A 939,627-nucleotide genomic window follows, 5' to 3' on the forward strand; every position below is an offset into this window, starting at 1 on the left:
ACTCGGCACAAATGACAATTAGATGGCAGAACTGGAATTAGAGCCCATTAGATGGCTTTACTTCTAGGTATGTCCTCACGTCATTGAACGAGGTTTGTGCTCCATTTCAGCTCAGATTTCTTATTTACAGTTGATGTTTTGTCGTCGGAAATTTCACAGATTAGCTCTTTGGCCTCCTAGAAGCAGGTTTAAATGATTGTAGCACTCTTGCCTCAACTTTCATTTTTGCTTAATCAATTCATCAAGACCTTTTATTATTAGGAGAAAAAGGCAGAGACTTAAAATTTTCATTGCAACTGCAAAACACTGGATTATTCGTCAGAAGTGGTAGTGTTTAATGGAAACAAAATAGAAACAGAATTATCATGATTTGACAAGTGAGCTGCTCTATATCTGAGCACAAAAAGAATATGCCTGTGTTACAAAAGCAAAAATATAGAACATGATTTCATAATTCTGTCTTTTCCCATAAGAAATTTTAATTTCCATATGCAGTTAGTCTGTTTATATCTGTTTATAAATTAGAACTAAAATAACATGCATACAATGGAACATTCAAAAATAGTAGTGCTTAAACTCACAACAAAATTCATTCTTTCAAATAAAAGCATTTCAGAAGTAGACAGTCCAGGTATGATAATTGGCACCTTGGCATCATCAGTAAACTTCCTTTCTCTCTTTCTGTTCCATCATCCTCAGAGTGTGCCTTCCGTCCTCAGTGTTACCTCATGATCCAAGGTGGCTGCTGAAGCTCCAGTCCTCATGTCATTATTCCTGGCAGCAAGATGGAGTGAGACGGGAAGGGCAGAAGGGTATCCACAAGCTACCTATCTTCCTTGTAAGAGTTCTGAAAGTCCCACACAATAACTTCCACTCATGTCACTTTGACAGGATCTTATTCTTATGGCCACCCTTAGCTGTGAGGAGATAAAACTTTCTATTTTGTTTGGTTTTGTTTGGGTTAGTTTCATGCTGTTCTGTTTTATTTTTAAGCTGGCCATGTTGACTCTGCTACTGTTATAAGGTTTCATATTAAGGGAGAAGGGAAAATGGTTATTGCATTAACAGTGTCTGTCAGAGTTTAAACCAGGCATTCAAATACGAGAATTGTTTAGGGATCAACTATGAATGACTTTCCATAAAAGATTAGTCCATATAAAAGAGTAGTCCGTATAAATTAGTAATCCAACATAACAGCTCTAAGTCTTTAAATACTTTTCTGTTATTATTTTAACAACAAAAATAATGCATAATTGTTATAAGAAACAATGTAGCAATATGAAGAAAAGTAATCTCCCCCATTTCTCTTTGCCATTCTGTCTCCCTCCCCACTCCTCAGAAAACCAAAGCAAGCAATTCATGTCTATTTTCCCACATATTTCTAGAATTATAATAATAAGTGATATACATGTTGTTAGTAATCAAAATTTGGTCATATACAAATTATTCAGCTACTTAAGTTTTTAACCTAATCTAAGTTCAATACATAAAGATGTCCTCATTCTTTTTAATGGCTGCTTAAAATTCTCAAGTATGGATATGCCATAACTATTTCACAACTCATATATACATATACGAGTTGTCATGAATATGTAAAATTTAACATGGAAACAATCTGCGTTAGAGTCTGAATCTCCAGGTTTGCTGTTCCTCCTTCTGAAATTTGAGCCTCATGCCATAAACTGCTCTCCTTCCCAGCCTGGCCCTATTCAATTTGTAAGGCGTGAATTATGTCATGAAGCTAGTAAATAAGTAAAGAAGTAAGTAAACCGGCAAAGGCAACTCTATGAAAGAGGCTGAAGAAACATATAAAAGGCCTGACAATTAAGTTCCCGAACTTATTGCAACGATGTTGCTAATCTTTTTTTTGGATGTCAGAGGGATTATTCAGTATGAATTTGTACCAACTGGACAAACAGTTAACCAAATTTACTATTTGGAATTGCTGAAAAGGCTGCATGAAAAAGTTAGATGATGTAAATTTTCACCAACAATTCATGGCTCTTGCATCATGACAATGCACCAGCTCACAAGGCACTGTTTGTGAGGGAGTTTTTAGCCAGTAAACCAATAACTATATTGGAACACTCACTCTACTCACCTGATCTGGCCCCCAATGACTTCTTTCTTTACCCCAAGATAAAGGAAATATTGAAAGGAAGACATTTTGATGACATTCAGGACATCGAGGGTAATACCATGACATCTCTGATGGCCATTCCAGAAAAACAGTTCCAAAATTGCTTTGAAGGGTGAAGTAGGTGCTGGCATGGGTGGATAGCTTCCCAAGGGGAGTATTTTGGAGGTGACTGTAGTGATATTCAGCAATGAGGTATGTAGCACTTTTTCTAGGATGAGTTCCTGAACTTAGTTGTCCAACCTCGTATATATAATTTATCTGATAGTGTTTTATGTTAATGAACAGAGATTATGGTAGAAAACAGTGTGGAAGATGAGGAAAGATAGCTACTTCATCTCATTCAATTCTAACATCAAGTCTATGAGACAGGAACTAATATGCTTAATACGTAGATAAAGACATCAAGTCTCAGGGGGCGGCCGTTTAGCTCAGTTGGTTAGAGTGCAGTGCTCATAACACCAAGCTTGCTGGCTCGATCCCCGCATGGCCCACTGTGAGCTGTGCCCTCCACAACTAGATTGAAACAACTATTTGACTTGGAGCTGATGGGTCCTGGAAAAACACACTTAAAATAAATAAAAGTTAAAAAAATAAAAAGAACTCAAGTCTCAGAGGAATTTGGTAACTTTTGAGTTCATACATCTTGGGTCAGAAGGAGTCAGCACTAAGCCCAGGTCTGCCTCACTCCAGAGTTGTGCTCTAGTCTCTATGCCCAGTTGCCTTTAAATGAGAATGTCACAGAAAAAAATATTGGCTTGAATTTTCATTCAAAGCAGTGATGGTTAAAGGAGAAAACACAATGGATAAATGCTGATGATGAAGTATCTGAACAGTTGAGCTGAGTTGCTTAATGAGGTTAAGGCTCATGGCATAAGAACTTGAGTTATTTCATCTTGAGAACAGCGGAAAAGAGGCCAAATAAAAATGCATTATTGGATTCATCTGGTTCCTATTTTCAAGGATCAAAGAATCAGCTAATAGGTACACAGTTCTTGAAGCCATGCTGTTCAAAGCAAGGTCAGCAGCTAATAAAGACATCTACTATTTAATCATGGATCGGACCACTTGACTTTGCTTGTATCACTGATACCAGCCATTATTGGCTGAGAACCAGCAGAGTACTCAGTACAGCATGAAATAAGAGAGGTTTGGGGATCTGTTAATTGCATCTTGTCTCAGCTGTAGGAGGTATACTACTCCAAAATCAGTCCCTTCCAATTATTCCAGGTTGCAGCTGGCATGGTGAACCCTGGGTTGTTTTCGCCCAATGAAAGAGTCTAATTTTATCACAGAATCACAGGACAGACAAGGCCTTGAGAGGTCAGTGGGGGCTTTCAGGCAAGACTGCACTGAGTGAGTATATCTAATCTTATTTTAAACCATCTCCAGAGGAGAGATTCCATGATTTCTCTTGAAAGCTAATGCCAGTATTAAGCAACCTTTTCTGTAGCCAGTCTAGCATCCCTAGTGATTTATTTTAAATCCATCTTTCACTGGGTTCATAGTACTTGTTTTACTATCCTTATTTTCCCTATTCTTTATATATATATATTGGTGAAATAATTGGTGAAAGTTTTAATAATTCTTATGTTTGCATAGAGGGATGAATTATTTGTAATTATTGTTTGATGGAATATTGTGTTGATTATTTAGCTTAATATGCCTGAATTGAATGCCTATTCTATGGTAGCTTTGAGAATTCCAAAGAAATAAAAGTGACTTTGAAGGACTTTCCACCTAGTAGTTCCCACTTCTTCCCGGGTTCCCTAGCTCCAGGCACACTGTCCAGTTTTATATCCTCAAACGTGCCGACCTTATTTATTTCTTACTCAGGACTTTTGCACTTGCTATTTGATACTGTGCTTATAACAGTCCACCATAAATCTCCTAGTGGAGGGCTCCTCTTCCTCAGAAGAGCCATCCCTGATTGACCTATTTAAAGTTTCCCCAGAGCACGTATCAGTTTCTAAAATTATCTTATTTATTCCTTCCTTGGCACATTTGTTGTTTCTCTCCTTCCCCAGTAGAATGTCAGAACTATGTGACAGGGGACCTCATCTGACTTTTAAAAAATTATTATTATGTAAGCCCAGTGTCTAAAACAGGCACATGATAGGTATTCAATAAATATTTGCTTAAAAAAAGAATGAAAATATATTGGCACGGCAATAGAACAGTATAAAATGTTTAATGTTTTCTTGTAGAGCCCCTAGAGTGGTATGTTCTAAGAGGATTTACAGTGTGCTTACATACATTTTAGTGTCAGAGAGTATGGCTTCAAGTCCCAGATCCAACATGTATTAACTGTGAAGGCTTGGGCAAGTTACTTAAATTCTCTGAGTTTTAGTTTTGAAAACTGTGAGATGGTAACAATAAAACTTACCACAATTATTGGAGATTAGGAAAAATGGGTCAAATTAGGACACATTTTTATTTTATAAAAATGAGTCATTTTACAAAGTACATAACAAACTATTTACTTTTTAAACAGTATTTATTGAGCATCTACTATGTGCCAGGCACTGATCTAGGAATTAAGGATATAGCAGTAACCAATGATAACAATCTCTCCCCCTTAGAGCTTATACTTAGGTACACAGAAGTACATGTTATTTTAAGAGCAGCCTTCTGCATTTAGCCTGCAAATTAAATTTGAACTCTGGTCAGTATGCTAATGCATGTTCTTCCTTCAATAGGCAATGTATATTTACTAAGTGCGTATTATGCATCCAAGCATAACTGTTAATAATGGTATAAAAAGATGGTTCTTAGGAAGGTGTATGTATAAGAGAGTGTGGCCAGTCTCACCGAAAAAGGGATTGCTTATATAGTCATTCACCACATAAGGATGTTTCATTCAACCATGGACTGCATATACAAGGTCTGACAATTAAGTTCACGAACTCATCCTAGAAAAAGTGCTACATACCTCATTGCTGAATATCACTATTGTCACCTTCAAAATATTCCACTTAGGAAACTATGCATTGATGCCAGCGCCTAGTCCACCCTTCAAAGCAATTTTGAAACTTTTTCTGGAATCGCTGTCAGAGCTCTCGTTGTATTACCCTTGGTGTCCTGAATGTCATCCAAATGTCTTCCTTTCAATATTTCCTTTATCTTCAGGTAAACAAAGAAGTCACTGGGGGCCAGATCAGGTGAGTAGGGAGGGTGTTCCAATATAGTTATTTGTTTACTGGCTAAAAACTCCCTCATAGACAGTGCTGTGTGAGTTCGTACATTGTCTTGATGCAAGAGCTCCTTTGGGACCATTTTTGCACACACCTTTCTCATGCCAAGGTTTGCAGTTAAGATGTTCCTGCTTCTCTATTGATGTTTATTTGGTCTGCTGTGCTTCTCACAGTCAGCCAACGATTTTTACACAGACTTTGACAAATTTTTGCAATGTTTTCGTCAGTTCTGCTTGTTACTGGCCGCACTGACCTCTCTTTATCGGTGACGCGTTCTCTTCCCTCAGAAAAACGTTTAATCTGTTTGTACACTGCTGTTTTCTTCATGGCATTATCCCCATAAACTTAGACTAACATGTCCCTGATTTCACTTCCATTCTTGCCAAGTTTAACAAAAAATTTAATGTTTGTTCATTGCTCTAATTCAAGCTTAGACATTTTCTTGACGGCACACAAAAACACGCAGCAACAATAATGAAGGCCACTCAGCAAGACACTGCTACACGTCTACACAAACACATCTGTGAGACACCGATATACCAAGGTTATGAAACCTTACTGGGCTGTTTATACAGTGCTGCTAATGTAAGCGCACAGTGGCAAGTTCACAAGCTTAATTGTCAGACCTCATATGGTGGTCGTCCCATAAGATTATAACGGAGCTGAAATTTTTCTATCCCTAGTGACATCTTAACCTCATAATACCATTGTGCAACACATTACACAAATACCATTGTGTTATAATTGCCTATAATATTCAGTACAGTAATATGCTATATACGTTTGTAGTCTAGGAGCTACAGGAGAACAGAATTTGTCACCCCAAAATATGTCTATTTGACCTAAGGATTATTTTAGGCTCGTTAATTTTAAGAAACAGCAAAGGCGGGAGAAGTTCTGAAAACCAAGTAGAAGTTACCCTTTGTAAAAATTGTTTACATTTATAACGGAAATCTCCATTTGTAAGGGTGTCTCTCTGGATGTAGGAAAAGAAAGGATGACCTTATCTTTAGAAACTCTTATCAATGCAGAAGACAGGAACTTAAGTCTGCCATTTTAGCAAGTTACTCAGTTTTCCTGGGTCTCTCCTAGGCATACAGGAGGTATACATGTTATTAAACTTTTGTTTGTTTGTTTTCTCCTTTTAAGCTATCGTTTATTACAGGGATGTCTCAGTCAAGAACCCAGGAGGATAGAGGGAAATTTGTTTTTCCTCCCCTACAGAGCTCTACCAGTTAGCCTAGGTGTGTAGGAGGTTATACCGTCTAGGTTTGTGTGAGTGCCCTCTATGATATTCACACAACGAAATCGCCTAAAGACTCATTTCTCAGAATGTATCCACTTTGTTCAATGGAACATGACTGTATTTGACACCTACAGTGCATAAAGAGATTTCTATAAAAGTACAGAAAATGTATTTGTTTAATATCAATCATACATATTTCAGAAAGACTATCAACCAAAAAACAAGTGAATATTTCTTTGGACTCTTGCTAAAAAATCCTTTTTCCCCTCCTGGGAATAATGTTGTTTCTCCGTTTTAATCAGTGAACCATGTGTACTGGTGAAGGAGTTAGGGCCTTAATTTTTTGAAAAAGCTATTTTTTCCCACCAGTAATCCCTCTCATTTTAGAACATTTTTAAAGAGAGATAAGCAGTCTAGAGAAAACTTTATTAATTTATTAATAGTTTTAGGTAAAGATGTATGCACACATGTTTCTTAAACATAAGGAAATATAAACATAGGTGAGTTTATATTTCTGAAGTTTACCTTTTTATTTACCGATATGTGGTGACTACATTTTATGTCAACAAATATACAGACTCCTCATCATTTTTAATGACTATACAAGATCTGTGTATGAGTGTACCATAATATATTTGTTCAATCCTCAGTTGTTGGACATGGATGAAAAAGGGGTTCTACAGAAAGTAACCTCATAGGGTGGTCAGATAATAAATTCCTAACTGGGCAGGTCTTGCTGAGCAGTCACACCCCAAGCCTATAACTTCTTTAATAAAAGGTTTATCTTTGCTTAAAGCAAGCCCTGCACTATTTCTGTGCATCTAGGTTAACACATCTTTCAAACGCTCCCTTTCAGATCCCTGCTTCTAATACCTGATCATCCTCTCAGACCCTTCCTGCTAATACCTGACCACTCTTTCAGACCTCTCCTTCTAAAGCATGACCACCCTCAAGTGCTTAACTATTCCTGTAATCTGATCCCTGCCTTGCTTTGTCCCACCTTCGTGTAATTTTCCTTACTGTCACTCCTCAATCTCAAATGTATACAAGAAATCAACACTGTTATTCTCCAAAGTATTTATCACAGTCTCTGAGATTTTGTTTCCAGGTGTATCCTCGTTTGGCTCACATACATTTTTATAAAAATTCTCTTCAGGTTTGGATGTTCTTACATCGACAGACACTTAAGTTGCTTCCAGTTGTTTTGCTATTCTAAACAATACAGGTATAAACATATCTGACAAAACATCCGTGCAATTATTTTATTTTTTTTAGGGTATGTTTGGAAAGAATTACTACACCTAAAGAGAAGGTACAGGATCAATGGATTTAGTTATATGAAACCGAATTTGTAACATATGTAATAATAAACCAAAGAAAATGTGAAGTTTGGGAAATATTTGCAAGATACACATAGAATAAAAGTGTGATTGCTTGAGTTAACCTGCCCAAGTTTAACTTCCTTATTCGCTCTATTGGCTGGGGAAATTGACATTCTTGTGCTTGGATTTCCTCATCTGTAAAAATGGGGATAATAATAGCACCCATCTCTAAGGGTAAATGTGAAGAGTAAATATAATGTGCTCTGAACTGTGACTGACACCTAGGAATGGTTATGTAAAAGTCTGCTAATAAGCACATCAGCAATGGGTAACTTCCTAAATATCAAGAGTTTAGAAATCAGCAAGATTTATGCTAATACCTGAGCAATAAACAAACTAAGCAATATAACAGACAGAGTAATCACATAAGAAGCAATACAAATGGCCAATTAATATATTAAAAGATATTTGATATATTTAAAACTCAAAAACATGGAAGTGAAATCTATGAAATACATTTTGGCCTATCTAATTAACAAATATTAAGTGAAATCTATGAAATACATTTTGGCCTATCTAATTAACAAATATTAAATAAAACTAATAAATACAAAGATTCCCTGAATTCAGATAGCAATGTAAATTTGATTAACACATTTGTAAAGTAAATTGGACAAATATATTAGACCTTCAAAAAAGATTTCCCTTTTGATTCTATAATCCTATTTCTCAGAGTATACTTGAGAATATAATTCAAAATGGACACAAAGCCACAAAGATGTGTATCAAAATGGCACATTTAATATGGAGCCAAATCAGGAAAGCAGTTAACAGGTGAGCTTGGGAGTCAGATAACACCTATCTTCAAATTCTGCCACCACCATGAACTAGCAGTAAGTTTGCGACAAATGTTTATCTTTTAAACTTAACTCTTTCACCTGAAATTGAAAATAATGCTTGCATAATGGATTTATTATAAAGAGTACACGGTGCCTGGCATAGAGCAAATTCTTTAAAAAATTATGTCAATCGCTACTATTAAAATAGCCCAAAATTATAGATAATCTAAATAATTATAGAGATATAATCATATTTTTTCAAATACTTTAAAGACAGATATAAATAATGTCATGAACATTAAAATGGATATAATATTTTGTTTTAAAATGAGATTCAAAAGTTAATCTATTGTATGACATTAACTATGTAAAACTATGCTTTTAGAAGGTAAATAACATCAAATGGTAGTTATTTCTCTACAGCAGAATAATAATTTTATTATTTTAATTCCTCTCACTCTGTGTGTGTGTGTATATATATATATATAATGAATTCTCTCTCTATATTTTAGCAACCACCTCCTCATACACGCATTATATTTTTTCCAAATTTCTGTAATTTCTATGTTTTCTGTAGTACGTATGTGGTTCTCTTACATACAGAAAACAAGTATTTGTATTAATAAAACAAATAAATTCTTAAGTAAAATATTCTTGTAGTTACAATAAGATACAAATAAGAAGATAATAAGCATAATTTCTTTGGTTAGGAATCTGCCTTTTCCTCTTATTCTAACATCTTCCTATCATCAAATATTTATTATGTTTTCCCAGCCACTTAGCTCTTGCTAGAGGCAAGTTTGCCTAAGTCCCTATCCTCAACGTATTGACACACAAGATATCATTTCACCAATAACATCCACTAAGTTATAAGAAATGTACACATGTTCACAATGACTTTAAAATAAATTCAAAATGACAGTAACTATTTCAGAATAGATCTTTATGCCCATTGGTATACATAAATGAAATTCATTAAAAGTTTAACATTTAAAAGTAGTAACAGGCTAGAAGCGAACATATTCTCCAGGAAAACAAAAAAGCCAAACTTTCAAGTTAGTCATGGAATGCAGAAGTGTATACATTGAGAAGAGGAGGAGGTTTTACCACTTATCAATATATAAACAATTAGCAGTTAACATTTTCCACAAAATGACAAAAAGCACCATTCTCCACCGGTGTTACCAGAAAACCTCCCTTCTTTGCTTGGCTTTGCTTGTGAAGTCAGCTGGAGTGTGCTGAGCAAAGTTTAAACTAGTTGATTACTTCAATTCGTATTAGGTGTTGACCAAGATCCTCTCAGAAAATCAGTTACAGCATGAAATTTAACATAATATGAAATTTTACCACCCTTAAATAAGCAAACACATAAGCAATAATAAAAAGCCAAGTGAAATGAAAATCTGCATGATATTCTGAAACAAAATTGGGTCCTCCACCCCCGCCTGTATTTTGATGAGGATCGAATCATACTGTTCCTGTTCACGATTATATTCCCTGTGTGCCTGGCACATAGTGGGTTTTGCTTCAGAAAATGCTAACACAACAGATGAAAACATGGCATTTTAATGAGCCCTAATATATAAATTAATAATATTAGTAACATTAACTTCCCAATTAAAATGTTATCGACTATGAAAGTATATAGAAGCATAAGTGACCTCATACTTCCTGCCACATTCAGAATTTGATAAAGATGATCCTGGAGTCTTCACGTAGTCCTCACCACTGTGTGTGTAGCGTGCATGGAGCCCTAAAATCATATTTGGTGAAAGAAATGAGTTACTCGTTGGAAGTCAGGAGATGGTACATAGTAGTTTGTCATACCGTGTTTCACCGAAAATAAGACCTAGCTGGACTGTCAGCTCTAATGCATCTTTTGGAGCAAAAATTAATATAAGACCCGGTCTTATTTTATTATAATATGAGAGCGGATCTTTAATATAATATAATATAATATAATATAATATAATATAATATAATATAATATAATTAATATAATATAATACCAGGTCTTATATTAATTTTTGCTCCAAAAGATGCATTAGAGCTGATCGTCTGGCTAGGTCTTATTTTTGGGGAAATAGGGTAGTGACAGACAAATATTTATGAAAGTAAAATATTAGCATTTAAAAATCTTTCAAATTAATATTTCAAATATATAAGTAAGACATGGTCATTATAGAAAATTAGAAAATGTTAGAGAGCAGAGAAACTATCACATTTTCCAACATGCATAGACAGATACTTGGACAATTTGGTGAATTCCCTTTCCATATTTCAGCAATCCCCACCCCCCCACACATCACCCCCATACACAACTAGAGCTATTTTTCATGTTAAGTAGGTATAAAGAAAACACCTGTCTCTCTGCTTTGGTTTTTGTTTCTGTATTACTTACATCATATTCAGAAGAATTTTAAACATTTATATTAACTCTCTGTTGTTTTTTTCCCACTTTTCCTAATATTAGGTTGGTACAAAAGTAATTGCAGTTTTTGCAATTATTTTTAACCTTTTAAATCACAATTACTTTTGCACCAACCTAATACGTACACAAGCTATGCATCTCATTAGCAGGTAGAAATTATATTTAACCCCCAAATGGAAGTGATCATAACATACACTGTTCTTTCCTTCAGTGGTTCTTCCCCATTCTAGATAAGGGTCACTTGTTATTTTTAAAATAGGGAAAATCATAGCACCTACCTCCAAAAATATGTTATGAGCATTAATGAATTAATACATGTGAAGAAATTAGAACAGCGGCAAGCATATAATATGAGTTAACCAAATATTGGCTATTATTATTGTAAGTGTCATTGTTATTATTATCTTTTATATGGTTCCTGTGGTTTTATAGACAGGAGAAGGGCAAAGAAAGGAGGGAAAATGGGGCCTTGTCAAACCCAAAGCAAAGACAACAAAGCAAAGAGCTGTGTTTTTTCCACTATACTTTTATCACAGTATAAGGGAAAAACTACTACATACACACATCAAAAAACAAACCTTGTTTGTGAGTATGCATGAAAAGATTGGGCTCTAAGACTAAACGATATTTTAAAATATTATGTAAATGCAATATAACAAATTATCATAATAAATATTGTGAAACCTCTCAAGATAATTATTTCTCATGATCATTGTATGACCAAAACTAGTATTTGCTATTTAACAGAAGAGTAGCATAAATAACTTTGTGGAATCTGTAGTATCTTAATTAATCTAATTTCATCCATGAAATATATGAGTCAACTTGGCGAGGATCAAATGCAATTTTATTTACCAATTAAAAATTTTAAAATCCAGTTGACTATTTTTAAATTATATAAAAGTAAAAAGAAACAAAAAAGGAATTATTGCTTTCAGAGGCATCTTTTCTGCTTTTCTTCTCAAAAATGGCTCTGATTAAAATTTTTAGCTTTGGCAAGCAGTTATCCAAAAATATGATCAAATGATAAATGGATGAGAGATTCATGACTAAAACCCAGCTTCGTGCTGTGCTTTCTAAGTAATATTTTTCAACTAAATTTGAGTAATTATTTGTATAATGCAGACTGATATGACTAATAGTTGAGCAATCTATTAAAAACGTAAAGTGGGGAAATGCTTATATTGGGGGATCCAATAAACAAAGAGAAATTCACAATTAAATTCCTTAAAATTTTTTTTGTTTATCATAGTATCACAGGTTGAGTTTCTCAGGAAGTGAACTCTGAGACAGAGAAGCAGGATGTTAATTGAGAAAGGCTCTTGGCACCAACACCTGTGGTAGGGAAAGGAAGGAAGCAGAGGGAGACGTTGAACTGTATCACAGGCCCCGTGTCATCTTTAGTTGACCCGAGTAGGAGCTCTGATCTAAAAGGGCCTTCTATGTTTGGGCCCCCATGTTGAGCCCAAAATAGCCAAATCTTGATACTCACACCTCCATGGGACATGGGGTGTTGGCCTCCCTGACAAGGGCATGGCCGTGGATGAGGCAGCGTAGTGCAGCTGAAGCAATTTCTTGAAGGGGTTAACAGCTAAAAGTTATCTGCTAATAGCATGCCCAGTATCTGGACAAGCTTTTCCTTGAAGGTTGAACTGGGCAAAACTTCATTATCTGGACAAAATGTCCACCATTTCCTCTATTATGTTTAGTTAGACAAGTAGTGCAATTTCAGAGTAAATCTTTAAGGGAAGTTTTGTGATCCTTTTATTCTCACTCCTCTCTTCCACCTGATTTCATCAAGTTAATTAATAATTGTCCTTGAGACAAAACTTTTACATCACCTTATTCAGGAAGACCTCACCACCCAAAAAGACATGTATATATTACTACTACTAAATTTTGTTTTAGAAATATCTTTCAATATGTCACTTTCCCTCAGAGAATGACAGCTCCTTTAGATCAGGGATTATATCTTGATCATCTATATATCTTCTGTCTACCACAGAATCTGCATTATAATACTCAATTGAATATGTTTTGAATGAGTGAATGAATGAATGTTTTCTTGTGTTTGTTGGCTCCATCATCTTAATTTCTCCTAATCCCTCCCATATAGCAGAATTAATATAAGACATCCTCCTACCACAACTTGTAAACTCTGTTAAAAAAAAACAAAAAGCAGCTCCATTTTTATCACCAGGCTTGACTTAAAAGAGCTTAATAGTCATTGAGTGGGTGAATATTAATTTAATAACTCTGGAGGTGACATTGATGTTTTCTGTATATAAGGAACTACATGATTTGGAACTTTCTTATACTTAGTGTTAGAGGCTTTAGTAAAGCTCAGAAAAATTGCCATTAAGATTTTAGTATTATTAAGTATTAAAATAAAGCATTTTATTACCTTATAGAACATGCTCAGTCAGATGGTCAAGGCCCCAGACATAATCTAGATGGTTATTTCAAAATGTTTGGATTCCTATTTCTATAGTCACAGATAATGCCTACACCCATTTAGAGAATAAACATTTCTTGATACCCTAAAAGTTGTGTGGTTTAGTTGTAGTATATCACTCAACCCTAAGAATTGTCTGAAGCATATATTATGGTCATCCTCATTTTGGAGATGAAAAAAATATCGAGGCCCCAGGAATTTTAGAAAGCTACCCCATGCCCACATCTAATGAGTGGCAAAACTAGTATTCAAAATGATTTATCAGATTTAAAAAATGCTTTAATAATACAACCAACAAGCAGTGCTTTAAAAATGTACAGATATTTACAAATTTTAAACAATATTTTATTATATTTAAATGTACATATTTTTATCTTCAGAAATTATGAAGAGTACATGGCTTAAAAAGTATAAGAACTGGTTGTGATATATTGTAAGACAAACATGTTGCACATTGCATTTTGCAAAGATGGCCACAACGATTGTCTCCTATCTCACATGCTCTTCTGCAATGTGATCTTGCTACTCCCCACCAAGTTGTGGAGTCTTGTTCCCTTCCTCTTGACTATGGGCTGGCCTTGGCAAACCTTGAAACCAACAAAATGTGGCATGAAGGACACTGCATGACTTCTGAGGCTAAGAGGAGCCTTATAGCTTTTTGTTTGGTCTCTTAGACCACTCACTTCTGGCTATTCCCTCTCCGGATGCTCTCTTTTGGATTCCACACATTATTTTTTAAGAGGCCCAAACTACATGAAGAGCCTGCAAGGGACACTCTGTTAATAGTCACAGCTGAGCCCAGACATGGAGTTTATCCCACCCAGGAAACATACCTGAGTGAAGCAGCTTCCAGATTCTTCTACATCCCAGCAAAACTAGTCACCTTTAGTCATTTGGGTTTCTCAAGGCTCCAGACATAATCTAGAATAGATAAACTATCTCCACTCTGTCCTGTATTGACCCACAGATATTTTGAGCATAGGCTAAAATAACTGTTAGAGGATGGTGGTGATTGTTACACAGCAGTTATCAGGCATCTTAGCACTAGCGATTTCATCTTCTATTACTCAAGTTTTAGTGAGATACCTAATTCCACCTGCCAAATATCAAAATAACTGTTTTGAAATATTCCATAAAGTACTAAATATTCTCTAATGAATACTCACCAACACACAAATCTGATTCTTGAATACAAAAATTCCAAAGTTAAACTAATAATAGAAAAAAATGACTCAACGATTAAATCACTCAAATTAATGTATCTTTTATTGACAGTATTGAACAATTCCTCCATTTCCCACCTCAGCTCCTCAAAATGGGACATTTAACAACTTTAGCATGAAAAGTTTTATTTATCTTTCCTCATAACTACTGGTACTTAAGTGGCTAGTGAGTATTAATATTTTATAGATACTGCAATCCAGACACAAACTTTATAGAACTTGATTTAAATCAGATTTACAATTATGTAAATAGGAGTAACTGCTCCTGTTTAAAGATCTAAATAATTTACTCTAAACTGAGAAATTTTTAGTTAATTAACTGTTACTAGGGAGTGTGTGGTGGTTACTTTTATGTGTCAACTTGACTGGGCTAAGAGATGTCAGATAGCTGGAAAAAAAACTTATTTTTTAGTGTGTCTGTGAGGGTTTCTTTGGAAGAGATTAGTATTTGAATCCACAGACACAGAAGATTGTGTTCAGCAATGTAGGTAGACATCATCCAATCCACTGAGGGGGTGAATAAAACAAAAAAGTTGGAGAAGGGCAAATTTGCTTGCTCTCTCTGCTTGAGCTGAGGCGTCCATCTTCTGCTGACTTCAGGGTTTCTCAGGCTTTCAAACTCAGACCAGGATTTACACTACTGGCCCCTTAATTCTCAGACGTTTGGATATGGACATACAGTATCAACAACCCTGGTTCTCAGGACTTCTGACTCAGACTGAATCACATCACTGGCTTTCCTGGTTCTATATCTTTCAGAGAGCAGATCATGGGAATTCTTGGTCTCCAAAGTCAGTGAACCAATTCCTATAATAAATAAGTAAATAAATAGCCATTGGTTCTTTTTCTCTGAAGACCCCTAATACAGGGTTTTCATAATAAGTCTTCTCATAATTATTTTCTTATTTGCTGTATCATTTTTTCCTATCATATAGATGGTCCCTAAATAACTTTTGTCATAAAGAACGTAGCACAAGTAGACATAGGTCAGAGGTTATAATCTCTAGCTTCTAATTGTCATCCTTGACTAGCGTGAAATATACATAGATTCTATTCCCCTTTCTACACAAATTGGTTTAGTAGAATGCATGTACTGAGTGCATGGCAGGATGGGGAAACGAAGAGTCTAAAACTTCTAGAAACAATTTTTGACAATCCAACTATCCATATATAATATACCCTAAAATATGTTTGGTTATAATTGTCTTCATTAGTATTATCAACATTTGAGGATTGAGATTATTTTTGTTGTTGTTATATCTGATTAGTCCTTCCATATTTGTAACATATTATATGTGTATATGCATGCATGTATGTGTGTAGATGTGTATATATGTGTGTGTGTGTGTGTGTGTGCGTGCTAATATGTGTGAATAATTATGCAAACTGCATAAAATAGTATAGCAGGGAATTCATCTCTATTTCTAGAATTTCACAAAACGCATTGAAAGAAATATTTAAAATCAGAACTGGGAATAGTCAGTATAAATCTATTAAGATTAAGTTTCATTCTTGGTTAATTCTTATCCTTCTTTGTAAAGTAAATGGAACATTTGTTTATATCAACATTTTCTTTATTATTTCATTGCTTAGTGCAAAGTAAAAGAATAGCTTTAAATATATATTTCTTCAAATGGAAACCAATCATTAATTAGATACCATTCACCTTTGCTGTATATGGCTTCTTGGTTCTGAACGTACAATAAAATGAAATTTTTGATATATATATATTTCTATTTTTCTTTTACTACAAGGAAGTCAGATTAATAAGAGACTTTTTTCTTTTACTAGGAGGAAGTCAGATTAATAAGTCAAGCCCTGGACGTAGACTAATTAGAAGACTAAATTGGCAATTGATCTTCCATTAGGAAAAAAAACAAAAACAAAAACAAAAATGGACAGGCAAAAACCCAGGGCCTGGAAACAAATTTGTCTTTCTTAAATGCTCACTTTCAAGTGTGTCTGGTTTCTAGCCCAGTTTATATCAAAAGGGATCAATTTTTCCCCCCTTTTCCCTGTTCTACTTTTGCACTGGTATTGTCTGAATCCCAGAGTGAGCAGCAATACATCATCTTGCTTCAACATCTGCTAGAGCCCCCTCTCCTCCTAATCTGCCCAGATCCCCAAAGCCTTTTCCACCTGCTATAGCGCCAAATGCTCATTATAGCACACAGCTACGCCCTTCACTGTCCTTCCTCCCACATCCTCAAGGTTAACGTGGAACAATGACTATTATTAAGTGGGGGCTTTAGGTATATAAAAGCAGACTGGGCAAGGAGAAAGGGGGAGGGGCAGTATGAGCACTGGGTAGAATGCCAGGAGAGCTGGCAGGAAAGAGCTGCTAGAAAGCTGTGGCCAATTTTCCAGTTGAAACATGAGTCACTGAACAGAGATGCCCTAGAAATAAATAGCTTCCCTGTTCATTGCCCAGTACAAGCAGAGACCACACCCTCCAGTAGTTTTGTGTCAGGGCATTTTGGGGTATGTTTCTGAGAAGCTAGCGGTGAAAAGGAGATAAAAATGGCCAGTTTGAGGAGGCCGGCAAGTCTAGAAGTTGTGTTTACTGCTTGGCCAAGTGTAAATTGTAAGCAATTAGAAGCTGTTCTCCCTCTTCTTTTTTCCTTCAAACCATCAACCTGTTCCTTCTGCTTGTCTCCTCAGACCAACCACCAATGGAAAATTTGAGGCACATTGGATTAGACTTCTTAGAAAACAGAAATTCAGAAGTCTCTGTGAAACTCTGCATTCATTATCATATGTTATCATGGGACCTGAAAAAAATATAAAAAGGAATCTGATGTTGGGGGGAGAGGCAGCTTTAATTTAAATTTCCTGTCTTTAGCAGCTGTGCACCTCTCTCCCAGATGCCCTGCTTGGTGCAATTTCCTTTCGGTTTTGTAGGAGATATTTTAAGAAGTTAAATGCTGCTTCCTCAGTGACATTCATAGAGATGATCTTGATAAACCACATGAATGCCGGCTGGCCTCGGGCAGAGTTGGCCAAGTCTGTCCTGGACGGACTCTCCTGTTAACGGACCATTGGGCAACATCTCCAGCAGGAGCAAGTCACTCCCTGTTGCTCTTCAACTCCTAGAAAAAGTGTAAAACCACAGATTCCTCTAAAGTCCACCTAGTAAAATTTCATTTGCCTTCACCACTCTCATCCCCAAGGAAGTATGTCACTATCCTATAGCCACACAATGGCTGACCTAAAGAAGACAAGGCCACCAAGCTCAATTACTCCAAGAGACTGGAGGGGTTGAATGAGCTCTCAATAATAAAAACAAGCAAGTGTAACAGTGCTAGGGCTGGACAAAGCAGGAGCTTGGTACTTGCTCTGTGAAATGACAGTGCACTTAAACTGCAGACTTACATTTAGAAGATTGTTATATTTACCTTTCCTTTTTTAAAAATTCAAGTTTGAAAGTTACAACTAATTTCGGACAGAGAGCTCTTTAAAAACATGCAATTAAGAAAGAAGAGAGACAGTTTGAGGGTTAAAGTGTCCTCGTTTTCGCTTGAATTGATCAAGGTATTTACTGGAGGTTTGTGTAGGATAGAACAGTGATTAGAGTTTAAAGGATGGACATTTCAGAAATAATCTTTTAACAGCTTTATTACAATTCCATTGACATAAAAATTGTATGTAGGTGTGCAACACCTTTGGTACACATATACATTGTGAAATGGTTACCACACTCAAGCTAATTAAAGCATCCATCACCTCTTATATGGGTGTGGGAGTGGTGAGATTTCATTTAAGATCTCTCTTCTCAGCAAATTTCAAGTACACAATACAGTATTGTTAGCTATAGGCACTATGCTGTATGGTAAATCTCCAGAACTACCTTTTTATCTTGCATAACTGAAACCTTGTACCCTTTCACTCACATCACCCCACTTACCCTTTCTCACTGCCCTTCGCAATCACCATCCTTCCTACTCTGTTTCTATGAGTTGGACTATTTAGATTCCACATCTACATGAGATCATGCAGTATTTGTCTTTCTGTCTTGCTTATTTCACTTAGTATAACATCCTCCAGCTCCATTCGTGTTGTTGCAAATGACAAAAATTTCTTTATTTTAAGACTGAATAATATTCATGTAACATTTCCTTTATCCATTCATCCATTGAAGGACATTTAGTTTGTTTCCATATGTTGGCTACTGTGAATAATGCTGCAATAAATATAACTTTGAAAGATCTCAACCTTGTCTTAGACATTTTATATGTATATTAACCTCTACACCTGCTGCTTTACTACCTCTATTTTGAGACTGAGAGATAGTAAGTAAATGCTAACATGATTTTATGTGGGTGTGGCTTTACATAGAAGTAAGAAAATTAGGGAAAGATAGTTTTTTCTTTATAGATGTAAATCTTACAAAACATATAGATGCTGTAGAAGCAGGAGCCTAGCCCTTTCATTGGCTTGTATGCTGAGGTTGGGCAAGTTTTATTTTACCTCCCTGGGATTTTTTTTTCCTTATAAAAAGAGGGTAGCAATAGTATTGTACCTATTCCATAGGGTTATTGTGAGGATTAAATAAGACAGCTTGAAAAGGTGCCAGGAATATACATACATATTAAAAATCAATCAGCTTCAACTGGTATTATTCTTATTCTATTCTACTTGGAGATATTTGCAAGACATTTAAAAATTGTTCAAATGATCCTATTTCTTTGTTCCTTCCTTTCTTCCAGTCTCTCATTTTTTCTTATTTTTATTGCTATAGTTATATTCAAACCATATAAAGAGTAGGATTCTATTTTGTTTATGAAGTTTCATAATCTTAAATTAGACTATAATCGATTATACTATAAAAATCCCAAATTAGGGAGAAAAAAATCAATGATTGTGTCTTAATGAGCTTGGGCTGCAATAACAGAATACCATAGGCTGGGTGGCTCGAACAAGATAAATTTATTTTCCCAGATTTTTGGAGGCTAGAAATCTGAGATCAGGATTCCAGCATGGTCGGGTTCTGGTGAGAACTCTTTCTTACTTGCATATATTCTCCTTCTCACTGTATTTTCCCATGCTGGGGAGAGAGATTGGAAACTCTCTGGTACCTCTTCTTATGAGGGCACTGATACCATAATGAGGGCACTACCCTCATGACCTCATCTCAACCTAATTGCTTCCCAAAGATCCCATCTCCAAATACCATCAAATTAGGAGTTAAGGATCAAAACACAAATTTACTGGAAACACACAATTCAGTCTTTAGCAGACTGTTGTTTCAAAATCTGAGAACTGATTTTATCAGCTTGATTGCAAGGTTTTCATTAGAACCAATAAATTTTGATCACCAAGAGTTCACATTGTAAGCCATTTTGATATTACAACTGCAACTTTGAGTTTGATTAGCTGTATGCATTATTTTAACCATTTTTTTTCTTTTTCCCTGAGAAGTCTCCCCAGACTATTCCAATTGAGCGTTATGCATAATTGCCAATCTGACACATATTCTGACCTTTTCTCTCATTTTTAAAATAAATCTTTGTTTAGCTGGCTTTATCCTATTTACCCATCTCCTCACTCCCCACTTATTGCTCCCCTTATCCCACTCAGCCTTAGTCAATATAGTCTGAGTCTCCCTTTAGTAACTGAAAATCTTGCCTTTGATCTAAACCCCCCTTACATAACATCTCTTCTCTGGTTGCTTTTTCTCAAACTCTCTGCATTAATCTCTCGGAAGCATTTTGGATTTCTTGATCACTTCCTGTTAGGAACGGCCAGAGGAATGAGTCGCAGGAAACCAAGATTGGTCTATTAGAATTTATTTGGTGTGTTTGAGCTGCAGGAGGTCAGGCTAGAGCAGAGGGAAAAGATCAAAACCTCCCTGAGCAAAGAGGGGTATGGTGTTTTATAGGAGGGGGTAAACGAGGCTGTTCCCCCTTCAATGCTTCAGGAAGTTTTCGTTGACAAAGGGTTTCAGGGCATGACCAAGCCCTCCAGCTCCACGCCCTGGCCCCAGGTCCCTGTCAGGACCGCCAAGGTCCTCTGATCACAGGCCCCTAGGAGATAAAGCAAGAGAGCATCAAGACAAGATGGCTTTTAAGATAAGGTTTCTGCTCCTGGCCTAAATATAGCTTAATACTTCCCCTTTCCACTTTCCAGGAAACTCAGCTTTCCAGACACTTTCTTCCAAAATTCTCCTCCACTGCCTCTCATCATGCTTTCTCTAGTTTCTTCTGCTCCTACAAATCTAAATCTAGGCATTTCTTTAAGGCCTCTCCCCTTTCCTCCTTATTCCCTCTGCTTTTAGTGATACCATCCATTTCCAGAGTTTTATTTTCACCTTTATAAAGATGACAACTAACTCTTTTTCTTTGTTCTAAGTTAAAACCCTAACATCATCAGGACCCCAATGCTGGGAGAGGATAAAGCCTGGGAAAGGGGGATGTGTGAGGGACTGGACAGAGAAGAGGGAGGCACGAAGTTTTTGATTGGTGACAGACACTTAAATAATAAAGATAATTCTCTTTGACAAACTTCTTAGTTGATTCATGTTCTGACCACTTCATTTCATTGAACACTTTTAACTGTTTCTTATAGTACAAAAAAGCTCAGGCTCCTTCTACTTCTTTGTATGATAATCACACTGCTGCTGCTAACTCACTTTTCCAGGTGCCATTTGGATAGCCCCTAAAATAGTATGTATGTTGAGTTCATTTCACCATATTTGTGTTTTTTCCTAACCATCTCTATGTTTTATGTTAGTACTTTATCTCTCTCCCAGTAATCCAATCTCAAATCTCCTCACTTTCCCTACATTCTCCCATATTCACATATATTTAATGGTCATCACAACCTCTGATTCTCCTGGAATTTTTCTTGCACCCAACATATGCATTGCATTTCTATTGTCATTGTTTTGTTCCTACTTTTATTTTACTTTGCCCACATAGTCGTATACCATCCCTAAAAGATGTATCTACTTCTGATTATACCGTCTTGCCTGCTCATCCCTACCTCCAAGTTTATCTTTGTTAGCCACTCCTTTTCTCATATCTTTATCCTCTTCCATGGGTTTTCACTGCCTATCAAACAAACCCGAAGCCTTTACCTTGGATTTCAAGGCCTTCTACAAATCAGGTTGAACTTAATTTTTATGATGCACCACCAAAAAGTCTCCTTCAATCACCCTGCACTGTTACAGTTAAATCATATTTACCATTCTTGAATGAATTTAGTTAATCACACCTTGGTGATGCGACTGCCTTCATGTGGTCAAGAGGCTTCCCCACTTTTCTCACGTGTTGAAATATTCTTTCTCTCAAAGGGAAACCCAGATGTCAACCTCAGTTGACATCCTCCCCATTTCTACCTGTCAAATCTTTCAGAGTTACATGCACAACACATATTAAACTTCAATTCCTTACTGTATTCAACCTTGTGCTATAGTTATTCATACTCCCTCTTTATCTCCTCTAATGTATTAAGAATATCTTTGTGTCCAGAGTCAGATCTTATTTATATCTCCCTCTTTCCCCATCACCAAATAAAATTGCCTAACTCCATTAATATCTGTACAAATAATGTACATTAAATCTTGATGAATATCTTCTGAGTAAATATAAAATAACTAAATTACTATTAAGTAAACTTCTGAACTTTTATTACTAGGTGGTATTTTTCAGGTGATTGACTATTTAAAATAATTAAAATACTGTTAATGGTTAGAGGAAGCAGCCTTTAGATTTCTGAATATGTTTAGTTGGTTGAATGACATGATATGGGCAGCTGCATCCTTCTGTTTTCTAAAAACCTACATGTTTGCATATAAAATAAGTAACTGTAATTTTGTTTGCATGGCTGTACATATCCGCGTTAGAGAAATGAAAGTTTGAAAAGAAAACTAGGCTTTTTTAAAAAATAAGAGCCTATGTTGAAAAATTATTTGGGACAAGAGATAAGATTATTTTAAAAGAACAATTAAAATCTTTCCGTGACTTGTTAAAATAATTTAATCAGCTATATGTAAGGCAAAGTGTTGTTGTTGTTGTGTTTCTGTTTAGAGATAGGAAATAGCATTGTTACTATCGACACTAATTTCCTTAATAGAGATCACAGTCTTTATTTTCCCTCAATTCTACCGAAATCCAAGAAATTTCAAGTACTATGACAAAGAACTATGTAAAAATTTTTAGATTTAAAAAATTCATTAAAACCTTGTTAAGAAAAGCCTGTTATTTGAAGGTATTCAGGAGATACATCATCAGCAATATGTACATCATAAAAGTCTATATTTAGAAATTTTTTTTTAAAAGAGAAGAGAAGCTGGATGGTGTGATGGCAGCTGTGGGCAGCCATGCTTGGGAGATCCCATGAAAGGCCTCGGTCTGCAGCAGGTTTCAGTATGGGTGAGAGGATATTTCCATGTGTGCTTCCTTTCAGTTGATACCTTCCGGTAAGCTTCCTGTGTGCTGCTAGAGCGCACGCCTACACAGCAGTTTCATGATTTGAATTAAGGTTCATGGAGTGTGGGTTGTAAGAGTTTGAATCAATACCCAGACATCTGAGAATGTAATGAAGCCCTAATTATTGAGTTCAAAGGTTCTCCTCATTACCAAAAAAAGTTTTCACAAAGAGAAAAAAAAAAATCATGGAACTTAAATATATGACTAGATCCTTAAAGTGCAAGAGATATTTATTCTAACATTGTGGTTTTGCAGATGAGGCAACAAAGACTGAGAAAAGGTAAATAACTTGCCCAAGGTAGAATCGCAAGGTGAACATAGTTTTCCTGTCTTCTAGTCGGTCAACCTTATAGGTTGATTTCTCTAAAGAAAACTATCACTTAATATTAAGCTCTTGAATGTTGTATTTAATACAGTTAGTGAAAATTACTTTACCCTCAGATCCTTTTCAAAAGAGCAGATTGAAAGAGCAAGAAAATGTATGTCAAATTAAAATGGGGCATAATTTGGTTACATATGATTTAGTTCTTAGAACCCCCAAAAGAATATATATAATTTCCAAATGCTATAATTATAAATGATGTAATGAGATAAAATATATTTGAATCACCATAGAAATTTGTTGTGATAAGCTTCACACAAATATATAAAATGTCCTCTAAAATTTGGCAACTTGTTTTGGCTTATACGTTATTTTCCCTCCTGAGTTCACACAGGGTGAATAAAAGAGTTAGTGGAAATTATCTTTGTCATACACTTGGAAAGGCAAATCAGAAAAAGGATAGATTTAAATTATCTTTATATCTGTCTCCTATGTGTCTCTGTTTAAACATCCTCAGGCCATCTGAGATGAACCATTAAATAAATTCCAATCTTAGTACAAAAAAGGCAAAGAGATTTTAAACTTCAGTGTTACCTTAACTTGTGTATAAATATCATTGACTCAAAGAAAAGTTTAAAAGAATAGTAGAATCTATAATTGAAATTTATTTCACTAACTAAAGACAAAATTCAGATTATCTTGCTAATACTTTAGCTATCCCATCAGTGATAAAACAATTGTTAAGAAATTGGTGACTTTCTGGGTTATGACTATATCTAATCACCATAATGATTTCCTATTTGGGGTCTAAGTCTCCACTTAGAAAAATGTGTGTGTGTGTGTGTGTGTGTGTGTGTGTGTGTGTGTGTGTGTGCGTGGTATAGGCTAAGGAAAAGAAACCAGAGTTTCAACTATAAACACAAGAAATTTGTGAAAAGTTGTAATCAGATATCTTATTAGCCAAATTATCTGGTATAATTTGGGATAAGTGGTGGGTTCTGGGAACCATATGAGCAGGAATGGGCAAAAATTAGGAGGGGAAATGTCTTTATAAGACATAAAAGCATGAGGGTTGAGCCAGTCAAAAGGCGACAAAATATTACTGTGAAAGAATGGCTAATGGAAGGTGCAGAACAATATGAGAAAAGAATAATTAAAAACCTAATAAGTGTATGTCTAGAAAATAATAAAGATGAAAGTCTTTACGGTTAAGCAGTTAAGAATGCCTATTTTATAGCCTTGTTCTTGTAGAGTATTAGGGAATTAGATTTTCTTCTCAGTACCATGGTACAAATGATGGAGATTAAAAAAAACATACAAGGGCTGTTCAGAAATTTTCACAATAAAAATTTACAAGGTTTCATTCAACTAATTCATAAAACTCAGTAATCATCACATACTTTCAGCTATTATTCCCTCATCCCTGTCGCTCCACACCCACACACACCTGCTGTCATTAATTTCATTGCAGGCATCCTCAAGGGTAAATTAAATAACCAGAGCTTTTGGAAACCTTGAGATAAACTGCTCTCTAAGACATGTGAAAAGATACCTACACTGTGAAGTATTGTAAATCTTAAATATTTAACTCAAGTTGACCCCAACTTGAGCAAATTACATCTAACCAATTATATCTCAGTACTCTTGAAGAAGAAAGGAAGGAAGGAAGGAAGGAAGGAAGGAAGGAAGGAAGGAAGGAAGGAAGGAAGGAAGGAAGGAAGGAAGGAAGGAAGGGAAGGAAGAAAGAAAAAAACAAAACACATAGATATAAAAGAGACCCTTAAACCAAATGTTTTTTGCCTGGGCAGTACTTACCCCTTTGTGAGTATAGTCCTATATTGTGAGCAAGGCAAGATTTTCACCCCACCTTTGTCTCAAAGCAATATATGTGTTCATCAATAGATTTTTCTAAAGATACAGAATTCTCCACATACAGGATAATTGCAAAATTCATTGTGCTTCGGGATTACATTTGTTAAATTCAGAAGAAGAGGGGAGCTTGGCACTTGTACATTATTGGAAATTCCCCAAACACAGACAACAAAAGCTCAGTCAGTTTAATCAAATTATCAGCTTTTCCTCAGTCTGTGTTTAGTCTGTGTTTGTCTAATGTCCGGGTGCATATTTTCTACTTAAGAAAATCAATAAATCTGCTGCTTTAAAAAAAGGCACATTTGAAATGCAGTATACAGCGTATTGCACTATCTGATCCAGCAATCTGTCTGCCTCTGCCCCACAGAAGGGATGAACAAGAAATATGCCTGACGAGCTTCTGAGATGGTTTGGAAACATATATGAAGGGAGGAAAATGATGCTATTGATACGTGCACACCATTCACATCTGATATAGAAGTATGGCATGAAATGTACACCTGAAGCTTCTTTCTGCTGTTTGGAATGGTTTTAAGTATCAGGCAGAACTAAAGTGATCTTAGCAATGAAGCAGCTAAATCAGGTTTCTTAGGTAGAATTCTTGTGGTATTCTTTCATTGACATAATTATTACTTCTTTGCTTTTCTTGAGGTCTGACAGTATCTCTTCCTTTATTATTTAGTTTTGTTCTGTAAATATTTGAGTTGTCAGTCTAATGTCTGACACTTAATTTTTCCAACTGAGAGAAATGATCACTTTGCTCCACGAACAGTTCCTTATGTCCAAGTAGTTCTCAGGTTCTGTGTTGTCTATTTATGTGCAGCAGTACTTTATACCTAATCAAGCACAGACAAGTGGTTTGCATAAATTATCTTCAGTATTAATATTTTTGATAAATAAGTAGTTTATATTTATTCTGCAAAGATCACCTCAATAATTGTAAAGATCACCTCACTAATAAACCAATGACCAGGCTTTTCTTACACCCAGGCAGAAAATTTCAGAATTTTGATGATAAAAATTTGATTCATTCATTCCCATGGATTAATTCTTACTGTATTTAGAACAGTGCATGTTTTTCCCCAGAGGAGTGGATCTATAGTAAATAAAATTTGAAAGGATATATGAGAGCTTTTTGCCCTAAAGATTTGGTCACCATTAATCCTTAGAAATGAGCTTTTCATGATACAAGTCTTTAATCTCATAACTAGCATTGATGCCTCTAAATAAGTTAGTTTGAGCAATGACAGTACACTGAGTTTAATTGCTAACGAAATGTTATTTACTCCTCCTTCTGTGTATGTGTGGTTTTTTTTTGTTTGTTTTTGCAGTGAAAAGATATGAGGAAATTGTGAAATTGCCAATAAATTTGTAAAATATTAATATTGCCCAAGTGATTCACAACACTTTCATTGATGTGTGTGTTTATAACCGTAGGGGACAGGAGGGAGCAAGTACTGGGGAAGGAAGTGAAAGGCCACTTACTATAGCATCCTGAATTAGTTCTCAGTAAAGAGAAATTTTGATTAGCTAATTCCCTTCCCCCCCACAATATTTGATAGTAAATGTTTGCTTTATTATAAAAATGCAAAAGTCACCATCGTTAAATTACTTTCTTGTTTATTTCTAATGATTCTGGGGGAATATTTTCATTTTTGGTACACAGCTCTCTGTAGATCGGATTTGCTGTTTTCCCCACTGTTGTTTATATGAAGAATTTCTAGTGGGGTGAAAAAAGGTGTTGCTTGTGCGAGAATCCGTTTAGTGGAGCAGGCTAATGGCTGACCAGTCATTAACTAAAACACAGCTGGGAAGAGGCTATAATCCCCCAATTTCCTTCACAAATGCAGTAAATAAATATTCAAATGAAGCAGTGCACACATTTGCATATGTGTTAAACAAAAGCCCAGCTGAAGATTTGGTTTAAAAGCTCTGCTAATGTTTCCCCCTCTTCTACCTACAATTCCTCTACCTGAAGTGTTTGTATTTCACAAATGTCCCCATACTTCTCCCGAAATAGGAGTCTCTTTTACTTCAAGAATTATCTTAGAAATCTCTTTTGCTGACCCCCATCAGCCCCTTCATTGAACCCCATCTTTAACAGGAATAAAAGCCAGCTATCAAATTAAGTCTATTTCCTCCTTTTTAGATGTCTTAAAAATTTGAGTTTCTTTAATGTGTAATATGGCATTGGCATTCTTTGTGTTCTGCTGGTTTTTGAACAGAACTGGTTTTTGAACCTTAGAACAGGAAATACTTAGGAAATAAAACTCTGAGGCTTGACCATGGTACAACTAATGTGTTAACCCCATGGCTTAGGAAGCAGATTCAGATCAACTTCCTAAACTCTTTAGTGTGTCCTCTGAGATTTCAAGAAAGTGATGTAACATAGTATGCTGTTCAATTAATTATTCTTCAGAAGGGGCCTCAATATCGTTACAAATTCCCCGTTAAGCCTCTTCTTTCCCTCTCTGCTCTTATTCCATGATTGTAATTTCTAGATTCAGATTCTAGGGCACACTTGACCTTAGGCTCTTCTGGGTTGCTTATCCTGAAGCGATGTGAGTTCCTCCCAAGATGAAGAAATATAATTAGAAGAAAAAGAGATCATTCAGTGAGAGCCTAAGGTAGGACACAAGGGGTTACTTTCTAAGGGAAAAAATAGATTGCAAAAAAAAAGAAAAAAAATTAAGTGACTCTGGAAAAAAGGGAAAAAAAAAAAACAGAGTTCTGCAGTTAAAGAAAGAAACATATGAAAAATTAGCAAGGTAAATTGACTTTCATTTATTTTCAACACTGCTTGTAACTTCAGCTGTTTTGCCCCACCCCTCTCCCCCAGTGGAGAAGGAAAAATAATAAGACAGTAGCCAAAGATCCAGGAGGTTCGTAGGTTAAAGTGAATTTGTGCAGATTTTTTTAGTTGTAGGAAGTGGACTGTAATTATTATACATATATAAGCAGACATATACAATGATATATATATATATAATATATTATATATATAATATATCATCTAAATATACACATGTATATTTGTATACTGTATATAAATATGCATACATTAAGAAAATGTTATTGACTTTCCTCAAAGTGAGGTGTGTAGATTTGAAATCTATGAATCTTATAAGGAAATAGGTATAGAAATGCTAAATCAGAATTTGGGCCTTTAATATTATAATTTTTAAATAAGTAATAGAGGTATTATTTTTGCCAATGTGTGCTTAAATGCATGTGATGAATCCTTATTAGTGCCTTGTTACTTACTTGCTATACAATATCCTGATGTATTTTAATTCTGTTATATTTACCAGCAAGTGTAGCTTAAACAAGAAAGCTTACCAGAGCTGAGATAAGAAAAGACTTCCATTTCATTCAATCACGTTTACAAAGCATACTTGTAGGGAAAAAGTCACTATCATATAAATGATAATGCTTTGTATTTTTAACAAAACCATGTCAGTATATTTTGTATTATCCTTTTTTTATAAGTAATATTTTTTCTTTTCTTTTTTTTTTTCCTGAAGAAAATAAAAGCTTTAATACTAGGAGGCTAGTTCAAACATGCCCTAGCTGATTTTGTCAAAGTACAAAAGGTACTTTTAAGAATCAAGTTGTGTGAATTGTGCTGTAAGTCTACAAGCATTATTTTTTTTTTTTTGAAGAGGTTTTAAGGCTTTCAAAATGCATATAAAACATGGCAAAATAACAATAGGGATCACTCTCGTTTCTATCTAAATCTAATTTTTTTCCTTTTTTTTTTTTTCTTATTTCATTAACAGATTGTTAAAATATATTTCTTTCTGTTCAAGCCACATCGGATAAGACCCTGGGTTACTTTTATCACACAAAGGCTTTACAAGATGAAGCGCCCAGAGGAACACCTGTTGAATTTAAACACAGCCTCTTTCAGTTATTTGCCTAGTAGTCCATTTGACTTTTCATAAAGTGTGCCCCCCCCATTTTGTTTTATTATCCTCAAAGCTTCTGAAAGTTTATCTAAAAGATTGTAGTAAAATCCAATAGCACTGTTCATAGCTCCTCCGTAAATTAGTTAATATCAGGAATGCTCCCTTAGAAAAAATCATATTATCGTTTCCCATTTGTATAGGAGGTAAACTACATTTTTAAAATAACTTTCAAAAGAACTATTTCTTTTGATTTTCACACATTACTTTGTGTTGCTATTATTGTTGTATTTGTTGCTTTAAGCACAAAAAGTTATTTTATAATTACTTTTTTTCCTGTTTCTTCTTTTCATTATTGTAAAGGCTCCAAGTCATATGAAATTGTGGTGTCCTGTGTTGGGTTACAGCTTCCTAATCAGCTGTATGTCAAAGATTCTGGAATTCTTGCAAGTAATCATAAGCTATGAAGCGACAAAACCTAGCAGAGACAGAGTGAGCATTTTAGTCATCGTGGCAGGGAGATTTTTATCAGCCATTCTGTCTGAGCAAATGCCGTGTGTCCAGCAGTCCAGTCTGAGGTCACGGCTGCCCCAGAATTTGAGCGGTTGGGGATATTTTGGGATGCTTTCATTAGAAGGTACATAGTACAGTTAAGAAACAGGCTTGAGGCGCCAGCATATGATTATGGCAAGACGGGCTGACCACTGGGAAATTGCTGAGCTAACAGGCTGGGGAGTTAGGCTGACCTCCCCTGGGGCCAAGTCCACAGAGAGCCACCACCCAACACACCTTCTGAGGGGTAATCTGAAGTACTCAGTGTTCCAAATACTCATCTGAGCAACAGATGTTTTTGTAAGACAAAAGTATTGTACAATTTCAAAGGCTCTGTTTATGAATCTTCTTGCCTTTCTATTTTTAAAAGGTGCTTGTGTCCAAAAAAATGTTTCTTATATTTACCTTAGAATGATCCAGCATCCTTGCTGCCTGTTCCACGGCTGGTAGTGGTGGTGGTTGGTGGATGTGTGTGTTGGGGGTGGGGTGGGGTGTTGCAGAAGAACTCTAACCACAATGCAAGAATCACACACTTAACAGGCAGCAAGTTACCCAGAGCTTGTTCAGAGAACCATTATATAATGTAGATATTTTTTAGACTGCTTCTATTTAATGACAGTTAATGCTTCTGGATAAAATCTTTCCAATTTCACTTTGTAGTTAACGAAATATATATTTTTTTTCTTCCTTGTGTTGTTTGCTTCTTATAGCACCCAAACTTGATGGTTTATTTTTCTCTTGATTTTCAAGCAGCCTATTTATACAAAGCATGGAAAAGAGTTAAAATGAGAGAGAATTCAGGGAAGGTGTCACTTGATAACCATGACAACTCAGAAGGCAATAAAAAGAAATTTGGAATCTAATATTTGTTTTATGAGTAACAAAATCTGGCAATTGAAGCAACAGTCCTCTGTTACCTGGCATAGTCACAGCATGGTTGAAAGAGAATAAATCTGAAGAAAATGGAAAAAAATGTTAATTTGATAAGTTGGAAAGAAAAAATACATAATAAAAATCCACTAATGTCACTTTTTATCATCTCACATCTCACAAAGTCTTTCTACTTGAAAACACAATAATAACCACTGATGCCCCCATGCCCAGCCATTCTCCATCTTCACTTCCTCTCCCATTTCTAATACACATGAAATAATCCTTCATGAGTTTTTGTTTGGGCAATAGTGTGTATATTTTCTTAAAATAACAGGAAAAAAATGAAATAAAATGTTAAGCAAGATAAATTAATTATGGTAGACTCTAAAACAAATTGTGTTAAGAGCATTGACTCTTATGGTGTCAGGAGTTAATACTATTTAAGTAAATCGCTTGAGCTTTTATGAATCAAAGTTCATATTGCAAGTTTGGATGCTATAAGAAACAAAAGGTGTATTATATATCAACCAGGACAGACTAAGCTCAGATCAAAAGTGATTATGATTGTCAAGTTTCTACTAAAAAGATACAAATCAACAATAATGAAAATTAGTTTCTACAGAAAAAGTAAATCTGTAAATACATCAGATCCTGCTTACCACTTTATAGTTTATCTTTATTTGTAGGCATATGTGTGTGACTGTGTGCACGTGCGCGTGTGTGTGTGTGTGTGTGTGTCCGTGTGCATACTTTTCCTGGCCACACATTTGGCTCTTCTCTAATTTATTTCCTCCCTTATTGTTTCTTTCCCTTTCCTTTTAAAAATATATCTTAAGGTCTTCTTCAGCAATTCCAGGCCATCTGTCCTCACCGTACTAAATAAGCATTCATGGACACATGGCTGCCTCCTCCAGACTGACAAAGGCTCTTTAGTATAGCTAACAGAAATGACCTAGCAGCAGTGGTAAAGAGGCCTAAAAATATTTAAAGTACAAAAAAAAAAAAAAAATCAAGACCCACCAACTTTCTCTTTACTTGACTCCCCCTTTTCTCTTAAGTTTATTTTGTGTTTTACCATTGGAATCTGCCCTAACAGAATGCATTTGCATAATTGCCTGCCAATTTATACATAAGCTTATTTTTAAAGGTAAAGAATCCTTATAGCAGAAAAAAGAAATTAGTAAAAAACAACCTTTAACTTCATTTTAAGCCAGGGTTACATATATTATTGTGTAGTATTGCAAAGATTTAAAAGACAGAAAGGCATAAGAAGCATTCCAGTATAAGAAACGCTCCTAAAATTTCCACTTCTATAGAAGATATGAGAGGGTTGGTAGATATATATTTTTAGCAGTTTAATAAGGATTCACCCCATGAGTAAAGATGCTTTCAAATAACTTACATACATTGTAAGACTTTAAGGACACACTATTTTTTTTTAAGTAATCAATGTACTAACATTTTACATAAAAGATTGACTCTTACTCCTTTTCCAGTTGACCAATTTTGATTTTTGGCATGCGCTATAGAAAATTAACTTGCTTTATTCCCAGTGAATACTACTTTCTTATATAAGTTTGTTAGTTTATTAAAGCATTTTATCTAATGAAAAATATTTTAATTGGATGTAAATTATCACTTTATTTTTTCACAACAGATGCTGTGTGAATTACATGAACTTATATGAATTTCTGAGCTACTCATAAGTATTCAGAAAACTGCTAAAACCTGTGAACTGAATAGAAGATAAGATAGTCCTACCCTCTTTATGGGCTAAACGTTGCTTATTTAAAAATCATGGGACATTTTTTTTTCTGAAACTTTAAGAAATTATGTGTAAGTAAGTGTTTCTTCATACTTATACCTACACTAAGTATAATCTAAAGTGATGTCTTCTAGAACTTAAGCTACAAAATGACTGACTACTGCTTGTCATATACTTTGTGTTAAAAGAAAAAACTTCCCCCAACATTGCTGTTATCTATAGAGAATCATAAATCTTTACTTAGTGTGCTTTGGGCTCAACTTCGGTTATTACTAGCTCATTTACTGGGGAAAAAAATCTGTTTCTAAAAATTCTATGATAGAACATTTTGGCATGTTATATTTTTATAACATCTAGAAATAACTAATATTTTAAATGGTCCTTATAATGGCATAAACAGAGCCGTCGTTTGATTAATACAGCAAAATAGAAGTCAGACACCCAAGAAATTATCATCTCATCTATTTGAAATACAAAGATTTCCAGTTTTACAAACCCTCTTTTTAAAATGTATATTATGGTGCATATGCTATCAAAACTGGTCTTTTGAGGGCATGTGTGTGTTTGTGTGTGTGTGTGTGTGTGTGTGTGTGTATGCGTGTGTAGGGGGAAGAGGCGATGAAGTGGGGAAGAAGGAACTGAATTTAGCTGGTGATAAATTTCATTAAGCAGTAGGTGTTCATCAGTGTGTGTCTGCTAGTGTTCAGTGTTTTTTATAGAATGTTTTCCCCTTTCAAAAAAAACAAAAAAAACCTAGTGGGTGTTCAGTGGGTTCTTTTGTTGTTCAATCTGTTAATTAGAATTTTGCAACAAATCTTAAATGAGGAACAAAGTATGGTAGAAAGTTCTTAACATTAAAATTTAGAAAATGTGAATGTCAAAATCAAAGTCAGAATTCTAAACATGGGTGGAAAAATACCAAAAGATTTTATACATTTAAAAAGAAAAAGCACAGCACCCTCTGAGAACATAAAGCTAGAATTAGAGACAATTCTGGAATCTGATTTGGGAAGCAAGCAGGATCAAAGCAGCAGGACTCTGCATAGATAGTAGATAAAATGCCCATGTATTTACTGTTTCATTTCTGCTGACAGGAAGAAAGCAAATTATAGTTCTAACTCAGAGTTTTCCAGATCCTGGATAAATGGGCAGAGATCAAGGAACTGCTTCATCTCTAATATACCAAACCATTAAAAAGAGACGAAGAAAAAAAGTTGGGAAGAGAAACCAGGGAGTAGAAACATCTGGCTCTGAGGGTCAGTCCAGCCCTTCCTAAATATGACTTGAGATGCAAGTTACAAGTGTTTGTTGACTGTTTTGGGGCCCATTCATGAAGATTTCTTCAGTAATTTTTTCGGTTTACTTTGTCAAATTCTTGATGAATAACAAAGGATGAAGAATTTGAACCATACGTCTTCTGTACATTTTTAGTTAATTTTTCATAGGAGGAAAATAATTGGCCAACTACTGGTAGACAATCCATTTGAAAAGAATCCCTAAATTAATGAAGCAGAAATTGCACTCTCTGGGAAGCAATATGGCATAACAGATTAATACAGACATTAAAATCAAAAGACCTAAATTATAAATTTTTAATCCATTTCTTACTAGGTATATGGTGCCTGTCAAATTACCCACCTCCCAGAGTATCAGCCTCCTCCTCTGTAATCAGGAGATAATAATTGCTTCATCATGGACTGATTATGAATACCAAAATGGTAATATGTGTAAAGTACCTAAAAGAAGTTTGGGCCCATAGTGGTTGCTCAGAAAATGTGAATTCCCTCAACCTGGACTATCTAATGGCATATGATCCGTTTAATCACTAGAAAAATGATTGCTCAGGAATTCTCTGGAACAATCAGAACTTCTTTTGGATATTTTTAGTGTTGAAGTCAACAGTCTTCTTAATAAAGCCTATGATCAATGCAAAGTAGATTTTCATATTTAAAAGAAGAACGTGGGTAACTCTGGTAGGGGAGTTTTCTTTAAAAAATCCCCTATTGAGAGCCATAACTACCATTTCTACTAATGAAGGTATCGAAATTATTATTTCATTAACAAATTCCCCTTAATTTATGTATATATAATTCCAATCCATGGATTCATAGAGAGGACAACATGAGTATAGAATGTGATCCATGAAAATAATACTTAGAGTTGTAATATTGTCACAGATTAATAAATTTTATAAATATACAGATTTGGGTAGAAAATGGGGATTTTTATCATTTTACAAAATTATTGCTGGACTTCCTTCCCAATATTTGACAAATAAAAAATGAATTTAAATTATTTTAAATTGATATATTTGTTATTCATTTTAATAAATAAATCATCTAAATAAAGCAATTTTAAAATGAATACATATGTTTAATTTGGAGAGATATTAGCTAATTTATAGAAAATTATTTTAATCCTGTGGAATAATGCATGTCTGTTACCTTTCAAATTTCTCATAGAGACTCTCTATATTAATACATATAATGTAGGTGAAACTGACAACTGGTAAATCTTGTGCAAAACCACTACTTTAGAGAAGAAATGATATTCTGCAAATGAGAAAAATGACCTTTTTGAAAAAATTACACCATATCATAATGTTTCATAAAATTTAAAAATTTGCTTTCTGTATCTTGAGAAAAAGAATTTGCTTCTGGTCAATAATATATAGAATATACTTTGTGTCCATTTTGATTTTTCTGAAAGTCATCATGACCTTCTTCCACGTAAGTCTATAAGTATGGACTTTTATTGTAGTAATTTTGGAGAAAGAGTATGAACAAACATAATGATGTTATTTATCCTAATTAAAAATTTGATAAATGTCCATTTTAAGCTGACTACACTGTCTTTATTTTACTTTAAACACATGAACATGTACGTGCACGTGTGTGCACACACACACTCCATATTTTTTGTGCATTTAACTATGCTCACAGACACAACACTCAAGCTGTCGTTCTGGGCTGATCACAGAAATAAACAGAGAAACGTAGTAGGTCTGCCTCAAAGTTAAATGTGTTCTATTTTACCTATATCACAAAGGATCCAAACATTTTTTGGAGTCTAGAAATGCCTAGTGGAACAGATATCACTCAGCAAAGATTCCATAAGGCCAAGATCAAACTTTGCTTTCCACTTACAGCAGAAATCATTTAAATTACTGTGGAAACAGAAGCCCAAATACTTTGCCAGAATCTGTTATGTAAAGTAGTAATAATCACTTTCTCTTGTTGTCAGACAGGAGAATACAGCCTATGTAAAGGAGAAAGTGGCTGTAAGGGAAAAAGAGTGTGAAGGATATGAAAGGAAAAGACCAATAAAAAGGAAAATGAAAGAGGTCTGGCTGACAATGAATATTATTTCATAAAACTCTGGTTTGATTTACAAGAAAACAAGTTAAAGAAATTATTTCTGGCTAGTTCAGGCAGTAAAACAATTCATCTGGATTGGGCTAAGAGTGCATTTGAGTTTCTGCCTGAAGAACACAGTTTGACCATAAATTCACGGTCCTGCACTTTATCTCTAGACAAGACAGAAACAGTCGATCTTATTCTGATGCAGATTTGAAGTGTTATCTTCATTATAGCCTCTGATTCTGTGAAAGGATAAAGAATGGTGTTCTTTTTTTCCCCAGTGTATGTATGTATATATGTATGCATGTATGTATAGATGTATGTATGTATTTATTTTTATTGAACCTTAAAATACACAATGTTATATGTCAAATATATTTTAATATGGAATTGCATTCTTTAAATGTCTATAAGTCACACTGTGAGTATAATCAGGATAGGCTAGGTTATACTGAGATAACAGCTCCAAAATTGCAGTAGATCAGCACAATGACAGTGTATTTCTTGCTCATATTACGTGTTCATGACAGGACAACTAGGGACTCTGTTCCACATCTTCTCATGCCAGAATGACAATGTTGCTATCATCTGGAAAGTGTTGAGTGTCTTGGCAGTAGAAAGGAAAAACAGCAAATTGAACTTTTCTTTAGAAGGTTTCATCCTGAAGTGACACCTGTCACCTCTCCTCACATTTATTAACCAAAGCAAGTTATGAGGACATAAAATGTGTTTCATGTCATGAGGACAAGGAAAAGCAATTTGACTGTGTGCCCAAAAGAAGAGATATCAGTGGCTAATCACAAGAGATAAATCAACCAATAGGAAGTCCGAATGATCAATTTTGTCTGTTTCATTGTTTATAATCCCTTTTATTGTAATGATTATGTGGAAACCTACACTGATTAATGTGGTCAAAATCAGTGAACAGTTTTTGTTCACAGTTTCACTTCAGACAAAGATACAAAACAAAAAAAGTCCCCTACTTACAGATGCATTCCCCTAAAATGTTTTTCCCCACAAAACAACAACCACTAGAAAATTGTTGGACTTGTAAAAGCAGAACTATTACAATAATGGCCTAGAGACTCAGGATAGTTTAATGCTAAGGACCCCACCTTCTCGGTTTATTTTGTATGTTTTCTTTCTGTCTGTCTATCGTGAAAGTCAGGGCTCCTGCTTTATCCAAAAATGTCCTTAGATTGACATTACTATTATGGCCCCAGTTGTTACTGCTGTGCTGTTGCCAAGGTGGCCAAAATATAGACCCAGATTCAAAGTAGTAACTGGGTGTGTAAGAGGGTGGTCACTTCCACTCTCATGAATATAGCTGCTGTGAATGTGACAAATACCATTATCATCATGGGTCTTATTACCTCAAACCACAAGCTGCTATCTGAACAGTTTTAACTGTCAGATTCTTGAATGTGTCACATTTTTCTTTGGATCTTTAGGTTATTGTAACAGCTGTTTGTAAACATTGTAAAGCCCACATTAGGTTCAGAAAGGGAAGGAATATTTTGACCCAAATGTCTGCCCTCTGAACCATCATAAGGAATGCAGTATGTCTGCTGACACTCAAAGCAATAGATTTAAATAGCAACCAGGATCAACTTCCAGCTGAATAAGTCAATAGGCATTTTCAGTTTCTGACTCTATCTGGGTCAGTTTTCTTTCATCATCTAGCCTGAGAACATCCAAGGGTATTCAGAGCTTAAATTAAAAAAAGGTAGCAAATAGGTATTTCCAACAAGATGTTGTCTGGGTAATAGTTTCACTAAGAGTGGAGTATATCCTCAACAATAGTTAAAAGTTAGCAGTGCTTGTTAAATAGCAATTGTTTCCTTTAGAACCAGGAACACGAGCAGCTTTCAAATTTCATGCTCTGATCTCTTTCATTCTGAAACGACCCCATGTTATTTTATATAGTGGTAATGAGTTAGATATTTCTAGTGCTTGCCTGGGTAAGAAGTCATGAGAGATGTTGTGATAAATAAATAGTAAGAGCACATTACTCTGATAATAGCAACTTTCATTGAAGGATGTGAATGTGTCGTGCAAAAGAGTGATACAGAATCCTTAGAAAGGCTTTTATTAGTAGAAATGTGAAACAACAATTTTTAAATGCAATGGTGAGACAGAGTGTAGAAAGAGTCTCTGACATTGTGTTTCTAGTCTCGATTGTAATTTTGGACAACTAGGCTCTCAACCCTAGCAGTTGAGAAGCTAAGAAAAATTCCCATACAAAAATGCACTTATAACATATTCAACATTATGAGAAATCTTGTTCTTGAGATATCTAGATTTGTAGACACCACACATCTGCCAACAAATTGTATTAGACAGTCACCTTTGGAAATACCCAAATGGTATATATCCAGTTGAAATTTTACTTAGGATTAAAAATAAGAGTCTCACAATAATAGTCTTATCTTTTAGTTTACTTTTCACAGAATGATTAGATATATTGTACCCATGATCCTCAAAAGTTGAAGTTTTCCATAAGCTTACTTAAATTCAGTAAACTATTTACTGTCATCTATCATCTATCTATCTATCTATCTATCTATCTATCTATCTATCTATCTATCTACCTACCTACCTACCTACCTAAAGGGCTATAACCATAGAGATAGAACTCATATATTTGTTTCTAAAATAAGTATTTTCTTAAAGAAAATTAACCTTCTTATTAAAAAAAATATTTGGTCCATAAATTAAGATTAAATGCATAACTACCAAGACAAGGTGACTTTGGTACATGCTGGGTGACAGGACAAAATCAGACAGAGATTTAAGTTTACTGTAGATAACCGAGAATTGACTAAATGTGGAAAGTGTGATTTCTTCTTAAAGGTGCAGTCAAATCCTTTTTATATTTTCTTTACATGTAATGTTTGGAAAATTAAGGTTTGTTCTAGTCTTCACACACACACACATACACAAGGAGAATCTTAAAATGAAACTGGTCATGTAGTGTTCCTCTCTTATAGTGTGATGATGTTTGTGAGGTTTCTCGTTTCATTCACATGTTGCCTTGAAATAAAGATGAAACCTTCATTTGGGCATGCATCCTGAATTTCTTTGCGAAATCAAAATTGAAAATGGAAGCTGAAAATAGTGCCTAAGATTTCTTATGTCTGTTTTGTCATGAAAATTATTCTTTGTCAAGGCTGGCCTTATATATATAGGAGGAAACAGCATATTTTTTGCTCTATTACGCACCTTCTGCAGTATATTTTTCTAGATTTTATTCCCATTGGAAAGCCTCCAGGAGCCCACAGTTTTGTGTCCCTGAGGATTTAGGATTTTTAGAAAGTACCCAATGTAAAGATTTGCCTCATTCTCATCTATTGTTACAAGTTTTCTAGACTACAGTTCTGAGTACTGTGGACTGTAATGTAATAAGGATATCAGTATAGCAAGCATCCTATATAATATGCAAGCAAATATTCATCTTGTCAAGGGATTTTATTCAGAGAATTTTCTATAAATGGAAATAATGCTATAAATAGTTGTTATATTTCTAAGTTTACAGGAAACAAATAAAAACAAATCTTGAACTTGTGTTTTACATTTAGTACCCCTTCTCCTCTTCTGGCTACCCCTTCCCCTGGTGTGAAACGTCAACCTCCTAGAACAGTTGCTCTCAGCTTTGTTAATAGGAAACAATTTGAAAGTACTAATTCCTACTAGTTCATTGAAAGTGAGAATGATTGTTAATCCCTTAAACTCCCAAAGGCTGAGAGTTGTTAGAATAGTTGCTACCCAAATAAATCATGTATTTGTAGAACCTTAATTCAATATAATAAGCTGAATTTAAAAATGCTCAGATAATGTGTAAGGATTTATTTTTTTATCCAACACATGGGCAGATCATACCAGTCTAGAATTTTGCCTCTGCATCATTTTACTCATGATTTGGGCACCTTTTTCATTTTAAACTTTTTGCACCATAGAATCTCTAAAAAGTCCTGTTCATCTTCACTGTAGTTCCCATTTCAGCGGCGGCAAGGCACTGGTGTGTGGGGAAAGTGTGGCAGAAAATAAGATATTGTGTACGTTGATTTGGGGTAAATCAGAAACTCTGGGTATTTGCATTCAACTAGGGACTTTTTGGGGATAGTGTCTTAACTGGAACTTTGAGGCTTTAGGCACTGTGGGAGGCTGTGAGAAAATATTGCAGCCCCTCAAATTACACTGAATCTCACACACAGCCTTTATTTGTAACTCAAATGTTCCTTTTGCTAAAATAGATAAAGTTTAAAAATCATAAGCCGGGCTTTCTAGCCATGGTCCTAGCGCTCACTCACCATGTGTTCTTGGGAAAACACAGGGTGTTTTGGGTCTCAGTTCTCTCATGAATCTAATAAGATTGTGATTCTAACTGTGCCTTAAAAGGATGCTGATGGAGATACAACAGACTACTATTAGATGTTAACATGCTGAAACAAAGTTAGGAGCATTATGCCAACGTAACCTATATTAATTATGAAATACTATAAGATGAAACAAAACACAGCCTTAAAATATTTTCTCTAGCTTTATATTAAAACTAATTTCTTGCAAGAATCAAGTTCAAGATTTATGAAAGTCGAAATGTCACACTTTCTTGAAACTGAAATTAACATGCAGTTTTAATTTCATAAAGTAATTGTTGGGATACCTTTATACAACCAATTGCTCTTTGCCTTTAAGAATTCCAGGGAACTCAATATATTTTTCAGAACCACTTAACACCTCAGACAAAGTAGTCTTTTCCTTCCTTTTCAGGTCTGTTTTTTTTTTTTCCTTTTATATTTAGGGTACTAATCTTATTCTAGGTAAGGGTTCAAAGATAAACTAAAATTAAACTAAAATTAAAAATAGGGTTTTAATTTTATATAATAGAAAACACTTATTAAACTACATGGTTTTACTTTAGAAACCAAGAAACAGCCTTTGGTAACTTCAAGATGTAATTGAGGAAATATTACAAAGGCTTGGATCTTCTATAAATAGACTGAAATAGAGACAACAAAGAGTGAAGCTTTATATATTATTGTCATTGAGGCCCATTTATACCCACAGTCTGTGAAGTATTAGGAGATACAAGCCATGCAATATGTTCGCTGGAAATTTCTATTTCACCCAAAAAGATAGTGTAGTGCAAAATCAAACACTGTACAATTAATTTCCATAGATTGCAATTGCACAGGCTTGGGTTTATTGCATGTGTAATATTATATGCCTAATTGATCGCTCCATTTGATAAAAAGCTGAATGAATTACAACCATTAATAATAATATTCCAAAATATTTCAAAATGTGTCTTATTATTTCTAAAAATGTAAAACATCATTCCTTCTACCAATGAGAAACAGAATTTAAATATATTCTTATAACACATGTTCATTATACATTATATATATTAACATATACGTATATAAATCCATGTAAGCATACACATATATAATGAACAATAACAAATCTCAATATTATTATATCACAAAGTCAATTTTTTCCTGGATTTATGTTAATATTGTACTTTAAAAGTATTCTTATTCTCCTTATCTATGAAGGGTTCTGGTAAAACTCTTTAAAACATCCAGATACTTAAGACACCTGACTTACTAGACAGTAAAGTAACTTGGGTGTCAAAGTCAGATATTTGGGAATTTAAGAGACCTGAAGCCACTTTTGAATCAGTGCGCTGTTCACAGCTTCAGCAGAAAGCAAATTGGACAAGCTGAGCTCCATCGTGTCCAGTACTAAATAACTTGGCTCAGAAAGTCAGAAGGAAATCCACTAAATTCCAAAATGAGAATAATTATGGTGAAAGGGTAAGTCAGAAGTCTGGGTGTCACCTTGACTCCTGACTTTCCCTCACCCCACTTTTAATCAACACTAGTTCTACCTGTGAAACATCTCTTACTTTCATGAGTTTCCTTTAGCTCACCCTTACCAGTCACCATTATTTCTCTCCTCAGTCACTGAAAGTTTTCTAAATGGTTTTTTATAGTCTAGCTCCCCTGGAATTGGGTTTCCATATTGTAATGAATATAGTCTTCCAAAAACTCAAATAATATTACATCTTTCCCCTGCTGAAAGAGATCATCTGTACCACTTTCCTTAGCCCTAAGGACAAATGGATTGATTTGTTTTGTTTGTTCATATTTGACCTTGTCTTTCATGTGGTTGGTATTCCTCAATTTTCTCAAGATTCTTGGATACGTAGTCACACTTATAAACGATGGACTGAATTGAATGGTAAAGGTAGCTGGCATATATTCTGTTTACTCTTGTTCAGGACTGTTTTCCCACAAGGCCTCTCATCTGAGTGAGAAGGCTGACTGAAGGTTCTGTGTAAGTCGGGGAAGTCAGAGGAATGTTTTGCCAGTTAGTCTCTTTGAAATACCCCTGGGAAAAAAGCAGGTTACAGAAGGAAACTCCTACAGGCCTAGCATATTCCACTATTAAAAGGAACTGCTTTCCTGCCTGTCATCTTAAACCTATTTTTTTTCTATGTCTGTGTGGCAGACTAGAGTTTCTTGAGGTCTGCTTGACTTCTCTGTTAGGCCCTAGCATCTTCAGAAGATAACTTTCTTAGGAACATCATCTATGTATGTACCCATTTGATTTTGAGAATGGCCCTTGGGCTTTGGCCACAGAACAAAATCCTTTGCTGCCAAACCTTAGCTCTATTTACACCCATATATGGGGAAGGATTCAACTTTCTCAGCTGTTTGGAAAGTAGATACCTGAATAATGACCCAGAATTGCCTCTTAACCTATCTCTGCCCTCTCTATTTGTTGTTTCACCTTCAAGGTCTCTGGTGATTTTTGTTAAATTTCATCATTTCCCTACCAATCATATTTCTTTTGTGTGCTGTATCTTCCAAGAAATTCTATAAAACTGATTCACTGATGATGCACTTTTCTTGTTTTCCAGAGTGCTATGGTATCATTCATTTTAATTTATCATTTTTGTTAATTCAAGGAGATATTGAAAGAAAATATAGAAATATAGACAGATTTGAGTTTATTAGACCATTTTAATTAGATTATTTACCTTAATTTTTTAAAAAGAATTTAAGTAGATTAATAATTAGATAATTAAATTGTAGCGAACAGCTTTAAACACTGTTTCAATCACATTTAGGAATTTCAAAAATATTTTTCTTAATTTACAAGAATTTTATTCATTCTTATTTAAGAAGATCCTTTAGTATCAATTTATAAAATTTGATTATTTGACCATATCAAAATCAATAAAATTGTCCTTATAAAGATTCTATTTTCCAATTCAGATAAATATTATTTTAAGAAATTTCAATTAGTTAATTATATAATATCAATAATCAATGATATGGAAATGAGTCAAACTGATGAGTAGTGAATATACAATTTTGATGCAAAAATGTAATTAATGGATGATATTTAGACCATTTCAGTATTTAAACAAAACCTTATTTATTATGCCAATCCTCAACCAATCTTGGTGATCCTTTTCATCACAGTATAGATTTCAGTTATTAAATTTTCTTAAAATCAATTGAATTTATAGTAATTAATAGGGAGATTAACTAAATTATATACCTTTTTGAACTCTCCTAACAGCTGGAAGATTACTGATAAATGATTTAGTGGAAATTTGAAAAACCATCATAATATACCCATAGGAACTTGGTTATTTTAAGGGATTCATGATGGTAAAAAGAGAAAAACAAAATAATGAAATACATGGAGTCTTTCTTCTCAGGAAGGCTACAGATATTATTGATGGACACCAAATATTTAATCCTCTCTAAAACACAGACTCAGAAATTAGTCTACAGGTTGTACATACATTTCATACAGAAATTCCTTTAAATCTGTCTGAGGAGATAACCCATGGGGCCAGCAAAAAATGGTTCTGTGGTATGAAGTGACTTTTAAAGGTTAAATAAAATTGTACTGATGTTATTTTAAACTGATTGCTCAAGACAGTGACTTCTCTGGAATGGTCCTTAGTTCAATTTGCTCTCTACTTCTTTCTGTTTTTAATTTTTTTCCCCTTGTCTTCAGTACCCCTTTATTTTCCTGATGGCCATATTTTCATTTGTATCTACTTCTGTCTCTCCCACTCTCTTCAAGATTAGATCCCCTCTGTCTAGGAGCCATCATTGGTTGTCTTACCCTCCACAGAGATCGGTATGTATGTGAAACCACCTTATTCTTTTACCCCTCCCTCCATGATAATCTTTTCTTCCATCACCATTTATTATCAAAAGCAATTATAGACTTGGTTAAATGTTTCATTCATGAATCTTTAGCTTTGTAGACTAAATTCTGAATGATGGATGACAAAAGAGTGATGATAATTTAAATTACTCAAGACTAAAATTGTTTGAAGGTAATTATTATTTCTATTACTGATTTATCTGACCAAATTATCTTGCAAATTATATATATATCATCATACAAGGTATATGCCTATTTTGGTGAAAAATATTTTTTACAGCTTCTTCAGTAAACGGTGTTGGGAAAACTGGACAGCCACATGCAAAAGAAACTGGACCACTTACACCATATACAAAAATTAACCCAAAATCGATTATAGACTTGAACTTAAGGTCTGAAACCATAAAACTCACAAAAGAAAACGGGCAGCACCTTCTTGACATAGGTCTTGGTGATGATTTTCTTTGAATTTCACACCAAAAGCAAAAGTAACAAAAGCAAAAATAACTGAGACTACATCAAACTAAAAAGCTGCTGCACAGCAAAGAACATTATCGATAAAAAGAAAAGTCAACCTACTGAGTGGGAGAAAATATTTGTAAATCATGTATCTGATAAGGTGATAAGGGGCTAATATCCAAAGTATATAAAGAAGTCATACAACTGAATAGTAAAAAAAAAAAAAAAAAAAAAGCAATCCAATTAAAAATTAGCAGAAAGATCTGAATAGATATTTTTCCAAAGAAGACATACAGATGGCCAATAGGAACATGAAAAGATGCTCTACATCACTGGTCATCAGGAAAAGGCAAATCAAAACCATAATGTGATAATGTGATAGCACCTCACACCTGTTAGAATGGCTATTATAAAAAAAAAAAAAGATATAAATGTTGACAAGGATGAGGAGAAAAGGAAACCTTTCTGCACTGTTGGTGAGAATGTAAATTGGTGCACCCAGTATGGAAAACAGTATAAAAGTTACTCAACAAATTAAAATAGAACTACCTTATGATCTAGCAGTTCCACTTTTGGCTATTTACCCCGTACCCCCAAATGAAAACACTAACTTGAAAAGTTATATGCACCCTCATATTTATTGCAGCATTAATTACAATAGCTAAGATATAGAAACAACCCAAATGTCCATGAATGGATAAATTGAAACAGAAATTGTGATTATATATATGGAGAGAGAGAGAGAGGTCATTCAGCTATAAAAAAAGAATAAAATTTTGCCATCTGTGACAACGTGGGTGGACCTTGAGGGCATTATGCCAACTGCAGTAAGTCAGACAGAGAAAAACTAATACTGTATAATCACCCTTACATGTGGAATCTAAAAATAAATAAATAAATAAATACATAAAACTGAAGCTCATAGATGTTGGTTGCCAGAGGCAAGAGGTGGAGAGTCAGAGATATGTGAACTGTTTTTGTTTTTCGGGTTAAGTTTAAATAAATTGAATTTTTAAAAAATGAGAAAATGGGAGAAAATGTGATATAGAGGAAAGAACATGACATATTTCAAGTTCAAGCTGAAACAGTGACATAGATATCTACTTTCTCTCCCTCCTATAAACCTAGTTAAATGACCGAAAAACTAAAAACTAAATAAATAAATACAAAAATACTTAGTGCAAGAAAACAAAGAATGGACTAGAAATTTTGAGGAATTTCTGAAAAAGAATAGGCAATTGAAATCGGATCATTGGAGAGGCAGAGAAAATTTCCATGCAAGAAACCAGGGTCATGTGTGTCTCTCCAGAAGAACCCTGGAGAAATTCTAACCTCAGGACGAACAGTTGCAAAGGGCAAGAGTGGGCCATTTATTTAAGAACTGGGGAAAAAAAAAAAAAAGGTGCATAAATGCAAATATTTAAACCTTTTATATCCAATCTTATCTATGCAAATATCCATTTTAAATTAAGCATATACTTAATAATGCCTTTGCATTGGCATTGTAATTAAAGTACACTTTGAAATTTTAGCTGTGAATATATTGATATTCATCTTTTTTCTACTAGTTTAATAATAACAGTTTTCACATATTCTTTTCTTCTGTTCCTAAAGCTAAGCTTATTTCTCAATTTACTGTTTTATGTATTTTGGAAAAATTATTCAATCATGAGTAATACTTTAAGTAAAATGAGTAACTCTCGTATACATACAAGCATGTTTGCATAACGCAGGTCTAAAATTAGGCTATAGGTAAATTTAAACAAGGCTAGGCAAATAGATTGAAAAGGAAAGTTTTAGTTTTAATTTTCATTTATTCTGAAGCTTTTTCAAATGTAATTTCATTCAAGAACTAAGAGCACGTTTTATTTTTAAAAATCTAGCTCTACTTTAACGTACTTCATGAGAAGTTGGCTATTAATACTGATTGGGTTTCTTTAATTTGGTCTCAGAGTGTTCACTCAGCCCAACAATTCAGTATGTCTAAAATCCAGAAAAATTAAAGAATACTCAAAAGTATCAGGTGATTGAAAAATAGAAATTTTAATTAACTTTAAAATAAGGGCTACACTTTTTAAGAGTTTTGGGTCATAGACATAAGCCCAGCAGTCAATATTTGTATACCTCTATTAAGTAAAGCATCACTTTAGAAAGATACAGTGAAGGTAGGAAGAATCCTTCATTTACAGAAATTAGAATTGAACATGGAAGATAGAATTCCATAATACTGTTAATCAAAGAAAGGGCAAAGGTAAATTCTATAGTGTTAAGGATTGTTCATGTATTACAAGTTTGTTTGAAACTCTTTTATAAGAGAGCTTCCATTTTTTTTAACCCTAACTGCTACCCTTACTGGAAGTTGTTGGTTGTTTTCAAATTTTATATATAACATAAATAACAAAACCTTTGCTTTCCACCTAAGGTCAATCTCAGTATAGAATTACATCAAATATAACAGAAATCTGAGGAAAATAATAAAAAAACCCCCACAAAAAACATTAATATCCATCATCTCTTACGAAAGCAGTGAAAGCCCAGCACATGCACCAAAACTGGAAAACTTGTTTATATTAGTACTACTCTTTTCACGGTGCTCCCCAACGTCTCACATGTCAAATAATCATTCATTTTTTTCTTCTTTTATAAAAATACCAACTGCTTTTTAAAATAATCTTTTTTATTTTGAAACAATTTTTATTTTCAGAAATATTGCAAAAATAATATAGACAGTTCCCCCTATACTCTTCATACAGTTTTCCCTAATGTCAACATCTTATATTTGTTGCCGTGGTATATTTGTGAAAACTAAGAAGGTAACACTGGTATATTACTATTAACTAAACTCAAGACTTCATTTGAATTTCACTGGTTTTTATGCTAAGGTTCTTTATCTGCCCCATAGTTGATTTCAGGATACCACCTTGCATTTAGTCATTGAGTCTCCTCATTAGTTTTCCCTGATCTGTGGCATCTTTTCCATCTTTCTTTGTTTTAATGTTTTAACAGTTTTTTTTAAAGAATTTTATGAAAAATATAGCTAACATATAATATTATGTTAGTTTCAGGGGTACACCATAGTTATTCAACATTTCTCTATGTAAAGAAGTGATCACCATGACAAGTCCAGCACCCATCTGACACTGTACTATTATGCTATCACATTATTAACTGTATTCCCTATGCTGTATTCCCTATACCCTATATTACATCTCCAAGACTTATTTGTTTTATACCTGGAGATTTGGACCTCTTCTTCCCCTTCACTATTTCCCCCTTTTTAAAATTTTTCAATTATAATTGACAATCAATATTATTTTATATTAATTTCAGGTGTATAGCCTAGCAGTCAGACACTTAGATCATTTAAGAAATAATTCCCCTAACTAGTCTAATACTCACCTAGCACTATACATAGTTATTACCATAATATTGATTATATTCCCTGTTTTATTTTGCATCCCTGTGACTATTTTATAACTACCCATTTGTAATTCTTAATCCCTTCACCTTTTTCACCCCCAAAACCCCTCCCATCACCCCGATAAATCTAGTACTTATCTGACACTATAACTATAGTTATTGTAATAACTATTATTGACTATGTCCCTTACGCTATACCTACATCCCCATAACTACTTTTTAACGATGCATTTGTACTTTCTAATCCCTTCGCCTTTATTCACACCCTATCCCCCGCCCCCCCGCATCTGGCAACCATCAAAATGTTTTCTGTATCTATGAGTTTGTTTCTGTTTTGTTTGCTTGTTTATTTTGCTTTCCAGATTCCATAATAAGTGAAATCACATTGCATCTGTCTTTCCTTGTCTTACACTCCACTCAGCACAATACCCTCCAGGTCCATCCATGCCACTGCAGATGGCAAAACCCCATTCCCTTCAAAGGCTGAGCAATATTTCATTGTACCACCTGCTCTTTATCCATTATTACATTGGATATGTCTCCACATCTTGGCCACTGTAAACAACGCTGCAGTGAACACATGGATGCACAAGTCCCCTCAAAGTAGTGTTTTGGGTTTCTTCGGATAAACACCTAGAAGTGGGATTACTGAGTTCTTCTTTGTCTCTTGTTATAGCCTTTATTTTAAAGTCTATTTTGTCTGGTATAAATATTGTTATCCCAGCTTTTTTCAGTTTTTTGTTTACATTTTTATGAAGTATCTTTTTCCATCCCTTTACTTTCAATCTGTGTGGGTCTTTGATCTGAAGTAAGTCTTTTGTATACAGCATATTAAGGGTTTTGTTTTCTTATCCATTCAGCCACTCTGTGTTTTTGATTGCAGCGTTTAACCCATTTGTATTGAAAGCAATTGTTGATAGATATGTATTTATAGCCTCTTTATTATTCATATTTTTTAAATTTTTTTCCACCTCTCTTAAAGAAGTCCCTCTAACATTCCTTGTAATATTGGCTTGGTGGTGAGGAACTCCAGTAGCTTTTTTCTTGTCTAGGAAGCTCTTTATCTGTCCTTCAATTTTCAATGATAGCTTTCTTGGTTAGAGTAGTCTTGGTTGGGGGTCCTTGCTTTCCATCACATTGAATATCTTGTGCCAATCCCTTCTGACCTGCAAAGTTTCTGTTGAGAAATCAGCTGATAACCTTATGGGTACTCCCTTATAAGTTACCAGTGGCCTTCTTTTTCTGCTTTTAGGATTCTCTCTTTGTCTTTAACCTTTGGTATTTTAATTATAATGTGTCTTGGTGTGGGCCTGTTTGGCTTCATCTTGTTTGGGACTCTCTGTGCTTCCTGGACTTGTATGTCTATTCTACTACAGTATGATGTGAATGTTGTTATGCTTGATGTTGTCCCAGAAGTCTCGTAAACTATCCTCATTTTTGGAGGGGATTCTTTTTTTCTTTTTGCCATTCTGATTGGGTGTTTTCTGCTAACTTGTCTTCCAAATTTCTGATTTGATCCTCTGCTTCATCTAGTCTGCTGGTGATTCCTTATAGTGCATTCTCCATTTCCATTATTATATTCTTCACTCTGACTGATTCTTTTTTATGGTTTCTATATCCTTTTTTATGCTTGCTATCTCTTTGTTGAAGTTCTCACTAAGTTCCTTGAACATCCCTATAACCATTGTTTTGAACTCTGTATCTGGTAGGTTGCTTGCCTCCATTTTGTTTAGTTATGTTTCTGGAGTTTTCTCCAATTCTTTCATTTGAGATGTATTTCTTTGTTTCCTCATTTTGGCTGCCTCTCTGTGTTTGTTTCTATGTATTAGGTAGATCAGCTATGTCTCCCAGTCTTGGCCAGGTGGACTTATGTGGTAGGTGCCCTATGGAGCCCTGGCATAGTCTCCCTGGTCACCTGAGCCAGTGCTCCAAGACTGTCCCTTTGTGGGTTGTATATACCCTCCTGTTATAGTTGAGCCTTGATTGCTATTGGCCCATCAGTGGGTGGGATTGACCCCAAGGCTGATTGGGATTTGGCCATGTCTACAGCTTACACGCTGCTGTGTGGGGGTTTGGGATTCACCCCAGTGGGCTCCTGTGTCTGTTGAGACTGTCTTTTGGATGTGCCACTTGTGGCACTGATTGGGTAGTGCTCTGTTGTGGTCTGAAGCCAACCTCCAAGTATGTTGTTTCTGAGGCCTCTTGGGAGGGGTTCCAGTGCAAGCCCAGGTCACCCACTGCCTGTGACAGGCCGGGGACTACCTTGTAGGAGCTACGAAGTGATCTGTAGTTTGTTGCCTTTGCTGAACTGGAAAGCACATAGGAGAGGTCATGCTAGGAACTGAGGACGTCTGCCACCAGAACCGGGCCTGGGGTAGCGGCACAAAAATTAGGACACCCCAGAAGCCTGCTGCCACCCTCTGGCTCCCTTAACATTTAGCCACTGATAAAGCCTTGTGTGGTATGCAAGCTGGGTGATGCAGGGTCTCAGGAAGTCACTAATGCGGGAAGAGTTGTGTTCACCAGGTTAATGTAGATTCTGATTTGGTGCCAGTGCCTAGCCTGGATTTACTCAGTGAAAGGCTCAGAGCACACTGAGGCCACTGGCCACCCACCTGGAGCCCAGGGATTCCAATAGTTTTCCAGGAAAGGGTGTAGTGTGGGTGGGGCTGGGTGCTCACAGAGAAAGTGCCTCCGGTGTTAGAGGAGTTGGGTAGATTAGCTTCTCACTGAGTCAACAGGATGGAGCTGCAGAGCTTACCAGATGAATCTGATTAATATTTGACCATATAGGGGAGGGCTCAACACAAGAATGATGGCGCTTGCCTGCCAGCTGCCCTGTAGAAGGACTCCTCGCAGAGAAAATGTCGATTGTCCTCCAGCCTTTGCCCTGAAACAACACATCTCAGCAACACACCCGCCCTATATGCCTCTGATGTCTCCCAAGTTACCATCAATCCTCTGAAGCCCAGGGTGAGTGCCTGCGAGGGAATCAGTATGTGCACAGGCCCCTTAAGAGGACGTCTGGGTTTCCCAGCCTTCTCTCACACCCAAATGGTCAGAATCCCCACTCTTTTTCACAGCCAGAAGTTGTGGGGTCTCCTCTACCTGGCACCAGAACTCCAGGCTGAGGAGCTTGATGTAAGGCTAGGGTCCCTCACTCTTCCAGGGGAAACCACAGCAGTCAAGATAACCCTCTTGATTCTCAACCACCACACAGAGGTTTGTGGTGGCCAATTTGGCACCTTTGCCCCTCCTAACAATCTCAACGTGGCTTTTTCTTTATATCCTTAGTTATAGGACTTCTGTTAAGCTAGAAGTCAGAAGATTTTTCAGGTTGATTGTTCTATAATTTAGTAGTTATTTTAATGTGTTCATGGAAGGAAGCAGGCACACTGTTTATATACTCTGACATCTTGGATCTTTCTCTGTTTTAACAATTTTGATGAGTACTAGTCAGTTATTTTGTAGAATGTCCCCCCATGTTGGCATATTTCATATTTTTTTCATGTTTAGCTTGGGGTTATGGGTTTTAGAGAAGAATACACATAGGTGAATTTCCTTCCTCATCATATCATATCAGGGTGTACATTTTATTGTATGACATATCCTGGTGATGTTAACATTTATCATTTGATTAAAGCCATCCTGTTTTCTGCATTGTAAAGTTAGTAGTTTTTTCATTCCATACTCTATTCTTTGGCTATCAGTCACTAAATCCAGTACACACTCAAAGTGTGTATTGTTTGTGTGTGTGTGTGTGTGTGTGTGTGTGTGTGTGTGAGACGATACATGAGGAGATTGGGGAAATAAGTTCCATCTCCTCTAGAGGGGGGTATCTACATATATATTTGGAATTCATTTGTAAGAAGCATCTGTGTCTCCCTTCACACATATTTATTGTATTATTTGTTTTTATCAGTATGTAGTCATAGATGAGATCTGACAATTAAGTTCACAAACTCATCCTAGAAAAAGTGCTACATACCTCATTGCTGAATATCACTATGGTCACTTTCGAAGTACTCCCCTTGGGAAGCTATGCACTGATGCCAGTGCCTAGTCCACCCTTCAAAGCAATTTTGGAACTCTTTTTCTGGAACGGCTATCAGAGCTGTCATTGTATTACACTTAATGTCCTGAATATCATCAAAATGTCTTCCTTTTAAAATTTATTTTATCTTCAGGTAAAGAAAGAAGTCTTTGGGGGGTAGATCAGGTGAGGGTGTTCCAATACAGTTATTTGTTTACTGACTAAAAACTCACAGACAGTGCCATGTGAGCTGGTCCATTGTCATGATGCAAGAGTCATGAATTGTTGCTGAAAAGTTCAGGTCGTCTAAGTTTTTCACTCAGCTTTTTCAGCACTTGCAAATAATAAACTTGGTGAACTGTTTGTCCAGTTGGTACAAATTCATAATGAATAATCCCTCTGGTATCAAAAAATCATCGTTGCAACAAGTTTGCAAACCTAATTGTCAGACCTCATGTATATTTGTATATTCATATATATTTATATGTATATGTATATCTTTCATACTTGGGGTTATGCTCTAATATCATTGTACTGGGTTGACTAGAATCCCCAAAGATTCATGTCCATCTGATTTTGTGAATGCAGTTTTATTTGGAAACAGTCTCTGCAGATTTAATCAAGTTAAAATGAGGTCTTACTGGATTAAGGTGGGACCTAAATCCAATATCACTGGTGTCGTATAAGAAGAAAAATTGGAACCAAGGATTGGCACACTCATATGGGTGAATGCTATGGCAGAGGTAGAGATTGGAATGATGAATTTTACAAGTCAAAATGCCAAGGATTGTTGACAACCATCAGAAGCTAGGAAGAGGCAAGGAAGGGTCCTCACCTATAGTTTTCAGAGAGAGCATTGCCCTGCTGATACATTGATTTTGGATTTCTAGACTCCAGAACTTGTAGAGAATAAATTTCTGTTGTATTAAGCCAGAAAGTTTGTGGTAATCTTTTTTTTTTAAAGATTTTATTGGGGAAGGGGAACAGTATGTACTTCCAGGACTTTTCTTTTCCAAGTCAAGTTGTTGTCCTTTTGATTTTAGTTGTGTAGGGTGCTGTTCAGCTTCACATTGTTGTCTTTTCAGTCTTAGTTGTGGAAGGTGCAGCTCAGCTCCAGGTCCAGTTGCCATTGCTAGTTGCAGGGTCGCAGCCCACCATCCCTTGCGGGAGTTGAACCGGCAACCTTGTGGTTGAGAGGACGTGCTCCAACCAACTGAGCCATCCGGGAGCTCAGTGGCAGCTCAGCTCAAGGTGCCATGTTCAATCTTAGTTGCAGGGGGTGATGCCAACCATCCCTTGAGGGACTCGAGGAATTGAACTGGCAACCTTGTGGTTGAGAGCCCACTGGTCCATGTGGGAATCAAACGGGCAGCCTTCAGAGTTGGGAGCACGAAACTCTAACCACCTGAGCTACCGGGCCAGCCCCAGTTTGTGGTAATTTTTCATGGCAGCGCTAAGAAGCCAATGTAATTATGTTATTTATTTTATTGCTCAAATTGTTCTGGGTTTGACCCTTGGAAGGTCTTTCAAGTTGGTTCTTGTATGCCTTTGACATGCCCCATCAGATGTTGTTTTTTGAAGTTTTTTTGGTTTTAATTAAAATTTATTGAGGTGACAATGGTTAGTAAAATTACATAGGTTTCAGGTGTACGATTCTGTACTTCATCATCTATATATCACATTGTGTTTTCACCACCCAGAGTCAGTTTTCCTTCCATCACTATATATTTGACCCATTTACCCTCATCTACCACTCCCCACCCCCATTACCCGCTGGTAACCACTAAACTTTGTCTGTGTCTATGAGTTTTTGTTTCATTTGTTTGTCTTGTTATTTTGTTGCTTTCAATTTTATATCCCACATATCAGTGAAGTCATATGGTTCTCTATTTTTCTGTCTGACTTATTTCACTTAGCATAATAATCTCAAGATCCATCCATGTTGTCACAAATGACACAATTTCATCATTTCTTATGGCAGAATAGTATTCCATTGTGTAATATACCACATCTTCTTTATCCAATCATCTATCACAGTACCCTTTGGTTGTTTCCATGTCTTGACCACCATAAATAAGCTGTAAGGAACATTAGAGCACATATATCTTTACGGATAGATGTTTTCAGACTTTTTAGGTATATACCCAGGAGAGGGATTGCTGGGTCATATGGTAATTCTATTCTTAATTTTTTGAGGAACCTCCACACTGTCTTCCAACAATCTGCATTCCCAACAGTGTATTATGGTTCCTTTTTCTTCACAGCCTCTCCAACACTTGCTATTATTTGTTTTGTTGATGATAACCATTCTAATCAGTGTGAGGTGATATCTCATTGTGGTTTTTATTTGCATTTCTCTGATGATTAGTGATGTTGAGCATCTTTTGATAGGTTTATTGGCCATCTGCATGTCCTCTTTGAAGAGGTGTTTATTCAGGTCCTCTGCCCATTTTTTAATTTGAGTTTTCGTTTTTATGTTGCTGAGTTGTATGAGTTCTTTATAAATTTTGGATATTAGCCCCTCATCAGAGGTGTTTTTTGCAAATATTTTCTTCCATTTGGTTGGTTTGCCTCTTTCTTTTGTCAATGGTTTCTTTTGCTGTGCAGAAGCTTTTTAGTTTGATATAGTCCCATTCATTTGTTTTACCTTTTATTTCCCTTGCCTTTGAGGTCAAATTCATAAAATCCTCTTTGAACCCAAGGTCCATAATTTAGTACCTATGTTTTCTTTTATGTAGTTTATTGTTTCAGGTCTTATGTTTAGGTCTTTGATCCATTTTGAGTTAATTTTGGTACACAGTGACAGATAGCAGTCTAATTTCATTATTTTTCATCTGGCTTTCTGATTCTTCCAAGATGCTGGGATTTTGTATTCTTTTTTTCTCTCTCTTCTGCCAAGCTTTCCAACTTCTTTATACCTTGTATTGTATATCTTTTTTTTTTTTTTCTCCAAATATTACCTTCTCTTTTTTAGGTAGCTAAAGACAACTTTCTTCCTGGTCTTTCTATTATCCTCTCTACCTTTCACCCAGAGACCTCTTAACTAGCCAAGTAAGTAAACTTCCCACCCAGAAAGGAATGAGAGTGGGGTCAGTAAGAAGATGCTGTAAGTGGTATGTCTTCCAGTGACTTTTTTCTATATCTGACATGTAATCAGTAGGTTCTGTATTTAACTGGTAATCTTTCTGATAACTAAATATTCAATCAATATTTACTGACTTGGTTTTTCAATGCTTAACCACAAATCCAGCTTTCTCACTGTTTGAAAAATACCATAAAAAATATTAACACCTTGTGTAAAATCTGGAAACAACATATTTTAAAATTATTGCATATCCTGAAAACAAACAATAAAAAAAAGTAGTAAAATTTCGGTGGGACACTCATAGAGTTGGCAAAGAGAAACCAAGCAAAGTAAAATTTTCTCTTTCTACAGGGCTGTTATCCATGATTTATTATGGTATCTTATCAGCACTATTATCCTGTAGCAAAATGGATAAATGAAATATTTACTTCTTTTTGTATTGCTGTCCAATTAACAAACAATAGATAGATTTTCATTCAGTCTGTAGGAAATTTGCAAATTAAGCACCAGAAAAATAATCCACAAACTAGATAATTACATAAATTGACAAAAAACAAAACCCTCCATCCTGAGGTTCTTTTTGATAAACAGAAAAGTAAATAATTCTCCAAATTTTACCTTCCTGATATAGGAACTAAATGTTATAATAGCAGTTTTACTCATATTTTATGTATATGTCATCACTATTTTATGACTCCTAAGATGATCAGCATAGTAATGATAAGAGACTAAGAAGAGGGAATAAAAATATTATGGGAACCAAATTATAAATTAAAATAAAGGAAAGATTTCACTTTTCGTAATTCAATATAAGCCGTATATTCAGCCATCTATCCCTAATATTTGTTCTCAAATGGGCTCACTATAGAGCCTTATTCTACCTCTCCCTAAGGTGGCATGTCTCATACATAACTATGCTATCAGAAGTGCAGAGAGTCCAATTTCTGTTTAATTTCTTGTTATATGAATAGCTAAACTTGAAAGTGAAAGGTACATTCAGTAGATATCAATGAAGTTCTTATTAAGTTCTTCAGAATCTTTAGTGTCTTGCAAGTGTAAATTGGTGATCCACCCTGAATCTCAAAATAATGTACTTATTTTAACACTTTGTGTATGGTATAATAGCATTGTCTCAAATCTGTGTTCATAACATTATTAGTTATAAATTAATATCTATAAAGAATATTTTTGTAGATCATTGCAGAAAATATGTATAAAGCATTAAATTCATTTAACCTAGACACACAGGTAATTTCCCTATAATTTTATATAAATCCTACATATTGGTAGTGTGTGTTATGTCCACCCAGCCTACCCACTGGCAACCTTGCATGCAGAGAAAGGATTACAAATCGTATTTGATAATGATTTAATATCAGAAAATGAAGAAACATGCGCCAGAACGGTTATCAGAATGTAATATAAGAAAATGCCTTACATATGGTATAGAAATGTCTGAAAAGTTTAGATTGTATTCTCATAATCTAAGTAAAGATATGCACACAAATAATTATAAAAATAACTACATATTACCTAAAAATTGTAATTCCTTCTTTTATAGCTGATTACCTGATGTCATGTATAATCTGACCAATAAGATATCAAATATTCAAATTATCCCAGGACAAGGCTGAGCATATGTAGCATCTTCCTAAAATGATGAATTCCACAGGAGGAGTAGGGGAGAATCATAAGGCAGAATATATTTGAGATATAAGGTATATTTTATTATTGTTCCGAATTATCAACTCTCTCCCCTCTAGGAGTATAATTCACCCCCACACCTTCCTGTAGGTAGATACTTTCCTACCCCATTGTCAGTCTTAGCCATGTGACTTGCTTTTGCTAATTGATGTGACATATACCCTCTGGGCCGAAGCTTTAAACGTGCTTACATGGTTTTGTTGAGCTTGCTTCTGTCCTCTGCCAGGAAAATAGCATATCCTATATAGAGGCTGCTCCTTCAGCATAGATTCTAGAATAAAAAGACACGAGAAGTAGAGCAGAGCTAATTTACAAATGTATAAGCAAGAAATTAATGTTTACTGTCATAAGTTGCTACAGTTTTGGAGTTGCTTGTTTAAAGTAACAAATTGGTCTTTCAATCATCCAATACTCTCTATCAATTTACTATCTCTCTCAATAAATATAAGTTAATGAAGGTGGTTACTCACAGGCTTAAGATGTTAATGCCTCCTGATTTGCACCCATGGATTTACCTGTCGGACTCCTTTGCCAGGGGTTACCTTGGCTATTGAACCATTTAAGACTTGATGCTGCTATTGGACCATCCTCCTTCAAATGTGGTGACATGTGAGGTTTTTGGACTTTCTATTTAAATCTGTCTTTTTTTATAGACTGTTCTGGAATAGTAATACCACAGTGACACTTAAATATAATAAACCTCTGCTCCTTCCAGATGTACCCAAGAATTCTACTTGGTCCTGTATTTTCTCTAAATAAAAGTACAGGAGGGTCACTCAGACCGTAAATGATACCATCTACCTAATCAAAGTTTGAGGCAGATTCCAAAGTCATTATGCATCAAACTAAGGAGTTCTGATATGCAGAAAGCAATTAGTAAAGGATTCTAAGGGAGGGAATGAATAATCAGTTTTGTTTTTCAGATGGATAACTCTAGTAGCAAAATGGACAAAAAGTGGTGTAGAAAGATAATTATGGCAAGAAAATGGGAAGCTTTTGCAAATTCTGTAGTTCAGGCAAGCAGAAGATTTTGAAATAATGGAATAGTGTAGATAAAACTGTAGAGTAGATGGAATTTTTAAATCAACCATTGGATAGTATATATGAAGTAAACAGAGTGAGAGAAGAAAGAGAAAATAACTCATATCATTTAGGTAGAGAAAAATACAAAAAAAGGGAAGAAAAAGTGGCTGAAAAGTGACTAGAACTGCTCTACAACACACATGATGTGATTGGATGAAGTCCTCAATGAGATACTATTGTTTTTAAAAATTGGAAATGACATATTATGTTTTCTACACTCAAAGGAATTTACCTAATTTAACTTATTCACAATTGGCACTGTGAAAATAAGTTCATCCCTATAAATTTCAATGTGGCACTTTGACTAAATAAAATTATTATTACCAACATTTTATGACTGAGTGGTTAATCATTAATAAGTCAGCTCAGTAGTGCAGCCAGCAGAGGTTAGTGGCATTTGAAAAAGAAGGTTCTTATTTCTCTCTAGTGGCCCACAGGTTTGGAAGAAACTGGTGTTGAAGTTAGGTGAAGGTCAAATCCTTTGGATTCAACATTTGTGATATAAACACTGGTAAAGATCAAGATCTTCAGGATGAGAAAATAGTGAGTCAGAATGTGGAGGTTTTCGTACTAATAATCACAGTCAGCAAAGTTTAACATCCTGATTCTCTGCTTAAAGGAGATGATTCATTAATTATACAGAGCAACTCTGAATATAGTTTTCACACATTTCTTTATTCTAATCCATTTTCCCCTAAGTGAGTAATGAACACAAAATGTAGAGTTAAAACTCCTTTCTTATAAAAAGAAAAGAACAAAAAAATAAAATAAAATAAATGGAAGGAAGAGAGGGAAATTGAAGGAGGGAGAAAAAAAAAGAAATGAAAAGAAAACTACTTATATAATTATGTTGTAAATATTGTAGATCTAGTGTTAAATCTTATTTTTTGAAAGTGGTCTTTTTATCATTTTATTAGATGAAATTTTCTTTCCTTTTGTTTTCCAAAATCAAAATGCAAATCCCAAGTTTAAGTAGGTAGAAAATGTAAAATAAGGATGATAATCAGAATTGTATTCTAGGCACCGTTTCCAACTAACTCTTTGTTGATCATTTTGATGCATGCCCTGAAGAAAAGAGGTAAAATTTACCACAGAAAGAGCTGTCTTGACTTTATGAAACCCCTGTCTTTTGGGGTGGCTTCTCACAGCAGCAGCCTGCCTTAGTGTAGGAGAAGTCATTTTCTGGTTATGATTGACTAGAAAGGTGTCCCTTTTAGCAAAGTAGGGTGGGGAATACAAAAAGCAATATTGTATTACTAGATATTCTGCATTCTTATGTAAAAGTAAATGAATTATAATAAATGTGTATTAATAAATGAATAGATTTTTATAAGTACATACAATGGCCTTCTTAGAAGATAGAAATATAACTAAATTTCCCTTTTCTTATTTCTCCCTAATATATTCATGAAATCATCCTAAAGAGAAAACCAATTCTTAACTATTGTTTATAAGAATGACAGAGAGAAAAACAAATGCCCACGATATTCAATATTCTTTCACCTAATGGGTTAGGACCCAGCAATGGTATTTTCTGTCAGTCAGACTCATAGGCAGCCCTTCAAAGAAGCATGCTACCAGAAGTCAGGGTTGCAAACCAGGGAGGAATGAACTATAAGTACTGCAGCTATAGGTTAGATTCAAAGCATTTGGCTCAGTAGGATCAATCTACTGTGTGCAATATAGGAAATGTAACATTGAGGGTGGTCTCAACATCCCAGCCTGTAATATAGCCAATAATGTTGGGGCCACAAAAAGAAAAGAGTAGATGCAAAAAATACAATATTGTATACTTCAAAATATGTTAAGAGGGTAGACCTCCCATTAAATGGGATTACCATTAAAATAAAACAAAACAAAATAAATGGACACAAGGAAACTTTTGGAGGTGATGGATTTTTTTTTTTATTACCTTATTATGGTGATAGTATCATGGGTATATGGCATATGTCTAAACTCATCAAATTGTATACATTAAGTATGTGCAGTGTTTTTGTATAATAATTATTCCTCAATGAAGCTGGAAAAAAAAAAATTGGCCTAAATTCTAAATCCAATTCTGAAGGTCTAAGAAAGAGGGCAGGAGTGAAATGTTCATCTCCAGTTGACATGCTCCCCAGTTTCAAATACAGAAGATGTACTCTGCTGTTAAGTAGAGCTAGTCTTTACTATTCAGAGTATGGGAAGGGGAATGAAAACATCTTTCCAAGAGAGGGTGCTCCCCAATCCCAAACCCATATGATACATCATGCTGAGAATTCTGCTGTGGATATAAAAACCACATGTAAGAACAAAAGTTTCAGTATCAAAGAAATAAAATACAATCTTCCCTTTGGCTCTACACTAAGTCATTCCTTCAGTTTATAGATGGATCTTGGCATTTTTCTTCTAGCAATGGCACCAGTTGTACTTCCCCAATACCAAACAAAGCCATAAACTGAGCACTTGCCACAATATCTCAAATCTGCCTACACTTAGACTTGGTCTCTAAAAATTAGCCAAATAATCACAAGAAAAAATGAGGTGAAACAATAATAACTTTACTTAATAAAGTTTTAAAGAACTGAGTAAAAGTCGAGGGGAAAAAATAGCTGTGCCATCCCTTATATAGAACACCGACACAAAAGTAAATTTTGAAAATAGCTGCTACTATTCTTTTGGAAGGAATAAAAGAAAGCAGAATAGCTGGGAAACAAAAACTAAACTGATTAAATGTTGTTTAAAAAACAATTCAAGTCATTATTGAAAATGATTAAGTAGTTACAATCCGTAGTTCAGATAATCAGTTCATAAAATAGGAAATAGAACTGAGAAGCATGAAATGTGGAAGAGACCGTTAATTTTCTGCAATAAAAACAGATAAAATGACAGACATAGAAGATAGTGGAAGAATATAACTATTTTTAAAATGTCTAATGAAATTACATCTGGGCAATGATTATCAGTACCAATTAACATCATCAACTGATATACTCAGAAATTGTATACCTCATAAAACATGTATACAATACCAGCTAGGAGAATTCTTGCCTAAACCTCAAACTTTAATCTGATTGAGCCTCATGATCTAATTTGCAATATGCAGGGTACAGAGGAACTTATAGCATAAGGATGTAGTAAGAAAAATCCAGTATCTTCAATAGATAAATTAGGAAAAAAAAAACAAAAAACTAGAGAGTACATTAGAAAAGACTTGAGAGGCTTAGAGACCAAATCTAAATCTAAACTGAATCAAAAGTTACTATAAAATCAATGCCAGAATATAATGAAAGTCTAGTCTCAGAATGTTTGAAGAAAAACATAAAATGTCATGCAAAACTAAATTGCCATTCATTTATGGGTGGAGCTAAAGGTTTAGGAATTGCAGGGAGGGGTGAAGGGGGAGGGATGCTTCTTTCTCTTCTGTTGGTCTGAGTACTATTTGCCTCATACACCTGGCCTCTTTCCATTTCCCAGGTCACACAAAAGTTGTTGCAACTGAGGCAAAAGTTTAATGGGGCAGGGGGAGGGGCATGGAGGAGGAGCTGGATGAGTTTTATGACAGTGGGGTGAGAACAGTATCAGTGGTTTTAAATTGACAAACAAATGAGTTTCATGTACTAATGAGATTCTAAATTAAATTGTGAGCTCCATCCCTAGGCAGACAGTGCTAGATCAACTAACTCAAATCTGATTTACATTCACACTAGGAAAGAAAATGTGGGGGAAAATAATGTAAAATTAATGTAGCTTTTGCATAAGTTTCAAGAATTATCTTTCACTACATGATGACACATTTGTTCCAGATTGGTTAATTACTTATGAAGAAGAAAACTTCCTTCATAAGTGTATTTCTTATGCCTAGGCAATTCCGTAAGAGGCAATGGAAATAGTCACAGTGCCAGAGACCTGGAAATGCCTGCTCATGACGAGATATGGTCTTTGTGACTGGAAAGTACTCAATTCAATTCTGCAATGTAGAAATACGGGACTAAAGGAAAAATGGAGATTCAGATGCTCTGAATATACTGTGCTGAAAAGAAAGAACTTTGTAAAAGAACTCACAATGGGGATACCATGAAGTCAAATTCATAAACATATGGAAGAATCTAATGATAGCTCAAATGGAACTCTGTGAGAGAAGAGGAATTATGCATAGGTGGAATACAGGTCCTGCCATATGCTAAATCCATAATGCCAAACGTAGCCTTTTATTGGGAGAGTCCTCCCAACTGAGTTTCTTTATTTTCTTTGAACTTGAACGCGTAAGGCAATGTAATTTAGTTCACACTTTTCTTCTTGTTCCAGAACTGTTGGGTGGGTGAGTATGCCTACTGCCGAGGTTCAGCATTAGGAAACACACAAGAATACAGACATAACCTAATTCTTACATGACGACCTTCTATCAGGATTATATTTTGGTGGCCCTCCCTATCTTTTCCTGTGTATTATTTCTCAATTGGTTTACAACTGTGGCAGGGAATATTCAGGTATCTCCTCAAATATTAACTAACCTATGTAGAAACAAAAGAAAGATTTTTCTCATTGAAATACACTTTCAGATAATTGACCACACCAAAATAAACTGTTTGAATAGAACCAGTAGGAGCATTGTCCAGAAATCATTCAAAAAAGGTACCCTTACACTATTAAAAGGTAATGCTACTCTAGAAAATAGCTAGTGAAACCAATTTAGAAAATCAAAAATAGGAAATAATAAAATTAGGGGGTGCTTAGCTTATAATAAAGCCTCCTTCATTATTGATAACATGCCCTGCCAGACAGAGAAAATATAATATTCAGCAGACATATGGGTACTTTCTCCCATAGAGTTTAAATTCTAGCTAAACAGAAGTACTGAAACAAAACAAAAATGAAACAAAAACACCAAGAGGGGAGGATGCTATATTCTTGTATATCTTTGAATTGAAACAGAAATACTATCAAACTAGTTGGAACAAAAAGGGTGATGTGTTGAAAGAACAGTGGGCGGAATTGTTCTTTGTCTCACTGAGGCTACATGGTATTCCAGCTCTGAAACTTTCTGCAGAGCAATTTCAGTTTTTCATCTCTTTTCTCTCTCCAGGTTATCTCATTGCAATATGCATATGGTAGACAATGAGTGTCCCAGCCTTGGTTCTTAGCTCCAGCATCCATCACGGATTGAACTATTCTCTTTGAATCATAATCCCCAATTGACACATTAGAAAATCTTTTTGACCCAAATTTAGGGGTCTACCACACAACGAATCAGCAGTGGCTGGGGGAGAATAGAAACATATGATACTAACATGGGAGCTAGCTCCCTTGGCAGACTTTGCTACTTGCCTATGCAATATCCATTCTCTGCACTTTTATGATTGTAAAAGAGTCCTGATTTTTGTATGAGGCAACAATGTCCCCAGATAAATCACAACATTTCTTAGACTCTCATGGATAAAAACACCATTTGACAAGGTTCTGGCACAATGAAATATAAGTGGAATTTTCCAGCTGAGGATTTGGAGAAAGTTTTTTAAAAGGAAAGACTTAGAAAGTATGTGCCTCTTAATACTCTTTTTCCCTCAAAACGCAGATACAATGCTAGTGGTTCCTAGCTATCTTACAAGCATGGTATGACAAGCCTAATGGCAAAAGATCATGCTAAACTCAGCTGAGTGAATAATCCTGAAAGAGATGAAGTCTTTAATGTCATGGAGAAACTACCATAGAGCCCTGGAATGGTCACTTTCAGAATATGGCTATGTGACAAAAATGAACTTTTTTTCCTTATGCCACTGTGAATTGAGTTTTCAGACACATGCAGCCAAATGACTTAAGTAGTGCCCCTTCATGATATTTGTGATGCTTAGCTGTATCAAAGAAGTAGATTTTGGTGGATTAAGCAATCTAAAAAGACTCTCAACAACTAGTGGGGAGAGCAAGAGTGATCAAAATATAAAATAAAAATATTAATATCAAATAGACAGATAAAATTTTTGAAAATTTAAAAGAGAACAGGGAGAGAGGTTGTGCAAAAGCACAGTATTTTTTATACTCCATAAAAGTTTAGGCCAATATACATGGTTGTGGAATAAGGATATTTATTCAGTGCCTTAGATTAGTCAACCTAATGAAACATCAAAGCTATGGTAGAAAAGGAAGTATCAGTTAAGCCTAACTAATAAAAATATGTAGTGGATGACAAGCAGCAAACCTAATATAAAGATAAATGGAAATAAAGTACAAATAATAAAATATAAAATATCAGATTGAACTGGGAAAAAAGCGCTAGCTATGTATAAAAAAATGGACCCAGAACAAAAAGAATCCAGCAAGTTAAAAGTAATATAATGCCAAATACTTATTAATAAATGTTGTATAAAGCAGTCATATGAGTGTTAGTATTGTTAACAAGCAAATTAGAAGTTAATGCAAAAACTAGATGAACTAAAGAAGTCTATTACTTATGTTTTAGTTTTGAAAAAGTTTAAAGACAAATCATTAACAGCCATCCACTAAATAATATAGAACCAAAAAGAAAAAAAAAGAAAAAGAAAAAGTACAATGTTATACTATTTTTATAATCAGTCTGTGACAAATTCACTGTGTATGCAAAAATCAATAGAATCTCTAGAAGAAATTAATAAGCTCAGAAGAAGAATGACTTTGGTGTGATATAGGCCTCAGTTGGAATCCTGTATCCAAGTCAAATGCTATATACTTCCGAAGCTTCCAAAATCTCTAATTTTGAAATTAAAGAAGAAGGAAGAAAAGGAGAAAGGGAAATCCGTGGAAGAGGAAAAAGAAGTGGAAGGGAGGAAGAGGAGAAGGAGGAAGAATAAGAGAAGAAGAATGTAATTCAGGTCCTGTGTTAATGGCCATTATGTGCGTTACTTCGTTAAATCTTGGTATTTGCCCATCCCCATTTAACAGAAAAATGAGCACTCTCTGAGGCAGCTAATCTTCCCAAGGTCATACAAAGGATTTTTGTTCATTTTGTTTTTAATGTAATCATATATTCTTTTTCCAGCATTTGAGATTTTCTAGGGCTACTCTATTTGATTGGAAAAAAAATCAGAGAAATGATTTTATACTTTGTGGAAAACAACATTTTAAGATGTGAGTGTGATAAGCTTCTTGACTAAAGAGACCTAATGGTATACTATTATTTGCTTAAAACTTCATAGATATTAACAATTAGTATATATTTTTAACAGTCGTACACTTGAATACATTTTGAGAAACTATTTTCAGGATTATTTGCTTTTGTTTTCCAACCTCAGAAGCATGAAATAAGAAAGGAAAATAGCTTGAAATAAATAAAAAGTTGTTCAGTTTACACACAAAGTATATTATCCAGGCTGAAATATATTCCAGATAGGAATATGTTCACTTTTATAAAAGTAACTATTTGAAATATTTTAAAGAATTATTCTCTTCAAACATTTTGAAACAAAAATTTGCCTTTTGATAGGAACTATGTGTTTTATTATAAAGATGGAACATGATGTTCTGGCTTACATATTCTCTGCAGAAGGAGGTCCTTTTTTGTACTGAATTTTTAGCATATAGTAAAGATCCAGATTGTAAAAAAATAATTTCAGGCATGACAGACTGGAAGTATATATTGAACAGATCTGGGAACAGAAATGATGCAAATGGTTTTCTTCCAGCTTCTGAAAATTATGTAATGGACCAGAATTTCAGGATAGACTTCTGTTTGAGTGAAACATGGACTCTTAATCAAAGGAGGGCACCAAAAATGACTTTTGGAAAGCAAAAGGATAAGGCATTTTCCCACAAATGGTAGTTCCATTGACATTGACTCTGGAGATAACATTATAGCTAAGCATCAGGATACTCACATATATTCTAATTGTTAGTGATGATAACATAACTATGATAGAAAACATTTATCCTGAATGAGCAAGTGTAGTAAAGGAAATTGACTCTTGAAAGGAAGAAGACCAGTGATGCATTAAGAGCTAGAAATAAAAATCAATGAAATTGTTTTAACTCTTCACTGTGTTGCTATTATGTTTTAAAGTATTACACACTTTGTTGGGTCATGATGATGATGGTAACATTTACATTGCTTATACATTGATTTGTATATTATTTAGTGTTTCTACCTCAAAAAATAAAAACAATAATAAATAGGCTGATGAAAAATACTTGAAAGATTTGTCCCTTCCTATCATTAAACCATTTAAAATATGACAGTTCCATAGAATGCAACTGAACAGTGCTTGATGCTTGTTTGTATGAAAGGTTTATTATAATGTTTTTTGATGAATAACGTATCTATTCTCAGAAAAACTAATGAAAAATTAGTAATTCTAATACATGAAGGAATGAGTTTATTTATATCTATACACATATAACTAGAATTAGGAAGACAAATGTGTGTGTGTGTGTGTGTGTGTGTGTGTGCTTACAGAAGTCTGCTCTCAAAATACCAGCCCCAGATGTCATGCCCAAAGCATTTATAATCCATCAAAGCTCACTCTGTGAAATACTTTCATAGAAATTTTCCAGAGTGACCCTGTCTAAACTCATATCTTTACGATAATGTGTAGGTAAAATTCTATACCACAAAGACTCTCAATTTAAATATAAATTCTCGTCTCTCGTCATCTGAAAGAAGTCACCTCAAAAGATAAGATCTTTGTTATGAAAAAGCCAGTTCAGATGAAGAAAGATAAATGAGGGGAAATGTGAGATATTAGTAAAACAGAGAGAGAGTGCGTATGTATAATTAGTTAAATTGCCTCTATGATCTGCTTAAAACCAATATATTTTTAATCACACAAATACATTTTTTACCTTTGAAATTATGCATAATATCTTAAATTCCTATTGTTTCCTCATTTTCAGTAGACTTTCCTGAGTAATTAATATATTTTCCTCACTCATTATATTTTAGTGTATTTTAAGTACTATAGTTTCCTCATTTTCAGTAGACCTTCCTGAGTAAATAATATATCTTCCTCACTGATTATATTTTAGTGTATTTTAAGTACATCTAAGCTGACATGTTTATTTCCATGTAAGCACTAATTTCTTTTTTAAAAAATACCCACTTTTTGCTCTTATAATTTTCTTTTATTACAGATGGATTAGTAAATTGGCATATACTAGTTGATGGTGGTAGAAGTTCATACCTGTTTTTGAATGACTTTTACCTTCTCTACTTACAATATACAATCCTCATATGACTTCCTTTGTCTAAAATTACTCCTTTGTATTCTCATCTCTCAACGTTTGCTTATATGCTGCCTCCTCCAAGAGGTCTCCCAAAATAAAACAAACAAAAAGATTAAAATAATAACAACTGGGCTCTCTTATTGCTTTTATATGGCAGACACTGAGCTAAATGCTTTTCATCTCTTAATGTCTTTTAAAACTCTCAGAAACCCTCTGGAGGGAGTATTGTCAATCTCATTTATAGATGAGGAAATTGAGGTTCAGCATGGTTCAAGTAACATTCAGGTGTTTCAGATTCTGAAAAGCAGTGTGCTCTCTCTGTGTATTTTTGTCTCATTCTTTCACTTGTGTGTATGTACAAATATGTGTGTGTGCAAATAATACATATACTTTAATGTGTGCATATGTGTGCAAATATGTATGTATGTTTATATAGCAATGTATATATATATATATATGTATACACACATGCACACACACACACACACATTCCTACTGAATTTTATTGAAGATTACAACTAGTCTTTTTTTTTCTTTGTTATTAGTTTCAGGTGTACGTAACAGCATACTGCTTAGACATTTACACACCTCACAAAGTGATAACCCCAACAAGTCTACTACCCACCTGACACAGCACATAGCTATTACAATAACATTGACAATATTCCCTATGCTGTATTTTACATCCCGTGAATATATATATATATATATATATATATATATATATATATATATATATATATATTTGCTTATTTATTCTGTTCTGGTATTTGTCTTTCTTAGTCTGACTTATTTCACTTAGAATAATATCCTCTAGATCCACCCATGTTGTTGCAAATAGTAAGATATTTTTCCTTTTTATGGCAGAGTAATACTCCATTATATTATAACACTCCATTTCTGTATCCAATCGTCTATAGATGGGCATTTCAGTTGTTTCCATATCTTGGCTGTTGTGAATAGTGCTACAGTAAACATAAGGGTGAATATATTTTTTCTAATTAGTGTGTTGAATTTCTTTGGATAAATATGCAGGAGTGGAATTGCTGGGTTACAAGGCAGTTCTATTTTTCATTATTTGAGGAACCTCTATACTGGTTTCCATAGTGGCTGCTGATTTTCAATCCTACCAACATTGCACAAGGATTCCCTTTTCTCCACATCTTCACCAACACTTGTTATTTGCTGATTTATTGATGATAGCCATTCTGACAGGTGTGAGGTGGTATGTCATTGTGGTTTTTACTTGCATTTCTCTGATTAGTGATGTTGAGCATCTTTTCATATGTCTATTGGCCATTTGTTTGTTTTCTTTGGAGAAATGTCTGTTCAAGTCCTCTGCCCATTTTTCAATTGGATCGTTTGGTTTTCTCGTGTTGAGTTGTATGAGTTTTTTATAACTTTTGGATATCAACCCCTTATCAGATGTATAATTGGCAAATATCTTCTCCCAATAGGATGTTTTTGTATTGTTGATGGTTTCCTTTGTTGTAAAAAAACTTTTTAGTGTGATGTAGTCCCATTTGTTTATGTTTTTTCTTTTCTTCTTTTTTTTTTTTGCCCCCAAAGATATATCAGTAAAAATATTAGTAAAGGTAATGTCTGAGAGTTTACTTCCTATATTTTCTTCTAGTGTTTAATTTCATTTAAGTCTTTAATCCATTTTAGTTTATCCTTGTATATGGTGTAAGATGGTGGTCCAGTTTCATTTTTTTGGATGTATCTGTGTAATTTTCCCCTCAACATTTATTGAATAGACTGTCTTTACCCCAATATAAATTCTTTATTCTTTTGTCATAAATTAAATGACCAAATAGTCATGAATTTATTTCTGGGCTCTCTATTCTGTTGCATTGATCTGTGTCTGTTTTTATGCCAATGCTATGCTATTTTTCATAAAATATCTTTTTCTATCTCTTTACTTTCAGTGGATGTGTTTCTTTTGATCTGAGGTAGGTCTGTTGTAAACAGCGTATGCATGGGGTCTTATTTTCTTATCCATTCAGCTACTCAAAGTCTTTTGATTGGAGCACTTAATCCATTTACATTTAAAGTGATTATTGAGAGGTACATAGTTATTGCCATTTTATTATTCATATTTTTTATCTTCATTTGTTTGTTTGTTTTTGCCTTTCTTCTGCTTAAAGAATTCCTTTTAACATTTCTTGTAATACTGGCTTGGTGATGATGAATTCCTTTAGCTTTTTCTTGTCTGAGAAGATCTTCATCTCTCTTTCAATTTTAAATGATAGCCTTACTGGGTAGAGTAGTCTTGGTTGCAGGTTCTTAATTTTCATTACTTTGAATATTCCCTGCCACTCCCTTCTGGCCTGCACATTTCTGTTGAGAAATCAGCTCATAGTATTTTGGGAGCTCTCTTGTAAGTAACTAGTTGTCTTTCTCATGATACTTTTAGGATTCCTTCTTTGTCTTCAACTTTTGCCATTTGAATTATGATTTGTCTTGGTGTGGGCCTGTTTGGGTTCATCTTGCTTGGTACTCTGCACTTCCTGGGCTTGTATGTCTATTTCCTTTGCCAGGTTAGGGAACTTTTCAGTCATTATTTCTTTAAATAGGTTCTTAATCTTTTGCTTCCTCACTTTTCCTTCTGGTACTTCTATGATGTGAATGTTGCTACACTTGATGTTGTCCCAGAGGTCCCTTAAACTATCTTTTTTTAATTCAGTTTTCTTTTTGTTGTTCTGTTTGGGTGTTTTCAGCTACATTGTCTTCTAAATCACTGATTCACTCCTCTGCTTCATCTGCTGTTGATTCCTTCTAGTGTATTCTTCATTTCAGTTATTGTGTACTTTATTTCTGACTGGTTCTTTTTTATGGTTTCTATGTCCTTCTTTGTACTTGCTGTCTCTTTTTTGAAATTCTCACTAATTTCCTTAAGTATTCTTATAACTGCTGTTTCAAACTGTCTCTGGTATATCAGTTGCCTCCATCTCATTTCTATTTCTGAAGGTTACTCCTGTTCTTTTACTGGGGACATGTTTCTTGTTTCCTCATTCTGGCTGCCTCTCTGTGTTTGCTTCTATGTATCAGGTAGATCTCCAATGTCTCTCAGTTTTTGCTGGGTGGCCTTATATAGTGTGTGTAACTGTGTGGTCCAATGGTACAATCTCCCTGATCTCCTTTGTGTGCTCCAGGAGTGTCCTTTGAGTGTGATATGTGTATTCTTCTGTTGTATAATATTTGAGACTTGATTGCTTTTGATATATCAGCGGGTGGGGTTGACTTCCAGGCTGACTGACTGTGAAGATTGTCTACTTCACAGTGTATGAGCTGCTCTGTGGGGGCTGATCCCTCAGAGGAGGATTCACCCACATGAGTTCTAGCACCTACTGAGCCCCCCTCCCTTTTGGTATGCCATTTGTGGGGCTAACCAGGCGGTGCTCTAGTGTGGTCTGAAGCTCACCTCTTGATGTGTTGTGTCTGGTGTGTCATGGGAGGGGCTCCCATGCAGGCCAATATCAGCCTGGCCTGTGACCAGTCCTCTGGTACCCAGTAGAAACTACAAAGCTATATGTGGTTGACTGCTGCCTGTGCTGGAACTGGAGGCATGTGGGGGTGGCCTGTCTGTGAACTGAGGCTGGCTACCCCCAGTATTGGGCCTGATGGAACTTAGTAAAAAGCCAGGACCCCCTAGGCCTATTGCCACCTGCCAGATCCCCCATAAGGCTCAACCACTGAAAAAGCCTCCTTAGGTGTGCAAGCTGGGCTGGTTGACCTGGTGTTGAGAGTGCCTTCCACAATGCGGCACTAGCTGGGCCGGGCAGGGTTCTATGGCGTCATGAGGCATGGCTGGTGGTTTTTACAAGGTTAATGCAGATTCAGTTCTTGTGCTAGTGCCTAGCCTGTGAACACTTTGCAAAATGCCCTGAGAACACCACAGCCAGCCACCAATCACCTCTGGGGCAGTGCCTGGCCTGTGACCACTTTGCAAAGTGTCCTGAGAATACTATAGCCAGCCAGTGCTCTCCTTGGGTTCGCAGATCCCCAAGAGCTGCCCAAGAATTGCTGTGGCACAGTTTGTGGCTCACTGCCCACCACTAAAAGTTCCATGGGCAGCTGCAGGCCATTCGCTACTGTAAAAGCCTCTCATAACTTGAGCAGAGCTGGCTGCTCAGTAACCGAAAGTGCCCTGTGTGATACAGTACTAGCTGTGCATGGTGGGACCCAAGGAGTAACCAAGGTGGTGCACATGCATGAATTTTACCAGACCAGTCTCAGACTGGGCCTTTTGGTGGAGCGTCCTCCAGCTCTCACCTCAAAGCTACTCAACACAGTCTTTCCCCGTATGTCTCTGTCGCCAATTGAGTTGCTGCTCTTCCAAAGGAGACCAGATGAGTGTTTGCAAGCAAATGAGTCTGTGTACAGGCCCTTTAAGAGGGCATCTGGGTTTCTAGCCACTTTCATTTCACTGGGAATGGCAGACAGAGTCCTCGCTGATTTTCACTGCCAGATGCTGTGGGAACTCCTCTTCCCAGCACAGGACCCTTGGGCTGAGGAGCCTGGTATGGTGCTGGGACCCCTCCCTCTTCCGGGGGAACCTCCATCACCGAGGTGTCCCTCCTGGTGTTCAGCCACTATCTGTTGGTTTGGGGTCAGCCCGTTTCACATCTCTACCCCTCCTAAAAGTCTCAATATGGGCTCTTCTTTATATCCTTAGTTACAGGGTTCTGTTCAGCTAATTTTCAGATGATTCTTGAGGTTGATTGTTCTATAATTTATTTGTAATTTTGGTGTGATCCTGGGATGCAGTAGGCATAGTGTTTACCTAATTTGCCATGTTGGGCCCTCCTTACTTCATCACAACAAGTCTTTTTTATATCTGCCTGCAGATTAGATCATAAAGTGGGTAAGGACAATGATATCTTATGCATAGTCTTTGCAGAATGTTCATAGAGTTTTTGCATTTCCTTCATTAACACAGTACCTGGCACATAGTAGTTGCTCAATAAATTATTATTGATTGAATAAATAAAATATCACTCAATTTGAACAGTACTCAGTTACAAATACCTTACAGTTTTATAATATTTTCATTCACCAATTCCTTCACAGTTACTTTTCACTAGGAATAATATTTTTTATTCAGTTCATTTTTCCCCTCCATATTTTAAGTTTGTTTTTTAAAAATTTACCTATTATTAAGAAAAATATGTTCTGAAACTGTCAAATTTGATTTGGAGTAGCAAAAATGATTATAGATTAACAATTTTATCACAAATCACCTTTTATATTAGGGAAACTAAAAAAGAAATATCTTTAGGGATCTTCTTTTTCAGTTGATACTAATTAGATTTTTTAAAACCAAGTTTAAAGCTCACACTATTCTGGCTTGATAGTGCCAAATGATAATCCGATGTGACATACATTTCCTATAGCAATAACATTTTGGCAGATAAATTCCCCAATGAGAAACAACCATTTCTATGCTTAGATAAATTTTGTGATGAAAAAAATAGTAACATAATTTTTTTTTTAAATACTTCACATTGTAATGAATCCCCTATCCATGTTTACTGAAAGTGCCTAATTCCACAGAGAACAAAAACATTAAGCATGTAATAAACAATATATCATAGATTCTTCATTGTCCTTGGAAGGTTGATAGAATAACTGATTATTATTTACACTGAAATTCATTCCTAGAAATCTTGTATCCTTCTCCTTCATTATGCAATGCTGTCTTGGACCTGGGAGTCTAGAAATGTGAAAATTATAACACTTTGACATACCATGTAAATGAGGTATCGCTGTAACATGCTATTTAAATAAAGTTTGGAACAAACATTCAGTAAGAAAGTTTGGAAAACTTATAACGAGATTACCTCCTAACTTTTTTTATAAGTGTATTCTTATATTCCCCCCCAGCCATTTTTTAATTCCAACAAGAAGGTACAGTGTGCCAATTTAACTCTCTAGCAGCAAAGCCACACATTGTATTATTGTGGCAATTAGTGCAGGAGCTGAGCTGGTCGTTTGAGCCTCTCCTTTTCTTTATCTGGATAATATTTGACTTGGAGGATCTTTGTCTTTCCCATTGAAATACCTGGATTGGATATTATCAGTCTCAATCAACAAGCTATTTCCCGTCATCATGGCTGAAATTAAGGTTAGTATAGGATAGGTAGTAAAAGTTTCCACATCAGACTATGCACTTTATTCATTTTCTACATGTTATTATCTTGATTAATTGCAAGACCTGGACAACTGAGTGTCTGTAGAAAGCTTTAGGAGCTATCTAATGTATTTGATTTAAAAATGTGAGTTTATATTTAAAAGATTGTGGCTGTCGTTGCACAAATGACTGACCACAGCAGGGATGTAAGGATGCTACCTCTGGACCTGGAGAAAAAGAGACAGAAATGAAAAAAATCTTCATTCTTGAAGATCAAGTCAATATCCTCAGAAATATATTATTCCTAGGGAAGTTCATTTCCTAATGAGTTAGAGACAAAAACTATTTAGAAATAAATAAGATATAGGCTACAAATGTAATTAAAAATTCAGACTCCCTTTACTTTATAGTCTCTGCCAAACAGGCAAGATCTCACCCAAAATATGTATTGATTAAATATGTCTTTATCTTTCTACAATTCATGAGCTGTCAGCAAAAGTTGTCATTGAGACCTTCTCAGATAGCAGCACCCACCACTATACATTTCTTACCCTTTCTATCACATCCTTTTTCTTCATTTTTTCCCTTTAACTTCTTTTTCCACACTTCTGTAAATATATATATATATATATATATATACACACACACACACACACACACACACACACACACACACACACATATATATATGCATATATGTATAAATGTAATGGAATAAAGTTCTACCAGGCTAAAGACCAGAAAGAGCAAAGAGCTAAGAGCTATCCACAGAAGAATCTGGCAAGGGAGCTCCAGACAGTCCCTCCCTCAAGAAAAGTCAAAGCATCTCCCCTGAAACTATTTCCGTCATTATGTGTGCTCTAAATAGCCTTCTGAAGAATTTCCCAAGGAGATTTCTTCCCAGGGCACTTGGGAAAGGTTCCTTCCATTAGGGTGGGCTTTTGGGAAGAAGTGGATGAAAGAGACCATTAGGTCAGGTTACTAAAGATAGCCTGCCATATACTTTAATCCTGACAGAAAAATAAATAAATAAGTACTAATGAAACAGTGGAAAGCTTTTGAATAACAGTAGGAAGTTTTCAAATGCAAGTCTGGCTATCCCATTGCCAATACATATTTACATCGGATTATAGAAAGTTATCATTTATAAATAGCCTACCCTCTAATGTTTTCATTTCTGAAGCTATTTCGCAAAATAGTGCTCTAATTTTTTTTGAAATGTGTGACCTTTCTTACTTACAAGAATAGAAGAGTAAAGGCAAATTATTCTCATTTTCATAGCTCTTAGTTATCTTCAATGTAGAAATGACTTCTCAGTTTCATTTGCCCAGTATTTTAAATTGATGAGTCGTTTTTGAAGGAAAGCAATAGAATCTAAGTTTAGTCTCCACTTGTGCTCTTTGCCAGTTTCCAGCAGAGCTGGCAGAGGAAGCTGAAGAGTGCTGATTTAAACTCAGAGTGGATAGGTTAAGTGGGTTACACTTTCTTAACAGAGTTCACCAGAAACACATCTTAATTTCTTATATTTATCATTTACTTGACAAGTATAGACTTAATTTTGCCTGGTTAGTTGCTTTATTTAAATGTAATAAAAGTTCACATATATTTAAATGAAGTATTACTCTGTGGTAATATCAGCTAAACCTAATTTCTAGCTGTTAATCCTTTAATTTTTATTTTGCTCTTATTTATCTCTGGTCAAATAGATAACATTAGATGTAGCATTTTTTTATTGTTTTTATTTTGTGTGCATAGGTTCACAATTTTTGAATACTTTTATATCATGTAATTACTGTTTTAAAATGTGAAAATATACACCTTGCAACTCTACTGATTTCTGAACATATATAAACATAGCTACTTCATATTAAACACACTTTCCAATGAGAGATTTTAAAATTATAACTTATTCTGTTAGTCCCAAAATTGTCATATTTTTATATATTTCCTGGGGCGAGGAAAAATCATTTCTTTCTCTACAAATGTCCACAAAAAAGCACTGGTTCATTTTTGGCTCTTTTTTGTGGTAGTTTGCATCTAAAGAAAATTTAAAGGAAGGTGGTTCATAGATTTTTACCCATTGATTAGATGTTATGGGTTTAGTGGAAGTCGTGACAAATTATGTAATAATTTTGTCTGTTTTTTTTCATTTTTAAAAATTTTTAAGTCACAAGTCCTGAATACATTTCCTTTTTATAATCTCTTGCCTATGTATACTAAGAAGCCATTTCATCATAGTTCACATCTATTTGATTAAATTTATTTTGATTTTTCATAAAAATCTCACACCTTTAAACAATGGTGAATGAATTCTAACACCTTTCCATTAGGATCAGAGAAGCCTACCACTGAAAGCCACATCTTTTACTCCTTTACTTTTAATAGCTCAGAAAATGTATTCTCTAAGTATTATTTGAAGTTTGACGAATATTAGACTGCCTCTGGATTTTTTCTTTTGATAAATTTTAATTAATAAAACCACTATCATTTAAGCCTCCACTATAAACTAATATTGTAAAAAAAAAAAAGGAATTAATTCAGACATAAGACCTTTAGAGATCTTAATTTTTTCAAATTCCACCTTAAAATAAAATGATAACATAGATTTTAATAGTTGCTCTCAGTCTATGTTTATGGCAGTTCATTCTAAGTAAAGATTAGAAATTATAAATCAGAAAGTATTAATAATTACTACCATGATGGTTTGCCATTAAACCAAACATATAAATGAAACCATGTAAATGTAGTGCTAATTCTATACAGTACAAAAATCAATTGAAGCAGCTGATTTTCAAATAAATGTTACAAGTTGAAAATCAATTTAAAAACAAGTGTAATTAAAATGACTAAGTGGAAAAATTTGTACAACAAATATGACAAGCAAAAAGTTGAAATTTATGATACAAAGAGCTCATTAATTAATATGAAAAATACTAACAGTCTGGCAATGCGAAATAGATAATTTGAAGAAAAGAATTACAAATACTAATTGTGTGTGCATGTGTGTTGTGTGGCAACACATAACAGTACAAAAACATAAACAAGAATATGCAGAATAGAAGTACTGCTTGGGGAGAGAGAAATACTGCTTGGGAAAAATAGAAAATAGACGACATTTCAAACATAGCTATGACATTCTTTTTCAGGAATATATAAATCAATAAATGAAGCAAATACTGTAAAACTGCTAACATTTGTCAAGTTTTGCCAGTAGATTCAGAAGGGTTTATTATACTCTATACTTTTCTTATGTTTAAAATAATTTGTAATTTGAAAATAATCATCAGAGAATTTAGAAAAGAAATTACAAAAATGATCAATAATAAATAAAAGAACAATTAATGAGTTTTTTCAATATTACAAATAATAAAAAATGCAATTAAAGGACTGATAAAAATAGGCAAACGTTGTCAGAGATTTTAAAATGTAAGATACTACACGTTAGCATGGGTAGGATGACAAAATCACATTTATACAATGCTGTGGGAGTGTAAATTGGTGTAACCTTTCTGAAAATCCATTTGGCAGTAGGTATAAAGAGCATGAAAATGTTCAGCTCATTTTGATCCAGTAATTCCATTTCTGGGAATCTATCCCAAAGACAAAAGACAAATGTGAAAAAATATATAGGCACAAATATGTTGATCATTTATTCATTTATCTATTTAATGAATATTTATAGAGCTTCTACAATGTGACATTATATTAGCCACTGAGTCTGTAATAGACATCAAGACAGACAAGGTCTCCATAAAGTTTTTTCAGTGAAGCATTTTCTAATAACAGGAAATTGAATACAAATTAACTATCCAAAAACAGGGGAGGATATATATACATCTATATATATATATATATATATGTCTATATATATATATATATGTGTGTGTATATGTGTATATATATATATATATATTTCAATGGAATAATTATAATTTTTGATAGCAAATAATCACATGTATTGAACAGTTACCAGGTGCTGGAGCCTATTTTAATCATAATTACATGTATCATCTAATTTAACTCTCACAATTTCATGAGGTAGTGTGTTAATTTCCTATTCTTGCTGTAACAAATTACCATAACCTTAATGGTTCCAAACAACACAAGTTTCTTCTCTTATATTTCTGGATGTCAAAAATCCAAAATGGATCTCCTTGGGCTAAACTCAGGGTGTTGGCAGGACTGTGTTCTTTCTGGAGGCTTTAGAGGATAATCTGTTTTCTTCCCTTTTCTACGTCCTTTCTGCCTTTATTTCTCTTCTTGTGGCACCCTTTCTCCATCTTCAAAGCCAGGAAGGTCATTCTGAGTACTTCTTATACTGCCGTATCTCTGGCTCTTTGTCTACTGCCTCTTCTACTTAAAAGAACCTTTATGGTTATATTGAGCCTATCTGGATATTTCAGGATAAACTTCCTATTTCATAGTCAGATGATTAACAAACTTAATTCTACCTTTGATCTCAATTCCCCTTTACCATGAAACCTAACATATTCATAGGTTCTGAGGATGAGATGTGGGTATCATTGGAAGGTCATAGTCTATTTTTTAACCTCCTTTTAGATAAAATAAATGGAAGGGAGAGATGTTCATTATTTTACAACAGGTCATACAGTTATTAGTGACAAGCCTAGTATTCAATCCTAGCTAAGAAATCCAAACTGGGGCCCTTAATTGCTATGTTGTAGTTCATACACAAAATGAAATATTTCGGAGAAAAGATAAGAATGTGTCAAATGTTAATAGCACTTTCCTCTTAATCCTGAGCATATGAGCAATATTTATTCTGCTTCTTGATATATTTTTGTAATTTTCACATTTTCTTCGATGACTGTAGTTATGTACTGTTCAACTTGGTTAAACTGGGAACTATGTTTTCCAGAAGCCCCTTCCTTGTGTGGTTCTAGGTTTACCTGACCAAAAATAACGTGTGTGCTCTGGAAGGTAGAAGCAAAGCACAGTCATTACACCCTAATGGTCATCATCAGTATGAAGCAATGAGAGACAGATACAGACCTACAGGTGATTTCCAGCTTTTCCTTTCTCTTCCCCTGTCTGTGTTTAGCTCTCCTTCCAGACTGACAAATTTACTGGCTAACATCAGCCCCAGACTCACCACCAGATGCTTTGCTGTGAACTCACCAAGACAATGATCATGAAAAGCCAATAAGGATTTCTACACCTGCTTGCCTTTATGACTCCAATTCTGTATGATTCAAATTCCAATGTGCATAACTTCCAGATTTCCATGCAAGAATCAACTCATTCGCCTGTCAGGAGTGGTTAGTTTTCTCTGGTATTATGATTCCTTTATTTGGAATTTTGCATTCCAAATAAAATGCATTCTCTCACAACTGTGGAATTCTAATTCCCATAATGAATTTCTTGTTCCTAATACACATAGTGCTTCTGGATTTCTGATTGAATACTGACTAATAGTTATTGGAAACCAGAACTGGGTTGCTGTGTCATAAAACAACAACAACAACAACGACAAACTAAAGCATGTGGCATTCACTTTGAAACTGGTGGTGGAAAGAAGCTGTAAGGACACTGAAGAACCTGTTAGTGAATACTTGAAGAACAGTACAGAAGTTATTATTGGAAGATGGAGGAAAGGAGCCTGAAGTTATCCATTGGCAGAAATGTTAGCCTTACCTGTGATAATGTGTAAAATAGAAAAAGTATCTAAGGAACTCGTTGATCTGGCTAAAGGAGAAAGTTGAAAGTGGTAACTGGCTTCTTCTAAGTACTTATGGCAAAATATGAGGAATGAGAGATAAACTTATGGGGGAAATGTTTAGTTTTTTAGTAGAATTTAGAGAGACAATAGAGAGTTAAGGACAGTTGACCGTCTAGAATAAGGTTCATAAAGTAAGAAATTGCCCCAGTGTAATGATCAGTACAGATACCTACTATTTAAATATCATTTCAGTTTAAAGATAGAGTAAGAATCTTCACAGACCCTCTCCACTAGACCAAACTACTACTACTACTACTACTACTAATAATAATAATAATAATAGTAATAATAATAATAAGCTTGTAAGCTTGCCTCTTAGACTTCTTTACTAGAAGGTATTAATGAATTATAAGGGTGTTGTACTATAGCACCCTGACTCTCAGCCCGAGATTGCGAATGACCTATTTAAAAGAGATTTGTGGATATGCTTTTGTCTAATGGCGTACACATCAATAATATTCCAGAGAAAAATACAATGTTTTTAGGACAATTATATTGGTGGAAGCACTGACAAATTGTATTAAAAGGAAGAGGATCACTTCAAAATAAAAATATCATAGGGTCTCAAACTTTCTATGGGCAGAAAGCAGACTGAGACAGTTAAGCAGCTGCAAATATGGGCCATTTCCTATGGAAAAGGAAGGGTGACTCACACTGTGGAGCCAACCAGCTGGAGAGTGGAGTTTAAAACCACAGGAAACAGCTCCTGGGGAACACAACTAAGGAACTGGCATTATTGTTCTGGCTGTATTTCAGAACTGTTATAGACTGGTGACCACTACTTACCCCTCATTCTTCCCTTTTGAATGGAAATGTCCATTGAAGTTTTCCTGATACCACACATACCCTAAGACCATCTTGGTATAAGGACATCCAAGCTAGCTACATGGAGAAATTGAGTAGAAAGAGAGTTGACCAGCAACCCCCCAGCTATGCCAGGCATCCCAGCCCAGGCGCCAGTGCTTACAAGAACAATGTGGAGAAGAACCAAGGAATATTATTAACAGACAGGCCCCAAGCAAACCATCCCAACCATCTCCAGATGTTTGAGCCACGCCAGTTGAGGCCCAGACATATTGCAGAAAAAATAAGCCATCTTTGCTATGCCCTGCCTGAATTCATAAGCCACCAAATCAGGAACAAAATAAAATAGTTGTTTTATTCCACTAAATTTTGGGATAGAATAAACATATAAATGAAATAATATGCAATATATAATTTCAATATATACTAATTTTATAGTCTGTATAAATAAATACGACATACATTGTCAATGTTCCTTTTTCCCATTGGTTAATTTAGTAATAAATTTTAAAACTTAGAGAAGTATATATTTTAATGTTATTAGTGAAAGAGTGTCAATCCATCTATAATTCAAATATTACCCCTCTTTAAGCATTTCTACGTGGCTTCAAGCTGTAAGTTGCCTTCCCCTCCTCTTTTTCCCATAACTCTTCATTATCTGTGCCATTCATCTGGCATTTCCTGTAAACTGCCTTGTGATGCTGGTATAAGAGATTTCATATTACGTTACAAAGGTTAAGGAACTAAGCAATGTATTTCAGAAGACACAAAGTTGTATAAAGTATTATTCTGTCCCAAAGAACCCAAACTCTTATAAGCTACTCAGATGACTTATATAAGCAAATATATGACTATTATACAAGACTAACAAAAACTTTGTTCCATAAGGAAATTTAGAGTATTACAAGGGTTTAAAAGAGAGAGCTTGTTTGCTAGAGGATATAGGGAATTGTATAGGTAGGAGATATAGCTGAGGTAAAAATGGGATAATAGAACCTTTTGGCCCAAAGTAAACTCCAAAGTCCTCAGGAGCAGGAATCCCATGATCTCTATCTGTGAATTCCTCAAGCACCCATCAGAGAGTATTGAAAATTACAGAAGTTCAATAACTGTTGGCTGAGTAAATTATTGGATGGGTTTCCAATTTCTGTATACTGTATCGTTGGAGGGAAAAAAATCACTTGATTATCTTGTGTTGTAGTATAAAAATTTGACTGCATTTTTATTTAATACTAATTTCTGTGGAATGCAGAGAAGCTTGTGTATAAAGCCATTGTGACAGTTTTAGACAAAGTAACTCTAAAAGCGTTAATTACTAGTATATGAAAAAAAGGACAAAATTCACTAATATTTTTCATGTAGCAATAATTTTGCCATGTACCTAGAGTAACAAGGGCAAATGGCTTCAACATGAAAGTCCATGCACTTTCTTCAAGATATTTTGATAGGTTCTGTAATTTCTCATGATGTTATAAATTGTAATGTTTATAACCATCAGCATGTGACCTGATGAGGTAAATGAGAACCAGAGAGAGAAAGAAAATCTAATTCAGAACAGAACTGTAAAAACAAAAGATTAGAATAAGGTCCTTTATGTCACTGAGATAAATTGTTACACCCTTTTATGTGCTACATCATGGACTTCTAACAAATTCACAACTTGTATGTGTCATATGGGCATGAGCTATTCTCATCCTCCCACTCGTACTTCCTTCCTAATAGCAAGTTGTTCCAAAATATCTTGTCAGCAAGACTTTGCTGCTGCTTGAAGACAAACTTAATTCTGAAACCCTTTGCTCCTTGCAAAAGAAAGTAAAATAATCTTGTTTTATTTCCAGTGTTAGAATATAAATCAGTATCATAGAGAATTTCAACATTTTATGAATGTTTAAATTAAATACATGTAAAACACGATACCTATTCTTGAAAAGATTTGAACTGTAAAATGGATTATATATAGATATAAAACATTCCTCAAATTCTTGGTTTTCTTGATTTTTTTAGGTCCTTATGTTCTTAGTTAAGCAAACTATTAAGAACTACAATGTCTTCAACATAATTTAGAGAAAAATATCAGTTAATATAGTTAATAAAACCACATTTGTTTAGATCATAGATTGGTTAAAAAAAAAAAAAAAAAACAATTCACCAGCCCCAACTCCCTTGAAAACTGCAAAAAGCTTCTGATAAAACTTCAGCCTAGAAACTGAACATGGCTTATCCTGGCCACTGCTTAGGTCTCAGAGAAAACCATAATCCTACCCTCAAAGTTCTGGACTGGAGGCAAATTCTCTACCAAGTCGGATTTCACTTCCTACAGTCTAGTGTTTGACCCCAGTGTCTAGCTCCGCTAGGTGACCAAGTAATAAAGGGCAGAACCAATAAACCACCACCGCAGTGCTGACTGATGCCCACACTCTACAATTGCAGCACTGCAGCTGGAAGTTCCAATGCACAAACATCAGCTGGCTGGGAATAAGACATGCTTTTGTGTTGGTCATAAAATGTCTCTCTGGCCCACAAAGAAATGATAGTTAAGGGACAGAAGAGGTAATCATTCAATGATAAACATACACACATTCATGCTTTTCAATAAAATTACATATTTCCTTTATGTCAGTGAATTGAAAAGAAATTAATGGAAATGTGACAGAAGGTGAAGGTTAATTGAGCAAGGTTCCGAAATTGGGGGGAAGAGATGGTGGTAGGTGTACAAGTAAAGATGTAATATTGGAAAGGCTGAAAGTATCCATTGTCTGAGGCAAGAAGGAAGGAGATCTGGATGAGTTAAAAAGAAATTCAGACATGGAGAGAAGGGAAGTTGAGGGAGCTCACAGAAGCTAACTCTGATCTCAATAAAGAAGTGATCACCTGTAAAACAAAGGGAAGGTGGAGCGTGGCTTTGGGGCTTGAGCATGTTAGAAAATAGTGGAGAAAATATTTAATGGCAACGTAACAAGGAGGATTCAAGTCAAAGGGTTTTGTGAGCTACTCTGTTTCCCCGAAAATAAGACCTAGCCAGACCATCAGCTCTAATATATCTTTTGTAGCAAAAGTTAATATAAGACCTGGTATTATATTATATTATATCATATCATATATTATATTATACCTGGTCTTATAGTAAAATAAGACCTGGTCTTATATAAATTTTTGTTCCAAAAAACACATTAGAGGTGATAGTCTGGTTAGGTCTTATTTTTGGGGAAACATGGTACAGGCTCCACTGAAGTGTGTCAAGATATATAGATATATAGTAGACATAGTTAATTTTAGATTCACAATTTTCTCCAGCAATGCTCAGAGCTCAAAAGTCAAATTGGAAAAAATGGTCATTGGAAATTTGTTCAAGACCAGAGAGATAAAAATTCTGGTATGGTAGAAGACAGTGGGTAAGGATTTCAAGTAGAAAGTTTTGAGGAGACTGTTTTAAGATTTTGAGCATTTCATGATCAGAAAAAAACATAAACAATAAATTTCACAGTTTTTGCATTAGCAAATAATGAATTCAACATTTTTTTTCCCAGATGTTTATTCCAACAATGAGCTTCACCTCCTCCCTGATGTCACTCCATATGTGACCCCTAACAAATCCGTAATCCTCCAGCTAACCCTGACAGTCACCTGAGCCTTGATCCCCACCCTATCACTGAGATTCAATTCTTAGGCTTCTGTCCCTTTCCTGACATATGATTGATCCTACTTTTAAATGACCACTACCTAAATCTGGGTCTCACCTCAAGAAGAAGGTAAATATTAGGGACAGAGTGACCTGTAGGGTTAGAGGTTAGAGGTGACTATCAGCAATGACATGACAGAAATGAAATAAGGCTTTAGGCTGGATAACAAAAAGATGTGGGTTACCTCCTGCACAGGTTAATTTTTATAAAAAGCCATCCTGTTCATACTGTAAATTCAATTTATTTTAGAAAAACAGAACACATATAGGCATTAAATATTTACATATTAAAATATTTATATATTAAATATTAAAATATTTACATATTAAATATTTACATATTAAAATAAGCAAGTAAATTGTCATGTCTCTATGGGAATTTAATAAGTTATTCATAGCATTATATGTGATTGGCTACTGAGTTTTGGGTGTGTAGGGTGGCAAGTGAAACCATATGGCAAATGATAAACATGAGAAGTTCTTTGAAATTGTTTGGAACAATAGTATAGAATTGTCAATGAGGAAAAAAAGGCACGTGTTTGTTTTTCCTCTTTCCCTGTGAGTTTAGTGAGGGTTCATGAAGAAAATGATAAAATTAAAGGTAGAACCAAGTTCCTATAAAGGTAGAATAATGGAAAAGTATTTAATGGTGTAGAAAAATGAATTCACAAGATTAAGGGGAAAAATGAGAGTAAAGTGGCAATTGAGTTGAAGTGTATCTACAGAATTAGGTATGATTTTGATAGTGTGGAAGAAAAAGGGATTCTATGGAAAGTAATCTCACAGGGTCATAAATTCCTAACTGGGCAGGTCATGGTGGGTAGTCACACCCCAGGCCTATAACTTTAATAAAAGGCTTATTTGCCTTAAGCAAACCCTGTCCATTGTTTCTGTGCATCTAGGTTAAGACACCTTTTAAATTCCCCCTTTCAGACCCCTTTTCCTAATGCATGACCACCCTCAAAAGAGCACATAATCTTAACTATCCTATAACCTGATTTCCACCTTGCTTTCTCCTACCTTCATGTAATCTTCCTTACTTTCCCTCCTTAATTTCAAATGCATAAAAGAAATTGCAAAATTGTTATTCTGCGGAGCATTTGAGATCTTGCTTCCTGGCAATCATCATCGGTTTGGCTCAAATAAAGTCTTATAAAAAGTCTTCACAGATTTGGACATTCTGACATTGACAATAGGAATCCACATATCAGAAGTATAGGAGAGAATACTAGACTTTTACCTTTGGTGATTCCCTGGAGTAAGGGCTTGACCGATATTGGAGTTGGGGAATAAACTAGAAGGCTATAGTAGAACAGGAAACAAGATATGTAGTCTTTTGCTGTGGGCAGAATTTGTAGCTCTTTTTGAAACCACAAAGGCCTGACTAGGGGCTGCGATGTGGGTGTGATCTTGTAAACTTGCTTCCTCTGCTTGGTTCTGTTGCTGATAACAGCTTCATGTTGGAAAAGCGGTTGCTGGAGGACTGTTCCCTCAGCACATGGGCCTTCTACATGCTGAGCTCTGCTGTGAAAACAAAGGATGTTAGGTGCCAGTGATGTGAGACCTCCATGCTCCAGGAATTATGGGAAGAGACCAAGCAATGTGAAGTTAAAGAAATTGACAGTTCATTGCTGAAGTGAAGATTTGCAAACTAGAGCATTATGTGAAGCTGTAGAAATCAGGGCCTGAAATAGGACTACATTGCACAATTGCTGACTCAGGAGGGCCTCAAATATTTCCTTCCACTAAGTAGAAAAAACAGCATCTAGTCTTCATCTAAAACACGTATTGCAGGAATGCCTTCCTTTCATACTGATCATTCTACTCTTCTTTTGTTTTAGAATTTCACATTATCATATCATCTAAAGAGTACTAGGTAGGAAGGTGAGCATCAACATGCCCTTAAATTACTAAATTATCTAATCTTTCCATGTCACAGTGACATCAGTAATGAGATAATTGCTATAACTCTGAGGGTCAACATGATCAGATCTCCATGTTAGAAAGATAATTTCAACACTAGGATGGGGGGTAGATTAGGTGGGGCTATGGGAAAAACAGATTGGAAATAAATCAAGAGACAATTATTTAAATCTAGTGAAAACTGATAGTGTATAAGGTGGATTAAATTTGACAACTAATGGTATATGAGGAAAGAGATGAAGCAGAGAGAGGAAGGCAGCTGGGATGAAAGCAAGATCTCTGGTTTGGGTGGAGGTGCTCTTTCTGAGATAGGGAACATAAGAAGGTGAGGTTGTATGAAAGGAAGATGCCAAATTCACTTTTGGGTATGTTGATTTTACATATTCAACATTAGACAAATTGTAGACATCCAGCAGGCAGCAACATAAACAGTTCTAAAGAGATAGGTAGATGATTGATAGATAGACAGACAGACAGATAGATGATATACAGACAGATTTAGGTAGGTATATTCAGAGTATATATAGTTGGTAAAGTTGTGGATCATCCAGAGAAAAGAGGCCCAGACAAAATATGTTAACATGTTTGAAATTTAAGCTATACTTGAGCAAGGAGCAGTAGTCTTAAGACTATCTTTACATAAAATCTCATTTAAAAAAGGAAATTATTGTATGCAAACAATTGTCATTTAACGGATTTGTTTTCTCACAGATGTTTGTGCATTTAAATGTTTACTTATCAGAGAAAGGGGAGCAAGCTATTCCTGTTTCTATGTGTGCGAGCACATGCACATGTGAGATTGTGCAACAAAAAACACTGTGTGTGTGTATATATATATATATATATATATATATATATATGTGTGTGTGTGTGTGTATATATGTATGTGTATGTATATAAATTTTTTGTTAATAAATACATGTGAGGAAATACTAAAAAAATGTTCTTAAGGGCTAAGAGGAACACTAGTTTTTGAAGGATGAGGAAGGAAATGTTTGTTACGTGGGTATGATTACTTTGCTCATAGTTCTGCTTCTGGTGGGGTGTAAAGATAAAGCTACCCAAAGAATTACTATTCAATAATCTAAAGGTTAGAAATCATTCTTCTCCAGGGAAAAAACCTTCTCAACAGCAAATAACTTAAATAATTCAACTGTAAATTTTAGTTCATGTGTATATGTATGCACACAAACATACACACACACACACACACACACACACACACACAGTTTTTTAACTAGTGGGAGTAAAAATAATTTCCAAGAGTCTGATGATTATAGTGAAACAAGTAAAGAATTATAACCAAAAGCAAATAAAGGAATTGTTAAAAAATCAACTTAAAGCTTGATTGTGTTTCTCCTATAATGAGTTTCAAAAATTTGATTAATTTTGCATAAACTTAATGTGTCAATTCTTGATAAATTGGATAACTTAGTACTGAAAATTATACTGAAAAACTATAATTTCTTGGTCTCTATATTTGTATCTATGGTTCTTATATATTATTGATATTTACACCAAACTCACATTTTTAATAGTACAGTTCTTTCTATCATCCTTTTCCTAAGCCCAGAACTTTTATTGAATTTTATGCTTGAAGATGCCTAAAATTTATTACAATCATTATTATTCTCTAAAGAAATAAACTTTCTAATGCCAACAAATTGAGTATTTAAGTAATGTAAGTGTTTTAGAAATCCAATAAATGACACCATATTTGTCCCTTTCTTCTAAGTTTATAAATAATTGAGAAATGACAAGTGGAGTTCAAAATATTAACTTTATTACTGATAAAAGTTACCAGAGACAATAACTTTTGATCTATGACCAAATGAGTTAACTAAATTAATGAATCAGGTTTGAATGGATAAGAATAGATGCCCCCACAAGGATCCATAGGCTGCTCTCAACAGGTTAACCACAGTGCGGAGAGCAGAAAAGAATGCATACATGAGGAAGACGCTTTAGTTCTGCAAAACAGCCTGAGTCTAGTACATTCAACTTTTCTCCCAAACTTACCCTTTGGGTAGGTCACTCCACTTTCAGTGGAAAAGAGAGAAAGAGAAGAAGGAGAAAAACTGAAAGTATCCCTCTCATACTCTCCTTTTTGGGGAAAAGGAGCAGAAATTCGCTTTCCTCTATGACAACAAGAGCAGTGTCAAATGTGTCCCTGCTTCACAGGTAATAAGTAACAAAGATGCTTTCATGACTGTCAGTGTACACAAAGCCTCTTGTATTAAGCCAGATGATAAAAATCAGTGTAAAGTTATAGAGAATTAGGTTAATTCTATAGCTATAAAGATGTTCAATTTCAGTTTTTTTTTCTTTCATTGCTTTAGCTGGTTTAAGTCAGTGATTCTCATCTTGTCTAAGAGAATCAGAAGTATCTTTAGGTGCCTATGGTTCTTATTTAAACCTTAGAAATCCTAACATATATTTTAATAGACATATTTATTTGTCAAATTTCATTTTTCATGTATATCTGTAATATTAGGGCAGTTAGAGAATGTTCTGCTCTAAGCCTATTTGCCCCTGCTTTATTCTGTTTATTTGGTTTTAGAAAGTCACTACAAATATCCTTAAGTATATTTTTATTGAGCTATAATTGGCATATAACATTGTATTAGTTTTAGGTGTACAAAATGATTTGATATATGTATATAATATGAAATGATTATCCCAATAATTATAGTTAACATCCATCACCAATGTTACAAACATTTTTTTCTTGTGATAAGGACTTAAGATTTTCTCGATTAGCAACTTTCATACGGTATACTACATATAGTTAATATAGTCACTATGATGTATATTACACCCCTGGGATGTATTTATTTTATAACAGTAAGTTTGTACCTTTTGGCCACCTTCACCCATTTTGCTCACACCCTCACCCCTTGCCTCTGGCAACCACCAACCTGTTCTCTATATTTGAGCTCTTTATTTTTTTTTCTTTTTCCTCTGTCTGACTTATTTCACTTGGCTAATGCCATTGAGGTCCATCCATGTTGTCACAAATGACAAGATTTCTTTACTTTTTATGGCTAAATTATATGTATATTTTTTTCTCTATCCATTCATCCATTGACGAACATTAGTTTGTTACCATGTCTTGGCTATTGTGAATAATACTTCAATGAACATGTGGGTGCACATATCTTTTCGAATTAGTGATTTTGTTTTATTTGGATAAATACCCAGGAGTAGAATTGCTGGATCATATGGTAGTTCTAGTTGTAATTTTTTGAGGAGCCTTTATGCTGTTATCCATAGTGACTGCACCAATTTACATTCTCACCAACAGTGCACAAGAGTTTCCCTTTCTCCAAATCCTCACCAACATTTGTTGTTTCATGTCTTTTTTATATTAGCTATTTTAACAGGTGTGAGATGATACTCATATGGTTTTAATTTACATTTCCCTGATGATTAGTGATGTTGTGCACCTTTTCATTACCTGTTGGACATTTGTGTGTTCTCTTTATAAAATTGTCTAGTCAGAACCTCTGCCTATTTTTTAATTGGATTTTTTGTGTTTCTGCTATTTAGTTGTATGAGTTCCTTATATATTTTTAGCCTTTTATCGGATACATGACTTGCAAATGTTTTCTTTCCATTCAGTAGATTGCCTTTTCATTTTGCTGATGGTTTACTTTCCTGTACAGAAGTTTTTAGTTTGACGTAGTCCCACTTGTATATTTTTATTTTTGTTGCTTTTGGTGTCAAATCCAAAAAGTCATTGCCAATCAACTTACCTCGTATGTTCTTTTCTAGAAGTTTTATGGTTTTAGGTCTTATGCTCAAGTCTTTAATCCATTTTGAGTTGATTTTTGTATATGGTGTAAAATAGTGGTCCAGTTTAATTCTTTGGCATGTGGCTATCCAGTTTTCCCAATACCATTATTGAACAGATTATCCTTTCTTCATTGTATATTTTGGCTCCTTTGTCAAATGCATTTTTATAAAGTCTTTATCAAAGAGATCTGGCACTCTGATTAATGGTCAGCAGATAATTTTCTTTGCAGGAGGGAAAGATGGAGGTCTGTTGAGAAGGTACTATTAAAACAAAGAGACAAATTATGCAACAGAGTTTGGGTACAAAGATAGTTAACTTTGAAGTAGATGATTAAACAATCTTTTGTAAACAGTCTATTTACTTAAAAATACCTAAAAATAAGCAAGATAATATTTACCTCAATTTTAAAGACTTATTCTAATTTATAAGTTAAAGGTATAAATTTTACCTTTAAAATGTCTAACAGCTCATTCCTCCTATTAATGTTTTTGGATTTAATATTATTACTACTATGTGGACCTTGAAAGTCTACCCCAGAGAAAAGAAAAATGCCATGAAAATCTTTGTGATTGAATCACACAATTAACATATAAATTTATGATGCTAAAAGGCAATATTTTTATGGATCAGTGCATTGGCCTTATTAACATTTTTATTTAAATTAAAAACTTTTGTAACATGCTTTAGTTTTTATCACTATAATTAATGTAGAAACAGAAGAATCATATGATCACACGCCTTCAGATTTTACAAAAATGCAGATAACATATGATGGGTTTTGTTCACCAATGTATTCTTTATGTTGAACACAAGTAAAAGTACAACAAAGTTTTGTTGAATATATGAATAAATTAAGAAACTGGAGACAGCTGAGAACATAAAAATTGTCAGCCTCAATCTTCTTGGGAGGCCTTATTAATTTGTAATGGGGTTGAAAATTACTGATCTTTTAAGAAAAAGGGAAACATGCAGGTCTCTTTCATGATTGTATTATATCTAAAGACGCCAAAGTTTTATGAAGTATTTTGAAAGCATTTTTCCCTAAATAGAATAAATTTGGCTTTAACATATCAAATGGTGCCTTAGAAAATTCTCTCATTCTTTATTACTAGAGGATATTTTAAATAGATTAAGGAGTGTGGTGATAACCCTTATTAACCATGGAATAAATAAACCATTGAACCACACTTGCAGTGAACGGAGAAATTTTCATCTGTACTTTAATCTGTCTAGATTGGCTGTAAACAATAAGAGAAAAGGAACAAGAAAGTTAATACTGACTTCTCCAGGCTCTGAGTTTAGGAACAGATAAAATGATTATTTAATATAAATTGGGGGCAGTCAAAATATTGAAAGGGGATTAAGAGGTACAAACTTCCCATTATAAAATAAATAAGTCATGGGGACATAATGTACAGCATAGGCAATATTTTCAATATTTGTAATAACTTTGTATGGTGACAGATGGTAACTAGACTTATCGTGAGGATCATTTCATAATGTATATAAATATTGAATCACTACGATGTATACCTGAAACTAACAGGATTTTGTATGTCAGTTATAGTCAATAAAAAATAGTAATAACTAATACACAATAATAAATAGTGAAGACAAGATTGAAAGCCAGGCAGCGGGCTCAAGAACATGTGCTCCTAACCACTATACACAATGTACTCAGTACTTAATAAGTATTTACTTAAACAAGTTAATAAGAACAAAAGCTTGTTTTTAATTCAGCAATATATTTTTTTTCTTAATTCAGATATATATATGATAGTTATATTTCCAACATCTGTTTTATCTTAAAAGGTAGGACATTCCCCAATTTATTTATTTATGGCCCTGGGATAATTTTTAATTTAAAGCAATTCAGAAAATGGAACAAATTATGTAGCAAAATAATGAGAAATTGTATTCAAATCTATGTTTACTTGCTTTTGAGCAATGCCATTTTATGAAGCTACTCAATCTCTCTGTATCTTAGACACCTCATAAAATGATGATGAGACTAGCAGTATTTCATAAGGGCTATTGGGAGGATTAAGTAAAATCATTTAAATAAGGGACAAGTACTATACCTGGTATATGATAGTGTCATGCAGGGAGGCCTGTGGGGTCTCTAGTCCCACTCCCCACATAAGAATGCAGGATATGGTAAGGCCAAAAAGGAACATCCGCGGGGCCATAGATAGGGGAGTCATACCACTATATTCTCACTGGTGACTGAGTTAGAGACAAGGAAGCAGGAGCCACATGATCTGCAACTGCTGTCCTTTTCTCTGCCAACCAACCAACCCCACTTGCTAGCTGCAATCCGCCATGCTAACTGCAATCCACGCTTGCTAGTTCAGCCACCATCTTCTTGCTAGCCCCCATTTGCTGCTAGCATAGCCATGGCAGTTATATTAGTGGCCAATGGCTGACTGGTTATAGCTGACAGCCAACTAGCCACAGCTGGTGGCCATCTAATCACAGTTGATAGCCATTTACTACCTGAGCCAGCATGTTTCCACATGAGGCTGAGAGCCTGGAAACTGCACTCCTGGCTCTCTCCCCACAGATAGGTACCCACCCAATAAGTGGAAGCATTCCCTTTTCTTCCCTCAGAAATGTCGGGAAATTTTGAAGGAAATCAACTTAGATTCTCCTGTTAGGAAAACGCTTAAAGGAACATGATACTAAGCAAACTTATGGAAGTTTTACACACTTTAGCATCTTTTAGTAAGATGCTAAAGCAATCTTGTGAGAGTTTTTAATTTAAATAGAAATATGAGTAAGGCCAGTGCACTGACCTATAACAATATTGCCTTTTTCAGCATCTACTGAGTTGTATTTGCTAAAAGTGAGAGATACAGAATTACTTATAGACCTAGGTTTTTTCTGGCTGAGCTTAAGGGTTTGACCTGTGTGGGGTGGATAAAGAAACAACCATCACTGAAGTTCTCTGCCTGGAGACTCTCTGAGCATTTGGGTCAGGTCTTTTTTCTACCAAGCTCTTCAAGCAATTATTATGTACACTAAAGCTTAAGATGTGATGGTCTCCAGAATAATTTTCCTAAACCCCGAAGTAGCCCATTCGTATTGTTTTGAAGGACAGAGAAGCTCCTCAGTGAGCTGAGTTTCACCATTAGAAAGACAGCATACTCTTCTCATGTTGTTTTTTCCTTAGGGTGCAATATTCATATAGTATAATTATAAGTAACGGACAACTGAGGAGAAAGATTGTTTTCAGAGCTTGGACCACTGAGAAACTCACATACTACCTTTTTTGTCATCTTCCCAGAGTGGTCCCCTTGTGCAGCTGGGGAGGAAGGTTTGAGGAAAACTTAGCTGAATCCCAAAGTGGATCCAAACCATAAGCTAGAGACTCAGGTTAGGCTGGTTTTAAATCAAAATGAACTTGAGTTAAAGACAGAGTTGTTGAGATTGATATGGGCTGGGGATTCTTTCCTTCTTTTCATTTCCAGCAAGAAAGGACTTTTTCCGTATAATTGATGACTTGGAGACTTCCTTCTATTTTTTAAGTGTTGGTTTAGCTGTTACTATTTTACCCATTCACAGATTCATTCTCATGCCATTAATAATGCCAGAGAGCAGCTGTGTTAAAGCTGAGGCTCTCTCCTGACTTTACCAGCCTTTGAGGTCACTGACTATAAGTAGCTCAAAGGGATTCTACTCCCTTCCAGGTCTGATGTTTCCCCACCTGTTACACTCGTAGGGCAGTTCCCAACTTCACTAGCTAATATAACGGTATTTATTTCTCTGGTTGTTCTTTATTCTGTTTTTTTGTTCGTTTGTTTGTTTATTTGTTTTTGTTTTTCTAGTGAATATAGCCATTTATTTTTTCTATTCTTCTTCTAACCTATGCTGTGTGATTAAAATTTCTTTCCAGGATCATATCATGCATTCCTAATTTCTATATGATTCTCAGCTAATGGTTGAACCAATTACATGAGCCAATTACTTCCCTTGCCTTGTAAAGATCAGCCCCGGAATCTCTCCTCTTAACATCAGGTCCTTCTCTAGCTTTTCTGGTGGATTTCAGCCTATAGGTAAGTTCTACATTGTGAGTATTTTGAGATTTCCAAGTTTTGTTCCTTATGAGGGAAGATGTAAAATAGAAAAAGAGAGTGAGGAACACTAAGCGCAAGAACAAACAAGTAAGTACCTTTGATGTTTCATCAAATATGGCTCCAATGCCCTGATCTGGTGTCCATGAGTTTGATATCAATTATGACATTTTGATGTTCTAAATTAAAGATGTGGCTAAGATCACAGTTACTATGACTTCAAAAAGACTGGCTGACCTTCAATGAGTTCTTTGTAGCATCAATGAAAGACACATGAAAAAGAAAGGCATTTAACAGGCCCAATATTTCATTCAGAGAATTTCTGTTTTACTAAGTGTTTGTGAGGTCCAGGTTTACACTATTTTGTGCCTGATGTAGATATAGTTCCTTATTACTAAGTATAATTTAATATTTTAAACTTTCCAATTTTATTAAATACTTCTGTTTGCTTATATACTTCCTCAAGCCTTCTGGGTTTCATTATTTGGTTGTAAATTTGAACCAATTTGTAAAAGTGATCAATAAATAATATCACAGGCACAGAAAATTTGAGCTAATTCTGCTTATTTAACCATCCATATTTGGACTTTATATTACATTTTAAACTGAGGAGGAATATTACTCACTGTAAGTTGGGTTTCAACCGGGAATGCACTTTCACTGGCTATTGGCTTTTACAAACTATGAATGCATATCTTAGAAGAGAGAGGTATAAGTTAGGGGAGAAACCCAAACTGATCAAATGGAAAACTTAGAGAATAAGTGGTACAATCTGCAAGGAAAGATCTAACATTTTTCCTTTGGTCATCCAGAAACTGTTTCTGACTCAATCACTTTACCTGAATGGGGGATTCTCTCTTTACTATATACATTCTTTTGGGAGAGAGGGGTTCTTCCTACCCATTTAAAATCTCCCTAAAGAAATATACCTACCATATTTTTCTGTTTCCTCCCCACTATCCACATCGATCCTGATGAATATCTAACACACATGCGCGTGCACGCGCGTGTACACACACACACAACACTTCTATTCATTTTCTATTAATGCATAACAAATTACCACAAACTTAGCACCTTAGATAGCACATATTCATTTCACAATTTTTGAGGGACAGGAACTTGAGCTTAGCTTAGCTTCCTTTTCTGCTCAAGGTCTCATGGCTTCAACTGAGATGTCAGCAGTGTTGGGTTCTTATCTGGAAGATCAACTAGGGAGGAATCCACTTCCAAGCTCATGCAGGTTTGGGCAGAATTCATTTCCTTGTGGCTCTACTGCTAAGGCCCCGAGGTCCTACAGTATGTCTGCACTTATTGGCCACCTGGGACTCTCCACAGGTGGTTCACCTCATGACTGTTTGCTTCTTTAAGGCGAGCAGCAGTGTGAGAATGGAGCATTTTGGAATTCTCTAGGCTCTGGTTTTAAGAAACTTATTGAGAGATTATCTTTTGCCAGCAGGCCACATCAAGGATGGGGTGTTTTATTTAGGGTTTTCTTGCAGCCAGTATGAAACCAGGAATTGTAAATACTCCAGTACTGTGGAACATCTCTGTATTACTTGCCTACCCATTCTGGGACTTAAAGAAGTATTTGCATAATTTACTGCATGCAAATTTCAGTTCAAGGGCTTGTGTTTGTTAATCCTTTACTTTCTGAGATGAGAGCTCTCTGGAATTGCCAACATGTGACATCTCTAAAGGTGAATACCGGCCCTCTTCTCTTCCTCTGTACTGTTCAGTCTCCCCCCCAGGTAATTTCATCCATTTCAACGTCCCCAGAGACAATTTATATGCCAAGTATTCCCAGAACTCTCAATCTAAAGCCCCGAGTTCTCTTTCCATATTCAGTCCCACATTAGAATCGACTCTCCAACATTTTACTAAGATGTAGTGCAGGTATGTGAATCTGAACAGTTCCAAACTTCATTCAGCACCATTCTGCCTCCTCACTTGCTCATACCCGACCTCACCTGATCCTCTTCTTTCTCTCATTAAATAACAATACCATCAACTGAGGCTCAACTCATCAGTGTAGGACTTCTTTTCTCTTTCCTCTTCCTCACCATTTACAAATTAACAAATATTGGTAATTCAATTTCATCTTCATTTACAATTTTAATTGTCAATGTTGTGCATTTGTAGCAAAAATAACTTATAAAGCATAATCATAAAATTAATACCCATGAACCCATCACTCAAATTGAGAAATAGAAGTCACTAATACTTTCTGTTGAATTTCACTTTGTGCTGGTCTATGGAGCAGCCTAGTTCCTACTCACTCCCTCAGAGTTAATTACTCTTTTAAATTTTGTTACTTGTCTTGTTCTTCTTTATATTTATCCCCCAACAATATAATGTTTAACTTTGCCTGGTTGTGAGCTCTATAAAAATGGTATTCTAATGCTTCCTTCAACAATCTGCATTTTTCATTCAACACTATGCCTTGAGATTTAATCCATATTTCGCATGTAGGGGTAGTTAACTTGAAATTTGTATAGTATAACGTTTTATAAGTGTATAAAAATGTATTCATATATTTACCTAACAATGGCCATTTGCATTTTAATTTTTCTTTTACTATTACGGTGCTTCTATGAAATTAATATACATATCCTCAGTTAACATGATATGAACAAGAGTCTTATTAAGGTCTATATCTAGAAGTAGAATTTCTGGACTGTAGTACATGTACAATTTCCAACTTTACTGGTTATTACCAAGTTATTTTCCCGTGTATGGAGAACATTTTTAACTCCGTCGTGAAGTGTTTAAGAATTCCCATTGCTCCATATTCTGACCAACACTAGAGTTTTCAAGACATTTATTTTTGTCAATGTGTGGGTGTAAAATAGTATTTCATTGTGGATTATCCTTTTTTTTTCGAAAATTTAATGTAGATGGACATTTTTATTAACGTTTAGCCATTTGTTTTTTCTTCTGTGAAATATATCAGTATATATTTTGATCCATTTTTCTATTAGTTTTTTCCCATTTCTTAGTGAATTTTATATATGTGGATTGGCATTATTTTTCAGTTATAGGTGTACAAATTTTATTCTCCCAATTTGTGGCTTTTTTGTATTTATTTGTAATCCAGAGAAAAGTTTTTCCTTTTCCTGATCAACAGACGTTCTTAATTTTAATGTAAATTAAGTAATTCTTATTTTTATGTTGAGTGATTTTGTGTCTTATTTAAGAAACTCTATTACTTCCCCAAAGTCATAAAGACAGCCTATAATTTATTGTGAAAATATAAAATATTTCTTCAACATTTAATATTTTAACCTACCTGGGATTTTTTTTGTGTGTGTATGGTATACTGGAAGAAACAAATTCTTTTTAACAATTAGAAACTGATTTTCAATTACCATTGATTGCAAAATGCGTCAGTTTCCCCATTTTAGATCATGTTTTATACATTGGTGGGTTGACTTTTTGGCTCTCTTTTGTTGGTATATTTTCTATCCTTGTGCTGAAATCACACTTTCAAGTGTTATAGCTTTAGAATATGTCTGGATATCCAGTAGAGCTAGTCCTCCCAACTTGCTTTGCTTTAAGAATATACTGATTATATTTTTTCCTATCCTATGTATGTATTTTTTAAACTGTCATGATCTATGAAAAATCCTATTGAGGTTTTGATTAAATTTGTGTTAAAAGTATAAATATATTTGCAGAAAATTGACAAGTTTACAATATCAAATTTCCATATTCTTGAACATGGTCTATATACCAACTTGCTAACCTCTCTTATTAATTCTAATAATTGGTCTTTTGAGTTTTTCATATAGATAATCGTGTATTTTACTATTATGATGTTTGTTTCTTCCTTTTCAATCCTTTAGACTTTTACTTATTTTTCTTGTTTTACAAACAGATCCAGAACGTTTAGTATAAAGTGGATGGAAGCAATAACTTACCAGTATTTTGTCATTTTTTTCCTCCACAATTCAATTTTTGGCATTGTGAGTTTATATATATATATATATATATATATATATATATATATATATATATATGTTTTATTAATTTCTGATCTTTATTATATCCTCATTTCTACTTTCTGTATGTACTTTACATTTTTTATGCTTTTTTCTAATTTATTACATAGGATAAGTAAGTAATTTTCATCCTTTTCTTCTATTCTGAGATAGATAATAAGGCTATAGATTTCCTTTTCAGAAATTTTTGTTTTTGTTATATCCCACAAGATTTGGGATATTCCTTATTATTGGCCAGGTCTAAATATTTTCTAATTTCCATTATGAAATCTGCTTTGACCCATAAATTGTTTATGTAATGCATAATTTAAAAATTTTAATGTCTTTTTGGTTTTGCTGATTTCTCAATATATCTAAATTTTAGCAATTTAGATGATAATTATTTTTGTATTAAGCGATTTTGATGTGTGTATTGATTCTTTGGAATTTTTCAAGACTTTTTTTATGAAGCCACATGTACAATGTGTGCTTGAAAAGTATGCCACAAAATTTGTACACAGTTCACAGTTCAAAGTACACTATTCTTTCATGTGCTTTACAAACATATATTTTATTTGTTAAACGAAATCTAGTTTGATCATGCTGTTACAATCTTTTATACCCTTCCCAATCATTTCATCTTAATCTAATAATTGTTAAAAAGACTATATTGAATATCTCATTTTGATGTCAAATTTTCACTTCCTTTATTTTGAAGCTATAGTATGGTTTACAAGTTTTATATTATTGCATCTTCCTGATGAATTGAAACATTTATCATTATATTGTTACCATCTTTATTTCTAGCAATAGGACTTTTGCCTTTTTATTTGTCTAATATTAATGTTACACAGCACTGTTTTCTAAATCATCCTTTTCTTGAACTAGCTCCTTATGAGTCTAGAACCCATGCAGAGGTAGGTAGGGGTGGATGCAGAGCAAGGCTTTGTCTCCCCTACATGTGCCACTCATAAAAACTTAAGCTCTAGGCCACCCAAGATCAAAAGTGTCTACTCAGGGAAATAATTACCTTCAGTGCTTACTAACTTCCCTGGATACGTACCCATGCTTCATATCTGTCCCCAGAACATTTTTATTTCCCTTTCTTACTTGAAATCTAACATATTTGTTAAAGAAAATATCTAGATAGATAGAGATAGAGATAGAGATAGAGATAGAGATAGAGATAGAGATAGAGATAGAGATAGAGATATACACATACAGACACACAAACAAACAATTATTTAGGTATATAGAGGAAGAGTTATAGTTCTGTCTGCCATACTGCCTGAAATGGACATACTGCAGTTAAATATCTTTCAAATACATCAGTTTCCATCATCTCCACTGTCACTAACCTCATGCAGGTCCCTTGTTTTCCCACTTCTTTTCCCCTTCCAGCCATTTTTACTACAGCTTAGCATCTTTTCTGAAACACAATCTGTTGCTGGCACTCCCCATTGTTCTTAGTGTAAGGACTGGATTATTTAATATGTCCCAATGCTCTTGATGACTTAAAATTCTTATATCTATATATTCCTGTCTCACATGAACACCACGCAACTCCAAAATGTTTTATCCTGCTATAAAAGTTGCTACCTACCTTTATGGGGGAATTATTCTGTGTACTTAATAAATATTATCTTAGTTGATCCTTGCAAAAATCTTAAGTATGATTATTATTGCTATTTTACAGGGAGAAATAGAAAAAGTAAGTGACTTGCCCAAAGTCACAGCTATTAATCGGAGGATTGAGATTTCATCTTATGTCTGGTTGACATCTAAGATCCTTATATTAATTACTGATCTTCCTGTACTTCTTTCTTTTCTCATTTCTGGGCTTTTGTTCCTCTTCCTAGAGTGTATCTTGTCCTTCCCTCTCCATCACGCCTTTTTCATCCTTCAAGTCTTACTTGATCAAGTGTTCCTTTTAATGTGCCTTTTTACTCTGTCATAATATCTCAGTTTCTTATTCTTCTGCATTTCCCTTTAAATTCTAAGCTGCGTGACAGCAGAGACCAAATCTACCTTGTTCTCAGTGGCATCTTTAATACCATGACACATACATTCTAAAAAAATCTCTCAAATACTGGTTCCAAAAATTCTGATGTAATTTAAGAAAAGATATTTTGTTTCATGGTAAATCAAAGCATGGAGACTTTTTAATTTTTTTTTTTCCCTTTCAGGAGAACCCGTCAAAGAGAGCACTGATTTGATTTTCTGTTTTTAGTGTAAAGCTGCTTCCCATGCTCAAAATTTTATAAATATAAAAGTGGAAGTTATATATTAAGAGCAAGTTCTTCAATAAGCTATTACAATGGTTGTTAATTGCATGTTGGGCAAGATTTATAACCTTTGTAATATTACAAAAGAAATATGAATTCCATAAAATGAAAATCTAAGCATTATGTTCTACTTGTGAATCTCTACAGGCTCTATTCCTGGCCACACTACTGCTTGATTAAGGATTCCGATAAATATGATTAATGCATTCTTGCCACTTTTATGAGAAGAACTATATACTTTTGTCAGAAAAAAGTACAAATGTTTGTTAATCTCTTTTAGATATTAATACTTCATTTGCATTTTATTTTGAAAATTTTTCAGATTGTGTACTACTTTTCATGTGAAATACGCAATACTAGATGGAATTCACCTTTAAAATTTAAGAAACGCTTCTTAAATAAAACCAGTCAAACAGATACAACAAATTTGTAATTATTTTTTCATTTTCGTTGTTGTCTATTGTAGTAAAGTTGAGGATATATATATTCTCAAACCCAGCAATTCACTTCCAATTATATGCCCTACAAAAAGATATGCTTAGATATATTAGGATACATATGTGCAAATACCATAGCATCCTTATTCATAACAGCCCAAAACTGCAAGCAATTAAAATGTTCATCAAGAGTAGAATGGAAAGGTAAATTAAGGTGTATTCATAAAATGGATTATTAATAGCAATTAAAATGAATGAACTACACGTATTCCTAACAACATGGAGAAATCTTAAAAGCCTAACACTGAGTGATAGAAGTCACACCAAAGAAATGTATATGATTCCATTTATAGAAAGTTCACAACAGACAAAACTGAGTGATACATTATCAGGTGGTAAAACTATAAAGAAAAGCAAGGAAAGTATTATCGTAAATGTTTGGACAGAATGGGAGGTAAGGTGTTACAACTGGATGGCTGTTGGCAAAGTTCTATTTTGCAACCCAGTGGTGGTTACATAGATGATTGCTTTATTATATAATTCATTAAACTGTGCACTTATGTTTTCTATACTTTTCTTTATAGGTCACAATGAAGGATGATGGTACCACAGTAAAATTTCATTTCTGTTTGCTTTAAGTCCAGAGCATTACTGAAAGATGAACTAGACTTACCAATTTCCATCAGCATGTTAGTCTATACTCACTGCCAGGAAGGAAATGACTTTATTGAGGGGGAAAAAAGATAAAGTTTGTTTTGGCTAAACAAGTCACCTTTCTTCATTAGCAGGATGTATAAAATACTAGTTTTCCATTTATAGGAATAGGATGGGTTGAACCAGTCAAAAAAACTTTTTTTTTTCCTATGAAGAGTGGTCAATTTTGTAAACTAAGGCTGTAGAATAGAAGTTTGTTTTTATACAAAGCTAACATAACTAGTCATTTTAATGCCTGATATTCCTTTTATTATTACCACATTGTAAGGAAATCTCTAATTCCATCAGTCATGAGTAGGGGTAGTTTTGACATCCTTGTTTCATCAGCCATTCAATATACAGAATAAGTTAAAAAAGAGTCATAACATGTGTGAATGACTTGGTGAGAACCTTGTACTGCTTCTTGCTTTTGTGGAGGATTGAAGAACAAACCTATTAATTCATTAAATAAGTATTAATTGACCTGCAACTCTGTTGCAATTCACAGTACTTAGAGCTAGGAATATAAACATAAAGATGATATGCTTTCTGTCTTTAAGTTGCTAAAAATATTTGTTTCTTATCAGTTAGGCTTTAAAAAATTAGTATTTTAGCTGTGATTCATTCAACTGTTTCAATTTAATTTCAAAAAGTATTTTGATGGCTTCATTTAATTTTAACTGTTTCCTACATCCATCCAAATTATAACGTTCTTATTCAATGATAGATGTTTAAATGATTGGGTTCCTTGGTTTACCTTAATCTGAATGAGAAAAATATTTTTAAATAAGACAAACAAAAGTTCATGGATTTAAGAAATATTTAGGAAGTTTGGCTGCAAGAAGGAGGAAAGGAGATGATGCATTGATTTTGGACATGTAGCCATTTTGATAGCTGGGGACATCTGAGCAGTGTTGATGAGTCATTAGTTAAATATGTAGGAAGCTCATCAAAAACACAGTGCTGAGGATTTATTCCTTGGATTGGTTTCTTCCACATGGAGATGGTCAATGAAACTACAAGTATATGGATGATAATTAAAGCTATAAATGATATTCATCAGGCACAATGTATAGAATGATAAAAGCTAAGGGCCCAAGAGATAATGCTGAAGACTCTAATATTTAGGGAAATGGCAGTGTCAATGAAGAAAACAACAGAGTATTGTGTCATTAAACTAAGGAAATTCTGTTTAAAGAGGAGACATTAGTCAGCAATAATAAGTTCTACAAGTAAAATAAGGTAAGAGTGGATTTAGAAGCCAGGCATTCATTGATGACTTTAACAAGCACAGTTTTAGGAAATTCTTGGGGGTGGTTTTCAGACTGAAATGAGTTGAGGAATGCTACTTTCTTAAAGAAGTTTGTCTATGAAAGGAAGAGCTAGGACGGTAGCTAAAAAGTGATTTGAGGATGAGCATGTTGGTTTGTTTTTAAAATTTGAAAGATATGGGAATATTGAAACAATATTGTTTCAGAAAGAGCCAATTAAAAACATACCCTGTTTCCCTGAAAATAAGACTTAGTCAGACAATCAGCTCTAACACGTCATATGGAGCAAAAATTAATATAAGACCCAGCATTATATTATATTATATTATATTATATTATATTATATTATATTATATTATTATATATTAAAGACTGGGTCTTATAGTAAAATAAGACTAGGTCTTATGTTAATTTTTGCTCCAAAAGATGCATTAGACTTGATTGTCTGGCTAGGTGTTATTTTCGTAGTAAACTAAAAAACGGGAAGAAAGACAAGATTTTTCAAGGAACTATGGCCCTTGAAATCCAAGCTTGGGGGTATGGGGGAATCCAAAGCACAGGTGAAAGGATTGAACTCCTGCATAGGGAAAATCACCTCTACACCTGTGATGGAAAAATTAGAAGCAGTGGGTGCTGATGTCCATTTGCTTGTACTATTTGGGTTATGGCTTCTGTTTTGTGTGTGTGTGTGTGTGTGTGTGTGTGTGTGTGTGATGAGGTAATAAGCTGAGGGTAAAAGGTAGCTAGAATAAAGGAGACTAAAAATAATAACCATCTCTTTGAATAATAGGAAAGAGAACTAGGGAACTAAAGAAGAATTGATCTAATCTTGAGGTTTTTCCAGAAAGGTGTGATATGAAAGAAAAATTTGGCAAGGAATTTGAAGCAAAAAAGAGAGGTTGAAGTGGTGGACCAGGGAGTCTAAGACAGTTAGGAATTAGATAGATTGGGATGATAGAGACACACAATTCTGACTGTTAGGGATTCAAGTTCTTGATCAGTTTGGAGAACGAGGATGACTGAATGAGAACTGCAAGGCTAAGAAGTTGTTGTCATGGAGAGAAATTTGAAATTTTAGAAATGTACCAGTTCTAGGTGATAATAAGTTTCAAGTTTGTATACATTAACTGGTGGCCAAACTAGAAAGTGAGCAGACCTACCATATTGGCCTGAACATCCCTCCTTCTGCCATATTGGTTTAATACATCTTTATCTCCAAGTGTTTGTTTATCCATTTTATCTTCACCTCCAATATGCAGTTGTTTCTTTATCTGTCTATTCAAAATCTACCCAGCTTCTTGAGTCAAGGCCAACCTCTTTCAAGCCTTTGCGCATTACCTCAGCCCATTGGGATTACTTCCTCTTACAAATGCGTTTCCCTCACTGGCCCACATGACTCACCAGGATGTGTTACAAAAGCTGCATCTTCCACTATCCCTGTTGCTCAGACCAGCATCCTTTTGCTCATGCTTGTGCCTATCTGGGAAGCCTGTCACCTGTTCCTTTTCTGTCTACTCTGTCAGCTTTCTAAGCTAGGTACCTTCTCTCTGTTCTCATCATTCCCTGTGCATACATCTATTTCAGCCTTTATGTTCACATTAAACTTTTTATATTTTATTTCTTACAAGCATGTACACTTCTTTACACAGGTTTTTAATATTACTTACTCCAGTGCCAAGAAGTATGCTTGGTGCAGATTTCAATATACGTGTGTTTATGGACGTGAACTAAAGTAAAGCCTTGCTCAGTCACTTAGTGGTTATGTGACTTGGACAAGGTACGTCCACTTTCCCAGCCTCTGTCTTCTGGGGAAAGAGAGAGGACATCTGAGAGTGTTGAGGAGTTGAGTGAGGTACCTAATGGAGAAGAATTCTCCAGTTTAGTATATGGCAGGTAGAAGACAGTGAATGTTTCCAACTTAATTTTAGTTTACTTTGTGCCACCTAGTATTTTGTAATTGATATTTAATATATGTATTGCTATTTGACATTTTTTATAAGGATGTCTTAACTTTATGATCTCTTCTTTGAAACTTGAGGGTTCAGATCATATAGTATATTGACTGTGTATTTCACATTACCTAACAAATATTTTGAATAAATACTTATGAACAATGAACATTAAACATTACCAAGCAAATGAACAACTGTCGTAGATTCTGTTTGATGTCCTGGCTGTGAAACATGAGGCAGGATGACTAAAAATTTTCTTCTTTAAAGAAGGACAGAGTTACATATAAATATAACTGTATTCAATGACACAATTCAACCATAATCAACCACTAACTGAATGGGGACTGAAAGCATGAATTAAAATTTGTATACTATAAGCAGAATGCTTTTTTTTCCATTCAATGACTACAAGCCAAACTGTATCTAGTCTAGTGTGTATCATTTGTGGTGCAGGAAAATTCTAATCTGGGCTACTCACCACACAAGCAGACAAGGATAACCGCACGAATTGAATGACATCAGATATGCAGATGCTTATAAAACACCTGAATCATTAAATCCCTTTTCTCTGAATTCATGAGACTGTTCTGGCGTTATGCAGACATAGCATTCAGTTGCACATAATGTTGAAAATTAAAATACACAAAAGCTTTGATATAGATGACCTACATCAAATAGTGTTGTTTTTCTCATATAAGTGTGTATGATTTTCATTAAAAATTGTATTCTCAACTATTTAGTGATTTCTTGGTGAAGATAGCAATGCCCGTTTCATAACTGTGCAGAAAGATTTATAAATGTCTTAACATACAGAAGGAAATGAAGCAAGAAAAGAATGTCACAGAAGAACTTAACAGTGAATGTATAGAAACATACTTGTTCCTCAGTTCTAGCCATTCAGAGAGAAGAGAAGCACAACCCTCACCCATCAAGTCCATTCCTTTATTCTGGCAATTTAATATGGTACTCATCAGGAAGTTTTGAATAATATGCATGTCACAACCTCAGAGTGGAGAGCTGATTTGACTTGTCTATTTGTTTGTACATATTTTGAATTTTCTAAAATGACACAATACAACTTGAAAAAGAAACATTTGATTGCAGGAGTTCGTATGCACCCTTTAGATGTTTTCATAAACTTTCTTCATCTATATTTTCAGCAATTTTTCTTGGACGTCTAACAAATACTGAAAACGGTTTGCCTCTCCACTTACCCTTTCATAATGTTCGTGACACCATCCTGTGTAATTTGACACCTTGGAACTTTAAACAGACTCAGAATCTTTTGGACCTTCTAGCCATCATCAATTCACATAGTGTGCAGTAAATCCAGCTCAAAATAAACAACACAGATGGAATCGAAGCTTATAGTACAATGTCAGCAGTATCCACAGATTGACAGAGCTAGTTAGGCTGCCAGATGCACAGAATGTTGTTCTATCTACTTGTTCTTTATAACTGGACTTGATGGAGTACATCAGTGTCAAACTCCTTGCTGGTTTCCACACGCACACGCACAGTAACGCACCCGCATAAACACGCACATTCCTGCGCTCTATATCAACGGCGCCATCTGCTCTCAGCTTTACATGTGGTAGCTAACTAACTATCCTACTGTGCCTGGGTTTCACCGACTGCTTTCCCTGGAAACAAATGACAACAGTTTTTATCTTGTGCCCTCCTTGGCATTATAAAATAAGGCTCTTAACATTTCCATACGCATATATTTTACATGCATTTTTTTTTTAAGTTCTGTTCTGCGTTTTATTTACTGACTCCCTAGAGAATGGCAATATCTCTTTTTATATCTCCCCCAAATTGAGATTTGCCTATGAAACTTCACATACTGAGATTGTTTCTTCTAACTAAGATTTACATAAAAGCAATATATATATATATATAAAAGCCATTGACCCTGGGATCATTTTGTTCTCTCCAAACTACTTTGTAGGGTACTACATATTACTTGGAGATGAAAAAAAAATATGGGGGTTCAATAGAGCAAGACATTCATTCCCTTTTACTATACTTCTATAGAATTCCACTGGTAATAATGACCATGCTGGGAATGTTAAGATGAGGGAATAGTACAAATATGAAATATTCTCCGACTCAGTATCTTGCCTGCAGCAGAAAGTTCATGTGTTATTCTGTTCCCAGATGCAGAATTTTCACCTTGAACTCTTTGCCATCTTATGTGAGATATAGATCTGTGGTAAGATATAAAAAAGGGATAATCACGTTTTTTATCTAATAAAATTCAACTGTAATGTCTTTTCAAAGCAGTACATGCATGTCACCTGGGAGTATGAAATGTCCTAAAAAGGATGTATGAAATGAAATGACAGAAAGATGACCCAGGTTCTGGTCATACCAAATATCCTTTCATGACCCATTTCCATGTCTGGCACCTATCTTTATGACAATCTTTCCAGAAGCTCTACGGAAATTATACTTACCTTCTGGTAACTAGGTAACATAATCTCCTGGAGGCTAGCTAATTGCAACCCACAATAACCTCACATACAGTAACTGTTAAATTTTTCATTTCTTTCAAATTATTATGGATCAGTGGAGAGGGTATTGATTTGATTCATTAACGAATTCCCAGTCTGTTCCAAGGTTAATGATTACATGTATCTCAATTACATCCTTAACAGGTTATACTGTAGGATTTGATTTGTTTTAACTGCTTGGTACATTGTGTATCTTCCTCTGCTGAATGGCTTCTTAGCACTTCACAATTTAACAAATCCTCCTCTTTTTAAAACAACAAACCTGCTTTGACAGAACATATCAAGGCAGGACACAAATGAATTTAAAAAGCTTTTTGCAGAATTCTCCAAAAACCGTAGCACCAGAGTGTATTTTAGTCAGGTACATAGTTTGCAACTCATTCATATTTAAAATATTTGTAAGTATGGAGCAGGGGGTTGATCCTTTGTGTTGGTATTTTATACCACCTTTCTTAGGTAGGAAGCACTTTTTTAACTTTGATCTTTTGAATATACACATAATGCAATTTATCTTTGTAAAGTAGAAGTAAAATGTATATTTTTAAATCACCTATAATCCTTCCAACAGAAGCCAGACACATTTTAACTGTTCTGCAGAACCAAGAATATTAAATAATTCAAAATATAAGATTCATGTGACAGTCTTTTGGATGACAATAAGTCAAATGATTCACAGGTACACTTTCTATATTGGCCAGGATAGTCAGGTAGGAGGCTAGAGAGACCCACTGCAGGGATCCCAGGGCAGAGGACACATCTATTCATTAGAGGACAACACAGTGATTTTGACAAGACAATTATTTATTCTAGTCCTTCCAATTCATTTTTTCCCCTTGCTACTGCCTCCAACCCTACTTGCTTCTATATATTTAAGACAAGCCAACTTGTACTGTGTCCTGAACTAGAATTGCTGAGTCTAGGGACAGACTAATGTTGCTTTTTTCTTAGGAGAAAACTCTGCTTCTTGCACATTGTAAAGTCCATAGCAGGAATTACATTTCAAACAATGTTGTCACTTTTACTATCCACTTGTATTCTGAACAAGCAAAGCACCAGACTCCCCTCCTTTTTGGAACCCCCAAGATTCTGACAGAGTTTGGGGACTCAGAAGCCAAATGGGAATCATCAGGAGGAGAGACTTCAGTTATACAATCCATTAAATAAAACAATGGAGCCTGCAGCTGAGCTATTAAAAAGAGTAGAGCAATTTTTATTTCAATGGCTACATTTTATTTCCTCTTCTGAGTGACTGTTAACAAAGGGCCGCTGAAAGGACTGGATAAAAAGCAGGCGTCAGATGCAGGATCCATGAGTTAAACAACATTATTAGATACAATTTCATAAAATCTAGTTGCTTTTTTGCTACTAGAAATCATGTCCTTTTGTCAACTTGTGGTCACATCAGCACTTCTGCTGATATAATTTGCTCCAGCTGCAGAGCATAGCTGGCCTGCAAATCAAGAACCAGAATGAGGACAGGCAGGAATAACTCAATGGCTTGGATAATGTGCAAATCACTACACTTCTCGCTATTAGTCTACTTTTTTTTTTTTTTTTTTTTCAGAATATTTGGAAGAGGAAAGATTTATCTTTAGCAAAGCAGCCAATCAGCCACTTTCTGAAGAACTGGTTTGTCTGGTTATCTTTGAAGCCTAACCCTCTTTGCAGTGATGCTCTGTAATCATGACATTATGTATTTTAAAAACACAACAACATAAAACTCCCTTTGCCCACCATAAACTGGCAGTCTGAACACCTGATATCAAATAGCTCCCCTAAGAAAAGAAAAAAGTTCCTGGATTTAAAAATATTCCGAGCACTTCTGTTTATCATTTTTGGATTTCAAGGTCTTTTATCAGGCCTGAAATGTACAGGTTTACAAAATAACACACCTTATTCTAATGTCAACAAACTGCTATAAATTCCTCAATTCCAGACACAAAAAGATCCAGTCAAAAATGAAATAAAATACCATTTATTAATTTAAGCATTAGTAAACTGGTACAGGCTTAGCTAGTCAATTCAGTATTGAACTTTGGACAGCTGTTTTTGCTTGATTAAAAACTCTATTGGTTTACATTGAAATCAATTAGAATTGGATCCGAACCATTTCAAATCCAGCTTAATTAAATACTCAATGATCACTCATGTACAAAAGAAAAGTAATCTCTAGATAAAAGCAAAGCCCAAGTATTGTTGCATATCTGAGGAAATCATTATATAGGGTGAGCAAATAAGAAAGAACAAACAATAGCATATACAGCTGGAACGGCTAAATCAGTGTCCCCAATAACAAGAAGAACTTATCAGGAGTGAAAAGGCGGCACCAGCCTGTTCACCAGTACCCGTGAGCTGATATTCTCTTTCCATAGCATTGTAACCTTTCAGAGCCAGGTGCAATCATAACTGCAAACTCATTATGTAACCTATCACCTTCTAAATTTCATTGCTAGCAAGTACCCACGTTCAAAGCTATGGTTGTAATATTTTTCCTTTTTCTTTGTAAACTGACCTGGGAAAGTTTTTGACTACTGAGCTTGCTTTCAGACACCATTGTTTTAGAATGGACAAAGAGAAGTAATGTGCCATGTACCTGTGGCACCAAATCTGTTTTCGTTTTGCCAGAACTGCTAGTGAGATGGAGATCAGTCCTGTGCCTTTTCTTCTTCTTTTATAACACATTGCAGAAGTGAATTTGTCAAAACCCAGAGGTCTCTTTACTCCTCATATTCGAATTGAAGTAATAACATTTTCTGAAATGTACGTAATTTCTCCCCATCCTGAAAGTTTGCAGAAGTTTGCCCTTGCTAGATGCAGGCCAGTGAAACTCATAGGCTCAAGCCTACAGAAGCAAATTTTAATTTCTGGTTAGAGTCGATGAGAGCTGATCACTCGCATTTTTCAGATGTATAATATGACACATTTTGTTGCTGCTCACTTCTGGGAGGGTGGCAAAATTATCGTCTATTTTAAATAGAATCATATTTTATTATGATACTGACTAGCAAACATGCAGTGTTTAACTATTATATCAGGCAACTGTCTTTATTCAAATAAATGAAAAATAAAGTGAATAAATTGCAAGATTTTGTATCCCTCTGGGAAAATAAAAACACCTGTTAACAGAAGAAAAAGGCTTTGCAAAATGAATTTTGACATCTCTAATCACAGTCTTTCAATCTTTCCCTTAACTGGCACCCTTACAGGTGGGGCTGGGTACAAAAGGTACTGCAAAGAGGGGTGCCCAAAATCTGTGAGGTAGCTCTTTAATAAGAATCAATCCTTTTATGGGTTCTATGTTCATAACCCAGGGCAAGCCCTTCTTTTATCATCATTAAACCATAAATCGGTTGTAGTAGTGAGCAAAATGTGTGGGGCACTTTTAAAATAACATTACTTACAGACATGCTTTCAGGCCATCAAATTGCTACGTCTTTGTAAGATCTTAGATGCTCATCTGGTATCCTGAATTTGTGTCTAGACAGGGAATAGTAACAAAAAACAAACCAAAAGTGTTTCTGGCTGTATCTATCATTTTTCAACAGGGAAGGAATAATTTACTCTGTCTACGTTGAAGTTAGAAAGACGCTCTTTTTTCTAAAACCTCTGTTTCTGTGTCCTCTGGATTATTTGTGTTGTAGAAGTCACCAGTCAAGCAGAAGAATATATGTGGCATTGACAGTCTACTGTATCAATCTAATAATTTGCTGAACAATATGGTTTCAAATTATTGTACCTGGAAGTTGAATCACCCCACAAATATACAAAGAATCTTTCTGAACATTGAGTATATTGCAACTCAGGTCTGTTTCATGAGGTGTTAACCTAGCACGGGGAAGCTAAGTTAGTAAAGTATTTCCATCCCACCAGACTCAAAGAATCATAGTTCAAATATTAATATCCAACACCTTACCAGCTTGTGTGCTATTTTGCCAGTTGCTTTTGTTGGCGGTTGGCCTCTCTTGTAAAAGATCAAGATTTCTACTACAACAAAATCTCTGCATCGGTTTTAATTTTATTGCGTTTTCTTCCCGGTCTCTATATGCTATATTCTATCATTCATATCTATGGAATACCAGATGATGATGGGAGAAGGAAGATCATGTTGGAATATTTTTGAATATTTGAGGGTTAACAGAGACAGTAAACCTTAATGTATCACAAGACAGTTGAGGTAAATTTAATTGCAGAAATAATTCTAAATGAACAACAACAACAACAAAGGTGGAAGAAGAAAGAAAAGAAATAAACAAGCAGAGAGAGAGAGAAATAAAACCTTGAAATAATGAAACAATTTCTGTTATTTTATCTAATGTGTTGTCTGCTTTAAACAGATTAGTGAGTCACTGTCTTTTCATTTTGTTTTATAAGAAATTCTGTTGACTTAAAACACTACTGCCAACATAGACAGCAATACCACAAGTATAGTTCTATGACAAAAATATTTAAAGCAAAAAAAAAAAATTGTTTCAGAACCATTCATGTTATTGAAAATGCCTGAATTTTCACAGAACATTTCCAAGGACTCATGAGGGTCCAGAAGCCCATTGTTTTTCTGTGAGTTCCAGTCAGCCCTACTTTAAAAGGCAGGGGCATGCAGTCTTGGCTTAGACAGCTGATAAATGAAACCCGTGATTGTGATTATTTTCAAATCTTTCTTATATGGGTTTTCCTTTGCACAATATGTATTTGTAAAGTTATAAAACTTGCATGTGTAGTAGAAATTATATGAGTACTATGTGGTGGTGTTGTTTCCTGGACTGTGAATCTAACAATTCTATCTAATGCTTGTCCTTTTTTGTTCTTGTCGATGGGGCTTATTTTCAAGTTTGGATGCAAACCTCATAAAATGGGGATAACTGAATTAATACCCGATTTACTTGAGACAGAGTTTGTGCTCTATGAAGCAAGTATTTATGGGGAACCCTCATTCCCCTGCTGGATTGTGAGGCCGACTAAATCACAGATTGTGTCCTGCTTAGACATGCATGTCCTAGTGAACAGCAGAGTTCTTGCACATAGCAGAATGAGTGAACATTTGCAGAGTTAAAGCGGAATCTGAATTATAATGGTAGTAAGATGACAGTTGTTTGACAATTCTCTAAAACAGACAGAGCTGATAAATGGACAATTTCTAGAATCAAATGGATTAAAGAAAGTTGAGTTCATACCTTTATGTTAGCAGATCTTTAATTATTTTCACTTTGCATTTTCAAATACACGTGTAGTTGCAATATCATTGACCCCACTGATCATAGCTTTTCTGCCAACAATAATTATCATTCATTGGCTGTCAACCCTGTCCTGGGCACTATGGTAGATTGTTTGGCCCCATGTTTTCAATGAGGAGACTAAATCCAAGGAGATGTTGAATGACTGCTCACAGTGTGTGGTGGGGTAAAAAAATGCCCCCCTCCCCAATATACCATAACCTAAACTCTGGAATCTGTGAATGTTGCCTTATGTAGCAGAAAGAAAGGACAGAAAAAATTCTTTGAAGATATGATGTGATGAAGTTAAGGATCTTGAGATGGGGAAATTATTCTGGATTATCCAGACAGGCCCTAAATACACTGGCATGTATCCTTATAAAAGAGAGGCAGATGGAGATTTTTCACAAGAGGGAGAAGGAAGAGGAGGCAATGGGCAATTGAAGATGGAAGCAGAGACTGGAATGATGCAGCCACTAGCCAAGGAATTCCAACAACCACAAAAGATGTAAGAGGTAAAGGACAGATCCTCCTAGTGCCTCTGCAGAAGGCATGGTCTTACTGACATGTTGATTTTCGCGCAGTGATGCTGACTTCAGATTTCAGGCCTCCAAACCTGTGAGAAGTTAAATCTCTGTGGCTTTAAGTCACCAAGTTTGTGGTAATTTGTTACAGCAGACTTGGGAAACTAATACACAGTTACAGCACTTTGGCAGTAATAATATTAGAATTTGAACATAATAAATTAGTATTCGACTACTTGTTACAAATTACCACAAATATAGCAGCTTAAAACAACACTCATTTATTATCTCAGGGCTCTGCAAGTCAGATGTTCAGGTGGGTTCAACTGGGATATTTTGCTTAGGACCTCACCTGGCTTAAATAACATGTTAGCCATACTGGAATCTTACCTAGAGGCTCTGGGAAGAATCACCTGGATAGGTATGGCCTACCATTTTAATCTCCCCATTTTAAGGCCACCTCATTAGTAATCCTACTTACATCTGCAAAATCCCTTTTGCCATGTAATATAATCACCGGGGGCAGAGGTCATGGATGCTTACTCTCTTAGTTCTCTTTTTTTTTTTTTTTAAGATTTTTATTGGGGAAGGAGAACAGGACTTTATTGGGGAACAGTGTGTACTTCCAGGACTTTTTTTTTTTTTCCAAGTCAAGTTGTTGTCCTTTCAGTCTTAGTTGTGGAAGGCGCAGCTCAGCTCCAGGTCCAGTTGCCGTTGCTAGTTGCAGGGGGTGCAGCCCACCATCCCTTACGGGAGTCCAACTGGCAACCTTGTGGTTGAGAGCCCGCGCTCCAACCAATTGAGCCATCCAGGAGGCAGCTCAGCTCAAGGTGCCGTGTTCAATCTTAGTTGTGGGGGGCGGAGCCCACCATCCCTTGGGGGACTCGAGGAATTGAACTGGCAATCTTGTGGTTGAGAGCCCACTGGCCCATGTGGGAATCCAACCGGCAGCCTTCGGAGTTAGGAGCACGAAACTCTAACCGCCTGAGCCACCTGGCCAGCCCCGACTGTCTTAGTTCTTGTGACTCTAAAGCCCCTGCTCTTTTATCTACTATACCACACTCACTGCCTTCCACTCCAGAGGTCTTGAGAAAACACCCACAAAAGCTCAGTAATGAACAGGCTTGTGTGAGGAGCTTATTCTTGGAGCCAGAATTCCTTTGCACCTGTTTCCATGTACAATAGGGGCGGTAACTTGCAGCACTATTTCATGCCTTCCAGGAAACCTTTCCCATTTTCCTAACTAAAAGTCCACATAAGCAATAGGATGACTCCCAGAGGAACACCCAGGAGGAGAGTCGTAGGGGTGGGAGACAGAATTGCAAGAGGCAGCTGAACATTCGCCCAGAAACCTACAAAAGATAGATAAATGACCCCCAGATAATACCCTAGCCAGATTCCTCCATCTCCTTTACCCATTATGTGTGCTCCACCTTCTGTATACAGTGGTACCTCAGTTTTCGAATGTAATCCACGAGCTCTGAAACATTCGAAAACAGCCGACAGCTAGGCCTCAGGATTTTGCATTCAGGGGAAGCCGTGTGACATATTCGACTTCTGAGTCGTGTTCAAAAACCGAAGCCTTTACTTATAGTTTACGGCATTCATAAAACAAAATGTTCGTCAACAGAGATGTTCTAAAACCAAGGTACTACTGTTTTTTCATGCTAACATCTCTCAGAGGATTGCCCTGGGTTACTGGAGCCACTTTGCTCTGGTGGGGATATGGCTAGAAATGCCTAGGAGTTTATGTCTCTCTGGGGTGACTCATAGACTGTCTGCTGAAGTGATACAAAGCCCAGTTGCCTTTAGACATGACAAACTGACTTGCAACTTATGCTATACAGCTTTTTCTGGAATCTGGCTGAGCCTGGAATTTCATCTGATAATGCCTCTTTTCTTAGTTCTTCTCCTTCCCTATTCTGGAGTCCATTAACAGGTTCTCTCGGGAGCACAGCCTTAATAAATCACTTGCACTTGAATCCTTGGCTCGGGTTTTCCATTCGGAATGACCTGACCTAAGATGCAGAATACATTTGGGGCACTTTTCTGGAGCCAGAAGCATTATGGACTGGCCACTGTAAAAATCTCTACCTGGCAGGAATGGAAATTATCCAAGTTGTTTTGTGCAGCTAGTGAACACAGCCTGGTCATTACCTGGCAGCAGGGGTCTCTACTGTCAACCAGATGCCTCTCCTGAGAGTGAGAATCTATACTCAACACAGAGGCTATTTGGGCTTTCTTAGCAAGTCGTATTGAAGAGCTCACCTTGAATAGTGGAACAGAAAGACTTTCACAGCACCTCTGGAAGAAAACCTTTGTCCTTGATTGGCCACTTTTTGAAACTCATTGCCTAAAACTGCATATAGCTTTCTTCTGGCTCAGACTTGCTATTTCCCAGTGTGTATACATGTAGTGAATGATTAATTTTAAGTGCCCATGAAAGCTACAGTGGTAAGTACGTAAATTCAAGGCTGAATGAGTTTGCAAAAAGTGTTTTAAACATTATCCTAGTTATTTCAAATCTGCAATTGATTGGTGAATGTGAGTATAAAATACAAAATGATGATCTACAGATGGTCTACGGAGTACTCTTTTTTTTAATTAAAATTTATTGGGGTGACAATTGTTAGTAAAATTACACAGGTTTCAAATGCACAATTCTGTAATACAGCATCTATATATATCATGTTGTGTGTTCACCACCCAAAGTCAGTTCTCCTTCCACTACCATATATTTGATCCCTTTTGCCCTCAATACTGCGTATTCTGAACTGCACATTCAGGGTCCCATGAATGGTGCTACAAGCAGAATCAAGATTCAAGTTGAGGGCTAGTATAAAAGAAGAGAGCAGAACATAAAAAAATTGTGCCAGTGTTGCTCAGTAGAAATTATGGCGAACTTGTGGTTACCCAAAGATGGGGCTGGACTCCCCAGTTATATTTGGTGAGGGTTCTGAAATTTCCACTATGGCACCATAATGTTTCTTGAATTAAAAACAAAAAGAAAAAGCTCTTACATGCAAAAGAGATTTTGCAGATGTGATTAAGTTTACTAATCAGTTGACCTTAAATTAGGGAGTTTACCCTAGTAGAACTAATCTAATTATATGACCCCTTTCATAAAGTTCCAGATATCTAGAGCATGTTCTCCTAGGAATCATCATCATACAGCAATTCTTGAGCACAAGGAAGTCGGTCTACAGCTTCTAAGGCCATTCTTTGTGACCATCTCATTTCCAGAATGAGTTTATTACCTGAAGAGTACCATTTTATCTAATTAATCATTGTCTTGCCAAAAGTAGTGTTACCAGAGAGTGGGCCCTTCTCAGCGCGGTGTCCAGGTTCTTGGTGTCTCAAGCAAAGAATTGAATGAGATACCGAGGTAAAGTAGTGAAAAAGCAGTTTATTAGAAGAAAAAGTACACTTTCAAGAAATAGAAGCAGGCCCGAGTGTGGAGACAGAGTCCCAGAGAGCAGTTTCCAGGCTCTCGGTCTCACATGGAAAGGTGCTGGCTCGGGTACTAGATAGCCATCAGCTGTAACTGGTTGGCCATCAGCTGTTACTGGTTAGCCATTAGCCACTTATATAAGTGCTGTGGCTAGCTTGGTTGGTTGATTGGCAGAGAAGCTGACGGCAGGCTGTGGATCGTGTGGCTCCTGCTTCCTGGGTCTCCAGCCCAGCCACCAGCAAGAATATAGAGGTAGGACTCCTCTTATCTGTGGCTCCATTGGTGTTCTTTTTTGGCCTTACCATATCCTACATTCTTGTGTGAGGAACAGAAGCTGAGACCCTGCATGACACTGAGCAGAAAGTAGTGGCTCAAGGTGGCATTACTAGGAGAAAAAGTACACTCCAGGGGGTTTAGAGCGGGCCCCTGACCAGAAGCAAGGCTCAAAAGGCTTGGACTGGCAAGGACTTGGAGTTTTTATCTTTTTTTTTCTCTAGAATGGGCTGTTCCTTTCTGGGCATGGGGCCACTTGATTGACACCTGTGATTGATGAGAGGCGATTACCTCACTTTTTTAAACTGAGTATGTTTCTTCCCAGAATTCAGTCTGTTATAATAATATTAATGAACTTCCGGGCATATGCATGATATTATAATGATAGTATAATGTGGCCCAGCTGAAATGAATGTCATTGTGGCCTTTACTGCGCAGGTGTGAGTGACTGGTCTAATCCAGTTGGGTATTTTGTACGCATTTGTTTCCTCATAGAGGTAGATAATTACAGTGAGAAGGGGAAGTTTTGGGCACAGAGTGGAGGTCTTTTGGGCAGTCGCATTCTGTGGTTGTGCAGGAATGCAGAGACCCGATGTCTGTCTCTAACTGCCTGCCTTGTTCTCCCCCTTGAGAGACATGATCCTCATAAAAATCTCATGGGAAGTTGAGGGATAGGAGGTCTTTTCTTCTGTATCTGCTTCCTGCTGGGCTGAGGCATAGAGTTGTCCCTACCTATTGGGGGATTCACGGAGCTCTCACCCTGTCTGATCTCAGATGAGAGGAAGGGGTCTCGAGATTCGCCTGGAAGAACGCGTTGGCTTCTTTGGTTGCGACTGGCAATCTTCATGGGGTATTATCTGTATCCTCAAGGCTCCTAAATGAGGAAAAATAGATTTTGGTTAAACAGAGTTAAAAGTGTTGGCCTAAGAAGCAGGACCCAAAGCTGATCCAAGGTGGCTGTGTGATAGAGATTCTGCTTAGCTTCATGGAGCCTGTGGTCTTCTCCTCTGGTTATTCAGGTGGTGGTGTTCCCCCAGGAGCAGGGCCTTGAATGGCCTCAGGCAGGGGGCAGGGGCCTCCCAATGATTCAGGCTAGGAAGAAGCTGATTTGAAAGGTGATTAAGATCAGGAACTAGGAAGCTAAGAAACTGGGGGAAAGAAAACTTAAGGGAAACTTAAAATCCCTATAGGAAAGAAAACTTAAAAGTTTTTTGGTGGGGGAAGGGAGGCTACTCCCTTGGCCCATATCAGTAGGTTATCATTGTATAGTTGCAAAATGAATGAGTGAGCTACACAGTTAACCACTTTTCCAAGAATTTCTTTTTCACAAAACTCCACCCCCTGAAGTGTGCTGAGGAAAGCCAATTAAGCACAAACGATGGGCAAAAAGAAAAGCTAACTATTTAGGAAATATCTGAAAATATCAAGCTCTAGTTTATGAATGTCCCAGTTCACTGCCTGAGAACCTCTCCTGCGTGGGAGTGGGGGAATAAGAGTGTGAATTAGGAGCCGGATGTCTGGGCAGCGACCCCTGTCTGGCTTGCCAAAAGATGTTACAGGAGAGTGGGCCCTTCTAAGCGCGATATCCAGGTTCTTGGCCTCTCGAGCAAAGAATTGAACGAGATACCGGGTTAAAGGAGTGAAAAAGCAGTTTATTACAAAAAAAGTACACTTCAAAGGGCTAAAAGTGGGCCTGAGCAGAATGCAGTGGCTCAAGGCCAGGATTAGAAGAGAAAGTACACTCCAAAGGGTTTGGGGGGAGGGGGCGGCAAGGGCAAGGCTCAAGAGGAGGGTGCAGGGGCTTGCAGGAGCCTGGGGGTGTTATCTGGGATGGGCTGCTCAGCTCCAGGCCTGGGACTACTCCATTGACACCTGTGATTGACAAGAGGCTATTACCTTATCTCTTCAGACTGCGCATGTTCTCAGCAGTTTGAAATTGTTAACTACAAGCTGATTGGTCCGTCCGCCCACCTGAGCTGATAGTTTGGCAGGCTCTGTAGCTTGAATGGCTTTGTTACAAGCTGAATGGCCCTCCCCCCCCTACACCTGAGTTTTGGCAGGCTGGTCCTGCAGCTTGAATCCATTAGCTAGCTATTAATGTTATTTCCTCTGGCTTTGTTATGGTCTCCGCCTTAATGCCCTCTACCGCAGCCATTTTCCTGACTGCCTATAATTTTTCTATCTCAAGAGTACTGGCATCTTTTCATTTTCTAGAAACTTTGGAAGGCCCTGAAATGTGCCACGCTACTCTAATTGGTAAAAAATATTTACCAATTTTTGATGCCACAACTGCCAGTAAAACACATGGATCTGCAAAACAATAATAAAAAGAAAAGTCTTTTTGGGAATCAATGAAGTAAATCATAACAAAATTACCAGAACTATAGTGTGTGAATTACTAAATACTGTCGAGTAACTTCTGGCTAAATAAATCTTCCAAGCATTTATCATTATAAGATTCACATTTTCTGTACTAGGTCATCATTTGAACACTAACCATCCCTATGTAAAGAAAACTATGAGAGTTTGAAGTTTACAATTTGATTTTAATTAACAAACCTGACAATGAATGTGATTTAAAGGAATGATCTCTGAGTAGGAGTCAATAGTAAGATCTAGACCTGCCTGGCCATTTACTCACCGCTCAGCCTTAAGTGAGTTATTTTTAATATTTTTTTCAATTTCTTCATATTAAAATTAATCTAATATGTTGGCATAGCTTTAAGGAACCTTTGCTCTATATAATTTGGACTTTTATTTTTCCTCAAAGTGGAAAACTGGCAACTCAAATTAATTGAAAATGGCTTGTTTGTCATACCTTAAACCTATATCCACTCTCTTGTGGTAAACACACAGATGTGGCCAACTCTGCAATAAAAACAATGCTGTAATAAACATCTTCACAAATGCCCCTGTGGTTATTTGCTTGCAGTATAAGCCCAGGAGCATACTTACTGGATTATATTATATCTGTACATTTAATTTGACTAAATACTGCCAGATTATACTCCAGAGTGGCTGTGCCAGCCTACAGACTGAGAGTCCTGGATTCCTATATCCCCAGTAGTGCTTAACACTATCCAGCTTTCTAATTTTTGCCAGTAAAAGATACATATTTAATTTCCATTTTTTTTCTGATTACTAATGAGATGAGCATCTTTTATATCCTTTTACCCATTTAGGTTTCTTCTTTCTTAAGTTGTCTATTTATCATCCTGTGCCATCTTTCTTTTGGTGATTTTTAGATTCTCTGTATAATCTTCTAGATAGTATTTGCTGGACTGTTTTTAAAAGTGCAATTTGGGTCCTTTTTGTAATGTGTTTGTTAATTTTGTTCAAGGTGTTTTCTGCTGAATAACTCTTTATTTTAATGTATATAATAATTAATATAACCTTTTTTTTAAATATCTATTTTTGTCTTAAGGTATGTGGTTTTAAAGTTTTATTTAAGAAGTCCTCTCATATTCTTACAAAACAGATGTATTCCTCCATAATTCTTCTATTACCTTTATAGATTTGTCTTTCATATATCATCTTGAATCCCTTATCTATATAAGCTACATCTAATGTGTAATAAACTATATTTTATACAGGTTTATATAGACTGTGATATAGTAATTGTTGCAAATAGATGTCATATACATTTATTATTTGTATTAGTAAAAAATTTTTGTACAATACTGCAGCAGTTTTGTAGTATTTCGGCAGTATAACAGCCTATGATATTTAATAATATAACTTTTGTCTCATAATGCTCTTATTTTCTCTTTTTCCCTATCCCTGCTCCATTACTATGCCCAAAAAGTCAGTCAGCCCTTAGGAATATGAAAGAATCCCACAGGCGCTCTAGTGGTAGCCTTGTCTGTCTAGTGCCTAGAACACTGCAAAGATTCTTGACCTGCCATTTTGAGGACCCTACCCAGCAGCTCACTCTTCTACTCTATCCCGCTTTCTCTTCTGCTTTGTCTTTCCCCCAGCCCGTTTACAGTCTTCAAGTTGCCATCAATTTATGTAGAGGTTGTTGAGGGATATCTTTTCACACACCTACTTATTCTCTTAATGCTTTTACTTCGCATGCCTTGCATACTTGCATATCTTTTATTTTGCATACTTTTGCAAAGCATAAAATTTGTGTCGCATATCTGTAAAGGATGGACTTTTGAAATTTGATAAGCCCAAGATCTTACAAACTAAAATTTAAGTTTTCTGAAACTGGAAAGCCAAATAAAGATGATTTCTCTCAGGTAGCAACCATTTCTCACAAAAGTCAGTATCTCTGAGTGAATGGTGAAGAGATAGGGTCAGAAAGAATACCTTTGTCGATGTAAGAAATGACATATGCAGGGGAGCAAGATCTCAAATGCTCCCTGACATATCGGTTTGGCTCACACAAACTCTTACAAAATTCTCTAAGTTTGGATATTTCTTACGTCAACATTTACTTAACATAGTTAGCAGTATAAATTTTTGGGGTAGTCTTAGAAGATTACAGGGGCTCTCTTGAGGGTGTCTTTAGAAGGAGTATGAAAGAGCAGGCAGGCTTTAGAAGCAGGGTTCTGAAAGGGGATTTCAAAGGTGTGTTAATCTAGATGCACAGTGGACAGGGTTTGGTTAAGGCAAAGGTAAGCCTTTTAATAGGGCCATGACTACCCCCCCATGACTTGCCCAGTTGGGAATTTATGATCATACTGAAGTAGGGATATTTTTCTGTGAGTCCCCAAACGATGTAAACGATATTGGATCTGTCGACAGTTGCTGAGTGTGGGCCCGGATTGTGTCTCGGATTGTGTCTCGTGAAGCCAAAGAATAGAAACATGGACCAGGGAAAGGCAAAGAGTTGTAAAGTAAGATAGTTTATTACAGGCAGGAGAAGAGGTTGCAGCTCCCGAGAGGGAAGGGGTCACAATTGGGGGTACACAGTGACTGAAGCAAAAGCTCTTACTTTTATATCTTCCCTTGCCAGTTTGGAGAAGGGGGCTGGATGCTTCTAATTGAATTCCTCATCAGGTTTGTCCTGTTTGCTCATCCTGAAGGGATTGACAAAATAACCCATTCCTATCTATCAGATCTGCTCCTTTGGCCAGAAGGGATTTCAGATTATCTGTTAATCTCAAGGCCCATTCTCATCTCTCTGTCCTGGAGTGAAGGAGACATTCCAGGACCTGGAGTTTCAGGATATGGCTGGGGCTTTTTTTTGTTTATTTCAGCAGAGACCCCTCCCCCCCTTGCTCCCACCCCGTCTACCTAGCAATCGTACTAACCTATCTCACTATCACCCTGTGAGGTACTTTCTGTAGAAACCATTGTTTTGTTCACTCCAGGAACAAAACTCAGCTTGATTGATAGATTAAAATATATGCTACTGAATGCGGCTCCCAGGAAGACAGCTAAAATAGGTTAATCAGGATTAGAGGGCAATGGGCTTCACACCCAGGTTAAGGCAAATGAGGGCAGTGAGGAACACAGGACTCCAAATGGAACTAGGAATCCATGGGATGGAATCAGGTTAACAGGCTCCAATAAGGAAACAGATAACAGAAGGTAAGTTAAATGAGATATAACACAAAGATTCAAAAATAGAGTAGGAAAACTAGCAGCACACCAAAATGAATTCAGAGCCTTGTAGCATATAGAATCATAAACATTAAAGAGGCAAGGGATCTTTAATATTTGATTTAGTGTCCTGCCTTTAGATGACATAGTTTTCTTTATTCATACTATAAACAAAGCTATTGTAAATGGTAATTTTAAAAATAATTCAGGTTTTGAATTAGTATTGAGATAGAAAAAACATAGGCAGTCAGGGACATGGCCACGGTGGAGGGGATTAAGGCCAAGACCATAACCAAAGCCGAAGAAAATAACTTTTAAAATAACTTTAAAATAGTTTCAAACAAATTGAAACTTCAGAGCCCACCAAGATTAACTGCCCAGGTACAGGAGACCAATCAGCTCTGACTCAGAGACATTAATAGTTCCCAGAGTAGCCCAACTCAGGGGCATTCCACTTTCGGATCTCCTCTCTCTTCGGAGAGCTGTTCTCTTGCGCTTTACAATAAAACTGTACTGCTTAAACGTTGCCTCTCCAAACAGCATTTCCATTCTTTGGCGACTACGAGATCACCATCCCAGTAACACACCAGGGTCTTATATCAGTATTATATAGGAATACAGTTGATTTTTGTGTGTTGTCCTCATATTCTACAACCATGAAACTCGCTTGCTATTTCTAGAAGGTCTTTTGTACATTTCCTTTTCTGTCAACTGTCATGTTATCTGTGTACAGGGACAGTTTTATTTTTTCCTCTCCATTCTGTATATATATATTTTCTCTGTTTCTGGTCATACTGTCTTGGGTAGAATTTCTAATATAATATTGAATAGGAATAGTAAACATAGACATCTTTACCTTGTTTGCAAACTTCGCAAGAAAACATTCAGTCTTTCATCATTAAGTATGATGTTAGCTACAGGATTGTGTCAACATCCCATATCAGGTTGTGGAGGTTTCCTTCTATTCCCAGCTTCCTCAGTTCTTTATGAATGGAGGTTGAATTTTGTCAAATGTGTTTTCCTTATCAGTTGATATAATCTTATGGTTTTCTTCTTACGACTGTTATATGATGGATTACATTGATTGATTTTTGAATATTGGATCAATCTTGCGTTGTCACAATAAATCTCCATTTGATTATGGTGAGTTCAATTTGCTAACATTTGTTGAGGATGTTTGCTTCTTTGTTCATGAAAAATATATATATTTTTTTCCTTGTACTTTCTACACCTGGTTTTATTACGAGGGCAATGCGCCCCACAGAAAATACATTGGGAAGTATTTCCTCTTATTTAAAAAAAAAAAAAAAAAAAAAAATATATATATATATATATATATATATATCACTGTAAAACTGGTGTTATTTCTCCTTTAAATGTTTGCTACAATTTCCCAATAAAATCATATGGGTCTGGAGAGAACTTTCTCAGAGGAGATTAACTGTGAATTCAATTTAAGTAGTTATATGATTATTTCAGTTACCTATTTCATCACAGGTAAGTTCTGAGCATACAGATCCTATTCAATCAAAGGAGAAATGCTCTTCAGGTAATTGTTCCATTGAATCAAGATTAATTTATGTACATAGAGTTATATGCAATGTTTTCCTATTCTTTTAATAGAATATTATTATTATTATTATTATTATTAATAGAGTAATATAGGTCCTGTAGTGATAATCTATTTTCATTTTTAATAATCACATGTGGAAATCATGCTTTTCTGTGATCAGTCTTATTCAAGATTTGTCAATTTTACTGATCCTTTTAAAGAATAAGCTGAGTGTCATTAATTTTTTTATACTTAATACTTTCAATTTCATTGATTTCTGCTCTTATACTTATTATTTTTATTATTAACTCTTCCTTCTTCTTGCTTTGGGTTAACTTTGTTTTTTTAATAATTTCTTTAGGTGGAAATTGTATTGTTGATTTGAGACATTTCTTCTGTTCTATTAATTCTATTCTCACTTAATATTATAAATAGGCCTCAAAGCACTGCTTTAGCTACATAGCACAAATTTTCATATGTAGTATTTTCATTTTTATTTGGATCAAAATAGTTTATTATTTGCCTTAAGACTTCTTTGACCCATGGATTACCTAGAAGTGTTATTTAACATTCAGGTGTTTGAAGCTATTCTTTTCTCTTTCATTCATTCCTAATTTAATTTCATTATGGTCAGAGAACATACTTTATATGATTTCATTCCTTTTAAATATGTTAAGGTTTATTTTATAACATATGGTTTATTCTGGTGAATGGACCAGGTGCACTTGATAAGAATGTATTCTTCTGTTGTTGAATGGATTGTTATATAAATGTCTATTAGACCAAATTAATTGATGTGCTGTTTAGTTCTTCTAAATTCTTGCTAATATTGTGTCTAATAGCTCTGTTGATTACAAAGAGGGATGTTGAAGTCTCCAATTATAATTGTGAATTTATTTCTCTTTTCAGTTTTATCATTTTTGCTTCATGTATTTTGAGGTTCTGTTGTTTGCACTTACACATTTAGGATATTACATCTTTTGGAAAATTGATTCTTTTCTCATTATATAATGTGCCCTGGTAATTTTGTGTGGTCTGAATTTTAATATGTCTGATATTAATAAAGCCATTCTAACTTTCCTTTGATTGGCATTTGCATGGTATACCTTCACCATTCTTTTACTTTCAACCTAACTGTATTATTATATTTGAAATAAAATACTTTTTGCATTAGTCAGGGTTCTCTGGAGAAACAGAATGACTAGGCTGTATATATCTATAGAAAGATTTATTATAAGAAGTTGGCTCATGTGACTATGACGGCTACACATTCAAAGATCTGTAGTCAGCAAGTTTTGAAGACTCAAGAGAGCTGGTAGTGTATTTCCAGTTTGAATCCAAAGGCCTGAGAGCCAATTGCTATGGACTGAATTTTGTCAGCAATCCCCACTAAATTCATATGTTGAAGCTTTAATCCCCAATATGATGATATTTGAAAATGGGCATTTGGGAGGTAATCAGGTTTAGATGAGGTCGTCATAATGGAATTAGTGCTCTTATAAAAGAGACACCAGAGCTTCCTCTTTCTCTGTCCCCACCATGAGAGGACACAATGAAAAGGCAACCATCTACAAGCCAGGAAGAGGGTCTTCACCAGGGAATCAAATTGGGCAGCACTTTGATCTTGGACTTCCTTGCCTCCAGAAGTGTGAGAAATATATTCTTGTTTGAGCCACCCAGTCTATGGCATTTTGCTATGGCAGCCCAAACTGACTAATACATTGATGGTGTGGTTCCAGACTGAGTCTGAAGGTCTGAGAACCAGGATTGCCAATGCTCTAGTTCTAGTCCAATGGCTGGCAGGCTCAAGACTCAGAAAAAGCCCATGTTTATTTTGAATCTGAAGGCAAGAAAAACACCACTGTCCCAGCTCAAAGGCATTCAGGCAAAAGTTCTTTCCTTCTCCAGTGAAGATCAGCTTTATATATATATATTCAGGTCTTCAACTGAATGGGAGAGGCCCACCCACATTAGGAAGAGCAATCTGCATTATTCAGTCTACTGATTCAAATGTTAATCTCATTCAAAACCATCCTCATATACACATCCCGAATAATGTTAGATCAAATATCTAGTACCTCATGGTCCAGTCAAGTTGACACATAAACTTAACCATTACAGTTAAGTCTTTTTTAAAATCCATTTTTATAATTTCTGATTATATGTGTGGATTTAGGTCTAGAATAATTTTTTTCTGTTTGTCCCTTCTGTTTTTTTGTTTGTTTTTTTTAACTTCTCTCCTTCCCCTTCCCTGTTTCTCTGAGCTATTTAATATTCTCTCTCATCTAGCTAACTAGCTAGCTAGCTATCATCTGTCTATCTCTACCTCTCTCTCCTCTGTGTTAACTCATTGAAGTAGGAATATTTTTCTGTGAGTCCCCAAATGATGTAAATGATGTGGGATCTGTCAACAGTTTCTGGGTGTGGGCCGGGATCGTGTCTCATGAGACCGAAAAATGGAAACACAGACCCAAGAAAGGCAAAAAGTTTTAAAAAGAGGATAATTTATTGAAGCAGGAGAAGAGGTTGCAGCTCCCAACCTGGAGGGGGTCACGAATGGGGTGCCCTGTGACTGAGGCAAAAGCTGTTTGGGGAAGGTGGCTGGAGCTTTCTAATTGAATTCATCTATCAGGTTTGTCCTGTTTGCTCATCCTGAAGGGATTAACGAAGTAGTCCATTCCTATCTATCAGGTCTGCTCCTTTGGCCAGAAGGCATTTGAGATTATCTATTAACCTCAGGGGTATTCTCATGTCTCTGTCCTGGAGTGAAGGAGAACTTCCAGGACTTGGAGTTTCAGGATATGGCTGCCTTTTTGTTTATTCTACCAGGGACCCCCCTGTTTACCTAGAAACATGCTAACTAACCTGTCTCAATATTCCATTTTAATGTAACTACTGTTTTTGAACTATTAGGTTGGTGCAAAAGTAACTGTGGTTTTTGCACTTATTTTTAACCTTTTAGACTGCAGTTACTTTTGCACCAACCTAATATATACTTTTATGGGTGTTCCAGCGATTGCTCTAAGGGTTATACTACACATACTTAATATTTTGTTTTGTTTTGTTTTGTTTTTCTTAAGTGTATTTTTCCAGGACCCAAGTTGAATAGTTGTTCAGCTCCAAGTCAAGTAGTTGTTTCAACCCAGTTGTGGAGGGTGCATCTCACAGTGGCCCATGCAGGGATTGAACTGGCAGTCTTGTTGTTAAGAGCACCACACACAAACAAACTGAGCTAACTGGCTGCCCCCCATACTTAACTTTTAACAGTTGACTTAGACTTAAATTTTTACCACTACAAGTAGAATGTCAAAAATGTACTGATTTAAATGTTCCTTTACCCTCGCTATGTTTTATGCTATGTTGGCTTGTTTATTACATCTACATACATTGAAACCTCTTTGAAAATGTTATCTTTTTTTTCTTTCAACTGTGAAAAAATATTTGAAGAACTGAAGAGAAATGCAGTCTATTATATTTATGCAGATACTTAAAATTTCTATTTTTTTCCTTTTATTACAAATATTTTAAGTCTACTTTTGATTAAAAAAATTTTCCTTCTTTGTAAAGAATGTCCTCCACCTAAAAATGTATTTATTTCACCTTTATTCTTGAAGATTATTTTTACCCTAGTTCAACAGTTCTTTTTAGCACTTTAAAAATATTCCACCATGTTTCTGGCCACCATGATTTCAGATGAGCTATCCATAGTCATTTAAATCACTGTTCTGTTATAAATAGTATGTCATTTATTTTTCCTGGCTGATTTCAAGAAATTTTTCTTTGTCTTTAGTTTTCAGCAACTTGAGTATGAGTTTGGACGTGAATTTCTTTACATTTGTCCTATTTGGGGTTTACTGAGTTGATTAAGGCCATAGGTTTCTATCTTTCACCAAGTGTGAGGAGTTTTAGCCATTATTTTTTTCAAATATTTTTTTCTCACCACACCCTTTTTCTTCTCTTTCTGGGACTCCAATGACATGAATTTTAAAACTTGTCATATATCTCCACAGGACCCTGGGGTTATGTTAATTTTTTTCTCCCACAAACAAGTCTTTCTTTATACATGAAATGGATAATTTGTAATGTTATCATCAAGTCTATTCATGTTTTTTTTTTTTCTTTTTGTCATCCCTGTTCTGCTACTGAACCTATCCAGTGAGTTTTGTTATAATTTAATATTTAGCATTTTAATATTTAGTTCTAAAATTTCTGTTTGGTTCTTGTTTTGATTTTTCTATTGCTTGGATGATAATTTCTATCTTTACATTCACTTCAAGAGTGTTTGCTCTTCCTTCTTATATCATTTTCATAATAGTTACTTTAACATCCTTATCAGATAATTCTGACTTCTAGGTCCTATGGATGTTGGTGTCTGCTGATTTTCTTCTCCCATGACATATGAGATTTTCCCAGTTCTTCTTAAGCTGAGAAATTTTGGATTGTGTTCTGAATATTTTAAATATTATGATAGTTTGTATCTTGGTTAAATCTTTCAGAGAATGGTGATATTTTGTTTAGTAGGCAGTCAACTCAGTTGGATTCAGGCCACAAGTTCTGACTAGCCTTTTAAGGGTTGTGGTTTTACTGTCAGTTCCATTTTCAAAGCCTTTGAAATGCTATTTATATCTGTCTTCTGTTTGCTACACCCAGTGGCCAGTCTGAGATTGGTGGTAGTCTATGTCTTATTTCAGTTCTCTAAGATCTTAGTATAATGTTTAGGGTCAGGTTCATGTACATAAAGCTCAGGAGTGAGCTTAAGAGTTTATAACAATTTCTTGGGTTTTTCCAACAATTTTATCCCTCTCCATTGATATCCATAGTACTTTCTAGCCAGGAAGCTAGAAATTTAGTTATCCTTTTCTGTTGCACACATCACATTTCTTTACCCTCATCCAGGTCTAAAGAACAGGAGAACAAAGAGGAAAGAGATACCAGTTTATACAACCCACACAGGACCACAGATCCTGTGACAGGAGAGGAAGGTTATCCTCCCTCAGAGCTATAGAGTTGTGGGCACCCTGCTGTGACACTACTGCTGATAGGACATTCCTACCCACTCAAACCTAAACTGGAGGGTTTCTTTTAGAGCTTTCTGTATCCATGCTGATGCTCACTTCCAAGTTTTAAGAGGATTGAGTCCAGGCCTGGGGTTACTGGAAGGAAAAAAAAAAAAAGGTAGTCTCAGTGCCAGTTAGGTTGTACTTCAAAATAATGGTCTTCTCCAGTGAATCTATTTACTCTTCATAGTCTTCAGATAGCTGCTTAATGCATTCTCTGCAGGACTTATAATTGCATTCGAAGACAGAGAAACGGCAAATTATACTTACTGTATTTTCCAGCCTCAAAAACCATGGTTAAGTTCCGAAACAAACATTATGACCATGTTATATAATGAAATAATAAAAAAATATAATATTAGGTTGGTGCACAAGTAATTGCGGTTTAAAAGGTTGAAAATAACTGCAAAAAATGCAGTTACTTGTGCACCAACCTAATACTAAAGTATGCCATATTAATTTCCACTTAAGCTGTGGTAGTTTGCTTATATGTGGTAGTTTATAAATATAAGATATGTATAAAAATATAAATTACACCCAGTTCCAACTCAGTCATTCAGTTCAAGAAATATTTATAACAAAGCTACTTCAAGCAAGGCAATTTACTAGACACTACAAGGTATAATACTGTTTCATATGGTGTCAGAGGCAAACAGTTGTGTGACAGTAGAAGCCAAGATACAATAGATTCCTCATTGTTAGCACGAAAATTGTTTTACTTGGGAAGATCCAACCATATTTATCATTTTATCTAATTTTAGCCTTGTATTCTTAACTCAGCAGGCAGTCATATTTATAATATTTAGGAAAAAATTATTATTTTGACAGATTGATAAGCTATTTCTTTAAAACTCTCTGTTAGACATTTTTTTTTCATCAAATTGTTGAAATATATTTATATTTTACCTCTGTGATCCATGGCTCTATTTTGGTATTCAATTATATAATTCAGCAGCTTTCTCTCAAAGAGTGGGTAGCTAAGTCACTCTTTTGCCATATCACTAAAGATTATTTTCCTGAAGTATTGTGAATATTGTTAACTCATTTGTTTACTATTTTTGTGAGAAACATTAGCAAATTCAACGTGTGAGCAGGCTTTATTAACCAGGCCTACAAAAACCAGACTACAGATAAACGCAAGCCTTAAGATGACTTCTCGTTGGAAACAACAAATATTTTCCTTCTTAATTTGTTTAACGATTAGGAATTTTGTTTTCATTTTGTTTTTTTGTTTTCTGGGTTATTTTTGAATGAAAAGTAATCGTATTATCAGGAAGTCAATAAATGGAAAGCACTGATGAATTGGAGAACCACAGTAATATTAAATAACCTGGTGTTATTGCTAAGTTTGGCAGCATTAAAGTTCTGCCCAGAATAAGTATATCAGAGTATGTTGAAACAAAAGTTTCAGCAGGCTTTAGAAACCAAATGTACATGCCTATAACTGAATAGTTCATTAAATCTACAAATGTCATTCACTATAGAATGAGAAGGTAAAACTTTCCCCAAACTCTCCTCCTCAGGAGCACAAAGATTCTAGAGTCAGATGGTTCAGAATAAAATTCTGGCTCATACTCATTCTGTTTTTGGAATCTTGGCAAGTTACTTAGCTTCTCTAAATCTTAGTGTGTTTATCTATAAATGGGGATAATAATGTAATTTATTTCATGAGTTGCTATGAGGATAAAATAACATAAAAAGGAGACATAATGTGTGGCACATAGTACTCAGTAAATGACTTCTATAATTACCACTAACAGAGTTATCCAGTCAGTAGAGCTCAGTATTTTATCAAAAAGTGAAAATAAATCTTTATTTTGCAAAGACATCTCTGGGAGATCTCTCTAAATCACCTATCTGGCAAAGTGATTTTTTTCCTATTTTTAAAAGAGTTCTCATTTGTATGGAATAAGGTATTTGTGGAGTTAAGGTTTCCATAATTCTCTCAATTAGAAGAGAAGCCGATCCAGTGACGTTAGTTGTTATTCATTCTTACTATTCTGTAGAATTCCTATTTATTCAATTTTTTCACTCATTTATTCAATAACATTAATTAAGCCTACCAAATGTCAGGCACTGTGCTGGGCACTGTAAATAAAAAAATAAAAACAGCACCTGTCTTTGAAGGGCACACAATCTTTAGCAGAAAGATAAACATTGACGTCAAAATGTCAGTGGTGTACTGCAGCCATCTTGTATCTGCTCATGAGAACCAAACACTAACATTCCAGAAATTTTGTAAGATGATTGTTAAACAATGACATTACTAAATTTTAAATTATATAAATTAACAATTAAACAAATTATATTAAAATACAGATAAGAGATACTCAGATCTCACCACTTTACCATTCTTTTACTGCATTTTACTATTAGCTATGCATTTGATTTGATTTACATCTATTATTTATATATGCTGGAAATCTTATATAATGTTGTGCTAGTGCACATCTCTTCCCAATTATGCTTCATGATTGGTCCGTGTTGGTCACTTGAAATCAGCCATGGTAGAGTATTTACACCATGGAAATTGGCAAACTTTACAAATTAGGATTTTTTCCCTCCCTAGAGCCACATTTGTTGAACACTTCCAGCATAACAATTTTTCTAATTATAACACATTGTTATATGTAATACACACACACACACACACACACACACACACACACACACGCACACACACAGAATGTTTCCCCAAAAATAAGACCTACCACCAAAATAAGCCCCAGTTAAGATCGTCAGCCAGACAGATGCATTTAGTACGTGATGACGATGTTCCACAAGATGACATGACTGTATTTGAAGAAATGTAGATTGTACATGATAAAAATAAGACATTATTGAGAATACATCCTAATGCATCTTTTGGAGCAAAAATTAATATAAGACCCAGTCTTATGTTTGGGGAAACACCATATATATATATATTTATGGCATAGGAATACAAATAGATTGATCAATGAACCCTTAAGGAAGGGTTTGTGGAGAAGGAATATTTGAATTGGTTAAATTTAGAAGAATTTGGATCTTTGAAGTCCAAAGAGTAGAGAGGGTCTTTTGAAAACTGTGATAGACTATGTTATCACTCCCCACTATTCACTCCTCCTTCCTGACTACCCAATGCCTTTGGAATTGGCCTTGTGAATTGGTGTATGGCATGCCAGTAGACACAGGTAAACCACCCTGATCAGAAGCTTTAAGAGCCATTGCACGTGTTTGCCAGCTCCCTTGCTCTTATCTTTGCCTACTAATGATTCATATAAGGGCAGTTTCTTCATCCTGGGTGCTAGCATGAGAAGACATGTAAAGCAGAGATGCAGCCAACTCTAATTTCAGCTGAACATAGAGAGCAGCAGCAGGCATGTTAATATGAATAAGAACTAAACCGTTATTGTTGTAGGCTTTTGTATGAGAGAGTCATTTATTACCACAGCATGATATATAGAAAGCTGACTATAATATATAAAGTCTGATTTAACATTGGCCCTTTCCCACTTACTTGTCATTGCTGAGGAACCTTTCTTCTAAGCAAAATGAATCTGTGATAAACCCAAAATGCTTTCAAAAATCTTCAGATACTATTTTCACAAAATTTTTCCTAATGGCACAAAGTACCAGGGGGACAATAGTATACGCACTTTTGAGAGCAGGAAACTGCAAAAAATAAATAGAAGATGGAGAGTTAGAATCACACTACATACATTACAATTTTTGCTCAAGCCAATACTGCATGAAACTCAAGCTTGGATATATTATCAAAGAGTTAGAACTACAAGGAATCTTCATAGTCATATCAGCCAGCCTCTTGGTTTCACAACTGGTGAATCCAAGGCTAAAGCAAGTTGAATGGTTTGCATAAGAAGCAAGCTGTGAAACTAGGATATAGCTCAGGTATCCTAATTCCCAGTAGTTTTCTGTCTTCTTCTTCTTCTTCTTAATAATAATAATAATAATAATAGACAATAGCTAACACTTACTACATATTTATCACTACCATTTATATGAACACCACCATTTTAAATGCTTTATATGTAGAAATTAATTTAATCGTCACCAATAAAAAACTGAGATAAGTATTATTAATATTTCATTTTAAAAACAGAAATCTTAAGTTAAATAAGGTACCCATGATCACACTGCTTTAAAGGATCATAAAGATTTCACAGCCTCACACCTTATCACTGGGCCAATTTTCCTCATTCATACTACTGCATAAAGTGCTAAGACATTTGAACTATAAAAGGACACTTTTCTTTCTGAGGGCTAACATGACATTTTCTTATAAAGATCACAATGTTGTTTTAATCTGAATAAAGTTATCTCTTTTTGAGAGATGCATCACTTTTCAAATTACTACTTGCTGTAATCGAAACCACCTACTCAGAAGACAACTCTTTTCGGGGGAAAGGACTTCTTGTTTGTTTGATTTGATAGTTTGGTTTAATTTGTTCCTGTGGCTTAAAATGTTCTCAAGTATACAGAAAATTAAAGACTGGAAACTTGCTAAAGATCTATGATATAATTATAATACCTGTTAGGGAAGAGACCAATTTTTTGAATAAGAGCTATCACCTTCAAGCCCATGTCAGCAAAGAGATATATGTAAATGTGTCCAGTAAATAAAAATATTGCTTTTCCTATTTTTTGGTTAAGGCAACCAAAATCCTCTCCCTTAATGTTCAGAACTTTTTAAAAATGTGAAGAACAATTTATAATAACTTTTGACATTAGCTAGATATGAGTTGAGAATATTTTAACATTGAAGAACACTCATGAAATGAGCTCAGGACTTAAGTTTCTTTTTCACTTTCAGAAGCTTCCTGAGAACAGAAGGAAAATTGTCTTCTATTCCTTTGGTTTCTTGATTGTTTCCATCGTCCAATGAACTTTGCATGTGAAGACATGATTTTATCACAGAATTCCACAACAACTTAGATTAATCCTTATGATTACTGAGTTGCCTGATGGACCCATTCTCTGTGTTACCTCTATTTACCCAATCCTTCCTTGGCTTTCCACCTTTGGGGCCAAACTGACAAGAATATGCAATGGAACTGGCCATATTGAGTGAGCTGCAGTGCAGTAACCTGCCAGAAAGGCATCTGGTGCATCCCATCTATTTCAAAGTGCTTTCAAATATATTAACCCATGATATCATCAAAACACAGGTATTTCTCCAGGCAAGAATTGAATCTATTATTGTCTTTTGTTTTCAGGAACACTGAGGTACAGAGAGTTTGGGGAAATTACTCCAGGACATCCAGAAAAGTATAACTCACAGAAAAATTAGATCCTAATGTACTTTCTTATCAAGAGATTAAACCCTCTTGTTAACTATTCTTTTCACTTCAGTTTGGCTTTTCTTAGCATCTTCATTGCTTCCTTATCCACCGAACATTCTGATCCTCCATATTACCTACATATATTTTTTTAGGGTAAAATCTCATGATCACTTGGTGTTCAGTGAAGGGAAGAATGAACAAGAATAAAGTTTTATTGAGTTTTCCAGAACAGCTTTTTCTTTTAGATGAAAATTCATTCTAAATAAGAGTTATCCCTGTCTTTGAGATTTTCCACCTAATAATGAACAAAAGTTAGTTGAGAGTTTATTTATATTACTACTAGAATTCATTCATTGAGCATTTTTAATACAAATAAACAACAACACAGAATTAGGAGCTATGCTAAAAAAAAAGAATACCATAAATAGTGAAGCAACTTGTCCTAATGATGAAATTTAATTCTGGGTCTTTCTTTTAGAAAACTGCTTTTATTATCTCTGCTTTAGAAATCGATCTAGTAGAATATGCTAGTTTCTTTTACTTCTTTATAAGCCTACATTTTTTTCAATAACATATATATATATGTATATACATTTTTGAACGTGCACTTTATTTTTTATTCAATTGTTACTTTAGCAGTGGCTGCAATTAAGAACCAGCTCACTAAATGAACTGTAATTATTGCAAATTATGGTAAGCACCAGTAATTAAAATGTTGCAGTAATGCTAGCCAGCTTTGTTAGATGCCCTTTGAGAATAGCATAAAATGATATTATATCTTTAACTGGTGTTTGTATTACAGATGAGAAAACCTGGAAATTCAGGCCTTTAGAATCCTTTCGCTGAGTCTTTAGAGCATAATGTAAAGTGGGGATTAGCAGTTATCCAGTGAATTCAAACTGGGAAGATAGTCAATTTGGTTAATTCCACAGTGAAAGTGGTTTTTTTCTTTTAAATGTACAATCTTTAGGGCATAAACATACAAGGCTTCCCCATGAGGGGAAAATGAACAATAAACTCTAATCTCTTCTTTGTGTTTGCACGATGCTAATAGTGAGCCTTCTGGGTACAAAAGCAAGACGGAACTCCTTTAATACCCACCCATCTTTTGAGGATCCTCACCCAGCTGCTACCCCCACTGAACTCTTCAGCTGTGCAGTCATTTGGCAGAGTGCACTGTTATGCATAACTTAAGCTATGTGTGTGTGACTCCAATACAACTGGTGAATACAGATTGTCCACATGAAAACTCCCTAACTATTTGCAAGTGAAAAACAACGGAATCAATGATTTGATGGTCATGAAAATGACCTAAGTTTCAGTTTTAGCATTGACTGAATCCATCCATCAACATATTTATTTGTTTTTTTCACCTTTCTCAAGGTGATCCAAAAATGCCATCTGATTTACCAAAAGGCATGACTTAAAGAAAGACGTGGTAATACAGGTGAAAATCTAAAAAACTGTATTTTATAACTTTGTAAAAACAGTGCTAATGAACAGTTCCTATGATCCGTAAGGTTTAAGTACAGCAAACCTCTATAAAGGCCTCAGAAACTTAGAGGCTTGGAATAAAGGAAAACGTCATGCAATAAGGTGAAGGACAGACATTTGGCACTCTGTGATGCTGAAAATAACCTGATCTCAATTTCCATTGCAGAATCCAATGGACAGGACTTCCGGTCCTGGCTATGATAGATTATTGGTTATTGAAACACTTCTCCCACTATAAACAAGTGTGGATCTAGCACAAAACAAAAATCAGACTTTGTACACAGACAGTACAAGGGGTTTGATTCTTAAAAAAAAGAAAGCACACATAGCTGTGCATTAACCCCAGCATTCTGTCTGGGGGCATTTTTCAAATTGCAGCACAAGAGCTAGAGTCCAAATAGAGGGCATTGGTGTCTCCCAGCAGAAGAAAGATAGATGGGATTCAGGACTGCTGAGGTGTCCAGAATTGGGAAAGTAGGGTACCAGAAAGTGGGGAACAGAGTAAAGAAGGAACCCTAGACATCTGCATTGGAGTCTGTTTTTGTCTTTGGCCAAATGATAAGCTGTGCGTACACAGGATAAAATGAGGCCTGGAAAACCATAGTTAGTGAGGGACTGCAAGATGAATGGGGATTGTAGAGGGTACTCAGTGCTGGAAGACTTTTGAATTCCAATCAGCCAGAGTAGAGACTTGTCTATGAAAAACCCAGTCATTTAGTTGAAACTATAGGCCATAGAGTAGGACAAGTTTAGCCCTAATGTAAGGGCTACTCTAGAGCCATTTTAACAAAGCCTAAAACTAGGCCTCAACAGAATGAGGTTGAGCTACCAGCAAATTAATGCCTGTTAGAATAAATATCAACTTTTTTTTTTAAAGAAGACAATGTAATTTAGAGTTGAAATAATGTATTCACAATGCCCAAAATTCCATCAAAATTTATTAGATATACAAAGAATTTAAAAATGTGATTTATAACCAGGAGAATTAACATGAACAGAAACAAACCCAGATGTGACAGAGATGTTGGAATTAGAACACACTGACTTTAAAATAGTTATAAGTATATTTATGGATTTAAAGATAAAGGTAATTTATGAAAAGGTGGAAAATCTCAACAGAGAAATATAAACTACGAAAAGAAAAAACAAATGGAAATTTTTGAACTGTAAGTAATATAATTAAAATAAACATCCTAAATGCATAGGTTTAAAAGTAGATTGGACACTGTATAAGATTAGCTAATAAAAACTATCCAAATTGAAATACAGAGAGAAAAAGCACCACAACTTTGACTTAAGGCACAGTATCAAATGATCTTATATGCATATGATAGGACAGGAGACAGGAAATGGCAAAAGAAATCTATGGAGAAACTGAGCCATGGTCACCTCTGTATGGGAGGAATTGACTGGGAAGGGACATGAAACTTTTAGTGAAGATAGAAATGTCCCATAGTTTGATAAATGTGTAGGTCACAGAGTTGTATTTGTTTTACTGAACTACATTATGGTAGTTTGTGTTTTTGAGTGTTTGTCAATTATACTTCACTGAAAAGGGGAAAAATCCAATGGACAATGACCAGTTAGTATCATTACCTGATCTAAGCATCAAAATACTGGCAATCACCTTATCATCCATGAAATCTTATTTAAATCTTATTTACCCTTAGCTCTCAGTGTGACTTATTGTTAGTTTCATATTCTATTTCTGCCTCGCTTGTTTTTTACAGTCTCTTTCCTTGATCCTTTTCTTCACCCCACTGTTAAATATTCATGTTTCTAAGTTTTTGTAATCGGCCTTCTTTTATTCACACTTTATACATTCTTGCAGGATCTAGGACATGATTAGCACAATTCAGGTGCTCAGTGTTGGATGGATGGATGGATGGATGGATGGATGGATGGATGGATGGATGGATGGATAGATGGATGGATGGCTAAATAATGAGTACTCTCCTCTTTACATTCATTCAATTTATGTGCCAGGCACTCTTCCAGGTGCTGAAGATATAGCTGTGAACAAAGCAAAAAATAAAAATGTTTCCTAGTGTTCACATTTTATTTATAATGAAGTCTTGGTTCAACTACCAGGCGCAGGCTCACATCATTTCTCAAATAGGAGCATACATACCACCAATGTGTATCTTTAAGTCACTGCCAGAGTAAAATTACTAAGACGTACATCTGATTTATTACTCCAGTATCAAATATTTTTGATATTTAATGTGCATACGTTTATGTACACTTTTTGGCATGTACAACCACATCTCTACCTTAATATACTATGCTCTAGTCATAAAAAGTACTTTTCTGTTCATCTCTCTCATTGTGTGTCTTTGCATAAATGATTTGTTTAGCATTTCCTCTCTCTTCCCACTCTCCACTCTCATTGACTTCTTGCAGAATTCTCCTTATTCATTCTTCAGAGTGGCTTAAGAGATTTCTTGACCACCTTGACAGAGTTAAAATTTTCTTCTCAAGGTTTCTTTTCAATACTCCTGGAGTTATTCATGTATAGGTTTATATCTTAAGCTTGGTGTTGGTATAGATTATGCATCTATAAACAGCATATCATGGACATATCAGAAAGGATGCAGTAAAAGAATTAGAGGTGTAGTTCCAAATATGGCACTGGTAGTCCAAAAGATTCTACACAGGAGGGAGCACAGGGAAAAGTAGGATGTATGAAAATAGAAGTGGAACCCAGTGTTCAGGAGTAAGGCCTGCCAGGGACATTAGCCAGCTATTAAATCCATAACCAGCTACCAAGTACAACAGACTGGACTCTATCCAGCCTACAGCTGGATGACCAAAATTTATGCAAAGATAGTTAATGACCAAAAATACTGGAAGTAGAGAACATTTTTGCCCTGAAAGACACATACACACACACACACACACACACACACACACACACACACAAACTTAATGACAAATTTAAATTCTCTTCAATCCTCAGTAGACTGAAATAATACTGTTGCTATTTAATTATCTGTGCAACACAGGCAGCTAATATGGGCTAGTTTTGGAATATAGTGTGATACCATGGTGAAAAAGGAGCTCATTACTAAAAAACTTTGTTAGTAAGATTGTTTCTCCTTTTAGGAAGTGAGGCCCTTGAAGGCCATGCTAAATCCTCTGTATCTACTATTATGAGTGGCCCATTGCAGGCACTGAAAATTCTCTTTTAATAATAAGTTAACAGTTTTCAGTGAGTAGAGCCGTATTCACCCAAAGCATTCTTTAGTGCTTAAGCATGCATTCTTTGTTTGGGATTGTGATGGGTTTTGTTGCTATGAGAACATTTTGCCAATTATAATTTTGCGAAGGAAATACTCTAAAGATGTCACATACAAAGATCAAACAAATAGATCAGCTCAAAATCGATAAGCTTTACATAGCTTTATATATAAAAATAAGCTTTATACTGCATGGATAAATAATCCTCTTTATTGCATATTTTTCATTTCATAACTCATTTTAATATCATTTATAATCATTATCTAAGTGTATGATGCTCTTCTCTGCCCTTGATAAATAGAATGGACTTCCTAGATATTTCAAGGCATTTTACCCATGCTGTTCTGTGGAACAGTGATTCAAGAAGATATTAACAGATGCATCATGTGAGGATATAGATTTTAGAAGTACAGCCATTCTGATCTCTCTCTAGAAGATTCACAATGCATGTTAATATATTAAAGGATCCAAGACGTCCTAAGGGGACAGAGGGTGATTTTTAACAGTTTATCACAAAACACTTTCTTTATGACAAATTAATAACCTTTGGAGCAGTGCTCCCTATGGGCAACAGTTTAAGAGATTTCTTCTAAAGAATAATAACTGATTTCTTTATGACGACATGGAATCAAATATAGAGAACTCACGATAGGCTTTGGAGTCAGAAGTCAGGTTTAAATCACCTAAACGAATTATGACTGTCATTCTGAAACAGTTCTTTAACCTCTCTGAAGATTATAAAGACTATCTCACAGGTATAAGGTGCTCAACAAATACTGGTTTTATTTTATTTTTTTTACTTTGTAAGCTCCTCCCATATTCTGCTGATGGACCAAGTAGTGGACTGTGGGTCCAGCTGGGGTTGACCACCCTTTAAACAAGTGGTAAGCCTTCCTGGCAGCACCTGTGCTTCTGGAGAGCCAGCTGGGCTATAGTGATATTGAGACTGGGCAGAAGACAAGTGGGGAAGTGGTTATTCCACCCACACATTCTCACGTGTCACAACATGCAGCTGGTGAGTGCTCTCTCAAGAGAAGGCTACTGGCATGCATATCAATGAAAACAAGTCCTTGGGTCTTGTTTAGCACGTGTGCCTTAATTATTGACCCTGAGTCTAGGCAGGTCAACAGAGAAGAAGTTCTCTGCTTTGCTGTGACGATCATAAAATCTGACAGAAGAGTTAAGGTCAACAATTTTCAAATGTAATACCTGGAGGTTTCCTTAGGCTACAAGCACCATATCATCTGTAAGGTTTTTTTTCTGTATTAAATTGTCCAATGCTAGTTACAGATCAAAATGTTGAGCAAGTACTAAGACTTTGGAATTTCATAAATTTATGAACAGAGAAGTGTTCCCACAAATTGTAAACAGCTGAAGCTTTAAAGCAAGAGCCTTTTAAAAATCAGTTGTTTCCTCAATTTTCTTTGTCTTAAGAAATGACTAGCATGGAAAAACATTTTGATGAAAGGGGTGTCCTGATTAGAATGAAGCTTATTTTCTCTAAGACAAGTACCAGCATAGTGTACACCCTCTCCCCATCTCATCCCACTCCCACACCCCATCCCAACGCATGGCAAAGTGTAAGCCAGAGCACATACCATGTAAGCTATTTTCATCTTTAGAAAAAAAAAATCCTCTTAGACAATTTTGCTCACAAATCAAATATACCTTCATAAAGATCACAGCAAATTGAGGAATATAGGGTAAAACCTGCAAAAGACTGAAAATTAAATGTTTAAAAATACAACTACATTTTTCTCTTGGAAATCTAAAGTCATGATATGGGATCCAGAACTTACATATTTCTAGGGAGAAGTTCTGTGGTCAAACCCAATGTCAGGTAAATTGTGGCTGGTAGGGTACTTCCAGGTTGAATGAACACATGGGTTGGAGAGGCACTAGCAAGCTCTTCAAAAGTAGAGGCAAACCTTCAGCTTTGCTCACCCTTTATTTCTCCTTCCTTCCCTTCCTTTTTTCCTTCCCTTCCTTCCCTTCCTTCTTCTCTTCCTTCCTCCCTTTCTTCCTTCCTTCCTCCGTCCCTCCATCCCTTCCTTCCTTCTTTTCTTCCTTTCATTCTCCCTCCCTCCCTTCCTTCCTTTCTTCCCTCCCACCCTTCGTTCCTTCTTTCCTTCCTTCCTTCTTCCCTTCCTTCCTCCCTTTCTTCTTTCCTTTCTTCCTCCCTCCCTTCCTTCCTTCTTTTCTTCCATTCTCCCTTCCTCCCTCCCTCCCTCTTTTCCTTCCTTCCATCTTTCCTTCCTTCCTTCCTTCCTTCCTTTCTTTTTTCTTTTGGTAATGAGACTATGAAGTAGTTCCAGATGGTGAGCAAGTGGCCAGACTCAAACCAGTTGCTAAACCAGCTGGCATGGGTGAACTTGCTTAGTGGTGATGTGCAAGCATAGAGTCACCACAATCCTGCTTCCTGATGAAACTGGCGAGAACAAACCAACAATAGAGAAATGAGTATTGTAATTTATCTTGGAGGCCATTTAGGTTGTTTATCCCAAACTACATTTTGATTCCAGTTACAGTTTAATTATGAGTATTTGTTCTCTAACAGAGACTAAACAAAGGGTAACTATTTTCTTTTATCTCTTTCTTTGTTATGAAAATTTCAGTTTCATGTTTGCCTCTCCTCTCTCTTGAAATAGTGTCTCACGCAATGTAAGCGGCGTTCAGCTCAATTTCTTCCCATTCGAGTGAAATCTCTAAAACAAACTAACAGTAAGAAAGAGCAGACGTTTTTACATATAAGGAATGTGTGACTTAATAATGCTGATATATTTCTTTAAGCTTTTATCACGTATATTTGACAAGTCCCTTCTGTTATAAAGGAGACACCACCAAGTTTCTCTGGGCATCAAACTCCTGGCATACTTTTCAGAGTGGAGGACACCCACTGAGTCTAGATCCCCGTCTCCCGCAGTAATTGGCAAGGTGTTTTGGTTTTGATCACGAAATGGGAAGTTACAAAGATATAGAAGGATTTGGGTGCTGCTCGTTGTCTCTCTGAGCTGTGCATGGCTCCTGGGCCCGGCCAGCAGTGACTGGAATTTGTCGCAGAGCCCACTCTCTATTTACAGAACTTGTTCAGCATTTGCTTCTGCAACTGCTCAAAGGTTACTTTCATCACATATTTTTTATCAAACATATTGCTGAGGAGATTTGTCTTTCATCTAAAACACTCTGCACTGTGTTGGCTGTTACTTTCTGTGGTGGGAGACTAGATTTTCCTCTGTATGTGCTGTAGATGGATGCCCTGAGAATTGCTCAGATATCTCTGCATTCACCTAAACTGTAGTAAGGAAGAGTATTTGATAACCACTCTTTTTGGCAGAAAAAGACACTTCCAAATTGGATTGGAGCTGAAACCAAATTCTACACTACTAAAAATTATAGTTTTTTAAATATATAAACCATTATGTGTAACAATTTAAAAAAAAAAAACTACTATAGATGTCCCATAATTTTAATATTTAACTAATTCATTCTTACTACCACAAGAGTAATACATTTTTATTGTTTTCATCTATCACTTGCATTATTGATCAGGTTTTGTTTTTTCTTTAATGAACCTTCTTTTATCTATTTTTGGGTCAATTATCTGTTTTTTGATCGTTCTCCTAAAATATCTTATTTCCACTGCAGTCTGTGTTTTAAACTGCATTTGCTTTTTATTTTGTCATGAAAGGTATTCATATTTCAGTACAGATCAACTAGTTTTAACACATGGTTTCAAGAAAACTATCATTCATAGTTGATAAAAATTTATTGAACACAAAAGAAATGAGCACAGTTTTAGTTTCCCAACAATAATCTGCATTGCATTCTACATGTAACAGTAAATGCAGATTGTACTAAGTTGGCTTTAATTTTCAAAAATTCATCTTTGGCCTTTGTACAATGAAAGGTATTTTGAAATACATACATATTCAATGTTCAAGTCTTATTGATGCAAATTCAAACTGTTTTGTCCAAAGTCCACATATTTCACATGATGCCACAGGTTATTAGGTAAGGTTGTGATGGGCGTTGGCTTTGGTTTTGCAAAATTCCAGATTCAAATCTCAATTCAGTCATTTTCTACCTGTGAGATTTATAAGTCACTTAAATTTATGAGTCTCACTTTTCCAACTCTAAAATAAAAATAATATTTACCTTTACCATGATAGGTTTATTATGAGTATTATAAAATATAAATTTATAAACATATATAAGTTATAAATTAGATATACTCAGAAAATATGTGAAGCATAATTGTGGTTATTATTAATATTATTTCCAAGCAATGCTTTGACACAGGAATTAAAACAAAATATTCAATGAATTTGAATATTTAAAACAGCCTTTCTACTTAAATGGATTTATAATTTAGCAAAAGGTGTTATTCTATCAGGAAAGTGAACATCATACTTAGACACCAACTTCTTGAAAACCAGATTTAAAGGAAGCTTTTCTGTTCCATGATGACAGCTCTAAAGTTTTAATATAATCATTAAAAAAAAAGGAGCTTTCTCATGATTTCTCACACAGTGGAGAGTACACATCCCAGACTCTCCCAAACTAGTCTATGGGAAAATTCTGGGAGGAGGTAACACAGTCAGGAAAGACATATGGACAATGGAGGGATAAGGCCATAATTTGATAATGGAAGGATCAAAGTTGCTTCAGTCATGATCTCTTGAGTTCTATGAGAAACAGGAACCAATATCTAAGCGACATTGAGCTGAAATGGCAGGTAACTGACAGAGCCTATTTGGACTTTGATAAAATGGAAAGGAGTATCTCAAGTGGACACTAGCTTACCTTAAGTTTTCCAGACAGTACTTTTGTTGCTGCTCTACCACTTGTTTGAAAACAGATTTTTGAAGCATGGTCTCTGTTCAGTATCTCTTCGTTTATCCATCACTTTAAGCTAAGAGTTTTTGTGAAGTGTTCATGTTTCTGCTGCTTCTAATTCCTGTTTCAGTTTATTTATTGTATATACAAACTCTCTTCTTTCTTTATATTTATGAGGAATGAAATATATTTCTCACTTATAAATAAAACTATTCCTGATGAACTTCATCTATTTTAAAATCTATCTTAGTGGGGAGACATTTGAAGTTTATACTTACCCTCCCAAAGAAATTTAATTTGGCTACATGCAGAACTCATTTTATGCTGCCAAACCCTTGCTGCCTCCTCAAATTGTCAACAGGAAGTGGGAGTTCCTTGACCACAAAACCTTTAGAATTGTTAGTATTTTGAGAATACAGTGAAAGGGATTTCCTAATGTCTCTTCTCAGAGTTTGGCAACTGGGGTGGTGACCAGAGAATTCTTGATGCTGAACCCTCAGGTCTGGATCATGTTTCCTGTTCATTATCGTATAGCCTGATGTTAGTAGTTTTTAAGTTCTAATACAAGGAACATCTGTTTAAAATTGTTTTTAGCAACTGAAAAAAATTTCTTACTGACTGTTGGAATGAGCTTTATCGATGATACAACTTTAATTTTTGTCATTCTTTGGATCTTGTTTAACATTTGCTTAATGTAGTCAGTTGTTTGCACTTGTTATTTTGCATTCAATCAAATCTAGTAAATAGTATTGACCATACACCTCAACAAATAGATTGTTGTAATCATGAACAACTCAGTAGGTACATCAAAACTGTATCGGTCCTCTAGAAGCAGATGTGAAGACAGAATGAGAACTGCAAGCGATTTGCTGGGGGAAATGATAATGGAGAGAGTGAACAGGAAGGGAAGGCAAGGAAGGCTTTTATAGTGTGATGCAGGTATAACACCCATGAAAGAAGGGGGGAAAGAAAGAGTCTTGAGTAAAAAAAGCCTTAGACTGATGTCCAACTCTTGGAAAGTGCTAGCCATGCCAGTGGTTAGCCCCAGAGCAAAAGTTGACCATTAATGAGGGGCGGCATTGGGCAAGCAAGGCTGGAGTGTAGATTCCCTTCAGTGCTCTGCCATTGATTGATAGAAGTTTAGCTAGAACACAACCTCAGCATGAATGCTAACTATGTGGCAGCTAGACCCTGTCAGGTAACTCTCCACAGAAGGTTTTCTATTAAGGGAGATCCTGAGAGCAGTGCACATCCGTGGCGGCCACACTGATCTTTCATAATATTTTGCTTCCTATCATGGAAGTCTCACTTACCAGAAAATATATGAAAGATTTCAAAACCATTACACTATAATTAATTACAGCAGTATTTTTAGTAATATTGAGAAAATAATTACTTAAAATTTATTGAAAGAAATGAATTTCAAAGTCCCACTAAAAATAAAACAAAACAAAAAAACCCTGCTAAAAAATTATTTGATTAATTTTTACTTAAAATGTCTGAGTCATTTAAATTTCTCAACACTAATATGAGGTTTGCAAAAATAATTAAAGACACATTTTATATAAACAAAATTTAAGATTTTATTTCATCACTGTATTACAAAGGAGAATAATTTTGCCATTTGTGACAATATGGATGGACCTTGTGGGCATTATGCTACACAAAATAAATCAGACAGAGACAAATACCATATGATCTCACTTATATGTGGAATGTAAAATAAATAGACAAACAAACAAATAAACTCATGGATACAGATAAGATTGGTGGTTGCCAGAGGCAGGGGATGGGGAAAGGACGAGATATGAGATGGGTAAAAATGGTCAGAAGGTATGAACTTCCAGCTATTAAATAAATAAGGCATGGGGATGGAATGTACAAAATGATGACTACAGTTAATAATACTGTAAGGTATATTTGAGAGTAATTAGGAGAGTAGATCTTAAAAATTCTCATCATAAGTGAAAAAATTTGTAAATATGTATGGTGATGGACGTTAACTAGACGTATAGTGGTGATCGTTTCACAATATATACAAATATCAAATCATTTTGTTGTATAGCTGAAACTGATGTAACGTTATATGTCAATTATATCTTTAAAAAGAAAGAATAACAGAGTATCATAATCATGGAAAAAATGTTTGAAGAATATTGAATAATTTGTTAGGTAGTATGGAAATTATATAAACAGAAGCTAAACATGGAGTTTGTATAACCTTAACCTTTCAAAAAATGGGTTTTGTGTGGGGTCATTTGGTCTCTTATATCACCTTTTCTTAAATCTACATTGTACTTGCTTCACTTGTACCTATTTTTTAATTGAAATTTACTCCATATATCTCATATGTGTAAAAAGATTATTAGGGCCAATAAAAGGAGATTTAGGATATATGATTACAAGAGAAAAAATAGCAGAAATCTTTTTAACTGCTAGTGGGTAGATGATAACAAATTTATATAGGATACATTGTTCAAGAGAAGATAGGATTATAAAGGACAAAAGATAAAGAGTTATGCCTTTATGAATGAACATAACTCTCAACAGAGAAAGAAGAGTGATCTATGAAACAAAATATTTGAGAATTTGGGTAGATGTTCAACATCTCTTCTGGATACTCTCAGTTTAACATTAACTCAGGGAATTACTAGGAGTTAGTTCAAGATTATATAAAGGTCAGGCCTGGTGAATGTACCACTGATAACACTTTGGATGCAACTAGAATTTGTAGGTGCTTTGCAATCTGAGATCAGATAGGTAGATGAGCGTGGAGTAAGGGAGCTATGTCATGTTTGTATTGAGATCATCAAAGAGTGGGAGTGCATGCTTCACCAGATGTTCAAAGTAAGCAAAAGAAACTTATTCTGGAAATGACGCTCAACAGAATTTATGTCACCAATAATAAAAGGAATATACTTCGTAGAAAATGTGTTCCCAGGCCACCAGCTTGTATCCCTACTGGTCACCATTGATTTAGAAACAAATGGAGTCAAAGGTAGTCTTCTCTTCGATAAAGTTCTCTCTATGAGGTAATATTTTCCCCAAATTTGAGTAGACACAAATTCCTTTATAGCCAAAAGTAAAAGAAAGTTTAGTAGTGCAGTAGTATTTATAAGTTGCATTCGCCTTGTCTCTTTCTATGACACAGATCCCCATTATTAATACAGATGCTCAGAAAGCAATATATAAAACCCTAATTAAATTAAAGTATTCTACATGGATAACTGTCTCAAAGTTGATCATTAAAGTGATATTTCCTGAAGGTGAGCTAATATAAAACAAACAGTGACAAAAATATGCACTGCGTGAAAATACAAAAAGTGCAAATTTATGAAAAGTGAAATACTTCAAATTCTTTATTCAAATACAACCCTTGTAACTAAAAATAACTGCTGTAATTATATCAGTTTTAAAGCTCAATTAAGAACATAGAAAATATCAGGAATAGTTAGTAGGTGCTCCAGTTTGTCCCAATTGAAGCTTTTATTATGTAGAATCACAAAATACTAAATTTAAGATTAGAAAATTTTGATAAGTGTCTCATCTAAGGAATCTTTTCCATACACTTCCTAGATCAGTAAATAGGCCATTACTGCTTCATCCATAGAAAACTTGAAGTTTAGAGGCTCATGTCAGAGTGTTATGTCACCTTTTTCTCCCTCTGCCTTTTGTCTATGATTTTACCAACTTCTCAAACTTCTTATGCATTGAATATATTAACCTCTCTATTTCTGCATTTGTCCTTATCAAAACTCTTGTTACTATGTGGGTAGTTTCTGGTTCAGCTGGACATGGGAGCCCATACACCAGTTTTTCTTTCTTATTAACTTCCTCAAGTTCAAATACCTTCAGCACCTCGCTGTTCAATCATCCATTACCACAGGCACACCTTTGACATAATCATCTTCAGAAGTGCTGCACTTTTGAAACACTCAATTTTTTTCTGTCACTTTCTCAGGATGGTCTCCAGGATTCAGAAATTAAAAAGGCTTATGGAGAAATAAGATTCATATATGTCTTAACACTCTTAAAAGCTATGAGAAGGAATAGATAAATTACTTACAAAGAAATGACAATTAAACTGACAGCATCAATAGTCACTAGAAACAAATGGAATAGTGTTTTCAAAGTGCTGGGGGAAAATGATTGTCAAATTAAACTTCCATGTTCAGAATTAATGAGTGAAGCTGAAATAATGATACTTTTAGGCATACAAAGTATGAGAGTTATTCTGTTATAGACCCTTAGTAAATGAACTACCATATATCACTAATTTAAGAGGTCATCAATTGTCAGCTGGACCAAGAAAAGAAAAATACTGTTAATTAAGCTATGATATGCCCTCAGTTGTAAAGTGCATCGTAATTACAGAGATGTTAAAAATATGAAAACCTGTATCTTAGAATGAATTAAATAAAAAGGAATAGAGGAAATATTTTATCAAGAAATGAAGCTAGAAGGTAGGAATAAGACGTAAGAAGCAATACTGAGTAAAGAAACTGGTAAATATATTTGTAAATACAAGTAAAACTAGACAAGTTAATAATACTAACTGTGGGACTTGAAAACAAGATTGAGCTAAAATGTCAATCAACAGTAACATGGAAGACAGGAGAAAGAGCATGTTAATGATTCTCTATAGTCCTTTACATTATATGAGGGAAAGGGTAGTAATACTCTTGGGCATTGTTAAGTATATTAAACGTTTTAATGGTTACCGGTAAAAAAAAAAAAAAAATAGGAAAAAATGTGCAATATTCAGACTGGTTAAGTAATAATATAGAAATATTTATTCATGTAAAACAATACAATGGCGTATTTAAATGGATGACTTACACCTATTTCTATAAATACACATAAATCTCAGAAAAGAATGATGAATGAAAAAAGCAAGCTATAGTATAACACTGATAATGTAAATCTAAAACTTTTAAAAGTTATATCCTAGTAACATTATAGATTATAAGGTGTGTGTGTGTGTGTGTGTGTGTGTGTGTGTGTGTGTGTGTGTGTTAAACATATAAAACATTGAATGGAAGATATTCACCAAATCTATGAATGTGATGGCCTTTGAAGAGGGAGAGAGAGGGAAAACATGGATGGGAATAGAGGGGGCACTGATCTTTATCTGTAATGTTCTTTTTCTTTTATTTTAGAAATATCTGATGAGAAAATCATAGAATAGTGATAAGTTTTAGGTGCAGAGACCACAGATATTTGCTACATTTTTCTCTATATTCTATATTTTTGAACTTTTAAACACAAGTACAACAGTTTTTAAAAATTGGTAATCTTGTTCCCAGATTTTATACTCTTCCTGTGTATTTATCCAAGCCAGGAAAATGGATAACCGCTGTTCTTCCATCCAATCAATCACCAATCCCTCCATTCTTGCCCTTCAGTAGCTCTTGATTTCATTTGATTCTTTTTTTGCTTTCAGTCTTGCTCTTCTCCCCACACACAAACTATTTTCCAAATTGCAGTAAAAGTGACCATTTTAAAGGTAAAACCATCTGACTTGTAACTCTCCTACCTAAACATCTGCAACACTCATTAAGTACTGCTTAGCCAAACATGTAAAGCCTTATGTAATCTGTCTTTGAACTCATATGTAGGATCTTGTCTCTTCACTTTGTACTCCATACTCTAGCCAACTTAGATGACAGGTGGCTCTTAGGAAGGTGCTGCAGCTTCACATCAGCCTGGATCGCTCTGTCCAGACTTACTTCTATCCTCTCACCTCTGCTCTCTGGACCAGCACATCCTGACTAGTCTTGAACGACTGGATTCCACTCAGAGTTCATCTCCCAGGGAAGCATTCTTTCTCCTTGTCCCCCTCAAAGCTATCTTCATGGCACTTTTTATGTCCCCCACTTTCTCCTCCTGTGGGGTTTAGCTGGTAGTAATGAAATTGCATTATTTTTTAATTTCTCTGACTTTGAACTTTTTGAGGGAAGGGATAGCATAATAATGATAACTAGCAAAACAGCAACCACTTGTTGATTGCCGAATATTACTCAGACGCTGGCTCTGTGCTAGATGATTTTTCTGAATGTCTTTATTTCATCTACCCAACACCCATCAGAAAAATATTCACTTTCCTTGTCAGTATACAAATGCTCAGAGGTTAGGTATACAGTAAGAATGTTACTCCATTCTATTTGACTAACACAGCTACTAAGTGCTAGAGCTTGGCTTCAACTCCAAGTGTTCTAACTTAAGAAGAACACTTACCCTTAACCACCATCTTCTACCATTAGTTCCCAAATTCTTGTACTACAGCCCCTCATACATAGTAGCACTCAGTGAACATTTTAAAGGAAGGAAATAGGGATAGAGATAGGAAAAAAAAAAGGCTGAGGGTAAGAGGAACAGAAGAAATTTGAGTTATGGTGCAAATTTAGGACACCAGTACAAAACCATCTTTCCAACTATTATTGCAATTACAAGAGGTTTTGATGGATGCATTTCCTTAACCAAGTAAATGGAGCAAAATTATAGTAAACGTTGATCTATAAATGTGCAAAGAGCTTGGGATTATATCATCCTTGCATTCTTTTCTTTTTCCTTTCACATGCCTGAAATGTTTACTTTTCTTCGGAGGGGTGAGGCAGGATACAGCAATAAAACATTGTGAACACTGTTCTTAAATAAGTCCCATGGAAATCAGGGTGCCCTTTTCTTTTTTTTAATCATTTTTTTAAAAATTAATTTCAGGTGCACAAAACAATGTAATAGTTAGGCATGTATCATTTATATCCCTCACACAGTGACAATCCCCCTCTACTACCCCTCTGACATCGCATACAGCCATTACATTTCCACTGTCTCTATTCCTAATGCTGTACTTCACTTCTTGTAACTATATATATATTTTATATATATTATATATTAATATACATATATATATAAAATTGTAGTTGACATTCATTATTGTTCAGCTTCAGCTTCAAGTGTACAGTGCAGTGATCAAGCATCTACATCATCCCATCTTTGCATTCTTTGAAAGAATATACCAAGAACCAGCTAAGATATTTGCCCTCTGTAATTAATAAGTTTGATGAATGTAATTTGTATAATTCTGGTATGAAAATATCTGGGTGGATATTCTGAAATTTCACCCACCAGCATCGAGGTTCCTAAGCTGTTTCAAGTCTTATAAAAATGAACAAAGTGCATGAGTAAGAAGGGAATAGAGGGAATAGAGTAGGCTGATCACTTATGTAACATTATGAAGATCCAAATATAAATGTCTAGTGATTTCCCATTATGGAAATAATTCAATTGAAATATGAGTCAATAAATTTGTGTTGAACACTATATATAATTCATTTCACTGATGTGATTTTTCTTATATGTGGGTTCTGATTATTTGCTGAGTCAGGTAAGAAAAAGATTATTTTTAGTAATTTTATTTTGTTAATCTTTTTAAGGAGCGTGAAACTCACGGTGGCCCATGTAGGGATTGAACAACCTTGGTGTGATTAGCACGACGCTCTAAACAACTAAGCTAACTGGCCACCGCCAAGAAAAAAATTTTTACTCAAGTATTTTTAAGATTGGATAATCAGTGACAAACTCAAAATACAGTGTCTTTTTTTGCTCAGTGGAATATTTTATATTGATATCTGACTTTTAAAGAACACTACCTGTCTCCCTTTTTGAGAACAATCAAACAATGGGGTCACTTTTGAATGAAAAGAAAATAGCTTTCATCCTCTCTCTCCACTTTCAAATCTTCAGCATAGCAAGGATTTCTCTTTCCTTAATCTGGGCTTTTAATTGTGGATGGTATGACATCTGGACAAAAGAGAAAGTTGGGAAACTTCTAGGTATACAGTAAGAATGTTACTCCATTCTATTTGAATAATACAGCTACTAAGTGCTAGAGTTCAGCTTCAACTCCAGGTGTTTTAACTCAAGAAGAATACTTACCTTTAACCACCGTCTTCTACATTAGTTTCCAAATTCTTGTACTACAGCCCCTCATACATAGTAGCACTCAATGAACATTTTAAAGGAAGGAAATATAATAAAATTATTATAATAAATAATAATTATAAATTATCAATAATAAATGCTGAGATTTTTGTTACATCTATTACCTATGTGGAAGCCATGGTATTTCTGAGTGGTGATAAAAACTCAGATTTAGAGGTTTCCATTTATATCCACTGACCATTTATGGACTTCCTTAGGAAAGAAGGAGCTGATAAAATGAAAATGTGATAAACATACATCAGTACAGTGATTGCAAATGCCAACACACAAGCAAATGTCCTATACATATGTAATTATTTGAGAAATGCTTAAATTCATTATTTTCCTATGCAAAAAGTTACACTAGTTAGGAAATAGAGTAAAATATTTGTTGTAATGAGTCTCATGGAATTAGTCTACCATTCTGCTTCATAGAGATAATCTAAATTGTAATTCTTTTATATAGCAGTGAATGAAACCACATGTGTTTTACTTTGGATCCACAGGGTAGATTCATGCCAAGATCCTGGAGTGCTTCCCAAAATGTGGGTGTTTACTATTGGTGATCCGAGGTGTGATTTATAGTCGCATAGGGACATGAGAAAAAATTGGATCACATTGTTAAAATTTTAATCTTTTTAAATTATCTTTCAACCCATTTTTTTTTTCTTTTTGAACAAAAAGAGAGAAGACAAGCCCAGAACCTTTGGCAGACAATAGTACCTTGCTAGAACTAAATAATATTTTGTTTTGATAGTATTTACTTTCATTTTTCTCCTATTTATTTCAGTGGTTCTCGTTTTTTATTTAGAGTAATTACATATATATTCTTACAAATAAATGCACTTAAGTAAAAAAGGCAAGTGAGTTTAAAGAAAAATATTGAATAATTACACAAGTCCTACTTACGATAAGCAAAAGTCACAAATTAGGTAGAAGACTATCTGAAATTTGGTACAACATTTTAGTGAGTGTTAAGTAAAATAGCAATGATTGACAAAGGAAAATTCCTTCCATATCAGCAAATGGCAGTGAAGAGTTGAGTATTATCCTCCAAACAATACCCTGAACACTTGAGTCTTAATATCCTATGTAATTTTGTGCAGGGGTGTGTGTGTGTATTAGCTGTTGGCACTAGGCAAGTTCCTCTGTCCTCCAGTTGCTTTGTGACCTGCAGTAATTTCTGCCTACAGTCACAAAGAAGCAGAAAGTGTATGCTAATACATTTTACTGGGAAGATGAGTGTTAACACCTTCAAAGAACATGTGCAAAATCCACGAGCAGAGTACAAAATGTATAAAGGGAAAATTTGCAATGGTAGTAAGAATCCTCTCTTTTTCCTATTTGGAAAAAGGACTCTGGTACAGATTTTGTTCTTTCATTGCTTGCTGGTTCCATTTAAAGAGCCCATATGTTTTTGGAATCTGAAACTCAGAGTAAGGTCAAACACACTGTAATTAGGGTGCTCATCTCATCTCTAGGAATGGAAAAGGATTTGTGTAAGTTTTGAAACGCATTATGAATGATGAAGGAACCACAAGCCCATTAAGTTGGTTGTTACTGTAACCTTTCAACTGAACAATTCATAACAGCCCCCAGGTCAGAACCATAGCAAAATTCAGAATAATTCAATCTCTCTACATAACAGGAACTTAGCTTGTGTCAATGATAAACAGACACACACGAAGGAAAATTCCACTGACCTTCTCTTCACCTCTGTCTCAGAGGCCTAATTGCCTTAAGGAGTAGTGTCAAAACAGAACACATACCTTCAGTCTCTGCAATTTGAAAGAGCAGAGAAGTGAATGTTTTGTTTTTAAGTAAACCAGAATACAGTTAAAGTTAAACTAGTGCATAATGATGAGCCAAACATTGTAATGGTTTAAAAAGATGAGTTAACATCTTTCTATATGCAGAAAAATTAAAGTCCTGGTGGGGCAACAAATACAATTGTCTTTTGTTCCTTTTGAAAGGTGGTTAAGACAATCACTTCAATAGTAGTGAGACAGATTGATGTGAATGTGTGTGAGTGGAGAGAGAGAAAGAGAAAGAGTTTTAGTGGTAGTGTAGAAAATAAACTTGTATTCACCATGTTTAGGAAATTTAGCAATATCTAACAAAATTTAAATTGCAGATACTGTCTAGCCCAGTTATCTCACTTCTAATAATTTACTTCATACTTCATTAAATGTAAAACAATATATGCACAAGAATGTTCCTTAGAGCATTGTTTGTAACAATAAGAACAACAACAACAACAACAACAAAAACTAGGAACAACTAGATATCCATCAATAACAAGACTGGATAAACAAGCTCTGATTAGCCATTCTTGCAACTGTAAAAACTAGCAAACAAAACAAAAAGAATAAGGTAAATACATATGTAAGCACATAGAAAAATTCCATGATATAAACTATATCAATAAATATGTTACAAATAAGTTTTAAAATAAACAAGAAAAAATATGTGTATATACGCAGTTGACCCTTGAACAGCATGGGGTTTAGGGGTGCTGAGGTGCTGATTCTTCGTGCAGTTAAAAATTGCATACAACTTTTGACTCCCCCAAAACTTTGCTATTGACTGGAAACATTACCAATAACTTAAACCATTGATTAACATGTATTTTGTATGTTACATGTATTATATAATTTTATAATAGAGAAATGTAGAGGAAAGAAAACGTTAAGAAAATCATAAGGAAAACAGAACACATTTACTGTATTTACTGACAAAAATCCACATATGAGTATAAATGGACCCACGCAGTTCAAACCTGTATTGTTCAAGGGTCAGCTGTACAAATTCATACTTATATGTTTATGTCTTTATCTATTTCTATGTGTTTCTTATATTTTATAAATGTTAAATCATCTGGAATGTTATTCATCAAACAATTAGCACCACTGAGAGGCTACTATCATGACTTTATGGGAAATGCCATCCATGGGAGAGTGATAGCAGAGCAGAACATGACAGAATAGTTTGTAGCTCTTGGAAGATCCTTGTGTAAACTCTGAGACATAATTGGGTAAGACTTTGTCAGAGGCTGGAAATCCTGCATCAGCAAAGGAGGGAGCAAATACAGTGGTACCTTGGTTTTCGAACGTTTCCGTTGACGAACATTTTGGTTTATGAACGCCATAAACCCAGAAGTAAATGCTTTGATTTTTGAACACAACTCAGAAGGCGAACATCTCACGGCTTCCGCTGAGTGCAAGATCCTGAGGCCTAGCTGTCGGATTTTTTCAAACGTTTCAGAACTCGCGGATTACATTCAAAAACCGAGGTACCACTGTACTCATGATTTAGGTGTTGCTTAAATGTGACTTACATGCATTATGTAAATCCTAGGAAATGTGAGTTACAATACTGTTCTTTAAAATTCCATTTAGTTGTTTGATATTAAATAACAGACAAAATAATTATATGAAAAGGCCTGTACACGAGTGAGATTTGAGGAGGTATGGTCACCCACAGGACACTCAAATGTTAAGACTAATGTTAACAACAGGCATTTTTATAGAGCTTGATGATTGACAAAATTCGTTCACACAACAGTGTCTTACTCACAGTCAAATGTCTTAAAATTAAATAATGCATCTACCTCATTAGTATTACACCATGTTAGATGAATAAGTTATGCATATATGGAAAGGAAAGAAGAAATATATATTAAATAATTTTGACTCTGTAGTAAATTGAAATCAGTTAATCAAAATACTCTACTGAATTATGTGTTAAGATCAGGAAGGAATACTTTATTCATACGTTAATATTTAAAACAGAAAAACTGAATGAATATGAGTTTTTTGACACACATGTGATCTGAAAAGTACAAAGCATGGTGACACAAAAGTCATCTGATGAAAATTATAACAGGTTTTTTGTTTTTCTTTTCAAATATTCATAAGCCTGAATTTATACTATGTTTTTAAGAATAAAATAAAAGGACATTCCAAATGCAAACCTAGATTTTTCTGGATTAGTAATTTACTTTGTAGAGATGTGGCCTTCATTTTGAGAAAATAGTAAATGGAGACCCAGTAAAGTGTTTGAATTAATTTTCATGTTTGAATCAGAAATCTGAAAACAGAAGACCTAATAGAGAAGGAAGTAGAAGGAAAGAGGAAGAGGAAAATAGGTGGGAGGTTGTTTTCAAGAATATCAAAGAACTATTTCAATATCTGTTCTAAATGTTTATTTCAAATTGAAAGTGGTATAAAGAGGAAGTTTATAAAAAATTCAGGGGAAAGAGTTGATTCAACCCATGAGTTTCCTTAGTCTACCAAATAGAATTTTCTTCTTCTTTTTTTGCATACAATGTTATTTTAGGAATTCTATTTCCTTTTTTAAAAACAAGAATTAAAAGCAATACAATTAAAAGCAATACTGACTTTAAGTTTCCATAGAAATTCTCTTTAGGGGAAAGGGCTCTCTATAACTAGTATCCGTTCAATATTTGTTTCTTAAGGAAAAGAGCAGTAATAACAACAGAAGTAAAACTGATTGTCAATTTTGTTAGAATGCTTCCAGCAAAATGAGCTTTGCCCCTATCTAGGTAACATCAAATCAGCTGACAATTTAAGTAAATTCTAGTAACAAAACAAAATAGTTGTTTTATCAAATAACCAGAAGTGAAGAAAATAATTAAATCAGTAGAAATTTCATCCAAACCAATTGATTCAATGGTTTTATTTAGATGACCTGATAATCTTCGTTCACCCTAATATGAACACATTTTACTCTGGGCAGAATTAGAAAATAAAAAGTAGAAAAAAGTCCTCAAAAGCAAAAATAGTTCAATTTGGCCAAATCTTATTGTAGTGAATTTGTGGAAGGTGTATATATTATTCTGTAAAATGGTAGTGAAATAATACATTGAATATTATTTCAAATATGCCTTCAGTGTTTAGAAATAGTTTTCCTAAATTGAAAATATGTGATAATGTCCTTGTAAAACAACTTCGATAAAGATCTCTAATTTTTATGATTAGATAATGTGTTGCTAATGTGGTATTTTTTCAAACGTAAACACAGAGTGAAGAAAGCCCTTCTAGTCACTTGCATTGATATCTAATTGATTCACTGATGGCTTGCTACATGATCCAAAAATTCAGTTACAATGCCTTTTAGGAATCTGTATCAAGGGATTTATTTTTGTTTCAGTCTCTTTCAACATCTTTAACACCTTTCATTTAAATACAGAGTAATAATAGTCTTCATGTTCTTTTTGTTTGTTTTCATATGAAATAAGGAATTACTCAAATAGGTAAATATGGTGGCTGGTTTGTAAAGTGAATATACAACTTATCTGGGGTTTTGGGGACTTGAAACTCTCTAGTGTATCTCTTTGACACCAATAGTTGATGAAGAAAGTGTTTAATAAATTTGTTTAAATCTAGGAAGAATGCTTGCAAGTCTTAAAAATATCACCATCATTTTCTTTCCTGACTATGTCAACTAATTATTTTAAGCACGCCCACAAAGAGTGACTATTACCTTTTGCAAATATTCTAGGTGCAAGGAAGATGGAGATAAAGCATAGTCTATGCTCTCAAGGCATCCACAGACTAGAGCAGACTGATGTGTAGCATATAACATAATATGAAGTGAAGCCATATGATATAGTGCAATAAATGATATGATAGAGACATGAACAGGACATAATTGGTGCCCGGAAGAGGAGCAATTAAGCCTGCCTGGTGTTGGATATAGAAAATTATTGAGGGAAAGTGGTTTTGGGGGGCAAGGTGGTTATTTTTAATGAAATCTGAACTGAGTCTTGAAGATAGAGTTGACAAAACCCAGGTGGACAAGGTGGAGAAGATGTTATTCAAGGCCTAGTCGGAAACATCCAGGGAATGACAAATCATTTTATTTCATTAGGGGGGACATATTTAGAACATGCTGCAGTTAAGGCTAAACAGATAGCAAAAGCCAGATTATGAAGGGCCATCTCTGCTGAGCTAAGGACATTTTTATTGTAACCTAAAAATTATGGAGAGTCTTCTAAGGCTTTAGGGGATGATGTGAAGGGATGCGCATTTCGGAGACAGTGCTTTACCAGGAGTGTAGGGTATTGTACAGACATGCGTGATGAGCAACAGACAAATTAGTTAGGGGTCTCCTTGCAATAGTTTAGATTTGAAAAAACTAGTGATATTGGGAGATGAGGAAATAGACCTGAGATATTTAAGTAGGCTGTGCACCAAGGCTTAATAATGAATTGGAGATGGAGGTAAAGTTGGAGAAAGAGAGAAGGATGACACCCAGGTTTCTCGCTTGGGAAACCAGATGCAAACACTATTGCTTTGCATTGCTTAAAATCATTACTTTTTTCTTTAAAGCTACCCTTCTATTTATTTATTCCTTTAATATTACACTCCCCTTGCCCTCATCAATGAATAGCTGGAGAGATAAAGTGCCATGGACTATTCTACTCCATTCCAGCTAACTATATACTTTTCACTGACTTCACTGCTTGCCACATTGAAGGGCTTTTCATTTATCTGTCATTCTTAAATACAGTAGATTTTCTACTGATAGAAAAACCAACCAGTTCAAATTTTGTTATATACACCCTTCACAGTGGAAAGATTTATAAAGACATAATAATTGATATAACAGAACATTGAGATACTAAAATATATTGGGCAAATTTTCTGGAAATTCCAAATAAGCAGATGTCCAGACAATGAACTGAACTTTTTCTTCTTAGTCCAGAAAAGTAGAAATTTAGGACAAATGTTCAGTACAAATTAGACATGTATTTCTGATATACTTGATAAATATTGACTGTTTTACTATATTTTTGTTCTCTAAGGCTGTGTACCAAGAAAAATTATTATGCCTGGTTCAAATACAAAAAGGCAATATTTTCTCAATAGAACTTCACCTGATTTTTTATTATATTATTTTGCCTAACTATAGTTTACTTCCTATAGCATAAACTACATTATGCAATTATAGTATTGTATTCAGTATATTAGCTTAGCTCACTTGGTTAGTATATGGTTATTGTAATAGAGGTTGTTAATTTCTCATATTATCTATTCTACTGCTTTTTTCCTTTTGTAATAGACCCTTCCTGCATGGTTACCCAGCTTTATTCTCCATTACTTAGTGTTCCTTCCAACTATTTGCATCTTATAACTTAGTTGTTTCCAGTGGGATATGAGTAGAAATCTGTGCAAATTTCAGGTCCTATCCTTAAGAATAATTTGTCTTGGTCACATTACCTCTTTTTCTTCTCCCAATTGGTTGACAAGGCAAGAACAGAAATTTTCTTAGACCCAGAGATAGAAGCTACATGATAAAGAAAGCAATGTCAACCCATCAGCTTTCGTCCTGACTTACCATGTCAAGTCTTCCCACATTGACCATTTTCTTTGCATCATTATATGAGAACGAGAAATACATATCCATTTTCTTTAAGACGCTATATATTTTGTCTCTCTGTAATAGATTATACTCTATTAAGACTCATACCAGTGATAATGACGACAAGGTTTTCAGCCCAGTGTAACACAGTGAGTAGTCTTCACACACTAGCAACTGTCTCAAATGCATCATTAAAGGAACAAGTTTTACAAAGGAACTGGGCAGGGTTGGGGGCAGAAGGATGGGGAATGTACAGATAGATTTCAGCAAAGTGATCACCCGGACTGGAAAAATAATAATGAATCACATGAATTGTTCTTGTTCACACTTCCCTCCCCCCACACACTCACACCCACTCCCATACTTTCTCGAATTTCAAGTTCAACATTTGGGAATTGAGTATGTCAAAGATGGACCATGAAAACAGTATTCTAACTGGAATTGGAGACTGGCTCAGAACTCTTATACACTGATAGCGACCCATAGGGTATCCACCCTATAATTGATGAACCACTAAGTGTGTATCTATCAGAAAACTCTAAATTGACATGCCTTTCTTGCACTGTGAGTAAAATCTACAAACAAGGACACAACTGGTTAGCACCTTGGTCGTTTGGAGTTTCCATTCTAAAAAAAAAAAATTGTTACGCATTTTCACTTCTTGCGTCCTACCAACTACATTTGGATTTTCCACCTTAGACTATGACATCTTACTTCTAAAAACTGAAATAGAAAGGTTTTGGCAATGTTATTCGTCAGTTTGTTTTAAAAATGCATTTGAATTCATATTTATAGCTTTATGCAAATACAAATATTATGAAGTAAGAATAAATACTGTGACTTAAAGTATTTCATTCCAAGAGTCTGTGGAAACCTTTAGAAGTGGGCAATAGAAAAATGGCACTGCCTGATTTTATTTATGATGTATCCCTTGAGGAGTGGGCAAACCAGAAAATTTGTGCATTTCTTCAGAAGTCAGCTTCATCTGGAAATAGAACAAGGTGTGAAACTGAGAGTAAAGTCTCTATGTGATGTGGTTGACAGTGAGTTAGTGTAATTTAGATTATTTTTCCTTTAGTTCACAGAGCCTTCAGAGCTACCAAAAAACTCATAATAGAATTTCCTCCAAAATGCCAGAATTAGACATTTTTTCAAAAGTTGAATGGAAGTGTGTGTCTTGAGAGGTTAATGTTGACTTTAACTATAACAAAGAAACTATAGTTGAATATAATTGAACAAAGCATGAAAAGTAAATTAGACTACTTTAAAAAGCAGAATGAGTTAATACACCTGGGCAATTTATCACTGGTTTTACTGAGATTTTTTAAAAGTCTGAGAAAATCTGTGACTTTTCATAGCAGAAGAAAGAAATACTCGGTAACTCTTTAAAGAGAGTAACTAATTTGTGATTTTCAAATAAATATACTCAGCACAAAAAAAATATTCAATTAATAAGATTTATTTGAAATGAGTTCTTTTAATTTCTCCATCAGTGTTTTCATTATTCCATACTGGAATGGCTTTTTAAAAAATTGTAGGGTGATTTACTTAAAATTCAGAATTTTACAAAAGTTAGAATTTTAAAATTTAATGTTCTACCTTTTTTCTGCACTATTTATGAGGTGGTAGGATAAAGAGAAAGATATAGAGTATATATTTAGAAAATATCTTTTGAAAAATGTTACTTTTTTTCTCAGAACAAACATCCTTATTAAAGGGTCACAATATGAAATCTTTCTTTGAATCTCTAGGTTACAGGAACTCAGCCCGAATTAAATATATAACATTTTAGTCAAGTTTTTAATATTTTAATATAGAATCATCCTTTGTTGGAATGCAATGAAAGACAGGAAAGAAAGGAGTAAAATATAATGTATATTACTATTATTTGGATTTTTTGAAAACATTCTGATGTATCAATATCAAATTCAAGAATAAATTGTTCTTGAAACTTATTGAAAGATATACAAGTGATTCAGTCCAGTGAGCTAAGATGAAAACGATTAGGAAAGGCCCATATTTTTCCCCTAATAAATGTTTTAACTTGGCTCTAGGATCTCCCCTGACAAATGACCACAACACAATATTGATAAGAACTGTGCTCCAGGTATTTCAATAACTACAAATATCTTACCACTGGAGACACATTTACTATATACTATATATTTGAACCATATGCTCCAGTTCCCATGTCACCAACTGACAACGGACTGTTTAACTCATATATTCGGTTAACTTGGCCCACCTAAAACTGAAGTTTTCTAAGAAACAGCTTCTACTCCTGTCCTTATTTTATTACTTTTACCAACTCTCTCCAATTTTTCTGGACTAGGATTATCCAAGTCACATTTGACTCCACGTTCTTTTCATCTGCCTTTTTTATCTGCACAGTAATTTATGAAAGTCTACAAACCTTTCTTTGCATGCCCTGGAGAATCCTTCTCCTTTCCATTCCAACTTCCATTGTTTTAGTTGAGAATCCTATAAGCTCGATCTTAAACTCTTACCAATACTTTCCAAACTCCTGTCTGTATCTCTAATATTTTCTTTAAACACATTCTGTCCACTGCTGCCAAATTAATTTTCCTTAAATATTATTTTCATCATATCATTTGTATGTTTAATAACTTGGACACCTTCTAGCCCTGAATTTTAGGTTTCCTAAATGTGTGACACTTGGATAGCACTCAGTGGTCTACTATATATGTTAATCTCAGATTGTGTAATCCTGTTTGCTTCCCAATCTTCCCACTCTCTAAATAGCCATTCTCAAACTTGGCTCTACAGAATAATTACCTGCTGCATCATTAGTTTTCCATCTGCCCCCTCCACTACATTCTTCCTCCTTCTCTACCTTACCCTGTGCCCCAGGAGGACGACTCCCACACAGTGCACTATCTGGGTTCTCTTGCCCACTAGTTTTTCCCAGGATTCGGCCAATGGGAGTCACTGAGAGGAGACAAGTGGACAGGAAGAAAGAGGCAGAGTAATTCTCCTTAGTCTTTTTCTGTTTGGGAATCACATCTCTAGCAGTAGTTTTGACCTTCTGTGACTACAGCTCCTGCCAGGAGGCCAAATGGATTCCAGATGTTACTAATTTCTGGCCACCTTCTCCTTAACACGGGTTTGTTTCATTAACCTTGTTCAAACTTTTGCAAGTTGTCCCTTCACCCAAGTGTCTTTATTTTAATCATTTTTCTGGGACCCTGATCAATATATGTCAAGAGATTTTTTAAAAAAAATACTAATGCTCAGACCTCTCTCCAGATCAATCATATCAGAAACCTTGCTTATAGGTCCTGGGTAGAAGTACTTTATAAAAGCCCCCCGCCCCTGGTAGATTATAAAGTCCAAACATTTTATATCTCACTCAAATCTGTGTGTAATCTGATATCAATCAATCTTTTTTAGCCAAGCAAATGTTAGGAAAATTTCTCTCACTACACAGTTTGACTAATTAATAATTTTGCTAATAAACTAATTTAAAGAAACAAGGGCAAGAAACATAAACAAGTATAAATAAATAAAACACAAACTGGACCTGATTCTTACATGCTGAAAAAAATGTTTCCCAAATGAAGCAATAACCAGAGTTAGGAAGAATTATTGGGACAAAAACATCTGGAAAGAAGTGACTTTAGAGTTAATGAAATATATTTGAAAGGGGAGATCTTTCAAGGTATCATATGCTTCTTTGGTATCTCATACCTTTGAAATGTTAAGTCTCAAAGCATCATTTACATAATTTTCTAGTCCAGTATATTTCTCTTTTCACTTATTCAATTATTAAGAAGTCTCACATTGGACTTTCATATTCTTTCACTTGCCTTGATTACCATTGGTTTACATGCTAACAAGCAGAGAAATGGATCAATAAGTTGGTAGTCAGGGTGAATAGAAGAGATAGTACCATTCTTCAATTACACAGGAACTGGAGATGTTTGGGGTGAATACATGGTGGTTAGTATCTTTAGGTATTTACAGATCTAGGATTTTAGGATACTTTCAAATCTTCATTATGTGACAGATAACTTCTTCCCTTTTGCCTGTCATAAAGGCATGTTTTAAGTCCTCTTATCTCAGCGAGGTAGACACCATTAACTGCTGTTGGGAAGCAGTTTCAAATCAGCAGGTCAACCCAATCTTTTGAAGACAGAGCCATTTATTCAATAGTCAGAATACCAACCACAAGCAACCAGAACAGCATAAATTTGATGTCGGGAGTTGGTCATTAAAACAGGACTTTACTGGATATGATCTTTAGTTGAGTCAGTAAAATCACTGGTAAAATGAAATGATAAATGTGCATTTGCGGCAGTTGTATAATTTATTTACTCCAGATCTATGTACAGAATAGCTGCTTGGGGATTGAATGTTTCATTGCAATTTGTTCTGGCACCATTGTCTCTATCTGTGTTTGGTTTAGGGTGGGGCAGAGCATACGATGGTGATGACAGTTGTGAGTAATTTACCTGGAGCCCAGCATCTAATATCACTGTTGGTTTTTATTCTTAACAGATAAAACTGATCTTGGCTTAAGAATTCTGTACTTTAATTTCAAAGCCTAAAAGAAGGAGCAAATGGATGTTGGTTTTAGTTATAGTATTTTGCCAAATAACTAAATTATTCCAGTTAATGAGATATTTTCTAGAGGCCAGATCTTGCGTAAAGGATAACAAGATGGCAATGTTTGATTAATTAGACCTGAAATTTTTAACTTTAGCCAGTTTGGTCAGTGTGAAAATATAAAACACTTCTCAGGAAAAGAATTATTTTGATTCATAAGGAATCTTTCCTCCAACGTGAAACTTACAGTGTTTTATTTATCAGGATGCATTAACTTGTCATCATTAGTACTCAATGGTGAGTTGGCCGGTGACTTTGAGGTGACTAAATCATACTTTGATAACTTTGGTTCATCGGGCTACAGCCAGATGTGGGAAGAAAAACTAAACAAAACAAAACGAAAAAACCAAACCTGTGTTCTCTCTCTAATCAGTTCCAAGGTCCAAACTATTCAGTGTTTAAGTAAGGTTGTGTCCTGTGGAAAGATACTTCTTCATGCTAGACTTACTGTTTAATACACAGGAAGATTACAAAACTGTGTAAATGAGCAGTGGAAAAAAAAAGCCTTTCTCAGTTTCTCAGTCAGTCAAAATGTATGTTTATACTACAATCAAGACACTTGAGCTGCCTTAGAATGAAACAAAATCTCGGCAGGTATTGTGGGTCTTGGAAAGGGGTTGCGTGACTATGTCATTAGAAAACCATATATTTTTTTCACTCTTTGAATTCTTTAACATAAGGAAAAAAATGACTTTTGGCAGAGAGAAGAATAGTATGTCTTCTAAACACTAAAAAATGCTCTCAGAGGCCTTTCCAAGATGTTTTGGATGGCTCTCTGCCTCTTGCTCTCTGGCAGCCTGCTCTTCCATCAGTGTTTGTAGAAGGTCAATAAACCCTGAGCAGGCGGGTGCTGTGGAGTGCATGTGTGAGAAAACCTGCCGTTGTTGCGGTAAATGCAGTGTCCACAGATTCATTAGGAATGCATTTGTTCCTGGAAGTGCTAGCTATTCCGGTAACTGGCTGCCGCCAATGTTTTTAACCATATTCTCCACTTTTATGCAGACGTTACAGGGCAGAAAACCAGTCTTCTGTTCTCACTGCCTGCATCAATTTGTAGTTTGTTACTTGATCGGCTCGTTTTACCTTTCGTCTAGTGTAAAGGGCAGTCTGGGACACTGTAGTTATGTCTGGGCCTTCTTATTAGACTTTATGATGAAAAGGGGCTCTCTAGGGTAAGGAAAACCCAGAATCTACTTATTCGGCTCTAAAGAAAATAACGGGAATAATAAGGAAGAGCTGAAAAATTGTAGGCAGTGTGAAATTTGGAAGAAAATAGTAACTTCTACCTTCCAGATTTTCTTAAACAACAATAGAAAAGATTATATTTTGTGATTCCTCTAATACACTAACTCTCATTTTATTAAGATTCATTCTTTTCTCTCTGAAAAGAAGAGGAAATATCTCTATGCTTTCTAAGCAACACTTTTGTAAGCTAGCCCAGCTGAGTGTCAATAAAACTAAGACTTCTTGGAATCTGTAAGGAGAAATTGGAAAAGGCAAAATGAAGTTGTGTGTGAAAATGGCCAGGACTGTAAGCATACACACCAAATCAAATATCATTATTTTTAATCTAATCTGATTGCCAGATGAGAGGAGAAAACACTAAATAAACATAGGATCACTGCCTTTTTCTTAGAAGACAACTCGGGCTTTCTTGAAATAATGTCACTTTAAGGGGTGATAACATTGAACTTCCTATGATAACGGTACCTGACATAACATGACTTCAGCTTACATGTAACTGGCATGTTAGAACTCATGAGACGCGAGAGGCCCTTCCATCACGAATGAAACACATCTGTCCAGGAAATACACTTCCCTGTGCCAAGATGCTTTTAGTGTATCTGCCCCCTGAGTGCCCTCTCAAGTTACAATTCCCTGTCAGCAAATACCTTGTAATTCTTTTCCTTTTATGTTGATGAAAGTCTTGATCTATTAAGCCAATATTGCATACTTTCCATAATCTCCCAGAAACTATTACTCAGTAACGTGCATAGGAGATCAAGCTCTGTTACTTAGACAACCAACCTCAGCTAAGAGCATCAGCTCTTACAGAAAAGCAGTAGCTAGGTGGTCAGACTTTCTAATATGGCTCGAGTTCTACTTTGGATAAGATGGGGAGAGGAGGGGAGGAGAGGGGGAGGAGAGGGAGAGGAGAGGGAGAGGAGAGGGAGAGGAGAGGGAGAGGAGAGGAGGGCCAAGGGCGAGATTAGACACTAGAGAAGATAACGTACTGCTTTTAGAGAGACCCAAGAGGAGTGAGTCAAGGAGGGATTTGCCTTGCTTCATTCTCCAATCTAGTGGGTTCTGACTATATTAAGTTACTCTGGTTAGGATGAATCAGTACTGGAAGTCCCCCTGGGGTTCCATTTACATTAGCAGTAGCAACAGAGCCTCAAAATAAAGCCTGGGTAATCCCTACCCCCATTCTTAAGAAAGTCGTAGGAGCTCAGGTTGTCTCTGTGTTTTAACTTACTCAGGCATTTGGAAGTGCATCATATTCCCAGTCTCTCTGAAGAGTAAGGTGAATTATCAAATTCAGGAGCTTTTGGTTTGACACAGAGAAGATTCACAGGAAGGGATTCAGGTTAGAGGAATTCTAAGCTGCACTGATGTTCACCCAGACTAGAGTCAAACAAAATAAACTGGATTCAGGAGTATTAAGTTGAAAATCATTTAACCCACCATAGTTGATCCCTTTTAAGAGTTTCTAGATGAATCGAGGTATCATTAACTACTGAGAATTTATTGAGTGCTTACCATGTATCAGCCACCATGTTTTGTCCTGAGGTTAAAGAGCAAGTAATTATGAATACATCTGATACTGCTGACATTGTGCCAATATATGTTCTACATGTTTTAAAAATATTAACTCATTCAATCTTCACAATAACCTTCAGAGAGAGGAATGACTGTTATACCGATTTTACAGGTGAGGGAACTTAGTCAGAGAGGTTGAACAACTTGCTACAGATTTTAGAACTATTAGGTGGCAGAGCAGTAACTTAAACCAGGCAGCCTGGCTCTGAGTCCATGCTCCTAACCACTGAGCTCTCACATTCCATGATCATTAAACTCAAACAGAAACACTACTGGCTGAATGACCACTGAGGTCACAGTGCATTGATGATAAAAGTAAGAAGGCAGTCCATCCACTTCTGAAACCCTGACCACTTGTGGTTAGGCCTCTGAAACACAGCCAAATGAGAACTGAGAAATGTCCATCAGCTCTTCTACAGTCCAAGCTATCCTGGACAAAATCCATCCCTTTGAACGTAGCTTTTTATTTTTTTTACGTTAATTATTTAATCTTTTGTTCTTACACTATTCAATGAAAACAAAACAAAGTCTCAGGTTCCAAATTCCCTAAACTGATTTCTCAGATCCTATGTTTTATATCCAAAACCCACTCAGAGACGATATTTTCAAAGGCAGCACTAAAGTTTCATCATTTTTTTTTATTTTCTAATAAGATGGCACACTGAAGAAATCTGCCTTATTATAGAACTCTTCAACTGTTGCAAAAGTTTCAAATCATGGTCCTCAGTGGATGTTTCTCAATGAATAATACAGGATTTGCAATAGACCTTTTAGCCTCCATATCCCAGGCATCATGAGAGGAGGATAATAAATCCCATGGCATAGGTATAATTCAGATTTTTAACTCCATATTCATATGATTGTTTAATATTTATTGACAAGCACTATTTGTTGGAGGCCCAAGTCGGCCCAACATTTAAAGTAATTTCCCTCAGTAGAAACCTTGGTTTATAAAAATAACTTGGCAAATAATTTGTAAGTGATGTTCTTAAGTGATCAGCATGCCATCTAAGGAAATGTTGAAGTTGGCATGCTGTTGTAAAGAAGGAGCATACAAACGTTTCCAATACAGTTTACAATGAGATAAAGTTGTAGGTGGAAATAATCCTTTATGTTACTCTTCAGGTAGATATAACAGACAGAAAAGCACTCCATTTAAAACATGCCACTGCAGGAGTGACTTAATTCTTCATTTTGGCTTCTAAATCATGTGCTCAAGCTTTGTAATCTTTTGGTTGAAAACAAAACTGCCATTTACATCGTAGTTTGGGGGCTGTTTTTAATAGAAAAAAAGAAGCCAAATGAGGAATTAAGTCACTGCCTTTATCATAAAGCAAGAGGTGGCCCATTTCCTTTTGATATGACTCTAATTCTTTTATCTATTTAACTCAAATAAGCATTTATATAATTTATATAAATATTACATAACTGTAAACTGTAGCTATACTGATCAATTACTACCGCATTCCAAGCTCTACAAGTTGAATGAGGCATAGTCCATGACCTTAAGAAATTTATAGCTTAGGGAGAAAAGTAAGAGATGTATGAGAATAACTCTTATAAAAGAAGTGAGTGCTAATTAACAGTGGATAATGTCAACTATATGTTTAAAGAATTTAAACAAAGGAATGGTCACATCTATTTTGAGACACTGAAAGGCTTCAGGGTGAGAATGTACCTGCAAAGATCTTTGAGTGATCATGGGTCACAGCGGGCTTGGGTAGAGATCCCAGGAAGGAGGAAAATAGGCCAAGGCATGCAAACAAGGAAAACAACAACTCCAAAGCCAAAAATTAAGCAGGGCATCAATAGGAAAAACAGTGGAACAATGGAAAGACAAATTAAACTGGAGCATAGCATGCCTGAAAGGTTAAGGTGAGAAAAGTGGGTTAAACATCAAAGTAAAGAGTTAGGTTGGATTTCATCTTATATGATAAAAGACCATTTGAAGAGGGTCATTGTGTAATTGGAGTTACCTTTTATTCAAGCATGTCAGGCAGTGATTTGCAAGATGGATAAACTAGAAGACTAGAGATAGTAAAGTCCAATGAGGAGTGTGTGTGTGTGTGTGTGTGTGTGAGTGTGATAAACTGGGGTAATATGATGAACCTACAGAGCCTAGAGCAGCAACATACCGAATGAGGCAAGAGAGAGGATTTGTGATTCATTGTTGAAGAATTTCTAGAATCTGCCATCTGATTAGATTTTCAAGCTGGGTTAGAAATTTTGAATTCCTAAAACTTTTTCTTAAAGCCTTGATGAGTAGGAAGAACATCCCCAAGGAGAAGTATTGGTGCAAAAAAAGATGAGCCTAATATTAAGCATCTATTTATCAGAGGCTGCAGGCAGTTTAACATGTGTGAGGCTGTTAAGAGAACCTGTCAAACTCCCACAGCATATTCACCAACGTAGACCTGCAGCTTCAAATCACCAGAGCAGATGCATTTTCTATGACCAGGACTATTACTAAAAATATCCTCCAGGTTTTTCTTTTTTTTTGTTTCAGATGAAAGTGTGACTTGGGGAAATGTAAGCTTTCAAGTTGAAGGTGCTAATATTATTACTTAGATGTGTTCTTTTTATTTGAGAGTGTTACTTCCTGTGGCATAAGTGTTCCCCTGATAACACTAGCACATTCTCTGCCCCTTGTAGAGATTGGGGGAAGAGTCTTATAGCCAAGACTGACAAGGTTCGTGGCTTTCCAAATTAAGGTCAGAGAGAGTGCATCATTTTGTTGTGCCGCATTCTCCAATAGTCTCAACAGAACAGACCACTGTGGTCACTTACTGCTGTCACTTTTGAGTGATTGACAGCTGTATCACTCAGTTCTGTGCTGTGATTCCAGTGTTGTGTAGCACAAATGCAGGTAATTTTGTATCCCACAGACTGGGACTCTAATTCCATTTTAGTTGTGTTGGTCACATGCTCATTTAATTTCTACTTTAGAAATCTCGGGTTCATCAGTTCTACCAGAGGTAGTCATTTGATGAATAAACTTACACTGAAGTTTTGTCAACTATCAAAATGAACATTCAAACGCAGAGCTATGTACCTCCTAATTTCCCTTCGCTCTTGCTATCCATTCTCATCATTAATGACAGTTACTTTCCCCAACATATGACATTGGTATGAGATTTGATGTTTCCACTGATTTAATAAAAAATGTATTTGGGTACCTGTTGAGTTCCAAGCAATGCAGCCAGCTCGGAGGACTCACAAGAAACATAAAGAACAGTTTTATCCTCAAGTGCTTTATCATATAGACACAGAAACAGAAAAACGTAATTTTTATGAGAATCTTTTTGTCCACAACTTTGAGAAGCTATCTATTAAGTGTTTGATGAAGACTTAAGACAATCTAGGTTACCTTGTAACGTGAATTCATGAATGAGCTTTCTAAATACTATTTATCTGAGCATTTTTTATAACTTTTAGCCAGACTTCTAATGTTTATTCTCAGAAATACCCACAAAATTGAAATATCAGTTCCTGGACAGTTGTTTCTGGAGCTGTCATGTTCCCATTGAAATACACGGGGATAAATGGTAATATAAACAAGAGGCAGAGCTGATCAATGTGTCTGAAAAAGATATTCTTCATTGGGCATGGAGTGAATTAATAAGGTGGTCACAGTCTCTTATTATTGTTACAATGCAGATATAGAGCTGCTTCTATTTCAGGAATAAAAATTCCTATTCACGACTGAAAGTGTGACAAAGAGTCAACATATCTCAGCCAAAAAAAAAAAAAAGTCATTATGCCCTCTATGAGGTCAGAACTAAAATGGAGCTAGACCTCTGTCTTAACAAATAATCTACTTTCTGGCTGTTGCTCCTCTGGTACTCTTGTCCATACCTAGGGACTCTGAAATTATTGCACTCAAAAGTCCTATTTTTATCATTAATTATTTATCTGTAATTGATTATCTTCTAGCTAATGGGTTTGGTTTAAGTAATTATAAAATATTTCCCCTTATTATTTTATAAAGAATGAGAGCTGAGGATATTAAATGGTTTAGGGGTACAATCAGGGAGCGATTTTATTGTTCTTTAGCCATTGCCTTTTAATCTACCACGACAGACCTACTTTCTGTGCTCCTTGACAACAACTTGAGCATAACAGTAGATTTCCAATCACTTTCAGTTAGAAGAATACATTATTATGATGATGTTGGTGATAATGATGAAAAGATAGATAGATAGATAGATAGATAGATAGATAGATAGATAGATAGATAGATAGATATAGACGGATTAATAGATATTGGACTTTTAAAAACCCAACCTCTACTAAACAAAAGCATCAATTTTATGTACAATTCATGGCTCTTTTCCTCACTCCCGTGAGTACTAGATTTCCTGCAAAGATAATGAAGGTTAAGCTTCAGAGCCCTGAACATTCAGGTGTCCCTTACAAACTCTGTGCCTAATATCGTATTTGTAATTCTGTATACCTCTTTTTAAAGAGGGTATCCCAAATTGTATAAGGCCTCACAAAACCTAGATTCCCCTATCCAGGCAGTGTAGGCCGGAAGGATGTGTAGGAAGGAGTGGGGAAGCTAATCTACTCTTTGATTGCCCTCTTCGCCCTCACTCATTTCTACTCATCATTGCTCCGGAGACAGAGTAGAAGAGGGGCAGCTTAGAAGAAAGAAGCACTTAATGCAACTGTTGTCAGTTCACTCTTGGCTATAGATGCCCTCTCTGAGATAAACATGTAGACACTGGCTGTCTCTTGGGGTAGATTTACCTTACAGGAACAATGCTCTCTCTAGATGACCTCAGATGACTTCCTACAAATCACCTCTCCCCTGGTTCCTGGCCCCTACAGTCCACACCACAGCCTCTTTTGCACAACTGTCAGGCCAGCCTCCTGGGTAGGGGACCTTTAGATAGCTCAAGTCTCATCACTTGTTACAGCATCCAACTGGCTCACAAAAGTTCTCCAGCCTTGCCTACTGGTGGTGGTACAGGACATGTGGCTGTTGCCCTCCCCCTCCTTGTCACCTCTCCAATTGTCCTCTCCATGTATTCAGATAACATCAAGGGGCTGATCAGTCTGTCTGCTGCACAGGCAAATATCCAACCAATAAATGAAACGCCAGCCTCTACCTCTTTAAAACATCCCCTCAATTTCTAATAGTGATTTCTTTGGAGCCCCTCTCAGAGAGATGAGGAGAGGGTATGCAGGCTAAAGATTTCTACTCTCATAAATTCTACTACTTCAACCAGTCTTCTTGGATTTTCAGTCCTACCTTTATAAAGCCTGGTTGGAGTGATAGGGGTGAATGTGAAGGGCAAATTTGGCCACTTCTTAGAGAGTTTTGGAGATGGTATTTTGTAGCTACTTATTTCATTCTTTAATCTATCGTGTTACCACTTATCAGCCTTGAGGTTTTAACTAAAATACTGAGATAACAGGAAGAGTCTCACTCAAATGCTCATTACAAAAGCTTTTTAAATAGACATTTTATTAAAATGTTTATAAACCTTTAAAAAATATATGGTAGAGTGGGGCTCGCTCCCTTGGCAGCAGGCCTGAGGACTTATTCAGCCACTTACTGACTAACTCTTTCATGGATACCAGTGAGCGCCTTCACTGTATCAGAGACTCTTAACACACATTTTCCTGTCCACATGGATCATCCCAATTTCTGCAGTGTCTTTCCAGTCTCATCTCCTGCCACCAGACTACAAAAGTCTAGAAAGTGGGACTCTCCTAAGTGAAATATTGTGCTTTCATTCCTGAATTGGTATAAATGATGCCAGTAAAATTAGAAATACAGAAGAAGGAGTAAGTTATGGGTGAAGATGGAGAAGTATTACTTGTACTGTTGACAATGACAATGACACATTCTCATGTAGAAAGATACACAAATAGAATGGTTTGTTCAGTCACTGAAAAAAAATAATTTATTAAACATTTTCTCTATACCAGGTTCTATTCTAGATAGTGCTCTCATATTACCTCTTAATAGCAATTTAAAACACTATTTATGGGTAGCACACACTACTTTCAATATATAATGAACATCACACTTCATGTATCAATTGTCAGCATAAAGAGCAGAACTGGACAAGTTTGTATGCATACCATTTGGGGACTTCTCAAAGTATAATATTAGGAAATTTGAACAATACAATGAATATCAAATGTTTCAGACAACTCATTCTCTGTGACAATTGTGATGAAAAAGTTATCTGAAGTTCATCTGTTGCTAAAAAATATTTGAAGAAAGTTTGTTAAGAACCTACTCAGTAAATTAGACATCGGCTTATGAAATATTGTGACTTGGTTCAACTAACTACATCCACTGCTATCTATGTTGCTCACCATTCTCCAGGTTTATACTGTTTGTGTAAAATAGTAGGTGCTCATTAAATGTTTGCTAATTGACTGAGTGAGTGAATGAATGAATGAATGAATAAATGAACAAACGAATGAACGAACAATATCTTTGCCCAAGCTATTCATCATCCAGGGCAAACTTGAAGTTTTATCAGTAAAGTAGGCAGAGCGGAACCTTATCATAACTTGCCAAGTACACTTTTCATTTCTTGGCATGCTTGCTACTATGCACAGGGATTACATATACATTTCATCTAATTCTCAGTTTCCTCTGAGGCTTGTAACTCTATGTGGCAACCAAGTTTATCTTCTCTCCAAATAGATCAGTAACATTCCTGGAAAAGATGCCAGAGCAAGGAAAACTCTTTCTTTCTATTAACTCCTAAGGAATGAGTCCCTTTCAAACATGAAGGAAACTACCTATCAATATCTGTGTTTTCTAGTCTTCTGTTATATGGTTTGCTCCAGCACAGGTAAATCAATAATAACTTAATTAAAAATCCAAAATTGGAATAACTGTAACTTGCTCTGGAAATTAGCTCTAGGCTTAAACTTAGCTTCTAGCTTTCCTTTAGGAAATAACGATCCATTTGCTTAAAAGACATAATAAAATCAAGCAATATTTTTACTGATTTTCTTGGAGAACATAATGATGCAAGACAAAGAAAAAAATTCATCATATTGAAATCTTTAATACTGCAATATGTCCTAGATATTTTGGTAGTCGTTCCTTATCTTTTTAACATATTATGAGAACCATAGTTCTTTTAAATGGAACTACTCATAAATAAATCTATAGTACCACATACATTATACTTTTGCAATTATTCCTACATTTTAAAACAATTTTTATGATGATATTATCACCAATATGTAAATAGAGTAAGGAAAAAATAAGTACATTTGCTTGAGGACCATGGAACTTGTTCTTTGGTAAGTATTTAGAGGTGAAAATCTTTAACCTGTTAGAGATGTTTTGTTTTTTTTCTCCTCAGAAATGGATGGATTTGCCTAAAGTGAGTCACGTTATTACCATGGTGCTTCCACGGCAGTGACTTTCCAGTTATCATTCAAGCTCTACTGTCTGAATTGATGATGTAAAGCTCCAGGCTGTTTTCCTCCTCCCATGATGACTAGTTCCTTCACCAGCCCATGAACTGCACAATAGGATCGTGTATGTGGCAATGTCTTTCATTTCAGTAGCAGCTTGGCTACCATTGTAAATTTCCTTTAAAATTCTACTACTAGCCATAAATAAAAGAACAATCAGATTTCGGTGTTTTGTTTTTGTTTTGTTTTTTTGTCCTTTCACTTCATTGGGGTTACACTCAAGCTATTACTCATTTAATTCAAATATAAAAACAAAACCCACTGAATATTCAAGGTGAAAGTCTGGAGTGTGCTTTAGGATTTTTTTAAAATCTCAATCAAATTGCTGAATGTATTAATTCTCAGTTTCACTTAGAATTTGCTAACCTAGGGAGCAGAGGGGGTTTAAAGAGAGTTCTATAGTGAAAAAGGCAAGAAAAATATATTGATAAAGAGAGGTCTTCCATGTGATGAAACTTGCTAACCTCCGTGAATACAGTGATAACATCATAGACTTAAGATACTAAAAAAAATAACTACAGAGTATCTACTTTTTTTGTAAATATGCAAGAGTGAAGCAAATTGTGTTATCAATAAAACATTTTAGATTGCGTTTTTAAGGCTTTCTATATTCGAACTACTTAAGTAGCTGGCCAGGGAAGGATGTCCTTTATCATTCTCTGTAGCTAGCCAAACATATTAAGCTGACTTTCTAATGGCATGAGCAGGATTTCCCTCCTCGTGACAAGTACGATTTTGAAACTGAGAAACTTTAGTTTGCCCTTCAAGAAAAGTGATTTATAGAAGTTGGTATGAGGGGAAAAAAGGAACCCTACTTTACCCAAAAAGGAGACGAAAACCTTGCCCGAGGCAGCATTGTGACATTGCCAATGTAAGAGGGTTGTGAAATCCTGAGTGTATGTTTTTGTGGTGATGTCTGAAAGTACTGGTTACTGTACTGATGTCTCGCTATCATGCATGTCTATTTCCAGATCTACTTCCTTATAATTGCTAATAAAAACAGGGCAATGAACAGAGCAGTGCATAGGTCCTTACTTCAATTCTTCTTCGGTTATTTTCATTAATAAATGTCTTTTTCTGAGAGTTTCAAAATAAGTCCCTTCCACTTTTAAGAAAGAAAATAAATTCTATATTTTCCTAATGAAATAAATACACTATAGTTATGAAGGTTATATAATCTATTGTCCTATAAACTCTCAATTTATTCCTCTAACCCTAGACATTCATTAAAACAAGTCTCTGACTATTAATGTGCATTTTGCAAATAATCGACTGGCTAAAGCACAATAACTAAGTAAAATCAGGACAAGGCTAATAGTAGCCAAGCTCTAAGTAGGACTTTAAAATAAAAATAGAACATGTGACTCAGAATACAGTCCTAGTTCTTCATCTTATAGATGTTACCAGCCGTTAGAGTCAGGATGGGCTATGACACTAGTACATGTGGGATAGACGGGTAAAACTTCGGAAAGAATTACAGACCTTTTTTTTCAGACTCTCTTCCTATTACCTCTCATTACTTTATGTTTTACAGAATGCACAGAACACTTTGTCTACTCATTTCTTATTTGCCTTCATAGCAAGCTTTCAGTGAGCCTTAAATTGGTAACAGAGTGACCTCCCTCTTACAATGGCAATTTAGGTTTACAAAACACGTCTTAGGAAACAAGTGTCAGGCTTTAGTTACTTGCTAGCTATATAAGTGTCGTCACCTCATGAAACAAAATTCACCAATGATTTCTGTCATGACACACTATGCATAGGACCAACCAGACAGAAAAGACAGCATCTCTGACCATGAAGGGACACAACAGAAATGCTGTCATGATATTTATATCCCACCTACTCAAGAGACCGATTGAGAAACTCCATATGGACTCCAGTTTTCCACTAGCCCACAAAATTGAAATTTCTTAACTGGCTTTAAGAATTTTGGGATAAATATGAAGCATTGCAGATATTTATTTTCATAATTCTAAGCAGTTTATTTTCATGTGGTTCTTCTCATCCTACCTAACTTTTGTTGTTGTTGCTGTTGTTGACACATTAAGCAAAGGAAATACCTTCTGAGAGAGCTTACAGAAGAATAGAGGACCTGGCATACAGAGAAAAAAATAAAGGAACACTGTCAAATAGACATAAGGTGTATTACTGAGAGAAAGGGTGTCTATATCTACTTTAATACAAAAAGAAAAAGAAGCTGGCCCACATGGAGGTAGATTGGCTGATTTGAATTATATTAGAACACCTTCCTCTTCTTAACACTGGCCAAATGACAGGTGGTACAAGTCCAGTTCCCCAGTAAGTTCCTGTAAACAAAACTACTTATTTATAGACAGCTTCTCAGTACTGTTTTCAGGAGCTCAGTCAGACTGCAACTCAGAGTCACCTATCAACAGCAAAGCAAATACATAAAATCTTGTCTTCAAAAATTTGCTTTACAACTCGAACCAAGTAATCTGACACTCTATATATTTAGAGGACCCTCAGAATCAGGATTGAGAACTGGTGAAAAAAACAAAACAAAACAAAAAAACAGAAACAAGACCATGAGCCTCTGCTTTGGAAGAAAAAGAAAACCGGGTTGACATCATGGAAATCTGCCAGCAGACCTAAGCAAAACTTGATGTATCTACTTCTCCTTTCTATTCTTTTTTTCTTTCTGTTGAGCATTCATGGGAATCAACCTTGATGGAGGAATCACTGAGCCTCAGTATAGAGATATATCATAAAGTGGAGAACTGAGATTATTGAAATATTGACAGTTTCCAACGAAACACTTTGCCTCATTTACTTATATGTCAGTCAAATTAAAATAATAATTCTGATGACAATGCTTTTCTTTTACATATGTTGTGTTTTTATTGTACTTACATTGTTCTCACAATTCTCTTTATATGTGCAGATTTGTACAGATTAACTCAGCATGTATTTCAGAAAGTAAATTCTTCAGTTTTTGTAATCCTGACTAGACTCTGTGGAGATGGGGTAGAATGCTGCGTGCCAATAAGTGGCATCCAGGAGATCAATTCAGTATGAGTAGGTGGAGATGTAATGGAAGAAAATAGACTGGAGCCTGATTACCAAGGCCTTGGTTGCTATACTGAGGACTTCAGACCTTATTCTGGACCAGTAGAACCTATGTCTGCCAGAGTGCTGAATTTTTTGAGCTCTCACCATAATATATGTATATTTATGCATTAGGATTTTATCAATTAAACACATTTGATTTTTTACTTATCTATATCCATCTATATACATATTACCAGTAGAAATTTTAATTGTCCTGTAACTACTATAATTTTAACAACCCATTAGCAATGTAATTAAATAATTATTTTGTACATATTTGCTTAATACATGTAATCTATGTTCCCTGCTAATTTGTAATATTCAGAACAGCAGAAAACTTGTCATTCTTGTTCTCTCTATATTGCAAATGGCTAGTGCCGTGTTTGGCACAAAGTAGTCCCTCATTAATTATTTGTTTGATGAAGGAATAAATTGAGCAGTTGATTGACTTATCAAATCTATTCTGAAGTGTGAATACACTAATCTGGAATCATCAAACATCCCTCACATTTCCCACTAGAGGCTGACCATCTATTCACTATTTCTTTATTTTTAATTATTATTTCAGTTACAGTTGACATTCAATATTATTTTATATTAGTTTCAAGCATACAGAACAGTGGTTAGCCAATTATATAATTAATGCACTATTTACTATTTTCTTCTAAACATAAATCTTCAGTCTTGAAATTATTAATGACAGACTCCATATTTAAAGAAAGGATGGAAGAAATATGACTGTCCCATTTGGAAGTATAACTGAAACTTTCTTAATATATTTCACATTTCTACAAACTGAACAAATAGCTGGTTTACCTCAGGCATTTTTTTTTTCCCCAATAGAAGATGGGCTAACAAAGAAATACAAAATTAGATTTATAATTTCTTCATAAAAGCAAAGATTCCCAAATTGGGTTCCTTGGAGCCCAGGTATTCCCAGTATGATCTTTAGTGACTTTTATAGTATAAAGGTTGAAAAGGAAAGTTAGAATGGGGGTACTCCACACTGTTACTTCAATAAACCATTCCCAATCTTCTTTACTAATAATGATACCTTTTATAAGATGCTGTTTGAAAAAACACATTTAGGAAATTAAAATAATACTTTAAAAATCACTGATTTAAAGTTACTTAAATCCTATAGAAATTCAATAGATCCAACTAATAACTGTGTAAAACCCTGGTTCTTAATAGTTTTGTTATATTGATTTGATTGTATTATAGAGCACTTATAACTTTTACCTATGCTATTTCTGCTGAATCCAGAGTAAAATAAATAAATAAAACTAATACTCTAACCAAAGGGTAGTTTTACCCTTAGAAGTTTTGGGTGGTTTTTCTGTTTGCTTCCAGGTCTACTTCTCCCTTCTATTTTCTACGTATCACTTGGGACTCCTTTGTTGTTGGCTTCTGGTTGGGGGTAAAACAATAGAAGGCACTAGAGGGAGATCAGAGGATGTGAGAGAAGAAAGAGGCCATGGTTTACTTTCAACTCCCTGCCTGTTTTAGCACTGCATCTCTGGCAGTAGCTGCTTCTCTCACTGCTCCCAGGGATAGACCCTTCTCCACAGTTCCAATTCTCACTGGGCTCTAGAAACACTGTTCCTTCCCTTAAGCTCCAGAGGGTAACAACTTCCCACTGTTGCTAGTCTTTGGGTCCTTGCCAGCCTTTGTTCCCTTACCCGCCTCACATCTCTGTAACTAATAATCCTTTGTCTCTTTATCTGAGCTATCTGGTGAATTATGTTTTCTACCATGGCCTTGACTGATACAAAGCTTAAGCCTATTAAAAAAGCAAGACTTAAAATACAGAAAATAAAAATGTTTGTTATTAAAATGTTTTAATAGACTCTTCCTTGTTTACCATGTTTCCAATATATCATAATATACAAATTCTTTTTGCCAAAACAATGACTACCCTATTCTTATAGACTGAGCAAATCAAAACTACAAACAAGTGAATTTAATGTCATGTCAATAAATGTTCAGAAAAAAATTCTTTATTGAAAAATGAAAGTTCAGAACCTCACACTTTCTGCCTGCATGTAAGCCAATAGGTGACGAGGCCACATAACTAATTTCACAAATCCAGGGAAGACTCAATAAATGTCCCTGAAAAAATTCAAAATAACATTTATACATGTGCACATTTTGTGTACATTTTATACACAAAATCAGAATAAGTTATTGTCAGAGTCCTAAGAGATGAGTCAATGACTACTAGCAAAATATTTTCATCCAGGTATAAGTGTCAGTTACCGCTTGTATTTCAGTAAAAATATAGCTGGTGAACACTTTGATAACTGTAACTAGCATTTAACTCTAAAAACTATTGTCTCTAAAAACCCTGAGGGAAAAAAATGACATGAACATGAAGAAACTTTAACAAAGCTAAATAAATAAAGAACATTACTGTATGTTTTGAACATATTCTTGAAAAGAGATCATAGAGAGAAAGATTCCATAGAGGTTTTTTGAAAACGTTGACTAGTTATTTTTATATAGCTATTTAAAAAAAAAAAAATAGCATGCCTCTTTACAAAGGATTAAAGAGAAATTCTTGTGATGAGTTTTAAAGAAAATCCTGTTTTGAGAGAAACATTCAACAATCTACTCTATTACTTTAGGCATTTTAAAAGGACTATCTACACACACACACACACACACACACACACACACAAATAGGTATTGAAAACAAATGTGACACTTGAATATATACTGGGAGTTAAATAATTATGGCATAATTATCCCTGAAAATAAGGAGGAGGTCTCATCTAGATATACCATAAGTGAATGTACAGGACATCGTCTCAGGTCAAAGAATTACAGCAAACTAGACCATTGACTGCTGTCTGCCTTGGATTTACAGAATCTACAGCAAACAATTGAAAACAAAACAAAAGAAACCCCACCAGACATTTTAGGGCAATGTTTGTCTCTGTCAAGTAGAATCACAGCACTGAAATAACAGAATGTTCTTGTGGTTTCGTCAGTGATACACATGAAAGATGGCTGTGATTACAAGAAATTTATGAAAAATAGCAGTATCCCACCCACAGTCTACCCTCACCAATGAGACAGAACTGGGGTCAGAAGTGAACTTGCCTCCCCCAAGTTTGTATGGCAGAATGACCAGACCACTGTGACTCTAGGGTACACAAGATGGCAGACTGCTTATCCCACAGATGTCACCAAATTCAGAGAAGCAGCAGATGATCAAATTATAAATCACGTTTGCAATCTAGGGCACTAAAAAGACTGATCAACAGAAAAAGGAGAGCTCCTACATGAAAACCAAAAATTCTTCTTAACACAGAATTACATACAAAAAAAATTTAATTAGATACTAAAACCATGGTGTCATTTTGCAATTTGATACAGTTATGTTCTTCTAATCCTGCAGTAATATTTTTTCACATATGTGATAAGTTCATTAAGGTCATCCATCTCCTTATGCTATTTTCTAATTATGACATGATCCCTTGGTACTTTCAATCTAGCTTCAGCAATCAACTGAAAAATCAATTGATTCAACAATCAGCAATCAATTGAAAATTTTCAGAAAAGGCTCTAAATTTTCTTGGCAATATACAACATGATTTACCATCACTTCCATCTTGTAATTTTTCCTCCGTTGTAATTCATGACAGGATAGCCTTGGTTTTCCTCCTATCTCTCTAACTATGTTTTCTCTGACAACTTTCCTCTGCTCATCCCCCAGATGTCAATACACCTATAGAACATACTTTATAATTGAAGAGTCAACTGCATGTTTTGGTCTTAAGACACGAGAAGAAACACTGAGCTTTACGTCATCAGAATTCCATCCTTAGCCAATTCTTCAACTTATCATTGAGATGGTTCTTAGGTTTTCTAAGATCAAGCAAAATAAAATATAATATTCTTAACAGCAGTTTGTGTGTGTGTGTGTGTGCGTGCGCGCGCGTGCACGCACACGCATGCACACGCACATGCACATGGACAAAAAAAGTCACAGCAGACTCAGGCACACCAATCAGAGCTTGTCAATTCGGAACATGTCTATGATGCATACATTCATTGTAAAACCATACTTTAGGAGGTAAAATGGGAATTTGTTAAATATGATAGGAAGACTATTTACTCTCTTAAGAGTTTTCAATTTCTGACCTAAGAAATAGTTAAGTAACAGTGCCATGTTAGTGAAAGATTGTGATTATCAGAAGAAAGTTAGTACAGCAAACAAATTACCATTAATAAGAAACATTCATTCTCAGCACACAGGCTTGTCTTGCAAGATTAGGTGGCACAGTTTTTATGAATGACTTATATATTGATTCATGTAATTTCCTTTTTTCACACTTACAGGAAACTGACATTATTGCCCTAAATTACTTTTCTACCCAGTTATAGGTGTCATTAGCTCCAAGTTGAAAGTTACTATGAACATGGTCCCGCTCACCGTGCTCTTCACCTTGGGGTTCTCCTATTTACTTGGCCTTCTCTGAGTTCTAATTCCTGAGTGAACCCTCTGAGTATGTGCTACTAAATGTTGTGTTATTATTAGAAACAACCAATTGATCATAAAGACATGAGTCCTTGAGAGGTTTGGATATTTACTCAGTTCAGACAGGAAGTGAGAGAGCCGACTGGAGCATAGCCTCCTGACTGACAACAGGTGTAGAGTACCTCTTAGCCATCATCAAATATTAAACTAAAAATGTCTCAAACTGAAGGTTCATGCTAAATCAGGTAATAGTTGTATATTATTATTATACAGATAAGTAGTAGTAACAACCAATATTTTAAGACAAATTATCAAAGAAAACAATGAGTTAAGAAAAAATTTATATCTATTTTTTTCCAGTGGATTAGGAAAATACAAACTTTAACAACATTAATACAGCTTGAGGAAAGCATGAGGAAAACTTTCTGGAAAGGAGCTTGCAAACTTCTATGCTGGATCACAGAGTAATAAAGCCATAGAATATAAAGGATGGCATATGGCTTATACATTATTTATTCTAACCCTTTAATTTTTCAGATGTGAAAAATGAGGCTCACATAATTTGGGTGAATTTCCAGATTATATAACGAGATATAATAGAACAAGGACTCAAGAACATGGGTGTTCAGATTCCTCATTCAGCATAGTTTTCCTTACTCAGCAGTCTCTTCTACTTTCTACTTACACGGGAATTTTTTTTTTTTTTTTTCTGAAAACATCCTAAAAAGTATGAAAGGAATTTCAGGTTTCATGATAAAAATGTCGAAGTTCTCAATTGTCACTAATAGATACTCGATTTACCATCTTTTTTTCCTGGCCCTTAGGCAGTTATCCTAATAAATTTCATTGAAAGAAAATAAAAACTGTTGCTGAGTAATGATCTTTAAAATTCAGTGGCTTGAAATACTTTAGGATTTCACTAAAAATTTCTTAAGCAAAACTCTTTTAATAGCTTTCCAAATCAACATTTGAACAAATAATTCATTGAGCTATTATATGACCTCCATGCTAACTGGTAAATATTTGGTATTCAAGAGGCAATAATTTAAGTTGAAATTATAAATGTATTTTAGAAAAATCTGATTTCTTGCGATTAGGTATCCATTAAGTTTTGCCATTTTTGTGTATTTCAAATACCCCAGAGTTTAATGGTAGTATTCACAAACCTATTTACTTGCAGTTCTGCCTTTCCTTGAGGCATTTCTAAGTGCCCGAAACTATTAATAAGGATGAATAAATAGACATAAATGAGCTTTTTTTCAGTCATTTACAATTTAGTCTACTATGTGCTAATCCTGTGTCCTCCACTAATCAACCCCAAAACACAAGTCTTCCATTGTGCTCAGTAGAGATGAGGTATATGTGGTGGAATTCAGTCAAAATATTAATTTAGACATTTGGGAACCATCACCTTCTTGAGAAAACTATCAGGTAAAATACCGTCATTTTCAGCCAAGCTAAATTCCTATGTCTATGAATTGCACAACGCTGTTAAAGTCAGTAAGTGTCAAAGTCTTGAGCTATGGACTAGACAACATTGCCCAATAACCACAATTAGGGCTTCCAGCATCTGCTGTTCCTCTTTTACAAATCTGAATTCTTCCTATTCTATCTCTAATATACATTATTCATGTTGATGTTGAAATACTGACAATTTATGGGGAGAGTTCAGGAGTTTTGTGTAGCACTGGAAATCACTGCCCAAATAACAGAAGGAAAACTTACCCCAGGAAATTATCTCATAAACATTCTTGAATCCCCATTTTATTATGATGTGCTTTAAAAGAATTATAGAATAATATTTTGTCAAATTTTAAGTTTGTGCTTAACACTAAAACTAGATTTTAACCCCCAGTTTCAAGTTCCTTCAATGACTTGCCCTGATTTTACTTCTCTTTTTCCTTTGCTCCATGTTTGTCCTTTAATCAGTTAAGTCTCCCTACATTGCAATCATCTATCTCTCTTACTCTTGGCCTTCATTCCCACTTACACTTGAAATATTTTACCAGTATTCAGAATCATCTTTTCCCCCTAATTCATAGAACTATCAAGACACAAAAATTTAGTGTAATTGATATTTAAATGCAATGATTATTTATACAAATCCACTGTATATTCTTCGGGAAATTTAATTCATTGTCCCTGTTGCATATTATAATACCAAGAGAGAGAAAGAGAGATAGAGAGAGAGAGAAGAGAGAGATGCCCACACATGTAAATCAGCAATAAAAATAAGTAATAGCCTTCAGGTCTTTAGCCTGAAAAAAAATAAAAGAAAATCTAGTGAGAATCAAAAAGTGGAACTGAAACAAAAATTTTCATGTATTTCTCTTTATTAAAAAATATTTGGTTTTATGGAAATTTGAGTTTTTATGAGACTCTAAATATTGTTTTGTGCAAAACTATGTCTTCTCTGATTTGAGAATCAATCAAATGCTTGGATTACCAAGAAGAAAATTAGATGTGGGAAGGACCAACTTTGCAGGGTAACTTTAAGTTTGGAGTAAAGTACATTTTTGAAAACTAAGAAACATGATTTAATTATTTGTTTATATTATGCATTCAGTTAATATTTACAAATATGCAAAACTTTTTTAGAGGAGATAGGAAGTCCAGGCACATATTATCATTTTTGTGTTAAGTACTGCATGTACATCTTCCATTGCTCTTAATAAATGACAAAATGTTCTATGGGTAACCCAAGATCTATGGCTGAACCAAAGGAATCTCCATAATGCATTTTCTTGATGCTTGTAGCAAATGAACTTTTGGCTTGAGGGAGAATTGTTGATTCGCTGATTTAGTACTAAAGCTAACTCCCAGGGAATCTCTAAAACTATTTTAAACATAAAGTTAGCAAAGTTTAGAAGGCATTCTAACGTTTTCATCCATTCCTTCTATGCAGACCACATTTGTTTCAGGCGTAATCCTTTTCCCCCCTTAACAACAGCTGTAGCACTGTTTAGCGCCCATTAGTCTAATGCTATTCTTAACCAAAACTACTAAATTGCCTCTAAGAGAAGCACTAGAGGGGGCCAAAGAGTAATTCAGAGTGGGGTGTTCCATTGGTCTGCCCAACATCTTACCTATTTAGTGCTTACTAAAATACACATACTTAATCAATCAGATAATCAACCAACCTCAAAGCTCATTGATAACCTACTACATATAAGGCATTGTAGTAGGCAATATTTTGAGAATACAAAGAAATATGTTACTGACAGAGGTTTTATTTAACATTACTACTTTGACTACCCTCAAGCAATAGTCAAAGATTCATGACATGTAGCAATTTGTAATTTTGCTGAGGCATGAAATTGAATTACATGTGGCAAGAGGCGTGTCTCTAGTAGGAATCCTTTAACTAGAGTGTGCTTGGATGACTGGCCCACATATCTTCTCGTAGTTGTTTAGATATTCTCTACTTGTGGTCAAGTTACTACGTAGTAATTCTCATGACATGATAAAAAACAATTTTATTTGTGAATACTTTTTTTTTTTTTTTTTTAAGTAAAGTCAGCTGCTAGTTCTGGTGATAAAAGTAAAGTGGAAGCAAAACTATCCAAGAAAGTGATGGTTCTAATCCAGAAAAATAGAAGTTTTATGGAGACAATTACATGCTAAACTGATATTCATAAATTTGGGACTGTGGTATCCCTCATGAATATTGAGGCTCTGCCATATAAAATAAAGACCTTATCATCAAGAAACACTTAGAAAAACATAAAATTAATTTTCATGGTCACCTCCTTACAAGCCACATCTTTAGATCATTACAGATATGAATGCCATTTAATTACATTTTAAGAACAGGGCATCCATGTTATTTATATCTTTCTAATATTGTGCACAAAATCACCAGTGTCTACTGTTCCACCACACAAGATTTGAAGTATTAACCAAAACTACAGTTGTTATTTTTTTGAGGGGTTTTGGGGCGTTTTGTTTTTTGGGGAGTGTTGTGTTTTTTTGCTGTTGTTTATTTTTTTAGTTTTAAGTACTAGCTAATATAGCTTGGATTAAAATAAAGCTAAGAATCATAAATACCTATTCCAATTAATTGCAATACAGGTCTGGGCTAAAACAATTCCACAGGGAAAGGGGATTTGACATATTTTCTCTAGTTGGCTTAAACATTTTTTCTAGGCAGAATAAGCCTGGAAACAGCTTTTGAAGCCCACCCTATATGGTGACAATATACATGATGCTGCACAATGGGAAGTATATGGCATATCTTGGCCACCTGTCCCTTATGAAGATCAAGGCTCATCGTTTCAGCACATGGCAGCTGTTGTTTTCCATCCTCCTTTCTTCCTGCTGCTGGTTGTATATCCAGCCACCCAGGGTCTCCTAACCTTAGGCTGCTACTCTTTGTGGTTCTTGCCCTTGCTATTTTCACTTTATGTAGGCTGTTTCTGTCCTTTCTCAAACTGATAAAAATAGTGCTTCTAACAAGGATTGAAAATCCAATGTGTGACATCTCGACTATAATGCTTCCTCTTTCCCTGGACAAGCACACATCAGAATGGGGGGAAATGGGGATAAAGGAAGTAGGAAAGAAACAAGTCATTTATCTCTTAAAGTTTGCAAAGTACTTTTTGAAAATGGGAATTATTTGTCATTTTAAAATCCTCTCCACCCATTAGCCTCAACTCTACATTGCTGCTATACTTATACCTCGCTCGTTATGTATTTACTTTTTATATAACTAAGCAGCACCCTGTCATAAATGAAATATTCATGCAAAAAAACCTGCTCAGAATGCATTTATAAAAAGAACATATAAAAACTGCCATCTGCTCCCACTCCTCACAAGCCCTTAGATACCCAAGTGGAAGCCCTCTAATTCTACAGAGAGCTAAGGCAACATGTCCGTGATGTATTCTTGAAAGCCAAACCTTCAGACTTTGTATTAAGATGGATCTATGAGCTGCAGCCATGGAAATGCTTAGATCAACATTGATGGGCTTAGATATTGCACATAATGAATTCACGGGCTAGCATATTGTAATGGGTAGTCATACCCAGTCATGTGGTATTGAAATGAGCTGAAATTCTTCTGGGAAGTTGTGAAAGCATTTTGTAGTCAATTGATACCATAGTACTTTGTAATATGCCTTCCTTTAAAGAAAGTTCTCCAAGCATTCCAGGACTCGAAGTGAAGGGTGGGTACTTGGATACTTTATTGTTTTTAATTCAGCTAAGAAAGCTAGGGATACTTCTGATAGACTTAGGGCATTTTTACTACTCACACTTGGAGTGTCAGCATTGCTGCACATAATAAGATATATGATTTTCTCAGTAGGTGAATTTGTCAAAATGGTAAGTTGCACCTTTATAAGTTCTACAAACACTATAAAAAAATTCTTCCTTTCTATACCTTTCCCTTCCCATCCAACACATTCTCACTTTCCTCAATGTTTTGTGCTATCCACGCTGAACTCTGTATAAGAAATTTTAATTTTTTTTTTCTGAGTCAATTGCAATTAAGTTTTCCTGCAAGTGACCATAAAGAAAAATAACAGTAGCCTAAATGAAAAAAAGTTTATTTTTCTCTCTTAGGAAAGATGTCTCAAGGCAGGTAGTCTAGAACTAACGTAGTGGGGTCGGGATGATCAGGAAACAAGGGTCCTTTTGGTTGCTGCTCCACCACCCTCAGGGTGTTGACTTCTGAGTTAAGATGACTTCAGTTCCAGTCACTTCATTCATTCCACAGAACAAGAAGAAGAAAGTTCTGCTCCCTCCTTTCTTAATACGACTTCTGGGAACCACTACACACTTTGAATATACTTATTTGCCAGTAACTTAGTCACACAGCAAATCTTGCTGCAAATTACTCTGGGAAATACAATTGTTAGCTTGACACATTGCTACCCCCCAAAATTCAGAGTTCTTGCATTAACGAGGAGGGGGAGAATGGATGTTGAGATGGGCGACCCGTAGTCTCTGCTTCACTTCTCTAGACCAAGCATAACTTGCTGTGACATATCATTTCTTCAAGCTTAGATTTCTAATTGTCTTCATTAGTTAAATAATCCAGGTGTTCATCATTCAATAATCAAATTTTAGATAAAAATAAAGATAAAAATAGAGAAAAATTTTGGGATACTTCAATAAAGCAGTTGGCTGATTGTTACACTTTGTTTTTGTGTAAAGGAAGTTCAAGACTGTCTTGAAATAACTGATCGTACTTAAATGAATATATAATCAGGCCTATAAATCTATGACCAAGACTCTTGATGCTTTCCTTATCAGTAGAATAACCATATATTTTATGAACCAAACCAGAACACTTTTGAAATGTGAAAGGGAAACGTATTTATAATTATATTGGACTATCAGGGGTACATCGAGATTGCTCAGAGCAAACTGGGGTATACAGTCACCCAACTCATCATCCATACTGATCCCTTCATATGCCAGAACTTGTATACATACCAGGTGACTATTATTATTAGTCATTTCTCAATGGAAATGTATTAGAATATGAAGAAAATGGCAGAATTGGACTTTTAGCATATAGATCATATCTTTGGCCTATAGAGAAGGGAAGAAACTCTAATTAAAGGGGCCAGATTAACTGAGAAGTAATGCTAATCAACTATGTCCAGCTATTCATGCTACTGTGAAGCAAAATTTTTTTCAGGAAATGGGTATGAGAGATGGATATCTACTCCTAGTGCTCAGAATATAGATATAAAGTATTCTTCTTAGAATCTCTGAGTTTGTAGTATTTTTTATCCATCGTTCTGAATTTTTGTCACTTTAATCTGTAACCTGTGACAGTTGACAGCTGTCTGCTGGAAGGATTTGCTCTGGCTAAAGTCCAACCATAAAGAATAAGGCTGAGTGTGAGAGCTCAGGCTGACTAACTCTTCCAGCTTTTCTTCATGGGACACAAACATGTTATTATTTTTGAAAATTGCCTCTGCCTAACAAAACCTAACACCAGATCCTACCTTTTTCTTCATCCCCATAATTTTTGTATATTATTTTCTAAATCATATTCCTATCTGAAAAAGATCACTACCTATTAAATTGTACCTTATTGGTCTGGAAGTTTCCAAAGATTAATGCTCAACAAAGGAGAAACAAAGGCACTTGAAGAATTTCGATTAGTAATAATTATTAGAAATATTCCTAAACATCACAATCTGCATTATACTTTATTTGTTGGTTTCTGAAGTTTTCTTTCCCTAAAAGAGCTTATAGAAAGCAGTGTATCATACTAATTCAAAACATGGATTTTGGAGTCAGACTTCCAAAGTTAAAATCCCTACTCTATCATTTCCTAACTGTGTAACTCTGAGCATGTCAACTATCTGTAGAATCAGAACAATATTAGTTAGTAATTACCTCATGGTTGCTTGAATATTTATTGAGTTAATCTGTTTAAAGTGCTTAGAGTAGTGCCTGGCATACAGTAAGAGCTTTTTAAGTGTTTGCTATTTACAACCTAAAGATTGACATAAAATATAAAACTTGTCTCTGTATATAGATCCAATCAGACTCAAAGAGTTCAAAACTGAACTAACCTTCTATAACAATGTGTGCCTTTTCATGGCATCCCAATCTTTGTTAAGTATATCACTTTCTCCTAGGCACCAAACCGTTAAATCTTAGTTTTACTTCTTTCTTCCCTTTCTCTTCTCACTCACATCTAAAAGTATTCAGTCTTCCTCCAACATTCATTCCCTTTATTTCTTCCCACTGCTATTGGCCTAACTCAGACTCTCTTTACTCTTTGCCCAAGTAATTCCAATAACTTTCCTAACTTGTCTTTGTACCTCCAGGCTACTCCCTTCAAAACCATTTTCATATCATTTATAGAATATCTGTGTTAAAATCCCACTGTGGATCCTCTTGCCCCAAATACTCTCTAACCTACCATCACAGCACTACACAATTTTATGATCAGTTTCCAACCTATATTTCCATTCTCATTTTCTCCACCCTCAAGTTCCAGATCATCCAGCTAATTAGCGGTGCATTTTGGCACCTTAATATTTCCCCCCCACACTCTTACAACAAAATGAAATGTTCTTGTGCTCTCCATTTTCTGAATATCAAAGCCTTACCTATTTTATAGGTCCAGCAGAAATGCAAATTTCTACATAAAACCTTTTCTGGGTTATAAATACTCTTTCCCTCCTTGGAGGTTCTGTGACTTGTACATTTGTAATAGTTCTTTACCTTGCCCTACAGGTTATAATTTTTTTTAATAATACCACCTCAAAGTCTTAATCCATGTGTCCCTCATTTTTGGACTTCTTAGTAAAATCCCTCGTCTTACACACTGAGCACTCCTGGAGTACTGAGTATGATAGTACAATGTTTACACTACTTTTAGGAGTGAGCCTCTGAAAGCTAAAATCTAGCCCATTTGCTGCCTGTCAAACCCGGTGACACTGTCTGTGTCAGCACAGAGGGGGAACTTTTCCTAACCAATCTACCCAGAGTCTGCCAAAAGGGGCTGCCTCATTCTTTCACTCCCTCCAATAGGGAAGCCATACGCCCTATAAGAGCAGCACCATTTTCTAACTCATTAACAGGAGCAGTTTCAACTAGCAGCGACGGTTGACACTCATAACAGGTTAAAAAATACAAATCAAGATTGTCAGAGACTTGTGACAGAAGATGTTAATAAAGCTATAGCAGAAAACTTAAACCTCACAGACCCTAGCTCCTCTACTGCAGACACCCTTCTTCACCAAGCAGACCACATGAAGAGTGATGATTAACAAAAAGGGACATGATCATGTGTGCAACTGCATCTCATGGTTATAAAGTGCCTGAGTTAGTTAGACAAGACAGGCTACAGTAGCAAAACGATTCGAGCCTATATAATGGCTCAAATATGAATGAAGTTTATCTCTTGCTCACATAATATTCCAAAGAGGGTGTTCTTGGTTGGCAGGCAGCTCTCCTCCAAATGGAGATTCTGAGATAAATTTGCAAGGTAGCTAAGGAGGACATTTTGTATAAAGGCATAGAGGCATGGGAAATTGTAACAGGTTTAGAGAACAGCAAGTAGTTTTATCTGGCTAGTGCACTGGAAGCATGAGAGTGTGGCAGAAGGGGAGGCTAACAAGACAGAGAGGGCCCAGAATGTAAATCTATTGGAAAGTCCTGTAAAGAATTGGACTTTGTCCTTCAAGTGATAGGATGCCACCAGAGTTTCTTTCTTAGTTTGTTGTTATCACTATTGGTTTGTTGTTGTTGCCGCTGTTGTTTTAATCAGGATGGTTAATGTCATTCGATAGGAATGCTAGAGAGTTAGCACTGCCAGTACTATGTAAGCTGATTTGGATCTCTGTGAACAGAAAGGCAGAATCCCCAACAAGGCCAATATGACAATCCAGGAAAGATAATGAGAGCTCAAAATAAGGCAGTGGCAATGATGATGGAGTGGAAGGGAGAAGCAAAAGAACAATTTAGGAAGCAGGTCAGAGGAGGCTTATTGAATATTTAAATTTCAAGGGATTAGAAAGAAAAAGTTTAGTATGCTCCAGCTTTCTGGCTGAATTAAAGTCTATGTTCTGTGCCTACAAAAATCAAAAGTTACTCGTTTCCGCTTTAACACTGAATTTAGTTGTGCTACCTCATAAGATTTTTTATTCTGGTCATAAGTAAACAAATTGAATGAAAATAAATGCCTTTTCTGTGACTAATCCTCTGGAGGCCCTGTGGGTAAGACCCTTCAAGGTGGAATATAAGAATCCATCATATTGTCATAATAAAGTCTCTAGGACCTCTGTTGGTTAAATAGGAAAGTAACTGGCCAGAACCGACTATAACCTTTCAACAATAGTTGCCTGACCTAAATATCACCAGAAAAAACACATGCTGAAGCCTCAAAATAGAATTAGCTTTGCCTATTCTGAAGTTGCTATTCATTATTCATTGTCTTACAAAGATTTGGAATCTGAAAATTTGCAGTCCTCAATAAAAATCAGCATGTATTAGAAGATAACTTGCTCTGTATGGCTGCTGAGCTTTACAAAGTGTACAAGTAATCACGGAGACTTGTGCTTGCTGCTCTCTTTACCCAGCAATGTGGAAAGGCAGACTGGCCTCCTGAATCCATCTCCCAGGGATTAAAGAAAATTGGAAATGGTTTGACTCTTCACTGAATCTTCACTGCCATATGAGGCTGGCTGAAGATGGCACTCTGAGTTGAATTGGCACAGCTCTGCAGCATTGGAATGGTATTCCTTGACAGGGTTGGATGGCATATGTAGTTTTGTGTATTGTTCTGGTGCTTCTTAAATCAAGTTACCCAATTTAAGTCAAACAAATGTTCTCTATTCTCCATTATCCCTTCAGATCACACCAATCCTTTGCTTTGTCAAATTATAACTCCCTGAGTATTCTCTGTAAATTTCCCATAGTGCTAAAAAAAAAAAAAAAAACCTTTCATGATATAAACATTAATAAAATACACTCAAGTATACTTTAAATGATTCAATATATTTATTTCTTTTAATTATATTACTTCTATGGTAGTTAAATGTTTATATTTTTAGTGAGTAAATGAGTAAAATTTTGTAAACTTGTATAAAATAAGTGACTATAATTGAAAACAAAAATGGTTCTCAGATCTTAAATCATCTTGTTTTATATCTTGAAGACAGTCTACCTGCATTGTTATATCCAACATTTAATCAAAGAATGTCTGAGTCACAACTGTGACTTTTGTGCAAGAGAAGAGACCAACTTGAAAGGAACATCGAGTGTCAGCCTTTCCCGCAATATGATGAGTAGGCAAGACCTCAAACTATTGTTAGGCTGTTCTTTATTGGAGTCAGATTTACAAATTTGAGGGTGATTATTGATACTTTGTCTTATAATTTTAATCTTTCATCTGAAATCACAAAGGTACTCTACCATTGTCACTACCAATCCAGATCATTTTGAAGATTTTCCACCAATCACTCAAATATAAGTCCATGGTCATGTCTCGTTTCTCCTGGATCACCAGGACAATTTTTGGAAAAATTGGGCTCATGGCTGATAATTCTCAGTGTGGCACCATAAGAAAAATAACTGCATTTTGGTAGTGACACGGAGTGACTTATGTAAATTATTGGCATCTTGGAAATCATACGAGTTGGGTGGCATCTAAGGGTACCTGAAGTCATTCAGGAAGGCAAGACATGCAGCATAAAGAATACCTGGGCACATAACAAACTCTAACTGATAATCTAGCTGTCTGTAGAGTTTCAAAGTGGGGACTAGTAAAGTTCTGATCAAGGAATCATAACTTAATTTAATGGCTAAATTTGGCATATATAGTGAATGTTTGTGCCCCCCCACCAATTCATATATTGAAATCCTAACCCCCAATGTGATGGTATTAGGAGGTGGGGACTTTAGGAGGTGATTATGTCACAGGGTGGAGCTCCCATGAATGGGATCAGTGCCCTTATAAAAGAGATCCCAGAGAGCTCTCTCACCCCTTCTGCCATGTGAGGAAACAGTGAGAAGACTGCTGTCTATGAAGCAGGAAGATAGTCCTCATCAGAGACCAAATCTGCTGGAGCCTTAATCTTGGACTTCCCAACCCCAGAACTATGAGAGATAAATGTCTGTTGTTAAAGCCACCCAGCCTGTTACTGTTGTTACAGCAGTCTGAATGGACTAAGACCATTGTGTTAAAACTATTGGGGAATGTCCTAGCTGGAGTCCCATAGCCAGTTTCCCTTCCCTTGACATTTTGTGGAATTTCTATTATAAAACCCACACCCCAGACTTCAAGGCCTTTCCCCACTTTCTATTTCCTGGTGGGGACTCATCCCAGCTATACTATCACATCAATGCAAGTTTAGAATCGCTGGCAATTGCTCAACAGATCTTTACCCTGTATGAGGATAAACTGCTTTTGGGCTACTTACACACACAAAGCTCTGTCTTCTCTTACCCTAATGCTTGCTGCTGCTTTCTGGCCTCCAGCAGTTTGCTTCAGGCAATTCTTGATGGCACTTTCCTTTTCTAGGTCTCCCTTCGAGCCCTGACCCCTGGACTGTTTGGCGAACATTAGCTTTCTTCCATCCTGTTTTAATATGTGCACTCTTTCTAACTTCTTAGGTCATCAAGAGAAGTAGGTGGGGGAAGGAAGCAGCTTGTTTGTTTTTCATTGCAGGCCCCAGGTCTGGTCCCTTTGGAAACAGATGAAAATTCTTCACAGTCACTGGATCAGCCTTTGGGCCTCAGATAAACCTTCTTGGATTCCTGTTCTTCCTGTTCTTCATTTTTTTTAGAAAGTTTAGCTTTCTTTTCTATGGTCAGTGTTTCTCAGCTTCATTTTCTCCTCTTTATTCCTCTCTTTGCTTTTATTCCTTCTCTGTAGCTCGGCTGCCAGCCCCTGCCAAGTTTTTTTATCATCTGTCTCTGCAGCCAGCTTAACTTCTGAGCCAATGATATTAAAGCAGAATGTGTATGGGTTCTGTCAATCTCACATGGTACAATAGAGAACTAATTTTTGATGCCTTGCAGATATTTTACCTACAAACAGAGTAAAACTTGGGTGGCTCTATTGTCTCAAAATTAAAGTGCTCTCTCCTTAACCTTCTATTTTCTCTCCTGCTATTTTAGCTCATAGGGACTTCGATGTCTCCCTTGAGGCAAGATGTGCCTTCTGCCCTTTTCCCAACCTCTTACCTAGCTTTCTTCTAGGTCTTGGGCCCATCTCCACATCCCAGCCTCACTCATTCATGGTCTAAGACCAACTCTTGCTAATCCTACACTTCCTATCTCGTCAGTCACAGTCTGCTCTGGCCCTGCCCCAAACCAGAGGCTATCTTCAAACCCCAAAGCAGCTATGTCAGAAAAGTCTCTAGCATTCCCTGTGTACACCATGATTGGCCCCCATATCTTCTGGGACCCAACATCCTCTGAGCATTTTGCCTTCACCTAAGCCAGACGCTCGGGCCAACCAGGCCAGTGCCCTTTGCCTTAGTGACTGAGACTGTGTGGTTCTCTCCCCACAGATGACACTGTACTAATTAATGCCTCAAGCCAAAGCCTATGTAATATCATTGCATCCAGTCTAGATCCTGTGTGTTCTCTCTGCTGAATTCACTTTTCTCTAAATACTAGCTAGCCACCTGTTTGTTTCTTCTTTACTCTTAATCTCTCTTTTAAATGCACTCTCCCAGCTCCCCTTACCACACAACACAATCCAGCTCAGTAGAGAATATATTGAGGAAACCTCGATTCCACTGTTATTGAATAACTAGTTAGCTAGCTCTTTCATGGAATACATCTGCATCCCTATAACTCTGGAAGAAGTTTTGTCCTCAGAGTTCAAAACTGACTTAAGTAGAGTTAATATTTAATGACTACTCACTATTTGCTAGGTATTGGGCTCATAATTCAGTACTTGTTTAACCTTTGCAATGTCCATATGAAGGAGACACCATTTTAATCCCACATTCTCTGGAAAAGGATTAGACTTGGAAAGATTAAGTAATTTGCCTTGGGTCAGCCAGATAATAAGTGACAGAGCTGAGATTTGGAAACAGAGTTCTTGCCTTTATCCAGGGTTACACTCAGTACTGTATGCCCTGGAACGCCTGGCCCTTATCCTTTACAGCCTTTTAAGTTCCATTTAGGTATCAGTTTCCCAGGAGATAATTATTTTACTCATTCACCAAAGATTTTCTGAGCACTTAGTGAGTGGCACTGACTATTCCTAGCCCTGGGGACATATAAATTGACTAAAGTGGGGGAGCCACTCAGAACCAGCTGTGTTCAGGTATACACGTGGCTATCCCAGTTTAAGGAGAAGCATCTTTCCTGTAAGGTGGTACTCAGTGCCCAGAGAAAGCTTAGGCTCCTCAATAGCAGGCTCCGAGCACAGGCAGCCATACTGTCATCATCTGTGACTAGAATATTCAACACAATTTCTACCCTTGGTCATGAATGGAATGTTTCAATTTAACATACTGAGAATCCAGAATGTCATAACCAGAAAGAACTGAAGTCACCTGGTTTAACTGTCTTGCTTTAGAAATGAAAAAATAAATAGCGTGACGAAAAGTTAACTTCTCAAGATGACGTGGATGCGTAGTGAAAGAAGCATTTCTCAAATACAGTTGTCCCAACTCCCCATCCAGGGCTTTCACTCAGCTATCACACAGTCTCCTGGAGAAAAGATGGGGGTACATGTTGGCACCAAAATTTACCATGGATACAGGCACAAATCTCACAACCATGGATCAATTCCTCAGAACCAAGTTCCTTCATTTAAGCCATTGCCCATAAAACAGTTCTGGAGTTTTTTCACCATAAAACAGTTCTGGAGTTTTTTCAAAGTTGTATGTAACAATTAGGCAATGGCAACTCTGTAGATTTGGAGGACTAGCGCTTGCTACTACTGATTATATAATGGTGTATGGTCTTCTTACTGTCTCACGTTAGGCGTGGAAAAACCCAGAAAACTTAGAGAACCCCACCTTTCCTATGGAGCCCGCTTCTTAGCATCACCACTGGTTTCTGTCTCTTTCCGAACCCGTTCATCCACACCTATCTAGGCAATATTCATGGGTTTTCTTTGCCACTGAGGATATTAGGTTCGCATGACTCAGTTTCATACACTCACCATATTCTCCTCTTACCATGGCAATTTATCCTAATGTTTCAGGGTATAATCATCTCCTCATCACCATCCCACCCTTTGCAGTGTGAAGTTAGTTGCTTTGTGTTTTTCCTTCTGACACACTTGCTTTGTACTATATTTAACTCGTGTACATTAGCATTAATATCCAATGGCACAAGTGAAGCTTCCGCTGTGCATTACTTCCACCAGGTACAGTAGGGGTTTATTCTGCTAATTCCTTTTGGGGATAGGGAAACAGATGCAAATACAAGAAGAAAAGACTTACACCTCTCTCCACAGTATGTTTAATACAAATCTTTATAAGGATTTTATTCTTTTGCTTTTTACCTACTTTTTGCCTTTGGTTTTGGCTGGCACACAAAGCAACTTACAAAAAGAGAGGCTGACAAAATAAAAGAATGTTTCCCTGAAAAGAACTTGCTCTTAACATAAAAAGAAACATAGAAGATCAGCACCATAAAGTATTCTTATAAGATTCCCAACTGCCTAGAACAATACCTAGTGCATAGTGGATTCTCAAAAACTGGTTTCATGAATAAAACCAGATGTGATTTCTTACACTCTGGCTGGTCTTCCTTTGGCTGCATAGAAATTCCACCCATGTTGAGAAGGAAAGGACCGTGAACCAGAAAGATCATATAGTCATTACAGGCTACTTATTTATTTGTCCAATTTCTTTTTTTCTTTTTCACTTTTCTTTTTAACTTTTCATCTGTGAAGTCTCCTCCTTTTTCTCCTCCTCTCTCTTAATATTAGTCTCTCCTTTCTATTGCCTTTTTTATTTAAGTACTTAGACCACAATAGGGTTTTCTTCTTTTTGCTTTTATATATTCAATAAATGAATGCCCCATTAGAACAAAAATGATGTATTCAAGGCTTTTCATCCAAATTAAAAAACAACAACAAAAAAAACTGTTTTGTTATGGCTTAACTGTTTTTGTCAGAAAGGGATTCCTAAAAAGCAATATTTATTTGATTCTTAGGTGCTAAAATTTATTTAATGAATATGCTAAACATGTACAACAGGTTATAATTTTATTCAATTGAGGAAATAGGAACCATTTGTGGGAGAGGCAGAAATACAAGTAACAGAAAAAGGTGAGAAAAGGAGACAAGAAGAATGGAGCTTGAGATTGAAAAATTCATAGAAAGCTAATGGCTCAAAAAGAGGGGAATTCTACGTGTACCCTCAAAGGTCTTTCTGCCGAACTTTTATGGGGCGAGAAGGGAAAATTTGGAGAGTGATGTTCCTCTCTGAGTCACATCCTCCAGGAACATAGGGGCTGTTCTGTCCTTAATGCCCCAGATTCCACCTGTGAATTTTACTTCATTCTTGTCCTTCAGCTGCTTGAGAGAGGAAGCCAACTGGAGCTAGAGGAGGCTTCTAGGATGATGTCCAAAGTCAGAGAACTCTGTGCAGAAGCACTTCTACCTTGTATAAAGGAGAGGGCACTCAACTTAGGGGGTTTTAAGCTAATAAAAAAAACGATCTCCTAAAGAAAAGTCCAGCTGGGCTCTATAGTATACTGTACAGCGACACAGAGCCCACGCCGTTTCTAACTAGTCAATGCTGATGCTTTGTTTATAAACATTTGGAGTATTAGTAGCTGCCTTGGGATAGCAACTAAGAAAAAATGAAGATATTATTTAAGATTACTTGTACCTCTAATTCTTTTAAAGACATCAGTTTAAGCAAGTTAGTTTCATTCATTCATTTATTCATCCAACAAATGATTATTGAGTGCTAAATTATGGGTGAATAAAGTGACACAAAACTGGTAGCTCAATCTCAGTGTACTTGTAGATCATTCTTAAAATATAATATATTTTGTTCTGCTTTTAATAGGGAGCCAATGAAGAGTTTTAAACGGGGGAGATGTGGGGTCAGATTTCTTTTCAGAAACATAACTTTGATGGCCAAATGTAGTTCAAGACTAGTCAAAATGCTGTTGCAATAATATAGGTAAGACTGATGATCACTAACCAAACATGCAACAAAGACAGACACAAAAATGGAAACAGGACATGGGAACACTTCAGTGTTGAGAGTTAGAAAAGTACAGAGGGTAGGTGGCTGACGTCTCAGATTTCTGAATGGGATACATGAATATATGGGATCACTTCAGAACGAGGGATCTTGTCAAGGGGGAGAGATGGGCATGAGAGGAAGGAGGAGGAGAAGAGGAGCATGTGGAAGGGAGAACTATAAGAAAAAGAAAGAAAGGAAGGCTGAAGAAGATATGCAGCAGCGAAGAGGCTAAGAAGGTATGGTCAAGAGGTTAGGGAGAGAATCTGGGAAGTGTAATAACGTTTTCAGCGATTCAAAGTGGAGATTGAAAGTGCAGACTTTTTTTTTTTTTTTTTAAGTAATTGAAATAGGAGACAGCATGACATAGTGGGAAGTGGGGAGGGTTTGGAGTCCAACTGATACAAAATTAAACAGCTCTCACTTGCTATAAGACCTTATGCAAGTTACTCAACAATTCCCAGATTTTTTTTAAATCTATAAAATGGAGAAAATATCTTGCACATAGAATTGTTCTGAGTATTAAAGGTGATAATATGTTTAGCGTCTTGCACTGTACCAGAAGATTCCTTCACTGCCCCTTTTCCCTTTGTTTTACCCTCCTCCAGGCCATCAACTTCTGAGCTCCTTTTCATAAAAGAAGTTAGATTAGACTAGTGCCCAGTATATCATCCCCTGTGGTATGCCCATACCTGCAGCATAGGAGCCACAGGTGACATGAGCTTACTGGTCTGATCCCTGCTTACCCTTTTGGCCCCATCTCTCACCACTTTGGCACCTCACACCAGCTATACCATATTTACAGCATCATGCTCTTTCATGCTTTCAAGTCTTTGAACAAACTGCTCCATCTTCTTAGATTGTCCTCACGTAGTTACCTGACTGCATAACTCTTTATCAACTTTTCAAGACATAAATATAAGAACTTAGTTCTCCATGTAGATATCCTTAGCCTGACCCCTACTACTCTGCACTAATTCCCACCATCCACACAAAAAATCTTACCTCGCTGCCATTATATTTTGTAGATTCCTCCAACCATACTTAAGGAACACTTTAACTATTTATGCATGTGTTTAGGTTTCCCCCATCCAATGTACTGATATATCCATAAAAGCAAAATGATTTCATTGTATCCTCAGTAATTTTGCATAGTATATGCTCAGTAAATGTCTACTTAATAAATACACTGCTTTAGCATACAGCCATGGATTCATTCCACAGTTTCTGTATGCACTGCATTCAACACTTTAAAGCCACATAAACAAAGAATAATTTAGAACAATACTTTCTTGGGAATCTTATGCTCAGTTGCCTGCTCTGAGGCCAGATTAGATTTGAGGTTCAGCAGATCATTACCGTAACTGGCAAGATCCAGACCTAAAATCATATTACCCTAAAGGTTTGTTCTCAGCTCTAAGTTCTAACCCAGTTTGAAATTAAGTAGTTCCAGACAGAGCAGGCAGAGTATGATGGTTAAGAACATGGACCCTGCAATGGGACTGCCCAGGTTCAAATCCCTTTTAGTGGTCAGTACTAATTGAATGGCCTGGGCTATTTACTTAATCTTTCCATCATTCAGCTTCTTCATTTATAAAACAATGGTGATAATAATGGGACATACCTTCTAGAAATGTTACAAGAATTAAGTGAGTTAATACAAATGAGGGGATTAGAACAGTGTCTGGCACAAAATAATAAATCGTAGTGTCTATTACTTGTGACTTCTTTTAAGGATGTTAGTAGCTGAAGTTGTGCATGTCCATATACCACTTCGGGCACATACACAGTTAGCTGGATAAAATACCATATGCCAGTAGAATTTTATGAAAACCCCAAGGGAGATCCAGATCCTTTATTAGCCCTGAAATCAATATGTGCTCCCCCATCATCTTTCTGTCTGAGTTCCTTCACCTAGCGGCCCTTTCACAACAAGCCCTGAAGGGAAGAAGGAAGGCAGGGCAGAGCAATCTGGGATGCATCTTTGTTTTTAAACAAGGAAGTTGAGAAGAATAGGTACCAGTGATGCCAATAAACAGATATTCTTTAAACGTCTATTATAGTTGAGGCACTCTTCTAGGTACAATGAGACCAACCCCTTTCATTCAGGGCTATTTAAAAGATCTCTAAAATCATTGAGATGTCCCAGGAGTTTAGGTCTTAAAGGATCCTTATACTAGAACAAGGAAGAATCTGTTTTTTTTCCCCCTGCCTTGTGCTTTTTTCTTTTTCTTTTTCTTTTTCTTTTTTCTAAAATAGCACACTTATCAACGTTTGTAGGGACTATGGTGATAGCTGCTATATAAGTACAGGAAGAGAGAACAAGAGAGGAGGGGGAGGTAATTAACTCAATTGTATAAGGCTTTCTTTAAGAAGCAGAAGAAAGGTTCTCCATAATTTTGTTCCTATCTACAAAGAGGCAGAAAAGGGTGTTATGAGAAAGACATCCTTACACTCGGCCCTAGATCACAATGCTGACTACAAGACAGAGTCCACTTGATTCTTCTACCTGACTGTGCAAAGCAATCCAATTTCCTTACTGCTTTTCCTCTTCTATGTAAATAACTTCTTTATAAATGGGAAGATGAAGAGCAAGCCTTTCAAACAGTTGTCATAAATTAGAATAAATTGCATTAATTCAAAATGTAAAACTAGGAGAGCCAGGAGAACATGCAACATATTTTCCCCAAATAACACTTTGAACAAGCACAGTGTATACTTTGGGCATATGTATATCTTTCCTCTGACTGACAGCCTGAAGGGTACTCCATGTGATTTTTGTGTTGCTGAGGTGGAAACAATCTTTATTTGGATTGAATAGCAGAGTAAACAGGAATGAATAAGAGACACAAAAGTTTACAGTACAGATGGTTTTCTGATTCTTTCTTAAAATTGTGAGCCTTATCAATTAAAGGTACATTTGCCTTTTGTTCTAGTCAACTATCCCAGAATCTTTTCATGGCTGTACACCAGAAAAATGAGAAGTGACAAGTAAATTAGGTCCTGGGATTATAATGCCATAGAGGCTAACTGTAGCTATAAAAGTATATCTTCTCTACCTTTTATCTGTAAAAACTAAGACTTATCTTGTAGTGTAGCTATGTAAGTCATTAAGAAAATGAAAAACCTCGGTGATAAGATAAAAAAATTAAATAAGGAGGATACATATATATGTTGTGTGTGTGTGTGTGTGTGTGTGTGTGCATTTGTGTGTGTACGTTTATGGGGGGAATGGGTAAAAGGTTTTGATGATTCAAGGAAAAAATTAAAATATTAAATGATGTGTCAAAACTGGTCTCCAGAGATAAAGAATTTGATTAAACTATAATTATGCCTACCTGTGTGCAGCATACACCTGTGTACCTAAGCACCTTCTTCCTAGAACGAGAACATTTTCCTTCCCACACAGTCATCTGGCTCTGTCATCGAAATGAATTGCCTCAAGTAGCATGAGAAAGGGATAACATAAACATCCATCCTTGGTCAACAAGTTCCCCTTACCATTCAGGGAAGCAAAGGCTATTCTGATAGAATTATGCACAACTTAATGACAATAATATCCAAATGCAAAATAAAAGAGCACTGCCTAAATATTTACTCAACATTTCTATTTAACATGATTATGACATTGAATCATGGTTTATCTTTTAATCTGTGTCACATAGTGCCTTTATCCCCAACATTTTTTGGCCACAGAATATAGGGCAGCAAAACGGTCTAATTGAGGGGCTCTTGAGAGATGAGTAGACAAACACACAGAAGTTTGACTTGCAGGCTTGTCCTTGATTCTGCAGGCTCTTCTGCCTGCCTTGAAAAGGCCAGTTATAGCTCTCGAGGGTGCACTAATCTGGACCAATTCCCACAAAACAATCAATGGTGTATCATCATTTCTTTCCTTTTGCCAGAGAACAGGATGCACAGAAAATAATGCACATGTAGTAAAGAGTTTGAAAGCCTAATGCACATAGGAAACTTGCCGCCTCTCCAAATCAGCACATCAGGCCACCAGATACCAGTGTCAGGCAGGAGTTAGTCATCATTTTCTTACACGAGCCATACTCTTCTCCCAGGATTGATGTATCTTCTTCCCCTCTACATAAAGAATTAGCTGAATAAAGTAAAAATAAGTGGACTCTGGGGCTGCAGATGGCTGACCAGCTGTTTCTGGGTGACTCCCCATGAATCAGGGCCTCATCTGAGCTTTAATGATTCCATGTTTTGGGGCAAAATAGGCTGCATTTTGGAAAACTAGTTCATGGAAAATAATACAGCAAACTAACATTTATAGAAAACCACAGTAATCTTATAACAAATGTCCTAAATTATGTTCTCAAAAGCAGATCCAATTTTATCCAAGGTTTTCTGTCTGCAGAGCCTGTAGGACCCTTTTCGTTGTTGTTTATGACTCTGACTTCTCCCAACCCCCAACCCAGGCACCTCTTTTTAAATGATACACCATTTTGTATATGTCTCAGAAGACAAATTTTTAGTTTGAAAAAGAAGCAAGGGGGTGGGAGTGCAACATTTAAATGACTTCACTTTTCTTTCCCCTTTGGAGATTCATCTTATACATTTCCCTTTAGTTTGATGGTAAGATGAATGCTGCTTTTGAAAGCCTCCTGGTTCACTTTGGAACAATATTCGTTTCTCAGTGCTTAAGTGCTATGTTAGGGGTATTGACAAAATAAAAGTAGAATGGAACTTTATATTCCAACTTCTCCCACACTCTTTCAAGGCTGAGGTTTCTAGCAAGGCAAGAGTTTCACTGGTTGTCATCCTCAATTTTAGATGATTGCTTGATGTGAATATCTCTAAGAAAATATATTTTAATACACAGAGGAGTAGAGATAGATCCAAATGCCTATTACCAGAGAAAAAGGCATTTTATGTGATGGGAGAGTAAGAACGTTTCTGTGATCATTTTTATTCAATGAGAGCCATTTTTTTGGGTGGGAGAATCAAGTGCTAGTACCCACACATGCTGCATACATACCAGCACGAGCCGGAGGAATGCAGATTTCTGTATCTAAGCGCAGCTGCTAAGTGAAATGGAACGTCCAACAGATGGCTGCATTGTCATTGTTGGGGGAGGATGAGAGGGGAGCTATTTTGGTTTTTCTGGTGAGTGTATGTGAGTGTGTGTGTGTGTGTGTGTGTGTGTAATAGAATGTGTTCTCCACTACCTGGATCTCTCTGTTGTGACCAGGGGCTTTTATTCATTTCAAATCTTTGAACTAGAATAGGCCTTAGAGATCGTCTGGTCACTTCACATGCAATGGAGAAGGAGAGAGAAGATCAGGATGCATAGCTTATTAGAGCTGAAGCCAGAACTCTTTCATTAAACCATACAACATAGAAGTCCTGCATTCTATTTACTTGAGTATTGGTATTTAGCACCAACACCAAAGCTCAGGAAAAGGAAACACTATAGCAGTTGCAGTTTCGTAGTGAAAAGTACATGTGTATTGTTTTCTTTTAAAGCCTTCCTTATGGTGAAGTTGCCTTGTTATTCTCATGTTGGAAGAACTAAGACACCTAATAAGCAAAGTTATATTGGGTCTTTAATATATAAACTTTTAGATATTTGGGACAATAGGCCCAAATTTAAATAACATGCTATAGCACATTAAGATTCTATAGCCTTTTCATATTCAAGGAGTTAAACTTGTAAGTCAAAGCTTTCAAAGGCCATGTTTAAGAGGCAAACAGAAAAGTGTTGGGGTCCCATTATGACCTCTCTGCTAAAGGTCTCCATCCCCCTTCTGATGGGAGCTTTGGGTCAGTTTTACAGTCACATGTCTTACCCATTGGTTCGTGTTTTTTTCTTTTTTTTCTTCCAGAAATAGAATCAATAGAGAACAGACAAACCCACAGTTGCCAGTTTGTACAGTCTTGTGGTTTCTGTCAGGGGCTACAGACTCGAGCAGGTCTACCAGATAATGAAGGCAAACTATTTCAGTTCCTGTGGGTCCAGAGCGCCTCAGCAGAGTTCGGTTTCAAACAAATGAATAACAAATTAAAAGGTACAGTAAAATAAGGGGGTGGTTAAAATATATTAACTAAAATCAATGGAGGAGAAACGTAGTTAAAACCCTGCATTCTCAGCAATAGCCTGTGACGTATTTTGTTAATCTCTTAAAATTTATGTTAAAAGCCTTTTAACAGAAAGTCAATATATTTGGGTGGTTGAGCAAGTGTATCATCCTGTCGTGGCGGGTGCATTAAACATGACGCAGAGGCTCCATTCCTTGTAGGAAATGAACAGAGGTCCCTCCAACGGAAGTCCCACCTCAAGGAGACCAGACGTTTTTCCCCAAACAGCCTGCGCAGCCAAGCTGAGCATCACGCTCTCCTCCTCTGCCTAGTTCCCCACTGACGTCAATGAGAGTCCTGGAAATGAAGCGGGATCTGACTGAATACCAGAAGCATAGCCTAATAATAGAGCAAAAATGGAGAGCAGATGGAAAATAAAGCGTCTTGATAAAGTGTGACCTAATGTTACAAATTTGTTCAGGGAAAGAAAACAACAACAGCAAAGCAAAAAGGCCTGTAAGCAGACTTACGGGTGCTAAAATTCTGGAGTATGGCTGATGAGAAAAACACCTAGATACTTAGAAACTCTCCAGAAAAAGACTGAAAAATACACAGGAAAACAAGCAAGTTTTGGATGTTTGAAGTGCCACTAGTAAATGTGCCTAAAGGTAAAAATGATACAAAACCAGAAGTAGAAAACTAGAAACAGATTATTAGCAGCTTTCTCTACCCATGATTTGTACAAAATTTTATCTATTGTATCTTCCTTCCTCCTGGAACAATGTGCTGTCCACATGGATAAGCTAAGATGTGCTGGGAAAACACAGGTATGAACATTGAACGTGATGAGGAAAATGAGTTGAAATACTGAGCCCAAAGTAAAAGTTTTTGCAAAGGGGCCCTATCATACCCATAACTCTAAGAAATGTTCTCACAGTTTACCCTTCATCCGCATTGTGTGTTTGTGTCTGTGTGTATGTAAGTAGTCACAGCCACCAAGGGCTACTTTTATCTCTTAATATCACTATGACATATTCAAACAAACATTCCACTTACTTTTCTGGGATGAGCAGCAAAATGTTGAAACAAAAGTCTTCTGACTTTTCACTAACTGTGTATACATTTTGAAAGAAAAGAGATTTTTAGATCTACTTAATAATTGGACTTATAAACATATTATTATTGATGATATGGACAAAGAAAGCCCAAAGATACTGAGATTGAGATATAAAGAAAAATCTCCATTTCAATCTCTAAATACTTGTTCTATGGAGAAATCATCAAGATGTTCCATTTGATAAACACTGCATTTCCTTATAAGAATGGGCTATTGGTTGGGAAAGCTGATGAGATAAAGTTTTAGAACAGAGCTACATTTTCTTTACATTTTTATTGTTCAACCACTGATGAGATTAAGAAAGAAAGGTTTTTTATTTGTTTTGTTTTGTTTTTCCCCTTTTTTGCCTTATCACTCTAATGGTTCTTGGGCTCTGTCTTCAGCACTCATGAAAAATAAAATCTTGTTTCGTTAGGTAGCCTTCTGCCTCCTCAACCTCTTTAATTTGTCTAGCCAATATTTTTCTTTGAGTCTGATTCTGGCTCTGCCTGACCTTTTGATATTGGTATTTCAGACCCTCCCTCACTCCCAGGGGAGCTCCATCAACTAGGATTTCAACTTCAGTCTCCCTCTGCTTCTCACCTTGTGGCTGAGGGTGAGCCTGGCCCATCTTTTATCAGGCTTCTAGATGCCCAGCCTGGCAGAGCCCCTGGCCTCCTGCCACTACCTGCCACCCCCAGGAGAACATATTGGACACTCATCTCTGTTTGGAAGATCCTCAGCCGGATAGATCACAGGGCACTATTCTACAATACTAAACCCATGATACAGTATGAATACATGGGATAAGGGACATAAGAATCACAGAATTTTAGACATAGAAAACACCCAGATATCATTCATTTTATAGTAGAGGAATTCAGTACTCAAACCTGGTGAACAATACTGAGTGCCTGTAAGTAGAGAGTGGTATAATGTATATAAAATGTTTTATAAAGTATATACTGTGTGCACTCACTAAAAAGTCAGTGTTTGTCTTTTAGGTAGTATGTGTAAGAGGTATTCTAGAAATGCTGCCATTACTCAAAATGTTTTAAATCTCTTCTTTAAAATTGTCATTTCAGGCAGTTAAGATTGTCACTGTATAGTCACATCTCGCTTTTATCAGTAAAGGTATTATCCAGGGCTCAGACATTCATCTCAGATTTGATCTTAAATGTCTTCAAAGGCAGAACCCACGTCTGTCTTGCACCTTGCTCCTAGTATACTGCCTGCCACTTAGTAAGCACCTAATAATTATTTGTTCAAGGAATTTTTTAAGAAAGATCAAACCCACCCTCAGAAAAAGATGATTTGCTGTGATTGATAGGCTCTAAAGACATTTTCAAAAGAGAATTTCCCAAACAAAATTATTTTTGCGCTGTAACATTGTTTTTGGAATAAGTTCAAGGTTATTAATTGGAAGGGGACAACATTCATTGTATTTACACATCTGTGTTCTGGCTGACCTGTTTACATAGTTGAATTTATTTTTATCTCACCTTTCCAAAAAATGAGGCCGATTGAAACAACAAAAGTCATAAAAATAATGTTAATAAAAAGCACATTACTGTAATCATGTCTCAGATATGCGCAGCAAAAAACAGCACACAGGGTGGGTTCCTTATGTGTGGTTAGCTAAGGAGTGACAGTAAGTAACAAGAAATAGAGAACAAATGAGACTCACCCAGTCTCAAGCACATGTCTGCCTGCCATCTGGCCCTTGTTCCCTGTTGAGTAAAAGAGTTACTTACAGCTAGTAAGAATGCAGTCATAAAGAAACATTCTGGGGTGACAAGATTCCCAGTTGATAATAAGTGCCCACGAAGAAAGGCATCTGCAGGTGCCATGATAACCAATCATCACTGTTGTTAGCACTAACGGGCAAAATCAGTTTTGAGGATTCCGTGTAACACATAAAAGTGAGAACAGTCCCTCTCCAGTGGACTGATATTTAAATTTGTTCAAGGAGGAAAGAATGAGCAGAATAATCAGAGGGAAGGCATATTAATAACAAGACAAAACTGTCCACCTTTCTCACATGTGAGTTACTCTCAGAAGAGTCTCAGAGTAGTGATTTTACAATTGTTTTAAAATGCATTAGGCACACACAAAAAATCCAATTCATACCACAAAAACATGAACTTTCTCCTATATATCAACTAATTCCAGTTGAAAGCATCCTGACCAGGCTAGGGCTCAGGGCATGCATTAGCAATTGCTTGGTGAGTGTAATTATTTGTTCTTTTTACTGCTACCAGAAACATCAGATTAAGAAAATTCAACTAGGTCCAACTAAAAGCATAGCAAAATATGGTACTTCATAAAAATGAAACCAACGAGTTTTCAGAAGAAGAAGTAGAGAATGCTGAATGTCTCACCAGGCCACCAGCTTATTCATTTCGGGGACACTCTGGTTTTGGGTTTTGATGAAAACCAGAGCATAGCTGTCATTGGTGATGTGTGGCATCCACAAGATCAAAAGTCACTCTTTTTTTTTTTTCTTAACAGAAATAAGAGTCAATTCAGTGTCATAATTAAAATAAGGAAGAATTACTTGAATTCTGAAGTGGTTGAAAATTTGAGCTGCATCCTTTAGCTAAGGAGGTAACCTCAAAGCCAGCTCATGACTGCTTTTCTGTCATCTTCCATAGAGAACGTATGGTCTAAGCATCACTCTTTGAAATCCCATTCCCAGCCCTAACCCAAGACTGGGTTCCAGTACATTGTCCACAGAGCATCGAGAGTAAATTTCTAAACTGCAATTCTGATTCTATAGATACACAGGTTAAAATTCTTTTAAATCACCTATATTACTTACAGAGTAAAATCAAATTTCTAAGCTTAACGTATGACGATTTTTAAGGAACTGGCTCTTTCTTATCTTTCCCACCTCATCTTCTACATCTCCTCCACATGTATCCTAAGCTCTATCCGTAATGCATTAAGGTCCAGAATCCAGGATTCTACTATGTTCATTTATACCTCTATTTTCTCAGAGGAACATGCACTGTCTTCCATCTTATTCCCTAGTCAACTACTGTTAATTCTTCAAGACACAGACTCTTATCTTCTCTTTGAAGTCTTCTTGCCATAATTCTCACTTTCACCCCCTAACCATGCAGACTCAAGTACTACTATAGGCAACTCCAAAAAGTACAGAATGTTTTCAACAACTGTGTCTTTGCCATTTTGACTTTGAGGGCATTTTGCCCCCACTGGTATGATAACCCTGAGTTTCACTCCCAAAGGGACAAAGCACATGGGCATGTATCCAGCTCATCTATATTCTATGACTGTTCTCGAGCCACCTCACAGGATAATAAGCTGCTCGAATCGGACTGGGTTTTAATCACTGTACTAGTCTACCCAGGCTGCCATAACACAATACCACAGACTGGGTGGCTTAAACAACAGAAATTTATTTTCGAATAGTTCTGAACGCTAAGAAGTCCATGTTCAGTGTGCCAGATAATTTAGGTTCGGGTGAGGCTGTCCTCCTAGCTTATAGATGGCTATCTTCTTGCTATGTCCCTACTTGGCCTTCCCTCAGGATATGAACACAGGAGAGAAATGGAGGTGGGGGTGGGGAGATCACTCACTCTCTGGTATCTGTTCTTTTAAGGACACTAATCCGAAGGCCCTATCTCCAAATCCTAAAGGGTAGGGCTTTGGCACAGAAATTTTGGCACATTCAGTTTATAACAATCACCTTGTGTTCCCAATATCCAGAGTAAGTCCTTGTAATGTCTGTAAACATTTGGGATGCGATTAAAGGCTACACCACATAAAGGGAGAATGAGTAAAACTGGGTAACTCATTCATCAATCAAAAGTGCTCATTCCATGTGCACCATGTACAAATCTCTGTTATAAAACATGTCAGTGTTCTTAAGGAATTCATAATCAAACTATCTAATGGAGAATTTAAACACAAATAAGGGCCAAAGAAGTAGTTTGAATAATAAGCAACCACAAACTAGAACAAAGGGCCCTGGATATGGAGTCAGAAAACATGGGTTCAAAAGCCAGTTCTGCTACTTACCACCTATGTGACCTTAAAGCAAACAGCTTAACTTCTCTCAGTTTCAGTGCCCTTGCATGCAGACATAATACCTAAATGAAGAATCAAGTGAGAGGGAGCACACAAAAGCATTTTGGAAATGTTAGCTCCACACACAAGGAAACAGAAGTGTGGACAAGTCCGCACAGAAGTCTCCTTTGACAGGATCCTTGATATATTCCTTCTTCCCACATGGGAAGGGCAGCTTTTCTGCAGGGCATTGCCTTCCTATAAGGCAGGCACTGCTGCATTAGCCACACTTGTGCATGCCTACTTATCATCACTCTCAAAAGTCAGTGTTTTGTGCTGGTGCCCCACCAGGCAAAGAAGAGCTCGGGCTTATTTTCTACATTTGCTTTCTCGCATGAAAGAGAACAAGCATACTTCAATTCTGAATCATAGAGAAGTTGTGGTAAAAGCAGAATGAGAAAATTCTTCACAAGTAAATGCCACATGGGTTACTTCAAGGTTCCATGCACTCTCGCTGAAACACTCAAGCACCAAAAATGTTAAAGCTAAGGCTGAAATAGCCAAGAGAGATTTAAACATGGAAGCCACCAGAGAGTAAAAGTTCTTATTAAAGATCCATGAAATATGTCATCATGTGCTCTCAACAGACAGAGAATTGTCTGTCAAAGATGAAATGTTCACTTTGTGGTCAATGCCAGGAGGGGAAATTGACCTTGACCAATTGCTAATTATTGCTTCACCTTCAATCAGCAACTATCAGATCACATTCCTAAATCTTAAATAAGTGCGTGATATTTGCAGAGTTTGTGAAAGCAAATGGAGTCCAGGTGGAGCTGCATAGGAAAAACAAGAAAAATGGCTCCTCACCAAAAACAAGAGATGAGCAGGGGAGGACAGATTCAGACACCCCAGGCTGCCAAACCCCCGTTGAGATGTAGGTGTGTGGATGTGTGTGTGCACACACATACACACACCCCACAATCACACGTTATTTATTTATTTTTAAACAGCCTCACTTCCTACTGACACTGGCAGTTCTTCATTTTCATCACATGTTGAAGAAAAGAAGGGGTGAAAATAAAAGTATTGTGAGAAAGATTGCTCTGATTCATTCAAAGCGAGGCTCCAGTATTTATTCTTTAAAAATATATCAAAAGCAACAAAACCCCACAGCTAAAGAAATAGACACTGAAAACTTAAATTGAAAATGTAACTGAAGCATCATGGAATGACAAATATAGCTTTAATGTGCAATTTATTTTCTTTATCAAGTGTAAAGGTGTCAGTGCATATAAAGGTTCCTTATCAAGTGTAAAAGTGTCAATGCATATAAAAACTATCCGCCTGAGTTGCTAGCAAAATACTTAAGCAAAAGCATGAAGGGACCCTCCCAGCTGCAAGAATCACTCGTAAGTCACTTGTCCAGTCACTGAGCAGTCAGGACATGCTTTACACATTTCTTAAATATCTGCCTCTATGCTTTCCACACAGTAGTTCACACAGGCAGAGCTTTATTTTTTTTCTTCTTAATCACGTACCTTTTAAGATTCATAATTTGGGATGAGCAAAAGGCTCGGCAGGAGGTGGGGATGAATTAAAAACCATAAAATTGATGCTATCACTATGATTGACATACCAGTAGTGCAGCATACATTTCCTGTTTGTCAGGAATGAAAGGTGTTCACATTCTGTAATAATACCTAATAATGTTTTGGAAAGACAAACTGCTGTCTGACTACATTTTAGCAAGATGGAATATTTTTTTTTTCCTTTTTGTCAGCACTGAAATCCGAAGCTCAAGTATATATTACAACCCTCTATAAAGGATGACCTAGATATTTAATAGCTGCAGCTATTCCAGTCCACTACCTGGACCTCCCCAGGTCTCTGATGCTATATTCTAGCTTGCTCAAAATCACCATTACACCTTAAGACTAATTCAAGAGTGTGTCCAGGGAACTAGCTGTCCAGGACTACCATAATAAACTTAAGGGAAGAAAGTATCCTTTGCTACCTACAGCTGTCTCATCACAAAATTGGTCAACCCTCTACTTAGAGGTTTGTCTAACCTGACAATTAACATTTTGCACAGGGTAGTAAAAAGAATCTTATGTATAGGGATCAGGAGACCTGAATCCCTCTAGCTGCCATGTCACTATGTAACCATGAACAAGCCATTTAAACAGTCCACATTTCATTGTCATCACAATTAAAATAGAGATGCTTCCATTTGTCTTGATTGCCTGATGGGGTTGTTGAAAATATAAAATCAAAATTATAGTGTTGTAACTGGCATGTATCTTCTGTCATGTAGATCCTAAATATGATTTTATGTTAGTTAAAGGATTTGGGGAATGTTGAAAGTCACTTATTTCTGGAATGACAATTTAGCAAAAAGATTAGGAAGAATCAATGTAGTACTAGATCTTATATGACAGGACAACATCGGAAAAAAATCAGATGTATTATAGCCATTCAAGAATTAGTCTTATGGCGAACTTTGAGCCAGAGATGTAGTCCTCTCCTTACTGTCCTATTATTGCCATTTATATTCCTACTGACTATTGATTGTAGGCACTAACTACTTCAGGTTTCAAAATGTTACAGGTATTATCTGGGGGAAAGGAAAATAAAGGAAAAAGATGAAATAAATCTGAAGTTTCAGGAGGAAGACAAAACCAGAATGTTTGTGTTAAATATTTTAATGAAACATATTTGCATTTTACTCTCTGGAATTCTGTCATTTCCACAGAAGTTTTCAAGAAAACACAAATGTAAAATAAGTGCTACAATCATTGTCTAATAATACCAAGTTGCAAGTGTCAGGCACTAGAATCTGAACAATCCTTTGTCTCCAGAATTGTAAACACAGATTTGGATGCCTTGGGAAGCCTATGAAAAATTAAACCAAATGAAAACGGGGGGTATTATGTAGACCCTGCTCTTGGTAATAATACTGTTGCCCGGGCTTCAAAAGTGCTTTTGAATACAATTTATTGCTGTTGTTTTTGCTAAGTCAAATACAGGCTTTAAACAAAAAACATGTTTCAAGCCTTCAGCTTATAATTGCACTTCATGTGACTTGACAATGAGGATTTCTATGTAATTTTTTAAAATGCATTTGGTAAAACGAAAAGGCTCTTCTACTAGTTCTTAAAAGTTACTGCCAGTAAAATCAGCTCGTTGGTGCACATGGTTACAGACACCATGCAAATGAAGTTGTAGAAAAGCTCAGCAAAGTCAGCCCACTACATCCAGTTGGTCCCTTCTAACCTGCAGGAGTTCCACTACAACTCTTCTAGGACGTGAGTGCATTGAAATCCTGGCCTGACTTGGTTTTATATTCTCTAAAAATGAGGCATGTATGGATCATGTCCTCATAAACTTCAAGTGGCAGCTCCCAGATTGCTGTCTGTTTCTTGAGTTGGATTGACAAGAACTGAAAGGAGAGCAGTAGCAAAAGGGATCTTGAGGGCTACCAGCTGAAATCTATCTAAATCTACCTAAAATGTAATCTGGAAGAAATGGGAGGTTCACCTTTCGGTTCTAGTCAATAACTTCAAGGTGAGGATAAGCAATATACATCACTCTACTTGCTAAGTTCACTAAATGTGGCTACAAAAAAAAAATAATAATAATTGTAATAATAATAATAATAATAATGTTAAGTATTCAGGACAGAGGTATTTATCAGAAGGGTATGATTTATGAGTCCATGGCTATGTATCTTGTGGCAAGCCTCACAGGAAAATATAGGTACAAATATGCCTAAGTCATATTTATATACTTTATAAAATTAGACTGGCATTAATTAAATGGCAGAAAAGGCAATGAGAGCATTGTTTGGAGGGTAGCTTGTTCCAAGTTCTGATTATAACTTGCTTCCCAAAGAAGGAGCCACCCACAAGCTTAGAAGACAGATGAGAAGATCATCATCGCAGATTTGCTGTGAACAGCTCGGTTCAGCTCTATCCTTGCCAGACTCAGGGCCACACACACCCTTCCAAGATGGCTAGAGAAGATTGACAAACAGAGCACCCACTTCTTGCTCCAATTTTGGCAAAGACAGAGGGTGATTTTGTCTCTGGGTAAAATGAAACCTGCCTGTAGAGCTGAGAGCTGCCCTCAACAGCAAAATTATCATCATCATTGTTACACCTAACATTTACTGAGCACTTACTATGTGCCAGGCATGAAATGCTTTGCTTAATCTCATCTTGTCTTCACAATACTGCCGTGAAGTTAATACTATAATTATCCAAATTTCACAGAAGAAGAACCTGAGGCCAAAATGTGCCCAAGGTTATAGAGATGGTGAGTGACAGTTAGGACTTGAATTCACACAGCCTCACGCTTCTAGAATCTTCACTTCTTATTGCCATTACAGTAGATTAATCAACTGTAAACAACCTAGTAATTAGGCTTTTTGAAATCCCACTTCACTTACAAAGCCAGGATGGGAAATAAGACCAAGGTGGCCTTCTTCCTCCTAAATTCTGTCTCTCTTCCCAATTTCTTGGTCCTTACTTCCTGCATACTTCAGGTAAGCTCTTCTTATTTATTCATTAATTTTATACATTTGTTTAGCCCCTGTAGAGCATCAGGAACTGTATGAAGCACTAAGAATTTAGCAAGATAGATTCTCTACCTCTATAGAGCTTATATTCTATATTCCACACACATTGCCTCATTTATTCCTTAAAATAACCATGTAAGTCTGGGGCCATTAGTGTTACCCAATTTTTAGATAACGGAGCTAGAACTCAGAGAAGTGAAGTAACTTACTCAAGGCCACAGAGCTGGTAAGTAGGAGAGCTGGGGTTTGCCCCTGGCCTTCAGACTATAATTCTATATTCTTTTAAAAATAACTCACAGGAATGTAATATACAGGAGCATAAGGAATATAGTCAATAAAATCATAATAACTATGTATGATGGCAGATGATTACTAAACTTATTATGGTGATCATTTCATAAGGTATATAAATGTTGAATTGCTATGTTGTACACCTGAAAGTAACCTACTCCTGTTACCCATTCCAAGATAGCTTTCAGGAGCTGGGCAGAATGTTAGTATTGCCAGGACGGGAAATAAGACCAAGTTGGCCCTCTTCCTCCTATATTCTGCCTCTCTTCCCAATTTCTTGGTCCTTACTTCTTTCATGCTCCAGGCACCCACTGTCTCCTGGCTGTTCATAGTTTCACACTTCTGTAACCCCCTCCTCCACTGCCTCCTACAAACCCTTCTGGCCTTCATTCCTTCATATCCAAAACTCAAGGTTAAAGGGTTAATCTTAGCTCCCACTCTTCCCTTTAGAGATTAGGCCTGACACGTGAAAAATAATCAAAATGGGAGTGTCTTCTATCATTATTACCAGGAAACCCTGTTCCTAGTAAGGTACACATTTTATTTTCTCAGAATTTCTTGAGTGAGTTTTCCCATAGAAACATTCTCCCATGTGGTAGTTATATTCTTTAATAGTTACTGCAGGTACATATGGACTAAATATGTTCCTACGGGCTAGCTAGCAAAGTTTAACACTGCCTAATATGCTTTGAATTCCAATCAACCAAACTACAAGTGACCTCTGGCAAAGACTCCCTCAGTAACACATTCCTGTCTTCACTATCACTCACAATCAAGAGTGGAAAGGAGTAAAAAATAAATTTTACAAATAAATGATGCCTTAGCACTGGAGAGATAGGGCAAATAGCAATATACACAATGTAGAAAAAGAAATGATTTAAACATACGGGTGGCAATAGTGGAGGCTGCAGGAGACAAAAGATAAATGTTTCTGACTTTAGAGAATTACAGGTCTACAGAGAAACCCTGAATGCAAATGACATTCAAGAACCTCCTCAATCTGACTCTAATTTTTCCATTAGCTCTGAGCCTCATGAGAGTAAAGAATTCATATGATTTTGCTCAACATTATATCAGCAGCACTTAGCACAGGGTCTGAGACATAGTAGGCACTTAATAAATGATTACTGAACGAAAAAATGTCATCTCAGACATCTCCAGCAACCAGCTACCATCTGCTTCCCAATCAGCAGAGCCCTCCGTTGACCAGCAATTCAGACACATGGCTGAGTTTTCACACTGAGCTTTTCCCTCAGAAATAGCCTATATTGCCTTTTCCCCTTTCTAGACCTATTGAAATGAGATTCTTTAAGGGCAAGATCAAAAACTATACCTGTTATGGTTTTCCTAGGCGGAGTCCCAGGTATGAGTGCAGCAGTGTGGTGGCCACACCTGCAATGTGTCAGGGCAGGGAAGGTGAGTGGTCTTCCCTTCCCCTGGCTGGCAGGGCCCCAGTCGCTTGACAGAGGTTGGGATGGGACTTCTTGCCCACCTCAGACCAAGGTACTGAGCATGTTCCAGCACAGAGGTTGTGATATGTTAGGAAGGGAGACTGACTTCCCTACCCTGCCAGCCCCCACATTATCATCTCACGCTAGACTTGAAAATTAGTAGGTGGTCCTGGATCTGAGAAGGAAACCATTGTGTTTTTCTTTAAGTACACATTGCAACTTTCCCCATAGTTGTTGAAGAATTCCCTTAGAGGAAGGAGGCCTACACTAGTCATCTTAGCCTCTGACTTTGCACAACGGTTTGTTGAACTGACTTGAGAAAGGGAAAATATCATTTTATTTCACATGAAAAGGTAGATAATCCCAAATCCAAATTTATCTGGACAGATCAGAAAATGGACTGCATACACCAATTCCTTTCCTTTTCCCAAGATTATCATTCATCTTATTCAAGACGAGAATTTTATAAATTTACAATGCTACTCATAAATGTTTCACTGTCAGATTAGTAGAAAACCTTTAATGTCTGGACTTGTAAACTCATTCTGGGATAGGGTGTTCCACAAAGGACTGGGTACTGTTTAAATATAACTGTAATTAAACTATTCACTCATAACCATACTTACTACATGCAAAGTATAATAGCAGGTACCATTAATTGCTGATTTCTCAATTTAGGCCTCAACTTGACCCCACCAAAGACCATGGTAGACAGTTGCTCACTTACAAGGGCAAGTGGGAGCTGAAATCCACCCTTCATTCTGTTTTCCAAACCACATACCCCGGCATGGGGTTGTCCGTGTCCACCCAGGGGAAGTAGCACCTTTTTCCTAATTCTCACAATATACCTCCTTAGTGCTGCTCTTCTTTCCACACATACCTTCTAAGCTGCATTCGTCCATCTGTAACTTTTCCCTTTCTTGGTCATCACTGTCCGGCTGAACTTCCCTTCAGTGGCAGAGATGCTGGAATAGAGGAAAAGGGGTACACCATGTGATTTCTCAAAAACCAACATTTCCCAAGGGATGGTTCTGGCTGAAGGGACACAGAAACAGTCTAACTCCAACAGATATCCTGTCCAAATTCTCTTGTTATAGCACAATGTAGCTGTATTCAATACAAAATGAGTAGAGTAAGACTTCAACGTGAATTATGGAGCAGAGTTTTAGTCATGATACACGAGATAAACAAGAAAAATTGAAACTTCTTTCTATATCTAATTGGCAAAAGTTTTACCAAATAGGTAGTTTATTTGGAGTTAACTCTCAACTTCTTGTAAAAGTTTAGATTGTGCCTGCCCTCCTTAGTCAACTAATAGAGATTACTTTTATGCTACAAGCCATTCATGTTGGTTTTTGAAAACATGCCATTAATCATGATTAAATTATGTGCACTGAAAAATCTCTACTACCTGCAAGAAAAAACAAAATCCAATACAGCTGTTAAAAATGTTTACCAACCAGTAAAATCTTTTGTGGGTTTTCTATAAAACCAGTGATTGAAAAATGATAAAATTTATATTTTTATTCTTATAAGAATCTTCATAAGATTACCTTAAAAAGAGGAATAGAGTCAATTACTTTACTATTTCAAATAGCTACTGTCTTTGACAAGTATACAAATCATACTGGAATTTTACACTGGAGGTTTTCAATTGTGACCACTCTGAGACATTACTTGGTAAAGTAGATCATGCTGTTCCCATTATCTCTCCAATCTGTTCTCAAATGCGATCATGCTCATGTTTCGAAGGCAGAGAGAGCACCAAGATGTGAGCTTTTGTCGGCTCCTGCCTGCTATGGATTGAATTGTGCCCCACCCCCCCAAATTCATATGTTGAAGCACCAATCCCCAATGTGACTATATCTGGAGACAGGGCCTCTAAAAAGGTGATTAAGGTTAAAAGAGGTCATAAGAGTGGAGCCCTGATCCAACAGAACTAGTGCCCTTATAAGAAGAGGAAGAGACATCGGAGTTCTTTGTTATCTGCAAGCCAGGAGGAGAGCTCTCACCAGAACTTGACCATGCTGGCACCCTGATCTGGGAATGCCAGCCTCCAGAACAGTGGAAAAATGCATGCTTATTTTTTAAGCCCCTAGTCTACGATATGGCAGCCTGAGCTGACTAATATGGCCCCTGAAGCAATCAAATGAAAAATAATAATTGTTAACTTTTTAGCAAATAAGTAAAAAGAAATGCTTTAGAAATTTTTTCATAATTTTTACATGGAAAAATATGAATAAAAGCATCTTTAAAAATTGAGTTATTTTTATTGATATATAATAAGCTGTCTGAGCAAACTTGGTGTTTTTTGCTATGCAAACATAGCTTCAAAAGAAATACCTTTGCTTCTGCCTATCAGATTGTTGCTCTAAAATTCCCCTTTTGTAGATATCCCAGAGCCACCACCTTAAGTCCCAGCACAAATGCTGCTGATTCTCTTACACTTTCCACATCCCCTGCTCTGTCCTCCTTCTTCTACACTACCACAGTACTGAATTTAAAATTGCATATATGTCATTTATCTTATTACCTTGTAATTTCCATGACTTGTGCACATGCCTTTCTCCTCACTAGAAAACACGCATCCTAAGAGCTGGGTTCGTGCTACCCTTCCTCAATGTCCACTACAATGTTTTGCCAGTATATATTGAATAAATGTATGAAAGAATGAATACACTACTGATGGATGGACCAATGAATGAAGAAATGGATTAATAATTTATTAATTAATAAATTAATGTATTTACCATTTTCTTCACCTATTTTCTATAGCATACAGGAGAATTATCCTCCCACCATGATGCCTCCCCTTGATGCCACATTTATGAAAAACAGAGAATAAAAAGGGAAAATGGAGTAGCCCTTAGTTGCAGTGTCTCTTATTGGTTAGGCATAGCACCTTGTTAATTGTTACTATCTTGAGAGTTAAGTTTCACTACACCCATTTTTCTGACAAGAAAACTGAGGCTCTGTGAGGTTAAGTAATGCATCATACCCATACAGCTACCAAAAAGCAAAACTACAATGTAAGAGCAATGCTTAACATCCAGGCTCAAACCCACATGTTATAGTCTTCCCTTCTCTATGGTCTTCTTGACTTTTTGCTTCAGTTTTTTGGTCAAAAGAGAGGCAGTTAAAGATGATTTCTGAAGCCATTTGACATAGCCGTCTTACTGCCCCAATTGGGAGAATGAGGTGGATGTTCACTGTCTCCCAGTTTTTCATTTTCCTGCCAGTGAGAAAATATCAACCTAAGGATTTCCTCTATAAGGATTGCCCTCAACAACCTTAGCTATAGTACCATTGTTTCAAATCTTTAGATGGCAGTTAGGTTCTCATATCTCTGGGGGCTCCAGGATGCAAAACAAAGAAGACTCCTTCCAATCTGATCCCACCTATTGCTACTCCCCAAAGTATAAAACTTAGAGGGAGAACAAAACTTGAGATGTTATGTTCAGGAAAATTTGAGTTACATTCCACTTCTGTCATTTATTAGGCATGTATATCTAAATAATCTGTCTCAGTTTCCACATTAAATAATGTTCATGAACTCAGACACATCAGAACATATGGCAAAGGCTGGGAAGGCAGACTTATTAAAGAGTATGTTGCATTAGGGATGGAAAAAAAACCCTTTGGTCAATGTGGCAGAGAGTGGCTAAGAGCTCACCAATCACACTTCTTCCTCCGGGGCACTCAGGAAACTACATTTCCCAGCATTCTTTGCAATTAAACTGGTACCATGTCATGGAAGTAAGGTTCAACACTTCCAGTCATGGACATATATTATATCATGTTCCTCTGTCTTTGCTGTTCAACCAACTAAATAAGGATATAACAGCGGACTCTGAAGAGGCCATAGAATGTGATACCACCATAAGACAGAAGAACTGTAATTCCAGAAGCATGGAAAGGGAAGGTGTCTGCCACACAGATTGTGATATTAGTTGGAAGAAAAACCTTTATTGGTAAAGTCACTAAAATTCCAGGGTTGTTTGTTATAGTACCTGACACTAATTACCTGACTAATACAGTTGCTCAAAAGTCAGTGAATTCAAGTGTAGGGCACAAACAATGGCTCATAAAAAAAAAAAAAAAAAGATGATTTGTGTTATTCTGTGACTGATGAGCATTGCTCAGAGTATGCTCTGGACTGCTCTCCTCACTTCCCTATCCCCACTCTCCTGCACTCAGCTGGTACAAAGGCCATAACTATCAGAGGGGGGCTATCCTGAAGACCCTTCTCATTAGCATCTCTATAGGACACTGACAGCAAAGCAGTATTGCTTTGTGGTCTGTATAAACGAAGGGAAGGTGGGGAATATTTCCCCACTTCTACAAGAAAATGATTGTAGAGCAGAACAAAGGAGGATAACATGTCAGAGGCAGAGAATGTCACACTAGTTACCTAGGATGCAAGCAGCCCAGTCAGAGGTGAGAGGAGACCACAGCAAATTGAAACCTCAAGAGACACCCCCATAGTTAAGTAGTGCAGAGTGAAGCTAAAAGAGATCAGGATTTAGCATTCATTTTCTTTCCTTCCTTATTTCCCTGTTATGTTGAACTTCCCTCATTAAAAGCATCCCAACTTTCTGACTAATGCCTTTGAGTTGCACAATGATTTTAAACTTCCTTGTAAAGGAGAATATTGGAATTACACATTGAGTGAGGTACACCCTGAGAGTTGCTGTCCATCCTCCAGTGAACTGCATGATAATTCTGTTAACCTTCATAACAGGAGGTCATTAAACGATTTTGAAAACTGTTTCCTTTCACATCAAAACTGCATGTGAAATCTGATCTAGTGTTTTTAGTATAAGCTGTTCAGATGCACAGACAGCCCTTCACATGTTTTGGATGGTCTTTTCTTATTCTTCCTTTGGCTACTACTGAGTGCCTTTTAGCCGTTCTCTCTGTTTAGGTGTTGTCCTAACAGAGGTTTATTCTTGTTTTTGCTTGATTTCAGCATCTAACACTTTCTAATACTTTCTTCCAATTGTATTGACCCCTTCTCTTGTTTCTTTCGATCTTTTGTGTATCATTTGTGCCAACCCATGTTTCATTCATTTCCACGTATTGCCTTCCAGTGCATCAGTATTTTAAAATGTGTTGTATGTGGTGTTTCGTTCTTACTTCTGCTTAGCTATTTTCATGAAACTACCTATTTTCATTAAGCCTAATTATTTCTGTATTTCACTCAGTCTCACTTTTTATCTCCAAAGACATTTTACCATTCAGTTTTCTTCCTTCCTTTTTCCTTTCTTCCTTTCTTCTTTCCTCCCTCCCTTCCTTCTTGTACTTTTTTTTTCCAAGTAAAGTATGCTAACAGCCACGTGATATCACAACTTGTGCCTGAATACATTTTCGAGAACAAACAAGTTTTCCATTTTTATCTTCTTGATCATGTAGTCCTTTCATTCAGCTTGAAAACTTGATTTTCTTTTGGGTCCCTGAAAGCACTAATTTTTTTTTACCTCTAAAACAGAGAGAGCTTATATTTTTCACTACATTTGAGAAATTGGGTAAATTGAAACGTGCTTCTGGTGGTTTAAATAACACAAAATGGATTCCTCATCTCTGGGGAAGACTCCATAATAAAACCCTATCATTGAATCAGCAATTCAAACATCAAGAAAGTCAGTTTTCAGGAGTGTCAGATTAGGGACTTGATGTTTTTTAAAAATGTCTTTGCAAAATAGGGGCCTAGTTAAAATTGGATGAAGGACACTGATTTAATCTCCAGGGGTGACTGAACCCAGTGTCTGGGGTTCTTCCAAACATTTAAAGTCATTTCCAAATGTTTTTGATGCAGCACAACCCAAAAAGGATTTTGGCAAGTGTGTTTTCCCTTCATTTTAAAACCCATGCGTATTTCAAGGGAAATGCAATCCATATGTCTTTGATTCATTTACACTTAAATCATCTAAATGCCATTGTGCAAGAGCTATTTGATGTACAAGAAGCCTGTGCGCCTGTTTTATAAGCCTTTTTAAGCCTTATTTCTTTGAATCAGAAAGTTATGTTTTGCCGGCCCTAAACAGAACTTGAACTGAGAAAGGCTCAAGTTCACTTCTAAACTGAAAACCCGCAAAGTTTTGCGTGGCTTCTGTACTTAGCAATATGTTTCCCTTTGCCTAAAGCTCACAAACACCCAGCATTTCTCTTCTCTGTCTCACATGTAGTGAGAACAGGGTAAATCAATTTTTGAATCACATTTTACTTGTAAAATTCACATTTTGAACCTCAGTTATCTCCCAGACACTGCCAGAAGTTAAAATAGCAACACTTGAAAATTAGGCTTTTGCTCTAAAAGGGCAAAACAGTCTATAAAGTACATAAATTACTGCTTCTGTACATTTATTTGTTTGACAGGTTTAAGATATAAGTGTGGCTTACATATGGATTTTCAGGATGCCAGATTGGATACTCCACGAGCTACAGTCACAAATGTAACCTCTTTTTTTAAGACTTATGTTTGGGAGAATAGAATTGGAACAATCTTGCTGTTCTGCACAAATCTAATTGCTGTGTCAAAACAGCAATGGAATATGATGAACATTTGCATTTTTCTCATTTACTGGCCTTTTCTATGGCTTTAATCATACTTGCTTTCGTGGTCAAGAAGAAAGTACATTGAACTATTTGCTCTCTTGCTCCCCGACACTTTAAAAATTTCTGCTGAGTTACAAACTAATACTTTTGGGGGTAAAAATGTGACCTTTGATCAGGTGTTTGGAGATACTCAAATGATTAACACTGATTGCTATGGACATAGAAACCTGTCTTGAGAATGGATAAATCTTTCCCAAGCAAGAGTACTAATTATCTTCAAATGTGTAATTCCTTTGTTTTTAGACACAACTTGCAGGTTGCATTTTAGTGAAAAGGAAGAAATAAGGATGGTGTGGTTGTCTGAAGAGAAGCAATATTTTAAATTTGCATTCGAAGCTTAGGGAGTGGAGATAGAGTTAATAAGAAAGAAATCCAGGTGATCCTAATTATTCCTTATGAATTCTCTCTAGTTCACATATATGATAGACTATCACGTTTGTATAATCAAAAGGATTATGAAATTAAAATTTGGAAAAAAAGAATTTGGGCACTAAACCTAGAAAACAGTTAATTATGCTGAGATAATTAGATAACAGAAAGTGTTGGATTTAGTTCTTTTTCATAGTTAGTTTTTATTAACCACCAAGTCTTCATGATTCTCTGAAGCCAGAAATTGTTACTATTCTATTCTTAGAAGAATGGTGCACAACTGAAAAAGAATCAAACTTTCAAAAAGTGTGACAGAAGCCTTTATACTGACCTAGCCACATATTTTCTTCAAAATATAATTTTCCTATTAAAAACTTTTGTATAACAAAGTTTTAAAATCTAAATTAAATTCAAGAAATATATTAGTCTAAAAGTTCAGCAGACAATCATAGCACACCATATTTTCAAGTATCAATTTAAAACACACAGCAAAGGACTTTAGTTTTTATGATTTTGCTGCCAAAATCACCAAATTGAACCAGAGAGTATTGAGTAGGATTGTACAGTAGTGTAATAACTCTGATTTTATTCAAAACAACTAGTATTGTATTGTAGAATCCCATGCCAAGACTTAGGAGATTTAACTTGAGTTCAGGTGGACATTTAAAAACTTAAAGAAATGAAGCTCATCCCCTCATCTGTTCTAGCTAAATTCACCTCTATCTATAAACACAAAAGCTTTGTCAGCCTTCATCTGTGACCTCAGAACGACTTGCTGACTATCTTAAGAACCCACATGATGCCCGGCATTATTTATCTCACCTATTGGGTCAGATTGGCCAGCTCTCTGTTAATGCAATACATGTTTCAAACCCAAAGAAAACATTGTGTCATGCAGGGTCTCAGCTCCCGCTCCCCACCCAAGGATGCAGGACATGGTGAGTCCAAAAAGGAATACCAACGGAGCCATAGATAGGGGAGTCATACCAGTAGAGTCTTGTTGGCGGCTGGGTTGGAGACACAGGAAGCAGGAGCCACACAATTCACAGCCTGCCGTCCACTTCTCTGCCAACCAACCTCACTTGCTAACTACAATCCACGCTTGCTAGCTCAGCCATGGTAGTTATATCAGTGGCTAATGGCTAACCGGTAGCAGCTGATGGCCAACTAGTCACAGCTGTTGGCTATCTACTACCCGAGCCAGCACCTTTCAATGTGAGGCTGAGAGCCTGGAAACTGATCTCTGGGACTCTGTCCCCACACATAGCCAGTAGAAATTGGAATATAATTGGAACCCTTCTCGTTATAAGAGGACTCTCACAAGGTTGCAAATCTCATGAGAGTCAATTTCAGCTCTGAGAAATCTTGTTCTTCCTATTTTAAATGGATTGGGAGATATCTTTATAATGCCCCCTTGATACACATATTTACTCACCACAAACAGACACTCACACATGTACATAAATGCAATACACACATGCATACATATATACACACATGCAAACACCTACATTTCAACTCATATTCCATATTCCTCCATAAGCATGATTTTATATCCACATGAAATTTGGAGTCCCAAATATACCCAACAGTACATGATGAAAGTTTGGGGGAAAATTCTTTCAAAGAGAATCACAAGAATTTATGAAACATTTTGTACAAAGCTTAAATTGATCCTTATTTTACCTAAATTCATTTGCAAACTCAGCACTGAAGCAGCCATACAATCAGTTATAGAATGAGTAAGATGCAATGGTATAAAATGGGGCAAATAATCCTGGGCAGTGTTTTGAGATTCAAACATTAATCATTAAAATATTTTAAAATTAAACTTTAATGATCATCTTTCTTTTAGTTGTTTGGTTGTGAAAAAAATTAATTTAACTTACTAATGTTTACCTTTATCACAAATAATTTCGATCTTCATAATTGGCATTCAGTAGTATGGTAGACAAAATAAAGGTCCCCAAAGAGGTTCATATCCTAATCCCTGGAACCTATGAATCCTCATATGTGAACTTAAGTGGCAAAAAAGAATTTTGCAGATATTATTAAGGGTCTGGAATGGGGAGATTATTCTGAATTATGCAGGTGAATCCAGTGTAAATAGAAGGGTTCTTATAGGAGGGAGTCAAGAGAGTCAAAGTCATAGAGAGGAGATGTGAGAATGGAAGCAGGGATTGAAGTGATGCACTTTGAAGGGGCCATGAACCAAAGATGCAGAAGGTAGAGAAGGCAAAAAGGTAAATTTGCCCCTAGAGCTTCCAGACAGAACAAAGCTCTGCTAACACCATGATGTTACCCTGTAAGATCCATTTTAGATTTCTGACCTCTAGAATTATAAGGGAATAAATCAGTTCTTTAAGTCACTAAGATTGTAATAATTTGTTACAGCAGCAATGGAAAACTAGTATAAATACTAAGTTCTTTCTATTTTGAATGCACTTTTACAATCAATGTATTAGCACTTGATACCTATGCATTAATTTAAAACTTCCCTATGTACCTTACTTTAAACAAATAAAGTACACAAGCTTCATTTTGCAAGAGTATTTCATAGGATTCCCAAAACTCTACAGTTTCTCCCAATGCATATAAAAATCTATATAAGTTAGTTGTTCATAAAATATGATATATTGCAATGTATACATTTTTCATGACAGTTTTAGGAACATATCAATTTGGTTGAAGGATATATTGTGAATTACAATCCTTTCCCCCATAATTATCTTTCATTTCTCTAAAGAGTTCAGACATCCCTATTTATCAGGTAGCATTATATTTTCCTTGGTTAAATTGATTTAGTGTTCATATTTATAACACCTAGTACCAAAAAGAAGCCCATGTAGATTTCTACTCATCTTTTGCCCTTAAAGATCTAGTATCAGAATACCTGGGTCCTGAAGTTTGGAAGCTTAGGGTGAGTCAATTACATCTGTGCCACCCATCCCTGTAATTGACTACCATCATTCAGGTTCTTTGCTATGTCCACTCTGTTGTGGAAAGTTCAAGTATTTATAGCTTGATCAAGAAAGAGGCAGGATCATGAGAGGCAGTAATACACAAGCTTTAATGGGTGGTGTTTGGACATAGTTGTATGAGAGGAAAATCTTCCATCAAGAGACCTTCCAGAATCAGTGACTGAAATCCACCATGGAAATAGGGCAAGAGACCTCCCAGGAGAGAAGAGGAAACCAGAGGGGGAGGGGGGTTTGCATGTCAAGATGATGTCAGACAGCGTGAAGTAAGGAATCTGTGCATCACAGAGCTCCAAAGGGCAGAAACAGTTTGGGGTCCTTTATAGCATCAGGGTTTGTATTATCTATGGTTGGCAGACACTGGGTGTAGCTTCACAGGATATGTAAAGTAGGCAGGTTCTAAATGGCTAAAAATATGATTATATGAGCTATATTTAAAGAAATGTGTAAGAATTTGAATTTGGTGCTAGCAGGCTTTGGGCTAATGCACCAGATACAGAACAAGTGTTCAATAGATTTTGGTAAATTTTATAAAGCAATAAACAACATGGGAACAACAGGGGCCATCTTTGGCCATTTATATGACATCTGCTTTGTTCTTTCTTCTACCTGCCCCGTTCCTCTTCTTTTGTGAACTAATTTCAGAACATAAATACAACATCTTCAACTTCCTTATAGAACACAAAATATTTCTTCTACTTCCTTGCTCCAATTCAAATTGGCTTTTCCCCAAAGGCAGCACTTTTCTTGCAGTACTCTTGTATAGTGGTCTTTCATTCTCTTATCTCTTACCTCAGTATCATGCAACCTAACTTTGACTCTTCTGTTCAAGAAAGTTCATGTTTCTCCTAAGAGAACTGTTTATGCTTAAACTCTAGTTCAAGAAAACAAGAAAAAGAGTCCTCTTACACCAAAGATCAGTTTATTTGTTGTCAAGACATACCCTCCTGGTATATGTCATCTGTTGGCCTCCAGATTATAGCCCCCATACCCACTGAGGTTGTCACCTGGATCCCAGCTTCTTTCTGCCTGAAAGGTTGTTACTATCCTGAATAATTTCAACGTCCACATGGAAGAATTCTCCAATACCTTTCACATGTATCAATAATACTTTCAATCCCAGAAGACTGACCTCCACTCTTCTCCCCTAGCTCTTTTTCATATCTCCTGCTGGACCTTCTCAAGAACTAAAACTTCTCCCCACTTTAGAAATCAGAAATTCTGCTCTTCTGCACTTTGATCACACCTTGCCTTTCTGCTTTCCTTCTGGCACCACTTTCTCTACACCTGTTCTTTTACACTGTAGAATCCTTACATCACCTCATGATTCCATGTTATTCCTTAATTGTCTCATTTCCTTCCCTACATAGATTCACAAACACCCTCATCTTCTTTGCAACTATATGCTTTCACCATATCTCTTAACCCTGGATCAGTCATACAAATTATCCACCCTCATACTCTGAGGCTGAGTTGGGTTGAAAAAAAGTAATACAATTCTGTAGACCAGGGCTACTAAATGTTCATAGCCTTCAACTTCAGCTTGCCGCTCTCCATTGCTCATAAAGGTTTTATGGGTCTTCTCTTAGCCCCTACTCTCATTTCTCTCAGTAGTAATTCAAAACATGTGCCACTCCACTCAAAACCTCTAAGGAACTCCACTTTTATTCTCCACAGTAAATGTCAATTCTTTCTTCAGAGAAAAAACGGGTTTCTCAATTTAAATAACTGTACTTCAAAACTTGCTTTCCCCCTGTCTGTTTATCTCCATTTGTGGTCTTCAGTCATTCAGTCATCTCAGTCAGAAAAATAACCACATTTTCAATTTCTTCTTCTCTCTTGCCCACTACAAGCAGGTTATCACCATATACTTTCTTTTTTCTCCTAAATGTCTTGTATTTTCACCTAAACGTCTATTTTCGTCTTTCGTGTTCCTTCTATATTACTTCCAAAGTAACCTTGTGTTACTTTAAAATTAATTATGTCTTTCTCAAGCTTTGGAAATGCCCTCTAATAGTGCTATATTAAACTTAAGGGATCAAGGAAGGCTTTTCAGAGGATAAAAACATCTGAAGTGGAGAGTTTCAATGTGGGTGGACATTGGCCAGGTGTATAGCTGGGGAAATAGTGATTTCCAGGTTGACTATTGGAAGGAGGTTGTCTATGTCTTTCCTGCTTCTGAACTGTAAGATCCCCCTCAAGGCAGGGTCTGTGCCTAATCCAACATTGTATCTTACCATAGCACCAGATACAGAACAAGTGTCCAATAAATTTTGGTAAAGGAAGAAGGAACGAAGGAAGGACAGTTTTCTCTTATGGATATTCTTTAAAATATTTCACTTACAATAGATCTCTAAGCTATCTATGTCATTGTTACCAAAGGACAATGGTCAAACATACCACTTATCAAAAAAGAAGAGTGAAAAGTGTTATAATAGCAGTACCAACAATTTCAGAGTGAGAATGGGGCAGATTCATGATTAATTTACTCTATATTTATACCATAGTAGCTAGAACCTGCTAACTATATGTATATATACACAATATATATAAATATACATATATCATATGTGAAAAAATGTATATCCAACTTTACACAAAATATGAGGAATAAACTATTTTCCCCATAAATAATTAATAAAAGAAGCCACTCCCCGCACCAAATTTAAAAAAAAAAATGCACCACCAAGTGATTAGAATACACTCTGGTTGGATTTATGTATTAACTGAAAAAACACCATGTGTTCAGAGGTTAATAAAAATGTATCCTGACCTCTAGGATCTAAATGCACAACAGAGAACAATAATTATCTCAAAATAAAGAGATATGGGAAATTAGAGCAGAGGAAAAAATATATGTTCCTGGAAATATTAGAAAACAATTCATTGAAGAGTGGTAGCTGTGCTGGGAATTAAGGGTAAACAGGATCTGAACAAGGGAAGTAGAGAACGAAAAGTATTTTCAGTTTCATGAGCAATGGTCCACAGGGGGAAAACGATAGAAATGGCTATTAAGAACAGTGGTAGTCATTATTGCTGTTAGCCAGTATCTGGTTTTCTTCACCTTGTATCACATGGTAGGTTTGCATTTCCTAGCTTCGCCTATAGTTAGAGTCAAATGACTAATTCTGGCCAGTGGGTTGTGAGCTAAAGTGACATTTGTCACCTCTGTGTCATAACATTTAATTGCCAGTATAAGATCCTCTAGAACTCTTTCCACTCTTTTCAATGGCATAGAGAATAGCAACATTTAAGATGGTGGCTACTCCCTTAGGCTGGGTCTTTGAGTGACATAGGCAGAGAACATCCTGGCTGACCTGAAATGACTACATAACATGTGCGAAAAATAAATCTTTGGAATTTTAAGACACTGAGATTTTGGAGAATTTTATTACCACACTTTAACCTAGACTATGAAGACAAGTACAGAACGATCATCAGAAATGGTCAGCATATGTGGAATATTAAATGGAAAAGTGATAAATATGTTTACAGGGTTAAACAAGTCAATTTGTGGAGAGGCATGAATTCCAGTTTAGAGAGCTTTGACTTTATTTTATAGGCAATGTAGAACTGTTAAAAGCTTCCAAACATGGAAATATTCTGAACAGAATTGTGCTTTAGAAAAATTAATCAAGCAGGACAGAGGATGCCTAGGAAGCGGAAAGACACTCAGAAGCAGGGAAACAAGTTATGCTATTGTGAAAAGCCTAGAAGTCCTGGGGTTTAAACTAGGGTAGTGGCAGTGGGAACCAATTTGGCAGAATGAATAGAACAGTAATTTGCAGGTCCTGGCAACTGATGAGGCCCAAGAGACTTATAAATCATTCCAAGATTTTGAGCCTTAATGATTGCTAAGATGGTGCCACTGCCACTGAAATAGTAAACAGAAAAAAGGAACAAATTTGAGAGGAAAAAGTACAAATTTAGGTCAAGCATGACATCCAGCTGGCAATGTCCAGCAGACAATTCGAAACAAACCAAATGTATATTTGAAAGTCATTTGGGAAGTGAAGCCATGATATGAATGAGATTGTCAAGGGAGAGAGAAACAACAAGCAAACAAAAAAAAACCCCCAGGGATAGACCTTTGTGGAACACCTATATTTAGACAATAAAAAGGGGGAGAAACAAAGATATCTAGAAAGGTATATTTTCACAAAGTCAGGATGAGGGAATTTCAAGGAAAATGGGGTGATTAACAGCCCTACATGTAAGAAAGGATTAAAAATGATGATTTTTTTAAAAACCTACTAGATTTGACTAGGTTTAAGGGAGCAGTTTCAGGTGATAACTACAGGATGAAGTCAATATTCAAAAAACTGAGAAGTGAGTAGTGTAAAACAAATTGAGGTTGTGGTTTCTTCACACAGCAGAGAAATACTTAGCAGTTAAAATGAATAAATTAAAGTATTACAAAAGAAAGCATGACATATTTCAAAAATATTTAATTAAAAAGCAAATTGAAAAATTACATATTATTCATGATTATGTCTATTAAACATGAAGATAATGAAGTAATACATTGTTCATAAATACATATATGTTATTTATAAAACAAATATAAACACATGAAGTTAAGGATAGTAGTTACATCTCGGGAAGGATGGAGAAGGGATAGGGGAGATTGAGCAGTATTTATATACTGTCTCAAAAAACAATAAAAGAAGCAAAATAAAAAAGAGATGGGAAAGGAAAATGTAGCTTGTTCTCTGAATATGTTAAGTGGTGAAAGAAAAGAAATACATAGTAGCTTGAGAGAAAAGAAAACATAATGGAAATGTATATACATTTGTCTTTTCAAGATGCCAGGAAACTAGAGAATATTTGTGAGATAAAGTAATGTATCTCTGTCAGTAAAAGACAGACATTGAAAATATGAAGAAGAAAGCAAGATATCAAAATCCAGAAAGGGACTGAAAAAAAGATCATATGTGTAAAGATTCAGCTTAGAGAGGAGGAGAGCAATGCTTTCCATTATAACCTCATTTGCCCTCATTTTTCTATACATATGTATTTTATGCTCCAGCCAATATGGGCTTCTCACTACTCCCTTAAGCCTATTTTTCTCATCTCTTGGCATTTTCATGTCCATCTTTCAATATTCTATTCTAAGTTCAACTAAGTCAACTATGCCATTAATCCTAATTATCTTGTAATATTCTGCACTTTTATAACACTTTATAGTTTTCTTCTGGCTCTTGCCATATTGGTTATTATTGTTCATTTTTTTTTCTAACACTGTACATGTCTTCCTGCCTTGAATTTGTCAGAGCTTTTATGTATAGGCATCAAAAAGCACTTTACCTAACTTGAGTGGAAAATAAGCTTATTGAAGGATATCAGATGGCTTACAAGATCAACATGAAATGTGAGAACCCATCTCAAAAAGGGGCCCAGAACCTGGGGAGGGTAGCCAACTGCAATCATGGCCAAGGTTGAAAGATGGACACAATCGGGTATAAGTCCTCAAGAGGCACTACTGCCCCTGGATTCTCAACCACTTCTTGATTTTCACATCACTTTCTCAATATGTCAGGTCTGGGACCAGAACCTTGACCACACACTTGAGCTCCAACAGCCTAGGCATGGGAGGGAACAGGACTTCTTCAGCTTTAGTAAATCAGAGGCAAAACATAGATTCTTGCCAGGATTCATGCAGTGAGGGATTTTCCCCAACTAAAAGGAATGTTCAGAATTTAGGCAGCAAGAAACACAACAAATAAATCTTAATTCTGACATTAGAATTTTTTTCTTTTTCAATTTGAGATTTCCTAACGTATTGTGTTTGATATAAATTTACAGAATGAATAAAATCACTAATGAAGTAGGCATATATTTAATTTACATCAAATTCCAAAGGAAAAAATTTCCTACTAATGAACATTTTATGATATTGTGTCAATGATTTCTGATTTGGGAGCTATATAAATCTATTCTTTGACTTTAAGGAAATTATGACCTCCTTAGCTTTAGTTTCTTATCTGTAGAAGGGGAGATAATGATTCCTACCTCTGAGAGTTTTTGCAAAGACCAGAAATAATGTAAGTTACTCACTGAATATGGTGTCTGGCACATAGAAAGCACTCAGTAAAGAATAGCTATTATTTTCACTTTCCCCATTAGGGATGAAGAAGAAAATAATAATAACATTGTCCTTCTTACATGCTTGACCACATACCAGATAGGAAGTCCAATACTGTGGCCAAGTGCAAGGTAAAGGGAGTCAGACTTCCTGAATTCAAATCATAGTTATGACACATATAAAAATTTAACTGGCTGAACTTGGCACTTCAGTTAACCTCATCATACCTCCATTTATTCATCTATAAAGTGGAAATGCTGAAACTGATAGTGATGGTAACTATGATGATAATGGTGAGGATGATGATGGTGAATATGATTATCATAAGAGAATCTCCCTCAGCATTGTTGTGAAAATTTAGTTAATAAACATAAAGTGCTTTTAGGAGTGTTGACACATATTAAGGAATTCATGTGTATTTTAGACTGTATAAGTATGTTAGCTATTGTCTTTAGTATCAATTGTGGTTTTATTTAATTGTATTTTCCCCTCCTTGGTAGGCTCAGTCCTTCTCAAGACACACCATAGATTTGACACTTGACTGCCTGCAGGACAGTTAAAGATAGATTCTGTGATCATGCAATAGTTTAAATTGTACTTGCCCAAATAAGGAATTACTCCAAAGCCTGTCCACATTAGCACAGCAATCAAACCGCAAAGAATATTTATATTCCCTCACGCATTAAACAATGAGTTAAACTATTAAGTACTTACTATATGTACCAGATACTGTCTCCTTTGGGATACAGCAATGAATATAACTGGAAATTTCTTTGCACCCATGGAACTTTCATTTCTTGGATACTTGTTAAATCAACAAATCATATGCTAAATTTTGGTTTAAATAAACATTGACGTTGAGCATCTTTTCATATGTCTATTGGCCATCTGTATGTTCTCTTTTAATAAGGTCACAAACAGCCTCTATATTGCCAAACCAGTAATCAATGAATAATCTTTATCTTTCACTACTTCTTTGTACAATTCAGCACAGGTGATCACATCTCCTTTCATGAAATACTTTTTTCACTTGATTTTCTTGATATGACTACACTACTGATGTTTTACTCTTTCTGGCTTGTACTCGGTCTCTAAATGTCAGCATATCCCAAGGCTTCAAACTGCTCCTTTTCTCTATTTATAATCACACCTTAATGTTTCTCAAACAAACCCATGACTCTCAAATTTATATCTTCAATCTCAACATCCTTCCTGAAATTGACGTTTTTCATCAACTGCTTACTCAATATTGCCACTGGATATCTGTTAGTTTCTTCAATGTAACATAACTAAATCTGAATTCCTATTCCATCTTCTCAATTTGTTCTTACCATTATTTCTTAGCTCTGTAAATTGCACCGTGATTTGTCCAGTTGCATAAAACTAAAACCTACATGTAATCCTTGAAAATTTGCTTTTTTGCTTTTCCTTGTCCTGTGCTCCCTTCAAAATATAACCTGAACTTAATCTCCTCTTACCACCTCCACTGCTACCACTCTGTTCCCAGTCACCTTTATCTCCCTTCTAAATTACAATGGACTCATAATTTACCTCCTAGCTTCCAGTCTTTCACCCACAGAGTAGTCAAGGGGGACTTCTAAAATCTCAATCATAATGTTTTTTTACTAACCTATCCAAACTCTACGCACGGTTTTCCAACATACTCAGGATTAAATTTCCAATCCTTGCCTCTATCATCCGGCTATTGTCTGTTTTTTCCAATCTCATTTCCTACTATGTTCCTTTCTTTCGTACACACTGCAATTTACCCACAGCATACTTCTCACGTTTCCTTGCATACATCAAGTCTTATGGCTACCCCAGTACCTTCATGCTTGCTGTTCTCTTTGTGTAGAACAAACCCTTGGTATTCCAGTAACTTTCTCCTTTGTTTTATTCATGTCTATGTTCAAAGATCATGAACTTAGAAAGGCTTCCCTGACCAACGTGTCCTTGATATCTCCCCATTCATTTCTAATTCCTTTACAGTAATCTACTTTTCTTAATTTACAACTACTAGAAATTACATAAATATTTTGTTAATTTGGTCTTTATTCCTGTCCTTGTCACTGCTTTATAAGCTCTACTGAGGCAAGAACTCGGTGCCTGAAATGTTTCCAGCACTTGATAAGCTTTCAATAGATAATGTTAAATTAGTGAGTAAATTAATGGCTTCAATTATATAATAAAAAAGGGTGTTTTTTTATCTAGACATTTCAGACTCAAGATTTTTATTCCTTTGAAGTTAATTTATCTTAATAATATCTTCATTTTTTTCATTGTATATGGCAGATGTGGACATAGTTAAAAAGTATTTGCATATAACTCCAATGATTTCTGCTTTAGAAACTTAAAGGTATAAATAAACACTAAAGATCAAAGGTAGTTAGCACATAAATTGAAGCATCTAAGATGTTTTCACTTTAACACAGTCCTTGCGAAGCATAAAGTTGGTCTGGCTATTCGAGCTTGTGGAATACTATTTAGAATTGCTGCTAAGGGTTAAATATAATTTCATTGAATTTAGTAAGAGAGAGAAATTTGAATAGTCTGATGTCACAATGTCAACAGACTCTCAAGAATACTTATTGTATACTAAGAACTTGTGTTGGGCATTCTGTGTTATATGTGGAATACAGAAGGGATGAAATAAAGTTCCTTGCAAGCAGAGTTTATAATTCAGTTGCTGCTATAAAAATACATGAACATGGACAATCCTTAGAAACATGTCCAAACCACATACAAATGAGAACACACTTACATAAAGAACTAGCAAAGTATGTTAGGAGAGGGGAGGGATATCACTAACAAATTAGTTTAAAAGAGAAGCCAATTTAATAATAAAGATGAATTCCTTTATTTTTTCATTTGTTAAATGAATGCAGCAGTGAAGTAAGTGATGGCAGCAGAGATAGGTGTGAGAGAATGATAAAATCAGGTGGAAACAAACAGTCTGATCATTTTACTTAAGGAGAATTTAGAAATTGTGCTGGTTAGATGGCAAATAGGAATCTTGGCAAGACCTTGATACAGGAAATAGAGTTCAAATTTAAGCCAATTTTCACTCAATTTTCAAAATCAGCAAGAAGATTCCAAAGTCAGATGTAGTAAATAAGATTTAAATATCTATGGAGGCCCTCTATGGTTACAAGGATTCCCAGTGGATAGAGGTCTAATTTCCATAATGACAAACTAAATAACTCAGCCCCTCCCATTGATGGCAACTAGAAACTCTGGACAAAATTATTAATATTATTCTTTTATTTGAAAAGAAAAATATTCTTAAATGCCTAGAAATCTAACTCAGTAGTGGAAAATTTAAGGCCAGAATCCCAGAGAGGACAGAGGCCTGGAGATGAGCCCAGCATTCAGGGTTGATTTATCCCTGAAGGTAGCTGCCATTCCTGGATAGTGCCACTGAAAGACTGGGGGACACTTTTATTCCCTCACATAAACTAATGTACTAATGTATAAAGTGTATTAGTCTTAAACACAGTGATTTAAACATATGCAAACACATATGTAACCACCACTGAGATTAAGACACAATATTTCCTGACCACGTAAATTTTCTCTCATACTTCTTCTTTCTCTCATACTTCATGTAACCACCATTGGTGTCTTCTATCATAATCAATTAGCTTTACTTGATCTTGAACTTCATACAAATGGAATCTTTACAGAGGTAATCAAATTAAAATGAGATCATTCAGGTGGCATCTAATCTAATATGAACAGTGTCCTCATAAAAATAGGAAATTGGGACATAGAGACAGAAACACACAGGGGGAAGATGATATGAAGACACATAGGAACAAGATGGCCACACTGTTGGAGTGATGCATTTCAAACAAAGAAAATCAAAAATTTGCTGGCAAATACCAGAAGTGAAATGAGGCACAGAAGGACTCTCCACAACAGTCATCATAGAGAGCATACCCTAGATGAAACCTTGATTTTAGACTTGTAACCTCTGAAAATATGAGATCATAATTTCTGTTGTTTTAAACCACCCAGTTTGTGGTACTTTGTTATGACAGCCCTAGGAAACAAATATAATATGTAACAATGATTTGAAGGTTTGGGAACACATCCAAAGCAGGGAAACACTTAGAGGTCCCAATTCTTAAAAGAAGAGAGGTGTATTAGGTGAGTTCCACATTTATCTGGCACTTCTGCTGAAAGCATTTTTTCAGGATGATGACATAGTACACCTGGTACTAAAACTGAAGCAGGAAACAGGATTCTAGAAAACTGATGAAACACAGAAAAGCTGGAATTTTGGACTGGAAGAATAAATAAAATTAAGAGAAAATACAGAGAAAAGGGAACTGTACAGGGGAGAGCTCTAAAATATGCACACAAATACCCATCAAGCATTAGCTGACTCCAAAATGGCACATGAACTCCAGAAGTAAATGACATTTAGAAAGCTAAAGAACTGAGCGACAAAATTGCAAAAGCTGCCTAATGCTGGGGAGATAAAGTTTAGAATTTAAGTCTCATCAAATTAGAGGAATTTGGCAAAAAAGTAAGATTTTCATTAAAATGCTAAAAAATCCAACCTCTAATACTAGGGACTATACTAAATTAGATCTGTCTTTACAAAGTCTAAAACCAAAACTGATCAAGGTAATCCATTGCTACGCTATCTGCCTCTCCACTCCCCCACAAAATCATATTTCTTGGTAGGAAACAGTTTCTGAATCTTCTAAAATTTGTCATTCAAAGTACTTAGCATCCTATCAAAATTTACGCAACATGCTAAAAATATGATTAATTTATTGGAAATGGTTGAAACAGGAGAGAGAAAATAGACCTACAGATACTTCACAAACTTAAATCAGTATAAAAAAAACTTTAGTATACCTCTCATAAATTTCTTAAAGAAAATATAGGGACAATAGCCCTATTGGAAGTAAGTATGGAGAATTTCAATAGAGAATTAAGATAAAAAAATCCAATGAATTTCTAGAAATGAAAAATACAAGGTCAGACAATTAAGCTCACAAACTCATCCTAGAAAAAGTGCTACATACCTCATTGTTTAATATCACTATAGTCACCTTTGAAGTACTCCCCTTGGGAAGCTATGCACTGATGCCAGAGACTAGTCCACCCTTCAGAGCAATTTTGGAACTGTTTTTCTGGAATAGCCATCAGAGCTGTAATTGTATTACCCTTGATGTCCTGAGTGTCATCTAAATTTCTTCTTTTCAATATTTTCTTTATCTTCAGGTAAAGAAAGAAGTCATTGGGGGCCAGATCAGGTGAGTAGGGAGGGTGTTCCAAGGCAGTGATTTGTTTACTGACTAAAAACTCCCTCACAGACAGTGCCGTGTGTGCTGGTGCATTGTCGTGATACAAGAGCCATGAATTGTTGGCAAAAAGTTCAGGTCGTCTAACTTTTTCACGCAGCCTTTTCAGCACTTCCAAATAATAAACTTGGTTTGTCCAGTTGGTACAAATTCACAATGAATAACCCCTCTGATATCAAAAAGTGTTAGCAATATCGTTGCAACAAGTTCGTGAACTTAATTGGCAGACCTCATACATTATCTGATATTAATAACTCATATTTGATGGATATAACGGTAGATTGCACAGAGCAAAGACATAAAATCAGAACTTAAAGGTCAATAAAAAATCCAAACTGAAACACATACAGAAAAAAAAAAAGAACAAAAATAATAAAACAATGGGACATGATCAAATATACTAACATATGAAAAGGTCTGACAATTAAGTTCGCAAACTTGTTTCAACGATTCTACCACTAAAATATCTGACTTTATAACAGACATTTTTCTTGAAAATTTTGGGCAACTGACCCTCAAATCTGTACTCCTCTTGCCTAAATATGGAATTTCAATCTTGCAGGAATGCACAATGTTTTATACCCTGGAAGATTGAACACATCCTTGAATGATGAATTTTAACAGAATGAAAATAAATATTTTTATTATATTTTATAAGTACATTATAAAATATTACTAAAACAACATTTTTTGTTGGATAATAGCTATGAATATTTTATCTATCATATTACTGGCAAGCCAACTAATTGTCTACTGAGCTACTGAGCTATATATTTAGACTCAAGTTGTTTGGCCTCAGAAAGAAAAGGAGGAAAAGGACGGAAGAATGAGTTACCTTTCATGTCAAGAATCCCTCTCCCCCTAACTTTCAAAGGCACGAAGTTTTACATATTTTCTTCAGTACCATATCCAAGAAAGATTTCAATCACCTTTTAAAATAAACTTTATTTTTACATCTCTCCAGAAATAGGAAATCAGCATTGAAATTTCAGAAAATAAAGAATAGTTTAATAAAAAATAAAAAAAATCATCCATAATTCCATATCCAAAGATGACTGCTGTTAGCCTTTTCCTCTATTTTTTCCTACCCTTTAACTAATGGATTAATCATTCTAATTCATTAGACAGTGCTTGGCCTACTTTTTAATACATAAATTATTTTTAAAGCATTTTCCAATGCTGTCTCATTTTAATGAATTATATTGCATTATGTAGACATACCATAATTTATTTACCATTTTTCTAGTTTTGTTTCCAGTTTTTCACTATTGCATTATTTGCAATAATTCAATAAAATGATCAACTTGGGATCCGTAAATTTAAGAGACTGTGTTTTCCTTTGTACTACCCTTGAGGATAAATTAAATAATAGAGTCATTTCTGCCTTGAGCTTTGTGTTTAAACAATCTATTTTTGAAAGTTTATTTTTATTTCAAAAGCTTTTCTTATTTCTTCTTAACACACACACACACACACACACACACATACACACACACACAAATGTTAGTACCTAGGCACTCTGTTTTGCAATTATTTTATTTAACAATGTATATCTGTTGGAATATTTCCATTTCAGCATTTCAGTACATAGAAGTTTCTCCTTCCCTTTTTTTCAATAATGTACTGTATGGATGTACCATAATGTATTTAGCTTGTGTCTTATTGATGGAAGTTGGTTTTCCCTTGTCTTTTGATATAGTAATATAGGACAGATTTCCAGAAATGTGATTGCTCAGTAAAAATATAATTATATCTGTAACATGTATTTACATCTTGAATTTATATTAAAACACACACACACACACACACACACACCCCTGGTGAAATACACACACACAAAAAATAACGATGCAAGTAATTCACTTTTGCGGAGAAAAGGCATGGGCTAGGTGGGTAGGAAGTAGCATGGAATTAAAATTTTGCATATTTTATATTTTTATAATACATATTTTATTGTGATCCTTGTATGTCACCTTTTTGGAAAGTAAGTTTTAAATGCCTACCTGTCAAGATCACCCAATAACCCCAACTCTTAATTCTAGTAAGATAGATGTCTAAAGACTATTATAGAACCCAAACTGGTGCACATGTGCATTCCCTGTGCTCTAATTCAGTGTGTTTTTGACATTTAAACATGTAAAAAGGCATCACCAAATCAGGAAGGATGTGTAAAGGGCTAGACTGAACTAGAGAATGGTATGGAACACTAATTCCAAGACTTAGCCACAAACAGCCAATTAGATATTCACAATTCCCCAGTTGCCACAAGATAATTTTAAAAAGAAATCACCACTGCGAACATTTTTTCCAATAGTGCCTATCCCTGTGAGAGTATTCAACAATATAATGTGAGAAGTGGTTCCCCAAACCTCCATGTATGGGATATAACCGTTTTAAAACAACTCTTCATTTTATAGTTTAGGACACTCTAGGCAGTGTCAAGTATTTTCTCAGTGAAAAGAGTGGTCTTTCTAGAAAGAATGCCTTCCACACAGTCATCACTCTCCATCAATAACAGATTTGTGGGGGATGGGGATAAATTAAAAAAAAAAAAAAAAGGACAGGGATGTCATTTTGTATGCCCTCAGATGAAGCTTCTCTCTCCATCTCCATATTACTCTTTGCCCAATTTAGACATGAAAAGAATTAGAGGAAACACATGAGAAATCCATCATTTAACTGTGTAGTGCCACAACCTAATAACTTCTAAATTTGCTTCTTTTTTCTTTTGTTTTTTCCCCCATTTTGAGCCATATGGCCATATATTAGATCCAGCAGGAGTGGAAGAAAGCTTCACATTGACTTAAGAAAAGTATTTAAAGAAATAAAAAAGTAACTCTTTTTTTATAGCAATATAAAATGTGTAAAAAATTGCTATTGGAATTGAAAATTATATTTTGACCAAATATGTATATTTAAACAGCTAAGTGACATCTGTCAAAGACAAGTGTCCCTGAATAAATGGCTCAGAAGGCTTGCATAATTCTGAGAAACAAAACAAAACAAAAAAGGTTTAATAAATTGTTCCAAAACACTGTCCCCAAAACAGCACTTGTGGAGGGAACGTAAAAGGTGAAGTCAATGTCATGTTGCTATGTCCCCTTTCAGAAACATTGAGATGCTACATTAACAAAAAGAGGTTCATGCTGCTTTAGGAAAAGTAGGCAGCTATTTGGCAATTCAATAAAGTTGTTGATTTCATGTTGCCAATTAGGTCTGTATCATGAACATTTTTCTTTTCCCTACTAAATATCAAGGTAATTGTCACCAGTACTGCTATAGAATTGGTCAAATGTAGCCCCCCCTCACAGTTTTTCATACACCCTTAAAGGTATGCTGACAAAATGAGAGGTTATGCAGCACACAATTTATAAATAATAATGAGTAAGGTAAAAATGATAAAATGAAAACATATCAGAATGTCACTCACTTATCAATGACATTTGTGGCAATTCTTTGTGTAATTGGATCACAGTTTTTGGTATTGAAAGAATAGTTCTTCAGTTTTTGTGCTACTCACAATGTAATGAATATACACAAGGCACTTAAATGTAATCTGCATTGTTAACATTTTCCCCATCACTTTTTAAGCTTGTACAATCCACAGAACAATAATTCAATCCCTGATTATTAGCATTTAGTGATTTTCATGGTGCAAACATTCTCACCATGGTCAATTTCAAGCTACCAATGTGATGTCCATGAACAAATAACTTGCAAAATTAATGAAAATTTAACAATTGGTTCTCACAAGCTGGTAAAAGTTGGCTCTCGCATATCTTTGAATATTTCTATAGGCTTCTCAACAACAAAGGTTTATTGTCCAAAATATTTGTTCTGATTTGATTGCTTGGACTTCCTAACCTCTTTTACTTATGAAAATAATATTGTTGAATATGGTTAGGTAGAAACAGGCCTAAATAAAACTCTGTTTTTATAATAATACTAAACAACAACAAAAAACAGTGATGACACTTTAGTAAGAAAAACATTTAAACTTGAAGTCTATTTAACTGTAAAAGAACAAAAGTGAAGGCAGAAGTTTGTGGTGATTCCAAAGGTGACTTCTGAGCACATTCCAAACTTTCAAGTTGATGTCACTGTTCTTTTATTAAATCTAATTACACTGGAGGAGCAGATATGGGATACGAGTGGATATGTGTTAAAAGATATATATATATATATATATATATATATATATATATATATATATATATATATAAATCACCTCTATTTGAAGAACTGCATTTAATATTTGTTCAGTTGTCAATATGCACTTTAAGACTATCCACATCAATGTGGTCTTCCTTTACTGGCATGCTCCCTTAAAACAGAATGTTCTTATATTAATCTGTTATATGTATATTGACAGGTGATTTTTCATATCCATGCTTATTGACCACCTAGAATAAATAGGACCATTTTCTGTAGGGGTTAAGAATTTTATCATTCTTTACTAAATACATTTTTTAATACCAATGCCCAGCCAAATCAGAAGACAAATAATGTGTAATAGTCTTTAATGCTTATCTAAGTTGAGTCCTTAATCATAAAGCTTTAGCTCAGCATGAGCTTTTTAATTTACATTGAAGGAGGAAGGAGGGTTCCATTTTTTGCAGCATATATATTTCTAATACTCCTCTCTGATTTTATGGCCAATTCTGTCTTCATGCTTCCTTAATCTTGAAGCTTTTTCAAAAGCAACATACTGTGCCAAATGTACAGTGATTATGTAATGTGGACAAAAATCCAGTGGGAAATGTGTAGAGCAGATCAAAATCATTCCACTTAAGCCCTTTTATAGTCATTTGATCTAATGATGTTCACTAGGGTTTGATGTACTAAAAGGCAGCCACTGTGAGAACATAAGGTTTGCATCAGCATTTGACTTTTCAGTGAAACTGTGATCATTGTGGTCTTTCCAAGACTGTTTTACATACATAATAATAATATCTTTCCAAAAACAAATCCCATGACAAACTTTCCGAATCACTGAATTTTATGCTACTTCCTATGAAAAAAATCTCTTTCTCTTGTCAAATGGACATCACAGCAGTATTTTCCATGAATGGAACATGAAATACAGAAATCCATTGATTACCCCCATCGAAAGGATGGCTTATCTGAATTTTTGGAGAAAGAGTAAATTGACATCCAGTTTGCTACTTTCATGTACACTTGCAGCCACAAATCAAATTGTTACATGCACTTTTACATTTAAGCTATATTTTCTCATTTCTTTTCATGTTCTATTCTTCAGTAACTTTTTTCAAGTTTCATCAATATTAGTATTTCAGAATTCAAAAATATATGCATGACTTGTAGTTTCAACTCAGACATGTAAAGAGCTTGTAGTACTCATGTACTACAACAATGAAAAGCTGAACGAACTGAAAAACAATGCCTTGTTGGATCACAGACGACTGAGGTGACAGGGCAAACTGCCACCCAAAAATCCACCTAGAGAGACAGGCAAATCCAGAGTCACAGCCAGACCGGCCTGCCTGGAGCAAAAGCTACTGGAGCATAAATATGGTAGAAACACTTAAATGGTAATTTTGACAAACTGCTAAAGGCTCAGTGGGCTAGTGTGAAAATGAGAAACTCCAGGGAATCACAGTCTTTGGGAGTCCCCCACACTTTTGTGGGCTTTACCTTCAGGAACCCTACCAGATTCTCACAGTGAGGATCCCAAAAAGATCCCTGAGAGCTCTGACAAGATCAGGGGAGGAATCATCATTGTGAAACCCTCCCAGAACTTTATAACAAAGTTCTACAATCCAGGGGAAAAGAAGTTGCCTGAGGCTCATCCTAACTAAGGGAAGGGAATTCCTCCAACTTCAGCAGTCTCCATCTAGCCTTCCTGTTCTAACTAAGGAGAGGAAAACAAAACAAAAATGAAAAACAGGAAACGGGAGTCAGATTTTCAAGAAAATAAATTAGGAATGCTGCAGCCAGTGAAGAGGGTAGGAGACAATGGGTAGAAAGCTATACCACCGTAGAAACACTTGTAAAGATAAGAGCCCTAAAACACAGAGCAGCTAAAAGAGTCAGATTTAATCATAAGATTATAGAATGTTTCCCTTCCTCCATACCTTACCACATCAACATGGTTCCAATGTAACAACATGGGATTGCATACCACTGAAAGAGCTAGAAGAAGCTGACTCTCTCTGAGGATAGTAGAGCAGCCCAAAGTCAACGCGGTAAATGAAAAAGGAACACTAAAGGAATGAAGTCCCTGGCACCTACAGCTACAACAAACATAAGCACAGACCAACTCTCAGCAGATTAATGTAAATCTTCATATTATAGGCCTATTTACTTCAGTTCCTGTTATCCAATAATATATCGTGTCTGGTTTTCAACAAAAGGTTACAACCCATGCTCAAAGGCAAGAAAACACATAGTCTGAAGAGACAAAGCAAGCATCAGTACCAGTCTCAGACATGATACACATGTTGTAATTATTAAACAAGGAATTTAAAATAACTATGATTAATACGTTAGGGCTTTAATGGAAAAAGTAGACAACATACAAGAACAGATATGTAATATAAGGAGAAAGACGGAAATTTCAACAAAAAATTAAAAAAGAAATACCAGAAAACAAAAAGAGTAACAGAAATAAAGAATGTCTTTAATTGGTGAAAGGGACCGAAGTTTTGCAACACCCAAACTGTGCCTTTTGGGATGTTGATTTTAAGCTGGTTATTAAAAGACTCAGAAAGAAATTTTGACCCTCCCTGTTTTTGCCAAAGAGATTCAGATGAAAAGGCCTGCTCCAGGGGGAAAACCAAAATATTCACCTCAGCATTTAGCTAGGAAGGCTCAAAGCAGTGGCCTGGGAAGCTACATGCCTCCCCCACGTTGTTTAATTGTTTCTGGGTTGCCCAGCAAGAATCTGCCTGCCATTTGTGTTCTGCTCTTTCTCAGCTACCTGCAAATTGCCTGTTTCCTTTGAAATTTCAGACCTCTGTTCACTTTCTCCTTTGTCCATGATGGCATATAAACCTCAATTGACCAGTGTGGTTCAGGTCTCATGTCTTATGACACCCTTGGCATGTACATCCATAATAAACTTTGTGCATTTTCTCCTATTAACCTGTCTCTCTTAATTTGATTATTAGCCCAGCTAAAAGAACTTAGATGGTGAGAGGAAAAGTATTTTTTTTAGCCCCCACATAGGCTCATTTGTAGACTGAGCATGGCAGAGAAAAGGATAATAAGCGTGAAGGTAGGTCAATAAAAACTTCCTAAACTGAAATGCAAAGGGGAAAAAAAGCATTTAGAAAAACAGAACAGAATATCCAGGGATTGTGGAACATTTCAAAAGGTACAATATATGTATAATTTGGATACCAGAAAGGAAAAAAAAAAAAAGGAGAGACTAAAACAGAATAAATATTGGATGTTTAATGACCAAGAATTTCCAAAATTCATAACAGACACCAAAGAACAGATCCAGGAAACGTCAATGAACACCACACAGGATAGATACCAAAAAAATTCCACCTAGGCATGTGTTATTCAGACTACAGAAACCAAAGACAAAGAGAAAATCTTAAAAGAGAAAAACATACCTTACCAAGAGGGAAAAGGACTGGAATGATAGTGGATTTGCCATCAGAAACCATGAAAGCAAGAAGAGAATATATGGGAATTCTCTGTACTATCTTTGTATTTTTTCTGTTAATCCACAACTGTTCTAAAATGAAGTTGTTTTGTTTTTGTTTCTTAATATGAAAAACTAAGTTTATAAGACTGCTCTTGCTCAGAGTATATTTCCTTCTCCTCAGGATGAGTTTGATAATCCTCAGATATTTTGGGGTATTTTTGTAATTGGGGAAGGACAATGACAATATTGAAAAATTCTAACTGTACTTTATCCACCCACTGTGAGGAGTTTTTCTGCAGACCGATTTTCACAGTATTTCAAGAGGCAACATAACATAGATTTTAAAAATATGGACATTGAAACCAGATTGTCAGACTTCAAATGTTGACTCTACCGCTTTCTAGCCATGTCAGGTAACTTCTTTACGACCCCAATTTCCTCATCTATAAAACGGGGTTAATCATGACACCTACTTTAAAGAGTGCGGTAAGGATAAAATGTGTGTATATATAGAGTGCATAGAATAGTTCTCAATAAAAGCTTTATTTATCTATGTTGAGGATTAAAGGCATTATTTTTATAACTTTTTCCCTAGTTTAACATATTGAAAATATTAAGAGTATATTTTCTGGAAAAAATATCATAGCTAAATCTAGCTGGATGAAATTTCATATCTAAATCTAGCTAATTATTCAGAATAATTCCAATTTTACATTAAGACTTTTGTATATTTCCATTTTAAATAGCATTGGACATAAACAAGTTCAGCAAGTTTACAGGATGTGAAATAAATTGCATTTCTATACAATAATAATGAATAATCTGAAAATGAAATTAAGAAAATAATTCTATTTATAGTAGCACAAAAACGATAAAATACTTCAGAATAAATTTAATCATAGAAGTGCAAGTCTTATATACTGAAAACTACAAAATATTGTTTAAAGAAATTAAAGATCTAATTAAATGGGAAGATGTCTTGTGTTCATAGATTGGAAGACTTAATATTGTCAAATATTGGGGACAGTACTACCTAAATTCATCTATAGATTCAACACAATGCTTATCAAAATTCTAACTGTTTTATCTGCAGAAATAGACAAGTTGACATTAAAATTCATGTAGATTTGCAAGGGACCCAGAAGGGCCAAAACAATCTTTTTTTAAAAAACAAAGTTGGTGGATTCATAGTTTTTCATTTCAAAACCTATCATACATCTACAGTAATCAAGACAATGTGGTAGTGGCATAAGGATAGACATATGGATCTATAGAATAAAATTCAGAGACCAAAAATAAACCCATACATCTATGGTCATTTGATTTTTAGCAACATTTTCCAAGATCATTCAATGGGGAAAGAACAGTCTTTTTAACAAACTCTGCTGGGACAATGAGATATCTACATGCAAAATAATGGATTTTCACCATCACTTCACACCACAGACAAAAATGAGCTCAAAATGGATCAAAGATCTAAATGTAAGAGCTAAACCTATAAAGCTCTTAGAGAAAATCTAGTTGTAAATCTTCATGACCTTACGTTCGGTAATGATTTCTTAAATATGATAACAAAAGTACAAGAACCAAAGAAAAAACAGATAAATGAACTTCATCAAAATTGAAACTTGTGTGTCAAAAGATACTACCAAGGCAGTGGAAAAACAACCTGCAAAATAGAAGAAAATATTGGCAATTCAACAATAAAAAGGTAATTCTTACAGTTAAATAATAAAAAGACAAATAACCCAATTTAAAAAATGGTCAAAAGATTTGAATGAACATTTCTCCCTAGAGAAATGGCTTATTAGCACAAATGGCTAATAAATACATGAAAAGATCCTCAACATTATTAGTTATTAGGGGAATGCAAGTCAAAACCACAGTGAAATGCCACTTCACACTCTCTAAGATGTCTATAATCAGAAAAATAAAAATAACAAGTGGTGGCAAGGATATGGAGAAATTATAATCCTCACACATTGCTGATGGCATGTAAAATGCTTCCACCAGTGTAGAAAACAGTTTGGCAGTTTCTCAAAAAGTTAAACACTGAGTTATTGCATGATCCAGCAATTCCACTCCTAGGAATATACTTAAGATAATTAAAAAACATATGTTCATACAAAAACTTGTACAGGAATACTCATAGCAGCATTATACATAATAACTAAAAAGTGGAAACAACCTAAATGTCCATCAGCCAATGAATGGATAAATAAAATATGGTATATCTATATAATGGAGTATCATTAGGCCTTAAAAAGGAATGAGGTACTGATACATGGTACAACATGGATGAACCTTGAAACATGGTGCTTCAAGAAAAAAAAATCAGACAAAAATATCACATATTATATGATTACATTACATGAAATAGAAATAGAAAGTAGATTAGTGGTTTCCAGGAAGTGGGGGTTAGAAGAAATGAAGAGTATCTGTTAATGGATACATTTCTTTTTAGGGTGATGAAAATGTTCTAAAATTAGAGAATGATAGATGCACAGTCTTGTGAATATGCTGAAAACCACTAACTTGTATACTTTAAAATTGTGAATTTTATGGTATGAGAATTAGCTCTCTTTCCTAGACCAAAGACATGGCAGAAAGTAGATGATACATGGTTTAATTAAAGAGAATTTAATAAGGGGGTTATTTATAAATACAAAAATAGGGTTAAAGGGAAAAATGAAGCGGTGAGGTGTATTGGAATTAGCAACAGTAGGAAAGCATCATTATCCTTGGGACTGACGGGACAAGGAAAAGGAGGAATTCATAGAACTTGAAAGAGCTATAGCTATAGCGGTAGCTGAAGGAAAGGGCCACAAAATAGGAGCTGGGCCCTTAGTAGAGATTCACTGACCCTGCCAAACAGTGCTCTGGAAGGGAGGAGGCATGGGTGATAAATACGGCAACCACTTTCTCCTGTCCTCCCCACCATTGTGTCCTACAAGTGCCTCCCCAATTGACCAATCTCAACAGAAGCCAGAAGGTAAGGAAGCTCATTTAATACAGTCAACGTAAGGTGACACGCTGGGGAACAGAGCTGGAGGGAGAAGGGTTTCTATTATACCCCGAGGGGAAAGAGAAGATGCAGTCGGATCCTTCTAATTACTGCCTGGAGAAAGAGTTCTAGGGACTCCAGGAGCAAGAGCAGCACACCAAGAACAATAGGAGCCTATAACAGCATCCCAGGGATATCATGATGGTGACTGGGAACGGAATGACTGATAGTAATGGAGACGAAAGACAAAGAGAAAACTTAGATGTCTTCCCTGATCTTTAAAACAATATCTAGGAACAAAGCATGTGCATATGGTAAATCACGGAGCACAAATGTCAAGTGACCTAGTTTCCCAATGTTTAGACAGGCATCTAAGTTGACCCAAGTTCATCTGAAGTCCTAATTCAGTGTCCTGAATTAGCAAAGATACCTCATGGGAAAATGAGGACCCAGAGAACTGCGATATTCATTGACGACCTAACCCTGGCTCCCTTTTTTCACTGGGATTACAGCCTTGAGGCTGAGCCTACACTGACTGAGAAGAGCAAAGTGATTCTCTAAAGGAATTTTTCTCATAGATTTTGGAACAGAAAGGAGCCTTCCAATTACCCAGTCTAGCCTCAATTTGTGAATGAGGAAACAGGCCCAGTGTGCTGGCTTGCCTTGCCCAGCCAGGGTTACTCAGTGAGCAAACAGCATGACTGGACTCTAACATCTGGTTGGGCCTGTTGCTAGGCTGAAGTGCTTTCAGTCATATTTTCTTAACTGTGAGGCTTCTAAGATGCTTTGTCTTTCAACAACCTCCTTGTTATAAAGGTGATCCCAACCATGAGAATGTTCTTTTGGTCTTTAATCCTGCTATGCTGAAAAAGGAAAGGAAAGCACACAGTTTAAAGTTAGATTAATAGCGAAAGGATTTCCAAAATAATATCACTAGCATAGCTTAGTGGTTAAGAATGATGTTTCTAGGTGTCATTTTCAGAAGCAATGTGTTTGTTTTGCACCCAGTTATGATTCAGCATGTCAGACGGTATTACTTATGTCGTTTTACCTTCTGATATCACAGTCATAGCTCAATATAGTAAATGCAGACTTCAGGAGGGAAAAGGCAGCTTTTGATATAACTTTGCTTTCACATATGGAGCACATATTGTGGTAGCAGTGCAACAGAAAAAGAATACAGAAAATTCTTAAGGCTTCAGAGAAATATAAGACTGGGTTCTTTTGTGGTCAAAACTGAAAGTGCCACCTGAAAAATGCACCTTAAGAGACTGCTATATTTGTGGCTTGTATCATGACTTCACTTGTCTCAACTGGTGTCAGGAGTACCTTGAGAACCCAAGATCATGTCCAAAACTACCAAGATGAGAATGACCTCTTGTCCCTACACCAATTTTTGTAGCATTTAGATTCTATTTGATTGTAAAATTTCTAGGTTTTTCATTCATTTTGCGGTACCTAAAAATGTGTATCAATGATCAAGATAAATGGAGCCATTCTTACGGTGTTCAGGATCCCAGTAAAATATATTGCAGGCCCCTATCTACATAAACAACTTGAATCACCCCAAACCAGCTATGTCAGCATTATTCTAGCGGTCCCAAGTCACCAGACACTGAAAAAGAAATTCTGCTCTGGCCAGTGCAAGGGATCCATTTGCCAGGCCTCCCTCCTGGATCCAGCTTGACCTGGAGCCCCAGGATGACCTGCTACATGTAAGTTCCAGAGCTACTCCAGCATCTGGCTGACTGAAGCATGAGAAAGTGGATAGGTTTGGAGAGTGCCTCAAAAGATAAAACAGGGATCGGGCCCACGCACATTCCATTTCAGGCTTGAGTCTAAGCAGGTGCCAGAGAGCAAAGGGGGCTTACCAAATACCGAGGAAGGCATGCCAAAGGCAATGACTTCTGAGGTTATGGTCAGGCCGAGGCCTTGCTTCCTAGAGCCTAAAGGAAGTCCTGAGGAGGATATAAGCTCTTGTATCAAGGACCTTATCATATCACAGAACTTACCATCTAATGGGAAAGGCAGACATTGCCCAAGTCTATATAAGTGAAATGATTATTATTACAGTTGATGTTGAGAGGCTCTGGGAATCCCTAGCTCAGGCTTGAAGGAAATGAATATTTTTCCTGAGAAAAATATGTTTAGATGAGATGACAGCGTGGGTATGAGCTAGGTGAGAAGTGGAGACGTAAGGTGTTTTTTTCAGAGAGCATGTGTGAGGGCCCTGGATGTTCACCAGGAACTTGAAAGTGCAGAATCAATGGAAAGTGTAGAGTGAGGGAAGATGGCCAGGTCTGTGCAAGAGTAAATTAAGGCAATTCTTCCTGCTTGCTTATCATTTTCTATGGCCTTTCTACTCGAAGTGCGAAAAATGGACCGATGGAATTAGCATCACCTGGAAGCTTGCTAGAAATGCAGAATCTTAGATCCCACTCCAGATTTACTGAATCAGAATTTGCATTTGAACAAGTTCCCCCAGTGATCCATACAGATATTAAAGTTTGAGAAGCACGAGTCCATAGTATCCAATTCCGAGAGGCACTGTAACATAATTATGAACTTACTACCCAAAACATCTTTGCTACACTTGACCCCCCCCCCCCAAAGACAGAGCTCACCAGTTTAAACATAATGTAAAATCTATTTGGAATCCACATTTATATATACCAAGTTAGAATGAAAAGTTACAATTTCCCGAAAGAAAAGCTCTTCTTTAGGTTGGACTGGTATTGTGTTAGCGGAGATGAGAATTGACCTTCCTTGCCCTCTCACACAGAGCCTAGAAACTTGGAATTCCAGACTGCATTCATGCATACCTCGCATCCAGAATCATACATGTATTTAAAACAAAGTGTTACTCTCTTAAGGTTAATATGCCATTTCAACATTATTTTAAAGGTAAACTCTTCCAGGAACAAATATATTTTTTAAAAAAATGTCTTAGTTAACTAAACAAATTTATATAGTTGTGCTTTGTAAAACAGAAAAGAAAAAGGTCCTATGCATATAAAAATGCCATGAAAGTATAATTTCTATTAATTCCAAGAGAAAAATCTATATAAAATGCAGCACTAGAAAACAAGAGGAGTTGCAGTTCTTAAAAATGAAACTATTAGAAAAGACAAACATTAGATGATATATTGAAAATCTAGACTTTTTGCTTTTCTTCATATAAGACAAAAATCCAACTCCAAAAAGTAGTTTAACAAAGCCTGTATACCTATTCTTTTTACAAAGCTATCTAAGAAGTATCAAAATCAACATATTTTTAATATTTATTTTTAAAATAATAAAAATATATATGAATCAAGAAACGCCTCTAAAACTCATATAATATTTCTCTTGATGATGAACGTAGTAACATATTCTTTAAGATAATTTTTCCTTTAGACAACTGTGTTTCCTTAATGACCCCTCGCTCCTTCCCCCCACACACACACAAAGAGAAAATGAGACTAGTTGACAGAGAATAATGACAGAGTTAAGAGTCATAAAAGCCCAATGATTTCAATGAACTGGAGCAAGGAATTTAGGATAATTTAGGGTTATGTTTAAGTGAGAACCAATAATCTTTAATTTCTATGCATATTATTAAGCATATATATTCTTTTAAAAATATTTTCTTTTAAGAAAGTTTAACAATTTCTCTAAGATAAACTAGTTCTTGCTTGAAAGAGTCTATGAGATAATACATAACATAGAATACAACAAACAGTGCCTGACATAATAAGCGCTCAATAAATGTTAGCTATTATAATTATCTCACTTTCTCAATATAATTTAACCAAAAAATGGCCAGCTATCAACAAAAAAGATATTATCATATTTTGCCATGTATAATGCACTCCCATATATAATGCACACCCATGGTTTTGACCAAACTCTCAAGGAAAATAATCTTTCATTTTAATTTTTAATTAAATTTTTTATTTGTTTACATTTAGGTACTTGTTTTTGGTATTATGAAGGAATTTTAGCATTTGTTTTTTAACATATTATGGTACAAGAAATTTTATGTAACAAATAATCACAAAACACAAGAACAGATACAAGGTACAAGAAACTTTATATACAGGTAACAAATTTACAATATTTACACATCATTGAAGGCCAAGAATGCTTCCTTCTTTGTAAATTTGTTGTAAATTCAACAAAACCAATTATCATATTCCATGGTATTATTTTGCATATGGATAGCATTATTGATTTCTAGAGTTACACTTTTAACTCATAAGCGTAAATAAAAGAATTAAAAACATTTATATAGATATGGAATTAGTACTACCCACGTATAATGCACATCCTAATTTTTTCCTTGCAAATTTGGGCAGAAAGGTATGCATTATACATGGCAAAATACGGTATGTTTTGTGTCATATCCAGTCTTTATGTTCATATCATCCCACCCCAGTCAAGAATTTTCTGATTTCTTGGCCCAATTAAAATTCAGGCAATAAGTATACATATATATTTGAGCCCTAATAATGCACTTGTCATAGTGCTTCTTGCTTGGTAACCTTTCAGGTTTCCTGTCTTATCCTTTAACCTTTTTTCCCACCAGTGACTAATTGTTAATTTGTGAACAATAATTTATTGTAGCTTTTACTAGATGGCAATAGTGGCAGCCTATGTCCTTGTCACATGGTATATAAGCTTTTACATAGGGATCAAGGTAGCCACTTTGTCAAAATTTCACACACATCTATGACTCTGAAAAAAATATCATTTAATTGTGCTTCCCATCTTGCTATGGCTGGTGCTGGGGCTACCAATGTTATACAGAACTTATGTTACAAAACGCAGATCACATCTGAGTGCTTCTTCTTAAATGCCAAATGGGAAACAGAAAACCACTGTAATGCTACACTAACTTATAAGGGCTGTGGCTCCACTCAGAAATCAGCCCAGCTTCCAGCTGGCACAGAGCCCATAGCTCAAACTGCATCCCAGATAGGCAAACCGTTGAGAGGCAAAAAAAAATCTGAGAGGAGTTCGAATAGTTTTCCTTTAATCTACTGAGTTATATGAAGTACAGCATGCTTAAGGATTCTTCGAGGAAAAGATTCTATGTAAATATTATCATTAAATAATAGTAATGACGATCATAAAGTACTGAGTGACCCTAAAGCATAATATTGAAAGACAATGGAATAATAATGATACCAATTGAGGAGAAAATTGATGTAAGAAAATGGCCTGATAGACAAGAAATGAGTGCAGAATTATAACAAATTTTTATTGCTGTGGGTCTGAGAACCTTTTCACACAAGCCGGTCATGTAGAGCAAGGAGTATTACTCCTCAGTCTCCCTTCTACAACCTTCATAAAAGCAAAACTTCTAAGACTGTGTGAAATAAACAGATAGCAATAAAAAGCATTAGTTCAATTGCCAACTCTAATGAAATGAGAATTGCTACTTGAAGCATGTTGTTGAGAATGCCAAGGTCTTCTCAGTGGGAAAATGAGGCCCATGACCCATTAGTGTTTGCTATCATGGATAAGGGAGAATGTGTCTAAAGGGGAATGTGCTACAATGTCCAACACAATCCTGGATGGAGGCTTGCTGAAACCATAGGGCGTCTGTATGGGCATGAATCAATTTGAGATTTTACAAAACAGAATTTTTATTTCAAAATTAAGTTTATGTCAAGACTGACAATTTAATTTTTTTCTGACAGAAACTATATATTTCCTCCTTAACCCAATGCAATCTATTTTCTGCCTTTATTATTTCCTTTTCACTAGCATTTCAAAGACCACCTCCAGTTTCTACACCATCAAATTCATTGGCCTCATCATAAGATTTGACCCTTGGCATTGCTGAGATTATGGATAATTTAGAAATCCATTACATGGGACTCTCTCTTCCTTTGTCCTTGAGTGGCTTGATCCCCTTGGTTCTCTTTTATCTGGGCTGTGGAATTCCCTTCTCTCTAGTAACTCAGGGTACATACAGTCTCTCTCTCTGTTTCTAACTATCTTCTTCCTTCTGTTACATTAGTCTTATTAAAACATTATTTCATCCTGCTGGCTTGTTACTCAAAATGCTTATTACTTTTTTGAGATAAGGGTCAAACACCTTAGCCTGGACCACTAAGTTCTTGCATTAGTGAGCTCCTATAACCATCCTTTCAGTGGCTTATCCCAACAGGAATTTATTTCTCGCTCATGTAAATTCCAATTGAAAGTGGGGAAGTGCCTCTGCTCCATGTAGTCATTTAGGAACTCAGACAGATAGAGGGACTGTGCTTTTCAACTTGGACACAGTCAAATCAGCACATGGAAAAGAGAGAAAGTAAAGGATCACACAGAAGGTTTTTATGAGTCAGGCCTCCCATCCACATTCCATTGGCCAAAATCAGTCACATGGCCCAGACAGCTGCAAAGGAGTTTGAAAAATGTGCCCAGGAGCAAAACAAAATGGATTTTATTGACTTGCTTTGCAGTCTTTGTTACAGTTCTATGCCATCTGTCACAAACTAACTTCCAAACAATTTTCAAGTCTCCAGCTGACCTGACCTATTCATGTTTTCTTTTTCCTGGCTATGTCCTGCCCACTAACTTCACAGTGACCTCTGCATCCTTAAAAGAGACAGCACTATTTTCCATATTATTTATTAGCAGATGCTGCTCCAAATGTTAGGAGGCATGGTACAGAGACTGTGTGTGCATGCCAAATCATGGAATGAACTGTAGGGGCTACCTGGACCAAAGAGGTCATCACACATTTTATAGAACCCAAAGGTAGACTGGATTGTTCCAAAGTTAGAACCAACCGCATACATTCCTGTGCATTTTGTGAAAGGCCATGCTACATGGAATGTGTGACTCCATAAGTGTTTGAGTGCCTGCCCATTTCATGATCTAACAGTTCATCATTCTGTGGTAACCCTTCCAATTGACAGTAGTATACCCCAACTCTCACATTAGTGTAGAGTGACTCCTCTCTTTCTTTTCTATAGCTACTGGATGCTACGCTACTTTAAATAGGTTGGATGATGGGTAAAGAGCAAGTTTCTGCAAAGTGACAAAACAAAGAAATCCAGCCTTTGGTGTTACTGTAATTATTGAGCCTCCAGAACGTGTCCTAGGATCCTTAAAAAGCATTTTCCATAGGTTGCTTCAACTAAAATCCAGTGCTTACCGGGCCAGGTAGACCCAGAGCTCTTGTGATTTTTCTCTTCTCTTACAAGAAACATAATATAGAAATTATAAGTATTATTAACTTTCAGGTGAGTTTCGTATCAGAAGAATTTCAAATGCTAAGTGTAAATTGAGTTTACATTTTTGGAAAAGTAATACTTCTTCACTTAGCTCAATGCTTCTCAGGTTAGGATAACAAGCAGTAATTATTTGAGAATGAAAACTTTTTTAATTCTGTTTTTCAGTTTACTGTGATAATTAATATGTGAAAGAGGAAAAAAAAGGACATCTCCATTTTCATCTATTAGTTAGAAATAGCAATATTGACAAGATCAAGTAACTGTTTTGATCATTAAATAATTACAGATGCTATAGAATTTTGCAATGGAATAAAATACATGCAAATGCCAAAATTCTGCGTTAGAAAGTCATTGCCTTAAACATATGGAAATTTAATTTAAGACAAATGCCTGAGAAGCATCTAATCATAGAAACAATACTAGTATCTAGTGCATAAACACTAGTAAGCGGAAAAAGAACAAAAATACACATAATGCTTAACTGTGTAATACATGAATAAAAAGAAGTATTTTTGACTTTTAAAGAATTTTTTGTATTGTCAAAGAAGTTTTCAGGAGTGCCAATAGCTAATTCAAAGAGGCACATAGTGATTTATAATTCTGTGGAAAAATTAAAGTCATAAGTACTTATACATTCTCTAGGGATGTAACAAAATATGTCCCTTGCAATTTGCCTCTACCTCTCCAGTTGGATGAACGAAACAGTGCAGTAAACATGTTGAAGATGTCTTTAAAAAAAAAAAAAGTGGAATTTATGTCTAACGTCCTGGTATTATCTTAGTTACTTGTACAAGGCAAGGGTGAATTTCAGAAGCCTTGCTCAATACACCCGTGTTAATTATCTCAACAAACATTTGTTGACCATCAATTCTGGGACACATGTGGGATTTTATGGGTTCTAGGATAAACTACAGGATCTCAGAAAGATTTGGAAACTCAAACCTTATTTCATTATGGATATAAGGACCTCTGCCAAAGAGAAAGAACAAAATAATAAGGGTCCCAGGTATCCCAATTTAAAACTTACTTTTAGCTCCAAATATCTTGCAGGACACAACGCCTTGGTCTTTTGGAAGCAACTGTGTAGATGACGAGGAAGGAAATCCAACTCATGTATGAAAAGCGTGCTTCATCACAATGGCACCATCTGCTTCTCTCGCCTCACTATGTTAACTCTAACTTCCAAAAAGGTTGTCAGATATGAAGATTATTCTCTCAAGCCCCACCTAAGGCTCAAATCTATACTAAGATAATGTGGACTAGCTCTTATCAGAAAATGCTTGTCATGGGGAAAAGGGACCACCACAGAGACAAAACAAGACATACAACTGTGGGCCAAATGGAAAAATAAACAGAAGCTGGAGTCTTCTTTATAGGGGAAAAAAAAGGTAGCTTGGAATTTAAAAAAAAAAAAAAATAATACAGTACTAAACAAATAATAGATGACCAATATATTACAATAAATACATTAAAATATGGAGACAGTGTCTTCCTGTGTAACAGAACTTAGCAATCTATGACCTAAAAGCCAAGTCTCTCTGTCTCCCATGAGTTTTATTGGAAGAGTCATGCTCATTTGTTAACATAGTCTATGGTTGCATTTGAGCTAAAGTGGTAAAGTTGAATTGTTGCTACAAAGACCAAATGACCAACAAAACTAGTTACTACCTAGCTTTTTATTGAAAAAGTTTGTTTTCCCCTTATATAGAATTCAAACCTCTCTCATTCTCATTGCCAAACCTACCAGAGTATTCCCTTCCACTCCAATCTATTTTTCTTCATTATTCCAAGCTTGGGATTGCTTTCAGGTACTCTCTGCTTTCTTCTTGTAGGCCCTGGCTTGCTGAAATATATCCCCTGTTAGGCCCAGGGAGGAGTCTGGAAAAAGCCTGTTTTATTTTTATGCTGTCTTAGATGAATAGATGGAATTGCTACCTTCTCCTGAAGGAGAAGTTTGTACTGGAGCAATTCTTGAAAGAATTATGTGGAAGCAATGGATGCAATGGTGTACCACATGCACAGTAAAATAAGGAATGTGAGATTCCCCAGTATTCAGTACACATATATACTGAAGATTTATAACAAAGGTAAGACACCCATGAATCATTAAGATGGAGCTGATTTTATGCTCGAGATCTAATGAAAACTTCAGTAAATTTATAAGTAAATCTACTTGGCATTCAATTCCCCCTGTAGATTATAGTTTCACAGACATCAAACTAATGAAAGAAAATTTAAAAGTCTGTTAAAGGGAGCACATATATAACAGGATTAGGAAAGCATGACTAAGTAGAAATAATGCATATTTATTGGGGGTCCACACATTTAAGCCAGTAATTATTTTTCAACTACTAATTGTAAAACACTTAGCACTTGTTTTCCAATATAAAAACAGATCAATTAAACAAGAGACGGGGTATATGCTTTACAAACATTTACTGAATATAAGCCACATTCATGATAGTCTAATAGTTGTTAAAAATAAAAGACTCAATTTCTACTTTTGAGAAGCTTAGAATCTACTGAAGAAGCTAGAGCAAATAAGTCCCCACTCCCCATTCTCAATTGAGTTTTTTAATAACAGACACCAATGTCTATCTGTTTCTCCAAAGGAGACACACAACATTCCCCTTTCGCAGACTCAATCTTAAGCAACATTTCCATCAGGCACATTACATGAGTATTGAAACATATTGCCAGGCACTGTGCTAGTGCTTTATTTGCATTAACTCATTTACTCTTTAGCAGAACTCTATAAGGGTGCTACAATTATTGTACTTCATCACAGTATTGATTCTTAGGCCATTATGCTATGCATCACCAAGGAAAAAAAGCATTACCAATTAAATTATGACATTCCATCAACTGTAAGATGCAACCTGATTTCTGAGAAGTGAATTGTGAAAGTTTGTACTACTTAGACTCAATTAATAATGGCGTTAGCCCCATTTTTCAGATGAGAAAACCAGAGCACAAAGAGGTAAATTTTCTTGCCTAAAGTCACTTAGCCAGAAAGTGGCAAAATAGTCTGAGATCTATGACCTTAAACATGGAGCTCCACTGTATATGACAGAACACTGGATATAACATTGGATTTTTCAAGAAACATAAAGGTGTTGGTCGCAGGCACAAATAGCAGGAAGCAAAGTCACAGGAAATAGAGTAGCTGCCACAAAGAAGCCTTTTTCTTCTTGTGCCCTGTGAATTATTTCTGTACAAGCTCCTGTTATTTCCATGGTATTTAGGTTATTCATACCTCCTTTTTATTGCATTATAATCATGACTTGAGAAAGATCAGTTGAGAGCAAGAGGGCAGGACCAGTCCATAAGTATGTGTTAATTTAGAACACATTGAGGAAATATTAATAAGTACCATGCCTACAGGACTGCCACATGGCAAAAGCCTGCATGGATATATGCAACACTAAAATTTATAATATTTTAACTGTTGAGGTATGTATATATTTATATATTTATGTATTTTATATTTATATAAAGAATAGATTTATAAATTACACATTGTAATGCAGATAAGATTCTGTTTGCAAAAGGCCTTTGAGAACAGACTGTTAAGTCAGATAGGGAGCACCTGTGTATGTCCCAATGACTTAGGTTACTATCTGCAGGGAAAAATAAGAACCACAAAGCTATGAACTGCCTAAGGGCCAGGACTGTATATGATCTAGCACTTAGCACAGTACCTTCCACAATAGTCAATAAGGGCTCTTTTTTTTAAGCAAATTCATGAGTTTTTATACGTTCATAAAAGCAAACTCTTTGTTCATTTGGCAAGTCCTGTGTTTTGGTAAACGATGTCATATACATACTATATCACAAAAACGGTGTTGGCTGAGTGTGACTTCTTGATATGAAGTGCAAGATTTCAGGATTTCAGTGTAACTGTGAAATTGATGTAAAATTTCAATGTTTATGACTCCAATGGGCTTTATGTATTCCAGACAATCTTAGTGATCAAAGTATAGGCTGTATGGTTTGTCAACTCATTCTTGAGACAGCGGAACATGACATAGGACTTTGCAATTCATCATTATTTGCTACTGACCCTCACTTGGTCATTAGTAACTCTGTTTCTTGCAGTGAGGTTTGAAGTTATTTTTTTTGAGATCTACTTTGTATGAAACTAAGGCCACCCTAGATCATATGTTTTGGCTTAGCCAGACCCAAAGAATTTGAACTTAAAATGAAAGCTCATTGCCTTGCATCATGTTCAAACTGAATTTTCCTTTCTAAAGCCAGAATCTATTTCATTCTAATTGCAGTTATTTTGTCCTATCTCATCCCCTATAATCAAAGTATCATTTTAAAATGTTAAGAAACTATAGATGTCAAGAGTAATTGGAAATGATACAAAACGTAACAATTTGATTTTTTCCTGAGTAAGTCTTCATATCAAAATATAAACTAAAAAGGGATTTTATATCTGGCATACTCGGGATGTAATGCTAGCAAAGAACTGGAACAAGAGAAGAAAAGTGGCAAAGGGCAGAGGGGAAAAATTAAAAGTCTGTGTAGAACAATGATTGTTTACTTTAAATGCAAGGGATATTCTTTTGAAGTGAATATTGTGCTAAGTGTTAAGCCAAAACCAAAATTATATGAATGGAAAGAAAGTAAAGGCTTTGAGTCCCCAATGGATTTTTTAAATTCCTGTGGAAAGTTTGATGGGCTGTCTTTCTTCTTATAAATAAACTATTGTGGTTTTAAGACATGTGTTGCGTCTTGGTTTATTTAATTCTGAATAGCAGAAAGAAAGAGTCACTTGGTGAGTAATACACAATGTGTTGGCATTCAAAGTAAATACAACAGATCATGTTTAAATTAAAAAGGGTCTGCCTCAGAATAAAAGCCAAAAGGCAATAAAAAAATAAAAAAAAGGTATTGTGGTTGTGAAGAAAATCCCAACTCTGTAAAAATAATTTAAATTATGGCAAAAGAAATCCCTCATTGAGACTGAACTCAACCTAGTCAGTTTGATTTCAATATTATCAAAGATTTTTGTCTGTTATTCTAGAGGGAAGAATGTACAGTCCAATTTTAAAAATCGTTAGAAGAGAGTCCGTTGTCAGATGTGTATTACCTAGAATCTCATCTAATTCATAAATTCCAAAATTTTCTTCATAGTTTCACGCACTTATACCCAGGCAACCTGTGATAGAATTGGCTAAGAAATAAGCATAATATATGATATTTTTTATATATTTAGAAAAACACATTTTTATTTTTACAGTTACAGAGCCTTCAGCAGAATTTTAATTCTAAATGGATCTTTATGCCAATGTACCTTTGAAATACACATATTTGAGAAATTTTTCCAGTGATCTTTGTTTAACCTAACCTGGGAATTCTGATATATATATATATATATATATATATATATATATATATACAGTTACACTGAAATCCTGAAATCTTGCACTTCATATCAAGAAGTCACACTCATATATATATATATATATATATATATATATATATATATATATATATGTGATCTTTTTTATCAGATTAAAGATGTTTAAAAACTACAAAAATAGATCTGTCTGTGGAAACAAACAAGAGGGGATCACAAATCTTAGACAAATAAAAAATATATACTTAACTTATCCCAAGAAAATTATATTTCTAAATTTACACCAATTCTGAAAGCCTAATAGAATCAATGTAGAATCGAGACATCTCTGTTGAATTATACCTAGGTGTTCCTCATCTACACATATATTTTTTCCTTTATGGGTTCATAGCCCATTATTCACTATTTATAATATTCGGGGGCAGGGAATAACAACAATAAACAAGAGAGAAAAGCTATGCCCACATACAGAAACAGAACTAGGCCACTATCTAATAGTTTTGATTTAATTTCCTTTGTATAAAAAGGTACAATATTTACACTTATAACTAATTTACAGCAACTATCTTGAACAATCATATTCAGCTTTTTTCTGCCCCCTCATCCTTTTATAAGGAGTATAAATTAGAAGCAATTTGCCCCCATATAAGAAAAGATTCTCTTTTATTTTTGTAAGAGTTTGAAGTCACAGTCTTTCAATATTTTCTAGTGTTGGGAATTCAATGTATTCATGCCTGCAATCTATCAATCTACATTTTCATGACATTTTCACACATTCACTATAGCAGGAATTGCCCAAAAGTGTGCTCAGGAAGACCCCTGCATCAGAATCAATGGGATACATCTTTTTCTTTCTTTCTTTTTTTTTTTTCTTTTTTTTTATTAGTTTCAGGTGCACAAGACAAAGCAAAACTTAGACGTTTATCATTTATATCCCTCACACTGTGTGAACCCCCCTCCCCCCATCCACTATCCCTCTGTACGTTCCCCAAATTAATTTTCAAACCCCCATGACCATCTTGTGGTTACCGACTATTTTTCAAAACCTCTCACCTTCCCCTTATCCCCACCCCCCCACCCCTCTAGCAACCCTCTGTTTTTCCTCCATGTTTTCAAAACTGTCTCTGATTAGTTCATTCACTTATTCTTTTCTTTAGATTCCACATATAAGTGAGATCATATGGATACATCTTGAACATACATATTCTGGGGCTCCAGACCAACCCTTCAGAGTCAGAACCTCTGCAAATGGGATCTGGAAATCTACATGTTTTAAAGTTCCCCACCTGATCTTATGGGCATTCCATTTTGAAAATCACTTGTAACAGGCATTCAAGGGTCATTGAGAATGAGGAAATGAAGGGAAACAAAAGCTAACTTTGTAGATGTGAATGACAGAACAAGAAAGAGAGTATATAAAAGAAATTCAAAGTAGTGGAGAGGGCATAAATCAGGGCTAACAGATGCAGAATTCAAGTTCAGATAAGACATAAAATATATAGAGGTAGGTAGATAGATAGATAGATAGATAGATAGATAGATAGATAGATAAATGATATATATTCTTGATACATCAAGGCCAGTAGATCTAAGGAAAAAACACATCTTCATAAACTAGGATGCATTCTCTCTCCCAGTGATTTACTTATAAACTATGTACATTATCTTCATTTTCATTACACAATCACCGGTATCTTGCAGACGTTTTGGGATCTTGTCATAAAAACGGTTAGTTTTATTAAGACTCACTTCTCTGTGTTATGGGTAATGATTTGGGCACTGAAATCTAAACTCCAGTTTTCTATACGGAGGTTTACTAGGTGCCCCGTGGTCAGGAGATGCTGTAAAACTATTACGTGAAATAAGAAATCAATCCTTAAATTTTCCTGACCTAAAAACCCAATAGTTAAAAAAAAATCTCTAAAATGAGCTTTTAATGAGCTCAAGTAATGAACAGTTACCATATTACTATGCTTAAGATTCATATAGAATGTTCGTAACAAAATTATGGCTTTACCTTTGGACATATTTAGCAAACAATTTAAATATTTCATTCAAAATGTCATTATATTTCAAACTATATTTGAAAATAATTTTTCATCAAGCAATAAAGATTTAAGTTGACTTGTCACCTAACCTGTGTTCAAAAACATTTTTAGATGAACTAATGAGCTAAAGAATGGCTAGGAAACCCATACACCAATTCATGCAAGTTTAACATTTACCATGTAAGGGAGATGAAAAGTCATTGGGAATTTCAGTGGTTTAACTTTGAAAATGAAATACCCTAGTAATCTCCTTAAAATTTTATGCATTAATATAGTTAAATAGTCTTCAGAGATTTCATGGACACTATTTAAATTTTTTGACAATTTTCCACTACTTATCCCTGTGTCAAGATTATCAATACTCAATATAAAATAGTTTGGCTGCAGAGGTAATGGGATTCTGAAGACACAGATTCTAGTGGGACACTGCCTGGGTCGGAATCCTGACTCCCTACTGCACTATGGGATGCAGAGAAATTGATTTGCTTGTCTAAGTCCCATTGCCCTTTCTGTAAAATGGAAATGATGGTGGTAACAATAACTGCCTTTTAAGATAGTGTGGAAATCTAAAGAGATAATTCACCCCTGGTGCATAACACACCCCCAATAACTGCTTGTTATGAATGCTATTTCTATACAATTTTTATTTTCAGCATATCAAGCTTTCTTTTCTCATTGTTTGCCTTCAAATAATTTAATTTGAAATTATGAATTATAGTTATTATAGAAATATACTTACTACTTTCAACTGGTATATATAAAGGTGTGTGTATATGTTATGCATTTGTGTGTGGTTGGATGGATGGATGAGAGATGGTAGATAGATTGATAGATAGACAGATTGATGCCACAATGTAAGATTGGCTTTGAATAAAAAGGTCTAGCTGTTAAATAAAGTTTGAAAGCCAACATGACATTAGTTTCAATAATTAAGAGCTTGAAAACAGAGAATTCAAAGTGTGCCTAGCCATTTACATATAGTATCTGCCTTATATGACTGTAAATTATGCATCAGTATTTATATTCCCATTTTACAGATGAAGAGTGTGAGCCTCAAAGAAGTTGCCCACAGCCACAGAGCTAGAAACGGGCAGAGCCATGATGAAACACATTTTGATTCCAACACCTATGATTTTGATATCCTACTACACTGCTTTACATCAGCACAGGATTTTTGTCAGCTCAGACATTTAAACAACCTAGATTTAGGAGACTACGGTTAGATGCAGGTAAGAGGTGAACCAGAACAATAAAGGGTGTTAAGGAAAACCATGGAGAGGAGAGGGACTAAGCTGATGAATGCCTTGAATCTGCATTTTTTGGCCAAACTGACCCTCTACTCTCGATTGCATTCTAAGATGATTTGGCCGTGGTGTCCATTTCCTTAAATGACTACTGTCTGCAGCTTCTTAAATCCACGCAGTAGCCATCCTGGAGAAGAATGCCTGAAATGAAACAGCTGCAAGGGTTCAGATGCCCCTGTCAATCTCATTTGTCATTTTCCTTCAAAGCCATGTTGGTCCAACAGGCAGTTCTGTGGTATTCTTAGTTTGGGCCTACTTAGTTGGTTGAAATACTGTGACCTTTCTTTTTATGGCAATCTATTCAAACTGCTTCTCTTGCCCTGTACCTCCCATTCACACTGTTCTACAACCCTTATTTCAGATAGCTCCTTAGGAGAGATGTTTTATGAATCTTCTCTTATTTTTAAAAATGAACTACAAAAATACATCTCACCAATAGTAGCTCTGGATGGTAAGCCACTTTCAAGGCTCATCCAGAGATAAGTTTGAATTACTATGGTTGATGCCTGGTGCAAGGATTAGAATTATGCTATGTTGCTTATGAATATGTAGTTGATTCTAGCATAGGAAGCTGAGAAACTCCCTTGACTGAGCAAAGTGTATTTCTACCATTTCTGATTTAGTTTTTTTACTGCCTACCACAGGAAGCTAAAATTGTAGCAATTTCCAGGGTCAGATGGGGAGAGAAGTCCTGGATGAAATTTAGACAGAACCACATACTTCCCTTCCCCAAACCCCCCAAGATGTGGCCCCTGGAAAAGGCCTTTCATAAAGAGGACCTATCAGTTAAACGTCTCCTTTGTGGGCAGATCTGGCTCCAGCTAAGTCTAAAGGTGTATAAAGAGAGTGGAAGTTTTTACAGCAATTGCCCAAAATTGTGTTTTAATTTCCATACACACATTTGGAATCTTGTGTTATTTTTAGCTTTTGCCATCACTGTTCAAACAAAGCAGCAGGTTAAAACTTTTTTTTTTTCAAATCACATGAAAACCTCATATAACAAAAGTCCAGTGCTATTTTAGACCAAGTAAATACAGACAAGCAGACCTTAGACCTCCTCTTGTCTTTTGGCTCTGCTTCAGTTTGAACTAAGGGAAGTCTTTCTGGGGGAAAAAAATGAAAATTATAATTCTTAAAATGAGACTAAATTTAGGAGACCTAACAAGCAATATTCTGGCCTACAATTGCTTTCAAGTCCAGAAAGAACAACCAGTAAAATATAAGACATTAGGTACCATGTCCTTTTGAATTGTTTTTATTTTTAGTACAGTGTATGTGGGTGTGTATTCTGACAGCATGTTTTGAAATAATAACCATGGAGACTAATTCAGTCCTTTATTCATGTAATCAGCAAACATTTATTAAACGGGCACTATGTGTAGAGCCTTAGGCTGAGTTGGGAGGAAAACAATGTCTTTGTCCAGACCTGGCCCTCAGTGAGTCACAGTCTACAAAGGAGATCAAACTATAAACAAATCATTACAACACAATGTGGAAAGTGTTGACCAGTGTATGTATAAAGTGCCATGAGAACACTGAAGAATGAGCAACTATCTACCTATGCAGGAAGTAAAAGAAAAGCAATTAAGAAACACTTTCCCAGAGGTGGTATTTTAGCTGGGTTTGATCAAAATGGGTCACAATATTCCAGAAGATAAACCGGCAAAGGCCCAAAGAGTTCAAGCATATATTGCATTCAGACAACTAGAGGTATTTAGGTTAGATTTCAGGATGGATTTTAAAAGTAGAAGAGGGTCAAAGTTTCCTCATAACTTCTGAAGAACTTGAGCATTATCCTGGAAGTAGTGGGGGAGATTTTGAAAAACTTTATATTAATAAGTAAATTAGAATTATTGAGACCTATTAACAATCTTGTGCAGCAGCATAGAAGGAAAAGAGAAGGACCCAAATTAAGCCAGTAGGAAGAGAGAAGGGGACAAAAACAGACACGATATAAGAGTGAGAATCAGTAGTGTTGGGCACCTGATGAGTGGTAGGCTTAGGAAGAAAATGAATTAGTTAATTTCATTAATCTCATAGGAGGCTTTTAATTGCGGGATGGAATACTCAGCTCAAAACAGCCAAAATAAGGAGTCTCATCCAAGTAAACTGTGCAGAGGTTGGAAGGGCCACAGAGAGAGTTTCATCAGGGCGGATTTGCTTCTTTGCAATTTCCTTGAACTGCTCCGTTCCACCTGTTGGGCTTTTTACTAGACTGGCTTTTCTGATGTCAAAGAGATGTGGCTGCCAACACTACCTAGGCCACATGCCATCTGGTTAACACACGGAAGAGAGAGATGGCGTCTCCTACAACCTCAGCTTTGTTATCATTGGACTAGTTTAGGTCTTTTGCTCACCCTGAATCAATATTTGTGGCAGTGAGAATGTCATCTGCTAATTGGCTTAGGCCAAGGTTTCCAGAAGCAATTACTATGTCAAGGAAGACAGAATGATCCTCATTTAGACTTTTCTAGTCCCACCTATGGGGCTAGGAATCAGATCAATTTCATGGAAAATACATGTGTGCTACACAATTGACTCAAGAGTAGAAAATATGTGGGGGAGACATTGCAATGCCCACTAACATGCTGAACAAAATTATTCTTTACACATGTTACTATGTAAGCAAGTGGTCAAGACTGCTTTCTACAAGCAATTTCCAGGCTGAAGAATGAACTGCTTTATTCCCTCCCTGTTCCTGCAGAATAACCTTATTCAGTAATGGCAGGCACCTACATGAGATAGGCAAAGACAGGTATTTAGATTTATAATATCTTTCTTGAAAATACAATATCTTGGACTATCATCTATAGAATTCTATAATTTGGACAAAGTCTGTATTTCCTCCTCTTATATCTAACTATTTAGGAATCAATCAATTAATAATCTCCATTTTTAAGAATGTCCTAATATATCTTCCTAATACAATGACCAAAAAGATGTTTTCTACTATTTTATATTTATATTTTTGTAGATTTATAATTAATTTGCAGACTTCTATTGGAATACTACTTACGCAGGTTATACACTAAGAAATTTGCCCTCACAAAATATACAATATGTTTAAAATTGATCACAAGAATAAAAATGTTTTTATGACTGTGCACGGAGTTGAATATTAACTAGACTTGTGGTGATCATTTTGCAGTGTATACAAGTGTTGAGTCCTTATGTTGTATACCTGAAACTAATGTTAGATGTCAATTATACCTCAATTTAAAAAATAGAAAAAAATGATATGTGTGGATTTGCTATTATTTAGTATAAGCAAAAATACAGAGATTAGCTACTATGTTGATTTTTAAAGATAGTTCGATGCCAATTTATCAATAAGGTATTGTTAATGAAATTCACTGGTAAAAAAGGCTCAAACCTCTTTTTTCATTTGGTACTTTATACACTAGTGTTTAGATGATTCAAAATGGAAAATATATGTGGGATCAGCCATATTGGTCAAATCCCAGTTATGTCATTTACTAACCATATGACTTTAAGTATATCAAGTATGTTACTGATATCTTTGGATATCAGTATCACCATCTATAAAATGGAGTCAATAATATGCAGCTCATGAGACAAAAATAAAGATTAGAGATTATAATAAACATAATGGGCCTGGCCTATAAAGTGCTTGAGATCTTCATTTACTGGTTGACAACTATACAACAAACCCACGTATACTTGAAGCACAATATACAAAGTAAAAGTTTAATAAACACCTTTAAATGTTTTATAGCAAAAAGTAATGAGGTCTCTAAAAACATCTTCTCTGGCTTATTAAAGGAACTGGAACTATTTTAAAGCTGGGTAAATTATTACTGTACTTAAGATGCCTAATTGTGGAGAAAGAACACATTCACTAACTTGTTTATTCAGAAAGATTCATTGAGCACCTAATATGTGTCAGATACTGAAGCTGGGAAAAGAACTAGGCCCTGGGACACAGTAATAAACAAGACAAAGTCCCTGCCCTTACGGAGCTTATTTGATATAACTAATAATCTTGGTATAACTAATACATAACTAAGCAAATAAACAATTACGCATCTTCAGAGAGTATTAAGTATAATAAAGAATAAGGAGATACGGTGAGGGCATAGATAGTTACCTGGCAAGGAGTGGAGTTCAACAGACAGTGTTTTCGATGGAATAGTCACCAAAAGCTCCTTGAGGACTCCATATTAATGTCTACCACCGTTTCATAGGTCAGACTTTCTCTCCTTTTCACATCTAATAAACAGAAATAACAGCTATACTACCTTCTTCAGTATTCTTATGAATAAAGTCATAAGAAAGTTCTAGTTTCATTTACAGAATCAGGTTAATCTTCTTGTTGCTTATTATAAAGAAACTATGAATTGGTTTGAAATTAAATACATTGCCTTGGAAATTGGAAACATATGTAAACTTTTCAGAATATTAAGTTTTCAACCAAAGGAAGTAGTAAAAGTCTTGCTTAAGTAAATTTTAATATTTCCTTTGCTATCTGAGGGAGACTACACGTTTTGGATTGTGTAAAGGATGGAATGTAGTTTTAAAATGTGATTTATTTTACTTTGGAATTTAACAGCACCTGCTTTGTTTTCATTGGAATCCTTTCAAGTACCTTCTCAAGTAAGCATTACATTTTCCTAAAGCTGAATGTAACTGAAAATGAAAAGCCTATTTTTGCCATATTTGTAATGATTATAAAAAATTAGCAAAAATGTTATGAATGTTTAATGAGTGCATTAAGGGATAATCAGTCCGATTATAACAGTATCAAAAGATAGGTGTAGATTGATGCTTAATTGTAATCTTGACACAATAAAACCCACTAACTGGTCTCTATTTAAAGGTCCTTCAAAATATTTTAAAAATAATTTTATTTTTAAATGTTGGTTCCCATAAAATTAAAGGAATATATACATATTTATACACATAAATACATCCATATATGTGTGTGTGTGTGTGTGTGTGTGATTGAGTCATGGTTTCAGTCCCCCTTTTCTCCAGAATCTTGTCTACACTGCACCAAAAACTATACAGATTTAGATAAAGACATCATTAGAGATTAGTTACAGACTACAGAAGTGTTCGTTTTTTAGTCTTCTTGATCATACTATTCTACATTTACCTTGTTAAACTTATCTGTAGAGCATTTGAATTACACAAAAACTACAGAAGTTTTAATCCCTGGTGCATTTTCAGAATATTTTCAGTTGATACTATTATCTAAACATCAACCTATAAAGATGAAACAACAGCTGGTACAGGTCTAAAAAGAGTATTTGATCCAAGGGTTTCTGTAGTATTCTTGACCACACCTTTCTTCTTGTTGCACCCCTTTTCTTGGTTTCTGTGATACCTTTTTGTGTGCTTTTATGATTTTCTTACCAATTCCCTGAATGCTTTTGTTCTGACTCTTTAATTACCTTACCTCCCTTTCCTCATTGCGGAACTTAAATATCACTCTTCCACAGGGTCCTGTACAACACACTTTGCTCTTCATTAATAAATATCTACCACTGATTACATTTTCAGATCTGTTTCAAGCAAGAGAGTATAGATACAACAGAAACAATGGGAAGTCAGATTCAGCATGTACTCTAGGTGAGCTTGAAATATGGTTCCAGCAAATAGGTAAGCAAGTTCACCCAAGATTCTTATTGTATCAGAATCTTTAAATTTACTTGCCCATCTGAGTGCTATACAGAGACCGTACTTGAAGACTGTACTTCACTACATTGTTATGACATGTTAGGAACATATACAATAAAATTTAATCATGCATTTTTCCATTATTCCACATCTTGGATAACATAGGACCCCTGTGATATATCTACAGCATTTTTACTCCATCATACAACCCCTAGGTAGGTGAAAAGCAACATTTTAGGATAAAGAGCTTGGAATTTTAGATGTAGACACAGTTGGGTTTCATACATACACCACTTTTTTACTAAACAAGTAAGTTTGACTGTATTTTTTTTTCTACACTTTGAACATTTTTTTCTCTACACTATTTGGCGGAACCGTATTACAAGCTACACCTTGAGGAATAACAGGTATTAAAGTTGCCTATTTCAATATCACAAAAAGAGTTGATTTTTTTTTCAGGTTACATCTTTACTGGGGATTTACAGTACTTGTATATAAGGATACTGCATGGCACAAACACAGTTTTAATAACACCATAAAGAATTATAATAATGTTTCTTTTTTTAATTAAAATATAATTTTAATTCCTGAAATTGTAATTTTCTAATTCGATTTATGTAGAGTCCAAATCCCTGTGTACCAAATAAAACAAAATATTTAAGATCTTTAAATAAAAATTTAAAAAATTCTGTGATTTCTGATTATGAACTATCTTATGGTTTAAACTTAGATATTATTTAACTTTAGTAACACTTTCATTTTATAATTCTCAAACAGACACAAACCATGAATGGTTGTTAAATAATTCTTTTTAGTTGATAATATCTGAGGAAAGATAATATATTCTCATTGATACACAAAAATATGCAGTTCTTTCATTAATATTCAGGAATTCTTATAGTTATACGACCATACGAGTATACTAGAAAGAAACCAGAAAGTTTCTGAATATTATAATGCATAAAAATTTCAAACATACAATAATGTTAGGTAAGTATATGTACTCTACTTTCATTCTCTATTAATTTTCAGATAAAATAAGAGACGTGTGTATACATATATATCATAACTTAAAACATAAATAGTTAATAAATTATAGGTTCTATTTTATCCAACTAGACTTTATCATACTTTATTCCTATTTCCAAATAATACACAGACAAATGAGCATTTGGAACATTATTAATTTTTAGAATGGTTATTTCTGCATATTTTAGGTCAGAGATTGAAGGTGAAAATATCTTCTTAGAAATTATAGTTTTAGCGAAATTTTTTCCTCCATTCTAGATTTGAGAGGAGACTCTAAATTATTATTAGATTGCTAGTTGCCTTTGTTGTTATATTTTTTTTCCAGGATTTGACATGACATCCTTTGCAAGCAATACATGCATATCATTTTATACTAATGTCATTGTGAAGCTGTGAAATAAATTGTGAAATTTATAACTTTAGATGCACCTTTGGAAGTGTTTTACTAAACACAGGATCAATAGCAAGATTCTATCATATGATTATAGTAGATTAGGGTTTCTCAACCTTGGTACTAATGACACTTTGGACAATACAAATTTTTGTTCTGGTAGGATATCTTGCGTATTATTTAGCAGCATACTTGGCCTTTCCCAGTAAATTCCAGTAGCACACACACCCTCCCACCCAGTCATGTCAATTAATAATGTCTCCATACATTGCCAAATGTCTCCTGGGAGCAAAAATTAGCTCAGGTTGAGAATCACTATACTATATACCTTAAGTAATATTGTAAAGTCTAAATGCCTAAACCAGTTTTACTGTGGCAAAATTTGTACTAGGGGGGAAAATCTTAAACCCATACAAACAACTTGGAATTGCAGCATTTGAGAAAAAATCCTCTCTTCCTCCTCCATCCAGACAAAAAGCCACACCAGGAGTTAAAGCAAAAACATCCTGATTAGATTAGCACCAACTTCACTGGTGGCCAGCAATTGCCTCCCTAACTGGGTGTGGCAAGAAAAGAAAGTTCCTTGTTCTCTTGAGGAGCTAACTGCCTGCAACAGCCTTTATTTGGGCAGTAGCCTGAAGCAACCCATCCTTTATTGGAACCATGATTGATGCAAGTTTATTGTTTTCCTCTGTGGAAGCCCGAAGGACACAATGTTTATTGTTTATTTCCTCTGCACAGTGTCTGTCTATCCAGCCTAAGTAATACAGGGTCCAAACCTCGGTTTGGCAATCTCTATCCTCCAAGCTAAATCCCATAGGGATAGTATTGGTGAATGACAGGCTTGGCTTAAAGTTTAAGAATTCCCTTGGCCAAATAACGTAACATACATGGTTTACCCAGATGTTGGGAGTTAGTCCCAGAGACCCGATCCTTCTCTAGACTGGAAGAAAAACACAACCACAAATCTTCTACTCTTCCCAATGTCCTGGAAGGTCCTGCCCTCAACATGATGGCACTCAATCAAGAATTCTGTACTAGGGATCCTTACAAGCTGTCTGCTGCACAAGGGCAATGATTTTGTCTTACTTAAACCAGGTGCTCTAGAAGCATATGGTGACTTGACTTTTGTCGTAAGTGGATACTACACAATCAGGGTCCCACTAGAATATATCATCTCCACTTTTTGAGTCTTCTCATACAACATTTTGAGCAAAATACAATGGCCACCCACATCACAGTTATACTTGCTATTGTTATGTGCTGAATAAATTGGTAAAAATCCCATTAATTGTACACACCACTCACACAGGTCATATACAGCCTCCAAATTACTCTGTGAGCCACACGTGTCATTGGTGAGGGAATGCAGATGAGATTATCTAAGCATCACTATTTTTAAAATTCCTGAGCCTTTCTGTTAATCTAGCCACCCCATTCTAGCCTCTTCTAACTTTTGCCCCACTCTGAAGTTGGCCTATTCAGGCAATGGGAAATGAGAAAGTCGGGTCATGAACATGCTCTACATTTGTGCCAAGGCTGTTGAACCACCCCTCTGGCAATGCTAAGGAATGTGAGTTCCTAGTACCATCCCATGTGTCTGGCTCCAGGCCCCAAAATACCATCAGCAACAAGCATCCAGTTGGCAACTATATCTTTCAGACTTGCTCATAAACACACACCTATATATATACCCACATATCACATTTCCCTGCCCAATGAGGTAAGGATGCCTTTTTTGCCTTGAGTTTCTAGTAATAACCTAAACTATGGTGGGCTAAAATGTCATAAGGCTTATGGTCATATCCACAAGTGCTTTCTTAAGAGGTTTCCTGACAACATGGCCTCCAATTTCAGTATTTTTAAATCTGCTTGCACATTAAAACCCCCATACCTCTGGTATTAACAAGCAAATGTGCAGATAACAGAAACACACTCTGCTCGTGAACAAGGAGATTGTGGAGCTGGTTTCAGTGTCAAAATGTCATATGTGCTGGTAATTTTTTTTTTTTTTTTAATTCTCTGAAAAATGTTTCTCTTCATCTGTTAAAAATTTAAAGAGAATTGAAAACTCTTCGGGAATGCAACCCCTGTGTGATTGACAGTGACAAGTACACATACCTTGAAAGCTCCACTGTAATGTTTATACTTAATAAAAACAAATACTGTGGCATCTGAGAGTAGCCTAGTCAGCCATGCAGCTTTCTACCTGGCATCTTGTAAATTAATCTGGGTGTTTATGCTGTAGATCATTCATGATGAACATATTGCTATAGCAACATGCATTTCTTCCATTTCTTTCCTGCTAATTACACTAACATCACCATCAGCTACTAAATCTTTGAATTACTAATGAATGTATGTGGAAGCAATGTCTTGATAACACTCTTTCAGTATGTTCTCATCTACAAATTAAGAATAGATGTATGTAATTTAATTATTTTTAATTTATTGTTAAATCTTTTCAATATAAGGTTAATCCACACCCATACTTAGACATATTGAAGGATTTGGGAGGTGCCTCTATAGAATCACATACAACTCAAAGAAAAAGAATGTGGTGATATCAGGTAGAATTCTTTGCCACACCCACCATTTTTATCATTTGTGTCTACATTAATTTAACATTTGACCACAAAGAAGTATTATTTAAACCTATGAACTGCTCAGGCTCTTAAGTTTCTGTAACTCAAACACCAATATTATAAATATTCATATTTATTTAAAGTAAGCCTTTTGGCAGAGTATTTAATGAAAGATTGCAGAGATTTTAGTTGATATGTAGCACATAGGTAGGAAACTTCTGGAAAATTCATGTTCATTAACACTATAAGGATAAAGACAGACCCATCCTAGATAATTCCCCAAACCATTACATCTTTGAAAGACTCTGTTTAGCATTCATCTCAGGTGCACATTGAATGTGTAGGGAAAATCTTGTATTCTTTCAGGCCTTTGAATTTCTATATAGGTCACAAAAATAGGTATTTCCTAGTCATCTACTGACGTAAATTATTAGTGCTTACTCTAAACATGTCTAAACATAGTCAAGCTGTTTAGGCCCAAAGGGTTGGCTCAGGTCATTAGTAAAAATGAAAATTTCTAAATGATCTAAGTAGGGTGAAAATAAAGGTTTTGACCTACTCAATACATTTTGAATGTCAGGGACAGGCAAATGAGGAACAAAGGTGGTAAGAATGATAGCTGGATTCCCCTAGCTAAATATACTACTTCCCTAAAAATTAAGGATCATTGGGTTGCTATTTCAGCCAAAATGCCCCCACAACATCTCCTCTTTTAGGTTTTTCTATGTACCGTGTTTCTCTGAAAATAAGACAGGGTCTCAAATTAATTTTTACTCCAAAAGACACATTAGGGCTTATGTTCAGAGAATGTCATCCTGAAAAATCATGCTAGGACTTATTTTCCGGTTAGGTCTTATTTTCAGGGGAACACGTTATTCTAAGTTAACTAGAAGTGAAATAATGACTATCGAAAAGGTATGAAAGGAATTGATCTATTGGGGTTTAATATGTTACCCAATATCCTAATTTCAAATTTGTTTTTCTTAAGCTTGAGAATTTTGATGTATTATTGCACATCTTTCATTGTGAGAATTATGAGTATGTGAAACTATTTCCATGTATTTCAATGTTCATGTGTAGTAATAAACAGAATATTTGTCATGCAGCAATAAAAAACGAATACAATAAATTAACCATCAAAGAAATTATCATAAAGATCATCAAAGCTATTACTATTCATTTATTGAGGTATTACTGTTCCTTTTGCCACTTATTCTAGCATCATTAAATTAAATACTGAAAAATTTGTGATGATGGGTTCATCAAAAATGTATGTTCTCCAATAAGACTTTTCTCTACCTGTGCTCAATTGGGTACTGTGACATTTCCTTCTTCCCACAAAGAATAGAGAAGAGAATCCAGGAAAAAAATTCCCTCTTGTGATAAAAATATTCAATGATTGTTACTTTGGGGACATGGAGTCCAGTAGGAACCATTGATGTTAGAACAGAGAGGGTAGTAAGTCTCAGCTGTCTTTCTCTGAGGGGATTGGAGCATTCTGAATCAGTCCATTGCTGGTAAGTAGCGTTACTGTGCATCTATCACAGCCCCACACAACCCTCAGCATCTCCCATGCCAGGACATGGAAAACGTGGTGTGAGTGTGAATAGATTTGATGGAAGTTACTTGAGGGTAAATAATTCAAGATATCAGGTCATTATTTTTATTACTTAACAACTCTAAATTCATGATGTATATGTAAGTAATTTATCAAAGGAAAGATTAGAAGAATGAGTATTGTTTGGCCCATCTATTGTTCTTGGCAGAAAAAAAATCTGGCTCCACTACTGGATGGGGTTTAGAAGAAATACGTATATATTTGACTTTTTAAAGTGTCATGAAAAGAAAAAAAAAAGATGTATGTGTTTGTATAAATACATGGAAATATATAGGTGAATATACAACAAAAGTAGATTATCAGGTAGGTGGGATTAAGAAAGAAAGGAGCAGGCTTTTACTATTTTCTTTGCACATCTTTGTTATAAAACAAGCATGAGCTCCTCTTTTAATTTAAAATAATGAAAATATACTTTTAAAAATGAGTCTTCTACCTTATGAGAAGGGATATTCTCATAAGATATACTTCTTATATGTTAGGATTTTTCCATTCAGAAGGGAGACTCATGCCTGAATTTCTTTTTTTTTTTTTTTTATTAAAGGGAAATCATTTACAAAGCTTTACAGAGTAAGACTTTATTTATCAAATACATGGTGATGGTAAGAGAACTGACTCTGGGTTGTGAACACACAGTGGGATTTATAGATGATGTAATACAGAATTGTACACCTGAAATCTATGTAATTTTACTAACAATTGTTACCCCAATAAACATAAATAAGTAAATAAATAAATAAATACATAATCTTTGGTAATAAAGGTTTATTATACAAGCATTTAAAAATCTTTAATTATATCCATGTTTGTATCAAATCCAACTGCATTATCCCAGTGGTTCAGCACCTTATGTATATGTTATGTCTATCTGATTCAATGAGGCCTCCCATGTAATCAGTACAGAAAAAACTAAAACAATTACCTTCCTTTCCACACTTTCAAGTTATTCAGAGAATAGCTTAGAAATAAATCTTTATTCTCCACAATTTGGATTGCATGGGCTACTAGTACCCAGAAGGTTTCCAACATGGTCCATACAATAGTTATTATATTGTAATTTAAGTTCTTTCATATTCATTCTGATATTTCGGGGGGTGATAACCTAACCCAAAGTGGTCTTTTAAGAATACTAAGTGAAAAAATATGTTTCCAACTTTTTGAAGTAACAAGAACTATTACAAACATTACACAATGCTTAAAATATCTTTGTTCTCTCTAGAAAAACAGAAACTAGACTTGCCAGTTATCTTATTCCTTTACTGAGTCCAACTATAGTTTGACTGAACTAGGACTTTTTATTGTTCTGTTTTTTGGCTAAAATGCTGCATGCCTCATATTTGCTTTTTACCATAAAAGCAAATATAATCATTCAAATATTTAAATATGAATAAAACCTCATTAAATTTCTGTGCAGAAAATCATAGTCCCATGAAAATTCAAAACCCCAAGGATGACTTATTTTGAGACCACCTGAAATATCTCCTCCAAAATGTGATTTGAATTCACATCAGAGAAAGCTCATAACAGGACAACTTTTGTCAAGTAACAGCTTCTTTGCACCAACTACGTATCACTTAGACAAGCAGAGTGATTCTCTCCCAGAATATTAGGCTGTGATTTGAGTTCCTGCTGCAGAATGCAAGGAGCACCATCTGAGGAATCAGAGAACCACAACTATGCCAACAAGTAGCTGTGTGACCTCAGACAAAGCCCTTCACCCAAGAGAGAGGCTGTTTCTTCTTGGAGCAGATGCAGATAGCAATGCTTTTCTTACTTATCTCAAAGAACTACAAAAGGGCTCACACAAGGTAACAAATTTAGCATCCCTATCATTCCTCTTCATCTTTCTTATTCAGAATTATTTACTAGAATGTACAATGTGTTATTGTATTAACATATTTATATGTCTGTCTTCCCCACTACATTATATATTCTTCTAATGCAGGAAAACTGTGCCTTTTTTCCCTTATATCCCAATTACTATAGGATATAATACATGTTCATGAAGTGAAATATTGATTATAAAGAGTAAAGCACCACATAAATGCAAGGTGTTGGGTATGATCAGTATTAACAACAGGAGTCAGTTTAGAGATGAAAGTCCCTCTATGAAATGGTCATTTCACCTGAAGGGCATTGTGTTCTGAACTAAAGGGATCCACGTTTCTCTCTGAATTCCGTGTTATGACCAAAGCCATCATCTACGAAGCACTGGCTTCCTCATGAACAAGTTCTTTATAAAACAATTAGTCTTTTTAGTTTTTATTTCCCATCTCACAATGAATGAAGGATACTCCATGGTGAAAGTGTGTGTTCAAAGGAATGGAAATAAACCAAATAAAAATGATTATTGAGCTATAGACTTTCTAAATAATGTCCCAAGTACATCTACAAGATCTCTGCATTTTAAGGACAGTTTGCACAAACACAGGCTCTTTATTCTCAAACAGAAAGAAAGAAAGAAAGAAAGAAAGAAAGAAAGAAAGAAAGAAAGAAAGAAAGAAAGAAAGAAAGGAGGGAGGGAGGGAGGGAGGGAGGGAGGGAGGGAGGGAGGGAGGGAGGGAGGGAGGGAGGGAGGGAGGGAGGAAAGGAATCCCACATTTCCAGCAAGAACTGTGAAAAACATTAGAAAAATCGTTTTTTTTCTTTCATGTACAAAAAGAAATCTACTTCAAAGACAACATGGCCTGTATTCTAGCATTGCATATACATTAATAATTTCTTTGCCTTGTTTTTTAGAATGATAAAAGTATCTTTTTTTAGCTAAGTAGAATTTCCAAAAGCTATTGACCAGGACCTATCAATTTCTGGAATCACTCAAATAGTATATAAGAGAATATCATATTAACAGAAGACAAAAAAAGGTTAAAGGTCAATAGATGTGAATAAAATTATTCCATTTTTTAAGTCAGTAATTTAAAAAAAAATTCCCTCAGCAAAACTGAGCATTCTTTAGATAAAAAAGAGAATTTAGTAAAATAATTTTCATACCATCAGTGCCCGGCCAAAAACTGAAAACAAACAATTAAAAATCAATATAGTAATGAGAAATATGTTAGAAAATAAAAGGCTTTGTCCCAATTCCACTTCTTAATCTTCAATATAAAGTCTTAATTTAGCATTTCACATTTTTAATTTTCCTTTTTATCTTTTTTGTGTAATCTAATATTTGTCCTATTTTATTAGGATTTCTTTGCTGGACCATTTTGCAAATGTGAAGTTAAAGAAAGAGAATTCAAGTGACTTGAGTAGGTTCAAATGGTAAGTTCATTCTGAGTTGCCAATGCACTAGAATTCAGTGTCAGAATCTTCATTACCATCTCAGACCACTGTGTTGCTCTATTCACTGTCCTATTAATTCTCATCCCGTTGGAGGGAAGAATACACATCTATGGACAACTTAAAGTTGGTACATTAACTGTGATGGGAGAAAATATATTTCAATTATACTTCATGGAATCATATTGCTTCTCCATTTTTAAAGAAACTTTTAGATTTAATGTTGAAAATATGGGAAATTGGAATATAGATGATAAAATATTAGTTTATAAAAACTGTTTCAAACTTCCCCAAACCTAAATATGATTAATTTATAGTCACTAAGCATTCCTGATACTTTAGACAAAGGTCAACAGAGTGGAGAAGAATAATTGATAAGCAAATCAGATAAGTGGGGGAAAAAAGAAGTGGTTCAGCTAACTCACGAAAATATCCGAAATCTAAGTAGGATTTCTCTAAACTTTTGTCACCAAGGATTTCCACCTTTAAATATTCTCCACCAAGGAATTTATGTTTTGAAAGATCCGTATGACACAAATTACACTTAGTAATTTTTTAATAAATATGAGTTAAGTCTTATATACTGAGTTGATGTAATTCCAGCCAAAAGTAAAAATCCTAATTACCCTCCATAGCCTTATCAGAGCTTAATATATACTTCCTTGTAAGTGTATTAGAGTAATGAAAAGGCTCATATTAGGATCTTTAAGCATTCCTATTATGAACTACTATGTTGACAAATGTAGTTTTTCCTCCACACCCCAATGTCCATAACTCCATTCTGTTTTGAATACTTGTGACATGAAGACTCATTGATGAATTATTCTATTATCCTCTTTTTGGCACTCAACTATCAGGAAGTCCTGCTGAATCTGTCTCCACAGAATAACTCCAATTTTTCCATTTATCTCTGTTTCCTCTCTCACCTTTCCTATTCAAGACACCATCACCTTTTTTATAGACCACCAAAACAGCTGCCAACCAGGGTTCCCTGCCTTCATCTTTCTCTCCCTAAAATTCATTCTCCACACAGGATTTGGAGGTTTTTCTTATGTTTCAGTCAGATCTTGTTGCCCACCTGTTTAAAATTCTTTAGTGATTTTTTTGTTGTATTTAAAATAAAACCCAGACTCCTTTCTATGACCTACAAGATGTTATAATGATCTGACCCATTCCTTCTTCCCCAACTTCACTTAAAAACCATTCCTTCCGTTTCCATGCGTTCCTTGCACTTACTGTCACCTCCACCTGGAATTCCCTTTTCTTTGATTGTCCCATGGCTAGATCCTCCTTACCACTCAGCTCTCAATTCAAATGACATCTATTCATAGAGGTTTTCTCTGATGTCTTAACCTGTCACAATCCTTTCACATATTTAATACATTACATTATTTTCCATTTTTATTAGCAATTTTATCGCTATCTGAGTTCATCATATTCATTATTCTGTTTAATTGTCAATATCCTCCAATTAGATTGTAAGATCTATGACAATGAGGACTGGTGCATAGTAGGCATTCAATAAATAGTTGTTGAAAACAAGAATGAATGACTATTTGCAGTCAAGATGGTAGAGTAGGTAAACTCTTTGCTCACATCCTCTCAGCACCCATAAATTACAACTAAACTACAGACAATCATCATTGAGAATCACCTGAAGTCTAGTTAAACCAAAGCCCCACAACTACGGACACACAGAAGAAGTTACCTCAAGACTGGTATGAGGGGCAGAGACACAGAATGGGCTGGTTCGACACCTGTGTGTGACCGTTAAAAAATGGGAGGGTTATCTCAGCTGGGGAGGTAACCACCAGAGGAGTGAGGGGTCCGAGCCTCATACCAGGCTTTCCAACCCAGGGTTCCAGTGCTAGGAGAAAAGTCTCCATAAATTCTGGTTGTGAAAACCACTGGAGATTGTGGCAAAGTGAAATGGAGGGTGGCTGGAGTCACAGGTGCTCCTCATAAAGGGACCACACACAAACTTACTTGCTGATGGACTCACTCACTCTGAGCTCCGACGCTGGGGCAGCAGCTCAGAAGGTGCCAGGGACATATATGGAGAAAGTGAATTGTCTGGCTTCAGGGTGAGTATAGGAAGGACAGTATTCTCTCGGATGGAGGATTTGGTAGAAGCCATTGTTTCTACGTTGACCTCTCCCTTCTCCCTGCATGCAGATGAAGGCAGACTCCTTATCTGAGTCTCCATCAAACTGGCTATCACCTTTTGTCTGCCCGGCCCTAGTGATTCCCTGAGACCCTGCCCCACCCAATACTGAGGCACACCTAAGCCATACAACAACCTGTCTTAGTTCATGCTGCAGATTTTCATAAAACCTCACAAAGGTTCACAAAACCCAAACAAGCAGCACCTGGCTTCAGCATGTCCCGTACCTCTGGCTCAGCAGGCCTAAGCCCAGCACTAGCAACAACAGCTTTGGTTCACAGATTGGCCTCTCAAGGCACCTCCAAGTTCAGCAAGAACAGCGCCATCCGCAGATTGCTTTGTGGTTCATATCGGGTAGCCCCGAGCAGAGCACAATCTGTGGCTAAACTTGGACTGAAGCAGGTTCTCACCCAGCAGGCCCCAGGGCTGGCATAGCTGGTGGCCAGCTTTATACCAAGCCAGAGCATCACCTACCCACCTCCAAGGATGATACACCCAAAGGGCACATTGGGCAGCACCAGAGCCCTGTTAAAGTGAACCCTGCTCTATAGGATCAGTCCCTCCACAATAGCTCCTCCACTGTAGTCATGGCTAGTCATACAACCAATGAGCCAAGGGTCAATCCCTCCCATTAATGTCCAAACAACAACCAGTCTCAACTACAACAGGAGCACACACACATCCCATACACGGGACACACCTGGAACACCCAGCTCTGGTGACCAAGAAGACTGCACCACTGGATCCCACAGGACACCTACTACATAAGGACACTCTACTAAGACTGGGAGGCATAGCAGCCCTACCTAACGCATAGAAACAAACACAGGGAGGCAGCCAAAATGGGGAGAAAAAGAAACATGTCCCAAATAAAAGAACAGTACAAAGCTCCAGAAAAAGAACTAAACAAAAGGACACAGGCAATCTACAGATGCAGAGTTCCAAGCACCAGTTATAAGGATGCTCAATAATCTCAGGGAGAACTTCAACAAAGAGATAGGAAACATAAAAATACAGATAGAAAACATAAAAAAGAACCAGTCAGAAATAAAGAATATGATAAAGAAAATGAAAACTACAATGAAGAATACGTTAAAGGGAATCAACAGTAGATTAGATGAAGCAGAAGACTAAATTAGTGATTAAGAAAATAAGGTAGCAGAAAACACCCAATTAGAACAGCAAAAAGAAAAAGAATCCAAATAAATAAATAAATAAATGCAGACAGTTTAAGGGACCTCTGGGACATCAAGCATACCAACATTTGCATCATAGGGGTACCAGAAAGAGAAGAGAAAGAACAAGGAATTGAAAACCTATTTGAAGATTTAATAATGAAAAACATCCCTAACCTGACAAAGGAAATAGATGTAAAGCCCAGGAAGCATTGAGAGTCCCAAACAAGATGAACCCAAAGAGGCCCACACCAAGACACATTACAATTAAAATGCCAAAGGTTAAAGACAAAGAAAGCATTGCAAAAGCAGCAAGAGAAAAGCAGTTAGTTACCTACAAGGGAACTCTCATAAGACTATCAGCTGATTTTTCAACAGAACTTTGTAGGCCAGAAGGGATTAGCTCAAAATACTCAAAGTGATGAGAAGCAAGGACCTACAATCAAGATTATCCCACCCAGCAAAGCTATCATTTAGAATCAAAGGACAGATAAACAGCTTTCCAGGCAAGAAAAAGCTAAAGGAGTTCATTACCACCAAACCAATATTACAAGAAATGTTAAGGTATTTCTTTCAGTGGCAGCAGAAAAAAACAAAACAGATAAAAAATATGAATAATAAAATGATAACTACATATCTATCAACAATTAGTGTAAATGGAATAAATGCTCCAATCAAATGATAGAGTGGAAGAATGGATAAGAAAACAAAACCTTTACATGTGCTGCCTACAAGAGACTCACTTCAGATCAAAGGCACACATAGACTAAAAGTAAAGGGATGGGAAAAAGATATTTCTTGAAAATGAAAACAAAACAAAAAGCTGAGGTAGCAATACTTATACCAGACAAAATAGACTTTAAAACAAAGGCTATAACAAGAGACAAAAAAGGACCCAGTAATCCCACTTTGGTATTTATCCAAAAAAACCCAAAACACTACTTCAAAAGGACTTGTGCATCCATGTGTTCATTGCAGCATTGTTTACAATCGTCAAGATATGGAGGCAGCCTGGGTGTTCATAGATGGATGAATGGATGAAGAGTAGATGGCACATATATACAACGGATTATTGCTCAATCATGGAAGGGAATGGCTTCTTGGCCTCTGTGGCGGCATGATGGACCTGGAGGTTATTTTGCTGAGTGGAGTATGTCAGAAAGAAAATGACAGATGCAATCTGATTTTACTTATATGTGGAATATAAAGAACAAAATAAACAAACAAAACAGAAACAAACTCATAGGTACAGAGAACATGTTTTGATGGTTTCCAGATGGGAGGGGGCTGGGAGAAAGGGAAAGGAATTAAGAAGTACAAATTGGTTGTTACACAGTGGTCATGGGGATGTAAGGTACCATAAGGAATGTAGTCAATAATATTGTAATAACTATGTATTGTGTTAGATAAATATTAGATTTATTGGGGGGATAGATGGGAGACGGATTGGGGGGCAGGGTGAAAAAGGTGAATGGATTAAGTACAAATTGGTAGTTACAAAATAGTCATGGGGATGTAAAGTAAAACATAGAGAACATAGTCAATAATATGGTAATATCTATGTATAGTGCCAGGTGGGTGCTAGACTAGTCAGGGGGATCACTTTTAAAATTATTTAAACGTCTACCAGTATGCTGTACACCTGAAATTAATATAAAATAATACATAATATCAAAATAAATAAACAGTTTAAAAAAAAAAGAAAATGTTATTAGCTAATTCTTTTAACTGAACCAATTTGGGAATATGTATGATTTCCTCCGTTAAATTTGTTACTCATACTCATTATGGATATTCAACTTTGTTCTCTTTTTCCTGCACATGATAGATAATTAATCAAGTCTTTGAGTGAATGAATGAAAAAGATCCATAAATCATTTTCGTTTCATCAGAGACTTCTGTGGAAGATACAATGATACACTCTGGATTACTATGAGAAGCAAAGTTTGTAAGTGAAGGACTAAGAAGGAAATTAAGAATCAATCTTTGCCTTCTACCTACAGAAACACATGGAAACAATAAACTATAATACAAAATTGAGTGAAGTAAATACAATTAGAGGATGGGAATTAAGATCAGAAAAGGAGACTGATTGTGAAGATGGGCTAGAGTCCAAAGCATGTGTAGGGATACAATGAAAAATAAAACTGAAGGTTGGGACAATTTGAGTGGCATCTTAACTTTGCAGAAATACAAAAAAATAATAAAATAAAATAAAAAATAAAAACAACTCTGTAAAAAGAGGAATAAATGATGAATTTGCTCTCTGTTTCGATGTAATTTGTTTCAGAGAGGACTTCTCCTTCCCTCAAAGAATTGGTTAGGGGATCTCATAGTACCAATTCCCAATTAGTACTTACTTCCCAATTTGAGAAGCTATTCTATTAAATTGTAATTGCCAGTTTACCAGCTTGATTTCGCCATTGTCTGTAAGCTCCAGAAAGGCAGTGCTGTGGATATCTTACTCATCATTTTACCCCCAGGTTTGGTAAACTACGTAAATCACTTGAAGGCTCAATAAATGGTTTTAGAAAGAAAGAAGAAAGTAAAGAGGGAGAGAAGACACGAGGAAGGAGGAAGGTAGGAGAAAGGGAGGAAGGAAGGGGATGCAAGCCAGTCTCCTTCCTACTCAGCAGTACCGCTCCCCACCCAGCAGTGGGGTGACCAGCATCTTCTATGTTTCCCAGCATTTGAAAATCTGGATATGGTTCTTCAAGTGAATGTAGTTGGCAGAATAAACTATTAGCAGCACATCATAAACATCATATTCATAGTAACAAAAAATAAAGCCGGTTCCAAAAGTTGTATTTATAGGTTATATCTTTTGTAGGCTTAAATTGAAGAAACATTTTAAACATTTATCCAGATTTCAAAACCATGTATTAGTCATTGATTTAGTATATTCTTATACATGTGTTAAATATTTAGACAATTTACTATTTTTATCTTAATTAGGACTTGTCTTTTTTAATTGTCGCAAGCTAAATCATATGTATTGTCATAGTCAGAACGCCAGACTCTAAACTTCATTTGTTTGACCAGGTGGGCCCTTACCATAAAAGCCATTCTGTAGTGAGGGCATTTGAAAATATAAATGGTGCCTTATTTGAAATTATTCATATGTACTGGGGGTGCCAAAAAAATGTATACAAGTGGACAATTTGGTCAATATTGCTCAAGCAGTAGTTCGCCATAATCAGAAGTGTCTGGATGCTGATGGTAACCACTTTGAGCAACTTTTGTAACTGCAGAAGTCAAAATGTGACTTGTACTCATCTTTTGTTATCAATATATATTATTACAATTTTAATAGTTTTTTCCTTTCTTAAAATGTGTATATGTTTTTTTGGCACCCTCTGTATAATGCTTGAAACATAAGCAGGAAATAGTACGAGAGAAGTTTCAATTCTATCTTGTGTGTATTTCAGTCTATTATTTTGCTTTGGGACAAGGTCACACAGAAAACCTAAATTGAGTACAAGGACTAGCCCGCCTTGTTCATCTTTAATAGGCAGACTGTCCTGACCTTCAGTTTCACCATTTGTTTTGGAAGAACTGTACTACACAGCAAAAATGGCTCCTTATGCAACACAAGACCGTGCAATTGCAGTTTTAAACCCAGATCTACAAAAGGCTTCCTACTCAACAAATCAATGACTTCATTGATATCAGTTTCTTCAAGTATAAAATAGATCTTTTAAGTGAAAACAATGAGTAATTGATATTAATATATAAAAAATCTACTTATTTTTGACAGTAGCATATTTATTTTTAAATGAAACTTTTAATTTGGGGTAATGTAAACATTAATCATTTGTCTGCCGATTTAATGTGTTTCTGGCACAACATTTATCACAAGTCACTTAAGAATTTTTGAAACAAAAAGTAAGGCGTTACCTGCCTTCACAATCAAAATATCATTTCCAAAGGGGTCTCAGAATATATCCATATACACTGAAGTGTGTCCAAGCCATTCAGTTTTTAGATCTAATATTTAGATTCAATTTATATTTACAAAAATATAGCCAGTTTTCTAAAACCTATACTTTCTGCTTCTTGATAAAAATAAGTTATTCTTGAGAACAATTGTTTATGCACTCAGTTTCTTTGCCTTATTGCATTGGGGAGGAAAGGCAGTAGTATGGAAAAGCACACAGAATTTTGAATCAAAACTCCCAGCTTTGAGTCCTGGGTCCATCCTTTACTATTATACATTTAAAATCTTCGGAGACTCATTTACTCTCTCTGAGGGCTGACACCCTTGAATTCTTTGTCAGCACACAGGGATAACAACACACATAACTTAGCTGATTTCAGTGAAAATATTATCTAAGGAGCAATGTGTAGAGTGCTATATAAATGCTCATTATTATATTTCCATAATCTTTTAAATGTATTCTTTATTATGGGAAATATTTTAAACTTTCCAGACTCAAACAAGGTATGTATTTTTGACAAGCTTTCTGATTGGGTGTTAGGTTATCTGCATGAAGTTGAATGCTACCAGATCTAAACAATGTCATATTGCACTGACTCCTCATACTGTTCCTCCTGACACTGACAAATCTCTGCTTGCCAAAGTGTACAGAAGATGAATGCACTTGGGCAAAATAATAACATAATAGAAGCACCTCACTTTTGATGGTGCCTGGCAGGCCCTCACTACAATGGTCAAATGAAACTTCTCTGTGGAAAGATGAAAGTCTTTTTGGTCAAGGCTTTTATGGGAAGACAATCTATCAGTAATTTCCCCCCCAAAAGTTAGTTTTTTATCCAATTTCCCTGACTACTTCCTAATAAATAAGAATAGTTTTATACTAATATTGCTGAAGCCTCATACCAATTCAGACTTTGCAATACAATCAGCTATTATGGGCTATATTTTCCTCTTAAAAGTCAACATGTCTATATCTATTGGTAGTACTAGACATCTGTTTAATAACTAGTTCAAACATATAGAAGTCTTTTATGTATCTTTATTGTCCTTCTTTATAACAACACGAAAAAAAGTTGTGTTTGTGAAATAAATCATTGAGCATATTTTCTCCAAGCAGATTTTGAAATTCTCCTAAAATAAAAACTGGAGAAGCCATGGAAGATGATTGGGATAGTTCGCAGACCAGAGTTGGCACTAGTGAATGCCAACTAATACAGTTTTTATGGAGCAAATATATTCTTTTATTGTTTTTGAAAATGAATTGCAGAAACTGAAATATAATTCCTTTTTAGGCAATTTTTCTAACGCTAATGGATGTAGAAAAGACAAAAAAAGACCAAAAGATAAAGCTCTCACCTGGGGTTTTCCTACCTTACTATTCATTTCAGGGTCTCCTGTTCTGCCCTTACTGAGAATGGGCTTCTTATTTGGTCTGGTGTCTGAGAGCTGCCTTTTTCCTATTTAAAAATTAAGTCAACTACTCTGCTTTCATACTGTCTCTCCCACCATTAGTCTCTGCCTTACAGAGCTCTGTCTTAATATGGTCCTAGCAGTTTTGTGTGTTTCTTACTCAGAAATTGTTAAAAAGGAACAGAGGTTTAGCAGACTGTGGCAATGGGAAAAGAGCCTGAAAATTATAGGGGCAGAAGTTGAACAACACTGTATGTTGTTTTTATGAAAATACAAAGTGCTGAGAACAATTTGTAAAATGCAGATATGTCTTAAATACAGAAGTCTTAACATTGCAATCTTAAATTTTGGCAGTTATGCATGGTTCATTATTACTTTAACATTCAATTATATTAATGGTAACTGATTTCCATATTCATTAGATCCATATGTAGTCTGAGAGACCTGTACATATGGAAAAATGGAAATAAATCTTCCTAGCTGCTGGCAAGAAATAGACTTTTTGTATCTGTGTGTGTGTGTGTGTGTGTGTGTGTGTGTGTGTGTGGTGTTGTTGTTGTCGCTGTCCATGTTGGTGATGATGGGGAGGTAATTTTTGTTTTCATTTTTTTCATTAGATGTGAATGTGCTGCAGAATGAAATGTAAAACTAAATTCTATACTCTCAGGTTGAAATAACTTCTTAGTTATCTGTCTGGATGGTTACTTATCTAAACATATCATTGATACTTTAAATAATCTGGAAATCAAGTTAAATGTAGTAAAGGCAAACTATACTTTCAAGAAATATTTAAAATCTTTATGTGTTTCTTTGCAGAATAAGCCATTGAAACAATGCAAATATCATTTATATGACACATACTTTACATTTTGTGTGGTTCCCAAATCAACATGAACAACCCTACAAAAATAAAGTTTTAGACATATCATCTGTACTCAAATTTTTTTTGTTTGTTTGTTTAGTGAATGGATGCAAAGCTAGATGACTGAATGACTCCCAGTAAAGAAACAGAACCTCAGAGAAACTGACTTATCAGAGATGGCACACTAGTACATTTTAAGATCCTCGCCTTGAAAACAGGTATTTTGGTGCTTAATTTCATCATGATTTTGACTTTCCTATTATTCTCTTTCCAACAATTGACACAGACTTTCATTTACTCTTCTCTTCTGCTGTGGATCTAAGATATCCTGGGCAAGTAAAGTCCAATGCAATTTTCAAGTTTATCAACCATATATGGCATTTAATTCATCGCATTTGCATTCTGTACAAATCTGGACAATGGGAGACATACTGAGGAAGAGATGCATAGAGAGTTGTGCAGTCAAATCAGCATCAGAAGAAAAAAAAATAAGGACTATTTTCTGATTTAAGAGCAGAAACAAAGAAAAATACCGTATTTGCCTTCAATTTATACTGGGGATTTAGCAATCCTGATTTTCCTCCTTAAAGAACAGAAAATCTTCGGACGTTTACTGGACCCAGAGTTCTCAAACCTGATTAGTTGGCAGTGGTGGGAGGGATAGAAAGTAATGCTTCAAATTGCATTAATTTATTATTAAACATTATAAATTTAAGTTTGCAAATAATTTAACTTAACTAAAAGTTAGAGTCAATTCAATTTTATCCTTATAATAAAGCCACCCTTCATGTGTATCTCAATATTGCTTCTCAAGACTTAAAAGTTGAGTGGATTAACGATTGAGACAGTGTGAATTGTTTAGAATCCAGGGCTTATCTGGTGTGTCTATGGGGAAGGTTAAATGTTTAAAAATGCTCTCCTAGAGATAGATCTAACCTGCTGAAACTGTGTACATATTTCCCAAAACCAGTAAAAAGAGTAAGTAGGCATTCGCTAGAGACACTGATTTCCCAAAGGATGAGGAAATGAAAAAGAAACAACATTTCAATGAACTTAGTTGCTTCAGACAATTAACCCAATGGACCAAGAGGGATTATTCTTGTATAATCATCTTGCCAGCTATTGGCCAGAATTTAAGAGTAAAGTAAACATGAGTAACTAGGAAATATTACACTGTATATTAGTTCCAAGTTATATTAATTCCATCTTTGTCAATATTCCTTAGGTATGTTCAGAAAGTGTTGGCATATATATATATATATATATATATATATATATATATATATATATGGTGAAATAAAGAAAGGTTTTTCTTAGACAAGGAATTCCATCATTTCTGAACTTTTAAAACTGTGTGTTCTACCTATCATTTTCATATGCTTCCTTAACCAGCAAATGATGTGGTAAAATTGTGGGTAGCGGCAGCATGAAGAACAGAACCATTTTAATTTCTCCCATCTGGCATATTAGCATTAATAAAAGATGTTTAAAAAGAGAAGCCTTGAAAGGCTTTCACCTCTTGATTTAACAAGATAATAAGGAAAGCTTGCAATCTGCCACTAAATATAACCGATTAGAATAAGAGTGAGTATAATGTGATGATCACCAAGATTAACCTTTGAGACAATTTTCAAAACCCTGCTGATTACAATACAATCATGTTAAGACTAGCACTAAAACTGTTGTTGTTTCCTGTTAGTACAAATATAATAGGAAAAGTTCCATTTCATAGTAATATAGACTACATAGAATAATATGTGTACAACCAAAATTAAGATACCTACAGCTGCTTTATCTGTCAAACTGACCATTATGGATCAATCTCCCACTCTATGGAATTAGTTGCCGTGGCATTACTACTGAATCATTACATTACTGGCTTAAAGTTAGTACAACATAATACTGAGTCTATATTTATCTGTTTTATCCAGTTTTGTTGTTTTTACATCGCCACTCCTCTTGCTAACACCTCATTAATATTTTCCTATTTACCATGGGTTTTTGATGGGACAAGGGAAGATTTTACTTGCCCTGGCAATTTCTCAATTAAAATGGGATTTGGGGATCATATTCTTCTTAATTGGAAAAGTACCTGAGTGGTTTGTTCAAGTTTTCATAGCTTTGTTGGCTGAACTTTTTGAACACACCTACAGTTCAGAACATCAGAGCTGACAACTACATAGAGTAATGAAATGAACAGCTCACAAAAGAGTTTAGTACAAATGTAATCTCAATTCATTTCTTCAAGTTACACTTGACTGCATCAGATGAGATAGTTGAGATAATTATCTTACAGAATAAGAAACCAGGCTAGGAGTAAAATTATGTTTACAAATATGCTTGTTTCTACTAAAACAGATTTATAATAGTGTCAATGAGGTCATCTGCTCATTCCGATATCAAGAACCTAGAAATACAAGGACAGGCTTATGGTAACATAAGCCATACCCATGTTAATCACTCCCTTAAGTGATGGCAAAATTGTTTCATTTCATTTATTCAAGGCAAAATTTTGTAGTGTGCTGCATAGCGCTTAGAAGTGAGTGATAGAGGATATTCCTTAGTGCAAATTTTCAGTATCTGTAGGGCAGGAAACTCATTTACGCAATGAATAGATAAACACGTAGGGAGTGTATGAAGACTTGTTAGTTTAACTTTGGCACATATGGCATCCAATCCTCAAGGCTACCTTTGTGCTACAAAGACACAAATAAACCCGCAGCAATCACAATGGACATATATATGTTGTATAATCATCTCTACTATATACCTTGTTTAATTTCTCAATTGAAACCAACTGTGTATATTAAAAAGTCCAATGCAAAATAATGAGAATGCTGTGCACAGAATGAGGGCTGGAAGTGGTCCATAGGAGGAATGATAAACCCATGGTAACCATGACAGATTTTTATTTTTAGACAGTCTCAATGAATCAAGATCATTTGACTAGAATTTTTCTTTTTAGATTAAAGAATCCAACCATAAAAAATCCTACTTATATTCAAGGTTACAAGAATATATAATACAGTATACTTAAATCACTGAAAATTAGGGAAAAATAAACAGTATAAGTCTTCATTCTTCCTACAGAGAAAGCAGGGGATCTGGACCATGCATAGCATCTAGGAAGAAGCATAATTTCTTATCTATTATGTTCAGTATTATTTTTATTGATCCCCAAAATAAGTACATTTCTTTTTTGTTTCTTTTAAAAATCTAAAAATCAATGAAAGCTGAATTTCACGGATCCACAGGCTGGATCACATGTATTAACAGCCATGGGTAATATATTTTAGATGAACAGATTCATATGTATCATAAAATCCTTTTATTTTCTTTCTCTCAATTTTGTATTAATAAATACTGCTAAATCTGCTAAGTAGTTCACTATTTCTACTTTCATAAAAAAGAAAAATAAGAAATGTCATCAAAATGGTGGCATGAGGTGAGCCTCTGTAAATCTCCCCTGGAATTTACAACTAATCGAACAACTATAATTCCACAAAGGACTCCCTGCACAGCAGACAGGCAAGACAAAGAGGCCCACTACTGAATTCACCTAAAGGTGGGCGAATTGTGCAAGCAGGGGAGGAGGAAAGGGAGAAGTGTGGAGATGGAGCCGCACGGATGCATGACACAGACCTAGCTCAGTGCACCAAGCTCGCTACATCCCGGAACTACCGCAGTTGCAGGACAGGGAAGAACTTGGACTGCTAGGGCTCTGTTTATGGCCCACAGGGTGGAGTGGACAGCATATAACATGGCTGAACCCAACGCCCACGGCAGAGACCTCGGAGAAAAGACTGAGGGAAGAAGTCTGAAAATGGTGGTGTAAGCCCTCACTGCCGAGCAGAGAATGGAAGCCTTAGGCACTGAGACTAGCCTCCCCGTTCCTACCCTCCCATAGCTCACCCCCACCCCCACCTGCCCGATGCTAGAAGCAGAACAGTAGCCATGTCAGATCAAAAGAACAGAATATTTGCTGTTCTGAGAACTGTGGACCACAGACACAGATTCGCAGCACAACTGGTTCCGGCAAAGGGGAGGGAGCTGTGGAAGCAGGACATGTTGTGGTTGTGGTCGCAGCCATTGCTCTGGGCCACCTCTCACAACTCACCCCGCCCCTTGCCCCACCTATCTGGGCAGATCCCTGCAGGAGTAAACAAAACTGCTGAAACATACGGGCTCTGAATCTGGTACAGGAAGAGCTTTGGATCTTCAAAAGCTCTCCACATACCCACACGGGACACTGTGCTCTGTGACCCAGGCGAACTATTAACAGAGGAGAAGCCCATCTCCCAGGGAATCCCTCAATTGTGTGAGAAGCTGGAATAGTGCAGAGAAAACAGCATTACCATGTGAGAGAGAAAAAAAGGCTGCAGTCGGAGAGAAAATAATACATTTTACCAACAAGTACTGGAAAACAAACAAAAACCTCTTCCTATCAACCTGTTGCAGAAGCCACTCCTGTAGATGTCTAGGAAGAGAAATAATAAATCAGTAATTGTCATGAATAACCAAGGCAACAAGACAGCTCAGAAAGAAAGTGAAAAGTCTCCCAAAAACGAACTTAAAGATATGGAAATATGTGACTTAAATGACAAAGAATTCAAGATTGCAGTTCTGAAAAAACTCTACGAATTGCAAGAAAACACAGAAAGGCAGTTTAATGAACTCAGAAACACAATCAAAGAACAACGTGAGCATTTTACGAAAGAGATTGAAATTTTAAAAAAGAACCAAATAGAATTTCTGGAGATTAAGAACTCAATAGAAGAAATTAAGAATGAAATAACCAGCTTAGGTAGTAGAGTTGACCAGATGGAGGAAAGAATCAATGACATCGAAGACAGAAACCTGGAAATGACACAGATGGAAGAAGAAAGAGACTTGAGACTTAAAAGAAATGAAAGAACTCTACAAGAACTTTCTGACTCCATCAGAAAGAGCAATATAAGAATAATGGGCATACCAGAAGGAGAAGAAAGAGAGAAGGGAACAGAGAATCTATTCAAATAGATTGTCGATGAGAACTTCCCAAACTTGTGGACAGAACTGGATCCTCGAATCCAAGAAGCAAATAGAACACCTAATTACCTCAACCCAACAGGCATTCTCCAAGGCACACTGTATTGAAGCTGTCTGAAATCAACGACAAAGAAAGAATCCTCAAAGCAGCCAGGGAAAAGAAGACGGTAACTTACAAAGGAAAGCCTATTAGATTATCATCAGATTATTCAGCAGAAACTCTACAAGCCAGGAGTGAGTGGAACGAAGTATTCAAACTATTGAAAGAGAGAAATTATGAGTCAAGAATAATATATCCAGCAAAGATATCCTTTAGATATGAAGCAGGAATAAAGACCTTTCCAGATATACAGAAGCTGAGGGAATTTTCTAATACACGACCTGCAATACAAGAAATACTAAAGGAGGCTATTCAACCACCATCAACAGGGACAATTTGTGGCAACCAAAACCTAAAAAGGGGGAGAGTAAAGGCCTGAACCAGAATATGGGAATGGAGAAAGTAAGCGTGCTGAAGAAAATGGAATACTCTAAATATCAAACTCTCTTTTACATAAATGTAAGGGTAACCACTAAAAAAAAAAAATCCAAAACTGAAATATATACTGTAATAAAAGAAAAAACAGAGGAAACATCATAGAATACCACCACACAGAAATAATAGACAACAGCAAAAAGGCAAAGAAACAATGGAGACACAGCCTTACCAGAAAACTAAAGATAGAATGACAGGAAATCCTCACATATCAATAATCACCCTAAATGTAAATGGACTGAACTCACCAATAAAAAGGCACAGAATAGCAGACTGGATCAAAAAACTAAACCCAACCATATGCTGTCTCCAAGAGACACATCTCAGCTACAAGGACAAGCATAGACTCAAAGTGAAAGGGTGGAAATTGACACTCCAAGCAATTGGTACCCAGAGAAAATCAGGTGTGCCCTAATGACATCAGATGAAACAGAGTTCAGGGTTAAAAAGGTAACAAGAGACAAAGATGGAGATTTCATAATGGTAAGGGGGACTATACAACAAGAAGGCATAACAGTCATCAATATTTATGCCCCCAATCAGGGAGCACCGAAATATACCAAGCAACTACTAACAGAACTAAAGGGAGAAATTGACCAAAACACAATTATACTAGGGGACTTAAATACATCATTGACAGCTATGGATAGATCATCCAAACAGAAAATAAATAACGAAATAGCAGCCCTAAATGACACATTAGATGAAATGGACATAATTGACATATATAGAGCACTTCATCCTAAAACATCAGACTATACATTCTTTTCTAGTGTACATGGAACATTCTCAAGGATAGACCATATATTGGGACATAAAATCAGCCTAAGAAAATTTAAGAAGATTGAAATCATACCAAGCATATTCTCTGATCATAAGGCTTTGAAATTGGATATCAACTGCAAAAACAAAGCAGGAAAAAACACAAACACATGGAGATTAAAAAACATACTTTTAAAGAACCACTGGGTCAAAGAAGAAATTAGAGGAGAGATCAAAAGATACATAGAAACAAATGACAATGAAAATACATGCTACCAAAATATTTGGGGTGCAGCGAATGCAGTTTTAAGAGGGAAATTTATATCATTACAGGCTTATCTCAAGAAACAAGAAAAATCCCAAATAAATAACCTCATGTTATACCTTAAAGAACTAGAAAAAGAAGAACAAATGAAACCAAGGTCAGCAGAAGAAAGGAAATAACAAAAATCAGAGCAGAACTAAATGAAATAGCAAACAAAAAGACAATAGAAAAAATTAATGTGCAAAGAGCTGGTTCTTTGAAAAGATTAACAAAATTGACAAACACTTGGTTAGACTCACTAAGATAAAAAGAGAGAAGACACTAATTAACAAAATCAGAAATGAAAAAGGGGAAGTTATCACGGACACCACAGAAATACAAAGGATCATCCAAGAATACTATGAAGGACTATATGCCACCAAATTCAATAACCTAGAAGAAATGGAGAAGTTCTTAGAAACATATAGCCTTCCTAGGCTGACCATGAAGAACTGGAAAATCTAAACAGACCGATCACCAGTAACAAAATTGAATCAGTCATCCAACACCTTCCCAAAAGCAAAAGTCCTGGACTCGATGGCTTCACTAGTGAATTCTACCAAACCTTCGAAGAGGATCTAATACCAATCCTGCTCAAACTGTTCCAAAAAATTGAAGAAACAGTACTCCCTAACTCATTTTATGAGGCCAACATTACCCTGATACCAAAACCTGGTAAGGACAACACAAAAAAAGAAAACTACAGATCAATATCTGTGATGAATACAGATGCAAAAATCCTAAACAAAATTCTAGCAAATCGAATACAACAATGCATTAAAAAGATTATTTATCACGACCATGTGGGGTTCATCCCCGGGGCACAAGGATGGTTCAACATCCGCAAATCCATCAATGTGACACATCACATAAACAAAATAAAGGACAAAAATCATATGATTATATCAATTGATGCAGAAAAAGCATTTGACAAGATACAACATCCATTTATGATTAAAACACTTAATAAAATAGGTATAGAAGGAAAATACCTTCACATAATAAAGGCCATATATGACAAACCCTCAGCTAATCTCATAATTAATGGTGAAAAACTGAAGCCCTTTGCTCTACGTTCAGGAACACGACAGGGCTGTCCCCTATCACCTCTGCTTTTCAACATAGTGTTGGAAGTCCTTGCCAGAGCAATCAGGCAAGAGAAAGAAATAAAAGGCATCCAAATTGGGAATGAAGAAGTTAAATTATCACTCTTTGCAGATGACATGATGCTATATATAGAAAACCCTAAAGACTCCACCAAAAAGCTATTAGAAACAATCAACGAATACAGTAAAGTTGCTGGCTACAAAATCAACGTACAAAAGTCCATTGCATTCCTATATACTAGAAATGAAATCTCAGAAAAAGGAATACAAAAAGCAATTCCTTTTGCAATTGCAGCAAAAAGAATAAAACACCTAGGAATAAACTTAAACAAAGATGTGAAAGACATATATGCTGATAACTACAAGACATTTTTAAAGAAATTGAAGAAGACACAAAGAAATGGAAAGACATTCCGTGCTCATGGATTGGAAGAATCAACATATTTAAAATGACCAGAGTACCCAAAGCAATATATAGATTGAATGCAATTCCCATCAAAATCCCAATGGCATTTTAAAGAAATTGAAGAAGACACAAAGAAATGGAAAGACATTCCGTGCTCATGGATTGGAAGAATCAACATAGTTAAAATGGCCATATTACCCAAAGCAATATACAGATTTAATGCAATCCCCATCAAAATCCCAATGGCATTTTTAAAGAAATAGAACAAAAATCATCAGATTTGTTTGGAACCACAAAAGACCCCGAATAGCCAAAGCAATCTTAAGAAAAAGAACAATACTGGAGGTATCACACTTCCTGACTTTAGCTTGTACTACAGGGCTACAATAATCAAAACAGCATGGTATTGGCAGAAACACAGACACATAGACCAATGGAATAGAATTGGGAACCCAGAAATAAAACCACATAAATATGGACAGATAATTTTTGATAAAGAAGCTACAAACATACAATGGAGAAAAGACAGCCTCTTCAATAAACTGTGCTGGGAGAATTGGATAGCCATGTGCAAAAGAATGAAACTGGACTGCTATCTGTCACCATGTACCAAAATTAATTCAAAATGGATCAAAGACTTAAGCATAAGACCTGGCACAATAAACTGCATAGAAGAAAACATAGGTACTAAACTTATGGACCTTGGGTTCAAAGAGCATTTTATGAATTTGACTCCAAAGGCAATGGAAGTAAAAGCTAAAATAAACGAATGGGACTATATGAAACTTAAAAGCTTCTGCACAGCAAAAGAAACCATCGACAAAATAAAGAGGCAACCAACTGAATGGGAGAAGATTTTTGCAAACAGTGCCTTGATAAGGGGCTAATATCCAAAATATACAAGGAACTCATGAAACTCAACAACAAAAAAACAAACAACCCAATTGAAAAATGGGCAGAGGACCTGAAGAGACATTTCTCCAAAGAGGACATACAAATGGCAAATAGACATATGAAAAAATGCTCAACATCACTAATCATCAGAGAAATGCAAATCAAAACCACAATGAGATATCACCTCACCCCAGTCAGAATGGCTATCATCAACAAGACAAATAGTAACAAGTGTTGGAGAGGCTGTGGAGAAAAAGGAACCCTCATACACTGTTGGTGGGAATGCAGACTGGTGCAGCCGTTATGGAAGGCAGTGTGGAGGTTCCTCAAAAATTACGAATAGAATTACCATATGACCCAGCAATCCCTCTCCTGGGTATCTACCCAAAAAAATTGAAAACATTTAGAGATAAAGACACGTGTGCTCCAATGTTCATTGCAGCTTTGTTTACGTGGCCAAGACATGGAAACAACCAAAATGTCCTTCAATAGATGAATGGATAAAGAAGTTGTGGTATATATACACAATGGAATACTATTCGGCAGTAAGAAAAGATGATATAGGAACATTTGTGACAACATGGATGGATCTTGAGAGTGTAATGCTGAGCGAAATAAGTCAGACAGAAAAAGCAGAGAACCATGTGATTTCACTGATATGTGGTATATAAACCAAAAACAACAAAAGAACAAGACAAACAAATGAGAAACAAAAACTCATAGACACAGACAATAGTTTAGTGGTTACCAGAGGGTAAGGGGGGTGGGGGGTGGGGGATGAGGGTAAGGGGGACCAAATATATGGTGATGGAAGGAGAACTGACTCTGGGTGGTGAACACACAATGGGATTTATAGATGATGTAATACAGAATTGTACACCTGAAATCTATGTAATTTTACTAACAATTGTTACCCCAATAAATTAAAAAAAAAAAAGAGAGCAATGAAACATTGATTAAAAAAAAAAGAAAAGAAAAATAATTGTATTTCTTTTGAAGGCATAGAATTAAAATGGATAAAAAGCATTGGTTAATTTTCCTAAAACTGAAGGATCTAAACAAACACTGCTTTTGATAATTAAAAGACTTTAAAAATACCAATGGAAAAGATTATTTTTTAATTACCTGTAAGCTTCCATCTTTTGCAAGGTAAAGAATACTTGATTCAATGTTTTCTAACCAAAATTATTAAAAATTCTCTAATGGTCATTTATTCTCTGTGAATCTGTCCTCATGACAAGTTTTTCTGGAAAATTTGTAATTCCTTCGATGCTAAATTTTCCAAGAATTATACGTGACTTTAAGACAGTGTCTACAATGTGGATAAATCAAACTCTTTGTTTAACAAAACTACCAGACATGTACGTTTATCATTCCACTTGAGTAACTTTGTTTTTGTTGAGAAGAAGCTGTCCTGATGAGTTCAAGGTTTCCACTTCTATTTCTCCAACCAAAGGGTATGGATGAATCACTAATAATTCATCACCACTACTAAAAAAGTAATACAGTGCATGTTCCATATTAATTCCATGTTGGTAATATCAACTTTGTATATGAAAAATGATATAAATACCTCCCTTTATATCAAATATACTTTTAAATTTAATTGAAATATCAACCATACCAAAATAGAAAGTCAACGTAAATCATCTTGAAATAATACTCAATATATAGAATTGAAAAATTAATTTGTGTCAGATCTTGGTTTTTAAATAATATTTTAAGAAAGAAAGAGAGAGACAGGAAGGAAGGAAGGAAGGGAGGGAGGGAGGGAGGGAGGAAGGAAGGAAGGAAGGAAGAGAGGGAAGAGAGGGAAGAAGAAACCCAGTGTTCTTGTGAAAATGGCTGATTCTAGAGCTGGGGTAATGAAAACACAAGATAAGCCTGGAGTCTCTTATTGTACCAGATCAAAAAATAAAGGATTGGGGGATATGCCCAAAGAACACAGAAGCCAATCTGAAAGAGCCCCCTAAGGCCAAAGCTGGGACCATTTGATCAATAAAATAATTGAGTATTGAATTATAGCCCAAAGTATAAAATAAATATCCATGAATCATGTTGACATAAATATACATAAATGATTGGATGAAGTTATTTATGGGAAGAAGAGACAATGCTTAAGGAAGAAATCTAAATAATATATGTAGATTCTCCCCTCCAGAACGTAGAGTTTAATACCCTTCCTCTTGAGTACGGACTAAAATTAGTGATCACTTCTAATAAAAAGAGTATGGGATAGGGAAAAAAAAAAGTAACCTTACAGTGGAGATGCCCAGCAAACACTACTTTAATAAGCAGTGAAGATTAACATCATCAATGATGTCACGTAAGTATATGTCCTTTGATATGATGTGATGAGAAGGATACCTCACTTCTGTAATATTATTGAGAAAAATTCATAATTACAGACTAATCATGATAAAACCATCAGACAAACTCAGATTTGAAGACATTCAATAAAATACCTGGCCAGTATACTTCAAGACTCTCAAGGTCTTTGAAAAACAAGGAAAGATTTGAGAAACTATTACAGATTAGAGGAGACGGAGGAAACAAGGTAAATTGGATCCTGGAGCATTAATGGAAAAATTGGTGAAATCTGAGTAGCATGGATAGTCTCATGAACAGTTTAGCTAATAGGTTTGTTTTTATTTTGAGAAACGTACCATGGTAATATAAGATGTTAACAATAGGGAAAAGTAGGCAAAGGGTATATAGGAACTCTCCGTACTATCTTTCCAACTTTTCTGTAAATCTAAAATTATTCCCAAATAAAAAGTTCATTAGAAAGTAATTGTCTGAGTAGGGGCAGGGTACATATGGGAAATCTCTGTATCTTGCCCTCAATTTTGCTGTGGACCTTAACCTGTTCTAAAAAATAAAATCTTAATTTTATTTAAAAAAACGTATTATTCACTTGCAGCAAAAAAGAAAGAAAGAAAGAAAGAAAGAAAGAAAGAAAGAAAGAAAGAAAGAAAGAAAGAAAGAAAGAGATTGTCATAAATAGAGAGTCCAGAAATAAACCCTTTCATATATAGTCAGTGATTTTCTAAAAGGACCCCAAGACCATTCAGTGGGGAGAAAACATAATTTTAACAAGTGATGTTGGGAAAACTGGATATATACATGTAAAAGAATGAATTTGAACCCTGATCTTACATTACATACAAAAATTCATTCAAAATGGATCAAATAAATAAACATAAGAGCTAAAACCATAAAACTCTTAGAAGAAAATATAGGGAAAAATCTTCATGACATTGAATTTGGCAATGGTTTCTTGGATATAACACCAAAATAACAGGTAACCCAAAGAAAACAAAATAGATAAGTTGGATTTCATTAATATTAAACCTTTTTATATTAAAAGACACTATCAACAGAGTGAAAAGGCAAACCACAGAATAAGAGAAAATATTTGTGAATCATATGTCTAATAAGGGATTGATATCCAGAATTTGTGAAGAATTCCTATAACTCAAAACAATAAAAATAACTCAATTTATTTTTTCCCCAGCAGTAATAATCATCATTTATTGAGCATTTACTACATCCAGCCCTTATTTTTCATGCATTACATATATTAACTGATTAAATCCTTTAACCCAATGTGATTGATACTATCACTAGACCCATTTTACAGATTGGAAAACCAAACTCATACAGTTAATAAGTGGCAGAGTCAGAACTACATGCTGGCAGTTGAGTTACAGAGCCCATGAAAAAAACAACTCAATTTAAACAAGGGCAAGAGACTTGAATAGACATTTCTCCAAAGATATACAAATGCCAATAAGCATCTGAAAAGATGCTCGACATCAGTAATCATTAAGGAAATGTCAATCAAAACTGCAATAAGATACCACTGCACACTCATTACAATGGTAACCAAAAACTGTATGATTCCACTTATATGAGGTACCTAGAGTAGTCAAACATAGAGAGACAAAAAATAGGGTTGCCAGGGGTTAGAAGGAGAAAGGAATGGGAATTACTATTTAATGGGTATAGAATTCCAGTGGAGATGAAGTTCTGGAGATGGATGCTGGTGATGGTTGCACAACAATACGAATGTACTTAACGCCACAGAAATTTACACCTCTAAAAATGGAAAATAGTGAATTTTGTCATGTGTATTTTGCCACAAAAATTTTTAAAGATAATTGTCATGTAACATGTCCAGTTTTTCTTTAAATATTTTAAGTGTTTGATGTGCACACATTGTGAATGTTTCCAAAGACAAGAATCAGGTTGCAAAATATAACAAATGGAGATTGAAAACTGGAATATAAACTAGCTTTTTTGATTGATTACAAAGTTAAGAAGTGCCCAAACCAGGTAAAGATAAATCATTTAAATGTGTGAGAGTTAGCAATAGACATTTTTTAATCTTGTTAGGTTATTCAATTTAGGAGAAATCTCTAGAGATTAGTAATGACAAACACATTATTAACCATTTTTTAAACAATAGGATATCACATATTAGTTTTCTTGATATTAGTCAAAATGACAAAAATAAAAGATGGAAATAATAATGAAGTATAATTTATATAAGTAAAAGTACAATGTGTCAAACATTTTACCTTTGTGGAAATATACGCTCAAAATAGAGCATTATAATAAGTGGAAATAATAAACTAGCTTGAGGAAAATATCTAAAAATATATAGTAACTTTTTACTTTTCCTTTCCTCCGGAAAATATTTTCTTGTTCTCTTGATGTGATTTTCCCCATTACAACCCCTCTCTTTCCAATTCTATCCTCTTCAATGTTCCTCTAGTCAGACAGTCAATTAGTAAGCAGAGAGATTTTGTCTGTCAAGCTTGCAGTGTTATTTCTTTAGAACAGTCAAATGGAAAGAAAAGTTATTCATTCATTCACTCCTAATTTAATACATACTTATTAAGGGCTGAATTATGTGAAAATTTGCTCTGGATACTTTGCTCTAGTCAAATATTTTGTTTCTGGTCTTATTTTGCCATATAGCGTGAGTCTCCTCTTTGCTATTATTGGTCTTGCTTTTTTCCAAAGCTTCCCAAAATTCTTCTTGATGTATCATTTCTTCATACTGAATCTGAATCTTGCAAGTCAGTGCTTATCACATAGTAGTTGCTCAACAAACATGTATTGAATGGATCTCTTGAATGAATGAAAAGAGGTGAATCTTGATATACACCCTGACCATCAATATGCAGAATGCTACTTGCACTATCCTGGGTTATAAAACCTTTAAACATAACCAATTAACTGCCCTCAGAACATTTATAAATGTTAATTTCAAAGTTCAATTGAAAACAAAGTCAAATGTATACAAAAATCTGCTCTCACATGTTCTTCAAACTCATTAGATTGTAAGTGACTTCTTTTTAAAACCAAAAGGCAATTACGATGCTTGCAGTACACTGTGCCTGTGTTTGATTACTATGTTATCGATTAATGCTGAAAACATTCAACATTCAACAGCAGTGTTTAAATTTCACAGAGTCTAGCAAAGGCAAAATAATAAGTATACATCTGGTTGATTCTCTGAGTTATAAATTTACAATTAAAATTTGACCAAGCTTTAGATACTTAAGGACTTAATTGGCCATGTAATTCCAAAACATGCTAAAAGGATTCTATTCTAGAAAATGCATGGTTATAGGTACAAAGCTTAGTGATGAAAAATTCTGCACATCAAATTCTACTTTTATTTCACTTTCTTTTTTAAATAAAGATTACCCTTAAATCAGAGACATAATCTCTTAAAACAGACCATATGTCTTTCTTTTTGTAGCACATGTTTAAAACCAGCCTTAATTAGAGTAAACGCATTGTTTGGTTTCTTCACTGCCACTTCCCTTATTCTGTCAAGCACTACAGCAAAGTATGCCCTCCACCTTTGCGTAGGTTGGAGATCAAGTTAGTGCAGAGAAGGTTCTAGAGAGTCCAGAAAATCTAAGTAGCTGCAATAAGGCATTAACTAAAATCAACACCATGCATTTGCTATTTTTTAAAGAAAACAACATAAAAGATCTTATTTTTTGTTCATAGTACCAAATATTTGTCAGATACAAATGCTCCTCTACTTTGGTGAATATAAGGGCCCTGATGAAATATACAGTAAAGGGAAATAAGGAATAAAATAATTCCTGAATTGTGATATTCTATTTCTTATTTTGACCCAGTTAGCCAATAGTATATGGTCATGCAATTACAGAATTCTAGGAAATAGCTAAGGCTGACAGTCCTGTGTACAATTGCAAACCTTGTCTTGGGCTGAAGAACTGAAAAGTGTCTGGTTCAAGTTCATTCAGAAGAGTTTAGTCTCATTTTATCATTTTAAAGCACTTCAAAATACTAGATTAATTTTTTAACATCTGACTTACTATACCTCATTCCTTTTCTCCTCATCGGCAAAATTCCAACCTATTGTTTTAATTTAAAATAAAATGATTCCTCTTCCTGTAGGAGAATTTATTCAGCCTTTCTTCTTATACAGTGTCTTTTTTATCCAAAGACTTAAATTCCAGCTGTACTTGAGCCTTGGCTCTCCTTCTCCCTTTTCTGCCTTTACAGATAATCCTATAGACCCTAGATGAACTCTTTACCTAAAATTGTCCAATAATGTCATCAATTCTCTATAAACCCATCTACATCAACTATGCTCGTGAGAAAAATGAAGAAATTGAAAAGTAAAATAATAACAGTGCACAACAATGTTTTCATTGCTTCTTCTTAGAATATAATTAGACAGGAGGAATCATTTTTTAATAAAATTTGTTCAAAAAACAATTAGTAAGCATCTGCTATTTTCATACGACTCTTCTAAACATGACACATGTCTAGGACACATGACCTCTACCCTTAAAGATAACTCAATGACAAATCAGTCATTAATAGAAGAAATAAAGTTTCTACAAATTTCAGTAAATTGAAGAGACTACCAAAGGTTAAGATTTATGAAGAATATTTAATTAGCCACTTTCATCTTTATATTTTTAATATATTAAACTTCTAAACTAATCTTTACTTCTTTGCTTCCTCACCAGTCTTCACATTTCTTACCCTTTTTGTCCTTCTCACAGCCTCCTTAAAACTCTCAACCATTCTCCACTTCTACAAAGATCTTCTTATGGTCCTTAAAACACACACACACACACACACACACACACACACACACACACACGGGCAGATTGGTGGCATTACATGCTTACGCTTTCAAATCCGAGCTGTTATAGCATCCTACAATTATTTTACATGTTGCTAAGCAAATCTCTTCCCAAAGCCCAATGTAACTATTCAAAACCATCATGTGTCTCACCTCATCAGTGGTTCCTCACTCCTCCCGTCATACTGCCTGCCTCGAGCTACATCCAGAAATCAGAGGCGATTAAGGCTAAAGTCCCTCTACTTAATATTTCCCTTCTCTTCACAGCCACCACCTTCCTCAAGCACACATCCGTAAATTTCTCTACAATAGTACTCCCTCCGTCCCTCTCCCTCTCCCTCCCTTCCTTTCATTTCTTCCTGCTTTCCTTCCTTCCTTCCTTCCTTCTTTCATTCCCTCAGATCTCAGATTGGTTCCTTATAAATAAAATTTTGCACTGTCCCTCAGCATTGCTCCATATACTATTACTTTCCCCTGATCATCTTATACTCCTTAGAGCAGTTCTTGTAAACCTTTACCCATATCATTTACCCTCTACCCACCATAACCTCCTTCACTTCAAACAATAACTTCAATACCTCAGATTTCAATGAGGAAATGGCAGCCATCTAAAAAGAAGTTCAGAGTTTCCTCAACATATATAGTTAACAGGCTTATATTTTTAAGTTTCCTGGGCATGTCTACATAGATATCCTACTCATTCCTTTAAACCAACAAATTCAAAACTGAATTCATTTTCTTCTCTTCCCAAGCTTATAGTCCCACTTATAAACCTCTCTTGGTTAACAGCACTAAGATAAGCCCAGCCACCCTCATCAGAAACCGAAGAACCATCTCTGATTTATCTTTATTTCTCGTTTCCCACATTCAACAGCTCATGGAATCCAATCATTTATGCTTTCCTTAAAAATATGTCAAATATGCTCCACCTTTCTATCCTCAGTACATGGTTGGAGTTCAAAGCCCTCAGCATCTTTCGGTGTAACAGGCTCCTAACTGGTCTCTTTATAGGACTTGACTAGCCTTCAATTCATGTTCCACGCCAGATGCATCTTTCCAAGAGCAAATCTGATTGTGTGACATCTCTGCTTTAAACTGAAGAGTTTCCTACTGGCTATAAGAATATGTTTTTGCTTGTCATTTCAGAGTCATTATTTGCCACTTCCTCACATGCATCCTGAAGTCTAACCGTACCAAACTAAGCACAACTCTTTTAACAAGTGCAGTCTTAATGGCTCCCTGTTTTTGCAGATGTCCTTATTTCTTCCTGCCTGTATCTATCTAATGAATGGCTAATTAGTTCAGTATTCTCATTGCACCTTAAATACACTTAAATACGCCTCACACACTCCTGCAATAATTTTTTTTTTTTTAATGCTAAAGTTCTTTAAGGCATAGTATCTTATTTGTCTTGGACATTTGGTACTTAAGGAATCTTAGTGAAGAAATAAAGGCAGTCACTATGCATACTTGGGTAGTATAAAATGTTCTGATTATATTCCTTTGAGAAAATAATAAGTCCATGGAGGAGAGAAGTGACTGTATGTGTGTTACTGAATTTGAATCAAGAGCAAATGTTGGATGGTACTGGATTTCTGGCATGCAAGAACCAAGCCCTTTCAGATTTTCATTTTATTACCCTATTTAGTTAGGATCAACCTCCCTTATTTTCTAATATTTTATCTGCAAAGTCAATCACTGGAAATTCAACTTCCATTTTGAGAGTCACTTTTAAAAATCCATTGACTGCTTCTAAGCAATACCATCATAAGGGTAAAAAATGTGGGCAAAGGAACAATCTGATTGTTTAAAAATAATCATGACGGAAGAGTTTTCAATGTGGTTATTAACTCACCCAACACAGATAGTTACTAATTTGGGATTTTTAAAAGTTACAAAATACATCTTGCGTTACCAAGATTTTGCAAGCATATAATTTTTCAATGCTGCAAAATAGAGTTGATCAACTGTTTTTCCCCATAAGGTTCTACTTTAAGACCTCCATATGCTCAGTTTTAATAATCTGCTTCCAAAACCAGGAACCATTCCAAATATGAGTTATGGAAATATTGTGCTTCTTATTAAAAACAACATGAAAAGAAATATCTGAAGCCCAGGTATCAATCTGTAAAACACATAGTGGCAGATCCATGTGAAAGGTTTGTATGAAGAATTACTGCTTAAAATCACTTTTACAGAGGCAATTTAACTTGTTTCACTAGAAGTGAAAATTGCTATGACAAATATGTCACTATGGAGGTCAAATGGTAATTTGCACATGCTAAACAGCTCAGCAGGAAATTACATGTGATCCTCAAAATCACTAGTATTCCCACCAGAAATCATTTTAGAAGACATGGAGGTCACATGGATTGTGTTAGGAAGAAAACTTTCAAACACATGTTCACCCTCCCCCTTGGGAGGAAGAAATTGAAGGTATGGAGAAAGGTATGATCAAGGTGTTTGAAGTTGAAGAAATGTTGTAATTTAGTGTAGTTATAGAAAAAGGAACTAGAAGAAAGTGTCATCAGAGACTAAAAAATATCTGCTTAAGTTACTTGAATCTTTTGATGCTATTTTACCACTTGATATTAGTAAAATGCAGTTATGCTCACATATTTTGTTATCAAGAAAAACATGATATGAAAAAAGAGGAAATATTATCGAGGACAATTTAAACGTCACCTCAAAAAGTGTTGCTGTGGTATTTTAGCAGATTTACTTCACCTGCATATACCTGCTACAAAAAATAAGATTTAAGTTGTAGTCTGGTTCTCTGGTGGCCTGATTGGGTATGCAATGGAAAAGGAATGATATTTATCCTGGATTCTTATATTTATATGTTGAAGAATGTTGGATCTTGTTAATGATCCTAGGTCAGCAGAAGATTGTGAACACTGCAATAAAATTGCCGTAAAGTATTATTGTGGCTCCTTTACTCCAACTGTAAAGTCCAGTGAAAAGTCTGACAGGGCAAAAAAATCCCAGGAAAGAAGCAATACTTTTTCTTTTGACAAGGACTACATCTATAACTACCTCATCTTAAAAGGCTTTTACTTCTCATGCCTTCCCTCCAGTCTTGTATAACGTTTCTAACATCTGGACATATACTTATCCACTAATTTATTCTTAATTGAGCACATATTTTATCCCAGAGACTATGCCACAGTGGTGGCCAAGATACATAATCCCTCTTCTCAAGGAGCCTTTGGTTTAATGGGGACTCTAAATGAAGGTGATAAATACTAAAAGAAGGAAACTGTAAGTTGCTACAGCATAATCATCTAGCTCAATTTGAGTGGTCAGGACGAGTTCCTGGAGAAACAGACCCCTAAGCTAAGACCTAAAGAGTGTGAGGGTAGGAGGGTGGAGGGGGGCAGCAAAATTCCCCAAGCCAAGAAAATATACTATAAAATGTTCTAGAAGAGATATGCAGCCTAGTTCAATCAAGAAAACTAAATATGTTTAATATAGCTAAAGCATGAAACGCACGGAAAAACTTGTAATTACGCTGGATTGGTTGAGATTGTGGAGTCCCTTGTGAGCCATAGTCCATTACCTTAAGTGTAGTGGGAAGCCTTTGGAAAGTTTCCAGCAGGAGTTGGGGATCAGCTATGTATTTAAAAACACATCTTGATTGGAGTATAGATGAGGGGTGGCCAAGGCTGGAGGCTGAGAAGCCCTTAGGAGACTTGTCCAGGTGAGATATGACTGTGGTTTGGATGAGAACTGTGGCAGTGGGTAGTTATAACCAATGTACAGAAGGAAATTAGTTACATAAGATTGAGCTTTACAGAGGGATAAGGATTGAAGATGTGAGTTGAGAGTCATCAGAACACAGGTGCTATAGAAATGGGTATGTCAAGCAAGAAAAGTAAGGGATACCAGAGGAAACCCAAATTAACCGGGTAGCTAAAAAAATATCCTGCAAAAGAGATAAAGAGAAGTAACAGAACAGCAAGAAGGTTTCAAAAGCCAAGAAAACAAAATGTTTCAAAGGAGTTTGTGGGCTATAGTGTTCAATGCTCCTGAAAAATCAAGTCAAGTACAGATTAAGAAACGTTCCTTGGATTTAATAAAGACATAGATCTGTGAACTTGCCAAGAACAAATTCAGCAGAGTTGTAGAAGCAGAAACCAAATTATTTAGGTTCACATGTAAGTAAAGTTGAGATACAAGGGCAGTTGAGTGTACAGCTCATTAATAAGTTTAGCCATTAAGCAGAGAAGAGATATATGTTAAGGTGGAGGGGCTCTGAGAGAGAGGATGTTTGTATGTAGGGTTTGTTTGTTTGTTTGTTTGTTTAATATTGAGAGATATTTGAACTGTACAAACTGATCATAAGGAGAGACTGAAGTGAAAAGAGGGATGGGATACCTGAGAAGAGGATAAGAGCACTCCTGAGCATGAGTAACAGCATAATCATAGAAGGAAGTATTGTCACACTTGAAAGACAGTACATAGTTAACAGCGTTTCTTTTTTTGATGGCTTACATTTTCTCTTTGAAGTGAGAGACAAGATTATCTTTTGAGAGAAAGGGAGGAGAAGAGGAGATCAGAGGTTCAAGGAACACACAGAAGTGTTGAAAGCACCACTGCAGTATGCAATAGCGGGAGCCAGCTAATGATATCTAGAAGTGTTGCTGGGCCCTGTGGAGGGATGTTGATTTTGGAGATCATGAATATTTAGTGGCATATATTTCCAAGGTCATTTAATTTTCACAAGTTTTGGGACCGCATTGATCTAGGATTGGCCCAATTAGATTTATACAGCATTAAAATATTGACAGCACATGTATGTTGGGATGGGAAAGACACAAAAACAAAAGCAGACTTGTTGAGAGGAACAAGTGGAAGAGACAATGGATCAGAAGTTCCCACATTTCCCTGAAACCATGTGGTAGAAAAAAGTAAATGGAAGAACAGGAAGTATAAAACCTGGACATTATGAAGTGGGATGGTTGAATTTGATAACTTGGCAGAAGCTTGGGGTGATAACAAGATACGATGTACAGCAATGACATAGGGGAGCTGAAGTGACTTATACATCGAGGTCACACTGACACTGAAGACAAGGAATTGAAAGCCTCAGCTGTTGGACAGGCAGGTCATCCAAGTGGATATTGAAGCCCCGTAGGAGAACTGACTGCGAGAAGTCAGTGATAAAATCTACATTGAAAAAGGGGGCAAAATCCTAAAAGATGTTTTTAGTAATTCCATAATCCTACAAATAAAGATCATTTCAACTAAAATTCTACATCCTTCAGATATGATCCCATATAATAGAAATGGCTCAATCTCCTATCACTCTGAAAAAATGCTTTAACTCAGTGACATTTGTTATTTTACACATGTATTGATGTCATCAGTAACTTTTTACTCTGAATTAAAATGCAATTTTAAATCCCTCTAGATAATGAATTAATGAGTCATATTTAACCAGTCATATTTAAACACTGAATACCTTTGGAAACCTAGTAGTATGATAAAAATAAAATAATAAGACAACATGTTGTTTACAGGTACTTGCTCTCTACTTGATGATGATAATGATGAAGAATGCTATCTGCAAGGTATTCAAGCTGAATCCAAATCACACCATTCTATTCCCCACCAGTTGTCATCATTGAGAATGGTTCTATACGTACTATTTTGTCTCAATAAGCAATTTTTTTTCAGGGAATGATCAGTGACAGAGAAATTAAGCTTACACTTAATGAACCTTACCCTTTGGACACCCTGTTATTGATAGAAATATTAAATAATATGGTTAAATGTTCCTTTAACCATTTAAACAGAATGAAGCACACAACAAAGCCTCTTCTTAATGTGTTAGGGCTATCACTTGTAGATGCTCTTACAGTCTTGAGGCAGGGTTTCCCAAACATTGCTAAAATTAAGTACGGATCCCTGGGTCTTATCCCAGACACACTGAATCAGAGTCTCCTACAGAAGAACTAGGAAAGCTGAGTATTTAACAATCCTCCCCAGGGATTCTTATTACCAGAGATATTTAAGAAACAACAGTCTTTGAGTGTGTATCTTTTCACCCCATATTAAATAGATCCAGGTTACAATGTCTATTGAGTTTTTAAGAGTTTTTCCTTGTTGCCAACTATCACTTCTTTTTGCTACTAATGTTTTTGTCTCAGCAGTTTTTCTCTTCTAATAACAATGTATAAATTACTGCAATGTAGTAACTGAGATAACCAAGTTTGCTAGAATTCTAAGTAAAATAAGAACATGTAGGCTCTTGTTGATAATCAGGGATAGATCCATGAGTAAAATGATAGCATTTTAAATTTAAAGATTTTATAGTATCGCTCCAGATTTTACTCACTTGTAGATTTTTTTAATTATCCAGATAATTAAGTAACTTATTCTAATGTAAGTAAAAGTTGAGAGTTGGACAGTGCACCCAGGTTTGGTTTGGTTTGCTTTTTGTATCTTACAAAATATTTTAATTCCTATCCAGATATCTGGCATCACATGAATACTGTCTAAATTCCAATTTTTAAAATCATAGCAGGAATAAGTTGTATTTGACACTGGATTTAATTTATTTGACAGAGAGGAAAAAAGTAAAACAATTTCTTTATATACACCAATTTCCCAAAGAGAAAAACCATAAATATGGTTTCCTAATCTAATTGCTGAATTTCACAATTAAGGCCATTCTACTCTATTTGAGTATCAGTCTTCAATCTAGATATACTGTAATCTGGATGACCTGGCAAAAACAGGAGAAGAAAAAAGTAACGTAGGTACTAGGAGATGAACCTGTTTTATTGGCTCTAAAAACTGAGATTTCAGGTTCTTTATTGAAGCAAACATTTAGCAGTTGGTTAATAAGTGAGTATTTCCTGATGGTGTAAAACTACTATGAATTTGTAGTCCCATTAGAGAAAAGTAAAGCTGACTTTGCTTTAAGTCTTGGTATTGCATGGTCTGAACACTTTGGACTCCATGTTTTCATAAAGGGTCTACATTTTCTTGAAGACTGGTTTAAAGATCCCTTGTCAGTTCTTTTGCTTGAAAAAGAGGCTGCAGAGTTTTCTTGAATTGTAATTAAAGTCTCAAAGTAGTTGGCTTTCTCAAAATGCTGAGCCTCACCCTCCTCCAAATTGTTTGTGTTAGCTTAACAGGGCCACTGCAACCTGTCCCCCTCTTCCTTGCTGCGCTATTGAAACACAGTAAGAAGACCCTTTGAGCCAACCATCTGCTCTTCAATTAAACTAGCAAGCATTTTCTCTTCAATAATTTATTGTGGGCGTCTTTTTATTTCCAAGTAACTGTTGGTTAAATTTCATAAATTAATTGGGAAAATGAACTAAACAAAGACACAATTTTACTTGCAAGATGGAAAACTTAGGGAAGGAAGGTATGACAAGACCACATGACATTCTTTGCCATGATAGTTGGCCCCATATTTTCCTACACACTATAATTTAGCCATGTTCCAATGGAGTGTAAAAACAATTGCAAGGATTGTGGCTAGAAGTAAGCATGATGCAAAATCTACTAATAAATTGGACTGCTTTATAATTACCCGTGAAATAACAACACTTGACCCTGATTTATTTTGTGGGCTGCCTTTTTCTCTCCAAGCATGTTGAAGTTGAATTTTTTTCCCCTTGAAACCAGATGTTTTAACATTTCAAAGAAGATGGATGGAATGCAAACTCAAGACCAAAACTGTTTTAGGTTTGCATTTGTTATTATTGTTATTAAAGAAAGGGCCAGGGCTCTACGCAAAGTGGAAACAGGCCAAAATTCTAATTTAAATGACAGTGGCCATCTTGAAATTTTCTAAACATACAAATATCTTTGTTTCCATTTTCTGTGAGCACAGAAGCATGAAAATACGAAAGCTAAATCAGATAATAAAAGAATTATTTACCTTTGAAGTTCAGTGTGATTTACTGCCAGTCCATTTTACTTCACTTATACCTATTCAGTGGGAAGAGTACTATTGTTTAGAATATGAAATTAAAGATGTTAAGATTTACTTAACAATAAAACCTATCAGCTCATGTTTATTTTTGAAAATATTTTGACATACAATTTTGTCTCTGTGTCTGTGATTGGCCCCTTTGACGACACAAGAAATTTACAATAACCTGGGAATTGGGAATTGAGAAGTGTCCAAGAGCCTTCTCCAAAGTGAGAAAAGCAAAAGGCTCCTGTTCTGTTCTCTTGATTGTATCCAGCTGGTTTCAGGAAAGCAGCCACTCAGTCCACTCTAGGGCCAGAGCTCCTAGGTAGTGGTTCCAAATAGATAAGGACCAGGAGAGGGAGGTAAGAGATAAGATAGAAATGCATGGACCATGCTGATAGCTGCAGTGACAATAATAAGGAAGGCTGACAAAGTGACATGTGGAAATGCAAGTCCATTCTAAGCCAGAACAGAAAAAGCCCTTTCCTAAATAATAATTACTTAGGTAATCTGTCTTCACTAGATTAGATCATTGCATTAGTGCTTCCTTTCACTTTATTTATTTATTTTAAATAGATGGCCTTTGCCAACTAACCAAGGAAAGTTCTTAAGAGAAGTGGATTGACAGGACTTCTCTGATAGCATTTTCACAGCATCAGGTTATAATCACTGGTTTCTAGCTGGCAGAGAGCCCCTTGAGGCACTGAGGATTTAGCACAAGATAGCTGCCTGGAGAAATGAAAGCAAGGCTCATAAAACAAGGTAGTGCTTTCCTGTTGCTATAGAATCATTGTTTGCCAAATTACCTTGAGGGAAAGTGGCCTTCAGAGGGGGTTGCTTATGATTTTTTTACACAAAATGGAATGTTGAAGTAGAATAGAAAAGATTTAATTTTTGTATGCCACCTTTCTTAGACAATGCATGTCACAGGACATTATAAATCAGTAATGTATTATTCTTGTATGACCCAGGTAGACAAATATAATGGCTACTACACATCCAGCAGTAACTCGACATTGTCTCTGTTGGAAAGCAGAGGAATGTTGAACAGAAAACAAGGTTTGCTTTCTTAAATTGACTGAGCTCTGGAATAGAAAGGGATAGAGTAGGAGTCCTTCTTTCAGTCATTCAGTAAACATTTGGGTGCCTACTATGTACCAGGCATGCTGCCGGTGTATTACCATGGTGAACACAAACAGATTTCCTAGCCTCAGGAACTCACAGCACATTGGAAAAGCCCTACAGTAACCCAGTATTACAACTGTGGTTAAGTGCCACAAAAGAGAGCTGCAGGGTAAGAAGAGGAGAATAGGATGGGGCACTGATTAAGATAGGAAGGGAGGAGAAGGCCTAAGACAGGAAGGAGGAAGCTGAGTAGAAGTGGAGGAAGCACAGGAGGCCTTCCCAGTGGAGGACACAGCCTGTGCACTAGTCCTATGTTAAAAGGCAGCTCTGGCAGGAGGAGGAGCCAGACGAAAGCCCACCTAGGTGGAGAGTGAAGAGCAGGCCGGGTACTGGGGAGATGAGTGAGGAAAGCTGAGAAGGGGCCATATCCACTCAGCCTTATAAGCTCTGTTAAGGATAAAACCCTAAGCGCAACAGGAAGTCACTGATATGTTTTAAATGTAATCAGAAAGTACCAGGAAATATGATTCAGAGTTGCTAACCTTGTCTAGAATTTAAAAAAAATTTTTTTTTTCTTTTCAGGAATTATGGCATTATAAATATTCCCAGATACTCTTTGCTCTTAGTCAAGTTAAGGTCTCAATTAAATAAATTCAACAGAGACCTACAGCCTCGTGAGCCTGAAGCTGAGCTCATTTTGCCTTCTGCTCAGCACATTAAGAAAGAGTCTAAACAAGATTCTTTTAAATGCTAAATGTAGTAAATTTTTCAATATTTTTTCATGACAATAACCAAAGAAACCAAAAGGGGCCCTGGTGGGGGGGAGGTTCCTGCATGATTATTTTACAATTTCTCTTAAGCCATTTCTAAATCGTGGAGAGAAGCTAATGCTTTTCTCTCATATGCTGATGGTAAAAGCAAATATTTACAAGACAGGCTGTCCAGGAAAGAAACAGAATCCACATATAATCTGTTTTTATTGCACTGTTTGCTGCTCAATTTTATAAACAGCTGCTGACCAAATGTAATTCGAACCCAAACCCAAAAATTTGTGCCTTTTTGTTGAAGGGAACAGAATATTTTGCTTTAACATGTCAAAGAAACTGTTGAGAGTCATTAAGGGGTTTTGGTTGGGTGGCTTGTTTTTTTGGCAATTTGGAATTTCATTTTGAAACACCCTACAGAACCATGTAGCAAAATAAGAATTATGTTGTTATAAAAGCCCAGTACAAGTAAATCAGAGACATTAGAGTATGTGCTACCAATCATGAGTAGGTGGCACAAACATGAATCCTACTGAGAAATAATGAGATGTGTGTACATATGAGCCTCCTGTGTATCTTTTCGAAAACACATCCCCAAGAGAAAATGACATGAAACAACTTGCAATTAAACTCTATTTGATGTCAGATGAGAAACAAATGTTTTAGAAACTGTAATTTTTAATATAATAATTTTTGCTTTGGATGTGCAGACCAGCATTTTCTTATAATACACCAGTTTCTTAGCCAACATTTATTTCTAAAGTAACTCAGTAGAGGTTACAATTTTAAATGCATTTTCCCCTTTATTTGTATATTTACTGTAGGATTTTTTTTGGGGGGGGCGAGGATGGATTATTTCAACTTGACAGGTCAGGGGACATATACAACATTATGAAACTAAATGATTTCTTTATAGACATTTCATAACAAAAATAGCATATTTCTCAATCTATTGTATGTAAATAGTTCACAAATTTTTTCAACACGAGGAACTGACTGTTTTTGGATTTCTGAACAGTACAACAATTTTTCTCAAGTGTTTCAATTACTAGGACTCCATTTTAATGGCAAAAAAATTCAAAAATCTCTACCTACAGGATAGTAGATCATTATAAAAATAAAGGACTATGATAAGAAACTATAATTAATCTAATAATAGTTTTAATAAAATGTATGTTCTATAAGTACAAGCACTTATGCACACATTTGAAAAACAGCACTACAAACCATGTTCAATATGTGGTAGTTATTCATTCTAAAGGTAATGCCTGGTTCATATGTGAGCCCTTGCAGTCTCTACCATAACTCCATAACTTTTCTAAAAAGCCCCAATGCTGGATAAATCTATTTATATAGATTTATGGTAGAGACTACATATATATATATATACATATATATACATATATGTATACATATATACACATATATGTATATACATAGATACACACATATATACATATACATAGACACACATATATGTGTGTATAAGTATATATATATACACACACATGTGTGTATATGTATAAAATCTATAAGATTACTACAGATATATGTGTGTATTATATAAAATCTATAAAAAACCAATATAATAATATATAACCTCCATTAAAATCATCTAGAACGTTTAAAAACTGTGAATTTTTAAAATATGACATGTTGCATGGAACATTTTGTAGTGAAAGAGATGAGAAGCTGGAAGCAGTCTCTGCAATACATCACTTGACAGGAAGTTAGTTATCAGAATGAAGTCTCATAGGTAACAGTCTCACAACCATACATGGTGTATATCCTAGTTACCGTACAGATATGAAAGTTCTATTCAGGTTTCTTATCAGCTATATATTGTAATTTAGAGAGTTTGAAAGCATGAACCTGAACTGCAAAAGTCTCCACACAATGCCCTTTACCAGTCATCTAACCTCTGAGTTTAAACAGCCACGATGAGCAGACTTTCTCCTACCCGTACCAGAGGACATTGTCTTCCTCAGCCGTTTAACTGAAGCTATTAATTTCATTCCCTTCTAATATTTGTTCTTAGCCTCACCAGGCTCCTAAAGTTAAAACAATGTGCTGCAATATTACTGCTTATCAAACACAGATTGTCTATAGCTTGTTTCAGTATGTAGCAATTATGTGATACAATAAACAGTCTCTGTGGTAATCTCCCAGATTTTCAAACTGACCACATATATTGTTTAGCCCTTTTACAGGCATTCCCACAAATGGTCAAGCTTTCATGTGTTTAGTTCCCACTATTGAGATGCATTTAGACCATGCTCAAGAAAATATTGTATGATTTTTCAACTACCATAGGGCTGAAGACGAACCATCTGGATGCTCACTAGGTGGCCATGGACCAAGGTTAGCTTATGAGAAGCTGTACTCCACACCGAAGCAGGAGAGGGGAGAGAGCCAAAGGCCAGGTAAGGAAAAAAAAAAAAAAAAAGAAAGAAAGAAAACCTAGAAGAGCTCAGAAGGCTAGTTAAACAATGACATCAGAAATCAGAAGCAGTGTACTCAGAGGACAGTTTGATGAGAAAGTTAATACTGGATTTGGGAACCGTGGAATGAGGTAAGGAAAGCGGGAGCACCTAGAATCTTGTTTCTTATTAGCCTTTCTTATGAACCAGCAGGACTTGTGCCTAGGTGGTCTTCCCATGCTTAAAGAGCCAGGAATAGAATGACTAAAACCTAAAGGCTTATTTCACTTCTAAACTAGTGCTGGTTTATAGCTTGAACCCAAATCAGTACCGTGTTTTCCCGAAAATAAGACCTAGCTGGACAATCAGCTCTAATGCATCTTTTGGAGCAAAAATTAATACACGTGTCTTATTTTACTATAAGACCGGGTCTATAATATAATATAATATAATATAATATAATATAATATAATATAATATAATATAATATAATATGATACCAGGTATAATATAATACCAGGTATAATATAATACAGAGTATAATATAATATAATATAATATAATATAATATAATATAATACCGGGTCTCATATTAATTTTTGCTCCTAAAGACACATTAGAGCTGATTGTCCAGCTAGGTCTTATTTTGGGGGAAACATTGTAATTCTACTTACATATTCTAGTCTCTGAAGATCCATTGAGTCAAACTACATCCTGCTATTAAATTTATTATTGGTTCATGTAAATACTCACTTTATTTTCCCCAGGCTATACCACCGTAGCTGGAATCTCAGAGCAGAGTTATTGTTCCTAGAAAGATATTAGATTCTAGTTATTTAGAATCTAGATAACCGGATTCTAAACACTAGAGCTCCTAATGTGAATTTTTTATTATTTCACCTCAAAGGACAGCAATAAAGTTCTCCTCATTATCATCATCACCACCATCATCACCTCCACTGCTCCCCCTCTTGATGTCACCACACCATCCAACTGTTAAGTACACGTCTCCTAAGGGTGTTATCATGGTTCAAGAAAGAGGAGCAGAACTTTTAACATTCTGGGGTTGCTTTGAGGACCAACATGGGTTTGATCTTGGTGCAAAATTCAGGCCTTACTTTCTACTTTCAGCCCTCATTCTGTTCCATCAATAGAAAATTTAACCCTGGCTCTTCCTGGAGTTTCACATCCTTGTCTGCCAAAGTTGTGCTTGAGTTTTACCATCTTACATGGTGTTAAGACTTGGGATTTGTCGGGAGCAAGTGAGGGAGTTGTTGTTTGGGGGTCCACAGACGCAGTTGATGGAAAACCCAGTCTACTGGTCTCCATGGCTTCTTCAGAGCCAGAGGCTCTCTTCTGTTTCCAGATCACATTTGGGTGCCAGCATATTTAACAAATCTGCCAGTGGCCTTGCCTGCCTACCCAAGTCACCATTTCTCTCACACTGAAAGGTGCAGTGTCTTCTGGGCTGGGAACATGCTCTAATTTCAGATTCAATAGCTGCCCTCCCTTTAGCTCTGATCCCAGCAGTTATCTCCTTCTCTGGAAAAGCATCAAGGAAGCTTTATTATCCCTGGTCCACATCCCTCACTCTGTTGTCAAGATATGTTACCTATACCATGGAATCCTCTCCAGCTCTGGGACTCAGATCTCTTTTACATCTGTCACAAAATTCTCCCAAGGCTATGAGTACAGGGGCTGTCCCAGATTGAATAAAATGAAAGGGAAAAGATATAAAAGGAGGGAAACAAAAGCCAGAGGTATTTTAAAATATTTTCCTGACAGTTATGAAAATGCTGTGATCTTGGGAGAGTATGCAGAGTGAACATAGACTGAATAGAAGACATTCTACAAGACTTCTCAATAGGGTTCTGGGAAGGAATTAAGTTCTAATGTCCTAAGACACTCATTGAATGTAATCAATTATCTTATCTCTCTTGCACCTAGAATGTATTAGCCATACACACCCCTTGGGGGTATTGATAAAACAGTTACTCAAACCAGCTCCCTAGGGGAATAATTATTTCCCTGAACTTGTTGGGAAAGACCCACAAGACTGAGAACTGTGCTATAATTCAGGTGAGGAGACCCTTAACTAAAAACGCAGTACAAAAACTGTAGCAAAAATGCATAGATATCTACCCCAGGAATGAGGGGTCAAAGAAAGTGTTTAAAAAAAAACAAAGAGGAGCGGAGCCCTTCCACAATTCTATCAACTACCCCTAAGGCTATCCTTAGTGTAAAATCCCCAAGAACCAACCCCCTTTTATGGCTGCTGCTTTTGTCTCCAGGATGGCTTTCAGCAACAACCCCTTGATAAAGACAGCACCGACAGGTGGGCCTTCAGGAAAAGGTGGCATCTTCTAGAGTCTATTCCCAAAGGGTCTATCTGACTCTTGTTTTATAGCACCCTTGCATCCTTCTTTAAATGAATGGATAATGGACAGTTTTATATTGCCCTCTACAACCACTACAAGCAATGATTCCCAAACTCTGTTCCTCAGGACACACACACACACACACACACACACACACACAGCCAGCAGTATTACTGCTTCTGCATTTAATTTTATATGTGAATTTAATATATAAAATATAGAATAAGTATGTAAAGAACTATAATCGTCATGCAATTCTCTGTTTTCAAGAAATGCATACCAGCACATCCAGAAGTTACAAGAAGGATCGATCGCCTCATGACTTTTAATCTACACATTGATACAGTATTGACCACTTAACCTTCAGGTTGTGTGTACTGTCGATTTGATAATCATTGACCTACATTAGTATTTCATAATTGAGAAAAATACGGCATGGTTTTATTAAATATTTGTCATATATTAAAAATTTATGCTTCATGATCTCATTTGCCATGAGCAATAATTGAAAGGGAGAGTATTTTTTAAGTGAGTCATGTGATTTTCAAATTGTGTCTAAATAAAACAAGTAAGGAAGTGAAAAAATCAGAATAGTTCAAAATGAAAATGATGAATCTCGATTTTTCCTTTCTTTGGACAGAGAAATAATCAGTGATTCTTGGAACAATTAATCTAAAGTTACCCAAATATTACATAACATGCAATTCCAATTCTTTTCTTTTGCTACATGATATTTCCATATAATATTTTAAATTATATAGCAATATTAAGTAAATATACTACAAAGATTTTTTAATGTACTGATACATAAAATATGTTTTTGTATTTTATTTAAGATTCGAATGGCTGTTTCCAGTTATTAATGAAATAAAATAAATTATGTGATTTGCTTTGTGGTATTACAAAGTTAAAGTACACACATGAACAAGTTTTGGTCATTTTTGCAGCTTTTAAATCAGATGTGAGACCATTTTTGAGGTCTTTTAGGTTCAAAGTATACAATGTATCTTATGACTTCCTGTTAGTGTTCTATTAATATGGTGTAACTTCAACATGTTTCAGCGGTCAAATAAATTGGGGGTATTCTGCCTTAAAAAGCTGCCTGGAGTCATGGCCCCATTGAACCCTAATCCATTACAGGATAGCATAGTTCTGCCAGCAAGCTGACCTTGGCCAGACCCTTCATGGCCACATTGTGGAAGCAAGCACTCGCCTCCCATTCCCCAAGTCAGTGCTCAAATCCTGTCCTTCACTTGACTATGGATAAAATCTCACACTCCATGTTAATGTTCTCCCAGAGTGTGTCTGAGTAAAGTTTATTATGCTTCCAGATACAGCCTGAAATTCAGAATTTAAAAGACTTGACAAAATCCTATTCATCTGTCACTTCATTTTTGCAAATAAAATCCTAAGTACACAGAGTCCAGAGTTCCCCAAAATATCTATGCAAATTAAACTCTAATGAGGGTCTCTAAATACATACATTCCATAGGTGTTTCCTGGACTAAATGATTCTTTGGACATATTTTTTTTTTTTAGTGTTCAAAATAAACTATTTCCTGTGCAAACAGCAGTAAGTCACATTGCAACTTTTTCAGATTTCTCTTATATTTTTCCCTTTTAATATTTAGGGACTACTGGGTCAATGTAGTGTGTGTGTGTGTGTGTGTGTGTGTGTGTGTGTGTGGTGTGATGTGTGTATGTATTCTTTCTAATTATTTTCCGTAAAGGTGATGTTATATTTATAATATTGGTCAGAACCTCTTGCTTTCCTGTGAAAATCTATGATCAGTAATCTAATTGCTATGCTGCCTATAGCATTCTTCCTTGTTTTCTTTTCTTTCATTTCCTTCCCCCTTTCCTAGACCTACATGATTTACAGATTCCTTCCCCCTCTCCCTAAACTGATCATGACTAGAGATTTAGATCCAGAACATAACTGAATTTTCCGTCAATGGACTTCACATACACATTTTTCCTTTATCTAATATGTCATTCTCTTTAGTCTCTGTAGTGCATAGATGTTACCTAGAAAAGGATTTTGCTCAAATTATCCAAAGCTTAGTTCATTTATCAAACGACTGTCCACACTTTACAAAATGAATAGCAAATGGCCCCCATTCATTTTGAACTGATAACTTGGACTAAAAGTCATGGACTTCAATGCTAAAAGGCACGGAAAATTCCCACACTCCACCACCAAACCCTGACCTGGGAGATTTATTCTAATGTTCACAGGAAGCCATAAATTGTAGAATACATTCTGCTCTGTTGACTCATAATTTGTAATGGAATAATATAAGGTTTACACAGCTCTATTCTCCCAAAAGCATCTTAAGGACACATAAGGCATCTAAAATCCTTAACAGGGAAAATGTATTTTCCGCTGACACAAAAGGCATAGTGTCACTATGTATTGGTAGTTACGTTTCCCAGAGAGTGAGAGAAAATAAGAGAGTGCAAGAGCAAGAGAGAGAGAGTTGATTTGTGGATGGGAGAAAGTTGATAAACTATAGTGTAGTTGCAATAATTTGCCTGTGATTTTTTTTTTTTTTTTTTTTTTTGACAACTGTCTTCCAAACATATATCAGAGTAAATTTCCCCAAGAATATATACTGCTCCAAAATATCTTTGAGATATTCTGGCTGCAGAAAACAGTAGAGGGTATGCATATTTGAAGAGAGTTTGCTTTTTATATACACAAGAAATTAGTCATCATTACCCATCCAATTCCCTTGCTAAAAACCTTGGGACCTCCTCTTTCATCTCTACTCTCAACCTTACCGTATAATCAATAAGTTAAATCTTTGTCACCATAATTTCACTCTAAACTTTTCATTTCTTTCCAGCTCCTGTCAATCTGGCCTGGTAAAGATCCTCATAATCTTTTATAATCTCCTTACAGAATTCCCTGTTACACATCATCCACACTGCTACAGGAGTGTTTTTTCTGAAACAAAATTCTGATCATGTCCCTCAAAGTTAAAATTCTCTGATGGTTTCCAGTTGTGTATAGGTTCCATTGAATCTATAAATGAGGATTGTCACCCATAGCAATCCAGCCTTTATCTGTTTCAGACCCACATCTAGCCAGACTCATCTCCCATCAGTCATCACCTCACCCTTTTCTTCTCCTTTTGGAGATGTCCAATACACTCTTCTACTATATCTATTTTCTGAAATGCATTCAACTCCTTCAAACTGCTTTATTTGATCAATTATTATTTTGTTCATACCCCTACTGTTACATTCATTGAACTGCACATAGTCATTTATTTCCTGTGAAGAGGAAAAGTTCTTCAAGTCACAACATCTGTCTAAACCATCTTTGGATTGTATTACTTATGAATCTCTTGGTACATAGTAAGAGTTCAATTAAAAATTATGGGATAAATAGAAAAAAATCTATGTTTAAAAACTATGATGTTTTTGTATATAAGAAAACTAATATTTGAAATTCTCACCTTTTTTGCCTATCTCATGCCAAATATCTCTCCACCTTTCCCAAAACATAACTCCTGGAAGTATTTTCCACCACCACCAAGCTTTAACTCCCACCATTGCCAGCTGAATATTGCACTCAAGTTCTTGAAATAGTCCCCTAGTTTTCTTTATTTTGCCCTGAGATTCTTTTTTCTATAAAGATACAAACTATACATAACCAAATATTTTGCCATTTTGCATTGGTATTTAAAATTTCCATCCAAACAAAGAAGAAATAAAACCCTTTTCTCCCCATTGGTATTGATCTATAGGCTAAAGAATGGTCATATGTAGCTAGGCACCTATTTACAAAGAACCTCCATTAAAGAATTATGCAAGTGTAAAAAAAATTAAGATACTTTTAAAAAGAGCTATTTGGCAAGCTTTTAATTACAATCAGCTAATTAAACAAAACAATAACCATTACAATAGACCCATGTAGTAATCAGGTCTTGAAATGATTTTTTGATGACTTTTATAGTTGGAGAGGCAGCCAAAGTGGCTTTGACTTTGACAGTTTAACTTATTTCAAGTTTCATGAGTCAAATCAATCAATCAACAGACTAATCATTTTTGATTTCTTAAATTGTTCTTTCATATTCTAATCAGCCTATCTATAGAGACCATTTGCATTCATAGGCTCTACTACATACAAAGATAATTAATACCATGCAATTTGTTCCCATTTGAGGTATTAAGTCTGTTCTATGTTTTTTTAACATTAACACCACATTGAGTTCTGTTGTCTTAAAGTAAGACCATCACTCTGTACTGCCCTATGATGTTTCAACTCAGAGAGACTGACCTTCAACGATGAATGTGAATATCAGCCACCATGATCACTCTTGCTTTACCTCATTTACCTACATGAGAGTTCTATCAGATACTCTATAATCCAGTGTGTTTCAAAGTTATCTGCAAATTCATTTCCTTCCATATAAGATAATATCCACTTATTCTGGTTAGGGTCGGAGGTTGAATTCTTTCATTTCTTTTTTCAGTCACTTTAGACTATGCATTCTGTGGTCTTTACTATGTACTGCAGCTAGTATTCATTCTGTGGTCTTTACTATGCATTGCACTAACACCAAAACAATTTTAATTTTAGAAAATGTTCCCCTTTCACAGACAGGGTTGACATTCCTGTAAATGTGAATACTTGAAGAGCTGATTGGAAAACTACAGAAGATTTTAGTTTGAAGTTTTTATTTTCTCTGAAGCTTGAAGTACTTTGTACCTCACAAATTCTGTAACGTAGTCATTCAAGTTAATTAATGGCCATGGCTGGCTAGCTTCCAGGGTCTGTGTACCATCCTGCCTTCCCCGTCCCTGCCCCCCAAGCTGACTGTGGTAAAAGCAACCACAAGTTGCTATCCACCCCCAGGCCCCACACCCTTCCACCACTGTGCAGTTAAAACTATGATCAGCAAACTAAAATTACCATGAGGCTTTTCTTTCTTTTTACTTTTTCTTTTGAGTCATTTAAAACTGAGTAGATCTGTGAATGCATAAGAGAGAAAGAAACTTTTCCCTTTTTTTCTGGTTGTTGTACTGCTATATGTGTTTGTAATTCTGCTTTCTTTACTAGAATGAGACTAAAAATGAGATTGATTTGCTGATATGTTATCTGTCTTCTAAATGCTACACTCAATTGTTGAAGTTCTACATAACAGTCATTAAGTATAGTAAGGTTTTTTGTATTTTTAAGATTCAGGGGAATTTCTTACTAGCTCACATTTTCTATACACATAAAGGTTTAGGATTTATTTTAAGGATACATCTTAAAAATCTTTTGTAAAAGTTATAATTGTTATGTCAATGTGCTTTTTCCTTTACATATAGAATGAGCTTAGTTGAACACTGAATTAAGTTAAATGCCATGATTAAATTGTTTTATAAAACAAAACTTACAAATGAATTTGTAATTGGAGATCATCCAAAACAAAATATGAAATAACTTAGGTTAAAAATCAATGAAAGATATTTCAGTAAACCTTTCTGTGATCTATTCATCAAGCAACATAAATATTTCAGAGCGATTTGTAAATCAGACATATAACCGAAACAAACAGCTGTATAGCAAGCATAATTCTGTTTACAAAAGTTAAATAATGGTATATAATATTTTGCTATGAAAAATAGTTTTTTAGGAGAGAGTTTATTTTTCCATTTATGTAAATAAATATGAATAATATAATAAAATACTAAGTAATTGGCCAAGATGAATATTTCTTGGAAAAGCAGTGTCCCTGCATCTGTAGCACACAGCTGTGCCTAGATGTGTTTAATGCAAATTCATTCTTTTCTTCTTTCATTTTACCTCGAATTTTGTTTTTTGATAGTTCCTGTCATACATAAGAAAGTTTTTTAGGGAAGAAAAAAAACAATTAATGAATAATTTAACTACAATGCCTTATTCTTCACAACCACTTTATGGAAAAATCAATAAAAAAGAATAATATATTTTGGCACAACCAGTAGAAAAGTTTGGATTTAAAAACATTTACCCCTTTTACATCACATCTAAACATTTCATATGCCACAATTTGAAGCCAAAGACTATACTCTTTCCTTTTACCCAAAATGAATTAGAGGTAGCTATGCACAGACTGATCAATTTTAAATTGTTAATGTCCAGAGCCAAATGTCACACTGAAAGTTTTATTAGAAGGTAAAAAAGACAAGCTATGAATCCTTCTAAAAACTTAACAGACATTCTTGTGTGACTAAATCACATAACTCAGGTGCAAACAATTCAGGAAAATTAAAGCTTTTTATGATTCTTCTTTTATAGCTAGCTTTGGAGAATCTATATAAAAAGAGAACATACAGATTTTTAAAAGTAAACTTGAAAGTTCACTTGGGAGAATAAATTATTCTCGATGATCAAGTCAAAAAAGTGGTAACGAAGAGTTGAAATAGCGAAACCTTAATGATTCACCGTAGAGAGCACACATGACTTTGCAGAACTGCTCTCCTAAGGTTCTCACATGTTCTCCCAAATGAGTTCAACTCAAAGATGGGAGCTGTCACAGTTGAGCACCTATGGCCAAGACTGTCACTCAAGGCTAACCTGATAGAAACCAAACTCAAAAGACCCTGCTCTCTTAAAAGATGTTTTAAATCGGACAGTTAACCCCCTCCACATGTTTCCTTTTCCATACTAATCGTCGAGAACAGTGATTGCCATTTTCCATCATTACAGTTGCTGATCGGATTCAATGAGTTAATTTTGAGAAGAGGACCAGTTCATGCTCTATAATTATTCCTATATCCACTTTATTTGTGTAGCAGTGTTTGGGGTTACATGCACACACAATTTCTTACACTACAGTCATAATATCAACAAAAATATGAGATAATTAAAACCCAAAGGTAATGCCCAAATCTCAATTACTATCTGTCCAAATCAAACATTTTCTTAAAACCACTAAATATCAACAAAACTAAGCTGTTTGTATGTTGTTGTTTTCTTCACATTCATTTTGGTAAGTAATAAAAAATGGAAAAATGTTGATGTGTTAGCCGAGAAGGTATTTCACACATTGGACACCACTCTCTGAATAATAATTTATTGCATTGCATTGCATAGCAAATCTTTTCTATATACTTCTACAAATTAATTATAAGTATTTGGAAAGTGTAAAAACCAAGTAGCATATGTACAATTGTTTAAAAAAAAAATCACTTGATAATTTCTCAAAAGTCCCTCCAACTCTTTAACAATTGCTTTATAGGACTTATCAATAATTCTTGCTTCAAGCTAGTGGATTTGTAATCTTTACCAAAATTTAACATTTTTGGAATAAGGCAGTATGTATGAATTAATAAAGTCAGAATCTTACAAATGCAAGTACAAGACAAGTAATAAACTAGCAAAAATTGTTCCCATTCTGAAGGCTCTATCTAATACCCCTCATATCATCCATTTCATCTCCCAAGAAATATAGCATGACTATTCTAAGCCTCTATATGGGCTGATGTACTGCATATATATTTACTAAGCACTTGTTTCCTCTGAGCATTAGTAGGGGCTAAAGCTATATTGCTTAGATAGGGACAAAATATCATTTAATAACAGAATCACTTTCTGTGCACATGCATTTTTCTAGACTATAGAAAATGAAAACATATGAACGCTTTGGCAGTCTCCAGACATTTAACATTACTGTTTGTCCCTGTTGCTTTTCTTTTTGGAAGGCAAACATAAAATCAATACAATCAAAAAGCAAAATTTGTTCTATTTTAGTAGTACTTTTAGTGTTAAATTTATCAACGTAGAGTTTTTTTTTACATGTAGATTGTACTCACCTTTGTCAGAAAACAACTATATGCTTTACATAAAAAGAGCGTCCATTTAAAGAATTATGTCATAAAACATTTTTAAATTTATTGGTATAAGGTATTTCATACTGAAAACAACAAATGAACAGAAGTCTGTTTCTTTAACACTGTGAACACACGAGTACCATTAACACTGAAGCAAGCCATATACCCAACCTTGAGAATTCAATGGGTCTGTCTTTTCAATACTAAATACTTTCCTTTTAATGTCATTTCATATCCAGAAACTACCAATATACCTTAGTACAAGGGCTCATTTGTTTGCAATCTGGTGTGATATGAAATTGTTCCAGGGCAGCCTATCTTTTAATATTTGGTACATATTTTTAACAAGGTGCTTATGGTTATGTGGAAGGAACATAGCAAGATATTGAGTTCTTAGGAATGAAGACTTAAGAGTCTTCTGAGACAATACTTTTAAGTTACATAGGCCAGAATAAATAAATTTTTATCAAAATGTAAAATAATAGCAGCCAAAATGAATACATTTATTTAAGAAACTTGTGATTCATCCTACACATTTGTTGCAATACTTCTCCCTAAGCACAGGAAAAGAAAGTATATTTTAATTCAGAAATTGAATTTTTCAAATGAGCAATGTGAATGAACTACCATTCTACTGCACATTATAGAATGCATATTTAATTACTTAATGTATAAATAATTTAAGATTGAATTGGACTTGAACTTTTCATCTCCTAGAACTTTGAGATATATGGCCAAGGGAAGTTTGACCCTTAAGTTAACCCATTTCTCTAAAATTCCATGTAACAGAACTTGATTCAGAGCTACAAAGGGTCAGCTACGTGATTTTAAGTCCTACCTCTGATTAGAGGTTTTCAATTAGAGAACTCTCTCATATGTATGGGTTCCTTAAATTTTCTCAAAATTGGGGGTAATTTTCAACCAGGCATTCAAAAAAGAATGCTAAGTATATCTTCAGAAAGTAGAAGTTATGACATAGACTAGCTGAAAATGATTTCATTTACTTCTTGCTATAGCTCCTGTAACTCTTAGGATTTAGTTACAACGTATAGCTCCCCTGCCAGCTTCATTGTACCACTCAGAGACACATAGTTGGTTAGGAAAACAATGTCCTAAAAATTTTTTTAAACACATGACTGCAATATAAAGTTTGTGCATGGTACAGCAGGAAATGTGTTCAAGTGTTGCCTTATCCACAAACAACATGTCGGCAGCATCTCCCAATTTCTTTCTGTATCCCTTTCTGACAGGAGAAATCAGAAAGGAAAGCTTTAAACGAACATTTAGTTGGGTTGAGAATAACAACTGCTTTGCTTGATGTTCTTAGCATCTTGACTCAGTGGAGGTGTTATATCTGTTTCAGAGTTGGACATTTGTGGCCTGAATGATTCACCAAAATATGCCTACTTCAAGAGGAGAAATGTGAACCTTTGTATTAGACTTTTCAACATTTTCTTTATAATGCAGAGCATTTCTAGGCTTTGACCAATTTTTTGTATTGGTCACATTTCTTTTTCTACTCTTAAAAATCTGTGTGAGCAAATCATAGTCATTGAGGTCAAAGATGGCCTGCAAGAATCATACCTATAAAATCTAGTAGACAAATGCACAGACTGTATCAGACCACCTCAGTTAAAATCTCAGTTTCACCAGTAACGCTGGAAAAGTTACATAATCTTCAGTTTCTTCATCTGTATATAGGGCATGATACAGGTCTTGGGGTGATTAAACGGGCCAGTACATATAAAGCATTTGAAACAGAGCTGGACATATAGTAGTCACTACATAAATAGTTACTATCATCATTACTATCATAATTATCAAATCATTTTCTCAAAAGCTATATTAAGTAATATACATGAGTATCTAATAGATTATTATATAACCTAATAGGTCCATACAATACATTTTCAAAATTGCTGTATTTTAAGTAGCTTTTTCAATTTCAAAACTTCTGTGCATACAAATGATGAGCAAAGACTAGAGTTTCCTGAAATCTAGCATTGACATTTGTTGAAACTGTCAATACTTTCGTAACCTTTAGGAGTTTGTTTAAAGATGTCACTCTAGGAAGGCACTTACTGTACAACATATAATAAAAAGCAGCTGGGGGAAAGTTGAGAGGATCACATATATCCTAGTGACTGATACTAAGTAAGAATTCTCCCAAATCATGATCCAAAATTCACTAAATGTCTCCAGGAAGAGATGAATTAAATATTCTTTCGTGTGGGACCATTTTTAATTTTCTTGTGTTCTCTTTTATAAGATATGCAAATTAATTACAGTCGTTTCCAGCTCTGACTCAAATGAGTTTCAAAATTGAAACAGAACTTAGTGTGGGAAAGGGGCTAGTGAAAAGAATTCTTTGCTTGAAAACATTTTCCAGATTGTTCGACTTCAGAAGAGAAATGGTGATAGTGACAGGCGGTATGCAGTATACATTTATGTCTTTAGAAGAATTCTCATGTCCCTTCCTTTTTCTGCTTTTTTTTTCTTTTACAAATAATACTTTAAAAAGCAACAGGGAATTTTATCTACCTTTCACTATCATCTGTATGATTAACAGTTTTATTGCTATCTGAAAGAGTAGAGAAAGAGTTGGCATTTTCTACTCTAGGCTTTTTTGAAGTATTTTAAGTGGTTTTTAAAAATTAATATGTGTTATTTTTGTATTTCTCCCTTCCATTCATGTTTTCAATCGAAAGTCACCAGTGATCAAGAAATCACCGGGTCCTTCCAAATTTTTTTTCTTTTTTAATTTTGGTCCTTTTAAATTTTAACCGCAATGTTACCAGAGTTGTAAATCTCATACAAACCCATGGTATTGCTTAAACAAACTCCTACGTGTACACAGGTCTTCAACACTACATATGAAAAATCATCTGGCCAAGAACACTGGCAATATTCGGTTATCATTGCCCCAGGCTGTTCCATCCTTGTTTTCACTGTATATGAACATTTAACATAAATTTGAAGACACAAGTCCTACATGCCCAGTGTTCAAAATTTCCCCAATGTAATTTCAGTTTAGAAGTATCTGATTTTTTCTTGTCAATAGAGCGTGACAGAGTCTCATATTAATTTATTCATTTATTAATGAAATAAGCCATTAGAACCTCTGTTCTTTTGGCTGGAATCTTTCTTTTCTGCTGCAATTATACATAACTTGTGTAGAAGATATCCAACGACTTACTGAGGAAGGGCACTAAGCAATCTAATGGCCTGAAAGTGATAATAACCTTCCCTCAGTGTCTTCCTTAAAATTAAAGAGTAGATAGCTACTCTCAGAGCCATCTCAATTTGGAGACTTTGTTTTCAAGGTGAAATTTAAAGCAGTGTATCACATCAGCATTTCAAAAACATCTGGAAGTGTTTAAAAGTGAACATCACAGGAGTAGCAGAGGGCAACACTGAGTCCTCAATAATGAACCATTCCCTGGGGCGATCAGGCAGCTACCTAGCGGCAAGCTGATTATACTGGACTGCTTCCATTATGGAAGAGGTAGCATTTTGTTCTTACTGGAATGGACACCAACTCTGAATACAGATTTGCCTTCCCTGTATGCACTGCTTCTGCCAAAATTGCCATCTATGGACCTATAAAATGCCTTATTCACAGTCATGGTATTGCACACAGCATTGCTTCTGATCAAGAAACTCACTTCACAGCAAATGAAGCATGGCTGTGGGCCCATGCTCATGGAATTCACCGTTTTTATCATGTTCCCCACTATCTTAAAACAGCTGACTTGATAGAATAGTGGAATTGCCTTTTGAAGACTCAGCTGCAGTGCCAGGTTGGTGTCAATACCTTGCAAGTCTGCGGTGAGGTTCTCCAGGAGGCTCTATATGCTCTGAATTGGCATCCAGTATATGGTGCTGTTTCTCCCATAGCCAGGATTCACAGATCCAGGAATCAAAGGGTGGAAATGGGAGTGACATCATTCTCTGTTATCCCTAGTGACTCACTAGAAAAGTTTTTTTCTTCCAGTCCCCACAACCTTATGCTCTGCTAGACTAGTTCTTAGTTCTAAAAGGAAGAATCCTTCCACCCAAAGACACAACAATGATTCCATTGAACTGGAAGTTAAGAAAGACACTCAGCCACTTTGAGTTCCTCATGGCTCTGAATCAACAGGAAAAAAGCATTACTGTGCTGGCTGGCGTGATTGATAACGATTACCAAGGAGAAATTGAAAATAAGGAAGAGTATGTCTGGAATACAGGAAATCCCTAGGGGATCTACTATTATTATGCTCTGTGATTAACGTCGATGGAAAACTATAACACAATTCAGGCAAGGCTACTAATGGCTCTGACCCTTTAGGAATGAAGGTTTGGGTCATCTCACCAGGTAAGTAGCATGACCAGCAGAGATGCTGGCTGAAGGTGAAGGGAATACAGAATGGGTAGTGGAATAAGGTAGTTAAAAATACCAGCCATGACCACATGACAAGTTACAGAAATGAGAACTGTAATTGTCATGAGTATTTCCTCCTTATTTTGTTGTATGTATGCATATGTATACATAAATAGTATAACATAAGATTTATTGACTTTGTATCATAGTATTTAAGTTACAGGATATCAAGGAGAAAAGCAAACACCTCTCAAGGACTCTGCATCCTCTTCTGAGGGAAAAGTTAGTGTGTTTTAGGTTGTACACAAGATAGTTGTATAATATTAGGCATAAGTATCACTTCGTTATCATCTTTATTTGGAGATAAAGAATGGGTTAAGGAGATGTGTATGGGTGCGAAGTTGACAACAGGTATACTTGCTATTGTTAATTTTAGGTGTTAACTTGTCTGGGCCCTAGGATGCTCAGATATTTGGTCAAACATTATTCTGGGTGTTTCTGTGAGGGTACTTTGGATAAGATTAACATTTAAATTGGTGGACTCTGAGTAAAGCAGATTGTCCTACATAGTGTGGGTGGGCCTATCAGTTGAATAGGACAAAAAGACCAGACTCCCTCAAGCAAGAGAGAATTCTCCAGCATATTGTCTTCTGACTTCATCTGCAACATCAGCCCTTCCTGATTCTACACCAGGTGGCCTTCAGACTCGAACTGGAACATTGGCTCTCATGGATCTCCAGCCTGCTGGCCCACCCTGCAGATTTTGGACTTGCCAGCCTCCATAATTGTGTGGGCCAATTTCTTATAATAAATCTCTTTGTATATATACACACACATCCTATTGGTTCTGTTTCTCTGGAGAATCCTGACTGATATAAAGGGTAAATTAACTTTTTGTCATGACCAAATTAAACATGCCTCTCTGGGTCCTCCTCCTAACTTTTATGTATTCAATATCTCTCCCCCAACCCCACCCCCATCCTGCTATTCTCCTGTTCCCTAAATTCAAGGTATTCACCCAAGAACCCTTTCCTTGGCAAGTTTTCTTCCTTAACAATTTCAATGAACTAGTACTTCAAATGATTGTCAAATACATTCTTCCAGCCTGACCTCCCTCTGAAGTTACAGATCATCATTTCCAAATACTTAATAGTGATCTCCATCTGATTATTCATCAGATGCCTCAGTGTGTTCAAAAGGAATTATTTCTTTTAAAAACTACATCATGTCCTATTTTTCTTATGTTGTTAGTTAGCACTACCTACCATCCTGGTTACCCCAGCTCAAAATTTTATTCACTCTGTTTGTTTTCTTTTTCTGTGTAACTAGTTGGTGAATCCTGACACACTGTCTTTGGCAGTATCTCTGGCATCCATTCTCTCTTTTCTGTCGTCTATCTTCCTCTGCCATTCACATCTCGGTTCAAGCCCCTGGCTGGATTTCTTCAAGAACCTTCTAATAGGTTTATTTTGTTCTAGTTTCTTTCTTTCCATCCATTTCCCCTCTAATTCTGGAATTGTTTTCCTGAAGAAGTCATACAAAAATTTTAAGAGGAAAAGAAATGACTGACCAAAAGCGCAGGGAAAAACCTCCTGCCCAAATAAATAGACCAAATTGTTGTCTCTATTTGGAGGGACTGACCACCATAAAGTCAATCTAAACTGTGAACAAGGAGGGCTGCTGATGCAGTCCAACAGCAGTACATCACATACAAAGGATGCAGGCCAAGGTATAACTTTAAAAGTACAAGGCAGACTCAAGACAAATGCCAGATGCAGGATAATGCCAAGGATTCAACACCTTGAAAGAGAGAGATGAGAAACAATGGGGGCTTCAGAGGATATAGCCAACTGGAGGGAAAGCAATTAACAACCAACCTGAGGGACAGGGCTATTACAACTAATTCTCTCTCTCTCCAGCCTTATAGAAACATCTGGTTTTGCCCTGGGATACCCCTCTCTAATCGATACTGGGAGGGGCAGTGCCCTGAGAATGGTTTGGTATTTATCTTTGATATGGCTACCGACTAGAGGATTCTTGAAAACAAAGATGATCAATTTCATACCAGTATCTTACACAGCACTTGATTGTTAAAAAATTTGATACCTTTCTGTTGGTAATACAAAAAAACAAAAACACTTTAGCTTACTATTCAGGCTTTCCATGATCTAATTCCAACTTTATGCTTTGAACTTATTTCTCTCAGCACAGATTCCTGGCTCCAACAAAACTTAATTGATGTTTCAAGTACAAAGTTCAGATTTCCAGCCACTATATAGTATTCTTCCCAGCAGCCAAAATTTTACTTTTCTCACTTCTCTATATGTCTGGGTCATATTCAGCCTTCAAGGATCATCTTAAATACCATTGACTCCAAGAAATACCACAACTCAGTAAGAAGTAATATATTCTCTCTCCCATTCTCTCTCTCTCTCTCTCTCTCTCTCTCTCTCTCTCTCTCTCTCTCTCTCTCTCTCTCTTTGCAAACCCAAAGTAGAAAGCATTTCTAATTCTCCCCTTATGTTATGGTTGCTTGTATACCAGCATACCATCCTACTCTTCTGTAAGTTACTTGACAACAATTTCTATCTGAATCATCTTGGTATGCCTCCACTATAGCAGTTGTCTTGTACACAGTGAGCACAATACATGTTTGTTAAAATAATAAATTTCAGCTAAACTTTTCAAGTTTTTTTAAACCTATGGTTTATATAAATATTTTTGAAGAACTTGTACATCAGCAGTAAATGCAAGTTTAGCAAAGAAAATAATTACTTCTTTCCCTTTCCAATTGCATGTATTCCCAGCACAGCTTTCCAAGAAACCAATCAGATATGGCAATAAATCTGTCATCCAGTATCTAGGAAACCCTAATAAAGATAGATGCATATTTGGATGATAATAAAAATAGTTACACATATATAGCACTTATAATGTGCCAGACACTGATATTTATATACATCAATTCATTTAATTTTCACAACACACCTATGATGTCATGACAAAAGAAACTGAAGTACAAAGAGCTTAAGGAATTTGCCCTAATTCACACAGCTAGTAAGAGGCAGAGTCAGGATTTAACGACAGACAGTCAGGACCCTGAGTCCATACTCTTAACATCACTCAGAAAAATACAAGTCTTATCATATTCTTCCCACCACTCAGAAAAAGGCCCAAGTGGAAGGGATGATCCTTGGTTTAAAGGGCACATCATATTCCAGTTCACTCCAGAGGGCGACCCTTGAATCCCTTCTCCAGGGTGAATGGAAAGCACTCTAGAGCCAAAAGCAAATGAGAGATGAAGGTCTCCACTGGGTTTTTTTTTTTTTTTAAATGGCATCTGTGCAATGAAAATTCTAGTAATGCATCTCCAATGTCATTATATAAGGGTTTTGGTACAGGGAGATATAGAAAATGACGTTAAGGGTATTGCCTTTGTAGTAGCCTCAGAACCAAATGTTCTAAAAAGTAAAGTAGAATATATGTGAAGACTGGGACCACGAATACCCTTACTGCACACACCCTGCTGTGAATTACTCTTTGAACAGAATTGTTGCTTAGACTTCAAACCATCACTGTGACCTCAAGAGGTTAACAGAAAAGAAAAATTCTTTAGTTCAGAAACCATAACATGGGTATAATGCCATTTAAAGGCACAAGATTTAGAACTCAATGTGGCTTTTTGGAAAAAGTCAGTCAATCCTCCTCTGAAAAAGGGGAAAACTCAACGGCGTATAATACTTTTAAATTATAGATTAATATACAGACCTAGTAGCAGTAAAATATTATTTTGCCTATAAAAATAGATGCTATGTTCTTAAACATCATTAAGTAAATCGTGTTTTTCAATCGATCCTGTTCATATCAGACAATTTTTTAATTTGTGAGAATCTTCTCAGTATGAAACGGCAGTTATCTGCTAGTGCTCTGGAGAAACAGTCAAATATAGGCTACATGAAAAGTGTTGGGCCCCTGGAAAGTACATGATATAGCAACGGGAAAAATGCAAAAAGATTCAGGAGGTAAGCCAGGCAGCCCCAGTTCAAAGACGTGAACTTAAACCACATATCTGTGAATTTTGATTGATTGGGAATAGTGTCCTATTAAGAGAAAGTCCTAGAATATGGGCCAGAAGTATGTATACGAGCTTATGATTGAGCTAGAAACACACGCGCGCGCACACACACACACACACATAACTCATGTTTTCATTAAAGGGAGATTCGTTAATCACATCTCACAGGATCACAGGATCATGTCTTCAGGATCATGTCCCTGCCCCACCCTCCTCTGAATTCAGTAATTTTTGTCTATGAGCATCTAACCAGAAAGGGATTTTCTCTTCGTTTCCTGAGGCCAGGACACAGAAATAATAATGCTGATAGTTATTATCATTACTATAAAGATAACAAAATGAAAGGGGGTGAGAGAATGGAAGAAAAAATAGTTTTAATTTGGGTCATTTCTTGTGAAATGTATTGTTACATCATCACCTTGTCCTCTCAGATAGACTTACTTGTATTAAAATAACACCTTGCTTGTTTTCTCTAGTGCTGCCCTTCTGACCATGTTCATTTATACTAGTACAACATTTTGTTACTAGAGTATTTGCTATACAATGACTGAAACTCCAATAGTCATAATAAACATTTGCTCAATATAGCAGATGTTCTTAGAAGTCCTTCAATGGATTGATTACTGTAAAAGTAACTAGTGGTAGAAAAAATATTCTACTCACTTTTGATGAAAAAAACTGTTACTATAAGACTTACATGATGTTCACAGCCTCAAATGAGTGATTTTTATCATTTCAAGCTGTTTAAAATAATCAGCTTCATAAAACTTTAATGACCACCACTTTCTCACTCTGTATTTATAGCAAGGCTCCCTCACTCATTTACAAAGAGACAGACTAAATTCTCAAATACTTGCATGATTCAATTCTTTTATGGGATAAGCTTTCTCTGTTCCAAGTTTCAGATGTGTTCAAATTGGTTTTAATCTCATGATACAAATCATATCATCTGTAGACTTTTGTATACAAATTTCAGACTCATTTAAATATTGTTGATTTTTTAAATCTAATTTAATTAATTTAATATATCGAGTCCACTGTAATACAGCTTTACTATTATTCCTTGGGCTAAGAGATTACTGTATAATTTATTGGGATTAAGCCAAGTGCATATAACTAATAGATCATCTATAATAAGCAAAGTGGAAAAGCATATTCCCTGTGCACAGGTGGATGATAGTATTTGTGCCAAATAATATAGCGTTTCTCCCCCTACTTGGTACTTTAAACATGCATTTTGTTGTCAGGCTCCCTGCCAATAGGCTGCATGAGTCGCAATGGAGCCTGGCTGATAATTCAAAAGGTGAGTTAATTAGGGGTTGCAGTTTGGAATGTTATCAAGCTGCTGCTTACACATCTATCTGCTTTCCATACAGGTGTGAAATATTGACAGCAAATTTTAGAAGTGTGGTGACATTTTTACCTTTCACTTACTTGATTAAATTTTGAGATGACTCATACTTTAAGGGGAATAGAAGCTATATCTTTGTTCAAGTAGCAATTTATTATGAGAAAGCACATGGGTTGTTCAAAAGAAATATAGTATTAAATCTATTAACAAAATATTCTTGAGACCTTATACATTCTTCCAACATAGCACAAAGGTTGACTTTGAAGCCCATCAGTTAAAATTAACCATTTATACCTTTCATTCGATGATTCCAAAATTATGATGACACCGAAGGCAGATCACAATGATGCTTTGATTGTTAATTATATTCTTATATGATCAATTCATATATGATCCTATATGATCAGTAAGCCATTGTAGAGAGGGCATTTCAGCTTCAACTATTTTTGCCTTAATATCGCATCCGGAGAAGCAAAGGCTACAAAGAGGCCCAAATCTTGATATGTATGTGGGAATTTGCCTGGGTGAGAATAGGTGAAAAAATTCAGCCACAGCACAAAGGGAAAAAGTTCTATAACATAGATTAACCATCACACTCTTAGAAGGAGCTCAATTTTTTAAATCAGTGTGTTGCGATTAATGAGCTTCAAATACTAAGTACCTAAATATACTTTTAGAATTGCCCTATTTTTTTCCTGAACATACTAGAATATGCATAATCAGGAGATAAAGCAATTAATTGGGAAAATGGTCTCGCTGTATATTTTTTTTCCCTTTTCCTCATCTCTCCCAGTCAAAATCTGACATTATCTTCAATATCCTATCCCAATGCCATTCCTTCATTTCTTGATTTTCCCCCAAATAAAAAGTAGTTTTGCTAACCCCCCAAGTCATATTTGTAGACTTTTATGAAACTCTCCACATATGACCAAAATATATTTGCGTATTGTGTTTACTTTATTATTAACGGTAGAGATGACGGTGGTGATGATAAAAATGACAGCACTAGAATTAAGCATAAAATTGTTTTTAAAATTAAACATTAAAAAAATCACCTAATTTTGGTCCTTTTATGTATTTGTCGAAAGTAAGTATCTTAATTTAGTTCTACTGAAAGCAAAGTTTCAGACAAGGATATGAGAGCATGTGGTTTAATTAGGAGGTCAGCCAGTAAGCAGAAGTGAGGGGGTGGGGAGAGGCAGGGAAGTAAAAATTACAAGTGTAAGAGCTTATTATTGAGTTGTGTCTGTTGGGACTCAATTCTACTGGGACCTCTGAGAAGCATACAGAATGCCTGCCACCCTGTTCACCTGAAGAAGAGGAGCTGGCTGTTATTTCCCATTGCTGTCCCCAATGGCAATACAGACTTCACCCTTCAATACCCCCACATTTCTCAGCAGTGTGCATTTCAGGCTACATTTCAGAGAAAGCCCAGAGGATAAAACCTGAATGACACTCATAATGTGCTGGCGATGGGCCACCCCTCTTCAGAGCAGAGTGAGTGTGGGCTCACAAGGAACCAAGCGATGTATCTGTGACTACAATCACAGGTGGCTGAGGGAATGTCAGAACAGATACCAAAGATATTGACTGCAATATCTTTGCAGTCAATATATTTATCAAACAATCACTTTTCTACAAGCCTGGTTCTTTTTTTTTAATTCAGTCTCAATCAAAAAGTAATTAAGCAATCATATCCTTGACTGTATTTATGTAGGAGAGGAAGGGATTAGCTAAGACTTCTTGCCCCTGAGCACAGACTGGTGGGTTACCATCATAAAATGTGGTCTTTTTTGATAAGGTGGCCCAATCTCAGCTCCACTGAAAATGATAATAGGCAGTAAATGGTCAGAATGTACATAGCAGAGAGAAATTCAATAAAAATCCAAGAGAGTTTGTAAATTATAGCAAATGAAATTATTGATTGGCAAATATTCATTCCCTTCTCTCTCCACATCTATGGCAAACCATTACATCAGTAGCCTATAATGAGTCATTCTTCCAGAATATTCCTATGTAATGGCTGTTACATGTTTTGGCCAATAGGACATTACCAACTATGATGCAAGCAGAACCCTGACAAACATTTGCACGTTGGGGAATATTATTTTAGAACTCTGCCCCATAAAAGGCAGCCACCATACAGACAGCATGCCATAAAGAAACTCAGGCTAAACTACTAAATGAGAAACCCTGGAAGAAGGGAAGCCATCTTAGATTTTCTGGCAATAGCTGAGCTCTCCTCCTAAGTAACTCAGTTACACTGTATGAACCAAAAGAAATACTCATAAAATGATGACAAATAATAAAGCATTGCTGCATAAGTTACTAAATTCAGGTAGTTTTTTTATTTGTTTTGTATTACTTTGCTTTGTTTTGTGGCAACATATAGCTGATACAGAAATTGGTTCCAGAGATGGGATTCTACGTATGAAAAAACCTAAAATATATGGCATTGACCTTGGGGACGGAAATTGAGTAGAGGCTTGAAAGGTGGCAACCAGCAGAGGCTTGAAAAGCAGGAAGAAACATGCTATCAAAGGCTGGAGAAAGGGAAACCTTTTATTAGTGGAAAGGTAAATGAGACTGTTGCCTATGACAATTTTGGAGATAGAAAATGTATTTAAGGAACTTGTGGATATTTCCTTGTAGAATGTTGAACATGCTGGTTGACTCCATTTAGGCTCTTATGATAAAGTATTACAAGAGAGATATGAACTAAAGATAGAATTGGTCAATTTCCAAGCAGAATTTAGAGAGGATTTTTTCCAATCCAGAGCTTGATGGGTGGGAAAATGAAACTCTTTCTTATTTTCAGCCTCTCCAGACAGCAAAAAATTCTCAACTAAGAAATGACCTCAAGGCAAAGACAAGAACCAGAGTGCTACCATAAAACATGACTTTGGGGTCAAGATCAAATCAAAGATGAATGTGTAATGCCCTTTGTTAAGACCTTAAAAGATTTAAGGAAATGCTTTATAGATAAAATGACTTCTAAGAATTCTCAGGGCATTGTTCCATAGCAGGCAACCTCAACTACAGAGGGACTGATCTGGAAGAGATTTTCGAGTGTGGTTTTTATCTAGTGGAGTAAATTATAGTTTGATATATAGAAAATCCATAAGTTATTTAAAGGAGGTGAATCAACTTAGGTCAGAAACAGTTCAAAATTAAAAGATGTCTCTGGGCCCCCACCTCGCCAGGCAGGAAACAGGCTAGAAAATTTACTCAGCTGCAAATATATGCCATTACTTAAAGAAAAGAAGGAGGAATCAGAGAGCAAAGCCAAGAGCTGAGAGGATATAGCCATGAACAATGGATTAGAGAAGGATAATTGGATCCTAGTCAAAGAGAAATCCCTGAACCAAGAACAAGGGGAATTGAGGACATGTGTCCAGTTGCTATGGATATTAACTCTTATATGCCATCAATTCCTCTACTTTTTAAATAAGAGCCTCTACTGTGTTTATCCTGCCCATTTCAGCATTGAGTATTGGGTCTGTATTACTCATATAGCTTGTCTTCTTAGTTTACAAGGCTTTGTTACCCAAGAAGTCATGCCTGAGGAATAACATCCAAGGAGCTACCCATAAGGAACTACAGCCAAGACACCTCATTGTACCTGTACTGATTTAAATGATTAAAATGATGATATTAGGAAGTTCAAGCCTGACTTTGATGCAAAAATGGGATTAAGCTTTGGAAGTCTTAGAAGGAAGTATATTTTGCAAATAAAATGGATGTGAATCATTAGGGGCCAAAGGAGACCTGCAGTACACTATTACCAGTGTGGTGGTCCCCAATAAACCACAACTCCATTTTGTAATGCTCCTGTATATGCCTCTCTCATCTTAGCCATATAGGACTTGCTTTGGCCAATAGGACATTACCAACTGTGATGCAAGCAGAAACTCTGTAAGTACTTGTACTTTGGTGCTTGCAGCCTTGGAACACTTCCTCTTAAAAATCAGTTGTTTTACTGTAAAAAAGTTCAGGCTAAATTACTGAATTATGAGAACCATATGGTAAGAAATCCTGTAAGATGGAGACCATCTTAGTTGATCTAGCTCTAGTGAGCTCCTAGCCGAATGTAGACATATACATGGTTATAGCTACATCACATGGAGCAGCAAAACTGCCCAACTAAACCCAGTCAACACAGGATTGAAAACAAAAATAAATCACCATGGTTTGCTATACCCCTTAGATAACTGAAGCACCATTTCCATGGGAGAACTATGCTTCCCCACCTCATCAAACTTGGACCTGGCCCTGTATCTTGCATTTTTATATTTCCATACCTAGTATGGTCTTGATTTGACCAACTTAATGTGCTTGGAAATGACAACGCAAGTTCTAGCCTAGGATTTAATGGGGCTTCATGTATTTCCATTCACCCTTTTAACAGTTTCTGACTTCTGCCATGAGGAAAACATTTTACAGGTAGCTATTGCCTCCCCCAGCTTGGGCTCTAGACCAGGGCTAGGACTAGACTAAGACAAGTAAAATGCCCAGGGCTTAAAATTTAAGGAGACACTCACTGTCTGGGTCATAAAAGTGTTATACCTGTTCTTGAACTATTATGAAAGTGAGTTCTACTTTAAATTAGGTGTCCTAAGCACTTCTCTTGCCTCACTCTAGTCCTGCTCCTGCTCCAGAGTGCAATGTGTGAAAGGGACCTGTCCCAACTGACCACCCGCAGATACATTAGACAAAAATAAATGCTCATTGTATGTTTCGGAAGTTTTCGTGGTTGTCTGTTTCACAGAAAAGTGACAATATAAATGTTGATAATCAATCTATGCTATTCAGTTCCATAACTTCTGCATCTTTATATTCCCATACTGTTTTTGACTGAATTGTATCCCCTGAAAATTCCTGTGTTGAAACACCAACCTTCAAATGGGAGAATATTTGAAGACGGGGGACCTTTATAGACAATTATGGTTAAGCAAGGCCATAAGTATGGGGCCTTGATTCGATAGGACTGGCATCCTTTTATAAAGAGGAGGAGAAACCAGAGATCCCTCTCTCTCCATGCACACACAGAGACAAAGCCATGTGAGGACATACTGAGAAGATGGCTACCGGCAAGCCAAGAAGAGAGGTCTCACCAAAAACCAAATTTTCTGGTACCTTGATCTTGAAATTCTTGCTTCAAGATCCAGTACTATGAGAAAATAAATTACTGTTGTTTAAGCCACCCAGTCTGGTATTCTTTTATGGCAGTCCTAGCCAATCATACACATACCTCTCATGGTGTTTAATACCTCTAAAGTGTTTTACCTAAGTAAAAATCTGCCATGTCTTCTCTCAGCATAAAGTATATCTTATTTTCAAGTAATATTTATAAGGCTCCAAAATCCTTCATGCAAAAACAGAATGCCAGTCCACTAGCCATATAATGAAAAGTGACACATTTATATTTGGATTTTGAATTGTTTTTCACTGAACTAAATTTCCAAGGATACAACTGTATTTACATTACCTTTCTATAAGCTGTAGCACCTAGGTAGCTAGTCCTTTTTTCCAGCATACTGGTCTTTGTGATTGATCTAGTAAACTCAACTGTGGGTGTTTAGGCTTCAAGATTTTCCTAAGATTTTAATCATGACCGTGAAAAAAACAAAATACAATTGTTCAAGAGACTGAGCTGATGTGGTGTAGAGGGAAATGGTTTGGATTAGGAACTTGGCCACCACAGTTAATATTCTGTCTCTTCAATCTTGGGTAAAACAATCAAATTCTGTGTTCCATGATTTTCTCTACTGCCAAAGTGAAATGTTGAACTAATGATTCCTGAAGATGCTTCTTGTTCTAAGGTTTTTATGACTTCATAACTCTAAGTCTTTGGACCTATATTTGCTTGATAATTTGACTTATATCATACACTGTCATGTTAATTCTTAATGCTTTGGCCTAATCCTAGAGTATAGCCGATGATTTTTTTTTTACTGTAAATATCTGATGTTCAGTTAAGATAAATCTACAAATTAAATGTAATTTTGCTTAGAATTTTTGAACATGAGAAAAATGTACATCAATGCTACATAATTAAATACCATTTATTTTTTGCACTGTTTAAGCAAGCTACAGATATTCAATTGCCATTGAAATATTTTTGTAAACCATGCAACCTTTTACACAAAAGATAATTATGAAATAGCTAACATTCATTTGACCACAACCAATAAATAATTTATGAACTGGGTGTTTGAAATTATGCAAATATTCTAAATACTTTTGTTGCCTGTACATCTGAGTAAGTATGATTCAGAAGAAAGTGTGCAATGGATTAATAGATTCAACATTGAGGAGATTTGCATTTCTACAGAGTTCTTTTCTTTGCTGGCTCCTACTATCTTTAGTATCATGGCTCAAAAACCCAGCTTGACAATACTGTCTCTAAATGTATTTGAATATCCTGGCATCCCTATTCATCAGCCTCTTTGATGCTTTAAATGTCTTTTGCTTTCTTTCCAGAACTCTTTATGAAGGCAGAAAGATATGCTTTTAGTAGAGTATCCAACTATCTTATAATACACACTAAATGGAAGGGAAAATGGGCATCTTTAAATATTTGATATATCTGTGGTAGCCCATAGCAGAGTTCTGTTGGAGTAAGCTGCAGAATGGGCTCATTTCTGTGAGCATACTGTATACCAGGTGCCACGTACAACATCACAGCAATGACCCGAAACTGCTGACTTCATAAACTCCCTCTGCAAGGTGAAATGCTTATTGACACCTGTAAATTGCTGGACCACTCCCATTAGTAGTTACATGCACATTGCCTATGGCATAGATTAACACTGCATGAAGGAAATGTGTTTGATTTTGGATTATAATCAAGTAAAAGAAGATTTTATCACATGTAACAGTGTATCATCCAAAATATTTCTTCAAAACTACTAAGAAGTCTGGAGGTCATTTATTTTCATTTCTTTCTATACCACAGGGTGGAGAGTGGGTAGCATTTCTGTTAATAAAAATATTTAGAAGTCTTCAGTTTTATGACTCTAGTTGACGTTAGGATAGTAAGTTAAGACTTAATATTTTTTATTCCTAGTAAATATGCTGCTGTTTTATCTAACAGCTTTCTTTACTTAGATGCACCTTGGTCTCTGACCAAATTTCATCACACAATGTAAAACATGTATTGACAGACTGCCTGGCATTGTTTTTTAAATCCAATGAGGATGTAAAGAGTAAGAAGAGAAAACTATACTGCACAAAGAGGTATGGATTGCTATAGACCCTTGAGTATTGTTTATCTTTAAAATCCTTTTCCTATAGTATTGTCGTATTGCTTAAGAGCTATCTAACATTTTGCATATATCCAAAAAAAGGAAATTCACATCATGTGATTTTTATATCTTCACTAATACAGATGCTTATTTTCTCTGCAAGAAATAATTTCGCATAATCCTACACAGTCTTTCATAATCACAGAAGTTCCTACAGCTACCATTAGTTTTAGCTATTAACCCAAACACAAGCTCTTCTTTAGTATCTCATTACTGTTTTCCCTGCTCACATCCTCACATATCTTCCCTTCAATCCAATCACATGTACCCCTTTTTCTGAGTGTTTATTTTTGTGCTTTTCTACTCTGAAAACCCACTGGCTACTGGAACAAGGAACTCACTTTCCTTGGAACTGCTGTATGAATAAAACTCACTTATTTTATTTTTATTTAAATACTATGTCTTTTGTCCTATGGTTGCACAGCACAGACTCACCCACCTACCCCAGTTCCTGGTCAAAAGGGAAGGTGGCAATGTTTTCTTAAGTTATCCATAAAGAGTGAAGCAAGAGAACATATCAAAAGCGATGCACCCTGGGGATTGCTCCCTCTGTTCTACACAGAATTCAGCTGAGTTAACTTTAAAACATTCCTTTTCATTTAAGTACTCCCTTAAAACAGCATAAAAGATAGAGCACTATATAAGCTGCTTACAATTTCTACTGCACATTTTATCAGGAAAGCTATCTATCCCAGATTTCTTCTCTTCAGAAAAATTTTAATGATCCAAGGTCACACCTCTTAAAAAGAATGAGGTCTAGTTTTACATAAGAAGGTCCAACTTGTAGGGTTTTATTTTCTTTTTATGCTCAGACCTCACAAACCGGGGACCACAGTCTTCAAATAGCATTTCTTGTTAAAACTGAACTCAGAAAAGAAGGTTATTCCACCTCAGAATTTTAAATAAAGTTTCTACAACAAAGTTCAGTGTTCCAAAGCTTTAAATAAATCTGAATTAAAGAAGCACTCCAAATCAGGTTGCTAATCCCCTTACTCTTGAAACGTGGCCTCGTGTTTTGGGAGAGAACGCTGAAGACCCCGATTGCTTCTTAAAGCGGGGGGCCTCAGAACACTTGCATCACAAATCACCTGCAGGGCTTACTGAAAACTGATTACTGGGCTTGTCCCTTTCCAAGGGAATCAGAATCTCTGCAAGCAACCCCTGAAGCTGCATCACTGACTCATTCCCTAGGTGATTCTTGCACACACCACGGTTTGCGAAGCCCTGTGGGGCTCCATCATTGTTGCCAAAGAAGGCTAGCTAGCATCAACTCTTAACCCATTAAATTCTTCAATTTCAGGAGATTTAGTGCTCTTAAACTGAACCTCACTGCCACCACTCTGAGGCCAGGATTATGCTAGGAAGATTAAGTAAGGTCGCTCAGATATTCAGAACTTTTGTCTCCCTGCTGTCAGCAACCAAGGAAGCTGGCAAACGCTGGTCTCTCACAGTAACATTTAGTGCCGGTCAACACACCGTATGGGCTAACATCTGAGCCCAGAAATAGGAAAGGCAAGTATAAATAGATCTGAATTGGGGTTGGACAAGGATTTGGCAGGCAAAAAATGACTGTGTGTTGATGGGGTGGGAAAGGATAGCTGCCAATTCAGGGATCGTGGTTGAGGAGCTTCCTGACCCCCATCCACCCCAGAAGTTCCTGTGAGCTCTCTGGACTGTGAGCCTTTGGCTATAATTAGGGGGGTGCTGCTTTCCCTGGCTTCTTCCATATGCATGTTAGTTGTGTTTGGCATTCAGCAGCAGTGTTTGAAGAGTGTCTGGCCCCCACCAGCAGTTAGTTGAGCCAGTCAGTGGAAAAAATGACAATGGTATCTGGCATAGAATTCAGGTGTTAAAATACCTTTATTAAAATAGAGGAAGTAGCACCTATTAGGAAGTGACCCCGAGCTACCAAATTTTATTAGACTGGGAGGAGGTGTTTTTTCCCCCTTTGAAGCATACTGTAAATTCCCTTATGTCTTTCTTGGTATTTAACTATAGAAATGGGTGCATGGAGTAATTTCAGAATTTTAGTACTATATTTATTGCAACTCACTGTGTGTAGTATCAGGGAATACCGAACTGGGACTTGGCACATTTCAATCAAACTTTTTGTACATATTTAGCTAAAAAAAAAAAAAAAGAAAGAAATCGATGGGGTAGGAGAGAGAGTCAACACTATTGGCAATTTCCCATTAGCAGTGCAGGAGGTAAAAGTCAAAAATAAAGCCTGTGGGATAAGTCTGAACATGGCATCCATGCTTAAAAGAAATGCCATGTCTCTTTTTCATCCTGAGGTGGGAGAGGAGGCTTGACAGAAGTGAGTGAAACCTCACTCTGTAATATTCGCCTGAAGCCAGCCTGATGTCAGCAGTGTGTATGTTGAGCTGTGGATGAAGTGGGCCATGTCCGCCCTCCACAGCTCTACAAAACCGCTTTAAAGTCAGCACGAGGTGCCGGCTGTCCCTCTCTCAATGAAAAGCATACTTCTTGATTAAAAATGTATGTTTCTACTTTATGCCAAAACAAGAGAGCATTATTTTCAGGATGATCATAGAAACCAAGTTAAATGTGTTTCTTATTTCAGGAGATAAAAAAGCGTCACAACTCAGTGAAGAAACATTTCAGTGCTGGATGTAGGTTTAATGTAGCACTACTATGCACGTAATTTATTTTGAAACACAGTGATATATGAAAATCTTCAGCATTTCTGACAGAATGAGATTACACATCCATCCCCCTCTATGCTTTAAAGAAAGAAAACCTTGACTTAGCTCACCAATGTTATAGATAATATCTGTGTATGTGTGTGCATTGTAATACCCTTCCTGTTATTTCGACTTTCAGAGGTAGTAATTCCTGGGACAATTTCATTCTCCAACAGTTCCCATAGGAGTAAGGTAGATGGTCAGGAAAGGATATTGAAGATAATTTGTAGCCCTGTTGGACAACATATTGAGTCAGTTTGATTTTCCCTTGTCAGTTAGGAGACTAAGGACAGTTTGAATGTGGATGGGGGACAGAATGTGTAGGGGATCCAGGCACCGCCTTTCCCAGAGAGTAAACTATTTTGCAGAGGTGTCAGGCTCAATGGGAATGTCTACATTTTCACAGAGACTCTTTCTAGACTACTGTCTGCCCCTGAAAACATTATATCAGATAACATTTTTCCACCCCTTGCCTTCTTTTCTCAAAAATGAAGCAGAGAGAATAGGTGAATGATATGGTGTGAAAAACAGAGGGAGACATGGGGAGAGACTTAAAACTATACATATACATGTAAATTTGGGTATATAAATTTTACATATCCAAAATCTGGACTACTTTTTTACTCAAAAACAATATTAAATACCACTATCAGTTCGATATTCTTGGACTTTTAAAACACAAATATGACCACATATTTGGATATTTTCTCTTCTACATCACTTAATAGCTTTTTAAATCAATTCACATAATTAGAAGCTTATTTAACTGGAATTCTACAACCCAGAAGTCTCTATTAGCAGATATTTCTTTTACTAGTTTGGTTGACCTAGACTCAAGAAGTATCTCTTAAATCATTATAGTTTAACTTTGTTTAATTTAGGTTTAGCATTAAAATACATGACATAGCAGGAAAAGTTTTAAAAATTATTAATTCATGGATAATATTCAGAATAAAATGTATTAGTCAGAATACTTGATTAAACAGCATAACGTATAGCATAACTTTTCAGACAATACATTTTGCTATAATAATGCATTAAAAAGACAGATGGTAATATTAGAATGTGTAGCAAGAATAGTTAAATTATAAAAATTATATGCATAGCCATTAATATGTAAAACCTTGGAAATATGAAATTATTTAATTAATTTATTTAGTATGTAGTACCTTGTAATATATCAAGTGTTAAAGGGTATCCAAACAACACGTGGCATTCATTGCTTCTTTCCTCAAGAAATTTATAGTACAGATAAGATTTTTCACACGAAGGAGTAGAGAAAAACACACTATAGAATATACACTTAGAGAATAACACATGACACCTTAGCAATATAAACAATAAGAGATCAGCAGATTGAGACATTGATCCAGGAAGAACAGAAAAAATAGTTGAGTTTTATTATTTCAAAACTAGCAGCACTGGGGCGGCCGGGTGGCTCAGTTGCTTACAGCGCGAGCTCTGAACAACAGGGTTGCCGGGACAGTGAGCTGCGCCCTCCACAACTAGATTGAAGACAATGAGCTGCTGCTGAGCTTCTGGAGGGGCAGCTGGATGGCTCAGTTGTTTAGAGCACAAGCTCTTAACAACAAGGTTGCCGGTCCAGTTCCCACATGGGATGGTGGGCTGTGCCCCTTGCAACTACAGCGACTGGACTTGGAGCTGAGCTGCTTCCTCCACAACTAGATTGAAGGACAATGACTTGGAGCTGATGGGCCCTGGAGAAACACACTGTTCCCCAATATTCCCCAATAAAATTAAAAAAAAAAAAACTAGCAGCACTATTGTTATCAAATAAACAATACCTATAAATTGCGGCAACTTACAAATGATATCTAAATGTATGCACATCCTGCCGCTATGTTCTGATATTTTGCACAACGCACTCTTACTTCAATTTCACTGCAAAACTATAAGGCTTATAGCGTTAAATAGAAGTGGTTTTTAAAGTTTCATATCCTGAAAAATCATAGATATAAAAACCATAACACTTCTTCCTCAACAAAATAGCCAACCTATTTCTTGGATTGAGTACCCTGGGCACGGAAAATTGCTAGACTGTTGGTTGGGAGTATTTCTGGGACTGGTGCTGCGCTACCACTACTACTACCCAGGCATAATTGGCACTGCTAGTTTTTTAGTTATTGTTACAGCTGCTAGGGGTCTTTTAATAGGTTATTTAGAAAAAAGAAAAGAGGACAATTGACCCTGGGTGGTTCTCAAATGGTGCTATTACTGGTTTGTTTTCAAAGATTGGCAGTACCCTACAACGGCAATGTTCAAGACATAAAATTACAGTTGTATTAACAGCTTCAAATTAGAGGTATTTCTTAAAATTATTGTGTGGGTTTTAGTGGCACAAGAATGACTGGTTTTAATTGGGCCTTCTTCCTTAGAAGGCTTGAGGAAAACTCTTCAGCCCAACAACAGAAGGAAGGGCAGACCAGGACGAGAGCCACATTATCAGTTTATGAAATTGAGGGTGAGTATCTGACAAAATATTTTCATGATCTATTCAAAGAATTAAAACGCAAGGACCTGGTCCTTTGCAGTAGAACAGATCATGAAGTTGACAGATCTCATTTTCGGGTGGTGGGGGGGAACTCTTCAGAAGCTGAAATGCCCAGGTTCCTACATAATAAAATGATCTTCTGGAAAGACGACTAGTACATTTTGGCTGTGAGCACCAGAAAATACCACAAACAAAATATTTGTATAGCTTATAAAACTCTCAAGCTGAATATTAAAAGCATCTGTTTTCAAGGAATATAATTATAAAGTACTTGAAGTGAATCAGGAGGCAGGATTCACAAAACATTAAACATGTCGTAAGCAAGACATTTAACTCATCCAAATACTATGGGTAATGGATGGACTGCTGTATACAAAGGGATAATTTTATTGAAGATTTTGATATCAGAAATCATGATAGCAGTGGTTAAAGGCTTCCTGATGTCATTTTGGGATAAATAATTCTGGGCCATTTACTGAAGCAGTTTGATACTCTTAAAAAAAAAAAAAAAGAAATGGATGAAGATAGCCTTAATGTTTTACTTTTTGAGAAACATGTAATCTGGCTAATTCATACAGTCAAGACCACTCTGACAAAGTATGTGTTGATGGTGGAACATTACAATGAATTATACAACAAAGTGTCCTTCGATAGATTACTGGATAAAAAAGTTGTGAGATACACACACACACACACAATGAAACACTATTCTGCCATAAGAAAAGATGAAATAGTACCTTTTGTGACAACATGGATGGATCTTGAGATTATTATGCTGAGCGAAATAAGTCAGACAGAAAAAGTCAAGAACCATACGATTTCACTGATATGTGGTACATAAAACTGAAAACAACAAAAGAACAAGACAAACAAATGAGAAACAGAAACTCATAGACACAGACAACAGTGTAGAGGTTACCAGAGGGTAAGGGGGTGGGGGGTTGTAGATGAGGGTAAAGGGGATCCAATATATGGTGATGGAAGGAGAATTGACTCTGGGTGGTGAACACACAATGTGATATATAGATGATGTAATACAGAATTGGACACCTGAAATCTATGTAACTTTACTAACAATTGTCACCCCAATAAACTGTAATCACAAAACAAAGTAACAATTAAAAAAATAAAAAAAGAATTATACACTCAAGAATTGTGGCCACACTTTATCTATAAAAGGGCATCAGTAACTGTTTTTCAGGAGTGTAAAACTGAAATGCGCTAATATGCAAAGTATTTTTTGTTGTTGCTTTCACTTGGGCATATCAAAAACAAGAAACTTCACTGTGGACATTATGAAGTCAAATGTAATTCATAATGGTACTGCTGTTTTGTGAAAAGAGAGCAGACAGAATTCACTTTCTAAGATTAAATTGAAACTTCCTTCCCCAAATGTTAAGCTAAAATTATGGACAAAATTCTTTTCTCACATTTGCATCATGAGACTTAAGCCTGTTATTCTTTCCTCCTACAAAACAGGCTCCTGGGAGTCCTACATACTTATCAGGAGCAAAATAGTGGATTTGACATCTGCAATATACATCTTTTTTGAACTTCATCCCTAAATCAAAATAAAAGCCTGCTTTATATTGTTCTCCTGAGGTCTTAGGAAAGTTTGTTCCTTTACAGTCTCAAACAGATATAGATTTTCAGAACGACAGTCTCTGAAATCATTAATCCTGTAGGAATATGTAAATTAAGATCATTTTCCCCCACACAACCTCCCTAAACTTTGTACTACTTATAAGAAAAGAAAGCAGAAGGAGGATACTGACGAATAAAATACTGTAAAAAGGAGAGGTCACTAGGTATAAAAACGGGATGCTTCCAAAAGCAGCCCACTGAGGTTAGCACATCCCGATGTACACTCATCAGAAAGTTCATGGGGAGCAGTTGCTAAAATTATAAGACTCTGAAACAAGTATTGAAGTTTTATGTTCTCTTTTATAAAACTCTCACTCTCCTTTCTGCTCGTTTAATGTGCTTTATTTGACTGCTGATTGGAGTATTTGACTCTGACAGTTCTCTTCACAAACCAAATGTTAAGCCTGAGAACCTTTAGTGAGACACACAAGACCAGCCTGGAGACCCAATGACATCTTTGAACTGTGGCTCTTTCCTCGAGCTTGATTAGAGATTTTATCCTGACTGCCAAAAGGAATGGGAACTGTTAATGAGAAATGGGGTTTCGTGCAGGAGCCATTGAAACTGGGGAGAGGGACTCTACAAATTAGAGGCTAGCTTGGCTGAACAATAGGGCTGAAAAATCACTTTAAAAAATTACACCATTATAAATCACCATATAATTAGGCATGAGATATATAAAATGAGCATAAAGCATATGGAGAACAATCTTTGTAGATATCGTTAATATGAATCTTAAATGCCACCACAAATGTTTTGCTACCTCAAATTCATAGCACTGTAAGAGTTTGATGAATCAATGAAAATTCTACCATTTGAAAAGGGAAAACATTTATATCACATCACATGTTATTTGATGCTCTTTTTACTAGAAAATACTTTTTTGGTTTTGATATGCAGGGTTTCTGGAAAAAAGGCATTTCTATTGGTTCTATTTTATTTATACTGTTTTCTTGATTTTATGAACATAGAACATGATTTTTTTAAAAGAAAAACTGCAAATGTTTTCTGTAAATCATTACCCTCTGAACTCTGGTAGGCATGTCATTAAACTTGCACTTACTTTGTTTAGACTCTGTTCTTTCCTCCTGAGAAACAGCAAGTTTAAAATTTAATATTTGAACTAGAGATCCAAAAGACTCAACTAATATGGCGAATAATACTTTAAAAATTAATTAATTAATTTTCAAGGAGATTAGTTGTTAAATCCAATCAATTTTTTTTTTCAGTAAAGGAGATCCATTGACTTATTCTATAGGTCTTCATTAAGTTATTTTAGATTGTTCTCTCAGTCTCTTGGATATAATTAGATAACATTTCTATATACATCAAGATGTTTAAGTCACACTTACAATTTCCAAAGACCATCAAATCACTCAGGGAAGAGAAGCATTCCTGGGTTCTAAAGCTTTCTTTTTCACGGCTGCTAGTACCACATAAAGATGAACTTAAAACCACATTTTTTTTTTTAATCTCTGTCAGGATTTCAGTGCTTTGATACATTCAGGAAAACAAAGTTCAAAGTTTCATATAAACTCAGGCATAGATTATATGGCCTGCAACATGATTTCAAACCCTGTAGGAAACTGTTAGGAGACAGCATGACTCCTTTTTGCCTGGGCCATTATTCTAGCAAATTGATTACCCCACCACTGCATGGAAGGAAAATATGTACTGTGATCTCTATCAGTGCCCTAGTTTTTCTCTTTTTCCCTTTCCCCATGTTTTAGACATTCGATGTGAAGCATCACTGAGACTCTCTTCCCTTTACCTTTCTTACAGTTGCATTTTCTTTGTTCAGAAGGCATAGATATGCTCTAAAGTACAAGATGTGTACCGTAGTTATTCATACAAGCTGAGTTTTTTTTAAGACAAGGAAACTGGTGTTTTTAAAAAGGTCCTTGTTTGAATCCCATCTACCTCCAGTGCTACAGAATGCAATACAAGAAAATGTGTGTGCTAAATATTTAAAAGTGACCAGTAGAACTAAAAATTAAGGCTCAGAAATAGAAGATATAGACTTGATAGCATATTGGACCAACATAACTTTAACTTTTAATTGTAGTTCAATGTGGGAGTTCCACAAAGCCATAAAGCAACAGTTCTCACCATTTTGTATGCCTGATCCCATCCTCTTTGACTATTATCAGCACTAAGTTCAAGATCCTTTGGGGTGTTTTATTGTCACCTAAAATATGAGCTATCTCATCTAGCTTTGTGTCGTATGCAAATTTCATCAACATTAAATCAACATTTTTTTATACGGAAGGGAGAGAAAAAACAGCAAATGGTTTGTGGGCATGTATGTGTATTTACACACTTACACATGTACACATTGATCTTGAGAACCACTATTTTTAAAAATATTCTTGAGCCAGCTGCTAAAGGAGAGGGATAACTTTTTATTTTCCTTCTTTGGCTTTTAAAAATATTTAACTCTTACTATTACAACAGAATATAGCTGATTTTCTTTTTTGTTTAAGTGAAAATGGGAGTTTCCCCTTCTGAGTTGCCATTTTAGAAAGTGATATGCTTATCCCAATCATGGTGCCCTTGTTTTTCTTTGTTTGTTGGCTTATTTGTTTTTGCACCTAAGATATACACAGAATTAGATTCATCATAACAGTTGGTTCATAATGCATTATCATCATTTATTTATGCATGACCCTTCTAAAATTTATGTTATTTATTGGATATTTATTTATTTAATATATAATGAAAGCTATGAACTCTCTCTTCAAGCCAAGAAATAAATATTACCAGATATTTACATATGTTGGGATGTTCATCCTCCTCTCCAGTCCCAATGTATCCTTTTCTCAGAAATCACCCTGATCCTGAATTGCGTCTTACTCATCCCCTTGCTTTATCGCACCTGTGCACGTATGTTTGCCTGTGCAATAGACTGTTTACTTTCACTTTGCTTTGAACTTTATAAACAGGCATCATACTGTCTGCATCTTTGGAGACTTGTTTCTTTGCCTCTATATTATATTCTTCACATGTTTCTATGCATTTCACATACCTGCTAGAGAGCTTGAACTTTTGTCATCATCGTTTTGAATACCAGAGTATAATATGGTCTTCAACGTAAGCATTTTAGTTGGTATTTAGTGAGATGGAGATGCAGCTTTAGTCACTACAATGAGTGAAGACCTGGTTTCTTCCTGCTCAGAGGCCAGATTTCCATCCAGTCCAAACTTTGTGAGCTTATATCCCTGAGAGTCCCACTGTATTGTGCTACATGATATTATTCAGGGAAGGTGGGGCTATGATATTTAACTCTTTGATCTCTTATATGCATTATTTTGTGGTACAAATGCTAAGGGGAAGGGACATTTGCTAAGAAAGACTATAAAAAGACACAGTAGTTAGCTAGAGACCTCACTCCTCCCCCAAGACTAAAGAAAGACAACATTCCTGGTGTAGTGTGTGTGGGGGGTGGGGAAGGCAGGAAGTGCCCTTTTAAAATATACCATAAATCTCTGCATTTTTTAGCTTTCATATGCCAGGCAACATAATAACATTCCTTCCCACATATGTCCACATTAGGTCAAATATCGATTTTGTAGCTAGATGAATAAAATAAAACATTTGTGAAAGAGCAAAATATCAGTCACATCCAGCCAGCCAGATATTATCAAATATCAAACAGCCGAAATTTAGATTCTTTAATGTTCTGACTGTCAATAATAGGACCACTATGAATTTAAACCCCAACATTTCTTCTCACACTTTCCTTTTATATTTGAGGAAATTTATCTGGAAAAAAAAAATCCTGATATTATTGTCTTAATTTTCCATGAGGTCACTGATTTCCTTTCTTCCCTCCTTCCACAAGTGTTTTTTGAGTACCTACAATGTGCCAGATACTCTGTACTGTAATATCTCATAGCACAGTATTATGCCTCAATGTGTTTGGCTTTTTTAATATATAAAAACGATTAGAGAATCTTTGGGAATCAATGCAACAGAAACTGTACCTATAATACATAATTATCTAAGGCAGCAATAGCTTATTCCCTGTAATTAGGATTTTTCCCTAGTCTCAGATATCTTTTCTACTATTGTATCTCAACTTCTGTGCTGATGATTATGTGCTGTATTTTTAATATCTCCTATAATGCATGTTACTTTGGTATTGTGTAATTTCCTGACTTTTACTTTTACTCAATGCCACTCATTTAACAAACTGACTGCTCTCTTTGCAAACGGTCTACCTTGCTTTGCTGTTTTTAATGCTGTCTCTGAAATTTCAACTTATTTATTTTCTGTCACATTTATAAACTATACATGAATCTGGAAAGACAGTTTATCATGATGGTTAAATAAGATACTGGGCTCTGAAGTCACACTACCTGAGTTAGCATTCCAAACTAGTCATGTCTTAGCTTTGGGACCACTGGCAAATTTAACCTCTCTAAGTCTCTCTTTTCCCAAGCACAAAATGGGGCTAATGATAGTAGTTTCTTCAAAGATTGCTTTGAGATTAAATGAGATAATATACACAACGCCCTCAGCATACTACCTGGTGTACAGTAGGGGAGCAACAAATATTTATCCAATGAAACTGTGGTAAATAGATTACATACTTCCTAAATTAACTTATTATCTTGATTGCTACAACCTAATTACTATGCCTCCTATTTTCATTCAAGATATTGCCTTATTACAAATACTTATTACGACAGATTACAAATACTTTTCACTCTTCCTTGGTGGATCTTGAATACTCATTTGGAAGTTAAATAGCAATATAAAACTGTATATGACCAAAATGCAGTAAGAGTGATCCAAATAGAAAGTATCATGAGATTTCAGAGACATGAGTGATCATTCTGGGCTGAATGGTCAAGAAGGTTTCACTGAAAAGAAAAGAAAAGGAAAAAAAAAAAAAATGGGCCAAACTTAGCAGGGAAGGTAACACTGAAACAGTGGCTAGGCCCACCAGAACTTTCATGGTAGAGTAAGCAGCAGAAGCAAATGATGAAGGTAGACAAGAACATGACCTTTCCTAGACACACACACACACACACACCCTATTTGTTCTGTTTCTCTGGACAGTCCTGACTAATACAGGTAAGGATGAAGAAAACCCTAAAGTACATGCCTTGCTCCAGCTGATGGCATCCAGATGAGAATGGGGACCCAACCCTACCAAACCATTTATGTGTCAAGATAAGCCAAAAATCTGGATTTTTTTTAATATCTTAATTTTTAACACTGACAATAAAGTTTTTAAAAACATCACATCACATAAGCCAAGCAAAACCTCTCTAAATGTCATATGCATCCACAGGCCTCCAATTCCTCAATTCAGCTCTACACAATTAAGAGTCAACAGAGACTTCTTGTTAAGATGGCAGAGTAGGTAAATGCTGTGTTTGGCAATTCTCACAACCACATCAAAATTACAATTAAGCTACAGAACAACCATCATTGAGAATTGCCTCAAGTCTAGCTGAACTCATAACTAAGGATCTACAGAAGAGTCTATGTTTTGACTGGTAGGAGCAGCAGAGACAAGGAATGGGTTAGTCTCACACCCATGTGTGGCAGTTAAAAACTGGGGGGGATATTTCAGTTGCTGAGCCCCCCCCTGGGGAGCAAGGGATCCCAGCCCCACATCAGGTTCCTCAGCCCAGGGTTCCAGTATGGGGAAGGTGGTGGGGGAGAGAAGTTCCCATACCTTCTGGCTGTGAAAACCAGTGGAGACTGTGCTGACAGAGACGAGGGCAGCTGCAGCCCCAGGCTCTCGTAAAGGGCCCACGCATGGACTTACTTGCTGACAGACTCACTAGCTTCTGAGCTCCAATGCTGGGCAGCAGCTCAGAAAGCACCAGGGACATATGAGGAGGAACTGAGTTGTCTGGCTTCAGAACGAGGGCTACAGGGGCAGCTCTCTCCCAGATAGAAGTGCTGGCAGAAGCCACTGTTCCTTTGTTGAGCCTTCCCCCCACCACAGCATGCAGATGCAGGCAGCCGCCATGTCTGAGTCTCCATCAACCTGGATAACACCTTTCACCCCACTCTAGTGATGCCCTGAAACTGCACCATTCAATGTACAGGCACACCCAAGCTGCTTCCAGTGGCTTTTCCATACAAATGCCCTGTCTTGGCTCATGCTGCAGACTTTTCTAAAATTTCTCAAAGGTTCACAAAACCCAAACAAGTAGCATCTGGCTTTGGTGTGTCCGGTACCTCTTGTTGAGTAGCCCTAAGCCCAACATTGGCAGCAGCTGGCCTCAGTTTGCAGCTCAGCCTCTGCCAGGCACCTCTAAGCTAAGTGCAGGTGGCAGACATCTGCAGATTGCTTTGTGGCTCATGTCAGATGGGCCCAGGAAGAGCACAGGCAGCCACTGAACTTGGCCTGTGGTGGGGCCCCTCCCAGGATGCCAAAGTACTGGCACATTCAGTGGTCAGCTTCTGACCAAGCTGGAGCACCACCTGATGACCTCCACAGACAACACAACCAAAGGGCACAGTGGGTAGGCACCACAACCCTGCTAAAGTGAATCATGCATCCTGGGATCAGCTCTTGCACAACAGCATCTCTGCACTGCAGTCATGGCCAGTTCTCACAAGGAAGCAGCCCAAGGGTCAATCCCTCCCATTTACATGCAAATAGCAATCAAAGCTCAACTACAGCAGGAGGGCACGCACAACCCATACAAGGGACATACTGGAGCACCAGGCTCTGGTGACCAGGGAGACTGCATCACTGAGTTCCAAGGATACCTACTACATAAGGCCACTCTACTAAGACTGGGGGGCATAGCCACCCATATTAGGTACACCCTGTGTACCTAATACATAGAGACAAACAAAGGGAGGCAGCCAAAATGGGGAGACAGAACAGAACAAAGCTCCAGGAAAAGAACTAAGCAAAAGGGAGACAAGTAATCTACCAGATGCCGAGTTCCAAACCCTGGTTATTAGGATGTTCAATGATCTCAGGGAGAACTTCAACAAAGAGATAGGAAACATAAAAATGGAGATAAAACATAAACAAGAACCAGTCAGAAATAAAGAATGCAACAACTGAAATGAAGAATACATTAGAGGGAATCAACAGTAGATTAGATGAAGCAGAGGATCGAATCAGTGATTTGGAAGACAAGATAGTAGAAAACACCCCATTAGAACAGCAGAAAGAAAAAAAGATTTTAAAAAAAGGATAGTTTAAGGGACTTCTAGGACAATATCAAGCATATCAACATTCACCTCATAGGATTAAAGAGAGAGTAAGAAATAGAAAACCGACTTGAAGAAAAAATGACAGAATACTTCCTTAACCTGGCTAAGGAAACAGACATACAAGCCCAGAGAGTCCCAAAAAAGATGAACCCCAAAAGGCACATATCAAGACACATCATAATTAATATGCCAAAGGTTAAAGACAAAGAGATAATTTTAAAAGCAGCAAGAGGAGAGCTAGTTACCTACAAAAGAGCTTCCATAAGACTATCAGCAAATTTCTCAACAGCAACTTTGCAGATCAGATGGATTGGCACAAAATATTCAAAGTGATGAAAAGCTAGGACCTACAATCAAGATTACTCTACCCAGAAAAGCTATCATTTAGAATTGAAGGACATATTAAGATCTTCCCAGACAAGCAAAGCTAAAGGAGTTCATCACCACCAAACAAGTATCACAAGAAATATTAAAAGGATTTCTTGAAGAAGAAGGAAAAGATCAAAATGTGAATAATAGAATGGCAATAATTACATATCTAACAATAATTATTTAAATGTATACGGATAAAATGCTCCAATCAAAAGACATAGGGTGCCTCAATGGTTAAGAAAACAAGACCCTTATATAATGTTGCCTACAAGAAACTCACTTCAGAATGGAAGAAACACACAGACTGAAAGTAAAAGGATGGAAATAGATTCATGAAAATGGAAATAAATTTTTTTTTTTAATCTGGAGTAGCAACACTTATACCAGAGAAAATAGACTTTAAAACAAAGACTATAACAAGAGACAAAGAAGGACTCAGTAATCCCACTTCTGGGTATTTATCTGAAGAAACTCAAAACACTACTTGAATAGACATGTACATCCATAGGTTCATTGAAGCATTACTTACAATGGCCAAGATAAGGAAGCAACCTGTGTATCCATCAATGGATGAATGAATGAAGATTAGGTGGTACATACATACAATGGACTATTACTCCATTAAAAAAGCAATAAAAAACAATAAAATCTTGCTATCTGTAACAACACATGGACCTAGAGAGTATTGTGTTGAGTGCAGTAAGTCAGACAGAGAAAGACAAATGCCGTATGATTTTACTTATATATGGAATCTAAAGAACAAAATAAACAAACAACCAAAAAGAAATAAACTCATAGATATAAAGAATATTTTGGTGGTTGCCAGATGGGAAGGGTTTGGGGGATGGGTAAAAAAGGGAAAGGATTAAGAAGTACAAATTGGTAGTTACAAAATAGTCATGGGGATGTAAAGTACAGCATAAGGAATACAGTCAATAATATTGTAATAGTTATGTATGGTGTCAGATGTGTATTAGATTTATTGGGGTGATCATTTTGTAAGTTATATAAATGTCTAATCACTATGTTGGACTCCTGAAACTAATATAATATTTCATGTCAATTATAATTAAAAAATAAAAAAACTATTAAAAATATCAATAAAGTTTTTCTGAGCAGAATTATTTTCATGTTGGGACACAGTGAGAATTAGAAGGCTTTTGCCACAATTGAAGTTCAAATGATAAAAGTCCAATATAGTGTTATAACAGTAAGACTAGAAAGGAAGGAACCTTTGCAGATGTGGTGGAGACAGACCAGGATGAAGAATGAAACTTGCCATTTCAAGACACAGTTGATGATGATTAGGCCATTGGCAGATGTATTCCTTCTCCCACTGTTGCAACAGCTACTTATAAATCTCTGATTTCATTTCCTTGACAATAGAAGTTTGTTTTTCCAAATCCATATTTTGTTAACACTAACTATAATACTATAATGGACTGTCGCCTTACAGCTGCCAAACCGTTTATTTCCCCGCGCTCTTCCCAGGATTTCACAAGGGAGTGTCTCAACAAACTGAGGCCCAATGGAGAAATATCGGAAAAGCTCCTTTGAGGGGAAGTCTCAGCAAACTGAGACCCGATGGAATTATATCGGTCCCTCCCCTTCAATGGATTCCTTGGAGATGTGCGTGTGTGTGAAGGCAAAGTACAAGCGGAACACAATGGGAACTTTCGGAAAGACAGCCAGCAGGCTACTAACACACAGATCTTGAGATTAATAATCTTTTACCTCTTTAGAAGTTTACCAATAAAAATTATGCGTTGGCATTCAGGGCTCAGACCCTGAGGCTGATCCCCTGGGCCCTGCACTTGCACTCTATTCATGGCTACTATCTTTTCTTAACCTTGCGCTGCCCTTCTCCCTCCCCCCACAACCCTCCTCGTGCGGGACGTGATAATAGACATCCTTCAAAATTCCAATGGCCTAAGAAATAAGTTTATTGCTCACTCACACAATAGTCCTATATACCTGGAGTGTAGATGCCTTCCCCACAATGATTCCAAGATCCATGCTTCCTTCTCTTGAAGCTACATGAGTCATAGGACCTCTGAGTCTTTCACTCTGGGTCAGCAGAGAGGTAAAAAGCCTGGAGAATCAAGCTGGGAATTTCTGACGGGCCGAGTCTGAGAGTAAAGCACATCACATCTGCCCATGTTTCATTAAGTAGAACTTAGTCACAAGGCCATACCTAACTACAAGGGAGAAAGAAGAAAGGAATTTGATGAACAACTAACCAGATTGTCACACTAAAGGAATATGTATTTATTCTCTTTCAGCCTCTTTTCTCAACTATAAAATAAAATATTCAGATTTGATAATTTCTGAGATTTCTTCTATTTTATTAAGTTTTTTGTTATTTGACTGGTTTATTGACCCTCAGTAGTAAAAAATACAGAAGCCAGAATTTATTATAGGATATATATAGAATAATTTTGTATCCTTTCTTAAGACAACACCTTATAAGCTTATTTTAACTGATGAAAAGCAATGTTCAAATTATATATTTCATGACATTTTATTAGCAATTATAACACGGAACACATAAATGGATTGACATCACATAATATTTCCTTCCTGTATTTCTAGATAACCACAGATCTTTCTGTAGTAATGACAATGAGTATATACAAAAGGATAACATGCTTCTTTAGACTTTTATTTAATTAACACTGAATGGAATTATGCTTGGAATCAATAAAAGATGAACAGCTCTTTCTTTTCACTCTTTTATTCTCCCTTGTTCTTAACAAAAATAATTTGTAATTTCAACTTTTCCTGCTGCTTCTCCAAAATCCCAGTTTTAAACCAAATCAAAAGATGCCAACATATTCCAAAGTGAGAGAACGCTTTGGAGTCTGTATTCCTCCTGTCTTCTTCATCTTGAAGAGATTTTAAGTCTTTTCTTTCCCAAGCTGCCAGTTATACTAAATTGTTCTGAAATGTGAATAATTTTTTTTGTGTAAATATGAGCTTCTATCGGCTAGAGCAACAATAAGAACTTCACACTTGTCATTTACTAAAACCTGCCTTTTGAGTCCTGTCAGTCATGTGCCTCTACATGTATGTTTCTTGGTTGGAGCTGCGTTGTTTTATGGCAGCTTCTGTTTAGGAATTCATGTCGCTTCTTGGCATTTATGTAGTTCAGCTGTTAGAGAATCAGGATAAAAGGGAAGAAAACATACAGGAACGAAGGTTTCTGGAGCAAAGAGGGAAATAAGAAAGGGCTTTAGGTTATGAAATAACAATGGCAGCCATGTGGCAGCACTAAACCACAGGCACACCCTTTGGTTTAGGAAAGACACTGTCACAGAACAGATGTAGCTCACACCCATCCTGCTGATCTGGGTGGCCGACTGCTATTACAAAGGGCAAGTGTTGCATGAAATATTAGCAGTTACGTTCACCTTTCAATTATTGTCACTCTTGACAACACTGAGCTTGATTACAATGTGTATGACTGAGCTTAAATGTGCTTATAGCAAAGACAAAGAGACTCTGGAAAAGGCAGTTATACAGATGAAAAGCTAAACACTTTCATTCCTAGCCAGGGATGACAGAACTGGGCATGATTCATAATGTCGGTTCAAATATGCCCAAAGATCAGGTATTTACCCAACATTTATCTGCATAAAACCATATACCTTGGGGCTCTTGCATTTTAATGGGAAAATAATAGAAGTAGCTTTCTCTGGGGTTCTCAAACACTCTGAGCTTCTCATTAGTCTCAAATCACTAGAAACATTGAGTTTGGAGATCTGAGGTCCAGGGAGCAAGCTTTTTACAATATGTAAACATAGACAAATACAAGTTAAATTGCACCCCTTTTCCTAATAACTTCAGAAAACGTTACATAGGGTTTCACTCTTGTTTAAGTAACATCTTCTGTTTCTGCTTGCCAAGAAGGTAGATTTCTAGGGGTTCTTTGGAAAATGTAGTTTATGAATAGAGATAAAGAATCAGATGTAAAATTTAAAAAGTATAGACGTTAAAAAACATATTTTCTTCAAAAATCATTGCTTCCACTCTATAGCTCCTCCACACCGTTAACTAAATAACTTGAGTCTTACAAGTGATGCATTTTTAGGTTAGTTGTGGAGTCTGTACTGTAAAAGTCCATGTTTTATTAATATTTTATTATTTATATACTAATATTTTCATATTATCTTAGTAGAAAACCTGTTTTAAAACAACCAAATGCAAATGGCTGTGAATAGCCAAACAATATCATCAGACTTTAAGATATGAATACCACATAATATTTATAGCACATTCTCATTCATTTCCAACATGTTTGGGCACATCCATGTATTGTAGCATCATTTATGTGCACCCATTTTTAGTTTAAAAAAACAAACAAGAAAATTTCAATCTAATAACTGAAATGGTATCTCCATTGCGGCTAAAATTATTCACACAGTGTATGTGTACTGATGGTGCCCAATAATAAGAATGCTTTGTATTTATACACAATGAACAGTGTTCTTACACTTAATATGTCTGCACATATAATGGAAAAAATTGTCAGCCATGAGTATATACAGCAATTTTCATGCACTTATCGTTTCCTCTTTTGTAGTTCTTTGCCAAACCAGAAGAGTAAATTAAATTGCCTTCCTTTTCTCTTCCACACTTAAAAAATGTATTTCAACAATTCTTTGAGCCTTAGAACATTATTGTTTTAAGATAACAAAGTGGTTAGCTGAGGCATAGGCTCAATCAACTTTTTGTTTCAAAAGCTCAGCAACAAAAGTATTCTTAAGGTAACAGAATGCAAGATGACTAAAAAAAGATAATTATCAATTAACATCTCAGTGCTTCAAAAAGAGGTATGAGTTGCACATGAGACTAGGACAGGACCTCAATACGGTGCTATGCTGTGCATGGCACAAAACTAGGGAATTGCTGATTTTTCTTCTCCAAGGGGTTGACATTATATGTCTAATCTACTATTGAAATAATAGCTTATGAAATTTAATAAATGAATGCTGTAAAAAGTTTACAAGCTAATATCAATGTAGTTATATCTTACTTCTGAAAACTCGGAGGGCTTACTTTAGGAGTGCACATACTGTAATAGGAACAATATAGAGAAGATTAGTGTGATGTCTGCACACAGAGGATGTTTAAATGTATGAAGTGATCTGTATATTTCACTGAGTATCAGGGATTAGAGGAGGTGGGGATGGTAGTGACTACAAAGGACCACAACGGAACTTTTGAGTGGTAACAGAAATGTTTTCTATCATGATTGCAGTAGTGGTAACATAACAGTATATATTTGTCAAAACTCATCAAATCTTAAAATTGGTGAAATTTTCTTGTATGTAAGTTACATTTCAATAAAGCTGACAAAAAAGTTTTCCAATATTGAAAAAAAATCTTTATAGGCATTCTGATCCTTTCTGCCATGCGGTAATAAAATTTCAGGAAAAACACAGGAGCTTTTCTCCTCTGTTTATCTTTGCTTGATGAATTCAGGCATGGAAAACCCAACAGGTCTTATAACAATTCATCAATCTCTTGGAACCAGACAAAAATTCACCATATTTATTCACCATACATTATACCATATGTGCAATTCAATTAGATATTTAAAATAAATAATTATTTCAATGTAATATCTAATAGTTGCCTATCACTAAATTAAGGCAAATACTGAGGAAACATGGAAAGTGGAATGATCAATAATCACTAATGAACTGCTTCTTAAAAAAACAAAACAAAATTCTTTGAAGACAAAGTCTTTCATCAAGATAAAGATTATTATTCAACATTTGATCACAAAAATCTATTTATTTTCCAACCATTCATTAGATTAAGATTTTAAAAATGTATATATGCACATGTTATGCACAGAAAATGGATATGTGTGTGTCTTTCTCCAGTATATGCATTCAAAACAACAGAAGCTTATTTGGTGAAATCAGTAAGGTGAAAAGAGTTACTTTTTCTTTTCTCCCTCAGAATCTTTTTTGGCATGCCAATCTGCTGAGGTGGGAAAAATGAAGCTTGAACAGAAAACAAAACTGAAGCTAAAAACAATAGATAAGATTGATTAATCCCGTGTTATCAGGTAAGTGTCAATAGCAAGGAGCTACTGGGCATCTGCACTGTTTTCCTCTAAACGTTTAGTCTTACATCCGTAAAACCTCAAGATAACTATCCATCATGGAGTCAAAGTGGCGAACAACTGTGTGGTCCTTTGATAAGGGACAGTGTCACAATTTGTCTCCTTCTCTTCCCACAAATCACCTCTCATGGGGTAAGGCCAAGCCACAACAGCTGCAAATAGCCTAAAGACATTCTTCAGTGTAAAAGAAATTCTCAGAAAATATGTAGAATATGAATCTAAGCAACCTTCAAAAAAGTATCTAAACTTAATGACTATTTATTTGGACGTTTTATGTGAATTGTACTTGTTCTCTTCTTTCTAAACACTAGTGTTGATAAACCAATTTTTAAGTATAATTAAATGGTAGGATTGTAATTCATTTAAAAATGTGATGCTGTTAATCCCCTGAGAGATAAACTGTAGAATCTATATAACTAAGTAATATTCAAAATCTGTGGCTGGACTACATTGGCATTTATGCAATGACTACTGGAGATAAGTCATGTATTTAGACATACAATAGAACATCATCTATGCTGTTCAAAAAAATGAAGAGAGCCCTATCCTCTCTTTCCAAAAAAAAGAAAGAAAGAAAGAAAGAACAAAATCAAGAAAGAAAGAAATCAGCCTAACTAATGAAGAATGCTTAGTGACATAGAAAATGACTATAGCATAATATTAGGAGAAAGCAAGGAAAATTTTAAAATATGAATTATGACTACAATTATGTTAATAAATGTTCACAGATAAAATGTAGTTGAAAGTTTACAACATATATCAATTGGTATGTTAGAGTAGTGAGATCATGGACAATAATTTTTTCTGCTGTTTTATGAATTTTTTCAAAAATTATTTATTTCTTGACATTTTTTACTCTCCATATTCAAAACTCGGCAAGTTTACATTAAGATTCCCTAATATTTTGTGTGAGCAAATACTAGCTTTAAAAAAAGAAGAAGGAGGAGGAGGAGGAGGAAGAAGAAGAAGGAGAAAAAGAGCTCTGTATTATTACCAGCAGGGCAGAGGTCCTGTCTAGCTAACCTGTAACTACCCTACTGTGGGCAGCAGATTCCAACCTTTTGAGCAGGAAGCAGCTCTATTCAAGGGCAGTAAGGAAACATGGAATCCTGGATGTGTGTTCTAAGGTCTTGTCTTGCTACTCCAATTAAGTGGAATGGAATGAAGTATAAACGGGGGAAGAGAATCTAAGGTTTATGTAATCCGTTCAGAACCTCATAGAACACCCTGACGTCACCAAGCAAAAGAGTTATTCTGCCCTGCTCTGACCACATTTCCCCCCTTAAGCTATAGTTTTTAACTTTGTTTGCCTTCAAAACTGCTCTTAGGATGCATCTTTGACTGATTTCATGTGTATAAAACCATGTAGGGGGGAAACACTGAGTTTCCCAAGGCTCCAAGCCCTTTTCTGAGAAGATACAGCTCATTAGCCTGTATGTATATCTCCCAACATTCTGCAGCTATCATAATGTCTTAAGCACATAATTTTTTTTTTATCTTAAAGGCATTTTAGTGTATTTTGTTTTTACCAAAAAATAGAAACACCTATCAGACAAGTATAATTAACTAGTATCATTTTCAGTTAACATGTATGTTGGGAGTGAGCAAAGATATTGGCAAAACAAGATCTGTGAAAATGGGACAGAAGATAGGAATAGGGGCCATCAAAAAGGAGAGGAAGTTTATGGAAGGGGAAGGGAGGAACCCCACGAATGAAATTTTACTTCATTCATCATTTGATCCTGGGTCAGTCCTGTTGACCCTAGTTGAGTAAAGAATGTGATCTTTAGAATCTGGCCATCCTGCATTCAAATCCTATCCTACTGCTCAGGAATTATGAGGTCATTAACAAGTTCCCAACCTATCTTAATAGTGTGCTTCCTTTACTGTCCTAGAGGGAAAGTAATATATACTTCATGAAAATATTTTAAGTAATAAATGAGGCAATTGTATATTTAACCATATGTAATAAGAACTTCACAAATGTTAATTACTATTCCCTTTTTCCCTTTCCATTTTCTTCTGCAATTTAGAGATACAATGTGCCCCCTAAATCTATATTTGCAACAAGTTTTGAAACTCTATTAAAATATTTAACTACCATCCCCTAAATCCATATTTGTAATGAATTTTAAAACCCTATTTAACAGTTAACTAACGTCATCATCCTCATGATGGTCAAAACGTGGTTTCCAAAGGCCATGATAACTCCTGAGGATTCTACTTTGTCTTGAGGGGAAGATCCAGGTCTGTTTTCTAACTCTTTGAGCAAATGGCATGGAAACTCCACTTGTATGCTTCTTGCATGAGGAATTCAAACTGCCTCTTCCATACTAATCTGTTACAGAATGTAATGAGCTCCCCAGATGTGAGCTGTGTGAGAGAGGAGCCACATGCAAAGACGGATAGAGAAATGACTCTCATCACAAGTTCCCAGATGAGACCTCTAAAATTCAGGGGACACCGCAAAGAGCCATGAAGAAGCCCAGTTATGAGTGTACAGTGTCAGCTGACTGTCCCAAAACGAAAGGTTTATTCAACCTGAAAAACTGCCAGAGATACTGATGCTTAATTAGTAACACCTGTCTCTTGAAAACTGACTAGTAAAGAGGTTCTAATTACAGTGTCTTTAGGTTTGTCACATACAAACTTTTGGAAGTCCTAAATTCCAAAACATTATGAAAAAAACCTTCCAAGGGTGTATGGCAAGACACAGTGTATAAGCAAGTTGGGTTTTTCTATTAATTTTTTAACCCAATAGGTTAGAATAAAAACAGCTCTAAACAACAACCTGTGATACAGTTAATTGCTTTGTGCCTGATGTTCTCATGAAGTCAGCAGGAGTTTTGCCAGCTGAAGAACTATCAGAAAAGAGGCCTTTGCTAGACCCAAAAATGCTACCAGCTATTCCAATTTGATAGAAAAATTAAGTGCATATAATGTGTAAGACTAATCCATGAGCATGCTTTAACAGCATTCAGCATACAAGCATTATTCTTGAGAGTATTTTCAAATGAAAACAAATGTTACTCAACTTTTAAACATGGGTAATTATGAAATTTGGGTCTATTAGACTAATGAGTACAATGAAATTTCTAATGTGAAAAAGGGACAAACTTTGTGTCTTTGTTTTCAATTATATTTCAAAACCTAAAAAGGAAAAAATTATTTTTACTGAAGCTTTTCCATCCATGAGGAACCACTTCCTCTCTCTCTCTCTCTCTCTCTCTCTCTCTCTCTCTCTCTCTCTCTCTCTCTCTCTCTCATACACACAAACACACACACACACACACACACACACACACACCCTAATACATGAATGTGTATAGCAACATCTTACAGGAGTGCTAAGCAGAAGCATGTGATATACGTAACAAAGCATTGCTATACCCACATATACAGCTCTAAAATAGTCATATGTGACTATTCAATGAGGAGACTGTTTAGGATAACCCAATTTGAGAAAGCTGTGTTACAAGATCAAATTCTATTTTTAGGCTGTTTTTTTCTAGACAGATGTTAAAAACCCATAAAGAGGATTTTAAAAGTGTTATTACTGGTAAGTTATTGCACCCTTAATGTGGTCCGTACTCTGGCAAAAGAAGCTTCAGGAAAACATCTTTTCTTTCTGTCTCTTTCTCTCTTTAAACTTTATTTATAGCCTTGCAAAAGACTAGCATTCACATAACCCGCCTTTGCAGGCGTGCCAGAAGATTAATGATATCGCAGTGTTCTTGAGAACAAAAATGTGTCTACCACTGTGTTGAATAATCTCTCCTTTCACACATTAAAAGTGAGATGAGGCCTACTTTAGAAAGCAAGGACAATGTGTCACAAAGAGTTAGTTGGCTTAAAGACATACCCGTATTGCTATCCTGAATCACAAATTGTTTTCATGCATGTTATCTTGAAAATAAGAAAGCTTTTATCACTATCACTTTTTAAAAATTTACATAGAGCCTCAAAATTTGACTTATTCCAGCATTTTTTTTTTTACAATCTGTTGCTGGTAAGAATTGAGAATTTAGAGAAAGTTGTACACTGTAACCTCTTTTATCTCTACTCTCCTTAAATTTGGCTAACAAGACTGAAAGCTATTGAAACATTTAAATATTATAGGTGTAGCCATTATGTTAAAGCTACCTTTGCCTAGTTTATAGTAATAATAACAATAACCCATGCACTATGTTAAGGGTTCAATATGTATTATCTCATTTAATCCTTATGAAAACCCTGAGAGAGTTACCCTTGGATGTAGGAGATAATTTATGTTTAGAGCAATACATGACTCACCCTAAGTCACCCCTCTAATAAGTGACAGAACTGCATCTCAAACCCAGGTTTGGGGGAACTTCAATGCCAAACTCTTAACCATTATGATATACTCCCTCTTATGCTTTATTCATTTAATATAGACTTCTATTACGCAGATGATACTTACAGATTATTTATAACTCCCAGTAATTTTATCACCAATATTTAGATGTGTGCCATATACCAGTTGCTGCCACTGGCCATTGGAATTATAAAAGTGAATAAAACACAATTTTTGCTCTCAAAAGGTAATGGGGCCGACAGAGCCAACTTAAGTTCTTCTCAGGCTCTAGTCACTCAGTTTTCTCTATCTACTTGACATCATATAAAACACTGAAATGCACTCACACCTCACATTAAATATAATTAACATAACTACATATGAGTTGAGTTACATTTGCTTGAGATTATTTTTATATTCATTTTAATATCATTAATCATGATGTAGTTGTTTTTTATAATTTATAGCCAATATACATATTCTCCAGAGTCTCAGACATTTTTGCCCAGATTCTCTGCCTATAATGCCTAACAGTACATTGGCCCTAATGGGGAAAATAGAAAAATAAACTAGGAAAGTGATACAATGTGATGAGTAAATAAGTGCAAAGTATTGTGGAGCCAAAGGATACCACTTCACAGAGCAAAGAAAATTCAAGGCAAATCTTGGAGTATCAGTAGGATCTCACCAGGTAACAAAACCCTCATTAACAAAGCTATTGAGCTACAAAAGTGTGTGATATGTCCAAGAGATGTCAAGTAATATCATGTGACTTAAGAAGCATATTTGAGCAGCATGATAGAGGACAGGGATGGAGACTTAGAATTCAACGTCTTTCCATTGCGCATGCTTTCCCTTCTCTAACGGAAATTTTAATATGTATGAAACTGAAAATTCTGTTTCTTACTAAACTGAGCACAGTATTTTGATTTTCTATAAAGCATAATTTAAATTATAATTAATATTCTTTTCAGACTGTTTTCATTGCCAATTTTCCTAAAGGAACTAACTATACTGTTTAATTCAGAATATTGATTCATCAACAAGAATTCATAAATGATTTGGGACTACACATATATACACATAAACATAGTATTTATACTTTATAATGTATACAGTACATTCATTATATTATCTATTCATTCTCCTATATATACCATGAATATAGTATAGACAAAAATAGTAAATACAGAGTATATTTCTATGTATGTGTATTGCATATGTATGTATGTATATATACATTATATATAAATTATACATAAATTTCATAAAGTACATATTATAAAGTATATTACAAAATTATATGTAAAACCAAGCAATCAGGTATTACACACACACACACACACACACACACACACACACGTGTGCAGTCTGACAACTAAGTTTGCGAACTCGTCCTAGAAAAAGTGCTACATACCTCATTGCTGAATATCACTACGGTCACCTTTGAAGCACTCCCCTTGGGAAACTATGCACCAATGCCAGTGCCTAGCCCACCTTTCAGAGCAATTTTGGAACTCTTTCTGGAATGGCCATCAGAGCTGTTGTCCTTTACCCTTGATGTCCTGAATGTCATCAAAATGTCTTCCTTTCAACATTTCCTTTATCTTCGGGTAAACAAAGAAGCCACTGGGGGCCAGATTAGGGAGTACGGAGGGTGTTCCAATACAGTTATTTATTTACTGATGAAAAACTTCCTCATAGACAGTGCCATGTGACCTGGTGCTTTGTCGTGACGCAAGAGCCAGGATTTGTTGGGAAAAAGTTCAGGTCGTCTAACTTTTTCACGCAGCCTGTTCAGCACTTCCAAATAACAAACTTGGTTAACTGTCTCTCCAGTTGGTACAAATTCATAATGGATAATCCCCCTGATATCAAAAATGGTTAGCAACATCGTTGCAACAAGTTTGCGAACTTAATTGCCAACATCCGTGTGTGTGTGTGTGTGTGTGTGTGTGTGTGTACACACACTCATATGCTTCATGTCCACAGCTTCAAAATTTTTTTAAATTATTGCATATGTTCAGCAGAAATGACCAAATCCTTTATTTACCATTAAAATTTTTGCACAAAATAATTGACCAAAAAAAAAAAGTACTTAAGTAAATTAAAACCTTTGAGGATAAAACAATCTATAATTGAGAAGAAAATTTTTCAACTCTTTCTAAGTAGTTCTCTTCAAAATATTTAACATGTTAAACATACTTTGTCTCCTTTAATAACTCAGTTTGCTAAAAGGAGAAGATAAAACAAGTAGCTACATAGAGGGGTCTCTGATTAAGTAGCTTTTAAAATGATGGAGTAAAGATGTGCTATGTTAGTTAGAGCTTAGAAATGGGGTGCTGAGAATAAAACCAACTACATAAAATGGTAAATGAACCAAAGAGAATGATAGTACCATTAGTTCAACGCTATGTCATCTGAGAACGCTTGCTCCAATGAAAATGAAAAATAATGGAATTGGGAGTTTTTCAACTTATGAAACAGTAGAAGAAGAAAAAAAAAAGAACAGGTATTTTAAAACATAGGCTAAAAAAATAAGGCCCTACAATTCAAAAAAGAAATTAATATGAAAAAAGCCACAGAGAACTGAGAAAAACTCTCCCTTTCAACTATAATGATAGAAGGCTTTATATCTATATTTACTAAAATACATTGACTGACTAAAATACAACATGTATGACTGTAGTCAGACAAAACTTGGGTTGTTTTTTCCAGTGTCTACATATTTGTGCTGAGAATGACACTAAAATTAAATTATGATGTGACACCATTAAATGGGACATCACCCCAAGGCCACATAATTCTGCCCTAAAATGTTACTCCTGGTAGTGTACTCTCAGTACATTTGTTTTGATACTTAAATGAAATTCTATTTCCCTTTTTTTTAAAAAAAAGCAATTATGAACTGTGACCCATTTCTGTTATTCTTGCTTGAAAGTCATAGCCTCATACACACACACACACACACACACACACACACACACACGAGGTCAGACAATTAAGTTCGTGAACTTTGTGGCAACAATGTTGCTAACCCATTTTGATATCAGAGGGGTTATTCATTGTGAATCTGTACCAACTAGACAAATTGTTAACCAAGTTTACTATTTGGAAGTGCTGAAAAGGCTGTGTGAAAAAGACTAAAACAACCTGAACTTTTCGCCAACAATTCATGGCTCTTGCATCACGACAAAGCACCAACTCACATGGCACTGTCTGTGAGGGAGTTTTAGCCAGTAAACAAATAACTGTATTGGAACACCCTCCCTACTCCCTGATCTGGCCTCCAATGACTTCTTTCTTTACCTGAAGATAAAAGAAATATTGAAAGGAAGACATTTTGATGACATTCCGGTCATTAAGGGTAATACAATGACAGCTCTAATAGCCTTTACAGAAAAAGAGTTCCAAAATTGCTTTGAAGGGTGGACTAGGCACTGGCATTGGTGCATAGCTTCCCAGGGGAGAACTTCAAAGGTGAACATAGTGATATTCAGCAATGGGGTGTGCAGCACTTTTTCTAGAATGGGTTTGCGATCTTACTTGTCAGACTTGGTGTGCGTGTGCGTGCATGCGTGTGTGTGTGTGTGTGTGTGTGTGTGTGTGTGTGTGTGTGTTATACATTCTAAATGGTTCACATTAAGCTAGATGCTGAGGCTATAACCTTGAAAAATATAGACATGATCCTTGCCCTGTTGGAATTTAAGCCTAAGAGGGACAGAGTGGTAAATGGACAACTGCAAAGCAATGTAATACATGTTATTGATGGAAAAAGTAAAGGGGTCATGAGAAATGTCAGGAGAAATGACTTGGAGGAATCAATGGCCTAGAGGGCTTCCTAGAGGAAGTAAAATCTAAACTAAGACCTAAAGTATAATTATCAACTGAGAAGGGTGCGGAAATTAGGGAAGTGTTTTAGGCAGAGGAAACAGCATGTGCAAAACACCAGAGGTAGGAAAGCATGGATTCTATGGAGGCGGAGAATTGGAGAGGTAAGCAAAGGCCAATTTGTAGGGCATTATCTATCACATTAAGACTGGAGAGGAACATAGTCAGATTTGCACTGTAGAATCATCTTTTATCTTCTACGTAGAAAATTGAAGACAGAACTAGAGTTGGGGAGGCCAACCATGAGGTTATTATAGTAGATCAGGCAAGATAAAATAAAATTAAAGAAATACGTAAGATAAAGACTATATGAGATTCATGTTGTGTGTGGGGGCATCAGAGGGAGGATGCTGGTACTGTTTCATAGGAGAGGGGCACATGGGACAGGGAACCTGACAAAGCCAATTTTGAACATGTAGAATATGCGGTTCATTTAGGCCATCAGATGGGGATACCTAGAAAGCAGGTGGATATAGAGATTTGATGCTCTATAGTGAGGTCTAGGCTAGGAAGAGAAATTTGGAAGTCATCAACTTATAGGTTTTACAATAATTCAAATTCTGAAACCACATGAGATTGGCCAAGGGGAATGGGTAGAGCAAGAAGAGTAAATTGCCAGAGGCTGAGCTCTGATAAAGCCTAACATTTAAGGAATGACAGGAAAAGAAGCATTCAGAAAGAACTGTGGAAGAGATGGCAGAGGAAACTTGATGAAAATAGAAAGAGTAGGAAGAGTTTCAGAAAGAGGGAGTGTTCAACAGTGTCCAATATGGTTGAGAAGCCAAACGACACAAAAACTAAGATGTGTCAATTCTCCTTGTACACGACATTTGGTGACATAGTAGACTATTAACATATATGTAAGTTCATATATGTATATATAAATATATGTAGGTACAGGGTGTGATTACAAAATACAGTGAATGTTTAAATTTTTTAAAAATGATTACAGTAAAAGACACATTGCCATTAATCCCCCTCAAAGTACTCCCCTCCACTTTGAACACAGTTATCCCATCATTTTTGCCACTTTCTGAAGCAGTTCTGGAAGTCCTCTCATGAGTCTCTTTAGTTGTGATGTCATGGCTGCCTGGATATTCTGAACCGATTCAAAACATTTTCCTTTCATGGGCATTGTGACTTTGGGGAAGAGCCAGAAGTCACACGTGCCAGATCTGGTGAATAAGGTAGATGAGGACATACTGTAATGTTTTTATTTGATGGAAATTGCCATAGCAGAAGCGATGTGTGACACAGAGTATTATCATGATAGAGGATGAAATAAAGACAATTCATGAAAGAGGACTTCCAGAACTGCTTCAGAAAGTAGCAAGAATGATGGGATAAGTGTGTTCCAAGTGAGGGGAGTATTCTGAGGGGATTAGTGGCAATGTGTTTTTACTGTAATAATTTTTTTTTATTTAAACATTCACCGTAGTTTTTGATCACACCTCATATGTGCATACACACACACACACACACACACACTCATTCAATTATTACGTTATGGGGTAGGTACTATTATTATGCTCTTTTCAAGATAAGAAAATGGAAACACAAAGAAGTGACAATTTTCCTAAGGTCACACAACTAGTAAGTGATAGAGCCAGAAATTGAAATAGTTGAGGATTTGAGTAGAAGGTGAAGGAGTAAAGATTGGGAGTGCAGATTATTCTTTCCATCAATATCACTGTGGGAAGATTGTCTGCTTATCAGGTCCAAGTTATCTGGTAAATATCACCCAAATTGCAGATTGACTCTCAAGGGGTAAAACATGGCTTTTGGAGAAATCCTTTTAAAAATCCAGTGTGTTCAAGTGGCAGTGGTAACAACATAGAAATGTACTGTCTTGAGTTTTGAAAACAAAGCATTGTTGTTGCTTTTTAAACCTCATATTCAAACGTAATGTTGCCTGGAGCCACTACAAGAATCATTCCTACAAAATTCTCCCAATGGATCTACCAAAGTAACTAGAATCTTGAACACTAAGTTTTAAATTCTTAACATGTCTTTTATGAAGTATCTATTATATGCACGCATTCTCTATTTAGAACACAGTCCTTTCAGAAACATCTTTGTGAAGCCAGGATACATTAGGCTGACTGGTCAGTCTGCTCCATCCTGAGAAATGAGCAAAATGATAAATTGTCAAATAAGTTGAGTTTTCTTACTATGGGTGAAATACCACTGATTTGTGTGGAAAAGAAGAAGTAATTCTTCCATAGTTTTTTTTCTATTTCCAAATGTTTGGGGTATATTGTGTAGCCACATTCATCATCTACTAATACTTTATTTTAAACCATTGTTGGATAAGAAACCAAATTAAAGTATTTGTTATTGACATGATTTACTACTCTAGTATATGTAAATTCTACCATGGTATGAGTGAGAGCATAATTATAATCTAAAAATCTACTTTTAAATCAGATTTAGAAACACAGAGTGATCACCGTAGTAAAAAAAAAAACACTGAAAAAAGATACTTAAGTAAAATTGTTAAAATTATGATAGATTGACAATGTTTAGAAAATATAGGACACCATCTATTCAATTACCTTTATAATTCCAAGTCTCAATTTGGTTGTCTGCTGTCTCTTCATTTAAAAAAGTAAAAAAGTTTCATTTCCAAAAAAGAAAACCAATAATGTTTGCAGTTGCCTCAAGATTTTTCTTTGGCCACAATTGCCTATTTTCCATAATTGAATTTCCCAATGACAGTCCCATAAACTTTATTTTCAGATTGAATAGCCAAAGATACTCTCTTCTCCCCCCTCCCTGTGGAATGTAAGTGATGCTGAATACAGCTCACATGAAATTGGGAAAGACAATGACTTGTTTTTAACCACAAAATGCATAATAATACTTAGTTGAGCCAAAATTTTGAAAGAAAATGTTTGTTTCCAATATTCTGATATGTTACATTGGCCATGTCAAAATAAAGTTACATTGTCCCTCAAACAAGCCTGATATTTCTGAGGGGCAGTCCTCCAAACCTCACCAATTCACTAAACATTAAATCTATTATGTCACCTAAGAGAGAGGTTATGGTACCCTTCTCCAGTGACAAGAGACACATTAGGGGCTATGGCCCTGTACTAGGCTGCGGACCTTATTTTAGCATTGGACACCTGATTTTCAAAGGTTACCTTTCCCAAATTAAAGGAAGAATGAGACAGATAACATGAGGGCTCCCCTGTGCTGACTGCAGTTTGCTTACATAAGATCCTTTAAGCTTCTCAATAAGAAACCATACTTCCAGGTGATAAATGGGTCAAATTCACAGAATATTGAAAGTGTGGGAGGGAGGTTGGGAGAGAGGGAGGCTTTCCTTCTTTCTATTTCCAGCATGTGGTGTAACTGGGATATTCACAAGATTCTGTTCTAAAGAAAGAAATAAAGCCATGAAGTATTAGAAAAGTGTTAATATAATAACTGGGAAACGGCTGTGATCTATTTCTTTTTATTTTTCTACTACTAAGTATTCTTTGTAATTTTTAATTGCTTTTATCCACCTCTGCCCTACTTCCTATTTGTGTTAACCTGTCTCCTCTTAAATGTCAAATACTCATAACTGTCACTGTGGTTATGCAATCCAATGATATCTATACATAAATCCTTTGATTCAGACAATTTCCATTAGGTTCAAGCATAATGAATAACCCAGTAAATATCTGCCTTATATGAACTCTCACTACCTAGGACACATGGAGAATCTACGTGTACTATCCTTGCTTTATTCCAAGGACTAGATAAAAATGACCTCCTACACCATTTTCATTCTAGAATCAGGAATTCTCACGGAACACACAGGTTTTCACTCCCGTTCTCGTTTTTTGGCAGATAAAAGACTAAGTCCTGGGTCTCGGGCCAAGTTACAGGAGTGTAAAAGAACAAAATGAACATGAAAATGGGGAACAAAGAAGGAAAAAAACAAGTGTATGAGTTAGTTTTTGGTAAATGAGGGATTGCTATCTAGCTTTCTTGATTCCTAGTCTCATCTGCCTCTTCTGTTAGTGAAGGAGGAACCTCCTTTCTGCTTTCGCAGTAATAGCCATCAATCTTATCTATCAGAACCTTTCTTCAGAATCCTAAATTGGCTTTAGTTTTTGCAATAAAAGTTGGCATACTCTTTTTTTTTTCTTTCTAGAAATGATCTATGCAACTAGACATCAGGTATGCTGAAGTCTACATTCTTCACTCATTAAAAACAATTAATCCATTTTGGCTCACAGAAGCCAAATGTTCCATCATCAATTTCTTCCTCCATTTTCGAAATAGAGGCTCTCAAAGACTTGGTGAGCACACTGCCTAAGACTTCGGAGTAGGCTGATGCTGTCGCCATGATAATTGGAATTGTTTGCAGGTTCATTACCTATTTCCTTTCTTTCTAGGTTGCTTTGTCAATTTACATAAAGCAACTGTTTTCTAACCAACAACATTATATTGTTGACTACAGTAGTAAGATCAATGTCTGAGACAGGTAGATTTTTGGTGGCATGGCTCTGCATCCTGACACAGTTATGACTTTTTTCTTCTTTGTCATTTGATCTATCAGCAGCATCTTAAAACCTAAAAGAAATCAATAGAGACCAACTGATTCATCCATCTGTGTTCACACTGTTAAAGGATTATTTTTTATATTTATATTTGAGGCAATTGAGGCCCAAAGAGGTTCAGGGACTTGCTGAATGTCTGTTTGTTAATAATAAAAGGCAACATATGATCTGGCCCACAATGACTTCTTTATTTACCCGAAGATAAAGGAAATGTTGAAAAAAAGACCTTTGGATGACATTCAGGACATCAAGGGTAATATGATGACAGCTCTGATGGCCATTCCAGAAAAAGAGTTCCAAAATTGCTTTGAAAGGTGGACTAGGTGCTTGTATCGGTGCATAGCTTCCCAAGGGGAGTACTTCGAAGGTGACCACAGTGATATTCAGCAATGAGGTATGTAGCACTTTTTCTAGGATGAGTTTGCAAACTTAATTGTCTGACCTCGTATAGCCCGTACTTCTATGCATTTTCATGTATGGTACTGTATGCTCTTCATTGTGCCAACGAAAGACAAAGTAAAAAGGCCGGTTTTATGCTGTTCATAAGTATGCAATCTTGAAAAAAAATCCATCTACACATAAAACCCCAAATTTTATATTCCAGTGAACAAGTCCACCATCTATGTGTGACCTGAAATGAATTGTATCAACATCTCTAAATCTCAAACTTCATTTTCATAAAATGAAGAAAATAATCACTATTTTCACAGAATTTTTTGAGGATAAATGAGTTAACATATAAAAAGCTCCTAAATAGTGCTTAGCATATATTAGGCACTTAATAAAGAGTAGCTATTATTATTCACCAAATCCTGGTGATTTAGATATACAATAATTTCCTGTACAGCTTGTATGACATGTATTTAGGAAAAATAAAATAAAGTGCTGCTTTAAACTGCAGGTAGTAAACATGAAATATCAACCTAAGGAACTGTATAGGCTAGGTACACATGCAGCTTCATAGGGGTTATATAAATATGGCATTACAATGAACTTGGGCAAAAGGAAAGAAGGTGGATATGAGGTTCCCAGCTTCTGAGGTTGACAGTAAGAGATAAAAACGTTGTTCTCTTACTAATGTCTCTTGAAGTTATTATCAGATTTAGCATAAAAAGACCCTATTAGGTAGCCATGCAGTTTCTCTTACATGAACTGGGGGCAGTGTCTCCCAAATCCCTGACTTCTTCAATGAACATGTAGGAATGGACAGAGCTCAGATGCATGTTATGCAGAGGGGCAAAATACAGCTGCACCTTACATGTCCTATTATATATGTTCTAAGACATGGCTTATGGATAACAAAGATGATAAGGACAAAATTGGTATGCTAATCACTTTTCCCACTGGAGGAACTGGAGACTCAGGGCAGCCCCCCTGTTCTGGCCGGGGAAGGGCTATGTGGCCCAGGTACGACAGCTCCTCCTGCCTTTCTAATGCAGTCTGTCTTGATCTCTGTGGGCAGGGGCTGCTTCAGCCTCACTGCCGTGTTCTACAATACTCTCAGTAGCGTCTTGTTCATGAAGAGTTGTTAGTTGTTCCTCTTAGGAGGCAGGAGTGAAGTCGGAACAACCTATGTCACCATCCTGGTGACCTCACTTTCACTGTCTCAGCAGCACGTGATACAACTGATCGCCTTCCTTTCTTCGAAGTGCTGTCTTCCCTAACACGTAAGGTGCAACGCCACCCAATCAGTGTTATTTGTAACCATTCTAACCATCCAATGGGACTGTTCAGTGCATGTGCAAGGTTACCCAACCTCTTTCTTTTCAACTCCTAAAGAATAAACCCCACCCAATACAAAATAGTACAATTTCTTGGTAAATGAGATTTGTTTTATTGGTGGAATTTGGATGTTTCTACTTTCTACTAATGCCAGTACCAAATTAGGACAACAACAATTAGCCAGGAATTTACAAGACTGCTTCTTTACAAAGAGACTATTAACACTAATATTATAGATTAGCATTCTTTTAAGAATGGAGATTCAGGTTGGTTTTTAACTTTGTTGGAATTCGTTCTCCTCTCTGCTGGGTAAGGTACTGGGCAGGGAGTGGTGAACTGGTGAGCCCTGGGGATGCCTACTGCCACCATTCAGAGTTCTGACTTTTGTTTTTTGTTTTTTGTATCAGCTCTTCCGCATATAGAAGAACAATTCATACATTTGCTAAAGCTAGAAAGTGAAGCATCCAGAGATACTGCTTTCCAATAAAGTAATAACGCTCCATTAGCTGTTCTGCTGTTACATGTTTTACCACAGACAACTTCTTTAAGCTGCCTTCCCGTATGTGGCCCTGTGATAAATTTTATCAGTGGTCAGCGGGACAGGGTTGCAGGGTGGGCAGTGGCACAGTGGCTTTTTATCTAGCTTAGTTCCCCCTGCTCTGCCCCCCACCCAAAGCGTCATTTTCTTGGCGTAATTTATGTTGTGGCATTTCTGTCAGTAGATGTGGTGTCAGCAATTTGTGTTCCTAATGGAAGTTTACATGGAAATGAGATACTTACCCACAGAATAAAATTAAGGATGGGATAAAACTAATAAAAATTGTAATGCAAAGGTGTTTGTGCCTGCTCATATCCTTAAAAAAATTTAAAACAAGGATTGTCTTTTACCGGGAAAGCTTGTTTTCCAAGTCGAAAATACTGGCACAAGTACTATGCATAGAGTGCATCTATTCACAGTTAAAGATAAAACTGTGTCAGCACTTGTATTACCAGCTTCTAAAATCCAGAGGTCTTATAGTACTGGCATAGTATTTTAAATTAAAATGATATTTAGAGTTTTAAAAGCCAGAATGTTTAATCAAAATTTGTAGTTTTTGTACCTTAGGAAAAATATGTACATGTGATATATATTTTTGGAAAATTAAAAACTCAGCCCAGTGAAAATATGATTGGAGAAATAATTTCACTAAATACTCTTTGTCCCCCATATGGTTTACCATAATAAGCTTTTCAATTATTCCATTGTAGGTTATTGAGACCATTTAGAAATAGCTGCATACAGCATTAAAAATGAAATAGAAGTATTGTTTAGACTTCTTAGCTAAAGGCTCCAGAGATAGCCCAAGCCCTAGAGTTATTTAGACTCTCAACTTCTCCATCTTAAAAAGGGCTTTTAAACAAATGGGATCCTTAAGCATTCTAAGGTCCAGCAGACAGCAGATGCCGAGTTAGTGCTCTTCAGTGCATCTACAACCTCTCTGTTTCTGTCTTATTCTTTTCCTCATAGAGAACACATTTCCCAAGAAGCGAAGAAGAAACACAGACACTGTGAATCCTCTAGTCGGAGTTTCACTGAATTATCATAGGAAGCTTCCTGCCATCGAATTAACAACAAACAGATTTTATCATTTCCATTTTCATGTGTTTTCAAAGTGTTTTAAAAATATCTTAATGGCATTTTTCCCCTTAACTAAAATTTCCTCGTTGATCCATTCATCATATTGTATCTTTGAGTAGTTGGTAATATTCTGAGCTGAATGTGAAATGATGGTTATTTTATGCATAAAGATGTTCAGAAAGATTTACTGTGTGAATGATGCCTGCATTTCTGAAATTTTTTTCTCAAGTCAAACTGGCAAGGAAGACTTGAATTCCATTAGTTGAAAATTTTTACCCTTTTGAAATGATTTAAGGACCTGTCCATAGTAATTTTGATTAAAGATGAATGTTTTCAAACTCAGGCCCTATATCCAAGTTGTATCTACCAGAGTCCTGCTAGGTTTCTGAATAGACAGCATAGCGGCATACACAGCGCACACACACACCAAAATGCCAATATATGTATTCAGCTTTGTAAATACACCTTTAAAAATACCTCGCCATATTTAGCCACTCCTAAATATGTATTTACACAAGACTACACACTATAAGTGTTTACCTGGGAGACAGGAAAGGTCTCTCTGGTAAATAATACGGGTTTTATAGCCTTTCATGAAGGAATTTTTTGTTTGCTATGCTAAAAAATCAGCTCCTCTCAGTTATAATTTAATAAAAATTTTTCTTTCCCTGTAAATTTACTGCATAGCACTTGAGGTAAAGCCCTGCAATGTTTAAAAAAAAAAAAACAACAACAACACTGGTGGTAGCTTTGGGTACAGAGTAGCTTTGATTCATTCTGCTAAAGACTACAGAGAGTAGAAAATATGGATATGATTTCTGAAAACCAAAAAAATAAAAATAAACTGTCAGATATATTTTAGAGCTAAGGCTATCGAGTAACTATCTATTTTTTCTTATTAAAAAAAAAATCAGAATCTCTAGGAAGAGCCAAATAATTTAAACTACTGTACCCTGAATTTTCTAGATCACTGACTTAATTTTATACTTTATGTTATATGAGTCAATGTAGGTTAAACATTTTCAACTGATAAGCAAAATTGTGTTAAATCGAAGATACGAACAACTTCTTCTAGAAAAGCAGCATTGCCCAGTACACCAGTTCAAAGACAGAACATTTTCAGTGTATACTCTAACTTGCAAATACATGGCTTTGAGCAATTGAGTTGATGTGATTGAATATGCTTTTGAATTTGTAAATTAGGTGGTGATCTACCCTAGACTTAATGAATGATGGAGCCATACACAGATATAAAGTACTGCATATTAATAGAGAAAAATGTATCTTTTTAAAAAAGATACCTTTTCCTTTATTTAATTGAAAGATACAAAGTGAACTAGAACATGTTTGGAATTAAAGAGATGTCCTGTTACTTGGTAGGTTCTCACACTTTATTCACCACCCCCTTTCCCACCTTTGCTCTCTCCTTACTAAGGCTTTTGAAGTCACCTAACATTAAGCAAGTGGCCCTTGGCTTTTGTGAGTCACTTTAGGGTCCCAGAAATGGATACAGCTTAATTTGGAATCCTTTAAAAATTTTTAAACGGAGGATCTCTCTGAAGGGATCACTCTCCTAATCAGCTCACTTCCTCCTAGAAAATAAATGTGCAGGATTTCCAGCAGCTTGTCTCTGGAACCGCTGGAGATTTTCCTGTCATCAGTGGACTTAGAGACCTACAAGAGGAGAACCAAAAAAAAAAAGAGAGGCCCCTTACATGAATTCTAAAGGCACTTAATAAATTACAGCTTTACAGTTAAAGGACTCCTCTTTCTTTGTTCTGTCTTTCAAAAATTTTCTCTTTCAGAATCTTTCTGCACATGGGTACTTGTGCACAGAATATATGAGTTTGATTTATATTTAGGAGGTGGGAAATAGGGACATTTTAGGCAAGTCCAGAAACAGAAATATCAATTTTTTAATAGGTCCAATAATTTTACCCCCACATAATGTGTCTGTTGAAATTTGTCAATGCAAAACAGGTGCTGTATGCTTTCCTATCTCATTTCTAAATACAGCTCTGAAGAGATCGTGTGTGTGTGTGTGTGTGTGTGTAAATGTTTACATCTCAAATTGAGAGTTTTAAAGTACTTTAAAGTATTTTTCTTCCATTTTTTTCTTAAAATGTTGAGAGAGGTATTCTATTATAAAAGATTAAAACAATCCTTTAAAATGAAAATATGATTTGTTTTACCTTTAAATATGCTAAAAATTTAAATACAATGATATGCTTGATGAACATGGAACACAGCATTTTGCAACTAGGTCACTAATTCAAATCTGATCCAGAGAGCACTAAATACTCTATAGCTGTCTATTATGAATATCTAAAATGAGTGCAACAAATATCTGATTATATTTCCACACAAATTTTATACCTACTCTGCTAATTGAAATGGAGCATAATGTACTATTTGTGTATTCAATTTACACCTTTGAAAATTATTCTATATCATCTTACATTTTCACAAAAGGAACAGAAAATTCATTATCATGTCAATAACACCCACGCATGTGCTCCAAAGGACACAAGGAACAAATCCCCCACCTTCTGAGTCTGAACCCGCAGGGTATAATTCTTTCAGCTCCCTCCTAGATTGTCATATATCTATGGACATTGTAGGTTAGAAGGATCACTTCTATGTACAGCAAATCCATCCTGGCCATGGTGAATTATGTCCCAGGGTACTGCAAGAACTAACAGATGAGCAAAATCACTGACCTGTATGTTGAAATCAGAGTCTATTAGAAGAAGCACTGCCTTCTGTCTCTTAATATCTCACAGACATTTGGAGAAATACAATGTGTACTCATTTACTTCTGACCATTCACTCCACACCTTATCCCCACTAGCACTTCGGCACAATATCAGACTGCCAGAGTAAGTGACAAACCCTTGATATGCTAGAAATTGCCCCTCCATCTCCTTACCTGTTTTCCTGGAAGCAGATGTGCACTTTGACTCTCTTCCCTGAGGGTTCTTTCCTGAAGCTATGATTTCAGGAAGCTTGAGTTTGGCTGAAGCCTGAAACCCGCATTTGTTGAGGTGAGGGGATAGTGTGAAAGGGGTTCAGCTAGAATGAAATCATAGCACTTTGTGTGGCTGCCCAATATAATCTTAGATGTATATTCTCTAAATTCCCAGGTGACAATTCCACTCTAATCTGCACTAGTTCAATAAAGAAGTACTGTGCTTAGATCTTACTGCTACTTTGTAAGACGGCACAGCATTCAGGCAAGAGACTACATGGTCATGGGGATATATAACCAAATCCTACAGAGTTGAAAGCACTGGGACTGCTGAGAAAGAAAAAAAAATAGAGGAAATTTGGAATCACTTTTAAATATCTGAAGGACTTACAGAAGATGGGTAAGGCTTATTTTGTATGGATGCATCATGGGAGAAAGTGTCTGGATGAATATAAAGAACTTTCTATGAGTTTGTGCTGACCCAACAAAGAATGGACCAACTGCCTCAAGAGAACACAGGCAGCATCCAGGCAAAGGTTAGATGGCCCCTTGGGAGTTGGGCTATTTGATCTTTAAACCTCTTCCCAATGTTGAAGTTATATGAATCTATTAATACAAAACCAAGGCTGGAAGTTCCAAGGGTGCTCATTGAACAGTTTCAAGACACTGTCAGAAAGTCATCCCAACTAGACATATTCTCATTTTGGTTCTTTCTAAGCCCAGGATTTCTTTCAAGGAGGCTGAGTTCCCTGTGGTGAGTATGATAATAAAAAAAGAACATGGATTCTACCATTAGAGAACCATGGTTTAGGATCCTTGCTCTTTCACCCAACTAGATGCGTACATTTGAAGAAGTCAATGAACTGAAGAATCTCAGTCATAAACTGAGGATTATACCCATCGCACAGGGTAGTTGTGAGCATATAAAATCATCTATATATTGCCTGCTGTATGCAGTAGGTGTTAATTGTTATAGGTACATAAGTATACGGTACATAGATATTATACCTTAAAAAGCCCATTCCTAGACATCATGGATGAGGATGACCATAGTGGAGTAAATTCTGAGGCAATGAGCTGGGTGACATATGCCAGTTATCTGCTTCTAAAAAGACTCCCTTTTCTATCAAGAACACAAACTCTTATGTTAATCTGGATAAGGAAAAAGAAAGATCCTACTGTGGAACTTGAGCTATAAACACATAAAATGTAGTAAATGAAATAATCACAGTGATGAATTTTATCAAAATTTACATGAGATGAATAATGCATAGGCAGAGGAAATTATTCTTTGCTAGCAGCAGTAATCGTCTACATAGCTCCCTCTTAATTTCAAGATTCTCCTAATAATGCAGAGTCTATCTGATTTTATTGCTCCTTTATCTTTTTGAAATCAAATCACCTAAGGATAGAAGGATTGGTCACAGGACAATGACAATTGCCTGATTTCTTTGTTAAAGAGATACTTTTCACTCTTGGCATACAGTTCTGAAATCCTCAAACTGAAAGTTGAGATTTTTTTCAACCAGGAGGGTGATTATTTTTACATATAAATAGTTGGTGACTTTGATCCAGTTAAACTGCTGAGTTTATTAACTAGTTACTTTGTGTAATGGAAGCCTCAGCTATAATTATTACGTGTAAATATCTCGGTATTTAATGTACTTTCAGGTATTCAGCCTATATTTAGTGTGGCTACTCCTTTGAAATTAGAATCAAAGATCTTTGATCTGGTCAGTCTTCACCACTTGCATGGGTATTTATGACATGGATTTGGACTTTTACCATCCCTTGAAGGCTTCTGGACTCTTTTAGGTTTGAACAGGAACATACATACATTCACACTGAATTAATAGCATTAGTTACTAAAATGATTCTGTATGCCAAAGAAGGGAGGACTAGATTTATTCTAAACATTTACTACTAATTTTGATTGGTAACCATAAATGAACAGCTAAGTTAGGCAACCTTTTCAATAGTTGAAATCCTTCCAGCAGTCGGTTGCAATACATGACTTACTGCGGCATCCGAAGATGCTTGACTTTCAACTTGTGAGTGGTTAGCAGTCAGGAGATCGTATTCCAGGAACACAATCATCTCACTCTAGCACAAGTGTCTTGCGCACAGGAGAGGAGGCAAGTTAACCAAAGGGTAAGGCTATGGGATAACCCCTGGCTTTCTGACCTCCCTTCATGTGGCAGTAATTTTCCTACACAAGAGGAGAGGGCCTCTCCTGGACACACACTGTCTGCTTTGCCTCCCACACACAAACCCACAAGAAAGTCTGACCCAGTGAGTATTAAGAAAAAGGCCTGACCTGACCACACAGCAATTCTGGAGCAAGAGCAGTAGCCACTGTCGTGCTCCTGGCAAGGGATTCACTGCATCCAATTGGAAGTTGGCATAATAAAATTCCTTTGTGAGGAGTCCTGGTGGAGTGTTGGCAACTGAGTACATATTCTCCCCTTGGTAGGAACAACTATGTAACAGCATGAAATCTATGCATTGGCAGCAAGGGAACTTGGTACTAACATTTTTCTAAACTAAAACAAAATGGATGAGTTAGCCTGATACTTACAAGTTATCTGATATGTTAAATCACCTCTAAAAATAAAAACAAAAGATTTAAAGAAAGCTGTGAATCTTACAAAAGAATAAGGTTGGTTAGATAAGCTTTTTGCTTGTAAAGAATGGTTTTAAAACATGTGGAGAAGCACGAGCAGGGGATATGAACATATCTAATTGTGAACACTTAAGATGTTTTAGTTGGTTCAGAATTCAAGGATTGAAGGATATGGCCAAATACCACAACAATTCAGAAAGTGTTTATTTGTAATCAATCGAAAAGTTATCTTATCCAGTAAGATATCACAGAGTTCAATAAATACCCAGCACTGAACTTAGGCTCCAAATAAACACACATAGAAATAGATGCTGCCCTCACAAAAATCTATTCACAGATGTAAGTTATAAACCCTCTGGAGAACAAAGGATAAGTGGTAACAACTAGAGAAATTTGACTAAAGGCATTAAAAAGAAAAACAAATATTCTAGAGAAACATCCAATTTCTTTTTTCCCCAAAATTTCTCAGTGTGATACTGGGTCTTTCTTTGCCCTCTCCATTCTATTAGATTACCTAATTAGTCAAAGACACTGCTCCAGTTTCCTGCAAGATCAGGATCATTGTCACTTGTCACCTATTGACCGAAAGACATGCATAGCCCTAGAATAGATTCAAGTTCTAAGTAACCCAAATACAATGCTTCTTCCCTAAGGACTGTTTTGGGATTTATTTCATTGGAATATTGTTCTTTCTCAAAGAACCTAAATGAGTCAAGAGGGCAACTTTGTTCATGGCCACTGCTAACCTCAGCGAGCACAGATCCTGGGAATAGAAAGGACAGGACCAAAGCCTGCTTCCATTCTCTGACTTCCTGGTACAATATGATAAAGCCGTTTCATTATTTGTCATTGAATTCCATCTCAAACTATATTTGATTTGAAAAACACAATACTTATTAGATCAAAAACCTGTAGATACTTCATGAAATACAGGACAAAGATATAGAGAGTATGCAGGAGCCATGCAGAGCGACAAAAATAGAGCACAAATATGTGTAAATATTTTCCTTAATACGCCCAAGATTTTAAAAGTAAAATGAAGAACTTGTCAATGGGGCTGAAATTGAACCACTCAAACCAGGCTCAATGTTTATAAATGAAGAAGAGCCAAACCAATAATAATATTGTGGCATTGATTCTTTATGGTCTCAGTCACACCCACCTCATCACTTAATATATTTTTTCTCCTAATATGTGTTCAATCCTTTTTGATGGTTTGGCTCAGAGCTTCAATAATGGAGCCAAACCATATTCCTTTGGTTGGTCTCAAGCTTGGCTGGACTTTCAATGACTTCCACATATTAAGAGCCACTCTCACAAAAGGCTTAATATAATAATAAAGCCACCTACCTAACAAGTAATACGAATCAGCGTTTCTGAATTAGTTATATAAGCCAGTCACTGCACTTCGAGCTTTACACACAGTTTATCATTTAATCCTCATAAGAACATGCTGAGGTAGCTAGCATTAGCCCCATTTTACAGATAAGGGACTTGAGGCAGGGAGGTTAGGGCATTCCCACAGTCACAGAACCAGCATGTGGTAGGACTTTGATTTTGTCAATTACATTCAAATTGGAAATTTAGAAAGCTTCATATTGCTGCAATATGTGAACACCAGTCATCATTTCCTGAAGGTCTGACTGGGAAATAAATTGCTCACCTTCAGATGGTACAGAGGTCTAATGTTCACAAACATGTGATCAATTACTAACCCTCTGCCACCACCACCTCCACGAGCAGCAAGGAAAATTAGGACAGCTGCACACCCATACTGTGAATTATGTTTTGTGATTTGTGGTTTTCCAGTTCTTTTTTAATGTAGTCAATGTAGTATGATGCCCCCTGTATGCAAATATTGGGGGAGGGCTTACACAAAGTATGAGTTACCTCAGGCCAAACCAAAAATAGCCCTGGTCCTCCCACCCCTGAACTTCAAAGCCAGCCCATTCTCCCTGCTTCTGCTGCGGTGACTCTGCAGTGGTCACAGCCTCACCGCCTGGGTGGTCCCCCATACCCAAGCATTCCCTGAGCCAGGGAGCAACCACATGCCCTCATTCTGGGGTGGTTAAGGCAGGGGAGAAAAAGATAGAGCTGATAAATACACCCTGGCTTCCCCCAACTCCCTCTTGGGGAAAGGCAACTCTATATGAGCCAATTGTGCTTACACAGGGCAAAGCTTCTCAACAGTACAGCTCTGTCCCACACCGCCTAGGGTTTTTCCTTCCTGACTACCGTGTCACAACACAAGAGGCCACGTGGCACCTCATGGCTGGTGGGAAGATCATAAAACTGGAAGCAAAGAGACCCAAGTTCTGATTCCCACTCTGTCACTCACAAGACCAAATTCCTAGCTCTCTTTGCCCATGTGTTCTTCATCTGATATTTCTCTGGGTATTGGACACTGCGGCTTCTGTGTTTGTTTCCTGAAGATAGAAAAAATATAAAATATTTCTCCCCAATTTCTGTATCCTTTGACTCTAGTAGAAAGCAATGATTTGCAGCAAGCAAGTTCCGTCCATAACAGAATTCAACAGGAAATCTGCTTTCACATCTTCTAGAGAGTGGACAGAAGTTCCCAGGGAGGGTCTCGATCCACCTCCGGCATATCTTTTCTCAAGATAGAGGAGACTGTTACACTCAGGATAACTTTTCAGCAGAATCAGGCACTGAGCAGTAACATTATCCCTGTCCTGTATTGCAGAATCCTCTTTTTTAGGCCCTGTAACGGGGCATTCATTTGAGGACATTATCGGGAAAGGACTGATAGAAACAGAACCATCACCTCTAGGGGAAGTTTCTTTTCTTTATGAAACTCATAAAGGAACCAGTCCTAGTATCTGAAAGACTAAAAAGGTTCCCTGAAAAAAAAAAAAAAAAAAGCATCTGGATGTTCTAAGTGCATAAGCTGCAGAGTGGGGAGGAAGAACTGTCTTTTCTTTGAAACTAGAAAATCCATTTGGCACCTGTGTCCAACAGATACAAGGAGCAGATCTTATGCTCACAAGTTGTTTTATCTATTTTTTCCCTCCTGCTTTCCTTTGTTGTGAATTGCAAGCTGCTTTGTACTCTTCCATCCTTTACAACTATTGAATCTCTTCTACAGATCTGTAAAAATAAACAGGCCATTTCCACATTACCAGCCAGCAACACCACATCCTGTGTTAGAGCTGATGATAAATAAGAGTGAGGCAGGTAGTCCCCCAGACACATCTGGAAGCAACCTCTTCTCTGAAGAGAAGTGCACAGCATTCAGCTCTAGCCAGAGCTTGTTTGGCCTTGTGGTCTGCTGACTTGAAATGGTGATGCCATTTTTTCCCCTCTAAATCTAAAGATTATGTTTTCCTCTGACATTTTTCCTTTTTCTAAATTTTGACATATATATATATATATATATATATATATATATATATATATATATATATATATATATATATATATCCCCCTGGGGGGAATTCTATTGGCTTTGGCCATGAATCCCAGGTGTATCCTAATTAGCTTTAAAACTTATTAAAAAACTTCAAGTTGAAGACAGCTAAAGCAACTAGCAGCCACAGTTTGGGCTAATTAACTCTTCTGGTAACATCTAGTGACTGGAAACTATGGTCTCAAAGATTCTGTGACGATGTAGCTACCCAGGATCTTATCTGCTCTTTGAACTTCTTTTAAATTAATCAGCTTTATGATGATTAGCAACCAGAAATTATTTTTAGCTCTAGTTCTTACTTATTCTTTTCCCCTCTGCATTTATGTATTCTTCGCTTTCTCCCAGCTAAACCCTCCAACCTCTGCTTAAAACAGGAATTTCATGAAACTAGCATCACTCTCTGCTCCCCAAACATGAGCAAAAATACACTGGGTGGAGGGGGCGGGGGTCAGTGTAGGGAATGATCTTTCTTTTGCATCCCATGTTTAGCAGTCTCAGAAGCCAGGGCAGAATGAGGGACAAAGAAAAGGAAAAGTATTGTGACACCACTAACTCCAAGAACTCTCACTTTGCTCTCCAGAATCTCAAGTGTCCCTCTCCCATCTTTCCAAACTACTCAAGGGAATGTTGTTTTCACTTGGAGCAATCTTTTAGTAGCCGATCTGCAGTATAAGAAAACCACACGTGCAGCTATGTGATGGCCCCAGGAGGGACCAGCGATAGATGCTTTAATCATGCACAGCTGTCCATCCTTCTGGGCTAGCCTGTGACAGTCAGCAAGTGGGCCTGGATAGATTGCAATGAAAGCACAGTCATTCCTATTGACTTCTCTCCTACAATCCTGTAAGGGATGGCATCCTTTCAGGACAATCTATGTTTTATCCAACTTAGAGTGTACATGGCCTGAGGAGGCTATTCAGTAAACTTAAACAAGAAATGAAAATCTCTGATCTTGTATTGAGGAAAGAGAATATTGTCCCAGAAATCAAAAGAGCTGGCCTCTAATGCCTTCTCTGCCACTATCTAGTTTAGTGACTTTGGAGAAAACAGTTTCTTCTTTTGAACAGTAAGCCCAGAGGATCTCTAAGCCCCACTGTACCTATAAAGGTTCTGTGAAGGGATGTGGTCGCCTCTGAAGACCAACTGCTAACTTCTCTGCAAATTTAAGGTGGAGGAATCAGACTTGAAGATACCCAGATTTTAAAAGAATTTTCAAAGATACAAGTTTACCACTTTTTTTCTAAAATCAAGAGAACTCTTGTACAAATTAGTAGTCACAATATAGTCACAGGGATATGAAATACAGTTTGGGGAATATAATCAATAATGTTGTAAAGACTATGTAGGGTGCCAGATGAACACTGGACTTATCAGGGGGATCATTGCACAGACTATGTAGATGCCTGACCACTGTGCTGTACACCTTAAGCTGACGTAGAATAATATTGAATGTCAACTATAATTAAATATAACATATTGATATATATAAATATATATATAACATATATATAATGTACATGTTATATATATATATATATAATACAGTGTGTGAGTGTGTGAATGTGTGTGTGTGTATGTGTGTGTGTGTGTAGTCATGGAATGTGGAGTACAGCCTAGGGAATATAGTCAATTGCATTGTAAAAGTTATATATCACGTCAGAGGAGTTGTAGATTGGGGGGGTTATGACTTTGTGAGGGGTATAAATGTCTAACTATTACATTGCTTTGCACACCTGAAACTAATAAAAAAGAGAGAGAGAGAGCTCTTGCAGGTCAGTGTCAGTTATAAGACTTACATGAAATAATGTATCACTTTTCTGATCCATTGATCACCAGTCAGAAGGTTAAATTGAGCTTCCTTGGTGAAGCAATAAAGCAACTCTAAAAGTTGAACTAAAGTAGATAAATATGACTCCAACAATAGAAGCACCAAATGAACATGTTAGCCCTTATTTTGTGCCAGACACTGAGCTAGGAATTTCTGCATGTGTTATCTCAGTTTAGTATCATAAACACACTCTGCCCTCTCGTTCTGGTCTCCAGTTCTCCCCTCAGGCCAGCTTGCCATATGCCCACCTCATGCACAGAGACTTTGTATAAGGCAAGACCTTTACGTACAGGCACACCCAGCCAGTCCAAATCCACCCTAAGGATTTCCATAGCCTGCATCTTAACACAGGACTTCCTGCTGGGAGGAAAGAACTCCATATTTGCCAAAAAGAAAAGAAGGCTCAGTGTTTGCCTTGTCCTGCTGTACTTCCTTCAAGTGTCTGGGATTATTTTATCTACACAAGGAGTGTTTAAATCAATATCTGCAAAAGCTTTTAAGCTATAATAGCCATGATCTTCAGCACTCAATATATCCTGACAAGACTCCGCTCCATGTCAAGTCAAGTGGGTAAACTCTTAGGCAGGGATTTTTAGATCCACTCGTTAACTACTAACCTTCAGGAGAAAAGTCCATGATTAGTAAGCCACATGGAAGGGGACGAACATTCCCAGTGATATAGTTTTAATTCCCTTTAAATCCAACCATAAACTTCATCACTACTTTGTACTGTTGCTAACTAATGAGTTGGATTTTGGCAGCTCATTAATCTTAATTTTGTAAACATCGATCTTTTTTCCTGGGTTTTGAATGGAGCTAAAATTAGCATGTTTTTTTTGTTTTGTTTTGTTTTATGCTTTTGTTGTTGTTGTTGTTTTCTAACATAACCTCCATTTCAACTTCCTGCTACTGGATATTTCATTACAACAAACATCTCTACCCTTGACCAGGGTCTAAAAAGAAGTCAGAAGAGTCCTGGGAATAACGATCCCCCTCTCATCTTCTTTCACACACTTCCCCTGTCCCTTCTGGGACGTGGAGCCACCATTGACTTCTAAGGAAATTCACTTGAGGCTCAATTAAAACTACGGGGCACAGAGAAGAAGAAGCATGTCCTCACCTTTTCCTCCCCAGTTGTAACTGTTTCCAGGACCAAACCTATATAGGAGGACTTTTGAGGGCTTGTGGTATAAGACAAAACTGGGAGGTTCAACCCAGCACTCACTCATTTGACAAACACTGGTTTACATCAAGTTTCTCTCTTAAGTGCGAATGTTTAAAAATTAGAACGGAAAGGATCTCTCCCACCAAAGGGAGTGCTCATGGCTTCCGATCTTTCCCCAACTCTCTCTGGCTTCTTAGCCATTGCCATTTAGCAAACAGTTTAGGAAACAGCAGGTTTATCAGTATAGGAGACGTGGAGTCTGAACTACACTTTTTTCAGTTGAGCTTTCTGAGGTCATTCCACATCACCCCTTTTCACATTATGCTCTCTCTTTAGCATATTCTCACTTAAAACAGGCAATTCTATTCTTCCTTTCTTTCTCTGTGATAGCCTATTTTAGAAGGTTTTGAGCCTATTCCCCTTATTTTCCTCAGAACTACTATATTGTAGCCTCCAAGATGATCTCGTCCTTTCTCTATTCCAACCCAGTAGTCTGTTGCCATTAGTTCACATTTCTTCTGATAAAATACCAATCCAATCTCTAAGCATTATCTGCCCACTTACGACAAACCAAACAATAACATTTCTTCTTTTGAATTATCCTGACATTTATCACTTTCCTTCAAGATTTCAGGTTACCCACTGAACTTCTAAAACCAGTCAACAAATCAGTCTTGGGAAAGAAAAAAGAAAGACTCCCCAGGCAAAAAGCTATATTTGTGGTGATGAAATATAAAGGTCCCATGGTCAGACAGCAGATAGCCAGGTTAAAATTTCAGGTCTGCTCCATACCAGCTGAATATCCTTGAGCTCTCTGAGCCTCTGTCACATAGGCTCTCTGTGCCTCATTTTTTCCCATATGCAAATTGGAGATATGCTAGACTCCACTTTACAGGGTAGTTGTGAATGAGATCCTGTGTATAAACCCTTAGCACAGTGCCTGGTACATAGATTCTTAATGTTAGCCACAAAACAAAAATATGGAAAACTGTTTTAACTAAAGGTTACATCCTCAGGCCTCAATTACAGTTTGAGGATTACTTCTCTCCTGTACCATTCCATTTTCAGGAACATTTTATTCTATCGTACGAGTAACATGAAAAGGTATGCATATGTGTATTATGTATGTATGTGTACATATACTTTTTAATTTCTTTTTCACTGACCTTCCACCATGTCTGAAATCAAGCAGTAAATGCCTGCATCTCATGAGAGGTTCTTAATCAGCACAATGAAAGGAAGGAAGAGGTAGGAATTGAGCTCCTGCCCTCTGTAATCTAACTGGAAGAGAAGAAGACACACTCTCAACAAGAAAATACCAACCACACAACAGCCATCGCACAAATGTCTGTTTGTCATTGATTACATGAGGGGCACAGATAGTTCACTGAGCATTAAGGCAACTACAACTTGACATGGTCTAGGAAGGATTCACGGAGCAAGGAGAACTAAAGCTGAGCCTTAAAAAACAGGCCTAGTTGGACAAGATAAGAGAAGTAGGCTGAACATTACGAGCAGGGAAATTTCAGGAACAGTGGCCCAGAGTCTCGACAGAATAGAGCATGTTCAGCAGACAGGCTCTGAATTTTGCTGGAGCAAAACAGGAATATTTCATACCTACGTCCAGTAGAAGACAGAGCCACATCAGCTCACGATGACTTCACCTTGTGTGGGCTTTCACTTTGAATTTCTTATTGTGACCCAGGTATGACAAAGAAGTTTCGTCCGGAAAACTGTCTCCTAGCAATTGACCGTTGTTCATTAGAACTCTGTGTTGACAATTCTGAGGCCACTGGCTATTAGGGAAACAAAGTATGATTGATTATGAATGTCTGCCATGAGGAAAGAGAATTCTTGGCTTACAGGCTTTGTCTGCCATCCTGGCAATGTAAACAATGGAGGTCAAGAAGGGCAATTTTAGCCAAAGAGTAACACGATTAAAGAGATGATTTAAAAATTTAATTTGGCAACAGATAATAGGATAGGCTGCTGAAATAAGACAGGAGGCAAAAAAAAAAAAAAAGAAAAGAAAAAAGAAAACCACTTCAGAGATTTTTACAAAAACCATGACAGCAACAATGTAAATATAAAAGAAGGAATACATCTAAGAAATTCTAAGAATAAATCAATACACTTAGCGTGACTTCTGAAGAGCCTTTAAACTGACTTAGAGTATTTTTTAAATACGTTTTATTTTTTTCAAACAGTTTTAAGTTCACAACAATATTGAGCAAAAGGTACAGGGATTTCCTATACAACCCCTGCCCTCACACATGCGCAGCCTCCCCCATTATCAACATCCCCTACCAGAGTGGAATGTTTGCTACAACTGATGAATCTATACTGACACAGCACGATCACCCAAAGTCCATAGCTTACACTAGGGTTCACTTTTGGAGCCGTATATTCTGTGGGTTTGGACAAATGTAGCCACCATTATAGTGTCATACAGAATACTTTCACTGCCCTAAAAATATCTGTGCCCTGACTATTCCCTCCTCCCCAGCCCCTGGCAACCACTGATCTTCTTACAGTCTCTGTAGTTTTATCTTTTCCTGAATATCCTATAGTTTGAGTCATATAGTGTATAGTTTTGCAGATTAGCTTCTTTCACTTAGTAAAATACATTTAATTTTCCTCCATTAGAATGAGGTTGGTGGCGTATTTCTTTTTAGAGCTGATTAATATTCCATTGTCTTGATGTATCACAGTTTATTTACCCATTCACCTACTGAAGGTTGCTTCTAAGCAACACTTTGGTTGCCTCTAAGTTTTGGCAATTATGAATAAAACTGCTACAAACACCTATGTGCAGATTTTTGTGTGGGCATAAGTTTTTTTCCTTTTTTGAGTAAATTACCAAGAAGTACAATTGTTAGATCATATGGTAAGTTGTAAGACACTGACAACTTGTCTTCCAAAGTGACTGCACCATTTTGCATTCCCACCAACTATGAATGAGAGTTTCTGTTGTTCCATGTCCAGCCAACATTTGGTATTGTCAGTTTTCTGGATTTTGGTGATTCTATTAAGCATGTAGTGGGTATCACAGTGTTATTTCAATTTGCATTTTTCACATATGATGTGGTGTAGAATTAAGACATTTTGATTCTTGAGGAGGGTGCCATATTGACTAGTCTTACACTAGGAAAAATTTGTTTGTGTCATTCATCCATTACCAAGCATCGTCACCTAACAGACAGCTAGGTAAGAGGGCATTTGAAATACAATAGAGGTAAATTCTGACAAAGTATAGACAAGGAAAAATTTGGGTGAGGTCTATTCCTAACATCAGTGAGTATTTTGGTAAACACTGTAAAAGCTCTACCCTGGTAAGCAGAGGCCACCTGGAAGGATTCAGTGACCTTGAGCAGAGGCACTAGAAGCTGCTGCAAATAAATCTTGCCTTCTTCATAATTTTGACTAGCAGCTCTGGTCCTGCTTTAGTTCACCCACTTTTGTCTATCTTGTGATAAGGTGACTATATGTATAAGGCACATCATGGCAATTTTGCCAGAAATAAAGACACAAGTCTGAAGCCAGATCTCATTTCAAGAACAAGTCTCTCAAAAGTCCTCCTGGAAGATAGGGCAGAAGAAAAAGGGGAAGACACTGATTATAAACATTGACACTGCAAAATGTATTTATTTGTTAATTTCTTGAGGGACCATTCTGTATGAACTTTTGCATTAAAAACCATTTCAAAACTATAAGAATGCTGTCTACCCTCCAGAAACATACGTTCTACCTAGGAGAAAAGATACATGTTTATTAAAATTAAGGAATACAGTACGATAGCACAGGCCGTACATAGAAAATGCCCCTGCCTTGTATCTTGCCAAATAGTCTTAGATATGCTGTGAGTTAGGTGAAGGAAAGTACCACTCGGTGAACAGGAATAACCATTCATGTAAGTACTGAATAACAAAGATGTCCCAAAGCTAGGCAATGCTAGGAATGCTGGGCAAAAGGGAATAACAAATGAGGAAGAGCTGTGCAGCGAAGGACTAGCCCTGACTGGCACTCCTTCCTTCCTGCACAAATGTGTTGATTATGTGAAACCAACGAGTCTGAGGGAGAGATGGTTGGAACATTTCCTTAGACAATGACCCAATTGAAAGGTCGCTTCCTGCCACTTTCCATATCCCTGAGGGGCAATCCTTTTACTGGCTCCCAGTACACAGCAATGGCTATGTTGAAAGTCAGGCTTCCGAATAAATGCCTGCCTGCCAGAGACATAGGCTTCTACTTTAGGGTTTAGAAATAAATTAAAGATCATTATTCACACTTAAATGTCCAATCAAAAATAATGCAATGCATACGGTTTTTCAATTCACAATCATTGCAAATAGCTGTATTTTTCTGTACTTCGTTGACTATGATTTCTCATATCATCTGAGAAACAGAAATTCTTCACTCCCAAACGAGCAACATTTTGAACTCAATCCTGACCCTAACATGATAAAAATCGGTGCCATTGGAAAGAAACATAAAGTGTTTTGTTGTTTGGTTCTGTCTTTTCCCCTGAAAGCCATCCAAGGGCAGAATCCCATTGCCTGTACTCACAATGAATACGACATAGAAAGAACATGGCATTTTAGACAGAGCTTTTCAGAAAAATCCATATAAGGGCAAAAAGAAACATTTGATGCTGAATTCTTTCCTGATTTAAAATGGTTTTGAGTCCAGTTTTTGTTTAAAAAAAAAAAAAAAGCACGGAATCAGAAGAATTCCAGGGCAAATGCTCCTGGGATTTCTTGTGTGAGCAGAATGTAGTGATGAGCAGACATTGTCCAACTCATTGAAGGAATGAACCCGATAATCTAAATGTCCCCTCTGTGTCCCTAGCCACAGCCTGCACAAAAAGATCTCATCCCTTCCCCACACCGCATCCTCAGCCCCTGAATCCTGACATAACTCAATACTCTAGCATTTTACACATGTTGTTGTGTTGTTTTGAAATGGCTCTCTAGTTACTTTGTGGGAACACTGCATATTCTAATGCAATGTTTATTGAAGCATATCACCTGCATCAGAATTACCTTGGTTACATTCAAATGCAGATTCCTGAGACCCTGCCAGGAATTGCTGAATGTGGAATATCTAGGGGAGAAGTCTGGGTATCTGCTTTGTTAGAGGCACCCCTGTGGTTCAGATCCACTATAAAGAACGCTGGACTTTGAATTCTAGTCTTAGTTTTACTGTTGAACATTCATTACAGACTTTCAGCCAAATCATTTAATCTCTGTGACTCAGGTTTTTTTTTCAACTGTAACATAATATTATTGTGAAGCAATCTATGCAGAAGTACTCATACATATAAGAAAAATATTCACACATGTACTTGTGAATTCTTTAGTTAGATGATAAAATCTTTGAGATTCAGGAATCTCTTTATTGTATTTTCCTTATTGGTAATGTCATATTGATAACTGGATTTCAGTAAATAGTTGTTTAATATACTATACAGAACAAGACTTGAAAGCATTTGCACCCTGATACTAGAGGAAGTCAATTAGCCACTAAGAGTCCACATCAATGTAGAATTTACCTTGGACAAATTTACCATAAACCAGGGTCTTCCTTAGAACTTGAAGATTAATCAACTATCAGGGTTGATTAAACTTAATGAAACTGTTGTTTGCTGTCTAACAAAGCTTATAAGGTAGACATGCAAGGCCTCCTTCCCAATTTATTTAATTTTCCAGGAAAAAACTAACTCAGGTAGCCTGATAAGTCCTACTGACTACCCAACATAAATTAGAGTAAGAAGATTTGTTTTTAATTAAAAAAAAAAAATTTATTAAGGACATTATTTTAATGCTTTCTCATATCAATACTTTGAGTACTATATTATGTCCTTATTTCACAAATGAATAAACTGAGTCACAGGGAAGTGAAGTGGTTTTCTCTGCCTCTACAAGAGGGAAAGACCTGACAGTGTCGGGCTGATCGCTCAGGCCTGGTAGGGCACCCTGCACACAGCCAGGGCTGAGACTGCCAGTGGGGCCATGCATGGCAGTGACTCACTTCTGCTCTGCTCTAGTCCTGACATTTTTATTTCTTTAAATATGGTAAAGTCTTCATTCAGGTTCTGGTCAGTTTTATAGGCTCTGGAGTCATTTTGTCTTATAAAGTCAGTTTCTACAAGTTCATTTTATGTGGAAAAAGGATGAGGACTTTTTTACATAAACAATTATGTATGTATAATCAAGGTTATTAGGGAAAAGATATAACCCATATATCAAATTCTAATTTCAAAAATAGTATTACAAAGATGAGGTTAAACAATTTAAAATGGTGAGTTGATATAAAGTTAATTTAATGAAAAACATTACATAATAGTTTCAGTATTGTGCAGATGTCACCAATTTGTGGAAGGAGTAATAAGGGCAGTTGGGGAAAAACTGCTTTAAATTGATTTTGCATACCTCTCTGTTTCATTTTGAAATGCTTTTATAGTATAACTTTAAGGAAAAAAATTCATTTCTCTGTTTTCAAATTCTTTAGGGGCTACCTCAAAGCCCCTCTTGAGCCAACAACATATATGTACTTCATTTGAAATTATACTGCTGACTATGTAACTCCAAATCACACTAAATATAAATATAGTAATAAAATCTCCATTTATTGATCTTCACATAAATTATACACTGTTCTAGTTATTGTATATCTACTATTGTTAATTATCAGGACCCCCAGGGATAGGTGTTATGCCCAATTTATAGGTGTGCAAACTGAGACCATGAAAATGCAATAATTACCTAACAGCCCCCCAATTTACTATTATTAAATGTGGAACTCAAATATGTCTTTCCCAATACAAATTGCCTCTCTGTACTAAATTTCCTACAATGTATTACCAAAAATATTTCAAAATGTCTTACATAGTAAAGTTTCAGTGAGTATATTATAGTTACAGAAAAACTACAGGCTATTGCTGTGTGTGTTTAAGTGAATTGAATTTATTATATTTTTTAAATTTCTTTTTATTTTTTGATCGCAGTTGACATTCAATATTATGGCAGTTTCAGGTGTAAAGCATAGTGGTTAGACATTTATAACTTACAAAGTAAACCCCACAATAAGTCTTGCACCCACCTGACACCATGTATAGTTATTACAATATTACTGACTATATTCCCTACGTGGTACTTTACATTCCCATAACTATTTTGTAACTGCCAATTTGTACTCATTTACCCCTTTACCTTTTTCACCCAGCCCCCTGCTCCCTGCCCCACCCAAGCCCCGCTCATCTGGCAACCATCAAAAGTTCTCTGTATCTATAAGTTTGCTTCTGTCTTGCTTGTTAATTCACTTTCTTTTTCAGATTCCACATATACATGAAATCATACAGTATTTGCCTTTCTCTGTTCTACCTACTTCACTTAGCACATTACCCTCTAGGTCCATCCATGTTGTCACAAATGGGAAGACTTTATTTTATTATATATTTATATTTGAGAGGTCTGCTAAGGCACTATATCACCTTTCCTCTAAAGTCAAAATTCTCCTCCTTCCCATGGAAATGAAAACCTAGCAACTACATGAATACCTGATACCTCATCTCGTCCTGGCCAGTAAGGGGTCGACAGCTATCCTAAGCTATAGTCACTTTGATTGATTTTCTTTTTCCAACAGAAGACACGTAAATTTGGGATCTGTGAAACAGTAGGAGGATGGAGAAGCAGAGAGAGAAGACTGAAGCAGCGTGAACCTAAAAGCAGAGAACCAATCCTGAGATGAGAGACAGAGCATGTGAGAGAGAACACTACTACTAATATGGTTTCCTACCATGTTTCCCCAAAAATAAGACCTAGCCGGACAATCAGCTCTAATGCTTCTTTTGGAGAAAAAATTAGTATAAGACCTGGTCTCATTTTACTAAAATACAAGATTGGGTCTCTAATATAATATAATATAATGTAATGTAATACAATATAATATAATGTAATACCAGGTCTTATATTAATTTTTGCTCCATAAGTCTCAGTACAGCTGATTGTCTGGCTAGGTCTTATTTTTAGGGAAACATGGTAGCTACAGCCCCTCATGAGCCCCAGTTATTGCATCTCTTGCCTGGTGCTCTGTGCTCTATAAACAGTCCTATGTTTTAATTAAAATAGTCTGACATGGACCTCTATTATTATAACCATAAAAGTGTTAAGTAATACAGTCACAATGTTAGAAAGAAATTTATCCTTAAAAATGCTTTCCAATGAGTGACCCTGAACCATTCAATTTCTTCTGATTATTCACTGGTAGTGACCACATAACAGATGATTTCAGTTAGTTCTAGAAGTCAACCCATTTGATTGCATTGAAATATATCCACATTATACAAAGATAAATGAGTCAGGTTTTTTGATGGGTTTAATTAAATTGTCCAAATATCTTTGTATTATAAAGACATTCGAATGAGAAAATATTACATTCTCCCTTAAAGAGCAAAATCACAAAAAGATGGTCTTTATTTATCAACTAAACCCCTGTATGTCTCATTTAGCTCCCCTTAGTTGCTTCTTCTGCTCATCCTGTCTTAACCATTCTTACTAGAAACTCCACAATAATTCTTGGCCCAGACAAAAGTAGAGGCAGATTTAGCAACCAAAGCATGTATATTTAAAAATTGCCCCTTACTTAGCATGTGTTAATATGATGGTACATACCAGAGGAACAAAATAAAATCATCATAAGAAATTACTGCAAAACACAAGCATTCTGGATAATTCAAACTAAGCCTTGTAGCTGGTTCAAACAATTTGGTTTTGATTTCATACAGCACCAAAGTGAGACATTAAAGAAGACTCTACACAGAGCACTATTTTTTTGTTGTTCATCCATGTTTTCCCTTGGGTTTAAGAAAGAAAAGAAGGGGGGAAAAACAATGGAAAACCATAGCATTTTTCATTGAATTGATTTTTAAAAATGAGTTTGGCAATTAAAATCAGATTTTTTCAAGCAAGAAAAAAATACATCTGAGTAAAGCACTTATACTAAAAGTTTTAGCAGAATATGGATTAAATTACTGGTTTTAAAACCACCCTTTAAAAATGGCATTGACTCTGGAATGGAAAAATCAGTAGATCCAAAGTAGAACAAGATTGTGACACTAGTACAATTGAAAACTAAATTAAAACTTCGTGTAAATTTTTTGCGGATTTAATAATCCTAGGAAAATTCTGACTATAACATCTTCCTAGCCGAAATTAATCTTTTCCTAAGTGGTTGCTTTTAATGATTGTTTCTAGTTTATTACAGAAATTCTTTAGGCTATAGCTATTGAAATCTGCAATTTGATCCTCCAAGGTTTTGGGTAGCAAATCCACACAGGTCTGAGTATCCAGTCATTGACCTTGCTTCTTTCAGCCTGAAAGTGGTTCTTTTCAATACTTCTGCCCAAGAGAGGAAAGACAAATCTGGAGCTGTGGGAGGTGCCCTTGCTTTGTGAGCTGCCATAAAAGTTGGCAGATGCTAAAACATTGCAGTGCTAAAAGACTATGGCTGAAGTTATAAATACATATTTTTAAAGAAAAAATCTTGTTAGTTGTACATTAGTATTACTGTATGTCATGCTATAGATGAGTTTACTTCTATAAAATGAACACTTTGCTGAAAAATGAGCCAACAGAGGTTGCTTTTGAAAGCAAGAATTAATGCATAAGGCTTATATTGAATATTTTTATTTGAAACCTAAAAACTCAATGTTCATTCCTCATTGAATTTATCAGACCAGTAAGAGTAATTATTAGGCACTGTTAATATACGTGGTCTGACAATTAAGTTCTGAAACTCATCCTAGAAAAAGTGCTACATACCTCATTGCTGAATACCACTATGGTCACCTTTGCAGTTGTCCCCTTGGGAAGCTATGCACCCACACCAGCACCTAGTCCACCCTTCAAAGCAATTTTGGAACTCTTTTTCTGGAACGGCCATCAAAGCTGGCATCGTATTACCCTTGCTGTCCTGAATGTCAGCAAAATGTTTTCCTTTCAATATTTCCTTTATTTTCGAGTAAAGAAACAAGTCATTACGGGCCAGATCAGGAGAGTAGGGAGGGTGTTCCAATACAGTTATTTGTTTACTGGCTAAAAACTCCCTCACAGACAGTTCTGTGTGAGCTGGTGCATTGTTGTGATGCAAGAGCCATGAATTGTTGGCAAAAAGTTCAGGTTGTATAACTGTTTCACGCAGCATTTTCAGCACTCCAAATAGTAAACTTGGTTAACTGTTTGTCCAGTTGGTACAAATTCATAATGAATAATCCCTCTAATGTCAAAAAAGATTAGCAACATTGTTGCAACAAGTTCGCTAACTTAATTGCCAGAACTTGTATAGCTAGGTATACAGCACAGTAATAGACCACCCTGGCCCTACACTTGGAGAAAAAGCTACTTTCCATGAAGAGTCTATTAGAGACAATACCTTTCTAAATTCCCACAAATGGGATTTTAACCCCTGGTTGATGCCAGTGGAAACCTGTAGCTGTTAAAAAGCAAACACCTTTGAACTTCCTCCACACGCTCTTTCTGCTGCTTACAAGATCCTTCCCCTTATCTCTTTTCTGTGGAAAGAAGTATTTTTTTCTTTTACTCTGTTTAAATGTCACTGCTTCTCTAAAGCTTTTCCCCCATCAGAATTTTGCCTAACCCCCACTGAAACAGAATTAATAAATTAATCACATGCTCCTTTGTGTTACCATAGCACTGTGCTAATATACTTGCCATGTAGTATTATAATTAGCTCTGTGTGCATGGGCCTATCTTCACGATCCTGGAGATTTCTGAAAGTGGGGACAATATGTAATTCATTCAGTGCTTTGTTTATAATAGATACTCAAAAGATGTTCATCAGAAACAAGCATATAAAAATCCTCTTCATAGAAAAATACTCACCCATTCACTCATTCATACCTCTATTCAACAAGTAGTGTTACTTAGTATGTATTTTGTGTCTTATTGAAAAATATTTTCTCAGATCCATTCCTGAGAAGTAGAAGGTAGAGATCTAGAGGACAATGTAAATCTTTCAAATACATGGCATCATGTAATGGACAAGCACAGAGAATAAAAGACAAGAAAACCACTTCTGCTTAAAAGTTTTGCCTATAGCTATCTCTGATGCTAAACATAGAGCATGTGTTTGATGAAAACTTATTGAATGACTGATTTTAGCTGAAGTTCAACTGGTTTCTGTTAACACAGGTCATAAAAATATCTGCTAAAAATTTCATCTTCTACACAAACTTTCTTATAAAGTCAAATTTTGTCCTGATAACTAAACCACAGAAGACTGATGTCATTCCTCACTAAAACCTTTAATATATCTTGTATGCATATCTTTATATTCCTAAATATATATCCATCAATGAAAATATTTTTTGTAATATTCGTTCATGCTTCACGCCCCTTTCTTTATATGCTGATTTTTCTCAAAATGAGAGAAACACATTTTATATTTGAACTAAAATCTAGTATATTTGTACTTCTATACACCAGGAAATAGCATTGATTGGTTCTAACAAGACAGCAATCATTTATAAAAACAATGATCACCCAGAAGCAGAGCAAGTTTTGGAGCTCCTTCTGAAGTCTCATTAAATGATAGGATTCCATTTGGTGCCATGCTAGCATCAAGCATGGATGACATATTCATAAGTTCTTAAGCTTTCGGAGTTGGAAGAGACTTTATGAATCATCTATTTCAAGTTCAATGCAAGAATCTTTTCTACTCCATTCCTCACAGGTAAAATCTGTCTAGATACAACCAGGGGCAGAAATCATCTTCCTCACAGAGAGCCTATTCTATTTCTGAAGAAGTCTAATTCTTAGAATACACTTCCACTTACTGAGCCAAAATCAGATTCCCTGAACTTCAAACATTGATCCTGGCTCCAGCCTCTAGTGTTTCAAAGATTTAATCTAATCCCTCTTCAAATATTGAAAGGCAGCCATGGTTCCCTGTAGGTATTTTCCAGTACAGCCTATAAACCTGACTAAATCTGTATCATCCTGCACACATGTGTCTATTAACCACAAGGACATCAGGAGCGATCACTTCAAAGGCCTTGCTCGTGTACTAATGCCAGTATTTCTTCAACCACCATTTAAATAAGCAAAGTGAATTGGTCATAATTGCTCTTAAGAAACTCATGCTGGCTCTTAGTGATCACTGCCTACTTTTGGGTGCACATAAGCAATCTGCTTAATAATTCATTTGGAACTTTGCCCATTTTTTGTTTTCAGACTCTATATTTCATTCTGTATCAATCATAATTCAATTGAGGGTGGGGCTGTAAGTATTTTAAATGGGGAAAGAGGGTGGATTTAATACAGGAATTAGTTACAAAGAAAAACAAAGTTTCACTGAATATGGAGTGGTGAGGCAACCCAGAGATTAGAAATAGCAGGAAGTCACTAGGCCTTCCAGGCTAGAAGAGGAAAAGGAGGAGCCTGTGGTGCCAGGGCCAGGAGTTAGGGTCACCCAGAGGAAGATGGCACTGTGACAGGAATACAGAGCAGTAGTTGCAGCTACAGAGAAGACACTACTTGAGACATTTCCAGAGATATCACCTGAGACACAGAGAAACAGAGAAAATAAGCTGGCTTTCCCCTTCTGCCAATGCTTTAGTCTTCCACTGGGATTTCCCACTGGCTAAGCCCACTGGACAGTCAGCTGACACAAAAATCTGGCAAATGCAGCCAGCAGGGGGTCCAGGGCCTCGTAAGTGAGGGGTAGAAATGGATGCCCTTCCACAAGTCTCCATGATTCCTCAAATATTAAACACTTAAAGAATAGTTCAGTACTTGTATTGATTACTTTCATTGTAACACCCATTTTATTATGATTTGTTTTGGAGGTTGCTACTCACACAAATATTTTCCCTAAATCCGAACAAGTATGACATAACAGTGATGCCACTGTGGGTAGTATTGTTGTCACTTACCTCCACGGCATTTACAAGTGTGTTGCACACAGGAGACACAAAATTAATATAATTTGTCTGATTCTGGAAAAAATCTATTATTCCCCAAAAAATAGCTCCTTTTTTATTATCTCTTCCCTTGTTTGATGTTCAGTTTCTGCTTCATTGTGTTTATATTATGTCTTTTAGTTTACAGTTGATGTTAATAAATAATTAACTGGAGTTAAGTGGATCCAATTTTCCTTCTTAGAGGATTCACTTGACAATATCAGCATTTACTGATTGTATTTTTAACAATACACACCCAACTTTCATTGTTGTGAGGAACATGAAATTCATAGTGAAAATGCTCACCTGGCATTTAAACAATATATATCAAAAGGTCTTTGATATTACTATTTTTCTTTTTTAAGTAGTTCTTTTTTTTTCTTTTGAGATTTTATTAAAAGAATATTTATATAGTATCCCTGGCACAAACATTTTGGCATTTAATAGCCAGGTAGCTTTATAAAATCATCAGTCAGCTGGCTGACTTTATGAATTTAACTAATCTTCCCCCCAAAATGGCAAGCTTTAACAGTAATTAGTAGAATTGAATAGTAATTGCATCATTGTGTTGATTCATGATGCATAGTCAGCTTTTCTTGATTGTCCAAAGTAAACATTTTAATCATAGACACTAGACTGAATTGTACTGTCCCATACAGTAGAGACTGGTTGCAGAAAGCTACCAAAAAACTTGAGATGTGATTTTTCTGAATTTGCATAAGCTATAAGCATAAAATACACACCAAATTTTGAAGAGACTGTGAAGAAAGGAATGCAAAATACTTTATTCATATTTTATATTGATTATGTATTAAAATTATAATAGCTTTCATATGTTGTATTCAATAAAATGTTATTAAAATTAATGTCACCTGTTTCTTTTTACGTCTTACATTGGACTCCTAGAAAATTTAAAAATATATACGTGGCTAGCATTCATGGCTTTCTTTGTATTTCTTTTGTATGGTGCTGATCAAGGGAAAAATGAAGTGTCTGCAGAGACAGGACATAGCAACTAAAGGAGAAGTCATCTCTCCTTTTAATTAGTTTTCTGATAGCAACATATTTGATGTCAGACATTTAAAAGAGACAAGACTATTCTCTTCAGTCAAGCAAAACTCCCACTGTGGTTCCTGAGAGTTCTGCCTGAGTGAAACAAATGAGATTAGGCCCGTGATGTTTACTCCGTACTAAAACATTTTTTTCTTTTCCAAAACTTTCTTACTATACTGTTGGCTACCAGGCTGTAGAAGAGCAGAATAGAGAAAGGATGAAAGAACAATAAAGGAACCATTTGAAAGTGTTGTTTTGAAACATGTAACTAGTGCTGTCAGCTTCTGGTTCTTTCCATTTTGTACATTTACATTTCCTGACTGTCATTTAAGAAAATTTCACTGTGTGTTACTATCAATCATCCTTAACCTAGAATTGCACTGTACATTAGTAACAGTTAATTGGCATATTTAAAGTAAATAGCTGCTTAGTTTTGTTGTGAAGGTTTTGCATACAAATCTATAACACCACATGCTTTGTTTGTTCCAATAACAAATATCCCTGTCTGCAACATTGCCACTTCTGTCAGTAGATGAATAGAGATACAATCGCATTGAAACACCCTGCCCACTAGACATAGTCCAAATGATGTGCAATGTGGAAGCAGGCATTCCTTGCTCATCAAATGATGCCCAGGCAGAACACAAAGACATGAAAAGGAGAGGCAATGTGAAGTTTCAGAAGGATGGTCAAGAAAGAAAAGGGAAAAATATTAAATGGAAATTATAACTTTGCCCATGTATTTTGTATATATTAAAGAGATAAAAGAGAGAATATTTAGCAGACATTGTCTTGGTCTCTGCCATTTGTTCAATGTCAGGTTCGCACTCAGCAAGCAAGATACTTCCTAAAGCTCAGAAGAGATATCATTCTACTCCCTATTCCCCTCAGAGTCCAATAACAGTAGAATTGTGCCTCTCCCTTGTGCAGTAGAGCTAAAATGGGAACCGGTTAGGTATTTGATAAAAGATAAAATGTCAGGAACTTTCCAACTGTGATGTCAATACATCTATGATATATACCTTAAAAATAAACAATTCACACTATAGTTTGGGTGAGCTCCAGCATCTCCTAGACTGACTCTCAATATTTCCTCCTTTGCTACCTGCACCAAGGATTCAAAAGAGATTATCTCGTACGTGAGTGTGTGTGTGTGTGTGTGTGTGTGTTGTGAATTAGATGAAATGCCACCCTTTCTTCTAACCATAATTCTACAATAGGATTTCCATACAAGCAACAATATTAATGGTTATCCATATGGGTTATTATCATATCATAAAAACCCGAGAAACTAACAAAAAAGGTAAAAATAAAATAAACAACATCACTAATAATAGTACAATTAGAAATAAGAAGTCATAGTGATATTGTTAGCAATAAAAACATTATTTCAACTCTATTAAAAGGTTAAAGAATAAAAAAAGAAAGAAAGAAAATGTTACGTTATGGAGATAACCTAGAGAGCTGACCAGTACTCATTTCTAATATTATTTCTTTGACAAAACTCAAATTTGAAATACTAAAAGATTTTTACTTAGAATATCATTTAGATACATCATCATTATGCAATTTTTCTACTTATTTTATGGGTTAACCTATATATAGCATTTTTCAGTGCTCAGAATATGCCAACACATCCTGCAAAGGCAGGACTGGTCTGATATGTGTCCTTTATTCACTGATACATTTTGCCTCTACCTTGTAAAGAAAAAGAAAAAAAGTTGCAGACAGTGGTATCTCAAACATCAGAAAATGCGAAGAGAAGAACTTCTCAATCTCAGTAAAACTATCAAAAAGAATTTCCCATCCATTCTAAATTTCTAATATGAAATATTTTAGTTAATGTCCACAGTCTTTACTGGTACACTGTGAATTTCTAAATAGATGTTTCACAGGAAAGATCCAAGATGGTGGAGTAGATAAACATTGTGCATGCGTCCTTCCGTGAACATATTAAAATTACAAGTAAATTACAGAACAATCAACCTGGAGAACCATCTGAAGTCCATCCAAACAGAAGTCCTATACCTAAAAGTATAAATACGAAGCCATGTCAACACTGATACAAGGGATGGAGATGCAGAACGGACCCCAAACATCCATGTGACATTTGAGAATCAGGAGAGATATCTTGGCTGTGGAGGTTTTCCCCAGAGGAGCAAGGGACCCCAGCCTCACACCAGGCTCCCCAGCCTGCAGTACTAGTGCCAGAAGAGGAGCCCACCTGGCTGTGAAAAATAGTGGATTTTCTGACCATCCAGGTGGGGCAGAAGGCTGCAGGAAATCCACATGTCCTCCTAAATGGCCCACACACAGACTTACTTGCTTGCAGAGACTCACTCTGGGATCCAGTGAAGGGATGGCAACACAGGGGGTGTCGGAGGCATACAGTGGAAGGGGTGGGGGAGCAGACTGATGTGTGTGGCTGCAGGATGAGGGCTAAAGGACGGTTGACATTTTCCCTCTGAGGGGTACGTTTCCCCTGCAGCCGGCAGATGGGCACCATCTTTCCTGTGTTGAGCCCTGCCCCACTGGCCAAATCTGAATCTGAATTGGTCTGGTGAGCTCCACTGGGACCCCACTCCATCCAACTCCCCCAATGCCAGGGGCACTTTCTCTACAAGCAGCCGGTGCTGCCTGCATTGCACTCTTCTGGGAAAACTATCAGAGTCTGACAGGCCCTAGGCAGGTAGTGACTGGCCTCGGTGTGTTCTCAGACTTTCGCTGAATCGCTCCAAGCTCAGCACTGGCACCAAACCAGAATTTACATTAACCTGGTGACCACAACTCTTCTCACTCTAGCGACTCCATGAGACCCTGCCTCACCCAACTTGCGTACTGCACAAGACTCTATCAGCAGCTGAACCTTAATGGAAATGGCAGGTGGCAGCAGGCCTTGGGGTGTCCTGATTTTTTGCAGCGCTACCCCAAGGCCCAGTATTGGTGGCAGACATCCTTGGTTCACAGCATGGCTTCTCCCACATGCCTCCAGGATTAGCACAGGCAATAAACAACTGCGGACTGCTTTGTACCTCCTACCAGGTAGCCTCTGGCTGGTCACAGGCAGTGGGTGACCTGGGTCTGCACCAGAGCCTCTCCCAAGAGACTCAAAAACCAACATACTTGGAGGTTGGCTTCAGACCACAGCAGTGCACTGCCCAATTAGTCCCACAAGCAGCACACCCAGAGGGTGTCTCAACAGGTCCCAGGGCCCGCTGGGATGAATCCCATTTCATATGGTAAGCCCCCTGCACAGCAGCCCATAAGCTGTGCACATGGCTAAACCCTACAGCTAATCAGCCTGAGTGTCAATCCCACTCACTGACATGCCAATAGCAATCAAGGCTCAGTTGTAACAGGAGGGCACAAATAACCCACACAAGGGACACTCCTGGAGCACCCGGAACAGATGACCAAGGACATCGTACCAGAAACGTACAGGGTACCTGCTACATAAGGCCACCCGGCCAGGACTGGGAAACATAGCAGATATATCTAATATTGGGTTGGTGCAAAAGTAATTGTGGTTTAAGAGGTTAAAAATAATTGCAGAAAGCGCAATAACTTTTGAACTAACCTAATACATAGAAACAAATATAGATAGGAAGCCAAAATGAGGAAACAAAGAAATATATCCAAAATGAAAGAACAGGAGAAAACTCCAGAAACAGAACTAAACAAAATGGAGGTAAGCAACCTACCAGAGACAGAGTTCAAAACAGCAGTTACCAGGATGCTCCAGGAACTTAGTAAGAACTTCAACAGAGAGATAGCAAGCCAAGAAAAGGACATAGAAGTAATAAAAAAAGAACCAGTGAAGAATACAGTAACTGAAATGAAGAAGGAATCACCAGCAGACTAGATGAAACAGAGGATCGAATCAGCGATTTGGAGGACAAGGTAGCAGAAAATATCCAATTGGAACAGCAAAAAATAAAAAAATAAAATGAGGATAGTTTAAGAGACCTCTGAGACAACATCGAGCATAACAACATGCACATCATAGGGGTACCACAACAAGAAGAGAGAAAGCAAGAGATTGAGAACTATTTGAAGAAAAAATGACTGAAAACTTTCCTAACCTGGCAAAGGAAATAGACATATGCATCCGGGAAACACAGAGAGGCCCTAAAAAGATGAACTCAAACAGGCCTACACCAAGATACATTATAATTAAAATGGCAAAGTTTAAAGATAAAGAGAGAATCTAAAAAGCAGCAAGAGAAAGGCAACTAGTAACTTATAAAAGGTCTTCCATAAGATTGTCAGCTGATTTCTCAATGGAAACTTTGCAGGTCAGAACAGCTTGGCACAAAATATTCAATGTGATGAAAAGCAAGGACCTACAACTAAGGGTACTCTACCCAGTAAGGCTATCATTTAAAATTGAAGGAAAGATAGAGAGCTTCCCTGACAAGAAAAAGCTGAAGGAGTTCAACGCCACAAAACCAGTATTACAAGGAATGTTAGAGGGACTTCTTTAAGACGGAGGGAAAAAAAATCAAAATTATAAATCATAAAATTGTAATAGCTACATATCTATCAACAGTTACTTTAAATGTAAATGGATTAAATGCTCCAATCAAAAGACATTCTCATAGGAGGGCTGAATGGATAAAAAAACAAAACCCTTACATAGGCTGCCTACAAAAGACTCACTTTAGGTTGAAAGATACACAGAAACAGAAAGTAAAGGGATGGGAAAAAGATATTTCATGAATATGGAAATGAAAAAAAAAAAGTCTGGGGTAGCAATACATATACTAGACAAAATAGATTTAAAACAAAGGCTATATATAGAGAGAGAAACAAAGAGGGACCCAATAATCCCACTTCTGGAAATTTATCTGAAGAAACTCAAATGCTACTTCAAGGGGCCATGTGCATCCATATGTTCATTGCAGCATTACTTACAATAGCCAAGACATGAAGGCAATCTGGGTGTCCGCCAATGGATGAATGGATAAAGAAGAGGTGGTACATATATACAATGGAACATTGCTCAGCCATCGAAGGGAATGGGTTCTTGCCATCTGCACAGCATAGATGGACCTGGAGGTTATTGTGCTGAGTGCAGTATGTCAGACAGAGAAAGACAAATGCAATGTGACTTTGCTTATATATGGAATCTAAAGAACAAAATTAACAAACAAAACAGAAACAAACTTATAGATACAAAACACATTTTGATGGTTGCCAGATGGGAGGGGGATTGAGGGTGTGGGTGAAAAAAGGGGAAGGGATAAAGAAGAACAAATTAGTTGTTACAAAATAGTTATGAGTATGTAGGAACTAAGAAGTACAAATTTGTTTTCTACATTGTAGTCATAGGGATGTCGAGTACAGCATAAGGAATATGGTCAATAATATTGTAATAACTATGTATGGTGTCAGATGGAGACTAGATTTGTTCGGGTGATAGATGGGGGTTTTGGGTGGCAGGGTGAAAAGGGTGAAATGTTAACTATATTTTAATAAAAATCTTAAGAAAATAAAAATAAATAAATAAATAGCTGTTCTGCCATTACTAACTCAAAACTAAAAAAACCAGAATTCCTAGAGTTTTCAAGGTTCTCTTTCCATTGAAGCTGTCTTATGTCTACTGGTAGTAACATCATCCAGGCTGATACCAGGCTTAGGGTTACATGTATCTCCTTGTCATACAGCCTGTTCAATTCAGGATAATATCCTATTCCTCCTTCTGTGTGATATTTCTAATTTATTCCCTTCCCTCCACAACTACTATTAAAGCTCCTGAGTCATGGTTAACGCATAACTAGATGATTGCCGTACGTCTTCATTGTGGGTGGAACCATTGTCTCTATTTCTATCCATCTTACATAAAATGATGAAACCAGGGACTGCAAAGTGATGCTTCTTTAACTGTCTGAACACAGTTAATGAACATGGTTTTTATTTCCTCCACTCCATCATGGACTGATATGTTGGTAAACTAAAATAAAGTGACTTTTGGAAAAGTGATCACAGGCTTGGATGTCACAGCTATATCCAACTGCTGTAGAAGTTTCTAAATGTTGACTCTCAGTTTCTGTATGTCCCATACAGAGCTTTACCAGTTTACTGATCTAAATCAGTCCGCAGACCACCCTCTGAGTAGTACCAACGAACTACCTTCTATCATATCACCATTATTTTCTAGGCTCACAATTTACATTATTCCATTCCAAGCATCAAACGTAAACATACAACTAAATTGTTCAGATTAGTTCCATCTCGAAAAAACCTGGAAAGACTTTTTTCTCTCCCATTAAATATCCTCCAATAATAAAGCACTTTAGAATCCTATGTGTTACATAAAATCGTCAAAGATCTTATGGCAAAGAGGTACCAATGTATGAGAGGGCAGGATACATGAAAACATCATGGCTACAGAAGTCTTAGAGAGAAGCAGAGAAATTACCCCCCCCCAAAAAAAAAGAAAAAATCCCATCCAAGCTTATTAAAGAAAATTTTAAGAATGTTCTGCAAAAGGGACATAGAAACTATATATTCAAGTTCTTATCACTCAGATGGCCAAATTCAGTATGAAAGACAATATTGGAAGAAATATGTTAAATATTAAAGTTCTTCTGTGCACTATCCTTTTTTAACTAGTAAGTTTTTTAAAAATCATCAAACTGCTCATTTTATGTTATATAAACAAAATATCCAGATGAATTCCTGAAATTTCAACCATATTGACTGGTGTCAATATGTTGCAAAAATAAAAAGAGATTATCTCAATGAGATACTCACCTTCCAACTGTGCCTGGGCATAGTATTTGTCTTACAGCTTAAAATACAAGGATAACAATACCCTCTCATCCATAGGCTCACAGAGTCATAATAATCTCCTTCTTTCTGGGTTCCATTGCTTCAGCCAGCTTACTTTTCATACTGTTTCTTCATACACTTTGCAACACGATCACATCACATTTTTCCTCAAAACTCTGGCAGATTGTTTGGGCTAGAGATAGATGGAGACAAGAGGCACCATCTGGTATAAGATCTTTATTCCTTGTTAGCAGTGCAGTAGTTCTTGTATTTCACATGGTCCAGGCAGTAACAACGATTTTTTTAAATGCATAGATTGAGAAGATGTAAGATGGTCAAATGGCCCTTGGCATTCTCTGATCATATCATTGGTTTCATTGGTATAGAGATGGTTTTTTAGTTTTTGTTTTTGTTTTTGTTTTTTTTTCCAATTCAGACAACCAGTGCCATATGGTTTCATGATTCAGAAAGATGGTCCTTGACTATAGATTTGACAATCTCAACACAACTTCCAGGCTTGCCAGAGCTATGTTACAGCAGAGAGAGAGAGAGAGCAAATAGCTCATGATATTTCTCCTCTGATGAGTAAGCTCCAAAATCACAGGTCTAAATTTGATCTGGGAATGAAAGAAAAAGAACCATGTCCTCCCATGCCAGTATCCATGCATTTTCTTCATCAAAGGTGTCTATTCCTGTATCCGGGAACAAAAACTCAAATAATGCCCAGGTTAATTCTGTTGACTTAGACTGAATATATATTCTTGCTCCTTTCCATATCTTTCTCTTCTTTGGAACTCCAAGTCCATTCTGAAATTTAGTTGTTGTTCTAAAAATCTAGTGACTATTTAACAGAATTTTTTTCACCTTTCACACACAATTAAAGTCAGCATTTTCTACTAGAATTATCTAAGTGTTGGGAGTCAGGAGAATTGCCTGGTGATGCTAGGAAGCTAACTCACAGCTACTTTTTGAGGCTAAGTGAAAAAATGAACTGGAACAGTGCTTTGGAAACAAACTAAAAAAGAAACTGGGGCTTATACAAGTTAATTTTGACTGCAATTCAAAAATAAAGTTAAAACAAGTCCTCACCTGTTGCCCCCTGATTTCAGAAGACTCCTTTGAGTTATGGATATTGAAATGTGTTGCCAAAAATTTGAAGTATCTTTCTAATGCTCATGTCAATGCCTTCTCAATCTCTGTGAACTGCTCTGCATTACCCTATATACTGAAATGGTCCTCATTCTCTCCTCTGCGCTTCGACATTTCCTTTGATTTTTGAGTTAACACTAAATTAAACACTCACTTCTCTGTGATGCTTCCTGCATATACTTTCTTACATCAGGGCTTACCTTTTTACAGTTTACATGGTCCATGAATTATGACTTTTTTTCTAATGAGTTCTTTGACCACTTATACATGCCACCCACCACTCCCCCACTGAAAGCCTCCTTGTGTTTCTTTTTGTTGGCTTTTTTTTTTTTTTTTTGGTATCATGAAACAGTGCCGATATCAGTGGGGATGACTTGAAACAAAGAAAGAAAGAAAGAAATAATAGAACATGCCTAAGAAAAATAGGGAGGGTGCTATGTTGAAGAAAGTAGATGTCAATATGACAGCAGATGGTGGAGATAAACTCAGTATTAATATAATCAACCCGTTGCATTTGCCACATGGGCGCGATTATAAACCATACACACAACTCAGAAGTATAACAAGGTTTGTGTGTGGTTTTTCACTGATGCTGTTTAGTCAAGAGCCACAACTGATTCTTTTTATGTTTGTCCATGGGGCAGATTACCTCACAATGTTTAGGTCATTCTTCTTAAAAGCTAATGATTTGTAAGGAAAAGTTTTATTTTTATGTTAACAGAAAACAGTCTCCTTCAAAGTTCAAAGAAAAGATACCTGTATACTCCTCACACCTGTCAGTTGTGTAATTGGATTCTGCTTCTTCTTGGAACACATGCCCCAAATGAAAAAGTGAATGGACATCACTCTGTCTTGATAAAGTAGGAGAATGCAATCTCCCCAGGGCAGACTATTTCTTCTCAACTCTGTATCTTGCAGGTGAAACAAAAGGTGGAGACCAGCGAAGGACCAATACCAATGTGCTTTAAATTGTGAAAACTTCTGAAATCCTGTCTTAGAAGTTAAATCTTAAGCTAGTGACAAATTTAGGGTCCAAGTTGCTATCGATAAATAGATCATCTCAAAATCTCCAATGGTTCTGCAGTGATTATAAAGGTCACGCTTATCAAATTGCCATTTAGAGCTCTCCGCAGTCTAATAGCAACCTATCTTTCCAAGGTTTAAACTGCTGTTTTCATTCACTATCAGTTCCCTTTAGAAAAATCTATTCATTGTTACTTAAAAACTATATGGATTCCAAGTTCTACAATTTCACTTATGTGTATCTCTGTTTGAGATACCTCCTTACCTCTCCACTTATCTAAGCAACATCCTCCCTTTAGATCCATCCTAAAAACTGATGTCATCTGTTTGCTTCTCAGCTGCTCTAGACCATGATGATCCTTCTCTCCTCAGATCACGTAGAGAACTGATCTCCCACACTACCACTCGGCTCTTACCATGGGCTATTTTGGGTTGCTAGTTAACATTTTTTACGTATGCACTGTCCTCTCTACCAAATTCCACTGTGCCAGGTACTGTGTCTATGTTCCAGAGTATAAGTTCCTGGGAGGCAATCACTCATTTCTATGTGCAACCTTTACAGAGCTTAGGAAAGGCACTCATTAGATGGATAATTGTATTGAATTACTGGATTTTAAATATAAGTGCATAATCAATGTTAAGTGTTCAACTCCAAATTTCTCTAACGGTAGAGACTTTTGCCAAATTGAGGCTGGCTTTAAGAAAGCATATTGCTCGGCATTAATGTAAGCCTGAGATAACACCCTAAAATCTAAGTTAGAAAAATACAGATTGAAAGCCTAAGAAATAAAGTAGAGATACATTTTCTAAATCCCTCTGAAAATCTGCAGTAATGTGCTCTGGTTAAGACATCTTTTCAATATAACTAATAGTCTGACCATCAACAGAGTGCTACGCAAGATTTTACACAGAAGATCTGTAGGACTGTAAGATTTGGGGGTTTTTTTTGTTTTGTTTTGTTTTTGTTTTTTAGAAATAAGAGATCTGTTGGATGGAGCCCATCAGATATTGACAGCAAAAAATAAAACATGCAAACTAGCTCTAAAAGAAGCCTTCTTCTGAATAACCTAGGACAATGAAACATTCTAAAAGGAAGCTAGGAACGTAAATTAGGGAAGGTGATAATGTCTAGAAAAATAAATATAGTGACAAAGAAAATTTTTATACCAACTGCATTGTAATTACATTTGTAAAGGACTATTTCACAAACTTTAACACCAAAGTAACCATCCCATTGAGCCAAACATTTGTAAATTCAGTAAACAACCAAGTGGACTGACTTCACTTAAGTAATTGACGATCAACTGAACTGACTAAATGTTTAAAAACTTTGCTCATACCTTACAGTGACCTTTGAATGGGAAGTGTTTAGTACCACAAAAAGCATTTTCTAAACTTAAAGTAACATACAAAATGGTATGCCACAGACCACCAGCTGTCCACCAAAGATGTGTGCTCCCCTCCATAGTGCAGAATTGTTGCTGGAAAATGACTACCCAGCCACGGACAGCATTTCCCAGTCAACCTTGCATTAGGGTGGCTATAATTAGTTCTTGTCAAAGAAAAATGAGCCAAAGTGGTATGGGCTATTTGGTTAAAAAGCATTTGTGCTTTTCCACAGTTCTTCCCCTATCTGCCCAGGCTCTTCTCCTTTGCATGCTTTTATCATTGCTACGTTCTGTCTCTTGTGGTTGAGGAATATTTTCTTAAAAGCTAAGTATATTAGTCAGCCCAAGCTGCTATAACAAAATACCATAGACTGGGTGGCTTAAACAACAGACATTTATTTCTCACAGTTCTAGAGGTTGGGAAGTCCAAGTCCAAGGTCCCTACAGAATTGGCTGTTGGCAAGAACCCTCTTCCTGGCTTGGAGAAGGCTGCCATCTTGCTGTGTCCTCCTATGGCAGAAGAGAGGAAGCTCTGGTGTCTCTTCTTCTTCTTATAAGGACACTAATCCAATCATGGGAGCTCGACCATTGTGACCTCCTCTGTACCAAATAATCTCCCAAAGGCCCTACCTCCTAATACTATTACATCATATGAATTTGAGGGGCCACGAATATTCAGTCCAAAACAATGAGATTCCTCTACCAAAGCCTGATATTTATTAATTTCTATTTGCCTATTCAAAGCTTAAAGGGATGCTTAGAAAAGAGCCTAATTATCTGGTGAAAACTAAGACCACTACCTACACATCATAACTGAACATTTGATTATAATAAAACTAATGATGATGGTGAGGATAATAATAAAAAGTGTATGGCTGTTTGCTTATTTTTAGAAAAGAGATTCTTTAACACAATTTGATAAAAATGAATACCATGTTCTAAAGGCTTCCCTTTTTAGCCTTTCAAAAGGAAAGAAAAATAATTATTTCAACTAAAACTAAAGTAGGCAGCTTAAGCAATCTCTCTATAATCATCAGAAAGGTAGACGTTTAGGCCTCTTGCAATTTGTTCCTCCCAAGGCATTCATTGGTAAGACCTATAGGGCATTCTGGTAGCCTTGTGTTAAAAAGTTACTGATTCAAACCACAGTTCATCTAAGGAAGCCCCTTGCAGAGCCCTTACTATTACTCAGTGCAAAGAACGGCATTGTCTTCCTAAGTACCTAATTTAAAATGAACTTATATGAGGTCTTATCTGCACTACAGTCTTTTGGAGCCACAACATTACCCAGAAGCTGGACCAGGAAAAAACAGAAAGTTAGGATCCTGTGAGTTGCAAAGGAGTGAGACAAACCTGATATGTCCATAAGATCTTGGAAATGAAACACGCTTTACCTGTTTTACAATTTTTTTTAACAGTTAGCTAATATAAGCATTTACAAGGGAAAACAGGAAGTAGCTTAAGCAAAAATCCCTTTTTTTAAAATATGAAAGAACTGCTTTTCTTTGGGTTGAACTGATTTTCTCCTTTACCCCCAACTTGTGCTGTTATTTGGGATTTCCAAATTTAATAGTGCTTTTGACCATTCCTAATTGCACAGTAATGGGTGTTAAGCACAGGCGTGTGTGCAAACAGACTCGACTTTTCTAGTCTTTGACTGTTCCTTGCCTCTGGCCTCTGTCAGAGAGGCTTGCTAACTGCATCTCAGGGGAGCAATCACACGGCTTGACTCAGCCTGTGGCTCTGACTATTGGGACTTCCTGAAGTCACAACCATTTTGGCGTCTAGAACTGGGGCACAGCGTGTCTACTCTTCATAAAATTCAGAGATTGCCAGGGCAGTGTGAAACGTGAGAGCTGATTAGGGATGCACCTTAAATGGTATCAGGGGAGTCGGTTAGCAATGCAAAATAAGTATGAGATAATATAAACATAACATTCCCTGCCAGTTGATCACTTCTGTGAGCACCACAAAAACCAAAATACAACAGAAAAAAAAAATGGGGAGCAGCAATAAATACAAGATTTCCTCAAAGATAATTTCACATAAAAGTTCAATTTCATGGGAAAATGCATTAAAAAATGACATGGAATGATGTGCCAGAAAAATATGATATGTCTATTTGTCTTTCTGGAACTTGCTTGGTATTAATCATTTCTAGTGGGTATATCTAGTCATTTTTATACATACACCTTTCCTTCCTTTCTTGCATTTTATTGATTGAGAGAATTTGAAGTTAGAAGATGCAACTATTTTGGCTGTATTTAATCTCCTTCTGTGACTACAATGCAATGATTCCATTCTCACTCTTAAGCCAAAGTAATTTTAATTTAGAGATTTCTTTTTTAATTATGAGTTTTTAAGGAACATAACATCATGTTTAGCTGAGAATCCCTTTCTTCCTCAGTATTCTGGTGTAGCTACTCTCCCGTCAGCCTAGGCTTTCAGAATGAGGAGAAAAAATCTTCATAAAAGCCTTGGCCTAATTAACAAGAATGAACTAGATTTTATGATGAACAATTTATAGGCAGTTAATAGAGCTCATACACGGTAGCCAGGAGCTAGATAATTTATCATAAAAGGAATCTCAGTTACACTCCTAATCCCCATTCTCTTGATATTGCAAAACTGCATTAACGATTGCCAGTTTTATAAGCTTTGATTTACTGACAAATGATGTTGCATTTTACGGAGTCATAATGAAACTTATAAATGCAGTAAATAATTGTATCTCTGCCCATGTGCTTCAATTTCTTTGCCAAGCAATTTACTCTTTGACATTGTTATCTCTAGATAAAAATAATTTTTCGAAGCTCTCCTAAGGATTCCTCCTACTATCACAAATAATAATAAAAATAATAGCAAATTGTTTATTAATCATCTCAAGTATTTGTTGGAAAAAAACTGATTAATTCCTAAAAGAACAATGCAGCTGTTGTAATAAGTTACAAATGATAAATACTTTTATAAATTATGAATGAGATAAAATAACAAATATCCAAATATATATTTTTTAAAGGGTAGAATTAAAACTAGGTGAGACCCAAGAGATCATATCATCTCTTACCACTTGGTGTCTTACTGCTATTCCTGTTTTAAAGTTATAACAAAATGCATCACACATTCTTTGGGCAGAACTGGGTGACTATATGTATAGTGCCATCACAGCAGCTACATGTCATTTGTCCATTGATCTCTAGAGGGGTTCTTGAAGTCCTCAAATTAGATAACGCTTCCTCCAGGAAGGATCCGCTGAGAACTGATATCCCTTCTATATGCCTTCTTATCATCCTAATCTTCCTCATACCACAAAGACAAATACAGCTGGGTTGTAGTTGTGTGACTGGCATTCACACCTGCCATTGACCCTGAGCTCCAGGACAGTAAGGACCACCATATTCGGACTCCAGAGTCAAACACAATGCCTGGGACATTATGTACTTGTGAATACATTATGTTCCTGGTTTCTAAATCCTGTTAATATAAGTGAGCATAAATCATTCCAGTTGTAAGATCCAGCAATAAATTGGTCACTAAAATGGACAGTGAATTCACCTGTAGTTTAAAAAGTAGAACATTCCAAAGTCATGACATTCTCATGATCAGCATTATAAATATTTTTAGACATTATGCTCTATTTAGATCTTTCACATTTTAAAAGGGACATATTTCAATAAAAAAGATAATATAGAAAAATAATAAAAAATAAGAAATAACTAAAATAGAAACCCAGAGAAGGTCAGAGAAATACAACGGTTTGACCTAAAACAAATGTGCTAATGTCACATTAATCTTCGTCTCTGGGGACACAAAGAAACAAAGAAAGTGTTGCTTATTCCTCAAAGGGACAGAGCCATGAGCCATGTAAAGTGGTTTGGGCCCCATAAGTAACAGCTTCCTGACCTAACAGGCTATGAGATATGAGATTATGTGTCTATGGGTCTACTCAACGGGCCATTTTTCAAATGATTAAGGATTTAGTTCTGCCTGCCAGACAACCAGTTTTTGTATAGCTGATCAAATTACAGCATGTGGTCAATTTCAGTTTATCATCAACTATTCCCAAATATGAAATATACAAAGCTTTCATCCAGGGTTTCTCTTCTGTCTAAAGGTTATAAAGATAGGTTCTATTATTTTTTATAGCATGATATTTTTCTAGTAAAAAGGGAAATGGTCCCTTTCCCTCTCTGATTCACCCATCACCATAGAAAAGCTGAGGTTCAAACAGCTGTCCCAGAAGGCAGGTTCATGGCTGCCAAATTACCCTCAAGAAGACAGAAACCCCAGCACACTCAGAATGGCTAGCAAGAGAATGTAGCTGAAAAGTTGCTAGTTCCTTGTCACCTTTTCCAATTTATTCCCTGTCATGGAAGTGCAGAGACTCAATGCGGAACATGCCCCTAGCAATGTCTACTGAGGATGCCATCCCATCAGGGCTGTGCCAGCCCATGACACCTATGAGAGATGGAACCAACAACTCTTCTGCCCTAAGTAAAAATAAAGCCTACAAATGCTAGCTTTTATGGTTCCTAACACCAACTAAAAATAACAGAGGTGATTAGTTCAGACCTAAGATTCACCTTGGAGATTTTTCCTAATTGTACATATCCCAAAAAGTGTCCTTTTTCCAAATGGAATTGGTCATTGACATGTGGATGTGCTCCTAATAGCAAAATAAAAATATTCCCTGCCTGAAGCATTATAATAAAGTTGTCTTTTCCTATTTCATTGTCTCAGAACATTTAATCAATTGACATGACATCTGGGGCAGGTCAAAAGGAGCTACCTCTATTAATTTATAATTTCAGTAGTCATTAACTTATTGATAACATAGTCTTATTACTTTAACTTATTTTTAACAGTTTTAGTTGTCTAAATGTTTTTAAACTCTAAAATCTCTTGGGAGTCAAGGATGGAAGCCTATGCACTTTTATAATCCTGTGTTCCCATTTTGAAAAAATCCAGCCCCAAGGAAAATTCTGAAGTGGACACATTTTTGTCTGCAAAAACCTGGTCTCCCATTTCAGATGGTTTCCTATTGCCTAACTAATTTCAAGAGCCTAAGATCTTCCTCCCATCAAACTATCATCTAATTGTTATATTTAATGACATTTTGAAAGTGTATTTCATTCTCCTAAGACAGAACTGGGTACATATTAGAAGCCTCAAATTTATTAGCTCCTTTCTTTTTCCAGCTCAGGAAAGGATCTATTATCAGTTATTTACAAATCCATGAGAATATCAATCAATAATTTTCTTCTACCTTCACTATTGACTCTTCTGTGGTTATAAAATGAAAGTTTTGTCTCCCTGTTAAAGGTGTGTGTGTGTGTGTGTGTGTGTGTGTGTGTGTGTGTGTGAATGAGGAGAGGGAGAAGTAAAATGAGAAAAACACAGATACTTCCTAGGACACTGAATGACACAAAGTAAGCAGTTACCTCAGTCTACCTACACATAAAACCAAATTTGCCCTCTTCTTCTTCCCCCTATCCCACTGTCCTGGGCATGGACCAGTTTCCCTGTCTTTATCTTCCCTGAGTTTACAAGAGATTCTGATGACCCTCTATCTCAATTCTGGCAGCAGCAGAGAGCTAAGTACTTTACTGACAAGACAAGGCTTGTCCCAGGCATACAATGGGAAGTAGATAACTGTTAAAAATGCTTAATTCCAAACATGGATATCAGTTAGCTAAATTTGGTAATGATTTTCTTCAGTAACAAATACCATGAGGAAAAGCATTCCTTAGCACAATGGTGTGTACATGACAAGTGGTTGGGTTCATCTACTTAACATGTTTTGCATAAGTTGTGATTAATAGTCTACATTTTTTCTGATATTGTCTCCATATTTCTGTGAATTTTAGGTCTTAAACAATGGCTGTGTTTCAAATATTTGAGAACACACCAGACAGGCATCCTCCACCTTATTACCACAAATATTACAAATACTAGCTAACTTGCAGAATCTGCATCCCATATTTCTTTCTCACCGAGCTTGTAAAATGTCTGTGCATATATGTATTCGCATGCAAATTTTCTTACTGAACATACGTATACTCACAAAGCCCTAGTCACTCTCTTATTTGTGCAGGCAGAAAGTCAGTTAAAATAAGGACTAAATTGCACATACACTTCAGGGCATCTTGGAATGGCACACCCTCTCTATAGAATGTGGGCCATTCATCTAGACATCCTAGTATTTTGACATAAACCCTGTCAGATAGACGATTCCATGCTACCAGATACACTTCTTTTGAAAATGTCATCCAGGGTAGAAATTGATTTTCTGCCTCAAATACAGCTGCTGCTCTGAGAAACCTCCTATCCTATTAAAAGTGTCCCTGTTCCACCTCCATCTAGACATAGGCCACATGATGGAACTGACATATCTGTAAGAATGCAAAATTCTCACTGACTCATTCATTCATTCAACAACTGTATACAAATCACTGTTTGAGGTGCTGAGGATACAGTAGTGAACAATATAGTGAAGGTCCCTGATCTCATGGAATTACTTCCTATGAATTCAGATAGTATATTATTATGAAAAAATAATATAAAACAGGGCAACTTTCTAGAGAAAGACTATTTTGGATTGGACAGTCAAAGGAAACCTCTCCCAAGGCTATCATATTTGAGCAATCATGCGTAATTATAGATATTAAATAACCTGGTAGAAAGGACACAGGATGTGGAGACAGAAGATTCCCGTTTCTAATTTCTTAAATGTCTTTAGGCAAGTTCCTGAAAGACTTCTACCTTTTAGCATAGAATTGGTAGCCCACTGGGAATATTTCTCATTCTCCCTAAAAGGGTTGATACTGGTTCAGCTTGATGAGCTTTTCCATTATGATATTCATATCATGACTAAAAACCACTACATCCACGTTTTTAACTATAAAGACTCTAAATCAATGGTTCTCAATCCTGGATGCACAATAACTTGGAATCCTAACCCTGCTGGCATTGCTGTAAATGCTGAACTAAATTAGGTGAGATAAACTAGTAGGAAGGACTTAGAGATGCAATACAAAGGCAGCCAAGAAATGAGGTTGGGGCGGGGGTCGTTCAGGATTGCTGAATCCATTGTCTCTGGCTGCTCCACTGTCTTATAGAACACCACCTGCTAAAAGTGAAAAATTTTAAAGCAATTTAACATTTTCATAGAAGATTTATCCCAAGTAATTTAGCATAAGATACCAGTCTTGGACAAGTGAAAAAAAATTGTGATAATATCATCAAGCAAGATTCGGATTGGAGGTGATGTATATTTGTGGTGTTATCACATTTGTTACCACATTTTTTTTCAAGTTATGCAACAGAAATCACACTCTCTTGAGGTTAAATACTGCCCTACTCTCATCAAAAGATTTTAAATTTCACACCTCCACCCACACGTTAAATTAGTAGTCCAAACTAGATGGAAGTTAACATCTTAGGTCAGAATGACTGTCTGGCAAGTATCTTTCCTTGTATTGCCCATAACTCTTGCTTTTACCTTTAGGCCTTTTAGTACTTTGCTTGATTTCTGACATTAAATTGCCTTTAAACTGTTTTAAGTCTTACTATGAGCTATACAATTTTCCATACCATAGCCACATAGAGTGGCTCAAAAGTACTTTTCTGAAAGGTCATTAGGAAGAACCAAGAGTGAATTCTAAGATGAGTCAGAAGCATTTGAGTTAATAAACACGTTCGCAAGCCAGCACATTTTCTCATGGTGCTTTCGATCACCCCCACCAAATGCTCATTTCTTCTTTCTGTTCACCCAAATTTAACCAGTTTTCAAGGCTCAACTCTACCCTCATCTCCTTTTTTCCTCTACCAACCTTGCAGAATACATAATTACGGATATCATTGACTACTCTTCCCTCTAATCATTTTTGAGTTTGATTTAACTGAAGGATAAGTCCCTACAAGATAAAAAGCCTATGTTACACAGCTGCCCCTCAATAACTCCTCTGTAATTAGACTAGAATCAGGCACACAATGGGGACTTGGAAGATGGGCTATACACGGGAGTGCTTCTCGAGTGCTTTTTAAACTGATTCAGGCAAGAAGACTAGGGCTGTAGGGTTAGAGCTTGACTTGAATCGTGTACTCAGAAAGAAGCAGAAAAGATCCAGCAGAACGTGTTCCTGACTACAAAACAGTAGTTTGGGAGACAAGAGGAAAGACTCAAAATGTGAAGAAGGAACTAGATGTGAAAGTTAGTTCAGAAACTCTTCTATAAAATGGGCTTGCAGAATTGCGATAGGAATAGATGTAATGTGTGTAAAGCAACTACACTGACTAGCATACAGTAGGTACTTGGTAAATAACAGCTATTATTATCATGGCCCAATATTGTCTGGAAAAAAAGACTTAATATATTTTTGTCTAGAAATTAAGGATGAAATGACATATAAATTATATAGGCAAAAAGAAAACCCATGAGAAAGATTAACTGCATCACACTGAACACTTGGATCCAAGCGAATTTTCGATTTGTGTACGAAGAGGGCTTCTCTCTTCTTATCCCAGAAATGTATCCTTTTTTCCTTCCTTTTGGTTGATCTTATGAATTGTTAAAACTTTCATGTTCTAGAAACACAAAAATTTGGTGCAAAGGAAAGAGCAAAGGGTTTGAAATCAGCATGTATGTGTTGTAGTCTCATTGGAAGAAATGGAGCAAAGATCTTAATCTCTGCACCTTGTTCTGATCAGTTGTAAAATGAGCATACTTACTTCACAATGCTCCTGAGAAAAGTAAGAGGCTATATAAAACTTACTGGTACCTTACAGTTGAGGTCAGCCAAACAATTCAACAATCAAGTAAAAAAAAAAAATCAATCGATACTGAATTGGTACTTACTATTTACTATAAGCAAAGAACCACAAAAGATACAAAAGAAATCAGAACCAGAGAACCCAACCTAGGAAAGCTAGTTGTCAATAGGATGGTAATTCACTTAAAAAAGGGCACAAAACTAAATTAACATAATGCCAACTGTGAAAACATAGAACATTCTATATTGTGGTATAACGCACAGAGCTTAATCATTAACGTCCCAGGGCTATCACTCAAAGGCCACCTCAGCAGAGCTCTAACCCATCTTTGGAAGACTCATTTTCCAGGTCTTGTTTGGAAATTATTTCAGCCAAGTTGGAACACATGCTATCTCCTATTGTGCTAAATTTTCCTCTGTCTGTTCGCTCATGCTCCTTCTTTATACATGTAACCACTGGGCTACCCAGAATCTTTCTTCTTAAAATCCCTTCCATTTATTATCACACTTTCTAAATGCCACTATGAAGATTTCCTGACTCTTCACACTAACTTTACATTTTCCACTTTTGAACCCCCCATTTCATTTTATTAGTGCCTCTCTGTGGCAGTTTGTACCGTTTACTAACACATTATCTTTTCCCTCTTGGATTATAAGACAGAAAACTTAACTTCCTTCACCTTATATCACCCCTAACAACTTGCTCGTAGTAGGTATTTACTAACTTTTAAAAATTGAATTCACTAATAGAATCTAGTTGGGATGCTTATAAATCATGCAATCTCAATCTTGTTTTGGACCAAACTCTCTTGCTACCTCATTCATTTATTTCTTTAGTAGTTACTGATGCATAAGTTGTGTGAGCCTATGGGACACATGCAACTAAACAGTAGATTGCAGAAGCAGGTGAAAGGGCTTTGATAAAAGAAGTACAGGATTGGGGGGATTGGGGGTGGGCAGAGATAAATATTCCTTACATAACACTCTCCAAAGTACTTGTAATGATTAAGAGACGAATTTTCTCACTAGGTGATCCATGAATCAGAAAGTTGACTTTGACATCAAACCTCTCTCCAAAGAGGGCAGGAGCAGAATGATTCAAGTTCAGCCAGAAAAGAGATATGGAGAAAAGGCAGGCGAGGGCCTTCCCCTCTCTGCATATTGACCTTGTAGTCCTCTATCAGAGGAAAATATTGGACAGATTGATAAATATTTTCATCCCCCTAGTAAAATTTCATGTTACGTACAAGCCATTATTATCACAATTATATCTTTTTTATTCTGACTTTTTTTTAAACTGATTCAGAACAATTGCATCTCAAAAACGATAGTGTTGAAATACGGCAAACATCTCTACTTCCAGCAGCAATAAACTTAAGGCTGGAACATAAAGTTTTTTGTATGTTCCTCCTCTATTTCTATTGTTGGATTATAGATTATGAAAGAGAGATTTTATGCAGCAGTTGGTGACAAAATATATTTCTTACTAATGTGTACTATTTGCTACATTAATAATTTCATGGCTTTAATTATTGATAAGAACTTAATTGTGCCCCATGTCCCTTTGTCTTGCAGCTCAATAAAAACTATATATTTTTTTTAATTAGGCTTCATTTGAAGACTAAAAGACAAGACAGAAGTGCTTTCTTGCTAATTCACCTATCTACAGCCAGGAAAGAAATGGAATTAGTGTCTTCCATGTGGCTTAGTGAGAATAAGTATCTCACTGTTCTGAAAGTGTGACTTTCCTTCCCACAGTTAACCTCACCCAGAGGCCAGGGATATATAGCCAACGGAAACCGAACACTCCAACAAAGGATGGTTTTCTCCCCTTCCTGGCTCTGGGGAAAAATCGCATTGATTTTAGTAGAGATGGAAAGGGAAAATTGGGGTCACCTACGTGGTTATCATACTGTCCTTCCTATAGTCTCTGCTTTACTAGAAATGTAATCTTGGGCTTCCCTGCTTGATTTCAACATTTTTTCACAGTACTCCACTTACAGTAACTGAAAATGTTATAACTACTTTATTCTGTGTCCAAATGTTTCAAAACAACTACAAGAAAGCCTAGATGGAAGGAACGAACATTTGCTAAGCATCTGGTCCAGGTTATACTAGGTGTTTCCAATCAATTATTTCTTTAATCTCCAGGGTTCACATTCGCAAATGCCAGTAAGATCAGAAATGAAGAAAGGTTGGGCTTGAAAAACAAGGAGCCCTCTCAGCTCCGTCTTTCATTTTCCACTTTTGCTAGAGTACTGAAAAGTGTTTAAGGATAACATTTGTAACATTCTGTAGGAATAACGCAGCAAATGCAAGGATGAATTGCAATTGACGCTCAATTTCAGAGTCAGGTAGGCCACTGGGAGTGATGGAACTGGGGCAAACTGGAAGGCACACATCTCATCTAATGTGAGATTCTCAACTCTGGCTAAGTGTGGCCATGCTGATAGCGCTTCTAAATTTTTAAGCTAAGCGTAAAAGTCATTCTCACCTATATTTGTTTTATACTGTGATGTAAAAGATTACCACAAACTTAGTAGCCTAAAACAATACAAATTTATTATCTCAGTTTTCTTGCTCAGGAGTTTAAACACGAGTTAGCTGGGCCCTGTGCTCAAAGTGCCGCCAGGCTAAAATAAAGGTTTTGGCAGGGACTACAATTACATCTGAAATTGTAGGGTCTTCTTCCAAATTCACTGGTTGATGGTAGAGCTCATTTCCTTGCAGCTGTATGACCCATAACCTTCTTTTCTTGCTAGCTATTCGCTAGGGACTACTCTCAGCTTCTAGAAGCTGCCTTCGCTTCCTTGCCCTGTAGACTTCCAACATATAGAAACTTACTTCTACAAGGCTAGCCAGGAGAATCTCTGACCTCTTTTAAGAGCTCACCTGAGTAGGTCAGGTTCACACAGGATTATCTCCCTCTCAATTAAATCAAAGTAAAATGATTAGGGACCCTAATTACATCTGCAAAATCTTTTCTGCCATATATTGTAACATGGTCACCAGAGTGATAACCCATCATATTCAGTCCAATTCCTATTCAAAGGGAGAGGATTACACACTAGGGGGAGGAAATCTTGTGACCATCAGAGAATTCTATCCACCACAGCACCTTTTCTCAGGCTTCCCACGGAAGTACAGCACTCTTTTAAAAATGAGCTGCTGAATAGCCACAAATACTTTAACTTCCTTTCATTTTCTACAACTTTTGACCTCTTAGCACTATCTTATCACATTATCTGATTGGTCTAATGCCATCTACATTCAGTGCCTGTCTATTTTTAAAACTTCAGTGTTGGAGCCTTTTTCTTGCCATTTGATAAGTATAATAAATAGTTGTCACAAATGAAATTTGCACAAAAGCTGACTGTGATGTCAATAACAGGTATAGCTTTTGTAACTGTAATGTAGTTTGATTCCTGAAATCCTAAATTTATCATTAGTACACTCTATTCAGAGGGATTTACTCTCTTGATACACAGAGAAAATTCAAACTTCAAAGCATTTTGGAAAGTGACAATTACCTGAAAGTCCCATTTTTATTCCAGTGAAAATATCTTTTACCAAGAAGCTAAAATTTGCCACAAAATCTAAAGGGACTTAAAAAAGGATAATAAAAAGTGCTATTATTCTCAGTAAGACAACTCATAACTATGCTGATTTAGGAAAATCTTTGAGCATTTGCTCAGACAACTGTAAGGTAAACTCAGTTCTCACAAAGAAAGGAAAATGCTTTGAGGAATCTTCTATGGTTTCTTTTTAGCTTGTTTGCTTCTTGACTATAAAAATCCTTTATGTCATTTTTAAGGGCAAACTACAAGAAATACAAGGTCTGGCAATTAAGTTCTCAAACTTGTTGCAGTGATGTTCCTCGCCATTTTTTGATATCAGAGGGATTATTCATTATGAATTTGTACCAACTGGACAAACAGTTAACCAAGTTTATTATTTTGAAGTGCTGAAAAGGCCTGTGTGAAAAAGATGAAAACAACCTGAACTTTTCACCAACAATTCATGGCTCTTGCATCACGACAATGTACCAGCTCACACGGCACTGTCTGTGAGGGAATTTTTAGCCAGTAAACAAATAACTGTATTGGAACACCCTTCCTACTCACCTGATCTGGCCCCCAATGACTTCTTTCTTTACCTGAGGATAAAGGAAATATTGAAAGGAAGACATTTTGCTGACATTCAGAACATCAAGGTAATACGACGACAGATCTGATGGCCATTCCAGAAAAAGAGTCCCAAAATTGCTTTGAAGGATGGACTACAACTGTATTACAAAAGTAATACAACTGCTCTTTAAAATCCCAATGCATTGCTCTTTAGAGTTTAAGCAACAATTAAAACAACTAGAGCTGATTTGTTTCTATTTATTTTCAAAACGAGTTCCAAAATTGCTTTGAAGGGTGGACTAGGCACTGGCATCAGTGTATAGCTTCCCAAGGGGAGTGCTTCGAAGGTGACCATAGTGATATTCAGCAATGAGGCATGCGGCACTTTTTCTAGGATGAGTTCATGAACGTAAATGACCTCGTATTTATGTTTAGAGAAGAAATCCATCTATAGGAATTCAGATTTAATTTTGAGAACAGATAAACAATCATATAAACAAAATCAATGATTTCCCCAGGTATTTTTGAAAATAAATAGAAACAAGTCAGCTGTAGTTGTTTTAATTGTTGCTTAAACTCTAAAGAGCAATGCATTGGAATTTTAAAGAGCAGTTGTATTACTTTAGACTTTACAAATTATATACAGTAATTCATGAGTTAGAAAAAGACTATTGCACTTTCCATCTATTCTCTAAGAGTGGAAGTTGAAAGAAACAATCAGCTCACTTCACGCATAGAAGAGAATTCTCCAAACTCTTCTCCTTAAACAAATCTTCAATCAGATAAATGACAACTTCGTTTGAATGAGAAGTATTTTGTACTTTTCCAGTTCTTAATGATGAATCTGTCAGTATCAATTTTAAAATTTGTTGCGTTAACTAAATGGCTATAAGTGGATTGACTTATATTTTTTTTATAGTAGATAGGTTAACTAGATCAATTCAATCAAATGCCAATATTTGACCCCATCTGACTTTCAACACATGGCATATGGGCAAATGCAAAGAAATGTTCATAGATATATATAATTTGCAGCTTGAGAAGACTGATAGAGTCATACAAATGTAATTTGATTGTGCCAAGGGTGATTTTTTTTGAAGTTGTGATAGTTTATTGTGGTCATTTGATAAAAATAATAATTTCAAAAGACTGGACAGGGGAAATTAGTTATCGCCAGAAAAAGCTCATTTTAAAACCACACAATGGAATACATAGATGATGTGTTACAGAATTGTACACTTGAAACCCATGTAACTTTACTAACTATTGTCACCCCGATAAACTTTAATTTAAAATACATAAATAAATAATTAAATAAATGAACAAAATAAAATAAAATACAAGCACTTCCTTGTTTTGTTTGGTATTATATTTAAAAGTAAATGCAAAGCTAAATTTAGGTCCTGATTTACCTCTTCAGTCCTGTTGAGTGAATAGAGAAATTTCTACATGGCCTAATTTGAGAAGCACTGAGCACTTTCCACTGGCCTCCCCTTGATCCTGGTGACTCAGACTTCAAGACTTTAGTCATTGGCAACCACCATTTAAAGGCAGACTTTGTCTGGCAGGGGTATTGCATTAAGTCACTATCATATTCAACTAGTTCTGAAAGATAAATTGAGGCCTTCTAAGGAGTCCCTAGCAGAAGAGGAGCCAGAATAGTTGGATTTGAAGAGGGTAGGGAAAAGGAAAGTCATCTACTAAAACATTCCAGCCCTAATAATCATGCAATGAATATCTGTTAAGTTGAATGAACTTGAAGAGAGAGCACCAGACTTTCCCTCTGGGATCCTGTCAGAGAATAACGCTTTGTAGCTGGATCTCAAGGGAAAGTTTGAGGCCCAGGGGAAAGGAAATGAACAGTTAGCAGAAACCACAAAAAGAGGTAAGGAGAGTATCCACATCCATATCTGAATATTTAAAATAAAGTAGGGGTGATTCTGTGTAACTATGCAGAGAGGTGCCTCTCTTCCCACAGCACAAATTTAAACTCTTCCTATTTAGCTGCTAATTCATTTTAGAAACCCGTAAAGGTTAAATTGATATCTGGAACTCAGACAAAAATTTACAGAAATTTTTCATATATCTAGGTGGCTTGTCAGTATAATTTTCATATCATTCAACTAAAATAGAATAACAAAACCTGTCCAGTTTGTATCTTGAATCCACAGAACAATTTAGCTATGAGAGAAATTCGAGCTATTGGTTTGCAACTGGAATAATCACCACCATGTATAAGATTACAGTATCACTTCCAAACTAGCTGGAGCTTGAATTCAAATCTGCAATCAGGTCCTTATGACAGAACGTATCTTTAATTTTGCTATCTAGTCCTTTTATCCAAGAGGATGTAGATCTCAAAGTTTCATTTTTTTAAATGTATAACCATTATTGTTTAACTTTCCCCAACAATGTATCAGTAAGTTTCTGCCAGTATATTAACAAAATCGTGACTTTTTCTTAATTTATGTTTTGCCCCTCCATAATTTTTCAACCCAGCTGTTTCTAAGAGCTATGTTTTTACTTCTTGTGGGAGCGAGGAGGCTTGTATACGCAATGCAACAAGATCTAGGGATTTGTAACATAGGAAACTGAGCAATTGTTTCAATATTTGTACCAGCAGTTTTCAGGGAATAGGATCATACAACTGTGTTTAATCAGAGGAACTTATCACAGGAGCTCAGCATATGAATACCAAGCCATTACTTACCATGCAGTGCTGCCTATTGATATCCAGGATATCCAGAGTTCAAAGGGAAGACCCAATAAAGAAAGGGCTTCCCAGAAAAGTCAGAGAGCTCTGGATAATATTTCAAATATGCCTACTCCCTACTTGGGTGACTAATATATTTCCTTGATTCAAGATACTCATTTTTCACAATTATGGTTTCCAAAATCAGGAAGCAACTTTTAATCACGGTGTACTTTTACTGTGGTAATATTTCTTTTTTTATTCCTTTTTGCAAACTTATTATTTAATCAATGGTGATTCTTCAATGATCAGTGGTTCTTTAAACTCAAGAAACTAAGGTCTCCCAACAAATGAATACAGAGCCAAACATAAGAAGAGTAAAACCTATGCGAGGACCAATATTTGCCCTGGTATTATAAAACCTTAGCAAATGAGGAAAAACAGAAAAGGAAAAGTTCTGTACCACAGTAGTGATCTTAGCTATTAGACAGAACTATATTTAAAAGCATGTGGAATGCTTCTCCAGACTAAATTTAGTATCCTTGTGGGGGAGAATTTACTTGTTATTTATAAGAACTGTGTGTGTGTGTGTGTGTGTGTGTGTGTGTGTGTGTGTGTGGTTTCCATGTAATTCAAAACATATTAGAGACCTTAAGATCGTATCTACAATATGACAATTATTTTTTTTCATGAAAGATAAGTGGTTACATGTGGTTAAGAGTGGTGATAGCAAAAGAAATTTTTTTCATTGAAAAGTTGTAATTTGACCTGTTTTGACACATTAAGGGGGAGCTTCCAACCTAAACGGTTTTCGTAACTCATCGGTCAATCAAATGATTCTAACTGGGGTTGTAATTGAGCATTTTGGCAATAGAAGGAGACTCAAAGATTATCTAGAACATCTGGCTCATTTTACAGACAAGAAAAATGAGGTCCAAAGAAAAGTCTTTTGCTTTGCCCAAGGTTGCCTAGTTAATTAGTGACAGGACCATAGGCAGAACATAGTACTTCTGTTTTCCAACGAAATGCCTTTTTCAGTGGAAGAAAAGCGAATACTTCCCTCCTAAACATAAAGGGAAACTGCTTCTGGGCACCTTTGCCAGAACCTGCAAATTGACCTAAGTTCTCAGAGGAGATTTGAGAGAGCAGAGCTCAGTTCTACCACAATATTCCAAATTGTTCTCTGTGCTCCCCGGCCACTGTGCACAGATATAATGTCTATATGGTTTTTGTAGCAGACCTGGGAATGCTTGCATTAAAACACAACATTTTAAGTAGTCATGGTAGTCTTTAATAAATTAGAATCATATGTCATTTTGAGAACTGGAAGTCTTGGGCAGTAGATCTCATTTCATTCCCTAACTTCACAGAGGAAGAAGACAATGTCTGGGAAGGTGAAATGACCGATTGCATGCTGGTCAGTACATGGTCAAGACTGGAACACTAATTTTCTAACTCCACATTCACTGCTTTTTCATAACACCACACAGCTTCATTGTGAATTATGTCCGGGAAGTGGAAAGATGCAAAGGTGAAATAACCTAAGACACCTTTCCTATGAGAGATTTCTCCAGCAACACAAGGATGTGGGTGACGCTTGTCCTCAGGCCTGTCTAATTCTCTATTTTGGCCCTTCTCAGTGGTCTGTGTCCTCCTTCATAGGCACTCGCGCTTTCAAAATATGCTCTTAGGAAAGGTTTCACAAGCTATTTTATTTATTGTTTATAGTAACCCTATTGGCAGGCATTAGCATTAATATTGCCACTTAAAGATGTGAAAGTGAATGGTGCCTGAGGATTGAGTTACTTCTTTACAGCTATACAGTTTATATGTGGAAAGCAAGGATTCAGGCTCAGAACTGTCAGGATTCAAGCATCTTTCTTTAAACATTGCTATGTCTAGAACACGGAATGTGTACAATAAATGTGAGCTGCATGAAAACAACTAGGAAAGGAAAGGGAATCAGAAGGCAGGGAGGGAGGGAGGAAATACTATAAAGACTAAGTTGTGATGAAGAGCATTTAAACTTGCTGTTTTCCTATTTGCATGTGAACAGGAAAAAAAACTTTAAGCTGAAGAACTAAATTAGAATTTCTGGCATCTTCTAGGAAGGTGAGAAATTTGGCAGGAAGAAGATAAAGGTGCCCTAAAATTTCATGTTGGCACTTTCAGAGCTTAGCAGTTACAAACTCAGGATGAACACTTCTATGATTATCTCAGAGAGGACTTTTCATGATGCAGCAAAATTATTAACGCTGTTTCTGCCCAAAGACCACAGGTAGAATGTTCCATGCAGTCCAGGGGCAGTTCCTTCCCTTGGCTTCCCAATGGTTCACTCAGAGGGCCCCAAGTGCCAGAGACAGAAAGTGAGAAAAGCTGGTTCAAAATGTTCTGGTCCGTGATTGCCCAGTAGAAACCAGGGTGGCAACCAAGAGTCAGAACGCAGGTTTTAAGATAACTCCTTTGCAATATCTTTAGGTTAAGTCCCTAGATTTGGCTAAGGCTTCTAAGGTTCTGAGAAGAGCCTCCAGGGAGGCTAGGCACGGAACCAAGCCCAAGTTCCTGGACATTTCATCAAGTTCTTCTTGTTCATGGTTCTGGTCTACCTAGGAAGGTAGGGCGAGGGAGGGGTGTTGTGAGAATGCAGATGCAAACAGGGAAGGGGAAAGGAGAAGGACTGGGACATTCTTTTAAGTCAACTCACGTGAGTGATACAAGGACCCCAAGGTCTGAGGGCCCTTCAGATCATCCCAATGTCATTTTTGTAAATCTCCTTTGTGGATTACTTGTGGTCTATCGTCTAATAGTTAGAAGAGCTGGGGTCTAGGCTCAGCATAACTTAACTTACTGATCAAATGGTCTGAGATAAATCATTGTCTTTGTACCTCAAATTCTCACTTATACTGATGACAGCTGATAGCTGTGTAAGCCACCTTACTTGGATAGATGTTAAGAGGGAAAAAGCCTTTTGTGTTGTAAAATGTTTTGTTTGTTATTATTGCTTCATTTAATAATACAAATGTGCCACAGTGGTGGAAATTTCTTTCCTTTTTTCCCCTAAATAGTGATAGGTAGCGGCCACACCTTACAAGTGGTAGGGATGGCTTATCATAATGATGACATATCCTAATGCTTCATTATGTTTAACATTAGTTACAAAGACTATCTTATAGAAATAGAATCATACGTTCTACCTATTTCAGGTAGATGCCAACAAACAAATGGTAGAATGGATCTACACATGTATAAACACCTAAGCTTCAAAACCTCGGAGAAAGACATAACACATTTTTTAAAAAATAAAATTTTCTCAAAAAAATGTTTAAAACAATAGAATATATATTGTAAGAAATTTCTATTTTGTAGCAACACCATATACAAGGTAGACCAAGTACTAAGAAACACAGGACATCTAGATAACAGATGAATATGCTTCATATGTATACATATATACATCTTTACACATACATATTTAATTAAAAGGTAATAAATGTTATATAGATTACAAGGTACAAGCAGGATGTTCATTTTTTAAATTGTTAATTATTGTCCAATTTGTTCGAAAATAGAATACAAAGGAAAAGAGACAACATTCCTTTAGCATTTCAGAAGGCTCACCATAACTCTAATGGGTAGCTTAAGAAGCAAAGAGTTTTAAATTAGAGGGCTCATTATAAGTATTGTTGTTTTAAACCTTTTCTAAAAGAATCAATTATTGCATGCATGCCAATGAAATTAAAAAATAGAAGTATAAGCATTGAAATGTTGTAAACATTTAACTAAAGGTAACATATGTCACAAATAACTTGTTAGTAGGTATACATCATTACTGCCTGATAATTTTCTTTCTCATCTTTGTGTCTTTTCCATCTCAGCACAATACTACAGCACTGTCTACAAAAAAAAACAAATGACACTACTTTCCTATGAGAGTCACCTCAGGGAGTAAAACTAGTGGATGAACTCTGTGGAGCACCATGGGTGAGAAATTATGCCTACTTGCCACTATCCTAGAGTCTGACAAGACCCAGGGTTAACTAACACAGTGAGACCAGAGGACAGGGAGAGGAAAGTTGATGTAAGAAGAATGGTTCAAAAAGGCAAACAAAATGAGAATGGGAGTCTATAGGAGGAGGGTAAAACAAAAGGTCAGAGGCTAGAAGGATGAGGACCAGAAGGCTTGGTGAAAACGGGTTCAAGACCACACAAAGGAGTCACAGTCAAGGCTTATGTAGGTCCTGATGTGGAGTTCCTGATGAATTACAGAAACTAGACAGCTACCTATTTTATATTTTTCAACTAATATACTGTGGCGTCTATGATCACACTCTCTACTCTGCAGCCAGTGAGACAACTGGTGGTGGTGGCATACCATCTCAGCCATCTGTGGTCAACTTCAATTATTTTCTTGCTATTGCTAATTTGTCCCCCACTCAATTTTTTTAACGTTTAACAAATGCATTTGTTGAGCAAACTTTGGGATTTCTAGAATTCTACAATCAGGATGCATATTGTCCTCACTTTAATAAAAAATATATTTCAAAGAAAATCTTCAAAGGGTTATAATGTTTCCCTCTTAAAATCTCCAGTAACTAATGTTAACAATGACTTTCATATCTTTCTCAGTTGGGCATTTTGTTTAGCTCAAAAAAAAGCAATAATTATAATATTTCTCTTCTAATAATGTCAGGAAGTTTCTGCTATTGCCCAAAATAAAAATATCTCACTGTGGCCTAATTTCCCTGTTCATTATACAACATAAAGATCAAGAGCCATAAAAATTATTATTTTCTTGATGACTTCAATCTTTCTATTTCATAAAAAAGGAAGTAAAGAATGAAACTACTGCTCAGCATTTCCAAACCAGTTTGCTTTTGAATTTTGCATATGCAGACAACTAACTGTTGGCTCTTTTATTGGTTTAAATAACCCCACCAAGGTATAAGGAAACCTAACTTCTAAGTTAGAATCCACATCTGCTTATGCTAGAATGAAAACCCATCTGAGAATCAATGAAGCACATGGAGAGGGTATAATTAAATCCCTATGCCATTTCCTTTAAAACTGTCAAATTCAAATTATAATCATGTATTCATTCACCCCCAGTGGTGTAGTGGTAATTTTAGAAGTGAGAATATTTAAGCAATAAGACCCAACAGGGTATGTTTTGCTAGGATATCAACAAGACTGGATAGTTCTTAGGTAAGCCACCAATAGTCTGAAAACAAAACCTTACTTAAATAGTAGGTGAATCACCAGACCCTTCCACCAGTGTACAACTGCATTAATGACAATGACTTAATTCTGTATTGGGAATGAGAATTTGTAATAGATGTACTTATTAAATTATACCATAAAATCATGCTAAAGTACTTAATGAAAATAACAAAAAGCATTGGCACATTAAATAAAAGTGATGGTACGTTCAACAAATTAAAAATCAAACTTCCAAGATTTCTGGTTTTTGAAGTCACAATAGAATTCCAAAACCTTGTTCTGTCTACAATCCTCTTTCTTCTTCTGCCTAATTTTTCTGTGACCTTAAACAATCTCCTACTAAAATCTAATTGAATAAGTATGAGAGGAATATATGCTTTTTCCTCATTGGAGAGGACAGTAATACTCTGAGGATGAGAACATGGATTTAATATATATATATATATATATATATATATATATATATATATATATATATATATATGTTATCTTCCAAAATTACCCAGGATGCTTTTTGTATTGTGTTCAAATAACAAATGGTGAAGAAAAGCAACCAAATTATATAGCTAATCCACTGGCTTCATGTAGCTATAGCCTGAGTTAAGAGATAATAAAGGTATCACCAGTCCTCAACAGAAATATTTTTATGTTCTGGCTTCTGGGCTATACTGTAGTTTACTCAATTTAGAGGCAATGTCAAAAAAGGAAAAAAATAGTTCTGCAGATTAAATTGTTATACTGCTTTTCTTGATATACTTGCTGATTGGAAAATTCAATAAAGCCAAGTAAAGAAGACTAGCATGATAGCATTCTACAATCTACATATAAAAAATTCCTTCTTTCACTAAACTTTTCTCATGTTATAGCATTCCATCTATCCTCCTCTACAACCAATCCCAAAAATAAACACATCTGTAAGGGTTGGTGTGAGACTGCTCTGCAGATATAACCCAGGCAGGAAAGATGACCAAGGTGGAACAACAGCAGAGAAAAATGAAAAGTGGAGTTCTCTCTACTCCTTATGCCAACCTTCTATCTCCACAAAACCCTCTTAGAAAGCTTTCCTCAATCAAGCCAGCACGCCTTCCTCCAAGGTCACTGTGGACAAACACCGCAACCTCAGAAAATTAAGGGAGTTTCCATTGTCCTGTGTTTCTAGGGTATACTTCAGGGAAAAATTAAAATAAGCAATGTTGACAGTAAAAATTAATAGAATAGAATAGAATAGAATAGAATAGAATAGAATAGAATAGAATAGAATAGAATAGAATAGAATAGAATAGAATAGTAGAGAAGAAGAGACTAGAATAGAATAGAAAGTCAATATCACTTCTGTATTAAGAACTATGGAAAACTGAGTAGAACTAGAGGTAACACAAAAGAGAAATAACTGGGTAACAGCAGAGCACTCTTCCCACCTTCCTCTCTACTTTGCTTAAGCCCAGTCAACTTCTGGTGTCTGGAGATAAGGACTAGGGAGGGAGTGGACACTGAGGAGAATGGAAGTCTACTGCTTTCATCAAATAAATTCACCTTTCCTGATCCATCTCTTCTAGAATATGAAAACTACTCACACTATCAGTGTAGAGGATCATAATGCCAACACACACATTACATTCTCTGCCCTACATTGGTAACATAACTACACTGAGAGTAACACAATTTACAGATAAGTTAAATAAAGATAAAAATCCATAAATGGTCAGTAAGCATTGAAAACCATGAGAATACCCAGGGAATCCATAAATTGCATCTCTCCACAATAAGTTAGATCCCTAACATGACTCAGTAGAAGGGAGAACACATGCAAGGTTATAACAAAATTTCAACATTGAACTCTTGTAAAAAGCAGCATAAAACATATATATCTTGGGACTTCTCAAGTGAAGGTCAACATTGGAATTGAATTCTAGGGGATTGCTCTTTGGGCTCTTATTTTACCTGAGCCAAATTTGTCCACACTTAAAAAGAGCATATTGCTTTAACAGAGAATATACCTCCACTCTCCAGGATTAGTGATAAATTTCTAAAACCTCTGCAGGGAAAAAAAGTTAAATTACTTGTTTTCAGGCTCACTGGATAGCATATTTAAGGGTTCAAGTTAATCAAGTATTATTTAATAGACTTCATCAGAAGGACCAAATACATGAGCCTAAATTAAAGGGATTATTTTATAGTTTTAATTCCACCCCAAAAAGTGATCAGTTTCACTGAAACAAAAGCATTATCCCTCATACTAGTATTTTCTATGTTGTTTGTTTGTTTGTTTTTTGGTAAATGGGTTTCAAAAAGTATCTTTCACTTTTAACATCATAGGATATGCTTTTTCATTTTTGCTGGGTTTTCACTTTTACAGATAATATAAAATATCATAAATGCCTACAGTGAAAAATATGTGTATCCACCTAAATTAATGTGCTGATTACTGGCAACTTACATTAAAAGGAAATAATTTTATAGCATTCAGATGATTTCCTTTCCTATATATCCAAAACAGAAATGGACCGTTTATAAGTACTAAGCATTATTACCACTTTAAAATATAAGTGATTCTGCTACAATGTAAGCAGTTTAATAATGAAAAATAATTACTTATCTAATTGGTCTCAGGCCAGATAAGAGACATGTAGAAGACAAGAAGGTCTAGGTGTCTTAGATTAGGTAACACCTGACTTACCTTGAGAGAGAAAAATAGCACAAACTTGTTAAAATCTCTGTTGTTTTTGTTAGAGATGTTGTATCATGAAATATTTACTATTTGCTTTTTTTTTTTTTCTCTTGTTGGAAAAATACCTGCTCCTCGCTGATTATCTAATCTTGTCAGTGTCCAAACAGTGGAGAGCAAACTTTCGGTATTAAAAGGTTTTCAGAGTACTACCGTGTTTCCCTGAAAATAAGACCAGGTCTTTTATTAAGTTTTGCTCCAAAAGACGCATTAGGGCTTGTGTTCAGGTGATGTCATCCTGAAAAATCATGGTAGGGCTTATTTTCCGGTTAGGTCTTATTTTCGGGGAAACACGGTATGTCTCAACTAAACTTTACATGCAGGATGACAACTCGATAGACGAATAATGATCTCAATAATCCTAGTGATAATTTTGCTTTTGAAACAAAATGTTTGTAAGCTTTCCTATTTAACGCAATTTTTGTCATACCTGCGTAGCCTTGCCACAAGCCATGCTGGTATCTCAGTGGTGGGGTAACATGAAAAGCATAGGAAACTGGAATTGTGATGAGCCAAGACTAAGAAAATTAATCTAGCTGTACAGCCAACCCTCAAGGAACCAACATGTTATGCCTAAGGAAGTATCTCAATCTCAGATGTAATCCTGACTGGTTGCCATGCAGCTGCAAAGCAATGACATAGCTCATTCTTAGCAAGAAGGACTGGTAGAACAGCAAGAGCTACCTGAGAAGTAAGTGTACAGCCATGTGCCCTGGGCTGTGCGGCAGGACTCTATTCCAGCAAATAGAACCGGATGACACATGGGAAAGCAAGCACAGTCATGAGAAGGGCACAACCAGATCAGGAGATGTGGCTGCAGCACGATGGGCAGGAAATTGCTCAGGCCCAAGCCAGACCAAGCAGGGACTGATTCAGAAGAAGGCTTGTGCCAAGTTCCTTGGCTGGCAGAGACGTAGCTCACATTTCTCTCTCAGTCTTAGTTCTCTCTAGCTCAAAACTGGACAGAAACGAGTTTACAAATTAAAGGTTTTCGATATCTAAAATTAAATGTGGCTAGAGAAGATATGAATCTACCTTTATGTAGTCATTTATATTTCTTTCTATCCCAAAAATGCTAAATTCTACACATGCAGAGAAGCACTGGCACACATATTCACACTAACACACTTTCGTTAATGTAGTATGAATGATTTTCTTAAGTTTGGAGTTTTCAAAGGTCCAAATTTATTGCTGACTGTCAAATCTTAATTTATGATGAAAACTAATAAACTTTACTTAAGATTAGGAAAACCACATTAAGTATATGGTATTTCACATTCGAGCATATTGTTTAAAATATTCATAAAATAGTGGACTTTACCTATAGATGAGTTTCAGGCTTGTAAATTCATCACAGATTATGAAAATCATTGGGAATATGTAGAGTTGTGGAATAACCAGTGGGAATGTATACACATTTCCAACTCTGGGTTTCCTAGTTTTAAGCTCTTTATGTCTTGATTTATCAAATCCAAACTTTGAACATTTCCAATTGAAACATTTCTTAAATTCTAATATAGGAGGATTTATGTTTACTCCCCCATTGTTTCATTTGTTTAGAAAACAGATTGAGAGAACAATGATGCTGGATTTCAGATGTCTGAAGGAAATACTGCATGCATGACATCTGTTTTCCCTGGGGATTTGACACACATTTGCTTTAATGTAGTGGTGTGTTCTTCATTACCTTAGAAACTATATGCTAAAAACAAGGGTGTGTTTTAGTTTTCAAGGAAAGGAAAAAAAAAATCATAAATCCCAAAACCCTTCTCTCTGAAGAACAATAATTTAGGAGTTAGCTTTCAGAAAAGGAAAAATGCAAATGATCATATTTCTAAATGGCCCAACTTTTAAAGATTATGTGTAAGTCTTCCATAAGCCTTCTGTACATGTAAGTCTTCCTTGTTTTTGAAGAATTATCCAGCACCAGGAAGAACACGCCTTGAAAATCAACAACTAAAAGAAATAAGATCTGCATCTCCAAATAGTCCAAGTCACCAATTTAAGAAGTTTGAGGTATTAATCCTCTGGAAAATTATTTGGCCTTGAGAAGCAGTAAATTGTTGAACATCTTTGGTGGATACCCTGGAGTCTTGCCACAAACTGACACATAAAATTCCACGCCGAACACGGAATGCCGCTATTCCATACTAGACCAGCTGGTGTGTAACATCTACATCTCTATATAATTGCCCTTAATTAAAAACATATAAAATATCCAAAACACTTCTATGATTCTCATTCAGTATCTGTTCAACCAATTTGCAAATTAAGGAATATTTTCCCCTCAGGTCACTTGAATTTGAAAGCTTTTGTAGAGTTCCTTCATACTGAAGGAGCACAATTCAGTACGGTAACATGAAGAATAAAATACATGCAAGTCAAAGTTCACACATCACATGAGTAGATGAGATAAAATATTTTTTTTTACTCTATTTGTCCTTTGCCTGAGACGAACACATGAAATGATCAGATGATCTTTGCAGCATTAAAAACTTGATGGAACTCTGAAATTAAATGTCTCAAATCATTTCCTAAGTCCAGACAATGATAATAAACATCTCTCGAAGGGTCTAGGCCAGACCCATTAGTGAACATGAGCCGCCTCACATCAGCTGAAAGGGAAACTGTCTCCTGAAATTAAAGTGCAATTGATATCAACATTTGCTTTCTCCTGGCACCATCTTTAGAATCTTGGATTCAGACCTTTGACTCATGTATCCTAATGCACTTAAATAAAACTAAAAACACTTTAAAATCCCCCACTCAGTGAATTGAAGTAAATAAGTAAATTGATTTAGTAAATTGCATCCATACACTTAATTAAATGCGTTTTACAACCTAATTCAGAGAATTAGAGTTAATTTTGCATTTATTAGAATGGCTTTAACTATTAAAAATGGAGACACCAATGGGGTCAGAGTGAATTAGGGATAGATGTTTGAAGGCCTTACTAAAAAGACTAATAAAAAGTGACTTCTATGTCACCATCTCCCTGCTAATGTGTGTTGACATAAGAACTCCATCCTTGTTTGTTGGTGTTGAATTCTGAATATATATTCTACAGTTTTCAGAAAGAGATGATATGCATGTACTTAACAGCTAAAACACTGAGAGGCTTAGAAACCAAAATCTTCTGTTTATGAAAAGGTTAGGTATAGTGCATTCAGTCACAATAGGAATGTAGAGTACCCACATGAGTTTCCAACAACAATCCTGAGGACAGAACAGTAATTCAATGCCCACTTTAGCTAAACATGCAGCAGAGATAGCTGACCAAGTCTAGCTGCCTGAGGCAAGTTATTATCAGTAATATCTCTGCCAAAGATGAGATTTAGTAGTTTTTATGGTCTATATCTCTTTTGGTTTGAATTTTTCAAAGCCTAGTAATCTACAAAAATACTAAAGAGAGAGTTCTTTGTTGATCAAATGAATAAAACAAATTGATTAAAAGATTGGTAGATGACTGAACGTATAGATGAATGGATAGACGAACTTTCAAAAACTCTAATTTATAATATAATTTTTATTAAAATAGAATACCAAAGTATTATACTTGCCTCTTATGGTATCTGGTTTGAAATCATACCCAGTAGGTTAAAGACAGCTGGGGAGTGATTGGGGAAATTTTTCCTTAAAAGACAATAATGATACAATTCATTTTCTATATGTCATATATATTATCATGGAAGATAAATTCAAAAGATTCCAAGAAGGATTTCTAATCAAGATGGCACAGTAGGTAAACACGGTGCTCACCTCCTCCAAGACCACATCAGTTCCAACTAAACCACAGAACAACCATTATTGAGAATTGCTTGAAGTCTAGATAAACCGAAGCCCTACAACTACAGACACATAAGCCACCTTGAGACTGGTAGGAGCAGCAGAGACACGAATGGGCTGGTCCCACACCAGTAAAAATCTAGAGGGATATCTCGGCAGCAGACATCCCCCCCTGTGGAGTGAGGTGTCCCAGCCCCTCCCCAGCCCAGGGTTTCAGTGCTGGGGAGAGAAGTCCTCATAATCTCTCACTGTGAAAACCAGCAGAGATTGTAGTTGAGTGAGACAGAGGGCAAATGCCCTCCCAAGCGTTCCTCTTAAAGGGACCATGCATAGAATTACTTGCTGACAGACTCACTCACGCTGAGCTCCAGCACTGGGGCAGTGGCTCGGCTCAAAAGGGGCCAGGGACATAGGGAAGGAACTGAATTATCTAGCTTCAGGGTGAAGGCTGAAGGGGCAGCTTTCTCCCAGATGGAGGAGCAGGTGGAACCCATTGTTCCTATGTCGAGCCCTCCCCTCTCTCTGCATGAAGACACAGGCAGACAGCATATCTGAGTCTCCATCCAATTGGCTATCACTTTTCCTCTGCCCTGTCCTAGGGATTCCCTGAGGTCACATCCCGCTCAACCAATGGGCACACCCAAGCCACTTCCAGTGGTTTTTCTGTATAAATGGCCTGCCTTGGCTCATGCTGTGGACATTCTTAAATTTCTCCAAGGTTCCCAAGATCCAAACAAGCAGCATCTGGCTTCAGCATGTCCCATACTTCTGGCTGAGCAGTCCTAAGCCTGGCACTAGTGACAACTAGACACTGTTCACAGATTAGCCTCTGGAGGCACCTCCAATAACAGCATAGGTGGCAGCCATCTCTGGATTGCTTTGTGTCTCATGTCAGGTGGCCCCAACCAGGGCATAGACTGTGGCTGAACTTGGCCTGCAGCAGATTTCCTTTTCGGGAGGCCCGAAAGCTGGCAGGACCAGTGGCCAGCTTTGGACTAGGCCAGAGCATCACCCAGCCACCTCCAAGGACAACACACCCAAAGGGCAGACTGGGCAGGCACCAGAGCCATGCTAAAACAAACCATGCTCTGTGGGTCTGCCCCTGCAAAATAGCTCCTCCACTGAAATCATAGCCAGTCCTCACAATCAATCAGCCTGAGGGTCAACCCTTCCCACTGACATGCAAACAGCAATCAAGTCTCAACTACAATAGGAGGGCATACACAACCCACACAAGGGACTTATCTGGAAGCACCCAGCTCTGTTGATCAGTACCACTGGGTCCCACAGGACACCTACTACACAAGGCTACTCTAATAAGATCGGGAGGCATAGCAGCCCTACATAGAAACGAACACAAGGAGACAGCCAAAATGAGGAGACAAAGAAACATTTCCCAAATAAAAGAATAGAACAAACCTCCAGAAAAAGAACTAAACAAAATGGAGACAAGCTATCTACCAGACACAGAGCTCCAAACACTGGTTAAAACTATGCTCAATAATCTCAGGGAGAACCTCAACAAAGAGATAGGGGGGGAAAATGGAGATAGAAAACATAAAAATGAACGAGTCAGAAATAAAGAATATAGTAACTGAAATGAAGAACACATTAGAGGGAATCAACAGTACATTAAATGAAGCAGAGGACTGAATCAGCGATTTGGAAGATAAAGCAACAGAAAACACCCAATAGAACACAAAAAGAAAAAAGAATCCAAAAAATGAAGACAGTTTAAAGGGACTTTGGGACAATATCAAACATACCAACATTCGCATCACAGGGGTACCAGAAGGAGAAGGGAGCAAGGTATTGAAAACCTATTTGAAGAAATAATGACTAAAATATTCCCTATCCTGGTGAAGGAAATAGATAGACAAGCCCCGGAAGTGCCGAGTCCCAAATAAGATAAACCCAAAGAGGCCCACACTAAGACACATCATAATTAAAATGCCAAGGGTTAAAGACAAAGAAAGAATCCAGAAGTGGCAAAAGATAAACAATTATACCTACAATTGAGCTCATATAAGACTATCAGCTGATTTCTCAACAGAAACTTGGCAGGCCAGAAGGGAGTGGCAGAAAATATTCAAAGTGATGAAAAGCAAGGACCTAAAGCCAAGATTACCCTACTCAGCAAGGCTATCATTTAGAATTGAAGGACAAATAAAGAGCTTCCCAGACAAGAAAGAGCTAAAGGAGTTAATGAGATGTCAGATGGCCACTGGACTTATTATGGTGATCACTTCTTTAGGTATATAAATGTTGAATAATTATTGTGTACACCTGAGACTAATACAATATTGTATGTTAGCTATATTTTAATAATTTTTTTAAAAAAGAAAATATTCCAAGAAAGAAAAAGATGTTATGATTCTAGGTATTAATTCTTTAGTCAAGAAGTTTATCCTCACAAGACTCCATTTGTTTATATTTTTAGAAAACTATATCTCAAATATCTTGGCTGCATATATGCACTACATCAGAACAAGTAACTAGTTCATAATAAGCTGGATTTTCTCTACACCATGATCATCTCCAGTTGTAAATTAAGTACCGGTGGAAGTCAAATCAGCAGATTTATTAAGCTACTGCTGTGTTAATGCAACTTTCAAAAGTAGCTCATTTACTATCCAGGATTTGATTAGCCCCTAGAAAAACCTGATTTATTTTATTCAGATAAGGCTATTTCAAACCATCAATTTCACAAACTGACCCTCAGAGAAAAAATATCTGAATTTAAGTATGTTGGAAATCTATAAAATTCTCACTCATTCATTTGCCACCCATATTGGTACCTTACTCCCCTGTACAGGGAGTTAGAAAATATATGATTCTACTGTTTTTCAAACATAAGTAAGGCAATATCAAGGGGAGGCATATTTTGCTCAGGGATCCTTGTACCATTATGATACTACCCAATATGTAATGGCAATTGTAATACTTTGTAGACCAGTGGAAAATATATCTAAAAATAACTGTGCCATTTTTGAGCAAAAGCAGAAGTAATTGATGTTTCCTAGAAAAATGATCCCACCTGGCTTTGTAGAAAAGCAGCATGAGCGTTTCAGTGACAGGTAGATCCAGAACAGAGCTTTGTCCTCAATATCATTCTGATTCTGTGAAACCCCAAAGCAAGGTTCATAGAGATTCTTCAGAATGCTCCACTTGAAAGCCAGATTACACTATTTAAGTGGCCTATGCAGTTCTGTATTAAAGGCTCCCTGCTGCTCAGCCATTTTTTCCCCCTATTATAATATATTGCTGTAGATTTAACACTGTAGATGTTCTATCATTTAACTAATATGGCTCAAAAGGTTGTCACTGGGGATGCTTCTAAATTATATCACTGCAAATAAACTTTGCTAGGGAAGGAATTGCTTATTTAGCAAAGACATTTTATGATATATTGGCATAAAATACTACTTTGTCTTTCAGTTCATCTGTAACATTGCTGCTGAGCAGAACAGCATTAGATGTGTTACCAATACAATCAACTTTGGCAGCAACCTAATTTGTAAGTGCATATTTGCAAACTTTAAGTGCATTGCTATGCTCTAACTTATACCCTGCATAACTCATAGATGTTTGCATAACAGGAAAAGAGAAAAATTACTTATTACTCACCTTTCCTATTTAGCTTATAGGATATTGGTGATTACCACTGGATGTTAGTCCCCTGTTACATGTGGACTGCAGAGCAGGTGAATGAAGCAATTCAAAGCAAGGCAGTTCCCAGAGGAGAATGAAATATTGGCCGCCAGGTTAAATTGTTTGAAGAGGTGTTTTGTTTTGTTTTTTACCCTTCTTCTGAAACCAACCAACAGTGAACGCTAAAGCAGATATGAGAATGAAAGCTAGTTACCAAATATTTTCTTGTCCTCTTGATCTGTGAAGTATCTGTGCTTGCTGTAGACTGCAGAACATGTTAATAGCTTACAGGTTTTTAGAATCAGAGAAGCCTGAGTTCAACATTTGTCTTAATATATATGCTATGTGATCTTAGACAGGTTGGTTGACCTAAGATTCAATTTCCTCATGTATTTTCAAACAAGCATAGCATATTGATCTTTGTGGTAAAAAGAAGTTGACAGACTCTTGAGCTAGAAAAGGCAAGTACTTTTACCTACACATTGTAGATAGGGAAACTCAGGCTCAATGAATTTAAGAGATTTGTACAAAGTTACGTAACAAATATGCACCTACATAGACAATTGCAGAAATGAATACAAATTCCAAGATTTCTGGCTCCTGACTTAAAGATAATCTATTTTCCAACATGCGGGATTCTCTATTTGCCTAGTTTTCGCCAGGTGTTCAGATCTCACTAATGTACATGTGCATTATTTTTGTTTTTTAACCCAAAACTTTATTTGATTCAGGCATATTAAAAAGTGAAGAAAAAACAAACATCAAACAGCTAGATGAGTCAAACACCTCATATCTGCTATTTTGAAAGTATGCACCCCTTTCTCCTAAACTTTCCTACTTTATACAGATTTTTTTTCCTTTATTTCACTTTTATACTCAAAATCTATAAGGCTTCAACTTCTCTCTGCGAGTCCACCAGTGTCCTGTGATACTAGGAAATACAGGATGAAGGAGGCCATTTGTAAGTGTAAGACATACATGGATTGAATGTTGACTGGTCATTGTCTTTGTGGCCACATGCTTACTATAATTTTTTTCTCTATTTAACTAACATGATCATCTCAAAAAATTAGATTGTAATAATAATCATAACAAAATACATGCCTATAAATTGATTTGTTTATACAGAGTTTTCTTAAGTTAGAATTTATCCATGTCATCTGTACAATATACCATACTATATAATTCATGTATTTATTTCATTTATTCTGTCCCCCCTCACTGAAAATAAAATGCAGGAATTTTTAACTATTATGGTCACTATAATATTCCCAATACCTAGAAAAACTGCCTAAGACATAAGCACCTAATAAATGTTTGTTAGATAAGTAAATCAGTGAATGAATGCATACCTCAATCAAATATATTCCCCTCCCCTTTTGTACTCTTGTATTCGACTTCCACCCGCACCCTAAATGGGGGTATGAATCCCACCTAATGCCAACCCAAACATTTTACATTGTATCTTTCTCATCTATTTAAGGTGAGTTTCTCACCTGCTTAGGTTGTAATTTTCCCTTCTTTCTCCTACATGATCATATACACTACTAATTACTTCCCATCCACATACAATTATGCATTACTATCTATCAACTTGGAAAAAAACAATATGCTGACCCCATAGCTCCCTCCAGCTATATTCTTATTCATCTGTTCCCTTAACATGAATCTTTTTGAAAAAGTTGTCTCCACTTCCTGAAACCACTTCCTCCCTTTCCATTATTTCTTGACACACACCCCTAAAGCTATAATTGCTTTTGTTAATGATATCGATGATCTTCACGTTGTCAAAGTCAATAGTCATATGGTTCTGACACACTTTCTTTACTTGACTCTTGAGAATACAATTTACTGTTCATTCTCTCCTTTCTCACCGGTACCTACTCATCCTACTCTCCTACTCATCATGTAGGAGAAAGAAGGGAAAATTACAACCTAAGCAGGTGAGAAACTCACCTTAAATAGAATCATTAGAATGTCCTCAGGCTGTCTTGACCACTCTTTGCTTCCATTCTCTATTGACACTTACTATCTATGTAATCTCATCCAATACCATGGCTTTAAACACCATCTAGGAGCTAATAATTCAAAATTTAATCACTATCACTCATCTCTCTCCTGAACTCCAGACTCATACGTCCAATGCCTATTTAACATATTCACTCAGATATCTCAAAGGTATCTCAAATTTAACATGCCCAAACATGAACTCTTGATTTCTCTTCCCCCTCATAACCTACAACTTTCACCAATCTTTATTTTAATAAATGGCATCTCCATGATTTCAGTTGTTTATGCCACAAAATTTAGTGTCATAATAGGCTCCTCTCTTTCTTTCACACCACACATTCAATCCATCAATAAATCCCATAAGCTCTACCTTCAATATATATTCCTAACCAACTACTTAATACTTCTAACACCATAGTTGAAATCATTATTATCTGTCACCTATCCTACTGTAATGGGCTCCTAAATTCTCCATGTTTCTAATCATACCACTCTTACAGTCTATTCTCCAGAAAGAATCCAATAATCTTTATAAAACATAAATTAAATCATGTCAAAACTTTGCTGACAACCATCCACTGGTTTCCCATATCACTCATAATGAGACCCAAAGTCTTACCACAGTATACAAGAGCTAAATCATCATCTCTGATCCACCCTGCAAATTCTCTGATTTCATCCCCTATCATTCTTCTACAAATTCTGATCCAGTAACACAAGACTCCTCGATATGCCCCAAATATTCCAAGCACCTTCCTGACTCATAGGAATTATATTTTCCTCTGCCTAGAAAGGGCTTCATCAAAATGTCTACATAGCTAGCTCCATTACTTCCTCAAGTTCTGTGCTCAAACAGGACTCTAGCTGTGCAGCCTTCATTAACTATTCTATATAAAATATGTCCTACCCCTATCATTCTATATCCTCTTATCCTTCCTTCATAGCATTCATCACTAATTGATGTAAATTGTTTATTTATTATCTTTTTCTCTACTTTAGAACATAAGCTACAAGAAAGCAAAAATATAATCTGTTGTGAGTATTTTCATATTCCAGTCTTGGGACATGGTACATGGTTGAAACTTAGTAAATATTTATTAAATCTGTGGAATTATGAAAATATTTATGAACTATTTATGAAAATAAAGAGTAAGAAGAAACCATTGTCCCAGGAAAAGTTATACTGTGACCTTGGTCTTAATGAGTCTACTTCTCACTGACATTCTTTGACATTCAGAGCTCTAGGGAGAGGTTCACCCAGGAGAATCAGGAGATCATGGGCCTTCAGGTAGGAAAGCTACAATGACTCTACCCATTCCCCAACATTTGAGGTTAGAGACACTGTTTAAATGTACTAACCTGACTCTATACATAGTCTCCTGGTCCAAAAGAACCCCAAGGCCCCAAGAGGGAGCGCACCAAGAAGGCAAAAGGAGCATGAGCTAGAGACTTGGACTTGACATTGGAGCCTACGTACTTAGGAAGCAAGGCTGACTCTGCAGCCAGACCCTCTGTTCTATATTATGCTTTGGGGATCAGTGACTGAGCAATGACTATGAAATGGCACTCTAACATTCATGCTCAGTATGAGACACAGAGCTCAATAACAGGGCTAGCAAAGAGAGGCATATGGACAAGCTTCTGTTGACCTGTGCAAAACCAGCCATCAGCAGAGGAAAATCAGGCATTTAGTTCACTCTCTGCATTGTATTTGGAAGCAGAAAAACTTCCTTTTGGACTGAGTAAATATCAGATTTCCTAGACAACTCAAGAGAATGAGGAAAGGGTAGAGACTTATGAGATGTTGGCCAAATGCAAGAGAGTTCCTACTAATAATGGCAAATCAAGTATTGCTTTTTTTTTGAAAATGAAAAGAAGTATGACTATATTTGCATACAAATTTGGTGGAGCAAATCAGATCAATCACATGAACATATCACAAACTGTATTCCATGAACTTTAAATAGAAGTTACCTAAAAGGAATTTCCATGACCAAATAAAGTAGGAAAACACAGGCTGAAATAAATTTGAACAGCTTTCTTGGCTGGAGGACTTCTCAAAGAAGAAATAGGATAGAGTACAGCATTTCCCAAATGTATGAGATTAAGCAAACCTTCTTTATAAGGGAGATTTCATAAGACTAACATTCTGGGGTACACAGTGGAGAAATGCTGCCAAGTTTAAACTGTATAAAATAGAATTTATTTTGCAAGGCAGTTTAATGACTTGATTAAACACTAGTATTTTGGGCCAGTTAGGTATGGCACCAGAATTTATATAAAATAATTTATTCAATGAAAAATATTTCATTTTAATTCTATAGGTATGGAAAAAATAAATATTTTTAAATTCCTAAAAGTGGAAAATTCAGAAGGGAATGAGCTACTATGTGTGGCAGGCAAATGTTATTCAATTTATAAAATTCCTCAGTTCATTTTCATAGGAACACTATAAGATATGTTTTAGAATATAAGATTATCTCTACTTCTCACATAAAGAAAACAAAACTTGGGGTATTTAAATGACTCACTCAAAAATATTAATGGTAGGAACAGAGTTTGAACCCAGGTCATTCTAGAACCAAAAATCCAGGATTCCTTCTTTCCTTTTTTCCTTCTTTCTTTCCTTCTGTCTTTCCTTCCTTCCTTCTTTGCTTCCTTCCTGCCTTCCTGCCTTCCTGCCTTCCTCTCTTATTCATGATGCTTCTCCAAAATCCAAAATCAATCAAAAATCACCAGTCTCCCCACCAAGGTTTAATTTTCTGTTATGAGAGAAATACTCTACTTTGGAAATCAGCAACTATTGTGAAAAACGGGTCCCCTTTCCCATTTTGTGTTATAACGATCCATTATTTTATATGGACCACCCTGCACTTCCTATATCCTCCCCAGGCTCTTTTTATTTCATGAGAGCAAAAATTTTTTTCTTTTAATACAAAAGCTTCATTTAAAATAAAAATTATTATTTAAAGGGCAGTTTAAATACCATTTCAAATCCTATCCTATTTCTTTACATCCAAGGCATTCTACATAGAATGTAGACTATTTTTTAATAGCTGTGTGTTAGTTCAGTTGTGTGTTAAGCAGGAAAGCAAAGACTTCATGCAAATATTCCCAGTTTCCACTTGAGACCAGTATTTTGCATACTTGTTTTAATGCTCTTTTATAACTACACAAAGAGTTATTCAAATTTAGAAGGTATGGATGATCAAGAACTTATATACTTTCAAAAAACTTTTTTCGAGAGAAGAAATTAATATTTTCTTATGACTTTACCTTTTCTCAATTGCTTTTTAAATTGATTATGAGTTTGAAATTTCATAACCAAATAGTTCTCTCTGCCTTAAATACAGGTTCTTTCCCCGAAGTTGAGTTCTGCAATATCACTGCTGTAATAAATACTGACTGTGAGAGTTTGACTTAATAATACTTACTGTCTAGCAAATTGATAATCTTAAATGTTACAAGGATAAATGGTGGTATACCAACTTTATGGATTCATTCTCTAATAAATTTCAATTTTATAGCATTTTCATATTATAACATCAATCAGATCAAAGTTTCTAGTAGGATTTTAAATCCATATATAAATCCATAAACATCAATAATAAGGAAAATGCAAATTTAAACATAATTAGATACCATTTTTATGAGGTGATGGAGGTGTTAACTAACACCACTGTGCTCATCATTTTGCAATACATAAGTGTATCAAATCATAAATAATTTATAGCTTTTATGTTTTAAAATGTTTAACATTAGTTTCATCACTACATTTATAATTTTTTACCTTCCTTTTTCACTCAGTATTAATTTTTTGAGAACTATTTATATGTAACTAAATCTATTTTGGTAGCACCAGCTGTACTGCAGACACTATGAGTGTCTCCATAGACACACATTCAAAAGTTGCCCTTCAACAGTGTTATGGCCCAAATATTTGTGTTTTGCCCCCCACCCCCAAAACCATATGTTGAAGCCCTAACCACCAATGTGACAGTATTAGGAGGTGGACCTTTGGAGATAATTAAGTTTAGGTTAAGTCATGAGGGTGAGGCCCTAAGGATGGGATTAGTGCCCTTAGAGGAAGAGGAAGAGATTCAGGAGCTCTTGCTTTTTCCTGGAGAACAAAGAAGAGGTCTTGTGAGCACGCAGCAAGATGGTAGCCAGTGACTGTCTTTAACCAGAATATGGCGCTGACCAAGAATTGATCATAGTATCTCACTTTTTTCCCAGCTTTATTGGATATAACTGACATAATTCTGTGTAAGTTTAAGGTGTATAACTTAAATACACACACATACACACACGTATATAAGATAAAAATGAACTAGAAAGTGAACACCAAATTCATAATAGAGATTCCCGGTGTGGACAACAAGAGTAGAATAAGACTGATACTGGTGGTTAATAGGAAACAAATAATTCTTAGTTATGAAAATGGGTGTTCTATTATTCTCTGCATTTTTCTGAAATATTTACATTTTTAAAAGTAATTTTTAAAACAATTGAATTATTAGAATCCTAGGTACTTTATGATTAGTAATAAATTACTAACTACACTGGAGTACAGAAAGTTGGAGGAGGTCAAGTTATCTTTATCACAGTTATGACAAATGGGGTTCATATTACAGAACAACCACAATTGTTGAACTGTACTGGTACTTATATATTAGATGTTCCAATGAAATATTTACCCAGTTTTAACGTTGACAAGACATTTACAAAGATAGAGAACTAGTGAAGATTTATAGTATAATATGTAAGGCCACTAGTTGGCATAAGAAATGTGTTATATGCTTGCATTAATTGCAATATGGGTAAAAAATATAGTGTATACCAAGCAGCTTAAGGAAAGATTATAGTGTTACTGGAAGATGGGCAATGTTATTGTTATTCAAAGACAATGTAGGCACGAATTCTAAACTAAACCACCAATGAATTTAGTCATTTGGGTTTCAAAACAAGTTTGACATCAGGTTTATTTTACAGAAAAATGTGCAGAATAAGGAGCAAGTAAAGAAATACAAATGTATATGGAGGAATAATGGACTTTCCTAAAAACTCCAGCTAAGCTGCTCGTCAATATTTTGAACCTATGTTTCTTTAAGCAGCACACTCAGAGTATCTGATATCAAAATTTTAGAGTTGCATGATTGTGGTTATTGGCATTTTATTGAGATGTGTTATATAGTAACTTGTTATATATTTGAGGCTTGCATGTGCCATAGATCTGTCCTTGCCAAAACTGTGACTACATTGAATCATGCCCCATCATTCAAGTCCTGATGAATCTCTAAATTTACTCCCCACCTCCAGTTTCTACCCACCTTTTTATAGCTCATTGTCCAATCCAGCATCATTTCTCTGATATAAAATCCTGATCATGTCAGTCCCCATTTAAAAACCTGCAGTGAGCTAGCCCTATGGACTTGGAGACATTTCCTCTAAGAATAGTTGAATAAAAAAAGCAAGATGCAGAAAAATATGGAAAGTATTCTTTTGTAACACAAACAATAGCCATAAAAGCTGTGTGTATGAATATTGGACATATATATTCACACATTGTACACTTAAATATGATTATATAACCAAGCAGAAAACAAATAAAGGATACAAATTTAGTGTTAACATGAGTTGGGGAGGGAAAGGTGTGCATAGTGAAGTGGAGAAGATGGAAAGGAGAGAGAAGAATGAGAGGGAGGACCCAATTTAAAAAAAAAAAAAAGGAAAAAACATTAGATATCTCATCACCTTTTTATATATTGATATATAAAACGTGTGTGAAATTTTTAAATAACACTTTAAGAGAAGCAAAACAATAATTGTAACTTCCCATTAGTTGCAGAAGAAGGTTGAAACTCTTTGGCATAAGCTAGAGTCTTTCCAATCCCCCAATACATATCTCACATCACACAAGCCTGGGTACCAGCTGCACCTCTTCTTCACTATTCCCACACCAGAGCACCTCAACCATCCCTTTCTTTCCTTCACACAACCATTGTGCATCTGGAATGCCCTTTCTTCCTTTTTCCCTAGGGAAGCCCTATCTCCATTCAAAATCCAGTTCAAATGTTTCTTGTGAAGTTTTATTAAATTCAGATACTCAGTCTTCTGTACTTCCTTAGGTCTTTGTAGATCCTAGGATCTAATGCTTTGTAGATCCTAGCATTATCGTGATGCTAAATTGTATTGTGATTATTTTTTTGGACAAACTTCAGCATATGATTCTCTCACTAGATGGTTAGTTCCAGGAGGAAAAGAACAATATGTTCAATTTTGCACATTAAGCATCTAGAATAATACCAGCATTTAGAACCTGGTAAGCAATTTTTGGTGAATTGTTTGATTGATTTCTGTGTGATTTTGCATTTTTTTAATGATATTCAATATTGTTTGCTTATTGTGTGCCAAGATTAAGCATTTAAATCCCCATAAATAAATTAGCTTTATTCTGGTTAAAAAATGATTTTCACACATCTCATACTTGCCTATATAACAAGAATCCTCTCAAAGTTTTGAGGGAGGGCCACAAAAACTAAGACCTAAACAATAATAATAAAATTGACAAACCCTTGACTAGACTCAATAAGATAAAAAGAGAAAAGACACAAACAAAATCAGAAAAGAAAGAGGAAAAGTTACCACGGATGCCACAGAAATACAAAGGATCATCCAAACTGTGAAGGACTGTATGCCACCAAATTCAACAACCTAGAAGAAATGGACAAGTTCTTAGAAACATATAGGCTTCCTAAACTGGATCATGATGAACTCACTGGAAAATCTGAAGAGACCAATAAACAGTAAGGAAATTGAATCAGTCATCTGAAACCTTCCCAAAAGCAAAAGTCCAGGACAAGATGGCTTCACTAGTAAATTTCACCAAACATTCAAAGAGGATCTAATACCTGTCCTACTCAAACTCTTCCAAAAAATTGAAGAAGAAACAATACTCCCTAACTCATTTTATGAGGCTAACATTACCCTGATACCAAAACCTGGTAAGCATAACACAAAAAGAGAAAATTACAGACCAATATCTCTGATGAATACAGATGCAAAAATCCTAAACAAATTCCAGCAAAGAGAATACAACAATGCATTGAAAAGATTATAGATCACGATCAAGTGGGGTTCATTTCAGGGGTACAAGGATGGTTCAACATACACAAATCGATCAATGAGATGCATCACATAAAAAAAATAAAGGACAAAAACTATATGATTATATCAATAGATGCAGAAAAAGCATTTGACAGGATACAACATCCATTTATGATTAAAACACTTAATATAATGGGTATAGAAGGAAAATACCTTAACATAATAAAGGTCATATAGACAAACCCTCAGCTAATACTACAATTAATGATGAAAAACTGAAGCCCTCTGTTCTGTGTTCAAGAGAGTGTTGTCCCCTATCACCACTGCCATTCAACATAGTGTGGGAAGTCCTTGCCAGAGCAATCAAGCAAGAGAAAGAAATAAAAGGCATCCAAATTTGGAATGAAAAAACTAAATTGTCACTTTTTGCAGATGACATGATACTATATATAGAAAACCCTAAGACTCCACCAAAAAGCTATTAGAAACAATAAACGAATACAGTAAAGTTGCTGGCTATAAAATCAATGTACAAAAATCCATTGCATTCCTATATACTAACAATGAAATCTCAGAAAAAATAAATTTAAAAAAATTCCTTTTGCAATTGCAACAAAAAGTAAAATACCTAGGAATAAACTTAATCAAGGATGAAACTTATACTGAAAACTATAAGACATTTTTAAAAGAAATTAAAGAAGACACAAAGAAATGGAAAGACATTCTATGTTCATGGATTGGAAGAAACAACACAGTTAAAATCGCCATATTACCCAAAGCAACATATAGAGTTAATGCGATCCCTATGAAAATCCCAATGGTATTTTTTAAAGGAATAGAACAAAAAATCATCAGATTTGTATGGAACTGTCTGTATGGAATAGAGTTCTGCTCGTTACTGGCCGCCCTGACCTCCTTTTATCAGTGACGCATTCTCTCCCCTCAGAAAAAACGTTTAATCCATTTGTACACTGCCATTTTCTTCATGGCATGGTCTTCATAAACTTGGATTAACATATCGTTGATTTTACTTCCACTCTTGCCAAGTTTAACAAGAAATTCAATGTTTGTTCGTTCCTCGAATTGAAGCTCAGACATTCTTGCAACGGCACACAAAAACATGCAACAACAATGATGAACACCACTCAGCAGACACCGCCACATGTCTACACAAACACAGCAGTGAGACACTGATATACCAAGATTATGAAATTATACCGAGTTGTTTGTACAGTGCTGCCAATGTAAGCGCACGGGGGCAAGTTTGCGAACTTAATTGTCAGACCTCGTATGTGGGCTATAAAACTGAAAGCAACAAGGAAACAAGACAAACAAATAAAGACACAAAAGTCATGGATACAGATAATAGTTCAGTGGTTACCAGAGGGTAAGGGTGGGGGAGTGGAAGAAGAGGCTAAATTGGTAAAATGGTGATAGAAGGAGAGCTAACTCTGGGTGGTGAACACACAATGTAATATACAGATGATGGATTACAGAATTGTACACTTGAAAACTATGTAATTTTACTAACCATTGTCACTCCAATAAACTGTAATTTAAAAAAAAGACAATGAAACAACAGGTGGCATGTTCTCCCTCATTCCAAAATGAAGAACTAAATCGCCTATCCAAGACTCAAAAGGAGTTGGACTACAACTCCTTACTTGGTGATTCAGTATCTACCTCAAGGATCTCAAAGGGTTGAAACTGAGGAAACTGAAAGAGACAAAGAATTTCTCTGGAAGAAGTTGATGAAGGCTGTAGCAAATTTCCCTCTCCCGTACCTATGAGAGAGGCTTTGAGAGCCTCTCAGAGAAGTTGATGTGTATTCCTTAAAGTTAGGAGGACTAGTGTTTAAATCCATACCCTTGAGACATGCAGGCAAAAGATTATATAGCTGAAGCTGCCAGCTTGGTAGGAGAGCAGAGTCAGCTGCACTCCCAGCAAGAGGGCAGAGTTTTGTGTTTCTGTGAACCAAGTGTGGGTCCATAAGACAGAGCTGGCTAAGGAGTTCTTTTGGAAGGATTTTTTTTCTAGGGATAAATAAACCTTAGCTAGAGAAGCTGTGGATCCCTAACTGACACCAGAATTGAGGATCAGTGAAAGCATTCAAGCAGAAGAGAGATGACTGGTGGTTCTTGTGAGAGAACCTCTGAGAAACTCACAAGAGTATCCCACATGTCAGCTGTATACACACAACATCACTGGCATACCTGTCCCCCCTCTCCTTCCTCACGTTTCAGGAAGAAAAGGTGAAACTCCAGAGCTGGTCCTTAGGGGGATGGCAGGATGTTTCTTCATCTGCAACAGGACCAAAATGGGGATGAGGGAAGCTTTTAACTTGACACAAAATTGGGAGTTCATTTTAATACCTGAAATGGGATTGTTACTATGACTATATGTGACTAGAGCACTTCTTTTATTGTAAAAAAATTAATGAAAAACTATAGAACTCACCTAAGATTTCAACCAGAGGTGGGGAAAGAGCAAATCCATAAGAAGGTTTGCATTTGATATGTTCTAGTTGATTAAACAAACTGGTTGTGCATGCTACTTCACACAACAGGAATGGAATGAGAAATTTGTATGAGTTTTTATACCGTTATTGCCACTACTGGGGGAAGAAACCTCAAGTGCACGCTTGGCTCAGAGAGAAATACTGGATCACTGTTATTTTGAAGGCCAACATTAGAGTAAATTGTCTATGTCATTATGTATGTGTGTGTGTGTGTGTGCGTGCGCACATATATGTACACACACACACACACATATGCAAACTGTGAACAATAAATCTCATTTTTACAGACACAAAATACCCTTAATTTCATTATGGAAACTCACAATTAAATCACTGCAGCAATTACAGTGCACAAAAAAAATCTTACCTTCATAAAGAATTTTAAACGGTCATACAGTAAGATACTTTCATAGTCCAATATGCTAATTTACTGCATGTCAAGGTGTGATAGCAGGCACTGAGGGAACAAAGGTGAACACCACCACATCCTTGTTACTAAGATGTTCCCAGCAGAGAAGGAAAACAAGCATATAAACAAAAAAATGCCAGCCACTGGGCAAATGAAGGCCTTTGTCAGATCACATCTGGACTATTGCAATGCCACCTAATTGTGTTTCCCACCTCTAGTCTAATGTCCCTCATGCCCATTACATTAGTTTCTAAAGTAAATCTAAGATGACCATGGCAAATACTTGCACCGAATGCTTTACTAGCTTCTAGTACAACTCAATGTTAAGTTCAAGTATCTTAATCTGGGATCGTCTTTATGATCTGCCCCCTAACTACTTCTTCATTCTATTCTCCCTTTCAAATACTTCCCTTTTGTTAACTTTATATTCAGTGCCTCAATCTATACCAGATTGTTTCATACCTCTGAGCCTTTGTCCATGCTGTCCTTTCTCCCAGCAATTCCTTCCCTATCTCAACTGCCTACAAAACCTCATTCGTTGAAACCCTGCTAAGATATTCACCTTTTCTCTGAGGTCTTTCATGCCCACCCCTCTTTTCTGAACTAATCACACTTTTATTCATATAAATTCCATTTCTTAACCATACTTCTATAATGGCACATAGATTATTGGTTGAAAAATATTTACTCAGAAGCTCATCTCTACCTCTAGACTATTAAGCATCTGGTACGGTGACTGGAAATTGTAGTCAATGAACAAATGAAATAACTGAACCAAGCTGAATTTGTTTCAGTTGTATGATGGTATTTATTGACCATGATTAGGGGCCATTTCTTGGGACTCAAATGGAAAGCTGCTAAAAGGCTCTTCAAATTGGTTCTGAAGACATCACAGATGAGGCAGACTAGAAAAGAGTTGGCTGGCTCATCTCTGAGAATCAGGCTCAGAATTTATGAAATGGAAACTGAGGAGCCCTGAGAAGTTCAAAGACCCAAGGACTATAAGGATCTGAAGATTGAAAGAAACAATTAGCTTATACTACTGAGAAGTCAAGCAAGAAATCCCTGCAACCTAGCACGATGTTCCTCTGAGCTTTGTTCATACTTTAGATTCCATTTGTTTTTCATATGGCTTCCATGCTCAGTGTCCTAGTTGTCTTGCTTCCTGGGAATTCTGGTGGAAGGACGGGGAAAAAAAAAGTCATGGAAATCTTTCTCTAGAGCTATGTTTATTGAACAGCTCTCCACAGGGCACAAGGGAAGGGCAGGAAGGTCTAGGAACTATTCTCTTCTGCAGGTACCCAGAGGTGAAGGACTGTGGTCCCTGGTGTTTTGGTTCCGTCTAGCCACATATAAAAATATTAACAAGCAACTACACAACTTTGAAAATTATGTCATAAACTCCTTTGCCATGATTTCTTATGGGAAAATTATTTTTGATAAATGCATTTTTGGATTACTCATGCTTCTCCAACAATAATTCCATCACATATGTCAAGAAATTACTATATATGTCTCTGGAAAAAAGAAAAAAAGATCTAAGCTAGAGATATTCAATTATAATTTTAAAAAGCAATAAAAAATAGTGCTTTTGTTATCACATACTCGAACTTTTTGCAGGTAAAGGAAGCGTTATCTCTAAATCCATCTTAAAGGTGAATGACCAAAATAAATTAATGGATGTGAGCGCCAAATGTTCTAAATAATGGGCCCTAGTAACTAAATAAGCATGTTGGGTTTTCTAGTTAATGATCAAAAGCCAAACTGTCACTATACAACACTTTCTTGTGTGAATCAATGCAAAAAGTTTAGCAATTCAAGCACTTTATAAATTCTAATTTCCAAACTAATTTTGAAAACTTTGAAATGTTTTAAATATAATTAACTCCAAAACTTGTGACTTACCCCCAATCCCTCAAAAAGGGAATACTTCATTAAACGTGATTTAACAGGCAAATTTAAAGTAATAAGATTTTGTAAGTCTAAGATGCTACTCAGACTATTAAGAATTAAACTAATAAAACTATACTAACCACTAATTCATTAAGTTTTATTTTAATTTCTAAACATGTATTATGCAAAAATTAAGGAATATTTATTATTTCAATTGGTATGCCAGGAAAATCCCAAATTAAGTATTGCTTTCTGTTCATAATACTCCAAAATGTAAATGCATTTTATATCTTCATAAAATCAACTTACATAAAAGGCCAGTAAGAAGCAACACAAGAAATCAGCACATTTTCTACCCCTTGATAGTAGTGACTGGAAATAGAATTCTTGAAAAAAAAATTAAACAACATAAAACTGGTTTCTTAGTTAGCAACTTTGGAGTTTCCCGGTCTGTTATGTGGTTGGACTATTGCTGGCTTGTCTGGGTTGGGCTGACCACCCATCTAGTACTCAGTCCACATGCCCAGTCTTGTGGGTATCTTTCTGTTCTCATGGTTTTAAAGTCATGTTTGATTTTTCACTGACCTCCTGTTATGGTGACCTTTGAAGCAAAAACATTACTACTCTCCTCCATGGGCTATGTGTGATTATGTAAATTTTAAGTATTAGACAGATGGGCTTTTTTTAAAAAAAGCTGAAAATCCATGTTGGAGGCCAAACAAATTGGGGGAAAATGCAAAAATCTAAATTGCAAACTTCTGAGAATTTCCCAGGAGCTTCACACCATTTCCACATTTTGAAAAGAATGTAATAAGATGTTTTACAAAACAGAGACTGATGCAGATAGTTGAAAGGCAGGGAAATGTAATTCACTTGTTGAAAACCAAAAAAAGGGAATGTTTTGAAAAGTACATTTTATGTATAGTTACAACAATGCCTAGACGTATTCCAAGTGATACTACGTGGCTTCTTAGGGCAAACAGGGTTTGGTCCCTGCTTACAAATATTTGGTGATGGAAGAACTGACTCTGGGTGGTGAACACACAAAGCAATATATAGATGATGTATTATAGAATTGTACGCTTGAAACCTGTATAATTTTACTAACCAGTGTCACCCCAATAAATTTTAAAAATTAAAAAAAAAAAATCATACATGGAATGGTAAAGCCAGGAAGAGGCTCCAAAATTGTTTCTTCCTATGGAGGCTTTGGGAGGAAAACCAAGTGGGATTTCTGATCTACCACCACAACATGTTCTTCAGTCCACATAGTGCTGCTTTTAACTACTTACAGGTAACATCCATGTGAACAAAGAGTTTCATGGCTTTAAGAAAAATTTGAAAATTACTAATTTAGTCTGGAATTCAGAAAGATAAATTTACTGCAAGTAATTAAGTAACAGATTTGAAAGTAGAACTTTTTTTTCCTAACCTCATCCAGGTTTTGTTTATCTACCTCATGGTAGCACAAATTAATTCAGCCAATAAATATGAAAGAAATTCTCACAATATAGTATTGTTCGGCTAAAAGCCTATCTTTCCTCTTAGACACTTTATTCTTCTACCCACTTAGACTTTTTTGTTTTATTTTGAAACTCTGAGCCAGATTTCTTTTTTTTTATTTATTTATTTATTTATTTATTTATTTATTTATTGTTAATGTTGAGACTTGTAGCTGAGATAACCGGTTATCTACACAATATTCATTTTATTCCTTAATAACAGAACCAAATTTATTTGGGGGTTGCAACATGATTACCTAAAAACTATATTTACCAGCCTCCCTTGCAGGTGGGCAGTCCTATGACTAAGTTCTGCCAATAAAATGTAAGCAGAAGTTATTGGGTGGGGTTGACTCAACTAGCACAGGCATTTGTCCTTTCCGCTTCCCTGTTGTTTCTGCCGAAAATTGACACATTTTGTACAAAACGTGTTCTGTCACAACTGTGGAACAGAAAGCTAGAAGGATCCTGAGGCACGGCTGATGACGTGGTGACACACTAACCCTGGAATCTTGGGGTTTCCTCTCAATTGGTTGCTGTTAATCCCAATCCTACCTTTGCCCAAAAATCCCAATCTTATACCTTGTTACAAAAACATATGGTAAAAACTCGTTAATTTCTCCCACAGTTTCAAAGTAGCATAACAACAACACCCCAAATGTGTAAAGCTTTTTCATTAGGAATTTACCACTCATCAGTAGTAACATAGTTTGACTCTTCTACTCCCATTTTTAAAAAGATCCCCAATTCTGAATGTGACAGTAGGAGCACAGCTTTTGCTTGATATGTGGAAAAAATGATTTGCTGAGAAATTCCTGTGAAAACAAATGTGTGCAGTAAAACTGATTTTAATCAGATTCCATGAAGGGAAAAGATCTGTATTAGTCCAAAATTCTGATTTATAAATTGTGTCTAAGAAGAAACACGATTTTATTTTTTTCCAGAAGATATTTGTTTGTTAATAGCAAACACTGTAAGAGTTTGTTCACTTTTCTTAATTAAATATATAAATCACATAATAGAGCCCTGAAGAAATATTTTCTTAAGTTTAATATTTTTCTCAATTTTATTGATAAATAATTGACATGAATCACTGTAGAAGTTTAAGATGTACAGCATACTGGTTTGATTTACATATATTGTGAAATGATGACCACAGTAAGTTTAATTAACATCCATCATCTCATATAGATACAATAAAAAGAAAAAACATTTTCTCCTTATGATGTAAACTCTAGGACCTGCTTTTTAAACAACTTTCCTATACATCATAGAGCAATGGTACCTATAATCATCATGTTGTAAATTACATTCTTAGTATTTATTTATGTTGTAACTGGAAGTTTATCCCTGTTGACCACCTTCCTCCAATTCCCCTTCCACCCACACACCACTCTATTAACCACAAGTCTGTCCCTTTTATGAGTTTGGTGCGGGTTGGGGGTAGTTTTTCTGTTGTTGTTTTTGTATTTCACATATAAGAGAGATGTATAGTATTTGTCTTTCTCTGTCTGACTTATTTCACTTAGCATAATGCCTTCCAGGTCCATCCATGTTGTTGAAAATGGTAGGATTTCCTCATTTTTTATGGCTGAATCTATATTCCATCCTACAATGTGAAGAAAACTGTGTGTGTGTGTGTGTGTGTGTGTGTGTGTGTGTGTGTGTGAGAAATTACATAGGTTTCACCGTACAATTCTATGATACATCATCTATATCTCACATTGTGTGCTCACCACCCAGAGTCAGTTCTCCTTCCATCACCATATATTTGACCCCCTTTTCCCTCTTCTACCACCCCACTCCCCCCTTACCCTCTGTAACCACTAAACTGTTGTTTGTGTCTATGAGTTTTTGCTTGGTTGTCTTGTTCGTCCATTTTGTTTTGATTTCAGTGTTTATCATAGTTGCATACATTATAGGAACGCTAATATTAGTTAAGTTAGATCGAAAAAGTGATAGCTTTAAGGATAAAATGGGAAATCTTGATGATACACTAACGCATCCTTTTTCCATGGAAAGGACAAAGGCAAAAGGGGCTAAAATGATATTTCTTAACTGTTCACTATTGGATTCTTTCTCAAACAAACAAACAAACAAAAAACTTTAGTGAGTAGTGGAAGAAGAAAGTAATTCTACTACTTGCTTAGAGTTCTCCCTCTTTGTCTTTTGTCTTGACCTACCCTACCAAGGATGCCCTTCCTGCCCCCACTTATAAGTCCTCCCCTCCTTTAACCTGGCTAACTGTGATTCAGCCTTTAAGACTCAGGCATGGTCTCATCCAGAAAGGTGTCCCTAACTTGGCCCAACATGCCCAACCTCAGGCCAGGTGAGGAGTTTCTCTTCTTCGCTGCCTGCACCCTGTGCATACCACCATCCCCACACTTACCTCATATTATAGTGATCTGGGTATGTTTTCTCTTTCCAAAAAGAAAGCAAACTCCCCCAGGACAAGGACCAAATCTGTATGCCCCAGCATGCATCATGGGATCTGGCAGAATATACTTTCCCTAATTCCTTTCACAAAATATATGCCAGTGAACTCTAGTGTAATGAGGACATTTATGCTGAATCCGTGGAATCTTACTCAGCTTTCTAATGTATTTTGAAAGCTTTTCTCTCATTGGCTTCCATCCTACAGCCAGATGTCTATAAGCTCCATGGAAGTGGCTCCAAAAGGCCACAAAGAGGTTTGGTAATTCTGGAAAAGTTGTAAATAACCCATTTTAATGTACAGTAATATAATACAAAGTACCTGGTTCAGTCTTTTGGTGGAGGGGGGCATAAAAATTTAATTATAAGGAGCAAATAGGGGCTGTTAAATAAACAGAACACACTCGATAAAATCATTTGTTGCACTTGCAAGTCTCTGGTTGCTCAGGCTTGGTTTCCTAGAACATTGTAAAAGATACGGCTTTTAAAATTAATAGGTTAATCTAGGCTTAAGAAAGGCAGATACAACAATGAAAAAAGCACTGATGCAAAGTGCAGCAAAAAATCAACTCTTGGAGGAAGCATATTTCCTAGAACAGAGATCAGGGAAACTAGAATGTTCCAAATGATATTCTTTAGGTAACTTATTAAATTTGTTTTTAATCACATCAACTGCAATTTGGTGATTTCAGTTGAAGAGATTTCTAAATGAGAGTTCTCTGGTAATTTCCCCACCTCTTTTTAAGTGAATGCTCTTTTCCATTTATCATATTTTAAATGATTTTATAAATAGATTTTTATGTTAAAAAATCGTTTTGTCTTTAAAATAGAGTATTCAATGAGGGTCCTATATAAAATATCCTACAGAGTGAAATATTAGGAAATAACTTAACCAAATAATTGTTACAGTCATTTAAATCGCTACCATGTTATCTGTGACCTAGTTTGCTTAGTGGTTTTTATGGAGCCTTGTTCTCTGATTTCTCTGATTTACTGAAGAATGTTAGATTCAGAATCAATATAAGAATATCTTGATCTTTCAGTTCTGCTTTACCAGTATTTCAGTAAAAACAAATCAGGCCAGTAAAACTCATGTTTAGTATTTTTTCTAAACAGAAAGTATTTATTGAATTGAATTTAATAAATAGGAAAAGCAACTTTTTCCATAATTATTATTCCCTAAAGAGTGTGTGTGTGTGTGTGTGTGTGTGTGTGTGTGTGTGTGTGTGTGTATAAATGTGTGTATATACAAGAGAGAAAATAATGTCATAATAATCTCTTGGAACTCTACTGAAAACAATCAAACAAAATTAACCTGAAGTGCACTTTTTTCTTTGTAAACTAAAAGGAAGCCTGACAACTTTTTGAGCCAGCAGGGCTTGTACCTTTGTTTTTTACTCTCTGTAGCAGGTCTTTTGCACACTCTTCTTGAAAATACTCATCGCTACGACTCATCCCATCTAACCAAGACACAAAATGGCATTCATTTGTAATTACAAATGTTTCCATTGCATACACTTCATTCCTGGGATGTGTAAAGGTCTAAATGAAAACGGTATAAAATTGTGAAATGATTACATGTTTGTGGAGAGGCTTTTCCATGGACAACAGTGAAACTAATAATAAACAAACGATGGGAGGCACAGTTAGAGAAGACATAGGACAGGGTGTTTTGAGATACACACATACATTGGCACAATTACACACATGTGCCTGTGGCATGACTACAGTCAGTATAAGAATTCTCAAAACTGTCTGTTACATCAGCCCCCTTCCTTAACCTTAACAGATATTTCTAGAGGTGACAACTAATCTCACCAGTGACGGTGAAACTCAGCTTGAAGTGTGGACCCATTCCTCAATAGTTTGTTTCTTTGTACCAAGGTGTTTGGGTGGGCGCCATGCATAAACCTATGTATGAAATTATAATGATAAAGTGAGAAATGAAGCCAGATCATCAGAGACTTGTACTAAACACCATAACCAAAGGACATCATTAAAGACAAGCTGTATAAAAGTGTGACTTTGTCGGTTTGGGTACTTCTGAGTAATTGGTTTGTGAGTTGAATGACTATTTCTGTTTGTTTCTTTAGCTTGGCTGCTAAGAAAATCGAAGTCATCTTTGTCATTAAATTCACATCTAGCTTCATTGTGTTTTCTTTCTTATCTTGGTCTTCACTTGGCTATGTAATATCTTTTTTAATGGATTCAAATCATTTTTACTTACTTTTTGATATATTCTTAATGAACCATTTTGACTGTTCAATAAAAGACAATACGAGGAAGTATGAGAAGCAGGCAGTGAGTGAAGGGGACTAAGAGAAAGACAGTGACTGTGTGTTCTGAGCTTTGCAGTTCAGTCAGTGCTGGACTGGAATCCCACTACTTTCCAGCTTTTGACTTTGGGCATGTTGCATAACTTGTGACTTACTTAATTGCTCTGGGCCACAAATTCATCTAAAATGAAGGAATATTAGTACTTATCTCAATGGATAAAATACAGTAAGAGATCAATTAACTTTAGTTTCTTCTGGTATTTCCATCAACATCAAAATCGTGTGTGTGTGTGTGTGTGTGTATTACAAACTGTGACGACAGCTACATCTCATATATAGAGATATCTATGTATATATACACATACACACATATTTACATGTATACATGTGCATAACCTCTCTAACACACATACACACCCACACACACACACATACAGCTGATTTCTGGGATCAAAACTTTATTCAGAAAAGTTACCACTCACCAATTTCCAAAGAATATCAAGGTGAGCAATTAGGAAACTAATCCATCCTTCATCACAAATGCTATTTTGTTTTTTGTTCAAATTGTGACCTACAAAAGATACTGGAAGTAAAATCTAGGGAAGAAAAAGTCATTTTATGAAAGAAGAGTTTCGGTGATCTCCGAGTCACATGGAAGCTAAAAGAAGCTCCTCCCTTTGGGTCCCCCACCTGCCTGTCGGCTACAACAACCATCACCACTGCAAACAGGGCTCACCACTGACCTATTGCAGACAGTTAATCAAGAGCAGAGAGAGCAGCTTTCACAGTACAAGTAGTTACTTGTTCTCAACTTTTTAAAGTTCATAATTCAGTCTTACTGTCATTTCTTTCCTCTTGGCGGTACTTTTATGAAAGGTAAAGCTGAACAGAAAGAAAACCAGAGTCATTAACTGTTTGAAAGTTTAATGTGCTACCAAACCAGAATTAGATGTGATAATGAAATTTCCACTGCTGAAAGCAGACTTTGCTAACTGATGTATGTAGTGAGAAGGTGGTCTCATAACCAACGAAAATAAAAAAGCATGCTCATTTTTTAAATTTCTCATTCACATTTTGTGTTTAAACTGGCCGAACACCAAATTAGACTTCAGTTAAGATATTTTAAAAAGTGAATTTAGTAAAGTTCCACTTTCTTTTAGAAAACATATATTCTACATTTATAGTATAGATGTTGATCAAATAACTTTATATCTAGAGACAATCTAGAACAATGGATCAAGATTTATGGTTTAATATTGCTAGACTTTATTCAGCCATCTAATTAGTCAGAAGTGTCACGCAAGTCACTAGAATCCAGCAGTATGGAATGGTTCACCCCAAGCATGACACCTTTCAGTATAGCATTCAAGGTATATCTAAATAGGATTCTAACTCACCTTTTCTAACTACTTCAACTTCTGTCTTCTATGTTCAATATAGTCAAAATGGATCTTTAATTGTCCTCCAAATACAACATATTATTTTCTACCTTCTTATCTTTGCAAATACTGTTCTCTACTCTGAAAATTCTCAGCCACTGCCTCTACTTTATGTCCTCTCCTATAGGCACCCCTCAGCCCCCCTTCCCCACCCTGCCATTTTCCCCAATGCTTCCACTTAGACAACCCCTTATAGATCACCATTTGTTGAAATTATATCCACTTAAAGTTCAGTTAAACTGCCCTTTTTCCATAAAAATTATTCCTCCCTGCCCATGCCAAACTGAACTAATCTCTTTCTCCTGTCCACCCAGGATCACTTTGCTTTAACTGTTGTACATCACTGTTCATAGCTTTTGGCACACAGTAGAAGCTCATTTACTATATGCTAAGTAAATTGAAGAATTCTAGGTTATATTACACTTTCATCTACCTCCTAACCTTAGCTCATAAGCTTCTTAATGGCAAAGATGGAGCTGATGGGAGGAGGGTGCTTATTAATCTTTATAACCTTTAAATTAACTAACAGGTTCACTGCACATAATGAAGGCTTGAAAATATTTCTTGAATTGTATGATTAAACTGGGTCGTCTGGGCTGGGCTGGGTTGGAAGTGCTTCAGGATTGCCCCTTGATTTATCAGGAGCAGTGCCAGTGATGCAAGAGGTAATTTTCTTTGCTGAATCATAACTGAGTTTATATCACACTAAGCTTTGGAAGGTACCATTTTTCAAAGTAAATATAAAAACAATAACCTTTCTGTTTGTAACATTTTAAGTTCTCCTGTCTCCTTTCAGGTATGGGGGCATTTCTGTAAGGTGTTGACCTAAATTTCTTCTGACCTAATTTCCTTGTTGCAAAAGAAATTCGGTGCAGCCAGCCCCCACTGCGGAAAGGTTTTGTTCTATATCACTGTCACATTTCAATGACAAATGGAATGAACTTTGTTAGTCCTTTAGAGACTTGAGAATAGCTCAGGATATTCCCTTCTACTATCTAAGAGGATGTCAGTGATTTTCTCTGCTGGCTACAGAGTGTGCAGGACCTCCTTTTGTCCTGTGCATTCCCCTAAGCAGTTGGGCTTCCCCCATGGAGGTATTGGGCACTACTCACACCATTTTTATTGCACAACAGCTGAAGAGAAGTTTATGATAAAATGGGGAAGAATGGAAGTGGCAAAAAGATCCACTGGGCTTTTGAATTTAAAAAAAAAAAAAAATGTTTCTCAGCACTAACCAAGTGTACTTTGATTCTAGTCCTAAGCATTTTGAAGCAAAACGAAAATAAATTTTACTCCTTTGATAGGAAAAAAAATAGACTTCTTCCTAATGACACACACACAGAAAAAAAAAACACCTATTTTTCTCACTATATTGTGAGCATGTGTACTTATTTGTGTATATGTGTGTTTGAGAAGGAATAAGCTAGTGAAAGAACAGGATTTAGCTCAAACAATTCAGAGGCTGTACAAGTCATAAGACAATAGACAGGAATATAATAAAAAAAATTATTTTGAGTAGTTAAAGAAAAGACAACATAGTCTTCTACCAAGAATAGCTTCCTAGAAGGAGAGGATACTGGATGATTCCCAAGGGTTTCTTTCTGGTGCTGTTCTTAACCAATGACTTATCTGAATCACGTATTCACGTGCAGTTTCAATATGGGATTGACTGATTTTAAGATTCAGGATTTTAGTAATCTTTTCAGTGATACAGTGAATGTGCTTTAAAATGCTTAAGATTACTGGGATTCTCTCATGTTGTCACAAATTATAACTCAAAAATGTCACTCCATTATTTCCATTTGGAAGCAAATCTCCTGGAAGACCGTAAGGCACCACACCCTGCCAGTTGGTGATGTGGTCAGCAAAGTCTAGAGCAGGTCAGAGAGACAGCTGTCCCAGCAATTTAGCCTCAGCTGAAATGGCAACATGAAAGAGAGCAAAATGAGAAAAAAATCTGACAAAGGAAAACAAAAGAGTCTGCTTCAAAAGAGACAAGATGTAAGAAAAGCAAGAGACAATAAAGAAGTACATGATAAAAAAAAGTTATTTTTAACAAAAGATCAGAAAGAAAGTCTGAAGAAGAAAGAAGATTTTAACCGTTCAAAAAAAGGCTGAACATCTTTGGAGGAACTCCTTCCAAAGAATCAAAAATCACAGAGTGAAAGAGTGAAAGATATATAACCTAAATAATTGGTTATATGAATGAAAGCCAGCCATATAAGTCTCAGACAACAAATAATACACCGCATAAACAAAATAAAGGATAAAAATCATATGATCATATCAATAGATACAGAAGAAGCATTTGACAAGGTACAACGTTCCTTTATGATTTAAAAACTTAATAAAATGAGTATAGAAAGAAAGTACCTCAACCTTCAGCTAGCATCACACTTAATGGTGAAAAACTGAAAACTTTTCCTCTGTGATCAGGAACAAGACAGAGATGCCCCCTCTCACCACTGTTAGTCAGCATAGTATTGGAAGTCCTAGCCAGAGAAATCAGGCAAGAGAAAGAAATAAAAGGCATGCAAATTGGGAATGAAGAAGTTAAATTGTCACTTTTTGCAGATGACATGATTCTTTATATAGAAAGCCCTAAATACTCCTACAAAAAACTATTAGAAACAATAAACAAATAGTAGCAGGATACAAAATCAATGTACAACAATTCATTGCATTCCTAAATATTAATACCAACAATGAAATTTCAGAAAAAGAAATGAAAAAAAATTCCTTTTGCAATTGCTACAAAATACCTAGGAATAAACTTAACAAAGAATATGAAGGACACTGAAAACATTAAGACATTAATAAGAGAAATTGAAGAAGACACAAAGAAATGGAAAAATATTCCATATGCATGGATTGGAAGAATCAACATAGTTAAAATGGCCATATTACCCAAAGCAATATACAGATTTAATGTAATCCCCATGAAAATCCCAATGTCATTTTTTAAAGAAATAGAACCAAAAAAATCATCAGATTTGTATGGAATCACAAAAGACCCCAAATAGCCAAAGCAAGCCTAAAAAAAAGAAAAAGTTTGGAGGTATTACACTCCCTGGTTTCAGTTCATACTACAAAGAGACAATAATCAAAACAGCGTGGTATTGTCAGAAAACAGACACACAGACCAATGGAATAGAATTAAAAACCCATAAATAAAAGCACATATACGTGGGCAGACAATTTTCAACAAAGCTGCCAAAAACATGGAGAAAAGAAAGCTTCTTCAATAAATGGTGCTGGAAAAAAATGCAAAGTTGCGGCAAAACAATTAAAAGAATTAAACTGTCACCACATAGCAAAATTAACTCAAAATGGATCAAAGACCTAAACATAAGACCTGAAACAATAAATTGCATAGAAGAAAACATAGGTACTAAACTTACAGAACTTGGGTTCAGAGAGGATTTTATGAATTTGACCTCAAAGGCAAGAGAAGTAAAAGCAATAATAAATGAATGGGAATATACCAAACTAAAAAGCTTCTGCACAGCAAAAGAAACCATCAACAAAACAAAGAGGCAACCAACCAAATGGGAGAAGATATTTGCAAACATCTCTGATAAAGGGCTAGTATCCAAAACATATAAAGAACTCATGCAACTCAACTACAAAAAAGCAAACAATCCAATTAAAAAACGGGCAGAGGAACTGAACAGACACTTCTCCCAAGAAGATATACAAATGGCCAACAGATATAAGAAAAAATGCTCAACTTCATTAGTTATTAGGGAAATGCAAATCAAGACCACTATGAGATACCACCTCATACCTGTCAGAATGGCGATTATCAACAAGACAAGTAATAACAAGTGTTGGGGAGGTTGTGGAGAAAAAGGAACCCTCATACACTGCTGGTGGGAATGTAAATTGTCACCACCACTTTGGAAAACAGTATGAAGATTCCTCAAAAAATTAAGAATAGAATTACCATGCAGCCCAGCAATCCCTATTCTGGGTATCGACTCCAAAAAACTGAAAACATTTATCCGTAAAGATATATATACCCTATGTTCATTGTAGCACTATTCATGGTGGCCAAGAGATGGAAACAACAAAAGTGTTTATTGATAGATGATTGTATAAAGGCTATGGGGTTCATATGCACAATGGAATATTACTCGGCCATAAGAAAAGATGAAATACTGCCATTTGCAACAACATGGATGGCTCTTGAGATTATCATGCTAAGTGAAATAAGTCAGACAGAAAATGTCAAGAACTGTATGACTTCACTCATATATGAGTCATTAGACTGAAAGGAATAAATGAACAATACAAACAAAAAAACAAAAACTCTTAGACACAGACAACAGCTTAGTGGTTACCAGAGTGTAAGGGGTAGAAGGGATGGTAGAAGAAGGCAAAGTGGGTCAAAGGTATGGTGATGGAGGGAGAACTGACACTGGGTAGTAAACACACAATGCAATATATAGATGATATATTATAGAAATGTACACTTGAAATCTATATCATTTTACTAACCAGTGTCACCCCAAATTTAACACAAATTAATTTTTTAAAAAAGAACCTACTGGAGATACTGCCCTGGGTGCCAGGGAGTCTGTGATGACCCAAACGTGCACACCAATTACCAAAGTGCTGTATCAAGAGTTTGTTCCCAATTGCAAGAAAAATAACCTAAATATTATTTAACTTGCATTTTTTATATTAGCCTGATGCAAAGAAATGAGAGAGGCGATGCATACAGATAATGGGACTATTTGACTGGTTGGCTCTTGAGCAGAGAAGGCTAATATATTATCAAGATCAAACACAAACAGAATAGGTTCTCCCCTGAGAGGACTAATCTGAATCTCTAGAGAGATCACCTACTAAAGGAAAAAAAGGGGGGGGGGGGGAATTCTTTTGTGAAATAAAAGGAAATTATTATTCTGGGAAGTTGGTTTTGGCAAACAATTTCTTGGCATATTTGCCTGAATTGTAAAAATTTCCTGCTATAAAGTAAAATTTGAAAAGTTAAATTTTCCGTTTAGAGATGATCTCAGCAGATACCTTACAAAGTGGCATGGGACAAGCTGTATGTAAATTAGAAACCTTGACTGGGTCTTTTGAATTGCTTTGATATCTTCCCTTTCTAATTAAGGACTTAGTATGAGCCCTCCACCTTGATTCGTGTAGGATACAGTAAAGCTTTTAATAACCAAGTAAATTGGTAACCTGAAAATATATGTCAACCCACATGTAAGCTCTGTGGTGAATTTTAAAGTCATTTCTTCCTATAGAGACTAGCTTTCCATGACTGTCTATTACAGGATCTATTCAATGAGCAAAAGATCTTAGGCTGTTGGGCTTTATTTACCTAGCAGGGCACCCTGGCACCATTACCCTTTGCTCCTGCTATAACACACACGTGCTAATCCAGGATCTTCTGTCTACCAAACACATGGAAAGAAGAACAACTTCTGGCATTCGTTTTTATGTTACCAAGAACAAAGATGACAATTTGAAGTAAAAGCTGGGTCAGATTTAGCTCTACGTAAAATTGGCTGGGCCAGCCTCTACTCAGGGGAAAGCCTGGCTGAATCTCCGCTTCAGAAGCCACACTAGATTGAACAATCAGACTATTTGAAAAAACCCATCATCCCACAAGGATTTGTAAAGTGTCAAGCGTCTGGCACACGGGTGTTCTGAATAAAAGGATTTTGCTAGGAGCTTTGCGATCGGAGATCCATGATTAATTCTGACTGCCTGGATCAATAAAGATTGTTTTCCTTTGAAACAGAGCACCTATAAAATTATGTAATTTGAGGTATAGGAAAATCATTGCCGAACGAGCAAAGAGTACTTTGCTGCCCACAGAATCCATTTGGTAATAATTTCAGGATGAAAAGTAAGACCATTATTTTGATAGGACAAATGCATTTGAAAGTCAAGAGAGATTATATCAGTTAAAAATTATATTTGCATAAAAATACGTGTCCAGCACAAACTCAGGTGTAGCACTATTCACACCAGAAATGCAATTCAGTGTGAGCTATTTCCTAAAGGAAAAGTACATGTGAGAATTTAGATTATTTTGTCTAGCACAGCTGCTGCTTGTACTGCAAAAGCAGAGATGCAGCTGATGACAAGGTAGAATGGAACTTGGCACCTCCACTGGCATCCAGCCAAGAATACAGAATGTTTTAGCCAGTCTGTGGCATGTGATCCATTCCTTAATTGTTGATAACATATAATTAGGACAATCTAAGCCTAGTTTAATGAATGTAATAAGTTAAACTGCAGCGCTTGACTATACTTGGATAGACTTTGTTAGTCTTGGAGCAGGGAACTGCAGAGTAACATTTTATAAACAGTACAAAATGGAATCTTCCCTTTACAAACTATCAGCCTAGAATTATGGCCGACATCCTAACCCACAGTATAAATTCTGTGCACTGTATAAATGTCAACTGATATTCATGGCCAATGTGCCCAAAATAAATTTTCCCCTTGAAGATTTTAAAGGTAAGATTTATGGGGAAAAATTGGGCACGTATTTAAAAATGACAGACTACACGTTCTGCTAATCAGTTATCAACCTGATTTATTTTGACAGACTTCTTTCTAAGATGATCAGAGCTCAGTCTAGTGTACTACACTAGATTTTCGCAATGATTTTCTTGAAAATAATTAATTATTAATGTTTTATTAAAATATATTCATTGCAGTCATCTTATCACACCCCATATTACTTACCTGTGTGTTTTGTAAAAACGTTGTTGTTGTAAAGCATGAAAAAGACCTTTCCCTCTGCCATAAATAAATTCAGCTGAATTTTCCACATCTCTGATAAAAGTTGGGTTTTTTTTGAAGGGGGAAAAAATCCTACATAGATATAAAATAATGCAAGAAACAAAATTTTTTGAAAAAAATGCATTTTAGCTTTTGATTAAAAAAATAAATAAAGGAAGCTGTTTATCCACAGCATGCATGCTTTCTCTGATTGTTTTTTTCCCTCCATCTTTAAATTTGTTCTAATGTTATCAGAATTGATTTTTAGTCTCAGTCATCCCAAAGGAACTGTCTTGAGTGAAGCTCTTATCGGGGAACTGTAATGAAGAATCAGCTTGCAAAGCTGTTACTATGGTGCTCACATATCTGAAGAAATTTTTAGTGGAAATAAAATTCCAAAGCACTAAATTTAGAGGTATTTCGTTTCCTAGTAAGAGGTATAAAAATAGTACTACTAGATACAATTTAAATTCCAAGGGGGGAGAGATATTTATTTCTGTACGATGTTTAACCATGTACCTTCTAGAAAGCCAGTCTCTTTCCACAGGCCTTGAGATAAATTAAAAATCATGTTAACCAGTTCCCTCTTAGGTTACCAAAAGGATAAGTTGAAAAAAAAAATAAAAAGGAGATCTTCATTTTCATATTTTCATTTTGGTGTTGGTTTTAAGATAAAACTTTATGAAGTGAAAGCATAGCTGTTTGAAAACGAATTATGTTTCACATGTTCAGGAAAAAGTTTTTGACAATGATACATAACTATAGTTTTAGATACTAAATTGTATATTATCTCACAAAGGGTAGGAAGAGTTAAAGAATGTCATCAGTGCCCAGGCATGGTTTCTAGAAAGCTCACGTTTAAGACATACGAGTATCTTCCATTACAAGCAATAATTACTATAGTGTGCACAGTCAACAAGATTCCCTTTTCCAAAAATATTTTTTAAATGTTCCAGATATCATGACAAATTAAAGTGATTATAAGTGTCATATGTAAATATGCTTCTTCCTCTGCCCAATATTAAGATATGTATTGAATTCCTCAAGCCAACTTGCATTCAACAGGTGTTGCCTAAATTACCACATGCAGAGGGAGAATTTTTTTAAATCATTTTTAACATTTTATTTTCATGATCAAGTCACCAAAAACAACAGGGAGAAAAGCCTGTAGTAATATTACATGGGTGAAAACATTACATCTATACATCTAAGTTCATAAGAAAAAGGGAAATAGGCATCTTTCAAGAAACAAGACTAAAGCAGTTAGAGACCTCCACTTTTCTATGAGTGACAGAGGAACATATAATTGTTGAAGAGGAGGAAATAAAGAGTACTGCCATAATTCTTCCATCCATTATGTATAATTTTTATATGTATATTAGAATGAAAAACTCTTAAACATTAAGATTTGACAGGTGCGATAAAGAAAAAGGTTCTAGACTTTCACAGTTCTGTACATACAGGAGGAAGAACAGGGTTCATGTTATGGTTGCCTTTGGCTTTATCTATTCTTACAAACTGCCCTTATATGAAACTATTCACAAAAGCAATCCATAGCGCCATCATCTAAATTCAACTGCAAGCCTCATATTAACACGATCAAATGTGTCCATAATTTCAAAGATGATTTTAGGAATGTGGTCAGTATACATTTTTTTTGTATGATGAATTTGGAATTTGGGGAAAATGTTGGCTCATAATTAGAATAGAATACCAAGACTAAGAGATAGAATGCAGGCAATAGTGGGTAATTCCCACTATTCTTTTACAAATGTCTAATTCAATGCTTCTAATTATCAGTTTGCACCACAAGCACACACAAAAAAAATATTCCTTTGGGTAAGGCAAATGTAGATACTTCGTTAAAGAATTCCCATGATTTTCTAGGTACAGTTTTCATGCTGATTTAATTTTCATCTCTATTTACAAAGCCTGCTACAAATAATGAAATCTAATGGAGAAAAAAAAGTATAAAAGTGAGTTTATTTTGCTATCACATAAAACAGAACTCTAAATTGTAGCATTCATAAAATAAAATTTACTAAATTTTACTAAATAAAATTTACTAAACTGTAGCATTCACAAAATAAAACTTGCTTTTTTTCCTGACAAAACGCTTAGAAAACACTCTAAAAATGCCAGTTGAAAAACAGCTCAAGAAAGTTACATTGTAAAAGTTACCTTTTTGTTAATTCATTATTTATTGATAAAAGAAGTGTTTGCCAAGTCTGTTTATTTGTTGGGTCACAATGGCTATAATTATTTTTTTAATAGACTGTATTCTAAATATACCACTGGTTTTTATCCACTTTTAGTTCACAATAAAATCAGTTCTCCAACTTTCCTACTTGCTAGACAAAATGGATTAAAAAGTGATACTCATGTTAATTTTACCTAAAGCTAGACAGTGTATACATACATTTTGCTACACAGACTTCTGGACTTTTGACTGTGTCTGTGTAACTATACCATGAATAGTATTTTGCAAATATTAAACCATTGTATTTCACGACATTTTCTAAATCCCATTTCTTTGCAGTCTCCCACCTTCAAGGCAGAGCCAGAAAACTTATTATCCTAGATCAGGAAAGGATAAGAATTTAGTTTGAGAGGAAGGTTTTGTGGAGAATAAATGGATTTGCTAAATTCTTTTAGTTCCTACTTAACATTTCAAGGACTAAGCCTAAAGGACTCAATCTAGAATTCTCGTAATGAAGAAAAAATACCTCCCACCTATGAACTGTGCAGGCCATGTGGCTAGCTGCTTTCTGGTAGAACTTAGAACAAAGAGGAAGGGGAGCATAGCCCACCCCTTCTGTTTCTGGGAACTGAGGATGTTAGAGTATGGAAAGCAATCTGATATTGCCTCCCAATTTCCCTTTCTGGCTTTCACTCTTCTTCATGGTAAGGTGCGGGGAAACCGAAGGAAAGAACAACCTCAAATTCCATATCTGACTAAAACACAAATTGCCCCACACCCCAGGGCTGCCTGCATCAACCTCCTGAGAGCTGATATATTAGCTTTGATGAATGGCTTTCCTAAACTCCTGCATGGAAATCAGGTATTCCCACAGCACCCCACCCCTATCCCATGGGGAACTGGCAGCTGAGCTGAGACCTGGTACGCAAGGTTCCACCATGGTAAAGGCAGAATTTGGGCTTTCATCCAGGGAGCCACATAGAGAATAAAGCAGAGAAAGCTGAGATGAGGGTGAGTCAACCATGCCAAGATAAAAGGTGCTCACTGTGAGCACCTTATCAGCTGTGAGTACCAGCAAGACAACAGACAAGGGACATCACCCTGAAAATGAGAAGATCAGGACTCCACAACCAAAAATGCCAGCTCTTCCCCACCACTTCCAGACGAGGAAAACCTTACTCCTCTACCACACACCGGGACACCAACTGGAAAGGGCGCTGAGGAGTAGACAGAAGGTTGAGAGGTCTGGGAGACAAAGCACGTTTTCCTAAAGGAGCAGCATTACCTAAAGGAATGGTTTTAATTACTGGGGTGGACTGAATTTTAAACCACATACGACTTTAAGAGAACCAGAGTAGTTATAGACAAGATAATGGAGCTACATTTTCCACACACAACCAAGTCGCTGTGTGAGGGAAGTCAATATTATATAATGAACACAAAGAAGAAAGTTACTGTAGTAAAAATAATTCTCTCTGCAAACACACATTCTTACACACATACACGATCACAATATGGTATTTGGTAAGGAAAGTGGGGTAGCCTTTTTTGACCTGAATTGTCCACACTGAATGACCATGTGAATCAAATTGACCCAAGAGCAACTTGGGTTTCCTTTCTGGTTTTTCTGTGTATGTATTAGACAGAATTACCAGTTTAAAAAATGAAACAAAACAAAAAGCTTGCTCTTCCTTAGTTTACTCATCTGTAAAAAGGGAATACTAATACCTGGCACAGTTATTTGGGGAACTAAATAAGATGTTTTATGTGAAGGGCTTTCTGTAAATTGGTTAGCACAGTGTTTGGCACTATTATCTCCATATCCTCCCCACCCAATGTTCATAACTTTTCTGAGATCAGCCAGGTTTAAACATTCAGCATCACTGACAGTCTACTTTTCACTTACCCCTTATCTCCTCTCTCACTGCCATAGCCCTATGTCTGGATCTCATTTCTTCTCTTTGACACTTGTACCTTCTAACCAACTACTTGTCTCTCATCAGTCCCTCTTGTTTCCAAACTACTGTTCAGCTCTGAGCTTCTCATTCCTTTCTCTAAGTCCCTCTCTAGCTTTCTTTCCTCCCTTTCTTTCTCCCTCCCTCCATATCTTTCTTCTTCTGCGTTGTAACTTCCATAAAAAGTATGAAAACACTTAAAATGTTGAAATATGAATCAATTAAAATAAATTTGGATAAAACTGAACCAGGAGCAAAGAGAAATATTAGAAGAACCTGAAATAGACCATTTCTCAGCTAAGGTCTAAATTTAACTGAGATTTATGGCAGTTCAAGGTTTTGGCTTTGGTAGTCATAACTCAAAATTTTAAAACAATTAACTTTATGTTTACTGTTCATGTTTCAAATTTTTGAAATTAGTTACAGAATAAGAAGTTTTTCTAAGGAAGTGCTGAAAAATTCTAAGTTTTAAAACGTTGATGTATTAGTAATATATATTGCAACATGTCTATAAATCAAAAAATACTAAGCATACAAGTTTCTTAACATAAAATATATACATATATCAGGAACTCAATCAATTGGAATCTAATTTATTTAAATCCTTAGCTAACCAAATTTTCTTTTCCTCAGTCAAATGAGGAAAAAGAAAATAAAAAGGGAAAAAGTCAAATGTGAGGTGGTTATTCGAGGATAAAAAGTGACTTTTCTAGGTATGCCCTGGAAGATGCAACTCAATTTCCTATAACATCTTATATGAATTTTCTTATATCATCTTCTCTTAACATTCACATTTATTTTTACATACCATATTCCTAGCATCTAGCACAGTGCTTTGCCCATTTGAAAGTGTCCATAAACTTTTATTTTTTAATAAAAACTGATACACTGCAAAATCTTTCAATGTAGATCTCTTATAATGAAGACCAGTCTGTTTTATTTAAAACAGGAATCATTATAATAATAATCATCATAATAATACTTGCATTTGTAGAATGTGGACATGATGTGTGCTTTTACAAGCATCTCGTTTGATTCTCACAAGAAAACTGGGTTTCTGAGAGGTGAAACAAATTGTCTGGGACTATCAGTCTTGTTAACAAACATCAATGCCACAGCTTGAACACAGCCTCACTAAACTCTTTTCATAACCCCAATCAGCTTCAATTGATTGATTAATTAAGTGAGAGTGATTAATTGCAAGCAGCTGGAGGCTGTGTCACTGAGAGTATATTCTTCATCGCAGTCTCATTCGGGCCCATTTTGATATGTTATAATATCCTCATCCCCTTTTATCTACTTTAACCAAGTAGATGGTAGAGGTGATAAATGAAGGTGGAGGAAAGTGACATGTTGCATACATATGATGTGTTTCAAAATTGTGCCAATACGATTTAAGGATATATTTGCTGAGGATTTCTGGGAAAGGAGGTTCGTTAGTGGCTCCCATAGTTCTGCAGCACATGAACAGGAAAACAGGTAGCCCTGGTGTCAGCTGCTGATGGTCATCTTGTGACCACGAGGAAGGCTCTAGAGGGCAGAGTAGGGAAATAGAAATAATCATGTTTTCTTGACGAAATGGAACCACCTACACTATACCACCATTCAGCGCAGAGGCCCTCACATTCCTGTTAAGCCAACTCGAATAAGGTGGTTTGCTACTTGTAACCAAAAATACATGAACTGATACAGGAAAGAAATAGGAGTGGGGGGGCAGTTTACACTTTCTTCCATATTTTAAACTTATGCGTAAAAGACATCAAAGTGACATTGGTACTTAAGGTATTAAAGTTTAAAAATGCTTCAGAGCATTTTGGATCATACAAATGTGACTTAGAAGATGTGGATACTGAGGTCTAAGCAGTGCATGAGGCAAACAGCAGCTGCCTTTAGAAGCGCTGAAGTAGGAAACAGAAGAGCCCCCACCCTCATCCTACACAGCTCAGTATGTCAGTGGATATCCCATCTGGTTTACAGGTGCCAGAAACAAACAACAGGAACAAAAAAAAAAGTAGACTAAAAATCGACTAGAAGAGAATGTGTAAGTGGACCGTCCTCTAAACAGATCTCCTCGACTCAAGGGGGAAAGGGGACATTTTACACCCACGCTGGGCATTCTGTTTCTATTTTCCAGGCTCTGCCCTATCCCAGGCCCCTCTCCCCACTGAAAGGCCATGGAGAAAGTAGACCTCACCAAAGCATGAGACAGAATGACCCACACTGCAGTTCTGGAAGACAGCCAGTTCCCCAGCATTGATGTGGTCCCACTTAACTCCTCTGGGGTGGACGCATGGAGAGGCTTAGTGACAGCGAGCTATCGCAGCAGCTGGAGTTCAAGGAACTGAAGTGGAGTCACTGCAAGTAGGGTGGGCAGCAGAAAGGCCCCAGAAAACACTGAAGTGTAATTTCAGGCAATGCCGCATTGTTTTGGAATTCGGGAAACCAAGGAGTAAACAGGCCAAGCTGACATGCAGCAGGCAAAATTAAGGCAGGACTTTTTTTTTTTTTTTTTTTTCCTGACCCAACAGGGAAACCAGATCAAAGATACAGAGGAGTTGGCATGCAACTCCGGCTCTACAATATTAATTCATTCTGTTACCGTTTATTTTGTGCCTACTATGTGTCACATATTCTGTCACAGGAGCATGACAAGAATGAAGGCATAGTTCCTTCTGATGCATACAAACCTGGAGCCACCAAACTCAGGTTTGCAACAACTGTATCGTGTTATTTTTTCCATAACAATTCATTTTTTAATTGAAGCCTCCACTCACACAGTGGCAAAAATAAGGCCTCCTCTAGCCTCCTCTTTTCTGGGTTGCCTCTAACTTCCAGAGGCTTGGAAAGTACCAGAGTGTCTGGAGAGCAGGGTAAGGGGGAGGAATCCAGTCCTCACTGCGTTGTTTCTCCTCTCTAGACTATGGGAAAGCCCCCCATCTCTTGTGGTGACTTCGGGGTGTCCTCCTCATCCCATTACTTTTCAGCTCTGCTACCATTCCAGGCACTCTCTGCGCCTCTTCTCAGGGACACTCCAGTGTCTAAGCTCCTTTATTCCCTTCTCAAGTCTCTTCCCCTCCCAGGACCCATGAAATCTTTCTCTGCTCTGGACTGAGTGAAGCACAACAGAAACTGACCCCTGATTCTTTTAAATCTATTTTCTAAATTGAGACCTTAATTTTGAGTTACAAAAACAAAGCAGTTGATTTATTTATTGCCTCCTGTTTTAAAAATATTTTTTTGTCCCTTCCCTGTAGTAGCCCAGCCTCCTGAATGCTAAGAGGAAATATAGAGGTTATAGAAAATACTGGGAGGACAGAAGCATTGGTTAATATCTCAAAAGATTATCACACTATACTAAATCTATGCTGTCCTTTGAGAAAGTGGGACATTTTTCACTGAAGAGACAATACGTGAGGCATGTCTTGAAAATGGATAGGTGTTCATCAAAAGAAGAAAATAAAAGAGGATCAAACATGCAAGTAAGACTTTGTGTTTTTAGAATACGAAATAATATATGGGATTTATGAACAACATGCAGAACTCACAAAAAAATGAAGGTTCAGTGTCATTAACAGTGTGAAATGACTACCATAAGTAGAAAAATGGCCCATATGTCACTTCATTTTATGTGGTTAAACGTCGATTTGAAATTTACATCCCTTCCCTCACTTTAAAAGTTAAAGAACTGAAAAATTTTCTTTAATAAAAAGATAACTTGGGTGAGGTCCTAAAGCAGAGGTCAAATACAAAATCAGGAACTTTATTTTCCTTTTCTTCTGTGGCAAGTGTCTATTTGACTAGAGACTTCCATTAGAATAACTGAGTAAAAGAATATTGCATTGTGTATAAAAAGAGATCCCTAATGATACTGCTACTTCTGAATTAGAAATTTTTAGATGCATGATACACAACTGAATAGATCAACTCTATTGCCAAAGAAATATGGAGACACAATAGGCAAAAGCAATTATTTTTAATCACCCATCAACATAAAGTTTCCTATCAGCAATTTGTATCACAAATTTTATCAACACATGTGTAACCTCTCTTTACTTCAGTAAGAGTTGTGTGGGTGTCCATGCACTAAAGAAACAAATCCCACGAACACACATCACTCTTCCCAATTTACATTTTAAGCATCCTGAATTTAATCATGCTCAATGAATCTGACAGGCAGTGCTACTGAAGTCTCAACTCTAAATAAATAGTTTAAAATAAAAAGTTGTATAAATATCAGTCTGTGCCAATATGTGGTTTGAGAGGGAGTGCTATAAACACAAAGTAAATTAAATGGGATCTACTTTTGTGGGGTAAAAGGCTACTTAAAGTGGTTATTATAGAGAAAATTTTGTTGTGTGGTGCGACAGCACGTACCCATGTGGCTAACCTACCACTGGTAGAAGAAACAAATCCCACCCATACCTAGGGGCGGTGCCATAGCCAGACCACAATTCCTATGAGGGATGAACTTAATGTGCTGAAAATGAAGACCAGGCTCTGTTGCAGCTCATTAGCTGGTTACAGACACACTGCGAGAGAAGAAAGTAGAATTTGGTCGATGTTCCAACTTCTACATGTGCTGTGAATAATACAGACTATTGTTTTTTTGATAAAGAAGTATTGTTTTGAATGTGCAGAGTGGCTAAGTAAAGCCAGCAGAATTTTTTGGCCAAATATAGTCTCTTGCTCACTCCTAAAAATCCTAGCTTTCAAATTAGGAGCTGAAGTCATTGAAAAAAAAAAAAAAAAAAAGTTTACATTCCTGCAGCCTGCTGCAGCAAGGCCAAACAAATGTTTGGCTTAAAGCTCACTTACATCTCTTTCATGAGCCTTTTCTCTAACATGGAAGTCTGAAAAATAGCATTTCTTTTATCGAGTCATTTAATGCCAAGTGTTTTGTGTGTGTGTGCGTGTGTGTGTGTGTGTGTGTGTGTGTGTGTGTGTTTATGTGAGGACACGCACACTCACCAACAGTACTATAGGGTCAGTGTAGTGGTTTTAAAGCATGTGGGTCATATTTGAATTTAAAGAAACCATGGTTTTACAGCTTCTGGCATAATTTAGGTCACAGTCACAAACTGTGATTTTTTTAAAGCATCATTAACCACTGAATGGACAAGGAATGTGTTATTTTCAAGGAGTTTCTTTGGTGCCAGTTCAGGCAATAAAAACCTAAGGACAAGGGTCAACCTGGGAGGGTAACCTAGTATGTAGTTGCCCTCCTGATGCACTTTTTTACCATAAAAATTCAACATGCTTTTTAGCCTTTAGTCTCTAAGCCCAAGCTGGATAACATAGAGTAACAGCATCAGTTTGTTAGAGGCAGGCATGTTGATGGCAAGTTTCCATATAGTCAGTTGGATTGGTGATTTGGCATTCTGAAGAGCCTGTTAAAATTACAAAATTGTGGAATTGAATATGCAGTAGTCTAGTATTTTTCAGGATCATGGGTAGATTCTCTTTACTATATTATTCATGGACCAGCCAAATTTTTGCTGTAATACAGTTGAGTTTTGTTATAATGATGACCTTCATAGAAAACAAATTCCCAATCTGAGAATAGACAATAAAATTTTTTAAATAAAGCCTCTTTATAACTAGATGGCAATGGGGAATCCATACCCAGACCTGAGGAAAGAGAAATGGAGGAAGCTATGGTACATCGCTCTTGTCCCTCTCCTCCTAGCTGTCTACCAGCTCTGGATGTGGGTGCATTATTGTGTTTTCAGGAGTAACTTGGTGTTGAAGGTAGACTTCCCCAGGGCCAATGATTGGTGTGTCAGAGTGAGGAGAACAGAGAGTAAGCATGCCTTGATGGTCAAACAACAGCTTGATAAACAGCTAAGAGCCTCTCTAGACCAATTCCTTTCTCAACCTTTAAACACCAAACAAATAAGTACTTCCATTACACAGGACAGTTGTTAACATGGAAGGAATAAAATGAATCGTTTACTATAAAACATTAGTTACATATTCATTTTTTTCAATATTACATCAAAAAACTGGGGGGTTTTGGTCACAACCAGAGGATCCCAAGTTTGCTTCCTCAGATGCCATTTTTTTTGTGTGTGTGTGGCAGCATTGGCTTTATTAGAATTTTACCTGAATAGATTTACCTGCATGGTTTACATCATCAGTATAATAGTGAATGTAGCAGCATCAAAGGAATAGCAGAAGAAATATACATTTGGCTGTACATTTTTCCAGATATCGCTTCTTCTGCTTTTGATGAGCAGTTTAAGATATCATGATCTACCAAAGAATGTATTTTTTATTTATGTCAAAAACTATGAAAATTAAGTCTAGAGGGGCTAAAGAGAAATAAAAAAGATCACCATTTGAAAGAATGGATGGAGATTGTGTTCAGTTCTAAACACAATACACCTCATTAATGAGATGGCCGCAGATATGCATTTTCCAAATAAGTATTTGATCAGTATATAAACAAATTAAACACTTTAATTTCAGCCATTTTTATTAGTTTCTAGGATGTTTTCTAAATGCGCTTACCTCTATAAAAATGTTTTAGAATGCAAATCTAAAAGTGTTTGTCTTATGTCATCAGTATGAATCTCCGCTATTATATTATATGCCTGTGCATCCTGTTTGCCCTTAAAGTTGACTGCTTTCTCCTTCAGTTTCAGGTTCTTAATTAAGACTTTTCTACTGTTGTGCCTATGTCTAATATTATTTCACCTTCTTCCTTCCAATCTGCTCTGAGATTGAAAAAGAGATCTAAATATTTTAACACATTTATGCTAAATAATAATAAATATTGCTCTGGATAAAAACCTACTATATAAATTTCCAATAAGTTTTGCCACTGTATTTTCTGCAAAAAGCTTAAGTTGCCAAAAGAACACTAGTCAGGTAAGTAAGGAGTATTGTAATATACAAGTCCTGACTACCTCTAGATTACTTCACAAAGTCAAGGAATACATACATATACAATTGCAATTTGAGTTGACCACCAAACGAATTTTTCCTTAATAAGCATTTAACTTTTGAGACTAATTTATATTCTAAGCATCTCCAATCCATCTCACATTTGAACAACAGCTCACAGTTTACAAATAGTTTGCAAATAACTTCTACATAATGTACTATTATTCCATTTTACCTTCATAATTATGAGTATTATGAGTTTGGCTTTTTCAGGTAACAAGGAATGGAAACATATTCAAGCTACCTTAAGTTAGTGTAAGGCATTACAAGAAAGTGAGGAATACAAACATCTTTAAAACAAGCCAAATGGGCACTGGAGATTACTCAGGGATGGGAAGATGAGGAATCCACACAACCTAGTTATCACGTTGTCACCTCAGCAGATGAACACATTTCTCCCTTTGCTGTGGCTTTGCCATTATTCTCACCTATTTTCTTATTTTAGTAAATTCTTAGTATATATTGAAAACAACTTAATAAAATATTTTAAAATATTTTAGTGTTTAAAAATAGTTTAATAAAAATAAATATTGTATTAAATATTAACTATTTAAAAACTATATATATTCAATACTGTATGAAAGAGTAAATGTTGTATAGATAAACAAAATAAAGATGGTATTTAATGCTTATACACACATACAAAATTATTCACAAGTAAGAAGAAAAACTATTGAACCTTGAGATGTAAAACGTTTCTGGTAAACCACAAATAGCTTTACCAATTCTACCTGAGTTTCTTTATGTAGTTTGTGTTCAATTACAGATATAGATTTGAAATATCACTTTTATTTGCTCTAGAAAAAGAGGAATCATTTAGTTATTGAACCTTGGCTCTTGGAATGTCAGAGTTTCTAGTCTCTCAATCAGAGTATAGATATTTTTTAGGGACATAAAAGTCAGCCAAGAAGCATTAACACCATTCTCCTCGGGGGGAATGAAGAAATGTATAGCCATCATTTTACCAGCTTCCCTGACCAAGTCTACTTTTGTAAAGCTTCAGTCTTGGTATCTTGAGAAAAGAAACAACTCAAAAGGAAGTGTGGTGGAAATTTCCAAAATACAGAGTGTCTGTTTGGCTAAAAACAGTGAGGACAGGCTTCTATATTTAATGATGGGGCCTGGGTTGCCTGTCTTCTGTGATCACTGGCTCTGTGTGGTACACTTTAGTGAGTTTATGATGGTGTAATCCTCCGATGAATGAAGCACTCCCTTCCCTTCAATGCTGTTTATTCTTAGCTTATGCACACAAAGAGCAAAGAGAGTTGTCAACAACACGTCCAGTTTATACACTGAATACTGCTAAGAGCCAGCTGACTCAAGTAACCAAGAAGCTCTTGTATCCTGAACGTCCTTCATTCATTCACACACACAAATATTTACTCTGCACCTACTATGTGCCAGGCACAACAACAGAAGAGGTTAATTGGGGAAAAGTGAAGAACAGGGAGATGGCAGTGGTAGCGAGGGAGGAAAGAGGGGAAAAAATAGTTTGTGTTTCAGTTAGTAAAAGGGGAGCTTCTTTTCCTGACATCCTGTAAAAATCTTGTGACTCTCAGTCTAACTTGTCATCCATATTAATCATTTGTTTCTAATTTGAACCATAAGATTCTGGGGAAAGGGCCCTAAGTTGATGGGCTCTTTATTATTCTTACTGAAATTCCCTTGGTAATTGAAAAATGTATCTATACTAGTTCTCGAAAATAATTCGAGCCTAAAGAATATACAACTCCACATATTTCAAAGTAGAGAATAATGGAGAGTTGTTGCTTTTTATGAAAAAATATAGCTCATAATTATAAACACCACTGATGTATCCAATTAGAAAATAAAGAGATTAAAGGGAATACTCTCATAGTACCTAAATTCTAAAACTTTTGATATAAACATTTGGGAAAAGAATTGGAGGAGAATGGAAAACAAGGGTTTTTTTGTGTGTGTCTTTTTTAAGTGGAGTTTGGAGGAGTTATAGATAACTTTATATTTTTAAAAACAAAACTTGCCCTTAGAGGGAAAAATTAGTGGTATGGGCCAAGGGCAGGCTGTTTTAATATCATTCTGTGAATTTGGATAGCAGAAATAGCACTTGGTCAGAAAATGTTTTCAAGTCGTGATTTCTAGAAGTCACCCCACTTATCACTACGTCAGAATGTTTTTCTTCAGTCCATTAGAAGCAGGTTTTGCCTTTATGCTGCTTTCAAGAATTCCAAAGGTTCACTCACAATGTCAGACTACAATAAAATTCAGCGTAATGTGAACCACTCTATGATATTGCCTTTCCTTATTGCCTTTCAGTTACACTGTTCTAAATGCAGTAAAGGAGAAGGTGTTCCGAATGGAACAGATGGAGAAATGAGTATCATTCCCCGAGTTGAAAAGTCACAGACTGTAATATGCTAACAGCTTAGAAGAGAATTTCTTATATTGATGGCTGGTTATGCAGGTTTGAATATCTGAGTAACCTGGAAAGCATATAAGATTGCCTGTTACAAATCGTGGTGTTTTTTTTATTTGGTATGCATTCCACAATTGGCAGTAAAGAAGTGCCCCCACCAGCTACAAATGTACCAATGCATTTTTCTGGAAAACAAACCCAACCAGCACTGTGGTCATAGGAAAGAACTTGCCACTTGCTCTGCAGAGCAGCCTCTGTGAAAAATGAGGCACTTATTTTTACATAGAGGTTTGACTCTTAGTAACAGGTCAGAGTTAGGGAACCCGCTGCCCAAGATATTCTGAGGGCTGTAAACCCAGAAATGCTTTGAGAGCTGCCAGTAGGGCCCCAAATGATCCTGAGCAGTTTGCATACAACCTTGGCACAGTACAGACCTGTCTCTCTGCATTCACTATTAGCCTGAGGTGAGTTTCTTGCCGAGAAGCAGGAGCCCATGAGGAAGCTTAGTTTTCTATGCTTTCCTAGCACATTCAAGCAAAGCAGAAACTTGAGGCTAGCAGGACTGATCCTCGTGTAGGTGATGTCAGGAGCATTCCAAACATGAAAGTCAGATTTAAAATACTCAAGAGTATATAATGGTCATTTTACATATGGTCATCTGTTTATTTGAAGATGAAAAGAAGGACTACCAGACAATTCTGGCCTATAAATACCACTAACCCCAGTCATTATTTTAAGTGTTTCCTTCACCCGCTAAGAAAAAAAGAGGGGGGGGACACTTTAAAAAAAAAAAAAAAAACACTCAAAAGTAACATTTCAAGGGTAATTATACTCATATTTTGAAGTAACTTATCTTAAGAATATGAATGATTCCTGTCCAGCTCACAGCTTGGGTAGTTTTGTGCAGAACTCCCACTAACGATCCCTTTGCCCCGTACTTAAAATAAACCCATCTATTCCTTCTCCCAGAAAGAAAATAAAAATCTCAATGGTCGCAGTGAAATTATCCCCTGTGACAGAATGAGTCATCTAAGCCACTGCAGGCAAAAGCTCACTTCTTTGAAAACTGCCTCCCTGTCTTCCTTCTAGGGAACAGGCACTGCTGGCCTACGACTGGAAAAGATGCAGCTTCATTTCACTTATGCGCCAGACACAGTCTGAAGAAGTTTTGTTTTAAGGTTAACGCTTTTATATAAAACTATACTTTCTTATTGACTTTTACCATGGAGTTAAGGCAGTAGATCCACAGAATGGAGTTTGTACTAAAACATTTTTAATTGCAGTTCATAGTTGCAACGTTTGACTCAATGGAAATTTCTTGTGACTTATTTTCATACATCACTATTAATTCTGCAAAATAACAAAACTAATTCTGTGCACTTGCTCAAAACCTACTTACTATTTAAACAATCCACAATTTCTTTTATCATTGACAGTTTTCCTTTAGTATTTAAGAAGTTGCACTGACTATATCAATTTTTATAGTTATTTAGTAAATAAATACTCATTTGTTGGAAAATCACTACGAAGATTTTATTGATTAGAATCCACCAGTCTTACCAGTAACTTTATACATATAATATTCATTTACTATCCTCAAATCTGACAGATTTATGTCTCAAGTTATATCCTTTTTATTTAAATGAACAAAAAAGTATAACAAAATACCTGCTATTTATAACATACTTTAATTCATGTAAACGAAATTAATAACTTTTATAAAGTCAATCCATTTTTTCCAGAAATTTGTCAAATATTTTCCAAAAAAATTATTCATGTTAAATATTGAATTTCCATTGTTCTAAATTACTGAAAGTTTCACGGGCATTAGAATAATTCTGAGTTACTCTAATGTGAACAAAAAAAGATCTACCAATATTCACAAGATTCACTAAAATTAAGTATATCAAAGTGCTAGTTCTTGGCAGTGTATTTTCTGACATAGATTTTAAGAAATCCAATAGGAAACGTTACTGAGTATTGTAAGTTCCTCTTAAAGGTATCAATGCTTCCTAGTATCTATAAAAGTTTAGAAATACAGTAGAAGGAAAGGCAAGAAAATCTATGTACAATGCCATATGCTAAGCCAAATATAATTAAGAAATAGACTCATGCCAAAAAAAAAAAAATGTACTGAATGGTAGTCTCGGTAAGATCAGCCCTCTCCATCAAGACTATGCCCAAATTGATGATCTCAGAGAGATAAGCCACTACCTCGGCACCACCACCCAAATGAGAACCAGAACCAAACATCCTGAGAAATCTCCTAATGAAAAAAATACAAAGGAAAGAATCATAGGAAGTTAGGGTTGAAAGGAACTTTAGAGGTTATTGGTGATTAAATCACCAATTTCCACGGAATAAAATAAGAGTTGAAGAAACCATAATATTTTTATAATTAAAAAAATAAATAAATATATAAGTTCAAGTAAAGTACCCTGAAACTATAAGTCTTTTAGAAAAAATTCGAGATACCTCCCGCATGATTCAGCAATTAATTACATAAATAGGGTTTAACAACTTTATAACTTAGATAAAATGAATACTAGACTAATGCAGAGCTTTCAGCTCTCACTTTCAGAACCTCTTTCTTCACCTTTTATTGTGTGTTCCAGGGAACACCTCTATAGCTTCACCAAACTGACCAATGATTTAAGTATTAAATGTGGCCATTTAGCATGTTATCCCTGCAACGGATATTTCCATTGACGACTACAGGCTCTGAAAACCCCAAAGAATGAATGAAATAATTTCAAACAGTTAACGAATAATAATATTTAGTTCCCAAAGAGCTTCAAATTTGTCCTCAGGGGTGGCCATCTAGACACATACCTGTAACAGTCATGATGGTAGAAGCTGATGGATTATGGAAATGATGTTTGCAGCCAAGATGAATGGTACAGTTTTGTTAGTTACTCAATTATTCATTCATAGACTGCTAAATAACAATAAATGTTACTCAGGGAATGGCATCATTACTTCTCCAAAACATTTTCAGTATGCAATTTGTTGGAAATGGGGAAAAAGATCAGTGGGAAGTGTGCCTTCCCTCCTGAACATACACATCTTACTAATTAAGCCATGTGTTGTAATTTTATCTAAGCAAGCAGGAATGCACATAAAAGCTCCTAAATTGTACCATAAGAACTTGATCTAAAACACAAGCATGGAATAGAATAGTAAATTATCACTAAGTGGAAGGTGGTAACACTAGTAGTTCAAAATTCATAGTCAGCAAAGCAATGCTACACAAATTAAAGCCCCAGGCATACTCTTCTCGTGGGTGGCATAGCGGTACAGAACCACACACTCCACACTGAAGCATTCTGTCTGTGGAGGTTTATGACAGCCAGCAATGCAAGCAAAGAAACTCAAAAAAACAGCATTTTTTAGAGGACAGTCATTCTTTGAATAGGGGAGACTGTCTCCATTATAGTCCATGGCCTAAAGGACAATACTACTATGAAAATTCCACGGTTACTGCGACAATCTTTACTACTTCCCTGAACTTCTAAAGCCATTGTCGCTGTGCATATTTCACTGAGATTGCCAATGAGTCAGCTACAAAATCTAGAGGTGCTTAAGAGTTATTGTCTCAAATTTCCAGAGTTAGGTTGTCCAAAATTAGTCAGCAGTGGAAGGTCCCATACAGGAATTGCCATGCACTGAGCCCAGGAGGACCCACTGGGCTAGCAGGACAGATACTGGAAGATTCTAAACAGCAGCTACACTGTGAAGTCAGGTAAAGACGGGGCACATCTGAGCACCCCATGGGGAACCAGTGGGAGCTACAGGGATTCAGAAGCAGACATTTTTATATGGAATGGTGGGGGAGGGGAGTGAAGTACCCAAATGTTTAGTTCATATATTGATCCCAAGATTGAACCTTCATGTCTATTCACCCCTAAATACCCACATCATGCTTTTGGGAAATTGGACAGTATGTATTTCACAGAACAAAGGCAGAGCAAAATTGTCAGAAGGGGAGAAATGGGTAGGTATATGAGAGAAGGAGGCAAGGAATGCCTAATGACTGTCCCTTAATTCAGAGGTAAGGCTAGATTAGCTAGAACAATACTGAAATGTCCCACAGACAGACAATAAAGCCGTTTTATCTTCTGCTTTTGAAAATATTGCTTCCTCTGACATTCCAGAATTCGATTTTCAGCTGGCATTTACTGTTTCTAGATTCTTGTCTGAATCTAGAAATTTCATAATCCCAAATTTGAGTACTATGTCCCTTCTAATCTCCAAAACCCATGGAAACAAACAAAACCTTGTGAGAACTGCAAAAAATAAAAAATGAGTAGGCTCTGTCTGAGAAGAAGAATGAGGGACTGAGGCGCTCTTCTACCATGATTGAAATTGTGGACTTTTTTCCTTCGAATTTCTGTGCCCTTTTGATTATGTCTTAATTCCTAGCTATGGTCTGAATGTTTGAGATATTAACCAGTTGTTATGTGAGGTTTTAGTATTTCAGCCTCTATAGTTAATTTTCCCTACCAACTTTAGTTCTGAACTGCAACGAATACTTTTAAATAAAAATGGTGGCCAGGTCATTCTGCTACTTCTTTATGAGTTGCGATGTATCTGAATTAGTTCTTCTATATGAAGTGCGATGCTCACAATGATGCTGGCCCCACAAAATGATCTGCACATGAAAATAAACATTATTTAAGGTAAAAGAATCTTGTAAGGGCTCTTGAATGCCAATGATATGCATAGAGGTGCTTTGTTTATGTACAGTTTTCCCAACATGTCTGGTATGAGAGATTCTCATGATAGGTGAACTCTAATTATCTGAGGCTGGGGCACAGATTCTGTACAAAGCTGCATATCCTTCAACAAATATTTATACAGCACCTATCATAGGCCAGGTACTATACAATATCCATGGAATAAAAAAATGGATATGCTATAATCCCTATGCTCAAAAGATTCACAGTCTAGTTTAGGAAATTAATATATCTTCAGGAACTGTACAGTGTGTTACACTATGAAAAATGCCAAAACTAGGGGAAAAGCCAAAGGACCTACTGTCTTCCTTGGATGGTCAGGAGATGTTTCACCAAGGAGATGTCATTTGAACCCTATCTTGAAAGAGTGAATACACATTCCAAAAATAGATAAAACTGAAACACTTTCTAGCAGAATAGCAGAAGACATTCCAGCTATGGGCAGAACATGGTTAATATCAATGATAATAAAATGGTTAATAATTATGATTATTATAATTATTTATAATAATTATTATTAGCTTGGTGTAGCTATGAAGAAGTAATATAGAAGAGTCTGAAAAGTAGACAATGCATGAAGTCTTTGTGCCACACTAAGGAATCTAAACTTGATCCTGGAAGTGACAGCAGGCCATTGTAGTTTCTTAATCATATTCAATAATCTTGTCAAAAAAAACAAAACATAACGGTTTCAAAATTTAGTGACGTACTTAGTTACCCTCTTCCCTCACTCCCTTTACAAGTCCTTGCATGTTACCATTCCCCAGAAATGCAGCCAGAGCAGAGTGGACCAAAGGATTTGGACCCTAGAGAGAAAGACTCTTCACGTCTCAGGAGGCCTTTTATTTTAAACCTAATTTCATTCCCAAATTATGGCTAATATTTTGCAGCATACCCAAAAATGATATAGAATCCAATCCACCAGGAAAATATTTCCCAACACTAGAAATACTCAATAAAAGGGATTTCAGCTTGCACACCCCAGAAAAACATAAAACTTCCATGTATTTATAGCATGACTGATAACATCACTTTTGCCTCATGAAATTCTCAGTATCATGAGAAAGTTCAAAAGCAAATAAAAGTTTGCTTTTTCCTTTTTCCATCAGTAAAATCCAATCACCTTGCACATGGGAGTTTTATGGCTTTGAGGAGTGATAGGGTAATGGGAAGTGCAAGTGTTTAAGCTACTTATGTATTTCTGATAGCTCACAGATGTCTGTGAAGAACAATTTATCCTCACTTCTCTCCTGACAGCTATGGTGCCAAAAGGTAAACTCAAAATATGCATAGAAGAATGTCATTATATGTGTTTATTTAGAGAAAGGAATTTTTTCAAATTTATGTATACACAAATAATGGTTTAATTTTCCTCACACTCTTTGTTTTTGTCTATCAATGACATAGCTATAATTGGATTGAACCAAAGCCTTGGGAGGATAGTGGCAGTGAGAAGAGCTGAGTTCCAGACAGATTATGCACTTCTGGAATTAAAAAACAAAACAAAAATTAAGGAACAAGCTAAGACCAGAACTTCATAAATCCCATGAATGAGATACTGTCTCATTTCCAGTTCATAAGCTGTTATTCAAGTATAAAACATCATTATCAATATTGTTCTAATGAGAATTTACAAAATAAAAATTTGTGAAAATAAAAATCAGCAAAAAAGAATAAGCGCATGTCCATGTTTTCCTGCCTGCATGCTCTTCTCTATAGATGCACATTTGCTTTTCTGTATTTATTCCAACTCTCTTTTTTTATAAACCACTCATGTTTTTTTAATCAGTTACTTAATCAAAGGATCTAAACATTCTACGGGAAATACCTCCTTTCTACCATGACTACATGATAATAAAGACACTAGCTGTGGCAAATATTTCACAAAGATTTCTGCTTCCTAAAATGTTTAATTGACAATGGAAATAAGACAGGCTTTAAAGGTTATCACAATTATACTGATTTTCATTTTATTCCCATCAGAAACATTTTGTTAACTTTTCAAATTATGCATTGTTACCTTGACCTGTTTTTCAGATGCCTCAGTGAATCTGAAAAGCAGTAATTTGGGACTTAAAAATTTGAACTTTCAATTGCCATATTTTTAGTACAACCTAAAGTTGCTCATAGGAAAACGTGGATCTAGATTAGAAAATAAAGAATTGTTTTATGAAAGCCACTACCCTTCTAGTTCAAATAGCTTTTCATTCTTAGTTTTTTCCTAAAAGAATTTTTTTGCTAATATCTTTAGCTAATTACTTACTCATGGCCATTGGATTATTTTTATTTTATTAGTGGGTATTCAAATTGTGTCCCTCTGCTCAGTACAAGAATGAAAGTATCATTAAATCATGAGTGCTCATTTAACTTTACAGTATAAATGTATCCTATTTTATTATAATTTACAGCACAAAGGTTTCAGCCACTATGCATGGTAATGCAATTCCTACAAGAAATTGTTGAGATTCAGGAATCATGAACCATGCCTTCTTGGAAACTATGTGTCTGCTATGGTGGCTATTGGCTCCTGTGAATGGAAAAAAGTGCCACAGAGAATTTCAACCAACATGAAGCAACTGTTCCAAAGAATGTGGCTTAAGATTTTCAAAGACAAGTCAGACAGTTAAAGCATGCAGCTGTACTCGAAGGTGACCAAGAATAAGAATAGATGAATCAAATAACAAATGCATTACAAGACAGGTTTGAATGTCTAGGACTGACTTAAGTTTTGTATTTTTACCTGAAGAGCATTTATATTTCAAAAGAAACTGAATTAAAATAATATAAACATAGAGAATACATTTCAAAAGTGAGTAGTGGTAAATGAATGATGTCCGAAATCAAAAGAATTAGAGGTTATCAAAAGTTACCTTGACAATGGGAAATACCTAAGTCCTATGTTCTTTTGAGGATAGCACATGTGACAATTTTAAATCACACTAAAATTCAGCTACAAAATTCTCCCAGAATAAATTAGCTTCCAAAAAAATCAAACATTTTCAGAGAGCCTATAAAAAAAAAAGATGTGTGAAGTGTAGGCCTTCTGTGGAATCACCAAAATCTCTTAGCTCTTTATTCTTCTCTCTAAAAAGTTTCTCTGCTGAAATATAATTTAGAGAACATGCAGAAAATAAATGTAAGATGGGCCAAGAAAGTATGAGGCCCGAAGCTCCAATGACAATTTAGAGAATATAAATGTTATTAAACTTCAACCCATCTCTTCTTGGTGAACACAACTCATTATTTCCTAAGGAAATCAGGCTTGACCAATACGGTGATGAAATACTTATATAAATTAAATATGCTACTTCTATAGAAAACTTTAGGTCAGCAGCAGATGTTGGTAAATTCCTACAGAAATGCATGCCCAGAGAATTTTTTTTTTTTTTTAAATGGCAGAAATCTGCTAGCTATTCCTGCCTTATCTGCAACAGCTGAGCAATCTTTCAGTGCCACGCGGAGACGGAAAACTTGGCTCAGATATAGCGTGGACAAGCTTGCCTTAATCACATTGCTCTTTTACATGTGCACAAGGACATCAACATTGACAGTACAGAGTAAAGCAGCCATTTGCTGAAAACAACTGTCAACGTTGTCAAGTTTTTGGAATCTCTTATAATGTGATTTGTACGACAAATCTTGTGGCATTTTGTTTGTCAGCAACAGTAGTGAATTTCCATGTATCTGGGAAGGCGGGAGAACAGTTTAGAAGTGAATTGGGTTTCTTTACACAGCCTACATTAAAGGAAAAACAGTTATTAATTTTCAAATGACAGACAGCAACTATATCTAGAACTCTGAAAGTAAAATTTCATTTAAAATATCACACAAGTGTATTCCCCCCTTCCACACAAACCCTGAAAAGTTGCAATAGTCGTTGGAGTTTCCTTTGTTGAACTCCACATTTTGAAAACTATTACTGTGAAAAATATTAATATTTTCTGAGACTGGAATCTGTAGCAGTCATTACCAGAGTGTGCTCTAAATGACAACAGTAGGTTCAGTCCTTTCCACAGGACGGACTGCGGTGCATGTTGCCATATAGCTCACGAAATCGGATGTAACAAGGTATCACTAAGAGCACACCAGTGTTATTCAACAATATACCTATTAAGAGGCGATTACAGAGGTCTTATGGTTCATTAGTTTTTCAACAATTCCTTTATTCTTATTCTGAATTGCTTTTTTCATACAGCTATTCCTTAATGTGCTTCACTCAATTGTCCTCCAAGTCCTCCTCCACGTGGGTGGAGTCCACTTGGACAGACCATATGACAGACCATATCCTCCCTCCGTGCACCTGCCAAAATGCCTTTGGGTGTGTTAGAGCAGCGGACTCACCAGCCAAGAAAATCTCAGGTTCTTCACTTCTACCCTAGTTATGGTTCCTTTAGAATATATTTGACAAAATCTAATGAAAGAGAATCTTTTGTATCTCTCCTCTCATGTGATCTGGTTAGAGAATTCCAGAAAAGGTATTATCTCCTTTTGTTATGATCCTTTCCCCCCTCTCCTCAAAACATACTGAACATAATGCCTAGAACTACCCTTTTATACATATTAGAAACTCAATGTTTGTTTTTTTAATTGAATCGAATTGAAATGATAAATAAAACTGAGATAGCACATCTCAAATAGGACTAGGCACATTTTCAATTGCCCCATGTGACTAGTGGACAGCAGAGTTCTAAATATCTCAATTCTAGTACTGCTTCTTCTATTTTTCTTTTATGTGGCTTAATGTAAGTCCCTTTTCTGTTGAGTCTCATTTTCTCCAACTATGAAAAGGGCTTTAATAATTCCTGCACTATTTTACTGAAGGTAGTTTGTGTTAATACATGGAAAAATACATTTAAAAATAGTTTGAAAACTAGGAAGTTCTCCTCAGTTTTAACTTTTTGTTGCTATTTCTTCTTTCATTCCCCCAGAATTCCCTCACTTTTCTTCTTCTTTTTTTTTAAGTTACTGGCTGCTAGTTAAAATCATTTATGGAAAGGCTCAATGTGTTTTATGCTTTAAAAAAACTACTGTCAAATGCTTAAAGTACCAGTCTTTTTCCCCTCTCAATTGCTGTTTGACTTAATGAAATCAATCCCAAGCTTACAATAATATCAATACCTTGACTTCTCTGTGATGGTCACTATTTCCGAAATCCACTCCTATTCAATAGTTTGCGTATCCTTCTGTCTTCTAGTTAGGCTTTGATACTTCTAGACTAGAACTTAGTTACTGTCAAAGTTAATGTAGAGAAAAAAGATAGGACCTCTGTACCTAGATTTATTTTAAACATCCAGCTTTATCCCTATTTATAAAAAGACTTGAAATTGAAAATTATGTATATGGTTGGACTTTCAATGTTTGTAGTTTTAGAACGTGGATTTAGTTTAGAAAATGGAGAATTGTATGAAAGCAACCACCCCTTCTATTAGGTTGGTGCAAAAGTAATTGCGGTTTAAAAGGTTAAAAATAATTGCAGAAACCGCAATTTCTTTTGCACCAACCTAATAGTTCAAACCTCTTTCATCCTTAAATTTTCCTAAAAGAATGTTTTAGCTAATACTTTCAGCTAATTACTTTTCACAGGTAGGAAATGCCTAGGTCGGACACCTGCCTCGTATTCCTACTGTTCCATTTCTTTAAATTCTAAAATCCTCTTTTACCATACCATGATTCTTACTGTCTTTTCTCCTCTAGATTATTTCACATTTATTGCCATTCTCTTCTTCTATCCTTTCTTGCTTCCCTCCCTTTCTCTTCATTTCTCTATCTCTCTCTCTCTTCCCCCTGCCCCCTCAATCTCTTCCCTAAATGTATTTTCAAACTACAACTAAACTGTAACCACCTCCTTTCCTTTTTTTCTGCCCTTTCTCTGGAGCAGCTTGCATTTAGTATCTTGCAGGCTGTAAGTCGACTGTAGCAAAAGAACTTTGAACTTTTGTTTGTTTACCAACAACCACTAACCTATATCCTATAAATTGTAATTTAAAATAAATTATAAATTTAACACATAAAATATATTAAGTTATAAAACATCTTACAAATTAACCTAGCAGAATCTAGAAGTATCACTGGCTGCCCAACTCATCGACTATCCCAGTAAAACAGCAGTCTATCTGAACAGTGATCTAAATGTTGTGGGAGTTTTTTAATGCTTTTGAATACGATCTTAATCACCACTTCTAGCGATGTGTCTACATACCAGCTGCAGCCCTGCTGATTAGAACATCAATACCAATTGATTTCCTAACACATATCTGCAATGTCTATTGTATCTCATTGTACACTGTACACTACTGGTATTTAGCCAGAGCTAAGAGGGGGGAAAAGATTTTGTGTACAGAACACAAGGGCCCCAGAGAGTGTCATAATTCCCAGGAGAACAGAAGAATCAGATACTCAATGTCAGACTAAATGGTTTCTTAGAGTTAATATGTTTGGTGGCCACCGGCTCAAATAATTCTCTTGTCCAGAGCCAGGGTTACTCAGCTGTATAATAACCTCAAGTCTCTCCTTTGAAAAGGACTCAGGATTCATGGCTTTAATTTTGCCACCGATAATATGAAAAGTATACTCCATATAGAACTGAGCAAGCATTCACTCTCAGCTTCCACTATAATGAAATTCTAATTGTTTCTAAAGTTTGGGAAGGATAAAATGGTTAATCTCCATGATGACAAAAGGAAGCCAGGAAAATAAAGTGACACACTTGAATGAACTGTGAGGAAATAAAGTGCACAACATGCGATAATGCCATGACTCCGTGTTATTGCGCATTTCTGGGCTGAAAAGATATGGCTTGATGGGTAATTTGTCATGCTGTGCAATAGAGAACAACAGTAAAGAGACTTCAGACAGAAGAAAATTACACAAATAGTAGGGTGGAAAGGTATAATTGAAGATGGCAAAAGATTGAAAGAAAGACATTTAAAATTACTGTACTGACCTACTAAATGCACTTGGGCGTGGAATCCTGGCCTCACAAGAAGAGGCATTAAATGACTGCGGGCTGTGACACTACTGCGGAGTAATGCCAATCTCCGAGCTCTCAGAGAAGAAAAACACAATGCACAGCCCAACTGAACAGCCTCAACCTGCTTTCTTTCCAAGAGGAACCTGGGCCTCTGGGAATGTAGGAAAATTTCCTAAATAAGTTTCGCTTTTTTTAAACTATGAGTAGATTTAACTAAGTATCTGGGGCGGGGGGGCTTAACTCCTTAATTTTCTGAAGTCAATAAATCTCCACTCTGTAAAACCTCAAAACCAGCGTAATATTTTTTGTAATGAATTTACACACAAAGATTTTACTTCTCACATCTAGTTGTTTCTTCAAGATTGAAGAGTTCAAGAGAGCAGCACGACATTGATCAAAGCACATCCATAAGTCTGAGAAGCAGGAGACACAGCACTGGCCCCATCTCTTCTGCAGGCTCATTAATCATGCGCAGCTCTGGGTAAGTCTCATAACCTTGCTAAGCCCAAGCCCCCTCCTCTGTACAAACAGAAGGGTGAACCAGATATTTTCTAAGGCATTCTTCCAGCCCCCTGATTCTACCCAAAACAGCAGAACCTCCAGAAATCATCTCACTAAAGATTATTCCCTTCTCCTTCCCGGGCTTGTAAAACAGGGGCTGTCCAACCAACCATACTTTATAATGGCTCATGTCACTCATCTCCTCTGTTCACTTAAATTAGAGAAATATGCCTTCTACCTATCATGTAAGATGATTACATGGGAAACATAAAATTATTATAAAAATTTCTATTTCTTACCTACAACTGCATAAATCACAACTTATCTTTAAACAGTTGATTCTTAATAGCAATACTGTAGTCCCCCCCTTAACCCAGGTGGATACTACAAGAACCCCAGTGGATGCCTGAAACAGTAGTAGTACCAACCCCTATATAGATTACGTTTTTTCCTATACATGCATACCTATGATAAAGTTTAATTTATAAATTACACACATTAAGAAATTAACAACAAAAACTTATAATAAAATATAGTAAGTCCTCAATGTCATTGATAGCTTCTTGGAAACTGCAACTTTAAGTGAAACAACGTACAATGAAACCAATTTTACCATAGGCTAATTGATAAAAACAAGAAATAAGTTCCCAGAGCATATTTATGGTCATAAAAACATCACTAAACTTCTAAATAAAGACCCAAAACACTTCTAATATTAAACAATAAAATAAATGTGATTTATGCATAATTTAAGGAAGATGAATAAAAATAAGTAAGATAATGGTTTCCCAACCCATTCAGAGTCATCGCAGGTGGCCAAAGGCTGTGCAGGCAGCTCAGGGCTCTAGGCAGGACCCCAGTTGGACAGAACACCCTTCCACCGCTGGGCGAACTCATACAAACCCCCACTCGTTCAGACTGGGACAACTGAAACACACCAGGTCACCTCACCTACCCATCTTTGGGATGAGAGAGAAAACCCACACAGACAGGGCTCTGGGCCAGGAAAAGATTTTTTTCTTTCCCATCAACATTATAATGAAATGGCTTTGAACGAAACGAAGTTTTTCTTTGAGGACCTGCTGTAGAACAATTATAACAATATACTGTAATAAAAGTTATGTGAATGTGGCCTCTCTCTCTCTCAAAATATCTTATTGTACTGTAGTCACCCTTCATCTGATGATGAAGTGAGCTGATACAATGCCTCCATGATGAGATGAAGTGAGGTGAATGACATAGGTATCGTGACAGAGTGTTAGGCAACTAAAAGGGATACTTGAAAAACAAGCAACTCGACAGTTGACCTGATAACCAAGATGGCTGCTAAGTGTCTAACGGGTGGCAAACATACACAACGTGGAGATGCTGGACAAAGGGATGAATCATGTCTCAGGTTTGACGGAGCATGTTGGCAGGAGATTTCATCACACTACTCAGAATGGTGAGCAATTTAAAACTTATGAGTTGTTTCTGGAACTTTCCATTTAATAATTTTGGACTACGGTTGATCATGGGTAACTGAAACCACAGAAGGTAAAACTGCAGATAAGGAAGATTACTGTAAAGAACTTATTGTAGGAATATGACATTTCTTATATAATGAAAAGTGTGCTCTTTGATGATGATACTCTATTCCAAATTAAAAATGAAGTATTTTTACAGTTCTTATTATTTCTATTATGCCTACATTGCCCCCATAACTTTTCCAGGAAGCAGAAATCATAGAGTATATTTGTGTGATGCTCCATGAACTGCTCAAAAACATCTTTCAATGGGAAATGTCCCATATATACGATAGCTAGAGTAAAAAATGTGTAAAAACTATTTATAATTAATGAAACAATGATTTTTATTTTTAAAATAGTTTTTATAACTTGGAGAAAGTTAAATAAGCTTAAAAATGAGGCTTTAATCAATAAAACCAATCTGTCTGGATGACATCATAAGGAATACATTAAGAGATTTCAAACTTGTAAATAAATTTTAAAAATGTTCACAAACACAACATAAAACAGACTTGTGACAAACTCTGGGAAAACCTCAAATTTGCCTTAAAAAATCTGTAGAGTTCCACAAGACAACCATGCTGCCCTGCAAAAGGTCCTTAACATCACAAATAGAAGTTTAGATCAGATTTCATCATGAGACATCATTATAGTTTCTTCCATTCTTATATTATTTTTTTTCAAGTTAAACATTTTAGACTTTCAATATTTGGTATGTTTTATATTTGCAAATTATAATACTGATGATAATGAGCAGCAGGTATTATATACAACTCTATCCAAAAACATCTTTTTATTAATTCATTTCAATATGTGAGGTTTAATTTAAAACTTCAAGTGGAAATGCACTGTAGTGGAATCTAGCAAAATCTTTGCCCAACTCATTACATATAACAGAAAAAAACAGGTAATGTCAATAAAATAATGGATTAATTATTTAATTAGAATTTTCAAAAATCACAAAACTAGAAAAAAATCAGAAAGTCACAGAAGCTGGAGCTTTGTACATATGGGGCTAATCTTTTGAAGAATGTGGTGAGCAAAGATTCAGTCTTCCAATAAAAAAAGACTTATCCAACAGATAAGAGTCTTGATGACATTCAAGGTCTCATTCTGCTTTGGGATTATATAGTGTATAAAAATACATAACTATGCTCAAGAAAATTCTATTCAAAATAGTCACATGAGAGTCAAAAAGTCCTCAGAATCCTTCAGATTTAGTTTTACCGCCAGCATTTTATGACTGTTTATAAGAAGTCTAATCAGGGCCATGAAAGTTACCAATGTAGGAATGAACACGTCCAAATGCTGTCATTTCACAAAATGATAATAAGTCATTCATTCATACATACATTTAATGAACACTATTAACTGTGTATGATGTGCCAGACACTGTGTTAGGCGCCAGGAATAGAAGAGGCAATTAGACAGTCATGGACTCTGCCTTCCCAGAGTCTAGTGCAGAAGAGCAGGCAGTTAAATGAATGACAATAAAGTGTGGTGAGTGTTAAGATGGACTAAGTACAGGGAACCATGAAACCATACGAGGCTCTGTTAAACCTCCTAGGGAAGATAAGGTGAAGCTGAAAGCTGAAGTAAGGATAGCTGCTTACATGCAATGGACCCTCTCACTTCTGTGTCCGTGCACCCACTTCCTTCATTCCCTATATGCCCTTCCCATCTCCTCATTAGTTCTCATACTCTTGGATTTAGTTTGGGCAGCATCTCTTCATGGTATCCTTCCCTGAACCCCCGCTTCTTCACTGGTGTAGAGTGGATGCCCCCCCTTCAATAATCTCACTGAACCCATACATGTCTGCACCTACCAGTCCTGTAATTGCCTGCATAATCTTGGTCTCTTGGGCTAATAAAATCCAAGAAGAGGTTTCTTTGATGCTTCTGGGAAAGCTTTCCTAGCTCTTCTAGAAAGTCTCTGAAATAGCCCCTTTCACTTGAGTCCCATCTTGCTACTAGCCAGATGAAGCAGATTCACAGAGAGGGTAAGGAAAAAGAATGGAAGGAAAACTAAGTCAAAACTACTGGATTAAAATGTCCCTGAATTCCACCCTACCTGTGGACATTCAGAGGTGTGAGCCAACAAATTTTCTTTTTGACTAAAGCCATTTGGAGTTAGGTTTTCTGCTACCTATTGCCAAAAGCATGGTGGCTAATAAAACATTACAGATAGGAATCATATTCTTTTTTCTTAGCATCCAGCACACTATTTAGCCCATAGTAGTTGTTCAATAAATGCTTCTGGAATAAATGAACTGAGTAATTCAAAGAAAATGTCTGATAATAAAATTATGAATTTTATACCTAAACAAAATTGAAAACAAATTCAGTTTTCAATCAGAATTTTTAAAAGTTATTTTAAAACAATGTGTAGAAGGCCTAGCTTTTTTAGAGGTTTCCCTATAATGTAAAGAAAGTAAATCTTGTCCTCTGCCATTCTCAGCCTCCTCACTCAGAGCCTTTCATCTAACCCCTGCTCTCCCCTTCATGCCCACAAGGCAGTTCCCCTTACTCCCTAGTTACCTTGTGTCCTCATGTTTTTCTACCACTCACCTTTAACACTTGTTCTCCAGAAACAGCTAGGTAGTAAACTCACGCTAAGTTCTATGGATCTGATTTAAATAAAATGCTATTATTTCTAGGGATATTTGCAAAATCCAAAGATTTTCCACTCTAATTACAACTTCAGGTATCAGTAAGCAGGTAAAGGAGGCATTTGTGGAGCCTGATAGCCAACTCTCTGGCTGTAAAACAGCAGGAAGAGATTGCACACAAGGGCAACTCCAGACATTGTCATCAATGGCCAGCCCTACAGTCAACAGGAACCCACTCTTGTTCCATTTTCTTAAGAGCAAATAAATCCAGTAACCAGTGAACCAGGTCCACCAAGCGATATCCGTGCCTCTAAGAAGTTCTGCCTGTAGACTTTATCCCTGGGATGGGATTTAACGCTATCTGGTCTGTATCTCATTTGGAACTGAATAACTTCACAATTATAAGAAGCGTCTATATTAGAAACTCCCCTACTTCCAAATCCTATCAGCTGATTATAAACAATGCTTGATTTACTCCAATGATGAGTGAATTCAGAGTTATTTGTTATAGACCCCAAACTCAGATGAAAAATAAACTCTTAAAAACGAGTATGTGTCCCTATATAAATATTCCAATGTAGACCAGTTACAAACTGTTTTGGCTACCTTTTATTTTGCAAATAAGATATTCCAGAGCCACCTTTATGGCCAAGCATAAAAGCATCCTACTGCACATCTCAACAGAATTGCCTGTATATCCTTAATGTCTTTCTAAGCAATTTTATGCAGTCAGCACCCTATACATTAGGGAAGGAATGGATGTGCGCTTTACAGGTTTCTTAATATAGCAATGGACCTTCATAATCAGACCCATTCCTTAATTTTGCTTACCTTTTTATGCAGATGCATTAATACTACATTGCCAGACAAAGACAAGAATGAACATGAGAGTTGAGTTTAAAAAAACAAAAACAATACAGCCATCCAAGGAGCAAATGCTGAGCTTGTGGAAAAAACAAAAACAAAAAACAGCTCCCATTTTATTAAATAATAGTGTTCATGTAGGGATGTCTGAAGTACTCTGCAAGGCTAATTAGGACAGATCAATGTACACTTACCTCTCTAGAAGGCTGAAAGGTGTGTAGTAACTATGTGTCATTAAAAATTTACTTGACCGTGGGCATCAGACATCCATGAGAGTATGACCCTGGTGAGCACTCTAAGTTTCCATTTTACTCATGTCATCGTCAATGCATCAAAAATTCTGGAGACACCATTACCATCACCCAGCCTCATAGCAGCTGGTGTGTTATATATGTTTGAGAGGGTGGGATCAATTAACTGTATTATCTATAAAGCCATACTTGCAATTACTACCACTTCACAATTTATCATTAACACATTTGGCAGTTTTTTCCAAAGTAACATTTATTTAAAGGTTAATCAAAGTTCTTAGAACAGCATTTATTATAATGTGATTTTTGATAATTGACTAAATCAGTGGCTCATAAGAAAAACATCCTTGTCTCAGTCCTGCTCAATATACACTACAGTGCCATTTGGGGACTAGAAATACATATTAGAACGGTTGATTCCAGACCTCGTCATGGAAGATCATATATTAATGTAATCAGGTGATACATTTACATGCTCATTAGTAATCCATCATTAGTTCAAATGCTCACTATTAGGAATAAATGTACAACGAGGTATTCAGAATACCCAGGAATAGTATTTCTTATTTAAACATTCAGAATAAGCTGACTAAAATAAGTGCACACCTTGAATTTGAACTTTCAAGGCACATCACTAAAGTCAATCAGTTATGTCAGGACACTCTTCTATAATAATCTCAATTATAAAATTCCGCCCCTCCCCAAAAAGGGGTTGGGGAGGGAGTTACAATATCTGAATCTTTCTAATTCACTGTAACTATAAAAATTTCTGATTAAGTGTGTTTAACTTTTATGCTTGAATATATCATGCCACTAAAACCACGTAAGCTATGCTTTATGTTGTTTAATCATATGTCAAAAATCTGTGAAATCTGTTCTAGCATGCTAAGGTAATTTAACTGCAAATAATCAATCAAAGAAATAATAAAATGTAATAAATGCCAAATAATGTAACTTCTTTAAAAAGAAAACACTATCTACACATTTATAAAAATACTTACTAGCCAATACCACTGAAGGAAAAAACAGAGTGAAAATTAGACTTCCTCAATCTTTCTCCAATTCGTAGCTAGCTTGCTCTAAACTTACAAATATTTTAAAGAGATCCTTGGCACAATCTGACTTTCCAAATAAAATGTGAGTAACTTGAGGGTCAAAACATATTACTTTTTATCCCTTGTACCCAACACAATGTCTTAATCATAATAGGTGTTCAGTAGGTATTTACTGAATGAAACAGTGAATGATTCAAATATCCACAAAATAGGAGAGATCCAAGGTGGCAGAGTACATAAACACTGTGTGTCCTTCTGTGAACACATTAAAATTACAACTAAATTATAGAATAATCAACCTGGAGAATCATCTGAAGTCTAGCCGAACAGAAGCCCTATAAATAAAAATATAAAGAAGAAACCATGTCAAGACTTGTAGGAGAGGCAGAGATGCAGAACAAGCCCAGACCTCAGTGGCAGTTGAGAATCAGGAGGGATATCTTGGCTGTGGAGGTTCCCCATGGAGGAGTGAAGGACCCCAGCCCCCACACAAGGCTGTCCAGTCTGGAGTACTAATGCAGGGTACAGGAACCTATAATGCAGGGACTCAGCTCCTGCTCCCCAAGAACGCAAGATATGGTGAGGCCAAAAAGGAACACCAACGGAGCCATAGATAGGGGAGTCATACCACTATATTCCCACTGGCAGCTGGGTTGGAGACACAGGAAGCACGAGCCACATGATCCGCAGCCTGTCGTCCTCTTCTCTTTCAACCAACCTAAGTTGCTAACTGCAATCCGCACTTACTAGCTTAGCCGTGGGTGGCACTTATATCAGTGGCTAATGACTAACCAGCAACAGCTGATGGCCACCCAGCCACAGTGATGGCCATCTGATTACAGCAGATGGCCATCTAATAATCGAGCCAGCACCTTTCCTCATGAGGCGGAGAGCCTGGAAACTGCTCTCTGGGACTCTGTTCCCACAGAGCCCCCACAACATCTGGCTGTGAAAAACTGGGGATTCCGACCATCCAGATGGGACAGAGGGCTTCAGGAGACCCAGACGTCCTCTTAAACGGCCCGAGCACAGACTCACTCACTCGGAGGCACTCACCTTGAGCTCTGGCAGAGAGATGGTGACTGGGGGAGCCTCAAAGACATATACGGGGCAAACGAGGTGTGTGGCTTCAGGGGTAGGACTGAAGGACAGTCAGCATTTTCCTGGTTCAAGGTCCTCCTTCCCTGCAGCTGGCAGGTGGGCACCACCTTGTGTTGAGCCCCCCTCCCCCAGGCCAAATTTGATTGGCCTAGTGAGCTCCACTACTCTGCCCTGCTGACTCAGCTGGGACCTGCCCCACCCGACGTGTGCACAGCTGGAGGTACTTTCTCATGAGAAGCCAGTCCTGCCCACATTACACTCTTTCTTGGAAAACTATCAGAGTCTGGCAGGCACTAGGCAGGTGACGATTGGCCTCGGTGTGCTCTGAGACTTCTGCTGAGTCACTCCAGGCTCAACACTGGCACAAAATTAGAATCTACATTAACCCAGTGACCAAAACTCTTCCCACTCTAGTGACTCCCTGAGAACCTGCCTCACCTAACTTGCATAACATACAAGTCTTTATCTGCAGTTGAACCTTAACAGAGCTAGCAGACAGCAGCAAGCCACCAGGTATCCTGGCTTTTTGCAGAGTTACTGTAGGCCTGGTACTTGTGGCAGCTGACCTCGGTTCACAGTGAGGCCTCTCCCACATCCCTCCATGTTTATCACAGAAAATGAACAATGACGAATCACTTTATAACTCCTACCAGGTAGTCCCCAGCCAGTCACAGGCAGTGGGTGACGTGGGCCTGAACGAATACACTTGGAGGTTCGCTTCAGACCACAGTAGAGCACTGCCCAATTACCCCCACAAGCAGCACACACAAAGGGTGGTCTCAAGAGGCTCCAGAGCCCGCTGGCATGAATCCTGCTCTATGTGGTAAGCCCCCTGCACCTCAGGCCATAAGCTGTGGGCGTGGCCAAACTCAACAGCCAATCAGTCTGACGGTCAACACCACCCACCAACAAGCCAATAGCAATCAAGGCTCAATTATAACAGGATGGACACAGAACCCACACAAGGGACACCCCTGGAGCACCTGGCTCAGGTGACCAGGGAAACTGTGCAAATGGGCCCCACAGGGCACCTACTACGTAAGACCACCCAACTTATACTGGAAGACATAGCAGATCTATTAATATGTAGAAATAAACACAGAAAGGTAGCCAAAATGAGGAAAAAAAGAAATGCATCCAAAATAAAAGAACAGAAGAAAAATCCAGAAAAAGAACTAAACAAAATGGAGGCAAACGACCTACCAGAGACAGAGTTCAAAACAATGGTTATAAGGATGCTTAAGGAACTTAGTAAGAACTTCAACAAAGAGATAGCAAGCATAAAAAAAAGGACATAGAAATTATAAAAATGAACCAGTCAGAAATGAAGAATATAATAAGTGAAATGAAGAAAGCATTAGAAAGAATTAACACCAGATTAAATGAAGCAGAGGATCAAATCAGTGATTTGGAAGAAAACGTAGCATAAAACACCTAACCAGAACAACAAAAAGAAAAAATAATCCAAGAAAATGAGGATAGTTTAAAGGACCTCTGGGACAACATTAAGCATAACAACATTTCCATCACAGGGATACCAGAAGGAGAAGAGAGAAAGCAAAGGATTGAGAACCTATTTGAAGAAATAATGACTGAAACCTTTTCTAACCTGGGGAAGGAAATAGACATACAAGTCCAGGAAGCACAGAGAGTCCCAAACAGGATGAACCCAAACAGGCCCACACCAAGACACATTATAATTAAAATGGCAAAGGTTAAAGACAAAGAGAGAATCCTAGAAGCAGCAACAGAAAGACAACTAGTAACTTATAAGGGAACTCCCCTAAGATTGTTAGCTGATTTCTCACCAGAAACTTTGCAGGCCAGAGACTGGCACTAAATATTCAACATAACGAAAAGCAAGGACCTACAACCAAGCCTCCTCTACTCAACAAGGCTATCATTCAAAATCAAACAACAGTGATGGGGGAGAAAGGTGAAAGGAATAGAAAGTACAAATTGGTAATCACAAAATAGTCATGGGGAATGAAATATAGTATGGGGAATATAATTAATAATATTGTAAAGTGTATGTCGAGTGCTAGAGGGGTACTAGACTTATCAGGGGGATCACTTCATAGATTGTGTAGATGACTGACCACTGCACTGTGCACCTGAAGCTGAAGTACATTAGTGTTGAAGGTCAACGATAATTAAACATATATATATATATATATATATATATACACACACATATATATGTTCACGGCATGTAAAGTACAGCATAGGGAATATAGTCAATGGTATTGTAACAGCTATATATGATGTCAGATGGGTAGTAGTCTTGGAGGGGGGGTTATCACTTGGTGAGGGGTGTGAATGTCTAATCATTATATTGTTTTGTAAACCTGAAACTAAGATTAAAACATAAATAAAATTTTGAAAATAAAACAAAAGGACAGATGAAGAGCTTCCAAGACATGAAAAAGCTAAAGGAGTTCCTCACCACCAAACCAGTATTACAAGGAATGTTAAAGGGACTTCTTTAAGATGGAAAAAAAATCAAAAGTATGAATAATAAAATGGCAATAAATATCTATCAACAATTACTTTCAATAAAAAAGGATTAAATGCTCCAATCAGAAGACATAGGACAGATGAATGGATAAGAAAACAAAACCCTTAATATGCTGCCTACAAAAGACTTCAGAATGAAAGTCACACACAAACTGAAATAAAGAGATGGAAAAAGTTATTTCATGAAAATGGAAACAAACAAAAAAGTTTGTGTAGCAACACTTATACCAGACAAAATAGACTTTAAAACAAAGGATATAACAGAGACAAAGAAGGACCCAGTAATCCTAATTCTGGGCATTTACCTGAAGAAATCCAAAACTTCAAGGGGTCATGTGCATCTGTATGTTCACTGCAGCATTATTTACAGTGGCCAAGATGTGGAGGCAGCCTGGGTGTCAATCAATGGATGAATGGATAAAGAGGAGGTGGTACATATATACAATGGAATATTGTTTGGCCATGGAAGGGAATGGGTTCTTGCCATCTGTGGCGACTTTGATGGACCTGGAGGGTATTGTGCTGAGTGGAGTATGTCAGACAAAGAAAGACAAATGCAATGTAATTTTACTTATATGTTGAATATAAAGAACAAAATAAACAAACAAACAAAATAAAAACAAACTCATAGATACAATTGCCAGGTTGATGGTTGCCAGATGGGAAGGGGGGTTAAGGGGGCGGGTGAAAAGGGGGAAGGGTTTAAGAACTACAAATTGGTAGTTACAAAATAGTTCACGGGGATATAATGTGAAGCATAGGAAATATAGTCAATAATATGGTAATAACTATGTTTAGTGCCAGGTGGGTACTACACTAGACCGGGCAATCACTACTTAAATTATGCAAATGTCTAACCATATGCTGTACACCTGGAATTAATATAAAATAATATTGAATGTCAACTGTAATTTAAAAATGAAAAAAGAGGGAAAATGATTGATAGGTCTTGTTAATTCTTCCTTAAATGTTTTAAGGAAGATTTTCTGGGACAGGATTTTTATTTATAGGAAGATTTTAAAATAAAAATTGCTTTTTATAGGTATGGGGCAAACTGGGTTTCCTATTTCTTGAGTCTGTCTTGCTAAGTTGTTTTTCGAGGAATTTTTCGAGGAATTTGTTCATTTCACCTAAGTTGTAAAGCTTACTGGCTTAAGTTGTTCATATTTTCTTTTGAAGTTCTGTAGAATCTATAGATAGTCCATCTCTCATTCCTCACATTGGTAATTTGTAATTTCTCTTTTTTATTGATTGTCCTTGCTAAGTATTTATCAATTTTATTAACCTTTCACAGAGCCAAATTTTGGCTTTGGTAAAATTTTTGTTGGTTATCTCACTATTTCTGCTCTTATTTTACTAGCTTCTTTAAGTGGAATTAAGATAGTTGATTTTAAGCCTTTTTTCTACACATTTAAAGCTAATTTTCCTCTAAGTACTGCTTTAGCTGCATCCCACAAATTTTTATTTGTATTTTTTTTCACTGTGATTTAGTTTAAAATATTTTCTACTTTTCCTTCTGTTTTTGACTTCTAGGTTATTTACAAATGTATTCAATTTTCAAATATTGTTTTCTAGATAGTGTATTCTAGTGTATTGACTCCTAATATAATTCCTGTGGTCAAGGCTTCAATCATCTAAAGTGTATTGAGACTTGTTTTATGTCACATCATGTGGTCTATCTTGATAAAACTTTCATGTGCATTTGAAAAATTGTTGAGTGTTGTGTCCCATAAATGTTAGGTCAAAGTAGTTAATATTGTCATTCAGGCCTTCTCTTATTTTTAAAAATGTATGCTGTCAATTCGAGTGGTACTAAAATATCAAACTATGGAAAAAAAAAACACAAATATCCACAAACTAGATTCATTATGATGTTTAGGACCTACAACAATAGTCATACTATTTTTTCTGACAAAAAAAATATTTATTATACGTTATTGGTATTTAACTAAAAGTAGTAGCACTCTCTTTTTTCTTTCCCTTTTTCATAGAGTCAGTTAGGAACCATCAAGGAAGATTACTGAATGTGTGTGTTTGTAATTTCTTTTTCCAAATGAAAAGAGTGATTTTTCTTTTCAAGGATGTAATTTAACAGTTTGATGAATATGGTTTTAGACCAAGTCTAGGAAAGTCAATTATATAAGTCCTGGGTCTAGTCAGCAAGAATTCATTAAGCACCAACTGCATACCCTGCACTATGCTAGTAACTGCTAATAGACCAAAGGAGTCAAAAGCATGTCCCTGCCTTTTAGAAGAGAAAACACATATGTATATGTTCTATCAACAAGCATTACTGACCATACTTTACTCACTGCAAGGCACTAAAGGGAAGGAGGGATGCCAAGAAGTCTCAGTTTTTAACAAGGAGCTAACAAAGAAATTAACTGTATGTCATGAATATCACTGAAAAATTACAAATTAATTCCCATTGGAACCTTAGGAAAGAAAGCTGGTCAAATCATGGAAGTCTTAAGGAAGTAGGTGGCTTAAAAATAGATCAAGATAATTTCCCAGATAACGTACATTAGTGCATTCACCGCTGATGAAGGAATTGAAAGTAGGGGTCCAAAATTTTCCAGAATAAGTTACTCACTTTCTTGAGAATGACAGAATCTATTCATTCCTCTAATCAAATTAGTTTTGATACATAAAATAACTTCTGGATTAATGACCACCCAGCACAAAGAACACTGAAGAGTTTTCCGTTCAAGGCTCCTGATGGTAATTTTAGCAGAGGAATCTCAACACTGAAAGTATCACAAAAGTATTATAACAAACAAGAATTGCCCCTCCCACCTCCACCCCACCCACCTACATGTGACTACTGAGCATGCAGAATGAGACTAGTCCACATTGAGTTGTGCTATAAGTATAAAATACACACTGCACTTCAAAGACTTAAAAAACAATGTAAAAATATATCTATATTTTTATGTCAGTTACCTTTTGAGATAATAATATTTTGGATATATTGAGTGGAATATATATATTATTAAATTATTTTCATATGTGTCTTTTTACTTTTTACTGTGGATACTAGAAAATTATTGGACAGCACTAGTCTAAAGGCATTCTGAGAAAGAATACTTTTTTGAAGTATTTCATGATAGGGAGGGAGGATAACATTCAGGAACATACACTGATATTTTAATATGATTATCTGATATAAAAATCTTCATATAATGAGCCACTCAATACAGTCCTCCCAATAATGCACAGCTAGGAAACAAGAGCATCTCCTTACGAAGGGAATCACCTGTCCATTTCTGATATGATAGTAAATGGCATCAGTATTTATACCTCCCTTTTCTTCTGACTGTCAGAATGTTTGAGCCTAAAATTCAGTTTACTCAACTGCAAGCTTTTTTGGGAGGGCCTTGGTTTTCTGGTGCAGTTTATCCCACGCCCTCTTTATTACTTGCCTTGGTTCTGCCCTTATTTTAATGGTTTTATTGTAAGTTGTTTTTTGTTTTGTTTTGTTTTTAAAAAAAAAAAAAAAAAGCTTTTTGGAACTAAATAAAGCTTAATAGCAAATAAAAGCATGAGTGAACCTCTTACCATGGAGCAATCAGTGAGGTACCACTCTCCAGAGCCTGGGGAGACTCATTCTCCCAGTCACAGGTATGAGGTGTGATGTATGCTTAGCAATACTAGGCCAGTGCTCACATTTAGGATCATCAGTACAGAGCTGACCCCATCCATGTCTGTCACTCAAAGCTCATGGAGATAGATAGCAACATTTGAAGGTCACAGAAAGCTCTGAAGTCATGGAAGCACCTATAGGTAACATGGTATCGAGTTAAGCAGAGGAAAGAAGGACTATCTGGAATACATAAAAATCAGATGGCCATTATCACATCTGATCATATTCTGTGACATACCACAGTGTGGAATAAAGGCATAGAGACAGCATCTAAAGATCCAAAGAGACCTAGTAAAGGCCTAGTCCCACAAAAAGAGAAAAGGGGATAATTTCCTAACTGTGGAACCACACAGGCTCTTGAGACTAGACCCACAGAAATGGCCTCACAGATGTAGTGGACTCCACAGATTCGAATTGAGAATGAGCTGTAACAGGAGCCCAGCAGTGGTAGCTGGGCCACCAGATGTACCCAGTGAGGAACAGAAAGTCAAAGGCTCTAAATATGCTTCCTATTATTGTTGGGTTCAGTCCAAAGACTTATGGGCTTGACCGCAGGTTCAGGCATCAGTACATTCAGCTCGACTTTGCTCAGGCAGATGCAGGACAAAGAAGGGAGACGGTAGCAGTGACTCTCTATGAACTGGAGGGATTATACTAGTGCCTATGCAACTCTTATTCCAAAATTAATGTTTCAAGGATATTTAGGCTGCTTAGAAATTAAACAAACAAACAAACAAAAAACCACACTTCAGTAGCTTCCCAAATCTATGAAAAAGCCACTGTTTCCTGTTAATCCCTATTCCTCTACAAAAAAAAAGAAAAATCCACTTATAATCTTTCTTAATAGTATTAAATATCCAGCGTAACACAGGCACAATCTTAAGACTGTGGAAAAGTATAGAATGTGTGTAATGTTGTGTAACCTCACGAGTCCTTATAATGGCATTTTAAGGAAATAAATAAGAATGAGAAGTAATAATTTTGCCAGATATTCAGAGAAAGGATAGGACACAGAAAAGATCATGGCCATATAAAAATCAGGACCACACAGTTACTATAAATTACCAGAAGATGAGAAAAAAATATTGTAAGTCAGCCATAACCTTTGACATTCTGTTATATTTTCTTAAAATGATTTTAAAGGATTTAGCACACAAATAATGTTTTTCTTTCAGAAAATCAAAGTTAATAAAATGTTAAAATTGAAAAACAGTACATAATTTGCCACAATGAAAAAATAAGGAAAAGTCTCAGGATCTGATCAATAATAAATGACCCGTTAAATATAAAATATATTATTTCTATTTTAGCAAAATTCCAAAAAATGGTTCAAGACCCCACCACTTTATCAATTTTAAAAAAGAATGAGTTCAAAAGATAGAAGTGTGAATTTCATATGGTAGATGTAGGTAATTTCAAAATGGCTGCTATGTTGATAAAGGTAAATGACACAAACCAAAGCTACCTACACACACACTTTGAGATTCTGTTTCAGGGAAACTCAGATCATATTAAAAGCTTTAAGAATGTTGTTTGCCCAGTAAATATTCCAGCAATACACATAGGTACAAACTCAAACACCCTCCTTAGTCCAATGGAATTTCCTAGGAGGTTTTCCTGACTTAGAAGAGCGGTAAGTTTCAGCAACAACAATAAAGATAAAATATCAAAATTTCTCAGCTCATATGTTATAAGCCCACCTATTCATGGGTTTGTGAAATTTAGATACAACCTAATAAAAATTCTAAGACAACTAAGTTGTCACCATGTGACAAGAACATAAATTCATATTGAGGAACTTTTATAGATAGTGCTTCCTACTAAATACCAACAAAATCAAAATATGTCCCCCAACATATCAGAAATAATATATTTTCTACTTAGTTCCAAGGGAAAAAAGACTATTATAACTTACAAAAATTCAAAATATATGACAATCTGTCACCGAATTAAAATAGGTTACAGTAACAAGTGACAATGTATGTACTAAAACCACTGCAGCTATTTGTTTGTCTTCACATACAAAGGCTGTTTCTAAACAGGTCAGAGTATAGCTTTGGCTGATAGGTACTGATGGCAGGATATGGTCTGAGAAGAGCCAAAGCTGTGTGTAATCCAAAACTCATTGATTTTTAAATTTGGAATGGATCTTTGAACTTCCATTTGAACATGTGAGAACCCAAGACTCCTGTTACTTTATACATGCTCATTCTTATAAAATGTTTGCCTTGTATGGTTAAGGTATTTTATTGAGGCCTTAATGGGTAGGGCACATTTCCACATTGTGTGATGGAAATGAGGGAGGGTCAATCACAAGCATTCCACAAGTCCTTTATGCTAATATATGCCCCTCAAACAGAAGCTGAACCTGACAGGGAATTTTGGGAGACAAGGGAGCAGTAGGGAGTAGCAGTGACATTGGCTTGGAAATGGGAACAAGGCATTCCTCCATACATATATTCTATAATACTCGCCCTTAACTGAGGATTAGTATAGTGTATTCTAATCGGCTACTTAGTTCTTTTTATTCTCCATGAAACTCCAAAATTTTTAAGGAAAAAACATTTTATTTTGAAATAATTAAAAATTCACAGAAGGTACAAAGAAATGTACTAAGCTGTGTACTCTTGCCCCAGTTCCTCTCCCTACCCCCAGTGTTAACAACTTGCATAACTACAATATCAAAAGTAGGTTCTTGGCACTGGTAAAATCCATAAAGCTTATTCATATTTCATCAGTTATACATGTACTTATTCATGTTTGTGCGTATAGCTGTATGAAACTTTATCACATCTGTAGCTTTGAGAAACGACTACCACCATCAAGGCACATAATTGTACCATCATCACAAAACTCCCTAGTGGTACCCTTTTATGTCCACACCTACTCCTTCCCCTCCCCTCTCACCACTGGCAACCACTAATCTGTCCTCCATCTCTGTGATTATGTTATTTTATGAATGTTGTGTAAATTGATATAAGCAATAATGTATCCTTTTAAGACAAACTTATTCACTCAGCATAATTTCCTTGAGGTTTTATCCAAGTTATTGCCCATATCAATAGTTCATCATTCTTTATTGCTGAGTAATATTCCATACCATGGATATATCAGTCTGTTTAACCGTTCATCCATTTATGACATTTGGTTATTTCCAGTTTTGGGTTATTACTAACAAAGCTGTTAGGAACATTCATGTACAAGTTCCAGTGTAAAAATAAATTGCAAGATTTTTAAGGGGACAACAGTGTCTTATTCATCACTGTATCTTCAACACTACACAACACATAGTAGGTACTCAAAAATATTTGTTGAAGGAAGAATGAATGAACCATGAAACTGTCTCTAAATGGCAGAAAATAAAATAGTACTCATCTCTAAATGGCAGAAAAATAAAATAGGACTCATCTCATGGGAAAAACATAATTAGTTGGGAGGGAAAATGTCAGCAAGAAGTCCTGGAAGTTGCACTGGCAATTTTAAGACTGAGGCAGTGTTCCAAAAGATACACACACACACACACACACACACACACACACACACATACACACACACAGACTTCAATTGGAACAATTTCCAGTTGGTTTTAAATATTGAGCTTCAGATTAAGATGTTGTCTGTATTAATAAGCTATGACTGAACTAAGTTTTAGAAAAAAATTGGGGACACTTCCTATTCTACCCAAGATGGAATAAGAGGTTCTGGATGTACCCACCATTCCTAAACCAACATTAATAACAACAACAAAACTCTTACAAAATATATGAAACAATGATTTTTAAGACACAGGATATCAGGTCTTAAAAGACATGGGACATGCTTTAAGACATGGGACAAAGAACAATGATCCCTGAGAGATGAGAAGCCAAGGAGATGTATCTTATGATTGTCTTGCTTATTGTTATTTTTTTCTTTAGAGAACAGTTTTTATAGTTTCAGGTGTACAAAACAACATAGTGATCAGACATTTACACACCACACAAAGTGATAACTCCAACAAGTCTGCTACCTATCTGACAATGTACATAGTTATTACAATACCATTGACTATACTCCCTATGCTATACTTTATATCCTGTGATTATATATATTTTTAAATTACAGCAGACATTCAATACTACTTTATAGTAGTTTCAGATGTACAGTGTAATGGTTAGAAATTTATATAATTTATAAAGGGATACCCCCGATGAGTCAAGTACCCATCTGACACTACATATAGCTTTTACATTATTGACTAGGAGTATATTCCACATACTGTAATCACATTCCTGTGACTATTTTGTAACTACCAATTCGTATACTTCCCAATCACTTTTTCAGCCAACCCCTCTACCCCGCTCTCAACTAGCAATTGTCAGTTTGTTCTCTGTATCAATGAATCTATTTCTGTCTTGTTTGTTCATTTATTCTGTTCTTTAGATTCCACATATAAGTGCATCATATGGTATTTGTTTTTCTCAGTATGATTTATTTCACTTAGCATAATACCCTCTAGGTATATCCATGTTGTTGAAACGGTAAGATGCCATTCATTTTTATTGCAGAGTAATATTCCATTGTATGCAAATACCACATTTCTTTATCTAATCATCTAGTGGCATTTCGGTTATTTCTGTGTCTTGGCTATTGTGAACAGTGCTACAGTAATATCGAGGTGCATAAATGTTTTTGAATTAGTGTTTTGGATTTCTTTGGGTAAACACCCAGGAGTGGAATTGCTGGGTCATAAGGTAGTTGTATTTTTAATTTTTTGAGGAATCTCCATACTGTCTTCCATAGTGGCTGCACCAATTTGCAATCCCACCAACAGTGTACAAGGGTTCCCTTTTCTCTACATCCTCACCAACACTCATTTGTTCATTTATTGATTATGGCCATTCTGATAGGAGTGAGGTGGTATCTCATTGTGCTTTTTATTTGCATTTCTCTGATGATTTTTTAGTGACATTGGCATCTTTTCATATGTCTAATGGCCATCTGTATGTCCTCTTTGGATAAATGTCTATTCAGGTTCTCTGCCCATTTTTAAATTGGACTGTTTGTTTTTTTAATGTTAAGTTGTATGAGGTTTTTTAATAAATTTTGGATATTAACCCCTGATCAGATGTATCACTGGCAAATATCTTCTCCCATTCAGTAGGATATCTTTTCGTTTTTATTGATGGTTTCCCTTGCTGTGAAAAAACTTTTTAGTTTGATGTAGTCCCATTTGTTTATTTTTTCTTTTGTTTCCTTTACTCAAGAAAATATATCAGTAAAAATATTACTAAGGGTAATGTCTGAGTGTTTACTTCCTATATTTTCTTCTAGGAGTTTTAGGGTTTTAGGTGTTATATTTAAGTCGTTAATCCATTTTGAGTTTTTTCTACTATATGGTGTAAGACGGTGGTCCAGTTTCATTTTTTCGTATGTGTCTGTCCAGTTTTCCCATCACCATTTATTGAACAGACTGTCTTTATGCCAATGTATATTCTTGCTTCCTTTGTCATAGATAAAATGACCAGATAGGCATGGATTTATTTCTAGGGTCTCTATTCTGTTTCATTGATCTATGTGTCTGTTTATCTGCCAATACCACGCTGTTTTGATTACTATGACCTTGTAGTATAGTTTGCTATCAGGTAATGTGATACCTCCACCTTTGTTCTTCTTTCTCAGGATTGTCGTGATTATTTGGAATCTTTTATGGTTCCATATAAATATTAGGATTATTTACTCTAGTTCTGTGAAAAATGCCATTGGTATTTTGATAGAGATTGTATTGAATCTATGGATTGCTTTGTGTAGTATGGACATTTTAACTATATTATGGTAATTCCTCCTATCCATGAGCATGGTATACATTTCCATTTATTTGTATCTTCTTTAATTTCTCTCTTCAATGTCTTATAATTTTCTGAGTACAGGTCTTTTACTTACTTGGTTAAATTTATTCCTAGGGTGTTTTTTTTTGTTTTTTTGGGTTTTTTTGGTGGTTTTTTATTTTGTTTTTTGATGCAGTTATAAATGGGATTGTTTTCTTAATTTCTCTTTCTGATGGTTTGTTATAGGTGTACAAAATGCAACTGATTTCTGAATGTTAATTTTGTATCCTGCTGCTTTACTAAATTTGTTTATCGGTGCTAATAGGTTTTTTTGATGAAATGTTTAGGGTTCTCTGTAAATGAGGTCGGACAATTAAGTTCGCCAACTCATCCTAGAAAAAGTGCTATATACCTCATTGCTGAATATCACTACAATCACCTTCAAAGCACTCCCCTTGGGAAGCTATGCATCAACGCCAGTGCCTAGTCCACCCTTCAAAGCAATTTTGGAACTCTTTCTGGACTGGCCATCAGAGCTGTCGTTGTATTACCCTTGCTGTCCTGAATGTCATCAACATATCTTCCATTCAATATTTTCTTTATCTTTGGATGAAGAAAGAAGTCATTGGGGGCCAGATCAGGTGAGTAGGGAGTGTGTCCAATACAGTTATTTGTTTACTGGGTAAAAACTCCCTCACAGACAGTGCCGTGTGACCTGGTGCATTGTGGTGATGCAAGAGGCATAAATTGTTGGCAAAAAGTTCAGGTCATCTACCTTTTTCATGCAGGCCTTTTCAGCACTTCCAAATAGTAAACCTGGTTAACTGTTTGTCCAGTTGGTACAAATTCATAATGAATAATCCCTCTGATATCAAAAAAGGTTGGCAACATCGTTGCAACAAGTTCGCAAACTTAATTGTCAGACCTTGTATAGTATCATGTCCTCTGCAAGTAATGAGTTTTACTTCTTCTTTTCCTATTTGGATGCCTTTTATTTCTTTTTCTTATATGGCTGGCATGGCTACAATTTCCTGTTGAATAAAAGTGGTGAAAATGGACATCCTTCTATTATTTTTCCTGATCTTAAGGACAATGCTTTTAGCTTTCCCCACTGAGTATATTAGCTGTGAGTTTGTCATATATGGCCTTTATTTTGTTGAGATATGTTCCCTCTATTCTCACTTTCCTGAGAGTTTTTATCAGAATTGGATGCTGGATTTTGTCAAATGCTTTTTCTGTACCTATTGATATGACTATATGATTTTTATTTTTCATTGTGTTTGTGTGGTGTATCACATTGATTTATGGATATTGAAGCAACCTTGCATATTAGGAATGAATCCCACTTGATTGTGATATATGATCTTTTTAATGTACTGCTGAATGCTGTTTGCTAATATTTTGTTGAGGATTTTGGCATCTATGTTCATTAGGGATATTAGCCTACAGTTTCGGTTTTTTGTAATGTCATTGTCTGTTTTTGGAATCAGGGTAATGGTGGCCTCGTAGAATGAGGTTTGGAGCCTTCCCTACTGTTAAATTTTTTTAAATAGTTTGAGAAGAATGGGTGTTAAATCTTTAAATGTTTGGTAAAATTTACCGGTGAAGCCATCTGGTCCAGGACTTTTGTTTATTTGTAGCTTGTTGATTACTGATTCAATTTCCTTAGTAGTAATCAGTCTGTTTAGATTTTCCACTTCTTCTTGATTCAGCCTTGAAAGATTGTATGCTTCTAGGAATTTATCCATTTCTTCCAGGTTGTTCAATTTGTTGGTGTATAGTTGCTCATAGTATTCTCTTAAAGTTTTTTGTTTTTCTGTAGTGTCCATTTTCACTTCTTGTCTTTCATTTCTGATTTTATTTGTTTGGATCCTCTCTCATTTTTTCTTGATAAGTCTGGTTAAAGGTTTGTCAATTTTGTTTATCTTTTCAAAAAACCAGCTGTTGGATCATTGATCTTTTTTATTGTATTTTTATCCTCTATTTCATTTATTTCCACTCTGATCTATATTATTTCCTTCCTTTTACTCACATTGGGCTTCATTTGCTGTTCATTTTTCCATTTCCCTTAGGTGCAAACTTAGATTGTTTATTTGAGAATTTTCTTGTTTTTTTAGGCAGGCCTGCATTGCTCTTAGGAAAATTCACTGTGTCCCATAGATTTGGGGTTGTTGTGTTTTCATTTTCATTTGTCTTAAGGTATCTTTTGATTTCTTCCTTTATCTCATTGGTGACCTACTCATTATTCAGTAGCATGTTATTTAGCCTCCAGGTGTTTGTGTATTTTTCAGTTTTTTTCTTCTAATTGATTTCTAGTTTCATACTATTATGGTCAGAGAAGACGCTTGATATGATTTCAGTCTTCTTAACTTTATTGAGACTTGTATTGTGGCCTACCATATGGTCTATCTTGGAAAATGTTCCATTTGCACTTTAAAAGAGAGTATATTCTGCTGCTTTGAGGTGAAATGCTCTAAAAATATAAATTAAATCCATCTGGTCTAGTTTGTCATTTAAAGCCACTGCTTCCTTCTTGATTTTCTGTCAGAAAGATCTGTCCATTGGTGTCAGTGAAATGTTAAAGTCCCTACTATGATTGTGTTGCTGTCGATCTCTGCCTTTAATGTGAGTCAATATTTGTTTTATATATTTAGATGCTCCTATGTTGGGTGCATAGATGTTTACTAGGGTGATGTCCTCTTGTTGGATTGATCCCTTCATCATTATGCAATGCTGTTCTTTGTCTATTAGTATAGTCTTCATTTTAAAGTCTATTTTGTCCAATATAAATATTGCTACCCAAGTTTCTTTCTCATTTCCATTTGCATGAAATATCTTTTTCCATCCCTTTACTTTCAATCTATGTGTGTCTTTCAATCTGAGGTGTGACTCTTGTAGCTAGCATATATATATATATATGTCTTGTTTTCTTGTCCATTTAGCTACCCTATGTCTTTTGATTGGCTCATTTAATCCATTTACATACAAAGTGATTATCGATGGGTACAGAGTTATTGCCATTTTATTATTCATATAGCTACTCTTCTTTTGTGTGTTTCCTTGTTTTCCCCATTCTTCTTTTTGTAAGAAGTCCTTTAACATTTCCTGTAATACTGGCTTGATGGTAATGAATTCCTTTAGCTTTCTCTTATTTGGGAAGATTTTTATCTCTCCTTCAATTTTAAATGATAGCCTGATGACTAGAATAGTCTTGATTGTAGGCCCTTGCTTTTCATCACTTTGAATATATCCTGGCCCTCCCTTGGGCCTGCAAAGTTTCTGTTAAGAGATTAGCTGGTAGTCTTATGGGAGCTCCCTTATAAGTTATTAATTGCCTTTCTCTTGCTGCTTTTAGGATTCTCTGTTTGTCTTTAACTTTTACCATTTTAATTATAATGTATCTTGGTGTGGGCCTGTTTGGGTTCATCTTGTGTGGGACTCTGTACTTCCTGGGCTTGTATGTCTATTTCCTTCACCAGGTTAGGGAAGTTTTCAGTCATTATACCTTCAAATAGGTTCTTTATCCCCTGCTCCTTCTCTTCTCCTTCTGGTACTCTTATGATGCAAATGTTGTCATGCTTGATGTTGTCCCAGATGTCCCTTAAACTATCTTTGTTCTTTTTTATTCTTTTTTTCTCTTTGTTTTTCCAATTGAGCGTTTTTTGCTACCTTGTCTTCTAAATCACTGATTCGATCCTCTGCTTCACCTAAGCTGCTGTTGATTCCTTCTAGTGTATTCTTCATTTCAGTTATTGTATTGCTTATTTCTGACTGGTTTTTAGTTTATGGTTTCTATGTCTTTTTTATGCTTACTATCTCTTTGTTGAAGTTCTCACTAATTTTTTTTAAACATTCTTATAACCAGTGTTTTACCCTCTGTCTTTGATAGGTTTGCTGCCTCCATTCCATTGAGTTCTTTTTCTGGAGGTTTAGCCTGTTCTTTTAATGGAGACATGTTTGTTTCCTCATCTGGCTGCCTCTCTGTGTTTGCTTCTATGTATTAGGTATATCTCCTATGCCTCTCAGTCTTTGCCCAGTGGCCTGATGTAGTAGGTGTCCTGTGTGGTGCAGTGGCGCAGTCTCCCTGATCACCTGTGCATGTGTTCCAGGAGTGTCCCTTGTGTGTGTTGTGTGTATTTTCCTGTTTTAGTTGAGCCTTGATTACTTTTGGGGCTTCCAAGGGTGGGATTAACTCCTAGGCTGACTGGCTGTGAGGACTGGCTATGCCCACAGTGTATGAGCTGCTGTGTGGGGGTTGACCCCAGTGGATTCACCCCAGTGGGCTCTTGTGCCTGTTGAGACCACTCTTTGGATGTGCCACTTGTCAAGCTACCCAGGTAGTGCTATGGTGTGGTCTGAAGCTGGCCTCTGTGTGTGTTGTTTTTGGTGTCTTTTGGGAGAGGCTCCCATGTAGGCCAATTTCAGCCTTGCATGTGACTGGCCTGGGGCTACCAGGTAGAAGCTACAAAGCTGTATGTATTTTTTCGCTGCCTGTGTTAGACCTGTAGGCATGTGGTCTGAGGCTGGCTGCCATCAGTATTGGGCCTGGGGCAGCTTAGCAAAAGGCCCAGGGCCCCTCTAGGCCTGTTACCACCTGCTAGCTTCCCACAAGGCTCATCTGTTGAAAGAGCTTCCTTAGGTACACAGGCTGGGCTGGTTGACCCAGCATTGAGAGTGTCCCTGACGATGCAGCATTAGCTGGGTATGGTGGGGTTTCAGGGAGTCACAGGGTATGTGCTGTAGTTTTTACAAAGTTAATGTAAATTCGGTTCTTGCACCAGTGCCAGGCCAGTGACCACTTCGCAAAATGCCCTGAGAACACCATGGCCAACCACTGCTCCCCTCAGGCCCACAGATCTATAGTAGCTGCCCAAGAGAGGCTGCAGTACAAATTGTGGTTGGCTACCCACCATCAAAAGTTCTCCACACTGCTGTGGGCCTTCCACTGCTGTAAAAGGCTTCCACAGCTTGTGGGGTGGGGTTGGCCACCCAGGAGTTGAGAGTGCCACCATGATGCAACACTAGCTGAGTGGAGAGGGGATCCAGGGTGTCACCAAGTTGGTGCACACAAATGGATTTTATTATACCAGACCAATGCAGTCTCTGATTTTGCCCTTTGGGGGAGGGTTCAACATAGAAAAGATGGTACCCTCCTATAGGCTACACATGATGCAGGCTCCACATAGGGACAATGGCAGTTGTCCCTCCAGTGCTCATCCCAATGCCACAAAACTCAGTCTTTCCCCACATGTCTCTGGAGCCTGTTGAGTTGCTGCCCCTCCACCAGAGCTCAGGTGAGTGTTTGCAAGATCAGTGAATCTGTGTGTGGGCCTTTTAAAAGGGTATCTGTGTTTCCAGCCACTTCCCATCTCACCGGGATGGATGGACAGAGTCCTCACTGATTTTCACTGCCAAATGTTGTGGGGACTCCTCTTCCAGGCACAAGACCCCTTGGCTGAGGAGCCTAGTGTAGGGCTGGAGCCCCTTCCTTTTCATAGGAAGCCTTTAATCGAGGTGTCCCTCCCAGTGTTTACCTACTACCTGTGGGTTTGAGGTCAGCTTGTTTCATGTCTCTACCCCTCCTCCCAGTTTCCACGTGGCCGCTTCTTTATATCCTTAGTTATTAGGGTTCTGTTCAGCTAGACTTCAGATGATTCTTGAGGTTGACTGTTCTGTAATTTATTTATAATTTTGATGTGATCCTGAGAGACAACTGGCCTCGCATTTACCTAATCCGCCATCTTCCCTGGTACTTCTTGGTTACTGTTTTGAGGGTTTCTTGGCAGTGGCACAGGGAGGGTAACTCAAGAGAGGCAAACTGCCTGAGTTGAGGAAACAAAACTGAAAGTATGGGAGAATAAGATGACTACCATTCACAGGACAGAGCACTTGGCAGAGAGCTGCTGCACAGAGAAAGATCTTCTGAGATCTAGAGAGTCCCATTCAAGAATTTAGCAGTGTGCTGATGTGGGCAAATGTGTGAGAAAACTATCCAAGGCTGGACAGTCCTTAACCCTGAGGAATAAATAGATGTACACAATGATTGATACCTTCTAACACCACAAATAATGAGAGAACCAGTAATCTTGTCCAGCTTCCTCCAAATGAATTTTGTCAAGTTCCTAGTCCTAATTACCAGTTAATAAGAAAGACATGGGACAGAGGAGTTTATTTAACAACTCCACAGGAATGCATCAGCAAATACAAACCATGGAAAGCTCTACAGTACAAACAATCCAGTTTCTTCAACAAATAAGGAAAAATAAATAGAAACCTTTAGATTAAAAGAAAAGAGAAACATCAACCAATTGCAATGCATGGATCTTATTTGCATTCTGTTTCAAACAGTAAAAAGCACTCATAAAAATTGACTGGGGAAATATGAATACTGATTGTATATTTTTGATAACAATAAGGAAATACTGAGTTTTTAGATACAGTTCATTTTTTAGATGTGGTTCATATTTTCAGTTAAAAAATAAGTCCTAATCTTTTAAAGATACCTCTGAAATGTTAAAGGATGAAATAATGTCAGGTCAGGGATTGGCTTCAGAAAAATTTGGGGTGGAGTGGAGGGTAGAAATGAGGAAACAAAATTGCCCACGAGTTGATAGTTATTCAAGGTAGGTGTAGTTGAATGGAAGTTCATTATGTTATTCTATTTTTCAATATGTTTGGAATTTTCATAATAAAAATTTAGATGAATGTTAAAGTACATAAATAATTACGTAATAAATTGAAGCAGTGGTTAAGGACTCAGATGTTATGCTCTATGCTTCTGAATGAAAACTATTTCTCAGGAATTAGAGATACCAGAGATAACATTTACAAGGACAACGAAGACTGATTTGTGAGATTCCCTTAATGGAGACCACGTTTTCTCCACACAGGTCATTGGCTTTTAAGGATAGACATTTTTTCTGAAAATAGATCTGGCAGTACACAAGTGGTTGACTATCTAATTGAAGACATCAAAGGAGACCAGAAAACTGGGTCTATAAATGTGGTTGTTACTCCTTCCTGTTCTTCTAATAAGGCTAGGTTTATGAGAAGTCTAATAGAACACATGGCTGCTATCCTTCCAACAGCATTCTTGCAATACAACTCCTCCAAATCAATTTTGCCATTCCCACATTTCCTGTTTGCGTATTGCTCTCAATTCTACTTTCAACTCACACTTTGTTTGTTTGTTTGTTTGTTTGTTTTTGAGGTGAGGGAGAAGAATCTTTGGAGATGTCCAAAAATTTTTCTGGGGTCAAATAGTTCATTAGAAGGTATGCTTTATCTAGAATCTGGTTGTTTTGTAGTAAGACATTCAGAGTAGATTATCCAAGGTTCTGCCAAAAGAAAAAGAAAAAAGTACCCTCTCTCTTAACTGATTTGAATCCTACCCATCCAAAAGGATATGCCCAAGTCCAATAAATGGAGTCCCTAAGAAGATGAGTGTTATATCTTCTATTTCCAAAAAATCTCTCATGGTCTCTAGTTCAGTATCCTACAAATAACCAATAACCCACGAAGTAAATTTTAAATTTTCAGCATATTTTTAGGTAATTATTATGTCTATAATATTACTGTACTAATAATATTATCAAAATATCATGCATCCTAATGTTCATTTTTACTAAATGCCTGACAAGACCACAGGAGCAGATTTAAAACCTGATATGTGCTTTGGGAGCAGAATTAGCTTTGGGGAATCAAGGCTAGTGAGCATTTTTGTAGGCTGGTTACATTTTGGGAATTATTTGCAAGAATGTGCTGCAGAAGTTGTAACTGAACTTTTCAAAATATTTATCACCATAGTAAGAACTTTTTTTAGTGTTTTTTGTTTTAGACACAGTCTTGTTTGTAATGGCCATTTAAAAGTTGCTACCCCAGGCTTATAAAACAATGTTATAGTGTCTTCCCATCAACAATATTAAAAACATTCATCTCTGGGAAAATGTTATAAAACAGTTCCACTGCAATGATAATTCAAATATTAAAGTAAATATAAAAATGATATTGTATGATACAACACCAACAGATTAGAAATTCTTTTCAAGAGAGTATTTAAAATTCTGATGAAAGCAAATTACTAGTACTGTAGACACTAGTCATATGTGGCCTGTGTAAATTTAATTAAATTTAAACAAAATTCAAAATTTAGTTTTTCCATTGCACTACTCACATTTCAAGTGCTCAATAGCCACATGTGGCTACAGGTTACCATATTGGACAGTGCAGATATAGAATATATCCATCATCACAGAAAGTTCTATTGAATAATGATGGTCTTTGTTAGAGAGACCACTACTGATGAATGGATATGTAGATATTAATTTATTTCTATCAAGTCATTTTTCCTTTGTTATAGGAGGTTGAATTAAACCTATCAAATTTAAATGATTTTTCTAGAAAATTTATATTATAAAGTAAAAAGTTAAAAATGTGCCACAATCATTGCAGTATAGATTTTCTTTATTCTCTCACTACAAGAAGAATGGAATTTCAAAAGATTCCATTTCCTCAAGATAGGGAATTATAGCATTAGCCAGTCTTCCCCTTCAATTTGCATTTTCTTTCTTTATAAAGATCTATTCTAACCATGCTCTGCTTCCAAGTTTACCCAACAATGGCCCAACCTTTATTTTGTGGCAAGGAATTCCTATTTTAGAGGGCAGTACTTCAGGCTTCAAGCTCCACACTTGAGAAATTGGTTACTAGCATAAAAAACTCACTTCCTCGCCAGGTCCTCCTACCAAGTGAGGAAGTGTTTTGTTACACCCTTCCAAAGTTCCAGCAAATTCCTTAGTCTAACACAACTTCTCATCTCCCAATTCAGAAAGATGCATGTTGTAACATATATAAAAAGACAGAAACGTGGAAATGAATAACCAACACAATTTGACATCCTTATGTAAGAAAGTGAAATGCTCCTGAAGTTAGACCTGAATATGAAGGTCTGCCTGGTCTGTCTAATACAGCAGAGAAACTGTGAGTGACATCATCTCTACCATTTATGCTTAGAAAGGAACCATGGTGCAGAGGAAAGATAAAAATACAAGAGTAACAAAAGTAAATGAAAATAATATGAAAAACTCCCAAACCACAGGGCTAAACCAGTTGAATTTAAATGCAATTGCTGTAAATCTTGATGAAACATAAAATGTCTGTATTTAAAAAGACTAGATAAACCAGATAGCTGATCCAGATGGCTTAAAAAGGATCTATAATTACATGAGTATACAGAGAATTTTAAGTATTTTCACAAAAAAGTGAAGAATAATGAATAATCATTTAGGATTGAAAATATTTTATTTTAGAAGTAGGTAGTACAACTACAAAAAAAAAATAATAAAGTCCAGGTTTATAAATACTTAACAGAAAATTCCAAATATTTTAGAAATTGATCATTTTCCAGAATAACATTTTATTTGGAAACTAAATTTCCACAGCAGATTCCATAGTTCTAAAAATTAATTAGAACTTTGAAATTAGCTATTAAAAAAGTACATTCATTTGGGGCAAGGGGGAAAAAAACGAAGAAAAGAATATACCAACCTTCCAACCTTTTCTACAGATTTTTGCATCTTGGAAATTAGACTTGCTTTCAAGATTCTTTGCATTGTTTAAATTTGTAACCTCATCTCTTTGCTCACTTGCTCACTCCCCAAGCAAGTCTAAAACCCAATAAATTGCTATAAATGTTTACCAATAAAATATTATTTTCCAAGCTGTTTTTTCTTAATTTTTAAAATCTAAAGAGTTTTATTACAATTAGGTAACTATTCTTGGCACAAGGCCTCTGAAACATTGTTTCTCAGACACTAATGGGTCTTGGAAAAGTTTGAAACTCTCAATTCATTAGGACTTTGAGTAGCTGTTTTGTATCTAAGAATGAGAATTGATGGAGAGTTTGGAACTAAACACATAATTTTATGAAATATGATGAAAACATAAGCATTTTGTTATGACGCACATAACAATCAAGAACCTGTTTCTTTTTAGCTAACTCCTAAAAAGTACCTCCTGTATAATTATTAAATAAAAACACTCACTTATTCAGTACTCAGCTAGCTTTTAAACTCTGAATAAGAGAAGTACACACTGAGAGAGGTACTTACATGGTTTCCTTGGATACTGGATGATGCCATTCAGGTCTATGTTTTTATCTGAAAGTGGTGCCCTGTGGAGAAATGAGGCTTGGTGAGTGGCTGTTTATACATAGTAAGTAAATAGGAACTTTGTTTATTTTTACAAAGCATTTTTTTTATTTTGACCCAGATTTCTTTTTCTCATCACACCCAACCCTTGTAAGTAGCAATAATATGGTAGAACAGGTACTTTGCACAACTCTTTTTAACACCATGTAAGACATTGTAATTATTAAAGAGAAGCTCAAAATGCTTTAGCTAAGCACATTACTCCTTGGGCTGCTTAAATATCTTGACTACTATATTTATGCCAAACATATAAATGAACAATGCCTGCCTCTATTTTCCTTCAAAAGGAATTGTTCTCAAACCATCAGTAACGAAATTAATGTTTAAAAAATTCACATAAATGATAAATGTCCTTACCTTAATCAAAGAGTAGGAGAATGCTAGCTTTCGCCAGCTCCTAAACACCCACAGACATTAGCTGCCATTTTAAATGTTGGAGTGGGATCCTAGATTCCCAATAGTTTAAGTGCTATGAGCATACAATTTTGACATTCAGCCTCTCAGAACTACATGCTTTCTAATTTTGGTAGCGTGATTAATCCCTCTTATGTGATAAGTTTTAACCTTCTAATATTTCTTTGGATCCAAAGGAACAAATGAGCTACAGCAAAGAATGGCAACTAACTTGAATGCTTAACACAATTTAATAACCTGAAATGAAGGAAGTGTATGGTATGTTTCCATTAAAAAGTTTCCAGCCACAATTAATTGAACAAAAACTTGTCTTGTTCCAAGATTATTCTTGGAAATGTAATTTTGAAGTCTGTGTGAAATAAGGAAACTTACTTTTTTACCATGTGAAAGCAATCTCATTTTTTTAGGAATGATTTTTGGATAGACTTCCGATTTGATATTTTCCATTTGAACTAGCAGTCTAGGGGCTTGCAAGGGGGGGAGGGGAGGGAAGCAGTTCTGTGTTCTTTTGCCAGCACTGACAAAGGTCTGGTTGTCAGTGATACCTTTACAGCTAAATTTACTCCAGAGTGACAGGAACAGGTGCACCTCGGCCTGCCAGACACTTGTGCACAGGGATCACGCATCTTACGGCTTGACGATCAAGGGGGGAAAGCCTGGGTCTTCATAGAAAAGGAGAGGAGGCAAGCGCAGCCCAAACTGGGGGGTTTCTCTTCAAAGCCAGCTGGTCTGGCTTTATTCTACAGGAATTTTTTTACCTGTCAGAGTTTGGACAACAAAGCCCTCAGCAGGTGCTGACGGGTACAACTTCCTGGAGAAGCAGAAAGGCACTGGTGAGTTTCAATTGCCAAAATATAATTTTTAATTTCTAAAAGTTTATTTTCTTATCTTAGAAGAGGCACTGCTGAGGTACCTACATTCAGAAAGCTAATGAGACCATTGGAATCAGAGCCACCTAATTCAACAATGTGTTTACCTGGTGTAAAAAGTAGAGCAGTTACCATTTGACAATTTTCTGGATTTTTTTTTTTAAGTTTTTTTTTAAAGGAAATACTTTATATTTTAATGTTGGTCTCTTTCATTACTATCTTCAATTTCTGAAAGATGAGACTTAATTGCATATATGATATTAAACTATTTAAATAAACACATAAATATCATTTCTTTTTTCTAACTGTCATCATCTATTCCAAATAAAATGTTATTTTTCAATAAATCTCCAAATAAAAATGTAAAATGGTACATGCTCTTTTCAAATGTTTCATGTGCTAATATTTTTATGTGTTCATGTGACAGGAATGTGATTAGAGAAAATATGAAATTAATTTTATTTTTAGTACATTTTTAAAATGTATTATACAGAATATTTCATAATTAAAAGTGGCAACATTTTCTCTTTACTTTACAAAGAGTTTCTTTAGAGAAAAATCTTTGGAATAAACAACCAAGACAGTACTAAAGCATGTTTTTACGTCATTGATTTCCAAAATTAGTACATTTATATATTTGGTATTTTTATTTTGTGAAATCAAAAGTTTAGGCAAAAATATTTTTTTGTGGAATAGGATTTTAATTAATGCAAAACATGGAAAAACGAAACCACATGTTAGGATATATTTTTAAAAAGTGATTCTATTTCAAGGACTCATTCTTTTAACTATGCTTCACAGCATTTCTCTACAAATTGTTGTATTATAGTAAATTGAAAACATTTATTTAAGCAAGTAAGGAGCTCAAAGCTAGGGACTATATATCGCAAACATATGAAACCATTTTAATAACCAAATTCAATATTCACAAGCAACATGGGCTAATGCATGTAAAACACACACAGCATACATTGATCAAGAATGCTATAAATTATTATGCATAAAATCAATTTTCTGGGCTGTGGGGGGTAGAATTGGTGCTTAAGAAGAGAAAGGCCCCTACCAATATAAATTACTAATATTATGAAGCAATTATTTTATTCTGATGATCCCATCAATAATTTTCAATCTACATGTTTAATACATAGTTGTATAGTCGGAAAATAAGATCTGTCTTTCTTAAATGACCACTATATCTGAAACAATTTTCAAATCAATGCTGACACAGATATGCCACCAATTTATAAGTATCATACTCTTTTAGTATGATTTAATTGCTATTTAAAATTATGATATATTTGTGATTTTAAAAACTACCAGAAATGATCCAACAACAACAACAAAAAAAACCTAATATTTTTAAAACATACTATTATCTACATTTTAATGGACCCATATTTTAAAAAATTAAAACCCAAATCTGATTTTCTTTATAAATGATTACATGTAGAATATGGTTCAGGAAATCAAAGCATATTTTACTTTTAAAAAGGAATATATTGTGGTTTCAAGCTGCTATTTTTGTGTGACATTTTTCTTAATTATATTGATTCTGGCACCTGAATAACCATGCTCACTGAATTTTTTAGAAAACTTCATTAGTCCTTTAAAGGATGAGTATGTACCCCATGTACTTGATGATTTATTTTTATTTATCTGGTCAGTTAAACAGTATATTCCTAAAGTATCAGATCACTCACTTTTAGGGATAACTAATTACTGCAAAACTGAACATACACTCTTAGATCAACTTTGGAATTACATTTCTGTGCATTACTATCCGCTATAATTATTGTACTGTTTGTCATTAACACCAAGTATAAGCAGTACAAAAGCTTCTTCCAAACTATTTTTATGACACTTGTGAATTATTAAAGTATGACTGGACCTATTCGTAACAATGCTAGGTATAGCCCAAATATTTCTAAATAACTAAAGTTTATGATTTTAACCACACCCTGAATTGTGACTTAACCTAAAATTCCATGATTGTTTTCTTTTAATTATGAGAAGCTTTAATCCCTAGTTTGACACATAGCTACATGTTTGTCCTTCTCTGACATGCTTTCAATTTTCATGTCTGGAAAATACCTATGCCAACTCCCTCAATGTATGGGAACCGTTTCTTTTAATAAGTCCTAGTCAGAAATTGTGGATTAAAGTTGCAATAACTCGTATGTTCCCCAAAAGGTTAATTTGGAAACCTATACACTTTAAGCATTGTTTACAATACATCTTCTTATCTTAAGGACAGCTTATTTATAGTGGAGAATATATAATTATTCCCCTAATTTGGAAAGACATTTGAAAAACATTTTGTTTATCTTATGTATTCATAAAGACAATCTTGACTCTCCAGCAACTAACTTCAGTAAATTATATTGTGAACATCAATCTGTTTAATTTCAGGACATCAGATTTTCCAGCTAAAATGTTTTTTCTTATAGGTATTTAAAGAAACAAAAGTATTTTGGCAGCTTTATGTGTGTCTCCTCATTAACCAGCCACCTGACTGACAGCTGTCAACTGTCCTTGGGCCAAATGTAACCCAGTAAAGATAAAAATTACATATTACTCATCCCTGTTGATAATACCTGGTGCCAGTAGGTTTTCAAATAGGAAAATAGGAATAATTAGACTGTACATATAAAGAAGTAAAAGGGAAGTCATTTCAACCACCTACCATTCCTCCTTTGTCATTAACTTATTTCTCCTTCTTTATTTATCCCACTTCTCTTGATGACCATATCTCACACCTACAAAGAGTTAATTTCCTTAAAGGTAATTCAGATGTATGTAACAAGTGTATGTCCATGAAAATACTGGGCAACCAAGTAATGAAACCCACACATTTCTTTCAATCAAATCTTCTTTTGAGCTCATGAAACCTTTGAGTTGTGGGAAAGATTTTGAAGCTTTCTACTACTCATTTTAAAGAAAATGAAACAGAAGCACAAAAATGAAATTTACCCAAGGTAACCAACATGAAGATGGAGATGGAGACTTGAGTCTGTCTCCCAAATTTAAATCCAGTGATTTTTTTTTCTATTAGTCTTTAAACATATGGACTATCAAACTATAAGTAAAATTAATAAAAAATTAATTGTGAGTTACATTCCTTTGGAGAACTGGTTTCAGTCGCCAAACTTAATAACCTTATTAAAGAAATAAACAATTTTACCACAGCATATTAAAATGTAGTTTTTAAAAAGAGTATAAACACATAAAAATATCTAAAGTATAAATTCTATTTTTGATTCTCTTTACCATTTAAACTGATTTGCAAACTGAAAATATTTATAGTGTATGTGAAATAGCAGAAATTTAAAAAAAATCAGTGGGAATATATATTTTTAGAAGATGAATGCAGAAATGAAAAGTGGAGGTTGAAATTTTTTTGAAATATTAGGGGATAATTAAAAATACCAAATATATCAAAGCATAAGCATATGTATAATACTCAAGTGCAGTATATTAAACAGTTCATATAACTGACTCAACAATTTCTGTGTATTTGTGTGTGTGTGTGTGTGTGTGTGTGTGTGTGTGTGTGTGTGTGGGTGGGTGGTTGTGTGTATAATTACCAAACCTCTCTGAACCCCAAAGGCCCCATCAGCAAATGCTTCCTAACAGCTCAGAAATTCTATGACTCAATAATCCTGTGTTAATATAAGTATCTTACATTTATTCATCTAATTGTTAATTATATGAATATTTTATATTGCTATAATTTGTCAATAATGCTATATACAACATACTGATTCAGTCAAGGTCATGAACGTATATTCAAACTAAATACTCAATTATTTTGGGACCCTCCAGAAAAGAAAGGAGATATCTACCTTGTTCTAAATTTTAAAGAATTTATCTTAAAGTATGACTTGACCTATTGGTAACAAATACTGGGCTTTGCAGCAGTATTTGTTTTAAAACCCAGACATGCAAATTAATTTTAAAAAAGAGAGAGGGAGCTTAAAACATTGATATAGGACATGGTAGGAAATTGTGGATAGGGTTTCCCTGAAAGAGATTGGTCTAAAATGATCTCCAACAGCTCTATGATCCCATTTAGCAACTAAATTATATATCTAAATGTATTTGCTTATTCCATTATATTTAGTCCAAATCAATATTAGTTATTAATCATTGTAATAACTTGTATGGTACCAGGTGGGTTTTAGACTTATGGGGGAGGGAGGGAATTACTTTGTAAATTATATAAATGTCTAACCACTACGCTGTATACCTGAAACTAATATAAAATAATATTGAATGCCAATTGTAATTGAAAAATAAAAATTAATTTTAAAACAGTTATTAATCTGCAAACCAGTTAACAATACACAACAACAGCATGAAAATCAACTGCAAGCAAAATAATCAGTAAATAGTATCCATTGCTAACAAATGCGAAAGACAAGGTTGTCAAAGCAAAATATACAGAATCACAAGACTTTCTTTTTTTTTCTTTCAAAAAATTCAATTGTCTCCCTGCATTTCAAAGGGGTGTTAGTGAATGACTTGTCCATCATTGGCCTTTGAAAGATCATAAATGGTTTCTCTTTAGAGCTGAAGATTGTTGCCCAAATAGCACCAGAGCAGAAGTAGGCAGCTCGAGTCATAGTCTCTGTTTCACTGCTTAGTAATTTTGTGATTGAAAACAAGTCGTGTAACCTCTGTGAGGCTACAGAATGGATGAGACTCTTTTGGACTTTGTGTCAATCATAGGAAAGGAAGTTGTAGTTATCCAATAGAGGTGATTCCTCTGCTTAGTGTGAACTTCTAAAAGGATTCTAGACCATATTGGTGAGTTCCTGTCTACAATGGCATGCCCTGCACGCTTCTTATTGCTATATGTAGCCCACCATGTCGGCATTTCAAATAATTAAAACTAACACCAGTATTCAGCCTGTGAAATCAGTGGGCCAAACAAAATCACCCTGTAACACACTCCCAACCAGCTGGCCATATTTTTCCCACTTGGGTACCCTGGTAACAAAACATGCAAGGTCTCACCCTCGAAATTATATTACCACACATAGCTTTGAACTTTTCAGTATGCTCCAGAGGGCTGAGGTGACACAAAGGACTTAATGGTCACTTGATGTTTTTAGTTCTATAAAATGGGAGAAAATTTTTTTAATGAAAAATTGAAAAAGAAATTTACCACGTTCACTGCTGTAAATAAGCCAGCCTGAGAATGTGTTTGTGTCAGTAAAACATTGTAACAAGAAACAGGCATATCAGAGAACCCCTAATCTGAAGTGTTAAAAATATCTGGGTCCAAAAGAGGTTAATGGCAGCAGCTGGGTATGGAGAGAGATTAAAAGGCTGGTAATATGGATCACCGTTTTGCCTGGGATGGCCATGTTGTGAAGGCCCTTTATGATTACTCAGCAGACAGAGGTAATTACCAAGATCATAAGGAACATTCGTATTGATTGAAAGTCTCTTTAGTGAAAAGCCACAGCTCTCAAGTGATCAGAACAGTGCTAGTCCTGGCTGCAAGAAATCTAGGCACACATGCAGCTGGCGGTCATGGAAGAAGCATGAACTCGTCTGTCGGGCACTAACAGTAGGTACCTGGGTCTGAAGCCCATTTTGTAAGTTTTGCTGAGATACCACGATCCAAGGAACATATTCCATCCAAGAAAAAAGTTACTCCTCAGATAAGTAAAGATGAGGAATTGTACAGAGCTTTGAGAGAATTAGATCCCCATACTGATTAATCAGTTTTCTAATTACAGTGGGCAGAATATGTGTGGTATGTCTATTTTGCTTGTTTACAACATGAACCAAGACAGGCAATGGAAAGATTTGTATCAATTTGAACTCTCATTCTTAATATTTTAAACGGCTTTCACTAATTTAAAAGTTCCATAAAACATGTTAAGATTAGTTGAGAGAACAGGAATGAATACAAGTAATAGAGAAAAGTCAAGGTTATGGAATTAGAAGGTCTTCACAGATCTTGTGTTTACTCTTACCTTAAGGCAGTGGCTTGCAAACAAAATGTACATGAGAAACACCTGAAGAGCTAGTGAAAAGAGATTCCTGAGACTGTGGGTCAGTGGGCCTGAAGTGGGGCCCAGGAATCTGGGTGAATTTGAGGCACTGTGATAAACTCTTCTCTGCACTACATTGTTGAGTCCCCACACGACCCTTTTCTTTAAGAGGGTTGGTTCTCCTCTATGACAGTAAGAAAATGAGCACTTAAGTAGTTCATTTATTTTAATTATTTTCATGTGGGTTGGTAAATGATAAGGTTCACCCAATACTACTGATAAACCAAAAATCATTCTCAAGTTCTACTTCGAGAACTGGCTAATACAGCTTGAAATATGAAAAGTGGCTTGAACTGGCTCTTTAGGAAAGTCATAATGAAACAGCACAAACAGTGCTTATTATGAGAAGTCGGTATGCATACACATTCAAGTTTTAAAATACTCAATTAATCATTACTGACCTAGAGTTTAAGAGGTTATAGCCTACCACTAATGTAAAGGAAACCACCAGCTTTATTCTCCTGTGTGCAAGTTATTTTGTAGCTGTAGGCTACTCAAACTAGAATCTCATAGCTACATAAGGGTGAGGTGAGAATGTGTGGATGGATGAACATAAATCCTTTGCCAATACTAGACAAACAACTCAGCACATTCCTTATTCACTGTGAGTTCATCATTATTATAATCAGAGTAATTATAATGATTAATAACAAAAGTAATCATAGAAACCCTTCTATGGCTATATTGTCTATAGCATATATCAATTGTTGAGAAATAAGTGAATCAGATAAATAGAAAACTATTATTAATATCCTATGGTGTAAAACAGACAATGTAACTTTCCAAAACAATGAAAAAACTCTGAATAGTAATAACCAGTTGTGTGTGTGTGTGTGTGTGTGTGTGTGTGTAACTTTACTGAGTTTACAATTTAAAATAAAAAAATTTACAACTGAAGATGAAGAGATGGGGCAGAAAAGATGAAGGAAGAAGGAAAAAAGAAGGAAATGGAAAAGATGGGGGTAAATCTATTGATTTGGCTATTTATTGCTAAAGGGGGTCAAAAGGAGCAAGAAAATTCTATAATATTTCTTACCCCTCTAAGTAGTATTCAAAATTTTTGACTTAGAATTATATTCCTTCATTTCTGAATCTCTTAAGAGTGATGATTATTAATACAAAGTGCATTTCACTTGAAATGGATCCTCTGTATCTACAGGTTTAATGCTATACAAAGTTGGGAAATATTTATGTGCACCGTCTTTGCACACAGGAAGATGCTTTATCACTGATTTCATATGGGAGGTATGCATTTTGCCCTCCAATCCTGAACCTCTACCCAACTCTAACAACTTCTTCCCTTCATCCAGGAAGCAACACATCTTGTCCCCACAGGGTTCGTATATTTTCTTCAAGATGTGTCTGGAAAAAATAACTAATTATACTACCTCTGGCGGCTTTGGGGAGTTAGAAGGGAGTACACACAAGGTGAGACCAAGTGACAATATGGTAGCTATGGCACAAAGAACACATAGCAACTATGTGACTCCTATGAAAAGAGGAAATAGAGACTGAAGCAACAGGTTCTAAAGTGTACTATATTTTAAAAAATAAGTAGACAAATTTTCAAGGAGCATCATGACATTTTGCTGATAAGAGAGCTCATATTCCAATCCCAGCCTTTTAGAAAACAGTAGTATTTCTTCTTCAAGTAAGAGCCAGGCTTCCCATTGACTTGCACCCAGGGCTCACCTACATGTTGGCTGTGGGTGGGAATAACTGTAGGTGGGAGGGACTGAGACATGGGGTCTCCTCCCTAAATCATCCCTTGACCAACACAGCAGAGAATTTGTATAGTCATGGAGACTCCCTTGAATGATGAACTCTTTGCAGAAAACTTTTGAAGAAAAGTTCATTTAAAAGAGTAAATGTTCATGCTGTGTCATGAAGTTTGGGGAGTGGTTGGCTCCTCTGACAGAACATAATCCAGGAGAATTCTGGAACATAAAGAGGCTGCTGAGGAATGAAAGCACTCTGTGGGTCACATCAATGAAAGGCTGTGAGGAGATAGGGACACTCAAAGAAACAGACAATGTAACTATTGATTTTGAAAATAATTGTAAGTTTGCCAAAGCTTGTCTTTGTATCACCGACTTCCCTACAATCACCTTCAGCTTGTCCTTCTTTTACTCTGGCAGCTGATACAACTTACCCAGCTGATACAATTTTACCTATACCACATAGACACCATTGATGTAAATGTACTTTAAAACTCATATTTAATAGGAAGCCACTCATTCTACATATTTATGCTAAGGTTCTTTATATTTAAGTGTAAGATTATGGAATCAATAAGCAATTTAGAAGATGTCTGATGTAACTAAAAAATAAGATATTCTGGGCAAATGGATATCTAATTATTTTAGTAAGTCTGATAAAATCAAATACGGATACAAATGAGAAGTTTCTCCGAAAAGAATAGTATATAGAACACTAACAAGGGTAATATAAATTGGCAATCCCAAAATGTAAGACTTCTTGGCATAATATATATTGGTTTAAGCGACACATTATCATAAGTATGTTTTATATTTATTTCAAATATAAAACGCCCTATTATGAAATAAAAGCTGCTTTGAAGTATGAAAACTCTTGGAAAAGAAAACATTTTCTAAAATAGTATTAGATAACTGAGACATTGAGATGTTTTTCAGGAAAATTAGTCCTTTAAAGTGAAATATACAGATGCAACAATGATACAGTGTAACAATGCAATATACAGATGATGTATTATAGAATGGTACACTTGAAACCTATATAATTTTATTAAAGTCATCCCAATAAATTTAAAATTAAAAAAAAATTATCAGACCTTTTATGAGTGTTACTCACCAAAATGTCTCAAAGGCTACACGTTTGTATCAGGGATAACCTTGAAATTCTCTTTTTGTATCTGCAATTAGTGTCACTCTATGAGCGATATCAAATAATCTGCTACTCTGTAGTCACATCAGAGCTTTTGTCAAGCACCTTCTTTACTACATTTGGTTTGGATTTAGTTTCAGCAACGAATTCATCCTTACTGATAAAGATGTGCCAGCAATAAGACTGGTCTTATGACTGCATGGCAAATTCCAAGGAGATTTGACTTGTGCAAAGACAACATTACTGAAATAAGCAAATAACTTCCTAAAGTGTCTACCTTGAAGAAGAAGACACACATTTAGACATGTATTTCTGCAATATTTTCTGGTGGGAAAAAAATATTGATTATATCATTACCTGCTCTCATCATCCCTGTAAGTGAGCAAAGGTCAGGAGTACAAGGAAGCACTATGGCATCATAACTAAGGGCATCTATTGGAAACAAACAAACCTGGTTTCTTGTCCTTTGTCTGGCCCTTCTGAGCTATGTGATCCAGGGCTGGTAATATCACCTCAGTAAGCTTCAGTTTTTAAAATCTGTAAAATGGGGAGAATAGTAGTACCTCTCTGAGAGGCTGTTGCTTTGATAAGAAGAAATAAAGTTTATAAAGCACTTAATACAACACAATTAATTAAAGCAGGTGATACAACAACGACAAATAGTGAACATTAAATGTTAGGCACTTTGAACTTATTTATTTCAACCCACATTCTATCAAATATGATATTATTTTTGCACATTTACTAAAATATCATTGCATTATAAATATATCATTGATGTAGAAATATTTAACTACAAATTTAGTTTTAAAAAATCATCTACAGGAATCCAGACATCTTTGGTCTGGGTTCTTGATTCAGTGAATTAGTATACACTGGTAAAACAAACCAATTTTAATCACTGACTAAATTTAAGTTTTATTACATTTTACTTTTAATTCTCCATATTCCAAAATAATTTAGATACTTCATCCCAAATAATAAAAGTTAATTTTCTTTCTTCCTAGTAAATTAGAATATGGATATAATTACATATCTCCTTATTTTTAAATCTAGTATGTATTGAAAGCATATAAATGTATGCATGCTCTTGCCTTCTTGAAAAATTAATTTTTTATATTATTTTGCTTGGTTTAAAATTTTAGGTGATACATAAAGTATTTTTTAAATAATCGTGTTAAGTTCTCGGCTAAATTAAATACATACAATCATTTGGAAAATTACTTAGAGAGATAGAGGAAACACAGTACATTCTGCAGTGTGGTAGCTTTGTTCTCTCCTTTCTAGACTACTTCATCTTACTTAACTTGGTGTTCATAATGAGGAGAGTTGGTGTGAATACCAAATATAGGAATCATACACATTCCAAGTGGGACTTTATTAAAACCAAAAATGCAAGATGTCTACGGCTTTTGTTTTTCAAGAAGCGGCAAATAGTCCCTAGACATAGCTGTGATATTGATCATGTGTCCAACAGAGAACTACTTCTAGGTCCCTCTTGTAGAGAATGCTCCGTTAGGCATTCCACGGGCTCCCCCTTCCCAGCAGGCCACCACCCAGCCTCGTTGCCATAGATGGCCATCAGACATTTGGAATGACATCAGGAGATAATCTGAGCAGACTCTGCCCTAAAGAATTCAAGCTAGCAGGAGACTGAAGATATCAATGTCTTCTTGGCTGACAACAGCATTCCAAAGGTCAACCAGGGTGAAAAGAGGATGGACTTGGAGTTTCCAGTGCCTTTTCAACAACCAAGCAGCTAACAAGTATAAGGAAGCATCTCTCAAGAAAATGATAATAATATTAAATAAAGACAAAGGAAGCCTGAAAGTATCCTGAAGGTACGATGGCTCTGAAAGGGAAATAAGGCAACCTCTACCTATTAGATCAGGGAATTTTAGGACTGAAGAGCTCTCTACCTCTTAAAGGTAAAACTCACAAACAGTTCTCATCCTGAACCAATTACAAGCCCTCTGACAAACTACTTCTCCAACTTCCTCTGTGACAGCCCCACTTGGAATGTGTATGATTCCTGTGTATGGGCAAATATGTGACTTAATAATATAGAAGGAGAATTTCTTTGCAGGAGAATAAGAATGGCTTTTACTGCAGTTTACCACTTTCCCAGCCCTGTGCTTTACATTGAATAGCTTGTTGAATCCTCATAACAAAGGTTTGAGGGTAGCACTTTATGATCCACATTTTATAGATGAAGAAATGAGGCAAACGAAGGGTCAGTAACTTGTGCATAATCATATAGTTACCATGTGTTAGAGACAACTGGTTTTTGGCCACATATCCTCTTAGTCAGACCAGCCTTTTCAATAGTAAGCTATAGAGAGACTGAGGCCTTCTAGTACCTATGCCTTGAAGAATTAAAAGATTTTTCTCTTAGGTTATTAGATTTCAGGGAGAATGGGAAGAATCCTTTATACCTTGAACCATATGCAAATGGTAAATTAATAAGAGAAGTAAAGACAATAATTTAAATATGCATCAGCTCAGGGGAGGTGTGAGCTTTAAAAGACATTTTATGGTTATTGTTGTAAAATGATTTATTATTCATGAGTCCTCCTATCTGAAAACTTAGGGGTCCTTCACTAAGGGTTAACTTACAAGCTAATTACCATAAATGGACAGAATTAATACCAACATTTCACCCCTAAATAATAAGAAGAAATATAGGGGATGATCATGGCAAAAACCAACTACCCAAATAAGCCAAAACATTGAAGTTAGAAAGTTAATGCTATGTCTCTAAATCTTTATGATGTATTCTGTTACCTTGTATGTCTCAGGTAGTATAATTTGTAAATAAGTTTTGTTCATGTTATTAACATAATATCAGGCAAAGACGTAATCAATGTATCTTATATCTTCATAGAATTTGAAGGTTATGCTTTGCTAATAATTCTCCCCTATGTAACACCTTGCCTCCCTGACCGTAAGAGTGCTTTTTAGCTCTTACTTCAAAAGAGTAATTCCATTTCCTCAGGATTTTTTAAGTATAAGTAAGCACACCGTTATCCCAATTAGTCTCTTCAAAAAGGCATTATTTGAATCTGTGACACTACCAATAATACATTTTTAGTTTGGGAGACAGTATGATTCCCCACACACCTGATTCTTTATGAAATGGAATTTTTTCCTAGAGGAATGCTTAGAAGTATTTTCCCTTGTAAAAGGGTTTCCTTTCTAAAATCTTCTGTCAGGTCACCTTTTTGTGAAGTTAATTTGCCTAGCCAACCCCAGGCCCTGGGGCTGGCAGAAAGGTGCACTGGTCTGACACAAAGTGTGCTAGACCCTGTCAGGTGACCTTAACTTCCTTACAAATTTATGACATGATTTGGGGGTGCATCTCTTAACTGCCCTGGGCCCAACTTTCCTTCCCTGTAAAAATTTAGGTGCTTCTGTTAAGTATTTCCTAGTATTTCCTACAGCAGGAGGATACTGAAATTCTGACTTTAAAACTTTTCACACTAGTGACAAGAAATGCAAATACCAGTGTCCTAAAATTTAGATGGTATCATAAAGCAGGTTATTTCTTTCTCTTTTTTGAACCAGCATTCAATCTATTCCAATAGAACTTTATGCAAAGATGGAAACGTTCAACATTTCCCAGTCAAAAACCTGAAATGTGACTAGTGTTAACTAAGGAACTTAATTTTAAATTTAATTTTAATTAATTTAAACTTAAAAAGCCACATGCGGCTACCTGCTATAACCTAGGTAGCAGCTTATAGCTTTGAGAACATGACAATATAAACATTTTACACCTTTGATGTATTCAGCCGAGTGCTCTAGAATGCCTTTGGAGCATTGATCTTTCCACCACGCTTGGTGCCCTTGGTACAACTCCACACACAGATCAAAGAACAGCACACGCATTTGCATTTCGTGATGGCATGTTTGCAAGAGACCCCGATACTATTCTAGCGTGCTAACAAATAGAGGGGGATGAAAGGAGAAAGGAAGTTTGGGGGGAGTTATGTGTTTTCTCCCTAGTATCCCATTTCTTGTTGTTTGTGGCCTTTCCTTAGCCAAGACACGCACATCCACCGAGGCAGCTTAACTACTAGAACCAGGGTTTGGCTGTTAGCTTTTGAAATAACCCTATAGAGCCTGAAAGCTTGGGCTATAAAATCCAGCTCCGGGACGCAGTCATTTCTTATTCGTCTGTCAGGTGAAAAACCAGACTGGCTGGTGTGGGACTGGGGCGGCAGCCCGACCTGAGCGTGCCACTCTCCCTCTCTCAGGCTTGCAAAATGCTCGGAGCACTCCGAGAAGCTTGTGCCGCCGGACCCGAACCGCGTGCCAGCGCTTTGTGCACGGTGCGTGGGTGAGTTCACTATGTACGTCGCTCGGAGCTCATTCTCAGCTCTTTGGGGTCGTCTTTCGCCAACCTAGGGGAAATATCCCCAAGATCCGCAAACCGGACCAGCAGGACAACCACCCTGACACCATCACCGCCCAAAACCACCAGCGTTGCGTCCTCCTCCGTTCCCCAGAGCCCACCACGCGGCCTCTTTGCCAAGCCACCGGCCGCTTTCCCCCAAGCCGTGAAATCCCGCCTCTAGACACAACCTGGCATACCCGCTGCCAAGACAGCAACGCCCCCCCACCCCCGCCCCACGCCCGCCTTCTGCGCATCCAGGCCCCAGAAGGGCCCCACGCCCGCCTCCTCCTCGCCCGTGGCGCACGCACGTGGCGCACTCACCCCCTACTAGCTGCCTCCGAGCTCTAGAAACGCTCCCTTGAGGGAGCCCCCGCCCCTTCAGCTCTGTCCGCGCGGAGAAAAGTGGGTGAGGGGAAGCGGAGCGGTGTAGAGAAAGGAGTATAGAGGTGGTGAGAGCAGTGTTGAGGGGAGGACCGGCAATAATTGAATGGCGTTGGGCTGTTGCGCCTCTGCTAAACGCCCAGCCAGTGCGGATTCACTTTCCACACAAATCATCCGGAGGGATTGTTGCTGCCTGCAATCAATAACTCATCGGAGTGAGCTGCTGAAATCAAAGGCCTCCCCCGTCTGGGTCTTTAAGGGGCCGTCCCGACTGAATCCCAGCCCTCTGCTTTCCAGACAAAGAAGTGGGCACCAAAACGCAGGAAGAGATTTTTAACCCCTACCCCCATTCCGATCCTGGGTAAAGATCTTTAAAAATCAAAGGACACACACACGTAGAGAGGTATCTAGAAGAAATAGTTAAAAGGGGATGTGTGAAAATCCATTCTTTGAATTGAAGGTTTCTGTGATATTTCAAGAAATGGGATAGAATCAATGTTCCAAAGAACATTTAATTTAGTAAGTAAAGGTAAAGTCCATTAAATTTAGCCATGCATATGGATACTTTTTATCGCAAGCAAATTACTGATCCATCCTTATTTGGGCACGCTGATCCAGGATAAGGAAGAAATGTACTATAATTTGTGGTGGCATTTTTAAAAACCTTAACATATCTTTCAGACATTATTTCATGACGATTGCATTTCTATAAGGTGAAAAGGCCCTGGGAGATGTGTGTTATGATCCCCACGTAATAGACTGTTAAAACCAAGCAGAGCTGGGAGAAAGGGAATTCACCAAGTCACTTGGTACTGACTACCAGTCACCAAGTTGAGAGTAACTCACTGTGGGCCTTAGCCTCAAAGACTAAACTCAGCTAACACCCCTAAATAAAAGTGGCCAAAATTCTTCATTTCTCCTTGACTCAAAAGCAAGTTAAAAATAAAAGCAAATCTTAAGGATGTCAAACCAAATGTAGAGATTTCATAAATCTTAACAACTCTTTACTATGAAAAGTCTTACAGGTACAAATGAGAGAAGGGATATTGACCATGATGGTCAGATATGTCTCAAGGTTGGGAGGACTAGACCCATTTTGCAGCCAAGGGAAAAGTTCGTTTGTGTTCTCAAAGTCATAGAAAGGTAGCTTCAAACAGATTAGAATACAGGGCATTTGTCTAGGCTCAGTACAGTTAGACAGTGCTTGGAAGGTCTTACTGGCAGTAGCATTCGTAGAGGGTCCTGAATTCACATCACTAATCCCAAACTATTTTAAATTTGCCTTTGGGCAATGCATAAAAGATGCTGCCCTTTCAACAACTTCAGTATCCCAACCTGACAAATTTTGTTGGCTTGGAATAGCAGGGATTTGACTTCCTTCCTTGTAATTCTTCATCTGATACAAAATTAAAGGAAAAAAAAAAGAGATAAATATAGGATATTTGGATATGAGATAACGAATATGATTAAACCTTGGCTTGCAATAACAAATCCTTTGTATGTTGCAGATTCTCCGTCACAGGTAGTCCATACGGTATAGGCTATGCAGGTGCTACAGCTGTACCTAAAGAATTTTTTAAATTTAGATATTTGGTACTATTTATAGCGAAGGCTATAAGTATCATAACAATTAATGATGATTTTAATTATTTTATATTCAATCCACATTCATTTGGTTTCATACTAGAATTAACATTTATGATACTTTAGATTTGAAGTTTCAGAAATAAATTTATTTGAATGTACTTTAATAATCAGCATTCTAAAAACATTAATTAAAACTATATACCTTGTTGTACTTACACATTTTAAGGTGCCAAAGAAGAGTTGCAAACTGTGAAGTAACTTCTATGAAGAGATGAAGTAAAGAATGGAAGGCAAATGACTGTATGTGTATGTGGTGAGTGCTTAACATTTGTTACATCTACCACAAAGTTGATTCATAGAGGTAAAACTGCCAAACTCTTTGTCATTATGTATTTATGATATAGACATGTATAAAAGTGATAAAAAGTTATATAACCATTACATGCTTTATATTATAAGCAATACCATATAATTTTATTTAAAGCTGTTATCTTTCAGGGCCTATCTTTGCAAGTCTCTTTTACAATGAATCCACTTTAGGGGAAGTTATGTATGTCATCTCTACTGTAACTATTAAAAAATAACCTTAAATGCCATTGGAATTTATATCTTAACTACTTTTTATATTTTTCTGAACTTCTATGTTCAGTTATCATGTTTGTGTTGAGAGTACTCTGTCTCTCAACAAATACTATACAGTTGAATAATCTTGAGGGGTAGATTAATTTCTTCATTTTAGAATGGGTTGCTGTGGTAACCACCCCAGCTTACTTTAAAATAATTTTTTAAAGCTATACCCACTGTGGGCCAAGCTTAAAAGCAGGCAGACCCAGTGCACAGTGACTGCTGACTTAATGTAAGGAAGTAGTCAAGAGAGGAAGGTAGTGTAAAATGGCATGCAACCCTGAACAGAAATTAGAAATTAGCTTTCCCTAGAGTTAAAATCCTGAGGATCATGCTCTCTGTAACTTCTGTAACACTTTAATTAAATATGTTGCTAAACAATTTCTTTTGGGGGAAAAACAAGTTAATATATATCTACATGTATAATAAAGCACATGATAATTATTTAATGAAGGAAATATTTGGTGATTGGGGGAAAAAATCAAGTTTAAATAGTACATCAATCCACACATCATTTTGTGTTAAAGGAAGTGTAACCTTTTACTTAACCTGCTAGGCTACAAGCTTCCAATTGGCTTAACGGGTATAAGAATATTCTACTTTCCAATCATAGAACTGGAATACACTGGAGAATTCATTTAACACATAAGCAACCTGAAGCCCAGAAAAGACACACTCATTAGTTAGGCACAAATCTTGAACCAGAGACTCCAGGCCTCCAAACATCTAGTACCAGCTCCTCCCTACACCAGAAAATATTGTGATTCTAGCTAAGTACTATTAAATGGGAAGGATAAGGATGATTTTAAAGAAAAAAAAAAAAGTCCAGAAGTATTTAAAGAAGGATACAAAGCACATTTTGGATTAACTGCTTTGTGGATTTCCAATGAATAATTTTAAATCTCAGGTGAATTTCTATTGTATATTTCTGTACAACCCCTTCTGCTTCAACTATAAAAGTTCCAGGGAAAGAAACTAATGCTAATATTAACTTAGGGTCACACATAATTAAGAAGCTAAATCTGCTGAGGGGAATATTTTATATTTTAAAAGGCCAATTGTGATACATTCCAGGTCTAAATTATTTTCAAATTATCCAGTGTGAGGTTATACATACTTTTGAATGCTTGTACTATCATTGATAATTATAGGTTTCTTATAATATTTATTATTAAATGATTCTTTAAAATGTTAAAAGATAAAAGTTTCTTTTTAAAGAAAAATATAAAATTGAAGTATACTGTGATAAATACTCTCTATATCCATCTAAAATAGTATGGTTCAAAGTCAGGTATTGCCTATGTCTATTTGCACATGTAAAACAGGCTGTTAGAATTCATTACATTAATTTGAGGCATTATGGAAATAAACATAGGTGTTCCTGCAAATGGTATGCTTTGTTAGGGCATTTGTGAATCTGGAAAAAAATGAAATTTCATTTTTACCACCATATATAGATGTATCTTAGTATTCAAAATGTCTATGCACCTTTAAATTTTTGGACTTTTTTAGAAGTTGTACCTTAAATGAAACCCTAATACAGATGATCTCTGCCATATTATTAAAATAAATTCATAGTAGCAAACTTACCAGATGAAAAACAAACAGGCAAACAAATAAATTGCAGATACTAATCTGTAGTAAATACTATTTCAGATGGTTCTTGCTTTGCACAGTTTGCCATGCTTTCCTATACTAAAAGCCAGAGTTTCATTTTAGTTGTGCTGATAGTCACAATGTGATGAGCCAGAAGCCTGAAGATTGTTCAGATCTAGTTGTCCTCGCCTGTAAAATCAACCTTTCCCTTTCAAGTGAAGCCTTGGGGCAAATGCCTAAATGTTGAGCCTACGCTTCTGAAAAAAGCTACTCACTTCAATAGCCCCTGCAATGAAGCAGGAGGCTTTTTGAATCACACAGTCTTCCCGCATTAAAATAGTCTGGAGGCACAGGGCAGAACTTAACAGGAAATGCAACTAGTCATTGGGTTAAACACAGTGCTGAAGGGAATTTTTTTAAGTGAGAAAATATCTTTAATTAGCTAGATATTTCAGTACACTCCTATTGTCTACTCTTGTACATTCCATGTTTTTATTTCCCCATTATGTTTTCAGTTCTTCCTTTTACAATATTGAAATTTTAAAACTTGGTTTAAACATTTTATATCAACTATAGTTCTACTGGCATGCAATCGTGTCTTTTCATGATTTGTGTACTAATTGGTGTATGTTATCTTTGGTTTTAATGGGTGTGGAGTAATTTGGCTAGAGAAGGGAGGTTCCCAAGCCCTAGTAGCCTTTACGAAATCTTTAATATTGATCTATTTTTTAAACTTTAACGTAAGTAGTATCTTCCTTATCAGTCTCTATTTCTGCTTCCTGTGCAGCTGAAACTCTTCAGGATAACTGAAGTCATCCGCTATCGGATAGGGAAGCCTAATGCATTTGGGAAGTTGTTTTGGTTTACATGGTAATGCCCTGGATAAAATCCAGTCAGGTGTGGAAGAGATAGAGTAGGAGGAGGGAGGGGGAAATCTCCGAGGAAGCTGCCGCCTTACTAAATATTTCCAAACTGATTAGAAAGTTCATGGCCCCGCGATGAAGTCGAGATTTCAAATACTGGTGATTCTTTTATTGCTAAAATTTGAGAACCATGTAGGCTCACTTTCTAGCCCTCCGACCTTCCAGAGCTGAAAATCGCGTATTCTGGGCGTTCTGGAAAAGCGCGCTGGAATCGGGTGCTGCAGATATCCTGGACAGTGGCTTTTACGCGTAAGTAATAGAGGAGCGCTCGGACGGATGGAAGAATGAAGTGGTTAACGCGTCTCCAAACGGGAGAAAAGTCACAAGAGCAACTATTAGGGTCGCGCTCCTATTGGTCAGAGGAAAGATCCCGACTTTAGAAGGACTTTCCTGCTGGCTGGCTGGCTGGCTCGCAGCGTCCCCGGGGAGCGAGCGCGCGGCAGCCAAACACTCGGTTCTCGGGGCGTCCTCGGCTACGGTACCGGCAGAGAGCAGCGAGTCGCCGCTCGCGGTGTTGTCTTCATTTGGTGCAATAAAGAATTGTCATTAGCTGTGCGTATGGCATGTGCCGTTACCCTACCGTAAAACTAAAATTAGCAAAATGTCAGGAATGGAAAGATTGATTCACCAAGATGCAATTATCATTTAAAAGTGCTTGATTGAGGTACTGATGTTCAGTGATTTATTCTGCATACCATATACATAATTAAAGTAGTGTAGTGGAGTAATTTATCAATCTAGTTGAGACTGGAGGGGTGAGGAGCGAACTGCTGTATGTTTGTTTTATTAAAATGCTCGGAGGTCTAGTCCCGCCCCCCTTTTGCAAGAGTGAAACTGATGATTTCTCCAGCTCGCGAGGAGTCAACGGTTTGGGATTATGAGGGAGGGAGAGACGGAATGAAAGGCAGCGCGAGGCAAAGACACAGGCAAGGACAAAATAAAGGGAAAAAAAGAAGGCAAGAGGTACTTCGTCGTTCGCGCTGCTTAGAATCCCGTGCTCCGATTTTCCCTGCCACCCCCGCCTCCCCTCCCAATATCCTTCCACCATTCCCCCCGCCCCCCGCCGTTTTTACGCGATGTTTCAAAGGCTGTGAGCGGCTCTCCTTTTCCCATTCGTCTTCTGTCACTTCCTTCCTGGACGCAGTTTTCTGGACGAGTCTGGTTACTTTTAATCCGGCCGGCCGCTGAGAGCCACTTTCTCCTCCTCCTCCTCCTCCTCCTCGTCTTCCTCCTCCTCCTCCTCCCGTTCCCCCTCCTTCCAGCGGCCTTGGCGCGCGCGAATGCGCGGCCCCGAGCGCGCCTCCCCCGCTCGCACTCTTTCCGCGCGCGCGCTGGCGCGCGCACACACACACATCGTCTCCAGCTCTCTGCTTGCTCTGCTCGCAGTCACAGACACTTGAGCACACGCGTACACCCCAGACATCTTCGGGCTGCTATTGGATTGACTTTGAAGGTTCTGTGTGGGTCGCCGTGGCTGCATGTTTGAATCAGGTGGAGAAGCACTTCAAGGCTGGACGAAGTAAAGATTATTGTTGTTTTCTCTCTCTTTTTCTCTTAAGAAAGGAAAATATCCCAAGGACTAATCTGATCGGGTCTTCCTTCCTGTAAGTACCTCTGACATTTCTCGAGAAAATAGAAATAGCCTGGGTATTGTCTCCAAAATTTGCATCAATATATTTCCCGGCACTGGGTCTATCCCTCTGCCTTTTTGAAGGCTGAAGTTGAGGCTTGTTGTGCATTCTTTTCGTTAGATTCCATGATTTCCTCGTCTGTTGCTGAAAGTAACTTTTTAGATAGTCTTATCCGTTTGCCATCAGTTATTGAAATACTCCTGACTCGTTCTTGTCACACCAATGTGTTTAAAGTTTCATGAAGTTAGTTCACGTCATTAGCATGTTTGATATGGTGGAGCGTGTGGAGGCTGGTAGATTTTAATATTTCACAGAATGTTCTGTGACCTTGAAGTACATGCCTTAAGAACTGGCCGTTAGTTCACTGTGGAAAGATGCTCCTCTGAGTCCCCCCAAAGACTCTGATTTGCTTTGGGTTATGCTTCTGAGCCACTAATTCTTGGGATTAGTTTGAGCTAAAGCATGGCTGTCTGTCAGAATATACCTTTGTGCATCCCATTCCCTTACCAAAGTGCTGCCTTGATAGAAGGCTTCTTAATTGGTGTGGACAAAAAGTAATACCCTGGCCATGATAGTCTATACATTTCACAGTTCATGTTGGGGTTTCAGTATATGCATTGCTGTTTAGGTCAAGTCAAATACATAGCTGTTTAAAAACAAGGTTAAATCACTTAAACCGCCTTCTGTTTGGACTTTGGATGAAAGTTACCAAACTCAGTGGTAAAGTTGGAACAAAGCAAGTATATATAAACACGGCAGGCACATTGTTTATAATATTAAATATTATGCAAGTATTTAAATTTGATACTAATGTTATCTCTTTCCCAGAATATGGCTATTGATTCTTAAAGGAAATTTTATATCTAAAGCATTTCTGACTGTTCTAGGTCCAGTAGTTATTTTTTGGGAAAACCTATTTTTCTTCAAATTTTAGGAATGTGTGTCTTTTGTATAAAATACCTTTATATGTGAATGCCGACAGTATAATAGGTAGAATCGGGCTCTCTGCCAGTTCTGTAACCGGTCCTCAGTGGAGAATTGCTTTGACGCAAAGTGGGTTTTACTATTGTGAATCTGATATTAACCCTAATAGTAACTGTCTTGTGAAATGGCTAGTGACTGCATATATTTTCTAAGTGCTATAAAGGGAACTCCAGCCACCTCATTATACCAGTCAAAAAGAGTGACCAGCCTCTTTTTCACTGGCACCTTGCAATGGAATTGTGGTTGCAGAGTAAAGATGTTTATGTAGAGTATAATAACTTGAATCCCTAGAGACTTGGTAAGACATGGAAATGTGACCACCTGTGAAGCCCGTTTAACCTCTGAATTGCATACTAATTTTAGCTTTAAATAGATTAACAATCTCCAATTTAAAACTAAAACATCTTAATTAATTTTTTAAATAATGTCAGTTTTGGCTAGTCTTTGAAAGCGTTCAGTATGTATCAGTATGGCACAAGCAGTATGTTTGTTTCTCCATCAGTTTCAGTTAAATATAATGCAGTTAAGAAACTATATTATTATCTTAGTGTATGCATGAAATTATTTAAGTTAAAAGGAGTAGTTCTAAAGCAAGTGGTTCAGAACTTGATAGGTATTAATTAAATGAGATGTACCTATCTAATATCCTTTCTGAAGAGGAAAAAAAAATCTCTAAAATATCTCATTCTATTTGTAGGAAAATACATTTGGCTATATATTAGACTACTAACTCAATTCTAAAAGTTTTTGTCAAAACACTTTAAACTCAATGTTTGTTTAAAATATGGTCCCCAAATCAACTTAAGAAGACAATAGTTGGCAGTTATCTTTACTTCAAGTTTTACTAAACTTCATTAAAATTACTGTTCTTTTATTAACATAATTCACACAACTTTGGAGTATCTGTGGCATATTTTCCAGACTTCTTACTAAAGACAGTATTTTACTCCATTTATTAATTACACTATTTGCATTCTGATTGCTGTATAAGTATGTGGAATATAGTGAAAGACAATATTAAAGGTACAACTTTTATTAAATAATAATTTTTCTTTGGTTTAAATAAAAAATGAGCACTTTATAACAAAAATCAATTTTCCACCTTTCCTGAGCTGTTCATACTTTAAAAGTATGCAATTACATATATTAACTTTTCAGAATAGAAACACATTAAATACAGGAAATTTAAATAACAAGAACTTTACTGCATCTTGCCTCTTTTCTTTTTAGTAAACATATTCAGTTTTCAAAATTTGGGGGAAATGGCTCATTCCAATGGGGAAAAGGACTATCTCAGGATTCAAAATTGAATCTTGAAAAAGCATCATATTTTATGTTTTTCAGATTTCTATGACTATCTTCCTTGGCGCTCACTTTACCGAATCAATAAATTGCATAACAGTACAACCATATCTTTCAAAGAAATTATTTCTTTTATTTAAGTTCCTTTTATAAAAAACTGAGCTAAATAACTCCTTGGCCACTGTTAACATTATATTTCAAAACTTTCTTCTGTTCATTGTAGTATATTTTGTGGTTTTATTTCCCAATTCTATGTGCGGTATATTTTGAGTCTATGAAATCTCAGAAAGTGACAAAAATGGGGAAATATCTGTGCAGCAACATTTGTGCTACATAATAAAAAATAAAAAAAAAATAGTTATTAATTAGAGAACCCTGGCTTCAGGGACATGGTTCAAAACAACATGGGAAAATTTCATACGCAATTAAGGGTCACAGAATGGACTTTAAAGAGATTATTAAGAAAGTTCTACATTTTTTCAAAAGCACATCCTCTGAGAAAACACCCCGCAAATGAATATCTAAAACTTATAAAAATGCACATATTCATTTTATGACTATAGAGACTGGCTGGACACAATGAAAAGATTTAATCATTGATGATCAGTCTGTGTGCTGCATGTGGAAGGATAGGTGATTAAGATCCCCGTTCTCAGCACTGTACCTTAATCTCATGGGCGCGTGGACTGCCTTGCACTCAGTAAAGCTTGACTGTTCACCGAGATCTGTCATCTTTAGGAAATCAAACCAGATTACAGAGGCGATTCACAAAACCAGGAGCGACAACAGTCTGTGCACCTTACAAAAGACGGATTACCCAGTTCATGTGTTATTTTGATAGGTCAAAGATAAAAGCTGATTGTTGAGAAATGGCAAGACAGTCCAATTTCAAATGATTGCTAGATAAGTATACCACAACCCTGTTGCTTCATCGTTATGAAGAGCCATTCAAACTGTGGAAAACTCAGTTTTCAAATGACAGGCTTTCAATAGTAAAATAAGAGAAAGCATGTCCTTTTTATATGTGTCTTCATTGCTTAAATTTTAAGTTCCATCACTTCTTTATGAACAGACATCAAGTTCTGACTGCTTATGCGAAACAGTTACAAGGCTTAATTGCAGTAGATATTTTCAGAGGGTTGTAGATAGCACAAAACAGAATTTGCCAGAAATAAAATATGCACTCATGGTATTGAGTAACTGAGTAGAAAATGCATAATAGTCAGTAGCCATTATGTTATTCTGTTACAAAATATATTCTTCATAAAAATGTGTAATTATATAATTATGAATCCATATTTGAAATATATCTTGATAGGTGTTTATTTGTCAAATTATATTATTTATGAATATTACATATAGATCATTCTTTATAACAAAATATGAAGTTTTGAGAATTTATTTCAGAGAATAAAATTTGGTTTACATAATAGCATTTTGAAAACCCCAACTTCTTACACATCCAACTCTACAGTAATTTTTTGCTTCTTTAAAAATTGAACTCCTTTTTTACCCAACTGATGCCTCCTAGTGTTTCACACAATAAAACACTAATGAGTCACCCATAAATGTAAACATTACATTTTCATTGCCAACATCTTCTGTGATACATAAAATTAATATTTATGTGTTTAATTTTCTGTGCATTATAATAAGATAGGAACTTCTAGTGAATGAGATGTTTCATCTGAGTGGATTTGTGGCACACACTTTCAGGTTTTCTTTGACCATAACAATATCTTACTAAGTTTTAATAAGTTTATTATCTTTAGTTCCAGTTTATATATTTACTGTTTATAGTCAGTCTTATTTTAAGTGAAAAACATAGGCAGAATAGCATAGCTTCCATTTTGTAGGCCTGGAAATTATATAGTTGTGTTCATCCGGAAATGTCTGATGAGCAAATTGCTAAGGGACTAACCATTTAAACACTAAAATATCTTAAAAGAGATATAAAATTTTGCCAACTCTGTGTCTTGACACTTAGGAATTTCTTTGTAAAAGTGGAATGAAGAAAAAGAGCATTTAGAAAAAAAAAGTAAATATAAATGTACAGATTCCCACAAATATAGAGTATGTCACTTTATTAGAAAATAAAATAATACTTGCGTTGGGAGTATATTATTTTACATAATTGGAGGAAGACTTATTAGAACATAACTTCTCATGACCAGAAGATTGTCTTAATGAGGTAGAAGTTAGTAGATACTAACTTTGGTGTGAGTTTTCTGTCATTAGGGTAAGTGTAGACTTTCAATATTTTTGCACATCTGTGATTTCAAATAGCTTTCTGACTCTACTTACGAAGATGGATACTTTAGTTTCTGAATATTTTTTCTTTAAAATAGTTATGAAAGGGAGGAGGCATTCCCCTAATGGGTCTTAAATTCAAAGGATGCCCTCAAAAACCTGTAGCATTTTGTGGGCTTCTTCCCGAGTCTCCATACAACACACACATGCACAAAAACTCACAAATTTCTTTCATTAACACAAGTGTTATCAGCATCCAAACTTTTAGACACTAGACTGAATATAGTTCATTGCTGTTATCTAGATACATATGCGTCACTTAGTTCTTCTGATTCAGAACATACCGCATTTTAACAATATTTAACTCTCATTTAAGATTTTCTGATTTGGACAATAATACAGTGCTATTACAATTCTGTGCATATTGGATACATTTCAAAGAATGTAAGGGGGTGTATTCCTTTAGTTCAAGGAAGCAAACGTAGAAAGGGGTGGACCTTTCCCACAAGAGCCACATTTTTCCCCTTGGAGAATTGAAGCAAATATGCAGTAAGTAAGTGAATAACAGCATGAGAAAAAATAATTTCTGATGGTCTGCTGTAGTCAGTAAGCAAAGGAAACTGTCAGGGTTTTTCTAAAAGCAGTTATTAATAACCTTTCTCACACTGAATCGTGAAAAAAGTCTATGAAAGTGTTGTAATTTTAATAATTTAACTTTCATAAAGTGTACTAGAATTAATTTTGCTCAAAACAAGAATTCAATAGTAACTATTTTATAGATGAATTGAGATATAAAGGGATAAAGGGAGCTAGAGGCACCCGTTTCCTAACTTTCTCTTAAGAATAAGTAGATAGCATCGATGTTCTTATGTTAGTTGTTTATGTGTGTGTAAATAAAGAAAATTCTATAACAGAGCACCATTGTAAAAAATAAGATTATAAAAAACATTACCTAAAAATAGTATCTCACGTTTCTTTGTATTATTTAACGTTTACTGCAAAAAGTCACGTTCTTATTAAGTATGGATAGTATGTGGTACCTGTTACAGAAATCCATGTTTTGCTTTCAAGTGATAAGATGAGTAACATTCATTTGTCATCACCATAATGCCTTTATTGTGCATTGTCATTATATTGCCCAAGTTAAATCTCTAATTATTTTTAAAATATAGTGGCTAGTGTAAACAAAGTTCAAAGTACACATAAAGAAAATCTTGAGGATATTACAAAGGAAATTGGCGATATTACAAACGATATAAACAGTAAACCTATTACGGGCAGATTTCTGCAGGAATCATTACTCTTTAATAATGCAGATGTTATAGAGACTTTATTAATTCTTAATGCTGTAAATTTGAAATGAATGGAGCAATGTTGTTCATCCTGCAAGTGGTTGTGATTCATTTAGAATGACAATGCAAATCTTCTAGCAGTGACTTAAATAAGTACCTTAAACTTAGAGACTGGAGAACCTGATCTCTGAGGCAGTCCCTGCTGAGAACCTGCTTTTTACAAATATCATCCTGAGCATGGTCTGGTTTTCTTCTTGTATCTTGTTGTCATAGATAAGATGCACATGAAGAAGTCATATAAATTGTTCTCAGATACTGTGGCTCTCTAGCATATTGGTTTTAAAAAGTGGTGGATATGGGCTTTTGGTAGAATGCAAAGTGGGTTTTTTTGTTGTTTTTTTAAACAGCTAACCACTACCTCTCCCTTCCTTTTACATGTCTATGATTCTTTCAGCAAGTTTAGAATGATAAGGAAGAGAATGTGTCTTCCCGGGAACCTCAAAGATAAGCAGCTTTGGTTTAGATGTGTTTATGTATTAATATTTGCAAAATTAGAAAATAGATGCGCTAATGTAAATACGTAAAGACAGACCAGGAAATTAGTCTACTACTTAACAGAGTATACATGCTTTTTTTAACCTTCTAATTAATTGTTGACCATGCATAAGGTGTACAACCAAGGCTCATTATGGAAAGCTGGTATTATTGCTTAATGTAACATAAGGGATTGGGATTTCTTTCAAGTAATTTTGAAGATGTGATTATTTAGCAGAAATATTCACTGGAGCATTTTATTTTTAGAAATCATGGTCACACAAGGAAGCCTTTATAAGACCGGCTACCTAATTGCAGTCAAAAATCTGTTTAATGAATGAACACACACACACACACACACACACACACACACACACACACCACACACACACAGAACACACATTATTAATATCATAACGCCCCTATATTTTTCAGTATTTTTGCCATGTTCTTTATATCTCAACAGAACATGCATGTCTAAGCAGATGTTTTAAGTTATATCCGTCATGTAGGTGAGTCTGTAAATGTCCTATTTAACTTAAATGGCTTTGTGGGAAGGTAGTTTGAGAAGTTTAAAAAGGAAAACAAAACAAAAAAAAAACCCTTCAGTTACTATAGCTTTAGCTCTTTCTTTTTAAAAACAGTAATTACACTCAGGATGAAGAAAGTAAAATAGACTCTTTTAATTCTTTGTAACATCCAGTTTCTAAGGTAGAGCTCTGGTGTATTTTTATTTCTGAATATTCAGGGCAGGTACTGGCAGCAGAGCTACAAAATGAAAACTTCCTGGCTGCAGACCAGATACAGTGCACAGTGCCACATCATAAACTTCCCCTCTTCTGTCTCGGAGTGATTTCAGCCCGAAGTCATGTCCTTTTTTTCCTCTTGTGTAGGCTAAGGAGCAGAGAGCCTTCTTCCTGGGCAATCACTTTGGGAAAGGAAAAGCATAACGTCTGCCTTCTTTAACTTGGAAATTCAGCCTCTTAAATCACTAAGACATTAACTGCAAAGTGAATTCAGTAGGTTTCCATTTTCTTCCCAGATAGCAGTTTAGAATACATAAAACAATAGGTGTAAGATAGAAAATGAGACCTCTTCCCCATCCTCCTCCCCTTAGTACACACAGGCCCAATCAGATGTCTGTATTTTTTTTATTTTGCAGAGAAAAAGTATAATGGTTTCTTTTCAATGAAGCCTGTGCATTATATTCCAGATACGTTAGGTCATTTTGTGATGCAAATTAACATTGAGTGTTTTTTGTACTTATCCCAGGAAATAGCAATGTTCCACCACAATATGTGGCACTACAGTCATTTTTATTGATAGACACACTTTTAATGATTGCTAGGTCAAAATACAGAGCACAAAGAGAAAATGTGAGCTTCAGTTTTCAGATTTGGTTTATCCTCTTCATTTGAGAGGTACAGTGTAAGTGATGTGCTTATTACCATGCAAAATAAATCAACTTCCAAATATCTGCATTTACATTTGAAACTGTAGTCTGAAAACTCATACTTCTCCTTGTAAAATAATGAGTAAAAAATTGTTAAAACCAGTCTTTAATTACCAGTGACATTTTTCACTCGTTACCAATGCGATTTTTTAAAATCTTATTAAAATATAATTTCTAGCCACCATGGCTCCTTTCAATCAGTAGCGCATTCTCATTTATGTGAAGTATAGTCAAGTTGTTGCAGCACACCTTTCTAAAACTAGCCTTCTCTTATAGAAGTATATTAAGTGGAGCCTTAAGTAGAAATGCTACTACATAATAAATATTTGTTGCAACTTTATTTTTATACTAAGTTATCGATTTAGCAGTATGCAAATGGTGTATAAATGTTAGTTTAGTCATTAACCCACTAAACCAATTGTCAATTGCCTATATAAAATTTACCAAGTCAGAACAACAGTTAAAGGTAATTTAATTTTCTCTTTAAAAGAGATAAGAAAGATCATTTTAATTATATTTAAATATCAAGCAACTATTTTTACTGTGGATGCAAATATTTCCTAATAAGTGTCAAGAAATTAATACAACTTAGATCTTAAAATGTAAATGCACTCATAAGAGTATGATCATAATGGCCAAATCTTGGCAATAGGTGTTATGAACAAGGATCCTACATCTGGCACACTTTCAAGGCTCATTAGCAAGGGGGAAAAATGTTGAACTTTTTTTGCATATATTAATATACCTAGGAGTCAGTAATTTTTTGACATTTATTTCTTACAAAATTAGGCATTCTGTTTAAAAATCAGATGTATTAACCTTTAAAACTGCTTTTATTTAGAAGATGGTACAGGACTTCTTTATCTTCTTGGAATTCTCCGGAGCTATAGGATAATTTGAATCATTACCACTCGATAAATATTGTTAGATACATTGTAAAGTTCCAGTTTAATGTGTACTGGATGAAAATTTTTGACTAGAAAATGGATTTTCTTGCTATTTAAACATTATAAAACTATACCTGGTTAAAACATGAATCTGGTGGAGGTTCCTGTAGTTGGTAATTCTCTGGGCAAGAATTTAAAAATTTTTAACTGTTAACCAATAAATTACCAAGTACTGTACTTTTTTAAAGTGCCTGATTTTCATTCATATTTAAGGAACCTCATTAAGTTGTTGGGTGGTCTTTAAGGAAAGGTTTTGTGGTCCAGAAAGTAGATCTTTTCAGCCTTCTTCTGTAACAGTTAATATGTTAAAAAGGTATAAATCCAGACCTAATTCCATCAGGATTTTTTTCTTAACTGAATCAAGCCTAACAAACCTGACTATTAAAAAAAATAGTAAGTGTATCCATTTGTTCATTTCTCGTACTTATCCAAAGACCACTTAGAGTCTATATAGGTTATAGGTTAAGGAAATAATTTTGACGAAATCTTTCTTTTCTTTCACTGTTGAGTTTTTCTCCTCTTACATAAACCAAAAAGAAATTCCCACAATGTCATTAAATGGATTTGCAAGGGGCCGGGTAAATACTCAGGCCCATTGCTTGTTTCCCTGTGGCCCTTTGGTTGAGATGAATGGACAGTGTCCCTTTTAGGACTGACCTTTCTTTAGTTAGAGTGGGTGCTGTGTGATCCCCCCCCCTCATTTTATAGTTTCAAAAATCAAAGAATTCTTTACTTCACCCTTTTTTACCTTAGTTTTTTATTGTTTTTGGATTCTGTCCTGAGTTCCCTTCTTGCTTCAAAATATTTGGTATTGTGAGGAAGCATGTGCACTTTTAACTTGTTTTAACTACACATGTGAGATCATAGAATTGTTTCAGGTGTGGACTTATCTCCTTACACTTGAGAGATTGATGTGGTTCATCACAGCACAATGCCATGTCATGAAAGAGCTCCAGACACTGATCTTGAAACAGCAAAAACTTCAGGATGATGTCTTTGTAAGGAACCACTGACAGCTTTAGAGTCAGTAGATGGTACATCCACAGCAAAAATGCACAGCATTATGAAGTCTCAGGAGGGGGTACAGTTATTAGAGTAGCTGAACCAAGCTATGGCTTTCATGATGTTCTGTAAAAACCTCATGTCAGGCCAAAAGTTCAAGGTGCATGTGCATGTGCAGGACAGGATGCAGGGCGGCGAGGAGGGGGAATAGGAGGGGGAAAGCAGCGAGACAGACAAAAAGCATGAGAAGCTGGTGATGACTACAAGAGAAAGAGAAAATCAGTTCTTTTTGTTTGCAAGCATAAAAGAGTGATGACCCCATCGCCATACTTAATATCATTCCTTGAATTATACATATGTGTGCTATTAGACAAAGTGGCCCATAAAGAATAGAGAGGAATGGTTATGAACAAAGAACAAACGGGGTTCAAATCCCAGCCTCCCATTTACTGGTGAGTGACTTTAGGCAAGTTATTTAACCACCAGAAAGCCTCAGTTTCAGCATCTGTAAAATGGGGATTATAAGACCACCCAGCTCTTAGAGTTGTAAGGATTAAACAGCATAATACATCTAAAAGCACAATGTAAGTGATCAGTAATTAGTAAATTATTATCATAGCACCATACATTATTTTAATATGTTTTCTTCCTGCGAATGATGATCACTTAGAAATGCTTGGTGGGATAATTATTTTGATTTTTTTTCAATAATATTTTCATATCATTAAAATTGGGTCACTTTCAGGGCAAGGCTCTATCTAATTCTGATGCGATGTTAGGCCAGTGCTAATGATCGCTAAGTACAATCTATTTTTTCAAGAACATCAAAACATTTCACAGAATCAGATGTTATTAAATAAATATCATATTGTTTTTAGAACATAAATGGAACCAAGGAAAAAATAATTTCATCTATAAGTTTTAAAAGTCGTTTATTGAAATGGATGAATTCCAGGTAGATTATTGCTTAGTTTTAATAAACGTTCAGTTTGGAGGAAACATTTGATGTACATAGAATTATTAGGTGGTTTTAATAGTGAGAACAACCTCACCGAGAGTTCTACAGGTTTTGTTCCCCTTAGCATTAGTATTATCCACTTTTGAAGGACACATTAATATTCCTTACTTTTTCTTAGTACATAATTTTGATTGTATATGGAGGCAGAATTAATTTATGAAGAATGAGTGTCATTTACACATCTTTCTATTCCTTCACAATTACTCTTGCATATACTAGGTAATCTATAGCTATTTGATGAATAAATTAATGAATCGTATTTACTAGTAAAGGCAAAATGCATTTTTTATTTGAGTAGTTAAAAAGTAAGTAAATAGCACTCCACTGTCCTTTTTCATTTTCCAGATTTGATAGATCGTTCATTTGAATTATAGTTTATCAAATTTCAGATTCAAATTATCTTAATTTGGGTATTTTTCTTCATGTGAGAAGAAATAGAAAGTAGTACAGAAGATGCAGAATTTTACCTGAGGATTGTACCTTTTGATAACACAAATAAATTTAAGTAAGATGTGGATGAAAATGGGACTATTTCTGGTCTCAAGTGTCCATTTACCTCCTTTTTGTTCACCATTTATAGTCACTTAGTTTCTCAAAGAAATTCATATTTTGGATGACAGGTTATGTTGATGAGGTCTGCCCAGTGTAGACAGCCTGTGGAGCTGTGACCATTTGAAATTATTCTCATGCTCTGGAATAATGCCCCTCTAGTGTGCACCTCACACTAGCTTTCTTTCCTAGCCCTGTTTTAATGCCTGGCTAAAGAGTGCTCAGTGCAAGGAACTCTTTCATAGTGGACTTCGCTATGGTAAAACAGCATGGACAGCTCCCAACACTGCAATCAAGGATGCCTCTAAAAACTTTAATTTAAAAATAATAATAATAATAATAAGTCTGCATGATGATGATGGAGCCATCTAAGGCACATGGGCTTAGAGAATTATTCCCATCTGCAACCCCCTCCCCCTGCTTAGTAGCCCTTTCCAGGGTTATGATTACTGGAAAATGGCTGTTAATCACCAGATTTTTTTTTTTTTTTTTGACTGCAGCTGCTTCAGTCAGACTACTAATCTATTAAACAACTTGGTCTTCAGTTTAAAATTTGCATTGTATACTGTATAGAATAAATTGTCATTGTAATCAGAGCATCCAAGAGAACTTCCTGATATGATTTATAGAAGCACATTTGTTTTTATGTATGGACCTTTCTAGTGCTATTGAGCCAACTGTTTAAACAATACTGTGGTTGATCAGCATAAAATAAAATATTGTAGCACTATTGAGTGCAAGCAGCATTTACAATAGTCACATTTGCAGAATATTTGAATTGTGGCATCTCTAGCATGCAGCAGTATAATACCCACATAATTCAAAACTTAACCCAGATATTTAAAATTTGACTTAAACCTGAAAGGGTTTTTGAAAGTTTAGCATTCTTGTACCAGACTGTGGTAGAGTGGTTTGGCCTCATTTTCTACCTTAATGCTTACTACATTTGCCATAATTTGAAGAAATAATCCAAAACCTGAGTCAATTATTTAGTGCTAAGAGAGGACAAAACAGATCTAATTTACAAAGGACCCTTTTAAAACACATTCTTATATGTAAAATTGACAGGCTACAAGAGGTGGTTGGATGAAGTTCATCATGTTGGAAAGAATGTTTCAATTAAAGTTGAGCACTTTCTCTTCCAGGTCTTTTTTTCTCCATTTTTTATTTGCTGTGCCAAGGTATCCATGTGCGTTTTTCCACTGTCATCTGGCTCATTCCCAGCAGATGCACACAATCTGTTCTGCTGTCACTAACAGGGTTCGGTTTATGAAAAGAATGTGTCAGAACATGCCACTATAGTCACTTTTACAGGTTTTTTTTTAAAGAGTAACTGAGAATATATGCATTGCCCTAGTTTTGTACTCAGCCTTTAAGAGATTTCTAAGAAACTTTTATAATACAATAGTTTTAAACCAAAAGCTTTCCTCTAAACATGTTTTTGACCAAATATTTATTTTCCATTAAAAATAAAAATGTAACAGTTCACAAACGTCTTTAATGATGGACAGAATGCATTGTATTTAAATTTAAGGCTAGATTTTTATAGGAATGTTTAAAATAAACCAAAGATTTTTTCAAAAAAACCCAATTTCCAATTACGAAATTTACTTCATAATCATTAAACGTATCTCATACTAAAAACAAACTACTTTCCTACTCAAATCAAGGCTTTATTTTAAAATACTGTGATATACTATGTAGGGTATAGTCATAAATACCAATTATTTCACTTCATAGGTAATATGGGTTCCCTTAAGTCTTTGACACCATTAAATTAAACCAAAAGCAGTTAAACTATCTTATCCTATATGGAGACACTTGATAAATTGTACTATCTCAAAATAATGTGACATTTTTCTTTTATAGATTTTCACATTTTAAAAGCATGATAGGTAAATATTTCTGAAACTTAATTTTATTTATTTGGGTGTTTCTATTCCTATCAAGTATTCTAAATAAAAGTTAATTTCTTTTGTTGTCTTCATAGAAAACAATTTCTCTGGTTTTATATAAATAAATAAAATATTTAAGCAATAGAAACCTGCATTCGTTCCTGAAATAACTTTAATAAGTTAGCAGAATTTGAAATTTTAAGTATGTGTAATAAGTACATACTGCATATATGTGCACATGCAGATAGATAGTGGACACATTTACATTTTGTATGCAGATATGGTATTCAAATACCTCCCAGAGTTGAAGATTTTAAAATGCACTTAAGTGCGAATTTTAGATTTTTAAAATAATTTTTGGTATGAAGAGCAACTCAAAGTTCAGGAAAATTAAACATTTTTTAATCAATGTTATAATTCACATGAGCTATAAATGACGATTTAGAAACAATATTAATGTGTAATCATATACAAATTTAGCATTAATTATATATATTTATATCAGAAAACTCGTTAGATTTCTGCATAAAGGAAATTTATGAAATATATTTTAAGGCATAATTTCTGTCATAAAAATGTTATGATTATGATATATTGTCACATAAACAACTCAAGCAGCATGCGAGTATATTAAGAGACCGTTTTGGAATAACTCGGTGCATTTTAGCTAGAAAATAATTTAAACGGACCTTATTGGCTTTGTTGTCACATCATATAGATTAATTGCTAAATTATCTTTCTAGAGTTGTATCAAATGATTGTTATAATAAGTTTTATTAATACCTAAAGAAAGATGAATTCTTGTTCATTATATTTCAAATGTAGAAGTGTATCCATGCCTGTCATGAGTTTATTTTGTAATGTTTTTTATGACTTGAACAGGGCACATATATTAAAGATGTGTGGTAAACAACAGTTCTGGAGTTCACTTTCTCTTGCCAATACTTTAATTTATCCAGGACTTTATGTGTCAGATAACTTTACTTTTAATTAGTCCATAGATACTTGAATTGTTTAGTTTTTGGTAATCCCGAATATTTGTTCTTAGGATAAAAAGGTGACGCTACACCAAGAATCACAGATGGTGAACTGAATAAATATTTGGTTGAATCCTATGGGATGTCAGAGCCTCTTACTCTTCCCCTCAAAGCCTTCGGCAGTGGGGTCGGGGAGAATAGCCATAGTACATTACAAGATGGTAGACTTAGCCTTGCTAACTTATTACTGCCAGTATTAGGGGAGGAGTCACAGGGACTGAAGAACAGCCAGAATCTTTTCCTTTTCCCAAAGTTTTCATCTTCATTATTAAGTAGCATATTGTTTTTTGTTGTTTTTTTAATTAAAGGTTGTTGCGGTGACAATTGTTAATAAAGTAACATAGGTTTCAGGTGTATAATTCTGTAATACATCATCTGTATATCACATTGTGTGTTCACCTCCCAGAGTCAGTTCCCCTTCCATCACTATATATTTGATCCCTTTTACCCTCATCTATTACTCCCTCCCCCCTTACCCTCTGGTAACCGCTAGACTATTGTCTGTGTCTATGAGTTTTTGTTTTTTCATTTGTCTTGTTCCTTTGTTGTTTTCATTTCTATATACCACATATTGGTGAAATCATATAATTCTCCACTTTTTCTGTCTGACTTATTTCACTTAGCATAATAATCTCAAGATCCATCCATGTCTCAAAATGGTGCCATGTATATTCAAATTGTAGCAAAGGAAAAGAACAACCAGAATCTTTTCCTTTGCTATAGTTTGAATATACATGACTACCATTTTGAGACAAAACTCCATAGGCAAACCTGATCATATTTATCCTGAATGACTAACCCTTAAAATCCTATTTATCACTCAAAGTGTTAATACAGTCCTAAATTTCACTGAGGGAAGAAAGAACCTTTATCCTCTTAGTGAGAGTCACAGAACTTAAAGAATATTTGCAAATATTCTTAAATATCTTTAATATCTTAAAGAATATTCACAAATCTTTGCTTTGTGAAATCTTTTAAATACCAGATCTTCTAAAAAGGTAGGCATTTTTATTTATAACGCCATAATCAGATTTTTTCCCCTAATTTTATTTTTTTAAATTAAGGGAAGAGTAGTTTTGAAACTTGAAATTTCCCTCGTTTTCTAGGGTATAAATGATGGAGCCAGTTTAACTCAAAACTACTTTTTAAAAAAAATTTTGCCAGTTGCCTCGTTTTCCGACATGGGTACCACCCTCCTTTGTGGTTCGGAGGTAATTCTTTCTTTACATTTGCTTAGTCATAGGTCTTTTTGGAGCAGAGACAGGCTATTTTTGTGAAAGCTATCCCCAAAATATGTATTATTCATAGACTACGAAGCCCATCAAAGAGTCTCACTGCACGGGTAATGATAGGTTAGACTGTAGTGACCATAAGGCTCTCCACTCGGCTTTCTTTAGGGAATTTAAAGACAGTGGTATCCTTTTTCCATCTGCATCAACATATGTTGACCAGTTGGTTTTCAATTCTTGCTGGCTTGGTAGTTGGAAGTAAGACTGATTTACTAGAAATATAATTGATATGTGCAACTATGACTTAGGAATTCCACTTTTATCCAGCATCACTACTCCAGATATCTCTAATAATTCTAATAACTTTTGTGATACGTGTAAAACCTTGCATTATTAATTTGAGAGTATTATTAATTATAGCTGTTTTACATGATAATCACAGCTAACATTTTTTGAGAGCTTACTGTATATTTAGGTACTGTTCTAAAGGCTTGAGGCTTTACATGCATTAAGTTATCTATTCCTCCAAACTGAATGAGATAGGCACTGTTACACTCCCCATTTTACAGATGAAGAATTGAAAAAAAAAATTTTAAGCATCTTACCTAAAGTTATCCACTTTGTGGATAGAACAGAGATAGAACCTCAACAACTAAATAGTGGGTCTCAGAGTCCAATTTTACCCACTAAGCCAAAATCTCACATACATTATCTCAGCAATTAGATAAGAAAAAGGAAATAACTATAGAAACTTAACTTCACATGGCATCTTGGGGAAAAGTATTCTTTCAGTAACCCTAGAATCACATATTTTAAACTGTGTGATACGTTAGTATGGTTTTGAAAGATAAGTGAACTCATTCTTGGTCTATGATACCATTCTGTATTGTTAATGTGAAGGAAAAACTATATCTATATCTATCTCTCTATCTGTATATATGACTATATATATATATATTTTACCAGCTATTTGTTAGATCTTCCTTTTATAAGCAATGCCTTATGGCAATTTGTAAAAATGTATTTTTTTCAGTTACAATATTAGCTTTCATTGAAATGTGAACATCTAGTTTTATGTTATTTCTGTCTAGTGATCTTCAGTTTGCTTCCTACTTTTTTGAGCTGTTTTAATTTTTAATCTTTACTTGCAGGAAACATAGTAATTTATATAGTTTTAAGAATGTGAGCTGTATGACAGTGTATAAATGGATATTAAATGGATTTCAGGAGTTATTCAAGTAATTTAATATAGATGGATATTCTGGAGAATTTGAATTCAGTACATCTTTTAACTTTCTCTTTGTAGTTGAAAAAGAAAACAAACAACAAAACTTTAAAACCAGATATATGTGAAATAAATACTGACAATTTAGAACAACTTGCATTACATTTGAAAACTAGGAAATGTTATATCAACTGTATTCAAATGCATGGCTTTTAGTTTTTAACTGAATATTTCTGCGTTCGGTAAAAGGCCTTTTGAAAAAGGAAAAGGATAATTTTTAGAATTTTTACTATGAGAAATAGTATGAACTTTCTCTTCCTCTAGTAAACAGTTTTCTTGTTTTTTCATAAAACTATTACTGGGCTCTTAAAGTGAGGACAGAGAGGCTGGTCAGAGGTCAAACAAGACTCAGATATTTATGAATTACCAAATGTGTATGCTTTGACTTCAAACTTAATAGCTACCATATCTTTAAAGTCATGGATTCCTTGCCAGATTTCCACAGTGAATTTTAGTAACTACATTTGGTTCTGCTTTATTTTACTGTTGCAGAGGAGCAAATGCTTATTTGGATTACCATGCAAACACCAAAATAACCTGTGTTCTCTGTATTTAAAAATGCTTTTTTAGAAATGTTACTTGAAGATTTGGGAATTAGTTGTGTAATTTGGAATTAATTGGTTACAGTGATAAATGGCCTCTGTGTCACATTGTGGTGCCCACCGTCAGGGGGAGTTTTGTGTGTTTTATGCGATATTAAGTGCCACTGGTAGTGCTCAGTGTTCCTTCGTCTCTTTCTAAGGAAACCACTGAAACTAGTAATGTCTACTTCCTAATGTGATTTTGACTATAGTTATTTGAATTCCCTCTTTGGAACCTTCCAAACGTAAAGCACACTCTGAAGACTCCATAAAACACCAGATTTATATTTAGTGTCCATTTGAGTTCTAAATATACAGGAAACAAGCATTCACTATAGAGGCCTGGATTACCCAAAGACTTGAGGAGGAAGTCATAGCTGTTCACTAATTCTATAAAAGATAATTATATAAAGTCATTAGTAATATTTCCGGAAGAAGATTGCAAATATTGCATTTTGAAAACCTTTTCAAAAATTTTGATCATTCACGGACTAAAATCAACTAATAGTTCCTCACAAATAGAATCCATTCAAATACTGGGAGCTGTAATTGATCTTGAGTAGATGTTAAGTGACAGGGTCATAGGTGTAAAATATTGGGGTTACTTTGTGCACCTAGTTTAGAGCACTGGTTCTCCATCCTGGCTATATAGGGAGTTTTTCAAAAACACTGAACGCAGGTTCCACCTCTAGATTTGGGTTAAATTGGTCTGCCATTTAGGCATTGCTGTTTCTCAAAGCTGCCTGGGTGATTGTAATGTGAAGCCTGGGTAAGAACGACTATTTAGAAGAAGACAAATGTGAATCTAGAGCTTGGTGATACAACTCCATGCATTCTGAAAGTTAAAGAAACAAGTAAGCATGTACCTTGAAAACTGTGTTGGGCTCTGCCCATAAAATGTCTACTGCTATTCCCCCAACACATCCCATTTGGACATTGGCTACAAATTTATTAATTAGTCAGTTCATTCACTGAGTGTGTAATGGGAGGTGGCTTGTTAGACGTTAGGGATACAAAAGTGAAAGATGAAGTCTTTGCCCCTGAGGAATTCAGTCTGATGAGGGTGATGAACATGCCAGGCACAATTTATGAATGTAATGTGATAAAGGCTACACTACAAGTGTGTTGAAGGTAAAGTGGATACGTAAGTGATGGAATGTTCAACTTTTTTGGGAGATGACTGGCCAGGTCAGTCTTCCTTCAGTAGAAGAAAGGACACCTAACCTAAAGCAAGTCTTAAATAATGGGTCAAATCCTGGCAGTATTCTGGAAGAGGGAATTTTTTGGATTCGTCTCTCCTCTGAAAGCGTAACAGACGTTTATGAGTTTTTACATGACCTGCCATATTCTCAATGTTGCCTCCCCATTTGGAGACCCAGGTCTTGTCCAGGACTTTAGGTTTCATTAAAATTAGGGAAGCTGAGGAAGCTCTGAGGATGGTACCAGAAGTAGGAAGAGACTAGCTCATGCCCTTTCCATTCTCTAGACAACAGAAAACCTCATTGCTACGAATCTCGAGGGAACTCGAAGGACTTGCTCCTCCTCCACTCCCACTCATGCCCTGTGTCCTAGACACAGCTGAAAGGAAGGATGGCCTGATCCAGGTCCTCCCCTGCAATTCAGTGTTTGGACAAGGGATGTGGAACAAGTTACGAATGAGGGAGAAGAGCACCCACAGTGGGATACCACCACAAGAATATACTGTGGAGATTCAACGTTTATCTGTTACAAAGTTACTTTAAAAATAGCTTCAAGTGGTATGTCTGGTGGTTTTTTGGTTTTTTTTCTTATTCTAAAAAAGCAAAAATAAATAAATAAAAGTACTTTATGGATGTCATACCCTTAGGAAAAGATCTTGTGTATTTTAAAATTACTCTATTAAGGGTACTTTCATAGAAAGGAATCAATCTATAAAACATAACAAACTATGGCCTTGAAAGACACGTAGAATCCAAGAAACTGGATTCATTTCTTCTGTGTTGCCTAACAGGCTACAACACGCACGCACACACACACACACACACACACACACCAACTTCTCTGTGTATATCAGAAGACAAGAAAATAAATATACTAGTCAAGTTACATAGAAAAAATTGCATTATTTCATAGGCATCCTTACTATAAAATGAGCCACATTCAGTTTTATGTAAGGGGGAGAAAGGGGTGGTTGGATGGTTGTCTTAGTTACATAACGGAATAAAATTCCAAGTCTGTAAATCAACTTTTCATTCCAGCTACTAGACCATGTTACCTCCACAAACCAGATTCTTCATTAAATAAGCCCAGTTTCATATTGGGATGGAGGACAGGGAACTGGGCTGTACTGCTTGCCTATATCATTTCCCAGTGACTGGAGTAGAGAATTAAATTAGTTATGAAACACTGAGGACTTTGATCTAATGGGTTGACTTTTTTGGAAGTACAAAATATATTGAATTTGATCTCAAATAGACAATACATTAACATCACACATGCTTTTAGAAAATTATCACCTTGAGTAAATTAGGTATACATGTAGTGTTGAATTCAATTAGTGTATTATTAGAGATTTACAAGTCAGTAAATATCATAAGGTGAGATTTATTTTTTTAATGCAACTGGAAACCCTCCAAAGATGCAATATGATCCAAGTGAAAGCAAGTGATTTTAAGCCCTTGGAAGCCCTCAGTGCTGGTTTTGCAGGAAAGGAGCACATTTATTAGGACTGTTTTATCTCCGAAAGGCAGAGCTTTCTATGATTGCAACTTATAAATCTATTGAGAGTCAGCGAGGTTATCCAGATGAGTTTTTCTCTCACATCATGCAATAGCCGAGAAATTCTTTGATGACAGTCAGCTCATAAATGGATAGACTAGTAGACTTCAACAATATACTTGAAGTCTCCATCCAAATAAGATAATACTATAACATAACTGTATTAGAGTGTTATATTTCTAAGATAGTTTAATACAGTGGATTCCAGATCTGGCTTCACATTCGAATTCTTGGAGAGCTTTTAAAAAATAACAATGCTGGGGAACCAGCTCCAATGATTCTGATTTCATTGGTCAGGGATGGGTCTACATATCATTATTGGTTTTTTTTAAGTACCTCAAGTGCTTCAAATGTGCAGTCAGGGTTAAGAACTTCTGTTAGCATTCAAAATCTTCAGAACTTTGAATCATCTTTGAACACTAAGGTGAAGTAAATAAGGAACATTAGCATTACTTCCCTTCCAGCTATAAAATTGAGACAAAAATAAATTGATTTCTTAAGTTATAACAGGGAAATTATCTCTTCCATAGACTCTTTCCTTTCCTAGTTTATGAGACCAGCTGCATCATTCCAGCTTCTAAATTATTAGCATTTCTAAATATGAAGTAACAGGGGAAGTGATGAACTTTATAAATAGACTGCCTGAAATATTTGGCATGAGGGGTCAAGATGTAGGCGAAGCTGGAGAAAAGACCTTAGTTTGTGTATTAGCCAGAGGCCAACAGTTGTTAAATTCCCTATATTTCCTTAAGGAAAGGAAGAGTATGAATCCCTTTAAGAACATTTTTTTTTCTTTCCTCCAATGTGTAGTCAGTAAAACCCAGAGGGGAAAAAAATGTACCTTTCGAGCCAAAATTAGGTCATGCCAACCACAGCAAATTGGAAGCTCTACTTAAAATGTAGTCTTGCAGGATTGCTGTGGATCATCTTAATGTCACGCACGTGGTGGGGCTGACGCTTCCAGATCATGGCTGCAGGGCTCTGCTGAACAGGCCAGCCTGCTGACTGAGTCTGATGCCCCAGTCAGGCTGCCGTTGGCACACAGACAGGACCTAAGGTTGTGTCTGAAAAGTTTGTTCTGGAAAACGACCTTTTTAAGGTGAAAAAAAAAATGTACAATCTCTAAAAAGCAACAACAACAAAGCAACAAAACCCAGTTCATTTTGCTTTATGATTTTAGAGGGGGGGGAAATGTTAAAGGAAGCAGAATGGACAATTCAGTTGAGTGGCCAAGCAGGCATGCCTTCCTGATAATTAGGAGGAGGTGCTAAAGAACTCACCTTACCATTAAAAATAAGAAAGAAGGAAACCTACAAAGTAATAGTTTCATTCAATTATTCACCTGTTCACATTAGAAGTGGTGGGATTGTTCTTTTTTCCAGCCTGGAGGGATGTGGAAGAAAATTAGAAGGCACTTCATTCATTTCTTTGCATTTATCATTATTAGAAAGTTGAATCTACTATAAAATGCAACATATTTCCATTATGTAAAAGAAACTGCTGCTTTCTTCCTACCTGCAGAACATAGTATTTCATTGGTATTTCTATTCATTATTTGAATGTTGAACTGCTCATAAAAATGTAACTTATTTCCACTACATAAAGGAAATTTATACTCTTTCCTACTTGCAGAAAGTATTTAATAAAATGATAAGGCCTGTAAGGTTTTAAAAACTTTATAGAGAACTTTATCAAGTTGTGTAGGGAAAGTATTAATGTCTGTTCTAGTGTCCCATGTGTTCTGTTCTCAAGGGGAAAAAAATCTAAAATACATTTTTTATTAAACACTACTGAATTTATTCCCACCAAAAAAAAAAAAATTGTAAATTTTTGGACTTATTCCTACATGATCACATATATTTGCAGCTGTGGGCATTTTCTCCATTAGCTTTACATCTATGTCATCTCTGAAAAAAGAAGTTTTTCTCTTCCAGAACAACTTTCCAGTGTGTGCAATTAATTGTATCTCTCTTGTTTCCAAGGCATCTCTTAGGCTGAGGTAGCAGTGGATATGTAATATTCTAACTGCTGTGAACTGAACTGGGATATTTTGTAGGAGTTTGGGAAAAAATGCTTTCTTTCTTTCTGTTATAGAATACTGCATTCTTCAGTTACTTAATATAGGAACATTCATATGTTAAATGATATTCTCCTTGATTTTGCTTGCACGCTGGTTCTACATTCTCTGATAACACAGGAAATAAAAGACCCACTTGGTACTGCATGAGGGTCTGGAAATACTTTACAGAGGAGAAAACAGTTGAGCTGGATCTTAAAGGAAGAACTGGAATGTGTCATGCCTTGTTGCTACATGTCTTGGTTTTGAATACAGACTCTAGCATACCACTATGTATCCAATAACACAGTCACATCCCAACACAAATAATTTGTATCCCCAAAATCTGTTTTAAAATTGGAAAATCCAGGATTTAATTTTCATAGAAACACTTTTTAAATGGTTGTTAGCTTCTCACATGTACCCACAAAAACCCATTGTACAGTTACAACAAATTTTGTTAAAAACAGTAGGAAGCCATATGGATGCTTGTAATACAAATAACTGAATTAGATTGCTCAAAGTTTCCTTAACCAGTAATGCTTGGCCAAAGGATTCTTTGTCATGACAGGTGGAGTTTTTGTGGAAATAATGAAAACACTGTCTAAATTTCAAAATGTAGTTCACCACATACAGACCTCAGAATCACTTTGTTCCTTTAAAAGTGCAGATTTCCCACCACCACCTTCCTGGAGAGACCTCTCAACATAATATTTAGATGTTTATTGGAGTTGGAGGATTACTGCTTATAGATTGTAAGAATTCTTAGTTTATAATTTCTTCTAAAACTAGCCTTTACTGTTCCTTAATGCAGATATATAATAAGCATCACTCTAAATATTTACTAGTTATCATTAACTAACATGAAATATATGAGAAAGCGAATACCCCAAGGTGTAACTGAACAAGAACTAGAGGACAGGGGATTAACAAGGACGTGTGCATGGATGAGAGTGCCTGAGAAGGATTTGACTAAACTAGCATTAGGACTCACACAGTTGCGCTCCAGACTCCATACCCTTCTTGGCTACACGATGCTTGCCTTCCATGGTCTCTAATAAACTCTTACTGGGCTACCTCCTCCGAGATGTCCCTTGAATTTTATTGCCCATGTGTCCAGGCACATGGTGAATAGATACTTGTTAAATAAATGAGCAAAAGAGTTCTGCTATTCCCTTTCTTCTGAATTATAATATCTGTGGAGTCTTGTTCATTTTAGGGCCTCCAAATATGACTGGAAAAGTGCCGGGAACATATTGTAAGTGGTCTCTGATAAGAAAGCACAGTTCTTAAATAGTTACAGAAAGCTGCTATCAGTGGCCTTTATTTCATTTTATATGAAGGTAATAGATGCATCTTTTAAAAATTATACATATTTCTTTCCCAGATTTTGCCCCCCCCATGAAAAATTATCAGCCTTTGTGGTTCTTGTCTATGTCATGAGTCAAAATCATGAGATAATACTGTTGTAACTCATAAAACTATGTTAAAAGACACATTTATGAGTCATTAAAAGACAGTATATCTTATTGGCTCTGGTTGGAATTCAAGTTTTATGCAATCAATTTATGTAAGTTGGGGTGTTTTTGTTTTGTGATAAGCATCTGACTAAGTTGATCTCTTATTCCTGTACAAATATGAAGCACCAAGTACATTAGAAAGAGTATATATCTTTTCTAAATTCCTTATGTAGACATCTAACAAAAGCTAACTCAAGCCTTTTATCTATTCTACTTTTAATTAGCATTGGTATATGGTGGGAATAAGAAAAACAAAATGGTGGTCAACTCATGAAGTTTTACTCTTCACTAGCAATCTTCAAGATATGTTTTAATAATATTGTTATATAAAAATGATAGTCATTTATTTTGCATAGATTTCATTTATTCAGGCCATTTCGAATTTCCTGTATCCATTTAAGTATAATGACGTATCACTGTTTTAAATTTATTGAATGTAGCTAATGGAACATTTCTTCTCAGTGGTCCTAATGGAAGATAATTTGGCTGCCAAGTGTACACAGCTATTTGATAATTGACTCTTTAGTCAAGGATGTACAAGTCTAGCCTAGAAGACCTCATTATCCGTTAGGTACCCACCTCAGTTAGAGCTACATTTTAACACTACATTCTTAAGAACAGCATACATGCCATTTTCATTGTCACTTGAAGAAATAATACCTATGATAAAAATCTTTGTTAAAAAGTTTTGCGTGTTGTATAGTATATTCATTTCAAATGATGGTTAATACAATCAGAAACCAGTGTTTAAATAAATTGAACATTGCCTTGAATGTTCTTTCACAGGAATTGACTTTAGAATATGATTCTGACTATCTTCTTTCATTATGTGTCATGTATTTTCTTCATTTCAACTTTCCATCTCTACCATTGGTACGTTTATATATTTCTTTATATTTATTAATATAAATAGAAATACTTTAAAATTAACTTTTTAAATTATATAGAAGAGATTTAAAATACATAGTAAAAGAGAGTGATTTTTAAATGTAAATTTGACTCTGTTGCTAGGAAGTACTGAACACTTCAACATACAGTTCTAAAAATGTTTTAATTATGTTATATCAAAAAAGACAACTAATATTCTTTTGTTTGGCATAATATACTAAGGAATGTAGAGAATTCTGCATAAATCACTGCCATATACAATCACTTTTAGTCATTTAAATTTCCATTTGTCATTATGAAAATGTTGCAACCTAAAATGCAAATCTAGTTTGATAATTTGCTTAAACAGATGATCCTTAACTTACGATGGTTCGACTTAAAATTTTTCGATCTTACAATGGTGTGAAAGTGGTACGCATTCAGTAGAAACTATACTTAGAATTTTGAATTTTGATCTTTTCCCGAGGTAGTGATATGCACTACAATACTCTCCCATGCTGGTGGGCAGTGGTAGCGAGCCACTGCCCCCAGTCAGCCATTGGATCACGAAGGTAAACAACTGGTTCTCTACAGTATTTATTGTTAGATGATTTTGCTCAACTTTAGGGTAATGTAAGTGTTCTGAGCATATTCAAGGTAGGCTAGACTAAGCTATGATGTTTGGTAAGTTAGGTTCTATGTGCATGTATTAAATGCATTTTCAGCTTAAGATATTTTAAACTTACAGTGAGTTTAGCAGGAGGTAACTTCATGGTAAGTTGAGGAACATCTGTATTCTAGATTTCTAAAGCACTTCCAGATTGAGTCTGATTGTATTGGTAGCATTATAAAGCTTCAAGTAATAATTATCCCAATACATTTTAGTACAATTAGAATTCTTTTTGAGATGCTGAAAATTTTGTAATTTCAAGTACCTAGGAAAATATTATAGTCTATTCACATAATTATAAATGCATCAATTCTTTTAATTTACAAATATACTAGAGAAGTATACATTCGTAAATATTGAATTTTTGCACCTTAAGGTAGCTAGCTGGCCAACCAGAATGTGAAATTATTAACAGTTTTTTTAATAGAATGTTAGCATATAGAAGCTAAATATTAGTAGAAAAATAAACCAAATTTTAGCAGATAAATGTTCACACTGAGTAAATTCACTAACTCTGTATTCAATACTTGTTAAGAGAGGTTGACTGATAGGAAAATGTGTGAGTGTTTACTGGAAGATAAAGCAAAGTCTTGGCATTATTGTAATAATGAAACAAAGCAAAGTTCATTAAAAACATATTCTTTATTTAAAAAATTTATTATATATAAGTTCATATACACACACACACACGCACACACACACACATATGTATGTTTGCATGTATGTCAAAGGGATCACCAAAGTTAGAGCGAGTACATGAAGCCTGGAAGTTTTACTTGCTGTTCCATGTCAAAAGGAAGGGCATTCTGGAAATCATGATGGCTCTGAAGAGCAATGGTGTTCTAAGGTCTGCTCTAACTCTAAATTCCTCCATTCTCTCCTCTGCTTTGGCAGTTACTATTCGTAGGTGGTGTTCTTAAAGCAATCAAAGTAGCCATCATCTTTCATTAAAATGTTGGATTCTTTTTAGCAGGATGTAAAGTGAAGAGGCTTGGGTCATATTGCCAACAATCCCAGAGCCATCACTTACCTTGGGCAATAGAAATCCTTCTCTTTGACTCATATTCCTCATCTGTAAAATGGACGTACTAACGCAGTAAGGTTGTTATGAAGAATGAATGTGTTACTATACATAAAGTAAATAGAATAGTACATGACACAAAAAAAAGATTAGCAATCATTATCATTTTTTAACTTTTATAATTAAGAATTTCTACATTGAAAGGTTTTTGGTTTGGGCCTTTTGGGGGGGAAATAGATTTTATAATTTTCTACATTATCCTACAAACGAACGTCATTTAAGGTGACTTTATTATTTGATTTTATTTTTTCAAAGATTTTTTTAAAATTCTTGTAGAATTTTAATAGTTTCAGTTCATATTATTAATTTAAAAATAGAATTAGAGGATACCAGATTTAGCAATTTCTGGAAGTTTCTGAGTTTTGAAATCTTGATTAACAATAGATAACTTACTGAAGGAGTATGCAGATTCATTTTCTTGAAACATCAGAGAAAACTGAACCTTAATAGTGGTAAATCATTAATCCCACTGATATAAAGTTAAACATTTGGACACAAGTCTCTGGCTAAATGTGTTCAAACTTTTATTGCAGATTTTTGCAAATTTTTAAATTAAGCCTTAGAACTACCTTTTGCATTAGCCAAATATCACATTCATTTTCAGTGCATTTTATCATACTTATGAGTTTTTAAAAAAAAACTGTTCTCACAATTGTAAACAGAGAGATTTCCTGTAGAATTCAATAGAATAGCTAAAATCATGTGTAGCTGGCTGTTAGATATGTAAATCTTAAGATTTAGACAATTAGAGCATGTCTATTTATGAATGCCTTGTATTTTAAAATTAATTGATTTGTAAACAAGTAAATTAAAAGCACGGTTGACCCTTAAACACTACAGGTTTGAACTCTGCAGGTCCACTTATACACTTCTTCTTATCTTTTTTTCTTTCCCAGTCATTTCAATAATGTTTTGACTTTTTTCAGTAACTGCAAATGTGTTTTCTCTTTCTTATGGTATTCTTAACAATATTTTCTTTTCTCTAGCTTAATTTATTGTAAAAATATAGTATTTAATACATATAATATACAAAATATGAGTTAATCAAATGTTTATGTTATTGGTAAAGGCTTCTGGTCAACAGTAGGCTATTGGGAGTTAAGTTTTTGAATACTCAAAAGTTACTGTGGATTTTCGACTTTGCAGGGCTCCGGTGTCCCTACCCCCCACATTGTTCAAGGGTCGACTGTACTTTAAGGTGTTTGGCACTGACACATTCTTTTAGGAAATATTCTACAACACTGAAAAATTTTTGTATCTATCTGAGAAAACAAAATTCCCACATGGCCCACATAGAACTTTAAGCAGGGAATCTTTTAATCAGCTCTTTTGCAGAAAACAGTGACATTAGTAAACAATTTTTATCCCCAAATATGTCCATTTTTTACTAAAATCTGAACTTTATTTTTTCACATCAGCGTGCCCCATTTATCAGAGTAGGTGGAGATGAATTCATGACTTTTTTTTTAATGTGCTTACCCAGGTTGGAAATCATTAGCTAACAGCATGAGTGAGAAGCTAACACTACTGAAGTTTTTGAATTGTATCTCAGTTTATCTACCTTATGACTAGAATAATTACAACAAAAATTAGATAATATATGTAAAGCACTTAGCATATTGCCTATTATTATTATTACTACATAGAAAGATGGAGATGTGTGAAAATGTGAATTCTTAAGGAGGTGATTTTCAGCTACATAAGGTTTCCCAATATTCTACAGAGTAAGAGATATGACCTAACTAGAGAGTTATACCCATTTAACCAAATTCTGGAAGTAGGTTTTATATTTTCTCCTAAATTGTTTTCGGCCACTATAACTTTGGACTTGCAAATACAGATCATTATTAGGTTTTTAAATCATGCAGATCTCCACCACCTTCTGCTACTTGCCTTTTGGGGAATATTTTTTTAATAGCAAATTATCTATATCATCTTTGGTAAAGTTTTAATAATAAGATTATAAATCTCAGTGAATATATGAAATATGAGTTTTAGTTACTCATATCACGTTGTGCTCAATTACTAGTTATAAGTTTACAGAATGGAATTTATTTGCACTCTGTGCATTGCCAATTTTTACTCATATACTTTATAAATGCAATATATTTCAATCTTAATTTTTGTAATTTAGACAGTAGTTGTTTGTATTCAACTTCCAATTTGAGAAACTCCTTTGTAATACATTTGTGATCCAAGTCATTACTAAAAATTGTATAACTATAAATGAGATAAAATAGAAATAGTGATCTTATGTGAAAGCTATAGATTGGTGTCTGTTCTAGTCTCCTAATTATGCATCTAATCAGCCTGTTAAAATTCTATCTAGAGGTCCTAGAATTATTCTCCCTCTCTTTTTTTTAATGTCATTGTTTTATAGATGAGTTACTAAATGTAAAAAAGAAAAGTGGTAATAGAGGAAGTTGGCATGGAGAATTGTTGCTGCACTCAGCTCTTTTTATCTTTTTCTAAATATAGTTTTAAAATACTGTTCAGGTCAGCTGATGTGTAAGCAGTGGAGTGCTTCTTCATGTCTTCTTCCTTTCCCAATCATTTCAATAATGTTTTGATGAATTAAATTATATAAGGGAAACAAAGAAATCAGTGCCAAGTTCTAATATCAAGTTGAGAATTGAAATTGCTAATTCCCCAGATATTTTTAATATATTGCTAATCTCAAGACCAGGACTAAATTGGTATTCCAGGACTAAAGTCGTAAATTTTTAATAGAGATATCTCTTAAAAGCATGTCTTATTTTAACATACTAGAATATCATTTATTCTTTGAGGGTGTGATTTATTCTATTTAAATATAGCCCTGTAAAAGGAGATGTGTTAATCTATTTTTACTCTAAGTACATAAATATGTCTGCTACACTCTAGTCAGTAGATGTGTATTCAGAAGCCAATATGCCTCACATTTCTTCTGTAAATGATGAATAATATTGATAAATGAAAATTACAAATCTGCAATAGAGCTTAACTATTGAATACTAAATCATTCTGTTACTAACTCTGTGTTCCAATGACATTTTCTAGATTAAAAAAAATGTTATTCCTACACTTAAAAAATATTTTGTGCTTTTGCAGCAATGTATGCAAATGTGCACTTAAGAGAAAATTCACAATGCAGCCACAAATAATTCCCCTTAAGACTCAAAGTGCCATTTTCAAAAATGGTTCAATTTTCAGAATAGAATATTTAAAACCTCTTTCCTGCCAGACTTTACATTCCACATGTTTGGTGCAATTAAAACAGAAGAGTGGTGGAATGGAACTCTTCCATCTATATTTTGGAAAAACATATTCACTCACCTCAATTTGTCAGTGTGCATTAAGAGGTAGGTCATTATGCAGGAGAAAAAGAAGAAGAAGGCAGCTCTAACTCATGTGACTGACATATACTGAACATGGCCATTAATACAACTTGGCAGTGACCTTGGCAGCATTACAGGTAATCTCTTTTCAGGGATAAACTATTTGAATGATATTTCTAGCATGTTAAGCACAAAGAGAGTTTTCTTTGGAACTTTACTGCTTAATTTTCTCTTATCACAACAAAAATATTTTTTCAATGATCCCTTAATGATATTCTTTCTCTTTGCTCTCTCAAATGACAATTCACTCCAATGCACTGTTGCTGTCACTTTTCTGTCATTTTGGAGGACTGCTATATATTTGGTAGCACTTTCATAAAGGGTTGAAGTTGATTTTATTTTTATTATAGGCATAAACCTGTGGTCAAATTTTATTATACCACTCATAACCAAAGTTCTCAAAAGCGGAAAGCATATGTAGAGAAGATGTAGGTTGAAAATTCAATGTTGAAGAAAATTTTTTATTATGTGATTTATAAAACCTTCAGTTCTATAGTTATTTTTATTACCATTTAGGATTTATTTAGATCATATAATGGTAAAAGGGATCAACTATATGGTGATGGAAAGAGAACTGACTTTGTGTGGTGAACACACAATGTGATATATAGATGATGTATTACAGCATTGTACACTTGAAATATATGTAACTTTACTAACCTTGTCACCCCAATAAACTAATTTTTTTTAAAAAGATAAAACATAGCTTTTTATTACAACTTATTAGACTTTTGCAATAAAAGATTCAAGCACATCATTGCTTATTGCCTACTTCAAATGAATTTGTCACACAAGAAGGGAACTATGGTGCATAGAAGATTCAGGTAAATGAATAGAAAAGGTCAAGACAAATAGTAAAGCTGTAACTTTTTAAAAACATTCTACCACTGTAATCTCATATTTAGTAATCTATACTTAAATGCTTGTAATAAAGACACTTCATATATTGGAGATTTTATTTAGTAAAGAGGCTCTAAGCAGGTCATAATTTCTTACAATTGTTTCTACGTCATATTTCAATACAGGAGGTAAACAGTGACTATAAAGGAAGAACATTTTTGTTTTCCATAATGCGGATCCATTTTTTAAAACTATTTCTTCCTGAATCACTCTGGCATCTTTTGCAATTTGAACCAGTTTTTAACAACAGCATTTGTAAGAGCCATTGACACTGGAGGATATGACAGTTTCGGTTCAGTGTTCATTGATTATAATATACATTCTAGTTTAAATTTTTACAAGCCGTCCAAATTAGTTAATTTCTGGAATTAAAGCAAATTTACTGGTCATTAACATTTTTTAAATTGTGTGTATTTATGTGTATGTAGAGTATTAGAAAGCTGTTTCCAATTAATGGGTCATTTTAAGTGCATAGGTGAATTATTTTCATACGTAGAACCTTTAAGTATCATTTGATAAGGACACAGAAATGTATTAGGTAAGGCATATTCAGTAAATTACAGTATACTGCATTTCGTATCCGTTCACCTATAAATTTAACCTTTAGCAATATCTATTTCCCATTCATTGTCAAGTTGATCTATATAGTCAGAATTTTTTATTATGTTTATATTACTAAGGCGCACACCAAGTGGAAAATTAGAGGTATCTTATCCCTGGCTATAAATTATAAGTAAATGGTTAATGGTAGCCTATAACACTATTTAAATTCTTAACCATGGGGGAAAGAGTTTTCCTTGAAATAATTGTAAATAGAAAAGCATTAAGTGATAAAATTTAAATCAGAGAAAAAAGTTACTTAGTATTTTTAGCCTATTATATTTAAGCTATAAATAGCAACATATTTTAAGCCAATTTTTCAAAGAATGAAATGGAAAAACCAAACAAACAAAATGAAACACCGGTCTCTAGTGAGAATCAAACTTTCAGATTTATTTTTAGACAAAAGCTCAGATCATGGATTATTGTATTTGATATATTTCACTGTCAGCTGATTTAAGACTTTGACACAAAATTTAAAAACTAGATAATGAAAATATTTCCTTAGCATTTTGTAAGACCTCCTAAAACATGTGGCAGAGGAAATAAGAGTTTGAAATCTGGAGTCAGGTTTCCTCATTTTGCTACTTACTTGCAGTATAAAGTTGGGCAAGTTCTGTATTTTTTCTGTGCCTTGATTTTTTTCCGAGCAGAAAAATAATATGAAGTATGATCATGATAACACAAACGTATCCAGGTATAAGATCCAATTGAAATTATAGAAATAATATTCCTGGGATATGTTCATTTAATGTTCGCACTATCACTAGGATGATTAAAAATTATTTCACAGAAATAAAATATCAAATACAAACTAAGAGTCTGTTGTCAAAATTGCAAGTTTTACTTTTCAAATCTATTTTTCCCTCCATGTTTATAATCTGAAATAGAATCTCCTAATATGACAATTTTCTGGATTAGAGAAAGTCACAGATACTAGTTTAAATTGATCATAAAATCTTTCATTAGAAATAGAAAAAAAAAAAACGTGTATTATCTCAGTAATATCTCTCACTTTGCAGTGAAGAAACCGAGTCTTAGGAAAAAAATTGAATAAAATGCAACAATTGAATTTCAGAAATATTAAAAATTGTTTAAATGTGATTATGTAGACAATTATATTGCCTTCCTAGTAATTGGTCTGTCTCATTTTTGCACAGTCTCGATAGAATTCTAAAGATAGACTGATTTTTTTAAACTTAATTTCAACAATTTTTGGTTCACCATTGATTTGTTTTAATTAAAATTTATTGGAGTGACAATGGTTAGTAAAGTTACATAGGTTTCAAGTGTACAATTCTGTAATACATCATCTATATATCACATTATGTGTTCAGCACCCAGAGTCAGTTATCTTTCCATCACCATGTATTTGACCCCATTTACCCTCATCTACCACCCCCCTCTCCTTACCTTCTGGTAACCACTAAACTATTTTCTGTGTCTATGAGTCTTTGTTTCTTTATTTGTCTTGTTTCTTTGTTGCTTTCAGTTTTATATCACATATATCAGTGAAATCATGGTTCTCAACTTTTTCTGTGTCACTTATTTTACGTAGCATAATAACCTCAAGATCCATCCATTTTGTCGTAAATGGCACTATTTCATCTTTTCTTATGGCGGAATAGTATTCCATTATGTAAGCAAATTTAAATGACACATACGCAGACACGATATTTTAAGTGATGGGGCATGTCTGTTTGGGTGTTTAAGCTTATAATACAGTTAAAGTTTTGAGGAAAATCAAATGGCTAATGGAACAAATCAAAACATTTTTCATGCCATGATTAAAAAAGAACTAAAAACTAAACAAAAACACAAAAATATGATAGAGACATTTTACAAAGCCCTGCATCCCAAAGAAATGAGATAGAGAAAACAAACTATCACCACCCCATATATTGGGATCTTCCAAAATAACTCTGTTGTATCTCCCAGCCAGGTGACAGTGACATGCATCTCTGCATCATCTCCTTCTTTTTGTAGGGCAGGATTGGAGGAGGGTCAGTAGGTTTATGTGGGTCGATGGCTGTGGTGAGCATCATCACATGCCCTCTGAAGTTTAGACAGCTCACTGTAGGGTGGCGCCCATCCTCAATTTCAGGGCTTCTAGAAAAGGAAAGTTGCTTTTCTTCCAAAAAAAGAAAAATTCAGATGCTAATCCACAATATCACCTTAAATATTATTATTTAGCTTCTCATAAATACATGAAAAATTTACCTAGGAAGCTGGCATATTGTCGTAGATCTAGCTATATGTCACAGCTGTGTTCTTTATCTCACTGTTTTCTCCTCCTGCAATTTTTTCCAACATATTTAATGAAAACTAAAATGTGACAGAGAAATCATCACAGTATCTCTGACTTATTTATTTTCTGTAATTTTAATGGCTGATCCTATATTCATAAATTCTCAGGAAATGATTTTTCTCACTGTGTATCTTTTACTTTATTTTTTTCCCTATGGTTGATATCTGTAATTGTACTCTTTCTAATCTGTTATCTTTTATTATACAATAGAAAAGTCATTGATCATTTGTGCTCATCCTAGTATAATAGAAATATCTAAATATTACAGTCACAGATTACCCAGACATGTAGTCAGGAAACATGAAAGCGAGTTGGCGTTCTTGATTTATTAGAATTTTTTTCTCTTTCAATAAAGCTAAGATGATATTATCCATTAATTAATTTAGTTCTTTATCAAACCTGGTGATTAACCAAAGCTTCACAATATTTTAGGATCTAACCACGGGCAGGAATTAAAGATCTGAAGGATTCGACAATAGACAAAGATGAATTTTAGTGGACATATTTCAAAGGACTTGGAAATATTTAAAGATATTCTTAGGAAATTTAGTATGGAGGATGGAGGATTGATCACACAGGTGGTCAAAGACCAGTTCATCTTGTATCACAAACATTAAAAAGGGAGGAGAGTATCTGGTGGGCTAAAGACAGACCTGTATGAGGAATGGAAATTTAAAGAATTAGAACAAAAAAAAATTAAAAATAGCATAGAAGTTTAAAGTTCTAAGAAATAGTGAAGGTTTAAAGTTTGATAAGGAAAATTAAGATGACATTTATACCTTATTCAGTTTAACCACGAGAACAACAACAAAGAACAAAATAAAGTTTAGTCCATTTTTCGTATGATGGGGAACTAAATATAGATAATACCTAGAATATTACAAGTTTCCCAAGGGCATGAATTTTTGTTTTATTTCTTTATATATCCCTTAGGATAGTGCCTAGAACACAGTAGTTACTAAAACAAAAAAGGCCATTGTAGAATGAAGAAATGAATGAAATGCTTCTTTGCTTTATTTTTTTACCTTTATTCAGTGAAATGAACTCATGCTTGTGGCCACATACATAAAATGTAACATAGGTACGTATGATGACCTGTGGAATCAAATGACACTAAGGAACAAAGCAAATTTCACGGAACTCCTGGTCAGGTCTGGCTAAAGCCTAGGATAATTTTAGTAGCAGGAATTCTTGTAACATAATGCCATTGCAGAGCACAAGCTACTTAGTCTTAAGAATTTTTTTTGGAGGGGGGTGTTATTGGGGAACAGTGTGCTTCTCCAGGGCTCATCAGCAACAAGTCGTTCTTTCAATCTAGTTGTGGAGGGTGCAGCTCAGCTCCAAGTCCAGTCGCCCATTTTCAATCTTAGTTGCAGGCACCATCCTATGTGGCAGTTGAACTGGCAACCTTGTTGTTGAGAGCTCACACTCTAACCAACTGAGCCATCAGGCCGCCACCAAGAATTTTTGAATAAAGACTAGAAGGTAACAAAAAAATAAATAAAATTTTTTTTTTAAATAAAATAAAGACTAGAAGGTAACTATCAGTGATAAAAGAAAATGAAGGCTGATCCAGAGAACCACGGATAATAACTCTGTGATGTGCCGACTTAAATATATACAAGGAAAAGTCACAATGATTTGTTACATGCTATATGTTTGTTATACATCCTGGAACTCCCTGGGTGTGAGTATCAATACAGCATCATAAAAATCTGATCCTATTAGAATATTTCAACGTTTTCACTCTAGAGTGTGAAGGAGAAGGAGGTAGAATCTCAGCTTTCCAAAGGTTCTGATTTTGTGTTCTGTATGGTGTCCTCATCCATAAATTGGGAAATTATCCTCTAAACCACACAGATTTGAATGGTAGCTGAAGGCATAGTGACATGAATAATTTGTTAATTAAATTTTAAAAAGCCAAAAGTCCTTGTGTAAAGAGAGTGTGGAAAGTTTGGCCCTTGAACGATAGAATCAGAACTCAGCGTACCCTCGGTAAACTGGAGCAGTGGTCAGAAATCATGAAGTCAGGAAGAAACAAATTTTTTAAATACAAAGCATAGAAGAGTTGACTAGAAACAAATCTGGCAAGGGAAAAAATGCAGAATTGGAATAAATGAAAAGGTAAACATTTACTTTAAAATGTATGCAGTGTCTGGATAATTTAAAATATATATTTGATTGGCATACATAATAGAGCCTATTTGAGTATTATATATATTTTGAGACTTCCAGAGCTATTGGCAGCTATAACTTGAAATGAAGAGCCACAAAGATGGTGGAAAAAAGAGAAAGTAAAGGAAGGAAAGAATAACAAAAATAGGTATAATTCCATATACAATCTTCAAGTATATCAAATGAGGCCATGCTAACCAAATGTTGTTCTCTGTAGAGAGGCTAGAACAAGAGGACTGGACATAAAGTATTCTGTGAGGGATTAGCTATAAGTAAGGATTTCCTGAGAGTGAGAGTTGTGAAATATCAAAATAGGTTACTGAGGAAGGTTATGTTGCTTCTTTTCCGGAAGGCCTTAAAAATAGGAGAGGTGGAATCTCTGTGAAATAATTTGGGTGTGGTATTATCTGAAGGAGGGAAAAATGATATGACTTTGCATGGCCCCTGCCAGTATTAATATCCGGCATCTCTACTCTTACCTTGCCTGAATGAAATATAGATACGTATTTCAACCAACTGAAAAAAATTTTTTTCACTCTTTTCTAACATGGCAAAATTTAGATAAATTTAAAAATGACTCTGATAAAGATCCAACTGTGGCAAGCAAGTGAAATTTCCCATACTGAAATTCTCCTTAAGTTTCAGGAGACATTTATTAGATATTCATCTTAACTAATTATTTTCAAGAGAACTGAATAGAGATTGTGCTATAGTCATTGTTTCCCAGTTCATAAAATATAAAGATGAACTTTTTATGTAATTTTGAATTTTAGATACCTTGGAAATGTGGCCGAATAATGACCTGGTGTGTCAACTAGTTAGCTGATGGTAATGTCCACTTTTCTAGCATCTAAAAGTAGTATCACCCTCTATATTTCGCAGAACACTTCCATTACCAGATCCACCAACAGGTATGAGTGGTACTGATATAAAAATTATTCCAGGGGTTTCTTCATTGTGAAAGGCAGATTTGCCAACAGGTCTTTTTTTACTGAATTAGAGATTTCCTGTTTGCCAAAAGCCCTCTATAGCAGGGCTATACAAGCAGCCATTTTGAGCTTTCACTTTGCAGTCAACTGCCCAGAATTTTAAATTTGAAGTCAGGCTTGGATATAATATATAATCATTATTGATTATGGAGTTTTTGAATGGCTCTTACCCACTGTACTCATTAACTGGTACAATAACATAGATAAATGCATAAATGAATATTTATATACCTATATCTGTACTACAGTGTTCTGCCTATGAAAGTAGGAGAAAAGTCTGGTATATGCTGAAACTATGCAAGCTATAACTTCCTCACACTTTGTATGCGCTGCTAGAGCAAGGTTACATGGTACAATGTGGGGAAAAAAAATAAGGTGAATGTCTATAAAACACTAAAGTGTGTGATTTTTCTTCAGCAATTATAAATACATCGCCAATTATGTCAACTGTTTTTATACAATTAATTAGTATATTTTATTAGGTGTGTGTCTTATAAAACTGATAGCCATAAAATTACTTCTAAAATAATATATTTAAAGAGCTTGAATTGCACAGTTATACCCAGCGGTCTCAAACACAGAATTCTAAAGAAGTAGGTAAATGTATAAAATTCTAAAGTGGAAATTCCACTGCATATAGAATACTGTACTACCATAATTTAAGGAGATGAAGGAAGAGCATAGAATGAAACAAGAACAAGAGGAAGAGTGGGAAAGGGGTGGCGGGAGGGGGGAGATAGTGACAAAGTAATACCAGAGTTGATTAGGTCTGTGTTAGAAACCTACCCAAGGTATTTTGAAGGAGAGTGAGACGACTGCCTCAAGCCTGGAGACAAGGACCTGTAATACTCTGTGTGATTCTCATCTTCATCAGAAATGAAGTTGACTCTCCTGACCCATCCTCAGGAAGACCACCTGTTCTGATGGTTTTTCCTAGGAGTTGTGATGAATATATGCTGATTTCATATTCATTCACCTGTTTTTCCTTGTGAGTAACCACATTCATTTGTAGAAAGAGGGGGTGGGGACAACTGCTGGTGTTGTTCAGCCAGTAAATTCTGATATTCTAATGACTAATATCTAACTAACTCAAGTTTCATTCTACTCCCCTACTAGCACAATGAAGTAAATTCTTTTTTGCCATCCAGAATAAGAGAATGTGAGATGATTTAAAGAACACTGATTTTGAAAGTACTTCTTATGTTCCACTAAATCCCTCTGAACATCACATGTTCTGCATAGAATTTTAACTTTAAGGTCCTCTTTTGAATATGACCTTGCAGCATGGAGAAGAAGCACAGTATGTGTTTTGAGTAGTGAGTCTGGGACTGGACGTATGGGATTCACATTATAGCTCTCACACTAGCTATGTGACCCTGAACAAGTAACTTAACTTCTCTGTTCTCCTTTTCTGTAAAATGGAAATGATAATAGCACCTTCGTCATAGGCTGTTTGTGGATTAAAGGTAGTATATGTAAAACTTTTAGTGCCACAGTATTTTATAGTTTGTAGCTATTATTAAAATTCTAAATGTGATTAGTGGTCCGAAGTCCATAATGTAACCTCGCTCTTAACTGCTTATATTGCTTGAAGCTGAAGTGAATGCAAAAGTATGGAAAAAGCAATTATACTTATTCAGCCTATTTAAACATTTTTGTCAACTTATTGTTTCTCTAGGACTAAATCCTTTGGAGAAGCATTCTGATCTCATTTTGTCTTACACCTTTATTGAATTTATACCATTTAGGAACTTGAAAGAGCTTTTTAGAAATTGAACCCAGGTCTTTTCATATGCCCAAGGAAAATGAGACTCAAAGGAGTTGACTGACCCAAAGACATGCAGCTCTTGGGTGGCAGAACCCAACCAACAGTCTCATTCCAAACAGAGCTTTCTTTCTGATGCACTTGGTGCCTTGGGCTTTGGAGACAAATTACACTAAATGCTAAATATTAATATTTTTACTTCAAAAGAGCAGTAGTTTTCTGCACCTGATACCATGTTTGTATTTCTTTGTAAAGGTAAAAGAATACTTTTCCTATGTTTGATCAATTATTCAACAATACTTTTATGTTTTCTTTGAGCTAAAGGAAAAAGGCACTGAGCTAAAGTGTCAGTTTAGGGCATCTCAGTGGTGCAGTGTATTCAGTAGTCAGAGGGAAGAAGCTTATTCCTTGCTTTAAAGCTAGCATTTCCCAAAGGATATTATAGATAAATTTGGAAATACTACAGGTTCTGGCATCCAGCATATTGAAGAATGAAAATTGCTGCAGCCGAAGAAACCTGTTTTCCTAATTTTCTTTTTATTTCCTGACTTTTTATTTTTTTATTTTAACTTTTTTTTTTTTTTTTTTTTAGCAATAACTTGTTAGCATCCTTAGGAACCAGTGGACTTTAGAATCCACTTTGATATTTCTAAAGAGAGTCATGAGCTTGCTTCCACTGATGGGCATTTTCTTTTAGATCCTAGGTTTTAGAGACTCAGGATAAAAATCTGTCCATTTCAGTAACCTCCGATCCATAGTAGCATGGTCTTTTTTATAGGGGAAGTACTGTAATACTTTCCATGTAGAATTATCTACCAAGGATGACTTGGTCTATCCTTGAAAATAGCTTGGGCCAGAATGTGTAGACATTCAGAGATAAGGGGCCTCCCGCCAGACCTTGGGCCTAGGAACCAACTGAGCTAGCATACTTGTCCTGCCCTGCCTGGTTCTAACGGAGGAAACATTGTGGTCATCTGAAAACACCTCTATTCCTAGCTCTTTGACAGTTTTACTTTCCATATCCCCTCAGTTCTAAACATGTGGAAAAAGAGATAAAGAAAGGTGATGAAATGAGAAAATGGACGGGGGAATGCTACAAATAGAAGAAACTTGTATTTACATGCCTGCTTTGTGTGCAGTTATGACTAGGTTTTGGAGGGGAAAGGGAAAGTCCTCCAAAGGTCACTTTACAAGATAGGAAGAAAGGGAAGGAGGTGAGTAAGTAATGTGAAGTATTGGTTAGCACTGAGAATAAAATCAAACGCTGTGCTGGTTGTTATTGGAATAGAGATTTGCACCATAATTCATTTAGGAAAGGAGAGAAGACAGTTTTGATTTAAGAAGTAAATTCAAATTTATGAGTTTTTTCAGGGTATTTGATCAATTGTAAATGAAAGTAGATTAGTGTTTATTTAGGCTTTGTAAATTATACAACTTTTTAAAACTGATAAATTATGTCCTCCCCTTACTTAAAATACTATAGTTTTTCATTGAACATTTCTGTTTCACAACGTTTACAATTAAAGTGTGTATGTTGTCCTATACTCTAATTTCCTACTTATTAAAATTCGTAATCTTTAAATTTTGTATTTTTCCTCTTAAAAATGCTTTAATTTAAAAAATACTAGATGATTCAATGTATCTATTCATTCTAAGTTGGAAATTAATCTGTTTGGCTTGAGGCTACAGAGCTTATTCTCATTAGATGGGTATGTCCAAAGATACATGAATATTTCCCATATAGTTAGACACTGGGATTTTCAAATATCACTGAGATCTTAATCAAAATTGTGCTGATTGCTTGGGAGTTGAGCCCTATGAGAAAAGAAGGAAATCAACTTAACCCAATGACTCAGTTACATTAGTAATATTGTAAGATTGTTTATTTCTAAAAGATAAAAAAGTATGATTTAAAAATATTCTGCATTTTACATTTGCAGAAATTTTGCATCGTGTTTGTCAAGTTGTTCATGGTACTATCCATATTTAGCATTGCAAAATGAACTTGTAACCCCAAGAACTGCTTCAACCATTGGGTATAATTTTAATGCAATAATCCATATTTCCAGGAAAGTCATACCTTTGGATTCAATTAATATCAATTTAGAAACTTTTTGCCTTATTAGTATATATTCTCATGATAGTATATTCTCAGTGCTTCAAAGTATTTATAATTTTTATGAAATTATGTAATCCTGAAATGAAGAACCCATGTTTATACTGTAAATTTATTAAGTTGAATTGTATGCAACTGAATTTTTACAAATAAATCTGGTTCTGTTTTTTATTTGAGCCTCGCAACCTTATCATAAAAGATATGTGTTAATATCCCCATTCTGTAGATGAGGACACTGAGGTTTAGGAAATTGTGAATTAGCCAATTTCGTATCACCAGTGACAGGCAGAGTGCTGGAGTGTTCATTCTCCCTCCTAATACTGCCTGGCTGCATCTGTGGTTGAGATCTCTCCTCACACATCATCTTCTCAAATCACCTTCCCTTGACCACACCACCTACCCCCGTCCTTGCCCATTCATTCATCTCTACCCCCCGCCCCGAGCTTGTTCTCCTGTATGTGGTATTTGCTTTATAGCACTTCTCTATAATCATCCTAGCAGTGTGCTTGTTTATTGCCTCTTTGGCCCTTTAAAAATGTGTTTTGTGAAGACCAGGACCTTCATCGTTTTGTTCATAGTGGTGTCCCTGGCACCTAATATCATGCTTCACACTTTTATGTCTCTGTGACTAATGATCAAACTTGTTCATTGATAGCTGTAATAGTAAGTATCATGATTTTGGCTCATGGTCTCTGATGAAGTCAGTGCAGCCAGGATTTGGTTATCCACATGGTCCAAGCTGAAGTTTAGTTTAAAATCTGCGATGCGAATACACCAAATACATATAGTTACATGTAGCTCATCTGTTCCAAAACTGTGGCAAGGTAGCCTGCATGGCATTCTGTTAGAGGGCCTGTGCTGCGTACGTGCACCTTAATCTCATTTCTGACATTTACTCTCACCCTTCCTGACCACCAACCCTGACAAAAGTTCTGAAGTACTAAAACGGTGTGTGACACAGCCCTAGCATGTTTTACAGTGACCGGGGAAGTCATGTTGAATCCTCTTGTCCTGGGGTTATGCACAGATAAAGGGAGGATATAGTTTTGAGAGGAATGCTATAACTACAAAGTGCATCCTGAAGGCCATTTAGCTCACAATAAAGGTCTGTGTTTTAAAATAGCACTATAACAAAGTAACTACAGAGTTTTGGCAAGGGCTTCAGCTATTTATAGAACTAAGTAAGGCATAGTAAATAGTGCCACAGTGCCCAGTTCTCCCTTGCCCTAACCCCAAACTTATGAGAAGCACTGTAATTATATTTTTCTACTTTAAAAAAAAAAAAAATCATAGTAGCCATTATCAGTTTAACCATACGGAAGCTCAGGCTGAGATTTCTTTTTTAAATGCATAGTTTTGATTTTCAACAGCTGCACTGGGTCTTTAATCATATATTATCTTTATGAAGCCTTTTTCTAACATATGTTAATTGGCTGTTTTCTGTGACAAATTATGAGCTCTTACTTTGATGAGGTTCAATTGCAATCATGTTGGAGTCGAGTACGTAGAGTTTCCACCCCTGCTGGCTCCTCAAACCACTACAAACATCCGCACGTCACTGCACTGCTGAGTAATGGCAGGATTTGGGCTGGCTGATTTCACTACAGATTTTTTTTTTCCACAGGATATTTTCAGCTTCTTTGTACTAAATCTGTTGCAGGGTTTGCCCTTTTTAGCAGAAGCATGCTCTAAAATTAACATCAAATCTTATTGGAGATGACTATAATACAGTGAGAAATATTTCATAATACAACACCCCAGTGTCTATTTTGCTTTACTAGAATTTTAGTACATTTATTATATGTTTTTTAAAAGTCCATCAGTTATGAGATTGGTATTTTCTACATCATCATCATTTTGTAATATTTTGTATTTTCCTCTTTTGAGGAGAACAGTTACTTACTGAGATGATAAGAGTATATATTTAACTCTCATAAAGAAAAGCACACACTAGTTTTTCTAGGTGTTGCCAAACATCAGTATGTTAAAAATTCTACTGTATTTTCTTTTTCTCTTTGAAATGTGTTTTTTTCCATTATATCTGTTGGTCAAGTAATAAAAGGAATTATATGTTCCATCAGGGTTAATGACTATAAGATGCATAGCATCCATTCTAGTTCTCCATCCTCATGTCAGTTTTTAATGTATGATTGGAATGAACAGATATGTTCTCCTCCATCTGCTCTGAGAACTGAGATAGCTGATGCATCAGATACCAACAGGCAGTGATAGCTATAATTAGAATACATATAAAAAATACTGTGCATTTGTTTAGATTCATAGGAAAGGAGTCAGGGTAATTGATTAAGGCCGGCGGAAACTGTGTCAAACAGCAGTCATATTGGGATTCATTTAGCTCTGTTTCTGCCTTGATGTCTAAAGTAAAGGACCATCTAAACTGTGGTTCTCCAAAGCTAAAGCTGGGGGCAAATTTCCATACAGGTATTAGAGTTTAGAATAAGATGAGCCGGATGTGAACAGAAGCCACTCCTCCTTCGTGAAGCTGTTTTTAATCAGCCGTTTCCCTGGAGTAGCACACAATCAATGAGCTCTAAATCCTGAGGCTACCTGCGCTCAGAGGAAGGCCTGGGAACATCATTACAAAACTTACAATTGAGCATATGTGAAAAAATTAGAGCAGAAATTAAAGGTAAGAGAGGTTAACTTCAGAAGTCTTACTTTGGTACTGCTCTTTTAGAGGGTTGTAAAGAGATAATTTCAAACGTTAAAAAAAAAGGAATATTAAACTCAACTAAATGCCAATACTACTGTATTAAAAGATCATAGTAAATAAGTCAAATGAAGAGTTATTATTCATTTATGTTAGCCAGAACTGTTTAAACATGTACATTATTTTGAGAAGATTCATGTGGATCAATTTCAGCATAAGTAAATAAATAGAACGTTTTTTTCATTAATAGCTCTACAGCTCGAGAGAATGGCTTCAGTAGTCCTGCATGATACTTCTGCGTGACTGCAAAGTCAGTTGACACACTGTGTCTTGAGCTAGTGTACACAAGGAAATTTAGTTCCACTTGATAAGACACATACTTAATTGGCTTTAAGAAAATAAACCAAGGTAAAGACTGATGTGTAAATGAAACAGAGAACTTGGCACTTGACTGTATGGAAGCCCGTGAGCCATGTGGCTTAATTGGGGCCAGTTGGGATCATTTAATGATTGCTGTCAGAAGATCAGATTTAATTCTCCTTATAAGAAGACCACAGTGGGATAGAGTTAAACAAATTGTCATCAGAGGTTTCAGATGAACAAAGCCTTAATTAGGTTGATTAGGATGCTGTAAAAGAGATGAAGAGCAATAGAAAAATTGATGAATCACTGGGTTTCATGTTGAGCCACATATAATAGTAATATTAAATGTCTACTTTGAGAGATTATGGCATTTTGAATATTATATATTAGCATGCAAGGTTTGTGTAAACTTTCTAAAATTTTCTAAACTTTCTAAATTCTGCAGTTTAATGACAGATGAAAATAAATGACATTCAATGGAAGTAGCAGATGATTATTCAAGCATATCCTCCTTAATGCATAACAGAAACATTTGCAGGAGAACAGTATTGTTTCTTTCCATTTCAAGGTCATCTTTAAATGTTAAATAAATTGGGAAAGTAAATAATAATAGGCAAATTATTTTAAGTGCATAGTTTTCAATCATTTAACATAATATTTGAATACAGAATAAAACAAAGCCTTTACTTAAAATGTCCTTTTAACCATTCATATCAACATCTTAATAATATTGTGGTTATTTACTGGTGATGATACTCAGGACTACTCAGGTGTCTTAAAATGTATTCTTACTATTTTATCTACATATTATGAAATACTGAAATGTGTTTTTTCCATTTGCTGCAATTTTGCAGGAAAATGTTCTCTGCACATAACACACACACACACACACACACACACACACACACATACACAAATATATCAGTATGGCTGAAAATGATGTCCAATACATACAGGCTTTTGAGGGGGAAAATTGTAGAATATTTCCATTTTAATAATAAAATATGTTAAAGATTAAGAAAATAGTGAACATAAGATTTTTTCTGACAGGATCAGGAGATGCCTGGTAATTCAGATTTTTGTCATAATATGAAAATGGATAATAGCAACATCTCCCACTTCCAGCCTCGCTTGCTTTGAAGGCTGACAGTTTTGTTTCACTGATATTGGTGTTGTACATGCTTAACTTGCTTTGTTCAATAACAGCAACAAAAAAAATCCAGCTGCATGTGCTTATTGAGAGGCTACAGCTGGGGAACAGAATACATACAATCTGGGATGCTAAATAGTAGCTCTTGCTTTGTGACGAAGACAGTGCAGGATTTACCTTTGTGGTAAATCACATCACTAAGTGGCCTTTGAAAGAAAACGTGGTGCCTAACTGTTGTGAAAAATTCGGAAAAAATAAGACAAAACCCTGAATTAATAACATAATAGGATGTGGAAAGACTAAAAACTGGTGTGGTTGAATAGCAGGAGGCTCTTGACATATTTAGACCATTTGAAGTTTATTTTGGCGTGAGGAATGGAGAATGCTGTTTAAGCTGCAGTGTGAAAAAAAAATGGCCAAGACAAAATACACCGTGGATATAACCATGACAGGGGAGCTGTGCTTCCCTCGTCTTTATTAAATTGTTTACAGTACAATAAGGTTGTTTAAAGGTATGTGTCTCCTAACTTCTAGAACTGTGTAAATAAAATGATTTATTTCAGTGTTAATGGCAGGTTAGGCCCACTTATTAAATTAATTGCAGGGGTTTTCAAAGCGAGTTCCTTTTTAGCCTTATTATATTTCTGACATACATTTCATCTCCTTTTGTCCTTGGGGAAAGATATTAAAGTAGGACTAGAAACATTAATGTAGAGTTTTCAGCAGCCGTGGTCATTGGGAAAATTGATATATTTCCCTAGTTATTTCTACTTTTGCAGCCTGAAGCTCTTCCATGACTGATATTTAAGAGAAACTTCTTAATTTTTATAACACTGTAAAATTTTTCTTCATAGAATGATTATTGTTAAGGGATAAATGAAGCATTACCTGCTAGATGTTGCTCATCATTAGCTTTGTAAAGTGAGGTGTTCCTGGTGTATGTATAAGGACTACAACTCACTTGATAGCCTTACTGTCTGAGAGGACTGAATTGATGTTTCAAAGCTGAAGCAATCTTACAAGTAGTAGGCTGAGTTCCCAGTACTACTATGTACCCAGCACTTCACGTATAGTACCACACTTAATAATCATAACCATCCTGCAAGTGAAGAATTATGTTCCCACCTTTTTGTAGGGCAAGGAAACAGTGATTCCAAGGGATTAAATCATCAATCTGTAGCCATTCCACTTCTAAATACCAAGCTAGAGTTCAGATCCTGAGCTTCCTGACTTCAAAATCCATTCAGCTTCCACTTCTCAGTATAAATTATTCTTATTCCATATATGAGATGCTATATAAATATGACAAAGGATTAAGTGTCAGGGTATCAGTTATCAGTCTGCTTCTGTATCAAGAAAAATATGAAAATGTTCCTAGTAGTAATCATTAAAAATAGAGACTGAAGAAAATACTCACCTGAGAGATGAAAGTCTTAAAAAATTAAGTCATTAATCAACTAACAGTATGCTACTAATAGTATACCCCTACTGTATGCCTGGCACTGGGGTAGATACTGGGAATACACAAGTAAGACAAAACAGACCTGACCCACAGATGTTGAGGAAGACAGGCAGACATGCAATTTCAGTTGTGACAAGCACTACAAAGGACAACATGGTGCTGTGAGTACTCTTAGGGGAATTTGATGTGATCAGGAGAGCATGTAGTGCTTCCTGAGGAGGTGAGACAGGAAGGGAAGAAGTTACACAGGCGCAGAGGGGAAGGAGGAGTGTTCCTGGGCCGAGGGAATTGCATTGCAAAGGCCCCGAGGTAGGAAGGACCATGGCAGGAAAGACAGTCAACATTATTTATTATTTGTATGTGTGGTATTATGTTACTGAAACTTGAAGATGACTCAGATTTCATCATATTGTCACTAAATTGGAATAGGCAAAGAAAATAACTTTTGCATGATGGTGTTTATCCAGGAGGAAAGAATGGTTGCTCTTTCATTACCTTTCAGAGGCTGAGTCTTGGCTATTGTGTCTTTAAAATGAACTCAGCTTGTATTCATAGCTAGGGTAGCATAACACTTTACATGATACATGGTAAGTTTAGAGAAATAAGGAGTAACTTTCAGGACCAAGGAAATATCCTCCAACTCATATGACATCACATAGTCAAGGAACAATAGGAATGATTATTATTATATCTTTTAAAGTTCGGAATACCTCTTAAGGGAAAAAAAGTAAAAGTTCTACTTGTTCCTTTTATCGAAAATATAATTAGATATCTCATATGTCTTTCAAACATATAAAATGGAAAGTTAAAATGTCTAGAAGCGTCATAATGAGCGGCATTTTACACTTAAAGTAAATGATTTAAATGAATCATTTAATTGTTTGAATTAGTAATACCAGGCTTGCATCAACTGGGCTTGTGATCATTTTTGTCCCTTACTAAGTTTCCAGCTTGTATTTACTTAACAGTATAATTTTTTTGTGATATACTGTGCTTGGTTTTCAGCCTTGAGTTTTACAAAATGTTATATGAAGATGCTAGTGTTAGTGAAAATGTGAGTCAATGAAAAAGTTATTTGCCAATATGAGTAAAAGAAAACCAGAATTCTTTCTTTGCAATTTGATATTGCATATTTTAATGTTTTATCATTATTCATGGGCTGTTTTTATTTAAGTGACTGCATTGTGCTTATTATAGCAAAATACATGCTTTGCAAAGATAAGTTTAGCAAGAGAGAATTAATTTCTTCCCACATCTTTTAATGTGGCATGGCAGTTTCACTCTAAGATCAAAACACATAACTGAAGGTTATGTTTAATTTCTAAATCAAAGTATTGTGGGAAGATGATTGAAATCTGAAGATGACTCAGATCCACTGGATACATGATTTTCTTCCTACAGAAACCTTATGGTAGACTGCCATTTTCATGTTAGAAAGAACCTAACAGTGATGTGATTGAAGTAAATAGTTTCGCTATATCCTGAAAGTTTATATTAGTTACTTTGGTTCTTAGTCTGAATTTTTCAAAAGAACTTTGAGAGCTTCAATAACGTAAGTACCTATTCCCCCCACCCAGTATATCTCTCTTTTTTAAGTATGGGACAAAGAAGTAATCACTGTATTTTACCAACATTGATTTTTTGGGGACAGTTTTTGTGATTCTGTTTTTCACCAAAAATATAATGTATCCATTTGGCTCGTTGCCTGTATAAAATTCTTCATTTGCGTGGAAGGGCAAATTAAAGATTATGTGGCCACATTAACTGTGTCAGTTGATTTTTGTGAGTTGTGACAAATGGTAATTGTAATACATTGTAAAACATGGCTGCTTTAAGAAGTACAAATTAAAAAACAAACAAGAGTGAACTTGTTTGTTTTTTAATTTGTACTTCTTAAAGCAGCCATGCACAAATACTAACCTAGAGCTGAAATGGATTTTGCTCAGGTGTTTTAAAAATAGAAATTAAAAATGTTGTCCCCATGTCTGGATTTCTCGCATTGTCCCTTATCTGAACCTCTCAAAGGCCTCGCTGTGTGGGGTGTGTAGCACAGCACACTCAGACAGTTCTGCTCAGAGAAGGAAGTGAAGAGTTTTGGTTCCCATTTTGCACTTCTGGAACAGTTTAGGGAAGGAAGCACCTTTACACCTTTTATTGTTCGTGGTTGCTGACATCATATCCTTCCCTGACCAGTCTGTGCGTGTTTCCTGCCATTCTGTCAAGACTCTTCTGTGTTACAGGGAGGGATTTGTAGGCGGAGGGAGGGAAGGAGGGAAAAGGGGTACAAGAAAGAGGGAGGGAAGGAAGCGGGGGGAAGGGAGGGGGAGGTGTGTATCACTCAAGGAAACTTGTTTGTAAATGAGAGAGCCAGAGGGAGAAGGATCTTTAGCATCCGTCCACGAGAAATTCTTCTCTACTTGGGTCTCAAACCACTTTGCCTTCATCTGTCTGCTTACGCCAAACTCAAAAGTGAACAGAAGCCTACTATAATGAAGTTCCCCTTTTTAGTAAGCAGCCTGATTTTATTTTTCTTATATTTAGTTGGCAACAAGAAAAGCAATGCAGAAGACTGTAACTCTATATAGTGTAACTATGCTAGAGCATTTCTTTTTCTTTCTGTTTTGTTTTTTTTTTAATTACTGATTGTTTCTATGAAACTCTGTCATTTTCCAGGAATGCTTCTTTCATGTGGAAAGAAGTAGCGGCAAGCCTGCTGGAATTATTTTAAGCTTATGGTTGATTGTACATAATGAAAGTTTTCAGTATAACTTGAAATTCTACTACGTGTCGTTTAGCTACTATATTCTTCATATGCGTACAAAACAATTTTATAGGTTTCTAAAGTTATATAATCTCTTTTCAGCGTCCCTGAGCTTCCTACGAATAATACTTGAAACCGTAATTTTTGCATAAAAATCAGGTTAGGGAAATAGTGTTATGCTAAGAAAACAACTCCTGAGCTATTGTTGACCTTCTTGTTTGAATTTTTACTGACAGCCTTGAAATGTGGTGACCCATAATCAAATGTTCGAAGTTATATGTTCTATGACACATTTTACTTCATGAAAACAGTCAAATCATCGCCATATATTATTATTCTGTATATATACTTAACGTCCAAGTTCGCATTGTAGAAAGGTTCAAAAGGCAACACTTCAAGAAATATTCATTTTTGCAGAAAACAAGAAGCTATTTTAATTTTATTGAAATTTAAACTTTCTTCTCTCTACCTTGCATATTTCAAAAAGGAAAACATACTCAATGACATTTTTATGAACTACTTTATGTATGTGTATATATATATATACACATATATGTATGTATATATACATATACATATATATACATATATGTATATGTATATATATGTATATATATTTGACATACATATACATTTTTTCTGGCAAAGTACTTCCCATCATGTTTTGAGAATTAACAAAACAAAAAAATCCTTCCTCTGCTCGTTTTAAAAAGTGTCTCCTGTTTCAAAGTTGTGAAATATGGGGTGGTGATAGGGAGGAACCCTGTCTTTCTGAGGAGACTTTTCTCCAGGGATGTTTCTCTACTTGTTTGGTTATTTGTATTTTGAAAGCAGGATCCGTAGACGTTCTGGTCTTGCCCGCCTTGTCACCACACACTAATCTGTTCACCCTGACCTTCCACCTTAAAGTGAATAAGCGCTTAGGCAGGCAGAGTCCTGTAAGCCGATAGTGCCACAGGCCTCAGCTAAATGAAAGAAAGGAAATTGTCCCATTTGCATTTGCTGTGGATTCATGGGTTGGCTTTTCTGTGATAGAGGAAGCCTGTTCGCTTCTTTGGGGTCTTGCACATGCATGGGAAATACCATTCTAACGTGCTGCTTGCTTCTAAGGTAAGACTAGGAAACACAGGAAAGTTGCCCAGTTGAGTGATATTTAAGACCATTTCTAAAAATAGATAGATGGACAGTGGCAACAGTGAATATATGACGCAATTGTGCATTGTGGATTTTTCATATTTTAATGTATTTTTAATGTATCTTATGATAGCCATTTTTTTAATGTGTATTTGTCAAATGTGTGTTATTTATATTAACACTTTTAAGACTTTTGTACTACTTTCAACATTTAAAATTACCGCTGGAGTAATAGTTTTTGATGAGCACTGTGTGGTCATGCTGTTACTCGATATACTATATTCTCAGAGGCAGGAGTGAGCTGCACTTGAATAGAAAGGCATTGGGCAAAAGAGAATAGATGGGCTTAGTATTTAAGCAGCGCTTAATCCACCAGAACTAATTATATCATAATAACTTCTGCAATTAGATAATCACAGAAAACTTAAATTAAAAAAAAATTACTCAAGGTGATAAAGAATTTAGAAATTAAATTAAAGAAATCAAAAGAGAGCTGATGATCAGACTAAGACTATAACAGCTTTCCTGTTCCAATAACTTTGAATTGGAGCCAAATAATCTATTTAAGAGCCAGGACACTGGCTTAGCGTTACATAATACATGTGGGAATTTATCAGGTTGGTTGTCAGACACCAACTAAAATAAACAGGGAAATTCTGAGCAATGTGTAAAATTGTTCCATTCTTTGACATGAGCCGGGATAGAATAATTGAAGCTGTTGCTTGCAAATGAAGAAGCCATTGTGGAATGCTTTCTTGTGAATTTCCACATTTCACGGCAATTCACTTTAATTACATTCAAATATTTTCCGATGTAATTTCAAACAAAGTAAAATATATACTTTTAATACTCTGGATTCTCTGGGTTTATCTTATATTATTGATGATTATGTCTTTAATTTAATTCGTGACCTAAAGATGTCCAGTATATGATAGCAAGCTTCTGTAGTTTTTGTATTTTAGTCCCCAAAGAGATATGATGTCTTTCTAAAATATTTCAATTTAGATGATGGATGGCTTATAAAAAGTATAATTATAAATAGAATAACACGCTAATTTTTGCACCATTTCTTTCTTTTCTATGAATGATTATCTTTTTGATTCTTGTGTTCAAGAGCTTTCAAAAGGAACAGGAGCTCTCTCACTGCTGAGAGTTCCTTGTTATGTAAGATTAAATATCCCATATTCTCTTTACAGTGTTCTCATAGCAGCGACTTTTTAAAAATAAGATTAAAGGATTTAGATTTAAATTAGTTGACATTTACATATATCAAATAGCACTTTCATAATAGTCCATCCTATTTGCATAACGAGGGACATTATCACCTCTGCTGTCAAAACACGAGATTGTTTTCCCTTCAGCAATGAATTAGCTGCCCTACTTAGCATACACAGGTACATAAAGGTTCATTAACTCTCTGATTTAGGTAATTTTTCATAACAGAAGGGTGAAAATAGTCACTTAATTTCATTAAAAAATGTTAAGAAACTCTGCAAAAGATACATTTCAAGTGTTGGGCTTTAAAGCATAGTTTTCATCATTTAAGTGACTTGTTAAATTACTTAGGAGATTATTTTAATTATATAATAAAAACAAACCGTTACCACTTGATGTGTTCCTGCATGTGATATGCCCTGTACTTTTAATAAGTACTTATTTTCATTCATGTGAATGGCTTACTGCCATATAGTTTTATTTTTTAAAAATTAGAATATGATGGTTCTTAGGAGACTGGCTTGCTGTTAAAATGGTATTGAATTTTTCTTTTTTGTTCAGCAGGAACGAATGCAGAAATTTGGGAACTGAGCAGTGCAAGTGCTGAAGAAGGAGATTTGTTGGGAGGAAGCAGGAAAGAGAAAGAAAAGGAAGGAAAAAATACATAATTTCAGGGACGAGAGAGAGAAGAAAAACGGGGACTATGGGGAGAAAAAAGATTCAGATTACGAGGATTATGGATGAACGTAACAGACAGGTGAGTGGGGTAAACTTTTTTGTATCATTATTTGCATGGACTGTTTATTACATTTTCCCTACATATGTTAAGGGTGTTGACAATATTTTGAACTTACAAACATCCATTAAGAGAATTGTTAGTGAATTCAATATGACCAGTTTAAGTGCTAATAGTCTCTTATATGTAAAGAGAAAAAAATTATTTTTTAAAAAATAGTTTACACATTCATGATTATACACTTTTTACTTCAACCTGAATTTTAAGTGGGAGCTGTATTTGTAAATAGCTTAATAATTAAAAGTTAATAAGCATAAAACTGCTACACTGCACACAAAGATATTCTTACACTCATGGGCATGAAGCCTTTTGTAGTCATCCATTTAAAAGGTTTATAATATAAGCTAAATATCCTGAATAAAAATGGCTTCCGTTCTATTCACAGACTTTGAAATACATCCAAAATATTTAACATGTCCTGACAACAAGAAAGAAAACACCCACATAAAATATTAGTAACTTAAAACATATAGGCAAGAAGTATTAGTTCATACCATTTTCTTGAGACCCAAAATTTTATAAACATAGAGGCGATGATGTTATAATTTTTTTCTAGAACTCCAGTGATGATATCTGTATACCGGTAATCTATTCTAAGGATTTATATGCCCAGTTGCTCTCTTCAGCAGAGACTTGTACATCATGAATATCTGTGAATTGACTTTTTTTCTTCACCCTTGGCGAGAGTGGATTTAGCTAGGCATGTAAGGAGAGCTGAGTGGTTTGTATGCATTCTAATGTTAAATACCAAATAATGGTTCCTGCGAGATCCCAACCATTGCAAAAGGATAATGGAACCTGTAAAACAGGCATTCCTTAACCATGAGAGAGAGGAGTCTTTTGCTAATTGCCCATTTACACTAGGAAAAGCTAAGAGAACAACTTTAGAGATGCTCCACCAGAATGTAATTTTTTCCCCCAAATAAGGATGCTGTCTCCTCTATTGCCCCTTTCTATTTTTCTTGACCTGCAAGTGAGACTAGAACTGATTCATGGTTTAACATTTTATGTTGCTGTGTGTGTAAATTATAATGTGTAGAAGTTGTTATTTATGCAGTCAAAGCCAGTATGCCATTAAGAGGTAAAGAAACTTTTTTAGATTTTCAAGTTTATAGTCCCTTAAATTGTTATATTTAAAGTACATATGACTTGAACTATTTTTGGCTGAAAATGAGCTAAAGGATGAATAATGCTAAGATTTATGATGGATTCTTTCAATTCTTTCGATGTTTTCCTACACATCATTTATTGCTATATGTCAAGCCAAAAAGCAATAATTCTGTCAATATAAAACCATAATATATTTTAATTGGTTCATAGATTGTAATTGAAATTAAAAGTGAAATATTGAATATCATATGCTATTGAATTGACTGTTTAGAGTCATTATTTGGACTAGAATCTGTTTGGGGCACAGTCAAAAATTATATGTATTAGCACCTATACTTCCTTATTAATATTGGGTAATTTTTCGGTTCATGAAATTAATTGTATCTTCCTTTTGCTTTCAAAGACATAAGGAAATTTTTGCAGGTGGAATTCATGAGCTTTCTTTATGCTTTATAAAGAAACATAAGGGATACAAGAATTTTAACACCATACTATTGAGCTAATAATCGAACATCTTTATTTAAATATAGTTACATGTTAATGTCTGCAATTGCTATTACTCTCACCCGTGTTAGAAGGCATAATAATTTTAGGAGAAGAAAAAATTTTTTAATTCAACTTAGTTTATCTTTTGTTTCTAATCCTAAAGATGAATTCCTTGGTTTTTTTCTATAAAATTTAAGATCTATATAGTCTTTTTTCTAGTCTTCAGATACAGTAGACTTTAATTCAACACTCTTAAAAGACATTAGTAAAAATGACAACTGCCATGTTTTAATGTATATTTCAGGGATTATTTTAGAGTGCCATTGACAATCTTCAACAGCCACCTTACTTATAAATGTTTGTCATGTGCCCCTCTCACCTACTGCAAGAGTAAGAGCCATTTGGGAGAGAGCTTAAAAGAGATAGGTCACTTCTAATAATCAACACCAGCAAATCTGCAATAGCATATCATACAAAATTCAGAGGAGGCACCCCTAACCTGGGCTTCCTTTAAACTCTGTGTTCGCATGTTTAAAAGAAAAATGTTAACTGCTTTGCCCTTTTTGAAGCTCCCCCCAACTGTAGACGCCTTAATGGAACCTCACACAATGGTCCACAGTCATCTTTTCTTAAAAGTAGTAAAAGCCTGCTCTGCCATTGCAGGTGTTTATTTGGCAATACAGAGAACAGGGTGTGTTTTTACAGAATAAGAAATACTAACTGAAAGTGTGAAATGAAATATTGCAGAGCTGATGTGATAAGTTGTATATCACTAAGAAATAAAACTGTTGGAAAACAGAGTGGCTAACTGTTTAAATTGAATTTTGCCCTTATTTTATCTTTCATAATGGAAGTAGGGAACAGCTAAAATTCAAAAACTCCAGTTGTATACATAAAGTAGTTTAGGAGAGGAAGAAAATTAACAGCTTTTTAAATTTTTTTATATTTTCCAGAGTTTCTAAGTTTATGAAAACTACTTATTTCTCAATTTCTAACCTAAACAAGAGGAATTTCTTAAGCTAGTATATAAAAATAAATAATATCCTGAGTTCTCAATTTGTCTTACAGAAATTTTCCGATAACAAAAGTAGCTACACATATCAAGAACTGCATATATGTTATTCTATTTAATCCTCGTTAATCCCATTTACAGCTGAATAATTCATCTATTTATTATATCAACAAATATTAGGTGGCAATGTGCCTAACATTAAATATTTAGTGATAAACAAGAAGAATCTCATCCAGCTTATCAACTGCTACAGAAGTCAGCAAACTTTTTCTGTAAAGCGCCAGACAGCAGACATTTTTGGCCTTGTGAGCCGTGCAGTCTCTATCTCAACTACTCGGCTCTGCCCATGGACAATGTGTAAATGAATGAATGTATCTGTGTTGAATAAAACTTAACTGACAAGAAGGGGGTGCGGGAGGGAGCAGGCTGGATCTGGCCTGTAGCCCATAGTTGGTGGACCCTTGGCCTAGTGGGATGAATCAGACATGAAATATGCAAATATGTAACAAAACTTTTGTTCATGTGTGCTATGAATGAAACTATCAAAGTGCTATGAAATAATAACAAGAGGTCCTTTATTTAATGGGAGGCCAGAGAAACACCTTTCTGAAGAAATGCTGAATGAGGAAAGCTAAAAGATGAGTCAGTTAGGTGACAGCATTCCGGAGAGAACAGTGTCTGCAAAGCTCCTTAAGAAAGGAAAGAGCTTGCTAAGGAGTTTAAGCTATGGAACTTGAGCCTGGTGTGTGTAACTTTAGAGAGAGAGAAAAGATTAGATGCTAGGCAGTGCCCAGATCATGCAAAGCTTAAGTTAGTTAATACTAGGAGGTGGCCAAGATTTGAGCCCAAGTCTTTCAGATTAAAAAACAAAAGAAACATGATTTTCTCGATTAAGTGATGCTGTGTCCTGTATAATATAATAGCTAAGAGCATAGTTTTATGTCATTGCTTTTCCCAATTACATTACAATGGCACCCAGTGTAATACAATGTTGAAGAACATGGTTGTAGAGACACATAAACCTTGTTCACCTCTCGGAATTTCATCCGTTCCCTCATCAGGAGAGTAAGGATTAAAAAATAGTACCCACCTCATGAGATCATTGACAATTAAATTAGGGGATAAACATAAAGCACCTAACATAAAATAAATGCTCAATAAATTTACTTATTAAGGTATTCCTATGAAGACTCGTGCTCTTTGAACCGTTAGCTATCATAGTTAATGTGATTTCCATCAAACGAACTCTTGTGCTGTGTAGTGCACTAAAGAATGGTAACTGAACCTTAATTTCAAGAGGGTTTTCTCTAAAAGGGGTGTCAGGGAGATAGAAGGAAAGTGGAGAAGAGTAGAGCAGGAGCACAAAAGAGCCTTTGGAAGCTAACAGGGAGTCAAAGAGTCACTTCAGAGCAAGAACCAGTTGATGGCAGAGGATGGCTGGTGGATAGGAAAAAAAATCATACAGAATATTTGCAGAACAGGGCTTGTGACCGGAATGTAGAGAAGTAGTTTCCTAAGTTCTATGCTTATGAACTTATTTGCAAATGTATGTTACTGACCAAATTATTTTGAACTACTGATCACCATTTTTATCGCTGATAACTTCTAGCTTGTTCTAACACTATAATTTCAGTCTCTCTGTATTTTTTGTTTTTACCCATTAGGTACCTTCATCAATTAGGCAACAATCTTACCCTCCTTCATATGGTACCAGTTTTTGCTATGTTCCTGTAACAACCAGATTTTTAAATGAGTTTTGTCCTTGCATGACTCTTTTTACAAACAGTATACCTAGAAATCTCTTATATCTGTTATATCAAGAAGAAAGATACATAAAAATTAACCTAAACCTGTTTACTTGCATGTATTTAAAATTTTCAGTTTTCCCACATTGAAAGGAGAGATTAACTCAAGTTTATTTGTGTGACTTGTTATAAAAAGACATTTAAATATTTAATAACTATAAGGGGAAAATATTTCCCAAATAATACAGTTAGGGCCTAATACAGTAATGTTAAGGGAAAAAGATTTTTAAATGACTTAAGTTCTTTCTTTCCATCAGATCTGGCACACTAATAGTTTTTTGCCAGCAAACAAAATTTCACGTAATTATCAGGGCAATAACTGGAGCACAAATTAAAGACAATTAGCAACATTCTTCTGTTAATAGAACAGCAGAATCCCCTTGTGACTAAAAAGAATTCAGAGTTCATAACTGTTAAATTTTTAAACTTTTTCTCTTGAGATGTATTGATTTCCTCAAATGACTCTCTTTTTAAAAAGAATCAAATTTTACTCCTCACTTTTTCGTGTTTTTTACTATTTTAGGTTCTTCTTGGAATTTTAGCCAAAATATCAATGGAATTTTTAAACATTACTTCAAGGTGGTATCAGGATATCAGTAAATAAAAAGGCCAATTACAGTTCTACACTTGAGAGTTACAACCTACTAACCAAATACAAAATCTTTTGAAATTGAGATAGATTCACTTTTTAAATGTGAGGAACTGGATACTTTAGAAATATAAATAAATTGCTTCAAGAAAATAACTTTGTGATGAATTCTGAACCACGAGTTAAAAGAACAGGGTAATCCAGTCCCACTGTTTTCTTTTGTCATCTCCACTAACAGAATTTCCAGACTCGTCACATGCTTGTATGCATATCAAGCAAGTACATATTATTTGAGAGGAAATTATACTTTAAATACTAGAGAAGAGTTATCCATGTCAGTCAGTGTATATCTGGAACTTTGTTTCAAATCAAGTGAATGATAGTTCAGTCAGTGAAAAAGTGTTGATTTTTCTTTCTTTAAATCCAAAATAAACCTGTGAATAGCTCCTAATGAAGATTTTTGGGCCTTTTTTTCCTCAGTATCATTTCTTAACAGCTGACTGCCTCCCCTCAACTTGTATTAAAATTTTTATTGAACTCATATAAATAAAATTAACATGTATTATCGTAATGCGTTAGGACAGAGTAGTACATCTCAGAATTGAGTTATAGGGTATATGGATACATCTTGTGGTTGCCTACTTAACGCTCCCCATGCATATAAGTTAAACCATTCTTTCATTAATCTTTTTTTAAATTATTAGTTGCAGGTATATGAAACAACGTAGTTCATTAATCTTGAAATCACTAAAGGGGAAAGTTTTTGTTCAGAGAGTTGGAATTACTGGTGATTGCAGAGACCAAAAAAGAAAACCAGAAAGGAAAAATGAGAAAAGTGTACTTTTGTGAATTTCCAAATCAAAGAAAGCAGTAGCCAGAGTGCTCAGATGTATGTTTAACAGCTGTGACATCAGGCCATTCATTCATTTCTATTCTATTCCTAGCAATTTAAAAACAATTCACAAATGAGGTCCCCACCATATAGCTGAATCATAGTGAGGTGCACCACACACTTATTATATACGTCCTATAGGTATTGGGCAGTTGATGTTTATGCCAGCTGGATCTATTCCTTTACTGCCAGAAAGGTACTGTCCCAAATTCTGTCAAACTCACTCAGTTTTCCTTTGTAGAAAATCCAAGGGAGGCCAAACTTTTCACATGGATAAGGATAGCTGTCTCCTTTAGAATTCTATCTCTGGATTTAAGAAATAAGCTCGCCTTGCACTTGAGGACTTCAAGACTTTTTGTTTCAGTCCGATTTGTGTATCTCATATAATTTCTATTTAAAACTAGAATTTAGAAGAATTCCAGTGTTTGTGTTTATTGTATCTCAATCATTTTGTGTACAGTGTTGACTTTGAATGGCATCTTCCACTTCTGTAAATGCGTGCACATACCTTTTTTGCTAAAGTCACCTTTTGATTTTCAAATGCTAAACTCTGATATTGTATTCCTGAGAAAACAACACTAAAAATATTAACATTATAAATAGACCGTATAAACCAAAAGGTTTCTTCTAAACTGTAGATTAAAGAACACGTTGCTAATTGTTTCAAAAGCCATGTCCTTTGCAGTCTAGACTTACTTTAACATTGTAATTTATTCGTTAAAAATGAGCTCTTTCAAAAATATTTATGTGAAAGTATTTTGAAAGTTTACATCCCAACATACTCTTATTGAAAGCAGTTTGGAAGACCCTGCCCCCCAGAATAATGGCTTTGGTTTAAAAAAGATTACATAATTAAATTGATCTAAGTGAAATTCCACAATATGGAATGTGTATTTGTATTTCTTTGAAATATGTTGGACCACTAATAGGAATAAGAGAACTACTCTAAATGTTTGGAAATTTGACTTTAAATTTTAAGTTGGAACAGTTTAGTTTAAGAAATCACTCACATTTAAATAACATTTCAACAAATGTAACTGTTTGGAAACTACAAGGGAGACAGCCTCCTGCCTTCTGTCTTGCAAGGATTGATTTGGAAGGCCCTGAGGGAGAAAATATTGGAGTTAGGAGGTAAACCTGAAGCCATTGTGGGAAGGAAGAAGTTACACTCTTCCTGTTATGACAGGAAATGTAGACAAATGTGCTTCCTGAGCATTTGCTCAGCAGGGAATGAAGTAGTCTTTGACCTTTACCTTAGGTACATTTTGGCTTTGTTAAACGAGTAAACATGTTTTTGCCCCCAAAATATTAATCTGGTTTATTTGATTCTTCTTTGATTTAAATTACATATTTTATGTGTAGGAGATATAGAGAAAAAGAGGTACTTAATTTATGACTCCACCTACAGATTGGATTTAGAATGTAAAACAGTCCTTTAACAAACCAAGCTGACCTGAACAGCACATATAAAAAACTTGAAAGATAATTGTATTACAATTACAGTCTTCTCTCTTTAAAATCCAAAACATCCTTAGGCTTAAAAATGGACCACAATAAAATCGTCTAAATCCTGATAAGTTTAATAATTATAGATCATTCGTCTTCCTTTTCCTCTCATGTAGACCAATATATGAAAAATCAACTATCACAAGTTTTAAAGCCCAAAGTCTGTGAGTCTGGTAATAAACACTCAAGATTTTTTTAATATGTGTTCAATTATTTCATTGTAATGTAACCTATTGTTTATTACTTTTTTCTCAAAATAGTGTGCAGTGCCCAAGATTTACAGTTTTATTTTGGGACTTGGGGTGTTGACTTAGGGTGAGGGGTTGGTGGCTTTCTAAATTCCACACTCTTAGCCCCCTGATTTCATCCTTTTATTGTGTTCAGAATTTTAGGAACTACTGCTTGCAAACCCCTTTGGAAATCCTACTTCATGGCAGCGAGACCAGGCTCGATTTGCTAGAGGCTAACGAGGACAATAGTCCTCTTTGCAGCAGAACACACTGCTGTCTCATCCTCGCAAGTTATGCTGGAGGGTTACAAGCACATGGTAGCAGTCTGCTTAAAAGAGTCCCTCACTGCTCTTTAAAGAGCCTTTCATTTACGATGGCAGGCCCCGTCATTGTATAAAGGAGTGCTTGTCTGGGACACAAGTCTGCAGTGGCATGACTTCCTCCCACCGAGAGTAATCATCAAGCCTAAAGCTCGCGAGCCTTTCTAATGACAGACTGAATTAAACAAAATAAAATTGAAGAGGAATACTGTAGAACAGTTGTACCATTACTGACTGTCAGGAACAAGCCAGAGGAAGAAAAAGAGCATTTAAGAGGGCATTTCCCTTTTTTTCAATTAGAGATTGTCGTTGCAGACTCTTGACTCCATCCCTAACCCTTTAAACACATAGGAAGACCTACTGGCTCTGGATTAGAGAGTGCATTGTATCTATGAACTGTCCATCCTGTCACTCATTAGTCACTCCACTTCCTTAACTGGGAGGAAACAAATTATCAAGGCTGGGGATGAGGAGGAGTGGATCTAAAATATTTTCATAGGATGAGGGTTATAGTAATCATGACTCTATTTAAACCAAAAAAAAAGATAAAACCTCAGAACTTTGAAAATAGAATTACCTGGGTATATCAGTCGTCCCAAATAGATTCTAAAACAAGGAAGCTAATATTACTTCATGAGCTAAAGAAATGAGTAAAAAGTTCTCCACTCATTGAGCAAGTCTCATTGAGCAGTTGAATTAAGAATTAAGAATCTGAAGTACTCTGATTGATGGAAAGAAGTATTGGGGACCCACAGATACAATTATTGTTGCTTCCTTTAGTAACACACCTGAGGTAATTTAGAGTTAGGCCTCAATTATTCTCATACATGTGAGTAGCTGCTGTTTCCAAAGGTCTTTTTGCTCTCATTTATTCAGAATCCTTTCCTGTAAGGAGCAAGGACTCCCATCATTAATATGGCAGAAAAGTTCTCCTGAGGTGACTCTATGGAGCTGGGATTAGGATGGTGAACGGAGGAGGCATGCATGTGGCGTGGAGACTCATTATTAAATGTCCTTTCCATTATACAGTAGTCAAACTAATTTCCCTACCCTGTAGGAAGTGATACAGGACTTGTCCTCTGTTTTTAGAACTTGTTATTTATATTGCCTGCGTGTACATCAGAGACCTACCTTTTCTATTCTGGCTGTAAACAGACCTGTATTTGCTACCAACCAAAATGCTTCTCATTTTGTGAAATTTAAATAAACATCCACAAATATAGAACTAGTGTGTGCCCACTAGTGCATGCATGTGGTTCTCCCCCACTTTAGAGGGAATAGCTGGGGATCTGAGGGCAGAGTTGGCTGCAGCATCCACACAAAAGGAGCTTTGGTTTATTGTCCGAACGTAGAAACCAGCTTTCTCTCAATTTTAGTATTACTAGTACTATTTTTTTTTACTTTAACCTAGAAAGCTATCCTTACATTAATTAATGTGTTCTGTACTACTCTGCTTGACTCATCAGAATTGCTGACAGTTTTTAATGGTCCTGTACACTGCTCAATGAACGGTTGACCAGGTCCATGCTGTGCTGAATTTCAGCCTTGAAATGCATCTAAAAGAGGAAAGGAACACTAAGGGAAGGGAAGATAAATTTTGTGTGCAAAGGGTTTTCTCTTGCTAGTTCAACCAGGGACTAGTTTTGTGACCTTGGATAAGGCAATTCATGTCCTTGTTTATAGTATCCTCTGAGAAATGGGCGTGACAAACTGTGTCTGATAGTAACTTCAAAGAGATAACTGTCAAATGTGGTGAGATAACTTATAAAGTCTTCAAACTTCTTAGAAAAAAGTTCACAAAACACAGTAAACACTCTTATCTAAAAACAATTATAAGAAATATGATACGCTCCAATTTCACCAACAAACCCACACACATAATTTGACTCAGTCCAGTTTTTCTCCTATTCAATTTTATCAAACATATGTTTGTACTGTAAGCTAATATGACAAAAAAGGACAAATAACTACATAACTGTGAAATTTTCCTCCCTCGGTGGCAAACTTCCTATTAACATAGTTTGAGTGTGCATAGAATTTTATTTTTATCCGTTCTTTTGGGGTTGCAAAAAAATGCATAATTCATCCATCTATCCATTCATTCATTCATTCAATAACTACCAAGCCAAATATTGTTCTAGGACTTCAGATTACGAGATCAGACAGGTGATATTCTGGGCTTTCAGGGAAAGTTCAGCGTCTACTTGAGAGAAACACTAATGTAGATATAATAATGGTAACACAAGTTGGCAGGTCCTAGGAGAGCAGTCTTTTACAGTATGTAACAAAAAGTGACTGAGCCTGACACATCAAGGAAAAATACTACCTACCTTGTATAGTGTTTCACTGTCAAGAAGTCACTTACACTTGTATTATGTCCCTTAGTTTAAGTCTCATAACAATTCTATAAGATGCCTATTATAACCTCTATTTTACAGGTGAGGAAACTGGAGTGCAGGTAAGTTAAACAGTTTACCCAAGGGCACACGCTCATAAATGTCAGAGCTCAGACTTGATTTTCAATTCCCATGTTTTTTCTTCTATACTACACTGCCCAGTAATGATGCATATATATTGCTTTTTTAAGAATAGTTTAGTAATGTGAATTTCCTATTTGATCAATCTGGACAGTTTTTTTCTGTGCATTTTCACCACTGCGTATAATTTATATTGTCTACTCAAGTTCTTTAGTCTTTTGTGTCTCTTCTAACTACAAAAAAAAAAAAATGACCATCTTTATTTCTTGGAATATGGAAATTAGAGGTGATTATATTGATGAGGCTGAATAACCAAAATATACAGCACTTTACAGAATGAAATTACAGAAAGAGATTCTTATTTTGAACCATATAACCATATCAGTCTAATCTTCCCCTTGATGCAAAAATCTATGCTGCTTAGGCATAGAATCTGAACATCTGAAATTTGTTGTAAATATTTTAAAGGTCTCTAATCCAACTTCCTGCTTAATTCAGGAACATCTCTATACATTTTTTGATATACAGCTTTACTTGAACATGTTCAAGAATGAATTGCTTCTTACTTCACGAGACTTGGTCCACTCATGGGTAGTTCTCATCACTAGGTTTTTCCTTATTTTGAACCTCTTCATGACTTGCAACACTACTTTCTAATTCTGCTCCATAGAACAAAACAGAATAACTCATCTGCCTCTTCAAATGGCCATAGGACTTCAAATCTTGGAAAGTGTTTGACATTTCACTTTAAACTTCATTTTTCTGGGTGAAACATTCCAGATTTCCTTAATGATTTCTCATGCTAAATGGTTCTCAGATCCTACATCAACCTGTTTGCCATTCTATAGCCTCTCTGTCAGTGTCTTCTTAAAATGTAATTCTCAGAACTGAATACAGTACCAAAGATTAGTTAATACTAACAAAAAGAAAATCATTAGGATAATTAATTCCCACATTGGAACACTATAACTTTAGATCCTTTTCCTAAAAGCACCTATTACATTGATTTTCCTTCAACCTGAGTTATGTGATTGTTTGGTGTTTTTTTTAATGGAAACGAAGACTGAAATTATCTCTGTTTCATCTTGTTGTTTGTGACCCAGCTTTCTGGTCTGTAGAGGGAGCTATGAATAGAGCTCTACCATATATTGGGCTGTCCCCCAGATTTATGTTACGTGCAGATCTGATAAGCATGCCATCCACATCTTCATCTTAACCAATGATAAAAATGCTGCCTGAGATAGGAAAGTTACTGAATTCTATGGAACTCTACTAGAGACTGTTCCCTTAACCTTGACATGATCAATTAATTTACACGTAAAATTACTGCCAGCTAGTCTCACATCTGTAATATTGTGATGAGAATTTCATGAAATACTTTGCCAAATACATGTTCCTTGAAAACCTGAACTCATTAGAAAGTTCAGTAATTTTTTACTTAATGAATGCAGTCATCCTGAACTCTTAGATCCTGTCCCCCTTTATCTCTGTACCCTGTGATTATAAAATTAAATTTTTATCTTCATACTTCTCCATCCTTCATGATGAGTCATCTGGGCAAGAAATAAAGGCTTTTCTCTGAATATTTTGAAATACTTTTTCTTGAAGTGTAGAGCATGTGTATATAGATAATATTTCTCTGCACACATTCTCTGTTACAAATTCCAAGATGGTATAATTCTTTTCTCTCAAGATTCCTGTCACTAACATGTCAAACTTTTTAGTAAAACATAATATACCCCAAAATCTCTTATTTTAGAGATTGTCATAAAGGCAAGTAAAAAAAAAAAGGTATCTACTTTTAGCAGAAAATTATATTGAGACATTTAGACTTTAAAATAGAGTATATTTCCATTCCATAATCCACTCCTTCAGCAAATGTTCATTGAGTGTCCACTGGTCAAAGTCAGTGTGAGGCCAGGGGTGGAGTCTTCAGGGAACTCAAAAACAAGCAGAAGCAGACTCATAAACAACCAACTCTATAATATTAGAATATTAGAATATCAGAAGCAGACTCATAAACAACCAACTCTATAATATTAATCAAGGTTTGTAAAAAGTTCTCTAGGACAACAATGCAATGAGGGAGGAATGAGTTTTAGCTGTGACAATGAAAGCTGCGTAGAAGAATCTGGCATTTAAACTAAGCCTTGCATGATGGGAACTTGCCAGTGGCCAGGTGGAAAGAGGAAGGACATAAAACTTTAGTCAGCTTTCACTGAGTACAAGATAAGAAATAACCAGTATGATAGGTTTCATTTCATATTCATCTTGATTGGGTTAACATCTACTGTGATTTCTCTTGCTCAGTCTAGAAAAAAAGGTCAGAAAACAAACACTGAAATCACCCAACTCTAAAAAGTACAATTTGAGATCATTTACACATGACTGAAAATATAACACTATTAGCCAAGTAATGCATTTTGTTTTAAGTAAAGAAAATTCCTTTTAAACATTATGGAATCAAATGACTATTTTTTTCTCCAGCCCTGAGAAAGAGACGTGAACAAGGGCGCTATATATACATAGTAGAAGCCCTAGCACCTAGCACAAATGTCTGACATAGAGAATGCTCAATAAATATTGCTTAGCATAAGGTGTGACATGTAGAAAATGCTCCATAAGAATTGCTTGAATTATTTTATCTTTCTGTGAATGGCTTTTCTTAATTTCTTTATAGCTGAATTACATGGAGTTGTATTTAATGAATGTGCCTTTTCTCAATTTCAAATTCTAAGTTCAATTCCTGATGCATATCTAGTACGTTTTAGAGTACATGTCAATATGAGATGTATGATGATTTAAACTTGAGGTTGCTGTAAAACTTAATATTGAAATATCTTAATACAACATCATCATTACATTTAGGGTTGTTTGCAGGGGTAAAGAAAGAACATTAAATGGTTAGTATTTAACCAGAGTCTTTTTGCTTTCCACGCATATATTACATATTAAGTCTCTTTAATTCTGAAAACTAAATTTCAAGTTCTAGTGCTCACTTAAATAATACTGACTTTATTCTCCTCTCAGTGTACCATGATTGGTGTAAACGCTCCAATAGCATTTAGAGGAGCATCTCTTTGCCAAACTACTGTAAAAACAGTTTTCCATCTCACCTAAGGTTCAAAATGTGTTACTGAAATAGAAATGGACTTGTCCCCATTACAAACTATTGTCACGCTACGAAAAATGTAATCATTACAATACATTATTATATTTAAGTATAAAAGCTCTGAATTGCAATCTGTCATTGAGTGGCATGTTTTAAACAAAGAGTAATATCCCAGATCTCTTTAGAAAGCTTAATGCTTAAAAACAATTTTATCTATCTATGAACAGTGAGAAAAAGCATTATAAAATGCATTTTGAGTATGCCATGAAGAATATGAACATAGTACAGAATTAAATTTAGAGCAATTAAGAGTAGATTTTGAAGATATTTTCTTAAATGCTTTAATATAGTCATTTCAGTTTGCAGTTTTAATGAAAAGAAGCTACATGCACTGACTTTTTGACAGGTATTATTAAATAAGTATGCATTATCCAGAAGCCTAGTTGGTTACACAAAAGTTGAGGAGTACCTAAAAGTAAACACAAATAGTGGTTTTAATGATATTTCTGTGCTGAAACGTACTTTGATGGTAAGTGTCGTAACGTGCTAAATTCTGAGGTTTGAGTATAACAGAAACCATACCATATTGAGACATTCCACCTACAGTTTGTGGTCATGAAAGTCTGATTACAAGTGGTTTTAGATATAGGAAAGTATTTTGGATCAGTGCCTTGTGTATTGAACCTACTCTGTAGCCTATTTCAATGTGCATGTTTATTTGTATAACTAAATTGCATATAAAGGAAATATTAAGAGACATCTTGTATAAATCTACATAATTGATGATTATGCTTTTTTATCCATTCCAAAATGACAGTTTTATTTAGTTCATCCTTAATACTGATTATGACTCATCTGAATGAACCAGGGTAAAACATTTTCTGAACTAATACAATACCAAATATGAAAATAAAACACTAACTATATTTTATTAGAAGCACTTTAGTAAAACAATCAAAAAACATAAAATAGAAGGTGAGACATTGGCAATTATTACAATGAAAAATTGTCCAAGTTAAAATGTAAATAACGTATCTGAGTACGTATTGACTAGCTATGTGGGCTGGTAAATACCTAAATGCTGTTTTCCAAACAATGATCAGTAGGGATTCCATAGTTCAGCTTTATCTTTCGATCAAGAATAGTAAGATTCTCAGATAGCCTTAATTAGTAGACTCTTCAACCCACCAAGACATATTTTGTAAGTTCTTCTTTTCTTGTAAGTCATCTCAGAAAGGAATGGGAACTAAGATTTATTGAGCTTCCACTTACAGCACAATGCTTGATACTGTACATATGTTATTTTATATAACCCTCACAGCAATGCTAAGAGTGGGTGTTCTTTGAATTTTACAGTTGAAAAAGCAAACAAATATCAAACTCAAAGAAGTTAAGTGAATTCCTCATGACTAGTAAATAGCAGATTCAGCCTTGAAATCCAGGGTCCTGTGAATCTCAGCCCCATGTCCTTCCTTTTCTACCAGGCTGCCTTCAATACAAATATGATAAAACAATATAATTATTATTAAGTATAGATTTTTCTTTTTAAAAGTTCTATTTATGAATTGCTAAAACATTCATGGGAAAAATCTGTCGCATAATTTTATATAACATGGTCAATTTGATATTTCTAAAAACTTCACGTAATAGTTTTCCCTATTTAGTTTTTGTACTAGATAGCTTTACCACATGCCCATCTGTGTCTGCCATTCTTGGCACTGGGGGTACAGCAGTGAGCAAAATTAAAACGGCAGGTGCCCTTGAGGAACATGCACTGTAGTGGAAGAGACAGACATTAAACAAATAATCACACAGAAATACACAAATTGTAAAATATGACAGGTCCTATTAAGGGAAAATAAAGGGTGATGAGTAAAACAATAGGTATTAACAAAAGTGTGGAGGAATGAAGAGACCAGGAGGCCAGGTTGTGTGTCTGCTAGTCCACAGTGCCTGTCAACACGTTTATTTAGGGGTGTAGGACAGAGGGATTCAGAGTTCACCCTGACGTCTCTAGTTTGGGTGACTGAGTTTATAAGGAGATGGGGAATCTGGGAGGGAGAGCAGATTCAAGGGGGAAGATAATGAGTCTGAGCTTCAGGGGTGTTGAGATTCCTAGGACATTCAGAGATAAGACTTAGCACTGGAGGACCTCCATTGGGTGTCTGGAGACGAAGAGAAAGAGAAGGAGTGATAATCTAGATTTAGGAATTACACACAAATAGGTAGTAGATAAAACTGAACTGGCCTCTGCTAGATGGGTTGAATTTGAACATGAGAGGGGGAAAAATGTAAATATCATCCCCTTTGAAAATAATAACTATTAATAAATCAAGTTAGCATTTCCCAGAGTATATGCTTCAAAAACTTAGGGGGCTGGGAGATGGGAGATGAGGGTAAGGGGGATCAAATATATGGTGATGGAAGGAGAACTGACTCTGGGTGGTGAACACACAATGAGATTTATTGATGATGTAATACAGAATTGTACACCTGAAATTATGTAATTTTACTAACAATTGTCACCCCAATAAATTAAAAATAAAATAAAATAAAATAAAGATGAAGAACTTGTTCCCCCCAAAAAAATGATAGTAAAAATCATTTTACTATCAAAATAAATAAACAAAAGCTCCTCAAAATAAATAAACAAACAAAAGCTCCTCAAAATAAATAAACAAACAAAAGAAACAAATGTTCTGTCAGCAGCAGGTTTAGGAAGCAGGTTAAACAAAGTTTAAAAGGTTTCTCAGCTTTTAATATACCAGTGTGCCTCATTTCCCAAATGTCTTGAGCCATTGAACTTTTTCTATAAAGGAGTATTTTATGGAAATGATATTCTACAGAAGACCTGCTGGGAAACATTGGGCCATATATAAGGGCTTATAATTAAGTATGTACATGATTTTAGGTGGGCAAACTGGAGTTTAATCAAGAGAGGACTGAAATTGGGAATTGTGGAATATATGTTTGCATTTGGTAGCATTGGCAGGAAGTATTTGAAGCCAGAGAAAGGGAGCTGTTACAGAGGGCCCATCAAGAAAAAGGCAGTGCAGAGTGAGGTTTTTAAGATTGGGATGAATTGAGGAGGGAATGATTCCAGACAGGGAGATCATCTAGGACAGGAAGCTGATAAGGACGTGAACGATAGAGCCGCCTGGGAAATAGACAAGAAAGTGTGAACCTGAGAAACATTTTGAGGGAAGGAATTATGGGACTTGGTAATAGATTAGATTAAAAAGAGGAAAAGGCATAGATAACAGTACAGTTTCTGGCCTGGGAGAGGAAGAAAGATACACAGAAGAATGAAACCAAAACCCTAACGGTATTATAACTAACGTACTTCCCAATTCCCCACTGGATTTCTAGAAAACAGAATACAACACTGTCTGAAAGCATAGTCAGTCATATCCCTTCAGTTGTTTTGAATTAAATGGCATGATTTAAGCAATTTTGAGAATTTTTGAACACAGATTTAAATGCTATGTTTATAATGTCATGTCCAGTGTTCAAGTGGTCAAAAAAAAAAGCTCCAAACTTAATTATAATGGAAAAAGGTTAGCCATGCTGAAATTAATTTTTTTAATCTTAAATTGTTCAAAGAAACATGAACAGTATCCTGGTCACCTTCATTAAAATTTCCAACATTAAATCTGGCATTTACAGTTTCACATTCAGCAACAAGCTAGAAATCACACATTTTCAAATTCTGAGCAGAAATTAGTTTTAGATTTATTTGCTTTCTTTCCAAATGTGTTAGTGCCCAAGGGTTCTGACAATGGCACACTTTGTTTTACAAAGGGGGAAAAAAAGTACTGTTTTTTTTAAAAAAAAAAGTATGATTTCATTTTTCTTTAAAAAACTTGCGTGCTTTCGTTTTTTCAGGTGACATTTACGAAGAGGAAATTTGGGTTAATGAAGAAGGCCTATGAGCTGAGCGTGCTGTGTGACTGTGAGATCGCTCTGATCATCTTCAACAGCACCAACAAGCTGTTCCAGTACGCCAGCACTGACATGGACAAGGTGCTGCTCAAATACACGGAATACAACGAGCCACATGAGAGCCGGACGAACTCGGACATCGTGGAGGTGAGTGCGCATGCGTAGTTGGTGACCCCAAACTTCGGCAGAGCCACGGGTCGTTTGGACCCCCCCCCCTCCACATACGTATACTCACGAGCACAACCTTCCTTTTGCTAAGATGTACATATTCCCACAGTTGTCCCCAGGGCTATCACCCCAACTAATACTCCACCCTTTCTCCCTCAAAATGCAAATTAGAATGACATGATAATAGGGACAATGTAAATCGTGAATCGGGTCCTTGCTAGAATTCAGGCACCGGTGTCAAATTATTGGCCTCATCCTTCGTGAGTCATCATTGTCGACGGCTGTCAGGACACCAGAATTGGGAACTGTGGCCAGGGGACAGCTCACCCCCATTTTAGATGACTTATGATTTCTTTTAATATAGACTAGTTTCCCAGCATAGTCAAAGGAAAAAAAATTTTTTTGAAATGAGCTAACCCCAACCTTACACTTCACTTTATTTTATGTCTCTTCTTTCTAATTAATTTTCCCTAATGCATTTTTGCTGGAAGAATAAAGACACTTCTTCTCCTAGATATGTTTTTCCTGCAAATTATATAGTTTAATATAGCAGTGGAAACTGTTAGTATACATGGAATCAGAAATCTGAAGAAAACAAATTTCTAAATGTTGGTTCAATGTTTCACTAAAGTCAGATTTAAAACATTGTTTTATTGTGCCAAATATAAATAAGCACCACATTAAAGCTCAAAAAATGTTTTAGGTTTGTTAGTATCATTGCCATACAATTTTAAATGCTTCTTGCATGTATCCTACTTTAATGTTATTGCCTTACAAGTACCCTTCACAAGCAATGAATACTAAACCAAAAAGAAAGAGGGCTATTGAGGACTATCCCCATCTGTGTATTTTTCCCACCTACCTATGCTCCTCATCTCCTAGATTGTGTCTGCTTTCCTAGGAATGAAAAAAAATTAGTGTTTCAAAAATACGTAGGCAGAGCCAGTTTGCCAGATTATAAGTCATTCTTGCCATTTCTTAGACTGGTTCCACATTATGAAAAAAATCTAGTACTATTCCTGATCAAATTAATCTGCTTTCACATCCATCTTCCCTTGATTTGTTATGATTGTCTAAGACTAACTCTCATTTCTTTGCTTTTATTTGGAAGGTTTTTTAAAGTATTGTGCTAATCAGGTTTTAAAGTTGTTGTTTTTTTTTTAATCTTTGCCCAGCAAGGCCAAGCAAATAATTTCAGAGAAAAAAAAAAGTGAATTATAATGAGACCTAATGTGGTATGTGTTTAAAATACTTTCAGATTTGCATTACTGCATATCATTTTAGGTTTTCATTGACTAATGATTTTAATTGTGCGCTTGCCTTGATCTTGAAATTTAAGATCATTTATAAAATTTGCCTATTATGTATTTCAGGTAGTATTTTATTTATGTACACATATAAATGTGAAAAAAATTAAAGAGAGATGACTGTGAACATCACTAATCAGTTGTCCAATCTCATAGGTACTTTCGTGTGTGTGTGTGTCTGTCTGTCTGTCTATCTATCTATCTGCCTGTCTATGCATGCTTGTATACATTTAACATAAGTTCCAAACACAGAACTCTATATTCAAAACTCCATCTCATTACCAAAATCATTACAACAAACATTTCAGGGTAACAAAAGAATTTGAGTTGGAATTTGTTATTAGACTTGAACTGTGCCAGTTTTTAATATGATGTAAAATGCAGTAGAACCATATTAAACGAGTTGAAAATTTGTTGACTTTGAAAATCTACTCTCTTAAAGGAGTTTATAGTTTAGAAAACTCATCTAATGAGGGTTTTGGTTAACAATATCCTACGTGACTTAAAGAAACCTTAAAATTTCACATGCTGTAAAGACTTTCATATTCTTGGACAGATGGGCATCTGAGCCAGACTTCTTTACAGGCCATCAGAAGAACACTGGGTTGAAAATCAGAGGGCTGGCATTTGAACCTTTGTCTTGCAGAATCTTGCTTCACAACATAATTCCTTAAAAAGTGATATTTTTTTAATTAAAGTTTATTGGGGTGACAGTAGTTAGTAAAGTTACATAGGTTTCAGGTGTACAATTCTGTAATACATCATCTATGTGTCATCACATTGTATGTTCACCACCTAGCGTCACCATGTATTTGATTCCATTAACCCTCATCTACCACCCCCCTCCCCAATACTTTTAAAAGAGCATAAAGCAGCAGTTCTATCTTGGATTTAACATCAATAGAGTATAGTTCTGAATCTCTGAAAAAGACATTAGGGGGTTGCTAGGACAAATCTAAAGATTCCATGGCTTGATTCTTTGGATGAAAGTAACAAGTTATAAGTCTAACACGTGTGAGTCTGCCCTGCTCAATTACCTGGATCACATATTCTTCACCTACTTGCCTTTTCCACACTTTAGGAATAAAAGAGATGATGGAGAAAGAAGTAAAGTGGGATCCCCTGAGTTCGATAAGATTTACATCACCTCCACATGGAGTCTTTTTCAAAGTGCTGTTCGTTGAAACCAGTATGCGTGGGATTCTTGGTGGAGAAGAGGGGATCTGAGTGGGAATCTGCATTTATAACAAGTTTCCCAATAATTTTTATGCACACCGAGTTTGAAAACCTCTGCAGCACTAAGACATAAATTGTGTTAGAGGCTGAAAAACCTGTGATACATCAGGGACTTGAGGAATCTGTTCTTGGAATGGATCTAACATGAAGTTGAGAGTTCAGGTAGTTTACTACTCCTGGGTAAAATTTTAAATCCTATTTATTTTAATTTAATGGAATACATTTAACTGAGTAAGTTTAATGAGGAGCATAATATGTTTCACGAAGGGTCATTAGTTTTATATTTCCCATTTGGACCATTACCTCTCTCCCTTAACCCTCTGAAAACAGTTTACTCATAAGAAAAAAAGATTGATGGGGAGAGAGAAATAATATGATTCCCAGCATTTAAACTGAAATATAAATTTCTGGGCCATACCAGAGTAGTGTTACAGGGTCATAGGAAATTGTACAGTGCGTGGGTGTTGAAAAAGATTTCCTTCTTTTAGCAAAAAAGCTCTGCGTAATTATCATGTCTTCGCTTGATAATTAGCACTACTGTTACAATGGCACAAAGACTTACAAAGACTTAGACTGAGAGAGTTTTTTTTATTATTATTATATTATAATGCAGCTTGAATATCTGTTTAGATACAATATATAAATATGCCAGATTTAGTAAATGTGTTAAATTTTTAATCCATTGGTTTAAAAAAAAACAATTATGGTATTAAAAGCATTTTCTTTGAAGAAAGTCCATTTTATTTAATTCTGTGACAAGTATACTGGATATTTACCCAAAATGCTAGTTTATGAGGCCATTGAAATTCAATAGGGATGCTGATGGTATTAAGGAACGGCCCCCTTCATGTCTTCTAACTGTCTAGCTCCACTCCTGGTTCTGTTAGCTGCCTTTCTACCCTTGTAGTTGACATTGGGCTGTAAGGGAAATAATATGATTCCCTGCATGGGCTCCGTTCCTGGAAGATGTGGTGTTGAGCACATCAGGGTGACTTAAAGAACACAGATCCCACAGGACATGCTTCTAGGCCATTCCTTCACTTAGCAACAGTTTAGCAAGTGCCAGCAGAAGCTAGGCATTCTTGTTAAGGATGTAAAACATATAAAAATCAGTTTAGGAATAATTAGAGGGCAAAGGAGTACAAGCTACTGAAAGGAAGGCATAAGCTAAACAATTTATCAAAATTTGCATTCAAAAAGGTGGTTGATCACCAGATCATTTCAGGTGATGCTTGGAGTCACAGACAGGTTACCTTCAATTCCAGCACGCGTTTTCTAACCACAGAACCCATAGGGGAGTGTCACATGGGAGGGACCCTCTCACCCTTCTGTGACGCAGTGATTCTATGGAGCTATTCATCCAATTTGGGTCAGTCGTCCAGTGACTAAGTGTGGAAGGGAAGTAAAGCACGAGGTCCTCTGCTATTTTCTAGGAAGTCAAAAAGATAGATGTGACTCCTGCAGAAAAAAAAACCTTTTATCCTGAGACAGTAGAGGATTACTTTTTTTTTAATGCAAAAATGGGCAAGAAGAGTGTGGGGAGAGTGAAGAGGAGAGTAAGAGATGATATTTACATGAAATTTTATTTTCTGTCACCTGAATCCTATTTGAATTTAAAACCTTCGAAGAGTAGTTTGTTCTAGCAAAATGTGTTCTTGCACAGACGTAATTAAGGCCTGAACTGGGACTGGAAAGGCCTTAAAATAGATTATAAACTTTATTGTTTCACAGTGATACTAGAGGTTATCAATAAGCTAACTACCTCTGCATAGTTTGGTAAAAACTGGTTCGTGCCATTTTTGTTGAAAAGCAAATGCAGCAAATAATGAAAGACGACTTCCTTTACAAACTCTGCATTACAAAATTTGGGAGGAGGTGTAAACTATGAAAATGTATCTGTTTAGCTTGAGCTCTCTTTATATCTAAACCAATTAAATAGGTTTTAATTTTATACTTAGAAAAATATAGATATATAAAATTATTTGTATGTATGCCTTATGGATGGATTTACACACAGATACTTTACTTAAAAAGAAAAAGTACATTTGCTTGTTTGATTATTGGTTGAATTTTCATTCTTTCTTGTGTTCACTGAGCAAAGATTGGCTGAACTCCTGACGTGCTATGTGCCATGAAATGCCTGGACATACAAGCAGAAACAAGGCCCCTCAAGGGCTCTTCGTCCTTAAGGTTGCTCACAAGGCCATGCATGATCTGGCCCCTGTGTTTCTCTTCCTCTCCAACCTCATCTTTTGTTATTTCCCTCCAGCCAACCTCCTCCCACCACTCCCATCCTATACTTGAGTCTCCTAAACATGTTTATATCCCTCAGCTTCTCCAAACCGTATCTGTTTTGTCTTCAATGTTCCTTACTGGCCTTTCTTGGCTTTTCTTTATCATTCATTCAAGTCAGGTCCCAATTTATACTTTTAGATAGCCGTCCTTGAACTGCCCTGAAACTTGTGTTAGATCTTTTCTTGTATTTCAGTCATAATCTGTTCAGTTGTCCCCATGAAAGCCCTATGGAAGCTGTTTTCCAATTGCCTCTTTCATACTAGATTTTAAACAGTGCACATTTTGTTGGCCATCCTATCTCCAGGGCTTAATGTGATGTCTAGAGATTGTTAGGCCCTCGGAAAATATTTGTAGGATAAATAAAGAGGGGTAGACAGTTACAACAGGATATATACAAGTGATTATCATATAGTGTAATGGTACTCATTGAAAGTATGAAAAATGTTTTCATGGCTGCGATGAAGCAGTTTATTAAAATTTGATCAATTTTATCAAAGTACTACCAAAAACCTAAAATAATCCAGATCTGTGCTACCTAATGCAATAGTCACTAGCTACATGCGGCTATTCACATTTAAATGAATCAAAATTAGATAAAATATTCAATTCCGTTTCTCAGTTGCACTGGCCACAATTCAAGTGCTCGACAGCCATATGTGGCTATTGACTACCGAGTGCGACAGGGAAGATGTAGAATGCATTGATCGTCACAGAAATTTCTAGGGCATAGCACTGGTCTGGGTGGAAATGTGAAAAGGGAGGCATTTACACTGTTCTCAAATTAACGCCAACATTCATTCTTCCATGTAAAATTTGAGGAGTGCATTTCAGAGGTGAAGGACTGTGTAGCCTTGAGATGTTAGAATCCAGAGCATAAATGTTCAGTTTGAGAGACACCAATTGGGAACAAACTAAAACCACATTTTACCCCTAAACCAGTAACCACAGAGTCAATCAGTTAAGCTTACTACCTGGTCAGAAACCCCCGGCAAAGGCATTCAGACTAACAAAGAGCACTAACCACATGAGCTTCCTATTGGGTGCTGTTTTTTTTTTTTTTTTTTTTCATTTTTTAGTTTTTTTTAACCATGAAATTTGAGAAGGGAAAAACGGTAGGTCTTTCCTGTCACTATTTTATTTTAAATTTACTTGAAGCAACATGGGCCAGTATTTAACTTTATAATTAAGTAAATTCATTGTCTTCAGAAAAGAAATTTTTTTCTTCATGCAGGAACTTAGAAACATAATGTTCTTCAGGAGCATTTAAAATCGTTCTTAGGTTACTATAAAATATAATTAAAACAGTTCTTAGTGCAGGTAGCTCAGTAACTCTATTCTGTCCTCTGTTAAAGAAAGTATATAATTGCTTTTGTTTTTTGTTTCTTTTTAAGGTTTTTATTAAAAATATAGCTAACATAACAATATTATATTAGTTTCAGGTGTACACAATAGTTATTCAACATTTATATACCTAAACAAGTGATCACCATTATAAGTTCAGCAACCATCCAACACTACCACACTATCACAATATTATTGACTATATTCTCTATGCTGTACATTACATCCCCATGACTTATTTGTTTTGTACCTGGAAATTAGGACCTCTTATTCCCATTCAACATTCCCCCTCCTTTTAATTTTTCAATTACAGTTGACATTCAGTATTATTTTATATCAATTTCATGTATACAGCATAGTAGTTAGACATTTATATAATCTAAGAAGTGATGCCCCACTTAGCACTATACATAGTTATTACCATATTATTGACTATATTCCCTATTCTTTATTTTACATCCCCATAACTATTTTGTAACACCAATTTGTACTTCTTAATCCCTTTACCTTTTTCACCCTGACCCCCAACCTCCTCCCGTCTCTCACCCCAACAAATCTAGTACCCATCTGACACCATACATAGTTATTACAATATTATTGACTACATTCCTTATGCTATACCCTACATCCCCATGACTACTTTGTAACAACTAATTTATACTTCTTTATCCCTTCTCCTTTTTTCACCCACACCCTCAACCCCCTCCCATCTGGCAACCATCAAAATATTTTCTGTATTTATGAGTTTGTTTCTGTTTTGTTTGTTTATTTTGTTCCTTAGATTTCACATAAAGTAAAATCACATTGCATCTGTCTTCTCTCTCTGACATTCTACTCAGCACAGTACTCTCCATGTCCATCCAAGCCACTGCAGATGGCAAGAGCCCATTCCCTTCCATGGCTGAGCAATATTCCATTGTATGTATGTACCACCTCCTCTATCCATTCTTCCATTGACAGACACCCAGACTTCCTCCATATCTTGGCTATTGTAAACAATGCTGCGGTGAACATATGGATGCACACATCCCCGTGAAGTACCTTTTTATTTCTTCGAATAAATACCCTGAAGTGGGATTACTGGATCCTTCTTTGTCTTTTCTTATAGCCTTTATTTTAAAGTCTTATTTTGTCTGGTATAGTATTGCTACCCCAGCTGTTTTTGTTTCTTTTCATTTCCGTTTTCATGAAATGTCTTTTTCCATCCCTTTACTTTCTTACTGTATGTCTTTCAATCTGAAGTGAGTCTCTAGTAGGCAGCATATGTAAGGGTCTTGTTTTTTTATCCATTCAACCCTCCTATGTTTTTTGATTGGGGCATTTAATCCATTTACATTGAAAGTAATTGTTGATAGATATGTAGCTATTTCCATTTTAGTATTCATAATTTTGATTTTTTTGTTCCATCTTAAAGAAGTCCCTCTAATATTCCTTGTCATACTGGTTTGGTGGTGATGAGCTCCTTTCGCCTTTTCTTGTCTGGGAAGCTCTTTATCTGTCCTTTGATTTTTAAATGCTAGCCTTGCTGGGTAGAATAGTCTTGTTTGTAGGTCCTTGCTTTCCATCACAATGTTGAATGTTTCATGCCAATCCCTTGTAGCCTGCAAAGTTTCTGTTGAGAAATCAGCTGACGATCTTATGGGAGCTCCCTTATAAGTTACAAGTTGCCTTTCTTTTGCTGGTTTTAGGATTCTATCTTTGTCTTTAAACTTTGGCATTTTAATTATAATGTGTCTTGGTGTGGACCTGTTTGGGTTCATCCTATTTGGGACTCTCTGTGCTTCCTGGACTTGTGAGTCTGTTTCCTTCGCCAGGTTAGGAAAGTTTTCCATCATTATTTCTTCAAATAGGTTCTCAATCCCTTGCTTTCTCTCTTCCCCTACTGGTACCTCTTTGATGAGAATGTTGTTGTGATTGATGTTTCCCCAGAGGTCTCTCAAACTATCCTCATTTTTTAAAATTATTTTTTTCTTTTTGCTGTTCCGATTGGGTATTTTCTGCTACCTTGTCTTTCAAATCACTGATTCGATCCTCTGCTTTATCTAGTCTACTAGTGTTTCTTTCTGTTGCATTCTTCATTTCAGTTCTGACTGGCTCTTTTTCATGGTTTCTGTGTCCTTTTTAATACTTGCTGTCTTTTTTGTTGAAGTTCTCACTATGATCATTGATCATACTTTTAATCATTGTGTTGAACTGTGTATCTGATTCACATTTTATTTGCCTCCATTTTGTTTTGTTCTTTTTCTGGATTTTTCTTCTGTTCTTTCATTTGGGACACTTTTCTTTGTTTCCACATTTTCACTGTCTCTCTGTGTTTGCTTGTATGTATTAGTCAGATCTGCAAATGTCTTCCAGTCTTGGATGGGTGGCCTTATGCAGTAGGTATCCTGTGGGGCCTTGTCACAGTCTTTCTGTTTACAAGCTCCAGGTACTCCAAGAGTGTCCCTTGTGTGTGTTATGTGTGCCCTCCTGTTATAGTTGAGCCTTGATTGCTGTTGGTATGTCAGTGGGTGGTATTGACCCTCAGTCTGACTGGCTGTGGGGTTTGGCCACATTCACAGCTTATGGGCTGCTCTGGGGCGGGGGGCTTACCATATGGAGTGGGATTCACCTTAGCAGGCTCTGATGCCTGTTGTAACACCCTTTGTATGTGCCTTTTGTGGAGGTAATTGGGCAGTGTCCTGCTGTGGTCTGAAGCCAACTTTGAAACACATTGATTCTGGGGCCTCTTGGGAGGGGCTCCAGTACAGGTCACTCACTGCCTGTGACCAGCTGAGGGGTACCTGGTAGGAGCTACAAAGCAATCTGCAGTTGTTTGCTGCCTGGGCTAAACCTGGAGGCATGTGAGAGAGGCCTCATTGCAAACCAAGGATGTCTGCCTCCAGTACCAGACCTGGGTAGCTCTGCAAAAAGCCAGGACACCCCAAAGCCTGCTGCTACCTGCTGGCTCCCTTAAGATTCTGATAGACCCTCATGCAGTATGCAAGTTGGGTAAGGCAGGGTCTCTGGTAGTCATTAGAGTGGTAAGAGTTGTGGTCACCAGGTTAATGTAAACTCTGGTTTGGTGCAGTGCTGAGCCTGGAGCAACTCAGCTAAAGCCTCAGAGCACACAAGGCCAGTCACTGCTGGCTGCCTGCCTGGAGCCTACTGGACTTTGATAGTTTTCAAAGAAAGAGAGCAAGACATGCTGGGCTGGCTGCTTGCGAAGAAAGTGCGTCTGGTGTGGGGGAGTTTGGTGGGGCGGGGTTCTATCAGAGCTTACCAGACCAATCATATTCAGATTTGGCCTGTGGGGAAAGGCCTAACACAGGAAGGATGGTTCCCAACTGCTCGCTACATGGGAGGAGGTCCCCTTACAGGGAAAATGGCAACTGTCTTCCAGCCCTCACCTTAAAGCCACACATATCTGTGCCCCACCCCACCCCCACATGCCTTCAACACCCGCTGAGTCACTGTCCCTCCACCGGAGCCCAAGGTGAGTGCCTACGAGCAAGTATGTCTGTGCGAGGGCCATTTAAGAGGACATCTGGGTTTCCCACAGCCTTCCATCCTACCCGGATGGTTAGAATGCCCACTGTTTTTCACAGCCAGATGTTGTAGGGGCTCCTCTTCCCTGCATGAATACTCAGGAGCCTGGTGTGGGGTTGGGGGGTCCCTCACTCCTCCAGTGGAAACTCTGTGGCTGAGAGATCCCTCCTGATTCTCATCCACCACACAGGTTTTGAGACTGTTCCATGTCTGTTCCGCGTCTTCACCCCTCCTACCAGTCTCAACGTGGCTTCTTCTTTATATTTTTGGTTATAGGACTTCTGTTTGGCTAGACTTCTGATAGTTGATTGTTGATTGTTCTGCAATTTAGTTATAATTTTTGTGTGTTCACAGGAGGACACAGGTACAGTGTTTATCTACTCTGCCATCTTGGGTCTCTCCTATACTTGCTTTTGAATAGGTAGTATTGAAACATGAAGAAAGGATTAGTATATTCCATAAAGATTTAAGCTTTCAATGTTGAGGCTTCCAAGAAAAAGGAGGAAAAGTGATTTTGTAAAAAAAAAAAAAAAGAAAAAAAAAAAAGAAATGGGCCTAAAAATGTGTTTATATTTCATATAACCTACAAAAATGGTGTTTTTATGTATCAAATTTTTATACATCAAATTTAAAATCCATTCTTAAGTAATGCTCTTGCTTAATTTGCATATGTTTTGTAACCATGAAAAGCTGTTTCACATCTCATTTAATAAGAAAATCATTGTTGAGCAAATAAAGTACACATTAGATTACTTAAATTGTATGCACAAGGCAGTAAAACTGAACTTTCTCTCATCTCTGTTATTAGGGCAACTTTAATAAGCATTAGTACTAACATAATCAACAGAAAATTATTTGATAATAGTTGGAGCAGAAAAGACAATAGGTTTTGAAATATAGCCTTTTTGTCAGTAATGTAACTTCTTTATAATTATTCATCATCATTATTTTACATGAACTTTTTTAAACCAAAGTCTTCATGTTTTGTTTTGATTCGCGTTTCCCCCAATATCTGAAAGTGAAAGGGGAAAAATATTTAGCCTGGATCATAATTGTCAATTTTTAACGATACTTACAGATTTCATGACATGTGAAACTTGGTGTTGGACAGTATATTTGATCCAAAAGTTGCATTCTAGCCATTGATAGCACCTGAGTAAAAGTAACATTGTTTGGCTTTAAACAGTATCAAATAAGGTATCAAACAGTAGAACATCCTTACTTCCTCAGGATTGGTTGCTGAATATATTCCTGTGAAATATTAAAAAGTGAAGTTTTAGGAATAGAGTCCTGCCTAGAGTAAGAATAAAAGACGGTGAGTCTTTTAATCAAAGCATGTTTGTTATTTCAATTACCTCACTGCATTTTTTTGAAATTATTATAAATCTATTTCTTTTTCCTAAAGGACATGATGATGTTTTATTTATTTCTGTAGCTCCAACGACCAGCTCAATTATAGAACATTATACATATTCAATAAATATTTAATATAACACATATATGTATGTGTATACATATAAACATCCTCACTGATGATCATTATTAAATTTACTAAGTTTTCGTTGAAGTCAGATATGTTTTAATAATAATAAAAGTGAGACTATTTCAAGTGAACCAGAGAAGAATAAAGGTTATTGCTGTGTAAAAAAACAAAACAAACAAAAAAAACCACAAATAGGTACAGAAGACTACACATAAAATATTACTTATAGTATTGGTAGAAAGTAAAAGACTTTTAGACCAACATACATTGATTCCTGGGCCAGGATCTGACAAGAGGGATCAGTGGGTCTCAAATGATACGCCTCTGGCCCAGTCTGAGTCAGTGGGGGGCAGGGGAGACCTGGCTGAAAGACTAATTCCGATTAAGTGGGTCTGGGGCAAGGCCCAAGAGTCTGTATTTCCAGGTGATGCTGATGCTGCTAGTCTGTGAACCAAAACTGAGTAGCAAAGGATCTAGACAAGGGGTGTCCAAACTGCGGCCCGCGGGCCAACTGCGGCCCGCAATCCATTTTTAATTGGCCCACAGCAAATTCCAAAAATATATTTAGCTTACTTAAATAAACCAGGTGAGGCAACACGTACTTCACCTCGAGTGAGTGGCCCGGCTGTTTGTGTATTTTACCACATATGGCCCTTGGTAAAAAACGTTGAAAAAAGTTTGGACACGCTTGATCTAGACTCTCCTTTCCGAGCATTTGTTTTCTCCAGCATGGAGTTTAAAAGTACATTTTTTTGAACATTTATTCTTTGTAGCTTTACTGAGAGTTAGAGTCATACCATAAAATAAAATTTTTAAGCTGAAATTTGGTGAAACTAATTTTTGAAAGCAAGAGTGTTAGGTTTTTGGAAATACACTATAAAAAGCCTGTCATTACTCAGTGAGCCAAGCTACTCGGTTGTTACCATCTCCTGGCCTGGTCCCTGGTCCCCTCCCTTGTGAATGCCTTCACTTGGTAGTGGTTGCTTGGAGCACGTGTTGAGAAAGATTCTAAGAACAGACTCGGCGGCAAGTATGATGTGATTGGTTAGGGGTGTGTGCCAGGAGTGCAGAGTAGTGGCAGCTATGCTTTCCTCATTATTCTCAGGGTCAAAATATTTCATCGGACCTTCTGGGAAAAGACTTCAGACTCCATCACTAAAAGGATAGGAATGAGGCAAATGCTGCATATGTATGCAATACATTGGGTGGATAAATTACGTTATTAGAAGTATATCTCATTTTACTTGTAGCTATTTGGCATATTATCCAGTCATGTCTCAACTGTATTTAGTGTATTCTATGTTACCCCGAAATGTAGCTACCTGACAGAAGTTCTGAATAAGGGAAAAAAATTCCCTGTCAATTATTTCTAAAGGTCATAGAGTTAATGACTAGCTGGGAAGTTAATTAGATTCTGAAAGCCTCTTCATATCAATTAAATCTCTTATCTTTATGTTTTAGTAAATAAACTCAGTAACTAGAGCTACTGTTTTAGGATAAGAAACACTGTAAACAGTAAACTGTACAATGGGTATTTGGGCTTTTCTCTCACATATAAGAAAACATTATTACAAAAAAAAAAAAAAACCTGATATACGAAATAATAATAGTAATCTTATTCCAGAATTTCTGAATTAGATCATTGATTTTTCAAAATAGCGTGCAAGGGCAGCCAGATGGTTCAGTTGGTTTGAGTGTGAGCTCTCAACAAGCTTGCCGGTTCAATTTCCCTATGGCATGGTGGGCTGCGCCCCCTGCAACTAAAGATTGAAAACGGCAACTGGACTGGTTGCTGAGCTGTGCCCTCCACAACTAGATTGAAAGACAACTACTCCGAGTCAATGGGACCTGGAGAAACACACTGTTCCCTAGGGTTTCCTAGGAATTATTTTCACTTTCCTTTCCCGAATCCACAGATATAAACTGTTTTCTGTTCTCCACGATGAATCATTTCCACAAAGTGATGGCCGATACTGCCAACCACCTGGGTTCAAGGAGCCGATTTTCCCGATTTCCCAACCAACTTTCCAACTTTTCTCGGGATTCAGGAACGGGAAAGCGAAAAAAATTCCTGAGAAAGGGTGGAAATTCCCTCCTGGAAACCCTACTGTTCCCCAATATTCCCCAATAAAATTTATTTTTAAAAAAATAGCTTGCAAATTACCCCTTAGTCATAAACAAATGTCATCACTGTGACCTCGAGAAAATTATTTCAGAGAGGAAAAACTAAGGTCAGAGTTACTCTGAGAATGAGCTGCTAATTTAAAACCACCTCCACTCTCTGTTCCATTTTAGTTCCAGAAACCAGACTCCTTTCAAGGTCATTGTGCACATTCGTAAATAAGTGATACATTTAATTCCTATGACCTGACAATGAACTAACCCATTCACTTCTGTCATGTGAATTCTCTTTGGATAATGTAACCAGATTTCAGATGAAATGACACAGATCTGTACTAATCAGTAAGGTAGCCACTGGCAACATGTGGCTATATTTAAATTAATTGAAATTAATTAAAATTAAAAGTTCAGTTCCTTAGTCTCACTAGCCACATTTCAAGTGCTCAATAGCCACATGTGGCTGGTGGCGCCCATGTTTGTCAGGACAGGTACAGAAATGGTCTTGACCCCAGAAACTTTTATTGGGTAGTAATTGACATAAGGGGGTGGAACTGGTGAATCTAGTGCTCTTGTTCATTGTGGTAACCAGCATGATGGTTGATGGATACAACCTAATAAAGGGCACAGCAGCTAGAGAGGATGCACATAGCCCTTTCATCTGTCATTCCTCCAGCAGGCATTTAGTGTATGCCCATGTGTGTCAGCATCTGTGCCAGGCCATTGAAATGTAGTCAGAAAAGCTGAGTCACTTAGTCAGTGTTTACTCCCAGGAACAGAATATTTGTTAAAGTAAATGTGATTTTGTGGAGCAAGATGAGGATGGAGAGAGAACACTGAAGTTGGAATGACCCTAAGAAGAGAAAACAGAGGAAGAGACAGGAAAGGAGAGACATGGGGGAAGCAGAAACAAGCTCGGCCCATTCCTTATCCTACTTAGGTATGTAAGAAATTATATCTTCCTCCAGGCTTCATGACTGGGTTCTCCTTCAGTGTGGGGTTGTGAATTAATTTCATGTGGGACAAAAAGAAAGCAGCGTGATTTTCCTAAAGAATGTTGTTGAAGCATTACCATGAGTTTACCTTGTAAATTTTGTGTTGAGGAAATAGAACTTTAAAATCCCCACAAATTTGGAGGGAAATTAAGTTCTAGTTATGGCAACATCACACACTAGTTCTCTAACCTGAGGCAAGTTATTTAACCTTCTTGGTCTTGAGATTCCTTCTCTGTTAGTGTTGTCGACCCTGATCTGTCTTCCTCACAGGGCTGTCATGATGATTACAGGCTATGAAAGATGTCAGAGCCCATTGTAAACTGTTAAGTTGTATAAGGCGCTTTTATTTCTGACATCAAGGGAAACGTTCTGGCAAGTAAAGCTGTTTAACCAAAAGAGAGAGAAACAGCAAATTCTTAATTTGGGAATAATTACGTAATATTTTGTGTTAAGTATATCATTTAATAAATATAGTGTTATTATATCAATACCTATAGCATTTTACGTAAGTTAAGAAGATTTACCAATGGCCAATGAATTGATTTTCTTTCTACAAGCATTTATTTTTATTTATTTATTTTTAGTGGCTTAAAACAGTGATAATATTTATTTTGCTTAGGAAGGTGCAGTTTGGGCAGAGGCTGTATACAAGGACATCTCATTTCTGCTCTGTTTAATAGCAACTAGCTCAGCTCAAAGGCTGAGGCCTAGAATCACCTTCCACAAGCATTTATGGAAATGATCTCTGTGCAAGGCTGAGTCCTTGGCGGCAATGATTATGACACATCCAGTGCCTCCAGGGCCAATAGTCCAGGGTGGACAAAACAGACACAGGATTGGTTCTTTCATTCAGCAAAGAATGATGAACATGAAAACCATTGTGCTAGTTACTGGTGATGCATCTGTGTGCAGTCTGAACAACAAGAATATGTAGAGTACAGTGGGATAACTGAGGTGAAAGAAAGCACTTACAGCTATGAGCACCTGAAAACATTTCATGGTGGATTACAGATGAAAGCATACCTTTGAATGATAAGTAGAATACATTGATAAGCTAAGCCAATCTGCAAGTCATTTAGTCCCATTTAAAGTAAAAGTGAGACTAATAAAGGTAATGACATATAGACATATAAGTGCATGTATATACATTTGTATGTAGTATATATGTACATTCAGCAGCCTTGATTTGGATTGCCATTGAATTTTTAAAATGTTTTTTCTGCAAACGTGTTTATAATTTTTCAGAGAAATTCTATAGGATATGAATTAGAAAAATGCAGTGAATGCAATTGCCTTTAAGTTTGATAAAAAGGTTCTCTTGCTAAGAATGGAAACCTTAAAGCTACATCCTACTTCCATCTTTAATTTTACAGATGAGGATTTCCCCCCTTACTCTGAATTCTAAAACATGATACATCTGGCTAAGAGGCTGGAAAATTGTTACACGCCTGTGTAACATTCTTATAACCTAATCAGTCTACAACTTTTCTCCCAGTTAAATCAGTGGAGAATGTTCTTTGTTTTTGTAGTCACTGTTTCACATAGTAACAGCTTGTTGCATTTTGGTCTGTTTGCCAGAGGGTAGGTTTATTTTTAAAACCCTGAACTCTGAATTTTTCTTTATTTTTCCAAGATTGAAAGCAGCTGAAATGCCTGGAGTTACAGGTTGAGGGCTGCTTTACAATATGTGAAGGGAAGCTTCTTTCCCTTCCATGTGTGTGCGCGCACGCACGTGCACGCAAGCTTAAATTTTTTTCCTAACAAATGTCTTCTAACTGGTAGTTGTCTAAAAATAGAAAACTGCCTAACTAAAAATAGCCTGGCTCTCAGTCGTGCCAAGGAAAATGGAGAGGAATAGGCGTGGAATAGAAGGCTGAGTAATCCAGTTCTATTCATTCAGAGAAACCTTTGAGAATGCTGGCGATGATAAAGTGCCCTCAAAAAACCACAGGCCCGACTCTCTCTTCAGACTTCTAGGTGCCAATAAACATTTTTGCCCGAGGATACTTTTTTTTTCCTCATAGGTTGTAAACATTTTCTGAAAGACAAGGCTTCATTTCACAGAAGCTAACAAACTGCCATAACAAACTAACTTTCCTAAGGTCTTATAAAAATTCATAATTGTGAGATGTATTTTAAAAGAGCATCTTAAATGAAAGTATTGTAAAATAATGTACATCGTGTGATAATTAAGAAGAAACTGTTATAATAAAAACTGTTTACTGCTTGCAATTAAATTCAAAATCTTCGAGTTTATCGCAAAAAGAAAACTATTCCTGAGATTCATTGCAGCTAAAGAGAGCAGCTGACTTGCTTCAGTTTACCTCCCTTAAATATAAAATTCTCTTATTAAGTATATATTCCATTGCTATACCAATATTTAGTCTCTTTCTTCAATTATAGTTTTCACCCCAGCAGATTTTCACTGTTTATTTTTTAAATGGAGTTGAAACTATTTTGAAAAATAACATTTCAAGAATAGGATGGCTTTCAGTTTAGAGAAATGGAATTCTGAGTAAGCTGTAAAAAAATACATAAGCCAGTTTTGCAATGGTAATGCTTTTTTTCTCTTTCTTTTTTTTTTCTTTTTGTTTTGTTTAAGTAATCTGAATAACCAGGTCAAACATAGCAACAGGGTGTGGAAATGTCAGCACAGTTCATGGGGTTATACGGGTCTGAGCATTGTTATGTCCAGTTCCTGTATTGCTGCTGGTGATAAGACTCTTCAGACAAAGGACGATAATTGATGGAAAGAGACTTAAATCATTGCTAGAAGAATCAAGGTCCTTGTATCTGTGTACATCGACTCTTCTGGTCTCCTTCCGTCTTGTAAAGCATTCTGTCGTCTTGCATGGTGGCCCCCTACTGCTCTTTGTAATGGATGCAGACCACAAGTGATTCCTTCATGCAGCATACAGGGTGTAATTGTGTCTGTGTGGTGTATTAGTAATTACCAAGCTGAATTCCCATATTGTATCTTTACTGCAGGCATGGAAAAATAGGACATACAACGCTGCTTGGCCATTTTCAACCTAGATAGTGAGCCACTTAGAGCTACATTCCAGGGACAAAGCCTTTTATATGTACACTTTAGAACAGAATTTCATTGTTGAGTCATTTGTGCTATGCCGGATAAATTCAATTTGGGAAATAATTACCTTTGATATTCATTTCTGACTCTTACAAAGCAAAAGTTTTGTAATACAGAAAATATTTGCTATTTTTAATTGCTAAAAATGTTTTAATATTACTAGATATATAGTGATATGAGCTATAATAGCTGTGGCAGACTGTTCACATAGAAACAATAGTGCATGAACTACTACGTATAACAGATTATATAAGATTCATAAACATTAAATAATATAATTGTTTTTGTAGCCTGTTTACCCTAAACAGTGATGTTTTCATATGCAATTTATTAACCTTGGCTCAAGCATTGTTAAACTTCAAAAAAAGCTGACAACAAATTGTTGTTACAGTAAACAGATATAAATTAATAATTAATTTCTTTGCTATAGAATTTGCCTCCATCCTTTATGTATTATGTAGCCGATATTGATTTGACTACCTCTTAATCACTGGGGATTTTAAATGTCTGCAGTATTATTTATCTGTAATTGAAGCCAAAATAACACAAGCAGGTTGGTTTAAATCAGAGAAGGTATATTTATTTTCTGCATCAAATGCTTATAATGACAGTTAAGAACTATTAACTATGATAGCAAAGAAGTTAATATGGCTATTTCATGAGTGATAACCAATGACTTTCGATTTATTTTGTGAATTAATTAAAGCATGCTAGATTTTAATTCCATTTTTACTTTCAAATTTAAAAGTGGCTCTCCAATCTGTATATTGTAGGAAGTTACTTCCACTTTTATCTCTAGATCTTTTTATTCAAGCAAGAATTATTAGACAGCTAGCGTGTACAGAAAGAACTTTATAGTGGTGCTAGGGGCGATATCAGTTTGGAAGACGGGGTCTGTGACCTGTTAAAGCTTACAGTCTGTTAAGGTAGAAAATACACATGTGAATTGGACAAAACATAAGAGGCACTATGAGCTTTTGGGGGGTAGGCATGATAGCGGAGCGTTTGGGAGTGTCAGTTCTGGAGCTAGACTGCCTGAGTTCTTATCCATGGCCACTGCTTACTAGTTGTATGTCCCCAGGCAAGTTACTTAGGCTCTCTGTGTCTGCATTTCCTCATTTGTAAATGGGATTTAACAATAGTGCCTAGAACATAGTTATTATGAGAGTTAAATAAATGAACATTTATAAAATGCTTGTAACAGAGTCAGGCACATAGTAAAGTTTATGGTGATGATGATGACGATGATGAGACCTTGTAATCAAGTCATAACTGCTAGGAAGTAAAATATTTAAAAGTCAGGAAAGGTAGGCATGAGAGGTAGTCACTTTTAGGCTCAAGCAAGTCAAGTTCAGAAAGATGGATATGAATTGATGAAGACGATATGGGCAAACTTTTCAAAAAGCCAGTTGTGCAAAGATCCACAAGACATGAGCAAGGGCATGAAAAATATTAGCGTCATAGAACTAGAATGTTCACTTAACGGAAGGAGCTGTAAGAAAGATGGCAAGGTAAATGGTAAGGATACAGGTAAATCAAGTGCTCTAAATTTTTGATGTGGAATTAGATGTAATACAGTAGGTAGGAGAAAGATACTGTATAGTGTCAAGCAGTACAATAGCATAATGACATCCAATTATTGAGGAAGATTCTACTCAAAAATGAAATTCTAGACAGAGCCATTTAGTTGTAAAAAGTGGAAGTGCCAAAAGATTTTAATTTTTATAAGTGACATATATGTGTGTATGCTAAAAAGCCTATAACCTTTCATCATACTTATATACAAAGGGTGCCAAAAAATGTATACACATTTTAAGAAAGGAAAACTGTATTAAAATTGTAATACTCAATATGTACCGATAACAAGTCATGTTGAATACAAGTCACGTTTGACTTCTGCAATTACAAGAGGTGCTCAAAGTGGTTACCATCAGCATCCAGACACTTCTGATTACGGTGAACTACCGTGTTCACTGAAAATAAGACCAGGTCTTATATTAATTTTTGCTCTAAAAGACGTATTAGGGCTCATGTTCAGGGGATGTCATCCTGAAAAATCATGCTAGGGCTTATTTTCCAGTTAGGTCTTATTTTCCGGGGGAAACAGTACTGCTTGAGCAACATTGACAAAAGTGTCCATTTGTATACATTTCTTTGGCACCCCCAATATTTTAAGCTATTTATGTCATCCTGTAAACATCTATGATTATAATATAAAACAAGTTGTTTTTGAAATATGCATATAATTTCAATTTGCTCTGATAATATACACATGTATTCCTCTGGCTGAGGTCTATTTGTCATGTATAGTGTGTTAAAGGAGCAAATTATAGCAACCTCAGGAAGTGTATTTAATGTATATAAGCTTCTCTAGATTGAATTGAAGAAGAAATCAAAATCTATAAATTTAGAAGTCTCTGATAAAGTAAGTGCACTTTCAATGACCACATAAACGGGTCAGGATTCTAGATATAATACTGTCAGATATAAAAACTACCTGTACACTTTCACGTCTATAATCTAAAAGCCCAACCTTTTCATTGTAAGACAGTGTGCTGTAGCAGTTTTACAGTTTAGATATAAGAGTTCACAAATTTCAGAGTCAGACAAACTGTTCTACCACTTCCCTAAAAGCTGTGCTTTAGGGCAAGTCTCTAAACCTCCGCCAAATTTCAGCTTCCCAAGCAGTAAAATAGGGATAATAAATTTCACTTTTTGGTCTTTTTGTGAGAAATAATTTACGTAATGTATGCATGTAGCTGTTAGCACATGTTGGGCACATGATCTCATAAACATGTTATTTTGTTCCCTGCTACTCCTTCCTGCATGTATAAATTTGGGCAACATTTTTAACTTTTTACTCTTTTATACAAACACATACACATGGACATTGAAATTTTCAGTGTATTTTGTGATTACATTCAAACAGAATGTCACATTTTATAAATTGTTATATATGATGTATGTATATTTCTTGTATAATAAAGTTGAGAAATTCTTCAGAGACGATCTTCACCATATACATATGTTAAAACTAAGGAAAAGGTAGAAGAAAGAGTCACAAGGTAAACCTATCAACTGAACTCAAACAGAATTTAAAAAAAATAAAATAAAGGTGGAATCCTGTCAGAGGGGCTTGCCCAAGTTCTGTTGGTGAACTCTGATAGGTAGAATATAATTTTTCTCTGGTGTTTCGTCCGAACTACTATGTATGTATCCAGGGAAGAGCACAGTTAGACAATTTCTGAGGGAGGGAGAAGTAGGAGGTTGATTGAGATTTTAAGGCAATGAAAGTAATTAGCAAAACTAAGACAAGAGTGTCCCTACGCTGCCAATTTCTTTTCTGATACAGATAATAATAATAATAATAATAATAATAATTGATTTCATTAAAATACTAGCCAGCCAACAGTGTTTAGTGTGATGATATTGTTAACGATAAAGTACATCTATCTTCCTTTGCTTCGAGTGTATATCTTCGCCCTGGCTGCTCAGTATTTTGATGGCAATAACGATACATGCTCTTGGAAGTGAGCCAAGCACACTCTAGCACACTCTAACTTATTACACATTTGGCTTAGTTCCAAGTGAACAGGTGTTTTAAATATTCCAGTCACATACCCACAATGTATATTGCTACTGGGAAAAGGATATCATTTCTGAACCACTGATATTTGTTTGACACTTCGTGCTGAACCACACCTCTTTTGCACTCTGAAGATTTAACAAAGATGAACTGTGATTTGAGGAAAGATGACCATCAGAGCCCACTTTAACTGATAAGAGGTGCAACAAATTTATAATTCTGAATTCTGCATCTGATGTCTGGCTACTGAGATCAAAGCACTTACTGATTGATCAACATTAGAAGAAATAGGGAAACGCTTCCGTGCTTTCAACAATAGAGCTCCTACAAATGGGTGAGATTTTATTTATATTAGAGAAAAATGTAATTATAACAAAATTTTTGTTATATTATGATTAAGGGAAGAAATTTGTTTTCCATTAGAAACCATCATTCAGTTTTCAGACATACTGCAATAAAACAACCTAAATTTTTTGTGGTCTAAATTACAAAATTGAAGTATTTCCTTCTGGAGGGAAGATAAAAGATAAAAATAGCTATGCAGAAATACATCTACCCAGAAACAATTCTGAAGATCCTTTCAAAATTTTTAACTTCATGTGTACGCACACACTCACATACACATGCAGTTAATGTGAGGTCGGCATTTTCCAACAGATGAGCTCATATATGTAAGTTTCATCTCTGCGCACAAGTTTCAGTGTCAGATCAACAAAACTTTTACTGATTTCTGTCTGCTCCTTTGGCTTCAGCAATAAAGGAATGCAGTAAGATGGGGTGTGGGGGAGATTTCTAACTTCTCCCCCAGCTACCTGCTTTAACTTCACACTTCATCTCCATATAGACTGGATTCCTCTGACCATTAGTCAATATGTGGAAACAGACTTTGGACTGTGCTTTCTTTCCTTCCTCTTTTAATGGTACTGTTTCCCCTCATCTTTTAACTGTGGTCTTTAAAAAGAGAGGGATTCTATTCAGAACGAGAGTGATGGCTGCTTGAGGCATTTGAAAACTATTAGGTGGCTAATATGTGGTTAATATTATTTATTCAACAGAAAATTGACTTTAAACCTGTGTAAAAAGCCAAGTATCATAATTGTAAACTTCTCTTAAATGTTATACAACTTTGTTTAATTTCAATTTTCAAATAAGCCAGTTTCCCATCAGAGAGACTGGTGTATTGGCCTGGCTGGGGACCCCTCCAGAGAAAACAGCACAGCTCAGCCACTACGGAAGCTGAGTCTGTGACTGTGGGTGGCATTTCTCTGCTGAGTCAGGTCCATGCCAAGCCTTCCCCAAGCTTTTACTAACAGTGTGGATTTTGATGCAAAACCCCAAGGATTGTGGTTCTTGAAGCTTTCCTGCAGTTTTCCCTTTTCCTTAGAACTTTGGGAAATTTTCACTTAAGAAGATCACATCTTGCTATGTCTTTCTCATAACTGTTGAAAAATATTGGGAACTTTTACAGTCATTTCTTTTACTTTCCCTCCTACCCGGCCTACAAAGTAACACGGTGTTATATGTATCGTTTTAAAAACGAAAGGGAAGAGCTTATGTACCCATGTTTTAAATGAAGAATCTTTGTAGTGCGTGCAAGATTTCTCCACGATCCCAAAGCTTTGCCCAGAGAAAAACAATAGTTTCTCCATAAAAGCATACATTTCTTCTGTTTTCCCCAACCCACCTCTTTAACCCCAGAAAAAAATGTCATCTCATAGTTAGCAGCATCTCACAGTTAGCATCCTTTACCTACTCAAGCAAGCTGAAAAGCTGAGTGAGCAGTTAGTTTATGAATCTAAAAAGTATAGGCACTGAAATATATAAAGCCAACTTTTTTTCTTAGTAACAGAGACTTATTCTTGATAGTATTATTTTAATAATTGTAACAAACCAGTGCTTCATTTTACCCAGGTAGATACAGGCTAGATGTTATTGCAATAGAATTCTTTCCTTGTTTTGAAAATGTAGGAATTGAAGAAGTTAGGCAACCATGCTTTGCCTTAAGTTTAGAATTCATTTGAACTGGATATCCACAACCTAAATATTATTGAAGGAGCTTTCCCCTGTATTCAGTGGATATTACAACAAAAGAGTAGGAACAACATTTTAGATGTGATTATTCATCAGAAAAATGAATTCTATTACAAATATATCCTTTTGTGAAGAAAATAAGATTTTTCGAACATTTCACCAAATTCAGCTGCAGGTAAGTGTTCAAAGAAAACATAGGTATAATGTAGGCAGTCTTTATAATTGGACAAACTTGGGGAAGCAAAACAGTGAAATAGCTGAGAGAGGAGACTCTGGAGCTCGTACATGAGTTCATTATCCTTGTTCTACCACTAACTGACTTGGTGGACTTCGGCAAGTTCTTGCACCACCTTGCACCTCATTTTTGTCATTTGTAGAATGGCAATCATAGTAGAAGAGTGATTGTAAGACTTAAAAGAAGATCCATGCAAAGCTGCAGGCTCAGTCCCCAGGCACATAGTAAGTGCTCAATAAATGGTAGGTGTTATTGCTAAGGCACAGATTCAATTAAGGGAAAATTAATACATTCATAGTACGGGGAGAGTGGTTTAATTTGCTCTTCATGCCATAAAAGGAAATGTTTTTATCATTACCTAATGAATAATATGGAAGAAGTTATTGTGCAAATGAAAAATCTAAGTTTGCCACAGCACTAACATAATCACTGAGAATTCATAAGTTATGGAAATTGAAGTACCAAACTCAAAAATCAGGTTGCAGTATATTTCCAGCGACAGTGCCTGAAATTATTAAAGTCATCACAACCACGAAAGCAGACAGCTAATGCCACAGGTGCCAGAAGCCCAAGGCCACAGAGACTGCCCAAAGAAGGCAGCCTGGAGACAGAGAACAGAGCAGTCTGTAGGGCTGGCCATCGCCACTTGGCCTCACTGAGGGAGACAATAGGTGCTGAGCTGTTAACCAGGGGTGGATATCAAAATGGGCAAAATTGCTGATTATCTGTGATAAACCTTTGTATTAGATCATAAAGTACTGAGCCTGGATATGATGGGAGGCCAGCTTTCATACCAAGGGATTTCATGATGTGCTCACTTGATTACTTTTTCCCTCTGTCTTTCACAACACCCTCAACCTCTCTCTCTCACTCATTCTCATTCCCTCCCACCCTCCCCCATCTTCCCTCCCTTCCAATATCTCCCTCCTATCTCTTCCTTCCTTCCTTCCTTCCTTCCTTCCTTCCTTCCTTCCTTCCTTCCTTTCATCTATCTATCAATCATCCATTTATCCTCTTTCTCTTGTCCTTGTCATTCCTTTACTTAAACATTTACTCTCCATTCCTTTCCACTTTTCATTTCTTAATGTTCTTTCTAGCTTTTATAGCATTATATGAAATCCAAGATGACTAAATGCAAAACCTAAAAATGTTACTTATCTGTGTTATATATGAAGTAATGGGAAATGTGATTTTGTGAACTGTGAGTTGGTTGAAGATTCTGGGACCATAAATTCATCCATGATTAGCATTCATAGCATAAGGAAAATAAATTAAAATGAGTTTGATTTTAATCATTCATTTAATTTGGAAACCTCAATTTATAAAAATTTAAACTTTTACATGATGTGACAACCTATGTAGGCCTTGATCAGCAGTGGATATTAATAATACTAGACTTTCCAAAACATTTCTTAGGAATTATATTTTATTTATAAATATTTAATCCAGAAGGAAAGATCCCAGTTTACCAAAATGGACTGTATGTTAGGTCTTTTCAGGATCTGCTTTATAGGTGGCTTGTGGCCCATTTATTTCTAATCATTACACAGTTCATAGTTGCCTACACCAATGATAAAGGACCCATCATATCAATACTATAAAGTAGCAGGATCTACAGTGTGAGTCCAGGAGACAGCAGCTCCCATAATAAATGAGCCAGGAAACTAGAGGGCAAGTCCCTGCTTTCGGAAAGTTAGGCGAAGGATCCTAACTCAGAAACGCTACTGGCACTTTTGATGTCTGTTGTATAGATACTCTGTTTGGTTATTTTCCTGGTACCAGCTGGAAATAATTATATTGTTAGGAAAGCAAATAGAGGCCCTTTGATTAATGAACTCAGAATTCACATTAATTTATGAAATTCTAAGGGCCAGGTGCTCTGCTTGGTCTTAGGGATACCCCGCTAAAAAGGCAGGGCCCCTGCCCTCAAGGGGCTCAGTCTTGTGTGGAGACTGAGGCAGGGACACAGTGGCCCTGCAGAGTGCACAGCTGTGACAGGACTATAGGGCAGGCTAGTTTTAAATACAGTGAAGAATGATGTCAGTGTGTTTTGTAAATGCAGCAAAAGCCATGAAAGGAGGGCTGAGATCGAGCAACTGCCTGAGAATTTTTAAGCACCGTTTTATTTACCTGAAGCTCCTTGACGATTAAGTACAATTTTAATAGCATTTCTTCCGTTGGACTCCTACCCAAGGCAGTTGAATGTCAACTCCACCACTTACTACCAATCCACATATTAGGTCCGTGGTAATGGCATAACAGCTGTAGAGGATTAATAGACCGGACTCTGTCCTTCCCCATAAGTAGTTTTTAATATGGTTGGAGAGATAAGAGATATAAACCAATATAAACAGATTTGCAGGAAAAAAAGGGTCACAGCATCTACTGCTGTGCATTTTGGAGATTTGATCTAAGGGAATGTCTTAATGCCTGACATGAGTGTGGGTAGAGGTTTGTTCTCTGACCAACTGACAACATCCTGTAAACCTAATATCCAGTACCTCTACATCCAGGACAACCCTTCGAAACTATAAGGAGCCGTTCTTCCCCAGATCTTGACTTCCAACCATTCTTGTTGGCCCCTTATTCACTTGGGAGCACTTCTGGTCTCCTGTCCATGGACCAAGTCTGATGGAGCCCAATGCTGTTCTTCCTTCTACTGATTTAACTGGCCAGCCCCTGACCAATGATCATCCCACCCATTACATGTTGGGCGTTCTCTGTTAAGCAGAGAGTTTTCCATTATATCAGCCAAGAAAATGAAAATGTTAATACTGCATGAACCAGGAGGATTTTACATCAGAAGAGACAAGTAATCAGAGTAAGGCTAGAGACCAGGGCTGCTCGCCTTGGACAGACCTGGTAAGCATTACTAATGCAGAAAGGACATAGAGAAGATGCGGTGTGAAAGGAAGGGGAAAGCTTGGGTGCCCGTGGACTTTTGTTTAATCTTTCTGAACCTCCTTATTGTGTGTTATCCGGCTCTCCTTAGCACGATTCAGCTGCAGGACATCTGTCCAGAAAACTGAACCAATGTGGTGCAACATTCTACTGTCAGATACTGCACTAGTTGCCAAGGATAGAAAACTCTGGAGAGACATTTACTGTCTACAGGGATTTCATAATCTAGAAATGAGACAAACACAAAATACAGAGAGCAACGTTATGAAATAAATGTTAATTACAAAGTTCTGGGACAGCACAAAAGAGAGACATTAATATCATTAACTCTCTAGTTTGCATTGGTTCTTTTATAATTTAAATTCATGTGTGAGGATGGGAGATGGTGGACTTAGGGAGAATAGTGGCTGCTCTCCCTAGTAACTACTTAGGGTGAAAGCAGCGTATACTCTGAGTACAGATCTGGCAGTTGCTACCTGTGTTTTCAGCTCCCATTGTGATTCCATTTTAAATAACGACCTCTGTCCCTGCAGCCTTGGATTTCAAGATTGTTTTATTAACAACAGTATTGATTGAGTATCATCCATGTGTTGGCATATTCAAGTTGCTGTGGATACAGAGGTGAAAAGACAGTTTCTGCTTTGTGGAGGTTTGTTCTACTGTGTTGAGACTCTCCTCTCCGGGGGCAGCCACAGTAGCTATAACTTACGTATTGTTTTCATATAATCCCAGCGTTGCTCTGCGGTCTTGAGTCCTCATTTACATGCCCGAGCAATGTGGATACTGAGCAGCATGTGCTGACATCGTTGTCAATACCAGTCCGTCAGATGGCATATCACAGGCTCGGGCAAAACCCTCAGAATTAGCAGCTAGGTTAGTCTTTACAGGACAATACTGAGAAGGTATTCTAACTGGGGAAGTGGAGTGTAAGAGGCCCTCTCCCATCGTTGCTGTTACGTAAATCACTATGGAATACCAAAACCAAAACTTTTCTACTGAAAAGTTTCAATAGAGAATAGCTTATAGCCACTCTTTGAAAAGCAGGCTCATTTGTTGGAAAGAGAGATAAATCTATTATTTAAAAAAAGGGGGGAAGGGGTTGAATGTCAGGTATTATGGGGGAAGAAGCTAAGGATACTGTAAATAAAATCCGTGTTCACAATCCAGAATTGGTCCTTGAAAACCTCTCTCCCTGCCAGTTCCTCAGTTAAGGAATAGGAAACTTGGTGAGTATTTTCAGTGATCTACCAGACTGAAATCTGTTATTAGTACGTGTTGGTCCTGTGATGTAAGACATGGCAACTACAACATCAGGGATGAATGGCAAAGAGAGAGTTTTCCTATCAGGCCAAGGGCCAGCCCAGGAGAGAGTGGGCCTGGGCCAACCCCACTGGACCTCTTTACCTCCCTCCAGCCTGAGAGAGGCTTAGGATGGGAGAGAGACGTTAGGAAAGGAAACAATTTAACCTTCACCTGGGAGTCCCTGACTGTCTCAGAAGTGAGGATTTGGGTACCATTTTCAGGTACGATCAAAATTGTTATGACGTGAGTCAGTCGGTTGCCATCCTCAAATGTCTTTATTTTGTGCTTCCTTATCAAGTGTTCTGTGTGCACTCTGCTTTTTCAGGTAAGCTAGTGAGAAACTACAGATCCCAACTAACATAGATTCTTCAAATTAAATTAAAGGTAATGCCCTTGTTTCTCAGGAGAAACCTAGAAATAGAGAACAGAATGCACAAAAGCGTCTCCTGCAGTACTCTGGGTTCTCAGTATGTTTATGTTCTCCTGATGGTAACTGAGAGCACCAGTACCTACAAAAGGCTCAGAAGCTAGAAAGGAACAGGCCGTGATATCCAGGACTCTGTGCAATTCTAAACACAGAGAAACCCAACCAATTGCACCCCATTTACAATAGTCTGTGTCCCCTCCCCTGTTCCTTCTGCTCCTATAGGTTATGCCACAGTCAGGAAGTGATTCTAGAGATTGCTTAAACCAACCAGAACATGCGCTCATTGCATTTTGAATTAATAGTCTTTTTATTATTAAAGTTTATTGGTGTGACAATGGTTAGTAAAGTTACATAGGTTTCAAGCGTACAATTCTATAATACACCATCTATATATCACATTGTGTGTTCACCACCCTGAGTCAGTTCTCCTTCCATCACCATATATTTGATCCCCTTTAACCTCATCTACCATCCCCTTCCCCCATTACCTTCTGGTAACCACTAAACTATTGTCTGTGTCTATGAGTTTTTAATTTGTTTTTCTTCATTTGTTTTTCTTGTTCCTATGTTGCTTTCAGTTTTATATCCCACATGCCAGTGAAATCATATGGCTAAATAAGTCAGACAGAAAAAGCCAAGAAACATTTGATTTAATAATCTTATTAAAATAAAAAAATTACGCTGTCACCTTAGAAGACCACCCAAATCATTTCTATTAGTCTGTCACTATCAGAAAGTATGACTGTCAAGTTTGTGTGCTGATTCATTTTTTAAGTGAACAGTTACTTTACCACTAGATAGTGGGTCCTATGAGGTTGGATATCTCTGGTCCCTAACAGAGGGTCATATATTATATGTGGGTTCATATATTAATTAGACCCTCTGTTAGGGACCAGAGATACCCAACCTCATAGGACCCACTATCTAGTGGTAAAGTAGACATGTTAAAAGATGTAATTTAAGAAAACACACAAAAAGTCAAGGACTATAGGTGTACAGAGAAAGAGTTCATAAGTACAGAGGAGAGTTAAAAATTTTTTTTTCCACAGAGCAAGTGATGGTATTCGGTGGTAGCTGTCCTAGGATAACTAAGGTTTATGTAGCAGAGAAGAGTAAACAAGGATATTCTAGACAGGAATGAATGACACATATCAAAACAGTGTCACTAAAGGACCTGCCTGATGACTTGGGCAATGGTCAGAAGTTTCCTATTGGCAAAACCCAGAATGCTGGAGAAGAAAGGAAATAAGGCTGGAGAAGCAAGTGGAGGGCTTGCTATACAAACTAGTGGGTGTGGCTGTTGGGTGTATAAGGAGAACAGTGACACAGTTAGATTGTCATTTCATTTGCAGACTCTGCCAAAAGTATGAAGGATGATTGAAAATGGGGTCAGAAGACAAACTAAGGATGGGAGATAAAAATAGAAAAAAATAATGGTAGTTGAGTCAAGAGACAATGGAGTCAACGGTGATTTCTGGGTTTCCAGCTTGAACTAGGTGGTGATGTTTGCTAGGAAAGGAAAGAAGGGGAATAGATGAAGGGTTAGGTTGGAATCAAAAGAATAAATGGGAAAATGAATGATGTAGTGGAAGAGATCATGGGAATCTTATAGAAATGAGGAAGGCTGATGACAGAACGGTAGTCCTGAACTGACTGATAAATAAGGCAGTTGTAGGCTACTGCCATTTCAAATGACTAATCATGCATTTACGCAACTGGAATTAAAAGGCATTTACAACCGGATAAGCGCCTACATAGAAACAAAAATAATGATTTGGCCTTACTCTGATTATTCAAGATAACATACATTTTCTTTTGTTAAAATAAGTCATTAATGGTTTACAAAAGAAGCTTCAATGTGTTATTTTTAAAGAATCCATGCTCCCCAAGATTCTGCTTTTTTGTCTCTGTAACCTATTTGCAAGTAAAATGCCATAGTCGGAAAAGGTTAGTAGGTGAAGTTACACTCATATTTTATACTTTCAAAAATCCTGCTTCCTGATCTTTGTTAACTTAACTCCTCTCCTCTCTTTCCCAACCTTTGTTTAATTTATAGTTCCGTCTTGTCTTTTCCTTCCTTATTTAAGAAATAACTAACATTGTCCATTCTTCAAACCCACATACAATTTGATCCTTTGTCTTTCAGCTTTATTTTCTTGATTTGCTTTATAGAGATTATTAGAATTAACTGCATATGTTAGCATGCATTTCAATCATTTTATATTTAAGTGTTCCCGGCTTAGTATATTACTTAAGATCTCTCCTGGATTCAGAATGTCAGGGAGCATTTCGTGGCTAAGTGTCCCAAACTTCCCCATCTCAGTTCCATTCTAGGCCAGCCTCGTGATGCAAACACCTTGTCTAGATTCCAGAAAAGGTGTGGTGGAAGATCAAAAACACCAAACCACTGACCTGTCCTGATTGGCCCTAAAATCACCCCAATTTTTCCATGAATCCTTAAGGCTAAGGTTGGCCCAGAGTAAGACCAATGTCAAAGCACAGAATAGTGGAGTGGAAGACCAGCATCCAAGGATGGGGGAAAAGGATGAACTTTGCCCAAGAGTTTTAAAACATGTTTATTTCAAATTTATAGTAATGTGACACATCCATGCTCTTTCCTACAAGGTTCCTGTTTTCCCTTTTCTAAACCTGATATATTCCGCTGAGATACCACTCCCCCTTTTCCCCTTCCATGCTGAATGCTGTGCCCTCTTTCATGCTATCCATTTCATTACCAAGATTATATGCTTATGGCTTTTGTCCCTTAAAGATTTCATGAATGCTGTTTTTCTGACATTCCATATTTAGACCAATACTCCAATTTTTAAGTATTCAGTAATATAAATCTCCTGAGTTATAATGTTTCTTACATCACATAAATTATGCCTATTCTGCATTGCTTTCTAACTTAAAAACTGTACATTTCAAAAATAGTCAATTTATAAGTTACCTGAAAAGAAAAAATAATAGCTGAGTTTTAACATAATGTGAAATAACGTCATGAAGTGATGAAAAAGAAATTACAGTTGCAAAAATACTGCACTGAGATTACTCTTTCTCTAGCATCAGAACATTCTTTCTTGTTTTGTTCATCCATCCATTCAGTCTGTCATTAATGCTGCAAGAATTTATTCTACCCCATGCCCAGCCCTGTGCTAAAGCCTGGTGATACAAGATGACTAGTAACTTCCAGGAGCTCACAAGTGGGAAGGAAAACATGTGAACAAAGTATCTTCATCATATATTCAGAGGAAACCTCTTTGCATCCAGAGGAGCACAGACAACATCTAACGCATAGTAGCACTTAGTAAATGTGTATCAGGAGGGCTGGATCCCACTATCATTTCCGCCTCCAAACAGCCAGACAGCCTCAGTCCAGTCTCCGAAACCTTTGCATACATTAATATTGAAGTGGAAATGTGTGTTCCGTTCGTTCAGCAAGCATTTATTGAGCACCCACAGCAGGTCAGGCTCTACTCTATATTGAAACTTCAAAAGTGAATCACGGAAGGTGCTTTGTTAATTACCTCACAAGCTAGCAAAGAAGACAAATACATAAATAATAATGTGTGATAAAGGCTCTAATAGAAACACATATACAATAAATGAGTGTATGAAAGAGGGAGCAATTAATTCAACCCTGGTGAGAAGAGAAGTCTACAGAAAGGAGCTGATCTGTTAGCTCTGCCTCCAAGGAGGACTGTCCTCATGCAGAGAACACATACTAGTGGGCTCGCTCCAGAAGTCAGCTAGAGCAAGGATGTGAGGTGTCCGAGGCCAGGTGCTGTTGCACCATTGTTTCTCCCCTTCTGGAAGGCATGAGGGCAAGCCACGTGATCCGTGGCGGTCTTGTCCAGAATCAGAGTCCCAATAATTCTAGGAACTATCCCTCTCTGAATGTTTATATGAAATAATTTGTGGCCATTAGGAGGCAGTGGATGTATGTTTCTTTATGTTCTATACATTAAAAGTCTTCAAATCTTTAATTAGTGCCTTTTGTTTCCATTAAAGATGAAAAATTACTCAGTGAAAAAAATTTCAAGTCCAATATTGGAGGAATTTGAGGAAATTAATGAAAATTAAAACAATGAAAATCTCCAGTTCTTCCCAGCCTTTACCTGGTGGAAGTTAATAATCTGGTTACAATGAGCATTAATAACCTAGAGCAATATAATGTTGTTAAGGTTTACATTTTCAATTTTTTATTAAAATTTTCACCACAAATGAATAATTTTTGGTAAAATTTAATTCTTACACTCTGTGCTAGATATGATTGGCTTGTCTAATTAAAGCCTACCTACTAATTGTACTAAATTTGCAGTATTTTAATGTCTTTTAATTTCTATATTAAGAATACAGAAGAACTATGAAACAAGGAGAGAGCGTGCAAGCAGTGCTTACAGTTTTGACTATTAAAACCTGTGGAGAAATTTCTTAGCACCTGCTCTTCCCCCAACCTATGTAATCCGTTCTAGAAATCCCAAAAATACCTACAATATTATAGGTCAGTTCAGAGCTTTTTAGTTTGAATTTGTATTGGCTACTCCTCTAAAAATCAAGTGTACAAGACAGCACCTGGCGTATAGTAGGTTTTCGGTGCTTGAGTATGTTTTAAATGAAATAAGTCATAAGGCTTAGTCCTTAGGACAGCGACTCCCCAGATACTGAAGGGACTGGAGGCAGCAGTCGTGAGTATCAGCATGCCTCTATGGGAGGACGTTTACGAAATACTCTAAGAAACTTCATTTCTAGGCAGCGTCTATTTCAACCACATCTCCTAGTCCTGTGTGTACTTACTACTTTCTAAAGATTATTCGGTGTAAGAGCAGACGCTTGTCTTCATAAAGCTGTGAAAGACGAGCGTAAAAATGATTTCGTATCAGAGAAAAGGAAGCTACCTTTTCTAAGTTGATTTTTTTTTTTTTTTTTGTCTTGGCTTCTGTGTGAACAAGACATTCATGCATGTAACTAATAGAAATAATTCCTGCATGTGTCCCTGACACATCAACCCTCTGAAGTAAGGGTAATGCTAGCTGTGCGTGAAAGAGTGATTATGTATATTTTAAGGAAAAAAGTTACGAGTATTTTGGGGTTGTTTTCACAAAAGGACTTAAAATTTCTGCCGTACAGTGGGTAAGTACAGAAAAAGAAAGATGATAAAAATATACATTCTTGAGGACTAAGAATGCCGACATGGAAAGAAATCAAATGGTTGGAAGCTTCTAATCTATAATGGTGACTCTCTGGAAGAAGCAGAATTTTACTTAAATAGCAACAATGTAAAATATATCATTTTATTTCATGGAAATAGGTCAATAATTTAGTTATTTCTTTTTTACTACCAAGAAATAATTAAAAAGGGGCAACTAGTTTTAACCATTGTATACAGACAGCATTTTCTAGTTGATAACATAATGCCTAAGACAAGAAATGAGAGCTCCATGTGGCTTGTTTTTGTCATTTATATTCCTTTCACTAATGAAATAGAATCTGTTCCCCACATCTATTTCATTAGAATTTTTGAAGCACCTGTCACCTATCATCATCAGTTTATATGGATTTCAAGTTTTCCTGGTTAACAAATGTAATAACGCAGGGTCCATATGTCCGCATGTCTGGGAGGGGACAATCCACGTGGTTCTTGAATTACCTACCTGGACTCCATTTCCCATTTATTGTTTGGAGTATGTCACCTTCTGTCAGTCTAATTACTTCTCTAAGAAACGGCTGTTCTCAGCTCACTGCATGACAATTGCTGCCTTGTGAAAACATCCCAGAAGCCTCTGCACTCAATTGATCTACCCCAAAAGTGTCAGTCTCACACGGAAAGCTAACTTCGGTCGGTGTACAGGCTCACTCAGGATTTACAGAGTTCTCTGAGAAAAGAGTTTCTTTAGATACATAGCAAGAGAAGCTGGTGGTTTTGGTAGATCTCCTGCCTTATCTTGACATTCAGAATAAATCTTTTCAAAACATAGGCAGCTGAGAGATACTTATATAAATCCAGCTGACAGACACTTACACAGTGCCTGTAAAAGAATAATGATTTAAATGCCTACATTACCTGACCAATAACATTTGTAAAAGATCAAAGAAGCTTTCAAAGGCCAGCGGCAGAGATTTTGATTTTACTAGAAAAGGCCTGAAGGAATAATGCTTATTTATCCATTTAGTAATCCCTTTAGTTTATACTGGCTATACTGTGATAAAGACAGACTTGGCTGAATCTAACAGTAATTCCTTTGTCATCATTAAACAGCTGTAGATTTTTAATATAATAAAGATAAGATGACCCTTAGAGTTCCACATTCACACTATGGTATTCAAGTTTGTGCCATCACCTCCATTTTCAGAGCTTTATAATTCCACCGTAATCATTTGTTCTTGGCAGAAATGTGTTCTACAAGCTCTCAGCTGAGAATAATATTTTTGAACAATTTTTTCAATGATCTGGTTATGTGATTATGGGAATTTGGAACTCAGTATTAATTTGCTTTTGGAGTTTGTGTTTGTGTATTTCAAAATGCTCCTTTTTTAAATAACACAATTTAACTTGAAATAAGACTATTAATGTCCCTTTGGTAGGGACTAGGGTAGAGCTACTTCAATACTTAAGTACTGGTTTTACTCATTGTAAGATAATGTGGTCAGATACAAGAAAAATTTATTGGGAGAAAATGAGCTACTTCCTCTTCCCCTCGCCCCCCCCCCCCACTATCTTTTCCTTTGTGACTTTGTGCCACTTGCTTTGTTTTGCCTAATACTTTATATAATTCTTCAAGTACAAAGTGAGCTGTTGATCAAGTTGATTTTTTAAATCTGTAAACCGATGTGTTTTATTGACAAATAAGGATTCCCACTGTGTCTAAAATTTGCCTTCTAAGAAATATCAGTATTTTAGCTGTATTTTCGTACTTAAAATTTTCCCCACAGCCTAATTTTAAGAATTTCTACCCAGTTGATTTCAGTGTTCAATCTACTGCTGTGATTGTATGTGAGTGGGAGAGCTCTCTTCCACATCCCTCACTTCACAAGTGTGGGAAAGCCTGGGCAGGGGAAAGGTGGCCCCACATCGCCCCTGACAGGAGGCAGGAGGCCTGGGCCATCATACTTGGCCACGCCAGGTTGAGACCTGGGATCAGGTTTCCCTAAAATCTTTATGAAAGACTTGTGAGAGGTAAAGAGTTAATATTTGTGGAGATCTTTCAATAACATGTAATTGATGTTTGATTTTTGTAAACCAAATACAGTGTCTGCCCCCAAAAGCTTTGTAAGAATACTTAGCACACATGTATGTGCCAGATGGATTGTGATGACAGTTGATAGGCCTCTCTTAACCCTTGCGTTCTGCTGTCAAAAATCTGTACGTCAAAACAACTATAATTTTTACAGTAATATCCATTTATTGGATAAAAGACTCGGGTGCACATTGAAAAATCTACTGTCTAGATAAGACTTTAAAGATTTATATAAGAATACTCTTAGCATGCCTTCTAGAAATATAGGTAAAGTTTGAAAAAGCAGATCATATTTTCTTGATCTTACATATTTTTCTCTACATAAGTGAATTTTTATGAAAAATATGTGGAGTATGATGCAAGACACTCAGAAATTATTCTTAAAAGCTCAAGGATATGTGAAGATCAAAGCAGAAACACATCATAATTCAACAAATAGTTATCACCCGGAAGAATGCTCTTGTGGTTGAGATAATGCTAGCAAGATTTTGAAATGAAGGAAATGAAGTTAGCAAATAAAATTATTATTCTGATGTATAGTGGAACACTCTATAAGTACTTATTGTGGGTAAAAATGATGGCTATAGATCCACGGTAGGGGGACAGGTGGCCCCCCCAATTATTAATTCCCCAAGATTGTAAATGTGTATTTTATCATCTTGTGTCAAAATATTCATTTTAATATTCAAACATTTTACCACATAATAAGCTATAACCATATGTTTATTTGTTGTACTATACCACTATAACATTAATAAATATTTACAGAGCCGCAATGTATCATAGATGTATTAGAAATGGTAGCTTTCTTAGTTTGATTTTAAATGAAAATCTTCAGTGCCTCAGAAACTAATTTTAAATAATGTGACATTTGTTACACATTGTTGAGAGCCAACGAGTTTAAATTTTTAAGACTAGCACCCCCCTTTTAAACTCATGTTGTTTTATTTATTTTCCCCAATTGCACGAATTAAAGATGAAGTGTTATCTCAGCTTTGAATTCCTTAGCTTGATGTTGCAGCTTTTGCTTTATTTGTATGTGAATTCTGTTTTTAATAAATATGAGCTCTGCTAAACTTCCCATTAATGAGAGACACTTAGGTACACAGCTCTTTATAACGATTTTGGTAATACCAGGAAAATGCAGAAATGTTGCTTGTCTATTAATAATTAACGTGGCAAGCTGTGTGATTAATCAGAAGTTTTATGATCTCTAAAAACATGGCATTATCTCTGTAAATCAGACCTTGTACAATTAAGTTGACAACCATCATTTAAAAAAAAAAATAGAAAATAAGTCTCAGGACTCCTGACTCATACTTTTTCTGTTACCGTGTTACATTAGTATTTATCCTTCTGTGACAGCTGACACTAAACCAGAGCTGCATTCAGGAGACAGGAGTTTCAAGATAAGGCACTGACTTTCCACTTTCATGTGTCAGGAGGCAGTCTCAGGGTGATCCAACTCAGCTGGAACACGGAGGAACTTTTGCTAGTTTGGTAGTTACTGACTTGGTTTCCTGTTTTCAGTGCTCTCTGGTTCCTTACTCAGGAGCTCGTGAAGCCCTCAACTCAACTGTTTTGACTTTTCTTTCAGCTTGTGTTGTTTAAGGCAGAAAACGTAGCAGTATTACCAGTTTCAATACAGATTGTCACATACATAGAATGCTAACCAGACGAAACCGAAGTGGTTCTCCTTATGATCAGTGTCTGAGCATTCTTAATGGGTGTTTCGTGAGAATATTATCTTGGTCCTCTTACTGCCTTTTGCTGTCAAGCGCACATCCAGAGGGGTGGCAGGACAGCGTGAGTGCCAGCCATTATGTCAAACTCAAACTAGAGATCTGTTTCCAACATTTCTGCTTTTGTCATGATCAGATTCCGAAATCATTGTGTAATGTCCTGACTTCTAATTTTTCTGTGGGAAAATAGAATGTTGCACATTCCCACCTTACTTGTATTTGTCTGTAATTGTCTCTCACGAGATATTTGCAAGTTCAGCCCTCAGACTATCTTTGTTCACTGACTAAATTCCGTTGCAAAAGGAATATGTCCCTTTTCTTTACTTATTTTTAACTAGCAGTAATAAGTGCATTGTTGAAATGACTTGGTTTCTCTATGGTTTCTTTACGCTAATGTAATATACAGTGTATGTAATAACAACCTGAAATACTGGGCAGCTTGAACTTCCGTAACACCCCTGAATGTCTGTTACAGCCTTTGTCTAGGATTGAACTTTCCAAATTATGTATTTCAGACATTGAGAAAGAAGGGCCTTAATGGCTGTGACAGCCCCGATCCCGATGCAGACGATTCAGTAGGTCACAGCCCTGAGTCTGAGGACAAGTACAGGAAAATAAACGAAGATATTGATCTAATGATCAGCAGGCAAAGATTGTGTGTAAGTACTCACAACACCCTTCATTTTTTTTACTCTTGATATTTCTCTGAACCTGGCAGGCCTTGAACAAGAAAGAAAACAAAGGTTGTGAAAGCCCCGATCCTGACTCCTCTTATGCTCTCACCCCACGCACTGAAGAAAAATACAAAAAAATTAATGAAGAATTTGATAATATGATCAAGAGTCATAAAATTCCTGTAAGTACCAAAGGTAGATGGCTGGTCTGCTGATAACTGCTGCAGTAACATACCTTAACCCTTTCAGTGATGGCTTTCTCTAAGAAGCCCTGGAAAGTCAAACGGATAAAACAGCCATCTCATCCCACGGCAGTTCATTTAGAACACAAACCCTCAGGGAGGCTTAAATTATGTAATCTAAAAAAAGTTGCCGTCAAGTTCATTGGGAGGTAGAAAATTCACAGGAGGAAGAAAGATCTATGTGACACACCCTGAATTTACACAATCTCTTAAACACACAGTCCACACAAATCACAGTGCACTAGTAAAGCACTAGAATCTCCTTCTCAAGAAGTTTGAGGATTTACTATAAAATATATATACGTTCGTATGTATATGTTTTTTACTGAGACCAGATACACGAGTGGAACTGCAGTTCACTCATGTAAACTGACAATCATCACCCAAATAAAAGTTTATTTCTGAATAAAGTTTCAGCCCCTCTCCTTAAACATGAAATTGAGCAACAGCACTGAAGGGTTAAAGCTAATGCTCGCTGCAAGGAAACAGACTGCATGAAAACCTAATGGTAAGATTTCAACATGTTTGTGTGCTGGGGTGATTTTAAAGCTTTATCCAAATACTTGCTTTGCCTACACCAACATTTTCCATGCTTTAACCTTTGGCTAAATTTTGTCTTAACCGAGTCAAAAGATTTCTAACAAATCAATCATATGCCTTGCCAGATACTTAAGAGAAATAACTCTGCATGTATTATTTTGTTTGCCTACATATAAAGGGGAAAAGTACATATCTTTTATTCTATTCTGTCATCAGTCAAGTGATGTTAATTACGTGACATAAAGTGATGCAGCTCGAGGCTCACACGCTTTCTGAATAACTAATGTTAGTTTCTGAACCCTCATAGTGTACAAGCTCCTCAGTGGGTAATTAATTCCTTTCTCAAAAAAGTATATTTTTTTAAGTTAACAAAACAGCCTACACCTGAGGATTGAGACACATTCTGCAGGGAAAATATACCTCAGCCATCACAGGAGCGGATATTGGGGGACAAAAGCTGTAGGTCAGATCCACAACTGCACTCACAAGAAAATGAACGCTTTACACATAGTAGGTGCACAGTAACCCTGTGTTGAATTAAATTGAACACTTTAGCACTTATTTAGAAAATGTATGCACATCGAACTTTCTGTCTTCATAAATACATGTCTGCTTCTTTTGTCAAGTGAAATAATGTCGGCAGTGGAGCTTTTGTTGAATCGGAATGATTAATACACTGTATCATGAAGGAAAGCTAAGTGCTGTAAATTCTTAAAGTTTCACAAAACCGAGTACTGCATACAGCACATCCACGTGGACACTTTATCAAATGAAATATTTCCTATCAGATGCTGCAATGTATGCTTGTTATACCCAGAATTCTTAAATGATAAAATATCCATTGGGATATCTTTCCCCAAAGAAGGAAAGAAAACTCCTTTGGGCCAATTTTTAAGTTCTTATGGCCTGAGTTTCTCTTGCTATATAATACATTAGTTTAGAGCTGCTGGGCACAAAAGTTTGTGAATGTGAGATTTTAAGGCGAAATACGTTAGGTGTCTCAGATAGGAGGAGAGCCCTGCATAGTTAGGAAAATGACAATATATGTAACACTGCTGAGCACTCTCCAGGGCAGTGATCCTAAATATGTGTGGAGCTTTAACCCCCAAAATTCTGGGAGAATGCCCATATTTGCACATTGGATCATTTTTCCCATGCTGTAGGGGGAAAGAGATGTGACTCAGACCTAGACTCCCTCACAGTATTTCATCCTGTCATGTAAAGAGTTCAAAATCAGGATACATGATTTCTTAAGAGGTGCAGTGGTGTGCGGTGGGGGATGAAAAACCACATTACAGTTTATAGGCAGGGCTGTGAGGAGGAGCCACATAGCTCCTAGCTGTGCCTCCAAGTCTTCATTTCTTTAGTAAGTGCTTCAGTCTCCAGGATGAAAAGCCCAGTTTTTGTACATCGCTTTCGGTTGCTGGAAGTAAATTTTGTTGAAAGTTTCCACAGCTGCTAAAACATTTACAGCAGGAGAAGGACACTCTGCCCTTTGTATGTGGAGAGTGTCTCCACCTCTTTAAAAACATTACAAGACTGTTTTTCTATTTCAAAGACCCAATTTCAAGAGTTTCCCTTTTAAAATAGAAAATTTAATATTGCAATCACCTGTTGGTACAATATAATTTATGCCCATATTCCTCAATTACGTGAAATAATTCATGGATGATTTGGAATTTTGTTGACCAGCATTTCCTCATGCAGGGTTTACCACAGTTCTTGCTGGGCTTCACACCAAGAAAAAACAGCTCCATTTGAGGAACCAGGAATTGGGAAATGGGCTGAAGGAAGAAGGGAGGGCCGGATGCAAGATTGGTTGAGAGTGCACGGGAAGAGAGGAAGTGGAAATAAGAGAGTATATGTTTTCTTCAAATAAAGGACTGTGAAGAGAGATGAATAATAGCGTAACTAGGATCAAGGAGGGAGTTAAAAGGAAAAGCACTTGAGATTATTTATATGCAGAGGAAGAAGGCTAGAAGGAAGGAAAAAATGGAACATATAGGTGCAGTGGAGATACAATGGGAAAGCTTCTCAAGGAAGGAAAGGAGGATGGGACTTGAACAGGACCGAGTTGCATATGGACCCAGTGTGTTTAAGGTCGTCGGTGTGTAGAGGGAAGTTGAGTGGGTGACGACCTAATAACCTCTATTTTTAATATTGAATTTAGCTTCTGTAGATATTGAAGTAGGGGAGCAGGTGTTTGAAAGAGGACTGCGAATGAAGGTGTAGACATTGTGAGAAATTGGGGATAGAGAGGGAATAAGCAAATACTGTGTGTGCTAGAGTTGTTGGGCAGCTTTAAGGAAATTTGGATATCAGCAGTTGGTAGTCACTAGTCATAAGAGTTGTGTGACTTTTTTTTTTCTCTGCTAGTTTTCAGCAGCTCGATAATGGTTGATCAAAATTGAAGGGTGTCATTAGTGACCCAAAAAAGGATTCAGTTCAATCATTCACATTAAATAAAAGACGGCTTATTAACTAAAAATATTTTATTAAAAATATTTTATTGGACTTTTTATGGGACTTTTCCTTGTGGTAAATTTAGGAAAATAGTGGCTTTTGGATAAGAGTTTAGATACCTTTCTGACCACGGTGACTCACTTCAGCAACCATGATCACTTTGTTCAGGGATAGAACTAAAAGCTTTTTAGCTATTATGCCTTTATCTCTTAAAGCCAGGGCCAGCATCATTGGCGTATGACCTGTGCAATTATATAGGGTACTGCTCTCGTAGGGCCGGATTGGGTTAAATACTGTGCATCACCCTCTTGAAATTCTTAATTTTTTTAACAAGGGGTCCCCACATTTTCATTTTGTCCTGGGCCCTGCAAGTTATATAGCCAGTCTTGCCTACGGCATTTTATTTAATCACCCCAAATGTCTTGAATGGTCTAAAATGTGGAACCTAGCCCTGAGATATTTGCAAGTTTGGAGTCTTTAACTACTTTTTGGCTTTCACTTTTTAGACAAAATTTAAAATATTTTTAGATTCTTTTAAGTTCCCTAATTTTGAAAAGTCAAGAAAAAAAAGAATAACACAAATATCTTATAAACATTTATAGCCTTTGCTTTCCCTAAAATGTTTAGAGCTGATTCGTCTCTTTAGGGATGCAGCCACTTCACATCTCAGATAAGGTCAAGGGAGATTTAATGATTTGCCTGGTCAAATGGCAATTCATTACACAATCTGGACTACAACTGAGATTTCTGATATTAATGCTGATGTTCTTTCTGATTCTCTGAGATATCTTCTCAGTGTGGTCATTTTTAAGCTTATAATTTGATTTCAAAATTATTTAGCCAGTTCCTGATACAGATAAGGAAACAAAGCAAACAATAGGGAAAATGCAAAGGATGTTAGCGTATTTTATGACTTCTGAATTTTTCAAGTATGTTTTGATATCAGAATTATATCTGACTGCTGTTTAGACAATCACAAGAAAGTTTCATAATAATCATCATCTAATAGTTTATGGTCCAGAATACTGGAAACTTACTAATTCTTGGGGATGATGGTCAGAGGAAAGGAAGAGTAGAGAGCCATTCCGTGAATTGGTTATTAGGGTGGTTCAGAATTTATTAAATAATTATTAATAATCCCATTTATATTGGATTGCATATAATCACCCTGGGGAGGGGAGAGGGAAATAGGCTTTGCTCTCTGCTGAGATACAATCACCATTCTGTAGAATATTCAGGGGAGAAGCAGCTTTATAGCTGATTTTTTAGGTATCCAGTAATAAACATTTGTAAGTAGCAATAGTGAAAACAAATTAAGACATTTACAACCAAATGATAGCTTTAAAATATCAAATCTGAGTAAATATGGAAGAGGGGAGTCTTTAAGGTTTATTTCTTCCCAAGACCCCAGTCCCAGCCTGGCAGAGAACAGACTGCACTCCAACGTGGATGCCCCACCACCACATCCCATGGAACCCATTTAGTTCATTATTTTTGTAGTTCACAAATAATAAGTTGCTAACATCCACCCCTTACTCACGCCACAGTGAGCAATGATTTCTGATTGCAATATTCTGTTTCTATACCAAAACTTAGACTGTGTTGTACAGTGATTTAGTAGCAAAAGCAACAAGGCTCAGACACACTACTCGTTAGATGATCTTGAGCCACTTACTTAATCTCTTGGATTTTAAACGGGAAGAATTATATCTACAGTGAAGGAATGTTGAAATTGTTATATCGTGTATGTAAATTATATAGTACAGTGCCTACTCAATAAATAATACACAGTAAATTGTAAGCTTGTATTTTTGTCTTAATACAGTGTCTTCCTAAAAATTCTCCTTTGAAGAGACATATGCAATTCGCATAATAAAAAGTAGACTAGGCTCCACATTACCTTAGAGCAAAAGAGCTTTTAGCACCTTGATGAAAGGGGATGTTATTTGGCCAATGTCATAATTGATTTGATCACAGAAGGGAAAGAAGAGCAAGGGAAACTGGTCAGGAGATGGCAACCTCTGCCAACCTGTGGTCCAGCAAGGAGGATGCTACAGTAGAAATATACCCTGATCTCTCTCCTCCCACTCGGCAGTACTTCTGCTGGTGGCGCCACTGGCCAAGCTGAAGCCAGAGGTCAAGGGGAGCCTGGTTGTTACAGTCCGGAGGGAGGGTCAGCCTTTAGGCTCAGAGCAGTGAGGAAGGTGGGCAGTGGCCCTGGAGGGCAAATGGAGAAGCCCTAGCACAATTATTTAACTTTGTTTAGTTAGGTATGCTACAGTAATTTTTATTTGGCCTTTTAATAAAGGAACACAAGGTTTTATTCACTCTACAGACATTTATTTACAGCATATAGTAAATTTTTTTGTTTAAAAAGGTTCTGGAAATTTGGGTATATAGTCATTCTTTGTTATCTTATTAAACATTGCTATTCCATTATATCACAGTGTCTCTCCAAAATTATTTTTACTACCCTGTTTATAACAGATAAAGCCTAATAAAGACTGTGTTAATGTAGCACTTGAATATTTTTATTTCTCTCAAACAATGAAGAATCAAAGACATGTTAACAAAACATTTACTCTTATTAATATCGACATGCCCAGATCTTGGAAGAAAAGATAACTAGGGGGAGAATAAAACTAAGAAATAAAGGGAGCATAAGCATAAGTATAGAATAGTATTGTAATCATCAGCAGGATAAATGTAGAACCACGACGTGTGATGCAGAACAGCCACTCAACAAGTGAAAGAAAAATTGATGTTAGGATTACAGGAAAAAGCACTTTTAAAAAAACAACTTTGAACCACATACACATATGCATTTAAAATAATGGCTTATTTAAGAATACCTGAGGGAATGTTCTATATAAACCCCATCTATAATATACATATTAGATACACACATACATACATACATACATACATTTTATATTCAGAATGCTATATGCTCTGACCATGAGTCCTCTGGCAATATACGCAGACAGTAGTTTCATTTACAATGTTAAAAATGGGAAAAATGGAGGGAGGGAGTTACAACTCTGATTATTTAGTTAATGCAAGCAGAAAAAATAAGCATGACTTTGCTTAAATTGCCAAAATAATACCCCAAAAAAATCAATAATTGGGATCTGATTACTCTAATTAGATAGCCACACAGCTTCAGCTCACTAAATATTTGCCAACTGTCTCATTTGAGATGCAGGTCTTGCCATTTGTCAGTGTCAGTATATCCCAAAATATGAAGTGCAACATATATTCTGAACTATCATTTTGTAATATGAATTACTGAATGATATATGCTCTGTTGAATCCTGTATGTTAAAATGTCTATTATCTTCACAGTTACTTTCAAAAGACAGACTTTTAAAACTGATGATTAAAGTATATGTACTATTCACAAGCCTGGAGATGATTTTACATCATTAGACTTCTGCATAAATATGCTTCAATAAGCAATTAAACCAAAGGCTCCAGTTTGCATTTTAATCCTCCTTTTTCTCTGTGAAGTCATCACAATCATGTACCTTTGATCTTGCAGTCATTTCTGGCACCAGATTCAGATATCACAAATGAACAATTATTACTTAATAGAATGGAATTCAGAGACAATGGAGTCTAATGAAATGGGGCTTTGTTTTAAACAAAAGTGAAACGTTTTCTAATAGTTGCAAAGAAAGAGTTCTAAGCACATTAAAGAAATCAATTTATGATCTGAACATCTTGAGAGCTTTTCTTAATGGTCTTCTAGACACCAAGCAGTTTAGAATTTGAAATTTTTCTTGGAACAGTAAAGGCTGTCTGTACTTGAGAGATTTATTCTATTTTATTTTTTTACCCATATATTGTTTCTGCTCCTATAGGCTGTTCCACCTCCCAACTTTGAGATGCCAGTCTCCATCCCAGTGTCCAGCCATAACAGCTTGGTATACAGCAACCCCGTCAGCTCACTGGGAAACCCCAACCTTTTGCCACTGGCCCACCCTTCTCTGCAGAGGAATAGTATGTCTCCTGGTGTAACACATCGACCTCCAAGTGCAGGTAACACAGGTACGTCCTCATAAGAACACAATGTGAGCAAATCATTGGAAGGAGCCACTCTTGGGGAAAAAGCTATTTTATCTACAAGATCTTGAGTTTTCCAGTTTTCCATTTGTTATACTCCTTCACCACTAGGTCTTCAACATAATAAAGCGTAACTCCATTTGCGTATCTTTTGAAATCTTTCATAATCTGCTAATTATCTGTTCAGCCTCTCTGTCACCAATCTCCTCTTGTGGCTATATTTTAACCATACAGAAATATCAAATATCCTATCTCCATGCTTGGCTTCTGCCCTTCTCCTGCCTAAAATGCCATTTCCCCTCTTCCATCTCTCCAGGCACCCCTTCTATGAAACCTTCGCCTGTGTTCCCTTATAGCGTTTACCCCACATAGTTATTATTTTGTTCAATTTTTATTTATTTATACAGTAACTTACTTATACCAGAAAGAATTTTAGGCAAAAAGGAAATATCATAGGATAGCATAATTTATAAGAAGTGTGAAATAAAACCAAAACTAAGTCAGAAACAAAGTTAAGAGCATATCTTAAGGACATACATACCTGCCATAAATTTCTTTCTATGCTTCTAAGAGATCCTTGCTGTTGAACAATGTACAGTGTCCCAGAGGGAAGAAATTATTGCTCAGGAAAAGTTCAACCATTATTACTACTCAAATCAAGCAAAACACATTATGATGTGTTGTATTGAATATGCGTCTATTTCCCCACTGGACTTAAAAACCTTGGAGAGAAAAATGTCCTCTTGATTTGTCAGGCTCACAGTAGGAACTAAGTAAATGTGTATTGAATATAACTAAACAAATCCTTCCTATTTCCAAAGGAAGTACCATGCAAGTAATTGTATTTATAAGTCATGTACGGCAAACCATTATATATTTACATTTTATTTTTTTAAAAGCACACCATAGGAAAATTTTAGGCACACATAACTGTATTAAAAGCAACTTACTCACAAAAGAAATTTTTTAGGGTACTTAAGTATCTACCTTATAATTAAAACTAAACGTATATTATTATTCAGTACAGAAACTTTATATAGAAAATACAATAAAAATCAGCCAGAGAAAAAAATCTTGATAAATCTTGAGACTAAAAGATGTAAAGGGCTTCATTATACCATTCTCTCTACTTACGAATATGACTGAAAGTTTTCGTAAGAATTTTCAATAATCATGTATTCCTTTCAGATCATACCCAAATGCAGTTGAATTTCCTATTTGATGAGTTCATGTTCATTCATTTTTTAAAATCTCTTACTTTATTTCCAAAATATTATTCAATTGGAAATAATAAACATTTTCTTAAAATGTAATGAACATTTTCTTCTAATTCCAAAACCAGAACCAACTAATAATTATAGAGTATCACTTAGAAACAATTAGAAAGTAATCTAGCTGATATTCTATTCTTTCGGCTAAATCTTATTCCTTAAAAACTAACAGTAATTATTATGTTACATGTTTTATTGAAACATCCCAATTCTCATATATAAACATTGCCAGATTTCGATGTACTTTCTTAAGTTAGCAATGAATAAGCCTAAGTTTCTAAATTTGAGACCAGTGCAGCCTATTTTATTGCGTCAGTAAGTAAAATCCACATAGTAAATGAAGTCATTCACTGTAGGTAGATTCATGGAATGATCAAAGTTCTTAACAATTAGTACTGCCCAAAATTAATTGTATAAAATATACTTACAAAGATTTGAATATTAAATGTATGATTATTTGAACATAACAGTAAACCTTACTCTTTTTTCTTTTGACTTTCTATAGAATCCTCTTAGGAAAAACTAGACTTGAAAATAATAAAAATTCAGAGACCATTCAAAGACAGGGTTTCCTAAATGTAATTTTTCTTAGGAAAAAAAGATTCTGTAAAATGTCAGCAATTGAATGTATTTTTAATGTCTGAGCACAGCATGTCACAATAAAACAAATGTCAGCCATCTGACTTAGATAATACTTCACAAATTTAGGACTCTTGGGAGAGGACAAAATATTGAGGTTGCTAAAGGTAAAGTGTGTTGTTCTGTGGGCCTTTAGCCTTTCTCCTTTTAATCTTGCTCTTTAATCTGTAGGTGGTCTGATGGGTGGAGACCTCACACCCGGTGCAGGCACCAGTGCAGGTGAGTGGAGACTTCTGTGCTACAGTTTATATCATGTATATCATTGTTCAAGATTCCTTTACTGGGAGACTTGCAAGAAGTTAGTCTTTTGAACAAAGTTGGGGGATCTGTGAGAAGCATGGAAAAATGATGCCAAGAATTTCTAAAGCACTTTTCTGAGATGGGAGTGGCTAGATAGAAAGTTAGAAGAAGATTGTTTATTAACTAGAACTTTCCTTAATAAAACTTCAGTGATTCAACATAATCAGAGAATTGAGGGTTTTTATCAAATCAATTTAACCCTAAATACCATCTCTAGATTCGTGAGTACCTTAAGCAAGCCTTGCCATTTGAGTTCTTGATTAATCATTTCACATTAAATGTGAATCACTTTCTACCCAAAGAAGGACCAAACTCCTATACATTTCTAAAGGAGAATTTTTTTTCTAAAGAAAAGGAGGTAATGAGATCATAACCATTCAACAATAATTTAATAAAATAAAACCACATTTGGCATTAAAATGAGTTCTTAGAGAATATGAATACAGTGTACCCCCCAAAAGCCCCTTAAATATATTTCAGCTCTTTGAGAACTTCTTCTAGTAGGACCAATTAACTCATAGTCACATTTCTCCAGGGTTCCGTATTAATTCATATTATTGTGATTATTGAGATATTGATGGCGATTTTCAATGCAGAGGCAAAACAGCACACAATACTTTTTAATGCTGACTGCAGTTCACTGTTGGCATAACAAGTAACCATGGTAATTCCTGCAAGCTGGAACATGCTATACATTTAAAATAGTAGGAAGCAAGCTTGAATGACACGAGGTTGTGTTTGAAATGTCAAAAAATTCAAATTTACTGAAATATCCATGGACAGCCTAATTAAAATATTTTGCCAGCGCCAAATATAATAATCTGCTAATTATAAGAAAGAAAATAAAGAACATTGTTATATAAAAGCATTTTACAAATACCCATTTGGGGGTAATGCTTCTCACCTTTGATGTTGGCTCGTCACTAATTCAGTGAGTAATGAAGAAAAAGTATTACTAGAAGTACACAGTGAATTACTGAACAAAATTGATGGCACTGCTTCCTATTTTAATCTTTCTTTTAAAATTAGAGTCAGATTAGTGAGTAATCTTAATGTCCTATTTTGCTGGATATTGAAATGAAGTGCTCATTTTTCCCTTTAAAAAATACTTCGTGGCTTGTAGCCTCAATATTACAGAACCAGATCAAAGCCAGGCCAATGTTTCTTGGATTCAAGTCTCTACCAAGCACTATAATTAAAAAGAATCAGTGGGAACTAAGCATTGGGTTGTCACAAATACCAAGAAAAAGATAACATAAGAAAAACAGTTTATTTAAAATGTCATCAGAATTTTATATGTAACTTGACAAGTGTCCTTAATATTCATATGGTAAACGACAAGAGTAGCCTAAAAATCTTTAAAGAACAAGGTGAGAAAGAGATTAATACTTTCTGTAAAATTATGGTGATTAATACAATATGATTTTGTCACTTAAATAGACAAGGTGCCCAGTGGAATAGAATGTAGAGTTCAAGCATATGCCAACAGGGAAACTTAATATTTGTCAGGAGTTGCATTGCTGATCAAATGGGGTAATAAAATGATGGTGGAATAATTAGTTATCTGTGTAGAAAAGAATAAAATTTAATTCTGACCTCATTCCCTAGACTGAATTAAAAACTAAATGTGTAGAGCAGCATTTTAAAAATTGAGAAGATAGCATAAAAGAATATCCTTAAGATCTGAAGGTGGAGACAGTGTTGTTAAACAATATACAAAAGCAATTAAGAAAACAGTTGATAAATTTGACTCCTTTAAAATACTAAACTCCTGTTATAAAAGCATACTGTAAATAAAGATATTTCCAATGCATATAGCTGACAAAGGGTTAGTTGCCATAGTATATAATGATTGCCTAAAATTAAAGAGAAAAAGAGAAAGAAAGAAATAGCTCAGTAAAAAAAAACAGACAAAGGCTTTCCTGGGGTGGGGGGGGAGACGAATAAGTGGAGCAAGAGGATTTTTAGGGCAGTGAAAATACTCTCTATGTCACCATAATGATGGAGACATGCCATCATACATTTGTCCAAACCCACAAAATATACAACACCAAGAGTGAACCATAATGTAAACTGTGGACAGCAGGTGATAATGTCAGATCAGTATAGATTCATCAGTTATAACAAATGTACCAGTTTGGTAGGGGATGTTGGTAATAAATGTGTGGGGGCAGGAAGTATATGGGAAATTTCTGTACCTTCCCTTCAATTTTGCTGTGAACCTTAAACTGCTCTAAAAAATAAAGTTTTAATTGGAAAAAAAAAAGAAATAAAGATGGTTTAGATATGATATTTTATCCAGTATCTTGCTGCATCAATTTGCTTGCTGTAAAGGGAACAGCCAATAGTGGCAATGAATTATTAGAACTAGTGAAAAACATGTGGAGTGGTGGGGGGATGAGTTACTCAGCTTTGATGGAAGTGGCCTCTTGTTACTGCTTAGCAGCTAGAATGCTTTAGAATCCTATATTGAAAATGAGAAGTATTTGGTTGTTCAATTATGCTGTCATTGTCAATTCCCTGACAGTCCGCTAAGTTTAATGGCCCTCCAGGGACAGAGAAGACGCTCAATCTTGTAAGCATAAAAGTTAGCCACATATAGCTGATAGTATCATTGAACTAAAAATATCTTACAAGCTTAGCAAATTCATCCTCCTACTTCGGGACCTCTGCCACAGGCATGGGACTCTTCTATTTCAAAAACAGTAGAAGCCAACAGAAAGAAAGACATGCCATTGCTCCATCCTCATGATAATAAATATTATATACTTTTTAAACTTTTATGTAAGTGTGTTTTTCCAGGACCCAGCAGCTCCAAGTCAAGTAGTTGTTTCAGTCTAGTTGTGGAGGGCACAACTCACAGTGGCCCATGTGGGGATCGAACCGGCAACCTTGTTGTTAAGAGTACCGCGCTCTAACCAACTGAGCTATCTGGCCTCCCCAGTAAATATTATATTTTGATGGTTGTATCTTATAGTCATGAGCATATAATTTTCACAGTTTCTGTATAGTTGTGAAAGAGTTACTTCCCCACTTTTTAAAAATAGAGGAAGAAGTGCTTTCCAACTCTGATGCCACAGAACACCTGTTGCAGATGCCACTTAATCTTGAGCTTAGCTGTCATGTCCTGCTCACAAGCTCAGCCGTCTTCCCTTCTTTCTTATGCCGGACAGTATCATATGTCAAAGCTGAATATATCTGTGCTGATGTCAGAGAATCACATAACACCAGGGGGAAACAAGGCCAGCCAGAGTGTCTCTACATTTTCAGAAAAGAAAACTAAAGCAAAATGGACAAAAGCTATCTTCCAAATTTTGAATATTGTCATTGAAATTCAAGGTCTCAGATCAACTTAGAAACCCTGAGGCCGAGTGGCAAGATTCTGCAGTTAAGTTAAATAATTTTCAGTCTTTGTAACTTTTTTTTTCAAAATCAAATCACCTCAACTTGTAAAAAAGGGATTGTCTCAGGAGGGAAGGAAATAAATTTAACCTTTATTGTGTGCCTGTGAATACCAAAAGCCCAAAGAGATAAGCATTCTCATTTTCAGCTCTGCTCAATCATAAAGTATGTCTTTCCCATCCAGTCCCTGAACTATCCCTCTCCCTCATCTCATCATCTGGCAAGTCACCTCCTCTGCCACCAAGCTGTTTTCTAAATGTACCCCTTTTTCTCCATTCCTATCCCACTGCCCTGGGTCAGTCTTGTACTAATGCCCCAGGACTGTTTCTAGAGCCCCCTAATTCATCTCCCTGCTTCACATTACATCCCACTCCAGTCTCCCCATGACTGATTAGTCTCTCTCAAAGCCTTAAACTAATTGTAAGTCATCATTCACATGCCTAAAATCTAGCAATGGCTTCCCAACTCACTCAGAATTAACTGTGAGTCTCTTATCTCTGGCCCAACCTACTCTCCAGTCTTAAACCTTCTTACCTCTGCCACTGCCATCAAGAACCCTGCACTCCAACTCTAATAATAGCAAACACTTAGATTGCTCTCACTATGTGCTTCACGAAAAGTAACATTTATTCTTGTAACAGCCCTTTCACATAGATATCATATTATGCCCTTCTGGAGATGGTGGGAATGAGGTACAGAGAGGTTCAGTAACTGGCCAACGTGGGACCCAGGCAGTCTGTCTCCAGAGTCCGGGCTCTTCACTGCTGTAGTGTGCTGCCACTTTCCAGACAGTAATCTTGGCTGCTTGCCTTTATGTATGCATTCCTAGTACAAAGGAAAAGCTGATTTTTATACACATAAAATTCTAATAGTATTGATGTGAAAAATGGAAAGAATACTTCAAAGAAAAAAATGTAATTTTAAATACAAAAAGATGAGCCCTTGATCTGTAATTCACAAAACTAATGTAGTCTTCTGATACTGTGTACAATGAATAGCAAATTAATTATTTGATTACATGGCTGAGCACCACTGGACAATAAAGTTTTACTAACTTCTCTAACATACTTAGTGGAAAACGTAAAGAACTGATATATAGCAGTAAATGGAATGTGGGTTGGTATCTCAGACCTTCACAAATCACCTCTTAAAACACCGAACCTCTTATCACTCAAATTGAAGTAATTTCAAAGATGAAGGCAAGCGGTGATAAAGAAGTAACGGGATGGAGTTGTACTCTCGGTATAAGGGAAATATACAGCAAGTCATTATAACACATTAGTAATAGTGACATTTCTGGGTTTCAGTTGACAGTTACTCATCCACTACTTAATCCTTTCCTCTCAACAAGCAAAATGAAAAGTCACTGCTCTTAAAAGTACATTTTGTCATATCTCTGCACATTAAAGCTTTTAACATGCTAATTTTAGTGGTTATTGATGATTGTAAGATCAAGTTCAGTTGAGTTTTCATAATTATTAGATTTAATAGAAATAACCATTAACATAGCAATACCTTATGTTGGATTATTCACTGTCCTATTAGTACCCTTTGTTTTCACTTTGATATCATGGTTTTTATTGAGTAGAAAGTACCCGTATGCTCAAGGATTTACTGATTCATGATTGAGACTGGAGATAGAGGGAAGAGAGAGAGACAGAGAGAGAGAACCTTTAGGAATCTCTGAAAATTTAAGAGAATTTTACAATCTACATAGCTATTTGACAATAAGGCAAAGGAGATTTATGTATATTGGTTAATAATTTTAATTGGCATTTATTGTAAATTAGATATAATTTTATGTAAAAAGAAACTAACAGCTGTTTCTTTATTTTGATTGTCAATTGTTTACTATTTTATGCATTTGGTTGTCAAGCATTGTCACTTCTAGAATTCTTAATTTATATCAGCTAAATACATGGAGATTTGATGTGCTGCTGTGGATAAACCACTGAGCAGTGAAAAGGAGACCTGGCTTCCAGACTCTGAAAAAACTCCTTCTATCAAGACCTTAGACTTAGAACCTTTAAACTGTATATTCACATTGGGGATAAGACACAGCTCCAAGTTATCGACCTTCAATCTAGTTGTGGAGGGTGCAGCTCAGCTCCAAGTCCAGTCGCCGTTTTCAATCTTTAGTTGCAGGGGGCACAGCCCACCATCCCATGCGGGAATTGAACCGGCAACCTTGTTGTTGAGAGCTCGCGCTCTAACCAACAGAGTCATCCAGCCGCCCCTCACCCCTCGGGCAGCTCAGCGGCAGCTCATTATCTTCAATCTAGTTGTGGAGGGCGCAGCTCACTGGCCCATGTGGGAATTGAACCGGCAACCCCATTGCTAAGAACTTGCGCTCTAACCAACTGAGCTACCTAGCCGCCCCAAGACACAAATATCTTTAGTGTCCACTTATACACAATGTGTTATGATCATATAATTATAAAAATTTACTTATATGACTTCTCTCTAAATTCATTTAGCAATGAAAAAGAAAATTTTATCATATTATAAAATAGATCTAAGTAAGGAGAGGAAAGGGTCATACAATGTTTAATTATTCTGTACCAGTATCACTGCTTTCCAAGTTTTTGTTTTTGAGAATACTTATCAAAAATTTCTCAGCTGACTTATCTTATCAGTCAAAAGAGACTTCTCTGAAATTCTTACCCAGTGATTTAAAATATGAGTGAAGTGGTTAAAAATTTAGCCTAAAAGGATTTGCTTTAACAAGTTTACATTTTTGTTGCCTAACGAAACACAAATTCAGATTGCAGTTCTCAAGAAAGTGTGCAGGAGGGATATCATTTAGTTGCTCTCAAATAAGACTACTTTTGTTAGTATAGAAACATAATTTTATGTTATATTTTAAAATATTATTAAGCAGCATGTGAAAGATACCTAAATTAATAGTTGGATTCTTGTTTTGAAAGTTTTATTCTGTTAAATTGAATTGTTCTGAATAAAAATTCTGAATTTATTTTCAGTTTTACCTTGGGAGTTCACCCAAAACATAAATAAAGATCCAACAGCATTGCTTTATTAATATCTATGAAATTAAGTAACAGTGATATTTTTAACCCAAACCAAGGTTATCTAGATTTATTAAAGAAAAGAAAAATACCTATTTCTCTAGTTGGATGATATACAGCACGTGATACATGGTCACTGCCAAGAAAATCACTGTCTACTTTCCATATACAAGACCTGAAAAATTACTAAAAAAGGAGTCTCTTGACACCATTCTCTAGGGGTTAATACTGAACTGAGAGAGGCAAATCAAAGAGAAGACAAATGAAGAATGTTACAGGCTAAGTCAGGATATCGTAGAATCTGCTTTCAACCTCTTTGGCTTGACTTGTTTCTTAAGAAGTTTGATCTCTGGAGGGAAAAACAAATCTTCAAATTATAACTTCCTAGAGAGTGTATTAGCAGATTTTAGAGCCCTTGGTATATTATGGTTTCTGATCTCACAAATTATGTTGTTTTTATCCCCTATCCTTCTGTTACATTCAGTAAAGCAATGTGAAAATTGGTCTCTTCACTCATATCTCGTCGATTTAACCTAGGAATGTGACTGATAATAAACCTTTGGACATTTTTAATATTAATTCAAGCAGTTAATATTTCCTCCTAAAACACTAATTTTACTCAACTTTTTTTTCTCTTGGCAGTTTTTTTTTTCTTTTTGGTACACTATTGTTTTCTCTCTTCCCTGGTTTTGTCATCACCATAAGATTTTAGTTGGAGATAACATGGAAAGAAAAGCTCTTTAAACAATCGTCAGTGATATGAAATTGCACATCAACAGACAGCAGACGCTAAAGGAGGGATGTGGTTAAAAAACCCCTCTTTTGGAAATCAATTTTTTACCTACCAGGGACTTTTTAGGACGTCAAAGCTGTCGGCCAAGAGTATAATTTGCTGTTTTTAGACAAACCTTTGCCAGTCACTTAAATTTTACAGTTAGATTTACATAGTATGTTTCATTTGAATTTCAATTCAAAGAGTTACCGTCATGATACAGTCTCATACTTGAAAGATCAAATCAAATATATTCCTTTAGTTTATTTTAAACTAAAGGAAATTATTGTACCAAAACTTTGGATAAACAATTTCAATTTTTAAACTATAGATGTGTCCATTGGGTGTAAAGTATTCACTGGGTTTATTTATTATTGCTCCATTTCTGTTGTTTTAACTGAACTTAATATTTACTTGCTAACTGTTTTACTAAACACTCTGCCCTCCTTTCACAATGTCTTGACCTTAGAGTCCACTTACCACCTCCAGTAATGGTCAAGAACTGATTCTGTTGTATTTATAGTGTGGGGGGAACCCTGCTATAGTTAATGTAGGTTATGATAGTAATAATAGTGAATCCAAATCTATGGTCAGTGTACATATTCAGATATGATAACATTAATTAACATAACAATCATGAAAAAGGAACCTTTAGTGTAATATTAAGCAACTCAAAGAAAACTGTAAAATCTTGAAGTAAAATGTTTGCTCAAGCAATAATTTGGGAAAATATTCCTGAGGCAAATACTCAGAATAATAAAATAACCAAGGAAAATATAGGATATACAAGTTATTTTAGGGGTGACATTCTTGCCCTTGAAAATCCTGAGAATTTCCATTTTGCAGGATTGTTGTGAAAATTAAATCAGATAACCAACGCAAGGCCCCTAACACTGTTTCTACCCCAGAGTAAGTGCTTATTAATAAATGTTAGCTATTGTTAATATTATAATTATTTATATTTTTTATTTCCTAAGCAAAAGATAAAGCTTAGTTTAACGCAGTTCCAGTGATATTTATTCAATGTGCATGCATTAGTAGGCTTCACAGAGATGTCTGTGACAGCCTCTACCCTCAAGGGTGGGAGTAAAGACGATACATTAATAAATCTGAGGCAGAATGGGAGTGCAGTGCAGTACAGTGCAACACATTTCACTTTGAACATTATGATCTTCTGATGTGTTTGCAGCAGTTGTGTAAATGTTAAAATCACAAGTGATTATTCATTCTCTTCTGTCACGTTCTCTCTAATTTATACTGTCTCAATATTTTTGTTTATAAAACTGACTGAAAGAATGAGCGATTATGTCAATAATGAACACACCCCCTCATTTTTAGCAAAGAGACAGCCCCCAAAATCACAAGAAGTGAACAATTAAGTGAGTCATAAATCTATCACTCATTGTTAAGTGGAATTTTTTGAAGATAGCAAGGTTCAATATCATTTTTGTGGTGCAATTAAAAACTATCCCTTCATATAAATGATAAACGTCTAAGTATTTGTCTTTTGCACCTGAAACTAATAAAATTAAAAAAAAAAAAAAAAAAACCTATCCCTTCAGCAAATCAGTACTCAAAAGCAGAACGATATTTTGAGTGCCTTTTTTACTGGAAACATCAGATTGTTAATTTCTTCCTTATTTGCAAATGGAGCCTGTATTCAGAGAGAGGGAAGACTATAAGGATGCATTCTAAATAGGAAACATCTGGCCTTTGTAACAATGTAGTGTGTTTTGGAGTAAATCAAAACTCTCCCACTTACTGACAAGTCACAGAAGCTCCCTGAACCTCAGTTTCCTCATCTGTCAAAAATTGAGATGATCCTTCCCAACCCACATGACTGTTAGGACAAATGAGCGAGTGGCTTGCCACCACAAGCCAACTTTATCACATGGACTCTTGATCTTAGAGAAAATTTCTATCTCACAATCCAGAGCTTATTGTATGTGCTGAATGTTTAAAGTTCAGTATCTAGTTAGCAGATAGACTTGCTTTCACAAAAGATACTAAACAAAACACAGCCAAGAAACATCAAGGACAAGTGGGGTAGATATGAAATCCATGAAGGTCTGGTTCAACATCAGGGTGACATGGTCAAGCAAAAGAGACAAGTCCTTTTTAGAATGTCTGCTGCCCTCTGACTGGTACAACCAAAAATAGCCTGGGCTTTGGTGTATTCTTGGGGTATTTTTTCTAAGACTACACCACAAAAGGCGCTGAGGTTTCACAGGAGTTTCTTCTTAGTCTGACATTATGCATTATTGTATTATTTCCCTAAGAAACCCCCAGATAGAATGAAGACAGTTTTCTGTTTAAGGATCACAACCATAATCATAATCAGAAATTTGATTTGCCCCCATTCAATAGTAGACATATTGAATTTTTCATCATTCCCAGATTTCTGACCTCCAGATGTTTTGTGGTTGCCTTTTCCCTTAGAGCTATCCCATGAAGAAGATCTCCTTTTCCCTAAAGACAAAAACACTACAACTACAAAAAATAAACCTGTGTTTCACAACAGCTGAATAACTTATAAGTACTACCACTGTTAGCAGGGTTTCAGGCATTCAGGTCAAAGTGCATATAGGGCTGAAGTCTAGAAGGTCATAATATTTGTCCACTAAAACTATTTTAAGTGTGTCGCTTCCAGTGGAGTAGTGAGTTGTATGAGCAAGTCTACTGTATATAATTTCAAAGCATTTTCTGTAAAAAGACATAAGCTTATTTGAGACACCAAACAATGTCCTGATATTGAAAACTAATTTATCTTAAAACCTTAAAAAAGTCAAATATAAAATTACTTGATGGTAATGGGCATTATAATGTATGTGACATCTCTAGTTTAACAAGACAAGTATGCTTGTAAATGTTTTCAAAATTGTTCTAATGAAAGAAAAAGGAAACCTAGATTGGTAAAATATTTTGCTAAAGTAAAAGCAAAAAATCAACATATCAGAAGTTCAGCTATATGTTCAACTTAATGTTTTCCCATGGCTTTTTGCTTCAAATTCCCCAAATTAAGATGTCATTAATAAATTACTAAACAAAATTAATTTTATACACCTATATATGAGAAATTATTGTCCAGATAACAACTAATAACAGATACTATAAAATACTGGGCATTTCACTATTGTGTTAAGTGGTTCTGATGGAAGATGGTCTCTTAAATTGACAATAGGCAGGTAAACATCTTTACCCTCTGTTACAGGAGAGAAGAATATTGACTAAAATACTACAAAATCTCTTTTTCAAAGCATATTTAATCATCCAGTTGAATAGCACACGAAAGTTAAACAATTGCTCTGACATTTAGTGTAGTTAAACCCAGTATTTCCTGTTTGTAAATATTTATTTATCCAGAGAGAGACCAGAAATATGGTTTGTAACATCACCATTCTGTGCCTTCCTACATAAGGTCAGCAACTTCTGAACGAGAACAGTTATTTGGGCCACGGAGGGTGTTTCTCAAGCTTCCACATCACCTCTGGCACAAGAGGACCTTTAGTCTCATGTCTCTTTCAGGTCTCACACTTCATTTGTATTCTGTAGTGTTAGAATAAGATTTGACATAGAAGGGTTTTCAAAATCTCAAAGTGTGTTCGACTCTCAAGGAGCAGGGCAGTGTAATTCAGAGTATGGACTCTGGACACACTGCTGGTTCAAATCATGGCTCTATCAGTTGATCGCTGTTGGACATTGAGCTACTGGACCTCTCTGTTCTTCATTTTTCTCATTATGTAACCCAGGGAGGGTATTAGTATCTCACACGGTTGTCGTTGTAAGCATTTAAAGGTCTTTTCTATCTATGTATAATAGCAAACACTTATATAGCAGTTACTAAGTGCCTAGTACTTTTCAGGGTACTTAATGAGTATGCTTTATGTAATTACTATTATTGCTAAATAACACTATATAAAGGGTATGTATGCTATTATTAATATTGCAGCCGTCATGATGGCTGCCTCAGGTGAGTATGTGGAAGTCTCTGATTCAGATGAATTTTATGCTTCTTTCTCACTTATGAAATCATTGCTTAGCATTGAGAAAACTAAGGCTCATTGTGGTTGGAGGAACTCTGATGGAGATCTCATGACTAGAACTTGGATTTATCTGCTTTATTTTTTTCTTTTGTTCTTGACTCCCCTCTGCCCTGTAAATGTTCGCATCTCTGCTGCCTCGTCGAGACCTCATTCCTCGTGTGTTCCATGGCAGGTGCATCCTAACTACCTTCCCTAGCAGCACCCTGACCCCCTTTAATCTATCATTTCCACTGCCGCTATTATTTTCCTCACACACAGAGTTAACGATGTCATTTACCACTCACAAACCAACTCTGGCTGTTCATTTTCTATAGTATGAAGTTCAGTATAAAATTAGCATGACCTGAGAGGCTTGTCTTAGCCAAGCTTACTTTTCCAACTTCTGAAAATTTCATACTCTAAAACATGCAGTGCTGCATCTTCATAGAAATGTTTGTTCTTCTCAAATATCGTCATGACTCTGAGATTGCTCCTGCATTCTCTCTCTGCAGGAAGTCTCCCTTTGAACCATCTGATGAAATCCTATTCAGTCTTAATTGCCACCCTTTCACCATTCTTTTTCCTAGGATCTCATATAGCCCATCTTTAGGTAGAAAGTCTATGTGAGTAAATTACTGTTGAAATTTATCTTGGTATAGAGACAACCATGGCAATAAACACTTGTCAGTGTAGAGGAAAAGATCCAATGTCTAAGCATTTTCTTTTTCCTCAGGGAAAAATTCTGCTTTATTCGATTCTACCACTTGCAGTTAGCTAAGGTAATGTACTTTGAAATGATTAATAGATGTAACAGGTGGGAAAGGAAGCTTCAATTAACTCTCTATAAACAAATTTAGTGGGTGAGCACTTGCAGGATTTCCTGACTTGCATATTATATGGTTGATAAGCAGTTTGTCTCAGTGGTGTGCTTGGTCATCAGTATGTAATTATTATCTCAAGAAAATTTTCTCAAGTAGCGTAAAGAGGAGAGTCCCTCGATGTTTGAAATTAATAAGTTACTCATTACATTTTTCAGTTCTCATCTCACATTCCTTCAGTCACTTATCTTTTAGTACCATTCCTGAATAATTCTTAATTTTTAAGCATATTTTGTGAATCCATTTTGTGCTCACTTGAAACACTTAAAATGCTAGTACTCTACATAGCATCCCTGCCTCTAATTTCAACAAGATCTTAGAGGAGAGTGAGTTCAGAGTGGACTGAAATGGTCTGAAAGGCATCATGAAAGAGTTAGGACATTCGCTGATCCTTAAAAAATGAATTTGCATCAAACAGAAGGGCAAACACAGGCTATAGAACTGTTAGAACAAAGACTGAAGCATTTTCAGAGGACCATGTGTTTGGCTATGGCCTTTGGAAATCACGTTAGATAGATAGAATGGGTCAAACTCTGCCGAGTCCTGAGAGCCACATAGGGCACTGACTCACCAGTGTTCCGTGTGATCTGAAAAAGGAACATGATGGAAGCAGTACTTTAAAAATATTTCCCTGGGTAGGTTGGGACTGTACATTAGATTTAATATCACAAATATGCACATAAGTTTGCCTACGGCTTAAGGAGCTCACAGTCTTCCTGAAGTCCATCTTAAGGCCCGGTGAAGAACTGTTCAACTAGAAACCAGGGAACCACATGGGGGTTATTGAAAAACCTAGTCAAATGGTGATGAAAGCCAAACCAGGATGGTGGCAGTGGACATGGAGAGAGACATTTTTGAAGAAAAAGTAACAAGATTTGGTATCTGATTGGGTATAGAGTTGGAAGAGGAAAAGGGAGTAGTCAAAAAGACAATTTGGGAGACTGAGAAAAAGATTGTGCCCATGAAAACATTAGTCTTGGTCCATAAGGATTAGTTTCTGTTTTATGCATAATAGCTTTTTATATGCTTGTATTTATAACTGAAAGTTCCAGAAAAAAGGGGAAAAAAAACTAGTGAAAAGACTCATAATGTCTAAATATCCAAATAAGAGAAAGTTTTAGAACTTTGGGCTCAAAGAGAGCTGCGTGCTCAATTGAGCTCTGTGAGACAAGGCAAAATGTCCTCCTTACTACAGCTTAAGCCAGGAATATGTTCTTTGAATTTACAACTTCTTAAAATAGGAGTCAATAAAAAAAAAAAAAAAAGCAAGTGTTTTCAAGTTAACTGGAGAGAAAAAATTTTTTTTTCTCCTAACACCACATTTCAAGTTCTGTATATTTATACTAGTTTAATATGAGTGTTTAGAAACTTGTAACCAATTGAGGTAGATTCCCTTATCCTTCATCCAAATTATATCGTGAATGCTTAAGTTGTTTTATGTTATGTGAAACAATATTTTTAATCAAATGAAACTATAAAACAAACTGACTCTAAAGTTGGTCTGTTCTTCATTTTCTTATAATCTATAATCAGGAAATCCATTCACTCATGCTTTATAATTTTTGTGCTTTTAAGTGGTCCAGGGAATGTGACATCTGTATACAGTCACATCTAAATTGATAATTGTTCAGGCGGAGGATCATTTTAAAACATAGCATGAAGCAAGGTTGAATCTGTATATTAGAAGGTTATTGCGAGGTAGTGTTTCCCACCTCTCTGACCCTGGACTTTGAACAAGACTGTTCTGTATGGTGAATTTATCTTATGATAGGACAACAGCCTCAATGCAGGCCACAGCGTTCGGAGTGAGGAGGAGGCCGTGGTTTCCGAGCTGGTTTAAATGCAGGCTCTTCTTAGCAGCAAACCACACGCATGTATTCATCATTGATTTTCAAATGATAGGTTTCTATATCACTGGTTTAGGATCCTCAGTCTTGCATTCCTGAATCTATATTATGCCAGAAGAATAACAACTTGGTGGCTGGAAACAGAAATGGTTATTATACGGCTCCAAAATGCTAGCTGGCACAATATGCTAAAAAGAGCAGAAATTCGTCGGTAAAAGGCAGAATTTATTTGTTCTTAAAAATAACTTGATGCTCTAAAAATATGAATTTAAGAAGTGTCATCGTGGTTCACAATATTTTACATTCAGTATGTAAACACCTTAAAATATGAGTAATCTTCTAAAAATGGCATAATTTCCAAATAACAGGAAATATTCCAAGAGGAAAATAGAATGCTTTTCAAATCAACTTTTTTCATATTTAGGCATTTATTGGATTAAAAACTGAAATGTATGTTTAGTTGTTTTTTGTTTTCCCTACTGCTGCCCCAAGTTATTATTTAAAATGCGAGTAAAAAGATGTAGGCTTTGTTGGAATTTCTGAGTTTACTGTAGAAAATGTTTTTTAAAAAAAAAAAAAACTTTTCTCAGAGCCTCCATGAAGCATTTCCATTTTCGCACACTGGCCCAATGCTTTTCATATCACAGGACAACACATTTTATGAAGCGGTTTTACTTCCTTTTAACAAAATAACTCCTCCATGCAAACCAGTATCAGCATCTACCAAGCCGGGGTTTTAGTTTCTTCTGATCTACTCAAGCTTCATTGCACTGCTTAACTGACTTTTTTTCCCCCTTCTTTTGAAATTACCCAGCTAATTTTCCATTTGATTGTTTATTTAAACCAGACCTCACGCAGACTTAATAAATAAGTGACATATGTATTTAGTGTGTCAGTCTGGACTTCAGCCGACAGAAAAGTATAGTGCAAATTTTGTCTTGGTTTTTCTGATTCCCTTTTTATCCAGTAGAATCTATTAATTAAAACTGAAGTCCTGACATATTCACAATAATGATTCAAACATAAAAGAAATACTCAATATAAAACTCCTCTGAGCATTCAGTTTTATCAAGCATTTTTCTATGAACAAATTCTTTGTATTTCTCCTAGTGATAAAAGGTAAATATATTTGTTTCATATAATAACTTTTGCCACAGAAAGCTGTCCAAAATAACTGTGAAGGAAAATTTTGGCTTTCAACCTATTTGCTAGCTTTAGAGATTTTAGCTAATTTTCTTGAAGTTTATTATAGGAGTTTATATACAAATTCAGCCAACATTTTTTAAGCAACTACTGTGTACTCAACACGTGTTTGGGGTATTTCATTTGTTTTATTTTGGGGTTTTTCCCCCCAGTAATGTGGAGAGTTTTATGCATAATCCAATTGACAGATTTAGTCTTGTAGTTATTTGCTATATATTCAGCCTGTTTATTCATGCATAAAATGAGACAGGTAAATGAATGGATATGAAGAACAATTGTTCTCTGCACAGTGTGCCTCAAATATATTCTAATTCAAAAGATGTTCCCATAAATATCTCCTGAAACACACCTGTACTTTGCCTTCCCAATTCTTCATCTGTAGCTCAGGCTATCACAGTAGTTTCCAGACTGGTCCATACCACCAGGCCTCCCTAATTATGGGATATCCTAATGCACATAGATCATTCTGTCCACGTAGGGGCCTGTGTTCCTTCTGCTCTGCAACCTTCATGGATCTCCATTTCCACCATGTAAACCCAAGCCTTGTTAGACTGCAATTCAAGGTCTCCATAGCCCAACCTCCATGGCCCTCCAGAGGAGGCTCCAACACTCCTCTCTTTTCATGGGTTCCCTTCTAACCAGCTTCCTCAGTGTCCCAGACCGTGCTCTGTAAATTCCCCCCTCATCTTTTTCCCAGTGCCCAGTCACAAGCCCAGTGTATTTTACTATCTCTTCTCTTTTTTCAAGGTCCACATCAATTCCTGCCTCTTACGTGAATGTTTATGGTTTAATCTCTTCCCTTCTGGGAACTCAGTAGCACTTAATCTGGATTTCTCTATGGGCACTTCACCCTAGGATGCCTTGTCTTGGTTTGTGCGTTTTGCACGTGTACATATTATATTGGACTACCACAGAGGAGTTTCAGGGCCTTTGAGAACTGGAGCCTGGTCTTTGCATCCCCACTGGACAGCACATAGTATCGTTCGTCCTGGGGTAATAGATATTTGTGTTTTATGGGAATGATGGCAGTTACAACGAGGTTTGACTCGCTCCTTTAGAGAGCTTCAGAAAAGAGCTGTCTAGGTTTCCAGCAAGAATAGTTGAATCAGGTGATTGGTTTCTCATATTCTCCAATCAGAGGCAGTAGAGGAAGCCAGCCGATGACTTTCTGCCTCGGCTCAGGTTACATCAACTCCCTTATAGTTCTTCCTGCCACAAAGCAGTATATTTTGAATTATGAGACATGGAGACCTCCAGATAGCCATTTACTGTTAGTAGGGGGCTAAACATCAGAGACCTAAGAAAATCCTTTCAGTGTTCGCGTTAGATGGCTATTCCTGTGCCTCGGTGAATCAGCGTTTTCGTGGAGGCATCATCCCTTCATTTCAGCTCCTGAGAAGGAGTCCTGCTTTTTGAAGTTCTGTGTGTGCAGGAAAGCCAGCCTTCAGGGTCGTACACTGAACTTAGCAAGGAGGGCAAACGAGACAGAAGAAAACCATAGGGAGAAATCGCTCAAAGGAAAGGGGAACTGAACAGCAAGCTGTGTAAGAGGCTATTCTTCCTGTGTGTCCTAGAAATTACCATCTTGCTGGTATGCCCTTTTTTCACTTGAGGACACACAGACACACAAAATAAAACCCAAACCATTGAACTGAAAGAGTGAGTCACTCCAGCCAGGCCTCCGCCGAGCCGGTCAATTAAAGTGCAGGACCAATTTTGTGCTTTTCTTAGACCTTGAATGACTGTCTGACTTTCTTCCCGAATTTTTTTAATAGGAAAAAAAGTATATGTTGATTTCTGAGCAAGTTGATGTATATAAACTGTCTTCTCATTAGAAGTTTTTAATCTTCCTATAGAGTACTATTAAATAACTGATTGGGTTGCTCTTCACATGGCAGTTTCATCAGTCATCCCGTAGACTTTCAGCGTCTGTTATTTATTGCATGTCTTATACTGTTCAGCTTTTTTTCTTAATCTCATGTTGTGTATTCTCTAGAAACATATTTGAGTCTGGAGTTCTTCCTGAGTGCTTTCTTTCATTGTTTTGTTTTAACAGGGAATGGGTATGGCAATCCCCGAAACTCACCAGGTCTGCTGGTCTCACCTGGTAACTTGAACAAGAATATGCAAGCAAAATCTCCTCCCCCCATGAATTTAGGGATGAATAACCGTAAACCAGATCTCCGCGTTCTTATTCCACCAGGCAGCAAGAATACGATGCCATCAGTGGTAATGACAACCTGCCTTTTAAATAAATGTTGATAATGTTTTGTATATGTTCTGCTCTTTTTGTATTTGTCTAACTTTATGAATTACTTATGTGCTCCCAGAAAATTAACACATCAGTGCTGTTGCTAGAGCTCTCTTTGTATTTAGCAATTATTTCTGGTAACTGGTTCACATTTCCCTTTTCCATGTAAAAAAAGAACCAACATCCAATAAACTCCACTACAGTACTCGTGTTCTGGGGCAAAGAAAACATTTCCTTTTAAGGGCTCCAATTTATAATTAGAAAAAATATATATTCCTTATTGCTCTGCTTATGGGACAGACATATGGTTCGACCAATGGTAGAATCAAATTCACAGAATGAGGTATTTCATAACAGATTTTTACAGTATTGAACTATTTATGTCCTCAAAGTGCTGACAATGAAAAATCTTTTTTCATAATTTCCAAATGAACTTTCTCCTGTTAATTGGAATTCTTTTCTTAGGTATATTGCAGTGATAGTGTTCAGTACATCACATGCCTGTACACTGCCTCAATTCATCTTTCTATGTATGTGCTTCATGCAAAAAACTACCTCTCAAAAGCAGATTGTTTTAAGATCCTAGGCATTTTGAAAACAAAGGTTACATTTTACGTAAAAAAAAATAAGTTGTGGCACTTGTAAGAGTAAATAAATTAATGTGAAATATAAATATAAATAATATCACAGCCTCTATCATTTGTCTTTCTCCTGGGTTTGCAGGGCTAAGATGAAGATGATATTGTGGAACTAAATTCAACAACAAAGAGACTTACATCAGTGTTCTCCAAATTAGCTTTGCTTAAGAGCGAGAACATTTAAAACCAAGATTCAGTAGACAAATTTAGATCATTTTGCAAACACATTTATTTTTTCCTTTCTGTGCTCTGTGGCAAGCTTCAGGGTAAAACAGTCCTGCAAGCTGATTAGTTTATTATGGCACAGTGCAGATTAATTTTGAATATCAACCAAAAAAAATCACATAATATGCAACGTTCCCTTAGGAGAAGACTGGATCTAATAAATAAAACCTCCCACAGGGCCATAGCCAAGCAGTGTGGGCCATGCATGGCAGGCTGTCTCTATCAGCAGATTTATCCCAACTCCCTTAAAACTGATGCTTTGACAGGGATTCTGTGAGCGGTCGGTCAGGTGCAATTCCCCCTCCTCCAGCAAGTGGGATTTCAAAAGACAATCTTTTTTTTCCCCCAAAATGTGATGGTGAAATAATGAATGTTGAGACAGTGACCTATGCTGAAAACTGGATAGATTGACTTTATATTTGAGACAAACAGCTCATTAAGGGAAACAAAGAATGTCTTTGTAAGGAATTATCTTTAGAGTCTGGTTTTTAAAAACTATTTAAACTGTTGTGTGTATTAGAAGATGCTTTTCCTTGTGTTGAAAAGATTTTGCCCGATTATAAATATTTAGACACTAATTTATAAAACTCCTTCCCCATGCTGTCAGTCTGAGGATGTCGACCTGCTTTTGGTAAGTGGTGAGCGTGCTTCCCTGAAATGGCCTGGGCAAGGAGAAACCTAAAGCAACTTTTAGGTGGAGTGGTAGCTCTAGTAAAACAGGAAGATTTTGGAAGTCATCATTGTGTGTTAACGTTGATTATATTTAAATACTATTAGTTTCGGGTGTCACTCATAGATGAAAAGTATGTCAGGTTATTTATTTTTCGGTCTCAACTTCTGTAAGTGAAGGCCACGTTTTAAATTTATTTTAGGACTTAATTCATAGTAAAATTCTAACACACACACAAAATGCCTTAGTTATTTAAAACCATGAAGATACTGTTTTCTGAGAAATTTAAGCCTCATGATCTTCAAATTTATGTGATTCTTTACTCTCCTTGCTGTAAGGAGTTAAATGTAAATGTTAGCTGCTTTGCCATCTAGTTTAAGGGAAGTTTAGAAGAATCTGAAAAAAGTGGTCAGAGCACCACCTTCTGGTCAGAATATCACATGACACCCTACCCATCTGCTCTGCTGTATATAGAACTGAGAATAAAGCCACCGTGGCTGATTTCATTTTTTTTCATTTGCATTTGAATAAAAATTGAAACAATGGAAGTACAGTATACATATTTCATCAGTTTTCAACATAGTCTGTTTTTATCCATAATAAAGCTATGGTACTTGTTACTAGTTCAGTTGCCTAGGAGATACTGATGTAATGGGTTACTATGGCAACAACTGGTCTCTTGAAGGATTGTAAATGATAGGGTTGGCAGAGTTCATAGAGACACATGTTAAATGATTAATTTCATGAGATTTGTACCAGGTTATATTTTTATGTGCAAAACTAGTACTGAAATATAATATTTTTAACTTTTAAAAAAATTCCACCAGTAATGTCTTTTTATTTACTTTAAAAGAATCAAAGGATAAATAACTCCCAGTCTGCTCAGTCATTGGCTACCCCAGTGGTTTCCGTAGCAACTCCTACTTTACCAGGACAAGGGATGGGAGGATATCCATCAGCCATTTCAACAACATATGGTACCGGTGAGTAGCTTTGCCATGTTCAAATAGTACATGAAATACTTTTTATTAAAAAGCAAGATGAAAAAGATAGTACCTTTTTAGTCTGTTAGGAGGTTTTACTTAGTACCTGTGGTGTCCAGAGCAGTATACCATTACTTGTTTGTTTCTAAGACAAAGTGAGTATCCACATTTTTTTTAAGTGACTGAAAGTTTTACTAACCCAACCTGAGTTCAGTATAGAAGAACAATTTCAAGGAAAATGAGCTGTTATTTCTTTGATGTAATAGAAAGCTCACTTCCTTGAGATTGTTTAAAAAACATATGTATATACTGTAATACCATATTGTAGTTTTAATAAACTAGAATTGCAAGCTGTACTACTTTGAAGCTTTCATGGAATACTTATTTTTTGGTATAGTATATCTCTTTTAAATTAACATAGTCCCTGATGTTTTTTCTCCTTCTTCCCATCCCAAGAGTAAAACAACGTATAACGATCATTAAATAATGCTAATAGAATATTTTAAAAATCAAAAATGTTTCTTCTATTCATCATCTGGCAATTTCCAAATTAAACATTTTCCCTGTTTTATTTTTTGATCTAGAGTACTCTCTGAGTAGTGCCGACCTGTCATCTCTGTCTGGGTTTAACACCGCCAGCGCTCTTCACCTGGGGTCAGTAACTGGCTGGCAACAGCAACACCTACATAACATGCCGCCATCCGCCCTCAGTCAACTGGGGTAAGCAACATTATTTCTTTTATAATCCACTTTTAGGATGCATTTTTAAATGACAAATGGCAATCTCTAAAAAATGTGATCTAACGTCCCATTAGAGGACGTAAAATTCTACTTTATCCAAATCTGAAAGTAATTATCAGATCAATACCTTCCAAGTAGCTTAAATATTACTTTCCTTATTCTTTAAGAGCAGGGGCCAGGCACTCTGTGATAATGACATAAATTATTTCCGACGATATTTATTTTCACTTCTATCAGTAATAAATATTTAGTTAAGTTTCATATAGCTCATGTGGGATATAAGAAGACATTTATAGTTATAAGTTCTTTAAGTTTTTTGGGATATGTGAGAATCCTCACTTAGCATAAATCACATAGCTCAGATTAATGTTAACATAATAATCATAGGATCAACTATTCCACTGATTTTATATATTTATAATATACTCATAGCATAGTTGTATATTTATAGATATTGTCTGAATATAAACATACATGTATATATACATACACACACTAATTACCTAAGTTTGGGTATAAAAATAAATTTTGTTGTTTTCTGGTCAGAAGATGTGTATTTCTGCCCCCTTGTGGTAGTTTTGAGGTATGTCTTTATGGTAGAAATGACTCCTGGCATTAAATTGTGGAAATGCTCAAACCTTTAAAAAGCCTTGAATTCACAATTCACACTACTTGTAAAACAAACAATTTTATTTTAGAGATTAAGACTTTAAGTTTCACTAAAAACTTCAAAACTGCAATTAATCTTCAAAAAAAAATACTAGGAGGAGAGAAAATTTAAAGATAACAAGTTTTTATATTTTGGAAACATCTTCTATGTCTGTCTCACTTTTACTTGTCTACCGAGCCATTTGGTTGGAATAGTTAACTAGTTCTACGTTCCTATTTCTAAGGAGATAATGAGCATAAGACATTAAGTAGAATAAAAATCTCTGAGTGACATTACAACTTCATCTCTTACCCTCCCCTGCCCCACCAGCTTCCCGTAGAATTGATTTCACATCGATCAGTGCTGTGGTAATGGAGTCTTCAACCCATTCACCATCAGCTTATGTACATTCTACTCACTAATCACTATTGTTGAAAATCTAACCTTTTGTATAAATAATAAATTCACATGACAGTATTACGCTCCTGTCTTGAAAGATTGTTAACTTGAAAGATATATTAAATATTGATCAGCAACAGAGTTTTTTTAGGACATTTAAATTTTCTCAGAAATGTTAACTATCCAAGTAGACATTTATTGCAATAACTTTTTCAGGTAATTATCACTAAGTACATCATACCATCCAGGCAATTTTAAAATACATACACTTCTGCGGCTCAGCAGTGGATCCACTGTACATGCTTTTTGGCAAAAAATAAAGATAGCTGTTTACTTTTCATTGTTCACAAAATTCATCCATTAGAGGACTAGATTTCCTTCGAAATTATCAATGTCAAAAATTGTATTATTTTCCCTGAATGTGGCTTTCTTTTGTTTTCAATAACATCTCACAATTTACATGTTACATATAAAACACATTTACTTATGTATTTTAACTTTATTACAATTTTAAAATTCTCTCCTGTTACATGAAGAATCTGTTGTTCTTAATAGATGCTTCAGCAAATGAGAAAAGATAGGACTGGACTAGTGAGGCACTGAATTACAATAGCCAGGGATGAAGCATTTTGTTTAGTTTGATTTGTTTACAACACCAGTTTTCATAGTGCATAGTTTCACTCTGAATTTGGTCTATGAGTTTTTATTGCACTTAATCACTTCCCTTATCGCTCAGATAGGATACCACTTCCAGTCCTAATTTTGGCCCACCTACTTACTTTCTTTCCTCCCGCCCTCCCTCCCTTCTTTCCTTTCCCCTCCTTCCCTCCCTCACACACACACACACACACACACACACACTTCTCGAAAGGAGAGTCCTTCAAATGGACTAGCACATGCTAGTTTAACATTAAATGTTAAACTGTTGTTTTTTTTATCCCAAGATGTAATATTTATGTAAAATAAATTATATGAGCTCCCTTATTTTCGTATAGTGTAAATTAATGTTTAAAATTTGATATTTTTCCTAGCTAAAGTAGTCTCATACACTTGTATGGTGAGTTCACATTCTTTTGGATAGATAACAGTGTTCAAAGGAGAATAAAATACATTTCAGCTCTACCAAAGTGGGTATTCCCAGCAGCCCGAGATGGTCACCACCATTCTTCCTCAAAATTGAAAAGTACAAAAGAGAGCTTCATATTTAGTTCATGAAAATACCTTTAACTCTTCAAAGCTATACCTTAACACTATCTAGTATTTGATGTTTATCTAAGCAAGTTACATACATGGCATAAACTGACTTGATGTAGAGAGCAGAGGTGACTGGCAGAAGGAAGTTGCCATCAAGGGTTAGTGAAAGTCATTTAAATACTAAGATTTGAGAAAAATGCCCCTCAAATTTCTGGGTGTTTTTCTCCTACCACCTAAAAAGGGCAACCTGTTTTCTGGAAATACTTCTGTATATCATCTGTGTTAATGTATATACTGAGAGAGTAACTTGGAGTAAAGATGACTTTTAAAAGTTTAGGTTTAAATATAGTTTGATAGTCTCATTTCCAGGCAGTGGCAGTAAGCAGTTTGAATAAAACTATCCAGTCATGTTTGATTACTGAACAAGTATGGGGAAGGGTAGGTGTTTTTCCAGTTGGAAGGCATCTGTAGTAGACAAGAACTTGCATCAGGACTTGATACAGGAAACTTGCATGTCTGGTTTCTATCCCCACTTCCACCACCCTCCCCTCCACCTGTTTATCACTCACACATATGAAGCATTTCATAATTGTCTGTGTCTGTAAAAATTTTGTTCTCAAGAATAAGTAAACCACAACATGGTTATATCTGAACCAGCATATATACAGTTAAGTGATTTTTAATGTTTTTTCTTTTCAAGAAAAATACTTCCTTGATAACAGAGACTAGTCAATTAAAAGTCAACCTGTTTTGAGTCCTCTACCATAGTATAATGAAGCTGAATCTCAGATACCACTTACATTTCATTATTCTGGATTTAGTGTCCCCAGAACTACTCAAAATGCTTCATATATCCTTTCAGTGTCAAATGGAATGCCACCAAAAGATTAACTTAGGGACTGGCCTATTTGTTTATAGGAAGGGATAAACAGTAATCATCATGTCTTTTATGGGGACGAGATGCAGCAAAACCTGGACAAGCCAGTTGACACTGGGAGATAATGCAGCTTCCAAAAGCTTTGTTAAAGAAGTAGCATTTTGATTATGTCACTTTTTGCTTAATTTATCCAGATGAACTGCTTTTACTAGTCCAACTCACCAAATTTTTTTTTTTCGTTTTCCATGTCCCCCGCCTGTGAAGACATAATCTAAATGTCAAAGGGCAGACAAAAAATATTTATTGATATGCCACTTTATTTTCAGACTCCTAATTGGCATTCATTATTAAACAGTTGTGTGAATCATAGTAGACATTTCATTAAATTTTAGTGAAATGGTCAGGAAAATTAGTTCATCCAAAAATCAAAAGATGATTTTCTCTGACATCAAAATGAAACATTAAGTAACACTGAAACAAGATAAAATAGTCCACCATTATGGATCCTTTTGAAATATAGGTATCCCCCCCATTTTAACATCTTCTTGATTTAAACATTAATTAAAACTCTTAGAAAATTAGTATACTAATATAGACTGTAAAATAAAAATACAAAGAAATACAAGTATAAACAGGTGATTGAAAATTGTATACATTCCCTTGTAGTATCTTGATACAAATGCTAAAACTGCTTTGATTCTATAAAATCATAAAAGCCAGAGAAAGAAAAACTGATTAGGAAAACAAATAATTCTCCTTTGTTATTCTTGACATTCGCTCATCTATTAATAAGAGAAGGAAAGTAATTCTTTGCCAGTAGGTGGTGCTTTTGTATAAAACATCACTCAAAAATAAACTCATTTCTGACTAATTTTATATCTGTATACATCTTGAGCCTGAATTGCACCTTCCAAAAAGCCAGCCCCAAGTTACTCCACTTTTTCCTCTGAAATATATACCCATTTTCTCACTACTCATAATGACGTTTTTAATACCATCTAATTCTCTCCATTAGAAAGTAACACAATCACATACATGGGTAGATAGGTTTGCTTTCTTTTGTTTAAAATGGGTGTGTCTATTACGGATTATTCTTTGCTGTGACTCTTCCTCAGTAAAAAGAGATTTGTCTATTCTCTCGACAATATGAGCAAATAATGCTGAATCTAGTCATGGATGTCAGTGCAATTAGAATGTAAGAACAATGGAAGCATCTTAAAACTGACATCGGCAATGTTACTATGGTTTATCCTGATCAAGGTCATCGTCGTTGCTGATATACACTTAAGGGCTTACTGCTTTCCCCTCCAGAATTTCAAGTATCGAAATTCTCCCACATTTCGGTAGAAGGGCAAGTTATACTTTCCTGGAACAAAATCACACTAGATCCTTCTTTACAAACAACATTTTCTTAGGCAAATCCAGATTCACCAACTAATGCCAGTGAAAAATAAGAGAAGTGGTCCCCTAACCCCTAAGTCCCCCAGCAGAGCAAGACTAGCAATAGGAGGTAAAGTTGAAATAATTGCAGAAAATAGACAGCACTTTTATCCCATTTAGCTGAGAAAGGATGAACGAAGAAAGTAAAATTATATTAGTTTTAGTGGGGTAGGAATTCTAAGTGTTTTTAAGCCAGTACTTAAAATTTCTGCAAATAATGTCATCCTCCTTCCTCCTTCCCCTTCTTTCCCCTCTCCCAAGCTTTTTACCAGATATGGTTATAAGTAGCCTTTTATGGATTCTATTCATTTGAAATCTGAACTTTTTTTCCTTTTCTGAAGACTATGCAACTTAATGTGTACGTGCTTATTAAATTGAGGAAAACATTTATATCCATAATAAGCTTTTTACAATAATTTCCAAACACTGGCAATAGTAAATCAAGGACATCTAATTCAAAAGCTAAACACTGTATCTTAAATCTTAGATTATATTTTGGAACTAGTCTAGGAAGAAATCCCATAGACACAGAAAATGCTTTTTCCAGTGTGTCTTATTAAAAAACCTTTCTGAACCGGTAACCTATCCGTTTAGGGAACCTGTCAGAGACTAGAGGTGTGATTCATGAGCCTGGACCAGTTAAATACTGTAATTACTACCGGGCAAATCAACAGAGACATCCTAAATCGCTCTAAGAAGGCAATGCCCTTACGTGCTCCTAAGCACGTTCTCCTCCCTCTGGGCATGCTCTGGTGTCTATGAGAGTCTTTAAGCTGATGTTTTATGTAATTGTGAGTTCCTGGGGGCTCCAGGCCTCCTCCATCTGTAACTGGGTTTCCTTTCCTCCTACAGAGCTTGCACTAGCACTCATTTATCTCAGAGTTCAAATCTCTCCCTGCCTTCTACTCAAAGCCTCAACATCAAGTCAGAACCTGTTTCTCCTCCTAGAGACCGTACCACCACCCCTTCGAGATACCCACAACACACGCGCCACGAGGCGGGGAGATCTCCTGTTGACAGCTTGAGCAGCTGTAGCAGTTCCTACGACGGGAGCGACCGAGAGGATCACCGGAACGAATTCCACTCCCCCATTGGACTCACCAGACCTTCGCCGGACGAAAGGGAAAGTCCCTCAGTCAAGCGCATGCGACTCTCTGAAGGATGGGCAACATGATCAGATTATTACTTAATAGTTTTTTTTTTTCTTGCAGTGTGTGTGTGTGCTATACCTTAATGGGGAAGGGGGGTCGATATGCATTATATGTGCTGTGTGTGGAAAAAAAAAAAAAGTCAGGTACTCTGTTTTGTAAAAGTACTTTTAAATTGCCTCAGTGATACAGTATAAAGATAAACAGAAATGCTGAGATAAGCTTAGCACTCGAGTTGTACAACAGAACACTTGTACAAAATAGATTTTAAGGCTAACTTCTTTTCACTGTTGTGCTCCTTTGCAAAATGTATGTTACAATAGATAGTGTCATGTTGCAGGTTCAACGTTATTTACATGTAAATAGACAAAAGGAAACATTTGCCAAAAGCGGCAGATCTTTACTGAAAGAGAGAGCAGCTGTTATGCAACATATAGAAAAATGTATAGATGTTTTGGACAGACCCGGCAAAGGGTGGCCATTGGTAAATGTTAGGAATACGCCAGGTCACCTAACATCCCAAGACCACTCAAAACCTGCAGGCGTATCATTGGCGTATGGCACTCAATCAAAAGGATCAATGACCATTAAAAGAGGACCATACCTATTTAAAAAATGTGGAGTTTGAGGGCTAACGTATTTAATTAAATAAATAAATAAATAAATAAATCTGGGTCTGCATCTCTTATTAAATAAAAATATAAAAATATGTACATTACATTTTGCTTATTTTCATATAAAAGGTAAGACAGAGTTTGCAAAGCATTTGTGGCTTTTCGTAGTTTACTTAAGCCAAAATGTGTTTTCCCCCCTTGATAGCTTCGCTAATATTTTAAACAGTCCTGTAAAAAACCAAAAAGGACTTTTTGTATAGAAAGCACTACCCTAAGCCATGAAGAACTCCATGCTTTGCTAACCAAGATAACTGTTTTCTCTTTGTAGAAGTTTTGTTTTTGAAATGTGTATTTCTAATTATATAAAATATTAAGAATCTTTTAAAAAATCTGTGAAATTAACATGCTTGTGTATAGCTTTCTAATATATATAATATTATGGTAATAGCAGAAGTTTTGTTAATAGCGGGAGGGGGGTATATTTGTGCAGTTGCACATTTGAGTAACTATTTTCTTTCTGTTTTCTTTTACTCTGCATACATTTTATAAGTTCAAGGTCAGCTGTCAAAAGGATAACCTGTGGGATTAGAACATATCACACTGCAACACCCTAAATTGTTTTAAATACATTAGCGATCTATTGGGTAAACTGACGTCCATTGTATATACTAATTAGTTTATTTTATGCTATTTTTGTTTTTGAATTTTTATCAAATGCAGGGCCCCTTTCTGATCTCACCATTTCACCATGCATCTTGGAATTCAGTAAGTGCATACCCTAACTTGCCCGTATCCTAAATTACCTGGTTGGTTTTCAGCCTAGAATTTGATATGCTTTGTAGAAATATGCCCAGAATAGAGAAGGTGTATTGGGGCACATGTCCTGCAAATGTGGCCCTAGAAACTAGTGATATGGAGTTTACTCGATGCATAAGTTACAAATTCCCACAGAAGAAAAATGTGAAATACTGGGTGCTAGACAAGAAGGAAGCAGGTAAAGAGATAGTTGCTTCGTCATCCGTTTTTAATTATTTTAACTGACCCTCAACAATCTTGTCAGCAATATAGGACTGTTGAACAACCCCAGTGTGTTAGGAACCCCAAATGTCACTTCTGCATAAAGCATGTATGTCATCTATTTTTTTCTTCAATAAAGAGATTTAATAGCCATTTCAAGAAATCCCATTAAAGAACCTCTCTATGTCCCTTTTTTTAATTATTCAAGAAATATTGATGACTCTTGTCTAATATTTGTCTATAAGGGATTAATTTTCAGACCCTTTAAAAAGTGAGTGCCATAAAAAAATGTTGATATATATTGTTTAAGAGAGATTTCAATCTAGGAATGATTTTCCTTCTCTTGGAATGTGAAGATCTGTCGATTCACCTCCAATCATATGCATTGACATACACAGCAAAGAAGATACAGTCAGTAAGATCGACACTCCTATATCAGATGTAGGACATTTCTTACCATTTTTTCTTTTACTTGCACAGTTGCTATGTTTTCTCATTGTAAAAGGCTGCCGCTGGGTGGCAAAAGCCAGGAGACCTTACTAACTAGGCTATATTTTTCTTAACTTGATCTAAAATCTACAATTAGACCACAATGCACCTTTGGTGGTATCCATATAGGATGCTAACCTGCCTTGTACTAACATTTTATATACTAAAAAAAAAAAAAAAAAAAAAAAATCTAGTAACCATTTCATATGTCCCACTACTCGAGGTATCCATGGAACATGAAAGAAAAATATTTATGCAGAGGAAAAATAGAAAATCATCCCTGAAAATATGCACACACACACACAAATACACACACACGCACACACATATTCACAGACAGGAAAGAAAACTAAGAAACTCATTTTTCTTACCATCGACTTGATCCCATCCTTACAACACACCCTTATAACTTGATGTGTATAAAATATGCAAACATGTCACAAATGTTCCTTGTCATTTCAAAACTCTTTATCAATATCAGTAGAAACTTACCAGTGGGTGGGAAAGGGTCATTATGTGAAAATATGAAAAAATAGCCATATTAATTTTTTACCTGCAATTTGCCTCAGCAACAAAGAAAAGGTGAATTTCTAATGCTGATGATAAAGTAAGCTAAAGTACCAGCAGAAGCCTTGGCTATTTATAGCAATTCAGACAATAGTTTTATAAGAACATGAAAAGAACAGAATCACTTGAAAATGGATGCCAGTCATCTCTTGTTCTCACTACTGAATTCATATAAAGTGGTGGCAAGATAGCGAAGGGATAATCTGAGAATTTTTTAAAGATGATTTAATGAGAAGAAGCACAATTTTGATTGTGATGAGTCACTTTCTGTAAACAATCACTGTCTATCTTTACCCTCATACTTTATCTGTAATTTATCATTTATTGTATTTGCAACGCTAGTATGGTTTGGTTTTTTATCACAGTAAATCCTTGTATTCAGGAGTTTAGGGCAGAGCCCTGAGGGAGTAGTATTTTACTTAACCCATCCTAGAGTAACATTTAGGCAACATTCTTCATTGCAAGTCAAAGAACCATAAGTGGCATTTTACACAGCTACAAGTATTGTTATATCTAATCCTATTTTAGAAGTTTTTTGGTAATATTAAGCTTAAATACTGGTAACACTGATGCAATATATGCAAGCTGCACAACCTGTATATTGTATGCATTGGTGCGTGGAAGGCTATTCATTTCAACCTTTTTTAAAATTGTGTTTTTTAGTAAAATGGCTTATTTTTTCCCAAAGGTGGAATTTAGCATTTTGTAATGATGAATATGAAAATGCCTATCATCCTCAGACCACTTTAAGGTTAACTAAAGTGAGAATTAAAAAAAATATTCAAATACACTTTTTAAAAGAATATCTGCCCTCTCACAATTTTATGTATTTCTTTTTCTCACACACCCATCTTTTAACTTAGAAATAGCATTTTTTGCCCCTTTTATCCATTTGTTTGTTTTTTTCAGAAAGTTAATGCTTGTATTTCTTTCTTTTAAAAAAAAAGTGTTGTTGTTTTTTTAAAAAAAGAAGAAGCAGCCACTTGAACCCTTAATAAAGGCTGTTGCTTAAGCATAGCATACTTCATCTGTTCCTGTTTGTGCCATCTGCTGTGATGTCGTCACTTATATGGCGTGAATTTCCTGCCACTACAGATCTTTTGAAGATTGATGGAATACTGGTGTCTGTTAGAATGCTTCAGACTACAGATGTAATTAAAGGCTTTTCTTAAATATGTTTTAACCAAAGATGTGGAGCAATCCAAGCCACATATCTTCTACATTAAATTTGTCCATTTTGGTTATTTTCATAATCGGGTATTGCGTTTGCCTTCCCTATTCATACCTCAAATTGATTCATACCTCAGTTTAATTCAGAGAGGTCAGCTAAGTGATGGATTCTGTTGTGGTTTGAATGCAGTACCAATGTTCTCTCGGAGCAAAGTAGACCTGGGTTACTGTAGGCATAGGACTTGGATTGCTTCAGATGGTTTGCTGTATCATTTTTCTTCTTTTTTGGGGGACTTGTTTCCATTAAATGACAGTAATTAAAGTAGCTTGTAAATGAGGGCATACAAGCATTGCAACAAATATTCAAATAGAGGCTCACAGCGGCATAAGCTGGACTTTGTCGCCACTAGATGACAAGATGTTATAACTAAGTTAAACCACATCTCTGTATCTCAAGGGACTTAATTCAGCTGTCTGTAGTGAATAAAAGTGGGGAATTTTCCAAAGTTTCTCCTGCTGGAAATAAGGTATAATTTGTATTTTGCAGACAATTCAGTAAAGTTACTGGCTTTCTTAGTGATGCAGTGTCTGTGGTGCATTTTTTTTAATGTTTTGCTGTTTAAATTTATTCCGCTTTATCATTTTTCTTTTTTTTTTTTTAAGTAGCTTCTCCCGCAAGCGCAAGTGAGCTTTCTCAGTTTTCAACTCAAAATACTCAAAAAAAAGGATATTTGTGTTTTGGAGGGAGGATGAGTGTAGATTGGATCATAGTTCTTGGGGTAATAAATGTATTCAACCAATGTGGGAAGTTCTAGGTTCTTATCAAGTTGTTCAACTTCTTTATCAAAGCAGTTCTAGGAAAGTCTTTGATAACTTGCTTAAATGCACAGAATTTTCCAGAAGTCATTGTGAAAGGCACTACTACGGTATGCAGTAAGTAAAATTATTTTTAAACCAAAATGTGTAGAAAACATTTCCAGATTTATTTTTTCTTCATTAAAATAGTTTATTTAACAACAACAACAAAAAACTGTTGAAAACATAGACTTATACCTAAATATTTGAGAAAATTAGTGAATTCATACATTTTTAGAAACTATGATATATTCATTACCAAAATTTAATTGTAATTGGAATGTCCTTAGATCAATGTAAAGACTAATTTAGAAACTGAAAAGGAAAACGAGGAGGCCCTGGCCAGCCAACTGGACCCCGTGGACTTCAGCATTAGCAGCGATTCCTGCTCTGATGCAAAAAGGAATGCAGCTGGATAAACATTGCATGTGGCTTCAAAACAGCACTGCTTTTCCCTTTGTTCTCTTTATTCATTTTCAGCAAACATTTACTAAGCAATTGCTATGTGTAACTCATTTGATGGATTCTCGGATGAATGAAGATACAGCCCTTCCTCTTAAGAAACTTATAAACTAGTAGGAGATTGAAAGACTAACAGGAAATCGAAAGTGTCCTCAGAGACTTCTGCCAAGTGCTAGGGAACCACTTTGGCCATCTTTGGAGCCGCGCAGGGCAGAGGTCCTGAGCAAGGACACTTCATAATCTGCCCAGCAGAGACAGCCTTTGACTTGTCTTTTTGGATGGGTAGGACAGAGAACGGCCCAGATGGATGAGGACAGGGCTGACCCAGCGGACATGCGACTTCTGCAGTACACGTGGTCCTGCACTTAGTTTTGTGCTCTGCTGTCATTCCCTTGATAGTCTTTGAGCTCGTGTTTTGTAAGAGAAGTCTGATAGGACAACAGAGCCTGCGAGGGAGCAGAGGAAGTAACAGAAAAAAGTGAAAAGCTTTCATTTTAGTACTTTTAACCTTTCTTGCTTTCGGAAAAAGATTTTCCTTTTGCACTGAGCCCTACAAATTATGAGTTCAGGCCTAGATGAGGGCATTCTACAAGGAGGAAATAGTAGGTACAAAGGCACAGAGATGGGAAAGTGAGAGACAAATTTGCAGGAAGCGGGGACCATCCTGTTTAGATATAGTGTATCCATGTGTGGATGTTGGAGGAGGTCACCACCGGTTGACCCACTCCCAGTCATTGGAATGTATAATTTACCCACTGTTCCCACAGTGGGAACCGTTTTCATGGATGCAGACTTGAGAGAGCAATGTGCTGTTAAGACCATCTGGACTGTATACAAACTAAACCCAGTTAATGCCTCTATAGAAACTTAAGATTCTGGCAGGTGGATACAGAGATCTGCTTGTCTCATAGCCATCCACAACAAACCTCATATGTAAATTCCCTCGCTTATTAAACCTACCACCTCCCAATCTGGAGTGGTCTGCCTCCTTCTTAAGTCTCTCCTTGCACTCCGTGTGTGGGGGCCAGTATCATATTATATCCAGGAAGCTCCCGGGGTTTCGAACCAGCAGTAGGAGAGCAGTGAAAGACAAGACTGGAAAAGTTGGTTGGGGTCTGATTATATAATTGCAAGTTAAGGTGTCTGCGGTTTAAGCACCTAAATGCAAGTTTTAGAAGAGATGAAATTGTCAAAATTCAGCAAATAGGTAATGGTAGGAGAGATAGTAGATAAGGAATTGTTGAAGTTTATTGTTTTAAGCTTAAATGAGTAGGATCCTAGTAATATCCTGATTGGAAAGAGAGAGGTCACTGCCTTACGAGAAAGGTAATTAATTCAGTTTTCAGCATGTTTACTGCTGACTTATATTCAAGTAGAATATGAGAAGGTTGCAAATACAAACTTGAACTCAGGATACCAGCAAATGCTGAAGATAAAGTTTTGGATGTTACTAACAGGTAATAGTGAAAGCCATGTCTGTGAAGGAGCTTGCCATGGGGAAGGGGAAGGGAAAGAGGAGAAGCAGGCTGAGAAAAGGATGTTGACGAGGGGCAACCTACTGAGGGAGGACCTCGGAAGGCCTCAAGAAGGAGCAGTCAGACAGAAAGCCAAAGAGTGCTGTTAAGGCGCGAAGAGGTTTCAGGGGGAAAAAGAAGTGATCAGTAGTGTCTTGCTTTATTGGGATCACAGAGGAGGAAGATTGAAGGAACTTTGGTCTTGGGTAGTGTCTGAGAATTATTTCAATAAAATGGTGTGGGAGAGAAGAGAAAGCTCAGGAGGTTGTCTAGCAGATACTGTGAAATTTCAGGCAGCAAGTATGAAGTAATCTTCCATGATGTTTGCGATTAAAAGGAGAGAGCTGGTGTGAGGAGTTAGCATGTTCAAGGATGAAGGGAAAGATAGTGAAAGGACCCGGTGGTAGCTGAGCATGCTTATGGGCTGGAGAGGACCTACAGGGGCAGAAGGCAGACATGACCCATCCTAACCAGGGGTTAGAGAATTACACTTGGTGCCCTCTGAACACAATGTGGGTGTGGGTCTTTTACTTCGATGACGTTTAGGAGTCTGGATTTAAAAGAGTTATTGAATTTGATAAAGGAATACTATGTGGAACAGAACCTCTGAGTTTTCAATTTGTGAATTGAGAAAGCCCTTTTTCCATTTTGTTTGCATATTACTGTGGCATCTTTCCTACACGTCCTTACAGGCAGACTTCTAAGAAAGATCTGGTGATGAAAGAGGAAAGCCAAGTTCACCTCCCTACTGTATGTTTCCCTTGAATTCCTACTGTCCCTATTTCCTGAGAGCAAATGTCTCTATCACCAAAAATGAGTCTATTCCTTTAACCTCCCCTCTCTCAGGCACAGTCTTTTTCCTGGGCGACTTTTGCATAAGAGTTACAGTTAGGGAAACATGTAAGAAAATGTTCATAGTTTCCAGACCTAAAGTGGTTCCTGGTTTCAGTGGCAGCCTTGCTGCTCATTAGCTCCATCACGTCCCCAGTCCTGATCAGCTCAGACTTGAGGGAGAACTTCCAGTCCTAAAGTACCCTTCCCTAGCAGCCAACCTCTGCTCTCAGCAAAATAGAGATGACAATCACCTTTGAATCTGGTAACTGATGCAAGGGCCAGGCTGAAAGGGAGGAAACGTGAACTACCTGTGGGGCGATTCTCCACTGAACAGAAAGTAGTAGTTAAGAAAGCGCTTTACCCAAACACTCCACTACCAGAAATGCAGGGTCCTTGCCAGTTCCCTTGCCCCTCTATAAAGAGAGCACCACTTCCTGGAAGGTTGGAGTGGCACAGGCAATGAGGAAACAGGAGCTGATGCTGGTGTATGAGTGAGGGCAAGACACCTTCTCTGCAATGGCCTTGACCTACACTGTCTTTTTTAACCTACTCAGTAACACTGGATGCAGTTTTACCAGAGGTCAACTAGTCTTCTGCTTGAGAATCATGCCAGCTTTGCCTCTCACAAGTTAAGTAGCTGTTGTCAAGTTATTTATTCTAAGTATCCGATTTTCTCACATATCACTAACTCACAGGGTTGTTTTGCGGCCCAGTTAAGACCTTTACAGATGCTAATCACTGAAAAGTTCAGAATCCCTACTCTCCTACAAGTTACTCAAAACAAACGCGACCCTACTTTGTAAAATTATACTAAGTCAACAAAGTTCTGATTTTTCCTATGATGACTACAATGTGTTGTTGTTTTTTTCTTGCAATATCACATTCTTTCTCAAAGGACAATTTGGTATGCCCCTGCTTTGCTGATGCCCAAAGCACATATTGTACTTATGGAGAAAGCAGTGCTTGGCAGTGTTCATCCCACAGCATCCCACTAGTGGTGCTAAATCTATTAACACAGAGAATTTCTTAGAAGCAATAGTTAAAGGAAAAAAATGACCTCCTTCAAGCATTTATTTTATAAATATTCTATATGATATGCTTGTTTCTCTTCACAAATAAGAGTCCTGTTTGGAAATGCAAATTTGTTTGCATGCAAAAGTTTATATGCATAGTATTTATAGTTAAAATATTGGGAAGGTGCCCATCAATAAAGGAATATTTAAATGAATTGTGGTACAGCAGCATGATGGAATACTATATAACAGTCTACAAAACAAAACACCATCTATGTACTAATGTGGACATTTTCCTGGATATATTGTTAGATTTTTAAAAAGCAACAATAAAACAGTGTATACAGTATGCTATCTTTCAGGTAGAAATGCAGTAGGGTAAAAACAATAAATGTTCTTAAGTTTGCATAAAGAAACACTGGAAGGATATGCAAAGAAACCAACAAATTAGTTACCAAAGTGATGAGGGGTTGGGGAAGGGATCAACATAGTGAAAGCAAGACTTGACAGCGTATTCTTTTTAATATTGCTTTGATTTTTGAATGATATGAATATACTACTTATTCAAAAAGAGTAAAGTTTTAGTTTAGAAAAAAAGCTTTCTAAACAAATGTAAATGCCACATAGAGTGAATTTATAGAAAACTCTCTTCTGACTGAAAAAGACTTTGGAAAATGCCAGTGTGTAGATCAAAACTCAGGGTGTTGGGTGTGTGTTCAGGATTCTCCAGGTGCAGAAGCCTTCAGATACCATTTTCAGCTAAGTGACAGAAATGAAACCTCAAAGTTAGGAGTTTGCGTCTCCATTGACTACACTAGATGGCCAAAAGGACTTACTAAAGCAAGCAGTTTCCCCTAGCTAAATCACAAATATTCTTGTCTAAGAATATTCGAGTTTATTTTTTCTTTGCCATTTTCCCAGCCACTTACCTGCCTTTTTTTTTTAACCAGGAATCAGAATTTATCCCGTAAGATTTCATTTACCTGATCAAGAATTTATTTATCCTATTGAGCCATCTTATTTTAAGATAGTAAAATCAAGGGATTTTTACTGGATTTCTGTTGAACTTACAGCTGTCTTGATCATTGTCACTATAAGCTGCTCCCACCTGTGACGTGCCCAGCTATACTAGAACACAGCAAACATGCCATCATAACCAATTTCCAAGTCCATAACAATCAGCTGAAATAGCATGGAGAGTATGTCTTTTTTTGGTAGTTTCTAATTCATTGGCTAGATTTCCACGTGAAAATTGGAAATCTCAAAATAATATACCTTTTTCACAATTCCCCACCTTCCTGTCTTCTGCTTTTACTATCCTGGTTTATGTTCTGTGCAGGCACAAAATTCTACCATTAAAACATATTAAGAAAATTATTTCAAATCAAAAAACATTCTCTATTTCAGAGTTCTATCCTTTATCTATCTGATACTGTAATGGATAATACTTTCCATGACCTCTCCCCGTAAATTTTCAGTTAATGGTGGTATTTTTCCTTTGAGTTAAATTATTAAGAAAGAACTCAGAAAACTGGTTTACTTCATCTAAACAGTTCAGCCTCTCCAGAATCCTCTTTAAAGATACTGACAACAATATGAGAATATATACAATAGCTCTTGAGAGCTCACCTACCTTGATAAACCCCAGTTTTCTTCCTGCCTTTAACAATGCATTTTGTAAAACATGAGAATAAAAAAGAAAGTACTGTGAAATATACAATCAAGAAATATGGTACAGGATGCATTAACTCTCTGCATTTAGAAAATTATATACCACTGGTTATTAGATAAAATGTAACCAATGCTGGCGCTAATTGTGATAATAATTATTAAAAACATCACTCATTAAAATATATGCGAGGATAATGTTGAGTAAAAGGAGCTGAACACAAAAGAGAGTATACTGTATAACTCCATTTATGCACTATGGAATTCCCTGCTGTATAATTCCATACTAGTCTTGCAACACAAGAACAGACAGAACTCATCTATGGTAATAGAAGTCAGAACAGTGGTTGACTGTGGCAGCGTGGGGATTGACTGGAAGCAGCACAAAGGGACTTTCTGGGAGTGCTAGAAATGTTGTATATCTTGAATCGGATACTTTGTTAAAATTCTACTAATGGTACATTACAGATCTGGGCACTTCACTCTGTGTAAAATTTACCTCAATTAAAAAAAAATGCTTATGTGAAGAGAAATCTCAAAGTCAGAATATTACATAAGAAATTATATAATATATAATAAGTATTTCATATATAAGATATAAACATGTATCTTATATAGTAATGTTACATAAGGAAGAGCAGTAGGACCTTCGATACAGATGATCCTCATACCTCCATCAAGCCATAATCCAAGCCATGATAAACTGCTCCAAACCATTTGTTCTCTTAAATACCTTGCACATATTCCCCCACAATATTTGTTGACAAATATCTACAATATTCACAGATAAAGGGAGATAAACTTCAGTTCAACCTTCACCAAATGATCACAAATGCTAAAGTGGTAGCGGTAAATTAATATGATTACGTTGAGAGTGATGATGTAATGTGACAATGTATGTCAGATAAATTGACTACTTCAAGGATGAAGGCATTATGTATTCCAGAATATTAAATGACTATTTTTCTATGGAGGCTTTTATACCATATTCTTACCAAGTCTTGCTCAATATAATGTTAAACCTCAGAAGAGAAAAGAGAATAATAAAGCTAGAATGTTGATCTTCTGTTTCTAGACTGTCCAAAAAGAAATTTCATTTGTTTTTCTCCCAGGGAAACTCTTTGAACCTGCAATAGGTATAGAATCAAAATTGATAGTAACGTGCAACCAGTAATATTGTATCACTCTCCTGTAAAATTGATTGTCCATCTACCCACCCTTTCAGGGTTAAATAAAGGACAACACAAATGAAAATAAAAGGCCCAGGTGCATTTTAAGGTGCACTTAGTAAAATTAAGTGCAAGGCCTGTCTGCTTAAGTATTCTGATGCTACCAGTGGGGGACGTTGCATACTTGTCTTAGTTTTTAAGAAAAAAAAATCCCAAAGCATTAAAACATAAAATATATTTTATAAAGCATTAGGGACTGTTTGTTTTTATGCATTTAACCAAATACACGTTTATAACTCTGGTTAACTTCAGCATTTACACACACACTTACATGTAAACACACATATACACACACAAAAATAATATATAGTTCATAAACATGAATCAGATTAATACAATAAAACATCAGAAAAGAGGCCTTGACTTTGGATATCTGTCTCAGAATATAAGCTCTATGAGAGCTTAACCCAAATCACTTAGATGCCAGGGGTTTTCTACTTACAAATCTAGTCTCCGGTATGTTGCATCTTATCTTACCCAGGTCCCTGGAGGAATTTGTCTGAGAGAATTCTAGCTAATTTAATCATGTAAGTCAGCTCAAATTCATATCTACAAGCAGAAAGAAGTCAGAGTTCTTTCAGTTGGCTAAAATAATTTAGTCAGAGCAAGTTAGACTCTTCAATAATCTTAAGTTGAAAGATGAAGTACTATCCAGATAACATAATTTTGTACACTGTTACTATATAAATGTGAAGGTTAAATAAGAAAAGGAGGAAGAAGCATGTTGTCATGTGTTTATTTGCATTTTTTCCCTACACATCAGTATCCTTTAATGGTGAACTTCAAGGATTTTTGAATAGTGAGCTAATGAATTTGTTATTTTTCCATTATAAAATACATATATTCAGGAAATAGGACCATAATGGAAAGTATAACATAACTTTTAAAGAATTCTTAAGTAACTGAGTATGCAAATTCATTCAGACTTTGACCATGTATTTTTTTTTCTTTATTAAGGAAGAGGATGACTGAGCAAGAGAGGATGGTCTTTCCAGTAATTTGTGACCAAAGTACATGCCCGAGATGGCTGTGATGCTGTCTTTGTTTTTTCCTTCACTAAGCAAATAGTTATTAAATCCTGGGTGCAGAACACCAGTATTTTAGGTACTTCAAAAAATAAAATAATTTTTCTAAAGTATAGCCCCTGGTGTCAAGGCATTTTGAAACCAGGATGTCATGAAGAGTTAGAAATATCTGTTGCTGTGGCAAAGAGCCAAGCCAAGTCCCTACAAGATGGGAATCCATCCAAATATCTTGGTAGGTTTACTCCCACCCTCTGCCAACTGAACCAAGCAGTTTGTATGGTGGCAGTAGTAGTAACACATGGGTTATAAGCAACATCATCTTAGCAGATCTCTAAGCAAAGATAAAATATATTCTACAAAGTTAAGCAAGAAAGGAAACATGATAACTACAAAAATCAAGGCTTGTTGGTGTGCAAAATACCAGAAGTCATTTTATTTTAAATAAATGAGTAACATTTTTCCAAAAACAAAGACATCAGATAAGGAAAATTTATCTGCTGTATATTTGTAGGGACAGAGTCCCAGAGTGCAGTTTCCAGGCTCTCAACCTCAACTGGAAAGGTGCTGGCTCAGTTATTAGATGGCCATCAGCTGTAACTAGTTGGCTATCAGCTGTTATCTGTTAGCCATTAGCCACTGATAAAACTGCTGTGGCTGAGCTAGCAAACGTGGATTGCAGCTAGCAACGGGCTGGTTGATTGGTTGGCAGAGAAGCGGACAGGGGATCGTGTGGCTCTTGCTTCTTGTGTCTCCAACCCAGCCACGAGTGAGAGTATAGTGGTATGAACCCCCTATCTATGTCTCCGTTGGTGTTCCTTTTTGGCCTCACCAATATCCTGCATTCTTGTGTGGGAAGCAGGACCAGAGACCCTGCATTACAATATTAATGACTGAATTGTTGTTTCTTATGTTTAGATTTTGTATTTACATACCTCTTCTAACTGGCTTTTTCCAGTTTTTCGTTTTTTTGTGGTGTTTTTTTTTCAATTCAGCATGCTAGAATTGAGTTTTAAATTGCGATGATGACAATTTAAAGGTCTATGAAACACAGCATTCCTGAAATGACATGCTTTTCCACTGTGTTTATTTTATATAGAAAAAAATAATTTGCCTAGTGCAGACAGAAGTTATTTTAACCCAGCTTACAATGTGAATCCCTTTGGGCACACCTCGTGCACATTCCTCCCAGTCAGATGCTGGGTGAACAGTAGGAGCTCCTTTTCTTCTTCAGAAATGTCAAAAGGAGGAGGGGCAGGCTGGATATTGTGACACTATTCCACGTTGATGTAATATTGAGTTCCTAGGCTTTGTGTTTCAGGAAGCTCCATAACAATATGGAATGTTATCCTGTGTTTTCCTCCGCCTGTATTTCTGAAGCCTGTATGTGTGCGTACACGCATGTGTGTGGTGACACAGATAACTGTTTAGATAGGTCTTGAAGTTAAAACCCTCACTTTACAGTCTTGTTATCATGAATCTTGCAGCTGCTTCTCTTCCTTGTTTAAGAAACCTGTATTTTATGTAAAGACCCTATCAGAACCATGTAGTAACACTGCAGTTATATCTTCTGATCAAATGACAAGACTCAACAATGAGCCAAATGCATTAAAAACGAAACAGGCAAAAGCCTGGTGTAAACAACCTTGAGGTAAAATTCAAAACTGAGACAGTATGTATTGTAGAAAACCAACTGAAGGTGTCCTTACATAATGCCTTGGCTTCATAAGAGAGTAATGAAAAAGCATAGCTCTGTTAAGGCCACAAAATGTCTTTATGTAAAAATCACTAAGCCTTCACTGGGCAATGAATGCTTCATGGGAGAGTTTAGTCAGGACACTTGTCCTAAACACTGTGAAGGGCCAGGCACAAAGCACTTGGCAGCCACAACATCATGATGTTGGGGCCACCCAGCACTTTCTCTTGGAGATTCCCACCTAGGTCTGCCCTCTACAGGAAAATCCTGTGCTTCAAGCCATTCTCACCTGACTTCGGGTGATAAAAACCTGTGCATCTGTGTCCATATCACCAAGATTCTACCCTCTATTGTTCCAAGAAACAACTCTATGCCACATTAATAACAATAATAAACAGGTGACACTACCACATGCTTACTGTATGCCAGAAACTAAGTGCTCTGCATGTATTATCTCACTGGATCCTCATCCAAACCTTATGAGGTTGGCATAATCATTAAACATTTTTTACAGGTGAGATAAATTGAGGCACAGGGGCATTAGTTAACTTGCTACAAAGTCATCCAGCTGGTAAATCAGGAAGTCAGGACTTGAATGAGATGGTCTGAGTCTATAATCCTTACTCTGTAAATGCTGGGAGTTAATCCAGATCTTTTCTAAGGTGCCTGCCTGTTCCCTTATCAATGTAATGAGGTTCATTCTAAAGGTAAGAATTTTAAGTATTATTTTAGATTACGATGAAGCATTACAAGCCAGTGGAATTATAAACAAATCCCCATCATTCCCTCATGAGTCAGACAGGAACTCATGCTTCCAAGAACTTGTTAATTTCAAGAACTCTTTCTGGAGTTCATTGAAAAATTGAATCTTAGAGATATAAAATAAATGTTACAAAGAATACTAGTTGTTTTCACGTAATGAAGTCCTGGAGCTCATATAGCTGTAATACAAGAGAAACAGGAAAATATCTAAGATGTTCTACAGGATTTGAAGGGGAAATCCGCATGGCAAATGTACTTAGTCAAAGCAACAGTTTAGGCAAAGCCTGTCTCAGTTTTGGTCTTTGTGACAAGGCTTGGACAAATAGTAAAAATAGTTAAAGTGTCAAATATGGTACACAATGAAAATCAAAAAGGGGAAAATGCAAGAGTCAATGTTTGGACAATTAATATAAAAAAAATATGGGTACAATATGGCAGAAGGTGAAAGAAGGTGGCCTCCCCTACAAATGCAATATGCTCAATGAAAGAATGTTTTATCTGGGCATGTCAACAGTCAGCCTAATCTGAAAACCCAACCATCAAGTGCCAGATGAGGAGTGCAAAAATGCCAAGAAACATAGCAAGAGGTAAAGAGAGCCAATAAAAAACTCCCATCTTGTGGCAGTTTTATGAAAAGGATTTACATAGAAAACAAGGGCTAATAATAATGAGAATATACAAATTACTGTAGAAAATGATGATTACTGATAGTAATTGTTCGAGAAAACATGTGTGTCACCTGCCTCTAAATGGTAATTTACATTACCATGTCTAATGAATAATTCAAGTCCCTAGGCTAAGGACAGACCCTGCTGTTGTTACTAACTAGTTTCCTAGTCAGGCCAAGGGGAGAGAGCTTTAACTGAATACATTTTCCAGAACGACTTACCCCTCCTAAGCAATTCCTTCACTGCCACTCATTGGTCATGCTGGCAGAGACTCAAATAGGTCTACTTCTTTTTCTCTTTCCCCCTCCAACCCTTTCCCACTCTAGTTTGTTTATCTTGCTCACCTTCAAAGTCGGAATAAAATAAGTGGCTTATAAACCCCAAGCTTCCAGAATTGTAGAAAAGTTTAGTGTATAAAATATGTAAGACTTTAAAAGAAAACATACAAAGGAGTAATCTGCTTGGTAAATCAGAGGGAGAAATAGTCTGAATATTGACCATCGTGCTCAGAAACATATTTCTTGTGGTTTCTCTGAAAACTCATATTATGAAAAATAAAATACATCAGTGATGCTGTTATATCTGTGGTGCTATTAATATTTTCAGATCAACAAAGGCGTTAATGGAACAGATCACCAATCTTCCCGAATGGGGTGTCATAATATCACTCTCAAAGGAAAAGAGCTATTATCTAAAGGAAAGGGGAATAGGCTTGATATAGACTGAATATTTGTGTCCACCCAAAATTCATATGTGTATGTTGAAAACTAATCCTCCATGAGATGGAATTGGGAGGTGGGGTCTTCCGGAGATGATTAGGTCATGAGGGCAGAACTCTCATAAACGAGATTAGTGTCCTTACAAAAGAGACGCAGAATGATCCTTTGTGCCTTTTCCCTTGTGAGGTTGTAGCAAAAAGACCACAGTCTGTGAACCAGGAAATGGACCCTCATCAGACACTGAATCTGCCTTGATCTTGGACTTTCCAGCCTGCAGAACTATGTGAAATAGATTTCTGTTGTTTCTAAGCCGTTCAGTCCATAGTGTTTTGTTAAAGTAGCCCAAAGGGACTAAGACAAGGCTCAAAGTTATCATTTTAAATATATGTGGGTGGTAAGTTTCCACACCATTTATTGTCCTTAATGGAGGGTCTGTAAGACATTTTTAATTAAACGAGCATAAATTGACTTAGTAAAAATCAGCTATTAATTCACCATAATATATCTTTGCTACAGGTAAGCTATAGAAATATTTAAATAGTATTTTCCTTTGTTTAATTGTCTATTTTGTGGTGGGTGTTATTCAGCAGAAGCAATGAAGCAATTCTTTTTGCAACATTTCCTATATCTTCTGGATTTTCAGGAGAGACACAGCAAGATTGGATAAAGAGAAGGAGAAGGAGCCAGAAAAGGATGGCAAGAAGAAGGAAAGAGGGAGGAAAGAAGGAAGGAAGGGAGGAAGAGAAGAAGGAAAAGGAAAGAGAAAGAAGAAGGGGGCACATTAAAATATCGTCCCTCCAAATATTAAAAGCATTTAGGAAACTTGTGCTTAGTTTTAGAAATATTGATGGAGTCTTCTATATCTTACAGAAAAATCCTTTTGCTGTTCAATGCTAAGTTCCCAAAGTTTACAAATAAGCAATGTAAGCAGTATCCTAGGTACTAGTTTCAAGGGCACTGGCTTTAAAAATAAGTCTACTTCCTCCTTTTGGGTTTCGTAAGTTCAGAATTAGAGAATTTTTCCTTTCCTTTCTAATTGGACATAATGTAAATATCTCCAGGAGATAGCCAATGTAAATCTTTTAAACTTTAGTATGAAAATTTATCAAATACTTGTCTACAGATGATTGAGGAACAAAGAGAGCCAGAGAAAACAGGGTGCCTTAAAAAGGTGAGGGAGAGTGAAAGTACCTGGAGAAAGGACTAGAGGCACTGCGGTGTTTTTCCTGACTTTGTCGTTTTGCCTTCAAGGGTGGAGACTATCACTATACTGCTCCAACCTGTCAGGAAAGGAACCCTGTCAATTGACTTTGTGAGCACTGTACCAACCATAGAGTAGTCATTCTATGAATGTTTGCTGAATTAATGAATAAATGAATGCAAGTACTCAATGGTTAATGTATTCTTGATATTGTGTATGATCCATACGTGGATGATCGCTCACCTCTAGGAAATTGACTTCTGGAGACATGGTATAGGTAGCAAGTATACTCTCTAACAAGCTACTCCTCTGAATCAATTTCTAAACCAAGTTCTGCCTTCTCCCAAACCATTTAAGTTTCTGGTGAGGGTATTTATCATGTTATTCAAAAAGCAAACCAGAACAGGCATTTTATTTTGCGGATATTACAGTGAGGATGGCTAATGATAGAAACATTGAAAAGATGATCTACATTATGGATAAACATATTTAGTCACTCATTCAATATTTATTGAGTACCTGTCACGTAACTAGTAAGGGAGACAAAGTCTCTGACCTCTTGGAGTTTATTTCTAGTAAAGGGGAATAGACCAAAAAAAAAAGTGTAAACAAACATAGAAACAAAGAGCTTTCCAAACGTTATAGATTTTATTTTAAAAATATGAATGTGGCAAAAGAAAGAGTGATGAGGTAATAGGTTTGGCCTGGGAATGCTTCCTGAGACTGCAGGGAGGAGGATGCACTTATGTTACTTTCTGGGGGAAGTGTTCCCATCATTGGGAACAGTAATTGCAAAAGCTCTAAGGAAAGTGTTCTGGGGACAGAAAAGTAAACATGGTTTTAACATAAGAGGAAAGTAGTCTTCTTTCTAAAACAAGCCCAATAATTTAAATTGTCATTGAATGCTCTTTTAAAATGAATGTCTAAGAGTTAGAAACTGGTGTTTCAAACTGTCTAGATTCTAATTCTGACTTTGTTATTTTTTTTACTCAGCAGTCTTATGTTTCAGAGATATATCTTCCAGGTCTTTCCTTAATGTGCTTTCTTCATGATTGCACTGACGACTTGTAGCATGAAGACAGGCCAGCCTTAAAAAAGTGAGCCAATGTGGTATGACTATGCATCCATCACTTGACGTTAGACAACAAAAGCAAAAGTGTACCCTACAAACACATTCATTAGAATTTACATTTCAATTGGGAAGCTTGAAACTATGGCCTAGGATTTGGACCTTAATCCATATATAATCATCACTACATTAGTATGGATTCAGTTTATCAGGTGATCTCATCATTGTCTTAGACTACAAAGAGCAGGACACTAAAAAACTAGAGAGGAGAGCTGTGTTTGGTTGATTAGTGAGTAAAGCAGGAAAAGATCAATACATGATAAGTCATGAAAACAAAGTTGTTTTACGCTCAGAATTTCAGCCATCCTACATAGAGTAGTTCTAGAGTATTTTTACATGAAAATATAAATGTTTTCTTGCTGCAATAGGATATATGAAACCACAAAGCAAACAAACCTTTTTTTCTAGGGCTGTGGTAAATTGCATTGTCCTTGTGTTTGCACTGTAATTGTGTCCACTGCTGATTATGTCTCACAAGACGTTGTGCTTTCCTTAAAATGGTTGCAGTGCTAAAGACATCACAATGGTAGTTTTAAAATGTTAATTTTTAATATTATGGTATAATCTATTCTAATTTAATGTTTAACCCAATAGCACATATATTGTAACTATAACACAACATCTTAAAAAATAGCTACCATAGAAGATGTTTTGGATTGCACATATTGTTCTGAATATCTGCAACAGTTGGAAAAGGTATTCAAATTGGCATATCAAAAGATATTTCTTTTTTTTTTTTTCAAAAATACCATTGGAAGAAAAAAATAAACTGAGACTCATTTTGCTTGTATGTCTCAGAAATAGATTCCGAGGACAAAAAGGATAAGAGGAAGTAGAAAAAAGGATGAGAAAGAGAGAGAAGGAGGAGAGGAGAAGAAAATAAATCCAAATATATTGTAGGAAGTGACTTTATTCAAATAAACACATAATCAGCCCAGATGAATCTTTTATATGCATATTTTATTTTGACATATTTATTTAAAATGTTTTAAATTGACTTTATGATCACACATCATAATGTATAGAGGATGAATCTCTATAATTTTATCTTGTTTATCTTAAATGAGGTGCATAAAATACAAAGATGCATTAAATACAAAAATTATTTGAATACAAAGATTCTCCATATAGTAATAAAATTAGAAGTAATTTTTTTAAAACCATGACATTTCATTAAATTATTACTTAATTTTCTCTGTGTGTTGGCATTATTACTCACAACTTTTAAGGGACTATTTCCTTTATAATCCTTATTCCTGGTACTTGCTTTCCCTTTTCATATCATTTTGTTACATTTTCCACATTTCTAACCTCAAATTTTGAAAATAAACCACCAAGGAGAATGGCAAAATGTTTTGAGTTCCTTGCAGAGGTCTGAGGGAATGACCAAGAAGAGAGAGGGTGCCAGAATTAATATCACACAAGACTTGAGTCTGCTCTTGTGAAGAGCATTGAATGGGGTGAGAATGCAAGCTTTTTTTAAGCTTTCTGTATTAGAAGTCACCTCATCTTAGCTACTCACACCTTCCACCCTTGCTGCTTAACCACAGCTTTCCATTTTAAGGGGCAACCAAGAACCATAGGTTGGAGGATACTGGAAAGTACTGGGGGAATATGGCCTCATCTGAAAAATTGGCTGACCTAGGCTGACAGCTTCTGTTTAGGGGACTGGTAGATGTCTTCAAACTCTTGCCCCTGTGGCTTCCTAGCACTGTACATTTGTGAAAGTCATCTAATGTCTCTGCACTGCAGTTTACAAAATGGAAGGAAAGGTGGAAGGGAGGAGGAGAGAAGAAAAAAATATCTTTACATAGCGGTTGTGAGACTTCATGAGAGAAAAAAATATATAAAGCATTTAGCTCAGCTCCTAGTGCTTTAAAATTATTAAATAAATGGTAACTATATTATTTAGCTGATAAGCCAAATACTTCCCAGATGTTTTTTTAAAAATCAACAGAAACAAAAAATAAGTAAAAAAAATAGTTTTTCCATCAACAGAAATATATGGGCAGATAAATTCTGTCTTATGCACAGTTTTTGTGGTTATTTTAAATTAACCCGGAAAAGAAAAGATTTATGATGTTTGGGGGTGGCGAGGGGACAAGAGATATGGGGTGGGGATCATTTTTAAAAGAATAAGCATCCTTAAAATTCATCTAAAGCACATGGGGAAACTGAGGCCAGGTGGAGATTATCATTGGCCCACGCTCACAGTGGAGGCTGCTCTTAAGGGCCTGGCCTTTGCTGGAGACCCTCCCCACTCTTCTATCCACCCAGGTGCTCTTGTCCGCAGAAGTATTGAGTCATCAGCGACCAGCACAAACTGCAAAGTCTCAGCCCCAAACGCGGCCTCCCCGGGTCAACCTAAAAGTGTCTTTGAATCGCACGGTGGAGTTCCACTCCCACTGTTCTCCTGCTAGAACAACTCCAGGGATGGGCTGGGGAAAGCTCGTAGAGGAAAAAGAACAGGACCAAACGAGGTTCAGTGTGAGTGGCAGCGCCAGGATGGAGTGAAATGCTCTCTGGACGTTTCTGAGGCGGCCCACAGGAGTTCCGAAGATGCCATTCCCGAAGTCTGAGCGAGGCAGTGGGTATCCTCTTTCCTCACTCAAAAGTTTCAAACTGAAATCTAAGTTCATGAGGTTCGAGTCCCAAACTGCACGGAAGATCAGCAAAATAGACTTCCATTACCTCTCAGATTATCATCGTCGTCGTCATTTAAGATGAAATCAGACATTAAGGGTAAAAGAGGCAATGAAAAATTCACTTTCGGACCTCGGGTCCCATGCCGTAAGTCTCTTGGCGGATCCTCCTCCCTACCTTCCACCCAGGCGCTAAAATTTTGCAATATGAGAAAAAGAAAAATAGGGAAAAGACGAGAAAAAAGCGCGAGGCTTTCCACGTTCTTTTAAAAAATATATATAGAATAGCTTAAATAGTCCAAATTTATTTTCTCAATCTCTCTACACATAAAATCTATAATTCAAGCTAAGAAAGAAATGTAATAGCCAGGATCCCGGGGAAACATCCTGCACCACTTTTGCGCACCGCTCCCGTGAGCCGCAGGCTCGGGGCCCGGGGTCACCCCACATACCCCCATCTCCGCTCCTTGGCCCGGGGCCTCACCAGGCCTCGGGCACCCTGAGCCAGCTACACCGTCTCCAGGCTGTAAATCACTTATCATCCCGGATCGCGGACTCCACACGGTTTTTCAATTTCCCAAATAAACTGTATGGACGAGATTGTCCCTCGGATTCCCAGCAACGGGAGGACCCCAGGGAGTTGGGGAGGAGGGGATGGCCCTGCCTTTGAGTCTTTCCATCCCGATCAGAGACCGGGATGGGGCTGGTGAGGAGAGAGTTAGGTTCTAGGGGCCAACTATTCAAGTCGTCTTTTCTAGTCTTACTGGGAAAGATTCTGAACATGAACCAATTTAAGAGGCGACCCGTTTAATAGCATTGCGGGGCTGCTGGATCTTGTAAACCAGAAAATAAGCCCTGGAGCCTGCACCCTGATGGAGACATGCAGGGTCTGGGTTAGTAGCCTGTGGTGCCAGACCACAGCGACCTCCCGAAGCTCCCTATTTTGATTCTTCAGAACAACCGCGGGGACTGTTCCTCATCGGCACCCACTTAGAAGTTGGCTGAGGAAAGCTGCTGTGAGCGCCACCAACAAAGGTGAAACTGGCACACTCAGGCCTGAGTCCGAGTCGCTGGGGACCTGGTGAGCTCAGATACTTTCTTGGTAAGTCCCAGCTTACAGGAAGGAGAGCTCCTCACTTTGTCTCTAATGGAAGGAAGAAGAGGGCTGCTACCTGGCCATAGATAAATCCCCACGTTTACAAGGGCCAAAATCAGGCAGGACACCAGAGAGGAGACTGCACCAACCTACGCATAGCTGGCCCCAGGTGTGTGGTTGCCTGACCAAAAGGCGGCAGCTCCGCTCTGTGCGCCCCAAGTGGTGCCAAGAGTGACTTGCGCCACTTCCTGGGGGCACCGAGGTTAAGCAGGGTGGGCAGGAACGTAAATGGATCCTTGCCTGAGTCTCTACAAGACTTTTTTCTCATTTAATTTGGAGGTTGATGGGTTTTTCTACCCTGCGGTTATAGGCAACTCCTGCCTCGCGGTGGAAGGAGGTGGAGAAAACTGCCTACTACTCGATGTGCTGTTGTTGTGCGGGTCAAGTCTGGGAGTTTTAAAACTGAAAATTGTTTTGTTACCGGTTTACTTTACTGAAAAGACCATTTCTTAAACTATGACAATTCGCTTTGATCTGTTAAAATCTGTTATTTTTATTATTGTATTTTTGTTGCAACATATATTTTATATTTGGGACTTAAAATTCTCGTATTTCTCTTAAGCCGCTCGCAATCCTTTCTCTTTGGTCTACAGTGAAATACAGCTCTTTGAAATCTTCGGTGCCCATGAGTTCCTTTCCCTCGCGCATTCCACGGCCTGCTGGGGTACAGTTTTTCCTCCCACACTGCAATCTGACAGCGTTGCTAAGAGGGTAGCCACTGCTGCAGCCTCTGGCGGCTTCCGACTCTGGACGGTCCCATTCACAGGAACCAATTCACAGGGGACCTTCAACGTCTCTCTTTGGCATCTAGTTCTGCTCTCCCAAACACCGCGGTCCAAACTTTATTCCACCCACAATGGGTGACTGCCCCTTTGAGCCCACTGTCTCTCCCTGTTGCTGCTGTTCCCCGACATAGCGTCGTAGACGCGCTTCTAGCGGTAAGTGCCTGCGAGGCCCGACTACAGCGTTCCTGGCGAGGACCCTCAGTCCCGGAAGGTGTGAAACCACCCCCAAGGGAGTTGTGCTCTTGAGTTGGGGAGAGGAAATGCCTCGGGTTCTGCATATCCGCCCCAGCCTTAAGGGCAGATTGGGGTACACGCTGAACAGCCTGGCACAGAGGGAGGAGGGCCCGCGACCAGCTGGAGGCTACCCTTGGGGACCGGAACACCTCCATGTTCCGGCTCCGAGTGGTTGGTGATTCGGCTACGGCCCTCGCGGGGAAGAGTGTCTGTACGGAAAGTAGACTAAGAAATCCTCAAAAGTACTGAGGGCAGGACCTGGGAGGAACAGCCTAGGCTGGCACGAGGGTGGGCGAAGTTAGCTCCGCTACTGCCAGACGGCGGAACCCTGATCTCCGAGGTGGCGGGTCGTGAGATTGTATTGGGGTTTCGCCAGCTTCTGCGTTCTGCTGTGTGCGGAAGGGGGCAAGATAAAATGCAGAATCCTATTTATTCAAAAAAAGGAGCATTCAGTCTGAATTACTGTGATCCGTGCTTTGCTTTTGACGCACGCATTGACAGATCTTTTCCAAAACAACTTCTGCACTAGTTTAGCTAACTAATGAAATAAAGGGGGGAGAAGGGGGCGCTGACCAGGTCATTTTATCCTCCTGGCCTTTTTCTTAATTTTTATTATGTGAAAGGCTCTTTTTCATTATTATTAGTAATTTTACAGTGTTGTCTGCTTGTCTGTCTGCTTTATCTGCTTATATTCTTATCTGAGGGGTGTGAACTCAGAGGCTTCTGGGCTGTTCCACACATCATTTCTTCTCTTGCTTTCCTCTTGTTGAGCTAAACAAGGGTCTTTTCTTTCTTTTCTCTCTCTCTCTCTCTCTCTCTCTCTCTCTCTCTCTCTCTCTCTGTCTCTGTCTCTCTCTCTCAAAGCAAAAATAAGTCATAGACATACTGATGAACTTTACAGAAGCATATTCCGACTCCTTTTCCTGACTGGCTGAAGACACCGCCCCCCCCCCCCCCCCAGCTTTGAAGGCCCTGCTTTCTTCTAGAGTCAGAAACCAAACTTCTTGGAGCTCACTTCTCAACCCCATTCCTTAGGCTCTCCCTTTCTCGCTGAAAAGAATGGTAACTAACGATTCGTGTGTTGTTTTTTAACCGCGTTGGGTTTAAATTTCAGATACATCAGAACAGATAAGGCTTTTGCTCGACATCATTTGCTGAAGGCCTTTTCCCCTTAAACTGGGGACTCGTGTCCCTCCACGTCGCTGAATTCAGAGAAAAGACCAGGCATCGGCGGCGCAGTTTTCTCCGCTACGGAGCGCCACGAGCAGATTCGCCCAAGCTGCATATCCCCTCGTGTCCACTAGAGGTCACTGGCCCCTCGCGACTCGCGGCGCGGCCGGCCGGCTCCAGCGCCTTGAGCTCAAATTAGCCGCCAGTTAATTAACACCCGAGTCTATCAAAGCGCGTTCCTTCGTACAGTACTCCAGCAGGGCTTATATAGGCAACCCAAACTCAGCCAAAGCAAACCTCCCCAAACCCAACACTTCCAGCATGTCCAAAATGGGAGACAGGCGCCTGAGTAACCCGGGGCAAGGTATAGTGCCATCATGCTTTAACTTTTGTTTGTGGGGCTTGCTAAATTGCTGTGAAGATAACGTTCTGCGAGCGCAGGTTGGCGGAGCCCGGCTCTGCGCTCCAGCTTTGGGAGGCTGGGAAGCGCGCGTTCTGGCCCTTTCAGCACACTGGTCCTTGGGGTGGATTTCAACAACTCGGTAGCCACCGAGTTGGGCCCAGGGCGAATGGCCCAGGTCCACACCGTCCTAGGTGCACACGAATGTAAAAGAATATTTACTTAGGTTGCGGAGTACCGAAAAAAAAAATGCCCAGATGACTTTGAAATTGATAGAGGAAATAAGTAGAGACGACGACGTTCCTCATGCCTATTGAAGGGGTCTGGGAAAGGGAGGGGGCTGGTTGAGAAGGACGCCAGGAAATCGACCCTGGTGATTTTTAACCCGCGAGGAAGGGAGTGCCTGCAGATGTCCAAGGAAGGTCCCTGCCTCTTGCTGAGTGCGCGTGGTTTTGTTTTTGTTTTGTTTTTAAAAGATCCACACGGAATTTGAGGTGTTGCTTCCCCCCCCCCCATCCAAAGCCCAACAACCATTTTCCACAATGGACTGGGAAGACTGAGTCATGTCTCCAGGGCCTCAACGGAATCCCTAAGAACTACATGAAACGAAGCGCAGGTTTATTCCAATAGCACTATCCAAGGTCATGTTATTTGTAAACCGCCATGACAAGTTTCTTTGACATGGTGTCCTGGTAGGTAGACGGGTCACCTGAGGAGTTCTTAATTCTTTTGGAGAAAAACCTTGGAAACATTAATACGCGTTTTGACAGGCGTTTACACGGTCCGAGGTCTTTCGCCTTATCCGGGGAGCAGGAGGTTGGGGGTGAGGGGGACTGAATATCCTAGCAGTTTGGAGACTGACCTCTTTTCACGGAGTCATTGGGGCCGACTTCCAAAGATCTGGACATTCAGGTCTTTGAAAGGGCGGGATTCAGCGCGTTAACCACCGTTTGCCCAAACTGCTCTGTTAAGGCAAAATATACCTGACGCGCCTTCATTACGGGACCGAGCTTCCCTTGTGATCGTTTAATGATGGCCGATTAATGAAGCCACTATCCGCCTTCATGGGGAAGGGGCATTCTGTCTGGCCACGCCGTGGGTACCTACAAGGTTGCCATCAATAACACCCAAGCGGTGGGCGAGGGCGGGGATGCAGGGCTCTCCCGGAGGCCCCGCTGCAGGTGTCTAGCCCGCCCATACTGAGGCCGAGAGGGCGCCCTAGGAAGCCCATCCCAGCGAGGGGCGTCGGATATCCGGTGAGAGGACTCTGGAATCTCGAAACCGCGGCTTGGTTTTTCGTAACCCCACGGTACTGGGAGCCACTCTGAGACCTCCCATTCAAGATCCAGTCCCCACCATCCCTCCCGCACCAAGGCGCCACCCTTCAACCCGGAATTCGTTCCTCTTCCCCTTTGCCTTTTGGTCCGGGTGCTGCGGAGCCAACCTATCAGGCCAGAGTCGCCGCCAGAACCTGATCCAGCTCCAGCACCTGCACAGGTGTCAGCTTGAGCTGGCATTATGTAAGGGACTTGGCAGCCCGGGCTCTTACCAAACGGAATTAAGGAGGGTGGGTGTTCTCTTCTTTTCTTTTCCATTTTTGTTGACTACATCTGGTGTCAGGTGTACTTATCCACAGCAGCAGGTGTTTTTTGCAGGAAAGGACCAAGAGGAATGGCGGTCCCAGTCCTGGGCCCTGGGCCCAGCCTCCAGAGAGCGGGCCCTCCCCAGCCGCTCACCTGAGATCGCCCACAGTAGCACATGTGGCCTGAAGTCCAGGCGTGGAGAGGTTGCCCCGCTCTCTTTTTTTCTGGGCAAAGTTCCTCGGGTAGAAAATGTGAGGTTCCACCCCATGGCCATTTGCCTCTTGTTAACTTACTGATTCCCCTGCTAGTGTGGATGAGTGTGAGTCAGGACGCAAAATCAGGAGGTTCTAGGTAAAACACCTTCTTAAACGACAGGGAGCCCCGCCTTCATCTCTGTCGCTTTACCTAAGAGCCGCCTCGGCCGCGCAAGTGTCTAAAAATCAACCAAAGAAAGCCAGTTCGGGATCCTTTCTAAGATGAAAAACCACGGGACTGTTGTCCAATTAGAATTAAAAATATTTTACCAATTTTGGTAAACTGTAGAAGGGTATTTCATATACTCTCAGCTTCCATATTATTAGGCAGAAACGAAAGGAAACTTAGGAATGGTGGTATTTCTCTCTCCAAACCTTCAGTAATGTGGACACCAAGGAATTGCCTTCATGGAAATCGATGCTATGGCTGGTTTGAACCCTTACAGATCAGAAGGAAGGATTTGAGCCTTAATGAGCCAAATGCTTAATTTTGGGGAGTGGGCTTAATTTTGAATGATAAAATAGGAATAATTAGGTGACAAACTTGAAGACTACATCTGAATCTTTGTGTTTAGTCCCAAAAGGACAAATTCATATCATTAAAGTGATATGAAAGTTAAAAGCGAAATTTTGAAGAGTTACGACTGTAACTGTGAAGACAGTGGCCAGGGACTGGGTGGCCAAATGGTTATTTACAGGAGATTTGGGCATGTATCCCAATTCCTTACTTGGGACTGATGAATTAAACTGAAAACTCACATTTATAAAGACTTGACTTGCAAGTACACAAATAAAAATGTGTCTCTCTTTGGAGTAACTCTCATTTATAGAGGTAAGGCTGCCAGGTAAAGCTGGAAGACCCTTTATACTGATAATTACATGACCTGAAGTGTCCTTGTACTTCTGTGTTAATTGTAGAACAACCCAGGTAATGACTACCTATAAATGAGATTTTTAAAAATCTTGTAAAAGATAAGCAGGGAGAAGAGTAACATCCGCAGGGGAATTTTTTAAACAAAATTTGAACTAGCTCCATTAAGCATTTCATGTTCAGAACTGTTTAGTAGTGAATTCTTGCTTTCCTTGGTGCTGCGGAAGCCACTGATTCTTATCACTGGAACTCTCAGCAAAAAGAATCAGTATGTAGCACTCTTCACCCCCCCTCCTCTTTTTTTGAAACACACATGAGTTTCTTCATGAGTCCCATTTGCTGGATCTCATCCTCCAGCTGTAGATCCTGTAGTGGTCTGGGTAGGGAACGGCCCTGACATGCAGCCGTCTGTTCCGGGGGCAGAACTTGGAGATATAACTACGTTTTTATGCCAAAAGGACAAAATGATTTTGCCCAGAATCAGGTTGTGTTTTCAAGTTACTGTTTCTGTCTAATTACGTAGTAGTTAAAAGACTGATAAACTTAAAGCAAACTCCTCAGTGTGGTCACCACTGAATCAGTTTTGGTTTGGAGGGTTTTCTTCAGTCCTCATAAAGGGTCCCAAACCTTCAAAAGGGGCAGGTCATACATCGTTGAGGTGTCAGTGGCTACCTGTGTCTAATTCAAGCCTTTGATGGCATTTTGCTAGTAAGGAAGATTATATCTCTGAGACTATAGGTGATTTTTTTAAAAGCATTAGAATTTATAAAGTTGGCAGTTTAAAATATAAAGAAGAAAAGTTTTGCAAGCTGCCCAGCCCTATTTAAACATAACCCAAAGTTTATTTTGTCTTCCTTTACTTTTCTTTTACATTAGTTGTTCTGTGCCTCAAAGCTGTACCTTGTTGAGCTCCCTCCCCTTCCTCAGGAGAACCCAATATGGAGCTTTCATTACAAGCAAACATTGGCTGATAATGTCAAAGAAACAGACAAATTTTATAAAATGGTATTCAATAAGCAAAGCAGCTAATTATTAAGCAATTGTTAAATAATGAAGAAATAAGTTCTATCTCCATCATGCCATTGTTCTATAGCCTGAACATTCCCCTTATACAAATACACGTTTCTAAACGTGTGGGCTATACACAAAACGTGTGGATGATCCTCTGATTCTCAGAAGCCGAGTCCCAAATCGCGCGAATAAGCGAAGACTGGATGCCCACGAGCGCAGTGTGCGCTCCTGGCACAGTGACCAACGAGTGCAGGCTGGGCTGGGGTCTGTGAGCTTCCTGCTTCCTCTCCTACCACTGCTCTCCAAAATAATTTTTAAAACTCCACTTCGATTGGTAAAATATGATCCTCATTTAATAGATTGCACACCGGCTCGTTTTGCTGAAGGGAAATATTTTTATTTGCCTGCAACTAACGTATTTTTTAAAGAACAACTTCGTTTGTTCCATTTTCCTTCAAAACTATGGTGGGCACAAACTAGCAACATTTTATCATTCTTATTCTGGAACAAGATTTGGCAGATAATCGGATTCTAAAACATGACAAATGTTCCAATGTAATGTTCAGAGATTTTTTTTTTTTAAGCCACAGAACAGGTCTACAGCTCTTAGCAACAATAATTCCTTAACTAAATATACAAATGCATTGTTCACCAAATCATCTAGTGGTTTCACTGGAGTAGGAGAAGGATGGTGAACGTGACATCATTGCTATTATTTAAATTAAACTGCTATGGGAGAATATAATTGTTAATAAAAGGCTTCTCCCCGCCCCTCAAGGTTTGCCCTCCCCCTTTGGCATTTTATGACGTGTCATCCACGAGAAATGTCAGCAGAATTATGTCGATCCCAGCAGCCTACTGTATAACTATAGTGTCGCATATACAGGTCAGCAAGGAAATACAGAAGAAAATTACCATATTTAAGGGGTAGTTGTTTGAGAAAATACATGTATTTATGAGTTTAGGTTGCTGGTGTTCAAACTTTTTCTCTTGTATAAGTGTGTGCATGTGTGTACACACAGAATTCTATGAACGCTTGTGCCCACCCTCAGTAGTATCCCTGTGTTTGTACATTAAGGCTGCCGTGTGATCATTCCATGGGGCTGCTTAATACATGTAACAGAGAACTAACGGTTGCCTATGTTGAAAAAATTCTCCTATTTTTGAATCCTGTCACTGCCGTGAATTGGTTTAGATACCACTCTGAGGCGTCCACCTGTATCCATCCTGGATGCTCTTGTGCAAGAAAACCACTTCAACCACTTTTGGTTCCCGACCATTGCTAACATGCCCTTCCTTCTTCCTCTGCAATTACTCTTTGTTTTTTAGCCTATTTTCGTATTTAATAATAATAAACAATCCTCACTGTATAGAAACTCAAGTGAAATGAGCCAGTGAACTCCCGCCTTGGTCCTTGCTGCGAACTGTATCTCAAATATTGGATATGCTCAGACTCGGTCGTGGGCTCCAAGCTGCAGGAGATTGAAGCTACTTTTTCGTGATTTTACCTCCTTTCTAGTCTGGGGCGTGCGCGCTGTGCGCGCGCGCACACACACACACACACACACACACACACACCCGTAAAAAGAAGCAGAGGGGGTGCCCCAAATGTGAACGCAGGGCTGAGGCTGAGGCTGAGCAGTGCAGAAGCGGGAGGGGTGAGCGGCGCCGGCACCAGAGTCTAGGGCTAAGGTGGGCGCCAGCCGCTAGGGTGAGGACGCGCGGGGAACGCGTGGGCTTCCAGCTCCTGTCTGAAACGCAGGCGAGGGTGGCCAGACGCCCGAGAAGGAAATCAAAGTTGTGTAGGGCTTGGAACCCGTAGACAGCCACTCCTGTCCCGGCGGAGGAGAGCCCTCCTTGGTCTGAGCTCGAGCATGGAGCGGCGTCCGGCGCTTGGTCTGCCAGGGTAGAAGCCGGTGAAGGGGGTCCCGCGGTGCTTTTGTACTGCCCCGCCTAGGCCAGCCGCTATCTGACGCACAGGCTCCCCCGGGACGCTGGGGGCGTCGCACTGCAGCTGAGTGGGGAGCAATTTATTCCTCGCGGTCCCATCCCAGCCCATCTTCAATTACTCCACCCTACCCCTCCCATCTCTCCTCCTCCTCGTCTTCCTCCTCTTCCTCTACCTACGCCTTCACCACCTCCGATTCTCCACCTCCTCTTCAACCTCCGTCCCCCTTCTCCTACTCGCTCCCCCTTCTCCTCCCTCCGGCCTCCCTTCCCTCACCCTCTGTCCTCCCTTTCTCCTCTGAATTAGCAAGCTTTTGCCTCTAAAAGTCACAAGTAATCCGTGTGTGAGAGAGAGAGAGAGAGAGAGAGAGAGAGAGAGAGAGAGAGAAAGAGAGAGAACGAGTCTGCCGAGAGGAGCGGCAGGCAGGAAGGAAATCTGGCACAACGGCTGGGAGAGGAAACTTGACGCTCTGGGCCACCGTTTGCCAGGGCCTCGCTCAAGGTAAGTACTCTGGGGGCACCGGAGTTCCATTCTTGGCAGGACCCAGCCTCCACCCATAGCCCAGGATCGAGACGTGAGCACCATTACCCGGGGCTACTGAAATAATGTTGAAAATGGGGGCGTGGGGCGGCGGGCAGGCTCCAGCCGGAGTGAGGGGCTAAGACGATGTTGTACTGCTCTTGCGCTGGGGCACCCCGTGCGTCCTGCAAGTGTTCCAAGAGACTATTGGGAGGCCTCAGCTACACGATTTCCCTCGCTATGTTGAGCGTTCTCACAGCTCCCCTTTTACACACCCGCGTGCAAACAAGCCCCTGCTCTATCATGAAGTGACAATTTGCACCCCGCTCAAGCCTTGGAAAGGGAAAGTTTGGCAAGGCGGGGGCTGCTCAGCTCTGCGGTTCCCTAGAATCTAAATTGGGAATCCGAGACTTGCGCACGAAATTGACAGTTTCTCTTAAAAAAAAAAAAGTACCTTTCACGAAAATGTGTATGTATTCAAAAAGATTATTGGATTACTGTCTGATCAGCTGCTGATGACCTACCAATAAGCATTTTAAACTCGCACGCACATTCGCGTGCGCACACGAACACACACACGGAGCTACGTGCAGTGGGGAAGGCCGTCATAAGTAACCAAGAATTCAGTCACAAGGGCTTTTAAATGTGTAAAGGCTTTGTACGTGGCCTCCATGTGTACAGAGAACAGAGGGAGGGGGCAGAGGGAGCGCGCGCGTTGGCTCGGCGTTTTCTCTGCCTGTGTGTTTCGCGTGTTGTCAGCTGGCTCAGGTTTCTAAGCGCTGAATGCTGCCAGGGGCGGGGGCCGGCATCCACCATCCACCTCGGCACCCTAGTGGCGAAACAGGACTCATTTGTTTGGTGCAGAGCGGTGACGACCTAGAAGAGACTGAAGTGTGGTTAGGTCGGCCCCCTGCCATCCATTACACCTACGGCAGATGGCTCAAGTGGTAAAATGGTTTTGTTTGCGGGAATCAAAAAGGGAGGAGGGGGGAAGCTAGAGCCCCGCCCCACTATAACGAAGTATCATGAAGAACCAAAGACATGAAAGAAGCCATATTCATATCATCAAAAGCATTAATGTTGCGTCGGTCCGTGAGTGAACCTGGGACATGTTAGTGACCTTGGTGCCTGACCCCAATTGATGGCATGGCAGAATTTTAGGACCAATAATTTTTCAAATAAATTTTTGATGAAGCGCCTACTCCTCCTTGCACACACACACACCTGTCTCCAACCAGCTGCACACAGGTGTCCTTGGCGCTCTACTCCCTTAAACCAAAGGACACTAAGCCCCTGCAGATTTCACCGCAGCTGAAAGGGAGGCCACTCCAGACGCAGCGAGCCTCTCCCCTCTTCCCAAGCAATTTATGCAATCAGCCTACCAGCTACCACACACTGGTCGCCCCTCCCCAGATAACCATCTAGCTGGGATTTAGCGGGGTTTCAAATGTATTCATCTCGTTTTCACAGGCAATGATGTGCCTTTCTGATCAACATTTCCATCTTTGCAACCTTTTTTTCCTTCATGCTCCTCAACAAGGAGGAAAGGAACTACACACACACACACACACACACACACACACACACACCTTCCAGGCATGCCCAGAGGGAGGGCAAGTGTGACAAAGGAACACAGGCTAATGACAGTATAGCTGGTCTTCATTCCTTAATTTTCTTGCTAAACAAGAGGAATTCAAAGAGAAATATATTAAAGAAGACCTAAATAGAACGATAAGCCTTGTCTCCACCCTTACTTCACAAACACATCACCATAACAGCCATATATATATATATATATATATATATATATATATATATATCTCATAGAAAGAATCAATTTCACTGGTCTAATTTTCTGTTCTAAATCATAACAGCCATATATATATATATATATATATATATATATATATATATACACACATATATATTGCATAGAAAGAATCAATTTCACTGGTCTAATTTTCTGTTCTAAATCAAGAAACATTCCTATAATTAGGGTTTAATATGCTGGGGGGATTAGGTATACAGAGAAATTCCATCATTTTTGACACTTAAATTCTATTTTTCTGTTTTCTTTATACTAAATCAATAATTTTTAGAGTCAATAAAATCAAAGAATATCAAGAAATGATGAAAACCCATTCTAGCTAAGATTTTTGAGTCACAAATGAAGCTACATTCTAGAAACCTAATGCTTCCCAAGAAAGGAAAAAATTCAACCCCTGCATTTTTCAAGGTGCTTTCAATACTCAAAGACGCCTCTGAACTGGGTTTTGTTGATGGGTGCTTGTTGTGTGCCCAGTGTAGTTTAATTTTTCTGTTATCATTTTCCTGTGAAGACTTCCATTTTACAAGGAAAAATTGACTTTGGTATGTAGTGGAGTACAGGGTTCATTGAGAGAAATGCTATTAGAACATAGCTGTATTTTATTCGTTATTAGTAACACAGGTTTATTTGTACATCATGCAAACTGCTTAGGGCCTGCTCTGGGATGTGAATTCATATGTTATCAGAACACATTCGTATAACATGCAGGAAAATTTTAAAAAAAACTTGTAAAACAGAGTTAAGGAGCAAGCTTCTCGAGCATTTTGGAGATTTTCTTTCATTAAAAAGAGAGAAAGAGACTTGATCTAATTCTTGACTTCAGGGGTACTAAGAGATTCCAATTTTATTTAAATACAGAAGAATTAGCAAAACTTCTGCAATTGTAGAGCATACAGACAAAAATGTAACCTTTACCACCACCACCACCACCACCCCTCCCCATTTTCCTCTAAACACTTTAGACCCTAGTTCCCAACCAGTATCTAAAGCTGAGGGAAATCATTTCCAAGATGAACTCGAACTTTCAATGAAAAGTTTATAAATATATTTGTTTTATTCTGGGATTTTTAATGAGTAATATTTTAAATGGAAAATGTCAAGGATTCGCATTAGTTCAAATACTCCAGTCTTTCTAGGAGAGGGAATATATATTTAATATTCAAACAAATTAACTCACGGATCACAATCAATCAGGTTTCTTAGGCCCAGGTGAGTCTCAGATACCAACACGGGAAACGGAGGCATCTGGGGGAGGAGGGGAGGCTGAGATCCCTTCATCCTCCACCCACTGCTGGGACCACCTACATCTCCTTTCCATATAAAATGGTTATTTGCTTGAACAGAAAAGATTGGTAAGAGAAAGTAAATCTGTAATACACTACACGAGTCGGTTTCTTTCCATCCTCATCCTTGCTAGGTTTTTCTCTGGCCTGACCATCCCCTTCCCACCTTTCCCAACCGAAGCCAACAATCGAAACATTCACGTTTACATTTAGCGTGATCCGTATATAGCCTTAGGTCTCAAAAATGTCACCACGACCCCAAATTTGCCTCTACTTCCGGTGTAATTAAGATCATAATTCTTAAAGAAAAGCTACCAAAGCTCAGTCGCCGGCGGCAGTGAGGGTGCGCTCAAGGTGCGGGATCCTGGCGAGCTGGAGGGCTTGGCGGGCCTGCGTGCCTGGCACCAGCCACAGCAAGAATCTATGTCCTTGACTCGCACATTTCCCCTCTAGGGGAGGATGATGAACTCTCCTGGCTTCCTAATTTGTAAAGGTACCATCTTTAGTCAGCTCTGAAATGGGGTGGTGGAGAAGAGTCCTGGGTCATGAACCCGAAGAGGTCAGGGCTTCAGCATCCGCCTAGGTCTCTCAAAGAATCATGAGGTGGTGGCCAACTGCGTCTACGGGTCCTCTGGTTCACCAGAAGAAATAGACTCGGGCTGGAGGGCGTGTGTGCCCGTGAGTGTTCGGTCCCATACAACTAGAGACCTAAGGGTCTCTAGAAGCAGAGGCTTTGCTTTTCCGGGGACAGGCGAGGCCTAGACCAGCGGGCCCAGCCTTGGGCTTAGATTCCTTCGGCCTTCCAAGTCCATGCCCATCGGCTCCCCAGCCCAGGGCCGCCCCGACGGCCCGGAAGCGGTGCCCGCGCGGCCAGTAGGTGTCGCTGTTCCCCTGCTGGCCGGAGCCGGAGCCCGCGCGGTGTCCCGGCGCCACCCAGCCTTTGGCACCCGGCGGGTTCACGGACCTCCTAAGAGAGGGCCGCTGTCCACCGGGACCGTTCGCTCGCTCACCTGGCCAGGACCGCAGCAACACGGGCCGGCCTAAGGTAGCGCCCTCGGAGAGAGAAAGAAGAGATGGGTCTGTTGGGGCGAAACTCGGGGCCCCGACGGAAGCAGCTCGAAGCCACCAACTATCCCTCCTTTCTCTTCTCTTCACGTGCTGTGGGTAGTGATTGGGAACTGGGATATCCTAGTAAAATCCCGAGCTGGGAAATTTCTCTCGGACTCCACACTGTCTTTAAATATAAATAAGAGGTTGAAATCCCAGCTTCGTGGGAGCTAGCCACAAAAAAAAAAAAAAAAAAAAAAATGGTTTCAATTCAGAGAGAGACAGAGGCAGAGAGAGACAGAGGCAGAGAGAGACAGAGACAGAGAGACAGACAGAAAGACAGAGAGAGACAGAGAAACCTGGGCCTGGTCACATGCTTTAGCTTCATACCATCTTGTACACTCGTCTGCACGCAGCAATGTCGGGTAACCACGACCGCCCTCCTTCCCCGGCCCAGAAAGAAGTCAGTATTTGGATGTGGTTGTCTTCCCCGAAAGTATTGCTTTTCAAGTATTATTCTCCTTCATAAACCTCGCAGTTAGCACATCTTTAGAATCTGTATTGAAGTTCTAGGTATCGAGAATTCTACCCCCCTTCTCTGGCGTCCTGCGGCTCCTTGCCATCGGCCACTGTGTGCCGTGTAAGAGATTATTAATCAGAAGCGTTCTTTTTGTGTGTCTCAAAAGGAGGGAGTTTTGGCTTATGAATACCGAGAGGGACATTTACAATGAGTACATCCTATAGGTAACTGGAGATTTTATTATGATTCTGATTGTTTTGTACAGGGAAATCACCGCTCGGATTTGAAGATAGAAAGGAGGGGGGACGCGTTGAAAACGCTAAATTGAGAATTTGGAGTTATTATTGAAAGAGTTAGTAGTATGCAAAATGGAACTGGCTATGTATTTAAACTAACGTTTAAAATCATATCTTCGATTCAAATGTGGGGACATTTTCTAGTAAATTAAAAAACCCACACTTTATCGGTATTTTGCTTGGTAAACTTAATCAATTCGGGAAGAAGAAAAACGTAATAATCAAATAGCAAAGAGGAAGAAAGAAAAAGTCTTATTTAAGTCCGAAATACTTTGGAACACTTCTTGTTTCTGACTGTGGACCTGGGTCTCGCTATCTCGGAGGACAATGCTGGGCAAGTGCTTGGGTCTTCAAGGCAAGTCTTAAATTTTTAACGTGAGGTGACCATCGTCTTTACTTGTCATGCCTTTTGCTATGTTCCACAAATTTGGCTCCTTTCCGTTAAATCCTATATCTGCTATACAATTCTAAGTAATTATTTCTGATTGAGACGGCAAATTAATCATTCGGTGACGTGAGAGGGGAGTGAAACACGTGTCTAATTGGAGGTTGTGAAGTTCAGAGAGGTAGTATTTTTAGCTTGGAAAGTCCAAATTCATATATTTGGTTATCTTGCCCCCTCCCATCGTTCCCCCATTCCCTCCCCATTTTCTTCTCTCACTCAACCCTTTAGGCTCCTTTCTCCCACTTTCTTCCCCTTTCCTCGGCTTCTGTCTTCCTTTCCTCCCCCCTCTTGCCCTCCTCTCCATACTGCTCTTCTCTTCTTTCCTCCTCCTTCTCTTCTCCCTCTCTTTCCTCCTCCTCCTCCTTTTCTTCTTCTTCCTCTTTCTCTTCCTCTTCCCCTTCCCCTCCTCCTCCTCCTCCTTCTTCTTCCCCTCTCTCTCTCTCTCTCTCTCTCTCTCTCTCTCTGTCTCTCCCCCCCCCCCCGCCTCCTGCTTCCCCTCTCTGTGTGCTTATCTCTGTCTCTCCCCCCCCCCCAATTTATTGTCTGATCCTATCTGTCAAGTTAATGTAAAAGTAGCAAGTGAGAGGTCCAGCACCCTCTCTCCTGAGAGCCCAAAGCACTTTGGGGAGGTGTCGGCCTCTGCCCGGTTACCCGCTGGAGTTGTGGCCCTCAGTGCAGGGCACGTTGTTGGCGGAGGAGTTGGGGGTCTGCGCCCGTTGCGGGGATTATTCAAATGCCGCCCGCTGCCGCTGTGATTCGCAGGGACTCGGCCTCCGTATGGTAATGCTGGGCGGGGGGTGGGGGGATGGGGGGAGGCGCCGAGGGGCGGGGAGGGGAGGATGGGGGTGAGGGCGGGGTGGGAGGGGGCTCCGGCACCGCGCGCTCCGCTGCGGGGCTGGGACAGAGCACCCGGACCCGCGGCGGCAGCGGCAGCGGCGCTACCCACCCTCCGACACAACACCCACCGAACCAACGAGCCACCGAGCCACGGGCCCCCAGGGTAAGCCGCAGCGCGCACACGGCAATGACGGTGACGGTTCAGATGCTTCAGGTTACTACCATGTGCCAATGAGGGAGATTAGAAACAGAAAAGGAGATTACAGAGAGATCAGATATGAGGTGTTCCTCTCTGTGTCCCTTGTCACACAGCGCGCGCGCACACACACGCACACACGCGTCTAAACACACATGCATGCACAGACATCCGTACATGCACACATTCCTTGCTACTACCATCTAAATATATGCACTGCCACTCTATGCCCTGCAACGTGGCCGGTGTGTTTGTCCTGATCCCTGCATAAAGGCGGGCAGGTATGTGCCAGAATCCAGGCAGGAACAAACCGCCACGCACGACTGAATTGCAGCCAAACTCGAAGAGACAGTTAACCTGCTGAATTGTTTCACTCAGGCAGGTGCCCCCCAGAAACCGGCAATTCTGCAATCAGTTATGGAATCCTGCAACTATTCATAGCATGTGCTGAAAATGTACTTTAGAAAAGGTAATCTTGCTATATATGGCAAGGTAAGGGCGAACCTAAGGGATGGTGTATTTCCGTTTTTTAATGTTTTACGTGCAGCCATCTGACCACTTTTTATTGGGTGACATATCATGAGCACTTTGGTGTAGGCTGGAAAAACTACAGCCAGAGATAAGGCTGGAAATGACATAAGAATTAAGGGTTGCTAAAAATGGATGCTGGATAGTCCAGTATGAAAGATGGCATTCAGCTGTAGGTTTAAAATGAGGGAAAATACATGTGAATATTTATACGTGAAAGCGATGGGGAAGGCTGAGTCTTGCCCTGAGTATCTGTGCAGGTAAGTCATTCATAAGAAAACTAATTACCTGTGCATGTAGTTGGACTTATTTAATTGAATAAGCTGCATGTGTGCATATTTGCTGTTCTTTGTGGCTATGCAATTATAGATTCAGTCTTTTTAAAAATAATAGCTTTGGGGTAATTTTAAAAGTGCAGTTTATACATATATGTTTTTCAAAAGCCATTGTGCTGAATAGATATATTGCCAGGAAGGAAAATCGTACTTTATAAACAAGATTACCATTGCTTGAAATTTAACTCAAGGCCTGTATATTTTAGAGCAAATCAACTGGCTTCATATAGTCAACTATTTTGTTTATTTGTTTTCCTTTCAAACTCAGAAATTAAGGATGCTTTTAAATCAAGATAATGTGCCTTGTTTCCAGCCATATTAAGATAAAAAAGAAACTCAGTAAATTTCAAATTCAGCAGATAAGGTACAACATACAACATGGTTGAAAATGTCTTCCTTGCAGAAGGCTGTCCGTTGCTGTGTCTACACATTTTAAAATAGATTTTTTTTTTTTGCAATAAGAAATGCTAGAAAGCAATAGGGCAGTGAATGCCGCACCTTTCAGTTAATCAACACAAAAAATTCTTTAGAGTCACTTCCCTTTATACATACATTAATCTCAAATGCGCTGGCCCGAACTGTGTTTTTGCTAATCTGAAGTTAATTAGACAATCAAACTTTGAGCCTTGAAAGGTGGGCATTACAGTCCATCAAGGGACTATGTCAGGAAAGAATAAAACGTGTCTTTTCTTTTATGACCAAACCAGGAGGTTATACAGCTGGCATTACATACATGACAGATGTGCATATTTGGAGCCTTAAATAAACAGAAGCAGGGAGGCAACTGCATATTATCTAGCAAGAGACAGCAGCAGACACTCGCCAAAAATAAAATAAAATAAAATAAAAACGACGGAAAGGGACAAGAAAGACAGACATAAGATAGCAAAAAAAGAAAAAATGGGGAGGGGAGAATCAATAAAACAATACAACCTGAACTTTTCGCGATTAGAAAATGCAAATATAGCTTTACATATGCATCAGTATTAAAAATAATACACGCTGGAACCAACAGGAGCGGGAGCAGGAGGAGGAGGAGGAGGAGAGCAGGAGGAGGAGAGAAGGAGGAGGAGGAAAGAATGGAGGCGCCGCGGAGCCCTGATTATGCATGGGCTGGAGCTGCCTCCTCTAACCTGTTCTTCTCCGAGCCCGGCAGCCGGCGGTCCTCAGCCGCCCACAGAACAGGAGCCGAAACAACCGTTCCCGAAGGCTACAGCGTTTATTTTTCTCTTTTGGGGGTTTTGGCGGTTGTTTCATGGGCTCGCCAACTAGCCCCTTTAATTAAAAGCTTCAATAAAAGGCGATCGCGCCAGGAATGCACCGGCTCCTCTTCGCTCAGGATTTGCATATTTTTTTAATGCCCTAATTTCCTTGATGTATGTAAATGTAGCCGGACGTAGAGGGAGACAGGGAGCTGACGTCAATGGACGTGACCTCGCAGCTAAACCTTGAACGTGAAGCCGGGATGGGGGAAAACACGGAACGGCAGCCGGTGGAGCCCGCTAGTGCCGGCGGCGGCAGCGGCGTTGGCCGCGCTCAGGCCCGAGGGGGCCAAGAGGGCCGGTACCAACCCCCCGGGAGGATGAGCCACCGCCTTCTTTCGCCACTGCCTGGCTTCCAGCCTCGCCAGCCCTCCGACCGCACCCGCAGGCTCTTGTCCTGTACCTCCAGCCCCACCAAATACACGTTCTTTTGCTTCCCTCAGAAAACAATACACCCCAAAACAACAAATCAAAGACAACAGATAACAAATCAAATCAAGTCCCCAAATGTTTTAGACCAATGCTCAGTAGCTTATCAGAAAGAAGACTGACAATGGAACATGATTTTTTTTTCTTTTTGGCTTCTTTCCACGAGAAGAGGAGGGGGAGACCTCAGACAACAGCAAATCACCCCCAAAACACGTTAAGCTATACGTGTTTCCAGTAGGGAGAGGTAAATCACCCAGTCGACTACTGGGGGCTTCTCGTTTCGGTACCTGCTTACCTGTGCAATCATTATGCGCGTCGGCTTCATTAACAGCCGTGCCATTAGCGTGCGTTTTAATGTGATGGGAGTGTCTCGCGCGGATGTGTGTGTGTGTGTGTGTGTTGGGGAGGTGCTCGGGTTGGAGCGCACACTGAGGCAGGCGCTGTGAGCGAGATGAGAGAGAGATCTGTGTCTCTCCACTGCCACCTCTGGGACTTATCTGCGGGGATATCTAGGCCAGAACTCCTGGGCTGGAGTTCGAGTTTCACCCATTTGAAAGGGGGTATGAGGGTAGAGGTGGTCAGAGCAGGTTCCCTCTGAAAAGCCAGGCCTTTCCGATTACATTGTCTGGTGAGTGGGGTGGGGGTGGGGGTCTGAGGTGCGAACCATTCCGTGACCGCAGCTCCGGAGCTGCCTTGCCTGATTTAGTCTGGTGTGTTTTTCACTTGGAGCTCTACAGCCTCGGCGAGCAGGTGGCGGCTCTAGGCTACGCTGCAAGGAGGCCTTCAGACTTCCCCTCAGCGGCCCGGCGCGCCAGCGTGTGCGTGCCCGCGCACCAGGCGAGGGGCTCCTGGCACCTCCTTGTGCACATCTGTCCCCGCATCAGTTCGCCACCCTCTCCTAGGCAGCTAAGAAATGGTCCTTACTCTTCTGGGCGGGGGTCTTGAGGAGCCGGGGGCGGAGGGCAGAGCAGCGGACTCACAAGGAAGGAGTGCCGGAGGCCGCGGTGTCGGCTTTCCAGTCCTGTCCTTGGCCGCCAAGGCTGCCGTTTCTTCGTTCCACCTCGCAGCCCTAGCTTTGTTTTCCTGACATACTCGTGGCTACCGAGCCCCAAGCCTGCGAGGGGAGTGTGTGCTGTGCGAGGGGGTGTGTGTGGGGGAGAAGCGGGGGGCGGACTCGCGCGGCGGGAGGGGGCCCTCCCGCCAAGGACACGCCTGGCTGTCCTCCGGCTGCACTTGGCGGGAAAGCTGGGGGCCGCCGGCGGGGCTGCGCGCCCGCGGCTCTCATTACTGCCTCCCAGCTCCCCCCGGCCGCATTTACATACGGGCCACTCATCTGAATTTTTACAGCCCCCCCACCTCCCGTCACCGGTCGCACGCGCGCAGGCTCGGAACAAGCGCCCGCGCGCGTAGACACCCGTGCCCAGGCAGTGGTTGGCTGGGGCGCGCGAACAGGCCCAGGGGTGCAATCCGATCTCCGCGAGACGGATTGTTGCACCCACCCTCTCGCGCCTACACCCCCCGACAGTCTTCCAGATCGTGTTGTAGGAAGCCCACCTTCCCCTCAAGGCCCCCACCATTCTCTCACTGCACACTCCCACCCACCCCCTCCCACATCTCTCTGCCTCTTCCCTTGGAACGAATACACACACACACACACACACACACACACACACACGCTTTTTCTTCCCCCTCAAATAGATAATCCCTATGGCGCGTCCCTGGTACCCTTTGAATATAGCTCTGGAGTTTAAGGAATAAAAATCCTTATAATCTATTGCTTGTCTTTAGCCAAACAAATTGAACGACCACAACAAAAAAGGGGAGGAGTGAGGAGTGAGGAAGGGGGACTTGAACCAAAAGACCTTTCTTCAAAAAAAAAGTCTGCAAGTCAAAAGGTCATTCTCCAAGTTTGGAAATAAAATTGCAAAGGGAGTCCTTTAAAAAGAAAGGAGAGGAAAGAAGGAAAGAAGGTAGAAAAGATCCACAAGTTACATAAACTGGTGCATTGGAAAAACAAGATAGGTCTATTCTTAAAAAAGAGAAAAGAGGGGGAGTCTAAAGAAATCAAGAGAAAAAACTGGAGGAAAAAAGAAACAGAAGAAGATAATAAAAGGTAGAAAAGGCAAAAGAAGTTTCCAAAGAAATGTGTGCTTTGCATCCTACAATGGGAAAATGTAGCCATTGCCCTCCTTCAGGCGAGACATTTCTAATTTGTTCCGTCTGTCAGGAGGGGACTATGAGAGGTTTGGGTGCAAATTCATTATCTCTGGCAACGCAGAACGTAGTGTGGGGACTGAAAAAGACCGTGGCAATGGATGAACAATAGGGCTTCAGTTCATCAGTAACAAAAGCAGTGGGGAAATTGGTTGAGTTTCAGAGCACGTCCTCCTCGGCAGAGGGGGCTGGACTAGACCTTGGACAGCCCCCCCAAAAACTTGCCGAGCCTCGCACACACCACTTCACTCTCCGCTCCGAGGTTCAGGGAGCAAGTGCCTGGCGTGGGGGGGAAAAGTTGGGTTTTTTTTCTTCCTTCGTCTTTTGCGTCCTTCTCTCTCTTCCCAGAAGGGAAGATCCATTTAAACTATTTTAGACCCAATCAAGCAAGAATCACCGCGTGGAATTGAGCGGCAGTTTTAAATGTGCTCAGGAGAGGGATGATCTGAATTTTTTTTTTCTTTTTTTGAGACGCCGAAATGAGCCTGTTTGTGTACTGCGGCCGCCCTGTGACTCTGGATCTTGTCTTCTGGCCCGCGCTTTGATTCCTGCCCAGTTGGATTTGGGGGGCAACACTGCCTAGCGCAGGGAGAGCAAGTGAGTATCGTGGCGGCCCGCAGGCGGCAACTCTACCGGCGGCGCGGGGCCATCACTGCTCACTGCAGCTCCGCGCCGGCGCTCCTCACCTAGCCGCGAGTCGATGCCCGCAGAGCCCCGCTGCGGGCTGCTCTGAGGGCCAGTCCCGGGTTTGTTTCAGCTAATTGATTGTGTGTCTCAGATGCTAAACCTGTTGATCTCGAGAGTTGTCTGAGCCAGGACTGTTAATTATCCAGCGGCCTGACCCTCGATTGCAGGGAGAAGCCAGGAAAATTTCGTGCTGGAAAGGGGAATTTTGTATGTAATTTTGTGTTGTTGGTGGTGGGACTTTTCCCTCTTAAACTAGAGCCAGATACGGTTATATTTTGCATTCCTGGATTTAGGATTCGCATTTTGAATAATTCTTTTAACAACCTCAAAGTTGCAATTACCTGGCAAAGATGTGAGGGTCTCATTGGAATTGGCGGAAACTTATGTGCAGTAGCCAACTAGACCTGGTGGATTTCCATTTCCTTTTTCTCTTTGCTTTTTGTACCCCGGAAGGCGACGGGCCTCTTTTACCAGGTTATCCCAAGTTCAGATTCATCAAGATGCATCGGGGTTAGTTATTGGGACTTGGAGCTTCTGGTGTCGTACCGTAGCGGGGTCTCTGCGGTTTGCTTGGAGCCCAGACCCCACTGAGGGAGGCAAGACCTTCCTTCTGTGGCCTAGAATTGTCTGAGGGAACCCGGGGCAGTGGGAACCCAGGCAATGTATTTGCATTAGAGTCTGCGGCGTTTTCTCTTGCAATTATACCCGCGGTGCTTGAATGGAGGACTGTCTTGAGGGGTCAGGGCAGCAGTGAAATTGATCAGAAGTTAGACCGGAGGCCCTGTCAAGTCACGGCCACGGCCGGGGGCTCTTTTGGAGCTGTGGCTGCCTTGGGCCCAGAACAGAGGGTCGAATCCAGTTTCCTCCCTCTCCTGATGCCCACCTCTGCCCGCCACCTCCTTCCTCATCTTGGTATCAGTAATTAGGGTGCTGTCCCGGGAAACAAGCTCCATAGTCAGCATAATTGAACCAGTGCAGTACTTTCATTTTGCAAAACCAATAGCCCCACCCTGCCACTCCAAAATAACAATAAGCATTAAAAAATCATAAAAGAAAAGCAACCTATTTTCAGGAGTGTAAGACTTCTTGAATATACAGTCATGGGGGATGGGGCAAAGGAATAAAAAATCCACCACTTTACAGCAATCAGGTTTTACATTATTCATTGATTTACTGGAGGAAATAGCCAATCAGGAGACACAGATATGAATGCACATCTCACCGTGCTGTGGCCTTACAGTAAACTATTTGCATCTTTCTAATGGATTAGATATTTATCCAGGGATTCCCATTGTTTGAAGGGCCTGGAAATTCAGTCCCTCAAACATTTAGAAAATACAACTTGTTCCAGTCTTAAAATTCTTACATGGAATAACTCTCCCTCCTCTTTTGTATGGCAGGTTACAATGTTCAAATCCGTAATATTTCTCGAGTCCCTCTTCCTTCCAAGCTAAAAATAAAAGAAGAAAGAAAAAAATTAATTTCCAAACCCCTCCAGATTCTGCATATTTTGCATTCCCATTATCTTTCGTGTCTCCATTTAAATGCAAATTAGCATATTTAACCCTGTAGGTACTGAAGCCCAGGGTACATTGTACTAGGTTTTCTGGAATCTCTTGGCATTTAAAAAAATCATTGTAATTGCAATACTTTAAATGAAGCCAAATCTAGACCTGAATATATATATGTGTGTGTATATATATATATATATATATATATATATATATATATAGTAATCATTTGTTTTCTTGACTGTTTTTCAGATGAGTCTACAAAGAAGCAAAAATGAATAGACAATCCAACCAACCAAAGGTAATTTTAAAATTTATGTTTGATAAAATCAAAGTGATGCACAAAATCAAAATAGAATATTATTTACTGGGTGGCAGGACTGTAGTGTATTTATTGCATATCTTCCAGTTCATGCAATAGATAAAATTACAGAAAAATCTAAGTTTCCATATGTGCAGTTTTTTCCCATAGGTAGCCTTTATAATTATATATTGCAGATAATGTAAACATAACCTGTAACTGCCTATAAAAAAGAATTTGGAACACAGAAGAAACAATAAGAGACTTTTATTAGAAAGTAAGCCAGTCAAGTACCTTGCCTGAACTATACAGATTGCCCTAAATTAAATGGCTTTTTGTAGAAAATGGTAGTCTTGACTGTATTAGTGGACTGTAGTTTACATGCATGACAATCATACACACACAATATTAAAAACAATTTTGGTGATAGACCAATTTTTTACATACTCTGCAGTAGTGTTAATAGGATTCAGAGAGGTGTTCTAAATATTAGTGGCAAATCTGATGTATTTGCATTTATAGAATAGCATGATTCTGATCCAAATATGTGGAACATCATAACTTTTCACTTTTAACTTAAGCACAGATTGTTTATTCCTAAGAAAACCAGTATGTTTCAATTCATGTTTCAGCCATCTGGAGACCTATAAAAAGATTAGAAAACAAGCATGACCATCACGTCCTAACCTATTGGCCATTAATGGGAATTTATTAGAGAATGAATAGGCAAACCATTTGAATTCAGTATATCCTTCAATATGCAGATTTCAAAAAGGGTATTCTGTAGCTCACTTAAATAGCTTTTTGAAAAACAAAAGTATCTGGAATAAAAACATGTAGGTGTTAATAGTTTCTCCTAACAATGTATGGCACACATTGCTAGGAATCATTAGAGCACAATTATTTCAACTTGTCTCACATCATAGATAATAATACAGTCCTTGAAATGTATATGATAAACCATAATATGAACCTTGGCAATATTCAAAATAATCAAGTGCTCAGTGTTAAACCTTGCTATATATCTTTTATTTCTTCGTATCTTGGAAGATGATGGAGAAGCAAAATATTTAATTGGCTATATGGTTAATGAACAAACTGCCCATAATCATTATGTTAACTATTTTCACTGTTGGGAGCTCTCATAATGAATCTACAGTATATGTGACAGGCATGGGGGCCAGTCCTGGAGTCAGTTGATATGACTATGTGGCATTGCCTTCGAATATGCTATTTTAAAACAGTATCTTCTGTAGCTTCTAATTGTAGAAGCATCTCAAATTTTCAATGTCTTGGCTTTCCTGATAATTACTTGGGCTCTAAAATGCATTTAATTGATAAATGGGGAAATGTAGCCACATTAATTTGCAAATCCACACAAATATGGGGGTGATACACAGATATACATGCATCACATATCTCTACTTTCACCACTCCCCACCCAGACATATATAAAGCAAAAAGATATGCTAAAAATATCTGGCATTTCTTGGGGTTTTGACTTAAGCAATTGAATTGATCTGATCATATGCTTGCTTTATGTAGTACATGCCAATTCACTAATGATTCTGCTTCTAGGTCTTCGAAAGCAAGGCCAAAATACACTGTTTTCCAAGGCAGCAAAGCTCATTAGGGTTTTACATAATGTCAAAACTGGCATGTTCTTCAGTGATATGTTCAATTCTTATCCAGTAGTAATTTATGTTGTGGCCTCATAGTTCAAGAAGGAACAGTAACTCTATAGGAGTATGTTTCTCTGAATTAATTTGTAGTTTGTATATATATATGTATATATACATATATACATACATATATACATGTAGTTTGTATACATATACACATATATATGTGTGTATATATACATATATATACATATATACATATATGTATCTCCCAATATAGCCTTTTCTGATCACAGTTCTGTACCTAAATGTGATAAGAAAAATAGATGAGTGATTTCCATAGCACAGTGTTTTCTCAATAATGAGGACAAGAATGGTTACCAAAAAAGTAAATTAATAAAAAATCTAGGGAAAAGTTGGCATCCGTGTTATTAAATCGTATATTTAATTGGTGTAATATTGTTGTTTGTACTCTTGATTGGGGGCTTTTCTTAGCAATTCTAGTTTTCTTTACTTCTCAGTCCTTTCAGTAGGATTTTCATATGTGCTCTGTATGTAATCTAGTAAGCATATTCACACTCATGTCTTAAATGAATAAATTACTGAATCTATGAAAGAGTGTATATTAATTCTGAAAGTGTTTTAGTCATTGGGGAAAATAGTTTACGAATAGAAATGAGGGTATTGTGATAAACTAGGGATGTGTGAAATGAATATGAAGATTTATGACATTCTCTTGTAGCATATATTTTAAAAATAGTAACATCACCAAACATAACTCATAATTTTGGAAAACAGTCCATAAAGTTCACCCATGGTGAATATGCATCTTATGTGGACTATACCTTAGATGTTATGTTGAGGGGCATCTGAGTATTAGAATGGTACATATTATAGATGAGTTAGGCATAGATTACTCAGTAAGAAGGAAAGAGAAGAAGAGCTCTTTAAGTGATCATAGTCACACTTTGAAAAGTCCTAAGAAAAGGAATGAGGCTAACTAATTAAACAATATTCCCCTCTAAATAGAAGAAGGGTGGGTATGGGGAAGGGGGGGGTGGGGGTAGAGTTATGCTATTAACATCCAGGTGTTTTACCTGTCTTTTCCATGTGATAGCAATACGATTTTCATAATTTCATAAGAAAAACTCATATATTTTGACCTTCTGTATGAAAATTGATGTGTGAAACTATAGACAAAGGTGCAGCATTTTTATTACAGCAGAGTTGTGTACAACATTAGAAACTGTTGCAGCAGTGTTTACCTGTGCTTCATTCTATGGCACACCCCCTGTTGAGAGAGTCATTTTTAAAAAACCAGGATGAAGTCGGCTTGCTTAGGACATTCATTTTGAACTTACAGAACAAAATACGCTGCCCTATCGCCATGGTACACAGATAGAAAACATGTCTGAGCTGTGAAGCCATTAAAAACACACCACCAGAGCAAATTGTCAATGTAATCACACATCGACTCACTGCGTAATACAGAGCTGATTCCAGCCCCAGAAAGCAAGGCCCTGCTTTAAGCAACAGCAAAGTGCCTTTCATCTGCCTGCCCATGCAATCTGCCAGAAGAGAAATTCAGGCAAAGACGTTCCCCAGATCTGAAATGCTTTTATCTGTCCTTAGAGAGAGATTTCTTCCAGTCTTTGGATATTAGAGCGATCTACACTAGCACCAAGGAGGTAAAAGGCCGCGGGTTGCTTTTCCAGGAGCAGTCCGTAGTGCTAGCGGAAGAGATGTTGATTGAGAAAATAGGGCTTGTTGCAATGCTGCGGCTGCCGCTGCCGCTGCCGCTGCCCGGGCTGCAGGCTTGGGGCAGTTGGCTGATCACTGATGCATATCAATAACCATGTACTTGAGATTTCTCATGACATCATCATTACCTTGGTCTCCTGCGGTCTCGAACCTTTGACCTTGCCGGGCTGGTCCGCAATTTGGCAGTGAAAGCCCCTCCAATGATGGCCCTTTTCTCCTTCTTTCAGACCGGGGGCAGCAGCATGCCAGCAAGACGGCTTCTTCTCCTCCCCAGCCTAGAAGCCCTGTGAAAATCGAGGATCTTCCCCCCAAAACACACACACACAAGATAATGTGCAATCAAGCTGCCACCGCTTGGTAAAAAGCTCATGGTGCCTAACCCAAAAGGATCAGGAGCAGATCCCTGAATCAGCTGTCACTTCTATAGCATGGGATGTTTTGTTTTGTTTTGTTTTTTCCGTCCTCCTTAACCTGCGCTGGAAATTGCCTTTGGCTTTTTTATACATCTCTATAGAGGGAGGCTAAAGAGTCTTGCGTGAGAAAGAAGCAATTTACAATGCAAATAGAGGCCTCTGAAGGGACGGATGCTGCTACTGGGTCGTAACCGCTTGCTGCACCTTAATAGCTGGTTTTATTTTCTGATATTAATAGATGAATTGTTTGCTAACGCTGCCGGAGATTACTTGCTGGAAGGAAAAGAAAAGTTCGGAATAAACTTTGAAAGCCACAGATCTCGTTTGGATGTTTTAGCCGCACACAAGCAGAAACCAGGTCATATTTACATACAAGGAGGAATCTTAAACGCGGCCAAGTGTCCGAGAGGACTACCCTTCGGGACTGCCAGAAACTTCGGCATCTGGACTCTGGCCAGAGGAAGACAGAGGCGTGTGAGGGAAGCGAGTTGTTATCTTTGGTTATCTAGCTGTATGAGTGTATTGGTCTTCATAAAGCTAGATAACCGAAAGTAAAAACTCCTTCAAGATCGCCGGGGAGCGTGTGAAAATGAAAGACTACAACCAAGAGACAGTAAAAACCAGAAAGGTCAGGAATACTTATTGAATCTAACTTTGTTTTTGTTTTTGTTTTCCTTGTGATTAAAGATGGGATTAGAAGAAATTAAGTGACGTACATATACCAAAATATAAAGGTGCCAGATTCCTCGAGAGTGGTTGTTAAAGCTGCAAAGGAGGATTGTGTAGTGCTAATGAGTAAAGAGGCATGTGCAGTTTGTCCTACATACTTTAAGACAAAAGTTTAAATATGAGGAGGATTTTTTTTTTTTTTTTTTTTTTAGAAAGCTGTTGTAGAGATGACTGGTACCTAGTTTTAAAAAAATGATTCCATAATATGTAGACTCAGGGTGTTCTGAGGCTCTTCCCTGAAAAAATATTAAGATTATGCTTGGAAACCACATGTATTTGGGGGTGTATGTCAAATGATATGAAATTAGACTCTCAGAAAAGTTTATATTGGAAGGTTAATAATTTGTATCTACTGAGGACATAGAGCTAGGAGGGAAAATGCAAAAAAAAAAAAAAAAAAAAAAAAAAGCAAAGGCTGATTTTTATTCTTCTATTCAAAATACAAGGACAGATGCTTCTCTGTTCCAAGAGGGTTTCCTTGAGGAAGCTACTGAAGCAGAAAGACATGATGGAGACGAGATCGCCTCCCCTCTTGTCAAAGTGTTAAAAAAATGTTCTGTCTTACTCTGCGCCTAGCATTGGAAATGAAAGTGACATTTACGCCACAACCCACGTGTGCGCCTCCTCTCTTTTTGTTTAAGGATGATCAGGTCTATCCAGGAAACAGCTCTGGCATCCCAAACTGAAATAATTAGGACGTATATAGACCTGACAAAAATGGGAAGGGGGTGGGGAATCTGAGGGTCTGTCTTGCCTAATTGATTCCGCTAAACGGAATGCAGGAGATGTGAACGGCAGGACGCTCCGATTCCCACGCTCGGGGGCAAGTGGTAAAGCGGCCCGGCAGCCTATGACAGACAGCCCTGTTGGGGGGTGAGGGTATGAAAAAAACATCAAGTGCACACACCATACTCATCTCCATCGCTTAAGAAAGTAGAGGCATTTCCCACCCACAGCCATCTGCAGCTTCCCAAATAGCAGCACCAACTGGTCTGTAGCTGCTGCATACTGTCTGTTTCTGTTAATTTTATAACCTCTGTTTAATCTGGCCATAATTAAGTTTGGGTCCCTTCTCTGACTGAGATTTTCAATATTTAAGGAAAGCTAGTAGAAAGCAGTTCCAAGATTCCCATTTACTGCCTGCACCTCAAGTCAAATTCTCAGTACATACTTTTGGCCTTGTGACCACCTTTTGGCTTTTGTTTTGGGTGAGTTATATTTAAAAATTCATATCTCTATATAACAGACATTATCATCACCTCATCAGCCTGTTTACCTCTTAACATACCTAGGAACTTGCCCTAATTTTTCTAGTAGACACACTGGCAGTAAAACTATAAAACCGTCAACCTATGGAAAGTTGATTACAATAACAGTACGGTAAAAGGTTGTTTTGGTATAGTCCCGGCTAGAGGTGTTCTAAACAGCCATTTTTATTTAATCTAAAAGTGACTATGCTTAACAGAAACTCTGGCTCTTTGAAGGTCCCCACAGTAATCTTTTCATAAAAGTCCTCACAGTTTCCCAGTGTCACTAAGAAAACATTTGCATAGGTACTTAAACATAAATACAAGCATTGCAATAAGAAAAATGCCCAAAATGGCCTGTTACCTTCCATGTGGCCTAGATTACTGAAAATCCCAAATATACATTTTTTTTCTTCAAAAGCAGTACACGTTTCCAACTCCTTTTATGACTTCAAACTGGAGAAGCCTATAAAACCATTGATGGTTTCAGTTAGAAACTCTGAGAGACTTTATTAAAGTAAATTCTCAATTTGGCTGCTGAACACGTGCCAAAGTTTTACTACTGTAGTGACCGTTGAGAAGACCCTTGTTTATTTACATTTGAAGCACTGTTTGTGCAAACAACCTTTTATTGTTAAGTGCCTGTATTCCTTTCATTTACTTCATGTCCAGGGGTGCTATTTACCTAGACCCATTGTCTACTACAATTAACATTTACATTACAAAGTGTGTGGTTTTCTTTCTCAAGGAGGTTCAATTAAGGCAATAAGATGTTTGCTGGGGAAACCTATTGTTTACTGAAAGCACTCAATGGAGTCAAATTACTGAAGCTTTTGCCTACATCTCGGTCTTTTATGTAAATATGTTAAAAATAGCATCTAAGGAAAATAAACAATATTATAATTATGTGTTTGCCATTGTCATATCAAACTTGCTTTGTATCATACTAATGTTACATGACGTATTGATCAATAAAAATACATTTCAATGTTATTATTTTCATTTTATTTTTTGCTGTTCCACTGCTCTTGCTGCAACATGTCCCAATTTTTTTTCTATTGCGCATCAAACTTTTGACATTTTGTTTTATTTGTGTGTGTTTAAGAGAGAGACTGTATCTGAGCATGGGTCTGAAGGGTGTCTGAGGTAATCTCTACAATGACCTTATAATAAGGTGATATTTCTTTGAAATCTGAAATATTCCAAAGGCATGTACATTTAAGTCAAAAGAAGTGTAAATATCAGTTAAGTAGTTCTTTGAAAGCTAGTTTTAACATTGGCAGAAACCGGATCAAGTTTATTTAGCATACCACTGCATTGTAAAACAGTTGGAGTGAAGTTGCAGGTTGCGTGAGTATGCATGTTAACTAGTGGGAACCAAGCACAGTCTTTGTGAAAGGGGAGCAGCAGATTGCTTGTGCAAGGCCAATGTTAAAAAGGCAGCTGAATTTAACACCATCTGGAAGAAAAGATCCCTTCACGACTTTCTCACACCGTCAGACAAAACTAGTGTCTCTTGTTCAGAGCCCTTGTCTATGCAACCATACAATACTGAGTCATTATACTTTTGCTGAGAGAAAATTTGAGAACACAATATGGGTAACCAGTGAATGACCAAGTTTCATTGTGCCCGCTTAAGTCGATTGAAATCTACGTCTAGAGCTATGAATGGTAGTATTGTTTTCCTCACCAGGGCTGTACTAAATGTCAGCACAGTGTAAAGAAAAACTTGAAGTCTGCAAATAACTTACCAGATCTCAATTATAATATTTTCCCACACTAGAACTAATATCATTGCGAAGGGCTACATTGCAGAAAATACAAAAAGAAGCAAAAAGAAATAGAGTTTATTTAGAAGTTATTTTATCCAAACATTTTAATTTCCTGATGGGAACTTCAATTCAGGCTACAGGTTGGGTTGAAGAGTGGAATTCATTACTGGCAAGTTCAAGTTACAAAAATGCTTCTTGTCCAATTAAAATAGAATAGAACAAACACCTACTCCCACCTGAAACTCTTCCTTCTTAAGTATAAAGAGACTCTACTTGAGTTGTATTACTTTAGTGCTCCTTAGAATTATTGAATCTAGCTTAATTTTTTAATATGAATCTATTCAATTACTGAATACGAATCTAGCTTAATTTTTGCTTTAAATTTTGGCAGACACTGCTCTTTCAAAGTTTGCTACTATGATTGACATTGCGAAGAATATCGTAGATGTACATTTCTAAAAATATACAAGGTTCTGGCACCTTGCTAGGTGGATTCTGCTGCCCTCACAAATACACCTCCCTTTATATTACACTCCTCCCCATTTTCTAACTTTTCTTTTCTCATTATGTGTGTGAATCGGTTGTTATGCTTAGGTTTAACATTCACACAATCTATTTGACTATAAACAGTCAGAAAAAGGAAACAAAACAGTTCAAAAAGTAAAAGGAGTTGGTTGTATGTTTTATTAGGATGTCTATTTTAAATATAATTGACTTTGCAATTTTGTTATTGTGTCACCAAGTGTCGCATAGTTCTTAATATGTAAGTGCAAAACAATGAGTAATTGCTGTTTTGCTGAATAATACATCTGAGTTGCCAACGTCAAAGGTATTATTTTGTGTATTTCTAAACAGGAACGTTAACTGCAGGTTTTGACATCTAGAATCTTTTCATGAAATACTTAGAAATAGGCCGATAAAATGACACCTGTAAAAGTAAATATAAAGATATAACCAACTTATTTTCCTTGTCCTACTTTATACAAGAAAATTAACAATGAAAAGTCACTCAATAATGGAATTATAAAGGATTTAAGAAAAATACAGTCATACAGAAAAATCCAAAATAACAAAAATGGAAATTGAATACAGGTAAATAAGATATGCAGGAAAACCTCTGCAGTATCCTTGCAGGTTGTGAATGGACATACTCACAGTATCAGGCCCCTAGTGAAGTTACCATTAATGTGCACAGTAATGAGATAAATGCATTATTTACATTCAAAATGAAGTCTTTTCCCAAAGTGGCTTTCAAGTCTTTTTAAACACTAAATTTCTACTATTGGTGATCTGTGTTTATTTTTTAAATTAAAATGACTTCCTTATTTGGAAAAATAGGAAATTCTAATTTGATTATGTGTAGTTTCTGATGAAAATTAAGAAACCACTTAAATAATAAGTAATAGATAAGGATGAGTATATTTCAAGTTCGCAAATGTTCTTCCTATTCATAGACTACATAAGGTATAAACAGTTCAAGACAGTTTAGCATTCTAAGGTTTTGACTTTTTTAAAATGGAAAGATGAAGCCAAAGATTTTATTTTCTAATAGGCTAGAAAATATATGAAAGAAATACAGATAGTATAACTGTCTAGTTTTTTCTATGGATCTGTATCTCTGGAAATACCACTGTAGCTTAAGAATATTGATATCCTTTTCCTGCTCTGTCTTTCTATGAATTAGCTTTCCCCTAATTAGTTAGATTAAGTAAAACACACCCTAATATGTTGCATTTGGATGGGTGTTGGGGGGGGTGTGGTGAGATGGGCAACAAGAGACAAGGTGTCCTTTAGAAGTTATTGAGTAAAAAGACAGCTATAATACTGATCAGTTGTTTTAACACTAGTACTTCGGACAGTTAAACAGGTCCTACAGCGATGGGGCATGTGAGGTAGTTCTTCAGTGTCTCCAGATTTTAATGGATGGCTTTGTTATCCTGTTTGTGTGATCATTGGTATCATAACACAACTTAACCTAGTACAGAAATCAGCAGAAACCTCCATTCCCTTCTGGGAAATGTTGGACTTAATTGTGGAATTAATTCTAAAGATGGTGAATGGAAATGAAAAGAATGTAGCTATGACTGCTGCTAAGGAATATCTGCCTGTCTTCACTCAGGGCCGCGAGTTAGTGCACGTCCTTAGAAAGGTGATGACCTCTTTGAGGTGGGAGAGTGTGGCTTTCCGTTTTGCAGCCAACTGTTAGACCACCGCAGGTAGGACTTTAAAAAGTGAAGATAGTAGACTTTATTCAGGGAAATATGGAGATCTGAGCCATATTTGTTCAAAGAGAAGCACATCCCTGTGTTTGGTGGTTTGACTGGGTTTTAGCTGAGCTCTGGCACAACGTTTTCTTGAGATCTAAAAATAGCCAGGCTTAGCAGCCGCATTGCAAGATGCTTGGCGTGGGCGGTGCAGAGGAGACAGCCGACTCCGTGACTGGCTGCAGAAGTAGCTGGGCTAGGCAGTGGCAGCGGCGAAGGCGGCCGGTCAGCGACCGGGCAGCACGACGCTTCCCTGTGACCGCCAACAGCCGGAATCCTCCAGCAGCTGTGGTGGCTCGCAGCCCTTTCCAGAAAGCGGGCGTCTGATTGGTGTTTCCCTGGAGACCGGCGGCCGGAGCTGCTGGAACTACCGGTGTTGGTGCGCCGGCGCGCGCGCTCCCGGGGCTGGCGCGCGCTCCGGACTGGCGCGCGATAGGGCGGCCGGGGGCGCGCTACGGCCCGAGTAGCAGGCTGGGAGGCCTCCCAAGTTCCCGCGAGCTCAAATACCGGCGCTGACCCTCCACCGCCCCGCGACCTCTGGGCGCGGGCGCTGCTGGACCCCGCAGCGTGGGGCCGCCAGCCTCGCTCTGCCTGGTATGCTAAGTTGCGTCCGCGAGGGCTCTTCTGTTTTTTTATTTTTTTATTTTTTTATTTCCCTGCCCTTCGACCCCTCAACAGCCATCTAGGTCCAGCCTCTCGCCAGCTCGGGACTACGGTTGCTTCTGAATCATTGAGTTGGGCTTGTGGATGAGGGTGACGTCGGAGTTCAGTCACGCCAGGACATCCCCTGGAGGCAGGCATCCTAGGGCCCCTTCCTCAGTCTAGCAGGCAACTTGTGATTAAGGGGCTTTCTTTTGCTGGCACTCAGTTTCTGTAGTTCTGCCCAGGCATCCTCTCTGAGTATGATCAATATCGTTGATAAAGATATTGTGTGTCCCCCTCCTATTTTTTTAACCCAGTGAAAAACTGCTAACTGAAAAGACCCCACCATCACCCCTCTCCCGCTTCGCGGGGAAGTTCTTGGGGGAGGAAGTTTTGTGAATCCAGAGCCGCGGTTGGTGAGCGCATTCCACTCTGGGCCCTTCGCTGAATCAGCTAACACCTCCACCCCCACTGCCCACTAGGGACTCAGGGTGCATCTTCCCCCAATCAGATTAGCTGGAAATATTAATCTTGTTGGGTGGATACAGTAGAACTTGTTCAGAGATTGCATTAAAAAGAGATCTCGGTCTTAAGCACTTACTAAAGCCAGTTAATAACATCATGCATGGACATTTAAACTTGTTGTAAGTTGCAGAGAGGATTAGTGGGAAGTCACGCTGTGCGCAGCTAATGATACCATCTTAACTCTAACCGGTCTAAATCCACCTAGCCCAGTGCAGGTCCGGATCTGCGGCCCTCGGGAAAGGCTGGGAAAGAGGAATCTTGGAGGAGCGCAAGGAATTCGGAAACAGGAGGAGACGTCTAGTGTTCCTTTTGGGTGATGGTCACTCGTTCCTGAGTAGACATGGACGTGCCACAACTCATGGGCTGTGCTTTAGTGATAGGTCTGTTGCAAACTCAGGTGAAGTTATGGGAGTCCAAAGGTGGTGGCTTTTGTAACTGTATCGATTTGCATTACAAAGGCCGTTTACTTTCAATTGTTCTTTTACAAAAGTAGTTCAGCTCAGTATTTCGCAGGTAAATATCCGAAGCACATTATTAACAACGTCCTGTCATAGGCTTGCTCACTGGTTTCAAACTGATTACTGTTTTAAGGCAGTTTGGAACTACTTTATGACAGGGTCAATTGGAAATAGTCTTAGGAAAATGCTTTGAAAATGCTGCCTTATTAAAACACTCAGCTAACAATATTCATTTCATACAGTCGCTAAATAGCAGTCTGAAGGATTTCTTGTGTTTTCTGAGTTTCTTTTAATAGTTACTGGCCCTGGGAAAACAAGCTATGAGAAGACTTTTAACTGCAACCTGGCTCTTGGAGTTAAGTTTTAAATTTGGACTTGACAAGGTTAAAATGTTTGTCTTATATCATTAATTGCTAGTGGGAGATGGGAAATAATTATAAATGTTAATCACTTTAATGACTGGTGAAAACCTGTAAATGAACCACTTCGAAAAAGGGATGTATACCAAAAATAAATAAGTACATAAACACTTCCTCTGAATCAGTCCACAAAAAATGATTTGCAGATTACTACCCAGACGTTTCTTAAATCTTTGTCTTTTGGGGAAAAAAAATCTATACATCTATAACTGTACACCCATATATAGATAGATATGAGTGAAATTTACTGGAAGAATTTCTAACAAGTATTAAGAAATATTTTCACTGAATAAATATATTAGATTATAATTAGTTTATGTATTTATCAACCCTGGTCTAATGAAAAAAAAGTTCCTATAATTTATTTGGAGGTAATGCCTTCATGAAGACAATAGATTTAATATCATTGAAATTCAGAACCCATGGACTTACTTCCTGTCAGGGCTAGAGCTCTTGTATAGTAATAATGGAAGTGTACTTAGACCTTATTTTTAATTCAGTGAGAATTATGAAGGTACCTGAAACTGTTTCATGAATTTAACTGTCTTTGAGCGAAACTCAAATAATGGATTTTAGGCCTTATTTTCAGAAAGCACATAGTTTATACATAGTAACTGCTCAATATATATGATTTTAATGTATTGAGTTATCCTTGAAATATATGATCTATACACAAAATTAACTTAGCATTGGCCGATAGGAATCTGAAGTTGAGGATATTTTACAGTCTGTGGAATAGCTTGAAAACTGTTAGGAGCTTTAAATATGAAGTTATTACCATGACTAATTCATGGCAAGTGAGTTTGCAAAGAATGGAAGAAAAATAATTTGATAGGTCTTCATCTATAGAGTTTGTAGTATATACTTCTTGAGTGATTCTAGTAGTGAAAATACCTAAATAGCAAGGAAATAGGAATTAATTGATGAATTTATATTTGCATTGTTTTATAAAGTAACTCTTAAGACAATTTGTAGGTACTTAGATTAATATAACAAATAGAAAGTTTAACTGTCCCCAAATAAAGTTACAAATTGCCCAATAACTTACATTTTTCACACTGAAGACTCATGCTTAATTATAGTCTAAAATCTGAGTTTGCAGATATGACAGGGGATTCCAGTGATTCAAACAGGACAGTACAAATACTGCATATATTTCTGCCAAATTTGTCTCAGATGGACTAACTGCTAAGGAAGAATCCATAGCATGACTGAGCTAACAGAAAATGTGTTACCTTTCCAATAGGTAATCCCTGCATTTGCATGCTGTGCTCACTGACAGGAGAGAGGACTTGAATTTTGGTCATTTTTCTGGACTTTAGCCTTAAGGTCTATATTGTCAATTCAACATATATTAAGTGAACAATATTTTTTGTTAACCAATAATTATTATTAAGACAGAATTATTTTCTTAGCCAATGGAAATAAAAAATTGGCTTTAAGTTAAACTTAACTAGCTCCACTTTAGTAGAGATTGTCTAGTTCAATTTTGATTTTTCAAATTGCGTTTTATACTATAAAGAGCCCTTCTGTATAAAATGCAGTTTGAAAAGGGAAAAATATTTATGCTTTTATCATTTTAAGTGATCAAATATTGCAGTGCTAGATGTTCGAATATCATGTGCATCAGTACATTATTAACTTAATCTAATGCTTAGAGTCATTACCACATTCGTGGGTGTCTTTCTGATATCTCTCCAGTCCACTGGATTTTGAAGTGTGATTATGTAAATTTTCTTCTGATAAATAAATGACTATAATTGTACTTGAAATACCACTCAGATTCTTAAGACCATGGCATCTAAATAATATATTATGCATTCCTTAATTATTTATCAAAACTAATTCAAAATAACTGTAGGGTAAAGAATACATTTATTTTTAAATAGTCATTCCCTTCCCCAATTTTTTTTGTATCAGGTTAAAAAATATTCCAGATGGTGAAAATATGAAGAGATGAGAAAAAGGTTGATGAGTAGAGTAAGCAGCAAGTTTATCATTCAAGGAAACATCTCTGTTTTGCCCAATAATACATACTATCATCCTGATGCAATTTTTGTGCCATGTGATCTTAATGCTAGTTCAGTAAGGGTATTTTGGTTACAGAAGAAACCATGTTTAAATGTTAAACATTAGTGTAGAATATTCCTCACCATTACTTGATAAGGAAAAAAGGGAAAGTTAGCAAACACCATTTCACTCATGGTTATTTTAAAAATTTCTCTTATAAACATAGTAGGGAAATTGTAATCGAGTTACAAAATTTGAGTAAGGGTTATGCAATCAAGTGATACTAAATTTAAAGAATGGCTTTTCTTCATTTAATTATAGCTATAGAAATTCACAGTAATTGAAATGTGCCTTTTCATTGTTTAACATTGCAAGGCTGTATTTAGAATTCTTGTTGCACTGTGCCTTTAAAGGAGGTGCGTGTTTATTTTACCTACGTAAATTCTAATTGCAGAATCCACTCTAATCACCATGTAGAAATCATCTGTAGTCTCATAAGTTCATGAGCTACATACTTTTCTTTTTTATCCTGCAGACCACACCTTATCTGGTTGCTAATGAAATACAGGAGATTGATTGCAGAAAATCTTCAAGGGAATATTTGCTGTACTACATATAGTAAGCTCCATTTGGTGCATTAGCATTTAGCCATTTTATGCAAATTTAGAGAAAATGACTCATGTATATGATTTAATATGCATCAGCGATAACTCATACCACCCTTATAAGAAAAAAGAAATTAAAAATTCATTAGAAAACTAGACTACTGTCACTACATGGTTAAAACATTATTAAAGCATATTTCAATGTTTTGCTTACACTAGTGTTCTCATCATGGTGCCACCATTTCATGACAAAGGCCGTAGAGGAGAAAACATTCAACTTAAAATGTCTGCTGGCACACATCGCTGGATTTGTGTGTCACTAAACAATGAGCGAGCATTGCCTTGAATACCAACTATTTAATTAGCACTTTTGGAAGCCATGCATAGAAAATAGCTCATTTACATGCATCTGCTTAGCGATTAGTCCCATAAAAAGCTACCATTTTTTTGTTGTTGTTAAATATAGCGAGCATTTTACCATTTGGCCATGAAAAAAATAAAAACATGTTATTATTTTCAAATTCTGAAATTCAGAGATTTAATTAATACAGGAAAAAGTCTTGATATTTCTCTTCAAGGTATATTTAAATTATTTAATTTAACTTTAAGTGTACCATAAAAGGCTGGATACAAGTAATAATTAAGAACTTCAAAGGGCAACGGAAACCCTCTAACAGTCCTTGGTTTAATTAAAGGCTATTATTAGATTGCTCTCAAATATAGTTACATTTAATGACAAGTGATGACTAGTAAAAGCTGTATTTGAAAGTTATGAGTATCTTATTATAAATACAATTGATAGACTCTAGCAGGTATTGCTATCATTCCATTTTGAAAATAAGTGACATATATTTCTTGAAAAATCAAATTAATAATATTAAAAACCTGTTAGTTTAAGATGCTTTGCTTTTCATTAATTCTCTAGTCTACACATACCTGTCATGATCATAAATTAATTGTATGCTTCTTAAAAAGCGTGTTAGCCAATTTAAATGTCTTTAAGAGGATATATTTTTATAATACAGTGGCGTATTTAGGAAGCCATGTATACAATGTGTATGGAAGCATTAACAGTAAAAGTGGGCTTCACTAGTGCATTTTGAAATACAACATTCTCTTTTGGAATGTGAATTGATATTTGATATGACAGTAATAAATTATTTTTTGAAGTTTATATTATCTACCACATTTGTGTGAATAGACAATTGGCCAGAAAAACAGGTAATTCTTAATACCTTTTAGAATATATATAAACCGTATAGAAAATAGAAATAGGACAGTTATGTAAAATTTGCTGTTTCTTATGAATAATTATACTCACTGGACTATTTTCCTTTATATGTATCTATTTATACAGGGAATTTTAACTATGGAATTTGCATAGTTAAAGTTCAGGGCAGATGAGTAAGTAGTGTGCATATATATATATATATATATATATGTTCTCAAGTGAAATTGATGAGTAAATATTTTAAAATTTTCATTTAGAACATTTATTGATTCTGTTTATTAATTATCTTTAGTAATTGGGTTATAAAGCATCTATAATGAAAATTGCCTACATTAAGCATGTAAAATTTCATTTTTATGAGTAATCTATTATTTTGAAAGTGTGATACTATTTCCTTTGTTCACTGTGGGCCAGTGAGTACCAGGGGATATTTAGATTGTGTGGATTCAATATGTAGATATGATTCTATATCTGTGTAGCTTATCTATCTATTTATCTGTCAGTCTACTTAAATAATGAAGTATATGGATGTAGTCCACTGAGTAAGGAAAATGTGCTCCCGATGTGCCTTTTATATGGCATGTTCTTCAATTTGAATTTTTTTTACTTCAATTTCTAATTTTATCCTCCTAGTAACCAGTATTATTCTTTATTTGTTTATTATGCCCACCCCTCTCACCACCTGCAGAGACACTCAGAATACAAGGTTTGTAGAGTAAGGAACTTACCTGTCTTGTTCACTGCTGAATATCCTGCACCTAGAACAGCGCTGGACACATAGTAGATACTCAATGATTATTTGTTGATGAAAGGATGAATAAATTTAAATATGACATTGATTTTTTTGAGATAGATTTTGCCATATGGATCTAAGGGATTGATTCACATTGATGGGTTGGTTTCCCCAACATGGGAGCCCTGTTGAAGCTGCCCAGCTATGTTGAGGAGTTCACCCTTCCTACACAGAGTAAAAAGAGGCAGACCATTGTTTGGTTTGGGGGTGAGTGATGACTGCAAGCAACTTCTAAGCTAGATTTTAAAGTCCATTTCTAGGAGAATTGTGTATATATTTGAGATCTTATCCTTGATGTAGGGAATAGTCGGTGGTTCATAGAACAAGGCCAAGTTAACTGGACACATGGGAACTGTATCATAGAACACGGAGTTATTAACAATGTATTCCAAACAAAAGTATTTTGCAAGTGTTCTTGATATTTTTATTATACTTTGATTAAAATATCCAATTCATAAAAGCATGCTCTTATAATTGGCCTGAAACGCTTACAATTTTAACTAATGGTAGAAAAAAAATAAATGTGAATTGGAGCCTTCCTGGAGCCTAAGCTTCTCAATTAAATCAGGACCATTTTTGAAAGCTCTATTAGTTTCCTTAGAATACAAGGGAATTATGAATAAAGATATAGTTTATGTTTCTAAACACTGCTCCTATGACTTAAAAATTAACCTGAGTGTCTAACCTACATGAGAATTTAAGTTACTGATTATATTTTTGAGCAGAAATTGGAATATCTGATTTGGTATCAACAGTGAAAATTTGTCTTTTCATATTTTTGTACAACATGGGTTGAAAGTAACAAATGTAAGATGAGAAACTCAAATCAATCAAATGTTTAATGGGGCTCTTATGTTCCCACCAATAAGATTCTAAAGTTCTTAGAAAATAACCAGCAGTAGGTTGTTGAGTTCATAAGCAACAAGCAAACACATTTACAAGACCAGTTAGTTAGACGAACGAGTCATCAAAAAGTGTAGCCCTTTCCTATTTATGTGCCATTGAGAAAGAATATTCTTGATTTGGGACTAGGGTTAAGTATTTCGTTGACTCCATTAACTCACATTATTAAGGTGCTATTTTTGTCTATGAATACATTTTTTTTTTTTTAAGGAGGGTGCAGCTCACAGTGGCCCATGTGGGAATCCAACCGGCAACCTTGGTGTTATTAGCACCACGCTCTAACCAACTGAGCTAATTGGCCACCCCTATGAATACATTTTTGGAAGCTGTAGTGGATTCTGTCTTGGTGCAAAAACAGGCACCAAATGATGCTCTGAGAGATATAATAGGCTGCCAAGTATTCTGCCTGAACATCATGACTGACTCCTGAATCTGGTAAAATCTGAATCCACACTGATATTGTCAACAGACCTTAGCATGAAGCAAAGCAGGGAATTCAGATTATATATTTTATCTGGGTCACTTTTTTATGCTTTTGGCTTTTAATTAGAAAAGAAGCCTCCTCTATATAAGTGGCCATACTATTTGCTATATTAAAAGTACATCTAAAGAAATCAATTAAGAATTTCTGGGCCAATATAAATCTATTAGCAACTAAGTATTTACTGAATACCTTATAAGAGTATAGAGTTCTAGGGACTATTTATATGTTTGAGAGTGTAGGCTTGGGAGATGTAGAGATAGGGAGCTTTGGAAGAGGACTTAGGAAAAATATAAGAAATGATGCTACCTTTAAGAAACCAAAGATCTGATTGAGGAGACTAGATTATTAACTCTAACAGTTCATGAATAATGTAAGATAATGTTGAATTGTGGGATGCTTATTAATAATAATATAGGAATATACAGTAAATATAAATCAGTGTGAATAGCCAAGGAAGAATTAGTAGAGAAAATAATATTTACAGCTTTGAATTTGAGCTTTGAAAAAGTTATAAAATTAAGACAGATAGAGGGGAGAGCATTCTGGGCCAGAAAAACAAAATGATTGATGATGACCTGGATGCATGAATGAACAGAACATGTTTTTGAGAGTAAGAATGGAGAAGAGCCTCAGATTCAGTAATGGTCATTAATATTTGTGGATAGCTGGGATAAAGCCAGATTATTTATATTCTTAAAACTTGGCCATTAGAGATAGACACGATGATGGAAATTATGGGTAGTTATGTTGAGTTTCTTCTTTGATCTATTCAACAAATATTTACTGAGCATCTACTATGTGCAAAGTACTGTGTCAAGCACTGGGAGTGAATCAAATCCAGTTCTTGCCCAACCTCATGAAATAGTATTCTAACAGGAAAGCTAGGCTTTAAATAATTATTTGCACAATTGACTATTGAATTATGATTAGTTCTGCAAAGGGGAAGTACAGGGTATCATGAGAGGGAATAACTAGTCTTGGACAGGGGGCAGTGTTAGGGAAGCTTGCTTTAAGAAAAAATGTTTGAGTTGAACTAGAGGAGATGACTGAGCAAAGGGGATGGGGGGTAGGCAGAACTTCATAGGCAGAGGAGACAACACATGTCAAGGCCTATAGGCAGGAGGAAGCCTGCCATGTTTGAGGAACTTCAAGATCAGTGTGACTATACTACAGAAATCTACAGAAAACAAGATAGGATGGTCTATGTTGAGCTCAGAGAAATAGATGGACCAGATCCTGTAGACTTTGTAGGGTTTTGGTCTTTGAACTATGTGTTATGAAAAGCCTCTGAATGATTTTAAGCAAGGGAGTGCCATGTTTGGATTTACATTTTTAAAAGATGATTCTGACTGCAATATAGATTGGAGGAAGGCAATAGTGGGGGAGGGAAACCAGTTATGAAGCTGAGGTAATAGTTGAGAGATGATGATGGTTTGGACCAGGGTGTTTGTAGTGAAAATGGAGAGAGGCAAATAGATTAGAGAGGTGTTTATGAGGCAAAATTAACCAGATAAACAAAATGAGAAAAGTTATATTTAAAGAAGTCTTCACTGTCATCAACATTCAAGTGTGCCAAATGGGCCTACTATAAAAATAGGGAAACCAGTTGGAGACTGTTGTAGTAATCTGAGAAGGTAATGGAACCTGACATTGGGAATGGAAAAGAGAAGACATATTTAGAGACATTTAAAAAGAATCATGTATGGATTTGTTTTGACTCAAAAGTTCTAAGTTGTAGTGACTTTAGTGGCTTTAGTGGCTAGAAGAAGGAAGTGGGATGGGAGGAAAAATGACCGACTCATTTTGAAAGTGTTGACTTTGCAGTGTTAGATAGCTATATAGAAAGTGCAGACATAAGCATGTGATTCGTTTGGGAGGGCATCAATGGAGATTTGTGATTGGATTAAAGTCATACGAGTATGGTATATTATGTGGAGTTTGCTAAGAAAAGAGTGTAGAGAGTGGAGAATGGCAAGCCAAGGCACCAATTTTGAAACTGGTGGAAGGAATAAGCAGGTGTCACCCATGGATTAATTTACATCTGGAAACAGTCTCTCAGTATTTCCTGTTTGAAGGCAATTTAAATTTTATCTGTTTGGTGTGTGTTCAATTATTGAAATAAATACAACCCTCCCCAAAATGTCTGCAGTTTGCCACATTTAAGAATATCTTACATTGAAATAAGGAAAGAAAGAAAGGGAGGAGCGACTGGTTGGAGAGTGTTCATATAATTCTAGAAATAATTGGAATTCATGTAATGTTTTGTAAACATTTAATTAAAAATGGTTACCAAGTTATCCAATATATGCTCAAGTTCATAGAGATTTTTTTTTTTTTTTAGAAAAACATAAGTTTATTCTTTCATTCAGTAAATACAGAGGGTACCAAAGAATATATACACATTTTTTGAAAGGAAAAAAAACTATGAAGATTGTAATACTCAATATATACCCGTAAGAAACAATGAATACAAGTCATGTGTGACTTCTGCAATTACATGAGGTGCTCAAAGTGGTTACCATCAGTGTCCGGACACTTCTGATTATGGCAAACTACTGCTTGATCAACATTGACCAAAGCGTCCGGTTGTGTACATTTTTTCAGCACCCTGGTATTTATTGAGAACTTACATGCCTGGCACAGTTCTTGGTCCTATCAATTTTAGTTTTGATTGTGGAATCTACTTTTTAAAGAGGAGCTAGTCAATAAACAAGTAAATAAATATCAGAAAGCTACCAGTGCTATGATAAATAAAATAGGGTAATGGGGCTTACTTTAGATTAGGTGGTCAGGCAAAGTTTACCTGAGGAAGTGATGTTTAAAATGACACCTTAATACACAAAAGCACAATACACTATTTAAGTTTATAAAGAGGTACATATACTTGTCTGTTAGTTTACAAAAGATTAATGAACCTACTTGGGTTTAACAGCAACAAAAACCTTGACTCTTGATCTCTTTTGATTCTCCATTCAGGACCACAAAACAGAAGGGTAGAGAGCAAAACACTGTACATGAATGTGACTATATGCTTCACTTCCATAATTACATATCCAAGTTCAAAGAAAAAGCTAGATGAAATAGTTTCTTTTCCTGCATATTCTGCTTATGAACTTCAGAATTCATTTTTAAAAAGCTCTTTTAAAAATCAACAAATTTTGGTGAAGACTTTCGAGATGCATTGTGATAATACGTTTAATAAAACAATGCTACCAATAATACCAAACATGGGTGTAGAATTTATATATATATATGTATATGTGTATATATATATATATACACACACACATATACACACATATATATAGATACATATATATATAAGATTTTTATTAAAATAGTAAACATACAATATTACTTTAGTTTTAGGGGTACACCGTAGTTATTCAACATTTATATAACCTAAACAAGTCATCACCATAAGTCCAGCCACCATCTGACACTGTACTCTACTATCACAATATTATCGACTATGTTCCCCATGCTGGAAGTTTGAACCTCTTATTCCCCTTCACCTTTTGAATTTTTTAAAAATAAATTTTATTGGGAATAGTGTGTTTCTCCAGGGCCCATCAGCTCTAAGTTGTCCTCAGTCTAGTTGTGGAGGGCGCAGCTCAGCTCCAAGTCCAGTCGCCGTTTTCAATCTTTAATTGCAGGGCGCACAGCCCACCATCCCATGTGGGAATTGAACTGGCGACCTTGTTGTTGAGAACTCATGCTCACCAACTGAGCCATCCGGTTGCCCCTCTGGAAGCTCAGTGGCAGCTTGTTATCTTCAGTCAAGTGTGGAGGGCGCGGCTCACTGGTCCATGTGGGAATCAAACAGGCAACCCTGTTGTTCAGAGCTCATGCTCTAACCAACTGAGCCATAAGGCCACCCCTGAAATTTTTCAATTACAGTTGACATTCAACATTATTATATTAATTTTAGGTGTACAGCGCAGTGGTTATACACTTATATTATTTAAGAAATGATACCCTGACTAATACCCACCTAGCACTATACATAACTATTACCATATTATTGGCTATATTGCCTAGGCTTTATTTTACATTCCCATGATTATTTCGTAACTACCAATTTGTATTTCTTAATCCCTTCACCCTTTTCACCCTGTCCCCTACCCCCTCCCACTAACATCCCAACAAATTTAGTATCCATCTGACACCATACACAGTTATTACAATACTATTGACTATATTCCTTATGCCAGGGGTGTCCAAACTTTTTTCAACGTTTTTTACCAAGGGCCATATGCGGTAAAATACACAAACAGCCGGGCCACTCACTCGAGGTGAAGTACGTATTGCCTCACCTGGTTTATTTAAGTAAACAATATATTTTTGGAATTTGCGCAGGCCAATTAAAAATGGATTGCGGGCCGCAGTTGGCCCGCGGGCCGTAGTTTGGACACCCCTGCCTTATGCTATACCCTACATCCCCATAATTTCTTTGTAACAACCAATTTGTACTTCTTAATCCCTTCCCCTTTTTCACCCACACCCCAATGCCCCTCCCATCTGACAACCATCAAAATGTTTTCTGTATCTATGAGTTTCTGTTTTGTTTGTTAATTTTGTTCTTTAGATTCCACATATAAGCAAAATCACATTGCATCTGTCTTTCTCTGTCTGACATACTCCACTTAGCACAATATCCTCCAGGTCCATCCATGCCACTGCAGATGGCAAGAACCCATTCCCTTCCATGGCTGAGCAATATTCCATTGTATATATGTACCACCTCCTCTTTATTCATTCTTCCACAGACAGACACCCAGGCTGCCTCCACATCTTGGCTATTGTAAACAATGCTGCAATGAACATATTGATACATACATCCTCCAAGTAGTGTTTTGGGTTTCTTCAGATCGATACCCTGAAGTGGGGTTACTGGGTTCTTCATTGTCTATTCTTATAGCCTGTGTTTTAAAGTCTGTTTTGTCTGGTACAAGTATTGCTACCCCAGCTTTGTTGTTGGGTTTTTTTTTTTTTCATTTTTATTTTCATGAAATGTCTTTTTCCATCCCTTTACTTTCTTTTTGTGTGTGTCTTTCAATCTGAAGTGAGTCTCTTGTAGGCAGCATATGTAAGGGTTTTGTTTTCTTATCCATTCAGTCCTTCTATGTCTTTTCATTGGAGCATTTAATCCATTTACATTGAAAGTAATTGTTGATAGATATGTAACTTTTGACATTTTATTATTCATAATTTTGATCTGTTTTTTTTTTTTTTCTCATCTTAAAGAAATCCCTCTAAGATTCCTTGTAATACTGGTTTAATGGTGATGAACTCCTTTAGCTTTTTCTTGTCTGGGAGGCTCTTAGTTGTCGTTCAATTTTAAATGATAGCCTTGCTGGGTGCTGTAGTCTTAGTTGTAAGTCTTTGGTTTTCATCATGTTAAATATTTTGTGCCAATCACTTCTGACCTGCAAAGTTTCTGCTGAGAAATCAGCTGGCAGTCTTATGGGAGCTCCCTTATAAGTTACTAGTTGCCTTTCTCTTGCTGTTTTTAGGATTTTTTGTCTTGGTGTGGGCCTGTTTGGGACTCTGCACTCCCTGGACTTGTATGTCTATTTCCTTCACAAGGTTAGGAAAGTTTTCAGTCATTTCTTCAAATAGGTTCTCAATCTCTTGCTTTCTCTCTTCTCCTTCTGGTACCCCTATGACGTGAATGTTGTTACACTTAATGTTATCCCAGAGGTCTCTTAAACTATCCTCATTTTTTTTTTTTTTATTCTTTTTTCCTTTTCGCTGTTCCAGTTGGGTGTTTTCTGTCTTCCAAACAGCTGATTTGATCTTCTGCTTCATATAGTCTGCTGGTGATTCCTTCTAGTGCATTCTTCATTTCAGTTATTGTATTCTTCACTTCTGACTGCTTCTTTTTTATGATTGCTATGTCATTTTATTATGTTTTCTATCTCTCTGTCAAAGTTCTCACTACGTTCCTTCAGTATCCTTATAACCATTGTTTTGAACTCTGTCTCAGGTAGGCTGCTTGCCTTTATTTTGTTTAGTTGTTTTTCTGGAGTTTTCTCCTTTTATTTCATTCGGGATGCATTGTTTTGTTTTCTCATTTTGGCTGCCTTTCTGTGTTTGTTGCTATCTATTAGGTAGATCTGCTATGTCTTCCAGTCTTGGCTCGGTTGTCTTATGTATGAGGAGGCCTGTGGGGCCCAGTGGCACAGTCTCCCTGATCACCTGCTCTGGGTGCTCCTGGACTGTCCCTTGTGTGGATTGTGTGTGTCCTCCTGTTATAGTTGAGCCTTGATTGCTATTGGCAATCAAGTGGGAGGGATTGACTCTCAGGCTGATTGGCTGTGGGGTGTGATCACATCCACAATTATGGGCTGCTGTGTGGGGCTCTTATCCCACTAAGTGCAATTTGCCTCAGAGGGCTCTGGTGCCCATGAAACCACACTTTGGGTATGCCACTTGTGGGAGTAATTGGATAGTGCTCTGCTGTGGTCTGAAGCCAACCTCCAAGTATGTTAGTTCTAGGGCCTCTTGGGAAAGGCTCCAGTTCAGGCCCAGGTTACCCACTGCCTGTGACTACATGGTAGAGCTACAAAACGATCCACAGTTGTTTGCTGCCTGTGCTATACCGGGAGGTGTGTGGGAGAGACCATGCTGCGAACTGAGGATGTCTGCCACCAGTACTGGGCCTGGGGTAGCTCTGCAAATAGCCAAGATACTCTGAGGCCTGCTGCCACCTGCTAGTTTCCTTAAGATTTGTTCAGCTGCTGATAGAATCTCGTGAGGTAAGCAAATTGGGTGAGGCTGGGTCTCAGGGAGTCACTAGAGTGGGAAGAGTTGTGTTCACCAGGTTAATATAGATTCTGGTTTGGTGCCAGTGCTAAGTCTGGAGCTACTCAGCAAAAGTCTCAGTGCACCCCAAGGCCAGTCACCGCCCACCTGGTGCCTGCTGGTCTCTGATAGTTTTCAAGAAAGAGTGCAATGCAGGTGGAGCTGGCTGCTTAAAGAGAAAGTGCTTCCAGCTGTGCATGAGTTGGGTGGGGTGGCATCCCAGTGAGTCAGCAGGGCAGAGCAGCTGAGCTCACCAGGCCAATCAGATTCAGATGAGGCTGGAGGTAGTGGGTTCAACACAGGAAATAGGGCGCCTGCCTGCTGGCCTCTTGGAAGGTGGACCCATCATAGGGAAAATGCTGACTATCCTCCAGCTCTCTCCCCAAAGCTACAAACCTCAATCTGCCTCCCACCCCCATGTGTCTCCAAGGTCCCCTGAGTTACTGTCCCTCTGCTGGAGCCAAAGGTGAGTGGCTGCGAGCAAGTGAGTCCATGCGTGGGCCGTTTAAGAAGACATCTGAGTTTCCCATAGCCTTTTGTTCCACCCGGATGGTAGGAGTCACACTATTTTTCACAGCCTGATGTTGTGGGGGGTTCCTCTTCCTGGCACCAGTACTCTGGTCTGGGGAACCTGGTGTGAGGTTGGAGTCCTTTGCTCCTCTGGGGGAAACCTTCCTCCTCAGAGGGCTCCTCTGAGATAGCCCTCCTGATTGTCAACCACCATATGGAGGTTTTGGGCCTGTTTCAAGAATCCACCCCTCCTACCAGTTTTGACATGGCTTCTTCTTTATAATTTTATCTATAGGACTTCTGTTTGGCTAGACTTCAGATGGTTTTCCAGGTTGATTGTTCTATAACTTAGTTGTAATTTTAATGTGTTCATGAAGGATGCAGGCACATTGTTTACTCTGCCATCTTGGATGCAGAAGGCTCTAGAAATTATATTTTTGAAGTGCCATCACAGTGATATCACAGGTATTGACTGGGGAATAGAATTATTCAAGAATAGTGATTGGAACGGGGGCTAAGAAATTTTAGGTTGATCATTAGGATACTAATAAAAATATGAGGGCTAAGTCATTTCAATTCATTGTTCTAACTTATTAATAACTATAATTTATATTTATTTATAGAGCTTGGCTAGGTAACTCTTTGCCATTATCTAATAATATTTCTATTTTCAATGTGTTATAAAATTTTTAACTTGTTAAAGTTATTAAGTAAAATTTTTCTTTTCAAGGCATTTCTTAATTATTTACATCATAGTTTTGAGAAATATTGGTGTTTTCTAATCACATGTGGTTAATGTTTTTGGAATTCATGTTCAGACTTGAATCTATTGTTTAACAATTTTAATTAGTCCATTAAAAAAAATAGGCACACATGCTCATGCTTTAAAAGGTTAAAAGTTGCACAGAGATATATGGTAAAAGTAGGCTTCCAGGCCCCTGAGTTTCACGCCCCAGAGGTAACTAGCATTTTCTTGAAGTTTGGAAACCATTTTAAAATTTAAATTTAAATTACTTTGCTTATATGAAAGTACCTCAAATTATAATTATATTGGATTGGGGAAAATTTTTCTACTATTTCACAATTTTCTCTTAGGTACAATGTCAAATGTATGCAAAGATTGGATTTAAACATCAATCATTAAGTATCTAAGAATTGTTGAGATCATCTTTGGTGAAAGCAAGGCTTCTGTGAATTCATATTGTTTATTCTTTTTGAAATTCATATTTCAGATACTTAAAGTTATAGGCACTGTCCCTCCAAAAGGTATTTATTTATGCCCCCAAGGGATTTCATGAACATTGTTGTAAACACAAGGAGTTCACAATTATGGTTTAGTTTGTAAACTGTTTCCCTAACAACCCCATGTATAGGACCAACTTTTAAAATGCTAAGTGGTTCTTTGCTGACTTCAAATTAACTAATCTCTAAACTTTAGCTTAAACCCTCACCAGTAACCTTCTTGTCAACTTCCAGTCACGTATGAATCAGTTAAAAATGTCAGGATAGAGTGTTCTCATGGAATCAGAAGAAGATGCTAGTCGATCCCTAACCTCTGTCCAATGGACTCCTGCACCCACAACAACAGCCTCATAGTGGCCTAATGTCCGTCAGTCCTTCCATTAGCAGACAGGTTACCAATTGATGTGTCTACTCTGCTGAAATCCCCTTCATTCTTACTGCTTGTCCTTCTATCAAAGTTTAAACAAGTTTAATTCAGACATTCTGTGAAGCTGTCAAGTTATTCTCTCTAGTTCCAAAGCTAGTCCTTCTGTTCAAATCATCTATCTTGGAGCAATTGTAGCTGCCAAAGGGAAATTTCACAGTAGTGCTACCACACAGCTGCCCCTGGTAGAATGGAGATGAAGCATTATGCAGTTAGGTAAGTGAGTAAATAAATGCCTATGGGTTTCTTAATAGCATATTATAAGGAAAACTTTGAACATCAAATATATATTTTAACCAGTGCCTAATTGGGGAACAAACCAAGGATGTGAACAAACATTTCTTTCTCATGCATTACAATTATTCTGACTATTCTAGAATAGTCAGGAAAAGAAAGGTAAGAAGAAAAGAAATCTTATTGCATTAGACACAGCTGGATACTTTACATATAGTGTCTCATATAATCCTCCTAAAAACTTTATGGTTTATGTTAGCCTCATTTTTTCAGAGCCAGACACTGAGGGTTGGGGAAGTTACTTAAAGCAAGTAAACAAATACTGTAGGGGACAAGTGGAGGAATGTAGATACCATAGAATCAGAATCAGGATATGTTTATATTTAAACAAACAACTGATTAGAGAATATTATGATTTATTTGTCTATCTCAATAGTTAAAAAAAAGCCTCAAGTCAGTAAGACATCAGTACTTTGAATTCATAAATTATCAAAATATCAGGCCATTTAAGGGCAAAAACAGACCATTTGGTGGGGGAAAAAAACCCCTAAGATCTACAAAATGAATTGACCATTTCATTTTTGTATTCAATTGCTATGGTATCTTGTAGATATAATTTATAAACACACAATTGCTGCTTCAAATTTTACATATTTAGAAATTAAATCTACATGTATGGTTATTTCAGTAGTTGATTTTCTTAAAAAAATCCGTTTTTATTGTGAAAAAGATTTCCAGCTTTATTAAGATAAAATTGACAAATAAAAATTGTATATATGTAAGGTGTACAACATGATGATTTAATATACATATACACTGTGAAATAATTACCACAGTCAAGTTAATTAACACATCCATAACTTCACGTAGTTACTGTGTGTGTGTGTGTGTGTGTGTGTGTGTATTGAGAACACTTAAGTTCTACTCTCTTAGCAAACTTTAGGTGTGCAATACGGTGTTGTTAACTATAGTCACCATGCTATACATTAGATCCCCAGAACTTATTCATCTTATAACTGAAAGTTTGTATGTTTTTGACCAACATCCTCCTATTTCCCCCACCCTTAAGCCCCTGGCAACCACCGTTCTACTCTCTGCTTCTGTAAGTTTTACTTTTTAAAATTACACATATAAATGAGATTATACAGTATTTGTCCTTCTGTGTCTGGCCCATTTCACTTAGCATAATGCCTTCAAGTTTTAGCCATGTTGTTACAATTGGTAGTATTTGCCTCTTTTTTTTAATGCTAAATAATGTTCCATTGAATATATATATATATATATATATATATATATATATATATATATATCACATTTTCTTTATCCATTCAGTCATCAATAGACACAGGTTATTTCTATGGCTATTGTGAATAATACTGCATTGAACAGGGGAGCACAAATATCTCTTTGCGATCCTGATTTCATCTCCTTTGGGTATATACCCAGAGGTGGGATTGCTAGATCATATGGTAGTTATATTTTTAAGTTTTTGAAAACCTCCATACTTTTTTTATAATAGCTGTACCAATTTACATTACCACCAAAGGTGCACAAGAGTTCCAATCTCTCTACAGCCTCACCAACACTTGTTATCACTTGTCTTTTTCATAATAGTGATCCTAACAGGTATGAGGTGATTCCTCCTTGTGTTTCTGATTTGCATTCCCCTGATAATTAGTGATATTGGGCACCTTTTCATGTACCTGTTGGCCATTTGTGTATTTTCTTTGGAAAATGTCTATTCAGATCTTTTGCTCATTTTTTGGTTGGGCTATTAGTTTTTTGCTGTTGAGTTGTATGAATTCCTATATAGTTTGGCTACTAACCCCTTATCAGATATATGCTTTGCAAATATTTTCTCCTATTCCATATGTCGCCTTTCATTTTGTTGATTGTTACCTTTCCTGTACAGAAGATTTTTAGTTTGATGTAGTCCCACTTGCTTATTTTTGCTTTTGTTGCCTATGAATATATGAAATTTTATCTTTAATTTCATGGAAAGGAAATGTGCATTGGAATTATGTTTACTGTATATGATGTTATGACTGTACAAACATACTAACCTTAATATTAAATAAGTGACAATTTTGTTTTGCCTTATGTGTAAGTGTGTGAGGAGAGGTGCCTAAATAAGTGAAAAAGCTTATTTTTCACTTTTGGAATATCCTATTATGATTCCAATTTTAAGTTGAGTTATTCATAAACAATCATTGCTTCTAGTTTTTAAAAATACGTAACGTTTTAGAGAAACCCTTCTTCATAAGAATGAGCATAAATTTTATTTATTCTTCATAACAGTGCTATGCAGAAGTATTAATACATTTTAAGGATATCATAAATTGTTTGTTATTTTATTTAACCCTATTTCATATGTGACAATATTTAAATGTGAAATACATTGTCATTTTAACTACCGAATAATAATACTCTATCAGGAATCTCTAAAAACTCCTTCTAAATATATGAAAGAATTAAAGGATCAGAATTCACACAGTACCCATATTAATTGAATTTTTACCTAACTTTTTAGAGTATATGGAAGAATCACTAAGAAAAATTATGTAACCAGTGAAAGCAACAAAGAGGAAAAAGTACTAACAAGAGTACATTGAGTTTAATTGAGAAGTATCAAAGTTCAATGTTAATTGCTATCATTGTTTAAGCTTCTCAAATCTCACAGAATAAATTGATTGCTAGGACACTTGTTTGCTCTGAGGCTTATTATTATATCATAATTGCAATTGTCATTTGATTTCTCAACTGATAATTTCTCAAATCTTTGAATTAATAGTACAACTTTTTAATTAAGGTCAATACAGATGGACCTATAACAGTAATTATCAACCAATACTATAATGATGGTAGAATTAAGTCAGACCCCAATAATATGCAACTCAATTTATCATTACTCATTTAAATAGCTAAGTTATAGTCTATGAAATATTTTGTTGATACTGTGACATTTATAACCCTTAGGCCACTGGATCTACCCAATATATAGGTCCCAGGACAAATTCTACACATTGGTAAGAGTTCAGCCTTCCTTATGAAATTGTTTAAATTAAAAAAAAAATTTAATATCTGTCTTGCAACCTCATTTTGTGTTCAGGAGATGTAGTTCTAGAACTAGTTTTTGCTGTATTAATGCTTGTTAACTTACTGTTTAATAAAAAATTGAATTAAAGATAATTCCCTTTCTTTTTCCCACCTACCATGAGGAATTATGGAGAAGGGAAATAAAAATAAAAACTTGCTGCTATAATGCAATAACTAGGGAAAAGATTATAAGCCCTTTTGTTTTCTTCCAGAAAGCTATAAATCTAGGGCATTCAAAAAGAATTCATGCAAAATCAATGTGTAAATGAAAACATTCTCTTTTTGCTAGGGAATTTAGTTCAGTGTGTATAATGGGACTCAATACACCTAAAATCAGAAATGAGTCAATCTGTAGCATAGCTACATACAAATTCATTGAGAGGCATCATATAATTGAAAGAACCATTAGGTTTATTACCTAAATGTTCTTAGTCACTATAATGTATTTACTACAGTGTAAGGAAGACACTTTTTCAGTAATTCACATGAGAGTTTATCATATTTTAAAATATTAGGTTGGTGCACCAAACTAATATTTTGCAATTCATAATTGGTTATCCTTTACTATACAATTATTAGTATTAATCACATTTTACAGTTTAGGAAATAATTTGGGTATATACTAAAGTCTAAGTAAAGTAGAATAATTATCAGAATATTTTACAAAGATGGGATTTAAGCATGTCCTTGGACTTGAATTAAATGTTGAGCTCTGTGCCAATAAAATATGAAATGCTAGTAATCCATGGCATGTGGCAGCATCACAAACAATCAAATTATCACCTATAATTGATTGTGATGAATATCTTTGGAGAAAATACATTGGGTGCCTAGGTGTTACCACACTTGACCATTATGGCTGTATTAATAACTATAGAACCTTGGTGTGGGATGGATTCTGCTGAATGAACTGGAACATTTACAGAAAGACAATTGAGAGGCACAGGCTTTTAACTCTTCAAGGCGTGGTCAGAGAACCTGAGAGCTTCTATGGTAGCCTTAAATTAATCTTTTATTTCTGGTACCAACAGTGCCAATATCGCTGGAAATTAAATACAAAACTTAATTGTAAAGATTAAAAAATTATAAGTTGAATTCACAGGCTCCCCAAATCATGACATTTAGGGCAGTGATTGGAAGAGGCGGGACTCTGGAATGGAGGTATTGCCAATGGAAGCAGCTTGCCTGTGAGAAGACTAGCCTTCCCCTGCTTACAAATCCTGTAATAACCTTACCCAGGGCAGTCACCTTGTAAGGGGATGCCCATTCTCTTCAAGACATAGCCCAACCATTCTTTGTAGATCTATTACTGAGGTCGTATCTCAGTATGCTCCAAAGTACAAAGTCTCATCCAGCACAAAATAGTTTATATGCCAAGAGAATGGCAAAATGTTGCTAATTTATGTTGACAGAAATCTGGGGAATGAATGAGGAAGTGAATTCTAAGGGTTTTGGACCATGAAATAGACATTGGGTTGGACCACATTTACAGATATGGGTGCACTAACTAAAGGTTCTAAATTTAATGCTTTAGCGTGTGTAGCTGGAAGTGACTCTAACAGTTTATTTGTTTAACTGAATGAAAGTTAGACTCAATGGTGGCATATATATATACACGAGGTCTGACAATTAAGTTCCCAAACTTGTTGCAACGATGTTGCTAACCTTTTTTTTTTATATCAGAGGGATTATTCATTATGAATTGGTACTAACTGGATAAATAGTTAACCAAGTTTACTATTTGGAAGTGCTGAAAAGGCTGCATGAAAAAGTTAGACAATCTGAACTTTTAGCCAACAATTCATGACTCTTGCATCACGACAATGCAGCAGCTCACATGGCACTGTCTGTGAGGGAGGTTTTAGCCAGTAAACAAATAACTGTCTTGGAACACCCTCCCTACTCACCTGCTCTGGCCCCCAATGACTTCTTTCTTCACCCAAAGATAAAGAAAGACATTTTGATGACATTCAGGACATCAAGGGTAATATGATGATAGCTCTGATGGCCATTCCAGAAAAAGAGTTCCAAAATTGCTTTGAAGGATGGACTAGGCGCTGGCTTCAGTGCATAGCTTCCCAAGGGGAGTACTTTGAAGGTGACCGTAGTGATATTCAGCAATGTGGTATGTAACACTTTTTCTAGGATCAGATCACAAACTTGGTTGTCAGCCCTCGTATATTCGGGATACAAGTTCTTTATCAGATATGTTATTTGCAAATATTTTCTCCTAGTCTGTGGCTTTAATTTTCATTCTCTTAACAGTATCTTTTGAAGAGTGGATGTCTTTAACTTTGATTAAGTCCAGTTTATCAGTTTTTTCTTTTATGGATCATGTTTTTGTTCTAAGAAATCTTTGCACAGTGTCACAAATATTTCTCCTATGACTTCTAGAATTTTTGTAGTTTTAGGTTTTACATTTAGATCTATGATCCATTTTGTTTTAATACTTGTATGTGGTACGAGGCATGAATCAGTTTATTTATTTTTTTGTATATAGCTATCCAAAAATTCCAGGACCATTTATTGATAGTTAACAGTTTTTCATATTACATTGTCTCTTGTTATATAACTAGTGTGGTTTCTGTTTCCTGACTGGACTTCGGTAAACAAAACCTAGCTATCTCTTGAAGTGTGATCTGGATTTCTAAAGTATTTTAAATAATATTTCGTCCTGATTGTCGCAGCTAAGTGCATAAATAGTGTTCAAATGGGATCTGTAGAACAAACACATAGGTAATAATATTTATCTTGTTGTAAATAAATTAAAAAGTTCTGGTTTCCCAATATATGGTGTTAAAGTATTTTAAGAAAAAATGAGTGATTTCTCAGTCATTACTCCTACATGATAAGCCTTAGATTCTGAGCACAGCCAAAGGTTTAGATTCAGGTGGGTATTAACATTAAGTATTAATACAATACGTAAGCATCGAAAATAAATGACTGTCAATTTGTTTATTGTAAATATATCTCTGGGTATTTAGGCTGTATGGATGGATAATTTAGGCTGGATGAAATCAACTAACCAACCAACCAACAATTAATTAAATCCATATTATCAAAACAATGGAATCAGTGAAATAAATCATGTCTAAAATGAAATGTTTTGTACCTTCATGGCAACTTAATTACTCATTCTATTATTTTTCTATTCAACCATTGTTAGACCATAATATAGACAGAATAGTGATAAAAGTGAAGGCATAACAATTTGGAATCCCTCAATGGTCTGAAGTTCCTTGTCATTAGAATCTTGACCCTTGAACCAGATTTTATTTTGGATCCTGGTAGAAAATGAAATGTGGGAATGACAAAGCGTAAAGTTTGTACTTTTAAAACAACTTCAGCCTGTGCATTCTCTTTTATAACAATCCCAGGTTTAAGGCATGTTGTGAATTAGTTATCTATATTGTTATGACCAAGTCTATTAGTTAATGAGAAAGACTACTCTTTTTAAGCTAATGGTTTGAAAATACACACACCCTAAAAGTGATTCTTGATTTTTAAATGTATATAAAATAGGCAATTGTGCTGTTTCTTCTTCAAATTGACTTAGCATTCATTTGCTATTATACAATGAGGAAGACAAGAAAGGCTAGTAATATTGAGAGACTTTCTAATGAGGCCCAAAAGAACCAGAATACATTAAAAATACTGAGAGAGAATCTCATACCTGTTTTTTAGACCGAAGAATAAAGAAGAGGTTGGTTGATAAACTACTCAGAAATAGAAACCATGTTAAATGTGATGTTTTGGCTGTTAGGCTTTCTTCAGGCCTTAATATATAAAACTAACTTTTTTTTTTTTTTAATTTATTCTGTTGCCCAAGGAAGTCCTCAAAGACAAAATGCTGCCTTTAACCTTATTTGGTATTCCACAGACTATTTTAAAGACTAGAAAAATATTGCTGGGGCAAAACTGATGGGTGCTCTGAAAGATCAGAAGAAATCTATCGTTACCATTTTTTTTTTTTAAATAAGCAGACACTGAGAACTTCATCTACAAAGTTATTCTGAATGCAGTGTTTCTAGCCAGGGACTTACTTTGTAGTAAATAAATAAGACTTACTTTCAGTTCACTGTATTTTTGGATCTGAGTGTTACTTTTCTTTAGATTGGTTTGCCTAATACTTTAGCTTTATTTCCATAATAGTATTATTTATATTTTAGTTTTAAGTCAAATATGAATTAAAAAATAATTTTAATTTAGACAACTGAATTGATCAATACATGCTATCATAACAGTTTGAAAATATTATTAAATTATATGAAGATATTTTCCAGAAATTATTAAAATCACATTCTATTACTTTTCTCATTGAATTTTGTGTATAGAATTTTTAAAAAAATGAATTAACAGTTTTGAAAAAATAAAATTGATAAGACATCAAAATATTAATTCCAAAAACTACCAGCAAGTTGATCTTCATGTCTTTTTTATTTGTCTAGTGAGTAAACACATGATCTGAAAAAAAAATGTATCCGGATAGATATGGCCAGGTTCATGCAGGGATTGTGACAAACACTGAGGATTATAGGACTGTGTTCTAAAAATCTAGCTAGCTGCCAGAATCACCAACTATGTTGGTCCATTGTGAATATTTTAAAATATTAACAAATATTTATACAGCATAAGGATAGAGAATTGCAAAAGGGAGAGGCACTATTGATTATTAAAAGTTGACTCTGACTCTGAATCAAATATTAAACATCACAATAACCTCATCAAGGATAAAACAGTTTACCTGTTAACATTCAGCTAGGAAGTGTCACGTCCAGCACTGATGTGTTTGCTCTCAATACCTGCTTTCTCTCCACTACACAGATCTACCTCTTAATTATATACCAGGTAATATTCATTCATTAATATGGTGGGGAGCAACAATTTTTTAACCAAATAGTATTCTGTCTAATACTATGAAATGTATTAAATACTCATTAAAAGTTACATATCTTTAGTATTAAGTTTTATATAGTCTATAAAAACATGTAGATTTCATACTATGTTTTTAAAATGTCAGTAATAGATATATTTTAAAAATTCAAATTTCTGTTTTGAAGTTTATTTTTGGCTTCATTGTTACAATTTTCAGTGCTGATATTTTGTGATATTGATGAACTTCAATTTATATATTTTTTTTTTCCTGGGAGAAAATGGATTAATGTAGCCCAAATGACTAAAATAATAAGTTCTTACACAATAAAGAAATCACTCAGAAACTGGATAGTCTGTTAATACTTGCATACTTTGACGGTAATTATAGTCTCTTATTAATTACCTTTTTACTCTGTTAAGTATTTAGTGAAATTCTTTTTGAAAATGCCAAAGAAATTGTCGTATTTTATGTTTCCTTCACTAACAATAATAATAAACTAAGTCATAATGCATGGACTCAAAGTCAAGTGAGATTTTCAAATGAATTTTAATGATTCTTAAGACTGAAAATCTTGTGCTATTTTTCACTATCACAGTTTCTAAAGAATAGTGCAAAGTTCACATCTGGGATGTATGTCTGAGGAGTTCACTCTTCATATCATCTATAGGTGACTTACTGTTCAAACCTACCAGGAGGTAGCAAGTAGTTTTTCACTACTTGAGTTACGAGCACTTTCTGAGAGTCACCATTTATTTATTTCAACAGCTGCAGCACCCGCTGTTAAAAAATTTGTGATCTATTAAAAAAGCTTCTGCATTTTCTGAGAATGTTCTTGCAATAGACATCTTGGAGGATAGATTAGTCTACTTTAACTGCGTCTTGGGACCAAGGTGGAGAGCATTTTCAATTTCAGTAAAGTTTGATCAGCACATCATTAGATGTATTTTCAACTCTTTGAGTCAGAGCTAAATGACCAACACAAAGGACTGACATTCAGAATCCATCATCTGTCTAATTCAACACACTGCAAACAATACTTGGCATAATTGTACTCAACTTGTTTAGAGTTACAGCATTCTGTCTTTGTGGTCACAGTGCATGGCTAATTGTGCTGTATTTTTCTTTTTTCTTGAACTAAAATTTTGTTTGGAAAGTGTAAGGAGTTTCATAGTACCATCTAACTTTGTGACATTTTAAAGAATTCAAAAATAAGAGATAGGAATAAGTGGTTTAGAGCTACACTGGTAGCAAAAATTATAATGAATTGTTTCTTAGTGATGAGTTCTGAGAATGATGATCCTAACTCGTTCTGTTTGTGACTCAATACATCATAAGACTGTAAGTGATTACTAAAAGACGATTATGATACTAACTTTGTGAGTGCCTATTTAAATGTTCTCTCTATGACTAATGCAAGAGCAAGTGTAATAGTATTTGCTGGAGAAGACAAAACTGCATCTGTTACTGTGGTCAAATACTTTTTATAATTAGAAGAAAAATTCTTTTTATTAAATTTATACTATTTTTAAATACTTCTGTACTGAACTTAGTATTGCCTCTATGAAATAACTTTTTTGAAAAGTGCTTGTCTTCAATCATCCCTTTGACTACTGATAGTTTTATTACTCAGCAGCAGAAGGGAAATGTAACATGTTGCATATACTAAACCATCTTGTCAAATTTGTTTCCAAAATATTTGTTTTCCTTTTTTAGGAAAGACATTAGTTGATGATTATTAAGCAGATACTGAAGAGTTAACTAATAAATGTGGACTGCTAGAGTCAAATTAGGTTATTACCTGAATTGACCTCATTATTTAGTCCAAATTGAGTTGCTGATTTCCCACCTATATTTCAGTTTTCTTTTCCTACAGAGATAGTCTTAGCCCTTTATATTCATATCTTGACATTTTCATTGCATTTTAAAAGTTGAGAATTCCCATTTTTCTTTATGTCATTGGAGAAAATAAGATTCATAATCAAAATTAGAGCCAAATGTGGCTTGGCTGAAAAAAGTACTTATTTTCCAAAACCAAACAAACAAACAAGACCTCAACAGTTTGGTAACTAACTACAATTATAAGACATTGTGACAAATATCTGTTCTTCAAGATATGCTCCCGGTCCTCCCAACCCAATCCGCACTGTCTGTGTGAACCTATAGAGGCCATGTAGGAGTGGGACTGAGTATATTTTATTTGAAGAGCAAATTAAGAAGGTCTAAACAGTGAAGCAATGCTCTGAGGAACTGGTGAAGTCTTTTTGCATGAAGAAGCAGCAAGGAAAAAAATATGAAATGCATAAAACTCTGCACAGCAGTTTTAGAGCTTTGATAAAATATAAAATGTCTTTAACCCCTTTGCTGTTCTTGCAAACGCCTGCAATTCAAGAATTTTATTATTCTGGGGCTAACGTATTTTAAACCTCAATAACTGAATGTTTCCTTTGGGATACCTTCAGGCAAACTATATATTGATTTTCTTAGAATGCACTGGATTTTTCATTAGTACCAAGGTTTGGTGGATATTTAGTAATTTGTTCACCAAATTCCTCTGAAAATTAAAATGGACTACTCCATTTTGGCTGTGGAGTCTTCAGAGGATGGGCATTAATTTTTTTCTATTAGACACTACCAGCATGCACTATTTTGAGATCCATCTTGTCCAGGGCATCTAATACCAACTCACCTCTTTGACTTGGTAGCCATGTTCCTCTAAATATCATTCCTTATTTGCCTCTTGGGTCTGATGACATGTTTGACATCGCTAAAACCAAAATGTTTTTCTGATGTATATTTTTCAGCTAAAAGTTTACAGCTTTGCCTAAATCATACAAGTAAGATCTTATCTGATAATTCTTTCATTTGAATTATCCATGAAATTTAATTATGATTTTAAAGGCAAATCATATTGACTTTGCTCAATATTCCTTGTTTTATTTGTGGAAATTCCGCCTATGATGTAAGTAATGCGATTTTCACAGTTGGAGGTAGAATTACTCAAGTAATTTTAGTGTACCTCCCAGTCTCATCCTTTATGAACCACTTCTGTTTTCCTGATTGAGGAGATCTCCAGCTTTTCTTCAAGCCTACACTGTTCACCGAGCAAGGGGTGTGCCAGAGGTCATGTATTAAAGAAAACTTACTACTTATTTTGTCTTATACTTCTTGATACCTGGCACAGTTTTGACGCTATGAGTACCTCCAAAGATATGTAGTTTGAAGTACTAGGTGGTACATTTTTGGGGCACATTAAAATCATGCAGTTTGCCAGTGAGTGAGAAAACTGAACACCCTGAATCCACATGTCACCAAGGATTTGCGATTCTTATTTCATTTCCACGACAACCTTCTATAATAGGTGCATATTAGTATACCAGTTTTATAAATAAGGAAACTGATGAAATTGTTTGCTATGGTCTGATTGTTAATTCAGTGGTTCTAGAGGCACCGAGGTGTATCCTTTGTAAATATCACGTACCTACTATGACAGGAATAATTCAAGGAACCAAGGAAAGGTTCAATGTAGAGACATATTGGTTGTTTCATATTTACTGTATGCATCCTCAATTTTGAATTTTTTAACTCAAAATTTTGAAAATTTGAATGCTTTCCTTGAATAGGGCACTACTGTAGGTGTGGAGGTGAACTACACAGGAAAGGCTCTTGCTTTTATAGAGTTTCCATCCAATCGTTACAAAAGGGTACAAATAAATGAACAAGGTAACGAATAAAGGCTTTGAAGATAGTAAAGCACTATTGTGTTTCCACTGTCTGAAGTATTTTTATGTGGTATTACCACCCAATGTAAAAGACATCAATCAGCATTCTTCCTTGATCTATTATAATTGGAATACAATTATATATTCCACGAACTGGGTGGAAAATCTTTTCCTTAGTCATAATTCTTTTTCCAAGAATTCTACCTTTTATTTCATTTACCAAATCACTTGGAAATGTTGAATTTAATCAAAATTACAAATCTATGTATCAAACTCAGCAAATGAGAATCAAGTTTCAACTAACTTTAAGATAAATTTTGCTTACTGAGGAATGTTCTGAAAATTAACTATATATAATTCTTGTGTCATGTTAAAGAAATACATAAAACAGAAATAACTCTTTACTCACAAATTTTATGTAAGGACCCCAGGGATCTTTTAAAATTAATGGGGCCTTATTTATAGAAAACTTAATTTAAGATTCTTCTTGAGTTATTTTCAAGGAAAGAATTTATTAAATGGACTTATAACCGCAAATCAACAAACATTTATTGAGCTCTGCTGCATGCATGGTTCCGTGTTATGTACTATTGAATTCATAAATAAATGAGACATGTCCACCACGATTCAAGGAGCTTACACTTCAGTCAAAGATAGGCTTTGGTCTCTATTCTAGGTGGATAATTGTTATACACTCTTTGCACTTTTTAAACTAAGATAAAAGTTATAAAGTTGATTGAATCGATGCTTAATACTAGATGAAAGTAATATACTTATGGCTCATATTTCATTTCCAATGGAAAAGATGATAAAACAAGATGATAAGAAGTAGGAAGATTTTTTTTCAGGTAGCCAAAGGTCCAGGCGGAGACAAGTTGTTCACTAAATAACTCTCTTACGGATTTCAATATTTCTGATTATGAGGAGAATGTGTTCAATGCTGAGAAAAAAATGTGGGAATGGAGATTATGCATATTCTGGTGAGTTACCAAATAGATAATTGAAGGAATTGCTATGAAATTTAGAGTTTATAGTCTTTCATTATTAAAACAGATATATTCATTCTCACCTACTTAGAGAAGTTGTGTGAGGATTGGTTTAAAAAAAAACACACACACAAAAAAAACAAAAAAACAGGTCTCCAAAACTGGTGCTCTTTAGATAAACTTGAGTCCTTCAACTACTCTAGTTGTAAATAAACTCAGTGATCTCACGGTTAGAGAATAAGCTTTTATAAATTAAACATATTTTAATTCATAAAAGCTTTATTTTTATGAATTAAGTGTTCCAAGTACTGTTTGTGATAATATCATTACTTATTAAAAGCACATAAAAAGAATAAGGGAAACAAAGTCCAAGAGTGACTAGATTTTCTCTAGAAACAGTTTACCTTTTACAGGCATGTCCCCTGAGTGTGAGGTTAAAAAAAAAAGAAAAAAAAAATGCACTCAGAGACACATACCCCAATCATACATTTTCCTCATTCTGACTTTATGCCCTAAACCATTAAACCAGTAGAATTAAACCATTCAAGGAATAAATATTTGTTTGGTCACCATGAATAAATGGATGAATTCAAGTCAAGTTTGTGGTTTAATCTCAATGTACTGAAACTTGAACTAAATATTTTAAGGCTATGTGTCAGATCTAGTAAAAATTACTTTGTCTTTATCAAACTGGTTTAGTTCCATTATGAACTTGAAATAAAATGCTCGCAGTTATCTCTGTGAGCTTAAATTAACCTCAAATTAACCTTTGTTATTATTTTAAATTATTTTTCTATGCTCACAAAATTATAGAAAGTGTTTGGCTATTCATCTCTTCCAGAATGCTGAATTACATCCTGGTCGTCTGAGATAGTTATATGTCTGAAGTAAAGAAACATTTTTTTTTCTTGGACAGATTATCACAACTCACTATAGCAGCAGTTCTCCAATGTTTTATGTAAAAATCGCCTGAGGAGCTCTTTAAGAATTCAGATTGCCAGGCCTCTTTCCCTAGATTTCTGATTCAGTCCGTCAGGGGTGAAGGTCAGAAATCTTTATTTTTCTCAGCCACCCCTTTCTATTCTCACGTAAGAGGACATTCCAAGCCTTGCACTTTAAGAATACTGCTGGCAGGCAAAATCGAAAATAGATTTAGTGAAATATTTAGAGTAAAACATAAATGTTTTCTTTCTTTCTTTCCTGCTATCTTTCATTACTTTTCTCTTCACTACTCCAAACTTCCTGTACAAGTTCCCCCATCAATGTGTTTACCGTCAAATCCACAATTAAACAATAAATTTAGTCTCTTCTTAACAGCCTTTGTTTTTCCCATGGAAAATATTAGTTTATTCATTTTATGTTCCTCTAGTAAAATTTGTTCAAACACACTGGTAGTCTTTATGACTAAAGCTGGGTCATTGTAGATTGTATTTTGCTTCCAAATATCTTCTCTCTTAGTTTTTCTACCTGTGTAAGAAGCTGATGATGGATTAATAACCCTATTAATCACCCTGCTTTGTAAGAGACAATTTTCAAGATGATTATGATTTTGAAGTGGGATGATATTGTTACTATAAGTGCTCTCTGGTTTGGTGGACATACCATCTTGGCTCCTTCCTTCTCCGTATCTTTGTTTGAAGAATATAGTTGTCTATTTCCTCTTTAGTTCAAGGATGATTTTGAAAAGTAAACATTCATTGTTCACTGCACAAATAATAATTCAATGTCCACTGCATGAGAAGCACTATCCTAGGCCCTGTGGACACCACTGTGAGCAACATAGAACTGGTCCTTGTTCTCATGAAACTTTCAATCTAAATTATAGCCTGAAGTAATTGGTAGCTTTATGGGATTACTTGGGTTGCAAAAGTGAACTTGAAGTTGAAAGGAACATTAATGATACATGGTTACTGAAGATTTTTAAAGCAGGACAGGCCCTTAAAGATGATGTACTTTGTTGTTTTCTTACTTTAAAGTTGACAAAACTGAGATTAAAGTATTTTAAATTTGAGGATACTGATCTGGGTCCCAAAACCACATGGCTGCTCAACATTCCTTCTCTTAGCTGGACTCTGTTTTCCATTCCATTTCTATATTTTTATTTCTCATATTTTGTAACCTGGGGAGAGGCAGCTCCCTTTGACCCAAGGCAGTCACTTACAGAGGATCATATTGTCAGCAAAAACAGTCAACACAGCAGACAGTTGCGGTTCTAAGCACAGTTGACCAGTAGAGTGAGTGGACCTAGTCAAACTATTCAGAGTAAGTGTAATTAAGAGTGTCAAAGTGTTAATAAGATAAGCAATAATTATTTGCTTCAATAACTACTGATGTTTTGTTTTATTTCCTTTGAACTTATTTTATACACAGACAATTTGAATAGAGATGACTTTGTCAGCAAGTCCTCTGAAGTATGTTCTCACGAAATGGTGACACTAGATGCTATGTAGGCATCTATTCCTAAGACACATTAGGAGTTATTTAGCTCTTATTGTCATAAGATTGTAAAGGCTGCATAATAATAATAATAATAATAATAATAATAATAATATTGAAGATTATCAAATCACTGGATTGGAAAAAGGAGAATCAGAAAAATTTTAAGAATAAAGCAGTAGAATTTTGTGGAAGTAGGATAAGAATAATAAGAATAGAAGTTAAAAAAGAAAAGTAAAGAACCAAGATAAGTAGGATTGCTAATGTTTAATTGTGGAGGGAGCTACATACTTAGGAGCTACTTAGATGTGACATGAATTCTTGAGCAGCATCACTGGTGTCCAATGATATCATAAAAAGCCAATTAGGACCTTAGCCATCAGAGAATGATAGCAGCAAGACATAAAAATATTTAAAGGATGCTTCCCAGATCATCCCCAATAAGTCTCAGAATACCAGAGTAAGGACTAGCAAAATTCATCAGTTCATTACTATCTCCAATGACCATTTTGTGCCAACAGAGAAAAACGAACGTTAACGTCTATAAGTTAACGAACACTTGTAAATTATAATAAAACTAAATACACTACAAAAATAAAAGCATCAAACTAAACATGGATAATACATTTGATAAACTCTGGTGGAATAAATAAAACTGTAGCATTTCGATTTATGTATTTTAGAATATTAGAGCTGGATATGGTCCCAGAGTTCAATCAGTTCAACTATGTTTTTTTTTTTATTTGAAGAGAAGGAGAAAGGAGGTCCAGAGATGTTGGATGACTTATTTGAGATCACTCAGCTAGTGATAAAGACCAGACTAGAAAGCTGATCAAAATATACCTAGTGTAACCTCAGTGCTTGACACTGTGAGCTATTAATAAAGCAAACATTTATGCCACCTTTCCTGTTCTCAAGGAGTCTGAAATCAAGCTTGATTTTTGTTAGGACAAACATATGTATTCATCTCAATGTGACAATTCTTGCCTCAAAAATTGAGAGAAAGGGAAATTTTCAGTGAGCCAATTATGAAACTATCTGTTGAGTCACCCCCAAAGTGAAAGGGATTGATGGATATACTTGGAATTTTGAATATTTAAAGTTTTTGTTTTCATTCCTTGTGGATTTTTGGAACACAGAATCCATTCCCCCCTTCTGGAAATTTCAACTTGGCTCTTAATTGAGCAACATAGTCACTTGGAGATTATCTTAATGCTGCTTCATGGTCAGTGAATTTTTTTTTTTTTTTTTTTTTTAACTAGCTCTCTGTTTCTTTTTTTGTGTTTTTTTTTTTTTAATTTTTATTGGGGAATCTGGGGGAACTGTATGTTCTTCCAGGACCCATCAGCTCCAAGTCAAGTCATTGTCCTTCAATCTAGTTGTGGAGGGTGCAGCTCACTGGCCCATGTGAGAATCAAACTGGCAGCCCTGTTGTTAAGAGCTCACACTCTAACCAACTGAGCCATCTGGCCGTCCGGTCAGTGAATTTTTAAAGTAGGGATGTGGGAGGAGAGATCATGTGAAGATATACTTAAGGAAAGAGATCTTTGGTGTGTGGATGGAAAAGACAGTCATTTATACAAAATTCTTGAATATGAGAAAATTTTAAATGCTTTAAAAAATCTGGGTATTTTTTTAGGGGTTTATTTATTCATTCATTCATTTACAAATATTTATTAAGGCCAAGCATTTTTCTAAATGCCAAGAACACAGCAGTGAACCAAATAGCTTCCCTTAGTGAGCTTATGTTTTTGTTGTGTTGAGAAACACAATGAACAAACAGAGAAGTTAAACATATAGTATGTCACATGGTAACAAGTGCTATGGAGTGAAGGGAATCAGGACTTTGGGAGTGGGAAACTATCTTAAATAGCGCATGAGGGAAGGTCTCAGTGAGAAGATGACATTTAAGGAAAACCAAAGGAGATGAGAAGGCAAGGTGCATGGTTCTCTGGGGCAAAACAGCGTATTTGGAGAAAGAAGTATTCCAGGCAAAGGAAACCGCAAATACCATGTTTCCCTGAAAATAAGACCTAACTGGAAAATAAGCCCTAGCATGATTTTTCAGGATGACATCCTCTGAACATAAGCCCTAATATGTCTTTTGGAGCAAGCCTTAATATAATACCCAGTCATATTTTCAGGAAAACACAGTACAAAGACCCTGAGGTATAAACATGCTTAGTGTGTGAGGAGGCCCGTGCAGCATGAACAGAATGCTTGAGGGGACAGTAGAAGGAGATAAAATCAGAGGAAAAATGAAGAGTCCTATCATGTAGGGCCTTAAAAGTTATTTGAGAACTTTGGCTTTTACTTTGAGATGAGAAATTGTTGAAGGGTTTTGAGCAGGGGAGTGATGTGGTCTGACCTTTACTTTAAAAATAATATTTATAGGTGCTGTGTTGAGCACATCCTCTATTTTCTGATGGGGCAGAGATAGGAGAGCATTTAGGAATTCATTGCAATAAGGTAAAGGTGACAGTGACTTGAAGCAATCTGATAGCAATCAAAGTGGTGAGAAGTGGTCAGAGATTTGGATATATTCTGTAAGTAGAGCTGCACTGTTTTGCTAATGGATTAATAGGGAAAACTGAGAAAAACAGGGAAGCCCAGAATAACTCCAAGACTTTTGCCTTGAACAGTTGTAAGGTTGGAGTTGCCATTTGCTGAAAAGGGGGCACGAGTTTGGGGAGGTGGAAGATTAGAAATTTGGTTTTGAGCACGGTAAATTGCTTTTTGCTCATATTGTGACTTGAGATTTGCTGTGTGTGACTATGTGAAAAGTCAGCAATCTTAGGGACTTGAAGTAAATAACTGCATATCAGTTTTGGCCAAAACACCCATCAGAAGCTTTTAATTTTTTATCTAGAAAATGTAACAAAAGAGTTGATAAGGGTTTCCTTATGATATTTAGTATTTACACTTGAATTAAGAGATTTGCACTTCATGTAAATGCAGAATGCCAAAAAAAAAATTTAAATGTACAGTTGTTAGTCGTAAGAGAAGAGTAACAAAATCAGTTAAATATGAATGGGTTTAATAGCATTCATTTTTTTTAATAGCATTCATTTTTATTACATGACTTTAAAGCAAATCCCAAATAGCACATCTTTCACTCATGAATACTTCTGTAACATGTTTATGTCTTAAAAATATGTTTTATCCACTTATTTATCTAGCTATGGCTTTCAATTCCAATTCCAAAATACATGCACTACCACATTCAAGGCCTTATCTATCTACTGGTAGTTACAAGAGATCCTTAAAGCAACTCTTAAGAGTTGCTCTAAACAAAGTGACAATAATAAAGTTAAATAAAAGTTCTTCAGTGAGATTACACTACACATATTAAAATTAAACACTTCTTTTTCCTCATGCAATCTTTTGTGTGAAGTGTTTGATTTTTCTAAGAATATTTGTGTAAACATACATTACATACCTCTTTGAGAAAGAGTGGCTACTACACATCGGCCTGAACTAAAGCTTAGCCTATGTCTGCAAATAAACTAAACTGAAAACTTTACTGGGAGATTAAAAATATATATATATTTTAGTATTCTATTTAAGAGAGCAAGAGATTTTAAATGATCCAAAGAGAAGTTTCTAGATCAGTGATATTTTAAAAATATTTAAGTGGAATGAACTTTTAGCCATTATACAACTTTGGAACATTAAGAAATTACCTAAGAAATACTTTGCATACTAGATTGATAAATAAATATTTATCTCTCCACTGCCCTCCAATTCAATGGCAGAGGTAATTATCACATTTATAAAGCCTGTAGTTGAAATTTTATTTTAGCCAAGAATATGCCAAAAGATATTGAAAAGAGGGCATAGATTTCAGCTATTCTCAGATACTTCAAACTGATTTTTGTGGTACATCAGCGGTTTATTTTGGAAAGGACATCATTGGCGTACAGATCTGGAGTACCCACAGGGTTTATCTAGTTCATCATGTCATCCTAAGAATTATTAAAATTTCCAGATGCAAAACTAGTTATAATAGGCCGATTTTCCAACCTGTGAACTCTGGAGAATGCTTCCAAAGGCAGAATCTCCTTTTCAAAGATATTAAAAATAAGGTTCCTCCTCATTTCATTTCTGCATAGTCCCCAACTGTGGTGGTGTATTTTAAAAGGTCTCACAATACTTTAAACCCTTAAAAGAGTTTAGAACTTAAACTTCAAATAATCTTCTCTTTGTCAAGGCCCTTTGGTGTTCTTCAAATAATAGTCTTTTGTTTAAAGAAAATCAGACTTAAACTTGTGTATTAAGTGATTAAAGTAAAAGCTCATTATTATGTTTTCCCTGTTACTTCACCTCTGATCTTTCAACTATAACCTCTGCTTTTGATCCATTTCCAAAGTATTAAAATATAACCACTATAAAGAACCAGCCTTTATAATAGCATAATCACCAACATGGCCCTTGGCTATTTCCGATTATTCAGGCCTTGTTCTTCAGTTTTGACACTACCTAGTATTTTTTTGGTTCACTTCGTATCAGTGGTTACCCAACTTTCTCTTTCACGGGACTCCTTTGGCATCGATCTTATTACATTGAACATTAAATCATTAAAATATTTAAAAATTCTATTTTTTGCAACTATGCTTATAAAAGGAAATAAGCAAAAAATGAAAAAAAAACTATGTTAAGGTAGATTATTTCCATAATATTCTTAAATATTGTTGTATAGGTGATTATTTCCAGAATATTCTTGAATATTGTTACTATGTCAATAGTAACTAATACATACATACATCTGTAAATTACTACAATGAATGAAAAATATCAAGTATGTTAAAATCTCTGAGTTAATAATGATGTGTTAAAAGCATACTTTATTAGTAATTCTTGGGAACCCAATCATTATTCTGAAAAGTGATCAATAAAGGTAAAGAGCCAAAAAAGAACAATTCTAGTTTTTAAATCTCAGAAATTTAAAAATATATTTTATCATTTTCCATCAAATATTTAGAAACTTCCCTTTCCTCCATCCTTAGCATTCCAGGTTCATTTTATATCTGCCACAATTGTAATATCACATATGCTGTGGTTCTAGGGTTTTACAAGATCAATTTTGGAATATTTAGGGAACTTACTAAATAATATTCTTTTCAGTGATGTACTTCAATAAAAAATTGGTGGTGCTATTTTTAAATGAAAGAATGAAATGCTTTTCTTTAAAGGCTATGCATTAGTAGATTAAAAGGGTAGGGCCAAATGTGGGAGAGTGAATATTTCACTGTTGTTTTCTGCCAGTGCCCACTAAACTCCTAAAGGCCATTTTCAGGGAGAAGCTTCCTAGATGGTTGGTGCCATCTCAAAAAAAAAAAAGAAAAGAAGAAAAAAAATCTCAATAACTCCTTAGCTCCTTACAGGACAACGCATTTTAGCTTAAGTGTATAACAACTCTGAGACATTAAATTGGTAGCTTTGGGCTCCACAATTCCATGACTCTGGGTAATTTGCTCCGTACTTTTTAATTTTTATAGATGTGTGATATTGATAGCTCCTTCTTTAGGATCAAATCCACATTATGATGAATCCTGATCCAGAACATTTCTCTGCCTTAATTCCTCAGCTGCCTGTACTTGCTCCTTATTGATCTCCTTGCTGGTTTTGGCTCTTATCTCACCAGGAATTCTATGGCAATTTTTTTTCCAGGGTACATCTCTTCTTCTAAAAGGAAAAGACAAGTTCCTATCCTACCTTTCTTCTGTCCTTGACTGTAAACACATTTGCTCACATTCACAAGCATATTCACTTAAAATAGTCACGCCTGCAAACTTCCAGATGCAGCTAAAATATTCCTGTCTTCAAGAAGTCTTCCTCAAGTTCCTCAGATGGGGTTGATGGCTCCATTCTCTGGTAGGCTCATGGAACCTGGGTTATAACTTTATTGTAGCATGTACTGTGTTCTCTAGTCACTTATTCACTTACTGGTGTAGATCTCACCAGATGTGAGCTTTTCAGTAGTAGAGGCCATGACTTAATTATCTTTTCCTCTAGTATAGTTCCTGATCCTTGGTAAATATTTAATAAACATTTGTTGAAGGACTAACAGAATTGATGAATGGGTAAACAAAATAAATGGTATTGTGTACTTTTGTTGTCTTTCTGCCAAACAATTTCTTCTCGTGCTTATGGCACTTTGTTTGTTTTCATGATTACTATGCTTTTACATATATTAAGTGGAAATGTGGTCTTCAATCTAAATAAGTAGCCCTAATTCTTAATATCCCCTTAAATTCAACTTGAATAATCCATGCGTTAGTAGAGCACCGTGAGCACTCATTTTATGCTTATCTGTGCTGGAAATTCTCAACTGAATTGCTACAACAAGGCAAAAATTAGGGTTCGTCGGTCAAGAGAATGGCCAAATCATTTGATTTATTTTATTAGAGTTTATTATCAACATAGACATTTGATTTATAATTTACTTGCAATAGCTTTTATTCCCTCTTAGCAGACATTGATAATCAGAAGGAAAGCAGCAACCCCATAAGTAAGATAAATTTGAAAATGTTTTACCACCCACTTGATAGTAGGGAAGTCTAGAGCCAAATTATTATATTTGTATTTTGGCAACCTCGTCTTTACTCTGTCCCTCTCTGCCTACTGTTCTGGCCATGCTTTACCTAGCCCTTCTTTTTTTCTTCTTCCCACCTTCCCACTTAAAAGGGTTTGGGCTTAGTGGACAGTGTGGGTTAGAAGGTCTCCTCGTTATGTGTTACAGTTTCCTCATCTTTAAAGAGGAATAATAGGCCTAGATGCTTATGAAGATCAAATATATAATACACATGAAAATTCTCTGTGAACTCTAAGAAACATAACTCTAAAGGATTATTATTTTTAATTTATTAGGAGCATCACTTGTAGTACAATAATTCAGGACTTTTTAAGTTTATTGGAGTGACAATGGTTAGTAAAGTTACATAAGTTTCAAGTGTACAATTCTGTAATACATCATTTATATATCACACTGTGTGTTCACCACTCAGAGTCAGTTCTCCTTCCATCACCATATATTTGATCCCATTTACACATCTACCAACCCCCATCCCTTTACCCTCTGGTAACCACTAAACTATTGTCTGTGTCTATGAGTTTTTGTTTCTTATTTGTTTGTCTTGTTCCTTTGTTGCTTGCAGTTTTATATCCCACATATCAGTGAAATCATATGGTTCACGACTTTTTCTGTCTGACTTATTTTGCTTCAGGACTTTTATTTGTGTCTCTGTGTCCTCTAAGATGACAGCTAAGTAATACAATAATCCAACCTTGTTATAATTGGGATGTGCGTAGGGCGTGCCCTTGAGGCATTTTAGCAATAGTCATTGAAGAGGATAGTCTGCCTCTGTTGTCTAACCCTGAAGGGTCACGCTCACATGCAGGCTTAGAGGCAGGTGGATGAGACTGACTATGGGGCAGGGAAACCCTGGCAGTGAGAGCACAGGGAGATCAGGCAGGAAGCCACAGAACATTACCTGGAGATGGTCCTATGATCAAAGGACCAAGAAGGTAATTAGTTTTCTTTTAAAAAACTAATATATACAGACTAAAAAGGAGATTTAATTTGTATAAACTGAACCATTTAAAAGTATAAACCATCAGATTAGGAAAACATCCCAAATTAGTAGAAGGGTGCTTTTACCTCCACCTAGCTTTGATTGTATTCCAAAGCAGTACATTTGAAGAAAGATGTTACTGTAGGTTATCTTTCAAGACTGTTCATGGAAAGCTGAGGGTGAAATCTAATATATTAAGTGGTTAGTCTGCTAGAGCGTATGCTGTGCCATCTTTACTTGTAGGGGAGAAAGTATACGATGCAAGAAAGAAATTAAAGAGACCCATGACACACACGCACACACACAATATACTTGTTAAAGGATATGAAAATAAATGGAATTTTATGTTAATCAACTTTGTCTTTTATGGTATTCCAGATGATTTTAAGTATTTATGTACTGTAAAGTTCATATTTCTAATGTTAATTTCAAAGCAAATATTTTGGAAATAGCTAATTAGGGGAGATTACAGAATATCATGAAAAAGGTATTAATTAAATCTCAGTACACTAGATAGTTCCAGAGAAGTGAAATAGCAAGATGACATAAGTAATAAGTACAAATAAAGAATCAGGTAACTCTGATCCTCAGTCTTTGCTATTTTGTCAAGAAATATTATTTTTACCTATAGAAATATCCCCCTAGCTTGTCCATGAGTGTAGTATTATGTTTTCTAATACATCTATTTTAGCTTTACCTTCCTTAAAAATGGGTGCTCCATAAAGAATATGGTTTGGAAAAATTAAAAGGAAGTGGGAAATTAAGAAGAATCACTTAAATAAATTTCCTACCTTCTGAAGGGGATCTTGGAAAATTTGCTTATTTCCATGTTGTCATTCTTTAATTTTATTGCATTGTAGGTCATCGTTTTGTTAAACAACTTTGCTCTAGACTGTAACTCTCAAATGATAAATGGGTCACCAATTATTCATCGGTCTATTATTCATTTTTTTATGAAGCATTTTGCTTGGTGCATAATATACCTCCATAAGTAGATTTTAAATGAATGAAAAAATATTTTGTATCTTTGAAGCAATTTCATACACAGTGTGTCCAGTTTTCTTACTGCATTCTACATGTATGATTATCATCCCACGTTTGAAATGGTAAAATTAATTTTGTGTTTCTTCCCATATATGCTGCTCTGACATGAGAGCTCAGACTAAAATCAGTTCACATTAAACCCTATCTATCTTGTTCAGCTTGGTAGTCCCAGGGCCTAGAGCAGTGCTTGGATTATGGGAGAATTCTTATGTTTGCCACTTGCCCATTACACTTTAGAAATATTAACTTATTTTTCATCAGTTCTATGAGGTAGGCACAATTAAAACCTCCATTTACAGGTAAGGGACCTGATGTGTTGAGTCAGGTCTTTAAGGCCCTTGCCTAAACTAGTAATCAATTATTCTGCACATTTTGTAGTTGAGGAAACTGAGGTGCAGCGAAGTTCATTGGCCTTCCCACCACCACAGAGAGAGTGAGTGGGAAGACGGCGTAGACTCAACTCTGGCTCTATGAGGCCTCTACATGGTATTGGATTTTTAAAAATGCTGCTCTAGTAGATAAATTGTAAAGACTTCATGGATTTAGCAGATACACAAAGGAACCCCATGGGAACAGAAGAAACTTACACCTTCCACTCTGTTTCCCTTAGTTAATCTGAGTAACCAAGACAGTCTCTAGACAAGCTGACTTGATCAAAATTTATTTTCATTCTAATTTAGAAAGGCCATATATATGATTCAATCACTTTCCCTTTTTTTTAATACAATCAGAGGCACATGATAGCAATTGAAGTGAGTTTTATCTGGCTTACTATTAAATAACCTCTCTTGCAAAACGAAAGGAGAAGTTCAAGAGTATTTATTTAGTTATAATATTTTAGTATTTAATCCTCTATAAGACACTTGTTCCGAAAAAGGTTTTAAAATCTTAGAATAATTTTCATTAGAATTTCTGAAGTACTTGATTTTTTTTTTTTTTAAACAGCAACCCTACTATACACCAGAGACTTGAAGCTACAAACCTTTGTTTTCCTTAGCTTCTTTGAGGCATTAACATTCTGATGCCATATTCTGATGACAAAGACTAATAAGAAGAGAAAATGGCACACCCTGGATCTATTTCAGTGATAAAGATAGGAGTGGAGAACGGTAAAAATCTACCTTGTTCGCATTACTACAGTGCTAAAACTGCCATCAATTACAATCCCTCACCACGTCCCTAACAGGAGACTTTGTTGGTAACTTCTCTTGAACACAAGCTAAGTCTCCTTCAATCCAGGACGTATGTGACATACATATGGAAATATATTGATAGTGCTCACATTGACGGCATTCTCTTCACTTTTAAAAGCATGTGCTGAAAAAGAAGTGATGTCAGCACATAATAGTGAAGTTTCTATAAGACAGTTATTTCTGTTTTATTGCCCATCGTCTTATAGGCAAAATAGAAAAATGTTCCAAGCATTTACTGTGACCTATATTTCATAGTCATAGTTATCTACGCAGAATTTTTCTTTTGTCTTTGCCCAATGTGCAAAAATGTCAATACATGTCTTCCTTACCTTTTGCCTCATGTTCATTTTTGTTCAGTTTGAATGAATTGACTCATTTTTTTTCTTCTTTAGTACCTCTCCCCCTTCCTCCCTCCATCTGTCCTCCATCTCTTCTTTCAGCAAATAATTATTGTGTCCATGATGTTCTAGATTTGGAAAGTAAGACACTTATAGTCATGCTGGAGAAGAAAACATGAACATATAAAAAGGTTCCATGGTTGAAGGTGATACTTTATATGATGAAGAAGCAAGAAAGCAGTGCAGTGCACCGGAGGGGCAATAAGCATTCAGTGGGAATAGAGATCCCTATTTAAGTGGTGTTTTTCAAGATGGCTTCATAAAAAACATTTCCTCTAACCTATTGCTGCATAGCAACCACCCCAAAATGTCAAACAGTAGCATTTAAACAGTAACATTATTATTTGTCATAATCGTACCTTCTGGATTGGGCTCTGCTCTCTTACGCTTCACCTGGTGTCTGCTGGTGTTGGAATGTCCAAGATGTCTTCTTCACTTGTATGTCTGGCTCCTCATCTAGATGGCTGAAAATGGTGGGAGCTGACTGGACATCTCTCTCCATGAGGTCTCCCTAATAGAGTAGTAGAACCTCTTTTCACGGTGGCACAAGGCACCAAGTAAGAGCATTTCAAGAGTTTAAACCCCAATGTGCAAATACTTCAAGACTTTATTTGCTTTCCATTTGCTAATGTCCCATTGGCCAAAGCAGTTCAGTGTGGGAGGCAGTGAATATTGGGCAGCTAATACTTGGTTCTTTGGGGCCACCAATCCGAAAAGCACTTGTAGCTTTTTTGGATTGGTGTAACTGTGTAACAGGAGGACCTGACTACATACAGAGTATAAAGAAAGAAGTTGCATGTGGAGAATTTTAACTTGCATGATTGGAAAAATTGTGGATTAGAAAAATTCATTAGAGAAGGAGAAGTTACATGGAGGAAACAATTTTAGATATGGTGCATTTGAGATGCTTAAAATGTCCACTAGACAGATAGAGAAAATGTGTTCAAATAAAGACATGAGCTGAGGGCTGAAGTTCTAAACTCTGGAGTTATATGCAGAAAAGAAATAGTTAATGCTGTGTGACTGGCTGAGTTCTGAGAAAGAAGGTGGATCAGTGAACTTTGAGCTATGCTTATAGTTAGAAGCTGGGAGGAGGAAGAAGAGAAGCCATGTTAGGAGACAAAGTACTGCATATTCCTCACATATGTTGTGACACTATTAGAAATTTTATATTTCTAGTTAAATGTGACTCTCACTGGGACACATCTGGGAGTAGATTTTTTTTTTTTAAAGAGATCAATTCTTTTTTAAAAAATTTTTATTGGAGAATATTGGGGAACAGAGTGTTTCTCCAGGGCCCATCAGCTCCAAGTCGTTGTCTTTCAATCTAGTTGTGGAGGGCGCAGCTCACTGACCCATGTGGGAATCGAACAAGCAACCCTGCTGTTTAGAGCTCACGCTCTAACCAACTGAGCCACCAGCCTACCCTGGGAGTAGAATTTAATTGAGAAGTAATTCAGTTTTATTTTAGCAACTTAGTAAAAGTTGTACCTCTAGTACTTTAAGTTATTAACTTAAAAATATGTATTTAGTAATAACTGATATCTTTGAGGCTTCTTCAAGGTCCTTGAGTAGGCGGAATCATTGTATAAAAACTAAAGTTAATGATACAGCTTGACAGAAATAAACTTTTGTTTATTAATTTTATTTTATTAATCATTCTGCTCTCCTGCTTAGCTTTGGAAAAGTAACAAAATGTATAAAAGCTTGGTTTCAATGATGAATTAAATTTCTTCTTATGAGGTGGACTTGATATTAAGGCTAGATCAATGCAATTATGGGAGATTAAAAATATGCAGAAATGTTTTCTTGGTGTCCATGACAGAATAAAGTCACTTTTCAGAAGCAATTAATAGTGTTTTAAGAACCTGTTGTATGCATAAATGAGAGCTGTTGATGGAGGAGCTGCATTCAGGAGTTTCTTGAGGAAGTGTCAGGAAGCTTTTGTATTTAAGTACTATATCTTATTTTGCTGTGCTAACAGGTAGGCCTAAGTAGTGTATGGAGTTAATATGACAATCAGACCCAAAACACTGGGGGCAGGCCTTGGAGCCTTTTCACACTTCACCCAGAGGGGATGGGATACAGTACAGAAACATTTGGAGAGTATTTCTCTTTTACTCATCCTCTGTTTTTAGAGAGAAATGTGGGGGCTAGGAACTTGGTCAAAACTGAGATTACATATTCGTGTCATGAGTTGTTTCATGGTATCACTGATTTCCCCTTTCTCTCATTTTTAAATCATTTTGGATTTATTGTGTGAAAAACAACTATGCATACTTGCTTATCTGCAAGATTATAATGAGAATGATATAAAATGTGGTTGCTATTTTATATGTACCTACTGTGTAACAATCTTATTAAGTATGGTACTTTGTTCTCCCTACTTTTAAAAAATTTCATGGTAATATATATGTGTTGTATAGGCCATGTTTTGCTTGATGTGCTACATTGTAACCTAATAAAAAAAGGTAACATTTGTTGAGCTCCTACTGTATCCTAAGTGCTTTCCATGTATTTCATTTGATCTTCACAACAGCCTTATTTATGTAACATTATTAGAGTTAGGTACTATTATTCTTAGTTTTCCGAATAGGAAACTGAGACTCAGAGAGGTTATGTAACCTGTTCAAGATAACAGAACTAGTCAGTGGCAGAGTAGGATATAAACACGCATCTCTGAATTTACAGTCAGAGCTTTTAACTACTATCCAGACATCAAACATTTTATGATCTTTCTCCTACTATGTTGTTGCAACTCTTTATTTTCTACCTTTTAAAATCTTGAACTGTGAAACTGAGGACAAAGAGGCCAATAGAGAAAGGGCACATCTCTCCTTGCTATTCTCTCACTATTTCCTGAGGGGCCACATGTGTAATCCAGCAATTGTTAGTAATAATAAATATATAGACCTTGCTCTATGTCAATACTGTTTGAAGTGTGTTTCGTGTTTTGGCTCATTTAATTCTCATAACAACCTTACGAGACAGGCTTTCTTATTGTCTCCCTTTTACAGATGCAAAAACTGAACACGGAGAGGTTACGGAACATGCCCAAGGTCATGCAGTTATTAAGTGGCAAAGTCAGGGTTCAGATTTAGGCAGTTTCATCCCAGAGTCCATGTGTTTAGCCACTACACATACTGCTGCCTTAGTTTTAATTTGTTTTCTTAAAAACGACATCTTTTTTTACATAATGATTTTTTTTTTTTTTTTTTTTTTAAGATTTTATTGGGGAAGGGGAACAGGACTTTATTGGGGAACAATGGTCAAATTGTTGTCCTTTCAATCTTAGTTGTGGGGGGTTCTGTTCAGCTTCAAGTTGTTGTTCTTTCAGTCTTAGTTGTGGAGGGCGCAGCTCAGCTCCAGGTCCAGTTGCCGTTGCTAGTTGCAGGGGGCACAGCCCACCATCCCTTGTGGGAGTCGAACCGGCAACCATGTGGTTGAGAGGACAGGCTCCAACCAACTGAGCCATCCGGGAGCTCAGTGGCAGCTCAGCTCAAGGTGCCGTGTTCAATCTTAGTTGCAGGGGGCAGAGCCCACCATCCCTTGCGGGACTCGAGGAATTGAACTGGCAACCTTGTGGTTGAGAGCCCACTGGCCCATGTGGGAATCGAACCGGCAGCCTTCGGAGTTAGGAGCACAGAGCTCTAACCGCCTGAGCCACCGGGCCGGCCCCCTACATAATGATTTTTAATGATAACAAATTAAACGATCAAAATTAGTTTTTCCTATATAAAGACTAAGATGTATTTCATCCCTTTCTTCCCAATTTCTTTTAAAAACTAGCATGATTTGAGCTGGGATAAATAAGTTATTCTTTGTAGTAAATAATGATCTGTGGTTTATCTTATGCCTTATAGAGTCCTTTTACTTATTAAGTGTCTACTTATTTAATCAACTCATACTTGAAGCAAGGACACTCGTGTCCTCACTCTCTGAAGGCACAGATTTAAATTTTGCCTAAGTATTGTTGAAATAGAATCCATTCCCGATCTCATTTGAAAACAACATTAAAATTAGAATATTCCATGTATCATCTTTTCACAAGTATAGAAATGTAGATGTCCCTTCATCTATGCATATCGTTCGGTGCTAGAGGGTTGTTATAAAGACCAAAAGAAGCTTTCCTTGTAAAACTGTTTAGTGCTCCACAAATGAGCCTATTTATAGCAGGCAACTTTTTTTTTTTTCCCCAACACTGTTTAAAGCTGTGCATTTTAGAGAGAAGACAGCTTATTGATGTACCTTCTAGAAAAAAATTACCAAAAGGATCGTTGGAAATAATTCTAGAAATTTGAAGTCCTTTCTGCAAATCTCTAGTGACACACACAGCTGAAAGGGAGAAAGTACCCACAGCATCTGTTCAGGTGACTATGTTGATAGCGTCTGTCCAGGCAAAGGGCCGATGTCAGAAGCCCAGAGAATGGGCAGGTCTGGAGATAGCAACGTGGTAAACATCAATATTTTAAAGGGAATTTCAGTCAATGGGACCAGAAGTAGTATCCAAATTTCTGACTTCTCTCATGGCCTCCGGTGACAATTTCTAATGAGAAGAGTTCTTCTTAGTATTAAAATAAATAGAAGAGAAATAAAGTTTTCAATTGTTATTAAATAACGTGAAGTTCCTAGTACTTATGCTCTACTGTTGGATCAACTTCTTCCTGTGTATTATATTACTTAGATTTGGAAATCTCTCAGTTTTCAAAGTTAATTCTTACAATGTTACTTTAGTCATCAGTAAAATGAAGATCTAGATGTAAACATTCATATTAAAATCACTGTTACAGTCTTTAAATCTGTAGGATCTGAAAATGTGATGTATCATTTAGGGCACTTGTTTATAGTTACAAAATTTTCTTCAATCTTTAAATATATTGGAACTTCCAGTGAACTTTTAACATGAAAATAACTTTCATTGATTACTTCTTTGACTTTAGCATATTAAGTGATTTTCATTCGAAAAGTATTCAGGATTAAGTATATAGAATAACTGGCAACATGTACGTAGTGACTAGATATACCATTCTAATAATTTGCAAAATGCAAAAGTAATTGTATATACAAGTAGATTTATTTCCTCATTTTAAAAAAGGCTATAATATATATAGCTTTAATTTATCATGACTTTGAAATTCTTTGGAATTTTTTTGTTATATATGAACTAATGAATAACTAAATATCCTTTAGTTATAGTCTTTCATTCAGTGAACATAGAGTTTAGGAAACTTTCTATGTAGGAATATGAATCATCCAGTAGAAATGTTTTTTGCTAGCTACTTGTATCCCCATGGTGATAGTAGGTATTAAACTGAAGCTAGAAGGAAATTCCTTACTTTCATATGATCTTCAAATAATTTTAAACCCACTAAATTCTTTACAAGCTTGAATTTCATGTGTTCCAATAACCTTAGGCTCTTTTTTGAATCTTGTTATCATAGGATATGTGATTTTAGAAATGTTTTTATTTAAGTCATAAAATAAAATGTACTGCTGCTATAGCATGGATATTGCATGCCTTTCGATTAAACATGAGCCAGTCTTCTCTCAGCTAACACCATTGTTAGAATAGCGTTCCCACGGAATCACAAAAGCTGAGAGCTATATATTATATGCAGTCTGTTACTGTTTCTACAATGGAGGAAATGGCCTCTTTCAAAGTGGATTCCAAGAGAGTGAGACTTATTAGGTCCCATCAACTCAAATTTAGTGATTAATGACAGACTTGAAGATTAGTGATAGACATGAATTGTGGCCTGTGCCTACACTAAAATACAAAGTCAAGAAAGTTATTTGGAGATTTGAGCATTACAAGTGCATTTTATTTTCTGAGTTAATGTCTCAGTTGTCCACTTCTGTTCGTTGGTATATGAGTGCAGTGTACATGTAATCTTACTGTTTCCTTATAGAAATTTATAGTAATATTCCCTCAGTACTAATTAATCCATTTACTAGGATGACCCTAAAGGGTCAGAAGATTGCATTTAAACATATTAATTCATCCACCTATCTATTATTCTGTTCATTAATTCAACAAGCTTTTGTTTCTTAAGTTATGTAGGCCCTGTGTTAGTCCCTGAAAGATATTGATAAGTGGGAAAAAAATACAAGGGGGAAAATAACAAACAAACAGTCACACTCCTGAGTCGTGAAGATTCAGACAAGTGGAAGAAGCAAGATTAATAATATCACCATACTAAAGAAAGTACTGTATAATTACAAACAGATATGTTATTTTGTGGAAAGCATCTCAGTATCTATTATAACAAAGCAACCAAGTTTTGACTGGGTGTGAGGTAGGCATGAAAGAAAGGCTCTGCCGAAGTCAGAGTAGGGTAAGGCATAGGGATCTTTCTATTGAGATAAGAAATCACATTTGCAACCACCACAAGTGGGAAGAAGGTGGCAAGCTGGGGAAACTGAAAGAAGGCCAGAATCACAGGTGATCAGATAACAAAGGAGAGAGAAGGAGGGACAAGATGAATCAGGGGCCAAACAAACTACTCAGGAATTTTTCAGCCATTTATAAAATTTGGTCTTTATCCCAAGAACCAGTGGAAATTGTGACAATGTTTTAAGAAAGGGAGCGTAGTGAGTTTAACTATAGCCCTCATAAAGGTATGTCCAGTACGTAACCCCTGGGAAGTGTGACAGTAAACTTATTTGAAAAGGGGCTTTTGTAGCAATAATTAAGGTAAGGCTCTTGAGATGAGATCATGCTGGATTATCCCAGTTGGCCCTAAATCCAATGACACGTCCTTACAAGAGACAAAAGAGGAGAAAAACCACAGAGGAGAGAGCCATGTAATGATGGAGGCAGAAATTGGAGTGAGAATCTGCAAGACAAGGAATGTAAGTCATGGGAAACTTGGTAGGGGGAAGGAACACGTCCTCTTCTAGAGCTTCCAGAGGAAGCACAGTCTTGTGGATATCTTAATTTCAGACTGTGGCCTCCAGAACTATGAGAAAATATATTTCTGTTATTTTGAGCCAGCAAATTTGTGGTAAATGGCTATGACAGCCCTAAGAAACTAATATGGGAGTGGTGACCTAGTCTGATTCTTATTTTGTCACGGATGCTTCAGCTGCAGTGTGTGGAGACCTGATCCAAGCCAGGCCAGAGAGTGCTGGGGTGGAGCAGGAGTTTCACTTTATGTGAGGCATGAGCTGATTGTAACTTGCTTGGCCCTGGGAGATGATAGTGGAAGTAGATTGAAGAACTACTTAGGAGGTAAAGTTGAGACGAGTTAGTGATTGACTATTGACCAAGGTAAGGGAGAGAGACAGGTGTCCATTTAAAAACATATCTTTTGTTTGGGGCAGAAAATTGGTATTTTAATCATTTAAGGACTATTTATTGACTACCTACTATGTGTCAGGCACTGATCTAAATTCCAGTGACAGTGTGAATAAGACAGATGGGATTGCGCCCTTTGAGAGATTATAGTGAGCTGGGAAATGAGGACAGATTGTAATTTCTGAATGCGTACATGCATGTAATTCATGAATACGTAAATAGAAAAAGTTAGTAATAAGATCATTGGCTTATTTTACATTGGACCCAAAGTAGTCACCATACTGTACTAATGTGACACAGCTGACCAAGAAGATGTCATGGGACAAAGTAGGGTCCCTTTAATGCAATGGATTTTTTAAAAAGTAGTCCCCAGCACAATCTTCTCATGTTGAGATGAAACAGAATGAAACATTTACAGTTAGGTGTCCCGGTAATCCTGTTATCTCTAAACAAAAAGCAGTAATTGTTTTTTCCTCTGTTTAAATGAGAGGATTAAGCAAAATGATTTCCTGAGGTCCTTTTAAGCTCAAAAAAATTTTTTTTGACTCCACATTATGAAGTTCAATGTCAAGATCCTATCTTTAGAAAGAACTTGTTAAGTATAAGGATAAGCAATAATTTATAAATAGATCTTAAAGAAGATATGTATTGTCATGTTTTTTGTAGATGGCTTCTAGATCACAAACAATTTTTCCCCCTGGGATGTTGTCATTCCATGACTTGGGGATTCCACTGTATCTCTGACCTTCATTATCGATTTTGTGTCTTCTTGATACCCAAATGTCTATATTATAATAGCATTTTGACGAAAGAGAGGATTTGTGAACACTGAATTTCAGTTTTGGGGAAACTGAGTCTAGTTTCAGGTATCATGTCATGTCACTTTTAGTTCTAGCTCATCAGTTGCTGGTTAGGTAGTTTTCAATTGGCTCTCTAGCTTAAGCTAAATTTAAAAATTGTGGTTGATGTAGTCCCATTTGTCTATTTTTATTTTGTTGCCCAGGTTTTTGGTGTTATAGCCATGAAATCACTGTCAAGATCAATGTCCTGAAGCTTTTCCCTATTTTTTTTTTCTAGGAGTTTTACAATTTTAGAGCTTATATTCAAGTCTTTAATCCATTTTGAGTTTATTTTTGTGTGTAGAGTAAGAAAAGGGTCCAATTTTATTCTTTTGTACATGGATATCCAGTTTTCCCAGCACCATTTTTTGAAGAGACTATCCTTTCCCTATTGTGTGTTCTTGGTAACTTTGTCAGAAGTCAGTTGATTGCGTATGCATGGAGATGTTTCTGGGCTCTCTATTTCTGTTTCATTGGTCTATCTGCCTGTCTTTATGCATGCCATACTGTTTTGATTACTGTAGTGTTGTAATAGGTTTTGAAATCAGAAAGTGGTGATTCCTCCAGCTTTGTTTTTTCTCAAAATTGATTTGGCTCTTCATGGTCTTTTGTGGTACCACATGAAAGCAAAAATAGACAAGTGGGACTGCATCAAACTAAAAAGCTGCAAGCAGAGGAAATAATCAACACTGTGAAAAGGCAACCTATGATATGGGAGAAAATCATATATCTGATAAGAGGTTAATCTCCAAAATATGTAAGGAACTCCTACAACTTAATAGCAGAAAACTAACAACCTGGTTAAAATTGTGCTATGGATTTGAATAGACATTTCATCAAAGGAAACATACAAATGGCCAACTGGTATATGAAGAAAATTTTAATATTACTCATCGTCAGGAACATGTAAATCAAAACCACAATGAGGTATTACTTTATATGTGTCAGGATTATCAAAAAGACCAAAGACAACCAACAAGTGTTGAGGATGTGAAGAAATTGGAACACTTGAGAATATAAAATAGTGCAGACATTATAGAAAACATTATGGAAGTTCCTCAAGAAATTAAAAATAGAGCTGCTCTATGACCTAGCAATCCCAGTTCTGGGTATTTACACAAAAAAATTGGAATCAGAATCTTGAAGAATATTACCAAACCCATGTTCATTGCAGCACTATTCATGATAGCCAAGGTATGTGAGAAACCTAAATGCCCACGGATAGATAAATGAATAAAGAAAATGTAGTATATACATACAATGGAATATTATTCAACCCTAAAAAAGAAGGAAATCCTGCCATTTGTGACCACATGGATGAGCCTTGAGGATATTATGCTAAGTGAAATAATCCAGTTCACTGAAAGACAAATACTGCATGATTCCATTTGTAGGAGTTATTTAAGAGTCAAATTTATACAATGAAAGGGTGGAATGGTGGTTGTAGGTCCTGGGGGGAGAGGGAAATGGGGAGTTCTTAATCAAGGGGCAGAAAGCTTCACTTAAGCAAAATGAATGCATTCTAGAGATCTGCTGTACAACATAATACCTATAGTCAATGATATTATATAATATGACTCGTAAACATTTTTAAGAGGGTAGATTTCATGTTAAGTGTTTTTTTTTAGAAATTAAAAAATAAATTATGCTGACTTGGCCTCATTCTGTGGGATTTTCCTAAACAGGGGTAGAAACTAAATGTAAGTATCCAGTCTGTGAGGTTTACAAGGTTCAGCTGCTGAGGGAGTCAGTAGGAGGTAGAAGGAGGCAGCCTCCAAGGCCAGAGGCCAAGGGTCCTCAAGGTGAATCCTGCTTCAACACTGACACACTGTATCTTACTTCTGTCTTCTTTTCTTAAACCTGTAAAGTATCTATTTTGTAAATCACTTTGAGGATTAGCACATCTGTTTATAAAGGATTTAGCACAGTTCTTGGGTTGTAGTATGAGCTGAATACATGGTATGGATAATTCTGTTTATTGCAAAAATGCTAGTCATCTTAAATCTCTATAAAACAGTTGCCACTGATGAGCCACTTTAATTAAATGCTCTGGACTTGAGTCTGGGCAGCTCAGCTCATTTGAGGGGATGGGCCAATGCTGCTCCACAGGAGGATGTGAGGCAGAAATTCAAGAGAATGAAGGAGGGTGAAGAGCTTCAGAATTTTCAAACAGCCTATTTCTGCTACATCCACACAGGCTTAGTTGCGAAAAATCATACTGTGTTTAAAATAGCATATTTCTAAAACATCTGTATAGCATCATATATATTTGTTAATTTTACAATGCTTATTTCAAATCTAATTTCACTATAATTTTGTATATAAAGGAAAATAATATTCTCCCAATTTATTGACTTCCTAGATGTTCCTTTGTTACTTCTGAAAGCTGCATTAGATGCTCTCCTTTCATAAGGGTGTTAATAAAGCATTTACTTAGCAAATGACTAAATACTACCTTAATGTAACTGAAGAAATTCCTTACCAAACCTCCTCAGAATGACCTTATATTTCAGTAAAGATACATTTATTTTAAACTATGTTTGAAACTCACAGAGGTTCATATTTTCTCATATTTTATCTGAGAAATGCACAATGTTTATTTGTAAAATGGAAATGAATTTTAATATTGCACTTCTTACTGCTGTGGGGTTTAGAGTTGACTTCATATCATTAAATGCATGGATGAATTAGTGTGTTTATTTGCATGTGTGATATATCTGTATTTCAAAGCAAACATTTCAAAGGAACACCAAAATATGTATGTAAAGTTTGTATTTGCCTCCTAGTAATGTTCAGAGAGAGGGTATACACTACACAGATCTGGGTTTGTAAGAAAAATTGGACTGCTTGGAACTCGATTACCCAATTTTCATGGGCATACATGTGGGTAGACTTACATATGCAAATTTTGCATGTGTTTATGACATAACTTTAAAATCTGACAATAAATAGGTAAGATCAAATTGTACTCACAGGTGACTTCATATTGGTTAAAACAATGTCTTTGCTCTTTCCTCTGTATTTATAACACGGAGCCAAGACACATGGGGCCATGTGTAGTTTGTGAGACAGTTATTCACACACATTTAATTTGATAATGTGGACACTTCACAGTAAATAGCCTGAGACCAAGGACATATTGGAAATAGTGCCGGGGGCTGGATACCATTTTAGTTATCAATAAATGTAAACTTCTTTAATTAAACACAACATGGTCTCATTTTTTAAATATATTTTTCCCCAGATTTTAGTTCTTATTTTTTATTTTATCATAAATAGATTTTAATCATGATTTAAACATATGAGAGTCTGGTTTCACTTTGATATGTATATATCCTAACCCCACAGAAGTTAGTGGGGGTTATGAAAACCTACAGAGGAGAGAATACACCCACAGACTCCAAAACAAATTTAGAACAATTTAAAATGCCCTGGAGTAATAAAGAGTGAGTTTAAGGGGTCAATCAGAGGGTAAATATATGTTTTAAAGATTATTTTTGTAAAAACTCTTGTGGCTTTGAGGCCCAAGGCGTGGAATAGATGGGTATGAACAGAAAAGAAGGGATAAAAACTAACAATTATGCCTAGGGTAAAAGTATAAATTACAGTTTACCTTGGCAGAAAGCATGTGCATGGTAACATTTTTTATGAGAGCTATTTGTATTTCTGAGAGCTGTGTAAGTGTTGTTTATCCCTCAGAATGTCCTTGTGAGGTGTGCATTTCCTACCAATCAGCCTTGTGTGACAATGACATGGAGATGCATTTATCATTCAGCTTCTAGCATCTAATATTTTAAGTGATCAACTAAGCTACTGTCAGTACGCCCCTGTGCACAGGAGAAAACGGAGAGTTAACGGGGGTTTAGAACTTGAGTGGCAGAATTTGGATTGTATTTCATAAGGAAACACTCTGATGTGTTACCTAAGACATGGGACACATTTGTTGCCATGTACCATGTCTGCCTCCCCTCCTTCCATCTCACTCTCTTCTCTTCTATAGTCAACCTTGCTATTAGTTATCAAGGTGCTAGGAAAATACTTGCTCAGAATCTCAACCTTGAATGCTGTTTAAATGTTGGCAACCCTACCCTCTCCTTAAAAACCATCAGAACATATTAATTCAGTGAAATCAAATAGAAACCTTCACCCCTACTCCCCTTAAAGCAGTATAACAAAAGTAACCTAATTCCAACACCATTGTCTGATATAATACAGACTACCTATTTTGATTTGGCATTGTGTAATATAAAAACCGTTGAACTAAAGTCAGAGCACCTGGGTTCTAATCCAGTGCTTCTCAACTCTGGCTGCCATTAGAAACATCTGGTGAACTTTCGAAAGCTACAGATGCTAGAAACACCCCCTCCTTCCCTCTAAGAGTCTAATTCAGTTGTTTGGGGGTGAGGATCAGCCATGCAGTATTTTCACAAACTCCTCAGGTGAGTTCACTGTTCTACTTTCCATTTTATAATGTCTACTTTTCCTGAATTTCTTTCAAGAATTCAACCTCCCGTTAAGCTTCTATTTTTGCATCTCTAAAAGTAGGGCAACACATACCTAGCCTGTTTGTCTCATACAATTGTGAAATTCAAATGAAGAGATGATTTAAAAACTTGTGAAAGCTGGGACATGCTTTACTAATGTCAGACATGATGATGATCAGGTTGACTTTCTTGTGATTTAAAGAAGTAAATTTGAAGAAACCTTAGGAAAACCTTTTCTTTCATCTCCGGTTTCTTTGATTTGGTACATTGGTTCCTTGATAAAAACTTCAATCTATTTTCACTTGAGTATATGTCGTGTACTTGTTTATACATTATGTTTGCTAATTGATTTCTATAAACTCAATGGCAAGAATAAACAGTGAGAAGTGCTGATCTGTGTGTATATGTATGTATGTGAGTGCTCAAGTTTGTCCACATGTAGATATCTGGGAAAAACTCTCTTGATAGATTTAAATAGTGGATAGTGATAAATATGTAAAAAGGCAATTGGCCAAAGCGTGTCATAGTTTATTCATTCATCCAAAAAAATGCTCTATTGAGGGATAACTATGTGCCAGTCTCTCTGCCAAGATATAGAAATAGATGACATTGTCAACGCCCTCAAGGAATTCACAAACAATTGACAATGACAGACAAGTAAACCAACACTTATAATACAGAGTCATGAATGCTGCAATTGAAGATTTTTCAGCATCCTGAAGAAGTCTGTAAAGGAAAACTAAGGGCATGAGAATGTGGTTAGGTAAGGCATATAAGAAGATACAAAATGTGAATTGAGTCTTGAGGGACACATAGAGTAAGTTAGGTAGAGGAAGGGGATGGGACTTCTAGGCAGAGGGAAAAGTGCAGAAAAGAAGTGAGAGAATGTGGTCCATTCAGGAAAGTGTGTGAAATTCACATCACTGCATGTGAAAGTACATTTGGGGACTGGTAGTGGATAAGGCAGGAGAGGTAGCCAGGGGCCAAACACAAGTGAATTTGTAATTTATTCTGAAGGCCATGGGGATACATTTTATTTACATAGAGGAGTACAGATTGGAGTGCATTTTGGTAAACTCACTCCAATAACCATGAGGTAGGGAGGGAGATGGACGAAGAAGATGAACCAAAACGGTTCATCATTGATGTAGTTGTCAGGAAAATATGGTAAAGACTGAACTAAGGCAGTGGCAGTAAGAAAAAGAGGGAATAATTTAGAAGGTTGAGCTATTTAGCAGAGTAGAATGAAAAAAATTCAGTGACAGATTAACAATAATCACATTAAAAACACTAAAAGTAAAAACAAACATGGATAACAGGATGTTAGAATGAGACTGCAGTAGGCTGAATAATGGCTCCTCAAAGATGCTCAAGTCCCAATTCCTAGAACCTGTTAATATGTTATAAGGAAATTTGTAGATATGTTTAAATTAATAATTCTGAGATTAACCGGGATTACGTGGGTAGGCCCAGTGAAATCACGAGGGTCTATTCAGAGAGCAGGTGGAGGATCAGAGTCAGTAGGAGGAGATGTAACAATAGAAGTAAGAGGTTGGAATGATGTGAGGAAAGAATCACAAGTTAAGGAATGTGAGTGGCCTCCAGAAACTGAAAAAGGGAGGAAGATGAAGTCTCCTTTAAAGCTTCCAGAAGGAAAACTTCCATGCCAACACCTTGATTTTAGACTTCTGATCCCCACAACTGCAAGAGAATAAATTTTTTAAGCTTCTAAATTTGTGGTAATTTGTTACAGCAGCAATAGGAGGCTAATATAGGGACTTTTCATGCTGTAGTATCAACTGAGCTAAAATAGATATCAGGACACCAAAGTGAGTGAGATATCCCTTTTCATATATAGGTAATTGGAGAAGTAACTTTTGGGAAAAGGTTCTTTCTAATCACTGCTTAGTGAGGAGTGTTTCATGGGCATTACTTGGAATGCTTAGAAATAACATTCCCTGCAGTTAGGAGGCACAGAGAATTCATATCTGATTCTCAACAGGGAAAGCTGTGAACTAGATTCTTAATGCTACCTAGGGAATCAGTGAGGAAAGGGCTAACTGACCACTTGGTTGTGGACCAAGAAGACTGCTGTTGTATAGGGGCTGGATTCTTAGGTTTTCTACTCTCTTTCTGTTCACTTCATCCAACACCCACTAACCACTGAACTAGAATAGTCCCTTAAACTTATTGCTTTCTGCACTTGCTGCATGATTGCCACCTTGCATTTCTTTTCATTGCACTTTTGTGTTAGAGTCTCAATTTCCTGGATACTATGTCCTCCTTTTTTTTTTTTTTGGATTCTTTCTTAATGCTATTAGAGTATATCTTCAAGCATTTTTCCTTAGAAAGGATATCTATTAGAATTTTTTTCTGGATCTTTGTATACCCACAGACATCTTTTTCCTTTCACACTTGATACATAGTGTGGGTATAAAATTTCAGGTTCAACATCATTTAACTCCAAAACTTTGAAGACATGATGTCATTTTCTTCTAGCATCAGTAATGAAATTCCATTCTCATTCTTACTCTTTTTAAACTCCTGTTATTTTGTATTGAAGGCTTTAAAGAAATTATTTCGAAATCTTTGTGTCAGAAATTTTACAAAGTATGCTCAGTTGTAGGCCTTTTAAAAAATTCATTCTGTTTATCATATTGTGGTACTTGTGATCTGTAGACTACTCTTCTCCAACTCTGGATATTTTATTCTTATTCCTTGATTATTTCTCAATCCTCCTTTAAAAAAATCATTTTCAGATTTAGTTATATAGACAATAGACCTCATAGAGTAATTCTTTATATCTCACAAATTTTTCCTATATTTGTCATCCATTTGTTCTCTCAACTTTTTGTGATGTATTCCCAATTTGTTTTAGTTTTTCTATTGAATGCTTTATTTCAAGTGTCATATTTTTAATTTCCCAAACTTCTTTATTTTCTTTCTCTAGCTTCATGTTTTTGTTTTATGCATGTATAATTACCCTGAATCTCCCTGAAGATACCAATTACTTTTTTTTTTTTTTTGTAAACTACTCTTCCATTTACTAAATAATCTCTTTTTTCCAATTAGCATGCAATTTTTAGGGAGTGTCTTTGGGATCAACATGTGGAAAAGGAAGAAAAAAGGATGGGGCAGAGGAAAAGGTAGAGCTGCAATGCAATCTCAACGAAGCTCTCAGCTAAATTTTGGGAAGTTTTGAAGCTGGCATGGTCCTATAGAGTTTCCCCAAGTTGGAGTAAGGTGGCCAGGTCTTTATATATCCATGATGATTGGTCATTGGATGTAGGCCATACAATTCTTTTAGAGCTTTCTTTTGGCAACTCTCCCTGCAATGGAAAGATCTGTGTGGTTCATTTCAGCGTCCACCACATCTGTTCTTTATTTATTTTTAAAGGTTCAGTTGTTAGGTTCTACTTATTCAATTTTTTTCTTTCTCTTTTATGATGTTTTTCCCTCAAATGTTTGGCGAATTTAGGTTTTTCATTTATATGTATTAATAAAAGTCTAGGCAGTTAATATGGCTAACTCCGTTTCTATAATAAGGCTCTTTCCTGAACGAAGGGACTAACAGAGAGCTCTAGTTATGTGATTGGGGCAAGCAGATTGGTGGGACTCACTTTAAGATGCTCAGGAGAGACCTATCTGGCAATCCCAACTGCGAGAATGAGGATAGCCTTATTTTGAGATACTGTCTATTCTAGGTGTCCCAGACAATTTTAAAATTTCTTTAGAAATTCATTATCTAATTTTAAGCCTGAGGATAAATGCTAATCCTGTATTCCATACAGATTTGTGTATAAGTGGTGAAAGTGGGGTTCCTGAACAAAGAGCTGTCCACATTCCAGTATTGACCAAACTTGTTTTCCATAAAAATCACCTGGGACCCTTGTCAAAAATTGAGAATTTTGAGTCACGTTGCCAGACTTACTAAACCGGAGTCCCCTTGGAAGGGTCGTGAGAGTCTCTGTTTAACAAAAGCTCCGTGTAATCTTATAATCGGCCAGGTTGGTAACACCACCTATAGATCACCTTCCCCATCCACCCATCCACCCCACCTCCACTCCCACTCTCTAAGTGCTTCTTCCTTGGGGGCTTTTTGTGGCTCCACAGCCAGGAATGGTGCTTTTGTTTCCATTGAAGCTTTCTCCTATGTTCGTTTGAGATAGAGGCTCCCACTTTTGTTTGCTTATTAATATGATAGCTTCCATCTGCTTCCCATGTTATAGAAAGTCATCAAAATCTCTGGTCTTTCTGTTCTCAGGACTGTAATCAATTTATTCCCTTTTGTACTTTACTATTTCTTCAATGGGTTTTTAGTAAAGAGGAAAGGTAAACATGTGCACTCAAAATTCCCTCTTAAATCAAATCTCAATAATCACACGTCGGAAAAATCTCCTGAGCTAGGTGATTGCTAATGTGCAATGTGACAGATTGGATATGGGGATAAGGGAGATACAACAGCCTTGGATAATCCTCAACTGTCTGGCATTAGCAATTGGGAAAATTTTTATGTGTTTCACTGAAAAGACTATAGAAAGAAGAAATCATTTTTCTTGGAAAAGATAATCAATTTGCTTTTTTTCACATGTCCAGTTTGATTGAAAGGCCCAGGGAAGGGTCTGATCTAGAAGCATATATCTGTGAGCCATTCATTCATTGATCAATCGGCATATATTAAACACCTTCTAAGTATATGCCAGGATATGGCACTAGAAATGTCTTATAGGGGATAGAAACAAATAACTAAGCAAGTACAATAAAATGTGACAAGTGCAATAATGGGAGATATCCAGAGTGCATAGGAACTCATAGGAGAACAACTAAACTCAAGACCTGGGTGTTCAGGGAAGGGTCTGGCATCTAGGCTGAGACAGGACAGATTGGATGAGTCCGGCAAAGTTGTCTAGACAGTAAATTATTTTAGAAAGAATGAAGAGCCAGTAGGAAAGCTGGGAGCTAAAACAGAATACCAATAGGAACTTTCGTATGACCAGTGCTTAGCAGGAAGGAAGACAATAGAGAAAACTAGAAAGGCAAAAAGGATGAGTTGATGTAGGATCTTGTATAATGGGAAGTCACTGAACAGTTTTAAATAATCATTCTAAAAGTGGATCTGAAACCTTAGCAATGAATGACATCACTCAGTGGTGCTCTAGCTTTGGTCTGCATCTAATCAACCAAGAAACTTGTCAACTTGCATCTATTATGTGTAGTATTGAGTTAAGCCCTTTACACATATATATTCTTTATATATATCATCTCTGACATCTCACAATCTCAGAAAGTAAGTGGAATTAATGTTCCTGAGGTCACATTGCTAATAATTGCCAAAACTGAGACCTGAACCCAAGCAGTCTGGTTGTAAGCTCCCTTCTTACACCTCACTGTGTTGCCTCCAGATAGAAGTATTGTATAAAATAGACACTTGAATTTCACAGAGCACATATTATGAGGCCTTTGAGAATTCTGAGATTTATAACGCCGCTGTAAGATACCATTTGCTCTCTCCCATGTCCAGGAATTTTAATTCAGGAGAGCAGAAGTGGGCCTAGGAATCTGAATTTTAACAAGTCTAAAGATATAATTTTGTTGTAGATGGTTCCATAACCCTTCCTGGGGTCACTTGAAACTAGAGAAGAGGCCTGAAGTTGCTCCCTTACAGCAGAAAAATCCATGAAAATGACTGAGAAAAAAACGTCTGGACATGTAGGACGTAAATTTCAAAAGATTATTATAGATTAGGAGAGAATTTGAAGAAAGAGGTCAGTAATATGATATGCAAGAAATGTTAGGTAAGGGCTAGAAATTGCCTATTGGACATGGTCATGAGTTCCTTGGTAAGGCTGAGATCTTTTGCTCCACAGCCGCGATTCCTACTTCAGAAGAGCTCCTGCTTCTGATTGTCCACACTGCGTGGAGCTCAGCCTAGAAATATTTCCATTTTCCTCACAGTTCTCTCTGTCTCATAGAAGCAGTTAATGGAGACTTTGGGAAGGTCATTTCTCCATCGATTACCTTCAAAGACATTGAATTTCAACCATAGCATAGCTATGAATGGCAGAATTACTTAAATATCTTACAAATGCACAGACATGCTCTAGATTTGATGCTTTAAATATACAAAGATTATTTGTTTCAATAAATAATGCTGCTCAAGCAGCAGTCCCTTTACACTGAAGATTCTACCACCCAGGATAATTGAACTTGAAGAGAAGAACTGAACTATGATTTAAGAAATAGTCTGTGCCTATTTTTAATTGTAGGCAAACAAAATTCTCCCAATTGGAGTTTAAGCTGGAGGTGGATAATCATTGTGTTGGAATATATAATGCTTTCAAAATTAAAATAAACATATTCTCCTTTGAAGTTATGCTGGCTATTCAGGCACCAATGCTTAATGATTTCTTTTCAACATACTGAAATGTATGTGCCGCATTCCTGGTGGTTTTCACTGGGATTGAGTTGCCTATAAAAAATAGTGTTAAAATCTCTACTTAACTTACTCTCAATTATAGATTTCTATATTGTAACCTCCAATAACTCCAATTTCTTCCTAGTAATATAAAACAACTGAATTCCAAAACTAATGAATTCTTCAGCCATTCTTCCATTTTACATTAATTAACATATTTATCTTAAATTAGAAGCCCAAATCCTCAGTCCTGAAATTTTATGATAATAAAAATAAATAACAATTATTGAGCACCTACTATGTGTGTCATTGTGTTATGTTCTTTACATGTCCTTTAAGCCTCACAGTTTTCGAAAGCGAATGATACTTATGTTCCCGAGGTCATATAGTTACAAAGTGCCAAAAGTGAGACTTGAACCAAGAAAGTCTGGCTGCAAAGGCCCTATTCTTATGCTTGCATTGTTTTGCCTCCAGATAGAAGCATTGTATAAAATAGACCCTTACATTTCACCAAATCTGTGTTAGAGGCCTTTGAGAATTCTGAGATTCACAATGCCACCAAAGGAAACCATTTACCCTGTGAACAGCAGATGAGCAGATGGTTTCCTAAACTCATTCAAGAGCTTGCTGACTCTCCTTGGTGACAGACCAGCCTCGTCACCCACTATATTCATCTATATCTAATATCATTGTAGATTATATATTATAGGCCATCGAATTCATTAGCTGTCATACATTTAAATTCATTTAACAAATGTTGAGCATCTGATGAATAAGACAAGGTCCTTTTCTTCATGCTGTCTATAATCTGGGGAGAGACAGGAATGATAAATATATAAGTATCAGGAGTCTAGGCGGTTATTTTGTGGTTTTCATATACATGTAAATATTGAAGTTGTAGAAGCCATTGAAACAAAGAAGGTCATCTTTTAGGATGTGAGAAGAGGTTAATTTAAGAGGTTGCTAAAGCTTAAGGGACTTCTATTTGGAAAGGGCTGAGAAGAACCATCCTAACCAGATGGGGGTGCCAAGGGAAAACGTTGCTCGTTGGAAGGAAAGGAAGAAGTTGTGTCAAGGAGGTGTGTGCTATGAATTTTGAGATATTAAAAAAGTAACGTCTGGACCACTAAGCTTCTTTGGCTTGCATATTCCTGTCAGATAAGAGTTAGAAAAACCTGACAATCACTGGACATTTCTACAGTAACCTGAGACAGAATTTCAAACTTCCAGAAGGAAAAGAAGAGTAATAGCAGTTTCATTCTAGAGTGTCACTTCCAACTCTCCTGCCTACGCTTGTCTTCCAATACCATTCAAGTCTTCTGAAATGGCCTCTCACTCATCTGGAGAGTTTGGGGGTACACAATTTTTTATATCAAACTCTGCAGATAAAGAAGGATGGGAACTTATGCGTTATGATTACTGCCATTAGAAACCAAGTAAAAAGTAATTTTCTATTTCATTGCTTTTATTAATCATGGTATGGAGATTATTGTTTGCTTCTAACTTTAAATTACTCTATGTTCTAGATTTTGGGTCTGGGTTTTAAATGATTTCTTAGGGGATTATAATGAGACATTAAACTATTTTTAGTAATTCACTAGAAAATCTGAATGAAAGGCCCATTAGTTATTTTTATGGGACACAAAATAGATTAACTATTGCATTAACAATCTCGCCATCAGCCAAGCTATTAGAAATCTTAAGATAAATGCTACCATAATATCCCTTTAAAAATTTTTTTTGAAGTATACCACGTTTCCCTGGAAATAAGACTTACCTGGAAAATAAGCCCCAGTTAAGACTGTCAGCCAGACAGATGCAGTTATGACGATGTTCCAGAAGAAGATGACATGACTGTATTTGAATAAATGTAGATTGTTGTACATGAAAAAATGAGACATCCCCTGAAAATAGGCCCTAATGCGTCTTTTGGAGCAAAGATAAATATAAGACCCGGTCTTATTTTCAGGGAAACTTGGTCGTTATCTCTAGGTTTTTTTCAAGACAGTCTATTAGAGTTATTAATATTTATACTTTGTTAAAATTTATAAATAGAATGATTGTTTTAAAAGAAGAAAATTAAATTAAGGACATAATAAAGAATTAAATGAAAAATAAACATTTTGGGAGCAGCCAGATGGCTCAGTTGGTTAGAGTGCGAGCTCTTAACAAAAGGGTTGCAGGTTTGATTCTCACATGGGCCAATGTGAGCTGCGTCCTCCACAACTAGGTTGAAGCACAACGACTTGACTTAGAGCTGATGGGCCCTGGAAAAAACGCAGTTTCCCAATATTCCCCAATAAAATAATCAGTCCTTGGCTCACTTATAAAAAAATAAATAAGTAAATAAACATTTTGAACCTCAGAAAAAATAATTTTTTTCCAGAATATATGCAAAAATTTCACCCATCTATATTTACTCTAAAAATATTCACCTAGGCCCTCATTCATTCAAGTGGAAATACAATTGTTTGATTGCATAATACAATTTAGAAATCATTTGACAGAAACAGTAGTTTTTATTTACTAGAAGAATAAAAATAAATTTTTCTGTTATGTTCATATCTTAACACTTTAAAAAGCAATATGGCTCTGGAATAGATTCTGGATTTTAATTCTCTCTTCAGTACTTACTAGACATATGTTCTTGGACAAATCTCTTAATCTAGCAGGGTTCTTACTTTCTTATTTATAAAATAGGGGTAAATTATTTCACAAGCTTGTTGAGAAATTTAGGTGAGATAATGTAGACAGTGTAGGCAATGTATATAACTAGGAAATCCTACACATATTCACAAACAGATCCATAAAACTTTTTTTTTTAAGATTGATTAACTGGATTTGTAGCAAAAATCCAGTGAATTGATAATTATAGGAGAAATAGTTTATGTTTTAAGATAAATTCCTTAGGAATTTCTACAACTCAATCACATAAGGAAGGGGAATATACATAAATGAAAATGCCACTGTATTGCAGTCGGAATAGAGCATAACCCATCCAGGAATTATGCTGGACAGCAGGAATCTTTCTTCAATGGGACATCAATGCTAGATTTGATCTTTTTCTTCTTATCTTAAATAACCATTTAATACTTCATACAATATTGATTTTAATAATAGGTATATTTAACTTAATAGAAAGGGTCAACCACCCCCAACTTATTATTTTATTGCTTGCCAATAGCTATCGTGTTTCCCCTAAAATAAGACCTAATGGAAAATAAGCCCTAGCATGATTTTTCAAGATGACATCCCCTGAACGTAATCCCTAATGCATCTTTTGGGGCAAACCTTGATATAAGACCTGGTCTTATTTTCGGGGAAACACAGTATGAAGTTAGAGTTCTTACCTTGTTTTATTTAACCTGCTGGCATTTATGGAGTCTGCCTCACATAGCCCAGGAGGAAGTCATTGGGTGAGAATGTAGGCAAATTCAATAGAAAACCTCATTACTACCCTTTAGGAGCTTATGACCCAGTTGAAGGAATGCATATCAACACTCGAAACAAGGAAAAACGTATTTATGGACCAACATGCAAGCAAGAGCAAATTGATATGGAAGCGCTGCTGGCCTGAAAGAGAGATGATGGGCCCAAATATTTTAACTTCTGATTGTTTTCTGTTTGAGTATGGTCTGTAGTGGTCAGTTACGGCATCTCTGAATGGTTGTCCAAAGCATGATTTGAAACTTGTACATCTTAACAGTTCATCTGTCTATTCCCTTTGTTGTTACCCTTGCCTTTTATTTGGACAAATTGTACATTTGATGGATTTGTAGTTTAGCTTACATATTTTCATACTTATCACAAGAAATTACATTTATTCTCTTCTACAAAACAAAGAGGAAAATCCACTGTGTCAACTAAAGTGATAGTTCATTATGTTTAGGCTAATTATTATAGTAGTTGCATTATGCAGGAACTGTTCTCTTTTTTATACGACATGGAAAAGTTCCATTTAATTCTGTTAACATAACTAAATAATATGATTGAGTCTATCCATACTTTTAAAGTTATACTTTGTCTATCTACAGAGCTTCACAAATGACAGGGTTTAATTCATTTTAATAAGCTACTCCTGGTGGAACCCAATACATCAGTCAGAAAAGGACAGGATAGGTCCCCAACTTTTGGTCTGTGGTCTCTTTACTTTAAAAATCATTGAGGATGCTCAAAGAGCATTTGTTGAAGTGGGTTATAGCCACTGGTTTCTACTTCACATTAGAAATTAAGGAAACTTTAAAAAAATTTTAATTTATAATTTTAAAATAAGACTAATAAATCCATTATATGTTAACATAAAACAACACATTTTTATGTAAAATTACTAAATTTTCCAAAAAAATTAGTAACTAGAATGCCATCATTATTCATTTTTTTCAAATCTTTTTAACCACTGGATTCTTACATCAGCTTCTGCCTCAGTCAGTTGCAATACCACACACCGTTTAGACTTTGGAAAACTCTACTTTGCACTTGTGAGCGAATGACAGCAAAAGGGGAAATGACATCTTTATACTACGATGAAATAATTCTAACCTCATGGATCCCTTGAAAGAGCTTCAGGAATCCCAGGAGTTCCCAAACAATGCTCTGAGAACCACTGGGCTAAGTTATACTACAGTAATATACAATCCTCAAATACTAGTGGCTTAACAGTAAAATTTCTTTTTTTTCTCTCTCATCCTAATATCCACTGTGGATCAGTTGGACATTCTGCTCTATGTCAGTGTAACCTTCACTCTGGGACCTGTTTTGGTAGAGAAGAAACTCTTTAGAACATGCTGGTAACTGTGGCCCAGGGAAAAGAAAGCATGGCAAAATATGGACTGATTCTTAAAGCTTCCCCTTGCAAATGACACCTAATACTTCTGTTCACAACCAAAACATGTCACATATCCTGGCCTGACTTCATGAGGACAGGGACTATAATCCTCCTATAGGAACAGATACAGGATATTAGTGAGCAGTAATACTGTCTACCATACCCACTAATATTCTTAAAACACATTTAACTATGTTGTGTCAAGTCATTAGATGCTCATAGATTTTGATCTTGGTCAGAGTTCAGTAGGTAATCTTTATCTTTGCCTCCCAACCTGCCTCTTTTCTAGGTTTCAAGAATTTTATAAATGCCTGGCATAGAGTCAGTATTTAATAAACATTCATCAAATAAATGAGCACGTATCTGATAAAACATCATTTAGACTTGGGCATGCTACTATGTGCCTAAAATTCCAAGAATGATATATCCAAATACTGGCCAAGTTAATTTTGGATCTTGGAATTGTCTTGTTGATAATTTAGCTCAAATCTATCACTTAACAGATGATTCCATTGAAGTGTGAATAAATTAAATAACATCATTTTGGTCATAAAAATGGGAATAGAGTTAATTGTGTCCAGTATTATGGAAATGGTATTAAGTTTGGGAGGGCTTCTAGATAAGTCCTGATAAATACTCAAATAATATCATCTTACAGATTTCTGTACCAGAGTTGCATATTGTCCAATATCTAAAATTTTTAGGACTAAAAAGAAAAAGTAAGGTAGTTTCAAAGCAACTGGAGCTTAAAATTTTTTTATTTACTTTGCTTCCCTTGACGTGCCACTGGAATAAGAATTCTTTGCTGAATTTCTAGGTCTCCTACAGGCTTGAACTCATCATGAATACTACTGTGTTGACTACTTCAACTGCAAAAGCCATTTTCTAAAGCCAATTATGCTCATAGAAATATCTTGCAGATGATAACAAGGTTATATTATATAAACTGCCAAGATATACGCGATTGCTCCCATCTCCAAGAAATCCAAATCAGCATTTATATTTTATTTTCATTAACTCTAGAACCCAAAGTGTCAAACTTAAGTACAAGAGATTGACTGAGTATGGACAAATATACAACACTGCATTTTCCTACCATATAGTAAAAATTAATCAATGGAAAAAAATAAATGCTTGCATTCATAAGATATTTTCTTCCTAAGAACAATACATTATTCTAATTAAACTTTGCAATGGCCCAATAGGAGTAGGGAAGGGACAAGTATTTCCTTTTCAAATATTAAAATAATCAAGGTGCAAGCAGGTTAAGGGAAAGCCAGAGGGCACACAGTGAGTCATTAACAGAGCCACGAAGTCTTGATAATGCTTTTCTCTTCCAAGATGGTGCCCCAGATATGTAGCCACTGGGACCATTATTATACATTTTGATAAATAACAAAAATTAGAAAAGCATCTTGGTTAAAATATCTGGAATGAAACCTAAATTGTACATATGGCAATTACCTTTCAGGAAATAAGAAATTGTTTCCATTTTTAAAAGCATCCTTCCCAATATTTCATTTCCCCCATTTTTTATATTTAAATATCTATTGTCTAACTTCAAATAAATATAACTGTGATACAAAGGAGCATTTGTGCCACTAGTACCATTAAAAACCCTCATGTGTGAATGGGTGTTTAATTAGGCTGTATTAGATTAATCCCATGTCTCCATTGGTAACAAATGAAAAGATAGTATGCACTGTCATGGGGATAGACGTTTAAAGCTCAAAGTAACTTTCATATTTTTCCATGTGATCGGTCAGCTAGGACTTCCTCTTAATTTGATGAAAATTTGGTTTGTAAATCAGAAAACCTTTTAATTGCGAGAAATGCAAAGTGGGAATCTTTTTTTAAAGGATTGACATTACCTTTGTTGTTTGATACATTAAAGTAAGACCCATAAGGAACAGCTCTAAACAATAAACTTCATATAAAATAGATAAAAGCTTGCTCCTTGGGCCTACATAGAAATTCAGACAGAGGCTTAAAAAGGACAACTCAATAGTTCTAATATGATAATATTGCCTACGTAGTGGTAGAATATTTGTTATAAAAGGTCTTAAATGTCATTTCCTAATGACATTTTGAGGTAATTTTAACCACTTTTAAAATAATTGCATATAGGTTATAGTTATTGTATAAGAAAAGGCTTGCTTCCAATTTAAACAATGTTGGGAAGTTAAATGTAAATTTAAGTAGTGAAATCTAATTTTTAAATCAGAAAAATATTCCACCAGACATGTAAGTTTTGCTTTGTCACTGTACTGTATTCCGTTCAGTAGAACAAAGACCGGATGCATAATGAGCCAATGTAAATGAAGTCAAATCAGCAAAAGCATAGTGGGGGAGGGGAAGGTGTAAAATATGACAGTCGGTATAATGACCAGGGAGTAGAGAATTTAAATGTTTAATGCCTACACATTCAGATTCATTTTTCTGTCATCGCTTTGAATGGGTAGACTGAGGTGCTGGAAAGTCCAGAATGAAAACATCCCCTGGACCAAAAGAATTATTAATATTACTTAATAGCACAGATAGGACCTGCACTCATAATCATCTTTTTTCTACCACTCCCCCCGCCCACCTCAGGAAACAAAAAAAAAGAAACGTGGTTATAATTAGAGATAATTAGAAAATGCAGTAAGTGTTTATTTGGGGCTTTCTCACATACCCTCCCGCACTGCATGCCAGCTTCCCATCTCCCAGCCATGATGGAAGCTCAGAACACAATAGGAACACAGCAACAATATGAATTGCAAATACATGTATATCTTTCACACAACTTATCTTATTGACTCTTAATAAAATGAGTATCTTCTAAAAAATATCCTGAGCTGTAAATTGCTTTACTACTGATGACGGGCTTTGAAAAAATACTACACATGCCTTACAATCAACTAGACAGAGTTGTGTTAAACAGAATTGCTTAGCTCTTGTCTGTAAATTACTCCCCTCCCTCTCCAATAAAGGAATGAATCTTGCTTAATAATCTATGCCGCTAAGCATGTGTTATAACTGTACATGTGAAAATCTTCATATTTTACATATCCCACACTTTAGGACAACAAGCCTTCCTCATAATGTTCTCATATTTAACATTTTCCTACACAGATAGTGTGAATTTTCAAGAATACTGACATACAGATCATTTAATGCAGTGCCTCCCACCATCCCATTTTCTCTCATGTGCAGTTCCAAACTATAACTGTCTTGAAAGATATTCATAAATTAATTTTGCTGTCTAGGCAGTTTAACACACAGTAATTAAACTGGAGCTATAAACAGCAAAGCATATACATGGACTTCTCGGCTTTTAATATTAATTTATTAATATTAATTCCTAAAAATAAGTGGAATGATAATATGAAGGTGGAACTCCATTTTGGGGGAAAATAGGTGTGAAATCAATTAAAAATTATTGTAAACTAAGTTAAATTCCTAGTGTTAGTGTTAATTAAGTAATTCAAAAGAATTTGTGTCTTTATAGCTTAAAAAAGAAAAAAAATTTCTTTTGCACTAGTGATGTATACAAAAACGTTTCTGTTAAACTAGCTCTACATATGGGAGGGGTGTGTATTGAGGGTTGGGGGAACACAGGAACCTGAATACTTGCTTTGTAAATATTTAAGCTTTTTGCAGGCTAGAATGCAAGGAAGAAACAAAATGCTAGCCGTTTACCTTTGAACCCTTTTGTGAAATATCTTAATGTTGCCAAATGTGAATATAGTGAACTTAATCAGTAAATTTGACTGAGATTTATGAACTTTTTCATTCTAAATGCATTTACATATACACAAGCACGTATATGTACATAAATTTATTTTATTACATCCATTTTACACAAACTGAACCTTAAGCAGTTGAAGTACTAAAAAAAGCCAATCAAAATACTCTTCATATATCCTTAAGTCCATAAACCTCTTTAAATTGTCTCTTTTAAAAAAACAGCTAAATTATGGAAATGCACACTGCATTACAGAATATTTGCCAGTTATATCTTGATTCATATTTGAAATTCCCACAAGAATATAGGCATGACAGTAATATAAACCATAGAAACAGGCAAAAAAAAAAAAAGTAGAACACAGGGACTTGTAAATAAATCCATGAATATCAAGAAGCACAGATGCTAAGATTATGCATTTTTACCAGTACAGTTCGTGCTTGTAAACTATAAGGCCAGACATTTGTAAGATGCAGTGTAGCAGGCCCTGCAGAGGGAGGAAGAGGAAGGACAGACAGAGAAAAGTGGGGAGGAGGGAAGAAGGGAGGGAAAGTGAGAGAGAGAGAGAGAGAAAGACTGAGAAAAAAGGGGGGGGCACATAGCCAGACACAATAACGCATAATAATGTTAACATTCCTGCATGTCTAATGGCTTAAATATGCTGTGTGCCTCACTCTGGCCCCACACGGCAGCTGATGTCAAAGAACCATTTAATATTTTATCAATAGTCCTTCTTTGAACCAAAAAAACCTCATTTTTTTCCTATTAAAAAGATTCAGGGGTTTCCAAGCACAAAAAAAATTAAATTTCTTGAATGGCAAAATTTTGACACAACATATTTGTGAATACTTCATGTTCAGCAAGATTCACACCATTCTTCAACTCGTCGTACATTATTTACATCTTAGCAGTGTCAACATGTCTTATTTACCAAGGAAACAAAGTCATATTTTTAGCATCTTTTTTCACATTAGGATTGTATAGCTTTATTTTTTAATTTCAAAGAAACCCATTGATTGAATTATTATTATAATATCAGTTGAACTTTTAGGTGTTTTTGTGTGTATGTGTGTGGAAGATATTGTTTTCTTGTTTGACAGATACTATGCCTGTAACAAAGAATGACTGAATTGTCTTAACAAAGAAGATGAAGGCTGTATATGTTGGTTACAACAGAATAACCACCTTCCAGATCTCTTAAATCCACAATATATGTAGTGTGGGTCCTGAGTGGCTTTTGTTTTCAATGTCTTTTGTAAGCTTTTAGGGTTTTTTCTGCATCAAATGTCAAGTTAATTTACAGGGCGCTATTACTGATATGTTTCCTTGGTTTGTGGTTTTCTGTGAAAGGCAGGCAGCTGAGACCAAGTCTTAGGCTGGGGGGGGGGGGGGGGGGAGGGGCAGTCAGCTAGCCCGTAACACATACACTGTACCAGGGTCTGTAAATTGGCTGCCTGTATGACAGCAGGCCCAGGGAAACCTCTAGTCTTCATTTGCATGCTGAAGAATATCCAGGATTAAACCGGACTGATTTTCATACAGGATTTAGACCTGACATTTATTATTCGGTTCACAGACCTCTTGAAGGAAAGTTTGTTTTCCACTCATAGATGAAAAATCTTCTAAGATAAATAAAGACTGTCTTAGCAGTAACAGTAAATAAATATCTTTACTGTATTTCTTAGGAATTTATCATATGTGATTACCAGAGAGATGTTTCCCACCAAATTATTATATTTTTCTCTTTAGCAATTCTAAAGAAAAATATCTATCAAGGCACCACTTAGTATAAAATACATCCATTTAATTCTGGAAGTTGATTTTTCATAAATAAAACTTAAAGATAGATACTTTTTTTTTTTTAGAACAAATTAAAACAATATTGGAGTAGTAAAATACTCTGAAATGCTTAATTTTACTTCTGCTCCATGTGTTTTTATGAGGACAGAGAAGATTTTGCTTATATTGTAAGCATCAATTACTTATTTTTATATAAAACATGAAAATTATAAATGAATGCTACACGTGAGCCCTATCCACCCAAATTTATAACATAGATAGTTCATTTTCATTGCCACATAGATCCATACAATATTTCAGTGTCTTTTAAAATTTAGGTACTAATTATTTGTCTAAACATTTATAATCTGATGCTTTGGCAATATTTTAACCAAATTTAGGTTTAATTTCTAGTGTTCAAACAAAACATATTTTGACACAGTACCAATATGAAGAAACATGGTAGAGTTGCTTTACATTTTCTGGAATCCATTTTCAATGTGGACCAGAGTAAAGACTGCAAATAGTGATTAAGCAGACCCAGAAGAAATTTAGGATTCCTTATGTATAAAACACAACAGATTTTTCAAGTGCATTGGAAATACACTTTATACATTTAATAAACATAAGGTAAAACAATACAAATGTCAGCAATTAAATATATTATTGTTTCTGTCAGTGCGTATGGAGAAAACACTGTAAAATCTGATACATATTTGAATTTTTAATGTGTCAATGGAACTTTTGAAAATGCATGCCAGTATTTGATTTCTTTATGGATATTAACTTATTCATAACAAATCTTAAACATAAACAACATAGGATGTAGTTTTTGAAAATTTTTTTGTTTTAATGTTGCATTTTACTGTAAATGTACATATGAATCACATTTACTTCTCCAAATCAATTTATGATTATACTCAGTAAGAGATATGTGTTATTAAAGTTTTAGACTATATCAGTGAACTTTTTGTAGTGAGATGTCAGTATCACATATACAATTCAGATTATTAACCAAGCATTTAATAAATGAACAAATGAATCCGTCTAGTTTTGCCTTGTTTCAATTACCATACATAACATGCACATGAATAATCAGATTGTTTACCAAAAGTTAGGTAAAACCAAAGAGTAGAAATTATTGCTGTGAAAAGATTTTGGTCATCTTTTGTGTAGAAATATTTCTCCTTTATATGTATGTCAGTTACAAATGTTAACATAAATATTATGGTAAAATATGTCTACACATGCAAAGTGAAGAGAATCAAGGCACTTATTTGAACAACTCAGGCTAAACCCCTCAGTTTTGCTTGCAACAGATAATTGAGGCAAAAGTGTTTTTCCTTGGAATTCTCTGGATGATTGCATCAATTCTTCACTTTGCTTTATACATGTATATAGACATAGCAATGTGTGTCTCCAGAAATTGCCACTTTAAAAAACATGAAAATACAGAACACATTCATTTATGACACTGCTACCTTTCAGACTTAATACACCACTGAACTTATTTATTAATCAAATTGGAATCTTTAAAAATGGGAGGGGTTAAATATATTTTCCTAAGTAATTATTTCTAAAGCAACATACAGTGATATTTAGATGTAGCATATAATTATATATGCATCATGCAAACTAGGTTTCTTCAACTTTCTCTGGCATACTAATGCCCCAGTATCCTTCGTTATTATTTCTATTAGTAGTCTACCTCCACAGTAGGCCCTGCTAATTGTATGGAGAGTATTCTTGATGGTGTGTTACCAATATAGTACTGAGGAACATTTAATTGTGAAAGTTTGACCCTCAACCCGAAATCCTGAAAGTATATGCTTGAAAAAAAGGAATTCTGAATCCAGTGGTTGGAATGGGGAGTCATTTTCAATCAAGCCAATTTTTAATGACTTCATTGTTAATGTACTTAAAAATATGGCTGATATAATCACTTGAACTCACACAGTTATTTCGTCTTTTTTAGTGACTGCAAAAGAAATAGTTATTAATTACCTCACCATTTAAAATTCTTGATACAATTCACATTTACTTTAAACTCAAGATGTCTCTCAATCAAATTGTGGGGCTCTTTATATCTTCAATATAATTACCATTGTACAGTATTCGTGACAAACATAAGGAACAAGGAAAAGGATTTTTCTTGGTAATCATTGTAAATATAAAATTGTCAAGCTAGTCCTAATTAGTCACTATGATAAAGATAATATGCAAGTCTCTAAGAGATGTAACAGACTTAGAACAAAATTCAAATATGCCACAATTAGATTATTGTTTCAAATGCTTATGCTTAATAAAGTTGGTGGACCATATTTGCCAAATAATTCTGTCAGGCAAGCAGTCATAGTTTAAAAGTAATTAAGCAATTCAGCCTCATCTACAAATGGCACATGCAAATGTCCATGCTTTTGTTGGTTTTGAAATGTGTAAGATGCTTGATAAAATGTATCGACTAGGAAAAAAATTCAGTATATTACACTTTTTAAACTTCAACAGGTAGAGAATCATTTTTAAAGTTGCTTTTAAAAACGTTCTAGTAAAGCATTTGAATGTTTAATATTTGTATTATTCAAGTTCTTACCATTTCACACTACTCCCCAGAGAAGGGCCAAGAAAATATTAAAAATACTATAGAAATATAAGGGATAAGATATTTGTCACTCTCGTTTAAATTGATGTATGCTGCTGTCCTATAAACGTCACATCAGATAACCCTGAAAAATTACCATGAATCTCCATAATTATGCATATTCATGATGCTGTTTTGCATAGTGCTAAGAGCAGACTGCATATGGGGTGGGATGTAAAAGGGGGTAGAAGTGATGTGACAGATTAAAATTATTACCAGATCATGGAAATAGACATAGCAACAGTTCCATTTTGTTAGGTCTTACAAAACAAAAGCATATCATAAAATTGCATAGTAATTAAATAACTAGAAAATTTTCTCCTACACATTTCACCATAAAAAGTTAACAGTGATAAGCTGACTAGACATATGGTATCACTGTTACTTGAAATGTACTTATATTTATGATAGATTCCTATGTACGGGACTATGTCAACTGGAAAAAGACGACGCTCTGCAACTTTTTTTGAGAGGGGAAAAGGGGGAGTGATGGAGAATTTTCAAGTCTTCTGAAGTACATGGGTTTCTTACATGGTTCGAAAGCTCTTGATGAGCTGAGTGCAAATCATGTAGGTACATTTCCTCTGATAAATATGAGGACTGAATCATATTTAGTAAATGGTTAAAAGACTCTTAGAGATAGAAAAGTTGCCTGGTGTCCACCTCAATAGTTTTTTGTGCTGAGGCAGACAGCAGAGTTAATCAGGGACTCTAGAAGTAATTATCGACAGAGTTTGGGTAATACAAATGCTTGGGTAAACAGCGATTGTTATTTCCACAAGACTGTGAGTAGAAACAACAATACTGGTATTGTCCTCCACTTCTCATTAAGAGGACTGAGGAGGGAGTGCTGTACTGCAAGGCGGATGGGAAACTGACAGGCAAACTGTGTTCAGAACGACTCTCTCCTGATCTCACTACCACAAGCTCTGGCTTTTGGCATCAGGAGTGCCAGCTGCATCGGGAGAAGCCAAGCCTGTCATACCATCTTCACATCAAATATTCAGGGTACAAGAGCTAGAGCATAGTTAGAGCTTAATGAAGAAACAAATACAAAAGGGGAGATTAGGCCTTGTTAACACTTACATTCATTTGTTCTTATAGAAACTGCACTGGTTGGATTGTTTTATAGAGCTCATTCTTTTTTCTCTTAAGCAGAAAAGTTACATTGAGGATGTATTTTTTTATATTGTAAATACACACAGGGAAAAAAATCATTCAGTTTCCCTGTAACTATCAGCCAGCAAATTGTTTTGTCAAAAATGCCACTTGAAACAGTGATGTCCATGACAATTGTCAAAATTGGTAAATAAATACTTTTCATTTTTTTATATTAATAATATTGTACTTCTTGCCACATGAAGTATTTCCTTGCATACTTAAGTGGTACCATTACATTCTTTTGAAAAATTGGGATGTGAAACTTTATCTATTGTTATTTGATAGCAAATCATCTCCTCTTTGGGGTGAAACATTTATATTTCATGGCACCACATTACTTTTATCTTCAAATTAATTGCATTTGAGAAAAAGGAACCATATTTTTGAAGTTCACTATAAACTAGCCAGAAAGTTTGACAGCAGAATGCTACAATTATTTTTTATTGTTGTAAGCAATCAGTCAACTGTACAAAGGTATATTGTGTACAGCTGCAATGTAAAACCTATTTTTGTTTATGCTATCTGTCAACTACTTAATATGGCTAAGGTGCATTCTAAATTATATTATTCCAAGGGAAACAAGAACACTTTAATGGAATAATGTACTTTGTATTCTATACTCTGTGTAGGGCTTACTCAAGAAAGGTTCATAATGCGTATCTGTGGCTCTTAAACTTTAGATACATGTTAAAAGAAGATAGGCAATTTATTGTAGACTTTGAAGAGAGGAATGTGCAATACCTGTATTGGGACTGAGATGTTTGATTTTTATAAATTCTCGCATATTTTAGATACAAACCATTCATATGCTTTGCCTTGGTTAGGATGAAAAACGATATGGACAGCTAGGAATTCTTTCAGAAAGTAACTTTCTATAGACATATGAAAAGACAATACCCAAAGATAACGCAGCTTTGATTTATTTTTAAATGACAAAAGCATTTACAATAAAGTATACTATAGAAATGGCCCAAATTCCAAGTCATTTTATATAAATTAAGATAGCCCAAGGTAAATTTATACCTATACTCATATAATGACGATGACAAAGGAAGACATTATAAATTAGATTTTGTACTGTATAAGTTTACCATTTCATATAAAGCAAGACTCTACATCTCAGATATTACTAGCAAATTATTCCTTAATTTTTGAGGGACGTTACTTGAATTTACATTGGCCTAACATGAATGAGTCCTTCTTTTTTCTTTATATGTCCTAAAGAAATCCAGTGTTTTCAGCATACTGGGAATGAATCTCTTTTATTCTGGTGGTGTCTGGAAATAACACCAAATTAATGTTACGTGCTGAGTTCCCCTGAACTTTTACTGTTTGTGGTTTTATATTTGGGTGACATGATTTTGTCCACGATATAGAAAACATTCAAACGACAGTGGGGCTTGAAATACTCAAAAGTATCTCATATTTCCTAGTACACATATTTCTCAATACTCTGAACTCACAGATGCGACCATTTTAAGATGACTGCATCTTAAAACGTGAAGCCCTGTTGTAGGCAGCTCACCTCATTACAAACACTTCTCAGAGAATTTGTTACAATGTATTTATTGATTAATCATTTAAATGGCACTTGGTATTTATAAATAATGATTCTCATATGCTTTCAGTCCAAGTGCAGTTAAATACTGAATATTGCTATTTTTTATGCGTTAATTTTATTAAGTTTCTCCACTGGTTTATAATTAAACATGACAGGTAGATTTGTATGTTGTCTCCAAATGTGTTGAGGTACACAATAGTAGTGATGTAATTTTTGTGTGTGTGAAAACAAGTAGAATGAGACTATATTTTTCTTTCCGATCAATAGAACTCCTTGTTAGAATTTTATTAATAATTACTTCAGCATTAATGTGACCACACTATTCCATGCATTTCTAAAACTGTCCAACCAACTTTAGCTGATGCAATCAATTGTGTCAATAAGACATGCAACTAGAGAAAGTATGTACAAGAGGATCTTTATCTTTGGAATTCATTACATCTGGATTATAATATAAAATACACATGTGTTTTTTTAAAATTATGTTACGATAACAGCATGATAGAATAGAGTAAAATAGTCTATGCTCCCAAAAACAAAATTTGATGAAGATTTGTTTATTGTACTATAATCATCACTTGTTAATAGTACATATATTTAAACATTTTACTGACAAAAATGAATGCAAGTAAGTTTTTTGTTTGAAAATGTATGAAGCTGGATTGAAGTTGTAGAGTTTAGGTGAGAGTAGATACAGTTATGAGTACTAGTATTACATACATTTAATTGACAGTGATCTGTCTTCATTTTGGATTACAAAATATTATTTAAAGCAGTTTATATGTATATAAAATTTAATGTTAATTTGCACAGGTTTATAACTTAGGTGGACAAAAATAAAAGAATAAATTGTATTTTCAGTTAGAACAGGAAGTATCCACCCATGAATTTAATTAAACTTTCCTTTAAAATGAATTGATTTTATGTGAAACATGAGCTACTATATGAAGAATCAACTTTTCTCTTAAAAGTGTCAAAAAATTTTTGTTTGTTAAGAATAGAACAATTCAAATATAAGTAAAGAAATTAAATATAAAGGAATATTAGATATTCAGACACTGAATAAACTTTTCTTGAGTTGTTTTCTCTTTTGAAAGATGTCACCTTTGCTCAGAGTTCTAATGAGAATGAACTTGCTACATTGCTCTCACCCACCTCTTGACCTCTAGTAGTGTGGGACTTTATAGAGGGAAAGGGGCATGCATAGAAATGGAGTCATGGCTGGGTCTAGCAGCAACCCAATTTCTGATGTAGTATCTTAACTTCAAGCTTGCTAAAATTAGAGGCACAATCCCACTAAGAATTCCTCCTGGTCTCCACCCCTATTGCAGAAAGAAAAGCATACTTTTCTTCAAGGGAGAACTGACTGAAGAGGTAGGAGTGAGGTGGTGGGGGTTATGTAGTCAGAGTTCTTTGAATCTGAGCTCATGCTTGTTTGTACCAGCTAAGTGTATCTTTGTTCACTCGCTTTTCCACAGGCTTCTATATCTAAGGGCTTAAAAAAAAATCCCTTCATCCAAATTCTAGCTTGATTAATATTTCCACTCAGTACGGATTCTGCTTGGTCTGAGTGAATCAGGTGGTAATTTTGGCATATAAGAATCTGAAAGAGGGCTGGCCTTTGAATGCTTCTCTGCACTTTGAGCCAATTTCATTGTCTTACTGAGCCTCAGGAATTTCTTCCTTACCTAGTAACTCTAAAGATCGCATAAAGTATCATCTGACAAAACAACTACTGCTGTGTCTGGAACATATGAGTAAGAGATGCCCCAGAATCGTGATTGGATTGAAATTTGAATGTATAGATAGAGTCCAGGATAAATTCAGAGCTGAGTGCTTCTTTAAGAACAGTTGTTTTATCCTGAGAGGTTCAGGGGGGACCACAGAGCCCCTTCATCATCTGGGAAAAGCGAGGAGGCCCAGTATGGGGCTGCTGCTAGATTCTCAGGTCAGAGTTCCACATTTAACCAAACAATGGGAAACTTTTGAGTCTTTCCTCATAGCTGCAACTTAGGCAAGATTTGAAAAACAAACACAAAGAATTAATGTTGGCACAGTGATTTTTTCTTTGGTTTTAAACACAGAATCTGACATATAATAGACTAAATACGCAAATAAATAAAGGTGAATTTTCAATATATAAACTACTGAAATTTGAAAATAAGTAAATCCAAGTTTATCCCTACCCTGTCCTTTATTTATTCTTTTGAGTATAGAAAGTTCAAGGGACTTTAGGAGAATGAAGGACAATCTAAATTGAGCCACCTTTATGTTCACATATGTTGAAGGCGGAACTACTTGACATACATCTTTATGGAAAGTACTTTAAAGTACCGTAATAAACCCACATGAATGCATATTTGTTATGCAATTTTTTTTCACCACAAATTCTAGCAGTCACACACTTATTCATGGAATAGTCTATCATTTCTTCATAGTACAACATTTATTTAAAATATTTTCTTAAATAATATAGTCAGATGTTTACTAAATATGTCCTTTAACCATTTCATGAAGAAGGACATATTTTCAGATATCACCACATACATTTGGGTTTAGTCAAGTTTGCCGATAACTGGGGGTGACAAAAAAATGTACACATTTTAAGAAAGGAAAAAACTATTAAAATTATAATACAATGAATGACACTAGCATTCATTTGATTAATGCTGTCTTTTGCGTGAACGTCATACTATACATTGCTACCATAATTCAACTCAACTTTGAAAAGAAATACATAGGTAACAGTTCTTAAAATGTATACATTTTTTTGGCACCCCGGTGTATGTAGGCCAACAAAAATGAGTGCCTCCGCTGTAGGCACTGTGTTGACCTGTTAACCTGAATTTCATTTCTGACTACTTTTGTATTTAAACTTAAACTCCATAACCTATATATGCACAGGGGATTAATTCTCATTTGAGAATTATCATTCTACTTTAAAATAACTGTAACAGCAAAAATAGGTGTTCATTCCAACCATCAACTTTTTCAAGATTTGGAATTGTCTTCTTGAGAGTTCTTCCATACAGCAGAGTGAAGAGGAACTTACAGTATGATACCATCCGGAGGAGTTTGCAGAAATGCCACTTCATAGTGAATGGTGGCATCTGTGGAGTTGCTTTATTGTCTGGCATTCATAAAAATTATACCACGTCTATATACATTTAAGTGCTAATATAAATATGAAAACTTTCTAACTTATATTTTCTTAGTGAATATAACTCACACAAATCTCAACGATTCAAAATAAAACCAGATGATGCTAATATTTTCTTTCTAGTATAAAACTTACATATGGGAAAATTATAAAAATACAGTCACCTCAAACTAACAATAAACATATGAATCAGATAAGTATTTTACAGCAGCCACCTGATAGTATCAGCCCACTTATAAGTGGTAATACTAATGTAAAAAAGTGTACGTTGAATATTCAACTTTACAACTACATCAATAAAAATTTGAAAGGGAATTATCTTTCTTTCTAGGAAACACAAAAATAAAAGTTTATGCAAGAAAATATTTCTATTTCACAATTTATTTTCCTCATTGTACTTTGGTTTTAAGACCAAAAAGAGCCTCTCTGTACACTAAATTTAATTTTGATCATTTTTTTATTCTAGGAAAATTGATTGTGATCTCAGGTCATTATTAAAATACCTGTTTTAAAAGTGTTCAGTGGTTATTTTGGGTGAACTTAAATAACACCTATCATATGATTTTTCACATAATGAATATTTCAACTGAAATATGAAATCAAGATGATGTATTTACCTTTGTTTCTACAGTACTGTATGATCTGATAACATATTATAGAAATTACCCTATTAAAAATAAATAATAAACTCTATGTTCAGTGTTTTTTGGATAATAAACATTTCTCACAGTTGCATGTTTAATTTTAAGATACTTTCTTATTATATTTTAAAACATATGTGACCTGTTCTTTTTAAGAACTTATTGAAAAATCTTTGGCAACATTCAGCTTTTTCAAATATGTCAAAGGTAGATCCTTCAAGGGTTTTTTATCCCCCCCCCAGTTTTTCTGAACAAATTTAATCAGGCAGTATAAATACTATATATTTATAGTATATAAGAGCTTGAGATAACCACAGAGACACACGGGGGTAGTTAGTTGTGTCCTACTTTTATTTACTTTGAAAAATAATGTATCACACAATAGTTTTTACTGGTTATTAGGACTCAAAGAAGTACTAGTTAAATTAAGTGCCTCACTCATATCATATCATACCTCACTCATATTAATCCACAACGACATTCTAATAACAAATTTGCATTACTAAATCTTCATAATTACAAAGCTAATATTTTTCATATTGTTCATTTTTAGCCACTGCTACATTTTTGCTAGAATGAATTGTAATCAGCTTATAGTGCTATAATGTTAATAACATATTTTAATGCTAAAAATATAGTAGCTATCTTTCCTATAATGCATGCCTGCCAATTTTTTATATTACTGCTCTTTTCTGCATACACATGGTTATGTGTTTCTCATCAATCAAAATCTTCCCTCTCTCTCTTTTTTTCCACGATCACTCTTTCTCTCTCTTTTCCTTTCTTCCTCTATTTCCTCCAGTCTTTCCCTCTTTCCACCCAGGTCCCTTCCTTCCCTGCCCTCCATTCTTCACTGCAGAGTACAGTGAACATGTGAAAGAACATTCAGTTGTGGTTGGTGTCCTAACCTTGCTCAACTTCAGCATTAGCAAAGGGATTCAGTTTCTTGAATTCATTAATAGTGTGGTTGCCACAAAAGGCTTTGTAGTTCTCTCCTGAATATTGAGCCTAGCTTAATAACATTCCATTTATGTTAAAGACACATTTAATCTGTAAATGTGACCTTTAGAAGAATTCTCTTGTTTTTCATTAAAGAAACACTGCATTACAAATATTAATTATTCCTTGATGCCATATTTTAATTAACTAATCATGTGCTATTTGCAGCAATAAAGAATGTAGTAATGTATGTGCAGTAATGCTATGTAACGTAAGATTGAGATCAAAGAATCTATTGCTGCAGAAAAGGCGTGTTTTGAGTATCTTCTCTGGATGAGTTTGCTTATATGATACATTTAGTCTAGAATGATGCTTTGTTTTGCTTTGTGTGTTGTATTTTTAAATGCCAATGGAAGTCTGATTAAAATGCTGAACATATCGTTAGCCCCATCACTAATAAGTGAACGTTCACTGATGCATATTAGCAAGGTCTGGCAATGTGGTGAAATTGTCACTTAAGTGCTTGGAATCTGAACACAGAAAATGACAGGCAATGCCGAAGGTCCGGCTCCAGTGCATGTCTTCACTGTAGCTGGAGTCACTGGAATGGTGAAACCAGTTTAGGTTCAAGGTCGCTGCTGACATTCAGCTGTCATGGCTTCATTGTCTGTAGGCCTTCTCTCCATTGACACATTCAAGAGTACTTTATAGCAACCACAAAGAGCCAGTCAATTGATACCATTACACTTCATGCACACACAAACCACAAGCCTGTTCAGGACTGTTGATACAGTCTAACATTTATTCATTAAGGGAGCTATTGAAAATGCAACTTGCCCAGCCCCACTCTTAACAACATAGACTTACTTGTTTAGTCCAAACATTTAGCTACGTCTTTTTCAAGTTTTGCACAGCATTCTCTAATTGAGGTAACATTATCTGCATTTTAATGCTACACCATTTATGTCCAGTGAAAGATTACCTGAAGAACCCTGCCATTACCACACTAGTTTAAATACGGGCAGTCGTATAGAAAAAAATATACACAAAAGATGTAAGCGGGGGAAAAGGGAGATATTTATTTGTTCTGGGAGTGCCAGGAAATCCAATTGCTCAGAAATGAAATAAGAGTCTAGAGTGAAAGGAGGGAAAAACCTAAGCTTGGGTCAGGGAAGAGGCAGTGATTAGCTCCATTGTTAGGAGTTCTTTGAGCTTCGTTGGTTGTAAAGAAAAACCCACTAATGAATCTATTGAAGCTTGCCAGAACTTTGTGTGGAAGACAACTTAAGTTATGGTGCTTATCTAAAAAATGGTAGTAAAGCATGTGCGTATATAAAACAGCACATATGTCTCTTTATTAACAGCTTGCACATAAACAAAATTGTTTAAATATTGTATGTTGTACCAATAGCCTATTTAACATGTATATGTTTCAGTCAATATTCACAGGTCTTGAAAAAAAATCACCTCAGTGATGAGGAGATATAAGAAAATATATCCTATTTAATAGTTGAAAGGTAAGGGAATAGGCAGAAATATAATGTAGCTAACCTTTTTTTGGTTTTCTACCAATATTTATAAAGAAAGATCAGTTTAAAAGTCAAGCTAGAAGGCTGTTTCGTGGTTTGCATATTTTAAATGTACAAACAAATACTTCATTAAGGACTATAATCAATTGCTATTAAAAATAGTAGACTTTGGAAAAAAGGACCAACATGTCCATATACTGAATTTAGTAAAAAATGTTTATCATGTTTCCATCATATGCGGCATTTCCAACATAGAATCAAGTATGTTTTTGCAGTTTGATATAGTATTTATTATATATTCCCAATTAATGCTATGAAATACATTGATTGCACTGTCTAAAATAAGACTACCACTATTGTAGAAATTCAATTAAGCAGCAGTATACTAGAAAAAATAATTTTGACCAATCACTTGGTCAAGATCATTGCTAGTACCAGGAAAACGTATACGGTATAGTGAATAGAAATAGAACCTATTCTTCTGAAAGCTTTGTCCTATGTTAAGTTTTGCCAAATACTTTTAATTGTTATTGGTGAAGTAAAGTTCAAATGTTGAATGAGAAGAGATCCTTACCCTCCCCTTGCCTCCCTCCATCATCAAAGTTATACAGGGTCCCATGGCTTTTTCACAAGAATGAAGGTTGTCACTTGGGAAGTATGATTCTCTGCCTCTGAGTGTTATGTCAATGAATTCACTTATTTTTTTCATGAACACTAAATCATTATTCCTCTAAAACATACTATTTTTGCGCAATAGGAGTAACCACTAAGTAGAATTGTTTCTTAAAATGCCAAGGATCTCTTTACTTTTGGCATTTCCGATTTTTAACTGAGTTGCTGGGAGACGTTTTGTGGAGATTGTCTTATAGTTATCATGAAATTGTCTCTTTAAACCCATGTCTACACAAAGGAAGCTCCCATTGCCATGGTATTGAGCAACTGTTCTTCAGGTCTTTATTGCTTCAGTGATCAAACTAGCATAAGCAAAGGCTAGATACAACCAAATAAAAACTAGTTATATGGGTGTAGTTTTTCTCAAATCCAAACTATCAGGAATCTATTCTGATAAGATTTGCTAACAAGAATGTCTCTCTTTCTAGATTTTATGTCAGGAATTTTGTCTACTTATGACCAACAGAGATATTTGAGGATGAGAATTTCAAGAGCTATATCAAAAAAATTGAAGAGGTAAAGGAAGTCAATATTCATAGAATATCTACTACATTCCAGATGTTGTATTGGGCACTTTACCACTGTTTTTAGTCTCCACAACAACCCTGTGTATTTGGGGAGTATTATTATTTCATTTTATGTGGGAAGAAAGAAGCTCCAGGGTTTTTAAAAACTTACCTGAGCCCACAAAGCAAGTTAGGGGTAAAGCTGTGATTTATACTCAAGATCATATGCTCCTAAGCTTATGTTGTCTTGAATATCAATTTCAGCCAAAGGACTTTGGTAAAATTTGGCTAATGTTGCTGATGCCATTCATGGTGAATACTGCCTTCTCTTTTTTTCCTTTATATTGCCTCACTTCTTTTCAAATTCACTTCCTATAGTGAGCTTTTCATTCTGCCTTTCTCTTCCCTTCTTTCCTTCAGTCCTAGAAAACACTGAAGATCCATCACCGGCCATATCAGACTTCTTTCTATCAAACATCTTCCATATCACCTTCATCGAAGCAACTTCACTTATGAATGAAGATGATCTACCTATTCAAAACCACTTCTACTGGGGATTTTTCTTCTCAAATAAGGAATATTAGTATAAATCTGTAAGTCCAAAATTCTAGGTCTGTAAATATTACATTTATGACATATTCATGGTATATTAAAACAATTATGACATATTTTAATCTTTCAAGCTTTGCTATCTTTTATTTCTTTTTATTAATTTAACAATCTTTTCTAGGAAATTTCTTCTGAGATTAGGAAACAAACTTATATTAAATTACCCTGTATTTCCAGATTCAGATGAGGAGATGTATGTTAGTTTTATAGCCTATACCACAGTATACTTCTGTACATTGTGTTCTTGTGTGTGTGTGTGTGTGTGTGTGTGTGTGTGTATAAACATTCTAGGTATGTGTGTGTACCCTTCCTGTCTAACATTTAGCTATGCTTTGTTCTCACTACTTTTATATGGAGAAATTTTGAATATGTTTATGACAGTTTTTTCAAGAAAAAAACACTGTTTAAATGCAAAATTATCATTTAAATATCTCGGTCAATTTTGGGAGTATTCATTCATTTGAATGGCAAAGAAATTATCCCATTTGAAAATTAGAAAGGGTGTACAGTGCTTTTGTCACAAACACATTTACTTTTTCTCATAATGCAATTTTTCTTTGTCTGTCCAGCTCTATTTTCCAAAAACTATTCTAAATGGGAACTTTAAAAAAATGTCTTACTATAAGTGACATCAAATAATATTCAAATATTAGCAGAAGGAGAGTGATGACTGAGCAAACAATCTGACTTTCCTTCTCAAAGTTTAGCTGCAATTAGATATATATTTCTATTTTTAGTGATGTAACTCGGTAAAAAACATTTTGAAATTATTTAAATTGTATATTGGAAAACAGAATTATTTTCTGTAAATTCTCTTCATATGTAATTTTTCTTTTTACTGTTCTTTACTAATATACAGTTAAATTAAATATTATATGGCATGGTTATTGTTCATATCTCACCTTTTTGATAAAAAAATTTTTTAAGTGTTATAAGTAGCTTACGGAAAAAGTGAAATGTTTTAAGAAAGTGAAATATTCTTTTAAGATATGCTTTCAGTTAATTTCTAATCTAGAAGGAGGCTTATTTGATGGCTGTACCCTATAATTAGGGAGATCAGTAATCAAGACAACTGATTTATTTTACTAGGATTGCTCAGAGATTGAAGACATCTGGCCTAGGCGACTCTAATGGTAAAATTCAAAATACACCTAAATTTGCTTTGTTACATGATTCTCTTTAGAGGAACAAAAGAAGAGGTTATAGTCTCTGCATGAGGACAATTCTGCAGTGTCAAAATCGAATAATGTTTGTTTTCTGGGTGTAGAATGTTGTATTGCATATCTAAGGCCACTAGGCACTTGGATGTACATCAATGAATACTAAACACTAGTTGATCTGATACATCCATATGCACGTACACAAATGCACATGGTGGTCTGTAATGGTTGAAAAATTACTTTTTACTTCTATTAAAAGATCTGTCACTTTTAAGCCTGAGTGGGATTTTGGAGAGGTAATCTCCCACAATAGAAAACTATGCTGCCAATAGTGGTGTTTTAAGGTTGTTTGTTGTTTGGCTTGTTGATGATGATTAGCCCAGGAGACACTTCCTTTCAGATTCTGTCTTCCAAACCCCAGGGCTCTGTTCTGGGCAGTTCAGCCTAGTGGAATTAAGCCTGACACATTTCAACTCTATTTCTTTATAAAATAAACATAAAACAATGGTTTAGATTTCTAATAAAACTCATGGAGCATGTGGGACTCCAACTTGCCCTGTTCTTTACACATCTGTAAATAAAGTGCATAAAAGAGGAGCACAACAGGATAAATCAACATAAATTTGAAATCCACTGCAGCATATTAAATGGCGCAGTCGCAGTCAAAGAGAGGCTGACCCCGCGGCTTCGTGCAGTTTGAAGCTAATTGTTTTCGTCAGGATGGGAACGTCTGGAAGTCCATGGCTGTATCCCACCAGTAAGGCTCCAGTAACTGAGCTGGCCCACAGAGAATGGACCCACTTTGTAGCGACACAGCGGGCTCAGACACCACCTATTCTGCTCTCCAAACTGTCATGCATAACAACTTTATTGTGCTAAATTGAACTTGAAAGCAACCAAAGGCTATGAGAAGGAGAGGCTATGAGAAAAGCGTGCTGTCAGCGCTGGCAAAGGCTGACCTGGAAAGTAGGCTCAGAGACAGGGGAATAAAAGAGCAGGCCCCATGAACACAGCATATTGTTTCATTTTAAAGTATGATTCCCATACCAGAGAAAGTAGCAAATGTGATGTAAATTTATTTAAATAGATTCGACCGCTTAAAAGTTTGCCAGCCGCTCTTATCCAACTTTCCCAGCTCTCTGATTTGTTACTTACAGTGGGAATATAATGACATATAGTCATCATTGTAACAGCTTCTTTGCAGGGGCACAATGATGATTAATAGCCAGCAGCAAATTTTCACATGGGCTCTGAAGCACTATGGCATTAAGCAGCCAAACAGTCCCAAATCCCCCTTTTCTGTTCCACTGAAAAGTCCCCTCCTTGTACCTTGCAGATAGGAACAAAGCCTATCTTAATTCCAATCAGCTTTTCCTCATTCAAAGGGAACTTCTCTTTTTCATAATTGATTCATGTGCATTTTTCAGTGTTTCACTGAGCTGAAGCCACTTTTCTCCTTTTCTCTGTTCGGCCCCACCCGAACCCCTATTTTTTTTTTTTTTTTTGAGGGAGTGAGGATTGGGAAACATTTCAACAACAACAACAATAAAAAAAAAAAGGTGTGTTTTTTTCTTCCCCAAATATTTGCTAAATAGATTTCTCAATTAGTATTCATTTGTGCTTTACAGTTAAAGGGTTTAAGACAAAAATTAACTCCTGGATTTCTCTATCCTTGAAAATGGTTTTAGCTATAAAAAGTATGAGCTCACTGAAGTAACTCTGGCGAGAGCCCCCAAGGATGCCATTTCGTTGGGGCAGTCTGAGTAGCTCTCGTTCCCACGAGAGACTCACAGCTGGAACAAGGACCGAGTCTCTTGCTCTGGACATTCTTTTTTCTCCTCTGTGCTGGTAGCTATCAGAAAAGGGAACAAGTGACCAAAACGAAAGACAGCAAATGAGGACCTCCTAACCCTCTGTATCCTTCCTATCATTTTACCTCATAGTAATCTCACATTATAATTATTAGCAGAAGCTCCTGTGCTATTTGCAGAAGTGCTTTCTCCCAGTTACACTTTCCACCTCCTGTGATAACAACACAAATGACATCAACCCATGCTGTCTGGGAAGGAGATTTCTACATGCCAACTCATTTGTGTTTCTATGACAATATAATGGCCATAAAGTACAGAGTTTTAGTGGCTACACTTTGCATATTTGTTTACATTTCTTACAATCCTTCCCTCATTTTTCTATACGAGTTGGGTGATCAATTGCCCCTGTTTGCTTAGGACTTATTTCATTTCTATTTGTCTTTACATAATTATTAATAGTGCTCCCTTTCATTCTCAATTTGATTTGAGCAATTTGCAAAACCCATACCTTTTGCTATTTCAACTACCCCAAATGACTTCTACAAACCAAAAGGGTGGTTTGTCTCCTACCCAGGACTGATTACCCTATTGCAGTTTAGGGGGAAGAATCAGACATGGAAACCCTGCCGAGGTAGCAGCACTGACTTTTGTCTCACCCACTGTAAAGAGGTTAGCTGACCTTATACAACTTCTTTGATATATGGCAGAAAGGAGGTCATTTGCTGAAATGAAAGATGCATTGCAAACCAGATTTTAAGTGTGGTACTCTCCTTCGTCTGGGTCACAGTTCTCACTGTGAACCAGAGCAACACATTTTCCTGGTCAGATAAAAACACTATGCCATGTTTTTGATGATGACCTTTCTTTTGCTTTGGTGTCTTCAAATGGTTAAATGAAGAATATATCAAGTTGATAGGAGGAAGTCTGTTCTTCATTTTCACTGCAGTTCTTACATTTTTTCATGAAAAAGCAACATATGAAAGTGTTATTATATGTCTGTATTATATTTTTAATCCAAAAATCTCAAATAGGTGAGTGCTTTATAGTCTTTGGGTTATAGAATCAAAGTGTCTCAGGGAGTGTTACAAATCCATAGGGCAATGTCCAGGAAGGCTGGATTTTGCACTTAGATTTCAGAGTTAACTGAGAGATGTGTAATATCATCTGTAGGCAGAGAAGTCCTTATTTACTGGCCACTGAGGAAGTTTAGTATGTGTTGTTTATTCCTGAAGGTATACGGAATAAATGGACACCTGTTATGCTAGTTTCAGAATATCTTTAGTAAGACCCTCAAATTTCCCACTTTCCATCAAACCATAGCCCATATTCAAATACCAGAAGAACATACATATAAGAATTATAACACTGTTCTAAATTCCTTTACAGGAGTACAGTCCCTGGTAAAACCATCATTCTTAGCCAAATTTGGCCTAGCCAATATTTATTGTGCATTTCATTCCATTTTTGATAATTCAGAAATAAAATGAGTGGAGTACATGAAAGATGTTCTGTGATGTACTCTTACACCCTTATTTTCTCATAATATTACTACTATAAAGAAGTATAATTAAGACTTCCACATCAACCATCAGTTTTGTTAGATTATGGTGATGGGTCAGCTATGAAACTCCAACATTCATGAAAAACACTGCTTTTTGCTGGCTAAGACAGAATTTGTAAATGAAACGACCCTTGAGACTCTCCGATAGGTTGCCTCTTCAACCCTGAGGTTATTTCATGAATTGCTAGGGACACACAGAAGGATGGATCCAAGAATACTATGTTCATATTGTCTACCGGCACCATTTGAGGAAGTGGAGGTTAGGGTGCCTCTTTAAGACTTTGGTTTGAGATTAAATGTTGCCCTTTCTTTGCTCTAATATATTCTCCCTCACCCACTCCATAGTTCTCTATCAACTTTAGAATGCCAAAAGCACTTATAGTATAAAAATCTCTTTACAAATTATGTAAACTGAGGCCAACAGTCATTAAATAGGTAGGGCTAACTCTAACTCAACCCTAATTCTGTCTGGACACCCAAAATATTTGCTTTATGTACATATACCATTCTGACTCTAATCCCAAACCAGCTAAACAAATATGTCATACCAGTGGTGATTATTTTATTACATGGTAGTATATTTAAAAGTATAAGATCTTTTAATTAATTTCTATCCTGTTTTCTTTGATATACTCAAGCTTTTGTCTTTACTCTTTTTTTTTTTTTCCAAATTTTCCTTTCCTCTTTTTATTTGCTAACAAAACTCTGGTTTCCTTTCCAAATATCATGCAAAAATAGGCTCAGAGAAGATAAGCATATTTCCATGAAATGAGTCATAGTTGGTCTAAATTCTTCATTATGATTCTATTCTCCTTTGCCAGGGGTTGGGTAGAGATGGGCATGTGACTCACCATACTAAGGCACATCATAATCAAATTGCTCAAAACCAGTGAGAAAGAAAAAAAATCTTAAAAGTAGCCAGAGGAAAAAAGGCATATTGTACAGCGGGGGGAAAAAAGGTAACGATGACAGTAAATTTCTCGTTGGAAATAATGCAAGTTAGCAGACAGTGAAGCAATGTTTTTATAGTTTAAAAGACAAAAAAATTCTATACCTAGCAAAAATGACTTTCAAAGATGAAAGATGTTTCATACACACAAAATGACCCACACACCCACACTATAGGAGATGTTAAATTTCTTAAGGAAGAAAGAAACTGAGACCGCATGGAAATGAAAAGTGCTGAAAATGTCTATTTCATAAAGAATTTTTTCTTATTTAGATCTCTTTTAAAGATAATTGACCTCACAATTGACTTGTATATGCTATGTAAAGAACTCTCAGAACTCAACAGTAAAAATAAAAATCCAATTAGAAAATGTGCAAAAGATATAAATAGACATTTCACTGAAAAGATATACAGATGGCAAATAGGCATACGAAAAGATGTTTAACATCATTAAAGAAATTCACATTAAAACTGCAATGTGTACATCCATCAGAACGACTAAAATAAAATAAAAAATAGGGCTAGCGTCAAATGGTGGTGAGAATGCAGAAAAACTAGACTATACACTGCTGGTGGGAACGTAAAATGATACAGCCACTGTATTTCACAACAGTTTTTAAAAAGCTAAACATACACTTGCCACACAACTCAGCAAACATACTTCTTGGCATTTATCACAGAGAAACGAAAATGTGTAGCCATGCCAAAACCTATACACAAATGTTCATAGCAGCCTTGTTTGTAATAGCCCCAAACTGGAAATAGCCCAAATATCTCTAACATAGTAACTAAATTATGGAATGACTATTGATATGCATTGATATGCATGACAATATTGTTGTGAACTATTGATATGCACAACAACATGGATGGATTTCATAATGGTTATGCTGAGGAAAAGAAGCCAGACAAAGAGTACTTCTTATAGGATTCAATTTAGTGTATAAAATCCAGAAAATGCAAACTAATCAGTAGTGATAGAAAGCTGATTAGTAGTTGCCAAGAATTGAGGGAAAGATAAGGGAGTGGGTGGGTATCAAGGGGTTTGAGAAAACTTTCAGGAGTAACGGGTAAGTTTATCATCTTGGTTGTAATGATTGTTTCACAGTTTTATACATTTGTCAAAACAAATCAAATAGTCCATTTCAGTTTACTGCATGTTAGTTATTCTTTAAATTAAAAAAAAAAGGTAAAACAATAGAAGTGGAGTCTATTCCTCTCCTCCTTGAGACTTCCTTAACTAAGAGAATATGGCAAACTTGAAGTTGTGTGGTCTCTGAGATTAGGTAAGGAAAGTCCATGCAGCTTCTGTCAGTTTAATTTAGGACACTCACCTACAATATTTACTGAACCAGCATGAAAGATGTATGGCTCTCCTGAGTCCCCTCTGCTGGAGAGACCTCATGGTGAGACCACATGGAAAGGTCCTGAGACTATGAGCAGATAAAAGCTGCCCAGCCATCCTCCTTCTGACAAGCTGTCTGAGTACCAGCAATCATATCATTGCAACTTCATGAGAGAGATCCTAAACCAGAATCATCCAGCTGTATGCTGAGGGATAATAAAAGAGTGTTGCTTTATACCACTAAGTTTGGGGATGATTTGTTGCACAACAATGACTAGAATGCTACCTAGTCTATATTTTCCAGGTTAATAGTTTAACTTCCACTTTCTTTTCAGGAAAGATTGTTTTGGGTTAAGAAATGACTAAACATGATTAGTTTTATGCATTTTTTATGAGTTTCCATATAAAGAAATGTGCAAATCAGAAAAAATTATTTGTCATCATGTATGTAGTTTTAGTTTAGAAAAACTAAAAACCCTATCTATGGATTCAGAAAATCACTGGTGTCAGCCAAAAACCTTCTAATTTAGCTAAAATCAATTGATTGAACAATCAATCAACGAACTACAGAATGTTGAATTTTTGTGGAGGATGCAAAAAATAGCTGGCCTGTCACATCCTTTAGGGGTTTATCACCTGGGTGGTGAAACAAGACCTTTTTATAGCAGGATGTGGTAGAATTTCTTCATGAAAGAGGACAAATTTGAGCTATAAATGATAAACTATGAAAATCAAAGTTCTTTGAATGATTTTGAGTTACTTTATTTTGTCTCAGAGGAAAATTTCTTGTGCATAATTTTCCTATTAATATTGAACATCAGGAAATACAACCGGAATACTCTTATTTGCTAATGACGCAATTTCCCTCCCACAATTTATCCACTTTCTTCAACTCTGGATTATTCCTGAGTGTATATTTTTCAAATACTTTGTCTGCCTTACTTTGAAATAATCTTAGCAATGGGACAATTGTAATCCAGGTAATGTGAGGATGAACAGAGGTGCTGCTTAATGCAATCATGTTGAGAGGTGATGGATTGGATATACATAATAGCTAATAACATTAACCTGTGTTAGGTCTTCAAAATGATTTCAGATGTTTTTGCGTTCAAAATTTATAGAGTGGAAATGTATCTGACTTTCTACTCAGGTAATGCACAGCCGCTGCAAGAAGCAAGGGCCAGGAATGGAAGTAAGGACCCCAAAACTTATGCCTAGGTGGCCACATGAAGTTACATAATTTCTCCATTTTGAAACCTGTTATGTGCTATGTAATGCATTTTAAAGGTTTGGGTGTAGTAAAGCTGAGTGTTCCAGTGGTGTGTTGGAGCCTACCCACATTGGCTCACATGAGCCAATTGTTATAATTTCTTTCCAGTTCCACATAAGTGACATCACATTGGAAGCTTGAAACCAGCTAGGGTGGATTTACATCACAGAAATGGCAAATGCTACAAATCATGCCTTCCCGCTACCCCTGCTTATCCCACTCCAGAATAAATTGTTAACATTTATTAGCAAAGCCCTAGTTACATTTCCAAGTCTTTTGATGCAAATCAGTTTCAGTAGATTCCTTGGATTTGGGACAAGTTTGAAAGGTGATGAACTGTATTTGTTGATGAGGCCAATGCGAAATGGGAGGGGGTAAGAATGAGTTTCTGGAAAGTAAAAGAAACAGGTAATCAGTTTTCAAGATAGTATTTATCACAGGAATATGTATATAATATACTATTATTTATTATATTTATATAAAATCCTTTTCAGTTTCTGCCAATCCCTGTGGGATGAAAAGGTGACTTCCTGACTTCTCTAAGAGAGGGAAGAGGGAAATAATGGCTAGTAGGGGAGTGAGAGGTCTCAGCACCATCTGCTCCCGAGCACAGCAGAGGCAAGTCTAAAACTTCTTTAAGGGAAGGACTGTGCAGATGAGATATTTGACCATCAGGATTCCAGAGGCCTATGATGAGAGGTTCCCACAACAGGAAAAGTTCCAAGTAGTGTGATGTGAAGATAGAACCAATGAGTATTAAACACTGAAGCTAAGAGTTGAAGATATGGAAAGAACATTAATTGTAACTAGGTGCTAATACATTTTTAATATTTTCACTTTGTTGAATATTCCTTTAAAATACAGTGTGTCCACTAATAAACATTAATATTTAAATTTCACTATTTTCAAAAGAAGCTATTTTTTATAGAGAAAACTAATTGTGGAAAAACATGTACTCTGAATCCTCAAATCACCCCTGTGGCAGGTCGTGATTGGAGAAGCAATATCTGCCAGCTTGTGCGGTGTTCTAATACTGCCTTTGAGAAAATCAGTGGCCTCAGGAGTACACCAGACCCACAGGGTGACATATGATGGAGAGAAAGAATTTAAGCTGGCATGCTTATAAAATTTGATGTCACAGTTTGAGAAAAAAATACTTTGAGAAAGAATCAGACTGAAAGAAAATGAAGGATTTGGGAGAACCGTTAGTATGTTTCTTTCTTTAGCAGCGGGGTGGGGATCCAGGACTTTAGAAGCAGATTTGAACCATGATCAGAGATGAACACCTGTAATAACCACCATGTTTACATTTTTTAAATGTTAAATCCAATGATACCCAATGTATTGCTCTCCACCTCCCTTTTAATTGATTTCCCATTAACTGTTATTTCTGTTCCAGGGTCCTACTTGAATAAACATATTTGTTGCTCTATTGAAATCTATTTATCTCTAGACTCTTTAAATAGGAACCATATCAGAAGACTACAAATCTTGACCATGAAATGATGTACAAGTGCAATAATGTGTATACAAGAGGGGGCATGTGGTCTGCAAACTTTTAGATATAGTTTTCTAGTTAACAGGCCCAGCAGACAGCGTTAGTCCTCCATATCTCCTGCATATTTCCAAGAAGCGGAGCTTCTCTGGGCTATTACCTCCTGATATATACAACTTCCCTACACCTCGGCACTATTTGTTCTCATTGGTATTTATAACTCCCAGGTTTGTATCACTTATGGATTTCATTCATGTGTCATTTACCCCTTTTCCAAATAATTAAGCCCCAAATTACATTAGAGCTTGCTCAAGCTTCTTGCCACTTGGAAAAATCATCCATCATGGCTTTGCCAGTCAATCACCATCCAGCATTCACAAAATTTTGCAAGTTGTATAGCTTTATTAGTAGTCTTCTCTGCCAACCCTGGGGAGAATGAGGCTTACCCAGAGAATTACAGTAAGTAAAATGTGCAGCGGTTGATTTTTGTTTTCTTTTAACATTTCAACTTGAACGTTCTTCCAGTGTCTCTTTTTGTGGAAAAGTATGTTGTCCTCTGACCCTATACTGGTCAACACATAAATCAGTAAGATGGAAAATACTTTCACTAATATTTACCGAAGGTTTAATATATAAAGAAATATGAACATCATTTTCTTACATATTGCACTTTTATGAACAGCTCAAGTTTTAATATTTAGGTAGGTAACAGTTCTATTAGTTATGTTTAAGTTACTTTTTTCCTTATTTGGACCTTGTCTAAATTGTGGTAAATGAGGGAGTATTTGTTTATGGCTCTATTGCCATTACCTAGAACATAGTCTGACATTACAGGCTCTCCATGAATATTTGTTGAATTAATGTTAATAAAATTATTGACTAACAAATTTAATAAATTTATCACCTTATGATGATAAAAATTGGAATACGTTTATTTATTATTTAACTACAGTTGACATTCAATATTATATTAGCTTCAAATGTATAGCAGAGTGGTTAGACATTTACATAACTTATGAAGTGATCCCCCAATAAGTCTGGTACCCACCTGGCACCATACATAGTTATTACAATATTATTGACTATATTCCCTATGCTGTAGTGTACATCCCCATGACTATTTTGTAACTGCCAATTTATACTTCTTACTCCCTTCACCTTTTCCACCCAGCCTCCCAACCCCCCTCACATCTGGCAACCGTTAGTTTGTTCTCAGTATCTATGAGTTTGTTTCTGTTTTTCTTTGCTTGTTTATTTTGTTTTTAATGTTCCATATATAAGTGAAATCATATGGTATTTGTCTTTCTCTGTCTGACTTATTTCACTTAGCATAATACCCTCTAGGTCCATCCATGTTAGAATACAAGTTTCATGAATATAGAAGCCCTGTCTACATTATATACTGATGTCTACTACTTAGCAAAGTGCCCTGGCAATATAGGATGTGCTTAATAAACGAGTCTTGTCCAATATTCCAGTGGAAATCACCCAAGTAAAGCATATCCATCAATCTTAGTGTAAGCTCCCTAGCAATTTACATGGTCAGTTATCTGAGTCACTGTCACTATTTCTCCAAATACTTCAGTATATTCAATATTTAAGGAAAGTTGTACAACATGTGTCCTATGGCTTCAGTATTTGGCACACTTTCAACTTCAGAGTACCTAAGTGTGAAACCATACTTTGTAAATGCAAAGACTCTTAATTAATTTTTTAAATTAGTTGTTTCCTTATTATGAAGAAATATATATCATTATAGAAAATATATTATTTTCTTATTATAGAATACTTACAAATCACTGATAAATGAAAAAAAATCAACTCACATTTTCACCACTCAAAATAGCCACTGTTAAAATTTTGATATCTTTCTTTCCAATTATATGTGTGATGTACATATTTATAGATATCATTACTGTATTACATGTGATGTTGACACTTATTTATTCCCCAGTTAATTTGACAGGAACATTTTCCTATGTTTTAAATATTCTCCGCAGAATTATTTTAATGTTCTGGAATCCTCTTTCCCCAGGTCACTGCATGACAGGTTTCTTATTTTTCAGATCTCACCTTTTTCATCTCCCCTTGAGTGAGGCTTCCTTGATTACTGCAACAAATGGCTACGATACCCCACTGCCAGATTTTGTCTATCATATGACCCTCCTTGAAGCATGGAATATGTCTTTGTCTGTTATTGTATTCCCAGTGTGTAACCAATGTCTGACACTGGTTAAATATTTTTCTTAAAAAATGAATGAATGAAAGGACGAAGAAAATTTCATTGATAAATCCATCATAGTGACTTAGTGCATCTATTTTTATATATTTAGGTTATTTACATCTCTTTTACTATTATAAACATCACTTTAATATATTTCTCTGGATAAATTTTCATGCATGTTCTTGATTGTTTTTTAGTTTATATGCCTAGAAGTAAAATTACTGTGTCTAAGAATAAGTAAAATGTTAAGATTTAATATGTATTTTACTAGAAAGTTTGTGACAGTTTACACACTTACCAACAGTATTTCAAATTGCCACTTTAATCAAGTCAGAAATCGATTTTTGTCATTTTAAAACTATTACTAGTTAAGAAATTCTCTCATTTTAAATAAAATTTTTTGACTGTTAGACATAGCTAACAGATTATTATACAAGCATACAATTATTTTCATATGCTTATTAGTCATTGTCATTTTTTCTTTTCCTTTTGTGAATTGTCTTCATGTTCTTTGTCAATTTAATATGTTAATTGATTTATGAGTTCATTATATACTTAGAATTTGTTTAATTTCTTGGTATTCGTTTTGCAAATATTTTCCACAGTTCATAAGTTCTCTATCACTTTTGTTTATTGTCTTAAAAGTTTTATATGATGTAATCTTTAAAACACACAAAAAAGCAGAGATAACATATACATGTAGGTAAAATTCATTTTTTCATCATTCAGTCTCAATGCCTCAAATCCCCTGCCTTACCTCTCCCCAACGCCTGATTAAATTGTTGTTATTCTCAGAAAAAATTTCTCTTTTTTTGACATTCAATATTATTTTAATTTCAGGTGTACAGAATAGTAGTTAGACATTTATATAATTTAAGAAATGATCTTCCTGGCACTATACATAGTTGTTACCATATTACTGACTATATTACCTGTGTTTTACTTTATATCCCCATGACTGTTGTGTAACTACCAGTTTGTATTTTGTAATCCCTTCACCTTCTTCACCCTGCCCCCAACCCCCTCCCATCTATCACCCTAATGAACCTAGTACCCGTCTGTCACCATACTAAGTCTGCCAATTAAGTTTGCGAACTTGTTGCAACTATGTTGCCAATCTTTTCTGATATCAGAGAGATTATGCATTATTAATTTGTACCAACTGGACAAACAGTTAACCAAGTTTACCATTGGGAATTACTGGAAAGACTATGTGAAAAAGTTAGATGACCTGAACTTTTTGCCAACAATTCACAGCTCTTGCATCATGACAATGCACCAGCTCACACTGCACTGTCTGTGAGGGAGTTTTTAGCCAGTAAACAAATAACTGTATTGGAACACCCTCCCTACTCACCTGATCTGGCCCCCAATGACTTCTTTCTTTACCCAAAGATAAAGGAAATATTGGAAGGAAGACATTTTGATGACATTCAGAACATCAAGTGTAATACGAAGAGAGGCCTGATGGCCATTCTAGAAAAAGAATTCCAAAATTGCTTTGAAGGGTGGACTAGGCACTGGTTGTCAGTGCATAGCTTCCCAATGGGAGTACCTCGAGGGTGACCATAGTGATATTCAGCAATGAGATATACAGTGCTTTTTCTAGGATGAGTTTGTGAACTTAATTGTCCAACTTCATACATAGTTCTTACAATATAATTGACTATATTCCTTATGCTATGCCCTACATCCCCATCATTACTGTGTAACAATTTGTACTTCATAATCCCTTCCCACCTTTTAAAAAGATTTTTATTAAAAATATAGCTAACATACAATATTATATTAGTTTCAGGGGTACACCATAGTTATTCAATATGTATATACCTAAATAAGGGATCACTATGATAAGTCCAGCAACCATCTAACACTGTACCATGTTATCACAATATTATTGACTATATTTCCTCTGCTGTATATAACATCCCCATGACTTATTTATTTTATACCTGGAAATTTGGACCTAGTCTTCTAGTGATTCCTTCTAGTGCATTCTTTATTTCAGTTATGGTATTCTTCACTTATGACTGGTTCTTTTTTATGGTTTCTATGTCCTTTTTAAATGCTTGCTAGCTCTTTGTTGAAGTTCTCACTAAGTTCCTTGAGTATCCTTGTAACCATTGTTTTGAACTCTGTCTCTGGTAGGTTGCTTGCCTCCATTTCATTTAGTTCTTTTTCTGGAATTTTCTCCTATTTTTTTCATTTGGGATGTATTTCTTTGCTTCCTAATTTTGGCTGCCTCTCTGTGTGTGTTTCTATGTATTAGGTAGATCTGCTATGTCTTCCATTCTTGGTCGGGTGGCATTATGTAGTAGGTGTCCTGTGGGGCCCATTGGCACAGTCTCTCTCGTCACCTGAGCTGGGTACTCCAGGAGTGTTCTTTGCATGGGTTGTGTGTACCCTCCTGTTATAGTTGAGCCTTGATTGCTTTTGGCACCTTAGTGGGTGGGACTGATGCTCAGGCTGACTGGCTGTGGGGTTTGGCCACATCCACAGCTTATGGGCTGCTGTGCAGGAGGCTGACCCCACTGAGTGGGATTCACCCCAGTGGGCTCTGGTGCTTGTTGAGACTGCCATTATTGGGCTCATTGAGCAGTGCTCTGCTGTGGTCTGAAGCCAATCTCCAAGTATGTTTGTTCTGGGGCCTTTTGGGAGGGGCTTCAGTGCAGACTCAGGTCAGCCACTGCCTGTGACCCGGGAGACTACATGGTAGGAGCTACAAAGTGATCCGAGGTTGTTCACTGCCTGTGCTGCACCTGGAGGCACATGGGAGAGGCCATGTTGCAAACTAAAAACAGCTCCTACCAGTACCAGGTCTAGGGTAGTTCCGCAAAAACCCAGGACACCCCAAGGCCTGCTGCCACCTGCCAGCTCTCTTAAGGTTCAGCCACTGTAAATGCCTCATGCAGTATGTGAGCCGGGTGAGTCAGGGCCTCAGGGAGTCACTAGATTAAGAAGAATTGTGGTCACCAGGTTAATGTAAATTCTGGTTTGGTGACAGTGCTGAGCCTAGAGCTACTCAGCATAAGTCTCTGAGCACACTGACGCCAGTGGTTGCTTACCTGGGGCCTGCCGGACTGAGATAGTTTTCTAAGAAAGAGTGCAATACAGGTGGAGAAAGAGCCTCCAGCTGTGCGCGAGTTGGGTGGGGTGGGGTGCCAGTGAGTCAGCAGGGCAGAGCAGCAGAGCTCACCAGGCCAATCAGATTCAGATTTGGCTGAAGGGGGCAGGCTCAACACGGGAAAGATGGTGTCTGCCTATTGGCTACTTGGAAGGTGAAACCCTTACAGAGAAAATACTGACTGTCCTCCAGTTCTTCGTCCAAAACCACACACCTCAGCCTGCCCCCTGTACGTCTCCGAGGTTCCCTGAGTCACTGTCCCTCTGCTGGATCCCAAGGTGAGTGCCTGTGAGTGAATGAGTCTTTGTGCTGGCTATTTAAGAGAACGTTTGGCTGTTTTTCACAACCACATCTTTTAGAGGCTCCTCTTCCTCGCACCAGTACTCTGGGCTGGTAAGGCTGGTATAGAGCCGGGGTCTTTCGCTCCTCCAGATGGGAACCTTCGTGTCTGACACAACCCTCTTGGTTCTCAACCGCCACATGGAGTTTGGGGCCCAGCCCATTTTGCATCTCCACCCCTCCTACAAGTCTCGACGTGGCTTTTTCTTTATATCCTTCAGAAGTTATAAAACTTGTGTTTAGCTAGACTTCAAATGGCTCTCCAGGTTGATTGTTTTGTAATTTAGTTGTAATTTTAATGTGTTCATGGAAGAAACACATTGTGTTCAGTGTTTATTTACTCCACCATCTTGGATCTTTCTTTCCATGCTTTTTATTTTATAAAAATTCACCTAATTTGTTCTAGGATTTAATACACAGTCTTTGTAGACAGTTTTGAAAATACAGATGAATAAAAAAAGGAGTTGAATTTCATAACCCACACATATCACTCTTAATATTATAATGTAGAATATATACTGGAAATATTTTAAAATTTAATTTTACAAAATTAAATCATATTATTTTGTAGCTTTATCTTTAATTTATAGTAAATGTCATTGCATGTTGATGTATATTGACTGACATTATTTTCTAAATGTGTATAATATTTTATTGTAAAACTAGATCATAATTTATTTTATTGCATGCTTTAATGCTAGATATTTAGATGGAGTGAAATCTTTTCTCAATGTAAGTAATTAATTAAACAAATATTGAACTTCTGTAATATGCCAGATACTGTATTTGACATTGAAGATAGAAAAGTGAGAAAACACACACACACACACTGCAGGTTCCTGTCCAGTATATGGCTTATTGTAGTCATGAACATTTTTATTCAAATATTTTTACATCATTTTAAATTCTTTCCTGTGGGAAAGTTCCTAACCATGAAAAAATACTTTTTAAAAAGTGATTTCTATAAATCCTGTTAAATTTTCCTGCAGAATTATTGTGATATTTCACATTTCCACCTATACTGTATTAGTGTTAATACTAGGTATCACTGCTCTTTTCAATCTTTGGTGATCTGATAGGTGAAAAATTATTTGTCACTGTTGTTTTATTTAGTATTTTATCTATTATTAATGACATCAATTACTTGTTCATATGCTTATTGGACCTTTGTACTTCTTCTTTTGTGAATTACCTGTTCATGTTCTTGCACGTTTTTTTTCCCCTTATTGAGGTGTCTGCCTCCTCATCTTTTACAACTTTGTTTTTAAAATTTAAACACTACGTGCATAACAATGGTTTTATGTAGAGGTTGTATATATAAGACTACTAGAAACTTTTGGCTGAATAAAATGATGTAAGCCCTTAAATTTGAAGTCTACTACAATAATAGTATCAACCCAATTTGGAGACATTTCTATATTGCTCAACAGGGTCTACATAAATATTCTTATACTGGAAGACTCAATTGAAGGCACCAATCCATGAATAGGTCAAATGCTTCTTTAGAAGTAAATGTAAAACAATTATAGTTTTCTGTTGAAAGACAGGAAAAATAGGCCTTCAGTGGTTGTGGAATTGCTAATGAGTTACAGAGTCTTCTATTTCAAAAATGGAAGTTTAGGCAGTGATAAAAGTCATTGCTATCTGCTGGCTGTTCGATTATACAAAATGATGTTGAGAACTCAGAATAATTCTTAATGTGAATGTAACAAAAGTCACCAACACAATTAGCACCCTTGTGGGGAATCTGAAGAGAAAAACTAAGGATTGAATTATTGTGGAGTATAAACTACATTCTCACCTATGAGACAAATTGGTACGGAAATATAGACTTCCTTAGATTAGACTCTCTTTAGTTGGTGAATAGGGAACTGATTTAAATTTCTAGGACCATTAATCTCCTACTTTTTATGGGTAGTAAATTATCTTTAAATTAAAACAAACAAACAGTCTACTTGTCAGACTGTGTATCAGAATAAACACAGGCTGCCAACAACTTATAATTAGGACCTCTAACCTGATCTACTTAAATGGCTTTGACAAGGAGAGCAACATAAAACCAATTTTCATTTTCAAAAAGGAAAATAACTTTTAATCAAAAATTTGAAAAAAAATGACTTACTTTCAATTTCTTTTGCAAGTAGTATATCACATTGAGTTTCTTTAACCACAACATTTTTATACATAAGCTGAGTGATATCTCTTGTGTTTGTGACACACTTTTATTTTTGTTTTAATGTCTCATACCCTAGTTAAGAGCAGTGGTTTAAAGGTAAAAGCATGATCACTCTTGATTTTCAGCACATGTCAGTAACACCACATTTAAAACTATATTAATTATCATTTTGAATGAACAATGATATCTGGTGAATGCTCTGCCTGGCCCCTACCTAGCATGCTCTAGTGGAAAGGGCCTTTAATCTATGGGAAGCCATCAACCACAAAATTGTTAGCATGAAAGAGTGACAGAAATCATTTTTGCTACTGTGGAAAATGAGATTTATTGTTCTTGTTGTTCTGATCATTTGCTTTGGATAGGGCAAAGCTATTTTAATTTTTCCTGTGCTGTCATTAAAAACAATTAAGGAAATAAAGGCTATGGTAGGGAGTCAATTAAAATCATTTATGTAGCATGTGATGGGATGAAAAACCTGCATTAAGTTCGAGTCACATAACACAAAATTCCACAAGTACTCTGGCTGCAGGCACAACTGGAAATAGGGACCAAAATGATTTCATTAAGATTCTATTCCTCTTCTCAGTCTTTTATCTTGTGTTGGTTGTATTCACAGGAAGCCTCTATCCTATTTTCTTCAAAACTCTTGGCCTTTGCTTTGACAGGACTGGCTTAATTCAGATGGCCATTACTGAATCAACATTATTACTAGGGAAAAACTTGCCAAACTTGGGCCATAGACTCTGGTTACAGAATCAGAGAAGTAAAAGCCCTTTCCAGGCCACATAGAACTAGAGTGGGCGATGGACGAATAGCCAAATAAGTGGATGTAGGAGGAAAGGGCAGTCTAGAGGTAAAGCACAACACTATAGTCTCAAAGTGTAGATTTTTCCACTGTTGGACTCTCATCTTTTTGCATTTTGAGTGCTCTCCAAACAAACAGATACAGCCATAGGAATGATTTTAGGCAAGTTTCTTGTCACAAACCCACAAATAAGGAGTCAGAAATAGAGTGGCAACACTAAGAGATGAGTGTAAGAGACGAACATCTAAAAAGAATTTCACATATACTGATGATGTCTAGATCACCTTAATTTCACCAACCCTTTCTAAAAATTTTTTTGCCCAGTAACTTTGGTAAAGTATTTCACTCTTCTGAGAGAGTACTGAAACTGTCTTGATTGGACATGAATATTATTATTTTGCAGAACTACCTTCAATCAATTAGCTGTCTTAGGTAAGTTTTGTTGTTGTGGTTGTTGTTGTTGTTCATGTATTTAAGGAGGATAAAATTTATAAATGAGAGTTGTTCTTTCATTTCCTAAAGAATACCCAATTGTGGCTATAGGCTTACTTTTGAAACCATCATACAATTTATGCAAGAAATACCAAAAAGATTGACTGCATCCACTTTAAAATATCAATAGGAGATCCTCAAGATTTATCAGTTTCTTACAAAGTGGGGTATGACATTCTAAGAAATAGGTGGCTTCTGGTCAAGAAACACTGTGGTTACAAATTTTATCTACAAGGTGGTCTGGAATGGCCAAATATTTCAGTACTTTTAGCAGCCCCCTACTTGCTTCTACTGATTAAGATTTTTCAATTTAATGTAATCTTCAGGATAAGAGTTGCAAGATTTTAGTTGTTCAGGATACAGAATGTTTGCTATGAGCAAGAGAAGTCAACTGAACATACAATGGTACAGTAGAAAATTTGGGGGCTGTCTGCTGTGATTATTTGTACTCTTAGTGAGAAATGAGAGGGGAAAAGACAAATAGTTAAAGGAGAGCTGTCCTTTGAAAACTAATCCTTCAGAAAAAGGAGTTGGGATTTTAGCATTGCTTCTTAAGCCACAAAGAGCTCTGGGTGAGTGAAGTAGGTGTGTATGCATTCTTGGAGAATGGAGAGAGGAAATAGAAAGATTTTCAAAAGAAACACAGAGTTAGATTCTTTCCACATTAGTATTTGAATACAAAATTATTATTCTAGATGACAAAAATGACTGTTTTGACTACTCATTGCGCCAAAGTATAACAAAAGTTAAAATCACACTTCAAACTGATTTTTCCTACCCAGCAGAAATGTATTACACCCATTCAAGAGTGTAATGGGCTGGATGATTCAGAGACCCAGGATCTTTTCATCTTCTGGGCTCCACCCTTGCAAGAAAAGCTTATCGATTCCTTGTAGAGACCAGAATATGTTTTGGGAAGTTTCGATATAATGTAAAAATACAAGTATTACCTTAGCAGTTATTTTTACTTAATTTTAGCAAAATTATGGTGTAGTGAGCAATCAATGCTCTAATTCATCTTTTATTCTTTTCTAGGATAGTGTATTATATATTTTGGGGACTGTCAATAGCTTTTTTAATAGACTCATATCAATGTAGTACTAAATCTGAGGACTCTGTCATGGAATGGGTTATTATGATTTTTCATCAAATCATTGCATGGACCAATAAAAATTCAAGCACAGATATAAAAATATATTTTTAAAAATTTTATTAATTTGCTTTCTTTTTCTTCTGACTCAAGTAATACATTTAGAACAACTTTTCTCTTTAAGGACATGGCATAATTTGGGGCCTTAGTTAAGGAAGGAAAAAAGAACCAGGGGAAAAGGAATTATCATGGTGTAGTAGGACGAACACAGGTTGGGAGCCAGACAGACATTGTGTGGATATCAGCTCTGCCACTTGGTATCTTTGGTTAACTTCACTCCATTGATCCTTGGTTTGCTCATCCTGGAGGGCACACTGGCATGTCCAACTAAAAGGGTACTGAGTAAATTAAGCATGCCAGCTTATATAAAGTGCCTAGTGGAATGACTGGCATACTACTACTGCCAGTGACTGCCACTAGACCAACAAATGTTAATTAAATTCTTTTATCATAATGCTTATTTGTATTAAATATTTATTCAGGAACTGAATAAACTTTGTTTAATCACACCAAAAGATACCCAATCTATAATGCATATGAAATATATAATATATTCTAAATGCATAATGGTTTATAAACAACAGATATTTATTTCTCATTCATGTAAGTCAAAAACACGTTTTCCTGTTGATGGGCTGGGTGATTCAGGGGCCCAGGCTCCTTTCATCTTTTGGGCTCCACCATGTTTAAGGCATGACTTCTGAGGATGTCATGTTCATCTGTATAAATCTAGTACAATAGAAGAACATAGAAGGTGGTACTTGAAGGGTTTCGATGGGCCATATCTGGAAGGGCACACCAATCACATTCCACTGACTAGAACTCCATCATAGGCAACAACAGGAATGGAGTCCAACTATGGGTCCAGAAAGGAGGGGAGATGTGTTTGAGGAACAGTCAACCAGTCTCTGACACATCAAGATGATAATAAGATAAAAGGATAACATGAACAAAATATAACAAATTATTTTTAAAATAGATGAATACCTTAAATACTGTATAATTGTATAATGGGTTATATCATATAATAGGGATGGCAAAAAAAGAGATGAATGTATTTTTTAAATTACTAAATAATAATGGAAAATGGTGTGTTTGAGGGGTTTGTGAAAGGGAGTACAGAATATCAATAGGATTCTGGAGAACAGTCTGGGAATATCCTTGGAGTTGACAGGGTCCAGTAATGTTTATGTGAGTGAAGTGATCAGAGAGTATGATGTGAAGAAGATTAGATAAGCAGCAATTAATTAGCTTTCTTTCTACTTGGTCACTTGAAGTCAAAGCAATCATTTTGAAACATGTGAGATCTAGCTACAATGGTTCAGCTCTCAAAAATACAAGGGTTTACTTTATATCTGTAATTGTACATACAAAATATACCCAAACTATGCACACAGTGTTTTATTAGGAAACTTTAGAACCTTAATCCTTTACTTAGTTATAGCTCTCTAAGCTATGTATACAAAACAATTATAGAATTGTGGTTAATTACTTCTCTCAACCCCTCATATATACTAAAATAAATAGTGATTTAAAGGAAAAAAAGGAAAGCAATTGAAATTTCACCTGTACAAAGTAGACAACTCAATTTGTTGTTTCTCTGCAAGTTACTCTGTATCTACCAATGTGCATGTCAGGGACCTCATGCTTCTTATGATAAACTGAGTTACTGCAGAGTGAAGTTTTCATTGTACAGATGGTTTTTATTTTCTTTCATTATTTCTTTGTAAATTATAATTCCCAAAATAAAATTTCTGTGCTTCTGTTATATGACCATTTGGGTCATATTAATTTGTGTTATTGTATTTCCCCCCCATTCTAATGCCTTCTGCTCAGAGAAATATTTTAGGCACATTAATGTTTAAGAGCTTAATTTATAGAGTCATATAGACTTCAGTCTGAACCTTAAAAAAGTCACTTACCAGGGTTGTGACCTTGGGCAGATTGCTTAACCTCTCTAAGCCTTAATTTGCTCGTTCATAAAATGGACATAATGCTACTCACCACAAGGTTGTTGTGAAGATTAAATGCAAAGTGATATGTGGGGCCGGCCTAGTGGCTCAGGCGGTTAGAGCTCCATGCTCCTAACTCCGAAGGCTGCCAGTTCAATTCCCACATGGGCCAGTGGGCTCTCAACCACAAGGTTGCCAGTTCAATTCCTCGAGTCCCGCAAGGGATGGTGGGCAGCGCCCCCTGCAACTAGCAATGGCCCCTGGACCTGGAGCTGAGCTGCACCCTCCACAACTAAGACTGAAAGGACAACAACTTGACTTGGAAAAAAAAAAGTGATATGTTAGTGAAGCCCTTAGCAAAGTGCCTGGCATACAGCAAACCCCCAAGAAAGAACAGAAAATATTAGAATTATAAATTTTATGAGAATTACATGGAGAATGAATTTTAATTCTCTATAATATGTGCAGTTTACATGAAATGTTTCAATGATTACTGTTTTCTAGACTCTACAATGATAGAGGTTTACTCATCCCAAGGCCATCGGATATTGTATAGTCCAATGACTCCCTTCCCTTCTTCCTTCACCTCCATTCCCCTCCGCTCTCCTTCCCTTTCCTCTTAAAAATTCTTGTTTGATTTCATTTTTTTTTTTTTAAAGGCAGGCTGCCACATTGCAGAGCCTCATTTAGATGTGTCTGGAGTCTTGGAAGCTTGACTACCCTACATTCTGCTACAAATGGGCCCTGAGAGCTTGTTTGACAGTGCTAGGGGGGAATCAGCTGCTCATGTATCCTTGACAGAACAACCATCCTCCTCTATCTGGGAAGGGAAGGTTGTTCTCTTTGACCTAGTGCACAGCTTGGGGAGGGATGCACATGGAGCAGTGAGGGAGGAAGAGGACACTTGCTGGGCTAACCAGATCAGTGGAATAAAGACTGGTGATCAATGCGGTGACAGATGTACCAGTCAGAATGCCCTCTCACCCAGAAATTCTTGTTTTAGACAGTCTTAGAAGGAAGCCAAATACATCAAACAGGTGAAAGCAGAGGTTCTGTGGCTGGTGGGGAGCTGTGGTGCCCAGAACTCTACCAGTTCAATTACCCCTTCCCTAATAGCCTACAAAAGGGCATCAAAGAAATCCCAGAGAATTTTGGGAAGAATTTGAAAACCAGTTCCCATTTCCCTGCTTTTGAGTAGAAGAAACTGAATCCAAAAGCCTGAGTTTTTTAGTCATTAAGGTGGCTGATGGGAGAAACCTAGGAACTCCGTGTGCTGGCCTTTGTACTACCAAACTGCCTGGTTAATCCCCTACTTAAAATACCCGAGTGGGAGAACAAGCACCTGAAAGGTTGAGATCTCCATCCAAAAATGACCCTAAAACTGTACCTGCACAAAGAGATAATTCACAGCCTGCACCTCAATATCACCAAGCAATTCTGGAAACTTGATTGTCCATAGTACCACTTTTGGTATTTGCATCAAGATGGTAAGCATAGAGGTGAGACAGGGTCTAAAAACGAAGGTCCTGGAGGAGAGTTAAGGTACTCAAGAGTTGGGTTCTTTTGGGAGAATCAATGCTGTCATTGATTTACAGGTTGAGAGAAATAATAAAGTTCAGTCTAGACTTCTTGGTACTCTCAATACTAATTAGAACCAACTAAGCAAATTTATTCAACACAAAATTTAAAGACAACTAAATGCAGGTTACTTTTATAATGAAAAAAACGTAAGGCGAGACTAAAATAGTGTGTCTCTTCAGATTGGAAAAGCAAAGGCTGAAAGCTGAAGCTCATGAAATTGGGAAGGATATACAGACAGAGTGAACATAGATTGTACGCTAAATACAAATGTGAGAAATAGGTGGAAACACTTAAAGCTTGAACCAGGTAAATTTAAGACTGGTAAAGGTAAAACCAGTATACCTTCTTTTCTGGTTGTAGTTTGACTAAAATATTTTGAGAAGGTGCCCAGGTTTTAGGCATAGTGATATGTTCTCATTTCTCCTTTTGTGTGAATGTCTCTTTTATACTCACAGAACAAATAGAACTGTGATTTGGATCTCTCAACTAGCATAGATGATTTAAGATACTTGGACAATTAGAATAATTTTTTTGGGGGGGGTATTTGGGAGTACACAAGTCCCTTTGTTGTACTCCTCTACAGTATGCTTAGTCATTTGGACCCACATAAAATGCTTCCAATAGCTGCTAACTTCCAAAGCTAATCCTTTTTAAATTCTATCTCAGTCCTTTTGATTATGCCAGGAAGACAGTCTCAGTTTGGTGTTAATATGTCTTTAATTCCTAACACTTGCTAATATCCCTTTTAACAGAAAATAGAAGTTCAGTAATCAACTGAATATATGATGAAACCGGTGGTGGGTTTGACAAGCTTTAATGGGTGAACAGGAGTCAGCTGACCTCATATTAGAGAACACGGTAGATATTTGCTGTAGTAGGTCTGGAACCCACAAATCCAAGGTTTTTCTTATGTTAGTTTATTCAAAAGGTAGTGTATACGTACAACTTTATATCATGAAAAGCTAAAAAAGGGGCTTCAAGAAAGGTTAATCTAAATTTACCTTGTCAGAAAAATATCAAGAAGTCTCAGGGTGTATCCCTAACCTTTTGAGTTTCACATGATGGAAGACTGCCGTCACATGACATGCCCCTTTATATTCCTAGAAGAGACGGAATATTGGATGGACCATGGCTCAGACCCACTAGATTAATTCTTGTGCTTTTAAGTAAAATCCTCTATTTCTTTGAAAAGACCTCTTTTAAATTGCAGATGAAGCTGGTCTAGGGAAAGGTGTCCCTAAAGAGGAAGTAGTGTAAGTGCCCATGTTAGTACTATCTTACTGTGTGCACAGGATAAATCTAATGCAGATTGAACTAATCTAAAGTTCAACATCTGTTTCATTCAAAGTGGAACATTTGAAATTCAATACAAAGAAGGACTTTCAATCCTGGCTTTTATTCTGAACAACTAATTGCAGTAGTCAGTTTCTAGTTTTTGAGACCATAAAGCTCCAATAAAAGTCCCATAAAGTAGAATTACAATTTGATAAATGTTTTACAGGTTTCATCCTGTTTTTTAAAAAAGAACCACTGTATATAATTTTATAAATTTTTGAATGTAGTAATATTGAATATCAGTAATATTGAATTCCATGCTTAAGAACCTTTGAGTACTTTGCAGCACTCAAAGAGTACTTTGGAGTTGGACAGATGTAGGATAGAATTTCACATCTGCTATTAGGTGACTTTGGGCAAGTTATTTAACCTCTCTAAATTTCAGATTCTTTTTCTTTTATAAAGTCGTATTACAAATAATATATATCTCATAGGTAGCAATAATGAACTTATGCTTATTGGTTGCATTAAACAAAATAATTTAAGTAAATTCTTAGTACAATATCTGGCAGAGTAAGGGGTCAAACATATTAATTATAATTAATAGTCATCATAGGAGCAACTTTATTTAGCACTGATCTTTTTTTTTTTTTTAGTTCTTTATTATTATCATTATTAGTTTCAGGTGCACAAAACAACATAATGATTAGACATTTCACACCTCACACTGATAACCCCAACAAGTCTACTACCCATCTGTCACCATACGTAGCTATTACAATACTGTTCACTATATTCCCTATGCTGTTCTTTACATCCCATGACTTTGTATGTGTACACACACACACACACACACACACACACACACACACTCACATTCATGACATCGGACAATTAAGTTCGCGAACTCATCCTAGAAAAAGTGCTACATACCTCATTGCTGAATATCACTATGGTCACATTTGAAGTACTGCCCTTGGGAAGTTATTTACTGATGCCAGCGCTTAGGAACTCTTTCTGGAATGGCCATCAGAGCTGTTATTGGATTACCCTTGATGTCCTGAATGTCATCAAAATGTCTTTTAATATTTCCTTTACCTTTGGGTAAACAAATAAGTCATTGGGGGGCAGATCAGGTGAATAGGGAGGGTGTTCCAAGACAGTTATTTGTTTACAGGCTAAAAACTCCCTCACAGACAGTGCTGTGTAAGCTGGTGCATTGTCGTGATGCAAGAGCCATGAATTGTTGGCAAAAAGTTCAGGTGGTCTAACTTTTTCACGCAGCTTTTCCAGCACTTCCAAATAATAACCTTGGTTGCCTGTTTGTCCAGTTGGTACAAATTCATAATAATCCCTCTGATATCAAAAAAGGTTAGCAACATGGTTGCAACAAGTTCACGAACTTAATCGTCAGACCTCATAAATGTGTGTGTGTGTAATTTATATAATTTTTACAATTATAGTTGGCCTTCAATGTCATTTTATATTAGTTTCAGGTGTACAGTTCAGTGGTTAGATGTTTATATAATTTATAAAATGATCCCCACGATAAGTCTAGTACCCATCGGACATTATACGTAGTTTTTACAACATTATTGACTATGTTCCCCATACTTTATTTTACATCCCCATGACTTTATTTTACATCCCCATTGGTGTTACTACCAATATTTACTACCTAATTCTTTCACCTTTCTCAGCCATCTCCCCAAGCCCCCTCCCTTCTAGAAAGTATCAGTTTGTTCTCCATATCTATGAGTCTATTTCTGTTTTGTCCATTTATTTATTCTGTTCCTTAGATTCCACATATAAATGAAATCATATGGTATTTGTCTTTCTCAGTCTGATTTATTTCACTTAGCATAATATCCTCTAGATTCATCCATGTTGTTGCAAATGGTAAGATATCATTCTTTTTTATGGCATGATAAACCATTGTATAAATGTATCAATTTCTTTATCCAATCGTCTATTGATGGGCATTTTGGTTATTCCCACATCTCGGCTATTGTGAATAGTGCTGCAGTAAACATAGGGGTGCAGATATTGTTTTGAATTAATGTTTTGAATTTCTTTTGACAAATACCCAGGAGTGAAATTGCTGGGTCATAAGGTAGCTCTATTTTTAATTCTTTGAGGAACCTCCATACTGTTTTCCATAGTGGCTGCACCAATTTGCAATCCCATGAACAGTGCATAAAGGTTCCCTTTTCTCCACATCCTTGCCAGCAGTTGTTGTTTGTTGATTTATTGATGATAATTATTCTGGCAGGAGTGACGTATTATCTCGTCGTGGTTTTTATTTGCATTTTTCTGATGAGTAGTGACATTGAGCATCTTTTCATATGTCTATTTTTTATCTGTATGTCATCTTTGGAGAAATGTCTATACAGGTCCTCTGCCCAGTTTTAAATTGGATTGTTTGTTTTTATGATGTTGAGTTGTGGGAGTTTTTCTTTATAAATTTTGGATATTAACCTCTTACAAGATGTATCATTAGCAAATATCTTCTCCCATTCAGTAGGATATCTTTCTGTTTTACTGATTGTTTCTTTTGCTATGAAAAACTTTTTAGTTTGATGTAGTTGCATTTGCTTATTTTTTCATTTGTTTCCCTTATTTGAGGAGATATATCAGTAAAAATATTACTAAGGGTAAGGTCTGAGAGATTACTTCCTATATTTTCCTCTAGGAGTTTCATAATTTCAGGCCTTACATTTAACTCTTTAATTCATTTTGAGTTTATTCTTGTATATAGTGTAAGATGGTGGTCCAGTTTCATTTTTTTTGCATGTATCTGTCCAGTTTTCCTGGCACCATTTATTGAATAGACTGCCTTTACCCCAATATATATTCTTGCTTCCTTTATCATAGATTAAATGACCATATAGAAATCGATTTATTTCTGGGCTCTCTATTCCATTGATCTATGTGTCTGTTTTTCTGCCAATACCATGCTGTTTTGATTACTATGGCCTTGTAGTATTGCTTGATATCAGGTAGCATGATACCTTCAGCTTTGTTCTTCATTCTCAGGATTGCCATGGCTATTTGGAATATTTTATGGTTCCATATACATTTTAGGATTTTTGTTCTACTTCTGTGAAAAATGCCTTGGTATTTTCTTAGAGATTGCATTGAATCTATGGATTGTTTTGGGTAGTATGGACATTTTAACTATATTAATTATTTCTATCCATGAGCATGGTATATGTTTCCATTTATTCGTATCTTTAATTTCTTTCTTCAATGTCTTATAATTTTCTGAGTACAGGTCTTTTACTTTTTTGGTTAAATTTATTCCTAAGTATTTCTTTTTTTTTTTTTTTTTTTTGATGCAATTGTAAATGGGATTGTTTTAAGTTCTTTTCCTGATAGTTGGTTATTGGTATATAAAAATGCAATTGATTTCTGGAAATTAATTTTGTATCCCACTACTTTACTAAATCATTTATTAGTTCTAATAGTTTTTTGGTGGAATCTTTGGGGTTCTCTCTATATAATATCACGTCATTTGCAAATAATAACAGTTTTACTTCTTCCTTTCCCATTCGAATGCCTTTTATTATTTTTCTTGTCTGATTGCTGTGGCTCGGACTTCCTGTACTATGTTGAATAAAAGTGGTGAAAGTGAGCATCCTTGTCTTGTTCCTGATCTTAAGGAGAATGCTTTTAGCTTTTCCCCATCAAGTATGATATTAGCTGTGGGTTTTTCATATATAGCCTATATAGCCTATATTATGTTGAGATTGTTTTCTTTATTCCCACTTCACTGAGAGTTTTTATCATAAATGGATGTTGGATTTAGTCAAATGGTTTTTCTGCATCTATTGATATAACCATATGATTTTAATTTTGTTTATACATTTGTTTATCACGTTAATTTATTTGCAGATATTGAATCAACCTTACATACCAGGAATGAATCCCACTTGATGTGGTGTATGATCCTTTTAATGTATTGCTTAATTAGGTTTACTAATATTTTGTTGAGGATTTTTACATCTATGTTCATGAGGAATATTGGCCTATAGTTTTCTTTTTTTGTAATATCTTTGTCTGGTTTTGGAATCAGGCTAATGGTGGCCTCATAAAATGAGCTTGGGAGGCTTCCCTTCTCTTGGATTTTTTGGAATAGTTTGAGGAGAATCAGTGTTAATTCTTTTATGAATGTTTGGTAAAATTCATCCATGAAGCCTTCTGGTCCAGAACTTTTGTTCGTTGGGAGCTTATTGATTAGTGATTTAATTTCATTTGTAGTAATCAGTCTGTTCAGATTTTGTTTCTACTTGATTCAGCTTTGGAAGATTGTATGCTTCTAGGGATTTAACTGTTTCTTCCAAATTATCCAATTTGTTGGTATAGAGTTGCTTGTAGTATTTTTCTTAATATAGATATACATATATATCTGTGTGTATATATATACATACATATGTATTTCTGTGGTGTCCGTTGTCACTTCTACTCTTTCATTTCTGATTTTGTTTGTTTGGGTCCTCTCTCTCTTTTTTTTTCCTAGATGAGGCTGATTAAAGGTTTGTTGATTTTGTTTTTTATTTTTTTCAAAAAACCAGCTCTTGGTTTCATTGATCTTTTGTATTGCTTTTTAGACTCTATTTCTGCTCTGATTTTTATGATTACCTTACCTGTACTCACTTTCATCTTTGTTTGCTGTTCTTTTTCTAGTCCCCTTAGATGTGAAGTTAGACTGTTTACTTGAGATTTGTCTTGTTTCTTTAAGTAGGGCTGCATTCTATAAATTTCCCTCTTAGGATTGCTTTCTCTATCCTAGAGATTTTGGGGTTGTTATGTTTTAATTTTCATTTGTCTCAAAATATCTTTTGATTTTTTTCCTTGATCTCATTGTTGACCCATTCATTATTTAGTAGAATGTTATTTAGCCTCTATGTGTTTGTGTGTTTTCATTTTTTTTCTTATAATTGATTTCTAGTTTCATGTCATTGTGGTCAGAGAAGACTCTTGATATGATTTCAATCTTCTTAAAATTATGGTGACTTGTTTTGTGGTCTAACATGTGGTTTACCTTGGAAAATGTTCCATGACTTGAAAAGTCAAATGTTCAATGTACTTGAAAAGAATGCATATTATGCTGCTTTGGGGTGAAATTCTCTAAAAATATCAATTAAATACATTTGGTCTAGTGTGTCACTGAAGGCTGTTGTTTCCGTGTTGATTTTCTGTCTGGAAGATCTGTCCATTGATGTCAGTGGGGTGTTAAAGTCCCCTACTATGACGTTGTACTGTGAATCTCTGCCTTTATGTCAGTCAATATTTGTTTTATATGTTTAGGTGCTCCTATATTGGGTGCATAAATGTTTAACTAGAGTTATGTACTTTTGTTGGATTGATCCCTTTATTATTATCTAATGTCTTTTATTATAGTCTGTGTTTTAAAGTCTATTTTGTCTGATATAGTATTACTACCCCTGTTTATTTCTTGTTTCCATTTGCATAAAATATCTTTTTCCATCCCTTTACTTTCAGTCTACAAGTATGTGTCTTTATCTGAGGTGAGTATCTTATAAAAAGCATATACATGGGTTTTGTTTTCTTATCCATTCAGCTATCCAGTGTCTTTTGATTGAAGTACTTAATCCATTTACATTTAAAGTGATTATTGATGAGTGCATAGTTATTACCATCTTATTATTCATATTTTTGATCTTTTGTTTGTTTGTTTGTTTTCTCCTTTCTTCTGCTTAAAGAAGTCCTTTTAATATTTCTTGTAATACTGGCTTGGGGGTAATGAATTCATTTGGCTTTTTCTTGTCTGGGAAGCTCTTTATTTCTCCTTCACTTTTAAGTGATAGCCTTGCTGGGTAGAGTAGTCTTGGTTATGGGCCCTCATTTTTCATTACTTTGAATATTTCCTGCGACACCCTTCTGGACTGCAATGTTTCTGTTGAGAAATCAGCTGATAGTGTTGTGAGAGCTCCCTTATAAGTAGCAAGTTGTCTTTCTTCTGCTGCTTTTAGGATTATCTTTTTGTCTTTAACCTTTGCCATTTTAATTATGACATGTCTTGGTGTGGGCCTGTTTGAATTCATCTTGTTTTGGATTCTCGGCACTTCCTGGGCTTGTATGTCTATTTCTTTCACAAGATTAAGGAAATTTTCTGTCATTATTTCTTCAACTACGTTTTCGATCCCTTGCTCCCTCTCTTCTCCTTGGTACTCCAATGATGCAAATGTCATGCTTTACGTTTTCGCAGGGTTTCTTAAACTATCTTTGATTTTTTAAATTGTTTTTTTCTTTTTGTTGTTCCAATTGGGTGTTTTCAGCTACCTTGCCTTCTAGATCACTGATTCAGTACTCTGTTTCATCTAATCTGCTGTCGATTCCTTCTAGTGTATTCTTCATTCCAGTTATTATATTCTTTATTTCTGACTGGTTCTTTTTTATGGTTTCTATGTCCTTCTTTATGTTTACTATCTCTTTGTTCATTCTCATTAAGTTTCTGAAACATTGTTATAACCAATGTTTCTTTCTTTTCTTTTTTTATTGGGGAAGGAGAACAGAACTTTATTGGGGAACAGTGTGTACTTCCAGGACTTTTTTTCCAAGTCAAGTTGTTGTCCTTTCAATCTTAGTTGTGGAGGGTGCTGGTCTGCTTCAAATTGTTCTTTCAGTCTTAGTTGTGGAGGGCACAGCTCAACTCCAGGTCCAGTTGCCATTGCTAGTTCCAGGGGGTGCAGCCCACCATCCCTTGTGGGAGTCGAGGAATCGACTGGCAACCTTTGTGGTTGAGAGGACGCACTCCAACCAACTGAGCCATTTGGGAGCTCAGCTCAAGGTGCTGTGTTCAATCTTAGTTGCAGGGGGTGGAGCCCACCATCCCTTGCGGGACTCGAGGAATTGAACTGGCAACCTTGTGGTTGAGAGCCCACTGGCCCATGTGGGAATCGAACCGGCAGTCTTCGGAGTTAGGAGCATGTAGCTCTAACTGCCTGAGCCACCAGGCCAGCCCCCATAACCAGTGTTTTAACCTCTGTCTTGGTTAGGTTGGTTGCCTCCATTTCATTTATTTCTATTTCTGGAGGTTTCTCTTGTTCTTTTATTTGGGACATGTTTTTTTGTTTCCTTATTCCAGCTGCCTCTCTGTATTTTCTTCTATGAATTAGGTAGATCTCCTATGTCTCTCAGTCTTTTCTGGCTAGCCTTATGTATGGTCCAATGGTGCAGTCTCCCTGATCTCCCGTGCACGTGTTCCAGGACTGTCTCTTGTGTGTATTCTCCTGTTATAGTTGAGCCTTGATTGCTTTTGGTGCATCAGGGGGTGGGATTGACTCCCAGGCTGACTGACTGTGAGGATTGGTTCTACCCACAGTATATGAGCTGCTGTGTGGGGGTTGACCCTTCAGAAGAGGAGTCGCCCCTGTCAACTGTTGTACTTGTTGAGACCAACCAGGTAAACTGTTGTACTTGTTGAACCAACCAGGTAGTGCTTTGGTGTGGTCTGAGGTTGGCTTCTGGGTGTGTTGTTTTTGGTGTCTCTTGGGATGAGCTCCCATTCAAATCAATTTCAGCCTCGCATGTAACCATCCCAGGGTTACTGGTAGGAGTTTCAAACTGTATGTGAGTGGCTGCTACCTGTACTGGGCCTAGAGACATGTTGGGGTGGCCTTGCTGTGACCTGAAACTGGCTGTCATCAGTATTATGTCTGGGACAGCTTATAAAAAGTCTCAGGGTCCCCTAGGCCTGTTGACACCTTCCAGCTGTCACCTTCCAGGCTCAGCCATTGAAAGAGCCTCCTTACATGTGTGGGCTGGGCTGGTTGACCTGGTGTTGAGAGTGCCTTCAGCAACATAGCACTAGCTGGGATGGACAGGGTCCCAGGGAGTCTTGAGTCATGGCTGATGGTTTTTATAAGGTTAATGCAGATTCAGTTCTTGCACCAGTGCCTGGCCTGAGATCACTTCACAAAATTCCCTGAGAACACTGCGGCCAGCCACCACATGACTTAGGCTTGCAGATTCCTGAAAGCTGCCCAAAAGCAGCTGTGGTGCAAGTTATGGCTTACTGCCCACCACCAAATTTCTCTGGGTTGCTGCAGGCTGTCCACTGTCGTGAAAGGCTTCCACAACTTGGAGGCAGGGCCAGCCACTCCATACCAAAAGTGCTCTGGGAAATGCAGTACTAGCTATTCAAGGCAGGGACCCAGGGTGTCACGAAGGTGGTGCACATGCACAGATTTTACCAGACCAATGTGCTTTCAGATTTGGCCTTTTGGGGGAGAGTTCAGCATGGAAAAGATGGTGCCCTCCTGTAGGCTACATGCGAGACAGGCTCTCACAAGGATAATGGCTGCTCTCCCAGCCTCTCTCCAAAGCCACACAGCTAAGTCTTTCCCCATATGTCTCTGGTGCCTCTTGAGTTGCCGCTCCTCCACCAGAGACCACGTGAGTGTTTGCAAGTGAGTGAGTTTGTGTGCAGCTCCTTTAAGAAGGCCATTGGGTTTCCAGCCATCTTCTGTCTCACCAGGACCAGCAGACAGAGTCCTCGCTGATTTTCACTGCCAGATGTTGGGGGAACTCCTCCTCCTGACACTAGACTAGGGAGCCCAGTGTGAGGCTGGTACCCCTCCCTCTTCCAGGGGTACCTCTGCCACTGACGTGTCCCTCTCGGTGTTCAACTACTATCTGTGGGTTTGGAGTCAGCCCGTTTCACGTTTCCACCTCTCCTACCAGTCTCGATGTGGCCTCTTCTTTATATCTTTAGTTATAGGGTTCTGATCAGCTAGTCTTCAGATGATTCTTGAGGTTGATTGTTCTATAATTTATTTGTAATTTTGGTGTGATTCCAGAATGCAGTGGGCATAGTGTTTACCTAATTCACCATCATGGACTCTCTCCTCCTCAGCACCGATCTTTTGATTTAATAGCTTTGTTTATAGAATACAAACAGGTTAAATGCATGTTTAAAAAGTATCTTGATGTTTTCAAACATGCAAATGTTTGGCACAGTGAATACAAGAAGAATAAAAAAAGTAAAAGCAATAATTTCTTTTTTTCTAGAAATTTTGATTTTTCAACATCTACAACAATGGCAGCATGTCCATTTTAGTCTTTATTTACTCATATTTTCTATGACGCACTCTCTAGCTCTGGGCTGTGTTCTGTTCCCCACACCCCTAAGAATATAGGATGTTTAGAACTGGAGGGCAAAGGCTCAGGTTTCTTTCCTGGGACATTCTCACTGACTCCACCACCTTTTATAAGGAGGAAATTAAAAGCCCAGAGGGTTTGCACAAGTTCAGCTGAGTCTGAATTGAAATTCTGTTTCTCACACTCATTTCATTGCAACATACTGGTTCTCAAAACCAAGAGCTCTTAGCATTTTGAAACATTATTGTGGCCCATTTAAGAAAGGAAAATGAACTTGAAGAAAAATGATTCAAATAATGAAGGAATAGGAGCATGTTTTGGTTTTCTTGAGTCAGTTAATTTTTTTGTAAGCAGGGTTCCTAAAGTCATGTCCAGGAGATATTACATGTATACAATGATTATATATTAATACTTATTTGATATTTTATTATTAATATAATTAATAATTAATAAAATAGCATAGTAATAATTATTGATATTTATTTAATATTCACATCAAGTAATATATAGTTTAATATTAATTAAAATATATATATATAATTTTTCTTTCTAATTAAAGAATTATTATAATGTTACCAAAATCACACAATTTTTATGAAATTTCCCATCAATGTTTAGTTGGGAAAAAATCTTTTTACAATGGCATGCTAAACCTTAGAAAGGAAAACCAGCTCAAACCTCAAATTGTGTGGAAAAAAAGTCCTGTTCTGTAATTCTGTGTGTGATGCTGGGATTAGGCAGAGAGCTGATGGCTTGATCAGTCAGGGGCTAACCTGAAAACTGCTGACTTCCTGGATGTGAGCCAAAGGTGGCCCTTGGGGGTTGAGATAAATCAGTTAATCTCCTGACTGAAACAACTAGTCTAGACATTGAATTGCTCTGGCACAGTACTTGTCAGGGATGTTGTGGATTGACTACATTCTAATTTTTCCCACTGTGTAGTTCTGGAATTGCAAGGGTGATTGGGGCAAGAGTACGGCATAGTTGTTATGAGCTTGACTAATTCAGCTGCCAGGGGAAGGTTATATAAAGTGTGGTGTTGGGTTTGTATGAATTCTTTTTTAGATCATTTCCTAGTCACAAAAGGAGAGAAAACAGCTATATAACAGTCTAGCTTGTTTTATTCATGTGTAAGGATGTAATAAGGAATCTGTAAGCTGGTATTAGCTGTGCTTCTGATCCTCTGAGAGGTTCTTCTGGGTGTGAGGATCCTTAAAAGTTGTTGAGAGAGTCATTTGGGACCACTGTATGCTGATGACTCTGAACTGGAAGACACACACAAAATGAAAAGAAGACTTTCTAAAGAGCCAGCACAAAATGAAGGCAGTCATTGGATACTAAGCAGAAATTTGACACAAAATTCTACTATTACCTGATATTTTGATACAAGAAATACTAAAACAGATTAAGGAGCAAAACGGGTGTTGCACAAGCCTGTAAGTCTTCAGAGCAACGTGGCACTACACAGTTATTACCATATTATTGATTATATTCCCTATAATTGACGTCCCTATGACTATTTTATAACTACCAGTTTGTATTTCTTAATCCCTTTACCTTTTTCATCCTGCCCCCAAACCTCCACCAATCTCTCACCCCGATGTAGTACCCATCTGAAACCATACGTAGTTATCATAAAATTATTGAGTATATTCCTTATGCTATGCCGTATATCCCCACGACTACTGTGTAACAACGAATTTGTACTTCTTAATCCCTTCCCCTTTATACCTCCACCCACCCCCAATCTGGCAACCATCAAAATGTATCTATGAGTTCGTTTCTGTTTTGTTTCTTTTTCGTTTTGTTCTTTCGATTCCACTTATAAGTGAAATCATATGACATTTGTTTTTTGCTGTCTGACTTACTACACTTAGCACAATATCCTCTAGGTCCATCCATGTTGTCACAGATGACAAGATTTCATTCTTTTTTATGGCCGAGTAATATTCCATTGTATATGTGTACCCCTTCTTCTTTATTCATTCATCCATTCAGTGACACCCAGGTTGCCTTCATATCTTGGCTATTGTAAATAATGCTGCAATGAACATATAGATGGAGACTTGCTCCATTTTGATATTTGTACCATATCCCATCCAATATTAAGTCCCTGTTTCATTTAAGATATTTTGGGCTAAAAAGATGCATAAGACCAGTTCTTTATTTAATGACTTTGCATTCCAATAAAGATGGTAATATTAAATAAGAAAAGAATATCACCAAGAAAAAGATAAACAGCCATTTTTACATAATTACTTGGAAATTGAGATTGTAACTGAAATGACTAAAGGATTCTGGACCTGTTTAGCAATCTGTCTTCCCCCTTTTTCTTATCTTACTCTGTGTATTCTTCTCGTACTCATTTTTATCTATAGCTACTACTTATGTTCAACTTTTTTTCCCCTCTAGCCCTACTCTCACCATGCTCTGCTAGCCAAATGCAAATGAATATTTTTTACAAAAGTGTCCCATAAAACTTTAACCAGAACGCACTGTTTCATCTTGAGTTGGCTGCATCATATTTCATCCAGCACTAACCTGGCCTTATGGAGTCTTCTGAGATTCCTTCATTTCCCTCACTTCACATCTAACTTGTCTCTAAGTTCAGTTGCTGCTATCTCCTCTTGATTCCTTCTCTATTATAGGTTGGATTCTCCTCTGACACAGATCCTGCTTTGAATCAATATCTATGAAATGGATGTGAAGGAAGTAGGGCTGTGCATAGGTGGAATGTGGAACTGTGATGCAGGCCTTATAGCCTGAGGCAGGAGGATCTTGGGAACTGAAATGCCTTCCAAGTTGTCTCACATTGTACAGAAATGTTAGGGCCTTCATCCTGGAAGAGGGTCTATGTTATCCATGTCTGTTACCCCTGTGTTTCTATTTCCACCTTATTTTATGTTTTCAAACTTTTTGTTTGAACTTTTTCAGAAAATGTCTAACTGTATTCTTTCCCCTCTTCTATATAGCCTCCTCTTCAATATAAAAGAAATTCATGTCACTCCACTGCTTAAAATACTCCAGTAACTCCTCATCACCTGCAGGATAAAGTCCTGACTTCATAGCATGACTTACAAGGACTTTTCAGACACATTGCTTACAACTGCTTCCTGAATCATTCCTGCATGCCACTATTATAGAGCTCCCTGCAGTTCCCTAAATGTACCACATTCTTCTTTACATCTCTGCCCATCTATTCTAGACTATTTACCAGGAATATCCTTTTCTTACCTTATCTGTCTGCGTAATTCATTCTAATCATTCTTTAAGAATTAACTCAAGTTTATTTCCTTAAAATTCCTCCCCCAATATTTCTAGACAAAATTAATGACTTTCATTTCTATGTGCTCTCATCTTGAGCATTAATTATTTGTTTTTTCAATTGTCTCAATTTCTAGGATGTAAAAACTCAAAGGGCCTGTGCCTGTATATTATAGATATATAAGTTCATCTTGTATTCCCTATGCTTCACGCAATTCCTGGCTCAAAACCATGTTTCAGAATGTGAAAGATAAGAAAGGAATGAAAAAAGAAAGAAAGAAAGAAAGAAAGAAAGAAAGAAAGAAAGAAAGAAAGAAAGAAAGAAAGAAAGAAAGAAAGAAAGGAAGGAAGGAAGGAAGGAAGGAAGGAAGGAAGGAAGGAAGGAAGGAAGGAAAGAAGGAAGGAAGGAGGAAGGGAGGGAAGCAGGGAGGGAGGGAGGGAGGAAGGAAGGAAGGAAGGAAAGAAGGAAGGAAGGAAGGAAGGAAGATCCCTTCCTATACTAACTATAAGCTGTGTTCTAATCAACACCTATAATTACTTTTTAAGGTTTTCATGAGCGCTATACCTAATAATTTTGTCAACACAGAAGCATTAAGATTTTGTAAAATTTATTCTTGATATATTTCAGTTTCTGCATGATTTTTGCATCTCTATAAAGAAAATCACATGTTCAAAATTATCAACTACTGCTATTTGATCAGTGGTAAAATGGACCTTTCCGGTCCAGGCCCAGAACTGAGACTATAAACAGACCCTTAGTGTAAGCTCCTGGGAGAGTGCTGGCAGTAGATATTTAGAGGCATTTGGGACAGTTGGGCAGTCACTGTGACCCACAAGTAGGTAAGAAATGTACATGTTGGCAGGTGACTGGGATAGGGTGTTGGGTGAGGGAGAGGACAGGGCTGGTTTATGACTGCTGTGGAAAAGGAGTGATTCAGGTGGGCAGAATGAAGGCTTCTTCTGGGAGATCCAGCCATAAGTAGTGGACACTCAGTCACAGTAACTGGCATTCAGGGACAGTTGATAACCCTTGGAAGACATGGCATTAGGGGCATGTCAAAGTACCAGCTTGTAGGCACCAGGGTTGAAGCAGAGAATCAAGCAGAAAATTGGTGCAGCAGGATGGAGACCCAGAGTATTAGGACATAACTGTGTAGCAGAGGCTGAGCCACTGTGGGCAAAACAAGAACTCATTATGGAAAGTAGAAGCAACATCACAGCAGGGCTGGCAGGAGTGTTGACGTGATGCAGAGGCACTGAAAGTGGCCTTAGTTGTCTTCTCAGGTACACGTTTGGGAGCTGTTTGGGGAAGGCTTGAAGCCATAGCTTGTGAGAATGACCCTCAGTACTGGAGAGAAAATGGACAATAAATCAAACTTCATTTTAGTCAGGATCCTGGGAACATATAGTGTCAAAAATTTCTTCTACTGGTAACCTTGAATTATCCAAAACTACCTGAAGATCTAGTTAAAGAATTTATTTTGTGACTATATTGAAAACAAATTCCTCAAATAGCCCCAGCCTTACTGTGCTTTGACCTGTATACTCCCTACAATTCAGAAGTGTGGAGAAAGAAACAGGGGAGGAGAGAATGTGTTTTATGTGTTTAAAAATGCATATTTAACCTGATCCTCAAAACGAAGCGTAAAAGGAGAAAGGCATCTCAAGAACGTAGGTGGAGGGTTCAGGATGACTTCTAAAGGAGGAAGAAAAGCACTCTTTGTGCAAAATGGAAACAAAATAAAACAACAACAAAAACAAGAATAAAACCTGTAACTGTAGTGTTCTTTTGTGTTCACAACTAGGTCATAACTAGATGGCCACATTTCTAACTGTAGAGCTCAGAATGGGCTGGTAGCAGGGAGAGCAGCAAGTCTCATACAATGTGCACTCATCTCACTTGGGACCAATTAACCACATGGATATGATGCTTGTCAGGAAGAGAGTTGCTGAACAGGGAATGACTCCCTGGGCTGTCTTGGCAATGGTGTAGAAAGCTACTTATATTTATTTTCTAGGATAGGAATTATTCTTATTGATTATGGGATGGCTTCATGATAGATCGTCTTGGTTGAACCACTTTCCTCAGAATTCCCTTTTTAGTATGTTTCTGGTTTATGTGGACTTCAAGGGAGATTCTGTCACAAGAGTTGGAGAGTGGAAGGGAAGCAACGGCCATTTTGTAACACATGCATACCTTCTTTCGGGCATTTGGTCAAATACTAGTTAAGGTGTTGCGGTGAAGGAGTTTTCCAGATGTAATTAAAGTCTCAAATCGTTTGATTTTGAGTTAATCAAAAGGAAGAATACCCTGGCAGGTCTTAAAATAAGGTGGAAGTCTTTAAAGGACTAGGCTATCCCTGAGGTATGGAGACTCCAGATAGCATAGAAGAGGGAAAACTATAAAACAGTTTCATATTCACCTTGTTGGAATGAAGAAGCAGCTGGGCATACAATTGCTCTCCCTGTCCCCCATCTTTATTCAGTTTCTCTGACTCCCCAGTTAGGTGTATATGTTCAGCTCCATGATGAGGCACCCCTGATTCCGCAGAGTAACCTACACCAAGGTCAGAGGCAATGAGAACAGACAAGTGTTAATCTGTTCTTGGATTTCAGCCTGTTTGTGATCTTTACTCCCGCCTGCCTGTGCACTTTGGGCTCCAGCGTTTGATGTGGATACAGCCTTGCAGAGACTGCTTAACCAGGAATTCCCTGTAATAAATCCAGACACAAACATATATATGAATATTTATGTGTGTATATAGACGTATAAATATATACAAAAATATGAAATACATATAAAATATGTATTCTGATCTGCTTCTCTGGTTGAATCTTGACTGATATAGCACCTTATTTTTTACATTATCTTTGTGTATCACTTTACAGTTTCTAAGCATCTCTGGACATTTTATTATATTATGGCATAGATGAAAAAATTGGGGCCCAGAAATATTAAATGATCTTAACCGATGCCACACAGCCAGTAGGTGACCTAATCAAGACTTGAATTAAAGCTCATGTTCCCTTACATGACAACACAGCTTGTAATAGCAATGTGTTTGAATTGCTATGCATAAAAAAGAAGCTTATAAAAGTACAATAAAACTGTTTTGAAGACGTAGAAAAAAATACTGTAATTGGGTAGTACCTTCTTTTTTTATATGCCAAAAAATTATGTAGAAATCCATGTTTTGGGATTAAAGTTTATATTTATTTCCAGTATTCATAAAAAAAAAGAGGAAATAAATTACCACAAAGAATTTAGCAAAGGATTTGCTACTTAAAATTATTACACTTCTTCTTCTTTTTTTTTTTTTAAATTTTATTTTATTAAATTTATTGGGGTGACAGTTGTTAGTAAAATTACATAGATTTCAGGTGTACAATTCTGTATTACATCATCTATAAATCCCATTGTGTGTTCATCACCCAGAGTCAGTTCTCCTTCCATCACCATATATTCGATCCCCCTTACCCTCATCTCCCACCCCCCACCCCCCACCCCCCTTACCCTGTGGCAACCACTAAACTATTGTCTGTGTCTATGAGTTTCTGTTTCTCATTTGTTTGTCTTGTTCTTTTGTTGTTTTTGGTTTATATACCACATATCAGTGAAATCACATGGTTCTCTGCTTTTTCTGTCTGACTTATTTCGCTCAGCATTACTCTCTCAAGATCCATCCATGTTGTCACAAATGTTCCTATATCATCTTTTCTTACCATCGAATAGTATTCCATTGTGTATATATACCACAACTTCTTTATCCATTCATCTATCGAAGGACATTTTGGTTGTTTCCATGTCTTGGCCACTGTAAACAAAGCTGCAATGAACATTGGAGCACACGTGTCTTTATCTCTAAATGTTTTCAGATTTTTTGGGTAGATACCCAGGAGAGGGATTGCTGGGTCATATGGCAATTCTATTCGTAATTGTTTGAGGAACCTCCACACTGCCTTCCATAACGGCTGCACCAGTCTGCATTCCCACCAACAGTGTATGAGGGTTCCTTTTTCTCCACAGCCTCTCCAACATTTGTTACTATTTGTCTTGTTGATGATAGCCATTCTGACTGGGGTGAGGTGATATCTCATTGTGGTTTTGATTTGCATTTCTCTGATGATTAGTGATGTTGAGCATTTTTTCATATGTCTATTTGCCATTTGTATGTCCTCTTTGGAGAAATGTCTCTTCAAGTCCTCTGCCCATTTTTCAATTGGGTTGTTTGTTTTTTTCTTGTTGAGTTGCATGAGTTCCTTGTATATTCTGGATACTAGCCCCTTATCGGAGGCACTGTTTGCAAAAATCTTCTCCCATTCAGTTGGTGGCCTCTTTATTTTGTCAATGGTTTCTTTTGCTGTGCAGAAGCTTTTAAGTTTCATATAGTCCCATTCGTTTATTTTAGCTTTTACTTCCATTGCCTTTGGAGTCAAGTTCATAAAATGCTCTTTGAACCCAAGGTCCATAAGTTTAGTACCTATGTTTTCTTCTATGCAGTTTATTGTGTCAGGTCTTATGCTTAAGTCTTTGATCCATTTTGAATTAACTTTGGTACATGGTGACAAATAGCAGTCCAGTTTCATTCTTTTGCACGTGGCTATCCAATTCTCCCAGCACCATTTATTGAAGAGGCTGTCTTTGCTCCATTGTATGTTTTTAGCTTCTTTGTCAAAAATTATCTGTCCATATTTATGTGGTTTTATTTCTGGGTTCTCAATTCTATTCCATTGGTCTATGTGTCTGTTTTTCTGCCAATACCATGCTGTTTTGATTATTGTAGCCCTGTAGTACAAGCCAAAGTCAGGAAGTGTGATACCTCCATTATTATTCTTTTTTCTTAAGATTGCTTTGGCTATTCGGGGTCTTTTGTAGTTCCAAACAAATCTGATGATTGTTTGTTCTATTTCTTTAAAATATGCCATTGGGATTTTGATGGGGATTGCATTGAATCTGTATATTGCTTTGGGTAATATGGCCATTTTAACTATGTTGATTCTTCCAATCCATGAGCACGGAATGTCTTTCCATTTCTTTGTGTCTTCTTCAATTTCTTTCAAAAATGTCTTATAGTTTTCAGCATATAGGTCTTTCACATCCTTGGTTAAGTTTATTCCTAGGTATTTTATTCTTTTTGCTGCAATTGCAAAAGGAATTGTTTTTTGTATTTCTTTTTCTGAGATTTCATTGTTAGTATATAGGAAGGCAATGGACTTTTGTGCGTTAATTTTGTAGCCGGCAACTTTATTGTATTCGTTGATTGTTTCTAATAGCTTTTTGGTGGAGTCTTTAGGGTTTTCTATATATAGCATCATGTCATCTGCAAAGAGTGATAATTTAACTTCTTCATTCCCAATTTGGATGCCTTTTATTTCTTTCTCTTGCCTGATTGCTCTGGCAAGGACTTCCAACACTATGTTGAAAAGCAGAGGTGATAGGGGACATCCCTGTCGTGTTCCTGAACGTAGAGCAAAGGGCTTCAGTTTTTCTCCATTAATTATGAGATTAGCAGAGGGCTTGTCATATATGGCCTTTATTATGTTAAGGTATTTTCCTTCTATACCCATTTTATTAAGTGTTTTAATCATAAATGGATGTTGTATCTTGTTAAATGCTTTTAAAATTATTACACTTCTTGAGGTGGGAGTGGAGTGGGTAGGGAAGTCTGTGTGAGGAGAGATCTTAAAGAAGTAAGAGATATATAAAGCCAAAGAATGAAACAATGCAATAAGTATTAGCCATTCTATGTTCACTCATGTACTGCTTAACTATAACAGTTCTAACTTAAAGTAATCAACAGCAGGCATCATGTCCCAGCCTGACCACCTTCTAGAAATAGTGTGTCTCTTTTTAAAAAAAATTATTAAATGTATTGGGGTGACATTGATTTGTAAAATTATATATAGGTTTCAAGTGTACAATTCTTGATAAAATGGGTATAGAAGAAAAGTATTGCAACATAATAAAGGCCATATACAACAAACCCTCAGCAAATGTCATACTTAATGGTGAAAAATGGAAAGCTTTTCCTTTGTGATCAGGAACAAGACAAAGAGGACCCCTCTCACCACTGCTAATCAACATAGTGTTGGAAGTCCTAGGTAGAGCAATAAGGTAAGAGAAAGAAATAAAAAGCATCCAAATTGGGAATGAAGAAGTCAAATTGTCACTTTTTGCAGATAATATGATTTTTTACATAGAAAATCTTATAGAGTTCTCAAAAAAACTATGAAACAATAAACAAATACAGTAAAGTTGCAGGATATAAAATCAATGAACAAAAATCCACTGTAGTCCTATATACTAACAATGAAATTTCAGAAAAAGGAATTAAAAAAAATCCTTTAGCAATTGGAACAAAAAGAATAAAATACCTAAAAATAAACTTAACAAAGAATGTGAAGGACATATACACTAAAAACTATAAGATATTATAAAAAGAAATTGAAGAAGACATAAAGAAATGGAAAGATATTCTGTGTTCATGGATTGAAAGGATCAACATAGTTAAAATGCCATATTCCCCAAAGCAATTTACAGATTTAATGCAATCCCCATCAAAATCCCAGTGACATTTTTTTAAGAAATAGAACACACAAAAAATTACCAGATTTGTATGGAATCACAAAAGACTCTGAATAGCCAAAGCAATACTGAGAAATAAGAACAAGCCTGAAGATATCACACTCCCTCACTTCAGTTTATACTACAAAGTGATAATAATCAAAACAGCATGGTATTGGCAGAAAAACAGACACACAGACCAATGTAATATAAGTGAGGACTCAGAAATAAACCCACATATATATGGCCAAATAATTTTTGACAAAGGAGCCAAAAACATACAATGGAGAAAAGAAAGCCTCTTCAATAAATGGTGCTGGGAAAATTGGAAAGCCATATGCAAAAGAATGAAATTAGACTACTGTCTGTAATCATATAATAAAATTAAGTCAGAATGAATAAAAAACCTAAACATAAGACCTGAAACAATAAGCTGCAGAGAAGAAAGCATAGGTACTAAACTTATGGACCTTGGGTTCAGAGATTTTATGAATTTGACCTCAGAGGCAAGGGAAGTAAAACCAATAATAAACGAATGGGAATATGTCAATCTAAAAAGCTTCTGCGCAGCAAAAGAAACCAACAAAACAAAGAGGCAACCAACTGAATGGGAGAAGATATTTGCAAATAACACCTCCGATAAGGGGCTAATAGCCAAAATATATAAGGAACTCGTACAACTCAACAACAACAAAAACCAACAATCCAATTAAAAAATGGGTACAGGACCTGAACAGACAGTTCTCTCAAGAAGATATACAAACCACCAACAGATGTATGAAAAAATACTCAACTTCACTAACTATTAGGGAAATGCAAATCAAAAGTCCAATGAGATAGCACATATTAGAATGGTTTTTATCAACAAGACAAGTAATAACTGTTGGAGAGGTTGTGGAAAATATGTAATCTCTTGATCAATGAAAGCCAGTATTGAAAAGAATATATATATATATATATATATATATATATATATATATATATACACACACACACACAAGTGGACACTTTGATCAACGTTGATTAAACAGTAGTTCGCTGTAATCAAAAGTGCCTGGACGCACAGTTTGAGGGATATAAATGCTAAACGTCTAAGTGTTGCTTTGTCTTGTGCACCTGAAACTAATAAAAATAAAAAAAAAAAACATACAAAGAAATGTAAAAAAAAAAAAGTGTCTGGACGCTTGTCTTGTAATTACAGAAGTCAGACGTGACTTGTATTCATCTTTTGTTATCGGCATATATTGAGTATTACAATTTTAATACAGTTTTTTCCTTTCTTAAAATGCATGTACTTTTTTTGGCAGCCTCTGTATACACACACACGCACACACAATTATTTTTCCCCATGAATAGTAGGTGTAGAAATCCTGGATAAAAGGACAGTTTTCAAAATAGCGGAAATTTTTGAATTGAAGGGAAAAGTTTGAAAAAGATGTGATTGGAATAAAGTATCAATATCTAACTCTTTATTTTTCCCCCCCTTCTGGCCTTCATGCAAACTGAGAAAGCATAGTTCATGTAGAGTGGAAATATATTGAAAATCCACGCCCATTATTCATAGTGAGGACCCACTGATTACAGAACAATTATCCTGTCCATGGTGGGTGCTGGGGGAGCAGGGCCTCTGACTTAAGCGGGGCCAATGACAGTCCGCCCCCACGATATCTTATGCCTGCATCTAAGGCAGAGAGCCGTTCCTGCTCTGTTGGGGAAGTCCTGGGAGGAGAATTAATAATGGTCTGTCCAATGTCTTTCTGAGTGTGGAGAAAAGTCTGCAGGAGGAGAGAATAAAACTATATTGTAGAGAGACGAAGGAAAAGGGCCTGTGAAGAGGGAAGCCTGATAGTTCCAGTGGGTAGCTCCAGCTGTCTCTGAGGTCCTTACCCTTTTAAGGGTAGCGAACTTTTGGATTATTATAAATTGCATCTCAAAAAGGAACTGAACAGCCCTGGGCAATAGGCCACCTTCTCTCTCCTCTTGTATTCCAAGATTCAAAGATGGTCAGAATTATGTCTGCTTAGGGCCAGGCCAGAACTTGCATTTTTGTGGCCTGCAGAGACTTAGATGGAATGGGACAACCCTGGTAGTTAATTCTTATGCGAAATGGGTGGGGCCACAAGAACTGGAAGTGAAAACTAATGTGTACTTTCTGTAAAGTTCAACATGTATTTTCTTGAAAAGGAAGGGCAAAACCTGGGGAAATCATTATAAAAGGAGAAAGTATCTTGAGAAAATTTGTAATGGCCCATATTATTTTGGTTGTGGGAGTTGGGTTTAATTTGAATGAGTAAACTCTCAGAAGGCATCTGTAAGCGTTTAGAAAAAGATGGCTAATTTGCAGCAGATACTAGCTTTTATGCAAAGGCAGAAAGATGTGCTGTAACATATGATGCGGATCACTTTAGAATAATTGAACCACGGCTTTTGCACGCTTGCGATCCTAAGCTTATCTCTATCTGAAGCCTGTAGAAAGTCTTTTCCATTTACATAACAGGGCAAGAGATTATTGCAACTAAAATTAGATCCACGAATTGCTATGCATCGTGCTTTGTAGCATAATCAAATTATGATAAAATAGCCTTTATTTCTTCATAGCTATATAAGTTAGGTTCTTTAGTAATTTGTTTAGAAGTAAAGGAGTGGCAGTACTATCTTATTATATTAAAGCATTGCTGATTTTTGGCCAAATCTACAACCTTGCTTGTTTCTTTAGAGATGCTTATTTGAAGAATGGGAAGGACCCTGATAGGTCTAATTTCTTTTCCTTCCTTTGCTCCTCCCCTGCCTTTAAAGAATATAGGCCACTGCTGGTGAATTCTCCCTGCTGACCCGTATCACTTAGCCTGATAATGCCATCCTGAGAAAGTGTTCCTATTCATTTGATATGACCAGATAAAGTCAAAAGCCTTATGCTTTTCTAGCACTGGAGAATCTTCTGCTTGTTGTTTTCTCTCAGCTGAACAAGACAAACCACAAAAACCTTGACATTAATTAAACAGTTATTATAATAATGTAAATGTAGGAGGGGAAGAAAAACAACCATATTGCTGAAGAAAGAAACGAGGAAGTGGGGGAGAGGGGAAATGGAAATTAAGATTGAGTAACAGGAAAAATTAAGGAAGGGAAGAGGAAAAATTAAGAAGGAAAAAAAAGAGGCAATAATATGCTACAAGGATATGGCTAGGAGGGGAAACGAGGACAGAGACAGGGCAAAAGAGAACCCCATGGAAGCTTATAACAGGGTGTGAGAGAAATGTCCCATACCATTTCAAGGCTCTGAAAAGTTTTTAGATGACTCTATTAAGCAGAACCCCCTCACCCCCACCCCATTCTCTATTACCATTAATGCTGAAGGTAGCCGTAGCTGCAGAGGTGGCATTTTCTTCTAATTTAATTTTCAGTTACTGAACTCACTTACTGACTCTTCAGAGCCTGAGGGAGAACGAGCCTTTGTTAAGGCCATGGCCGTTAACTTTCGCTTTTCTTTTCAACCTCATTAGATTTCCCGAGGTTTAGTTCTAGAGCTAAAGCACGGCACAATGGCTAAACTATGTAAAATAATGTTTTTGGTGAAAAGCAGCACCTGCAAAAATGTCACAGAAATTTCAACTTCAGTTGTATCCAGTGATGTCACCAAATGAAATCCTAGTACGGACAACGCAAGTAATAGGGTATTAAATTTGTTACGGGCTTCGTGGAAGCCACAGCTTGTGACTTCCTTCGCGGCATCCTACAGTGCAATGATGGACCACAAAGGCTTCTTGGGGGGGGGGGGCACCTTTATATGCGTGTTCAATGCGTAGCACAACCACACAGACATTAGTTTCATTGAGGCAGGATTTGAAAGGAAGCTGCTTACCTGGGTTAGTCCACAGAGGATATCAGAATTCTGATTTAATCAGTGCGGATAACCCATTTCTAGTGTATGGAGAGATTCACTACAAAAATAGCATGAGATCTATGTATGATTGTCTCTGAACAATAATGTTTACATAAATGATCCTGTGATCTGTCTCTGCTTTCATGTCTTTCAGGACATTGTTTTTCTGTTGGCCCAATCTGTGGCCCCTGGGTTGGTACCTCTCCCTAAATGGGCAGGCACAACCAGGAAGGTTTTACCGCCTCACCACTCAGTTTGCCACTCATAGAGTCTCTGCACCTCTGGTCTTTGTGACACGTTGTTTTCTCTCCTGTAGTGTTGTATTCTGTCCTTGATATAACATCAAAAGACGTGTTAAAGCCACCTAAGTGGGACAAATCCTTCCTTCGAGGAGTGTAAATCTAATTGGATCCACCATTTGCTCAGTGCCATGGCACTCACTGCCTGCGTAGCACCAATGAACTTCCCCTGAGCAGCAGTCACTTGAGGGATACTGTCACTTGAGCAGTCACTTGAAGGGATCACCTCTTGTCCTTACATCATGTATATTTGCTTTACTTGAGACACCAGCTGCGTAAGAATCATTCTAAGGGATATATAATGATACAAGGACTACTAATGGAAAAACTTGACTTGATAGATGGCTAAAACATTTTATATTTTATTATTGGTAATTAAAGAGGTGATGTAATAAAATCAGATTTATTTAAAAGCAGGAAAATACACCAGATTTCATTTGGGCTTGTTTGAAAGGAGTATTTTACAAACTTTTTTAAATATACAGCAACAAATACATTTTACATCATGACCCATTTATTGCAATGTACATTGTTCTTGCTAAGAGACAATGTGATATGTTCTGATTATTCCATTTATTTCATTCAAAAATGCCAGTTACAACCCACTACATTGATTTCATTGCCCTCCAATGGGCAGTGGCACATAGTTTGTAAATGCCTTTTCTACAATTTTGAGGAAAATAAGCACAAAGAATAAGAAAAAAGTTTGACTGAATGGAAACTATGTAGTAGACACATGGGTCTAAATTCTAAATATACAGCAGCTGTTTTGTTCTTGTTATTTTAAGTATTGGATTTAATTGCTGATTATTATTTTTGAAGATCTTGGTGGTAACTTGTCTCAATATGAGGTTTTAAACCAGTTGTGGGTAAACATAGCACTAAGGCTCTTTATGATTATCTTAAATAAGATTAATAAGGTTAAATAACCTTCAAAATAACCCTAGGAGATAAATCACTTATCAGATGAAGAAGCTCAGGCTAAGAGTGAGGCAATTTGTTCCAGGTAATGGTAGACTTAGTAAGTAGTGGGACCTAGTTCTTCCTAAGTGCTATGACTTCCCTTTCCGGCACAGGCCCTCAGCTGGAGGGTGAGGGGTGAGGGGGGAAGCTCTTTCCAACCACACCTTCTCCGGCCCCAACCCCCCTCCCACAGTCTATACTGCTTTTGGCTGGTGCTTAGACTAAAGGGGAAGGAAAAGGTGTTTGATCTATCTTTATTACTCTAAATAGACCTCATCTCTACACCTTTCCAACATGATATTTTTATATTTATATAACTTTTCACTAATGACTCAATACATATCATAGGCAGATTGAAAAGTATACCAATTGGTCATGGAAATTTAAAAAATTAAATAATACCATAATTTATCACTCTTTTCCAAAGACAAAATAAAAATTTGGAAGTATTACTGCTTCTGATAAAGAAACTGTCCATCAGGTAAGCAAGGTGTTGCACTGAGAATACAATAGTCAACAAAGAGCACCCCCTTCTCATTCCCTGGCTGTCTCATGACCAAGCTTCTGGACTGGAGATATTGTTTATTGTAAGCAGCCTCGAGTCAAGGAAATTGGGCCTGGGGTAGGGTATATGTAGTAGATATGTCAATGAATGCATGCAAAAAATTCTATTTATTTATATGTATGGATACCAGCTGAGATATGAGACATACATGTAGTAAATATTCTATTTGCCACAAAACTAGTTTATAAGCAAATACATGGAATGAAATCTAGAAAACAGTAGCATAAAAGCTGAAATGCAACTTTAAAATGCAATTAAGTAGGTTAAATAGGCACCTCTTTTGGAGTCAAAATTAAGTTTAAAAAAGTTTAACAATGTATATTGAAAATTGGAATTAGTAAAGAAGAAGGAAGTGGAGGAGGAGGAGGGGAAAATGTTCAGGAAAATGTTAAGGAATTACTGATTCTCACTATGTTCCAGCATCTATGTTAAGCAGTTTGCAAAGCATATTTAATTGTTCTAACAATGCTCTGAGCTAGGCACTCTTAACCTTACTAATTTGCAAATGAAGAACCCGAGACTTATGAAACTTAAGACATTTGTACATAGTCACCTAGTAGGAAATGGTGGAGCAAAGATTCCAACCCAGGCAGTTTGATTCCTGACCACAGGACAAGAGAAGACAGGAAGATGAGGCACATGATAGAAATAGAGTGCAGTCCAGAGAACTGGGAATAATATTTCAGGCCCCAAATAGGAGGACCATTTCCTAGAAAAGTTCAGCCTGGGTATGACTGCGGATGCAAGGTCAGAGGCTCTGTGAACAATCGCTTAGAACTTAAGCAGCCTCCAGGTAAAGTAAATCAGAGCGAGCTGGTATAAGTCCGTCCCTTTTGAAAGAGATGGTTTCTACTTTTATAATAATGTCTGCAGATGATGATCTCTCTCCAATTTCATTATTTCATTTATTCAACTATTCAACAATTATTTAATAAACTTGCCCTGGGCCATGCAAAATGGTAGGCACTGTGGATATCCAGAGATAATTAAGGTATAGTCCAAACATTAAGGATTTGCAGGCTGGTAGGGAAGACTTCCAAGCACTCAAGCAATGAGAGTAACAGTAGGCACGGGGTATGAGGAGCACAGGAATGGATCAAACTCCCTGCCTGTTGCTAGAGGAATGAGCACATGTACCAGAGACAATGAAGAAGAGCAGAGTCCTGAGAACTGGACATAATTTGTCCAGAAGACAAGGGTAAGAAAAGGAGCAGCACCAGGAAAGAAATGGAATCATGAATGAGTACAGTGAGGATATTCCAGAAGTAACGGATAGCATGGTGGGTTTAGAGCAGGGGTGTCCAAACTTTTTCAACGTTTTTCACCAAGGGCCATATGCGGTAAAATACACAAACAGCCGGGCCACTCACTCGAGGTGAAGTACGTATTGCCTCACCTGGTTTATTTAAGTAAACTAAATACATTTTTGGAATTTGCTGTGGGCCAATAAGAAATGGATTGCGGGCCGCAGTTGGCCCACGGACCGCAGTTTGGACACCCCTGGTTTAGAGCATAGGCAGAGTGGCCATGTAATTCACCAAAAAAACCAGGATAACACTTTTGAGAGTGAAAAGGGGTGCTTTTCATAAATCCTCTGGGACAACAGGAACAAACAGGCACTGTCCCAGGTAAACCAGGATTTTTCGTCACCCCAAGTAAGGAGGCTGCAGGGTGGAGATTGTTTAGGAATCACTTACTCGTAGACTTGGGTTTGAAACAAGGCGTGGATTGTCAGAGGCAGAGTGACTATGTCCAGCCAGTTGTATATCTGACTATACCTCAGTTTCTTCATCTGTGAAATGGAAATTAATAATTTCTCCCTTGTAGGTTTGTGTGATGACTGAATGGCGTAACACATATAATGCAACTAGTACACTGCTGGCCTATAGTAGAGGCCCAATAATTAATGTTTAGAGATTTGAGTCTGGCAGCAATGTTTAAGATATCAGGGCAGTGAGTTATATCCAGGAGCTCCTGGTGACCTCTGGTACCACAAAACCTTGAGATCTTCATCTTTTTGGATGGGACTCACCCTCTGCTGTTGTTAGAAAATGAGGATGGGGTAAGCTATCACTGTCTGGAGGAGTGGAGTTGAGCCTCAGATGGTGGTTTAGAATGGGAAATTCTGACAACTTCCTAAAACCAGGTTCTCAAAATGTGGTCCCAGACCAGCAGCATCTGGGAACTTGATTTTGCTAGAAATGCAAATTCTCAGCCCTAAGTAGACTTCCAAAATCAGAAACCTGAGGGTGAGGGTCCAACAATCTATGTTTTAATCAGCCTGCCAGGAGATTCCGATATGCACTAACGTTTGATAACCACTGTACAAACTCAAAGTATACAGGCATACCTCAGAGAGATTGTGGGTTTGGCTCCAAACCACTGTAATAAAGCGAGCCGTAATCTTTCTGCTAGTGGAGGGTCTTGCCTTTAACTTATTAAAAAAACACAACATCTGTGAAGCTCAATAAAGTGAAGTGCAATAAAATGAGGTATGCCTATACTGCAAAGCTAAAAATGAAGTGGGAGACGAAGGTCAGTGAATCAGAGGCTCGTAATGAACGTGTTTCCAAACCAAGGGAGAAACAGAAGTAGACATTAAAGTCGAAGGATAAAGCAAGAGATGTGGAGCACCAGGGAGGTAAGAACGAACCTCCCAATTGAAAAAATAAGCAGTTGAGATGGTCTTTGGAAAACACCTGGAATAGGTATTGTAGCCTATAGTCATTTCCTAGGGCTGCTGTAACAAAGCACCATGAACAGGGTGGCTTAAACAACAGAAATGTATTTCCTTATACTTCTGGAGGTTAGAAGTCAGAAATCAAGGTAATTTCTGGGCCATACTCCCCCTAAGGCTCTAAGTTGACTTCTTCCTTGCCTCTTTCTAGCTTCTGGCAGTAGATGTCCTTCCTTGGTGTTCCTTGACTTGGAGCTGTAGCATTCCAGTCTTTGCTTCTGTCATCACCTGGCCTTCTTCTCCTTGTGTGTCTCTCCCTCTGAGTCTTTCCTCGTAAGATAGCAGTTGTATTGTATACAGCCCACTCTAATGATCTCATCTAAACTAACTGCATATGCAACATCCCTATCTCCAAATAAGGTCACATGCTGAGGTACTTGGGGTTAGGACTTCAACATGGTCACATTCGCAGGTACTGGGGGTTGGGGCTTCAACATATTTGGGGACAGCAGGGAACATAAATCAACCCATAACATAGCCCATCATTGGCTTTTATTATAGCTGACACTGCATAATTTAAGTTCCCCTAGAAATAGACCCTAAAACAAAGATTCATGTTTAAATGGTGTATTTGGTATGTGATCTCAGAAAATACCCAAGGAAGCGGGAAAGTGGGGCAGGGCAGGGAAGGCATACAATGAGGGGTGCCGGCAACTGGGGCTTAATTCCACTAGAAAGCTCTGGAACATGTGTAGAAACCATGCCTCACAGGGGGCTCAGGCATATGTACAGCCTTGGATGACGGTTACTCTGGAGGGCCATTAATTCTTAGGCATTTCCAATCTGCTCCAAGCAGAGGATGAACAGACCTCACTGGCCAGGAAAGCCCTCAGGTGGAGAAATGCTGCCAGTTGTAAGTTAAGCCAATGTACATAGAAATGGTCCAGATGCAGGGCACACAGTACCAGAGTCATCTGCCATTAGTGGGAGAGCTGGCTTTAGGAAAGTAAAGAAGAAGGAAATAAATAAATGCAACCCGCTGTGTACAAGTCAGTAAATTAATTGTGTCAGGTCTACAATATACGAAATGGCCAATTTGACTTTTTAAATTTCTCACTCAATTGAGTTGATTTTGTTTACTCTAGGTCAAAGGTTTATGGCCACTGAAATGTCAAAAAATTTATTATATTACCTGATTTTAATTGCCGTAAAATTTCTAATGTGACTATTTAAAACTATTCAAGGGAACTTATTTTTCCAGGCTCATGAAAATTTAAAAAAGAAAAAGAAAAAAAGAAGAAATTCTGACAGCTCCCTGATAAAATAAAAGGACAAACCTAGACAGAGAGAATCTAAATAACCTGCCCACCATTGCTTAAAGTGGTATAGAAAAAGCTGGAAAGAGTGTTTCATTTCTTGGCCTCTTCTCTGCTTCTTTACTTACTCAGCTGTGTCTAACTTATCTATAAGACTAACATAAACCAAATTGTTTAAAAGGCATGTTGGATTTCCTAGTATTAAGATGTTTTTTATTAGGTGGACACCCTGCATTTTCACATAGTTAGAGGTTAATGCCAACTTCATCTTATGAAAAAATAAGGGAAACTGAGGCTCACAGAGTTTTCTTGTTTGTCATGCAGCAAGTTTTTCGTAGAATCAGAATTACAATCCAAGACTTTTTTTCTCTCTTAACTGTGTTATTTCTTTTCACACAAATGTAACTATTTTCCGGTTATTTAGAAGATATGTATGTAATGTGAGCTAGCCAAAGAGATTCCTACCACAAAATACATTTTAATGGAGACAGAGGCACTACAACATAATTCAATCCTTTCATATTTAAATTGTGCACCAAGAAATTTGGCATAGCTCAAAAACAAGTGCTTTCCCCCCTTATATATTGTGCTTTATTATTCAAAGACTTTGTGTACAGAATGATGTTACTTTTTTATATCTAACATATAACATAGTAATATAAAATCCAGTGTGGTTAAACCACTGTAACTTTGAATGATCACCTAATTGAAGTTATATGTAAAAAGTAGTTTAGCCAACAAAGAATAATTTTCAACATCAGAATAGCTAGCTGGTCCTGGAATAGTCAAGGGAGGAAAGAGAATCCAATTATTACTTTCCCAACATAGTATTTAATGAGGAATCAAAAATTTATAGGCTCATAATTTATAATTGTTTCATACAAAAAAAATCTTGAAAATTATACTTGTGAGAAAATTTTAGCGAAGTTATGAAATAAATGTGAATTTTGTATTTTTGGCAATGATTAAAGTTAGAAGGAAAATTTTTGTGTGGATTATTTCTTTGGATTTTTGTAGCTGTGGTTTCAAAAGCTGTCTCCCACTTATTAGTGGCATGACTGGACATTTATTTCTTGTCTTCTGTTTCCACATCTGTAAAATATTCTCAAACTTTATTTCCATCTACTAATGTACTGCCTGCCATACATTATCTACACATATATCAAGTGTAATTAAAGGGTCTTAATCTAAATAAAACTACTTTAAAGGATTATATTAAGAGAAATGGCAAAGTCTGATACATTAAGTAGACATTTGATAAAAAATATTTTTATTCCCAGTTATGGTATGTGCTCTTTGTGTTACATCATGATATGTGTTGGAAGAAATCTGGAAAGACAGAGACTTTGGAGTTGGACAGACTGGTATTTGTAAATCCCAAATGTGCTGCTCACCAACTTAGTGACTATGGACATGTTATTTAACCTCTCACAGCTTCAATTGTTTCTTCCCTAACATGAAAAACTGGCACAACTGTCCTTCAGTGCTGAGAATCAAATGAGTTTATGAATTGATGTGGTTCTTTGGTTTTAGCTTTTTCATCTCTAAAACGGGAATTCTGTTGATTACTTAACTTAAAATGTTCTTATGAAAGCCAGCTTCAATAGTGCATTTGGAATTAAATTCTTGAAAAATCTGCAAAGTAGTGTACAAATGTTAATTTTTTTGTTATTAAAATTCCATTAAAATTATTAAATGTGATATCATTAAAATATTAAAATTGAAACATTATACCTGATAAATTTATAATTATTAGTCAACAGAAATATATATAAAGTATTTGCTAAACTCCCAAATTTAATAAAATCATGAAGTTAGTGAATATTATAAATTGTGATCCAATATTTTTAAAAGCTTATTTGTGATTATTTAAATTTCTAGCAAATCAAATAAATCTGCTAATGATTATTAATATTATAATTTTATTTTTATTTAAAAATCATTTGTTACAATCTACCTTTAATCAGTCAGCTCTACTCTATGTTAAATATGTGACTTATTAGTAAAATTCCATTTTACATTACTTTTTAGGATTTCACTGTTTTTTGAAATCGTAATAGCATAAAGTGTTTCCCTGTAACTAAGATGAACAAATTAGAAATATTGATTAATTCCTGTGGATGAAGCCTCACAAGTAATCTCTGAATTGCAAGGTCCCTGACCTGACGAAGCTTATGTGTGAAGTAGGATAGAAGACAGACAGGACTGATATTGTCAGTAAAATATCCATGGAGGAATTGGTATTCAAATGAGATACTGAAGAAAAGAGAATGGGAAAGGAGAGGGTAGTGCCCTATGTAAAGAAGGAGAGGTGGTAATAGCCAGGCATCTTCAGAGAGAGGCCTTGTGAGTTGTGGTCAGTCATTAGTGATGAGAAGAAATTGGATATAAGCTGCTTGTGGGAGTCATTTTTCCCAATCTTAGGAGGAAGTGAACAGATATTAAGGGTTTTCAGCACAAGAGTTGCCAACTAAAACGGAAGTTCTGGGGGATTAACTTGTCAGTGGCATCTAGGGCTGAACAGAGTGAATAGAGACAAAAACTTCTTAGAAGAATGTCAATAGTTTGGGTATGACTTGAGTATGATAGTCATGGATAAAAGGTTAGGATGTGAGCTATGAAAAATTAAAAACTGCTTGTACTTCTAAGCTGATCCAACAGGAATACAGGAAAGTCAGAAAGGAAAAGAGGGGGGTGGGGCATTGTGGATGGTATGGCCCACTCAGGTATAGATAGAAATGTTGTGTTTAATCTGTGGGGCATCCAATTACATAGACTAGTCTTGAGGCAGACCGGAGTCTTGAAAGTGGACTAGCTCTGTGAAGACGAAAGTATTGGCTTGTATAGCTAACCCTGGTCTTCGATACAGAACTCAGGGAAGTAGACTTGGTATGCCATACATCTTCCATTGCTACAGTGTGCCATTGTATTGAAGGCTTTTCTCTAAGAGGCCTTTTTGTTCAAATTATCGGGTAAACTTTCTAGTTATGAAAGTCGTTTCAACCTTCATACTGTCAACCAACACACTTACATTCTGTTAAGCTGAACACCAAGAAAAGTTGTAGGTTTTCACATTTATTGTAAAGGAATGTTCTGTGCAAAGTGTTAGCTATGGCCACTTAAATGTCAACATTGTTAACAATACTGTGTCTAAATTAGACACCTACAGAAAAGCTCTTTTAGTTGGAAGACCTTGCATGTTATAATGCCTCCTATATTTGAATGTATTATTAATAAGAAGCAGCTTCCAAAGTATATGTGCTTCCAGCCTTGGAAAGACATTTCCACTATTCTAATCTTCTGGGTTAAATTCAATTTGTACTTAAAATCTTTATGATTAGCTAGGAAAAATTACCTCAAAGGTGAATGCATCTAAATTTTTTTTTTTTTTTTTTAGGATTTTAGACATTTAAAATATCTTTCACCAATCCTAGAATTGACCTAAAGAATCATTTTTAACAATAAATTTCTAAGAAGGTTTCAATCTAAAAATGACAGGAAGTATGCATCTGCCCTCTGTATCTTCATCAAGCATTCTCACTTGCTATTGGCTTCAACCACGAAGAAAAAGGAATTGATCAGTATATCACTATATATATCTATATATATATATATATATATATATATAAGTATATATATGTATAAGTATATATATATATAAATATATATATATATATATATATATATATATATATATATATATATATATATATTTATATATATTAGGGCAGCTACCGTAGCCCCCAAAAGCAGGTGCTAAAATCAGTCTCAAATCAAAAGCATAGGATGATTTTCCTAAAGTGCATGCTTGATTGATTGAGATTTCACTCATGTGAGATCACTTTCATGATTTAAGTCCTTTGCTTTCACTTTAGCTTGAGAACCTGTGCAGAAATTTTTGCTAGTCCCCAAAAGTTTGCAACCTTTCCCTGCATTTCTACAGAATGTCTCCTCCCCCACCACCTCTAATAATTACTGTTATTTTTCAAGCTATTGTAAGTTGAGCACAGCATCATTTATTCAGGAAAGATCTCCTGGCTTGTGTCACTTTAGCCACATTGTTCTTTCCGGCAGGTAAGACTAATACTATAGCTTCTTAACTTTCTACCTAAAGGAGGGATGCAAACAGCCAAGATACAAATGAATATAGTTCATCTAACTCAAATAGTCATGTTACCTTAGTACAATCCTGTCATGAGTGCTACCTCCTGTTCCTGGGATTCCCCTCTATTTAGAATAACTTTTATTTTCAGAGACTTATGCTCTGTGTTAAAATCGAGCTTGTGACTGGCCCCTCTGACAGAATTGTGGGCAAAGTTATAATTATTGCTTAGTTAGATATTTGCTCCACTAGATGTACATGAGTTGCTTTTGTTCTTTTTTTTTTTGTCACAATGTTCCCATCCTTTAAGATTCTTTTTCTCTGTGTAAAGTGGGAAGTCTGTCTGGCCTGTTCCCATAGTGTCCTCTGTCCAATAGGTTACAAAGGTACTAACACACTAAATAGAAATGGTACCCTTGGAAAAAACCCATTTCTTCTGATGTTGTCCCTGTTCCAATGAATGAAGACTTCTTTGAGGTTACAAATATGTTTAGTAACATCTCCGTACAAACGATTATAGGTTGTTTTCTTCAGACTCCATCCTGGATATGCATGGGGTGATGAATACACTCTTTTGGAACAAGGAAGCTTTATTTAAAAGACTCTTTGTATTCTGCTCAGTACCCTAATGAGCTATCCAGGGTGGTGTGTCAATGTGAGAGCAATCAGAGAAGGCCGTACCCTCTTTTCACTAGTCCTGCTCTCCTTTGTAGCTGGGCTTGTTGTTGACTTGCCGTCCTCGTCATTCTGACTGAATAGAAGAAAAACACACGACTTTCATTTTATGGCCCAAACCACCAAAACCATCAGCTTTTATATACGGCAAACATTAGACACAGGAACCATAGGGACCTCCATGCCTATGAGAGAGTCTCCCTTGGTAGGAATTTTGTTATTTCAAAGATGGATGCAGAAAATACCAATCCAAAAGCTTGAGGGATATCCTTGTTTGTTAGGTTTGCTATGTTTAATGATCCTCAAACAACTGGTGAACCCATTCGGATACAGTCAGTCAGGTTGGATCTATATAAATAAAGTGAATAATTAAGACACTTATCCAAATAACTTGGGCCCCAATTCATATTTCAAGATTAACTGTTTGGAGCTTGTGTTATTCAGATAATGCCTCAATTTTTCGTTTCATGTAACATAAGTAGATTTGGCCTTAGTCATGAACTTTAATTCACACTGCAGTTCATTTATTTGAGACATAATTTATAATTACACATATACAAATTCATAATATTTAATAATGTAGAGCCTGTGGAGAAATAAAATCCAAAATTAAATCAATTTTTATATAGAAGCAAAATAAGTTTCTTGCTTAAAATATGCAGATATTGAAGGCCAGATGTTAGATTTTTTTCCCTCCACATAATTTGTTGATCATTGCCTTGAGTTTCTATTTTCCTTTGTATGTGTAATAATAGCCTAAACTACACGCTAGTGCCATACTCAGAGGCACTGCTACATTTACAGAGCTCTAAGAAATATATATCTTATACTACATGAGTACAGATAATTTATTTTTGTGGAGTGTCATTGTGCCAAAATACCATGAAACACCTCATGGTTGATTTAATTACAAGAAAAAGAAGTAAGCATGTCACACTATCTCATTCAGCTGGTAGCTGCAGACAGATGTAGACAATTCGAGGTGGAGAGATCCTCAGTTCTTAAACATAATTTTACTCATGGAACTGAGAAGCTCAGTGACTTTGTATGGCACTTAACCGTCCCTTCATTTTTTGCTCACCTCACCTATGTAATACTTTTGTTTTTAAATGACAGGTTGAAAACTTTGGCAGAGAGTATAAATGAAATTATACATATATATATGTCTATATGTATATGTACATATATATGTAGATAGATACACACACACACACATACACATATATGTAAACTCAAAAACTCAAAATTCAATTCTCATACTTCTCGAAAAAAAAACTACAACTCTCACACTAAAAATTGCCAAGTCAGTATAAACCGAAGAATGTTTTATAATATACACCTAAAACCTGTACCTTCTGAGGCAGGAAGACAAAAACCTTGCTTCCTGGAGTCCATTAACAGCCCCTCAGTGTTTTGGCATTCCAATTCTATTTGTTTTTAATTGAAAACTCAGTTATAATTAAACTGTTGTGAGTGAGGGTAGAATATCACTGCCTGAACCCAGATCAATTTGCCTGGAGTTCATGTGCAGGAATATATTATGCAAGATCAAATATCACATTCTATACTAGTCCTTGGTAACTATGTATCCACTGTATAAAATCTGAGTTAGTGACTTAAGCCTCTGCACTTTAAAAGGCAGCTCCCAAAGCAAACAAAAATTGTTTGAAGGTGAAGTGAAAGAAGAAATACCAAAACAGACTATGAAAATGATTCCCTGTTGCTATTCCTGTGTTTGTGAACAAGGTGCTAATTACACTAAAGATAAGAAGTAACAGGAAGAAAATAGAGGATCCAGAGCCCTGAGTGAGGCCTAATTGTATTTACACAGATAAAGAAGAGACTAAATGGGAGAAAAGAAGAAACAATGGATGAAAAGTTTTCCATTTAGTCTTTATAATTGGTTAAGAAACATTTAAATTAATAACACAATCTAAGTCATGCAGCATGTGTGGCATGTATCACATTTCAAATTAATTCTTGAAATAGTTACTGGTGTCCTACTTTATTTCAGTTTTGATAAATTAGCTTACAGTCACTTTTTGATGGGTGTCCCATAAAGTAAAAATTAGCATATCATCTACTATGAACAGCCCTCCTTGTAGTAAAATAATATGTATCAAAGGGAAGATGTAAAATAGATATTGAAAGTTGATCCTCTTAATTTATAGGTTTAACTATGGCATTAGAGGGGAAGAAAGGGGGAGCAAGTTCTATTAGTTTCCCAGGATAGCCCTGTAATAGAAAAACCCCTTGATTGTCCATGTTTGATATAACATTGGTCATCTGCGTTCCTTATTCTTCATTGATATGATATGCAGTCGTTTCTGGTATTTTGGAGTTCAGAGAAAAGGACTAAGATTATAGAACTGCTTTTAAATGGCTAGCATTTGTACTAGAATTGTGTAAAAACTTACAATCAGCTGATTACACTATTAGGGAGCTGTAGCCTCACTGATCTGATGTCATAGTTACCTTTGGAATCCTTAATGTCTCAAGGCAGACTTTCTCATGATCAAGGGCTGTGCTTCTAAAAATTCTCTAATTTGATTTTGTCTGGATTCATGTATGTGCATGTGTGAATGTGCATTTGTACATTTAATTTTGAGCAATCAGGGGGAAAAAAACTTCTGTATGACCTACTTTTAAAAGCCATGATCTTTCAGCTGCTCAGTGAATACAGCTACATTTCTTTGTTTATTTTTTTATTTTGTATACTTTCCCAGTGAAAGACCTAATTAAACCAAGCATATGTAACAACTGTAGAAGGACCAGTATAAACTAAATAGTGATCATCTGTAAAGCTCAGACAAATGACCTAGGGACAATAAAGTGAATTTAAGAAGTAGCTGAAGAATTATCAACTTTATTTCTAAGTTTTCTAATTTTTGTCCCTAAAGGAAAATATTACAACTTGAGTATATGAGCACATTTTTGTTAAATTGATGAAAAATAAACCAGAAATGCTTCTTTTGATTTACAACTCTGTCATCATCGCATGCATGTTCATCAGTACATTTGTTTAAAATATTTCTTAAAGGACTGGTTAATTATCTCTCAAACTCCACTCTCCCCACTATCTTTACATTAATTTGTCTATCCTAACAATAAGGGTATGGTTTAATCATATATATTTAACCTACTCAGCATTTTTTGAAGGACATATTTTTGTCTCAGGAAACCAGAATGAGTCCACTTTGTTCTAAGAGAATAACTTACATTTTATTCAAGTGTCTCTTTTTAGGTGATATTCTTAGCAAGAGATTTTATTTACTAAATGACATTTCTGCTAACTTGGAAAGAAAGATATCCAGTCTTCAAATACTGTCATTACCAAGCTTTAAAAAGACTTGATTGTACCATGTTAGGGAAACAGCGTCAGATTTTCCATCAAACTTTCTCCCACTGTAATAAATGAGCATAAAAATGAACTTAGAGTGATGAAATAACTACAAAGCAAATTAATGCAATCAAGTCTTTAGTAACAACTCTGTCCATATCTGTTAAATATTTTCAAACTATTCTTAAAAAACACACCCACAAGGCAAACTAACAGTGAATAGAAACAAAATGGTCAGCAGCGTGTGTCGCATGTTATTTGAATGGAAAGTAATTTATCGCGTCTGAAATAAAGGCTGTTTATTCTTGTGTTTCACTGTCTGTAACAATCTTTACCATTTATCTGTGAAAAAGTGAGAAACTGTACCGTTATTAGCATATGAATACTTGACACATCAAATTGGCTGTACAATAACAGAAGGACATTTGCTATTGGTGTATGCACACAGACAAAGCAGCCATTTTGAAAAAAAAATGAAATGGTGTGGGTGATTTAACCCTTTACTTATCTTTTAGATTTTCCACTCCTGATTTTGACCAGAACAGTTTGGCAGTTAGAATCAGAATATTTTTGTAACAAAAAAAGTAATCAGAGCCCATTATGCTTATGATAATTATATTGATACATTCATTCTACTAGAAAAATAGAAGCGAGTGACAATAAAGGAGTTTGTGTGAGTGTGTGTGAGTGAATGTGTGTGTGTGTGTGTGTGTGTGTGTGTGTGTACATGCATGCGCAAGGCGGGGGAAGGGAGTGGAATCTGGCAGTGTGTGGAGGGCACAGAAATGAAACAATGCCTATGTACAGTTTTATTTCATGGCAACAACATAGTGGTCCTTGGGTCAGATGTGTGAAACTATTTCTCAAAGAGGCTGCATACATAATTGAGGCCCTCCAAAGGGTTCCCAGTTGAAGTTGCCAGGCTACATTCATTTCAAAAGCAGAACCATTTGTTATCAAATTTAAATTAACTCTCTGCACACTGAACTTGAATTTTAGAGCCCTACTTACTTACAATTCTTAAAAATAGTTGAGAAAGGGGAAAACATGTATCTGGAAAATGGAAATAAGATAACCCCACAAGGAACTGCAATGGTTCTCATGCAGTCCTGAAGTGTAACAGTCTTTTACAGATTAAATTTAGAAAAATCTATTTGAAATGACTTGAAACAAGTCTATATTTTCCCATGTAACTTTTGTAGATCGATATTTATTTTAAAATCTTTTCATATGTGTATCTGTAGTTCAGCTAGGATTTTACCTTCATCAGGTAAAATCTGTTCCCTGCCCCACAACCCACAGATTAATTACTCTTTGCTGTAAGACTTAGAATAAGATAATGTATAAAATTGTACAATGTTCATACTATTTTAATCTAATATATCAATTTCAATTCTTTGCTATAATAGAATCCAGTTTTTTTCCCCTCAATCTGCCTGGTTTTATGCATTATTTTAAACAAAGTTTATGTAACTCACTAGGTAAGCTTTTTGGTAATTTTGCTAATTGTTGATATAGTCATTCAAATAAGCAAGCAAATAACCAAACAAACAGAAAAAAACCAGTGATGTGTTTAAAATGACTTGTGTTGGGACCTTCCTACAACTATACAGAGTTGAAAGTTTCCCCAAAAAAGAATAGTATGCATGTTTTTTTCCATAGGCTGTCCTTAGACATAATTGCACATTACTCTCTGTATCTGGCAAAAGTGTTTAAAGTTTAAGCTATCTCGATTATCAGAATTTTTCCATCACACATGAGTTGGAAAAATTAATTATGGAGCAAACTTTTATTCCTGCTAAGTTTAATGCACAGAATTAAATTGCCCATTCTGAATAATCCATGTATTTTTCCTCCCTTTTAAAATACAACTTTAAAGGTTTTCATCATCATTCCTTTATCCTTATAGACATTGATTTGCTATAATCAAATTAACCTGATTTTATTGTTGTAATGAAATTTTAATTTTTTAGTCTGAAATACGTAGTAAACTTTGCTTTGAAGGAAATTTTTAAAAAATGCAAAGCAAAAAACCCCACAAAAATGGAATATTAAAGGCTGTGATGTTAAATGTAATTTTCTAAGTACCTGCTAAAACCCCCCCACATAACATAAAGAACGTTTTATTATTCTTTTTATAAATAATTGGTAATTGTAAAGTACTATTATAGCCATAGACAACAGGAACTGATCATTCTAATGGCAATTTCTGTTATTGATATAAAACAACTGTTATGCAATATGAAAGTAGAGAAGAAAGGAAGTTATGTAATTTTAAATTCTTCTAAAATTGTTGAATGAACACATAAATAAAGTGGTTATTGGTCTAGCTTTCTTTTCTTTTACTAATATGTGTTATTTTAAAACCACAAACAATTTGCTTATTTAAAGCTTTCTGCAACCAACAATACTGAAAGGTTAGTATGTCCTATCAAGTGCTCTTGGAGAATCTTGTTTACTTACTGGTGGAAATGATGTCCCATACTTGTGTATCCTTCACAACACTACAACATAGTAGAGGAGTACCAGATCTTTTTTTTTGCAACTGCAATATGAGATTAAAAGTAAGAAGCTAAATCTTATTGAATAGCATAAGCTTTTCAAAAGATAAAACAAACTTTGTAGGAACACATAAGAGTTACTTGTGGTGACACATTTTTGCTGTTTCAAAGCTTTACCCAGATCTGTTCATTGACTATAAATAGTTCTAAATGGTAGAAAAATTAGAAAGATAAAACTTTGCAAATTCTCTTAGATACTTTTCATAATCAAATAATATGACTTGGCTGTGTCAAGATTAAATAATTAACAATATCAGTTTTATATCTAATACTCATATTAGACTTTTGTCCTTTTAGAATGTTTCAAATTATTTTTCTTATGTAAAATTATTTTAGATAAAACTGTTACAAATGGGATCATCAATGTATTTGTTTATTAATACTTAGAAGCTGTTTATTACTAATAGTTTGCCCCTATTGATATATTTTATTAGAATATTTAATTAATGTACAGAACAGAAAATTTTGAAAAATAAAATGCAAATTTTCTTTTTGCAACCTTGTTTTTGTTTACTAAAAGGACACTTTTTGTTCTGCAGAATTATTTTAAAATTAATATTTCAGTGAATATAAATATGGTGTAAAATAACCATTTTTTCCCCTTTTGATGGCTAGAATTACTCATTGGGTCATGATTATATTGCATTTCAGGTTCTATTTTGGAATTTTTCAAAATACGTTTTTTCTAAGTCCAAAATTACAATTTAAACTCAACTGATTATTAATGTTTTTTCATTTGATCATTTTATCACACATCATAGAAATAAACTTAGAGAAGACTATGTATCAAAATATCTCAAGTCTTATGCCTCACCTATTTGGTGCTATCATTATTTTGATACTCCATGTCTTTGGAACTTACCTAATAATAGAAAAACTACTGTGATATGACTGGAAATTTTCTCATCAACATTCACTGCAAAAGGAAGAAATTAAGTTTTCAAAGGACAATGAAAACTTTCCCTTCACCTTTCTCTTCTTCCTTTCTCTCCCTCTCCCATCTTTTACTTCTTTCTCAATCTGTTTCCTGTTTGTTTCTCTTTTCTGAGTCTCTTAAGCCAATCAACTCACATGCATCATGCTCTAGAGAAACTGTGGCACACATATGGCAGTGAACTGGTTTGGTAAACATATGTCTTTGTGGGCATTGTATGTCTTGCCAGGAATGAGATATTCCATTTTGGGGAATGAGGGTGGGAAATGCTTAACCACCTACAGATGTTTTGCAGCAAAAGCTAAAGAATTGCAGTCAAAGAGCTGCAAAATGTGTAATTTGGAATTTTTCCAGGGTTCTTTTTTTAATAAGAAAAAAGTTAACAGCTTTCCTATTCATCTCTTTTGAGAAAATTTACAGTCGTTTCCCAGTTCTGCCCCATTCTGAAGTAAGGACAAAAGACTGAAACTGAAGCTGTCCATCTGCTCCATAACAGTAATGTTATAATGGGTGCTGTCCATTTTTATGCTATTGCTCATGTGTGCCCAGGGGACTGGAACTATTTAATTCACTGATTTCACAGCTCTGTTGTGTGTCACAAAAGGTTAAAAAAAATCCAACACACTTTTTAGCACCCAATTTACAAGGACTCCCTGTAAATCTCGCTGAAGTAGCAGATTCCCACCCTGCCCCCTATACTAGCCCCCCTATTTTTCCTTCTAATTTGGTGCATTCAGATAACAGGTAATAGATGGAACTCACACCATTAACTTGTCCTTTACAAAAAGTGTGTGTTTCAAACCTGCTGTGAATGTTACTTCAAAAGCTCACAAATTCCAGAAGCAGATTTGAAAGAAAGATGTTTGCCTTTAAGATTTTAGGACTAAACAACTCTCTTTTCCCAGAAGAACAAGAATTAAGGCTCTAGATTAGCAGAGAGTTAATGGAAACCTGCAGAGGAAGACTGACGACTTCTATTCCTCTCCACTGGGCAGGAAGCTGAGCAGTCCCACATGCAGCTGGTGTGTGCTGGTGTCTTGCCAAGGCCGTAATGAATCCTGTGCACTCCAAGGCATTTTCCTGGAGAGATAGAGGTGGCCAGGCAACGCTCACTTGGGTCCATTCTGTGGTCTTCTCAGAGCAATGGCATGGGGTGTAGAAGCTGGTTACTCATGTTTGCCACCAAAGAGAGAATGTAGGCATTAAGGATGTTTCTGTCTATTCCCATCAAAAAGAGCCTCACTGAGACTGCTTCAGATTATTATATCCTTCCTGCAGCCCATTTGTGATAACATATCTTGCTAATATTTTAGATAGTTAAAATATTAGCTATAGATACGAGTAATGCACTATCTAGGTGAAATTGTCACTTTGATTTTTATAACAACCCAACTTACTTCCAACTACGAAGATACCTACATATTCCCTTGAAAACTAGTTGTGACTGAACAAGTGTGAAGGGCGGTGGGCTCTCCTCATAGATGTTTAAAAAATATTATTGTTAAAAAGCCAATTTTCTTCATTTCTTTTTTCAAATGGCAGGAAATATTTGCTTTGTGTTTCTAGGTTGCATGAAACTACTGGGTGCTTCGGGCCTCTGAAAAATATAAATTAGAAAAGCTCTCTGATATAGAGAAATTTCATAAAATAGCATGTTTGTCTGTTAATACTTCTCAAACTCATTCATTCATTCATATATTCATCCAAATATTTCTCAAGAATCTACTGTGTGCTAAGCACTGATTCTGAGATGCTAATGGGGTATCTCAAAAAAAAAAAAAAAAAAAAAGGATTCTCTTGTCATATAAGTTTGGGAGACACTGCCCACTATATTTTCTTTCTTTGAGCTATAATAAGGATCTTCATATTCCAGGCAAGCCTATTTCACTCTATTAGATCCAAGAAATCCTTTATTGCATTCAGATTTTCCCATAATTATTGGAATCTTTGTTTCTTCAAGTCCCCTTTTCAAAACAAAAAATAAGTAATAACACCTGGAATCCTAGAGTGCTGAAACATAAAATTTAGCAATCAGTGTAATATGGAGAAAAGAATGGCAGTTAGGACTAATGGTAATTCTAGTAGACTTGTTAACCAGAGTAACATTAATAGGGAAGCTAACACATTACAATTCTTGAACATGAACTCCTTAAAGAGTCAAAGTCTGGATTGCCAAGTTAGAAAACTAGAATCCTAAAACTATTGAGCACCCTGAGAAGACTAAGCTGATTTTTACACATAAATAAATTCATCAACTGATTCCACCAAGGTAGACGAAGGTAGAATTTATTTCTTGTAAAAATGGTTATGTTTTCTGCTAAGACATATTCTATCGACAACAAATTAAGCCTCTCTTAAAAAGGCAGAGATGTGTTAAAATTTTGCAACTTGAGGTTTGCGCAATAAATTTAAAAATTCCTATGACTTTCTAGTCAATATGTCTAGATACAGGCTAAGGTAATGGTATGTCCCCAATCTTTTATTTTTAAATTTGAAAGTTTTGTTTTTACCGTATAAGAACTAATGTTACAATGAAATATGTGTTCTTCATGGATAGCTACTTAGCTACTTTTTCTGAACCACACAAATTGGTGCTCAGGATAACTGATAGTTTAGGCTGTCAACTCAACTTACGACATTATGCTGAAAAGCAATAGAAATATGTACTTAATAGAACATGACAGTAACGGCAATATTCTACAGCTATATGTCTTTTATGAAGAAAAAGCATCCCAAAAGAGAAGTTTACGAATTTCCAAAAAACAAAAAGAGATCTCACCATAGAACGATTACTGTTATCTTTGTGATATTCTACTGAAAATGAAACACATTCAACAATTCTCCAAAGGCAATTTTTCATCTCAAATAGATCTTCCTTATAGACCATAGAAATAGAATTAAACTAGTTTATGTTTCCATTTGTTTTCTTGCAGAATAAACTCATTACAATTAGTCCATTAGCAAATATTAAAGGATTTAATTTCCTGTGCATATTAAATATGCTTAAAATTTTTGAAAATAAACATTTTGAAATTGAATAAATATTATGCAACGATAGAAATGTGAATGTGGACTTAATACAAAACCATAAGGTGTGTATACACATCACTATAATATACAATATGTACCTCTATGAAGCGTGTGGAAATTCTGAAGTATAGAATCTAGATCAAACAAAGGCAAAAATCCATTCTGGGTAACACATGTAAAATTGCTAATAGATTATAAATGGCAATTAAATTTATTTAGAAATATCTTTGGATCAAATATCACATTTATGATAGTGAGGGGAAATTTACAACAATTGGCATTGTGTTCTGTTGACCTGGACATTCATCTCCAAGAGAGAATGTGTATTTGAATATGTGTCCTCACACTTTCGGAATAACATATTTCAAACTTGCCTAACAGCTACTAATTATCAAAAGTTTCTGTGAAATGAAGAATCGAGAACAATGTAACACTAAGGAGCATAAACAAAACTAATAATGATATAAACTTAATCAAGTCCCAAAGTCCTGGAGCTGCTAAGGAACCTATCCTCGCCCTAGTTCCAGTTTCTCAAAATCTTCTAGAAGGATCCTTTTAGATTTTAGGTATGATGGCAATAGTAAGAAGCAATAGTAAGAAGGAAAACTTAAGTCCATTTTTGAAGTCAGGTAAGCACTTTTATACAATCCTGTGTTTACTCTCACATGGCATCTGTGCAAAAGTATCTAATACATTTGTGAGAATGGAACAAAATTGCCAGAATGAAGTAGGTCCAATTCAGAAAAATAAATTCAGGCTCAACCTTGTGAGGTAATTTTCTTTTTTTTTTTTTTCCAAAACAGGTTTTTTCAGTTTGAGCAGGAAAATCAGTGATTAATTGAATTCTAATTTTCTGTGTGTCCTGTACTGGGCGGGGTGGGTGGTTGGGGTCGTGGGGGTGGGTGAGGTGGGAGGGGAATTGAAGAAAGAAACTTTAAAAATATATACTTGGGGAAATATTGGATTAGAAATACAAGTAGGTGTTTTTTTTCCCTTAGAAAAACATTAAACCACAAAGACATAAAACTTTGAAGATGTGGCTTTTTAAAGAAAACTATTACGTTTTCTCTTCAGTTATTCTAAAAAACAAAACAAACTTCATAAAGTAAGATGATCCAATTCCTGTCATTCCTGTCTTCTTCTGACAGTGTAATTTAGAAGGCAGAAGTTTCTGTTACGTAAGTGGTACTGGCTCACTTGTTCCTGTGATTTAAATGTTGTTGGATTGGTTTTTGTACTTCTTTATCCCCATTTTTCCTGTATCTCATTTCCCTGAATAGAACACCTATATTCTGCTTAAGGCTACTTAAATACAAGGGCAGCAGGATTCCGTCATTTGATCTGCCCCATTCATTTTACTTCATGTCAGTATGTATTGGTTCAGCCATAGGACTTCTCAAGGTGGCATGCTTTGAAACCAGAAATTGTGCCTTGTTTATTTCTGATTTCCCAATAACTCTTCTCGCACGTGGAATATAGTAGATGCTCAATAAGTGTTTTCTAAAACAGATTTAACAAAACTTACAGAGTACTTCACTTCAACCCGGCAAGAGGGTCAAGGACCCATGCTTTAGAGTAGCACTGTCCATTAGAAATCTCTTTGATGATGAAAAGGTTTTATATCAGCATAGTGACTAATAGAGTAACCACTAGCCACATTTGGCTATTGAACATTTGAAATGTAATTAGTGCAACTGAAGAATTGCATTTTTAACTTCACTAACATGTTATTGTCAAGTTGTAATTTAAACAGCCACAAGTGACTAGTGGCTAGATAGCTTTAGAGGGTCCTTCAGCCATGCCCATTTCCATGCCGGAGGACATGTCTGCGATAGTCCATGCTCCCCCTCAGAGGCCATATTCAGACATCCAGAACTCCGAAATTCTCTGCCCAGTCTGTGCACACGTCCAGGCCTGTATGGCCTTCTCCCCTGGTGCCTGTCCCCAGGATAGACCTTACTGCTGGTGTATGCACCCTGTAGCAAAGCAGTGTCGAGGGGCTGGCAGTGTGCTGCAGGGAGTGGCTGGGTGGAGGCAGTGTGACCAAGGCTTAGTCATGCTATCCCATGCATATGCATGAGACCCCTGCAGTGTGCAAGGATGGAACAGGGAGTTGAGGATAGGGGAGGGAAAGATGCTGCTTTCCGAGCTGTCATGCTCCAGCATGTACATTTAGCCGTATGGTGATTGCATTACGAAACATAAGCAAGAACTAAATCAGTTCTTAGTACATCAGCGGGAGTATGATCCAATGATCACGCATTCATTCAGTCACCAAATATTTATTGAGCACCTACTGTGTTCTAAGCACAAGAGATGCAGCAGTGGAAAAAAAAAAAAAAAGTCCTTGGCCTTCACGGGGTTTATATTCTTGTGAAGAAGACAAAAAGCAAATAAGAAACTACTGTGTGTGTGTGTAAGAAAATGAAGGCATCCTGAAAGGATAGAGAGTGACAGAGGTGTTTTTAAAAATTATATAGGGAACATGTGTATGAAGAAATTACTTTTGGAGAAAGATCTAAATGAAAGGAAGAAGCAATGAATTATCTGGGGAAAGAGTTTTCCAAGCAAAACAACAACAAATGCAAAAGCCCTGAGATGGGGACATTCTGCCATGTTCCAGAAATAGCAAGGAGGTCGGTCTGCTTGGGGGGCAGTGAAGTTGATTGACATGAAATAAGGGAGGTAACTAAAGTTCCGGTCACGCAGATTTGTATAGGCTGTACTAAGGACCTAGCATTTATCCTAAGTTTGATGGGAGGGCATTGGAAGGTTGCAATCAGGGTTATGATATTTGCATTTAATAAAAACCACTCGGGCTTCTTTTTGGAGACTAGGTGATAGGGGTGCAAGAGTGAAAGCAGGCAGACAATTTCAGTGGCTCCTGTAGTAATTCAGGTGGGAAATGCAGGGGATTTGATCTGGGCTGTCAACAGTGATGTCTCCGTGGCAAGGCATAAGTTTAAAATGACACAATGAACTTCTTTCAGTCCTGTCAGTATGGCTCTGCAGCTGCATGTGTGACCTCACTTAGAAATAATGCCAAAAGTCTAAATTTGAGATCTTTGTGACTGTGCGTCCAGAGTCAGAAGTATCTTCTACTTACCCTCTGAAGTTCCTGGAACTGGCCATATTCGCCTCATGGAAGCAGTCGTATCTCTATCCAGAAACCACGGCAGTTTCATTGACAGCAGTGGAGGCTGAACTTGCTGCATTAAAACACTCAGTGATGCTACTTGAAGCACTGCTGCTCCAAGTGCAAACGCCCTGTGGGCCTTTCTTGGTGGTGATATGAAAAGCCTTTCATTTTGACACAGGTACAAACTGCTCTCCAGAGCTTGTCCTATCTTCCTGCCCCATGGCTTCTTCCTCTGCCCATGCTTTCAGGTTAAGTAGGAAGCTGGGTCCCATTTGGAGGAGGTAGGGGAGGATTAAGCTTCTCCAGGCCCATATTTTCCCACTACAAAGTCAGTCTCTTCCAAACATCCAGCTTGAATAGCTTAGAAGCAGAAAGAAAGATTTTCCCTCAGTCTTTTCAAAATCTCCTGTGAAAGACAAGTAGAACCATTTACAGAAAAAAAAAAAGAAAAAAAAATGGAAAAGAGCAGTTTTGTATATACATTTCTAAAGGTTTTGTTATATTAATTCTTTGTATTTTTTTGAATTACTCACTGTGGTGTGGGGTTTTTCCCCTTCCTACTTTACTCCAAGGACATAATATTACTGCAGGCTTTCTACTAAACGATAAAATTACTGCTACAAGTAGTGCGAAGTCAGAGAGAGATCATATTCCAGATTGAATAGTTTCTGAACAAAGAGGACGCTTTTTAAAGATTCCAGCAAATGTGACTTTTCAAGGGCCAGTGCAGGCAGTCTAGACGCTAAAATTACCTAGCCGAACAACGGATGGGAGGGGCCATGGCTCTCCAGGGAAGACCTTGAACCATACATAGGGCGGTCTGCTGATAATTGGAAAGAGCTTACTGGGGTCAAACTTCAGACACATTAGTTTTCTTTCCTGTCCTATGACCTTTATTCTCAGTGACTTCCATATATGAAATATATGAAAAATAAAATAGTGTTCTCTTTAATCTTGTAGTCTCAGTATTTTAAAATACTTTCAAAATTATTGTAACAAAACATATATGAAAGCATCTTATAAATTGTAAACTACTATGCAAAAGGAAGTTGTTAGGATTATGACTGCCTTATTTTTCCCCGTGAAATCCTAGGACAGACAGTTGTTAATACAACCTTCATCGTATAAAGGAGAAATCAGGACAAGATCAGATGTTAGCTCCATGTCCTTTTAGTGAATGATTTCAGGATTAGAGATAGTCAGTTAAACACTCTTTGTGTCAATTCTCTTATAACTATAAAACAGTTTTGATGATAGACCTATTTATAAATAGAAGAAGGATGCTGTGAAGCTATGAGGGAAATGACACAATCCAATCTGGACTTGCATGGACACAGAGAATACATTATAGAAGGAAAACAAAACAAAACAAAAACTAGAAGCAGGAGAACCGGTTAGTAGGTGGTTGCAGAAGATCAAGAGAAAACAGTGGGTCTGGGTGACATTGGTAGACATTGGGATGGCAGAGAAATGGAGGTATTGAAAAGATATTTTGAAGATAGAATTCACAGTTCTTGTAATGGATAGAGTGAAGGGATGAAAAGAGAGCTTTCCGGACATAACAGGATTAATGGTGGTACCATGTCCTAAGATACAAAACAAAGGAGGAGGTACGAGTTTAGGGAAAGAAGATAATGTTACATTTTGGATATATTGAGTTTTAGGTGTCTGCGGGACATATGAGAGAAGTCTAATAAGCAGTTGATATGTGAGTCATGCATACAGGACAAACAGATCTTAGCTAAAAATATAAATTTGAGAGTTAGTATATTGATGGAGAAGATTATATTATTAAATTGTGTGAGGTAGAGGAGGGTGTCTTATCTTGTGAACCAGCCTAAATAATGCACACACTTTTTTGTGTGTATCTATGTTCATTATTTTTCTGGAGAGTGAGTGCATTGCTTTTCTCAGATTCTCAAAGGCATCTGTGACAAAGAAAAAGCTGAGAACTACTGGTATAAAGTGAGAAGAGAAGAGGGCCTGGGACCAAACACTGACGTACCACATCTTAAAGAAATATTCTTAAAAGGATATTTTGAAGGTGTGGCCAAACAGGTGAAAGGAAATCTAGAATCATATAAATCAAGAATGTTTCAAGAATGTGGGTGTTAGCAATGATGTCAACTATTGCCAAAATCTCAAATAAAAGGAGGATGGAAAACACCTATTGTGCTTAGCTTCAGGGTAGTTATTGTAACCTTGTCAAGAATGATTTAAAATGAACTGGTGGGAACAGAAATCTTTATGATGAGGGGTAAATGAGAAGTGAGAAAGGGGACCCTCAAACTTTAAAATAAGAAAAGTCAATAGCTTAGCTAATTCCAAGATTAATAACCAGTATTCATTTTGTATTTTTCAAAATGAGTAAATCAATTTTCAACCTTTCTTGTACTCATTCTCCTTTCATATTTCTTAGAAATCCTGCTTATTTTCCACTTACTATTTATTTAGTGACATTCTGTTTCTTCTCTAGAAGAAATATCAGAGAGAAAAAAATCTGCAAGCAAAATCCTGTCCTTAGGCCTACATAGAAACTCAAAACAGTAGAATTTACATTGGGCCCTGAAACACAAACTTACAGAGGTATATTTTCATAGCTACAAGTTAACGTTCACATAATAGTTGAATTGAATTCGATTACATTGAGGGAATCACCTGCCTGGACAATGACAAGAAAATCTGTAGCTTCAGAACGTTTGATGCTTCTAGTCAAGAGTCTACACGATGTCTAAATCATGTCCAAACTAGTTACTGTAATTATCAACCAAATAATTTGAGGAGAGTATGTCGGTAAACCAAAGAATGAGTTGTTTAAATTTTTATTTTTCAAAAGATTGCTTTGGCGTTATAGATGCAAAACCATTGTTAAAGATAGCTTTTTAAAAATCAAACTATTCAATAAAAGGGATGAGGATTATACTGAAAATGTGGTTTGTTTTCCTTGATAACACAAAGCTTTAAAAAGACACTTTTTTCTATGAAGTCTATTATGGCAGAATTGAAAACTGTTCCCTCCCTCCTTCCCTCCACATGTTGCTATCATGGTTCACGTAGCACTTTTGTGTGCTTGCTCTTTTTTATGTCCATTTTCCACTACTACATCTGAAGCCTCTCGGGAGCAGGAACTGTATCATATTCATCTTTATATTCCCAATCACTAGCACAATAGCTGGGAATTAAGAATTCATTGAATGAATAAATGATTTTTTATTATATACTCAAATATACGTATTAGTCTCATTTTGAATATCCCTTTATACAATAAGAATTAGAATTTTCCTGTTGTCTTATAGTTAGAGATGACCATTTTTCCCACAATGCACTTGGAACATTATTAATAAGACAATGGGATAGAAAATGTCACAATTCATTTGAAAAGTAAAGAGCAAATAAACAGCAGTTAAATAACAGACATTAAATGTTGCACATATGTCAAGTAATAACAAGAATGCTTTTCCTAGAATTTGAAACATTGATGAGCGAGATTGTTATGGCATCAGAATTTTTTTAGGCACAAAAGGAACCTGATGCAGATTAATAGTTATGTTCATTAAAAGAAAGGAGAGAACTGTGAATTGGTAGAAACAGTTCTACTGACAGAAGACTCCATAATTTCAAAGCTTGTTATTTGACATTTTTCAAGAGTGATTGGAATGCATATGGCTGGAGGAGATAGTAAGGACATTTCTTTTTGGTTGCAGTAGTCACACTCTTTACAGTTTCCTACCTCCTCAGGGATCAAAAGTGGGCCCCTTCAGGAAGGACTTACTACCACGTTAAACAGAACGTAATTCAACAAAGAAAAATACACACACAAACCATTGAGTAAATTCATTGAATTGGACATTGTTTGTCCAACTCAATCTTCAGTCATAAGGGGCAATGAGAATTTTCAAAGTGGTTCTGATCTAGTTATAATTAGCAATGATGCATGGAAGATGAAACCTCATTTCCACATTCTTAAAAATATGTACTTTGTTAACATTAAAAAAACAAAATTTGGATAATATGCACTCAAAAATTCTTGGGAGATTTTAAAATATGAAACGATGGTCTTTAGCATGACTATGTAAAATCACTAAGTTATACATCTTTGTAATACTTAAGAGACTTTACTAAAAAATGTCAAGGAATAACAGTGTTTATTCAATTATTTATCATGCCATAATATTATACATCTATTGGGTGCCAGGCCCTGATAATACTCTTCTAGTGATAATAAACAAAGAGACAAATTTAAAGATATAAAATTATTTTCTATAGAAAACCATGCAAATATTTATTCACTTATTGGAAATTTAAAGGAACTTTTCTATCTATAACATCTGCCAGGAAATCTAACAAGAATAATTTTGCTTGTTGTATTTCTGACCCTTGTTCTTGAAAAATATACTGTGATGTCAATAATATTTGCAGCTACCATATGAACAACTTTTCCTACAGTGATTCTTAAGTCAGACTCTGAGAAAGTGAGAAGAAGGTTCTTTTTCCCTTGATCATCTATGCACATCAAAATTAAGTTGCCATGATGAATTTTCCATCCTTAAAATAAACATGTTTAGAAAATATCTATCTCAAGGGATAGCTTTCTGCATGCACCTCTACTTTCAGAGCAAAATAATTGGACTCCCTTTCTAATTTTCCCCACCCACAAAAGAGAAAACAAGAGATCATATGGGGTGTTATTTTAAAAACCGAAGATGTGAATGAATGTACTGTTTTATTTTATTTCGTTTATCCTTCCATATTTATATACCTAGCTCTGACCTCACCCGACCTCCAGACTCAAAGTCCAGTTGCCTGCTTCATGTCCCCACTGGAAATGTAATAGTTATCTCAAACTTAACATGTCCCAACCCTGATGCTTGGTCCCTGCCCATTCCAGCAACTTTCTTTCCCATAGTAATCTCCCGTGTAACAAACTGCACCACCATTCACCGAGCAGCCCATGCCAAAAATCTAAGAATCATTCGTCACGTCATAATTCCTTTACATGCAATCAATCTTTCAGAAGTTTTACTAAGGTTACTTTTGAAACATATCCGGAATATATCCGCTTGTCAGCACCTCCACAGCTACCACCTTCCTCCAAACCACCATCATCTCTCACCTGAGTGACGGCAAAGATCTCCTAACTGATCTCCCTGCCTTCTACCTTTGCCGCTCTATTGTCTATTCTCCACTCAGCAAATAATCTTTAAAAAATATAAATCAGAGGGTACATTCACTAAATAAAGCCCTCTAATGGCTTTCCACTGCTGTCTCCTTCTGCAGCCTGCAATGTTCTATGTGATTTAGACCTTGCCTGCTTCCCAGACCTCAATTCATTCCACTCTTTCCCTCACTCACTGTGTTTCAACCAGAGGGTCTGTCAGTGGATTGGCTCTGATGCCTCAGGTCTTTACATTTGGTTGGGTTTTTTTGGTGGGGTTGTCATTTGGTAATCAAATGTCACCTCCTCAGTTGTCTTCCATGACCACCCCATCTGAATCTCAACCTGAAAACTTTCTACCTATTGCTCTATTGTTTTTGTCTTCATAGCACTTATCACAATCCGATATTATATATTTTTAGTTTGCTGTCTAACTCTCCCAACCAGAAAATATCTTATATGAAAATAGGCATTTGGTCTGCCTACGTTAACCATAGATCCATAGCAGCTGAAACAGTGTTGATCCATAGTAAACACTTGTTAATATTTGTCGAATGAATGAATGAATGAATAAATAAGTAAGTAAGTAAATAAATAAATAAATAAACACAGTTCCAGAACTTTTAAAAAAGTATTTTTAGAAATTTAACAATTAATAAGATTATACTAACAGGCTGAGCCTTTGTGGAATAATAATTAGTTTTTCAACTGCAAAGGGCCTAAGAAATCCATGTGATCGTATTTCAGTGATCAAGATACATTGTACTAGCTCTGAAAAATGAGTCCTTAAACTATCCTAATATTCCTAATCAAAATTTTTGATGTTGTTGGTTAAGATAGACTCTTCAAAGCAAATTTTTTAAAAATCGGGGGTTGGGCTAAAAGAGGCTGATAAGGGAGCAAATGTATAGAGTGAATGGAATGAAAGCTGTTCAAAGTTTTGATTGTGAATGATAACCAGGGAAGGGGAATTCACCAGCTAAGCCTTTAATAGAATCTTTACCTAGACTGACCTGAATTGAATTGAGTTGAGATCACAATGAAGGTATAGAGGGACAGTTAAAAATTATTCTTATGTACTATGTCTTGTAAATACAGTAAACATTAGAAAGAGTTTTTTTGTTTTGTTTTTTTAAAGGCTCTCGCACGTTTTATCATGATAGTCAACTGTCACAGAAGCAGAGCAGATAATTCTCACAGGAAGTTTGGAAAACAAAGCCTCCAAAAGTAATACACACAGTGTATAACATTTGCAAAAGGAGAGGTGAGGTCCTCACAAGGTCCATAAAAGGATATAAAACAGTAGACAGTAACCTGGACTCATAAGAGTTGATGCCAAATTTAGAGTTAAAGACATACTCAACCGATCCTAATTATCTGTGGCAACATGGCAAATGTTAACCCAGGGATGCTTCTGTTCATCACCCAGCAGTCAGAATGCAATGTGTGAATTTGGAATAGAAACTCATTTTGCTCTCACACAACATAATTATGAGGTAAATTTTCTGGAAAAACAATGCATGTAATAGATTCCAAAGTCAAGTGGAAGTGATTTTTAAATTATTTGCTATTTTAGGTTATTCAAAATAACCAAATGTTGATTTTATAGCTATATCATCACATATTTGAAATGAATGAAAGAATAAATGAGTTTATATATAGTGAAACATTAGATTGGAGTAGTAATTGGCTGCAAATAGAAAGGTGGGACAGTTGGATATATAAGCTCTCATCACTAGTATAACTTTCTGCTTGAAAATTTATAAATGTTATATATAACATATACATGTATATATAAAATCAAATGAATTTCAGGCTAGAATGCACCTGATCGATTATCTAGTCAATCCTTCATCACTATGGGCTTAAATATTCAGTTTCACCATTAAGCATGTACTCAAACATATGATTAAAATTACTGTGTGAAGTGTGACTAAGGAACGCTAACCCAGAGAGTTTCTGGGTTTTGCTCAAGGTCACAGTAATGTTTTAGGGTGGAACTAGCATGGCTCTTCACTCCTAAGGTAGTACTCTCCTACAAAAAGTGCATCCCCATATCCATCATTAAATAATTCAAACCAATTTAGTTGTAGAACTATTGCATAGATTATTTTTCTGTCTATTAGGTGATTGTTTTTATTATTTGAATTCCTTTTTCATTGTCTTCTAAAAGCACCTATTACAGAAAGGAAGCAAGAAGTTTGGGCCACTTTTCCCAACACTCTACTTACAGTACTTTAGTATAAACCCTAATATTTGAAGGGGGTATTCTTAAGTTCCAGACCTATCTTTATTTTCTGGCCCACATAACCGTGGAAGAATTGTGTAAACAGAATTATACTGTAAGTTCAGTATCCTAAATTAAAGAAATATGTTTTAATTATGCTACAAGAATTTGTCACTTTTTCATAGTTTTTTTTTAACCAAAAGTACATATCTTTATTTCTTTTAGGAATTCTGGAACTCAGAAACAACTGTTGACACCTGTTTTCCTTTTGGCAGATGACCAGATAGAATCAGCATTAACAACATGCAGAAAATGCGAAATGCAGGGGAAATGACAAATGTGTCAGATGATTTAATATCAAGTAAAGATAAAGGTTAACAGAAATGATCTTTTTCTCTTAGATTGCAAAATAAGCTAAAAGTGCTTTTTGCCTTTGCAAAAATATTTTACAAAGCAGGGCTTTAAAATGAAGACAGTGTTTTTTATGTATGTTCTCTAAAAACACTATTTATACACCTAACAGTCACACAACAGTTTTGATCGATGTATGTTTAATAGTAAGTGGGGGATATTTAAGCCCAACACTTGGGGAAAAACTACATAATGATAATCAGATGATGAATTTCTTCCACTAGGTTGAGCAGTCATAATCAAACCTGAGAATGTTGCAGGTATAGGCTCATCACCAGTCCTCCTTGCTCTTACTTGTCATCAAAGGAGCTTGGTGGCAGAAGAGGGCAGATGAGCATGAACCCAGCGTCATGTCGACTGGCAAATCATACTAGCTATTGCCCTGCACTCATTTTTCCTTCTTCTCTTTAATGAGGATATCTTAATAACATTCTCCTAATTTCAAAAATAATAAGCAGCCAATGCAGATAATTCAAAAATGCAGAAAAGCACAAGGGAAAAATTGAAAATGAAAAAAAAAAACCCAAATCGTCACTGTGCTGACTACTCAAATACAAGATCTTGGTATATCATTACCGTTAAGTCCTACCGTATATTGTTTGTACTTTTCTTTTTCAGTTATGTTAAAACCAATTTCTCATTTCAATACTCTTCTACAACATCTCTTCAATGGCTGCATATGCTATTCCATTATATGCATATACTATAGCTTACTTAACCAGTGTACAATAATGAGAGATCTAGAATTACATTTTTGCAATTATGAATAATATCAGCACATTAATTTTTATTCTTTGGTATTCTAACTTTAGTTTCAAATAAGAATACCAAGCAAAAGGAGAACAATTAAGGAAGAAACATCTGCTTTATTTTTATGAATGAAAACACTCATTAGAAAAAGGGTTATAGAAGTTATGAAAAGTGTCTTTTGTTAGTTCAGTGCAGTTTGAAATAATATTAACTTAATCATTAAATTAGCTCTTGTTTACTAAAAGAAACTGGTATATATTTTTTCAGTCTCTGAGTTATGGTTCTACCATGTAATATTTTCTAATAATATCAGAAAAATTGGCACATTTATTTTTGCAAAAGTTTTTATTATCAGGGATAGCTCTAAAGTTTATACAAGAGCCTTCTTCAGCAACCTGTCAAATAGAGAGGCACTAAAGTTGGGCTTTAAGTGAAACTGGCAAAAAGCTATAGCCCTTCTTAATTTCCTAATGACAAAAGGAATTAATAAGAGCCATATTCTGATGCCATTCTTGCCATACAATCTATGACATTGAAACGTTTAGTAAAATGGAAGCATTTAAAAAAATTTAACAGGAAAAGGAATAGAGACTGTTCAACTACAACATCTGTTAACGGTGTCTAGACAAAATAATGCAGTAGAGCTCTACTCAAACATGGATTTAAGGAAAAAGGATAAACCCAAGTAAATACATATCCCAAAATATAGTGACAACACCAGAGAACTGATTTAAACCATAAAATGTCTGAATTTGTTTAGCAAACAAGATTCTTTCTAATGATTTTATTATATATAAAACTATGTCCTGTGCTTTTTCTATCCTAAAAAAACAAGATACCTCACTTTACTACCCATTTTTATGGACACTAAACTATATGAACTGAATGAACACACACACACACACACACACACACACACACACACACACATATTTCTGCATATCTATAAAACCTTCCTTTACTACCTTGATGAGTTCCACTACAGTCAATTATCTTTATAAACTAGAACACTGTGAGTAGAAATGTTCCCATATTAGAATAATTACACAGGTTAATAATTTAATATTAGATGCTATTACTCTGCTGGGCAGGTATATTTCATAGCCAATAACACAAAATCAAGAAACACATCCAAACCAAGACCACCTTTGCTGCTATCTTTTAAGAAAGAAAATATTATTTGTTTTCCCTGGAATTAATTTCTTGACTCACAGCTGTAGTAACTTCCATTTTTCTTTCCCCAAAGCTAATATAAATTCCACATATATTATGGGTCAGAACATAAGCCTTTTGAAAATTATATATAAACCAGCTGTTTACAAGTTTCTGTTTTTGTTTTATTGGTTAGATGCAAGTGGGTTTTTACATAAGCCCAGGAATACAGAGAGAATTCTCTATAGCCACATCCAGCACACTGTGTGGTATAATATTGCACGAAAAGTACATATTGTTTTCAAGATCAGAATCTTTAAAGCAGATGCACATTATGATAATCTGATAATAAATACCCAAACAAAGCGGTACATTATCACATCTTTGAACACTTTTTCCATTACACAGATCATACAAATACATTGTGAATTTTGAAATTAACATGACCAGTGGATAATGGTGTCAGTGGCACTATAATATTGAAAATATAAAAAAAACCTTGTTGCATTTCTTCTCAATTTAAAGATACATTGATAGCATCAATTTAAAAAATGTTATATCCTTTGTTACCAGAATACATCTCCACAAGCAACCACTGTTTAAGACACTAAAATCCCACATCATCATATATATGCCTATATATAAAGATATAAGTTAAACTCATACTTACTGATTTTGCAAAAGAGTTTCATGTTACAATGACAATTTCTTAGATTATGTGCATAGTGATTTTTCTTTTTTTTTTTTAAAGATTTTTATTGAAAATATAGCAAACATATGACATTATATTAGTTTCAGGGATATGCTATAGTTGTTCAACATTTATATACCTAAAGTGATCACCATGATAAGTCCACCAATCATCTGACACTGTACCATGTTATTACAATATTATTGACTATATTCCCCAGACTGTACATTGCATCCCCAAGACTTGTTTTATACCTGCAAATTTGGACCTCTTAGTCCCCTCCCTTTTCCCCTCTTTTTTAACTTTATCAATAACAGTTGACATTCATATTATTTTATATTAATTTCAGGTGTACCTCATAGTGGTTAGACATTTATATAATTTAAGAAGAGATCCCCAGACTTGTCTAGTACTCACTTGGCACTATACATAGTTATTACCATATCATTGACTATATTCCCTATACTTTACTTTATATCCCCATGACTCTTTTGTAACTACTAATTTGTACTTCTTAATCCCTTCATCTCTTTCACCCTGACCCTCAACCTCCTCTCATCTATCACCCCAACAAATCTGGTAACCATCTGACACCATACATAGTTATTACAATATTATTGACTATATTCCTAATGCTGGTGATGAACTCCTTTAGCTCTTTCTTGTCTGGGAAGCTCTTTATCTGTCCTTTGATTTTTAAATAGGAGCATTGCTGGTTAGGTTTTAGGCCCTAACTTTTCATTATGTTGACTATTTCATGACAATCCCTTCTGGCCTGCAAAGTGTCTGTTGAGAAATCAGCCCACAATCTTATGGGGGCTCCCTTATAAGTTACTAGTTGCCTTTCTCTTGCTCCTTTCAGGATTCTCTCTTTGTCTTTAAACTTTCCCATTTTAATTATAATGTGTGTAGGTGTGGTCCTGTTTGGGTTCATTCTGTATGGGACTCTCTGTGCTTCCTGGACTTGTATGTGTATTTTCTTCCCCAGGTTAGGAAAGGTTTCAATCATTATTTCTTCAAATAGGTTCTCAATCTCTTGCTTTCTCTCTTCTCCTTCTGATACTCCTATGATGTGAATGTTGTTATGCTTGATGTTGTCCCAGAGGTCTCTTAAACTACCCTAATTTTTAAAATTCTTTTTTTCTTTTTGCTGTTCCAATTGGGTGTTTTCTGCTACCTTGTCTTTCAAATCACTGGTTCAATCCTCTGCTTCATCTAGTCTGCTGGTGATTCCTTCTAGTGCATCCTTCATTTTAGTTGTTGTATTCTTCACTTCTGACTGGTTCTTTTTTATGGTTTCTATGTCCTTTTTTATGCTTGGTATCTCTGTTGAAGTTCTCACTAAGTTCCTTGAGTATCCTTATGGTTATAAGGATGTGTTTTGAACTCTGTATCTAGTAGGTTGCTTGCCTCTCCATTTCATTTAGTTCTTTTTCTGGAGTTTTCTCCTGTTCTTTCAGATGGGGCATATTTCCTTGTTTCCTTATTTTGGCTACCTCTCTGTGTTTGTTTCTACATATTAAATAGATCTGCTATGTCTCCCAGTCTTGTTTGGGTGGTCTTATGTAGCAGTGTCCTGTGGGGCCCAGTGTCACAGTCTCCCTGGTCACCTGAGCCAGGTGCACCAGGAGTGTCCCTTGTGTGGCTTGTATATGCCCTCCTGTTATAGTTGAGCCTTGATTGCTATTGGCACGTCAGTAGGTGGTATTGACCCTCAGTCTGACTGGCTGTGGGGTTTGGCCACGTCCACAGCTTATGGGCTGTTTTATGGGGGACTTACCACATGGACCAGGATTTACATGAATGGGCTCTGGTGCCAGTTAAGACCACCACTTAACTGTTTGTGCCAGTAATTGGGGTAATTGGGCAGTGCTCAGCTGTTAACTGAAGCCAACCTCCAAGTTATGTTGGTTTTGGGGCCTCTTGGGAGGAGCTCTGGTGCAAGCCCAGGCTACCCACTACCTGGTAGGAGATATAAAGCTATCCATGATTATTCACTGCTTGTGCTAAACCTGGAGGTGCATGGGAGAAGTCATGCTGTGAACCGAGGTCAGCTGCTACCAATACCAGGCCTGGGGTAACTTCGCAAAAAGGCAGGACACCTGGAGGCCTGCAGCCACCTGCCAGCTCTCTTAAGGTTCAGATGCAGATAAAGCCTCATGCATTACACAGGTTGGGTGAGGCAGGGTTGCAGGGAGTCACTAGAGTAGGAAGAATTGTAGTCACCAGGTTAATGTAAATTCTGGTTTGCTGCTAGTACTAAGCCTGGAGCTACTCGGCAAAAGTCTCAGAACACACTGCAGCCAGTCACTGCTTGCCTGGGGTCTTCTGGACTCCAATAGTTTTCCAAGAAAAAGTGCAATGTGGCTGTGCATGAGTTGGGTGGGGCGGGGTCCCAGCTGAGTCAGCCAGATAGAGCAGAGGAGCTCGCGAGGCCAATCTGATTCAGATTTGGCCTGTGGGGGAGGCGGGCTCAACACAGGCAATATGGCACCTGTCTGCTGGCTGCACAGAAGGAGATTCCTCACCGGGAATATGCCGACTGTCCTCAGGTCCTCCTCCTGAAGACACATACCTAAGTGTGCCCCCCGTGTGTCTCCGAGGCTTCCCAAGTCACCGCCCCTCCACCGGAACACAAGGTGAGTGCCTGTGAGTGAGTCTATGCGCAGGCCGTTTAAAAGGATGTCTGCGTTTCCCGCAGCCTTCTATCCCACTTGAACAGTAGGAATCCCCACTGTTTTTCACAGCCAGATATTGTGGAGGCTCCTCTTCCTGGCACTAGTACTCCAGGCTGGGGAGCCTGGGGTCCCCTGTATCTCTGGGGAGAAACTCCACTCCTGATTCTCAACTGCCTCATGGAGGTTTGGGGCCTGTTCGGCATCTCCACCCCTCCTAACAGTATTGACGTGCTTCCTCTTTATATTTTTAGTTATAGGACTTCTGTTTAGCTAGACTTCAGATAGTTCTCCAGGTTGATTGTTCTATAATTTAGTTGTAATTTTAATGTGTTCATAGAAGGATGCAGGCATAGTGTTTATCTCCTCCGCCATCTTGTCAGGGTTTTTCATGTGCATAGTGATTTTTTTCCCTCAGCCTGCTCCCAATCCTTATGTTCTCTAATTATATAAAATATTAACTATAAAATCTGAAATAATTCTTATATCTTGATAATACCATAGTTTAACACAAAAGTGATGTATTTTTCCTTTTCCGTTCTCTGAAAACCACAAAACTCTATTAGCTCTCTAATCTACAGGAAGCAAGATTTTTAATTTTAAAGAAGTATTCCAAAATTGTAATGACATAATTGGAGGGATTCTGTATGAAAAACAGCAAGAAACTTAATTTCTACTCTTGCATTCTCATTAAACTAAAGATTACATAGATTTCAAAGTGAATAAATGAGTAAATAACTATAGAATCCATGTAGTTTGTAACTGTTGACCTGGCGTTACATAAACTGAATATGAATTCTAGGTGAAGAACAGGGGAAAGGGGAGTTTATGGATGTTGACTGTCTGTGCTCTCTTCTATCCCAGGTGTTTGTATATCTCACCTCAGTTCATCCTCATGTCTCTATAAGGCAGATATTACACGTTTCATTTAACAAATGTGCAAACAGAGGTTCAGTGGTTTGGTGCAACTTGCTCCTAAGTGACAGTGCTAGGAGGGATTCGTTTCCTCATGTGTTGAAGAGGGATAATAATGCTGCATTACCTATTTGCCAAGGTGATTTAAGAATCAAATGCAATATGAAACAACTTTAAACACTATGTGGTGTTCTACAAACATAAGAATTAACAGAATAAAAAACTAGGTGTTATTAGCAATAAAAGCCGTAACCCGTACTCCACTACTGTTCCTTCTCCTTTTCCTCTCCATTTGTTCTTCTAAGCTCTCTCCTTTAATTCATCTCTTCCCTCCCCAGTGAAGATCCTTCTTCCTGGCAGTTTAAAATTTCCCAATAGGAGTACTGAGCTTAGACCCTAGAATGCACCCTCTTTATTTCCTCCAATTCAGTCTTTAACTCACTTTAATAGGGCTTTCCTCCACTCCACCCCACTGAAACCACCAGTTTCTTCACAAACGCTTTTGGTGCCTTTGTTACAATTAGGAAAAATGCATCCCCTCCTCTTAGGGATGATTTCAGGAGCTGAATGCAGGCTGGTGTCCTTGTTTGGTTCACAACTTGTACAACTATATTTGGCCAATGAACCCTGTTTTGGCAAGTTCGTTAATGACTTCCTACTGGCAAAATCCAATGGACATATTTTAGACTTCATCTTACTTAAGTTCTTTGTGACATTTTACACTGTTGAGAATTCCTTCCTAGAACCAACCTCCCTTCCAAGTGAAGCTGATACCAATGTCTCCTGACTCTTCTCCTAAAGCTCTGGCATTTGCTCTTCGTCTCCTTCATAGGCTCTTCTTTCTCTGGCTGCTTCTAGGTTCTATCTCTCATAAGCGTCTTTTTTCTCACTCCACGCTAATAATGAGCTACTCATAAGGTGGCACTGTACAGGGTTTGGGCTAAGTTCTGTGCAGACTGTAACCTCTGAGTGCAAGGAACCACCCAAACTCAGTCTTTGGTGGAAGAGTTAGAGCGCTCTGGGAGCAAGGCATGGGTGTTCCTCCCATTTTCATGGTTTACCCCACCTCCTGTGCACTACTCTGCACACAATTATCCTAATGTCCTCCAGCCATAGTGTGGGGAGAGCTGGGGTGACAAACAGCATTTAATTCATCTTCATAACTAACACTTGTCACAAGACCTGGCACACAATAGGTATTGGAGGAATGTTTCATCAAATTGCCTGAATCATTCTAGCCATACCACTTTGAGTTGCTGAGTGATCTAGGAAAAGTCACTTCAGACTCTCTGCGCCTCAGATCCCTGAGAAATAGAGAAAATAATAACAATGCTTTCCTGGGGAGGTGATTTTGAGAATAAACAAATATTTTTGAACTTGAAAGTGTTATACAAACGTAAAGGTTAAAAGATTAGGAAATTGCTTCTGTGTTGTTCCTTAACAAATGTGCCTATAGTGTAATAATTTAATGATAAAAGTTTCAATTTTCTCACTGACAATTTTTTATTCAATGAAACAGATAACATAAATGGTAAGATTTCATATTATTTTTTACGGGATTCAATTAAGTTACTTCCATCATGAATCAAACAATTATAACCTTTTAACAGTTCTGTGTTTCCTGAATTCATCCTGAGATTGAAAAATGTGCTCACTTCTGCTCCGTTGTTTTCCTGAATAATACGTGGAGCTTATGGCTTCTGCTCTTAGATCCATGTTATTGACTGAAACTATTGCCATATGGCTCTTGTTCCCACAAATCCTCTGAATTGTTCTCATCAAGAAGACCAAACTTCCTTCTGCTAAATCTAGTAGACACACACCTTTAGACCTTGTCTTACTTGGCCAACGTAGCAGCATTTGACATAGGTGACCATCTGTCTTCATTGAAATGTTTGCTGAGCTTGGCATCTGTGACCTTGTACTCTCCTGATTTCCTTCCACATTTAAAAAAATTTCCCCCTGGGTTCTTTTTTCTGCATAATTTTTCCTTGGGGTTATGTCCTGGGATTTTTTTTTTCCACTCTACATTCATTATGCAGGCAATCTCATGCACTCTTAGGCTTTTACTCATGATTTATGTTGGTTATTCTCAAATCTCCTCTCAGTCTAGACCAATCTTCAAAGCTTCACACCCAGATAGTTAACTGTCTTCTTGACAAAACATGTTGGATGTCCACACACAATTTAAACTCAACATGTTCAGAACTGAACCCCTCATCTTCTCCCTACCCCGGCTACTCCTCTTGTTGTATTCCTAGTTTAATAAATGGGCCCATGTAAAAGTTAAGATTTAATGCAGGGAAACAATACCAGTCTAGGTGTCCTAAGCAGAAGGAAAATAATTCAGGGTCTCTGTACATGCTATTCCTCCCACCTGGAATCCTTTCTCCATGCTCCAACCCCTGGTGCCCTACCATCTTTTTTCAGTTAAATCCTACTAATCCCAGAGTTTCTAATTTCAATGTAAACTAGTCCTGGAAAACTTCCATGACCCTCAAAGTCTGAGTAAAGTGCCTTTCTATGTGTTTTGTCAGAAATTGGTCATAGATAGTTTTCTATCATAGATGCTTGTCACATTTTGTTATAATTATAAGCATGTCTGTCTCTCTCACTAGGCTTTAAGCTCCATACAGGCTGGCACCATATCTGCTATGCTTGTCTTTGCATCCACGACTTCTAACACGATTGCTGGCATAGGCCATTTTGTGCCTCTACCCTTGTTTGTGCTGCTTCAACTACATCCCTCACCTCTCAGTGGCACAAATTTTCTCAAGCCTCCTGATTTTGTGCAGTTGTTACGTGCATTATAATTTTTTCTTTAACTCCCAGATGGAATCTGTTCCTTTCTTATTTAAGATCCTGGCCTTTCTTGGGGACTATTTGTTTGTAAGTAGTAGGAACTCATTTCAATTATTTTCTGTGAAAGGTGAAGCTTTATTATTAGGATATAAGCAGCTATGCTCAGATACAACCAAAGTGCTGGCTAAAATCTTGAAATATTTACACAACAGTTGGTACATAGCGCCTGCCTGAGTCTTTAAAATGGCCAATTCAGCCACCACAGCCATTCCTTCTCAACTCCTCCATACAAACAGGAGCTAAAGAATTCATGCCTGGAGTACCAGGGAGTCTCTGGTACCCAGCTCCAGCACCATCCGTAGTGGTTACCAGGAACTAGAGCATAAAAAAGACTCCACCCAGGGCCGCATGGCCTCTTCTTGTCTCTGCGCATCTGCTTTTAGTTTTTACTCATTGGTATCTAAGTCAGTTCATGCTGCTATAACAAAATACCAGACTGGGTAGCTGATAAACAAAAGAAATTTATTTCTCACAGTTCTGGAGGCTGGGAAGTCCAAGATCATGACACCCCTATGGTCACGTTCTAGGAACGGCTTTCTTCCTTGTTCGTAGCCAGTCCTCACTGTGTCCTCACATAATGGAAGGGGCAAGGGAACTCTGTGAGGTCTCTTCTAAGGGCACTAATCTAACCGATGAGGGATCCACCCTCATGACCTAATCACCCTACCAAGTCCCCACATCTTGATACCATCATCTTTGAGGGTTATGATTTCAACATACAAATCTGAGGGGGATACAAACATTCACAGCATAGCACGTGTCTATCACAACTTCTTATTGCATCCAGAAGACATTGACTAGCATCTGTAATTGCTGATTTAATTCCTGGGAGAAAAAGTCTGGCTGAGAATGGGTGTCAATCAGTGGTCACAGGGCAGGTTCAGATATTACAGAAATTATTGAATGTGTCCAAGTCTGTGCCTGAAGTGAGCAGTTCTCAGGAAAGGGGCCTGGACTAAGCACTCCACCAAAGCATGTCTTCTACAGGCCACTGATCCCTACCCAGGCAGCTACCATATAGCCTAAACCACTTTATTGCACTTAGTTTTTTCAGTATAGCTTTCTAATGGATTGTAAGCAGTTTGAGGGCAGAGGCTATGCCTGATTCATATTTTTATGTCCCCAGTGTCTAGGATAGCGTTTGGGTGTTCAACACAAATGGGTGTTCAACAAACATTCATTTAATACACGGATAAAATAATCGAGGGGGAAAGGGTCTAAAGTAATCATCTGTTCTAATTGTTTCCTTACGTGTGTTCCAAGAAGCAATATTCTTATAAGACATTTTATATTAGAATTTGGCAAACTTTTTCTGTAAAGAGCCAGATAGTAAATATTTTAGGCATTGCAGGTTCCATATGGCCTTTCTCACATAGTCTCCTTTGTATTATTTATTTTTACACAACCATTTTAAAACATCAAAAACATTCTTAGTTCAGGAACTGTATAAAAACAGGCAATAGGTTGGATCTGACACACGGGCCATAATTTTCTGACTCCTATTTTACATGATCAAATAAGTTTGATGTAGCAGACAGACAGAACATTGGTTCCCCAAAGATGTCCGTGTCCTAATCCCAGGAACCTGTGCATATATTACCTAATATGGCAAAATGGATTTTGCAGATGTGATTAAAGGTATGGGCCTTGAGATGGAGACATTATCCAGATGTACCCATGTAATCACGGGGATCCTTATAAAGAGTAAGGAAGAGGATTAGAGTCAGAGAGAGAAGGAGAGAGTTGAAGATACTACACTTATGGTTTTCAAGATGAAGGAAGAGTTCACTAGCCAAAGAATGCAGCCAACTTCTAAAACCTCGAGTAAGCAAGATTTTGCCCCAGGGCCTCCAGAAGGGTGGCAGCCATACCATGCCAACCTATTTGGACCTTTGACCTCCAGAACTATAAAATAATAAATTTGTATTGTTTTAAGCCACTAAGTATGTGGTAATTTTTTACAGCAGCAATACGAAACCAATACATTTGGAAAACATGGAAGAGTATATTCCCCTTCCTGGATATTCATTATGTATGTTACACGTTTTAAGAAATCCTGGTAGGTAAAACTGTTTACATTCATTTAACAGAGAGCTTTCCAAACTAATTTTTAACAGACACTCTTTTAGGCTGTCCAGCACTAATTCTGCTATCTGTAACCTAGTTACTTTTATGGAAATCATCCCTCACTTATCCCATTGCATATAGTTTGAAAGGGGTTGACTCCATTTCCAGAAATAGGCATGTGATTTATGTCAGTTTGCAAATTCACCCCCAGCCACAGTGTCTGCTCAAGGATGGACACATGACCCACTCCCAGTGAGTGGAAATCAAGCTAAGAAACTTTCTAATATTTATTGGGGAAGAGGCCTTTTCTTTTTATATACATTGTTAAGACAAGGGGACTTGGAATTCCTAGACCTACATGGCTCACAAAAGAAGCCAATAAGGAAGCAGAAACCAGAGGTGGAAAGTTGTATTAATTTTCTGTTGCTGCTATAACAAATTACTAGAAACTTAGTAGCTTAAAACAATACAAATTTGTCTTACATTTCTCAGTTCTGGAAGGCAGAAGTATAGTACAGATCACTGGACTAGCAGGGCTGTGTTTCTTTCTGGAAGCTCTACAAGAGAATTCATTTTCTGCTCATTTGTGTTGTTGGCAGAATTCAGTTCCTTTGACTGTAGGACCAAGGTCCTCATTTTCTTTCTGGCTGTTCAGTAGAGGGTTGTTCTCAACTTCCAGAGGTCACTCTAATCCTTGGTTTGTGGTCCCCCTTTTCCATATTCTAAGCTAGCAACAGCAGGTTAAGCCCTTTTCATGTCACCTTTCTCCTCTTCCATTTTTAAGGACTGTGTGATTAGATTGGGCCCATGATAATCTCCATCTCAAGCCTTAATCACATCTGCAAAGTCCCTTTTGCCATGTAAGGTAACATATTCACAGTTTCCAGTGATTAGGGCTTGGACATCTTTCGGGAACCATTATTCTACTTAATGATATCATTCAAACCAGGGAATTGGCCATGGCAAAGGCCAGCTCTACCCCTGGACTTTTTAGCTATTGAGAAAATAAATCCCATTTTTCAATTAAGCCAGGTTGAGTCAGGTATTTTGTCACCTGCAACTTAAAAAGCCCTAACACATAATTTGACTTGAAATTCCTGCTTTTTTATTGCATGTATTTATATCCCAAAGAGCTGCTGTTCTGAAGCACGCTCTTTGGGAATGTTGATTTTTTCCCCCCAACTCTCTAATTTTATAAAGGAAACCAAGCCCCAAAGAAGAAAAAAAGTTTTCCCAAGGTCAAAAACTTCATTCCAGAATCGCAGTGAATATCCAAAGTCCAGACTCTCAGTGCAATTGTCTATATGAAAACTTTCACCAGCTTTATGGATGTCTAGCTTCACTTTCAATGGCCAACCTCCACACCTCCTTGTACGAAGACATGCCCAGTCCCTACCTGTGCCCCAGCAGGCTGACATCTGGATTTTATTTCCAATTACAACTACTGCTTTTCTGTCTAGTTAGAGGAAGTCAATTGAATACTGTCTGTTGGACTGATTATTTGTCAACTCATTTATTCATTCTTTCTTTAACAAAATTACTTAGTGGCATTGATAAACCAAATTTCCATCTCATATTTGTTAGTCATTGAACCTCCACATGTTACTATGTCTTTTCTTTTTAAAGAAATGTTAAAAATCTTTAATAGCAATATTGTCATCTTCCTGTAGACAAGTGTCTATTATTGTTATATTCCTGACAATCTGGGCCAAGGTGACCTTGTTCAGTTCCCAATGGGGAAAGGTATCTGTTTCCTGTCAAGGATGTAAGAATGTACAATGGATAAAGATTTCTAGTTTCTGGGACTGAGAACAGCTTAGTCTCAAAGCCACTCACGAATTGCTCAAGAGGTGCCTGTGATGTTTGATTCTGTTCCCAGCTATCAACAATAGATTAAAGAAATGAAGTAATACATTAGCATTAAATGACTTTAAGAATTCTCACAAAGTTTCTCATGGTTAAGAAGAGATGTGATCCACAGTCAAACTGATTAAGTTTAAATTCTTATCCCATCATGTATTAATTGCATGATTCTAAGCAGGTTACTCAACTTCTATAGTCCTCAGTTATCGCATCTGTAAATGGGGTAATAATGCCTTACATCTAAGATTGTTGTGAGGATTGAATAAGGTAATACACATAGGACGTCATAGGAATGGACAGACTTTTTGAGTTCTCCTCCGGATCTTATCACAAACGGGACATCTATAACCCATCAAAGGACTCTCTGCTCATCATGCAGAACAGCTAAGAGACTCATGCAAGGATTACTTGAAGGTGCGCAAATTGGCCGAACAGGGGAAGAGGGAAGGGAGCGGAGTGGAGTCACAGCCGCATCCACGGCTTTGGAGACGCGGCCCACACCTTTGGCTGGGGATACATGGCCCGCACCTGGCGCTGTGGAGATGCGGCTGACATCGCGGCTGCAGAGATGCAGGGGATCCCACGACGGAACAGAGAGCACAAAAGCCAGGAGGTGGGCTCTTTCCCTGCATCCCACAGCTGACCTCTCCTGCCGAGGGGACAGCATATCCAGCATTTGAGGCAATAACCTCAGCTGAGACCACCAGTTGGGCCCTAGGTAGGACAAAGGACACAAATTCCATACCTGGGCCCCTCCCCCCACTCTTCCAATCTTACCCCTGCCCTTCCAGAGACTTAAACTGGCCCCTGAACTGAGGAGTAATGTCAGATTACAGAGGAGCCTTAGTGCTCAGGCTCTGGGAAGACCAGTGTGCAGCTCTGACCCAGGGAAGAGGCTGGGAAGAGTGTGATTTTTGATGGACTAGGAGAGAAGAGACTCCTCCACCCCCAGCCACCATCTTTTCTGGGCTGCGGGAAGAGTGTGACACAGCTGGGCTGGGAGAGAGAAGACCCCTCGATCCCCAACCCCCACCCTTTCTGGCCTGCCTAGGGCAGGGCAATTACAACTGCAGAGGCACTCCCAGGGATCAGCAGTAGGCAGCAGACACAGCTCTAGGCTTTCAGCAGCTCAGAAATCTCCCGCCTGTCACACACACACACACACACACACACACACACACACACACAGACACTCACACACACAAGAAGAGCCCTAAGACTCAGGAAAACTGGGCACAGGGCTGGTGGTGCTACTCTCAGTGTGCATATGTGCTGGCAAGAGCAGAAACTGCACTGACTTTGTAGAAACTACCATCCAGACCCCTCAGTCCCACTCATCTAAATCTGCAGTCCCAATGTCTGGGAACCAGGTGACCGGCTCTACCTGCACAATACACAGAGAACACTTTGGTACAGCAGAGGACAGCCTGGAGATTACTTGGTGGGCTTAAGCCATGACTGTCGCTGCTTTTTTTGTTTTGTTTTGTTTTTATATCTTTGATATCTTTGCCTGTGTTGAGTGTGGGTTATCGGTTGTTTTTACATGTGAATGTATTTGATTTTTTCTTTATTGTTGTTGTTGTTGTGCTTGGTGATTTGCTTAGTTCTGAAATTGACCTACCAGGGCCCAGCTTAAGAGGCACCAGATTCAACACACCCAGAGGTCAACTCCAGACCAAACGAGAGTACTACCAAGTTTGACCTACAAGTGACACACCCAGAGGGAATTGTCTACAGGCACAAGAGCCCATAGAGGCCAAACCTCATTTAAGTGGTCAACCCTCACGCAGCACACCCTGCTGTGGGCAGAGCCAAGTCTCACAACTAGTCAGCCTAGGAGTCAACCCCACCTACTCACTAGCGAAAAGCAATTAAAGATCAAGTATAACAGGGCAATATACACAACACGAAAGTCACCTTCAGAGCACACACAGAGAGAAGAAGGTAGTGGTGCAAGTCAAATATAAAGGACACATCCTACATAAGATAACCCAGCAAGAACTAAGAACCCTAGGGGATTTACCTAATACATCGAAGCAAACACAGAGAGTCAGCCAGAATGGGGAAACCAAGAAACATGTCCCAAATAAAAGAACAGAAGAAACCTCCAGAATTGGAACCAAATGAAACAGAGGTAACCAACCTGTAAGAGACAGAGTTCAGAACACTGATGATAAGAATGTTTAAGGAGCTTAGAGATGACATAAAGAAGGATAGAGACATCATAATGAACAACCAGTTAGAACTAAAGAACACAATTACTGAAATAAAGAACTCACTTGAAGGAATTAACAGCAGGTTAGATGAAGCAGAGGATAGAATCAGCGACTTAGAAGATAAGTTAGCAGAGATCACCCAAACAGAACAACAAAAATAAAAAATAAAAAACAATGAAGATGGTTTAAGAGATCTCTGGGATAACATCAAGCGCAACAACATGCACATCATAAGAACACCAGAAGGTGAAGAGAGGAAGCAAGGGATTGAAAACATATTTGAAGTAACAATGTCCGAAAACTTCCCTAATCTGGTGAAGGATACCAACATACAAGCCCAGGAAGTACAGAGAGTTCCAAACTGGATAAACCCAAACAGGTCCACAACAAGACACATTATAGTTAAAATGGCAAAGGTTAAAGACAAAGAGAGAATCCTAAAAGCAGCAAGAGAAAGACAGAGGGTTACATACAAGGGAACTCCCATAAGACTATCAAATGACTTTTCTGCAGAAACATTGAAGGCCAGGAGGGAGTGGCAGGAAATATGCAAAGTGATGGAAAATAAAGTCCTACAACCTAGATTGCTTTATCCAGCAAGGCTATCATTTGGAACAAAATAGAGAGCCCAGAAATAAATCCATGCCTATATGGCCATTTAATCTATGACAATGGAAGTAAGAATTTACAGTGGGGTAAAGACAGTCTATTCAATAAATGGTGCTGGGAAACCTGGACAGACACATGCAAAAAAATGAAGGTGGACCACCTCCTTACACCATATACAAAAATAAATTCAAAATGGCTTAAAGACTTAAATGTAAGATCTGAAACCATAAAATTCCTACAAGAAAATATAGGAAGAAGCTTTACAGACATTACCTGGAGTAAGATTTTTACTGATATATCCCCTCACGCAAGGGAAGTAAGAGAAAAAATAAACATGTGGGATTACAGCAAACTAAAAAGTTTTTTGACAGCAAAGGAAACCATCAATAAAACAAAAAGGGATCCTACTGAATGGGAAAAGATATTTGCCAATGATATATCTGATAAGGGGTTAATATCACAAATTTATAAAAAACTCACTCAACTCAACTCCAAAAAAACAAACAACCCAATTAAAAAATGGCCAGAGGACATGAAGAGACATTTTTCTAAAAAGGACATACAGATGAAAAAATGCTCAACCTCACTAACCATCAGAGAAATGCAAATAAAAACCACAATGAGATACCACCTCACCCCAGTCAAAATGGCTATCATCAATAAATCAATAAACAACAAGTGCTGGCGAGGATGTGGAGAAAAGGGAACCCTTATGCACTGTTGGTGGGATTGCAAATTGGTGCAGCCACTATGGAAAACAGTATGGAGGTATCTCAAAAAAATGAAAATGGAACTACCTTATGATCCAGCAATTCCATTCCTAGGTATGTATCCGGAGATCTCCAAAATTCTAATTCAAAAAACTTTATGCACTCCTATGTTTATTGCAGCACTATACACAATAGCCAAGACATGGAAACAACCGAAATGCCCATCAGTAGATGACTGGATTAAGAAACTGTGGTACATTTATACAATGGAGTATTACACAGCCATAAAGAAGAAAGAAATCTTACCATTTGCAACAACATGGATGACCCTAGAGAACATTATGTTAAGTGAAATAAGTCAGACAGAGAAAGACAAATATTGTATGATCTCACTTATATGTGGAATATAAAGAAGATAATAAATGAATGAACTAATCAGAAAACATTTTGGAGACATAGAGGAAAAACTGAGGGTTGCTAGATGGGAGAGAGGGGTGGGGATGGGGAGAAGGTGAGGGGATTAGAAAGCCATGGGGTTAACCACAAGATTGCCATGGGGTTACAAAAGTTAATTTGGGGAATGTAATCAATAATGTTGTAAAGATTTTGTAGGGTATCCGATGGACACTTATCTCATTAGGGAGACCACCTCAGGGATGATGTAGATGCCTGATCACTGCACTGTATACCTGAAGCTGAAGCTTAACAATAATGAATGCCAACTACAAGTTTATATATATATATATATATATATATATATATATATATATATTTATATATATATACATACACACACATATATATACACTTACAAGAAGCAGAGTACAGCATTAGGAATAGAGACAGTGGAAATGTAATGGCTGTGTGTGATGTCAGAGGGATAGTGGATGGGGGGCAGGGGGTTGACACAGTGTGAGGGATATAAATGATAAACGTCTAAGTATTACTTTGTTTTGTGCACATGAAACTAATAAAAAAATAAATTAAAAAAAAGATAATACACATAGAATACTTGGAACCACATCTAATTTGTAGCAGCACTCAATAAGTATTAGCTATTTATTATTGTTGTTATTATTACTTAATAGTAAGTTCCGTGTCTATTGTGAATCAAGGAAGGAGATCAACTGTAAGCTGAAGCAAAGGAAACAGTAGTAGGAACAAAAGTAGATATGTCTACAAGTAGGTCACTTAGAAGAAAACAAAAGGAAGAAGCTTAAGACCACAGTTTTTTTTGTCCAAACCATAAGAAGCACATCCTTCCACTAAGCCCCATCTTTGGGTTTTCCCACACAAGCGGATTAGATTCTGTGGCTAGAAAATACGAAGTTGAGAAATTCTCTGGTTATTTCTATAGGGAAACAACATTCATGATTACAAACAAACCAAAATAGAAAAGAGCTTTTGCAATCAGACCCATCAGTAAACTAGGACAGCCAAGAGTACATTTCTGGTTGACTAAAAGAAAGGAATGTAGGCACCATTTAGATGGCTATGGTCTTCACCATTATGATAGATGCTTTCTGCAACTTTTTATTTAAAAACAAATCAACATGAATTTTAAAATGTTAATTTAATTTCAGACAAAGGTAGAAGTAATATCTTCACTAAAAATTTGTAAATGAAATGCTTCATTATATTTGTATTTCTCATGGAATAATAAAGTCTTTAAACTTTTCAAATGAGAATTCTTAAAGTATATAATGAATTTGGCATTAAAATGAAAATGAAGAAATATTTCCAATTTTAAAGGCATGAGAAAAGGAGGGAAATCAAGAGATGATTATCAATCATTGCAGGACAAACTGAGTAAATAATTATTCCAAAAATGTACAGTTGCAGCTGATAGCAAGTGCTGTACAATATAAATTATTGTCTTTTTAGATTTTACTTTTAGAAAAATTAAAATTTAACTTTTTGGTTAACATAGCTTGATATTTACATGATAGAAAAATAATATACTTAAAAACTTAATCGTGATGCCAAAAGTGCAATGTTTTCAATTTTATGCAAATAATAATAAAACACTATGGAACATTGGATAGAATATCTTTTTTAAGCCAGTAGTAGCTCATGAGAAATCTCAATCAAGCAATCATTTTTTTGTATTATTGAAATATGTTTATTCCTTATAGCCCATTAGATAGATGCAAATGGGATGGGATAGATTGCGTTTCTAGAATTGAAATACTAAATCAACACACAGCAAGGCCATTATCGCAGAATCCCTTTGGAAATGCAATTCCTGTGTGACACCTTAACAAGGGATCTTCTACTGTATAGCTAGCCCCCAAGTGATCCTGGTCTCCTGGTATTTACACCCTTATGTTGATTCCTCCCATACTGAATAGGGTTGACTTGTGTGGCAAATACGATATTGTGCAAATGACAGAGAGTGATTTCTGAGTCTAGGTTATAAACATTGAAGCTTCTGTCTTGTTCTCTTGTATCACTTGCTCTGGAAGAACTTAGCTGTTATGCTGTGAGGACACTCAAGCAGCCCTATGATGAAATCCCTGATCCAAGGAACTGTTCAGACTTGAAAGACCCTAAGCCAGAAACACTATGTAAACCACTTCTGAATTCCTGATTGGGGAAATTTGTTACACAGCAAGAAACAGCTAACATCCACTGTCTTCAAAAATCTGAACTGTGGTATATCTGTGGCCCTGGTTTCTTTCAGCTACTATTCATACAATTAGTAACATCTTCCAGGTTGCAATGATGCTTGCCCTTCATAATGTGAAATACTTTCCACCAATTTCTAATTACCTGTTGGTTTTCAGCCTCTGTTTCCTTAGAGATTTACATTTTACCATTTAGCCTAATAGATAATTTGGTGAAACTTCCAGAACAACCATTTGTAACATCTGATCTGTCATTATTGGTCAAAAATTATTCACCAGAACTAAATTAATGGCAGAACTAGACAAACAACACAGGGAAGTGCCATTAAAGATAACAGAATGGCATATGAATGTTCACTGATTGAAGGCTGAGAATGACATTCATCATTATGTATGTGTTGGCTGTCTGGCTATGAGAAAAACTGTATATTTTTATATTTATCAGTCAGGGCAGGCTAGTTTTTGCTGTTATATAAACAATCCCCAAATCTCAGAGACTTTATAAAATGTAGATTATTTCTTGCTCACTCTAGTTATCCATGAGTTGACTTGGAATATTGCTCTGTATCATCATACTTCAGTCTAACAGAAAAGCAGTTTGAACATTTCCAGTCACCAAGGCAGAGGGAAAAAGCTATAGCAATTTATACTCACTTTTGCTCAAATTCTATTGACCAAGTTGTCACATGGTCATGCCTAATTTCAAAGAGGAAGAGGAAATATAATCCTATTGTGTGCACAAGAAGAATATTTAGTCAACAGCATGTATGCTACAATATATGTACAATTTAATATCAAACATTTCTGAGATGAATGCATTATAATAAACCATCACTTATGTAGACAGTGTTGTATAAGACAGGCCTATAATGTGACTCTTTCAGGCTGAGATGGGAGAGGGTGATATGGAGATAAAATGCAGTGGAGTGGACCCAGTCCCTATAATATTCTCTTTGATTAAATGCCTACCTTCCTTGGAATAGTCAGTACTAGGTGTAAGTTGGGTTAGTCTCCTATCCTTGAACCTCTGGGAAAATGTGTTTTTCAAGTCTGGACCATGTTGAGTTTGGCATATAGTGAGCTTGGCCATTTTCCAACTCTCTGAAAGCCCTCCCCCATAAATTGTGGCATTTTCTTCCATTGCAAAGTTCATGAGTCGTCATAATACCAGCCATATGTAATATCTACCCTTAACTCATGAACACGGTTACAAGAGAAATGTATTTTCTTTTCATATTTATTGTCCTGAGATAGCTGGTAATTCTTAGCTCATATTTTTTCTCTCTTGGGGTCTAATTCTTTGACTTTACTTCTGGTTTATTTTCTTAATTTTATTTGTTCACCTTTCTGTTGAATTTTTTATTAAGACTATAAATATATTTTTCATCTTCAAAAGTTATTTCTTTTATTGTTGCTCCTTTTCCATAACATTCTGTTTTTGTTTTTTGGACACAATATATTCTCTTATATATCTGAAGATATCGTAAGGCTCAATTTTGCATTTTTTCTCCGTTCTTTCTGTTTTTCTTTAGAGTTTTTGTCTATTTCACAATGAATACTTTCCTTATGTGTCTGGTGATCCTTAGTTGGCCAATCATATTTTAAGAATAGGATGTTATAAAGCTAAATGAAAGCTATGGTCAGAGCTTACTGATGGTTAAACTTCACTATAGGGGAATTGACTGGTAAGTCATCCTTGTCTTAGGGGAACCCCAAATCTCAGTTTATATAGGTCTTTCCTTGGGGACCATTCAATTTATCCAGAGAAGTACCTTGAAATTTCCTATATAGGAAAGCATGTTCCTGGCTGCCAACATTTTGAAGAAAAAGATGGAGGATGGAGGTTTTACAATTTAGTATCTTTTTTTTATTTATGGCCTGTGTCTTAGCCTCATCCTCTGCTAAGCCTGGGATCCTTGAAATCAGAGCCATCATAGTTAATTTTCTGTGGAAAATAACCTCCTCTCTCTTGCTCGGGAGAGGGTAGTTGTGTGAGTGTGTGTGTGTGTGTGTGTGTGTGTGTGTGTGAATGTGTGTGCGTGTGTGTGTTATGGGTGTTTATTGTATGTGTGTAAGGAAGGAGGTGATCTGGTAGTTCACCTTGTCTGTATTCAGACTTCCCACCACTCCTCTAGTTTTCACCCCTGCACTTCACCCTCCCTTCTGCATTCAATCTCTCAGAACTTTTTGGCATGCCTCCTGGCTGTGTCCCTCTGATCAGCCTATAGTTTTCTAACAGCTTGTTTTCCAGATAGCTGTTGAAATCCCATGTTCACTATTTTTGTCTTTCTCATTTTCTTTTCTTATAGGCAAATTCCTTTATTATTCTTTTGCTATCATTTTGGCTGAGTTTGTGGGAGGACAAGAGATAAGTGCATGTAATTAATTCACCATTTTAACAAAGAGTCCCTTAGGTTTTTTCTCTATAAGCATCAAGGCAATCAGAACTATTTTATAAGAGCCTTTGATCCTTAAATTCTTTTTCTCCCACAATTTTGTAAAGTAGAAAAACAAATGTACTTTTTGACCTAGTAACATGGATGAAACATCTAAACAAATGTCCACTGTAAAGTATTCTTCTCTTCAGCTGTTTAATAGTATACCCTCCACAATATTATTACATGATTACGTATTTTTAGAGTTTTGAAAGAAATGTAAAGTATTATGAAATGGATTTAAAATTAGCCTCTGAATAAATGTTATACTATTTTGAATTATTTTTTTAAATGGGCCACCAAAAGATAAAAACAGAAAAAAAATTTGTAAGTAACTTGATTTTTTTCCCCCCAATCTTTTTCAATCTCTCTGGGACCATTTAAAACAATTAGTATTTCAGGATTTCAAATTTGAACATTTCTTTAATATATATATTTGTCAAATTTTCATTTAATAATTGCTGTAAGTTATTCTCTTTGCTTGTCATCTTGTTTTGTACCTAAGGTGAAAGCATTCATGTATGTAAATACTGATCTCTCTGTTACCTCTTTTGCTATAAAAAGGTATTTCAATAGAATGTTTAGAAATATTCCTAACGTGCATGTAAATTTAGACTATCTTCTGATCACAATTGTCAGAATGACACCCTTTCAAAATCAGTTATTTATCTATAATTTCAAATTTCCTAATAGAAGCAGTCTCACAGTTTGCAGCAATTTATGGTTATTAATATCTCGGCAAAATATTTTTAGAACATATTCTGGAACATAAGCAAGTTTTTATCTTAGGGAAATGATAATTTAAAGTATGACAAGACAAATACAAATACAAATACAATAATATAAGGAATTGCTGAGATGAGAAGGGCATGTTCTCAGAATAAAACAATGGAAAGGCACCAAGTGAGGATGTGAAAAGGGGTTTACCAAACTGGTTGCGACTCCTCTGACAGAGGAGACTGTCACTTAAGGAAAATGCCAAGGATGAAAAGCTGAATATCTCCCATTTCAATAGTTGATCATTTCCCCTACTCCCTTTCTGGCCCGGAAAAGCAAATTAAAGCAGACAGGAAATTAAAAAGTGTGGGTTCTAATGGTAGGCCTGCTTTAGTTGGGCAAGGTACCAAGTAAACAATTATTCATTTATTTTGATCTCTAAAGTAAGCCTGGGGAATTACATAGTTTAACACGTTTAGCACACCAGTACCATAGCAATTAGTGTTAACTTAGTCAAATAAAAGTAAAATTTAGCCAAAATGAAATGAAGCCATTTTGAAATAAAAAATGGCTTTCCATTTGTGATAAGCCTAAGGCCCTACAATAGTACCAAATAACATTATCAGTATACAACTAGATCATCTGTTATTTTAGTGTCTAGGTTGAGCAAATCCAGAAAGTCCCCAGGCACTTAGTTCAGGTTACTGTAGATTTAACAACAAATAAGAGTTTCAATATGCTAAAGAAAGAGTGTGTGATATAATAAACTGCTGATTACAACATTGGAAAAAGAAAAGATCTATTCTGTTTAATAACTATTTCCACCCTTTGGATTTAATTTTTATCATAAAATGCTGGTATTTATAATATATTACCTAGAGTTTTGCTTCCAAAGTTGTGATAAAGACCAAAACAGATAGAATCAGATGAGTATGTAAAAGGAAGCAAAATGAAGGGTGACAAAACAAAACAAAATAAAACAAAAAACAGTCAATGTGAAAGACCGTATTTCATCTTTATATTAATAACTCTATAAGGTCAGGACTTTAGGAGCAAGGTAATTAAATTTTGAGATTTCAATCCAGAATATATAGATACAGTTACAAAGCATTCTCAATCTTTTGCTCATCTCAGTATTAGGTAACTAACTACCTGATCAAGGATTGTCTCCCCTTCCCCACTCACACCGACACACGCAAAAGAACACTTGGAAACAGAGCATGGCTACCAGCATCCCATAAATATGATAGCAGATTTCCCAAAAATTGTACTTAGGGTTAGAGGATCCCAACGGTGGAGAATGTCTTAAAAAGAAAATTCACAAAGAGAAACCTGACCCTAAGCTCAGCTATGGGAGCTGGAGAGAAAAGAAACAAAGACCTAGTTATACAAACGACATGAAAACAAACACATGTACAACATTGATAAGCATTTTTCTTAAAGGGAGAAAAAAACAGGAAGGGCTGAAAGTCTCCACACAGACCAATCTGTTTGATGAAAACATATTTCCTTTTTTCTTCTGGTCTCCTCTATAAGACAGTGTACAAAGTGCTCATTTATATTTTCTGTGTTTTCATCCCAAAGCTAGAAGATCAAAGAGTTAATAAACCTCCTTGCTATAGAAGGTCATTACAAAACTAAATGCAGCAATTCAAAGTGGAAAATAGAATGAATGCCAAGGAGATGTTTAACGAAGTAACATTCTAGATGTATTCTTTGAAGAACATTTGCAGACTCGTTTGATTGCTTTAGAGCGCACAGGGCACACAATGCGTCCCGCACACAGCTAACGTTGACTGATGGTTGCGCTCTCGGAGCGGCGGCCAGGCCATTTGGAATCCCAAGTATATTTGATAGAGAATTACCTAATATGGTGGAAATATTCATGAGTATATTTTACATAGTAAACTGGTATTAAAAACTTCCACCTCCCCCCCCACCCCCACCCCCGTCCCTTAGGCCTAATTAAACGTCCAAACATAAGACATGAGTCTATTCATTTGAAAAATAATTTGAAGTACTATTTTTCCAAGAACTGACAAAGTTGGACTGCAAGATAAGGGATTACCTTGATGTTTCCCATTTGCTGTTCAGAGCCTTTTCTTTTCTTTCTTTTTTTTTTGGTCCTTTTTTAGTGCTGACATCTTTAGAATGGGAGCAAATACAGAATATAGAGAGGTAGCCTGGGAAATTGCCATGTTGATTTATTCAAAAGAGATAGGCTGGCACGCTGGTCTTGCACTTCAGTGTGACATGTCAGAATTCACCATTCACAGTAGCCCTTGAATCTCAGCATTAGGACCCATTTGGTTTCTTCCTGGAAAAGAAGCAGCAGAACAGTCCACAGCTTCAGAAGTCTACAACTTCATCTTGCTGGTGGAGCCATGGCTAGGTGTCAACACAGAGGCTGAGGACACAGGTTACTCAGAGTCTCTGAGTTATTTTTTCATTATTTCAATTATTTTTTCATTATTTGAAAACTTGGGAAATACAGGTTGTTTTCATTTTGAGGAAGAGGGAATTCTTTCACAGGATAATTTGTGGAATAGATTAGAAAACTGACAAAGCTAGGTTTTCAGGTAATGATTACACTCAGAGGGAGAGTGTAAGTAAATAACATAGAAATGTAAAGATATCTGAGATTAAGTTTAAGCAATTAAACTTTTTAATTATTTGGGGCAAATAATTGACCTATTTCACCATAAAATGAAACTGTTTTGAAGTACCGTTGAATGTTGTGCTGATGCCAATCGTCCTTTTTTTTTCCTTTTTGCATCAGTGGTGCATGTCACCTTCCTTCAAGACAACCAGTTTGCAGATCTGGCCAGAGGGAAAATTACTAGGCAACAAAATGAAAAGGAGGCATAAGTCAGCCCAGCTCTCTGAACCCGAGGGAAGGCAACTTCCCTCTGCTCATGAAAGAGGACAATTGTGCTCAGTACCACTTATCCGGTGCCAACAATCTGGTAAGCCCTGTATTCAGCGCTATACCAGGGCTACACCAAGGTGACCCGGAGTTTGGGGCTGAGGTCAGGGAAAGGTCAGTGCCTGAAAAATGAAACTAGTCAAAAGGAAAGAATCCTAGGAATGGGTGAGGTTAGTCACCCTCAAAAGTAGCCCAACCCCAGAAATGGCATAGAGAAGCATTTTGTATAGAATCCAAAGTTCTAACTCTTTTAAATAATCCTGCTGGCCCTTGCAAGCTGGTGCTCACATGCTCTGAAGTGTAGTCCTAGGAATCTGCATTTCATTGCTTAAATTCCTAGACTTCTTCCTCTCTTTTATCTCTGTTTTTCAGGTTCTCCAATTCCCTCCTGCCTACGTTTACCATCACCCCAATGTCAAAACTGAAAACCAGCCACTAGGTATAAAGACATCATCACTCTGTTATTTAGCAGGTCAGCTTTCCCTTCCCCAGCATCTTTCTGTGCCTGCCTGGAAAGGTAGAGTGTCAAATACGTGCCTCTGTGATGACGTTTGTTGGTCATGGTATACCATGAGTACCCATTTAAACAAGGCCTTTTAAGGTTAAAGGAACCTTAATGTTTGGAATATTATTTGCCCTTTTCTAGTTTTTCTTAGCTCATTTGATGCGTATAAGTGCTTACAGAGTGTCTTCATTAGGAGA

At 36.2% G+C, this 939,627-nt stretch overlaps 1 protein-coding gene, 4 long non-coding RNA genes and 1 other non-coding gene across 55 annotated transcripts; 4 read left to right on the forward strand and 2 right to left on the reverse strand.

Annotated features, from left to right (window-relative positions):
* Positions 1-20,617: 20,617 nt before the first annotated feature.
* On the reverse strand, positions 20,618-84,782 carry LOC141570412 (uncharacterized). Its single transcript, XR_012494417.1, has 3 exons — positions 84,672-84,782; positions 57,016-57,095; positions 20,618-20,870 (listed from the first exon to the last, which is right to left on the reverse strand). It is a non-coding gene; the product is annotated as an uncharacterized LOC141570412 (long non-coding RNA).
* Positions 84,783-105,705: 20,923 nt separating this feature from the next.
* LOC109448662 (uncharacterized) lies at positions 105,706-545,225 on the reverse strand. 3 transcript variants are annotated; one of them, XR_012495023.1, is made up of 6 exons: positions 545,074-545,225; positions 540,808-540,893; positions 530,045-530,106; positions 215,666-215,750; positions 116,575-116,689; positions 105,706-106,051 (listed from the first exon to the last, which is right to left on the reverse strand). It is a non-coding gene; the product is annotated as an uncharacterized LOC109448662 (long non-coding RNA). The 3 variants fall into 3 exon arrangements; XR_012495024.1 differs by lacking the exon at positions 105,706-106,051 and adding an exon at positions 266,830-266,951 and having other exon boundaries at positions 115,478-116,689; XR_002137562.2 differs by lacking the exon at positions 105,706-106,051 and having other exon boundaries at positions 115,478-116,689.
* On the forward strand, positions 203,089-203,797 carry LOC141570413 (uncharacterized). The gene is made up of 2 exons (XR_012494418.1): positions 203,089-203,329; positions 203,561-203,797. It is a non-coding gene; the product is annotated as an uncharacterized LOC141570413 (long non-coding RNA).
* On the forward strand, positions 362,009-362,111 carry LOC141570854 (U6 spliceosomal RNA). The gene has a single exon (XR_012495300.1). It is a non-coding gene; the product is annotated as a U6 spliceosomal RNA (small nuclear RNA).
* On the forward strand, positions 531,202-699,086 carry MEF2C (myocyte enhancer factor 2C). 24 transcript variants are annotated; one of them, XM_019734219.2, is made up of 12 exons: positions 531,202-531,390; positions 546,947-547,033; positions 603,351-603,546; positions 621,010-621,213; positions 658,606-658,749; positions 665,873-666,059; positions 668,156-668,203; positions 685,491-685,663; positions 687,156-687,179; positions 688,072-688,201; positions 688,786-688,921; positions 694,354-699,086. In XM_019734219.2, exons 3-12 carry the CDS (start codon positions 603,493-603,495, stop codon positions 694,673-694,675), a joined length of 1,422 nt encoding a protein of 473 aa, XP_019589778.1. In that variant the 5' UTR covers positions 531,202-531,390; positions 546,947-547,033; positions 603,351-603,492; the 3' UTR covers positions 694,676-699,086. The 24 variants fall into 24 exon arrangements, with proteins under 24 accessions (XP_019589778.1, XP_074184849.1, XP_074184850.1 ...); XM_074328748.1 differs by lacking the exon at positions 658,606-658,749 and adding an exon at positions 658,809-658,946; XM_019734221.2 differs by having other exon boundaries at positions 531,241-531,390; positions 603,354-603,546.
* A 17,770-nt stretch (positions 699,087-716,856) lies between these two features.
* On the forward strand, positions 716,857-853,499 carry LOC109448670 (uncharacterized). 25 transcript variants are annotated; one of them, XR_012495026.1, is made up of 8 exons: positions 732,083-732,270; positions 734,182-735,101; positions 737,543-737,668; positions 739,522-739,570; positions 834,083-834,170; positions 834,581-834,753; positions 835,859-835,902; positions 846,427-853,499. It is a non-coding gene; the product is annotated as an uncharacterized LOC109448670 (long non-coding RNA). The 25 variants fall into 25 exon arrangements; XR_012495036.1 differs by lacking the exons at positions 732,083-732,270; positions 834,083-834,170; positions 834,581-834,753; positions 835,859-835,902; positions 846,427-853,499 and adding exons at positions 716,857-717,022; positions 717,670-718,014; positions 732,682-732,772; positions 743,181-746,335; XR_012495037.1 differs by lacking the exons at positions 732,083-732,270; positions 834,083-834,170; positions 834,581-834,753; positions 835,859-835,902; positions 846,427-853,499 and adding exons at positions 724,801-725,833; positions 731,499-732,050; positions 732,686-732,772; positions 743,181-746,335.
* The last annotated feature ends 86,128 nt before the right edge of the window (positions 853,500-939,627 follow it).

The sequence above is a fragment of the Rhinolophus sinicus genome, linkage group LG03, assembly GCF_036562045.2.
Source record: "Rhinolophus sinicus isolate RSC01 linkage group LG03, ASM3656204v1, whole genome shotgun sequence".
In the NCBI taxonomy this organism is placed as follows: domain Eukaryota; kingdom Metazoa; phylum Chordata; class Mammalia; order Chiroptera; family Rhinolophidae; genus Rhinolophus; species Rhinolophus sinicus.

Coding starts and splice junctions, on each gene's coding strand:
- MEF2C (XM_074328755.1), top strand. CDS start 603,493: ATGGGGAGAAAAAAGATTCAGATTACGAGGATTATGGATGAACGTAAC. Junction 658,750..658,808: donor TCAGCAGGCAAAGATTGTGT/GTAAGTACTCAC, acceptor TGAACCTGGCAG/GCCTTGAACAAGAAAGAAAA. Junction 688,922..694,353: donor TCCGCCCTCAGTCAACTGGG/GTAAGCAACATT, acceptor TTCCTCCTACAG/AGCTTGCACTAGCACTCATT.